At 40.7% G+C, this 1,039,877-nt stretch overlaps 14 protein-coding genes and 2 non-coding genes across 53 annotated transcripts; 13 read left to right on the top strand and 3 right to left on the bottom strand.

Moving 5' to 3' along the window:
* The first annotated feature begins 89,376 nt into the window (after positions 1 to 89,376).
* IGSF10 (immunoglobulin superfamily member 10) lies at positions 89,377 to 164,347 on the top strand. 3 transcript variants are annotated; one of them, XM_047875163.1, is made up of 7 exons: positions 89,377 to 90,293; positions 91,888 to 92,082; positions 96,047 to 96,176; positions 141,945 to 142,335; positions 153,154 to 157,506; positions 158,006 to 158,906; positions 162,008 to 164,347. In XM_047875163.1, the coding sequence occupies exons 2-7, from the start codon at positions 91,889 to 91,891 to the stop codon at positions 163,914 to 163,916; spliced, it is 7,878 nt and encodes a 2,625-aa protein (XP_047731119.1). In that variant the 5' UTR covers positions 89,377 to 90,293; position 91,888; the 3' UTR covers positions 163,917 to 164,347. The 3 variants fall into 3 exon arrangements, with proteins under 3 accessions (XP_047731119.1, XP_047731121.1, XP_047731120.1); XM_047875165.1 differs by lacking the exons at positions 89,377 to 90,293; positions 141,945 to 142,335 and having other exon boundaries at positions 91,951 to 92,082; positions 157,370 to 157,506; XM_047875164.1 differs by lacking the exons at positions 89,377 to 90,293; positions 91,888 to 92,082; positions 141,945 to 142,335 and having other exon boundaries at positions 96,093 to 96,176.
* A 641-nt stretch (positions 164,348 to 164,988) lies between these two features.
* Positions 164,989 to 864,785, bottom strand: MED12L (mediator complex subunit 12L). 20 transcript variants are annotated; one of them, XR_007155629.1, is made up of 55 exons: positions 723,524 to 723,699; positions 723,089 to 723,185; positions 657,962 to 658,128; positions 649,491 to 649,581; positions 633,297 to 633,348; positions 568,314 to 568,418; positions 563,451 to 563,603; positions 508,940 to 510,164; positions 503,614 to 503,828; positions 502,679 to 503,478; positions 501,593 to 502,539; positions 470,460 to 470,564; positions 462,349 to 462,540; positions 460,672 to 460,704; positions 457,024 to 457,183; positions 433,076 to 433,245; positions 430,579 to 430,689; positions 429,070 to 429,339; positions 425,575 to 425,724; positions 424,714 to 424,813; positions 424,260 to 424,396; positions 406,833 to 406,964; positions 403,044 to 403,170; positions 400,584 to 400,798; positions 397,873 to 398,049; positions 246,776 to 246,923; positions 242,148 to 242,266; positions 241,159 to 241,302; positions 239,949 to 240,112; positions 236,290 to 236,421; positions 232,823 to 233,050; positions 232,035 to 232,176; positions 230,290 to 230,410; positions 229,791 to 229,937; positions 229,025 to 229,138; positions 224,900 to 225,099; positions 221,443 to 221,631; positions 220,552 to 220,626; positions 220,248 to 220,438; positions 219,455 to 219,616; positions 217,005 to 217,116; positions 214,774 to 214,863; positions 213,613 to 213,722; positions 213,284 to 213,419; positions 212,317 to 212,478; positions 209,482 to 209,844; positions 206,487 to 206,643; positions 202,460 to 202,671; positions 189,493 to 189,582; positions 187,597 to 187,826; positions 185,180 to 185,336; positions 182,006 to 182,092; positions 170,331 to 170,412; positions 166,712 to 167,769; positions 164,989 to 165,392 (listed from the first exon to the last, which is right to left on the bottom strand). XR_007155629.1 is itself a non-coding variant. In XM_047875175.1 (55 exons), the coding sequence occupies exons 12-55, from the start codon at positions 501,689 to 501,691 to the stop codon at positions 167,717 to 167,719; spliced, it is 6,495 nt and encodes a 2,164-aa protein (XP_047731131.1). In that variant the 5' UTR covers positions 501,692 to 501,816; positions 502,291 to 502,539; positions 502,679 to 503,478; positions 503,614 to 503,828; positions 508,940 to 510,164; positions 563,451 to 563,603; positions 568,314 to 568,418; positions 633,297 to 633,348; positions 649,491 to 649,581; positions 657,962 to 658,128; positions 723,089 to 723,185; positions 723,524 to 723,699; the 3' UTR covers positions 165,368 to 167,716. The 20 variants fall into 20 exon arrangements, 18 of the variants coding, with proteins under 18 accessions (XP_047731131.1, XP_047731130.1, XP_047731132.1 ...); XR_007155628.1 differs by having other exon boundaries at positions 165,368 to 166,211; XM_047875175.1 differs by having other exon boundaries at positions 165,368 to 167,769; positions 501,593 to 501,816; positions 502,291 to 502,539.
* P2RY12 (purinergic receptor P2Y12) lies at positions 212,765 to 260,246 on the top strand. Of its 10 annotated transcripts, none has more exons than XM_047875197.1 (5): positions 212,765 to 212,844; positions 225,963 to 226,035; positions 226,378 to 226,462; positions 256,312 to 256,468; positions 258,045 to 260,246. In XM_047875197.1, exon 5 carries the CDS (start codon positions 258,068 to 258,070, stop codon positions 259,085 to 259,087), a length of 1,020 nt encoding a protein of 339 aa, XP_047731153.1. In that variant the 5' UTR covers positions 212,765 to 212,844; positions 225,963 to 226,035; positions 226,378 to 226,462; positions 256,312 to 256,468; positions 258,045 to 258,067; the 3' UTR covers positions 259,088 to 260,246. The 10 variants fall into 10 exon arrangements, with proteins under 10 accessions (XP_047731153.1, XP_047731151.1, XP_047731154.1 ...); XM_047875195.1 differs by having other exon boundaries at positions 225,963 to 226,055; XM_047875199.1 differs by having other exon boundaries at positions 212,804 to 212,849.
* Positions 266,431 to 269,935, top strand: P2RY13 (purinergic receptor P2Y13). Its single transcript, XM_047875187.1, has 2 exons — positions 266,431 to 266,553; positions 267,001 to 269,935. The coding sequence occupies exons 1-2, from the start codon at positions 266,434 to 266,436 to the stop codon at positions 268,015 to 268,017; spliced, it is 1,137 nt and encodes a 378-aa protein (XP_047731143.1). The 5' UTR covers positions 266,431 to 266,433; the 3' UTR covers positions 268,018 to 269,935.
* GPR87 (G protein-coupled receptor 87) lies at positions 296,476 to 302,418 on the top strand. The gene is made up of 2 exons (XM_047875194.1): positions 296,476 to 296,607; positions 301,300 to 302,418. The coding sequence occupies exons 1-2, from the start codon at positions 296,574 to 296,576 to the stop codon at positions 302,340 to 302,342; spliced, it is 1,077 nt and encodes a 358-aa protein (XP_047731150.1). The 5' UTR covers positions 296,476 to 296,573; the 3' UTR covers positions 302,343 to 302,418.
* P2RY14 (purinergic receptor P2Y14) lies at positions 296,478 to 375,605 on the top strand. Of its 5 annotated transcripts, XM_047875190.1 has the most exons (8): positions 296,478 to 296,607; positions 310,912 to 311,086; positions 319,173 to 319,369; positions 335,959 to 336,030; positions 349,200 to 349,261; positions 369,571 to 369,694; positions 370,553 to 372,367; positions 373,259 to 375,605. In XM_047875190.1, exons 7-8 carry the CDS (start codon positions 372,334 to 372,336, stop codon positions 374,302 to 374,304), a joined length of 1,080 nt encoding a protein of 359 aa, XP_047731146.1. In that variant the 5' UTR covers positions 296,478 to 296,607; positions 310,912 to 311,086; positions 319,173 to 319,369; positions 335,959 to 336,030; positions 349,200 to 349,261; positions 369,571 to 369,694; positions 370,553 to 372,333; the 3' UTR covers positions 374,305 to 375,605. The 5 variants fall into 5 exon arrangements, with proteins under 5 accessions (XP_047731146.1, XP_047731149.1, XP_047731144.1 ...); XM_047875193.1 differs by lacking the exon at positions 349,200 to 349,261 and having other exon boundaries at positions 370,553 to 370,634; XM_047875188.1 differs by lacking the exon at positions 349,200 to 349,261.
* Positions 386,797 to 393,582, top strand: GPR171 (G protein-coupled receptor 171). Its single transcript, XM_047875207.1, has 2 exons — positions 386,797 to 386,898; positions 392,136 to 393,582. Exon 2 carries the CDS (start codon positions 392,200 to 392,202, stop codon positions 393,157 to 393,159), a length of 960 nt encoding a protein of 319 aa, XP_047731163.1. The 5' UTR covers positions 386,797 to 386,898; positions 392,136 to 392,199; the 3' UTR covers positions 393,160 to 393,582.
* LOC125175878 (U1 spliceosomal RNA) lies at positions 563,443 to 563,606 on the top strand. Its single transcript, XR_007156040.1, has one exon. It is a non-coding gene; the product is annotated as a U1 spliceosomal RNA (small nuclear RNA).
* Positions 627,441 to 667,077, top strand: CLRN1 (clarin 1). Of its 2 annotated transcripts, XM_047875209.1 has the most exons (5): positions 627,441 to 627,693; positions 653,622 to 653,801; positions 661,538 to 661,546; positions 663,249 to 663,278; positions 666,812 to 667,077. In XM_047875209.1, the coding sequence occupies exons 1-5, from the start codon at positions 627,441 to 627,443 to the stop codon at positions 667,075 to 667,077; spliced, it is 738 nt and encodes a 245-aa protein (XP_047731165.1). The 2 variants fall into 2 exon arrangements, with proteins under 2 accessions (XP_047731165.1, XP_047731164.1); XM_047875208.1 differs by lacking the exons at positions 661,538 to 661,546; positions 663,249 to 663,278.
* MINDY4B (MINDY family member 4B) lies at positions 692,614 to 729,890 on the top strand. The gene is made up of 12 exons (XM_047875186.1): positions 692,614 to 692,720; positions 692,956 to 692,983; positions 694,871 to 695,038; positions 703,389 to 703,508; positions 704,247 to 704,338; positions 707,367 to 707,532; positions 708,073 to 708,138; positions 712,496 to 712,566; positions 714,897 to 714,969; positions 715,714 to 715,875; positions 726,801 to 726,981; positions 729,748 to 729,890. The coding sequence occupies exons 1-12, from the start codon at positions 692,614 to 692,616 to the stop codon at positions 729,888 to 729,890; spliced, it is 1,377 nt and encodes a 458-aa protein (XP_047731142.1).
* On the top strand, positions 768,776 to 768,909 carry LOC125175883 (small nucleolar RNA SNORA43). Its single transcript, XR_007156043.1, has one exon. It is a non-coding gene; the product is annotated as a small nucleolar RNA SNORA43 (small nucleolar RNA).
* Positions 807,165 to 827,459, top strand: SIAH2 (siah E3 ubiquitin protein ligase 2). The gene is made up of 2 exons (XM_047875206.1): positions 807,165 to 807,851; positions 826,841 to 827,459. Exons 1-2 carry the CDS (start codon positions 807,435 to 807,437, stop codon positions 827,396 to 827,398), a joined length of 975 nt encoding a protein of 324 aa, XP_047731162.1. The 5' UTR covers positions 807,165 to 807,434; the 3' UTR covers positions 827,399 to 827,459.
* A 9,884-nt stretch (positions 864,786 to 874,669) lies between the features above and the next one.
* ERICH6 (glutamate rich 6) lies at positions 874,670 to 904,824 on the top strand. Of its 2 annotated transcripts, XM_047876598.1 has the most exons (15): positions 874,875 to 875,148; positions 876,216 to 876,273; positions 880,967 to 881,058; positions 884,057 to 884,119; positions 884,373 to 884,428; positions 884,522 to 884,638; positions 887,225 to 887,338; positions 888,289 to 888,446; positions 889,579 to 889,649; positions 890,724 to 890,869; positions 893,589 to 893,674; positions 896,248 to 896,403; positions 899,536 to 899,764; positions 903,902 to 904,047; positions 904,561 to 904,660. In XM_047876598.1, the coding sequence occupies exons 1-15, from the start codon at positions 874,968 to 874,970 to the stop codon at positions 904,598 to 904,600; spliced, it is 1,713 nt and encodes a 570-aa protein (XP_047732554.1). In that variant the 5' UTR covers positions 874,875 to 874,967; the 3' UTR covers positions 904,601 to 904,660. The 2 variants fall into 2 exon arrangements, with proteins under 2 accessions (XP_047732553.1, XP_047732554.1); XM_047876597.1 differs by lacking the exon at positions 903,902 to 904,047 and having other exon boundaries at positions 874,670 to 875,148; positions 904,561 to 904,824.
* Positions 904,825 to 927,344: 22,520 nt separating this feature from the next.
* Positions 927,345 to 950,908, bottom strand: SELENOT (selenoprotein T). The gene is made up of 6 exons (XM_047875405.1): positions 950,671 to 950,908; positions 933,402 to 933,512; positions 932,701 to 932,827; positions 930,553 to 930,640; positions 928,616 to 928,769; positions 927,345 to 928,093 (listed from the first exon to the last, which is right to left on the bottom strand). The coding sequence occupies exons 1-5, from the start codon at positions 950,805 to 950,807 to the stop codon at positions 928,645 to 928,647; spliced, it is 588 nt and encodes a 195-aa protein (XP_047731361.1). The 5' UTR covers positions 950,808 to 950,908; the 3' UTR covers positions 927,345 to 928,093; positions 928,616 to 928,644.
* A 13,601-nt stretch (positions 950,909 to 964,509) lies between these two features.
* On the bottom strand, positions 964,510 to 995,604 carry EIF2A (eukaryotic translation initiation factor 2A). Of its 2 annotated transcripts, none has more exons than XM_047874910.1 (14): positions 995,539 to 995,604; positions 985,249 to 985,318; positions 981,399 to 981,477; positions 978,153 to 978,271; positions 977,052 to 977,151; positions 976,613 to 976,695; positions 974,968 to 975,041; positions 974,687 to 974,831; positions 974,376 to 974,492; positions 971,681 to 972,252; positions 967,723 to 967,836; positions 966,374 to 966,502; positions 965,511 to 965,576; positions 964,510 to 964,908 (listed from the first exon to the last, which is right to left on the bottom strand). In XM_047874910.1, the coding sequence occupies exons 5-14, from the start codon at positions 977,060 to 977,062 to the stop codon at positions 964,843 to 964,845; spliced, it is 1,377 nt and encodes a 458-aa protein (XP_047730866.1). In that variant the 5' UTR covers positions 977,063 to 977,151; positions 978,153 to 978,271; positions 981,399 to 981,477; positions 985,249 to 985,318; positions 995,539 to 995,604; the 3' UTR covers positions 964,510 to 964,842. The 2 variants fall into 2 exon arrangements, with proteins under 2 accessions (XP_047730866.1, XP_047730865.1); XM_047874909.1 differs by having other exon boundaries at positions 981,403 to 981,477.
* Positions 995,605 to 995,865: 261 nt separating this feature from the next.
* SERP1 (stress associated endoplasmic reticulum protein 1) lies at positions 995,866 to 1,001,819 on the top strand. The gene is made up of 3 exons (XM_047874912.1): positions 995,866 to 996,350; positions 996,632 to 996,707; positions 997,900 to 1,001,819. Exons 1-3 carry the CDS (start codon positions 996,267 to 996,269, stop codon positions 997,938 to 997,940), a joined length of 201 nt encoding a protein of 66 aa, XP_047730868.1. The 5' UTR covers positions 995,866 to 996,266; the 3' UTR covers positions 997,941 to 1,001,819.
* The last annotated feature ends 38,058 nt before the right edge of the window (positions 1,001,820 to 1,039,877 follow it).

Raw genomic sequence — 1,039,877 nt, 5'->3', positions numbered from 1 at the left:
CGGCAGTTCTACTGGCAACAAGTTCCCACAATTTCTGTTTGTCTGAGGAAGTCTTTATTTTCCCTTCACTTCTGAAGGATAATTTCACAGGGGATGGAATTCTAGGTTGATGTGCTTTTCTCTCAATATTTAAAATATTTCAATCCACTCTCTTTTTGCTTACCTGGTTTGTGAAGAGAAGTCTGATATAATCCTTATCTTTGCTCATCTACAGATAAATTTATTTCCTGGTTTTTTTTCAGGATTTTTCTCTTTATCTTTAATTTTCTGGAGTTTTAAAATGATACACCTAGATTTAGTTGATGTGTGTGTGTGTGTTTATCCTGCTCGATGTTCACTGAACTTTCTGGATTGATGGTTTGGTATCTGACAGTCCCATTACATATATGTTCTACTTTCTGAAGTTGTCCTATAGTCCTTGAATATACTGTTCTGTTTTTTCAGTCTTTGTTCAGTTTTCCAGTTTTGAAGATTTCTTTGAGATAAACTTGAACTCAAGAGATTCTTTCCACAGCTGTGTCCAGTCTACTAATAAGCTCATCAAAGGCCTTCTCTCTGTTATAGCATTTTTTTATCTCTAGTATTTCATTTTGGTTATTTCTTAGAATTTTTATCTCTCTGTTTACACTGTCCTCATCTGTTCTTTCTTACGGTCCACTTCAGCCTTAGCATATTAATCACATTTGTTTTAAATTCCTAGCTTGATGATTCCAACATCCCTGTCACATTTGACTCTAATTCTGATGCTTGCTCAGTGTCTTTGTGGTTTTTACCCTCTAGTATGCCTTATCATTTTTCCTTGCTAGCTAGATATAATGTGAGTATATCTTTGGGTTATATATATATATATATATATATATATACACATACATATATGTATAAAATATATGATATGGGTAAAAAGAACTGCTATAAGTAGATCTTGAGTAATATGGTGATAATGGAAGGGGAAGCATTCGATAGTCCTGTGATTATATCTCAGGCTTTCAGTGAGCCTGTGCCTTTGGACTGTGAGCTTCACATTTGCTTTCCAGTTTCCCCTGACCCATTAGGTGAAAAAGGATGGCTTAAGTGTGCTGGAGTTGGGCATTTCCCTTCTTCTTCATAGAAAGCTAGATCCAGCTGGTATTGACTATTTCTCTTTCCCTAGGTCCGTTAAGCTCTGATAAAATGCCAGTAGATTAAGCTCTAGTTAACTAGTTTCTCATGGGGACAGACATTGTTTAAAGAATAGACCACTCTGGTGCATTTCAGAATGATTCCTTTTCCCCTCCCCCTGAGAGAAGCACAAGGAGATTTTTCTCCAATAGTCACTGTGAAGACTGCTTGTGCTCCTGGACTCACAAAACTCATAAAAGTGTGGGAGGCTCCCAACAACTGGGTCCCTCTCGAATTTTTATCTCTCAGATTTGTCCACACTGAACCTCTAGCAATTTGTTGATTACAGTTCAAGCTTTCCTTCCCCAAAATAGTTTCTGCACATATTTTAGCTCATGGGTTTCTGCTCCAAGAAGTTATGATTCTCTATATTTGTCAATCAGTCTCTCCAGTTTGGGGTGCAGTGGTTTGCCCCATCACCTTACTTCTCTTACAGATCTAAGAAGAGTTGTTTATTTTTCAGTTTGTTCAGGTTTTAACTTGTTATTATGATGGCGTGGTAACTTATATACTGGACTAAAAATTGCCTTAGTTCATTGTTTAATCTAAGCATCGCTTTAAGAATGTTTTGACAATTTTAGTAGCTACTACATCAGCCGCTAAAGTTTATCCAAATTAAAATTAATGAAATTTCATTTAATAAAAACTCAAGAAACATTGTTCTCATCAGCATTAGTTTCATTACAATGCAAATTAGGTGACAGTTTTAATTGTAATAACATTCAATGATCATACTGAAATAAAAACAAATAAATTTTAAGAAATAAATAGAATAGGGGCACCTGGGTGGCTCAGTCAGTTAAGCATCAGACTTCGGCTCAGGTCATGATCTCGCAGTTTGTGAGTTCTAGCCCCATGTTGGGCTCTATACTGACAGCTCAGAGCCTGGAACCTGCTTCAGATTCTGTGTCTCTCTCTCTGCCCCTCCTCCATTCACACTCTCTCTCTCTCAAAAATAAAATAATAAACATTTTTTAAAAATTTAAAAAGAAATAAGTAGAATTTAGCTTTATACATATTTTTCAAGTTTGTGGCTATAAAAGCATATTTATTTCTCAAAAGTTAGGACTGGGACAGGAGCTGGAGATAAAGATTAAGAAGTCATCAGTCAGAAAAATAAAAGAAGTCATCAGTCAGATTTATAGATGTGAATGAGCCATAAAACTAAGGGAGTCCTTAGAAAGTACACAGTATAACTATTTCCATCTTAGACATTATGCCAGATGGAATTATCAACTTGTTCAAAATCATTACAACTTGTTTGAATCACAACTAAAACTAGAATTTCCAGTGTTTTTCTATATAATCATACATTTGAGTATAGGTTCTAAATTGTATAACTTTAAATTCCTTAAACTACAAAAAGTAAGCTCAATAAATATTTAAATGACAAAAATAAAATTTCTTAGATTAATTATGAAAACACTTTTTTATTAAAAAATGGACATCTCATCAATATATGTGCCCTCAGATTTAATCTAAAAAGGCAAATTTTAGGGAAACCAGGAAAATGGCAAAAGTAAGAGCAGCAAGTCCTGTAATAATTTTCTATTTCTACTGGCCAGCTTCCTTTAAATTTTGCATGTGTGTGTGTGTGTTGTGTTTGTATAGGGGGCCCTGTTCTAAGAGGTTTCCATATCTTAATAGTTTTAAAGTTGAAAATTAGTTAATTTTGCTTGAAATTTTGTCAAATTAAAATAACTCCTTTCCAAAGAAAACAATATCATAAGGTACCAGTGAGTTGATTGTGGGCTTATAATTATGCATAAATGTCGTTAATATTTGTGCTTAAGGGAATAAAAGAACTCATCCACTGCACAACAAATTATCCCGAAAACCAACAACCTGCTCTTTATCTCTGGTTGCCAGTGTGGTCTGAGTTCAGATGGCAGAGCCAGGCCCAACCTGATAACCTGGCAAAGTGGGCAATTGCGAGTCAGGATTTCAGGGACCAGATTGAATCATGGAAGACTGTTAGCTGAGGGTTTCAGGCAAATCTGTTTCAAGGAGCAGAGCCAAGCGTCAGCACAAAGGGAGCGACATCAGCCCTGAAATTTGAGGGGTGAGTGTGGAATCATAGGGAGCAAAGCAGGCTAGAGGTCAAAAACCAAGAATAGGAATGGATTGGGAAATGGAATGCCCACAGAAAAGAGGGGTCCATGGTCACAGTCGCACTTGGTGCTGCTCACGTGAAGTCAGAGATGGTCAGATCAGCTGAGTTAATGGATCAGGGAAAGACCTTAGAAATGTAAAAACAAGAAAAACAAAACCTTCCTTTGCAAAAAAAAAAAAAAAAGCAGGTCTCTTAATATATCTAAATATTTAACTGGCAGCCATATGGCCCACCCTCTTCCCCAAAACACCCCCCAAAAAAAGAACACTTGAAATGGTCACTGTGAAATTAAATCCTTTAAGAATTAAGTTTGCCAAGTTGGATGTTTTTCCTCACTGTATCCAAAGGATGCGTGTGGAAACCTCATATGCCCTTTTTTGTATACAAAAAAGCTCTTGGAACTTGCTCTTTTATATTGGCACATGTACAGTAACACTTGAAAACAAATTCTCAATTAAGGATTATAAAAAACACTTTAGAAGATAACGTGTCATCATTTTCAACTTCTTGATAGCAAATAGAAATTAAACCCAAATGTTTGACCAGATGGAATTCAGGATGAAAAATGTCAAACTCATGAAATCTGAGATATTAATGAAGAAATTAAAATGGAACAAGATTTTGTTTCACCAGGGGCAAAACTTTAAAGTTCTGTACAATTCCATGTGTTTTCATTTTTCTCTTACCATCAGTCATCACACTATAAGGCAAACTAATGACATACTGTAAGTCATTTTCTCTCTTCCCTTTATTGCTAAAAATTCTTCTTATTTTTATATGTAATTACTAGTTTCTCAATTCACAGATTTCCAGTATTTTACAGTTTGAGTTTTCTTAAATCAGTCTCTCTTACAGTCAACATGTATATTTATTGTAAATATTATTTTTCCTCAGAAGCTGTTTCTAATTTGAATATGCCTCTTAAAACTGAATTAGGAAACTACAGCATAAAAATTGCAATAATCTTATAAGAAAAGGAATTCATTAAGACACATCTAGATTAGCTAACAAATCCTAATTTTTACTGCAGAGATTCTGTCTCTGTACACATTTTAGTTTAACAGTAATGGTAGTAAATTGAGTACATGCATTAACTTTCTCTATCTCCCTAGATTCCGCTAAGATCATATCAAAGAGCTGTCTAAAACAAGCATAGAATCTGAGGACAAAGGGGAAAGGAAAGAAAAAGACTGCCACAAAATTTTGGAAACTGTCAAAAAGATGGATAATGGCAATTGACTTAGCAGAAGCAAAACTAAATCCTAAAAGCTAAATCTTAAGCTAAGGAGAAAAAACAAGGAAATCATAAAATTCATACTGCAACCCATAAAAACACAGGGATGAAGGACATCAGATACATGTGGAGGGAAAATATAGGGCAAAAACTGAAGGATTGGAAGAAAGTCTATTTAAATTAGATGCTAGGTCACCTTCTCCCTCTCCAGTGGCTAAGCAACTGTCCTCTTCCCTAGAGGCTAGTAGTTTATTCTCCAAGGAGCTAGTAGGCACAAATGAAGGCAAAGAGCCAGCTAGAAATGTCACTCAACTCTCCTCCACACTCAACTCCTAGAAGGCTGAAGCTAGACCTTTCTGCCCAGACAGCAAGTTGGCTAATCACCCCTTTAGCATCTGACTAGATACTACACAAGAAAAAGATTTTCCCAATGAAATGATCCACCTAGGATATCAAGCATTAAGTCCACAGTCAACCACTCCTCCCTATTTTTAGCGCCCCATTCTTAACTATGAGAAAATAACCAAAGATCAAAGCGAACATCACAAAAAGAGATCAAAACAAGCAAACAGATAAAAGGCAACAGAGATTATTCATGTAGAAGAAGAAACAAGAAGCAAATAAACAAAAAATGGTACTGATGTCCTAGTAGACATAAGAAGATAAGTTACATACATATTTAAAAAATTTTTAAATGTTTATTTATTTTTGAGAGAAAGACAGACAGTGTGAGCAGGGGAGTGGCAGAGAGAGAGGGAGACACAGAATCTGAAGCAGGCTCCAGGTTCTGAGCTGTCAGCACAGAGCCCGATGCGGAGCTCAAACTCACAGACCATGAGATCATGACCTGAACTGAAGTCAGACGCTTAACCGACTGAGCCACCCAGGTGCCCCCTGCATACATTTTTTAAATGAATAGAATGTCAGCGGGAAAAAGTCTTGGAAACTAAAAGTATGGTAAGTATTGGGAAAACAAAGTTTAGGAAATACCCCAGGAATTAGAATAGAAATATTAAGAGTGGGAAAATAAAGGAAAAAAAGTAAAAAATGAGAAAATTAGAGGATTAGGCCAAGAGGGCTATCATAAATAACAGGGGCATCAGAAAAAGAGAAAATCCAGGAATAAGTATCACTGCTGAAACAATTCAGGAACATTTCTAAGAACTGAAAGACATGATTTTTTTCAAACTGAAAGTAAACACTTAATGTCCAGTAATGAGTAAAATGACCATCATAAAATTTAAGGATACTGAAAACATGAAATCCTAGGGGTGCCTGGGTGGCTCAGTCGGTTAAGCATCTGACTGCAGCTCATGTCATGATCTCAGGGTCTATGGGTTTCAGCCCTGTGTTGGGCTCTGTGCTGACAGCTCAGAGCCTGGATCCTGCTTCAGATTCTGTCTCCCCCTCTCTCTGCCCCTCCCCAACTCTCTTTCAAAAAAAAAGAATAAAAATGTTTAAAAAATATTTTTTAAACCCTAAAAGCTTCCAGAAACTTTTCAAAAAGTCACATACTCTTTTACTTACTAGTGTCATGCAACAAGTTCTTTCAAAACTTAGTGACTTAAAATAAATTTATTTTGCTCTTTGATTTTGTGGGCCATAAAAATTGGACAGGGTACAGTAGAAATGGCTTGTTTCTTTTCCACAACATCTGTGACTTCAGCTGGGAAGACTCAACAGCTAGAGATAACCTAACAGATGGATGGAATCATCTGAAGTCACGTTCACTAACATAGTTAACGCTTGATGTTGTCAGCTGGAACCTCAGCCAGAGCTGTTGACAGAAGCACTCCTTGTGGCTTCTCTACTCACCCTAGTTTTCCTCAGAGAAGGTGTCTAGGATTGTAAGTTTCACACACTGCAACTCAGAATTCCACAAACAAGTACCCCCACAAACAGAGCAGAAGCTGCATTGCTTAGCCTCAAAGTCCCCACAGCATCACTTCTACTACAGTGTATTGATTATAAGCAAATTACTAGTCACTTCAATTCAAGGGAAAGGCACACACACCTCAATGGAAGAGTGAAAAGTTTCCATCGTCAAAGAGCATAGGAGATGAAAGATGGGCTTCAGCCATTTTTGGAAAATACAACCTACCATGCTACAAAAAAAGAAATTAGAATGACTGCTTGTGTTATAATGACAGCAAGACTGAAAGCTGGATGACAATGGAAGGAAGCCATCAAAATATATAGGAAGGGCGCCTGGGTGGCTCAGTTGTTTACGTGTCTGACTTCAGCTCAGGTCATGATCTCATGGTTGGTGAGTTCTGGCCCTGCATCAGGCTCTGCTCTGACAGGGAAGAACCTGCTTGATATTTCCTCTCCCTCTCTTTCTGTCTCTCTGTCTCTCTCAAAATAAATAAATAAATTTTAAATATATATATATATATATATATATATATACATAAATATATATTCACATATATATGACAACAAATTTCAACCTAGAATTCTATTTGCAAGCAGACTATCGATAATGTACAAGTGGAAGGACATTTTCAGACATACAACATCTAAGTATCTGAGATCTCATATGCATTTTCTCAAAAAGCTAGTGAAGGATGTGTCCCAAAATGAAGTGTTCAACCAAGAAAAAGGAATATGCGGGTTCTAGAAACCAGAAGACTCCACACAATGCAGTGGCAAAAGAAATCCCAGAGGAAGTTACAGAGAGAGTCCAGGGTGACCATTAGGCACTTTGTTTCACAGACATGAGATAGAATACATGATGTCTGTACTGAAAGGAGATCTACACAACTGGAAACAGTTTGGTAGTAAAAGAATATGCATATGGGAAATAAAGAACATGGTAAAAAGGAAATAGCAACCTCAGAAAAAGTGTAAAATTGTGCTGGAACATAATCCCTGGATATAACATCGCTCAGTTGTGAATAGTATTTACATACTCATGAACGCATTTAATAAAACATATGTTGTTCTGACAAAACTTATTAAATTATAAAAAGATGGGGCAGTGGATAGGAAGCTTGTGCATGTGTGACAGGGTGAGGGTGTAAAAGGGAGCTACATCCTTTTTTCCCATGGTGGGAAATTAATGGAAAGTGTCTAAAATTGAAAAATCCTAAAGCAGGAAAGTAAACATATTGTTTAGAAATGCGGAGAAAAGAATCATCCCAAAACATTTAAAGCGATTGTTCCTCTAAACGGGAAAGAGGGCACAGAGGACTTCTGCTTTTATACTAAGACTTGTAGAAACAATTTATGTGCACATATAATATTGCCTGAAATAAACAGAAAAAAAATGGGCATAGAAATCTATCAGCTAAATATGTCTCTGGAAGTTTCCAGTATCTTAGTTATTGCTGCTGGTGGATGTGGTGATATTTTAGTATGATGGCTGATGCTGTTTTTTGGTAGGGAGATTTTTCATGCCAGTCTGGCTATATGTTAGAATCACTCCATTCCTGAATTTCATCCCCAGAGATTTTTGCTAATGAACCAGATTAAAACCTGGTTCTAGGTATGTTTCTAAAGCCCTCAGGTTGAGAACAAGTGCACTAGAGGAGGGTTAGCAAGATTTTTCTGTAAAGAGCCAGATAATTGGGCTTTGTTGGCCACATATGGTCTCTATCACATATGCTTTGCTTTGTTTTGTTTTGTTTTGTCTTGTTTTACGACCCTTTAAACATGTAAAGCCCAGGCTTAGCTCATGGACCATACAAAGACAGGCCAGAGGCCAGATTTCGCCAGAAGGCAGTAACACGCTAACTACTGCATGAAAAATTTCTACCCAGTTATAATTCAGCACCTTGTACCCTTCGCTTCCTCCCTATTCGTGGTTATTGCTATTAAACATTATATATTCACCACATCAGTTTGTGGTTTCCCCCCCAGAAGCCTTATTAAGTTGACAGTAAAGAATCTGAAAAGGTACAAATATAAAGGCAAAGGTGAGAAAAGGGATAGCAACAGACAAGGGATGTCAATAAATCCTTAGAATAAATAAATAAACAACGAATAGGTGTAAACTGGTACTTAATGAAGCAAAGTGGGGAAGGCTAAGGTGTGGGCACTACTGAAGTGACTACAAATGTGAATTGAGCCAAACTGCCCTCTAGAATCCCACAGAGCCTTAGGACTTGAAAGCCAAAGGCATAGCAGAAACCAGGGCTAAAGCCATACACAGGGGTGGTGACCAGTTGAGCAGTTCAAGCTATGGGCTTGCCTTAATTCTCAGAATCCCATGGCAGAGGATTATAGGATTCTTCATGTGAATCTCAACAGCTCAAGAGAAAATGCATGAAATTTCCTGTAATGGGAAGGCCACCTTACTGCCTTATTATCTGATGGTGAAGTCTACCCGTCGAGAAACTGTACCTACACACAGTGATTCCATTTGCTTCTCAGAGCCTCCTTCCAAATATGAGTGGGGAGTCAAGTAATGGCTTTTTTTGAGAAAAGTCTCTAATGTAAAAACAGGTCCAAATAACAGAAAATGGAGCCCAGAGAAAACAGAGCATATGCAAGGATCACAAGAAAACTTCCAAAAATCTATCACTAATATCTTCCAAAAAATCCAAGAATGTACTACAATCATGAAGCAATAACAAAAGGCTATTTAAAAGGAACCAAGTAAGAACGTTAAAATAATTAACCATAGAATGACTAATATAAAAATTCAACAGGAGATTTGGAAAATCAAGTTGTGGAAACCTCTCAGAAAACTGGAAAAGACAGACGGGTTTTTTTTTTTAAAGCTAAGAAGGGTGCCTGGGTGGCTCAGTTGGTTAGGTGACCAACTTCGGCTCAGGTCATGATCTCACAGTTTGTGAGTTTGAGCCCCACGTCAAGCTCTGTGCTGACAGCTCAGAGCCTGGAGCCTACTTCAGATTCTGTGTTTTCCCCTCTCTCCCCCTCCCCTGCTCACGCTCTGTGTCTCTCTGTCTCTCAATAAACGTTAAAAAAAATTTTTTTCAAAAGCCAAGAAAGAGGATCCATGCAGAAGGCCAAACATCTGAAATAATAGGAGTTCCCAAATGAGAGAACACAGAAAACAAAGGAGAGAAAAATCTACATAAATAAGATACTTTCCAGGACCAAAGTTTAAACATCTCCAGATTGAAAGGGTTTACCTCATGCATAGTATAATGGATGAAATACACTGTACCACATCATGATGACATTTTAGAACCCCAGGATATAAAAAAGAGAAGATCCCTAAAACTTTAAGAAAGACAGAACAGCTCATTGAACAGAGGAATGAAAAATCAAACAACATTAGACATTTTGGCAACAAAACAAAGATGTACAGGGAGGGGGAAATATAGAGCAATGCCTTTTGAATTCTCAATGGAAATGGTCTTCAATTTAGAAGTTTTGCCCCACCAAACTCTCATTCAAACATGGAAGTCAAATATGGACTTACAAACATTCAAAATGTCTACCTTCCATGCACTCTTTCTTAAGAAGTTTTAGAGGTTGCTATACCAAAAGAAGGAAGATGTGAGATACAGAAACAGGAAACCCTGGGAAGGAAAGTAATAAGAAGAGAAAATTGAGAAAACCTGTCACACTACAACAGTGAGGAGGGCAATTCAAGCAGGAAAAGAGCTCCTGCAGAAAGTACTCCAAGGTAAGCAGAAACCTGATGCATTTGAGAACACAGAAAATATTGATAAAATCTGACAGATATGTTTGCACATTTGAGGGAAAAATAGCATTAGACACACAGAAAACTAATTAGAAAACAGACACTTATGTACTCCAGGAAAAAAACAAATGATAATCACAGACCATCATTTGGCATAGCAGAGGATTCTTACAAAGTAAAAATAATGTAAAATGTGGTTTCAATCTAACCAAACTTCTGCTATAATTATATTAGAAGACTGGAGTTGGGGGATTAATAAGAGACATTGCTTAAAAGAGCTGAAACATTTTTTAACAAAAGCAGTAACAGTAGGTGATATCTAGTAGGTGATGTCTAGAACTAATGAAGACAAAATATATTATTAAATATAAGCATATTATTTGGAAATAGGTGGTTTGTACCAAGAAAAATAGCTAAAAATATAAAAATGGTAGCTTCTGGGTAGCAAGTGAGGAAAGTGCAGAAATATCTTTAAGTTAAATGTATATTATTTTAACAAGAAAAAAGTATGTACAACAAATTTCCACCAACCTGGATGCCATTGGTGGCAATGCAAACTCGCACAGCCACTGTGGAAAATAGTACGGAGTTTCCCCAAAAACATAAAAATAGAACTGCCCTATAACCCAGCAATTGCACTACTAGGTATTTACCCAAAGGATACAAAAATACTGATTTGAAGGGGCACATGCACCCCCATGTTTATGGCAGCATTATCAACAATAGCCAAATATGGAAAGGTGAGATATATATATATATGATGGAATATTACTCAGATATGAAAAAGAATGAACTCTTGGGGTGCCTGGGTGGTTCAATCAGTTAAGTGTCCAACTTCAGGTCAGGTCATGATCTTGCCATTCCAGAGATTGAGCCCAGCATTGGGCTCTGTCCTGACAGCTCAGAAACTGGAGCCTACTTTGAATTCTGTCTCTCTCTCGCTCTCTCTCTTTCTCAAAAATAAACAAACAGTAAAATTTTTATGAATATTATCAATATAATTATATTATATTATGAATATAATTATTATATTATGAATATAATTTATAGTCCAATTGGCTTACATACAACACCCAGTGCTCATCCCAACAAATGCCCTCCTCAATGTCCATCATCCATTTCCCCCTCCCCCACTCCCTCATCAACCCTCAGTTGTTCTCTGTATTTAAGAGTCTCTTGTGGTTTGCTTCCCTCCCTCTCTGTAACTTTTTCCCCCTTCCCTTACCCCATGGTCTTCTGTTAAGTTTCTCAAGATCCACATATGAGTGAAAATATATATCTGTTCTTCTCTGACTGACTTATTTCACTCAGCATAATACCTTACAGTTCCATCCACCTTGCTGCAAATGGCAGGATTCTATTCTTTCTCATTTCCAAGTAGTATTCCACTGTGTATATAAACCACATTTTCTTTATCCATTCATCAGTTGATGGGCATTTAGGCTCTTTCCATAATTTGACTATTGTTGAAAGTGCTGCTATAAACATTGGGGTACATGTGCCTCTACAAATCAGCACTTTTGTATCCTTTGGATAAATTCTTAGTATTACTATTGCTGGGTCATAGAGTAGTTCTATTTTTAATTTTTTGAGGGACCTCCACAGTTTTCCAGAGCGGCTGCACCAGTTCGCATTCCCACCAACAGTGCAAGAGGGTTCCCATTTCTCCACACCCTCTCCAGCATCTGTCCTTTCCTGAGTTGTTAATTTTAGCCACTCTGACCGGTGTGAAGTGGTACCTCAGTGTGGCGCTGATTTGTATTTCCCTGATGGTGAGTGACATTGAGAATCTTTGCATGTGTCTGTTGGCCATCTGGATGTCTTCTTTGGAAAAGTATCTATTCATGTCTTCGGACCATTTCTTCACTGGATTATTTGTGTTTTGGGTGTTGAGTTTGGTAAGTTCTTTGTAGATTTTGGATACTAACCCTTTATCTGATATGTCATTTGCAAATATATTTTCCCATTCTGTCAGTTGCCTTTTAGTTGATTTTTTCCTTTGCAGTGCAGAAGATTTTAATCTTGATGAGGTCCCAATAGTTCATTTTTGCTTTTAATTCCCTTGCCTTTGGAGATGTGTTGAGCAAGAAATTGCTGTGGCTGATGTCAAAGAGGTTGTTGCCTGTTTTCTCTTCTAGAGTTTTGATGCCTTCCTGTCTCACATTGAAGTCCTTCATCTATTTTGAGTTTATTTTTGTGTATGGTGTAATAAAGTGGTCTAGTTTCATTCTTCTGCATGTTGCTGTCCAGTTCTCCCAGCACCATGGATGGTGCTTTTTTCCATGGATGCTCTTTCCTGCTTTGTCAAAGAGTACATAGCCATACCTTTGTGGCTCCAATTCTGGGTTCTCAATTCTATTCCATTGGTCTATGTGTCTGTTTTTGTGTGAGGACCATACTGTCTTGATGATTACAGCTTGAAGTCCAGAATTGTGATGCCTCCACTTTGGTTTTCTTTTTCAGAATTGCTTTGACTATTCGGGGTCTCTTGTGGTTCCATACAAATTTTAGGATTTTTGTGTTCTAGCTCTGTGGAGAATCCTGGTGTTATTTTGATAGGGATTGTGTTGAATGTGTAGATTGCTTTGGGTAGTATTGACATTTTAACAATATTTGTTCTTCCAGTGCATGACCATGGACCGTTTTTCCATTCTTTGTGTCTTCTTCAATTTCCTTCATAAGCTTTCTACAGTTTTCACCATACAGATCTTTTACATCTTTGGTTAGGTTTATTCCTAGGTATTTTATGGTTCTTGGTGCAATTGTGAATGGGATCAGTTTCTTTATTTCTCTTTAGGTTGCTGCATTGTGAGTGTATAAAAATGCAACAGATTTCTGTACATTAATTTTGTACCTTGACTTTGCTGAATTCATGTATTAGTTCTAGCACGCTTTTGGTGGAGTCTTTCAGGTTTTTCATGAAGAGTATTATATCGTCTGCAAAAAGAGAAAGTTTGACTTCTTGTTTTGGATGCCTTTATTTCATTTTGTTGTCTGATTGCTGATGCTAGGACTTCCAACACTATGTTAAACAATAGTGGTGAGAGGGGACATCTCTGCTATGTTCCTGATCTCAGGGGGAAAGCTCTCAGTTTTTCCCTATGAGGATGATAATAGCTGTGGACTTTTCATATATGGCTTTTATGATGTTAAGGTATGTTCCTTCTATTCTGACTTTCTTGAGAGTTTTTATTAAGACAGGATGTTGTATATTGTCAAATTCTTTTTTTGCATCTATTAATAGGATCATATGGTTCTTATCCTTTCTTTTATTAATGTGATGTATCACATTGAGTGATTTGTGAATATTGAACCAGCCCTACAGCCCAGGAATGAATCCCACTTGATCACGGTGAATAATTCTTTTTATATGCTGTTGAATTCAATTCGCTAGTATCTTGTTGAGCATTTTTGCATATGTTCATCAAGGATATTGGCCTGTAATTTTTTTTTGTGGGGTCTCTATTTGGTTTATGAATCAAGATAATGCTGGCTTCATAGAATAAGTCTGGAAGTTTTCCCCCCATTTCAATTTTTTTTAACAGCTTGAGAAGGATAGGTATTAACTCTGCTTTAAATGTCTGGTAGAATTCCCCAGGGAAGCCATCTAGTCCTGGACTCTTATTTGTTGGGAGATTTTTGATAACTGATTCAATTTCTTCGTTGGTTATGGGTCTGTTCAAGTTTTCTATTTCTTCCTGTTTGAGTTTTGGTAGTGTGTGGGTGTCTAGAAATTTGTCCATTTCTTCCTGGTTGTCCAGTTTGGTGGCATATAATTTTTCATAGTATTCTTTGATAACTGCTTGTATTTCTGAGGGATTGGTTGTGATGAGTCTATTTTCATTCATGATTTTATCTATTGGGGTCCTCTCTCTTTTCTTTTTGTGGAGTCTGGCTAGGGATTTATCAATTTTGTTTATTTTTCAAAAAACCAATTCTCAGTTTCATAGATCTGTTCTACTGTTGTTTTTTTTTTTCGATTCTATATTGTTTATTTCTGCTCTGATCTTTATTACTTCTCTTCTTCTGCTGGGCTTGGGGTGTCTGTTGTTCTGATTTTAGTTCCTTTAGGTGTGCTGTTAGATTTTGTATTGGGGATTTTTCTTTTTTCTTAAGATAGGCCTGGAGTGCAGTGTATTTTCCTCTTAGGACTACTTTGTTGCATCTCAAAGGGTTTGGATTGTTGTGTTTTCATTTTAATTTTTTCCGTATATATTTTTTTATTATCCTTTTTTTTAATGAAATTTATTGACAAATTGGTTTCCATACAACACCCAGTGCTCATCCTAAAAGGTGCCCTCCTCAATACCCATCACCCACCCTCTCCTCCCTCCCACCCCCCATCAACCCTCAGTTTGTTCTCAGTTTTTAACAGTCTCTTATGCTTTGGCTCTCTCCCATTCTAACCTCTTTTTTTTTTTTCCTTCCCCTCCCCCATGGGTTCCTGTTAAGTTTCTCAGGATCCACATAAGAGTGAAACCATATGGTATCTGTCTTTCTCTGTATGGCTTATTTCACTTCGCATCACACTCTCCAGTTCCATCCACGTTGCTACAAAAGGCCATATTTCATTTTTTCTCATTGCCACGTAATATTCCATTGTGTATATAAACCACAATTTCTTTATCCATTCATCAGTTGATGGACATTTAGGCTCTTTCCATAATTTGGCTATTGTTGAGAGTGCTGCTATGAACATTGGGGTACAAGTGGCCCTATGCATCAGTACTCCTGTATCCCTTGGATAAATTCCTAGCAGTGCTATTGCTGGGTCATAGGGTAGGTCTATTTTTAATTTTCTGAGGAACCTCCACACTGCTTTCCAGAGCGGCTGTACCAATTTGCATTCCCACCAACAGTGCAAGAGGGTTCCCGTTTCTCCACATCCTCTCCAGCATCTATAGTCTCCTGATTTGTTCATTTTGGCCACTCTGACTGGCGTGAGGTGATACCTGAGTGTGGTTTTGATTTGTATTTCCCTGATAAGGAGCGACGCTGAACATCTTTTCATGTGCCTGTTGGCCATCCGGATGTCTTCTTTAGAGAAGTGTCTATTCATGTTTTCTGCCCATTTCTTCACTGGGTTATTGGTTTTTCGGGTGTGGAGTTTGGTGAGCTCTTTATAGATTTTGGATACTAGCCCTTTGTCTGATATGTCATTTGCGAATATCTTTTCCCATTCCGTTGGTTGCCTTTTAGTTTTGTTGGTTGTTTCCTTTGCTGTGCGGAAGCTTTTTATCTTCATAAGGTCCCAGTAATTCACTTTTGCTTTTAATTCCCTTGCCTTTGGGGATGTGTCGAGTAAGAGATTGCTACGGCTGAGGTCAGAGAGGTCTTTTCCTGCTTTCTCCTCTAAGGTTTTGATGGTTTCCTGTCTCACATTTAGGTCCTTTATCCATTTTGAGTTTATTTTTGTGAATGGTGTGAGAAAGTGGTCTAGTTTCAACCTTCTGCATGTTGCTGTCCAGTTCTCCCAGCACCATTTGTTAAAGAGGCTGTCTTTTTTCCATTGGATGTTCTTTCCTGCTTTGTCAAAGATGAGTTGGCCATACGTTTGTGGGTCTAGTTCTGGGGTTTCTATTCTATTCCATTGGTCTATCTGTCTGTTTTTGTGCCAATACCCTGCTCTCTTGATGATGACAGCTTTGTAGTAGAGGCTAAAGTCTGGGATTGTGATGCCTCCTGCTTTGGTCTTCTTCTTCAAAATTCCTTTGGCTATTCGGGGCCTTTTGTGGTTCCATATGAATTTTAGGATTGCTTGTTCTAGTTTCGAGAAGAATGCTGGTGCAATTTTGATTGGGATTGCATTGAATGTGTAGATAGCTTTGGGTAGTATTGACATTTTGACAATATTTATTTTTCCAATCCATGAGCAGGGAATGTCTTTCCATTTCTTTAAATCTTCTTCAATTTACTTCCTAAGCTTTCTATAGTTTTCAGCATACAGATCCTTTACATCTTTGGTTAGATTTATTCCTAGGTATTTCATGCTTCTTGGTGCAATTGTGAATGGGATCAGTTTCTTTATTTGTCTTTCTGTTGCTTCATTGTTAGTGTATAAGAATGCAACTGATTTCTGTACATTGATTTTGTATCCTGCAACTTTGCTGAATTCATGTATCAGTTCTAGCAGACTTTTGGTGGAGTCTATCGGATTTTCCATGTATAATATCATGTCATCTGCAAAAAGCGAAAGCTTGACTTCATCTTTGCCAATTTTGATGCCTTTGATTTCCTTTTGTTGTCTGATTGCTGATGCTAGAACTTCCAGCACTATGTAAAACAGCAGCGGTGAGAGTGGGCATCCTTGTCGTGTTCCTGATCTCAGGGGAAAAGCTCTCAGTTTTTCCCCGTTGAGGATGATGTTAGCTGTGGGCTTTTCATAAATGGCTTTTATGATCTTTAAGTATGTTCCTTCTATCCCGACTTTCTCAAGGGTTTTTATTAAGAAAGGGTGCTGGATTTTGTCGAAGGCCTTTTCTGCATCGATTGACAGGATCATATGGTTCTTCTCTTTTTTTTTTTGTTAATGTGATGTATCACGTTGATTGATTTGCAAATGTTGAACCAGCCCTGCATCCCAGGAATGAATCCCACTTGATCATGGTGAATAATTCTTTTTATATGCCGTTGAATTCGATTTGCTAGTATCTTATTGAGAATTTTTGCATCCATATTCATCAGGGATATTGGGCTGTAGTTCTCTTTTTTTACTGGGTCTCTGTCTGGTTTAGGAATCAAAGTAATACTGGCTTCATAGAATGAGTCTGGAAGTTTTCCTTCCCTTTCTATTTCTTGGAATAGCTTGAGAAGGATAGGTATTATCTCTGCTTTAAACGTCTGGTAGAACTCCCCTGGGAAGCCATCTGGTCCTGGACTCTTATTTGTTGGGAGATTTTTGATAACCGATTCAATTTCTTTGCTGGTTATGGGTCTGTTCAAGCTTTCTATTTCCTCCTGATTGAGTTTTGGAAGAGTGTGGGTGTTCAGGAATTTGTCCATTTCTTCCAGGTTGTCCAATTTGTTGGCATATAATTTTTCATAGTATTCCCTGATAATTGTTTGTATCTCTGAGGGATTGGTTGTAATAATTCCATTTTCATTCATGATTTTACCTATTTGGGTCATCTCCCTTTTCTTTTTGAGACGCCTGGCTAGAGGTTTGTCAATTTTGTTGATTTTTTCAAAAAACCAACTCTTGGTTTCATTGATCTGCTCTACAGTTTTTTTAGATTCTATATTGTTTATTTCTGCTCTGATCTTTATTATTTCTCTTCTTCTGCTGGGTTTAGGCTGCCTTTGCTGTTCTGCTTCTAGTTCCTTTAGGTGTGCTGTTAGATTTTGTATTTGGGATTTTTCTTGTTTCTTGAGATAGGCCTGGATTGCAATGTATTTTCCTCTCAGGACTGCCTTCGCTGCGTCCCAAAGCGTTTGGATTGTTGTATTTTCATTTTCATTTGTTTCCATATATTTTTTAATTTCTTCTCTAATTGCCTGGTTGACCCACTCATTCGTTAGTAGGGTGTTCTTTAACCTCCATGCTTTTGGAGGTTTTCCAGACTTTTTTCTGTGGTTGATTTCAAGCTTCATAGCATTGTGGTCTGAAAGTAAGCAAGGTATAATTTCAATTCTTGTAAACTTATGAAGGGCTGTTTTGTGACCCAGTACATGATCTATCTTGGAGAATGTTCCATGTGCACTCGAGAAGAAAGTATATTCTGTTGCTTTGGGATGCAGAGTTCTAAATATATCTGTCAAGTCCATCTGATCCAATGTCTCATTCAGGGCCCTTGTTTCTTTATTGACCGTGTGTCTAGATGATCTATCCATTTCTGTAAGTGGGGTGTTAAAGTCCCCTGCAATTACCACATTCTTATCAATAAGGTTGCTTATGTTTATGAGTAATTGTTTTATATATTTGGGGGCTCCGGTATTCGGCGCATAGACATTTATAATTGTTAGCTCTTCCTGATGGATAGACCCTGTAACTATTATATAATGTCCTTCTTCATCTCTTGTTACAGCCTTTAATTTAAAGTCTAGTTTGTCTGATATAAGTATGGCTACTCCAGCTTTCTTTTGGCTTCCAGTCACATGATAAATAGTTCTCCATCCCCTCACTCTCAACCTAAAGGTGTCCTCAGGTCTAAAATGAGTCTCTTGTAGACAGCAAATAGATGGGTCTTGTTTTTTTATCCATTCTGATACCCTATGTCTTTTGGTTGGCGCATTTAATCCATTTACATTCAGTGTTATTATAGAAAGATACGGGTTTAGAGTCATTGTGATGTCTGTATGTTTTATGCTTGTAGTGATGTCTCTGGGACTTTGTCTCACAGGGTCCCCCTTAGGATCTCTTGTAGGGCTGGTTTAGTGGTGACAAATTCCTTCAGTTTTTGTTTGTTTGGGAAGACCTTAATCTCTCCTTCTATTCTAAATGACAGACTTGCTGGATAAAGGATTCTTGGCTGCATATTTTTTCTGTCTAGCACCCTGAAAATCTCGTGCCAATTCATTCTGGCCTGCCAAGTTTCAAAAGAGAGATCAGTCACGAGTCTTATAGGTCTCCCTTTATATGTGAGGGCACGTTTACCCCTTGCTGCTTTCAGAATTTTCTCTTTATCCTTGTATTTTGCCAGTTTCACTATGATATGTCGTGCAGAAGATCGATTCAAGTTACGTCTGAAGGGAGTTCTCTGTGCCTCTTGGATTTCAATGCCTTTTTCCTTCCCCAGTTCAGGGAAGTTCTCAGCTATTATTTCTTCAAGTACCCCTTCAGCACCTTTCCCTCTCTCTTCCTCCTCTGGGATACCAATTATGTGTACATTATTTCTTTTTAGTGTATCACTTAGTTCTCTAATTTTCTCCTCATACTCCTGGATTTTTTTATCTCTCTTTTTCTCAGCTTCCTCTTTTTCCATAACTTTATCTTCTAGTTCACCTATTCTCTCCTCTGCCTCTTCAAGCCGAGCTGTGGTGGTTTCCATTTTGTTATGCATTTTGTTTAAAGCGTTTCTCAGCTCCTCGTGACTGTTCCTTAGTCCCTTGATCTCTGTAGCAAGAGATTCTCTGCTGTCCTGTATACTGTTTTCAAGCCCAGCGATTAATTTTATGACTATTATTCTAAATTCACTTTCTGTTATATTATTTAAATCCTTTTTGATCAGCTCATTAGCTGTTGTTATTTCCTGGAGATTCTTCTGAGGGGAATTCTTCCGCTTGGTCATTTTGGATAGTCCCTGGCGTGGTGATGACCTGCAGGGCACTTCCCCTGTGCTGTGGTGTATAACTGGAGTTGGTGGGCGGGGCCGCAGTCAGACCTGATGTCTGCCCCCAGCCCACCGCTGGGGCCACAGTCAGACTGGTGTGTGCCTTCTCTTCCCCTCTCCTAGGGGCGGAATTCACTGTGGGGTGGTGTGGCTCGTCTGGGCTACTTGCACCCTGCCAGGCTTGTGATGCTGGGGATCTGGCGTATTAGCTGGGGTGGGTAGGCAAGGTGCACGGGGGCAGGAGGGGCAGGCTTAGATCGCTTCTCCTTAGGTGATCCACTTCAGGAGGGGCCCTGTGGCAGCGGGAGGGAGTCAGATCCGCTGCCGGAGGTTTGGCTCTGCAGAAGCGCAGAGTTGGGTGTTTGCGCGGAGGGAGCAAGTTCCCTGGCAGGAACTGGTTCTCTTTGGGATTTTGGCTGGGGGATGGGCGGGGGAGATGGCACTGGCGAGCACCTTTGTTCCCCACCAAACTGAGCTCTGTTGTCAGGGGGCTCAGCAGCTCTCCCTCCCTTTGTCCTCCAGCCTTCCCGCTTTCCGAGCAGAGCTGTTAACTTATGACCTCCCAGACGCTAAGTCGCGCTTGTTGTGGGAACACAGTCCGTCAGGCCCCTCCGCTTTTGCAAGCCAGACTCGGGGGCTCTGCTTGGCCGGCGAGCCGCCCCTCCACCCCGGCTCCTTCCCGCCAGTCCGTGGAGCGCGCACCGCCTCGCCGCCCTTCCTACCCTCTTCCGTGGGTCTCTCATCTGCGTTTGGCTCCGGCAACTCCGTTCTGCTAATCATCTGGCGGTTTTCTGGGTTATTTAGGCAGGTGTAGGTGGAATCTAAGTGATCAGCAGGACGTGCGGTGAGCCCAGCGTCCTCCTAAGCCGCCATCTTGCAAAAACTCTTCCGTATATTTTTAAATTTCTTCTCTAACTGCCTGGTTGACCCATTCATTCTTTAGTAGAATGTTCTTTAACCTCCATGCTTTTGGAGGTTTTCCATACTTTTTCCTGTGATTGATTTCAAGTTTCATAGCGTTGTGATCTGAAAGTGTGCATGGTATGATCTCAGTTCTTTTGTATTTAATGAGGGCTGTTTTGTGACCCAGTATGTGATCTAGCTTGGAGAACGGGTGCACTTGAGAAGAAAGTATATTCTGTTGCTTTGGGATGCAGGGTTCTAAACACATCTGTCAAGTCCATCTGATCCAATGTATCATTCAGAGTCCTTGTTTCTTTATTGATCCTGTGTCTGCATGATCTATCCATTGTTGTAATGCGGTATTAAAGTCCCTGCAATTACCACATTCTTATCAATAAGGTTGCTTATATTTGTGATTAATTGTTTTATATATTTGGGTGCCCCCGAAGTGGGTGCATAGACATTTATAATTGTTAGCTCTCCCTGATAGATAGATAGACCCTGTAATTATTATATAATGCCCTGCTTCATCTCTTGTTACAGCCTTTAATTTAAAGTCTAGTTTGTCTGATATAAGTATAGCTACTCCAGCTTTCTTTTGACTTCCAGTAGCATGATAGATAGTTCTCCATCCCCTCACTTTCAATCTGAAGGTGTCCTCAGGTCTAAAATGAGTCTCTTGTAGACAGCAAATAGATGGGTCTTGGTTTTTTATGCATTCTGATACCCTGTGTCTTTTGGTTGGAGCATTTAGTCCATTTACATTCAGTGTTATTATTGAAAGATATGGGTTTACAGTCATTGTGTTATCTGTAGGTTTCATGCTTGTAGTGATGTCTCTGGTCTTTTATGGTCCTTGCAACATTTCACTCACAGAGCCCCCCTTAGGATCTCTTGTAGGGCTGGTTTAGTGGTGGTGAATTCCTTCAGTTTTTGTTTGTTTGGGAAAACCTTTCTCTCTTCTTCTATTCTGAATGACAGACTTGCTGGACAAAGAATTCTTGGCTGCATATTTTTCCTATTCAGCCCATTGCAAATTTCCTGCCATTCCTTTCTGGCCTGCCAAGTTTCAGTAGATAGGTCTGCTACTACCCCTAATTGTCTACCCTTGTAGGTTAAGGCCTGTTTATCCCTATCTTCTTTCAACATTCTCTCTTTATCTTTGTATTTTTCCACTTTCACTATAATATGTCATGCAGAAGATTGATTCAAGTTACGTGTGAAGGGAGTTCTCTGTGCCTCTTGGATTTCAATGCCTGTTTCCCTCCCCAGATTGGGGAAGTTCTCAGCTATGATTTGTTCAGGCACAGCTTTGGTCCCTTTCTTTCTCTTCTTCTTCTTCTGGAATTCCTATGATATGAATACTGTTCTGTTTAATTGAATCACTTAGTTCTCTAATTGTCCCCTTGTAATCCAGAATTTTTTAATCTTTTTCTCAGCTTCATCTTTTTCCATAATTTTATCTTCTATTTCACCTAGTCTCCCCTCTGCCTCTTCAATTCTCACTGTCACTGCCTCTAGTTTATTTGCACCTCATTTATAGCATTTTAATCCATCATGACTATTTTTTAGTCCTTTGATCTCTGCAGCAATAGATTCTCTGCTGTTTTCTATGCTTTTGTCGAGCCCAGAGATTAATTTTATGACTATTATTCTAAATTCTTGTTCAATTATGTTGCTTATATCTATTTTGATCAATTCTTTAGCTGTTCCTTCTTCCTGAAATTTCTTTTGAGGAAAATTCTTCTGTTTCACCATTTGCGCTAATTTTCTTTCCCTTATGACTTTTAAAAGCTTTTTATGTGTCCTGCACCTGCGAGCACTGCTATATTTAGCAGGGGTCATACACTATCCAGGGCCTGGACCTTCAGGAGGTGTTTTTTGGAGTGTGTTACTTTCTCTCTGTTGTTGTGACTCTGGTTACTTTATCTCCCTATTGCAGTGATGTTTTGGACTCTCCACTAGGTGAGCTTTGATTTGTTCATTGAAGTAGCCCTGGAAAGGAAAACAAACAAACAAACAAAAAAACAAATAGAAAACAAAAACACTCAAATACACAATAAATAAACCCCAAAAACAAAAACCCAGAAACACCAGCTACAAGTAAACAACAGGGTGGAAGCAGTGCTGATGGAAGAGGCCTTATCCCATACAAAGAGAGAAATGACAGGGATAGTGAAAAGAAAAAGTAGAAATTGACCAGACAGAGAAACTATATGGCTTAATCCAGAGAGAGTGAAAGGAAAATAAAGGAGGCAGGAAAAAAGAAAAGAAAATATCAGTGACCAGGTAGAGAAACTATTCGGATTAATCCAGAGAGAGAGAAAGGAGAATAAGGAAGGAGGTGTAGTACATGTCTCAAGAGAATGCATTAAATATGTCTGCTTAAACAAAGCAACGACCAGAGTAACCAGACTACAGGAGGGAAGAGAGAAGGAGAAAAGGAAGGAAAAATGTGTCTATATATTAAGAACTTTCCGAGAATTAAACCAGGCAGTGCAGCAGCGCAGGTCTGGAGGAGGGGCCATCTGGTTCTTCAGCATCAGTCCCGCTCTGGTAGATACGCAGTTACCAGGCTCCAAGAGTCGTGGTTTGGTGTAAGCAGGTCCTGCCTCCACTGCGGCCCGGCTGTCCAATCCGTGAAGCCCCACCTTGTTGGTGGCGTGGAGAAAAATGGCAATACTCCAGTCTCTCCTCCACAGACCAGGTGTCCCAAACCACTTTGATCAAGCCGTCCTCACTGTGCTGTGGGCACAAACAAGGCGGTTTGTCCTCCTCCGCTGACACCCGTGCCCTGATGCTTGGCTGGGATTCAAACTCCTGCCTGTGTACCCCCATACTGGGGAAACACTGCTCTGCACCGCCTGATATGTGGTCCCCGGCTGGTGGGTGCAACAGGCTTAGTCCTGTCCTGCAGCACTCCAGAGAGGGGATCCCTTTCACCTACTGTCAACTGCACCCCTGGCCTAGCCACCAAGCCCAGGCCTGGCTTTCCTCCTTCCCCAGGTGTGTGATTCCAGCAGCTAGCCCTAGCCCGGAGAAAGCACCCCAGTTAGAGATTGGATCTTTTTCAGTTCTGGCCCGTGGTTTTTCTATTGTCCAGATACAGTCCTATGCTTCCCCAGCTTCTCTTTCTCTTCCCTTTGTCTCTCTGCAGAAGGGAATCCCTCCCCTCCATTTGTTTTATCTCTCCCAGTTCACATTCACACGTCTATGGCCCATCAGGTTGTTCTGGTGGGTCCCTGGAATTGACTATCCCTTTGCCTCCCAAACTCTTGAAGTTCAAAGTCCTTTACCTTCAACACTGCTTTGAGAGGCGAGGAAATTTCAGATCCCCTTACTTCACCGTGTTGGCCCCTCCAAAAACCAAAAACTGAAACAAAACAAAACAAAAAAAGAATGACCTGTTGCCATTTGCAATGACATGGATGGAGCTAGAGTGTATTATGCTAAGCTAAATAAGTCAGAGAAAGACAAATACCATGTGATTTCACTCATATGTGAAATTTAAGAAACAGAAAAGATGAATATAGGGGAAGGGGAGGGAAAAAGAGAGAGAAGCAAACTGTATCAGACTCTTAACTATAGAGAACTGTCACAGACTATGAATCTGGAGTTCTCTCTTGTCCAACAAGAGAGCAGATGCAGAATGGAATATGAGAGAGGCTAATGTCCAGGAGGAGACAAGAGCCCTGAATGGGGGTTTAGTCTCTGTAGTTATTGAGCTCATAAGATATTACCCACGTGATGAATGTGAAGAAAACAAGATCTTACACACGTGGACGTGGAGAAAACAATCAGATAGTAATCATCAACTTGTGTATTTAAGAGGCAAAGGGTCTGGGGGGCAAGTGGAGTTTGTTATCAAGGTACAGTATTTCCCCACAGAGAACAAACTGAGGGTTACTGGTGGGGAGTTGGGCAGGGGATGGGCTAAATGGGCACTTGTTGGGATAAGAGCTGAGTGTCACATGTAACTGATGAATCACTGAATTCTGCTCCTGAAACCAGTATTACACTATTTGTTAGCTAACTAGAATTTAAATAAAAATTTGAAAACATAAACAGAGGCAGGCAAACAACAAGTTCCTCTCTTCCCTTTCCTTCTGAGAATGGGCACAAGGAAGTCCCCATTTGGAGTCTCCTTTGAGTTCACAGGAGCAAGCCTCCAACTGGGGAGACCAGCAGTTTTGAGGGCTGCTTGTGACTTAAGATTCTGGTATGGTCTCATCTGAACTCAACTGGGAAAAGGTAAGAATAAAATACCCTAATAGTAGGGTCTCTTACCAACATTGAAGCCCCTTTCCAGTAGTGATGAAGATAGTCTTTTGACCTTCTACCTACCTAAATTTTTCCCTCTACACCCACCCCACCCCACCTTTTTTTAAAGAACACTGGCAGGAAAAAAAATTGGCTCTGGATTGTCTCCCTTCAAATGCCAATAAAAACTCAAGTATTATTCTCATTGCAACTTATTTTCATTTGAAGACATTATAGTCCTCTCAATAAATGTTTAGTTCTAAGTCATTTTCTCTTTCCTTGAACCCTCACTGCCTGTGAAACAATTGTAATGGTTTTCAGGGTCCAAGAGTTTATTCCCATTCCTTATGTGATTTGTAAATTCAGCAGATGTTTTTATGTGGCTGATATGTGTGAGACACTGTGCTAGACTTGGGGAATAGAAAGAGTTGTGTTGTTAAAGCAGTGCTTGTATCCAGGACACTTTTTATTAGATTTCTTTGTGGAAACTCGTCAGGTTCTGTGTCAGCAAAGTTAACAGAAAAACAGCATCAGAGGCTTGCTGGTTGTGCTAGTTTAAATACAGGAACTAGAGACTCTTTCCTCACCTTCATATTCCTTTGAAGATTTAAATTTCTCATTCCAATTAGACTATGCTGTTATGTTTCTTTTAATATTACTTGATTGTGGAGTAAGATTTTGAATCCTTACTAACCATTATAACTATTTAAGTGAAGGGGAATTAAACACAAAATGAAAAACATGCAAATGAAATCAGCCCAGGTCATTTTCATTAAGAAAAGACCTTTTTAAATTGAAATGTAATGAACATGGAGCTTAAAAGTTTCAGGTGTCCAACATAAGGACTCAGTATAGTAAGTATATTGTGAAATGATCATCACAGTAAGCCTAGTTAACAACCATCACCACGTATAGTTACTTTTTTTCTTGTGATAACTTCTGAGATACACTCTCCAAGTAACTTTCAAATACACAATACAGTATCATTAACTAGAGTCACCATACTATACATTACATCCCCCTGACTTACCACTGGAAGTTTGTACCTTGTGACTTCCTCACCCATTTCACCTAGTGCTCCACCCTACCTCTACCTCTGGCAATCACCAGTCTGTTTTCTGCACTTATGAATTTGATTTTTTTATTGTTTTGATTAGTATACATATAGCAGTGAGATCATATGGTATGTGTCTTTCTCTGACTTCTTTCATTTTGCATAATGCTCTCAAGGTCCATCCATGTTTTCACAGAATAGTAGGATTTCATTGCTTCTTATGGCTGAATAATATTCCACTGTATATAACTTATTTTCTTTTTTTAAAAAAATTTTTAATGTTTATTTCTGAGACAGAAACAGCATGAGTGGGGGAGGGGAAAAGAAAGAGGGGGACACAGAATCGGAAGCAGCCTCCAGGCTCTGAGCTGTCAGCACAGAACCCGACACGGGGCTCGAACTCACAAACTGTGAGATCATGACCTGAGCCGAAGTCGGTCACTCAACTGACTGAGCCCCCCAGGTGCCCCAATAACCTATTTCCTTTTTCCATTCATCCATCAATATACACTTAGGTTGTTTCTATATTTTGGCTATTGTTAAATAATACTGTAATGAATATGGGGATGCAGATATCTTTTTGAGTTAGTATTTTCATTTCCTTCAGATAAATAACCAGAATGAAATTACCAGATTATATGGTAGTTCCCAGAAGTAAAGCATCACGATTGTAAGACACTTCTAGGAGTATAAAATATTAAATGTTTATCAGTCACACCTCAGAATAAGCATTTGATTCTGCATCTTAGGTACAGGTCCTTCCAAAGGCCTGGAACTAGATGGGGCCTTCAGCATCTACTAAGAAACCCATGAGATTCTATCCGCCCAGTCATGGGACTAGGAAAAATGGGGAGTAAATATTAGCAGGATCTGAAACCCAGGAAGCAATAAAGGTAATGAGAGAGATCCTAACTGCTGTGATGATTTCAAATCTCTTGGCCTGGCTAAACTACATTTCAGGGAACACAGAGAACGTATGGCTATAATTACTGAACCACTGTGGGTAATCATCAGGAAACCATGGAAAACAGGAGAGGTGCCAGGAGACTGAAGAATGGAAAATGTTGCACCAATTTTCAGAAGGGGAAGAAGGTAGATTTATTAGATTATAGATCATAGAGCTTGACAAAAACCCTGAAGAAATAATTTTTAAAACAGTGCATGAACACTTAGAAAAGGAAGCAGAGAATACCAGAATTAGAATGGCTCCATGAAGAACAAGTCCCTGTAGACTAACATCATTGTTTGCCCTTTGACAGTATTACTAAATTGGTAGATAGAGGAAGGCATATTATAAACTATATTTCAACAGGTTATTAGTAAATTTTTTATGATAGCCTCATGCCTGTGATGGAAGAGATGGGCTGGATATTAGAACAGTTAACTATGGGTAATTGAATGATGATCTCCCGCCCAAAGGGTACAGACTTACCTAGTGGTGGGCTGTACTCTCTTCCTAGCCTTGTCCTCATCAGTATTTTGCTATCATTTTTACAGAAATCAATAGCCTGTTATTTTACTCAGATTTCAAATAAAAGTTACAAATCCTTAGGAATCTATCTGTTAATCTTTGAGAGTGAGTAACCCAAGCTGAACCCTTACTACCTACATTGCTATGGATTATACTGGGTATATCAAGTAAATCCAAAACTTCTTCCCTAGCCATAATTGATTGGCCAAGATAACTGCATGATTCAATGAAAATACCCATGTAATCAACCATAGGGAGGTAGAATAACTGCCTTGAGATGACTTATCCTGTAAAAAATCTTCCCTTTGTGGTCTCCCCATATAAGATGCATGTAAATACACCCAATCAAATATTGTCATTGGAAAGAATTAATGATAGAATAAAGAATACTTTTCTTTTTTGTTTTAAAACAATTTTGTATTTTTTCAAGACTGCAGTTATAATTTTCATTTTTATAAGCAATAGCATTTTATACACAAATCTACATAAGTTCTTCCTTAAATACATTTATTTATTTTATTTTATTTTTTGATTTAAATCTAAGTTAACATATAGTAAAATAATGGTTTCATGAGTAGAATTTAGTGATTTATCACTTACATATAACACCCAGTGCTCATTCCAACAAGCATCTTCCTTAATACCTGTCATCCATTTAGCCCATCCCCCTACCCAACACCTCACCAGCAACTCCCCATTTGTTCTCTGTATTTAAGAGTCTTTTATGGTTTGGCTCCCTCTCTGTTTTTATTTTATTTTTGCTTCCCTTCCCGTAGGTTCATCTGCTGTGTTTCTTCAATTCCACATATGAGTGAAATCATATGATATTTGTCTTTCTCTACCTGACTTATTTTGCTTAGCATAATACACTCTAGTTCCATCCATATGGTTGCAAATGGCAACATTTCATTCTTTTTGACCACCAAGTGGTATTCCAGTGTGTGTGTGTGTGTGTGTGTGTGTGTGTACATATCACATCTACTTTATCCATTCATCAGTCTATGGACATTTCGGTTCTTTCCATAATTTGGCTATTGTTGATAGTGCTTCTATAAACATTGGGATGCATGTGCCCCTGAGGATCAGCACTTTTGTATCCTTTGGATAAATACCTAATAGTGCAATTGCTGGGTAGTAGGGTAATTCTATTTTTAACTTTTTGAGGAAACTCCATACTGTTTTCCAGAGTGGCTGCATCAGTTTGCTTTCCGTCTAGCAGTGCAAAATGGTTCCCCTTTCTCTGCATCCTCACCAACATCTGTTGTCTCCTGAGTTGAGTTTTAGCCATTCTGACAGGTGTGAGATGGTATCTTATTGTGGTTTTGATTTGTATTTCCCTGATGATGAGTGACGTTAAGCATCTTTTCATGTGTTAGCCATCTGGATGTCTTCTTTGGAAAAGTGTTTGTTCATGTCTTTTGCCCATTTCTTCACTGGTTTATTTGTTTTTTGAGGGTTGAGTTTGATAAGTTCTTTATAGATTTTTTGACCCATGATTCTAAGGAAAGAATACAACATCTTTCTATTCTCTCCATTAAAAACATTATAAAACTGCTGAGGTAGGATGATGCAACCAAAAAAGGGAAAACAAGTCATTTAACATATTAAAATTAATTTTCTAGACTTGTGATAGAACAAGATTTACTATCATTTATATATTTGTAGTTTATTGTAATTTATAGTGAAATATTGTATTTGTATCTAATTTTTATGAACAGTGATGTATTTTCCTCTTAAAAGTCCCTCAAAATTGTATGAGCTTTAGATTCCATAAAACCTTGGTCAGTCCCTGAATAGAATTAACTAATCAAATAAAACTAAAAGCTATAGCCAAAGGAAAGAGTAAACAGAGTACAAATGGAGGCAACCAATGTTTCTGAGAGTATATTATATTTCAGGTTCAGTGCTAATGATTATAGCTGACATATAAAGAGTTCTGTTTGCCAAGTTCTGTGTAAAGAGCTTAACCCACATCATTGCATTTAATCAGCACAATAGGAGAAAAGCACTCTGCACTCAAGTAACCTTAAATCCAAAAGTATTTACAGGTACATTTAAGTATCTTTTATTTGGGGCGCCTGGGTGGCGCAGTCGGTTAAGCGTCCGACTTCAGCCAGGTCACGATCTCGCGGTCTGTGAGTTTGAGCCCCGCGTCAGGCTCTGGGCTGATGGCTCAGAGCCTGGAGCCTGTTTCCGATTTTGTGTCTCCCTCTCTCTCTGCCCCTACCCCGTTCATGCTCTGTCTCTCTCTGTCCCAAAAATAAATAAACGTTGAAAAAAAAATTTTAAGTATCTTTTATTTCACAGTTATAAAAAGAAGTACCAAAAATGTATTGGCCCAGAAGAATTTCTGGGATTTTTTTTCACTGGGAATCAATGCCCTCATAGCCATATTTTGGTGAGGGAATTGTCTGATAATGGAACCAACATGGACCACACATGAGCCAAAAGAAGGGTGAATTCAGCTCCCTGTGCTGTCCTCGGGGCCTATTCAGCTAAATGAAGTGAAAATCTTACTTGATTTTTTTTTCCTGTGCTTTACATACAAAAGAATCTTCACAGGTACAACTTTCCAAAGGGGATCAACTTACTATTCTGGAGTCAGTAGTGGTTTTCTACATCCAATAGGATAGAGTCGTGCTGGTTATTTTTTTTTTTAAAGTTTTATACAAATTTTACCAAAAATTAGACCATATCTGTACAGCCTTAAGTCAACAAAAGCAAATTCAGTGACTTACATTCCTCACCCTTCAGTCACTGGCTCTCCCCTTCACACATGTTCAGACCGAGATCAAGTTCATGATAGCAGCAATGTACACACATTCCCCACAAAGCACCTGAAGCAGAAGGTGGGAGGAAGGGCTTCCAGCAGGTACTGGGTAAAGGTGAGAATGAAGGCAACATTACTAGGAATAATATGAGTTAGGGATAACCAGGACGATAAGAAGGAAGGAACGGAAGAAGGCTGAAATAAATCTAAAAGTAAAGGTTTACAAAAAGGACAAGAAATTGAGATCAGTGAGAAAGAACAGTTATACAATTTAAAAAAAGAAATAAGAAAGGTATGGATCATGCAGAGGATTGTAAGACCACAAGTAAGACAATCTGCTAGATGGAGGACTTCTGATACAAAAAAGAATATGACTTGAAGACCTTTCATCCGCTAATGCCTTTATCCTGTTCAACATGGTAGCTCAAATTTCTTTCCTTGGAGTTCTACCAAATGTTACCATTAGAAGTCTCATGGTCATGTGCTAGACATTTCATTCCTTGACAGCAAGGTGCTCAAGTGGTGAAGTAGGGACCTTGAAGCAATAAATGGTTAAAAGTGACATGGCAGGAAAATTCCATGGCAGGAAAAAATGCCAAGATTTCTTCCACTTGAGGCATATGTTCTGTTTCTCTCCTCCCCTTGAAAGTAATACTGAATATGACCAATGTCACTCCTGTAATTAGGCTACTTAATATTTGAAAAAGGTTAAGGGATTTTGCAGATGTAATCAGATCCCAAATCAATTTACTTTCAGTTCATCAGAAGGGAGATTACCCTTGGTGGGCCTGACCTAAACAGGTGTGTCTTTAAAAGATTTGGGGCTCTTAGAGAAGATAGGGATTAAAAGGGTGAAAGTGTGCTATACCTGTGGATCATCCCAGTGTATGGAGGGGACCATGTGGTAAGCACATGAGAATGGCATCTAGGAGGGATGAGTGGTCCCCAACCAATAGCTGGCAAGAAAATGGAGACTTCTGTCCTACAACCACAAGGAACTGAGTTCTTCTGGCTACCTGAATGATCTTGGAAACAGTCCTTCTTTAGTCAAGCCTCTAGATGATAATGCAGCAGGCTGATTTCCACCCTTGTAAGAACTTTAGTAGAAAATCTAGCTAACATATGCCAGACTCCTGACATGTGGACTGTGAGAGGGTATATTTGTGTTCTAAGCAGCTAAGTTTGTAGTAATTTTTTGCACAGCAATAGAAAACTGATACAATTGGTAAACTAAGTTTCTACTACCTCTAAGAACAAATTTTAAATATTTTCCTCCTGGCTATGTTATTCCAGAGCAGCAATTAAATTGGAACTAAAACATACACTATACATGTGCGTGAGAGCCCTGTTGTATAAAGCAACCTTACTCATCCCTCTCTGAACTACTTGAGACTATGTCAGGAAAAGCTGTTTGTAACAAGCCCATATGGTGTGCACCTCGAACTGAAGTACTTTGTCTTAAAGTAGAACATAGGATTTAAAAGATACATTATAAAGATCACCTAAATCAGAGTAATTAGGAAAATACCACAGCCATTTTATATGCTACTAAACCAGAAAGAAGGAGGCAAAGATGGAAAGAAGAGAGGGAAGGAGGAAGGAAAAAAAAACCAAAAAGCAAAATCTAAGCCTAACCTGAAAAACTAACTTTCTATTATTACATGTCTCAAACTAGGATGTGGAAACTCACAGCATAGTTTTTACTTACCAGAATATTTCTACTGATGCAGTGTTTCACAAGGGGACGAAAATTCTTAATGTGTTTCATTTGCCTGTGTTTTATGTCTGAGAGGCAAACTCCCTTGTTCTCCTAAGCTGCAATAAGACTACTTTTACAATTTTGGTGTTTACTTTCCTGTCCAAGATGCCTAACAACTGGACCAATTCAACACAAGGCAAACTCTGTTACCAATTATGGCCTCTGTATGTTTTATAAAACACTTAACAAAGTCACTCTTCTAAGATAGGAAAATTTGGGCAGGATTAGCTGGTGACAAAATCATTAAAATCTGAATATCTGAAAAAGGCACATCACAATGTGTATTGTAAGCTACCATTTTTATGAAACTAAGAGCTCTATAGAAATATGTAGGCCATCACTGGGAGAATACAGCAAAAAAAAAAAAAAAAAAAAAAAAGTAGGAAGGGAATTCTGTGGACCAAAGATCAGAATAAAAGACTTAGTTATCACTTTATACCCCTTAGTACTAGGAGAATTTCTGAAACATTCAGGTATTTCAGTGTAAAAGAATAAATTCTAAATATATGCTACAACAAGAACATTACATATACTAATCTTATAGCCTGCAGTTGTCAATATGTTGCTTTCACTGAGGGGGTTTTATTGAAAGAGTGCACACAGCAGCCTGAAGTTCCCCTAGGTCTAAAGTCTTGTGAGGACCAGGGTCAGTGGCTCTTTATTACAACATGGTAGCTTATCTGGGGAACTGGTTATCTTGTTTCTCCTCAGAAGTGAGAATCCATGGCTCTCTATTGCCCTCTGAGCATTCCTTTCACATTCTTGTACCCCGAAGAAAATAAGGGGGTGTCTATTGCCATCATTTCATAAGCAGTGCAACCTTTTGTCAAAGTGTGGCACCAAAATCACATTCTTAACGCTGAGATGGCTATAGCATTGCTTCAGTCTAGGTGAGTTGAAAGTGACTGCAAACTATTAATAAACCTACTAAAGAGAACTTCAGTCCAATGTATCTCCCAACTCAACTTCCCCTTAGCCAGGTACCAAGCTGTGGCCCTCCTCATGCCACCTCACTGGAACAAGAACTAGGAGAGGGTGGGGTTGGAAAGAGACCATGGTCTCCAACAATTGCACTCAAAAGTTCTTTTGAAAATTTTACAAAATAATTCATGCAGGTGGGAATCCTAAAGCTTAAACTTCATTAGTTCTGCAGGAAAAAAAAAAATAGCCTCTGGGTAACTGAATGTATGGAAAATCTGAAGCTAGCATAAAGTGTTCAACAGACACATCAACTAGAAATGATAGACATGAGTGCTTATTGTCACATGCTGCTGGGATTTTGTGGTTGATTATTATAGTTCATTGCAGCAATAGCTAACTAATGCAGATACCGATGATAGGACTTATTTTGTGTTCTCCCATCTCTTTCTTTTTTAATTATTTTATTTTATTTTGCTTTTTACAATAGACCATGGGTGTTAAGTGTAAGCCCCCAATGTACAGAGGCTGTCAAAGTGGACAGCAACATGTGTGTGTGTGAATTTGATCACCCATTAATCAACAGGAAGGAAGAACCAAGTAATGGTAGAAGTGTCACCCATTACACACTATATGTGTCTAATTCAGAGCCTCAAAATACTACCAAACCTTTTAAAACACCCCCTTATTTGACATTTGCTTATTAGAATGCTTTGGTTATTAATTCCCAAAACTTCATAGGATATCCATATTTCTCAATACAAAATTTGGGGCTAATAATTTAAAGGGAATTTATGTTCCAAAACTCAATACATTATTTTAAATCAACATGCAAATAAATTCTTGCTACATCCCAAATGTAATTTGTTGCAAATCAGAATCACATTGCTATTTTGCAAACCAATCTCAGTGTCAGCAAAGGGGATGTGTAATGTGTTTCCCCATTAAAACAGCTGTTTGGTGACAACCATACTAATTACTTAATGATCAGGAAATGTTCTAAACATTTTCTACCTAATAGCTGTTACTTATACATAGGTGTTTTTTTGTGGTGGTGGTAGGTTTAGGGAAAGTGGTTGGAGATTTGGGGTTGGCGTATAACATAATTTTTTATTTAATAGGAAATAGGTTTCCAGTAATGTTTTAAAAACCAACATCTGTTTTTTATGAAGAGACTATTAACATTAAACAGAAAGTGTCTTTTGTTTTTAATAAATTCTGGAGAATGTTTCAGATATCATCTCTTCAAATTATTACCTCTGGCTCATTGTCTCTCTGGAACTTCTGGAACTCTGATTAATCATGTTAGACCTTCTCATTCTCTATGACGTGAGCAGATTCTTTTTTGTTTCTGTCCATCTTTTTGTCTCTCTATGCTGCAATCTTTACAATTTCTTCTATTTCTTAGTTTCTAATTCTTTGTGTCCAATCTGTTAACCTAGCCATTAAAATCTTAAAATTTTTAATATATTTGTTTTCATTTCTAGAAGTTCTATTTGGATCATTTTCAAAACTCTGTCAGTTTTGTTTCTTTTCCTTGCAAATATCTTTGTTTGCATATTATTGCTTTAAAAATAATTTATAATGTAATTTATTGTCTGATTTTTCAAACTTTATACTATATTTTTAATAATGTTATGGTATTAAAGCCTTAAACTGCATATTTTAAGAGGAGATACATAATGTTTACTATATGGCTTTTTTGTTTTTATATCTGTATATCTTTTTAAATTCAGATGTAACTGATGTAAACTGAAATTAATATAATGTTATATAACATGTTTCTTTTTTTAACATGTTTCTATATATGTATATGTTGTAAAATGATCACCACAATGAGATTAGCTTACATCTGTCAGCACCAAATTTGTCAGATTTTTTTTCTTGTGAGAATTTTTAAAATCTACTCTCAGCAACTTTCGAACATACAACAAACACGATATCATTAATTATAGTCACCATGCTATACATCACATATGCGGAACTTATTTTCTAACTGGAAGTTTGTACCTTTTGACCACTCTCTCCAACTTTGTCTATCATCCAACCCTTGCCTCTGACAACCACCAATCTATTCTTTGTATTTGGGTTACGTTTTCTTTTTTTATTTCACTTATAAGTGAGATTATGCAGTATTGGTCTTTCTCGGTCTTATTTTACATAGAATATTGCCCTCAAGTTCTAGCCATTTTGTCATAAGTTGCAGGATTTTCTTCTTCTTTATAACTGACTAATACTTCATTGTGTATGTATACACATTGTGTATGTATGTATATGTATTTTCTTTATTTATTCATTGTCAATGAGCCCGTAGGTTGTTTTCAGGACTTGGTTATTGCAAATAATGTTGCAGTGAACATGGGGGTGTGGATATATTTTGAGTTCATGGTTTCATTTCCTTTGGATAAATACACAGTATGGAATGCTGTATCACATGGTAGTTCTATTTTTAATTTCTTGAGGAAACTCCATGATATTCGCCATTGTGCCTATAACAGTTTACATTCCTACCAACCATGCACAAGTGTTCCCTTTTCACCACATCTTTGTCAACATTTGTGATTTCTTGACATTTTGATAATAACCATTCTAACACTGGGAGGTGGTACCTTATTGTGATTTTGATTTGCATGTCCCTAATTAGGGATGTTAACAATGTTTTCACGTACCTCTTGGCCATCTGTGTGTCATCTACAGAAAAATGTCTATTCAGATCCTCTGCTTATTTAAATCCTATTTTATTATTCATTGGTGTTGAATTGTATGAGTTATTTATATATTATGGATATTAACCCCTTATGAGCTATACGGTATACATATATCTTCTCCCAGTTTGTAACTTACCTTTTCATTTCATTGATGGTTTCCTTTATTTATGTATTTATTTATTATTTTATGATTTTAATATAATTAATTATCAAATTGGTTTCCATACAACACCCAATGCTCATCACAATAAGTGCCTTCCTCAATGCCCATCACCTACTTTCCTCTCTCCCCCACCCCATCAACCCTCAGTTTGTTCTCAGTATTTAAGAGTCTTGTATGATTTGCCTCCCTTCCTCTCTGTAAATTTTCTTTTTCCCCTTCCCCTCACCCATGGTCTTCTGTTAAGTTTCTCATGATGCACATATGGGGGGAAACATATGGTATCTGTCTTTCTCTGACTGACTTATTTCACTTAGCATAATAACCTCCAGTTCCATCCATGTTGCTGCAAATGGCCAGATTTCATTTTTCCCATTGCCAAGTAGTATTCCATTGTTTATATAAACCACATCTTCTTTATCCATTCGTCAGCTGATGGGCATTTAGGCTCTTTCCATAATTTGGCTATTGTTGAAAGTGCTGCTATAAACATGGGGGTATATGTGCCCCTATGCATCAGCACTCCTATATCCCTTGGGCAAATTCCTAGCAGTGTTTTGCTGGGTCATAAGGTAGTTCCATTTTTATTTTTATTTTTTTTAATTTTTTTTTCAACGTTTATTTATTTTTTTGGGACAGAGAGAGACAGAGTATGAACGGGGGAGGGGCAGAGAGAGAGGGAGACACAGAATCGGAAACAGGCTCCAGGCTCTGAGCCATCAGCCCAGAGCCTGATGCGGGGCTCGAACTCACGGACCGCGAGATCGTGACCTGGCTGAAGTTGGACGCTCAACCGACTGCGCCACCCAGGCGCCCCTCCATTTTTAATTTTTGAGGAACCTCCACACTGTTTTCCAGGGCGACTGCACCAGTTTGCATTCCCACCAACAGTGCAAGAGGGTTCCCGTTTCTTCACATCCTTGACAGCATCTATAGTCTTCTGATTTGTTCACTTTAGCCACTCTGACTGGCATAATGTGGTATCTCATTGTGGTTTTGATTTGTATTTCCCTGATGAGGAGTGATGTTGAGCATCTTTTCATGTGCTTGTTGGCCATCTGGATGTCCTCTTTAGAGAAGTGTCTATTCATGTCTTCTGCCCATTTCTTCACTGGATTGTTTGTTTTTTGGGTGTTGAGTTTGATAAGTTCTTTATAGATTTTGGATGCTAACCCTTAATCTGATATGTCGTTTGCAAATATCGTCTCGTGTTACGTCAGTTGTTGCCTTTTAGTTTTGTTGATTGTTTCCGTCTCTGTGCAGAAGCTTTTTATCTTCATGAGGTCCCAATACTTCATTTTTGCTTTTAACTACCTTGCCTTTGGGGATGTGTCAAGTAAGAAATTGCTGTGGCTGAGGTCAGAGAGGTTTTTTCCTGCTTTCTACTCTAGGGTTTTGATGGTTTCCTGTCTCACATTCAGGTCCTTCATCCATTTTGAGTTTCTTTTTGTGAATGGTGTTAAGAAAGTGGTCTAGTTTCATCCTTCTGCATGTTGCTGTCCAGTTCTCCCAGCACCATTTGTTAAAGAGACTGTCTTTTTTTTCCATTGGATCTTCTTTCCAGCTTTGGCAAAGATTAGTTGGCCATACTTTTGTGGGTCCAATTCTAGAGTCTCTATTCTATTCCATTGGTCTATGTGTCTGTTTTTGTGCCAATACCATGCTGTCTTGATGATGACAGCTTTGTAGTAGAGGCTAAAGTCTGGGATTGTGATGCCTCCCGCTTTGGTCTTCTTCTTCAAAATTGCTTTGGCTATTCAGGGCCTTTTGCGGTTCCATACAAATTTTAGGATTGCTTGTTCTAGCTTCGAGAAGAATGCTGGTGCAATTTTGATTGGGATTGCATTGAATGTGTAGATAGCTTTGGTAGTATGGACACTTTAACAATATTTATTCTTCTAATCCATGAGCACGGAATGTTTTTAAATTTCTTTATATCTTCTTCAATTCCTTCATAACTTTCTATAGTTTTCAGCATACAGATCTTTTACATCTTTGGTTAGGTTTATTCCTAGGATTTATGATTCTTGGTGCAATTGTGAATGGGATCAGTTTCTTTATTTGTCTTTTCATTGCATCATTCTTAGTGTATAAGAATGCAACTGATTACTGTACATTAATTTTGTATCCTGCAACTTTGCTGAATTCATGTATCAGTTCTAGCTGACTTTTGGTGGAGTCTTTTGGATTTTCCATGTAGATTATCATGTCGTCTGCAAAAAGCGAAAGCTTGACTTCATCTTTGCCAATTTTGATGCCTTTGTTTTCATTTTGTTGTCTGATTGCTGATTCTAGGACTTCCAACACTATGGTAAACAACAGTGGTGAGAGTGGACATCCCTGTCATCTTCCTGATCAAGGGGGAAAGCTCTGTTCTTCCCCCATTGAGGATGTTATTAGCTGTGGACTTTTCTTAAATAGCTTCTATGATGTTTAAGTATGTTCCTCCTATCCCAACTTTCTTGAGGGATTTTATGAAGGATACTGAATTTTGTCAAATGCTTTTTCTGCATCTATTGACTGGACCATATAGTTCTTATCTTTTCTTTTATTAATATAATGTATCACATTGATTGATTTGTGAATATTGAACCAGCCCTGCAGCCCAGGAATGAATCCCATTTAATCACGGTGAATAATTCTTTATATATGCTGTTGAATTGGATTTGCTAGTATCTTGTTGAACATTTCTGCATCCATATTCATCAGGGATATTGGCCTGTAGTTCTCTTTTTTTTCTGGGTCTCTGTCTGGTTTGGGAATCAAAGTAATGCTGACTTCAAAGAATGAGTCTGGAAGTTTTCCCTCCATTTATATTTTTTGGAACAGCTTGAGAAGGATAGGTATTAACTTTGCTCTAAATATCTGGTAGAATTCTCCAGGGAAGCCTTCTGGTCCAGGACTCTTATTTGTTGGGATATTTTTGATAACTGATTCAATTTCTTCACTAATTATGGGTCTGTTCTAATTTTCTGTTTCTTCCCATTTGAGTTTTGGTAGTGTGTGGGTGTTTAGAAATTTGTCCATTTCTTCCTGGTTGTCCAGTTTGGTGGCATATAATTTTTCATAGTATTCTTTGATAATTGCTTGTATTTCTGAGGGATTGGTTGTAATAAATCCTATTTCATTCGTGATTTTATCTATTTGGGCCCTCTATCTTTTCTTTTTAAGCAGCCTGGCTGGAGGTGTACTAATTTTGTTTATTTTTTCAAAAAACCAACTCTTGGTTTCCTTGATCTGTTCTACCATTTTTTGGATTCTGTATTGTTTATTTCTGCTGTGATCTTCATTATTTCTCTTCTGCTGGGTTTGGGGTGTCTTTGCTGTTCCTCTTCTAGTTCCTTCAGGTGTGCTGTTAGATTTTGTTTTGAGGATTTTTCTTGTTTCTTAAGATAGGCCTGGAGTGCAGTGTGTTTTCCTCTAGGACTACTTTGTTGCATCTTAAAGGGTTTGGATTGTTGTGTTTTCATTTGAATTTTTTCCGTATATTTTTAAATTTCTTCTCTAACTGCCTGGTTGACCCATTCATTCTTTAGTAGAATGTTCTTTAACCTCCATGTTTTTGGAGGTTTTCCATACTTTTTCCTGTGATTGATTTCAAGTTTCATAGCGTTGTGATCTGAAAGTGTGCATGGTATGATCTCAGTTCTTTTGTATTTAATGAGGGCTGTTTTGTGACCCAGTATGTGATCTAGCTTGGAGAACGGGTGCACTTGAGAAGAAAGTATATTCTGTTGCTTTGGGATGCAGGGTTCTAAACACATCTGTCAAGTCCATCTGATCCAATGTATCATTCAGAGTCCTTGTTTCTTTATTGATCCTGTGTCTGCATGATCTATCCATTGTTGTAATGCGGTATTAAAGTCCCTGCAATTACCACATTCTTATCAATAAGGTTGCTTATATTTGTGATTAATTGTTTTATATATTTGGGTGCCCCCGAAGTGGGTGCATAGACACTTATAATTGTTAGCTCTCCCTGATAGATAGATAGACCCTGTAATTATTATATAATGCCCTGCTTCATCTCTTGTTACAGCCTTTAATTTAAAGTCTAGTTTGTCTGATATAAGTATAGCTACTCCAGCTTTCTTTTGACTTCCAGTAGCATGATAGATAGTTCTCCATCCCCTCACTTTCAATCTGAAGGTGTCCTCAGGTCTAAAATGAGTCTCTTGTAGACAGCAAATAGATGGGTCTTGGTTTTTTATGCATTCTGATACCCTATGTCTTTTGGTTGGAGCATTTAGTCCATTTACATTCAGTGTTATTATTGAAAGATATGGGTTTAGAGTCATTGTGATGTCTGTAGGTTTCATGCTTGTAGTGATGTCTCTGGTCCTTTGTGGTCCTTGCAACATTTCACTCACAGAGCCCCCCTTAGGATCTGTTGTAGGGCTGATTTAGTGGTGGTGAATTCCTTCAGTTTTTGTTTGTTTGGGAAAACCTTTCTCTCTTCTTCTATTCTGAATGACAGACTTGCTGGACAAAGAATTCTTGGTTGCATATTTTTCCTATTCAGCCCATTGCAAATTTCCTGCCATTCCTTTCTGGCCTGCCAAGTTTCAGTAGATAGGTCTGCTACTACCCCTAATTGTCTACCCTCTAGGTTAAGGCCTGATTATCTCTATCTTCTTTCAACATTCTCTCTTTATCTTTGTATTTTTCTAGTTTCACTATAATATGTCATGCAGAAGATTGATTCAAGTTATGTGTGAAGGGAGTTCTCTGTGCCTCTTGGATTTCAATGCCTGTTTCCCTCCCCAGATTGGGGAAGTTCTCAGCTATGATTTGTTCAAGTACACCTTCAGCCCCTTTCTCTCTCTTTTTCTGGAATTCCTATGATACGAATATTGTTCCATTTGATTGAATCAATTAGTTCTCTAATTCTCCCCCTCTTGATCCTGGATTTTTTTTAATCTCTCTTTTTCTCAGCTTCCTCTTTTTCCATAATTATCTTCGAATTCACCTATTCTCCCCTCTGCCTCTTCAATCCATGCTGTTCCCACATCCATTTTATTTTGTATCTCATTTATAGAATTTTTAAATTCATCATGACTATGTTTTGGTTCCTTAATCTCTGCAGCAATAGTTTCTCTGCTGTCTTCTAGGCTTTTGGCAAGCCCAGTGATTAATTTTATGACTATTAACCTAATTCTTGTTCAGTTATGTTGCTTATATTTGTTTTGATCAATTCTTTAGCTGTTCCTTCTTCCTGGAATTTCTTTTGAGGAAAATTCTTCTGTTTCACCATTTGGGCTAGTTTTCTTTCCCTTATGACTTTTAAAACCTTGTTATGTGTCCTGCACCTGGGAGCACTGCTATATGTAGCGGGGGTCATACACTATCCAGGGCCTGGCCCTTGAGGAGGTGTTTTTTGGAAAGTGTTACTTGCTCTCTGTTGTTGTGAGTTAGGTTGTTTTATTTCCCTACTCGTAGTGATGTTTTGAGCCCTCCACTAGGTGTGCTTTGATTTGTTCCTTGATGTAGCCTTGGAAAGGGAAACTAACAGACAGACAAACAGGAAACAAAAACATGCAAACATACAAATAAAACAAACAAACAAACAAAAACTAAAACTAAAAAACTCAAAATGATCCAAAAACAAAAAAGCAGAAACACCAGCTACAAGTAAAGAACAGGATAGAGGTGGTGCTGATGGAAGAGTACATACAAAGAAATGACAGGGGCAGGAAAAAGAAAATATAAGCATCAACCAGGCAGAGATACTAAAAGGCTTAATCCAGAGAGAGAGAAAGGAAAATAAGGAAGGAGGCTGGGGGGGGAGGGGCGGTGCAGGGAGAAATGAAGATAAAGTTACTCAGACAGAGAAACTATATGGCTTGATTATTCCAGAGTGAGAGAAAGGAAAGTAAAGAAGGAGGTGTAGAACATGTATCAAGAGAATGGATTAAATACATCTGTTTAGACAAGCCAGTAACCAGTGTAACCAGCCTAGAGAAGGAAAGAGATAAGAAAGAGAAATGGAAAGGAGAATATATCTCTACAACAAGAATTGTCCTAGAATTAATGCAGGCAATGAAGCAGCAATGGTCTGGAGGAGGAGGGCATTTAGTTCTACAGTGTCTATCCCGCTCCAGTAGACAGGAAGTTACTTGGCTTGGAGGGGCATGGTTTAGTGTAGGCTGGTCCTGCCTCCACTTTGGACCCTGCGGGCCAATTCCTGAGGCCCTGCCTTAGTGGTTGGGGGGAGAAAATTGGTGACCCCCCAGTCTCTTCTCCATGACTTGGCGACCTGGTGTCCCAAATCACTCCTTTGGAGCCATCCTTACTGTGACACAGGCAAGCGCAGATGCAGACAAGGCTGTCTCACTCTGCTGACTTCTGTGCCCCAGGGGCTTGGGTGGGATTTAAATTGCTGCTCTGTGCACCCTGGTCCTGGGGAAGTGCCTCTCGATGCTACCCGACATCCCGGCTGGTTTTTTCTTGTGCCACAGCACTTCAGGGGAGGGGACTGGTTTCTCCTGCTGCAGACTGCACCCCTGACATACCACCGAACCCAGAGATGACCCCCTCTTCCCCAGTTGCACAAGCAGGGCAGCTGGCCCCAGTCTGAAGAAAGCCTTGCAGTTAGAGATTGGATCCCTCTTCCTCCCGGTCCATGGTTTTTCTCTTGTCCAGATACAGTCTTAGGCTTCTCCAGATGCTCTTTCTTCCCTTTGTCTCTCTGCAGAATGGGATCCCTCCCCTCCATACCTACACGGCCCATAAGGCCCATTTTATCTCCCTCAATTCATAATCACCCACCTATAGTCCATCAGGTTGTCCCAGTTTCTCCCTGGTAGTCTCAGTCTCTTTTCCTCCCAGACTCTTCCGGTTTAAAATCCTTTTTTTTTTAAATTTTTTATTGTTTATTTATTTTTGAGAGAGAAAGACAGTGTGAGTGGGAAAGGGGCAGAGAGAGAGGGAGACACAGAATCTGAAACAGGCTCCAGGTTCTGAGCTGTCAGCAGAAAGCCCGATGCAGGGCTTGAACTCACACATGGTGAGGTCATGATCTGAGCCAAAGACACTTAACCCACTGAGCCACTCAGGTGCCCCTCAAAGTCCTTTGACCTCAGCCCTTCTTTGTTTGAGAGATGCAGGAAGTGCAGATTCCCCCTACTGCTCAGCCATGTTGGCCCCTCCTCTCCTCATGAATCATTTCCTTTGCTATGCAAAAGCTTTTTATTTTGATGTAGGTCCTTTGTTTTCACTTTTATTGTCTTTGCTTTTGGTATCAAATCAAAAACCAAAAAAGCAAAAGCAAAAACAAAAACAAAACAAAACAAAACAAAAAACAAAATTAGCAAAAGACCTCTAAGACCAGTGGCAGAGAGCTTACTGCCTATGTTTTTTCTAGGTGTTTTATGTCTGCAGGTCTTATATTCAAGTATTTAGCCCATTTCAGTTAAATTTTGTATATGATGTAAGATAGTGATCCAGGTTCATTCTTTTGCATGTGACTGTCAAGTTTTCCCAACACCATTTGTTAAAGAGACTGTCCTTTTCTATTTTATATTTTTGGCTCCTTTTTTATAAATTAATTTACCATAGAAGCTGGATTTATTTCTGCAATCTCTATTCCATTGATCTATGTGCCTATTTTTCTGCTACTGCTATATTATGTAATTACTATAGATTTGTAATATGGTTTGTAATCAGAGAGTGAGAACTCCAGTGATTTTCTACTTGCTCATTTTTTTTTCTTTTTTGGCTATTCAGGGTCTTTTGTGGTTCTATACAAATCTTAGGATTATTCATTCTATTTCTTTAAAAAATGCCATTTGAATTTTTGATAGGAATTCCTTTGAATCTGTAGATTGCTTTGAGTAGTATGGACATTTTAGCAATATTCTTCCAATCAATTAGTTTGGAATATCTTTTATTTGTCTCTTCTTGAATTTCTTTCATCATTGTCTTATAGTTTTAGTGTATAGGTCTTTCACCTCCTTTGTTAAATATTTTCTTTTTTTTTTTTTTAGATGATGAGGTTTATTTATTTATTTTTTTTATGAAATTTATTGACAAATTGGTTTCCATACAACACCCAGTGCTCATCCCAAAAGGTGCCCTCCTCAATACCCATCACCCACCCTCTCCTCCCTCCCACCCCCCATCAACCCTCAGTTTGTTCTCAGTTTTTTTTTTATTTTTTATTTTTTTATTTATGAAATTTATTGACAAATTGGTTTCCATACAACACCCAGTTCTCATCCCAAAAGGTGCCCTCCTCAATACCCATCACCCACCCTCTCCTCCCTCCCACCCCCCATCAACCCTCAGTTTGTTCTCAGTTTTTAACAGTCTCTTATGCTTTGGCTCTCTCCCATTCTAACCTCTTTTTTTTTTTTCCTTCCCCTCCCCCATGGGTTCCTGTTAAGTTTCTCAGGATCCACATAAGAGTGAAACCATATGGTATCTGTCTTTCTCTGTATGGCTTATTTCACTTCGCATCACACTCTCCAGTTCCATCCACGTTGCTACAAAAGGCCATATTTCATTTTTTCTCATTGCCACGTAATATTCCATTGTGTATATAAACCACAATTTCTTTATCCATTCATCAGTTGATGGACATTTAGGCTCTTTCCATAATTTGGCTATTGTTGAGAGTGCTGCTATGAACATTGGGGTACAAGTGGCCCTATGCATCAGTGCTCCTGTATCCCTTGGATAAATTCCTAGCAGTGCTATTGCTGGGTCATAGGGTAGGTCTATTTTTAATTTTCTGAGGAACCTCCACACTGCTTTCCAGAGCAGCTGTACCAATTTGCATTCCCACCAACAGTGCAAGAGGGTTCCCGTTTCTCCACATCCTCTCCAGCATCTATAGTCTCCTGATTTGTTCATTTTGGCCACTCTGACTGGCGTGAGGTGATACCTGAGTGTGGTTTTGATTTGTATTTCCCTGATAAGGAGCGACGCTGAACATCTTTTCATGTGCCTGTTGGCCATCCGGATGTCTTCTTTAGAGAAGTGTCTATTCATGTTTTCTGCCCATTTCTTCACTGGGTTATTGGTTTTTCGGGTGTGGAGTTTGGTGAGCTCTTTATAGATTTTGGATACTAGCCCTTTGTCTGATATGTCATTTGCGAATATCTTTTCCCATTCCGTTGGTTGCCTTTTAGTTTTGTTGGTTGTTTCCTTTGCTGTGCAGAAGCTTTTTATCTTCATAAGGTCCCAGTAATTCACTTTTGCTTTTAATTCCCTTGCCTTTGGGGATGTGTCGAGTAAGAGATTGCTACGGCTGAGGTCAGAGAGGTCTTTTCCTGCTTTCTCCTCTAAGGTTTTGATGGTTTCCTGTCTCACATTTAGGTCCTTTATCCATTTTGAGTTTATTTTTGTGAATGGTGTGAGAAAGTGGTCTAGTTTCAACCTTCTGCATGTTGCTGTCCAGTTCTCCCAGCACCATTTGTTAAAGAGGCTGTCTTTTTCCATTGGATGTTCTTTCCTGCTTTGTCAAAGATGAGTTGGCCATATGTTTGTGGGTCTAGTTCTGGGGTTTCTATTCTATTCCATTGGTCTATGTGTCTGTTTTGGTGCCAATACCATGCTGTCTTGATGATGACAGCTTTGTAGTAGAGGCTAAAGTCTGGGATTGTGATGCCTCCTGCTTTGGTCTTCTTCTTCAAAATTCCTTTGGCTATTCGGGGCCTTTTGTGGTTCCATATGAATTTTAGGATTGCTTGTTCTAGTTTCGAGAAGAATGCTGGTGCAATTTTGATTGGGATTGCATTGAATGTGTAGATAGCTTTGGGTAGTATTGACATTTTGACAATATTTATTTTTCCAATCCATGAGCAGGGAATGTCTTTCCATTTCTTTAAATCTTCTTCAATTTCCTTCATAAGGTTTCTATAGTTTTCAGCATACAGATCCTTTACATCTTTGGTTAGATTTATTCCTAGGTATTTTATGCTTCTTGGTGCAATTGTGAATGGGATCAGTTTCTTTATTTGTCTTTCTGTTGCTTCATTGTTAGTGTATAAGAATGCAACTGATTTCTGTACATTGATTTTGTATCCTGCAACTTTGCTGAATTCCTGTATCAGTTCTAGCAGACTTTTGGTGGAGTCTATCGGATTTTCCATGTATAATATCATGTCATCTGCAAAAAGCGAAAGCTTGACTTCATCTTTGCCAATTTTGATGCCTTTGATTTCCTTTTGTTGTCTGATTGCTGATGCTAGAACTTCCAGCACTATGTTAAACAGCAGCGGTGAGAGTGGGCATCCTTGTCGTGTTCCTGATCTCAGGGAAAAAGCTCTCAGTTTTTCCCCGTTGAGGATGATGTTAGCTGTGGGCTTTTCATAAATGGCTTTTATGATCTTTAAGTATGTTCCTTCTATCCCGTGTTCTCAGTTTTTAACAGTCTCTTATGCTTTGGCTCTCTCCCATTCTAGCCTCTTTTTTTTTTTTTCCTTCCTCTCCCCCATGGGTTTCTGTTAAGTTTCTCAGGATCCACATAAGAGTGAAACCATATGGTATCTGTCTTTCTCTGTATGGCTTATTTCACTTCGCATCACACTCTCCAGTTCCATCCACGTTGCTACAAAAGGCCATATTTCATTTTTTCTCATTGCCACGTAATATTCCATTGTGTATATAAACCACAATTTCTTTATCCATTCATCAGTTGATGGACATTTAGGCTCTTTCCATAATTTGGCTATTGTTGAGAGTGCTGCTACGAACATTGGGGTACAAGTGGCCCTATGCATCAGTACTCCTGTATCCCTTGGATAAATTCCTAGCAGTGCTATTGCTGGGTCATAGGGTAGGTCTATTTTTAATTTTCTGAGGAACCTCCACACTGCTTTCCAGAGCGGCTGCACCAATTTGCATTCCCACCAACAGTGCAAGAGGGGTTCCCGTTTCTCCACATCCTCTCCAGCATCTATAGTCTCCTGATTTGTTCATTTTGGCCACTCTGACTGGCGTGAGGTGATACCTGAGTGTGGTTTTGATTTGTATTTCCCTGATAAGGAGCGACGCTGAACATCTTTTCATGTGCCTGTTGGCCATCCGGATGTCTTCTTTAGAGAAGTGTCTATTCATGTTTTCTGCCCATTTCTTCACTGGGTTATTGGTTTTTCGGGTGTGGAGTTTGGTGAGCTCTTTATAGATTTTGGATACTAGCCCTTTGTCTGATATGTCATTTGCGAATATCTTTTCCCATTCCGTTGGTTGCCTTTTAGTTTTGTTGGTTGTTTCCTTTGCTGTGCAGAAGCTTTTTATCTTCATAAGGTCCCAGTAATTCACTTTTGCTTTTAATTCCCTTGCCTTTGGGGATGTGTCGAGTAAGAGATTGCTATGGCTGAGGTCAGAGAGGTCTTTTCCTGCTTTCTCCTCTAAGGTTTTGATGGTTTCCTGTCTCACATTTAGATCCTTTATCCATTTTGAGTTTATTTTTGTGAATGGTGTGAGAAAGTGGTCTAGTTTCAACCTTCTGCATGTTGCTGTCCAGTTCTCCCAGCACCATTTGTTAAAGAGACTGTCTTTTTTCCATTGGATGTTCTTTCCTGCTTTGTCAAAGATGAGTTGGCCATACGTTTGTGGGTCTAGTTCTGGGGTTTCTATTCTATTCCATTGGTCTATGTGTCTGTTTTTGTGCCAAAATATTTTCTTTTTGATGCCGTTGCAGATGGTATTGTTTTCCTAATTTCGCTTTCTGATGGTTCATTATTAGGGTTTAGAAACACAATAGATATTTGTACATTGATTTTTGTATTCTACAACTTAACTGAATTTTTTGGTAAGTTTTAGTGGTTTTTTTGGTGGAGTTGTTTAGGGTTTTCTAAATATGTCTTCTGCAAATAATGACAGTTTTATTTTTTCCTTTCTATTTTGGATGACTTTTACTTCTTTTCTTGCATAATTACTCTCACTAGTATTTCCAATATTATGTTGAATAATAGTGGCAAGCATGGACATTCTTGTTTAATTCCTGATCTAGTGGAAACCTTTTAGCTTTTTGCTGTTGAGTATGTTAGCTATGGGCTTGTCATATTTGGTTTTTATTATGTCGAGGTACATTTCCTCTATATCGTTAGCTGAAACTTTTTATGATAAATGGATATTGAATTTTGCCATATGCTTTTTTCTGTATATTGAGATGATTGTATGATTTTTATCCTACGTTTTGTTAATGTGGTATATGACATTGATTTTTGTGGATATTGAATTATCCTTCCATCACTGGAATATATCCTACTTGAATATGATATATGATCCTCTTAATGTAATGTTGGATTATGTTTTTTAATGTTTTCTTGAGGATTTCTGCATCAATATTCACCAGGGATATTAGCTTGTAACTTTTTTTTCTTGTAGTGTCTTTGGTTTTGGTATCAGGGTAATGCAGGCTTCATAAAATGAGTTTGGAAGTATTTCTTCCCTTCTATTTTTTGGAAGGGTTTCAGAAGGATTTGAATTAATTTTTCTTTCTTTTTTTTTAATATATGAAATTTATTGTCAAATTGGTTTCCATACAACACCCAGTGCTCATCCCAAAAGGTGCCCTCCTCAATACCCATCACCCACCCTCCCCTCCCTCCCACCCCCCATCAACCCTCAGTTTGTTCTCAGTTTTTAACAGTCTCTTATGTTTTGGCTCTCTCCCACTCTAACCTCTTTTTTTTTCCTTCCCTTCTAACCCAGTGAAGAAATGGGCAGAAAACATGAAAAGACACTTCTCTAAAGAAGACATCTGGATGGCCAACAGGCACATGAAAAGATTTTCAACGTTGCTCCTTATCAGGGAAATACAAATCAAAACCACACTCAGATATCACCTCACGCCAGTCAGAGTAGCCAAAATGAACAAATCAGGAGACTATAGATGCTGGAGAGGTTGTGGAGAAACGGGAACCCCTCTTGCACTGTTGGTGGGAATGCAAATTGGTGCAGCCGCTCTGGAAAGCAGTGTGGAGGTTCCTCAGAAAATTAAAAATAGACCTACCCTATGACCCAGCAATAGCACTGCTAGGAATTTATCCAAGGGATACAGGAGTACTGATGCATAGGGGCACTTGTACCCCAATGTTCATAGCAGCACTCTCAACAATAGCCAAATTATGGAAAGAGCCTAAATGTCCATCAACTGATGAATGAGTAAAGAAATTGTGGTTTATATACATAATTTTTCTTTCAATGTTTGGTAGAATTCACCAGTGAAGCCATCTGGTCCTGGACTTTTGTTTGTGGGGAGAGTTTTGATTACTGATTTAGTCTCCTTACTAGTAATCTGTGTGTTCAAATTTCCTATTTTCTCGTGATTTAGTAAGTTATTTCTAGGAATTTATCCATTTCTTCTAGGTTGTCCCCCTTGGTGAATAATTGTTCATAGGAGTCTCTGATTGTTTATTGTGTTTCTGTGGTATCAGTTGTAATATCTCCTCTTTCATTCCAGATATTATATATTTATGTCCTCTCTTTTTTTTCTTTGGTGAGTCTAGTTGCAATTTGTCTATCTTTTTTTTTCTTTAAAAAAAAATACTCTTCATTTATCTTTTTAACTATCTTTTTAGTCACTATTTCTGCTCTGATCTTTATTGTTTACCTCCTTCTAACTTGAGGCTTCGTTCTTTTCTTACTTTCTTAAAGTTTATAATTAGGTTGTTATTTGAGATCTTTCTTGTTCCTAATACAGGCATTTATCACTTTAATTGCCCTCTTAGAATTACTTTTGCTGCATGCCATAAGTTTCTATATGTTTTATTTACATTTTTATTTACCTCAAGATATTATTTCCCTTTTATTGTCTTCTATATATATTTTTATTTCTCTTTTATTGTCTTCTATATATTTTTTAAATTATATATATATATATATTATATATTTTTTTCTGTCTGAGCCATCCATTGATGAAAGTAGAGTATTAATGTCCCTTACCCTTATTGTATTGTCCATTTCACCCTTTAGGTCTGTTAATATGTGCTTTAAATATTTATGTGCTTTTATGTTGGCTGAATAAATATTTACAAATATGACAGCCTCGTCTTGGATTGACCCCCTTTATTGCTATATGTTGAATCCTTTGTCTCTTATTGCAGTCATTATCAATAAGTTTATTTGTGTGGTATGAGTATAGCTGCCCCAGCTTTTTATTGGTTTCCATTTGTGTGAAATAGCCTTTTTCACCCCTTCATTTTCAGTCTGTTTGTGTCCTTAGATCTGAAGTTAGTCTCTTATAGCTGGCATGTGGGTCTTGTTTCTTAGTTCATTCAGCAGCTACACATCTTTCCATTAGATAATTTAGTCTTTACTTTTAAAATAATTACTGAAAAATATGGACTTACTGCTATTTTATTAATTGTTTTCTGGATGTTCCATAATTCCTTTTTTCCTTTCTTCTTCTCTGTGCTCTTTCTTTGTGATTCACTGATTTTCTGTAGTGGTATGCTTAAATTCCTTTTTCTTTTCTTTGTGTATCTGCTACAGGTTTTGCTTTGTGGCTACCAAGAAGCTTAGATAAAACAACTTATAATAATCTATTTCAAGTTGATAACACTGAAGTTAAAAAAAAAACTCTACATTTTTACTCCCTTCCCTTATTTTATGTTTTTGATGTCACTATTTACATCCTTTTATCTTGTGTACCCATTAACAAATCATTGTAGTGATAGATATTTTTACTACTCTTGTATTATAACCTTCATTCTAGCTTTATAAGTGAATAACCCATCACTTTACAACATTATATTATTCTAAATTTTACTATATTTTTACCTTACTTGTGAGATTTATATTTTTATGTTTTCCTCTTACCAACTGGCACCACTAATTAGTCCCTTTAAAATTTCTTATAAGGCATACCTAGTGGTGATGAATTCTTACCTAAAAAGTACTTTATCTTTCCTTCAATGCTAAAAGACAACAGTGCTGCATAGAGTATTCTTGATTGGCAGGTTTTTTTCTTTCACCACTTTGTCTATATCGTGCCACTCTTTGCTGGCCTGCAAAGTTTCTGCTGAAGAGTCTGACTATAGTCTGATGGGGGGTTTCTTGTACTTAACAAGTTGTTTTTCTCTTGCTGTTTTAAGATTCTCCCTTGTTTTCTACTAGGCGTCTTATGGTCTTATGGTCTGACGTCTCACATTTAGGACACTAATCCATTTTGAGTTTCTTTTTACATATAATATAAAAAGTGCTCCAGTTTTCTTCTTTTGCACATAGCTGTCTAGTTTTCCCAGCACTATTTCTTGAAGAGATTTATTTCCCATTATATGTTCTTGCCTGCCTTATCATAGATGAGTTAATTGACTATAGTAGTATGGGTTTATTTCTGGGCTTTCCATTCTGTTCCTTTCATCAATGTGTTTGTTTTTGTGCTGGTGCCATCCTGTTTTGCTTACTATCGTTTTGTATTCTATTCTAAAATTTGGGATTGTGATACCTCCAGCTATGGTTATCGTTCTGAAGATTACTTTGGCTATCCAGGATATCTTTTAGTTCATACAAATTATAATATTTGTTCTAGTTCTTCAAAAAATACTGTTGGTATTTTAATAAGAATTTCATTGAATCTGTAGATTGCTTTGCTTAATGTGAGCATTTTAACAGTACTAACTCTTCCAATCCATGAGCATGGAATATCTTTATGTTTGTTAGTGTCACCTTCAATTTCTTTCATCAGTGTGTTATACTTTTCAGAGTACAGTTCTTTCACTTCACTGGTCGAGTTTATTCTTTCTTTTTGGCGCAATTGTACATGGAGTTGTTTTTTTTTTAATTTTTCATTCTGCTATTTAGTTATTAGTGTATAGAAACATGAAAGACTTCTATATATTTTGTGTCCTGCAATTTTACTGAATTATTATTTCTAATATTTTTTTGGTGGAGACTTTAGGGATTCTTATGTATAGTATGTCATCTACAAGTAGTGGAAATTTTATCTTCCTTATAAATGTAGCTCCCTTTTATTTCTTGTTGACTGCAGTGGCTATGACTTCCAGTACCATGTTGAATAAAAGTGGTTTCTGCCTCGTTTCTGATCTTTAGAGGAAAAGCTTTCAGCTTTCCCCCATTGAGTGTGACATTCATTGTTGGTTTTTCATATATGGTTTTTATTATTTTGATGTAAGTTCCCTCCAAGCCCACTTTATTAAGAATGTTTATCATAAATGAATGTTGAATTTTGTCAAAAGATCTTTATGCATCTATTGAGATGATTGTATAATTTTTATCCTTTGTTTTATTAATGTAGGTTATCACATTGATTGATTTGTAAGTATTGATTGCATTCCCAGAATAAGTCTCACTTAATCATGGTGAATAATCCTTTTAATGTATAGTTGAATGCAGCTTGCTAATATTTTATTAAGAATTTTGTATCTATGTTCATCTGGGATATAGGCCTGTAGTTTTCCTCTTTTTTGTATTGTCTTGACTGGTTTTGGTATGAAGATAATTCTGGATTCATTGAATGTATTTGAAAGCTTTCCTTCCTCTCCTATTTTTTTTTCTTTTGGAATAGTTGGAGCATAATAGGCATTAACTCTTCTTTAAGTGTTTGGTAGAATTTACCTGTGAATTCATCAGGTCTTGGACTTTTGTTTGTTGGGAGTTTTTTATTACTGATTTAATTTCATTACTAGTAATTGATATGTGCAGACATTCTGTTTCTTCCCAATTTAGTTTTGGATTAATATGTTTCTAGAAGTTAACAATTTCTTGTTGGTTGTCCAATTTTTGGCATATGATTTTTTGTAGCAGTCTCATAATTGTTTGTATTTATGTGGTGTTGGTTAGTTTTTCATTTTCTATTTATTTAGGTCCTCTACTTTTTTTCTTAATGAATCTGGCTAAAGTTTTACCAATTTTGTTTTTCTTTTCAAATAACCAGCTCTTAGTTTCCTTAACCCTTTCTCTTGTGTTTTAATCTCTATGTCATTTATTTCTGCTATGATCTTTATTATTTCCTTTCTCCTACTAACTTTGAACTTTATTTTTCTTGTTCTAGTTTCTTTAGATGTAAGATTAGATTGTTTAAGGTTTTTCTCGTTTCTTGAGGTAGTCCCGTATCACTATAAATTTCTCTCTTGGAGCTGCTTTGTCTGTATGCCAAAGATTTTGGACCATTGTGTTTTTGTTTTCGTTTGTCTCCATGTATTTTTTTTTTACTTCCTCTTTGATATCTTCATTGACCCATTGGCTGTTTAATAGAATGATAACATAAACATAAAGCATTATTAGTTTAACATTATTAGTTTGGCATTAGTGTCTCTTCCAGTTTTTTCTTATGATTGATCTCTAGTGTCATACTATTGTCATCAGAAAAGTTGTGTGATAGGATTTCAATCTTCTTAAATTTCTTGAGACTTGTTTTGTGGTCTAACATGTGATCTATCTTGGAGAATGTTCCATGTGCACTTGAAAAGAATATGTATTCTGTTTTAGATGAAATGTTTTGAATATATCTGTTAGGTCCTTCAGGTCTAATGTTTTGTTCAAAGCCACTGTCTGATGATTGTTGATTTTTCTATCTGGATGATCTATACATGGGTGTAAATTGGATATTTAAGTCCCCTACTATTACTGTGTTGCTGTCAGTCTCTCCCTTTATGTCTAATGATAAATGCTTTATGTATTTGGGTTCTCCAATGTTGGGTGCATAGATACTTAAATTTTTACATCCTCTTTTTAGATTATTATGTAATGACCTTCTTTGTCTCTTGTTAGAGTCTTTGTTTTAAAGTCTGTTGTGTCTGATATAATTATTACTCCTCTAGTTTTCCCCCTACCATTTCCATTTGTATTTAATATCTTTTCTGATCCTTTCCCTTTCAGTTGTATGTATCCTTAGGTCTGAAATGAATCTCTTATAGGCAGAGTATAGATGATGATGACAATGATGATGATGATGATGATGATGAGGATGATGATTTTGCCCGTCCCACGATCCTGTGTTTCTTTGCTGGAGCATGTAGACAATTATATTTAAAATAATTATTGATAGGTATGTCCTTATTGCCATTTTGTTAATTATTTTCTGGCTACTTTTTAGTTCTTCTCTCTTCCTTTCTTTTGTTGCTCTCTTTTATTGTGATTGATGAACTTCTTTAGTGGTATGTTTAGCTTTTCTTCATTTTTTGTCGATGTCTTAACACATTTTGAGTTTGTGGTTTCCATGAGGTTCATATATGCCATCCTAAGTATTTAGCAGTCTATATTAAGTTGATAGTCACTTAAGTTCCAACACATTCTAAAAGAACATTGTAACTCTTCCTCCCACATTTTATGTATATTTTGTTATATTTTAAATCTTTTTATTCATAATTTTCTTCTAATTATGGTTTTTATTTTTCACTTAAATAATTCTTTTTTAACATTTCTCATGAGGATGTTTTAGTGGTGATAAAGTCCTTTAACTTTTTTAAAAATTTTTAATGTTTATTTATTTTTGAGAGTGGGAAAAAGAAAGTGAGTAGGGGCAGGGGGGGTCAGAGAGAGAGGAGGAGACACATAACCTGAAGCAGGCTCCAGGCTCCGAGCTGTCAGCACAGAGCCTGACACAGGGCTTGAATTCACAAACTGTGAGATCATGACCTGAGCTGAAGTCGGACACTTAACCGACTGTGCCGCCCAGGCACCCCATAATGCCTTTAACTTTTATCTGAGAAACTTTTCTCTCCTTCAGTTCTGAATGACCGCCTTGCCAGGTAGAGTGTTCATGGTTATAGTTTTTTTTTTTTTTTCCTTTCAGCACTTTGAATATATCATGCTACTCCCTTCTGGCCTGCAAAGTTTGTGCTGGAAAATGGACTGATAGCATTAGCAGGTTTCCTTTATACATAACTTCTTGCTTCTCTCTTGCTGCTTTTAAAATTCTCTCTTTATTTTTAATCTTTGACATTTTAATTATTATGTCATGGTGTCTACCTCCTTGGATTGATCTTGTTTGGAACTCTGTGCTTTCTGAAGCTGGATGTCTTCTGTTTCCTTCCCCAAATTAGGGAAATTTACAGCTATTATTTCTTCACATAAGTTTTCTTCCCTTTCTCTATCACTTCTTCTGGGATTCCTACAGTGTGAAAGTTTGTATGCTTGAAGTTGTCCCAGGAATCCCTTTACCTACCCTCATTTTTTTTTAAATACTTTTTTCCTTTTCTTTTTTTTTTTTTTTTTTGTTCACCATGGATTCTTTCCATTAATTACTGTGTCTTCCAGATCACTGCTCCATTCTTCTGCATCCACTAATCTATTGTTGATTTCCTTTAGTATATTTTTCATTTCAGTTATTGTATTCTTCACCTCTGATTGGTTCTTTCTTATATTTTCTATCTCTTGGTTGAATTTCTTGATGAGTTATTCCATCCTTCAGCCCAGTGAGTATGTTGATGATCATTACTTTAAATTCTATATCAAATATATTGCTTATCACCATTTCATTTCTTTTTCTGAGGTTTTATGTTGCTGTTGTTAGCAGTCTATATTAAGTTGATAGTCACTTAAGTTCCAACACGTTCTTGTTTCATTTGGAGTATATTTCTCTCCTCCTCATTTGGTTGATCTTCTGTGTTAATTTCTATGAATTAAGCAGAGCAACTACTACTAAATTTGAAGGAATGATCTAAGGTATGGTTGTCCCCTGTGTAGCCTTTGTGTGCCTGGTGACTGTATAGTTGGCTGGAACTGTGGCTGACATAGGCTGGGGGACATGGGCACTCTGCTGGGGCTGAGCTGCTGGGATGGCCAGAGCTAAAGTGGGGCCAGTCTAGGGTGGTCCTGGGGCTCTCTACACAGAGGGTGTCCTGACAGAACAGCTGAAGCTGAAGTGGGTGAAAGCTGGCTTATCCCAGGGCATTCCATGCAAGGGGTCCTCTGGTGGGGCAGCTGGAGCCAAAACAAGGCATGGGTAAAGATGTCCTAGGGGTCCTTTGCACAGGAGACATCCTGAAAGGAGAGCTATAGCTGAAGTGGGCATGAGCCAGGACAATTCTGGAGAGGCCACTCTGGCAGGATAGCTTAAGCTGAAGTGAGTGAAGTCACCATGTCCAAGGGTGATCCACACAGGGGACATCCTGGCTGGGCACAGTCCAGGTATACTAGGGCACTCCATGGAAAGGATGCCCTCACAGGATGGCTGGGATTAAGGCATGCATGAGGCGTGAATTTCTGGGTTGCTCCACACAGGGGGAACTCAAGCAGGATGGCTGGAGCCAGAGCAGGTGTGAGGTGGGGGTGCCCTACCAAGCCATCTAGAGCCAAAGTGGTACAGCTCAGATTGGAACTCATCAATGAACTCTCACCTCCACTAATCTTAAAGGAGTAGACTCCTGTAGGAGATGAATCTTATCATTAAACCCTGCCCTAGCTCTTGGTTGTCTGTTAAATCCTTATGATTGTCCAATCAATCTATTTTGTTCTTACATCCTGTCATACCATCAAACACTGGGAGCCACTATCATTGTCCTAAAAGGAAAGATCTTAGCAGCTAGATCCAGGCGGATTGGCAGCTAACTGCCCCCCCCCCCCACCCGACAGCAAAAGCAAAGGCCCATCTTTCAGGGGAAGCTTGCAAGATGGGCCTTTTTGTCTGTTCCCTTTGTGCTAAGCCCTGGGGTGATAACCAGTTAAGAAGTTTCTTTATTACTATCCTAATGAACCTGAGAACATAAGATCCAGTGGGCCAGGAAAGCTAGGTATCAACAGATGTGTCCTCTGGGTAGCAGCTGTAAAAGTGAGGCCACCAGATATGTGCATGTTTTCTTTTTCAGAGACACCAGCAGCCTGGGGCAGGGCAGAGGGAAAGTGCAAAGATGGCACCCAGAAAACTCCCTGATTTTTGAAGATAATTGTAGTCAGTGCCCAGATATGTGTTTAATTAGAAGGCTGTCCCTTAGGCCAAAAAGATAAGCTCTTTTCCAGAAAGACTTGGGTATATTTCAGTCTGCTGTCTCTGCACTGTGTCATGGAGAGTGGCCTCATAAAAACTCTTTCTTTGCTTGTTACAGTCTTGTAGGAGACCCATGAATATAAGTCCCACTGTCCACCAGAGCCAGGCAATCAAGGGGTATCACCTGGGTGGTAGGTGCAAAAACTGGGCACCAGGTGGGTACAGAAGCTACTTTGTAGAAGATTCCAGCCTCCTGGAGCAAGGCAGAGGGAGAGTTCAAAGATAGTGCTTCTTGGCCTCCAGGGTCTTCAGGAGTATTTCTGTGGTCCTCCAGATCAATGTTAAATTTAGAAGCCTGCCCCTCTGGCAAAATTTTTAAGATAAACAGGCCTCTTTCACAGAAAGACTAGATGCTTTTCAGCAGCTTTTGCAGTGTGCCCTAGGGGAAGCCAGTTGAGTCCTTGTGAGCCTTTTAAGAACTTTTTCTGTTTGCTATAGCCTTGTGGATCATGTCACACAAGCCCTGTTAACTTTCAAAGCTCCATGTTTTGGAGGCTCATCTCTCAAGTGCAGGTCTTAAAAGTAAAGGTACTAGATGTGAGATTTAAACACTTTGCTACTCAGGGAGAAGCTTGGTTGTGCGTTCCCTCTCAATTGTGGGTCACCACATGAGGACTATGCTTTGTGGTGAGATTGTTTTAGCCTCTTCTACCCATTTTGACTTTTTTTTCTTTCTTCTTCTCATTTACCTGATGTGTAAGAGTCACTTAGCTAATTTTGTTGGGAGTGGGGGACGCTTCAGAGAAAATTGTGGGTATAGATTGGTGTGTTTGTGGGAGGAGGTGAGTTTAGGATCCTCATACATTGCCATCTTGAACTGTAATTTCTATGACTGGTATTTTTGACATCTGAAGTTCTTTGAATCTGTTGCTGTTGATTCTGCTTATTCTCATGTCTTCCTAGTGAGCCTGATTATCTTTGACTGTATACTGTTCATTGTACTTGCAAACTTATTTAAGATACATTTTGGAGATTAAGAAAAAGACTTCTTTTTCCAGAGAAGATTTGCCTTTTCTTTTACTCTACCAACCTGGGACCCCTTAATTCATGTTCAAGGCTTGAAATTGCTTTCATGTGGTATGGTCTCAGGCTGTGAGGATCTGTGATGATTTTTCTACTTCCGATTTACTCTAGTAGTGATGGTTGAATCACAAATTATTTTGGAGAGAGCTTGCTATTAGACTCTGACTTCAGTTAGACAAGGGCATTTAATCTTTATCCCTCTCACTAAAGACGTTTTCAAAATGAAAGTTTAAATTTGCTAACATCACTAAAGTTCACAGGACAAAAGCAGTTCTGAGGTTTCCCATCACTCTATGTTACTGTTTTCCTTTCAGTTTTTTAACCAGCATTTCCTTGCTGTAGCTCTTCATAAGGCTTGTTTTAGGGGCACCTGAGTGGCTCATTCGGTTGGGCGTTTGACTTTGGCTCACATCATGATCTCACAGTTTGTGAGTTCAAGCCCGCCTTGGGCTCTGTGCTGACAGCTTGGAGCCTGCTTCCGATTCTATCTCCTTCTCTCTCTGCCCCTCCCCCACTTATGCGCTGTCTCTCTATCAAAAATAAATAAACGTTAAAAAAAAGGAATGTTTTAATACTCTATTTGAACTTTTTAATTCTTTTCAGTTAAGAGAGTTGGTCCAAATAACCAAGCCTGCCAATATTGGAAACTGTAAGTGTTCTTATTTCGAGTCTCAAATTATTTTAAAACAATAGCAAAAGGAATAATACAAAATAACTTCATAATAATGATATTTATTTGAAGAATTGGGACATTACATGAATAGAAATACTCTCTGCTCTGGATTTTTCTTCAGTGAGATTTAGCTGAAAACAGGAGGGAGATGTGGCAAAATCTCTTGAGGCAGTTTTTGTTTGTTTGTTTTTAGTGCAGTTGAAAAACTGTAAATACTATGCCAAAATGTTAGTCCAAGAGTGACACAAATACAAGCTTTACTCAATAGGTTTTTCTTCCTACACACCTTCCCTTTTACTTCAATCCATGGTTTTCTCTAAACTCCCAGATAATTAATATTTTTAGACAAAGAATTTATTATAAAATATTCATTTTTCTCCTAAATCTGTTTTTCCCGTTGCTGCGATAAGCCTTCTGGCCAAGTCATCAATTCCACATACTTACACGATGAAAAAAAAAACTGATAAAACTTACTGCTTGACACTTTGCAGATAAGAAAAACAGTTAATTGAATGTTTGCTCCATAGAATGCAGCTATGAACAGGCTTCATATGAACACTTAGACAAGACAAACCATCATTAAATGCAGTCATGTGGCTGGATATAAGGGTGCAAAGTTAGATCTGTCAAATTTCCCATCTTAGCAGTTCCTAGGTCTGTAATGAATGATGAATCCAATCTGGGACTCTGATTAAACTAGACAAGAACTAAAGAGAAACATGTTGAAAAATAAATGCTAAGTTCTTGGTATCACTTCATTGTGTAATTTTACTGGCAAGAGAAAAATAGAGCTATTTGGTGCCTCCCCCCCAAAAAAAAAAACAATTTTAAAATTATATAAGCAATATATGTGAAAAGGTCAAGGAAACAGAAGTTTGTAAACTTGTACTTTTCGGATTTGAACTACACAAACATTCAGTGTTCCTATGGGACTTGATTAACCATGTCTGGGATACATATCTGTTGATGATCATTTTGTATGTTTTTCTTCTGAGCTATAAGTATACAGCAATTTGCATCAGAATACAACAATCTTGTGTTGTGCAGCATCTGTAAAATTACATGTCTATCTACATATCTACATTTTACACACTTTGGTCAAGCCACTAATTCAGCATTTCTCAAACTAAGGAGTCTATATATACTGTCATGTCATCCCTAGATTTCAAGCTTCAGGAATATTCTAATATGTAGGAGGAATTCACTTTTTGATGATTACTTGCTGAGAGTAGTTTCTTGAGTGATAATACTCCATAGCATTTTTTTAATGTACCCATTGCATACCACACATTATACCAAGTGCATTATTTTCAATATCTATAATCCTGGAAGGTAGGTTTTATGGTAATCCTTATTTAACAAATTAAACACATATACACAAGGCTTAGAGAGGCTAATCTGACAAGCACAGAAAAGACCAATGACCAATAACATGTTTCAGCTCCTCAGTAAGCTGGAATTCAGATCCTAGTCTGTGTGGGAGAAATGCAGAAGACAGAGGAGTTTAAGGCAAAGCTAAGAAAACAAAAGGGAAAAAAAAAGCATGATCAGTTGTCTCCATGGGTGTAAATAGCCCTCGCATTTCTGGACAGAGATCTTTTTGTTTTGCTATTAGCCACAGGCTTACAATCAGGTCAGCTCTTGTTACTCTAGTTGTAGATTGTATTCTTGCTCAAATTTTCATCCCCCCCCCCCACTTTTGGAGGTGTCCTCTCCATAGGAGGATTATACATCTATGCTTCCTTGAAATCAGGCTTGGCCATATGAGTTGTCTTGACCAGTAATAAATGAACAGAAGTGGGGGCGCCTGGGTGGCGCAGTCGGTTAAGCATCCGACTTCAGCCAGGTCACGATCTCGCGGTCCGTGAGTTCGAGCCCCACGTCAGGCTCTGGGCTGATGGCTCAGAGCCTGGAGCCTGTTTCCGATTCTGTGTCTCCCTCTCTCTCTGCCCCTCCCCCGTTCATGCTCTGTCTCTCTCTGTCCCAAAAAAAAAAAAAAAAAAAAAAAAGTTGAAAAAAAATAAATGAACAGAAGTGACCTGGACACAAACTTTAAGAGACAACTCAAGATCTATTGTGACCTCTTATAATCACTGCCATGAGTCTGACAAAAACCATGATAGGAGCTGCTCCTTAATGCTGAGAACCAGAGTAAAGATGATATGAAGTATATTTGCAGATATGTGATGGACAAGTAACATCAGTGAGAAAGAATTCTTCATTGTAACCACTGAGCTCTGGAGTCATTTGTTATCATTGCTTTTTTGGGTCTCAATTTCTTGATCTCTTGAGTCTTGATCTGTAAAATGGGATGACAATTCTTATTTGTAGATATTGTGAGCACTGAGAGAATTATCTAAGAAAATGGGTTTAAAGAAGGGTGCCTGGGTGGCTCAGTCGGTTGGGCGTCCAACTTCAGCTCAGGTCATGATCTCGCTGTCCGTGGGTTTAGGCCCCACATCAGGCTCTGTGCTGACAGCTCAAGGCCCAGAGTCTACTTCAGATTCTGTGTGTCCCTCTCTCTCTGCTCCTCTCCTGCTTGCAATCTGTCTCTCTCTCTCTCTCAGAATACGTAAGCATCAAAAAAAATTTAAAAAGAAAATGGGTTTAAACAGCTGGAGACATTAGCATGTGCAGTGTTTTGTAGTTATTATTCCCAATTCTTGTCTTGAACCCTAGATTATCTAACAAGTAATCAGATATATTTGAGTTTTCTTATTTCTGGGGTAGACTGCTCCATAACAAAACTAAGGTAACATCCCCATGTAAAATTTGGCAGGAAAGTAATTTTTTTTCAAGTCTAAATAATAGCAAAATATATTGATCCATTCCTCAAACATTAATAACTATTTGTCATGTATCAGTCACAGTGTTTAATGCTTAGGACACATACACACACACATGCACACACAGATTGAGCCTTTTTTCCTGAAGGACAGATAATCTAGTGGATTTATTAAACTTTGTTGGTAATTTAAAGCTTTACAGACGAAAAGATAAACCTAGTATAAACCAGCAATTGAGATTACATGTTTTATTTTAATAGTTATATAACCTACTAGCAGGATAATTCTAACCATCAAAGTAATATTTCTCAGTAGATACCTGGTTGAGGCTTCTACAATGAATAAATAGAATTCATTAGTAATTAATAGTGTTGATATTAAATAATCATGCAAATATTTTTAAATGATCACTTTCAAAAAGATAATATAGTTCTGTACCACCATATCTTATTTACACTACAAATTTCTTTCATTCAAAAAAAAAAAAACAAAACATTAAACTTTAGTTCAGCCCAAATGTAAGGATACCAAGCTCCTTACCACGAAACTAAGAATTAATTATAATTTGATGCTATATGTAACATGGCAGTAGGCATACGCATCATCAAGTTCTTAGATGTACATTTCTTTGCCAGTATGGCCCATATTTTATTGGTTGTTTTTCACAGCTCAGATATATCATGAAGTGTATTTCTATACCATCAGAAGTCATAGACCTGGAGGAAATGGGGCCCCTGAAACCACTGTGTGAGCTGAACTACCTGCACTCAAATGGCAGAGGTAAGAGCATCACCAGAAAGACTTGGGAGCCCAGGTATCTCACCTCTATGGCTGTTATGGAACCAAAGAAAATTGTTTACTAAAATAAAAATACTAATTAGGCATCCACTCTGAACACAACACTCCAGTTTATGTAGTTTGCCACAGATATTGAAGGCACATCTTCTGACCTCAAAGAACTCAACATAACTGCTCTCTGAGTAAAAACTCTATTTGTAATCCTTAATTGTTATTACTGAGAATTGAATGGGAGGAAGCAAAATCAGTTCTCGAAATCCTTGGAAAGATTCAGTGTGTGATGCTCCATGTTTTCCATTGCAGAAAACAATACACACAGTTTCCTGCCAGTGCCAAACTGACATCACTAAATTAGGTATTATAAATATATGCTTTCACTCAGTTCCCTGTCAGCATTACCTTCTAGCAAAAGATCTACGGCAAGCCCTGGCAAGCTTTTTTTTAAGTCAAATAAAAAGAAGGAATTGTTTTGGGTATACTGCTTTTGCTGCCAGATTCTCTCAACAAGATTAATAATTCAAGTGAAATACATAGCCAAAGGAATTGTATGCTTTCTCTCATTTGGACAAATGTTTAACTAATTATCTGCAGATGTTCAGGAAACCTGTACAAAACTAAGATGCACTTAACTTGCTACAATTTTAGAAATAAATGCATCCTATGGCTCCTGTTGGCACACTAAGAAATTTTAAAAGTATACATTCAAGTTAAAAATCTCTCGAAATAAGGGGCGCCTGGGTGGCGCAGTCGGTTAAGCATCCGACTTCAGCCAGGTCACGATCCCGCGGTCCTGAGTTCGAGCCCCGCATCAGGCTCTGGGCTGATGGCTCGAGCCTGGAGCCTGTTTCCGATTCTGTGTCTCCCTCTCTCTCTGCCCCTCCCCCGTTCATGCTTTGTCTCTCTCTGTCCCAAAAATAAAATAAACGTTGAAAAAAAAATTAAAATAATAATAATAATAAAAAAATCTCTCCAAATAAAATCCTAAAAAACAAAATGCAATGTGAGTCAAAATGAGCATTTTAGCAGCCCATTCCTGAACCAATATTCACCTCTATTGAGTGAAACTGAGCTGTTGGAATTAAAGTAATCAGGATGTTCAAGTCTAAGTACACTTTCTGAAAATACAGAAAGGTTCATTGCAGGGGGGAAAGTTTCACTTCATTTTCCCCAGTCATGTCCTCCTAATTCAATTTCTAAAATAGCTGTCTGCTTTTAGCTCATTTCCCACCAAGACCTAAAATGTGCCTGAAATTTTAATTTTGCTGCTTAGTTTAATAGCTTCATCTGTCACATATATCCTTAATATTATGTGGCTCCCAGTACTTCAGAGCTGCTGACAAGCTGTGTGGCCTTCAAATAATACTTACCTTTCTAGAAGCATGCATACAAGCCATACCTGTCATTCAGCGGCAAAGATGGCTTCTAGAAGGGCCATTTATTCAAAGTATTTCATAAGTTTTTTCCTGTTATGGCATTATATAGATGCCATGCATCAGAATAAAACTTAATCATAGGCTAATATTGACCAACAGCATTAGAAATGCAAGCAAATATGGTAATAACCCAAAGATCAGAAATGGAAGACAAAACTTTGGTGGTCCTACTTAGCCCAGTGTTGATTTGGTAGGAAGTGGGAGCACACACACACAACACACCCATGTACACATACACATGCACATACACGCACACACACGCGCACACACAATATTGTGTCTCAACACATTTCATCAGTTTCAGGAAAAATACATTATTTGGTGGTTAAGTATCCAATTTGTGAGTAATCCACAGTCTTGGCTTGTGTTCCCCCCTCGTCTTCTAGCTAGATGACTTTTGGCCATCTCATTTCTTGGGCACATTTCCAGCAATGGGTAGAAAGGGGAAATAAAAAAAAGATGAATATCAAATTAACCATCTGGCCTGCTTGTTATTAGCTCTAGGGAAAGTCTGATGGAAAAGAGTGAAAATTAGACTTGTGGATTATTTGTCAGCCTCAATAACTTTTTTACCTCTAATATTGCCATGGATAATGTAAAATTGCTTTTATTGCTCACATGCCACCATTTCTAAGCTTCACATGTTTTTATTGAATAAGTCACGAATATCCGTTGATACTCATGGTAGATCACACTCAGAGTCATAACAGGTTTGATTCTAAAGGTCCCTGGTTAGTTTTTACATAATCGAATTTGTGGCATTTTCATTTTGCAACTGACCTTCTGTGTTATACAAGAATCTATTTAGGATTTGGTATGTTGAGCACAGAAAGTTTTCCATTTCAATCATAACTTCTAAATTGGAGAGGCAATTTAAAGTTTTGGAGTGACTTGTATTAATCTGTTATGCTCAGAGACTAAATTTTACTTGAAAGAAAAAGAAGTCAGAACATTTTTATAAGTTTTACATTGTAATGAACAGCATGAATATTTTCATCTTCCAGGTAAACTTCAATGTACGCATTGGTGTTTTTCTTCCATATGATAGTAAGTATTGTCAGACTAGGAGAATGTTTTTTCTTTTTTGTGCATACACGGAGTATGCTCTCCATAACTTCATTCTATGCTTCTCAAAAAACCCAATATTGAATTACAGAAAGTACTAAGTTTTCCCAGAAGGCTGCTGAGAAACATGTGGAATATTTTACCCTAAAATGTGGTTGCAATTGAATGGCACTGCTTTAAAGAAAATACAATTGTTAGACAACCTCTGCTGATTATCTTGTTTTGCCAACAAATCCTGGCACATGTGTTTTACAGAGGCATATTGGAATTCATTACCATTGAAGGACAAAAGAGTTGTCATTAAAGTGAGCTGTACTTTGGGCAGAATCTGTAAGCAAAAGTTAAACTTTCCAGTATTTTCAATATTAAAGGATAGTTATTCTGTGACTACAGTCAAATGCAGTTGAAGTCAAGAACTGATTATTAAATACTGAACTAAAGTAGAGAGTTATAACCTTGAATCATATTTGTTATTTACTCATAAAATCACCACAAATTATCCATAAGCAAATTGAAAAGTCATCACTAAGCAATGCAGAGGAGGAGAAAGTTCCAAGTTTGTGGTTACTTGAGTTAGATAATACTGCCTTTATGATTTTTTAAAAGCAGTTAATATTTTAACAGGAATTTGAAAGCATTCTCATTCAAGATAAAGGACTTTTTGCACACACCCACTCCCCCTAATCCTGTCTTTTCTCCATAACTTGATAGCTAGAATTTTCTGTATTTAACTAAAATTTTCTAAATCATTACTTCTTCTTCCTCTTTTTCTTTATTTTATGGGATATAACATTGTAGAATTAAAGTCAAACTAGTATCTACATCAACCAAAAGAGTACTTTTGAGGACTTGGGATTTTGCACTCCTTTCCAAGAAAAGAAAACTTTATAAGTCACTTTGGAGAAGCTGGGTTGTAGATGTAATATTCTAAAGCTGCTAAATTAGCAACTTCTTACTGTTTCTTATTTTCTCTTTTTCATTAAGTATTTACTAGATATTAGTAATAACTTAGGAACAGAACTACAGTATAAATGCTGGGTTTTTTTTTCCTTTTCTTTATAATCCCTTTTGTGCTGTTTTAGTCCTCTGTTGCTGTATAACAACTTACCTCCCAAAATGGCTTAAAACAACACACATTTGTCATCTCAGTTTCAGCGAGTCAGCAATATGGAAGCCATATAGCTAGGAGATTCTGACTAAAGGTCTTCCATTAGCTTGCAATTAACATGTTGGATGGAGCCGCATCATCTTAAGGCTTGACTGGGGTTGGAAGATGTGCTTCCAAATTCATTCTTATGGATCTTGGCTAGAGATTTCAGTTCTAGTTGCCAAGGAACTCAGTTCCTCACTGTGTGGATCTTTCCAGAGTTACTTGAATGTCCTTCTGATGTGGTGGCATCCCATAGAGAGAATCAAGGAAATTCCCTTTCTTTTTTATTCTTTTTTTTTTTCTCTTTTCCTCTCCCAGTCCAGGCCAAAATGAGCTGCAGACGTACTACTGCACTACCCTAGCAAGAGTAGTTGCACAGATCCCTAAAACTCTGAGAGATAATCTGTCGCTCTGACCAGATGATTCTTGGGGGAAATTGTTTTTTTTTCCCCTTCTAACTCACTTTTTGCCCTGAGGGTAGCCCCAATTTTAAGGAATTAAGTGATAGTGAGAGGAGTTAAAACTAAGAGAAACCATTTTTCTTTTCAGAAAAAAAAGGGCCACTGAGAGTTGTAAAGTGAGGGGAAACTCATGAGGAGAGAGAGCTAGAAAATCAGATCTCCTCATTCGGTACATGAATTGACACAATCCCAGGTTTAACCCCATGACTGGGTTGCATGAATGGACCAGATGCAAAAGTGTAGCAAAGGTTTGAAGGTTTATCACATAAACTGCACTGTGTCCCAAACTAACCCCTGAGTTGAAAGTACAAATACAACAAGGGCTTTAAAAACCTGAATTGACACTGGAAACAACACCCACAGAAAATAGGACAGAACATGAAGTCTGAACCACATGGGTGAATCTGGTTAATCAAAACAATCAACATTCTCCTGAGGATTTTAATGGGGCCTATCATCTCACAACATATTTAAGGTTTCCACAATAACATCCAAAATTACTTCACATAAATTTACAAACTGAATATGTGACCAATGCTCAATGGAAAAGCCAGTCAACAGATGCAAACTCTGGGGTTCCTCCAATGTTGGAATTATCGGACATCAACTTTAAAATTGGTACTATAACTATGAATTATAAGGTAAATGAGCATAAAAGTAGAAATAAAATAAGAATAAATAATTTTAACTGAAAGTATGATACTAGAAACAACTTCAGTGGATGTACTGAATAACAGAATGGAGATGACAGAGGAAGGGATAGTGGACCTGAAAATAGGAAAATAAAAATTACTCACTCTGAAGAACAGTGAAAAGATATTGAAAAAAATGAGCAGAGCTTCAAGGACATGTGACACAAGGGAAAAATTCTAAAATTCATGTCATTGGAGTGTGCAAAGGAGAGAAAACATGAATTGGAGTGGAAAAATTTATTTGGAAAAAAGATGGAAACATCTCAAATTTGGTAAAAGATATAAATTTACAGACTCAAGCTCACCAGACTCTAAACATACTAAAGAAAATCGTGTTCAGACATATTGTAATTAAACTGCTGAAAATGAAAGATGATGAATCATGAAAGCAGCCAAAGGAAAACCAAATATTACTTGTGGTAGAATAATTATTTAAATTACTGCATATTTCTCATTAGAAAACACAAAAGCTAGAAGGCAGTAGAAAAGCATCACTAGATTGCTGAGAAAAAGAACTGTCAACAGTTTTATATCAAATTCTATATCAAAAGAGAAAATATTCAAAAATAAAGGCATTCTCAGAGGAATGAAAACTAAATTATTTTCAGCAGATTCTCTCTAAAATAAATACCATAGAAAGTTCCTTAACTTGAGGGAAAATGATATGAGAAGCAAACTTCAAACTTTGGGAATGAAAGAAAAATAGAAATGGTAAATATCAGGATAAATAAACTATTTTTCTTCTTACATGTTTTTTTTCTAATATAAATGAGTATTGAAAGCAAAACTTATAACATTTCCTGGTAGTGTTTTCAATGTATAAAGGAAATACATGTAACAATTATAATAAAGGGTAGAGAATGAAGAGACCTGTATGATTGTGATGTTTCTACATTTTATGGGAAGTTGAAAAATTATAATCTTAAGAAGGCTGTGAAAGGTTTCATATATATATGAGGTTTTCACATATATTATATATATTACATATTATATATATAATATATATTATATATGTACATAAATATATATCAGATATAACACCCAAAAGGCTACTGAAACATAATAGAAAAAATATAGACCAAAAGCCAAAAGATAAATGGAATTAAAAAATTAATCCAACAGGGGCACTAGGGTGGCTCAGTCAGTTAAACTTCCAACTCTTGATTTCCACTCAGGTCATAATCTCATGGTCTTGAGATTGAGCCTGCACTGGGCTCTACATTGAGTGTGAAGCCTGTTTGGGATTCTCTCCGTCTCCCCCTGCCGCTCCCTCACATGCATGGGTTCATGCTGTCTCTCAAAAAAAAAAAAATTCAACAAAAAGAATGTAAGTCAAAAGAGAGAAACAAAACAGAGGAAACAAGCTGAAAACAAAGTGGTAAATCTAATTATATCCATTAATGGCATTAAATGTAAATGGTCTAAACAAAATAAAAATGATTGTCAGATTGAATATAATTAATGGCATATTTACTCTAAAATTAATAATACAGATAAAAATTAAAAGAAAGGAAGTGCTCTACCATGCAACCTTTAATCAAAATAAATTTTTGATGGCTATAATAATGTAATACCAGGCAAAGAAAATTACTAGGAGTAGAGAGGAGCATTAGATAATGTTAAATGTGTCAGATCATGAAGAAGTTTTCACAGTGCATAAATATACATGTATCTAACAACAAAGTTGTGGTAGGCAGAATTCCAGGATGGCTGCCTTCCCTCCTCAGCTGGTGTACATTCCCTGTACAATTTCATCTAAGTGTGGGAAATACTACAACTATGTTGGAATATCACTTTTGGAAGTAGGTTATATTATCTGGCAAAGATGAAGAGATTTTGCACATGGAATTCAAGTTTCCAAGTCAGTTTTTGACTTTGTTGATCAAAGGAAGATTTTCCTTTGTGGGTTCTGAATTAATCAAGAAAAGCAAAACCTGTCTCTTAAAGGAGCACCTGGTCTTTTCCTAAACAGAACAAGTGTCTTATCAGCTTTGAAAGAAGTTTGCCACCATGTTATTGAGAGGGCCTATGAAAGTGCTACATGGAAGGAATTGTGGGAGCTTCTAGGAGTTAAGAATAAGCCCCAGTCAGTAGTCAGCAAGAAAACTAGGGCCTCAGATATACAACATCAAGAAACTAAGTGATCTTGGAAGAGGACCTCAAGTCTCAGATGCCATTATTGATGTGGTTAACAGCTTCATTTTATCCTGTGAGACACTGAGCTGAACTCTTGACCCACAGAAACTGGGAAATAATAAATGAGTGTTACTTTAAGCTACTAAATTTGTAGTGATACATTATACAACAATAGAAAACTAATACAAGAGCTTCAAAATACACAAAGGAAAAAAAACTAATGAAACTGAAAGAAGAAATAGCAAATCCATAATGATAGTTGAAGATTTTAACACTCCTATCTCAATAAACAGAATCAGTGAGGATATAAAGGACCTGATCACATTCACCCAATTCAAAGTAACTTACATTTATAGAAGCCCTTCCCAACAACAGTAAAATTTCTGGGATTGTAGCTAAAGCAGTGTTTATAGGGAAATAAGTAGCAGTGAAGTCTTATATTAGACAAGGGACAAACCTCTCAAATTGATAACCTAAACTTTATCTTAGGAAACTAGAAGTCAAAAAGCAAATTAAATCCAAAGTAAGTAGAGAGAAGGACATAAAGAGCAGAAATCAATGAAATTGAATACAGGAAGACAATACAGAAAATTTGTGAAACCAAAGCTAGTTCTTTGAAAAGATAAATAAAAGTGATAAATCTTTACCCGAGCCAACCAAGAAAAAAAGACACAAATTACAAAAGTCTAAAGTGTAAGAGACATCAGTGCAGATCTATAGATATTTAAAGAAGCAATTACTAAATACTATAAACAACTCTGACCATAAATTTTAAAATGTAGATGAAATGGATCAATTCCTTAAGGTGGAAATATTATCAATTCTATGCAACTTTAACTATGAAAACTCCCCAACTTATTTTAAGAGACCAGCATAAACCTGATACCAAAATCAAAGGAAAGAAAGTTCTGAATCAGTATACTTCATGAATGTGGACACAAATCCTGAAATCATATTAGTCAATCAAATAATTATAAAAAAGATAAAACTTTACAACGAATTGGGATTTATGAAGGGAATAAATAAAGTTACTACACATAGGAAAAGAGGGGAAAAAAGCTGTCTTTATTTGCAATTGACATGAGTGTCTGTAGAAAACCCCAAAGAATCTACCAAAATCCCAGGTATCAAGTCATCCATTCATATTTCACAATATCTCTTAAAGATAAGGACCCTTTAAAAAAAAAAACAACAACAACAACTTCTGGAGCGCCTGGGTCACAATTTTGCAGTTCGTGGATTCAAGCCCTGTGGTGGGCTCTGTGCTGACAGCTCAGAGCCTGGAGCCTGCTGTGGATTCTGTGTCTCCCTCTCTCTGCCCTTACCCTACTCGTGCTGTGTGTGTGTATGTGTGTGTGTGTGTGTGTGTGTGTGTCTCAAAAATAAATAAACATTAAAAATTTTTTAAAGAAACTCTGTTTTTCAAAAAGTACTATTAAGAAAATGAAAAGGCAAGCTTCTTATTTGTAAAACATATTTTACAAAGGACCTATATCAGAATGTATAAAGTATATTTCAAGACTCAAAGATAAGAAAACAACCCAATTTTTTAAATGGGCAAAAGGACAAACAGATGCATCATCAAAAAAGATATGGTTTGCAAATAAACACATTAAAGATGCTCAACATCATTAGTCATTAGGGAAATGCAAAATAATACCAAGATGAGATTTCATTTTTAACAGAATGGCTAAATTCAAGAAAACTAACACTACAAGTGCTAATGAAGATACAGAGCAACTAGAACTCTTAAATATTTCTTGTTAGAGTGCAAAGGGGTACAGTCACCTTGGAACATATGTTAGAAGTTGATTATAGCGTAAAAAAAAACCATAGAGACATCATATGATCCAACTATGGAACTTCTATTTATCCAAGAAAATTAAAAACTTTTTCACAAAAACTTGTTCATAAGTGGTTAAAGCAGATTTACTTACAATTGCCAGCAATTGGAAACAACAAAAATATTTTTCAAATGGTGAGTAATAAACTAATTGTGGTACATCATACAATGGGTTATTGTTCAGCAATGAAAGCAACAAACTATTGATGTAGTTGTGTTGTCAACAACACAGATAAATCTTGAATTAATTATGCGAAGTGAAACAAACCAGACTCAGAACACTATAATTTACTTTGCATTGACTTTTTTGCAGTGTTAGATAGAAGTTAAATTTTTTTCTTTCTTTCTTTCCTTTCTTTCTTTCTTTCTTTCTTTCTTTCTTTCTGTTTCTTTCTTTCTTCCTTTCTTCCTTCTTTGTTTCCTTCCCTTTCCTTTCCTTTCCTTTCCTTTCCTTCTTTCTATACAGCTAAACAATTGTCCCAGTCAATTAATTGAAAAGTCTTTCAAGGTCACATGTCATACATGAAATTTCCATATTGCTTGAGTCTGTTATGGGACTCTTAATTTCCATGGATTGATTTTTTTCTCCCTAAACCAATAATGCACTGTTATATTTCATTTTGCTTTATATCTTTCTATTATACTTTTAAAAATTTTAACCAAGTTTCATGCTTCTCTCTTTAAAGTTTTATACACCTTTGTTAAAATTGTTCTTACATACTTATGTAATTGCATTAATTTTTTAAAATTACATTTCTAAACTGTGTACAGCAAAACCATTTATTTACATATACTTTGTGTCTAGCAAACTTACTAAACAATTTATTCTAATTTGTTTGGATTCCCTTTGAATTTTTGAGGTAGACAATTTTATTACTTAAGATTAATGAAGTTTTTTTTTCCTTTTCAACACCCCCCCACACACACACATTTATGCAAATACATATGTTTTACACACAAAAAAAGTTTATAATTTGCTCTTTTACTAGCTAGAGATTGAATACAAGTGAGGACAATGAATGCAATTGTTGTGTTCTTGATTTTAAAAGGACAGTTTTAACACCGCACCATCAAGTAAGATGTTTGCCATAAGTTTCTGTGGGATTCTTTTTTTTTTAATGTTTATATATTTTTGAGAGAGATACAGAGTGTGATCAAGAGAGGGACAGAGAGAGAGGGAGACACAGAATCTGAAGCAGGCTCTAGGCTCTGAGCTGTCAGCACAGAGTCAGATCTCAGGAACAGTGAAATCATGGCCTGAGCCAAAGTTGGATGCTTAACCTACTGAGCCACCCAGGCGCCCCATGTGGGATTCTTTATCAAGGCAAAGAAGTTTCCCTTTATTAATAGTTGGGTAACTTTTTAAAAACTTCATGACTAACTGTTGAATATTATCAGAAGTATTTTGTTCCTGTATTAAGATGTTTGGATTGCTTTTTCTCCTTTAAATACATTAGTATTTTACTGTGATTATTGAGTTAATTTTCTAATGTTAACTCCAAACTGAATTTGTAGAACAAATCTAACTCAGTCCTGATGAAGCATCTGTTTACTTTTATACACTACTTAATTCAGGTTTTTAATTTTACATCATAATTCATGAGAGATAATGAACTATAATTTTCTTCCTCATACGGTCTTTGTTGGGTTTAGTGTCAAAGTTATGTATCAAATTTATAAAATACTAGGGTAGCTATTCCTCTTTCTACATTTTGTAATAGTGCATTTGTGATTAGAATATCTTTTCCCAATAAAACAATCATGGTCTGATGTTGTCTTTGTAAGAGACATAATCATATTTTTTTCACTTGATTATTTATGCTTTCTCCTTGGCTCTACTTTGGTAAAGTATGTATTTTCTATATATAGTTTTGTTTTATTTTGTTTGTTTTTTTAAATTTTACTTTACAGTGTAAGCAAAGGAGAGGGGGAGAGGGAGGGAGAGAGAGAGAATCCCAAACAGGCTCTACACTCAGTGCAGAGCCCCACGTGGAGCTCAATCCCATGACCCTGGAATCATGACATGAGCCAAAATCAAGAGAATGATGTTCAACCAACTAAGCCACCCAGGCACTCATATATATAGTTTTATATGTATAGATTGTATATGTATAGAAATATATAAAATTATTGTCAAGCTATGCAGCAAACACTATTAATATTTTTGTTTTTATATTCTATTTGAAAATTTACATCAAGTAAAATTGAGTCATTGTTATATAGCTGTATAAGTTTTGACAAATGAATAGAATTGTGTGACTACTACCACAATCAGGATATAGAACAATCCCACCACCTGAAAAGATCCTTTATGTTGCCCTACTGTAGTCCACTTCTCCCCATCAGCCTTTACCACAGTCAGCCACTGATCTGTTCATCTTTACATTTTTGCATTTTCCAGAGTGTCATAAAAATTAACTCATATATTTCATTTCTCTTCTGCTCATCTTTTCATGTTATTGAATATTACTGAGGAGTATCCACTGTGTGGATATTCCACAGATTGTTTATCCGTTTACCTGTTGAAGGACTTTTGGATTGTTTCCAGCTTTTTTTTTCACAATTCAGATTCTTTTTTTTTGTTTTTAAAAACAGATTTACAGAAGAGCTGCAAACTTACTACAAAGAAGTCACATATATCCTTTATCCGTCTTCCCCTGCAAAACCATGATACACTTATCAACACTAAGAATGGTTATACAGTACTATAAATTTAACTACAGACATTATTCAGATTTTACTAGATTTTCATTAATGTCATTTTTTCTGTCCCAAGTTCTTATCCAGGATACTAGGTTGCATTTAACCAGCATGTCTCCTTAGTCTCCTTTAACCTGTGATATTTTCTTGGTCTTTCCATATTACTTACGACCTTAACACTTTTGAGGAGTACTCATCAGGTATTTTGTGCAATGTCCCTCTGTTTGTATTTGTCCAACGTTTTCTCATTATTCCACTGAAACTACAGGTCTTTGAGAACAGCATCACAGATGGAAACACCTTTCTCAGTTTATCATTGTAACTCATTGCAGCATGAGGGAGTACGTGCTGTCTGCATGACTTATCACTGGTGTTGTTAACTTCTATCATTTGATTACGGTGGTGTCTTTCAGGTTTCTCCCCTGTAAAGTTATTTGTTTCCTTCCGTTCTCCACTCATTAGAAAGTCCTTAAGTCCAGCCCACACTCAAGGGAAGGGGAATTAAGTTTCACCTTAAAATCAAAGGCTTTGTGGACATATGGTAAAACCACCAGAGTAATTAATAAATACTTTCAGAAGGTTACTAGAAGTTATGCAAATATTGTGTTTGTCTTTAAATTTTCATCCAGTAATTTTAGCATACATCAGTGAAATTTGTCTACAGAAATTATTACTGTGATGTTGCGATGGGGATTTTCTATTTCCCTCATTCCTTCTACATTTAACTGGAATTCCTCTGTAAGGAAGATTTAGCCCTTCTCCAACAGGTATGTAATTATGCAATCATTTATTTATATTAGCATGAACTCATGGACATTCATTTTATTCTTTGGGGTATAATGTAACACCATAATTATTTATTTTGTTGCTCACATTCTAGCTTTGGCCATTAAGCATTATGTCGGACTGGCACCTAAGTCCTTTTGAAATCAGTCATTTCTCTAAAGAGCCTTGGTTTCTTTTATTGGAGAATTATATTTAAAACCTAAGTTCTGGGCACTAGTTGTGCTTTGTGCTACTGGGCTGTTACTTCTTCCAGGCCCTGGCAACATGCATAAAAAGGCACATTTTATGTGATCTTGTTAATATAAAGTTCAAAAACAAGCAAAACTTTTCATAGAGTAGAATTGTTATTGGTTATCTTTGAGGAATGGCAAAAGTATAACCACAGCAAGTACAAGAAAAACTTATGTAATGCTAGCAATATTCTTGATTTGGATGGCATTGGTATCATGCATGCTTTCACTTCATTGAGTGGTACACTTATGATTTTTATACATTTTTGTATGTATTTATTCAATATAAATGTTTATATATCTGTATGTACATATATATATAATTTTAAAGACTTATAAAATGTATTCACACCCCCAATAGAACAACTAAAACAAAAACAACAACAACACTGAGAGGTAAATGACTAATAATATCAAATCCTGGAGAGGATATGAAGCATTAGGAATCCTCTGACACTGCTGGTCCTGAGTGTAAATAAGTATCACAGCATTGTTTGGCATTATCTACTAAAGTTGACTATATGCAAACCCTATAACCCAGCAATTATATCTCAGAATATATAGGGAAAAAATAGGAAAGAAGCAAGGAGGATGCATGTATGTGAACAAGGTATAAGAATATTCATTGTTTATAAAGACCTAAACTTAGAAACAACCCAAATGCCTCCTCAGTAGAATTATGGATACATAAAGTCAGGATTAGCCACACAATAGAATAATATTCTCTAATGAAAACAAACTGTAGCTAATCACAGCAACAATGACAGAATTTACATTATAACACAGAGGGAGAAAAGCCTTACAAAAGATCAGTGTCAATTAATAAAGTTCAAAACAGGCCTAAACAAACTACGGTTATAGAAATCAAGCTAGTACAGTAGAGAAGGTTGTCTTAAGAAGAACGAGAGGAGGATTATAAGGGTGTTGGAAGTCTTACTGATTTTAGATGGCAGTTATAAATACTAGCTTTTCAAATAACCCATTGAGCTGTATACATTGGTTTATGCATGTAATAGTTGCCTAGGGAGATTAAAGAAATTCATTGTCCCACATTTCTAGATGTTAGATACCTGAAATCAAGGTGTTAGCAGGCTTACGTTTCCTCCAGAGGCTCTGAGACAAAATGCATTCCCTCTGTCTTCCAACTTCTGGTGGCTGACAGCATTTCTTGTCTTGGGGCCATTATCACTTCAGTCTCTGCCTCCATATTCACATCAGCCTTTCTCTCTGTGTCTAATCTCCTCCTGCCTCTTTTACAAAGACACATAATGACATTTAGAGCCCACCTGGATAATTCAGGATAATCTCTCAAAATTCTTAATCATGTATGCAAAGATGCATTTTTCCAAAGTTGACAGCATTCACAGATTCTGGGTATTTGAATATAGACTTATGTTTAGGAAATATTAGCAGGTCACCAGAGTGCGCTTTTCAGTCTGTATATTCTATATTAATTTTAAAATCTTTAAAGATAAAATAATAAAAAAAATTTAAACTGGTAATAGAAGGGAACTTTTGGTCACTTATGTTTTATTGTTTGATTTTTCACACAAATTTTGCTGCAACAGGTAAGTGTTCTGAATAGTGATATTGTACAAGTTAGAAAGATTGGCAGAAGTTCTATAGTCATCTGTGAGGTATATAGGGAAAATCTGAATTAAGCCAAAATTTGTGAAACTTTGCCAGATGAAATTCCACTCTGACCTTCAGATCTGAACTGTGTTGTTCTGGGGCCGATGATGATGATTTACAGATATTCGTTACTAGATTGTGCTTTTTTTGTTTAATTGACAAACAATATTTTGTTTGTCAATTTTTTTGTTTAGTTGACAAACAATATTACATTAGCTTCCTGTGTAGAGCATAGTGATTCAAAGTCTGTATGTTTTGGTGTGCTAATAAGTATAGCTACCATCTGTCACCATACATTTAAATTATGATTGACTATATTTCCTATACTGTATATTTGATCCCCCTGGATTACTTATTACATAATTAGAAGTCTCGATCTCCCACTCACCATCACTTATGTGTCCATCGCCCCACCAACATTCCTATAGCAACTACCATTTTGTCTCTGAATTAGAACTTGTCACTTTTTTTGTTTTGTTCTTTATATTCCACATAAAAATTAAGTCATGTGGTATTTATCTTTCTGTCTGACGTATTTCGCTTAGCTTACCAGCATTACATCCTCCTTGTTGTTTCTAGAGGCAAGATCTCATTACTTTTCATGACTGAAAAATATTCCAGTGTGTATTTCCATATAAACATAAACAGACCAATATGAATGTGTGTGTGTATAAAACACATCTTCTTAATCCCTTAAATTCTCAATGGACAATTGGGTTACCTCAATACCTTGGCTATTTTAATTATCCTGAAATGAATATAGGAGTGCATAAATCCTTCTCATGACTGTTTTCATTGTCTTTGGGTAAATACCACATAGTGGAATTCCTGGGTCATATGGTATTTTTATTTCAGTTCACTTTTCTGAGGAACCTCCATTCAGTTTGCTGTAGTGTAGCTGTACCAATTCACATTGACACCAACAGTGCACCAGCGTTCCTTTTTGTCCACATCCTTGCAAACACTTGTTTCTCATCTTTTTGCTGCTAGTCTTCCATCGTGACACCTCTAAGGTAAAATCACATTGTCGTTTTGATTTGCAATTCCTTGATGATTAGTGATGTTGAGCATGTTGTATATGTCCTCTGGCCATCAGCACTTCTTTGGAAAATGTCTATTTAGGTCCTCTGCCCATTTTGTAATCAAGTTATCTGTTATATGTTTTTCGTTTGTGTGTTGGTGTTGAGTCATAGAAGTTCTTTATATATGCTGGACTGGAACGGCTTATGAGATATGCCATTTGCAATACCTCCTCCCCTTTCGTAGGTTGTCTTTTCATTCTGTTGATAGTTTCCCGTACTGTGCCACAGCTCTTTAATTTGGTGGAGCCCCAATAGTTGGTTGTTTCTTTTGTTTCCCTTGGCTGAGGAGACTAATCTAAGAAAATGTTTTTAAGGTGGATGTCAAAGGGCATACTGCCTGTGTTTCCTTCCAGGAATTTTATGGCTTCAGGTCTCACATTTAGGTCTTTTGTGTATTTTGAGCTCATTTTTATGTTTGGAGTAAGAAAGTGGTCTGGTTTCTTTCCTTTACATGTAGCTGTCCATATTGCCCAGCACCCTTTATTGAAGTGACAGTCTTTCTCCTGTTGTATGTCTTTGCCTGATTTGAATTAATGAATCAATTGACCATAATAGTGTGGGTTTATTTCTGGAGTGTCTATTGTGTTCTCTTGATCTGTGAGTTTATTTTTGTTCCAGGACCATTATGACAGCTTTGTCGTATGCCTCAAAATCCAGGATTGCATTGCCTCTGGGTTTGTTCTTTTTTCTTCAAATTGCTTTGGTTCTTCAGGATCATTTGCCATCCCATGCAAATTGTAGTACGATTTGTTTTAGTTCTGTGAAAAATGCTGTTGGGATTTTGAAAGGGATTGCATGGAATCTGAAGATTGCTTTGGGCTCTATGAACCTGGTAAAAATATGAATTCTCACAATCCATCTGCAAGGACTACCTTTCTATTGGTTAGTGTCACCTTCAACTTCCTTCACCAGTGTATAGTTTTCAGAGTATTGCTCCTTTACTTCTTTCGTTAAGTTTATTTCTAGGTATTGTTTTCTTTATGGTAAATTTGTAACTGGGATTCTTTTCTTGATTTCTCCGTCTACTGCTTTATTCTTAACGTATACAAATGCAACCAATTTCTGTATCTTTGTATCCTGCAACTTAATTGAATGTATTTATCTGTTCCAATGACTTTGGTGGAGTCTTTGGGATTTCTTATATATAGTATCATGCCATCTGCACACCAGTTTGGATGCCTTTTATTTCTTTCTCCTGTCTGACTGCAACAGCTAGGACTTCTGAAGAATACTGAGCGGGATAAAAGTGGTGAGAGTGGACATCTTTGTCTTGTTTCTTGTCTTAAAGGAAAAGCTTTCAGCTCTCTGCTATTTAGTATAATGTTAGCTGTGGGTTTTTCATATGTGGGCTTTACTCTATTGATGAATGTGCCCTCTCAACTCACTTTGTTGAGAGTTGTTTTCAGGAGTGGATCTTGTAGTCTCTCAAGCACTTTCTCTCAACCCCTCATATTTTGAGACAATCATACAGTTTTTATCTTTCCCTCGTCAAGATGATGCATGATATTGATTGATGCATAATCTTGAAACCATCCTTGCATCCCTGGGATAAATCCAAATTGATTGTAGTAAAATCTTGTTTAATGTTTATTTATTTTGGAGAGAGAGAGAGACAGAGACAGACACAGAGCATGAGCAAGGGAGGGGCAGAGAGACACACACACAGAATTCAAAGCAGGCTCCAGGCTCTGAGCTATCAGCACAGAGCCTGACGCGGGGCTCGAACCCACGAACCATGAGATTATGACCTGAGCCAAAGTCAGACGTTTAACCGACTGAGCCACCCAGGTGCTCACCCCTCCCCCTGCTTTTTTTTTAATGTATTGTGGAGTTTGGTCTGCTAATAATTTGTTCTGGGCCTTTGTATCTATATTCAGTGGAGATATTACCTCGTTATTTGCCTTTTTAAAAAACTCTTTTTCTTTTCTTTATTATATTTATCTAATTTTATATCTTAGTTATCCTGATCTCATAGAATGAATTGGAAGCTCTTCCTCTTCTATTTTTTATGATAGTTTAAGGGTAATTGCTTTAATTTTTTTTTAATGTTTGTTCATTTTTGAAAGACAGAGAGACAGAGTGCAGGCAAGGGTGGGGCAGAGAATCCGAAGCAGGCTCCAGGCTCTGAGCTGTCAGCACAGAGCCAGAAGAAGGGCTTGGGCTCACGAACTGTGAGACCATGACCTGAGCCAAAGTCGGATGCTTAGCCGACTGAGCCACCCAGGTGCCCCAAGGATAATTGCTAAATCTTCCTTAAACTTTCCTGGAATTCACTTGTGAATCCATTGGAATCCATAGAACTTTTTTATTGTGAGTTTATTTTTTATTGTGAGTTTTGTAATTTTGTTACCAGAATTCAGTTTGTTTATTTTATATATTTTTCTTTCTTCAATCTTTCAATGTTGTGGGTTTAGGAAGTAAGTATCCATTTCTTCTATGTTGTCAATTTTTTGTCTTATTATTTTTCATGGTGCTGTCTTGCAATCCTCTATATTTCTCTGATGTTATGTGTAACTCCTTTTTATTTTTGTTTTATGTTTTTAGTTTTCTATTTTCTATCTTGATGAGCCTAACTAAAATTTTATGAACTTTGTTTATCATTTCAAAGAATAAGCTTTTAATTATATTAGTCTGGTCTATTTTTTATGTTTATTTCATTCCTTTCCATTCTCATTTTTATAGTTTCTTTCTTTTAACTGTGGCCTTCATTTTTTCTTATTTAGAAGGTTTCTCTGTGTACAGGGTTAGTTTCTTCATCTGTCATTTTTTTGGTTTCTAGAATTAGGCCTGTATCAGTGTAAACTTATGTCTTAGACCTGCTTAGACCTGTCTTTTGCTGCATAGTATACATTTTCAAACATTGTGTTTTCACTTTCTTTAGTCTCATGGTAACTTTTTAAGATTTTCAGTCTTTTTCTTTTTTTCTTTTTAGAGAGAGAGTGCAAGCAGGAGAAGAGGGGCAGTGGGCAAGAGAGAGAGAGAGAGAGAAAATCTTAAGCAGGCTCCATGCTCAGCATGACAAGGTTTGATCCCACAACCCTGGGATCATGATCTGAGCCAAAATCAAGATCAGACATTCAATTGACTGAGCTACCCAGGTACCCTCATAGTATTTTTTTTATTTCCCTTGATTTCTTCATTGACCAACTGGTTGCTTAATAGTATGTTATTTATTCTCATGCTTTTGTAGTTCTTCCCATTGTTTCCTTGTGATTCATTTTTAATTCCATACCATTGTGGTCAGAGGAGATGCTTGATATGTATTCTTAAATAATTGAGACTTTCATTGTGTTATACATTGTGTTATATGCTGGAGAATGTTATATGTGAGCTTGAAAAGCATGTGTATTCTGTTTTTGAATGAAATGTTTATGTACATATGTTATGTTTATCTGGTGTAATGTTTTCTTCAAGGTCCCTATTTCCTTATCGATGTACTCTCTGGACAATCTTTCCATTGATGTAAATGGGGTGTTAAGTTTCCCTACATGATTGTATTACTGTCAGTTTCCCTTTTTACATCTCTTAATATTTGCTTTATCTATTAAGTGCTCCCATGTTGCATGCATAGATGTTTCCAATTGTTATAATCTCTTGTTGGATTGATCCTTTTATTATTATTTAATGTTTTTTTCTCTTATTACAGTCTTTGTTTTAAAGCCTATTTTGCATTATATAAGTATTCTTACCCTAGTATTCTTTTTTTTCTTTTTCACTCTCTTTAGCACTGACTATGCTTTCCATGCCTTTACTTTCAGTCTGTGTGTGTGTCATTACATCTGAAGTGAGTTCCTGGCAAGTAGCTTGTTTATGGATCTTTTTTTTAATTTTTTTTCTGTCACTGTATGTTTTTTTTGATTGGAGAGTTTAGAACATTTATATTTAAAGTAATTATTAATAAGTATGTACTTATTGCATTTTGTTGTTTTCTGATTGTTTTTGTAGATCTTCTGTGTTCCTTTCTTCTTCTGTTGTCCTCTTCCCTTCTGATTGTTTACTTTCTTTAGTTCTATGTTTGGATATTTTTATTTTTGTGTGTATCTATTATAAGTTTTTGATTTGTGGTTACCATGGGGTTCATATATAACATCCTAACTATATAGTATTCTGTGTCAAATTGATGGTCATTTAAATACAAACACATTCTAAAAGCATGACATTTTTACTCCCCCCTTCTACATTTTATCTTTTTGATACTGTATCTTACTTTTTTTTTTTTATTTTGTTAATCCCATACCAAATTGTTTAGATAAAATTGATTTTAATTTTTTGGTATCATCCTCATGCCAGCTTTATAAGTAATTGATCTACTACCTATACTTTATTTTTGCTTTACCAGTGAAATTTTTTCCCTTTCATAATTTTCTTCTGTTTTATGGTCTTTTCTGCTTAAGGAACTGCTTTTAACATTTCTTATAATGCCAGTTTAGTGGCATTTAATGTTTATTTAAGAAACTCTTTATATTTCCTTATATTTCCTTCAATTCTGAATGATAACCTTGCTGGGAAGAATATTCTTGGTTGTAAGTTTTTTTATTTCAGAGCTCTGAATAGATCATGCCACTACCCTCTGGCTTGCAACATTTCTGCTGAAAAATCAGCTGATAGCCTTATCAGGCTTCCCTGGTATGTAACTAGTTGCTTTTCTCTTGCTGCTTTTAAGATTCACTAATTATCTTTAAACTTTGACATTTTAATTATTATAGGTCTTCATATGAGCCTCCTTGGATCTATCTTGTTTGGTCTTATTTTGGCTTCCTGGATCTGGATGTCTGTTTCCTTTCCCAGGTTGGAAAAGTTTTCAGCTATTATTTCTTCACATATGTTTTCTGCTCCTTTCTCTCTTATCCTTCTGGGCCCCCTATGATGTTAATGCTTGTATTATTGATGTTGTCCCAGAAATCCCTTAATTTATCCTTATTTTTAAATGATTTTTTTCTTTTTTTCTGTTCAGTTTGGGTTCTTTCCATCAACTCATCTTCCAGATTGCTGATATGTTCTTCTGCATCTTCTAATTTGCTGTTGATTCACTCTAGTGTATTTTTTATTTCAGTTATTGTATTCTTCAACTCTTGGTTCCTTTTTATATTTTCTATCACTTTTATGAAGTTTTCCCTGGGTTCATTGACTCTTTCAAGTCTTTCAATAGTTTTTATAACTATTATTTTGAACTCTTTATCATGTAGGTAGCTTATCTCCATTTAATTTTTTTCCTGAAGTTTTATCTTTTTCTTTCGTTTGGAACTTATTCCTCTGTCTCCTCATTTGTATCATTTTTCTGTAGTGGTTTCTATGATGTAGGAAACACAGCTACCCTCCCAGTATTGAAGGAATGACCTTGTCTAGGAGCATCTTCTGTGTGGACTGCATGTTGCTGGAGGCTTGTCTGGCTGGAGCTGAAGCAGGCACAGGCCAGGGCTTCACACAGTGCTCTGCACAGGAGGTGCTCTGATAGGATAATTGGAGCCAAAGCATGTGTATGTTAGGGGGCCCTGCATCCCTCTGCACTGGGGCCACCCTAGCAGGATCACTGGATCTAAAGTGGGAGCAGGCTATGGGGTCATGGGATAGCTAGAACTGAAGCCTATGTGGGTTGGGTATGTCCTGGGGTGCTTTGCTCCCAGGATTCCTTGGTGAGATGCCTGGTGCTTTAGTGGGCATGGAATAAGTGTCCTGTTGTTTATCATGCTTGGGACCGCCTTGGTGGGATGGCTAAACCTCAGGCAGGTGCAGGTTGGGTGGTCACCTTGGGGGGATGCTAGGGCTGGTGTGGGCTAGGACTCCCAGGACTCATGGAGGCAGCAGACTGGCTAGAGCACCCAAACCCTGCTCCTATTGCACTATCAAGATGAAGAGGAAATGTAAACAATGATGCTCATTAGCACCGCCTATCTGGGCAAAAATTCCAGTAGTTCCTTCACCATTTAGAATGATGCTCTAGGTTTAGTAAATGGGTTTCCTTTCATATAGTCTAGTTATCCTTTAACTGCATTTGTTGTTTTTTTTCTGTACCCAGGGTGGGCAAATCTGTGCATGAATCCATCAGTAGTATTTCTCCCTACTGCATTTCTCAGCGTCAAGGGTGGGCTTCCCATTGTTTCCATCTCTCCTGCCATTCTCAGTGTGGTCCCTCTAACTTTGCTGTGCTGAAGCTGTTGAATCAGCCCTCAGTTATTTGAGGGGAATTGCTCTACATGTAGGTGTTGATTCAGTGTATCCACAGAATAACATGAGTTCAGGTCTTTCTATGTTGCCATCTTGGATCCCTTTGTCCAAGAATAGCTGGTGTTATGTATATGTAGGAGTTACTCCGTTTCCAGCCGTTTTTCTCATTAAGAGGATGAATCTATCCCAGCTTATGAATGATTCCTATTTTACTTTCCTTCTAGTATTGTGTTTAATTCCTATACAGGAAGGAATAGTTATCTATGTGAAATCTTTCTGATGTAGCTCTTTCAACTCTTTTAACCATTGCAAGTAGGATTTCTTTGATCTGCACCACTTAATGTGGAAAAGTCTTGCTGTTCTACATTTGCAGACATGACTTTCCTAACTTAAATTTGGCAGAAAAATGAGACATGAAATTTTAAAGATTATTTACCTGAAAGCTCAGGTGTTGGGAAATCATAACAAATTAAAATATCTCTATTTGAATATTTGATTAGGTTTAGTCTTGATATTTTTGGTTAATGTTCCCTGAGAATTCATGAATTTAATTTAATATGAAAGGCCTTTATTTTACCTCATCCAAAGCTGTATTCATGACTTCATCCTATTGCTTAAACTCTTTCTCCCATATCACAGTGCCTTTAAGTCTCTAAGGATGGATCTTGGCTCTGCTTTTATCTTTTAGAATTTATCATTCTTTTCAAATGCAAAATCATTTATTCTTCTAGAGTGCTGGAATTTGATTTAGTCTTCTCATGGTGGTAAGAAGTAAATTCTCTTTTCTAAATATAGAATTTCAAGAAAGGAAAAGAGCATTTACTTGTAGACTACACAGTTTTAAATGATCTGTCTAGTTAGGCATATTTTAAGCACTATGTCAAAATCTTAACAATGTTGGAATATGTCACTGTCATATTCTGGTAAGATTCTGGCAGAATACTGCACAAAGAAACTCCAAATTACAAAGCTTTTACAATCCATCCAGAAAGTAACTTCACTACTGAAGATAAATTTCTTAAATCACGTTTGGCCATTTAATCCTAGACTTTGAAGTGAAAGACCTTCAAACTCTTCTGTTTTGTATATGATACACTAGATCAGAGTTTAATGTGACATGCCACATTATGATGAGTGCCACTCCCCAGATCATGTCTCCCATGACACAGTGGGAATGCATAGGCAAGACTATGGCCAAATCCAGCAGGCTGCCTGTTTTTGTTTGATCTGTGAGCTAGGGATTTTTCAGTATGTTTAAATGGTTAAAAACAAAAGCAAAATAACATTTTGTAATATATTAAAATTACATAAAATTCACATTTTTGTGGTTTTAAATAAAGTTTTATTAGAACACAGCCACGCTGATTCATGTACATATCACTTATGGTTCCTTTGACTACATTGAGAGGATTGAGTACTTGTGATAGAGACCCTTTGGCCCACAATATCTAACATATTCACTGTTTGGCTCTCTACAGAAAAAGTTTGCTGACCTTATGCTGAAAGCATACACTTGCCTTTGATTTGTTCCATGGCTGTCCTCAGAGTGCGTTAATTAAAACCTCTCCTGGGGAAAGGTTAAAAACAACTATGTTCACTGACTTAATGAGGAATACAAAAGTATATTTTTGTGAATTATGATCCATGTAAAATATGTGTTAAAAATCTAAGACACCCCACACTTAAGAAACCCCTTCACTTACCCTATCAGTATTTTATCCTGTGATGTAGGTGAAAATGCAGCTATATCGATTTATAAATAAATGATAATATGAGGTGTATAAAGTTGGCATGGAATAACAAGGCTTTATTACTTTCTTCTACCATCAGAGAGACTGGATCTGGAAAATCATCACATTTTGGTATCAGCGAAGAATGGGTAAGGTTTAAGGACAATGAAAGTCTCCTACTCCAAAACTCAGTACCCTCAGAATACCTCAGGGACATGGAAAGCCTCATTCTGAGGCCAATGGCCTAAAGAAACACTGTATGTTCCACCCATAATTATGGTTTTGGATTCCTTCCCTCCCCTTCCCAGTGGCTGACCACAGAAACCATCTCGAAGTTGCTCCTTCTCTAAAATCAACTTCTAGGGTGATTAGTGAGGTTGACTATAGTGCCCTTGAGTTCTCGTCATGTGCTTACAGCTTTAGTCCACACTCAGCTGTTAGAAAATGTTCATGAAACTCTACCTACATTGCACTACCACATTTTCACACACGAACAAGCTTGGACAAGCTCTGAGACTTCATCCTAAAGAAACTAGAAGGGTTCCAGGTCTCTTAAATGTATCTCCTTCCCATGCTTAAGAAATCATGATGAATAATGCAAATGTTCACCAATCATGGCCTTTGAAAAATGCCTGTTACAAAAGCAACATGTAGCATTTACAAAGACCAGAGTATGATATTTTAAGTCAGCAGGGCCAACTTATAGACATCAATTTCTAAACTATTGACTATGGCAACTTGGTCATTACTGTGCTGCTTGCCTGCCTTGTTCTTCTCTCGGGTCTGCATTGATGCGGGTTCTCACTTTCTTCTGCTCTAGCCCTGGATTTCCCAGGATCCCCAGAAGTCATCAAATATAAGATTCATCCATAATTCCTTCTTTATTTCTCTTTTATTCCCTGTATACATTCTCAACAATTCTGGTTCCTAAACGCTGCTTTCTATCTAACATCTTTATCTTCATAACCACTACTTTGTCATCTTGAGGGTGGACTATACAATTGTCTCCTAAGTAGTGTTTATAGTTCCTATAATCTGGAGTCTATGGATTTATAAGAGAAAAATGCATTGGCTATAAATTATCTATAAGTCTTCCAAAATTGTACCCATACGTGATGTTAAGAATGACTAAAGGGCTAGCGGTCTGGAATACTAATTGTTCATTGATGTATAAGTGCCTCAGGGCCTGCGGTTTGACTTCAGTTGATGGAAGTGCAATTGTATTAGAGCAGTGCTGACATTGATTGATTTCCTTCTATTACCTGCAGTATTTCTCTTCATGACACTTATCCCTTGCCCCACTTGGCTGTAACATCACAAAACAAGTGGCCAGGACTCTACATTGACAGCTCAGAGCCTGGAGCCTGCTTTGGATTCTGTGTCTCCCTCGCTCTCTGCCCCTCCCCCACTCAAGCTCTGTCTCTCAAAAATGAGTAAACATTAAAAAAGAATTTTGAAAAAAGGAGTGGCCTGGATTTTAGGTTTACTTACATGCTGTTGAAATCACTGCTCTGAGTGGATGACTAGATTATTTGGTTAATTAATTAATATGAAAATTATAAGTGTGGGAGCCAGTAATGATTGTGCCTGATTAAGAGATATGTAACGGGCGCCTGGGTGGCGCAGTCGGTTAAGCGTCCGACTTCAGCCAGGTCACGATCTCGCGGTCCGGGAGTTCGAGCCCCGCGTCAGGCTCTGGGCTGATGGCTCAGAACCTGGAGCCTGTTTCCGATTCTGTGTCTCCTCTCTCTGCCCCTCCCCCGTTCATGTTCTGTCTCTCTCTGTCCCAAAAATGAATAAACGTTGGAAAAAAAAATTAAAAAAAAAAGAGAGATGTAACAATTTTGACATCTTTTTATCTGTTGACATGCATAGGAATGAGTTTAAAAATCCATGACTTGGTGGTTATGATTGTCAGGTGATATATGATTTGTAAATGCTGAGTTTGGCTTATTGGTGTTCAGTGCTCTGATTTGGGAGTGAGATAAAATGTAGCATGGTTGATATGGTAAAGATGAGGAGTAAGACGTATGTAAATATCAGGAAGAATAAGAAGCAATGTCAATGACATAGATATGAGGAGACATAAATTCCCAGAGGTGAGGGTCGTAAATCCAGTCAGCTAAGTTTCTGCCTTCAGCTCAGGTCATGATCACATGGTTTCTGAGCTCTAGCCCCACAATGGGCTCTCTGCTGTCAGCACAGGGCCCACTTCAGATCCTCTGTTCCCCTCTCTCTCTGCTTCTGCTCTGTTTGCATGTTTGCTCTCTCTCTCTCTCAAAAATAAATAAACGTTAAAAAAATTCCCAGGGGTGATGTAAAAGGCAAAGATGTATATTTGTGATGTTTACTATAAAAAAAAATCAAACCTATGAATTAATCAATATTACTATTTAGGGAAAGACTTACTAAAAAGGAGAGAAGAGTGATTTAAAGAAAAATGTTAGGTAAACTGTAGTGAGAGATAATTACAGTTGCAAACCAGCTGGAAGTATAGGTGAATGATCATAGTTCAGGAAACAGGTTTAGGAGTTCAAATTAACTCCAAATTTCCATGCCCAGCTATGAGACCTTGGCAAATCCTATGTCAAGGTCAACTGTATATACCCTCTTGCTCTATAAAATAACTATCACTGAAATTTCACATATTTCTTATACATTTTAAATGATGCCATATTAAAAAAAATGAAAGTGATTTGTAAATTTTAATCTATAGAAACAAATTGCATTAATAATATGGTTGGAAAGGAGAATAATCATACCTTAATCCCTGATATACTATGGACCCTCCAAATTTTACAATACTGTAAATGTAAACAGAAGCAGGGAGGCTATGGAAAGTTGGGCCTTAAGGGCAGGGGCCTTACAGTTAAAAGTTAATTCAGTATTGTGTTCTGGCTCTGAATCATTTAACATCCCTTATCCTCAGAAATTTCATCCGAAAAATGGGAATAATTTTAGAATCCACCTCTTGAGAATATTTGAGCACTATACACGCATATAAAACATTTGTAGAAATAAAGCAGATGTAGGAATCCCCCTCATAAAAAGTCTTAAAACAAAAAACATTATTAAACGGTAACTACAGCAAAAAAAAAAAAAAATGACCCCGGGGTTACCACCCTGGGAAAATGAGGAGTATAATATGCCACAGTCCTCCTCCTGTGGTTCATGTTTTTTTTTTAATGTTTTTTAATGTTTATTTATTTTTGAGAGAGAGAGAGCGCGAGCGGGGGAGGGGCAGAGAGAGTGGGAGGCATAGAATCCAAAGCAGACTCCAGGCTCTGAGCTGTCAGCACAGGGCCGAATATGGGGCTTGAACCCATGAATGGTGAGATCATGACCTGACCAAAGTCGGATGCTCAACCAACTGAGCCACCCGGGTGCCCCTCCTGTGGTTCATCTTAGTGGGGATCTGAAACTCCAGATTTTGAGTAGGAATTGACTATCACCATGAGGTTGGTTGTCAAGGAGTTGTAGAAGAAAAACTGTCCAGTGCAAGAATCCACAAGTATGCCATATTTCCAAAGTAATCATCCAAGTTTGGACATCAGATATGAATTTTTTTAACTTAACCATGTCAGCTCTAAGGAGCTAAAGACTATGTTCATATCACACACGCTTCTAGAGTTACTTCTGAGTCCCTGCTTCTTTAATTGTACCTCGGTAACCAACTTATTACTAACTATAAATCATTTGAATGCTTGGCCATTGGATATGGGACATTCCCAGTGTTTGGCTAAGTGAGACAACCCTGGCTCTGTGGTTAAATGCTGAGGCTAGAGTGCCAGACTGCCTGGGTCTGAGTCAACTTTACTTTCTCTAAGAGCTGCAGTGACCTGGAGTAAGTCACTTTTCTTTGTGTACCTGAAAATGGAAAAAACATGAATACTTTCCTGTTAGTTTTTTTTTTTCTTGGTGGTGGCCTGAGGTTCACATGAGTTGGTATTTGTAAAATGCTTATAATAGTTCTTGTCACAGAGGAAACCCTCAAATGTAAGCTGTTGTCATTATAAGAAGTTATTTCCCTAAACTAGCAATTCTCAAATTTAGCTATATGGGAATCATCTGGAAGGCTTGTCAACACATGGATTTCTAGGTCCCATCCTTGCAGTTTCTGACTCAGTGATTCTGGGATGGAGCCCGAGAATTCATATTTTTAACAAGGTCCCCGGTGTGACAATGATGTTGTTTGTCCCTGATATCCACTGCTCTAAGGTATTAATTTCAAATTCCCATCAAAAGCTTAAATACAGTGTAACTAGAGGGAATGAAACATGGTCATTTTGGCTATATTAATTCAGTGTTTATGAGTCGAAATGTTGAGAGCCCTGTTTACAAGTGCAGGAGCTATTAAACAAGGTCTCAGTTGCTAGGGGCAATTCCTGGACAGTGGGGATGGGGGTGGAGATGACAGAGGGGAACACAATCCAAACAAATACAAATCAAACAACTGCATTGAACTGAAATCCAGTTCTCTGATAATCCTTTTCACAAGACAGGTTTCTCCAATTGGGCCGAACAGGAAATTCAAACTGCAGGTTATCACAGGTTTTCCTCACCAAGCAGAGATCCGAGAACAGCCCGTGGTAACTCAGCAAAGTCTGAAACCCACAGGCCCGCCTGTCAACAGGTGAAAGCGGTCCGCCGAAACTGTCCTGCCCACCAACTCCCCTGTGCCCAGGAATTCGAAATCAAGGAGGAAACGAGACAGAAGGAAACAGGCGTCCCGCGCTCCCTGAGAAATAAAGAGGAGCTTGGTGGTCGTTTATCTTCCGTGTGCCGCAAAGCCCCGGCGGAGTCCCCAAACACAGAAGTCAACGTCACCCCGGTGCCCGCCCCGCCTTTCCTCCTGGCTCTGGGAGGTCCCGAGGCCCCACCCGGCGGCTGAGCTTGGGACATCGCTGGCGGCGTGAGCCCATTGGTCACCTGGGCAAAGAGGTGAGCGGCTCCTCCAGTCCCTTCCTGGAAGGGGACCGGCGGGACGCCCGCGCGACCAGGGGCTTGGCGTGGGAACGCGGCGTGTCCCGCTGCAGGAGGCAGCTCGGGCGAGCGCCTGGGCAGGACGCACAGGAGAGCAAGGGGACATTAAGGCAAGAAGGAGAAAGTCACCTCTTTCGTGACTGGTGCCAGGCAAAAGACACAGAGCAAAGATTAATTCAGTTGGCGGCGACCCGTATTGTGAGCATCTATGACAGATTCGTCCAAAAACAGAGGAGAAACTCCTGGGACCTGGAGGCAAAATGGAGTGATAATAGTTACATTTAAATGACAACTTTAGAGAGTCTTTAAAGCACACTGTTGAGGGAGGAGAAAGGAAATTGCAAAGCTTCCACTTTGTCTTTTGTTTCTGTAAAAACTGTACTACAGGAAACGCTTCTTTTGGGTTAACGTGGGCACGGGTTACAGTACGCTGAAGCCGTGGAAACGCTCCAGGTCTGTCTCCAGAGTATCATCACTGAGCTGCAAGCCGCAAAGACTGAGCTGTTTGCTCACTTTGGGAGCAGAGAACTTTTCCTCACTCAGTTTTGGATACACTTCATTTCCTGGTAAGATCTTCTGTCTCTGCCTGGGTCAGGAGAGGACTCAGAACCAGGAAAAGAAGAGCTCAGGTATTGTTAATTTCAATCTGTTTCGTTACATACATTTTCAGGTTTAAGTTTTTGGGAATCCACTATGCACTTATCCTTTTAGAGTTGGGATTCTTTTAAATCGCTCTCATGTGGGTATTATCCAGAACTTCTGTTTTCTATCTGAACAACAGAATTCCCTTCATCCTACCATTTGTTTGCTTAACGAATGATAAGGTGGAAATGCTGTCTCTAATCATATGTTTACTTAAAATGTTTGTAATCATCAGATGGTTCTAATGACAAAAGCAGTCATGTGATTAATCCTATATTAAATTTTACTTTGGGCTAAATTCTAATAATAATTCCATTATCTTTATCCATATGAAGATAAGCAGTCTGTTTTTTAGCACTGTTTATGGCTAAAGGATGGTTGCGGGTATAATCCAAAAGAAACCATTCTATCCCAAGGAATGCTGAGATTTATAAATTATGAAGGTCACTTTTCTTAGAAAAGCACAATGAAAATTTTATTGCAGCTCTTGTATAATAGGAGTTTCAGTAGAAGATTAGGTTTGGAGCCCTGAGCTCGCCCCACGTGTGAGTAATACATGTAATTTTTCCAACAAGCCAAGGATATTTTTTTCCCTGATGATGCTTTCCCTACTCCCATGGCAGACAGAGTAGGGGGGAGGAGGAAGGGGAGAAGCGGGAAGGAGGGGGAGGAACAACCAAGGAAAGGTACACAGGGATGTTCTTGGCAAAGCAAAAGAAAGCAGCATCATGCCTTCCAGGGGTCAGTGTGGCCCATTCCAGTGCAGGTGCAAGGCTCAAGTCCTCTGCTCTGGGAAGTTACTGTGGTCACGCTCATTATATGGCAGGGAAGTGTGCAATGTGTCTTTTTTGGCAAGGACTAGAGGACGTGTTAGAGATTTATTCACCCATCCAGTGGATTATTACAGCTCTTAAGATTGTTTTTGAAGAAGATTTAAGAAAGCAAAAAACAGACCTTATAGATGCAGGGAATAAAATGTGTTAGGAAATTTAGTTTGATCATATATTCACACATATACACATATGTACACACACACAGAAGCATACACAACATATAAAAGCCCAGAAGGAATATAGCAAAATGTTAATGATTATATCTGGGTGGTGGAAATATGAGTAATTTTACTTTCTATTATTTACAGCTTCCAAACTTACTGTGACGCACACAGATTAGTTTTCTAATCAGTTTTTTAAGAGCTGGTCAAAAAAAAACTAATGTATAAACTGGAAACTAAGCCTTCTGTATTTCAGTTGTCATAATACTTTCATTATGGTCTCTTATTTTCTCTCTCTATTGAATCTCTAAATAATAGGGATTACTGCTTTTCATTAAGAAGTGAGAAGTTGTGAAGGAATTTTCACAACAATAAATATCCCACTTGATCACAAAGCTCCATGTGAGGCCAGCAGACACTATGGCTTTGTAAAGAGTGAGTTTTACCATGCAAGTTGGGAATGAAATTGGCCGTTTACGGCTCTTCAGAAAGCTCTCTCAGATTACCAGATTTACTGTGTGTGGTTGTACTGGAACTTTGCTCAAACCATACTTAAAACTCTGAGGTGTGATTTTGTTTATTTTCAGGATGAAGGTGAAAGGCAAAGGAATCACCTCCTTGCTGGTCTCGTTCTCTGTGCTCTGCCTGGCAGCCAGCCCCGGAGGCAAGGCCTGCCCTCGCCGCTGTGCCTGTTATGTGCCTACAGAGGTGCACTGCACGTTTCGGTACCTGACCTCCATCCCAGACAGCATCCCACCCAACGTGGAGCGTATCAATTTAGGGTATGTGGGGGTCCTTGTCCTGTTCCCTTCTCTAGGAGAGATGACGTTGATGCTTTGAATCAAATCCTCAAACAAACTTTGTGATTGGAGGAGATTAACCAAAAAATTTTAATACTACTTCTCTTCTGAAATAAGCACAGGAAGATCTGAAGTTTGTTAGGGGCAATAGGAAAAATTTTTGTGGTAAACTTTTACTTGGAGGAACCTGAAATCACTCTTACTAGAATGGGAGGCCCATGATTATAGAAACACTTCATTCTGACTACATTTTTGCTGGCAAATAACTTGTTAACTTTTAGAGTTGACATCTATCAGAAGGAAATGATCTATATAAAGGATACATATGAAAAGTTGGATAGATCTTTTTTAAGGCCCTTGGACTTCTTTTCATACAAACTGAAACTGTTTAAAAAGCTTTTTAAAATCTAAGTCTAATTAAATCAGCTAAAAGGTAACTCTATTTTAGAGGTTTATGAAAAACTGTGTGTGTGTGTGTGTGTGTGTGTGTGTGTGTGTGTGAGAGAGAGAGGGGGAGAGAGGAGTGCACATGTAGTCAGATGTAACATCATTTATTTGACAATAGTGAGCTCCTACTATGTGCCAATCACAGTGGATGATGCCAGGGACACAACAATGAACAAGACCTATTATTCATTTCTAGAAGCCATAGTTACAGGGAGAAGACAGATGCACCTGACTACAATTCAATAAGAGCTGTAATAGAGCATACAAAGTACCCTGGGAATGGTCACTAATATGATAGCTGTTATCAGCTCACTCAGTTCTTGTCCCAGATGCACCAAAGAATTAGAGATCAGAGACCAGAATGGAGAGATAGAGTTTATTGAGTAGATGAATATAGTATACTTTGAAGAGTGAAATTGGGCCACTGCCCAGCAAATGAGCCAATGGCCCTAGGAGCTCTAACTGCATCCTTTTAAGCCTGTTTTCTGCGTATGTAAATTTGGATTTTGATTGACATTTTTGATTGGCAGCTGGTGGTTATATAATGTTTTGGCTTCTGTGCATGCGCCTACGCATGATGCATTCTGTTATAATTATATTTATTTATATGTTGTATATTTATGAGTTTTTAATCAGCTTTTGCTGTGACCTTAAGGGCAAATTGCATCTTTTTTGTGCATGCTCAGGTCTTGTAAGCCCCCTTGTGGCTTTTGAGCCAGCTTTGTGGATTGGCCTTTTCTGTTTTGTTAGCCTCTAGAGGTGTCCCTGAAAGTGTGGCTGTTAACCCTCCAGGGTGGCTCCAAGGGTGTGGCCAGCATCTGCTTTATCCCTCCTCCCTCATGCCTAACTGCCTGACACTTCCTCCCCCCACCACTGGCCCCCAAGTGATTGGATCCCAATTCATTGGAAATTGGGGCAATGACTGCTATGGCTTCTTCAGACTGTTACGGAGGGTATTGCAAAGATTTTGGGAGTCCATCATTACTTGCTGACTATCAACAAAAGAAGGCGGTGGTGACTGGTGGTGTTCGTCCAAGGGACTTCTGAAAAGGAAAGAGTTTGTAGGTGTCTGAAGGTTGATATCTTTGGTTGAGGACCATTTGGAAATTGATGGCCTGTAACCTGGAGGAACAAAGATACCAATATATTGATTAGTTGTGACCCAAAGAGTCCCTAGGGAGTCTCTGGAACAAGGGGTATAAAGGGAATAAGGGTGTAATTGTAAACAGTTGTGGACAGATCATCCAAGAAGAAAGATGCTCCCTCGGTATGGAAATTTTTAAGGTGGAGAAGAAAGTAAAGGGTTTGTAGGAGAAATGATTCCATAGTGGGGGGAAAAAGACAACTAAGTTGTAAAAAGGAAAAGATGGCTATGGCAGGCCCTGTTCCTAATGGGATGACACAGAAAAAGAAGACTTATGTGCCATGAGTAATCTTTTTGAAAAGCATCTTTTAGAAGAGGTGCACAGGAGTAGGCATCCATGGTGTTGGCCAGGGGCTGATGCCATGGTTTGACTCTGGAGTGATGGGTCTAGCTAGGGATTCCTGGTACTGTGATGGTTGTAGGGAAAGACAAAAGAGCCCAGAAAGGCCCTTTCCAAGTAGATTCTAGCTAGGATTTAGGGGAGCCATCTTCCAGACTTTCATTAGAACCTGATCACAGTTCATATAGAGGAGGTGACTCTTGTTTGGTAGTGGAAACTGTTAGGTCATATTCCTTTAAAGCCTGTTGAACTTTGCATATGGAGACATAATATGAGTTTGTATCCCTAGAGTCTTTGGATCTACCAAGAAGTCTGTAGGTAGGAAGGGTGGCCAATAGGGGACCTAGAAAGGACTTAAACCCAGGGCCTCCTTGGGCCTATATGACTACAGAGAAGAGCAATGGCAAGGCTTCTTTCCAGTTTAGTAATGTTTCTTGTGTGAGCTTTTTAATAGTACCTTTTAGGTATTGGTTAGCCCTTTCCACCTTCCCAGAAGGCTCTGGCCTTCAAGCACAGTGGAGGTGGTATTTCATACCCAGTTCTTTGGAGACAGACTGAACTATGGTGGCCACAAAGAGGTGACTTTCAGAGGCCAAATGAGGGAATGATTTCATGTAGAAGTTTGTTGACTACCTCAGTTGCTCTTTCAGTCTGTGTGGGGTATGACTCTATCTACGCTGTGAAAGTGTCAACAAACATGAAGAGGTATTTGTATCCTCTGCAGGGTGGCATCTGAGTAAAATCCATCTGCCAGCCTTCCCCATGGTAGGATCCATGCCTCTGTATTGTTGGATTAAGTCCAATGGATGCCTTCAGGGTTGTTCTATATGCAGGTGGGGCAAGAGGAAGTTATTTGTTGAACCACCTGGGAAAATCCTTTACCTTGGAATGTTGAGAAAATGAGAGTTTGTAAGGCATCTGTCCTAAATGAGAGGAGTCATGAAGGGCCTTAAATAGTTTGCATTGAAGATTTTGAGGAATGACCAAGATTTCATCTAACAAATACCATCAACTGTTGTCTAGGGAAAATCCCTTTTCATTTGCCCTGGGTTTATCCTTTTCTGTATATTTGGACTGTGGTAGTGGCAGAAGGCCGGATATGCGGGCCCCCTGTAGAAGAGGCTCTTGTTGGCTGGCTGCTTGGTTGCCCTGTATTATTTCTGAATCTCCTTTTTGATGATCCTTGCATTTGACCACTGCCATTCCCTTGGGTCGGTATACAGCCTCGAGCATGCGGGTTATGTGGGTTTCATATTTGATGGGCATATTTTCGGAGGTGAGATAACCTCTTTCTGCTCAAATGGTGGTGTGGGTATGTAGGACTAAGAAGGCATATTTCAAGTCAGTGCAGATGGTAACTCTCTTATTTTTAGCCAGCTCTAGCGCTCTGGTAAGAGCAATGAGTTCAGCTTGTATCCTTACTATCTCCTGGCATTGAGCTAAGCACTCTTCATGTATTCATTCACTTAAACCTCATGACACCTTTTGAGTAGCATATGTGTACTTTATAGATGAAGAAAGTGAGACACAGAAAGGTTATTAATTTTACCCAGGGTTGCACCACTACCAAATGCCTGAGTTCCTAATCATAGCCAAACTATTTGGCTTCAGAGCTCAGGTTTCTTAACTACTACTTTATAATAATAAATTCTATGTGGGAAAGTGAGGGGGACACATAAAACAATGGTCTGGGTCTTAACAGTAGTCACAAATAGAGAGGGGTGGAGTCAAGGGCATTCCAACCTGAAGGAACAGCATATGCATGAAAGTTTGAAAATGAGAAGAGATGTGGTGTGGAGAGTGTAACCACAGCTGCCAGGCCCAGGTAGAGGATAGACCTGTGGTATCTGGTGAATTTCAATAATATTTCAAGCATATGACTGTCTCCTTAGAGCACAGGCTATAAAAAGGGAGGTAGTGGGTTTTGTGTGTGGATGTGCATGCATGCGCACTTTTGCTTTGACATTTGAACTTCAGTTGACCAGCCTAGCTTATACCTGACATTTTTATTTCAGGTACAACAGCTTGGTTAGGTTGACAGAAAAGGATTTTTCTGGCCTGAACAAATTGGAATTGCTACTCCTGCACAGTAATGGCATCCATACAATCCCTGCTAAGACCTTCTCAGATCTGCAGGCCTTGCAGGTAAGACCAGTGAGGGGAAGGTGCAGGTTAATGAAGTGGGATGTATCCTTGAGAGCTGACCATTCCAGTGGAATCCAAAAATCATCATTCTGTGAGTTAGAAGGACATATCAAAGGAAGATGTCCAAGACTGATTTCTCTTTAAATGAAATGGTTTGTGGAAATTAGAATAACAAGAAAATTCTGAGGCAAGTTTTCTCAGACCTCAGGCTAACAGGAAAAAAAAAAAAACAAAAACAAAAAACGGTACCCAGGGATTATCACTACACCTTTAAAATTTAATCCAGAAAGGCAACTTCTAGTCATGTTCATCTGGGAATTGAATGTGCTTCGTAAAAATAATTGCTGTCTTAGAAGTTAGCTTTCTACACATCGATATACTTTTAAAATTTTTATTTACTTATTTGTACCTTGTCTTGTTCAAAAAATTTTGAGTAGTTAATGGGTACTTCTCAGAATGCATCAAATATTATAAGAATTATTATTCCAGTGAGTAAGAAAGTAAAGATAAAACAAATAGAGGGATAAGAAAAGGGAGATTATGGGGAAATGCATGTGTAAAGTATGTCTGCTATATAAGTAGGACTTAAAGCTTTTGAGAGGCTATCTCACCATTCAAGATGACTATTAACTTTTTAAAATATATCTTAAAAAACCTGTTCAGGAATAGTACAACCATTTCTGATTTATTCTTTCTTTGATAGATTTTTTATCGATGTATATTTGATACACAATATTTCAGGTGTACAGCAAGAGTGCCTCAATATTAATCACATTAGGAAGTGATAACTATGACAAAGCTAGCTACCATCTGTCATGATACAAAGTTGTTACAGTATTGTTAACTATATTCCCTATGCTGTACCTCACATTCCCCATGACTTGTTTATTTTATAGCTAGCTGCAAGCTTATAACTTTCAATCTTTTTACCCTATTTTGCCTACCCCTGATCCCTGTCCCCTCTGGCATCCACCAGATTGTTCTCTTTATCTATGAGTTTGTATCTGTTTTGTTTTTGGGAATCCACAGATAAGTGAAACTTGATGGTGTTTTCCTTTTTCTGACTTCTTTCACTTAGCATAATACCCTTTATTCCCGCCCATGTTGTTGCAAATGGCAAGCTTTTATTCTTTTTTATGACCAAGTAATATTTGTGTGTGTGTGTGTCTACATACACATCCTCTTTATCCATTCATCTATTGACGGACACTTAGGTACCTTGCACGTCTTGGCCTTTGTAAATAATGCTGCAGTAAACATTGGGGTGCATGTATCTTTTCTAATTAAGGTATTTATTTTGTTCAGATGAATACACAAGTGAAATTGCTGAATTGTATGGTAATTCTATTTTTAATTTCTTGAATAATTTTCCTACTACTTTCCACAGTTGCTTTTTGTATTCCCACCAACAGTGCACAAGAGTTCCCTATTCTCTAACATCTTCACTCACACTTGTTATTTCTTGTCTTTTTGATGTAGTCATTCTGACAGGTACTAGATGATATCTCATTGTGATTTTGATTTGCATTTCCTTGGTGGTTAGTGATGTAGTGTATCTTTTCATCTGTATATCTTCTTTGGAAAAATGTCTATTCAGATCCTCTGCCCATTTTTTAATTGGATTGTTTGTGTGTTAGGTTGTATGAGTTATTTGTATATTTTGGATATTAAACCCTTATTGATTATGTCATTTGTAAATATCCTCTCCCTTTCCATAGGTTGCCTTCTCATATTATTCATGGTTTATTTCACTGTGTAAAAGTTTTGTAGTTTGATGTAGTCTCATTTATTATTTTTTTTATTTTGTTCCCCTTGCCTGAGGAGACAAGTCAAAAAATAAATTGCTAGGACTAATGTCAAAGAGCTTACGATGTTTTCTTCTAGGAGTTTCATGGCATCCAGGTTTACATTAAAGTCTTTAATCCATTTTGAGTTTATTTTTGTGTGTGGTATAGGAAGGTGGTCCAGTTTCATTCTTTGCAAGTAGTTGTCCAATTTTCCCAATGCCATTTATTGAAGAGACAGTATTTTTCCATTATATATTCTTGCCTTATTTGTTGAAGATTGATTGACAATACAAGTGGGGGGTTATTTCTAGACTGTCTATTTGCTTCACTGATGTGTGAAGTCAGCTGTTTGTGATGTGAAGTCATACTGTTTGATTACTATAGCTTTGTAGTATAGCTTGAAATCCAGGAGTGAAATCAACTTTCTTCCTTCTCAAAATTGCTTTGGGGGGCACGTGGGTGGCTCAGTCGGTTAACTGTCCAACTCAGCTCAGGTCATGAACTCATAGTCTGTGAGTTCGAGCCCCGCATCAGGCTCTGTGCTGACAGTTCAGAGCCTGAAGCCTGCTTCTGATTCTGTGTCTCCCTCTCTCTCTGCCCCTCCCCTGCTCATGCTCTTTCTCTCTCTGTCTCAAAAATAAATAAAACATTTAAAAAATTTTTTAAAAATTGCTTTGGTTATTCAGGGTCTTTTGTGGTTCCATACAAATTTTAGGATTATTTTTTCTAGTTCTTTGGAAAATGCATTGGTGTTTTGATAGGGACCTCAGTGAATCTGTAGATTGCTTTGAGTACTATAGACATCTTAACAATACTGATTCTTGCAGTCTGGGAGCATGGTATACATTTCCATTCATTTGTGTTGTCTTCAATTTTTTCATCAATGTCTTACAGCATTCAAAGTATACATATTACATGATGCCTCTTTGGTCAAATTCATTTCTAGGTATTAAAAATATTCATTGCAGTAAGTATGAAGGTCCAATTGGCTTTATTAAATGATTTGTGAATTGGACAGCCTCTCATCTAGCAAGTAGAGGGGAGCTCTGAGTACTTGTACAAAATGGAAGGCTGAGGAGGAAGAGTGGGACGAGAAAGTTACTAGCAAAATAAAAAAGGATTAGCAGGCAAGATCACCTTCCCTAATGGGGAAGGACAGAGGGTCTTATTGCACAGATTACCTCATTGATCCTGATCAGAAAATTCTTGACTGACCCAGTTTAGATTACATTTCTTTAAACTGTAATTAAGTTAGGTATTAAGCTTCAGTTCTATGACTTGGTCTGGCCCAAGTGACACCATTTCAGACCTGTGGTTTTCTTTTTAACAATCCCACCCTCTTTTGATCATGCTCTCAGTTTAACTAGAGATGTGATCAGAATTTGAGGCACTAGGACAACTCACAGCTACCACTCCATACTTCTCACAGCTGTGTGTGTGTGTGTGTGTGTGTGTGTGTGTGTGTGTGTGTGTGTTGTATTCATGGGTCAGAATGTTTTTTGCTTAACCTCCGTGATACTCACATGTTATAACTTGAGGTTTGCAATTTTTCAGTTGGTTATCCCCTTTGCTCCTTTTCTGATGTTCCTGTCTTAAGGAGATCATTTGCTTGTCAGTTAGCAGTTTACATGCATTTAAGATTTTTTTTAGGTTTTTGTTTTAATCATCTGGTGCTCATTAAGGCGAGTGCACTCCTTAATCCCCATTACGAATTTCACCTATCCCCCTCACCCACCTCTCCTCTGGTAACTATGAATTTGTTCTGTATAGTTGTTTGGTTTGTCTCTCTTTTTTTCTTCCCTTTGATTGTTTGTTTTGTTTCTTAAATTCCACACATGAGTGAAATCATATGGTATTTGTCTTTAGCTGACTTATACCACTTAGCATTATACTCTGTAGCTCCATCCATGTTGTTGCAAATGGCAAGATTTCATTCTTTTTTATGATGCAGTAATATTATGTTTTATACATATACCACATCTTCTTTCTTCATTCATCAATCACTGGATACTTGGGTTGCCTTCATATCTTAGCTGTTGTAAATAAGGCTGCTATAAACATGGGGGTGCATGTGTTTGTTTGAATTAATGTTTTTGTATTCTTTGGGTTAATATCCAGTAGGGCAATTGCTGGATTGTAAGGTAGTTCTATTTTTAACTTTTTGAGTAACCTCTATACTGTTTTCCAGAGTGGCTGCACCACTTTGCATTCCCACCAACGGTGCAAGAGGGTTACTTTTTCTCCACATCCTCGCCAATACCTGTTGTTTCTTGTGTTGTTGATTTTAGCCATTCTGATGAGTGTGAGGTGATATCTCATTTTAGTTTTGATTTACAGTGCCCTAATGATGATGTTGAGCATCTTTTCATGTATCTGTTGATCATCTGCATATTTTCTTTAGAGAAGTGTCTGTTCCTGTCTTCTGCCCGTGTTTTAATTGGATTATTTGGTTTTTGGGTGTTGAGTTTTATAAGTCCTATATATATTTTGGTACTAACCTTTTATGGGATATATCACTTGGAAATATCTTCTCCCATGCCATAAGTTGCCTTTTAATTTTGGTGTTTGTTTCGCTGTGCAGAATTTTTTATTTTGATGTAGTCCCAATAGTTCATTTTTGCTTTTGTTTCCCTTCAGAGGACCTATCTACAAAAAAGTTGCTATGGTTGATGTCAGAGAAAGTATTGCTGTGCTCTCCACTAGAATTTTTATGGTTTCAGGTCTCCCACTTAGGTCTTTAATCTATTTTGAATTATTTTTGTATATGGTATAAGAAAGTGGTCCAGTTTCATTTTTTTGCACATGGTCATCCAGTTTTCCCATACTAATTGTTGAGGAGATTATCCTTTTCCCATTAGATATTCTTTACTGCTTTGTTGAAAATTATTTGACCATATAATTATGGACTTATTTCCTCTTCTTTTCATTGATCGATGTGGCTGGTTTTTTGCCAGTACCATACTGTTTTTATTGCTACAACTTTCTTGAATTCCAGAATTGTGATGCTTCCAGCTTTGCTTTTCTTTTTCAAGATTGCTTTGGCTATTTGAGGTCTTTTGTGGTTCCATTCAAATTTTATGATTGTTTGTTCTAGTTCTGTAAGAAAAAGAAAAAAAGCTGTTAGTATTTTCGTAAGGATTGCATAAAATGTGTAGATTGCTTTGGGCAATATGGTCATTCTAACATTTGTTCTTTCAAACCACAAGCACGGAATGTCTTTGCACTTTTTTGTGTCCCCTTCCATGTTTTCATTAGTGTTTTATTGTTTTCAGAGTTCAGGTCTTTGATTTCTTCTGTTAGGTTTATGTCTAGCTATCTTACTGTTTTGGGTACAATTGTAAAGGGATTGTTTTCTTAATTTCTCTTCTGCTTCATTGCAGGTTTATAGAAAGGCAGCAGATTTATGTATACTGATTTTGTATCCTGCAGCTTTACTGAATTTGTTTATCAGTTCTAGCAGTTCTATGGTGGAGTCTCTCTGGTTTTCTATACATAGTACTATGTCATCTGCAAATAATAAAAATTGCCTGACCAATTTGATGTCTTTTATTTCTGTTCAAGTGTTCTTTGTTGTCTTGGTTCAATTTTTGGTAGATTCTTTGTTGCTAGGAACTCATTTCCTTTAGGTTGTCTGGTTCTATGTTTCTAGGAATTTATTGATTTCTTCTAGGTTGTCCAATTTGTTGACATACAGTTTTTTGTAATATTCTTTTACGTTTGTATCTCTATGGTGTTGTTATTTTTTCCTCTCTCATTTGTGAATGTATCTATTTGGGTCCTTTTCTCTTTTTGATAAGTCCGGCTAGAGGTTTATCAATTTTACTGATTTTTTTTTTTCAAAGAACCGGCTCCTGGTTTAATTGTATCTGTTCTATTGTTTTTTTTAGTTCCTATATCATTTATTTCTGCTCTAATCTTAATTACTACCTTTATTCTGTTGGTGTCCAGTTTTGTTTTTTGTTCTTTTTCTAGCTCCTTTAGGTGTAATGTTAGGTTTTTGAGACTTTTCTTCTTGAGTGTTGCCTGTATTGCTGTAAACTTGCATCTCAGAAATGTTTTGGCTGCATCCCAAGGGTTTTAGACTGGTTTTTTTCATTTGTTTCCCTGTATCTTTTTATTCTTTGATTTCCCGGTTAACGCATTCATTGTTTAGTAGTATGTTATTTAACCTCCACGTCTTATGCTCTTTCCAGATTTTTTCTTGTGGTTGACTTCTACTTCCATAACATTGTGGTCACAAAAGATGCATGGTATGACTTAATTCTTTTTGTATTTGTTGAGGTCCTTTTGTGGCCTAATATATGTTCTGTTCTGGAGAATGTTCCATGTATACTTGAAAAGAATGTGTATTCTGCTGTTTTAAGATGGAATGTTCTGAATATATCTGTTAAATCTATCTGTTTCAGTATGTAATTCAAAGCATTGTTTCCTTTGAATTTTCAGTTTAGATCTGTCCACTGATGTAAGCAGGGTGTTAAAGTCCTCAATTATTACTGTATCATTATAGATTCCTTTGTTATTAACTGTTTGATGTATTTGGGTGCTTTCATGTTGGATGCATACATATTTACAATTGTTATATCTTCTTGTTGGGTTGTTCCCTTTATTATTATATATATCCTTCTTCATCTCTTTTGAAAGTATTTGTTTTAAAATCTAGTTTGTCTGATAGAAGTATTGCTACTCTGGCTTTCTTTTGACATCCTTTTGCATGAAAAATGTTTCTCCATCCCCTCACTTTCAATCTGCAGGTATCTGCAGGTCCAAAATGAGTCTCTTGTAGGCAGTATATAGATGGGTCTTGTTTTTATATCCATTCTGTCACACTTTGTCTTTTGACTGGAGCATTTAGTCCATTTACATTCAGAGTAATTATTGATATATATTTTTGCCATCTTATTACTTATTTTGTGACTGTTTTTGAAGATTTTCTCTGATCCTTTCTTGTCTTTTTCATGGTTTCCTTGTTTTCTTTAGTGATATTTTTGGACATCTCTTGATTCTTAGCATAATTATTAGTGTTTTTTTTTTATTTGCCGTTACCATTAAGTTTGTACATAAGATCGTCTGCATATATCATTCTATATTAAGCTGATGGTCGTTTAAGTTTGACATTCTTTACTCCTCCCCACATTTTACATATATGGTATCATATTTTATATCCTTTTATTTTGTGAGTTTTTTCATGTGTCATGTGTTTTTTTATATATAAATAATCATTTTTACTGCTTTTGTGTTTCCTACCTTCATACTGTCACCTTTGGTCTTTTCTTAACACTGAGAGAGTCCCTTTAATATTTTTTTTAGGGCTAGTTTAGTTCATGACTAAAGTTTCCTTTAGTTTTTGTTGGGGAAATTTTTTATCTCTCCTTCCGTTCTGAATGATAGCTTTGCTGGATAGAGTATTCTTAGCTGTGTGTTTTTCCCATTCATCAGCACTTTGAATATATCCTGACATTCCTTTCTGGCATGGAAATTTTCTGATGAAAAATCCTCTGATCATTTTATGGGAGGGATCCTTTGTATGTAACTGTCTTCTTTTGTCTTGCTGCTTTAATTTTTTTTATCACTATATTTTGCCATTTTAATTGCAATACATCTTAATATGGATCTCCTTTTGTTGATTTTATTGGGGGTTCCCTGTGCTTCCTGGATCTGGGTATCTGTTTCCTTTCCTAGATTAGGGAAGTTTTCAGCTATTATTTCTTCAAACAAATTGCCCCCTTTTCTCTCTCTCCTTCTTCTGAGACTCCTGTAAAATGAATGTTAATAGATTTTATGTAGTCACTGAGTTCCCCCAAGTCTATTCTCGTTTTGCATAAATCTTGTTTCTCTCTTTTGTTTAGCTTGATTACTTTCCATTACTGTCTTCTAGGCCGTTAATTTGTTCCTCTGCTTCTTCCAGTGTGCTGTTCGTTGCATCAAGCATGTTTCTCATTCTATTGAGCCCTTAATCTGTGCTGTCACTTCTTATCTCTGGGTTCATGGTTTCACTGATGTCCTCCACTCTTTTCTCCAGTCCAGCGGGAATCCTTAGGATCATTGCTTTAAATTCTCTATTAGGCATGTTACTTATATCTGTTTGGCTTAGATCTCTGGCAGTAGCCTTGTCCTGTTCTTTCATTTGGGACAAATTCCTCTGTCTTCTCATTGTGTCTAAGTGTTTGTACCTGTTTCTGTATATTAGGAAAGTCAGCTACATCTCCTGTTCTTGAGGGTAATGGCTTTATGAAGAAGAATTCCTGTAGTGCCCTGCAGTATAGTGCCCCCCGTTCCAAAGGCCTGCGACTTCTGCAAGTGTCTCTAATGTGTGCTGCATGAGATTTGCTATTGTGGCCTGGCTGCTTTATTCTTCAGGCCAGTTGTCTGCAGAGGCTCTCTTTGTTGTTGGCAGTGTTTGGTCCCTATCCTGAATGTGGTGTGTTTTAACTATGCTCTGATTTGTTTGTAAAATGAGGTCTGTTGATACCACCACCAGAACCAAAGCTAAAGAAAACTCCCAGATCAGGAGCCATGATTTTGGCCGGAGCTTGGGCTGGTCTTTTGGGAGAGGGAGCCACTGCACTGGGACTGAGGCAGGCTTTACTGGGAAAGGCAGTTCTTCTGGAGCACAGGGGATTAGAGCTTGATGTAAGCAAGTTAGATAGTGAGTGTGGGCGCTACATAGGCTCCCATGGGTGGTTCTGTCCTTATGCTGAGCGGAGTGGGGTGGGGGGTGAGGAATGGTACATGCCAGTTCCTTTGTCTCTGGAGGAGTCTCTGTGTGAACACTGCACCTCTGGGACATGCTCCAAGATGGGCAACTAATTTCCTCACTATGTGTCCTAGGCACTCTTTAGATTGCTGTTTCTATAGTGTATATCTGTGGGCTGTTTGCCCTGCCTTCTTGCCAAGTGCAGCCCCAATGCCCTCTAAGCTCTTCCAGAGCACTCCATACTCTCCAAGCTCTTCCAGCCCCAGTGGTTGCAAGAACACATGAAATTCATGCCCTCTCACTTTCTAAGCCAATTGCTATGGGGATTCATTTCCCTCATGCATTCCCCTGTGTGTTTGTCTGTCTTTTGCTCTTCTCTGCAACTGCAGCTCCCTTTCCACAGCAGGAGCCACAAATACATTTCTCTCCCAAACTGTATCTCCACACTTCCTGCCTCCTTTGATGTGGCCTCTTCTCTACCTTCAGTGATGGAGTTTGTTCTGCTGATCTTCAGATGGATTTCTGGGGTTTTTAGGATGATTGGATAGTCATCTAGTTTTGTGTAATGAGGTGAGCCTAGGCTCTTCCTACTCCACTGCTCTCTCCTTTGCATATAAATGAATTTAAATTAAGAGGATGTAATATACCAGGGAGATTATAACTATAAGCAGGATAATTTCCAAGGTTTAGAGTGCACTTCAGAGCCATGGTCCCCAAGACTCAAATCAACCAAAATCAAATAGATCAAATAAAGACCCCCATTGAAGTAATTACCCTTTTAAGCCAAATGGCCTGGTTAGTGATTTTATGTAGTTGAGTTTCACCTTCCCCCAGAAGTGTAGCAGGTGGTGTTGGCCACAGCACAAATATCTCCTTGCTCTGCTACAAGATAGTCAAGGGCTAGCCTATTATCAAGAACTGTGTTGGCCAGAGCATCTAAGGATCTTTTTTTGAGTAGCTATTGTCTTAGCCATGGGATCTGCCATATCTTCAAGAGTTAAAAAGAAGTTCCTGATCATATTTTCATTTATTCTCACTCCAAACCAGGAAAGTATGGCCTTGCCTAAGGAAGCAATTCTTGAATCATGAATGCCTCCTGGTGGGTCTTTTTCGAACTCAGTAAATACAGAAGAGTTAACTTATGAAGTATCTTAATTGTGTGTGAAAAGTTAGGGGCACAGGTGAATAACCTAAAAAGCATTACCCAGCTGTGTGCCAGCCATCTAGACATTTGTAGATCCAAGAAGAATGATAAACATCACAAAGACAAATCTTGTTGGCACACAGATCATTACCATTAGGGAGGTGCTATTAATGGATTAGTTTACCAGGACTGCTGTATTTACTGGTTCAAGCCAAGGGTCAGTCAGGTGTTCAGTGCATATGGTAAAGGAATCTCTAAGCCTGAAATATAGTGTTGTCCTAAGTGGCTTGCAAAAATGGGTGCTGCTGGTAAGTTCTCTTAGTAAGTGGGGACAGATCTGATTTAGATAATCAGAGGAATACGGGGGTGAAAATATACTAAGATTTACATAGGCATTTGAGTTCAGATGGGTAAGTTCAGATATTATTGGAGAAAGGTAAAAAGGCACTGGATATTCTGGCCATAAACATTTAACTTGGTAAGAGACTTCTAAGGGAGTGAGGGTATTGATTGCAGTCTGCAGTGACATTGGGAATAGAACAAGAATTGGTTGAAGGAGCACAAGAGATATTCAGCCTCATGGATAGATGAAAATATTTAATGACAAATTCAGCAGTCTGAAAGCTTACTTCCCTTAGCAATGGCCTTGGAGATATTGATAATGGCATTATCTTTCCAGCCCAATACCAGAATAAAGAAAAGGAAAAGAAGGAGAAGCGTTCCTTGTTTAAAGTATCAAGTTTTGATCTGTCCTGTTGGACAGAAGCCATCTACCTCAGTATCAGCTACTTCCCTTCCTTATCAATTTGATTCAGAGTCCTCCAGCATCTATATAGGACCAGATGTCAGGTGTTGCTTTCTTCAGCTGTGAGTGAGATGTATATCCAATCCCTGGAAATTTTGTAGCAATGCCAGATTAGAAACACTTGGTAAGGTCCCTTCCAATGGATCCCAAGAAGTATCTTATATTGTTTCAAAATACCTGATCACCAGGCTCCAAATTGTGACCAACAGGGACCTGCGAATTGAGATCTGGGAAGACTTTTTTAACCTGTTGATGATAGACTTGAGCATAAGACATTAGAGATTGACAGTGGCTAGTCCTATTAGCATGAGATGATAAGGATAATCAGAAAGTTGTATGACAATAGGCATTAGTCTCCCTGTGACTGTTTTGTATGGAATGGGTTTGTTTCCCAAAGGGGATATTGCAAACAGTAAGCGAGACCAGAAGCAATACCTTAGGCCACAGAAGTCTAGTAGTTTCAGCAAGTTTAGAGAGTTTAAATTTGAGGATACCATTAGTTCTTTCAACCTTGCCTGATGATTAAGGGTGATGAGAGCAATGGTAATTCCAGGAAGTTTTGCAAGGTTTTTGTTAAGGCACATATGATTTGCCTGGTGAAGTCGGTGCCCTGATCACTGGGGATCATGGAAGGTACATCAATGGGAAACATATTGTTGAATAGTTTATTTGCTACTTGCATCAGCCTTGTGACAAGGGAAAGCTCCAAGCCAATCAGAAAACACACCTATGATAACAAGAACATATCGATAACTCATACTAAGTGGCAGTTGTGTAAAATGCCGTTGCGGGTAGGAGTGTCCAGAAGGAAGTCTCTTCAGACTTGTCGTTCTGGGAACAACAAATTTTATCCAGGATTACAGGTCAGATTACTTTTAGCAGGTCAGGCACTGGTAAACAGTCAATAAAATTGTAAAGACAATCTCCATCAATATCTATTCATAATTAAAGTCATTTCAAATGCATTATGGTGGGTTAAGGAAGGCTAAACATATGGAAAAAAGGGGTTAATCAGGGAGGCAGGAAGTGCTAAGGGGCTGTCTTGGGTTTCCCACAGCCCCAAATGTTCATTTAATTTACAGCCATTGTTTACCCACCTTAATTTCTCTGATTTGGAAGTACACTGTTGCTTTGTTACAAGGACATCAGGATGGTGAGAATCTGGCAATGAGGGATCATTTTATGCAGAAGCAGAATGGACTCCATCTATATGTGTCATAATGTTGCAAATACAATAGAGAAGGCTTCATATTACTTATTTGACAAAGCTTTCCATGAAATTTACAAATCAAATAAGCCTAATTAGTTTAACAAATCCTTGGGAATATTCCAAGTCAAAAAGACTTCATTTAGAAACTTCATTTAAATTTGATTTGGGGAAGTTTGCTAAATAAACCTGTGTGTGTATATTTGTGTGTGTGTGTGTGTGTGTTTATACAGCCACATACACACACACACACACACACACACACACACATACGTGTGTGTGTGTGTGTGTGAGTGTGTGTGTGTGTTTTAAAGCATTTGCTCAAATAAAATCACAGATCATTACATTATGAAACTTTACCTTTTAAGAATAAGGACACTTTGACAATCTGTTAGCAAAAGCAGACTAAAACTCCAAGAAAACTTCTTTTAAAAGAGAAAAAACCAGGGGCACCTGGGTGGCTCAGTTAACTCAGACTCTTGATTTCAGCTCAGGTCATGGTCTTATGGATCTGAGATGGAGCCTCCTGTCAGGCTCTGCACTAACAGCACAGAGCCTGCTTGGGATTCTGTCTCCCTCTCTCTCCGTCCCACTCCTGTTCTCTCTCTCTCGCTCAAAATAAATAAACATTAAAAAACCAGAAAACCAAATTCTAATTTTGCACCAACTCACTTTTAATATTAAAACTTATTTTTAGGGGAGCCTATGTGGCTCAGTCAGTTGAGTGTCTAACTCTTGATTTCGGCTCAGGTCATGATCTCATGGTTCTTGAGATCAAGCCCCACACTGGGCTTCATGCTGAATGTGGAGCCTGCTTCAGATTCTCTCTTGTTCTCTCTCCCTCCCTCTCCCTCTCATTCTCTCTTCTCCCTCTCATTCTCTCTCTCTCCCTCTCATTCTCTCTCTCTCTCTCTCTCTCTCTCTGGTTCTCTCTCTCTCTCTCTGTGTTTCTCTCTCTTTCGCCCTCTGTTCCTCTCCGCTGCTTGCTTTTGCTCTCTCTTAAAAAATAAAACTCAATTTAAGTTCATTAAAATTTTTTTTTAATTTTATTTATTTTTTAAAATTTACATCCAAATTAGTTAGCATATAGTGCAACAGTGATTTCAAGAATAGGTTCCTTAATGCCCCTTACCCATTTAGCCTGTCCCACCTCCCACAATCCCTCCAGTAACCCTCTGTTCTCCATATTTATGAGTTTTTTCTGTTTTGTCCCTGTCCCTGTTTTTATATTATTTTTACTTCCCTTCTCTTATGTTCATCTTTTTTGTCTCCTAAAATCCTCATAGGAGTGAAGTCATACGGTTTTTGTCTTTCTCTGACTAATTTCACTTAGCATAATACCTTCCAGTTCCATCCACATAGTTGCAAATGGCAAGATTTCATTCTTTGATTGCCAAGTAATACTCCATTGTATATATATACCACATCTTCTTTATCCATTTATCCATTGATGGACATGGGCTCTTTGTCCATTACTTTGGCTATTGTTGATAGTGCTGCTGTAAACATGGGGGTGCAAGGGTCCCTTTGAAACAGCACACCTGTATCCTGTGGATAAATGCCTACTAGTGCAATTGCTGGGTTGTATGATAGTTCTATTTTTAGTTTTTTAAGGAACCTCCATAGCATTTTCCAGAGTGGCTGCACCAGCTTGCATTGCCACCAACAATGCAAAAGAGATCCTCCATCTCCTCATCCTCACCAACATCTGTTGTTGCCTGAGTGGTTAATGTTAGCCATTCTGACAGGTGGAAGGTGGTATCTCATTGTGGTTTTTGATTTGTATTTCCCTGATGATGAGTAATGTTGAGCATTTTTTCATGTGTTGGTTGGCCATCTGGATGTCTTTTTTGGAGAAGTGTCTATTCATGTCCTTTGCCCATTTCTTCACTGGATTATTTGTTTTTTGGATGTTGAGTTTGGTCAGTTCTTTATAGATTTTGGATACTAACCCTTTGTCTGATAGGTCATTTGTAAATATCTTCTCCCATTCTGTCGGTTGCCTTTTAGTTTTGCTGATTGTTTCCTTCACTGTGCAAAAGCTTTTTTTTTGATGAGGTCCCAATAGTTCATTTTTGCTTTTGTTTCCCTTGCCTCTGGAGATATGTTGAGTAAGAAGTTGCTGCAAGCAACATCAAAGAGGTTTTAGCCTGCTTTCTCCTCAAGGGTTCTGATGGCTTCCTGTCTTACGTTTAGGTCTTGCATCTATTTTGAGTTTATTTTTGTATATGGTGTAAGAAAGTGATCCAAGTTCATTCTTCTGCATGTCGCTGTACAGTTTTCCCAGTCCCACTTGCTGAAGAGACTGTCTTTATTCCATTGGATATTTTTTCTGGCTTTGCCAAAGATAAGTTGGCCATACATTTGTGGGTCCGTTTCTGGGTTCTCTATTCAGTTCCATTGATCCGAGTGTCTGTTCTTGTGCTAATACCATACTCTCTTGATGATTACAGCTTTGTAGTATAACTTGAAGTTTGGGATTGTGATGCCTCCAGCTTTGGTTTTCTTTTTCAAGATTGCTTTGGCTATTAAGGGTCTTTTCTGGTTCCATACAAATTTTAGGATTATTTGTTCTAGCTCTGTGAAGAGTGCTGGTGTGATTTTGAAGGGATTGCATTGAATGTGTAGATTGCTTTGGATAGTATCAACATTTTAACAGTATTTGTTCTTCCTATCCAGGAGCATGGAATCTTTTTCCATTTTTTTTGTGTCTTCTTCAGTTTCTTTCATAAGCTTTCTATAGTTTTCAGCATATAGATTTTTCTCGTCTTTGGTTAGATTTATTCCTAGGTATTTTATGGTTTTTTTGTGCAACTGTATATGGGATCGATTCCTTGATTTCTCTTTCTGTCACTTCATTGTTGGTGTATAGGAATGCAACCGATTTCTGTGCATTGATTTTATATCCTGCAACTTTGCTGAATTAATGAATCAATTCTAGCAGTTTTTTCATGGAATCTTTTGGGTTTTCCATATACAGTATCATGTCATCTACGAAGAGTGAGAGTTTGACCTGGTCCTGGCCAATTTGGATGTCTTTTATTTATTTGTGTTGTCTGATTACAGAGGCTAAGACTTCCAATACTATGTTGAATAACAGTGGTGAGAATGGACATCCCTGTCTTGTTCCTGACCTCATGGGAAAGCTCTCAGTTTTTCTGCATTGAGGACGATATTAGAGTTGGGTCGTTCATATATGGCTTTTATGATCTGGAGGTATGCTCCTTATATCCCTACTTTCTTGCGGGTTTTTATCAAGAAAGGATGCTGTATTTTATCAAATGCTTTCTCTGCATCTATTGAGAGGATCATATGGTTCTTGTCCTTTCTTTTATTGATGTGATGAATCACGTTAATTGTCTTGCAGATATTGAACCAGCCCTGCATCCCAGGTATAAATCCCACTTGGTTGTGGTGAATAATTTTTTTAATGTATTGTTGGAGCTGGTTGGCTAATATCTTGTTGAGGATTTTTTGCATCCATGTTCATCAGGGAAATTGGTCTATAGTTTCCTTTTTAGTGGGGAATCTGTCTGGTTTTGGAATCAAGGTAATTCTGGCTTCATAGAAAGAGTTTGGAAGTTTTCCTTCCGTTTCTATTTTGAGAAAAGCTTCAAGAGAATAGGTGTTAACTCTTCCTTAAATGTTTGGTAGAATTCCCCTGGAAAGCTATCTGGCCCAGGACTCTTGTTTTTTGGCAGATTTTTGATTACTAATTCGATTTCCTTACTGGTGATGGGTCTGTTCAAATTTTCCATTTCTTCCTGTTTCAGTTTTGGTAGTGTATACATTTCTAGGAATTTGTCCATTTCTTCCAGATGGCCCATTTTATTTTTCATATAATTGCTCATACTATTCTCTTATTATTGTTTTTATTTCTGCTGTGTTGGTTGTGATCTCTCCTCTTTCATTCTGTACTTATTTGAGTCCCTTCCTTTTTCTTTTTGTTCATACTGGCTAGTGGTTTATCAATTTTGTTAATTTTTTTCAAAGAACCAGCTTCTGGTTTCATTGATCTGTTCTACTGTTTTGGTTTGGTTTGGTTTGGTTTGGTTTGGTTTCGATAGCATTAATTTCTGCTCTAATCTTTATTATTTCCTGTCTTCTGCTGGTTTTGGGTTTTATTTGCTGTTCTTTTCCCAGGTCCCTAAGGCATAAGGTTAGATCTTTCTTCCTACTTTTGGAAAGCCTGGATTGCTATATACTTTCCTCTTATGACCGCCTTTGCTACGTCCCAGAGGTTTTGGGTTGTGGTGTTATCATTTCATTGGCTTCCATATACTTTTTAATTTCCTCTTTAACTTCTTGGTTAGCCCATTCATGCTTTAGTAGGATGTTCTTCAGGCTCCAAGTATTTGTTACCTTTCCAAATTTTTTCTTGTGGTTGATTTTGAGTTTCATAGTGTTGTGGTCTGAAAATATGCACATTATGATCTCAATCTTTTTATACTTACATACAGATGATTTGTGTCCCAGCATATGGTCTATTCTGGAGAACGTTCCATGTGCACTAGAGAAGAATGTATATTCTGCTGCTTTAGGATGAAATGTTCTGAATATACCTGTTAAGTCCATCTGGTCCAGTGTGTCATTCAAAGCCATTGTTTCCTAGTTGATTTTTTTTTCAACGTTTTTTATTTATTTTTGGGACAGAGAGAGACAGAGCATGAACGGGGGAGGGGCAGAGAGAGAGGGAGACACAGAATCAGAAACAGGCTCCAAGCCATCAGCCCAGAGCCCGACGCGGGGCTCGAACCCACGGACCGCGAGATCGTGACCTGGCTGAAGTCGGACACTTAACCGACTGCGCCACCCAGGTGCCCCAGTAGTTGATTTTTTTAATAGATGATCTGTCCATTGCTGTGAGTTGGGTGTGGAAGTCTCCTACTATTATGGCATTACTGTTGATGAGTTTATGTTTGTGATTAATTGATTTATATATTTGGGTGCTTTCACATTTGGTGCATACATTTTTACAATTGCTAGGTCTTCTTGGTGGATAGACCCCTTGATTATGATATAATGCCCTTCTGCATCTCTTGATACAGTCTTTTATTTCAAAGTCTAGATTGTCTGATAAAGTATGGCTACTCTGGCTTTCTTTTGTTGATGATTAGCATGATAGATGGTTCTCCATCCCCTTATTTTCAATCTGAAGGTGTCATTAGGTCTAAAGTGGGTCTCTTGTAAACAGCAAACAGATGGATCTTGTTTTCTTATCCATACTGTTACCCTATGTCTTTTGATTGGAGCATTGAGTCCATTGATGTTTAGAGTGAGTACTGAAACATATGAATTTATGGCAGTTATGATGCTTGTAGAAGATGGAGTTTTTGGTGGTGTTCTCTGGTCCTTTCTAATCTTTGTTGCTTTTGGTATTTATCTAATCTTTGTTGATTTTTTGGTGTGTGTGTGTATATATATATATATATATATCTCCCCCTTAAAATTTGTTGCAGGGCTGCTTTAATGGTCACAAACTCCTTTAATTTTTGTTTGTCTGGGAAACTTTTTCTCTCTCCTATTTTGAATGACAGCCTACTGGATAAAGAATTCTTGGCTGCATATTTTTCTGATTCAGCACACTGAATATATCCTGCCACTCCTTTCTGGCCTGCCAAGTTTCTGTGGATAGGTCTGCTGGAAACCTGATCTGTCTTCCCTTGTAGGTTAAGACTTTTTTTTCCCTTGCTGCTTTCATGATTCTTTCCTTGCCTTAGTATTTTGTGTATTTGACTATGATATGCCTTGTTGATGGTCGGTTTTTGGTGAATCTAATGGGGGGTCCCCTGTGCTTCCTGGATTTTGATGTCTGTGTCTTTCCCCAGGTTAGGAAAGTTTTCCACTATGATTTGCTCACATAACTCTTCTACCCCTATTTCTCTCTCATCCTCTTCTGGGACCCTTATGATTCTGATGTTGTTCCTTTTTAGTCAGTCACTGATTTCTCTAATTCTTAAATTGTGCTCTTTTGCCTTCATCTCCCTCTTTTTTTTCTGCTTCATTATTCTCTGTAAGTTTGTCCTCTATATTGCTGATTCTTTGTTCTGCCTTATCCATCCTTGCTGCTGCTGCATCCATCCGTGATTGCAGCTCAGTTACAGTATTTTAAATTTCATTCAGACTATTTTTTATTTCATTTATCTCTGCAGAAAGGGATTCTAATCTATTTACTGCAGCTAGCATTCTTACTATCATGATTCTAAATTCTGGTTCAGACATCTTGCTTGTATCTGTGTTGGTTAAATCCCTGGCTGTCGTTTCTTCATGCTCTTTCTTTTGGGGTGAATTCCTTCACTTTGTCATTTTGAAGGGAGAAAAAGAATTAATGAGGTAGAAAAATGAAAATTAAAAAAAATAAAATTAAAAAATATTAAAATTAAAAAATTAAACACACACACAAATCGAGTAAATGATGCTAGATACTAGGGGTGTTTTGGTCTGGGTGTTGAAAGTGGTTTGACAGATTAGAGAAAAAATGGGGGAAGGAAATTGTTTGGGAATTTGAAAAAATACACTAAAGTAGACTAAAATGAGATGATGGGAGTGAAATAGAACTTGAAAAAATGTACACAAAAGTAAAGAATATAGTAGAAAAAATTAAAAATATTTTAATAAAAATTTAAAAAAATGATTTTTTTCTTTTTCTGTATTCAAGAAAAACGAAAAAGAATAGAGTTTAAAAAAAGAAAAAAGAAATCATATGAAAATTTGAAAAATGAACACACTGTAGTAGATTAAAATTAAATGATGGAAGTGAAATAGAATTTGAAAAAATTTACATAAAAGCAAACAATATAGTAAAAAAAAATATTTTAGTAGACATTGAAAGTAAAAATGAAGTTTTTCTTTCTGCATTCAAGAAAAAAAAGAAAAGAGAAAAAAGAAAGATGAAAAAAAGAAATCATTTGAAAATTTGAAAAGGTGAATACACTAAGTAGACTAAAATAAAATGATAGAAGTAAATAGAATTTGAAAAAACTTACACAAAAGTAAAAAATATAGTAATAAAAATTAGATATTCTTAATAAAACTTGAAAATAAAAATGAATTTTCTTTCTGTATTCAAGAAAAAGAAGTGTAAAAGGGAAAAACAAGACAGAAAATGGAATAGATGGACCTGCTAACAGATTGAAGTAGGACTGAAATTACCTCGTTTTCCCCTAGAAGTCAGACTAGCACTTTATAGTCCATAAACTAAGCAGGCGGCGAGACATGTTTTTGAAGAGTGAAGTTGGCCCAGTTGGGTGGGACTCAGTGTAACGGCTCCACTCTTCACGAGATGGTGCTGCTAGCCTAGTGGGGTGGAGAGTTGTGGCGCTCGTAGGTGTATATGTGCATGCACGGGAGCAGTGAAAATGGTGCCACCCAGATACCCTGTCTCTAGTTTTGGAACTCTGTTCTCCCAGATCATCAATTGCTCACCCATCCTCAGTCTCTTCAGCTTTCATCCACTCCCTGCTCCATGACCAAGCCCCAGACAGTACCTCTCTCCCGAGTTTTCTCTCAGATGTGGCTGTTTTCCCCCACCCCTTACTTCTGAAGGACTTCAGCTCTGACCTGTTCCACCCCTCTGCAGGAGGGTCTCACCAAGCAATGGATGAATGAGCAATGGCCAAATGTCGGCTGCACCCAGGAATGCTTGCTGGACCCTACTGCTGCTGGTGCCCTGAGACTCCAGCTAGGTGCCAGCCCACCCCAGAAAAAGTTCATGAGATAGTGTAGCTGTAACGTTTCAGGGATTATAGAAAATCACAACACACATCTGGCAACAGGCTTCACCCTTAACGACCTTGTTCCAGCGCCAGCCAATGTGGCCAGTTTCTGGGGTCTGCTGGGACCAGGTGGCTTCAACAGTCTCTACCAAATGTCCTTCCAGGAGTGGAACAGCTTTTCCTCATATGGCCTGAGAACCTCCTAGAACCCACTCTGTTCCTGGGGATTTGTCCTTCCCACCAGAGCACTGCCAGGTATCAAGCTGTGGAGTTGCAGATTCTGCACTCCCCTTGTTTACAGTCTTACTGGAATTTAAATCCTCTCCTTTCTTCTTTCTCCCTTTTTAGTTTAGTCCCTGCAGCTGTTCCAATTTCCCACTTTCTCTCCAGCTGCTTTTGGGGAGGGGTGCTTTTCCCGTATTCTCCCCACTCTGTCCTTCCTCTCTCCACTTGCAAAAGCACCTCCCTTCCCACGCCTTCTTGCTCCCCAAGTTCACCTCTCTGTGCCATGAACCTGCTGAATTCTGTGGTTCAGGATGTGCAGATTGTTGTGTTAATCCTCCAATCAGTTTTCTAGGTGTGTAGGATGGTTTAGTGTTGGTCTGGCTGTATTTCATTGACGTGAGACACTTGTAAGTTCATTTTAATTTAGCTAGCTTGATTATATGTTAAAATTAATATTCCAAGATTCGTTTTCCACAAACCTTCTACAACATTGTTTTTTTTTTTAATTTTTACTTACTTTTGAGAGAGAAAGAGAGAATGCAAGTGGGGGTGGGGAGGGGGAGACAGAGAGAGAAACAGAGACAGAATCTGAAGCAAACTCCAAGCTCTGAGCTGTCAGTATAGAGCCTATCATGGGGCTCAAACCCACAAAACGTGAGATCATGACCTGAGCCAAAGTCAGACTCATAATCAACTGAGCCACCAGGTGCTGCCCTTTTTCTATATTCTAATTTTACTTTATTTTTCTCCTTTAAATGATTAGCCTCAAATCAGGAGAAAATTACTTTATTTTTCCTCAGCATCAACAAAATGAATCTCCATTCTTCATACTTTCTCTCAGCAAAAACATAGCCTATTCTCCTGGTATATGAAGATGTTTACCTTATTAGGAGCTTTATTTACATACAATATTTAGAATTCTTAACCCTTGGAAACCTTAATTTCTAGTGAAAAATAAGAAGTAAGCAATGGTGAACTGTTGGTTATACCAACATTTTTTAAAATTGCAAATTTATGAATACATTTTATAAGTTCTAGAAGCATATGCCTCATTCAGCTTTCCAATAGAGCACTAATATCCAAATATCTTTTATAGTTTTTCTGTAATAAGGCAAAAGCAGATAAACCTATGTTTAACAGTTAATGCTTTTTTATCTTATTAGAAAATGATCTAAATAACTCATCTAGAGTTAATCATCTAGATGATCAACTTAACTCATCACTTAGCAAAACTATAAGTTTTCAACATACCAAGAGGATTTGGAAAACTGTTTTAAAACTTTTTATGTATTCAATCAGTCTATTTGTTCTTGACAATTATATCTAGGTTACCCATGAAAACTCCATGAGACATCAAAGAAAATCAACCATTATTCTAAGTCATTTTGGTGACAAATTGCATCAGATATAACATGAATTTAACTAGTAAATTCAGTAGAATAAAAGTTGGTTATTGGCATTATATTCGAAGTTTGGTATCTCTATAAAGACATGGCTGTTTTAATTAAACCAACAAACTTAAAGTTTCATTTACTGAAGATTATCCCAGATCAAGTGAACCTGAAAAACATTTGAGCTAGATTCTGTTATATTTGAGAATTAATTCATATTAGCATTTAATTTTCTTTAAGCCAATTAAATACAGCTCTTGTACAAATTAATTTTAGCAATATCATCTGGAGGTAGAAAATACAACATATCTACAACACACATAAACATAGAGATGCAGAGAACTTACAGCTTCTGTCTTTAAATTACTGCCATGAAATAGGTACAAAACTCATTATAATAAGTTGAATCTAAATGTGTTTTTCTGGCAGATGGAATATGTTAAGGTTACTTGATCAGAGAGTTATTAAATCTTTTCAAATATCTTGCCTAGTTTCAGCTGGGTCGTAGAGTAAATATTTCTGGCACTATTAAACTCCAGGGATTTTCTCAAATGTGGTGTAAAATATACTATCTTTAAGAGATCTAGAGTCTCTCCCAAAGCTAGCCAAAGAAAGAACTAACAACTGATGTGTCCCAGGCAGAGAAGCCAAGCCAAGTTCCTCGGCTGTTAAAACAAAAACAAGCAAGAAGGCATTAGTGAGGAATGCCTGAGTGGCTCAGTTGGTTAAGCATTGGACTCCTGATTTTGGCTCAGGTCATGATCTCTCAGTTTGGGTGTTTGAGCCCTACATGGAGCCCTACTTTGGGCTCTGTGCTGACAATGCGGAGCCTGCTTAGGATCCTCTCTCTCTTCCCCTCCCTGCTCATGCCCTCTCTCAAAAATAAATTTAAAAAGTTAAAAAAAAAACCTTAAAAAAAAAAAAGGAGGGAGAGGAGGAGGTGGTGGTGGCAGCAAAGGCAATAGTTATTCCCAGAAGAAAGAATCAATAACCAGTGGATCTGGATTTGAAAGGGAGGGACAATGTGAAATTTTATTTGCCTCTCTTAACTGGGGTCAGGAAGTAATCTATAAAAACTCTTGACAATCCCCTTTAGGTTTAAGATATTCTTTAACTATGGCCCCTAGTTCAGCCTTTGACCAAGGAGTGGAAGGTAATCTCAAGAGGATTGTCTATATCTTTGGATGGTCTTATTTTAAAAAGGTAACTGTTTAATAGTCTCATCAGAATGGATATATCAGTCTTACAGGCTTTTGTTTTAGGTACATTTTCTCTCTTTAATTTTTTATTAGCATTTTGCAATGAATATTTTAATAAAACTTTTGGAATTTTGAAATCTTTTGGAGGCTTCTGCATGCCAATTAAAACAGGTAGCCTTTTCTGTTTAATTTGGGAACCCTTGCTTTCAAGTGTACTTCTTAATTGATATTATATAATTGGAACTTTTATATTGACCTTTTTAAATTGGCCTTTTAGTTTTGTTGATTGTTTCCTGTGTTGTACAGAAGCTTTTTATTTTGATGAGGTCCCAATAGTTCATTTTTGCTTTTGTTTCCTTTGCCTCAGGAGACATGCCTAGTGAGAAGTTGTTGCAGCTAAGGTCAAAGATGTTGTTGCCTGTTTTCTCTTCCAGGATTTTGATGATTTCCTGTTTTACATTTAGGTCTTTCATACATTTTGAGTTTATTTTTGTGTCTGGTCTAAGAAGTGGTCTAAGTTCATTCTTCCGTATGTTGCTGTCCAGCTTTCCCAACACCATTTACTGAGGAGACTGTCTTTTTTCCACTGGGTAATCTTTCCTGCTTTGTCAAAGATTAGTTGGCCATACATTGATGGGTCAATTTCCCTATTCTCTATTCTATTCCATTGACTGATGTGTCTGTTTTCCTGCTGTCTTAATTAAAGCTTTGTAATAGATCTTTAAGTCTAGGATTGTGATGCCTCCAGCTTTGATTTTCTTATTCAATATTATTTTGGCTATGCAAGGTCTCTTCTGGTTCCACACGAATTTTAGGATTGTCTGTTCTTGATTGGGAAGAATGCTGGTGTTATTTTGATAAGGATTGTATTGAATGTGTAGATTGCTTTGGCTATTATTGACATTTTAACAATATTTTTTGATCCATGAGTATTGAATGTTTTCCCATTTCTTTGTGTCTTCTTCAGTTTATTTCACAGGTGTTCTACAGTTTTCAGTGTACAGATCTTTTACCTCTTTGTTTAGGTTTATTTCTAGGTATCTTATGGTTTTCAGTGCAGTTGTAAATGGGAAATGGGATTGATTCCTTGATTTTTCTTTCTCCTGCTTCATTATTGGTGTATAGAAATGCAACCGACTTCTGTATGTCAATTTTATATCCTGTGACTTTGCTGAATTCATGTAAATAAAATCAAATGAAAGAATCTTGAAAGAGGAAAGATCACAAACAACACTACAGAAATACAAACAATAATAAGAAAATATTATGAGCATTTATAGGTCAACAAATTGGGCAATCTGGAAGAAATAGACAAATCCCTAGAAACATACAAACTGCCAAAACTGAAACAGGAAGAAATAGAAAATTGGAATTGACCCATTACCTGTAAATAAATTCAATCAGTAGTCAAAAATCTCCCATGAAACCAATCCAGGGCCAGAAGGCTTCCCAGAAGAATTCCACCAAATATTTAAAGAAGAGTTAATACCTATTCTTTTGAAGCTGTTTCAAAAAATAGAAGTGAAAGGAAAACCAGGCAGAGATCTCACTAAAAAGGTGAATTGCAGACTAATCTCCCTGATGAATACAGATGCAAAAATTTTCAACAACATAGTAGTAAACCGAATCCAACAATAGTCAAAAGAATTATTCACCATCATCAAATGGGATTTACTCCTGGGCTAGGGCTGGTTCAATATCTGCAAATCAATCAGCGTGATACACCACATTAATAAAGGAAGGGTTAAGAACCACATGATCCTCTCAATAGCTGCAGAAAAGGCATTTGACAAAATACAGCATCCTTTCTTGATAAAAACCATCAAGAAAGTAGGGATAGAAGGAACATAGCTCAAGATCATAAAGGCCATATACAAAAGACCCATAGCTAACATACTCAATGGGGAAAACTGAGAGCTTTCCCCCCTAAGGTCAGGAACACAAGAGGGATGTCCTCTCTCACCACTGTTGTTCAACATTGTGTTGGAAGTCCAAACCTCAGCAATCAGACAAGAAAAAGAAATAACATCGAAATTGGCAAAGTCAAACTTTCACTCTGCATATCACGAGACTCTACATGGAAAACCTGCAAGACTCCACCCCAAAACTGCTAGAATGGTTATTTTAATTCAGCAAAGTTGACTCCTTTTTAATAGAATAATTGACCATATAAGCATAGTTTTAATTCTGTGTTCTCTATTCTGTCTTATTGACCTATGTGTCTTTTTTGTATGTGTGTGCCAGTACCATAGTCTTTTGATTACCACTGCTTTATAGTATATATTGAAATCTGGGATTGTAATGCCCCTAGTTTTGTTCCTCTTCAAAATTGCCTTGGCTGTTCAGGTCTTTTGTGGTCCCATACAAATTACAGGATTATTTGTTACAGTTCTGTGAAAAAATGCTATTACTATTTTGATAGGGATTGCATTAAATTTATAGATTGCTTTGGGCAGTATGGGCATTTTAACAATATTTGCTCTTCCAATCCATGAGCATGAGATATCTTTCTGTTTCTTTGTGTCCTCTTCAATTTCTTTCATCTGTATTTTGTAGTTTATAGACTATAGGTCTTTCACCTCCTTGGTTAATTTTATATGTAGGGATTTTAGTATTTTAGGTGTAATTGTAAATTGGATTGTTGTCTTAATTCCTCTTTCTACTACTTCATTATTAGTGTGTAGAAATGCAACAGATTCCTATATGTTAATTTTGTGTCCTATGACTTTACTGAATTCACTTGTCAGTTCTAATAGGTTTTTAGTGCAATATTTAGGGATTTCTATATATATTATATCATCTGCAAATAGTGAAATTTTATGTCTTCCTTACCAATTTGGATGTCTTTTATTTCTTTTTCTTTTATTTCTTTTTCTTTTTTTTTTTTAATTTTTTTTTCAACGTTTATTTATTTTTGGGACAGAGAGAGACAGAGCATGAACGGGGGAGAGGCAGAGAGAGAGGGAGACACAGAATCGGAAACAGGCTCCAGGCTCTGAGCCATCAACCCAGAGCCTGACGCGGGGCTCGAACTCACAGACCGCGAGATCGTGACCTGGCTGAAGTCGGACACTTAACCAACTGCGCCACCCAGGCGCCCCTTTTTATTTCTTTTTCTTATCTGATTGTTGTAGGTAGGACCTACAATACTATGTTGTATAAAAGTGGTGAGAGTGGACATCCTTGTATTCCTGACCTTAGGGGAAAAGTTCTCAGTTTTTTCCCATTGAGTATGATATTTAGCCTTTATTCTTTTGAGGTGTGTTCTTTCTAAACCTACTTTGTGGAGGGTTTTTTAAATCATGAATGGATGTTGTAATTTGTAAAATGCTTCTCCTGCATCTAGTGAAATGATCATATGGCTCTTATCCTTGCTCTTTTAATGTGATGTATCATGTTGGTTGATTGGTGAATATTGAACCACCCTTGCATCCCAGGACTAAATTCCACTCAATTGTGGTGCAAGATTTTTTTTAATGTATTGTTGAATTCACTTTGCCAATAATTTATTCAGGATTTTTTATCTATGTTCATCAAAATACCGGCCTATAGGTTTTTAATTGTTGGGTTTTTTTTTGTAGTTTTCTGTCTGGTTTTGGTATCAGGGTAATGCAGGCCTCACGGAATGAATTTGGAAGCTTTCTTTTCTCTCTCTCTCTTTTTTTTTAATAGTTTAAGAATAGGTATTAACTCTTCTTTAAATGTTTGGTAGAATTCACCTGTGCAGCCATCTGGTCTTGGACTTTTGTTTTTTGGGTATTTCTTTATTATTCAATTTCATTTTGCTGATGGCAGTGAGCCAGATTGACTAGCCTGTTCAAATTTTCTTTCTTCCTTTCTTAAATGTTTGTTTATTTTTGAAAGAGAGAGCTGGGGAGGGGCAAAGAAGACAGAGAAAGAAAAACTCCCAAACAGGCTCTGCACTGCCAGCACAGAGCCCAAATGGGGCTTGATCCCATGACCATGGGATAATTACCTGAGCTGAAATCAAGAGTCAGATACTTAACTGACTGAACCACCCAGGTATCCCAAAATTTAAATTTAAATTTTGAAAATATTTTTTTTCTTTCTTCCTGATTCACCTTTGGGAGGTTATATGTTTCCAGGAATTCCTCCATTTCTTCTAGGCTGTCCATTTTGTTAGCAGAAAAAAAACCTTCATAATCTCTTATAATCCTTTGTATTTCTGTCGTGGTATTTCTCCTCTTTCATTTCTGATTGTTTATTTAAATCCTCTTTTTATGAGTCCAGCTAAAGCTTTATTAATTTTTTTTTTTACCTTTTCAAAGATGCAGGTCCTGGTTTCATTTATCTGTTGTATTGGTTTTTTTTGGTTTCTATTTCATTTACTTCTGCTCTAATCTTTATTATTTCCTTCGTATCTTCTACTGATTTTTGGTTTTCTGTGTGCTTCTTTTTCTAGATACTTTAGTTGTGAGGTTGGTTATTTATTTGAGATTTTTATTCTTGAAGTAGGCCTGTATTGCTATAATCTTTCCTCTTAGAAAACTTAAAAAACATTTTTTTAATGTTTATTTTTGAGAGAGCAAGCGAGCGAGAGAGAGCGCATGCGCATGGGTGAAGGGGGGTAGAGAGGGAGACACAGAATCCAAAGCAGGCTCCAGGATCTGAGCTGTCAGCACAGATCCCGTGAACCGCGAGATCATGACCTGAGCTGAAGTCAGACACTTAACTGACTGAGCCACCCAGGCACCCCTTCTCTTAGAACAATTTTTACTTTGTCCCAAAGATTTTGGACTTTTGTCTTACATTTTCATTTTTCTCTACGTAGTTTTAAATTTCCTCTTTGATTTCTTAGTTCACCCATTGATTTTTTTGAGTAGTATGTTCTTTAACCTCTATGAATTTGTGTTCTTTCCACATTTTTATTTTGTAGTTGATTTCTAGTTTCATAGTGCTGTGGTTGGAAAAGATGCATGGTATGACTTAAATCTTTTTTAATTTATTGAGATTGTTTTCTGGCCCAATGTGATCTTCTCTGGAGAATGTTGCATGTGCACTTGAAAAGAATATGTATTCCACTGTTTTTTGATGGAATGTTCTGAATATATCTGTTAGATCCATCTGGCCCAATGTGCCATTCAAAGCCACTGTTTCCGTGTTGATTTTTCTCTTTGGATGATCTATCCATTGATGTAAGGGGAGTGTTAAAGTGCCCTACTATAATTGTATTACTATTGATTACTTCCTTTATGTTTAATAGCTGCTGTATGTATTGGGGTACTTTCATGTTTGGTGCATAAATATATAGCATTGTTATCTCTTCTTGTTTGATTGTTTCCTTTATAACTGTGTAGTGTCTGTCTTTTGTTAGTTTCTCTATTTTGTCCCATATAAGTATTGCTACCTCAACTTTCTTTTCATTTCTATTTGCATGATAAATGCTTTCCCATCTTTTCTCTTTCTCTTTTCTTTAATGTTTGTTTTTTTGTCTGTTTGTTTTGAGACAGAGCGTGAGCAAAGGAAGGGCAGAGAGAGGAGAAAAAGAATCCCAGGCAGGCGCTGTACCATTAGCACAGAGCCTGATGTGAGACTTGATATCATGAACCATGAAATCATCACCTGAACCAAAATTAAGAGTTGGACACTTAACCAACTGAGCCACCCAAGCGTCCCCCCATTCCTTCACTATCAAACTGCCTGTGTTTTAAGTTGAAAATGAGTATCTGTGGGTTCTATATAGTTGTGTCTTGCTTTTTTTTTTTTAATCCATTCTGTCACCTTGTGTCTTTTGGAGCATTTAGTTCATTTACATTCAAAGTAATTATGGATTGGTATGTTCTTATTGCCATTTTTTGGTTACTCGTTTTGTGATTGCTTTTGTAGTTTTCCACTGTTCCTTTCTTCTCTTGCTCCCCTGTGGTTTGATGGCTTTCTTTAGTGATATGCATGGATTCCTTTCCCTTTATTTTTTGCATATCTATTACTGATTTTTTAAATTTGTGGTTGTGATTGGGTTTGTGTATAGCATCTTATGCATATAGCAGTCTATATTAACTTGATAGTTAAGTTTGAAACCATTATAAAAGCACTAAATCTTCACTCCCCTACATATTAGGTATATAGTGTCAGACTTTACATCCTCTTTTGATTTTCTCATCTGATTTTTTTACACACTTGATTTTAATGCTTTACCTTCCATATTGGTTTTAGAAATAATTAATATATTACTTTTACTATGTTTATATGTACTTGTGAAATTTTTTCCTTTTGTAATATTCTTCTGTTTATAATCTTTCTTTTCAAAAAAATCCCCTTTAACATTTCTTGTAAGGCTGGTTTAGTGGTGATGAATTCATTTAACTTTTGTTTGGGAAACTCCATCTCTCCTTCTATTCTGAATTATAGCCTTGCTGGATAGAATATTCATGGCTGCATATTTTTCCTTTCAGCATTTTGAGTGTATCATGCCACCCTCTTCTTACATGCAAAGTTTCTACTAAAAAATCAACTGATCGTCTTATGAGGTTTCCTTTGTATGTAATTTTTTTTTCTGTTCTTAAAATCCTAATTATCACTAATTTTTGACATTTTAATTACTATGTGTATTGGTGTGGATGTCCTTGGGTTAATTTTGGGGGGCTCTCTGTGCCTCCTGGATCTGAATTCCTGTTTCCTTCACCAGATCAGGGAAGTTTTCAGCTATTATTTATTCAAATAAATGTGCTGCCTCCTTCTCTCTTGATCTCCTCCTTCTGGGAGCCCAATAATGTGAATGTTATTATGCCTGAGGGTGTCACTGAGTTCTCTTAACCTATGTTCTTTTTTTTAATTGATCTGTTTTAGTTTAAAAAAAACACACACACAACAAAACATCAAATTATTTTTACCATCTACAATTCAGCTCTTTCCAAACATTCTAAGACCAAACAGAGTCCCCTGTCCAGAAACAGGGAATTAACTTACTTTTTTATAATACTTTTCTCATTATCCTTGTTCAGCTTGAGTGCTTTCCATTACTCTGTCTTCCAGCTCTCTGATCTGTTCTTCTGTTTCCTCTAGCCCACTATTTTATATATTTTTTTAAAATGTGTATTTTTTAAAATATAATTTATTATTAAATAGGCTAAAATACAGTGTGTACAGTGTGCTCTTGATTTGGGGGTAGATTGGTGTGGTTCACCACTTACATACAATACCCAGTGCTCATCCCAACAAGTACCCTCCCCAATGCCCATCGCTCATTTCCCCCTCTCTTCCATCCCCCCATCAACCCTCAGTTTGTTCTCTGTATTTAAGTCTCTTATGGTTTGCCTCCCTCCTGCTATGTTTGTAACTATTTTTTCTCCTTCCCTTCCTCCATCGTCTTCTAGTTCCACATATGAGTGAAAACATATGATATCTGTCTTTGTCAGACTGACTTATTTGACTTAGCATAATACCTTCCAGTTCCATCCACATGGCTACAAATGGCATGATTTCATTCTTATTGCCAAGTAGTATCCCATTGTATATATAAACCACATCTTCTTTATCCATTCATCATTTGATGAGCATTTAGGTTCTTTCCATAATTTGGCTATTGTTGAAAGCACTGCTATAAACATTGGGGAACATGTGCCCCTGTGCATCAGCTCTCCCATATCCTTTGGATAAATTCCTAGTAGTGCTATTGCTGGGTCATAGGGTAGTTATATTTTTAATTTTTTGAGGAAGCTCCACAGTGTTTTCCAGAGCAGCTGCACCAGTTTGCATTTCCTGTTTCTCCACATGCTCATCAACATTTGTTGTTTCTGGAGTTGTTCATTGTAGCCACTCTGACTGGCGTGAGGTGGTATCTCAGTGTGGTTTTGATTTGTATTTCCCTGATGAGGAACGACAGTGAGCATCTTTTCATGTGTCTGTTGGCCATCTGGATGTCTTCTTTGGAGAAGTGTCTATTCATGTCTTCTGCCTATTTCTTCACTGGATTATCTGTTTTTCGGGTATTGAGTTTTGTAAGTTCTTTGTAGATACTAACCCTTTATCCAATATGTCATTTGCACATATCTTTCCCATTCCGTCAGTTGCCTTTTAGTTTTGTTGATTGTTTCCTTAGTAGTGCAGAAATTTTTATCTTGATGAGCTCCCAATAGTTCATTTTTGCTTTTAATTCCCTTGCCTTTGGAGATGTGTCAAGTAAAAAATTGCTGTGGCTGAGGTCAAAGAGGTTGTTGCCTGCTTCCTCCTCTATGGGTTTGATGGTTTCCTGTCGCACATTTAGGTCTTGCATCCATTTCAAGTTTATTTTTGTGTATGGTATAAGTGGTCTACTTTCATTCTTCTGCATGTTGCTCTCCAGTTCTCCCAGGACCATTTACTAAAGAGACTGTCATTTTTCCGTTGGATACTCTTTCCTGCTTTGTCAAAGGTTAGTTGGCCATACATTTGTGGGTCCAATTCTGGGTTCTCTGTTCTATTCCATTGGTCTATGTGTCTGTTTTTGTGCCAATACCATACTGTCTTGATGATTACAGCTTTGTGGTAGAGGGTAAAGTCTGGGGTTGTGATGCCGTCTGCTTTGGTTTTCTTCTTCAGTATTACTTTGGCTATTCGAGGTCTTTTGTGGATCCATTACATTTTAAAATTGTTTGTTCTAACTTTGAGAAGAATGCGGGTGCAATTTTAATTGGGATTGCTTTGAATGTGTCGATTGCTTTGGATAGTATTGACATTTTAATAATATTTATTCTTCCCATGCATGAACATGGAATGTTTTTCCATTTCTGTGTGTCCTCTTCAACTTCATTCATAAACTTTGTATAATTTTCAGCATACAGATCTTTCACATCTTTGCTTAGGTTTATTCCTGGGTATTTTATGGTTATTGGTGCAATTGTAAATGGGATCCATTTCTTGATTTATCCTTCTGTTGCTTCATTATTGGTGTATAGAAATGCAACCAATTTCTGTACATTGATTTTTTACCCTTTCAACATTGCTGAATTAATGTATCAATTCTAGCAGCCTGTTGGTGGAGTCGTTGGGTTTTCCATGTAGAGTATCATGTCTTCTGCAAAAAGTGAAAGTTTGACTACTTCTTTGCCAATTTTGATGTCTCTTGTCTGATGGCCAATGCTAGGACTTCCAACATTATATTAACAACAGTGGTGAGAGTGGACATCCCTGTCATGTTCCTGATCTTGTAGAAAACTCTCAGTGTTTTCCCCATTGAGGATAATAGCTGTGGGCTTTTCATATATGGCTTTTATGATGTTTAAGTATGTTCTTTCCAGTCCGACTTTCTTTAGGGTTTTTATGAAGAAAGAATGCTGTGTTTTGTCATATGCTTTTCCCACATCTATTGACAGGATCATATCATTCTTATCCTTTCTTTTATTAACGTGATGTATCGCATTGACTGATTTGTGAATACTGAACCAGCCCTGCAGCCCAGGAATGAATCCCACTTGATCATGGTGAATAATTCTTTTTATATGCTGTTGAATTTGATTTGCTAGTATCTTGTTGAGCATTTCTGCATCCATGATCATCAGGGATATTGGCCTGATGGCCAAATTCTCCTTTTTGGCGGGGTCTCTGTCTTGTTTGGGAATCAAGTAATGCTGGCTTCATAGAATGAGTCTGGAAGTTTTCCTTCCTTTTCTGTTTTTTGGAAGAGCTTGAGAAGGATAGGTATTAACTCTGATAGAATTCCTCTGGGAAGCCATCTGGCCCAGGAATCTTATTTGTTGTGAGATTTTTTAATAACTGATATAAGTTCTTCACTAGTTATGGGTATGTTCAAATTTTCTATTTCGTCCCATTTGAGTTTTGGTAGTGTGTGGGTGTCTAGGAATTTGTCCATTTCTTCCAGGTTGTTCAGTTTGTGGCATACAATTTTTCATAGTATTCTCTGATAATTGCTTGTATTTCTGAGGTATTGATTGTGATAAGTCCATTTTCATTCATGATTTTATCTGTTTGGGTCCTTTCTCTTTTCTTTTTGAGAACTCTGGCTAGGGGGTTATCAATTTGGTTTATTTTTTCAAAAAACCAGCTCTGAGTTTCATTGATCGGTTCCACTCGTTTTCTTTTTTTTTTTTCTTTTGGATTCTATATTGTTTATTTCTCCTTTGATGTTTATTATTTCCCTTCTGCTGGGTTTGGGGTTTCTTTGCTGTTCTTCTAGTTTATTTGGGTGTGCTGTTAGATTTCATATTTGGGATTTTTCTTGTTTCTTGAGATAGGCCTGAATGTATTTTCCTCTTAGGACTGCCTTTGCTGCATTGCAAAGGGTTTGGACGGTGGTGTTTTCATATTAATTTATTTCCATATATTTTTTAATTTCTTCTTTAATTGCATGGTTGACCCATTCATTCTTTAGTAGGATGTTCTTTAGCCTCTGTTCATTTGGAGGCTTTCCAAACTTTTTCCTGTGGTTGATTTCAAGTTTCACAGCATTGTGACCTGAAATCTGCATTATATGATCTCAATTCTTTTATATTTATTGTGGGCTGTTTTGTGACCCAGTAAAATCTCTCTTGGAGAATTTTCCTTATGCACTGGAGAAGAATGTGTATTCTGCTTTAGGATGAAAAGTTCTGAACATATCTATCAAGTCCATCTGGTCTAGCGTATCATTCAGGGCCATTGTTCTTTATTGATTTTCTGCCTAGATGATTTGTCTATTGTTGTAAGTGGAGTATTAAAGTCCCCTGCAATTACAACTTTCTTACCAATAAGATTGCTTATGTTTGTGATTGTTTTACATATTTGGGTGCTCCCAAATGTGCATATATGTTTATAATTGTTAGCTCTTCTTGATGGATAGGACCCATAATTTAGGATATAATTTCCTTCTTCATTTCTTATTACAGCCTTTAGTTTAAAATGTAGTTTGTCTGGGGGCGCCTGGGTGGCTCAGTCGGTTGAGCGTCCAACTTAGGCTCAGGTCATGATCTTGTGGTTGGTGAGTCTGAGCCCCACATCAGGCTCTGTGTTGACAGCTCAGAGTCTGGAGCCTGCTTGGGATTCTGTGTCTCTCTCTCTGCCCCTCCCCCACTCATGCTCTGTCTCAAAAATAAAATAAACATTAAAAAAAATCAGAAAGCTAGATTTTATTTTATAAGTATGGCTAATTTAACTTTCTTTTGACTCCAGTAGCATGATAGATGGTTCTCCATCCTCTCAGTTTCAATCTGAAGATGTCCTCAGGTCTAAAATGAGTCTCTTGTAGACAGCAAATAGATAGGTCTTGTTTTTTTTTTATCCATTCTGATACCCTATGTCTTTCGATTGGAGCATTTAGTCCATTTACATTCAGTGTTATTATTGAAAGATATGGGTTTATTAGAGTCATTGTGAGGTCTGTAGGTTTCATGCTTGTAGTGATGTCTCTGGTCCTTTGTGGTCCTTGTAACCTTCCACTCACAGAGTCCCCCTTAGGATCTCTTGTAGGCCTGGTTTAGTGGTGATGAACTCCTCAGTTTTTGTTTGTCTGGGAAAACCTTATTTCTCCTATTGTGAATGACAGGCTTGCTGGATAAAGGATTCTTGGCTGCATATTTTTCCTATTCAACATACTGAAAATTTCCTGTCATTCCCTTCTGGCCTGCCAAGGTTCAGAAGATAAGTGTGCTACTACCCTTATATGTGTACCCTTGTAAGTTAAGGCCCTCTGTACCTAGCTGCTTTCAGAATTTTCTCTTTATCTTTGTATTTTACCAGTTTCACTATGATATGTTGTGCAGAAGATTGTTTCAAGTTACATCTGAAGGGAGGTATCTGTGTTTCCTGGATTTCAATGTCTGTTTCCTTCCCCAGATTGGGGAAGTTATCAGCTATGATTTGTTGAAGTGCACCTTCTGCCCCTTTTTTTCTGTTCTTCTTCTTGGGGAACTCCAATGATATGGATATTATTATGTTTCAATGAATCCCTTTGTTTTCTAATTCTCCCCTGGTGGTCTAGCATTTTTTTTATCTCTCTTTTTCTTAGCTTCATATTTTTCCATAATTTTAATCTTCCGTTTCACTTATTCTCCCCTCTGCCTCTTCAATCCTCACTGTCACCACCTCTAGTTTATTTTGCACCTCATTTACAACATTTGTAAATTCATCATGACTATGTTTTAGTTCCTTGATCTCTGCAGCAATAGATTCTCTGCTGTCTTCTATGCTTTTTTCAAGCCCAGCGATTAATCTTATGACTCTTATTCTAAATTCTTGTTCAGTTATATTGTTTATATCTGTTTTGATCAATTCTTTAGCTGTCATTTCTTCCTGGCATTTCTTTTGAGAATTCCTCTATGCATCATTTTTGCTAGTTTTCTGTCCCTTATGTGTTTCAAAAGCCTGTTATGTGTCCTGCACCTGCGAGCCCTATTATATTAAAGAGGGGCCATGCACTGTCCAGGGCCTGGACCTTCAGGAGGTGTTTTTTGGAGTGTGTTACTTGCTCTCTGCTGTTGTGACTCTGGTTGTTTTATCTCCCTATTTGTCATGAAGCTTTGGACCCTCCACCAGGTGTGCTTTATTTGTTGAAGTAGCCCTAAAAGAAAACAAAGAAACCAAAGACAAAACAAATACAAAAAACAAAAAACACCAACTACAACAAAATAATGGGGTGAGGTCGGTGTTTATGTGACAGCCTTATCCCATACAAAGAGAGAAATGACAGGGGCAGGGGAAAAATAAAATTTAGTGGTTTGTCCCACTCTACCGACTCCCGTGCCTCCCTGGCACTTAGCTTGGATTTAACCCCCAATATCTTAAAGGGCCCCACTCCATGCACCCTGGTTGAGGGGAAGAGATGCTTTGTGCCACCTCAGGGCTGTGCACAGTTTGTCCCACTCCAACTCCTGTCCCTCCCTCATGTTCGGCTCGGATTTAAACCCTGATATCTTAAAGGGTCCTGCTCTGTGTCCCCTGGTTCTGGGAAAGTGCAGCTCTGTGCCACCAATATATTGTCTCTGGCTAGCAGGTGCAGGCAGTCTTGGAACAGTTGTATACCTTCTTCCCACAGCACTCCAGGGAGGGGATTGTTTTCTCCCACCGCAGACTGCACCCTTGACCTAGCCACTGAGCCTGGGCCTGGTTCCCCTCCTCCCCAGGTGCGTGAACTAGGCAGCTGGCCCCAGTCTGGAGGAAGCCCCTCAGTTAGAGATTGGATCTTTCTCCATCCCAGTTGGTGGTTTTTTTCTTGTACAGATACAGTCCTATGCTTCCCCAGCTTCTCTTTCTCTTCCCTTTGTCTCTCTGCAAAAGGGGATCCCTCCCCTTTGTGCCTACACAGCCTGATTTATCTCTTCCAGTTTGCAGTCACGCACCTATGGCCCACCAGGTTGTCCCCATGAGTCTCTGGAGATGTCTCTGTCACTCTGCAGCCTGGACTCTTGGAATTCAAAGTCCTTTGGCCTCAACACTGCTGTGTTTGAGGGATAAGGGAATTTCAGGTCCCCCCTTACTTCTCTGCCATGTTGGATCTCTCTCCATCATGTATTTTTAATTTTAGTTAATGAGTTAATCTCTAATTAGTTATTTATTGTTTCTGTCTTTTTGTTAAGAGTCTCACTGAGGTCTTCCATTCTTGTCTCAAATGGAGTAAGCATCTTTATGACCATTACTTTAAATTCTCTATCAGGCGTATAACTTATCTTGGTTTTGTTTAGCTCTCTTCCTGGAATTTTGTCCTTTTCTTTGATTTGGGACATATTCCTCTGTCTCCTCATTTTTTCTAACTTTGTTTCTGTGTGTTGGGAAAGTCATCTATGTTCCTTGCTTTTAAAAGTAGTGGCTTTATGAAGAAGAGGTTCTTTAGTACCCTGTACTGAAGTGGCCCCTGTTCACCATAACCTGGCTCTTCAGGGGTGTCCTCTATGTGTGAACCTGGCACTTCAGGTGTGTCCTCTATGTGTGTTGTGGATGAGTTGCATTTGTCTTCAGTCCAGTCATCTGCAATGGCTCCCTTTTAGTCCCTGTGTTATCAAGGGGCTAGTCTGGGGCTACTTTCCATTTGAGTTGGGTCAGACCAGATGTTTGCCAAAGCTGCAGTCACACCAATCAGCAAGCTGTTTTCCCTGTGTTGTCCCGTGGGAGGCTTTCATTGGTTTATTGGGGCTGCAGTAGACCTGTGGTGTGTGTGCTTATCTTCTCCTCTTCCCAGATCAGGAGACACTTTGGAGTGGTTCTGGACATTGTGAAGGCTGCTTGCACAATGCCACATTTGTGGCACTGCTTTGGATGGACTCCTGTTGAGGGAAGGTTAGATTGGGCTTAGCAGCATGAGAATGCTACACGGGTGGGGCACACACTTATCAATGTTTGTGCAGGTCTGCTTGTGAGAAACCTGAGCTGCTTTAGAAAGCTTCTGTCAAGGGCAGGTTGGATGTGGCAGGTGCACAGGAGAATGCAGGGGCAGGGTGTGCTGTTAGCAAAGCTTGATAATATTTGCTCTGGTTCCTGCAGGTATCTGTGTATCCAGGCTTGGGGGCCAGGGGGGAGAAATGGTGCCCACCAGCTCTTTTTTTTCTTAGGAAAATCTCCTAAAGATCCTTGCCCTTGCTGCACATATTGTGAGATTACTAAATAAATCTCCTTTCTGTATACCCCAGAAGTTTTTCAAACTGCTGCTCTGTGCTATATCTCAGCATGTTGTTATGATGTCTTTTTAAGGTGGGGACTCAATTTCTAATCATCCTCCTGCTCTCCTAGAGGTGAACTGAGCCCACTGATTTTTATTTTATTTTATTTTTATATAATTTATTGTCAAACTGGTTTCCATACAATACCCAGTGCTCATCCCAACAGGTGCCCTCCTCAATGCCCATCACCCATTTTCCCCTCTGCCCCCATCAACCCTCAGTTTGTTCTCAGTATTTAAGAGTCTCTTATGGTTTGCTCATGGTTTTGAGCACCTCCCATTTTCAAAGCCAGATGTTAAGGGGATTTGTCTTCCCAGTGAGGGTCCTTCCTGCCTGGGGTGCCTGACATGGGGGGCATCTGCTCCTCTCCTTCTGTGTGCTTGCAGTGTCTCTCCCTCCTGTGGTCGGTCTTGTGGATCTGTTTGGTTCCCAACCATGTCTCCTTTCTTTCTACCATTTTCAGGGTGTATTTTTCTCTATAATTAGCTGTGGAGTCTTTTCTGCCAGTACTTGGGTTGTTTTCTGAGTTATTTACACTAATGTGTGCCTTATGTAGGTGTATCCATGGGACAGGGTGAGCTTAGGATCCTCCTACTCTGCCAACTTCCCTGGAAGTCTAGTCTTTGTTTTAAAGTCTGTCTTCTATGATAAAAGTAGAGCTACCTCAGCTTTCTTTTCATTTTGATTTACAAATAATATCTCCTTCCATCCCTTCATTTTCAGTTTGTGTGTGTATAGATTTATCTTAAGATTTGAAGTGTTTTGTAGGCTCATATGGATTTTGGTGTTTTTTTTTTTAAGTTTATTTATTTATTTTGAGAGGGAGAGAGAGAATCCCAAGCATACTCTGTGCTATCAGAGCAGAGCCCCGTGAAGTGCTTGAACTCAAAAACCATAAGATCATGAACTGAGCCAAAATCACGAGCTGGATGTTAAACTGACTGAGCCATCCAGGTACCCCTGGATCTTGTTTTTCTATTCATCAGTAACACTATGTCTTTTGACTGGATCCCTTGGTCCAGTTATATTTTTACTGAGTTTTATTCAAGAAAAGAATGCAGAGTAGAATCTTGAGCTGACCATATCACATGGACACAGAAATTACAGCTACATCTATATAACTAACTCTGAAAAAGACCTGAAAACTAGCAAAACAGACCTTCTGCAGTCATTTCTAGAGAGGAGGCCACATCAAAAAAAGTGGGAAGGGCAGAGATGGGGTTGGGAACCAAACCCCTGGTGAGAAAGCCAAACTCCACACCATGCACTCTAGGCACTAAGGACATATACTATGAAGATGAATCCCCATAACATCTAGCTTTGAAAACTATTAGGGTTTAAGAAGCTTTTGAAATCAGAACTTGGCTCTGGCAAAGCCTGAGAGTGATAGGAATTTGAATCCCTGCCTTTAGAGAACCAGCATAATAAATAACATGGCCCGCAAAACCAGCACAGAAGCAGCAGTTGGAAAAGCACCTGAAGTATGTATGAAGGAGATTTGTTTACTCTAATTTAATCTAAAAATGTGTCTTGGAGGAGCAGGGATCCTCAGGAGACTTCTAATAACAATAGGCTGGCCAGATCCACTCCTCTTCCCTGCCCCACGCTAGATAGCCTGACACTTACAGGAACCAGCACTAATACTCTTCACCTAATTTGCTAGCATGGCCTGTCCTGCTCCCTTCAACCTGCCCACCTTGGCAGTCATCCCTCCAACACAGCTCATGCCCCATCAGGAACCACTGCTACTCCAGAGGGACTCTTGCCCTGGGGATAGGGGAAGATAAACATATACCAGCATATCCAGGAGCTGAACCTTTTGACTGTTATGGGAGAGGCCCTACCACCAGTGCAGTCACACTTGCAGTAGCTGCTGACTACAGACACACAGTCTGACCACTGAAAGTTTCCACAGGCCATGCAGGGAGGAAGCCTTGCCATTTGGTGCACTTGTGCAGACATGCTAACTGCAGACAGCTAGCTTGACTGCTGACCCCATCAACCTAGAAGTACTTGGTGGCCTCAGACCCCTCAGCAGCACAGGGAACAAACCTGGCTTATTGAGCCCACAAAGCCAGTCATTGCAGCTGACTGGCTGAAAGTAAATGTGGTTCAGCCAAAACCATAGGGTGTACACAGTTCACATAAAGAATACCCCTGGAGTGCCTGGCTCTGGTGACCAGGGGCAGTGCACCACTTCCATACAAGATCAGGAGACATATCTGGCATCCCTAATACATATAAACAAACACAGACATGCCACTTTTGTTCAACATAGTACTCTTCAGAAATCCTAGCTGCAGCAAAGAAAAGGAATCTAAATTGATAAAGAAGTAAAACTGTCACTATTTGCAAATGATATGACACTATATATATGACATCTCCAAGACTCCACCAAAAAAAAAAAAAAACCACAAAACGAATTTGATAAATTGATTAAGCAAAGTTTCAGGATACAAAATTCATATACAGAAATCTGCATTTCTGTACACTAGTAATAAACTTAACCAAGGAGGTAAGAGATCTGTACTCTGAAAACAAAAACACTGATGTTCTAACCATTGATGTAAAACACTGATGAAAGAAATTGAAGGTGGGGCGCCTGGGTGGCGCAGTCGGTTAAGCGTCCGACTTCAGCCAGGTCACGATCTCGCGGTCCGTGAGTTCGAGCCCCGCGTCAGGCTCTGGGCTGATGGCTCAGAGCCTGGAGCCTGTTTCCGATTCTGTGTCTCCCTCTCTCTCTGCCCCTCCCCCGTTCATGCTCTGTCTCTCTCTGTCCCAAAATAAATAAAAAACGTTGAAAAAAAAATTAAAAAAAAAAAAAAAAGAAATTGAAGGTGACATCAACAAATGGGAAACTATTCCATGCTAATGGATTGGAAGTTATCATTAAATGTTTATAACACTGGGGACGCCTGGGTGGCTCATTCGGTTGGGTGTCCAGCTCTTGATTTTGGCTCAGGTCATGATCTCACGTGAGGCTCATGAGTTCAAGCCCCACATCAGGCTCTGTGCTGACAGTGCGGAGCCTGCTTGGGATTCTCTCTCCTTCCCTCTCTCTCTCTCAGAATAAACAAACTTAAAACATTTTTTAAATGTTAATATTCAAAGCCATCTACAGATTCAGTGCAACCTTTGTCTAAATACCAACAGCATTTTTCACAGAACTAGAACAGATAATCTTAAAATTTGTATGGAACCACAAAAGACCCCAAATAGCCAAAGAAGCAATTTGGAAAAAGAATAAAACTGGAGATATCACACTTCTCAGTTTTAAACTATGCTACAAAGCTGTAGTAATCAAAACAGGATGGTACTGGAACAAAAAATGGACACAGATCAATAGACCAGAATAGAGACTAGTATAAACCCATACTTATATGGTAAATTAATCTATGACAAAGGAGGCAAGAATATACAAGGGAGAAGTCTCTACAATAAATGGTTTTGGCAAAACAGGACAACTACATGCAAAACAATAAAACTGAACCATTTTTAACACCATACACAAAATAAACTCAAATGGATTAAAGACCTGAAACCACAAATTCCAGAAGCAAACATAGGCAGTAATCTTTTTTGACATCAGCCATAGCAACATTTTTCTAGATCTCTCTCCTTGGGCAAGGCAAACAAAAAGCAAAAATAAACTGTTGGAAGTACACCAAAATATAAATGGTGAAGGAAACCATCAACAAAAGACAATCTACTTAATGGGAGAAGATATTTGCAAATGATATATCTGATCAGAAGTTAAAATTCAAACTCTACAGAGAACTTATACAACTCAATGCCAACAAAAAAAATTATTCAACTTAAAAAAGCAGGGTTGCCTGGGTAGCTCCGTCAGTTAAGCATCTAACTCTTGATTTAGAGTTGTTATCTCACAATTTGTGAGATTGAGCCCTGCATTGGGCTCCCCACTGAGAGCACACAGCCTGCTTGGGATTCTCTCTCCCTCCATCTCTCTGCCCCTCTCCCACTAGTGCTTGCATTCTCTCTCTCTCTCTCTGAAAATAAATAAACATTAAAAGAAAAAGCAGATGACCTGAATCAAATTTTTTTCCAAAAAAGACATACAAATGGCCGAATATAACATGCCCAACATAACCAGTCATCAGGAAGATGCAAATCAAAACCATGATGAGATATCACCTCACACCTGTCAGAATGGCTAGAAATAAAAAGACAAGAAATAACAAGTGAGTGTTGTCAAAGAAGTTCAGAAAAGGGAACGCTTGTGCACTGGTAGTGAGAATGTAAATTGGTGCAGCCACTGTGGAAAACAGTATGGAAACTCCTCAAAAAATTAAAAATAGAAATAATGGGGTGCCCAGGTGGCTCAGTCTGTTAAAGTGTCTGACTTCGACTTAGGTCATGATCTCAGAGTTTGTGGGTTTGAGCCCCGTGTTGGGCTCTGTGCAGACAGCTCAGAGCCTGGAGCCTAGTTTGGATTCTGTATCTCCCTCTTTCTCTGCCCCTCCTCCGCTTGCACTCTGTCTCTCTCTCAAAAAAAAAAAAAAAAACATTAAAAAAATTTTTTTAATTAAAAAAATAGAAATACCATATAATACAGTAATCCCACTACTGGGTATCAGCCAAAGAAAATGCAAACAAAGTGATATATATACCCTTATTTTTACTTTAGCATTATTTAAAATAGCCAAGATACGGGAGCATCAACAAATGAATGGATAAAGATAGGGTATATATAAATACAATGGAATATTACTCAACCATAAAGAGGAATAAGATCTTGCTATTTGCAATAACACAGATGGACCTAGAGGGCATTGTGCTAAGTGAAATAAATCAGAAAAAGACAAATACCTTATGGTTTCACTTATATGTAGAATCTAAAAAACAAATGAAGAAAAAAATGAAAAGCAAACTCTTAAATACAGAGAACTGGTAGTTATCAGAGGAAATGTATGTAGGGAGATGGTAAAATAGATAAGATAAAGTGGTACAAACTTCCAGTTATAAAATAAGCCCTGGAGAGGAAAATCACAGCACAGGGACTATAGTCACTATTGTAATAATACCATATGGTGACTACAATTCTCATGGTGAGCAATGAGTAATGTATGAAATTCTTGAATCCATATGTTGTACACCTGAAACTTATATAACATTGCATATTATACATCAATAAAAATAATTACTCATAGACTTGTACTTACTGTCATTTTGTTGGCTTTCTGTTGTTCTTGTTTTTTTTTTTATAATTCTGCTTTTTTACAATCTCTTATCATTTGGTGACTTTTCTTAGTGTTATGTTTATATCTTTTATTGTTTTTGTGAAACTATTATAGGTATTTGGTTTATGGTTACCATAAGGCTCATATATGTTATTTTATGTATGTAGCAGCCTATTTTAAGTTGAGGATCACTTAAGTTCAAGGGTGTTCTAAAAGCACTATATTTTTACCACCTTGCCAAATGTTTCATATTTTGATATCCTATTTTATGTCTTACTATTTTGTGTATCCATTAACTAATATTATAAGTCTAGATGATTTTACTAGTTTTGTATTTTAACCTTCATACTAGTTATGTAGGTGGTGAATCCACTACCTTTAATATATGTTTACTTTTATTAATGAGATCATTTCCTTCACAATTTCATTTTTTCCAATTATGGCCTCTTCTCTTCCACTTATATTAGTTCCTTTAACATTTCTTTTATAAGAACATTTCTTTTATAAGACTGGTTTGTTGTTGATGAATTCCCTTAGCTTTTTGCTTGTCTGGGAAACTCCATCTGTCTCTTCAATTCTGACTGATAATCTTGTTGGGTAGAGAATTCTTGCTTGTGATTTTCATTTCCTTTAGCACTCTGAATATATCCTATCACTCCCTTCTGGCCTGTAACTTTTCAGCTGAAAAATCAGTTTTAATAGTTATATGGAGGTTTCCTTGTGTGTAACTAGTTGTTTTTCTCTTGCTGCTTTTAAGATTCTCTCTTAAACTGTTGATAATTTGATTATAGTGTGTCTTGATCTTCTCTAGGAATCTCTGCTTCTTAGATGTGGATGTCTGTTTCATTTATTAGGTTAGCAAGTTTTCAGTCATTACTACTTCAAAAAAGTTTTCTGTCCCTTTTTCTCTCTCCTCCTTCTGTGACAACTATAATGGAAATATTAGTATGCCTGATGTCCCAGAGATCCCTTAAACTATATTTTGTTTTTAATTTTGTCTTTTTACTGTTCCACTTGAGTGATTTCCACTACTGTCTTCCACATGACTGATTACTTCTGTAGCATCTAATCTCCTGTCAATTCCCTCTAGTGTACTTTTTCAGTTATTCTTCAGCTCTGATTGGCTCCTTTTTATGTTTTCTGTCTCTTGGTTGAGGTTCTCACAGTGTTGATTCAGTCTTCTTCTGAGTTTGTTGAGCATCTTTATGGTCATGATTTGGAATTATATCTCAGGTAGATTGCTTATTTGTTCCCTTAAGTCTTTTCCTGAGGTCTTGTCTTGCTCTTTAATTTGGAACATATTCTTCTGTATCTTCATTTTGTCCATTTGTTTCTATGTATTAGGTTGATGAGTTGCATTACCCAGTCTTGAAGGAGTAAGTGGCTTTATGTAGGTGTCTTATGGGTGTAATAGCTCAAACCCCTGTGGTTCATCCAACTGAGGTGCACCTGGGATATCCCTGTCTGGATTGTGTGCACTCTCCTGACCTGGCTTGTATGCACGGGTGGGGGGTACAGGCCTCGAATGTGACTGGCAGTGAGGTCTGGTTTTGACTGCTGCATGGGAAGAAATTGCTCTCACCAGCCCTGGGACAGTGAGATTGAAGGGGAGTTAAAAGAAATGGTGCCTACTATCACTTCTGTTCCCAAAGAATGTTAAAGCAGGTCCCTACACCTCTGGCACATGGTTTAAAATTAATCTCCTTTACATGTAAACCCAGGCACTTTTCACACTACTGCGTCTGCTCTGGGACTTGGAGCAAGTGAGATTACACTCACACTTTTTAAGAGCAGAGTCTCCGTTTCCTTCACAGACCTAAGCCCCATTGGCTTCCAAAGCCAGACATTATGGGGGCTTGTCTTCGTAGTGTGGGTTCCCTAGACTTGGGAGTCCAATCTGATGTGGGGCTTAAACCTTTGTTTCCTCAGGGAGTCCTCGATGGTTATGATACCCACTGCCCCCCCCCCCCTCACTTATGGGTCATCACACTGGCATTGTAGATCTTAACCATATTTTTGTCCCTCTTATCCATCATGGTGAGGCTTTTTCTTTATATCCTTAATTGTATATAATCTTCTCTGCAAGTCTTCAGTTTGTTCTCAGATATAGTTGTTCTACAAATGGTTGTAGTTTTGGTTTGTCCATGGAACAAGATAAACTCAAAATCCTACTCTACCATCTTGATCCCCAAGGCACATCTAATTTCTATTCAAAAGCTCTCATAAAATAGATAGAGCATAATAAAATCAAGTCAGTAATATCTTTATAAAAGATCAAAGTCAGTGCTCACAGAGTGCTTTGACATCATACTAGGGCTGTGTAATGCAGTGGAATTCAGTCTGAGCATGTGATTCCCTTGATTTCACTCAATAAAACATTATTTGGAGTATATGTCTTCAGAAAATTGGTTGGAATACATTCCCTTCATGGAACTTCCATACATATTTATTCTCTTCACTGGGTTTTCAACAAATATTGAAGAACATGGAGTTTGAGATTATATTACAATGTAATAATTAGGTTGAATCTTTTGTATGTTGTCAGTTTAATTTTTTTTTTTTTCTGATTAGGGAACTTGGCTTCCAGAAAAGCATGCTTCAACAGAGGTGACATCTTAGGTCAAATCAGGGGGAAAAAATGCTAGAATTTCTTTCTCTTTTTGGAGAAATTGTAAGTTCAACTAATAAGTGGAGAACTTGGAGAATACCCCCATGCTCTTGAAATATTCAGAAAGTATTTTAATTTCAATGCAAAATCAATTAAAATCATATTCCCCATAATAACCAAAAAAGTGGAACACACCCCAAATGTCCTCATTGACAAGTGGATTAGCAAAATAGGTTACATGCATACATGGAATATTGTTCTGCACCAAAAAGAAATGAAGGGCTGGTAATTCTACAACAGGGATGAGACTTGAAAAGATTAGGCAAATTGAAAAAAAGCAAGACACAAAAGGCCACATATTGTATGACTCCATTTATATTAAATATCCAGAAAATTCAAATCCAAAGAAACAAAGTAAAGTAGTTGTTTTCTAGGGCTAGAGAGAGGGGGGGAATGACTGCCAGTGGCATCAATTTTCATGTTGGGGTTATGGAAACTTTGCAAATATAATGGAGATGGTTGCACAACTCTGTTAATATATTAAAAATCACTTAATGTACACTTCAAAGAGGTGAATTTTTATGCCCTATGAAGTATATCTCAAAAGAACTGTTACAAATGTAAAAGATAAATTCAATATATTGCTTTCTTATGAAAAATGCAGGCTCAAGAATTCTTAAATCTACTTGAAATATCAAGATAATTAAAAAAAAACTTATGGAAATTTTTAGTCACATACAAAATGAAAATAGTGTAAAAAATCCCAACATATCATCACCCAAGTTCAGTAGCTATCAACAAATAACAGATCTTGTTTCACCTGTACTTCTACCCACTACTTTTTTTTTACTTCTTTGCATTGTTTTGAAAGAAATCCAAGATATCTTAATCTGTAAGTACTTTAGGAGATATCTCAAAGTTGAGGAATCTTTTAAAAATAACCACAATATAATTATTCTATCTTTACATTTTAGCAATAACTCCTTAATATTTTCAAATTTTCATGAGTATTCTTATTTCCCTGGTATTCTCCTATTTAATTTGCAACTAATTTGTTGAATTAGTTTGAATAGAAGATACAAATTAGTTGCAAACAAGATACACATGCTGCATCGGATTAATTCCAGCATGTTTTATTATTGATACACTTTTCCCTTTTGTAAAAATTCCTTTGACAAACTAAATGTGTGTTGTTGTTTTTAATTCTTAGGTATTAAAAATGAGCTATAACAAAATTCGAAAACTTCAGAAAGATACTTTTTATGGCCTCAGGAGCTTGACACGGTTGCATATGGACCACAACAATATTGAGTTTATAAACCCAGAGGTTTTCTATGGACTCACCTTTCTCCGGCTGGTGCACTTGGAAGGAAATCAGCTCACTAAGCTCCATCCAGATACATTTGTCTCTTTGCAATACCTCCAGATATTTAAAATATCTTTCATTAAGTACCTATACTTGTCCGATAACTTCCTGAGCACCCTCCCTCAACAGATGATTTCCTATATGCCTCATTTGGAAAGCCTTTATCTTCACGGGAACCCTTGGACCTGTGATTGCCATTTACAATGGTTATCTGACTGGATACAAGAAAAACCAGGTATATATGCTATTTATTTCTTTGTCCTAATTAGAAGAAACCTGCCTGGAGGTCTTTACCAGTAAGCAGGGAGGCCAATGTAATTTAGCTGGAGAAAAAATAAACACTAAATAATAACCTAGTGATAATGCATTATCTTTGATGGATTGTGCATTGTTTCAGGTCAACTATCTGATCATCACTCCTGGCAAAATTAGCAAATAAGGAATGTTTCTGTGTTTTGTTTTCTCTACTTACTATGAGCCATAAAACCCCTCCCTTCTCTTCCTTTGAGTCATTTAGTCACTGTGCATTTTTAAGAGGTCTATTCAAGGTCCTGTGCTCTGTGAGGGAAGTACCAACAGCATTCTCTGTTCTAACCATGCCTCTGATGGGTTATAGATAAGCAAACAGATCATCAGAGTGGGAAATGTGCTTTGATGGGGAAAGTAAAATTTGCCATGAAGAGGGTAAGAGCCATTCATTCAACAAGTAGTTATTGTAAATCTCCTATGAACAACAGGTCACAAAGAACACAGGGATCTAAAAATAAACAAGAGGGTTTCTTCAGAGTTTGCATTATTGTGGGGAAAATGGGCAAATAACTAAATGCACTATTGATTGTTGAAATCTAAGTAAATAATTAAGTCTTTAGGAAAATGACTGAAAGGAGCCCATTGATTATGGCATCAGAGGGGTGGTTGGTTACTCTGGAAGGAGTGATGGGAGCCAGATTGCTATATGCGGAGGGATAGGTGGAAGGCAAGGATCAGTCTTTGGAGAGGTTTGACCTGAGGGGAGGAGGGAGGAAGGGAGGATGGCAGCCTGATGGAAATGTGCAATCACACAGGCCTCTTCAAGCATCAGAGAGACTTGAGTATTTTCAAGGTGGAAGGTGACAACACCAGAACAGGCAGATCATCCATTGAAGAAGTCCCCTAGAAGACTGAAGGGCAAGAGATCCAGACCTAGGAGGCAGGGTTTTCCTTAGGAGTAGGAAAAAGGAGAACTAGATGGGCACAGAGGCAGGGGGATTCCTGCGTCTAGTAGAAAAGACAAAGGAAGCTCCTATTTCCTGGCTTTTCCTCCTCTGTGAAGTTGTAGGAGAGGTGACTGAGGAAGGTCCTAGGAAGGGATCAAGGTCAGAAACTTGAGAAGCGTGGAAATTGTTTGAAGGTGCTGCCATAATGTGTGTGTATGTGTGATCAGTTAGTTAAAAAGTAAATCTGAAAACATTAACTGAACATTGTGAATAACTTTAGGCCAATCGATAACACATTTGCTTTCCATGAGCAAATCTTTTAGGGAAACATGCTAAACACATAAAAAGACAGTAAAGCTATGAATGAAAAACATTAAAATACTTACATTGAAAATTTAGTTCTGTAGGATCGCAGGGTCAGTAAAAAATTACTTCTGCCTTGATTACAAAGGAAGGAAATTGCACCGTGGCATAAAAGATACATCAAAGGGAAAGAAGGAATAACAACTAACAGGAAGTTAACATTATGAATTTGTGGTTGACATTGTGCTACATGCTTTGTATTTTAATCCTTCCAATAATCCTCAATTTACAGATGAAGAAACTGAGACTTGGAAAATTTGGCTGTTTTGGGCTAGTCATTTAGACCATTTATGTCTCAACTTTCTCACCTGTAACTAATATAGGGATAAGAATAACTGGAAAGAATAATTAAAACACAAAGTGCTTATTAGCACAATGTATGGCATAAAGCAAGCACTCAAATATGAAGCTTATCATTTTTATTGCCACCCACCCAGGTCACACAGCTAGAAAGTAGAAAAGCAGAAACTGAAAAGCCAAAACCTTTTCTCTAAAACGTACTTGGGCTTATCACTTACATATAACACCCAGGACTCATCCCAAGTGCCCTTCTTAATGCCCATCACCCATTTACCCCATCCTCCCATTCAACTCCCCTCCAGCAACCCTCAGTTTGTTCTCTGATGGTCTGCCTCCCTGTTTTTATCTTTTTTCCTTCCTTTCCTCTGTGTTCATCTGTTTTGTTTCTTAAATTCCACATATGAGTGAAATCATAGGATATTGGTCTTTCTCTGACTTATTTCACCAAGCATAATACATTCTAGTTCCATCCACATTGTTGCAAATGGCAAGATTTCATTCTTTTTGATGGCCAAGTAATAAACCATCATGTATATATACATACATATACATACACATGTACCACATCATCTTTATCCATTCACCAGTCAATGGACATTTGGTCTCTCTTCATAATTTGGCTATTGTTGATAGCACTGCTATAAATATTTGGGTGCATGTGCCCCCTCAAATCATTTTTGTATCCTTTGGATAAACACCTAGTCATGCAATTGCTGGGTCATGGGGTAGTTAGTTCTATTTTTAATTTTTTGAGGAACCTCCACACTGTTTTCCAGAGTGGCTGCACCAGTTTGGGTGTTGAGGTTGCTAAGTTCTTAATAAATTTTGGATACTAACCCTTTATCAGAGATGTCCTTTGCAAATATCTTCTCCCATTCTGTACGTTGTCTTTTCATTTTGTTTCCTTCGCTGTGCAGAAGCTTTTTATTTTGATGAGGTCCCGGTAGTTCATTTTTGCTTTTGTTTCCCTTGCCTCTGGAGACATGTCTGGCAAAAAGTTGCTATAGCCAAGGTCAAAGAGGTGCTGCCTGTATTCTCCTCTAGGATTTTGATGGTTTTCTGTATTACATCTATTTTGTCTTTCAACTATTTTGTTATTGTGTATGGTGTAAGAAAGTGGTCCTGTTTCATTCTTCTGCATGTCTGTTCTCCTGAAACCATGTCAGAAACCTATAGTCCACAAACCCAAAATCTTTCCTATCTGGCCCTTGACATAAAAAAGTGTGCTGATCTTGGCCTCTTGAACAAAGCCTCCGATCCTTAGCCCAGTAACTCCATGCCTAAGCCTCAACGTCATTTCCTTCCTTTCCAACCCTCAGACCCTCTCCCATCCCAGACATAATCTACACTGTGTTAGTACCTCTTCCCTGCTGCATTCCTGCCTGGAGCACTTCCCTTCCTTTTCTGCCTGATGGGCTCCTAGCTAACCTTCAAACTCTGCTCAGTACTCCATCCTTCTGGGAAGCGTGGTGCTACTCCACTCATCCCATCTGTATTCAAATATATTTGACCATTGAAAATGTGGGGGTTAGGGGTATGGACCCCCAATACAGCTGAAAATCCATGTATAACTTTTGAATTTCCAAAAACTTCACTAATAGCCTTCTGTTGACCAAAAGCCTTACTAATAACACAAATGGTGAATTATCTCATTTTGTACATTTTATATTGTATCCTATAATAAAGCTAGAGAAAAGAAAAGGTTGCTGAACCAATCAGAAGGAAAATATATTTACAGTATTGTAAATTTACTTCATGTGTTTGCAAGATAAATTATGTCAGTACCTATGTCATCTTACATGATACAAAACACTGTAGATGTTACATACAGACATCAAAAATGAAAAGATGTCAAAAAGAAATTCATTTTTATTTTATATTAATGCATTGATAATGAAACAGCAATATGATTGTGTTATGGTAGCCTACTAAAATTGATGCAATTACTTTATGGTAGCCTACCCTATACACAATGAATGAATCATAAAATTTTTATGGCATACAGTATTAGTCCTCATAATACAATATTGGAAACATTGTATCTTAAAAAAATTACCACTTACCTACAATAACAGGTTGATAATGTAGTTTCTCCAATTACGTGAGAGAGGCATGCTGTATGGCAAGGACTGTATGCCTATATTAGAAGATGCAGTCTACTTCCATGCATGTCTTGCACATGATGTTCGCGGTCTACTTCCATGCATGTCTTGCACATGATGTTCTACATAATGAATACTGAGGCAGTAATGATAGAAAAACATCTCCTACAGTTCTCACTGTGTAGTTATTGGCTTTTCACACAAACACACATGCACAATACATTAAGTTCATTAACTTTACAGCATGATAATTACTGTTTATTATGTGGAAGTGGATCATCATTAGGTCTTCATCATCTTCACCCTGAATAAAGGACGAGGAGAAGACATTGGTCTTGCTGTGAAAGAAGTTGGAGGAGGTGAAAGAAGAGGCAGGAGGGCATGTACACTCAGTGTAGCTTTACAGTAATACATTGTAATTTGTCTGACTTGTTTTATTTTTATGTTTCTATACAGTACCAATCTTTCTTCCATCATTTGCTTTAGTTTCAGTGTCCCCATCACAGAAGGGTCCATGTCATAAAGGAAGTCAAAACCAGTCTCGAATAACAGGAACCATTCTGCCACATTGTCTAATGTCAGTTTGTTTTCTGGCATGGCTTTTTCAGTGTCTCCTTCCTCATCATTACATGCTGATTTTGAAGCAAGAATCTCTAGCAAGTCCTATATTGTTAATTGCTCTGGTGTGGTATCTTTTAGCTCTTGGATTTGTCTAAGATCTGAAACGCTTCACCACCACCTCCTCAATCTGCTCCCCCAACCCCTGCCTTTTTTGCTGTATCTACAGTCTCTTTAATGATTTCCTTGATTGCTTCTGTGATAAATCCTTTGAAATCATATGTATCATCTGGACATGGTTTTCTCCAAAAGGAAGTTACTGTTTCAGACTTAATGGCTTCCATGGCTTTTCCTGTAACAACAATAGCATCTTCACTGGTGTAATCCTTCTAGATTTTTATGATATCCTCTCAGGATTCTCTTCCATAGAATAATCCTTTCCATTGAATGTTGCATATAATGAGACTTAGTGATTCTTATGACTCCCTAAATTAGAAATGTATCTTGGGCAAGGAAGCCACTTTTATGCCTTCGGTGTTGAACTCATAGGGTTGTGGGTAGGTAGGGGCATTGTCCAACATCAAAATAACTTTACAAAGCAGTTCCATACTGGCAAGGTACTTCCTGACTTCAGGAACACAAAATCAATGTAAACAATTTGGAAAAAAATATTATCATCCAGGCCTTCTTACAAGAATCAAAGATCTTACAATCAATCAAAAGATTGGCAGGTGGTGTTTATCATTTCCCTTCAAGGCTGGGGGATTAGTAGCTTTACAAATAAGGGCAGTCCTGATCAAGAACCCAATCATATTTTCATAAAACAGTAAAGTTAGCCTATCCCTTCCTGCCTTAAGTCCTCTTCCTTACTAATAAATGTCCTTTGTGGCATTTTTTTCCAGCAGAATAGGGCACTTTTATGTACATTAAAAACCTCCTCAGGCAGATATCCTTTCTCCTCAGTAATTTTTGTGATGTTGTCCAGAAACTCATCTGCTCCCTCTTGGATGATAGAAACTGCTTCTCCTGCTTTCTTGATCTATTTTAACCCAAATCTCTTTCTGAAATTATCAAACCATCCTTTGCTGGCATTAGGTTCTTGAGATTTAGATCCTTCTCCTTCAAGTTTCATATAATGGCTTTGCTTTGTCATGAATCATAAATGAGTCTACACATATGCCTTTCTTATAGCGGTCCTACACCCACATAAAAGCTGCATTTTCCACCAAGATAAAAAGGCATGGTGCAAAAAGTGCAAGGTTGTCATGCCTGCTGGTGTAGCTGCAGTGACAGCTTCAGGGATTTCCTTTTCTTCTTCTTCTTCTTTTTTTTTTTTACAAAGCTCCTTATGCTGGATTTCTGTTAAAGTGTCGGGTAATCACAGCCGCAAACCTCATATCAAAGCAGTTAACTTGTTCTTGTAAAGTCATAACTTTTCTCTGCTTCTGGGGAGCACTTCCAGCATCCCAAGTGGCACCTTGTATGTGTCCATTGGTATTATTCAAGGATTATGGTATTGCAATGGACATGATGAAAAATAGATGAGAACCATGAGAAATCAGTTTTTACTGCAGTATGCAATTTACTGGAGAGATGAAATGCACCAGAGATGAATAGTATCACAAGATTCTTGTAACACTTGAGCTTACCTCAATAGCAATAGAAAGTGGCTACAGTTAATTTTATGCAGCTATGATTTAATACCGTGCCTTTATGTTTGTTTACATTTCTCTCAACTGTGAACAGTGCCATATATGGTCTTTAAGTGTGTGCATAAGTTCTGATACATTTTAACTTTTTATTATAGATTTGTGCATATTTTGTGCACTCATGACATACCTAAAAAAAAATGTTTTCAACATTTCTAGGCTATGTGGTTTATCTGTAAGGTTTCTCAAATGGTCACAAATCTCCAAAAATTTTTCCAGTTTATTTATTGAAAAAATTCACATATAAGTGGACCCAGGCATTTCAAGGGCCAACTGTGATCATTTCACCACTTGGTCCACAATTCTATTCCTGAATGGAAAACATTATATTGATTAGTATTAAATGTCTTTTACCTTTCCTATGTCTGATTTATTTATCCCTCGCCCCTAGAATGTGCCTACGTCATAGTAGGTACTCAATTTTTGTTAAACTAAGCTTCGATTAATTAACTATTTTAAAGGTGAATACAAACGAGTCCACCACCTACCTATGATCTTAATATATCCCCAAATTGTACACACACACACACACACACACACACACACACACACACACACACAGACATATATGATTAGCCAAACCCATTAGCGCTAACATCTATCAGTCATGTCTAAGAAAAGTGTTCTCCTTTTAACTGAGATGCCTTCATGATAACTCTCTAAGATTTATGAATTAGTCACATCAGCTTTTGCTTTGACATTTTTTGATCAATTCTGAGAGATTCTTGGACATAGGTTCTCATGTCCTCAGTTGCTTTACTTGGCATGCGGTAGATCCTCCTTTTACACATATCTCAGTAGTCCAGCGTAGTGCAGCTTTATCTATTTGTGGGTATCTTCCCTTCTTAGGTTCCACAAAGCTCTTCATGTTGCTTCTTTATAAAATAAGGGTTTGTGGCTATTTCTTTGATAAACATTTGTTTTACAAAAATCAAATTTTTGTCCAGCTTCTCTGTTTTCAGGCCTTTCTACCTACCTAGTAACATCTTGTTTTAGTGCTAAAGCATAGTGTAGTATTTTTTAAGTTGGGGTTTTCTTTTTTATTATTTTTATTTTAGAGAGAATGTGAGCAAGCATGAGCGGGGGGGTGGGGGGGGGAGGGAAGGAGACAGAAAATCTTAAAATCCCACAACCCTGGGATCATGACCTCAGCTGAAATCAAGAGTTGGATGCTCAGCCAACTGAGCCACCCAGGTGACCCAAAAGCATAGTATAATCTTAATACAAACATTTTAAGTGACAATATATGTAGTACCAACAGTGCTTGTAATTCAGTTAAAGAGAAAACAATATAAGTCGCTAAGACACTGGTCAGTGGGTGGTAGTGGTTCCCATATCAAGACTGCCAGCAGGTCAGTTACTACTGTAAAACACTTTTAATTTTAAGACACATCTCAATTTACAAGTTAAAATGTGGAAGAAATATGACCTTAGAATTAGGCCAGCCTGCCTGCCTTCATCCTTCCCTCCAATCTTTTCTGAGCATCCACTGGCTAAGGCTGGGGGCATACAGATAAACAAGTATGGAGCTTACAGTCTTGTGGGAAGGCAGAAAACTAGACAAGTTCATTCTAATAGTGGGCAGATGAGGAGTAGGATAGAAGTGGAAGGTACAAGAACAGCATAAAGTAGGAAGCCCACCCAAAAGTGGTTTTGTGGCTGGGTCGTGAAGGACATAAGTAGTTAGACACTGATGCAAGAGGGAATGTCAGACAGAAAGTGATGGGAAGTGGAAGGACCAGCATATGCCAGAGCCTAGTAAGGCATGTCAGGGTTGAGGAATGAAAAGCATTTCTGTGTCACTGAAACTTATTGCGATCGAGGGAACCAAGTGACAGGATAAGATCTACATCTGAAGTAAAATACCTGATGCCCAGGGCCTGCTAACTCTGGCCCAGGTGCTAGCAATAGTAAGCATCCAAGATGTGAGCATAATTCTGTGATCAGGTTTAATTAAACCAGAAGTCTGCTGTGTTTTTTGCTACAGTGGGGTTTGAACCCAGGGTACTGGTAAGTAGATTAAGGGTCATAGCTGGTTGGTAAGTAGGTGACTGAGAAGAGCCTCTTATGAGTGCTCAAAGGTTGTCAGGCTTGCCAGCTACTTCCTCTGCATCGGTTTAGATTGTAGAATTCACTGAAGTCGCTGAGCCAAATGTATGTAGCATCACCTGTCATGCTGGAGTACAAACTGAAGGGTTTGGAGTCCATGTTGTCACAAACGGCACAATCTCATCCTTTTTTGGTGGCTAATATTCCATTATATACACATCCAGTTTGCATTCCCACCAACATGTATATTCCATTATATACACATCCAGTTTGCATTCCCATCAAAAGGAACATGAGTGTTCCTTTTCTCCACATATTCACCAACACTTGTTGGCAGGTGTCATTTGTTCATCTTTCTCAAGATTGCTTTGGCTATTTGGGGTCTTTGTGGTGCCCTACAATTGTAGTAGTAGAAGTTCTAATTTTGTGAAAAATACGGGTATTTTGTTAGGGATTATATTGAATCTGTAGATGGCTTTGGTTAGTACAGACATTTTAATATTAATTGTTCCAATCCATGAGCATGAAATATCTTTATTTTTTTTTTATGTTGCCTTCAGTTTCTTTCATCAATGTTTTATAGTTTTCAGAGTACAGGTCTTTCACCTGCTTGGTTAAGTTTATTCCTAGGTATTTTATTATCTAGAGGGCAATTGCAAGTGAGATTGTTTTCTTAATTGGTCTTCCTGCTACTTCATTATTACTATATAGAAATGGAATTGATTTCTGTATGTTAGATTTGTATCCTGTGACTACACTAAATTCATTGATCAGTTTTCATAGTTTTTTGGTGTACTAAGATATCTTACATAGAGTGTCATCTAAAAACAGTGACACTTTTGGTTCTTCCACATCAATCTGGATGCCTTTTATTTCTTTATCTTGTCTGACTGCTGCAAGTAGGAGTTCCAAAGAGGACTGTGTTGAATAAAAGCAGTGAGAGTAGACATCCTTATCTTGTCCCTGATCTTAGAAGAAAAGCTGTCATTAAGGATGATGTTAGCTGTGGATTTGTCATATTTGGCATTTATTCTGTTGAGGTAGGTTTCCTTTACACCCACTTTGTTGATAGTTTTTATCATGAACAGATAATTCTGTCAAATGTTTTCTATTTATTTATTGAGATGATCTGATTTTAATCTTTGTTTTGCTGATGTAGAGTATCACATTGGTTGATTTGTGACTATTGAATCATCCTTGTGTCCCCAGAATAAATCCCATTTGATCACGGCGAATGGTTCTTTTAATGTATTTGTGGTTTTGGTTTGTTTTTGTTTTTGTTTTTAATTTTATATAAATCCAAGTTAGTTAACATATAGTGTAATAATGGTTTCAGGAGTAGAATTTAGTCATTCAGCACTTAGATATAACACCCAGTGCTCATCCCAACAAGTGCCCTTTTTAATGCCCATCAGCCATTTAGCACATCCCTCCATTCAAATCCCCTCCAGCAACCCTCAGTTTTTTCTGTGTATTTAAGAGTCTCTTATGGTTTGTCTCCCTCTCTGTTTTTATCTTATTTTTCCTTCCCTTCTTCTATATTCATCTGTTGTGTTTATTAAATTCCACATGAGTGAAATCATATGGTATTTGTCTTTCTCTGACCAACTTATCCCATTTAGCATAATACATTCTAGTTCCATCCACATTGTTGCAAATGGCAAGATTTCATTCTTTTTGATGGCCAAGTATTATTCCATCACACACACACACACACACACACACACACACACACACACACAGCACATCTTCTTTATCCTTCATCAGTCAATGGACATTTGGGCTCTTTCCATAATTTGGCTACTATTGATAGTGCTACTATAAACATTGGGGTGCATGTTCCCCCTCGAATCAGCATTTTTGTATCCTTTGTATAAATACCTAGTTCTGTAATTGCTGGGTCATAGGGTAGTTCTATTTTCAATTTTTTGAGGAAACTCCACACTTTTTTCCAGAGTAGCTGTACCAGTGTGCATTTCCACCAGCAGTGCAAAAAGGATTCCCCTTTTTCCACATCCTTGCTAACATCTGTTTTTTCCTGACTTAATTTTAGCCATTCTGACAGGTGTGAGCTGGTATCTCATTGTGGTTTTGATTTGTTTTAATGTAGTGCTAAATGCAGTTTGCTAATATTTTGTTGAAGATTTTTACATGTATATTCATCAAGGATGTTGGCCTGTAACTTTCTTGTTTTGTGCTGTCTGGTTTTGGGATCAGGGTAATGCTTGCCTCCTAGAATGTGTTTGGAAGCTTTCCTTCCTCATCTACATTTTGGAATAGTTTGAGAGGAACAGGTATTAACTCTTCTTTAAATGTTTAGTAAAACATTAGATAAACAGGTTATCTTTTAAAGGACAGTGACGTTCTATGACTCTTAAAACATTATGATGAGGAAATAGAACTGAACTCGTGTTAGTAAAAAGTGAGAAACATAAGCATATTATTTTGCTTCCCTAGATAAGGAAATTATTCTTTTAGGTAGTATTGTTTGAGTACCAAATATATATCAGGAACTCTCTAAGCATGGGAAATAAAGCAATCAGCAAGACAGACAAAAATCCTTATGACTGTGGATATAATATTGTGCAAAGGTATATAGACAATATCTTTTTTTAGAAATCAACCCAAAGACAAAAAAGTAGGAAGCTTTCTATTAAACACTAAAATTTCCAAATTGTTCTTTCAAATTTTAGCAAAAGCTTTTTTTTTTAAATGTTCAAATGTTAATTCATAAAGAGGCCACAGCTGGCAATAACTCAATTGTCATTTCTCCTAGATATAATAAAATGCAAAAAAGACAGAAGTCCCTCCAGTCCTCAGCAATGTCCACTTTGCATGAACCCCAGGACCTCTAGAGGCAAGCCCTTAGCTATGGTCCCAGCTGCAGCTTTCCTGTGTGCCAAGCCAACCATCGACCCATCCCTGAAATTAAAGAACCTGAGTATTCTGGAAGACAGCAATCCTGTGTCCATCTCTCCCCAAGATTTCATGGCACCCTTTGGCTCCCTCACTTTGAATATGACAGACCAGTTTGGAAATGAAGCTAACATGGTCTGCAGTATCCAAAAGCCCTCAAAGACATCATCTGTTGTATTCGCTGAAGAAAATGACTATATCATGCTAAATACATCGTTTTCAACACTTCTGGTGTGTCACATAGATTACAATCACATTCAGCCAGTATGGCAAGTTCTGGCTTTGTACAGTGATTCTCCTCTGATTCTAGAAAGGAGCCACTGGCTCACTGAAACACCACAACGCTGCTACAAATATAAACAGGTGGCTCCTAAACCTGAAGACATCTTTACTGACATAGAGGCTGGTCTCAAAGCAGATCCCTCTTGGTTAATGCAAGACCAAATTTCCTTGCAGCTAAATAGAACTGCCACCACACTCAGTACATTGCACATCCAGTACTCCAGTGATGTTCAAGTCACTTTACCAAAGGCAGAAATAAGGCCAGTGAAACACAAATGGACCATGATTTCCAGAGATAACAATACTAAGCTGGAACACACCATTTTGGTTGGTGGGACCATTGGCCTAGACTGCCAAGGCCAAGGGGACCCCACCCCACATTTGGAGTGGCTTTTGGCTGATGGGAGTAAAGTGAGAGCCCCTTATGTTAGTGAGGATGGACGAATCCTAATAGACAAAAGTGGAAAACTAGAACTCCAGATGGCTGATAGTTTTGATACAGGCATATACCACTGCATAAGCACCAATTATGATGATGCAGATATTCTCACATATAGAATTACGGTGGTGGAGCCCTACAAAGAGACCTATCATGAAAATGGGGCTCATTATACAGTTTTCATTGGTGAAACACTTGACCTTCCATGCCATTCTTCTGGTATTCCAGATGCCTCTGTTAGCTGGGTTCTTCCAGGAAACACTATGCTCTATCAGTCCTCAGGAGACAAGCAAATTCTTAACAATGGCACACTAAGAATATTACAGGTCACCCAAAAAAACCAGGGTCATTATTGTTGTGTAGCAGCCAACCCATCAGGGGTCGACTTTTTGATTAACCAAGTTTCAGTCAAAACAAAAGGGCAAAGGCCAGTGGAGCATAATGTAGAAACCGATGGATCTGGATTTGATGAGCCCAATCCCATTGCTCATCTTAAGGACCCACCAGCTGCACAACTCCCTACATCTGCCCCAATGGGAGCTGAGGCTGGAAAAGGAGTCTTCAGCACAGGTAAAAAGCACAACTATCGTGGGTTAATACACCGTCGGCGAGGAGATTCACTAAATCGACATTTTAGAGACTATAGGAGGCCCTTCTCTCCCTCTTCTCGGAGAATTGACCCACAACACTGGGCAGCACTTTTGGAGAAAGCTAAAAAGAATACTATCCAAGAGAAGCAAAAAAATACAACGGCAAGGCCACCTCCAGTGGTCACCCAATTCCTGAAAATACTTGGTGAAGAAGTAGACTCTTCAGGCATGCTCCCTCCAGATGAGGAATTTATGGTCCTGGCAACTAAGGCTCCTAGTGTTCTGGCAAGGACATTGACTGCCGATTCCAGAAAAGTACATGATAGTATTGTGACAAGTATAACTGCCAGCACTGAAGTCTCTCCAATTGTGGGCCCACAGATACTACCACCTGACAAACCAATAGATTTCAAACTATTTCCTACTATTAAAACTACAGCCATGTTAAAGAATATAAACCCAACCATATCAAGCAAAATACAAAGCACAACCAACGAAAATTTATCCACGATCTTTCCTCTACCACCTGAAGCAACACAATTTCAGGAAGCTGACAACGTTGGGAAGAAAAAAGAGCATTTACAAAGTGTGCTCCCAAAAGCAGCAGGGGCTGGGACCAAAGATGTCAATATCAAAATGCTGAGTGGTACTAACAGCAAAGCTGATATATTCTTAGGGTCTGTAAATGCCACGAATAGTCATCAGACATCTGTAACAGGAGTCAGTGAACCTAGGAACAATCACTTCTATCCACATATTACTCAAAAACTTAGCACCTCAAAGCTACCTTCGGGCACATACACTGCTACTCATTCTCAGTTACAGATTCCAAGAAATATTACAACTAACATCCCACCAACATCCAGGCGCTTTGGAAGACGGAGGAAAATTTGGGGTAGGGGTCGAATTATCAGCCCGTATAGAACTCCAATTCTTCGAAAGCATAGATATGGCTTTGTGAGACCTACACTCAGAGGTGCTTCTGAAGAAAGCACCACTGCATTTTCAGCCACAGAGCTTGATGTGCTGTGCCCATCCTGTTCTCCCAGAGAAAGTCTCACCACTACTGCAGCAGCACTGTCCTTTGCAAGTTCTTCCCCCATCCTGCTCACCAAAGCTGAAACTGCCCAAGTCACAGCAGAAGAGTTGACAACTCTAATCCACAATCCATCTTTTGAGAACAAGCCAAATGTAGATATTGAGAGAACAACACCCACAATAAAATATTTCAGGGCTGAAAGTATCCGAGTGACTCCAACTGGGCCACTTATGACTCCTGCCCCAAAATCCTTATCTTTGGGAAAAACTCATATAACAAATAATGGTTACCCAAGTGTGTCTAATAACATTGAAGTTAAAAGAGATTCAATGATTATTTCACCCCTCCCAGATCCCACCACCAAGTCATCTATGTCTACTACTACAGCCATGACAAGATTTTTAAGAAGGAAAATTCCCTGGCATCAGATCTTTGTAAATAACCATGTCCAAAAAGAGATGTTAAAGAATCAGCATCAATTTAGTTCACCAAAAAGCACAGCCCCAGTGTTTCCTAAAACATCTCCTGCTTTACCCACAGATGAAGTTTTTCCTTTCCATTTCACAGAACTCTCAGCAAATGTGATGCAAATTCCATCTATAACATCAGCTACAACTCACCAAAATACCACCGAAACACACAGTCCTTTAAGTCTTCCAACAATGAAGAAGCTTCCCTTTCCATCAGTTTATCCTACACCTCCTAATGTCTCAAGCAAAGAATCAAGTACCAATTTCATATCAATGCAGACAGCCAGGCTAACAATTTCTCCTACTGACCCTGCATCAGTCATTATCAGTAAAACCCAAACAGCCAGACCCAGGACACAAAAAGTACAAAGAGAAAAGGAGCCTCAGAACAACAGGAAGGAACCACACTATGCTCTCAGTCAGAGCTCTGGTCTCACTGCATCTACTACTATGATACCTCCTGATCTAACTGCAGCTGAAACTTCAACCAAGCCCAGTGTCTTTGCTTTCACTCATTCTCCATTGGAAAACACAAAAGAAATTTCAAGCACAATTGGTCTTTATCCAAGAACACTTACTCTGACAGATATAATTGAAGAACTGTCCCAAGAGAGTACTCAGACTTTGAAGAGCAGAATTGTTTCTGAAATCACTTTGCCCAGCAAACCATACCAGAACGCAACTAGGAACACAATCATTAGACACTCAACCGTGCCACAAATCCTGAGTAGCAGTGCTGTTCCAATGCCAATTCCAACCTCCCATCCCTTGAATAATCAAAGTACAGTCACAGACAACATGGCAACTCCCGTTTTTAGGATGATGACAAATACAATGGTCAAGCCACTTGAACACTCTAGGCATAATGATAATCCACAGCAATTAGCAACAGAGGTTGCAGCATCTCCCAAAGTTCACCTAAATGCCAAGGTCACGGTTGGAACCACCCACTTTATCTACTCCAATCTATTTCTTTCTACTTCCAAGCCAGCACTAGTAACAGTTAAATCACAAAATTCTAAACTGACTTCCTTTCCCTGGTCAGAAAACCATTTCTGGCACAAGTCAGACCCAGAAATTGCTGAAAAAGGCAAAAAGCTGATAGTTGATATTATGCCCACTCCAGGCTTGCCAGAGGATACCACCCATGCATCAAATTGGGATATTCAGAAGACTGCAAAGAAAAATGGCTTTGATAAGACACCAGTTCAAAAAACAGCAACTTCTGAACTCCTTCCCTTTGATTCTTTGTTTAGGAATACATTTGAAAGACCCAGAATAGTTGGAGGAAAAGCAGCAAGTTTTACTGTTCCAGCTAACTCAGATGCTTTTCTCCCTTGTGAGGCTGTTGGAAATCCCCTGCCTACCATCCACTGGACCAGAGTGCCATCAGGTATTTGGAACTGTTTGTTTACACTTTGTCTTCTTTAGTCATGGAACAAGGAAAAGACTGTGTTATGTTTCAGGGTTACACATACAAAGAATACCAGTTTCAAATCTCTGCAACATACAGAAATGATTAATATCCTCATTTGACATTTGCTGCATAAAGTTTTTTGCTCATTAGAAGGTTAATATGTTTTAACATGTTAATTAAGAACAGTTTGAAATGTTTTGAAGGCAGATACAAAGAAATGTGATTTGAAAGAGAGTCTTCTCTTTTTCATTGTGTTGAACCATATGACTTTTAAATTAAAATTATGGAAATAAACTTCCAGGAACAATTTTATCAATCTTAACACTAAGTGGCCTAATTTTAATTTTAAATATATTTGTTCTCAGTAGCCTAACAGCCCCTCCCAAAGCTTTCCTCTTGAGACTTCCCCTTGAGGAATTTGATTTCTATTTAAACTTTGACGACCTATGACTATAAATTTCTTTTTTCTTATCAGGATTTGATATGGCTAAAGGGAAACAGAATAGCAGATTCCAGGTGCTACCTAATGGCACCCTGTCCATACAGAGTGTGGACATTCAGGACCGCGGACAGTACCTGTGCTCAGCATCCAATCCGCTTGGTACTGATCGCCTTCATGTCACCTTGTCCGTGGTTTCCTATCCCCCCAGGATCCTGGATAGACGTACCAAAGAGATCACAGTTCATTCCGGAAACAGCGTGGAACTGAAGTGCAGAGCTGAAGGTAGACCAAGTCCTACAATCTCCTGGATTCTCGCAAACCAAACAGTGGTCTCAGAATCATCTAAGGGGAACAGGCAGGCCCTGGTGACATCTGATGGAACGTTGGTCATCCACAATCTCAGCATTTATGACCGGGGCTTTTACAAGTGCATGGCCAGCAATTCAGCTGGCCAGGATTCACTGCTGGTCAAAATACAAGTCATTGCAGCCCCACCTGTTATTCTGGAGCAAAAGAGGCAAATCATTGTAGGGACTTGGGGTGAAAGTTTGAAACTGCCCTGTACTGTCAAAGGGACTCCTCAGCCCAGTGTTCACTGGGTCCTCTCTGATGGCACTGAAGTGAAACCACTGCAGTTTATAAGTTCCAAGTTGTTATTATTTTCAAATGGGACTCTGTATATAAGAAATGTAGCCTCTTCAGACAGGGGCACTTATGAATGCATCGCTACCAGCACCACTGGCTCTGAGAGAAGAGTGGTAATTCTTACAGTGGAAGAGCGAGAAACCATGCCCAGGATAGAATTTGCATCCCAGAAGTGGACTGAGGTGAATTTTGGGGACAAATTACTACTGAACTGCTCAGCCATTGGGGAGCCCAAACCCAGAATAATCTGGAGGCTACCATCCAAAGCTGTTGTCGACCAGTGGCACAGGTAAACCATACCTTTGTGTTGAGATGATCTTCTGTACAGTTTCTGAAATGGAAAAAGCAATACAGTGAAGCCAGCAGCAGATTGAGAGAGCTCATAGACTGGACATACAAGTAACTCTTTCAGAAGAGAACTAATCCTTTTGAGGTTAATATAAAATAATATATAAAAATCAACCTTCTTACATGTTTAAGTCTAAGGGCCAGCTAGCTATACAGTTCTTACTGAATTCACATAGTTAAAAGCAGATTAACAATCTCATTTGCTTTCATACTTGGGACAGCTTTAAGATGGTAACCATGTAAAAGTATTTGTAATTTCTCTATCCAAAAAGAGGGAGGAGGGAATTTTGTAATGCAATCAACTTTCTGTGTAATCTTGAATACAGTTTCCACCACTCGTGCAGAAAGTACAATGCAAGAAGGTATTACATTCCTGATGGGAATAACAGCTAAAGTTCAAAATTTAGGTTATTAAGGAAAAGATCTAAAACACTTATTGGATGTTAAGTCAATTTTGGAAAAATGGAAATCTTATCCAGGGGCACTAAAAGATTTAAGTAAAGTCTTAAAAAATTAACTGAAAGGAAGTCTGGAGAGTGTTCTAAAAACACATTATTAGTACCTCAAAATAAATCTTGACCAGGTATCTACCTCCTTCAGAGGTAAACAGCAAGGAAATTAAGTACGTTATTTATATTTGGTTTTGGGGGAGTATTTATGGAACACAGATTGTTCATATTGTGGAAGAGGCAACTGAGTGTATAAAGATCACAGATGCTACCATGGGCCCATGAGAGGTACTGGCATTTTTTTCTTTTATAATGAAATTCAACTTGTTTGCTAACTAAACACCTCAATTATTATTTTGCAACTAATCTCAAAAAGGTAAGGATACTCTTAGATGCTTTAGATATGTCAACTGAAACAAAAGGGGCAATTTATTGCAAAAAGAAAAAAAAAGTCCTTACTGTTTCCACTTCTTAGCTTTAGAAGGTTCAACTTTAGAGTCTAAAAATGAGAAAACTTTCATCATAGCTGTGCTTACCTGCGACTCCATCATGACCAAAAAAAGCAAAACCCTTTCCCTTTCTTAAAGCCTACTTTTCACCTGAACCAAAAAGACTCTTCTGGGTTTTCAAAAACAGTTTTGATTCAGAGCACTACCAGTCTGTCTCCAGTACTTTCAACATATATGACTTGTTTCAGCACAGAATGGTTTCCTCTTCTTCAGAACCTCCCTCCTCGTGACCTAAGAGCTTGTTACAAGGCAGAGCATCTGGTCTCACCCCAGACCTGCTGAATCAGAATCTGCACTTTAAAAAGATACCCAGATGCATCATATGCTCAATAAAGGCTGAGAAGCATTGCTTTAGAAACAATACAGACACTTGCTTGTACATTATTAATCTTCATAAAGAATTCTATTTCTTTTACACGGGGACCACTTCTACTTTCAAAAGTCAATTTTGTCTCTTAAAAATACTAGTTTACCAAAAGAAACTGCTATCGTCTCTTCTTCTATATTACAACTTGCAGCTGCATCCAGATTTGGGGGCAGGACAAGGTCACTCTAAAAGTCAATGGTTCTCAAAGGACGCGGTCCCCCTGCCAGTAGCATTAGCATTGCCTAAGAACGTGGCAAATCAGAAACTGAGTCTGTGTTTTAACAAGCAATCTGTGTTCTTAAAAGCCTTCCAGGTGATTTTAGTGCCTGCTTAAATTTGAGACTGGTTCTCAAACTGTTACTTAGGAGCTACAGTCATCTGGGATGTTTGTTACTCACTGGGTTCCCAGACCCCTGGCCAAATCTAGTGAATCAGAATCTCTGAAAAGTGAAGCCAGGAAATGCAGGTGATGAGAGAACTGTTTTTGAGAGCCAAGGTTTAGAGCACTGTTCTCGGACTTGGCTGCATGAGAATCATTGGAAAACTAAGAATCCTGATGCCTAGGTCACACTCCACACCAATTTAGTCAAATTCAGGGAGGTGGGACCCATTTTATACTCCATAAATGATTTTCATATTCACCCAAGTTTAAGAATCAGTGCTTTTATAAAGTATTAGACAAGAATATCAGGTGGTGAAAAAGATAGGAATTTGAGAACTAGCCCTGTAACCCGAGGCAAGTTACTAAGGCTCTCTATCAGTACTTTCAGCTGTATAGTGGGGAACTACTTAAAGATTTAAAAATAACAGTACCTTTTGTAACATACCACAACACTATCCATACTTGTTTGCTGGAGAATGAAAAGTGACTTGGGCTGTTTGACTTGGGTAGCAGCTATGCTGTGAAAGATTGTCCAAACTTTCTTCTTGTTTCATTTGCCTGCTTGGCACATTGCCAAAAAAACAAAAGTAGAAGAAAAACATGTATAGATGTTCTCTGATGGATGATCACGATCCCATTTTTAGTGCCAATTCAATTTTCCACGGGCCTCTCTGAAAAGCTAGATTTGGTTTTATCAGGAAACATGTGCCACCTGGTGGTTCACTGTGGTAATGGCAGGCTGTGATAACTTCAGGGAGAAAAATAGTGTGGAACGGTTGGACAAAACGCAGAGACCACTTTTCAGCTGCCGCAAAGCACAGATCCAACAGCAGGCTTCTAATGAGTCTCACATTGACATGACATTTTCTTTCTTCATAACAAAGCATAATTTATTTTGTAACCACATAATTCCGTTTTGTTACTAATCTTTTTAAAAAATATAGTCTGGCATCTTTCCTGAACAAGTATGCATGAAAGTTCTTTACTGACAGTCACAAGATAATCATTTCATATGTAAAAATCATTCAATATGACGAAGGTCATGTGTCTAAGGCATCCAACATTTCTAGCATTCTCAGCATTGTATTTCTAAAATCATGATTGTAAAAGACATTTGAAGTCCATCTGAGAAATATTCTTTGCACTGTATTTGCTCGATGAGATAATTTTATCTTTCAGGAAATGGCTTAGAAGACAGTCAATAAGCTAGAACTGATTTTAATTTCACTGCAACAGTTTAAGAAAATGTCCATAAAGCTAATCCTATGTAAATAAGGACAACTCTTTCACCCCTTACTAATAGCTGCACACTCAAAATGTGTCTTCTCTCCTTAGAATGGGCAGCCGCATCCATGTCTATCCAAATGGATCCTTGTTTATTGGCTCAATAACAGAAAAAGATGGCGGTGACTACTTGTGTGTGGCCAGAAACAAAATGGGAGATGATCTGATACTGATGCATGTGAGCCTACGACTGAAACCCGCTAAAATTTATCACAAGCAACATTTTAAAAAGCAGGTATTTCATGGGAAAGATTTCCAAGTTGATTGTGAGGCTTCTGGCTCACCAGTACCTGAGATATCTTGGAGTTTGCCTGATGGAACGATGATAAACAATGCAATGCAAGCCGATGACAGTGGCCTCAGGACCAGGAGGTATACCCTTTTTGACAACGGAACCTTATACTTCAACAAAGTTGGGATAGCAGAGGAAGGAGATTATACTTGCTATGCCCAGAACACTCTAGGGAAGGATGAAATGAAGGTCCACCTAACGGTCATAACAGCTGCCCCACGGATCAGGCAGGGTTACAAGAGTAACATGCGAATCAAGGCTGGAGACACGGCGGTCCTTGACTGTGAGGTCGTTGGTGAACCCAAACCAAAAGTATTTTGGTTGCTGCCTTCCCATGATATGATTTCATTCTCTAAGGACCGATACACATTTCATGCCAACGCGTCTCTGTCCATCAACAAAGTGAAGCTACTCGATTCTGGAGAGTATGTGTGTGTGGCCCGAAATCCCAGTGGGGATGACACCAAAATGTACAAACTGGATGTCGTCTCCAAACCTCCCTTAATCAATGGTCTGTATACAAACAAAACAGTTATTAAAGCCACAGCTGTGAGGCATTCCAAAAAACACTTTGACTGCAGAGCCGAAGGAACACCATTGCCTCAGATCATGTGGATCATGCCGGACAATATTTTCCTCACAGCCCCATACTATGGAAGCAGAATCACAGTCCATAAAAATGGAACCTTGGAAATTAGGAATGTGAGGCTTTCAGATTCAGCAGATTTTATCTGTGTGGCTCGGAATGAAGGAGGAGAGAGCATGCTGGTGGTACAGTTAGAAGTATTAGAAATGCTAAGAAGACCAACATTCAGAAATCCATATAATGAAAAAATAGTTGCCCAGCTTGGCAAGTCCACAGCATTGAATTGCTCTGTGGATGGTAACCCACCACCTGAAATAATCTGGATTTTACCAAATGGCACAAGATTTCCCAATGAACCTCGAATTTCTCAGTATCTGATAGCAAGCAACGGCTCTTTTATCATTTCTAAAACAACTCGAGATGATGCAGGAAAATATCGGTGTGCAGCAAGAAATCAAGTTGGCTATATTGAAAAATTAATTGTATTAGAAATTGGCCAGAAGCCAGTCATTCTTACTTATGCACTGGGAACAGTTTACTGTTTCAGTGGAGACTCTCTATCCCTGCACTGTGTGTCTGATGGAAGCCCTAAGCCAAATATCAAGTGGACTACACCAAGCGGTTATATAATAGATGGGCCTCAAATTAATGGAAAATTCATATTGCATGAAAATGGCACCTTAGTCATCAAAGACGCAACAGCTTACGACAGAGGAAACTATATTTGTAAGGCTCAAAATAGTGTTGGCCATGCCCTGATTACTGTTCCAGTAATGGTTGTAGCCTACGCACCCCGAATTACAAATCGCCCACCCAGGAGCATTCTCACAAGGACAGGAGCTGCCCTTCAGCTCCTCTGTGTGGCCCTGGGAGTCCCCAAGCCAGAAATCACATGGGAGATGCCTGACCACTCCTTGCTCTCAATGGCAAATAAAGGGAGGACTCATGGAATTGAGCCTTTTCACCCCCGAGGTACCCTCATCATTCAGAATCCCCAAACCTCAGATTCTGGGATCTACAAATGCACAGCAAGGAATCCACTGGGTAGTGATTATGCAACAACTTATATTCAGGTAATCTGAAATGAAATAAAATTGAACAGAGTCAACACCTGGACAGAGTTTATTTTTTGGAAGAAGTTTAATCAAAGGCAGCCATAGGCATGTAAATGAATTTGAGTACATTTACAATATTAAATTCATAATGGACATGCAAAAAAAAAAAAAAGACTTGTAAATAAATGCAGTATGACGGATAGTGATTTTGTTAATTGATCTCCAAACAAACTTTTAACTTAAGGCACTTTTATTTTGCCAACAAATAACAATGAACATTAAGGTAAAACTGTCCACCATAAAATAACAAATGGCTAATGTATCTGAATTCTTCATTCAAGAATGGGCTTTTTCTCTTACTACCAGCTGCCTAGTGTCCACCTTCTATCAATGTTACAAGCATGGCACTAAGAAGAGACAATGGAAAAGATTAAATTTGCAGTCTTGATGTAAATTTATCATTTTGATGTGTGGATATTTTGTGGCTGGTTTAGAAATATTTTAGAAAAACCTAGAGAAAATAAGCACTTTTTATTATGATTATTGTGTACACTGAAATCTTTCATTGATGGGGAATACAAAAATGTTTTCATAACTGCATTTAAAATAAAGGCAGCCTAACTTTTCCACAAGTAAAAAGCAACTTAACACCTACACTTCATAAAATGTGAAAAGGGGGGCTGATTACCTCTTTACTGAAATAAACTAATTAAAAATCCTTCAAGAATACAACAAAACTTCTTTATCACTTCAAAATCTAACTCAGGCATCCTTGGTTTGGAACGCTTTATAAGGAAAATATTCTGAGGAGGAACCATTGCTTTAAGGAGCAAGTTATTTCATTAAGTGATAATCCTTTAGGGGAAAGGAAAATGGAAAAATCTCGATCTAAGACATAAATACATATAATGAAGTTTCATTGTACTTAAAATTTGATCAAACCTACATTAAATGTTGCTTTTTTGTAATTCAAGGTGAATTGATTTGGGGGAACATTATGATTCTTTTTTTAATTCTAGAGGCTGGGATTTTCCAGCGTAATTTATTTTAAGTGGGAAAAAAAGGATATGCCATAGGTCTTGCTCAGATACCTCAGCACACAAAACCAAGAACTATGTTGGCCCCTGCTGATTGTGTTTTCATCACACCAACTTTCAGCTGGCCCCACATAAGAGGGGGCCCGATTGCTACTAGCTCTGATGTTGGTACCCTGTGGCCACAGGAGGTCAAACATACTCATTCTCCCTGTGACCTCCTCTACTTCGGGGCTAAGAGGAGTAAATAAAACGACAAATGTAAACTATTAGGAATGAGAGTATGGTGTAAACAGGTATATTTAAGGGATTCTTATGGCCAATTTCAAAGTCTTATTTTTACAAGGCCTGGGGGGGGTGGGCGGGGGGGAGGGTCCTCCATCTTATCCTATCTTACAAAGCAAAACCACCAGGTTCTGGCAAAGGATACGGCTTTCCCTTGTGATTTTAATGCAAATTAATGCATTTGCTAAAAAAAAAAAAGAAACCCCTTAGGATATAGGATTAAGTGGAAGGAAATATGCTAAGACTAGATTAAAAATTCCAGTTGCTCTCTTTATAATGCACAGGGGTAAACCAGGTTTTTCCTCAACCTTCTATAGAATCTGAATTACACCATAACTTAGCTTTGTCACCTGAAAAGAAAAGGACGCAACAAGAAAAAAGGTATACCCCACAGCTTTCATGTGCAAAATGATTATTAATAAATTAATTTCACTAACTTATGCAAACCATAAAGTGCATACAAATGCTATGCAATTATAACACTCATTCTTGAAACAATATTACTGCTGTTTGCGATACTGAACTATAAAAATATATGGTTCAAACTGAAAATTGGCATTTCAAATACCAATAATTCTTGAAAAGAAAATCAGGACGGAACATGACTCACTCACTAGGCACAACATTCACATTTCGGTTGTTTTGCCAAGGCAATTATTATATGGATATATTACTTTGAAGAAAAATAACTTCATGAAATCTAAGTATGATTCTCAAGAGGAAAAAAAAAAGCACAAAACCCCCAAAACCTGATATACAAAACCAGTTGAAATGTAAAGATCTGTCTTCCGAAAGCAGATAGAATATGTTAATTTAGTGAAAAGAATGGTCTTTAATGTTTTGGCAAAGTCTTTTCCAGCCCAGAGTAAACATGAAATGAGCAGGCTGGAGTGAATTATTTCACAGTGTACAAAGCAGTTCACATGGGTGCTGCCACAGCAAAGTAAGCGGACATGTATTTGAGGTCGTTTGCATGAGTCAAACTTTGCAATGAGTAACTCACCTAGGAAGATATAAATTATTTATATAATGATCTGCAAAAGAAACGCTCTAAAGTTGTCCTAGCTACGTTTTAAAAAAGTAGTTCTACGTGGTTTGCTCATTATAGACAAGTCTATTCACAGTATGCTCAACTACATTACATGTAAAATCATATGGCAAAAGAAAATGAATTAACACAAAACATGGGAAAATATCCCCCACATGTTTTAAAATGCCCTGCAATTTTCACATTCAAAATTTTATGCATCTAAATCTAAAAAAATATTATATGGAATACTCTTAAGTTACACAAACTGATAATAATTTACTGTATTTTTTACTCTAATAGGAGCAAATTACCACATACTTGAACAAAGTTAAAATAGTTACTATTTCTTTATAATAAATTTGATGTATAATTTACTTGTGCTTTTTGCACCAATTTATAAATACAGTATATGCAATACACAACCAAGACTGACACCAACATTAATAGTTAAATTCAAAATAGCAAATACTTACCATACAAAATAAACAGCAAATACACCTTTATGAAAACCAGAGCCTTCTGGACTTGGGGGCCAGATTCTCTGGAAACCACATCAAGTTTGAGCGCTGTGGAATCTCAGGCCAGCGGCAAGACTGTTTGTTCTCAAGTTGGCATAAGGTTCAGGAGAACCAAGTGTCCTTTTTGCCAAATCTGGCAATAAATAATGGGAACAATTCCACTGTGGCTTGTTCGGGCCTTTAGAATTTTACATGTTGTACCTTCACAAAGACTCTGGTCAATGATCTTGTAACTGAAAACAAACTCGAGTACAGCTACTTCTAACAGGCTTCCACAGATCTTAAGGTGGCTCTCACAGAAGCCTGGGTTTAAGTTCTTGATCTAAGAAATTTAAGTACTAAGCAACAATCTGTTTCAGCACCTTTTGACCACAACAAAAGCAAAGAAAATCCTACATAAATAAGAACGAAGTTTATAAAGTGCTTATGAAATTACAAACATTTCAAATTAGAGCAATGCAAATAGATGTCCATTTCACCATCACAGGTGAAAGTAGAATAAATGGATTACTCTCCTGTCAAGATTGGACATGCCTTTCAAATCAGTAGTTTGGTCCAGCAGTTTGGGAAAAAAAACAAAACAAACTACAAAAAAACCCTTCATCATTAATGAATACATGAATATTTTAAATCCACCATAATTCATTCTAGGAGATTCAAAAAAAAAAAAAAAGCACCAATTTCAAAAGATCTGCTACCAAGCTCTTCCTTGAATAGGCCTGCAGGATCCACATTTTTATACCTACTTTAAAGTTGAAACTAACAAAAAAAAACCCCAAACCACACCTCCTCCTTTTCTCTTTGTTTAAATGCCTCTATATGAAATGTAGCACAAAATATAGAAAAACTTCAAAGAAAGAAAAGAACATAGGGACATTTCTAAAGATGACTGATGCATTAAATTTGATTTTCTATTTTTCAGTGCAAACATAAAACTTTAGGTCTTGTCCTCTTCCAGATTCAGAAATGTGATGGATGCCCATAGGGAGTCACTCCTTGCTGTGGCTGGTTACCTAATGAGAAAAATAAATTCAAATAAAATTGCGGATGCAAAATTATACCACCGACAGATGCTACCCTCCTGTCACTGTTCTCAGTACCAGCTTCAAGAACAGGGGAACAGACTGGCCAGGGAGTGCATGCTAGCCCAGAGACCTGAACGGTAAGGTCTAAATATGGCAACTGAATTCATTCCACACAGACACCTGCTCTACATCAGAGTCCTCCGCCTGTCAGCACAAAGCCTTGGGACACTAATTGGCCCATCTAAAGTCTCTGTCTCTGAACTAAGAAATAACTCAGTACTAACATATGGAAGGACTCTAAGTATTGTAAAATGTTGAAAGTTCCCAAAACTTTCACACTGACATTATAGTAAGTGAGAGAAAAGTGGTGTGGAATGGGAAAATCTTCTGCAAATCGCCGTAAGATACACAAAAGAGAAGTGTACAAGGGTGTATACATGTGTGAGAATGGTTGTATGTGTCGACTCAAGTCTGTGCCTATGCATATGTGTACATGTGTGCATGTACACACACACATAGAAAAATAGAATAGTAGGGACAAAGTCTCCTACAGAGACTTAGAAACAGCTACTGCTGGGGTGCCTGGGTGGCTCGGTCAGTTAAGCATCCGACTTTTGATTTCAGCCCAGATCTTGATCTCCTGGTTTGTGAGTTTGAGCCCTGCATCAGGCTCTGCACTGATGGTGCTGAGTCTGCTTGGGATTTCCTCTCCACCCCCCCCCCCCACCCCTTCTCTGCCCCTTCAACCTCCTTCTCTCCCAAATTAAATGAAAGAAAAGAAAAGGAAAGGAAAAAGAAAGGAAAAGAAAAAGAAAAAGGAAAAAAGGGAAGGGGAGGGAAGGGGAGGGGAGGGGAGGGAACAGCTACTGCTTCCATAACTCTGGTGGGACTATTCAAATCCAAAGGCTCCATTCACGTGAGTGAGGATACAAAAGGGGCCATCTGGAGTTGTACAGTGTAGAGTTGAATGATGTGTCAGCAAAGTGGCCATTATTCCAAAGTGGCCATTATTCAACCAAGGAGGCTGGCATAACTGCTAATATGAGGGAGCAGAGTGTGTTGTGGTTAAGAGGTAGGCTCTGGAAGGAGACCATCTGAATTCAAGTCCCAGTTCTGCCCCTTACTTTTAGCTCAATAACTTGGGCCAATGAGTCCAACTCCCTCATCTAGAATATAGGGATAGTAATACCTAAACTCACAGGGTGGTTTTTAAGGAATTAAGTGAATTAATATATGTGAAGTCACAAAGCCTGGGGCCAAAACAAGTGTTCCGTAAATGATGGGTTAAAACGAAAATGAGACCTGCATTTCATGAGTTCTGGGAAACAGGAAATAGAGGTAGATATGCTCCCAAAATAGGTGATACTGCATAAAAACCATAGGTACTTATTTCTAAAGAGAAGGAAAAAAAAAAAAACCCTAAAATATAAGCATGTTGTCCCTGTGTTAAAATTTTACTCTCTCTTTAGCCAAGTGAAAGTAGGAACTCTCGAATAAAACAATAAAATTTTAACCTCACATTTGTTTAATAAACCACACCTATTACACAGTAGTTAGAAAAGAAGATGGATTTAAATGATTTAACAAATTAAATGAGGCTAAAAAAGGCAAATATTTTTAAAGGGAAAAAAAGCAAGGTATATAAGAGGGGTACTCCCTCCACCAGGCAATCAACACGGACAGCAGCCAGGCAGAAAGTTAAGACGAAAACCAAGTTGCTCCTCAGTCACAAACTGACCCTCCTCCTGACAACATCCTCCCAGAGTCACACAGCTGCCTTTAGGACTAGCTGGTCTCTAATCTGCCTTGAAAAGGACACAAACTGAGACCCAGAACAAACTGCCACTCCCGACAGAGCTGGCACCGGAATTTAGACTTAACTTCGGGGCCAATATTCTTTGTATCACAGGGGTCTGGCTCCCATTTCTAAAAATATTTCCCATCCTGTGATGGCAACACATGGGTGATTCAATTCATGGGAGCACACTGCCGACATCTAGGTGAGGTGTGGTGAAATGAGTTGTTGGAACTGCTGTAGAGAGGCAGCACAATTAAACAAACAAAATTCACACCAGCAAAGCAGGCAGGGATTTCTCTGCCCTGTTATCAGGAAGGACAGGATGGTGCAGTGGCAAGAAGAGGCACAGTCTCAGTGCTGGCACTCCTCCAGGTCAGACACCGCACCTCCGTCATCAGCACACTTGAGGGCATCAGCCAAGTTGTTCTCCGAACCTTCCGGCTTGATAAAAAAGGGTACCCGCAGTTCTGCACGGGTTTCCCAAATGCAAAGAAGCATTTCTGGGTTCAGATGGAAGCAAGAGAAAACATCTCTGAACTCAAAAAAAAGATCGGGACTTTTCCAGGGCAGCGGGGGAAGCATTTGAACCAGACAGAACCCCAACAAAACAACAACCAGCCTGGACAAAAATGAAGATGAAAACGGTACCGAAGGAAGACAGTGCAGATTTTGCAGAGCCACCAACTTGTGTTTTGCCTGCTTGTTTTTAATCTCCGGGGAGCCATCTGTTCTGTGATGCAGGGGTACTTACTAGAAAGCTGCTTCTGGAGCTGCCGCACCAGGGCGGCCGTCTGTTGCTGCTGCTGGGTCTGCTGCAAGCCTTGCCTGGGAAACTGTAATTGCAACAGAAGATAGGAAAGAAATCAGCCCGTGACGCCTGTCACAGACGAGAACAGAGACTCACTCCCGGGGCCGATCTGTAACATACCTTTCAGGCTTTGAAGATCAAAGTGCCATGTCCAGTGGGCATATACTAATTTTCATCTACACCCTGATGTACACCTGGAGAACATCTCAAGTGCCAATCCATTCAAGATCCCACTCTCCAGCTGGTTACCAAGCATTTATTTGAAGAGGCTTGATGAAGGAGTGGCCCAAGGGGTCAAATGTCCTTGTTATCTTACCCTTCACCAGTTGGCCAGTTACTATTATGATATTATAAACCATTTTCATTGGCAACATGAAAGTTCCCAGGCTGGAGGATTTGTTCAAGCACCACAGGCCTTGCCTTGCACAGATAGAGACAAGGATCTGGTGAGTCAGCAGTGCCCTCCATCCAGGATTCACTGGGGACTATGTCCTCCCATGGGATGCAGGATGAAGGGCAGGCAGTGTTACTATTTTCCTTGACACAAAGCGGGAAAACAGCACCTTGCCAATTTTTTTCTATTGCCAAAAATGAGAGGGAAAAATAAAACAAAACTCCACCTTTCATTCATGTGGAAATGTTAGTAAACTAAAAAGGGGTTACAGTGGTTTCTAGGTTTATTTGGAAATATTACCGTATTTAACAAAACCTAATATGCTACTATGTACTGAGAAATATTCTAGACATCATAGGTATACATTAGCCCATTTAAGCCTAATGAGGTACTACCTATCCTCAATCACTTATCCAAAGTCCTTGCATTTATGATTTACTATGACACATCCATAATAGACAGACTAAGCAAGGCCCAGGACAGTACTACATAAATCACTCAATATATGCAGCAAAACGCACAACTAGTCCTATCAGGCAGGATAAATGAAAAGAGATTCTGTCTGGTTAGGTCAACATTTACAACCAAATGGGTTCAGGTCAGTTTTTGCCGTTCCATGAGTCATAAATAAAATACCCGTTTCCATTTCAAAGTAAAACATCAGGCGTCTGGGTGGCTCATTTGGTTAGGCGCCCCACTCTTGATTTTGGCTCAGGTCATGATCTCATGGTTCGTCAGTTTAAGCCATACATCAGGCTCTGCACTGACAGCATGGAGCCTGCTTGGGATTCTCTCCCTCCCTCTCTCTCTGCCCCTCCCCCAACTCATAAGCAAGGATTCTCATAAAATACATAAACTTTAAAAATAAAATTTCAAAATTGTTTGAATTTTAGAAATGAATATAAGGGACTGTGAACCTTTACTGCTACTATTCTCATTTAGAGATGAGGAAATTGAGGCTCCAAGGTGTTCAGCCACTCACCCATGTTTCCTGTCAGAATTGGGGCAGGGATTCAGACAAAGCTTTCTGGATTCAGAACTTGTTATTTTAACCACGATCCAGTGCTATCTTTAATTGGGAATACTAGCTTCCAATATTAATTTACTTGGAAATAATCACAGATTCTAAATGGTGGGCTGCAAAGGTGTCTAATCTTCTCATTTGATTAACTAACATATTGAGGTACATAGTACATAAATATTTAACATTTATTCATTCAAAAGATGCTTAGCTGTCTTCTTTCATGTTCATTTAAAGTCTGTTCCAGGACCCCCCGGGTGGCTCAGTCAGTTGAGCCTCTGACTTTGGCTCAGGTCACGATCTCATGGTTTGTGAGTATGAGCCCCACAACGGGCTTACTGACATCAGCGTGGAGCCCGCTTTGGATCCTCTGTCCTCCTCTCTCCCTGCCCCTACCCTGCTCATGCTCTCCCTCTCTCAAAAATAAACACTTAAAAAAATAATAAAATCGGGGCGCCTGGGTGGCTCAGTAGGTTGAGCGTCTGACTTCAGCTGAGGTCAGGATCTCGCAGTTTGTGAGATCAAGACCCGCGTCGGGCTCTGTGCTGACAGCTCAGAGCCTGGAGCCTGTTTCAGATTCGGTGTCTCCCTCTCTCTGCCCCTTCCCTGCTCATGCTCTCTCTTAAAAATGAATAAACGTTAAAAAATGTTTTAAAAATAATAATAAAATATACTCCAAATAGAGTAATTCCTAGAATGAACCATGGTAGTCCATCTTCTCAGAATCTTTATTTTGAGGAGCCTAGGCAGTAACTAATACTTAGGAAGCCTGTGTGCAGTGTGCATGGGTGTGTGAGTACACATGCACACGTATAGGAAGATAACAGGTGTTCTGCTGGGTGGCCTTAAGAGATAATTATTCTCCAGGGAACCCCATGACTACTGGGGGTACCTGCAAAGTCAAATCCATTTTCATAATAATACTAAGGCATTATTTGTTTTTTGCTCTGTCTCAGGAGTGTACAATTCAGTTTTCCAGAAGCTATATAATGTGTGATATTGCAACAAACAGTATGTTTTCCATTTATCCACACATTTAAATAGAATTCAAAAATGTAAACAATGTCATTCTACTCACTTTATATTCTGAAAAATACTCACATTTTTATTATTCATTCATTATTCATAAAAGTGTTATTTCTGGTTAATATATAATGAGAATTTTAGAATATATTACCAAATGTTAGTAATATTTCTATTTTAATTTCTAATACAACAAATATTAACAGACACATAAAAGCTCTTTGGGTCCACAGTCATTTTTGAATGAGAAGGGGTTCCAAGGCCAAAAACTTTGAGACCAGCTTCCTCAAGCCCCCAGAAGGAAGTGGTGGGACAGGTCTCCAATCCAAAGTGCCGTCAGTTGTAGTGTTTTCCTACATACTTCTCTCAAGACCACTCTGATACTAATTTTAATTTGCTTTCATCTGTATGTGAATGTCAGCAGGCAAGACTTACAATTTCCCTGGGCCCTGGAGCACTTTCCACCAGGGAAAGAGAAAGTGCCACCGGTTCCCGCAGAAACCTCACTGGTGAGTGTTTCAAATCAAGTCACCGAGCTTCTGCAAAAAACTGGCTGAAGAATGTCAAGCCATCAGGGGAAATTTAAAGAGTTACCCTAGTAGGCTCTTCCCCTTTCTTCCTGAATTAGAGTTTCTGGGGCAAAAGTGCTAGATATTTGCATTTGCAACTCGTTCCCCTAATGGTCTGACGCTTGGCTAGATTTCAGAACCATCCCTGAAGTAGGAACTGGAACTTTTTAGGACACACATCAACGTGGATCAGGTGAGGTTTCCTAGGGGTTCTAAAAATCACAGTCTGTGGACGTTTAACCTTTCCTGCTTAAATCTGATAAATAAAGAGGAAAGATTTTTCTAGACCCTATCCGTATAGGAGATGATCATGGTTTTCTTCACCTCTGTGCCTCTGCAGATGTTAATCCCTCCTCTAGAAACCCTTCTTTCCCCCTTCATCCTACCCTATGTGCTCCTAAAAATCTGCTTGTCCTTCGAACATCAGCTCAAGTGCTCACCTACTCCCTTGGGAATTTGAAGAGCGAATCACTGCTCATGTATCCCTAGTACTGTGGAGATGCCTTTATTATCATATGTGGTGTAATGTGACAATCGCTTCTCTCCCTAGTTTTCTGGATTTTGCTCTTCTTGGGGGCAGCGTGCTCTTGCTGCAACCACAAGACAAAGCACAGAGCTCAACAATGTCGGTCAGGTATAGCCAACTAGCCAACAGGACATAACTACTCTCCACTAAACACATTCTCTGATGAACTAAAAAAAAAAAATTTACCATTTTATTATGATGTATTCTGACTAATCCCTAAATCCCTATTTTGACAACACATGCTTATTCAAGAGTGTTTAATATTCCTGCTCAATCATTACTAAGGCACAGTATATATCGAAGTAGCAATTTCTACTTAAATAATTGTCATTGAATCGTTTTTATCTCAGAAAAGCTGGCTTCTTTGGGCGTGTCTTTGCAGCAGCAGACACCAACTGGTCATAAGGAGCAGCAGGGCTGAAGAAAGAGTGTTGGGCCTTTCTACCCACCCCCCCCCCCCCCACAGCTGGTTTAGACACCGTATCTTCTGAACGGGTAATAAGTAGGTGGGGCTTTTTTTTCCTTCATTGCTACGGCATTCAACAAACAAGTCAACAACAGGTAACCAAATCCAGGCACATTTTTGGGTCCTAGGAACACCAAAGAGAGTAAAGCACAGTTCCTGGCTCCTGAGAGCTACGTCCTAAAACCTATGACCACACTATTGGCGAGCAAAAGACAAAGCACCAAGGCAACATTTACTTGAAACCTGCACGGCCAACTGAGAGAGTCCAGACAGTTTTAGGGTACTCTGATGAATGGAACACAACCTTTCATCAGTACCAGTTCCAGCACCATGAGAGCCCCTCCACTGAGTGCCTGGCCAGAAGTACATGTGCTCCCATATTGCCATTTGGAAGGTGACACATTCAGAAAGGACCAGCAGCAACAGATTTCAGACTACCAGGCATGGGACTTATTTGCAGTTTAGCTACTAACTTGCATGCAGCCATTTTTTAAAAATCTGTATATAGTTTTTAGTGGGGGAAAAAAATATATATATATCTGTCCTATTACCAGAAATCTCTCACACGTCTTCCCTATCCTTCATCTGGAAACTACTCCTCCTTTCCCTTCAAAAAGGAAAAAAAAAAAAAAAAAAAAAAACGAAAAAAAAATTCATGCAGAGGAAGGTAACATCGCTCAATAAATTTCTCTGACCTACTTTTTTCCATTTGAAAAGGAAAACAGTATCTGCCTAATTTAAAATTCTAGAGGCATCTGGCTCAATGTCTCTGAATGGAACATATGAATTTTTTGAAGACTGTATGACAATTTCACACATGATGTTTGGCTACAAAATAATGCAGTTAAGTACTGCTGCCATTATGCAAATTTTTATAAGGCATTATATTCAATTCGATACTGACACAAAGATCAATCAGTTTAAATAAAGCCAACTTTTTAAAGCTTTGTATTAGCATGTTTTCCAGGCCACCCAACTAGGACACTCTGAGTTTAAGATGAAAAGAAATGACACGGCGGGATGATGCAAAGTTTACTTTCTTAAAAGCTAAAAGCAGTTTTAAAGAAAAGATCACAGCCTGTTAACATAGTCCATCAAGAGTTAATTTAATCATCATGACTCAAAAGCTTACTGAAGCTATTTTTCAAGTCAAGAACTATAATTTAGGTCAAAACCAGAGAGGCCAAATATAATCTTCCAGCGAGGGTGCTCAGCCTTTCTTTCCAGGTGCTCTTCCCTCAGCAAACACAAGTCAGCCAAAGACTTGAGCAAGCGGGTAACAATACAGGCATGGATACTAAGCTGACACCGCATTTAATCTGTAAGCACAGACACTTCCTCTTTTCACAGAAAAGCTGTTTCCAAATGATGCTTTTTGAAAAAGTACCAATTTCTGTTCTTAGTCAGTTTTGACTCCTAGGGTCACTTTTTATAGCAGTGACCAACTTGCCTATGTGGGTGTTAACAATCACTGTGCCGCACGTCCCAGCAGCTGCTGTCAACCAGGAGGTAGTCAGAGAGCAGTCAAAAACTCCTACAGCCTTCCCAGGTCTGCCGCACTCAACCTCCTGCCCATCAAGGCTTCCCAAGCTTCTCATCCTCTTCCTGACCTCTGTTATGGGCTGAATTACGCTGTCTTGAAAAGCTTTGCTGGCACCGTAACCCTCAGGACCTTACTTGGAGATGGGGTCTTTGCAGAGGGTGATCACGCTAAAATGAGATCATTAGGATAGGACCTGATCCAATGTGACTGGTGTCCTTATGAAGAAGGGAAATTTGGACATAAACGCACACAGTGAGAGTGTCATGAGAGGATGAAGGTGGAGATCATGTCTGTTTCGATGACCAAGGAATGCCAAAGACCATCAGCAAACCACCAAAAGCCAAGGGGAGACTCCTGGAGCGGATTTCTCCCTCATGGCCCACAGAAGGAACCACCTCTGCGGACACCCTGATCTTGGACTCCCAGCCTCCGGAACTAGGAGATAACACACTTCTGTTGGTTAAGTCCCCCAGTGTGTGGTGCTTTGTTTCATGAGCCTTGGCCAACAAACACAGCTCCACCAGTACTTCTGCTTCTGCCATGCAGTGCCATTGCTCAACGGCTTCCTGGGATTCTAAGCTGTCTGGGGGCAGGGAGCATGCTACGTACTTCCTTACCGCGCTTATGACCTCTGGCCCAGCGCCGGCCTCTTCTGTCCACAACGACTAAGCACTAGCTGAACTGACCCGTGAATGTCACCAGATAGCAGGACAAGTCATTGAGAGGATGGTGGCTGGGCTACCGGTACCACTTCTCCCCTGTGACTGCATGAATCAGAACTCTGAATGAGTCAGAGCTGGCTTCTCGTCAACAGCCAGCTTACTGCTCAGTCTCCAGCAAAGAAACAATATAAAATTTTAAGAAATACGACTTTTTTTCTTAATACTGTTAAGGCTTTGTGCTACTGCTGTTCTGAAGATATATAATTAGAGGTAACTTTCTTCCTATGCTTCTACTTTCCTTCATTATAAGAAAACCAAAAGAAAAAAATATATATATCAAAACACCCCTAGCAGCATTATTTTTGAAATTGGAAACAATATCAGTGTTCGGCAGTTAAGTGGGGTGTTAAGCAAATAATAGCAGAAAAATATAGCTGACTTCACAGCAATATAAAATTACAAACATGCAGACTATGTTAATAAACTTAAAAGTATATATATGGAAGCCAAATGAAAGTACACTGAAAAAAAGAACTAATTACAATAATGTAAAACTCTAAGTTCGTTGACATCCCTTTAAAACTTCTAATCCTGAAATCTGTCACTCTAAGTGGTATTCAAAATTTCCTAGCCTATCCTGACTTATGACATATACAGTAGTTCTGCATTTGTACAAATAATTGCTGTCTAGATTAGAATATAGTGCTCTAAACATAAGACCCTGTGCTTCCAAGAGAACTTTTAAAAAAAGACTTCAGGTCAAAAGAAACAAAGAAAGAAAGAAAAAGGCTGAAAAAGCTTGCTGTGAATTACACTATCCATGAAGACTGTTTTTTGTTTCTCTGGAATTACTTTACTAGAACACAGTGGGGAAATACCATGGGCCACGTTTTGACTACTCTGCTCAATCCTTAGGATGTATTTATTTTCAGCTAGTGAGTGAAATATAATCCACTACATGAAAAACTTCAATACTGTCTCCTTAGAGGTTGAAACTGAATAAATGTGATATGTATTCTTTACACATAATAAATATATTAAATATTTATGAGACTTTTAGATGAGTAGAAAAGATATTAAATTCCCTTTTATTAGATATGCTTTATTTCTACTGGAACATGGGGATAGAGTCTCTTCTCAACTCTGTAAAAGCTGATCCTCTGCTTTAAATTATAATTAGGAAGTTTAAAGACAATTTCCAGCCAGCCCTATAAATTTAACTTTGTGATAGAATCAAATTTTTTTTTTTTTACCCTACCCAAAATAATCATTACATTTCAGGCACTTGATATCAATATCCATCTGTGTTTATATAACACAATTCTCTAAGAATAAAAACATTTTATGCATTTAATTTTACATATTTCCTACATGCTACATTATAAACCAACTAAAATAGTGTTTAATAAGAGGGGGATGAAAGGCCAAAAAGAAATGGTAATAAAGATGTTGTTATCTGCTTAATTGCAGGTGTCCATCCAACTCAAGTTTTTCAAAATTATGAACTATTTTATAAGGACACGTGACCACAAATTAAAGTCAACATTTCTGACAAGTAAAACAGTCTTAGGATGACAGTTGTGCATCTGTGTGATTCAATATATGGATTTTAAATATGTGGAAAAAGTACAGAGTTTAAATATTAATACATTTAAATATGTAGACTTAATAAGATTTTATTAAAATCTTAATTTTAATATTAATAAAAAATTTATTATATTTGTGAGCCACATATATGTGACTATGTCATGTATGTTTATTTACATATAGGAATTAAATGTCAAAAGCAGGTAAAAAGGTGCACTATCTTCCTGTTACATATTCAAAAGTAACTGAAGCAGTTCTACACTTCGTGTTTGCTCCTCTGGTATACTAGGTACTATGCAATCAGTTTCTTATTAGCAATGGCTAGCCAAAGAAGTTATAATTCTTAAATTAATGGGTTCCTTATAATTGTCAATTAAGTGTTCACTTATGAATTTGCATGAAATCTCTGAAAATTTCTATTAGAGTTAACTTCCCCAGTTCTTTACGGAAGCCTCTATTGTTCACATGGGCATTATGGCATAAGAAGTCTTTGTTTTAAATGAGAAAGAAAGAAAGGTTAAAAATTTGCCAGGTCAACATCAAATATCCCAAATGCTCAACAGGATATAATTTGCAGATGTTATCATTTATTTCTTCGTGTTCTGTCAAAATATCACTGGAATGTTTTGTTGTATTTAGAAACAAAAGAGTGGGGCTACTTTAAGCTTTTTTACTGCCTGATATAGTAAGATGCCTGGTAGAAAGTGAATTTTTATAGTGGCAAATGTAATCTAATGGATGCCCTATGTAATGGGTGCCCTGTGGAATACTGGGTGAAGGGGGACAAGAAGTTAAACTTTCCCCAGTAGCTGTAGATTTTAAAATCAAAGCATCAAATGTTAGGCTTCACAGTTAAACAATTTTATAAAGTTTATTTTTTTGAGAAAGACAGAGAATGGGGGAAGGACAAAAGAAGAGAGGGAGACAGAGAATCCCAAGCAGGCTCCACGCGGTCAGTGCAGAGCCCGATGCAGGGCTCAAACTCATGAACTGCGAGATCATGACCTGAGCTGAAACCAAGAGTCAGACGCTTAACAGACTGAGCCACCCAGGAGCCCCTAGGCTTCATATTTATTTATTTATTATTTTTTTTTATATGAAATTTATTGACAAATTGGTTTCCATACAACACCCAGTGCTCATCCCAAAAGGTGCCCTCCTCAATACCCATCACCCACCCTCCCCTCCCTCCCACCCCCCATCAACCCTCAGTTCTCAGTTTTTAACAGTCTCTTATGCTTTGGCTGTCTCCCACTCTAACCTCTTTTTTTTTTTTTTTTTCCCGTCCCCTCCTCCATGGGTTTCTGTTGAGTTTCTCAGGATCCACATAAGAGTGAAACCATATGGTATCTGTCTTTCTCTGTTAGGCTTCATATTTAAAACACAACTTAGGGAGGGGTGTTTGGGTGGCTCAGTCAGTGGAGTGTCCAACTCTTGGTTTCAGCTCTGGTCATGATCTTGTGGTTTGTGAGATTGAGCCCTATGTCAAGATCTGGGCTGACAGTGCAGGGCCTTCTTGGGATTCTCTCTCTGTCCCTCCCCAACTCACTCGTGGGTGCTCTCTCTCAAAATAAATAAATAACCATTAAAAAAACAAAACAAAACATAACTTATAGAAACACAGAAAGACATATAGGGAAGAAGGGAAAGCTCTTCCTTAAATAGAATACAAACAGCTACATGCAGAAAAAACAAGAGTTATTAGCAAATCACCACTTTCGACTACCACAGTAAAATTTGACCAAGGTGAGGATAATTTAACAAATGCTGACATTAGTGGATAAAGGTCTGTGAGTAAAAGAACAATGAGACTGTATCAAGCTATCCCCGTAAATTATTTTTAACTACAGAAGAAAAATCAATTACCTTGTAGTGGAGATATCTATCATAGCACCTAAACACAAAGATTTAAGTAATTGCACCGGTGCTGTATATCCTAATGTGACACCTGAGAAAGATACAGCACCACCTCTGTGATACTCCTGCCAGAAGTGCATGATCTGAATCTAATCATGAGGAAATATCAGACAAATCGAAACCTGAGTTACACTCTACAAATTCTATGCACCTCAAAATGTCACTGTCATGGAAACAAAACAGAAACTGCAAAGACAAAAGGGGGCCGCAGAATCGATCTAGATTAAAGGTAAGTAAAAAGACATGAAAGTATGATCCTAGACCAGGAAAAAAACAAAAACAAAACAAACAAACAAAAAAACTGGAGTAAAGAATATTATCGGTGCAAATGGCACAATTTGCAAAAGATGTATAGATCGTAGCATTGTATTGATGTTAAATTACCTGATTTCACTAACTGCACCAAGTTCTTGTAAGAGAATATCTTGTTCCTAAAAGACCACAATGAAGTATTCAGAGTAAAGAAGCACAAGCCTGCAACTTACTCATATGTACAGATCATGTGTGTGTATGTGTACGTGTGTATAGAAAGAATAAAGAAAATGTGGCAAAATATTAATAATTAGTGAATCTGGGAAGAGGATGTATGGTAATTCTTTGTATTATCCTTTAATTCTTCTGTTAGCTTGAAATTACTTAAAAATACTTTATCTTGTTTTTGGGCTAGAGGTTAGGGTGAGGTAGCAGTATCCTATGCCAAGGAGTCCTTTCCACAACATTTGTAAGTCAGTCAACCGATCCCTGCTAATACGACTCTGATGATGAAGAATGTAGGGTGTGAATGTATATATATTGCCTCTACCTAAGAAAGGGTTTTTAAGATGGATTGCAATAAATGTCACTTATACAGTAAACAAATAAATAAGTAAATGGAGCTAAAAAATGAACAAAACTGATTCATGATAAAGAAGAATTTCCTTAAAAATGGGATCAAACTGGCCAAGGCCGAGGCTTGTAAAATGCATCTGAGGTGTCCTTTTCCAGTTGCCAATGCTCCCTAATCAGTTCTATTTGGACACTATCCGTCCTTTACCATGTAAAGGACATGATCTTTCTCTACCACAAAAGTTGTGAAAGCAACCATCTCTTTGTAACCCTGTCCTGAAAAGAGTCTACACCAGGATTTCCAAGGGTTCACTAAGCCAGCTTATTTTAGATTGTACTTGCACAACTCATGTTAACTCAGTTACCTTCAGAACAAGCATTTACTTTTACAGATATTTCCAATATGTAGCAAGTGATGTGACCATTGATGGTAGTGATAAAAATTCTTCTTTTTACAACATACTTATCTAAGTAAACTGAAAAAAAAAGAAGCAATTTAAAGAAAAAAAATGCTTACGTAATAAAGCAGGGATATGGCATTTGTGAAAGTAAAGGGTGTTGTAATTATGGAAGTTCAGAAAACACTGATGCTATGCATTGAACATTTCATAATTTGACAAAGCTAAAGAAGTGAATTATGAGATTATGAATTACATGAAAATCTTATAGAAAATACCTGGCTGAAATCAGAGTTTCTCTATACCAGTAAAGATAATATTTCAGAAGGTACACTCAGTCTTTTTTTGAAATTAAAGTAAAAACTCAAGATAACCTTGTAATAGATATACTAGATTATCATCTTAATACTGTTTAGAAAAAAAAACTACTCTCTCAACATAAATATTTTAGCCCATGGAAAAGTCTGAAAAAATTTACAAAGGAAAAATGGTGTGACTTACTGAACCCAGAATATTTATTTATACCTTTCTGGGAAAACAAACATACTCTAATGATAAAGTTCTAGGGAACAATTCTAGGGTATATTCTGGCTACTTCAATTCTTAACAGTTTTATGGGACATGAAAAATGCAGCCTGCCTTTAAAGAAGAACTCCACATATTTGGTTCCACAACACTAGGCCTTACCAAAGGCTGCTGGGGCTGCATCGCTTGGAGACCAAGGGTCTGACTCTGGGGCTGTGGGGGCTGCTGGGGCTGGGGGGGCTGCTGCATCTGGAACGAAACAGGATTATACTTAAACAGAGGGGTTAATATATTCCAATCTCTTCTCTCCCCCTATATACCTTTTATCTAATTATCTTGTTGCAACAAAAATGATACACACCTTCCTCCTGCATCTTTGTCCTAACAAACATTGTTCACTTGTCCAGGTCAAGACCTAAATTGGCTCTCCCCCGCGGCCTTCTTGGGTCAATACAACCCCAAGGATCGATTCCTTCGGTAGAGATATACTGCCCTCTGCTGTCCAAGGACATCCTGCATACTTACTGTTTTGATGCCTTTCAGGTCATCGGCCTTTGCACACATTTTATCCTATCTCATACCAGCAGGTTAGACAAGGACTACTCAGTAATTACCTTTTTAGTCCCTATGACATCTGAACAAACTCTTGTAGTTTTGTTTTTGTTTTTGTTTTAAGAAAAATGTAGACCTCTCAAACAAAGGAAGACAGGAAGAGGAGGGGAGAGAAGAGTAATTCTTAAAGATTATAAATTCTTTTGGTGGGGGAGGGCCTGGGTGGCTCAGTGGGTTAAGTGATTTCAGCTCCGGTCATGATCTCACAATTCAGAAGTTGAAGCCTGGCATTGGGACTCTCTCTCCCTCTCTCTCTGCCCCTCCCCTGCACTCACTCTCAAAATAAATAAATAAACTTAAAAAGAAAAAAGAAAAGAAAAAAGAGTTTTTTTGAGAGAGAGGGTTCAAGTGAGCAAGGGGCAGAAAGAAAGGAGAGAAAGAATCCTTCAAGGGGCAGGGAGGGAAGGAGAGAGAGAAAGCGGGGCTCATGCTCACTGAAGTGGGGCTAGAGCTCACCCAATGTGGAACTGGAACTTATGAACTGTAAGATCATGACCTGACCCCAAAAGTCAGATGCTTTTAACTGACTGAGCCACCCAGGTGCCCAAGAAAAAAAAATTTTAAAGCAAGATGTTTATGTGAGATGTTCTGGCATAAGATACTAGCATAAAGACAAATTCTCTCAGTGACCAAGTTGGCTTAAATAAATGGCTCTTGGAAAACACTTCCAAGTCACGAAGAAACACAGACTAGACATCCACTATGTGGGACACAGAGGAGAGGAAAATATTAATAGGTGGTTCGTCTCGGTGACTTTCAAAGTTTCCTCCATCCAGGCATTCATCTTAATGATGACACTGCTGGACTTCTTTTCATCCTCTGCATTTTCAACTTGGTGTGCATACTATCTTCCAAATTATTTGTCTTCTTTAGGGCAAGGTAACAAATAGCTATTACCAGATGGTATTACCCACTAAGTGCCAATATTGGTTGATATGGAATCCTACCAGGGGGTCTGGGCAGGGTTGCTCCCAACTGGAACAATGCAAGTGGGACCAGGACTATGCTGATTATAATATAAAGCCAATTCTCCATTTGGCCCACTGTGAAATCTTTCAAGAAAAACCAACTTAACTTCATCATTATTAATTAGTTCCTTTATGGAGGTAGTCAGTCACCACAAACAAAGTATAATCCTGATGCAAAAGTAAATCCCTTTTATCTCCAGAGAACGTGTGGTAAAGAAAACATTACCAGAAGGGCATACTATGCTAATTGGGATAAAAAAGCACATATTAACTAGTAAAGAAAGGCTTTGAAAATCTGCAGCCTTGAAAAGCAATTGTAAGACAGGAAGTAGTAAATAATGTAATAACTTTCTTCAGTGATTTGGAAGTGAGAAATTTAAAGCCGAGGGAAATATAAAAATAAATATCAGTCCTATAAAGTTCTGAAAATATATCCTCAGAACCTGAGACAAAATTATTTAAGAAAATATCACTATGTTCATAATAATATTATCAAATGAAAGCTTTCCTTATAAGGAACCATGTTGGAGGCAACAACTGTACAGTAAGTGAGGCTGCCATTTGTAGGCCACACTCTCCCTAAACCAATTACCACTTGTTATCAATTTTGTGATACAACTTTTTCTTCACATTTGAACGGGTAAAAGTTGGGATGCAACTAACAGCATTGTATAACTAATGATATTTTAGAATTATAAAACCCATTTTTCGGGAGGATTTGTGTCAGCTTCTGCCTATCACCTGGGAGTACTGTCAACCAGAATTTTTTGGGTCACACTGAATTCAGACCTCAATCCCACTTGAACTTGTGGTTCAAATTCTCAGGGGAGACGTTTTTTTCCCTCCAACCAGTGTCAAGGTTGAGACATGTGCATTACTTTACGGTCCCTTTCTGCACAAGTTTATTGAACTCATTCCAAGAGTATAGCTTTGGGTATCCCAGTTCTACTAGATTCCCTGTCTTTGGTGGTGTTTTTTCTTTCTTAATAACACACAAAATGTCAGTTGCATCTCAAGGTGAATTACTGATAAGAGTCCACCACAGAGACTCATCAGATAATATCCAATCCAAAAACTTAGGACAAACTTGCTCATCATGAAGACAAATGGAACAGGTAAACATAAATAGCCTATAGTTCCTAGATGAGTAAGTTAGAAACAAGAATGTGTCAAGGAGAGGAACGCTTTATCTAAGGTACTTAAATATTTACATCAAATAAATGAAGGATAGCTCTCTGGATTCGACCAGAGACAGAATGAAAGATCCCTCTGAAATATCCTAGCTATGTAACTCCAACTTCACAGCTTCATCAGACCAAAAGTGTCAGAGATAATTTTTTGGATTACAGACCCCTCTAGGAATCTGATGAAACCTATGGACAGCTCAATTTTACTTGTTTTTTTTTTTTCCCCCAAGCACATAAAAGAAAATTTGCCTTCAATCTGCATAGTCCGTAGTTAAACAGTGAGTGGGGAAGCTGACACACACTTTTAGGATAAAGGAAGCCAGTCACCCTCTCGTGAACCTTTGTGAAAGGGGAATGACATTCCGCAAAATGCACCCTCCTGCCCATAGCCTGGTAAAGGCACGGACACAGGAAGATCCTTGCCGAGTCGGAACTACATCACACCGGTTTAGCTCCTAGTGTCAACTACACGGGGCTCCTTGGAACTTGGCGATTCAAGTCTCGGGGCCTCTTATTTCTTAAGACGGCCGAGGGCCCCTCACGCATTGCCCCCATTCCCAGCCGCAAACCTGGAGGAGTCTCTGCTGCTGTCGAACCTGCGGCTGTCTGGTTCTCATTGGGTCCTGAGGCAGGGGCACCGAGGGGAGGCTTGGATGCGTGGGAGTGAGCACTGCATCGATTCCTCCACCTACCAGAGGGCTCTGCTGAAGCGACTGATGATTTAGTCTGGTAAAAAAATAACACAACTTGGTCTCACACCCAGGCAAATGCTTCAATAAGTAACATTAATTGAGCATTTACTCTGGAGAAGTCACAGTGGTGAGAGTCTGAAATGTATTATTTCATTTACTCCCCACAGCAGCCCTTTGAGGTCAGTTTTATTATCCCCATTTTTTTTTTAAACTTTTAACTGAAAGATAGTTGACGTTTATATTAGTACCACATATTCAACAATTCCATACATTATGAAATGCTCACCAGAATAAGTATAGCTACCATTTGTCACCAAAGTTATTACCATATTATTGACTATATTCCCTATGCTGTACTTTTTGTCCCTGTAACGTATAACTAGAAATCTGTACCTCTTAATACCCTTCATTTATTTTGCCCATCCCTCTGGCCTTTTCCCTCTGGCAACTACTGATTTGTTCTCTGTATTTATTAGTCTGTTTCTGTTTTGTTTGTTTATTCATTGTTTTGTTTTTTAGATTCCACATATAAGTGAAATCTTATGGTATTTGTCTTTCTCTGACTTCAAATAGCATTATACTTTCTAGATCTACCCTGTTGTCACAAATGGCAAGAATTTATTCTTTTTTATGGCTGAGTAATATTCCATTCTGTATATTCACATTTTCTTTGTCCATTCATCTACTAATGGACACTTAGATTTTTCCATAGCTTAGCTATTGTGAAATGATGCTGCAATAAACATAGGGGTACATACATCTTTTTGAATTAATATTTCTGTTTTCTTTGGATACCCAGAAATGAAATTACTGCATCATATGGTTTTTCTTTTTCTTTTCTTTTTTTTCTTTTTCTTTTTTTTTTTTTTTTTGAGGAACCTTCATACGGTTTTCCATAGCAGCTGCACCAATTCACGTTCCCACCAACAGGGCACAAGACTTCCCTTTTCCTCCACATCCTTGCCAACACTTGTCATTTCTTGTCTTTTTCATACTAGTCATTCTGACTGGTGAGAGGTGATACCTCAATGGAAGGATTTCCATTTCATTATCCTCATTTTAAAAATGAGAAAATGGAGAGCTAAAGAAGTGATTTCCCAAAGTTATTCAGACAGTAAATAGCACAGGTGGGATTTAAACCCAGAACTGCTGCGCTCTGAAGTTCAAGTTCATAGGCAATACACTTTGCTGCCCCTTACTAGAAAAATAATAAATACAATGAATGTTTTTCCAAATTTATTTATTTGCCCAAATGTGCCACCATCAACCATGCCAACGTTCTAAGCACTAACTACTTGGTGTTGATGTGCAGCCACTGATTTTAAAACACGGAAGCTAAGCGGCTATCTAGTATTAGTGCAGAATTTTGCATGAAAATTCTTTCAGATGAACGCTATCTGACAGAACTTTCCACGCTGCCTGAAATGCTCTACATCTGTGCTGTCCAATAAGATAGCAACTGGCCTCCAGGACCAGCTACATAATTTCTGGGTTTCAGTGTGAAACAGAAACACAAGGTTCCTTGATCAAAAACAAGTAGGATTTTCAAGAATGTGACAGGAGAGCATTCAATTAAGCCTGGGGGCCTTCTATAGCACAGCACACCGTGTGACTACACAGGTCACACACTTTCAGAGTTGGCTCTGCTTGGCGGCATGTGGCCACTGAACACTTCAAATGTAACAGGTGTGACGGAGAAATTAAACTTTTCATTTAACTTTGATTAGTCTAAACTTAAATAGCCATGCATGGCTGGTGGCTACCATGCATGATGTCTATGGGATCCAAGTACAGCAAGAATGGAGAAAGAGTCTTTCACCATCCTGTTTTGCCAACCATACCTGCAGCAGAAAAGGGGATGACAAGATAACAAAACTCTTACGGGCACCATGCACGAGTATTCCAATGACAGACTTTACAGCTCCAAAGTATCCTAGTCAGGCAATGCTAACAATCATCGCCAATTTTTTCATAGTAAGATATTGTTAACCAAACATCTGTTTAAAAGAACAGAAACACTGGAGCTAACATATTAGCATTATCTAAACTATTACATCCATACTATGGCAGATGTGCGTTAAACCTCAGAGGCCTTGAATGAAATAAACAAGATGGGGCACTGCTGATTTTGATCCTCTGTCTGGATGCTACTAAAAATGAGATGACACAATGCAAATTCTATGCAAATATGCAAGCTCATAAAAACAATTATAAGCGCCATGCCCTAGACAATGCATAACAAAGACAAGAATTTGAGTGTCTACTATTGAAATCATTATTTCTACATGTATCACCTCTGAGAGCTGGTCAAGGGCTGCAAGTACGGTGACGCCTGCTGCTGAACATAGCCACTGGGCTGCTGCTGCATCTGTCTGAGTCTTTCCATTAGCGCCGGGTTGGAATGTGTGGCCGGATAGGTCCTGGAGTTATAGCTAGGAGACAGGACCACGCCACCAGCCTGCTGCTGAGGGGTCTGCTGCAAAGCCATCTGCGTTCCATACATCGTATAGCCCTGGGGCATGGTCTGGAGGTATGGGCACAAGGAGTAAAATTAATGTTTCAGTAAGCACCACCTTTGCTATCACTGAGTCATAGGGGGCAAAAACAAACCCAGAAGGAGCTCCCTGAAAGCCACTGTTCTCTAAAGCTCTTATAACTCAACATATGAGGAAGACTACTCTGGAAGCAAGAGGCTAGCAAGAAAGCTATAGAATGAACTAGGTGGATAATGATTCACCAGAAATTTCAATTAAAAATAAAAATGAATCCTTATTTGGGTTAAGAGATCAGTTTTAGAATCAGTTGCTTGTTTTGAGGGAAAGAAGGATATATTTCTTTATAGAAATTATCAGGTAAGCATCCAAACCTGAAGTACACAGATGACATCAATGTTCAACAGATCCCAAGCATAATTAATTTCATTTCCAAAATTAGAAAGAAAAGCTATCCGTGTCCAATGTACATTAAAATTATAGAGTACGCTTTCCTGATACGGGACTATACCTCCTTGGAGCTGATGAATTTGCCTGTAGTGACTAACCAGTTACCAAAACAAATAAACAAACAAACAAAACCCAAAAAAACCCAGACCAACCAATACCTTAACCAGAGAGTAAGGTATAACTGGGGAACATTCGATGTCCTCTAGACCTGGATGGGCTACACCCTTTTTTCAGCATTCTACCAATGCTCTGAATATTTAATTTTTCTATTCAATATTACTATATGAGTGTTTATATCTTAACACCTAATGTAAATAAAAAATGTAATAAGGTTCTGCTGGGTGACTACAATTTATAGAATGGAATGCTGATTTAAGAAGAAACCTACTCTTCAATTCTCAAAGAACCACATTCTAGTTCACAGCTCTGACTCGGAAGACACAGTAATGACTAATCAACTTCCAGCTGACAGGATGCAAGGATCTGGCTGTGGGGCTCGGCACGTCTGAGAGCCAATCTCAGATTGCCTTTCATCTGTGGGCATAGTGTGACATGTTAGCCCCACGAGCTGTCTTGCCAACATCCCCGGGCTCCTAATTATGAAAGGGACAAAGTAAAAGTATACAGAAGCAGAAACAACAAAATTACTAGAAAAAAAATAGCTCAAGAGTTGCATTATATTAAGGCAAGTCCATCATTTGTTGAGTGGCTACCATGGATCTGGTGCTGTGCTGGTTCCACAGGTTCTTAAATTCTCACAATGCTCATCTCTATTTGACAAAGAAGGAAACCAAGACAGAATAACATGCACAATGTTACATAGCTAGAAAGGTGTCAGGAATTGGGCCAACGTCTAATTCCAAGGCCAATTACCTTCTCGCTCTACCATGATTCTCTGCAAACCTATCTTCCAATAGGATAAATTCAATCATGAATTACATCAGTATTTATTATAAAGTAAAATAAGTACTCTGGGACTGTTAAGCATTTCAACACCTACCATCATCGTTAATAGAGTGATTAGATTTTTAAATCAAGAACTCTTTAAAATGTTTTATGCTCTTCATTCAGTCCGAAGGTTTGTTCATCACTGGTGATGCATTTTTTTAAGATGTCAACTCCAATCTATAAGCAGAAGTACTACCTTCTAAACCCCGTAAGGGAGCTGATATCCTATTCACTTGGTTTCCCACTTCAAATAAACAACATTAAAAATCCCAGCAGCATCTACAAGGCAAATGTGGGTACCTGTGCTTGCTGCAGCCCTGGATACTGGGGGAGCTGAGGGGAGGGCCGTGCTTGTGCAGCAAAGAGAGCAGCCTGGTCCCCTGGCGGGCCCTGGAAAACAAAGCCAAAGCAAACTCTTGATCATAACAGCAAGAACTTGATTTGCACTCCTGGCTAAGAACCCCAATAACCCATGACACCAAATCTTATTAGATGACTACAGAATTTGGAGTTTTCCAAACAGCATTAAATAGAACTTTTTCTATGTATGTAGAGACTATTAAACTTATCATTTCTGCCAAAAACTATAGATGCCCCAACAATAATACATACATTAAATACAAGCCAAAATAACCAACGGTCTACTTATCAGAGAGGCTCTGAAACAGCTCTGCTGTACACCCCAGGATACAAATGCCACTTTCGAGTGAAAGGCATGAGGCTGTGTGAAATCTGAAAGCACGGAGTTGTACCATTCTGTGCCCATAAAAAAAGAGAATACGAGGTACAAATTTCATTGCTTTTTAATGAAGGTTCTTCACGGTGACCTACCAATTGTCTATTTAACCATGTGGTCAAGAGATGAATTTGCATCTCCTATGACTAATCATCAATTAGAATAACTATCAATAAAAATTCACAATACATTGACTGCAAATGTAACTCTGACAATAATAAAATAAAACCAATTAACATCTGCTCACCAGTCTTAATTTAATACATGTTTTGCCCTTTGAAAAATAAATCTAAGAGCCACTGTATGTGTTTTATGTTATGGTGTCGGAAGCTATTTCATGGAAGCTTGCAGTAATCATCATGGAAAGAGGTCTAGTTTCCAACCATCCCTAGATTTTTACAGCACTTACTAATTACACAGAATGGGGTTTATTCCAAAATATTTTACTCTTATCTTATAGATGTCCGCATTTTTCAAAAGTGTTAAATTATAGTTATATAAAACCATTTAATGTGCTTGGAAAGTAGTGTAGATTTTTCTAGCAGGCAGAAAGTGACAAGCATTTAGCTTTAGAGGGTGAACACCAACAATTATTGGACATCTATTCTATGCCAGAGACTGGACTTCTTGTTCTCACCCCCATTTTCTCACAATAAATCTGCAGGGAAGAGAGTATCGTCCTCAATTACATTCTTCAGATAGAAGAAGCCAGGCTCAATGAGCTTAAGCAGCTTAGCAAGCTCATTGAGCTAGACCTGGCAGAGCTATTATCTGAACGCAGGTGAGTCTGATCCCTAAGGCCAGGGCTCTTTCTGTTAGGACAAGATGTCTCCATATGCAATATTAAAAATGGAAATATTTAAATCCTCACTTGGTACTTATTCTTTACGGATATATAGCCTTTAAAACTCACTCCAACAACAAAAAAAACCCAAGATATCTATAAAGCCTTCTTACTGAAATGCTGAAACGAAATGCATATATTATATAGTAAAATCCTTTCTCGGTTCCTCATATAAAATCACTTGAGGGCATTTATGAAACTTCAGCCTTTCCTAAGGTGACTATCCACCCATATATGGACCAAATACAAAATTTCTGAGAGTGCGTGTAATAGCTTCAACAAGAATCTACATTTGCAGAATACGGTACCATGAAGATATCCTCAGGCTTTAGCTGGTTAATCTAAGTGCAACTGTGTCTATATTTACTCTATATGCACTTGAATCTAAGGAAAATATCCCAAACTCCCTCTATGAAAACTCATTCCATGACAGTGTGACCATCCAGGCCGTACCACTATTCCCCTCCCAGACTATTTGAAAGGTTTTTGATTTTTCAAACACTATGCCTAGAAGTCATTAAATCAACCACTTCCTTAAATGCTACTGCTTAATTCAGTGCTCCCGGACAGTGTCGTACAAGGTCCCTGCAAGATACGATTTTGCTTCTTTGTGGGGGACAAATATTTTCATATTATCATTTTTACAGAAGGGGGAAAATAAGTTACTTATATAATTGAGTTAAAGTCATGATATCCAGAAGTGGTCTATAATTCCCACATCCTGCTTTGGTTTAAAAGGAAACAAGATGTGATCTGTATATGACGGCTACATGCAGATGCATAAAGATGTTTTCAAATTCTTCACTCTTCCTTTGCTTAGTGAAGAACCCTATGAAATGAACTATGACTTACATGTGGAGAAACCCAGAATACTAATAAGGTAAATATCTGAGTTACCGTGCAACACTTTTATTGACAAGTTACAGTTGCAATCATGGACATTAAAGAAATATGAATTTAAAACTATTCTACATAAAAAGAAAAAATCACAAAATTAACATTCAAGGAAAACCACTAACTTTTGAAGAAGCAAAGAGAAAGGGATAAGAAATTTCAGAGACAGGTTTTACACTGTAAAATTCATGCATTCTTTGTTAATCATTTTTTGCCTAAAGGGAAACTATTTATTTATGGACATACTGTATACCTCCTACCTCCAATTTTTCCCCGACTTAAGTACAGTAGGTAATAATTGAGATACACAATATCATTCCTGGGAAAATCAAACACTCTGAGTTGGCCACCAGTCCCCACGTGCTCTGTGCATAGCTGTATCATCATGTTTCCTTGAATGAAAAATATCCCATTCTCTCCCACCAAACTAAAATGCCCTATTTTTGTTTTTCCTGAGAATAATGCTAGAAACATTATGTCAAACATTCTGTCAATTTGTAGAAATAGTTGAATGTGTTGAATAAAGAATGAATAAGGAAAGCTCTTCAGTAATTTGAAAGACTTTACAAATGCTAACCAAGGGCCATAATGTGGGAATAAGCAAGGATACTAAAGACGAAGATTTAGTAAGTTTCTTAAAGTTGGCAGGGTAGTTTTGCTGCATCAAATCAAGAACAGACTATGTATTGTATCATCCAAACAAGGACAGGCCAGGACAAGAGGTACAGAGTGGAACCATGCTTGGCAAATCAGGAAATATGGTCACCTTAGTTACACGTAATCCATTTATCTGTTATTTTCTGAAAACTTTCTAAGATTTATTTTTAAGCAGTTTCTAGCATGGTGTCTGGCATATAGTAACAGCTCAATAAATACTATTGAGAAAATCTAAGACTCAATTTAGTTTATCTGTTAACGAAGAGTTCTAGAAGTAAACTGGGATTTATATGTCAGCATATATTAGTTTACCAAGTGCTTTCCAATTGCCCCATATTTTTTAGCACAATCTTTTATTTCGAAAATTCAGTTTTAATTATTAGCATCTATCATTCTAATGATTACTTCTTGTTACCTGCATCAATATCTGAAAATTAGCTCCATTTCTCCCTCTTGATTTATTCTGCCTAACTTAAACAATCAAAGGTAACATTAACTTCATATTTTTGCAAAGGATAATTCAAGAGGCTGGTTTTTGACCAAATATTTGTGCCTAGCCAGCTGCCATTTGCCTTTGAGCACATTACTGGAAGAGAAAATAAGACAGGTTTGTGCCCCTGTTCAAGCCCCCATGGCTCAGATACCCAACTTACATGTGCTAAAGGAATAAACCACAATTAACTGGGAAGTTCTGATAATCACATACACTCAACTCTACATTGCTCTCTGAGAAAAATTCCTACGTGTGGTCTCTCAAGTTCATTTCTATGCATTTTGCTTCCGGCTTGCTTCTACAGAAGAAACATAAATCCAATGCATTTTACAAAAAAAAAAAAAACACTTTCTAAAAGATTCTTAAAAAGCTGTGCTATTCAATAGTAACTAATTTTCCTGGCCTTTATAAGAACAACTCTCTCTTCCTGCTTTATTTGTAACTAGACAAGTATCTGAACTCAAAGAGGTGTTAACTCAAAGTCCTTTCGCATAATTTGAAATAATTTGCATAACTTGAAATAAAGGCATCCAGTAACTTTAAAGTTCTTGGTAAATCATCATTTTCATTCTTCTGGGTCTTGTTCTCTTCATTTAGCAATTACTCCCCCTTAGTCAACTGAACAAATGTGAAGACCTCTTTCCGAAAGAGTTGGTTAATCCTACAATAGGCAGACAGTAAGCATTACAATCAGCAGCATCTCAGGAGCAGGGATTTTTCTATTCACTCAGTTCACTAGCAATGATTTGAAATCCCTACTTAGTAACTTTTCAAGGGTGTTTCAGTGTCTCAGAGAGACAAGTTGTACCTGAAAAACCACAGCCAGATTTTGTGACTTTCTGATAATGCTGATTGAAGGATAATAAGTCAGTGGGTAATGTTTTATGAGTCACCTAGCAAAAAGGGTTTTATTTGTTAGTACTAGTTTGGAAGATACTGAGTAATGGTGCCCAAGGCTAAAACAACACATGGTGTGAACCAGAAATTATGGTCATAACATCACACTGGTGTATTTTGATTACAGACAATAGACACAGAGAAAATTCTATAATTACAAGAGGTCCAGTCGACCAGTTATGCTTGATTCTTTTATAACGCTTTCATATAAAATTAAAGTTGGTTGGGAATCAACTAACAGTAACATTAATGGCTGGAACAAACTGAATCATTCTAAAATAAACACCTCACACAATAATGAACTTTTACAATATATTCTATTAATATGCCCATAAATGATGAATATATGATTGGTTTAGTATATACATTCATGACATTCTTAACCCTGGAGAATATTAAAGGAAAATAAGAATGGTGAAAAGGACAGCATAGATATATATACACATTTCCATTATTTTGAATGAAAGCATAGAACCTGTTGACTTTAATACCTGACAAATATTTGGTGTCAAAAAAAGTAAAATAAACGATTGATGCAAATTTTCTTTTATCCAAATTACATGATCATCTGAACAAAATGCCCAACAGCAAACATAAGCTATCTCCAAAATATTAATTTGATACAGTTTAATTCAAGTTTTTTCAATAAAAACCTCACCTGTTCTCTGTATACCACAAAGCGTCAAGAAAAATTGACAGAAAAATTGATTCTTTTCAGAAATCTCCAAACTTTGCTGACTAGCTATGAAAGAAATTGCCTATATAACAAGTATTTAATAACCTAAATATTTTCAGAGTTTGAATATGCATTACAGACATTTTCACCAACGTATAGAAAATGTTACCCATTAAAATTGGCAGTGAAACAAGTTGACTTACATTCACATCTGAGATGTGTGCTCTTTTTTATTCTAATGCTTCTTGGGTTTATGTTGTGGGTTGGCTACCTGATACAGAAACCTATAAGTAATTTAATGCAAAACATGCATTCTTAGCTAGCCCAGGCAAAGCAGCAGAGGTGAATGTCTTATGACATGCATGCACAAGACCTGTGCTCGAAAAAAACACCTTCTCCGTACCGGAAAGAAAATAGAGATGATGCGTTCTGTTGAGAATTTCAGAATAGCCAGTGGGTGGGATGTGATGAGAAGGGTATGTTTCATAACCACAGTTTTCATTATCTTGCACTGGCCTATGAATCAGCATGCCATGCGTTCCTCTGCTAATGATGTGAATTACCACAAAGGGAAGCAAGAGCTCAGGAAAAGATGCGTTCAAAACTGTAACTGAGATGAAAGTGCACGAACTGGTCTATGTTCCCAAGCCCAGGTCATGAATGTCCATTGGTGTCTAAACCGTACACATAAATGATGAAAATCATGAGGCAATCAAAGGAGAAAACTTTCAGAAATAAATCCCATTAAATCAAACAGGGCCGATGCATTCATGATTCTGTGTTACAGTCTCAAACATAAACCAAGTGAATAACAGTGAAATGAAGACTATAATTTTTACCAACTATAGAGGAATAACCCACTTCTCACTTTGATGTTCAAAGAGTAATGCTATAAAAGTTTACTTAAAAAAAAAAAAAAAAAAGAAAAGAAAAAGGAATGACAGCGGGGGTGTTACCATTATGTTGTCAAAGTCTTCCAGAAGGGAGACAGCAGAGTTACAGAAGTCCTACAGAAAGGGGACAGCAAGAAAACGGCAGACAATACAGATAAGATTTTTTTTAGCCTAGTGATGTGTGTAGCCACAATACATATGTAACAGTTCATTTTAAAACAATGTTTCAGGGAGTCAAGACTTAAAAACCCAGGCCCTGCAGAGGCTTTATTAATTCATCCACCAAACACTGTACTATAGACTGGACATAAATGGTAATATTCGTATAATGGAAGAGCACAACCCAGAGGTTAAATGCAGACATAAAAGAAGCAGAGGAGCTACCAGACAGACACTTACGGTAACTAAGGGATGTTGGAACTCCACTGGGAGCAAAAGGGGTGCCAGAGTCCTTCCTAGCCTACAGTCAGTGGGAAAGCTCAGAACACGTGGGGCACATTAAACGCAAAAAACATTAAGTGAACAAGTCAGTGGGGTCATACATTGTTGGAGGATGAAATTAGCTCCATCCTCAGGAAGTACACATGAAAACTGGGCACTATGTCAATCACTCATTCAATCAACCAAATCAGACAACAAATATTTACAGGGCCACCAGTGTTTACAAAGGAAGAGGGAATCTGGTTTAGAAAAACATCTGATTTGTTTCCCCAAAAACATTGGGGAAAATTCCTATTTCTCAGGGAAATAATTTACTTGTTTAGCCATTTTTATAAACGGAGTACAAGTGACATTTGTCTAAGATGTTAAACATTTTCTGCCCACTGAGTTTTAGAGATAGAGATAAGGCAAAGGATTACCAACCCTAATAGGAAAAAGTATTTTATTATACTAAGGACTAAAAACTATAGGAAAAATTCCCCAAGGAAGTATCTCTTCTCACTATTTTAGGCGTAGGTATATAATTCATGGCATCTGTACATTTGTATTTGGATCCGACGACCATTCTATTAATCGTCCACTCTCATCACCCCCTAATCTTGCCTCCTCTCTCCTCATAATCAAGCTGTGGACACTATTTTCTAAACTATAGGGACCCAATCATAATTTCAGCAAATAAAATGCACATCTTCCTCATCATTCAAAAAAAAAAACGGAGAAATGCCAGATATTAATAACCAAAGCACCCACTTCCCTGGACGTGGTCGTTTTCCATCCAAGGAACAAAATAATAGGGCTCAGGACATATTTACTAGTTCAGGGGTTTTCTCTGAAGTTCATTTTTGCCATTGAGATGTGTTTAAATTATCCACTCTAGGAGAATGCATTAAAGGTAATTACTACAACTAACAATGTGTTTCAATAAGGCTATTCTGCCTACCTTTAGCAAATAAGAATAAAAGTATTGTGAAATGCGCTTATATTATCAGGAAAATTACAGAAGGGAAACCTTGACTAGCTAATACAGTTAAAAAAAAAAAAAGATGCCTAAATTCACAGATAATTGGGATATACAAATTTAAATGTCATAATATGGTACTGTTTCACCTGCTCTGAATGAGAAAGATACAATCTGACAACATCAAGGGTTGGGGGGAGATATGAAGAAAGGAGAAAACTCATTTATAACTGAGGAGAATCATCACCACATTGGAAATCGAACCAGCATTTCCACTTGGAAGCACATACCCTAGCTCTCTCCGTATGTGCAGAAGAAACGTAAAATATGTAACATAATAGGGGCGCCTGGGTGGCTCTGCGGTTAAGCGTCCGGCTTCGTCTCAGGGCATGATCTCAGGGTCCGTGAGTTGGAGCCCCGCATCAGGCTCTGTGGTGACAGCTCTGAGCCTGGAACCTGCTTCAGATTGTGTCTCCCTCTCTCTCTGCCCCTCCCCCGCTCTCGCTCTGTCTCCGCTCTCTCAAAAATAAAGATTAAAAAAAAATTTTTTTTAATGTAACATAATAGTAATATAGCATTAGCAGTAAGAAAAAAATTGAAAATAACTTAAATGATCATCAACAGGAGAATGGACAAATATTAGATCAATATCCATAATGGACTAGCATCAACCAAGACAAATGAATAAAACTACATGTGACAAGTAGATATTCAAAACTGGTCGAAATAAAAAGTTTTAAAACAATACAATAATATATGTGTGAAACCATCATATTAAGTTTCAATTCTGAAAGTAATATATGTTTATGTTGATGGTTGCAAAAATGTACAGAAACATAAAAACATTCATGAGAAAGGAAAACACTAAATTTACGATAGTGATTACCTCTTTATAGGAAAAAAGGGAAACGAGAGTACACATACTGTTTTATTTTTATTTTCTTAGATGATCTAGAGCAAATATGGGCGGAATTTTTCAGGATTATTCAGTAAAGCTAGGTAGTAAATCCATCAGTGTTTGTTCTATTTTCTATTCTTGTATGTTTGAAATACACCACTAGAGAGGGAGGGAGGGAGGGAGAGAATAAAGGAAGGACTCAGAAATTCCAAGGTGATGCCACATCCCTACGGTAGGAGATCAATTACCATATAAGGGGTGGTCATTCAACTTAAATGGGTTTCATCAATCCAAGAGGCAAGTTTTCAGGGTGTTACAAATTCACTTTTGCCAGGGAGCTCACTGCTCTGGGAGGCTCTGACTCAGTCATTGTTCTTTTAGTAAGTGATCTAATTCCTTCATTTAGATACACATTGATGGCACCTGCCCTGTGGTTAATAATGTAAAGTTCTTAAAGTAACCACTAGCTCTAACTGGGCACACCATTTCTGTCCTCTGTCAGAAATCTCCCTCTTCAATGTCATCAATATCCGTATGATTATCTGTAGCCTATCACCAATTGCCTTCTTCCAAATTTGTCTCAGCCAATTTAAACTACATATATTGTCTTTCTTTAAATAAAGACAATTAATCGAGAAAGCTACATATATTGTCTTCCTTAAAATAAGTTGGCTGGTGTTGATTATTACAAAGAACAACAAAGGGGTTTTGTGCACTAAAACGGGGAAATTAGGATAAAGCTATACCACAAATCAAGGCAAACAATTAAGTCCTTTCCATGGATCAAAACTTAAGGATGCCCTCCAAAAGCCCCTTCCCTAGAAGATTGATACAGTGGGGGTGAGGAAAGCAAGTTCCTCCTGTCAGAAGAAAAATATTGGCTCTAAAAAACAGACTGGAAAACAATTTAAGCAGCATTTTGCATTATTTTCACCAATATTTTAGATTTTGTGATGCTTCCCATAGGATATGTAGAAAATATAACAGCGATATTTTTAACACTACAGTTGGAATTATCCCCTCGAAAGTTTGTATTACAAAATTAGACAGTAAAAATATACCACTTTAAGAAACCAAAATGGCTATGTGGAAAAGTAAACAACATTCCTTCTTACTGGCCTCTTCCATGGGCAGCCACTGAGCACGAGTCTTATTAGGGACAATTAATATGATGATGCAAGTAAAGCATTGGATGTGCTCCTAATTCTCTTTTCATCTGTTTTTAGGAAAATCAAGATTTTTATGTGATAGAGATGTCCTTTGAAATAATACATGAATAATATGATACTAACAAAACAGCAACAACAAGTATGACAGCTAACATTTTTTGAGCACTTACTATGAGCCGGCCACTGTTGTAAAGGGCTGTTACGTGTATTAAAACATTAATTTCACAAGAACTCTGTAATGTAAATACTGCATTGGCTCCACTGTATAGATGAGGCTCTGAGGCACAAAAGGGCAACACAATCACGGCACTGAGTCCCATTTAGATAAGGGACATCAAGTAAGGGATGGGAAGCAGATCACTTTTACTTTCCTGGATGCAGACTAACTAAAAACAATGAAAGCAAGTTTCCTTGCCAACATATCTTTATGCATACTGATAGGTAGTAAAGCTCTAAGAAAATACACGCAATTACAACCATTACATCAGATAATGTGATTAAAAAAACTTAACAATATCCATGCTATTTAAGCATTTGTTTTCTGGACACTATACCAACGTCTTAATACGTTCTTTAGGAAATATAAGAATGATCCATAACAGAAACTTCCATGACCAACTGAGGCTGATATTCAGTTTCTGCAGTGGACACAGAGTTAATTTATAATGGAACTGAAGTTTTCTTGTGCACCATCTAAGGCTGGATGACTCCTATATATATCACCTTGTTTCCATTAAGATGGAAAGAGGCAAAGAGGGTTCCATAAGGTATGAGACATATCCAGAATCCAGGAATTTACATCCTGTCATGCCCCAGCTAGGTTTTCAGAAGAACCATAGTAGAGATCACTGCTGGAAGCAGATTCTGGAAGCACTAGAAGGATGGCTGAGAGGAGTTTGTGGATAAAAACCAGACTGCTAAGGATTAAGGCTACTAGGAAGCTCTAGGATCCTGGAAATAGTTTCCCAAAACACACATTCGTTTGATAAGCTTTTCATAAATTTCTACCCTCTGCTCACTACCATGTAAACATGATACAGAGTATAAGACCTGATGTCTGAAATTCTCCAACATGCTTGTTACACTTAAGTTAATGGATTCCCAGAATTAGAGAATTGCTAAGGATAAGAAGATCAATGATTTCTATTTCACAAGAGAAAAAGATATCACAAGTGCTTATGTAGCTAGAGAGAATCACATTATGTGTAGGCATTTAACTGGGTCCTGGCCAAAATGAGAATGAACATTTCTCCATCATTTCTTATCACGAAGGACATAAGTGAGTACTTATTAGAAAAACAACTGCATCCAGAACCATACATTAAAACAATTTATCAACATCACAAATATTCCAAATCATTCTGCTCTTATTCTAGTTTTTTAAGGATTACCACAGAATTTTTTTCTGCCACAATACCAGATTTAACTAGAATCCAGGTATATTAATAGTTTGTACATGAGAGGAGAGGAACTAACATTTCCTCAGGACCTCCTAGGTACAGGCACTCTGACAAATGCTATGCATAATCTCACTGACTTTGTGTAGGACCATTCAACCATACCACTGCACCATGCATGTACGTCTCTTCCTTAAAAAAAAATGTTATTTCCCCTCAAATATCTAACACTTGAAGAATGGTAAAACAAAAAGGGTAACAGGAAGGGCGGGTGGCTTAGTCGGTTAAGCGTCCGACTTCAGCTCAGGTCATGATCTTACGATTTGTGGGTTTGACCCAACGTTGGGCTCTCTGCTATCAGCACAGAGCCTGCTTTGGATCCTCTGTCTCCCTGTCTATTCCTTTCTCCCCCTCAAAAATAAACAATCATTAAGAAATATTAAAAAAAAATAATAATAAAAGAGTAACAAGAAAAAGAAAAAAAGGGGAAAAAAGGAGTTAGCAAAAAGAATCAGAAAAAGAGGAGTGCCTGGGTGGCTCAGTCGGATAAGTGTCCGACTCGATTTCGGCTCAGGTCATGATCTCACGGTTTATGAGTCAAGCCCCGCATCAGGCTCTGTGCTGACAGTGCGGAGCCTGCTTTGAATTCTCTGTCTCCCTTTCTCTCCATCCTTCCCTGACTCATGCTCTCACTCTCTCTCTCTCTCCATAAAAAGAAACAAACAAAAAGTAGACATAAAAAAATAAACTTACTGGAAGGCAAGTTTTACTTAGTCGTACATTAAATTAAAAGGGAACTGAATTCATGCTGTGGGGATGGTTACTCAATGTACAGCAAGTTTTTTGTATGATCTTGACAAGGACTTGAAACAATACTATAATTATTTTTGTTCATCCCCAAGAATAGCTAAAATCCTACTGAGGTTTTTAATGGCTCATGTTTTAAAATTGCTGCTTATTTAAACAAAATAACTATTTCTTGATATCCAATGCTCATCATTTCTGTGTAAGAAGCAACTCAGGCCCCTTACCTGACACCCAGGGAGTTTGAGCAATTGCTAGAGGTCTGAGAGAGACAAGCATGCAGTGACTGGGCTTTGCATCCCCATACAATTGAACTAGTTTCCTCTTTCCTGTCCTTCTTATAATATAGGTAAAAAACAAAACTGTTTTTAAGAATGTATAACTAACCCTCCCACCCTCAAACGCCCAAATCACTAAGTGGATGGACTGACCGCAAAAATGTCCTAAGTTATATAATGGACACATGCCTAGAAAGTTATCCAAAATACAAAGAATATTTGTAGAAGCATTAAAATTTCTTGCTCATCTGAAAGTTTTATGGTTTCTTTTAAAGCAGGATACACATGCAGATTGGCTACTTCCTTTGAGGTTCAAAAAAGTACCTAAATCACAGCGTTGTTGTGGGATATTGTGGGATCTAAGATAACTAACACATTTAAAGGGCTTAGAAATGTTTTGGCAAATAGTAAGTGCTCTACTGGTGTTAGCTGCTATTATCATCATCAGTAATATTTTTTAGCAAAATTGCAAAGTACAAAAAGTATGTAGAAACTGGATTAAAAAAAAAAGTCCCAATCTCACCTCCTTTTCTATTTTATTTATTTGTACAGATGTGTGGGCTTCATGAGCCAATACTATGCTGTGTATGATGGCCACCATTGTCTTGTTAAACAATCACTGTCATCTCAAAAGTTAAAGACAATTGAGTTAGAAGGCATAAAAACAGCAATATAAATTCAAGAATGAAGTTGAAGGTATCTATACACTGACTATTATTTGTACTATATTCTTTGCTATAGGTCTCACTATTAAGCACATACTGAACATAGAATCTATGCAGGGAACTACAGGGAGAAACCTAAGAACCATCAGGATTTTAGAGATACAACTTCAGGGTAATAAATCTACTAAAAATACATGAAAGTAAAGCTCGAAGGAGTACAGAATATGGTGCTAATTACAGGGAAAGAGGGCTCAGTGAGTGAGCCCTCACTACAAGGATGAAAAACCTGCTGCTTCTAAGTGACTAGAAAGTCATCAACCCTTGTTTTTGTTCTACAGGCATACTTTTAATGAACTTAAGATACTTCCAAAGTTCTCATCTGATCAGTGATAATAGCAAAATACACGGGAGGAAAAGTATTTACAAGCCTGGAGGAGAGGCAAGCCTGCGCTCATATACGATTTCGGGGATACACAGGCAGGAGGGATATGCCACATATCCCACACTCATCCCCAACTAGAGGCGCTACCGAAACACAGAGGACTCCATTGCTGGATCTGGACAAACCTGCTGGAAAGGTCGAGCCTGGGCTTGCCGGAGAAGCCGCTGCTGCTGCTGCTGCTGCAGAAGCTTCATCTGTATCAGCTGCTGCTGCGATGTGATGGCGTGGAGGGGCGGCGGCTGCATCATGGCCCCCGAGCGCCGCTGCAGCATGTTGGACAGAGCTTGTTTGGTATTCGTTGGGACGAAGGAGCCCGTGGGGTCCAATCTAGAACCACCTACCAAAGCAACCAGAAAGAAGGGCTCTCTGTGCATGTTAATACAACTTCTTCCTTGTTTTATCAAAACACAGGAACCTTACCTTCTAAGCCTTTGTGAGCAAATGGAAAATAAGGCCCGCCTCACCCCACATAAATATTAAAGGTCTGTGGAGAACTGCACAATTTCCAAATGATGGGGAGGAGTGATGTAGGAGTGAATTATAGTATTTCAGTGACTTCATAGAAGCCCCACTTCAGGTGATAACCTGAAATCCCTGACACTGACTCAAGGGTGTAATTTTGGAACCATGTGGGTTTTAAACCCTGCAAGGCCTTCAGGAACACGTTACCTGCATAAAATGTACTGCCTTCATGGTATATTGTGCCAGGTGTCCTAAGTCAGTCATAGAAACTCTTTTGTAATCTCAAATAAATTTAAAGCTCATGATATTTAAGTTTTGTGACAATAGCAAAATGAAAATGCCCCTTTTGTAGAAGAGACGCAAGAAATACTTTGAAAACTTGAAAGGCTTGGAAACTTCAAACACCATGACTCAAAGACAAAACACATCTTTTTTGAAGGACAGAAATCAAACAAGAAATGTTATTTGTAGTGATCCTTGAGAAACCAAAGGAAATCCTCAACATATTTGCATATATAATTTGTCAAATGCCTTTAAGAGTTTGGGAAAAAAATTTTCAACATTTGCTGGCTTCAAACTAGGTGCCAATCCTTCATTTACCAGATTTTATATACTTTAATATATGTGTAAGAAAACCTCTATATAAATATCTCACGAAAGATGTGTTATCTTTTTTCTTTCAAACAAGTTGTATGGTGAAAAAAACATTGTAAAGCTATTCACTTGAAAAACCCACATTCTTTTAAAATTTTTTTTTTTCAACGTTTATTTATTTTTGGGACAGAGAGAGACAGAGCATGAACGGGGGAGGGGCAGAGAAAGAGGGAGACACAGAATCGGAAACAGGCTCCAGGCTCTGAGCCATCAGCCCAGAGCCTGACGCGGGGCTCGAACTCCCGGACTGCAAGATCGTGACCTGGCTGAAGTCGGACGCTTAACCGACTGCGCCACCCAGGCGCCCCAAAACCCACATTCTTTTAAAGACACAAACCCACAGCCAGCAACATGTTTATGAAGTCATTCAGCAGCATTTGAAGAACATTTGGAAAAAAGAGGAAAGTCAACTCCGGTAACATACGGCAAGGTAAATTTTATTGAAGAACTGGAACTATACTAATACGTAAAAACTTAATGAGCTCATTTTACAGATAAAGGCAACTCTAAGGACCAGACTACATTTCACGTTGTTTGAATTTTCCTAACATTTCTATAATTTTGTACTTTTGAGCCAACTAAAGAAATAAAGTAACTATCCCTGAAGCCCTCTGCATATTCCTAATTACTTTTCTCACCTTCTTTCTCTCACCAAATGTTATTCTGAATATGGTGTTTAATATTCCCAAACATTTCCTTGTAACTTTACCAAACTGGCATGTATACATGACAAAGAAAGACAAATTGTAGAAGGGCGAGTGGCTGGGTATATGTCTACACGTGTATACTGAGGGGGCATAATTCTTTGCATTTTAACTATATATTAATGAAAAGCATACTGTACATACTCTTCTGTAACTTCATAGGACTCATATTTAAAAAAAATCACACATATAAAATCCCTATGTATCTTCATTTTCCTTAATATTTTTTCTTACACATCCTTAAAACTCACCTAATACCTAAGGTTCCTTAACTTATAAACCCTGCTTATAGTATTCTAAGGGAAAGAGAGTATATGTCATTATGAAACAGTGAACCTTTAATTCACACATCCCTGGTGTTTAAAAATGCTACAAATTCACAAGAACCTTAGAACTGAAAAAATAAAGTTCAAAAGAGAGAACATGCATTATTTTCCACATTTATTATTGTCTAGTTCGCTCTTTGTGGTCTACATTCATTCACTCAAGAACCAGTTTTTAAGAGCTTACTAAAAGCCAGAGGCTGCTTTAAGTTCTGAGGAGACTACAGTAACCTTAACAGAAAAAATGCCTGTCCTACCAGAGCTTACATTCTGAAAAGGGCAGATAATAAACCAGTAAGTAAGTAAAATATATAGTGTATAACCAAATGCTAATGCCACGGGGAAATAGAAAGCAGAGGGAAACAGGGTTCAGGGATGGGCTGTGGCTTACCATTTAAAACAGAGCGGTCAGTGGAAGCCCAGTGAGAAAATGGTATCTGACCAAACCCATAGGAGGGAGGCAGTGAGCCATGTAAAATACTTAAGGATGAGCACTACAGGCACAGGAACCAGCAGGTGCAAAAGCCCTGAGGTAGGAATATGTTAAGATCTTTTACTGAGCATGTTTGCTGGGTTAGATCATCTTCTGTGTGCTACATTTTCAAAAGTTTACTTTAGGGGCTCCTGGGTGGTTCAGTTGGTTAAACGTCCAACTCCGGCTCAGGTCATGATCTCGCATACCGGTTTGTGGGTTTGAGTCCTGCGTTGGGCTCTGTGTGGACAGCTCAGAGCCTGAAGCCTGCTTCAGATTCTGTGTCTCCCTCTCTCTATGTCCCTCCCCCACTCACACTATGTCTCTCTCTCTCTCAAAAATAAACATTAAAAACAATTTTAAGTTATACTCTGTGTGTATGTGTATGATATAAACCTTATTTCATCACTCAAAGAAGAATGAACATTTTTATCCATTTTCTGTACTATAGTCTCTTACCACCCAAAACAGAGTCTGGAACATTATGAAGTTCAGTACATTTTGTTGAATAAATAATTGAATCCCCTACCCTATGAGGGTATATATTAGCATATCCATTTTACAGATAATCAAGCTGATGCACAGAGAAACTAAAACCCAATGTTATACAGTAGGAGAGTGGTAGAACCAGACTTGAACCTAGATGTATAACCTAGATGTATAACTTCCAGACCAGCCCTCTTAACCACTAATTTAGATGGCGAAATATGGATTCTCCCATGAGCCAAGAATAAAAAAATGTCTTTCCTAGGCCTCAAATGTCATACTTAAATTACAGTAAAAATCATAACATGCAGAGTAAGACCTCAAAATAAGCTACTCTGTTGAAACTAGCAAATTTTCTTTTAGAAAGAAAATTAAATTCAGTTCTAAGAGATTTTTTTATTTAGGACATGTTCATTTCAGATATAAAATATACTTGGGCTTGAATTAAAGCAATACTAAAATTAGAGAGATGGTAGTTTTCCTTGTTTGATAACTCAGTCTACTTGCTGAACTAAATTTCTGAGATCCTTCATGGTATAAGCAATTTACAATTCATCACATGAGAAAATAAAGATGCTTCACAATATTGACTAATTACTTAAAACACTGGTAAGAATTTTATCTCATCAAAACATACACAAATTTCACAACATACAACTCTTATCAACTTTTTATCTGATATTGTACATTTTCATCAGTAGCTAATTTCCTTCTAACACTGAATGAAAATTCCCAACTCAGTACATAAACTAGTAATTAAAACCTTATTTTAACACTTGAAGAACACCCCCAAATTGGGCACATATTGGATTACTACTGTATACGCTCAGGTATTGTTTGATTCTTAGAATATATTCATCTATGTGACAATCAAAAATATATTAAAAGAAACATTAAAAAAACAAAATAAAACACCTTCATATTATTAGAAGAAAAACCACTCAACGGAGTACTCAGTTATGGCATTTTCTAAGTTTTACAGAGATTTCCGGTTAAACCCCAAGCTACTTCATGTTTCAGAGGGACCCGACTGCACTCTCTCTTCACATACCTGGAGTAAGAGATTGGTTCTGAAGGAAAAAACCCGGCTGCTGGGGCTGACCCATGAGGTTATAGCCCCATAAGGTGGACTGCGGATGGTGCATCATCTGGGAGGAAATGGGTGAGTAGTTAGGAGGCACTCGGTATATGTTGCTCTGTGGATACTCCTTCAAAATAAAGAGAAAAGATAATAACAATAAAGTTATTTAACTCCACAAACTATAGGTAATTAATGCAAATTCCTCCTATCACATTCTTCAAGCCAGCTTCTATCCCAGTGGGCAACGCTGTTTTTTATAGAGGTGTAGACACAAGGCAAGAGTGTCAACATATTCTTTTGCAAGACACTCATTTGGGTAAAAACTTTAGAATAAGAAAGTACTTGGCTTCGACCCCTAAATCCCCACAGGGTGGCCTGTGCAGAGGTCTATGTCCGGAAGTGCATCTTTGACATGTTGAACTTCCTGGCATCCTAGCACCTGATGCTCCCTGAGGGAGACCACCCGGGATGAGGAAGAGGATGAGGTGCAGCTCAGATCAACCAGACATGCTGCCAGCCTGGAGCTGCCTGTGGCCATGCACTCAAGAAGACATCCAAAGAGGCTGTGGATGTCTACGGATATGCCATCCATGGGACGGGCCTATTTTTTAAACAAAACTTCGATGGTCATTGAGTACACTGGTACTGTCATTCATTCTGTGCTGACAAGCAGAAGTTCTATGATGGGGAAGGGTATTAGGTGCTACATGTTCTCTATAGGTGGCTTTAACAGGGTGGAGGCCACAAGGCATGGCAATGCTGCCGCTTCATCAACCACTTAGGTGAGCCCAACTGCCCCTCCCAAGTGATCCAGGCGGAGGGCCAGGAACACATCAACATCTTTGCCCTGCCCTGCATCCTGTGTGCTGAGGAACTCACCTATGGCTACAAATTCCCCGTTGTGGATGCCAGCAACAAATTGCCCTAAGACAATGGCACCAAGCACTTCTGTCGGTTCCTTAACTAAAGCCCCAAGGCTGCCCACCACACCCCCTGCTTCCATCTTGCCCCTAGTCTAGGGCTCCCTAGTCCCCTGCAGAACATGTCACCAGAACTATTATGTTCGGGGTGGGTATGGGCACGCAGGTGGCAAATGCCGTGCCTCTACCCCTCTCGCCTACCCAGTAATCGCTCCCTTGCTTCCCTGGGGACCCAGGATGTAGGTATTGTAGCAAGTTTTCTAAACACTGTTTTTGTCTATGCACTTTTTTTATTTAAGAGGGTGGGATCCCAGGTGGGAACCCCCTATAGTAAAGTTCGTCAATGTTTGGCGGAAAAAACGTACTTGGCTTCAGTGGGGGGAAGACGGAAAAGGATCACTTCTGAAGTTTGTTTTTAAAATACTAAAAGCACGTCAATAATGACCACTGCCCACAGGTGAAAGAACATCTTCAGATGCTCATTCTCCAGATCATTTCATCTTAGGTCATTTTAGGAATCCTTCCCGATATCCTGGGTCTGGATGAGAATGAGGCCATGAAGACGCACAATACTTCAGGACCAGTCCCTGGCCTAGATGGTATCTTATTTCCACTATTCAAGCCAGTACGCAAATGAAGCAGACTCTCTGCCATCTGCCTGCATCCCATTTCCTGCACCTGGGCTTTGTCTTCCTTATGGGACATGCAAAGTCTCTAAGGATCACACCTGAATGTCCCAGTTATCTACCCACCCCGCTTCTTTTCATGTAGCCCTAAAGGATAAAGGAAAAACAAAACCTCAGATCCCTGAAATACAACCCACTAGAAAGGGACAGTTTCAGAAGTAGTATGGGAGGAAGGGCTATTACCAGGGCTCACTTGGAAAATGAGAGGAATTTTCAGGCTTTTAAGAGGGTGTTATTCTGAAAATAACAGAAACTTATCCATGCAGACTAACAGCCTAGGAGTCCAGATTCTGGGGAGTGGCAGTCTGGACCTTATTAAGCACCTCTTCAAGACAAAGGAATATTTGTAGGAAGAATATTGGTAGAAGGTATGAGAAGAGGGCACTACCATTCAATGGTATCCAAAAGCGATGGTCGTCTTCTCTAGAAAAATGTTAATCACCAAGCTATCAGCTAGGAAAAGATACGTTGTGGTTCTGATATAGGTAAGTGATAATTATTAGACATAATTATTAGACATAACCCTAACCCTATTAGATAATTATTAGACCTACAATTATGAATATATCTTCCATGGTACAACAAGAATACCCTTGCATTATGTAGAAAAATGTTTTAAATTCTCTCTCAAGTATTTTCTAGGTGAATTAATTGTAAAGATACCTTACACATTCACTCTATAAATGTTATAAAATTATTCCCAAATTGCCATCTCAATGATTTCTGTTGTTTTCAAGAAAATGTTGGTAGAGGTTGGGAAGACTAATAGGAAAACAAGGAATAGGACTTTTTAAAATTGTGTTCATCTTTTATAAAGTCTGAAAATCTGTGAAAGAGGTAAAATATATAGGAAGTTAAGGTGAAATAGTAAAATATGAAATCTCAGAAACATCCTATTGGATATATTAGATGGAATGTTAGCTAGGGAAAGGCAAATAGTTTTCCGTATTAATCTACTACCATTATCAAGTGCTCAAAATACGATAAATATTTTAGACATGTCTTATAATAAAAATATGTAAGATGATGAGCTTTTACGGGTCTAAACAATTCAAGTTTCAAATGTGAGAAATGATGAGGCACTGAAACATTAATTAAATACTACTCACAATGGAAGCCCAAACTTAAAAGAGTGAAAAGTAGAGAAGGAAAAAAATCACAAGCTATAATCCTGTCCTCTGTGACAGGTCACTATTCTTGTGCCATTCTATTAATTAAAATAGAGCTTTGTGAAGATTACAACTGTTACAAGAAGGATGATAATGCTCTTCATAATGTTTCTAGGAAAAGAATCTGGGCACTATTAAATCTCTCACTAGATGCCAATGAGCCAAAGACCTCCCTACTTCTCACACTCACGTCAACTCTTGAGCTTGATTTCGTCTTGCGCTTCCTTCCTTTTGTTTTCTTCTCTTCATCTGTTGCGGTTTTTCCCTGATCTGACAGTTCAGCTGATTTCCGCTCTGGTTCCTGAGAGATGGGAGATGTGGGCTCCTCCTCTTCCTCCTCGGGAGGCAGGGGTAGCGGTTCGAGGTAGTAACTTCGGGGCTTGGGCATGGGGTGTGTGTGATACAACAGCAGGTGATGCTGCTCCTCGTACTTGATCACCTTTCGGTCCACTCGGACAGTCCCGAACCAGGCCCAAGACAGAGGAGCTGGGTTCTTCTGACCCTCAAACAAATCCCATGGGGACACCTTCTGCTTTGTAGACACCTGAAGACCCTGTGGTGAAATAATGCTCTGTGAACACACGTTCAGATCTTTCCCTGACCAAGAGCCCAAGCTTGCTTAGGACAAGGATACACAGAATATTCTGGCTGGCTGCGTGCCTTAGAGAACCCTAGCATACAGCACATGGGGAAACACATTGATTCAGGGTTACAAGGCTACATCACTGGAAAGCTGCAGCTAGAATTCAGACCTTTAAAGTCAGTTCTGTGGTTCTTTATACATGTGATGCTCAACACCACGTGGTTGAGTATATATTACTGAAAATTGGTATTTTTTTGGTGTACCTGATGGCTCAGTCAGTTGAGCATCTAACTTGACTTCAGCTCAGGTCATGATCTCCCGGTTCGTGAGTTCACGAGATTTTTTGGATTCTCTCTCCATTTCTTCTCTCTCTCTGCCCCTCTCCCACTCACACGCATGCACTCTCTCTCTCTCAAAAATAAACTTATTATGAATGAATGAATGAATGAATAAACAAATAAAATGGTGCTTTTCATTTAGTATTTTTTGCTGCTGTTTTTTTCAGGAAAAAATATTTTCTAAAAAATACTGCAATATTGATCTTACTGTATTGAATTATAATCAGTTACAACCATTTGCAATTTATTTTGTTGTTTTTAAGATAAAGCAAAACTTGAGAGTCAAGTTATTGTCAACCTCTACTTGGGCTCAAATTTACTTCAATCCAAACATGTATGGACTTGATTCAATACAGGAATCTTCCATGTACTTAATAAGCCAGTTTCTGAATAGTTAGGGAATATTCTTACAGACATAACTTGTGACAACAGGTACAAATAAAGTCCCTTCAATACAAGATTACCTCTAATGAGTTTACCAGAGGAGATGTTACTATGCTTCTGAAAACAAAGGTTTCTTATTTTTAACATTAATTGGTGATGTCTCTTGTACTTTCCCTGGGATACCAACTTGAAAATATTTTTCCTCAGAATAACCACAAAAATAACTACTCAGGCATTCCACAAGATATGAATGCTCCTGTTCTTATCTACGTGGATGGATTTATGCAAAATGAAGGCTCATTTATCATGTATAAATGGACTGTTTCCTAATACTTGCCTAGAGTTTAGACCTCTTTCCTAGGTGCAAAGACCATATATCCTAATGGGTTCAAGATGTCTCACCACTAGAGAACCCAATGACACTGCAAAATCAACATGCCCACAATGCTAGCTTTTTCCATCTCTACAAACATACTGGTAGAAGTACTCTAGTTACTGTGAATTAAGTATTGCCTTTCTCCTAGGAACCACACTCCTTCCTACCTTTGCAAAAACTCTTCCATTGGCCTGTACCAGACTGTTCCCTACTTCCTAGCTAACTCTTAATCTTTCAAAATAATTCAACGGTCAGTTTTCCTGGAGACCCTATTCTGACTACCTACTCCTTATCTGAGTGTGATGGCTCCTTCTCAGGGTCCCCTAACACTGTGTACCACATGGTAATTGTCTATCCACTTCTGCTTAAGGGCAGGAGCTCTGTCTTTCATATCTGTAATTTCACAAATTTGTGGTTGCTCAATGTTCATTGAAAGAATAACTGATCACTCTTCTTGTGTTTAAGGGAAACTTGTTTGTTAAAATATTGTTTAATTGATGAGAAAATTAAGTAACATTACTCTAAAAATATTTTTTACTCAAAATAGCTTACAACATAAAGACTTTATCAATCAATTTTTTCTCATATATATATATATATATATATATATATATAGTTTCCAATTCTAAACTGAAAGGAGAGTTGTTTTGTTTTTTTTTTTAAGCAAAAGAGAGAGAGAGAGAGAGAGAGAGAGAGAGAGAGAGAGAGAAAACAAGTGCAAGCCGGGGAGGGGCAGTGGAAGACAGAATCTTCAGCAGGCTCCATGCCCAGCACAGAGCCCAGGGTTTGATCTCATGACCATGAGATCCTGGCCCGAGTGGAAATCAAGAGTCGGATGCTCAACCCACTGAGTCACCCAGGCACCCCCTGCCTTTTTTTTTTCTCTTTTCTTTTTTCTTTTAAGCACTAACCTTTCACTTAGTTTTCCCTTGGTGGCTTCAGAAATTCACATAAAGTTTTTTTTTTAATTTTTTTTAATGTTTATTTATTTTTGAGAGAGAGACAGAATTCGAGTGGGTTGGGGGCAGAGAGAGAGGGAGACACAGAATCCAAAGCAGGCTCCAGCCTCTGAGCTGTCAGCACAGAGCCCAACGCAGGGATCGAACTCACTAGATGGGAGATCACGACCTGAGCTGAAGTCGGACGCTCAACCAGCTGAGCCACCCAGGTGCCCCTCACATAAAGTTTTAAACAAAGATCTATACAATAATGTCCATGACCAATCCATTTAAAGTATAAGAAAATACTTTAAAAAAAATCAAGAAACTGTAAAATTGAGATATTTCATATACCCTTTGGGAAAATAAGAAAAAATATATATAAGAAACAAACATTTACTCTTGCCTGTTTTTTATCTATGGAGTCGAATCCAGCAATTTTGTTTCCCTTTGTGTCAATCAAGGAACCCATAGGTTCACAAGTAATGACATCACATGTCTGTTTTGGCAAAGGTAGCAACTGTCGAACTTTGTCAATACTTTCTGATCTCTTGTCTCCTAGCTCTTTCTAAAAAACAAACAAACAAAAAAAACCAAAAAGAGACAAGCGGGACAGAAATTACAATGAAGGCAAAAGTTAGCAAGAAGGAAGTTTCTCTCTGAAACATTTCCTTTTTTATGACAAGACTGTTCTTTAACCTTGAACATGGTCGATTATGCAGCTTTCAATTAGAGTAGTGAGTATGTTTCATTTCTTCTATTTAAGTAGAAAATAGAACACATATAATGGAACCCTGGTTACACAACAAACATCACAGTGCTGAAGTGACAAAAATCCAGGGTAGTATTTGCCATCAGAAGGCAGAAGCAGCAGCACAGAACACATGCTCCAATCCACGGTCAGACCTCAAGATACTCACTGGTTATTTTACTGGTAAGGTCAGCAGATATATTGATCTTTCTCTGCACCATTTGTTTACAGTTTATTTCAAAAATTGTGTTAGTGGTTAGTCAAATGAATTGGGTTTAGAAATATCAGTGCAAATGGTTATTTTTCAATTAGAGGCACCAGTCCAAGCATGGATTTATCTTAAATCCAACGGTGGCATTTTTCTTATATATTTGACTTACATTTCTAAAGTTCCTTAAAAAGTTAAACATTTTGTGAATATAATTTAAGAAATACCTTCAAGCTATATGCTTTTGAGTACCAGCAAGCTGAGGTGAGACAAATAGCAAAATAATCACATAATTTTAGCTGAATGCAATAAATAACATCTAATTTAACACATAATAAATTAAGATAAAATGCAGTAAATAACAAATGCATAAACTATTTGAGATCATGATATATAAGCAGGTCATAAGCTTACCTTCAGTTTCTTTACCAAATTCATGTATGCACGTTTGTTCTCTTCAGATCCCCCTGGGGATGCATTTGATAGGTCTGAGGCTAATGTTCCATTGATTAACACACCCAGCATGTCAAGAACTGTTGTGAATAATTCACTAAGAGTGGGGAGAAATAATTATTTTCACTATAAAGTAAAAGCCAAATACTCTTAACGAAGGAGCATTTTTATTTAAGGCACAGAGCTTTTGATGGTACCTAGAGAATAAGATGTGGCACAATTTGTAGTCACTATTGCAAAGCTTCTACCATGCACGTGTACAGAATAGTAAATTTGAAATAAGAACATACTTGTTAGTGTGCATGTCAACAGTTCCAGAAGTTATGATCTGAAGCAGGAGGAGGGCCCAGTCTGTTGTCCACTGGGTGCTCCTCTGCACCGTGTCAAACATTCCTCCTACCTAGCACAAAAAAATACAACCAAACTTTATTACAAATGCCATCCCCATCACTTTATGTAGCCAATTTTGATTTTTTTTTTTTTAAACAAACACACTCCGCTTTATGGATTAACGTGTCTTCTCTCTTACCTAGCTACCTATTTCTTACTCTTTCTGATTCTTTCAGCATAGGAATTTGGTCATTGAAAAAAAGGGGAGGGAAGAGGAGAGGAGGAACGTGAGTGTGGGCAGGAGGCCAATAAGAATCAAATAATAGGGAAATTACTTTTCTTTTAATCCTAACCTTTTGTGATACCTGGTTTTATGACATAAAATTAGTTAAATCTGAATAGGTCAAAATCAGGTAAGTTGATTATCTACACTTGATGCTGTTAAATTACTATTGGATCTAAGTCTGTTGTCATAACAACACTTGCAAATATCCAGTAACACAGAAGAACTGACAAGCAGGGGCTCGGCTCGGCCCCCAGGTCTACGCATTCATGTGTGGAAATTAAGTTTAAAAACAACTGCCAAAAATCAGGCAATCCTTCCTCCAGAGTAGCCTTCATTCAGGCTTGTCCAGTGGGAAAAGAGAAATTCAAAGAAATGTGCAATGTGTCTGTAAATGTCTATAAAACCTCCCTGTTGAATTTGTTTTTATGATCAATGTGATGGAAAGTTTGCCAAAAATTCAACTTAAGGCACATTTTTACATGATCTTCAAACGAGTGTAATAAAAGCTAATTCCTCTCAATTTAGTAGCCTTCTCAGACCTCCTCGGAGCACAAACTGACAAGAAGGAGCGATTCCCAGGGGCAGGAGGGTGCAGAAAGCAAACCAATGCCCAAAATGCCTATTGCTCTCTAGAAGCCAGCCCAGACAGGAAGGTCAGCAGCCAGGAAAACAGTGCGCGTGAAAGGCAGGGAAGTTATGGCAGAGAGAGAGCCAATAGTGGAAGAAGGCCTCACCTTGTGAGAAGACCATGACCACAGAAGAAGTGGAAAGCTAGAGTTATTTTCACATTTAGTTAAGTGGAACAGAGAGAAAATACTAGAAAAATGCCCCTTACCAAATTTAGGCGAAGTTGCAATGCTTCATGCATCATCTGCCGTGCTTTTATGTCATCCTGGTATCGTTCTTCTCTCCAATTACTTAAAATCTAAGTCAGTAAATTAACAGAAAAAAACAAAACTTATTTTCCCTATTAAAATTGATTTTTTTTCTCATTTTGAAAGTTACATTGAGCTTATTACTGTCAAAAATAACTTCTGAGTTTAAAAAATTAATTAAAAAAGCTAAGTAAAATTTTAACTTTCCTTCCCTTCTTCCACACAGACAGAAATGGAGCTATTTCTTGTTCAATGCCTTTCTAGATGGAAGAAGAAAACTCTTATCAATTTACAATCCTGTTAGGAAGTCTTAGAAAAAGCTTTAAAGGATTATGAAGTTAAAGACTAACAAAAATAAAGATACTTAAAATGCGATTTCATTGATTTTGTAAAGTACTGGATAGACAAAATTACACTTTATATCAGTCCTATGTTCTATTTCTAGGGACGTGCTATGACATTTAACAAGGGTCCTATTTTCATGTTATATTGAAGGAGGGCTTGCTATCTTACAGACTTATCTATACAGTGTATCTTCCTTGATAAAGGCAGTGTATAGTATTTTGAAAAATATGACATCTTTGATGTCAGTCCAGTGATGTACTGCTTTTCACTAAGTCAGACTACTGTTAAAAAGGGAAGGACTGCTTAGGAAAGGGAAGCCACAAGTGGCAACACCCTAGAATCAGATGGCAAGAGCAAAGCCCTTTCTCCCACTGGGATGCTCTGAAATACATTAACTACAGAGAATCATCTTAAGAGTTTAAATGAGTCACGTGCAGAAGTAACCCTGCCCAACACATATAAGGACACGGCATGGTGAGGGGACAGCGTTCCTCGAATCTCATCATAATGGAGTCCTCTCCCAAACCTGACCTGACGGTGCAAGGCAGGGACACAAAGCTGTATGACAGCATACATTCTGGGAACAGGACAAATAAAATTAAGTCAAATGTAACAAGCTGTATGAACCAGGGCAAGGGGATACAAAATGACCGTGGTCCTTTTTGTGGCGAGTGATCAGGGACGGCCTCCATGAGGAGGGGACACCTGAGCAGAGACCTGAGGAAGCAAGGGAGCTGACCCTGATAACATCTGGGAGGGAAGCCTTCCACGCAAGGGGAAGAAAACATGCAAAGGCGCTGCAAGGATAATCTGCCTGGCAAGTTGCAATGACAGTAATGGGGTCAGTGTAAACAGTAGAGGCATGACTGGTAGGAAACAAGGCAGAAGTGGGAGCCAGGGCCAAATCACCATAGGCCCTTATAAGCCCAGACCGAATATTTATCCTAGGTACAGTAAGAAACATTGGAGCATCTTGGGCACCAGACTAATACGTGATTTACATTTTAGAAGGATCACTCCGCTGCTGTACAAAGGACAGATCTCTCATCTCCAAAGGGGAGAAAATGATTATAGGACGAAATGAGTTAAGTGTCCTTATTCATGCTCATCTACTATCATTCGAGAGAAAGACATGATGTCCTAGAGACACAGGGCCACAGGAAGTCTCCATTTGGCTTTGTAGCAGGATAAAACATCCCACATGACCAGTCTATCTACTTTGTTCAATTCCACCCATTACGATTTCTAGTGTGATCACCTGGTTTCTTTGAAGGACACAAAATGCAAGCGGCCCAAAGAGTGACCAGGAGCACTGTGGTTGGTAGAAAGCCAAAAGTCAAATTTTTCATAAAAAGAATCATCATGCCTTATTTATAAATGAGCTTCTTTACATTTAACTGGCATTGGCCTGGCTCTGGCAGGAAAACAAAATTGAGTTTCTGAACCAACAGAACTCAGGCCAAGAGTCTCCAGGGAGGCAGGGGCCCAGCTAGAGAACCTGGATAGAGGTTCCTCTGGGTTACGGCCATGCCTGCAACACACACTGCCCCAGGACCTCTCCCACAGGGCGGGGGCAGGAGAAAAGCAGGTATGTCAGAGTTGTATGCAATGTGCTAAATATTGTTTTTATAGTACACATTCATCCAAGGCATAATTAATATTATAAAGTTGTTAATTTTACAGTAACTAGAATGCCAAACAGGAGAATAGGGTGTGGATTGTGATGCCTTGCCTCTAATCAAAACACGTTGTATTCTTATTAGTTTAATCTCAGTATTTCAAAGAAAAACAAATTAATGCCATTAGACAAGTACTTGACTGGCTTAATAATTCCAGTATAGTTTACCTGATTAACCTGATTCTGAAGAGATGTTAGGAGGCCTTCCCGTTGTTCATCTTGTCCCTTAAGGCAGGTAAGGACCAGTGAGAGGAAAGGTTGTTGACTCAAAAGAGACATACTACAAAGGAAGCAGTAAGAACAGATCTAGTTAGAAAGAATGGATTACCTCCTGTGCAACATCTATCTCTTGCCCTTGAATTACTGGCTCTTATTTACTTTATTATAAGAAAAGGGAAGAGAGTAGGAACTAGCCAAAGCCTACTCGAAAAGTTAAATCGTATCTCTACTAATAAGATCAAAAGCCACTGTGATGCATCTAAACAATTTAACATGCTCTAGCCCTGGAAGGCATTCCCAAACTAGCATAAATTCACACTGCAGGAGCATGTTGGGAGAGTGCAGGCAGAAGAGAGTTTGTATTTTACAATAGTTGGCTGAATTAAAAGGCAAATATCTGCATGAATATCACTTTACATACAGCATATGAGGAAAAATTAAACATTTCTGTCAAACAAAACTGTTATCTCAGGGTCAAGGAAACAGGCCTCTGTGATTGCCACGCTTGTTTTATTTTTCAGCACATTTAATTTTTTTTTTTTTTAATGTTTGTGTATTTTTGAGAGAGAACGAGACAGACTGTGAGCAGGGGAGGAGCAGAAGTTGAAGGAGACACAGAGTCCAGAGCAGGCTCCAGGCTCCAAGCCGTCAGCACAGAGCATGATGCGGGGCTCCGACTCACGAACTGGGAGATAATGACCCGGGCATCTGACCCGGAAGTCAGACTCTTAACCAACTGAGGCACCGAGGCACCCTCAGCACATTTCTGACCAAACAGGGTGGGTATTGGGAGAACTCAGATCAGCACGTAGGCTGGAAGATACAAGAGCAGTGAGCTCCTTAGTAACCCACCATGTCCTTAAGCCTTGTCTTGTTAACAGGTTTGATTAAAAACAAAGGTCTATTATAAATTGTCATTTTATTAATGTTTCTTTAATCATCAGAGAACTGACAAATCATATTGACAAACTAATTGCTATATTGCAAAAAAAAAAAAAAAAAAATTCTTAAAGTGACCCAAATATTTCAATGTGCTTCATCCTCTGACAGCAGAGCTGTGAGAGACGGACTTGGGAAGAGTCACCTTTAAACTCTGCAATACCATCTGTGGGAAGGGAGGCAATGTACATACATTCACCCTTGAGCAAAATTAACTCTCAGAATTAAAAGTGAGTCATCTGGTTGGTCAACTCACACTGACGGAGGTGACAGACATTAAACAACCAGATAACAAAATACATGCAAAGCTAGGTCTCTACCAAAGTGCACTTCATTTAAGAGCACACAGACTCAGAAGCCAGACCACCTAGGTTTTAACTCTAGTTTTACAATTCCTTAGCTGTGTGTCCTTGAGAAATGAACTTTTCAATGCCTCCCTTTCTTGATCGTAACAAGGGTATAATGAGAACACCTACTATGTTTGACTGCTGTGAAAATTTTAAAGTTCACGTGTGTATGCGGTAAGTTTTATACAAAAGTTGGCATGTCATAAGATCTCAGTAAGTGGTAGGTACTAAAATATTATTAAGAGATAAGAACCATACGTGTTCTTTACATATTTTTTAAATGGAAGAAATTATCATTATTTCCCTTTACTCCTGAGGTGCTAAATTTATATTTTCACATCAGAGGATAGCTTTGTTCTTTCTCAGTAACAGAGTCAGTTTGCAAATGTAACTATTCGAAACCTTTTATACAGCCTAAAATAAATTAAGAAAACATTAAACTAAGTGGCTTATAAATTTTATATTTAGAACAAGAGCCCTAAATGTTAAAAATACTAGTAACTATTTTCAGGCCCAAGAGGACAGAATTGGAAATAATTATATGTATTTTAAACAAATAATTAAAAGAATGAAAAGTAATTAAGTGTAGAATACAGGGACTAAATGGATATACAGATCTGATTCAAGAGGTCTGAAGCGAGGCTAAGCAGTATTTTCAACGGCTCAGAAGTGATGTTGGTCCAGAGGGAGCCCTGAGAACTAGCATACTAAATATAACCTAGAACTTTTTAGGAACGGAGCCTTGCCTAACAGAATATTGTCATTTCCACTTAAAAATGAAATTTCAGGGGCGCCTGGGTGGCTCAGTCAGTTAAGCACACGACTCCTGGTTTCGACTCAGGTCATGATCCCAGGGTCATGGGATTGAGCCCCATAGAAGATTCATTGTCATTCATTGTCATTGTCATTCATTTTCATTCTCATTCTCTCTCTCTCCTTCCCCCTTCGTTTGCCCCTCCCCGCGATTTACATACTCCCTCTAAAAAATAACATTTAAAAAAAATAAAAAAGAAATGTCCGTGGACTCTGGGTACAGTGACTATATCTGCAAGATGCTATTTGTTCTCAATTATTCCTTAAGCCTCCACATTGAGACACACCTTGCAGCCGTACCTTTTCTGTTTTTGTCTGTCTCTTTCCTTTTTTGAAGAAGAGCCCAAGTGCTGTCCCTTCTCCAGTTCCTCTCCTGCAGCTTTCAATACTCTTCCTTGCACAGAGGTCGGCAGCCTGGCAATTAGGGGGGCCACCAGCCATACACCCCTGCGTTCAGAGGAACTAAAACCAGAAATAGGTATTATCTCACTGTGGAAAGAGATAAAACATCAGGTTCTGGGAGAATACTATAACAAAAGTTATTAATCTATGCTGGTGTTCTTCTATGATTCTGGCTCTCTGATTAGTCATAGTCCTTCTGTACAACAGGCAACACACTTTTATGTCATGGATAAGATATGAAATGTGCTGATTATGTTTTAACACATTAATAACACATTTTTTTAAACTTTTAAAATTCATTAGTTATACTTTCTACCCAAATGATGAAATACAAATCAGTCTATCACGATTATTATTTGTGCAAAACTGGCAATTAATAAAGATGGCAGAAAGTGTTTCCTATATAATGAATTCTATGGAACAGAGTAGCCTTAAGGAGACAATAAAGAAATTAATCCACTCTGGGTGTCATATGTGGTTTCAAGATTCTGGACATGGTTAAAACTGAGACATCATTCATCCCAGAATATTGCCCTTTAATATATTATAAAATAACGATAATTGACACTTACAAGTAATTTCTTCACATTGCTGAAGCTTTATGAAAAATAATTGCATCATGCAAATAAAAATATACCATCACATGGGACAAAGTAATCGTAGCCCAATAAAACTGCAGAAAAACAAATACCTTAGAAATGTCTTTATTCCATTCTGCCTTGTGCTACCAGCATCAGTAGTTGCAATCCCATTTGGGTTGAAGAGGCCCATTCCAGAATTAGAAGAATTATTGTTCAAGTCGGCAGACTGCTGGAATACCTCTATTGTTGCCTTTGCAATATTGTCCAGTAAGTTGTTCATCTCAGCCACTGAACCAGAGCCCTGGAGAGACACAAAAGAAAACTAGCATGCATGTATTTTACTTCCTCCTCAAACATCATGTTCTTGCTGTTCATAAAATTGTATACATACACATGCTTCCCATATCTACTCACAGGGTCCTTCAAGCACTGTTTGATCATTAACTGAAGTTCTAGCCAGGACTGCCTCAGCGTCCACTGCTCAAGATTCTGGGGAAAACAATAAGAATTAACACATTAGGAATACTGAACATATCTGAAAATATAATAATTCTTTGCAGTATTCCCTCTCTCAAGAAACAATAATCAGGGGAGCATGGGTGGCTCAGCCAGTTAAGCGTCCGACTTCAGCTCAGGTCATGATCTCACAGTCCGTGGGTTTGAGCCCCACAATGGGCTCTGTGCTGACAACTTAGAACCTAGAGCCTGCTTTGGATTCTGTGACTCCCTCTCTCTCTGCCCCTTCTCCACTTACACGCACATGTGCTCACTCTCTCTCAAAAATAAATAAATATTTTAAAAAAAGGAAATAATCATACATAATAAAGGGATTTGTCAGGATCAAATGGCTTCCACGTCCATTACATATTTTCATTGTAGACACAAAGAAATAAGAAACAACATTAAAATAATGTGCAACACTCAGCCAGTCACTAGAAATAAAACAAGCATTTTTCTCTCAAAATCTATCTCTCTAAGCAATCATTACAAAATGATTTCAATATTTTTTGAATTATATTTTTAAGACTATTCCTCCAGAAAGCTTATGTCTCATGTATTTACAGTAGACTAAAAAGATCAATATTTATAATGATTGTATACCATTTGCATTATCAACATTCACCTAGCAATGGAGTGTAACAACTATAAAGAAAAGAAAACTGGGAGAATAAACATCAGAATTAACTGAGGTCAAGAATTAGCAATGAGAAAGGAAAAAAAAAAGGTTCAACTACTCTTGTTAAAATCACAGAAAATGCGTCATGCGATAGACACATAATCTTTAGACTCTAATCACTAACTCACCTGAAGAATGCGCTTAATGTGCTGTCTCTGCAGATTGTCGCCCTCCGTACATTCTTTAATACCATGAGGATAACAAATAAGCTGCAATAATTTCTGTGCTTGCATATTTGAAAGCACAGGGTCCAATATAAGCTCTTTGTCTGTGCACAATCTTTCAGGTTCTTTTAGGCAATGTTCTCCTACCCATTCCTAAAAAAAAAAAAAAAAATCGGCAGTTAGGTTGATAGGCAGAGATTTCCCTTGTGTGAATGTAACATGCACTAAAACATGATATACAGATAAAGCAGACAGAAATCTAATTTTAAAAAATTACATGAAAAAAGTAGAGGGAATTTTTTTTTTTTTTTTTTTTTTTTACTTTCTGGTATTGTGACTTCTTAAAAATACAAAGCAGGGCATTGGTTTAAAAAGTCTGAAGAGGGGTGCCTGGGTGGCTCAGGTGGTAAAGTGTCCGACTTCGGCTCAGGTCATGATCTCACGGTTCAAGGATTCGAGCCCTGCATGGGCTCTGTGCTGACAGCTCAGAGCCCGGAGCCTGTTTCAGATTCTGTGTCTCCCTCTCTCTCTGCCCCTCTCCTCAAAAATAAATAAATGTAAAAAAAAAAAAAATTTTTTTTTGAAGTCTGAAGAACAGATATGCAAATAAGGAAAGAAAAGAAAGCTAAAGAGAGTAATGAAAATTGGTGCGCATTCTCAACTGGAAAATAGAGCCTTACTCTAGGTATTGTTTTGTAATCATTTTCTATAACTTGGCATATAATGGTAATGATTCTATATTAAAACATGTCTTCATTTTTATATAATGCATACTATATCCCACTGCATAGAATATAGTACAACACTTAGAAAACAGACATTTTTTATACTATTGTAAACATGTGTGCACATCTGCTTTCTACACCATCATTTTCTCAGGATAATTTCATAAAAGTACAATTGTTGGGTCAAGGAGTATACCAAAATTTAAGACGGTAAATGCATATGGTCAATTGCCCTCCATAGAGTCTCAACCAGTTTGAACACTTATCACTTTTTCTTCATCATTGTTTTAAAAGCAAACTCTTACACTAGACAGGTAAGAAATCATCAACAGAGTCCAATTTGAACCCAGGTCTGTTTCAGAGGAAGGCTGTTTCTTAACTATACCAGTAATTCAATATCGAGTGTCTATTAAAGTCACCTATGGAGCTTGCTAAAATTCCATTGCCCAGGCTCCAACAAATAAATATCTGATGGTGGTACCCATTAAACAAACATTAAAACTGTCTGACCGACCCTTGGTGATTCTGGTGGACACTCATAGTGGAACCAATAAACAACTGCTTCTCATTATCTATAAAACTATGTAGCAAACTTTTAACATAGTTGCAATATGCCCTAATAAAAACATGACCCTGTTAACATCTCCACTAAAATGGAAAATAGTATATATGGTATACTATACTTCTTATAAGAAAAGATAAATTAAAAGAAAAAAAAAAAAGGAAGATAAATCAGAAAATAAGAACACTGATCACCCGGGGCAGGAAAAAACCCAGGATAGAAGAGACAACAGACGAAGGACATATCACTAAGTACACCTTTTTATACAGTTGACTTGTAGATGCATGTTTTTCTAAAGATGGAGTTGAGGTGGGGAGAAAAAAATGGGAATCTAAACTGAATGCAAACAGAAACAAATGAAATTCGTTCTATTTCAAATGAGTAACATATCCATATTGAAGGAGAAAGTTCAAAAAACTTTTTAACACAATACTATAAACTTTGAGGGAAAAAGGAACTACCAACAAATCTTCAACTCCTTTTACATTTTTCCTAGTGGTATAAGTGTAGCAATTCTGAAACCATTCCAGGTGTAGTGTAGAATTAAGTAAATGAGTAAATGGTTGATGTTACTGGAAAATACAAAATTAATACGGAATGGGGGAATGCAAAGAACTAAGTGGAGTTACTAATTCTAGACATATCAGTATGAACTTAAGAATATACACACACACACATTTATGTATACGGATATATTTCCTCCTAACTCTGCCTGCTGAAAGGGTCCAGAGGCAACGAACATACGTTGCCCATAGTAATGAGCACCACAGTGTCCATATCTTGGCTTCTAAATACCATACTTGATTAACTAGAATGAGAGTTCCTTGAAGGAATTATTAATTCCAGGTTTGGGACAGGGAAAGTACAATAGAGGTCAGGAACTAAGAAAATATTTGGTGGAGGGCAAGAGGGAGATGGAGACATGTCAAAATAACTTAAAAGCCAGGATGAAAAGGTTCCACTGGAAAAAGCTGGGACAATATGAACATGAAAATAGCTAAGGACAGTGTATTATAATACATATGGATAATAAATAAGAATAACGAGGGTATGCTTTCCTTCGAATAGAATGCAAACTGTTAACTGTAGAGGAGCTGTGGGAAGAAAAAACCCACCATTTTGCAGCATGTAAAGACTGGTAAAGACTGGTTTGGGGAAGAATCAAAATGAATGATAGATGTGGTGGAGTTTGATGAGGGGCAAAATATTTGTATTGTCTCACAGTGTCTCCCCAAAGACTGTTTACTGATTGCAAGGGGGGGGGAAAACCACATAGCAGAGAAATCTTGAAACCATACAATGGAGACACTGTGATCAAACTGATTGCTGCCAGCGATGTGCAAATGGACATTGTGTGACTTCAAGTGTGATTACCTGAGAACACAACATTACTTCTGTATCATTTTGGCCAAGAATGCATAATCTAAAGCTAATGTATGGGAAATTTCAGACAAATCCAACATTATTGGGACAAATGACAAAACTGAATGTGACCTACAGGTGAGAAAAAAATTACTGTTCCAAAAGCTAAATGTCCTATGTTTAAAAATTTTTTTAAATATTTATTTATTTTTGAGAGAGAGAGACAGCCATGAGCATGGGAAGGATACAGAGACAGGGAGACACAGAAGTCAAAGTGGGCTCCAGGCTCCGTGCTGTCAGCACAGAGCCCAACATGAGACTCAAACTCACGAACCGTGAGATCATGACCTGAGCCGAAGGCGGATGCTTAACTGACTGAGCCATCCAGGCACCCCTAAATTACCTGACTTTTGATGACTGCATTTGGTTGTATTATAAGTAAACATTGAAATATTAAAGACTCAAGATTAATAATATATGCCATCTACTCTCAAAAGCTTCAGCAAAATCTTAGAAAGTATATGCATCCACATTCACAAATAGAATCATAAAGCAAATGTGGAAAAATGTAAAAAATTGGTGAATCTGTATACAAGGTATACACCAGAGTTCTTTACTATTATTGGAACTCTACAACAAATCTGAATTTTTTGCCAAACAAAGTTAGCAGGAAGAAAAGGACCACCGATGTGCAAGCTTCCTATAACAGTGAGCATCTCCACAAAAACAATTATATATTCATAGATCAAGTCAAATTAAAACTGAAAAATACCTGTTGACAGATAGTCCTCAGTACATATCTAGCATATTCTCTTAAATTGGCAGTTTCTATGGAAATGCTTTTCCCACAGGATTTTGAATTTTGTGAAGCAGTCCAGATATCATCAGCATTCCCATCACGCCGTAAACCTCTCATGGTGAAGTCATCATTCTTTAAAGAGCTGACATTGTTATTGCCAATTTTGGCATCTCCTAAATAATAGAATCACAAAAGCAAAATCACGGAAGTTCCAAATATTGCCAAATACTTGAGAAGTTAATGAAGCAAGCCTTCGGGGATTTAAAATATGTGACTGGCATCTTTATGGCATAGCCCAATGTTCAGCAAGAAAGAGAATCGATCAGGAGAATAAATGCAAGGACCCAGAGAAGTTTCAATACGCACGAGAAAAAAAAGGGAAACTCAAGACTTACTCCTTATTTTGTTTACAGAATTAAGTATGCAATCACCAAATAAAAAGGCCATTATGAATCATATTTAATAATCATAGAACATTGATTTCACCAATATTTCAAGCATGAATGTATTCAATATTCAAATTCATTTCACTTATAGACAAGGAAAAAATGGGTTACTCACCCTTCTAGATGTCCCTTTTCCATTTCTTCTCTTACAATGACTTATTTTCTATCCATAGGTCAAGAGAAAAGTTTTGCCTTAGCCCACCTTACTATCAACTTCTTGACAAGAGAGATTTATTTCCCTGGGAATGGAAAAGGGCAATGCATACTAAGGAAGCCCTAAAACATAGGGCATTCATTGAATAACCCAAGTCTCTCAACTTTCCTCTCTGTAAACATCCAAATTAGAAAACCTCACCAGATCAACCTCTAATTTACTGAGTCAAATGGAACTAAGGAAAGGTTTCCTTCATAGCAAAGTTCCTGGGGGACAAAACGGAGCAGAATGTGTGAAAGGCTAGAATTAAGAAATCTTCTCTAGCCATGAAAGACAAATCACTATTCTATTTTAAAAGTGAGAGAATAATATAATTTGGTAGTTAAGACTGCCAAATGACAACAGAGCCTCTAAACTTTCACCTGTTTACCCACAGGGATCATAAGCTTTGAACAAGAAAATTTCCTGGAACCAACAAATGAATTCAGATGAGTCCCTTACTGCCCACTGTGAGTAAAACGAAGCCCAGGTCAGTGCAAAAAGCTTTTTACAACCCACAGGTCAACCAAGAAAAAGTTTTGACTCTGCTGAAAAATTTGCAAAATCAGAATGGATTAGTAAGTATTTATTTATAAAATGGTAAGAGGAGGGGAGGAATAAGCAATAATTTTCAAGTCATCAATATCTGATTATATGTTATCATACATTCCTTATTAAAATATACAAGAGTTTATTTAATTCAACAGAAGTCCTTGGGAGGAATAAGTAATAATTTTCAAGTCATCAATATCTGATTATATGTAATCATACATTCCTTATTAAAATTCACAAGAGTTTATTTAATTCAACAGAGGTCCCTGGGAGCTGAAAGATGTGTACCAAAATTTAGCATGCTTTCTCCAACGTTTGGTGAAATAAAACAACTATTTCTATACCGTAAGTTAAAACTACTACATAAATTAGAAACCACTTTCTATGTAACAGTTTTATCACCCAAACTCAAAATAGATCCTGATGGACAGGACTTGCAAGAACACTGGTAAGAATAGGGTGAGGTAGATAAATTAAAACTTACATAAAAACAAAATCAAAGAAACAAACACCTCTGCCTAGGAAATCCTCATTCAGATTCTCATTTAGTTTAGATGTTAGGATGACAGAGAAGGTATAGGAGGCTGTTCTAGAACCTTCCGTAACTGTACAGATAACAGAACAAATAGAAAAGAGTGTTCAGTGACTACTTGGTCCAAGGCTCTGCTGACATCCAAATGACCTGATCCTGGCTTCTCAGACCTGAATCATCCTCTGTCTATTAAGAACGGAGGTCGATTAAAAAGGTCAAGGAGAGCCAAAGAAGAACTGATTATTATGCATGGATATTAAAATACAATTATGTGACTCTTTATAGATGTTGGCAAATTTTAGTGGAACTAGACCACTCCTCCAAACAAAGGAGCAGGTGCCTAGATTGCGCTCATCTTGGTTTCTGCCATTCAATGTCTATCCATTCTGCATTCACACTACCTATATTAGTTTGTTGAAAAGCTACAATTTCAAAACCTACTATCTAGTTTCTCTGATGGTGTTAGAGATAACACGGGGCGGGGGGGGGGGGGGGGGGGAGGGGGGTGAGCAAGTCCCTGACTTCATGGTCCCTACATTTTTATTAAGTAGATTGACCAGACATTTTTTTTTTCAAATATCATCAGAGAAGAGAAATTTTACTTACTGAAATGAGCATTTAATGCTGGATATACAATAGTACAAGCTCCTAAACTCCGAACAGAGGTTACGTCCCTCCATGTGGCTCTACTTTTCCCTTTTATTGTAAAATTCATGGGCATTTCCAAGGGAATCCTTTGAAATTTATGTGTGTGTGTGTGTGTGTGTGTGTGTGTGTGTGTGTGTGTGTGTGTATACACATATATATATACACACACACACACATAAAATGAAAGTATACATATGCACATTTCCTTCAAACTTGAACTGTACATTAAACTATGGCAAAAATTAGAAACCATACGTAAATATTATTATGTATGAATATATAACATATATAATTCTTTAAGGTGAACTTTTATTAATTTTTTAGTGAAAATCCTGTTAATCCTTCATCATCACCAATAACATTCAAACAGGAGTATAAAGCATTCAAATATGTTCTTTAAGACTCCTCTAAAACAATTCCTATTTACCCCACAGTCTCTGTCCTAATAAAAGAGAGCTCCTTCAGAACATAAGAGGTAACTTTTGTTTAGTCAAGGCCAAAAGAGGGTTGTCAACATTGTAATTAGGCAGTGGGGACTCAAAATTACCTACTTAAATCCTCCACGATTTATAAAATAAAAATGTGTTTAAGTATTGCCCTAGAAATGAATAGAAACTGTAGTGCTACTACTCCAGGAATATATATGTCATTAAGAGTATAAAGGATGCCTTGGACATTATAGATTAAATGCTAAAAAATTCCGGTATCTAATACTGTTTTATCAATAATACCAATATCATTGCAATTATTACCTGATTCATGAAAAACCTAAGGTAGAAGTTTATAAACTTGTTCAGGATCACAATGAAAGAAAAATGCTAAGATTAAATTTTTTTTTTTTTTTCAACGTTTATTTATTTTTGGGACAGAGAGAGACAGAGCATGAACGGGGGAGGGGCAGAGAGAGAGAGGGAGACACAGAATCGGAAACAGGCTCCAGGCTCTGAGCCATCAGCCCAGAGCCTGACGCGGGGCTCGAACTCACGGACCGCGAGATCGTGACCTGGTTGAAGTCGGACGCTTAACCGACTGCGCCACCCAGGCGCCCCAAAAAATGCTAAGATTAAAACCCAGGTTTTCTTGTGTTTTACTCCTGGTACATAATACAAAATTTAAACCTTTGGTTAGATCATCATTTCATCTTGATCCATTACAAAATGTCATTTATGTCAACAAATAAAGATAAAACCACCCGATGGGTCTGAGAATCTATATTACATCAGAATGAAATATCTTCCAGTTAAAATAACATCCAACAACAACAAAAAAGTGTTATATTTTTTTTTTTTTTAATTTTTTTTTTCCACGTTTTTTATTTATTTTTGGGACAGAGAGAGACAGAGCACGAACGGGGGAGGGGCAGAGAGAGAGGGAGACACAGAATCAGAAAACAGGCTCCAGGCTCCGAGCCATCAGCCCAGAGCCTGACACGGGGCTCGAACTCACGGACCGCGAGATCGTGACCTGGCTGAAGTCGGACGCTTAACCGACTGCGCCACCCAGGCACCCCAAAAAAGTGTTATATTTAAATACGCCCAGAATTGTAGGTAAGGAGTAGACATCTCAGAGTCCAGCTGATCTTGGACTTGGAGAAAGCCAACTACTTTTGCCAGGAGAGCAAAACAGAATGATGTTTCTAATAATCTGAATTAGAGTTGAACATAAATACAAATTATTTTTCTTTTGTTTCTGGTGATTAACCCAGTTTAGTGCCAGGATAGTCTTACCAAGCATCATAATTGCTTTTAAGACAGCAAACACGGCTCCCACTTCAATGCTATTGTGAGCGGCGGCTAAGAGGTGTCTATCACAAGATGATCTTATTCCAGGGAAAGGTTTGCCTATGAGAACAACAACAACAAACCTTTAATGGTCTCATCACCATCGTTAACAATCTTTTGTAACCATTTACAATCAGCAGAGCCTGTCATTGTTAGACTATAGGTACTTAATTGTCCTTAGCTAGCTATAATGGATGCTTCATGGATTCACTACAAAACATTGTCACTATTCCTTTCTTAACCTTTGCTTTTTAATTATGAAAACAACGTCGTTGCTCCTTGGAGAGATGTATCAAAAAAATATATTAGAACTTTCATCTATTTATACTGATTGTCGCACATACACACCCCTGTATAAAAATGATCTTCAGAAACACACTTCACTAACACCCCTCGAATTCTTACCTTATTCCTCTTACCTTAGTAAAAGAATAAATGAGTCACCATTGCCCTAAGCTGCTATGATGTGGTTTACAGGTTTGAGGATCATGTTGACCACCAGCGTGGCTTGGCCTCAGAGCAAAAGTATTTTTATTGTTTATTAACTCGATTTTAGTTTCTCAATACATCCTGATATTGCATAAATCAAGGGTGCTGACAGCCCTCTCGATGGCAGTGGTGCATTCCTTCATCACCCCCCAAAAGAAGGTCACCAAACTCAGGGAGGAAATAGCAGAATGGACAGCCCACGTGGACATTTTAGAATCTGTACCTCCAAATGAACATGCAGTTGGGGATTTTATAGCTGTCGGCTCACCGGTTGCTTGAGGTAACAAGCAGGCCTGGGGAGCTCGGAATAGATGAAGCAGGAGTCGGCATGTCATTCTCGCCCCCGGCTCAGCATCTGCATCTCCACAAGCTAGGAAAGATTTTCAAAGCAAGTTTTCCAATTGATTGACTGACATGTCTTCAGGTTTTCTCTGAAGCTAACTTTTCTGGAATAACTTAAATATAAATGCTCCTTACGGTAAGAAGGAAGGCACTGGCTATGCTTTCCAGAGGAGGCAGACTGCTTCCTTAAAAATGACCGTTTCTATAGGGATCCATAGGACTTTGTACAGAACAACACTTATAATCCTACTAACTTTACATCAACTCCACACCACTGCCCAAGGCATGTAGCCTTAAAAAGTACGTTCACGGTGTTGTTGTAATAGCTGGAAACCATCCCAAGACAACAAATAACAAGAGCCCTTCCGGATGTGTCGTACCTGCTGCTAGGAGAGAGGGAAGTGCGACGTGCTGCACGACGTCCTCCAGGGAGAAACACTGTCGTGCTATCAGAATAGCAATGAAAGTAGCTAATGAATCATGGAATGAAAGGTCACTCACCTTCAAGAAAAACATTGACATGTTTTAATACCCAACGCCCTTTCAAGTAATATCTAAGATTAATATCTAAGAAAATGTAGGCAATACCAGTAAGATCACAAATCCCAAAATGAACCAACAGAGGGAAATGATTACACATCAGGATTATCATCCTCTAAGGCCTATTTTTACGTTATAAGACAAAGGATGAGGTTTACCTACATCACAATGCCACAGAAAGATATTGAGTTTCGCCTTGAGTACACATAACTGAACAAAACAAAAACAAAATCACGAAATTCCTAATAAGATGTAGTATAAGGAAAACTTTTTAGAAGAACACGGCATTAACATTTAAGGGTAAGATTGTGAGAGAGCAGGAAAAAAAACACGGAGATGCCCCTAATTGAAAAATAAGCCTCACTGATGTTTTAAGAGTTCTTTTCAGGGATAATTATTAGGGATTCTATAATATAATTAAATTAGTCTTAAAAAGCAACGCTGAAAATTTCCAACGGACTCCTAAATTTGAGAGAGAATGAAAAAAGAGAAGGAAAATAAATTCATTCGGAATGAATCCTCTACCTATAGAGACCTCATAAGACTTTGGCACAAAACAGTAAGAAATAAGCAGCAGCCCTCACGTTAAGTTGTACTATATGCCAATAATCATGTGTAGTGATTTACAAAGATGACCTCACTTAATAGCATATCACCATGAGGCTCATACTTTTATTAATCCCAATGTTGCAGATGAGGGAACAAAGCAAAGGTAAGGTAAAGTATAACAGAAAACAACCAAGAGGTTAAAGAATTATGTTAACAATAAAAATTAGGATATTTTTGTCTGGAAAAGCAGGCGACAGATATGAGTTACATATATCCATGTGGGGGGTGTGTGTGTGTGTGTGTGTGTGTGTGTGTGTGTGTGTGTATCTTGGGTATCTACAGAATGGAGTAGAATAATCCATCTAGTCTTGAGATACCAGAACTAGGAATTAAGCCTCTAACTGGAAGGTGGGGTTTAAAATGCAAAGATACACCAACATGTAACACAGATCACTCCAAGATGGTGATAGGAAAAACAGAGAATCATGACAGATTTTTAAGAAATTTACACATCACAGGTACAACAGGATATGTGAAAGAAAGCAGTGATACATACTGAGTATCTTTTCACTAACTTTCAGGCACAATCACTAGGAAAGACATGCCAATGGTTCTGGGCCTGGGCATTCTTAGGCAACCTAGTGAAACCTCTGTTCTCAGAATGCACCTTGATCTTTAAAAAACAAAGTGGTTCTCTTCAAAATGCAAACTCCTGTAGGTAAATTATGTCTTGTACCATGAGGAACTCAAGGCACTTGATAAATAATATGAGCCAATAGCTCTGAAGAGACTGTATGTAAGAAATTTCAGCGAACAAACAAGGAAACTCTTGGCATCTCTGCTGTTGATTAAGCTATTGTATTTATTTACTTTTTTCATTTATTTAATCCTTGGCAACCACATTCTTGTTTACTGCCTTTGGGCAGAGAAAGAAAAAAACACATTTCAGATAAGGGTTGGTTCAGTCAATCAAAAATAATTACTAACTAAATATTTAATTGCACAGATGAGTTTTTAAATGAAAAAGAAAACTTACATCTACAGTGCAAAGTACATCATTAAACCCCCACACATGATTTGAAGAACAACAAAGAGCCTTCAGAACTCCCAGCCATTCTGAACTAAGAACAGTGCAGCAAGCTGTCAGCTCAGAGGAGAAATTGGCTATGTCGTTAATCCTAGAAGGAGGAAAAAGAACAGAGTAGAACAGGATAGCAGCACGCAAATGTGATATACTTAACGAACCCATATCTCACTACCATCAAACAAGTCATTCATTTCTAAGATTCAAAGATTTAATAAATACCCACTTGTTAAATAACCTAGCAGAACCTGAAAGCAAAGATACAAGTAACGGGCTTCAGATATTGTTTAATATTTGATGCTGTTGAGCCACAAAAAATAATCAGTACAGATGCCAATTAACATATTTTTGACCTGGGAACAAATCTGACTTCAGAATTTCCACCGTTAAGGGCAACGTAAAATTAAAGACTATGTAATTTAGGTAGGTGAAAATACAGTGTTTTTAAATATAGGGATTTTTTAATTTATGTTTTTATTATGTTTTTGTAAATGGATAGACAAGTTATAGTTTATATCTAAAGCATCTCATGCCAGAGCAATCAGCCAGCATACCCTGTCAGGCTAAGGAAATCACAGTACAGAGATGAAATCAGGAACAAATGGGGGCTGGGGGGGGGGGGGGGGGAGCAAACAACATCCAAATGTCAGCCCAGGCAATTACTAAAGACATTAATTTAAAAGTAGCACCAACGCAAGGACTAGACGGTTAACTGTGAATTCCAGGGTAACCCAGCTCACCTTCCAGCATCCTGATGGCCCATACATACATTCATGAGCGTGTTACAGACGAAGCTGTAGCGATTGGCTGCATTGTCACTAAGGATCTTGCCCAGCATTGAGTAATTGATGCTACGAGCTGAAGGATTCTCAATAAAATCCATCATGAAGTCCGGATCCCATCTCAAGTTAGAATTTGCAGGCATCACATTATTATATATGGTTTGCTTAACTTTTGAACAGGCACTACTGAGGTTACAAGGAAAAGAGTTAAAAAATAAAACAAGAGTAACTAGAAAGCGATTTCACTTAAGGACAGATTCAATGGCAGCAAATGTAAGGTATTCCTGGAGAAGAGTCACATTAGTCGTTTGTGATTCCACCTTCTTAATTGACTGGGAAATACCGGTCTAACAGACAGGACTAAAGCCACCCCTTAAGTGGCAGTAATTACAGGGTTCTATACTCTCTTTCTTGGCAGAGGACTTATATAAAAACGTGTCAAATGTGACTGAAGCCTGTAAGCTTGCCATCTGGAGTATGACCTGTTCAAAATGATGAACAATGAACTGTCACCAGTGCTTTTAAACATCTCCCTTTTTACTGTCTTAACTCTTGCCACGCTTCGCACTCAACTTTTCATTCATTCTCACTCAGCAATAGCTCTTAATTTGTTTTACTTTCTCACTAGAAATGAAACAAAAACAAACTGTGCTTCGTTGGTTCCCTCAACCTCCCAATACCTTGAGTGTCATTTTAATGAAACAGACCTCAGCAAATAGTAAAGTGTTCTCTCTTTTCTAACTTAATTCTACCAATCTATTCATGTCTGTCTTTAGAACCCAGAAGAATTCTGCTTTTCTTTCTCAATTTTTATAAGATTCAGCCCCCATTTTTCTTTCAGTCTAGAGACTTCTCTCAAGTTGACCCTCTGTTACCTCCAGCTGAGAGTGCATAATTTTTCTGAATTCTGTGGCTCATGAAGAAGTGTCCTTACTCTTTGTTTCTAGACTTCCTGTATCATGTATTATACTCTGTCCAAATGCACTTCAATGTTTTAATAAAAAGGTAGCTGTTGGGGTGCCTGGGTGGCTTGGTCGGTTGGGCGTCCGACTTCGGCTCAGGTCACGATCTCACGGTCCGTGAGTTCGAGCCCCGCGTCAGGCTCTGTGCTGACAGCTCAGAGCCTGGAGCCTGTTTCAGATTCTGTGTCTCCCTCTCTCTCTGCTCCTCCCCAGTTCATGCTCTGTCTCTGTCTCAAAAATAAATGAAAGTTAAAAAGAAAAAAAAAAAGGTAGCTGTCATCTTAGTCACTCTCAAATTCTTACCACCCTCTGTTGCAGGCATCTAGGGAAATAAGGAACCAATTCAAACATTTTCTTCTGAAATTGCCTGCATCCGAAAAACCTGACAGAGTAATAAAATAACACACACATTGAAGCCAAAATGACTTATGCTCACATCTAGGTTTCATCATTTATTAACTTATGAATGAGGAATAATCATTTATTGTCAGAACAATCATTTCTACTTCCTGAGGTGGTGGGCAGATTAAAGATCTTGATGGCAAGGACCCAGAACAGTACTTGGCACGCTAAGTACCAGCACAATCAGGGCAAGATATCATCAGTGCTTTTTCTCCCAAATAATCCTCTTACACAACTTTATTATAAATGCTCCTACAGATATAATTATTAAAACTGTTTTTATTAGCATACTAAGAGAAATCTCACCAAGTATCTAGCTTTTGTTTCACCATTCTTCTTAATCCCAAGCTACAAATAATGCCTGACATCAGGGATTCCTGAGGGTTGCACCTGTCCTCCATTTCTTTAATTGAGGAAACGTTAACCAGCGCCACATCTTATGATGTAACACTGGACTGATCCTCAGCTTACTGTTGGTCTCCTAAATCTCCACACACTCACTGCACAGGACTTGAATTCACTGAGTTAACATACTTGCACTACCCTGAGGGAACACTAGGGGTCAAACAGGCTACTGGGGGTCTTGGGAAGTTCGCTATTTAAATAAAACAGGGCTGTTGCGAGAACCAAATCATGTATGAGAAAGCCATCTGAAAACTGTAAACTGAAACTTAAAGCTCTCTGTAAGTAAGAATATGAGCACAGTTATTATTATATCATTTCTGTAGAAACATATTTCCTAAGACCCACTCAAATGTTCTACGAGCAATTATTTGGAAACCTAGCTCATTTCATGATGATACTCTCCCATTCTTTCCCTATCAATACCATTAAAAATATCATGGTTTTTTTGGATTTATCTTCCATTCACCAGCTTTTCTGCGGTGCCTACTAGGAGCCAAATAAATGTTCTTCAAGGTATCATAATATGGCAGTGAAGAAAATATCAAGTTCCTCCTTTCATGAAACTTACAGTTGAGAAAGAAGCCAGACCATAAATAAATATGTAGGTTACCCAGTGGTAGCAAATGCTAAGATTCAGAAAATGACAGACAGGAGGAGTAAGAGGTTGCTATTTAAAATAGGGTGGTCAGTAAGGTAGAGCTATGAATGTACTGTGGGCATGGACATCCAAGTAACAGGGGAGAGATTACTAGAGAGGTAACAGTAAGTGCAAAAGCCCCAAGAGAGAGCGTGCTCAGAGTTTGTGAAGACCGGTAAAGAGGTCCATGTGGTTAGAATGGCATAAACAGAAGGAAAGAAGAAGAGATTATATATAGCAGATCCTGAAGGCAGTTGGGACTTTGAATTTATTCGTATAGATAAGCCGCCACTAGAAACCTGCAAGTTATTCTTGTTTGAAAAGGATGACTTTTGTAGGTATGCTGAGAATATGCTAAAGAGAGTCAGGGATGCAAGCAGAGAAACCAGTTATGACTCTGCACTAGTCCAACCAAGAGCTGGCAGTAGTGACAAAGCAATGGCCAGTAGTCACATTCCACACAAACCAGGAAGACAGAGCTCCCAGAATTCAGGAACAAGTAACTGTAATTGATGGTTCTTTCCTTCCTTCTAGATGACAAATTTATTTTGCAGCCATTACCATCTCCTTCCCCCCACCCACAATTAATCATCAAAATTTCCTCAAAATATCATTAAGTATGTATTTTCTAGCGCCTGTCTACTGGTGGGGGCACAGCAGGTGCTAAGATGCACAGAATCATAGGCACTCAGGGATACCATCTGCAGTAAGACAGTCAAAGAGGCAGAGAAGCCAAGGCGGTGAGAAAGTAAGCATGCAAACACAAACAACGTTCCAGGTGAGGTACTAGCAAGTGCAAACTATAGAATGTTTACTCTCAACTTTATCTCAGAATTGCAATCAGAGCTAAACATGCATAGTAATTGGCAAAAGGAGGTTAAAGCTACAATGAAAGATAATTCAATATGAATTCTGGCAGATATGATTAACGTTCATTATTAACAAGGATGACAATATCACAGTCAGGTCACTAACAAATACAGGCATGATGCCATTCCTATTGATTTTCTTCTACCCACCTGAAGAGGTCTCCAAATTTACTTCTGAGGTGGCTACATGACACATAGAGATCGTAGAGGTAGGCTAAGATGCATCTCTCGGGGGAAGAACATTCTGAGGGGTTCACAACATGCTTTACCACACCACACAACCTGAGGAGAAAAATATGTGAAGACAGGAGACATGTATTTTGCTAATATATATGCTATTATTTGAATCTTTTAGAATAAGAATATGTGCAGCTATTACTTGGGTAAGGAAAAAGGTATTAGATTGTTGATACAATAGTAAATAATTGAATAAGGTATCATTTTTTCTATGAGGATAATGAAATACAAAATGATTTTTATTTTTTTTTATTTTTTTATTTTTTTAATTTTTTTTTCAACATTTATTTATTTTTGGGACGGAGAGAGACAGAGCATGAGCGGGGGAGGGGCAGAGAGACAGGGAGACACAGAATCGGAAACAGGCTCCAGGCTCTGAGCCGTCAGCCCAGAGCCTGACGCGGGGCTCGAACTCACGGACCGCGAGATCGTGACCTGGCTGAAGTCGGACGCTTAACCGACTGCGCCACCCAGGCGCCCCCAAAATGATTTTTAAAAAGACTTTGGAAATACCATTAACAACAAGAAAGGAAAGAAATTCCTCCATACAGAAGGAATGTATGGAAGAATCCATCAATTAAGTTGCTATGACCAGAACACAAGAAGAAAGTTGTAGTAGACAATCTCTCTTCAGTAAAAAAAAAGAAGCTATTTGCAAAGATTCTTAAGTCCACTCCTATGAAAAAGAGCAAATCTCTACATCAGTAAATCTGTGAAATTCACTTTCAGGACCATGAACTGGTTCTGGCAAAAACTTGATGAATTCAGGATTTTAAGTCACATTCTCCTTCCTTATCCAAACTAGAAACAAATTTTAGTTTACCTAATGTAAGAATTTAAAACCTTTTCTTTTTAGTGACATTCCCTAGACGTCTTTCAACTCAGAAATACCATTACTACTCCATTTCAGTGCCCCTTTCCCCCTATCAAAACGATGGCCCCTTTGGCCACAGTTCATTCAACATAATACTTCATATAACACAGAAGTAAACATTAGTGGTCCATTCACCTATTTATGAGTCTGATTCCACGATTACCACCTTGTATTCTGTTATAGGATTCAGTAATACCACAATAGCGTCATAGATGACTCAGATTTTGAAGCTAAGTAGGGCTTTTGAAATCATCTGATTCACCTTCCTCCTTTTATAAAGAGGGCACTGAGGCTCAGACAGGTGAAGTAACTTGCCCACAGGCAAAAAGCTAGTTCACAGCACAAACAAGAGGGGTGTTTAGGTCTCTAGATTCACATCCAGAGTTCTCTCTGTGATTCAGGGGATGGGGGGAAGCCAAAGAGAGCCTAGGCTGTTGAGGCCAAGAAGGATGCTACAATCAGAAATACCAGAGGTAGAACCCAGGAAACTGCAAAGAAATGACAATGCTGCACCCCAAGTCCTCTGAATTGATATCAGCAGACACAGCAACCAGAGAGCTGATAAAAGTAGTCAATTACAGCAAAAGTATCCTGCAATTAAGAAGTAGAGGATTCGCTATGTTGGTAACTAGATTCACATAACATAAATTCCAGACATATTCTAAAAAGCCAAGTATCATTTTGTGATTAAAGTAAACAAACGGGCGCCTAGGTGGCTCAGTTGGTTAAGTGGCCTACTTTGGTTCAGGGCATGATCTCTCAGTTCATCAGGTCGAGCCTCATGTCAGGCTCTGTGCTCACAGCTCACAGCCTGGAGCCTGCTTCAAACACTCTGTCTCCTTTTCTCTCTACCCCTCCCTCACTGGCACTGTGTCTCTCTCTCTCTTTTCAAAAATAAATAAACATTTAAAAGAATTTTTTTAATTTAAAGGTAACAAATATTTATTGAGAGCTTGGTAGGCATCCAGAGTATAGCAGTGTTGCCTTGATCTTTTTCACTTGTCAGAGATAAGAAAACATTTTGCACTGAAATCCAGCATATTCATATCAGTACAAAATAAGATCTTTGCAAAAACATTGATCCTTAGTATCCATGATAAACTAAAAATATAAGATCAAATATGATTCTATGAACATTTAATAAATAATAAATTTAAACTTAAAATAAATGACACAAATAAATTTTAAAATAACAAAATTTGTCAAAACCTATAATATTGATTTCATTACTGACTCATGGGTTTCCATACACAGTTTAAAAAGTACAGTATTAATCCAATAGCATGAATTTGCTCTAACTCAGAATGACTTTCAGCAATCTGGGAGATTTATTAGCCATGTGATATTGAGTACATCACTTCAACATACACTTCATTTAACAGGACTGAGTCTCAATTTCTTGATGTGTAACTGGTACCAATTATTCACTTTTACATGGTAGTTGAGGGCTATTAAGTAGTCATATATTTCCTGAATTCAAAAATGTTTATTTTCAAACTTTTAAAAATATCTGGGATGTTTCAGATTTCAGTCAATAATCTACGTGTAAAATTAATGTGGTAGCATTCCCTTTTCCCCAAAAAACTGCTATTAAATGGATGTCACTCTGGAATAAATCATAAATTGATTACCTGTGCTAATTTACACACACACATACACACACACACACACACACACACACACACACACCAAAAAAATACTGTGAATCCGAAGAACCTCATGTTTAAGTTTAGAAAGAAAAAAGGTAGAAAAAGAGGTTGTCCTTTTTTTATATAAAGCCCTGTAGAAAGGAGCCGGCAGTGGACAAAAAGGAGCTCCACAGAGGACAGTTCTTTATGTTTCTCTCATTCCTGTAACCTCAGATTGGAGTGGGGGATATGAGGACACAGTCCAACATCATGAACAGCAGTAAAGAAAACTTTAGCCTACACTTCACACAAACGAAAAACAAACTACAAAACAAGGAAGTCATTTGTTCTAGATTAACTTTTGTCAAGATGTTTTTAGTTTACAAAAGAAATAAAATTGGGGCGCCTGGGTGGCGCAGTCGGTTAAGCGTCCGACTTCAGCCAGGTCACGATCTCGCGGTCCGTGAGTTCGAGCCCCGCGTCGGGCTCTGGGCTGATGGCTCAGAGCCTGGAGCCTGTTTCTGATTCTGTGTCTCCCTCTCTCTCTGCCCCTCCCCTGTTCATGCTCTGTCTCTCTCTGTCCCCAAAATAAATAAACGTTGAAAAAAAAATTAAAAATAAATAAATAAATAAATAAATAAATAAATAAATAAATAAATAAAATTGAAGAAGCAAATCTCTAAGGTAAGAACGCATGCAAAGCTTATTTGGTCTAGAATATAAACTGAAATGACATCAGCAAAGCAGCTGGCACGTATTCATCATTTGTAATAGGCTATGGTTCAGGGTAGCAAATGATGCAGTGCTCTGAATAACTGGTTTATACTTGTACAAAGTATGGGCAGGAAAGGAAGGGAGGAAAGACTCATACACTACTAAGAGAACATTATCTTTCATGTTTACATCTCCTTCTCAAACATTTTCTGGCAAAAGTAGTCTTTAACTCTATCTTTTAAACTGAAACCAGCACCTGTACTATTTTTCCTCTTAAAATCACTGTAATATCTCATCACCAATTATACATGGAAAACATTAATTTGAAAAAAAATAATGATATTTAGTATACCAACCCTTCAAACACCTGGGCTGTCTGATCAGGATTCAGGATCAGACAACTATGGTACCGCCTGAGAACAGCCACAATGCACACACACAGTCCCGTTGTGTAACTTCCTGCCAGGCTGGAGGATTTCAGGAGCAGTTCGGCTTCCACAACACTCAGTTCATTTAGCAGCTACAATGGAAGAAAAGAGTGAATAAAAATGTAGCTGCCAAAATGATAGGAAAAACATTTATCTTCACAAGCCATGAATATATTGAGTTATTCTACCACCATCTTATCTCACCCATTATCGTGTCCCCGGACCATATGCCATATAACTACAGTGTGAGAAAACAAGCCCCCTAGAATTAAACTTTTTTATGTTTAATCCCTTGCCAAATTCTACAGTTTTTCTTTTGTCTAGACATCATGGTATATATAGTCAGGAAGTATCCAACATTGAAATATCTACCAAAACTTGAGGGAAGCCCCAAGTTCTAGACCAGATGATTTCCCTACTTCTCACTTTTTCTTCTCTTTTCCCTTCTTTTTAAGAAAACAGATGTTATTTATCATTATTTTCTTGTTATCAACAAACTAACACCTCCAATAAGCAATAGAAAACAAGTTTAAATTCTACTCACTAATAACACAATAAATGAACTCAAGTATGTGTATAAGAAATCTAATGGGAGACGAGCACCTGGGTGGCTCAGTTGCTTAAGCATCTGACTCTTGATTTCAGCCAAGGTCATGATCTCAGGTTCACTAGATTGAGTGCAAAGTCCAGCTCTGAGCTGTCAGCAAGGAGCCTACTTGGAATTCCCTCCCTCCCTTCCTCTCTCTCTCTCTCTCAAAAGAAATAAACAAAAAAACAAAACAAATGTTAATCCCTTAAAAAAATGGAATGTGACAAATCAAATTATACAGTTTTATTTTTGTTCTTAACCTAAAATATACCCTACAATAAATGGTAAATTTTACCTTTTCTTAAGCAAAAGACAAAAATCAATCCTCAAAACCCCTCATATTTTTAAATGACTATTATATATTTTAGCCCCAATTATAATTATTTAATTGAAAATTATGGACATAGCTGCCATTAAAATGCTAGTTGAATACTGTTGATTCAGAAGGTCTCAATTATTCAAAAATACAGTGGTCAGCTCAATTTAAGTTGTACGATGTCTAGCAGGTTTGCTTTCCTAAAAATCAGAGAAGCAGGGTCTCTCTGACACCTGTATTGCGAAGTCAATTAGTCCATTGATGTTCAGCGCTGGCTCCATAAGATCAAAGATGAGTTGAATATGGTGAGCCAAAGGGAGATGATAGGATGTTCCTGAAGCGAAGCTTGTGATTTGTTCCAGCACATTATTGGAGATCTGGACAACAAAAATGTGAAAATAATTAGAAAAGCAGTACTTAAAATTATTTTAATTTTTTAAGAAATTTGAATTTATATATTGCTCTCAAAATTTAAAACATATTTCCACAGAAACCAAATCAATATAAAAATCAAACAACAATCAATCAAACCAATATAAAAATCAAACAACTTCCTTCCAAATGTATTTTGAAGATACAAGGCAAGTTGTCATTAAGATTTTGACCTAACTATCCTAATGGTAAAACTGCTACAAATGCTAATTAATTTCCAGATAACATTTATTTGAATATCAATGGATTTGTAAAACAACACAGATCTGGTTTCTTCTAAGTAGTATTTTATTTCACTCATTAACAGATTTCTCCCTTATCAATAGTAATGCAGGGCCAAAATGTATTAAGTATTGCATTAGGGATTATTTGACATAGTGTTGGTTATTATTATTATAAAGTAAAAATATTTGTGAAAAAAATAAATTTCTCTGAAAAGGGCAACCTGACACTTAAAACTGAACTACTTAAGAGTTTGAGATGATTGTGAATATGTTTAAAAAGCATATTTATAGGGGCGCATAGGTGGCTAAGCCCATTAAGCATCTGACTTTGGCTCAGGTCATGATCTCTTGGCTGGCAACACAGAGCCTTCTTTGGATCCTCTGTGCCCCAACCCTCTTTCTGGCACTCCCCCCAGCTTGTACTATTCTCTCTCAAAACTAAGTATTTTTTAAAAAACGTATTCATAAAACCAAACAAAGCCAAAAGTATATACTGCATGAAAGAAATTGTTACGCAGTGCAAATGAATAACCCCAAATGCACAATACACAGTTTTAAATGGCTACCTGAGATGTCACTTGATGCTGATCAAAATATGAAAGGAGCTGAAGTTTTGTGAACACAGTCTCCAGAGTTGGAAATGCTTCCTGTTTGTTCTTCCTGGTTTTTTGTCCTTCATCTCCAACTAAACATACAATAGATACATTACTTTTCATTTCATAGAAGCTCTTGACTTTTTCAGTGGGTACTTTCTATTGAAGTATAACATATATGAAGAGGCACACAAACTATGAATATCTACAAAGTAAAAACACTCGCATAATTGAGACTCAAAGCACAAAATCACACACCAGATCCCCGGAAACCCCTCAGTCTCCTTCTAGTCCTCTCTGCCCCAGGAAACCAAGATCCTAAAGTCTAAAGGCTTGGATTAGTAATGTCCAGTTTGGAACCATGAGAGATACTTTTTACATCCAGCATCTTTCATGCAACAATATGCTTCTGAGCTTGATCCATGTTGTTGAGGCAACTTTAATTTGTTCTAAAAGGAATTTGTTCTAAAAGGAGTAATTCTCATTCATGTATAGTATACCAATGTGTGATATACCACCATTTATTTCTTAATTCTAGTGAGTAGTTTCCATATTTTGGCTATTAATGGGAAATAGCTCTATAAACATTTCTAACTCTTAAAATATGAAGACAGCAACAATGAAAGGGGGTAAAAATTACCGATGGTCACAGTGACAGAACAGGATACATCACTGGCATCTTCTTAGGGCATTCACCAGGATATTAATCCCCCAAAATTTAATATGTAAAAAAGGAAATTTATACCATTCTAGCATTGTTAGGGGTAGCAAAGAATTAAATCTCTCCACATAATGTTAAAGTGCTACATTTATCAATTTAGCATGAAGAAGTTTTAAAAAAATTCCAAAATAAAAAAAAAATTATAAACACTTCTTATCCCAGGGGACTCTAGTTCTTATTAACAGTACTAAGGATAAGACCCAAAAGAATTAAGTACTGTGTTAAATACCTTTAAATACATGAATTTATAAAGACAAATCTAAAATAAGAAAACAAAAAAACAAAGATCAGATTATATGCTTCCTAAGATCGTTTCCAACACTACGATTCCCAGGGGTCATAAGAAGGGAGCTCTACCACTCATATCTTATTTAGGAAAGTTTACTTTCAGAGCACCAAGGCCACTTTACTGATTTTTTTCTATTAAAGACACAAATATTTCACTCAACTCAAAACTATGTTGATAAAGGTAAATCTAATGGTTTTAGAAAATAACACTGAAAGAAAAGAGATCCTCTTTCAAATATAAGGAAGCATAGTCTAGATGCTTCATGCTCATGTGCAAACACACACACACACACACACACACACACACACACACACACATTCAGCAGGGTGTTTTATTTACTAAAGCTAACAAACCCTGATACCAGAGTAAATAGAATCAAAAGGTGAGTGGTAACAAAAGTTAAGAGGCTGTGCCACTTTTGTTCAAAACACCATATCTAACACAAAGAATAAGAACAAAGAAGTTCATTAAACCTACTTGTTTTTCAATATCTATTCTCAATTTAACTATGGTGGTTTGCCTTAAATATAGCTATTCACATGTAATAAGCATGTTTAAAATATCCAAGTTTTGAATTTTCCATTTACTAACATCATTGATCCAAGGCTGAAAACTCACATCAATGATTTTGGGTATAATGTACTGTAAAAGTGAAGTTAACATATTTAATCACTCCTTCCTGGAAACAAAACAAATAAACAAACAAAAATAACACATCTGAAGTATTGCCACCATGAGAACTCACAAATGCATCTTGTGTGTGTGTGCATGCATGTGTGTGTGTGCATGTGATTGTGGTTTATGCTAAATAGGATCTATTTACTTACAGGTAACTAACTTCTTAAAACCTCATATAAAGAATATACAATTGATTCTTGGCAATTTCCATTCACTTTCAAAGAAACATTTAAGAAATTAGTGGTAGTTCTCAATAGACTATTTTAATGATATTTACATGAATAACAATTTAGTCATAATTTACAGATTTTCCTCATTTACTTTATTTAATCTGCTTTCATAATATATGTTATTGCTCTTATGTTGCTTAACTTTGGTCTCCTTTTTAAAAAAAAAGTGTATGATCCTGACATTTGTCTTTATTCTCATGGTAAACTTCATTAATGTACTTAAAAAGAAAAAAAAAAAAAAAAAAACACTGACAACCAAAGATGACCAGCCAATGTAAATAGAAAAATGAAGATTGACCATGTTCAACTGCAAGTGTCATTTAAACTCCTAGATAAGGCCTGGCTGATCTGAGACCACTTCTAATGATTTCCTCAGAACAATACGAAACCACTATATAGGCACAAATCAATAGACGCTAACACAAACTATATTCTCCTGCTTTACCAATTCTCTTCTTTGCTGAAACGATGGACAAATTACCATTAATCTGAAGTACAGCTAGCTAGCTTCTGGCAAGCATAGTAGGTTTTAAGGAGGGACTTAACCTTTGACTATTTATTATCAGAAGGCAGCTCACTACATCCCAAATTAACACATATATGATTGAGGAATTTTATCTAAAATGAGGAAAAGACTGGGGCGCCTGGGTGGCGCAGTCAGTTAAGCGTCCGACTTCAGCCAGGTCACGATCTCGCGGTCCGTGAGTTTGAGCCCCGCGTCGGGCTCTGGGCTGATGGCTCAGAACCTGGAGCCTGTTTCCGTTTCTGTGTCTCCCTTTCTCTCTGCCCCTCGCCTGTTCATGCTCTGTCTCTCTCTGTCCCAAAAATAAATAAACATTGAAAAAGAAATTTAAAAAAAATAAAATGAGGAAAAGACAAATATCCCCACTGCAAATGCCACTCCACAGTGGTGGTTCTATTGCTGATAACTCAAAAAGTAGCATGGAACAACAAAGATGTTCTCTTTGTGAGTTCAAAAGTGAGAAGTGCCTATTTAAAAGATTGGTACAAAGATAGGACAGACTGTAGTCGGGCATTAAACACTCACTGTGAAGGAAGGAAGTAGGCTCAACAGAAAAAGACACTGCACTGTTTCCTCCCCTTTCCCATTCTTCTCAACCTCCCAAACCCCCAAATTCCCTAAGAGCTGGAAAGACTCTCTACAATTAGTGTTGATAAAACATGTATTACTGACCCTTCTAAAGAAGACAGTGTCCACCCAGTTCCCAAGTACACAAAAAGAAGTTTCAAATCCCTTTGCTAGCTAGTTACAAGGCTTCTAAATTCAACCTTCTAAATGCAATCCATTTCCTCTTTTCTCAAACAAAAAGAAACAGCAAAACAACTGATCAACAGTTTTTCTTAAATCAGGTTCTTTGTTTCGGGGGTGGGGGGGGGGGTGGGTGTTTGTTTTCTAAAACCAAGCTCAATAACGACAGGCCAACAACAACAAGGTTTCATTTCCCATCCACAATTCTTGGTTGTTCCCTCACGAAGCCAGTGTGGTACAAGGTCCTTCAGGGGCAATGGACGGGAAGGGGGTCAGGGAAGAGCTGTAAATCACATGAAAGTTAACCCTCCCATTATGCTCTCAAGACAACTGCCACAGACATCAGACACCTGCACTACCACATTCACACTGAAAACCATCTTGCCTTTGTACCTTGCTTCTGCATGTGCACATCTACCGATAGAGAGGACAAAGAGCTATTTGTATTAGTTCTCTGTACTTTTCTCTTGCAAAGATCTAGTGTGGACAAGCTCTAGGAAAACATCTGGTTGAAATCTAAAGACCAGAGGTCCTGGGGAGAGAGAGGTTCCTAAAAATGTGTGTCTTTTGTACGGAACAACAACGTAGGGTTCCTAGAGGAGTCTGTGCGAATGCTGTATAAATAGGGAAAACCCAAACACTTTTTTTCTTTGAATATTTAAGTAAAAGAAATAAACACCAGTAATGGCAGTGAAGTATATATAATGATATCTTATTTTAAATCTTATGAATGCCTGATAAAATAAACAATCCTTGAAAAGAGTAATTAGGCAAATGTGAAGTGGATAATTACAGAATTCCAATTATGCAATGTGGTGACATAACATAAGGCATAGTTTCATGTAAAAAAAACTATGTCCAAAGCATGGGGAAACGCTGTTCCAAGGAAAGAAGGCATTACCGAGCAAAGAACCAAATTTCTGTGTAACTTGAAATCGCTCGCTGTTATAGGCAGCAACCTACTGCAAGTATCGTTCTGACTAATGTAAGAAAAGATCAGCAACTACACTGTCATGCTTTTCAATTACCGTGCAAATGTGAGTACTCAGAGCAAACTACAAGCCTAAAACAGGATGGCAGAGAACTGAAGTAGTGGAACTCTTCCAGACTAAGGGTTTCCAATTCATTCTTCAGTACTTCATTTAGGTACTTCCCATATAGGAAATATGGGAAGGATTTAAAAAAAAAAGGGGGGGGGGGAGGCAGAAAATTAAAATTAAAATTAATATAAAGCTTACTACAAATGGAACCAAGGCCTTAAAATTTCAATGTGCTTATTCATATTTCAAGATGACAGTCATTCATGAGAGGAAACACTCTGGTGACAGTGACATCCAGGACTCTGATAAAGCCTGTGCTAACAGGAAGGCCAAAAGACAGCCCAATGGGAGCAAAGGCATTAAGGGTCTTTACCCCCTGTCTCTGTGGTGCTCTTCTTATTTAGGATTTTCAAAATATCTTTGGTAATCTTCTTCAGCTGATGCTTCGCTTCGTCACGCTCTTTGCCCACTCCATAAAGCAGGATTGTGCGCTGGTTACATTCATGACTTGAAGATTCATCCTGAAAAACAGAAAATGCATTTTGAAACCCTTGTTGGCAGGGGCGGGGCTGCATTTCCCATCCATGAAATGCACTAACCACAGCCTCTCGGTGCTGGCTGGCGGTGGCATCCCGCCCACCTTTCAATTCACCTCAACCTCCACTGGCAACACCCTTGTTTTTCCAGTTTGGAACTTGCTAAAGTAAAAAAAAAAGTGTCAACTGACCCGAAGTCTTAATAGAAGCATTTGATGTGGGCGTACTCTACAGAGTAAGTTTTGACTCTTGAAAACTTTTCATTGTTTAAAATTTAACATGGTATTAATTTCACATCATATTACATACTATTTAGTCACACTTTTTCCTTAAGGAAAATGTTACTTCTTAGTAAGCTTGGTTTTCTATATAAAGCATCACTAAATATTTCCTATTTCAAAAAATGATCTTGCTATGATCCTCAAATACTTTGAGAAAAACTGTTCCATTGGCCTCCCACATGACTGGGTGAGGTGTATGTATATTTATTTCCAAATGACCTAACAACAAAGAGTCCAGGTCTCGTTAGGTGTGAGGTAAAAAGTTGCAAACGCAAACACGTTCAGTACCACCTTCCTCTAGGGGAATACCTCCCCATCCCTGTGCCGCAGACACAGTAAATTCAAGCACTATTTTTCCCACAAGGGAAAAGAAATTATGTCATCACAACATAACACACACACACACACACACACACACACACACACACACACACACGAACACATTCCTTAGCTTAAGTGAAACAGTAGAGGGTGTATATTCTCTCCTAGGACTGGTTTTGAATTTTTCTCTCTAAATTCTCTCTCAGATCCTATATTCTTCCATTTTCTTAGTAAGTTTCTATCCTTCGGTACAATCACTTTTCTTATCTTTCTGTATATGTTCATCCGTTACGGGCAAGGACCCTTCCTAACAGTACCTAATTCTAAGGAGCTTGAAGGAGAAAAGAGTTTCTTCTAGGGAAGACCAAGTGTAATGTGTTGCTAGTGGCTAAAAAAAAGAGCAGAAGCCTGGAGACTTGGGAAAATCCCAATGCTTCATTTGAAGTACTTCACATGTGCACTTTGCACAAAGTCACATTTTACTCTTGAAACGAGAGCCCGTTTTCTAAGCTGCTGTCACCTTCTATCACTGTCCTCACACGCTTGCATTCAAGGCACCCCTTTTCTCCCCACCGATACCCTTTTTGTTATACTCCACCAGAAATATGCATTTGTATACCCTGCCAGTCCATCTTGCTACCCTGTCCAGAATTAGTAACATTTTATGTGTTCAAATTTGCATCTTAAAAAAAAAAAAAGAGCTAGGAGCAGGTCTCTTCTAGAAACTGCTGTTATTAATATTCTGACTATCCCAATTTCCTCTCAAGTTTCAAAAGACAGACCTAATCACGGGATAAAGTCAACATAGAGAGTGATCCCTACATTTGGCTGCACTGAGGCATGACCTGAGCTGCTTATTAATTTCCAATTTTTGTTGCCATTACAGAGTACTGCTGTTGTATTTCTTTTTTGTCTGACGGGATGTGTACATGTGAGCCCTGTAAAGGGAACAGGGGGAAGGCACTAAGAACACTGTACAAAACTCAGGCAGTGCCAGCCATGTGTCCTGACAAATGTATTTAGTTAAGGCACCTGTCAAACAGTTCTAATGTAAACTTCTGTGTGATGGGTGATGGAAAGATGTCATCAAAGTTACTGAACAAATGCTTTTAGAGGATCTACCTACCTTACCTACCTTGGTAAGACAAGATGGTAGGGACTCTGAGAAAAGACAAGGATGAATGCTCCCTGTCCTCCATGAGCACAGATTCAGTGTCATAAAAGTAGCATTTGCAGAGTTTCAAGCTCAAATGGTGATAGTAAAAGAAGTTACCTTGGAAAGACCCATGTGCTCAGCACAAACACAGAGATACTATGGCTCCATACTGTACCAATAACAGCCCAAGTTCAGGGTAAGAGAGAGCTATGGCTGTATTCAGGTTGTGGCACTTGCGGACTCCATGGTCCTGAGTCTTTCTGTCCTAATGAGCCTTTCTGGGCCTCGGATGCTTCCCCTGAAACATTGGCTAACACCACCTTCCTTGTAAGATTTTTGCAAGAATAACTGAGATGAAGCATGTAAAGCACTTAGCAAAGCAGCATATCAGAGAGCCCATCGCTGTCCATTCAGGTTTCAACACTTCCACTTCTCACTTGCATGCGCCCCAGATCCACACCAAACTGTATTACTCAACATCTCCTCAAGGCACCAGGATGCTTCCTTCCTTTGCTCTTGCTTCTCCTGCCACCTAAAATACTTACTCTCAATAGCTTGACCCTCATGTGTGGAAGTGCTGTACACAATTACAGCATCAGGTCCCTCACTGTCACCTTAGTGTAGTGAATGCCCTTGGGCCAGGAGGAGGAAGGAGGGGAAGAGGGCCTTTGGAGCACTTGCCACAGTGTAATTCACTCACTTTTGAGGTATTTGTTTAATGTCTGTCTTCCCTGCTCCTCTGTCAGTTTTGTGAGGGAGAACTCCAGGTCTGTTTTATTCACATTTATAGTCCCCTCGATGGCACTGTGTAGGCACTTAATTTATGATGAATACATTAAACAATGAATAAATAAGTGGACTAATGAAAGAACACATGACTCAAAGAATAGGGCAGGGATGAAAGTAAGAACAAAAACGTTCTGTAGAAAACCTAACCTGATAGCTAAGTGCTGATAGAACTGAAGAGGAGAAATGAGAAGCAGAGAGAAAAAGCCAAAAAGTCTGTAGGGTGTGGAAACTCTCTCAGTGGCCTGAATAAAAAACAATAAGAAGCAAAACCAAAAAGTACTGAAGGAAATTGGGAAAGAATTAGGCATCTGAGTGAATGTGCATCTCACTAGATTTCAAGATGGACTCACTAGATAAAATTTGTTGGGGGGGGGGAGGGAAGCAGCTTATAAAGACAGGGAGCTCATGAATTCACCTGTAGGTGAGAGGAATTGGAGGCACAGGTGGATACATATTATAAATGTCGAGTAGGTGGTGTGACATGAGGACTTACACAGAGGTAACAGCTTAGAGGTAAGAGCAATATGTCCCTGGGAGGGGTGCAAAACCCCCAGGTTCTCTTTGAGGGGAGGGGACAACTAAGAGAGTAGAGACAGGAAGGAGATAAATAAGCCATCAAATGATGCACACATAATCTCCATAATTAACAAGATCAGTGGACAAGTGGGGGTCACATAAGTCGGGGGGGGAACATTAAGAGGGCCATCGACAGTGTCAAATGCAGCAAGAAGTCTCAATGAATGTTGCCTCTCTGACTTATTTAAAAAAAAACAAAAACAAAAGCAAACTACACATCAACTTCAAAAGAGAAGTTTCTCTGTAGGGGCAGAAAGCCGGAAACAGGATTGTAGTAAGAGTAGATGGTGAAATGGTAAGGGTGAGACAAGTAACCTGCATTTACTAGTAGTTGGTCAGGAAGAACAATAGCTTGAAAGGTGGAGGGGAATAGGTGTATTAGGAAAACCAAAGGCAAACTCTTGTTCCAAAGGTATGTTTCAATTAAAGGAATCTCCATGAAGGAAATCCAGATTGGAAGGTAGATAGCTGATACAGGAGATAGGAAACAATGGTTTGTTGTTTGGATTAGCTTGTAAAGAAAACCCAGGACAACTTTCTACTTCGGGGAAGAAAATGGTAAAACTATAGGGAAATTTGGAGGTAAGGAAATAAGAAACTTGAAAAAGCTTTCATCAGTTTACTGGCTCTGATTTGCTCAGGGAGGTGGACCAGAAGCAGCCAAGTCAAGAGTTTAGAGTGAAGGGATGAAATTAAAAAATCAAGAAAAATATGCATTTAGCTGCAAAAGAACCATTAGCCTCTATATGGGGCCTGAAGACCCTATTTGTGTCTGATAATTAATATTTTCAGGTAAATCATGATAGCTTTTACTAGTCTTCAAAGATATTTCAAAAGTGACTGTTTTTCATTAGCCCACAAGATTTGTTTATATCAAATTTTTGTACTTACAGAAAATCTACGTCTTCAAGTAGCAATTTATAGTACATGAGAACAAGGTCAACCTAACAGAATGGGCCAAATATTTCCAAAAATTCCAATGAGTTCTCTGTTCCTTCAACTAGGTATTAAAAAACCGTCAAGTTGAATAGTTGGTATCTGTATCAGATACATACTCCATTATTTATACCCTGAAGGTCACAACTTGCTGGGCAGAAAAAAAGAATCAATTGTCGTGTTTCTGGAAGGCCGGCGACCCGTCTCCTGCTAGCCCGCTGCTGTGCTTGGGTTAAACAGGTCATCTCCCGTATAAGCTAAGTTCTGAAAATCTCATCCTCAGGACCGATTTCTCTTCTTCTTCAGACAATATCTGACACTCACAAAGACTTAAGTGAGCAACAAACTGGGAGGAGACATGTCCAAAAGCCCTAGAAGGCTTGGAGTACTGAAGAAATTAAAATAGGTATCTTGAGCTAAATACCCTTACTGGTAAGAATTTGAGTTAATTGAAGTCAGGTCTCCTCTAAGTCATCATCAAAACCTAAGTGATTAGACATGTTGCGGAAGCGTGTATGTGTGTTCATAAGACGGGATAACAGAGGTGATTATCAGAGCTGTGTACTCTCCTTTTACCTCATTCATATGTCCTGGTATTTCTATACTGACCCAATCATCGGAGAATTTTAAAATTAATAAATTAATGTTCTTTTTAGAAGGAGACAAAAAAGAATCCCACTCTAGATATACTTCCTTATCTTCTAAACACTCATGAAAAACAGATGAAGTAAATGTGATGGTCCTAAAAAAAAAACAAGATATTGCATTTGATACTTCCAACACTCTATAATTGTGTATGTTTAAATATTCAAATGTAAACCCAGCAGTCATCATGAAATAAATTGCACAGAGCGCCCTACCCCATATCCCAGAAAAGCAGAAAAACTACCATTTAAAAAAAAATGGAGCTACTTACATAAAGATTTTGTTTATCTATTAAAATGAAAAACTCTTAAAAGAGGCCTCCAAATTATTTTTTCGCAGAATCTTTCAATATGTCACATTACTCTGTTTAGAATAAATGACCTTCCAAATAAGTGTGACATGAGGGATAAGCCTTGGGCAGAGGTGTAATACGAAGAGAGCAGACATGCATGGAGAGGCTGTGTCAAAGGAGTAAGAAATTAGCAGCTTCTTCTCATTTGTTACTCCACCTGAAATGGAAGAACTCCTTTAAATCCAAAAAAAAGGAGACTCCTTTCATTAGATTTATACAGGAAATTTTTGTTCTACACTAGCTTAAGGCCCATGGTATGGCTGAAATGACAGCTCTGGGCAAGAGGCTCAACGCATCCTGGGGGCACAATAAAATGAACATCAGTGCGCTTGACTATATTTACTAGTCCTCTGCTTTCAAGCAAAACAATCAAGCCAGGGATGACAGATAATTAGATCAAGATGACATTTTCTTTTGCAAAATACCCCACACCCAAGAATCTTTACTTGTGGAGAATGTCTCATATTCTACCTCAATTTTTATACTCAAACGGGTAAAACCACTAAATTCTACGAGTAAGCAGTGCCTTAAAATGCATGTGTTCATTCAAAACATTCAATAATGTCAAAATGACCACACTTTGAAACCATGCAATGTGAGAATTAAAATATCCTAAGACCTAATCAAATGTCTCAATTATATCTCCATTCTCTTGCCCTAACCTGATTCCACAAGGAACACCAGGTCCTACCATTTCAGGACATGGCTCTCTAAGTTCAGAGTAATCCAATTGAAGCAAATATTTTCAGAGAAGCAGACTACCTTTAATAGATGTGGCAAAATAAACCAACCAATTAAACCACTTACATGTAAAAATTCTGGGCTACAAATTCATTTTGTGAAGTCATCTCAATCTTAGAAATTAACCAAATCAATCAAAATCAGTCCTGTTTCCAATGAGAATACATACAATTATAAACTGCATTTGCTGTTGTTTATTAATGACAGGCTCAAGTGTACAACTTGTTCTACTTCTCTGTACAATAATATAGCTGACTCCCAAAAAACAGGTTTGAATTGCATGGGCCCCACGTATGTGCAGACTTTTTTCCTTTTAAGATTATTTATTACTTATTTACTTATTTATTTATTTAGAGACAGAAAGAGAGGGAAGGAGGGAAGGATGGAGGGAGATGGGGAGAGGGGCAGAAAAAGAGGGAGAGATAGAATCCCAAGCAGGCTCTGCACTATCAGAGCAGAGCCTGACATGGGGCTTGAAACTCACAAACCATGAGATCATAACCTGAGTCAAAATCAAGAGTTGGACGCTCGAGTGACCCAGGTGCCCCTATGTGCAGACTTTTTTCAATCAATAGAGTACTAGAAGTGGACTGTTACATTTTTTTTTCTCTAGCTTTTACTGTAATATAGTACATAATACATATAACATACAAAATAGCTGTTAATCAACTGTTTGTATTATCGATTAGGCTTCCGTCCACAGTGGGCTGTTATTAGTCAGGTTTATGAGAAGTCAAAACTTATATGCATATGTCAATTATACATCATTAAAAACTCAAAATTTTTTTTAAGCTGTAACGCGAATTTTTGACTGCTGTACCCCTAATTTGCACATTGTTCACGGGTCAACAGTATACTTTTTTTTAACGTTTATTTATTTTTGAGACAGAGAGAGACAGAGCATGAACGGGGGAGGGTCAGAGAGAGGGAGACACAGAATCTGAAACAGGCTCCAGGCTCTGAGCTGTCAGCACAGAGCCCGATGCTGGGCTCGAACTCACGGACCGTGAGAAAATGACCTGAGCCGAAGTTGGCCGCTTAACCGACTGAGCCACCCAGGCGCCCAACAGTATACTTTTATAACCTGAGATGATTCACTTGAAAGTGATCTACATGGGTAATTGGCAGTCAATTCCTAATGAGAAAATTCCCAGAGAAGATTTACAGATAGGTGGTTGTGAGTTACAATCAAAGGAAAGTTAATTTAGATCAGGAGCTGGGGCCTTTTGATTTACCCCTCAAATCACTATTCATAGCCTTCTAGGAATTTGGAAATATAAATTCTTCATAATGTAGTAAGATGTCAGTATCCTGAACTAGTGTTTCTTTAGTATGGCATATTAATTTGTTGAAATCAGTAATGCTCTTTTTTTTTTCCACAAGCCTTGTTTCATCTGAGTACCTTAAAAACACTTCATAAACATCCTTTACACTAAAGTTTGCAATTGGGTGTATAGGCAAATATGACTTCTATTTTCTTGAAAACAGTACAACCATTCCATTCATGGTATTTACCTCTTGCTCCAGGGCCTCAACAAAGTAGACATGGGGGTGGGGGGTTAGGTCGACCAGACACTGAGGGAGGATTTCTAGGTGCACAGTGGTTACAGGTACAGGCTCTGAGATCAGTTAGAATGGGGTCCCTACTTCACTCTGCTCCTCAATTTCCATCATACAGAGAACGGAAACAAGATGACTATCTACTTCAGAGAATAACAGAGATCATTCAACAAGTTAATTCACGACAATATAAGAAGTCAAATGTTGGCTCTTATTATTCTGAAGTGTACGTAGGCATAAAAGTGTTTTCCACAAGTATACTATTGTGTCTCCAAACCAAAAACCAAGTATTAAAATTTGATTAATGCAATACATTTCAAAATAGAAATAACGTAAGAATTCCCACTTTTATAGGACTCCACTATCACACCTCTAGATGACTAACAGATTGGGATCATTACATGACTCAAATTTCTGACTGAAATTACTAAAATATTTTTTAAAGTTTATTGATTGATAGAGAGTGAGCACACACAAGCAAAAGTGGGGGAGGGGCAGAGAGAGAGGAAGAGAGACAATTCCAAGTAGACTCCACACTCAGTACAGAGCACCACGAGGGGCCAGATCCCACAATCATGAGATAATGACTTGAGCTGAAACCAAAAGTCACACTTGGTTAACCAACTGAGCCACCCAGGTGCCCTGAAATTACTCAAATTATAGCTTAATCCCAAACTCCTAATGCCAACAAAATTCTCAGGTTGGTTTAAATCAGTGATCTTCAAAGTTTACTGTTCATAACCCTCACTCGGAAGGTTCTTTAAAGTATGGCTAAGGGGTGCAACCAGAGTTTCTGATTCAATGGAGCTAGGTTGGCTAAGTCCAAGCATGTGCATTTGTCACAACTTCCTAGGCGATGCTGGGCGGCTGTTCTGCACTTTGAAAATTGGGGGCGCCTGGGTGGCTCAGTTGTGGTTAAGCGGCCGACTTCGGCTCAGGTCATGATCTCGCGGTCCACGAGTTCGAGCCCCGCGTTGGGCTCTGTGCTGACAGCTCAGAGCCTAGAGCCTGTTTCGGATTCTGTGTCTCCCTCTCTCTGACCCTTCCCCATTCATGCTCTGTCTCTCTCTGTCTCAAAAATAAATAAACGTTAAAAAAAATTAAAAAAAAAGAAAATTGATGTTAAAGATTATTTAACATACGCAGAGATAGACCCACTCAAAATTCAAAAGAAAGAAGTAACCAAAACATATGTTCACACCAAAGGCACCAAGCCAAGTGGATCTACTGGAAATAAAGGGACATTACAGTTCAAATCTTGTATGTGTGTGAGAGAGCATCAAAAACATTTATGTAAAGGTAACAGAGAAACAGAGATCCCTTAATTTAATAACATATTCTCTGCCCAACCAAAAGCTAGATTACAAAATAATTGTTTATATTCAAATTCTATTTAAGAAAAGCCTGAAAGACACTTTATATAATAAGCCTGGCAATGGATACAACTGTTTTTCTTTTTTAATGTAATTTTGGAATCTTCAAATTTATAATGAGAGGAAACTGTTTCACGTACGAAGACTTGATCAAACACAGATTTAAAATAATGACATTATTAGCCAGGAAAAAAAAAACAAGGGGCAAGAGACTTAACATCCGTATCAAGCACACGTTTTGAGTTAATGTAATTACTTGTTAAAAGGTAATATATCACCCAGCTTGAGCACAGTATGTTTTCAGGTAAATAATCATCCGAGAAAGCAAGCTCGCAATCTTCTCCGGGAAGCAGACTTTGAAAAGCTTGATCTCAACATGGATTTACTGTGTACATGGGAAACAGCCAAAAGAACTCATAAAGTATCAAACTCTATGGGCAGGTCTCACCAAACAGAAGCAAGATTTTAAACTGCATTTTAAACGATGAATTCTTGCCCATCCTGCCCCACATTTCTCAGGGAAATAAAAGCAGAAGTCCTAAAAATGGCCAGACGGAAATAGAGTGTCTGCACAGCTTTGAGTCCAGGGCACTGGAAGGTAATTTCTGATTGTGAAGTCCTCTCTTCCTCTCTTTTTCTCTAGAACACTCAAGACTTTACTGATGAACACTCAGAAGATAAAGAGTTATAACAACTAAACTAAGACATTAAAAGGAAAATACCAGACGCTACTCCGCAGGTTGCCTTAACTGCCAATTAATGGATACATTTAAATCCTCCTGAATCAACAAAACAACCAGGTAATTTTATATCTAAAAGTATTTGACAAATACAGGTGTTTACATGATGATGAATGTGTACATGTTTGTCAAGTTTTCTTAAAATTGGAAACCTTTAATAATGTCAATGCATGAACTTATTTGGAATAAAAATGAAAATACAAGCTGTACTAATGGTGTCAGGAAAACCATTAACTTCTTCATTAAACACACATACGCACGCATACACACACACACACGCAGCACAGAAATAAAATACAAATGGTCTTATTTATTTTACCTGGAGTGTAAAATGAGATTTAAATATAGACAGATGGAAATAATAATCTTAATATCAAGAATACTCATTAAATAAGATATAGTCTATGCCACATTAGCATTCCCAATGCATAATTTCCAAAAAAAGGTATCAGTGAATGCACAAATAAGAGTACATAGCAGTAGCAAAGAAGATTAAAATCTATGATCCTATATCAATTTAATACTGGGTTTTGTTTAGTTTTTGTTTTGTTTTTTTAAACAGGCGAGGGGGTGTTGAAAATTGAAGCTGTAATTGTCACAATCTGAAACTTTTACTTTCAGTAATTAGACAATGAAAAATTAAATTTGTGAGAATTTAATGTTATCTCTACTTGTCACAATTTAAGTATTTCAAATGGAACCTTTTATTTGGATATGTGTGTTTTTAACATTACCATGTCTTATATTTAGGAATAATATTCATAGAAAATCAATTGCATTTGCCTGTGATTTAAAAAAAAAAATTACAAATTTCATTTCAAATGTCAAAACTTAAGGGTGCCTGGGTGGCTCAGTTGGTCCAACTCTTGATTTCAGCTCAGGTCACGATCCCAGGGTTCTGGAATGTAGTCCCCCATCAGGCTCCAGGCTGAGCCTAGAGTTTGGAGTCTGCTTGAGATTTTTAGAGTCTGCTCACTCGCTCGCTCGCTCTCTCTCTCAATCCCCTTTCTTCCCTGCTTGTGTGCTCTCTCTCTAAAGTAAAAACTAAAAAAATTTTTTTTCAAAACTCAGATACCAGATAATGTATTCAAGTCAAGTGTTAGTTTTCTTTTATATCCGCCTATTGTGGTATAATTATCTATAGAACCAGGCAAGGACATGGCTCCAATATTTTATTTTAGCTACAATTATATACTCTAGATACCTAAGAAAGTATGCCCTGGCTATTTTTGAAGAACACCATCTGATGACCACTTCATTTTTTTTTTTATTTTTGTATCGAATAGTATTCAAGAAAATGTATGTAAAAACTTCTAATACACTGTGCAAAGTCCAAAATGACATATATATGGGTTAAAATATCTGCACACTTGTGTACGATCAAGATGTCCTTTAAGAGACAAACATTTAGCAAATGAGAAATACAAAGCATCTATACCTTCACATAATACACGTCAGACTATTTTATTTGTTGGAAATAGAGGATTTGCCATGATTAAGTATTCTAAGGTTCAATTTTCTGTAACAAGGATAGGAAACCCCAATTTTTAGAGAAGGCTGTCCAAAAATGTTACAGGGATAAGACAAAATCAATGGTCTGGGAGTGAAAATAACCATCCCTTCCCTCCTCCCCTAGGTAGCTAAGAAGAAACACAAGCCATGGACAACCTCACCTCTGTGGCTGGGAATGGCAGCCTGTGCACCAGAGATTACAAAATCACCCAGGTCCTCTTTCCGCTCCTCTATACCGTCCTCTTTTTTGTTGGACTCATCATAAACAGCCTGGCAATGAGGATTTTCTTTCAAATCCGCAGTAAATCCAACTTTATTATTTTTCTTAAGAACACAGTCATTTCTGATCTTCTCATGATTCTGACTTTTCCATTCAAAATCCTCAGTGATACCAAGCTGGGAACAGGACCACTGAGAACCTTTGTATGCCAAGTGACCTCTGTCATATTTTATTTTACAATGTACATTAGTATTTCATTCCTGGGACTGATAACTATTGATCGTTACCAGAAAACCACCAGGCCATTTAAGACATCCAATCCCAACAATCTCTTGGGGGCTAAGATTCTCTCCGTTGTAATCTGGGCATTCATGTTCTTGATCTCTTTGCCCAACATGATTCTGACCAACAGGAGGCCAAGAGAAAAGAATGTGAAGAAATGCTCGTTCCTCAAATCGGAGTTTGGTCTGGTCTGGCATGAAATAGTCAATTACATCTGTCAAGTCATTTTCTGGATTAATTTTTTAATTGTCATTGTATGTTATACACTTATTACAAAAGAACTATACAGGTCATATGTCAGAACAAGAGGTGTAGGCAAAGTCCCTAGGAAGAAGGTAAACATCAAAGTTTTCATTATCATTGCTGTGTTTTTTATATGTTTTGTTCCTTTCCATTTTGCCCGCATTCCCTATACCCTGAGCCAGACCCGGGATGTCTTTGACTGCTCTGCTGAAAATACTCTGTTCTATGTTAAAGAGAGCACCCTTTGGTTAACTTCCTTAAATGCATGCCTGGATCCATTCATCTACTTTTTCCTTTGCAAGTCCTTCAAAAACTCCTTAATGAGTATGCTGAAGTGCCCCAATTCTGCAACATCTCTATCTCAAGAAAACAGGAAAAAAGAACAGGATGGTGGTGACCCAAGTGAAGAGACTCCAATGTAAACCAAATGAGGTAATATTTCAATCTGTAAGTGGTTGGAATACACAAAAGGAAAACACTGTGTAAAAATACTGGCTAAACAGTAAGCTGAGTCAGTAACAATGACTCTTTAAACAAGTAGAAAACTACAGAAGTAATTTTCATTTACTTTTCCAGTATGAAAAAGCTATCTTAAAATACAGAAAAGAAACCTAACATAGAGATATGGGTAGCAAAACAAACTGTATCTAATTACCACGGTTACAAGCCAAACTACAGAGAACTCATGATTTGTAGAGTGTTGGCAAAATGGGTAACCATATAATATCTACTGTAATCCTTTAAATACGTTACTGAGCACAATGTTATTATCAAGTTATAGTCAACTAAGGGAGAATGATAAATCTGATAAAAAAATCTTCTGACCAAAAATTATACTAAGATGTATATACATCCAAGACCGTAACCAAATGCTCATCTACTGTGATACTCATTATAAAGATTTAAGTGGGACACACAAAGAATAGTTACTACTAACTTCTAATTATTAGCAAAAATCTTAGGAAATTTAAACTAATTGAAATGGTAATTGGACTGATTTTTTTAAATTTTCATTAAGAAGATAGAGGTTTAAAAATACCTTTCCAATAAAGGAGCAGAAATAGCAAAGTTATTAAAATGGTTACTTTTATGACATTCTAAAACCAAAAACTCCTGAGTATTTCCTTAATACTAGAGAAACCAGTTTTATTAATATTTTGACAATTTTACTCAGTACAGTACCACCATTGCCACTTACCTTTATTAACTAGCTTCTAGAAATTAAGTACTACTTGGGTTAATGAATATTTCCTTTAATGAGAAAAACAAATGTGATTATGTGGTTGCAAAGCATAACTAGTAACAGAAAAGTAGTTAAAATGTTTGTAATTACTGGTTTGTCATTTGTGTGTAAAAAAAAATGTATATTAAACTCTAAATCACACTTTGTTGGAATTTCTTTGTTCAAAGACATTAGATACCATGCCTCACCTCTTACATACTCCTATATCAAACAGCAAACCCACTTAATAAGGGGTAACTGCCAACACTATTTTATGAGACGTTATTGGGCAGTCTCTTCTGAAGGTAACCTATCACATGAATTAGTCCATAAGTAAATGAAATAATAGATCAGATTGATAACATACTGATTGTACATAAGCCACAGTCCTTTTTTAATTTTTTAAATGTTTACTTATTTTTGAGACACACACACACACACACACACACAAAATGCAAGTGGGGGAAGGGCAGAAAGAGAGGAAGACACATAATCCGAAGCAGGCTCCAGGTTCTGAGCTGTCAGCATACAGCCAGACGTGGGGCTCGAACCCATGAACCGTGTGAGATCAAGACCTGAGCTGAAGACGGACACTCAACCAACTGAGCCACCCAGGCACCCCTTCACAGTCGTTATTTTTAACGTAAACAAAATATATAACACACTTGGAAGCCGATATTATTTACGTCAATTGTTTATGAACCTCAGGGATGATTCTCAAACATAAGGCAATATCAAAATATGATGAGAGAGGAAATAAAAGTGAAGTTCAGTGTAAGGAAGGTCACTGAACTTCAGTATTCATCGATTTTATCTACATCCTCCAAGTTCTGCTGAGCTACATTCCAGTATCGAAGTCACTTAACTTCCTAAATGATATCTACTCTCAAGTGGCTGCTTTTACTCGCATGGCACTGGTGTCCACAAGCACTGGATGACACTGGAGATGCACCAAGAGAAGATGCCTATTCCACATACTACTAGTCCACATTCCCGCCACACAGGCTAACGCAATTCACTCTAATATCACATGCATAAGGGTGCACGTTCTGTAAGAACAGCCCGAGAGCTGAGCTGGAAAGAACCTGGAGATCAGTTAATCTGATCTTCTCATTTTGTATTTGGGAAAAATGGAAGGCAGACCCACCGTCCAAGTCAGGGGGTAGAGGGTGGGTTAAAACTGACACCGAGGTACCATGACCCCATGAGCTGCTGGGAGAAGGCAGAGTGGACAAAAACTTTCCCAAATAAACTTTCCCTTTGGATTAATTTAATTTACTGAAATGACATTTTCGACAAGAGAAAGAAAGCAGGAACACAAATAGTATTATAGAATTTTTATAAAAGAACTGTCAAGTGTTTGGAATCATTTCTGTTTTTATATATAATATGAAAAATTTACATTAAAATCTTAAGTCACATTTTGTTGGGAATTCCTTATTCAAAAACCTTAGCATACACTCCTGCATTGGACATCAAACTGAATCCATTCAAGACAGACTGAGAGATACGTGTTTACAGAACACTCATGATACACAGGACATGTCACTATTTTTACATGTCACTAGGAATTTTAATATACATAATAAATCCCAGATTTTATATTAAGAAAAAAAAGGAAAGCCAAGTTTTGTACTCTCGGGTCCAGAAGTTGTAAAGTTCAGAAGATGAGACCAACAAAATGTAGTCTTGCCCATAGCCTTAGTAGCTAACAAGTCCTAAGGCTGCCGGTTAGTGGCAGTTTCTGGCAGTGGGTTTTACAGAAACAGTCTAAAGCAGGTGTGGCAAACTTTAGTCTGCAAGCCAAACCCACCACCTGAGACCTAAGAACGGTTTTCACATTTTCAAATATCAACAGGAAGAAAATAAGAAGAATAAAATTTCATATTGTATTAAAGTTCTATGAAATTCAAGTTTGTGTCCCTAGTAAGGTTTATTAGAACACAGTCAAACCCCCTCAGGTTTTATCCAAGGTTGCTTTCCTGCTGCAACGACAGGGTTGAATAATTGTGATGAAGACTGCATGGCTGTAAAACCTAAATATTTACTACGTGGCTCTTCAGAAAAGATTGATTGCTCTCTACTATCAGTGCAGAGCCCAGAGCCCCCTTGGAATGGTTCCTTTGTCCTCCTCTCTCTCTATTCCTCCCCCATTTACAAGGACACTCACATACTCTTTCTCACAGGTGAACATTGAAAAAAAAATTCTATAAGAAAGGGAGAAATGAAAATTGACAATCCCTGGACTAGAACTCTGAAAACAGGGAGAAAATACACAGAAAAAGAACCCTCTATCCATGCATCTAGTTATTTCAGAAAACAACTACAGATTCCAGTGCCTGATCTATGTGATCACTATTGATTGGTAACGCCCAAAATGAGAATACACTGATGCCAGTTGGAATTAAATATGTAGAAATACACTTACGAGTCAATAAATAGAAACAGCCTGGCTTTTTAAACGGGAAAAGAATATAAAAAATTAACTTCCAGGAGAAATACAAATAGACACTAAAAATATGAAAAAATCTGTACCCTCACTAATAAGCAAATAAATTTACATTTAAATTACATGGATTTTTTTTCATCTTTAGGTTTAGATTTGATTTAAAAGATTTTTCTAACAGTATTGGAAGAATCCCACTTAAGGAGACAGTAAATTGGTATAATTTTCCTGGAAAGCTATTTGAAAATATCATTCAACATTTTGATGCAGAGCTTTGGTCCAGCAATCCCACCTCTAGGAAAGTTACCACTAATATGTTGGAATGGAACGAAAATATACAGATATATGTGTGTCCTACAGTACTGTGCCTAATAGAGACACTTTTTGAGAAAAAAAAAAAAGCCAATCAGTAAATTCCTTAACTAAACTATGGTAACTTTACATAGTATAATTTTTTATTTATTTTTTATTAGTTAGGGGTGCCTGGGTAGCTTAGTTGGTTAAGCATCCAACTCTTGATTTCTGCTCAGGTCGTCATCTCATGGTTCATGAGTTCGTGCCCCACTTCAGGCTCCCACAGACAACAGGGAGTTTGCTTGGGACTCCCTCTCTCTGCCTCTCTCCTTCTCTCCCAAAATAAATAAACTTAAAAAAAAATAGGTAAATTGGGGCACCTGAGTGGCTCAGTCAGTTAAGCATCTCACTCTTGATTTCAGCTCAGTTCGTGATCCCAGGGTCTTAGGATCTAGCCCCACCTTCAGGCCCCCTGCTGACAGCACGGAGCCTGCTTGAGATTTTAGCTGTCTTTTCTCTCTCTTTCTCTCTCTGCCCCTCCCCAGCTCATGCAAGCAGAGGCATGCGCTCTTTCTCAAAATAAACATTAAAAAAAAAAAATAGGCAAATCTTCATGTACTATCATGAAAGGAAACAAAGATCTGATATATCAATAAATATAAATATATGCTTCCACACACGATGGTATGTTCATGCAAGGGGGATAATTCTCACTTTCGACTATGCACATGACTATATTTGAACTCCTCAAACTTGTATTGTTTCATATTATAATAAAAATATGAAACTGATATGAACATGTTTCAGGTAATACTATGAACTTATCGCCTGTTTCCAGTTATCTGTAGAGGTGTTCTATACTGGCTCTATTTATAGACACTTTTACATTTAATGTTAAACTGCACAACTTACTTTAACTTATTATTTCTGCTTTCAGTTCATCCAGTGGGGAATTTTTTAAACAATTTTCTATTATCTGAAAACATACCATGCTATGTCTGATGGAAAGTACAGGCTCTTGTAAGAGTTCCCACTTTGACTTTCATTCCAAATGAAAATAAATGCTTCCTCATCTTTTCAGATTTTGTATGGTACTGCTTAGCCACATCAACAGAAACCTTTAGACTATTAATTCTGACCCCAAAGAGAATCCCAAAAGAGACTACAGATGGAAAAAATAGTTTAGTGCCATTTGGCAGGTTTCTAATTATATCTTCTTTAATTCTTTTGCTGATCATACTACTTGGAACCAATTTATGTTTTCAGCCAGATACCTCACAGTAAGGAAAAAAGTTTCACAAATCCATTAAACTTTAAAGTTGATTGTTATTCCTCACTCATCAATCAGTAATACCCAGCTGAAAAACTCTACAATCTAGTAAACAATTCTAGTTCACCCTATCCATGATTGCTGACAGTTGGGAGCATGAGGCAGGTTCTGAGTATGGCCTCTGAACCAGACTATGTGGGTTTGAAGTGGGCTTGGGTTGATTTTCACCAAACTGCTTAACTGCTTAACTGCTGTGCCTCAATTTTCTTATCTGCAAAATGGGATCAATCTCTGAGGATTTTTCTAAGAATTAAATAAGATCACATTATCACTTTGAGCAGTATAATCACTAGCTATACTTATTTTATTGGTTTTGACTATGTCCTCAGCAAGTCTGATAAGATTTTAAATTAAATTTATTCCCATTTTGGCAAGCTTCTGATTTATGGAACCTTTCATTTCATCTTCGATTCTTCCCACCTGTCTTTTCTGATCTATCACCAAAGGTATTCTACTTTTAGCTTCATTTAATAAGAAACACAAGAACACCTACAACCTAACATACATTATTCTATACACTTGGTGGAACTTCACTCATTTCATTTCCTTAACATTCCAACAAAGCAAATACTATTATTTATTTTCATTGTAAAGAGGAGACAACGGTTTCATAGAGAACATAAAATATCATGCCCAAAGTCACAAGAAAAGTAGAGCTATAAGAAATTGAAACCAGGCACTCTGGTTCCTGAGAGAGTGCTCCTCTCAGTCAGGCCATCAAGGACCAAAGACACACACCCCTGCCCCCTGGGCACCAGCACTAGGGTAAATCAAGGAAAAGTCAACGACTTCATATTAAACACATGGGCATATAGGAATGTGTGATCTGTTGGGATATTTAGTATGGTCAAACATTTTGAAACTTGCCGCATTTAAAAGAATACACTTCCAGAACTCTAGAAATGGGCAGCGTTAAGTCAGTTCCCCTTTTCAGAGTTTCCCACACTTCGACATTTTGAAAGTTGACCAAAATGTGATTTCCAGTTTTCTAATTATGCAATTATTTTGTACAGCATTTCCCTGTTTAAACTGAAACTATTCCAAACCTCCATCTAGATAAAGATTTTGGAGATTTCAGGAAATGTATACTTCATTATGTAGGTCACATCCCTCTACATAAAAAGTAAAACCAGTTGGTTATTTTTCCTCTACTGAAGTAAAAAGCATAAAGGTGTATATTTAAATTATGTTCTATCGCATAAATGAAATCCAGAATATCTTCAAGAAACAATTTATTTGAGTCAAACTTACATGTTGTAAATTGTGCCATGATTGGGCAGTTCCAACAAAATTATCCAGCATCCTACTGCTTCATATTTTCAAATGCCCAGTGGGACATGAAATTTTTATTCTTAGAATCCCAAACCAAGTCATCCCCAAATTGTTATTCAATCTAACCCCACAGTCTGGTCCAACTCTGTGGTGAAATGTGCAGGAGAAACTATGAAGTGAAACTCACCATGGAGAACTCAACATTCCCCTCATAAGGTCCACTAATTTCCTCTTTCCCTTTACCTATCTGGCAGGGACACACTTCTGTTCATGGACAACAATGGTCTCTAAACAAAGCGGCAATTACACCCTTTCAAACTTGAAGACATTTAAAGGATAAATTGTATAGACCTTGCACTTGAAGACATTTAAAGGATAAATTGTATAGACCTTGCCCAAGGTTGATAAAATTCCTGAGTCTTCCACACTCCGCATACGTTAAACAGAGAGATTTCGAAAGATGATTTCCAATGAGCGAAATAGTATACCTCCATTTAAATCAGCATTTCACTCACCAATGCAGTATGGGGTGAACATTTTTTAGTGCTTCCTATATACCCAGCATAATTCTATATATTCATTTTGTCTTCTCAATAACATATGAGGTAATATACTATCATTAAACCCATTACACAGATGAGGAAACTGAGAGAGCTATGAAATCATTTGTCTATTACCTAGTACTCAGTATTTGCTGGATCTGTGATTCTAACCACCCCCTCCAAAAAAAAAAAAAAAAAAAAAAATCTGGGTCAAAAAGCCCTGAACTCTTAGAAAATATATCACTCTGTCTCTCTGAGATAGAAAGACCAAAAACTAAGGTACATGTAAAATTAAACAGGCCGGCCAACTGTACACAAATTTCTGAGAAAAGCAGTCCGTAAGTGAGCAGATGATGATTCTAATTTTAAAGTCAACTCTTGCTCTTCTGTGTGGTTGTAACCTGGGGCTAATTTATTGTTCTGCCACCTACTATAATATACAAGAGGTACTCGAAAATTTCGCTGACCATGTAGACGGCAAAGATAAACTGCCAGAACGTTATTAGATGAGAGAATATGAAGAGAACAGCCTCTAAGCTAATTCATTTAAGTCACAGTAGGTTAACATCACCTAAGTTTGAAATAAAAGAGCTTTCCTATTAGATAATTTGCAAAGGTTTGAATATGAAGAGGTTCTAATTGATTACATTACACACGTGAAAATGAGGAAGGAAACCCAGCATAAGAAAGCAGAACAACACTTGCTTCACATGCTCTTCATGGACTGTACTGATGGCTGCCTCAATCAGAAGACACTGAGCGCAGTGTCCTTCCAAATACAGGTGAATTTCAACTTTTCTTATGGGCGGGCTTGCTTATGAAAGACAGAATGTATTCAAGGGGGAAAAACACTTTACGGTAAACGTTCTAGAAACCATAGATTAAGAGTATAAGGAATGATATAATGTACAGCAAGCTGACATGGATTTTTACTTCTTAAATGGGTCTTGCTTCATTGCCATGTTCAAAGCAGCACTTGTGAAGGAGGTAGAACCTGTTATTTGGATTTCAAAAGGGTGTAGAAGTAATGGTACTGACAAGTACCAAAAATGTAGTACACGTTTGAAAAAATTTGTAGCCAGAAACATGTGCCTTTTCAACTCATCTACTGAATGGGCTGAATAAATATAAGGTGTTAATAGGCTATATACCTAAAGCCTGTTTTTAAAAGTAGCACTTGGAAATCATGACTTCTTATTTGATTTTGTGTGTGTGTTTCTTTATAACAGCTGACCCTGGAAACCATGAACACCACAGTGATAAAGGGCTTCAATGGGTCTGAGCGGTGCCCCAGGGACACACGGATAGCACAGCTGGTGTTCCCAGTCATCTACACCATCGTTTTCTTCACAGGCATCCTGCTGAACACCTTGGCCCTGTGGGTGTTCGTTCACATCCCCAGCTCCTCCACCTTCATTGTCTACCTCAAAAATACTTTGGTGGCCGACTTGATAATGACGTTCACGCTTCCATTTAAAATTCTCTCTGACTCACACCTCGGACCCTGGCAACTCAGGGCCTTTGTGTGTCGTTTCTCTGCGGTCATCTTTTACGAGGCCATGTATGTGGGCATCACACTGCTAGGCTTCATAGCCTTTGATAGATTCCTGAAGATCATCAGGCCGTTTGGAAAATATTTTGTACAAAAACCTGCTTTTGCGAAAATGATCTCGACCTTCGTCTGGCTCTTTTTGTTCCTCATCTCTCTGCCGAATATAATCTTGAGCAATAAGGAAGCAACACCATCATCTGTGAAAAAGTGTGCCTCCTTAAAGGATCCGCTGGGGTTGAAATGGCATCAAGTGGTGAACTACATATCCCAGTTCATTTTCTGGACTGTTTTTGTCCTAATGCTTCTGTTTTATGTGGTGATTGCAAAAAAAGTATACAACTCTTACAGAAAGGCCAGAAGTAAGGACAGCAAACACAACACAAAGCTGGAAGGTAAAGTGTTTGTTGTTGTGGCTGTATTCTTTGTGTGTTTTGCTCCATTTCATTTTGCCAGAGTTCCCTACACTCACAGTCAAACTAACAGTAAGACTGACTGCAGGCTGCAAAATCAATTGTTTATAGCTAAAGAAACAACCCTCTTTTTGGCAGCAACTAACATTTGCATGGATCCCATAATATACATATTCTTATGTAAAAAATTCACAGAAAGGCTACCATGTATGAGAGGGAGGAAGATCACGTCATCAACCCAAGAAAATCGTACTATCCAGACAGACAATATAACCCTAGGCTGATAACTTTATTCTGGTTACCTAATATTTAATAGGTAAAATTTCAAAAGTCAATTTGGAAATAAAGTTTAAGCAAGGAAAAAAGGATGGAGCAAATGCTTTTTATTATCCTGGTGTACAGAAAGGATTCTATAAATTTTAATTGCACATAGATCAATTCATAAGCAGAGTGAAGTATCTGTGAGAGAAATACAACAGAAAGCAAGTGGCCACTAGAGGTCACCTTTTTGCAAACACTCACTGAGGTTTTGGAGAAGATAGGGATAAACTTGTATTACTAAACACCTCCTTCCAGAACACCTTCTCACTTCTCACATTCTCTGACACACATAATTCAAACAACACTACTGCTTCTGTATCCCACAAGTGTTGATACTTCCTGGTTTAAAAACAAACCAAAAAACTTGAAAGTCCTTTGATGAAAGCTGAAGCCATTGGGTAGGAAACATCAGGGGAATTGAAGTAGGTCAAAAAACCCTGAGAAAGCCTGGATGAAGGAGTTCCTCCTTATTAATTGTCAAGAGCCTCTTCCAGTATTAAGAGTACTGACATTGTTTCAGTATTCCATATGTAGCATTAGACCATTAAGCCACATAAAATATTGTACTATTGTACGATGCATTCATCTTACGTGTGTATAATTTAAGGGCAAGAATACTGTACTGATTGATATTCTTTGGAATTCTCCCTCCGCCCAGCCAACACTCTAATGGTGGCTGAATATGCCACCAACACAGCAAAACCTTTCTGGGCCACAACCTCTATTCTCCTGCTTCACGCCTCTGGTTCAAAGCAACTACTTCCCCCACTGTTTGGTTATGCATTAGGGCTTTCATTGCAGATTTCCCTTTGCTAGTTACCTATATTCATGACTGAATCCCCCAGAGGGTCAGGATTCTTTAAGAAAGACATGTTTTGAAGACAGAAAACATGTCAGGTTTTCTTGGTATCTCCCAAATTACTCCCTGCAGACTGTGAATTACAAATGTTTTCAATAGAGGGGCGCCTGGGCAGCTCAGGTGGTTAAGAGTCCAGCTTTGGCTCAAGTCATGATCTCATGGTTCATGGGTTCGAGCCCCGCACTGGGCTCTGTGCTGACAGTGCAGAGCCTGGAGCCTGCTTCAGATTGTGTCTCTCTTTCTGCTCCTACCTCGCTCGTGGTCTTGCTCTCAAAAATAAACATTTTTTTAAAATTTTGAAAAAACAAATGTTTTAAATAGAATATGTCATCATTGTGCCATTCTTTGTACATTTATAGATAGAACTGCTGACCCACACTGAAAAGCATCCATACTGGGTAGTTTTTCAAAGGACGATAACCTATTAGTAATTATTCACCCCCACATTTCCTCCTGAAATCTTTTGTGGTTGAAAAAACTAAAATGTGGTTATCTAGAATTACGGATGCAGATTTGTATCTTCTAGAGAAAATGCACAAAGGGGTAGTCATGCTCTGTAAATGCACCCTTGGCTCCAACAGGATCATCCTAAGGTTAAACCCAGACCTCTTCTCATGCTCCAAAAAGCCCTCAAGGCCCTGGAACTTATCCACCTTTCTGGCCTTATTGATTCCTGAAACCTTACACTCTTATGTACATTTGTAACTCTCAGAACATACCTTGCTCCATTTTGCCCCTGTGCCACAGCACACGTAAATTTTCCTCTGATTCACCAGGAAAACTCTTACCTGTCCTTGAAACCTAAGATGCCATCAGTTGGTCCATGCAATCTCATCTCCCACCACCATCTCAAACCCAATCACCTCCTCATCTGTATGTTGTCACACCTCAATTACTGTACTTACCACACTGCTTTGTAATGACTTGCCCACACATGTACCTACTCTTTTAATAATCTATGTATACATTTGACAGCTGGGATTGTGTCTTATTGAGCAATCAATAAATATTTGATAAAATAACCCAAACTGGTTTTATTTTCACATACCCGAAAAGCGAAGAGGAAGATACTTCTCAGTATTTTTATTTTTCCAAATATGATATAAATTGACTGAATACTCAAGCTTTCCTTAGTTGCCTTCCTATAGCATGTACACAGGAGCCTGTACACAGGAAGTGGGATGTTTTGGGGTTCACTAGTAAATGAACATGAAGGAAGCAGGATTACTAAATAGTACGTGTATAGCTTTGGGGCTAATGTCTATCAACATTTCAGTTTTAGAGTTACAGACAAAATGCTTTAGCTATGGGCTGTTGGCTTTGGTTAAGTAAAATTTTTAACAGTAGCATATTACAATCTCCAAAACTCCTTTAGAAAATACTCTTAATGTCTGATTTTCATTCTCTCAAATAAAATAATTAAATCATAATAACTTTCAGATGTTACCAAATCTACATTACCTTTACTGAGTACATTACACGATCACATGTAGACTCTAATAATGTATTATAAGTAACTGCATCTTGATACTACATACAATTTTTAGAAAGATCTTTCAGGATAAAATTTCAAAATTATGACTTCCCTAAATACAAATATTTAATTCTACTATAATAACATTATAGTCAAAAGCTGGGTACCTGATGTGAAGAATGAAATAATCTACAAAGAACTTGGAAGACAGGCATATTAGAGTCACCTTTAAATCACACTCACAGGGGCACCTGAGTGGCTCAGTGGTTAAGCATCCAACTTCAACTCAGGTCATGATCTCACCATTCGTGGGTTCAAACCCCAGGTCAGGCTCGGTGCTGACAGGTTGTAGCCTGAAGCCTGCTTTGGACTCTGTGTCTCCTCTCTCTCTGCCTCTCCCTGCCTTGTTCTCTCTCTTTCTCTCTCAAAAATAAATAAACATTAAAAAAAAAAAAAATACTCACAAAATACAAAGCAACTATTTGAAAAGAAATTCCCAAACTAGCAATCACAAATACCAAATTCTAGAATACTTACAGAATGAGATGCTCTACCACAGCCATTAATGACAGAAAAAAGAGCAAAAAGAAAAAAAAGTAAGTAGCGAGCTTTAACATAATATGTGAGCTCACATCGCAAACAAGGGCTTCTGTAAAAAGTTAAATGTAACTACTTTTACTGGACGTCAGTAATATGGACATACGACTCATGTGTTACATCTGTAGTTCTTAAACTGCAGCGGGTATCAGAACCAGCCAGAGGGATTCTTAACACACAGATTGCTAGGCGCACCCCCAGAGTTTCTGATTCAGTAGGTCTGGGGTGAGGCCTGAGAATAAGTTTCCGGTGGATACTGATACTATTGGTCTGGAGCACACATTAATAACTATGGTGCTAAATGTTCCTTGAGGTTCATGTTGCCTTAAACACTGATTCACAGCACAGCCCTCTTGGACATGAACGCACAGGAGTGGCATCTGTCAACAAGACATCGACAAAATTGTCATTAAGAGAGCAGATATAAGGCTACAGGTAATGGGGGAGGATGTGGCTGCCTGAAAAGTCGTGCCCAACTTATGGGGGCCTCTACTACTCAGTGGCAACTGTTGTCACAGGAGGGACTGGAAGCCCAGTGTTGCCGGCCCAGTGTAGCAAGAGCAGAAGTATGGACATCAGTGGCAACAAAAGCAGCACACAGTACTATTTATTATGTACGAAGCAAGAGCTATCATTAGACTGTCCCATTTAATAATCCCAGCAAGTCTATAAAGTGCGATAGTTATCTTCGTTTTAAAAATAGAGAAGTTGAGAAACAGAGAAGTTAAGCAACTCGCATGGGGGTCACACAGCTTATACGGAACAGGACTAGGACTGTAATTCACTCTTGCTTCTGAGCCTATATTCTTACCCACTATATTTACCATCTCAGATAGTCTAATGTTCTCAAGAGATAAACCCAGTCTCCTACATTTCCTGCTCTTTTCAAAACTTCCGCAGCCACCTCCACACTCCTTGACCCCGCAAAAACAATACATTCATGTGTGGGCCATAACTAGTCCAGATGCTGCCAGGTAATTAGCCCTGACCTAGAAGTGATCAAGAACTTCCCAGGACCTTACACAGACAGTCTGCAGTCATTACTGAATGCTTGCTATGTGCCAGGTGCTATGCTATGTGGTTTGTAAGGATTATCACTTTCCTACTTCAACCCTATGAGGTAGATACCATAGGGTTTTCTGTTGAGAATGAGATAAAAAAATTTTGAGACACAAAGCAAGAAGACACCTTGCCCATGGTGCGCATGACCTGCCAGCAAGCAGAGGCAGAACTGTGGCCAAGATGCAGGCAGGCGGCTCAGGCACAAGGCCTCCATGGCTCTGCTACACCATCAGGACAAGCTAAATATCACGCCCTAGCGGTGAGGATGGTAACGAGGTGGCTCCTGAAGAGGACGGGGGAGGTCTCAACACAAATGCTTCCGCAACTTTAGGGGTTTGAGTGGTTCAGTCCCACTAGCACCTGTGGCACTTGAGAATTTTTGAGAGAAGTAAAATCCCAAAGAGTGGGTTCACTGATTCACTGGGTCAGTCATGCCTTCATTGTATACTTCAGTGCAGGGTCCTTTACCTTTCTGGAAGCACACAACAGTCAGGCACACAACCCACAATGAAGCCGAATGTGGAAGCCATATGAGAGACATGATTAATTCACCGTAAAAATGGAGAGGAAAAGGTAGCTAATTCCAAATGGTGAAACTGAGGAAGGGCTTGGATGAGATGACACCGTGACCAGGATCTTGAAGGAGAAAATAGCATTCAAAAAGGAACATCTCTACACCCCAAGCAGTTTGGAGGAAGGCTCAGCTAGGGGTGGGGACAGTGCTATGGTCGGAGCACAAGGGGCCATGGGGGCCAGAGGCTGCAGCAGGTGAACGTAGAAGATGAGCCTAGGGATGGAGCAGAGGATCCTACAGAAGAGCGCTCTGGTGTCATGCTGTACTATGTGGACTTCTTTACAAGACACGGAAGGTTTCAGAAGAGAAGAACTACATGCTCTTTGCTGGTGCTTTAGGAAAATCAATTTACCAGTACTGGTAGGATGATTACAGATTGAAGGAAGAGCAATCTGTCCTTTAATTGAGGACAGATCAATTAAAAAAAGTCTTCTATCTATGCAGGCAAGAACCGAGGGGGGAAAAACTGACATGGACCTTAGAGACATTTTCAGAGAGAGGTTTTGAGTCCAAGACCATCTGAGAGTAGGGGGATTATACGTAAAATGTACTCATTAATAGCAGTATGTATTTTCAATGGGACCCATAATCCTCACCCTACCCCCTTCCAATTGAGATTCATTGCTCTGAAGATAGTTAGGTTGAGTGAGGTGTTGGATTCTAAAGGAAATACAAGAAGCAGACTCTGGGTATGATGAATTTAACGTGTCAGAGATCAGGGTCAATAAATTTAGCCAGTGGGGGCAAGATATGGATCCACAGCTCTGAAAACATGGCTAGATTAGAAGGCCAGGGGATATCTTTTTGAGACAGTGATGGAAAGAATGAGTTGAGCACCCGGGGGCCATGCTACACAAGTGTTATGTACAGAACAGACAGAAGACATGCCAGAATGGGGAGTTTAGAGGGTGTGAGGTGGAGGGTGAATTAAAAGGAGCAACAAGGGATCCGGTATACTGGAAATCAAGGAACAAGAGAGATTCAAGGAGGAAGTAATAGTCAACAACATCAAACGCTCTGGAAAGACCAAACATGATGAATCTGTATGTATGAGGTCAGTGATTAACACTGAGAAGGAGGTGGGGTAGAGCCAAATTTGTAATGGGCAGTGAGGGAGCAACACTCATCTTGCCATAAAGGGCAAGTCAGTTTGCAAGAGTTCCAAGAAGGAAAAAACAACAGCTGTTACTCTAGCTCAGCTTTCTCCAAGGATTTATAAGAACAGTAGAGTGGCCCCTTCCTCTGCAGTGCAGACTGTGCTCCATGTGAAACAGCAAACATAGCAGAAGGGCAAACACATGCTGGGTATAACCAGGCAACCAAGAGAATCCAGCTTCAGCCAGAAAATGGGTACACTATCTCAGACATTAACATTACCTGGGTTTCTGATTCCTAGCAACCCCACCCACTCTAGTATAAAGTATGTGTAGAGAAAAGCACAGAAGATGGGGGGAGGGGGCGGGAAAGACATCAAGTGATAGGAATGGGAGTTGAGAACGCAGGGAATGGCTATAAAAGAGAAAAAAAGAATAGAGAAGAGAAAGGAAATGGAATTTAACACTTAAAGTAAGGAGGTAAACTAGTTAAAAAAAAAAAATCCTGTGACAAAAATGTGAATTTTTGCCACTTCTGTAATAAAACTCAAATTCAAAAATGTAACATCTTGGGGTATAGTAATTAAAATGTGTATCTTTATTTTAAAAATCAGTGTAAACACTACATGCTTATATCTGATTATACTTAGTGGCATTCATCATGAACAATTTTAGCTAATGCATATCTGAATATTTCTACAGCTTTTTAAAAATACTGGCTTTGTGCATTAAATTAACATCATATAGACATATAACACTCAACACTTTTTATCCTTCTTACTCGATTTAACTCTGTAACTAAAATTTCCTGCAACCAAAAATGCCTAAACTGCAAGTAAATGAAGCATTAACCCAAACATGGTAAGCCTCCTGAGACCAGCTCTTTTCCCTTCCAACAAATACTGGTCTCAGCTTTTACACTTTCCCATAGTGTCAGACAGGCTACAATAAGCTATTCTAACTTCCTCCTTTTCAGAAGACAAAACGGTCAAGAAAGAATATAATGAGTGTTTCAAGTAATGATCAGCTCATCATTAAAGGAAAACCAGGAGCTTTCTAGGGGCAACTAAAACATTATGGACCTACTCTGACTTCTTAGTTGAGGAATGTTTTCAATTTTTGATCATTCCAAATTTACATTCAGACACTCCCATTCATTCACTTACTCACTTGGCCTCCTGGAGGGAGAAACAGAGGACGAAGACAGGAAAAAAGAAGCTACTGTTTACTAATACCAACCAAGGTATAAATAATGTAGGAATTATCCTGTATATGATCTCATTTAATCTTTACTATATTACACGGTAGCCATCCCGAACCTTATTTTCCAGAAGAAGAAACAGATTCAGCTATGTTAATTGTTTGTCCCAAGTAAAAAAGGTATGAACTGGAGGGGCAGAAGTCCACATTCCAGTCTGTATGACCCTATAGTTACTAGCCTCTGGTTATGACCCAACACTGCCTCAAGCAAAATTTCCAAAACTAAGTAGCACAGCACACGGGAGAGTATCAATAAGAGGTCAGGAGTCATATGCAGGCATATCTCCACACTCAATCTCCAAACCATCTCTTCCCTCTAATCAACCATTACACAGAAGTTCTCATACCAGAAAAAGGTAAGTGCTTTATTTAAAGCAGACTTGATAGATACAAATCATTTCAAATGACAGATTAAACACAGTAATTCAAGCATAGGGACCTAAAGATACCAATCTCGGCAAGGGAACATTAAAGGGTTTGTAATAATTATACTCCGCAAAAAATCTCAACTACTGGATGTGAGCCACAATTAGAGTGACTTTTGTGTACAGAGAGATCGAACAGTAAGATCTGCTGAAGATTTTACTACAATCCTTGTTGTATGTTCTGGCTCCATGGAAAAGATATGGGCAAGACAGAGCAATTTGAGCCATGTTTCCATTAAATCTCTGCCTCTTTTTGTTCTGTAATGAGTTAGTGTATTACAAAAGACTAGCAGGCCCTTTACATGGAAAGAAAAAAACCATATGGAAGGGAGAAATGACTAGAAGGCCAAGATAAGCCTTGGTAATACATTTCCCAATGTCTCCCACTAAAAAGGTGGTAAGTAGGAATAGGGTAAAGGATTCTTTCTAGGATTTAGAAAAACTTATCAATAATGTTACCTAATTTTCATTCCTTCTAAGATTCTAGAAACACATTCTTTCCTTGCATGCTTCTGTCTCTTTAGACTGTATTTTGAAAAATCAGTAAGGTTATGGGAATTCTCATCTAAAATTCTGTTAACTAAACCAGAATCCTTTTATAGAACAATGAAACCAAAAAAGTTGAATAAGTCATCCTGTGTCCCCCCCCCCCCCCAAAAAACAGAGTATGGATCGACCAATTTTGGTTCATGATCCATGAACCAGATCTATGTCCAAAACAAGATTCTAGATATTCCTATATAAATTCAAAATTCCAAACTCCAATATAGACTTTAGGCTAATACTTCCAAACTACCTCAAAAACATGTGAAAGCAGCCCCTACTACATATCTCACAGAATGGAGTCTAGCAAATACAGAACAAACCAATTTTCAAAGTCCAAGGGGACTTTATTAAAAAGCAAAAGAGCAGAGAGATTGTTCTAAAGATTAAAAATCTAAAAAGACAGTAAAACCCAGGCACCTGGGTGGCTCAGTAGCTTGAGCATCTGTATCTGGATTTCAGGTCAGGTCATGATACTAGGCTCATGGGATAGAGCACTCCTCCTCCCCTTATGCCCCTCTCTGTCAGGCTCCACACTGAGGTTAGAGCCTACTTAAGCCTCTCTCTCTCTATCCCCCTCTCCGCCTTTCCCAGGCTCATGTGTGCTCTCTCTAATTTTTTTTTAGTTTTCCAAAAATAAAATAAAGTAGGGGTGCCTTCATCAGGTCATGATTTCACGGTTCATGAGTCCGAGCCCCACATGGAGCCACACTGGGCTCTTTGCTGACAGTTCAGAGCCTTCTTGGGATTCTTGGTCTCTCCTCCTCTCTCTCTGTCCCTCCCCAGCTCACTCGCTCTCACTCGCGCTCTCTCTCACTCTCTCTCAAAATAGATAAATAAACTTAAAAAACAAGGTCATAAGTAAATAAACAAAGACCCTAAAACCAAATGCAAGGTGTGACCAGCGATTGCAAGCCACATCAAAAAAATTAAAAGGGTATTAAAATTAAAAGGGAAATTGCAAAATTTTAATGCAGCAGTATATTTTAAAATATTTTGCTTCAACATTAATCTCGACTGATAATAGCACTGTGATTGGGCAGGAGAATATCTTTGTTTTTAGGATATACATGCTGAAGCAGTTAAGGGCAAAGCATTCATCACGCTGACTATAATTTCAAACAGGTCCACCGAACATATTGGGGGTGGGGGGGGGAATGTGAAACAGGTTAACAATATGTGAATTGAGATGAAATCTATTTGAACCATTATTTCAATTTGTCTGTAGGTTTAGCATCTTTAAAAATCATATTAGAAAATGGGATGCCTGGGTGGCTTAGTGGGTTAAGCGACTGACTCCTCATTTCATCTCAGGTCGAGATCTCACAGTTCCTGAGATGGAGTCCCATGGTGGGCTCTGCACTGACAGTGCAAACCTGCTTGGGACTCTCTCTCTCACCCTCTCTCTGCCCCTCCCCTGCTTGCTCTCCCTCTCTAAATAAATAAATAAAAGAATAAATAAATGAATGAATGAATGAATAAATAAATAAATAAATAAATATTTTAAAAAATACGAGAAGAAAAAACAATCATCTTTAGTAAAAATAAATAAATAAATAAATAAACCCACATTTTTTTTAAACATTGTGGTGGTCAAGAAACACAAACACATCCCAGGATGTCGTCCCGTATTCAAAATAAATTTGGGGTTTGTAAAGGCTAAAACAATGTTATTAAAAGAGCTTCCCTACATTTAATAGGACCTTCCAATGAAGCAGCAAGATAATTATGGTTATAAAGTCTCCTGTGGCTTTTATGAAATAAGAGACTTGCTATAAAAATCAGCAGAAAAAAAATTATGCAGGTTAACCTCTCAGTGATTTGAACAGTAATAAAGTTATGGGCTGTTTTTTAGCTGCTCTTTTCATCAAAGCTATTACACTTTTTTCGTGACTAAACGTGTACTATTTCCCTCTCTGAATGTTAAATAAGACCAGTGTGAACGAGTCCCAACTTGAGATTGGCATGATACGCTTCAGGACACATACGTAAAGGCTGCCTCACACTAACTTCTTCATTACTAGACTTAGTTTGTATCACTGGCCAGAGCTTCTAAATAGTACCATCTGACTGTTATGTTACTAAGGGAGGGGAAAGCCTATGCCATACGGCCCCAGCCCAGCTCCAGAAGAGAAAGGGTCGCCTACTGCAAGTGGACAAATGGGGACCCCAGCTCCCTTCCTCCTCTGTGAGCTTTTTATAAAAATCCCATGTCCAAAGTCAAGGTGTCTCATCATTACAGGGAAAACCTGAGGTCCTTACAGGAAAAAGATTTTTCTTTAACATAAAAAGTTAATGTTGTTAGTTGGCCCTAATAGGACAAAATCAACCCGGGTAAAAATGTATTAAAACTTAAGGTAGATAACAGAACTGCCTTTAGGCCTTTAACAGAACTTAGGAAGTATTTGTCTAGATAAAGTTCCTAACATGATTGCACACACATGACGGGAAAGTTGGGACGATAATCCCCAGAATGTGCAAAGAAGGCCTTTGCTCAACACATTTTTAAGGAGGCTACAAGGGATACACTCTCTTTGAATTGATGCTGTTAAGACTTGGCAGCTGGTTATTTTTATAGATGGATTGATTTCATATCATTGATTACTTAAGTCTCACAGCAACAAATGGCAATGAACTCAACCCAAGAAGGGCAAATCTCTCCAACTAAAAGATCTCCAAGTGTAACCTTTCTCCTCAGGATGCAGTAAACTTGCTTTAAATGTAAAAAAGCAAAAATCCACAGAGAAGTATAAACTGGCATAAAGCAGAGTCAAACCTAATGCAGGACTATTTCTAAATCTGGCAAATTCTTTTAAGATTGAGCCACTATTAGGTTGCCTAATTTTTGTTCACAGACTTTCCCTAGGGCGGTCTACTCATCTATAACTTAATCCACCCTAAAGAGAATGGAATGGAAAACCATTTAAATTGTAGTTGTCTGTTTTTGTTTGTTTAGACAGGCAATAGAAGAAACAGAATTCTGAATTTTTGACAATTCAACTACTAGTATTATTTATTTATTTGAGAGACAGAGACAGAGCGTGAGCAGGGGAGGGGCAGACAGAGGGAGACACAGAATCTTTAGCAGACTCCAGGCTCTGAGCTGTCAACACAGAGCCCGATTTTGCAGGGCTTGAACTCACAAACTGTGGGGCTCCAACTCAAAAACCTTGAGATCATGACCTGAGCCAAAGTCTGCCGCCTAACTGACTGAGCCACCCAGGCGCCCTCAACTATTAGTATTTAAATTAAACACATTTTTGTTTTTCTGTACTAACACAGAAAGAAAACCAATTAGAACATGCACATATACATACATACATAAATATATATATATATATATATACACACACACACACACACACACAGACATATATAGATATAGATGTAGATATAGTTTAAAATAATAAAACTTAAAAATAAATTAGTACATAGTTAGTACAGAAATTAGTACATAAATATATATATTTTAAAATAAAATTTAAAATAATAAAATATATATATATATATAATTTCCTTAAGGTGTAAGTAAACACTAAATATCTATTATTGACGTATGACTTCAAAAAGATTGCACATTTAATATTTTCATTTACCTTCACCCATGATAGTAACAGGTTTTAATTCCATCTGGTGAAATTTCATTTATTTACTTATTTGTTTGCTTCAAAACCTTGCAATCTTTTGTAGATTTTTATCTGAAAGTTCTAAAATTAATTACAAATAAGAAAAGGTGATTTGAATGTATAAATTTATCACTGTGGGAAAACTTTTACAAAGAACAAAGTTGTTTTCTCTTTAAAAATGGAATTCAAAGGATTAGGTGAGAACTCACCCCCAAAATAACTTTAAAATATTTTGAATACTGACATTTGTGTATATATAAAAATAGGTCCACAGAGATCATCAAATTATTGAATAAAACAACAGGTTTCCAATGTTATCAATCACTAGTAGAAACACATTTCAAGTTTAGTTTTTAAATAATAAGCTAAATAATATCTTAAAGGATTTGTCCTTCATAAAATACATTCTGATTCCTTTTAATCTAAGCTTTAATTGGCAGGAGGGTTATAAATGCATATTTTCTAATTAGCAATAGAAAGCCCCTCCATCCCTGCAAAATAAAATGAAACAAAGAAAAAGAAAAAAGAAAGAACCTAAACACTGGGACTAATTTAGTAGAGGCCAACCCCAACCTTAGACTCCATCCCCCTCTCCTTCAACAGTCCTCTGGCATGCTGAGCTCCAGCCCTCTGTGTTCCCTTCAGGTGAATCACCTTCTGATTCCTGCAGGTTCAGGAAATGCTCTTCCGCAGTCGACAGATCTCACCTACTCTCAGATGTGAGTCACTTACTTTAGCGAGAGAGCAAGTTGCTCCAGTTGTTCCAAGCAGGACAATCTGAAAGGGTGCCTCAGAGGACACTCTCAAGGAGGGTAGGGGAGAACCCACCTTCTCTGACAGGGAGAAAAATGCTTATTTTTCATGCTGTACCAGAAAACCCACTTCTCTGTTAACCATAGTTTCCAGGCTTATTCTTAATTAGAGTTGAGAAGCTTGTTCCAACTCGAAGACACCGTATCAGGTGAATGGACACCCAGACACCGCAATGAAAGGTAAATCAAAAAAACTTTTTTTTAATTTTCTTAAAAGCTGTGGTTGATAGGACACAGCACTGATTAAGACTGTAATTATCCTTCTGCTTAAATCTGAGGTCTGAAGAAAAAGTAGAAATTAGAATATGAACTGAATGAGATAATGTAACGACTCTGTGGGAGGCACCACAATCCAAAACAGGGGCCATACATGCTTCATGGGGCTTCGCGGTTTCCAACTCAGGCGGGCGGAAAATGTAAACTGTGTATCGTGACTTCAAAAGGGGAAATGATGATTTGGAAATCACTTCTGTTTCAGTGAAATCTTTTATCACATTTACTTTATTAGGTTGAGTAAAATCCACAGTCTCTTCTCATTGTTTCCTACGTCCTAAAATGTATATTTGTTTCATAATCCTTCATTTACATTTTTTTAAACAGAGAGACCAAAATGAGAAAGATGATTTTTCTGCCCAGATTGCCTCATTCTGATAAAAGAATCTCAATCTTCTCATTGTCCCACAAAGAACAGGGCGATCCTCATTCCTATTCCATTAAGAGATCATGTTAAAACATGTCACGAAGGCACTGAGGAAACTGCCCGGCTACTGACAAAGGGCTCGAGACAGCTTAGTTCGGCTTCACGTTCAGACTGTTGGGGAAGTTTTTGCTTCACTGAGGAAAACAAAAAGCAAGCATGGGGATTTGAACCTGTCAGTGTTATAATAAAGACTTTAAAAGATAGGTGAGCCTAAAGTAGAGGGACTTTTCGTGGTTAACAACATTTAGCTGCTAGAGAATTTTATATTGTATTCCAAATTGAATCTGCTTTCGCGTTAGGGGTATTAACATTTTCAACAACAGCTTTCTTTCAAAATCCTAACTAGAGATGCCAACTTCCTAGCAAAATACACAGCAAAAACTTTGCTTCTCTAGTACCAAAACTATATGGGACAGGGAGAGCCAGACATTGCTCATATTTTATATCATTATTATCTCTGCCAGCTTGGGGTTAACAAAAGTCTTTCCTTCTTGAAATTAGGAATCAAGGAGATTCTCTTAGTCCTTCAGCAAAATCCTTTGCTAAGACTATCATTAGCCACATCTACTTGAAAAGTCTTTTGATATATGTGGGTGAAGGCAGAGGGGCTGGAAGAATAGATTCCTGAATACTGTATTTAAGGATGTAGGCACAAAATCATAACTTTCATGAAGAGGCTTAGGGGAAATTTCCTAGCCAGAGACAGCGTGCTGAGAGGGATTCCTGCATTCAAGGAAGCGGGTAGGTGAATAGACACTAACTGAAAATTAATGTTTTTATTCAAGCTACTGGTGTTCACGCCCTCTTTGGAGTCTGCATGCTTTTCTCCCTTCCTTGCTATCTTAGGGGTTCACTTCCTTCAAGAACAAAAAGTATTTCATGCTTAGCCTGTACTCAGAAAATTCCACAGAAATTTAACACAGAGGACACAAGAATAGTCATTCGTTCTTTGTATGCCTCTAAACAGGAAAATTCATACAACTCCCTCAAAGCCTGTCCTGGTGAGAACAGAAGTGAGGTGAAATCTAAGGAAAATCACCTGGGAGCAACCCACAGTCTTGAGGACAGAGGTTCTCCACGGGCATGGGGACAGAAGTTTGGTTCAGGGCAGAAAGTCAAGGACTCACAGCAAAATGACCAGGGCTAGGATGCAGACTGTGCCAAAAGTTATCAGTAAGTTGGGCAAGCCTCTTACTTCCCTGGAAGCTCACTCCCATCCCTCACAATAAAATGAGGGAATCAGATTAGATGGTCATTAGAGGCCCCCAGCATCTCTACATTCCCACAATCCAGGTGATATGCCGAGGTACTAGGATTCATTATCAAGAACCAAGGCTTGGATCTAATAAAGGAATGTTGGAGGGGGCACTGGGTGGAGTCCAACAAGATAAGGAGGACTGATCCTCTCTCCATTTCTGTCCCAGCCAACTACATGATGTTAATCAAATCCCAACGTCTTTAGGCTCCAGATTCTCCCTCTGCAAGATGGAGATGAGAACAGTTAGCTCCTTGCTTCCTCAGGTAGAAAGCTTTGCAGTAATACAAACACAAGGGCCACTTGCAGTTCTTATAGCTGTGACCATCAAAAGCAGAGAGGGAGAGCCAAGGCAACCATGACCTTGTGGTTAAAAAGTAGATGAGATGAACCACTTGGAGAGTATCAAAGTGAATAAGAAACAAGACTCACATGTTCTCCATCAGGCCAATGGTTAAGTCTAAGCTCCTTTCTGGCCTGGCTACACTTTTAAATATTCTTCCTCCCTATGTGGCAAAAATGGGCAGAATAGAATGTTTGTTCTCTACCTTGCACCTAATTAGCATATTTTTATCTTTTACTAACATTCATATTAGCCAAAGATGAAAACATTTACACTAAAAGGCGCTTGAAGAAGAGTACTGAATAAGTTTCACATAGTATAAGACTTCACATTAAGCCATTCATATCAGTGACTCCTTAATTTGTCTTAAGGCAATTTCTAATAATAATTTCTATCATTTTAGAAACAGAAGCTAACTCCTAAGTGACTTTTTATAATGTATTAGATAAAAGTCATGACACAAACTGCCCTTCTAGCCTTAATACTAAAACAACCATCATAAATACATTGATAGCTTAATATATGCCCAAGAGCACTGCATATTTCACCCATATTCAAAAAACAAATGGAGACAGCTGTAAATACTGTTATTACCACCATTTCACAGCTGAGGAAACTGAAGTTTAAAAGATACACAAGTAGCAGAGCTCTCATCCTGAACCATGTTTTTCTGCCGTCAACCATGCTCTTAGTCACTACTTTGCAATCTCTGGGTAAATGCACTATTTGCCATAGTGACCTCCCCCCCTTTTTTTGCATAGTTTATAAGCAAAATTATATAGATTTGTGATTTATTTACTGTGCTACCGGACTGCAGGAGATAAATGGCTATCTTGGGTACGTGATAGATTACAGTCAAGATGGAGCTACTTTACTTTCTATTCTTTCCAAAGGAGACATCATATAATAATCAGCACATGAACCCCCAATTCGTGGGGAGGCAGCAACAACAGAATAGTTATGAGCACAACACTCAGAGTGACTTGTGTTCAAATCCAGGCTCCATCACTTACCACGTGTGTTAACCTGGGCTCTTGTACTCACAGGTCTACTGAGGGAACCTCGCTAAGCCTCAATTTATTTGAAAAATGGTGTGGGGGTGGGGGAAGACTATTCTTACTAACACTCAGGTAGCATCAAAATAGTGAGTTCTTACTATATGCCAAGCTCCAAAAAAAGATCTCTAAGGATCCGATGAGGTAATACTGTGGTAATACCTCATTCAATCCTCAAATCAATCCAATGATGAATATTTTCCAGGAGAGAAAAGGGAAGCATCGAGGTTAGGTAACCTGCCCAAGTAAATGGCAGATCTGCAACTTGAATCCAATGTCTTTTTAATAAATTAAAGTGTATCTAAATAATTCACAACTGTCCTACATGCACAATAGGATTAGCCAGTATTTGCCAAACCCTTATGCTTCTTAATGCTGTTGCTGTGCCTAACAAGATAGAAACATAGACTTTTCCACTACCAGAGGAGGGGTTAGCCAATAGACTGAGCATGCTCTCAGGTCAGAGATACTACTGGCCTTCAGCCACCAGAGTAACTCTCCAGCGGACAGACAGTAGAGCAAAACTCTGATTTTCAAGGCCATGGAGAGTACTAAATAAACCAAGATTCTGGTTGCTTCCAAAGCAGAAGTCAGTATAATAGAGGACAGCTGAAATAAAATAATCTAAGGTTCCTGCACTACAGATGCTTATGATCTAGTTGAAGAAAGGAAAATGCTAAGAGAAAATACTGGGCTGTTAGCACTCAGCTACATGGCTTCAGGCAGAAAGCTGACAGAGGAGAGGTAAGAAAATGACACATGGACATGAGCTGCCCCTAGGCTACAGGCACCACAGGGTCTACCACACTGCTTTTGGGATGGATGGCCTCCCTGGCCACACCTCCTCCTCTTCCAACCTACCAGACTCAAAGCTTATAAACAAAACTGAAAACAAATCATCATTGCGCTTTTCAAAACAATGTAGATAAATTGGTTGAAAGAGAAAACTGAAAAAACTACAAAACTAATTGTTTACTAGATGCATTTACAAAGAAGACAATCCTTCATAACATGGGTACAATGTGGTTACCCACAGTAAGATATAATACTTAAATAATCACAATTATTTTGTGGTTGTTTCCAGCAAGCGTTGTAATGATCTGGATAATGAAAACTTTAAACAAGATGAAGTATTGCACGTGTCAAAGTGTCTAATGTAGTACCTATATCATATGTAGCAAAATAAAGGAATAAAAAACAGTGGATGCCATCAAAAAGGTAACTACTGTATTGATGCATCTGCATATTACGGTCATTGGTTAATGGATATTTCCATTGTATTTATTCAACACCAATATTCCCTTCCCCCTAAAACATTCTTTCTAATTTCATGCTGCAATAATACATCCTATCAAAAATTTCTCAACTGGTAGGTAGGCATATGAAAATGCCATTTTCACATGTACAAAATATTATTTCCATGTGGTTCAATCTAATACACCATCATTAGCAGTAAGAAGAAACTTCAGAGCTTCTGAAGTAGTCATCCCAAATTAAATACAATGCCATTAATGTCTGAAATCCTATACATTGTCTCAAAGCTTGTCTTACAAACTCATCAATTTCCAAAAGGAAATTATGAAGAGGAAATTGGTAAAACTCAGGTAGAGTTTTGGAGCAAGCATCAGGTAACAAGGCTCTAGTCCCACAGGGAATGAACAGAAACGCTAAGGAAAGGCTTGGTGCAGCCAGTGTCACAAATTGTAACCCACAGACAAGCTTTATTGGGCCTACCCAATGTGTTAACAAAATTAATCTGTAACTTAAAATTCATGCAATTTTATAGAAAATCCATTTTTCTTATAAATCAGATAATCTGATAGCAGCTGACCCATACACCTGTGTGGCAACAATCCAGAGCCTGAGACTAGGGCAACATCCCCCCAGGACATACAGTCCTCAGCCCTGCTGTTTATCTACCCTGACGCTTTGGCTGTTAGCTGGATCTTACTAGCATACTAGTACTGTTGATGATTTCTTCTGATACCTGGCTCACTTTCCTTTCGGGGGATATTACCTATGGGGCTTTATTTGAATTGGCAACCCTCCACTTTAGTCCCCCTACTTCAGAGGGAGGTGTTCGGAAACATCAGAGGACCAGTGTATGATGACCCTTCTCCTGGCCTTTGTCCATGTCTTACATGAGATCAACTGCCAGTTCCTATTCTCTCAGCCCTTCCTGTGTTGTACTCTTCTACTTCAGATGGCAAAATAAGATACTCATTAAGGAAACAATGGTAGATCTCTGCTAAGATCAGTTTAGGTCACAGGGGGCAGCCACATTCCAAGAGAGCCTAACATGAAGGCAAATGCTTTTTGAGCTTGACCCTCTATCTTCAGGTGCTCTGATGGATTCTGGAGATAGAAGGATTCAGAGACTCTCAAGCAGTCAGGCAAACAAGGAAAATGCAATAGTTGGAATTCTGGACAACGAGGCAGACAATAGGGACTGAGGAGCACTGACACAGTATAGGGGGAAGCACAGAAGACTTTTAGAAGAGGTCGCAGAGGAGTGAGACTTGAAAGCTGTGTAAGGAGCTTGCCCTTACATAGCTGGGCAAGGGAGAAGCGGGATTTCCAGAACAAAAGGGCCAGGTAGACAGGCAGTCTTGTGCAGCTGCAAAGTGGGCAGGTAGACAAGATCAGGTCACGAGGATACCTACAGAGGGGCTTCAGCTGTATTCTGTACAAGACAGGAAGCTAGAAGAGAGGGCTGTAATGGTAGAGGACATTAATCAAGGAAATATGACGGGGGAAAAAGAGAAAACACATATGAGAAATATTATAATAATGCAAACAGTTACTTATTTCTCCTAGTTGAGCAACTTACCATCTGTATACATCTATCCAAAATTATTTTGATTCAAATATTCCCACTAGTTTGAGAAGCATTGTTTTAAAAATCAGGTAATTAATGCCAGTGACATTGATTTTAAGAATCACTTTAAAGAAAATACTATACGTGTGTGTGTGCACGCGCGCACGCATATATATGGGTATGTGTTCACACACACATACATGAAATCAATTATATATGACGCCAGATCCTTTTATTACATATATATGGGTGGGGAAATTTATCTCTTGTTTTTATAAGAGGACAAAGTAAGTAACAGGGAGGGTCTGATGCTGATAAAAATGTGAAATATCCACTAGTATTAAAGACCTCATTAGAATGTTTTCATTATAAATGAAGGTAAGGGATAAAAGTGAAGGAGGACTTGCCTCTTAGGAATCAGTCTTATTCTATTAAACAACGTAACGGTTTGACTAAACTGTGATCTGAAGATTTAAGGTAGCTGAGCTGACACCCATTCTACAGGTAGGTGTTCTGTTGAGAACACCTCCCCTTTACCCACAGCTAGAAAACTGTGATGACGACCTTCCTGGAATGGTGAGAAGACCCCCACCATCACAGCATGAAGAATCACGTTACCTCTGAAGTATAGTGCCTCCACCATGGAATGACCCTTGTGAAGTCAGGAACAGCCACTCCCTGAGCCTGTGCAAAGCACTCCTCCCTTCTTCAGGATGTGAATCCAGCAACTGAACACTCGACCTGGGACCTTAAATTCTGAGATATTTGTTTTAAGGAACCAGAAGTTACCTGAAATATATTTGGTTCCACATAGTCATTTAAAACCATTACTCTGGTTATTGAAACTAGAACCCCTAACCTCTCTGACTAGCCTCCTCTGTTTCAATCATCCAGAATTGAGCTATATATCAATCAGACTTTGCCTAAAGAGAAAATAAAACTATACATGTCAATTCAGTCAACTCTAAAATTTAACTATATGATTAATAACAAATTTTATTACTGAACAGAAAAAAAAGTACTATTTGCCATGAGTTACATCTTTATAATACTGTAGTACTTACAACATAAAATTGACTTTGTATATATTATCTCACAACTTCTCACAGCACACTTTGGGAACTAGTCCAGGCATGTATTATTTTTCCCATTTCAGAAATATACAAGTTCGAGAGCTAAAATGTTTTGTCTAGGGTCACAGACTTAAACAGAGTCAAAAACTTAATACCTGCCTATGAATTGAGGTATAAGACACTAGCCAGGTTACTTCTGAGGTTCCATTCATCAAGTCAAGTAGCATAGCAGAGAGGCTCTGGGGCCACAAAAACTAAAGCTCCTTTCCTGGCTTCGCCTCTCAGTGTGTGTGATGTTGGGCAACTTGTTGAATCTCCCTGGTAAGGTTCCTCTCCTGTACAAAGGGAATAACCAGGTTTAGGGAAGGTTCTAAAGAAGCATTAGACCCAAGCGTTGCCTTCATGGAGTTCACAATCCACTTTACACCACTCTCAAAGAAATAGTTACCAACAAGTGGTCAGAAGTCACCTGATAACTAATCTGCTAAATCTCAATGTGAACCAAAAGACACATAATTGTAGGCTATAGATGTCAAGTGCAAGTCTGGAAAGAGAACTTCAGAGTAGCACCCGAACAACCTGATGGACTGTGCTTGGCACTCCAACACCTTTCGGATGTGACTCGAAGCATGCATTAACGAAGCGACCTATGACTACAGTGACCTAATTTCAATACCAAAAAAAAAAAAAAAAAGTAAACTGTATCCAGTGAGGTAACCTGTTTCTTTCCCAAGGCCTCCAGCAAAGCTGTTGTTACCCGCATTGGAAAACCCTCCCTCCCACCCTCCTTCCAGCTTAAATTTAAGGTATTCTTGGGTTACAGACGGTTCCAAAATAAGAGGCTATTATCTTTCACCAGAAACTTCGCATTAGATGTTTTTTGTGAATGTTACATCTTTACCATTGAAATGTAAGGATACCACAACAGTATTCCCATATGAGTTACTAATTTATTATGGCTTTTCTGTAAGAAAATGACCAACCTGCTGCTAAAAAGACAAAACAGAACAAAACAAAACCCTCAGATCTGAAATTCTAACAGTTTTGGATGTGAGCCTCTAAAATTCAAACAAGAAAGTGGAAGACAAGTAAGAGAGAACCACTGCCACCAATTAATCACTCCAACAAATGATGAATAACCGCATTCAGGGAGGAAGCACTTCACTGGCATTCATTTTTCCTATCTTGATCAGAAGGACAGTAATGAGACCCTGTGCAGCCAGAGAGGACATTGCTGGGTCCCAGCGGGCACACCTGCTGGCTCTTTCTGCTGAGGCAGGGGTTCCCCCAAGCTGGGCACAAGGGGCTCACCAACCAGGCTGAGGTCTAACACAGTGAATTCTAACTACAAGGCTATGTGCCTAAGGTAGCAGTTCACCAGTCCTGGATGCTAATCTTTCCCCTGGTCCCCCCATTACCCTTTCAGGGAAACAGGAGAGAGTTAGACATCTAACACGCCTGGGTTCAAGCCTCTACACCACCATTTATAACCTTTCCTTCCTTGGGACCCAGAATCTCAGTTCTCCCTCCAAGAAAAACAGTTTAATAATAACCAGCAGGGTTTTTGCTTAAAGACCCCAGCACAGGGCTGAACACAGAGAAAAGCTCAATTGTGACCATTAATAATTCTCAAGTGTGAACTAAGTAAGATCTCCTGACACCATTTTTCTGAATTGCTAAGAGGTACCAGGAAAATCATTTGGAAAGAATACTCTGCAATGGTCCTCAAAGCAAGAAAAATTAGGAGTCCAGAGGCAAGGAGCAGAGGAAGAAGAAAAATACATTTATAAACCTAAATAGAACACTTCTTGATCCATATCAATCAAATGTAGTCACGTAAGATTAAATGACAAACCAAAGGTTATAAAACCAAATATCTATAGGATCAGACAGTTAACACTCCCAAGTGAGGACACCCAGGATGCCAACAGAAAATGCTGGGAGCTGGCAAACTGGCCTGCACACTGCCCATCGGGAAGAGGCAGCTGATGCTGCTGGATTACTTGTGCTCAGTGTTTGCATATCTCATTCTTGAAAGTAGGATCCAAACTTGAGTTCTTATATGCAATTTCCTGGTGTTTTCAACATTGTTCAGGCCAAACAAAACTAGATCTCCAGTTCAGAAGATTAGCAGTTCCTTCACCAGCTGGACGGGAGAAAACAAACGCCCCCTCTGCCCTGTGCCCACCCCCCCTATTTCCTGTCCTCCAAAATGAGGCTCCAGAATCGTTCTTCATTTTTATTCTGGGCCAGTATAATAGAACTCCAGCTTCAGCTTCTATCAGATCTGGGATGAATCCTGACTCTACCCATTACTCGCCATGTGAGTCAGGGCAGGTTAATTAACGAGTCTGAACCTCAGATCATCCCGCCTGGGGGGAGTGGTGGGGGAAGGGAACGAAGCACCTAGGTCATGGGACTGCTCTGAGGATTGTAGGAGACATCAAGCAACTGGTCCAAGGTCTAAAATAAAGGAGACACTGAGAACACAGTAGTCCTTTTCCACCACCCTCATTCCACCACCTCCTCAGTCAAAGGAGGATATCAATGGATGGTTAAAAAAAGAAAAAAAAAAAGAAAAAGAAACACAACAACAACAAAAACCAGGCCTGTAAGCATCGATACCATCTAACCTCAGGAATGGCTGTGAAGCTTGGGCCTACATCAGACATCACATTCTTGAGTGGTTTCATCAGCTCTCAGCTGGGGGAGCAGGAGGTGGCACAACAGGATTCCCGCCCGTGAACAAGGTCCTGGAACCAAGCCATTACTACCGCTGAAGCAGCCCTCATTACAACACCCTGCAGGCGCCGGGACATGCCAAGGACGCACAGCAGCCCTGCAGTTTATGTGCACACAGCAGTCAGATGAGGCTCAGACACAACTTAAAGGGCAAGCTGGCTGAGCAAAGAGATCAGTCAAAGGGCTGGGACCACAAACCACATAACACTCTCAGCATCAACAGGGTGACAAGAACATGGTTCACTTTGTGTCCAACCTATCAATCACCAGATAAATTCTATTGTGTCCCTATGCTACACAACAGGAACCAGCAAGACGGCTCCTACCCTGTGCAATGGTGCCAGGTGGTCATAAATATTCTCATTTTAACCTGGCGGTCATCCCTTCGTGGACATATCCTCATATTCGTGTTTTTCATGAGGAAATGGAGGGGGAGAAAGTTGGAACATAACAGAAGTTGAAACCCCACACTCCACCACACTGCCACCGTGCTTGGCTAGGAGTAAGGGCAATGGGTGTTTGTTTTTTACGTTAATTATTTTTGAGAGAGAGAGTGCACACATGCATGAGTTGGGGGGTGGGAGGCCTGCAGAGAGAAGGAGGGAGAGAATGCTAAGGGAGGGAGAGAATGCTAAGGGAGGGAGAGAAGCAGGTTCTGTGCACTGTCAGCACAGAGCCCAATGCGGGGCTCAAACTCAGGAGTCATGAGATCATGATGAGCCAAAATGAAGATTCAGACGCTTAACCTACTGAGCCACCCAGGCGCCCCACGGTTGGTTAAGGTTGACAGTTTCCAATCAAATGAAAATGATCTTTGAATTGCATTTAGGGAAGGACTACTAGAAATAACACAAATAAAAACTAACATTTAACACAAACAAAAACATTTATAAAGCACTTATTTATAAATGTATATTCTAAGTTAACCTCTTAATGATGCTATAGAGCAGATAACATTATTGTACCCATAATTCAAAAGATTCATTATGGGAAATTTATCCCCAAAGCTTACCGGCAACTCTTAATTATCAAAATCCAGCTTCTTTTAACTTCCACCCTCTACGATCTTCAAAACAAAAATAACGCCTTCTATCTGATTAGGAACTCTAATGCAAGAATTTCTGTACCATTTAATAACTTGGGTTTAGAGAGCAAAAGAAAAGCATGGCTACTTGGGTTATTTAGAAAAAAAAATCTGCCAACAAGAAGCAGGAGAAACTTGAGAGGAAAGAAGCAGAGACCAGACAGGAGGTCAGTACAGCAACCCACACATGAAACTATGAGGGCCTTGTTCTAGAAGGGGCCTTCGGGAGTAGGGGTTGTAACAGCTTTCCTTCACAGCAAAGGAAAGATGTAATAAGACAAACAGGAAGATCAAGTAAGGGGTTGACCAGGTAAGGGGTAAAGCACTGCTTTGACCAAGAGATGAAGCAAATATTCAGAAATAGGGATAAAAGGAAAAGTGGTTTCCATGGACGAAAGGGAAAACAGTTCAAGTTCAGAGTTGTCGACTATGAGGAACATCCACATATAGCACATTCCATTGTGCAAGAAGGACTGAAGTTTAGGGAAAGGAAAAGAGGGATCAGGGAAGAGAGGTTATAGCTGAGCATCCGAATAGACATGAGCACTCCTGAAGAAAAGGAAATAAAAGAATGAGGAGCCATGGCCTAAATTCGGGAAAGCACGTTATTTAGAGATGGTAATAAAAGAGATGGAGAAGGAGAGAGCAGACTCTCAGAGGCCAGTACAGGAGAATAAAGTATCTCATTTCCATAACTGAAAAACAAATTAGATTCCAGAAAACACAAATATCTTATCAGAAACTAATTAAAACCCAACTCTTCTATATAATTTCAATAATAATTAAGAGAATGGAAGCATGGATTCCCCAGAAGTCTAAATCATCACCCATATCCACGGTCTCTGGATTTGGGATCCAATTCTAAAGATTTTATTTTTTATAGTACTTTTTAAGTTTGTTTATTCATTTTTAGAGAGAGAGAGACCACAGGAGAGGGAGACAGAGAAAGAGAGAGACAACAGGTGGGAAGGGAGAGGGAGAGAAACAGAGGGGGGCGGGGGAGACAGAGAGAGAGAGAGAGAGAGAGAGAGAGAGAGAGAGAGAGAGAGAGAGAATATCAATCCCAGGCAAGCTCCTCATTGGCAGCACAGAGCCTGATCTGATGCGGGGCTCAAACCGACAAACAGTGAGATCAGGACCTGAGCTGAAACCAAGAGTTGGACACCTAACTGACTGAGCTATCCAGATGCCCCTGGAACCCAATTCCAAAAGAGGAAATTCATGAATGAATCATACATATTGCTAAGCAGCCCCCACACACACACTCCAAGAGATGCAACTCTTGCTAAATGTACTTTGCATTTCACCACCTGCTTTAACAGAAGATAGGGAATGTACCTGTTATGTGTTTCTCTTGGTCTTGAAAACTCATCTGTAGTGTTGGTCAGTTGCTAGCCTATTTGTAGGACTTTTCCTTTCTGTGTGCTCTTTTGTCCTTTTTAACTTGAGATGATATTTATATGCCATAATTTGTATCAATTTTGAGCATATGATTCAATACTTTTTAGTAAATTTAGAGTTTTGCAAACCATCACCACAATCCAGTTTTATCACCCCTCCCCCCAATAAAACCCCTCATATCCTCACAGTTATTCTCAACTCCCACCCCCAGCGTTGAGGCAAACACTAATCTTTCCACTTCTATAGATTTGTTTTTTCTGGACATTTCATCTAAATGTTATGTAGTCTTTCACATCTAGCTTCTCTACCTGGCAAAATGTTTTTGAGGTTTGTCAATATTATAGCTGCATTTCACTCCTTTTTGTTGTGAAGTAATATTGCACTGCAGGACTATACCACATTTTGTTTATCCATCATTCATCAATTGATATTTAGGTTGATTTGACTTTTAGCTACTAGAAATAATGCTACCAAAATATTTCCACAGGAGTCTGCATAGGCACGTTTTCATTTCTCTTGGGTAGATACATATGCGTGGAATTGTTGGGCTGAATGATAAATTTAGTTTTACCTTTATAAGAAACTATCAGACTGTTTTCAAAGTAGCCACATCATTTTAACTTCCCACCAGCAATGCAGAAGTGTTTCTGTTTTTCCACGTCCTTAGCAACACTTCATTTTCTCATTTTTATTTATAGCCACTCTGGCAGATAGGAAATAACATCTCATTGTAGGTTTTTATTTAAATATCCCCAACGACTAATGATGTTGAACACCTTTTCGTGTGCTCTTGGTGAAAACGTCTACACAAATCTTTAGATCATTTATTTTCTCACTGGTTTTCTTATTAAGAAGTTGTAAAAGTTCTTTGCACACTCTGAATACAAATCCTTTATCAGAAATGTGATATATAAATACTTTCCCCAAGCCTCTTTTCTGGGTCCTTCTTAATGGCTTTCTGCTTTCTCTCCCGCTGTTGCGTGTGGCTCACCCATATTAGCTCCTCTTCTAGTATGGGTAAGCCATATTGGAATTCTTGTTACTCAGTAAAGTATATTTGAAGCCAAGAGAAAGAAAACCATGTAACTTGGGAACAGAGAAATGTACAAATTAAGAGGTGTTTGTCAGGTAAACTCCATGAAATGTTTCCATCAGAAACTTGATTCAAAAAAAGAAAAAAAAAACAGGCTTACTGAATCCAAGGGTTATCATTATGAAGTTCAGAAAACTGCTTCAATCATTCTTTTGAGTAATTTTTAATAATTAAAAACAAAGTGGAGTTTCACATCCTTGCCTACTTTAAAATCCTGCAACATTGACACCAAAATAGGAAAGACTCTTAAGAGCCCGAGTCATTGTCCATGCTCTGTTAACCAAAAAAAAAAAAAAAAAACCTTTTTGGTGCCCACCATGTAGTGATTTGACACGAGACATGGATAGGGTGTCTAAATTCACAAAGAGAGGATTCTGGTGGAGGGAGCGTTCACTAACAATATGGGAAATGTTTTTTCCATCTACTACCAAATCTAGCCCCCAAAGTTCACGAGATACTAGGGAACAGAAAAGGGCAAAGTAACAGATAACGAAACATTTGCTGCCAAACTCTCCAATACGCTTCTGCCTGCAAAGTGCTCTTTCCCTGCTGACTCAGCAACTATAAGTGCTTACACCAGCCAGAAATCTGCCTTGCACTTTTAAGGGGATGAGGTTACTTGGGATCTCTGCAGCTGCACAGTCTATCAACAACATCAGTAAAGAGAAAAAGTCTCACATGGTTTCATGAGCAACAGTGTGACTTCCCCTGTAGCAAACCATTTAAAACATAAACCCATTGGACTTGACCAGCACACTTTTCAAAATCAGTTTCCAGGATTTCTGCTTTTATCAATACTTCAGAGAAACCGGGGCGCCTGGGTGGCGCAGTCGGTTAAGCGTCCGACTTCATCCAGGTCACGATCTCGCTGTCCGTGAGTTCGAGCCCCGCGTCAGGCTCTGGGCTGATGGCTCCGAGCCTGGAGCCTGTTTCCGATTCTGTGTCTCCCTCTGTCTCTCTGCCCCTCCCCCGTTCGTGCTCTGTCTCTCTCTGTCCCAAAAATAAATAAACGTTGAAAAAAAATTAAAAAAAAAAAAAAATACTTCAGAGAAACCAAAAAACACAGGGCTACTTGAAGGAGAACCGGGGGAAACGTTTTCTAGCATTTAATGTTACATGCACATATGATCTCAGCTAATCTTTTTTTTTTTTAATTTTAATGTTTATTTATTATTGAGAGACAAGAGACAGAGCATGAGGATGGGAGAGATAGAGAGAGGGGGAGACACAGAATCCGAAGCACGCTCTAGGCTCTGAGTTGTTAGCCGAGAGCGTGACGCGGGGCTCGAACTCACAAACCGTGAGACAGATCATGACCCAAGCCACAGTTGGGCGCTTAACCAACTGAGCCACCCAAGCACCCCGATCTCAGTTAATCTTTATAAAAATGTATGGAATCTGAAGGTCTGAAAAGTTAAGGTATTAAGTCATAATCGCACGCCCGTCACTCAAACCCAATTTAATTCTTCACTCCTAATCAAAACTTGCAGATTGAATGGAATTGTCACAGAGAAATACAGGGACTTATGAGGCAAACGTTCCAATGATGTTAAATTTTTAATGGAATTCTATGTTTGAGGAAAACATAGAAGCTCACACAAATTACAGTCCCAAAAGGGATTTTATAGGGCCTTCAGGGCAATTCCAGAAAGGTCAGGTGACTTACTAGAGGTCTCACAGCTGGTTACTGTAAACCCAGAACTAGAACCCCAGAGATGATAAGAATAGGATAGATACTTGAAAGCATGTGAGCTTAGGGGTGCCTGGGTGGTTCAGTCAGTTAAGCACCTGACTCCTGATTTCAGGTCAGGTCATGATCTCATGGTTCATGAGTTCGAGCCCCACATAGGGCTCTCTGCTGACAGTGCAGAGCCTGCTGACAGTGCAGAAAGTCCTCCTCTCTCTGCTCCTCTTCCAAACATGCTCTCTCTCAAATTAAAGAAAGATTTAAAAAAAGAAGAAAAAGAAGAAAACATGTGAGCTTCTAAAACACTCTTACATACATCAGCACTAGATCTTTATAAAATTTTTTGATAATCTCCAACTGCATGTAAGTGTTGTCATAGATGCATTTATTATATGCTCAGGTTAGGTGCGGGTGGGGGGGGGTGGGATTTGGTAGAAGCAGGGAGAGGACTACATAAGCTAACACGTTCTGAGTGCATTCCTATACCCAGGTTCTGATAAATGTCTTATATGAACTATTTCAAGTAGTCCTTATTACAATCTTGGAGTATGATTATTATCATTCTAATTTCAGAGATGAAGACACTGAGTCACAGAGACATTAGTAGCTTTCCCAGGACCACAGAGTGGCATTCAGATAGCCCACATACACAGAAATGGTCCTTGCTCCATGGCAGGCTGAAAGAGAACACAAAAGCAGGCAACTCTCATTTGGCACAGCTGTTCATATCCAAAGAGTATGCCTTTTCTGAATTGTGAAGGCATATACATGTATTTTTAAAGAAAAGGTAGAATTCCTGTGTTCAAATTCCTTCCTAACTTTTCCCCCCTTTTCCCCCGCCCAGGACTCAAACCAGGGATAGCCTATGCCGAACCCTCCCCTCAGTCATCCCCGAGTGTTTCCTGACACGTATTTTTGCTTACAGTCCATCACAACTGAAGAATGGGGCTCAACTTGACACTTGCAAAATTACCAGGTAAGCTGTAGAAAAAAACGCATAGAAAATCTTCTTTCATAAATAACTGTTATTTATACTGTGTGACACTTTGGGAATTTTATTGGCTACTGAACCAATTAACAGAATAAATCCACATTTAGCCTGGCCTTTCATTAAATATAAAACAGTGAACAGGCAGGACAGAATCACAGACCATCTCAAAAAGGACAAGAAAGATTACGTTATGATTTGGGGAAGATTTTTATACCCAAACTAAAGTATCTGTTACTTTCCAGATGTAATAGTTTAAGGTTCACCAACGCTTCCCAGGAGGTCAAAGACAACAAGTGCCTACTCTCCTATTTAGAAAATGCAACTATTTGGACAATGACCATACAAGGTCAGTTGACCGTACAAGGGCAGTTGTGCCATGGTAGTGACACCCTATAATTTGTATGACTTCTGTGTTTCATTCCTACCAGGCAGGTAGAGCAGTCACATATTGTTGATACTTTCACATTTTGTGCCAAAGAGTGACACACCCCAATGAGCAATAATGCAGCTATACCAAAAGCAAAAGGACCAAGATTCTTCACCGCTCTATCATTCATCATGTGACCACTATTAATGAGACAAATTGTAATTAATGACTTAAGTTATGCAGTAAACGAACATCTACTAAGCACTAGAGACTGTCCTCGAAATGATGTTTGCAGAGAATTTAACTCTTGGGAGATCCAGCAAAATGGCTACTGTTTATTCCACTTTACAAAGTGTTGAAGTAACTAAACCAGCTTCAAGTGGGACTTTCCGCAAGGACAAACATGCTCTTTATCTGCTTGGCCCGATACAGTAGCCATAAGCGCTGAATGCCATATATGGCCACAAGCCCCGTGCATTTCTTCAACACACACAACGCACCCCCCCCCCCCCACACCAAAACAGCCACATCCCAATGGTCAACACATGGACTACAATACCACTCTCACAGAGGCTGGCACAAAATGTTAATTTACTATGGAATAGGGTTCTTATGTCAGTGTCTTTGTTAATCTAATTTAAAAGGAGTTGGAGAAGGAAGAGCAGGAGAGAAAATAACAAAGGAATCCTCACCCTCAATTATCACTCTGTATCAAGCTCTGAGCTAAATAATACAGGTAATAACATCTTAGTAAACAAGGAGTGTGTGAGAAAATAGCCTTTACACTGTAAAAACACCTTCTAATTTTCTTAATTGAATCACCAAGCTACCTGTCATTAAAAATGTTCCCTACCTTGGCCAAGTTTTTTATTGACGGTGAAGAACAACATGATAAAATTAACTGGGTGAAGAGAGCCACAAACATTTAATGTTCATTGTTCCGGAGAGTGAGCTCTGTGCACAGAAATGCTTCTGAGCACACTCACCAGCTTTGGGAAAATCTGGGGCAAAGATACATAAGAGAAGAAATAATGGGAGTGGCTGGCAAAAAAGAACACAAACTTAATTCTTTAAAAAAAAAAAAATCAATCAGACAAAACTCTATATCAAGTTTTGAGCCTTCCAGAGCAACTCACAGATGGTTCTTCCTGCTAAAGAACCATTATTTTTTCTTTCTACTACCATATTATTTCATAAAATAATTCATAGCAAGTTTAACAACTTACTGTTTAAGCTGCATTATAAGTGTGGAATTTGTAAATGAAGAAACGGCCAAGCCTAGGCCTAGCCTACTGAATTAAATTATTCCAAAATGTTAATCTTATACATAAACTAAGGAAGTAAATACTATGAGGTGACATAATCAACAAGCTCAACACCAGACTGACAAAACCACCATAACCACTGTGGAATAATGCCACTCGCACTTGGTATCTGTCATTTATGAGACACAGTGTTTGTTAAGTACTATTTTTGACATTCTGATTTAAGACTCCATCTTTAATAATAACCATAATTGATCAGTAAATCATCATTTCATAAGAGTGCTTGTCCATACAATTAAAACTTTAAAATATAACGATATACTGAGCAGACACACAATCCCAAACCAACACTGGGATGTATGGGTCTTCCCAGTCCACAGTGTATATGCACAATAGATTCAGTGAGTCAACACTAAGGGCTGAAATATCCATGCCAAGTATGGCTACAGTTTGTGAACCATTCTATTTGCACTTACAATGGTTTTGAAAACCATTCATAATTGTTGTAAGCCAGAGCCATCGGCTGACCACTTTCAGTCTGTGTCCCTTGGCTGGACCACTTACCTTGATTAAAACTTACTTGCCCTCTCTCCATTTCCCACAGGGTTCTATTCTGGGTTAGATGAAAGTGACTGCTAATAGTTTAATTGCAGAAATTAATTCAAGCACTATCTTAACCCAGGTAAAATTGCACATCTTAGAAAGCTTCTAATAACATTGATGCTGATGGGGATCTTGTGGTGCAGAAACAGACAAGATTGTAACACTTCCTTAAGTCAAAATAGGCTTGAAAGATACTGTTCAAGACAATATTTGAAACTGGCAGCAGTTAATATAGATGGCAGCTGAATCAGGCATTTTAAACTTATAAAGCCTAATAATACTGTGGGTCTCATTGTAACAGGCTAGTCCAGCTATAAATTACTAGCCTGTGTGAGGGTATTTCAGCCTGGAAAACCAGTTTTTAAAAACACTTGTAGCAGAGAATAAAAGGGAAAGAATTAGAAAGAGGACAAGGTTACTCAGGAAGAGCCCACACTTAAATTCCAGGCAGCAATTTAAGAACCTGTTTTTGGATTATAATCATCAAAACTATCTTCCCTGTTATATTTCTTCAAAGAAGGGAACTAAAGTACATACTACACTGCCTGTCATGTAGGGAAATGAGGCCAAAATTAATGCTATTACCTCTAAAACAAAATCATTCCAAAACATAACTGTAATTATAATAAACAATATTAATAAGAAGTAAAGGGGCGCCTGGGTGGCTCAGTCGGTTAAGCGGCCAACTTCGGCTCAGGTCATGATCTCACGGTCCGTGAGTTCGAGCCCCGCGTCGGGCTCTGTGCTGACTGCTCAGAGCCCGGAGCCTGTTTCAGATTCTGTGTCTCCCTCTCTCTCTGACCTTCCCCCATTCATGCTCTGTCTCTCTCTGTCTCAAAAATAAATAAATGTAAAAAAAAAAATTTATAAAATAAATAAATAAATAAATAAATAAGAAGTAAAAACTCAGTAATGACCTTCCTTGTAACCTTACATCTGAAAAGGTCATTTGAATTTTTTTTTTTAACGTTTATTTATTTTTGAGACAGGGAGAGACAGAGCATGAACAGGGGAGGGTCAGAGAGAGGGAGACACAGAATCTGAAGCAGGCTCCAGGCTCTGAGCTGTCAGCACAGAGCCCGACGCGGGGCTAGAACTCATGGACCTCGAGATCATGACCTGAGCCGAAGTCGGCCACTCAACTGACTGAGCCACCCAGGCGCCCCTGAAAAGGTCATTTGAAAATTGTGTTAGTCCAGGTTTAAAAGACAGAAAACAAGGCAGATGACAAAACATAATGGATGGCCAAGGGATTTACTGGGGGAAATGCTTGCAAGGGATTACAGACTGAAATGCAGGTCTGACCTCTGTGCAGGACAGGGGAGCAAGGAGGATGAGTGGGAAGATTCAAACTTCAATGCAGTTTGACCAAAGTTCTGACCAGAATGATGAGGCTTTCAGCCAAAGTCATTTGTCAGAGGAACTCTTCTGTCCCAGGAAAAGTCTTGTCTTAGCAACCTTCCTGTGGGGAGTTACTGGCTTCGAGCAGCCTGTGGGGAGTGTCCATCAGCAAGAAAACAGGAGTGGATTCAGAGCCCTGAGTGAGGGCTACCCATGGGTTTCACCCCCCTCACAGTAGGAGACACGAGAGGCCCATTTCCATGGCTGCCATGTAAATAAGATTCTCATACGTCATGGTACTGATTATGCGATAGAGTGGTACGGCATAGGCCTCTAACAACATGAACTAAAAATTCCAAAAATGTAAAAGGTTTAAAAATGTTATGTAAGTGCAACAGGTATAGCGTAGCCTTGTAAATAAAAATAGGTATCAGCCTAGAACTATTTTTAGCAAGTTGCTCTCCATGATAAGAAACTTCTATATTAACAACAATTTCTTTTTGTTTCTATTCCAAATAATGGTCCCTAAAGGCTCTTACATTCTGTAAGAAAGTCAAGGGCAAAAACTTCAGAAATCACCCACTAGTTTTACTGTTTCTCAATTACTAATGATTCAACAACTGAACACCGGGAGAGATTTTAAAAAGTTATTTCAAAGTGTGTGCCAAAGGCTAACCTAAAAGAATAACTAGTGTTAGCCATTTTATTTTCATTAGAGGAAATTCCAATTTTCTGCCAACAGATTTTATTGATTCTGTTTGTAATGATTTCAAACACTAAATTAAAAATCAGAATAACTGCCATTGGTGGATTTCTCCTTATTTTCAAAAGACTGGCATAAAGAACCAGAAATACAACATTTTACCCAAGGGACCTGGGTGTGCATGTGTTCAGGGGGAGGGTGGGGAGGACTTGAGGGAGAGGCCACTAATGCCCTGCCACTCAAAACATTAAAAATGCACTAAAGTAACTATTTAAAATGCCAAAGGCATATTTTAATTTGCCCAAAATAGCAAATAGCAGTAGCCTATCAAGGAGACTAGTAGTCTGTGGGGCACACATGTTAAGCTCTGACGTGATGTCTCCCCTCTTCTCCGACAGATAATGAGCTGAACAGCCAAGGGAGTCACGCACCAAGTAACATGAGCGATGGACCCGGAAGGAATATCACAGTTAACAACGAATTTGACACTATTGTCTTGCCTGTGCTTTACCTCATTATATTTGTGGCAAGCATCTTGCTGAATGGTCTAGCAGTGTGGATCTTCTTCCACATTAGGAATAAAACCAGCTTCATATTTTATCTAAAAAACATAGTGGTTGCTGACCTCATAATGACACTGACATTTCCATTTCGAATAGTGCATGATGCAGGATTTGGACCTTGGTACTTCAAGTTTATCCTCTGCAGATACACTTCAGTTTTATTTTATGCGAACATGTATACTTCCATCGTATTTCTTGGGCTGATAAGCATTGATCGCTATCTGAAGGTGGTGAAGCCATTTGGGGACTCTCGAATGTATAGCATAACCTTTACTAAGGTTTTATCTATTTGTGTTTGGGTTATCATGGCTGTTCTGTCCTTGCCAAACATCATTCTAACAAATGGCCAACTAACCAAGGAAAATGTTCATGACTGCATGAAACTTAAAAGTCCCTTGGGAGTCAAATGGCATGAAGCAGTCATTTATGTCAACAGCTGCTTATTTGTGGCTGTGCTGGTGATTCTAATCGGATGTTACATAGCCATATCCAGGTACATCCATAAATCCAGCAAGCAATTCATAAGCCAGTCAAGCCGAAAGCGGAAACATAACCAGAGCATAAGGGTGGTTGTGGCAGTGTTCTTCACCTGCTTTCTACCCTATCACTTGTGCAGAATTCCTTTTACTTTCAGTCACTTAGACAGACTTTTAGATGAATCTGCACACAAAATTCTGTATTACTGCAAAGAAATGACACTTTTCCTATCTGCGTGCAATGTGTGCCTAGATCCAATCATTTACTTTTTCATGTGTAGGTCATTTTCAAGAAGGCTATTCAAAAAATCCAACATCAGAACCAGAAGCGAAAGCATCAGGTCACTGCAAAGTGTCAGAAGATCAGAAGTCCGCATATATTATGATTACACAGATGTGTAGGAGTTAAGGGGTCAGGAGGCCTACTCTTGTTTGCAGTCAAAGTGTACAGAGTGTAAATAAATGTTTCTTTTGATTATCCTTGCTTCAGTCTATCAAAATACAGATAAAAGAGAATTAAAATGATATGACACTTGGGTATCATTTGAAACTAAGAAAAACATCAAGGCATGCCAAAAAGTGAGCTAAGCGAGAGGTGGTGTGCAGTTGAGTGGCAGGTTCATGACTCGGGGTTTCAGGAACAGACTGCAGAGGCAGAGAATGCCATGGCAAAGCCAGGGCACTGCCAGCTGATACTGCTGCTGGGAAGCCACTTCTGAGATAAAAGAACACAGAGAGGAAATAACTCTATGTAGCTGTAGGGTTTAAGATTTGGGATCATTTTTGTCTGATATAATTAAGTACGTATTAATTGCTAGGCCCTCTGACCTTCCATTTATGAATATGCAGGACCTCGGGCAATCCGCCCTTCAATGTATTCATCAATGTCCGTGCACATCAGAAAAAACTGTGTAGTGTGGAGGAGGAGGGAAGAGATTTAACTATATTTCTTAAGCAATGTATTTGAAAGGCTGAATTCAACTGACTGATTTTAAACTTAGGCTATTTCAAAAAAGAAAAACTAGCTATGAAGACAAGTGGATCTTGGATAAAACATGACATTTGCCATTACTAGATCGCTATGCTGCTAAATCCTCCTGGGTTAAAAAAAGAGAATATGGAAGCTTGGTTAATAATCAAGTATATGTGGCTTGTAAACAAAAACCATTTAATAGTCTTTATTTTAGAAAAACTTTTAGCAAATCATTCTTTCCTTTTAGCTATATCCTACCTTTAATAGTGTTATCATTAGTTTAAAAATATCACCTTAAGTTGAAGGATAGAGTTCAATAAATTAAGTCAAAAAAGGACAAGGGTAATCTTTTAAATCTTACAAGATTTTCTTCTTCAAGAAAAACCCTTGAACCTTCATGGATTTCAAAGCCTTCAGCTGCTTGAGCATATCAAGCGCCTGATTTGTTGCTCACACTGTGTGAGGAGTGGGGCAAGCATTAAAACAGGAGAACTGAAGGCACGTTTGTCAATTTGCTGACAAAGAGAGGACACTATGGTCACCAGAGACAAAGCACACACATGCATAATAAAGTGTGATGCTTTATTAGACTCTTGTAGACCATCTACACAATTCTAAAAGCTAAAGTGAGTGGAAATAAGGGCACAAGAATAACACAGACTGACAGTGACTACCATCACAAACAGAATTCAGGGACTGCTAAGTTCCTAGTAGGTGAGTCAGATTTGGCAGAGGCATTGGTAGCAAAGTGATTAAAAAATTATCTGAGGACCTCTACTGAAATGTCCATCTGTCCATCCAGATTCCAATTCCATAAATTCCAGGGGCACTCTGGCACATGAATTAATAACCCCTCATTAGGTCATTTACATAGCCACCCCTCCCCGCACTGTGTACCACTAGCCAGGTTAAGATAACTATGTTTAGATCAGCTGATGTGAAAAGGCACTTTGAAAGGCTAATTTATTCCTCCATTCTCCCCATAATGTCTAGGTTGAGTTACAGTTATGCTATATAAAAAGGAGCAACACTATGGTTGTGAAAATTTTCTCAGAATAATGTGTCTTGTCCTCCCCATGTCCCATTTCTCTCCACTATATGACAACTCACAGTCAAAAACCTCAAAATGATATTACCCCGTTCACTGTAATTGTGTATGCTGTTAAATCCATGGTCACCACAGAATCCTCCAAAATACTAAAAACCTACCATCTTTAATAGCATCAAATTGTTCCATTTAGCATTCTGGAATTAACAAACACTTCTCTACCCCAGAGTTTATTTAATCCTCTAATTCAGACCTCAATTCTAAGAGGACTTAAAATATTTTCAATCGCATTCTAATGTTTCTAAAATAAGACTGCTGTATAGTTAGTGGGCACATTAAAGTGATGATGGTTTTATTCTCTAAAATGATCTTAGTAAATCAATGGGACATCTTAACACACAGGATTAGGAAAATAAATTCCAAGAAAGCATTATTCAGGTATTTTAAAGAGTCATGTTACAAAAAAATCAATATTATCATGTTTCTATTTTACATAGATACCCACACCGTGGACACAAAAATTACTTTCCAGGCCAACCAAGAATGAATCATCTACATTAGGAAGATAAACATCAATAGGAATAATATGAAATATTGTGCAAGATTCAGAGATTAATTAAAAAATTACATTAATATTGAAGAAAACAAGAATCAGATTTGGCTGTTTTTACAAATTAATTGAAAATTATTTGAAATCTAGAATTTCTTACATAAAGTTTCAGGATCATATTCAGTATTTCAGGATTCTCTCAGGCTGCAGTAAATAACATAGTTAATTCTCCTTTTATGCAGATGAGAAACATATTCAGAGGCTTTCTGAAAACAAATATTTCTATAGTTCCTAAAACTTACATTCAAGAAACTGATCTTGTAGGAAATCTTCTGGTGTGTTTATTACTAACTCTGTTACATTCATTAAACTATTTACACTATTCAATTCTCATTTCCAGATTGTATTCCAGTATTTTCTCAGCGAAACAATCAAGGTAATAGTCACCATGAAAATCTATAAATTTGTATTAAATAGCTAAGGCAAAATTGTATCTCCACATGCACACACACTCATGCGCCAAAGACAGCACAGCCTAAACAGAAAGAAATGTATGATTGCCACAAGGAAATGTGATCTACTAGGAAAAAATAACGAAAAGTGATATATTACAGAAAGAAAATCAGAAAACAAGTACAAAATAAGGTTTGGGGATCATTTCAATTTTATAAATACTGGTTTCCCTCAGACTAAAAGCCATTAAGACAATAGCTAGCAAATTAGTAAATACTTACTAGGGAATTAGGGACATACAATGTTGAAAAAAATTGTGCAACAGGATATTTAAAATAATCGTTCAACTGAAAAGATGCTCAACATCTCTCATCATCAGGGAAATGCAAATCAAAAGGACAAAGAGGCATTACCTCACACCTGTCAGAATGGCTAAAATCAAAAACACAAGAAATAACAGGTGTTTGTGAGGATGTGGAAAGAAAGAAACCCTCTTGTACTGTTGGTGGGAAGGCAAACTGGCGCAGCCACTGTGGGCATCAGTATGGAGCTTCCTTTAAAAATTAAAAATAGAGGGGCGCCTGGGTGGCGCAGTCGGTTAAGCGTCTGACTTCAGCCAGGTCACGATCTTGCGGTCCGTGAGTTCGAGCCCCGCGTCAGGCTCTGGGCTGATGGCTCAGAGCCTGGAGCCTGTTTCCGATTCTGTGTCTCCCTCTCTCTCTGCCCCTCCCCGTTCATGCTCTGTCTCTCTCTGTCCCAAAAATAAATAAACGTTGAAAAAAAAAATTAAAAATAAATAAATAATAAATAGATAGATAAATAAATAAATAAAAATAGAACTACTTTATGATCCAGGAATTGCACTACTGGGTGTTTACACCAAAAATATAAAAACACTAATTCAAAGGGATACATGCACCCCTATGTCTATTGCAGCATTATTTACAATAGCCAAATTATGGGAACAGCTCAAGTGTCCAGCAAGAGATGAATAAAGAAGATGTGGTATATATACACAATGGAATATTAACCATAAAAACAATGAAATCTTACCATTTGCAACAATAAGGGCAAGTTACTAGAGACTATAATGCTAAGTGAAATAAGTGAGTCAGAGAAAGACAAATATCTATCTCATATGCAGAATTTAAGAAACAAAACACATGAGCAAAAGGAAAAAAGAGAGAGCCAAGCCAAGAAACAGGCTCTTAACTACAGAGAACAAACCAATGGTTACCAGAGGGGAGGTGGTTGGGGGGATGAGGGACATAGGAGGTAAGGATTTAAAGAGTACACGTATCATGATGAAAAATAAAATAATCTTTCAACATTCAATAAAATTTGAAAGCAAATATTTCTTAAAGTCAACATTTTCAAATTTCAACATAATACAAGCATCTGGTAGAGGCAATTATTTAACATCCCCTCCCCCCCAGCCCTCTAGTACCATCTAGTGGTTAACTTTCATTAAACAACTGAAGAAAACCTGTGTCCTATATACAGCATGTATAAAAAGTGCCAGGCCTTCCCTAGAGTCATCTTTAGTGCTATGGACACGCACACCCCACCCCCCCCCCCCACCACACACACACACAAAACAGTCCCAGAGCTGCCTAGAAAAATGTACAATGGAAATGTCTGAAAAGAGTAATTAAGACCTACAAGAAGCTGTCTTAGAGATGTAAAAAGGCCAACAGTAAACGGTAAAATACACATGAATTTCATGGGGAGGAAAAATACAAAAATTGACTATTCTTTCCCAACTGACACACAGAAAATTTTTTAATTAAAAATAATTTTTCTCTAGTTTCAAAAGTACACAAAATCCTAGTAGAGTTGAAGTGGAAGAAATAAGACCTGTCTGTAAAATTTTTAATTCATTAAGAAATTCAGGTATTCAAATGGCAACTTACATTTTGAATATTCTCAGTTTATCTTCTAAACCACAATGATAAGAAATCATCTAAAATGACAAAAATGGCATAACATAGCTGTTAGACCACACACTTTTTCCTTCTTATTTAAAAACTCAAGATATGGACTTAAATTGGAAATTCCTTTATTTCACACCGTTTCATAGGCAAACGTTCTTAATATAAGTGAAGTGGCCAATTTCTTTCTGAATGATGCCAGAGAATACCCAGTGGCTGAGGTGTGGACAGTCTCCACAGCATCTCTCAGCAGTGAGCTGCATGTCTGATTGAATCAGCCTAACTTATGAACAAGGGACCAGAACAGTCACCAGATTTCCCAGAGCCTCCTGTTCCATGTCTGAGTTTAAATGTTATAAACGAGACTTTCCAATAACACTCTGGACTTGTTTACCTACACACATACGCAGACAAACACACAGCATGTGTAACCAGAGCTAATGGATTTAGTATAATGAATGTGACTCGGTCTCTTAACCTGTGATAGTTTTCTAAAATCACATTCCACCCAATACTGAGACAAAACAATGGCAACAATAACAACAACTCCAAATTTGACAAACTGGCCTCCTGTGTAGTATTGCCTACATTGAGAGCCCTGATCCAGGTTCTTAAACCATCAGCGCACAGAGAGAATATGTCCAAGGTTTCAAGCAAAATAAAAAACCCAGGTTTTGAGATACCAACAAGGCCTAAACAAATTTGGGAGGGATAAGGTATTAGTCATAAATAATAAGGCAGGTTTTTTTTATTCTCACCTCTTCCAAGTCTATATGCAAGCTTCATTAGATGCCTACTTTGAGGGCACCTGGGTGGCTCAGTCGGTTGAGCATCCAACTTTGGCTCAGGTCGTGATCTCGTGGTTCATGAGTTCAAACCCCACGTTGGGCTCTGTGCTGGCAGCTCAGAGCCTGAAGACTGCCTTGGATTCTGTGTCACCTTCTCTCTCTCTCTCTGCCTCTCCCCTGCTCATACTCTCTCACTCTCTCACTCAAAAATAAACAAACGTTAAAAAAAAAAAAAGGCCTACTTCGAAGTCTAATATGTTCTCTGCAAATGCTATTTGAAAGACAGCTATGTATACCCCATAGATACCCTTAAAATAGCAGGTTAAAAATAAAGATAACATGGGAATGCAAGCTGGTGCAGCCACTCTGGAAAACAGTTTGTAGGTTCCTCGAAAAACTAAACATAGAACTACCCTACTACCCAACAATTGCACTACTACGTATTTATCCAAGGGATGCACATATGCTGTTTCAAAGCGACACATGCACCCCAATGTTTATAGCGGCACTATCAACAATAGCCAAAGTTTGGAAAGAGCCCAAATGTCCATCGATGGATGAATGGATAAAGAAGATGTGGGATATATATACAATGGAGTATTAGTCAGCAATCAAAAAGAATGAAATCTTGCCATTTGCAACTACATGGATGGAACTGGAGGGTATTATGCTATGTGAAATTAGTCAGAGAAAGACAAATATCATATGACTTCACTCATAGGAGACTTTAAGACACAGAACAGATGAACAGAAGAGAAGGGAAACAAAAATAATATAAAAACAGGGAGGGGGAAAAACATAAGAGACTCATAAATATGGAGAACAAACAGAGGGTTACTGGAGGAGGTGTGGGAGGTGGGGATGGGCTAAATGGGTAAGGGGCACTAAGGAATCTACTCCTAAAATCACTGCTGCACTATATGCTAACTAATTTGGATGTAAAGTTATAGATAGATAGGTAGATAGATAGCAGATTCTTTAACAGTGGGGGAAAAAAAGAATGTTATTGAGCACTTTTATGTGCTTAGTATGTACTAGTTATATTTTACCTCACTTAAACTAGGTCATTGTTTGAGTAATAATAATAAGTAGTAACCAATACATTACCATGGATACTTTCTGGTACAAAAACATGTGTTACCTGTCTTTTCTCTTGAAAGATAATCTTATAGTACACATTTCAAATAAATGAAATCCTAAAGTGAAAAGAAATTTAAAAAATTAAAAAAATAAAGATAATAAAGGGTTGCAAGCATGGCTCAGTTGGTTAAGCAGCCAATTTTAGCTCAGGTCATGATCTCCTGGTTCATGAGTTTAAGCCCCACGTCGGGCTCTGTGCTGACAGCTCAGAGCCTGGAGCCTGCTTCGGATTCTGTGTCTCCATCTCTCTCTGCCCCTCCCCTGCTCACGTTCTGTCTCTCAAAATAAATGTTAAAAATATATATTTTTAGGGGCGCCTGGGTGGCACAGTCGGTTAAGCATCCGACTTCAGCCAGGTCACGATCTCGCGGTCTGTGGGTTCGAGCCCCGCGTCAGGCTCTGGGCTGATGGCTCAGAGCCTGGAGCCTGTTTCCGATTCTGTGTCTCCCTCTCTCTCTGCCCCTCCCCCGTTCGTGCTCTGTCTCTCTCTGTCCCAAAAATAAATAAATGTTGAAAAAAAAATTAAAAAATATATATATATATATTTTTAAATAAAAAATAAAATAAAGATAATAATAATGATGACTAAGTCTTACCCAGTCACTGTCCCAAGGACTTTACATAAAATTTTTACCTCCCACAACAAGAAGTAGCTATTATCTCCACTTTACAGATGAGGAAACTAAGACATGCTTAAGGAAACATGGCTGGGAAGTGAAGGGATAGTAGCAGGTTAGAAGCCAGGAGTCCACTCAGCTACAGGGACTGCATCACTTTCTCCTCCCATGTCAGGAAGGCACCTTACCCTTAAACTCAATTAACAGCACCACCACCCACCCAGGCACCTGAACTAGAAATCAGAGTCATCCTACGAGCCCCTCCTTCCCTCACTCCCATTAACAACTCTGCACCCAATTCTGCCCATCCACCCTCAGATATGGCCAGTCCATGTCTCTTTCCCACCTGGCCCTGCACTCAGCTTAGCTCAGACCCAGAGGGAGGTTGTGTGGTCTCAGGGACAAGCAAAGATTTGGGAGCAAGAAAGACCTGAATCCCAACCGTGTGTCACACTGAGGGAAGAAAATCAGCCACTGCCAGGACTTTAAACTAATGGCATTACTGCTTGAGGCCTTGAGTTTTCTGCTCCTTCCCAGTCCCATGCAAACTATTTTCTAGTACTTTTAGCACTGAATGGTTATTTTTTTTAAGTTTATTTATTTATTTTGAGAAAGAGCAAGCAAGGGTGGGGCAGAGAAGGAGGGAGAAAGAGAATCCCAACCTCTGTGCTGATAGCACAGAGCCCAACATGGGGCTCAATCTCATGAACTTTGAGATCCTGACCTCAGCCAAAATCAAGTCTGATGCTCAATCAGAGGAGTCACCCAGGTGCCCCAACACTGAATAATTATTTTCTAATGAAATAAAACTAACATTTATTGGGTACTCCCTATGCACCAAGCACTGTTCTTAGTCCTAAATCCACCCATTTCATCCCCAAAACACAAGGAAGCCCTAGCATTACCCCCATGTTAGAAATGAAGAGGTTCAATAATATTTCCAAGGTCACACAGTTCAAAAATGCGGTTTCTTGGGTCCAGACTCTGTCAATGTGATTCCAGAAGCTCTGGTCTTAATCATGGCTCAATACTGAAACGAAATACCTCAAGATTACTACTGATACTACCGAAATCCTTGCTGATTATTTATGCCACCAAATGTAATTAACAGGAATAAACTCCATCAATACTGCAAATAAAGCTTGGTTTTAAGTTGAGACGGTCTCTCAACCAAAGCTCCAATAATTTATCTAATAAACATGAAAGACAAAACTATTGAGAGAACAGGATGTTAAGTGAAGCCCATCAATCATGCTTATTTGATCATTTCATTCTCTCATAATTAAGATGAGCATATAACTCACTGTCAAGACCTGGATACTTTTGAGAGCTTAAGTCTCACTTATGGAGCTGACACAACAGGTGTATACAGGCACAGTGTGGGCAAACCAGGACATATGGCCCCCATGCTAGTGACACATAACAAAATTTGTGTCTACATTATGATTTTGTTATGATTTTTATATTTTAGTTAAACAAGCTACTTAGGACAAGGGAAAAGAACTCAAGGAATCCAGTCATCACATCAACAAGAAGCCCCCAACATGAAGCTTCTTCCACCAAGTTTACTAACGAAAACTGAACCCCTGGAGTCAACAAAAACTCTCTAATGGATGCTTCCTGGAAGTGCGGATGATGTTTTCTAGGTTAGTATTTGTTGCTAGCAGTTTTGCATAATGCCACAAGAAAGAACATAGCCTACCCAAATGGAGTATTTTTGTTTGCTTTTGCTGAATGAAGGAACACATTATCTAATTCTAGTCTAAATTCTTTCTTTCACAGCAAGACCACCATGTATCTTTCTTAGCACTATCAACTATTAAGAGCAAAATTTATGATTGGGAGGATTTCAACCCATTTGAGACAGAGGCTGCATTCGCCCTTCTCAGGCAAAGGCTTCCATGGAGACACTCAACAGGCTGGTCAGGAGGCAGAGCCACAAGAGGGCCCAGGTGTCAGCTAACTTTCACAGCAGGATCAGATCAACGCCACCTGCAGGAAGTCTGTAAGGCTTCTGAAAGAGGCTGATGAAGCCCCACCCTGTTCGAGAGGAACAGAGGTTCCAAACTAGCCTTCAGGTCATGATGAAGTCACAGGAGCCTAGCCAAATGTCCTCATTTAACACGCCTAGTGATCCTTGAGGATCATAGGGTAGCAGCAAGTACAAAACACAGAAACTTGGCCACACTGACTCTTTTGTTATGATTATGCCGACTGGTCCACACAAAACAGAGGGAGAATCACTGCTGTGCTCAAATTATTAACTAAAGAGATATGCAGCTCTCTACAGCATGAATTGCCTAAAACCACAAAGAATTTCTCAGTCCTCCTGCTGAGGAAATTAAATTGCCAGGGACAATCACACAATCCTCACACAATCCAGAAGGACAAACAAATATGTTCAGCTAACATTGGTGTGCTGGGCAGAGAAACTGACACGGCATACTTTCAGGTGTGGCCTACGCTTTGGGCGAAAACTGGAAAAAAGAAACTGCATGCGATCACCCACAACACTTCCTCTGACTTCAGTTAGGCTCAAATTCTCTGAAGACTACCCACAAAGCCTTCCCCTAAACTGGCTAGGATGAGCTCCTCCCACACACATCACACACAGCATGAGCAAGTACAATCGGTTTATCAGAACTCTGGGAAAGTTTATCTAACAGAAATGAAGTAATTCTCTACATTCTTAAGTCTCATTCCTGCTCGATGATTCCACCCTCAAGATTTCTCAAGGCTCATTTTCCTAACCTGTTCTAACAATTTACTAAAGAGCTGAGTAGTTACAGCACTAAATACATGGTCTTATAAATCCTCTCAATCACCTGACCTAGGATGAATCAATATACAGTTCAGGGGCTCAGAAACCTACAAAAAGGAGTTCAAAACCATGCAGAAGCAAGTACTTACACGATACCCCTAGGATAATATTATTAAAAATAGTCACAGTCCTTGTTTTAGATTAATTACATCAGCTAACTTTTTACCTATAGAATTAGAGCATCCTGTAGTGGATAGTCTCAGCCTCCCCATATTTTAGAAACACACATTCACTCAATACGCACTTCTGAGCACCTACTATGGTAGTGGGCACTGGGGCAACCCAAACAAACCAGCAAGTACAGCCACAGCCCATGCTAGCTGGGGCAGGTTTTAAAAACACAGGCCACATGGGATGAATACTACCACCACCAAGGTATCAGGGACACTTCCAGAAAAGTGACCACTGAGGCAAGTCTTAAGGGCAGACGGAAGCAGAATGATGATTATCAGAAATGGTGCATTGCAGAGAAGCGGAGATGGGGTAAAAAAAATGCCCTCTTCTACTTCCTCATTATCTTTCCAAGATATACAGAGAACAGGAAATACACGCACCAAAGTTTTTGTTTTCTTTTAACAGTTAAAGTTCTCCAAGTTGACTGTTTCCTAATAACATCAACTGAAATTCATTCCTTCTGATTCTTAAGGTCAAACACAATCTAATACCAGCAACACAGAAAATCTATTTGAGCATTTCAACTAATTGGGACAAGGTATTCAACACATGACTCACCATTAGTGCCACCCCCAAGTGAGGTTTCATAGAGTATCTACACAATATGTAAATATTGTGTATATCAATGCATGTTATAAACTGTCACTTCTGTCATCCTACCAGAAGGTGGACATATTGTACCAAAAGTCTGTTTCTCCAATATAACTCTCAGACCTAAGTACACAACTGCCATCTAATTCACTCATTTCAAGAAGTTAAAAAATAACAAAAAGCATTGTTTTCAAATGAAACCGGCTAAGTATGTTTCAATGGCATAATTCCTACCACTCCACCACTCTAAACCAATTCACTGACTTGGGCAGGATTTAATGCTTCACACAGAGAAACACAAAAAGGCCATGTCTGTACTCAGTTTTCCTGCCAGGTTATACTTTTTAAAGTATATCAACAATCATTTTACTACAAAACAAAAAATTCATGGCATTCTCAATTATGACCTCCCTCCTCAGCATGAGAGTTAGAACCCTCCACATTGTGGCCCACTCCACCTTTGCTGACTTTCTATCCATGGTACGCTCGCTGTCACCATGTTTTTAAATCCCAGATTGAAATTCACCCCAATTTGTAAATAAAAAAGCCATTTAGTAAGAACCAAAGACCATCTCCTTCAGAGAGCCACTTCCAAACCTACTTCCTTTAAATATCTCTGTAAATTCATATAATGTTCATACAGGGCCTTTTACTAACATCCTCTCTAATTCTTATCAATAGATTTCTCAATGTCCAGTAGAATCCCACATGTATTCACACACCCCAACATGCACACACAACTATAAACCACTTGCCAGCAAAAACTTTTATTTTTTAATGTTTATTTGTTTTTGAGAGCGAGAGAGAGCGAGAGAGAGCGAGAGAGAGCGAGAGAGAGCGACAGCGCGCGCACAAGTGGGGGAGGGGCAAAGAGAGAAAAAGACAGAATCCAAAGCTGGCTCCAGACTCTGAACTGTCAGCACAGATTCCGAAATGGGGCTCAAACTCATAAACTGACTGGAGCTCGAACTCATGAACTGTGAAATCATGACCTGAGCCAAAGTCAGATGCTCAACCAACTGAGCCACTCAGGCACCCCAACTGTTTTTTTTAATGATGTAACCCAGTAAATAGCTGCTATGCTTAAAATAAATTCATTGAAAATGTTCTTACTTATCTAAGGGCCGATCAATAGGGACCAAATAAATAAATTATGGAATACTAAAGAGCTATGAAAAAAGAACAAGGAATTTCTACCAGGCTAATGTGATTAAGTCCCCAAGACAGCATGTTGAGAAAAAGCAAAGTGCACAAGTGTGTGTTACCATGCAAAGAAGCAAATGAGGAAAATCTGGGATAAAGCACTAACAATAAAGTTGTTTCTGTACTTATTTAAAGATTTTGGGATAAGGAACAAAACAGGACATTTATGGAACCAAGAAGAAACAAAGTCAGCTTTTAAGGACAGCTGACAACAAGCTGGATGGAAACTGACTGGAAACAATAACAGACATATTTGGGGATTACGTTAATCCCACTCTATTTGTAGTACGAATACACAAGGGATATTTATATATAACCATTCTTAGTCCTGAAAAGACAGAGTCCAGCCTGGAAACAATGTTGGAGAAAGGAAATGTAAATGTGTCTGTGAGAATGTGGGTGGTAGTAGCCATCATCTCGAGGGTATGCGAAAAGTTCTGAGAAAAAGATTTATCAGGATGAAGTCATACAGTACTCTTTGGGTTCCAAAAAGGAAATGGGAAGGGGCTGCAGGAACACAGAATTATACAGCATAAATCAAACAGTACAGAAGAAAACATTTTTTTAATCTTTTTGGTTTTTTTTTTTTTGATAGCAAGAATCCTGAAAGCAGGGAACACGACCTCTACCTACTTATTATTTTATTATTATTAATATGATCATTAATATTTGTATTGAGTCTGGTATCTAGTGGTGCTGAATATAACAAACATCTAATTTTAAAAATACATAATGATATGATCAATAGTTTGTCAGGATAAAACACTTTTGCAAACCTTAACAATACACTTATTTCCAATTCCAAGAGAGAAATACCTGTACAAGATCATCTTCACATTTAAGCATATCCACAAAATGCCCGGGTACACCTCAATGAAATACAAAATGGTGGCATGGCCAATCTGCACTCCTGCGTTGAAATAGGCTGAGTCATCCACAAATGTGCCCAGATTTCCCGTAACTCCACATTCTGGGATGGCTGGGGCCAGTTTCCAAAACCTAGGTGACACAGTGAGGTGCACAGAAAAAGGAAGACTCCACTCTTAAGACTTTTCTGCTAACAGGGAGTAACAGCAGACAGTATAAGAACAGATTTACATCATTCATTTGCACCCAGGGGAGAAAAAAACTGATGAGAGAAGTGATCGGAAATATAAAACTATAAAAATAAAAATATAAAATATAAAAGGCCTCAGGAGAAGTCAGACAACATTGTTTTCATTGCATAAGCCTCCTTTTGATACCCTTCCTTCCTCCTTGGGTTTCGCCTCTTTGGCTGCTCTAGTCTTTCTCTCTCACTACGTCTATGAATGCTCACCTCATTACCACCAGCCTCCTGGTACTCTGATCATCAAAATTTCTGCTCTCAGGGCAGACATCTGCATGGGTGTCCAAAGCCAGAGCAACAACTTATAAGGGGACCCCAGCAGCTGGAGTGAGCTGAACAGAAAAACAGGTCTAGAGGTAGGGCATCTGCCCAGAAGATGAAAGTTCCTCCAAGTGTTATATGATCAGAGGCTCCAAAACAGGAAGGCAGGGATGCTCACACTTGGCCACATTTCAGATTTACCAGAAGACATTTGAAAATATAGATTCCTCAACCAAAACCACAAGGATTCTGATTTGGTTTATTTGATGCAGTGTCTTGGAATTTGCATTTTTAAAGCTCACCAGGTGATGTTGATGGCCAGTCAGATATAGAAACAATGACTTCAAAAGAGTCACAACTAGGGCGCCTGGGTAGCTCAGTCAGTTAAGCATCCACTTCAGCTCAGGACATGATCTTGCAGTTTGTGAGTTCAAGCCCCGCATCAGGCTCTGTGCTGAGAGACAGTGCAGAGCCTGGAGCCTGCTTCAGATTCTCCGTCTCTCTCTCTCTCTCTCTCTCTCTCTCTCTCTCTCTCTCTCTGACCCTCCCCCAACTGCACTCGCCTCTCTCTCTCTCTCAAAAATAATAAACATTAAAACAAAACAAAACAACAACAAAAAAAGATCAGAACTGCTAGGTAAGCAGAGGGCAAATGGGACAGTCCAGAGGCCGGGGGCAGGACGAGGTAGCAGCTCCGGGTATTTCCTTCAACAGTCTCCCAACCATGAAAAGATGAATCACAAGACCTGGCCTTGCCGCCATCAGTTGGGTCCTATGGCCCAAAACTCTACTAAGGCAATTTGTCTTGAGACATGCAGTCTTAAGAACACAAGATGAACAGATAACTCACCAAGTTCTTCTTGGATGCTTACATGTTCATCTTCCCTCAATTCCAAGCCTTACCCTCTGCCTCTACCACTGGCCCTGGCGTCTGGAGTCTGCCATCTGCCTGCCATCACTCTCTTTGCATTCCTCATCTCACACTAAAATGCAGTGTGATTACACTCAGCAGTTTTTGATGAGAAAATACACTTTTCTTGTGTTCCCAACAAGGACAGTCCCGGTGTACCGGACTCTCAGATGCTTCGTGAATTAACAAATCTGTGTTCTCTATTCATCTGATTCTAAAAAACACTCACAGGGCTGGGGAAGGAATCCTCGACTGTGGCTCTGAAGGCCAGCTGCAAAGTCTAGTCCTGCCACCTACTAGCTTGGACAACTTAAGTTTGCTGTGGCTCTATTTTCTCACTGTAAACACAGGCATGGTTACCCTTCAAATGGCTCCCATGTGAATTGGCTGTAAAAGGATTTAATACAAAGAAAGTGCTTCTAAGCTGAGTGTGTGAGTGTACATCTGTGGTTTGATCCAGTCTTTGGCAATGAATGTTCCACTTGAGTCCCCAGCTGTCCTCTCCATGTCATCTTGCCCTGCTACCTGCCAATACAAGTATAGACAAATGCCACAAACGGGCTTCCCACAAGTCAGGTTTTTTTTAGACTTATATTAATCTGAAAAGTCTTTGATTTAGATAACAACGTGCAAAATCGGGGGAGACCTAAAAGTACAGTCAAGAGCACAAGATCCAAGAACTGCTCTGCCGGAGTCCAAATCCCAGCTAGAGGAACTGTGGAAACTTACTTAGGATTGCTGTGCCTGTTTCCTCATCTATTAAGAAAAAAGGCAGGGGAGGGGATAGGAATGGAACCCACCCAGCTCACAGAGTTGTGAGAACTCAGCGAGTTGGAACACATAAAACACATTTAGAACACGCCATACACTCAGCACTGGCTCATCCACAGATGAGGCAACACTGGACCCTGACAAGCTCCAGCCATGGCAGCTGACCCCATGGGTGGGCCACGAGCTCCCTACTTCATCATTTCTTCATCCCTCTGGGTCTTACATACCATCTACCTCACTTATCTAGACTACCAGCCATTACATGACCACCTATATAGGGCTATCTACTTGGCCTTGGACTTTGCAAGACCTGGTACTGGGAGGAAAACGAGCAGGTCCAATGAATTTAACTACATTTCCTCCCAGTCACCCTCAGTAACAGGTATGTAGTGCACTCCATGGCCATTACAAGCAGCATAAGAGAGCAAGGGGACAATTAATGGGTGCTTCTGGGACTGCGAGAATAAACAGTGCCTCCAGCTATAAATCAGGGAAGTCTTCAGAGCTGCAGCTAAGAGACTATTAGTGCCAAATCATCCATTTAATCAGCGTCATGTTTACATCCAAAGGGCTCTGTAGTGCGCCTGGTAATAATAACCAGGCTCTGAAGGCTAGTCCCTACCTCCATGTATTTACCCACCACAGCTCATTGCAGCTGAAGCCAATGAGCCTGGAGCCTACACGCACACAGGTGTTCTTAGCCCCAGCAGTCCAGGCAGCAGCAAGCACTGCATGGGCCCCGACCGGCACAGAAGAATGGATCCCTCACGCAGACCATAGTGGGCAGTCTCCCTAAACCATGTGTGGGTCCCCTGGGGCCTCTGCTGAGAGTATGAAGGACCAATCGTTTGTGAGGCACAAAATAAGAAAAGAAACCGTGCTTCATGAGGGAAGAGACCTGGGTCTGAGTCACAACTCCATCTCCAGGGTCTGGGACACTGCTTACCACATAGTACATACGAAGTATCTAGAACAGCACCTGGTTTATCAGAGGCATATAAACAAGTGCTAACATTTATTGTGACGGCTAATCTATACGTTTTTTAAGCAAACTGAACTTTTTAAGCGAAACCATGAGCCCATAATTTGGCAATAGAACAACCTGAGTGAACACACCTGGTATTCAGGCGTCTTATAAAGGACATTAGAAGTCATGGTTTTCTTTCTTATCCGGTACTGAGTCACACTTTGATAAGGGCTTTGCACCCAAACACTGAGTGCTTCTCAATCTAACTGCACACTCTAGTTCAATAGGAAAGGTACTGGAGCTCTCTTCAGGACATGACAAATTATACCAGGTAACTTGAACTAAAAATAGGAAGTGGGTCCTGCCTCTCGCCTTCCAAACAACACAAGCCAAGCAAAATGTCAACAAGCGATGTGTTTACCTGAAGTACTACTCCTGATCTGTCAGTAATGCTCAAATATGGAAAAATTAACGTGGAGAACAAGTGACAACGGCAGCACCTCTTATCTAACACATGTGGCCACTGATGTCAAAATGCTTATTTAGTCAAATGCTGATTCTGCATTTCCAGGTCACCCCAATCACCACCTATTTGTGAGCAGCTAGTTACACTGGGCGGCTGTCGCCAAGTTCCTCCTACCAGTGTATTTCAGACAGAACCATGTCTTACCCACCACAGCTGCCACCGTGGACTACCGCAAGTTGATCTGGCAAAGATTAAGAAGAAAATCTATTTAGATTGTTGCCTAGCTCTTCACTCGCCAAATGATGTGGTGATGTTGAAAAAAGTAGAAAATTTCAAGAAGGGGGCGGGGGGGTGGAAGCCAGGGTTACTTTGGATCACTGAAGGAAAAGAAGTAGCACAAAGTCCAGCCTGACACCCACAGAGATTCAAACATCTCTCTTCTGTTTCCATTTCCTGGCAGCAGTGAGTAAATTCTGACTGACCAATTCAGCTGTGACAGGAGACCCATTATTTTGTGGTTTCTGTCAAGTTCCTGATTCTCATCTGTTCTTCAAGATGAGCAAGAACTCTGCGTGTAACAGACTTTCTCCGGAGTGTATATTGAGACATATTCTGAAATGAATGCTGTTTGACTCACAGTCCAAGGGCTGCAGACAGGTAAGGAAACAGATTTTCTGTGAGATAACGTGAGCGTGTATGAGTGGTGTTATGAGAACAGAAATGATCTGTGCGCTGGGTGGCAAGAATGCCCGGTAACACTAGATGATTCCCCATTCTTAGTAAGTCGCTTTTTGTTTGAGCACTATAATTGGTTGCTATGGGATTATATTTGCTCATACTGAGTCTGGGATCCAAATCTGAAACTTTATCATTGACGACTACTTAGGATTTCCAATTTGGGTTATTCTGTGAAGAAGACACATCAAAGAGAGTGCCTAAAAGGTATTTATGCAGGACAAACATTTTTAAAGGTTGTAAACGTATATCAAAATTGCCTCTAAGAACTATACAATCTATTATTACTACACATATAAGTCAGTATGAATGTTTGTTTGTACTTGCATGAGTCCACAGATAACACAGTTATTACCTGTATGGACATATACTCATAAAGGTAAAAGCCTGTGTCTTTGTTGGTGTTGGCATAACGTAACCCTACTAATATCTAGTAAGATATTTATTTGCCTTTAAAGAGTTATAAGCTACAAAAACACCTATGCATAGCAAAAAAATTGAGTTAATATGCTACTTACTATGGTTTATGACTAATCAGCTAAATTATTTCAAATATTTTAAACATTCTGAATTTAAATTACACAGAGGGCAATTCTACAATGTGACCATATTCAACCAATCTCATGCAATCCATCTAGTCCAGAAATATTTTTTTTTAAGTTTTTATTTCTTTTCATGAAGAGAGAGAGAAAGCAGGGGAAGGGCAGGGAGAAAGGGAAACAGAATTCCAAGCAAGCTCCACGCTGTGAGCGTGGAGCCCGATGTAGGGCTGGATCCCACAAACCCGGAGATCACAACCTGAGTCAAAATCAAGAGTTCAATGCTCAACTGACTGAGCCACCTAGGTACGCCCAGAAATAATTTTTTTGGTAAAGTACACCTAATCCTATGGAGAAAATCAATCAAAAATCACACTGGTTTAAAAACACACACACACATTGTAGTTCACATATTCTTCTTAAGAAAAACAGACTTGAAAACAATTTTAGCACTACAAAACTTAAATATCATTGATAAGTTATAAAAAAACAAGAAAACATAATATACTCACCATAAAATATCAGAATAATATACTTTCATCATTTTTGAGCCTACAAATTTTATACTCCAATAAAATCCATAAATACACAATCGTATGCACATACATACACAACTGGTAACATACACATAAACTAAGTTATCGCATCCATTATAGTGTGCTAAGGAAGAAATGAGGGCACAAATGAGATACTCAAAGCATGAAGACCCAATAAGGGGAAGTGGGCAGGGTGTGGGGAAAGAATTGCCATTGACTGAGATATTATAGTGTCCACCTCACACTTGAAGAAGCATGTAAAGAGCATTCACTACCCTGATGAAGACCATCCAGCTGATCTCACCGTGAGCCTGAGCCCTTGAGCACATGCAAGGCACTGGTATTCCATTCATGGCAGCTCCCAAAGGCCACAGGGTTTCAATCAACCCAAACTTACCACTGCTACACCTGCTCCTTCCCCTTCCACCGCACCCTACCCAATCACCAATCAGCAGGTCCTAAAATCCTCTTGGACTGCTTTCATCCTCAACTATGCATTTGTAGGATATATTTTTTTAATTAATTTTTTAAATGTTTATTTCTTGAGAGAGAGCACAAGCAAGAGAAGGACAGAGAAAAAGGAGGGAACAGAGGATCTGAAGAGGACCTGAAGCAGGGAGCTGACCACATACAGCAGGGAGCTCCATGTGGGGCTCAAACTCACAAACTGATCACAAGATCATAAAATCATGAGATCACAAACATCACTACCTGAGCTGAAGTCAGTTGCTCAATCAACTGAGCTACTCAGGCACCCCTGGAGGATAGTATTTATAATTCTCTGGCTATAACAATGTTCGACCTAGTATCAGGCACACATATTAAGGGGGAAGTTATGTTAAAACATAAAACTATCTCTGACATCTTTCTTCAAATTTGTTTTTAATGTTTATTTATTTTTGACGAGAGAGAGAGAGAGAGAGAGAGAGAGAGAGAGAGAGAGAGAGAAACAGAGCAGGGGTGGGCAGAGAGAGAGGGACATACAGAATCAGAAGCAGGCTCCAGGCCCTGAGCTGTCAGCACAGAGCCCGATGTGGGACTTGAACTCACTAACTGCGAGATCATGACCCGAGCCAAAGTTGGACGCTCAACCAACTGAGCCACCCAGGCGCCCCTATCTCTGACATCTTTAAATAGAGTACAACAGTTGGGTTGGGGGAAAGGCGGCAATAGAAATTAAAGTCTCTCCTGGGGCACCTGGGTATCTCAGTCGGTTGAGTGTCTGACTTCGGTTCAGGTCATGATCTCATGAGTTCAAATCCCGCATTGGGCTCTCTGCTCTCAGCACAGAGCTGGCTTTGGGTCCTCTGTCTCCCTCTTTCTCTGCCCCTCGCCCACTAGTGCTCTCTCTCTCTCTCAAAAATAAAAATAAGGGGCGCCTGGGTGGCGCAGTCGGTTAAGCGTCCGACTTCAGCCAGGTCACGATCTCGCGGTCCGGGAGTTCGAGCCCCGCGTCAGGCTCTGGGCTGATGGCTCAGAGCCTGGAGCCAGTTTCTGATTCTGTGTCTCCCTCTCTCTCTGCCCCTCCCCCGTTCATGCTCTGTCTCTCTCTGTCCCAAAAATAAATAAACGTTGAAAAAATTTAAAAAAATTAAAAAAAATATATACATTTAAAAAAACATTAAGGAAAAAAAAAGTCTCTCAAAGGCAGAAGACTCAATGTGGGGGGTGCCACATTAAAACAGCTAATGCATGGGAGGGGCGATGGGCTAAATGGGTAAGGGGCATTACAGAATCTACTCCTGAAATCATTGTTGCACTGTATGCTAATTTGGATGTAAATGAAAAAAATAAAATTTAAAAAGTAAATAAATTAATTAAAACAAAACAAAAAGACTTTCCACAAGGAAAAAACAACGAATCCATACACTAAGTAGCCAGTTACTAAGTAACTACCTTCTAGGAGGCCAGGCCACCAAGCTCCCTGAGTCCCATTCCCTGATGTAAAGCTGATAACATCAGTACAAAACTGCTATAGGACTCAAATAGATCACGTATGTCAAGTCTTTAACACAGTAAGACAGGAAGCATTGAGTAAATATGGCTGACATCATTTTGTTTTCACTATCATAAAGACCTCAAGGTAAATGTATATGTAATTATATATAAGACCACTGGAAAACAGAAGGGGGCATGGGAGGAAGGAAGGAGAGAGGGAGGAGAGAAAGAAGAAAAAAACAGTCAAGGTTATTTGCCACTAGATCTAAGATGCTTCTGAAGTCAAGTGTGGACAGAGGAATATTGTTGCCTTCAGAGTGAATTTAGGTGTTGAAGCTTCCTAGGCCAATGCCTTTATGGTAAGAAACCAGAAGTCACATTTATTTCATTCAGTTTCCGCATTTCCATGAAAGTTAGCTGTCTCAACCTGCCAGCATGGGCAGTCTCTGGCATACCAATAACAGACCAGTCCAGAGATGACAGGCTGATGCCAACATGAGCTTACTCTGCCACCTTCCTCGTGGGTATCTGCACTTGCATAAGACTGCCTAATAGAGGATGACTGAACAATAAGGAGAGTTTCTTTCAAATGAAAATTACACCATCAGTGCAAGAGTGCCAAGCTCTTCTAGGTAGAACAGTCGTTCTTAAAGTGACCCAAGACAAGATGCATCAACATCACCAGGGAACTTGTTAGATATGCAAATTTTTTACCCCAGAACTACTGAATTATGAAACTTTGGGAGTGAAGCTTAGCAATCTGTGTTTTAACAAGCCCTCTAGGTGATTTTGCTGCACAATTTTGAATTCCACTGGGTAAAATGACCATACATCCTGGGACAGGGTTGGGCTTGATTGTAAATAGTACAATTTTGTACTACCTAAGTGGACACTTCCTACTTAAGTGACCTGCTTTGGACAGTAAATTATATGATCGTCCTCACATTTCAGAGTGGATACTGTAAAGGATGGGCTCTATTTACTACTTGGGATGTCAACTTAGCTTCTAAGTCTTAGCTGCCACATTCTGGTACTAAACCCAGAAAGTCCCTGAATGTTGAAAAATGCATTGCCTCATAAAAGTCTAGGGGGCAAGGATCCTATCTTTCCCCCAAAATTACCCACTAACAAACTATATAAAATTCTCAGCTTCCTGAGTATCATATGGGATTAAGTTCCCTCCATCAGGTCTTTAAAATTCTTTTAATTAAATCTTCTGGCTCCTCCACGGGGAGTTTTCTAGGGTGCTAGCTGGTAGAAGAAAAAAGTACAAACCTAGTAGTTAATTTACTAGCCTTATTTTTATCATAATAATAACTATATTAATTCCCAGAAAAACTAAGTTTACCACAAAGCTTCCCAATCCACCTGTTCTTTTAAAGACAAAGTTAAATGTTGGTTATATACTTTTGGATCTGATCAATTTTTGACTCCTTTGAAAGCTCTGTCTTGACACAGCCTGAATTAAATTGCTGGGTTTTTATTCAACTCTGAAGTCTTCCTTCTGTTGTTTCTGAAAAGCATCAAAGGCCTCGGATATCATGTTCTGACCCTTCATCTCTCAGATAAGAAAATAAACATACAGGGACGGTGGCTTCTATTCAATTACGTAACATCTGTTGTCGAACTCAAGATGTCAGAGAAAAACCATCAGCTATTTGGCAGCTCAGACTTGGCCCAAAGGAGACTGTGTACTTTGGTGTAGTCACTGGGACAGAAAATCTGATTCTCAATTTTTCAGGATCACACGCACTGATTTTCATATAGTCACTATACTATAGCAACAATTTACCCCAAGCAGACTTGCAATATGTCAAGTTCTCCTTTACTGTGGGAAAGATACCTGGCTGGAAAGTAAGACTCACCCATCGCTTATAGGATCTTCCCAGTGAGTTCGGCGCTAGGGTCAATGGTTTGGTAGATAAGCTCATAGAAGGCTTCCTCTAAATAAGGAATGTTTCCATCCTGATACAGAGGGTAAATGAAATCTTCTTCCCATTCTGGACATATTTCAGTCATTCATTAATTCAGTAAAGACTCATTGCATACCATGTGCCCACCATGATTCTAGATGATGCTCAGGAGCTGGCCTACAGCAGACTCCCTGACCTCATGGAGCTTACATTTTAATGGGCACCAAGACAAGCCTTGACATCTTCAATGTAACAACAATCTTTGAACATATTGTAATGGAATAGATTATATTTTATTTATTTAATTTTATTTGTTTATATTTATTTGATGTAATAGATTATATAGATTATATTTTAATTTTCTTTATAGAGATCTGAAGGGCACCTAATCTCATCAGAAGCCAACCAATATTTACGGACTTGATCCAAATCCATGTCCTAACTCTGTTATAAGCTGATGCCCTACATATACTGATGACAAACACAGGATATGGAAAACAATACAAATTTCACTTAAATATTGTAGGAATTGGCCTTAACATTTAATATTCTCTTTTTCCTGGCCCTGAAACTGCCTACCTATGTTTCTGCATAAGGATCTCACTGTCTCTTCCCCTACTATAAATATCTCTGCACGCACCATTTTTACAGAAGTGAAAAACGGGAAGAGAAAGGGTATACTGAAATTAAAAGAAAATCTAGGGGCACCTGGGTGGCTCAGTCAGTTAAGTGTCAGACTCTTGGTTTCAGCTCAGGTCATGATCTCATTGTTCATGAAGTTGAGCCCTGCATTAGGCTCCATGCTGACAGTGCGGAGCCTGCTTAAGATTCTCTGTCTCCCTCTCTCTCTACCCTTCCACAGCTCATGCATGCACTCTCTCTCTCTCTCTCAAAATAAACAAATAAACTTAGCGGGAAAAACAAAGAAAAGAAAACCTAAAATTGAAGGTTAGCTGTCTTGTTATCACTGAATCTATGAAGAGTCATACAGCAGCAGCCCTTATTACTAGTGCCATGGAGACAGGTAGTTTGTTAACAAAAAAAGGGAACAAAGTCAGAATCAGTGTTAGAAAAGGAGATCTCCTTTAAATACATTACTTTAAATTAAAATATTTAATGTACCCCTACTGCCTAATCTTTTGGGGTTGTGGCCAGACAATTTTGTCTGGGGATGGGTCTGCTAATTTTCCTTCAAAAACCAGAACTGTAGCATACTGCCAGTCATGTCCAGTTTCTTACTTTATTTCAAATACTATGAGAATTTTTAAATTCTTGAGAAGCCATGGGAGTAAAATAACAAAATAAAAAACCGAGACCTAGACCTAGACTCTTAAGCCTTCGAAAGAACGGAGTGTGTCTTAGCCTTACAAGGAAATAGCACAGTGAAGTTTCCCCACAAATGTTCAGTGGATTGACGGCAGTAAGGAGGATCTGAACAAAGTAACTGTTCCATAGAAACAACATTCTGCCTCACTAGTTTTTATCTAAATCCATTCCTACCCTACCTAAGAAAAGGTACACACTATGCTTTCACTAAAAGACGACTTTCACTAAATCCTAAGTCCTCAAGTCTACAAAGCCAAGGTATATAGCATAACAGTAAAGAGCAAAGATCATGCATTCTGGAATCAGACTATGTGGTTTCAAATCCTGACACCACACCACTTACTCTGATATCACCTTGATAAACTTATTCATTCAATGACTCTATGAGTTTCCTCACTGATCATGGAAATTAAATGAATATGCATAAAGTATCCAAAGAATGACTGGCATGACATAAGAGTACAATCAATGTTTACTGATGTCATCACCATCACCTTATTTCTCAGTAACACAGTACAGTAGTTTGATGACCACAAGAACAGTGGAAGCCAAAGAGAGATTCTTCAAATTCTAGCTTGTCAAAACCTCTGTCTGCTCAGTTTATGCATCTGTAAAAACAGAATAAAAATGCCTACCTAAAAATAACTATTGTAACAGTTATCATAATGTCTGGTATACAGGTGACAATCAAAAAGGATAGCCATTAACACTCATATATATAGATGTAGCAAAGCTACGTTCCACCAGATGTCCTCTCCTGCACATCTATCAAACCTCCATCCAAAGAATCTTAACCAGGGGCGCCTGGGTGGCTTGGTCGGTTAAGCGTCCGACTTCGGCTCCGGTCATGATCTCACGGTCCGTGAGTTCAAGCCCCACGTCGGGCTCTGTGCTGACAGCTCAGAGCCTGGAGCCTGTTTCAGATTCTGTGTCTCCCTCTCTCTCTGCTCCTCCCCTGTTTATGCTCTGTCTCTCTCTGTCTCAAAAATAAATAAACGTTAAAAAAAAAATTTTTTTTTAAATAAAAAAAAAAAACCAAACAAAGAATCTTAACCAGCATTTTATTGTGGATTCAGCCTTTCACTTGGAGCATTGGAAGAAAAACTACCTTCCCTCAAGAAATAATTTTGAGAAGATACCCACTGAACATATAGGCTACAATCTAGGAAAAATTATGTGCTTCACTGTGCAGTTATAATAGGAGCTCAGAAAAAGGAAAGAACACTGTGTGCTGAAGCATCCAGTGGACTGAAGAAACAAAATTAGGCCGAATCTTGAAAAAGGAAAATGACATACCAACAGAGGAGTGGGAAATGATACACTGAGTAAAGAAACAAATTCAATTAATATTTTTACTGACCTCTAAAAGCATGTCTTCCTTTATCCTTGTCTTGATCCCTTGACCTGAGATCTTGATCCTATTTGGAATTATTTTCCCTTCAATGCCCAATCTCTGACATTTCTCAATTTCCATCTTCAAAACACAACATAAACCATTTCTTGCCCAGAAAGCCTTTCCTGTTTGACCTGCCTTTTTCTGAGAGCTCGTGTGATGCATATTCCCCACCATCTTTCCAACATCCTACACCATTTACACATAGTTTACAATACAATTTCAACATCCTTGCTGCTCTACAGGGCCAGTTTTACACCATCGATTTTTCCCCACTTAATTTAGGTTGGAGTGTAAACTACATACAATAAAATAGAAAGATTTGAAATGTAAGTTCAATGAATTTTGACCCCAAGTAAACACCACCCCAATTATTATACTTGAAAGCTCCCTTATACTTCTTTCCCCTCCTACGTGTCCACTTACCTGATTTCTGTCACTAGAACTTAGTTCTACCTGTAGTAGAATTTCATTGAAACATAATCACACAGTACATACACCTTTTGTGTTGAATTCTTTTGCTCAATTTAACATTTTGAGATGTATTGTTGGGATCACACTGTTGGCATCTATCATTCCTCTTGATTACTAAGTGGTATTCTGTAAGTATACCACAATTTCTTTACTCGTTTTAATCTGCTGATGAACATTTGAGTCATTCCTGATTTTTGTTTGTTATGAATAGGGTTGCTATGAATACTCTAGTAAAGGGCTTTTTATGGACATATGCTTTCATTTCTCTTAGGTGAATAGCCAAGGAATTAAATTACTAGCTCATTAGCTGTATGTTTAACTTGATTAAAAGTTACCAAACTGCTTTCCAAAGTAGATTTTCTACTTTATACTCCAACTAAAAATTGTTCTATTTCCTTGTGTACAGTTAGTATTGTCAATATTGGTGTTTTGGGTTTTTTTTTGGGGGGGGGTTGTTTTAATTTTTTTGGTTTTGTTTTGCCATTTTAATGGGTGTGAAGTATCTCACCATTATAATTTGCATTTCCCTATTAACTCAAGATGCTGAGCACCTTTTCATCTGTTACTTGGTCAAACATCTTCTTTAGTGAATTGTTTCTTCATGTCTTTTGGCCATTTTTTTTTATTGAGTTACAAAAATTCTTTAAATAGCCTGAGTCATTTAATAGAAGTGTGTATTGTGTATTTTTCCTCCCAATCTGTGGCTTGCCTTTCATTTTCTTAATGGTATCAAATGAAAAATGGAAGTTTTCAATTTTAAAAAGTACAATTTATTAACTTTTCATTTTATGATTAGTGTGTTTTGTATCCCAATAAATTACTGCCTACCCAAGGTTGCGAACATACTCTATATTTTCTTCTAGAAGCTTTATGGTTTCAGTTTTACATTTAGGTATATAATCCATCTTGAATTATTTATTTGACTCCTTATTTCATCTGGTAATAGATCTCGCAGAGAAGAAATGATCTATAAACACTGTTGCTCATTTACAAATGCCCCCATGGGTTAAGACAAAGCCTGTTGTAGAGGCCTATGCTTAGCCTACGGTATATCCTGGATGGAAAATCTACTCACAGGAATAAAGTCACAAATGTGATCCAAATGGACACATAAGTCTCCATTTGAAAGTGATGGTCTGGCCTTATGATAAGCTTTTGACTAGGATAGGGATAATCCAAAGTTTGCATTTTTTTAATGAACAACAGTTTAACCCAGCACAAAGAAACAGAGGACAATTTGCTCACAATAGTTTCTTCCTCTTTGAATAGGCATTAGATCGATTACCATCTCATTAGTATAGACGAAATTCTCTTTAATGAATTAGGCTTCATCAGTCAAGTGATTCTTAGCAGCTCCATTTTAAACTGACTTCTAAAATGAGTAATAAATGATTACTCAAAAAGATTACTCTCTGGGGACATTGTTTCTATAGCCTTAAACATATGCATTATCTTATAAGATTTGGAGGACTTTTAAAAATGTTTTAGTAATATTTCTTCTAAAAAACAAGTCAAAGCATAAATAGAATTATTCCTGCTACTCAAAGATTATTACCTAAGGCATCTAATATAAAGCATTTCAAGTTATTTCCTTGAGATTTTACTAAGAAAGCACAAGATTGGGAAGAATAAAAATACTCTTTTCCACTTATTAGGGCTTGGAGAAATTAACAAATTAACTAGGATCATAGAACATTTTCTGAGTACTTAGCAATGAAGTTGGTAAAAATACTCCATATACTAAAAAATGAAGAGATTGTTCTGAAGAGTTGTATGTTGCCAGCTGCTTCCTTGATGATACTGAGCTAAAACGCACTCACTGTTTAGCAAGTCTTATTTCTTATTACCCAGCTGACATTTATGTTTCCTCAAGTGAGGAACTGCCACAGGAAAACTATTCACAGCTAAACGAGAATTTATTTACTTGTAGCTTGCACGTCCCTCTATGTTTAATGACTACCCAAGATTCACAAGCTAATATTGCTCCGAACTATCAACAAGGGGCACCTGTGTGGTTCAGTTGGTTAAGCATCTAACTTCTGTTCAGGTCATGATCTCAGTTTGTGGGTTTGAGCCCTGCATCAGACCCTGTGCTGTCAGTGCAGAGGCTGCTTCAGATCCTCTCTCCCCCTCTCTCTTTTCCCCTAGCCCACTCACAACCCTGCATTCTCTCTCTCTCTCTTTCTCTCAAAAATAAACATTGAAAAAAAATTTGTTAGAGAAACTATCAACAATAGTTGCTTAGAATTTAGGGCAAAATAGAAGAAAGTACCATATGAACCTGGCATTGTTTCTTTTTGAAGAGAAAAAGGAGTTTTCATGGCTAGCCACTTTAATGTGGTTAAGTTATGCATTTAAATTCCTTTTTCTCATCAAGTATTTCCATTATCACCATTCCCTTAATGGAACTCCATTACTTTTATGCCTTATTCAATGTATAACTTTTTCTAAAGCCTTAAGTCAGAAAGAATAAAAGCAGCAAAAAATAAACTCCCAGTAAGGAATATTGTCTTAAGCCATATAGTCCATGAAGTGTTTAGTTAATGGTTCCAATAACAGTCAAAATAAACTTTTCGTTTAAAGAATTTAAGAAACTCTACCATTCAGGAAATACGCTCTAGAATGAGCTACCCAAAATTTAATTTGAAAAGTTCTCTAGGACTTTACAGCACTGACAGAATTCACTAATGCTAGCTATGAAGTAAATCTTAGTTCTCCTGAACACCCATTTCAAATCACACTGAAGGCACCCCATGAGAGACTGCACGGACTTCACATCAGGAAGGAGTTTATACAAGTTACAGGATCCGATGGCATACGAGGACCGAGCACACCAGTCCCTCCCTAGGAAGAGGTAGCTTTTCTTTCATAGAATGGCTACAGCAATTTTTCTTCTCACTCTTGACTGTCTTCTTAACAAGCAGCCAAATGCCCCTGCACACACGTTTTATTTTTCCCAGTCACAAGCCACCAAATCTCAAAGCTTTTCTCCTACGGCTAGAGTTCCTTGACACTGATTCGTTCATATCACTTACTCATACACTCCTTCATTTACTTAAACTCTTCAAAATGCTAGAAAAGATTATTCAAAGAAAAAATAGCTAAGACTAATGTGAAAGTCAAAAAACACAACACGCCAAAAAAAGGACTATACTATTATACAAGTGCTTTTGTGCAAATATAATTTTCATAATGTCTAAAGTCTAGGCAAACTGTGTTTGTGGGGGGGGGGGGGGTTGGTGGTTGTTTGCTGTGTTTTAGACCAGTGAATTTATTTATTTTTTTAGTTCTTTTTAACACTTATTTATTGTTGAAAGACAGAGGCAGAGCATGAGCAAGAGAAGCAGACACAGAATCTGAAGTAGGCTCCAAGCTCTGAGCTGTCAGCACAGAGCCTGATGTCGGGCTCAAACAGCGAGATCATAACCTGAACCCAAGTCGGATGCTTAATCAACTGAGCGACCCAGGGGCCCTGCTGACCAGTGAATTTATTGATGAGATACTAAAATGCCTTTGGATCAGAGATCTTAGGTTGTACTAAAACCAGAAGCTGGAAATGCTCTAGGCCATACTTTCTTCCTCTAATCTGTTTTTGTCCTTGAGCTGTTTCATTCCTGCTTGTTTTGTTTTGGCAGAGAGACTTTACTTTTTGCAAATACAACATTATAATTCACATCTTTTCTCTTTCACTAATGTCACTGGTTCAGCTTCACATTTCTGCGGGTATCTTTCCAACAGCTACACAATCATCTCTGGAACTGTGGCCATGGGCATAGGGTAATAGAGTTCAGGATTCTTTCTGTTGGGTGACATTCTTAAAGGAAAAGTGTCATTGTGAACTCAGTGAACACTCCAAAAGATGTTAGGTGAAATATCATGCTGAGAGGCTGACATCTGTTATCTGAGTCTATTCTTTCAACAACATTCAGTTAGAAGGGTAAATCAGAAGGTTTATATGCTTTTAGGCAAACTGTTATTTAATGTTAAGTTCATTCACTCAACAACAAACAGCTTTACATTTGGGCTGGTACTATGAATATAAGCCTAAAGGTTTCTTCTGCTTGGGATTTCTGGACACATTCAGCATTAAGTTTCAAATATTCAACAAATCTGTTTGCATTTTAACTTTGATCAAGTTCATATTCTCATTTTAACAGAGGCCTCTGAAAGCCTCAAAAATTGAGCATGTGAAGAAAAATCTCCTTATTTAACAGGAATCAGGTGAGCCTCCCCCAAACTCACTGTGCCAGGAGCAGCCATCAGCATGAAGTTTCCACAGCCATGCACACAGAAGCACTAAGGAGCAAGGAGGAACTGGAAATGAGCAAAGTACGATGGCAACAAAGCCAAAGGCACCTGTGTACATTGCCAAGAACCTACAGCAGGGGCTCTGGAACTCTGTAACTAAGTTCAGGGCACAGACAACAATCAAATGTCCCCTTGGACCAGAACTAGTCATACTCACCAAGGACAGAATGCCCTAGTCTTTGCCTGCCACCTTAAATTCTCAGAGTCACAAGGCCCTGTTCCAGTCCCTCCCTTTAGTGCCTGGAAAGAGACGAAATCAGAGACCCCTCTAAATCAGAGTTGTTAGGACTGTCATTTGTCAGGAAGAAGTTCTATTCAAACAAAATCTTAAAACACTTTTACATCAGACACAGAACCAGAAATGGTCTTCAGGAGGCTGAAGGGAAGAGACTCCCTCAGACTGTCTAAAACACACCTCTGGAAAGCTGTTGTGCCTGCCCAGAAGCCAGCCGGGAAGAAGTTTGAAACCACTGCCCAGACTCCTCCTCGCAGACGGCAATGATCTTGTGATTATGAACTAGACAAGTTTTTAAACATATAAACTAGGGGCACCTGAGTGGCTCAGTCGGTTAAGCATCCTACTTCAGCACAGGTCATGATCTCACGGTTCGTGGGTTTGAGCCCCACGTCTGGCTCTGTACTGAGAGCTCCGAGTCTGGACCCTGCTTCAGATTCTGTGTCTCCCTCTCTCTTCCCCTCCCCCTCCCCTCGTGCTCTCCTTCCCTCTCAAAAATAAATAAACATTAAACAAAATTAAACCTCAATTTGAAGAAGAACAATTTCAGGGAAAAGGCATTCTATCGAATATAAATGAGAACACTCTCCATACTGGCGTATGAGCACTTTATACAATTACATACCAACTAATGAGTTCAGGTTTGAATTTCTGAGAGACTGGGCGGGCATAAGAAGTTTTCAGTAAGAGTGCTTAGACAGCTTCCTCTTTCTTCTCTGCTAAAACACACCCCTCCTGCCCTCATGGAAAGACTCGATTCTTTAAAACATAGCACAGTATGCCCAATAATGCCCAACAATGATTTAACGCTACACCCAACGAGCCCAAACCCTTCCTGATACCCCACCAAACAAGTGTCAGCAGAATAATGAAAACAATTATAGCAGTGAAACTAAAGACCAACATCAAACACAACCTTCAAAGTTTTAATGGGAAAGTAAGAGGGAGTGAGGAAATAAGGTATGAGATGTTTATAATGATGAGGAAAATATGAAATAATCCAAACATCCATCAATAGGGAAATGGTTAAACATGATTCTTGCCTTCTGGTTTACAAATACTCGACAGAAAAATATTCAGCGTTAAAAAGTGACATTGGGAAGTCACCTAGATACACTGGGTCAGTAGGGGTTGGGAACAGTAGGAAGACAGCTCAAGTTTTGTCCATGGTTACCTGCCTTCCTAGTATTTAACAATTACTAACATTTATTAGGTACTTTCCACACATTAGGCACTGCACTAATGCTCAGTGAATTCTTACAACAATCCTATGGGATACAGAGAGTAATTCCCATTTTTAATAAATGAATTAAAGTATTTTAGCCATTCACAGCTGGTAAGTGAGGGAAGCCAGATTTGAATCCAGGAATTTCAACGTTGCAGTTCACAATCTTAGCCTCTAATTTGTCTCTTAGAGATCAGTCCTTGTTCCCTGGGTATAGTCAATCAATTCACTCTTAGATTCTTTACGTTCATATAACAAGAAAAAATTTCCACTTACTGTTCTGGGAAATAATTTTAAGGAAAATTAAATAAATGATCTCACATGCAAAGCTCGTGACATTTTGAAAAGTCATTATGACCCAAGCTGGCATTAAACTCAAGATCTAAGTACAAGGCAACTTTATAAGCAAGTATTATTTAAAGGCTCAGTGACCAGGGTCACTGGGTAACTCAGTCAGTTAAGCACCCGACTCTTGATTCTGGCCCAGGTCATGATCTCGTGGTTCATGGGGATTGAGCCCTACATCCAGCTCTGCGCTGACAGCAAGGAGGCTGCTTGGGATTCTCTCTCTCCCTATCTCTCTGCTCCTCCCCCAGTGTCTCTGTGTCTCTCTGTGTCTCTCTCTCTCAAAATAAATAAACTTTAAATAAAATATAATAAAGGCTCAGTGACCAATAATGATTCTGTCAGCCCCACCATAGTAGCAAATTGTGAAGGCCAGTTCATACATTTCCTTCAGGTTCAAGCTGTTTGCGTATGTTCACAGCACAGAAAATGTAATGTTTAAAATTAAACAGATGCCCATCACTTCAAGGCAAGCCTCGAAGGTCCCAATCAGCAGGCATTCTTTTAGCAGCTCTACATGTTGATGCCAGTGGAATGGGAGGTATTTCCAGGTGAAGCTGGTGATTAGCCAGGTCACTAACAGGTGCTGGGCAGTCCTAAAATCATAGGAACTATACACGCCCACAAGTTGTTGATCCACCTCTGTGCCCACCTGACCCGGCAAAAATGCCCTACTCCTCACCCTCAACCCATTTACACATGAGTCTCCTCTCCGCTGCCACCACCACGCAGCAGTAATGACAGCAAGTGACAGCATGTGTTTTCCCATCATCCTAGAGGAGCAGTAGAAGGGACACATTTAAGACCAAGAACTAAAGCACCCCCTGCTGCAACTTACATCCTTACCAGCTGTGTGAACTTGGGTATGATGCTTAACTACTCTGTGCCTTACTGTCCTTGTTTTATTGGGGTACATTTACGGAACTTACTTCATACATTAGTTATTAGATTTTAGTAAGTTAATACAGAAAAGGAATTTAGAAGAGTATCTGGCATATTCTAAAAACTCAATGTTAGGTTTTGGTAATAATGGTATTGCTACTACTATTACCATAGCACATTAAGCAGGAGATATAAACTTACTTCTTGTGACCCTTCTTTTCCTTATTTTACCATTTACAAGAAAATGGTTACCCAAGGATAAATTTCTCAATGATCTTTCTTTTCCTTTTTCCACTTTTCTACATTTTATAATTTTCCTATGCATGCCTTAGTAAGTCTTCTCTAATTAAACTGCTTAAAGCAAACAACTTGAAGATTAAGTCTTCACTCAATTCCCTTCCTATGCGCCTGGCTAGGTGCAACAAAAAGAGCCTCTACCCCATCAAGTCTACAGTTGAGCAAGCAGGTGTCAGGACCACCCTGCAGAGCCCAGCAATAATGTCTGGAAACTTCAGGGTGTGACCTTTACATGAAGAAAATTGGTGGCAAACCACAGACCACAGCTACACATCCTACTGCAGACAAATTATTATCAAATTTTAAAAACACAAAACAAAAACTGATGTGTGACTTAGAATCTACGAATTCTAGCAGGGTACAGTCTGAAAATTAAAATACTTATGGGCACCTGGGTGGCTCAGTCGGTTAAGCATCCGACTTCGGTTCAGGTCAATATCTTGCAGTCTGTGGGTTCGAGCCCCGCACAGGGCTCTGTGCTGACAGCTCAGATCCTGGAGCCTGCTTCAGATTCTGTGTCTCCCTCTATGTCCCTCCCCTGCTCACTCGCTCACACTCACACACACACACACACACACACACACACACACACACACACTCTCTCTCTCTCTCTCTCTCTCTCTCTCAAAAATAAATAATCATTAAAAAAATTTTTTTTAATTAAAATAGTTTATGTCAGAGTATTTAATCAGGGGTTCCCCAATCTCCCACTAATATATAAAATGTATTGTACATTGTGGCTTTCAACAAACTATGAAAGGACTTCACAACCTAAAGATGATACAAATTGTTGGTTTACTAGTGATCCTCAAACTTTAACACACCTGCCAGAACATGTATCCCTGAGCTCACCCACAGACCTTGTTTCAGGGGTGGGAATCTGGGGTCATTCCTGAGAATGTGCATTTCTATCAAGTCCTCAGACAATGCCGATGCTGCTGGTCCATGTCCAGCAATCAAACCAGTGATTTAAGGAATTATTTAAGAACCAGTGATGGAAGGAATTCTTGTGGGCATTTTGGCTTTATCCCAACAGGAAGCAACCAACCTCCTTAACAGAATGTAAGAGAACTAACGGCCATTTCTCCATTATTTACCAGTGAGTTGCCTACCAAGTAGTGGCCCTTCGGTGTGGCTTCCTCATCACCAACCGTCCCTTCTCACATCTCTAGGTAAGCTATGCCTATCATTTTATTCGACTGGGCAAATATTTATCAAATTCCTTATTTCCAAATAGGTAGGTTAGAAACTAGCTTTGGATATTGGTATAAAACAGTGACTGCCCATATATTTCCACCCACACTACAACCTCCATCAATTTATTTTTTGTTTTCTTTTTCATACATATGCATTTTCAAATGAGAAGAAACAGTATAATGTAGTTTAGAATTCCACCTCTCCCCTCTTTCAAAATTAAATGTATAAACAAACATGGCTCTGATGATCAAGATGCTTCCCATAAATCAAAGCCAATGTCGTGCAACCATTAAACACAGAGACCACCAGGCCATGCTTGACCTGCAACACACAGAATGAAAGGGGCCAGACACATAAATTCACAGAACTCAGTCTGTAGAGATGAACAGCAGCAGATGATGAACACATCATACATGTGTTACCCTCAGGATAAAGGGCAAGGTTGAGTATGCTATAGATGCCTTAGCTTTGAGTATAATTTAGTGTGAGTACAACCACAGCATAGATGGTATTCTGAATAGGGAAAAATGCTTACAGTCACTTAACACAAATAAGGAATTTATTACTTTTTTAAGATTAGGTCCTAAAGCCTACATACTCAGGAAAGTGGCCATCAGGGAATAAAGCTGGTCAATATTGAGTTGTACTTAGGTGAACAGTCATTTAAAAACTAGTTTTAAAAAGATATTAGTAGAGCTAGGTAAAGGAGGAAATCAGAGGTGAACAGAAGTTCATTTTATCTTCTGGTAATATCAACTCCTTTATAAATAACTTCCCCAGGCTGGATAAGATGACCTTTTGGCTCCTTTCTCCATGTTCAAACACCGTGTCCATTAAATCTGAATAGCCCTCATTCTTTTTACAACTGAAACACATTCCTACTCAGCCACCACACCCTTGCGAATGACCTCCCCAGCGGTATCCATCAGTACAGTGAGAATCCATTGATGGTTGGTTGAATGCTATGGTTAGCCAAAAAATAGAAAATGCCAAGGTCCTCTTTGAGAGTGCACAGAAATATGAAATATTTATCGCAACCAAAAAAGAGATTGGATTCCAAATAATTTGGAATTAAAATATAATATAGGGACTATAGAAGGGAGAAAACAAGATGAATTAACTCTGTCAGATTCATGAAGAAATCACTATTAGAACAGAGAAAACACAGAGCCTAAACTATAAGCCAAGACTCTTTAAATGTTTGTTTGGAAAAGCAATTTGCTCTTTTCAATGGTTGGTGAAGAATCCTGGTAAGGACTAGCTGAGTATTCATACCTCGAAGATCCTCAATAAACTGACTCATAGCAGATGCCATTCCTATCACAGCACCTCAAGGAGGGACAATGTAAAGGCCATTTGTCTTGAGGCACATTTTAAGATTTCAGATAAGTCCCGAGCTTTCAGAAAATGGGGTATTCAAAATTTCTATTTTGTCTATGCAGAGTGTGTCTATCTTAGGGTAAACATAGGTACCGATTGTCTAGGGCAGATCCAGATCATTCCTGCAGGCCTAATGTAAGTATAATTAACAGTGTTTAACTCTCAAAAGTGTCCCAACTTAAATAATAAATTCTAAGCTGACTCTATCCCAATCTGTTTTGGCTAAGTCTTTGGTAAATGAAATCTCTTCAAAAGTACCAGAGGCAATGTACTTCAGGTCAGAAAGTTTCTCCACAAATCTTGAAGATAAGAAAAACACACCACAGTTCAAAAGGAGTGCCTATTTGTGAAAGCAAGCCAGATGATCACAGTACGTTAGCAAGAGCACTGATCTCAGTTCAGTGGTTTTTAGTTACTGAATTATCTATGCAGCCCGTGGTTGCAACTTGTGGGACAGAATTACTGTAGAACAAACACATCTTCCAGAATGGTATGGTTTTCAAACTGTATCCCGTAACCACAGAGAATCATAGATATATGTGGGAGAACAAGGTAGAGACTAAACAGGGAGGCTAACTCCTACCCATCTTCAAAGACACACTTCCATCTACTTATCCATTAGCTCTATTTAAGATTTCAAATACTGCAGTCTGCTGTTCAACACAAAACAAAGAAGTACACACACATACACGGTTTTAGAACATATTGCTAGAACCAGGGTCTGGACAAACATTTTAAAAAGATGCTACAGGAACCACACCACCACCCCACCCCACCCCCACCAAGAGAGAGAAAGACTGAAAATTTTAAGGAGACGCGGATTTTAGGTAACCCAATATGCTCATTAAAACTGAGGCAATGCAGGGGGGGATGGGTGGGGTGCCTGGGTGGCTCAGTTGGTTAAGTGTCCCACTTCGGCTCTGGTTATGACCTCTTGGTTTGAGTTCAAGCCCCATGTCGGGCTCTGTGCTGTCAGTTCAGAGCCTGGAGCTTACTTTGAATTCTCTGTCTCCCTCTCTCTCTGTCCCTCTCCTATTCACACTCTGTGTCTGTCTCTCAGAAAGTGAATAAACATTAAAAAAAAAATTAAAAAGAAAAAAACTGAGGCAATGGGACACCTTGGTGGCTCAGTCGGTTAAGCATCAGACCCCTGACCTCAGCTGAGGTCACAATCTCACAGTTTGTGAGATGGAAACCACTTGGGATTCTCTCTCTGTCCCTCTCTCTGTGTCCCTCCCCAGCTCATGCACATGCGCTCTCTCTCAAAATACACACACACACACACACACACCTGAGGCAATGAGAGGCACCTGGCTGGCTCAATCGGTGGAGCATGCAATTGGGCGTGGAGACTACTTGAAAAGGAAGAAAAAAACCTGCGGCGTGAACTGAGCCGTAGAGGATAGGAGTAAAAAGCCTACTATCACAGTACCATCCCTATCCTCACTCTCTGCCTGCTTTTGTTCACCGTTCCCCCACAGCCAAACCTTACCACTGACATGAAGCGTTCAGGTCCTATCTGCACACTCTCTAAATGATAATGCAACTCCAGAACACACTCGGATGCCCGCGGAATTAACAATGCTCGTGTCTGTTTCTAAAATATGCCTACTAAGGAGGAGTGGGGTTGAGAATACAATAATGTTAACTTGGAGAGATCAATAAAAATAGTACTAGAATTTGTTAGCTATACTTTGTGGCACAAACTGTTTGCATTGCATGTGCACAACCTCACCTAACATAGCAACCCTGTCGGGGAGGTGGCAGAGGGGAAGAATGGCACGGACACATCTGACTCCAGAGCCCCATGTCCACACCTTCTCTACCACACAGTAGGCAGACGTGGTCCTTGCCCCACAGGACTCTGTAAAAGGACCCAAGCACATCAGTTTTGGATGCTAGGTCGAAAGTGAACAAAGGTAGAAATAAAAAAATCCCCCGAGAGCCTCAGGATGTGTCACAGCTCTGGAGATTTGCCAGTCACTCTAAAAGCAGCAGCTTAGAAAATGAAAATTCCCATTCCTTGCTGCAAGGTGCACCTTGGAATTTAACCCAGGGCCAATCCTGGACCACACTCCACTAATCAATCTTGTGTTCCCCCTTCAGGAAGACAACAAGAAATTCTCTTCATCTGCTTTATAAGCAGCGCACTTAATGGAACATATTTTTATGACAGCAAAGCCAAGCAACAGAATTAAAGAAAGTGGTGACATTTCATTGTAAGTAATTATTGTGAGGCTCTCGAGTATTTGATCATACCTCTGAGCCAGCTACCACATAGCTTCCAGGTCTTCGTGATCCATTGCAGGGTTGCCTTAAGTAGTATAAGAGCTCTTATTTGGGCGTCTGAATGATGACTCCCAAAAGTCGGTCTATAAATGCCTCGGTGCACCACAGACCCACAGATTGGAATTGTATGGATACTGGGTCTGCATCTTCACTATTTTATAGATGCTTCATGTCAAAAAAACTGAACTTGAGGCCAAAACAAATTGATTCATTTGATATATATATTCAAATTGATATATATGAATATATATATGAATATTTATTTATTTATTTATTTATTTATTTATTTATTTAATTTCTGAGAGCAAGACAGAGCACGAGTGGGGAAGAGGCAGAGAGAGAGGAGACACAGAATCTGAAGCAGGCTCCAGGCTCTGAGCTGTCAGCAAAGAGCTCGACATGGGGCTCAAACCCATGAACTGTGAGATCATGACCAAAGCTGAAGTCAGACGCTTAACTGAATGAGTCACCCAGGCACCCCCAAAACAAATTGATTCTTATGCTGAGTACAAAATGCTTAAAGCAAATTAGAGGGGGAAGGTGGAAAAGGAAGCAGCAAATGTTAGTTACCATTCGAATGCTGTAGCATGGAGAAGAAACATGGCATTTAAAGGTTTGCATAAATCGCATCTGTGCCAAATGGTCCAAATGACACTTAGAACAGCATGGACAGGACAGAGGAATATTATGGTAAGACACAGACCCATAAATAATAGAGTTAAGCTCAATTTCAAAATCATGTTTTTTCCAAGCAATCATTATCTTTTAGAGACAACAAGAAACCCCCACATGCAAGTCTCCTTCAAGATTTTTTTTTTTTTAATTCTCCATCAAGGAAATAATACTTATGGAAGGGAACATTAATTCACTGTTCTGTGTGCCAGGCACACAATAATATTTTGAAGTAAATATTATTACTGCTTTTGTATACATCATTCCAAGGAAGAGACTTCTGAGGCCCAGACAGCTTGAGTAATGTGCTCAAGGCTCCACAGCTAGTCCGTGCTCTAAGGCCATCTATCCCAGTCTCACCAATCAGATATGCCGCCTCTCACATTTCTAGGGCTACAGGCCAACAAATGTTTCAATTGCCTAAAGGAAAAATATACAGTGGCAAGATCCTATAAATATTTAAACTAAATACAACATTGCAAGTGGCACACAGTGGAAAGAGCATTAAACGGAAGCTGTGGAATAAGAGCTACAGAGAAAGCAGCTACATAAGCATGCCTTCCAGGCAAGGTCACTTAGAAACCACTCCACATTCTGAGGAAACAGATCAGAAAGGTCTACAATCTGTCATAACCATTTTCTTTTTAAAACCACACCATTTATTTTGAAGTTCAGAAGCATCTATCACATGCAGCTTTCTTATTTTATTTTTTTGAAACTAAGCGCCTCCGATAGAACATTAAGCATCCTAACTCCTGGCAAACAGCACAGATTTCCTATGTGGAGTGATACGCAATATCTGGTTTTACAAATGGCAAGAAATCATTTAACAAATTCAAACATTACTTTTTCCCCTATGGCCTATTTATTTATTTATTTATTTATTTATTTAAATTTCTTTAATGTTTTATTTATTTTTGAGGCAGAGAGAGACAGAGCATGAACAGGGGAGGGGCAGAGAGAGAGGGAGACACAGAATCCGAAGCAGGCTCCAGGCTCTGAGCTGTCAGTACAGAGCCAGATGCGGGGCTCAAACTCACGAACTGTGAGATCATGACCTGAGCCGAAGTCGGACGCTTAACCGACTGAGCCACCCAGGCGCCCCTCCTATGGCCCATTTAAAAAAAAAAAACAAAAATAAAAACAAACAAACAAAACACCTCTAAGTCACTTCCCAAAAAAGCCAGAATGGAATAAAACCACACAGCTGAACTAACAAAATAATTACAAAATGCTCATTCATATGAGCTTTTGTTTTCCTTACCTAAGCAAAAATAAATGTTCCCTGCCTCTGCTATTATTTAACCACTCCTGGGCTTTAAAGTAAGAGAACTCATCAAGACATTGCTAAATAATTCCATTAGCATAACAAGCTTTAGTCTCTCCTGTAGGGCAGCAATCTGATGAGATCCATGGCAATGGAGAGGCTTTGGGACCGCACTTTTGTCTACATTAATTAAAAACAGTGGAGCCCTAAAAATTTCTGGAGTTGACAACAGTGAAGAAGAGGGAGATAAAGAGGATTAAGAGATATGAGCTTGCAGCTATAAAATAAGTCACAGAGATGAAAAGTACAGCATAGGGAAAACAGTCAACAATGCTGTAATAACAGTGTTACTGGTACAGATGGTGACAGTGACAACACTTAACATGGGAAACACTGGGTAACATAAAGAATTGTGGAGTCACTATGTTGTACACCTGCAACTATGTAACATCATATGTCAAGTAAACTTCAGTTAAGAAAAAAATAGACTGGGTGAGGTGAGGGTAGGAAAGGAGACACCCAACTTCCTCGCCACGGGGTTCAGGGAAGCGAGGGCACAGACTAAACCACTCAGGAAGCACTCTATCAGCTGTGCCTGTCTTTAAAGGTGTGAGTTCGCTAGGCTCCTGCATATTATTTCCTCCTGAGAATATGTTTCTAATTCGGCAATCCTTTTCCCAGGGTTATGTATGGCCATGTCATCTTAGAGAGCTTTCCCATAACCATGGTTATTGAAACAAAGACCTACTCTCAAATATGAATCTTTCCTTAGAAATCAACATTTAAGGGGATGCCTGGGTGGCTCAGTTGGGGAGTGTCCGACTTCGGCTCAGGTCATGTTCTTGTCATTTGTGAGTTCAAGTCCCAGTTCAGGCTCTGTGCTGACAGCTCAGAGCCTGGAGCCTGCTTTGGATTCTGTGTCTCCCTCTCTCTCTGCCCCTCCTCCACTCATTCTCCCTCCCTCCCTCTCCCCCCCCCCCCCAACCAAATAAGCAAAAAACATTTTTTAAAAAACCCAGCACTTATTAAAGGTGCAAAAAGCATAGCACTCTATCTATATCTACCATACATTCAATGACAGTACATTTTCAAGAAAATTGTAAAGTAACAATTAGGCTACGATTATATTAGTAAAAGCCCCTGCCACGTACTGACCACCGATTTTGGCTGGGGACTGCAGTAAAATATAAAATATATATATACATTACTTCAGTTAACTCTGCTAACAACTTTAATAAGGTAGGTAACACTAGACCATTTTCCTCCAGATGGAGAGAGATTACAGAACTAGAAGGTCCCCTGGCAGATCAGAGGTAAAGCTAGCCTCGTGTATCCAAATATCTCTAACTTATTAGGTGGGAAACTACAAAGAATCACAGATTAATCTAACTCTATCTCCATGCTGGGCAAATCTGCAGTAATTTCTACCTTATTTTATCCTGTATGAAACTCTAGCCAAAGATAGCCACTGTTTTCATGTCAAGGGTCGGCAGCGACACACTGTCTGAGATCCCTAGGGAAGGACTAGAAGGTTGCAGGAAAAGGGGCTGTGTTCAGTTGCAGACGTTTGTGAAAGGCACTGGTGGCAGAGATAACCAGCCACTGAGCATTCATTCACACCCACATCCTTCTGCAATGCATTATGAAACCACCATGGACCTTCTCTCTAGTAGATGCTCGTTATCTAGATACCCTCCCCTTTCGAACAAAAGTTTAAGTAGATATTTAAGTCACACTATTACATGAGGGTTACCAATTAGTATGACATACTATGATATTCCCCCAAATACTATTTTTTACCAACAAATAAGGGTCACTGTCTTCCTCCTGCACCCCATCAGTCATCTGTTAGATTCTCCCTCAGATTGTGTATTCTTACATGAACTTGGTTGCCCAACAGTCTCTTCAGCTCCACAAGCCAAACCACAGCTGGCTTTTATGTTCTAAAGGATTCTCTATATTTTTAAATGAGTAAAACCAAGAGCCTTGCTTATCAAATATAATACAAGGCTTCAGGAAAAAACTACCAAAAACAAAAAACAACTAAACGATAGCAAGGTAATGGATCAGAACTTGATTAAGGCCTTCCACAGCAGATACACTTCAACTAAAAGAAAAAAAAACACACACACACAAAACAAAACATAGCTTTGGAAATGTGTGTATATTCTACATGTGACTTTTCCCAGATAGCAGTGACTGCTATTAAATTAACTGCCAAAAGCAAAATGCCTAAAATTGATATAGCAGACGGCCTCTCCAGAGCAATACAAGAGAAAATTATTAAGAACAAAGACTTGCCCACAGACATTTCCTCTCTTGAGCAATAATGCTACTAAGTATCTATCCAGCAAGGGTTGTATATATTAACACAGACCTGTACTGTACAAATGTCTCTAAATGCAGCTATTGGCACAAATACTTTAAACCTATTCCTTCATACACATATAGCTAAGAACAGGGCTAAATGAGGTTTGGCTAAAATTATAATATTGAAGTGATGGTAAGAGCTAACATTTATATAGCATGTTTACATATCTTAACGAACTGAAAATGGCAAAATGAGCAGCCTAAACCCTGAGGGAAACCTGCCTTCATTAGACCAAGAGGGCACAGTTTCTCCTGGTCACCAGAAGAGGCTAGGGAACTGTAATCCCTTTCAAAGCACATGATGGGCTTCAGCAATAAATAATATTTACATAGCTTTCATTATAGGAATAAGTGATGCTGATTTGTCCAGAGACTGGAGACGTAATTACTGGGTGAGGAGAAGTGCTGGAGGGCAAGGGAGCTGAAACTTCATCTTCTACACAAAGAAGTCAACAGATGCTACTGAAAGCCAAATACTGTCATTTATGTAGAAATTTAAGGGTTAATGCCTAAAAATAATAGCTAGAAGGGAAAGAGGTGGTCATGAGGACATAGAAAAAGGGCAAGGACTGCTATTTTCCATTACAAATTTTATAAAATTATTTGATTTCTTAAAGTACCTAAATGCAGGATTTTAATAAAAATTTTAAATTAGTTTAGTCTGAATTAAAGAAACACACACATACATACATGAAGTGATCTAAATTGCTTGGGCTAGGAAAAGAAGAAGGAAAAATAGTGGAGGTCCTCATTGATTAAATACAATAAATAAATCACCTTTTTGTACCTAAAAGGCCTTCCCTTTTCAGTGAGCTGGAGTGTTAGAAGGCAAGGTGCCTATGGATTGCTAAGCAAAAGGGGAATGTGCCAAGCACAGGAAGCCAGACTGGAGAGTCCTGGCAATATGGGGTGACAGAAACTGCAGGAAAATCACCTGCGCTCCTGGCAGACAGGTCAACTTCCTCCATGAATAACAGACTCAGGGAACATCAGCACAAGACTCACCTTTCCCCAAACCAGGCGAGATAACGACTACCATCTGGAAAACAGTACAAGGTCTGAGAAGCGGCCAAGTCAGAATTCACATTAAGCCCTATAGGAATTCAGAGGGGTAACCCTTCATTCTCAGGGGTAAGATAAGGAGAAGCTCCATAAACAGTAGACTCTGAACCGGATTCCTGGGGATGCACAAGGGCTCAACAGGTAGAAATGGAAGACAGGCCCTGTTCCAGGCTGAGGAAACATGATGAGAAAGAAAGGCCAGAGGTGAAAAAGTAAGATAGATGGTGCGTTTGGAAATGGGACATGATCTAAGACACATCAAAATGCACATTACGTGTTGTCATCACCCCAAGAGGAGAGTGGGGGGCAGGGGTGGGAGACTCCCATGACAGTTAGTTCACTGGTTTCTGGCAGAGTGTAAAACTACAGACATGATCGGGGTGCCTGGGTGGCTCAGTCGGTTAAGCATCTGCCTTTGGCTCAGGTCATGATCTCATGGTTCATGGGTTCAAGCACCGTGTAAGGCTCTGTGCTGACAGCTCAGAGCCTGGAGCCTGCTTCTGATTCTGTGTCTCCTTCTCTCTCTGCCCCTCCCCCATTCACGCACTGTCTCTCTCTCTCTCTCTCTCTCACTTTCAAATATATAAAAAAAAAATTAAAAAATATTTTATCAACTTAAATATAATTTTTAAAAAGGGGTATGTTTCTAAAATTAACTTGTTTATGGGAATATACCCTCCATGTTTAACTGACTTTGCTTATGACAGACTTAAATGCCAGACACTGATATTTAGCTCATTAGTCATGTCATGCCTATCATGCCCACGAGTTTTCCCAAGTCCTTAGCTTTGTGCTAGTGAATTCCATCAATACTTTTGCCTTCTAATTCCCCAAGAGTGTTGAACTCCTAACACCTAAAGATTCATGTTTCAGGCACCTTCAGTTCTCCCTTCAATTTACAAAAGGAATACCATCATAAATGGACAAATTCCTCTAAAAAATAATTTTTCCCCCATTGGCATCCACATGTAGTAAATGTTCCTTTCAAAACTGCAATCATAGGGGCAACTGGGTGGCTCAGTTGGTTAAGTGTCCAACTTCAGCTCAAGTCATGATCTCACAGTTTATTGAGTTTGAGCCCCACATCAGGCTCTGTGCTGATAGCTCAGAGCCTGGAGCCTACTTCGGATTCTATGTCTCCCTCTCTCTCTGCCCCTCTCTCACTCACACTCTGTCTCTATCACAAAAAATAAACATTAAAAAAGACTTGCAATCATAAATTGAACCAACTTTGACCCATATAATCCCAAGTATTGGTTTGGGTTAAAATATATACATCTGACTCAGGTTTCTGTGTATCTAAGCAAGTGGTAGCAGTTACTAGACCACAGATGAGATGATTCCTGCAGATACGAATGACTATTCATAAAATCCATTCATTTTTAATATAAATCATAAGCTATCAAAAACAAAAGTGAGCCCGTTAACTTTAACTGTCCTTTATCATATTTAAAAGTCTCATTTAGGAAACACACAAGTACTACAAGTAAATCTTGGATGAAATTAAGAGGTCAACACATCTTCACTTTTAATTCTGTGAGTAAAAATGGTAGGTGCTGAAGATACAAAATTGACACAATATTGGCCCGCCTTCCTCAGCTAAGGATCTAGCTGGGAGGAATAAAAGGAGAACAATTAAATAACACAGGTTAAGTATTCAAGGTTGTACCCCAGGGTCCTTACACCACCAACCCTCCAGAAGAGGCTGATGACTGATAAGTATTAGTTGACTGATTAGATGAACAAACGGATGTAACAATTATTGATGGAAGGACCAATAGTCTTTTTGGCTAACAGAGAGGAGGGTAACTTTACCAAGTGTGTGGGATCAGGAACAGCTTCCCAAAGTTAGAGTATGGGCCAAACGGCATCTGAAAGGAGTGTTTCCACACACCAGAAATTGTCCAGAATACACTGAACCCAGACATAAACACATGATATCTAGGACTTCAAAAATATTTTTCGATAAAGCTAAACATTTAATTTTTTAAGATGACTCCATGTAAAAATCAGATACAAACAGAGCGGAGGATGTATGGATAAAGCAAAAACTGAGTAGCATGTGAAGAACTGAAACTTCTATAATTATTTTTAATGTTTATTTATTTTTGAGAGACAGCGAGCAAGCGAGAGCAAACGTGAGCAGGGGAGGGGCAGAGAGAGAGAGGGAGACACAGAACCCAAAGCAGGCTCCAGGCTCTGAGCTGTCAGCACAGAAACTTACACGGTGCTTGAACCCATGAACCATGAGATCATGACCTGAGCAACAGTCGGACGCTTATCCAACTGAGCCACCCAGGTGCCCTGAGCTGAAATTTTTTTTTTTTAATTTTTATTTTTTTTTTAATTTTTTTTTTCAACGTTTATTCATTTCTGCGACAGAGAGAGACAGAGCATGAACGGGGGAGGGGCAGAGAAAGAGGGAGACACAGAATCAGAAACAGGCTCCAGGCTCTGAGCCATCAGCCCAGAGCCCGACGCGGGGCTCGAACTCCCGGACCGCGAGATCGTGACCTGGCTGAAGTCGGACGCCCAACCGACTGCGCCACCCAGGCGCCCCTGAGCTGAAATTTTTAAAACAGTGTTTAAACTTAGGATGTCCCAGGAAAAAAGAGAAGAGAGGTATTCCAGGGAGAGGGCAAAGCATAAGCCCAAGCAAGAAGACAAAGACCATAGGTATTGTAGGGAGTTGGAACAAGCAGACAGTAATATAAAGCTCAAGGTAAGTAGTGGAAGAAGATGCAAAATGTCCAATCAAAGAGCACTAAATCTGCCAGATTCAACAGGATGAACTTACCTTGTAAGTGACAAGGAGCCAAGGGACGTGGCCATACTTGTATTTTAGAGAGATCCCTCTCATGGGTGACTGGAGGGAAGGCACTGGGGAGTAAGTAGACTGGGGTAGGGAATACAAGCTTAATAGGAATCATAAACAAGAAATATTTAAGTGTTAAGAAAATCATCAGGCTTTGGTGATTGGGTATGAGCAGATGAGATCAAGCTATAATTTAATGGTTTATAGCTTCATTGACTAATAGACAGTAGTACCTAAAAAAAGGGCTTAAGTCAGAGAGAACTTTGAGGGAGGTGGTTTTATTTTTGTGTGATAATTAAAATAAGTATGATAGATAATGAGCCTGCTGCCCTAAGAAAAAGAGAAAGAAATCGGTAAAATGAGTAAATGTTCAAAGTGGATAGAATAGAGGAGACTCTGGCCCCCTTCCTCCTGAGATGACTGCATTAATAGAGAGTGCTATGTAAGAATAACAAATCCCAGCAACAATTTGTTAAATGACAAAGGAATCCAGAAACTGGGGTCAAACAGGGTGCTTGGAAACCAGATTTAAGAGGAAGGGGTAACGTAAAGAAAGATTAAAGTCACAAGAGCCTCAATTCAAGGTTGGGAATGTGTGAGGATAACAGAGTAGACCAGGCCCCGCCAATCGACCCCCTAGAACTGGGTCCAGGTAGAATGGTCAATCACACAGGTCCAAAGGAGATGGCATCACCTTTCAATCTCTCTCCTCACTTGACACCTATCTTGGCCTTGGCTGATCAAGACTCCTAGGTGATCTGCCTACTTGCAAAGCCCTCCCCCTCTCCCCTCTGCTAACTGAAAGTGGCAAGTGTTCTGGTCTATTTTACTCTCAACTATTTTTTGATTTTCCAACAAGTTTCATGGAGTTTAGTTGAAGCCATGTGAAGTACAATTTGAAAATCCTTCCCAATAAACACAGAAGCTATTCTTACAACAGCTTCCCAGGAAGAGGTCACAGCTAGGCATGGGAAAGATCTAGCCTCCTGCTGACTGGAGCTCTCGCTTGCTCTGTTGCTCTCCCCTCTCTCTCTGTACCCAGTTTCATACCACGCCTTGCTAATTTGCAACCCTAAGCATAAAGTGCTTACACTTACACAAGCACATAGTAGAGCTGGGTTCCAAAGAGGACTGGGCATCTGTAGTACTTGACATTCAGGCCTTTGGCAAGATGTCAGCATTTCATAGAGTACTTTAAATGTTTTGGTCTGAGAGCTAATATAGCATTTCCTCACTGGTCAACACGAGCAGCCCAAGCAGAAAGCTAAATCTATTTCCCTCAACATCAGATGTTACACTCCATTGTTGATCCAGTCTTGCCTACGGAGACGACAGGAGGCTGGAAAAATTGGTAAGTAAAAATGGTCCATTCAGTGCAGAGTATATTTAAAGAATATTTGTGATTCCAATGTGAAATGGCTGTTTGTGCTCATGGTGTCCTAAATTGTTTTTTTCTCATGGATTAAACGATAAGTGACAGATTTATCAGTGAGATCTGACTTTTCCAGGTTCAAAAACTAAACTAAGTCCAATTAACTTTTCCCTGTAAATGTGCCTTTTAATTGCATGAAGCAGGATTTTCTTCCATGGGCTCACGCATTAGACTTTAAGAAATCCCTGTTTTGTTTTGTTTTTTAATTTGTAAACTTAAGGCTTGTAAAACATAAGACAGTGTTTGTGTGTGTGTGTGTGTGTGTGTGTGTGTGTGTGTGTGTGTGTGTGTGTGTGTGTGGACAGTGGGTTAAAATCCGTTCGGGATATGTTAAGGAGCAAGGATATAGCTCGGCTATGATGTAATCTTCCAAGCTAAGGGAGTCCGATAAAGAAATGAAATGCTGAAGAGAAAAAAAGGCAAAGCAGCTTTGGTTTAAGAGAGCAAACTGCCACAAACTCACAAAAACTGAAACCAAAGGTAAAATACTTCATGCAAGGAAGGATGTGAAGTCTTCTCTGAAACCTAAACACCTGAGCTGCTCATGTAGATTTAATGGTGACTCACAACTAATTTTCACAGGGAAGACACAGGAATAAATAAGCCTCATAGTTGCTATTTTAGTTTTTTTTAATATTTAAGGTTTTGTTTTTCATATATTGACTCTTAATGTCTGGTTTCGTCTGAGATTTTCCAAACATTTAAATATCAAGTATTCAGAAGTTTTTTGGTTTTAATTTGCGGACGGCAAGGACAAAGAACCTAATTTGTGCAGCTTATTTTTGCTTGTTTTTTCTAGAAACTGTGTAATAAATTTCATAAAATCTAGACTGACAGATAATTTTTTTTTAATTTTTTTTTAACGTTTATTTATTTTTGAGACAGAGAGAGATAGAGCATGAACGGGGGAGGGGCAGAGAGAGAGGGAGACACAGAATCTGAAACAGGCTCCAGGCTCTGAGCTGTCAGCACAGAGCCTGACGCGGGGCTCGAACCCACGAACTGTGAGATCATGACCTGAGCTGAAGTCAGACGCTTAACCGACTGCGCCACCCAGGCGCCCCAAGACTGACAGATAATTTTAAAACTAATGCTTAGAATAAGTTAAAACTTGTGCTGAGAACCGACTCCTTATACTTCCCAGCCAAAAAAGCTTTATAAGAGCTCCATTTATTGGAGAAATTCTAAGCATACTGTAACTGAAAGAAGGCAGTGATAGGATAATTTACAAACCACAAGTGTCTCCCTACTCGGCCATCAAAAATATTTTAGAAGTCACAAAATGTAGTGATTTTAAAAAGCTATAACTCTTCTTAATAAATGACTCTCTAAATGAATAAAACGCAACCTCTTAAGTCTTCTTCTAATTCATTTTTACACCTACCAACTTTCTTGCCAGTTTTCCCTCTTAAAGATAGCATCCATTGGGGGGGGGGGGGGGTGCGGAATCTCTATCTCTAGTTCTCCATCTGTTATAGACAGCTTTCCACATCAGCCCCACCCATTATAGGGGAAAACATTTCTTCACCTTTGGTGCTTCAACACAAAACAGTTCACTGCTGATAGGGATTACCACATGTAATCAAGATCATCTGAGAAAGAAAATCCAGAGTAAAAGTTGGTTTTAAAAAACATAACCAAGATCTAGACTTACTTACATTTGGCCATATGCCCTATAAATTACATAGATTTTTTTTGTTAGCCATTCATATGCAATCTTATTAATACCTATTAAATGTATTATACTAACCCTATGAAACTTCCATTTTTGTAGGCAAAAAAAAAAAAAAGCCAATTATTAACAATTTTATATGACTCAATCTAATAAAAAAGGAAGAGAGACATAGTCTCAAAAGGCAGTCCCAGAAGTCAAGGGTGATGCAAAAAAACCTTTAATGGTATTTTACCTAACTTTTATATGACAGTGAAATCCAAGACTTGTAAATAACAATTCCAATGAACCCCCATAGATACAGCCCTCTGCTTTTAAAGCTTTGCATAGATATTATCAAGACTGGATGAAATTAAAAAAACACCGGTGTCTCCAGCAGCCAAATTACACTGGGAAATACCTTAAATTGCTGGCTCTATTCAGTTAAGAAACTAGGGTCCAGGGAGGTTCATCGACTCAAACAACACAACACAGCTAATGAAGGCCTACGATGGGTCTTAAAGGAAAAGGCCATCTGGCTTCAAATCCAGTACCCTCTCACCTATCCCATATCTTACCTCTGATCTAACAAGATGAATGTGCCCAATAAAAATTATAATTTATACATAAACATAAGTTGGAGATGTGAAAGAGCACAGGACTGCTGAGCCTCTTTACTAGCTGTTTACACAACAGTGGCAACAATCACACTGCATAAAATATAGTCAATATTATGGGGACTCAGATTTTTATAGAGGCAATCTTATATGGTAGAAAAAGCAGGGCCTCTGAATGCAGCAGGCCAGCTGAATTTGAATCTACCGTGACCTTGAGCTACGCCTGCTTCTCAGCTCTTTTGCCTCTATGATCCTCCTCTGTTCCATAACCAATATAACATCACAATAAAGCCATCGCCCCACAGAGCTGCTAAGACAGTAATTGAGACATGTTCATATCTGGCACAGAGCAGCTATTCAAAAAAAAAAAAAAATCTCTCCCCCATCCTTGCTAATAACCTATTATGTTAGAGACAGTACTGGAAAGATTAAATAAAACCTCACAGGAAATTTCTTCAGTTAGTATCTGATACTCACAGGGCCAAATAAGAAATCGCAAATAAGGGAACATGAATACTTCTCCCAATTCACCTCCTATCACTTCAACAGAAAACCGGGTAATGTACCAACACACAAGTAGCAAGTATCTATTAACGTATGTCCACTGAACAAGCAAACCTGTCCTTCCCGGCCAGACCTGTGGGCCTGATAGCTAGAGACCTGGCAATCAAGGGACTCAGAGCCCTGAGCCACACAGTGGTAGTCCTAGACAGACAGAGGTGAGAAAACGACATGAAGGTTATTATTTGCTTAATTCACATACTTCATGGATGCATGAATAACCAAATAAATAGACAACCTTATCAAAAACTCAAGAAAAAAAGTAAAATTAAAGATATTCAATCTGTAGGAGTTACAATGATAGACTGTGAAGTTTTACCTATTTTTAAAATTTAATTATCTTTATAAAAGTGTGGTATCCTTTTTTTTTGGTATTTACAGACCATCCAGTACATGATAAATTAAGGCCTAACATCAAAATAAGCAAACTAACACCCCAAAATTCTTATTAGAAAATACAGTAAAATATATCTTAGCCAGGAATTCTCATCTTCTGGTCTCAAGATCCTCTTTGCAATATTCAGAAGCCCAAAGAGCTTTCATCTGTATAAGTTCTAGCTAACCATATTTACTATAATAGATATTAAAATTGTTGAATTTATATTTGTAATTCATTTTAAAAGGTGTCAACTGTTAACAGGAATAACACATTTTTTATAAAACAATAATTTATTTAAAAAAGCTTTAATTGGAAAGGTGGTATTATTCTACCTTTTTGCTTGCCTCTTTAATATCTGAACTAGGACAGATTCTCATATCCACTGCTTCATTCAATAAGTTTCAAAATGTAGTTTTAATTAAAGTATATTAAAGAAAATCTCACCTCACACAGATATGTAATAGGAAAAGAAAGAAGTATTTTAATAGCCTTCTGGATTTTTTTCTTTGGTACCACAACAAATCTCAAAAAGTGGTTGTTTCTTAAAGGTTGTCTGCAATGTAGAACCTAAATCCTTATCAATGAATATTCTTTTTGCATTAAAATCCTTTAGTCTAACTTAGTCTTTGAATTTCTTTTTATCTTTATTTATTATAGAGAAAGACAGAGTGTAAGCGGGGGAGGGGCAGAGAGAGAGAGGGAGACACAGAATCCGAAGCAGGCTCCAGGCTCTGAGCTGTCAGCAGAGCCCAACGCAGGGCTCGAACTCACGAACTGGGAGATCATGATGTGAGTCTAAGTCTCAACTGACTGAGCCACCCACACACCCCTCTTAGTCTTTAAATGAATCTTTGACCTGTGCTAGATTTTATAACATCACATAATCAAGTCATTTGGAGATGTACTGTCATTCAGATGTATACTCTTTATTATATAAAAATTAAAAAAATGGTCTTAATATTGACACTGATCTCTAAGTACTGGGCAGTGCTATTTTCTTCTGTTGATGAAGGTTCAGCTCATCCATTTTTGAGAAAATGTCGCCAAATACCCAAGTCAGTCTGAATTACTATAGTCTGTGTGTCATTCTTTCAAGTAAAAAATGGTGTTCCAGCAAAAAGCATCTAATTCATTGTTCATGGCTCACATAGCTTAATCACTCAAGTGTTGTTCTTCTAGACAACCACCAAATAAGACAGAAGCTTCATGAACAATTCCTATTCTGTCATGTACAATGTTTAAAGGACACATATTTAAAGGGTAAGATATAACCAAATTAACAATATATATTCCTTCATCAAGAACACTGTAAAGTGCACTTGGCCTTTTCTTCTCCTGGTTACTAAGAATTCATAGCAGTAAGGTATGCAGTGACTATAGAACAGATATGCGCATGGCCCTGATTGGTGCTCAAGTATTTTACATACCCTGGCTTTTGCACCATTCATACAAATGTCAGCACAATGAGTAAAAAAGGCAAGTAACATGTTAGTATTCTTTTCAAGATGGGTTGACTTCATGGCCCCCGTGAAAGGGTGTCAAGGAACCCCACGGTCTAACAGACCATATTGTGAGAACTATTATTTTAGACTTTGAGATAGAAAAATTTTCTTTGGATACTAAAAACACTAACTCAAAACAAAAATAATTTGACTATATTAAAATCTGTAACTTTTGTTTATCAAAATACACCTTCAAAGTGAAAAGACAAGTTATAATCTAGGAAATGTATTTCACCATATATACACCTAACAAAGCAGATTATCAACACTATTTGAAGAATTTCTACAAATCAATAATAGCATAAACAACCCAACATAAAAATGAGAAGATAATGACTAGACATTTTATGGAAATAATCATTATATGAAGAGATGCCCATATCATCAGTTATCATGGAAATGCAAATCAAGGCCACAATATAGTATCACATCATAAACAACACTTTAAAAATCTGAGAATACGAAATGTTGAAGAGGATATGTATCGACAGGATCATTACACATTCTTAATAGGGGTATAAACTGGTGCAATCACTTTGGACCATAGTTGGCACTGTTTCCATTATTTTGACATTCCTATACCACATGAATTTGCAATTTCACTTCTAGATTTATACCTACAAGAAAATCTTTCCTATGTTCATCAAGATAAACTATGGATATACATCTCAGCCAAGTTTACAAGAGCAAAAGCCTAGAAACATCCTAAACACAGGAAATTAGTCATAGTCACCAAGACAAATAATTTACAGCAATACTCAATACCATGGATGATATGTGATATGATAAGGTTAAATCGCTAAAAGATAATATAAGGCTTTAAAAAAAAAACAAAATCACAATTTCATACACATACATACCACAGATTCACACTTACTTTTAGGAACACAGACATTGCAGAACACTATAAAACAAGAAAGCAGGAGAATGACGAAAATAGGATTCAGGGTACATAATGGCCAGAGGTGGCATATGGGAAAGAGGACAGAGCATTCAGGTACACATAGCTTTTTACCCTCTCGTCTTTTGTTTCACTTATGGAGTTTAAGGAAAATTATTAATATGATTAAAAGTAACAAAATTAAAATTTATCAAGTCAAACTTGCATCAACTTTGCATAAGAATATTTCACAAATTAAAGATTATGTAGGTCCGATTTTATTCCCCAAAGATTTAAAAAGCTATCTGTACATTTTAACCTCTTGCAGATAGAAACTTTAAAACTCTAGAGGTTCTAAACAGACTCATAATTTGACAGTTAAGTAAATCAACTCAATTTAACCAAAATTCGTAAATTCACTAAGTATCTATTGAACTTTTACTGTCTGCCAGGTAAATAACTAATTTAGCAGTGAATAAGAAAATTAAGTCCTGTTCTCATGAAGGTTACCTTTAAGGGGGTGATGGAGACAGTAAGTTGAAAATTAAATATTATTTATTTTTTTTTTAATCTTTATTTTTGAGAGAGAGAGAGACAGTGTGAGCAGGGAAGGAGCAGAGAGAGAAGGAGACACAGAATCCGAAGCAGGTTCCAGGCCCTGAGCTGTCAGCACAGACCCCGACGCAGGGCTTGAACTCAAGAACCGTGAGACCATAACCTGAGCTGAAGTCGGATGCTCAACTGACTGAGCCACCCAGGCGCTCCAAATATTATTTTAAATAATAAAGACATGTATGAAGAAAATAAAACATGGTGGGCGGCTGGCAGGTGCTAGGTAGGAGCTTGGCTGTGTCAGATGTCATGAACAGAGAAGGGCCCCCCTAGAAGGTGATGTTTTAACGCGGACCGACAGGGGGCAGCCACACAAAGATGCTAGAGAAGGACAGCCACAGACAGAGCTACAAGTACTTTTGCCTCAGTGAGTTTTATATCTTTACAAAACTGGGCTACAACATCACTGTGGGGACAGCAGGAAAGCAAATTCACCCCGGTATTCCTGCCGGTCCTATGTAGTGCTTGACAAAACTCAGTCAGTGATGTCTGCAGACCCTTGCCAGTAGCCCCCACCAGTTTAAAAGGACCAGAAGCCATTTGGGATTTACTGGGACAGAGAGAAAACACGTATGTACCTAGCTCAGAGCTTCTTCCAGCACTGAAAAGGAAAGGCACGGGCAAGGAAAAGCTCAAGGGGATAGCTAAGTAGTAAAGCTTCCACTTTTATCTGTTTTGTTCGACTGGGCCAAAATATCTAAGTAGCACAATAATCTACGTTTATAATAAACACTGATTTGCCTGAGGCACCAAATATCTACTGTTTTGCCTTCCCCACGTCCCCCGCCCCATGCACACAAATACACCTGCACTTTTTCCACAAGCTACTCATGTCAGTGACATCCAAAAACCAGAAGAAAGCTTGCTGGCACTTTTGCTACTGTAGGCCGGACACACTTATGTTCTAGGTAAGAGTCACACAGCTGAGGAGAGGCCTCTGCTCTCCACCAGGAGAGCAACAGCGGAACCTGGCTGAGAAAAGGGGGAGCAGGATCAGCTGTATTAGTTATGCTGAGGTAGTATCTATCTGCCAGGCCTCTCCCAGCCACGTCCTAGAAGGGAGGCCTGAAACCACGGTAAGACCAGAAGGTTAAATGCTGCAGGCAGTGAGGGCTCGGAGGAGCTGAGCTGCCCGTGTGAGTGCTCTGGTTTCTACCTCAGGAATTTGCTCAAGCCACTAAGCTCCCTTCACCTGCTTTCTTCCTGTGCAAGGTAAGAATGTTTTAGGTCATTCATCAGAAATTTATACAATTCACACTATGAAACATTTGCCAAGTCAGGTCAAAATACAAAGCTCTCTCTCCATGCAGAACAGACAAACCAACAAAAACACGTCTTTTCAACAGGAAACAATACAACCCTAGCAGGTAAGGCCTTGGAATGACACTGACCTGGATTCGAATCTCACTTCTACAACATGCTAGTTGTAACATCCTGGACAATTTATTCAGGCTCTCTAGACATCCGTTTCTTCAACTATAAAGTGGGATTACTTTTATCAGAACAACATGAGGATTTATTCAAAAGTACATAGCTGTAGTTCATTCATTCAGTGTTGCATAAAATTACACCATGTTTTTCTTTTACACATTCTCCTACCAATAATCATTTGAGCCAATGCCCACATTTTTGCTCTATCACTTTCTATGTTTCAAGAAACACTTGTACATGTTTCTCAATATGCTTCTATAAAAGGTTTTTAGGGCATATACCTAGGAATTAAGATGCTTGGCTAGAGGGTAAGTGAATGCTCATCTTTTCAAGTACTTCCAATTCCTTTTCTAAAGTGATAAACTAGAGACACATAATGCTGAGCTGGGGATTTTTAAAAAGTCCTGGAAGACAGTATATAGCATGAACAATTTTAGAATGCAATATATATGCTTGTATGGATTACAGTCATCTGTTTAAAGGGCAGAAATGAAAAACACAGAACTCAAGACAGGGTTCCCTCTGGGCAGAGGGAGGCAGACAGCCAGGGAGGAGCACAAAGGTAGACGCAGGTGGCTCTGGCTGTCCAGTCAGCACTGTGTTCTTTTTACTGTGCTTTACCTTAGGTTACATAAATTCTTCTCAAAGTAGGAAACAGTCCCTGAAAAAGAAAATACTTCAAAAAGCAATTAGCATCGCCTGTGTCCGGTACAAGGTAAAGTTCCCAATAAATGGCAGTTGTCGCTATAAGACGCGAGGCACAGTGGCAGCTAACGCAAGGCACGATGGACTCAGTTGAGGGAAAAGCTCTTCCCGATGGAGGTGAATCAATCTGCCTCCTCAACACTCAGGGCCGTGAGTGAGCCAGAAGTGCAGAAAGTGGGGGTCCACTGTGCAGAGGGGAAGTAGATGAGGCTGCTCGGGGTCCAGGAGCAGACACTGAGCTCCAAGGGGGGGCAGGATGCACCCACAATACCAACAACACTGCATGATAATAAGCGCCCAAGGAATATTTTATAGGCAGTTCGCTTTACTGATGATGGTTTTCAACAGTGTTCTAAACGAAGATTATTTTGGCTTAGAAAACTAGGTAGAAAGAGGAAAGAAGATGGCAAAGAACAGAATAAGAAAACCCAATTTAAGGATGGGTAGAAAAGCTTTCAAAGGTTAACAGAGGAAAACAGGCAGCAGGGTAACAGATGTGTCTAAGAGACTGTTGAGTACCTGCTGTGTGTCAGGCACTGAGCTCAGGATTCTTCCCTCAAAACTAATACACCCACATATATCACATGCACATGTGCATATGCATACACGTGTGTATGCACATATACTGTAATATATATCATCCTAAAAGTATAATACACAAGCATATATATACGCACACATATACTTTCTTTTACTTCTACTGAACCTCTTCCAAAATGTGCTGCAGGCATTATGACCCTCCCGTCCTAAATACTTCGATATGCAACTCAGAAGAGTAAGAATATTCTCCTGCTTAACCATACCATCATCACACCTAGAAAGATTAACTCAAAAATACTAACACAGGGCCTATATTCAGATTTACACAACTGTCCCAAAACAATTATTATAGCTCTATCCTCTACTCCCTCAATCTCCAATCACAACCACACATTACGCATTACACATTATTTCTCTTTGGCCTCCTTTGATCTAGAACTGCTCCCTCCCACCCAATCATGTTTGTTCACTTTTCATGACATTCATTTTTTTAGAATCTAGGCAAGTTGTTTTACAGAATGATCCACATTCTGATTGTTCATCCATGATCAGCTTTTTGACAGGGCACATTGTATACATCTAAATAAATCATAATGTCAACTTATCCCACTTGGGGTAAGTCTGATCATTCAGTGACAGCTAGATATCCCTGCTGAAAAGGATCAATTTTTTCCTTTATTATTCTAAATGATCTGAGAGTGATACTTTTAGACTAGAACATCCTGTTCTCCCACAGCCTTTTATCGACTGGCTTTTTGTAACTACTGAAGACTGTGTCCTCATCAGTTATTACACTGAGGCTGAAAAATGGTGACTTCCTATCATTCATTCTACATCTTCTAGCTGAAATTATGTAAAGAAGAGCCTCCCCCTGTCTTCATCCTCCATTTGTCATCCCTATTCTTAATATCACTCCCCCCTCCTTTTTTTTAAAAAAGTTTAGTTATTTTGAGAGAAAGTGTGTGTGAGCAGGGGAATGGCAGAGAGAGAAAGAAAGAATCCCAAGCAGGCTCTGCAGAGGCTCAATCCCACGAACCATGAGATCATGACCTGAGCCAAAATCAGGAATCAGTTGCTCTGCTGACTGAGTCACAGAGGCACATCAAACACGCACTTTTTTTTTTTTTTTTTTAAGTAGGCTGCACGCCCAGCACAGAGCCCAACTCAGGGTTTGAACTCACAGCCATGAGTTCAAGAGTCAGATGCTTAACCTATTGAGCCAACCAAGTGCCCCTTGCTTTCCTTTTCTTAATATCACTGTCAACTCCTGAATTTGGTTTGTTTTTCCAAGTACTTTGATCTTGTCATTCCTGTTGATATCCAAATTGTCAAATTTAGAAGTATCTCCAATAGCAGTTTCTGTGTTTTGACATGTCCCTATCGGGCTGAGCGCTTCCTTGCTTTTTGCCCAGCTGGTTCATCTCAACTCACTTGTACTTTCCCTGTGCCTTATTAAAGTCAACCATTTCTCCAAGAAGCCCAGGGTCCTTTCAGTGAGCAGTGATACTTAGGAACAAGATGAGCTACTAATACTGGGAATCAGTATTTCTTTGCCTATAGAGGGTTTTTACCTTTGTTATTGAAGGATGGAAAAGGCTTGAGCAAGTTTATAGCTATGGGGCTATCATGACTTCTAGACCTACCAATTTTTAGTCCGTTTTATTAAGGACTTATGCAGGTTTATACTTCACAGGAAAATCACCACTAAACAGAGAGAGATACTAACAATATAAGAGAAAAACAATAATGTATAAAGATTAAAAAGAAGTCTAGAGTAGGCTGCATTTAAAAAAAAAAAAAAAAAAAAGCATAGAGTAAAACCAAACCAGTCCTGGTCCAAGCAAGTTGTTAACATAAAACTGCAATGGAACACTTGTGAGCTGGTTATGATTAGACTTCTCACATATGGACATTACAGCTAAGGCAATAATGAAATGCCATCTAAGAGCTCCCATGCAGCATGGCAAGACGTGACATGACTTTCTTATAATGTACTTGATGGACTCACATTGAATTCTATTGGAAAAGTGAAATAATCACAAATGTAATGGTCTAAAAGTGAAATACACATTCAACAATGGATCCCAACCTATGGACCTAGGGTTCACAAAAGGAAAGGTCTTTTACCTCACCTGTACTCTAAGCACCATCTTTAAGTTGCATAAAACTCCATCTTTCACATTTAAGTTCTACCCATTTTGAGATGAATATAGTTACTTCATTATCATATGTTGTATTATAAAAATACGAATTCATTTACAGAATTGCCTAATTCAAGGAATTGTCATGATGCATTTTATTAAAAGCAAAGGTCATTGATTCTTCCAAAATGGAGGAAGTAGATCAAACGTTAGGTTTTCAAATGCATGTATCACTCTTCTGCAGTATTCACACTCCCACCCAAAGTCCTGGATATCCTTCTTCTTGGGCTATGTGAGGCTGATTCTTGAACAAACCTGCAGGTGGTTGATATTTAACTAAGTAGTTAAAAGTGGGGGTTTCCCAGAAATGAAAACCTGTTCCCCATTCCCATAGCAAAGGGATACGCATTAATGCCCTGAGCCCCAAGATCTGAACATCTGAGTACTGCATGCCTAACTGAGAAATGCAAACATCATCTCAGCGAGGCAAAAGGAGGTCAAAGATTCATTTCCTTGCCTGGCCCTGGGGAATAGAGCCTCATAGTTTAAAAAAACAAAAACAAAAACAAAAACAATGCGGCAGAACAGGCTGGAAAAAAGTCAGGAATCCAAGTAGCTCAACCTAATTCCAGACCTAGAAAGGAATCATTTCCCAAAATTAGCAAGACCAAAATTTCATAGCTTTATGCCACTTTCATCAAAGATTCAGGCTTCTGGGGATTGATTGCTCAGTAAGACCGTGAAATATTTGGGCTTCCCTCATTCCCTATTGCCAAATGCCACTTCCTGTGAGGACAATAGGGGGACCATTGGAAGCACAGCCTTCCCCCCATCCTCCCCAACACAAGCACTTTTGAGCCAGATACCCAAGGAGGTTCAGAGCACTTAGCAAACAATCTACAGTGCCTCCTATAGCTCTCATTCAGGTGCAGAGCATCAGCTGAAAGTGAACATGAGAAAGCAGGGGGAACCGTGTAGATGCCTGACCCAGGGGAAGTCCTGGGCAGACTGAAAGTCCCAGGGACATGGGATTATTCCGCTGTCAGCTGAGTCACTCCCTGAACCCCCACTGTTCCCTCTGAGTCACACACTACCAAGCACCAGGTTATTTGATTCTTAGAGGAACAGGAACCCTATGAGGCAGCAACCACTACCCCCCCATTTTAAGAGAAGTAAAGACAGAAACACGGAGGTACTTAGTAACCCATGGCTATTAAATAATCAAGCCGCATTTCTAACCAAGGTCCACTACATCCAACAGGCATGCTTTTAATCATTATACTCCACTGTCTGCCTGTTGCCCCACCAGTGCAGACAAGACAGTCCACTTCACATTCTGAGACCTAAGGATTTGAATTACCTACCGTTGATGAGCTACTCAACATAGAGTTAAGACTGTAAGTGTTAAGACAGCACCAAAGAGAGAGTGACTAAATTCTCTCTGTATATCAAAATGATATTAAATATACCTACCACTTAGAGGCTATTCCAGTGATTTTCAACTTAGGAACATTTAGAAATGTCTGCACACTTTTTGTTGTTGTTGTCATAAATCATGGGGTGCTACTGGCACCTAGTGGACAGAGGCCAGAGATGCAGCTAAAAACTTTGTAATGCAAAAGACAGCCTACCTACAAAGGGCTGGAATTCAAAAAAAAAAAAAAGAAAAGAAAAAAAAGTCAATAGTGCCAAGGTTGAAAATCCTTAGGCTATGCCAAAAAGTGTAGGTGAAAACTCCTCACTAATCCATCCTGACAATCCAGAGGCTAGTTGACAGTTGGCCATTTTCATGGCCCCAGACCTTTGGCACCTGTGCTACACCTCACTGTCCACCACCTCCCGTAATCAGATAAGATATGCAGACACACCTCTGAGCTCTTAGGTGTGCCAGGCATACACTTTGCTACTAGCTCTGCTAAAAGTATTTTAAGAGAAGTGGTTAGAATAAACAGTAAAAACTAGGTTTGAACATTATCAGTTTACTGTCCATACTAACCCACTGTCAAATTATCATACATAATTGAAGACTGGGTCTCTTTGCAGCAGAAACACAGATCTTTGATTCTCATGAGTGTGAGTCTGTGAATAGGGAGGCCCAGGAAGAAAGCCTAGCAGTTAAGATAAAACTGAGCTCAAGTACTGGAAGTTCTCAGGTGTCTGCAATTCAGCCCAAGAAGCGCAGACAGCCACTTCTAATGTGAAAACTAATTAGCACTGTTCCTCATTGGAGGTATGTAACCTCAGCATTCACCCAATTAGAAGTTAAACTAAAGCATGTTTCTCATTCACCAAGACTCTAACTGAAGGTGAAGTCAGTGGGCCATAGTGTCAGGAGTTAGGAGGATCAAGTCAGATCTAATCAAGACCTCATATCTACTACAAGAGAAAACTAGCTAAAGGTGACAAACAGGAACAAGCAAAGCCAGAGACCCCAGGGAGTCCTTTTGTGGCATCCAAACCATACACAGCAGCCCTGGGTCTCCCCCAGCAGCACAGTCCTTAGCACTTACTGGTTAGTGTCCTTGTTTTAATCACTGTAATGAATGCTCCAATTCTATACCTCCCCTGGCACATCAACGCAGAAGATAGAAAACTGAGTCAGAAGTCACCAACCCATTCATTTGTCAACACTTTCAAAAACTGGCCAAGAAAATGGAGGTTTCTCCATGCTGTGGTACCTGGAGTCTAATTGGAAAAACTGAAGATATGCACACCTTGCAGACCTTCAAAATCTAGATAAAACAAAGGACATGCATACTTGCAGACTCACACACAAGAGAACCGGCCCTCAAAAAAATGCTGGCTGAGTGATTCCTAAAGACAAGACTCCTGGGGTGTCTGGGTGGCTCAGTCAGTTGAGAATCTCACTTCAGCTCAAGTCATGATCTCACGGTTTGTGAGTTCAAACTCCACGTCAGGCTCTGTGCTGACAGCTCAGAGCCTGGAGCCTGCTTCAGATTCTGTCTCTGTCTCTCTCTGTCTGTCTCCCCTCTCATTCTCTCTCTCTCTCTCTCTGTCTCAATAAGTAAATAAACTTAAAAAAAAAAAAAAAAAGACAAGACTCCAGAAACCCACAACTAACATCATAATTAATGAGAAAAAAATTAAAGTTCTTCCCCTAAGGTCAGCAACAAGACAAGGATGTCTCTCTCACCACTTTTATTCAATATAGTACTGGACGTGTTAGCCAGAGCAACTGGACAAGAAAAAGAATTAAAAGACATTCAATTTGGTAAAGAAGTAGCAAAACTGTCACTATTGGCAGATGACATGATGCTATACATAGAAAACCCTAAAGATTCCACCAAAATACACACACACACACACACACACACACAAATATATTGGCAGATGACATGATGCTATACATAGAAAACCCTAAAGATTCCACCAAAATACACACACACACACAAATATATATGAGAATAAATGAATTTGGTAAAGTTGCAGAGTAAAAAATTAACTTGCAGATATCTATTGTATTCCTATACACGAATAATGAAGTAGAAGAAGGAGAAATTAAGAAAACAGTTCTATTTACAATTGCACCAAAAAGAAAAAATACCCAGGAATAAATTCCACCAAGGAAGTGAGAGACTTGTACACTGAAAACTGTAAAACACTGATGGAAGAAATCAAAGATAACACAAAGAAAGGTATACCATGCTCAATGGAACGATATTGTTAAATGTCCACATTACACAAAGCAAACTACACATTCAATATAATCCCTATCAAAAAGCAAATAGTATTTTTCACAAAAGTAGAATAATGCTAAAATTTGTACGGAATCTCAAAAGATCCTGAATAGCCAAAGCAATCTTGAGAAAGAAAAACATAGTTGGAGGTAACACAGTCCCAAATTTCAAGATAGGCTACAAAGCTATAATAATCAATACATTATGGTCCTGACACACACAAAAAAGAGACATTATAGATCAATGGAACAGAATAGAGAGCCCAGAAATAAACCCACACTTTTGTGGTCAATTAATCTATGTATGACAAAGGAGGCAAGAATATATGGCGGCGGGGGGGGGGGGGGTGTCTCATCAATAAATGGTGCTGGGAACACTGGACAGCTACATGCAGAAAAATGAAACTGGACCACTTTCTTATACCACACATAAAATTAAAGTCAAAATGACACCTAAACATGAAACCTGAAACCATTAAAGTCCTAAAAGAAAACATAGGCAATAATCTCTTGGATATCAGCCTTAGCAAAATGTTTCTAGATACGTCTCTTCAGTCAAGGGAAGCAAAAGCAACAGTCAATTACCAGGACTACACCAAAACAAAAAGCTTTCACACAGGAAATGAAACCATCAGAAAAATGAAAAGGCAACCTACTGAACAGGAGGAGATATTTCCAAATGATATATCCAAAAGGGGTTAATATCCAGTATGATATAAGATGTATACAATTCAAAACCAAAACAAAATAATTTAAAAAATGGCCAGAGGATTTTTCCAAAGAAGACATACAAGATGGCCAACAGATACATGAAAAGATGCTCAACATCACTCATCATCAGGGAAATGCAAATCAAAAGCACAATGAGTTATCACCTTACACCTGTCAGAATGGGTAGTGTCGAAAAGAAATAACAAGTGTTAGAGAGGACGTGGGAAAAAAGAAACCCTTGTGTACTACAGGTAGGAATGTGAATTTGTACTGTGGAATGTAAGCTGCCACTGGGGAAAATTTTTTGGAGGCTGCTCAAAATTTAAAAATAGAAAAACCGTATGATCCAGTAATTCCACTACTGCGTATTTAACCAAAGAAAATGAAAACACTTATCTGGAAAGATACATGCCCCCCCCCATGTTTACTGCAGCATTATTGCAATAGCCAAGATATGGAAGCAACACAAGTGTCTACTGAACAATGAATGGGTAAAGATGTGGCGTTTGTGTGCACTCAGCCATAAAAAAAAATGAGATCTTGCCATTTGTGACAACACGTATGAACCTAGCGGCTACTAAGCTAAGCGAAGTAAGTTAGAGAAAGATAAATACCATAGCATTTCACTTGTACGTGGACTGGTAAAAGTATTAATAATAAAAACATACCAAAAAAGGAGACAGATCCATAAATACAAAGAGATATGGCTACCAAAGGAGAGGACCATGAGGGGATGAACAAAATAGGTGAAGGGGAGTGGGAGGTACCGAATTCCAGGTACGGAATGCAGAATTCATGAGGAGGAAAGGTACAGCATAGGGAATATAGTTAATAATATTGTAATAGTATTCTATGGTGACAGATGGTAGCTACACTTTGAGCCAGCACAGCATAACATAGATGCTGAATCATCATGTTGTATACCTGAAACTAATGCAACATTGTGTATCAACTATACTTCAATTAAGAAAAAGAAGACAAGACTTCAGAGAAATGCTGAAGGGCTGTACACATGCTCATGCTCAAATACCACAAAACATGGAGCCCCCACATTCACTCAAGTATAGCGGAGAACAGACACACGTTAGAATACTGTATGGCCCCATGTTAGCTACCCAAATCACCTTTGATGAATTAATGAACCATTTTAAGCATTATTTTCCTCATTTGTAAAATGGCAATAATAGTAACTCACTGACAAGGCTCTATTACGTTAACCGATTTGTGCAAGCCATATCTCCTAGCCACCCCCTCCCCCAACTATGCTGTTGTCTCATGTACCTTGGTGCATATATCTAGTAGCTCTCTCTGCCTAAAACTCTCCCCCTCTCCTTCTGTGTCTGGCTAAAGTCAAGCAATTTATCAACCTTTATTATCACTTGATCCAAGAAGGTTGCCTTGATACCACCATTCCTGAAGGTGATAGTTGCTCACTGCTCACTCTGTTCTTGTGCCTCCTCCTTCAGGAATAACCCCTTGTTGTATCCTGAAGCACCACTCTGCTCAGGCCCCCACACCCTAGGCTGGGACATTTCTGAGAGTTCCCTGTGGCTGATATATCTCCACAGTGCCTGGCAAATACGGTCTGATGGATTTAGTGAGCACATAAATAAAAGGTCTTGGCAAAGGAAGAACTATTGCAAAGGAAGGACCACTGGGAATACACAGGAGCCCAAGGCTACAATGTACCATAAGAAGAAAAGATTTCAACAAGGAGAAAATCAATACCATTAACTACTGCAGAGAGGTCAGGATATAAGACAACTGACAAAAGAACAATAAACTTAGAGATGAGATCTCTGGCAGCCTATGAGAAGGTTGGCAAGTGTCGAACATTAAATCTTTAGTGACATAAAAAAAACCACAAGGGAGGTTCATACTTTCGGGTGAAGAATAAAGTGAGATTCCCACTGGCTGAGCTAGAGAGAGCACAGGCCAGAAAGAGGCATGGGGAGAGCAAAAGGGTGGGACAACTACTGTTAGAGTCTGACAGAGAGCCCAATAGAAAATGGGTTTCTGGGTTGCCTGGGTAGCTCAGTCAGTTAAGCATCCAACTTCAGCTCAGCTCATGATCTTTCAGTTTGCAAATTCAAGCCCTGCATAGGGTTCTCTGCTGTCAGCGAGAACCCACTTCTGATCCTCTGTTCCCCTCTCTCTGCCCCTCCCCTGCTTGTTCTCTTTCTCTTTCTCTCTCTCTCTCTCTCTCTCTCTCTCTGTCTCTCTCCCTCCCTCCCTCCATCCCTCCCTCCCTCTCAAATATAAACAAACATTAAAAAGAAAGGAAAGAAAGGAAGGAAAGGGAAGGGGAAGCGAGGGAAGGAGGGAGGGAGGGAGGGAGGGAGGGAGGGAGGGAGGGAGGAAGGAAGGAAGGAAGGAAGGGAGGAAGGAAGGAAATAAATGGGTTTCTAAGAAGGTGGGGGACAGTCAGTTACAGAGGAAAAACAGTAACTTCTATGAAATAAACTGGCATGCTTATAATGATGTCCTCCCAAACACATCTAAGACCTAGAAACAGAGGACACTGTTTACCCATCCCTAGGAATCAACAATTATCCAATGTTGGAGAGAGAAGCAGGACCAGAATCAAGGTGGAAGACATTCGAAAATATCCAACCAACCATGCAATAAGAAAGGCCAGAAGCCTGATGACAGAATACAATTGAATAGAAAATATTTTTTAAATACAAAATATCTTACAAAGTATTTAATAACACAAAACCTACAAAACATGACTGCAAGACTGAATACGCAGACATTCATAAATCCCCTTTCTATTCAACCCACTCTAACGTCTTTGGAAACCATCTAGGATACGACATACTGGCACCAAAAAGGTGTGGGGAAAAGGAGTTACACATTATGGCAAAGGAGATAAAAGCTGCAGTCATAAGAAAATGGCTTCAGTAAGTTTAGAAATGTACACAATGATTACACGCATCTATATTATTTCTATTGACATAGGCATCATTGAGAAAACAAAATTTTTGTCATAGGAAAATATGTGGGACACTCTGGGTTTCAATCTCTTGATGTTGGACAGGAAGGAGGGGGAAGGAAATAATCAGATTGTTACTTGGTAAGAATCGAACAAATAAGACAAGGATGATGTGCCTCATAGGTGAGTAAGCGCGTGCTGATAAAACAGTAATTTGAAAGCAATCCATTCTCCATATACATTTTCTAACAATAAGATATTTTAAATATACAAAAAAAAATACGCAAACCAATGTTGGTGACACCAATGCGCCCAGCTGCCCAGTGTTAATGGATAGTAATATGTACATATGTTGTTTCCGAGTTTAAGAGATGAAATACCATGAACACAGCTAAACCCCAACTACCCTGAGCCCTCCCTTGCTCCTCCAACCCTCCTCAGGAGTAAGCCTTGTCCTCACGTGCAAATATATCATTCTTGGGGCTCTAAGCTCACCACACAGAGCCTGCATGGGATTCTCTCTGCCTCTCACAAACTAAATAAGCAAATTTTTAAATGTTCAAAAAAAACAAACAAAAAAAGAATGTATCATTCCCAACCAGGCCATGGATCACATACAATATGACTCCACAGAGCTTAATCTCTGTTTTGCTTCTAAAGGAAGCTTCGTGACCTTTTAGGGATATTCGAGATAAATATAAGGTGCTCTTTATCATTGTTCTCAAATAGATTTCTATAAAATAGCTATTTAAATTTCCAGGAGACTACATAGGATCAGATTATTTGTGATGAAATCTGTAAGAGATAAACTCAAAGATCTTAGGTTTCAGGGTTACCTAAAATCAACTTTTTTCCTATCTAGAGTCCCAACTACAGCCAAGAAAACCAAATTTTTAACCCTCCTCACCAAATATTTACTAAATGTCTCCTACGTACAGGGCTCTCAAAAGTGTCTGCTCCTCAAAGAGTAATCACTGTCCTAGCAGCATCAGCATCACACCCAACCTCAGACCTACGGAATCGGAGCCTTCACTTTAGCATGATCTTCAAATGACATGCACGTACACTTGAGTTTGAGAGGTACTTGTTTAGAGAAATCAGGACGGTGGTAACACAGACCAAGGAGGAACCAAATCTAACCACCATGCTGCCAAACTTATTCTCGGCCTATTGGACAACACAGCTTTCAGGTGTTATACCTGCAAAGTCTACACATCAGTCTCATTAGACCAGTAGCTCTTCAACCAGGGCATACTGGGCCTCCCAGGACATTGGCAATGTCTGGAGACATTTTTGTTGCGACCTGGGTGGGGGGGGGGGGGGGGGGACCAGTGTTACTGGCATCTGGTAAATAGAAAGCAGGGAAGGTACTAAACACCCTACAATGCAGAAGACAATACTTCACGACAGATAATTATCTGGCCAAAGTATCAGTAGTGCAAAGGTGAAAGAAAAAGACGGAAGGAAGGAAGGAAGGAAGGAAGGAAGGAAGAAAAGAAAAGAAAAGAAAAGAACAAAGAAAATACTGCCTTGAGATCCCAGCTAAAATAATCAATTATTACCTTCAGGAATCTGATGAACTGATTTGAGCATCTGTGTCCATGGGCGGGGGAAGCGGGGGGTAACCAGTAACTAAGAACACTGTCTATCCAACACTCTCAAGAGTAAGTTTTCCCCAAAAGTTCATACCAATATTCGTCAACACTGACAACCAAGACCTATACAGCACAAGAAATACACATGTTGTAATATTTCGTAATTATCCAAGCTGAATTTTAAAAAGTACATTGCTACCATACGTACTTCTCTAATAAAAACACTTTGGTATTCACTCAATTAATTCTCCATTTTTCTCTCACCATACAGGATCATTAGGGAAGGAACACCTTGGCCACTTCAAGATGACAAGCACACACTGGACTACACTGCTTCATTGACAGGAAGCCTCCTGTTCTACCAGCGCCCCCACCACGCCAAAAAGAATTTTAAGGTAACTGAAAAAATTCTCTAGTATTATCCACAAGTTTGTTAATTTCACACAAATTATGAATGATTCCTCTTCTCCAGAAAAAGAAGAATTATGGCACATAATTAGGAGGGTGGTCCATATGTAAGAGAGATATGGGTCGAGGTGTATAGGTACACAATAGAGGAGTAATGAACCTCAGGCCAATTAAGCATGTTTTTATTAAGGTGCATGTTTCTGGAGTGAGCATTGCTTTGTATGGCCTGTATCGACTAAATTCCGCCCAAAGAGAGAGCCCAAAGGTTAAATGTAATTCTCTGCACTTTGAAAATACTTCAAGTACCACAATCCTCAGACCCTACATTGCACTAAGGAACAAGGGCACTCACTTTAAATTAGAATGAATTTGTGGCACTTGACATTCTAGCTGTGCAGAAAAATGGAGAAAAAGCAATTCATGTGCTATTATTACACATTAATAGCTATCTTTTGGTCTCATAAATCCCATTCCTCCATGTTCTTTAATTATGTTACCAAAGACCCAAGTGACGATATAAACTAAAACATTTCATTCCATTTCATGGTCCTTTACCTGGATTTGTGAGCCAAGGAAGAGCCTTACCTATGAGAAGCTGAAGACATACTCTTAAGGGTCCCTTCTTGAAAAGTTCTACCACATATAGAAATCTTTCTTCAACGTAGTCTCAAGAATTTAGGGAGCAGTGCTTACATTCTTGAAGCTTTCAGTACAGAAATTCGAGATAAAACTCAAAAGTAACTCCAGCCAGGCGCAAGGCTGGCTGCACCTCCACAAACTGGCTCACTAGAGCACCCACTTCTTGGCTAATCACCATCCTTTCCCCCTTTGTTCTTCCTTTGCAGATCTCTCATCTTTAACAGGCTGCGACAAGCTGCTTAGAAATAGTGAACCTTCCAAGAGCCTGGGACAGGAAAGGAAGAGTAGGTGGGCTACACCAAGACATTCTTTGTTTTCTTTTTGATTCACTTGGTTCTTACTTTTGCATCATTGTATAAAATCAGCATCTATATATGACTATTTCCTCCATTTATGAAATGATTTGAAGTTTCGGTAGGTCCCATCATCAACACACTAAATCATCTCTACACTAAAGAGAAGGAGAGGAGATTGGACAGATGTTAAAAGGTCAAATTGATACAGGTCCCTGTTATGATCTTGTCCTGTTTTCATCCAACACATATTCCTATCTTTTGGGCTCAGCATGTAATTGTCCTCACTTCCTGTAGATGCCTCAGATAGCTCTATTTTCACACATCTTTCAATCTATCACTGTACAGAAGCCTGGCTGAGACCAAAAACAGTAAAACATTCAGCTGGAGAACACAATGCCCTAAGAAAAACACTGCTGCTAAAGAAAAATATTTAAGAGCTTCGATTATCTTGGGTTTACTTTCGGCTCATTACTCATGTGGAGTGTCCCTTTGTCTCTACTGTGTCTAACTAGTAACAATGCAGGCAACAGTGATAGTGTTTTCCCCCAACCATCACATGTCAAATCTTTCCATCCTAAAACAAAGACTCTTACCTGTGATTCCTTCAAAACAGGCCAGAATAGGAAGAAGGTGTCTGCAGGGAAAGACCCAAGCAAGTCTTAAGTATTCACTCGCTTTCAGAAGGCTTCCTTGCTCTAGAAGTCTATCTGGGTCAGTCATACTCTTCCATCAACCTCGAAGTGACGAGGGGTGCAGGAGACAATGATGTACAACACAAGGGCATAATATGCTCAGATTCTCAACACATTCAGGATTCTAAGAACACAGTTCTGGACCCATGGCATCAGGCTATCAGGAGACAAGACAAACTATTTAGTAGACAAACTCCTTGTCACAGTGGACATTTAAAAATAGAAAATGTGGCCCCTTTGCTTACTATCTAAAATTCAAAACAGGCTACAGAAGACTGACGGGAAGCATAGGACTACAAACTATTATGATCAGAGCCAAGGGTGGCATGCATGAAGTAAGAGCACACAGAAGCAAGGTGTTCTTGTGTGAGAAGTAGTACACAAAGTTTGCATATACGACTGTTTTATTTGGAATGTGACTGAATTTCATATTCCACATTTCCAAATTTGACTTTCTCACACTTCCTTAATTTTACTGACAACACTCTTCACTCACTGTGTTTGAAACACTGTACTTGGCTCCAGGAATACAAAGATGAACAAGATACATTCTCTGATATCAAGGGACCCATCATCCTCCACAATCATTCTTTCCCATGATCCCTGACTACCTGTACATTTCTTAAGAGTAGGGATTCATGTCTTCAATTCCCAGACTGCATGTTCTTTTATTTCACAAATATTTTAACTATCTAATGTCCTAAATATAATGCTAGGAACAACGGTAAAAAAAAATAACACGATCTCCCTATGAAGGGGCTTACTGTAACAGAAGAAAGAAAGAAACAGATGGAGAAATCAGTGTTGAGATGGGAGAAAGGCACAGAGCTAGGAGCACACATACAAAAGGAGTATAACCCACTCTAACCAAAGCATAGGAAGACAACGTTTTCTAAAGAAAGTGACATCCAAGCCTAGCTGCAGAGATGAAGAGAAGAAAACGTGGAAGGTTTTCCACAGAAATGAAAGTTTGTGCAAAGGTCCAAGGTCAAAGAAATCATGGAACTCATGGCTGAGAGTGGAGGAAGCCGAGGTGAGACCAAGAAGGGACTTCAGTCGGTCAGCATGAAAGAGTTAGGACTTTATCCTGAGGCCAAAGAATGACCACAGAACAGTTTCCAGCAGGATGTTGATACATATGTAGAATGGACTCGGCATTTTTTTTTTTTTTTTGGAATTTTTGATCGCACAAAAATTTGGAGTTCAAGCCCCATGTTGGGTTCCATGCAGGGTGTGTAAGGAGGGGAGGGGAGGGGAGGGGAGGGGAGGGGAGGGGAGGGGAGGGGAGGGGAGGGAAGGGAGGAAGTAAAGGAAAAAAATGAAACATTCTCTGTCTTTACAGTTTTGTTACTTTAATTTTTTTAATGTTTATTTACTTTTAAGAGAGAAGGAGAGGGAGAGAGACAGAGACAGAATGCAAGTGGGGGAGGAGCAAAGAGAGAGGGAGGCACAGAATCCAAAGCAGGCTCCAGGCTCTGAGCCATCAGCACAGAGCCCGATGCGGGGCTCGAAGAGATCATGACCTGGGCCAAAGCTGGATGCTTATCCTACTGAACCGTCCAGGCGCCTCAGTTTTGTTATTTTTTGAGCCTTTATTTAAATGAGTACTTCCTCGAACTTTGGAGTTTTAAAAGGAACTTTTACCATTTTGGGGGAACGCTGATCCCATTACCTACAGTTCTCAGACTGTCCTGCTTCTCCCATTTTTCTTTCCTGTCATCTGTATACTCTAGTCTTCCCTTTCTAAAAGGAAAGTAGAGAAGAAGGGAAGGAGGGAATGAGGAAGGCGTGTCTGATGCAGAGCTAACACTTAATTTCAAGAACACAACAGGTTTGACTATATCCGCTAGCCTTTATTATTTGGCAAATTATTTATTAGATGCTGTAAGTCCCTTCTGAGTGACTACTTCGCATTGCTTTCCAGGCCTCCCCTGCAGAAGTTACAGAATGATAAATTCCACCACCACACAACCTCCGAACGAGGCCTGCTCCCGGAACACCCTCATAACTCAGAGTATCATTCCCGTGCTATACTTGGCGGTCTTTGTCGCGGGGATCCTGCTCAATGGTGTCTCTGCATGGATATTCTTTTACGTGTCCAGCTCCAAGAGTTTCATCGTCTATCTCAAGAACATTGTTGTGGCTGACTTTCTGATGAGCCTGACTTTTCCCTTCAAGATTCTTGGGGATTCGGGCCTGGGACCCTGGCAGATAAACGTGTTCGTGTGCAGGGTCTCAGCTGTGCTGTTCTACGTCAACATGTATGTCAGCATCGTGTTCTTTGGGCTCATCAGCTTTGACAGGTATTATAAAATTGTAAAGCCTCTTTTGACTTCTTTCATCCATTCAGTAAATTACAGCAAACTTCTGTCAGTCACGGTGTGGGTGCTCATGCTCCTTCTGGCTGTCCCCAACATTATCCTGACCAACCAGAAAGCGAGGTACGGGAAGGCTACGCGTATAAAATGTGTAGAGCTTAAAAACGAATTGGGACTTAAGTGGCACAAGGCATCAAACTACATCTTTGTGGGCATCTTCTGGATTGTGTTTCTTTTGTTGGTCATTTTCTACACTGCTATCACGAGGAAAATCTTTAAGTCCCACCTGAAATCCAGAAGGAATTCCATTTCGGTCAAGAAGAAATCTAGCCGCAATATATTCAGCATCATGTTCGTATTTTTTGTCTGTTTTGTGCCTTACCACATTGCCAGAATCCCCTACACGCAGAGCCAGACAGAAGCTCATTACAGCTGCCGGTCAAAAGAAATTTTGCTCTACGTAAAAGAATTCACTCTAGTACTGTCAGCTGCAAATGTATGCCTAGACCCTATTATTTATTTCTTTCTATGCCAGCCGTTTAGAGAAATCTTATGTAAGAAACTGCACATCCCATTAAAAGCTCAGTCTGACTCAGAAACTTCTAAAACCAAAAGAGGAAATACAATGCATGAAAGCACAGACACTCTGTGAATTCCCACCTCCTTTCAAAAAGAATCCATGTACACATTTTGCAATCTTCAGTTACATACGAATACAAAAGAAACATGTCCATGCAACTAAGTATCATCTCTATGCATTACTATTCAATTTAGTATAATAATAAAAACAAAATAGAAGTTCCACTGCTTTTGTAACAGCAAAGAAAAAAGTAATACATGCATTGTTCAATTTTATTCCATCAAAACACAAGTTTTCAATGTATAATCACTCGTCTCGACAGTTAATGTAGAAGTTTAAATAGCATAAAGAAAATAGGAAGCAATCAAGACAATTCACTGGGGCGTGTTCCTTCTCTAAATACAAGAATTTAACTTATGTGTTTTTTTTTCACCAGGGTTACTAAAGACCAACCTAAAAGCAGGCAGAGTTTGATAAAGAACTGGAGACCTGTTTGGAGTGAAAAAGTCAAATTTTCTGATTTCACTTAGGAAATTCCCTACTGATTTATCTCCTAGCATTTCAAAGGGAAGTTGACATAAATTGTGTTCTTTGCAGTAAAAACAAAATGTAACACTTTGATAACATTTTGAAGATGATAATAAGATACATTCTGAATGTTTTGTATCAAGACTTTTTAAGCTACGTCTTGAGCATGCATTTCTGGTGTTAAAATATTTTTAAGTGGACTCTATTGAAGGAAACTGGCTATTGGTATATGTTGCCAGCAACTTTCCCTATGGAATGCTATGGAGGAAAAAAAAAAAATGATGCCCAGGACAAACACACAAACACACACACACACAGCATGCACATACACACATACATCGAGGGACAGGGGAACAGTTTTCTTTGAAAGCAACCGGACTTGAAAAAAAGGAAAATCTAAAATTTGTAATTTTGAGTGAGAAATTACACATAAAATGAAAATTTGTGACATTTTCTGAAAAGGAGATGGATTTAAAGTATGTAGATAAGGGATATGGCTGCTGGCTTGTGAGTTACCAAAACTAAATTCTTTCTCTGCTCTTAACTGCCTAGAAGACATCCAGGCCATCTTCCAAATGTTATTCTCAAACATTTTTGTAAGCCATGTATATATACTTTTTTGCTTTACTGTATATGTACTAATAAAAATATTTTCAATAGTATCGGGATTTTTTCCTTAAAACCTAAGGTATAAAAAACAATGCCAAATTATTTCACAGTCGAGACATGGGTGGTTTCTTTAATATGCTCAATTACACATGAAGAAAGGAAGACAGGGGCACCTGGGTGGTTCAGTCGGTTAAGCGTCTGACTTTGGCTCAGGTCATGATCTCACAGTTCCTAAGTTCAAGCCCCGCGTCGGGCTCTGTGATGACACCTCGGAGCCTGGAGCCTGCTTCAGATCTGTGTCTCTCTCTCTCTCTCTCTCTCTCTCTCTCTCTCTCTCTCTCTCTCTCTCTCTTCCCCTCCCCCACTTGCACTCTCTCTCTCTCTCTCTCTCTCTCAAAAATAAACAAATATTAAAAAAATAAAAGTTAAAAAAAACTACAAAGACAGTTACATAGAGAATTTAAACTTTTATTTGCCACTTTTTCAAAATTAGTATTTCATATGCTCTGGGACCTCCTCAGATTTTAGGAAAAACTCAGAAAGTACCTCTTAAATTCTTCAAGAACTAGGAAGGTTTTCACTCTCTGTGTCCACCTTCCACCCTCATAAAAACTCCCTGCTCCTAACTCTGGGTCAAATATCCTCTAAAGAGAACAAAATCACCAACCTATGATAAACATGCTTGGAAAAGTTAAACCCGCTATATATGTTTGGCTAACTACATCTGCAAAGAAACTGGCTGTGTTTATTCTTCACAATTTCCAAAAGCCGGGACAAACTAGTAAACACTGGTGGTTTTACCATGCCCCCCACTGGGCCACCGGAGAAAATGAAAGCAAAGAAGAAACTGAGTAGCACCAAGTAATTACTGCCTTTGTAACCACTGTGCTAAAGTTGATGGGCAATGTGGAAATCGAGCTTTTTCAGGAAACAACGTGCAAGCCAGGTAAGGATACAGTAAAGCCACCATTGATTTAACAGTTACTGTTTATCGGATCCAGAATTACAATAAAAAACATGGTAGAGCAAAGTCAACCAACAGTGGATGAACACAGACACTTCCCTGAGATTACCAGTACTATTTTTTTTTTTTTTAAATTATGCTATGGAACAATTTGTTTCTTTTCTGTAGCTAGCTTCTAATAGTGTTTAAGATACGTATTCCTCACAGAGAAGGTAAAAACAACATTTAACCATATTGTAGAAGCAGTGCTCTGAAAAGGTTAAACTATTTTAAAAAGCGGCCTTATGGGAAAGGAAAGCCACACTTTGTTAACGTGGTTCTTTTGCGGGGATGTCCTGTCAGGAAATGGTGATGCTCGTGTCACTAGCATCTTGCAGAGAATTGATGAGCAAAAGGTAGTAAGAGCTGTGACCGCTGACGGCGGTGCTGCGCCAGTTCTCTCCCCACCCCCACCCACACACCTCACAGTGTGGTTTACCCAAAAGGAAATCTCGTGTCACTCTAGGGAGATGATCTGCTATGAATGATAGTATCTTTGGTATTTTCTGTATTAACAAAAATCCTTTTTTCTTCTTCTTCTTGTCCAGAGTCAAAGGAGACAGGTAGCAGAACGAGGAATAAGGACAGAATGGAGAACTAATGGCACATACTTTCCTGTCATCCTCGAGCAGAAACAGAAATTAGCGTAAGGGTGTTTTCTAAAATTTCTGAGTTAATCTTCTAGGTGAAGCCGACTCAGAATTTTTTTCATTTGCAGGTGACATAAAAATACAACTAAAATTGGACTTCTGCAATAAAAAGAGATTCACTGGCTGACAGACTAAATGTCCCAAAGTTGCGGGTATGGTTTTAGTTAAGGGCTGATGCGGGGCCTCTGCTGATGTCACCAAGGCTGGGTTTATGCCATTTTTCCAGCCACTTTCCATGGTGTTAGTCTCAACTCATAGGAAGCTGTGGGCTCTTCTGTGTGTGTGTGGTAGTAAAATAAAAGAAGCACTGCTAGACCATCTCTTCAGAGCCAGCCCTCCAGAGAATTTCCACCAACATCTAGTACTTGCTCTCAGGGGGTCATACGGGCTCATGTTCCACCCCAACCTGGAGACAGTGGGGTCAGACACACATGCTGGTTATCAGTCATGGTCTGAGCCTCCCATCAGGGGCAGAGCGGGCACTGTGACAGCATATGAGCAAGAACTGGAGAAAGTGACTTTCTCAAAGGAAAAGGCTCACTTTCACCGCCAGGAAAACAGAGTCTGGAGGCTGAGGAGATAACTAACAGGTGAGCACCATCGGGGGCAGGCAGACTTTTGTAAACAAGCATTCCAGGACACATGCATCTCAGTGAGCACCTTTCATGGGTCATCTTAGGTGCTCGTGCTCTCTTTGTTTCTTGGTTCTTATCGCGAAGGTTTCTTTTATGTTTAAAAAAATACTTCATGCAGCTGTGTCAATTATGCATCACAACGGAACCGCAGTTTGGTTAAAATGTGAGAAATCCTCTCAGTGCGAGATTTTTAGTCAAAGAGCCACTTTTGAACACCTTTCTATTAGATTTCAGTGGTAGCATATTCGATCCACAGGTGTGTTTTCTTTTTAATTGCTCCCCTAACGATGAAAACTTTTGTGACTTTGTATCTCTTCAAAACATGGTGAAACAATCCGCGGGAGCTAAGAACCTGTTACAAGCCTTTCTTGGGGACACACAAGCTCTCAGCTCTCAACTCACTATCATCCACAGCTTTCTCCAAGTTCTACTTTTTCTGAAAACCAAGTGTATGTTGCCTTCTTTTCTACCATGGGCACCTGAGTTTATAAGCTGCCCTGGGTCCCCTAAGCACTTGAGGCCTTGCTCTACAGAAAGACCTGGAAAATGTTCCCCGTTGCCCAGGTGCACTCCAAAGAAGTTTCAGAGTTGACAGGAAATATAGGAAGCCACGCCACTTCTATCTCCCACCTCCAGTAGAAACTGAGGTGTAAGCGTGAAAAGCAGGGGCAGAGAGAGAGAAGAGACAGAGGATCCAAAGCAGGCTCTGTGCTGACAGCAGTGAACCTGATGTGGGATTCAAACTCAAGACCTGAAGCTGGACGCTTAACCAACTGACCCACCCATGTGCCTCTACATTCTACTTTTTACACCACAGCTTTCTGAAGGACCACTAACTCTCTGACATTTACTAGTTAAAATGAGAAGTTAATCTTCATTGTGTTTTGAATGAAAGGCCAATTTCAACTCCGTATTAAATTCACCTTCTAGTTTAAAAACCAATCCCACTATTAATAAAAAAAAAGAAAGAAAACTTGCGATGCCATGGCCAAATGTATCTTATCTGGTTGATACTATGAAAGTAATTAGATGAATAAAATAGAAAATGCTATTTTTTAATAGGAAAACCAGGACTTCCACCAACATTATTCAAAATAAGGGCTCCTTAAGTGTTGATAAAATTACATTCAGAGTGCCCTGGTTACTGCACAGCAAAAGAAACCATCAACAAAACCAATGGCAATCTACTGAGTGTAAGAAAATATTTGCAAACAATATATCCAAAAAGGGATTTGTATCCAAAATAAAGAATTTATAAAATCCAACACCAGAAAACACGACTAAAAAATGGACTGAATACCCATTTTTCCAAAGAAGACGTACGATGGCCAACAGACATGTGAAAAAGATGCTCAACACCACTGCTCATTAAAAGAATGAAATCAAAAGAACAACGAAGGGGGGTGGAGGAGGGACACTTGGGTGGCTCAGTCAGTTATGTGTCTGGCTTCAGTTCAGGTCATGATCTCACAGTTCATGAGTTCGAGCCCTGCGTCGGGCTTTGTGTTGACAGCTCGGAGCCTGGAGCCTGCTTTGGATTCTGTGACACTCTCTCTCTCTGTGCCCCTCCCCTGCTCATGCTCTGTCTACGTCTCTCAAAAGACAAAATATTTTTTTAATTAAAAAAAAAAAAAAAGAACAATGAAGGGACACCTTGTTGGCACAGTCGGTTAAGCATTCAACTCCTGATTTCAGTTCAGGTAATGATCTCAGAGTTGTGGGAATGAGCTACCACATTGGGTTCCATGTTGACAGTGCAGAGCCTGCTTGGGATTCTCTCCCTCCTCCTCTCTCTGCTCCTCTCCTGCTTGCACTCTCTCTCTCAAAATAAACTTTTTTTAAAAAGAGAAGAAAATGACAAGTGTTGGCAAAGATGTGGCGAAAAAGGAATCCTCATGCACTGTTGGTGAGAACATAAATTGGTGCAGCCACTGTGAAAACAGTACAAGTTTCCTTTAAAAAATTAGAAACAGGGGGCGCCTGGGTGGCGCAGTCGGTTAAGCGTCCGACTTCAGCCAGGTCACGATCTCGCGGTCCGTGAGTTCGAGCCCCGCATCAGGCTCTGGGCTGATGGCTCGGAGCCTGGAGCCTGTTTCTGATTCTGTGTCTCCCTCTCTCTCTGCCCCTCCCCCGTTCATGCTCTGTCTCTCTCTGTCCCAAAAATAAATAAAAAACGTTGAAAAAAAAATTTTTTTTTAAAAATAAATAAATAATAAAAAATTAGAAACAGAAATGCCGTATGATCCAGTAATACCACTACTGAGAACTTACTCAAAGAAAATGAAAACTAATTTGAAAAGGCATATACACCCTATATTTATTGCAGCATCATTTACGTTAGCCAATATATGAAAGCAACCAAAGCATACATCCACAGATGAATGGATAAAGATGACATGGCGTATATATACAATGGAGTATTACTTAGCCATAAAAAGGAATGATAGTTAGCCATTTGCAACAACATGTATAGACCTAGGGAGTATTAAGCTAAGTGAAGTCAGACAAGACGACAAATAACATATGATTTCACTTATATTTGCAATCCAAAAAACAAATGAGCACACAAACAAACAAAAGCAAAAGCAGAATGTCCTGGTGATGACTGATGAAGCACTGAAGAATATCTAATATCTAAAAGAGAAGGAGTAAAATAAAGAGCAATCTATACTTCATCAAATAATGAGGTAGCAGTAAAAACATAGTAAGCCAACACTCAAACTCGCCTTTCTACTTCCTACCTACATCAAAGCAGACCCTCTCCTCAGACTTCCCTAGCCGGAGCTGAAACCGAAGTCTGTTCCCCTCCCAGCCCTACACCACAGCCCCACACCATACTTCTGCAATGGTTCCAAGCTCCCATCCCTTCCCATCCATCTCACTGCAGCTCCTCATTGCTTCTCACTCAAAATGACCACAATCAGCCCCTACTTGGTTTTTTGCCTTCCGCTTTCTCACCTAACCCTAAGGAATCCAAAGCCCTCAGACTTACTGAGCGTATTTACTGAGCTCTCCACTGTTAATGAAGCACCCAAGATCAACCACAGTGATCCAAGATTTGGTCTCAGCCTTTTCCTAACGTGGATCCTCCTCAGGTTCTCCAAGCACCCAGACTGCCCGAGAGTCAGCTAACACACCGGCCTACATCTCGGTCATCTGTACCACCCCCATGCCTGACACCACATCCTCACTCCTCAGAAGCATCTCTTTACCTCACCTCAGGACTGTACTGCCTGGACTCCTATGGGTTCTAACAGCACCACTGCAGGATCTCTGCATATTCCATATCACCCTCTCTACTCTGTAACCTTCTAAACAAATACTCTCTAGCATGGGAGCTAAGGGGGAAGCATGCAGTCAGTAAATGTTTGTTGGAGGGTCTCCTGGGTGGCTCAGTTGGTTAAGCGTTCGACTTCAGCTTAGGTCATGATCTCACAGCTCCTGAGTTCGAGCCCCACGTCGGGCTCTGTACTGACAGCTTAGAGCCTGGAACTGGCTTCGGATTCCATGTCTCTCTCCCTTTCTGCTCCTGCCCTGCTCGTGCTCTCTGTCTCTCAAAAATAAACATTAAACAAGTTTTTAATAAAAATATTAACATAAATAAATATTTGTTGGAATTTTCCTTAAGTACTTGATCAAAAAGCACAGACTTGCATGGCAAGGGATAGGGAGAATTTCTCCAGGAGAACCTTCTCTTGGAAAGTAACAACAGAGTTTGTAAAATGTATTCTGAGCTTTGAAAACATTACTCACAACTTCTTAAGAAATGGACCACAACCACTTAAGGGGGGAAAAAATGAACTTCAGTGACTAAAAAGAAACAAGATAACCTTTAAAAGTTCTTTCTTAGGGATTTCCCCTTATTAATTATTTCATATCCATGAATCAAATCTCCCAGTTAGACCTCACAAGTGAAACATAAAACGGACTGTAGGCTGACCCATTAACACTGTATAGTCAACAAAAAGGGAGAAAAACAAAACGACAGGCAAGGGGAATGAGTATACTCAGCTACTTTTTTTTTTTAGATTTTTTAAAAGCTGATTTAATACCATGTTAAGAATCATGTATATTTTTTTCTTCTATATTAATCCATATGTTGTTCTATGAACACTCAGATCCTTTCACATTTTTTTCTATGTAAAATCCTATTTTGCATTTTTTTAATTTTATTTTTTATTTTTTAAAATTTACATCCAAATTAGTTATCATATAGTGCAACAATGATTTCAGGAGTGGATCCTTAGTGCCCCTTACCCATTTAGCCCATCCCCCCTCCCACAACCCCTCCAGCAACCCTCAGTTTGTTTTCCATATTTATGAGTCTCTTCTGTTTTGTCCCCCTCCCTGTTTTTATATTATTTTTGTTTCCCCTCCCTTATGTTCATCTGTTTTGTCTCTTAAAGTCCTCATATGGGTGAAGTCATATGATTTTTCTGACTAATCTCACTTAGCATAATACCCACCAGTTCCATCCACACAGTTGCAAATGGCAAGACTTCATTCTTTTTGATTGCTGAGTAATACTCCATTGTGTGTATGTGTATACACACAATTGTGTGTGTATACACTCTATTATGTGTATGTGTATACACACACACACATACCAAATCTTTTTTCTCCATTCATCCATCAATGGACATTTGGGCTCTTTCCATACTTTGACTATTGTTGATAGTGCTGCTATAAACATGGGGGTACATGTGTCCCTTTGAAACGGCACACCTGTATCCCTTGGATAAATGCCTAGTAGTGCAATTGCTGGGCGTAGGGTAGTTCTATTTTTAGTTTTTTGAGGAACTTCCATACTGTTTTTCCAGAGTGGCTGCACCAGCTTATATTCCCATCAGCTACTCTTATAATTGAGTTCACATTCCTCAAACACTGTTGCTTTTAAAACATTTCCAGCTTTTACTATTTCATTAAAGACAGAAAACAGAGTTTAAGTAATACAGAAACAGCCACATGTTAGAAGCTCTGTATTCTATGCCTCGGTTTTAAAAGTACTCTTATCGGGGCACCTGAGCACCTGGGGAGCTCAGTCAGTTAAGTGTCTTACTCTTGATTTCGGCTCAGGTCATGTTAGCTTTTTAAGATCCCTGTTTGGGATCCCCTCCCTCCTTACCTCCTCTCCTTACCTCCTCTCCTCTCTCTCCTTCTCTCTCACTCACTCACTCCCCCTCCTCTGCTCACGCACACGTTTGTGCTCTCTCTCAAAATAAATAAATACACATTTTAAAAATAAAGTACTCTTGTCTAATCACATTCATCGCTCTCAGACTGGAAGCTGCCAGTCTCAGTGAGAGTCAGGGGGAAAAAAGTCTGAACTTTTTTGGGGAAAAATTTCCCCTTTGGGAAAGGGAACTATGTACTTTTAAAAAGTTTCAAAATGCAACCCTAAAGCACAGTGGCTCCAGAGAGAAGGTAGACAGAGAGCCCCACACCCTGAAGGAGAAATATCTTGATCACCAGCATTTCTTAATTGAGGAACAGCCCCTTGCCCAAAGATCAAAAAAATACTTCGGGATGCAAACTACTTTGAGTTGAGAACATCCTCAGTTGCAAACTCTGAAATTCAGCAGCACCTGAATTCAAAAAGTTGGGAACACTGAGGGGGGCAGAGGGGCAGGGGACAGCTGGAAGGACCTGCCGGACTACTGTGTAACCACTGTTGCCCAACATTTTCATTTAAGAAGCACATGAAGGGCCAGGACCCTGAAGTCTAACTGTGCAGCTTTGGGCAAGGCCTTAGTTTCCCCACCTGTAAAGTGAGGACTCTCCTAAGATCTCATGGATTTCTTTGGAGCAAATAAGCTCTCAGACCCGTGTCTGGCTGTGGCAGTGACTACCTACTCAACATTCATTTTCCCCTTCCTTATTAGCTCCAAAGGGCTACTGTGCTATGTTTAAAAAAGAAAATTTAAGGGGCGCCTGGGTGGCGCAGTCGGTTAAGCGTCCGACTTCAGCCAGGTCACGATCTCGCGGTCCGTGAGTTCGAGCCCCGCGTCAGGCTCTGGGCTGATGGCTCAGAGCCTGGAGCCTGTTTCCGATTCTGTGTCTCCCTCTCTCTCTGCCCCTCCCCTGTTCATGCTCTGTCTCTCTCTGTCCCAAAAATAAATAAACGTTGAAAAAAAAAAAAATTTAAGAATGTTAAGCATTAAAAATGACACTTCTACCAAAAGACTGCTTGATATTTGTATTTGATAAGATCAAAGGCATGATTTGTGTGCCTGGAGGAGCTGACTACAATAAAAATTTTCTATCTCAACTTGTGCGGCAATTTTGTTCTGATTTTTTTTGTAACATTTATTTTTGTGAGACACAGAGAGAGACAGAGCGTGAGCAGGGGAGGAGCAGAGAGAGACAGACACACAGAATCTGAAGCAGGCTCAAGGCTCCAAGCAGTCAGCATAGAGCCTGACGCGGGGCTCGAACCCACAAACTGGGGATTGTGACTTCAGCCAAAGTCGGACACTTAACCGATGGAGCCACCTAGGTGCCCCTTGCTTTTTATTTTAAACAACAAAATATCCATTAAAGTAAACAGTAAAGTGACCAGTCACTTCTTAAAAAGTACTTGCCATGACCAACGTAAGGAAAAAATAACTTCACCACACTTGTCCCTACTTGGGTTTCTGAAATACTGGTTTAGTGATGACCTCTAATTTCCCAGAACACTAACAAAATACACTCTGACAAACATTTGTCCTTAATGAAACAGATAAAGAAGTAACTTCTAGAAATTCAAATGGAACTCATGTTAAAAACAAAAACAAAACAGGGACGGTAGCCACAAAAAAGTATATTTCCACTCTGAATAAACTTCCACAAAATATCATGTTACCTCAACCTCATTCTCAAAAGGAAGAACATGGTTCAGTTTCACTATTAAAAGTTTGGTTGCTCACCATTCCAAAAAGGAAACAGAACAACTGAGAACAAGGGTACTTCAGTTCATTTAGATCTGGAAATCCAGACACAAAAGCTGTGGCCTTAGACTTTTAATAATAGTTGAACAGACTTCTTAATTCTGTCTTTACCCCCAAAGTGGACAGGAAAGTAAACATAGATAAGCATTCCTTAAAAAAAGGAAAAAGAGGGGCGCCTGGGTGGCTCAGGGAGTTGAGCGTCCGACTTCAGTTCGGGTCACGATCTTGAGGTCCGTGAGTTCAAGCCCCGCGTCGGGCTCTGGGCTGATGGCTCAGAGCCTGGAGCCTGTTTCACATTCTGTGTCTCCCTCTCTCTCTGCCCCTCCCCCGTTCATGCTCTGTCTCTCTCTGTCTCAAAAAAATAAATAAACATTAAAAAAAAAAAAAAAAAAAAAGGAAAAAAGCTTCACTACCAAAAACCGTTCATTCCAGTTTTGCTTCCCACCTTGTTAGTACCATTCACCACTCAGGTGGTGGCCAGCCCCATGTCACCAAATTCTCTCCATCCCACCCTCTCCGGACCCCAGGGAACATAAACCCTGAGCCTAACTGCCCACTTACTGGACTCTGCAAGGGCGCCTTTTCTGACGTGTATTTTCAGTGAGTCCTATCCAACAACATTGAACACAAAGCATAAAAGACGGATTATTTCCCAGCACTGTTATGATGAAAGTTAACGTTGGTTCTTAAGATGTAGGATTTTTTCATTTGATTTATAAGTGAATATATGTAAAAAGTTTTCTTTTGCAAAGTGATTATGATAATAACAGTGGTAATAATTATTACTGATATTCATATTAATCATCATTATTAGCACTACATGAATTTGGAAAAACACCAGAAAATGTGAGACAAATAGCCACTATCATCATAAGCATCCTTACATTGTTGTGGTTTGTTGTTTTGTTTCAAAAGTTCCCTTAAACTCTCCCCAAATTCTCTAACTTAACATCTCATTTAGTATCTTGAGAGATCTTTTCTTTTTGAAAGTGAATACCGAAAGGGATTCATTTTGGATTCTGGAGAGGTTTCTTTTTCTTTTTTCTTTTTTTTTTAATCTGGAAAACTAATAATTAGGAGAAAAAGAGACAAAATCAAAGCAACTACCAGAGCAATAAAGCAACACTAGAAAATCAGACCCTAACTGATGAAGAAATGGCTTTGCACTTACAAATCAACTTTGGACGAGCAGACTTAGAGCTCCAGAAAATAAGGTTGACATATGAGCTCAAAACCTACCTTTATTCAAAGCAGATAACCTAGCAAAGCCACTTGATGATGTGGATGAGATAGTGACTTTTTTTTTTAGGTCCCTCACCACGCTGAGTTCCATTCCGACACTCAGTGAGCACGTGCTCACCACAAGCAGAATAAGCATCTAACCAAACAATTTAAATGCACAGGAAATGCACAGGAAGGTCCCATTACATACAATGTACTGATTACTAAATACCTGTCTCAATGCATTAAGCTGTTGGGCCCAAACTGACAACTGCTCCTGGCAGGCCTACTCTTTTAGCTTAGAAAAACAGATCCAGTATATCCTTGAATGAAAAAATTAAACCATACAACAGTATGCACAATATAATAACACATTAGATGGGTGTACATACACATAGAATTTTTAAATCTGTACCAAAATTTGTGTCAATTTATATACCAAAAATTTTAACATTAATTATCTCTGTGCATATAATTTTCTTCTTCTGTTTATTTCCAGATTTTTCTACAATGACCAAAAACTAAAACATGAACTTTAACAGACTATGTCATATGACATCTTTTTGTTGTTTATTAATAAATGTCTCAGCAGAATCCCAACTACAATTGTTTTAATCCCAACTACAATTAACTTCCAAAGGCTGATGAGTATCAGAAATTTGGCTTCAAGATCTAATATATTTAACTTATAGCCCCTTTCAAGGCACAAAAAGTGATGTTCTTTCATATCATTATGATGGAAAACACATCTTGGGTGCTTAAGAAAAAAAAACAAAAAACTGTCAGGTACTACAATGGACAAGTAAAAATCTTTCCTCTAGCAGAATACACAAATCTGAATTGCTTCAGAAAGCATACACAAAATTGACAAGAACCTCTTTGGGAGACTTTCATAGAGTTAAACTATTTACAAACCACAGCTTCATCTACGTCAATATGCAACACTTTAAAACCACACGAAAAGGAAAGGAAATTTTTAGTACAGCCAACGTTCGCGCAATGAAGCTGCTACTGCTGAGGCCAGGCCAAAAGCTCATGCTTCTGTGAAGACCTGCAAGGAGCCCGCAGTGGCTCAGAGAGTATCCCCCCAGGTAGGTCTCTTTAAATACTCGGTATGTTCAAGTATCTTTTGGTAGAAAGGGAAGCTATGATTTTCAAAGCTTAAAACGTGTAAGTTGGAAATGCCTACATATAATAAGGCTGCTGTGTAAGAAGGCACCCATTATTAAACTCTAAATAGATTCTCGCTATGAACTTTCCTCTATCTGATGACCCCAGCCATCCCTCTCAAAAAAAAAAAAAAAAAAAAAGTTTAATTTATACAAAACTGAATACTTACCTACAGGTGAACATAACTATTCAGTAAGTCAACATTACATTTTATGATGGACAAACGCCATGTTGTAGGCTTTACAACAGGGTACAACGGGTCTTAAAAGGACTTTCCTCCGCAAACATTATAATAGGTAATTTCAAGAACGTTCTATTGTGACATTCATTTTTTTAAAAATGTAATGAGTTTCTTTATTTTCTAAGCAATGGGCACTTTATCTAAACAAAGGAGCCACTTGAAATCTTTTCTTTGCTGTAGTACCTCTGCATACCTCAAATTTCCACAGGGTAAATAATTGGTTTATGAAATAATTATCAAGCGCCTGGTTTTCTAATTTGTGATAAATAACACAGAATGTTATTATAGTATAATTAGACCTCTAATCAATGTACCAAAACTTTTAAATGACAACATGTGTTTTTCACTGCAATCTAGACTGAGGTTCATGAAAACCAAGTACAAAGCACGTGATTCTCCAGCATCATCAAATAAATAGTTACACTCTAATTATTTTTAAATAAATTACCCATAGGCGGTATGGGTGGATGGCCAGTTCTAGTTACAGAGAATATTAATATATTCATCTATGAAATGAGACTTTTTTGTATAAATCGTATTAGCAACAGGAACGCTTTAAAAAAAAAAATACTGTGTTAACTGTTATTATATAACATTTGAAATACAAGAGCATAAGCCAAAATCCTAACACCCGGTAAAGGAATAATGAGCAAAGGTGGGAGACAGAGACAAAGATCAATTTATCCCAACACTAGCTTTGGACCCAGAGAAGGAAACGATGCTCAGAGTGCCAAGGTTCAAATAAACGGTTACTATCAAAAATTAGAGTCCTTGCCATTTCCAAGTACGTGGATGGAACTGGAGGGTATTATGCTAAGCAAAATTAGTCAGAGAAAGACAAATATCATATGACTTCACTCATACGAGGACTTTAAGAGACAAAACAGATGAACCTAAGGGAGGGGAAACAAAAATAATATAAAAACAGGGATGGGGACAAAACAGAAGAGACTCTTAAATACGGAGAACAAACAGAGGGTTACTGGAGGGGTTGTAGGAAGGGGGATGGGTTAAATGGGTAAGGGGCATTAAGGAATCCACTCCTGAAATCGTTGTTGCACTATATGCTAATTTGGATGTAAATTTAAAAAAATAAAATTAAAAAAGAAATATCAGAGTCCTAAGAAGCCAGTGAAGCCTGTAGGAGACTGCAGACATGGAGAACTTACTCCAGGCATTTTAAGATAGGAAGGATTTGGACATAGCAAGGATAAGGGCAGAAAGCCTAGAATATGAGCAACATGGTCAGATTCTAGCCTGTTCTCACAAGCTGGAAAACCCTGAACAATACCCAAGTGTCAGAACTCAGTGTCCTCAACTGATCTGGGACTTGGACTAGACGCTATCATTAAAGGTTCCCTCCATCCTTAAAGTCCTATGATCCCCCAAATTTTATCACAACTAAAAGTACAAAGGCAAGAAGGAGCAGGTCACAGAGTAGCGATCCCACAAATCTTAAGAACTGGGATAAAGACTGTAGGGATGGCTTGAAGCAGCTAGGTCATAGGAACTTTGAAAGTAAGGGAGGTTTAGATTTAAAAGATAGAATGTAGGTTTGTTTTTTAAATATAAATGTAAATATAGTGTGTGTGTGTATATATATGGTGTGTGTGTGTGTGTGTGTGTGTGTGTGTATAGCAAAAAGAAACATCAAAATACTTAAAGTCTAAATTTCCTTTATTAGTATTCAGGGGAAAAGTTAAGAACGATATTTTATTTCTGCTTTTATATGAAAATTGCTTAAAATAGAGTTCCTGCCACATAGTAAGTACTTAGTAAGGCTGGCTCAATAATAATAGTCATTATCATCATCACTAGCATCATCATTACTCTTATTGAGAGTTCTAGAGTAGTTTTGAACATAGCTTCTGAGATCAGACTTCTGAGTTAGAATCCTGGGTCTATAATTTAACAGCTATATAACCCTGGGTGTTACTTGACCTTGTTGTGCCTCAGTATTCTCATATGTAAAGTAGGGATAATAACACCAACATGACAGGAATGATGAAAGGTAAAATACTTAGCTCAGTACCAGACACAAGTAAGTACTCAATTATTTTCACTGAGTTTAGTACAGAATGAAATTATCCATGAACTCTGAAGTCCTATGGCAAGTAGGAAAAGAAGGACATGTACCCTTTTAAATGACATTTTATAAAGTTTCATATACATCTGCCTTGTCAGTCTGCTTGTAGATTGTTTCATCCCAAGATGTACACAGTGGATCATTAAATAATTAGGAGAATTAAGGATCAGAAAGACTTCAAAAATTTTTGTTTTTTCACTTTTTTTTTTTTTTTTTTTTTTTGAGGGAGAGAATTCCAAGCAGGCTCCATGCTGTCAGAGTCCAATGTGGGGCTCAATCTCACAAACCATAAGATCATGACCTGAGCCAAAATCAAGAGTTGGATGCCCAACTGACTGAGCCTCCCCGGCACCTCTGTTGTTTTACTTTTAAATGGAGGTTTCAGAGAATGGGCTTATTCGGACTTTTTAGCCACTGTACTTATTATTTGCTATTTTTAAGAAGTTGTGTATCGGTTTTTTTTTTTCTGCTAAAACACAAAATCTTCTGGTCTTTGAAACAAAAGGCAGGTGTTTACTATATATGAGGAGCATGCACACCAGAATCAGCACTACAGAGATGTACCTATGGCACTAAGAGCATTAATTTCGACCAGGTCAGAGGGAGTAAACGAAGCCCAAATGGTTTAACTTGCACTTATCAACCTCCAATTGTTCCAGGAGGAGGAACAATTCCCTCCAGGAATGTGGAGGGAATACGTCATGATTTCAGCATTATCAGTGTCAATCACAATGGTCCTAAGAACATGTCCTACACTTTTCAAACCCTACAATGAAAGAAAAAAGAAAACACTCAAGTATGATAGATGTTTTCATGCTAACATAACTGAGCTTCTCCTTGAAAATTTTCTAACCAATGATCATATATTCTTGTTCTAGAAGCCTTTAAAATACATCCATGGTCTAATTTCTCAAAAACACTGACAGACGGGCGCCTGGATGGCTTAATAGGTTAAGCATCTGACTTCTGCTCAGGTCATGATCTCGCAGTCCATGAGTTCGAGCCCCATATCAGGCTCTATGCTGACAGCTCAGAGCCTGGAGCCTGGAGCCTGCTTCTGATTCTGTGTCTCCCTCTCTCTCTCTGCCTCTCCCCCGCTCATGCTCTGTCTCTGTCTCAAGAATAAACAAACATTAAAAGTAATTTTTTAAAAAAAGCACTGACACAGAAACATCCATACAAGCACGGTTTAATAGAACTAGGACACAAACCAGAAAGATACTTTAGAATGATCTAGTACCTGCATTACAAAAGCAAAAATAAACAGGAGAAATTAATTTTAATAACATACTTAACCTAATACATCAAAAATACCATTTCAACATATGCTAAATATAAAAATATTGAGATTTTATTAACTGTACTATTTGTATACAATAGTGAAATTTTACTACTTGTAATGTTTTTTATAATATCTCCTAAAACATCTTTAAAACCCAGTGTGTATTTTGCATTCACAGCACACGTCAATCTGAAATGGCCACGTTTCAAGTGCTCAATAGTCCCATGTGGCTACATAGTGGACATCACAAGGTCTAGGTCGTTAGGAAACTGAGTGAGGGAAAAGGAAGGAATAAGCATCAAGACCAGACTCTAACCCTTCAACTCTTTCTGCTAAAAAGAAAAATGAAATGCAATTTTGACTGTGAAAATGTTCTAGTAGATGACACAATGAAGGGCCTACTTTCCAAGTAACTCCCTCTAAATTTCAGTACAATTTTCTGTCACCCATTACTTCCCCTCTCAGCCTACATTCCTCCAGCATGAAGAGCTCTTGTCAATTTACGAAAAAAGCAGGCCAGGAAGCTCAGTGAAACCTCTCCAGGCTTAGCCACAACCGAACAATGTTACCTTCATTTCCTTTCTTTGTTTCTCAGAATTTCAGTTCACTTACCTCCTCTGCAAACTAACTTCCAACGCAACTGGTAGCAAAAGAACTACCGGAATACAAAAGTGTGAGGTCAAAATATCCCTTCTAGGGGCGCCTGACCGGCTTGATTGGTAAAGTGAACAACTCTTGATCTCAGGGTTGTGAGTTTGAGCCCCATGTTGGGTGTCGAAGTTACTCAAAAATAAAATCTTAAGGGATGCCGGGGCAGCTCAGTCAGTTAAGAGACTGACTCTGTATTTCGGCTCAGGTCATGATCTCGAAGTTCATGAGTTGTAGCCCACCACCCCCACCTCACAGGGCTCCATACTGACAATGCAGAGCCTGCTTGGGATTCTCTCTTTATCCCTCTCTCTGCCCCTCCCTTGCTTGTGCTCCCAGTCACTCACGCTCGCTTGCTTTCTGAAAATAAACTTAAATCATTAGTCTCTTTAAGAAAATAAAAATAACTTCTTAACAAAAATCCCTTCTAGAAGCAAACATACATGGGAATTCCAAAATCATGAAATCACACCACAGAAAACCCAGGCTTCCTCATAATCTCAGACGTTCCCACCAGTCCACACAATCTAGTAAGTTCACCAATAAAATTTCCTATAAGAACTAGAAAAATTGTAACCTAGCATTGTGAATATAGATGTTTTAACAGAAAATAGTCGCTAATTTTAATTACTAACGTCCCTGGGGTGCCTGGGTGGCGCAGTCTGTTAAGCGTCCGACTTCAGCCAGGTCACGATCTCGCGGTCCGTGAGTTCGAGCCCCGCGTTGGGCTCTGGGCTGATGGCTCAGAGCCTGGAGCCTGTTTCCGATTCTGTGTCTCCCTCTCTCTCTGCCCCTCCCCCATTCATGCTCTGTCTCTCTCTGTCCCAAAAATAAATAAATGTTGAAAAAAAAAATTAAAAAAAAAAAAATTACTAACGTCCCTACCATTTTTTTTAAACAGATTCTTCGGATTTTTTTTTTTTTTTTTTTTTTTTTTTGAAGAGTCATCCTTCCTTTCCCTCAAGATGACAAACAGTTCTCTCTTCTGCCCAGTTTACACAGGTCTGGAGCCGTTCACCTATTTTTTTTATTTAGTTTTTCTTGTTGGAATTATCGGAAGTGGTTTTGCAACCTGGGCTTTCATACAGAACAACACAAATCACAGGTGTGTAAGCATATACTTAATTAACTTGCTTACAGCTGATTTCCTGCTCACTCTGGCATTACCAGTGAAAATCGTTGTTGACTTGGGTGTGGCACCCTGGAAGCTGAAGGTATTTCACTGCCAAGTGACAGCCTGCCTCATCTACATTAATATGTACTTATCAATTATCTTCTTAGCATTTGTCAGTATTGATCGTTGTCTTCAGTTGACGTACAGCTCTAAGATTTATCGGATACAAGAACCTGGATTTGCCAAAATGATATCGACCGTGGTGTGGCTAATGGTCCTTCTTATAATGGTGCCCAACATGATAATTCCCATCAAAGACATCGAGGAGAAGCCAAATGTGGGATGCATGGAATTCAAAAAGGAGTTTGGAAGAAACTGGCATTTGCTGACCAATTTCATATGTGTAGCAATATTTTTAAATTTCTCAGCCATCATTTTAATATCTAACTGCCTTGTAATTCGACAACTCTACAGAAACAAAGATAATGAAAATTATCTATATGTGAAAAGGGCCCTCATCAACATACTTTTAGTGACTACAGGCTACATCATATGCTTTGTTCCGTATCACATTGTCCGAATCCCATACACCCTCAGCCAGACAGAAGTAATATCTGACTGCCCAACCAGGATTTCACTCTTCAAAGCCAAAGAGGCCACGCTGCTCCTGGCAGTGTCGAACCTGTGTTTTGATCCTATCCTGTACTACCATCTCTCAAAAGCATTCCGCCTAAAAGTCACCAAGACTTTTGCTTCACATAAGGAGACCAAGACTGCAAAAGAAAAATCAAGTGGTGAGAGCAGTGCATAAAATATGGGATTTTTCATGCTATCACTTCCTGTCTCAGTGACAGTAAGTACTGGGAAAGAGAAAAGATAGCCTAAGTAAAAGACAGCTACCATATGTGGCCTGCTTTACTCAGAAACTGTTTCTAAATGTATATCGAGCAGCACCCTTGTGGTGCTTAAACCACGTTCATACAAAAACAAAACAAAAAACCTAAAAAGTACTGCTGAACCAACACAACACCTTGCATTATCCTTGAAACCTAAAGAACTTTTATGACACAGACTCAGAATCATTCATGAAGTATCCATTTGAATATTGGGAACTGACTTCTTGATAGAAATATGCAAAATGATCTCCATGTAAGATGCCAGAAAGCCCTTTGGCAACACGATTTAAAACCATTTAGATCATACTAAATAAAATCCAGCTGATCTTTACATGCAACCACTTGTCCTGATTTATTTTTAGTCCATTATCTAGCTCACTACTCCAATTTTTAAGATCTAATGGTTTTTCTAAAACAATAACTAAAACTGTTTATTTCGAAAAAGGCTTGAAAATACATGGAGAGTTTTCGATGTACTATATATACTCATATTCTCATAGATTATAAAGATTTTCTAATGTTAGCGATGACAACTTCAGTGACTTCTTATTTTCATTTTGTAGTAACATGAAATATTACCCTATAACATTTCCAAGCACGGTGTTAAACTATACTAACTGCTGAAACTACTGTTTTGGAACTAGAAACTCACATCAAAGGTACGGAAAAACAGCACTAGTCAAATGGCCTTAAGAGAGACATGACAGATCCACATAGCAAGGCCTTCTTATGAACACAACACGTGCTGGGCTGACTGGTGCCATGTCTGAGACTGACCCCACGTGGGGCCAACAGTTTAAAGAATGGGTGACTCTAGCTCTCAGGGTCACAATCCTTAGATCAAATTCTCTAGACTGCAAGTAATGCAGAAAGAATTCAATAGATGGTATCAAATAAAAGATTTAGGAAAAAGAAGAATGAAAAGTTTAGATAACCAGACTTGAGACTATGTGGGGGTTTTTTCTCATTTCAAGAGCAAAAGCCCAACTTTTACAACAATTACAACAATTGGTAATACATTTGTACTAGCTGCGGTGATTAATAAATGGTGTTCCTGGCAGCACTCTCGAGAGACAGAGAGCTCGCCCACTCTCACATCTCAAAAGTGTACTTTCGCTTTAATAAACTTTCCCATTTATGTTAAAAACAAAAACAAAAAAAGAAAGAAAGAAATGGTGTTCCTGGAAGCTAACAAAACAGGTTTCATTCCGGGGCTATTTTTAGTACCGCATTGAGAGGAATTATTTTCTGAAGCTTGAACCCAAGACAATTCCTGTGTACAATTTCAATATTCCCGGATTTTGAAGAGAATAATAAATGAGAAAATGCACAAAAGAAAATGTCTGTTACCCTTCTAACCTGGTAAGTGCTGGACAAATTCTAGTTAGCTAGTGGTAATGACAGAACCCCGCACTGCATCACCTATCTGACACAAGGTGTAAAGGACACAATTATGTTACAGGCTGGTAGAATGGTGATACACTAAAACTTGTCCTTGTCAACAGTCTAACAACATGTTGTTACTGACAGGCAGATCAAGACATCATTCATATAGTCCTACATACAACTACTAGATTCTTTTCCTGAATCTTTTAGTCAAGGCCCTAGTAGTCTTCTTTCCTTGGTCTTCACTCACTAGGGCCACATCTTCAAGATCAGGGGCTGGAGGGAGGAGGCACACAATTTTTTTTTTCCCCCAGCACATTCTCATATTTTCCTCACATGCATAATAAGTCAGTCAAACTTTCCCTTTTTTTTAAGAAAGAGAGGGGCGCGGGGCGCCTGGGTGGCGCAGTCGGTTAAGCGTCCGACTTCAGCCAGGTCACGATCTTGCAGTCTGTGAGTTCGAGCCCCGCGTCAGGCTCTGGGCTGATGGCTCAGAGCCTGGAGCCGGTTTCTGACTCTGTGTCTCCCTCTCTCTCTGCCTCTCCCCCGTTCATGCTCTGTCTCTCTCTGTCCCAAAAATAAATAAACATTGAAAAAAAAAATTTAAAAGAAAGAGAGGGGCGCATGGGTGGCGCAGTCGGTTAAGCGTCCGACTTCAGCCAGGTCACGATCTCGCGGTCCGTGAGTTCGAGCCCCACGTCAGGCTCTGGGCTGATGGCTCAGAGCCTGGAGCCTATTTCCGATTCTGTGTCTCCCTCTCTCTCTGCCCCTCGCCTGTTCATGCTCTGTCTCTCTCTGTCCCAAAAATAAATAAACGTTGAAAAAAAAAATGGCAATATACCTTTATTAAGAAAGAGAACCAGACTCTGTACAGCATTCCTAATGTCAATCTCATATTAGAATATATGTTCATTTTCCCCTTACTAATATTTTATTCTAAATGACACAGTAAAGGGAAGTCTAGGGCAACTGGTGATGGAAAGCTATTAATAAACTGTATCCAATGATATCAATTTTCTAGCAGTTCTTGTATGAATGCATTACAGTTGAATTCTATCATAATCCATCATGAGAGACTTTATCACTGGAAATCATTCATGCTTCTTCCTCTAAGGAAGTGGACAGTCTTTAGAATGTTACATGGTGGGAATGACTGTGCAGCCAAGGATTACATGAACAACAGAATAAAGATGTCCATGTTTGGGTAGTGTCCTGCATGCCCAGATGCAAGGAAGAGGAAGGCCAGCAAAGCTCCACTTACCCAAGAGAGAAACACAGAATCTTCAACTAGTTTCAGCCATTTTCATCATTTTGTCATATGTGCTCTATTACCCCTCGCCCTTATATTTAAATTAACTTTTTAGTTTGGAATACTTTAAGATTTATAGAAAAGGTACACAGGTGGTACAGAAAGTTCCCATATACCTTTCATGCAGTTCGCCCTAACGTTAATGCCTCATGTAACCATGACACGTTTGCCAAAAGTAGGAAATTAACATTGGTGCATTAACGGTTAACCAAACTCCAGACTTCCATATACTGCCTAACCCCACTCTTGACTCCCAACTATTTTTAAAGCAAATTCCAGGCACTGTAATAGTTCATCCATAAACTCTTTAGGACACATCTCTAAACTATCAGGCCACCCCTTCTATTGTTCTAAATGAACAGTGAGATTATTCCATTATGTTGAAAATGAGTGATGTATACAGGTAACAGCTAAAAAATGTATTCAGCCAGTGATGTGCAAGAAAGAATTGTGGCAACTTTTGACATAGCTCTGGACAGAAAAATTGTAATAAAAATATATATAGGTGTAGTGATTTTGAAAGTTCTAAAATAACAACAAAAATTAAAAATTAAACTATTTAGGGGCGCCTGGGTGGCGCAGTCGGTTAAGCGTCCGACTTCAGCCAGGTCACGATCTCGCGGTCCGTGAGTTCGAGCCCCGCGTCAGGCTCTGGGCTGATGGCTCAGAGCCTGGAGCCTGTTTCCGATTCTGTGTCTCCCTCTCTCTCTGCCCCTCCCCCGTTCATGCTCTGTCTCTCTCTGTCCCAAAAATAAATTAAAAATGTTAAAAAAAAAAAAAAAAAATTAAACTATTTAGGGGTGCCTGGGTGGCTCAGTTGGTTAAGCATCCAACTTTGGTTCAGGTCATGATCTCGAAATTCCTGAGCTCAAGCTTTGCATCAGGCTCTGTGCTGACAATGCAGAGCCTGCTTGGGATTCTCTCTCTTTCTCTCTGCCGCTCCCCGACTTACACATGTGGTGTCTCTCTCTCTCTCTCAAAATAAACTTAAAAAAAAAAAAAAAGTTTAGTTTGCAGATCAAAATTCCTCAAAGGTATCCAGAAGATAACAGTATACATTCCTCAAAATTACACTTGTTAAAATAATAATAATTATTATTATATTATTAGTGCTCAATGAAAGAATGACTCATTAACATTTCACTTAAAATTCCAGGAGAAAAAACAGTAATTTAAGAATATAAACACATTTAGATTTGGGCCCAATTTTTATGAATATCAAGAAACCGATGTTGTTCCCCTTCAGCAAAATGCAAATCACAAGTTCTGAGTCCAACACTAAATTTCCCAAGTATTTCTCATATGCTATCAATTCTTAAATTCAACAGATCAAAACCCAAGACCATGTCATATACAACCTCTTCTATGAAGCCTTAACCCATTTCTCAATCAGATGTTCTCTCTCCCCTTTAATACTTATTCTCTGAGAGTGGAAGAGACCCAAGAATGTCAAATGGTTTATCTTCCAGAGGGCACATGTGGTTTCACTCAATCACTGCACTCATTTTAGTGTTGATCATTTTATATGTGTCTCCCTCCTATCTTATTCATCTTTCCTATGCCAATTCTCATTCATCTGTATAATACCACAAGTACCTAGCACAATACAACGCACATAAGAGCTACTAGTAAATGAAGTTTCAAAAAATAGGAAAACACATTTAGACATCATTTACAGTGACTCAAATGCTCTTGATAAAAGGATAGTAACCTAGAAAATTCCATTAAATCTAGCTAGCCAGTAGTATCACATCACAAATTTAAACTACATCCGTATGTGTGCTATACAATTGTAATTATAACAAAAGAAGCAGTAAATGCAAAAACTCACCTCCTTTCATATGTGTTATGGAGGCACACAATGGAATAATCAATGGCTAATGATCCCATAATGGAACAATCAGGGTGCCAACTGATGGAAGCAATGACTTACCAGAGGTATGGGGAAATGTGTTGCATACTGCAGGTGCCGCAGAAGGTCATAATTAGATGGAAAAATCAACTCCCTGGGTTTTTCTCTCTTAAGCAACTTCTCACCATTAACCGACATTCTTCTGCCCAAGGAAGGGTTGGCATTCTCACAGGATTCTCCAGGCATGGGAGAAAAAATCTAAGTCATGTAAAACAAATGTTGGAGATTGTAAATGAAAGAGGGCAACACAACACAGCGCTACATGCCAGAACTTCACACACACGACATTCATACACTATCTTTTCCTTATTTAAACACTAAGAAAATATATAAATAAATTTTGTTAATTTCCACAAAACTCGTGTTCAGATCCAAAGGATACCATCAACATCATGCCCCATTTTGCAGATGAGAAAGTGACAACCACACACACGTAAAAACTGTTCAGAGCTGCACTCTCCAGAGGGCCAGAGTTAACATTGGACTTCAAGGTTAAATGTTTCCTCATAAGGCTAAATCTCCCACAAAAACATACACAAAGAAATAATTAACAACACTAATGAATAACAGTGGGGCGCCTCGGTGGCTCAGTTGGTTATGGTTAAGTGTCTGAATCTTGATTTCACCTCAGGTCATGATCCCACAGTTGGTGAGTTCAAGTCCCACATCAGACTTGGCTCAGAGCTGAGCCTGCTTGGGATTCTCTCTCTCTCACCTTCTCTCTCTGCTCCTCCCTCAGTCTCTCACTTGTGTGCACACACTCTCTCTCTCTCAAAATAAATAAGTTTAAAAAATAAACTAATGAATAATAAAGCTTTTAGTATATACCCCAAACAGTATGATTTTTTATAAAGGACCTCATTTGGATCCATGAGGAAGAAAATACTATAACCATACTGAGATATGGTTGAAGAAGTATAACAAGTCCAGAGCCAGGAAAGCTATTATTTAGAAACTGAACACATACATAGCAAGTCAACAAGGACTGTCATGATGAAACTACTATCTTCATGTATTCCTCAGAGACAATGGTCTCAAAATGAACAAAAGAGAAAAGACAGCCAGGAGGACAGAATGTTATAATTCACAAAGGAGGCGATGCACCCAAACTATGAATGAGCTGAAATGAGACAATCACAAGATGAGTAACTGTACACTAGAAAGGAGTATGGAATGAGCACATTTACATCCCAAGTACACAGGTCATTCCAGGACATGGGTCAAGGAACAGAAGGATGGAGACAAGCTGGGGTGCAGGCGGGGAGGAGGGGTTAATAGTCAATAAGAATTTGAAGGTTGAACCTACTGGAAACTCCGAACCAAAGTCAGTTTTAAAGTCATTCTTGTCTACTTCATCAAAAATATTAGTAGTTCCTGAGTCAATGCCCATATGCGCCATAATAGTCTGTTCCTGATAATTGCCAGAGAAAGAAAGTTGCACTGTAAATTTTGTAGTTCATTACAAACTAGCTAAAATATGACAATGATTTTTTAACCATCCTATGTCTTTTCTCTCCCTAGTATCTACTTTTCCCAAAAAAGAGAAGGAAGTTTTAAGACATTCACTGTTTTTACAAAGTCACATTCTTTATCCTCATGATAAAAAAAAAGATTTAACTTCCATGATACTTGAAGGAAAAAGCACACAAACTTCCTAATTAAAAATCAAATTGGCCATAACGTCCCTCCTTTGGGCTATTTCCAGTCACATGCTCACCAACTGTACTTAGAAAAATCTAAGAGTATACCCAAGATACAAGATACCTGGACATCCAAGAATAGAAAAGAAAAAGCAGAAACATAGATGAAGCATCAACAGGTACGGTAACTTTAGTTTTTAGCCTTTAAACTTCTACTGTGGTCAAATTCGGAAACAATGGTGTTTACATTAAGGAAATGATTTTTTTTTTTTTTAATTCCTGCACCATTTGATCACCAAATCTTAAGAGCACAAACTATGAATTCACACATGCAATTCTAACATCAGGTCTTTACAAGGATAACCACAGTTTTAAAAATACCATAATATTTTCATTATGCTTAAACTCCCACAGAACCAATTTGAAGCTTGATTTTAAGGAACTGTCACAATCTCTCACCATTTTCTACTCTTTCTCATCACCACCTTCATGTTTTCTGCCTTGAAAACTTCTTTAAGTATCTGGAATGATGTCCAAAACACCAGAAACCGGCAGAAAATGATAAAAGTCATACTCACAGTATTATAATTTGTTGAAAAAAAAAATTCCGCAACATTTGAGAGATAAAGTTGTTAATTTAAATGAAAATATGTGTTATGATCAAAACAGAATTCCCATTTTGTATCAAAGACAGAAACAATGAATGAATTGGGGTTAAAGATGCTCCTTCTAATGGGACCAAAACAAATCTGATTTTAAGTCACAACATTCAAGGAAACTGGAATTTAGAAACACATAAAATTGGAAGTATTTAATTCCTGTCCAGTAAAAAAATGTTACGGACTGTCAAACCTTTTCATTAATAGTTTTAGAGTATCCAAAAGAAACTTCTGGAATGTATCAATTATAATCCAATGTTGTTTTTTGTTTTGTTTTTTTTCTCCACAAGTTTGGGGTAGAGATAAACAAGTTCTGTAATGGGAGAATACAAGTAAAATGTAATCACCCTTCCACCACCAAACAATCCTTGTGAAACTAGTTGCCCAGCTGAGTGTGGTTTTCGGGTTTGGGGCACCACTCCCAGGGGCGTACCTCCATTTTCATGTCATGGTCCTTTGGATAGTGCTCATCTACATTTTCTCCTGCTGGCGATCGCGGCCGAGTCGAGGCGCTGACTGACAAGTCTCCCCGAGATATGAGGGTACACATGTACGCATCATGGGAGAAGACATCGTGTCGGATGAACTCACAGAAGAGCAGCACCAAATTCACAAATTCTACTTTTTCACATTCACTGTTTGGATCCGCTATAAAGAAACAAATCAAGAATTGTCTCCCTGACCTGGCAGGGAAAAAAAAAAACAAAAAAAACAAACAAAAAAAACCACCAAACAGGAAGGCTTAACAATATTTTCATACATTTTTTTTTTTAACACAGTGAAAGATTTATTGGAAAATTTACTATGAGACAGAAGCAGTTGTGCAAAACTGGCACAGGGGTTTTGATTGTCCCCCTGTAATTAAAAAACAATATCCGATGTGCTAAGCTCAAGTTCAAATTTAAAGATAGTGGTCCTTGGCAAATGAATAACCATTCAATTAATACAAACACAAAATTTCAGGTACACATGGGGTGGGCGGGAGGGAAGCAGAGCTAAACTGCTTTCCTCTGGTTTTACTACTGAAACAACTCATGACTATTTTTATAGCTTGAGGGTGTCGATATATTCATGACGTGTGTGCACACTTTTTCAAAAACTTCACAACGTAACAACTGAAAAGGTACCTGAAAATAATAGTGAGTGGGATCTACTGGAAAAAAAAAAAGGGGGAAGATGGAATAAAAAAGAAGGGCATAAAGATGGAGCTCTGCAGTCTTGCTCAATTCATAGCCAGTCTATTTAACTCACGTGATAACTTAATATTGCAGTTGCATTCTACAACTTTGTACCCTCGACAGAGACTAAAAAAGGTTAAGAACAATCCTTCAGCACTCAGTCTGTGGTGCCATCGCACTCACAAACACCAACAAAGACAAACAAAATCTAGGCAACATGAAGCTCGCTCCCTAAAACCGAAGCCTAAGCATTTGCTGCTGTCCACCACCAAAGTCAATGACAAACAACAATGACAGAAGAGAAGCACAGCTTTCTCTGACAGCAGGAAACCAGATCTAGAACAAGCAAAGGCACAGGAGAAAGGTCCTCCCAAAGAACCAACAGGAGTGAGGACAGGATAAGGGGCACGAAGGGCAAATGTGTATCTTTCTCCCCCAGGATACAAGATAAGTTAGAGAAGCTAACATCCATTCCCGGCGATCTATTTTCTACTCTCCAGGATCTCTTCTGTCCCTGCATTTTTCTGCTTCCTTTTCCATGTTTCACTGTTGCCCCCTACTTCCCAACCACCAGTATCTCTCTGGCTCTTGCTCTCCCTCTAGCCCACAACAGCCACCAACTAACTAAAAGAACCTCAGCCCAAAGTATCATTCAGCCCAAACCAAGGACTTTCTGAGAGGAATGGAAACTAGTACTGTTTCTTGTTATGTTACCTCCTTCTTCACCACAAACCTGTCCTTCCCACCCCTACCACATTTCCTTGTGCCATTTTTGTTGTTTCATCACTATCCATCCTAAGACCCTCCCCACTGTACTTTGTCACACAAAAGCCTCAGAATAAGATCAAGCCCTCTTAACATGTATAAACAATTTTTTTAAGTGTGCACTTACTGTATAAACCCACTGGGTTTGTAATTCCCAAACCCTCAACTCCCCATGAACAACAGAATAAAAGACAGAAGAATGGGAGATGATAGGGCACCTAGGTGGCTCAGTTGATGAAATGCCTGACTCTTGATTTTGACTCAGGTCGTGATCTGAAAGTTCGTGAGATGAAGCCTCACATATCAAGCTCTGCACTGAAAGCGTGAAGCCAGCTTAGGATTCTCTCTCTCCTCCTCTCTCTGCCCCTCCCCACCTCTCAAAAATAAATACATAAACTTTAAAAAATAAAAAAATTTAAAAAAAAAGGAAGAACGGGAGTTGACAGAACAACCCATAAAGTGTAGGCAAGCAGCCAACCATATGTACAAATTATTTCCTTGTATCAAGGATTTGGATACAAAGTACTTTTATTTTCTTATTAGAAATGTAGAAAATCAGATTATTTTGAAAACTAAGCAAAAACAGAAAATTCGTAATCACAATAGTGATTAGATAGCGAAACATCACAAGACCATAGTTCCTCTTGTTTGGTAAGAAAGATCTAGAAAGGGAAAACTAGACCACCAAATATTAATTAGACAATGAGGGGACTCATTTTTAAATTTTTGAAACTCTAGAAATTTTTAAATCTTTGAAGCTCACTTGATTTTAAAACTGCATAGAAATCTCCATTAAAAACACGCAACAAAATTTTGCACAGTAAGATATACATTATATTCAGCACCAAGAACTTTTGATTATGATGTAAGCTAGGGAAAAAAAGAAGCATTAATTCCCCAAAACTGGTCAATTTCTTGTTTAAGATCTAGAAGCAAAGAACTTTACTTACATAATGAGGGGGCCTGTGTATCTAAAAACCTTAGTAGCACATTCTGGAAAACAGGCAAACTAGATCCAGCAAGAGAGGCTGAAGAAATGGACTCCTTCTCATCCAAGACCTCTGATTCACCGCATCTCTAAGATTAAAAATAAACAAACATAGTTAATTTTGGAGGACAATGTAGTCACAATGGATCATGAATTTGTCAGTTTTTTATTAACAGTTAAATTCTCAGAAAAAACATGCAGAATTAATTGAGATTTCTGTACTTTATTTGAGGGCTATGCATCACAGGTAAATATAATTTCTGAAAATGAGAGACAACTAGGGACACCTAGGTGGCTCAGCTGGTTAAGGGTCTGACTTCAGCTCAGGTCATGACCTCATGGTTCCTGGGTTTGAGCCCGCATGGGTCTCTGTGCTGACAGCACAGAGCCTGGAGCCTGCTTCAGATTCTGTGTCTCCCTCTCTCCCTACTCCTTCCCCACTCACACACTGTCTTTCAAAAATAAATAAACATTAAAAAATTTTTAAATGAAAGTGAGGGACAACTACCCCCAGATCAACTGAAATGATTCCAAAGGACACCCATGAAAAATATTATTGATGTAAATTACAAAGTCTGCACCACGTGGTATAAATACCTACTGAATACACAGCATAGTACAATAAGCTACTCGTTATCCCTATGCAAAACTGCTAAAATCATTTGGGGCTGTCATTTTTAAACAGCTCATATAGTTAACTGTATAGACCCCCTCTGAGAAACATTTGGGCATGTATACTGAGTTTAATATTTTTGTGTTTGTTTTCACTAGTAGAGTGTATTTACGATTGTCTTCGGGGAATGTTGGGAAGTGTGGTGTCAAATGACAGAGCTAGGAGAACTCCTCTGATACATTTCTTTCACTCATCACATCACCAATTAAGATCTCTTAGAACCCGTGGAATCTCCGTAGTTCAAGAAACCTATCTAAGGAAGCTCCCTAAGTTCTGCATCCAAGACAGAACTTACTAGAAGACCAGAAAAGAAACCATTGAAAAAGAATCAGAACCCTGTTTTCTATTCTTTTCAATATCCCTTCAACCTTCCCACTTTCATTATCTATTCCTTAATATATTATTTCATTAAGATATTACTTCTCTAATCCATCCTCTCTTCACCAAATTCTGAAACTGGTGATGTTCAATAGATATCAATTATCTTTTTTTTTTTTTAATGTTTATTTATTTTTGAGAAAGAGCAAAAGAGACAGAGTGCAACCAGGGGAGGAGCAGAGAGAGAGGGAGACACAGAATCTGAAGCAGGCTCCAGGCTCTGAGCTGTCAGCACAGAGCTCAATTAGGGGCCCAAACTCACAAACCATGAGATCATGACCTGAGCCAAAGTCGGATGTTTAACCAACTGAGCCACCTAGACAACCCTGGCAATCAATTATCTTAAACATCTCTGAAAGAATACATTCTTATATGTGGATACATTTACACCTATTAAAATTACAAAGTAATCTGTGGAAGCCTCTTCTGAAAGCAACTGTGTGTGCGTGTGCACACGTGTATATGCTCATTCTAGAACACGTTGGAAGAAGGATAAACTAAATTTGAGAAATTCAACCTCAGTTACTCAAGTCCGACCATTGCAATTCACTGTAGAAAAGTCCATCTATTCATAGAAAAAAGCAATGAAACACCTTCCCTAATCTGCACGTTGTAAAATGGGCCATGAGTTTCACACTTCAACACCAGTATCTTCAAGCCCCAGCTTGAACCATGTGATCCTTTATATTTAGTGAACAGTGCTTTCCCAGCAAGAGGAGAGAAATGACCATGGAAATATTCTGCCTATTTCAGCTTCACAGGATATGGCACTATTATCAGTAAGAGAGAGCCAGCTAAATTCTCATCTGTTCATACAACACCTTTAGAGCATCTGCTGTGCACTGAACACTGTTCTGGGTGCCAAGGACAAGACAGTGTGGGCAAGGTCCTTATGGTCAAGCTTACATTGTAGAAGGTGACAGGCTGGCTTTTAAACAATAAGCCAATGAAACAGAGTGAAACCAAGTGATATGAGAAAGCGTGCCTGAGGGTGGGTGACAGAGGATCTTCCTGAGGAGATGACATGTGTTGAGGCAGGAATGCTAGAAAGAGACACTTCCTGCAAGAGGAAGGGCAGAAAGGAACTGGCCATGTAGAACTCGGGGAGCAGAGGGTGCCACCCAGGAGGAGCAGTGGGACAAAGTCCCCAAAGCAGAAGCTGGTTTGGTGTGCTGGAGCCACAGGACAGCCAAGGTGGCTGCAGCTGTGACCCAGGGGAGAAATGCACGAAATGAGGTGGGAAACGCAGGCAGGGGAGGCCCGTGCAAGGCTCTGTAGACGCGGTAAGGAGCCATCAGGAGTCTGAGTAAGGGAACAACATGATCTGCTTCCAGGCTGCAAAGACGGCTCTGGCTACTGTGAAGAACAAGGCAGAGGACGAGCCAAGGAGCCCAGAGGAGACACCGATTCAGTGGGGGTGGGGGTGGGGGGCCACTCAGACCACGTGCACGGCTTCTCCTGGCTGTCCCTCCAGATCTCACTGGCAGATAAGAAGACTCGCTTAAATTTTTTCCCCTTCAGCACAAGCTAATGTTTGTCAAGTTAGCTTTGGTTTTTTTTCCCCCTTTATAATCTACTTCCGAGGCTTTAATTGCTCTCTCTGGGACCAGAATATAATCTCAAAACTAACACAAATTGGTATCTGTAATCTGAAAATCAGAACTGCCCCAAAGAAAGGTTTCCAGATCGACCAAAATATTACATGGCTTTAAAATTCACAAAAGTTGGGACACCTGATGGCTCAGTCAGTTAAGCATCAACTTCGGCTCAGGTTATAATCTCACTATTCGTGAGTTCGAGCCCCATATCAGGCTCTGCACTGACAGCTCGGAGCCTGGAGCCTGCTTCAGATTCTGTCTCTCCCTCTCTCTCTGTCCCTACCCTACTTGCACTCTGTCTCCCTCTCTCTGAAAAATATATATAAAAAAAAAATTCACAAAAGTTGGTGTATATTATATATATCTGTGTGTGTGTATACATATAAATGTATATATGTGTATGTGTATCTTAACCTCATCAAGGGAGATGTCTTTGTTCTAAATCAGATGTTAAAGTTTTATTTTAAAAGATACAATTTCAGGGTGGATCAGTCAGTTAAGCATCTGACCCAATTTCAGCTCAGGTCATCATCTCACAATTCGTGGGATCAAGCCCGACATTGGGCTCTGCACTGATAGTGCAGAGCCAGCTTGGGACTCTCTGTCTACCCCACCCCCCCCCCCTCAAATAAATAAACACTAAAATAAATAAATAAAAGATACAATTTTAGGGGCACTTAGGTGGCTCAGCCAGTTGAGCACCTGACTTGATTTCAGCTCAGGTCATGATCCCAGGGTCGTGGGATTGAGCTCTGCATTGGGCTCCACACTGATTCTCACTCTCTCTCTTCCCCTCAGCTCCTCTCCTCTGCTCACTCACTTTAAAATTGATATTAAAAAAAAAAAAAAGGCAAAAAAAAAAAAAAGGTACAGTTTTAAACTAGTCCAGAATACAACTTATTGGTTTCATCAACTTAGAGGGATCTTGTATGTAGTCTTTAGGTAAAAGTACAAACATTCTCCCTTTTTCCTTGAAGAGGGGGGAAAAAAAAAAAAAACCAAACATAAGGAGTATTAAAAAAACAAAACAAAAAAAGAATCCTCCCCAGAACAGTTATTTTTAAATGATGGCATCTGACAATAGAAACAAAAGCGAACCTACCTCTGCTTCGATTTCCGCCTGCCTCTTCTCCAAGAGTTTTGCCACAGCCATGGCCCTGTGCTTGCCTGACCGTTTGCAGCTCACCGCCCATTCACACAGCAAGGTCACCACAGCTTCATCGTTAGGGGCGACCTACAACCAAGAGAAGAGGGCAGCAGCCATGTGACATGCAGCATTCACCCAAGGACGGGATGCAAGCCCTGGCACGTTTAAAGCTTTAAAGCTTTCTCATATTTTAGTACAGTCATTTTAGAAAGCGTTCCTAAATCGTTTTCAGTTCAAGTATAAAGAGTAACACTTCAGTGACAAGGAAGGAAACCAGTTACTGGAACAGTCGAATCCAGGATGACTTCAAGAGAATTCGTGTCTCCTTGTATATGCCTTCATTGACACAGGACCGTAACCTAGCTCCACTGATCCCCCAGAACATCAAAGCCAGGAGGAAAGGAAACGGACCACTGAAAGTCAAGAGCAGAGGTTACCAATGCGAAGCACCCCCTCCACCGTTTACCCTCTCCCACTTTCACACTCACAGCCTCCCTCAGTACCTAATCCTAACATGCCGGTTTATCACACCACCCACTCTAACAAGGCTGGAATGCTAACCAAAGACTCACTGCATTAGAAAAGATAAACATGAAAAATGACACCCATGCATCAAAAAGGAACAAAAATTAATGCAGACACGGCTAATGGGGGATAGTATATCCTGGGTCTACGTAGGGCTCAGCACCGCCACAGGAACTACGTGCTGTTGTTACCAAGGCCTAGAAATGGGTACCACAGACTGAGGATCACAGGGACTTATGTTACATGAATTAAGGACAGGCAGGAGGAGGCAAGTTGGGAAGATGAACCATCATTTTATGCAACCTTTCAGAGGATCCAAGCCAACCAATGGAACATCAATTTCAAGTGTCTAATATTTGTGCAATTCTACAAACACTATGCCAGAAGAGTTAAATAATTGCAGTATTGGCATTATGTGTTACGTGAGAAGTTCTTAACTTTAGAATCCATAAGCTCAGGGCGCCTGGGTGGCTCAGTCGGTTGGGCGACCGACTTCGGCTCAGGTCATGATCTCGCAGTCACGAGTTCGAGCCCCGCATCAGGCTCTGTGCTGACAGCTCAGAGCCTGGAGCCTGTTTCAGATTCTGTGTCTCCCCCTCTCTCTCTGACCCTCCCCTGTTCATGCTCTGTCTCTCTCTGTCTCAAAAATAAATAAACATTTAAAAAAAAATTTTTTTTAAAGAATCCGTAAGCTCAATTAAGATTCGAATAGCTATAAGCACACCCCCAGGAAAAACATGCATACATACACTCACATAAACCTAGCACAATTTTTCAGAAAGTCATGGACTCTGAGAAGAAACACAAGAATCCCAGGATAAGAATCCCTAGTCAGATGGTAGATATTACCCCACAATTCAGATCATGAAGATCAGTTTATTACAAGATTCTTAGTCATCTACCCTAAATTTGGCTAAACCCATGTTGACTCATACCAAAGAAATATTATCTAGGACAGATCTCAAAAGCATCTCTCGGTCTCTTCATTTAACACAAGAGAAATAATTCGATTAAAATATATCAAGATTGAACATAACATTTAAAAAAGCAAACTAGAGGGAATGTCTGCCTGGATTCAGTCTAATCCAGAGAAAAGTAAAAATATCAAAATAAATTCAGTGAAGCACCACATGCTTACATTTCAATTATTGAGAAAAGGGGTTACCGAAAAATAACTCCCATCAGTTTTTAATAAATCAATCTAGTCAGTAATGTGCATCATATCCACATTTATAAAGTTTTAAAATTTTCTTCTGCATCACTAAAATAAGATGAAAATATGCTACAAAAGAATAAATGACTCACCTAAGTAGCAGGCTCTGCTTGACCTAGAGATGCACAGAATTGCACACATAAAGGAAAACACTTTTTTTAATTTTTTTTTTTTAATGTTTGTTTATTTTTGAGAGAGACAGAGATAGAATGCAAGTGGGTTAGGGGCACAGAGAGAGGGAGACACAGAATGTGAAGCAGGCTCCAGGCTCTGAGCTGTCGGCACAGAGCCCGATGCGGGGCTTGAACTCACAAGCTGTGAGATCATGACCTGAGCCAAAGTCGGAGGCTTAACCAACTGAGCCACCCTGGCGCCCCAGGAAAACACTTCTTTTTAACATATTCACATATGACCACTGGTTTGGGGTAATGTGCTAAAAAATAAGCCCCAGGAAGGAGTTAATTCACTTGCAAAAGCACTTATTAAGTACCCATGGTAGGCAGTGAGGAAACAAAAATTTTTAAAGATCTGGCTCCTGTTCTCAAAAAGTTCACCTTCTAGAAAAAACAAAAACAAAAAAAGCAGACAAGACAGCTATATCAAAGCTACAAAACCTGAGACCTGGCTGCCTCAGTCAGAAGAGCTGTGACTCTTAACCTCAAGGTTGTGAGTTCAAGCCCCACAATGGATGTGGAGGTTACATAAGTAAATAAATAAGTAGGTAAATAAACATTTTTATAAAAAAATGTTTTGACAACACAAAGGAGGAAGTAATTAGGTCTGGCTGCCTGCACCTTCCATTATTTCATAGGCAATGAGTATCCGTCAGTCTCACCTTACAGACATCTGAGATCCTAAGTTGGAGACAGAAGGGCCTGCAGTCTGCCTGCCAGAGCTGTGGTCTCAACGTGTAATTTTTAGGAATTAAGTGAATAGTGTGCTAAGAAAATCCAAGGATTTAGGTTTTTGAAATATAAAATTTTATTATAGAAACTTTCTTGTACTCCCATCAATTACACCTATAATCTATTTTCAACCAGTAAGTATTTTCTGATACTGGCCAGATTCAATGAGTGCCAAGCCCACTCCTTTAGGAATGTCCAATAGACTGCCAAATAATGCCAGTCTTTCCAAGAGGTTCTGGGCCTATTTAAAACAAAAAACAGTAGGATGTTACAAAAGATGTTTTACTACCAACTTCTCAGAAGATCATCCTGGAAAATCAGGTCACATTATACCCATTTGAAAGCACACTGTCCCTGCTATATGAATAATTATATACTTATGTATTTGGGGCATACTATACTTCATTAGTTCTTTATTATTAAGAAATTATTAGTTATAAGATACATTCTGATAATTTTATCATTTTTCAAGATAATTTCCCACTCAAAACTCCCCCTCCACCCCCCTACTAATTATTATGAAGTTTTGGTTCTCATTTTAAGTAGTTTTTAACAAAAGGCCTTTTCTAGATTCCACTATCAAAAAAAAAAAAAAAGGGGGGGGAGGATATTCTGCCTATTTAACTCTAACCACCAGTTCCTGGGTATATCCCATCAGACACACTCAACATGCATACAAAGAAACATCTATGGCTCATGTTCCTGACACGCAGATCCTCGCACCCCGCCCCCAACTGGTTTGCATCAATCAACTTTTAGAAAATTAGAAGATCGTTCCCATTTGTCTGCCAGATGCTATCTTACAAATTAATTCAAATAACTGTCAATAGGACATCATGATTTTAAATATGTAAATTGAAACACATTCTCACCCTACCAACAAATCTCTAAAAATATTAAGCTCCATTTCTTTCAAACAATAATTGTTTGCTAAGTGAAATTTAATAAATATTACTTTAACACACAATAACTCAAAGGCAAAAACTTGGGGAAATTTAGGAGTTCAAGATATGAACTACAGTCCCTGCCTTCAATGAAATGGCAATTAAGTGGGACAGACATAAATGAACACAAATAATCTGGATGCACGAAAAAGGAAAATTATCTCAGAAAGTCAACATTAACAGGAGCAGAGACAGAAGACTGAGGGGAATTATTAAATACTTCCTTTTAGAAAGTGGCTTTTGGGAAGAATCTTGCATAAGGAGTTAAATTTCAAAACAGAGATTAACAAAAGGAGAAACAAATATGTGGGAGATAGAATAATGTCCCCCACCCCCAAAGATATCCATATCTCAAAGCCAGGACATGTGAGTACGTTATCCTAAAGGACCAAAGGGACTCTGTGGCTCCAGGAGTTGAGAGGAGGAATTACCCCAGATTATTGTGTGGAACCAATGTAATCACAGAAGTGCTTTCCAAGGAAGGAGAGGCTGGGTAACAGGAGGACACAGATTCTCCCCTAGAGCCTCTCTAGGAATGCAGCCTGAAGGACAGGCTGATTAGGGCCCAGTACGATCATTACCTCCACAACTCAAGAGAATAAATTTGGATTGTTTTCAGCCACTAAATTTCTGATAACACACTACAGCAGCAAATAGGAAATTACTTCAAAGCAGTTTTAAACAAGCACATAAAAAGTGGCAAACACAGGTGTAGTTCAAGGAATTAGAGCAGAGAACTACTGGTTAGTTAGCAAATATAGGAAGGCTACATACAGTTAAAAATCTAGGGGGTGCCTGGGTGGCCCAGTTGGTTGAGCGTCCGACTTTGGCTCAGGTCATGATCTCGCAGTTCATGTGTCGAGCCCCACATCTGGCTCTGTGCTGACAGCTCAGAGCCTGGAGCCTGCTTCAGATTCTGTGTCTCCCTCTCTCTCTGCCCCTCCCCCCACTTGCACTCTGTCTCCCTCTCTTTCTCAAAAATAAACAAACACTAAAAAAAATTTAAAAAAAAAAATCTAGGAGGGGCGCCTGGGTGGCTTAGTCGGTTAAGAGTCTCACTTCAGCCCAGGTCATGGTCTCGTGGCTCGTGAGCTGGAGCCCCGCATCAGGCCCTGCCTGTGCTGACAGCTCCGAGCCTGGAGCCTGCTTGGCATTCTGTGTCTCCCTCTCTCTCTCTCTCTGCCCCTCCCACGCTCACGCTCTGTCTCTCTCTCAAAAATAAACGTTAAAAAACAAAAATTTTTTTTAATCTGGGAAAAAAGCCACACTGAAAAAGAGTACCATGAGACAGGCAGCAGTCTCATTCATTCATTTACTTACGCATCAGTAATTATGTCCTGAATACCTACCACTGCTAGCCCCTTTTCTAGGCACTAGATATAGTCTCACATGCTACTTTTTAGGAATAAAACTTGGCAATTCCCTTAGAAGGTAATTCCTACTATCTAACAACAGTCTTAAAAATGTTCAGATCATTTGCTCCAATTATTCTGAGAATATAACCCAAGGAAATGATCTTCAAGTACAAACATATGAGGGCCTAGTTATCAGTGAAGCATGATACAACAATCCCCCATTCTAGCCCCAGCAACCAACAGATTCCCTCTGAAATGTGGAGACACATAACGGATCAAATCAGAGCAAACAGGGTAAGCTTACAGGAAAGAAAGGGCCACAGGGAGGGTTCAGAGCCAAGACAGTTTGTCTTTAGCAAAGAAACTATGGGAATTTTTACAGTGGTTGCTTGGTTTGTATTTCTGTTTTTCTGCAAAGTGATATTTTGATATCTAATTAAAGATGTATAAATATGGAAGGCAGCCTGGAGAGGCCTGCTCCTGAACCAAGGAAGGGGAAGTCAAAGATGCATGATTACTAGTAAGGCTCGAATCTCCTCCAACAGCATTGTCCCCTCTCAGAGAAGGTCAGCTCCCCTCCAGCCCACCCTTCTTCCAGGAGAAGCACCCCTACTTCTTCTAGGGTGACTGCTCCTCCTCCTGCCCTAGAAGATTCAAGGAGGGGCACCCCATCCTCTCAGTTTTATTGCACATTCTGGATTGGGGTCTTCAATAGGCCATGAAAATTTCAGGCAATTTTTTGGTCACAAGGGGGAAAAAAAAATCACTCCATCAGGTACTCATCAGGTATACCACTCTGTGCTCAATCTTATAAAGCATTCTGGATACTAAGAGACTAGCCCTGACCAGATGAAACTCTGTCTATTCTGACCGAAAATCTATTTTTCAGAATAAGTTTTCTGTAGTACACATTGATTATTCTAGTCATTACTGAAGTCTTAGCACTTATAACTGACCAAAGCAGACACAACAAAAATCGAAAATTGAAAGTTCTTGACCTTAAATATAAATCTTTCAGACATTTCTAAATGAAAATTTAAAACATAAAATAACATAGTATGGACTTAATCACTCTGAAAATCACAAAGATATCTTGGAAAATTTACAGGTGATAATATAGATAATTAACATTTATGGAGTGCTTACTCAACTTACAGTCAGGCAGTGCAGTAAGTGTCTTTCGGGAACTATTTCCTTTAATCTTTCCTACCTATTAGCTAGTTATTATTTTTATCACCATTTTACAAATAAGGAACCCAAGGCAAATAGATGTTAAATAGCTTGTGCAAGATCACTCAGCTAATTAATAAAACTCTTGCCACAACATAAATCTGGGGAAATGAACTAAGTTAAGTGCAGCAACACAGTGTGTCAAAGGAACTCGGGGAGTCACCTTGACCTTGCTCCCACAGTATACAATGGCCTTTTATGTAAGCTCCGAGCTTCTCTAGGCTCTTCTTCCTCCACTCCTGATGCTTAGAAAATCATAATATTCTGCTCTCTTGTGCTATAATATCACTTCCATGTAACATGCATCTTTTACAACATGGCTTCATGGTTATTAGATCTCCAGCTACTGGTTTCAAATATCCATTAGGAAAAGGAGACAGACCTCTGAGAGGTACTACAGGAAAGTCCTTTACCACCTCGAACACTATAAAGGAGAGTTAGAGTCTTCAGAGGCAGTAACAGCTTTTCATAGCACGCACCCCCCAGGCGACACCCACACAGAGACAAACAGGACACAGAAGAATGAGTGAGTGAGTGAGAGACAGAGAGAGAGAGAGAGAGAGAGAGAGAAAGTGAGCCACGGCACATAAAGGCCAGAAAAAAAAGCACCAAACCAGGGCATCAAGAATCTGAATTCTAGCCATGGCATAAATTAAAACATGTTAATCATGGCCAGAATAATACTAACAGTTGTAAATTTCCAGCCACAGGTAGTAGCAGAATAATTGAAAATATTTACTGAGCGGGCAGTGGGTGTTTCACACACGTCATCTCTAATCTCAACAACAAACTCTGAAGTAGGTGGCGCTACTCCCCATCTGACAGATAAGAAAACTGGGGTGAAGACGGCCAACACAGATCTAAAATGGCAGAGCTAGGAAGCCTAATTCCAAAGTCCATTCTTTCTGCCACTCCTGTCATCACTGAATCAAGATCCCTGTGAGGACAAGCAGCACCGCGGTTACCTGGGAATCTCTCAAGTGGCTCTCACACACACACACACACACACACACACACACACACACAACGAAGCATGCTGCCCAGCTCCACTCCAACCAGCCACTGCCACCCACTGTTCCAGCCAGACTTCTACCTCTCTAGAGATAAGCCAGACTTGTCATTGAACAGACATGCAGAAAATGAAATCACAGGAATGAATTACCAAAGACTTTGTTCCTCCTCTAATACTTGCTAGACCAGATGCTCTTTTAAGTCAAAGATTTGTCTTTTGCATGGTTTTGTTTTCAGCATCTACCACAGTGTCTGGCACATAGTTGATTAAACAGTTATTTGTCATCATAGAGGAAAAGCAACTCTGTATAACATGAAACCCAATGCAAAAACAAGGTTAAGATGAGAGCAGACGATGGTGGGAGGAGTTTACTTTGTTCCCCTCCCCCAACCTACACACGTACTTACTTACTATGGTAAAAGTATCTGACAATCTACCAGCTGGTTAAGTGTGAAGTACCAGAAGTATTTTCATTCCTAAATTAATGAGTCAAGGATGCTGGTCCCAACATTATTATTTAGCATCATTCTGGAAGATTTAGCCAATGGGAAGAAGGAATAAACATTTGAAAGGATATGGCAACATTACTAGAGTTTGCATAGAATGATTATCTCCCCCCACCAACCCAGTGAACTAGAAAACTTTATTAGATTAAAAGACTGAGTATCATGACTAGAACAAAAACAAGCAAAAAGCAACAGACAATATTAAGCTGTGAGGGAAGAAAATCCTGCAGAATAGTTTGCAGAACGTAATCCATTTATGTCCTCTGACCTTTTACTAAGCATTCATGTATATGTACACAAATGCCCAGGAAAATATCCAAAGGATATGTTCCAAAATGAACAGTGGCTACCGCTTATATATATATAACGACTGCTTTCTATACAGTATGCCCTGTTCTAATGCTTTCACTACCGTGCCATGACTGAGCAAACTAAGGCCTGAAGGTTACATAACTTGTTAAACGTCTCCAAGTTACTAGGTCATAGACCTAAGAGTCAAACTCAAGCTATCTGCTCCACAGATGGAGCTCTTGCGCCAATATACTCCGGTTCTGAGCAGAAGAATGGGACAAGGGTCTAAACTGTGGCTAAAGGACACTTGATGATATCTTGAATGTATCACATCCTATGTGTACAAAACTCACAAGATACCTGAAATTAATAACAGTGTATCATACTGCACTGTATTGTAATATCATACTTCAGCAAAACATAAAAATATTTCTTTAAAAAAATGAAAAGCAAATCACAAGAATGATTTCTATAATGAGGATAAATAAGACAATGCATGGACACGAAATTCAAAACCAGTAATGTCTTCAAATAATAGCATTGTTCATCTAGCCTCATGAACTTTGGACATACCCACAGTGGTAAAATACTGAAATCATTATAAACTCTGTTGCAAATAATCTTCATTAGTGGTGCTATCCACATCTGTAATAAAGATATCCGAAATGTGAAGAAGGCCCTCATCATCAGGGAGATTGGTAATATTTTTCCTTTCTGGAAAAGATAAACTTGATAGATTAAGCCTAATTCAATTTTTATTCAGTCACTCAATAACCTAATGGTTTATAGAAACTAACCACAGGTCTTCTCTAACAGACAAACAAGGGGAAATAATTGACAACTACATCTGAGAGCCAGGCTTCCTCTAGAAATTAGAAGATCCTGGAGACTGTCTGCTATTTTAAGAAATTTCTTAATATACTACCTTCATTATATAACAATACCACAAAAGGGAATGGGAAAAACCAATGACTCATTACTATAAGCAACAGCAAACTAAAAGAACTTGAGATCATATACCGAATGAAGCTTTTCAACAGCTTTCTGAGACTAGAAGGACATGTTTATAAATGTGATTAATCACTCTTAGTCAACATTAAACAAAATGGCCGTATCTAGATTAAAAACAGTCATACCATGGCACCAATAAACAAGGGATAATATACAGAGTAGTGATATTGCATATGGCTTGCAACCTGAGGCACATTAAGAAGATCTGGAAGAATTTCAAGAGTTGCATTAAGCTAAAAAGTGGTCCAAACTGCTAACAGAACATAAGCCTGTTGTATATGATCACTAAGAATCACCATAAAAAGCACTAAGACTAGGCCTATTAACCACAAACTCAGAACACTTAAATATAAATAGTATTCACTTGTGAAAAATCTTCATAAATACGAATATGAATGATTCCCTATGTACATTTCCAAGAGATATTTGAGATGGCTGGTTTTTGATGAGGAAAAAAGGCAGGTTCTCCTAGGCTCTCATCCTTAGAATCAAAGTTGATAGTCATTAGGTTTTAAGACATCTAAGAAACAAAACATATACTATAACAGCAAAAAGGACTTTTTTCTTTTTTCAAGCAGCAATTAAAAATAACACAGCTCTGAGCTCTGAGAAGGTAGTAGGTTAAGAAAACAAAATTAAAACAACTCCTCTGAGTATATAAATCAGCTGTCATTAATCTGCACTGTACCAAGAAATGAATTTGCTATTCTTCAGTTAAATCATCAACACTTAAATACAAACGGAAAAAAAATAGAGTTTTGAGAAGTCTATTTTGTGTGACAGAAGTCACACAGGAGGTGAATTATAAAGTAAATCCCTCCAAAAGTCTTTGAAAAGTGTCAGGTCTCTCATAGTGAATTAATATCCAAAAGTCATGACTGTAGAGGGCAGTAAGCTTTATGGCTTGCCTCTTACGAAAAAGGAAACGAACCTACAGATGAGAAGGAGGACAATAAATTTCTAAACCATGGTACTAGGTTCAACCCACTTGACAATCAAAGTGATAGAGCCATGAACGTAACAACTGACATTTACTAGGTGGTACCCTATGAGACCAAATGAACTGGATTCTAGTAGTAAGGCCATTGTGCAGGGAGAATGACACTGAGGGAACAAGGAACTAGCCTGAGACCACCCAGCTACTCGACAGCAAAGCCAGGACTCAAATCCAAGTCTGAATCAACCTCAAGGTTGTATGATATACTCTAAGGGTCAGCTTTCTCAACTTAAATATTGGCATTTTCTAACATAAATATTGTTTACTCTGTTGAAGCTGTCACACTTTTAAAAACCAAAGATTATTCCTGCAAACAAATATGCCAATATTAATATGAAAACTGTGGCAATTACAAAGGTTTTTTTTTTCCTCCTTTTTCCAAAATTTCATCTGACACTTGTTTATTCAACTAGAATTACCTGAATTAAATGAGTTTTTAAAGTGGTACAAGGAACAGAATGTGCTAATTAAAGGGCAGGGCACCTGGGTGGCTCAGTCAGTTAAGTATTCGACTCCTGATTTAGGCTCAGGTCATAATCTCAGTTGTGAGATCCAGCCCCATGTTGGGCCCCATGTCAGGTCCTGTGCTGGGCATGCAGACTGCTTAAGATTCTCCCTCTCCCTTTGCCCCTTCCCAATGCATGCACATATGCTTGCTAGAAAAAAAAAAAAAAAGAATGTATTAGTTAACAGTTGGGCTCTGGAACCATTTAGGATCTCAATCCCTATTTCCCCACCAGTGAGTTGGGCACTAGGTTGGACAATTCACTCATCTGCTCTATGCTTTGGTTTCCTCATCTGTAACGTAAGAATTAAAATTTTTTTTGTTTCACATGTGTCTCACTGGCCAAGGAAAAAATAAATGAGATGACACAATACACTTAAAACAGGCCTAGTGCTTAAGACGTACTCAGAAAAAGTCTGAAGAGAAAAAAGACTGGTACACAGGCTCAAAAACAATCTAATCCAAGAGGCCTACCACACTCTAAATGGATTCATTACCCCCTTTATCAGTAACAGCCAAGTCTAAATGTCTGTGCATGCCACCCCCCCCCACTATGTTAACATAATTGCCCTCTGATTAATGGATTTACTTGAAGAAAGAAGAAAGTGATAGTTCTAAGAGCAACCAGTAGGAAACCGTGTGACTTCCACAGTACAACGTGCTCAGACAGGGCTGTGATCAGCATCCTCAATTCTAAAATTCGGCACACACATCTCAGCAGGAAGTCAGCCAGATGTGTCTTCCGTGTTGGCTTGACTTTTGCCACATTTGACTTTGTTATCTTGAGCCTTCATTTAAAAAAAAAAAAAATTTTAACATTTATTTATTATTGAGAGACCAAGAGACACAGAGCATGAGCAGGGGAGGGGTAGACGGAGGGGGAGACACAGAATCTGAAGCAGGCTCCAGGCTCTGAGCTGTCAGCACAGAGCCCAATGCAGGGCTCGAACTCACAAACTGCGAGATCGTGACCTGAGCCGAAGTGGGATGCTTAACCAACTGAGCCACCCAGGTGCCCCCTGAGCCTTAATTTTTAAAAGCAACTTTTTCTTACGAAAGAAAGAAAGAAAGAAAGAAAGAAGAAAGGAAGGAAGGAAGGAAGGAAGGACAAAACACTAACAACAACGACAAAAAACCAAAAACCAAAAACCCCTAAGCATTGAAATGAGCATCATCTACTTTCCTACCTGGTGGTACTGCAGCCACCTCGCCTTGGGTTGGCCAGTCCCATCTGACTGCTTCCCTACTGCGGGTAAAGTCTTGGTAAAAATCAAATATAAAAAGCCTGATGGATCCTGGCTGTGCTTTATGGATGAATGGACTGTGTGATGGATAGTTGTGTGTGTGTGTGTGTATGTGTGTGTGTGTGTGTGTGTCCACAGTGGTCCCAAGGAACCATATTCCCTCCATGTCTCCAGGGTTTAACTGCCTCCCTACATACATGAGTCAGTTGTAACAGCAGCTAGAGTTTACTCAGTACCCATCCACGTGCAAGGCACCATTAACCTTTCAGTGTTTTATCATTCTCACACCATCAAGAGATAGAATGCCCTTTTTAAAAATGGGGAAATTTACTCTTACTCATCAAGAGTAAGTGAATTGTCCAAATACCACAAAAGAAATGCACCGACTTGCCTATTTTACACCTGAGAACTCTTCCGTTGGCCACACTACTCCCTCCACATTCACATATTTTCTTGCGCATCTGAACCTGTACCATCGTTAGAGCTAACAGATTACAGCACTCACCCCTACCCTTCCAAACCCAATCTTACAGAGGCTTTCTTTCCAGTTCACTGTCCCAGCAGATTTCAAGCGAGCCCCTAAAAAACAAATTCAGTAAATGCTTCCTGAGGACCTGTTGGGCTCCAGGCATGGTGTTAAGACACTGGTGATGTGCTGCTGGTGAGCAAAAGGAACACAGACCCTGACCTGTGGGGCTACAGACTTGCAGGAAGAAGAACATGGAACGTGGCCAGCAAGGACAGAAACCAAGATTTTCTTTTGCATGATGGTGGGAGTTCTTCAGCCACACTGATACAAAGGCCAGTGCGGCCCCGGAGGCCTGTGCCAGGGGTAAGACAGCCACTCTGGACTCTAGGCCTAGGCCTTTCAAAGAAATCAGGAGGAACTCAACACACCTATTCAGAGTGCTTCCTGACTATTCTGAGTAGGAAAGGAAGAGAAAACATGCAGATTCTCGGGTTTTGGCGTGTGACGGTTTGTTTTCACAGCCGGGCAAGAGGAAGTGCACATGCCTCCACCGCCACTCAGGCCTTTTCATTACTCAGGAGAAAGCTTGCTTCCTTGGGCACCAAAGAGAGAAGTGAAAAGGCAGCTCTTCCCGTCATCTTCAGACTTTCCCTTCTATCCGTGTCCCTGGGGGAGCCAACAATGCAGCTGGTTCTCCCTTCATACCCCACATAAACGGGGAAAGAAGCCAAGAGGAAGGAAGCGGTCTGGGTGCTGTGTGAAGCTGAGGGGCACCTCACCCTCGGCCTTCAGGTCAGCAATGTGGATCTCGCCTAAGGCTACAAGTGACAGGCTCAGTCAGGACTTGGAATCAGAAAGTGCCCCCCCCCCCAATCCCCAACAACAGTCCCTCGTGTGGCACCGGCCTCTCTGCCCCCATCAGCCAGAGTAGAAATGGTTCTGAAACATTAAACAGGCAAATCAGTTAGCAAATGGTGTACAAAACAGTCACCAGGAGTTGCAGAGTGAAAGTCATGTGGGCAAACATGGACAACAGACATGCAGCTTGGCCTGCAAAGTGTTTTAAAATTGGGAGAGTTTGAGGAGCACCTGGGTGGCTCAGTCGACTGAGCATTCCACTTCAGCTGAGGTCATGATCTCATGGTTTGTGAGCCCGAGACCCATGTCAGGCTCTGTGCTGACAGCTCAGAGCCTGGAGCCTGCTTCGGATTCTGTGTCTCCCTCTCTCTCTGACCCTCCCCACTTGTGCTCTGTCTCTGTCTCTCAAAAATAAATAAACATTAAAAAAAATTTTTTTAATTGGGAGAGTTTGTAAATCTTGATATACATCTTCTCCAGAAATGTTGAAGGATCAAACAGTGGGTCTACATTCCCAAGGAGAATCTGAGACAGGCCACTCTACTTAGAAAGGGCATGCCCCCTCCCCAGTCACGTCCCAGGGGCCCTGGATGCAAAAGCCTACCATTCATTTGCACCACCTGCCTGGCCACTGTGCAACACGAGTCTCTGAGCCCTGTCCTAAGTAAGCACTTCACGTTTTCTATCTCACACTACACTGAATGGAAAATCAAGTAGCATAAATCTAGAATAAGTAAACATTGAGGGGGTTGAGGTTTATACTTGTGCTTCTCTTACAACAGTTGCCAAGCCCTAACACAGAAGCAGCAGCTGAGGATATGGGGGGCAGAAGGGAAGGCGTGGGTACGGGAATAATGCAGTGCCTGTAGAATGAGCGGAAGCATGCCACAGGCCTAGCACAGCCCATCGTGGAGCACACTCTCACTCTCGTGACCGCAGTCTAACCACAGGGCAGGACGAAATCCTCAAATGCCTTCATCCCATGCACTACGGTTTTCAGTGGGCTTTGGCCAAATACTGAGACTACTTAGACACGCAAATCTGAACTTCAGACTCTGCATCCCATCTGTACAGCTGCTCCTCCCCTCCCTGCAAGAAAGTGGAAAGAACTAGATTTCCTTTTAGCAGTTCCAGAGAAAAAGGAATCAAGGAGGCTGAAGTTCAAGTTGCCTAAGCAGATGTGGGAAACCAGGATGTGCAATCCAGGGCCCAGGCCTGCCTAAATACAACTTCAGCAAAAGTAAACCTCAAGCTCTTTGCAACTACAGAGACTGGTCCCTTCTTATATTATCTTTCATGCTAAGTCCTAACACAAATTATGAAAACAAAAAAGGGGAAACACATTTTCAAGAAGTGAGACATGTTTTTGAATCCTAACCACGCCACTTTATACAACTCCTTCTAATCAGAAAATTAGAGTTTCATCATCCCGGTTCTTCCAATATAATCGTAACCTACTAATAATTATTGCTCTATTATCATTAACAGCAACATTTTTAACATATTTATAGAATGTTTCATGAATCTCAAAGTGCTCATGTCCCCTTAGAGGCAGACAAGGCAAATGCTCTATGCCAACTTAATATGTAAAGGCACTAAGGCACAAAGCCTACAAGTAACTTGTTCAAGGTCACACAGCTGATCACAGTTAATACAACTCCACAGCTTATACATGAATTCCAGGAATATATAAAGTGACTCAGGTGTCAAGAAAATAATAGACCTTGGTGAAGAGTAAATAGATGAAACACTGTCATCTGCCTGCATATACACACATACCTTGAAACACACAGATGCCAAAATAAAAATTAATTTAATTAAAATTTAAGGTTAAATAATTAATGTTAAATATGTAAATGTCAATATTTTAATGGTTAAAAATCATTCTAATGTTAAATTAACAGGATCTACCTAGTTCTTCTGATAGATTACTAAGAAAAGGTGACCAGTCTGAATTACAGGTTTAAAATGTAATGTGTGTATTACTCCTAAAAGAGTGTGATAACCACAAAGCAACCACTCACTCACAACACATCTTTCCATAGTTGATTCAACATTCAATGTAATTACTCCTAAATGGGCAACACTGTGACATTCCTTCCAATGAAGTATGTCAGTGGAACACACAAGACCCTCAACCCTGAGCACATGTCGCCCTCTAGTGGCAAGCACCTCTCAGCATCCTGGGTGGAGACGTTGCTCACTGCAGACAACCGTGTTTTAGAGAGCTTACAGAGTGATTTCATTTAAAAATACAAAACGTAATTTCTGCCCTTGGTAAGAGATGTACCATGATCTCTTAAGAGTGCTAGTGAATAACTTTAGTCTCTGTGGATGAATGAGGCATGCAATCCTGAAGTTGGCCAGTTCATTCACTATAAAGTTGTAGAGTCAAGCTAACCACAAAACTCAAGGGGTTTGGGTACAGCTAAAATGCTCACAAGGGAACAACGCAGTCTTTACTCAACTCTCAGTGCAGAAAGCTTAGCAGTCCAAAGACACCTTGAATTTTAGGTATCCCTATTTTCCTTCCACGTATCTTAGTTTACGTATTGAAAACCTTAGTACTCTTGCAACCTTTTACCTAAGTCTTTATTACAAATAGACTTTAAGGGTTCCACTCCAAAAGAACACAGTAATACTCTAACCTGTGTCAATAAGCAGAGTATTATGCAGACTTTTATAATCCGTGTGCTCCACAGAAGCACCGAATGAAGCATTGCCACTGAGACTTCACAATGAATTAGAAAATTCACTCGGGGCGCCTGAGTGGCTCAGTCGGTTAAGCGACTGACTTAGGCTCAGGTCACGATCTCGTGGTTTCTGAGTTTGAGCCCCGCATCGGGCTCTATGCTGTCAGCTCAGAGCCTGGAGCCTGCTTCGGATTCTGTGTTTCCTTCTCTCTCTGCCCCTCCCCCACTTGTGCTCTTTCTGCCTCTCAAAAATAAATGTAAAAAAGAAAAGAAAAGAAAAGAAAAAGAACATATACTCAGTCTACCTCACTCAACATTCCAATATCCTACTTGGCAGCAGTGAACTCGAACCTTATCTTCAAGAAGCCAGGGGATGACACAAATTATTCCAGAAAGAGGAATAACCTAGAACAGGTTCACATCAGGTTCACATAAAGGTATATAAGGAAAGTCTGGGGGTTTTTGTTTCCATTGTCTAATCTCTCCTTTCCACATATGCATTCCCAAAAGCTAGTATGGAAATCAAAGATAATAGTCATCAGTTGACTAAGGTATTCTTTGAAGGTAGGTACCATGTCTTAAAACTTACCTCTCTGTTCCTGGTGCCTAGCACAACCTGGACATACCATGGGTGCTCTCCATTGTAAAAATAAGACAAACTTCTTCATTCTCCCAAAATAAGGTTGAGGGAGGAAAAAACTGGAAAACCTTTGTTTATAGACAGTTCAATAATGAAACAATCTACTCTAAGAAAGCCTAAAATAATAATTGTCTGTGATGATCAATTTTATGTGTGAATTCAGCTAGTCCATGGTACCCAGTTTTTTGGGTCAAAATTCAGTCTAGATGTTGCTGTGAAGTTATTCTTCTAAATGTAGACAACATTTAAATCAGTAAACTTAAAGTAATGCAGATTATTCTCCATAAGGTAGGTGGACCCCACCCAATTAGTTGAAGGCCTTACGAGAAAAGACAGGTCCCTGAGGAAGAAGGAATTCTGCTTCCAGACTGACTTCAGACTCAAGGTTGCAACATCAATTCTCCCTAGGGTCCCAAGCCTATTGGCCTGTCCTTTACGTTCCAGACACGTCTGCTCCCAGAATCCTATGAGCCAATTCCTTAAAATAAATACTTTTCACTTTTATATATATGTATGTAAATATATGTACACACACACACACACACACACACACACACAGTTTTTTTTCTTTGTTAGCTCTGTTTGGAGAATCCTAATACGGGTTTTTTTAAAAAAATATGATCACAGTATCCATTCACTGCTCTAAATATTAAAATATATTACCCCAACGTTAAAGTTAAACCATTATATAAAGTCCAATCACCAGATAAAGAATATTCTGCTAAAACTAAAATGATGGGGAGTGATAATAAAAGGGCCAAGAAAAGTCTTTCCAGTAACTATACCTAAGCAAATAAGCCCAATGGACATTCCTTTTTAATAATTTGGGGGCATTTTAGTCCAACAATAAAATGATTTCAGGGTGTAGACCCCTTCATAAGTTATTACGCTTCATAGAAAAGACTTCACCAGAATTTACTGAATGAAAAAAGAGAGAAAATATGCTGAGAAAATTTAAATGAAAAGAAGAAAAACATTAACTACCTCTTGGTTATCTTTGTTTTGGTTTGCCCAGAAAATCTTATGATAAAGCGTCTCCATTGAATTGCTGGAATCAGTTCGGTCAAAACAATGTCGATCCAACACTTCCAACGTGTGCAAAACCCGACTAATGGTCACCCCTAGATGTGGAAATTAAGCAAGCAGTTAAAGAGGTCAAACAAAGCCAAACAGCATAGTACAAAGCCATCATTATGTAGGGCAAAAGGAATTTCAAGAAAGTGTCATTCTCAGCATGTGAGAATTGCCAACAAAACCAAACCTGACATTCTAGACAGCGAGGAACTAAAGGGCACAGAAAGAGGAATGCCCTCAAAAGTCACTAGGTGCCTCTGTCAAAAAGCATCCTTATCCAATACGTTGACTGAGTTATAAGAATCAGAAACAGGGCATCAAGTCCCACATTCAAAAGTACTCCTTCTTCTCTTGGGTTCTGTACCTGCTGTTGACTCTTGGCACTTGTCAAAAGACCACCGAACTTCCACTGCACGGCCTCTTTGTTTTATCTGCTGTTCTACCTCATAAATCCTTGCCCGAACCTGAAAGATAATCACTTCTAATTAACTTATGCCTGGAAAGCCACAGTGGCTGTCTAAATCACGTCAGGTTTTTCCACATGAGCAGAGCATCCTACAGGGAACTACAATCGTGACTGCACCATAACAAATTTAGCCTGTTGTCCAAGAAGCGCATTTTAAAATTTACGAGGGGTGATTCAATGCCAGTTGTCAATAACAAACACTCACAAAAAATAAATGCTTGCTTTACAAGTAAAAATTTTTTAGGATATCCTCTATGGGAAGGTGAAAGCTCTCAAGTATCATTTTTGAGCCATTCTTCTATGTATGAAAATAGCTAGGCATGTTTTATGAATTTAAGAAAATTGCTTGGTGAAAAACAGGGATCTTACTCTCAACATTAGTCACAGTCCCGCGGTTTAAATTTCTTAAGTCTCTGAACCAAATAACCCAGCACTAATAAAAACAGTTACTAAATATCACAGACTGCCATCTACGGGAATTGTGTCATGTATGAGGGCCACCATCACAATTACCGTCTGGGTGGCAGGACTCTTTGCAAGAGCTGCCCAGCAAGAGCTAAAGGAGGAAGGGAGCAATGTGAGGAACTTCTGCGGTCCAGAGAGGCTAACTACTTCCCCCCACGTCCCTCAGAGAGATGGGGAGCAGGGCTGGGAAGGGCAGGCATCCAAGCATCTGAGAGGCTAACACCCACTTGGCTTGCTGTGTCGTGATGCCTCTCAGTGAAAACACCCATCCAACCACCGTAACAGAGAGTCTACCTGCTGATTGAAAGCTGTGTTCCCACCCGGCATGGGGAGACTGGAGGGGGCCACCTGCAGCAGATCCAGGGGCGAGCCTGGGTTGGCGCTCTTATTGTCGTTTGTGGAATAATTCCACACCAAGGCACTTGGGCAACAGAGAGTGACAGTCTGGAAATGAAGCAGGAAAATCCAGATATTTAAGAGGAACAAGTATAACAGCTTAACAATAAAAACAAGGCCTCATCATAACTATATTATAGTTTCCTACAAGTACCCATTCTCAATTTTTCAAGTCTTAAGACAAAACTAAAATAGAATTATTAATTTGAAATGGAGGTGGTACAGCTACTGAGAAATTAAGGAATATTATAATTCATAAGCTAACATTCCAGCACAGAGAACCTAGGAAACTTAATAAAAACACAGTAATTATCACTTAAAAATTGTCACTTAAAACAATTTTTTCATGCAATTAGAAAAAGGAGAGATGGAATTAGAATGTGTAACTTCTAAAGTTATAAAATCTAAAAAGGAATTTGTTTTAATCTATGAAATAATCTCTGAGATAATGCAGTAAATAGCTTCATAAATGCTAGACAGACAGTAACCCTAGACCAGTGGGTGGCACATTTTCTATAAAAAGCCAGAGAGTAAATGCTTTAAGCTTTGCAGGTCACCTATAATTTGTCACATATTCTTTTTGTTTTAATAACTCACTGGAAATATAAAATATATTCTTAGCTCGTTGGCTGGCACTGGCCTACAGATTATAGCTTGCCTACCTCTACGTTACACCCTTGCAGACATTTTTCTTCAACCAGCTTGCATGAAGCACCTTCTATGACCCCTCACTCACAGACCACAACGATCCCATGAGGTAGGTAATGCTATTCCCCCCCACTGTACCACAGAGGAATAGGAGCCACAGAGGAGAGTAATAACCAGCCAAGTTGATTTCAGCACACGTGTCTAGAACCTCTATGCTATCGTTCTGCCTTCTAAACATAGAGTCGATATTATGGCTCCAGTTTAAACAAGTCCTTGCTCCATACTGAACACTGCATCATCACAACCCTAACCATGTGTGGTCACCAAGTAGGAACTGTCACCATCCCCCTCACACACAGGAAACAGAGCCTAAAGGTTACATTAGAAACTGGAAGAGCAGAGGCTAAAATCAGGTCTGCGAGTAATCTAAAAAACAGGTTTCGGGCACCTGGGTGGCTCAGTCGGTTAAGCGCCCGACTTCGGCTCAGGTCATGATCTCACGACTCGTTGAGTTTCAGCCCAGCATTGGGCTCTATGCTGACAGTTTAGAGCCTGGAGCCTGCTTCGGATTCTGTGTCTCCGTCTCACTCTGCCTCTCCCCCACTTACACTCTGTCTCTGTCTCTCTCTCTCTCAAAAATAAAAAATAAACATTACAGAAAAAAAAAAAGCCTTAACTATCATGTTGTTGTGCCACTCAACAACAAACTGTGAGCTTGTTAGAGAAGGGATGCAATGTTTCTTCTAAAATGCAAAACTGAGTATCACAAAAACTAGATTCTGAAGTCTAGGAGACATCTCTGTGGAAACCAGGTGGCAGATATGAAGAACGTCAAGTCCCTGAGCCCCACTACTGTATCTGTCTCCACTGGTCCACATACCCGTCTCCTTCCTCCTGTGTGTGAGGAGGTCGGGGTTCTCATCTCCTGTCCATCATGGAGTTCTTCCCGGTGTTCTTAAAATCACCAATACCCAGGGCACTGATCTATCACAGACCCCTCTTCTCCTGTTTGCACTCTCTACTAGTTTAATCTCAGCTGAGAAATATGTTCAAATCTGGGGCGCCTGGGTGGTTCAGTCCGTTGAGCGTCCGACTTCAGCTCAGGTCATGATCTCGTGGTCCGTGAGTTTGAAGTCCCGCGTCAGGCTCTGTGCTGACAGCTCAGACCCTGGAGCCTGTTTCAGATTCTGTGTTTCCCTCTCTCTCTGCCCCTCCCCCACTCATGCTCTTTCTCCGTCAAAAATGCTAGTAAGATTATAACAGAATCGTAACAATAGCATTCCTATTCTCGCTGTCCTTGTCTCTCTATAACAATAGTCTTTCCCCTTCCTTTTCTGTCCAGTCTGGCCACACTTTCACGGCCCCCTCCGTGGACTGCCCTTCAGCCGCCTCTTCACCACTCAGGCCACAGGTCACCACTCACTGCTAACTCTTCACGTAATCTCACCCCCTCTTGGGGTTTGGGTCAGCCAAGTGTCCCTGAGGGATTCAAATCCACACATCTGGCTGGATGTCTGGCATCAACTTCAAAATGAGACGTGTAAAAACTTCCAGAACAAAATTATTTAGAGATGCTAAAGGACAAATAATCCAAAACAGTCCAAAAGTGAACTTACCTAGACTCTCCCAAACTGACTTTTTTGGCCTTGTCTCTCCCTCTCTTTCCCCTCCCTTGCTAGTCCCACAAATCCTCCCTCTACTGTGGCCACAACAATCTAAATCAACGGCACAACTGACCATGGCACCTTCCTGCCTAAAACCCTACAGTCGATCCCAATCATTAGGCACCTAGGGAGTCTTATATGCCCACACCCCAACAGGCTTTACACTTAATGTTCCATTAATACCAACCTGCACACAGATGACTGATCAACCCTCTGGCCCTTTTCTCATGCTGCTCCCTCTGCCAAGAATACTCTTAGCACCTTTTTTTTTTAAAAAAAAAAAAAAAACTCTTATAATATGTACTAGTCAGAACTGCTTCCTTCAGAAAGCATCTCTGAATTCTGGGTTGAACTACAAGTTCCGCTTCTCAACTCCCTTAGTCCCCTGCGCATCCTTCCATTGGCCTTTGCCATGGTATATGGAAACTGTCCATTGACAAGCCTGTCTTCCCCACGAGACCATAAGCTCTACCTGAGTGGAGAACATGTCTTTAAGGCCAGGCCAAAGCCTCTTAGTGAAGAGCAGGACACCTTAAGAGCCCCAGAAATGGAACCTGAACACTAACTTGTGAGCTCCTCTAGGACGGGGCTGTATCTCATTCCTGACAGCATCGGCCCAGTGGCCTGCCACGCGACTGGATGTTCAAGGACCACACAAGCAGTGATACTTGGCCGAACAACAGAGCCTGACAAATTACCTGGATTTTTAAGAAATAGAGAGGATGGCAACCAACTTAGGATGTGGACTGAGGAAGCTATAAAATGCTGCACTGAGAAAATGTCTTTCCAAAAGCAAAGTAATATAGCAGACTTATTCTGTGGGTTCCCTCAAGGATTTTATCATTGAGAGTGCTGCATGGTATAATAAAAGGTAACTACAAGAACTTTCTTCTACACAGAAGCAACAAATCTGCACTCAGCTTGATCCAACATAGAAAAATAAAAACATGAAACTTCAATCTGTAAATTATTTGGATGAGGAAAAAACTGGAATGTGACGTGAAAGTTGAAGGGGCAATTCTTAACTCGATTATCTCCTACGCTGAATTTTAACATAAAACAGCAAGGGCCAGGGACTTACCTGCAACATACAACTAAGTCCATAAACCAGGGGGCCATGCTGTGCACAGGAGAGGAAGTCTGAGAAGGCCAGCTGCACGGGACTCATGACGGGGCCAGGGGGGCCAGGGCTGGGGGCCCCGATGCTTGAGTTGTTTGGTCCTATCATCATGTGGGGCGAGTGGGCAGCAAGGAGGCTGGGGCTATCGCTCAGCAGCAAGGCAAGACGCCGGGCACAAAAGTAGGCAAGACGACGAGACAGGTAAGCCGACTGAACAAACTCGTCCGAATACTGAGAAGCACAAGGACAACGGGCTTCAGTCACGTCTGATACTACTCGGTGAAACAACTATTTTAACAAAGACTTTTTTCATTAAGAGAAAGGGGGGGGGGGGGGGTACTTCACAAGTACTGTAGAAACCAGTGCTGTCCAATGGAAACAACACAAGCCATATATGTAATTTTAAGTTTTCCATTAAAAAAATAACAGGCAAGTGGCACCTGGGTGGCTCAGTCGGTTGAGCTTCCGACTTCAGCTCAGGTCATGATCTCACAGTCTGTGAGCTCGAGCCCCACATCAAGCTCTATGCTGTCAGTTCAGAGCCTGCAGCCTTCTTCTGATTCTGTCTCCCTCTCTCTCTGCCCCTCCCCCACTCACACTCTGTCTCTCAAAATATGAATAAACGTTAAAAAAATTTTTTTAATAAATAAATAACAGGCAAAATTAAATAAGTAACGTATTTTATTTAGCCTATCATACCCAAAACACTATCATTTCAACAGGGAATCAACACAAAAAGATTTCATGAGACATTATACACTCTTTTCTGAACTAAATGTGACATCTGGTGTGCGTTTACACAAAGAGCACATATCAAATTGCACTTGTCATAGCTCGAGGGCTCGAAAGCTACCTGGGGCTAGTGGCTACTCTAATGGACAGCATGGGCACAGACCATCACAGGGAGGATACACAGGACACCCGCACAGTGCAGTCTCCAGGAGGGTACGAGGGAGAGGAAGAGAATTACTTTTCACTAGATACTCTTTCATATTGCTTAAATGACCAAATGCATGTATTAACTTTCCAGGAAAACTTTATGTTTTCTAAGTAAATTGTAACCAAATAACCTAAATTTTTAACAGATCTTAAAGCAATCATTAAAACAGGAAGTTCCCACCCCCAGTGGCTCAAAGAATGTCAAATGAATATAAAAGATCCTCTAATGCTTAAAAAAGAGATGATTTTGTTTTGTTTTCACAGACATCTGTGCGAATGGGGAGATAGTATGTAAAGAGCTGTCTGCTTAGCTCACCGACGGGCGGCATTAGCGCAGGTGAGAATACTTTAGAAGGACACGTGGTTAAAAACTATGAACGTGGCTGATACATGTGGAGTAGCATCAAGCCATTTTTCCCTTCTATCCCAAAGATGATGTTCTTCCTCTTCCACCTCTACATACTTAATCATCCTAATCAGACTCCTTTCTTGCCCATAAAATCAGCTGGCTCATGGTCACATGTACCATACCTGCAGCATGAGTGGTAACAAGAGTTTAAGAAGGTCATCATCCATCGGTCTGATCTTCTCTAACACATCCAAGATCCATGTCAAATATTCATGTTTTTCTAGCATTCCTTCCTTCAATGAAAGAGAAAGTCACACCGATGATGTTAAAGCAAGACCAATTCACATTCAAAAAGGAGCACTGTAACTCTTTTGCTGGAGTGTAATTTTACTACTGTTATTTGTGTTGTATGGTCTCCTTGACCACACCCCAAATTCTAAACGAAACAAAGTGCCAGTGTGATTCTGTATAATCGGTTTGGGGTGGGTTTTTTGGTTTTCTTTTTTTCTTGGTAATCTGCTTCATTCTAAATTGAAAACAATTAATTCCTAAGAGAAAGGAAATTCAGAAGCTTTCAGACTCTGAGGACATGTTAAGCATGTGTCCAGATTTCCAGGGAGTATGAACTTATGTCACAGGAGGAAACTTGTCCAGTGGTGATAATTATACAGAACAAAAGCCCCCATCACACTATCATCTCAGCAAGCATTTGAAAATCCCATTAGGTCTAATGCCCTCCCAATAACCCCTGCCTCTATCCTAAAATGAATTTCAGATACTATAACCTATGCATGAAATATAACCTTAAAAAATCAACATAATGGCCTAATTAACTGTTAACAAATGAAAAAAATTATAATAAAATAATGTATAAATGTTCCAACATAACTACACTAAAAATAACAACACACCTCAGATTTCCAAAATGTTCCAGAGGTGGTCTAGCCCCTCTTGCACCGTTAACATTTTCATTTACTACTTTCATATAAACACACACACATACGTACATATAAACCAACTATTCTTCTATGATATTCTATGTGTGTATGTATTTAATATCATGTTACAGTTTTGTATTATGACCTACATCATGAAAGAATCTTCAAAATAGAAACAAAAAGATACGCTTTCTGGGAAAGACACTTGTATCTTTAAGGTCATTCTGATCACCACCTTAGTAGTTAATATGAATGCCTACTTTACTCCTAGCAACTTTTTCTTACCTATTTATCACCAGTGGTCCACTATCATGGTTATCAGCGATTTGTGTGAAAATATACTGACAAATCATAGCTTCAGTCTTTAAAAGATAACAGTGACACTGGCATGACATCAAGATATCTACTGGTTGCTAATTTCTAAATTTTAAAATGCCTTAAATCCAAGAGTTAAATGGTTAGTCACAAAAAAGTACAATTAAAAATTTTAAGACCAGTGAATTTGAAGTTGATAAAGAAATGAATAAAATGGAATTTTGTACTTAACATATAAGAGATGGCAAGTGCGAGGTTCAAAAAAGAGTCTTCATTAATGACTTTCAATGGCTACACATCCATCCTCAAGATGCCTCTGTGTACATACCCACACCCTTATTTCTGCACATGTATCTGCAGGTGTATGTATTAAGTCAGTTTCACATTTCAGAATATGGCAAATTAAAATATACTAAACTTTTAAATTCAAACATTAGTGACCCAATTAAATTCATCCATTTAGGACCTGCTTCCTATAAAGGAGATACTGATTTCAATGTTCCCAATACACAAAGTAATCCTTCCAAAAACATTAAGCATGTTGACACACTTTTTCGAAGATGCAGACTAAATCCTCCACCCAGTCAAAGTCGTTAAAAACTCAGAGCAGGCACCAAGGGAGTCCTCTGCTAAATGGAACTTGCATTTGTAAGAGTTGTTTCAACTGCCTTAAAACTAACAATGCTACTTGCCAAAAGGACCAGGCTTTTTCCCACTTTGAGCTCTTAGGAAAATTCTCTTATAGTCTGGAAATTATAAAGCTCTGAAAGGAAAATTTAGAAACTACATATCTTTTTTACCCCTTTCCTCTTTGGTCAAGATAACAGGTAGTCAAAGTCTCTGCTAGTCATAAAACTTCAGCTGAATACACTTCTCCCTCTTCCTCACTAGGAATAAAGACTGAAGCAAAAAACAGCACAAGTGCCCTCTTCTGGTCAATATGATTTACATCAGCTTCTCGGAGAGGAGGATTCAGTCATTCCTCAATGGCCTTATTCATCCTCCCAACTACATTTTAAACTGCTGCTGAGCCAAATTAACATGACCCTCTTATGGAGAAACTAAGCCCTAATGGAGATCTATGAGACAGGAAATACCCACGCAAATATTTTCTGAATGTATCTAATTTTTGCAAAAGAAAAGGTTTACAGGGATTATATTTAATACAGCAAAGGCAAAGTAATTAACAGCATTAAAAGGGCTAAGACCATTGAAAGCTGGAGATCAATATATCCAATAGAAGCTGTCATGTCAGGGTAAAGGTGTTACCTTCAATACAACTCAAGGTGAGAAATGTCAGACTGTTTTCTTTCAACATATTGGTTCATATAAAGATATCACTTGACTCCTAAAAAACTAAACTATAAAGTATTTGCTCTCTTCTTAAAAGCAAGCTAGACAGCCTTGAGGTTCTTGGGAAGGTTACCTGGAACATGTGAAATGCCAACTTTTCGTTGTATTCCCATTGCTTCATGGCTTGCTCCACATCTGGTGGCACTGGGACAGGACCATCACTTGTGCTGGAAGCCATGTGGTAAAAGTCAGAAATCTTGGCCAGCTGCTCTCGAAGATATCTGGTAGATATTTGTGTCCACTCTGCATTAAAAAAAAAAAAAAAATTTGTTTTAATTTCCAGACAAGATGGATAGAATAATTAATGTTTTCTCCCCCTTTCTGACAATTTTAAGGGTGTACATATAAAACAAACATCTATTACAAAAAAGTGGTTTTGACACAGCAAGCACTGTGCGAAGAAGTACAACCACCCCAGAGCCTGTAAGTAATGCAACGTGGCCAGACCTAGTAGGAATGTTGGCCAGCTCTTGGGTGGAAAGGACGGCTCTCCCCTTGCGCCTCTGTGACCCCTAAGCTAGGAGAAGAGTTGCCCACACTTGAGTTATGTGCATTTAGTGATGCTCCGGGAGCATAAAAGATTTTTTTTGCATACAAAAAGCCACAAGCAGGAAATAGAACTGTGGAGATGAGTACTTCAAGAAATTTCAATTCTACTGAAGAATTCAAAACCCTTCAAATGCAAGTCTTAAGGTAGATTTTTCAGGCTCCAAGTTGGATTTCTAACATGCCTAATTAAGATCTGTTTTGTTTTCATCAGTCTGTAAGAGGAGTGGCATTCGCCATGGGCTGGCCCTTCACAGCATTCCGACCTGCACTCTCCCCCTCCCCGCACCTGCCACAAACACAAGCGCGGCTGCCTCTTGGACAGCCATCTGGACCTTCAATTAGTCTCCGCTCCACAACCAACACAGGATGCCTCAGAACTCAATCAGAAAGAGTAGTGAGCAACAAAAGGTAGGAGTACAGAAAGGAAATAGGAAAAGTACCATTACAAAAAAAAAAAACAAAACAAAACAAAACAAAAAAAAACAAAAAACAAACAAACAAAAAACACTAAAATTATTCAAAAATGTCTGCCAGAGGGGCACAAATTAAATCAGTGTGTTGCCTCTGGCAACTGTGAGGGATGTGATGCCAACTTTAGCCCATTCTGTGTATAAAAATGTAATAATTGCATGCTCACAGCCAAATTTCCCCAAGGATTAGTGAAACAGCATTTCAGAAGAAACCACCCTACTGAAACGTTACCACACAATGCTGTTTTCCCATTATCCAGGCAATTGGCTCTCCCGCCTTATTTTTAAAGGAACCTATCTTGACAAAAGTAGGAGCAGAAACTAAACATCTGTTGGGGACTGAGGGCTTTCTTTTTATTTTTTAAGTACTGTTAAAAGTATTTGACAATAGTCCAGAGAGAACTACTGTTAAGTTTTGGTCTAAACAACTTATTCTCATTGTGTCTTATTTAAAATTTTCACATGCACGTGTTTAAACTGTAGTAATTAAGCCAATGCAAAAAGATGAACAGATACTAGGTCAACATTCTGTCCCTAGTGTAACAGTATTTTAGAAAGCACCACCAATAACATACTAATATTCATCTATCAGCATTAAAGACATAATACATTATCAGCATCATCATCTGATGCCCCCATTATGAACTAATAGTCTCATGACACTCGTTTGACAAAACAAAATGCCCACCATCAGATGAGATAAGTTTAGCTTGGCTATAATAAGCAAAAACAAAAATAACAGGGATCCAAATCCTAGCTTTTGTGTGCCAAGCCTTGCTATTAACTCTCTCAGCATGGCACCATCCTCAATACCCCCACAGAATATTTTAGCCTCAAGAGCTAAAAATAACACACATATTCACACACCACCTACTTTGTCCAGGGTATATTTTCTTTTCAAGATTGTTAAATACATAAGAAATATGTGTTCACTACAGAAAAATGTGTAATGCAGAGATGAAAAAAAAAATCTGTAATCCCATCACTCATAATGAAATATTCTAATATATATATATCTTTTCAGTCATTTTTCCTTTATATGTGCTGGGATTTTTTTATTTTATTTTTATTAAAGTAAATCTTTAATGTTTGTTTATTTTTGAAGAGACAGAGCATGAGAGGGGGAGGGGCAGAGAGAGAGGGAGACACAGAATCTAAAGCAGGCTCCAGGCTCTGAGCTGTCAGCACAGAGCCTGACACAGAGCTCAAACTCATGAACTGTGAGATCATGACCCAAGCTGAAGTTAGATGCTTAACCTTAACCAACTGAGCCACCTAGGCGTCCCTATGCTGGAATGTTTATATAAACATGCATTTCTTTTAAAAATTATGCTGAATAGGACATTCCACAATCTGAACTCCTTGTGGGATTCAAATGGTATGCAAATGTAGGTCTCTTGAGTAGTGTTTTTTAACACTAACTATATTTAACTGGCAGTAAGTTATCACATCAATCAGATAGATTCAGAGGTCTGGGACATAAGAGTCTACAGAGGATTAGTATAAAAATTAGGATGCACACAAAATGTTTATTAAAAACTGAAAACAGAAAATAACAAATGGCCCCCAGTCTTCCAACACCATGAAATTATTAGGATCCACTGACATCCCTCATGGTTAGTTAGGACAAATAATGAAAACCGAGCAGGGCTGGGGGGTGGGGGCCGCAGTGGCAAGGCAGGCAGTGGTTCTCAGCCCTGGGTGTGAATTCAGTCCCAGGGGGAACTTCGACCAAATTCCAGTGCCTTCGGTTCCTCCTGCCAGATCTAGACTTAACTGGCTGGAGGAAGGAGCTGTTTTTTATCAGGTGATAAAAAGAAAATAGGAATGGATAAAAGTCACAGGGAAGATGGGCGGGGGGTGGGGGTGGGGGTAGGATGTGCAGTGTTCAAAGGTGCAAAAGGCGCAGAAAGTGACCAAGGAGACCACTCTGAATGTGGAGCAAGCAGCTCTAAATTCAAGCAGCTCCAAGGATACGGCCACATTTGCAGTTCACTGATGTCAAGCAGAACTCCAGGTCCGTGAAGCCGGATTATTAGAAAGTGTGTCCACATAATTCACATCGAGAGTGAGTGGCACCAGGAATCAAGACTGAAAAGAATGACTGGTCCCTTTGACAACACTCCCCGGAGCCTCCATGAATCCCACAGCCACTTATTGCCTCTTTGTTAATGCCTAATCCCCAAGACAGAAGGGGTTTCGGAGGTCATACAGCTCACCCTAGCATTTTATAGATCCGGCACAGCAGGCTTATGCAAGGTCACACAGCTAAGCCAGAAGTACACCAACAGGTGTGAGATGCCCCACTGTAGTACATGAAAACATGTAAATCGACAAACACATAAAGGTCATAACAGACATGCGCCAAGTTCCGTTAAAGATGATCCTCCTTGGCCTGGAATACCTGCAGTATTAACAAGAAAACTGGGAGCCTGACAGAGGAGGAATCTACCCTGGGGGCAAACACAAAGCATGCCAAATGCAGCAAGGCTCAAGGGGAAGGTATCCTGGCAGCAAAACATTAGTTGAGAAGCAATAGAGGGCTGCGTTTAGTGGTTTTGCTAAAATGAACTTTGGAACAGGATGGCCTTGGGTCCAAATTCTAATTCTGCTACTTGCCTGTGTGATGTGAAACAAGGTATCTAACTCCTGCTAAGTCTCGATTTCCTCCTCTGCAATAGGAATCAATAAAATACACACACACACACACACACACACACACACACACACACACACACGAGAGTTACCGTAAGGATGAGTTACTTAGCATGGTGCATACAATGCAGAAATAGATCAATATGTTGTAGCTATCATCACTATTATTGGGATGAAAAGTTTCCTGAAAGGAGACTAAGGGTTAGATCTTGACTATCAGAGGATAGCACCTGCTGTCACTGATGTTAGACCCTGCCACTGCCACAGCTGAGCTGCCAAGCCTAACATAATGCTCTGGATAAGGATTTATAAAATCAAACAATGAGTTTCATGGTTCCAAAACCTTCAATGGATCAGCAATCCTTAATGAATTAAGGCCAAACTCCTTACCTGGAACTTAAAATCATTTCAATTGCTACCTATCAGTAAGTACCTGAAGTTGCTTTCTGACTCTCATGCCCATGATGCTCTTTACCTACAATACCTCCTTTACTCACCTGTGTTCACTTGTGATAATTTTTCTGGACCCAATTCAAACGTGACATTGAATATGAAGCCTTCTCTACTCTCTGGACACCAAGCCACCATGTAACGGGGCTCTCTCTGTTCTCTGATCAGAATTTCTGTTCTTTCATCCTCTATCTCTTTCATCTCCATAAAACTATGTCTTATATAGGGGCGCCTGGGTGGCGCAGTCGGTTAAGCGTCCGGCTTCAGCCAGGTCACGATCTCGCAGTCCGTGAGTTCGAGCCCCGCGTCGGGCTCTGGGCTGATGGCTCAGAGCCTGGAGCCTGTTTCTGATTCTGTGTCTCCCTCTCTCTCTGCCCCTCCCCCGTTCATGCTCTGTCTCTCTCTGTCCCAAAAATAAATAAACGTTGAAAAAAAAATTAATTAAAAAAATAAAATCATTAAAAAAAAAAAAAAAAAAAACTATGTCTTATATAGTCAACATCAGAGTACTAATGTGAATCAATACACTATAAGGTGCTGCCCAAAGTAACTACTAAATTAAGTCACTCCCCAATTATTCTGCCTCCCAAATCTTCCTACAAACATCTTTGCTTTTTAGGGTTTTTTCTTTGTGTTTGTTTTTTGTTGTTGTTGTTTGTTTTTTTCTTTAGAGAGAGAACATTCAAGCAGGGGGAGAGGGGCAGAGGGACAGAGAGAATCTTAAGCAGACTCTATGCTAAACACAGAGCCCAATGCAGGGCTCAATCCCACAACCCTGGGATCATGACCTGAGCTGAAATCAAAAGTCAGATGCTCAACTGACTGAGCCACCCAGATGCCCCTCTGCTTTTTAGTTTAAACTCATCACTGCATACCTACCTTTCAACACCATTTAGGAAATGTCAAATTCCCTGTCTAGTATGCTCTGTCTTTGTTACAGCCAACACATCTAGAAGCACCTGCTAGTCAATGTACTGCAAAAGGCCCAACCAAATACTGAAGTTTCTTTCTCTTTAATAAACTTCCGGTAAATACATATGTGCGTCCTTTAATTTTGTGAGGCTCATTTCCTGGCCAAATTCTTTCCTCTGATATCAAAGCCAGTGGGAACTCACTCTGGAAAATAAATCCAACAGAGATTATTTAAAACTTCAACCAGTCCCAGAGACTAAGGTGAACATTTTTAAGGTGATCCACTTGATCTAAAACTTAAGTCAAAGATGACAGTTTCCTTGAAGGAGAAACTCATATCCTAGAAAATTCTTCCTATGGCTACACCACTAAAACAAAAGTCCTTGCTTCTCCACAAAGGGAACAGCCTGCTTCTCAAAACTGTAGGATGTTGAGGGTTTAATCAGCCTGACTTTGGTGCATATTGATTGAGGAAAAAAAAAAAAACTTCATACATGTAAGACACAACACATTCCACTTCTATATACTCAGTAAGAATGACTGAAAGATTTTCTACCAGTTTTTCTCATATTTTCTATTGTTAAAAGGCTTTCTTGATCAAAGGATACCATCAATCAAGTGAAAAGACAACCTACAAATTGGTAGAAAAATATTTGCAAGTCACCTATCTGATAAGAGACCTGGATCCAGAGCCTATAATGAACTATAACAACTTGATGATAATAAGATAAATAACCCATTTTTTTTAAATTGGCAAATGATCTGAATAGACATTCTCCAAGAAGATAAACAAATGGCCAATAAGCAGATGAAAAGATGCTCAACATCATTAGCTACTAGGAAAATGTTATTCAAAACCACAATGATATACCACTGGGGCAGTGATAAAAAGACACATAACATCAAGTGGTGGTGAGGACGTGTACAATTTAGAATCCTCATGCCTTGCTGGTAGGCATGTAAAATGCAAAACAGTTTGGCGTTTCCTCAAAAAGTTAAAAGTGGAGTTGCCATAAAACCCATCAATTCCACAACTATATTCCCAGAAGAAATGAAAGCACACGTCCACACCAAGATTCATCAAGAAATGTTTGTAGTGGCATGATTCACAATAACCAAAAAGTGAAAGCCACCCAAATGTCCATTAACTGGTGAATGGATAAATGTGTTATATGCATACAAATACCATTCAGCCCTGAGAAGGCATGAAATGAACTACTGACACATACTACAACATGGATGAACCTTGAAAACATTATGTTAACTGGAAGTAGGCAGTTTCAAAGGACCACATATTGTAGGATTCCATTTATATGAAATATTAAGAATAGGCCAATCTAGAGGGGCTAATTAGATTGCCTAGTGTAGATGGGGAGGGAGGGCAAATGAGAAGTGATGGCTAAAGAGTACATGATTTCTTTCAAGGGCAACAAAAATGTCCTAAAATGTGGCCATGGCAAGAACATGCAATGAGGAAAGAAATCACTTCAATAAATGGTTCTGGTAAAACTGGACAGCTGCGTGTTAAAGAATAAAGCTGGACCACTTTGTAATAATACACACAGAAACCAACTCAAAAGGGATTAATGACCTAAATGTGAGACATAAAACTCTTAGAAGAGAACATAGGTCATAATCTCTTTGACATCAGCTGTAGCAACATTTTTCTAGATAGGTCTCTTCAGGCAAGGGAAACAAAAGCAAAAAAAATTAAACTACTCGGACTTCACCAAAAACTTGTATGCAACAAGGAAACCATCACCAAAACAAAAAGACAACCTACTGAATAGGGGAAGAGATCTGCAACTGACATACCTAATAAAGTGGTTCACATGCAAAAGATGTAGAGAACTTCAACACCATCGAAATAACAATCTGATTTTAAAATGGGCAGAGAATCTAAATAGACATTTTTCCAAAGAAGACATACAGAAGGCCAACAGACACATGAAAAGACGCTCATCACTGATCATCAGGGAAATGCAAATCAAAACCACAATGAGACACCACCTCACATCTGTCAGAATGGCAAGAATCAAAAGCCCAACAAAGAAGTATTGGCAAAGATGTGCCCTGTTGGACATTCCTCAAAAAATTAAAAACAGAATTACCATATGATCCGTAATTCTACTACTGGGTATTTACCCAAAGAATACAAAAACAGTAATTCAAAAAGATATATGCACCTCTATGCTTACTGAAATATTATTCATAATAGACAAATTATGGAAGCAACCGTGTGTCCATCAACAGATGAATGGATAAACATATGCTGTGTGTGTGTGTGTATGCTGTGTGTGTGTGTACACACACACACACATACACAAATGGGATATTACGCAGCTGTAAAAAAGGATGAGATCTTGCCATCTGCAACATGGATGGACTTAGAGGGTCTTATGCTGAGTGAAGTAAGACTGAGACGAACACCCTAGGATTTCACACGTTTGTAGAATCTAAAATAACAAATGAATGAACAAACAAAAAGCAAAATCAGATCTATACATACAGAGAACAAACTAATGGTTGCCAAAGGGGACAGGGGTCGGGGGATGTGCAAAATGGGAGAAGGGGAGTAGAAGACACAGTCTTCCAACTATGGAATGAATGAGTCATGGGAATAAAAGGTGCAGTATAGGTATTATAGTCGGTGGTATTATCATGGCATTTTATGGTGATGGATGGTAGCTACACTTGTAAGCACAGCATAACATATAGAAATGTTGAATCTCTATGTCATACACCTGAATCTAATGTAACACTGGATACCAAATATACTCAAAAAAATTTTTAAGATTTTTAAGTCCTCTCTACACCCAACATGAGGTTTGAAACCACTAAAGTATACTTTACATGAACTGCAAAGTTTGTTAATATCTCAATATAGCTGCTATATAATTTTATTAAATGTTTTCTTGAAATACGTTACTATCAGTAAGAAATCATCTGCATTGCATGAAGTAAGAGACTATCCCATACTGGTAAAAAGTAATCCACTGCAAGATGATACAGGACTTTGAGGGGGTGGGCAGTGGGGAGGAAAGGGGCAAAAACAAGGGTATCCGTGGGTCAATGGTTAAACCTGGGTGAACTGTAATAGGGACTTTATTCTTCTGTATCTGTACATGTGTGAAATTTCCATAATAAAAGGCTTAAAAAAGTTAATAGTTGTATCCTATAAAATGATTCACAGAAAAACCTGAAATTCCCTATTCAGCCACTATTCACTTGGGAAATGAAAGGGGGAAATCAGCATGCTGATTGGCAGGCTGGATAAAGAATAGTCCAGATGAAAAGTGCTGTCTCAGTGAGCCCGGAGACCGACAGCGTCAGCCCAATGGCTGGAATGCTGTGTTTTGCTGAATGGTCAGTCACTGAAATCAGGCCCTCTGGCTGGAAAGCTGAAAAGGGCGGGGGGGGGTGGGGGGGGGGTGGTGGTGGTAAATGGCAGTGGAGGGAGACAGTAGGAAGGCTGTGATAATAGAGTATGACATTTTTTTCATGTTTTAAAAAAGTTTTCCACTAATACAGAATTACCTGTAGAACACGGGTGTTTAATGGCAAATAGCCAGTATCTGTTTTTGTCTGGATGAGTAATTTTCCTATGTTATTTTTTTAACTGGCTATTTCTCTCTGGTTTTATTTACTGAGCAACAATATGAAGTACTGTTAATTAAAAGATCAAGGTGGCTACTCAAAATAAAATAAAAATTATGGGTATTATAAGCAGCAAACATTAAGTGCCTACTATGGGCCAGAAACTGTCCTGGGCTCTGAGGCTACAGGGGGTTGAAGATAAAGCAGCCCCTAATTGGGGCAATTCAACCTCAAACTAGGCAAACACATAGGGACACAGATCTTGACAGCAGTGAGGTTAAGTGCTCTGACACGTCACGTGACCCAGGAGAGGAAGCAAGTGGACATTGTAGTCAAGTCTTGAGGGACAGTAAATACAAAGGAGTTCCACAGACACAAACAGCACTGTGCAATATCCCAGGCAATGCAGAAAACAGAAAGGCAGAAGGACAGAAAGCGCCTTTGAGACCAGATAGGTGACCCAGGCCAGAGGTCTTCAAACGCTAGTGCATGAAATGGTCACCAGAGGGCGCTGGTTAAACACACAGATTTAGCTCTGACTCCAGAGATTTCAACCTCAAGAAGTCTGGAGTGGGGTCCAGAACTCTGCATTAATAACCAGCAGCCCAGATGACTCTGACCCTGGTAGTGATGACCTAAGGAATTTGGTCTTTCATCACAAATGATTAAAAGCCACTGAAGGATTTTAAGCAAAAGAATGGTAGGATCAGATATGTAAATTAAGACCTTCTCAGATAGTTGTAGGGGAGAGAAAGTGAAAGGAGACTATCAAGTCCATTGGGGAGGTGACCAAGGAGGGAACGAAAAAGAGGCAGGTGACATGGTAACCAACCGATACTGGAGAGAAGGAAAGCAAGGAGCAGGGCATCTTCCAGATTTCTCAGTGGGGTGGCTGAGCAGATCCTGGAGCCAATGACGGAGATGCGGAGTGGAGACAGGGAGCAGGGGGAGGGGTGAAAGGGCTGAGTTCATTCTGTTTGTTTTTATTAACTTTTTGTTTTAATTAAACTCTGTGCAGTTGTAACAAATACTGCACAGAGATCCGACGTACCTTTCACCTACCTTCCCCAAAAGCTAACATCTTGCAAAACTAAAGTATCACAACCAGGATAGTGGCATTGACACAATCCAGTGACCTTACCAAGGTTTCTCAGTTTTGCGTTCCAACACCTGAATTTGTGGTCCCGGAGATACTCATGGGGAAACATGTCCGAGGCAGGTGGACACACAGGTCTGACACTCAGAAAAAGAGTCAGTGCAAAAAGACACAGGTATGGGGGCCGTTATCATGTGTCATTTCAATGCCTCAAAGAAAGTGATTATGACGATAGAAGTACCCAGCAGACATAGTCCAGGGGCAGATAGGTTTATTCTGCACAGTCAGAATATTAGTTGGCATCCAGCCCCACCTAGGCCCCCAGCATATGTTAACTTGCTTGGTAGTGGTTGGTCAAGAGCACAGGCTCTCAAGTCAGAAGACATGGTTCCTGTCTCAGCTCCAATCACTTACCAGCTCTGAGATCTTGGGTAAGTCACTCAGACTGCGGGTGCCTCGTTACTTGTCTACAACACAGAGTTAAGTGTACTTAGCCCACAGGGTTATTTCCAGAATTAAGAGATAAAACCTGCTTACAACTCTGGGGCATGCCCAGAAGAAAGCAAACACCCATGATTTACAGGCCTGGCAGGCGGGAGCCCACACATAGGAAGGAAGTCCCCATAGGTGAAAGTAGCTCAGTGGATGAGGCAAAGAAGACAGGTAAGGAGGCCTGGCTACTGTGGAAAAGTCTGTCTGGGTGTCTACCAGGATGGAAGTGAGCTAAGGAAAACAGAGAGAAGTTTCCTACTCTCTGAAGTTCAAGGGAAGGAAGGCTTGAGGGAGAGATGATTCGACCAACCGTTATGAGCAAAGGGCATCTTACCCAAGGAGTGAATGATGTAAATATAGGAAGGAGGGACAATACTCCAAACAAGATAAGGACCATTACAAGGCAAAATTATAAATAACTGCACAGTTGTGTGGCAGACTGTTAATGTTTAAGGATTTCAGGGTAAAAAGAGACCAAACTGGCCAATGAAGGAAATGGATGGCAAGGTCTTGGGCAGGGAAAGGAGGAAGTGGGGCTGACAGGGGAGGACTGGTAGGAGCAAAAGAGTTGCATTCCTAGGAAGCAAGTAAACTCTTAACTGTGTCTTTCTGCATCCTAGGTGCTGTGGAGTATCTCACACCTGAGGAGAAGAGACTTTGACACTTCTCTTGGTTTGGCACTCTAGGCTATCAGGTCTCCCAGTTTTTGTTTCCATTCTGATGTATGCAATGTTAACTGTTGCATTTAGGAATTTTTTTCCAATAGTCCTTTTTCCCTATCAGCCCCATACAAGCAACTGAAGCCAAGGCTCTTGGCAACCACAGAATCCAATTTTAGTCCCCAGAACAAGACTTTCTTATTCACCACATCAATCACACCCCCAACTTCTCAGCAGAAGTACAGCTTCAGGGGTTTCCTCCTAACAGACGGGCTCATACTCAACATCTGCCAGAACAGGCTCTGCTCCTTCTCAGGAACGTGAGATGGCTCTCTGAAATTAATGCTATAATTATCATATGGTACATTTCTCAAAGCTTTTCAGATATCTGTGTATACCTGAATGAGCGGCGACCTTGGCCACGCTGAGATATTCCTGTCAAGGAATAACAGGCACACTATTTTCACAAATATTAAACTGGTGCATTTAATTAACCCCTTAGGACAAGTCCCCACAGTCCTCCACATCTGAGACTAAGCCTCAAGTTTTATTGCCCCAGGAGAGGAAAGCTACAGCTCGACAATAGACTTGGCAAGGAAACCACAGCTGTGCTTCCCTGTGTGCAGAACATACCTCTGTGCACCACTGAAACCTCAGACATACAGGGAAGCCTCCCCTGAGGACTTGGGTGGAAGGAGAAAGGGAGGAGCAGGCCTGGAGAAAGACATTTGCTGCCGGCCCCATGGAGACATGTGAACTACTTAAATTATTACACTGGACATTTCATTATCTTCACTCCTCTCTCAGTTTCTGCTACTGAGGAAGTGGTTGAAAGCCCTGATCATTGACAGAGCCACATTAACTACATTTTCACTTTACACTTTACATTGGAATTTAATTTCATAATGAGCTTGGTTTGAGTCAAGTCTCAACAGTAGAAGCACTGTGTTTACTACTTAAGACTTAAATGCAACTGCTGTGAAGTTCATACTTCTGAACAAGCCTTAGGTAGGTAAGAGTCTTTCATTAGAACAGGAATACAAATACTACAAACATTGGGGCACCTGGGTGGCTCTGTCAGTTAAACGTCCAACTTTGGCTCAGGTCATGATCTCACGGTTCACAGGTTTGAGCCCCACATCAGGCTCTGTGCTGACAGCTCAGAGCCTGTAGCCTGCTTCAGATTCTGTGTCTCCCTCTGTCTATGCCCCTCCCCAACTTGTGCTCGCGGTCTCTCTCTCTCTCAAAAATTAACATTTAAAAAAAAAACTATAGACATCATATTGCCAAAACCTATGTAAAGCAACTCTAGACTAAAAAGCCCTAAAACACAAAATTGCTTACACACTGTACAGACCAAGCAGAAGCAGACCCATCCCCATTATCCTCTCCTCCAGAACTCACCTGGCCTTTTGTTTTTTTTCCTGGAGCCCAAGAATGATGCATGACGTATTCATTTAATTAAATCTATTCACTTTTGTCCAAAAATTAACAACTCAAAAACAACAAATGTTGGCAACGATGGGGAGAAAGGGGAGCCCTCTTGCACTGTTGGTGGCAATGCAAACTGGTGCAGTGTGGAGAACAGTATGGAGGTTCCTCAAGAAACTAAAAATAGAACTACCATACGACCCAGCAATAGCACTACTAGGAATTTATCCAAAGGATGCAGAAGTGCTGATTCATAGGGGCACATGTACCCCCATGTTTAGGGCAGTGCTTTCAACAATAGCCAAATTATGGAAAGAGCCCAAATGTCCATCAACTGATGAACGGATAAAGAAGACAACTGATGAACGGACTATTACTGGGCAATGAAAAAGAATGAAATCTTGCCATTTGTGACAATATGGATAGAAATGGAGGATATTATGCTAAATGAAATAAGTCAGTCAGAGAAAGACAGAAATCATATGTTCTCACTCAAATGTGGAAGTTGAGAAACTTAACAGAAGACCATGAAGGAAAGGGAAAGAAAAAAAAAAAGTTACAAACCAAGTGGGAGGCAAACCATAAGAGACTCTTACATATAGAGAACAGAGGGTTGATGGGGTGGAGTGAGGGGGTGTGGGGAAAATGGGTGATGGACATTGAGAATGGCACTTGGGATGAGCACTGGGTGTTGTATGTAAGTGATGAATAACAGGAATCTACTCCTAAAGCCAAGAGCACACTGTATACACTGTATGTTAGCTAATTTGACAATAAATTATGTAATTAATAAATAGCTAGCTAAATCTATTCACTTTAGCTGTGCCACTCTCACAAAGACACTCCAACTGGTAATTTGACCCTTAATGTGTTTTCTATCCTGTCAATATATTCTAGGTACCCCTGACTCCAAAATAATGGCAAGTTGAAATGAACTTTAGAGCCACTTCATTCCAGGAATTTCATTTGAAAGATTAATATATACTTCATCTGAAAGGGACTCTGAAACAAAGTATGTCTTAAAAAAAAAAAAAAAACTCTCTATTCATCATGGAATTAACATTCCAGGGCAGATTGCAAAACACAAACAGCTTTCCTAAGTTATTAAAAAGTTAGTAGCCTGGGGCCCTTTAAAAGAACAGGGCCACTATATGCTCAGTATGGAACAAGCACCAATGTTCTTAAGAACATACATTAAAGATATACATGCAAACACATCTCAGAAGATACACAAGCAACCAGACTGGTAACAATTCCTTCTGAAGCATGTGAAGAGGGGTCTGGGAGACCATGTACGGATCAACAGTACAGTGAGACTTCACCACCCTCTTTGAATACTGTGTTTTATACAATGGATATATATTAGCTATTAAAAAATTTGTTTTCATCTCACACAAGAAGCCATTTTGGGGTGTTTTTTTTTTCTTGAAATTCATTACACTTGAAGCAATGGATCTGCAAGATGCACAACAAATAAAAACTCATTGAACACCGAGCCTTCTTCACAAGGCTCACCTCACAGCTCACCCCACACCACCCTCACTCCAGCTCCACACTCATCCTTCAGTTGGTGTGACCAGCTTGGAAATTCTGTAAAGCAAACAAGACCAGGATGGAATTCCTGGTTTTCCCACTTTCCCTGGATTTTCTTACCATAATTTGTAAATTGGAGATACCGGCTACCTGAGAAGGATTTTGTGAGGAGTGCCCCAAATGAAAACACAGAATATCAGTCTGTAAACTACAAAAACTTGTAACAAATACTTTTGTTGTATAATACATTCCAAGTGTAAATGTGCACGCATGTACCAATAGCCATGGAGAGCAAAAAACTACACTATTAATTAGATTGGGATTCTGATTAGCATTTTATCACACAAGACGATTAATCATTTCAAGCAGGAGTCAACAATAAAACTGACTAGAAAACAGGAACCCATTGCCATCCAAAGGTTCTAACAATAAATTCAAGACTAGGTAATTCCCCCAAAACAGCAAACCGGAAGAAATGACAGCGGTAAAGACCAAGCAAATACAGTACCCAGAACTCTAAACCTAACTCATTGGCTCCCAGCTTGCCAGGAAGGGAGATAATTATCTAAGACCAAGAAATACTTTTCAAGATACAATAAAAAACTAAAACAAAACAAAACTTTCCTAATTTTTTTTTAATTTTTTTAATGTTTTTATTTATTGTTGAGACAGAGAAAGGCAGAGCATGAGCAGGGGAGGGGGAGAGAGAGAGGGAGACACAGAATCAGAAGCAGGCTCCAGGCTCTGAGCTGTCAGCCCAGAGCCCGACGCGGGGCTCGAACTCACAGACTGTGAGATCATGACCTGAGCCGAAGCCAGACACTCAACCGACTGAGCCACCCAGGCGCCCCAAAACTTTCCTAATTTTTACTTAGAAGACTAGACTTCCTTAAGGCCCAGCTCGTATTTCACTCCTTCAGAAAGCCTTCCCTAATTTTTCATCTCCCATCATTTCCTCTATGATTAGAGGTAATTATGAACTGCCGATTGCTCTGTTTGAGAAAGCCATTTTCTCTCCACCAAAAATGACAGCCCCTTAAAGGCAGGCACTTGGTTAAAATTCTCCACAGCATCTACCTCAGTGTATAAAAACTTAAACCTTTTTCTTAAGCCCCCCCCCCCCCCGCCTTATTCGAGTGAAATAGAAGTCCTTTTGGTGCATTTTGCTAAGAAATTCAAAAGGAATCATGGGCAGATATTACCTTTGATTTCATCAAAAATTTAATGATATCACACACACACACACACACACACACACACACACCCCTCATGACCACCACTATCACCTGCCTGCATTCTACCTTGAAAAGGACCATAACATTTTACTTTGGAAAATGTTTCCATAGAGCAATGATGAGTAATGCAGAGTTACACTGCAGCATATTAAATTTGATTAGAACTTTTTAAAGTAAACATAAAATGAAGAATAAAGAAAAATAATGTTAAATGAAAATGTTAAAGATAAACTGGAAATGAGAATAGAAACTCTAGTAAGTACACACAACACACGCAGGGAGGCAGGTCTCCATCCACCCACTGACTAAGCCTAGATGCCATACAACCTAGTAGCAGTGAGCACCGTCAGCACTGGGGTCTTGCTTTCTAAATACTGTTCCCACTAGAAAGAAGTAGGATTCCTTAGAGAAATGACTGACTACAGACCTGAGGCAGGAAAAGTACAAGACGAGCCTGAGACACTTTCTGTGCCAAAAAGCAAAGAAGTGCTCTGAGACAAAAAGGTGTCATGCCAGAAAGGATACAAAAGAGCTTGAAACATCTTCTGCTGGCCAACTTTTGGACAATCTGAACACTAAAATGAGGAAGAGTGTAACTGGTTATAAAATACTGGTGAATAGAAATCCATGAGCCCATCACAATGACCAAAGATAACTTTTTTAAATAGGAAAAAGAAAGAAAGAAACACATTTACCACCACTAAACATGTCATTAGAGCAATTCTACTCAGAAAAACTGATAATCAAAGGAAAGGACTTTAGTATTTACTGTCTTTTTTATAAAGAATTACAATTTATCACAGTTGGTAAGAGAAAGCTTGTTTTCACAGAAGAATCCCAACATCTAGTCATTCCTAATAAAATAATGACTTGGTGCCTGGTTCACCAACAGATGCTAAAACTTTTAGATAAAAGATTGTTGGGGAACAGGAGAGTTACAGGTGCCAAAGTCTTACCCCAATGCCTCTACTGCAGAATTTTTTATCCAGGTAGCCAAGAGCTACGCCACCAATTAAAACCTATTTTCAGGCCTAAGTACAGCATGAATTTAAATACAGTTATACAAGCACTTCTGTCCAATCTTCAGAGTTATTCCCAAAGTAATGAAAGCAGAGATCTCTTTTATGACAATGAGATATGAGGACACTGAAAATGCGGTGGCAATCTTGACTTGAAACTAAGAGCTTGTCCCTAGAATCAAAAAAGTTAGTATTGGAATGTCTTCAAGTACCCGAACTGAAAGTAAGCTGGTTGGCTTAGATAAGAAACCAGACTGTCAATTATGTGTTTAGCAGGGTTTATTTCTGCAGTCCAAATGGCTCAGTGAATATGTCACAAATTAATTAACCACTGTGCAAGAAGGGTAGCTATTCCTTCGCTGTATTTTGGGGCGATAAGAATAGTGGTTCCAAGAGTATAGTCAACCAGGAAAAGTCTCTCATCCAGTACAGATGCCCAACCCAGCAAAACCTCAGGGGTACAGAGGAAACAACCGGAGGTAAACAGAGCAGCTCCCTGGGGAGTTTAACCACGAAGCATGCATTTTAAGCTTCTTCTAATCTCTCTGTTCCCCCCCCACCCCCCAAAAAGGCTTGAGGTCCATGATACATCTTGTCACTTTTCACCATACTGAACACCCAACAATTCTTAGTCGGTATTAGAGCTGTTCATCTTGCAAACAATTTCATCTTTCTCGAGTTTCCACAGCACACTGGACTTTGCTATGCTCTGCCTGGACCCCATGGTGCCCATGAGATTAAGGGTTCTGACTCCTCAGATGCTGCTCACAGCCCTGAAACCCCACAGCCTGTTCCCTGCCAGCACCTGCCTGCCCAGAGATGCATCTTGTCTTCATGGGGCCCACAACGCAGACTTCCCCCTAGCAACCACCATGTCACAGCAGGGAGGAAAGAGCAAACCCCTAGTGAGTCCAGCTCCCTCTGTGCCAGCAAGTGACATAACTTCTGATGCTCAGGTCCCTCCTATGCAAAATGGGAAAACAGAACCTACAATGCAAGCTGGTTATGACTGCCTATAGTGTCTGTGAACTTCCCAGCACAAGATAATAAATACCAGCTAGTCATGATGGAATAAATGCTGGCTAGCAACTGTAGCAACTAGCAATAGTGGACACTTGCGTGGCCATTTACTATGTGCCAGCAACTGTTCTCAACTCTTTAGAAGCACTGACTCGTTTCATCCCTAAAAGGTACTGCCAATTATAACTATCCCCACGTTACAGACAAGAAACTTAGGGAGAGTGTTCTAACAACAATAGTACCCAGAAGCCCTCCCCTGGCCGCCCACCATCCCCCATAGACTACCCACAGACCCTTAGCACACAAGGCTCCTCACAGCCTTTTATCACCACCCCATTGGCAACTAACACACGAGATGAAAAAAAATCCCAGCAGTTGCTCAAGTCCAACTATTTGATGACCCTCTTTCTCTGCAGACGCCATCCTTCTGCCAGAAGTGGCCTTCCCTGCACAACATCCCCCCAATTCTGTCGAAATACCTCGTCTTTCAAACTTCGCTTCTCCTGTGGATCTCCCTGAGCTTTCCAAATTCCTTGGGACTCCCTGCACATTTTACTCATTTCACTGTGAGCACTTCCTTCCTTTTCTGATACTTGGATTGTTTGGATATATGCCCTGCCCCAAGTGTGAACACCTCCAGAGCAGCAACTACACTCTCCCTGACCCCACTGACCAGCAGGGTCCAGCCCAAGCGTCAGAACCCAGTGTGGACACAGCACGCTGAGGGGCTTTGTGCACCCGTCTACACATCCGTATCCTCATCTGAGAAATGGGAATAAACTCTGTCTCTCACAGATCATCTGAATACATCAGAAAACCCACAGAACAGAACCTAGCAAGTAGGGAATGTGGTATCACAGCACACCACAGTAATCCTGGTAGATGTGGTAAGGGACAGGCTATTCTCACACGAGCCAACAGGAAACACAGCAACAGGTTCCAACAGCAAAGGGATGAGGTATGCCCAAGGCTGAAAAGCTCCCTCAAGTAACAGATCATTTTCACAGCACACGACACAAGCTGACCCGATCTAAGACTGCAAGAAGTGCCGTGCTCCTGCTTACCGCAGCGAGGCACATTCCATAATTGCTCAAGAGATGCTAACTACTACAGTGAGAGCAAACAAGGTAGTAAATTCAACGGTTACAATTAGTTGGCTCAGCAACAACAGGACTCCTCAGAGGGAAAATTCCTACAAATAAAGGTACAAATTTTGAGTTACTGACTATAAAGTAGTATTTCCTAATCTGTTCAAAGACTTTCCTTAATTATGTAACTGTACGTTTTACTTATTTTTAAATATTAGCTAGCCGATCTTAAATGCTTCCCTCCGGTGAGGTCAAACACTTAAGACAACTAAACATTCTCATCTTAAAAACAAAACATTCAACCCTAAAAAATTTCTGAAACCAACTTTGCATCATGTCTGGTGTTTGTTCCCATGAATCTGTAACACTCACCTATTGTGATAACATTTTCTAAATATCCTGTCCACCTGTAACATCCTATTTTTTAGCTCTCATAAGGACTGAAAATTATAATCTCCTCCTCTAAACTTCCCTAATTTCACCTCTATTTTAAAATCTCTGCCCTGATGTTAAGATTTGCCCAAGTCAAATAGTTCTTTACCTGCCTTGAAATTACATGTGAGGGGCATGTGGGTGGCTCAGACAGTTAAACATCCAACTTCAGCTCAGGTCATGATCTCACGGTTCGTGAGTTTGAGCCCCGCATCGGGCTCTGTGCCAACAAATCAGAGCCTGGAGCTTGCTTCAGATTCTGTGTGTGTGTGTGTGTGTGTGTGTGTGTGTGTGTGTGTGTGTCTCTCTCTCTCTGCCCCTTCCCTGCTCACGCTGTCTCTTAAAAAGAAATAAATGTAAAACAAAAATTTTTAAATATATAAAAAAAAAAAAAGAAAGAAAGAAATTGCATGTGAAACCTCACCCAGAAACCCAAGGCCCCGCTCACTTTTAGGTACATACCATACTGGGTATGTCTTTGCCTGCTGCAAGCTCTCTAGGACAGCAACCCATTTAATCCACATTTTAGATCGGTAACTCTTTGCATAATGATAGTGACAATCTCTGTGTTGCTACATTTAAAGAATTTACACAATGGGGCCTGCTCTCTTGTTGCTGTTAGCCCACTTAACTTTAGGAAAAACTCTCTTCAATAAAATCAAACAGCAGTGCTTTATAGCTCTGTTCCAACACTGAATGTGGGAACTGAAAATAAAACATATGTTTCTATTACAAAGGAATAAAGGCCATTTCTGCTGAAGACACTTTACAGATTGTAAGAACAATCATCAAGACAACAAAAGTCATAAAACCAATGCCAGAAAAAGGTGACACTTGATAGTCAATCTTGCCCCAAATGTGCTGAATGATTCTTTTCACTGTCAAAGCCAGAACATAGAACCTATTACTGCAAGTTAATCTTCTGAAGTGTATGCAATTTAATCCAGTTCAACACATATATATGTGTGTAGTTGCTTGGCTGTAGAGCTTGCTTGGAGTGTGAAACTTGCTACATTATGGCTAGGTCCACACAGCCAAATGCTTCCAAATGCACTCTCTAATGTGCTTAAAGAAGCTGAAGAAAGTGCTGAAGACAAAGCAGAGAGTGAGACATATCAGGTGTAATGGGGTGATAGTAAACTAAGATCAGATCATTGAAACCACTGAAATCTGCTCTCTGCAGATAATAAAAATGGTACGGAACATTCGCATTTTAATTTTTTTTTTTTAACGTTTATTTATTTTTGAGACAGAGAGAGACAGAGCACTAATGGGGAGGGTCAGAGAGAGGGAGACACAGAATCTGAAACAGACTCCAGGCTCTGAGCTGGCAGCACAGAGCCCGACGCGGGGCTTGAACTCACGGACCGTGAGATCATGACCTGAGCCAAAGTCGGCCGCTTAACCTACTGAGCCACCCAGGTGCCCCAACATTTGCATTTTAAAGCACATACAAGAACACAGAAAAATGAATTAGGTATCTACACAGTTAAATTACCTATTGGGGGGGTGCCTGGGTGGCTCAGCTGGTTAAGTGCCTGCCTTCAGCTCAGGTCATGACCTGATGGTTCATGGATTCAAGCCCTGCATCGGGCTCTGTGCTGACAGCTCAGAGCCTGGAGCCTGCTTCAGATTCTACGTCTCCTTCTCTCTCTCTGTCCCTCCCCCTCCTCTGCTCACATACACTCTCTCTGTCTCTCTCAAAAATAAATAAACATTAATAAATAAATAAATACCCTATTAACTACAAAGGTTAAAACAGCAACCATGCAGTGAAGAAATCTGGGAGGCACCACCTTACCCAAAAGACCAAAGTCAGTGATCACCGCCAGCACTGGGACAATGTAGTATGATGTACTGAGAGGCTCACAGCATTGCTTCCATGGTATTCCTACCAAGAGTACATAATCTGAATCTAATCACAAGGAACTGGACAAATGAAAATCAAGGGACATTTTACAAGATAGCTGGTCTATCCTCTCTAAAACTATCAAGAAAAAGAAAGGCTGAAGAACTGCTCTGGATTAAGAGAAAATGAAAAAGACATGAAATTAGAGGCAACATGGATTAGACTGGATCCAAGCTGAGAAGACTGTTGTCTGGACAGACTAAGGTTTTGCTGTAAGCAACCAGTCACTTGGTGGCAGATCTGGGATGAGCAAAGCCCAAAGCTCCTTCCGAGACACTAGACCTCAGAGCTTAGGGGTCAGCTCCTGAAATGCATGCATTTTTTAAAGTATTCTCATTTGTAGCTTTAAGCATTTTTTTAGGTCAAAGTTTTTATATATCCTACCACGAAAAATGGTATAGTAGGCACTTGATCTTCATGGATTTGACATTTACACGTATAAACACACATGAATGATCATAAAAACACATCAACTGTAATACTTAATAGACAGAGTCAAAAACCAGAATCATGTGTTATGTGGCTTACAAAAGAGAAAACACAGCTAGCGAGTGAACCTAATCAACCATCTGTCGTGGAAATAATAGAAATTTTAGATGGGGGGGTAGTAGAAAATAATTGCCCCCCCCTCTAAAAAAAACAACTGCTTACACTAATAAGGAAATTAATGGTTAAAGTAATGAATGCAAGAAGTGTCTGATGTTCTTAGCTACAAAAGGGAACTAGGCTTCCTTCCATTTGGTAGCAGAAATCATACGGTTGTGGCGATACATTCCTATCTGAGATCCCTAAAAACTCTAACTACACATTCTCTGCAAATGATGACGGTCTATCAGACTTTTATTTGTCCTAAAACTGTTTTATATTTCATTGGGCAGATGCATTCCTGCATGATTCCTTTATCCTTTCTATGAGTGTTAAAATCAGATTAAACTGATCAAGGAAACCACTGACAGAACCAGTTACAAAAAGCCATGAAAAGAATCTAAGGAAAGGAGGAATGGTCTCTCCATTATAGCTGGTGATGCTACAAGTTTCAAGGATTAGGAGTTGGAACACACACACACACACACACACACACACACACTTTAGGCCTGATAATTCATTTATTTATCTTACTTACTGAGCACCTTCTGTATGCCAGGTACTCTTCTAGGAGATTCAGTACTGAACAAATGAGACAAAGTTTCTCATGGAGAAACATTATAGCTGAATGAGTGGACATAAGAAATCAATAAATTAATTTAGGGGCACCTGGATGGCTCAGTTGGTTAAAGTGTCCAGCTTTAGCTCAGGTCATGATCTCCTGGTTCAGGGTTTGGTGCCCTGCATTAGGCTCTGTGCTGACAGCCCAGAGCCTGGAGCCTGCTTCGGATTCTGTGTCTCCTCTCTCTGCCCCTCCGCCACTCGCACATTGTCTCTGTCTCTCTCTCTCAAAAACAAACATTAAAAAAATTTTTAATACATAAATTAATTTAAAATATAACATGAGGTGGTATTAACAGCTATGAAGAAAAATAAAGCAGGAGATGATGACAGAGTAACAGAGAAATGACCTTTTGGCTGGAGCGATCTGAGAAGGCCTCTCTTAGGAAGTGCCATCTGAGCTAACCCGCAGCACAGGGAGGAAAGAGGCTACGCAGACATCATTAAGCATCTGACTTTGGCTCAGGTCATGATCTCACAGTTCGTGAGTGAGTTGGAGTCCCACTTTGGGTAACCTCGAGCCCCGCTTCAGGTAAAACACAAGACCCCGGTAAGCCCCAATTCTCTCTCTCTGCCTCTTGCTCAATTACGCACACATGCTCGCTCACTCTCTCTCTCAAAAAAAAAAAGTAGGAAAATATGAAGAAGGGAGAAAAGAAACTTAAACATTTATTGGTTCTACTTTGGCACCATTGGCAAATATTGTAATGAGAATGTATAGCTTCGGTAATTTCTAAAAGGGACATTTCTTTTGTTTCCCCCCAAAAAATAGTAAGTCAAAGATGAAAACGATTAGAAGTATGGAGTTAAGACTGCTACCAAAACAACACTCAGATAATCACTGTTAACTCTGGGGATTGTTTCCTCCCATTCTTTTTCCCTTGAATATTTAAATACACACACAATACGGTGTTGTTTTAAGTACAGCTGACTTGTGCTTCTTGGCTTTAGCACACCTGAACTCAAAGGTGGAAGCCATGGAATCTAGTCATGTTTTCTGTCTTGTTTTAACTTTTCATGCTTTTAGAGTGGGCTCCAGTGACTAGTTCACTAGGGCCCCCGACCAGTCCCAACCACCTCACACCCTCACACACTTATTTAGGATCCTGCCTGCACCTGAGGACATTTGCACTTCCTGACCCTGCTCCTCAGAGCTTTGTAGCTGGGGTCTCCCTTTATAAAACATGCATGTTTCCATTTCATAAGGAATTATTTGTAAACCTGATCTTTATGTGGACATCTTTACATGTAATTTTCCGTGCACATTTCTAGTATATGTGCTGCCGAAGCGAGCACATTCCGTGCACATTTCTAATGCAAAATCAAATCTTTTATTAAGCATGTTTAGCACCACCTCAGGAGTCACTGTCTAGTCATCAAGAAAAAAACTGACCAAACAGTTTACCTTTAGTTCTTTCAACAATACCTACCGTATTCACGGGCCAGTGCATGTGGTGGGGGGAGGCTATGAGACAGAATTTTTAAAGATAATTTCAGATAGTGAGACATGCTGTGAATAAAACAAGAATAACTGAGAATATAATCGGATGGAAAGGGAGAAAGGGGAACGCTATTTAGCTAGGTAGCCAGAGAAAACGTCCTGAGGAAATGGCACTAGAACCAAAGGCCCCAAGAAGAGGAGAGGTGGGAATACCAGAGGGAAGAGCAACCCAAGTACAAGCAAGAGGAAATGCGTTCACCCTGAGAAAGGAAGGGGGCGTGGCAGGTCAGAGGGGAAGAAGGAAGACCATGTGGCCAGAACATCGTAGAAAGAGGGAGCAAGGTATAGATGGCCTCGGTGGCCACAGGAGAGAACCTAGATCTTGATCCTAATTGTAGTGAGAAACTATCACAAAATTAGAAGTGGGGACGCGATATGATGTGATTCAGGCTTGGTGATTAGCGTGGCGGAGACTGCAGTGTAAGGAGCGAAAGGAAAGGCGGGAGCCCAGTTCGGAGGTTGCCCCTGTATCCAGCCAAGGGATGACGGTGGCACAAACCAGCGTTCCAGTAGCTGTGCTGGAGAAAAGTGTCTAGATGCAGGACAGATTTTGGAGGTAACAGCGACATGATTTGCTGACGGAACCAGGATGCTTTCTGGGCCTGAGTGAACGAGGATCCACCTATGTGCTGTGAGCGATTTTCAGCCTCCCCCATGGACCTTCCTTCCTTCTCGGTACTCACCTCGCTGGGCCATGGACAGAGCATGGAGACAATTACTTGTAGAATCAAAGATGAAATGTAAAATGTAGCATACCTCTCACTTACCCAAATTAGGATCAGTAGCCTGACGTTTCTTAATTTTAGCTTCAGAAATAGCAGAATAATAGGCACACGTCATCTTGATCAGCCACGTGGCTCGAACCATTGGCACTGAATATTTAGCTAAATATGCAAAAACATCTTCTTTTTTACTAAGGATTGGAACCTAAAAAGAAATAATATATTTATAAAACTCTCATATTTTCTTCATGAGACCAACCTAAAGAAAGGGAAAGCAAAACAAAGACACTAAATGCCTGCTACCTTTAACAAAGTATATTCTTGATGGCTTTTCAAACAGTACATTCTGCTTAAAAACCAAAAACAAAACAAAACAAAACAAAAAAGCCAATTTTCATTAAGAAAAAAGAATCAAAACTCTGTTCAGCACATTGACAACAGTTTCATCAGTTGTGCTTTCTTATTTATTTAAAAAAAAAAAAAACAACTTTACTTTCAGAGTCTCAGATGCAGGAAACTACTCATCATATCAACCAAATAGGGAAAATAATTTCCTGACAGTCCTCCAAGGAGTTTATCTCAAAATTGGAAGGTATGGATCAAATGAAAACCTGTCCCCATTCTACATTTCATCAAAGAACAATTTTTTTTTTTTATAAAGCTTTCTGGTTGTATCATTTCACAATAACAATTTCCAGAAAGCTTCTAAAGTGCCTTTAGCCCAAAATTTAAAGTAGAGGCTAAAATGATGGATCAGTGAATCTCCCTAATGAACACTGAACTAGAAATAGCTGGGTAATTAATTCACCGGCTGAAAGCAGGCACTGGAGGCAGTTTATTATTTCCTCCAGACCACGAAGGTATACTACTTAGCAAATTACTATCCCAATGTACCACCTGCATGTTTGAGAAGTTAACCCACTCTTCTAGAATTCCTCCTACACGTTCTAGGAACAGCCCAGTCATCTATATATAATCTATTCAACTTATGAATATAGAGTACAACAGTGAACAGTGAACACGGTACTCCATTACTGGCCCCCCAGCCAGTATAGTTAAACTCATCACTCCCGGGCTCTTCATTTATGAATGTGACACCAATCTAACCCTGACTACCTCACAGCGTGGTTAGAAGGGTAAAGTAAAAAAAGGGGCATCTGGGTGGCTCAGTCAGTTTAAGTGTCTGACTCTTAACATCAGCTCAGGTCATAATCTCACAGTTTGTCAGTGCAAGCCCCGAGTTGGGCTCTGTGCTGACAGTGCAGAGCCTACTTGGCATTCTCTCTCTCCCTCTCTCTCTCTGCCCCTCCCTCATTCACTCAATATGCACGCTCTCTCTCTCTCTCTCTCTCAAAATAAATAAACGAACTTTTTTTTTTTTTTTTAAAGAAGGGTAAAGGGGCACCTGAGTGGCTCAGTCAGTTAAGCAACTGACTTCGGCTCATGTCAGGATCTCATGGTTCTTGAGTTCAAGCCCCATGTTGGGCTCTGTGTAAACAGCCCGGAGCCTAGAGCCTGCTTTAGATTCTGTGTCTCCCTCTTTCTGTGCCCCTCCCCCACTCACTCTCTGTCTCTGTCTCTAAAAAAAAGAAAAGAAGGGTAAGGTAGAAGAATGACATGTATCAAAACTGGAATGGTTTTCATTTTGTTGCCAGTTCCAAAGATTTCTTCATGCCAGCCAAAGTATTTTCAAGCCATGGACCTGACCCTCTCCTAAGAGGGCCTTGGACACTACAACCACAGATATCAAGAGCCCTGGTTTCTATGCCCCAAAGTCTCGCTTGATTGTATGTTGGAAACCAAGACTTCAAACCAGCTGATTCTGACAGCATGGCATTTTTCTCTTAGTCAAGTCCTCCTTTAGACAGTGGATATTTTCTATCACTCATATGTTACAAATTTGAGTGTTCACACACTTGGTACAAAGTGTGAGCCTAGGATTAAAAGGGAAGTATTTTTTTTGTACACAGCCCTTTAAAACAAGCTGTTACACCTGGTTCTTACCAAAGTAACACCCGTTTGGACACTGAGATGCAACTGCCCATATACTGTATGTGATGGGCAATTTAACAGACTTTTGATCATGGACAGTTCCAGCCCTGGGTGCTGACTTTAAACATAACCCCCATGCCAGAGGCAGCTACACTGCACAAACATACCTAAAAGGAAGATGAAAGTCTTATAAGCCAAAGCTGGAAGGCTTCCTTCTCTGCAGACCACAGTGACACGCTTTAACATGAAAATTTCCTGAAAATTTCATTTATAAGACACGTTGTTCATGGAGCACAAGACCATGGGTTTACAGACTACTGTTTAAGCCAAGGACAAGAAAAGCACAGGCTTATACACTCCATGCAAGACTTGAGCTGCTGCCTTTCATTGGAACATATAGTCTGAGAGAGTTAAATTTTAGTTGCCAAGGCCAAGTTGCCTCTCAGTCAGATGTACCAAAAAATTACAAGATCAAGGTCTAAAAATTAGGCAAATGCAAAAAAGTGAATGTACCATCTCCAAAGAAACATTACTAATAGCATCTTTTACAGATGCCTAAAGGATTTCCTTTGAATAACTGACAGAAGGAAAATAAAAATTTGAACACGTTAAATGTTCAGATGAAATAGCAAACAAAGCTAAGTCACACGTCTTCAACATGAACAAGCCAGGGCATACCTCCAGTTCAGTGCCCCTACTGGCAGAACCCTGTAAGAAATGGTTAGCTCAAATAAAAGGAATTAAAATTCAGAAGAATGTATGTGAATGTTATTTAATTAAGGAAGAAGACACATATTGATGGCTTTGTCAAATTCATAGTTTGGGCCAACTCAGGAAGGAAATTATGTTTACAGTGATTGACTTCCTCACAGGCATGGATTCCATTTTCAGCAAAGAAACCATCTGACTACAACTTGTAGCTGAACCTAGACAAATACTGGGCAGCTGTTTCATTTCTAAATCAAGCTAGACCTGCATCTAAGTACTAACAGAAAACTAAGACACCTAGCATGTGATGGTTTTTCATCCATGGAAAGGCTGTACCACCGTGTATTGCCTTTCCCCTTAGATAAAGGTCACTGTCAACACCCTCTGTTCACTAAGCAGAGGTGGAGGCAAATGGAAATTACATAGACCACAGTAATCAATGTCACCTGAAGTGAAGAAGCCATACCTAGTGAACTGTTTAAGAGCCAGAAGGATATCCCTAGAGGCCATAGGTCTCTTTTTCCAAATCTAACTATGACCATGGTGGAGTTAAAAGTCCCTTTATAGGCCATGTTTTTACCTCTCTGTGGCTGAATACATGGGAGATCTGTGGAGTTGTACCATAACAGAAAACTAGGTTCAGAAACTTGATTGATCCCATATAGGAAACTATTTTGAACTCGAGAACAAAGCTGGAAGAGGACCCAAGATCTTAGCAGGAAAATTAAGGTCTTCTGCATTAAATCATCTCAGAAATAAATACCAGAAATTAAAGAAGTATTTGAACTTTCTACTATGAAGAACATGTAAAGAATGAAATCTTTCACCCAGTTCTGAAAGAGCTTTTGCCTTTTTAAGAGGATGAAATGCTGAGGAAGGGAGGAATAGGGAGGGGCTCCTCAAATGCCCAAGAAATGAATACTTGAAGGCATAGTTAATGGTTTTATAAAGACAACAAGTTTATCTTCACAAAGAATTAATGTCAGGGCTTACCTGAGGAACACCTGACTTGGCCAGAGGCAGCTCCTAATAAAGAGAGAAGAACACTGGCTAATACACTGCACTGTAATTCATCTCCCTCCTCAAAGATGAGAAACCACTACCTACACCCCTCAAGCAAGGGCATCAATTCCTCACCATTATTTGCTTTCAGGAAATGTCCAAAAAAAGGGATTCTAAAAACGTATTTAAAAGGAAAACCTAAAAAGAAAGATGTCAGGCTGGCTACATGGAAATTGAAGGTATGACCCAACACGGAGGGTATGAACTATTGGTAGAAAGCCATCACAAAGGCTGTCCTTTGACTTAGGGGGCCTTCAGATCCAATTTACAGGTCACAGAGTACCCACATGGTAAATGTTCACTACTGGACAAGAAATGCTACATGGTTCAGCCGGTGATAAGACAGGCATAACCTGAGTAGCAAGGGGCGATTATGTGGACTGCTGTGCTTTTCAAGGATTTCAGTTGCTCTGAATCACGAAAATACGTGAAAGGCAACACAATACTACGGAGGCACGAGGGCAAAAGAAAGCCAATGGTAGCGATAGGCACTATTTTCAAAGAGTTGCTTTAGAAAATAAGCAAGCAAATACAAAAAGGAGCTCTTCTCTAAACCAGGCCTGCGCCACACCAGGTAACGAACACTCACTATCAAGGACAGAAAATAGACACCCCTAAGACTAAAGGGTTTCAGGCCAGTTGAGGAAGACACATGGGTTACTTGGAAGGTGTGCCAGAAGCCAGAGATCAAGACTAAGAGGTAGGGTAGAGCTCTCCTCTAAATTTCAAAAGACATTTGATAGGATTTGGACATTTGAGAGATTGTTGAATCTGTATTATTTCCCACTTGAGGAAAAATGATCAAAGGCAAAGATTTTAAAAGAAGCCTCGCTTTCCACATCCCGTCCCCCAAAAAGGTAGAAGCTATAAATAAACCTGTCCGTTCTGCTCTAAAATTTTTTCAAAGAAGTTTTTCAAGCACGCACAGAATCACTACTGTACTTATTAGGAAGGAGACAGCTTAAAGAATTTGGATTGGTACTTTTCAAGACAAGGAAATAACATCAAAGCAAGAATTTCTGTGTAACAGATTTTGGACATCCCGGCCTAAGAAAAATAGAAAAAAAAAAAAATACTGGAAATTAATGAACTCTTATGGTCTGTTCTCGATTTTAAAAACTTGTCTACCGGGGCGCCTGGGTGGCTCAGTCGGTTGAGCGTCCGACTTCAGCTCAGATCACGATCTCGCGGTCCGTGAGTTCAAGCCCCGTGTCAGGCTCTGGGCTGATGGCTCGGAGCCTGGAGCCTGCTTCCGATTCTGTGTCTCCCTCTCTCTCTGTCCCTCCCCCATTCATGCTCTGCCTCTCTCTGTCTCAAAAATAAATAAACATTAAAAAAAAAATTTAAAAAATAAAAAATAATAAAAAATAAAAACTTGTCTACCTAAAGTCCACATAAATTGCTTCCTGTGTGGAACATTTAGGTCAAGACGTCCTAGGCACCAGGTGCCATCACAACAAAGGGGCAAAGAGCATATGTGCAGCACCTGCCAGTGAGGCTTTGGGTTTTGGAAGGAACAGGGGGAAACAAGTATGTACTTGAACGTTAGCTCGAACATCGTGATTTCTAGAAGACCACAATTAAAGTAACATTAGAAATACTTAATACCTTTTTTGCCAAAATAGCAAGTGGTTTATTTCCTGCTAAGTCAGAGAACCAACTATGAATTGCACTCTGGGATCGAGCAGTAACCAGCCAGTAATTATCTTTAGCATTAACTTGTGGTTTCTTCTTTCCGGTGTCCTGGAAAGTGTTAAGCTTTAGTTTCTCAGCTAATATGCTGCTGAAATAAGCTGCAATCTGTGGAAACAAGAAAAAAAGAAAAAGTTTGATGACAATAAACAAGTATGTTAGTAATGTATATTCATATTTTATTTTTGTTTTACCAGAGTATCTTCAAACAGCCGTCAGAAAATAAAATGGCAATTTAAAATGTGATTTCCTTATACTAACATGATGCAAAAACTCCCACAGCACCTTTGTTCCACTATTAACAAGTGGTTCAAGGAAAAAAGAAGAGCCTTTGAGAATCTCTGATAAGATGAAATTAATTACATCCTGAATAAATTTCAAGACAATGGGTTCTGCTTTAATCTTCAGCTGTACTTCTTTTACATACTACACACAAATTTGGAAGAGAATATTTTTCCTGAGAGGTGTTGCAGACAAAAGCAGAAAGCCTGGTAATCACACAGTAATCATTCTTTTTCTTGTTTCATCTTAATAGCATATATTTTTGGAAAGGAAACTCTGTATTTACACTCAGTACTTTCTAAAAACGAGACAAGAAAAATTTGTTTAAGTGGAAAATTACAAAAGGTTCGATTAAATTAAGTATTCAACATTTTTGACTGGGCCGCCAATTTCAGGAGTACAAGTAGTTCAAGAGAAAGCTACTGTTACCTGCTCTGAATGGAATAAAGTAGCAAAGGGAGCTTCTGTGAACGACTGTGGCATTTCGTAGTAACCGAACTAAAAGAGGACATAAGAAGAAAGGCACAAGAAGGAAAGGGATGAATACCTAAAAATCAAGTGAATCCACCTAAGACTTGTCGGAATTTCCAAGAATCATATTTCATTCCCTGGGAGTTCTTTAATAAGATACAAGCACAATTTCTAGTAAATATCTCTAGTAAGGTTAGCAGACAGTGGTAACCATGATTACAATAAAATACCTACCCTGCTGAAACAAAGTAAGAGTCACAGCCTTGGTTAAGGCTCATGAGTCAATAATTAGTCTATAGGCTGGAACACAGTTGTAAAAATTAGTAAAGTTTATCTACACTTTTTCTTTTTTAAAATTTTTTATTTTTGAGATGGAATGAGATCTGGCCATTTGCAGCAACATGGATGGAACTAGAGGGTGTTATGCTAAGTGAAATAAGCCAGGCAGAGAAAGACACTCATATGTGGATCTTGAGAAACTTTACAGAAGACCACGAGGGAGGGGAAGGGCAAAAAGAAAAATTACAGAGAGGGAGGGAGGCAAACCATAAGAGACTCTTAAGGACTAACAAACTAAGGGGAAAGGGGGGGATGGGCACAGAGGAGGGATGTGCCCTGGGTGTTGTTGGGAATGAGCACTGGGTGTTGTATGGAAACCAATTTGACAATAAATTATATTTTTTAAAAAAAATAATAGGGGGCGCCTGGGTGGCGCAGTCGGTTAAGCGTCCGACTTCAGCTCAGGTCACGATCTCACGGTCCGTGAGTTCGAGCCCCGCATCGGGCTCTGTGCTGATGGCTCAGAGCCTGGAGCCTGTTTCCGATTCTGTGTCTCCCTCTCTCTCTGCCCTTCCCCCGTTCATGCTCTGTCTCTCTCTGTCCCAAAAATAAATAAAAAATAAACGTTGGAAAAAAAAAATTAAAAAAAAAAATAATAATAGAAGGATATATATTGTGCTCCTAAAAAATAATTTAAGAGAAACAGTGTGAGAACAGGGGAGAGGGGTAAAGGGAGGGATGGAAGGAGGAAGGGCCGGGGAGATGGGTGGTAGAGAGAGAATCTTAAGTAGGCTCCACACTCGGGGCTAGATCCCACAACCATGAGATCATAACCTAAGCCAACATAGAATCTGACACTCAACCACTGTGCCACCCAGACACCCAGCTGGTATGCTTTTTCTTAATGTGAATTGCCATTCCTTGATCTTTGTGATTTATGGACAATAAAAAAAAGTCTATTTTGGTGTGTTGATATAATATGGTAATAAAAACTTACAAGAATTGGAAAAAAAATTTGAGCTTTCCTTTTTTTTTTTTTTAACAAAAAACTTCATGGTATGTTTTAAGTAAATGTTTGCAGAATGTTGCAACAGAAAATATATTAAAAGTGAAAATGTAGCAATTATAGTTGTCTAGATACAAGCAACCAATAGCAACAAATTGTTTAATTTTAAATTTCTCAATCAATATCTAGTCTTCACACCAAGAACTTAAAATACCTACTTACACAGATTGTTTCATATTTAAAAAGTCTCTTACTTGCAATTATGTATGAGTATTTAATCATAATAAATGTATAAAAATGTTTTCAAAAACTAGTCAGTGATCTGTTTTATAACTATGTATTTAATAACAACGGAACAGGTGACTATATGTCTTATGTCTACATCTTAAACCCTGTGAACAACTGCATATTGTAAACTAAAATTCCCTAAAAAGAGAAAAAAGAAAATCAAAATGAACGTGCACTTAATTTTATATTCACATTATTCCAAACCTAAAAAACCAAATAGCCTCATTCCCAAGTCCCAATGCCTACCTCCAAGTAACCACTTTGCTTAGTTTCATAGGTCTTTCCGGTGTTGCTTCAGGTGAATACACATGAACACAAATAGGTTATTTTTTCTTTTTTATGTATGTACTCTTTATGTGCTTTAGTACACGTCTAAGTCTTTCACATCTATCTATATATGGAGAATTTCTCATTTATTTTTACAAATAATGCACTGTGTGGGGTACCACATTTTATTGAATCAAGCCCCTGTTAATGGACACTTGGAGTGTTTTTTCCAAACTCTATTATAGATCACATTAAAATGAACAATCTTTCCTATTTGTCATTTCACACATGTACAGCTACAGATTTCAGATAAATTTCCACAATTCAGATTGTATGATTCTGAAATTTTAATCAGCATTTGTTAAATTGCCCTCCATAAGCTTTATACCAATTTGCACTCCATCAGACAAGGTAGGAGAGATAAAGTTTAATTTAAAACTTGTTTCCATCCACCCAAAGCTATTTTGAAAGTAATTCATTTCATGAGAAAATGGAAAAAAGTTTAGGGACTACAGTATAGTTCATGTATTCCATATTTATAAGATCAAATTCCCTTCAGAAGGTTTGAATCCTTGAGTAAATCTCACAGGAAGGGTTGACAGCAGCAGAAGTTGTAATGGATGTTATTTCCATTTATTCAGTTATTTAAATTGACATAAAACTTGATACAACAGAATAGTTTGGCAGTTCGTATCAAGAGACACACAGCAGTCATACTTTCTGTTACGGACCGAATTGTGTTACCCCAAAATTCAGATGTGGAAGCCCTAATCCCCAGTATGATTGCATTTGGAGACAGGGCCTTTAACAGCGGTTAAGGTCAAATGAAGTCTTAATGGTGGGGCCAAATCCAGTGGACTGGCTTCCTTATAAGAGGAAGAAACACCAGAAATACATGCACACAGAGAAAAGCCCATGTGAGGACACAGTGAGAGGCCAGCCTTGCACAAGCCAAGGAGAGAGTCCTCACAAGAACCCAGACCTACTGACACCCTGATCTTGACTACCAGACCCCTCAACTGTGAGAAAATAAATATTCTCAGAAAATCACATTTCTGTTGTTTAAGCCACCAGTTTGTGGTACTTTGTTATGATGGCCCTAAGAGACTAATACACCTTCTACCCAAGTGACATGCTTCTGGGAATTTACCCTAAAGAACAAAAGCTACATGTTCAAATATGACTACAACCGCTTCATAAATAACCTTAAAAAATTGGCAACAGGCTGGGGCGCCTGGGTGGCGCAGTCGGGTAAGCATCCGTCTCTTGATCTCGGCTCAAGTCATGATCTCACAGTTTGTGAGTTCGAGCCCCTCATAGGGCTCTCCTCTGATGGCACAGAGCCTGCTTGGGATTCTGTCTCTCCTTCTCTCTGCCCCTTCCTGCTTGTGCGCTCACTCTAAATAAATGAATAAATAAATAATCTGTTTAAAAAAAGAAATTGGCAACAGGCTAATTGCTGTATACTAGCAGTTTCAGGTCATTCTAGAACATAAACGATGGCATGTTCGTTATCTGTCCATCAATAATTATTAAAATGAATACTTCCGACCTCAAAAAATATATACCAAATGATGTTACTTTTTTTTTTTTTTTTTTCAACGTTTATTTATTTTTGGGACAGAGAGAGACAGAGCATGAACGGGGGAGGGGCAGAGAGAGAGGGAGACACAGAATCGGAAACAGGCTCCAGGCTCCGAGCCATCAGCCCAGAGCCTGACATGGGGCTCGAACTCACGGACCGCGAGATCATGACCTGGCTGAAGTCGGACGCTTAACCGACTGCGCCACCCAGGCGCCCCATGATGTTACTTTTTTAAAAAACATAAGGAAGACAAAAAAATTCTGGAGGTGGATGGTGATGACAGTTATACCACAATGTGACTTAATGCCAAAGAACTGTACATCTTAAAATGTTAAAATGGCAAGTTTTGTTTATTTTACCACAATTTTTTAAAAATGCCAATTACAGTATACACATAATTGTAGCTGTGATGTTAAAAGTGTATGAAGATTGGAAGAAGACAAAACTAAAAACACTGTGTTCAGTTGATGGCACGATCATCTGTAGAAAATGCCTGTTCTCTTTCACACTGTTTAAATATTTCAGTTGATTAGCAAACTGTCAATTACATGTGCATGTGTGTACATGTGCAAACAAAGAGATCTTAAATGATACACAAACCTCTAACAATGGTTATTTCTGGGTAAGGAGAAGAAAATATATTCTTTTCATTTTTATGTATGATGCTTTCAATTTAATATTTCAGTATTCAGAAAATAAAAACAACTCAAAAAGGATGAAAAAAAGCAAATTTTAAAAGAATACAAACAGAAACAAATAATTCCACCTATATACGTAATTGTTAACATAACCACACAGAAAAAAATTTTTAATTCAAAAAATTTTGGGAGCATCTGGATGGCTCAGTCGGTTGAGTGCCCGACTTCAGCTCAGGTCACAATCTCACAGTTCACGAGCTCAAGACCCATATCGGGCTCTGTACTGAGAGCTCAGAGCCTGGAGCCTGGTTCAGATTCTGTGTCTCCCTCTCTCTCTGCCCCTCCCCTGCTCACGCTCTCCCTCTCTCTCAAAAACAAATCAAAACATTTTTTAAAAATTTAAAAATTAAAAAAAAGAGGGGCGCCTGGGTGGCTCAGTCAGTTAAGCGTCCAACTTCAGGTCAGGTCATGATCTCGCAGTTCGTGAGTTCAAGCCCCGCGTCAGGCTCTGTGCTGACAGCTCAGAGCCTGGAGCCTGTTTCAGATTCTGTGTCTTCCTCTCTCTCTGACCCTCCCCCGCTCATGCTCTGTTTCTAAAATAAATAAACGTTAAAACATAAAAATTAAAATTAAAAAAAAGAAAAATTTTATGACAACAATGACTCTATACCCTTAATGAAAATTAATCTAAGGACAAAAAGTATTACAGGAAAATTATAAATTTTACATAGTAACTTTGTTGTTGGAATAACATTGGTGGTATAGTCTATTCTATAACTTTTTTATGTGTATTTTAAGACAGAGTAAATAAATACATTGAATTTACTGAAAGCCAGGGTTCTCACTTTGGGAGAAGAGAGAGAGAAAGATGGAACATAAAACTTGAAAAACCCTGTGATATTGCATGAGAACTAGTGGATGGATGCAAGGAAGGAAAGAAAAAGGAGAGAAGATAAGAAACAAATCTACGTGTTGTTTCCCATCTCTGTCCACCGAAATGACCTACACGTTATGATACTCTAGTAGCAATCAGCATGCCAAACATCCAGATCTGGGCTGGGGCACAGAAAGAACATGAACCTAAAATACATTATTATATCAAAAGTGAGGAAACGCTCAAAGAATGATGGAGGTGTCAAAAGCACCCAAGAAACAGGTTAAAGGTGCTCTCCCCCCACAAAGTAAGAGACAATTTAAACACCAAAATGAGAAAAGATGACACATCAAATATTAAAGAGTCCAAGGTTCAAAGTGATACTAAAATATGGGGGGTCAGTGCACCTGGCTGGCTCAGTGGGTGGGAAATGCAACTCTTGATCTTTGTGAGTTACAGCCCCAAGTAGGGAGTGGAGATTACTTTAAAAAAAGAAGGAAGGGGCGCCTGGGTGGCGCAGTCTGTTAAGCGTCCGACTTCAGCCAGGTCACGATCTCGCGGTCCGGGAGTTCGAGCCCCGCGTCAGGCTCTGGGCCGATGGCTCAGAGCCTGGAGCCTGTTTCCGATTCTGTGTCTCCCTCTCTCTCTGCCCCTCCCCCGTTCATGCTCTGTCTCTCTCTGTCCCAAAAATAAATAAACGTTGAAAAAAAAAAAAAAAGAAGGAAGGAAGGAAGGAAGAAAGAAAGAAAGAAGGAAGTGTTTGGAGCTCCAGGAGAAGGGGAGGGGAGGGGAGGGGAGAAAGAAGAGGGGCGCCTGGGTGGCTCAGTCAGTTAAGTGTCCGACTTTAGCTCAGGTCACGATCTCGCGGTCCATGAGTTCGAGCCCTGTGTTGGGCTCTGGGCTGATGGCTCAGAGCCTGGAGCCTGCTTCCGATTCTGTGTCTCCCTCTCTCTCTGTCCCTCCCCCATTCATGCTGTGTCTCTCTCTGTCTCAAAAATAAATAAACGTTAAAAAAAAAATTTTTTTTTAATAAAAATAAAAAGAAAAGAAAAAGGAAGGAAAGGAAAGGAGAAAAGAAAAGAAAAGAAAAGAAAAGAAAAGAAAAGAAAAGAAAAGAAAAGAAAAGAAAAATGGAAGTGTTTGGGGCTCCGGGCTGGCTCAGTCGGTAGTTCAGGCTCTCTCTTAATCTCAGGGTGGTGAGTTGAAGCCCCACGTTGGGCGTGGAACCTACTTAAAAAAATAAAATAAAACAATAAAAAATAAAGGGCAGGGTGCCTGGGTGGCTCAGTCGGTTGAGTGTCCGACTTCGGCTCGAGTCGTGATCTCACGGTTTGTGAATTCGAGCCCCCACAGCTCTGTCAGCACAGAGTCTGCCTCAGATCCTCTGTCCCCTTCTCTGTCTCCCTCAAAAATAAACAAACATTAAAATAATAGTAATAATAAATAAAAATAAATTCTAAAATGAGATGTCCATTTACACAAGAATGGCAATAATGTATGAGAAAAGACAATTGGAAAACCTGCATTTTGCAACCGCCAGCAAAATGAATCATTCAGCAAGCATCATGAACTGATGATAAAATCACACGATGAAATTTTATTGAAGAACAGCATATTCACTTGGTCTCAAACTATCACCCGAAAGAGTCTACAACAAGGAAAAGATAACTACTTTTACAATATAAAGAGAAGACACCACCTTTGGTGCTCAAACTCAGTATAACCAGTAATGGGCAAACTGGTCTTGTATGACTTCTGATATACAATATAGTCTTCTTACCAAAAATATTTAACCTGAAACTTATCATGAAAAACAATCAGACAAATCTAGAATATAGGACTAGAATATAAGACAAATGTATCTTTTTTTAATGTTTTATTTATTTTTGAGAGAGTGTAAGTGGGGAAGGGGCCGAGAGAGGGGGCAGAGGGTCTGAAGTGGGCTCTGTGCTGAGACCAGCAAGCCCAATGCAGAGCTCAAACTCATAAAGTGAGATCATGACCTGAGCTGAAGTCAGATGCTCAACCCACTGAGCCATCCAGGTGCCCCTGGACGGCACTCTTCTAAAATGGCAACTCTGAAATCCCCCAAAAAAACACCACCATGAGAAAAGGTGGAGCGCAATCCTGTACCAGGTTACAATAGACTGAAAGGACAGGACAACCAAATGCAATGCACGATTCCTAACTGGGTCCTACAGCAGGACAGTATGCAAGATATCCTGGGAATCCTGAATATGGATTGTGGTTTAAATAACACTAATTAATCAACATTAACTATCAAGAGTGTCACACACACTTTTTCAGAAGGTTTAGGAAATAGACAATTTGCATTACCTTTGATGGGTTAATTACAATATTTCTGGCTGAGCCATGTTCATCTCCAGTAAAGGCTGGCTGATTGTTGAAGCCTTGTTTCACATTCACAGCAGTAAGTTCATCCTGGTCAAGAAAAAGTATCAATTAATCAGAAGGACATAAAAACTCCAACTTAACCCGATACACTGCAGCCTAATGACCGACTACACTATACTCTGGAAAAGAGAACTGTTGAACACACATCAAAGAGAGAGCAGAAATTCAAAGTTTAAAACCAGGACACAAACATACAGAGAATGATGAAGTAAATGTGGCAAAATATTAACAACTGTTAACTTTAGGTAGAGGGTACGTGGGCGTTCATGACACTCTTCTCTTAATTATTCTGTAAGTTTAAAATGTTTTAACAAGTTAGGAAAAGAAAAAAATGAGCAAAAACCCTCCCCACACGCAGAAAATATAAAATCCCAGAATCTGTATACTGGAATTGTTTCTAGAGACCCTATAGTTGGGCTCTCCCTTCCCTGCCAGCCCCTATGCACATCTCTATTTTATGTTCAAGAAAAATGGCTCACTCCACTTACCTAAGACCCCATAGCAAGTTAAAGACAGAAATGAAGGGTTCATAGGCACAAGCTTTATAATAAACACAACACCATGACCAGCAACATGTGAAGGAAGTTTAGGGCTTGCAAAATTCTTCCGTACATGTTGGCTCACTAAGTAAGGATCTTCAGGCCCATTTATAAACAAGAATGAGGCTCCCTAAGCTAGCACAGTAACTGGACAGAGCCAGCACTAAAATGCTGTCTCCTCAACCCAAGGCTAGGAAGAGAAATCTCCACGACTCCATGCCACCAAAGTACTAATGCCATATGAAAATGTGGTCTAAAAATATGTAGCTACAACTCATACTCTCCTTAAAAACATCTCCTACTGGATATAGGAAAAATATTCTTCCCAAGGTCACATCAGAAATAGCCCAAGGCTTTAAGGGGCGCCTGGGTGGCGCAGTCAGTTAAGCGTCCGACTTCAGCCAGGTCACGATCTTGCGGTCCGTGAGTTCGAGCCCCGCGTCTGGCTCTGGGCTGATGGCTCAGAGCCTGGAGCCTGTTTCCGATTCTGTGTCTCCCTCTCTCTCTGCCCTTCCCCCGTTCATGCTTTGTCTCTCTCTGTCCCAAAAATAAATAAAAAAACGTTGAAAAAAAAATTTAAAAAAAAAGAAATAGCCCAAGGCTTTAAAAAAAAAAGAGAGAGAGAGAGAGAGAAGGAGGAGAAGAATACAACCACCACTTTATCCAGCCCAAATCATTGAGCTATGGAACTAAATCAGAGTTCCTAAAATATAGACTTGAAAGAGTAAAGGGGAGAAGTTGAGTAAATGAAGCTACCTTCTCTTCCCCTCACTCTAAACAAAGAAAAGTTCTTATTTAACTGTTGGGGTAATGCTAGCCATAGCACAAAAATGAGAGCATATACTTAACATATACTCCATAATTGCTGCAAGTAGAAAATGGAAAAAACAAAAAAACAACTGATCAAAGTCACTGCTGTGATGAAGCAGAAAGCCTTAGGACAAAATAGTTTATGACATATAAGCACCTGAAAGGTCAGCCTGGCTGAGAGCCGAGGTCCCCTGGAGACATGCCATGGAACTTTACTTAATTGTGTATATACTCTACCTAACATCTTGGCAAGCCACTGTTTTGGCAAGCTTTCAAAAGACCCCACTACAGGAAGTTTAGCTCTATGATAATCAAGTCTCCTCCAAGCACGAAGGTCACTGAAATCGTGACCTGCACAGAAAATGAGTTGCATACACCTATCAACACTGAGTCTCAAACTGCTCCCACTTGTTCAAACTAATTATTTGAAAATCTAGGGCAAAACTACATAATGCATATTATAAGTCAGAAAGGCGTCAGTCAACTTAAAGCGAGTGCGCTAATAAAATTTCTATAGTCTCAGAGTCTAAGAAAGAAGGGGGACAAATGGGGTCAGAAAGGAAATGGGATGAGAAAAATGAATTTTTATCTTTGATTTACCATCAGAGTATTACAAGAAACATTAATTGAGTAACAGCATATGTTTTTACTAGAAACACATCTGGCTTAATCAAGAAGAAATGTGTGAGGCTTTCAGGACCAGTTAGTTCCATTTAAGGCTGCTTCGCATTCTATTCTAAAGGTACACAGACTCAGCTGCTCACCGTACTTGACTGCTAACTGCTAGCCTGGAGAGATAGGTTCTGCAAACATACGCATGCGTGCACACGTACACACACTCCTCAGAAGAAAAAGAACATGGAACCGTGGTTACTTGTCAACCACATAAGATTTTCCTCACACTAAGATCCACACAGGTACTGCTGGAAGCCTTGAGTTCTGAGAACATTTTATCTTGTATTCTAAGTGGCACAAAAACACTTCCAGAACCTTCATCACTACCAATGCCCTCTCTGAGTCAGGGACCCCATTAATCTCATGCTTGGACATACCAATGGCTCCTAACTGGTCTCCTTGCTTCTACGACTGCCCCCTGGAAGCCTTTTTCAACACAGCAGCCACAGGGAGCTTTTTAAAACTTCAGGAAGACTATGTTACTCCTGCTCAAAAGCCGCATTAACTCCCCAACTCTGGGTATAAGCAAAGGCCCTACGATGTCCCACAAGTCCCTAATGCTATTCCCTTTCTGACCTCATTCCTCACCCTCTTGCCTTAGCTGACTCGACTCCAACCACACTGGTCTTCTTGCAGCTCTTCAAGCAGGCCTGCTGGATGGCCTCTAGCCTCAGGGCCACTGTGCTGTCTGTTCCCTCAGCCTGCATGGCTTTCCCTGGTATCCACACGGTCAACTCTATAACCACCTACGGCTTTGCTCAAATTTTTATATTCTCAACCAGGAATCGGATGACCCTATTTAAAATTTAAACTGCTCACCCTGTCCTCTTCATCCCCAGCATTCCTAATCGGCCAACAATCCATAGCACTCACCACTTAAAATGTCCTGTAATTTACTTACAGTGTGTACTGTCTGTCTCCCCCACCACCAGGAAGGTCCCTGAGACCAAGGGTCTTTATTTTGTTCACAGAGGCATGTCAAGCACATAGAGCAGTGCCTGGCACAGAGAGCACACATAGGAATTCAATAAATATTTGTTGAAACAGTAAGTAAGTGAGGGGCACCTGGCTGACTCAGTCAGTAGACTGACTTTTTATCTCAGGGTCGTTAGTTCAAGCCCCATGCTAGGCATGGAGCCTACTTTAAAGAAGAAAAAGAAAAGGAAAGGGGCCTCTGGGTGGCTCAGCTGGTTGAGCGACTTCTGAACTCCACTCAGATCATGATCTCGTGGGTTTGTGAGCTCGAGCCCTGCATCAGGCTCCTCATGCTGACAGCGGGGACCTGCGCGGAATTCTTTCTCTCTTCTTCTCTCTCTGCCCCTCCTGCATGTGCTCCTTCTCTCTCAAAATAAACAAACTTTAAAAAAGGAATCAATTCTGAGGGTACATGTCTCTTAAAAAAAAAAAAAAAAAAAGAAAGAAAGAATAAATGAATGACAACCTGATTTGAACAATTAACTTAATGAGTATATTCTGAATCACTGTTCTTTGACTTTGGGGCCCATAATTCTATTTGTATTTATGATAGATCTACCTCATCACCCAGAGCAGTGGCTCTCACCCATCAAACTCAATGCACCATCCCGAAAAAGAATTATTTTATAACACCCTTTTTCTGAATCTGAAACGAAATTGATAAACAATAACTATCCGGTACCAGTATATATATTTTTTAACAAATCAATATAATGCCCTCATTCTAAAAAGAATTTTTAAGTAAGTTATGATAACATAGGTATTTGAATATGCACAGGTATACAACACAAGACCTTCACTACTCAAAGCACGGTCCACTGGCCAGAAGCCAGCAGCAGTGCCATCAGCTAGGGCTTGTTAGAAGTGCAAAATCTCAGGGTGCCTGGGTGGCTCAGTCAGTTAAGCATCCGACTCTTGGTTTGGGCTCAGGTCTTGATCTCAGTTTGTGGGTTCGAGCCCCACATCAGGCTCCGCTCCGACAGCTCTGACAGCTTGGAGCCCGATTGGGCCTCCCTCTCTCTCTCCCTGCCCCTCTGCCCCTCCCTGCTTGCAGATGTACACTCTCTCTCAAAATACACAAAAAAATAAAAATAAGTAAATAAATAAACGTGAAATCTCTATCACAATGCAAATGCAAATCCCCCATCACAATCTGTATTGCAACAAGTTCCCAGGTAATTCATGGGCACCTTAAACTTTGAGAAATGAGGCCCTAGGAGTCATGAATAAATTGTTGTATTTGTTCCTATACCTAGAATCCCTACAATGCAGTAAATACAAATGCAGACATCACACATGTTCTATTGTCATTTCAAATGGTCAGGAACAGCATGATACAACTTTTCAGAAAAAGTGAAAACTCTTGGTAAAGTTTCAAACTAATAAAACAGAATTCCCAAATTTATTAAAATGCAGTGTTATATTCCTCAGAAACTCAGGGTATATTAAATGTATATTAAAATCATGCAAAAAAAAAATACTTGGAGATCATATGTAAACAGAGTCCCACCTGGAATAGAGAGGGGGGAAAAAACAAGATTTAGATGGTCCAGTAGCACATCTGACAGCCCAGTGGGATGCAACTGTCTTAAGCCTCACTGTCCACATTAAGGATATCTAGCATACCTGGCCCTGCCCACTAAATGGTCATAGCTCTCCGACGGTAGCAACAACCAACACTGCCCCCACCGGGTTCCACAACCCTTCCATTGGGGACCAAAGACAGAGAAGGGCTGACTTTACCCTTTAGAGGCCTGCTTCTGAAAAGAGGACTTGGAGGCTCTAGGTTTAGGAAACACTGAGCTTCACATTGTCAAGGGTCAGCAAGAGCCCAGCCCCTGCTGCGACATCACAAGGGGCTGTCCTCTTCCAGCTCTCTACGCACCTTCCTAGCGCTGGGAGATGTGGCTATAGGTGGAGATGATGCTATGGGAGGAAGGCTAAATGGAAATACATACAAGAGAGCAGTAGGTGAGAGCCCAGAGTCTGCGATCGCACTGTCCAAATTTGAACCTCCAGTTCCTGTAAGAGTGGCTCTAAGCAACCTTTGCAACTGTTCCTGTCCCTCAGTTTCCTCAACTGTAAGAGAGAGATAATAATAGTTTCCACTCTTATCTCCACAACCCAGTTGAAGGAAATAAAGCAGAGAGGTTAACTAGCCCAAGATGATACAGCGGTAAACAACTCCAAAGAATCCATGGTTTCTGACCACCATACTATATGAAATGGTCAGCAATTAGTATTACTTCTGTTTTTGTCCTATTTCTGGTTCAGGAAAGTGGTAACCTAAAGCTCCAGGAAGCACTCACGTGTACAAAATGTCTATTTAGGAAGCTAAAAAGACCTGGCCTTAAGAGGTGGTTCTGAAATATTTGCGTACATCAGAATACCACGGGTTTTAACACAGCTTCCTGGGCCTCATCCCCAGAATTTCCAATTCAGTAGGCCTGGGGTGGGGCCTGAAAATCTGAATTTCTAACAACATATGAATGAAGTATGCAAATCCAGGGACCACACATAAAGAGAACCACTGACATAAAGATTTGGAGTTTGTGGCTTCTAGAAACCCAGGGCTCCCATGCCCAGCATCAGTGCTTGCAGTCACCATCAGGAGGAGGAAACTATACATCCAAAAAAAGGCTGGTCCGAATTCTCTACCACATCTCCCTTGCCCTACTACAAAGGTGCAAATACAAAGCAATACACACACACACACACACACACACGTATATGTACAGGTATAGATATATGTGTATGTATATAAAGAAACTAGTGCATAAAGCTTTCTCTTTCACTCTTTTGCTTCTCACAGACCCAAAACAAATAAAAACACCAAGGTCACCGTATACTCAATTACATCAGGATGCAAACAGCCAAAACAGAAGCTGTGTTTAAGGTTTACTGACAGAAAACTTTAGGTCCCCTAAGGGAAAGGGAGTAAAAGCCCAAAGCATCACAACCAAAATATGCACGCTGGTAGTTTATTTCCTAAAGTTTCTGAAAAGCGTGAAAGTCAATGGCAAGAATTTAAACAATGAGTTAAAAGTCAATTTCAAATTCTAGAGTGTTTATTATTGTTTAGCCAGTATTTCTCAAACTCTGCTCATGCACCAACACACCTCTTTCAAAGAAAAAATATTCTCTCTGACCCGAGAATGTCTGCAGACCCCAAATGGGGAAAATGGGTTAGGACATGGATACTTAATGGCATTCGGCAGCAAGAAGAGACACAGAACAAGAAGTAATGTGTGTTACATGAACTCAAACAACAAACTTCTATGACGCTTTGCTCTGAAGGCCTTTGCCAAATCTAATCAGAAAAAAGTAGAAGAGAGAGTCCAGATTTTGGAAAGCATGCCTCTACAATCCCCATGCCAGAAGCTGTATGGGACACAAATAGCTTCCTCTTGCACTAGCCTTGAACCTCTTCAAAGATTTTCTAAATAAGAAGGTAACCACCAAAATTCTAACAATGGTTCTTACTGAGATTTAAACTTCTTCTGCCACACCTCGTCAATGATTTATAATAGAAGCATCAGCTGCTACTTTGCCTATGTGCAAGGTGAGACAACTAAAACCCCAAAACCTTAGGGGCACACCCAACCATTAATCAGGGTCTCATTCTTACGCCTACATTCTGGGCACTGGATCAGCAGAGCTACTCTTTTCCAGTAAAAGGACTCCTTATTAAAAGGTTGAAAAATTTCACATTGTACAACACGGGGAATAAAAGAAAAAAAAAAGTACTTGTAGTTAACCATTGGGGAGAGGGGGACAACTATGCATTCAGAGAGTTTTTTAAATGTATTTATTTATTATCAACAGCATCAAGGGCAAAATATTGCATATGCAGACCAATGTTTATATGTGAGACCTCATATTTACTCAGCCAAGAGACGATGCTGGCTGAGAATATAAATTCACAGTCCTCACCTGGTGGCCTAGGGCAGCACTGCATCAGACCAAGGTACATATGAATTTCAACAGGCTCAACACAGAACCGGTCCGAACGTAGCCTCAACATGGAGAAAGGCAGACTCTCAACCTCTTGTCCTGGGTTTCTACTAAAATAATAAGCCTTAAAGCAATTTCAGGGAGACAGGCACCCAGAAACAAACAGAAACAAAATCCTAGAAATTGTCCCACATTCATATGGAAGACCAGGATTCACTCTGTACCTCTGCATTCTATACTGACACACAAACCAGATCTTCAAGGCATTGGGTGAACTCTGAACGCACCCATAAATTTCACACATTTTCCTTGAACTTCATAGAATAATCTTATGTTTTGGATCACTTTCAGATAATCTTTTAATTTCAATAAAATGCTTCATTGGGAAAGTGAAAATATTTTGATACTAGTTTGTAAACTGGTTAAGCTCTTTCTCAAGAAAAAAACAATAAAGGTCAATTTTCAATGATCATTTCAAAGGCAGAAAATAAATGCAGACAAACACATACACAGATGCACACATACACACAAGCACACACATACTTAACCTCCTCCAGACTTCTCCTCTAACCCACAGAACATGTGCACACATGCCCTGTTTAGTCATCTACTCGTGTTGAACACACTAACTCAATGACTGTTCAATGAACTGGGCAGAAATGTCCACCCGGAATAATACCACAGAAGTAGAAAAAAGTCCCTCTATGCACTAGTCAGGCAGACTGTGTTCGCTATGATCTTACCCAAACAAACAAAATCTTAAAACACAGCTTTCTAACTATTTTTCCTAGCCTTGTACAACTCTTCTGAAAAAAGCATTCTCTCAGACCCCTGAGGATGTCTGGGCACCCCATTTTGAGAAACAAGGCTGTTATCTCCAGCATGGGTGTACTTAATGGTCTTTGGGTAACACCTAGAGTTAGCAGGTATAAATGGCCCAAAAGAAAAGGGATTGATCTTCCTATCCTCATGCCTCATTCCTAACCGATTCTACTCAGAATTCTCTCAAAACATGTCTCACATTCACTCCTTCCTTTAAAATACTACAGTTCCCTCTCTAAACTGTGGCTGCTTCTCACGTATTTCCCTTCCTGTCTAGACTTTTACCTGAATCCATCCTGCCCACTGGTCTCCTGATGAATCGTCCCGAAACAAGTTTTCTTATCTGTCCTCCACTATGCAAAAGCCTCCAAAGGCTCTCTCCTTTTTTTTTCTTCTGTTCCCCAGAACGGGCTAAAGAATAAAAGCATGTAACACGAGATTCTACAAACCCACAGTAGCATCCATGGGGCTTCTCTCCACTGAACTCGGGCCCCAAATCAAAACACAATTACCTTACACAGGCATTAAATGCCATAAACAATCAAGTTCCACTTCTCAGTCCCACTTCCATCCTGAGCATCAAAATCACACGGATTTGAGTTTGAATGCAGAGCCCTTACCTGTGATTGGGAACGAGGTAAGCGACCTCTCTATACCTCAGTTGCTTTGTTTGAAATGCAGCAAGAATAACTCACAGGGTTGAGGTTATATAAGATAAAACGTACAAAGAGTTTAGCACAGTGCCTGGCCCATATTAAGTGCTCTATAAATGGTGGCTACTGTTAGAAAAACTTACAGCTATATTTTATTTTTATATTTTAAGTCATTTAATCTACTTGACTATTATATTCCTTCCCACATACGTCATCTTTTCAGCCTCTAAGCCTTACATAATGCCATTCCCATCCCCTGGAGTACATTATCATGAAATCTTCTGCCTTCTTCAAACCACAACTCAGGGCTCCCCTTCACTCAATCAACAAATAAATTAGTATACAGCACTGAGCTAAGTACTGGGGGTCCCAAAGTGAGCAAATTACAAGTGATAAATGCCCCAAGGAGAAGCATTACCTGCTCAGGACACACATTATAGCAGCTTCACAGTCTGAGAAGTCAGGCAAGAATTCCCTGAAGTGGTCTTTGAGCTGAGTTCTCCTGAGAAGTAGGAGTTAACTAAGAGGAAGACTTTATAATGGTGAGGTTGACATTTTGCATAAAGTGATACAATATTAGCTCTAAGACTGAAAAGTTAGGGATGTATATTGTACTTCCTAAAGAAATCACATGCACACACCAAAAAAACAAAAACAAAAACAACACAATGTAAGGTGGTATAACTAAAATATCAATAGGTAAATTAGAAGAAACTGTTTAATAACCCAAAAGACAGCAGGAGACACAGAAAAAAACAAATAGTAAAATGTGATATCTAAATCCAACCATATCAAGTTTTATTAAATAATTAAATGTTGATAGACGATTCCAGTTAAAGGAGAGATATTGTCAGAATGGATAAAAAAGCAAAATCCTACGGAAACAGCCAAGTATCCATCAACCGATAGGTGGATAAAGTGGCAAATATATATAGATAGATATGTGTGTGTGCACACGCACACATGTGTATAATGGAGTATTACTCAGCCATAAAAAGAATGAAATCTTGCCATTTGCAACAACATGGATGGGAGCTTGAGAGTATTATCCTAAGTGAAATTAGTCAGAGAAAGACAAATACATGATTTCACTAATGTGGAATCAAAGTAACAAATGAGCAAAGGGGGATAAAAAAGGAGAGGCAAACCAAGAAACAGACTCGTAACTATAGAGAGCAAACTGATGGTTACTAGAAGGGAGGTGGATGGGAAGACAGGTTAAATAGGTGATGGGGATTAAGGAGTGCATTTGTATCGAAGTGTTGAATCACACTGAGTTTTTGGTTGTGAGTTCAAGCCCCACATTGGGCATAGAGTTTACATCATCATCATCATCATTTTTAAATAAATAAATTATAAAGGTAAATTGACAGTAAATGGATGGGAAAGATATCAACAGTGCAAACAACAAGCCTAAGAGTGCTGGAGTAGCTATATTAATACTGGACAAAGTAGACTTCAGTGCTCCCGGGTGGCTCAGTGGGTTAAGTATCCGACTCTTGATTTTGGCTCAGGTCATGATCTCAAGGTCCCTGAGATCAAGCCCCACGTAATGCTGTGCACTGACAGGGCCAAGGAGGCTTGGGATTCTCTGCTCTCTCTCTGCTGGCTCACAAGAGTCGAGTCTTTCAAAGTAAACAAACATTTAAAAAAAAAAAAAGACTTCATGGGGCGCCTGGGTGGCTTAGTCGGTTGAGCGTCCGACTTTGGCTCAAGTCATGATCTCACAGCTTGTGGGTTCGAGCCCCGTGTCGGGCTCTGTGCTGATGGCTCAGAGCCTGGAGCCTGCTTTGGACTCTGTGTCTCCTCTCTCTGCCCCTCCCCCACATGTGCTCTGTCTATCAAAATTGAATGTAAAAAATAAATAAATAAAAGACTTCGAGATAAAGAGCGTTATCAAAGATAAAGGAGGACAACTCACAATGATAAAAGGGTCAATTTATCAGGAAGGCAAAGCAATCTCGAGCATACAGGTACCTAAAAAGAGGGACAGGAAGAGCATGTATAAATAGACTGCAGGGTTGAGAAAATCAGAGAAAGAAGGCTATCATAGCAGGAGCAGAAGGGACTCGGGTGTGACCTGAGGTTAAGCAATGGGTGAGGACAGACTACACAGGATATTATGAACCAAGTGAAGACCTTCTATCTTTATCACAAGAATAGTAAAGGGTTTTATGTAGAGAGGTAAAGTCATACAACTTGAATAAATCTGCAGTGTGGTCAAGTGACTGGAGTTGGGTCAGATTAAATGGGAGGCTGCAGCAAGGGGATGGGAACTAGTCAGCAGGCTCTCCTAAGAGTTGGGACAGCAGGAGCGCCTGGGTGGCTCAGTCAGTTAAGTGTCCAGACTTCAGCTCAGGTCATGATCTTGTGGTTTGTGAGTTCGAGCCCCGCATTGGGCTCTGTGCTGACAGCTCAGAGCCTGGAGCCTGCTTCAGATTCTGTCTTTCTCTCTCTCTCTCTCTCTCTCTCTCTCTCTGCCCCTCCCCCACTCACACTCTGCCTCTCTCAAAAATGAATAAAAGTTAAAAAATTGAAAAAAGAAAGAAAATTTGTTTAAAAAAAAGAAAAGAGCTGGGACATCAGATGACAGTAGCTAGGACCAAGATGGTGGTGATTAGAGGTAGAGAGAGGGGAAATATAAAGGGCTATTTAGGAGGGCTACTCAACAGGGCTTTTATTGAAGTGTTAGATGGAATGACAGAGTGAGGTTGTCAAGAAAGAATACCACCCAGATTTCTGGAATGGTAATATCTCTTAAAATAGTATAAGCAGTGTTGGGGGGGCGGGGAGGAAGGGCTGGAAAGAAGAGGAGCAGATCACAAGTATTGTTTTGTGTTGTTTTTATATGGGGAGAGAGAGAGAGCAGAGGAGAGGGTAGAGAGAAAAGGAGGAAAATCCCAAGCGGGCTCTGTGGTGTCAGCACAGAGCCCAACGAGGGACTCAAACCCACCAACTGTGACATCTTTTCCTGAGCCGAAATCAAGAGTCGACACTTGACCTGACTGAGCCACCCGGGCACCCCCACAAGTTTAGTTTTAAACATAAGTTTGCGGTAGCAAACAGAACAAAATGTTTTTATAGTCACTTAAATATACAAGTTTAGAGTGCAGAGAAGTCTTGGCTGGCACTGTAAAGTTTGAGTTGTCTGAATATAGGTAGTTCCCGAGACCTGCAATGGCTGAGATAACCTATGGAGAGGGTAAAGTGAGAAAAGACAAGAATCTAGGACAGACCCCACAGAAAATCCAGTATTGATTTAATGGCTGGGTAAGAGAGGAAAAGTCTTCAAGGAGACTGAGATGGCACAGGCCAGAGAAGAGAAAAGGAAACCGAGAGTGCTTTACCTCAGAAGCTGAGAAGACATTGCTTCACCAACAGAGAGCTCAATAGGAGTAAGTGCTACTGGAAACGTGGCTATCACCTGTGACCTCAGTGAGGTGTGTCTCAGTGGAACGACGAAGGCAAAAGAAGCCAGACTGGAAGGAGCAGAGGAAGAAGTATGCAGTGAAGGAGACGGCACACGGGATGCTTTTGGAAAAGTTTGGAGAAAGAGGAGAGAAATGGGAAAATGGAGCCATGAGGTAGAGGGAGATCTACAATGGGTGGGTCTCATGCATGTTTTCACAGCACCAGAAAAAATCCACCAAAGGAAATGGTTGAAGATAACAGAAGAAAAGGGAGAGATGGCTGATGGCTTGAGGTTCCTGAGAAAACAGAAAGGGACACCTAGGACCTCCTTCACCAAGACCCAAAAGACAAAAATCTAGTACCAGACCAACTGGGGATGTACAGAGGAGGATCTAGATAGACACACTGTTTATACATTGACTTGTGTACCCCAAAAGATATGTCAGTCCTAAACCCTACACCTGGGATTATGGCATTATTTGGAAATAGGATCTTTGCAGTTGTAATTAAGGTCACAATGAAGTAGGGTAGGCCCTAATCCAATATGGCTGGTGTCCTTATAGGAGAAAAGACGTAGAGGGAAGAAAGAGGCAGAGTAGAGCTAGGGGCTATAACACAGCAATGCCTGAGGCTACTACAAGCTGGACAAGGCAAAGAACTATCCTCCCCTAGAGGCTTCTAGGTGTGACCCCGCCAAGAGGAGGATTCCCAACCTCCAGGAGAATAAATGTCCAGTTTTAAGCCATCCAGTCTGTGATACGTTGTGAGGGGAGCCCTAGGAAACTAAACACACCGGTAGGGAAGGTAGGTGGGGAAGCTCTGCTCTATCCCTCACAGCAAGACCACCCTCCAACATCAGGACACAGGAGAGGAAACCACTGTAAAGTCTACAATAGCTGAGAAAAGCAGCATCACTTGGCTCTATGTAAGTGGACACCCCGGCTGTCCCCCATCCCGCACCACAGAAATAGGGGCTGATTAATTTAGATCTCCTCTGAGTAAGGTGTCACATGATGCCTGTGTGAGAAAAAAAAAAGTCGGGGGGGGATCCCCCATTGCAGCCCATTGCAGCCAAAATGCCACTAGCCTCCTGAAGAGGGCCAAAGGAGGAGCCAAACTGACTTAAGGGATGCAAGACTCCCCTAAAAGGCAACCTAGCACTTCCTCCACCCTCACCAATGTCTCCAACACCAGGGCCACATTTGCATCAAAGCCGCATCTGAAACTCAGCTCTTTACCTCCACCCTCATCTACATTGCTATTAATATTTACCCCATCCAAACCACACCTGCAGGCCATCAATCAGTAACTATGGGGACCCACAAGAAATCAAAGAATAGGAGCTCAACACAAAACAGCAAGTTCTTCACACCTGTACACAGTAGCAGGCAAAAAGAGTACAAAAGAAAATCATGGCAATAATACTACCACTCCCTGGCCATTAAGTAGCACATTCATGTTGATCTTCATAAACCAGTGGCTTAGGCAGGATAGGTCCTCATTTTATAAGGTGAGAACTTGAGGCCAAAAGGTGGACAGAAGTGAAATGCTTAAGTGGCCATGTGAGGACCAGGTCCTGGTAGGGGCAATGTGTTCCCCAAGACAATGACATCTTTGAGAACAGTGTGGTTCCAACAAACCTAAATTGGAAGGAATCCAGGCTCCCTTTTCTGTGAAATGGACATATCTCCACCGACCTCACATGCCTGTTGTAAAGAATAGGTGACAATCACATCAGACACTCAGCAGGGTAACACTTGAATCATTTGTATGGCCAGCACATATAGGCCCAAATCACACACACGACCAGGTACTCAGTAACTTGCCAATGAACTGGATGGGAATATCCACCAAGGATGATGTGTTGAACACATGCAGTTCTCAAAGGTGTGGATTCCCCATGATGAAAGCCCTCCCCCTCCTCATAAGTGCCCTAGTAAGGCAGTCCCTCCCCATTTTAAAGTGGGAGAGTCTTTGATTCAAATTGTATCTAAATATACTTAGCATTTACTCCACTCTTATCTAAATAATTGTATCCATTAATTCACATTCAAATCACATTCAAATGTACGTCATCATCCAATATCAAACACCTGGATGTAACTCTCAGAAATTCTGTAAGAAAACTGCCTGAGAAAAACACTTGAACTTTTAGATTTGCATAATCATAAAGGAGAAAAGAGGACTTGAGGTGTCCAGTAGTTTATCCCACCCAAAATTGTATTGAAGCCAGCCTCAAAAGGTAGTTTTGCCTTTAGAGCCCCCATTGCTCAGGTAAGTCACAATCCCATGCAGTTCTTACACTGTGATCACATCTCCAGTAAACTCTTCCTGTAAATCATATTTTTCACTTAGCACTGAGTCTGCCTCCCACTGTGCTAGGTGACTTGAGGGCAGAGAACATAACACAAGTCATGGTTTCTGTCCTCTGAAGTTAACTGGCCAGTGAAGTGAATCACACTTACCCCCTAACTTGACCCTTTTTGTTTATCATTCTACCCCACACCTAATGACATCCCCGACCCCATGCTAGGCACACACCTATAGGAAGGAGTGTTGTGCAATTTCTACCAAATGAATTCCTAATCCATAAAGAAAAACTTCCCAGGTCATAGGGATAAATTGGGTATAGGAAAAAATCAAAGTGACACTGCACATCATCATTCTTTCTGCCTGGAAAAGAAGGGAGAGAGACTGGGAGTTTCTCTTTGTTGTTGGTAATGGTGGCAATTTTGTCCATTTGTTTTAGGTCAATTACTGGGAAAAAGAGAGGCTAACCTGCTATTTTGAGCCAAGTAAACAAATGTCCCTGGGTCCACCTCTGAAAATATTGTCTGAAAGTTAACCTCTGTTAATCTCTCTCAGCCTCCACCCTTTTTATTTTCAGGAGGATTACTCATTCCCACTTCTTCCAAGGAGCCTAGCCAACCTTCCAAGCAATTCTGGTGATTAACCACCACTAAAGTAGCCCAGGAGGAGGTGAACAACAGGTAACAAAGGCAAGATTTAAAGCACGGGACAGGTAGTATGTAAACCACGCTCCACAGGTCCTTTTAGTAAACCAGTTCAAGCCTGAAGTCAAAGGGTGAATGGGTAAGGGAGTCTGAATATTCACTACACTTGGCAATCAAGTAATTCTAGATATCCATCATATGTATCACTAAAGACAGCACAAAAATGTCACTTTGAGGTCCTCCAGCAACAGGACCTACCATCGTAGCGGAACAGTGTCCAAGAAATCTGAGTGTTTTCCACATTCCTCTCATTTCTTTTGACCAATTTGTCACCAACTGCCAATTCTTCTTCTCCAGTCCTATTTAAAGCCCTGATCAGTGGGGCTCTTTTTACTTCATGCTTTGGTTACTACAGCCACCTCCCTCACAGCCTCCCCGACTCCCACCAGATTTATTAGGCATGAGCTAGTGAGATAAATCCGACAGCAGGACCGTGTGAGCTCCTCACCAACCCCCCACCCCGCCACCTGCCAGGACTCCAAGACTGATGTTCAGAGGCACTAACCCTCTCTTCCCCTGTACCTCAATACTCATCCCACCGTCAGCTTTTTCTTATGAAAGGGTGCAACCTGTCCCCATTCATTCACATCCTGCCCCTCACACCCTGCTCCCTCCACTGAAACCTCCAAGCATTCCAATCCTCTCTTTTCTGAACTCATGCAGCATTTTTAGCCTCACTATATATAGATAATAGTTTTACAGCATGGGCTCAGAAGTCCAGCTCCCAACTCCATCATTATGCAGCTAACCGACCTCAAGCAAGTTAAGTAAGCCCACCTCCCACCCAGTGCCTCAGTTTCTTCATCTATAAGAAGATTAACAATACCCACCTCAGAGGGGTTTGTGAGGCTGGCATAAAACCAAATCTGTAAAGCACTCAGGATAACCAACACAATCAACACTAGCTATCATGATATAATGTGGTACTTTATACACCCCAATGAATATATGGATTATTCCTCGATTTTAAAATAAATTCATACACCCATCATTTTCAAATGTTTTATGTGGGTCAGTGAACCAGACATTAATTTCTTTTTTTAAAATATTTATTGGAGATTATTTATTTGAGAGAGACAGAGACAGTGTGGGTGGGGGAGAGGCAGAGAGAAGAGGAGATAGAGAATCCCAAGCAGGCTCCATCCACACTGTTAGCACGGAGCCCGGTGTGGGGTCCAAACTCACAAACCGTGAGATCATGACCTGAGCCAAAACCAAGAGTCGGATGGATGCTTAACTGACTGAGCCTCCCAGGAGCCCCCAGATGTTAATTTCTTGAGCAGTGCTATTCAGTGTGGTCCATAGCTATTACTGGCCCTCAAAAAGAAAGATGCAAAAACTAAAGTGTTTGGAAAATTTTACAGCAATTTGATATTGCCTCTACATTCAAGCTGTATTTTTCTAGTAATTCATTTTAATCATATTTCTATCAGTCTGCAACAGATTGAAAATTAATTAAAAAAAAAACTGGTCCCTCAACACAGATATTTTGAGAAGCACTGTTCTAGAGGGGACAGAAGCAGACTTCTATTTCTTTTCTACACCCCCACATCACCTAGCACAGTGGGAGGTATATATCAAGTACTAAGTAAATGAAAATATAATTTCAAAAACATTTTGATTACTTAATAATGACTTAAAAGCAGATTTCATGTGAGTAGTCAAAATGTAAATAGTATCTCCAATTCATAAAGAATCTTTTTTTCAAGAGGGAGCTGACATTTAGTCTAAAACTGACCAAGGAGTAAAAACAGCTCTGACCCCAAAAGTATTTTCCATACTGCCAACACAGCACTGTGTGAAGCTTTAAAAGAAAAAGAAAAAGAAAAACAAAAATGGGTGCCTGGATGTCTCGGTCAGTTGAGCATCCGAGTCTTGATTTTGGCTCAGGTCATGATCCCAGGGTTTTGGGATAGAGCCCCGCATGGGGCTCGGGGCTCTGGGCTCTGGGCTCTGGGCTCCGGGCGTGGAGCCTGCTTGGGATTCTATCTCCCCCGCTCTGCCCCTACCCTGCTCGCACATGCTCACATGCTCATTCCCTCTCTAAAAAATAAATAAAATAGAATAAATAAAAACAAAAACAACTGAGTAATGTCAATATTAATCTTCCTCACAGAACTCAGGAGAAAGGTAAATTATTTAGCAATGCCTTGGACCTAATTTTGATAGGGCCTCCATGCTTCTACGTAAACCAGTATCTTAGCAAAAAAATCCCAATGACACTTCAGACAAAATACATTTTTATTAGTTCTTCACTGTTGCCAATGCCTCAAATGGTCCTAATCTCAACAACCTCATAGATTAATCCATGAATGAAATGGCTGGAAGAGGAAAGCAGCAAATTCTACCAAATTTTAATTGACAATAAGGCAGCACTTGCATAGCTAAACTGTGGCATGCTGGATGTGGGTTGAAGGCTAAGTTTGTTCCTGCTGAGGAAAATCTTCGCACATTAAAACTGACTCTGAAAATGCCTGTAGAAAATTCAGGATAAACAGCAAGCCCCAGATAAGTCCTGCCTCCTTTCCTTTCTCAGAGGCAGTAATCTGTAACACGCATAAGGTGTCCCTCCCCTTGGGACCTCAATCCCCTGGCCCCAGGACAAAGTCCGTCTCACTCAGCAGATACCCCTCCCTCTCCGGTAGTTTCAAGATCTACTTCTCTCTCAAACTCCCAAAAAAATCTATAGGCATGTTCAGCTTATTGACTGAATATACTCTCACCTTAGTGAACTATTTGCAGTTGACCTGAAGATCATGTCCTATTTCCCATCTCTGTGCCTTTCCTCATACCATCTGCCCAGAAGGCCTTGTCATCCGGAAAACACCCCCATTCCTTGAAGACTTCTAATCCCTCACAAAAACTGACCCCTCCCTCATTTGTTGCCACCACCCCACTAAAACTTTCAGTGACTTTGCCACCCAGTGTACAGGAGTATCACCCCTCCAAAGTCCCTCAAGGGTAGAAACCATGTCTTATACTTCCTGGTATCCCCATGCCCTGTACCAGGCTTCTAATAACCATTGGCTGAATAATGACTGTCTGGTTGCCAGATCCTGTCAAGACATAGGTATTTAACTTTTACCATACACCAGACCCTCTCCTGACTTCTGGAGATGGGGGGGGGGGGTGGTGAAACGGACATGGTCCCTGCTTCATGGAACTTCTACTGGTTGGGAGACAGAGCAGATAAGAAACAAATCAAACACAAATGGCATTGAGTGTTGAGGAGAAAACAAGCACTTCTCAGTGATGAAGAGAATAAGGCAACCAGACAGCAGAAAGCACATGTGCAAAGGTCCTGAGGTGAGAAACTGCTAAACTAAGAGGCCACCAACCTAGCTGGAACCTCACCCTATGTTACCTCTCCCCTTGGGCCACCCATCACCCCATACCCATCTCCTTAACAAGTGCCGTCTTCAGGATGTACAGCCCTGAAAAGTTCCATCCTAAGCCCGCTTCTCCATCTCTGCACACTCAACAGGTAATCACAGCCATGACTTGAAATATCTACACACATAACACACCCAAATCCGTAATTCCAGCTTCAGCTACTATACATTTCAACCTGGAATCCCAAGAGTTCTCTCAAACTGAAAACATTCAGAAATGCTCTCATTCTCTCCACCCCCACCTTCACCACCCTTGGAAAAAAAATAAACAAGTTCTTTTGTTTCCTGTGGCATGATGGCTTCGGGACCACCATCGATCGACTTACCCAACTGTGTGAGCCAGTGGACTCCAGGTTCAAGTCCTCTGTGGTTCCCAAGAACTTCCCAACTACCCATCCACGTGAGGCCTAATCTCCTTCATATCTTTCAACACAACATATTGTAAGAGACTGAATGGAGAACTAGATTTGAGAGTCTAGACATTAAAGAGATTTGCAAAAACGTAAAACAACGCCACAGTAACAAGTTACTGTTCATAAAAAACATTTTAACAAGATGCTGGTTTGTTATTGCAGTTAAATGGATATATATTTTTAAAATTTTTCAGTTTTAACTTCTAATAAAGTAAATTTCAAGTATATCCTACATAAACAAAAGCCCTATGGGATTCTCAATAATGTTTAAGATTATAAAGGGACCCTAAGATCAGAAAGTGTGGGAACCACTAATCTAAGCTAAAAATGCTGGTATATTCTTGTACTCCTCTCTTTTACCTCACACATCCACTTTATCAATTCTGCCACCCAAATAATCTCTTAAATCCTCTCCTCCTTCTTAAGCCCTGTTGGCCAAAAAAACAGACCCCTAAAGGATACCCACATCAAATCCCGGAACCTGTAAATGTTATCTTATTTTGGAAAAGGGTCTTTACAGATGTAATTATGTTAAAGATCTTGAGATGAGATCATCCAGGATTACCCAGGTAGGCCCTGAATGCAGCAACGAGTGTCCATATAAGGCACACCCAACGAAGAGACACACACTGAAAAGGCCACGTGAAGCTGGAAGCGGAAATCAGACTGAGATGTCCACAAAGAAGCCAAGAACACTGGGGCCAAGAGAGACTAGAAGAGGAAAGGGAGGATCTTCCCCTAGAGCCTCCAGAGGGAGAGCAACCCCACCAACACTCCCTTTGGACTCGTGGCCTCCAAAGCTGCGAGAGAATACATTTCCATTATTTTAAGCCACCTGGTCTGTGGAAACTTGTTATGGAAGCTGCAAGAAAATAATACATCCACCCCCTGACACGGAATGTCAGTGACCACCTGGCTACTCAGTCTTGTTGCCTCAATAAGACCCTCAGAGCCACTGTCCCCTCAAACTGCAAACATTAGTCATCTCAGTCTCATCCGTTTAACTTCACACCCTGGAACGGCACCTCACCACCCCCGCTATAATATCCAAACGCCTTAACACAGCAAAGGCCCCCGTAACTTGATCTCACCTTTCTCTCCCACTCCAACCCAGCTTCCCCCAACATATCCCACACCACACCTCAGGCCCAAAGCCCACAGCCCATCCCACATTCCTTCTGGCCTTTTGCACAAGCTGCTCCCTCTACCCCAAGATTAATTTTCTTCCACATCCTCAGCCCCATCCACTCCTACACATCCTTCAAGTCCCAGACTCAAAAATCTCCTATAGTAGGTCCCATCAAAAAAAAAAAAAAAAAAAAAAAAAAATGAGTCACTCCCACCTGTTTCCACAGGACTTTGTACATTCCTCTCAAAGAGTATCTGAAACATTGTATTCCTGAGTTACAGGTCTATCACCTCCTGTAGACCAGGGTTTCTCAGCCTTGGAACTACTGACATTTAAGGCCAGATAATCCTTGGTGGGGGCAAAGTATTAGAGAAGGTCACAAACAATCCTGGCTTCTACCTACTAGATGTCAGTAGCAGCATGTATATATATGCACTTGACCACACAGAGTTATAACAACCCAAAGTTCTGCAGATACTACCAATTTCCCCTAGGGGGAGGGGGAATCACTCTCAAATGAAAACCACTACCCTATACTGAAGTCTTTGGGGGTCCAGGACCAATGCTCCTACCATTTGTTTATTGTCCCATTTACTCATAGAAAAAAAGTTTGAGTCCTAGGTAGGGGCCAGGTGCTGTGTTCAAAGCCGGGGACATAGGAAAGAAGTTTTAGGCCCTACCCTCCCGGCTGGCAAAGGGCCTACAAAGTGCTCAATAATAATGGTTCAATTTGTTTGGCATGCATATATATACAGCAACGCTTCCCTCAAAACATGGAAAATAAAACCGAGAGGGTGAAATTCTCCTCAGGGCCACAGCAGGTCATAACTAAGGGGGATCCATTTATATAGAACACAAGTTTGCTCCCTGGAAGCAGGCAACTGGTACACCTGTCTATATCTCTAAGAGAGCTTACCCAGAAATAAGAGTATCTCAGCCAAGAACACGCAGAGCCCATCAATGCCAATGCCAGAGCCATCTACACCAGAGGCCATAGATACGCTGGGAAACTTCCACCAAAAAACACAGAGTGTCTGAACTTTCAGAGTATTCTTCTCTCTGCCCAGAGACCCCAGTAAACATTCTGGCAAGCTCTAAGATCAAATGGTGAACTAAACAGTCCCCAGCTCTCACAGAGATACTAGGTGCCCCCAAATGCAGAGTAATTTTCATTGCCAGGACAACGTGAGGGTGTTTACCAGAAGCAAAGACTGTGTACCTAAGGGAGGCCAAGAAAAGTTGCAAGAACAAATCAGGGCACACAAGTGCTTGGCCCAGATCTGCCTTAACAAGTCACTTTAACCTCCCTGGGACTCAATTTCCTTTTCTATTAAATGAGAGCAACCCATCTCTAAGTTCCCTTCTAGCTCTAAACATGTTTCCCCCCAAAATGCTATAGATCCATAGAATCTTTCCCTCCAAACAAGAGGTCAGGGCTCTTCCTTCTGCCTAAACACTTTCTGACACAGATGGAAATAAATGAAGAAGCCATTTCCACTTCCTCTAAGCTTCTGATAGGCATGGGGCAAAACTTACTGCCTAACAGACAAGACACAGGCGCTCTCTGTCCCTTGCTATATATACCCATTAAGCCAGAGAGTAGGAGACTTTGGGGATGAGCATTCTCTGGAGAGAGAGAAAATAAATAATAAACAAACAAAAGGAAGGGCTCACACTGTAATTATTCCAGGTGCCAATATATAAATGAAAACTACCATGACAACATGAGAATGCTTTTAGCTGCAGCAAATTGACAACTGGTCCATAATGGCTTGATTGATTACTTAACAAGTCCAGGGAGAGGTGGTCCTCAAGTCAGTTCAGTAGCTTCACAATTTCATAAAGCCACTCAACTGCCTCCTCATGTGTTGGCTTTTCATTCCTAGGCTTGTTGCCTCATGGTCACAAGACAGATGCCCTAGCTCCAACAATCATACCCTTTAATTACTTTCCCAAAGATAGAAAACTAAGGAGCTATCGGAGCATTAAGAGAGGTCAGCTCCTCCTGTGCCTACACTTTTTTCAGTGAGAAAAAAATTCTTCTCCAGAAGTCCTAAGGTAGATTTCCATTAACTCTCTTTAGCCAAAATTAAGTCATATGCTCACTCCAAGCTGCAAGACAGGTTAGGTAAGTAAATGAGGGTCTGGCTTTGAAAAAAAATTTGTAGGTAGCAGATAAGGGAATCCCAGGATGAGAATAATCATCAAGTAGTCAACAAAGTGCCAAGTACAAACACACCCAAATAGTATGCTGATAAATGTTTAACAACTACCTTTAAAAAATGGAGAGGTGGGAGGGGTGCCTGGGTGCTCAGTTGGTTAAATGTCCAACTTTGGCTAAGGCCAATCTCAAGATTCTGAGTTCGAGCCCCGCATCTGGCTCTGTGCCAACAGCGGAGATCCTGGAGCCTGCTTCGGATTCTCTCTGCCCCTCCCCCGCTTGTGTGAGCACACGCGTGCACGCTCTCTCTCTCAAAGAATAACATTAAAGAAACAAAAAAAAAAAAAAAAAAAAAAACCTAACTTGTAACATTTGCCCATTTCCTTGGTGTAAATACTCCCATTATGCCAGAGTTCAAGTTACCAATATATGAACCAGCTAATCAAAGTCCTAACATTTTAATCATCAGTTGGTACGTGCCTGTTCCAGTACACCACACTGAATTTATACCTCAACAGTTGGTAACAATTTAAGTTTATGATGCTCCTTCACATTTTTTTAAGGTTAATTTTTGAGAGACAGCACAAGCATAAGAGGGGCAGAGACAGTGCAAGGGGGACGGAGGATCTGAAGTGGGCTCTGCAGGGACAGCTGAGAGCCTGATGTGGGCTCAAACTCATGTACTTTGTGAGATGACCTGAGCCGAAGTTGGATGCTCAACCAACTGTGCCACCCAGGTGCCCCATGCTCCCTCACATTTAAAACAATGTACATGTACATGAGGGGTGCCTGGGTGGCTCAGTCAGTTTAGCGTCCCAATCTTGAATTGGGCTCAGGTCATGATCTCATGGTTTGTGAGATGGAGCCCTGAGTGCGGCTGTGCAATGACAGCATGGGACCTGCTTGGGATTCATTCTCTCTCTCTCCTCGCATCTCTCTCTCAGTAAACAAACTTAAAAAAAAAAAAAAATAGGAGCGTCTAGGTGGCTCAGTAGGTTAAGCATCCTACTTTGCTCAGGTCATGATCTTGTGGTTCATGAGTTCAAGTCCTGTCCCGGGCTCTGTGCTGTCAGTTCAGAGTCTGGAGCCTGCTTCAGATTCTGTGTCTCCCTCTTTCTCTGCCCCTCCTTTGCTCACGCTCTGTCTTGCTCGCTCTCTTAAAAAGAAACAAACATTTTTTAAAAGTTTTCAATAAAAAATGAATTAATAAAACAATCTAGATGATTAGGGATTCTCCCCAACTCATAGGTGAGGAAAATGACACAGCAATCCAAATCACACAGTTCAAGTGGTGGACAGAGCTGGAATGCTCACGCAAACAGCCCTAACCCCAACCTCACCACACTTTTGGTGACATCAGATGTGTACATATATAAATCTACACCCTCCCAGACCCCTCTGCCTATGCATCAGCTGAAGGAGTTCTATCTTAGTTTGGAACCAACAACAAAGACCCACTCTTGTAAGCCCAACCAAAGTTACCTAATTACTAAGTCATTTCCTCCAATGACAACAGCAGTACACATTTATCTTTATAGTTTGGAATAAATATTAGTACAAAAAGAAAATAATCACCTCTAATCCCATCCTTGAGAGATAACAACTGTTTGCCCGTGGGTGATAATCCTTCTATATTATGTAGACATAAATTTTTAGGTAGAAATCATGCTATTTTGTAATATAATGACATTTTTCTTTATTATGTAAATTTCCCAAAACACAGAAAGAGAATAATATAATGAACTTTCTTCTCACCATCGCCAGCTTCAGACATTATCTAAAGACAATTAGAGGGGCGCCGGGTGGCGCAGTCGGTTAGGCGTCCGACTTCAGTCAGGTCACGATCTCGCGGTCCGTGAGTTCGAGCCCCGCGTCAGGCTCTGGGCTGATGGCTCAGAGCCTGGAGCCTGTTTCCGATTCTGTGTCTCCCTCTCTCTCTGCCCCTCCCCCGTTCATGCTCTGTCTCTCTCTGTCCCCCAAAAAATAAATAAACGTTGAAAAAAAAATTTTTTTTTTAAATAAAGACAATTAGAAGTCAAGTGTTTTCATGTTCCCTTCTCAGGGAGGAATGTGTAGGAGGTAGACACTTCCCTCCACACTGCCCTTGGACTTCTTCCCTCCACGTGGCTTTCCCCACTCACACCCTGAGGTCAGCTTTTCCCCAGGCTAAGTCAACTAGCTCCTTTCACCGCTACTCAGAGAACGCTGCTAAGGAGAACTTTAATCGTGTTCATTCTTACAGACCCCTCCAACTTCTCTACTTCCTTCCTAGTCTGTCAAGAAGCCTCACAAGTGGGATTCAGAACTTCATTAAGGGAGAAGTGCAGAAGAAATACATCACAATTCTTGGTAGTTTCCACTTCCACTTACTCCCTCCTGCTTCTGCTTTGTTTTCATGTGTATATGCACACACCTACAAAAGGCACCTGCTCAACTACAATCCTAGGACTCTGTTCATCCTCATCCTCTCCTACCTAGTGCCCACCCAACACAGTTTGCCTTCCAGACCTCACTTTGTGGTCCTTGAACTTCACATGTCATCACCACAGTCACCAGCCTAAGTGAAAAACCCGACAGGCTAACAACGGACAGTGGCTGCACCAGAAATTAATGGTTTTACATGAGTCCCTAAAGAGCCCAGTTTAGAGTCCAGGCCCACAGTCAAACATAAAACTCCGCTGCCCCGAACAAGGTCAAAGAACATCCTCATGGACAAAGCAAGACCTGCTCCCCTATGCCCCAGTTTAGCCAAGTGCACACAGGAGGGGGCTGTGGATACTTCAAGGGCAAGGCAGGGCATTCCACTCTGCTATAAACCGTGTACAGCAGATAGGAAACAAGCCTATGCTGGAAACCATGGTCATTAGAACAGAACTTTGGGGGTAGAGGAGGGTAGTGGCTAAACTCATTCTCACTATTTTCTATCAAAAGGTATTAATACTTCAAGTGGTATATTTGTCTAAAGATTCTAAGACATGAAATAGTGGGAAGCAGGTAGTAAATGAGGGGATCTGGTTTACAACATTTTCTACAGATAAACACACAAACTAAAGCAACTGTTCTCAAACAATATACTTAGGAATCACCTGGAAAGCTTGTTTAAAATGCAAATTCCTCAGCTTCCTTCCCAGAAATTCTGACTCAGCAAGTCTTAGGTGGGGCATTTTATCTGCATGTTTAACAAGCATCTTTGACGATTCTGCTGCAGGTGTTAGCAGACACTGAGAAATGACAGCCACATGGGTTCCTACTCTTTGGCCACAAAGTTTGGGTAGCAAAACTTCTGTAAGTAGCAGGAAGCAGCAGGGCCTCTGGCCCAGTGTTTCCTACACTGATTCTGGCCTAAGAGTCTCATGAGACCAGAGTTAAACATACAGATATTCCTCCCAGAACACTGGTATTCAGGGAGGTCTATGATGGGGCCATGCAGGCAGCCAATTAATCTCAGGAGGAAGCTTTTCCCCTAACCTTCTCTTATGGTCCCCCAGGCAACTGGTCAACCTGTCCTCTCTTCCTAGGCAACTTCATCAACATCCTCCCTCTCATAGATTATAAAGAAACACATTTTCACCTCCCCTCACCCCCACCTCCCCAGCTGTCTTTACAATAACCATTTAATGTGTTTTAAGAGTTTTACATGCTAACAAGCAAGCAGGGTTTGCCAAAATAAAACAAGCATTGGGGCAGTTAGATGTTATAAATACAACTGCTTGTTAAGAGTTCTTTCTGGGGCGCCTGGGTGGCTCAGTCAGTTAAGCGTCCGACTTCGGCTCAGGTCATGATCTCACGGTCCATGAGCTCGAGCCCCGCGTCGGGCTCTGTGCTGACAGCTCGGAGTCTCAAGCCTGCTTCAGATTCTGTGTCTCCCTCCCTCTCTCTCTCTGCCCCTCCCCTGTTCATGCTCTGTCTCTCTCTGTCTCAAAAATAAATAAACGTTAAAAAAAAAAATTCCTTCTGCATTTTATTAATTTCTGTAAGAACTATTTACTAAGCACCTAGTCTAATGCCAGGCACTATGCAGCTCAAAACTGTAAACATCACAGACAAGACTCCACTCTCATGCAGTCTACTTCTCATGTGGAAGACCATGGAGAAAATCAGCAACCATTTCAGACAGTAACCAGCACTGCAAAACCTATTAACACGAGATAATGGGCTAGCAAGGATGAGCAAAGATGGGTTACAAGGAGGGAGTCTCTAAGAGCCAAATGACAGGAAACACGATTGCAGGGGTAGTCAGGGACAGGAACATAGACACAAAAGACTTGAGCCTGTTGGAAGGAGAGAGCCCACCCATGTGGTCCCACTGCACGGCCAAGGGGAGAATGAGCAAGTCAGGAAGGGGTGACTCAAAGCCTAGAGGCCAGATCTCAAAGGGCAGGGTCTTATGGATATTATAAATACACTGGAAGTCCTGGGATCCTTTAAAAAGGGAGAGGTAATCCCAATAGTAGTGGCCTGAACTGTGCACTATGTGCCAGACATGGTTCAAATCTCATTTTATCTTTCCAACAACCCCATGTAGTAGGAACAAACATGAAACCCATTCCACAAATGAGACTGGAGTCAAAAAGGTAGTAAGTGACGAGGCCAGAACTCAAAGCCAGGTGGTTTAGCTACCGGCAGTGGTTGCAGAAGTGAGCAAGGACCAGATGGTAGGGCCTTGAAGGCCTAGGTCAGGAGTCTGTGTTTTATTCCAAGCGTAATGGAAAGCCATTGGAGGGGGACTGAGACTTCCTGACTTGTCTTTGATGTACGAAAGGACACGACTTCTGAGAAAAGCCCACCAGACCCCGGCTGAGCCGGCTGCTAAACCAAACTCCCGCAACGTTAGCCATACCAGATGCCTAGTCCTGCCCTACCTGCATCAGGCAGAACTCTTTAGCCTCTGCAGAAGTGGATGTCATCGCTCTGGGTCAGGGTCCAGAGCGGGGACTGGACCAGCAGCCATCAGAGCACCAGGCATCTTGTTGAGCCCTGGCTCAGAACTACAGGATCGGAAAAACCCAGCCATCAGTTTGTAACAAGCCCCTACAGGTGATCAGGAGAGGTCAAGTTTGAGAACAGCTGTTCTGGGCTATCCACATGCAGACACCACCCACCACCCACCTTCGTTAACTCCCTGCTCCTTCCCCAAGTTTTACTGTACTTGTCCTTGGGCAGTCTCTGCACTGCACACCAGACCGTTCCCACCGCACCCCAATCTCCCCTGCCGAGGAGGGGGGGGGGGCACTCTACGGGTCTTCATGCCTGGAAATCTCACGACTGACCCAAACTGTTTTTCTCACTAATTTGACTTCCTGAAAACACTATTCAGCTGTTTTGGCCTCTTCCACCCCAGGGTAAACTCCTCTTCCTTCCTACTTCTAAGAGGGTTTAATTTAGCTTTCAGCCTTGTCACCCCCAAGGTTAGGAGTCAAGGATAATTTCTCCGTTAAACTAGACTGTCCCTAACACCCCTCAATCACCAGATTTCCTCTTTTTATTCATTCATTCCCACTTTCATTCATACATTCCAAGAATGCATGCCCTCAGGATCCGAGGATCCTACACTAGGTGCCAGGTACTTTAGTGATGCTTAAAACAGCCCTCATCCGTGCCCTCAAGAAATTGACCCTTTAGTGGGGAATGGCAGCATACAAATAAATGCAAAATTACAAACTACATGCTTATACCAAAAAGGCCTCTGAGAAGGTCACTGGGCTGAGACCTGAAAGATGAAGAAGAGGCAGACTCTGACTGTATTTGGGTGTCAAATCTATGCCGGACTCTAGTCTAAATTCTTTACGTGCCATTACCCATGTCATCTTCCAACAGCACTATGGAGTAGACAGCATATTCGCATCCCCACTCTACAAGAGGGGATATTGAGGCATGGGGAGAATATGGAGTCTGTAAATAGCAGAGCCAGGTTTCAAACCCAGCCAGACGGGCTCCAGAGCCTACCCTCCTAACCACAGGCTAAAGTGAGAAGAGCAAGGAGGAAGCGGGGGTGGGGGGTGGGGGGGTGGTTAGGAATGGATGGGCAGACAAGTGTCCAGGCAGACCGATCACCGTGTGTATGAGCCCAGGAGCAGAGAAAAGTAAGCCTGAAGCAGAAAGGAAGTCGAGCATATTAGTGAAACTCGGGAGCAGATGGATTGGAAATATATTTGGAAACTGGACCAGACAAGATGTCCTGATAGATGAGTTATGGAGGATAAGGAAGAAGGGGAAATCAAGGATGACTCTCAGTTTTCCGATTCTGTCTCAAGGCTTGAGGACAATCGGTTTCCAAAAGACAAAGTACTATAACACAACACAGAATAAAGTCCTGTGGAATGCTGATGCACAGGCAAGCTCTCAATCAAGCAGGTTAAAGCCTCCAGCTCTCCCCACCCGACCCTCCTTCTCCTTAGGGGACCTTCATTCAAGGGTTCCATCATATCTCCCAGGAGCTGTTCTCCAGAACACTACCACCACTCGTTAACAATAATAAAAGTTACAGCTATAGTAATGAGAATAGCTTCCACCAGGAGGAGGGTTTTTCTCACACAAATGTAGCCAGGGTTTTGAAGGTTTTCTGAATAGAACAATTATACTAATTTACAAATGAGAAGTTATGCAACTTGCCCAAGGCCACACAACTGCAAAGAGGCTGAACCGGAACCCAAATCCAGGTCTGCCCAAGTTGGAAGCCCATACTTCCTTCATTAAATCAGCACTTCCCACAGCGTGACACACATATCTCTGATGAAACACAGCAACGGTCTCAAATGCAGAGATAAACTTTTAGAAGTTTCAATAGTCATAAGGCTTGTTTTATTATGTACAATCATCTATTGAATACCCAGCAAATAAAAATTTAATGTCTACATATAACAATTTGATTACAAATTTTGCATTATATATGTATATGCGAATCCATGGCTTCATGCGTATTGCTGCCTAGAAAACAAAAAAGTTTCTTAAAAATTAACTTAAAGAAAATATTAGAATAAAAGTACAGGTGATACAGGGATAGGGTAAAAATCTTGAGTCAGTACATAAGTAACTGCAGCCTATGAAGCACTGTTCACCACACCACCACGCAAGAACAGCCAAGCACCTGTTCCATATTGTACTCAAATTTGGCTACAGTCACATGTAACTCTGACTCTGTTCCAGAGAGATGAAATATTGGCTGTCTTGGGGGAAAGGGAGTAATATCAGAACCACACAATTTAGCATAAATCATTAACACAGTATCAGTCTTGACACAAGACTGGTTTGGTGGTCCAAATCCTCTGCTTCTCTATCATACACCTTGATTAAGTCAGGCAAACCTTCTTGGGCCTCAGTTTCACTTTGTCAAAAGGAAGTTACATAAAATAGACTCTAAGGTCACTTCCAGTTTTAGAATGCCATGAAATGTTGTAAAATCCTAAAATCCAAAATTTTATTTTTTCCAGAATCACAGGGCCCCAATCCTAAATGAGCACTGACCTGAGGAATAAACACTTAACACGCCCACATGGCATCCCAGACGACCAGGCCGTAACTAGAGAGATGCTATTAATTACACTGCCTTCTGGAAAATGTGGCAAGACATTAATTACAAGATGAGAAAGATCAGCCAATCAGTATTCCTGTCCCCACCAAAACTTTAAAAATTTCCTGGCACTGATCTTTTTTTAAGTTACTAATTTTCATCACAGTTGGCTCTTAGTGTCTGTTACTTGTAGTCCTTAACACTTAACTTTATTCCGGGTGGGAGTAGCCCCCAGGGAGAACAGGGAGCGGAAGAATCGGCCAGATCTCATCAAACCATCCTTAGTGTTAAGCCTCAACTGAGAACCACCTGTAAAACCTTCCCAGCTTCAAACTGATTTACTCCAAGGATTCTCAAACATACTTAATGTGCTTATGCCTCTAAAAGGAATTGCCACTCCTTATTTTTCAGAAACATTAACAGAAGTTTAACCAGAGCAAGCATTCTTCCTTTATTACTGAAATAGATACGTTTATCAAAAAGGAAGTCTTAAGGACCCCTCCTCGCCTTCTTTACAAAGCTGCTTCTGTGATGTCAGTGGGCCTCCAAACTTTTAATAGAGAGTTTTCAGATTCCCAGAAAGAAGTTCTGCAATGTGCTCACTTCGTTTTTAGCCGAAGAAAACAGAGGATGGGGTGGGCTGCAGCTGGCAAAGTCAGAAAGCACAGCTGGGTAGCAGGTGATCTTTAAAAAGAAAAAAGGAAAAAAAAAAAAGGCAAATCCCTGGGCAAATTGTGTAGCCAAGGGTGATCATTATAACCGGAGAGTTGTTACATAATTACTTGTTAACTACTGACAAACACATAAATGGTTATAAAACGTCATGGTTACTCTAGACATTGAAGCTACTGTACCTAAGGCAAGAGTCAAGGTTTCTCCAATTGCGTTCAAATAAATAAGAAATCCCCGGGACATATTTCCCTTCCAAGGTAACCCGTCTGCTTTTACGTATACAAAACAGCCTCCAGCAATTAAACCAATCGCCTCTAGGGACGAAAATCAGGTTCCCCTTGATATTGATTTTTTAAAGGGAAAAGAGGATACAGAAAGAAGTACGTTCAAAGAGCTAAATATTTATCACCTCGATAAATATGACTTCCACTCCCAAGTGGAAAATTTGAACAGAAAAGGTCTCCCCCTCACGCCGCACCCCCCCCCCCACCGTCCCTGCTCAGCTGGCGCAAAACGTTAAGACCTGTGTCGGATGCGCTGCATTCCAACATTTTTCAAAAAGTTTACGCGGATTTACCGAAGCAGCGGGGAGAAAAATAAAGCAGTCAGAAGCGGGGGAGAGCAAGCAAGAGGGTTTCGGCAAGGAGGAACCCGGTGAAGCACCCAGCGGCGCCGTGCAAGGCCCGGTAACCGGGAAGCGACCCGGCACCCGGAGAGCGAGCGCCCCAGTGGAGCGCAGCGACTGACAGCCGCTGGGTCTCCGCCGCCCGGGGTCCCCCCAGCCCCTCAGCCCGGCCCCCGCCGCCCGGCCCCCCTCCCCAACCCTCCCCCCGCCGCGCCGGCGATGCCCGCTGGGCCAACTTGGCCCCGGGTCAGCGCTGCGGAGCACGGCCCCAGTTGCGGGGGAGGCCGCCGGCGCCCTTACCTCCTTCTGCTTGGGGTCCTGCGGGTAGACGTCGGGCGGCCCGAGCCGGGGGCGTTTCAGCGGTCTCTGCTCATAGCTGAGAAGCCCGAAGGCGGCCATGATCTCTCATGTTAACCGGCGAAATGAATGAGAGTTGGAGCTGGAGCAGCCGCCTCTGAGCACCAGGGAGCAGCACTTTGCAGACAGACTCCCTCTCTCCCCCTCCTCGCTCGCTCGCTGTGGCGCTGCAGGCAGGAATAAAGCAGGTTGGATGCTGCCGCTGCCCGGCACGCAGACACGCACTGATGGGGGCAGTCTTCGGCGGGCACCCGGCTGCGCTTCAGCCCCGGGACGCACTGCTCCGGTGGCGGCGGCGAAGCGGCTGGAGGTCCGCCCGGGTCTCCCGCGGCGCCTGCCTCCCGCCGCCCCCCCCCCACCCTGTCCCCAGGGGGAGGAGCAGCTGATGGGAACGTGTGACTTTTTTCACCAATGGACCCAAACCCACCCCAGCCGGACAAGGGGTGGGAGGTGGGGGAAGGGCACGGGGGAAAAAAAAAAAAAAAAACTTTTCTTGGCGCCCAGGCGGGTGGCTCGAGTGCTCGCCCAACGTGAGGGTGGCCCTCCAGCCCCGGGAAGAGACTGCGGAGAAGCCCGCCCCCGCCCCTCTTCCACAGCAGGGATCCTTCCCGCGCCGCTACGCGCCCCGCAGACCCCACCACCTGGGCGCGGACCCGGCCGGGGCGGGGGGAGAGAGGCCTGGAGGGTTGGGGGAGGCAGGGATGCGGACTGGGGTAAGCGGCCGGTGCCTCCTAGACGCCTGCCAGGCTCCGGTGGCGCATCCGAGGCTCTGGTCCCCTCGGCGGCTCCGGGCAGACGCCGAGGCGCGCTGCTGGCGGTCGCGGCGGCTGGAGGGGGCCGTGCTCACGGTGGCGCGGGGCCGATTTAACCCTTTGCTGCCCCTCTAGGGGCTGGGGAAAAGGGGGAAGGAGGGAGGGCTGTGAGCGCCGACGGGGGCAGCCAGCCCGCGGGCGTCTCGGGCTCCTCCAGCCCGCCGCCACCCCCCGGCCGCAGCTCCTCCTCCCACCCACCCCACCCCCAACAGTTTACCTGTTGGTCCCCGGCTAGTGGGCAGGGGCCGGCGGCGGCGGCGGCACTCCGGCGGCCACAGCCTCCATGATTCGGGCTGGGATGGGGGTACTGGACTGGTTTTTATTTGTGAGATATCAGTCTCGTCCTGGCGAGCTCCGGGGACGCCGCGAAGTTTGCCACTGTCTGGGGGCGGCGGGCGACGCCGGCTCGCCGCCGCCGGCGTTCTCGCCCCCACGGCCCGGGAGCGCGAGCTTCCGAGTTGGCGGACGGCGGCGCGGCGGCCGCACTGAGCATGCCCAGCTCGGCGGCCGGACCGCGGAGGAGTTGGCTGCGAGCGCGCTCCGATCCGCCTCTCCGGGTTTTCGCAGCCGCAGAGCGCGCAGCCCGCGGGCCCCGGAGCCGGGGTTGGTCCTGGGGTGAAACTGGGCTAGGGAGGGGGTGCCCGCAGGACCCCTCTCCCGGCCGTGGGCCGCGCGGTCCGCCACGACCTCTCTCCGGGGTCGCTGTCCCCGTGGCCTGGGCCGGAAACCTCACCTGCGCCGGGCGTGCGGAGGGAGGGAGGCGATCCTCCAGGGGAGACCTTGGTCATCCAACCCGCCCGCGCTCCCCGCTCGCTTCGGGGCGTGGGCACGGAGATGCTGGGCCACCTGCCGCGAGCACTGCGAGACCGGAGCCTCGGGGGCGGGCCCGGCCGGTCCCGAGGGACCCCGCGGGAGGCGCGCCCGGAGGATGTGCCGGCACTTGTCCAAGAATGATGGCTGCCATTTATGGAGCCCTCCCTTCGTGCCAGGATCTTGACAGTTTAAAGGTCTCTGATCCTTAAAGAAAAAAGCAAAACCTTACAAGGTTTTACCGTACCCTTTTTGTAGATGGAGAAATTGAGTCAACGCAGTGAGGCCCCGTGACTTGTTCAAAGCCACAAAGCTATCTCTGCCTGATCCCAAGTTTCTGACCTGTTTCCCACAACTTGGGGTTGGAAGGACCAGGTTCCTGAAGTGCTCTCGCCTGCTTGTGTCACGTCCCCCACACCTTGGGGAATTTCCGGACTTCTGGTTCCATCTTCTATAAAATGGTATACGCGGAATCGAATCCAAAGCCTTGGTACAGCACCTGGCATATAGTGGGTGCTCAGGTGTTGCCCAAAAAATCCAAATATCTACTTAGCTGACTTGAAGCAAAAGGGAAAGAAGAAAAGGTAGATGAGGGGATGGTATGTGGTAGAGGCCAGTTTCTCACTCCTGACCCCGATCTCGTAGCCCTTCTCCGCTCAGCCTAAAGTCAAGGCAGGCCTATGGTTTTGGGTGTCTTTTACTCAATGTGAGTGCGGACTGGTAGAGAACAGTTACCCTCCACCAGGAGGCATTTCTTGACCACTTTCTGCACCCTGCTCCAAGGGTCTTTCTTCCTAATACCCTGGGTGTAACTTCAAAGCTGAACTTGCCCTTGTGATAAAGGCATCTATCAACTCTAACTTCCTTTCTTGAGAAACAGGACAGCTATCTAACTTTATTAGGAAAATCATCAAAGACACCAAAAAGCAGGAGAATTGGTATAATGAACCCCCAAGTACTCATCTCCCAGCTGTGACTGTTATCAAAGTTTTGCAATTTTTCCTCCATTTACCCCACCCCAACTCGTTGACATACAATAGAGAGAACCGTGTCATTCATCATTGCAACTTAGGAACACAGCAGGGAACACCACATGCAGGGCACTCAAAAAACAAAAACAAAAAAAATGTTTGTTGGCTGGTGGAATAGATGATAGTGAGTAGGTGGGTGGATGAGTAGGTATGTGGCTGGATAGCTCCCCAGTGCTACTTTAGGGATACCTTATGCTGATGTGCTCCTCTGACAGAAAATGTAACCTAAATTCCTCCCTTGCAATACCTAGGCAAGAGTCTCCACCTTGCCTCCACAGAGGAAAAACTTTTGAAGCGCTCAAAATTGTATCTAACCGTAAAGATTTTATTTTTTTTAATTTTCTTAAATGTATGTTTAATTTTGAGAGCCAGCGAGCAGGGGAGGGGCAGAGAGAGGGGGAGACACACAATCCAAAGCAGGCTCCAGGCTCTGAGCTGTCAGCACAGAGCCTCACAAGGGGCTCAAGCTCCTGAGCTGTGAGATCATGACTTGAGCTGAAGTTGGATGCCTAACTGACTGAACTACCCAGGCTTCCCCTAAAGATTTTATTTTAAAGTCAAAATGTGTTAGTAATGTGTCCCAAGTGTTTGTGAAAAAGAGTCCTTGTCTCCCTAATTCCATTGTCTTGAGACAATCTGGCATGGACGGGAAAAAAAAAGCTTTAATGCACTGAACACTAACTCAAAAATCATTCTTTCACTACATGGACTTCCCATGGGCATTTTGGCTCCATCATCCTGGCACTTGTGTTCTTCATGATCCAGCCCCATCCACCAATCCAGTTTTTCCTCCTTCATCCCTCACCCCAGTTAGTCCTCATTCCTATTTCTAAGCATGGAATTCCCAGGGGCTTCAGTTTCCAATAGCCACCCGGGGACAGTCCTTACAGTCCAGACTCCTGTATGAAGCTCAGCCCAAACTCTTGAGGCACAGGATGATCCTTCGGTCCCGTCAGGGTCCTCAGCACTTAATTCTCATTTTAATAGCTCATCATTTACTGCCACACACTTAGATATGTCACAGAATCGTCTTGTTCTCCCATCCCCACCTTATCCTCTTGCTCTCCTTCCAGTCAAGTTAGTCTTTAAGCTAAGGCCAGTTAACGTGGAAGCCACCGTGATCTACACTGTGCATGAATTTCCCATCTTGGTCGTGTTTAATACAGCAGATAGACACAAATTCTTATTGAATAAGGTGAGTTTCATTTGCTTGCTGTTCCAGTAAGGGGTGTCTTATCTTTAATTGGCTAATGACCTCCTGGGCCTGCGAACAGTTTGCACAGAACAGGAATTACTCAGAAAACCAGATGCTCCCCAGACAGGTCCGAGTCTAGACCTCAGCCTAGCCAGAAGTGAGTTCAGGCACCTGAGGAGATTTAGTACACCTGGAGAAAGAAAGGGATTGAAATGTGGCCAGAGAAGGAGTAATTATATACCATTTTAAGCATATAGGACTTAATCCTCCAAGTATGAAACTCAGTTTCTAGGGCTGCTTTTGTGGGTTGGCAAGTGTTTAAAAGCTGACCCTTTTTCCTAGGTCACGACCTAGGCCTCCTCAAAGATCCGTCATCCTCAGAAACCTCCTTAACTGATAATGTCCCTTCTGCAAGCCCCAGTTTCAGAGTTCTGCAAGGAGTCCCTCACAGCTGGGACTCCCTTTGTAGTATTGGACAGTCCCTTTAAGACAGCTCATGGCTGGCTTTCTCTCTCTACATTTGGTCTGCAAAAAATACATAGATGTCTTTGCCTCCACATATTCTAGTGTAGGCATTTTCTCACCAGCTTCCTCTCCTTACCCACCATGGACATATCCTGCAAGCCACACTTCTTCACCTTGAATGTTCTCCCAATTGCTGAAGTTCATACAAACTGCACTGGTTCAAATGTCAAATGCCAAGGCCAGTGGTCCCCTCAAAGCTCTTTTCACAAGGTTTGAGGTGAGGAATAAAATGTCTCTGGCAAAAGGCAACATACAGTCGTATTTTAGAGCAGGTTTCTACTAAATAAGAGTGGAAAATGGTTAGGAGCAGAGGCAAGGTGTTGATCCACCAGAAAGCTGTGGTCCCATTTTCCCTATTTTACAGATTAGCAGGTGAGGCTCCAGAGGTGAAGTTCCTGGCACAAGACCATTGAATTAGCAAGTGGCAAAGCCAGGATCAAACCTAGATCCCTCTGACTCTCCAACCTCTGCTCATTATTGTCAGTGTGTTCCATGTATTAATTATCATTTACATAACACGTATAAAAGTGAGCCTCGGAAGACAGATCGGGTGTAAGAGAGGCAAAACTCCTGACAGCTTGCTCTGGTATAGAGCATGCTTCCACTCAAGTGGAAAGAAACAATTCTCAGTGTAGTGCCTGTAGGTGAAGTAATTACAGTTGCTGGGTTTCCCCATGGGACTGATGCTTGTCCAGGTGTATATATTACTGTGTTTTGTTAACAGTTTGTCTACAGGCAGTCTTGCTTACTTTCAGTTTTCCTTATATCCCCATTACATTTAAATGTATTTGTGTTGTGCCTACTTCTGATTCAAAAAAGAAAACTCTCCCCCTTCTTTTGGCCTCTTAAAGAAAAGGAGAAACGAGAATGACTTGAGAAGGTGGGTCAGGATAGAGAAAAGAGAAATAGAGGGTTAATTTTGGGATATTCCGACCAAATGGAATTTTTCATATAGTCCTTAGGCCACTTGTAGATATGTAGAGAATACAGACATTGTGACTCCCTAAGGCAGCAATGCCAATGGAATTATATTGCTAGCCAAATATGTACTTTTACATTGTTTAGTAGCCACGTTATACAGGTAAAAAGAAATAGGTGAAATTAATTTTAAGAATACATTTGCTTTGGGGTGCCTGTGTGGGTCAGTCGGTTAAGTGTCCAACTTCAGCTCAGGTCATGACCTCGTGGTTGGTGAGCTGGAGCCCCACATCGGGCTCTGTGCTGACAGCTCAGAGCCTGGAGCCTGCTTCAGATTCTGTGTCTCCCTCTCTCTCTGCCCTTCCCCTACCCGTGCTCTGTCTGTCTCTCTCTCAAAACATAAATAAACATTAAAAAAAATTTTAAGAAAGAATCCATTTGCTGTAACCCAATGTAGCCAAAATACTGATCATTTTTTAATGTGTTAATGAGATATTTTACATACTTTCCTTATCCTAAGTCTTAGAAACTTGGTATGCATTTTACACTTAAAGCACATCTCATTTCGTTTAGTTAGTTAGTTTTAGTAATCTCTACATCCAGTGTGGGGCTCAAACTCACAATCCCAAGATCAACAGTCACACACTCCTCCCACTGAGCCAGCCAGGTGCCCCAAGCACTTCTCATTTCAGACCAGCCAATTTCATGTGTTCAGTAGTCACATGTGGCCAGTGACTACCACATTGGTCAGCCCAGCTCTAAGGAACATTTCAGCACTAGTGAACCTGTAACATAGGAGACCTTAATTGGATCACTGAGGAGGCAGTTGAGTTTCCAAATTAAAAAACCAAAAAGTCATAAAAGTCATAAAACAGGAGGAAGGTGAAGAAGTAAAGAAGAAAAGTAAAGACAACTTGAGAAAAGCATGGATACACCCCCAAAACACTTAGTTGCTAGAGAAATGAAAGTGTCAGGAGAGACAATAACATAGAAAAAAGAAATCTGGGGACTGAAAAATCAAAGGATGAGATAAGAGAGTTTTGAATTACAAAGCTAAACCCATGGCTTCATTCATTCACCTGCCAATGGTTGTCACTGCATTTACAAAAAAAAAAAAAAAAAAAAAGGCCTACTGGTTGATTGGGGGGGGGGGGTTGGGGGGGTGACACATAAATTTAGGTCACTAATGATCAGGGTCACATACTCAGCTTTTCAGCACCAGAGTATTATTTTGTTAGCTTACTCAGAGCTGTTTAAGGCTCCACAAGGCTCAAGCAAATTCTAAACACACTCAAGAAAGGATCAGTAGAAAATCAGAATGTTAATTTGTTGATACCCAGGAATTGGTCTTTCTGGGACTTAAAATAGGTATATTCCCATATTCAGATCACCCCCTTGCTATGTTGTGGAGGTTTTTTGTTTTATTTTGTTTTGTCTTAGTGACCTCTATACCCAGAGTGAGGCTTGAACTCACAACTCTGAGATCAAAAGTCACGTTCTGTACCAACTGACCCAGCCAGGCACCCTACCCCCTTTCTAGTTTTAAAGAAACTGAAATCGTTTGTTGTAAAATTTGTTTGTTTGTTGTAAAACCGAAATCGTTAAGTAGAGGTTTGTTTGGTGAGCATGAAATTAAAGCAAAGAATTGGATAACGTCCAAGGACTGTTTACTCAGACTGACCCATAGTGGAAGTCACCTTCCTTGTGACAGAAGTAGGACAGAAGCCGTGGGTTCTATTGGTCCCTTCGGTGGATATACAGACAGGTTGTAACTGTCCAATGCATTTTACTATTTATTATACCAGAGGTTCCTGGTAGTCCACAAACATGTCTTTTAGGTTTGTTTGTTTTGTTTTGAGCTTACACAGCCACTTCTGGACTCTAGAAAAATCTGCCCACACTGGGTCCACATTCTCAAGTGACATCAGTCTGCTGGAGCTGAAATGGGCCTGCCCCTTTGAGTGTGGCCTATTGTCACAGCACCATCTGCCCAGCTTACCTCAGAGAACAGGTTCACCTGACTGGCTCCTATGGCTCCTGACAGTGAGATTCCTATCATATAGAGACCTGCTAACCAGGCCTGGCTTCAAGGTTTTCCTGTTGAGAGAGCAAGCGAGCGAGCAAGAGAGCACAGGACATTGATTCATGTTCAGTTACATGATTATTAGGTCACTGCTTCCTTATTGTTAACTAGTCTAAGAATCCAATCTTCATCATTTATTAGTTAGATGGGTTGCATCTGATGAAAGTTGATCTTATATTTATTAATTATAAAATATTTCCATTTTGAGAGGAGTATTTATTTCCCAGTTTTAGGGGCATCCTCTTACACTTCCTTATATGCCTGCTCTAGTTACACAGAGCAAGAAAGCCTAAAAAATATATTGGATGGAAGAATCTGGACATTACATAAAATATATTGACAGAGGCAAATGATCAAATTTTACATAAGAATAAACTCTTTTCCCTCCATCTACCGGATATATCAAAGACACTTTGGTATCTACTGTTTGCTAAATCTAAAGTTTAAATGCTAAGCAATAAAAAAATAAATGCTGCCAATCTTTTGGTCTCAGTAGCATTTGGGGAACAGTACACAAATCAATTATGTGATTCCTCTATATAATAGCCTTTTTAAAAGTATTTTTAAACGACCGCACAACATCCCCACCACTGTGCCTCCTCTCTGAGCTGTTAACAAATGGTAAAATTTACCAACTTGACTTTCATCTTTCTTCATTTCTTCTGCTCCCCCTCTGGCAGAGTTGCCGTCAGGAAGCCAAAATGGCCAGCAAGAGAATGGAAGAAGAGAGAAGCAGAATGCCCGCTATCTCTTCATACAGGAAAACCAGGCTTGTCTAATCCTGAACGGACCACAAATAATTTGATAAAGGCAGTGGCTCAGGCCTCTCCTTCCACCTCCCCCAGTGTAATTAAACTCGGTCCTCACTCATTTCCATCTCTGCTCTCAGCCTTACCCAGCCAGTCTACTCTTACCTCTGTTGTAATGCAGGCTGCTCACAGCGTCTCCAGCCTCCACTTATGGCTGCTCAGACTCCTCTGCCTCAAGATGCCTTAACTTGAACCTATCGTTTTCCTTGCTCATCACTGGTGCCCCCAGCTGGCCCCTGTTTCCTGCTGGCAGGACAGGACCAGGTAGCTGAGGTTCCAGGGATCAGGAGAGAAGGGAGAACCCCTCTTGGCCACAGCTGGGGCGTGGGGATCTGCAAAATAAATATAAAACTTATGTGACAGAGAGAATGTGGCACATGAAAATGGAAAGTGTGTCAAATAAGCAAGGGAGCCTGAAGGAGTTGGGCACTGTCAGTCCAGGTAAATGGGGAAGTGGTTGTGATAATTGTGGGAGACAATGGCATCTTAGTGCATATGCATGCCAGAGCAAATAGAGGGCAGACATCTCCCAACTTTACAGTAGAGAATCATCTTATATCTCTATCCACATGTAAGGCCTATTGATTCATTCTTGCCGAAGTTATCTCCAATTCTCTTCAGTAATCCCTCACCTATAGCTGTAGTCCCAGCTCTCAACACTTCTTGCCTTGGATTATCCTTGTACCCCAGCTTGTGTCTCTGCCCCAGCTACATCTCTTTTTGGAATCCAATGCACAAGGCGTCCAGATTAATTTTTCAAAAACCCTCACTGCACTACACCATTCCCTGCTGAAACTCTTTGCTACATTCCCGCTACTTTAAATATATAAAATGTGAACTCCTCAGTCTTAAAAATCAAGGTTTTCGGGGCGCCTGGGTGGCACAGTCGGTTAAGCGTCCGACTTCAGCCAGGTCACGATCTCGCAGTCCGTGAGTTCGAGCCCCGCGTCGGGCTCTGGGCTGATGGCTCAGAGCCTGGAGCCTGCTTCCGATTCTGTGTCTCCCTCTCTCTCTGCCCCTCCCCGTTCATGCTCTGTCTCTGTCCCAAAAATAAATAAACGTTGAAAAAAAAAATTAAAAAAAAAAAATCAAGGTTTTCTCATAATGCACTGAAGGGATCGGGGCTCATGTGGGCTAAGTTTGGGAAGTCAACTGAGCCATCATCCAGGACTACTTTCACCTCCTCGTCTTTAAAGTCGGAGAGGATCCCATTCCTGAACAAAGGGAGCACCACGGGGACAGACATTAAAAGTGGAGCTGCTTAATCCTGTCTGATTGAGAAGTCGCTTTCAACTCCAGCATCTCTTGTACTTAAGTAAGATTGCAAGTGCCCCAGAGATGGATGCTTCAGAAATTCTGAGTCACTGTGGGGTCAACCAATAGGTGGAGAGGAGCAGAAGTAAGAAACATTTCCATATCTGTCCCACGGGGAGACCATCATAGTTCTGGCACAGCCTCAGTCACCACTCTTAGAAGGAACTAAGGACAGGATTGATGGGCAAAGCCAGAAACTACCTCTTACCAGCAGGCTGTGGCATTTCTAGGGAAAGAAATCATGAACAAAGAAGTGGTCATATGTGCCACAGTGGGCCCATGATTGCTCCCCACTAATGATGAAGGAAGGAAGCAGGTGTCCCTTTCCCAACAAGCCCCAGTATCCCATTCAGAACAAACCACATCCAGCCAGGGTCAGTAAGCAAGAAGGTCTGGCTTGATCCCTGTGATACTTTGACTCTAATTTAATACCAAGGTCAATTAAGTAGGCTTGGCTGCCTGCTTCATTCCTTACATCTGTAGTGAGACCTTCCTGGATCTGTTTCTGGAACTCAGAGCATTTTAGCATCCTGGGCAAGCAAGTGGAATCTAATCACATAGAGGCCCATTCATCCCCAGCAGGCCAAGCCAGTAGACCTTTGGCTGCATCCATTTGGGGACAGTTGTGGTCAAGAAACTCCATTTGCTTAACACATGTTTATGGAGCACATAACATGCAGGTATTTGTACTGGGGTTACAAAAGTGATATGACTAAGTTGATGGCACTTACAGAATATAGAAAAGACAAATAATCACACAAACTAATATAAAATTGTAACTATAACAAGACCTCAAGGAGGACATGCGTCTCTGAGGTTCTAGAAGGGGGATTTCTCACAGAAGAAATTCTTGAGTTAAGATCTAAAAAATGAATATGAATTAACTAGACAAAAAGGAAAGAAGAATGTTTTAAGCAGGAACAGCATATGCAAATACCCTGTGGCTACTAGGACTGAAAGAAAGCCAGCGTGCCCAGAGAGAAAAGAGTAAAGGGGAGACCACTGTGAGGTGAGGCTAACAGGTGGAGAGGAGACAGACCATGTAGGACAGTATAGACTGTTGAGGAATTTAGTCTTTCTCCAGTAGGAAATGGGAAGCTTTTCTTTTTTTTTTTTTTAAGGTAGGCTCCATGCCCAATATGGGGCTTGAACTCATAACCCTGAGATCAAGAGTCTTATGCTTTACCGACTGAGCCAGCCAGGTGCCCCTGTACTTAGTGTTTTGCTTCTAACAAACAGAACAAAACAAAAGTGATGGGATTTACTTCTGAGATTAGGTTACAAAGAGACAGTGATTTCCATGTTCCTCACTCCTCTCCATCCCACCCCACCCCTCCCAACCCCCCACCTCCACTGAAATCCTTGTTCTGGGGAAGTAAGCTGCCATGCTGCAAGTAGCCCTATGAAGAGGCCCTGTGGTAAGGAACTGATGTCTCCGAGCAACAGCCAGAATGCACCTGAGACCCATCAACCACATGAGTGGGCTTCAGAGTGGGTCCTCCCCCATTTGAGTCCTGACATGACTGCAGCCTGGCCACAACCTTCATTGCAGCCTCCTGACTGAACCAAAAGACCTCACCATGCCACACTTGCATTGCCAGCCCACAGAAACTATGAGCTGAAAAGTGTTTATTTATTGTTATTAAGTAAATTCTACACCCAATGTGGGGCTTGAACTCAAAACCTTGAGATCAAGAGTCACATGGTCTACCAACTGAGCCAGTCTGGTGCCCCTGTTTATGCTTTTAAGTGCAAAGTTTTGGGATACTTTGTTACACAGCAGTAGATAATTAATACATAATTAATTATAAAGTCAAATATTTTATAAGAGGACATGCTAAGGTGGGGTGCTTGGCTGGCTCAGTGGTGGAGTATGTGACTCTTGATCTTGGGGTTATAGGTTCGAGCACCACATTGGGTGTAGAGATTACTTTAAAAAAAATCTTAAAAAAAAAAAAAGAAAACATGCTAAGTTAAAAATTAGATGTTATAGGTCAAACGCTCAGAAAAGTCTGAAGTGAAAATACAAACTTGAGATTGATGCCCACTTAGAAAATGTGAGGTAAAGGAGGAGAGATTCTTAAAAAGTCTTGAAAATCTCCATAATTGATTGGACAAGTAGAGCTGGATGAGTTTGCAAAGGAGATAGAGAAGGAGCAGCTGGAGATGTGGGAAAAAAGCCAGGAGACAGTTGAATCATGTAAGTCAGTAGAAGAGTGTTTCAAAGAAGTAAGGAATGATCAAGTAAGAGAAATACTGAAATACGGGTTTTAGGATCAGAGTAAGTCATAATTCTAGTAAAAGCTGCTAATTATGGTGGGACTAGAAGCCAGAACTGTGTGGCTTGAGGTTGGCAGATACAGAAATGAAGACAGAAACTATAGACTTCTGTACAAAATTTGACTTGTGATGGTGAGAAGAGAGATCAGGTAGACCCTGGACATAGACTATGATTGTGTTGTTCTTCTTATTTTTATTTTAGAGAGAAAAAGAGTGAAAGCAGGGAGAGCGGCAGAAGGAGAAAGAGAGAGAATCCCAAGCAAGCTCTGTACTCAGCACAGAGCTCCATCCCACGATGCTGGGATCATGACCTGAGCCAAAATCAAGAGTTGAGTTGGATGCTCAACCAACTGAGCCACTCAGGCGACCCTGATTGTTTTGTTTTTTAATGAGAAGATATATATATATATAAAATAGGAAAGATTTGGGGCACCTGGGCAGCTCAGTCAGTTAAGGGTCTAACTCTTGATTTTGGCTCAGGTCACGATCTCACGGTTCATGGGTTTGAGCCCCCACATCTGCACTGACAGTGCAGAGCCTGCTTGGAATTCCCACTCTCTCTGTCTCTCTCTCTCTCTCTGTCTCTCTCTCTCTGTCTCTCTCTCTGTCTGCCTCTCCCCCAGTCACATTCTCTAAATAAATAAATAAACTTTTAAAAAACTCGGGAAGATTTAGTTGAAAGAAAAAGGTGGAATAAACAACAACAACAAAAAGAAATAATGGTAGTGTAAGTTTCCTAGAAGACAGGAGGATATTCTCCTTAGATGGAAGGTGGGGCAGCTCTGCTATTAGATCAAAGACCACAGGATAGATATAGAGGTTAAGAGAGTTCCTACATGAGAGCTCCTATTTTCTCCCAACATGGTATGAGGTCATCTGCTCAGAGAAGAAAAGAGGAGAGGAGACTGGAAGCTTGAGGAAAAGAGAAAGTTTCCATAGTCACTATGGAAAATGGGGAAATGAGAGAGAACTATAGTAAGTGTTTTGTGTAGTATGAGAGGACCTGTTTGACATTAATGACCTGGAACTTATAGTGAAATCAATCTGCCCCATTGGGTAATGCTCCGCTGCTTGGTTGCCTGGCACAGAGAAACAGGTAGTTGGGTTCATCCAGGTTTAGAGCTGAGACAAATGGAGTCAACGGAGGGACAAGGAGGTTTAGGGGAGTAGAAATGAGAGTAGAGAAATGTAGGGCATAGAAGGAAGTTACAGAAATAGTACTCATGAAATCCAGGCTGGATAGAAAGGGCAAGGTTGATGGATTGGGAGATGGAGAAGGACAGGCAATGCCAATGATGCTTAAAGAAGAGTTGGTATGAGGGCAGTTGAATAAACACCTGGAAGAAGGGGTGGTTACAATCAAGCAGAGGAGTGCTTGAGTTAGTCATTTTGGAGGAGTAGCATTACGGGTGATGACAACATCTGGGGAATTTGTATGGGAGTACATGGCTGAAGTGGAGAGGAAATCACTAACGATGAAAAGAAGGTTGAGCTCCTATGTGGTCATGGTGGACAGGCTACCCACCTGGGTGTCATGCAGACTAATCAAGGCTTGGGTGAAGGGGGCAAGCAACTGGATTGTCCTATGGAACAATGGGGGTTTTGCTCATTGTCAAAGTACGTACTGAATGGGAGGATCCCCAGTAGATGAAGCAGCAACAGGAGGTAGGGTAGAATATCTAAATGCCCTGAATACAAAGAAACAGGGTTTTTTTTAAGTTTATTTATTTCTTTTGAGAGAGAGAGGAGAACATGTGTGTGCACGCATGAGCAGAGGAGGGACAGAGAAAGAGAGAGAGAGAGAGAGAGAGAGAGAGAGAATCCCAAGCAGGCTCTATGCTGTCAGCGCAGAGCCTGAGGCAGATCTCCATCCAACAATCCTGGGTTCATGACCTGAACCAAAAACCAGGAGTCAGATGTTCAACTGACTGAGCCACCCAGACGCCCCAAGAAACAAGGTTTTAAAGAGGAGAGTGTAAATACACTGTGAGAGAGTGAGGGTGACACTGGTGCAGACACTGCTTGTCCTCAGCCTGATATCTTTATCCTTTTTCTTCCTTACTGACAAAATTCTGATTTTGTTCTGGGGTGCAGGAAGCCTCCTAAATCCTCTGGATTTATTCCCTTGCATTTAGGCCAAGTGGCACACTTCTACCCAATGATATATAAGCTTCGTTTTCTTAGGGAACTTGAGAATGTTTTTGCTTTCCTGATGCAAACATCACGACTTCTGGCCTGGAATTCAGACATGATGGCTGGGTTGCAGTGGCCATATTGTGACTAAGCAGTTGTAAATATGAGAAAAAGGCAAAGATAGTCACTGCGATGTGAGTCCTCATGTTGACTGGCCACCAAGCTGATATCAGCAGCCACCTACATCCAGATTTCTGATTATATGAAGAAAGATGAACACTACTTCATTAAGCCAGTGTTAGCTGATTTTTCTATTATTTGTAATTAATTATACTCACCATAGAGATATCAATCCACCTTGTTCTGAAATACAAGGGATATGAGAAAATAGTTACCTCAAGAGAGGGCTGCAAAGGAAATAGTGCCCTCAGGGAAGAGGCCAGCTTTAGCAAGATAAAAGGCAAGGGGTAAGAGAGTGATTTGAAGACAACTTGCAGGCAAGGCAACTTGCTGGCCTTGGAGAAAGGATTCAAGGGCCAGAAGAGAATGGAAGAGGATGAGAAGGAGAGGATGGGTGGAAGACTGGGATAAAAGGATGCACAGAGATTCAGGGGAATGATTGTGGAAGCAGATCAAGTGGCCGCATGGGCCCGTGGAGGCAGAGATTACACTCTGGACCTTGACAAGTGCAAACAGAAATGAGATGCATGATGGCTTTGATCTCCAAGTCTCCTTGAGAGTAGAAACCTGTGTTACCTTCCCAGAGAGATTACCAGGTTGCGTGTGTGGAACCATCAGCTACCCACATCCTTCGTTAGCAAGACAAGAGAAATGTCATCCTTTTAGCCTCTCTAGAGAATGATCGTGGGGGCTCAAAGCTGCATAATGAAACCTGGCAATTTCTCTGGATTCCCTCCAAATGTCCCCAGGGGCAGGAATGGAAGCGGCCCGGGGAGAAGGAGTGACTGCAGGCCGTACGGCCTGCTAGGGCAGGGTTAGGGAGGCATTTTGCCCTCTCCTCTGGTAATTGGCCCACAAGGGTTGTTATCTCCCTCAGGAGGCTGGTCTTCCCCTCCCTGAGCCCTCCTAGTCCCAAAGCAGAGTGACATCGTGTGCCTGGTAGATCTTCCTCGTTGCCATAGCAACAGGCTTGCCCCTGGAGCCGTGGGTTCATGGCAAAATGATCAAGCCTTTCTTAAAGGTTACCGATGTGGGTTTGACCAGGATGCAGGCCAGACATGTGGCCATGAAAGCTTGGAGCCAAGAATATTCAGACCAGGAATTTTACTCCAAGTGGTCAAAAGCCTAAAGAACGCACAAATGAATACAAGCTAAATTCAACAGGGAGCCAGGAGTCAAAACAGAAGGAGCAGAACTCAGTCATCCTGTCTAAGGGACATGCCCATGATATATTTGTGGGGAGAAGGGATTGGTAACGGGAGTAAAGAAGTCAGAGCCAATGGGGCCAGAGAGTCTATGATTCCCCTTCATTGCCAGCTGGCTACATGATGTGATGGCTGAGCTGCTTTCATATTCGGGGACTCTGTGTGGGCCCTGGCTGCCCCCAACCCTGTTCAGCCATGGATAGCTTGCCTTTCAGCCTCTCTGCAGATTATACCCCCATTCTTTCTCTGAGTTAATGAAAACCAATCTGATGATATCAGGACTCCATCTTTGCCTCCTGCCTTCATCCTTTTACCTGGATGGACTCCTCAGCATCTCTCCGTGGGCCTATAAAACTGCAGATGCCCCCCAGGATATCTGACCAGTCTCTACCACCAAACCGGGCTGGTACTTTGTGCTATGGTTCTCAACCAGATTTAGAATCCAAAGACCTCGTGGAATATATGCTGCATAAGCAAAGTGTCCGTTGAGAGTGTATTCCTAGCAAGTGGCACAGAGTCTGTCACATAGTAGGATCTTGACAAATATTCACTGAATGAACGTTCATTGACAACCTTTTCAGCACTTGCCTACACTCCAGGTTACTGGACTCCTATGGGCACCTGCCAATGGCATGCCTGCTTCTTCCAGGATAGATTCTCTTACAACCAACATCTCCCAGGCACTTGTCACTGAGATTAACTGTGATCAGAGTTATCCACCTGGGCAGACCTTTAGACACTAGTACCTGGGCTAGGATGAGATTTCAAATGTCTCTTTAGCCACTGTAGCGGCAGCTTTTATATCCCCTCCTTGGTGATGGCAGCATTAGTCCCCTGGCCCAGTCCTGCTTCATCTCAGCCTACTTACTCCTCTTTATCACCTAAGAGGACTTGTCACCCTTTACAGTCAAGATCTGAGGAGTTTATGAGAATTGCGACAGTATTGCAGATGGCCTTGAAGCTCTCCCAGCTGCAATAACCTCGGACTAAAAATCAGGATTATGATAATGTAATTCTATTCTGATTCACGTTGAAGAATATAAAGTCTCTCTCTATCCAGATACACTATCTGGATACATTATCCAGAATTACGCACCCACACCCCTTTAATTATATATTTATTAAATTGGATGGGTGTTTTTGTTGTTGTTGCTTGTTTTTTTTGTCTCTGCCACTGGAAGGTAAGCTCCATGATGTCAGGGACTATCCATTTTGTTTATTATCTAAACAGTAGATGTCTATAACTATTCAATGGAGGAATAAACTACTTCCGACTGATCTCAGAGCAGCCCCTGTGTGTACCTAGGAACCCAGTTCTCTTGCTGCCTTGTGGAATGCCCATTTTCCCCTTACCAGCTCTATGTTTCCATGGGCACATGTACAGCCATGGCCTCTGATGTTCACCACCATTACCAAGGCAGCAGGGCTCCTTCATTATCAATGCCCAGTGCTGTCTCCCACCCATATCTGCCAAAAACACACTGCACCGAGGCTGCTCAGCTGGGTCCCAGCCTACACTACTACTGACCTTGATAATGTGCCAATGTGAAGATGCCTGCCTGGGCTCCCCACCGAAGGGAAGATAATCTCGTTCCCCACCTCTTATATTCCCACATCCCAAAACAAGGCTGCCTTGAACTGTCAGATATTTTTAGTAAAAATAATTCTTTTTGGTCTTTGCAGTAAGCCCCTTTGCCTAAGAATCTCGCATTTGCCCATCTCAGTGACAGGCACGGTAGTGTACCCAGGCACTGGTGTCAGACCAAGCTTCCGTTCATTGTCTTTCCCCCTGACTTTCATCCACTGAGCTCCCTCAGTTTCTCCTTTTACGGTCCCTGGGAAGGTCTTTGTCACCACTAGTCCCCTTACCATGACCTGGTATGTCTGAATCCTCCTGTGGGCGCAGAGAAGTTGGAATGGACACAACACAGGGAATTTGGATTTTATCCTGTGAGTTATGAGGAGCAAAGGAGGCTTTGAATGCAGAGAATGTCTTAAAGAAGCAGTGCCTTAGAGATGGGTATTTATTGTCCACATATAGAATGAGGCACATAGCTTTAGAATGACTAAAGCAACGCATAGCTTTAGTCATTGTAACTCACTTCCCAAAGGTCCTGATTGAACAGAATTCCACTCTCCCCCTGCATGTCTGTAGGAGTCAATGGTTCTCTCCTAATATTTCTGGCTTTCTGGGCACACAGTAGGACATCACCTCATGGCCCTCTGTGTGCTTAGGTGGTGTCATATGACCAGCTGTAGCCAAGGAATTGTGGTGAGAAGTGACAAGTGTCACCTAAAGGCAGATGTGAGACCCTGCTGGTGCGATGAGAGAATGTGGGCGGGCATACCTGATTGAGAGGTCAGGGTTGCACAGGGAGCAGGTGTGATGACATGGGGGCCATAGCTGGAACCTTCCCCCATTCCCGGAAACCCTGAGATCCTGAGATGGTGGCTACTCTGTCAGCCTGGACTCTGAGAGGCCTTAAGGAGCAGCGCCCTCACCACTGTCCTGTGAAGGACAAGGAGAATGAACAGGCTCCAAATCTAGCTTTAAGTCACTGAGGTTTGGGATTGTTGCCAGAGCCCAGCCCAGCCTGAGATACACCTCCACTCCTTTCTTCTCTGTGTTTCTTAATAAGTAACTTCCAGAAGGCTCTGAAACCTTCCTCCCTGGCCAGGAGCCTGGTGGGGCTCTGGAGCCAGGAAAAATTCTGAAACAAATCACAAGGGTGACACTGCAAATCAGGTGTAGTCTTGTGGTTACATCCTCATCGCTGTAACCACTGGCAGTTGGACTCATGCGACTATCCATTTAAACAGTCCTGATTTCCTTCCTGTAAAGTACGAAAATACCTCTAGAAACATCTTGGTGTTGTAGGGAAAGGGGCACCAGCCTTCTCTCTCCTCAGAGCCCACGAAATCCTCCTGCAAGGAAGGTATCAGTGATCCGGTCCACATTCCAGACAAGGCTTATGCACACGTTCCCCCTCACTCTGGCTTGTGTTTCTTAACTGCTCTTCTCAGTGTGTTAAGCAGAGTTAGATAGGGCCTGGCCCTCAGAGCTGCCTAGCAGTTTTCTCCTCTGTTTCCCTGGCTCCCTGTGGCTGAGTGGGGCTGTAGACTTGGGGCCTTTCTACTCCTTCTTATTCTCTGGCTTGGTCCTTTTCTTAGACTCCCAGCCCTTGGGTTTAGAAGTACATGGTGGGGAGACGGAAAGCCCCATTTTGGCCATAGGCTTTTCACCTAAGCTCATTTTCATATTGTCAGCAAGTGTGGAAATTAGTGTTCCATTGGAACTGTCCGGACTTCCCTCCACTGCATACTTTTGAGTCTACATGGACTGCAGAAACTTTTTCTGCACAATTCAGATGCAGAGGTAGAGCACCCAGTACATCCTCTCTGTTCTTTGCACCCTCAGAAGGTCAGCGAGCTGCCACTCCCACTGGGGAGATGTGCGGCCTCACCTTGCTGGCATAGCAGGGGCAACCAGGCCCCCGGCATCTGCAGCTGCCACCAGATCCTCCTTCGGCTTCTCTGATTCCTGAGCCAGGTGCCTGTTTTGCTCTGTGACCGGCACCAGCTTCTCCTGCAGGACCTCTATCATCAAAGTTTGCAGGCAGTGGGAAACAACCTGGTTCCAGCTCATCCCTGTGGATTTCAGCTCTTCTTTCCCACTGGCCTGCCCTGTAATGTCTGGGCCCAGCACCAGAAGCAGAGCTAACAGCCTCAGACAGACGGTCACTCAGCCTCCACTATATATTGTGTGAGGACAGGTGCCTATAGTAAATCACTTACTAGATAGCACTCTCCATGCACCTGCTTCTCTGACCGACCCATTGTATTGTGCACAGATGCTACTAAAATGGCTGGTTGACTGTTCTCTCCCGTTTTTCACTGTTTGCCCAGCTTCCTTAACGATCACAGCATGGAGGATAGGAATAATTAGCAAGCAGGCCAGACATTCCTGGGTTCTCTTACCATAACTTCATCCATATTTATTCAGGTACCCCCTTGCACATCAATAAAAATAGAAAGATGGAAGTCCTTGACATGGCTGAAATATCTCATGGCAACTCAGTACCACAGGATATAGAGTCCAAAACACTGTAATAATCCTTCAGGAAATAAGGACAGTATGGAGCAGAGAGGCTAACCAAAGAGATGAGAAGACCACCTCCCCACATCTGTGATTCATCCCTCATTTATTAAATAATATGTGTTAGGAAGTCTGCTGTTAAATAAAATAATAAAATTAGCTGACATTGAGGATTTATTATATGTTACGCAGTTTTCTAAAGGCAAGGGACTTAGAACAATGCTTGGTTTTGGCACTCAAAACATGTTATTATTGTGCATTATATGTAATATCATGTTTAACCCTCATAGTGACCTTATGAGGTGGTGATTGAGGTGGATGCTGTTGGTCCCCCCAGCCCTTTTACCAGGCGTGCACACCCACCTCCCAGCTGCATGAATGTGGGTTGCTAAAGGTTTACAGCTCTCCTTTTTCTCCAGAGAATGGTCTTCCATCTAACAGGAGCCACTCTGGGAGATTAGACTGCCTATCAACCATGGATGACTTTCAGTAGACAATGACTAAGGGACATGTGGCATACAAAGTTAGCTCCTTGCCTTATGGTGGGACTAGCTTTGTGGTCCAACTCATGAGCTCCCTGTGAATCAGACTGCAGCTAGACCCCAGCTGAGACCACATCCTGACTTAGTCCTGTCCCATCCCACATCCCTCCCTTCTTGTCTCCTGAGAGTATTCCCTCAATAAATCACATGCTTCCCAAACCTTTCTCCAGTTCCGCTGCAAAGGAACCTAACCAGGAGGGTACTGACAGTATCTCCATTTACAACAAGGAAACAAAGGCAAGGGAGGCCAAGGAACTTTTCCAGGAACCATCCCAGACCTCACAGTAAATAAAACAAGTAGCATTTGAACCTAAGTAGTCTGAGCCTATGCTCTTTGCCACTGCTCTTCATTTATAAAAAACTTGCTAAGTGCCAATAAATGCGATGTCTCAGCAAACATTATTAGTTCTAGCCCCTTTGCTCAGATACTCAGAAATGAAAGTCCGTCATATTGGATCCTTATACTTCCAGGAGCTTATAAGCTCTTGGAAGAGATAGTCACCAGTAGAAGGCAGTGTTTGTAGGCATAAATGCACACACACACACACACACACACACACATATACCCACAAATCTATGCACATATATGCATATTCATACACATGTACCCATACCACACCCTTACAGTGAAATTCCCTATAGCTACTAAAAGAGAATGTCATATGGGGAGCCTAGGTGGCTCAGTCAGTTAAGCATCTGACTTTAACTCAGGTCATGATCTTGCAGTTTGTGAGTTCCAGCCCTGCGTTGAACTCTGTGCTGTTAGCACAGAGCCAGCTTTGGATCCTCTGTCCCCCACTCTCTCTCTACCCCTACCCCGCTCGTGTGCAGTTCTCTCTCTTTCTCTCTCAAAAATAAACGTGTTTTTTTTTTAAAAAAAAAAAAGAATGTCTTGGGGCGCCTGGGTGGCGCAGTCGGTTAAGCGTCCGACTTCAGCCAGGTCATGATCTCGCGGTCCGTGAGTTCAAGCCCCGCGTCAGGCTCTGGGCTGATGGCTCAGAGCCTGGAGCCTGTTTCCGATTCTGTGTCTCCCTCTCTCTCTGCCCCTCGCCCGTTCATGCTCTGTCTCTCTCTGTCCCAAAAATAAATAAACGTTGAAAAAAAAATTTAAAAAAAAAAGAATGTCTTATACTATGTTCTAAAAACGTATCTTTTAAATGGGAGAAATAATCTTTAAAAACTTAACATTTTAAATATTTTAACCATCTACATATATTTCTTTGTGGTTTTTTGTTTATTTATTTTGAGAGAGAGTGAGAGAGTGCAAACGTGGGAGGGGCAGAGAGAGAAGGGAGAGAAAGAGTCCCAAGCAGGCTCCATACTGTCGGCACAGAGCCCGACTCAGGGCTACATCTAACAAATTGCGAGATGGTGACCTGAGCTGAAACCAAGAATCGGACGCTTAATCCACTGAACCACCCAGGTGTCCTTATTTGTGTGTTTTTAAACTTCCTATTATATAGAAACATAAAGAAGGAAGCAGAAATAATCCTACTGATATTTAAAAAAATAATAGGGGCTCCTGGGTGGCGCTGACTTTGGCTCAGGTCATGGTCTCATGGTTCATGAGTTCAAACCCTGCATCAGGCTCTATGCTGACAGTGAAGAGCCTGGTTTGGATCCTGTCTCCCTCTCTCTCTGTCCCTCCCCCACTTGGGCTGTCACTGTCTGTCTCAAAATAAATAAATAAAAATTTAAAACACACACACAAATACAGAAACCCAGATTTATATTAATTGGTCCAAAAGGATAGTTATGTATCCCTGAAAATAATAATAATGATGCATGTGTCAGGCTAACCTGTAGTCTGATTAACAGAAAAAATATAAAACTGTGGGTCATTTGAGGAAGTAATAATATGAACATTAAATCTTTAGATATTCATTTGTTCCCACATTATTAATGTTTTCTAGTTAGTGAATTCCCACAGAGGCTGCATTCTAAGGCTCTCCCTTCTAACCTTGTAAAGGCCTCTCTGTCTTGCTTCCTGACTCTCTGGCATCTGCCGATGGTCCCAATGTTGGGCCCCTGAGCCCTGAACTGAGGTGAAATGATCACCAGGCCTGGGGTCCTGGGTGGGAGTTACTGCAATAGCTTACTAACAATGATGTCCAGCAAGTCACTTAACCTCTTGGAATTTCAGTTCTCATCTGTGTAGATGGAGAAAACAATCTCTACTTCACAGGATTTTTTTGTGAAGATTAAATACGGTGACATTCGGATGACACCTCAGCCCAGCACAGGAGAAGATGAAAATAAAAGAATGGATTCTCAACATAGCTAGCTGATAAACAGCAAGGGGTGTAGGCTGGCTGCAAGAACCCCTGACCATTAATGTGATTTGGCAACCACACAGTATGGCCAACAGCCAATGAGAAGGAACCGCAGACACTCCTTCACCCAGATTGACCAATTAACATTTTGCCACAGTTGTTGTATTTATTATTATTATTAATGGTGGTAGTGAAAGTAGTGGTAGCAGTGTGAGTAGAAACATTTGAAGAAAATTGCAGACTCCATGACCCCTTGCCCCTTAACCTCGTTAGTAGCTGTCTCCTAATAGCAAAGACATTTTTTCCCGCAGAAAAATGTCCACATTCGGGGAACTTAACACTCTATATTCCAGTTGGCCAGTTGTCTCAATTATGTCTTTTATAGCGTTGTTTTCTAGTCCAGGATCACATATAGTTCTCATTTGGTTTTTATAGCCTCTATGAGAAATCTTTGTTTTATTCCAATATCACAAAGATTTCCTTCTAAAGGTCTTCTTCTAGAAGTTTTGTCATTTTAGCTCTTATTTTTGTCTATAAGTGGATAATTTGTTTAGTGGTAATATAATCTATTAATATCATTATTTACCTTATGCTCATATTGTCCCAATTTGACTTGTACAAGCCCCTCCAAGCCAGCTCCCATGTCCTTTTGACAGATTCTCACAGTTTTTGAACGTATCCTTATTTTGTGGCATAACAAGATGACTCAGCTCACCTTGTATTTTACTGGTTCTAGCCCTGGGAATTAGCCATTTTTCCAAAGATCCTTGGTTCCTTTTAGTATAGTGACATTTAAAAATCATGATCTGGGTGCTAGGTTGCTCATTGCTGTTGAGGCATGATTGCTTTTGTCTGTCTGTCTGTCTATGTATCTACATGGATTACTCTAGATATTCCAAAGCAACAAATACCTTGGTGTTGTTTTTAGTCTTCTCCCAGTTCATATTTCTATTTATTTTCTCTCACAGTGAGAACTCTGGCTCCTAACACATCAACGTATGACTTGCTTGCTTAATTCGACAATACAACAAAAATAGTTTCAGAATTGCTATAACCGTGATCTATTTTAAAAAAGCTCTATTGGGGCGCCTGGGTGGCTCAGTCGGTTGAGCGTCCGACCTCAGCTCAGGTCACGATCTCGCGGTCCGTGAGTTCGAGCCCCGCGTCAGGCTCTGGGCTGATGGCTCGGAGCCTGGAGCCTGTTTCCGATTCTGTGTCTCCCTCTCTCTCTGCCCCTCCCCCGTTCATGCTCTGTCTCTCTCTGTCTCAAAAATAAATAAATGTTAAAAAAAAATTTAAAAAAAAAAAAAAAAGCTCTATTAAGTAGAATTTAAGATTTCTTTTTCACCGTTTTTTGGGGGACTGAGGATATTTAGTTAAAGTATTGGTTCAAATGTTACTTGAATTAATTCTTTTCTTTCTCTTCCATGTGGTTATCCCATTAATTTCAAATATTGTTAATTGGTTTCTGTTTGCATTCAATTTTCTTTTTTTTCTTATACTTGTTGCTTTAATTTTGAATATGTAAAACATTAACAAGGTTTTAAAATCAAAACTATACAAAAAGCAAATGCAGAGAAGTGTTGATTCCTCTCTTGTTCCCTTCATTCTATTCCAACCCACCATCTGTAGGTAACCGATGTTATTAATTTCTGCTTTACCCTTCTCATGTTTCTTTTTTAAGAAATAAGCTTTTTTACTCATATGGCATACTTTATACACACACACACACACACACACACACATATATATATATATATTTTTTTTTTTTTTTACTTTGTATGCTTTTATGAGCTTTTTTCCCCCCAGTTAAGAGCATACCCTGAAAGTCACTCCATACTCATTCATAGAGATCTCCTATTTTGTTTTCATATCTTCAGAGCCCTCCACTGCATGGATAACATAGTTTATCAAACCAGTCTCCATGTTAAGGCATTTGGGTTATTCTTTATTTTTTGTTTTGTGTGTGTGTGTGTTTGTTTTTGTTTTTGTTTTTTTGTTTTTTGTCTTTGTTTCTTTTTCTTTTTTTTTTTTTTTTGCAATTACAAGTAGTACTGCAATAAATAACCTGCACATAGGTATTTTTATGTTGTTAGAGGTAGTATCAGTCTGGAGACAGAAACCACACCATAATTTAAATAGGAAAAGTTTAACATTAAAAATTATTAACCTATGATAGAAGAATAACAGAGTTGTAAAGAGAACTCTAAAGTAGGTTTGGCAACTGTTATTTAACATAGCACTGGAAGTCCTAGCCTTGCAATCACATAACAAAAAAATAAAAAAAAGGCATCCAAGTCAACAAGGAAGGAGTCACACTTTCACTATTCACAGACAACATGATACTCTATATAGAGAACCCAAAAGACTCCACCAAAAAAATTGCTAAAACTGATACATGAGTTCAGTAATGTTTCAGGACACAAAATCAATGTACAGAAATCAGTTGCTTTTCTATTCACCAATAATGAAGCACTAGAAAGAGAAATCAAGGAATCGATCCCATTTACAATTGCACCAAAAACCTTAAGATACCTAGGAGTAAGCCTAACCAAAGAGGTAAAAGATCTGTACTCTGAAAACTATAGAACACTTGTGAAATAAATTGAAGAAGACATAAAGAAATGTAAAAACATTCCACGCTTATGGATTAGAAGAACAAATATTGTTAAGATGTCTACATTACCCAAAGCAATCTACACATTTAATGTAATCCCTATCAAAATACCACCAGCATTTTTCACAGAGCTAGAACAAACAATCCTAAAATTTGTATGGAACCACAAAAGACTCCAAATAGCCAAATCAATTTTGAAAAAGAAAAGAAAAGTTGCAGGCATCACAATTCTGGACTTCAGGCTATATTATAAAGCTGTAGTGATCAAGACAGTATGATACTGGCACAAAAACAGACACATAGATCAATGGAACAGAATAGAAAATCCAGAAATGGACCCACAACTATATGGCCAACTAATCTATGACAAACAGGAAAGAATGTCCAATGGAAAAAAAGATAGTCTTCAACAAATGGTATTGGAAAAAGTGGACAGCAACATGCTAAAGAATGAAAATGGACCACTTTCTTATACTATACACAAAGACAAAATCAAAATGGATGAAAGACCTAAATGTGACCCTGGAAACTATCAAAATCCTAGAAGACACCACAGGCAGCAACCTCTCTGACCTCAGCTGCGGCAACTTCTTACTAGATATGTCTCTGAGGCAACAGAAACAAAAGCAAAAATAAACTATGGGACTTCATCAAGATAAAAAGCTTTTACACAGTGAAGGAAACAATCAACAAAACTAAAAGGCAACCTACTGAATGGAAGAAGACATTTGCAAATGACATATCTGATAAAGGATTAGTATCCAAAATCTATAGGGGACTTATCAAACTCATCACCCAAAAGACAAATAATCCAGTTAAAAAATGGGCAGAAGACATTAATAGACATTTTACCAAAGAAGACATCCAGTTGGCTAACAGACACATGAAAAGATGCTCAACATCACTCATCATCAGGGAAATACAAATCAAAACTGCAATGAGATATCACCTCACACCTGTCACAATGGCTAAAATTAACAACACAGGAAACAACAGATGTTGGTGAGGATGCAGAGAAAGGGGAACCCTCTTATACTGTTGGTGGGAATGCAAACTGGTGCGACTCCTCTGGGAAACAGTATGGAGGTTTCTCAAAAAGTTGAAAATAGGGGCGCCTGGGTGGCGCAGTCGGCTAGGCGTCCGACTTCAGCCAGGTCACGATCTTGCGGTCCGGGAGTTCGAGCCCCGCGTCAGGCTCTGGGCTGATGGCTCAGAGCCTGGAGCCTGTTTCCGATTCTGTGTCTCCCTCTCTCTCTGCCCCTCCCCCGTTCATGCTCTGTCTCTCTCTGTCCCAAATAAAAAAATAAACGTTGAAAAAAAAATTAAAAAAAAAAAAAGTTGAAAATAGAACCACCATATGACCCAGCAATTGCACCACTAGGTATTTACCCAAGGATACAAAAATACAGATTTGAAAGGGTACATGCACCCTGATGTTTACAGTAGCATCACCAAAAATAGCCAAATTATGGGAAGAGTCCAAATATCCATCAACTGAGTAATGGATAAGGAAGTAGTATATATATATATATATATATATATATATATATATATATATACAATGGAATATTATTTAGCCATAAAAAGAATGAAATCTTGCCATTTGCAAACAACATGGATGGAGCTAGAGTGTATTATGCTAAGCAAATAGAAAGACAAATACTATATGATTTCACTCATATTGGAATTTAAGAAACAAAAAAGATAAGCATAAGGGGAAAAAAGAGAGAAAGGCAAACCATAAAATACAGTCTTAACTATAGAGAACAAACTGAGGGTTGCTGGAGAGGAGGTGGGTGGGGAGATGGGTTAAATGGGTGATGGGTGTTAAGGAGGACACTTGTTATGATGAGTACTGGGTGTTGTAAGTGATGAATCACTAAATTCTATACCTGAAATTAATATTACACTGTATGTTAACTAACTAAAGTTTAAAGTAAAACTTTAAAAAAAAGTAGGATTGGCAAACTTTTTCTTTCTTTTTTAAAAATGTTTATTCATTTTGAGAGAGAGAGCATGAGTGGGGGAGGAACAGAAAGAGAGGGGGAGAGAGAGAATCCCAAGCAGGCTCTGTGTGCAGTCAGCACAGAGCCCAACTCGGGGCTCAAACTGTGAGATTATGACCTGAGCCAAAGTCAAAAGTCAGATGTTTAACCAACTGAACCACCCAGGCACCCCCCAAACTTTTTCTATAAAGAGACAATAAACGTTTTAGGCTTTGTAGACTGTACTGTTTCTGGCACAACCATTCAACATTGTAGAGACAATACATAAACAAATGGACATGGCTGTGTTCCAACAAAAGTTTATTTATAAAACAGATGGTGAGCTGTATTTGGCCTACAGACCGTAGTTTACAACTGCTGTTGTAAAGAATGCCCTAGGGCTAAGGGAGAGGACCCAAGGAAAGTCGGTATTGGAAGAGGAATCCTTCCAATGAGGTTGAAACCTAGTTGGAGAAGGTATGTACTGTTGCAGCCTACTGAATGGCAGAGCCCACTGGGTTCCCAGCACCACACTTAGTGTCCCCACCAGGAGGTCTGCAAGGAGCCAGTCACAAGGCCTTGGTGGGGGCTAGGAGGTCACTAAGGAACCGGGTACTCTGGTTACCACCTGATTCCATCACCTTGACCCCTGTCCCCATATACATTGCACACCACTGACTATAGAGCAGGAATAAATTTTTTTAAAAATGCAGCACCCGGGAACCACAAATAACCCCCCTTCCTCCTGCAATATCCTTCTAGCGCCCTCTACTGACAAAGCTTAACATCTGCTAAGGAGAAATGCTTGAGTCCAGTCTATGATCGCAGAGCAGGTACTAAAGGATACAACTGAAGCTAAGAGGCTCCTAAGGTAAATTCTTGAAAGTTGGATTTGTGGGCCAAAGGGCAAATAGGTATTCTGCTAAATTTTCACGAATTTATTTCCATGTGGGTGTATCATTTTGTATTTCCACCAACAATATGTGAGAGTATCCTGTTATCTTACAACCTCATCCAACAAAGTATGTTGCTAAAGTTTTTACTCTTTGGCAATATGATAATTGTGAAATTTTGTCTGTCATTTTAATCTACATTTATTTTACTGTTAGTAAAGTTGAACATCTTTTCATATACGTTAAGAGTCTGTGGGGAGCCTGGGTGGCTCAGTTGGTTAAACGTCCGACTCTTGATCTCTGCTCAGGTCACGAGCTCATGGTTCTTGGGTTCAAGCCCCATGTTGGGCTCTGCACTGAGAGTGCTGACAGTGTGGAGCCTGCTTGGGATTCTCTTTTCTCCCTCTCTCTACCCCTTCCCCCCTCTCTCTCTCTCTCAAAATATATAAACTTAAAAAAAAAGGAGTCATTGTTATCCTTTGTTGTTGTTGTTGTTGTTGTTCTTTTCTATAGGGTTTGTATAAAATTGGTTCTTAACTAGCTTTCAGCAGGAATAAAATCAAGGCAGCTACAACTGCAAATTACTTGTGAAGGAATGGTTTTGTAGGGCTTTTTAAAAAATCATTGCTGTTTTCCCTTAACTTAGAAACTAAAGTTCAAATCTAAGTTTGGTTCATTTCAATACTTACTGAGTCCTCCCTGTGTGCCAGAAACCAGAGATAGAGTGAGACACGGTCCTTGCTATTAAGTGGGAAAGCAGATATGGGAAATCACTTGGGAGACAGAACCATGATTAAAATATAAATTAGGAGATATATGGGTTTGGGTTCAAATTCTGCATTGCCCTTTCAACAATCAGCTGTGCAATACTGGGTAGGTGACTATCTTTCTGCCTCAGTGTCTTAAGATGGAAATAATAATAAGCACCTCACAGAGTTCTCATAGTAGCTATGTTAGTTATTATATGGAAACAACGAATATACTGCCTGACACATAGTAGGTATACAAAAAATGGTAGCTAATAACAACAATAAATAAAAAATGATTAAAATAATGGCAACAAAAGTGATGGAGTGCTATGGTAGCATATATACTAATTAAATTTTAAATGAATTTAAAATGTTTAAACCATATGCAGTATATTTCATTTACCAAGAGAATTTATCACATTTTTTTCATATAATTTGCTTAAGTATTGGTGAAATAAAAGTAAATGCTTAAGAAATAGTAAAATCACAAATACAAAACCCACAAATCTGGTGTTCTGAATTGTTAATTATATAAATAAAGTATTAGCATAAAACTCAAGATGGTAGAATTCACACATTGCTGTCACCCATGGATGGTTTTGAAAACTAAGTTCAAGCAAAGAATTACAGTTCAACTGACAATTCATTTACTAATTTTCCATCAGTCTCTGTTTATCACATGTATGTTGTGAAATAAAACATGAATTCCAAGCTCCTGTCTACTTTAAAACATAAAATTTCTAAATATATTTAATAAAGATGTTTAATTTACTATGATATGATGTAATCTACCTCTTGTAATTCATAAAAGTTAGCAAAAATGTCCTAGCAACTGAAGCACCTGGGGAGCTCAGTCAGTTAAGTGTCCCACTCTTGATTTTGGCTCAGGTCATGATCTCACAGTTGGTGGGATTACATCTGGCTCTGCCCTGTCAGCATAGAGCCTGCTTGGGATTCTCTCTCTCCTCTCTCTCTGCTCCTCCCTGCACTTACTCTCTTTCAAAAAAAATGAATAAACATTTAAAACAATGTCCTAGGAACCATGATCTGAAACACAGCTATATACATAGCTATAAGAAAACATAATTGTTGGGGCGCCTGGGTGGCTCAGTCGATTAAGCGTCCAACTTCGGCTCAGGTCACGATCTCGCGGTATGTGAGTTCGAGCCCCGCATCGGACTCTGTGCTGACTGCTCAGAGCCTGGAGCCTGTTTCAGATTCTGTGTCTCCCTCTCTGTCTGACCCTCCCCCGTTCATGCTCTGTCTCTCTCTGTCTCAAAAATAAATAAACGTTAAAAAAAAAATTAAAAAAGAAAAAAAAAAGAAAACATAATTTTTTTCTTTTACCTGATTACAAATGTTCCAGCTATGCCTGGAAGGACATTCATAAAATACAGAAAAATACAGAAAAGCAAAGAAGAAGAAAAGTCACTTAGAGATAAATTACATTCGGTTGTACCATATTACAAAAAAGTCACCAGGTATTTATTGACCTCCTACGATGTGCCCAGTCTAGTTTTAAACACCCAGACTGATTGTGCCCCAGGGAGGCAAGAAGCAACTCTGCATTGTTAGTCTCTCCCGTCCTGAAAGAATGATGGCTGCCGCTCCCTGGGTTCAAGACATGGCCTGCAAAATCTACTCGAAAACTTTGAGCTATGCTACACATGAGATAACAATGTGTGCAACGTTTCGGCAACTTAGATGAGGTGCATAGCACTATTTAAAACACAGACTATAGGGGCACCTGGGTGGCTCAGTCAGTTAAGCATCCAACTTCGTCTCAGGTAATGATCTCACGGTTCGTGAGTTTGAGCCCCGTGACAGGCTCTGTGCTGACAGCTCGGAGCCTGGAGCCTGCCTCGGATTCTGTGTCTCCCTCTCTCTCTGCCCCTCCCTCCACTCACACCATCTCTGTCTCTCTCTCTCTCTCTCAAACAATAAACATTAAAAAAAATTAAAACACAGACTACAAATTCTAAGAATACACATGCAAATATCATTTTTTTCATTGGTTTTCATCTTTCCTTGATCAAGGAAGGCTAAAAACTATGGACACTTTGAAGGAACTTAAAGCCCTGCCTTGCTTAAAGAAATCCGAAGTACAAAACCTCTCCCCAAACATGAATTAGCAGATGATCATTCTTATTTAAAAAGTGATCTTCACAAAAGGAGTTGCTGCAATCACTTTTTAATTTTGCTACATTAGCTGAATGGGGGCTACTATGAGTTATTCTGAGTCCCACAATACATTTACATTTCAATTTGATTTACCAGAGATTTATTCAAAGTATGAATTTTTGAGAACATATTAACTGTAGATGCCTCTAAATATCTCACATTTTGGCTCTTGCTTGGGACTGTGGAGGAAACCAGCTCAGTAATGTGGGCATGTGCTATTTCTGCTAACATCAGTTCCGTTAGACTGCAACTCAATAGATGGGACTTCAAAACTTCTCCAAAATTGCACTGGTTTGCAGAATGGCTATGGTTGTGTTAAGATTCATATCTTCCATAATAGCTTCTAATATTAAACTTTAAAGATTCTAAATTGATTTAGATTTCTTGATAGGTTCTTAAATGGGTCTTGTCCTCATCATCCTTTCTCCTGTGCCCCTGTGTCATTATTGGTATCAAAACCATCTCAGGGACTTCTTCAAAAATCAAAATACAAGAACATACAAGTCTAAAATGTGTCTGTCACCTTGCAGGCTCATTCTCCAAGGACATTTCCTTCTGCTATATATATAATTAAATAAAAGGCATAGTGCTTAGCAATTGCCATTTTGACATATTCTATTTAAGGATTGATTGCTTTTTCTAACATTTGTGAATGATATTAATATTCAAAAAAGAATCACAAGGGACCATCTGGAGTTGGACAGAAAGCAAGTATTCAATGAATGACTCTCAGAAAGACTGCCCAACAGTTTTATATGTTGCTGGTGAGAGTACAAATTGATAGAACTTTTCTAAAAAGAAGTTTTGCATCCCATGATTTGATTTATTAATTCCATCTGGGAATTTATCATAAGGAAATAATAAAAGATATAAAGATATAAAGACGTTATGGTGAAAATGGTGAAAGATAAAGATATAAAGGTGAAAACTGGGGGGAAAAATGAAATACTTCCCCATAGGAAATTGGTTAAATAAAACACGGTGCCCATATGATGCTGTGGCAGAGACAGCTGGCTGCCCAATTTCTATTCTCCTCTTCTTTGTTATTAACAAGCCCCTATATTATTGTGGCCAGCAATGTGCTTAGCTAAAAATACTACATTTTACAGCCTTCCTTGCAGATACAGGCGGCCAATAAGATAGAAGCAGAAATCCTTGGGTGAGACTTCCAAGTGCCTGGATGTCTGCCTGGACCCAGCTGTCTTGATCACTGATATGATGGCTCAAGCTCCAGTAGCCATTTGGGGACCATGACAGAAAAGCCAAGAGAATTGTAGTGACTGCAATTCTGACATCCTTGAACCACTGTAACAAAGCCAGCAACTGCCTCCTTCCAGATGTCTCATTATATGAGAAAAATAAACCCTTCTATGTTTATGCTAGTCAAACTCTGTTCAGAGAAGCCAAACACAATTCCTAACTGACACAGATGAAACATTTTGCAACTATTTAAAAATATCTTTCTGAAAAATGGAATAAAATATTAAATGAGAAAGCCAGAATACAAAATCTTATATGTAGTATGTCCTATTTTGTTCTTAGATTATATGTATACATTTTATATGAATGGAAAAGACTATAAAATATATTAAAATGTTAACAGTGGCTGTTTTAGGATTGTGGATTATTTATTATTGCTATGATTTACATTTTACTATGCTTTCTAAATTCTCAACATTGTGATTAAAAAAAAAAGATGTTTCTGAGATTGCCTAGTACACCCACATGACTGGGGAGAATGTAAAGTGGTTAAATCTACACTTTTTGGAAAGCAATGGGTCAACACAGAACAAAAGCTTTTACAGTTTTCATGCTCTTTAACTCTCTATTTCTACTTTGACCTCTCTTGGTACAATATTAGACTCAGACAAAGGATTATGCATGATGATGTTTGCTACAACATTATCTTTGATACTGAAAGAATGAAAACAAACTAAATTTCCATTAGGAAAGTTTTTTTTTTTTTAATGTTTACTTATTTATTTTTTGAGAGAGCTCGTGCATGTGTGCGCGTGCATGCACGAGTTGTGGAGAGAAACGGAGAGAGGGGATCCCAAGCAGGCTCCTCGCTGTCAACACAGAGCCTGAGAGGGGCTCAAACTCACACACTGTGAGATCATGATCTGAACTGAAGTCAAGAGTCAGAGGCTTCAACCGTCTGAGCCACCTTGGAGCCCCGGGAAAGTTTATAAATAAATATATTACAGAATATCCATCCTATATTACAAATACTTACAAATCATGACTAAAGCAAGAAAAAGAACATTTTGGAACTTGTTTTAGAGTTATTTTCTTGTTCCTAAATCCCCCACCACTGAAGCGATGATGGACATCAATGGAATAGGAAGGTATCCCTGATCTAGAAGATATTTCTAGCTTCAACTGAAATTAGATTTTTGTCTGAGCCCACAGCAAGAAAACAGCTCTGTTGAGAAAGACAGATTTTTTCTGTTATTGTTTCTGTGTCAAGAGCCAAGCCTTGAGGAGTCATTTCTTTAGGTTCTGCCTGTCTGCATGGCAGCAAGACCCTGCTGCCTAGAGAGGAAGAAGCTATGATGAACGGGTTGGAGAACATTTCTGCTCAGAGGAAGCAGCAGCTGGTTTTTGTGCTCAGAATCACATGGTCCTGGCTCACTCACGTTCAGCAGAGTCTACACGGAGACTTCTTTGCATGATGTCCACATCCAGGCGTTCATCTTTTTCTCTCCATTTTTCTGCAGCCAGGTGGGGAGGTGTTTTGAACATGCTTACATAGCAAAGGATGGAAGTTGGTGGATAAATGTCCCAGCCTCCCGTCCTTTGGAGGAACCATTCCGAGGGCATTCTACCAATTTCCCTAGAGGTTCTCCAGTGAGCCCGAGCCCTGGTTGCCCACAGCAACAACTCGCTCCATGATACACCTTGTTTTGCCCTTTCCTTCTTCTCAGTTCAGCACTGTTCCCTGAATCAATTCCTAAATAAATAACCTGCATCCCAACCCTTACTTCAGGCTCTACTTCTAGGGAAAACCAACTGAGACAGATGGAGTGTGGGAGGAAAGAGGAGAAAGAGAAGTACCAGCCCTTGTTTATCCAACTTTGGGAGCCCAAGAACATTAATAGCAGTAACCCATTTCCCCTGGTACATTAGACCAACATTTTTTGAAGCATTTTTTAAATGTTTATTTATTTTTGAAAGAGAGAGAGTGCGAGTGGGGAAGGAGCAGACAGAGAGGGAGACACAGAATCTGGAGCAGCCTCCAGGCTCTGAGTTGTCAGCACAGAGCCTGATGAGGGCTTGAACCCACAAACCATGAGATCATGACCTGAGCAGAAGTCGGACACTTAACTGACTGAGCCACCCAGGCGCCCCTAGACCAACATTTTTTGAAAATAAGACATTAAAGGGGATAAAAAGAAATATATCATAGTGCATAGCATGTAATAAGGGTAAGTACTGTTTTGTGCAACTTCTGTTTCAGGTGTGTGTGTGTGTGTGTGTACATGGTCACAATATATAATGTATTTCTTCCTGTGGATTGCAGTCCAAAAAGATGGAAAACCACCGATCAAGAGGATACCACTAAGTCCAAGGAGTCCCTGATCTGCTGCAGCAAAATTAACTAAAAATTTATGAAAGAATTTTAACGACATGGAAAACTACTTATGATTGAGACTGAGTGTGGTGGGGGAAAATTACAAAACGTTGAATACAGTAAGACCTCAACTTCGTAAGAGAAAAATTACGAAAAGACCAGAGTCATTCATTCATTTCCAGCTTTATCCATCATGAGTAAATTCCTAGAACACCATGAGTAATAAAAAGGCACTTAATTTGAAAAGAGTGTGCTCACATGGAATAAGGGAAACGCAGGAGACACAGAGCAGGGACCCTGTGGGTCTTGCTCCACAGTGCCTGGAGTCCCGTTTGCTACACAGAAGACAAGAATGATTTGTTGGATGAAAGAATGAAGCTAAGGGGGCACATGTTCACAAATCCCAATCTTAGAAGCACACAGCCTTGCCTGGCCCCAGGGAGGAGGGGGGTGCTGACTGATGGCCCTGCTTTATGCAGCTACAACAGCTGTATACCTTGCAGCATTTGCTGTGGCCTCCCGGGCACTTCAGACATTGCAGTTGCCACAGATCTTGCTGTCATCATCCATTTAGGAGACAATTCTGTGTCTGCTTTGAAAAAGGTGTGAATTTTTTCACTGCTTTATTGAGAAAGCAGTGCAAATTAATTGTTAATAAGGCAAATGGAATGCTTATATGACAACATGTTAATCATGGTTTCTTCTGGACAATGCAGTTTATAGGGGGCACCGAGATTAGTAGGGATTTAAAAGCCAAACCCTGTGTTAAGCTTTTTACTAGACCTGCATCTTATTCTCATGACCACCTGATGAAACAGGTACTGTTATCCTTATGTGACACAGGAGGAAAATGCTTACTATTAATAATAGTAAGTAATAGCTATAAAAGTAAGTAATAGCTATTGAGCAATAACTGTGTACCAAAAATTAATGCTGAAAGCTTTATGTGTATAATCTCATTTAATTCTCACAACAACCCTATGAAGGAATTCCATTTGTATTCCCATTTTACAGATGAGGAAAAGGAAGGCTTTAGAGAGGTTACTTCTGAAGAGAGCATGAATGAAAAAGCACGTATGGTTGCCAGCTCCTTGCTGTTTCTAAGGGAATCATGATTGACCCTTGGCTAGCCCCTGGGAATGGTGGCCCTGGAGAGTTCTTTGTGTTGGTGATTAATGATTTTGCATATACACCTGGAGCAATGCACCGTGTTCTACTAGCTTGTCATGTTGTTTTGAATTAGTGTCAAGACTGATGATGTGCACCTGGTTTCACTGTTGGGTCCTGAGTTTCGGTTGCCATGGCAGATTGCGTAGCGAGATCTGTCTATGCAATCATCCCCCACTTAAAGGTCTTGGACCCTGAGACTCCAAGAGATTTCCTGGGGCAGGGACATTCCATACATGTCCCTGTGCTTCTCTGCTAGAGGGAAAACACATCCTGTGCGTCCTTAGATGAGGAACAGCTTTGGAAGCCTGTGCCTCGAAGATGTACGTCTGTTTCTTGACACTTTTGCTTTGTGTCTTTTGCCACCAAGAACCGTACCGCAAACACTATTGGATCTTGTAAATTCTCACCAAGTGAAACACTACCCAAGACCATGCAAGTAAAAGGTGGTAGAAATAGAATTCCAACCCAGCCAGCCACACTTCCAGGCTTGCTCTCATAACCATTGCGTACCACCATAATACAGCTAGCATATGGTAGGTCCTGCACTGAAAATTGGTGCTATTATTATTGTGATTTACGGTGCTTCCTTTGTTTTCTAAATTTTCTTTGATTGAATATACATGATTGGGTAATCAAAGAAAGAGAAAGCCTAGAAATGTACTTGGTTAGGAAACAGAAAAAGAGGAGTCAGAAAGGAAGCAGACCACAAGGAAGTAAGTTAGCAGGCTCCAATATAACCAAGTAAAGGAGCCGTAAGGTTAAGTGGAAGACACTTTTACAGAAGAAAATCTTCTCAGTCTTGGAGTCGGCAACATCAGACAGGACACACAAAATGCAAATCACAAAAGGAAAACCTGATAAATTGGGCCTCGTCATTAAAACTTTCTGCTCTGTTAAGATGTTGAGTAAATGAGAAGGCAACTCACACTTTGGCAGAAAATATTTGTAATGAATATATCTGGCAAAGAACCACTGTCCAGTACATACAAGGAATTCCCACAACTTAATACTGAGAAAATGTTAGAAGTGTGTAAAATAGGGGCACCTGGGTGGCTCAATCTGTTGAGCGCTGACTTCGGCTCAGGTCATGACCTCTCGGGTTTGTGGGTTTGAGCCCCTTGTGGGGCTCTGTGCTGACAGCTTAGAGCCTGGAGCCTGCTTCAGATCCTGGGTCTCCCTCTCTCTCTCTGCCTGTCCCCCACTTGTACTGTTTCTCTCTCTCTCAAAAGTAAAATAAACATAAATATATATTTTTTTAAAGTAGTGGGTAAACTATTTCAATAGATACTTCACAAGAGGAGATGTAAGATGTAGGAATGGAAAATAAGCGCAAACGAGATTCTTAATTTGATCGATCCTTAGAGAATAGCAAATTAAAATCACAATGAGACTGCCTACACACACAGCACAATGGCTAAAATGAATGATGGAAAATGGAGAACTAGAACTCATATATTGCTACTGAGAATACAACTGCTTTGGAAAAACAGCTTGGCAGATCCTTAAACATGTACTTACTACGTAATGCAACACTTCCACTCCTAAACATTTACTCCCCCCAAAATGATAACAAATATCCACTCAAGTATTTGTATATTAATGTGCATAGAAACTTTATTCATAACTATTAAACCTGAAAACAACCCAAATGCCCAGACAAATAAATGGAAAAGGGAACTGTGGCTCCTCAATCCAATTGGATACTATCCAGCGATACAAGGAAACCGACCTGATACATACAACAACGTGGATAAATCTCAAGGACATCACATTGAGCAAAAGAAGTTGACACAAAAGAATGCCTATTGTAGGATTGATTATATTGATATGAAATTCGTGTGGTTGCCTTGGGATCTTTTGGAATGATGGAAACATTCTATGGCTTGATTGCGGCAGTGGTTATAGGAGTATGTATATGTATTGGTCAAAACTCAACCAACCACATGCTTAAAACAGGTACATTTTATTAAATATAAATTATCTCTCAATATTGTTGATTTAAAAATATATATATAAGGCAGCTCCTCCATCTAGCAGCTTGTGGCACTTGCTTTGACCCTGCCCCCCTGCCCCCAGACTCAACTGGAAACGCGGCCCCCAGCCACTCACTGGTATCAGATGCAAGAGCCTGTGCTGGAGTAAGAAATCAGGCCTCGCTGGAGGCATCCAAGCCAAGGTTGGAAAACTGCTTTTCCAGAAGAAAAAGGAAACCTCTACATCGGAAAAGGTGACTAATAAGCATACCTGAAGGACGTGGTTGCACAAATACCAGAATCTGATCAGATAAAACAATTGTGGGGATTTCCTGGGACCTCCAATAAACTTACAGAAACTTGTTTTTTGGACTGTTTTTTGGACTTCACAAGAGAAATAAAACCTGAAGGTACCACCCATTCAGAACACTGCTTACAGAAATATTTCTAAATGACACAAAGAATATCCGTGAGACCCTAGGAAAATCATATTCGGGGGGATGAAGCCTCAGCGGCCAAAGCAGGACTCCTTGGCCGGCCACGACAGAGAAGTCCTCATGGATGGACTCTTGCCATCAGCGGTTACTCTAGAAATGAGGATTCATCTGACAGAATCCCCTGAAAGCAGCAGCCACCATGTTAAACTATCATGACTGCTTGGAAAATTGAAACCACTGGAGACACAAAATTGCTATTTACCAGAAGTAATCAGATAGAATGCCTTATTTTTCAATGAAAACAATAAGATGCAACATTTATGGAGGCCCTAAGATTCAGCAGCTTGGCCAGTTTAGTAGAAAAATCATTTCTAATAGTTTCTTCAACAAATATGTGCATACGGCAGTTTCGTTGAAAGAGGGGCTGTTAATTTTTTTTCAAATATGGCAGAAAGGCAGGGAGAAGACAGCTGGAAAATCACCATTGGACCTATCAACTGGTGGTGACTAGGAGTTTCAAGACTACAAATTCAATAGCCCCGGGGGTCAGAAATCAGATTGTTGTATGTGAGGGGGGAATACTTGACATGTAGAACAAACTGAGATGCTTTGGGTCCCTGGAGCCCAAGAGGCTAAGCTCACACATAGCATATATGCTAACTCCGTAGCAATAGAGCCCAACCTACTGGAATACCAAACCCAGAAATCTACTCCGGCAACAGTCATCCTGTTGATTAAAGATATTTTGTAACCTTAAGTAGAGGAATGTCAAGAGTCTCTTCATCCCTGTAAGAGGTTTTTTTTAAAAAATCAAAACATTATTTATCTTTTCAGCTTCCTTTACATTCTTCTCTCCATTCTCAGCAAAAGGCTTTCCCCTCCTACTGGGCTGAGAAGGCTTCCTCTCATGTGGCCATAAGACTTCTCATCCATCTTCTCATCTTCCGCCGTCCCTCTCCTCTGTACCAGGAAGACGGAGCCTCCTCCAGTTAAAAGCTCTCCCCTGCCTGTCGCGGGAATATTCTAACACCACTCAGCTCTTCCACGACAGTGACTTCCCTTTGCCTCTCCTGGGGGCTCCCAACCCCCAAAGCGATTTCTCCAATCTCTTCTCGGCACCAAAGCTGCAAACTTCTCGCGTTAGTCAAACCCCTCAGTCGCTATTTCCAGATCATACTTTCCCACAATCTGGCTTCTTCATCTGCCCCAAGAACTTTCCCTCATGCCAAATCCTGTAGGATTTTACAGACATAGGCTCCCTAAGGTTTCTACAATATTTGACGTGAGGGTCTAACCTTGTCCTTTCTAAGGGTCCCTTTTTGGCTTCTGAGAAGCCCTTCCTCCCAGTTTCCATGCTAGTGTTCCACCCTTCCTTTTCATCCTCCACTAATCTTCTGACCAATCAGTTTGGATGTTCTCTTGAACATCTAATGTTCTGCAACATTCCCTCCAGCCTTCCTCCCCTCTCGGGCAGCACTTCTCAAACTCTAATGGGCATATGACTTACCTGGGATTCCCGTTCAAAAGCAGATTCTGATTCAGTAGGTTTGCGGTGGAGCCTGAGATCCTGCATGGCTAACGAGCTCCCATGGGAAGCTGGTCCAGGGACATGCTAAGTATCAAGATCTTAGAGAACAGAGCCTGCATCCAGATTCAAACACTTTCAAACTCAACAACTTGAGATGTGATCAGTCCTACATGAAACATTCTGAGTCACAATTTAAGTGCCACAAAAATGAACATTCCATGAGGATTATCCATAGCCTTATTATTTAAATTTTTAGGAACAAGCAGTTTTCCTCAATATAGTAAAGATGGGTAGGAGGTATCAGCCTCAATGTTTCAGGTAATTAGAGTCAGGTTTCCATTAGCAAATAAGGATGATGCAATGAGAAGGTCAAATTAAGTGAGGAGGAGAGGGTTCTGCCTAATCCTTAGGCTGGAAGTCACCTGAAGTGCAACAGCTTTTTCTAGAATATGTATTGATCACCAAGTGACAAGAAGATTCAGTCACTCTCATTTCTGAATAAGCCGAACTTATATCCCCTCACATAGGATTCTTCAATTGCATCCACTGCCTTTCTTCATAGATTGTGCTCTTCAACTGGCATTTGATTTTAGATTCATCCTCCCAGACCCATTCAGCTAAGCCAGTAATTCAACCTTGATGCGATGTCAATGATCACCCGGGAAGATAACAGTCTCGGTCCCTCCTCAGGACAAAGCTTTGAAAGGCTGGTTTCTTTCATCTCCTTTCCTCCTGTGTATTAGAAAGATTTCTGCCACAGTTGGAGAATTCATTCAATAGCATGATTTGGGCTTGGTGATTATGAGATGCCTAAGCTGCACTTTGTTATTTAATCATCTACAAAAAAAGGGGCCATTTATTGCTCCTAGTACTTCAGCAGTAGACAGACATTGGATTTCAATTCAAATCTTCCATGAGTCCACTGAAATTATGCTCTGAAGAAAATAAGGTGGCATTAGAACATGGGGTACTTGGGAGCAATTTCTTGATGAAAGGCCTTACCTACTGAGGATATTATTTCAGGCAACTAAAAAATAAAGACTGAATTATAAAGCAATTTGTGTCAAGATGCAAATAATAGCTACTGGAATAGCAAATGAATGTAGTATTATCACTGCTATTGAAATGAGTCAAAATTAATTCACAGTGAGCTATTTTTCTAAAGATGGAAAGAATTTATTGGTTTACTATCACGAACCCCCAACAATTAGATGTTAGCATGTCAAATACTAAATGCAAATATTCAGATAATTAAATAAGGTCAGAAGAGGATAGGGAACAGAAATTTTCCTTTTAAGTTCATCAGGCAAAACCTGACACCTCTCTGAGTTATCTGATTGAGAATAATTAATTGTAGACAGAGATGAAGTCAGACTTGATCTCACGGTAACCGAGCGTTTCTCTTTCTGTTTCTGTGTTCCGAGCAGTTTGTCCGAGGAGCGGTTCCAGGCTTGGAAGAGGTACTGTTTAAGGCGTATGAGAGGAAGTACATCTCTTTTCATCAGTAAATCTCTGCTCGATTCACCCGATGACAAATCTGCATTTTCACATTTCAGAGACCTAAGCGTAAGAGCGCAAATGGTCCAGGCATTGTCCTGTCCACGCTTCCTGTCATCACCAGAGTCCCTGAGGGAGCCCTGTGGCTAGTGGGAGGCATGGGAATTGCAGTAAAACACACCAGGGTTCAAGTCTTGGCTAGGCTGTCTGCTGACTGTGCGATTCTAAGTAATTTCCATAGCCTCTCAGAGATACAGTCAACACAAATGGAGTTAATATCACCTAATCCGCAGAATGATGAGAATTAAACAAGCGAACACACGCAAAGCACTTCGTCCAGTCAATAAAGGGTTGCAGCTGCTGTCACCAGGGTCACTTCAACACTTCATAATTACCATGCTGAAAATCTACCTCGTTCCTCCATTATCTGTGGAGCCAAGCCCAGTGTGGCCTGACGGGCAGCAACCTCCAGATTAGTTCCACTTCCACCCCAAACTAGTTAACTCACTAATCCCTGAGTATCCTGACAATAACTCACTGATCCCTGAGAATCCTGATTAGTTAACTCACCAATCTGTGCATATCCTCTGACTAGCTAACTCACTAATCCCTGAGTATCCTGACTAGTTAACTCACTAATCCCTGAGCACCCTCTGGGCTTTCCTATTTCTTTCTTCACTCATTCAATTTTTCATTAACATATTTATTAAATATTACAGAGTAACCCTGAGGAAATAGGTATTAGGATATGTGCAGAGGTGCCAAAGGTTAGTAAGACACAGTTCTTCCCCTCAAAGTGGGTCCAGTAGGAGAGACAGCTATCTGTATAAGTATTTATAATGTAAGGGGAAAGCTGTCGTAAAAGACAAAGTGCTGTGAGAGCACGGAGAAGGAAACGCTTAATTCGGATCTTGTTTTTTGCCTTATCCTCAATGTCCTCCTCTATCTCTATTATATAAATCTTATTCAACTTTCAAAACCAAACAGTTCCAAGCATTGATCTCTTCAGCACATATCATGTGCTTTTCTGAATGCCTAGTCCTATGCTTTAGGCTGAGCAGTATTTAGAAAGGGTGTTTTACATCTCTGAATGGCTGCTTATTTATTATGTATCACATATTCTCTTGTATTCTCAATCATGCCATCATATGTCTCTACTCTCCAATTTTTTGTGTTCCTTAAAATCAAGGACTGGGTCTTTTTGGATGAATGCCCACAGCAGCTAACAAAGCTGAAGTGGATAGTAGATGATCAATAAATGGTTGTTTATTGCTTCTTAGTCTAAATACCAAATTTAGCTTGAGGTTCAAACTAAATTCTGGAGAATGTTTAAAAGAATGAAACTGATTTAGGCGTGCCTGGGTGGCTCAGTCGGTTAAGCGTCCGACTTGGCTCAGGTCATGATTTCACGGTTCGTGGGTTCGAGTCCTGCATTGGGCTCTGTGCTGACAGGGACAACCTGCTTGGCATTCTGTCTCTCTCTGTCTCTCTCTGCTCCTCTCCCCTGCTCATACTCTCTCTCAATAAATAAACTTAAATATTTTTTTAAAAAAAAGAACTAAACTGATTTAAAATGATGTGTAAACATGGGCTCTTGGTAGTGGACACCTGTACAAAAAAGCTGGAACAGATTCTGGTCAGATACCAACAAATTCAGCCCTATCTCTGCCATGGCATTTTTAATACAAGACGATTGGTTCCACTATTTGACACTGAGAACGTTTTGTCCTAGTATGTATGAATAAGATCTTGTCACCAGAATGTCATTCACATTAATGAATTTTCATCTTCAAAGAACTGATCCACAATTTCCTGGCAAATGCCATTATGATCGTTTAAATCCTTGATAAACTGTCTATACACTGTAGTGAGACCATTTCCGTTTTTGTTTTATACTCCCATTTCTATTTTATTGCAATTATTTTCATCGGGATCAGTTCTCCTTGATGTAAAGTTTCCGACCGAAGTTTGATTCACCATTCAAGGTTTTGTCCCTATCAAACTTCACTGATTATGTTTTTAGCACTTTGGGTTTTCTTTTGTTGCCCTCATTTTTACTAATTCCAATTTTATCTGGGTCAAACCGGACAGATCCAAACGTTACTAAGAAGGTCTAAAGTCTGGAGTTTTATGTCATGCGGATAATTTCTACGAGTCTAATTTTCCACATCAGCTTTTAGTTTTCGGCATCACCAAGAAGCTATCATTCCTCAGCAAGCTCTGTGCTTTGTAATAAATTTTACCTGTGAGCAGAATTAGCCATTGTCAGCTGATTATTTCACACAAGTCCAACGCTTTGCTAGTGATCTGGTCATATTGTCCTTGGGGTGAAAACAGCACAGTCCAAACGGTACTGTTAGTGGAGAAAGATCATGATTTCCTGCTTCAGAGGTTACACATTAGGGATGCAATAGCTTCCCCTTTCTACTCTTATAATACAAACACCCTTTGGAGGAGTAAGATGTTAAAATATCATCTGGTGAGAGGCAAGCCACCGAGAGTGTCTATCCTGCGAGACTGCCAGGGTTCCAACCCCATTTCTGTCCTTTACTAGCTGTGTGGCTTTTGACAGTATACTTACGAATGTGTGCCTCAGTTTCCACATTTTTCAATTGAAACTGTAAGGATTAAATGAATGAATAAGCTCAGAACAACACCTGGCACCTAATGACACAGGTAAAAATTAAGTTCCATTATTACTATTAGAGTGGTTGCTTCAATGTCCTCCAAATAGATTGTTTCATATCTTTGTTCGACTGTGCCTCAGTTTCCTCTTCTGAAAAATGGGGTATTACCTACGCCGTAGGATTGTCATGCAATCTGAATGTGTAACACAGGGCTTAGAACAAGTGCTTCACCCTGGCACAGGGTGAAGTGCTATACAGTGCTATGTTTCTGCTAATGCTTTTTTTTTTTTCCACCTTCAGATGAGTGGGTTTATGACATCCCAAGAACCCATGAGCTAGTTTCCATAGAGAATATTATGGAGACCGCATAAGGAGCCTAGGGCCGCAAGGCGAAAGGGTGCTATCAAATAAGTACAAAAATACATTAAAAGCAAAAGAGAACTATCCAGCTATTTAAAATGATAATCTCTACAATAATGTAAGCTTCCTAAGGGTAGGGGTTGTTGTTCTTTTTGTTCTTTGCTATGTATCCAGCATCTAAAACAGGGGCTGACACATCTTAGGCCGTCTATAAATATTTGCTGAATGAATAAATAAATGAATATGAAGACGGTGTGGCAACATTGAAGTGTTTCTTGTACGATATTACGTAAATAAAGCAAGACATAAAATTATATTACACTATGATGACAACTTTGCAGACATACACATGCATATGGTGACCATTAGACAGTAACGTGTAGAACTGAAAATGATTGTGTTGTTACTCTGTGATATTGTTACATTGCCTTTTTATATGGTAAAACAAAGAAGGTGAAGGTAAAGAGGTCCTAAAGAAAAATTATAGCTATGTCATAACTGTATATAATGTAGAGTACCATACCCCTATCCTTTTAAAGTTGGTCTTGAGAAGTCTAATTATGACCATACCCAAAAACAAAACAAAAAAAAAGGACTTAAACCAATGAATTGGGACCCTCGATTATTAGTATTATTTTTTTACTTTCTGATTTCAAGAGAAAAGCACAAAGGTACACAGACATAAATGAAATACATGTGATGTATATCAGACACAGACACACACACACTTTTTCAGATTATATTTCGAGCTGATTATCCATTCAACACAATCTCCTAGGCCATCTACATCCACCATACAGTACAATGAGTATTTATGTTCATAATGATCTTTCCGGGGCACTGCAAGGACTTCGATCATCAAACAAAGATTCAATTACATTTACCACCCTACACTTCCTAAGGCATTAAAGAAGCTAATGCGTTTTAGAAAGATTTTTCTATGGAAAGATTTGAACAAAGGGTGTCGGGTTAATTTTTAGTTAACCAGAAAATTTAATTAACCGGAATGACTCGTCCCCTGAACATTCCCATTAAATGAGGTTTTATTGTACTTTGATTTCTGAAATCTTTGCCTAGCTTCTTCCTATTAATAGTGGCTGCTGGAAAAGATAGAATTCTTGAGTCAAACTGCTTAGGGAAGATTAGATTGTTCTCAGTATTAAAAACAAAAAGACAGCAGGTGGAAAAAACCCCACATACTCTTCTTGAATGGCTCTCTGACTATGCTGGACTTTGACCCTTAGAAAGGCTGTGTGAAGAAATCAGCCCAGTAAGAGAAAAAACAGGAGTTTGGGGTCTTATAGTTTCTATTTAAAGCTATATTAGTGTTATAAGTCTCATTTTGAAAAAATATACATTAGCCATTAAAAATTAATTTATTTTTATTTGTTTTCCGGATTAATGGTCCTTCTAAAATAGAAAATTGAATGAGGAATTAGTTATTTCATTTGCAAAAGCTAATTGAAGCACATATTTATGAAATTAGACGTGGAGAAGTGAGCCACTGCCACCCACTCAACCACAACGAGAATGATTTTTTTACTTATGAGACAGGATAAAAGAAGAGAAATTAATATGCATGCAGTAATTCCTTCACCCTCCTTCTCAATCCTGCCAGTGCCTCTTAAGGAGTCTCAGTCTTTTGTGATGATAATGGAGATAATGGGCAGCGCTGGAAATCTCTGATGAGAGAAGAGGCCCTACGCACTGGATTTTGTGCTTTTTCAAATATTAACTTTTAAATTTAGCAATGTTTGTAGGCATGCAAATAGATTAGGACAGTTATTTTAAAAGAGTTCATAAAATATATTCAACCTCCCAATCTCCCTCCCCCCCAAGCTCCGCCCCGCCCCCGTCCCCAGCAGCAGGCTTCCTTACAGGGTGTCGGTCAACAGTGTTCCAAAGAGGCAAACCCCAGAGCACATGAGCTTATCAAGTGTACGGTTATGTCATGTTTACTGGTGTATCACTGGCCAGATCAGGTCACATGGCCAAGCCCACAGCTAACATGAAAAGGGATACACAGGGCAGGAATAATGAGAAGGGTCCTTCAGTTATCACAATAATCTCCACCACATGTTATAACAATGTGATTCTCTCTTTTCGGTAATAATTTCCACCCTCCTAATTCAGAGCTGAAATTCACAGAGCTCAGTATTTTTATGGCTCCATTTCATGTTGAGTGAAATCTTCTCAGGCATACCTAAGGGCTTCTCCATTCACAATGCCTAATACAAGTTCCTAGTGGCCCATGCCCCCATCCCCCCACCTTTCCTTCTGCTTCTGTCTCTCACACACTGAAGAAGCCTCCCTGTATTTGTTTTCTATTGTGACCGTAACAAGTTACTACAAATAGCACGATTTTTAAAGCCACCACTCATTATCTTGAGGTCAGAAATACAGCGGGGCTGGCTCGGTGCTCTGATGTGTGCCAAACTAAAATGGAAGTGTCAGCTGCCTGGTACTTAGTGGGAAGCTCTGGGGAGAATCTGGTTCTGGTGAGATTGGTGGAGCATTTGGTACCAGAGCTATAGGAGGGACCAGGGTTTGTTCCTGTCTTCCAGGGGCTGATCACATTCCATGCCTCATGGTCCCCTATGTCTTCAAAGCCAACAATTGCAGATCAAGCCCTTCTCAAGCTTCAGATCTCTCTGATTTCTCCTTCCACCTCAACTTTCCTGCTTCTCTTCTGCCTTCTAACAAGTTTAATCACTTGGACCCATCTGGAAAATCCAAGATAATCTCCCTATTAGTAGCCTTAATTCCATTTGCAAAGTTCTTCAGAGCAATCCTCAAATCCGTGTTTGACTGAATAGACAAGACCAGAATTTGGGGAGTAAACCTTGAGGATTCTGCCTACCCTACCCACCAAATCTCTTTCCTATCTTATAACCCTCATAAAAATTTCTCTAAAATCTAGTCCAAATAAATAAATAAATAAATAAAGTCCAGTCCTAGGTGATGACATAAAGATGTTATTCCCACCCACTCTCTTCCCTCAAAATATTCCAAAACCACAAAAAGAATAATAACTCTGTTTTTTTTATTAAAAGAGTAAACACCTTTCCTAATACAATATATGGACATGGAAGCAGTTGGAAGAATCATAAATTACTTAACAGAGAAGAGGAAATCCAAACTTAGTGCTGATGAGAAACAGGCCTATTTGCCTCACACAAGTCTCAGAAAGACTCACGAATTCAAGGTAGCTGAGGGTGAAAAGAGTTAGCAGAGTTATTGATATTTGGGATTTCCCAGTGAAAGTTCCAGCGCACCTCCTGACCTGTCTATAGGTCACCAGTGGTCATACATCACTCATGTACCTGGAAGTTCCAGCCCACTTTCTACTGTTTGACTTTTCAATATAAACAGAGAGCCAAGAATCACCAGACAGTTGTAAGGACAAAGACCAAATCAAACCAAACGAACAGGAAGGAAGGAAGGAAGGAAGGAAGGAAGGAAGGAAGGAAGGAATAGAGAAAGAACGACACAGAGGAAACTCAAGGAAACAGAAGGAAACTCAAAAGTAAATATAATTAAAATTCTTAGAGAGATACAAGAAATAACTTCCATAAAATAAGAAGAGCAGACCATGAAAGGAAGAATCAGAAAATAAAAATCTCTGATAAATTAAAAATATATATATATTTTTTCAACGTTTATTTTTTTGGGACAGAGAGAGACAGAGCATGAACGGGGGAAGGGCAGAGAGAGAGGGAGACACAGAATCGGAAACAGGCTCCAGGCTCTGAGCCATCAGCCCAGAGCCCGACGCGGGGCTCGAACTCACGGACCGCAAGATCGTGACCTGGCTGAAGTCAGACGCTTAACCGACTGCGCCACCCAGGCGCCCCAAAAATATATTTAATCAAAAAGAAAAAGTTAATATATGACTTGAAAGATGAAGTCTAGGAAATCCCCCAGAAAATGGCCACATTGAGTAGAGCAACAGAAAAGAGATGATGAGGACATTCAAAGATCATCAGATAGCACCAAATATTTAACCAATAGGAATTCCAGAAAGAGAGAAAAGAAAAAAGGAATGGTGGGAGGGATGTTATCAAGAGAAGAGAACAAGTTTCCTAGATTTAAGGACTAGAAAAGACCCACCCATGTGTTCAGCACAATGAATGAGAAAAGACCTTTACTGATATGCATTACTGTGAAATTTCAGTAAATCGGAATAAAGAAAAGATTCTGAAAAAGAAAGATAGACTGCATTCAAAGATCAGGAATCAGGGTGTTGCTGGTCTTCTCAACAGCAAGAAGAGAAACTCACAGAGTAGAGTGATGCATTCAAATGACCAAGGGGAAAATAATTTTCTGCCTTCATTCTGCACCCAGACTATCCATCAAATACAAGGATAAAATAGAGGCATTTTTAGACTTACAGGGTTTGAAAAAACAAAAATCTCTTTGTTCACCCTTTCTCAGAGTATTATTGGAGTAATATGTCATCCCCTCCTCATAGACAGCCTCCCCCCCCACACCCCCCCACCCCCCTCCCCCACCCCCCAGCCACCAGTGCAATAAGGAAATAAACTAAGGACAGATCCAGGAGACAGGAAATGCAACAGAGAAGCAAAGACAATTCCCAAGATGGGCATGGGAGGCCACAAGCCTGCAGCTTGGAAAAGACCTAAAGAGTGTGACTTAGAGCCCAGCAGAGGGCTTTTGGAAGAATTTCTTCAATGAAACCCCAAACCAAACAAACTAGAAGAGGAGGAATGACAGATTTTCTGACAGATTTGTGTAGAAAACAGTTACTGAGGGGTATTTTATAAAGCACTTACAGTGTGTAGGAAGACATCAACTATTTTTTTTAAAAACTCAAGTAAGTGTAAAATAACTCATTTTTAAATTCCAGGAAAAAAAAAAAGAAAGTAAGTGCAATCTCAGTACAATACAAATGAAAACCCTGCATGTGGCTCCAATAATATAGAGATCCGATGATATTATGAGGCTGATGGGCAAGCAAGAGAAGGAGGAAGTGATAAAACTGATAAAAAGTAGAAGTGGTCAAAGCTGACAAGACAAGACTAACAAGGTGGGAAGTACTGTAGTTCTCTCCAGGGAACCGGAGGGAAAAGGGACGCCTGAGGGGCCACAGGCTTATTGTAAACTTTTTAGAAATGATTACTTTTTTAATCTATTTGCATATAAAAACTAAAAATAGAACTACCCTACGACCCAGAAATTGCACTACTAGGCATTTATCCAAGGGATACAGGTGTGCTGTTTCGAAAGGGCACATGCACCCCCATGTTTATAGCAGCGCTATCCACAATAGCCAAAGTATGGAAAGAGGCCAAATGTCCATCGACAGATGAAGGGATAAAGAAGATGTGGTATATATACAAGGGAGTATTACTAGGCAATCAAAAAGAATAAAGTCTTGCCATTTGCAGCTACATGAATGGAGCTAGAGTGTATGAGGCTAAATGAAATTAGCCAGTCAGAGAAAGACAAATATCGTATGACTTCACTCATATGAGGAATTTAAGGTACAAAGAAGATGAACATAAGGGAATGGAAGCAAAAATAATATTAAAACAACGAAGGGGACAAAACATAAGAGACTCTTATATACAGAGAATAAACTGAAGGTTGCTGGAGGGGTTGTGGGTGGGGGGATGGGATAAATGGGTAAGGGGCATTAGGGGGGGACACTTGTTGGGATGAGCACTGGGTGTTATACTTAGGGGATGAATCACTGGAATCTATTCCTGAAATCATTATAGCACTATATGCTAACTAACTTGGATGTAAATTAAAAAATAAATAAGTAAATAAAAAAAGAACTGCTTTTCCCGTGTCCCCCCCCCCAAAATAAAAATAAATAAATCTATTTGCATGTAAACATTGGTAAACTTAAAATTACTCTTTTTAAAAGCACAAAATCCAGTCCACAAGGTCTCTCTTCTTATTGATGTCCTAACTCCCTGGGATTTTCAATTTCTCTCATGAAGAGAACGAGCTTATACCTCCCGCTGAACACAGTCTCATGAACAGCCATGAACAGGGTGGAACACAGAAATGCCCAGCCAACCCACAGAATTGTGAGATATAAGAGTCAGTGCTCTAGGCCATGAGGCTTGGGGGGCGATTTGTTACACAGCAATAGGTGAGGAGTACAACATGTAACTAAACCCAGTAGATTTTCCCTCCACATGTCCACATCACTGAGAAGAACACTGCATGCTGGTCAAGTGTGTCGATTCTAGAACCAGACATTTACTAACCATTTTCTACCTGGAGGCCTTCAGTGAATTACTTGTGTCTCATTTTTCTCATCTGTGAAATGGGGATAATAATAAAAACCTACCTCATAGGGTTGTTGTGAGGATTAAGTGATACTTGCAAGGCAGGACTTGCTGAAGACCGTATGCATTCTCGATGTTGGCTATTATTTCGTTGTTATTCTTTAAGCAGATAAAAATGCTTAAAATCCAACTAGTTTAGTTATAAATATAAATCTGTGGGGGTGGGGCGTGCCTAGGTGGCTCAGGTGGTTAAGTGTCCGACTCTTGATTTTGGCTCAGGACATGATCTCATAGTTTGTGGGTTCGAGCCCCGCATTGGTCTCTGCACTGACAGTGTGGAGCCTTTTGGGGTTCTCTCTCTCTCCCTCTCTTTCTGCCCCTCTGTCACTCTCATTCTCTCTCTCTCTCAAAATAAATAAATAGACTTTAAAAAATTTAAACTGGGTAATAGTAAGATCTAGAGGCAGGAGCCCTAGGAACAAGATGAGAATCCAGTCCAGACTTTCAGACCAACTGACTGGTCAGGCAGGCTGTTGTTTGCTTAACTTTTTATAATGGAAAAATTTAAACAAATACAAAAGTAGAGAAGATAGTTTGATAAAACTCCTATGTACTCAGCTTTAGCAGTTACAAACTCATGGCCAAACTTGTTTCATCTAAATTTCCCCTTCTTGTCCCACACTGGATTATTCAAAGCAAATATCAGATATCATATCATCTTTAAATATTTTAGTATGTGTCTTGAAGAGATGAGACTCTTTCTTGTAAACATAACCATATATCAGCATCACTGCAAAAATTGTTAATAATTCTTTAATACTAGCAAATATTAGGGTCAGAGTCAAATTGCCCTGATTTTTTTAATATTTTGTTTGAATGAGCATCTAAATAAACAAGATCTAGATATTGCAATTGGTTGATAGATATGCCTGAAGTATGGTTTGTATAGTAAGAGCAGGATAAAGGCTCGATTCTCTCCTCTTATTTACCACTTCTTAGCATCATATGTGGAATCCCAGTTCCTCAAAAGTTGGGTAATCTTTTCATCCTTTCTAGTCCTCCTGTAAAATCAGAGGGGTGGGATTAGGTAATACCTAAACTCCTTTTCATCTCTATGATTGTGATATTTTGTCTCCAACATCTCTCAGAATTGTGTAAACTTTTACATCAAGGTAGCTTTTACTTGAACCCTTCTTCCCCTCTGAGTGCTCTCTTTTCTGCCCAGCCAACTCTTATTCAACCTTTAAGTCCCAGCTAGGATGTTACCTCATGCGACATACATTACATGGGACAAATATTAATTGGACTCCTGCCTTTCTACTCACATTGCTTAATCCTCTGTCTACCCTCCTCCCATAGCACCTTGCTCTCACCTCTCTTGGTGTCCTTATTATAATGTACCTTAATTATTTGTCCATATATCTGTTTCTGATGATCGATCACATGTTGGTTCCCTGGGTCAGTGAGACCACAAATAAAATGTGGGTCTTACTGGAGTGATTCAATACTGGCTTCAGGCCTTAGAGATAATGAGAAAATTTCAGAACTGTGTTGGTGAACTCCAAAAGGTCTCTTGACTTTTTGTTATTTCCATTCAACTTCCTATATATAGGATACTAAGTATGCTCAGGCTCATTTTTAAATTGTCTGTAGGGATGGTCTTTATCTGACTCTATGCATTTTGGAGTAAATGGTAGCCATAATCTCCCAGCAATTTTCATCAGCCTCTGAAACAGGTTCCGCTTAAAATATGGCAATTTGAGATGACTGGTAACACAACATTTTGGGGGATTTAGCAACAGTGAACCCAAGAGAATGGGATTAGTTTTCCTCATGCATGTGTGTTTGTGTGTGTGCGTGCACGCTGCTATCATTTGGTCTCAGCTCATTTGATTTCAGAGCACAGGCTGCCAGTTAAATAACAAAAATAAGAATGAATTGATGGCTTATTTTGCAAACACGCTTTGCATAGAGTTGCAGGGTGGAAACTACCAAGGATGGGTTCCAATGCTGTCCTAATAGAATGAAGCTTGCCCTGTCTCACTTCTAGCTTGCTCTGTGAAAAACAACCAGAGGGGCTCAAAGGGACTTGGCCAGAATGTGTCTGATGTTTTAAGCAGATTTATGCTTCTATGTGAAGAAAAAAAAAAGGCAGCGCAAGATGGGCCTGGCCTGCTGTTAAAGTGTTCCTTAAAATCTTGGAAAGTATCTTAGAAACTACGTGGGCAATAGTATGAAACAATACCATTCCTATGACCCATGGAGAGCTAGATACTTTACCGGGCTATAAATATTGTAATGTCAGGATGCTCAGGAAAAAAAAATTAGGTATTAACCATGCAAAGAGGTCTTGGTTTATGCACATGGAGCAATTCTTTGCTACCATCTTTTCGCATCTTCCAAAAGTTCCAAGAGTTGGGTGACACAGAAATGATGTCACTGGCAACGTGAGGTTGACATTTCTCGTTGTTAGGAGCCACATAAACATTATGATTCAAGGAGTATTTTTGCCCAGTATCCTTAAGTATGTTCTAGATCCTTTGGGAAATTATTTCCAACTATGAAGAGTGCTCCCCAGGACCTGTGGAAAGTAGGCAGAGGTGGCAGCCACTGCAGCCTCATGTTAGGAATCGGGCTGCTGAAGTATTTCTCTGCTCTCTCTGCCCTCCCCCCAAAAACAAACAGTACAACCGCACCAAATATGCCCTTAAAAAAAAAAAAAAGACCCAATGCTTTAAAAATGCACTAGAGATGGGCACCTGGGTGGCTTAGTCAGTTGAGCATCTGACTCTTGATTTCAGCTCAGGTCATGATCTCACGGTTCACGGGTCCAAGCCCTGAGTCGGGCTCTGTGCTGTGAGTGGAGAGCCTGCTTGGGATTCTCTCTCTCTGCCCCTCCTTTGCTTGTGCTCTCTCTCTCTCTCTCAAAATAAATAAACAAAAAATGCTTTCGATATTACTTAAAATCTATGTAACACATTGGCATAAATCTAGTCCTGTTCCCCCAACCCCATCTCTTTCCCAAAGGACATTTTCGCATAAGGTGGGGGCTCTGATGGCTCCACATCATACCCACCGAGATTACTTCAGGCATAAAAGACACTTTGCAAGCATTATTTTGTTCAATCCTTCCAATAGCAGGCAGTATAGTTATTGCCATCCAGAGGTGGTGAAGCCTTCAGAGTTCCATTCACATTGGCTAAATTTTCAAGGGAGTCACACACACACACACACACACACACGCAGGGTAGACTGCCAATTTGTTAATCTGACTCAAAACTGAAACTACCAGGAGGCTGAGCTGGTCAGCTCATCCTCTCCCTCTTGAGCAAAGCCCCTGGGGAAAGCCAAGTCACTCACAGCTGGCTACATGGTATGATCACAGCCAAGAGAACCAAAGGCTCTTCAGGGGGAGAGTCAGGAAACTAGTGAGCCAGGCATGTGTATACCACCAGGCCTGTGGGCCAGTATCTGGCTCAGATGTGCCCACCCTCCAACCTTCTCACAACTTTGGTTCTTTTTTTTTTTTTTTTTTCCCCCAAGTAGGTTCAAGCTGGAGCCCAGCTCGGAGCTTGAACTCAAGACCCTGAGATCAAGAGTTAGATGCTTAACCAACTGAGCCACCCATGTGCCCCTGACAACTTTGGATAGTCCTACCCTAGAATCACCTCATTCAGCTAAAACAACGACTGATGACACATACTGTTCTGGGTCTTGAGAATAGAAGATAACCCAAATTGTCTAGCAGCTTCCGGGTCAGCGATCAACCGTGAGAGCAAGTCATCACTGTCTGAGTTAGCAACTTTGCTTATAGAAGTGCCACTCAAAGTGGAATCCATGGGTGCATCCTCTGTGAAAGGTATTCCTCCATGGAAACTTTTTCGTGTATTCTCATTTCTATGATAATGTAAAAGGGGACATGAACATATGCTGTTTCGTCTGGAGGCCACCTTATAAATGAGAATTGAATCATATACGAGATAGCAAAGGCAGGCCAAACACTGAGGCTGCCCTATAGTAGGCAGTAGAGGGTCACATGGGAAGAAGCAATTTAGTTTCACCCACCACTTCCAATTAATGCTGTTAACTGGAATTTTATTGGTTTTGCAGTTTTGTTTATTTGCCTTATAATAATACAAGACCTATAAATATAAGGCATTTATATGTAGTTTTACATACAGTTAATAAACATTATAATAAAAATAATGGAGATCAACCCCAGGGGCCATCAAAGAGTTTTCATTTTTTAAAGGGCTCTACACATTACTCAAATGTGAGGGTAATAGCTGACTTCAATTAATTACCTTGATTAGATTCTCTACTAGCAACACATTTCAGTTACTTATGTGGATGGATAAATTATCTCTCTTGTATTGAATTTTACTAATTGAACTCCAAGAAGCTATACCACAAACTCAGTAAATTGACAACACTATGAAAGTCATGTTCATTTCATGCATCATTCCCTTTCTTCCTTCCTCTCTTCTTTCTGTCAGCACACACAGGCATTGTGCTAAGGCCTACATTCGGTGGATACAAATATGAAAGGGATAGGAATGATCCCTGCCTTCATGGAGCTTATGGGTCTGAGCAGTGTTTTCTAGAGGCTCTGGATGATAAGCAATACATAGAGGACTGTTAAAACACACATTTCCAGAAGGGACTTCTGGGAAGATGGTAGAGTTGGGGGATCCCAACCTTACCTCATCCCATGGATACAACTAGATAGCACTCACATCAATGTATACAACCCAGAAAACAACCAGAAGACTGGCAGAACAGATTCTCCATAGCCAAATTTAGAGAAGGGGGTAGGAAGGGTGGAGACACGATGGGGAATTAAACAGACTCACACAACTGTCCACGGGAGGGAGGAGATGCTGGGGGCATGGAGAGGGGAGAGAAACAGACTATCACACCAGGAAGCCCACACAGGGAAGACAAATCCCCAAAACATGTGGCTTTGAAAACCAAAAGGGCATAATTTTGTGAATTCTTATAACAGCAGTTCTTAACACTTGGAACTTTAAAAATCTGTAGACTCAGATATGGGAGAGCTGGGAGGCCAAAAGGAAACTGAGTCTCTGCCCTTAAAGAAACAGCACAATAAACAGCGATTTTATTGAAGCAGAAATTTGAAAATTGCCTGGGGTACATAAGAGAGAGATTTGTTTATTAATCTCAGAGTGTGTGCTGAAGGGGCAGGGATCATGGGAGTCTTCTTCAGGGGGAAAAAAAAATCTGGCAGGCACCATATGCCTCCCTCACCCCCCAGCATAAACACAAGGACACCTGGAGATTCCACTGTGTCAGCACTTGCTATTTAGCTTGCTAACAGTGCATCCTGCCCCTAGGTTCTCCTGAAGACCTGAACCCTCTAATATGCCCTTAGTGGGAGCCCATACAAAGCAGTGTCACAAGACTGGCAGGGTACAAGCAGGGTCCTGACAGGAGCCAGCACCACGGCAAAGTGACTCCTGCCCCAGGGAGAGGGGAAGATAACCACACACACCAGTCTGACTGTGGTCCAGCAGTGGGTTGGAGGGAGACATCTGGTCTGACTGTAGGCCCCGCACACTAATGAAAGCTTCTCAGGGAACAGACAACACAGGGAAAATGCCCTCTAGTTTGATGCTACTGCATTTCTGGCAAACACCTGGTCTGACTCAACTCAAGCCCAAGGTGGCCCCAGACTGGCCCATTAACAACATAGGGACCAATCCTTGCCCACAACAGGCGAAGAGAGCCATTTCAGATGACAGGACTGAAGGTAGAAGTGGCACAGACACTACTACAATAGTAGGGCACATGCAACACACATAGGAGACATCCCTGAAGCACTAGGTTCTGGTGAACAGAGGATGCTGCACTGCAGGACACTATAGGACTTCTTCATAAGGCCACTACTTTCAAGAGCAGGAGACATAGCTGACATTCCAACCTCAAAAAATAGACACAGAGAGTTAGACAAAATGAGGGGACAGAGGAATATGTCACAGGACAAAATCACAGCAAGAAACCTAAATGGAACTGAGATAAATAATATGCCTGATCAAGAATTTAAAGCCATGGTCATAAAAATATTCACTGGACTTGAGTGGAGGAACTCAGTGAGACCCTTAACAAAGGATAGAAAACATAAAAAAAAACAGAGATGAAGAACACAATAAAGGAAATTAAAAATACACTAGATGGAATAAATAGTAGACTAGAGGAAGCAGATGATTGGATCAGTGACCTGGAAGACAGAGTAATGGAAAGCAATCATGCTGAACAGGAAAGAGAAAAACAAATTTTAAAAATGGAAACAGATGTAGGAAATTCAGTGACACTTTCAAGTGTAATAACATCTGCATTATAGGAATTCCAGAAGGAGAAGAGAAAGAAAAGGGGGAAGAATGTTTATTTGAAGAAATAATAGCTGAAAACTTCCCAAACGTGGGAAAGGAAACAGAAATCCAGATCCAGAAGGCACAGAGAACCCCCAACCAAATCAACCCAAGGAGGTCCACACCAAGACACATAGTAGTTAAAATGGCAAAAAGTACTGATAAAGAGAGAATTTTAAAAGCAGCAAGAGAAAACAAAAGTTACATACAAGTGAAACCCCATAAGGCTATCAGCTGATTTCAGCAGAAATTTTGCAGGCCAGAAGGGAGTTCATGACTTATTCAAAGGGCTGAAAGAAAAAAAAAAAAACCTGCAGCCAAAATACTACATGCAGCAAGACTATCATTCAGAATAGAAGGAGAGATAAAGAGTTTCCCAGACATACAAAAGTTAAAGGAATTCTTCAGCAATAAACCAGCTGAACAAGAAATGCTCAAGGGCACTCTTTGAGTGGGAAGGAAAGCCTATAAGTAGGAGCAAGAAAAATAGGAAGCACAAAGGCAGCAAAATTAAGTATATCTAGAAAAATCAATGAAGAGATTCACAGAATAAGAAGATATGAAGTATGACATCTTATGCCTGAAACAGGGTAGGGATAAGAGTGAAGAATGGGTTAAATCTTAAGCAACCATCAACTTAATACAGACTGCTACATACAGAAGGTGTTATATACAACCAAATGGTCACCACAAATCAAAAAGTAGTAATAGACATGCAAAAACTAAAAAGAAAAGGGGTGCCTGGGTAGCTCAGTTGGTTAAGCATTCAACTCTTGATTTAGGCTTAGGTTATAATCTCATGATTCATGAGTTTGAGCCCCTTATCGGGCTCTGTGCTGAGCATGGAGTCTGCTTGGGATTCTCTCTCTCCTTCTCTCTCTGCCCCTCCCCTACTCATGCTCACTCATGCTCTGTCTCTCTCTCTCTCTCTCTCTCTCAAAATAAATAAACATTTTTAAAAAATAAACAGAAAGGAATCTAAGCGTATCACTAAAGAAAGCCAACAAACCATGAAACAGAGCAAGAGAAGAAAGAGTCAGAGAAAACCTGTAGAAACAACCATGAAACAAGTAACAAAATGGCAAAAAATACATAATCTATGAATAATTGGTTTGCGTGTAAATGGACTAAATGCTCCAATAAAAGGACATATGGTAATGGAATGGTTAAAAAAGCAAGACTCACCTAGAAGCTGTATATAAGAGACTAATTTCAGACTAAAAGACACATGCAGATTGAAAGTAAAGGGATGGAAAAGCATTTATCATGCAAATGGAAGTGAAAAGAAAGCCAGGACAGCAAAACTTATATTGGACATTAAAATAGACATTAGAGGTGCCTGGGTGGCTCAGCCAGTTGGGCGACTGACTTCAGCTCAGGTCATGATCTCTCAGTTCATGAGTTTAAGCTGTCAGCACAGAGCCTGGAGCCTGCTTCAGATCTGTGTCTTCCTCCCTCTCTGCCCCTTCCCCGCGTGTGTTCTGTCTCTCTCTCAAAAATAAATAAAATAGACATTAAAAGAAAAACTGGGGTTGCAGGGGGCACCTGGCTGGCTCAGTTGGTTAAGCATCCAACTTTGGCTCAGGTCATGATCTCATGGCTGGTGAGTTTGAGCCCCATATTGGGCCCTGTGCTGAAAGCTCAGAGCCTGGAGCCTGCTTCAGATTCTGTGTCTCCTTCTCTCTCTGCCCCTCCCCTGCTCATGCTCTGCCTCTCTCTCTCTCTCAAAAATAAATAAACATTAAAAATTTTCAGAAAAAAAATTCTAAAAAAACAAGAGAAAAAAAGACAAAAAAGAACACTATATAATTATAAAGGGAACAACCCAACAAGAAGATATAACAATTGTAAATATTTATGCACCCAACATGAAAGCATCAAACACATAAAGCAGGGGCGCCTGGGTGGCTCAGTCGGTTGAGAGTCCGACTTCAGCTCAGGTCATGATCTCACTGTCCGTGAGTTCAAGCCCCACACCCGGCTCTGTGCTGACAGCTCAGAGCTTGGAGCCTGTTTCAGATTCTGTCTCCCTCTCTCTCTGCTCCTCCCCCACTCATGCTCTGTCTCTGTCTCTCTCTGTCTCTCTCAAAAATAAACATTTTTAAAAAAGAATTAAATACATAAAACAGCTAACAACAAACATGAAGGAAGTAATCAATAGTAATATAATAACAGTAGGGGACTTTAACACATCACTTACATCAATGGATAGGTTATCCAAATAGGAAATTAACAAGGAAACAATGGCTTTGAATGACACACTGGGCCAGATGGATCTAACAGATATATGAAGAACAGCCCATCCTAAAACAGAATACATATTTTTTCCCTTAATCTTTCTTCTTTTAGTAAATTCTACTCCCAGTGTGGGGCTTAAACTCAAACTCTTTATCGTAAGATAAAGAGTCACGTGCCCTACCAACCGAACCAGTCAGGCACTCCACATTCTTTTTTAAGTGCACATGGAACATTCTCCAGAATAAGCCACATATCAGGCCACAAAAAAGTCTCAAAAAGACTGAAGTCATACCATGCATCTTTCCCGACTAGAACGCTATGAAACTGGAAATCAATCACAAGAAAAAATCTGGAAGGAACACAGATACATGAAGGTTAAGTAACTTGCTATCAAACAATGAGTGGGAGAACCAAGAAATCAAAGAAAAAATAAAAATATACATGGTGACAAATGAGAATGAAAACACAATGGTCCAAAATTTTGAGGATGCAGCAAAAGCTGTTCTAAGAGGAGAGTTTATAGCAAGAGAGGTTTACTTTAAGAAGCAAGAAAAATCTTGAATAAACAACCTAACCTTACACCCAAAAAATCTAGAAAAAGAAGTAAAAAAAACCCTAAAATGAATAGAAGGAATGAAATAATAAAGATTAGAGCAGAAATAAAATAGAAACAAAAAAGTAATAAAACAGATCAATAAAGCCAGGAGCTGCTTCTTTGAAAGGATTAACAAATGGATAAACTTTCATCCAGACTCATTAAAAAAAAAAAAAAGAAAGAAAAGAAAAGAAAAAAGAGAGAGAAGACTCAAAATCAGAAATGAAAGAGAAGAAATAACCCCCTGACACCATAGAAATGCAAAGAATTATAAGACAACATTATGGAAAATTATATGACACCAAATTGGACAACCTAGTCAAATGGATTAATTCCTAGAAACATATAACCTACCAAAACTGAATCAGGAAGAAATAGAAAATTTGAACAGACCAATTACCAGCAATTGAATTGAAATTGAATCAGTAATCAAAAATTTTCCAGCAAGCAAAAATCTAGGACCAGATGGCTTCACAGGTGAATACTACCAAACATTTAAAAAAGAGTTAATACCTGTTCTTCTTAAACTATTCCAAAAATTAGAAGATGAAGGAAAGCTTCCAAATTCATTCTACAAGGTCAATATTGCTCTGATACCAAAACCAGATAAAGATGCTACCAGAAAAAGAGAATGAGAGGCCAATATTTCTGATGACATAGGTGCAAAAATCCTTAACAAAATACTAGCAAACTGAATCCAACAATACATTAAAAAAATCATTCACCACAATCAAAGTGGGATGCAAGAGTGGTTCAATATTTACAAACCGATCAACGTGATACATATGATCATTTCAATAGGTGCAGAAAAACTATTTGGCAAAAGTGTAGCATCCATTCATGATAAAACCCTCAACAAAGTAAGTTTGGAGGGAATATACTTCAACATAATAAAGACCATATACAAACAACCAACAGCAAACACCATACTCAATAGGGAAAAACTGACAGCTTTTCCCCTAAGAATAAGACAAGGATATCCCCTTACCACCTTATTCAACATAGTACTGAAAGTGCTAGCCACAGTAATCAGACAAGACAAAGAAATAAAAGGCATCCAAATTGCTAAAGAAGAAGTAAAACTATCACTATCTGCAGGTGATGTGACCCTATATATAGAAAATCCTAAAGACTCCACTGGAAAACTACTAGAATCGATAAACGAATGCAGTAAAGTCACAGGACACACAATCAATATACAGAAATTTGTTGCGTTTCTTGCGGTGCCTGGGTGGCTCCGTCGGTTAAGCATCTGACTTCGGCTCAGGTCATGATCTCATGATTCATAAGTTTGAGCCCGGCGTCGGGCTCTGTGCTGACAGCTCAGAGCCTGGAGCCTGCTTTGAATTCTGGGTCTCCCTCCCTCTCCTGCCCCTCCCCCACTTGTGCTCTGTCTCTGTCTCTCAAAAATAAATAAATAAATGTAAAAGAAAAAAAGACATTTGTTGTATTTCTGTACATTAATAATAAAGTAGCACAAAGAGAAATTAAGAAAACGATCCCACTGACAACTGCACCAAAAATAATAAAACACCAGGGTGCCTGGGTGGCGCAGTCGGTTAAGCGTCCGACTTCAGCCAGGTCACGATCTTGCGGTCCGTGAGTTCGATCCCCGCGTCGGGCTCTGGGCTGATGGCTCAGAGCCTGGAGCCTGTTTCCAATTCTGTGTCTCCCTCTCTCTCTGCCCCTCGCCCGTTCATGCTCTGTCTCTCTCTGTCCCAAAAATAAATAAACGTTGAAAAAAAAAATTAAAAAAAATAATAAAACACCTAGGAATAAACCTAACAAAAGAGGTGAAAGATCTGTACTCTGAAAACTATAAAACACCAATGAAAGAAATTCAAGATGACAAACAAATGGAAAGGTATTCCATGCTCATGGATTGAAAGAACAAATATTGTTAAAATGTTCATACTACCCAAAGCAATTTACAGATTTAATGCAATCCCTATCAAAATGCCAACAGCATTTTTCACAGAACTAGAACAAATAGTCCTAAAATTTGTATGGAACCACAAAAGACCCTAAATAGTGAAAGCAATCTTGAAAAAGAAAAACAAAGCTGGAGGTATCACACAATTCCAGATTTCATGTGATATTACAGAGCAGTTATAATTAAAACAGTACGGTACTGGCACAAAAATAGACACATAGAAAAATGAAACACAACAGAAAACCCAGAAATAAACCCACAATTATATGGTCAATTCATCTTCAAGAAAGGACGCAAGAATATGCAATGGGAAAAAGACGTCTCTTCAAAAAACAGTATTGGGAAAACTGGACAGCTACATGCAAAAGAATGAGATTGGGCCAATTTCTTACACCATACACAAAAATAAACTCAAAATGGATTAAAGACCTAAATGTCATACCTGAAACCATAAAAATCCTAGAAAAGAACACAGGCAGTACTTTCTCTGACATAGGCCATTGCAACATTTCTAGATATGTCTAGAGGTAAGGCAACAATAAACTATTGGGACTACACCAAAATAAAAAGCTTCTGCAATACTTACCTGGCAGGGGAGATACCATGATCACGAAGGTGGTTTTCCCAGGGTGAGGCTTATCCATTGCACTCCGGATGTGCTGACCCCTGCGATTTCCCCAAATGTGGGAAACTCGACTGCATAATTTGTGGTAGTGGGGGACTGCGTTCATGCTTTCCCCTGGCAAAAAAAAAAAAGAAAAAAAAAAAGCTTCTGCACAGGGAAGGACACCATCAACAAACTATAAGGCAACTTACTGAATGGGAGAAGATATTTGCCAATGACATATCCAATAAAGGGTTAGTAACCAAAATATTTGAAGAACTTACAAAACTCAATACCCCAAAACCAAATAATCCAATTTAAAAATGGGCAGAAGACATGAAAAGACATTTCTCTGAAGAAGACATCTATATGGCCAACAGACACACGAAAAGATGCTCAACATCACTCATTCTCAGGGATATGCAAATTAAAAATACAATGAGATATCACCTCACACCTCTCAGAATGGCTAAAATCAAAAACAGGAAACAAGTGTTTGTTGACAAGGATGTGGAGAAAAAGAAACCCTTTTGCAGTGTTGGTGGGAATGCAAACTGGTGCAGCCACTCTGGGAAACAGTATGGAGTTTCCTCAGAAAGTTAAAAATAGAACTACCCTATGATCCAGGAATCACACTACTGGGTATTTACCCCCAAAATACAAAAACTCTAATTCAAAGGGATACATGCTCCCGTATGTTTATAGTGGCAGCATTATTTACAATAGTCAAGTGTCCATCAGTAGATGAATAAAGAAGTGGCATATAGATACAATGGAATATTATTCAGCCATAAAAAAAGAATGAAATCTTGCCATTTGCAACACAGATAAAGCTAGAAAGTATATTGCTAATCGAAGTAAGTCAGCCAAATACTATATAATCTCACTCATGTGTGGAATTTAAGAAACAAAACAAATGAGCAAAGAGAGAGAGAGAGAGGGAGAGAGACAGAGAGAGAGAGAGAGAGAGAGAGAGAGAGAGAAACAAACCAAAAAACAGACTCTTAACTATAGAGAACAAACTAATGGCTCCCAGAGGGGAGGTGGGTAAGGGGGTGGGTGAAATAAATGATGGGGATTAAGACTACACTTACTGGGATGTGTGGGTGGCTCAGTCTATTAAGTGTCTGACTCTCAATCTTGGCCCAGATCATGATCTCACTGTTTGTGAATTTGAGCCCCACGTCGGACTCTATGCTGACAGTGCAGAGCCTGCTTGGTTTCTCTCTCTCCACCCCTCCCTCTGTCTCTGTCTCTGTCTCTGTCTCTGTCTCTCAAAATAAATAAATAAACTTAAAAAAAAAAAAAAAGAATATACTTATCATGATGAAATAAAACCGGAGCACTCTTCAGTGAGAAGGATAGTGGTAAGGCAGCTGGTGAAGCCAGTAAAGTGGGGCCAGAGGACAAATGGCAAGAGTCTCAAAGGGATAGGGTGGACCCATCTTCCCTGAGGGTGGAAGCGAATGGTGTAGAGACTCTGGAGGACTTGTAGGACAGGCAGCCTCCATTAGCCAGGCTACAGCCTGAGGGACAAGTAATATCCTTTAAAATGAGGCTGGTCTCAAGGATATCAGATGGAGTCTTTAGGGACGCAATGAGGATATGGGGGATTTTGTTCACCAGAACAAGGTTGTTGAGGGAGGTAGGAAAGAAGTGTGAAGGAGAAATCCAGAGCAGGATGGACAGAACAGACACGACCAGAAGAAATTACAGCTGCATATTGAGTAAGGATTACAGGGGGGTGTGGAATGGAGGGATTAGGGGGCTCCAAAATTTGTTGGAAGCTCTTGAGTGTCCTGGTTACAGCCTGGGTACGTTATTCTTCCCAAAGAATTTAAAGTCTCCGGTGGGTGAGAAGACACTAGTCCCTCTGGGAGGAGTCAGAGGAGATGTGACCTTGAGTGTAAAGACACAGAAGAGAGGCTTAGTCAGGGCTCAAGACTGAGGCAATAGGAATGGGGCTTTCAAAGAGGGATGGATGCCCAGGCTTGGGGTGGTAAAGTTCTTGCACTCTGCTCAGAGGGCTCCATGGGAACATCTGGCACAGAGCAAGTATGTCAGTCGACTTGAATTCCAATCTGATCATTTGAGTTGATTTTTTTTTTAGTAATCTCTACACTCAACTCGGGGCTTGAACTCATGACCCCGAGATAAGAGTCGCATGCTCTTCCAACTGAGCCAGCCAGACACCTCACAATATGTGATCATTTGAAAGAAATGGAAAGTCACTGAGCAACTGCTCTCTTGTTAATTGTTTCAGAGGTAGAAGGGCTCTGAGAGTGGAATTAAAATAATGCCCCCGCATGCTCACATCATAAAAGCATAGTAGCGAGCATATCACACTGGCTTGCTATGATGCACGAGGAGATGGTTCTGTATGAGAAAAAACATCTTGTTGGTTTTGGAGCCAAAAAATCAAAGCTGTAAAGACCATATGATCTGTGGCAGCAGTTGCTCCTCAAAGATAGGTTTATAAGTAATCAGAGTAGGAGGCCTTGCTGGGTACGGCATGAATCTTTCCAAATGCTGTTAACTGGCACAAAAGGATGCCAACTTTATTCTACTTCAACTCCTATTCTGTTACCCTAATATGAATGAAAGAATTACAATAACATTTAGGATTAGTGGAGTACTTCAAGATACCTACATCTCAATGAAGTATTTCCTTATTCTGTATTTCACGCAGATATTTTCTTATCTACTCGATATTCAGTGGAATGCATGTGAGCCAGAAACTGCAATAATATGAAGAGAGTTGAAGATGCAAGGAAAAAAAAGAGATTGGGGCTCCTGGGTGTCTCAGTTGGTTGAGCATCCGACTTCGGCTCAGGTCATGATCTCACGGCCCGTGAGTTCGAGCCCCAGGTTGGGCTCTGTGCTGACAGCTCGGAGCCTGGAGCCTGCTTTGGATTCTGTGTCTCCCTCTCTCTCTCTGCCCCTAAACCACTCACATTCTGTCTCTGTCTCTCTCAAAAATAAATATTTTTGAAAAATTTAAGAAGAAAAAAGAGACAATAATATGAATGTCACATTTTTTTCTCACTTTTTTTTTTAACAGTAGGAAGTACTAGAGTATTATAGTGCACTGAGATGAACAGAGTATGTTAAGAGATACTAGTACGTTAAGTAAGATGGAACTCATGCTTCCATTTCAATAGTGCTAGTATCTCTGACGGAGTTTGATCTGAAAGCAGTTTTATTATTTTGCATTTATACATAAGCCTCAAGAGCGATGGATTTCAGGGGTACCTGGATGGCTCAGTCGATGGAGCACGTGGCTCTTGATCTCGGGGTTGTCAGTTTGAGCCCCACATTGCGTGTACAGGTTACTTAAAAATAGAATTAAAAAAGAAAGAGGAACAGATTTCACATGTGGCTTTGTCATTATAAGTAAAGGGGGGAGGCAGGAGCTATGGCATACCTCACTACTTTTGAGCTACTCTATATAAATAACTCCCTGCACTTTATCATGAAAGTGGATTTGACCTTTAGGGAAAGACCTTTTTTATAAGGCAATCGATTTTTGCCATTCCCTGGAGCGTTTACTTAAGAAAGATTTTCCTGTGATCAACCTTCCCTGGAAAAGACATTATGTCTAACAAACACCATTTCCTATATCAAAATTGGATGGCCTAAAATCCGAGCTTAGAGTGTGCTGTGATATTCTCTTAAGGTAGAGAGGCATCATGACTTGAATGGATAATTTCAGATTAGGCTACAGAAATACTGTATGGAGACATTGTGCTCTAAAAAGGAGTTTTTTTCTACCATAAATTGTTTTGACAGGTTTACCATCCATCACCGATCTCTTGATATTGCAAAAGGGAATTTATGAGAAGGAACACGGCTTCTTCTTTCTGACTGAGTGCTAGACTGGAGATGTCCTGGGGAAGAGAGACCTTAACAAGGCTTGGAGGAAAGGCATCCATAGAGTATTTATGATTCTCTCCACTTCCTTTCTTTAAAGTATTGTAATTGAGGTCATTATAAATCTTTGAAAGCAGCACTTCTGTCCTGTAGGCTATACCCACTACCAGCAGATATTTATAGAAATAAAATAGTAGCTCGCATCCCTTCAGTAAAGTTCCACAAAGCTGGTTCCAAATAAAAATGAATAAATAATGTTGACCTAAGCCTTGTAGATAATGTTAAAAAGCAAAAAAATTGATTAGGCCATCAGTTCTGTTATGTGCTGACACTAACACCCTCGCATTTGAGAAGTTGGCTTACTTTAAGAGAAAATGGTTTAGAAGATGCAAGGAAAAACAAACCAAAAAAACCCATTAATAGATATTGATTTTGTTACATCAATTTGATAACTTTGTGATTGCATTTTAACAGTGGTAAACTAACTGAGTTAGTACGAGTTGGTAAAAAAAATTATTTATATAATTGTGTACATATGTTATAACCTATATTATACACAAATACATATACACACAGATACATGTACCTATAGATACATATACATATGTATGTGTGCATGTCAACTTTGTCATTTCTATTTCAGGGTCAGTGAAAAGATTTGAGATTCAAAAATTAACTGCAATGATGCTGACGTGCATTAGAAATCAATTCTCAACCATGGCAATTCAGACTGCTTATTCATGATAGCGAGAGAATAAATATGAAGCTTGACCAACTTTTAAGAATCACCGTTCCCTCCTACATTTCAGAGGAGGAGAGTCCTCTATACTGAAGATATATGTTTGAAATAATACAGTTTTCATTGTGGTACTTTCTTTAAGTACCTGCGTTAACACATCACATTTAAGCTTACATTATTCCTAGGATTTCTTTAAAACGCATACATGTCAAAGAGCCAGAAAGCTGTCAACTTACATTTCTTTAATTTCTGAGTTTTGAGGCAGTGATCTTACTGTGTTCATGTCTACATCCTTGGTTCCATGGACAACGTCATACACACAGTGGGTCTTCTACAAATGCCTGTTGGATGAAAGAGTAGAGGAATGAATGAAGCTTTAGGGTAAGGGGAAACTGTAAAAAGTCACTTCCCTTCCATTACGATTCAACCTGAAGCATTCTACAGCCTCTTTCAATTGACTTTCACATTCATATTCTGGTACAGAAGCAGCCCTGGGCTCTTATATTTCCTCCACAGGAGGGATATTAGCACACATCACATCATATTATGGTTTGCTGAATGTGTTAATCTCTCTTAGAAGATTCTGAAGTCTACGCCTTTTCCAGTTTTATACTTCTGGTGCCTAGCATGGTATGTGCTACATGATAGATTTTCAGTAAATATTCCATGAATGAACGGGAAGACTTCTGGAATAGCATCCTAGTCTTTTGTGGCTTGACCTTGGTCAAGTCATCGCACTCTGGGGATCAAAGTTTCCTCAGCCCTAAAGCAAATGTTTTTTGTCTTTCTGTGCCTCCTACTACAGACTAGAAATACTTGGCTGTAGGGTGGTACCAAAGGTTGAGTAACTTGCGAGAAATTTTCTCCCACATAGAACTTCTTAGAAACGAGGAGGGGGAAGGAACTAGCATTTATTATGTGACTTAAATAATCAACTTTGTAGTCACATGTGAGATCGGATGCTATTATTCCAATTTTATAGATAAGAAAAATGAGCTTCAGAGAGGTACATAATTTGCCCAAGATCACACAGTCAGTCAACGGTTGGGTCAGGATTCAAGTCTAGTTCTACTGACTTTAAAAGCCCATTTATTTGCCTTTATGCACATGATCCCACCTGTTTACATTCTGATAAGAAAGAAAACTAGTTTTCACTGAGGGTAGGATATATTCTTTCCATTTTGTGCTTCTTTTCTTTATAATTTGAATCAAGGAAAAATATGGGAGATTCTTGCTGGGAATGTATTCCCTAATTGCATTTCATCTGCTTAAGCTCCATGAAGGAAGTTGAAATTGAGGGCATGCCAAAATAAGGAAAAGACACCGTGTGGCAAATCATAAGCAAGATGACACTACCACCTAGACAATACTGGTGGAAAAACAAGAAAGTGACAGGACAGCCCTGGTCAGCTGGAAAGAGAGCCAAGGCTGTTTGCCTGATAGGAGCAAAAGGAGGAGGTCAGGTCATGGTCACTGACATAAGAAATGACAAGCCTGGGATCGTTTCACAGGAAAAGTCCCATAAGGTTCTCCTCATCCTGTGGTATATTAGATGGTGAGACGCCATGGCATATGCTATGATGGGCACAGACCACTGCATTAGAACGTCTATCTATCTATCTATCTATCTATCTATCTATAGTTTATTTATTTTTGAGAGACAGAGTGCAAGCAGGGGAGGAGCAGAGAGAGGGAAACACAGAATCCGAAGCAGGCTCCAGGCTCTAAGCTGTCAGCACAGAGCCCAATGCGGGGCTCCAATCCAGGGACCGCAAGATCATGACCTGAGCTGAAGTCCGACACCCAACAGATTGAGCCACCCAAGGCGGCCCTCTTTGTATTTATTTAAAAAATTTTTTTAATGTGTATTCAGTTTTGAGACAGAGGGAGACAGAGTGTAAGTGAGGAGGTGCAGAGAGAGATTGGGAGACACAGAATCCAGAACAGGCTCTAGTCTCTGAGCTATCATCACAGAGCCCAATGTGGGGCTCGAACTGGGGAATGTTGAGGATCAGGACCTAAGCCAAAGATGGATGTCTAACCAACTGAGCCACCCAGCCACCCCTCTTTTTTTTTTTTAAGTTTATTTAGTTATTTACAGAGAGACAAAGACAGCGTGAATAGGGGACGGACAGAGAGAGAGGGAGAGAAAGGATCCCAAGCAGGCTCCATGTTGTCACTGCAGAGCGCTACTCGGGGCGTGAACCCATGAACCATGAGATCATGACCTGACCAGAAACCAAGAGTCAGAGGCTTGACCGACTGAGCCACCTAGGTGCTCCCTAGAACTTATATTTCTAATCTAATGTTAGATCCCTCATAGGGATCTATTTAAGAACTATTCTTTAGACTTTTTACTGCTTGATTTTATCAGGTTAACTTTCTATGTAACATTTTTTAATGTTATAAATGGAATAATTCTAGGGATCTGTGTGTTAATGAGGTCAAACTGCCCCACACAATCATAGGAGCAGTGTAGGACGGATTTGTATCTGCTCTCTACAGGAAACCTGAAGCAGGTTGATGATGTATTTGACAGAAAATGTAAATGGTTTCTGTAATGCCCAATTTTCTTCCTGCTACCTCACCTTAGGTCTCCTCAAAAGTTACATATTAATTCACTATACTCAGGTAACCTTCCAAGCTTTTAAAATAACATGTCTTCAAATAGAAGTTTTAAAAATATAAATTGGACGGGAAGAAAGGGAGAGGAGAAGCTCCTATAAGTTTTATCTGTGTAAGAAACCAGGTGGCCAAGGGTCAGCCAACCAACATTGGTTAAGTGGCACTGGCTCGGCCTGGGATAAACCATATTAAGCTAGGGAATTTTTCTTTGCACTTTAGAAAAGAATATTCACCATCAGAATCTTTGTTTCTGACATAATTCTTCAATGAAAGGGACCAGGGCTCCTCAGAAAAATAGGGAATTCTAAGACTGGCACAGGAAATATACAAGATGAGCCCAGAGCGTCCTGAGGTGCCAGAACGCAAGGAAGCGCTCAAAGAAACAAAACACAACCATTGTTGGGGGCATGTTAAAGAAACACAGGAGCCAAGTACAGAGCTCCCACTGGGCAAAACCAGAACAATTTGAGCAAATAAATAAAGTAGTATTGGATTAGAGCCCAAAGTACAAAATAAATATCCATGAGTCCATACTGATATAGATAAATGATTTAATAAATAAATAAATAAAGGGAGAGAAGAGACAAATCTCTTATGCAGACGAGTTCCAAATTATTTATGTAACACTTTTCTGTCTAGGAGGAGGAGCATAACTTCCCTCTCCTGAGTGCAGGCAATGCAGAGTAACTTCCTTACAAAGGGCACACTGTGGGGGCGCCTGGGTGGCTCAGTCGGTTAAGCGGCTGACTTCGGCTCAGGTCACGATCTCGCGGTCCGTGAGTTCGAGCCCCGCGTTGGGCTCTGGGCTGATGGCTCAGAGCCTGGAGCCTGTTTCCGATTCTGTGTCTCCCTCTCTCTCTGACCCTCCCCCGTTCATGCTCTGTCTCTCTCTGTCTCAAAAATAAATAAACGTTAAAAAAAATTTTTTTAAAAAGGGCACACTGTGGAAGGGGAGTCAGAAGAGAGGAGTAACTTTACAGTGGAGAAATCTGACAAGGACTACCTCAGCCAAGTGATAAAGGTCAGCACCAACACTGATAGGTCTTGTTTATAGGATGTACAATTTTGTGACTTAAGGAAAATGGAATTTCTTCTGTGGTTTTCCTCCTTAAATCCCATGCCCTGTATAATCATGAGAAAAATACCAGACAAATGTCAGTACGGAGCATCGTACAAGGTACCTGACCAGTACTTCTCAAAGCTGTCAAGATCAGCAAAATCAAAGAAAGTCTGAGAAATTGTCATAGCCCAGAGGAGCCAAAAGACATGCCACTTAAATATAATGTAGTATCCTGGATGGGATCCTAGAACAGAAAAAACTGAGATAAAAAGTGAGGAAAGCAGGGAGCACCTGGGTGGCTCAGTTGGGTAAGCGTCTTGACTCCAGCTCAGGTCATGATCTCAGGGTTCATGAATTCAAGCCCTGCATCAGGCTCTCTTGCTGTCAGAGTGGAGCCTGCTTAGGATCCTCTGCTCCTCATTCTCTGCCCCTCTCCTACTTGTGCACACTCTCTCCCTCTCTCAAAAATAAATAAACATTCGGGGCGCCTGGGTGGCGCAGTCGGTTAAGCGTCCGACTTCAGCCAGGTCACGATCTCGTGGTCCGTGAGTTCGAGCCCCACGTCGGGCTCTGGGCTGATGGCTCAGAGCCTGGAGCCTGTTTCCAATTCTGTGTCTCCCTCTCTCTCTGCCCCTCGCCCGTTCATGCTCTGTCTCTCTCTGTCCCAAAAATAAATAAACGTTGAAAAATAAATAAACATTAAAAAAAAAAAAAAAAACTAAGGGGGCGCCTGGGTGGCGCAGTCGGTTAAGCGTCCGACTTCAGCCAGGTCACGATCTCGCGGTCCATGAGTTCGAGCCCCGCGTCGGGCTCTGGGCTGATGGCTCAGAGCCTGGAGCCTGTTTCCGATTCTGTGTCTCCCTCTCTCTCTGCCCCTCCCCCGTTCATGCTCTGTCTCTCTCTGTCCCAAAAATAAACAATAAACGTTGAAAAAAAAAAAAAGTGAGAAAGCTCCCGCACGATCTCATTAGTCGTCAGGAGTCCAAAACTTTATAAAAAAAAAAAACTAAGGAAAGCAAAGTAAACTACAGACTTTAACGGCCACACTAATATTGTTTTGCTAATTATAACAAATGTACCATACTAATATAAGATGTTAACAATAGGGGAATCTGGGTATAATGTAAATGGGGAAAAAGAAACCCAGAATATTTGTGAAGTTTTTTTCTAAGAGGTAGTGGGCAGATTGTGGGATAAATAATGGGATAAGGAGCAAATGGACGCTAAAAGGATCTCTCACTTTTTATTCATTCGATTCAAAAGCTCCTACATTGTAAATGTATAATTAAGAAGGTAAATCAAAATTAATTTTCCGAGATTTGTTCAGAAGTATTTGCTAGCTGGTAATCTGAAGGGGTGGGATGTTTCCTAGGACATAAGGAGGCAAGATGCTTTTATCATGAATTGGAACCAGAACTGTGACATCACCAATGTCAAGTATTTATAGAATGTCTACAGAGTCTCACTGCATTGTATGGGTGTGGTGGCTAGTCCACAAACATGGCCACCATTAACTCTTCCCCTCCTGTATGTACGTTGTTCCTCTCATCAAGGGGTGGAACTTACTTGCCTTCCACTTGAATCTGGGCTGTCTTTATCACTGACTTTACCCCATGAATACAGAAGTGACTTTCTGAAACTTTTAATTCTAGGCTTTAGAAAAAAACAGCAGAGTCCGTTTCCCATCTCTTGAAACCAGCCTTCAAACTATGAGAAACCTAAGCCAAGTGGAGAGCCTACCTGCCTGCTTGCCTTTCTTCATTTTTCCTTCCATTTTATGTAATAGTGTTCACTGTAAAATTCTAAGATTATTAAAGTATTTTAAGAACAAGAGAAAAAGTTTGCCATTCTCATCCCTTCCACATATCTATCCCAATCCTTTAGAAGTAACAGTATGATAGTTATTTCGATGTGTGTGTGCGTGTGTGTATGTGGGTGTGTGCCCGTGCGGCCGCGTGTGCATGCATGTGTTTATAAAACATTTTGGAATCCTTGTGTGGTGATTGCTAGGCCTCTGGTAGCGTTCTTCTCTTTGAGAATGACTCAAGATATGGAAAGGTGAGTCTGTGGAATATTCCACACATTTTCTGCCCTTCCCGGACATGGCTAATTGATCCCAGAATGGACATGCGATCTAAGCCAAGACGGTGACATTATCTCTGTCTCATGGAGTATCAGGGAGTCCGGGAGTTGGGAGCTGGACCACTTCAGTGGTAGAAGAGATCTGTATACTGAGGAGAAGATATGGTTCTGGTTCATTTCTTTCCCATTCCTGAACCTAAGCGGTCCAACATTAGCCACCAATCCATTAGCTATCTCAACACTCATCCAAAACATAATTTTATCTTCTCTTTTGCTCAAGCTAGACAAAGCTAGCTTTTGTTACCTGCAATCAAAAAATCTTAGTGTATATATGTACACAGAGAGTATTTCTAAAATGGGATCATAGAATTCATTACGTTCTAAAGCTTCTGGTTCTCCCTTTGTACTATGCGTCATGAACGTTATTTTACAAATTCCTTTTAGAGACGGCGTTTTATGTATGGAGGTCCTGTAGTCTGTTTAGTCATTTTCCTTTTGGTTGGTTATTTCGAGTAGTTTTGCCATGAACAACATGGCAAAGATGAGCGCAGATGGGATTACGAGAAGCTGAAGGAAGAGGACGTGGCTCCTTTCTTCTCTACTCTTAACTGCAATCTGTCTGCCTCTCCTGAGACAAACAGCTTTAGGAGGCTCTAGGTTTTGTAAAAATTCCAGCAAAGAGAATTTTGTATTTTGGTGACAGGGGAGGCCAGCTGGATAATCCTTTTTGCCCACAATCTCCATCCCTGGGAGCTTTGTGCGAAGCAAGGAAGCCTGTGAAGTCTTTGGCCTCAGAGGTCGGTGGCCCGATGGGGTCAATGATTTTGGTCCTACATAAGTGGGTCACATTTCTTTGGTTCCCAAGAGACCTAAAGGAAACTGACCCAGTAGGCAAAGTCCTCCTTCCTCCAGAGGCTAGGAGAGTGCAGGACTCTGGGGGAGCAAACATGCTTCCTCCAGGTGATCTACGAGGGGCCTTCTATACTGTAGCCTCATAGGAGAAAAGACTGCTCCATCTTGCAGAGATGCTTCCCCGAAGACCACCGCACAACCAGATAAGATCTTCAGGGAGTGAACAAAAGCGACAGACACACCTCCCAGGTGGCCTAGCAGTCGGAGAGAAGAAAGCAGCTCAGGTCAACCAGAACACATCCACTAAAGTCAAGCTTCTGGAAGAGACAGCTGGAAATTTGACCACTGAAAGAGCACTTCAGGAGGTGCAAGTAATTGTGTGTGTGTGTGTGTGTGCACGCGCGCGCACACACACACACACACTTTCTGGGGCTAAAAACATGGTTTCCCATCTACACACTTTGCTAGACAAACTGAAGGAGAGTTACTGATGGTCTGGCAAAACAAACTGAAGAGTCATCTCAAAACACAGAGCAAAAATTACAGAGAGGAAAATCATTAGGGAAGAGTAAGAGACTTGGAGGGGGCATCAAGGGTACCTAACCAGCAAATAATAATAATAGGTGCTCCAGAGGAGCTAAAGGAACAGATGGAGGAGAGGCAGTAATTAAACACATTCGAAGAACATTTCCCTGCAATGAATGAAAATCTGAGTCTGCAAATTGAAAGCGCTCACCAAGTTCCAGCCATGATTAATGAGAAAACATACACATTTAGGCATATCCCGCTAAAATTCCTGAATTCTAAGGATTCAAAAAAATCTCACATGCTTCTAGAACAGCAAAAAAAGTTATCTACAAAAGAAAATGAGTAAGACGCCCATAGCACCTCTCATTGGCCGTATAGACAACTAGGAGGCAAAACAGCAGCCCAAGAATCCTCTCCCCAAGTTCTCATTCACTTAACTCAGTGGGCGAGGGTGTTTATGGACGTGCCAGAATTCAGAGCATAGAGATCCCATGTAATTCACTGACCCCCACTATGGCGAAGAACAGAATCTCTTAACTCTAATGTACATCACCTGAGGATCTTGTTAAAATGCAGATTCCAGTTCAGCACGTCTGGGGTGGAGATCGGAGATTCTGCATTTCTAACAAATTCCCAGGTGGTGTCTATGCTGCTGGTTCCTATACCACAGGCATAAACTCTCAGGGTGACCCCTTGGGCCTGAATCTTTGGCTCTACCCCTTCCTGGTTGTGTGAAATTGTTCTTTAATTTTTCTATGCCTCAGTTTCTTCATCTGTAAAGCAGGGATAATGATAGTCCCTGCCTTATAAAGGTGTAAAAGTTAAGTGATCTAATACATGTAAACTTCTCAAACTGTGCCTGACATATAGTAAGCATTCAATAAATATTGGCTATTGACGTAATGAAACATTCTCTGGGAATATGTGAGTGTGAAACAAGACGTTTTACAACAGAAGCAGCAGGACACAAAGGCCATTTTATTACTGTAACCGAAAACACTGAATGAGCTCAGCAAGTCCCGGACACTGGGGTGGTGAGGGGAAGTGGTAACCCTGCCAAGGTCTCATCTGGGGAAGACAGAGGGGAGAGGAGGAAACATGTGCATTCAGAACTATTTTAGAGTTTATCCCGTGGGGATAATTGCTGGCTTGTTTTCAGATTAGCAGAGAAGATGTCTTATCATGAGCACAGGAGTAGAGAAGGTGCCTGTTAACAGGATATAAATGAATATTAGAATTTCCATATTAACACAGGAAAGTAAAATGGACTGGACAGAAAATTCATCAAACCAGCAAGAAAAAGAGAATAAAATCAAAGATTAATTTTAAGAATCTTGCAATAGGGGTGTCTGGGTGGCTGAGTCAGTTAAGTGTCCGACTTTTGGCTCAGGTCATGATCTTACGGTTCTTGAGTTCGAGCCCCTCGTCAGGCTCTGTGCAGAGAGCTCAGAGCCTGGAGCCTCCTTTGGATTCTGTGTCTCCCTCTTTCTCTGACCTCCCCTGCTTGCTCTCTCTCTATCTCAAAAATAAATAAACACTAAAAAAAATAATCTTGCAAGAAAACCTAGGAAATTGAAAGCATAATCTAAGGGCGAGGGAGACCTTCTTGATAAAGTCATGTTCTTGACACTTCTTCACACTTGTCAAGACCTTCTTGACACTTGCCCCACCCCAAAAGATCTGTTTGGGTAAAAATGGCAAATCTGGAAAATATTCATAAATACATGTAACTATAAGAGAGACTGGCGAGCTGTTCACAAAGCTGATTCCTTTTCTTCAAGGGACATACTTTTTTCCTCTATTATATTTTTACAGCTTTATTTATTGAGGTACAATTGAGGTATGATAAGCCACACTTGTTTAAAATGTAGTTTGATGAGCCTTGCCCTATGTATAATACCTGTGAGACCATCGCCACAATCAAGGTAAAGAAATATTCATCATCCCTGAAGGTTTCTTGGTGTCCCTTTGGAACCCACTCCTCACTCCCCACTCTGCCCCCAAGGGCTTCCATGTACACTACATTTCTCAACCTTCCTGTAGGGTATGGCCGGGCCCCTAGGTACCAGCCAGAGAGACATGAGCAGAGGTGAGGACACTCCTTCGGGCCCAGCCTCCCATGTGTGAGCTGTTTTCTCCTCCCCTATATCCTGGCAGGACAGCCAAGGTGACCTGGGAAACCACTGCGGGAGATAGCAGGGCGCTTAACAGCCTGCATCTCTGAATGACTGCGGAGCGGAGTGCCCCATCCCATTGCCAACAAACCTCCCTTGTGTGAAACCACGATGTGAGTGTTCGTTGCAACAACTGGTATTAACTTAGCCAATACTATAATATTCACAGAGTTCTTACAGATTGACAAGAAATCATCAAACAACTAGGTGGAAAAGTGTTAAGAAGAATCAATTCACAAAAGAGCAAATCCAAATTGTGAACATACAAAACAAACGGAAAGCTGTGTATATACCCTTAAGCACGGAAATCTAAAGTAACGTATCAGACGAGCAACCATTAAAGAGACTAATCATACATACTCTCAGGGATGAAGTGGACAGGATACTCAAACACTGGTGGTAAAAATGTGAGTGGTTACAGACTTTTCAGAAAATCAATCTGGCCGCATGTACTAAAATAATAAATATAAATAGTCTTTGCTTTATTTAGTAGTTCCACTCCTGGGCGCCTATCTTGGGCAATAACAGAATGAAGATATGAGGATATCTATGTACGAGGATGTTTATTGCAGATTGTGTATATGACAAAATCAAAACCAATGAAAACACAACTGGAAACAGAAGGAACAACTATCCATAAAAGAATGATTGAATCATGGACCCTGTGGGAAGGTATGCTGCAAATTTGAAAAAAAATAAATTAGAGCTAAATCAGATAACATGTAGGGATTTTCATGAGATTTGTAGAGAAAAGAAAAATGAAGAAAAGTATATATAACACAAACGATTTCCATTAAAAATCACCCAAACCTTCCAGTACGTGTATGTGTGTATGAGAATATATGTTTGTGTGTATGCAAAATACGCATGGAAAACTAAAGATAACATAAGGCATTAAAACATGGATTATAAGTATGGTTGGGAGGGGAGGTATGATAGGCTAATGGCCCCTCAAGATGTCCATGACCTAATCCTTAGAACCTGTGAGTATTACCTTACAAGGCAAATGGAACTTCACAGGAGTGATCAAATTATGGACCTCATGGTGGGAAAATTATCCTAGATTATCACCACAATGTCATCCAATGTCACCACAGGGGTCATTATAAGAGGGAGGCATGAGATGAGAAGGATAGAAGAGGAAAAGGCATTGGCATTGACAATGACATTGCTGTGATGCAGCCACAAGCCAAGGAAGGCTGGTAGCTACCCGAAGCTGGACAATGCAAGAAATAGATTCTCCTCTAGAACCTCCAAAAGGAACCAGCCCTGCTCACACCTTGATTTTAGCCACATAAGACTCATTTCAACTTCTGGCCTGTAGAACTGTAAGTGAAAAAACTTCTGTTTTAAACTACTGCATTTGTGGCAATGTGTCACAGCAGCAATAGGAAATGATGTTGGGGAAGGGTGTGTTAGGCAGTAATGACTGCCACCTAAATAATCCCCTCCCCTTGAGTGTAAGTGGAACCTGTGGATCTGGTAGGATAGCACTTCTGTGATTATGTTAGGTGGCAAAAGTGAAGGGATTTTTGAAGGTGTGATTAGGTTTGGCTTTGAGTTCATCAAAAAGGATGCTATCCTGTAAGAGCGTGATTTAATCAAGTCAACTTTTTTTTTTTAATGTTTATTTATTATTGAGAGACAGAAAGAGACAGAGCATGCACAGGGGAGGGGCAGAGAGAGAGGGAGACACAGAATCTGAAGTAGGCTCCAGGCTCCGAGCTGTCAACCCAGAGCCTGACACAGCTCAGAGCCTGACTCAGGGCTCAAACCCATAAACCGTGAGATCATGACCTGAGCTGAAGTCAGATGCTTAACCGACTCAGCCACCCAGGCACCCCTTAAGTCAACTCTTTAAAAAGAGGGCTTAGGGCTTCCCTGAGATCAGAGATGTGGGAAGCAGCTGAGACTATTTCTCCTGCGAGCCTTGTAGAAGTGCTCCATGAGTTCTACAGCCACAGGAAAGGGGCTCTATCAACAATCACATGAAATTAGGAGGGGAACCTGAATCTTGAATGAGACCATGACCCCCCAAAGACACCTTGACTGCAGCCCTGTGAGACCCTAAGTAGAGGATCCTGCTAAGCCATGCCCAGACTCCTGGCCAAGGAAACCTGAAGACAATAACTGTTATTTTAAGCCCCTGAGTTTGTGATCATTTCTTACACAATAGAAAACTAATACAGAGTGTGAAAAGAGACAACAAAGAAAAGACCAAGGGGAAGAAAGAAGCCACTGCACTAAAAAATAATATTGATTATATTTATAATCATGATAAACCAAATGGACTCATATAAAGTAAAAATGAGTATTTTAAAAGTAAAAAAAAAATCCCTGATACACATTTGGAATTTTTAATTGTAGAATGAATTTAGAAGAATATGGGGGAGTTGCGTGAGAATGAGAGGAAAAGTGTGGAGGTATTGGTGCTGCTGTAAGTTGAGAGATGAGAAAGATATAGAGGGAAAGGATCTGAAGAAGTTTCGCTGTGTCTGACAAGTGGAATCCCTTGGATGCCTATTTGGGAGGTTTCAATCGAGATTTTCAATATAGTCAATAATTTGGCGACGTCAATATTTCTTTTGGCTGTAAGATAGTGCTAAAGCTGTCCGGAAGGTGGTTCCTCTTTCTACAGATTATGCTCCCTAAAACTCTTTATGGCTCCCCATAGCCCTCTGGAAAAAGCCCACACTTCTTAATAGGACTTCTCAGGCTCTTATCTTTGGCCCAACCTGTGTGTACAGAGCTCTTTACACATATTTTATTTATTTATTTTTAAAGTTTTATTTATTTATTTATTTATTTATTTATTTATTTATTTATTTATTTTTAACTTTATTTGAGAGAGAGAGCATAAGTTGGGGAGAGGGGCAGAGGGAGAGGGAGAGAGGGGGAGAGAGAGAGAGAGAGAGAGAGAGAGAGAGAGAGAGAATCTCAAGCAGGCTCCATGCTCAGCGTGGAGCCTGATGGCTGGCTCGATCTCACAACCCTGGGATCATGACCTAAGCCTCAATCCAGAGTCAGAGGCACTCAACCCGCTGAGCCACTCAAGTGCCCCAGAGTTCTTTACATCGAAAGGTCACATGGTTACCCTTTAAAAAAGTTGCAACACTACTATCATACCTATACAAAGCCATCGTATAGGAGTATATCAGTAGGATGGATTCTTATAGTGGAATTGCTGGATGAAAGAAGAGGCACATTAAATTTTGATAAAATCTTTATATTTTCAAGCTTGGTCTCAAAAAAAAAAAAAAAAAGCCTGTACCAATCTATAGTCTGCTCTACATAGGGTATGAGAGAATCCATTTCCCCATATTTTGTTGTAACATCATGAATATTTATAACACCATTTATCAGAATTCCTTTTACTTTTTGCCCATCAGGCAACAAATGGTGGGAGCACACTTTTCTGATATGCATCACCCACTTGTATTATTTCTCTGAATTGTCTGTCCCTAACCTTCCAATCTGAAACGGTTGTTCCCAAATGAAAGGCAAACCATCTTCTATGGGACCTAATGGTAAAAAAACCTTTCCCCTTCCAGCAATATCATTATGGAGCAGTGAAGGACTGAGTATCGCACCATCAAAGCTATTCTGTTACTCTCAAAAAGCTGCCTTGGGAAAGCACTCTGATGAGTAAAACAGTAAAAATATTCCTGCCTACTAAGGTATGTGATGCAACACACATGAATCATTAAAATCATTGTAAGAGGCTTTCATTTAAGTATATAAAAGTCAGGAGGGAAAATTTTTTCAGGGTTTGCTACAGTAATCTACACCAACTTAGTGTCTTCTCTCTTACTTGGTTCTTAGGCATTGCCAAATTTATCTTGTTCTCCTGCGTCACTCTACTAACTTTCAAAGGAGCTGGATCTATATTATTGAAGCTCTATTGGGTAAATTTTAGTTACCCTTATCTTCAAGATCCCTAGCTAAGTCATTAAGGATAGCTCACTTCATTCATTCATTCCATCATTCATTCACTCATTCAAAATCTACTTAGCATGGATTTTGCATTAGGCATCCTGTAAGACTGAGGACACAGTGATAAATATACTGACACATACTCTCTTTTCATGGATTTGCAGGTTTTTTTTTTCAACTTTTTTTTTTTGGGGGGGGGGGACAGAGAGAGACAGAGCATGAACGGGGGAGGGGCAGAGAGAGAGGGAGACACAGAATCGGAAACAGGCTCCAGGCTCCGAGCCATCAGCCCAGAGCCTGACGCAGGGCTCGAACTCACGGACCGCGAGATCGTGACCTGGCTGAAGTCGGACGCTTAACCGACTGCGCCACCCAGGCGCCCCTGGATTTGCAGTTTAAAGGAGAAGTCGGTTCAATAAATAGACCATCATTATATAGTACCATATGACAGGAAGTTCAGATATTTGGAAGTGACTGACTTGGAATGGGCATAAGAGAGTTGTTCCAAGCAGAGGAAAACAGTATCTATTGTCAAAGAACTATCATCATCATCACATGCCATTATCTATGTGTGCACATCCAGGCATGGAATAAGTCACAGATTCTTGTGCAAATTTTAAAAACCTTGACACAAAATTTCAGGAATGTATTCAAAGTTTCCATTTCACTAGAATCTCTGCCTCTGCCAGTCAGGGAAGAGTTTTACCAGGATTGCTGGAAGCAATTGCCCGTGCTACAATCATTCATTTGACGTTGGAGAGCATCTTCTCCATACCTGGTATGTGCCAGGCATTGTGAATACCTAGCTGCATAAGACACCATTGCAAGTCTCAAGGATCAACAGTCTCATGAGGGTGGGAGAGGAGATAGACAAATAACTATAATTGTAATTCATCATGATAAATACTATGGAAAAGGAAGTATGTGCATTATAAGGTGAGCATAAAAGGACGGAATGAATTTACTCCACCAGGGAGCTGGGGAAGGATTCATAGACCTTGATGAGTAGATGTCTACCAGGAAGTCAAATTGGGGAAGGTTTTAGGCTTTTTTGTTTTTCACAGAAAGAATACAAAGGCTGAAAAGGAATAATATATGCAGGAAGAATTAAGAATGTAGTTGTGGCCAGAGAACAGGATACATGGTAGGCAGTAGAGAGAAAGGGAAAGATGAACAATATCCAGTTGATGAGGGCCTGGCCTGGGTGACTAAGTCTGGCAATAACGTCTGGACTATTATCACCAAGAGGGGTAATGGTGTTACACCGGGAATGTCATGGTAACCTAGCATTTATGCAATGGGGGACTTATTTTCAGAGCCTACTCCAAAGAAGAAGTAATCCTTCAAGACAAAAGAAGTTTAATCCACTCTTTCCTACCCCCTCCCCCATTATAATGCAATCCAAATAATGCAATCTCCCAGGGGTACTGCATATCCAAGAAAGTCCAGAGACAGATTTGCCTAAGATCAACCATTCCTGAGGCTAATGTTCAGAAGCTAGGGATGATCCACCAAAGCTATAACAACCTGAGGTAAAAGGTGAACATCCCAGCACAGACACTCTAGGAATCAAACAGTGAAGCACACAGAGGAATACTGTTAAAGGTTATTACCAGTGTCTTAGTGAGGATTAACTAGAGATAAATAGAACAACCCATTATAGATTGCCTTTGCAGTTAGCTGAATGTGATAGAGTTCTCATTTCAGAGTATGGCTTTGGTCAACATCTTTTGCGACCTTCATACGTTCCAAAGTTAAGGAACCCCTCTGGGTATGGTTTTGTATGTAGATATCTCTACTGGGCAGAGAAGAGTTCAGTGTCCAGAGTGAACAAAACCAGACAATAACGCCACCATCCAGAGTGCTGTCTGGATGTGTTACCTGACACACCAGCCTTAGCAGTTTGGACTTCTTTCTTCAGACCAGAGATTCCAGTGACTAGCAGTGAATGGGCTACTCAAATCCCCTTGGACCTTAGGGTAACTAGGCAAGACCTGGAACAATCATAGTCCTGGGCTCTTTGCTTCAGACACAAGTAATCTCTTCCATTTAGATCGATGTGAGCCTAAAAATATTGCCATTTCCTGGGTGTTGATAGGTGAAAGAGCATTCCTGCAATGGGCAGCAATAATGAACTCTGGTCATTATCCCTCTACACCCTGAAATGTGGTCACCTCCAACTCGAAGCTTTGGATGCTTCTCTGGCATCTGGATGCCGAAAAAAATATGCTTGTAATATAGAAGACCTGGGACCTTCACACTGGAATAATGAAGATGGATTAGCAGGCAGGATTGAGAGCAAGGAGGTGAAGTCATCGTTAAATTACCCTTTGAGATGCAATTACGTGAAAGATAGTGAATAGCTGCTATCCATCTCTTCTTAGAAATGAAATGGACTTAGGCTTGAACTGCAGCCTGAGGAATTAATGTTAGATAAAAGGATGCAACAGGACCACTTCATACTCCCTAGTCGCTCATGTTTACATGTTTGTGTAGTTGTCATAGTCCGCTTTGATTTGGAGTCACCAGTGTCATCATATGCCATGCTCATTCATTTCTGTATCCACAATATCTAGTACAGTGCCTCATACAGAGTGGGCTCTCAGTAAATATTGCATTGCATTAACTTGTTAAGTGATGGTGCTCAGGGGAGACAGGCCAATGTTCTTAAAAGCTGTTTAATACAGAACAGGTGCTTTCACTTGGAGTATCTTAGGAATCATGGACCATGGAGCCGTGACATATCCTCTGTTACTTCTTACTTCTCACATCCATGTCTTCCAAGTTCTCAACTGAGAAACTCACGCTCCTGTCCATGGAGGTAGTTGACTTACCAAATTTTCAAGAGTGAAATGTTATTGGTTAAGTTCCTTTGGAGCTTAAATCTATGAGATGTCCTTTAGTATAGATACTCTATAGTTGAAGATTTACTGCTCTGTTTGCTCCATGTTATGAATTCTTCAGTTGCAAGTTTTTTACACCCCTGTGCTGTCATCTTGCTTCTATCCTGGCTATACACCCTGCCTGGGCTGGACAAAGAACCAATTAATAAAGTGGGTTTTTTTTTCTGCTCTGTGAACTTTCCCATGTTGAGTGATAAAAGGGCAAAAAGGGAAAACACTGTCTTTGCTGCTTGTCTGAATTTAAATAATCTCGTAGCTTTACTAAGACTTCTTTAAAAATGAATCACTGGCAGCGAATAAAACTCTAATCTGCATATAATGCCACAAGTATTAAAATTCACTATCCAGTCAGTGGATTTTAAAATGCAGTCAGGGTCCTGGCAAGGAAGAGGTGACACACTCTAAGTATAACTGAGGAGAGTTTAATGAAAGGATTATTTCACAACAATAGGCTGGAGTTATGGGAACCAACAAGACATGGTGAAGCATTCAGGGACGAGTCACAATGGGGAGCTGCTACTATCCCATAGAGTTGGAAGGGCAAAGTGACAGACCTGGTGAAAGCTGAGCCCTGGTACAGAGGCTGCCTGGCAGCAGCTGTGCTCTTAAGTAGAGGAACACAATTGCCAAACCGAAACCCGGCAGGGGATAAATCACCCACTCGCTTTCCTCCTGCTCTCCAATCTCCTGATGGTGGTTCCCATTGGCCAAATCCAACTGGAGGTTCCCAGGGATCTGTTTCCAGGGATGTAGGACGTGGCAGGGGGCTTGGGAGAGAAGGAAGAATAGTTTTGGAGGGTCAAACAAAGAATACACAGCCACTCACTGCATCAGTTGGGGTTCAACAGGAACAAATGGCAACCCTTAGTTAGAATAATTCATTAAGAGCTCATTTACAAGAGGTCTATTTACAAAAATGTGGGCAGGCCAAGGGAACCAAAAAAGATTATGCAGTAACCTGGAGTTACTTGCAGTGGGGCTGTTACCATCTAAGGATTTTGGTACTGATTCCAATGTGTGGGTGTTTTCCCCATGCCACCAAGCAATTCTTCACCACCAGCAGAGTGTCCTACAATTCAACTCAATTCTGACACCGGCTACCAAGGGATAACATCAGATTGCAGAGGTTAAAGCTCAGTCCTACAAAACTGCCCCACTTCAGATGCTAATCACAAGTCTAGTTTGTTACCTGTGCTTCTACTGATTGGCTATAAATCCGAGGTTCCCACAATCCCCTCCTTGGGTTTGATTAATTTGCTAGAGCAGCTCGCAGAACTCAGTCAACCAGTTTACTCACTAGATTACTGGGTTATTACAAAGCATATTAAAGGATGCAAATGAATAGCCAGGTAAAGAGATACATAGGGGGAAATATCAAACAAGGGAGCTTCTGTCCGCATGGAGTTTGGGGCCCAGCTCAGCGGCACATGGAAGCGAAGTGCTGATTCACCAACCTGGAAATACTCCAAATCCTTTTATTTTGGGTTTTTATGAAGTCTCTGTTACACAGGCATGCTTGATTAAATCACTGGCTATTGGGGACTGAATTCAATCTCCAGCCCCTCTTCCCTCCCAAAGACCAAAAATGATATATTATATACATAGGCATATGTATATACAAATACATATATGTTATATATGTACATATCCATATACATGTACATATACATATATATAATAAATCACAATATCATACCACCCAGCCTCATGGAGACAAGGGGAGAACACTGATATCAGAACCCAAAGGGGAGTGTGTATAGAGGTTGCCTCAGAGGAGCAGTGAGCTTTGGTGAAGGAATACAACCAGCCTAATGGAGGGCCAGGGGAGTAAAACGCTGACCTCTCCCTACCCCAATTCTGCCTTCTGGGCTTCCAGTAGGACTCCCTATTGGCCCAAACAAACTGGAGACCAAGGCAAGGGAGCTCCGGGGATATGTCCATATGGTCAACCTCTAGGCAGAAAGTAGGGTGGAGAAGGGTGAAAAGTGAATCTGGAGAGGTAAACCAAAGATATCTGGCATAGCAGTTTTTAACTAAGTCACTCATTAACTAACTTCCTTCTTTCCTCCCTCCCTCCCACTAGACTTTACTAATCTTTGTACCAAATATGGTGCTAAATGCTCTTATGTAAAATTAACCCTTAAAATTTCTCAGGCAGGGAATATTGCCTTTCACTAAGCAAGCATCCTCTATCACGTTGACCTCTCGGCATTTTCCAACTTTTTTAATACAAGGGTCTCCTTTTAAAAAATAAAACTTCACAGGAAGTTTTTACTAGTATTAAGCAGTATTTACTAGTGGAAATTAAAAAAATGTAAATTTACATTTCCTTATTTTTAGATTAACCAAAGAGAACAGTAACAAGATTTTTGATTAATGCAAAGATTTGAAATCGGTTTCTCTGGCCTACATTGGCATCAGCAACTGCCAATATTGATGTACTTACCTGAAACAGAGTTTGACAACCACTGCTATAAATGACTGGGAAAACAGGAAGCTTCCATTTTCCCATCCTACAACTCAGTGAGGCCTTCTTTTTGTAATCAAAATCTGACGACTAGAACATATGAGATAGGACTGACAGCTACACTTTTCCAGCCACCTGGTCAGGAAATATCTCATCTCTCTGAAAACTCATTCTTTACGCCTCAGTTATCAAACACTTTGGAGCAGCTTAGCCCAGGAAATGAAGGCTCTTGTTAAAAACATGGAGATTTAGGAAGCCAGGACCGTGATTAACCATGTTGGCATGTTGCCAAATGAGCAGTTAACCACCAGGGCTGGGAAAACAAGTGCCGATTAGTAATCCCTGGGTTTACAAAAGGGGTTTTAGACCCAATCCTAACAAACCACTGTGACCGACTAGAAAATCCCTAACCTATTGTAGCTGTGACTGTGCTGCCTTTAAAAAAAAAAAAAAAAAGTATTAGTCTAATCAAAATTTATTCATCACTACCTCTACTTGTAAAAAAAAAAAAAAACCCATACAATGATTTATATTTAAATTTAGCAGCCTGGAAATCTCCTAGATGCTCTCTATAAAATGAAATTAGACTTTGAACCTACTCATGAGGTTTCTAATGATCAATGTTTATTTTAATCTCAGTGAGCTATCCCAGAAAGAATGCTGGTTCTGAAGTTGATCAGAATTGGTGTACCAGTTTTTGAATGCACTTGAGTTCAGGAAGCAGAGTACCAGACTCACACTGGCCCAAACTAGCCTTTTTTACTTTCATCCAATTACTAGAAGTCTGAAGGGAAGCAGTTGCTGCCTGTGGTTGAGGGGCTTGACCATGAGGGGCCACATATCTGCAGTGTTCCTGGCCTTCCTCTCTTACTCATCACTTTGTGGTAACCCAATATCTGTGAAGGAAAAAGGGACATGAGGGAATGCGTTGGTGTTGGTGATGTTGGAGGAGGGTTGAGGGAATGACACCTTCTGTCTGGGGAATTGTTGAGTATGGGGACTTGGTGATGTGATGACAGCACATGTGTCCCATAGGCAATTAGAGATACAGAAATGGATTTGAGGACAGAAATCAGAGTTAAGGAGGATGAATTAGGAGTGAGAAGGCAGGAGGAGTCTAAACTGAGAATTTAGGGGAAGACTTTCTTTTCAGAACAAAGAGAAATGCTCTCTCTGTAAACGGGTGGTCTGAAGGGGAGGTGGTGCAGGTGTAACAATTCAAGTATAGCAGCCTCATTAAAGGGGAAGAGAGGTCCTCTGGAGGGAGGGGGTTGGGGACACACTGAGTGACTGGATTGGAAACAACTGTAGGGCCATACCAAGGCTTCAGAAATCTGGCTCTGCTGGTAGAATGATAGAACTTGCCATGATTCAGGTTCTGCAGATTTCCAAAGTTTCTATAGCAGCAGTTCAAGGCCTAGGAGTGGAAACAGAGCTAGAGGACATGGATGACCCAAGGCTGGTAATGGCCATGGGGTGAGAATGTCATGAGTGTTCATGATGACCAGGTAGAGGAGGCTGACTAGAACCCAGACCAGGAAGAGAGAACATTCAGAGAGTCAACCCTCTATGATTAAGCCTTGGGCTCTTTTTTTCCTGTACTCATTATCCCTCGAGGTTCCTCTTCCTATAAAACCAATGGCATGATCCCAGAGGTAGATTAGTTTCCAAGAGAAAACAGTCAGTCAATGGATAGTAGGAATCACAATTATAAAGAAGTTAGCCTGGGGGCACCTGGGTGGCTCAGTTGGTTAAGTGACTTCAGCTCAGGTCATGATCTCGCAGTTTGTGAGTTCGAGCTCCACATCAGGCTCTGTGCTGACAGCTCAGAGCCTGGAGCCTACTTCAGATTCTATGTCTCCCCCTCTCTCTACCCCTCCCCTGCTCACACTCTGTGTCTCTCTCTCTCAATAATAAACGTTAAAAAAAAAAAAAAGAAGAAGAAGTTAGCCTGGCTCCAGGTTCTAGCAAAAGGCTTGTGTAATAGAACTTTAGGTCCAGATCCCATATCACTTTTGAGGGGTTAATTCTAAGTCTTGCTCGACTGAGATATTTCCTCTTATTTTGATACTTTGTCTCTTATTCTTGCATATTTAAGAATGGAGCTCTTCAGGGGCGCCTGGGTGGCACAGTCGGTTAAGCGTCCGACTTCAGCCAGGTCACGATCTCGCGGTCCGTGAGTTCGAGCCCCGTGTCGGGCTCTGGGCTGATGGCTCAGAGCCTGGAGCCTGTTTCCGATTCTGTGTCTCCCTCTCTCTCTGCCCCTCCCCCGTTCATGCTCTGTCTCTCTCTGTCCCAAAAAAATAAATAAACGTTGGAAAAAAAAAATTAAAAAAAAAAAAAAAAGAATGGAGCTCTTCAAACCTCCCCTCTCCTATGAGAGGGTTTTGACTTAGAAGGAGGACATGTTGGTACCTCCTTTAAGAGGTCCCTTCCTACCTAATTTCAACCAACAGAGGCACTGATGTAGAATTAGCCACCCTCTTGTCATAGGATGGTCATCTACATTTCTGTGGCCTTCCAGAGTCATCCTTGGTTCCTGGGGAAGTTCCTTTTATTCCTGTAGCACCACAGGAAGAAGTGGGGGAACCAGTAAATCAAGAGTGATTGAAGGATCTATTGTGGGCAGACATTTAAGTCCAAGAAAAGTAGTGGGGCATGGTGGGAGAACACCAAGAATGCCAAGTGTGATTTCTAAACTGGTGAGATCAAATGATAAATTTTTTGTCTCCCCACATCTTCACTTGAAGAAAGCACTTCTCCTTTAACCTTCCCTGTAGGAAAGAAAGATGGTTTCTCTAGTCTCACAGAATTTTAGGCTCTTAGTATTGGAAAGTTATCTACTGGTCTGGTCCAGGATGTCACCCAGTGCAGCAGGCACTGCTGAGACTGCCTTGGCAGCTGGCTGTTGGATGTTTCCTAAATACTCCCAGGAATAGGAACTGATTACTTGGTGAAATAGTTTGTTACTTTCTGGACACGCCTGATCCTTAGACAATCGTTTCTGACATGGGATTGTCATTTGCTTCCCTGTAGCTTCCATTTACTTGTCCCAATTTTACTCTCTGGTATCTCATGAAGTAGATATTTTCCCTCTCTCAGATAAGGGTCTTTCCAATGTTTGAATGCTCCTCAGGTTCACACTAATACTTTCTTTTTTTATTTTCTTGAGAGAAAACATCTCACACCATCCGTATCTTAGCTTCCCCTTCAGTGGCATGGCTTTGGGACTCCTCACTATGCTGGTCCTCGTCTCTTAGTTGGTCATGTAAGCAGGAGGCCCCAGACCTGCACACATCAGTAGGATGTATGCTGACCAGGATGGAGAATAGTGGGACAACTCCCTCCTCTAAACTGGACACCCATGATACAACTACTATAGTCCAAGATTGTATTCTTCTCTTTGGTCCGATGAGGCTATAACCCCATCTTCTGGGATTTCAGTGTACTACCACTTAGCTCTGTTTTCTTCTTGTGGTTTTATAACTATAGGTATACATAAAACTTGTCATAGATCCTTGTCTCTGTACTCTTGGGCTAAATTCTACATCTCTTTCTGATCCCTGGGAAATTTCTCATTACCAAGTGTCATGAGGTAACATCTCGGTTTAGTTTAGCAATATTTATTGAGTTATTATGAGGTACCAGGAATTATATTAGATGGTAATGTTAGGAGAGAGGGTAAAAATGATTTAGGTTATGATTTATATCTTAGGGCAGCTTGCTGGCTAGAAGAAGACATCCACATAAACACACCATTACAATGTGATATAAGAAAAACTGAAACATAAGCACAGTGGTTGTGAGGAACCAGATGAGGGACTTTTGGCCCAAACTGGAAATGCAGGGAAGGGTCCCAGAAAGAGAAACACCTTTAACATTAGAATTAGAAGATACTGGGAAGAACGTGGGAAGACAGCAAGGACAAAAAAGAGTAAATTCAATGAAGCAGGAAGCACGTTGGCATATGTGAGGAGCTACAGGCTATTTATTTGGCAGTACTAGAGCACCACATACCAGATAAGTAGGGCAAGGTCACTAAAAACCTTACTTTCCACCTTAGGCTTGATTCAGTTGGCAATGGGGAGATTTTGAAATGTTGCAAGAAGATAGGATAGTAATCATATTTACCTTAATGGAAAGAATCGATTTTTTTTTAATTTTTTTTTCAACGTTTATTTATTTTTGGGACAGAGAGAGAGACAGAGCATGAACGGGGGAGGGGCAGAGAGAGAAGGAGACACAGAATCAGAAACAGGCTTCAGGCTCTGAGCCATCAGCCCAGAGCCTGACGCGGGGCTCGAACTCCCAGACCGCGAGATCGTGACCTGGCTGAAGTCGGACGCTTAACCGACTGCGCCACCCAGGCGCCCCGAAAGAATCGATTTTAAGATGGCTGATCTGAAGGCAGGCAAATGGGTTCGGAATACTTAGGTGTCTAAAGGGTTAGTTCAAGCAAGAGATGTTGAGAACATTAATGAAGATAGCAGTAGAAGGATGGGACAGAACAAGCAATGTAATGGGTACCCAATGTAATAGGTACAATTGGCAGGCCTATGGAAAGCCGTGAATAACAGAGAACAGAAATAACAGTAAAAATCCAGATTAACTCCCAGAAATATGGACAGAATGCCCAGGAGGATGGTGATACAACCAGCTGAGAGGGTGGAGGAGATGTCTGGGGAACCATGGGTTCAAGTTTAAATGTGTAGAACTTGAATCGTTTATTGAACATGCAGTTATAATCTCCAGCAAATAACTGGATCTATGGATCTGAATGTCATGGAGATACCAGGCTGGGAGATGAGGATCTTCAGTTCATCAGATGGAGGTAAAATCATGAGAATAGATAAGCCAGGATAAGGAGAGTATATAAAGAAATAGCCATGAGACCAGTATGTGACTGTGAAGTACATCAATATTTAAGGCAGATTTTACAAAAATATTCAGCATGTTTTCTTTGGTTGACACAGTCAAATTTGGCTTTGTTGCCAACATATAAAACTCAGAAAATCTTACCCAAAAATGAGGATATCCAGATTTTCTTAAAGTCAGGAGCTCTGGACCCATTTCTGGGCTTGCATTTTCACATAACAACTTTCTACCAAAACTGAGTACTAGCTTCCCCTTTCAAACAGGATATATGTTCCCAGATCCTTTACAGTCTCCACTACTCCCCATTGTCTTTTTAAAACCAAGACTCCCATTAATCACCACCATGGTGCTTCTATTTCATATACTTGCTTCATTTATTTATATCACTTGCCTGGCCCTAGTAGGTACTTGAGTTTTTAATTTCTAGCTTAAAAGTTCAGTAAAGCAAAATGATCCTATTACAGACTAAGAAGTACAGTCATAGAAATGGAAAGAAACCAGGAAAGAAATACTCCAGTTGCCAAGAAATTTCAAGAATAGAAGTTCAATAGTGTCAAGTATTATAAACAGGTCTAATAAAATAAGAAAAGTGCCTATTGGGTTTGTCAACGTGAAGAACATTAGAGATCTTTGACAGAATCATTTTCAACAGAGGGATGGATGATGGAAGTAAGATCTCACGGATGTGAGGAGTGAATGGGAAGTGAGCAAATGGAGAAACAAGTTAATTTTTCTCTTTCCAGAAACTTGACTGGAAAGGAAATCAGAGACCTATGCAGTATCCAGAGGCACTGAGAGGTATAAAGGGCCGAATAAGATTTTTCTTTTCCAGAAATGTCTTTGAACATATTTATGGATTATATGCAAAGAGCTAGTAGAAAGAGGGGTGCCTGGCTATCTCAGTTGGTAGAGTATACGACTCTTGATCTTGGGGTCATGAGTTCAAGCCCACACTGGGCATCAAGATTACTTAACAAAAAAAGAGTCGGTAGAAAGAAAAACTGGTGATATATAAGAGAGATGATAATGCATAGAAAAGGTGCCAAAGATTGGAGGGAATGAGATCAAGAATATGATCAAAGGGGTTGACTTTCAACTGAAAAAGGAACTCTTTATCCCTATGAGTGGTGAACAAGAAAATGATGGGAGAAGGCAGATCTGTAATGCCAAATCATTTATCCAATCACATTCTTAATAAAGTAGTGGGAGGGTCATCTGCTAAATGTGAAAGCTGTGGATGACAGGTAAAGATCTTAAGGAGAATGGTGAAGTGTTGTCAGGGTTCTTGTGTGGGAAAGGGAATAGGGGCTCACTGACGACCATGTAAAGGGCTGTTCAGTGGCCCTGAGGGCCCAGTCAAGGCTGGAGGTTGGGAATTCTGTGGCACTAGTCTGGATGGTTACGTGATTTTATTTAGCCCTTGAGGAATATGCTCAGGTATGCAATGTATTTACTATAGCACATGACAATAGTATCTTTAGGAGTGGCAAATACTATAGCTAAAAATACAGACCTAGTGAAAAAGCATGTATCACTGTTGTTTCTAAGGAATTGGTGCTTTAAACACCTCAGATGAACTTTTGGTATCATTTTTCTTTAATACATTTCCTAAGTTTTAGCAACAAGAGGAAGATACTACTATGCTCAAGAAGGCTCTCACTATAATTGGTTTTTCCAGTTTTCAGCTAACTGAAAGTGTTCAATCTGATCCAGAGTAGTTGACTATCTTTCAGAGAGATGCAAAGCAAAAGGCAGAAATAGAGTCCAAAGCCTAGCCAAGGAGAGGGTTAAAACGTGAATCAAGAGTATGTTTATCAAGAAGGAGCTAGAGGCAAGGTGGTAAGAATTAAAGGTGGGTTAAGAGTCAGGGACGGAGGAAAAAAAGGTAGGAAAATAAGAGAGAAGAGAGGAAGAAGTCTGAAAGGAGAGCAAGCGAGAGAGAAACATTAAGAAAGAAAGAAATGTGAAGAATAAAGCAAAAAAGGAAGAGGCTAATTGCAACTATGGAACCAACAAGCCTGCTTGGAATTAGACCTTCCCTTCCATTTGCCTTGGGAGTTATTTCTGTGGCCCTACCTGTAAATCTTTCCTTGTTGGTACTATAAATGCTAGGGGACAGACCCATTCCCAACCATACTCTTTACCCTGCTACTGAAAGTCCATGCCTTAAAAAAAAAATTAAATGGACAGAGAAGCTACAAGAAGATATCTCTGTCAAAGTTTTGTTGTTTAACTTCCATGTAAACATAATAAGGCACCACTAGCCTCAAAACCAGGTCTATTTTGCTGACAAATAGAGAGGTTTGAAACTTATTGACTGGTTATGTGATCACAGGTCCTCCACATAAGCTGAGTCCCTATAAATAACAAAAAAAAAGTCTGTAAATTGGGAAACCCCTTCAGGAACAAAGGAACTGGCAGGCACCATTTTCCTCCCCCATCATCCAGCATAAACAACAGCCATGTGTAGTCACAAGTGCCACACCAACACTCCTTACCCAACTTGCTTGCGCCAAGTACCCCCTCCCCCCAGGAGACCAGAGCAAACCCTGCTACACCACACATCCTGATCCATGTGTTTTTCAGGACTTCAGTTCAGACAGCAGCATAGATAGGTTTCCTTCTGCACACCTTGCTACCCACAACAGGCAAAGGGAGCCGCTGCAGACAACTGAACTGAAGGAAAAAGAGGCTAAGACTCAACCACAGAGTGCACACAACACACATAGGAGACACTCCTTGAAGCATAAAGCCCTAGGGAATAAGGGACACTGCACTGCAAGGCACTATAGGACCTCTTCCTCACAAGGCTATTCCTCACAAGTGCCCTCCTCACTGCCCATCACCCACCTTCCCCTCCCCCACCCCCATAACCCTCAGTTTGTTCTCTGTATTTACGTCTCTTATGTTTTGCCTTCCTCCCTCTCTGTTTGTAACTTTTTTTCCCCTTCCCCTCCCCCATGGTTTTCTGTTAAGTTTCTCAAGATCCACATATGAGGGAAAACATAAGGTATCTGTCCTTCTCTGACTGACTTATTTCACTTAGCATGATAACCTCCAGTTCCATCCATGTTGCTGCAAATGGCCAGATTTCAGTCTTTCTCATTGACAGGGCTATTATTGTTAAGAGATGTAGCTGAATTTTCTAACACACAACAACAGATACAGAAAATCAGACAAAACGAGGAGACAAACATCTCCTGAATGAAAGAAAAGGACCAAACCACAGCAAGAGACCAAAGCAAAACAGATATAAGTAATATGCCTGATAGAGACTTTAAAGTAATGATCATAAAGATACTCAGTGGACTGGAGAAAAAAGTGGAGGATCTCAGTGAAACCTTTAACACAGAGATAAAAAAGAATCAACCAGAACAAGAGCAAAATAAATGAAATTAAAAATACACTTGATGGAATAAATAGCAGACTAGATGAAACAGAGGAATGAATTAATGACTTGGAAGACAGAGTAATGGAAAGTAATCAAGGTGAGCAAAGGAGAGGAAATAAAATCAAACAAATTGAGAATAGTCTTAGGGAACTCGGTGACTCCATCAAATGTAAAACCATCCATGTTATAGGGATCTCAAAAGAAGAGAGAGAAAAGGGGGCAGAAAATTTATTTTCAGAAAAATAGCTGAAAATCTCCCTAATCTGAGGTAGGAAACAGATATCCAGATCCAGGAGGCACAGAGATCCTCTCCAAATTCAACCCACACCAAGACACATGGTAAATAAAATGGCAAAAAGTACTGATAAAGAGAGAATTTTAAAAGCAGCAAGAGAAAAGAAGACAGTTACATACAAGGGACACTCCTTAAGGCTGTCAGCAGATTTTTTAGCACAAACTCTGCAAGCCAGAAGGGAGTGTCATGATATATTTGAAGTGCTGAAAGGGAAAAATCTGCAGCTAAGAATACTCTATCCAGCAAGGCTGTCCTTCAGAATAGAAGTAGAGAGATAAGGAGGTAATGCATACAAACAAAAGCTAAAGGAGTTCATGGCCACTAAACCAGCCCTACAAGAAATATTAAAGGACACTTTGAGTAGAAAAGCAAACCATAAGTGAGAGTATGAAAAGTAAAAAACACAAAAGCAGTAGAAATAAATATTTCTGTAAAAATAAGTCAAGGGATTCATAAAATAAAAAGATGTAAAATATGACACCGTAGACCTAAAGTGTGGGAGGGAGAGGAATAAAGAATGGGTTTAAATGTAAACAACCATCAACTTAATATGGACTGCTATGTGCAGAAGATGTATTATACGAACCTAATGGCAACCATAAATCAAAAACCAGTAATAGATATGTAAAAAGTAAAGAAAAATGATGCAAGTATATCTCCGAAGAAAGCCAGCAAACTGTGAGAAAAGAGAGCAAGAGAAGAAGGGAACAGAGAAGAACTACAAAAATAGGCACAAAACAAGAAACAGAATGGCAGCAAATACATATCTATGAATAATTACTTTGAATTGGAAATGGACAAAACACTCCAATCAAAAGAGATAGGGTGACAGAATAGATTAAAAACAAAAATAAAAACAAAACAAGACCCATCTATATGCTGTCAACAAGAAACTCACTTCAGATCCAAAGACACCTGCAGATTGAAAGTGAGTGGATGGAGAAAAATTTATCATGATATGGATACCCAAACAAAGCTGGGGTACCAATAGTTCTATCAGACAAAATAGACTTTAAAACAAAGAGTGTAACTAGAGACATAGAAAGACACTCTATCATAACACAGGGAACAATCCAACAAGAGGATATAACAATTGTAATTATTTATGCATCCAACATGGCAGGACCCAAATACATAAAACAGTTAATAACAAAAAATAATTGATAGGGGTGCCTGGGTGGCTCAGTTGGTTAAGTCTCTGACTCTTGATCTCAGCTAAGGCCTTGATCTCAGGGTCATGAGTTCAAGATCCACGCTGGGCATGGAGCCCACTTAAAAAATTTGAAAATAATATTATAACGGTAAGGGATGTCCACTTACATCAATGGAAAGGTCATCCAAACAGAACATTAACAAGAAAAAAGTGGCTTTGAATGACACACTGGATCAGATGGATTTAATAGACATATTCAGAACATTCATAAAACAGCAGAATATACATTCTTTTCAAGTGCACATGGAGTATTTTCCAGAATAAATCACATATTAGGCCACAAAACAAGTCTCAACAAATTTTTAAAAAATTGAAATCATACCCTGCATTTTTTCTGACCACCATGCTATGAAAGCAGGAACCAACCACGCGCGCGCGCACACACACACACACACACACACACACAATCTGGAAAAAGCATAAATACATGGAGGTTAAATAACATGCTTTTAAACAATGAATGGGTCAACCAAGAAATCAAAGAAGAAATAAAAAATTACATCAAAACAAATGAAAATGAAAACATAATGGTCCAAAATCTTTGTGATGCAGCAAAAGCAGTTCTAAGAGGGAAGTTTATACCAACACAGACTATATTGAGAAGTAAGAAAAATCTCAAATATCAACCTAATCTTATACCTAAAGAACTAGAAAAAGAAGAACAACAAAGCCCAAACCCAGCAAAAGGAAGGAAATAATAAAAATTAGAGCAAAAAATAAGTGATACAGAAACTAAAAAACCCAACAGAACAGATCAATGAAACAAAGAGCTGGTTCTTTGAAAAGATAAATAAAATTGATAAGCCTCTAGCATGACTTTTTTAAAAAAAAAAAGAGAGGACAAACAAAATTACCAATGAAGGAGGGAAATAACAATCAAGACTACAGAAATACAAACAAGTATTGTAACAGAGTATTATGAAAACTTATATGCCAACAAATAGGACAACCTAAAAGAAATGGATAAATTCCTAGGAACATATAACCTACCAAAACTAAAGCAGGAAGAAATAGAAAATTTGAACAGACCACCAGGAAGGAAATTGAATCAGTAATCAAAAAACTCCCAACAAACACAAGGGCAGGACCAGCCAGCTTCACAGGTGAATACCCAAACATTTAAAGAAGAGTTAATACCCATTTTTCTCAAATTATTCCAAAAAACACAAGAGGAAGGAAAGCTTCCAAACTCATTCTATGAGGCCAGTATCACCCTGATACCCAAACTAGATAAAAAAAACACTACAGAAAAAAGAGAACTACAGGCCAATATTTCTCATGAATATAGATGCAAAAAGCCTCAACAAAATATTAATGAACTGAATCCAACAACACATTAAAAAAAATCATTCAGCACAATCATGTGGGATTTATTCCTGGGATGTAAGTGTGGTTTAATATTCAGAAAACCATCAACATGATACATCACATCAGTAAGAAAAGGATAAAAACCATATGATCATTTCAATAGATGCAGAATAAGCATTTGACAGAGTACAACATCCATTCATGATAAAAACCCTCAGCAAAGTAGGTCTAGAGGGAACATACCTCAACATAATAAAGGCTCTATATGAAAAACCTACAGCAAAATTCATACTCAGTAGGAAAAACTGAGACCTTTTCCCCTACGGTCAGGAACAAGAGAAGAATGTCCACTCTCACCATCTTTATTCAATATAGTACTGGAAGTCCTGGCCACAGCAATGAGACAAACATACAGAAATATAAGTCACCCAAATTGGTAAGGCAGAAGTAAAACTCACTCTTTGCAGTATATATATGACACTATATATATATATATATATATATATGACACTATATATATATATATATATATATATATGACAGTATATATAGAAAGCCCTAAAGACTCCACCAAAAGCTACTAGAACTGATAAATGCATTCAGTAAAGTCACAGAAACATAATCATTGTATATATCTGTTGCATTTCTATACATTAATAATGAAGCAGCAGAAAGTGAAATTAAGAAAACTATTCCATTGACAATTGCACTAAAAACAATAAAATATGTAGGAATAAACTGAGCCAAAGAGGTGAAAGATCTGTACTCTGAAAACTATAAAACACCAATGAAAGAAATTCAAGATGACAAACAAATGGAAAGCTATTCCATGCTTATGGATTGTGAAAACAAGTAGTGTTAAAATGTCCATACTACCCAAAGCAATCTACAGGTTTCGTGCAATCCCTGCCAAAATACCAACAGCATTTTTCACAGAGCTAGAACAAACAATCCTAAAATTTGCATGGAACCACAAAAGACCCTGAATAGCCAAAGAAATCTTGAAAAAGAAAAACAAAGCTGGAGTTATCACAATTCCAGATATCAAGTTATATTACAAAGCCACAGTAATTGAAACAGTTTGGTAATGGCATAGAAATAGACACATCAATCAATGGAATAGAACAGAAAACCCAGAAAATAACCCCACAATTATATGGTCTGTTCATCTTCAACAAAAGAGGGATGATTATCCAATGGGGGAGAAAAAAAGACAGTCTCTTCAACTGTGTTGGGAAAACTGCACAGCTATACGCAAAAGAACGAAATTGGACCATTTTCTTTCACCATACACAAAAATAAACTCAAAGTGGGTTAAAGACCTAAATGTCAGACCTGAAACCACCAAAATCCTAGAAGAGAGCACAGCCAGTAATCTCTCTGACATCAGCTGTTATAACATTTTTCTAGACATGTCTCCCGAGGCAAGGGAAATAAAAGCCAAACTAAACTATTGGGAATACATCAAAATAAAAAGCTTCTGCATAGTGAAGGAAACCATCAACAAAGCTACAAGGCAACCTACTGAATGGGAGAATACATCTGCAAATATAAAGGGTTAATATCCAAAAAATAAAAAGAACTAATAGAACTCAATACCCAAAAGTCAAATAATCCAATTTAAAAATGGGCAGAAGACATGAAAAGACATTTCTCCAAAGAAGACATTCAGATGGTCAACAGACACATGAAAAGATGTTCAATATCTCTCATTCTCAGGGATATGCAAATCAAAAGTACAATGAGATATTACCTCACACCTTTCAGAATGGCTAAAATAAAAAAACACAAGAAAAAACAGGCATTAGTAAGGATTCAGAGAAAGGGAAACCCTCTTGAATTGTTTGTTTGTGGGACTGCAAACTGAGGCAACCATTTGAGGAATGGAAAGTCCTCAAAGAGTTAAAAAATAGAACTACCCTATGATTCAGGAATCACACTACTGGGTGTTTACCCAAAAAATACAAAAACACTAATTCAAAAGGATACATACTCCTGTATGTTTATGCCAGCATTATCTACAATAGCCAAAATATGGAAGCACCCCAAGTTTTCATTGATTGATGAATGGATTATTCAGCCTTCAAAAACAATGAAATCTTGCCATTTGCAACAACATGGATGGAGGTAGAGAGTATAATAGCAAAGTAAGTGACTCAGAGAAAGACAAATACTATATGATCTCACTCATGTGGAATTTAAGAAACAAAACAAATGAGCAAAGGAAAAGAGAGAGAGACAAACCAAGAAACAATTCTGTTTCTATACAGAGAACTTACCGATGGTTATTAGAGGGGAGGTGGGTGGAGTCATGGGGGAAATAGAGGTGGAGATTAAAGAGTACACATAGCATGATGAAAAAACCCAAAGTGAAATATGATTTTTAAAAGTCTGTAAATAAGAATCCATTCATCCCATCATTCTACATAATGACCCTCTCTGAGTATGAGGTACAAAGACTTTGCAACACCCTGTCTTCAAGAAGCTTACTGATTTGAGGGAGAACATGTGTAGCTACATTTTTTTAGGTTTTTCCAGTGCCAGGGTATCCATTGGCTGGAAGGATGATAGCTTCCCCTAAACATTCCTTATGCCTTACCCAGAGTTTTTTGTTGTAGTTATTTTTGTTTGCTTGTTTGCAGTAACAGCTTTATTAAAACCCATCCTAGTTTTTTATGTGGTGCCCTAAGCTACCCTACCACCATCTTCCACCTGTATTATCTCCTTAATCCCCTTGTTTCGAAAAACTCTGCAGTTCCCCACTGTGTTATAGGTCCCCAAGACCATTCCTCCATTCAGTAATTCACTAGAAGGACTCACCAAATAATCATACTTTTGGCTATGATTCATTACAGTGAGAGGATACCAAGCAAAGTCAGCAAAGGGAAAAAGCACTTGAGGTGAAGTCCGGGGGAAACCAGGCACAATCTTTCAGGTACGAAAGAACTTCTCCCATTGGAGTCACACAGGATGCACTTAATTCCTCCCACAATCACTTGTAATATCAAGTGTGAAACGTCTTCCAAGGAAGCTCATTAGAGGCTCAGTGCCCAGTGTTGTTTTTTTTTTTTTAAGTTTATGTATTTATTTTGAAAGAAAGAGAAAGAGTGGGGCAGGGTCAGAGGGAGAGGGAGAGGGAAGAGAGAGAGAGAGAGAGAGAGAGAGAGAGAGAGAGAGAGAATCCCAAGCAGGCTCTGCACTGTCTTAGGGCTCAAACTCATGAACTGAGATCATGACCTGAGCCCAAATCAAGAGTCAGAGGCTTAACCCACTGAGCCTCAGCCACCCAGGTGCCCCATGAGTGCCTAGGGTTTTTATTAGTATTTTTATTTATAGACACCCCATGTATAGCACATATCAAAATTCTAGACTACCAGAGGGAAAGCAGGTGTGCAGACAGTTTAAGCACAGTGAGCAGCTCTTAGCATTTTCTTTTCTTTTTTTAAAATTTATTTATTTATTTTGAGAGAGCACACAAGTGGAGGAGGGGCAGGGAGAAAGGGAGAGAGAATGAATCCCAAGCATTCTCCACACTGCCAGCCTGGAGCCCAACACAGGGCTCAGACCCACAAACTGAGTCATCAGATCATGACCTGAGCTGAAGTCGGACACTCAACCTGCTGAGCCACCCAGGAGCACCACCACTTTTTCTACCAGCATAGAGAACAGTTTACCATTCAATTTCCAGACGCCAGCCTATGGCCAACCTTCCAAGCAGCTTTTCTAAGCCTAGCAGCCTCAGACCCACTATGTTAATTCTTTTCTTTTCTCTTTTTTCTTTTCTTTTCTTTTCTTTTCTTTTTTTTCTTTTCTTTCTTCCTTCCTTCATTCCTTCCCTTTCTTTCTTTGTTTCTTTCTTTCCTTCCTTCTTCCTTTTCTTTCTTTCTTTCTTTCTTTCTTTCCTTCCTTCCTTTCCTTTTCTTTCTTTCCTTTTATCTCTCTCTCTCTTTCTTTCTTTCTTTCTTTCAGGTAATCTCTATAGACACCCAATGTGAAGCTCAAACTCACAACCTCAAGATCAAGAGTGGGGCGTCTGGGTGGCTTAGTCAGTTGAGCGCCTGACTTCGGCTCAGGTCATGATCTCATGGCTCGTGAGTTTGAGCCCTGAGTCAGGCTCTGTGCTGACAGCTCAGAGCCTGGAGCCTGTTCAGATTCTGTGTCTCCCTCTCTCTCTGCCCCCCTGCTCACACTCTGTCTCTCTCTCAAAAATAAGTAAACATTAAAAAGATTTTTTTAATTAAAAAAAAAATCAAGAGTTGCATGCTCTTCAGACTGAGCCAGTCAGTCGCCCCTATATTATTTTTTGCATGGCAACATTATTAAAATATTTATTGGTTAGGGGCGCCTGGGTGGCGCAGTCGGTTAAGCGTCCGACTTCAGCCAGGTCACGATCTCGCGGTCCGTGAGTTCGAGCCCCGCGTCAGGCTCTGGGCTGATGGCTCAAAGCCTGGAGCCTGTTTCCAATCCTGTGTCTCCCTCTCTCTCTGCCCCTCCCCCGTTCATGCTCTGTCTCTCTCTGTCCCAAAAATAAATAAAAACGTTAAAAAAAAATTTAAAAAATATATTTATTGGTTATAATAAACTAACGTTGTAATACTGCCTCAGGGTACTTGTCACTAACTAAAATTGTAATATGTACTGTATATGTCTGTATGTTCTTAGCGGCCTAGTTGTTTATTTTTCTGCCTCTCCTGCTAGAATGTAAGTTCCTCTGCAAGAAGGGTAAAGACTTTGTCATATTCAGTATTTTTAGTGGCTTAAACAGGGCCTCATCCATCACGGGCACCAACAAATACTGGTTGAAGAGACAAAAGATCAACACTTAGGCCTGGACAGACTCAGGTGCGAGCTTCCTTGGAACATTCATGGAGTGCATCCTCTCCATGGTGGCCATGACTGCCAGATGGGGCAAGAGCCTGAGGAATGCTTTTCATTTTTAAAAAAATTTTTTTTAATTTATTTTTGAGACACACACACACACACACACACACACACACACACAGCATGAGTGGGGGAGGGGCAGAGAGAGAGGGAGACACAGAATCCAAAGCAGGCTCCAGGCTCTGAGCTGTCAACACAGAGCCTGACCCGGGGCTTGAACCCATGAACCATGAGATCAGGACCTGAGCTGAAGTCTGATGCTTAAGCAACTGAGCCACCCAGGGACCCCCTGAGGAGTGCTTTTCAAAAGCAGTACTGTCACAGTGAATCCTGGTCTGGTGCACCTGTAAGGACAATCTCTGAAGATCTCACCTGTAGCTGTATTGAAGAAGAAGACATAAGAATGTTCTAGATCTGCTCATTCTTTCCCCTTTCTCTTAATGGTACTGTTGAGTTTTCCCTGGGTTCCTCCCCACTCTCAGAAACATTTCTGATGTCCAGATTAAGTATTTCCTAAGGGTAGAAAAAACTATATTCCTTTTGAAAAACAGCCATCTGTGCAGCCTTGGAGAAACCCTACAGGACTCATGAATGAAAAGGGATCCCCAGATTGAAAATCAGTTCTCACTTAATGTCTTCTCTGGCTATTGCTCTGGCTGTTGAATGGGGTCAGGTTTTCATCTTATGTAATATGATGGGACAATTCAACTTCCAATGAATGTAGCAAATTTCCCTAGAGCTACATAGGACAGAGCTAAGTGGTTACATAAACATATATGGAAACTTAGAAACTTTAAAGAGAGGCTAAATACTCTGAGGGACAGGTCACCCACAGGGGAAATTAACAGCTGGGTCAACAAGCAGAGCTCTTTTCCAAGTGACACGTGGATTGCATACAGCTTTATGACCGCACTACAGGAGGAGCAAATGACTTTAGGTACACCTTTTTCTGTGACTCACTCTGAGAAGAAAATAAGCAACACTTTTTATCTCAGGAAACCAGGAGAAAGAGAAAGCACTACAGCCATAAACAACCACAGGCCATAGTATTTAGGGTCAGAGCAAGGTGTCTGTTGGGAATCCAGCAGGAAGCAGACACTCGGGAGGACTGACTGACAGGATTCAAGGAAGGGACTAGTTATAGAGGTGTGAACGGGTTAAGGAAAGCGACAAGGGATAGTGAGGCACCCAGGGACTAACAGCAGCAGGAAGTTTATACTACTTTTAGGCCTGTTGAGAGCAAAGGGTAGATGTGGCGTGACTGGGCCCAGCAAGCTCTACAGTCCTGGGAGAGGAGCCACCCAAGAGGAGCTGTAGCTGTTCGCAGACAGGGTCAGAACCATAAGAAAACTGGGGGAAGGGAAGGTGATAAGTATCTTAGGCTGTCTTTCTTCCTACTCACCAATCCCTTGCTGATGGCTCCTGCTGGCCAAAGCCAACAGAAAGCCAGGGGCAAGGAAGTCTGTAAGGGCAAAACAGAGAGGTCAGCGTCCTGGGTGTGGAGCAAGTCAGAGAAGGGCAGAGTAGGGGTGGGCGAGCTGGCGAGGGCATGAGGATGAGAGTCGGCGCAAACGTCTCAACCACCCTCGCTACCGCTCGACTGCCAATGATGGTTCTCATGTGCCGGATGTGTAGGCACAGTCTTACATCCTTTCCACGAAGAACCTCACGTAATACTTGCTCTTTACCACGAAAATAACCAGGTTGAAGCTTCAGGGCCTCTTACCCGCCCAGACATCTTTCATGGTCCTTAGAGGGACGCTAAAAATGAGTTTCCCCAGTCGTACTTTTGGGACATGTGTAAACATAAGATACATTTACCTCAATTAAGATCAGTATCTCTTGGGGCGCCTGGGTGGCGCAGTCGGTTAAGCGTCCGACTTCAGCCAGGTCACGATCTCGCGGTCTGGGAGTTCGAGCCCCGCGTCAGGCTCTGGGCTGATGGCTCAGAGCCTGGAGCCTGTTTCCGATTCTGTGTCTCCCTCTCTCTCTGCCCCTCCCCTGTTCATGCTCTGTCTCTCTCTGTCCCAAAAATGAATAAACGTTGAAAAAAAAAATTTTTTAAAGATCAGTATCTCTTTCCATTCAAATTTCCTTACCACCACGTTTCCCTTCTTGTCAGGTGGCACTGAGTACCCTGTGGGACTTTTTGGATCTGGCTAACAAGAAGCTGAGTTGGGGTCATGCTTAATTTGGACTCAGTGGGATATTGCTGGGTGGCCTATCATCATCCCAGTGTAGGTAGGAATGGTTTCCAGGAATGTTCCTTCCATTCACGGTGCTGACCCATCATGAGACAAAGCGTCAGGACCGGGGGTCATATCATGGTATGACACTGAGCTACAGCACATCCCACTGGATATTGCAGATTGGAAAGAAACAGAGCCAGAGGCTAGTCTCTGGAAAATTCTTCCAATCATCAGCTGTGTAAAATGGTGAGGGTAGGTTTGAATTCTCAGTGATGCCTAGACACAATAGAAGTCCTCTCGTGGCAAGAATATACTGTGTAATTCATTGCCTTCAATTGTAACAGCATTATACTTTCCCCCTCTTTTTTGATGGGAATTGTGTGAAACCGAATAGTAAAATTTTGTGCCTGTGGGGCACAAAACAATATCAGCACTGCTTATACACAAGTTATTACAAATCCTACATATTTAAATGTACTTTGTGAGCCACATAGGTAAAACCTAGAGAAAAATATACATGTAAATATATTCGAAAATAATGTAATAATAGCTAATATTTATAGAGCAAGTAGTATGCGTCTGGCACTGTGCTAAGCATTTATAAATAATTCATTTAGTCTTCATAACAACTTTCTGAGGTAGGTATCACTGTCCTCTTTTCTGACTTGTATTTCCAAAAGGCTGAACCCATTGTTGAGTCCAAAATTTGAGGCGAGAGATCAGTACTTTCCTGGGAAACATGATTAAAGAAGGACTTTTCTTAGAATAAAGCCTCAAGGACTGAAGCAGACCTCAGTGGCTGGGTCCCAGGCTGTAGCCATGACATGGCAAGGGTCAGCAAAGGCAAAGAAATAGCTGTTCGGGCTTGGCCTGGGATGTGCGCGCGTCAGCAGAGATTAGTAGAACACCTATCAGGATGGAGGCTTAACATATAAGTAAGCTGATGTAGAGAAATTAAAGAAAAAAATATCTTGGACCTCTGAGTTTGAGGACTAAGATTTGTATCTGCCATCTAAGTCTGACTCCGAAAATTCAATCAAAGGAATTAACACACCTTAGCTTCGCTGCCTTCAAAATCTGGGTTAACCAACAGAAGGGATATTGGCTTTGGAGCCAGAAATAACTGGCTTCAAATCCCAGTCCTGCTATTTATTAACTCAGTGCCCTTGAAAATTTTCTAAAAATCTTCCTGGGTCTTGGCTTCCTCGACTGTAAAATGGGTATCGTTGTGGGAATCAATGTAAGATGATGTATCTGGAACTCCTCGCCTGTTACCACCTAATAGGCACTTAAATATCAGTTCCCTTTTTATATATTTTTAAGGTTTTTTTTTATTAATTTTTTTTTAACGTTTTATTTATTTTTGAGACAGGGAGAGACAAAGCATGAACGGGGGAGGGTCAGAGAGAGGGAGACACAGAATCTGAAACAGGCTCCAGGCTCTGAGCCGTCAGCCCAGAGCCCGACGCGGGGCTCGAACTCACGGACCGCGAGATCGTGACCTGAGCCGAAGTCGGCCGCCCAACCGACTGAGCCACCCAGGCGCCCCTTTTAAGGTTTTTTTTAATGCTTATTTATTTTGGGGGGGAGATGGGCAGAGAGAGAGAGAGAGAGAGAGAGAGAGAGGAAGAGAGAATCTGAAGCAGGCTCCAGGCTCCAAGCTATCAGCACTGAGCCTGACGCGGGGCTTGAACCCACGAACTGTGAAATCATGACCTGAGCTGAAGTCAGATGCTTAACCCACTGAGCCACCCAGGTGCCCTCAGTGCCTTTTTTAAATGAAAATCAAAGCTGAACACATTTTCTGAAAGAAGGTGTTGCAGAAGCACAAATTACATAGTCCTGTTTCAACACCACCTAGCTAATATGTTCTATGAACAAACCCAGCCATAATTTAAAAAATTTTGAACTCACCCAACATTTTGCCCCCTGCTTTCTAAAACTGGAAGCCAAGCGGGTAACGTGCACCCATCTGTTCACCCACACCCTGCTGAATATGAAATTGATATAAAAGCTTTCTCAGGCTGTTTATACAGGCCTCGGTGGCTTTGAGGCAGATAGATCTGCTTCAATTAGAACCTAATCCTGCTCACCTCATACTTGTAACGCTCTCTCTAAAACCAGTGAGAAAGAAAAACAATAGTCCATTTAATTAAATTATGCTAAAGCCTGAATTCAATCCACCGGTGTAGCAAGAAGTAAGATTTTGAATACTGATTACTGTTCTCTGCACAAAAACTCCACTCCCTGCTTCCTACTCTCTTCCTGGTAAAGAATGATTCTTCTTCCCTACCCTCACCCCAGCAGTTTTTATTTTACTTAAGAACAAATTAAATAGGCCCAGTTCTAGACAGAAAGGAATTATATTGCTTCCCCTCTTCCTTTCCTTAAGCTTACTGTTCCTGGCTTCTGGGACTTTCTCTCTGTCCTACCCTAACCATCCCATTTTCGTTGTCCACTTGCCTCCCAGTGCCCACTGTGACTTCCACTCTGAGCAGCATTCTGGGCTCCCAGTGTCTCTTTCCTCTCTGCCTGCTCTCTCACTTCTGCTTCCTACCCTGCAGGGAAAGCCTGACTGCCTAGGTTGTCTGAGCGACACTAGGCATCTCCTCTTTTTGCCCACCCAGAAGTTACACAAAGGGTTGTACATGGAAACCTGAGTTAACTAACGCCCTGCTTCTAATCTATGGGGATGATTTGGTGGCCCCTATAGAACCTGCACCCCAGCCCAGCTCTGAATAAACGTGCTCAATAAACTCCTGACTCCATACTGCTCTGTGTGAAAGGGTAAGAAAGGCCTGCTCCTAGCAGTAATTGGCTAAGCACCAATTGGGCAGACAGATGAAAGATTAGAGATTAGGCAGCTACTTGCAAACCTGATTATACCATAAAATAATCCAGGGAGCCTTTAAATAATATTGAAGTCCTAGCCCCACTCTACCTGAACTAATTACTCTGATAGGGGACTTAGGATATATATATATATATATATTTCATTGTGGTAAAAACACAGAACAAACTTTACCATAACCATTTTTAAATGTATAAGTTCAGTAGTGTTAAGTGTATTCACACTGCTATGAAACAGATCTCTAGAACTTTTTCATCCTCCAAAACTGAAACTCTATACCCATTAAACAACTCCCCTTTTCCCCCTCCTCCTAGACCCTGGTAACCACGATAGTACTTTGTCTCTATAAATTTGATTACTTTAGATATATCCTGCAAGTGGAATCATGCAGTATTTATTTTTTGTGATGGGCTTATTCACTTAGCATAATGTCCTCAAGGTCCATCCATATTGTAGCTTGTGACGGATTTCCCTCCTTTCTGACACGGAATAACATTCCATTGTATGTACGTATCACATGTTGCTCATTCATTCATCTTTTAATGGACATGTGGTTTGCTTTCACCTCGTAGCTATCAGGAATAATGCTGCTATGAACTTGGATGTGCAAATACCTCTTCAGAACTCTGCTTTGGATTCTTTTGGATATATACCCAGAAGTGGGATTATTTGTAATTTTTTTGAGAAAACTTCATACCATTTTCCATAGTGGCCATACCATTCCCATCAACAGTACACAAGATTTCCAATTTCTTCATATTCTTGCCAACACTTGCTATTTTCTAGATATTTTTGTTTTTTGTCCACTTGTTTGATAATAGAAATTCTAATGGATGTAAGGAATTATGGTGGTATCTCATTGTGGTTTTGATTTGAATTTCTCTGATGACTAGTGATATTGAGCATCTTTTCATACGCCTGTTGGCCATTTGTATATCATCTTTGGAGAATATCTATTTCAGTCCTTCAGCCATCTTAAAATCAGGTTACTTGATTTTGTTGTTAGGTTGTAGGACATCTTTATATATTCTGGATATTAAATCCTTATCAGATATACGATTTGCAAATATTTTCTTCCATTCCTAGGTTGCTGATTGTGTCCTTTGATGTACAAAGTTTTAAGTTTGATGTATTCCCATTTGTCTATTTTTGCTTTTGTTATCCTTTGCTTTTGATGTCATATCTAAGAAATCATTGCCAAGTCCAATGTCATGAAGGTCTTTCCTTATGTTTTCTTCTGGAGTTGTATAGTTCTGGTTTCTTACATTTAGGTCTTTAATCAATTTTAAGTTAATTTTATATATGGTGTAAAATAAGGGTCCAACTTCATTTTTTTAAACACAATACCCAACTTTCCTAACACCATTTGTTATGAGGAAAAGACTTTCCTTTCTCCATTGTGTGGTCTTGGTACCTTTGTTGAAGATCAGTTGACCATGGAAGTAAGAGTTTATTTCTAGGCTCTCTGTTCTGTTCCACTGGTCTATGTGTCTTCCTTCATGCCAGTTTCACACTATTTGGATTATTATAGCTTTGTAATATGTTTTGAGATCAGGAAGAGTGAGTCCTCCAACTATGTTTTTCTTTTTCAAAATTGTTTTGGCTATTCAAGGTCCCTTTAGATTCCATAGACATTTTAGGATGGATTTTTCTATTTCTGAAAAAAATGCCTTTGGGATTTTCATAGGAGTTACATTAAACCTATAAATCACTTTGAACAGTATTGACATCTTAATAATATTAAGTCTTCCACTCCATGAACACAGAATATCTTTCCATTTATTTGTGGCCCTTCAGAGTTTGTATTTCCCCTGGCCAGAGCAATTTCTTCAAAGATAGGCACAATGCCTTTTTAGAGCCAAAAAGACACAAGGAATATATATATATTATATATATATATATATTATATATATATAATATATATAATATATATATTATATTGATATATATATTGATATATATATCAAATATATACCAAATATCAAATATATATATATATATTTGATGTATATATATTTGAAATTTCCAAAGCAAAAGTGAGCTCTATTCCTATGCCCCTTGAACCTGAGGGGATGTAGAAACTAAAGCTATTGTCACAATCCATCTATGATGCCTGGGTTGGAGGTCAACCCAGTAAAAGGCTGAGACAAGGGATGGAGTGAAACTGAGCCTGGATGATCCCCCTTTGAACCCTGAAGCCATGACTACTCCTGATCTTTCCAGTTATATGGGCCCAAACGATTCCCTTGATGCCTAAACTAGTGTTTGATTGGAATTTCTGTCACTGGCAGCTAAGACCCTCCCTTATCTGGAAAACAAAACAGTTTGTCAAAGAGTAGAGGTGGCTAGGCATCCAGAACCCAGGCCAGCAGTCCTGGGCATGAGCTCTCAGCAACCATAACAATGCTGTCCCTGAACAGAACCCTACCTGAGACCAGTCTGCACTTTAAGAAGTTGGCCCACCTTGCCAGCCTTGCAAGAATGCCTGCAGACTCTGAGCCAGCCACATCTGACAACTCCTTGCAGGCTATTCTTCTCCTCTTCATCCTCTATCCTGTAGGCCCCCAGCACCAATGTTCTGCCCGTCAACACTGCTCTCATTCACTCTAAGGTTTCCATGACTCATATGTTCCTACTTGTTAGAACATCTAACATTTCAAAGGGACAAAGTATTCCAATAATGATAACATTTCCAGTGATGGAATTTTTTAGACACATAAGAGTAGTTGCTTAGCATTTTAAATTGCCTTGGTTCACTGTACTGGTTTTGAAACCCAACTCATTGCAGACAATTGAATTTGCCTATGCTTGTAAAGCTCTATATTGATCATGTAACACAATGATACAGTGCTTTATGAATCATTATAGAATGCAGCAATTCACAGCAGGCCTTATAGTTTACTTCTCCTCCATGGAAAAGTACAAGGTACCCTCAATAATATCAAGGAAACGTCATCACCGTCATCAATGTTTATTGAACATTTATTACATGTTCCATACGCTAGGCATTGTTCTAAAAACTTCGCATACATTATCTGATCTCAGCCTCACCAATACTTGATGAGCTAACAGCATCATGAATCTCTTACTGCAGCCAAGGAAGTTAAGGTGCAGAGAAGTTAAGGAACTTTTTCAAAGCAGCAGTCACTAAGCTGAAGACAACTATGGAGCGAAAAAACCATTACAGGTGGCACTGGCCTCCAGGGTTCCTCCTGGGCTCCTCATAACCACAACATGGTGTTTAATGAAATCAGGAGCTGAAACATTATTATTTTAGAATCACATTAGGGGTGCCCAATGTGCCATTAAAAAGAGGAATAAATAAGATCTAGCCAGAATATCAGAAATGAAATTTATCACACGTCAGGGACTTTCTAATTTCTGCTCTCTGCATTCATTCATTCACTCACTCATTTATTCAGCATACACATTCCATAAAAAATACTCATCCCATAAAAAATGTTGGGGATGCCAAAATTAAAAATAGAAGCATATAAGCAAAATAAATAAGTTCTTTGCTCTCAAAGAAACAAGAGTGTTGGGAACAGGTGTTAAATTATTACCGTAAAGTGTGATAATGCACTGATCAGTCACTTAGAGAAGGAGGAGCCGAGTCCACCTGAGGGTGTCAAGAAAACTTTATGGGAAAAAGGAGAAGTAGCTTTCAAAGGAAGCCAGATCAGGGAGCAGTCATCAGGGAGACAAATGAGACAGCAGGTGGAGGGTCTGGGGAACTGCAGGAATCTGGTTGTAGGAGGTGAGGCTAGGAAGGTGGGCAGACAGGATCTCAGGTTTCTCCTGCCAGGTTGAGGAATAATTTTTTGGGGGGGGGTCACAGGTGTTCTTGTTCAGATTTGTAATTAGAAGCAAATCACAATTTTAAAGGCGGAGAAGGGGTTAGGGCAGGGTAGGCTTGCTGGGCAGGGGATTTTAAGCATTTAAGTGACCTGGTCAGATGTGCTCTTGGGTTAGGATGTGGTAGGGGTGCCTCTGAGGAGCTGAGAGGACAATGGATGGGGTTGCAGGGAGTCGAGCTCAGGGCCTGTTGCATCAGAGGAGAGCTCATGAGCACCTACCTTAGGGAGGCCTGCGGAGATGGGGAGCAGGGGTGTATTTGAGAGAGATTTAGGAAGTAAACCTACAAAGCTTGATCATACTGGTCAGGTACGGGGAGTGAAAGAGAAAGAAAGGGCAAGTCTGCCTCCCTGGTTTCTGAGCTGGCAGACAGAGTGGATGGTAAAGCCTCCCACTTCTCTTCTGCAATAGATGCAGGTTGTAAACAATTCAATAATGCATAAGTGGAAGAAGTAACAAGTGAAAGTCCTCAGGATGCCTGAGTGGCTCAGGAGGTTGAGGGTCGACTTCAGCTCAGGCCATGATCTCGTGGTTCATGAGTTCAAGCCCCGCATCGGGCTCTGTGCTGGTGGTGTAGAGCCTGCTTGGGATTCTCTCTCTCCCTGTCTCTCTCTGTCCCTCTCCCACTTGTGCTCTCTTTCTCAAAAAAAGTCCTTTATCCTTTTCCTCCTTCGCCCCAGTGCCATTCCCTGAGGCAAAGCCACTGTTAATATTTTGGTGTGTTCATTTAGACGGTCTTCTGTGCCCGTGCCCAACTCAGTTGATTTTTTAAACACAAAGAGCACTTCTGCTACAAAGACATCTTGCCAAATCATTGAAGTTTCTAGACAGAATGTTTGCAATCAACCATGCATATCACAGCACTGGGCAAAGTTCCAGGAAAGGTTTCAGGACAGTTTCAGTACAGTTTCAGCGATGACAGGTCTTCCAAAAACCACATCTCTGGGAGTTCGTTCTGGGCTCTGTCACAGACTCATCCAGCACAATCACAGAACCCCAAAACTACTGCACAGCATCCAAGTGTTAACATACCAGCAATGAAACTGATAAAACTTTCTTATTAAATAAAACGTTCTTATTAATGACATATGATAATGATATAATGATATGATAATGATATAATGATTCTCCTATAATACAGGTATGTCCATCTCTAAAGTTAAATATAAAATATATTCTCTTATGTATTCAATGCTCTGGAAATGCCAATAGCACTGTTTGTATGGACATCAGCTTGCAGTTGGAGAATTAGCTATGGAGATTTTTCTTTCTCCTGTCACCTGGATAAAATTACTGATACAAATTAAAAATAAGGCAAATGTCGCAGGATGTGAAGAGATGATTTCAATGGCATATGCAACTGCAGTTGAACTCGATCACTCATACACACACACACACACACTATATATATATATATATATATATACACACATATATATATGTATGTATATATGTATATATATACATATACATGTGTATATATATCAATATTTATATATAAATATATTAATTCCTATCAATATATATATTCAAATTTTCAGATGGAAAACAAAGTCTACCTTTTTATGAAGGCAAAATAAATCCTATTGCACACAGTAAGGTGTATTGGGTAGTAGAGATTCAAGCACTGCTTAACCGGGGTGTTGCTTTAGAGTGACAGAATGAAGGATTTCAAAAATATTTGAGCAAGGAAGCCCTAAGTCATGTATGTGGAGCTACTCCATGGCTGAGAGTAAACTGTCCAGGTTGGTTACAGAATAAAGTAGAGCTTCATTAAGCCCTTGGTTCTACCCCTGGCATACAGGGAGTCCAGACTTAGAAACATAGCCTTTTTGCATCTTGGACTCGTGGTTGCCAGGATAGGGTGTCCGATGTGGAGGCTGGGGAGAACTGCTTCTAGAACTGGGATTATGGAGAGAATCTGTACACACTGGGAAGGTGCAGTAGTGACTGTGACTGCGTGCACGGACAGGCACATGCATCGTCAATGAGATCCCATCCCAGAGTCATTAAAAGTTGAATTTGTTGCTGCCAAACAATCAGACAGATTAAATCATACATACGGTCCCATCAGAATGCTCACAGAGACGTTTTATTAAGTGAAAAAAGCCAGATGTAGAAGAGTTTTCATGGTATATATCATTTGTTTATAAAGCAGGTGGTGGAAGGAAGATGTATTTACACCTATGCTAAGATGATCTGAGGATATAACAGCAAAGTTTTACAAGAAATTGCCTTGTAGAAGAGAGCCTGGGAGACTAAAGGTCAGGGATAGAAGAACACTGGTTTTCACTCTTTATGGTTTTATCACTTAATTTTATAAACCAGGTGTATGCTTTACTATTTCAGATAGGATAGATGGTAGGTGGATGGATAGATAATCGATAATCAGTAGGATTTCTTACATTTGCCCCTTTACATCCATTTTACACTCTTCTCCGCCCTGCCCTATGGCCTGAGAGGCTAACCTTTGGTTTCCAGTTGGATTTGGCCAGGAGCTGATCAAGGTAGTTATTGTCCCATCTTTTTTCCTGTGGGCCCACGGCAGATTCCAGAAGTCAGCAGAGGGACACTGTTGCTTTCAGGTGGCCCCCTCCACATGGACTTCTCTACCTGTAGATTCCAAAAACTATGCCCTTCCCATCTCTTTCAGTTCTCATAGAGGACTGCATCATCCCTTGTAATTGCCCTAAACCCTGTCCATAGTTTTGTAAATCGTCCCTTTATTAAACTCTCCTGCTCAGATTACTACATCTGAGTGAGCCAAAGATTCATTCTGGGATTCTAAGAAACAGAGATGATGATGATGATGATGATGATGATGATGAGATAGATAGATAGATAGATAGATAGAAGATAGGAAGGAAGTTGGGGGGTGGAGAGAGGGAGAGAAGGAGAAAGAGTCATAACTAGAAGAAAATAAATGTGAAGGGGCTGGTCCAGAGCTGGGCCTGACATTCCAGAGTTGGACCCCAGTATTGCTCGATTTTGCTAGGACTTTGAGAATGGAAGTAGACTCCCGAAAAGGTCATAAAAGACTAAAGAATAAAATCAGCACACCAGTTTCCTTATTTAAAGCAAAAAGACTAGAACTTCCAAAGGAACCAGTCAATCACCTGTGCTGGACAGCACCTTCCACTCAACAGAAGAATCCACACATAAACTAGATTACAAATGGGAGCAGACAACGTGGTCAGAGCAATGGGGTTGAGTGAGTCTCTCACCTTTAGAGGATCTAGCTGCCCATCAAGTCAGGTGTACCTGTGTCAAGGACCCAATACATCAGATTTAAAGACCAAAATCTCAGGGCGCCTGGGTGGCGCAGTCGGTTAAGCGTCCGACTTCAGCCAGGTCACGATCTCGCGGTCCGTGGGTTCGAGCCCCGCGTCAGGCTCTGGGCTGATGGCTCAGAGCCTGGAGCCTGTTTCCGATTCTGTGTCTCCCTCTCTCTCTGCCCCTCCCCCGTTCATGCTCTGTCTCTCTCTGTCCCAAAAATAAATAAAAGTTGAAAAAAAAATTAAAAAAAAAAAAGACCAAAATCTCCCAGGAGCTGAAGGTACACTGCTACCTTTTTTCTCTGACAGTTTCTTAAATTTTCTTTGCTGATTCGTCTTGACTGACACATATTCTCTTTAGACATCTTAATGCCATTTATTCTGCAAAGGCTTTAGACAGACTATTAGAGCCAGACTTTGCTTGTTCTTCCCACTTTTGATCTGAAAAACATTTTGCCTTTAGGATTTAATTTGCATACATACATTCACTAATTCTGACAGCTAATGGTATTGATTGATATTGAGGGTCCACCCTGTGTCAGGAGATATGTGTTTCCTGCCCGGCAGCTACAATGGGGAACAAGAAAAGTTCCCTGTCGCCACAGAACTCACATTTTAGTGGGAACAACAGACAATAGTCAATTTGACCAATAAGTAAATAATATAACACAATTTCAGTGGCAATATGAAGAAAATGAAACGGAGCAATGAGTTAGACAGTAGCTGGTCAAGGTGTGCTGTTTAGGTAGGCTGGTCCAGGAAGTACCCTCTGAGGAAGTCATATTTGAGTTGAGTTCTGCATGGAGAGAAGGGACCAATGATTGCAAGGTCTGGCGGATAATCATTTCCAGCAAAAGGAAGGGCAAGGGCAAAGTTCCTGAGGCTGACCCAAGCATCGAGTGTCTGAGAAACAGAAAGCTGACTTGAGTACTGAGCCTAGGGAGTGATAAGAGGAGATGTCTTAAGTAGATGGGCTGGACCACAGAGGGGTTTGTAGGCCACAGTAGAGTCCAAATTGTATCACCAGTGCATTGGGAAGTCACCAGCATCCATCCACTAGCAGTTCAATGGGATCTGATTTACATTTACATTAAAAAAAACTTTTTTTACATTTATTTATTCTTGAGGGACAAAGTGAGACAGAGCACAAGCAGGGGAGGGCAGAGAGAGAAGGAGACACAGAATGGGAAGCAGGCTCCAGGCTCCGAGCTGTCAGCACAGAGCCCGATGCAGGGCTCGAACACACGGAACCATGAGATCATGACCTGAGCCGAAGTCACACACTTAACCGACTGAGCCACCCAGGCGTCCCTACATTGACATTTATAGAGGATCACTGTGTCTCCTGAGTTGAGAATGAATTGCACAAGGGAGAGAAGTTAAGGGGCAATTGCAGGAGTCCAGGCCAGAGACAATAGTGATCAACAGGACGGTAATAATAAGGGAGACAGTAAAACACGGTCAGGATCAGATACATTTTGGAGGCAGCAGTGAAAGAAGGTGTTAATGGATTGAATATGGCAGGGTAGGAGGGGGTGGCAAAAATCAAGAACAACTCTGAGTTTTGCCCTGAGCTGAGAGGTGACGAGGGTGATTAACGAGATGGGAGAGGCTCAGATTGGGCAGACGAAAGCCCTTCCTGCAGACAGTGTTCCTTATTTGCACCCATACAGGAAAAGAAAAGGTTAAGAAGTAGGAATCATGTCAAACCTACTGTGGGAAGCAGGAAAAAATAAACACCAAAGAGGAAAATTACTTGCCATGGTCATTGGGTAAGTTGGTCACAGGACCTACAGAGTCCAATCCAGGTCTCCTGACTATGCCACGTCTGCCAAAACACATCAAATATTTATAGCAGAACAAATTTTGAAAGAAATATATCTGGAATTAGAATCCTTTTGGAAGCAGTGATCCCTGTGTGTAGTAGTATATGTGATAACTCTGTTAAGCAAAATATTAAGTTGACTAGAATATCCTGTTTTTCTATTCTAAGAAAGAGGTTAATTCATGTTTAACTTCTTGCATAAGAAAATATCTGGAGAGCTACATGCTGAGTGTTGGCATTCCAAGATATTTTAATTGTGTTCCCTTTTTTAGGGTTTAATTTACATGTAGCAGAATTCTCCCTTTTTAGGTATGCAGTTCCAGAAATTGTAACAAAAGTTTGCAGGCATGTAACTCCACCACAATTTCACCCCAGAGTTCCCTCCGCCCCCTTAAGAGTCAATATTTACCCACCCTGGCCAGCCCCTGATAATTACTGATATAATTTATGTCCCAATAGTTTTGCCCTTTCCAGAGATCATATAAATGAAGTCATACGCTTGAGTCTCTCTTCTTTCAGTTAGCAAACAACATTTGAGATTCGTCCATTTTGGTGCGTGTGTCAGTGGTTTGTTCCTTTTTATTCCTGACTAGTATTCTGTTGTACAGATGTACCACAGTTTGTTTATCCGTTCACAGTTGGTGGACATTTGGGTTATTTCCATTTGGGGACGATTATGAATAAAGCCACTATAAACATTTGTGTATAAGTGTTTATGCAGCCATATGCTTTCAGTTCTCTTGGGCAAATATCTGGAGTAAGATTACTGGGTCATGTTACGAGTGTATGTTTACATTTTTAAGAAACTGCTAAAACTCTTTCCTTGGCTGTGCCATTTTGCAATCCCATCAACATACATAAAAGTTCTCAGCAAACATTCTTGCCAGGACTTGATATTGTCAGGTGATTTTGTTTTGTTTCGTTTTAATTTTAAACATTTTAATAAGTAGGTTGTGATAGTCTATTGTGGTTTTATTTTGACTGATATTGACCATCTCTTCTTTCGTTTCTTTTTTTAAGTTTGTTTATTTTGAGAGAGAGCAAGCGAGAGCACGAGCAGGGGAGGGGCAGAAAGAGAGGGAGAGAGAATCCCAAGCAGGCTCCACGCTGTCAGCACAGAACCCAACGTGGGGGCTCAATCTCACGAACTATAAGATCATGAAGGAGCCAAAACCAAGCGTTAGACACTTAACCAACTGAGCCACGCAGGCGCCCCTTTGAGCATCTTTTCTTGGGATTGTTACCCATATGTCTTCTTTGATAAAGTGTCTATTGAAATATCTTGTCTGCTTTTTAAAGTTGGGGTGTTTGTTTTCTGAGTTTTTAGGTTTCTTGTATATATTCTGTACACAAGTCGTTTATCAGATATGTATTGTTTATGTATTTTATCCTAGTCTATGGCTTGCTTTTCATTTTTTATGATGCTTTTCAAAGAGGAGAAAATTTTATCAATTTGTTTTTAATTTTATCATTCATACTCTTTTTGTCCAAGAACTCTTTACCTAACCCAAGGTCACAAAGATTTTCTCCTGTTTTCATCTAGAAGTTTTATCATTAGGCTATACATTTAGATCTATAATAAATTTCTAATTAATTTTTGAATATGGTTTGGTTTTTCTAAATGTCTTTGTTAAAATCTTTTTCATAATGATAAAACATTTCTGTGTCATTAACATCAAAAAGTCATTGGCTAGTCTAGATTTTGTTTCAATAGAAGTGCAGGCATGGGGTGCAGCTTGGTTTGTCTTCATAAAAATCCCAGATCCACTCAATGTTCATGCGTCCTCAGTAGTGCCCATGGCTCAGCGCCTGGGCATTTTACATCATTTAAAGACACAGTGTCATGTCTGATCTGGCTTACTGGTGATTTTCAGCACATGACAAGTCAAAGAGTTTTGGCTCCCAAGTATGGTGATTTCTCAGGCTACTCCCAATCCAGCTTGGGTTTCCCAGCGCTTACCACCCCCTTCTCCATCTGTGGCTGCTCATCTTGGAAAGAGACTTTACAGATAAGGCATTCATAACCCTCTACATCGCCTTGTCTATAATATGCCTTTATTATTTTTCAAATAAGGACCATGCACAGAGAATATATGCACAGGCGTTGGAAAATTAATAGAGATCTTATATTCATTTCAATCTGAATTTCCTGGAAAGGGATTTTTAACCTTGAAATTTTGCCTTGCTTTGTAAGTACTTAGTGAAGTGTCTTGGCCACTGGGCTTAAAACGTTTCGTTTTAACACTTCATGCCCTAGTGACTAGCCTATGTTTTGCCATCCAAGGAGATAGTGCTGGTTTTCTAAGGTGCATAAATATGCACTTCATTCAGGATCTTCTCATGGATGGACAAAATATTTATTTTTGCTAATTAGACTGAGGAAGAAAGAGAGACAGAGAGAGAGAATATGAGTAGCTATGGTAGAATGAAAGACATATGAAGGATTAATTCATGTGTGATCTACCCTGAGTGGGGGAAGAAAAAGATCTGAGTAGGGCATGTATACATATCACTTGCAGATTTGCTAAGAGACACTGCTGTCTGGGAAAGTGAAGAGGGAGGGACACAGTACTCAGGAAAGGGTGTACTGGGAACATGGGCTGCAGCTAGGGCCCAGAATGGAAATCAAGTCCCATTATCACACTGTTACGCCGTCCTTCTCATGGCGACTAATGAAGCTCCCACGGGACAGCAATCAGCACGCTGCCAGCATGCATGCATGCACAGGAGTCTTCGCCTGTCTTTGCTCCAGGACTCTGTTCAGGCCTCCCCACCCCCTTCTGTTGAAGTCAATCCTAGGAAGTTCAGCAGTCTAGATTCTTGGGGGTCCTCCTTTGGAGGGTGAGACCTTGGGCGCCTGTGAGGTAGTGACCACATGCAAGGGGAGTGTCCATCCCTGATCAAAGAGGGATCAGACAAGACCAGCCTGAGGGAAGCTCCCACAGAGCTAGGGCACTGGTGGACACAGAGGCTCTGGGACAGGGGACCGGTGGCACTAATATGCATGTGCTCACAGACCACATGTGGGATCTGCGGCAACCACTGCTCGTCCTTCACTCACGTGACTGTCCAGCCAGTCTCACCTGGGGCGCTGCACCCACAACCAGATGGTGGGAAGAACTGAAATTGGCGCTTCCTGGGAAAGTTCTCAGCAAACAAACAGGTAAAAGAGTAAGAATGCTTTGAAAGCAGAGCCCGCCTTTTGACTTCTAGGAAGGAGAAGGGTGACAGGTGGTAGAAACACTGAGCAGTCAGACTGGGGAGACAGGGCAATTCAAGGCCTTCTTTATGGGAAGAGACTCTCCCTCCTTCTCTCTGCGGACTGACCTCCAATACTTTGACCTTGTGTCTTTGGGTACCACTTCTCAACCCTCAGCAGATGGATTCTGATTAGTCCGGACATCTATTCCTAATCACAGTAGACTGGAAAGCATGAGTCATAGTGCAAAGGTGGCTGCCATAGAGTTTTCTATCAGGGTATTAAAAGGAATTTCTCAAAGAAAGGACCCAGAGCTGGGCAATCAACCCAAAGGCTGATGATGCCTCAGTGTAGTAACACTTGGAATTGTCATTTCACACCGTTGGCTCCTGTGGAGCTCATTGTCTAGCTAATTGTCTTCTCACATGAAGGCCTGCCAACCCAGATTTCCCCAGGCAATTATATTTTTAAACCTGAGGATATCTTGTTGCTTTGATCCCATCCTTGGAACATGAAGATAATCTTGAATCTCTTTTTGGTCATCTCTTATTTTTAACTGTCTCTGTCCATGGTCAGTGCTCAAATAAAGGTTTGATAGGAAGCTAAGTGTTTGGATGAGATACAACCTCTGTTTTTATGTGAGTCTCTGATAGTAATGTCTGGGTGAATCAGTCTAAAGGTCTCTCTTGCTAGCATAGCTCCATAAGTCAATACTCGTTATTTCTGGAGACTTGGTAAGATATAAATCCACCCAATTGTACTATTATTCAGCTCTTCATTATGAGAATATTTCAGGAGACTTTTTATCTGTCTGGCTAAAAACTGAACTATTGTATTACTTGGAATATCTTAACAAAGGAGGGGCAGGAAATCTAATAATTGCCCCAGTGTGTCTGAAAAGAAAGGAGTTGACACATGGAAAGCACATAGGATAAACCCCAGTAGGAATTATATTTTTGTTAACATTGCTACTATTATTTTGATGTAAATCATCAAAGAAATTGTCAGTATTTTAAGTGTCACACACCCACACAAAAGAAAACAATTATACAACAATAGTAATGGCAGAATCAAACTGCTCCAAAGTTTACCATTGCAACACATCTACCCCAGGTTATATCAGTGAGAATTATTGTTGATTTCTCTGTACTAGGAATTCAGTCCATCTATGATTATTTTTTTAAAGTTTTTTTTTAATGTTTATTTTTGAGAGAGAGAGAGAGAGAGAGAGAGAGCAAGCAGGGGAGGGGCAGAAAGAGAGGGAGACACAGAATCCGAAGCAGGCTCCAGGCTCTGAGCTGTGAGCACAGAGCCCCATGCAGGGCTCGAACTCATGAACTGTGAGATCATGCCCTGAGCTGAAGTCAGATGCCTAACCGACTAAGCCATCCGGGTGCCCCTCCATCTATGATTATTAAAGGAGGGGGTCTCAACTGGTGCCTTCCTTCTTCACTTATTTAGGTAACTTTTCCTTCCTTCCCAGAATAGGTCAGGATTCTGCTAAATTGAGGCTTAAGTATCACCATAGTCTCTGTACGAGATACCAACAAGAAACAGAAAAATCAGAGGGTGTGGTCACACGTCTTCTTTGACAGGATCACAACCTTCCTCTACTTAGGCTTTCTCTGTGGCTGCTCTCTGTCATGGAAGCCCAGCTCTTGCACTTACTTTAAATGTCCTCATAACCATCATCAACCCTGAAAATCCCTGCACTGAATTCACCCTCTCAGTCCAAATCCACTGTGACTTAATCTGTATTCTGAAAGAACTTTGTTTTCTTTTTCTTCCCTTTCCTCAACCCTTTTAATCCTCTAGTTCAAGCAATTAGCTCTACAAATATTAGCTGCAATCAAGGTCTAGCACATGTGGTAATTTCCCCCCTAATAAATCAATCAGTTCTTTCTGTGGAGTGTGTTTTTTTTTTTTTTTACCCCTTTCAGTCATTAGAGAATTACAATGCTACTTGAGGATCACCAGCAACTTGAATCAGTCAAGAAACGTCAATCAAATTTGCCAGATTTTGCTTTAAAGACGAGAAAAATGGGATAGATTCACAAAGGCCTCTTGTCTTAGAATAGGAAGCTTGATAAACCCTTGTTGAATCCCTCTCAGAGAGGCCTTGGAGTATAATGATCCATTTGGAAGAAAATCAAAATCAGCTTTACCAGCGACAAATTGGACAAAACCCAGAAACTCTCATTAAAAAAAAAAAAACTAAAAATTAATAATTGGAATAATCAACCACCTAGTGTCTCTAGGCAATACAATATTCTATAATAGCTGACAGGTGAGTACAGCAAAGAAAAAAATAATCTAGCAAATGGACATATTCGAATTCTATAACTGGCAAAAAAATTTTAGTTAGAAGGCAACTCAAGGATCGCCTGGCCCATGCCCATCATTGTCTCTGAGCTGACTCTAGGGTTGCAAGTGGAGGCTCTTAGGGAAAAAGGAGTGAGGAGAGTCCACAGCAGACCTCCTCCATCCCCACCCCTTCCAGTATAGAAGCCCAATTTTTAAAAGTATTTTTAATGTTTCTTTATTTTTGAGAGAGAAAGAGACAGAGTAGGAGCAGGGGAAGGGCAGAGAGAGAGGCAGACACAGAATCCGAGGCAGGCTCCAAGCTTCAAGCTGTCAGCCCAGGGCCCGACGCAGGGCTCAAACTCACAAACCTTGAGATCGTGACCTGAGCCGAAGTCGGGCGCTCAATCGACTGAGCCACCCAGGCACCCCTAGAAGCTCAATTTTTATCTCTTACTCTACTCAAAAGTTCAGTTGAGGAAATGGTTTCTCTGGCTAAAAATAATTTAAGAATTGCCTATGTAGCCAAGACCATTCTTTTCATAAAGGAGTAAAATGAATGCCAGAGTAATTAGGGAATTCTTAATTTTAGTGTTGGACCCTGGGTCATATCTTCCTCCCCACCCAGTGCTCTTTCCTCACGGTGCCATGCTGTCTCTTACTCTTAGGGAGCAAATCAATGAGAATTCCCATGTCTTTGGAATTGGGCCTTTTTTTTTTTTTTTTTGCTTTTGTTTTTGAATAACCATAAGGGAAACCCAATGAAGCCAAATTAGTATGAGAAGACTCATAAACGATATACTGAAAGCAAAAGCATAGTCTGCAATTGTACTCTTTTGTCTATATCGTTTCCGGTCTCACTGGAGAATTCTACCATCGACCAGCACCTGGAAGGGGTCAGGAGGGAGGGTAGAAAAGGCCTAGTTCCATTTTCATATGTTACCAAATGTACTGCTGTTAAGATTGAGAGAAGTAAAGATTTCAGTAGGATACTTGGTGAAAACTTGCTGACATTAATGACTCAAATTCTCAGAGAGACTGCAAGGAAAATGGTGTCATCACTGTCATTCAAGACATTGAAGATGAAATTTCAAAAGGAGGCTGTCAGGCATAATGACTGCCAGGTTCTATTCTATCATTCTCAGAGGGTGGATCACATACACTACTATGCAGCCGGTGGGTGGTTGATATTGAAGTTTGAAAGGAAGCTGCAGAGAGGAGGTGGGGTGGGCGTAAGACCCGAGAGGGACTGCTTCACAACCAGGAGACATCACCGTTGACATTCTCATGGTGATTTGGGGTAAATCTGTGATCTGGGGCCGAGGCTTTAGTCTGAGACAGGCTGAAACCTGACCCATCGGGACATTTTGACAAGATCATGATCTTAGTGCGGAACAAAATTCAGGAAATTTGAGCTGTAAATGGTTGTACCAATTTATTAATTTACAGTAAGGAAATTTCTCTCTGGTGTCTGAATGTTCACGTGTGCATGCACTCCAGCACTGAGATACCTGCGAACCCTAGTCAGCAATCAGAAGGCAGCTGTGTGAGAAGAGCCCTCGTTCTCAAACTTGGCTGCCCCCTGCAACTCCCCAAGGTGCTTCAACACCGAGGCCATCCCCTAAAATAAATAAATCTGAATCTCAAGGATTAGGACCCAGACATTAGTATTTTAAAAGTCTCCTCCAATGATTCCAAAGGGCAGTCAAGGCAGAGAATCACTGGGTCAGAGCAGAAGACGTTGTCTATGCAGGTTGCCATGAGCCTGAGGCCTCATCCTTTCCACACAGGGGTCCATGCTTTTGCATACTATAGACCGTGGGTTGGTTGGTTGTTTAAACTCGGAACAGATAGAAGTTTGCCATTAAAAAAAATTGTTTTAATGTTTATTTTTGAGAGAGAGAGAGAGAGTGTGTGTACAAGCAGGGGAGGGGCAGAGAGAGCGGGAGAAAGAGGATCTGAAGCAGGCTCTGCACTGATAGCAGAGAGCCCAACTCAGGGCTGGAACTCACCAGCTGTGAGGTCATGACCTGAGCCAAAGTCAGGTGCTTCCCTGACTGAGCCACCTGGGCACCCTGCCAATTTTTTTTAATTTGCCAAGTGAGGATGTATTTAATGATCACTATTCATTAAAGAAAGGAAATTTTGGGGCGCCTGGGTGGCGCAGTCGGTTAAGCGTCCGACTTCAGCCAGGTCACGATCTCGCGGTCTGTGAGTTCGAGCCCCGTGTCGGGCTCTGGGCTGATGGCTCAGAGCCTGGAGCCTGTTTCCGATTCTGTGTCTCCCTCTCTCTCTGCCCCTCGCCCGTTCATGCTGTCTCCCTCTGTCCCAAAAATAAATAAGCGTTGAAAAAAAAAAAAAGAAAAAGAAAGGAAATTTTAACAAAGATTAAGAAGGACATAATTTTACAATAAAAGAACTATGTTGTATTTCTTTTTCTTCTGTTTCTACGGATCAGGGAAAACCCCACTGTAGGCTGAGGCACACTTAAGAACTGGTGTGATCTAACTGCTCTCTATATCCAGTCAAGGCTTATCTTCCTGGATCGCTTACCATACCACGGGTTGGGGTTTGGTTCACATTAAACCACTGTCCCATGCTAACTACTCCTCTCTTACCACAGCCTTTCCATAGAAGTACTCATAGTATTGATTACGTTGTAAATAATTTCTGCTCCCAGACTTGGAAATATTCTGTCTCTTCCAATTACAGAATATGCTGATTTAATTAGCATAGCTCTTCTTCAACATCTCAAACTAAGGTTTCTAGAATGGGTGTAGCACATGTAACCCCAGATAACCGCTTCTTGGGGGCACTGCTGCTCCCTTGTTTCATTACTGGACAATGATGACAATTATTCTAAATCCAGGGAAGAATTCATTGGGAGGGCAAATAACCTGTGGTGAGTTGTTTATTGTGGGTGTCAAGTTACATGAAATGAAAAAGCTTACTTAGATTGGAAACTTAATTTTGAGTGCCTCTTTGGAATCTAGTGTGTGCTCTGTTCTTCTGTGGTCGTGGTTTATGTTGCTCCCTTCCTCCTCTGAAGGGCCACGGGCATTTTGGGATCAGTTCTATACTTACTTGTCTATCTTTCACAAGACAGCCTCTGGGGGCGCCTGGGTGGCTCAGTCGCTGAAGCATCTGACTTTGGCTCAGGTCATGATCTCATAGCTCGTGAGTTTGAACCCTGAGTTAGGCTCTGTGTTGACAGCTCAGAGCCTGGAGCCTGCTTCAGATTCTGTCTCCATCTTTCCATCTTTCTCTGCCCTCCCCTGCTCTTTCTCTAATATAAACAAACATTAAAAAAAATCAAAACAACAACAACAAGAAGATAGCCTCTGGAAGCTACTAAGAGAGGGTAGCTGTGCCAGGAAGTCCAAGACTGTACGTAAAGAACCCCTCAAAGTGCACATAACCTTGAGATTCACTTATGCTGATAGTGGCATAAAATACATCTTCCGTTATTAATTTCTCTTCAGCTGACATGCTTAAAAGTGGATCAAGAGAATAGAAACTAGCATCAATATGTGCTTTTGACCAAGTGGGAAAATTCTGTTCGAAGATACCTGTGTTCTCCAAGCATCCGAGATGTACAATTAGTGAGGATTGCTCTGCCCTTATTACTCCCAGCCCAATACAACCCAAGATGAAGAGCTTATCTTCTCTTCAAGGCCAAGGGCTTTGCTGAGGCTAGCAGATAAACCTCAAAATGAGAACACCTGGATTTGAATCCCAGCTCCATTACTCTCTTGGGCAAGTTGCTGGGTCTCTCTGAGCCTCAGTTTCCTTATCTATAAAATGGAGATATCATTTTCATCATCACTTCATACAGTGATTGTAAGGACTAAATAATATAATTTAGGTAAAATACTGAGCAATATACCATGCATACTAAGTTCTCACTAGAAGTTAGGCTCTGGGTCAGAGCCTAGCACAATAATGTGCCATACAATAGATACTCAGTAAACACACACACACACACACACACACACACACACACACACACACACGTTCTGTGTCTGAAGGGAAAATCTCAGTAGAAATGCTGAGGTAAAAATTTGTTACTAAGTTCTCAACATTAGTTTTCAGACATTAACGATGTAACCTGGCTTACTTGCTATTTAATCTTGCTCATGAATTTGTCTCTTGTCTCTCTGATGACTTCTCCTAGGACCCTTGCTTTTCTGTGGTAAATTCCTTTTTTTTTTTTTTTTTTTTTTTGAGTTTACTTGAGAGAGAGAGACAAGCAGAGAGAGAGAGAATCCCAAGCAGGCTCCATGCTGTCAGTACAGAACCCAATGCAGGGCTCAAACTCACAAACCATGAGATCATGACCTGAGCCAAAATCAAGAGTTGGACACTTAATCGACTGAGCCACCCAGGTACCCTGTGGTGAATTCTTAGAGCAGACTATATGAACACAATCTCTTCTTTCCATGACAGTGCCCTTCTCTTCTTTATAGATTCAGATATTTCTCAGACCCAGAACCTCATTTCCTTGCTAGAGTCCTGAAGCAGCAAAGCATTTTGAAGGAGAGCTTTTAGAAAACTAGATATTTGCACCTGTGCCCCAGGAAAAATTGGAATGAAGTTTTCTATGATTCCAAATCATGGATTGGGAAGAAAAGGAGTTCGGGGGACAAGCCCTGATGGTTGGTCTAGGGCACTTCATATTGACACAGAACCCAACTCAGTTCAATATTTTATCCTGTTACATTAACATTTTCCAAAATCAATTAATTACCAAGAAATACATATATGTTCTTCTTCTGTCCACACACCTCTTCAGCCCCCACCAAAAACGAAAACAGAAACACATCAAAAAATGCACTTCTCAGGTTGCTGAAAATCTGCCATAGGAGCCAAGCCTGTTTCTGAAAGTTTCAACTCATCCAATCAGACAAAAGGCTGAGGAAAGGGGAGGCATTTATCAAGTTACAGGAGGACTCCATCTGTTATCTTAGACCTTTGTTACCAAGTGACACAAGAGGAGATTGTCGAAGGCAGCATGAAAGAGTTTTATTTTACAGACTCTTAGTCCAAAGCTTCCAAATTAGAGAGAAGCAGCAGCAGAAAAGAAGTCAAGTAAGTATGATGAAGAAGTCTCCATATCCTGCCATTCTACTGACGAGAACCACCGTTGAGGGTGAAGGTGCCTCTGTGGCCGGGATCTGTCCGTTCAGCTTCTACAATAAATGCAGCCAAAGGGGCAGTCACTTCTCATCAGTCACAAAAGTCTCCTCTTTAGACCTCACTCTCACAAAAGCCATTTCTCATCATGCCAAACCAACAAAAGAAAGTCATTTTTTGTATGGCTGGGGTGTTAAGCTTCGTGTGCGCCCTTGGAGTTGTGACAGCCCTGGGGACACCGTTGTGGATCAAAGCCACCTTCCTCTGCAAAACAGGGGCTCTGCTCGTCAATGCCTCTGGGCAGGAGCTGGACAAGTTCATGGGAGAAATGCAGTACGGGCTTTTCCACGGAGAGGGTGTGAGGCAGTGCGGGCTGGGAGCGAGGCCCTTTCGGTTCTCACGTAAGTAACAATTGCATTTGAATTATTTAATACTTTAGGTGCGCTCTCCCAATTGTTACAAGGAATTACTTTTAAGAAGGAATTATTTTTAAGAGCCTTGCCCTGTCTATTACAAGCCTCTTAAAACAGACGTGAACCATTTGAAATACCTAGGACTCTTGTGAGCAATTTCTTCTTCCTACTTTTTACTATTTTGTTCTTATTATTTCATTCTGTTTTTATTATGACAATATATAGTTAATGAGTTGGTATGGAATTAAGCTTTTTGAGAAGGTAAGCAATTAAATTCTCTTAAACATTAATATTTATGCTAGAAATTTTGTTATCTTTTTAAAGGGGGGGCAACTTGGACAAATAGAAAGCTGTAAGAGACGATCTTCTTTTTGTTCTTAAAACACAACAAAAAGATCAGTGTCATGGGCTCCTTAAGCAACTCTAACTTCTTTTCCACCTTGCTCATGACTTTGTACCCCATCTATCCCTCTTTTATCCCTGCTAGCACCTTTCCTGCTGCTAATATTTTTTTTTCTTTTTTCACCAATGTGAATCACTTGGCTTTTGGAATTTAAAGCGGATCTGCTATGCTAACTGGGAAAGAAACAGATGCCTATTTAGGATAGAAAATTTGCAACTGATTGACCTTCAAATCATGTATAGAATATGAGATGGGTTTTCTGTTCGATTTTTGTGAGATGGAAGTGTTACCCTCAGTATTTATAACCTGTTTATCTTAAGAAGAGAATTTTTAAAAAATTACCATGTGAATAGGCAACTCATTAAATGAAAATTAATAAGAAGGCATTTGTTATATCTCTCACAACACACATTCAGAAATTATTATTATTTCAAAAGGGCTGGTTTGGAACAATCTTATGAAGAAACAGCCAGTAAATTACTGCATAAATCACTCTTCAGGAAAGGAGGTTACCAAGTGAGGCATTTAAAATGAATTATTATTTTGCCTCGGTATTTTTCTCTAGCATAGGTAGAAAGCTAAATTAATTGAATTTATTATTAACATATGCAGTGTCTAATTAAATTTCAGTGCTGGCCTATTTATATTTCTGCAACATTCCTTCTATCTTCTTCGCAGTCACTGGACACCAGCTTTCACTCAACATAGGTTATTAGGTGATACGAATTGTCACAGGGCTCCAAAAAATCCTCAAGAATTAGTCTTTAGCTTTTCGGAAAATTATCATCCACTAGATTTGATGAAGTGAATACCAACTCTTTTCGCTGAATGGCTTCAGTTCATTAAGGTAATGGGGCTGTTAAAGTTGCTTAGCTGTCCTTGGGGGGAAAAAAGAACAAAGTAGATCACATGATTTGCAACTGTATTAAAAAATAAAAGAGGAAAAAAGATGAGTGGAATTAGGTAACTCTCATTCATTGACAGCTAAAAAGCGAGAGGAAAGCTTCTCACACATGAATTTAGACAAAAGCAGGGACCATACAGTGAGTTTTCTGGAGCCTTTGCATTTTGTACAGTGAAACAGAGATCAGCTTTACTCAAACCATAGGACAGGTTTCAAACGGTAGGTTTTGTGAACACTTACAAGACATGAAGCACGAAGCGTGTTTTGTCTTATTTAATCCTCACAAAGCCACATGCCTCAGCGGTTTGATGAATAGTTTTCATGGCCGTGTCCTCTGTTAGCTCTGTCTGTGCCGCCGCCGTTGTGCTAGTCAGGTGGCCTACCCTTTGCTTTTGTGCGGACTCATAGAGTCGTGGGGTTTAGACAATACCTTCACCTATGACAGAATTTCATTTGTCCTTGTGATACTTTGAACATTTCCCCCCACCCTCGTTAAGAAGATCTTACATTTGTTAGTCTGTTCTGTGGTGACAGCCTCTCTGTGTAACCTGTCTCTACCCCAGATGTGTTAAAACCTCATTAATTTCTTTTTTTTTTAATGTATTTACTTTGAGAGAGAGAGAGAAAGAGAGAGAGAGAGGGTGAGCTGGGGAAGAAGGGAGGGAGGGAGGGGGAGAGAGAGAGAGAAAGGGGGAGAGAGAGAGGGAGAGAGAGAGAGAGAGAGAGAGAGAGAGAGAGAATGAATCCCAAGCAGGCTCCACACTGCCAGCATGGAGCCCGAGGTGGGGCTTGAACTCACAAACCATGAGACCATGACCTGAGCCAAAATCTAGAGTTGGATGCTTAACCGACTGAGCACCCAGGCACCCCAAAACCTCATTAACTTCAATGAGACCCTGCAAAGCATACCTACAGTATCACTTTTTCTGCCTAAGCTTAGAAGTATCTCTTTCAATGGAACACAAGAGAAAGTTAGGAAAAGTGAATACTGGATTCCCTAAAAAGCATAATGCTCATTAATTTTCTTAAATGTTTATTTATTTTGAGAGAGAGAGAAAGAGGGCAACAGCGGGGGTGGGCAGAGAGAGGGAGGGAGGGAGAGGGAGAGAGGGAGGGAGGGAGGGAGGGAGAGAGAGAGAGAGAGAGAGAGAGAGAGAGAGAGAGAGAATCCCAAACAGGCTCTGCACTGTCAGCACCGAGCCCGATAGGGCTCCATCTCATGAACCAGGAGATTATGACCTGAGCCTAAATCAAAAGCCCGTCGCTTAACCGACTGAGCCACCCAGGTGCCCTGCATAGTGCTTATTGAAACAAGCAGCCCTCTCAGTGACAAAAACTTCCTCACCAAATGCCTTTTGAACATCCTGCACTGAATTGACACTCCTGCTACAGGAAGGCTTCACGGTCCATATCTTCACGTTCAAAATGCTATCACCCTGTCAGTGATGTTCTAACAATGCATTCTTGAAGGAAGAGAGCCCTCAGATCATTCGCCTGAGAGAAAAGTGTAGTCCTGTTACTGTAAGAGAATGGGAGGCCTAACCCTGTTTTCTCAATAATGGCATCCTTCGAGCAAAACGTAGAGCCCCCAGAGAGTTCAGGGTAGAGGATTCTTTCCTGTTTCTTCCAGAACCCAAGTTATGATTAGGGCACAACTCACTTCCCAGAACTTTTCCCTTTCTCATATTCCCCTTAGAAAAGTTATTAAGCAAACATTTGGATTGAAGAAACTTTCCAATGTAGGAGGAATGGAAAAGGCAGCTCGTCCAACTATCAATCGCTTCGTGACCCGGTTCTTCGCGCTGTGGAGGCAGCATCAGTTAATACAGATTTACATTTCGGTTCTGTGGGATTGCTAAATGCTACCTCGCTGACCAAACTTTTCATTTAGATCAGCACTGGTCAACAGAAATACAATGTAAGCCATAAACGCAGGCCACATATGTAATTTTAAATGTTCTAGTAGCCACACTAGAAAAAGGGAGTAAAGGAAACAAGTGAAGTGAATTGTGATGACATTTTTCTTTAACCCAAGAAACCCAGAATACTGTCATTTTAACATGCAGTCAACGTAAGAGATATTTTACTTTTTTGTGCTAAGTTCTTAAAATCTAGTGTATATTTTAACTTACAGCACGCCTCCATCCAAACTAGCCACATTTCAAGTGCTCACCAGCCATTTCAATGTGGCTAACAGCTATCACAACTGGACAGTGCAAACTCAGCTAGAGATTTACTCTGAGTAAATTGGGCGTTGACAGTGTCCATATTCTAAATGAATTTTTGCTTGGTTCTGCTGCACAAGTGTACGTGTTATTTTTATGGGCAGTGCCATGTGTCACTTTTAAAACCCAGATATATAGTGCAACATGAGGATAAGGAATGGAGCAGAAAAACCGTCAGGCAATGTTGTCATGTTTGTTCCTATTAAACGTTCCCTACTGACCACTCTATCTCTTTTAATTATAACAAGAATCTTCCCTGCCAGCATGCACAGTTATGCCGGGAAAACTTCTGCCTCGTTTACTCTGGCTGATTCTCATCCACTTATGGGTCAGCGCTTCATTTTCTAGAGGTCACTAGCATTCATACCTAGCACACAATTTCATTCATTATGATGAAGGGCTGTTTTCCTTTCAAGGAAACACAACCGGTGGGCTTAATTTTTCCTGATATGTCACCTGTAAAATTTTAATGATGATGTTTCAACTCGTACTGTAGCCATCAAGACAAAAACTGCCAGTTTTGAGCTTAGTATGTGCGGGTGGGTTTCTGTTTTGGTGCTTGGAAACAGTGTAGAGCATCATCAAAATAGGATACCCAAGAATCATATGGTATCAATCATTCCTAGATATGCTGATCTATTTATTTCCAAGATAGTTCAATGAGCTGGTAAAAACATATGGAATTTTTTTTTTTTTTGGAATGTGAAAAATAAGATCTCACCAATCATGGATCACAGATTGCAACTTTAGTCATACTTTTAAAAGCATTTTAATTGAGACCTTATGATTGAAAATGTGTTAAAAAGCTTAACAGATTTAACTTACTTCATATTTTTTTAAGTTTATTTATTTTGAGAGAGAGAAAGGCCACACAAGTGGGGGAGGGGCAGAGAGAAGGAGAGACAGAATCCCAAGCAGGCTCCGCACCATCAGCCCAGAGTTCGATGTGGGGCTTGACCTCATGAACTGTGAGATCATGACCTGAGCCGAGATCAAGAGTCAGATGCTTAACCAACTGTGCCACCCAGGCACCCCAAAAATCTCATGCTTTTTTTTTTTAAGTGGGCTTCATGCCCAGTACGGAGCCCAATGCAGGGCTTGAACTCAGGACGCTGAGACCATAACCTGAGCTGAGATCAAGAGCCAGACTCTTAACTGAGCCACCCAGGCACCACCCCCCACCCCTTCATATTTTTAGAAAGCAGAGTTTCTTTACCAAATGAGGCACATCACCCAGGTTACAGAGGGGATGCTGAAACTGCTTGTGTCCGCAAGCAGGTGGCTTCTCAAACCTACTATCTTGGGGTAGAAGAGTCGGGACTCAGTTTCTGCCACTGTTACGGAGCGTTGGCACTGTACCTTCATGGTTTCCTGCAAGTGTGGCTCCCCCACCTGGAAGGACCCAGGGGCCCCCCTCTTCACCATCCTGCACATCCCACACCTCTCCTATCACCCTGCCTGCCCACGGCAGAGCCGCCAAGGTCTTTGATGGTACCTCCTTCTAGTAACAGTGCCTACCCCCCCCCCTTCCTTAACGGATGGTCTGGTGGGAGGGAAAGCTATGGAGTTCAGCGGGGAAGCCTACCTGGTAGGAGGGCAGAGGGAAGACAGCCATTTGTACCGTTTCGCCTAGCTTGCATGGGCCCTCCCGCCTTTTAGCTCAGGACCCTGTTGTCTAGTCTCATTCGCTCATTAAAACAGTCCAGCAAATAGACTTTTTGTTTTCCTCCCATTCAACAAAAGTGATTGTTAAGCAGCACTGGTACGAAGGGGGAAATCTTCAACTTCCCTCAGCTTAATAATGGTTTCCCGATTTGTCCTTCCCAGACCTTGATAGTCGCTCTATTCAAATCACCTTGGATTATAAGTATTTGAGAAAGTGTATTTCTCTGCAAGGAGACCCTCAGCCCCCAGAAGGCAGGAGTTCTGTATCATTCATCCCGGAACTCCCTCAAGCAGGACCCACATGGTGCACGTCACAGAAAGGTGCTTAATAAATGCGCAGTAAACAGACATTATCGGGATTAACCTGGGTTTGTGGCAGGTCTGTGTCACTCACCGAGGATTGGATTTGGAGCACATCACATTTCATTGGTTTTCAGTTCTTGCATCTGTAAAATGGGAGGTGAAACCAGGTGATTTCTAACATCTCTTCTAGTTCAAACGCTTTATGATCTATATAATGAGGGGCTGGCTGTTCTCGACAAGGTCCTTCCGGCTTTAAAATTGCTTGACCCTTCTATTCTGTCGCTTGAAGCCTCCACTGACACATTGCAGCCACCATTGTCGGAAGCTGTGAGTTTTGTGTGCCTTTACTCTTTGGTCCTCAAATCTCATGATTTTTAAAGTATTCTGAAATACCTACCATTTATCAGGACCCAAATGAATTTTATTATCAAAGTGAATGCCCCTCTTCTTCCCGGTCAAAAGCTTTTACTTTTTGTGTAGAAAACTACGGGTTAATGAAGGAGAAAAAAAAATGGAATGTTTTGGAATTCTAAAGAGGTGCGTTGCTGGGGTTGCAGCGAGCAGGGGCAGCCACAAACACCCAAACAGACTAGATGGGGTTATTGAGAAAGCAAAAGGGAAGTCAAAATACAGTGAGAGGCTGAACTCCTATTTCCTCCACTTTTCCCTTTCTCTATTTTTCCTAGAAACTTCTCTGCCATCCTCCCTGAAAAACTCCTCTTTCTTGCATTTGGTTTCATCAACTGATAATGGCAAGAAATTAGGAACGACCAGCGTGTTTCATACTCTCAGGGGATTCTTTACCCAAAGGAGGAACTGAAGCAGAAATCATCCTCCAATTGGTGAGAAATATGGGAAGATGCTGTTGAGGAAAGGAACTTCTCTCCTTGCCTAGGCCAGGAAATGACCTTTTTCCAGGCAAAGACATAGAAAAGACTATTTACCAGGAAAAATCCCTCACAGAATTAGCCTCGTTTGAGGACTATAGTTTTGCACACATGCATGCATACAAGCACGCACACACACACACACACACACACACACACACACACACACACACACACACACACACACACACACACACACACACACACACACACACACACACACACACACACACACACACACACACACACACACACACACACACACACACCCCTTCCTTTACTTTAAATTACTCTCTACTCTAATAGCCAGTAAAGTCATCAACTGGGCTCTCCTGAGCCATGAAGCAAAGGCTGACGGGGCTGCATCTGAAGCTCCGTGCAATAGGTCCCAGGTGGGGCTTCTGGAACTTAACCCTGGTGTGTGTGAACTTCACCTGTCGGAGCAGGACTCCAAATCATTTTTACAATTTGCTCCTGTGCTTTGTCTTTGACTAGCTGTGGGTATCTTCCCCAAGGACGTTTGGACAACACAGAATTAAAAACACTTATTTCCGCTGCCCATTTACTGGGTGCCTGATAGGTGTCAGGCATTTTGCATATATCACCTTCACCCCTTTGGGACATGTTCTGATGCCATTCCCCCTTGAACAAAAATGGAAACTGTAAACTCAGAGAGGTCACAGGACTTCTCAAAGTCACAGATCTAGTAGGTAGCCAGCCTGAGACTGAAATTCAGATGCATGATAGATCGCGATCATTCTTCTGCCACGTCTGTCTCCTTACAACGTGCAAAAAGAACACAAAGCAAGGAAGAAAATCTAAGAGCAAACTTCAGTTTCACCATCCATTTCAACAATGACGTCGGGACATCACAAGAGCTAAATCTTGTATATCAATATGATGATGGTCCTTGGCCTAGCGACTTGGGCTCATTCACTGCCTCTTTATTTCACATTCCAGTGGCCCTAATGTCTCAGCCTCGATCTCTGACCTTTGGAAGGTAAAACAGTCAAGCCAAGTCTGTTTAATAATCTAGGTTGAGTGGGTCACATGCTTATGGCTAATCTTTGGGTTATGAAATTATATTACATTAATGTTGATAATTTATGTTGAAAGCAGAGTGAGCTGATTGCTCCTGTGGCTGGCTGACTTAAGATCATTGCCAACGAAACCCTTCATGGTATGATCTTCAGAATTACTTACTTGACCACAACAATTATTTCACCAAAATGGCAGGCTCTTTTCTTTTTTTCAATTTTTTTTTCAACATTTATTTATTTTTGGGACAGAGAGAGACAGAGCATGAATGGGGGAGGGGCAGAGAGAGAGGGAGACACAGAATCGGAAACAGGCTCCAGGGTCTGAGCCATCAGCCCAGAGCCCGACTCGGGGCTCGAGCTCACGGACCGCGAGATCGTGACCTGGCTGAAGTCGGACGCTTAACCGACTGCGCCACCCAGGCGCCCCTGGCAGGCTCTTTTCTGAGGTGCCTTGAGTATTGAAAACAGAGGCAGAGATAAAAAAAGAAAAGCAGGTGCATAGCATTTGGTTAACTTCAAAAACTGGTATTTTATTAGGAGCCAGTGGATTAGAATTAGAGCATAAATTAAAATCTCATTTTTAAAAAGTGAAAAATAAAAGCTCGTTTTTATCTCTGAAGTCGATCAGGGATTTCATAAAATTAAAGATTTCTTTTTTTTTTTTAACAAAACTCATTTAAATTAAACAATGACAAGTAAGTCTTTCACCCGGTCACGCCTGTAAACACCCAGACTGGTTGGGAGATGATACACTTTTATTACAGGTAGGATAGAGCTGACTAATAGCAAACTGTACCTGGCAGACTAATTTATGCAGGATTCGTATTTCGCTCCCTCTCAGCGTGTTATAATTGTAGCAAAGCCATTCTCAGGAGTTATTACCCCAACATAATCATACCCTGTGGATTAGGAGCAGTCAAATGGGTTCTGTTATCAGAGACACATATGCGCCAAAGCAGCTGTCGTCCCTCAGCCACCGTGGGTGATTAAGACTCACTGACGGGGCTGCCTCTGAATTGGGTTGAGTCAGGTAGATACACTTCAGCTGAGAGGAATTCAGGCGCGGTACTGAAAAGATGGCATATTAGACGGTTCTATCTTACCGTGAGGTCTCCTCCTCTTAAGTGCTGGGGTCACGGATTTCATTCTCCCTGACCACGGCAGCTGTCAGAAAGCAGCCTGGCTCAATACCTAGGCGTGAGCTTATGGGGGATATTAAAGGAGGCGAATGCACGGAGCGTATGTCAAGGAATGCCTTTTACTGGATTTTCATAATGACCGGCCGCAGATGGGCTGAGGCGAAAGTCAGATCAAGAGCATTTCCGGAAGAAGAAAGAAACCTTCTCTTACTCTCTTTCAAGAAAATGAATAGCTGAGCACCAAGGGGCCAAATACAATGGTTTTTACGCACCTTTTATGTGGAGGAGGACAAGTTGAGAAGGAAGACAGGACCTCTGAAGCTACCACATGGCTTTAATCTAGGAAGAGGTTGCTGCACCATGGCTGACATCATTATCAGAGCCTGCCTTCGTTCCCAGAGCTCCACAGATGGTGTTACCTTCATTCTGCACCCAGCCAGATAAAGGCGAAAAGGGTTGATGAAACCTAAGCCATCGGGTCAGTGATCCATAACCCTGGTTGCACCTTAGAATCACCTGCACCATATAATCACCTAGGCTCCATCCTAGGCCAGTCGAAGCAGGATCTCGGGAGGGGGCGCCTGAGAAGTGGGATGGCTGAGAAGCTCCCTGGGAGATGCTGATGTGTAGCCAAGGCTGAGAACTACAGAGGTGGCCAGTGGCCAAGACAGGTGGAAGCAGGTGAGGCATCAGAAGTCCCCCAAATAAGGGAAGGACAAGACCTCCAGAAGGAGGGCAGGGAAGAGGAACAGCAGTGTTTAGCATTGCTTCCACACAGGTGGGAGGCTTTAGGATCCTTAGTTTCCACTCCTTCAGCTGTTTATTTCCATGAAGGGTCTCACAGTTGCCCTACACCTGCCTGGCCTCAGCGAGAATGTGAGATCTGATTGATGAGTTTGAGTAAGGAACAGCATACTTGGCTCTCAGCCCCAGAGGCTTCTCGTCTTTCTGAGTCTGCCCACCACTTACAGGAGCCTGTTTTCCACCTGATCAGGATAAGGGAACCTGCTCTGCCCTGGACTGGGAGGCTCTCAGGTGTCCAGCCCCACCTGTGACGAGGTGGGTGAGGCCGCCGAATTCAGCAGAACTTGGTGGAAGATCTAAGCCACATTCTCCAGCACTGTATCCAGAAAGAAAGCTAACATTCTGACCTTCACCTGCCTGTCTCTTGTGGAAGGGTTCTGCTCCTTCCAAAGAGACTATCAGGAGACTATCACCTCCTTAGAGATGTGCCATCGGCCCAAAAATCATTTTAGAGAAGTCATTACAGAGAATGTGCAAGAAATTGCACAAGGGAAATAGAAATGAGAATGAGAACAATATATCAGATGCTGAGGAAAGTGTGTGACAGGTACCAAATAAGTAATTAGCTATAAATCTAACGTTCCTGGATCATTTACAGGAATAGTCACCCACCTGGTCAGGGAGGGGGAGAAAAGTAAAAGTGTGGGCTACAAGATAGAAACTTTGCCTGAATTCCATGTGTTCAGGGGTTCCATGTCCATAGGGACCCCTATGGGGGAGGGGAATCGTCCGTCTCAATGTACAGTTAAGTGCTCTGACCACCCGTGAGCCCAAAATTCCCACCCACCCACAATGCCTGATCATGAGACTTGAAAATGCAGACGCTCTCAAGACATTGGGTTCTTATATCCTCCACTCCTCTTCGTGGAAATATGACTGCCCTACCGTTCTCATCGTGTTAAAAAAATATTTAAGCGATTACTTAAAATCGACATAGAGCATCCACGTAAGTGATCTCACTTGTGTGTCTCAAAAGTTCTTTGACTTATTTCTGTCACTACTCACATTTACACAGAAGGGAGCCAAGGTATCCAGACGCCCACATGAGCAGTGAATGGCCAAATGAGACTAATCCTAAACTTTCCTAACTACAAAAGCTATGCTTTTTTCAACCTGCTATGTTACCTTTCAGTTAAGGCCTGGCTATTTGTCACTCTTCCCAGCAGCATCTCTGTCCTTCTTGCTTTGGTGTTGGATGATATTCTGACTAATCTTCTTGGTAATGCCTAAATATAGGTTTAGATTGGACTTACTAAATTCCTGTTCAAGACCTGTAGGATAAAAGATAGGACTGTCAGACTGGAATCAGTAATAGATATAAAGGAGAACAAAGTTTCAAGATAAAATATAACGGAGGAAACCAGCAGATAGAAATAAATTTTAAGGCAACTGAAATCAAAGCCATGCATTTAGAGACAGCAAATAAAACACGAATTAATGGCAATAAAGGAACATACTTAGCAGTTGGTAAAAACAAATAGTTTTTTTATCTTATTACTCTCCAATGATCTATTGAAAACAGCATGACTTTACATGTAAGACACAAATTCTCTGTAAGTTAGAGTCTATGCGCCCTCACCCCCACGCCGAGGAAAAAAAAAAAAAATCACTGGGGCCTATAATGTGCCTAAGCGTTCTTCTAGACTCTGCAGATATGAAGGAATGAGAGAGGGTACTTGTTCACAAACAATGAAGAATCTAGCAAGAGTGTTTTATTTTTTTTTTTTTTTCAACGTTTATTTATTTTTGGGACAGAGAGAGACAGAGCATGAACGGGGGAGGGGCAGAGAGAGAGGGAGACACAGAATCGGAAACAGGCTCCAGGCTCTGAGCCATCAGCCCAGAGCCCGACGCGGGGCTCGAACTCACGGACCGTGAGATCGTGACCTGGCTGAAGTTGGACGCTTAACCGACTGCGCCACCCAGGCGCCCCGCAAGAGTGTTTTAAATAACTGGCAACGTATAAAAGTTGCACCAGTGCGTCAGTCAAGATGGACTGTTACGTTTCAACAACAAGTAAGTTCAAACATCACAGGTAAATCAGCAAAGATTGTTCTCTTGCTCAGAGAACATATTTGTCAGAGATCAGCTGTAGGTCCATTCCAGGGTGCAGCCACCATCTGGAATGCCACCAGTTGTTAGAAAGAATTGTGGAGACTCTCACACTGGCAAGTAAACCCTCTGACCCGTAACTGACACATGCCACTTCCACTTAGACTTTGTTGACAAAGGTTGTTACACAGCCACATCTAACTTCAAAGGGGCCGGGACGTGCAATCCTATCAAGAGCCCAGAATCGGGAAGAGCCAGAATTGTAGATGGTTGAATAGCACTAATTACTATCACAATTATTGTTTTTATTCACACAGCCCCAAGAAGTAGAATTATTCTTTGTCAGGGCAAGGCACAAGGGAACTGGAAGAAAGTTCTTAAGAGTTAGAGTTAGATTTCACTAAATGGCATGGAGGAAGCCATTCTGAGCAAAGGAATAGCGCGAGCCAAGGTATGAAGAGCCTATTGTGGTCAGAGTACAAAGGACGGGAGAGAAAGGAGAAGGAGGGTAAGGCTGGAGAGGAAGGCAGTGACCAGAATATGGAAGACTTTGCTCTACCAACGCAGTTCATTTGATCTCGAAGGCAGTGGGAAGCCACTTAACGGTGTTAAGCAGGTATGTGACAAGGTAAGAGATGGACTGGAAAAAAACCAAAAGAGAGGTGAAGAGGCTAGTCCACAGGCCCCTTCATCCAATATTTGGTGGCCCAAACCAAAGCATTATCAGAGGGCTGCAAGCGAGGGGAAATATTTCCAAAATAATCCGAAGCAAAAATCAACAGACCTTAGCGACATGAAACGAACCCCAGACTTCTGCAGGACAGAGAGCTGTAGCAAGTCACTGAGAAAAGAAACACAGAGGAGAAGATTTAGAGGGAATAGGGCACTATTTTTGGTCATGTTTAATGAGGTTCACTTATAGGCCAGCAACAAGTGATGTCCATCATTTGCACAGATGTGGCGGTCATGGGAGCAGGTCTGGAGTAGGGGTAGAGAAGAAGGAATCTGCAGATTAGAGGTGGCAGTGGGATCTACAATGGAAGGAAAGATTTCCAGGGAGGGGAATCAAATGAGAAGGCGAATAAGAGTGGGTTTTAGAAAATACCAATACTTATGGGTAGAGAGGAGGGATTGGCAAGGCAGGCTGAGGAGGAGGGGCAGTGAACTGGAAAGGAAATGAGCAGAGGGGAAACCGAGAGGGGGGAGACTTTCAAAAGGAAGTGATGGTTAACAGTCCCAAAGACCACACAGGTGCCAAACGAGAGGCAATTAAAATAGTCCTTTGAAATGTAATCTTTTTCTTTCTTTCTTTCTTGCTTTTTTGCTTTCTTGCTTGCTTTCTCTTTCAGAGAGAATGAGCGGGGGAGGGGCAGAGAGAGAGGGGAGATCTGAAGCGGGCTCCATGCTGACAGCACGGAGCCCGATGAAAGGCTGGAACTCATGAACCACGAGTCATGACCTGAGCCAAAGTTGGAAACTTAGCCACCCGGGTGCCTCAGTCCTTTGAATTTTAACACCACAAGGTCATGGGAGACCTTTCTAAAGCATTCCTGATAGAGTGGTGGGGAAGAGAGGTCCTTGTAAGAGCTGAGGAGGGAATGGGAGGCAAGGACTCAGAGAAGGGCTGCAGGCATACCTGCGTGCATGCCTGTGTGTGCACGAGCGTGTATGGGTGAGTCCACGAGTATGTTCACAACGGGAGAGGCTTGAACAAAGTGCTGAAGACAGACGGGAGAGGTAGGTAATGGATTGAGAAAGGACCCTGTGAGGTAGAAAAGGATGAGTCTGACAGCACAGGGAGAAGGCCAGGCCTTGGACAAGAGGAAGAAAATGTCAGTCAGAATGGAGGGAAGGTTGGGACCAAACCAAAGAAAACATGGCAATGGGGAACTGACAGGTGAGAGAATTGCCCTGATAGCCCCTGTTTTCTCTTTGGAATGGTAGAGTTCAATTCACTGGATGTTTTCAAGCCTTCTGTAAGCCAGGCACACAAACTGACAGAAATGGAGGCAGGGGGTGGGGGTGATAGATGCTTAAGAGTGGGGGAAGGGATGGAATATCTGACAAGGGCCAGAAGGGGAAAAGACTGGAAAAGACTCTGCAGGATGGCTGGGGGAGGAGGGGGAGCCCACAGATCAGAAGCCCAAGTTGCAATGGGGGTACAGAGTCAAGGGACATGGCTCAAAGAATAGACCCCCCCCACACACCAAATCATTGAGAGAGGGACAATTCCCCACAGAAAGCTCCCCTATGACTGTATTTTCACTGCAGATCCTCTGCTTAGGACTCGCTCAGCTCCGTTTTGTGATAGCAGACTGCACTAATGAGGGTATGACAGCCTTTCTCTGTTTGCTGAGCTAGTTATGCAGTGCGGATTTCCTTGCCGTCCCCCCACCCCATGACAGGTGCTTTCTATTCTGCTATTAGGACAGTGACCTCAATGACTAGTATCTTCTAGCTCTCGGTTTCTGACTAGATAATCTTGTCAGAAATCTCTGCTTACAGAATCTCTGCTGCAGGGAAGAGAAACTGAGCTCTGAACCAGTAGTTTGACATGTATGTTACAAAACATAACTCACCTTCCTTAGGTTACCTTGGATCTATACATATACAGCATTCTTTTATTTTTATTATTTTTTTAATATGAAATTTATTGTCAAATTGGTTTCCACACAACACCCGGTGCTCATCCCAACGGGTGCCCTCCTCAATGCCCATCACTCACCTTCCCCTCCCTCCCACCCCCCATCAACCCTCAGTTTGTTCTCGGTTTTTAAGAGTCTCTCATGGTTTGCCTCCTTCCCTCTCTGTAACTTTTCTTCCCCCCTCCCCTCCCCCATGGTCTTCTGTGAAGTTTGGGATACAGCATTCTTTTAGAAAGCACTCTGATCCAAGTCACTCCTTTCCTGGAAGTTCATCCAAAAAAGTTAGTGTTGCTCATCTTCCTCGCCCATAAAAGAAAGAAGAAGGAATGTGCTTGAAGGTGGCCATTACAGCCTCAGCTGGAATGCCGAAACCATGGACGATAACCTAACAGACAGCAGTGCATCAGCTTGATGGAAAATCCAAGTTGTTATCTGTATGATAGTTGTGAAGACAACACGTATGACATGGAAAACGCTTCTATTCTGAATAAGACGTACAGAATAGAACCTCAAAACTCCATTACGAGTATAACAACATAGGAAATAAGTATTAAGATGGGCAAAGATTTGAAACAACTAAAATAAAAGGGAAAACCTTGCTTTTGTATTGGTAGGACTGTGGGTGAGATTTTTATCTTAATCTCCATTTCATTGTTACAACGTTGTTCATTTATTTTCAAAAATTCCTCTATAAACAGTTGGACATTTGAATAGAAACACAGTGAGGAGCAAGTCCATCTTTTCCTAATCTCCCCACCCTGCTAATGAAAAAGAGCTTTGTCATGTTTAGGATTGAGATGAATTCTTTTTTTTTTTTTAACATCTATTTATTTTTGAAACAGAGAGAGACAGAGCGTGAGTGGGGGAGGGGCAGAGAGGGAGACACAGAATCTGAGGCAGGCTCCAGGTTCCGAGCTATCAGCACAGAGCCTGAGGCGGGGCTTGAACTCACAGACTGTGAGATCATGACCTGAGCTGAAGTCAGACGCCCAGCCAAGTGAACCACCCAGGAGCCCCTTGGATTGAGATGAATTCTTTTACAAATCTCAGACCTTAAACCTTGCTATTAAGCAGCCATCAGTTTCCATGTAACAGGTCAACAACCCCCAAATATGTTGAATTAAAATTTTTCTTTTAATAAAGAGATTTGAGATTCCATTCCAGTTACCAACCAGGTCTTTCAACTTCTTTAAAAAAAAAAAAAAAAAAAAGGTTCCTATCATCCCTCTTGTGATTATTCTATTTTATCTCCATTGCCCCAGATTCTCTCCCAAAACTCTCTCAATCCAGCTTCTATTACCACCAGTAGGTTACATCAAGGTCAACAGCGACTGCTAAACTCCACAGACAAATTCAAGTTCTTCTTTTTAAAAATTTTTTTTTAACTTTTATTATTGAGAGACAGAGCATGAGTGGGGGAGGGGCAGAGAGAGAGGGAGACACAAGATCCGAAGCAGGCTCCAGGCTTTGAGCTGTCGGCACAGAGCCTGACGCAGGGCTCGAACTCACAAACCACAAGATCATGACCCGAGCCGAAGCTTTACCAACTGAACCATCCAGGCGCCCCGACAAATTCAAGTTCTTAACCAGAAACTCCCATCACACTAGAAGCTGCTAACCCCCCTCTTCTTCTCCTCTAGCCCTGGGGTCACCAAATGGACTGTCTACTCCTCTTTTTTCCTTCCCTTTTTTTGCCTTTGTGGAAGTAACTCCCTTCAGTATAAACCACTGACTTCTGCCAAGAAACCCCAGACCCGCTAACCACATCAGACTCAATCCCTGCATCCTACTCCAAGCAAAAGGTATCCATCCAACATAAACATGTCTAACAGCTACATCATGCATTCTTAATGGCTGCTATATTCCCTGTAAGGGGATGAAAATTGGTTCTTGGGAGCAGGAAAAAAACTCTTACTCTTTAAGACGTGTCTATGAAAATAATAAATATAAATAAAAAGTGTGTATGTGTATAAAGCAAATATATAAATATACTGAAATCAATACACAATATATCTGTGGTATTAAGATGTCATTGGGAAAGGGTGATTAGGAGAAATGTCTGAAAAGACTCCTGGGGTGAGGAGCAGTAATGAAAAAAAAAAAAAAGTTGAGAAATACTAATCTACACTGTGCCAGGCATTCTTAGGTGCTAGGGATATAGCGGTGAATAAAACAGACCAATGCACCTGCCCTTGTGTCAGGAGAGAAACAAACAAGTAAAAGTATAGACTTGGTCAGGTGGTGATAATTGCTAAGGAGAAAAGTAAAAGTAAGGAAAGGAGGAGAGTTGGAAGGGGAGGTGACTGGGCAGGAGATGACAACTTTAAATATGGTGGTCAAAAAAGGCCCTCTGACAGAGCATCTAAGTAAAGACATGGAGGTGAGGGAGCAAGCCATGGGAATATCTAGGGGACTGTCCAGACAGAGGGAGCAGTATGTGCAAAGGCCCTGCGGTAGAAGTGCTCTTGGCATGTTTGAAGTACAGTAATGAGTCCAGTGGCTAGGGCACACTCCTCAAGGGAATGGGTAGCAGATGAAGTCAGAGGTCTGGCAATGAGTCCAGCCACATAGGTTCTAGTAGGCTATCATAATGACTTGGCTTATCCTCTGAGAGCAGAATCCATTGGCAGTGTTTAAGCAGGGGATTGATATGAACCAATTCACTAAAAAAAATTTTCTTTTAATGTCTATTTAGTTTTGAGAGAGAGAGAGACAGACAGACAGACAGACAGCATGAGCAGGGGAGGGGCAGAGAGAGAGGGAGACACAGACTCTAAAGCATGCTCCAGGCTCTAAGCTGTCAGCGCAGCTCAAACCCTCAGACCACAAGATCATAACCTGAGTGGAAGTCAGGTGCTTAACTGACTGAGCCACCAGGTGTCCAGAACCAATTCACTTTTTTAAAGTAGGTTCCACGCCCAGCATGGAGTTCAACGCAGGGCTTGAACTCATGGCCCTGAGATCAAGACATGAGCTGAGATCAAGAGTCAGACACTTAACCTACTGAACCACCCAGGTACTCCTGAACCAATTCATTTTTTTAAAGATCCCTCTGGCTCCTGGGTTGAGAGTGGATTGTAAGAAGGAGGGATGGAACCAGAGAGACCGGGTAGGAAGCCCTTGCAGCCATCCAAGTGAGAGATGACGCTGGCTTAGACCCGGTGGGGCAGTGGGAATAGAGAGAAGTGGTCAGATTCTGAAGGTAGTGCCCACAGGTTTTCGTGGTGGATGAAACATGAGAGTCAGAGAAGAATCAAGGATGATGCCAAGGAAGAGTGGAGCTTCCAGCCACTGAGATGAAGAAGGCTGAAGGAAGCAAGTGTGAGGACAGGAAAAGCACGGGTGCGGTTTGGGACACAATGAGACTCCTATTTAAGATCCCAGTCAAGATAGTCAATAGGAAGTTGGCTGGAAACTTCCAAGTGTGGGATTCAGGGGGAAAGTCTGGGCTGGAAATATCTGTTTGAGAGTGTTTCTAGTAAAAGCCATGCCACCGGATGGAGCACCAAGGAAGTGAGGGAAGAGGGAGAAGAGAAGATGTACAAGAATGGAGTCATCCCCTGGATGACCCCAGGGATAAGGATGAACCAACATCGCAGATCCAGATAGCAGCCTGTGAGGTGGCAAAACCAGGAGAGTGTAGTGTCTGGGAGCCAGGGGAAGACAGCACTTCGAGGAGGAGGGAGGGAGCCACTGTGCCAAATGTAGACCAAGGAAGATGGGGACAAAGATTGACTATTGAGTTTGGCAGCTCGAAGCTCTCTTGGGAAATGCTATGTCAGTGCAGTGGGTTCAAGAGAAAAAGTGGAGAGAGGGAGTTGCTGCTGAGAATATAGCCAACTCCTGGAGAGGTTTTGCTTAAGGGAAATTAAAAAAAAAAAAAAGGAGTAATAGCTGGAGGGCTTGATATTTTTTTTTTTTTTTTTGAGAAAGGGAGCATGAGCGTGGGAGGGGCAGAGAGAGAGGGGGACAGAGGATCCAAAGCAGCTCCACACCGACAGCAGCCAGCCCGATGAGAGGCTCAAACTCACAAACCGGGATATCAAGATCTGAGCTGAAGTCGGACACTCAACCGACTGAGCCACCCAGGCGCCCCACGTGAGAGTTTTTTACGATGAGAAAATGACAGCATGTTTTTTGTGTGCCCAAGGGGCTGATCCAAAGAGAGGAGGAAATTGCGTGGCAGAGAGAGAAGAGAAATCCTCAGCAGTGTGCTTGAGGAGGTGAGAAGGGATGGCTATGAACAGTGGTCGAGCTGGCCTAGGGGCACAGCACGGAGAGCTTCTCCTGACCACCTACCTTGTGCTAGCTACTCCATACCCTGAGGTCATGGAGTCCTCACAGTTTTGAGAGAAAGGCAAAATGAGCCTTATTTTTCAGATAAGGAAATCAAGATTTAGAGACTTCACAGACTTAGAAAAGAAGCTGACATGTGAACCTCCTCTAATTTCCAATGCCTGGTCCCTTCCCAGGCTGCCCCACGGAACACCTTCATTTTGCAGAGAGAAACAGGGACTCTTTGACCTGCTCAAGGTCACATGGTGGACTAGAACCTGGCGCTTGGCTCTTGGCCTGTGCTCCTTTTCTTCCCTTCTACTGAGCTTGTCCTCCTCCGTGCCAAACTGTCACCTTTGCTGAGGCCCTTGCTCACGTCTGGAATAGCCTACTCATTCCAGACCTTGCCTTCATGCTCTTTTTTAGTTCTAGGCAGGTTTATTGAGGTATAATTACGTACAGTAAAATTCATGCTTCTTAGGAGTACCGGCCTATGAATTTTGACTAATACATAAAGGCGCGTAAATACCACCACATTCAGGATATACAGCCTTCCATTACCCTCCAAATTACCCTTGTGCCCCACTTTGTGGTCAATCTCCTCTCTCACTGCCAACCTTGGGCAACACCTGATCTGTGTGCTGTCCTTATCATCTTGCTGTTTCCAGAATGTCACGTGTATGGAATCATACAACATGCAGCCTTTTGAGTGTAGTTAATTTCAGTTAGCATAATGCATTTCAGATCCATCCGTGTTATTGTATGTAGCAATAGTCCATTCCTTTGTATTACTAAGAAGTATGCCATTCTGTGGACAGGCCAAAGCTTGTTTATCCATTCACCAGTTGATCGATATTTAAGATGTTTCCAATTTTTGGCAAATATGAATGACGCCACTATAAACATCTCCATACAGATTCTTGTGTAGACATATGCTTTTAATTCTCTTAGACAAATATCTAGAAATAGGATTGCTGGGTCATATGTTAAGTCTATGTTCAGCCTTTTAAGGACTGAAACTATTGGATATCCACATGCCAAAACAAACAAACAAACAAATTTAACCATGACCATATACAAAAAATAACTCAAAATGGATCACAAACTTAAATGTGAACCTAAAACTAAAAAATGTCTGGAAGAAAAACATAGGAGAAAATACTTGTGATCTTGCATGAGGCAAAGACTTCTTAGATTTGACATCCAAAACATGAGACATAAAAGAAAAACAATTGATAAACTAGAACTCATAAAAATCAGAACTGCTTTTCAAAAGGCACTGATAAGAGAATGAACAGACAAGCCACGTACTTAGAGAAAATATTTGTGAATTACTTATCTGATAAGGGGCTCGTATCCAGCATGCATAAAGAATTCTCAGAACTCAGTAATAAGAAACAATCCAATAAAAAATGCACAAAAGATATAAAGAGACACTTCACCAAAAAGAGATATACAGAAGGCAAATAAACTCACAGAATAATGCTCAATATCATTAGTCATTTGGAAAATGCTAAGTAAAACTACAATGAGGTAAACGACACACCTATTTAATGGCTACAGTTTTAAAAAGCTGCCAAGTGCCAGCAAGAAAGAAGGCTGGGACTCATACTTTGCTGGTGGGAAGGTTGTGAAATGACACAGCCACTCTGGACAACAATTGGCAGCTTTTACAAAGTTACACATACAGCACGAGGGGGTGGGGGCAGGTGGACTATAAAGGAGAAATGGGGAAGTTCTTGGAATGGTGAAATTGTTCTATATATTGATTGTGGTGGTGGTTACATGACAGAATGAGTTTATCAAAATTCACAGAAGTATACAGTGAAAGGGGAGAATTCTTTACTGTGTTAATTTTACTTTAACCTAAAAAATAGCAGGGGAGGGTTAAAAGCAAAGGCATAGATGCCCCTGTGTGACTGGGCTAGTTTACTTCTTTGTGCCTCAGGGTTTTTTGTTTTTTAAGTCTATACATTGAGAATAAAATGGCACCTTCCTTATGCTGTTGTAAGACTTAAATCTCCCTCATTTATGTTTTATGTTGTGACAATTTTAAGATTTAGATCTCTCATCTATTCTCCAATTTATTATTTTTTTTTCTTTTCAAATTAGTGCTTTTGCTCTTTTTCCCCATTAGCTCATTATTTATTTATTATTTTTTTTAATTTATATCCAAGTTAGTTAGCATATAGTGCAACAATGATTTCAGGAGTAGATTCCTTAATGCCCCTTACCCATTTAGCCCATCCCTCCTCCCACAACCCCTCCAGTAACCCTCAGTTTGTTCTCCATATTTATGAGTCTCTTCTGTTTTGTCCCCCTCCCTGTTTTTATATTATTTTTGCTTCCCTTCCCTTGTGTTCATCTGTTCTGTGTCTTAAAGTCCTCATATGAGTGAAGTCATATGATTTTTGTCTTTCTCTGACTAATTTCGTTTAGCATAATGCCTTCTAGTTCCATCCACATAGTTGCAAATGGCAAGATTTCATTCTTTTTGACAGCTGAGTAATACTCCATTATATATATATATATATATATATATATATATACACACACACACATATATATATATTGTATAAATATAATATATACATGCATATATATATATATATATATATATATATATATATACCACATTTTCTTTATCCATTCATCCATCTGTGGACATTTGGGCTCTTTCCTTACTTCACCTATTGTCGATAGTGCTGCTATAAACACTGGGGTGCGCGTATCCCTTTGAAACAGCACACCTGTATCCCTTGGATAAACGCCTAGTAGTGCAATTGCTGGGTCATAGGGTAGTTCTATTTTTAGTTTTTTGAGGCACTCCATACTGTTTTCCAGAGTGGCTGCCCCAGTTTGCATGCCCACCAGCAGGGCAAAAGAGATCCTCTTTCTCCGCATCCTCGCCAACGTCTGTTGGCAACATCTGTTGCCTGAGTTATGCTTCAATTTATGTTGTAAGAATTAAAACATTTAAGTTTCTAATTTATGCAATATAGGTAAAGTACCTGGAACATAGCAAATGCTATGTAACTTTTGGTTGTTGATTTTAGTCCTGTTGGTACTACTCATGTATTGCTCTTTGAGGAAGTTCGGTGATGAAATAACGGAGAAGAAGGGCACTTGGGGGCTGGGGTGGTCTGAAGATGGGGAGAGGCAGGCACATGGATTCGCGCACAGAGTGGAGGAAGTCCGTGAGAAGAGAACGAAGGACAAGGAGAGTGATTCTGAGTACAAGCCTGCAGTACTAATGTGGCATCAGCTGCGGGCTTTAATAAGTAACTCCCTTTCACTTGCAAAAGCTAATTAAGTAATTTCTGGAGGCCAGAAGTGACTCGGGCTGGATTTAATGACAGCCCCTCCACAGATCAAAACGTTCAAATCCTTTGTCTGTGTTACAATCCCAAACCTAAAAGGAAGGAAAGACCAAACATACCTACCTCCTAGATACACAGTATCCAATCTCGCTGAAGTGACACCTCCCGGTATTTATTTGAACGGTCTGCTCTCAGCTTCAGCCACGCAAAAGTCCTGTGAACGTTTGTGTGAAATGGAACGATGTTACCAGAGTTCTGGCCGATTGTTACAGACTCAGGGAATTTTCATCAAAAACAGAAACCTGAGAAAATGTAAATAACTGTGTAACTTGCAGGGATTAGTGCCCTGCTGGGTGACTTTTCTCACAAGGGTGGAAATTGTAAGAGACTTCATAAGAATTAGAATGCTCCATGTGACAATTTATTTTAGCTCCTAGCTTTTCTTTCCAGGGGGCAAATCAGTGCAACTTCTTTCAGCCTTTGTTCCATTTGGGTCACAAGCCGCAATTTTCAGACAGCTTCACCTAGCTACCCTATCTGAGACAAGGAGGTTGCCACCTCGTTGAAAGGGTAGGTAGATGGAGGCAGATTTTTTGATAACTGCTAGTAAAAACCAAATCAACAGCTGATCGAGCTAAGCACAGCAGGTTGGATCGATTGTGCGGTCTCAGCAGTTGGAGGCTCAGCAGGGCAGGGCATCCGCAGAATAAGGCTAGCTGGTTCACTGTGTGCCCCTAGAACACAGGGCAGGGTGGACCAGCAGAACACCCGTGAACTTTAACATCCATATTGCCGCTACGCCACGCACATGAGGAATTGTTGTACTCTATCAACCTATTCACCCATATCGTTTCTAAATGATGATGACTTTCAAAGGTACAACCGCAACACCATTGACACAAACAACAAAATCAATGATAGTTACGTAATATTATCTAATACCCAGTCCGTGTTCAATTTTCTCCGGTTATCTCAAAAGTGACCTTTATAAAGTGTTTGTTCAAATCACAAACAATATCCATACATTGTATTTAGCAACAAGTCTCTGAAGTCTCCCTTAATCTAGAACAGTCCCAGGAGTTTTCTGTCTTTATCTATCTACTATTTAGGTTTTCACTGAATAGAAAAGGCTTCCCAAGAAGTAAAAAAGCAACAAATCCAAGAGTTTCATAATGAAATATCCCTTAGTCTGTTTCTCCAGAAGCAATGTTACCAGTTTCATGTGTAGCCTTCTAGAAATAGTGTGGATAAGCATGCCTGGCCCTGAAGCTACTGTAGCGTGGTGACTTACAGTGAGGACAAGAGTTTGAATCTCCACCACTTACTACGTATAAATCTTGGGTATGTTACCACACCCCTGAGCTCTAGTTTTCTCCTGTGGCAGGTGGGATGTTGAAAGAATTAAATCAGATAAGCACTTAAATTATTTGTTATTATATACAGTCCCCTTTGGCTTTTTCCCAAATGATAGAATGGTGCACACTTCTATTTGTTTGTTTTTTCCATCTAACATACTTTGATAATAACTCCATATCTGTTCTTTTTTAAATTGAGAGAGAGAGAGCATGTGCAAGCAGGGCAGGGGAAGAGGGAGAGAATCTCAAGCAGGTTCCACATTCAGCACAGAGCCCAATGCAGGGCTTGATCCCACGACCCTGGTATCATGCCCTGAGCCAAAATCAAGAGTCGGACCCTCAACCAGCTGAGCCACCCAGGCACCCCCATACCTGTCCTTATAGATTCACATCATTGTTTGGACCATTTTCTTCCCTTGGCTTCTCTGCCATCCCATCCATGGATTTGTTCCTAAGTCACAAGCTCTCTTTCTCAGTCTCCTTGGCTGATTTCTCCTCTCTCCTGTGCAGGGAAATGTAGGGGAGCCCCAGGGCCCTCCCCTTCTCTAACTACAGTTTCTCTGCAGGTGATAGCCATTCCTCCGGTTTTAAATACCAGGGCGAGGCCGTGGAGGCCCCTAGTCATAAAATTTAAGGAGACATTCACTCTCAGGCTCATGAAAGTGCAGGGTTAGCCCCAGAGAGTGATTATCCCCTTAAATTGCATGCCCTAAGCACTTTGCTTCCTCCCCCTTGGTTCCACCTCCCTAAATACCTCCACCTTCTCCCCAGACCTCCAGACACATGAATCCTATTTGGCACCTCTAGTTGCATATTTTAAACAGGACTTCTGCCTTATTTCCCACTCCCATGCCCAAACCCACACCTTCTCCTTGTCTATGTCAGTTAATAGCATCACCATTTATTCCGCTGCTTATCCTTGAGTCCTTTCTTTCGACAAGTCCTATCTTCTATCTCCAAGATATACTTCAAATCTGATAACCTGTCACCACCCCCAGCTGCTCTACCTTAGGCCAGCCTCCTGCCTCTTGCTGCTGCGAACACTCCCTGCCCTGGAGTCTCCCTGCCTCCACATTTGCCTTCTTTCCTCCCCCTACCCCCTTATACACACTAATCAGCAGCCAGAGTGATGTGAAGGAGATTGTGCCACTCTCCCATTTAACCCCTCTCCCCTCCCAGTGGCTTCCTAATGAATTTAGAATTAAAAGCCCACGCCTTACCATGGTCACATGGTCAGGAGACCAAGACCCAGAAGGTGCAACAATCTGATCCCAGCCTAGCAATCTCACTTCTGCCCCCTCTTGCTTGCCAGGTTCATTGCTGCCCCAGTGGTGTTCCTTCTCCCTGGAATGTTCTTCCCCAGATCTTATTATAGCCACTTCCTTCTCAGCATTCAGATGCCAGCTCAGGTATAACTCTGCTGACCACCCACACCCTTTCACTCAACCACTCAAAATTCTATTACCTTGTTTCATTTCTTTATAGCATTAGCACTACTATCTGAAAGTGTCTTATTGTTACCATTGCATAATAGCCTCCCAAAGCTCAGGGGCTTAAAACAAAAATTTATTAGTTCAGTTTGGCAGTGCTTGATTGGGTTGCAATTAAATAGCACCTGGGGCTGGAGTCATCTAGAGGTTTTTCTGGGTTGGATGTCCAAGACTCTTCCCTCCCATGTCTGGTGCTCCTCTGGGTCGCCTTTTTCTCTAGCAGAGTAACTTGGACTTCCTGCATAACAGCTCAAGCCTCCAAGAGAAAAAAAAAAAAAAAAAAAAAAGGAACGGCTGGTCTTATACAGGCTAGGCCTGGAATTGGCACGCTGTAGTTCTGCCATATTCAGGTGGTCAAAGCAGTCATAGGCTAGCCCAGGTTCAAGGGAACTGAGGAATGAATTCTACCTCTTAAAGGAGAAGTGACATGTGCGTTGAAGGAGAGAAGGAATTGATGGCGGCCATCTTTAGAGATAAGCTATCACATTTGTTTGTTCACTTGTTAATTATCTGTTTACTCCCATTAGGTTATAATCTCCATAAGACAATGGGGACCCTGCCTATCTTATTTTATGGCTCTCTTTCCAGCAGCCAGAACAATGCCTGGCACATACTAGGTGCCCAGTAAATAAATTAAGAAAGCACTTAATAAATGTTGGGGAAACTTAAATGGGCTGCACTAAACTTCCCCAGATTGGTCTCGCCAGGTTTGCTGATGCTGAGCATACTGATGCCACATCAGATAAGAGAAACCCTACATTTATAAAGTATTTCATTTCCTCTGCAAACAAGAAAAACTTGCCCTGAACACAACACAAAATCTAGAAATAGATTTGGCATGTTTTCTAAATGGAAAATATTTCTCGTATCACCAGAAATTATTTTCCCACAGCTTGTACTACATGAAAATATTGAAGTTGACTGAAAATACCCCATTTTTTAATCTTGGTGTGGACTAGAAACAATTTTTTCTTTTTTGGTAGTAAAAGAAATAGAAATACTTCCTGATGTTTGAACTCCCCCAGATATTCCCAAACCAAAAATGTCATTTCAAGATAGATTAAAAAAAAAAAAATGTCTACTGAGAAATGTCATTAAAAGTTTGGTCATCAACATGCACAGTTTTTGGTTGTAAAGCCAGCACTTGTTTATTCAAACAATTACATATGACCAAGGGTAGAAAAAATTCCTTCAACTCTCCTCTTTGTTGGTCTCTACTGGTGAGTTCTAGAAAATAATCCTGTGTTTAAACCTTTTTCTAAATCCCTTGTAAATTAGTAAGTGAGAATGTATTCATCGGAAGGATTTTAGTGATTTTTGAGGTTAAAAAGAAGAAGGATTTAATTTTTGAAATTACATTTGCAGACTATCACTAATGAAAGTTCTTCTAATCTTTGTTTTATCTTTAGTTTTCCCAGATTTGCTCAAAGTGATCCCCTTGAGCATCCACGTCAACGTCATTCTCTTCTCCACGATCCTGGTTGTTTTAACCATGGTGGGAACGGCCTTCTTCATGTATAATGCTTTTGGCAAGCCCTTTGAAACCCTTCATGGCCCACTAGGGTTGTATCTTTTGAGCTTCATGTCAGGTGGGTACAAAATTCTCCTTCTGAAGACAAATGTGCCTTCCAGTGTGTCAAAAGACAGGTCTACCTAAATGTAGAGTTATAGTACATATAGATGGATGTCCACTGCAGTGTTATGTATGATTATGAAAGTAGAGAAAAATATAATTATCCAACAATGGGAAATTTGAGATACACATTATGATACTCTGTATGAATAAATGATGGTGACATTAAATCACATTTTGAAGATGTAATCAAAAGGATGCATGCTTGTATCAAAAGTGAATAAAACAGTATATAAGATTTTATAACTATATATAAATATGGACAATATATAGGAGTATATATATATTGTACATATACTCTCTCTAGCCTCCATACAGATACACAGAAAGAGAGAGAGAGAGACCATTATATTTGCGGTAGTTACCTCTGAGCAGGGAAATTATGTGTGATTTTCACTTTCTCTCATGCCTTTTAATGTTTCCAAATGTTCAATAGTGTGTATTTATTTATTCACAATCAGAAAAACAGGAGCACCTGGGTGGCTCAGTTGGTTGAGTGTCTGACTCTTTTTTTTTTTTTTAATTTTTTTTAACATTTATTTATTTTTGAGACAGGGAGAGACAGAGCATGAACAGGGGAGGGTCAGAGAGAGGGAGACACAGAATCTGAAACAGGCTCCAGGCTCTGAGCTGTCAGCCCAGAGCCCGACGCGGGGCTCGAACTCACCGACCGCGAGATCGTGACCTGGCTGAAGTCGGACGCTTAACCGACTGAGCCACCCAGGCGCCCCGAGTGTCTGACTCTTGATCTCAGCTCAGGTCTTGATCTCAGGTCATAATCAGAAAAATAAATACAAATCATGCAAAAGAAGTGAAGGGCCAGTGATCTGCCCACATGAGTTGTAATATTCAAGCCTTTAGGTACTTTGTGTAGCCTAACGATGTATGTATCTGGGAAAAAAATAAACTCTAAACTCAGCAATCAGTTCATCAATAAACATGTCCTACTCAATAACCAAGGCAGATGGAAAAGAATACAAACTCAAGGTAGTGCCTCAGGGTGCTTAGGATATAGTTACAAGGAGAAGAGAAAGATGAGAAAATAAAAAATGTATACATAACTCGTATGTAGCGTTTCTATGGAAGGCCTCTCATTTCACCACATTTCAGACTTGCAAAAAGACGTAGTACTTTGTCATAGTCCCAGGAAGCATCCATAGTTCTGTTAATGATTCCATGTAGAGATGCGAGCTTACAACTCACACCAGCCAACAGTGGATTGAAAATCCCTGTTAGAGGGGTCCCTGGGTGGCTCAGTTGGTCAGGCATCTGACTTGATTTTGACTCAGGTCATGATCTCACGGTTTGGGAGTTCGAGCCCCACGTTGGGCTCTGTGCTGACAGGGCAGAGCCTGCCTGGGATTCTCTGTCTCCCTCTGTCTTCTGCTCATGCTCACTCTCTCTCTCTCTCAAAAATAAATAAATAGGGGTGTCTGGGTGGCTCAGTCGGTTGAGCGTTTGACTTCGGCTAAGGTCATGATCTCCCATTTTGCGGGTTCGAGTGCCTCATTGGGCTCTGTGCTGACAGCTCAGAGCCTGGAGCTTGCTTCAGATTCTGTCTCCCTTGCTCTCTGCCCCTCCCCCACTTGTGCTCTCTCTCTCTCTCTCTCTCTCTCTCTCTCTCTCTCTCTCTCTCAAAAATAAACATTTAAAAAAATAATAAGTAAATAAACATAAAAAAAATCCCCATTAGACTGTTTCCTTCCCTGACGTTGCCCTTTAACTGTCGGCAGGCCCCAAGCCCTTCTTTGTCTGGACACGGCTCCCTTCCCCTAGCACAAATCAACTCTGGCCACAAACCTGCAAAGCTCCTTCTCTATGAAGCAGAGCCTTGTGGTTAACAGGGGCTCAGTCACCTTGCAACAACACCCTAGCCTCTCTCCATCGGTACTTGAGCGCCCATCTCAGAGTCTTGCCTCATCCACATCTTGCTAATCAAATAATTCACTTAACCAGAGCAGTTCTCTCTCTTGTGGGGGTTCTGCTAATATTTTCCCCACATCTTTCACCAGCAGATAGCACAGTTCTAAACTGTGCAGCAACAGTGACCCTAAGACGGCAGAGACCAATCTTTCTCATCCTGGCATCTCCAGCAAGGGCATCCAGCATGAGGCTGTGCGCACAGTAAACACTTCAGTACGTGTTTGTGGACTTGAAACATCAAACCCAGAAGGAGGTGTTAGCTGGGGCACTTAGTACCCGTTAGAGAAATCGGAATTCAAATGGATGGGATTAGCAGAGCAGGCCCACAGAGGCAGAGGAAAAGGGCCGGGGAGAGATGGGGTGAGATATGTAAAGGAAGGCTGAGGGCCTCGAGACCAGGGCAGAGGAGCAAGCACACAGGGGCAGGGTGGGGACAGAAAGACCAACAGAGTGATGTACTCTCACAGGTAGGGCCAGGTGAGAAGTGGATGTTGGCTTTACCTCCGTGCTCCCCCAGCATAACAAACCAAACTGGTAGATCTGGGTGGTGTGCTATTTTAGTGAAGGCCATTAACTCAATCAGAGGCTAGCCAGAAAACAGAACACGCGCTATTTTCCCGGAGGGAACATAATGTTCAGCAGTGGTTCTTAGAGTGGGGTCCCCCGACCAGGAGCCTTTCCTTACCTGGGAACTTGATAGAAAAGCAAATCCCCACCCCAGACCTGCTCCTGCACCGGGAACTCTGGAGGGGGAGGGGTGTGCCCAGCAATGTGTTCAACAAGCCTCTCAGGTGATTCTGCTGCAAGCTCTTGGGGACCAGGGCCGTCAGGGACTCATTGCACAGGTGTGAGAGGACCAGCAGCACAGAAAGGAGCCCCTGGGGTAACTCCGAGACGGCGCTCTCAGAAAGCAGCCGCCACTCCCAGGGCTTAAAGATCTGAAGAACAGTCTGGAGTTACCAGAACCTGGCGGCTTGAGAGAGGCCGGGGCGCTTGGTCTCAGCCCTCTGAGGAGATGAGAGTGTCGCGGGACACCCGCAGCCGCTCTGGGAGGGTCGAGGGGCCTGGGAAGTCCCCCAGTGCTCCGTCCCACTCGTGTCCCCTCCCCACAGCTGTCTGTTGACAGAGCATAACGGGAAGCAGCTGACAAGGCAGACTAGAGACGGGGGAGTCTTGACCCAGCATCGCAAAGCAGAGAAAAGGCTCGTATGAAGCCCAGACACGGCAGCTTATTAACTGGCACAGCCATCTCGCACTCCAGCCTCTGAACGGAATTCAGAAGAGCAGCCCATTTGGAAGACAAATTATTTGACAGTTCTAACGGACGACCAAACTAACGGTATTTGAAAAGCGAGATGACTCCGAGAATGCAGCATTTAATCCAAGTCCCAGATCTTATCTCGGCCCTTGGCCAAGTCTGATGCGAAGAAAACCTGAGCACAGAAATATATGCGGGAACACACAGACCCTGCGCTTACATTATATCTTATTTATCTTTGAACTTGTTGCAAAAGCAGGCCCTCAATAAAGGTTTGTGGATGAGGGAAGGAAGAGACGGGGAGGAAGGGAAAGAAGGAGCTAGCTCCAGATCTGTCTCGCAGAAGGTAAAGGACAGGTGTTTTGCACATCGTCTGCTTTTTAAAGCCCCCAATCCGTATTTTTAAATAGCAAAACTTTCCATCACTTTTTAAAACAAAACACGTGTCAGGGTCAAACGGACTGATGGTTTGTGACCTTTGGGGGTAAACAGATCACTCTTGAATCGCAGACTACCTCATTCAGCTTCAGCATACATACAGTAAGCAGAAGCCCCTGGAGTTTTGGAAATGCTTATCCGAAGTTATAATATTCATGGAGATCCCAGCTCTAAACCCTCATCGTGGAAGGATGGGGATTACGGTCTTATCACAAACACTCTAACTATGAGCCAACAGATAAACACACAAAGAGGGGACAGCCTGTGTTAGGAAGTCATTTTGTTCCCGTGTGAGTCACACTCCATTAAAAACCTCTCTGCTGGCCGGCAGTGGGGGGTGTGGGGAAGGGCAGCTCTTTTCCAGAGTCTCCTCCCCTGTTTCTCTGCCCAGGCAGCCCTCCTCATAGCCAGCAGAGAAAATTCCTTCCTCCTCAGACCTCCTTTCCTTCTTCTCCCACTCAGCCCTGGGTTCCCCAAGATGCCCCCTTTCCTCATACCGATATCATTTGGATCTGTCTACTCCCTTGCTGGATGGGGACCCAAGGCTTGGCATCCTGAGGCATGAAGATACGGGAGAAGGAAGGAGAAGAGGTCTTCCTCCCACACTGCTGGGGTAGCGGAGCTATGAGCCTTTCCTCATATGTCCCAGTGCGCATGCCAGACCCTGGAGACAGAGAAGGAAAGAGAACAAACCTTTGGATTAGGCCACCAAAGGTTTCAGGCACCAGCGCTTGCTCATGCTCTGGCCTGATAGCCTGTCGCCCTCTCTGACCAGATGCTCCTTCTACTACTTATGGCTTCCAGTTTGGTTCATCTTATTCCTCAGCCCTCTTCATGTAGCATCTCTGTCCACCATCACTGTTCATGAAACACAGGCAATGCAGCCCACGTGCTCTTTCTCATCTTGTCAGTTATAAACTGGATTTGAGAAACCATTCCCCAAGTTAGGATTTTAGTAATACCTCAATGGGTTCCCTTAGTTCATTTTGGGCAGTGATTCTCTTTCTGGACTATACATTAAAATCACTCGGAAAACTCCCTAAAAGTGCTGATGCCAGGCCCCGCGCTACACTAATTAAATTGGGGTCTCTGGGGGTGGGGCCTGGGTACAGGTGTTTTTATAAATCTCTCTCGGGTAATTCTAATGCGTGACCAGTGTTGAGAACCACTGATTTAGGTGCATACGTGTCCCTTATTTAACAAACCCTGACTGAATGCCCACTATGTGCCGGCCATCATAATAGGAACTGGTGATGCCACAACCAATCAGGTACACAAAGTCCTACTTTTGTGGAACCTACAGTCTAGCAGAAGAATCAAACAAAAGTGTACATAAGCAATTAGAGATGACACTCAATCCCGTAAGGCTCATCAACATGCTGCTATAATAGAGAATGGAAAGAAAGAAGGGATGGGGCTTTGATGCACTGGGCAGCAAGTAGTTCTAAGGATTCAAAGGAGCTGAGGACCCCTAGAGACTTTCCCAAGGAGAGGAGAAAGCATGCATGAAGGCTCTAAGGAAAGAGGTCGGCTTGCTGTGGGAACTGAAAGAAGGCCCAGGTGGCTAGGGGTAAGTAATGATGGGGAAATGAGAGAAAACAAAAAACAAAAAACAAAAAACACCAACATTATTATCAAGACCTGTTGATGGCAGTTAATGTCAGACCTCAAAAGTCAGCCAGGGTAAATCTTTCAGAATTGATTCTAATTACATTGAGAAACTTGTGAAAGAGTTTAAGGAGACATGAGGTTGCTGATTTACCTTTTAAGAAATGTCTGGTGAAAGACTAGGCTATATTGCCTTGGACATGGAGAGAGATGAATGGATTCTAAAAACATTTTGAAAGTAGATCCAAAAGTAAAACCTTTTCCCGGTGGCTGAAGCAAGTCGACAGTGGTGGCATTTACCAAGACGAATAAGACAAGGGGAGGAATAGACTTAGAGTTCAGGGCAAGAAAGATGTGGAAGGAGGAGCCTAGCACTAGAAATCAATGTTCTATTTGGGGCATGTCAACTTTGAGACCCTAGGAGGTATGTGAGTAGAGATGGCAAGTAGCCAGTGGGATATATGAGTCTGGAGCTCAGAGAAGAGGTCTAGACAAAAGACATAAATTTAGGAGTTGTCAGGATATAGATATTATTTAAAGCAATGGAAATGGATGAGATCATCTGGGGAGAGAATGTAGATAGAGAAAAATTGGCCTAGGACCAATCCCCGAAGAACACCATCAGTTCGCTTTTGGGTTGAGGAGGAGCGGCCGGCAAAGGACACTGACTAGGTGTGTCTAGAGGGGAGGAAGGAAAACCAGGAGGTCATGATGTCCCTGACGCTATAAGACAGGGGTGTTTCAAGAGTATTGCTGAACAGTGAGCTTTGTGAAAGCATAAATGGGAGAGTAAATGGGAGGGGAAGGCAGAATGGGGAAAACAGGGTTGAAAACACTTCCCTCCAGGTTTCTAATACAGTGGGGGAGAGAGAGAGAGAAATGTACACAAATTAGGGAGGTAGAGAAAGAGAGGGAGCCAAAGAAGAAGCGTCTGGGCATGGAAGCGACTGGATCCACAGTTTCACACTAGGGCACTGATACATGAGTGTCTGCCTTTCTATACTGCATTCTAGAAGTTTCCCAGTTGATGGCATAGTCCCAGATCTGCAAGGAGAAGAGAAGAGGCCAGGTAGAAGACTTTCCATGGATCATGCATAGAACATTCTAGATAGTTCAGTGAATACTCTCTGAAGGTGATATGAGAGGTATTGACTCAGGCCTTTTGGAGGTGGTGAAAACCTCCAAAATGTGGGCTTATTGCAAATTGTATTTATTACGTCTTCTCTTACACATAGTATCATGTTAGGAGTTATACCAAGCAAGGCAAACAAATACAATGGCTGCCTTCATTTAAAAGGGAGATGTTCCTGATACGGGCCTAATTAATTATGATAATTACAACTATGGCATGGAACATAAACAAGCACAGTCACACATGAAACACACAGACAGGAAAATAAAGAGCAGTACAAAAATAGATGAAGGCTTACATTACATATCAATTTCCATACTCCAAATATCCTGGCCTCTGTAATATGTCTAGGACATATTATTCTGTAACTGTGGTCAGAAACTCTCCGGGTCTTGTTTCCACTTCAGTCCTTATGGAGGAGCTGTTATCTAAAGTCTGAGAAGGGAGATACAGGGATATCCAGGCATCAAAGCCACCGAGCCTGAGCAAAGCTGAAGGACGGGAGTGTGGTAGGAAAAGTCGGCAACGACAGTATTCTACTGGCTTCTCAGCATAGACTTTAGGAAGGAGGCCACAGAAGGAAAAAAGTAGTATTAGCCAGCCCGTGATGGCAAAGGACCAGAGATTCTGATTTGAGGTGCCGGTGGCAGCAGGGCAGTGACAGGATTGCACTCCAGGTTACTCATGTCGAGGGTGCTGGAAAAGGTTAACGCACTTTGCCCTGTACCCGGCCATGACCTCGTGCAAGGAGATGTTCAATCTTGTTCTATCACAAGCGCAAACAGACTCCCTTCCTATTCAGAACACGCAAGTGTGTCTCTTCCTCTCTGTTTGTTTTAGAGTCTCAGTGCAAGTCCTTGCTATGACCTCTAAAGCGCCACTTGATGCGCCTACCCCAGGACCCCGCCAGCCCCTGCCCCCACACGCGGCTCACCTCTTACTCCTCTCTGCATGGCTCTCTGCCGCTCTCTGCCCAAACCGCCCGGGTCCTCTGCGCACACTGTTCCCTTACCCCAAAATGCTCTTCCCTTCACTTACCTTTCTCATTCCTTGACTTTCTTCAAGAGGCACTAGAACATCATCTTCTCCCTGAGGCCTCCCTGGCCACCCCCTTCCCTGCTTTATTTTATTCCCCTTAGTGCAAATCACACTCTGATAAGTGCCAGAATGTCCTCGCTTATCTTGTTATTGCCTCTTCTCCACTGTCTCCACCACTGACAGCTCCATGAAGACAGGGATTTCTGTCGGCTCATCCAGGGCTGTATCCCCAGGGCCCAGAATGCTGCAGTAGGCACCCAACAAATATTTGTTGAATAAACGAATAGAGCAGAAGTAGCTCTGTGTATTTTCTGAAACAAAGAATATTCTCCTTTTCGGAGAGTCAGTTCAAATTAGAAAAAAGATCGTGTTTTTAGATCATTTCTTCTTTGCACAAATCACTGCTCTACTGACATGACATTTGTAAAACTTAAGTTAGATGTGGGTTCTTCAACTCTCCAGTACAGGAGATGAGGAGAAAAAGCTGAACCTAACTGGTGGTGTTCTTTCATCCACACCTTCTCTTTGGAAACACGTGACCAAATTTCTCCCCATCAAGACCTCAAAATCTACTCTTAGGTATTAACTTGTTTTACTTGTCCTGCTGTCCCTTTTCTAGATAGCAGCCACTGGTCTCTACAGCAGGGTGAAGACAGAACCGCTTTCATTTGCGGAAGAAATTATTGCTGGAGACCTCACCTTTGATAATGGCTTTCTACTGAGATTGCATAATTTCACAGAAAATTAGTACCTACACCTGCAAAGCTGTGGCTTTTCCACCTCCATTTATCATCTTTCAAGACTCCTTAAAGAAGGAAATTATCAATTTATCATTCTGCAGAGGCAATGGAATGCCTCTAGTATTTGTCATCTGTAAGAGAGCTTAAAGATGACGTGCTAGCTTTCTGGAAATGTTGGCCATTACTTTAAATGGAATTGAAATTCTAATTTATTATTTCCCACAATACAATCTTAGTGATAATAGGAGAATGTATCAGAGCTTTTTTTTTTTTTTTTTTTTTCACCTTTGAGGACACATTTCCCCTGAAGCCCACGGTACCCTGGACTCACAGAGATCCTGGCAGGCTGTTCTCACCCATCACGGCATAGTCACCCTCACGATCAGCCAGGGACGAAGAGGCAGCTCTCTTGTTGGCCGTGACCTTTGCTCCCTATATTGTAAGGACTGGAGGAGAGAGGCGTCCAGCTCCGCAGTCCCAGAGAGCTGCCAGAGACAGTCATGAGTGTGCAATGTCTAGCACATTACAAATGTTTGTTAATTGACTGGTAATTCATTGTGTGACAGCTCTATAACTCAGCTATCCTTTTCAGTCAGGGATTAACTCAGTAATCAGTCATTAAAGGGGGAAATAAATATTACAGTACCAGCCAGATGGCAGGGCAATCAAACACATAAAGGAAAATGGCTGGTCTCTGGGTAAGACGCATGACAGCAAAACGTGGGTCCTGTGCCTGGTTATGTCCCAAATTCTAGCTGGAGCACGTCTTGGCAGGCTTTCTTACATCTAATGTACTCAAACCTTCCTCATGAGCAGGAGCGGTGTTGGTCAGACAAACACGTGAGGCGTCTGTCCAAAGGGCCCCGGCTGAGTTTGGACTCCTGGGGAACATGGATAGCTGGGAAAAGGAAGAAGGAAGCACGCAGGCCTGATCCTAACATTTGTGAGGCCTTGAGCAAGACTATTAATGACAGTCCACATACCACATGTCTGAACATTTGAAAGTCATAAGCTAATAAACTATTCAATGAGACATGCTCTATCCGTCTGCCTTGACAACATCTCCCCATAAGGACCTGGAAGGCCACATTCACATTTAAAATTCTGGACCTGAATGCGGTGACAGAGAAGAGCTGGCCCCTGTCTGTCCACTTCCCTCCTCTTGCTTGGTTCTATCCATACTGCAAAGGGCCCCACGTATACACTCTACTGTGTATCTGAGCTCTGACTGCACCCTCACAGTAGCTGTTCCTTGACCATCTTCAGGCCTCAGGGCTGTGCAACACCAGCCACAAAGTCTGCCCTTAGAGCGACTGCTCCAAAGAAGACAGATACCCATGCAGCCCTGGAAATGCACTCAGGGCCATTCGGGGAGAAAGTCCCAGGTCCCAGGAGCATGAGCTAGAATATGGGTGAGGGACTCAAGATGGGCTCATCCCATTGACCCGCACCGGAGGGTGAGGAAGGGTCTTTCTAGAAGAGAGAGAGCAGCACCCTCTAAATGTGGGACCCAGAGCAAGGAGCCCCCTTGCTGGGGACTAAGGGCCATATTGGAAAAGTGCTAAGCCCTATTCCCACCATCACCCCCTTCCCTTACACACCTCTCCCCGTGTGCCTGGCATCCAGGCCACAAAGAGAAGATACGTTTCACGTGTATCTTTTGGTCCATAGGTTGTAGTTATCCTTGGCCCCACATCTCTTTTAGAGCCATGGACAGAGAGAAGCAAAGATGCCCTAACATCACAGTAAGCTGTTTCCCTTCACATCTCTTCACAGTCACAGGGTTGGCAAAAATTCAAGCGAGGTTATTGTGCTCCGACTCTGAAATGACAAAGTTGACCCCATGGTCAACTCCAGAATCCAGAACAGAATCTCAGACCATCCTCTCAACTACTGGACCATGCGCTCTGTTTTGGGAGCTTGCACGCTTGGATGACTAGCTATGGTGAAAGGCTGCGAGTCTTAAGATACCCCAAGCAACCTTTACTTCAGGAATTTGAAACGCAGTCTCACTATGATGCTGTCTCCCTAACAAAGTAATACCTCTAAAATATTTAACAACTCGAAAAGGAAACCTAGCTTGAATTTTCCTTTCAAGCAGGAAGGAAATAACAGTGTTTCGCTTCTGTCTGAAATTCACCATCTCCTCAGACAAAGAAAGTTCTTCTGGTAAAAGCAATGGCATTTTCTCCACAATTTTCAAATGAAAGATAAAGAGAAAACAGCATTGCAGCCTTTTTGTTGGATCTAACAAGAAAGGAATAATACGATTTTGCCAGGGGAGAGCTCTGGTTTTAAGCTCCGAATACAAAAATAGGCTGACGAATTTTACAAAGGAATACTCTCAACTACTGCGCTGAGGCTGGCGAGAAGTGAAGTTTCAAGAGAACTGCATCATTTGATTATTTGGGGGTATATTACGATGATGATCAAGCGGATGGGTCAGCCCTATGCAAAATTCTAAAATGAAAGAAATGGGATAGGTCCTTCCCTGCCCTTCACCTCTTACTCCCACAAGATCCTGTCTCTACCTCGATCCCAATGCAAACCCGACCTTTAGAAAAGGAATGGGGGCCATCATTTGCATTATAGCTCCTCATGGCCAGACCACTCCCCACACCGGTCCGGCCTCCCTTTGCTCAGCTAACTTTTCCTACAGCTACTTCCAAGGAACCTTCCATGATGCTGCCCACCCTCTCAGTAATAGCCACCTGTACCTCCCTTGCTGTTACACTCACTGAAATCGGTTTACAATTGTCTTATGTGTGTTCCCTACCCTATTCTATTCTCTGTTAGAGCAGAAACCATATGTATTTTCTTTAACGTTTACATATCCACCATTATCCCTGAGCTTGGCACATAGCACGCCGAGTGGAATCAATGAATGAGTGAATTAATGAATGGGTACTGAAGCCAGTATATTGCTGCTCCCAGGGTATCTGAATAAACTTTAACTGAAGGGCAAAAGCACTTACCCATTCTAAAGGAGTCATAAACCTAATGGGAGAGTATTTGGAGGAACAAGAGCCTGTACTATATTCTTTTGGGGGGCTTATCCGAAACAGTCAGGGTTTTTTGGGGTGGGGGGGTGGGGGCGGGGGGTAAGGGATTGTGGCAAGGACTTGCAAGATGAAAAGAGTACATAAAAAGCGTAGGAATAGTTACTGATTAGTAAGCATTTATGTGTGTCAATTCTAATGACAAGTGCTAATTGTGCATCATCTCCATTATTCACATTTTAGAGATGAGAAAATTGAGACTTGGAGATTAAAATTGCCTAATTTCACAGAGTAAGTGGAGGAATCAGGGTCCGAATCCAAACTGGTTTGACCCAAGTTAGAAGACCATCTCAGCAAGTCTCCTATTAACTCGACCCCCACTGAGGTGGCCCGGGATGCAACACTAGCTGTGGAAGGCCTGAGCACCTTGCTATCCACTTACCACCTGCTTCTGTCCTCTGTGCCACCCACCCATCTGGGGGTCTCCCATTCTCCATCTTCAGGGAGAGGGCCTCTCAGAACTTCCAGGCACCACTCAGTATGGAGTGCCCCTGTCCTGCAAGGAGATCACCCACACCACAGCTTTAAGATTAGATTAGGCTAGGGGCGCCTGGGTGGCGCAGTAGGTTAAGCGTCCGACTTCAGCCAGGTCACGATCTCGCGGTCCGGGAGTTCGAGCCCCGCATCAGGCTCTGGGCTGATGGCTCGGAGCCTGGAGCCAGTTTCCGATTCTGTGTCTCCCTCTCTCTCTGCCCCTCCCCCGTTCATGCTCTGTCTCTCTCTGTCCCAAAAATAAATAAACGTTGAAAAAAAAAAAAATTAAAAAAGATTAGATTAGGCTACCAATGAGTAGTACATGAGGGAAAAATAATAATAGTGGATTAAACAAAATAGATATTTATTTTTCTTCCACATAAAAACCTAGAGTTTGAAGTCTAGGGTCGGCCTGGTAGCTCCAGGTGTCTGAAATCCATACTCCTCCATTCTTGTTTTTCTATAGTACATGGCTTCCATTTCTGAGGCCACCTGGTCCAAAATGTCTGCTGGAGCTCCAGCCATTGCATCCATATTTCAGCTACAGGAAGGAGGAAGGGGGAGAAGACAGGGCAGCCATCTGATACATGCATACTTCAAGGAAACTTTCCTGCCCTCACCCCGCCCCTCTCAACCAAAGAGTGAGGCCTTTATTCAAGGCAGCCACACACACCCAGGTAAAAATCCCGAGTTTTGTTAGACACAAGGAGAACAGATACTGTTGCCTCAATGCTTTATGTATGGCTCCCTTTGCTCAGGGACTCCTCTGGGCAGCCGTGGCCAGGTGGGAGCTGGAGGAGAGAGGAGCCCTTCTGAGGGAGAGGTCATGGAACTCTTCTGAAGGAAGCCCTAGGCCCTTTCATAAGGGGGCTGCATGGCTGGAATTTTTTCTGCATGGTCTGTGAAGTACAGAGAAATTTGTTCTCTTAAAGTCACATCACAGCAGTGGCTGCTTTGTAGCCGGATCCCACCATTGTGCTTTGAAGGTGCCCAGCCAGCCATTCAGCCCACTCATCACACAGAGAGGAACATCTCCCAGTCTTCGTGACATCAGCTAGATTCTACCCTCCCCACCTCCACCAAATCTTCTTTGCTCACGGACATAACTCAGGCCCCCTGCCCATCACTTGGAGAATCAGGCTCATGATTACAAATGTGAAATGCTGTATTTTTGGAGAAGGATGCCAACGAGGGTGATGGTAAAGGCTTTCTTTAGTTTCCACACTGACCCTCTTCCCTGCCCCTTACAATCGGGAAATATTTGTGACAACACATTGTTTGCTCCTTCTGTTGCAGGCTCCTGTGGCTGTCTTGTCATGATACTGTTTGCCTCTGAAGTGAAAATCCACCACCTCTCAGAAAAAATCGCAAATGATAAAGAAGGGACTTACGCCTACAAAACGCAAAGTGAAAAATACACCGCTTCGTTCTGGGTTGTTTTCATTTGCTTTTTTGTTCATTTTTTGAATGGGCTCTTAATACGACTTGCTGGATTTCAGTTTCCTTTTGCAAAATCTAAAGACACGGAGACGACCAATGTAGCTGCAGATCTAATGTACTGAAAGGCAACTATTCCTGTGATCTGACAAGTAAGGGAGTCGACTTGCTCTGGTCACTTGGAAATGGTTAATTTTGTCCGTCCTTTCAGATGCACAAATGAAAGCATCCAAGCCCTCCGTGGCAATGTTTACAAATGAGGTACTAAGGATACAGGCTCAGTAAGGGGAGCAGAAGGAAGGTTTGAGAAGGTTGTTTTACTTCATGGGAACTGCGTGCTTAAAGCTCTTGACTAGAAGGGACAAATTGTTACCCTATGTACGCATCAAAGTGTAAAATGCCTGCTCCATCAGGAAGGAATGAAAAGGCGTGGGGACTATGTTTTAATACAAACAAATACGATTTCTGATACATCCACACATTTGTTGCCAGAGATGCCAGGAAATAAAGCTGGAATGGCTTTCCTAAAATGATAGTGCACTAAGTGAGCATTGATGAAAAGTATCCACATGCTTTTTTTTTTTTTAAGTTCGTTTAAAGCACAGTCTTATTATCCATGCTGTTGGTCAAAATTTGCAAACCTCTAAATGGAAAAAAAAAAAAAGGCGGGTGGGGAAACACAGTACTTTAAACAGACATACTTGCTGGGACCACTGACGAATCATGCAAAATGACTCTTCTTAGTAAACTTAATGCAAATGACTCACTGGGGCTGTTGTTTCTAACTTTAGTGTCTTTAAGCACTAATTCCCACTTATGAAAATTACATTACATTCTGGGATTGTGATGGTATCACTACATCTCGGTTTTGGGCCTGGCTGTCACAAAGCATGACCCAAGCCCATTTTCTTTTTCCTGAATTACCCATGAAATTGACCTGCAGCTGACCAAAGACCACAAGTGAGTCCAAACAGACACTTCCTCTGTCCCTGACCTGCTGCCCTCAAGAAAGCGCTCAGGAAGAAGCAGAGAATGACAGAGAATACACCACCAGGCCCCTCGCCACTGGGTACTTAGCCGCCATACAAGAGGTTCTGAAAGTGCTCACTTAAAAAAAAAATACTTTTTCCCTTTTGGAACAATTTACAAGAAACAAATGACTACTTATATCCCTGATAAGTAACTTGCTGTGTTGGTGATCCGTGGCCCATAGGCTGACATCAGAATACACCTTTACTTTCCAGATGCCTGTCCCCACGCCTTCATTCAGGAAATACACCCAGAGAATTTCTAGAAGACCACAAGTCAGTCTGGCAATGAAAGGATGTTAATTCTAGCTCAGGCTAGTGGAGTCCAGTGCTGGAAGTCTTCACGCAACAGTTAAACACAGAAGCCTCCGTAGCTGGGAGGGGGCAGGAAGGCCCAAGGACCTTCCCCACGCGGTAATTGGCCTGAGATCCTGGAAAGCCAGGCCCCCACATTCTCATTTGACCTCTCTCTCTTCTCAGAGGTTTGAAAAACTTCTAACACCACGCTTTCTTCAGGAAACAAGTCCCCAGTTGTTCTCTCTTCTGTAAAAAGAGAAAAGTCGGAGCAGCGGCTGAAAATCTAATGAGAACCTAATAGGCAAACTAACAATGGTCCCTGGATGGGAAGTCGAGGCAGGGCTGCTGGTCCCTGCAAATCGTGCCACACACAAAAATAAAGCAAGATATAATCTGGGCCCTCAGAAGAGTGCGCTTACATTGTGTCCCTTTCTTCTCTCCGATGAAATGTGTGGTTCCAGTGGCCTGTGACCCTTAGAAGAGGGATCTGGCCAGGACTCCTTTTGTGGCTCCCTCTATGGGGATCAAAGGCGCCGAAGAGTGACACTCATTATGCTGTGTCCGACCTCCCTCCCCAGGTGGCAGCCAGCATCCTCACATTCTCTCAGGGATGCGGGGCCCCCTGCTGGCTCTGGGGCTGCAAACACAGTTCCACGGTCTGTTGGTCGGTTTCCTTTCCACTTGTCTGCAGCCGCCCTCATCAGCTCGGAGAATACCCAGGCTCATCACGCCAGGATGGGGGTGGGGGTGGGGGTGGGGGTGGGGGTGGGGGGAGGAACGGGGAGGAGCTATGAAAGCCGTCCCAAGTCGTTCGGGGTACCCCCTGCAGTGAACGTGCAAGACACGTTCACTGCCATAGGAGGAAGCTTCGGGACTAAACAAGTGCAGACAGGGCGGGCTACAGGAGGAGGAGGGCGCCTCACCTCTGTGCGCTTTCCACAAAGGTCTTTTGCTCTCATGGCCCCATCTGCTCCCTCAGAACAGCTGCTCTCAAGTCACTTCACAAGCATTCAGGGCGGATCAATCTGGCTGGTGGCTCACACATTACACAATCTTAGGGCGATTCCTCTCCTCTCCCTCTGCCCGTGTTTTTAGGGAGAGCCTGGTGGGGGGCTGCCCCCTCCCAACTCTGGTGGAGGGACAGTATCAGGGTTCGCCGGGGCAGTATCAGGGTGCACCAGCTTCGAGGGAAGCGCGAGTTGCCATTAGAACGGATATGGTCCGGACCATTTACTGATGGAAACCTGAGTAAGAGGCAAGGGAGAGACTCTGGGCGCCGGAAATCAGGGTGCTTTAACCTCTCTCTCAATTGTCCCCAACTTCTCCCCTTCCAGCAAGATCCAGTACAGGTAAAAGTGTGGTTGTTACAGAAATGCTTCGTCAAGGCCAGTCCCAAGCCATCGGCCTGTTTTTTCTAACTCCCTTGCTGTCCCCCATCCTTCTATTTAGATGTTTGGAGCCTGCACTGTGTGGGTGCTCAGTGTTTGATCTGGTGGCATACCAGTTCTCAACCCCTTTCAACATGGCAGTCGTTTCTGGATCAGGGGTGATGGCTGGTTCAGCAGATAAGCCGCCTCCTCCAAGTGGCAAGGGACAAAGCAATGCTGGTCAGTTTAGAGAAACAGGTACCTGCTCCTTGAAACTAGAGAGAGAAAGACTGGGCAGGCGTGGGGCCCTGGCTTCTGGGATGAAGTTTCCCCTCAGGAAACACCTTCTTGCTCCTAAAAGTGCTACTGTAAATTTAATAAGTGTATGCTCTGATTTACAGACTTCGTGACCATCCCTCCCCAACCCCCCCACCTGCGCCCCCACCGCCACTCTCCCTTAGATAACATCTAAGTGTACATCTACAGGTACGTCTATATAGTGTCCCGCCCAGAGCTGGGACTCACCAACCTATTCGGAAAGACTGAATGAGTCCGAGGCTGAGCGGACGACCTAAGTTAGAAATCTCCAGAGAGCGTTGCCTACGGAGCCTATCCGACAGTATTCGGCAGTGGTTGTAGAGACCCCGTGGGAATAGCCGTGCTGTGGTGAAAACCACCTGACAATTAAAAGGCAAGTGTCTCAAAGGATTATGTCTCTTTGCTAGAATCTTGGTGTAAGGGGCCTCGATCTGCTCTGAAAGTGACCAGAACGGTAGATGTGTCCTTCCACTGCGGGCCATGAGTCTAATTCTGGAGGAGAGTGAGACCCGGGGGGCTCCCACTAGCCTCTGTCCCCTCTGTCCTCCAGTTGGCGCAGTAAGCAGGTGCACCAAGCGGTGGCCTGGGCGTCTCAAGTAATTCGGGCACCAGCCCTATGGGAACATGCAGTCTCGGTGCCCACAGGCGGCTCACCCCACACTTGCCACGTCCCCGGGTTCCGATTTGTCACTAACTGTACCTATGCAAAAAAGGGTCTCCTATCTAATTCGCAGGTATGGATTCCAGGATGCCACAGCTCACTAATTTGCACTTAAGTCGCTATCCTTCCATTTAGCCGAGTAGAATGAAGGATGGTGTCGGTTGCACATCCCAGGCCAGAAGCCCCTAGAGAAGCGGGCATGTACACTTAGTTCCCATCCCACAGGTGCTCTTTTCGTCCCACTCCTTTGCTGTCACTCTTTCACCCTGATTCTCTGTGGCAGACAAATGCTACGTGTCCTCCCCCACATTCTTCGTAGGCACACAGCCGAACCACATTTCCCAGCCCACTTTGTGGTTGCGGTCAAGTAAGTGAGTCTGGACGGATAGGGTATAGGCTGAAGTGACTCATGCCACTTTCAATCCTGGCACTGAAGAACATCCTACACCATCCTCCAGCTGTGTCCTTGCCCGGTGCTGTAGCCTCGGGGGTCATGGGATCCAGGCAGCGAGCCTACAAAACAGAGGCAGGCTTCAGGACCTGTACCAGAGTGTGACAAGACTGGTAAAGAAACTTCCTATAAAGCCACTGAGTTCGGATGGTTATTCGTTGCTGCAGCCTAGCTCACCTTGGCCAGGCCACCAAGGCTCTCTTTTCTAGCAAAGCTCTTCTGCTTCAAGCCAATGAAACATTCTCCAGGCCTCTTCATTGGTAGCCTGGGGTCAGGAGCACCCTCCACCACCACCACTAGGTCCTGTCTGGCCACTATCCTTTGTGAAGCTGTGACCCTGTGGCCATATTACCCACCACCAGCTGAAATGAAGACTTGAGAGTGAATTTTCTGCATAAATATCTAAAGAGGAAATGAACACTTTGCTTATGCCGATATCCTTCAGGATTCTTTCCAAACAATGATTAATAAACCCTTTTTCAATCATTCAAAACCATTTTTATCTCACATCTACAATGGATCTAGCTGTCTATGAGGCACTGAGGATTGTGGGGAGGAAATGTAAAAAGAATGAGAAAAAAACATTAAAAAAAATCCTTTGTTGAGAGAAGAATATCCATGAACACTCTCTATCCTTATTTTCTTTTCAAAGCTTCAATTTATTATTAAAGACAGAGTTTTAAGTTTGCCAGTAAAAAAAAAAAAACCCCAAGTAGTCCAATGATATCCCTTAACTACATTAATTACCAAAATTCAACAATTATCCTAGAGTTTCAATCTCCACAAAATGGTAAACAACTGCATACCTAATCAAAGAATGCCAGGGACCCTTGGGTGGCTCGGTCGGTTAAGTGTCCAACTTCAGCTCGGGTCATGATCTCACAGTTTGTGAGTTCGAGCCGCACATCGGGCTCTCCTCTGTCAGTGCAGAGCCTGCTTCAGATCCAATGTCTCCCTCTCTCTCTCTGCCTCCCCCTGCCCCCCACTAGTGCTCTCTTTCTCGTTCTTTCTCTCTCTCTCAAAAATAAACATTAAAAAAAACGAACGCCAAGTGAAGTTCTTTAATGTATCTGAAAGAGCTGAGAGGGCAGTTCTGTCACTGTGCGCATTTGGAGCTGTTATGTGGGTGATGGTTAGTCCGGCAGCCATTTTCCCTTCCACACCACTACTTCCCCTCGCTCTCCCCCTCCTGAGGGGTCAGGGTATTTGGAGGAAGGACAGTCCACAGTTCTGGGTCAGACAAAGCCTTAGTGAAGTCTTGGAGCCCAGAATAGTGTCCATCCTGCAGGTCGGTTGGCAGGAGACCTCCTCCTGGCTGTCATCTTGGGCTTCACCTGAGAAGCAATGAGGATGACAAGTAGGCACCAACTCAGTTTCCCCAATGTTCTCTGGTGCTGGAAGAAGACTCCAGCACAGATTCTAGATTTAATCTAGGAGGATCTCCTCTCTCCCTCCCACCCATTCCCAACCCTAGGAACTTTCTAGCTAGTTTGGAAACAAAAGCAGACATATTCCACAAGAATGTCTCAGACTCTATTTCCCCATCTGAACTAGTGACTCTTGAACTTAGCATCACCCTTGAAGTTCACCATAGTCACTCCCTTTCCCCAAAGCTTATGTGCTTAGATTGGGCAGAGGTCTCTGGAGTACAGATGAAGAAATGAAGTGAGCACAGGGGAGCAGAAAAACACACCAGACAGAAACGGTGAAATATCCCTCCACACATATCAGCACTAAACCGGAAGCTCTTTGCTTCAGATTTTTTTTTTTTTTTTACTTTGTATCAAACTTCATGGCTGCCCCCCCAATATTTCCTTGGGGCATGGCTGCCCCTCCAATATTGCTATTTCCTTTTTCAAATACATAAATATATAAAATATAAAATATATTTATGCTATATCCCCTAATCCTCTATCCTGTACATCAAAGGAAAGAAAATCTTCCTAGTTTACTTAGTATCTTGATCAGGGAGCATTTAATATGAGAAACAAAAATCACCTAAAACATCTTTTTTTTCCTAATGTTTTATTTATTTTTGAAAGAGAGAGAAAGAGAGAGAGACAGAGTGTGAATGGGGGAGGAGCAGAGAGAGAGGAAGACACAGAATCTGAAGCAGCTCCAGGCTCCGAGCTGTCAACAGAGCCCGATGCAGGGCTCGAACTCATGAACTGTGAGATCATGACCTGAGCCGAAGTTGGATGCTTAACTGCCTGAGTACCACCCCCCCACCCAGGTGCCCTGCCACTTAAAACATCTTAAGCAAAAAGCAAGAGAGTGAGAGCAAGAGTGCATGGGGTGGGGGCGGGGGGGGGGGGGCGGGAAGAGAGAGAGAGACAGAGTCAGAATGGTGCAGTCCAGCCTCTCGATCCCCTCTCTCGGTCAGATGCCCACCCATGCTCTGCACAGCTGAAATGAGGGAGGGATGAGTCACAGCCGCCATGGACACGTATGTGTGCACATGTGCGTGTATCAGGGGAGTTCTAACAGAAGAACGTGTGAGTTTGGCTGGTACCCGAAAACTACCCGCCATGATTGGTTATGTGATTCTGTATCCTATATATTAATCTTTACTCCTACGAGTCCTTTACTCTAGTTTCTTGTTTTATGAGTGACCATCATTTCTAACCCATTTTACTGTTTTCTAAAATCAGAGGCAGACACTGAGATACACTGAAAGAAACACACGGAGGCCCAGCTTAACTTTTTCTGTGTATCTCATGCACAGACATCCAGTTGACTGAACAATACTTCCTTAAAAACAAACAAACAAAAAAAACACTTGATGATTTTTACTGACGAGGTAAAGTAGTTTCATTTCTAGATTTAGTCATCCTATCAAACACAACAGAATGTTTCCATCCTTCCTCCCTTCACGGATGCCTAAGGCCAAACCCATACACATATAAGGAGCCATATAAGCAAAATGGCTTGAGCTGAGATATTCTGATTATGTTTACAAACACACATTTCTCTGCAAGGAGCTAAAGTCAAACCTTCTTATCTCCATCCCACCTTGCTTCCAGCTATTCTGGGAATCACATTAAAGTTCTTTATCTCATGAAACACGTGCAAGATCGATAGCCACACCTTTCCCGCGTGTCTAATATCTGCTGAACAAAACTGCGGGGACTGACTTACCGCGGGCATCCTTGCCCCTAGCTATTGCCTGGAGATGGAATATGAACTCACAAAGACTCAGCCATTCAATCCAAGGTGGCAGCTCTCCCAGTCTCCTCTGAGTCGTGTTTTGCTTGTTACCTTAGTCCCATAGCTCAGCCACAGAGTACCCTGTTTGGGAAAGATTCTCAGAGAGAAGTTTCTTTCTGGTCTTTATTAGGATTCATGATGCTTCCTCCAAAGAACTGAGGATGTTTACTTGTTTCAATGGTATCATCACCCACTGCAGGTTAGTCACTGGAAAGCCTAAAGCTACATCTGTGGCTCATTTGGTGCTGTTTCTGGGATTTCAAGGGTGCATGCCTCATAACTAGCCTTGTTCCTGCTGGGTTTGGGGTTCCAATGCTTTTAAAATTTTCCAAAGTTATTTACCGATCTCTTCCACTTCCATTTGAATCTGGATGAGTTTTATACTACTTTATAAGTTGCTTTAAGTTTTTAGAACAAGGCACATACATTTTACAAATTCAAGACTTTTTATCATCCTAGGACTACAAGGCTATGAAGGAGAGATGTAAATAAATATAATCCCATCCTCAACATGCTTTCACCTTAAATCAATTCTGTGTTGTCCACTGCTAAATCCTCGGTCCCTAGAATAACCACCGTTGATGTGCACTAAGCAATTGATAAATATTTGTTGAATGACTGTGGCCAATTTTCAATCCCTCTTTCTGCTCCAGAAAGCTGACTGCTTCTAATCTTTGCTGATGTCCCTAAACGGAGTCCCCCTTCCTACCATCATGCATATACGCTTCTTGGTTTCGGTCTAATCATAAATCTAACAGGGTCTTCACTCCATGTTGAAGGGGGTGATGCTTTTGAGACACAAGGTCTGTTGTACTGCCATACCTTCCCCATCTCTTGCCAGCAGCTGCCCACAACACGCAAGAGAAGAAGCTGATGTCCGTTCTAACGAGTGAATCAAATGATTCATAAGCTAATGATTACGTTTTGGCCCTGTGCCCCATAGGAAAGAGAAGCACAGGGCATGGTCCCTGTGCTTAGAACTTAAACCCGTTTTCAATAATCGCAGAAGGTATGCTGCTGCTAAAATACAGATCATTTTCTGAGTAAGTGAATGCAAGTTGAACCAGTTACTGAAGGTGAAGAGAGACTTGGTTCAGGCCCAAACTTCTATTCTCACCAGTTCTGCCACAGCAGAGCATGCCTAATTTTCCTGACCTTTGTGGGCTTATCTGAAACTAATCTAAACGTCCTTGGACTTCCCCCAGTAGATTAACATAAATATAATCATACTAGATTTAATTTCCAAATCTTGATGGCTTTTTTTAAATGTTTATTTATTTTCGAGAGAGTGCAAGTGGGGGAGGGGCAGAGAGCGGGGGACAGAAGAGCTGAAGTGGGCTTTGTGCTGACAGCAGTGAGCCCGATAAGGGGCTCAAACTCACGAACCCCCCCCACCCCCCACCCCCAGCCGAAGTTGAACGCTCAACTAACTGAGCCACGCAGGTGCTCCTTTATGGCTGTTAATAGTCAGCCCCCTGCCAAATAAAGAACCAAGGCCCTCTCTCTCACATCCCTCCCGTTTCATTCTGGGGGCGTCTAAGTCCTACTGTTTCCTCAGAAACAAGTCTGTCTACACCAAGACAGCTCACAGCCTAGCTGCCTCCAAGGCCTCCAAGCAAAGGGATTGTTCCATGAAGGGTACTCTGCAACCCTAAGGATCCAGAGTGCACTCAGGTCTGTAACAGACTGGGGGTGGGGGGGGTGGGGGGGAGAAGAGCCCCTCGTCAACCCTGTGACACACTTCGTCATCTGTTCCCCTGGCCAGCCTTTTTTGTGTCTGGGAGCTCACGTATCTTCCAAAAAATCTTAAAGGCAGACCCACAGGCTGAGTATGACACAAAAATGCCACACACATGGCTGCATCCTTTCCTGTCGCAACCCCCTTTTCTCTCCTCTCCAGACACCTCGCTATAAAGTTTTCTTCTCCAACCCAAAAGGAGAAGCCTCGTGTGCATCAGCTCTCGTCAAAGTCGTACCCATGCGTCCAGAACACGCCTGCACCCCCCCCCCCCCGCCATGTGCTATAGAGTCAGGATTCAATCCACAGCTGGAGTATTCGCTACATGAAAGATGATCCCCCTGAAAGATCTCTAGGATCCCTCACAACTAAATCAGCTGAAGACTCAAGGGAATCTGGCTCTTCTTTTTTTTTTTTTTTTTTTTTAATTTTTTTTTCAACGTTTATTTATTTTTTTTGGGACAGAGAGAGACAGAGCATGAACGGGGGAGGGGCAGAGAGAGAGGGAGACACAGAATCGGAAACAGGCTCCAGGCTCCGAGCCATCAGCCCAGAGCCTGACGCGGGGCTCGAACTCCCGGACCGCGAGATCGTGACCTGGCTGAAGTCGGACGCCCAACCGACTGCGCCACCCAGGCGCCCCGGAATCCGGCTCTTCTTGAGGGCACAGTACTGCCAGGCCGGGCAGCGCACATCATTGCAAGCACCACTTGGGGGGCACAAGGGTGAGCGGAGGGTACCAGGGCCTGCCATAACCCAGTGGCCCCACCTCGTGGTCATTTGGGAGTCTGTTCTGTGCAGGGTTCCTCCACACAGACCACAGAGACAAGCAGGTGGACAGTCAGTGATTTAAGCCGTTGGTATTCCTTGCTCATCCAGTCTTCGAGGTTTCTTCTTCCCTTGTGTTCCTTCTTCCTTTCTGTTAGTACTACTTGCCATTTTTCTTTAAAAGGCTCACTTTGGAAACCGGAAGTTTCTGTGTAGGGCACCTTGGGGGCTTTCCAAATCTGCTCCCTGCTCAGAAAGTTTAAAGCTGTCTCTTCAGCACCTTGTGAACTGTAAACACCCCAGATTCCCAGTCAAATTAATCACTGCCTTGAGCCGAGGTTTCATTCACCCGCTGAAGGGAGGGAGGATCGTGTCGGTTTAGCAAGCTGAGGTAAGAGCGTGAGAAGGCAACCACAATGCTGATTAGATGCACCGTGTGGCTGTGGTTTGGGGGTGCACAGTGTCCCTCGGAGGCCAGCTGCACATGGGCGGCGTGGAGGAAGCAAGCCCTGACCCTGGTGAAGGGCCACGCGTGCTGGCAGTTTCACCGGCCGGTCACCGAAGGGAAAGGACAAAGTTGGATTTCTACAACAGAAGAACCACCTGCAGGGGCCGTTGAGGAGGGATAGACACAGAGATCGGTCAACTTGCAACAAGACCATTTTGCAGAAACTCACCCAGGAGGAGAGAGGCTGACACAGATAGTGGAGGATGCAGAACTGTTTATGAGGCAAAGTAGTTGGGATTCAGCATTTGGCCAAATGTGAGGAGTGGGGAACTGGCTGTCACTGCCGTGTTCAGAGTTGAGTTCAGTCTCTTTCCCTTTCTGCAATAGCTTGAAGAAACTCTCCTGTCATTGGGTGAAAGTCTGTTCTATTGTACCTCAGACAAGCCACCTGAATGTCAGGAGGTGGGTGAGGGGTGAGAGGCCAGAATGCAGGACTAGAGCCTCAGAGGTGGGGCCCACAGGTCAGTGGGGGCAGTGGGAGAAGCCACAAGGAGGTCTAGATGCCTGAGGGGTGCCTCAAAGGGAAGCCGAAATCACCCAGTAAATACATGAGGAGTCAGGTCACCTGTCTTCAAACGCAGGATAGCTGATCTTGCTTGTGGTCACACAGTGTGGCACGGATGTGTGCAAGTGTGGGGGTGCACACATGTGCACATGCACACACAGTCTGATCTTAAGGAGAAGTGGAGAGGGTTCAAAGATCTTCCCTTTCTCCAGAAAGTTCCACCCTCTTCTCTTTTCTGATACATAAAATCCCTTTATTGGGGTGTGTGTATGTGTGTGTGTGTGTGTGCATGTATATGTGTGTGTGTGTGTGTATAATATACTTAATAAATAAATAAACTTAAATATATATATATATATATATATATGTTTATTTATCTATTATTTGGAGAGAGAGAAAGAGTATGCACAGCAGGGGAGGGACAGAGATAAGGAGACAGAGAATCCCAAGCAGGGTCCTGACCATCAGCATAGAGCCAGATGTGGGGCTCGAACTCATGAATGGTGAGGTCCTGACCTGAGCCGAAATCAAGAGTCGGACGCTTCACCTACTGAGCCACCCGGGAGCCTCAGGGAAAAATATATTTTACTATGTAATTAGAATTAAGGATGACATGGTCCCTCTAGGGGAGGTGTTTATCCAAAACCTCTTCATGTTTTTACAGCGTCAGTGATAGCTGTTGGAGCCTTTTCTAAATGGCTGATTTTGACTGGGGGAAAAGCATGACCCCAGGAAGAACCACAACTGACCTTTGACTTTGTGAGAGGGTGAAAGGGCACAGATTTTTAAGATGAGGGTGCCAAATGTTAAATTTTGCCAGATTTCCCAATAATCAAAATGCTTAGCTAAGAAGAGAAACCACTTGGGGCGCCTGGGTGGCACAGTCGGTTAAGCGTCCGACTTCAGCCAGGTCACGATCTCGCGGTCCGGGAGTTCGAGCCCCGCGTCAGGCTCTGGGCTGATGGCTCAGAGCCTGGAGCCTGTTTCCGATTCTGTGTTTCCCTCTCTCTCTGCCCCTCCCCCGTTCATGCTCTGTCTCTCTCTGTCCCAAAAATAAATAAACGTTGAGAAAAAAAAAAAAAAATTAAAAAAAAAAAAAAAAAAAAAAAAAAAAAAAAAGAAGAGAAACCACTGTAACAAATGTAAGCAAAGAAGTGAAATGTATTGAAGAAATAAGGTATCTCCCCGAGTACAAAGGCTTGCTGACTTCCAGGGCTCAGAGAAGACTCCGGGACCTGAGGGACTGTGGAAAGTCCCTACACACCTCGACCACTAACTATCACCATCACCTGACCCTTGAGTCCAAATGCATGTTTCCAAAGGAAGCAATCAAGCCTATTCAGGACAAGATTCTGCATCAGGATCACCCAGCTGTGACTGGGATGTGTCATGTGCGACATATGGCCCCTAGAGGCTCCCTCTGTGAGAAGGTCGGTGAGATCAGATTCAGGGAAAGTACAGTGCACAAGGGTTCCCTCCATCCATTACTTTCCAGTAATGTGGCTTCTTCTTTATTAAAGCCCAGGCACTTCCTCATGACGCTTCACATCCTCAGTCATCACAGAAGGGAGGCTAGGCAAGGGTTCTTTCTTGTGACGCAATGATGCTTTCTTCCATGTGAGGAAGATGAGGCTCACAAAGCTGAGGAGACCTACCCAAGGTTACATACGGACTAAATAACGGAGGCAGGACTAAAAACCCATGCCTCCTGAACTACAACACCAAATATGTGCCTGTGGGCGTGGGTGTGGGTGTTGGGGGGTGGCAGCAGGGGAGATGAGTGACTGCACGGATAGGAATGCATGAACAACGGGAGGGTGGGTGTCTGGATCAGAACCACCAGACCTGAAGGAATGTGGTCACATGGATTCCCACACCAAGCTGTTTCCAAGAAGATAGGGAGGAAAAGGGAAGAGAAGCCAGAATGCAGATGGAGGTGAGGGAAAGGCAAAACATTAAACTCAGATCCGGAGGGAGACTCCTGGAGTCCGCATACAAACATAAATGTAAACATAAGCAGCCATGGCAGAAGCTAGTCACTGTGCCCTAACAGCTATTCTGCCCTAACCGTGTAGTAAAAACATTCCTAGGAGAATGAATGGTTGCCCAGCTAAGGACTGTATTTCCAAACTCCCTTCCAATTAATGGCCACATGATTCTGGCCTGTGGAAGAGAAGCAGAAGTGACACAGGGCAAAATCTGTGTCATTCCCTTAAAGGGCATGTCCTTTACCTTTCTCCCTCTCCTACACCCTGGAATGCAGAGTCGACGGCAGAAGGCGAAGCAGCCATCTTGAACTATGAGGTGCAAGCCAAGCATGAGAATGGCAGAGCCACACAACAGAAGTAACTGTGGCCTGAGGCCCAGGTGCCTGATGATTGAGAAGCCACTAGACTAATCACGGAGAACCCAGATTTATTTTCAGGTCCAAGAAATAATTTTACAACAATTATATTGAAGAAATAATAAAATGCCATGTATCATGCATAGTATCATAGTAGGCACCTGGTACATGGTAAATGTTTCCATGATGGATGCATAGGCTTAAAAAAAAAAAAAGTTGGGGGCGCCTGGGTGGTTCGGTTGGTTAAGCGTCCGACTTCGGCTCAGGTCATGATCTTGAAGTCCGTGAGTTCGAGCCCCGCGTCAGGCTCTGTGCTGACCGCTCAGAGCCTGGGGCCTGCTTCGGATTCTGTGTCCCCCTCTCTCTCTGCTTCTCCCCTGTTCATGCTCTGTCTCTCTCTGTCTCAAAAATAAATAAATGTTAAAAAAAATTTTTTTTAATTAAAAAAAATTTTTAAAAAGTTGATTTGACTAGGAAATTAGTGGTAATTTCTATGTCTTCTTTATTTATCTAGTTTAAACTTTCAAATGATCATATATCAATAAAACATTTATTAATAAAATGTATTCCATTAATTGAAATTTTTAAATGCTTGGAACTTTTAACACAACCATTTCTCCCCAAGGAGTTTTTTTCTCATAGGAAAGTTTGCTTCGAAGTATTTCTATTACAAATTACAGCTACAATGGCTGTAATTATGTACTTTTGGCACTTGTATGAGATTTTTCATAAACGAAATTCCTTTTAGGTACAAATTTTTGATCACTGGTTATAAACATTAAATATTTTAAACTTTTATTATAGAAAATTTCAAATAGATCCATGATTAGAGAATGTAATATAATGAATCCCTATGAACCTATTATACATTTTCAGCTACTGACTCCTGACCATTTTTTTTTTTTTAATCTATACGCCCTCACCCACTTTCAACCCTCCCCAACTGGATTGAGGCAAATTTCAGACATCACATCATTTCATTCATAAACATTTTGGTACAGATCTCAGGATAAGGACTCTTTAAAAAAAAATGATAATACCATTATCACACCTAAAAAAATCAACAATTCTTTATTATTTTTATTTTTTTAATTTTTTTTCAACGTTTTTTTATTTATTTTTGGGACAGAGAGAGACAGAGCATGAACGGGGGAGGGGCAGAGAGAGAGGGAGACACAGGATCGGAAACAGGCTCCAGGCTCCCAGCCATCAGCCCAGAGCCTGACGCGGGGCTCGAACTCCCGGACCGCGAGATCGTGACCTGGCTGAAGTCGGACGCTTAACCGACTGCGCCACCCAGGCGCCCCAATTCTTTATTATTTTTAAACATGCAGTGTTTAATTTCCCCAATATCTCATAAGTGTTTTTTGCAGGATCCAGATAAAATCCATAGACTGCAATCAGTTGATGTCTTTAACGTATCAGTTACCTGGAGTTTTATGGAAAAGACCCTTGAGCTTCTGGTTCGTTTAAGCCACAATCATATGGGTTCTCTGTCACATCAGGGACATCTTAGAAGCCCATCTCTTCACTAGGCCTGTAGGAGTCTTTGTCCAGAACCACTATAGGTCTCAACTCCCAGGACAAACCTGTGACTCCTTACCCTGGTCCCCAGACCTGGACCAATGCCGAGTGAGGGCAGGGCCAGAGGCCAGCGCCCCATCCTGTCTTGGGCCAAGACGTTTCTAGTTTTTTCAGGGCACCCATTATCTAGGGCAATGAATCAGGATTCATTGAAAGTGCCAGATTTCCTGTAAGAGCAGCCCAGGCGTGGTTCACCTGAAGCCTGGAGTTCCCTTCCCAGGATAAGGGGGAGCTGTGCTAAGAATTAGTCAATTTGTAAAATGGAGCTACAGGGACCTAGGAGACAACCTAGCTCAGGGGTCAGCAAACTTCTTCTGTAAAAAAACAGATAGTAATTACTTTAGGCTTGCAGTCTTCATGGCCTCTGCCGAAACCATTCAATTCTGCTACTGAGTGTGAAAGCAATCACAGAGGGCAGGTAAACAAGTAAGTGTGTTTGTGTTCTGATAAAACTTTATTTGTGGCTACAAATTTGAAAATCATTATTTTCATGAAATAGTTTTGTGTATCATTACATATTACATCTCACAACTATATATTGTTATATTATACTATGATACCATATGTCTTGTTTCATGAAATATTATTCTGTTCATTTGTTTTCACCCATTTAAAAATGTAAAACCACACTCTTAGCTTACAAGCCACACATAAACAGACAGCAGACCAGGTTTGTTGGCCAGTGGGCCATAATTTGCCAATCCCTGACCCAGCCGACCTTCCCATCTCTTTTACTGGGACTTCAACTGAAGACCAGAGAGATGAATGGATTCACCCAAGTCACACAGCATGCTGTTGACAGAGGCCAAATTAGAACCCGAGCTTTCGTCTCTTAAAAGGTACAAAAGAGTTGAATAATATGCACGAATAGTATCCTCAAGAACCATTTGAAAGGCCAAAGACAGGGAACCAGAGCTTACATTCAATGCCATATGGATACGTAATGACAACAGCTAGCCTGACAGCAGTGCCCGTCTCCTAGTAACCACAGCCTCTCTGATGAAAGATTGCTCTGACTTGTTATTTATAACTTATTTCCCAATAGGGAGGGTGAGTGATTTGTTTATATTTAGTTACAAGAGCCAAGGAAATCCTGATCTGCCATCTTCGGATAGACACAAACCTTATAGCCACAGCTGCCAGGAGATGGGTGAAAGCAAAGAAAACTGCAATGCACAGTGTTGTCCCTGTTACCAACAACAAGGGTCACATATAGCAATTACTGACTGCCTGACACAAATAACAGATGGTGTGAGGGGAGACGGGGAGGGAAGAGATGCGTTCCTATTTATACTCTACGGAGGCAGTCATTATGAAAAACCTTTCTGCACCTTGCTCATTACTCGGAGCATCTGTTAATTTTGCCTGGCTTTTGATTTCGTTAGCATTGCTTTGCTTCTGGTTCCTGGAATCACATTCCTGAGAATCAATTCTGCTGTCTCTGCCGGGGTTTTCTTGGTTCCATAGAAAACTGAATCATCCCAAGTCCAGGGAAAGAGTACAAAGTATCACCAAACCCCAAATAGCCTATAAATAAAGAGGGCGCATGGACCTGAGTCAAGAGATTCTGGGTGGCATTGTGTAGAATTGACAAGTTGGAGAAGGTAAGCACTGAAGGGGTTATCAGGCGATTATCTAGTGTTGTCCATCATCTTATTTTGCCTCCTCAGGCCCAGGGAGGGGTAGTGACTTCCATAAGATCACACAGCAGATTCAGCAAAGCCATATATCATTATTCGCTGTTCCATGACCTTTCTGACCCTGAGCAGCCTCTAAAACAAGACAGAAAATATCTCAAAGCAGGCAAGTGTGAAACACCAACAAGATCAATTGATGTGGAACCTCTACTTCCACAAATATAAACAGACAATTATGTGTCATTGCACAATCGTAGGAAAGTAGGTGAAAAGTTATGTTTGTTAAAGAATGAGGAAAACAAGGGGCACCCGAGTGGCTTAGTCGGTTAGTCATTCAACTTGGGCTCAGGTCATGATACCATGGTTCATGAGTTTGAGCCCTGCATTGGGCTCTGTGCTGATAACTTGGAGCCTGCTTCAGATTCTGTGTCTCCCTCTCTCTCTGCCCTTCCCCTGCTCGCACTCTGTTCTTTCTCTCAAAACTAAATAAACATTAAAAAATAAATTTTAAAAAAAATGAGGAAAACAATAATCCATCTCATTTGTGTGGTGTTTTTCAGTTAACAGAGATCTCTCCTCCCCCTGAGTTTTGTAACAACTCTAGCCAGGTGGCCAGAGGTACTAGAAATTGGCAGCAATCGGCCCCATGGGAAGAGAAATGGCCCAAAGTATTAAATACTTGCTATGTGGTGCTATTCTAAATGCTTCTTAGGTATTAATTAATGAATCCTCATCATGAATCAGTGAGATAGTTAATATTGTACCTATTTTACAAGAGTAGAAACTGAGCACATAGGTGAAATGATTGACCCAAGATCACTGCCAGCATGTACATGTAGTGGACACACCCTAGCATGACCCTCTCCCCCTTACAGATGTATTGTCCCTCCCTTGAGTGTTGGTGGGAACTATGACTTATTTATCAATGGGACATGGGATAAAAAAAAGGCCATAACATAATGATATAGGGATCAGTTCTCCAAGAAAACAAAAATAGTTCTTATGCACCTAACAAAAGAACATCAAACACTAATAGAACTGTAAGGAGAAATAGATGAATCCACTATCATAGTTGGGAATTTCAATACCTCTTTCTCAGAAATGAAAGATCTAGTAAGCATAAAATCAGTGAGGACATAGTTGAACTCAACAGCACCATCAATGAACTGGATATAATTAATATCTATAGACTGCTTCATCCAACAATAGCAGAACGCACATTCTTCTCAAGCTCATATGGAACATTCACCAAGATAGGCAATAAAACACTCCTGCCCAGTTAACTGGCTGACCTCTCAGAGTTGTTACAAAACTTAACAAATTTAAAAGAATAAAAATCAGGGGCACCTGGTTAGTTCAGTCAGTTAAGCATCCGATTTTCTCTCAGGTCATGATCTCATGGCTCATGAGCTCGAGCCCCACATCGGGCTCTCAGCTCTCAGCACAGAGCCTGCTTTGGGTCTTCTGTCTCCCTTTCTCTCTGCCCCCCCCACGCCCCCCCAAATACATAAACATTTGAAAAAGAAAAATTATACAATGTCTGCTCACAGACCACATTGAAATTCAACTAGAAATCAGTAACAGAAAGATAGCTGGAAAATCCCCAAATATGTGGAGATTAAACAATGCACTTCTAAATAACACATGAATCAAAGAAGAGTTTTCAGGGATGCCACTGGGTTGAGTGTCCAACTTCAGCTCAGGTCCTGATCTCACGTTCATGGGTTTGAGCCCCCATCAGGCTCTCTGCTGACAGCTCAGAGCCTTAAGCCTCTTCATATTCTGTGTTTCCCTCTCTCCCTGCCCCTCCCCTGATCACACTCTGTCTCTCTCTGTCTCTCAAAAAATAAAATAAAATGTTTAAAAATTTTTTTAAAAAAGAAGAAATCTCAAGAGAAAGAAAAATATTTTGAGCTAAATGAAAATGAAATGTAACTTACATGTGGGATGCGGCAAAAGCAATGCTTAGAGGGAAATTTATAGCACTAAATATACATATATCAGAAAACAAGGAAGATCTAAAATCAATAATCCAAGTTTCCACCTTAGGGAATTAGAAGAAGAAGAGCAAGTTAAGTTTAAAGTAAGGAGAAAAAACTAAATAATAAGAATTAGAGCAGTTGAAAACAGGAAATCAATAAGGGAAAAAAAAAACAATGAAACCAAAAACTGGTTCTTTGAAAAGATCAATAAAAGCAATAAATCTCTAGCCAGGCTAACTAAGAAAAAGGGAGGACACAATGGCTGATATTAGAAATAAAAGAGGCGACATTACTACAGATCTCATGGACATTAAGAGGATAATAAAGGAAGACTATGAACAACTCTATGCTCACAAATTTGATAATCTAGATGAAATGGACCAATTCCTTGGAAGATACAACCTGCCAAAACTCACAAGAAGAAAGACAATCTGAATAAGCCAACAGAATATGGCAAAGGTGATGGGCTACCATCTCCATGATTATGTTACCTTATACAGCAAAGGTGAAAGGATTTTGCAGGTGTAATTAATGTCCCTAATCAGTTTGACTTTGAGTTAACCAAAAGGGAGATTATCCTGGGTGGGCTGAACCTAGTCAAGTGAGTTCTTTTTAAGGAAGCTGGGACTTTCCCCAGAATCAGAGACTTGAAGCAGCAGAGACTCCCTTTTTCTGCTTGTCTGGAAGAAACTAGTTCTATAATCACAAGGAAATGGGTTCTGCCACAACTATATGAACTTAGAAGAGGATCCTGAACCTCATGGGAACTGGAGGTCACCTTGATTGCACCTTTGTGAGACCCTGAGTAGAGCACCCGTTCATGCCATGATGGGGCTCCTGATGCATAGAAACTATGAAATAATAAATGAGTGCTGTTTTAAGCTGCTAAATCTATGCTCATCTGTTAGTCAGTAATAGAAAACTAATATAGTAAAGAAGCAAAAATTCCTACCCAAGCAGCCTGACTCCAGGATATGTACTTTAAATGCTGGTTGCTAAGTTGTTTTTGACACCAGGTTAAAGGTTTTTTTTCCCCCGACACCAACCAGTTCTCCAATTCTCCAACTAGGTGAACTAGGTGTCCAATTATAATGAACTCAATTCTGATATTAACTAACTAGAGTTCAAATCTGTGGGTTGAAGGGCTCAGTTCCACAAAAATGTTTTCAGTTCAGGCTCCAGTCACAAGTGTCAGATCATTCTGATTAACTGGCTATAACCAGGGCTTCTCATGACTCCCTCAACAGAATCAGTAATTTGCTAGAACATCTCAAAGGACTCAGAAAGCATTTTACTTACATTACTAGTTTATTATAAAGAATATAAATTAACATGTAGGTGAAGAGGTACATAAGGTGGGGTTCAGAAGGGTCTCAAGTACAGGAATCTCTGTCCCTAGTGGAATTGGGGTATGCCACCTTCATGGCAAATGGATGCTTAGGAGTTTTACAGAAGTTTCATTACACAGGCATGATTGATCATGTCCTTGGCCATTGGTGATCAACTTGATCTCTGGCCCATATCCCCTCCATGGAGGTTGGAGGCTACGGTTGAAAGTCCTAGACTTCTCATTAAGGCTTGGTCTTTCTGGTGACAAGTCTCCATCCCAGAGCCATCTAGAAGCCCAGCCAAGCCTCATTAGAACAAAAGATGGTCCTATCACTCTTGTTACTCAGGAAATTCCAAGGACTTTAAAGAGCTCTGTGCCAGTAACTGGGGACAATGGCCAAATATGTATTTCCCATTACACTACACTGGTCTTTAAGGTCTTTCAGATGAGGAATGGGGCTCACACCAGTGACTAAATGACCAATCAAAGGCCACACGGACTGAGGGACTGTTTGGGACCAATATCTATATTTTCTCACTTTAGGACTTTGACTTCTGGCTCTATGATGCCCATGATGCCACTGTCAAAATATATAAAGCCATGAAAAAAGAAAATGTTTAAAGGAGAATTAGTTTTCAATTTTTTATTTAAATTCTAGTTAGTTAATATATAGTATAATATTGGTTTCAGGAGTAGAATTTAGTGATTCATCACTTGCATATAATACCCAGTGCTCATCCCAACAAGTGCCTTCCTTAATACCCATCATGCATCTAGTTCATCCCCCTACCCACCTTCCTTGACCAACCCTCAGTTTGTTCTCTTATTGTTAAGAGTCTCTTATGGTTTGTTTTCCTCTCTCTCTCTTTTCCTTTCCCATGTGTTCATCTGTTTTGTTTCTTAAACTACACATATGAGTGAAGTCATACAGTATTTGTCTTTCTCTGACTTGTTTCGCTTAGCATAATCAATGCTGTTAGCCTCATCCATGTTGTTGCAAATGGCGAGATTTCATTCTTTTTTTTTTATTTAAAAAAAATTTTTTTTAACGTTTATTTATTTTTGAGACAGAGAGAGACAGAGCATGAATGGGGGAGGGTCAGAGAGAGGGAGACACAGAATCTGAAACAGGCTCCAGGCTCTGAGCTGTCAGCACAGAGCCCGACGCGGGGCTCGAACTCACAGACCGCGAGATCATGACCTGAGCACCGAAGTCGGACGCTTAACTGACTGAGCCACCCAGGCGCCCGGAGAGTTCATTCTTTTTGATGGCTGAGTAATATTACCGTGTGTGTGTGTGTGTGTGTGTGTGTGTGTGTGTATCACACCACATCTTCTTTATCCATTCATCAGTTGATGGACATTTGGGCTCTTAGTTTGACTATTGTTGATAGTGCTGCTGTAAACATCGGAGCTGTATGTACCCCTTCGAGTCTGTATTTTTATATCCTTTGGGTAAATACCTAGTAGTGCAATTGCTGAGTCATAGGGTAGTTCTATTTTAAAATTTTTTTTTTAAAGAATGTAATTTTATTTATAACATATGATGGTTGTGGTGGTGGTTTTTTTGTTTTGCTTTGTTTTGTCTCCCTTTCTCTATTTTTAACTTTTTGAGGAACCTCCATACTGTTTCCCAGAGTGGCTGCACCAGTTTGCATTCCCACCAACAGTATAAGAGGGTTTCCCCCTTTCTTTGCATCCTTGCCAAGATCTGTTGTTTCCTGTGTTGTTAATTTTAGCCATTCTGACAGGTGTGAGGTGGTACCTCAATGTGGTTTTGATTTGTATTTCCCTGATGATGAGTGTCTTTTCATGTGTCTATTAGCCATCTGGATGTTTTCTTTGGAAAAAATGTCTATTCATGTCTTCTGCCCATTTCTTAACTGGATTATTTGTTTTGGGGGTGTTGAGTTTGATAAGTTTTTTATAGATTTTGGAGACTAATTCCTTATCAGATATGTCATTTGCAAATATCTTCTCCCATTCTGTAGGCTGTAAAGGAGTATTTTTAACATATAGGAAGTAAGAAAACATTGGTTAAAGATTAGGAGTTTTCACATAAGTCATATTCATTATGATTCCATGAAGTAAGTCAAAGGAGCCACAGCACATGAAGCTCAGAGAGACTGACTAACTTTTCCAAAGTTATGAAGTCATGGGGGAGGCCTTGGAACTTGACCCTGAGCCTGACACCCTCTTCTCCTCACTACACCACCGAAGAACAAAAAGAGAACGTATCAGCCATCTTCTAGTTTCTATGGATTGGCAGAGTTCTTTTAGGAAGGAATGTAATCAGGAAATTTCCATCTTCACAGAAAGTAGAACCAAAGAGAATGAATGATAATTAAAGCATAAAGGATTTAACTTAATCCTAAGGAAGAGCTTTTCAGGGGTAAGGTTAATTAAACACTAAAGAGATTTTGCTTTAAAAAAAAAATCAAAAGGTTCTAAAAGTTTATTTCCAGATTTCTGTCTATGAATCATCATAAGAAAACAGCAAGAAGAAAGTCTGGGAATAATTTTGCCAGCTAGTCAAAACCTTTGCAAGCCCAGCATTTTCAAATTTGACTATAAGGCTGATTGATCAGTCATAGCTTTCTGGGAAACTACAGCAAATGTTAATAACACTAAATTTTTACATACTGATGTCTATGTTTGGAAGAGATACTAGCCTCTCTCATGAAATCATTGGTATTATTTTTTTTAATTATCCACAAAGAATACAAATGGATTCAGACCACAGGTTTCTGCATTTATGTAGTATACTTCCTTCACAGATGAGTGATTTTGGACCCTCCACCATCACCCACTGCCCCCACCACATGGCTGCAAAACCCTCCTTCTCCCCCAACTATCCTTGTTTTGCTCTTACTCCTTCCTTTTGCTGCTGCAGACCTCTTGCTGCCTGAGGCTCCGTATTAATCCCCAATCCTTTGCTGCAGTGGGGAAAGTCTTGGAACAGGAATTTTGGGTGATTTCACATGCCATGAGGTAGGGACAAAGGCATAAGACTGTAGAAAAGGACAATCCCAGATTCCACATATTTCTGTACCCCTCCCCTGCCCTGTCCCTCCAGCCTGGCCCAGGATCCCCCAGTCCCATTTTTTCTTTGTACTTCATTTCTTACACCCAGGCCTCCTGCTCTAAGTCTTGATACAATGCCCAAGAGAGTGGTGGCTTCCTCTGGATGTGGCTGAATCACATTCTTGACTCTTGGTATATTCCAGAGGCCAGCCCTTTCTATCCATAGAGCCCTAATCAGTATCCAACTGAAAATGGAGGGAATGGTAAGGAAGTAAAGGCAGCACTTTCTTTATTAAAAAGAGTAGAACCATGAATTCCAACTTGAGAATTAAAGGAATAAGAGAGGTTGAGCAAGGGACGCTTACAAACAACAATGAAAGTTGGAATATGTATCTAAAGTCTTTAAAATGACCGTGCCATTTGGGGTGCCTGAGTGGCTCAGTGGGTTAAGTGTCTGACTCTTGATTTCAGCTCATGTCATGATCTCATGGTTCATGGGATCAAGCCTCATGTCAAGCCTCTGTAGCACAGAGCCTGCTTGGGATTCTCTCTCTCTTTCTCTCTCTCTCTCTCTCTCCCTCCCTCCCTCCCTCTCTCTCTCTGCCACTCCCCTGTTCATGCATGCATGCTTTCTCTCTCTCTCAAAAAAAATAAATAAACTTATAAATCAATCAATCAATCAATCAATCAAATGATCATAGCATTGGATTCAGTCATTCCACTTTTGGGAATTAAACAATGGGAAGAGAAATAAGGTCTAAATAAGTGGAGTAGTATACTATTTTCATAGGTTAGAAGTCTTAATATGGTAAAGATATGAAAGTATCCCGACTTCACAGATGAATAAACTGAGGTACAGCAAAGTCAAATAACTTGTCTAAAGCCATACAGATAGCAAGAGGTGAAACCATGACTCAAAACTAAGCAGTTGGGGCCCAGAGGCCATGCTTGTAACCACTCCACTGTCTTGTCCATCTCCTGTGAACGTACTGCCCGCTGAGCCTCTGTTCTCACAGCATTTTCCTCTCTCAATGTGTCTGTTTCCACCACTGGAGAGAGCAGGAACCTCATGTTATTTACCTTGGCCTTTCCAAGTGCCTGGCATATAGGAAATACCCAATATATGTTTATGAAACCCAACAGAACAGTTTATTGGTATGCTGTCTATTCACCGACAGAATTTTCTGTAAAGTAGGACATAGCCACAGACAAAAATACACAGATTTAATAATGATTCTTAAGAAAAAGGTAGCTACTCTCCTTTCTTGGTTTGGGGTTATTAAACAATTTAAATGGCAGATCCAGAATTTATTTTTTAATGTGACTTTCTAAATAAAAAATTCCAAGACATTTCTCATCATTATTTGAGAGCAAGGATCACATAATTTCTTTTTTTTTTTTTTTCTATACTGGGACTGCCTAATAAATATTAAATACTGATGCTACCACTAAAACTATAAAATTATAAAGAAGGGAACAGTAAGGCTTAAAAAAAAGCATTTATGGCTAGAGAAGGGAAATAAGAAAGGAATTATTTATGCCTCTTATGTTTACAATAAAAATACAAAATCCGATATATATATATATATATATATATATATATATATATATATCCCCTCAGCCCTGACTACTCAAATCATAATAAATCCAAATAGCCTCTTTGCCTTGACCTCTTCACATTCTCGGGATTTTACAAAACTCATGGTCAGAAATGTTCAGAGAGAAAAATGACCTCCTGAGATTCAATTTTGATATTCAACCAAATCAGAGGAGCCAAAAACACTTTTACTGGTAACCAGTGTTTGTTTTTGATAAACACTATTACTCAGGGTTCTCCAGAGAGAGAGAGAGAGAGAGAGAGAGAGAGAGAAGAGACCTTCCTTTTAGGGAATTGGCTCACAAAAGACTGGCAAGTCTAAAATGTGCAAGGCAGGCCAGCGGGATGGAGACCCAGAGAAGAGTTGATGCTTCAGTCTTGAGTCTGAAGGCTTTTTAGAGGCAGAATTCCTTCTTCCTCCGGAGACCTCACAGTCTTTTCTCTTAAGGCCTTCCAGCTGATTGGTTGAGGTTCAACCACATTTTGGAGGATAATCCACTCGACTCAAAATCTACCATGTAAATGTTAATCACATCGAAAAAAAAAAAAATAACTTCACAGCAACATCTAGATTGGTGTTGGACCAGACTGGTGTTAGGCTGGCTTCCGTAGCCCTACAAGATGACACATAAGATTCACCATCACAACAATGGACATTTCTCTATTATGCCGGTTTATTGCAGCTACATTTCATACAGCCAATAGCACGTGACATAATTTTAGACTTGTCCCTGCAACGAAGCAAACCGGCCCTTTTTCAAACTGTGTGCAAGACTTCTGCGTACTAAACCCTATGCCAAACATCTGTTGGACAGTTTCTTCCTTGGCCTGCATATTATCCAACAGTAGTTAATATGGTTTTTAGATAATCAGCAGAACGGCTCTTACCCAGCCCTTGGCTAAGTATTTCTGTACCACAAACACTTCCACAGAAGCACGACAGCACAAAGTACTATCACATTTCACCAGGATGGTATCCTTCATCAACTAAATTATCCCAATTGCTTTGATACAGAAAAAGTAATTGCAATCCTTTGGTTTATAAGCGTGTGTCTCAGGTTAAACGTTCATAGCATCTGTACAGAGAACAATACACAAAGTATTCCACCTCGAATGAAAGTTTAATCGTGATCTGATGGCAGGGGCTTACAGAGAGCCCAGAGCAGCATCCGTGTGGTGTGACCTCGATGGTCTGAAGAGGCAGAGCTTTTCAGCTCGCCGTCCGCAGAGCCAGCGTCTTTCGTCCTCTCTGCCAGACCTCTCTCTCCCAAGGAAACAACTCCCTTCTTCAGTTCCCCGCATTACCCAAGGGACTATGCAAGTCTCGGACAGGGAACAAAGCTCCCGGGAGCTGGATTTAGAGGAGATAACTAGGAAAATTTCATTTCTTGACAAATGGCGGGAGATCTTTAGTTACCGTGGGTAAGATGTTCTTGTTTTCTCGTTTCTCTAGAACCAGAGGGATTTCTGGTGTGTAAGCAAGCAATCAGCTTTTATGTTGTGCTACATGAGAAGTCTCCATTATGGGTTTACATTTAAGATGCTTCGGGTATAACCATTTGTAGAGAGACGCTGCCCTAGCGAGGTTGGGTTTGAGGAGGTTTGTGGGTTGAGTAAGAGTGAGTAATTTCCTTGATGTTTTCTCTTTCATTTACAGGTTGGGAACCAATAATGCAACTCCTCAGGTAATTACTTTTCTCAAAGCCAGTGTGTTTTCCTCTCGTTGCTTCTTCAAACAATCACATTAACAGCATAATCTGCATTTATTTTACGCACAGAATGTCACTCAGGCACCCAGCATTTAATGTGTGAACACATAAAACTAGAAAACCCTTTGAAATCTTTTCTAATACTTCTTTTTTCATGAAAATCCCTTCCTACTTTTAAGAGTACTTTTCATCACTAAGAGCACCATATGGTTATTATTTTAGAAAAAAGTAATACTAGAATCTAGAGTTCTTAAACTTGTGAAATAACACTAGGTTCTGATAGCCAAACGCTTCAGTGTTCGCGAAGAAAAGTGATTTTGAAAGTAGCCATCATCTTTATTCCGCTTCTGAAAAACTGTTTTCCTTCATCATTTTCAAATAAGGGAAAGGTGACCGAATTCAGGTGTTACAAGGTATTTTAAAATCTGTTATACATTATAAGATGAAAGATATCTCGTGTAGCCTGAAAAGGTTAGAAGGTAATGAACTTGGTATTTCAGATATTAATTCAGTCTCTGAACAAACACGGCACAAAATATTAGGGTGATTTTCGCATCACTAATATATGATATGATCAAACAACTGAATTATTAATATTTTAACGGTAACGCTAAAGCATCTTCCTACAAGTGACCCGTAATCAAAAGCCTTATTTGTGCTAAAACTTTCTTAACCATAGTCTAAATTAGAATCAGGGAGATAATGCTTCCATTTTAGTCCTGGAAGCATTAAATGGAAATAGCTACCATTTGGGAGAATAGAATATTCAAAAGATAAAACAATCTTTGAAGGGAAAAAAAATTATAAATGTCAAGTTACGCTTTATACAGGGTGAGGGAAACCCATTGCCACAAATGTAAAGATTTTCTGTTTGATTTACAAAATGCATCATATCCCAATAGTAGTCTGCCATTGGGATGCTGTGTTTCTGAGATAAGAGAGCATCTTTGCCTCTAGGAATCCAGAAAACTAAGAAGGCAGTTTCCTTCATGTTTTAGCTACCAACAGGGCAGATTTGTTTCATGACATTAGTATAGAAGTTAAGTAAACTGGAAGAAGGGTTGATTCTAACATATTTAAATGCCATAAGAATCAGTCAAGAAAAGGGGCGCCTGGGTGGCGCAGTCGGTTAAGCGTCCGACTTCAGCCAGGTCATGATCTCGCGGTCCGGGAGTTCGAGCCCCGTGTCAGGCTCTGGGCTGATGGCTCAGAGCCTGGAGCCTGTTTCCGATTCTGTGTCTCCCTCTCTCTCTGCCCCTCCCCCGTTCATGCTCTGTCTCTCTCTGTCCCAAAAATAAATAAACATTGAAAAAAAAATTTAAAAAAAAAATCAGTCAAGAAAAGAAAAAGTAGATTTTTTTTTCCTTAAAGGGAGGGGATGGATTTTTTTTAAAGAAAAAAAAAAAGATTATACTCACTTCTTAGGGAGCAGGAATCTGAGAGAATTAACAGGAGGTAGCCTGACTTCCTTTATCGGCCAGTTAAAAACACAATGAGAAACATCGCGTATAGACTGGAAAGATTCAATGTTTATAAAATGTTGTCTTCTCAAAATAAGAGACAGTGACATTTACATTTTTCTCTAAACATAATTTCAAGTCAAGGTCTTGATAGCATTAATTATGTTTCCATAGTTACATTTAACCTCTCCCAGCCACATAAAACTTGTGAGAAACCCCTTTGACACAGACACTGGGATTTTCCTTCCTCTTTTACTGCTATTTATCACATTTTCAGATGTCTTTCAAAGGGAACACAATATTTTCTGAACACTGATTTTTCAGAGAAAAAGAGAGAAGAGAGGGAAAACAGGTCGTCACCAGCTCTGTTTGCTTTGTTTTTTGGTGGTGGCATTTTATACAGAATCATGACGGCAACCATGTATCAGCTGATGAAACTGAAAATGCAACAGGGATACCTCAGCCCAGGGGACAAGGACATTTGCCATCCAGTAGCCTTTGTTCTATCCCCAAACCCTCTATCATCTCTTCAAAATCAGCCGGCTCTCCTATCTCCCTGGCAATGGCCACGGTAAGTATAGCTTGTCAATTAAACATGAAAGGAAACGTAATCTTCCCCCAACAACAAGGCTGGGGAATCTTATCTCCTGTCATGTGACAGTATTATTGAAGATAAGACTATACACGGTTGTTATTGGTAAAGGGAGAATATAATTAAAATGACTTATTTATGGTGTTTTTCAAGGACACTGGTGATGTTACAGTCTTTTCCTCCCCAACTCTGAGAGTCTCTCTATTCACTTCCTTTGTGTGACAATTAAATTTGAGGTAGTGAGGGAGTTAATTTCAAATAAGTCACTCTATAGTGTGGGGTAGGGCAGGTGATGAGTGGTATAAACAACCATGCATAAAGCCATGCAGCTGTGTAAGGCAGGACCCTGTCTGTGCATGGGCAGGAGGGAGGGAGGTGAAGCCCTGTGCTGGGCCTGGGCCTGGGCAAGGAGCTGATCTCAGGAAAGAAATGTTTTCTGGGGCTGCCGAATAACATCCAGGTTTGAAAAGAACCTAAGGATCTGGAAGCTACCGATCCCAGGGACCATTTGCTTAGTTCCAAACCTGATGAGTCGGAGCAAAGACCCCCACCAGCCGAGGCACAGACCCAGCTAGGAGGCAAACTAGCAGCATCTCATTGGATCAAACAGGACAAGGCTGGAGGCAATGCCTTGGCAAATGTCCAAAGGCCCAGCTGTCAAGGTCAAAGAGGCGTGATTGGGCACTGGGGAAGGTAAGGCACGTATCAAGCCAGGGGAAAAGTACCAGCTAGGGTGAGAGATTCCTTCAGTTAGATTGCACCCAAGATAACTCTTTCAATCATAGTGAAACTCACGGCTTTTCAGGACCGTTTTCCCACATTTACCCTGTCCCTTCAAACTCCACACTACATTCTGGAGCCTCAGGCAGAGACTTTTCCTGGGGACCCTAAGAACAAGAATTGGAAGAAGCACTTCCTTCCTGAGGACATGCCACCCTACACCGGGGCAACCTTGCAGAAACCACCGAAGACTAGCTTGGTCACATGGGTGAGGACCAACAACACTTGTCCTACAGTTAGGCCCGTCCTGTACATCCAGTTCCACAGTCTGTGCACTGCACACAGGGTCCCTGAGAGGGATAAGTGGGGACTAGAACCCCTTCTGGGGAAACCACACGGTCTCCGTCTGCTTTTTTTTTTTTTTTAATGTTTATTTATTTTTGACAGAGAGACAGAACATGAGCGGGGGAGGGGCAGAAACAGAGAGGGAGACACAGAATCCAAAGCAGCCTCCAGACTCTGAGCTGTCAGCACAGAACCCGATGCGGGGCTCAAACTCACAGACCGCGAGATCATGACCTGAGCCAAAGTCGGATGCTCAACCGACCGAGCCACCCAGGCGCCCCTCCGTCTGCTTTTTAAGTTGGCTCTGGCTGTAGTGTTTCCAACGCTGAATATAGCCTTCCCTTAAGGTCCTCAGATGGGACATCATCCAATACAGGGTCCCACGTTCTTTTTTATCATGCATTTCCTCACAGGCTTCATAGGGCGACTCTCTTTCCTGTCATATTTGCAGTATAAATGTACTTAGGGGCCCACTGTTCTTTCTCATCACAAATCTCTCTGCCTCAATCCACCTTCCCTCTTTTGCTCAAATGCCAGATGTCACAGAAAGATAGGTCAGCAGGCCTCTCATGAGATGCTGCACCGGGTCATTGACCTCACAGCCCCTGGATAGGGCCTTAACTTGTGTCTCATGTATCTAGTGAATGGCTCACATTTCAGGGAATGAAGACAGGTAATGAATACGTAATCCTGTTAGAGTCTCCCTCCTCAGTGGTGATTCTGCCTAGAGTGGACTATAGCACCAGACGTTAGAGTGACTACCTGTATTTTAATGGATGAGATAATGTTTTTAACAAACAATCTGTAATAGAAATGTATTACTGGCTCTGTAATGAATTTCTACGGTCATTTTAGAATTTATACACAGTGGGACAGTAGGCCACCTTGTCTATGAATACAAGACAAAACTATGATGGCATATTGGCATTTGCCCATATAGGCTTACAGAAATTCTAGAAGACTTCAGATAATGTAACAGTGCCAGGAAAGAGTAGGGCAGGAGACACGGTGGGAGGGAGTTTTCCCTCAGCATACCTTTTTGTACTCTCTGGATTTTGAACCATGTGAATGTGCAATCTATTTTTAAAAACTCACATAGAAATTTTAAAAACAGGAAAAAAAAAAAAAGCATTCGCAGATGTTTCCAAAATCTTCTGGTTTCTCTTTATACTGTGGAAGCAAGAGAGTCTCGGTCTGAGACTTCTCTACCAACACAAACGTGGTGTGATTGCAGACCTCCCCCATAACTTTTCCAAGGTAATTCTCTCCCTCTGGAAGAGCCTGGGGGACAAAAGAATCAGACCACTGTAGCCTGAACCCGAGTCGATGGAGTGTTAAGGAAGTCCCAGAAGTGGAGATAATCGATTTTCTTCTTAAAAAAAAAAAAAAAATTTGAATTTATTCCCATTATGTGGGCCAGATGATAGTGTGTCCTTTAAATAGCAGTAGCATTAATTAAACACACCCTGGGATTTCGAGATGCTGAGCCTTGGGATTCTGAACACGTGGATTCCAGGGGGGCGATTTGGAAGCCTGACCAATTCTAATCGAGGACGTTTCAGCCGTGCAGCTGCCTGGCAAATTATCAGAGCTACTGAATCCTAATACTCACTTGAGAATGCCTTTTGTTGTCATTCTGCCATTCTCCTTTCCCTCCCTGTTGAGGGTAGGGATGCATGGGATTTCCTGACTTGAGCACACTCACTCCTTGCTGGGATTCTGCTGAGAAAGGAGGGGGTGGGTGGAGCACCCTATGAACCTTCTCCCTCCCCAGCTCTTTTATTTCTCACCCTTTGTTGCCCCATTTCCGACACTGCAGCCTTCTGCCTTCCCCCAACCTAACATCTTACCGTGAGCGAATGCCCGGCCAAGGCTCCCGGCCCAGGTAAGGTTGTGGAGAAGGTAAGCATCCTCCTCCCCTCTGCTCTTCCCCCAGCACCTCCCTGCCCTTACCCCAAACTGCCTGCCTTCCCTCCAGGGCAGTTTCCCACCCTCCTGCCCAACGAGGCCCTTCTCCAGAACCCAGCCTAGAACACAATCCCGGAGCCTCTTTTATCCACAGTCAATAAACAAACCCCTGGTGTCTTTGCAATACCAGCCAGCAGGATGGTATTAAACAATGCAATGCCAGGAGATCAAAATATTCTGGCGGAGCCCCAGAGGAATGAAGCTCCAATGGAGGATGATAGGTAGTGGGGTGGCTTTTTGGAAGCCGGAAGCACAGCCTGGTGCCCCGGCCGAAGGCCTGGCCAACAGTCAGACCTCAGGAGATGTTTGCTTAATTAATTCACTGCTCTGGACAATCCCCTAGAGCCACATCTCAGTGCAGAGCAATGGGTATCATCCAGATGCTCCTTCAGAGGCACTCCACCCTTCCCCAACCTGCTTTCTGCCAAGACTGACCTGTAGGGACCCCATCACTAGGGCTCCCTCCTCCTCCGGCTTCCTACTGAGTTTGAACAATGGGAGCCTTGGAGGGGGCCTGGAGGGAGGAAAGGGAAAGAAGACAGGCTGTGCACAGCTGGCGGAATCCCTCTCCTCTTCTGGAAGCTCTTTCCCCAGGACTCTGTCCTTTCTGCTTCAGGTCCCCCCTCCTCCCTCCTAGCCCCTCCAGGTCTACGGGAGATACTGTTGCTAGCTGTGGGACCCTGCGCTGGCCACTGTGGTTTCCCCACATGCAGTCCATATCTTTGTAAATAGTCCCTGTTTTAAACTTTCCTCAAGTTAATTATCCTGACTTGAGCGTGCCATCTGTTTCCTGCTGGGACTCTTACCATACAAGTCGAAAGGCTTGCATTTGGGTGCTGGAGCTGCCATTTACATACACGTAACCGCTCTGTGTCCCAAAGCTTTTCATTGTAAAATGAAAGGGCTGAATTAGATTGTTTTAAAAATCAGCAACTACTTCTGGCCAGCCTGTTGTGCACCCAGCACTGTACCAGACGCTGAGGAATCCATGGTGAACATGATCTTTCTTTCTTTTTTTTTTTTTTTTTTAATTTTTTTTTTTCAACGTTTATTTATTTTTGCGACAGAGAGAGACAGAGCATGAATGGGGGAGGGGCAGAGAGAGAGGGAGACACAGAATCGGAAACAGGCTCCAGGCTCTGAGCCATCAGCCCAGAGCCTGACCCGGGGCTCGAACTCTCGGACTGCGAGATCGTGACCTGGCTGAAGTCGGACGCTTAACCGACTGCGCCACCCAGGCGCCCCCATGGTGAACATGATCAAGCCAAGAATCTAACCACTCTATTTGACAGGCTAGGAGAGAAACGTTTCTTAGGTTTTGCTAACTCAAAAGTCTGATTCCATGATGAGCCAGTAATTTCTAAGGAAAGAAATGATGTAGAGAAGAAGCTTCAGAAAATTATTCTATCTCAGGTTGGGGGTGCGGACAGGTGCAGAGGTGGGAGAGGACAGGATGGGCAAGGTTGTCACAGGGAAAATCTAAGCCCAGGGACCAGAAAAAAGGCAGTCAAGGCAAGGAAATTAAACACATCAGGAAGAATGATCCAGGACCTCTGTCTTCGGGGATGTATGTGTATGTGTGCGTACATGTGTGTGAGCATGTGCAAGTGCATGTGTGTGTGTGAGTGCATGAGTGTGTGTGTGTGTATGTGTGGGCATGCGAGATAATGATCATCATTATCATCATCATAGCAATCAGGAAAGAGTTATTCATTACAAATCCTGGAAAACTAACAAAGTGAAAAGAGAAAAACTATAAACCGTGCTTGTGTTAAATAATAATGATCATTTCAGTCATTTATTAGGACCATTTACCATTTGTGTCTAGTTACCAGGCAGCACAATGACATATGCATATTACTGAATATAAGCCAGGCTAATCTCGTTAGAAATTATATTTGATATGAAAGTAAATGTTACATAGGTAAGATGAGTCACCTTTATTGTCACACTGGCCAGTGGGTCTGGCCTGAGAGGCCTGCCGCCTCTCTGTTCTAAGTCGGACACAGGTGCATCTGGATGGTGACACTCCCTAAGTTGGAAGTGACATCCAGCAACCAAAACAGGAGCTTGGTTTGGCTGGCAGAGTTGTTTTCATTGAATTTGAATTCTAAGCCTTCTTAGTCTCAACAGTTTTAATCTCTCACATTTATACACGGCTTCCCCTCCCCTCCTCCTGCCAGGCTCTGGTCTTTTTTCATCTGTGGTGGGGCTCTGTTCCTACAGCATTCCAGGGCAGACAGGTTGTGTGTTCATAAAGGGAGAACACCTTGCATTTAATCAGCACTTAACGGTCCCCAAAGCCCTTTTCCATATGTCTTCCCATTCAATAATAGCCGTGATGTGGGCCAAGCAAGGGTTGACCCCATTTCAGGATAAGCAAATAAAGTCTTACAGAGGATGGGCAATCAGTCCAAGTTCATGCGGTCAGTGAGGAGCAGAACTGGGCTTCTCAACACAGGAGTGGGGAGTGCTCAGTCCTTCTTCTGTGCTGTGCTGCCTTGATGTCATTTTCAGTCCTCTGCTGGGGATGGCCTGGGTTGGTGGCTCGTTGGCCATGATACACATCGAGTCTGTGTCTTCCGGGAGCCGACTCTATGCCCTTCTACTCCCTCTCCTTCTCTTGCTGTTGCCCTGAGCCACCGGACAAACCATTTGTCTTCAAGTGCACTTCTGGGCTCACACTGAAATGCACCTGCCTCTCTTTCTTTGTAGAGACAATCTTTTCTTTCAAGGGGGGAGCAGAGGTGGCCAGGAAATAAACTCCAGCCACGGAACCAGACCCTGGTCTGACAAGGGGAGAACTTTCCAGATGCTCACTCTCCTGCATCTGTCCTTATTAGAAACCATTAGGCTCTGGATAAATTGGGCTGATCCTTCCTTTTTGCCACAGAGTCTCCTCGTTCCTTTGAACCACCCCCTGTCCTTGGACACTCTGGGTGCTCTCTGTGTGTGCGCGTGCATGCGTGTGTGTGTGTGTGTGTGTCTGTGTGTTTGCAGGTCTTCTCTGTCCAGCCTCCCCTCCATTATAGGAAATAGGTCATTATGTGGTCTGTCCCAGAGTGTGGGATGTGTGCCTCTGCTAGAGCATGGCTGCTTTTAGGGATACGTTATTAAGTGACATTAAATAGACTGAGTCACCTTCTTCACTGAGCCCTTCTTCATGCTGGTAGGCCCTGAAGAAAGACTCTGTAAGTGGTGCACACGTTCACACCTCTTTAACACTTCCTACTTCCTTTCTTAATTAAATAGAATGTGAGCTCAGGCAAAGCTTTCATAGGCGATAGTTTCTAGCATAAGTCAATAACATTGTTTTATTTCCATTATTTTTTTTAAATATGGTGATTTATTTTTTTTAAATAAGTGATTTTTTTTTAATTTTTTTTCAACGTTTATTTATTTTTGGGACAGAGAGAGACAGAGCATGAATGGGGGAGGGGCAGAGAGAGAGGGAGACACAGAATCGGAAACAGGCTCCAGGCTCTGAGCCATCAGCCCAGAGCCTGACGCGGGGCTCGAACTCACGGACCGCGAGATCGTGACCTGGCTGAAGTCGGACGCTTAACCGACTGCGCCACCCAGGCGCCCCTAAATAAGTGATTTTGATTCCCACTTAAAGATGTGACAAGAAGTGTCCCTATTAAATAAGCATTTTTTAATTTATAAAAGAGTAGCTCAAGCTAATGAAAAATATTAATTAAATAATGATTGGCCCACAAAAAGGACAGCAATTACAGGATGACACATACTTGTTTTTAAATGTTTATGTATTTTTGAGAGAGAGAGAAAGAGAGAGAGAGTGTGTGGGAGCAGGGGAGGGGGAGGGGGGAGAAAGAGGATCTGAAGTGGGCTCTGTGCTGACAGCAGAGCCTGACGCGGGGCTTGAACTCACAAACTGTGAAATCATGATTTGAGCCTGTAAGATCATGACCTGAGCAGAATTCAGACACTTAACCATCTGAGCCACCCAGACACCCCAAGGATGCCGCATACTTAAAGCTGGGGAAGCAGAGAAGTAGTGTTGGAATTTGGATGCAAATTCCAGCAGTTTCTACCACTGGGTACTTCCCTGTGGAAGGAGGATAATAAGAGTACCTACCTCAAATACTTAAATTAACATAATGAATGTAAAGCACTTAGACCAGTGTGTGGTACATAGAAAACACTCAATAAATGCTAGATGCCATTGGCCAGGCTAGTTCAAGTGTAGCTCTTCCATGAAGCATTCCTGAGCTCTTTAGTCAGAAATTCTCCTCCCTCTGTTCTCTCAAGGTACTTTTTACTTTGGAACTTCACACATTCTATCTCGTACACAGTTGCGGGGTATTAGACTTTTTACATATCTGTACCCCACATAGGTAGGACCAAGCGCATGCTAAGCAATTACTATGCCCCTGATTGTGGATGGATTCCCCTTTCTTCACGTATTTGATTTATAAAGGCTTGTTTCTTCTGGGAAGCCTTAGAAGACCCTCTCCAATCTCAACGTGCTATAGGATATCCAGCAAAACCTTAAAAATTGGGGGGCAAGAGGACAGAGAATGATTGTTTAGTATCATTTAAAAAAAATCCTTTTAACGTTTATTTTTTAAGGAGAGAGAGAGACAGAGCGTGAGCAGGGGAGGGGCAGAGAGAGAGGGAGACACACAATCCGAAGCAGGCTGCAGGCTCTGAGCCATCAGCACAGAGCCCGATGCAGGGCTTGAACCCATGAACTGTGAGATCATGACATGGGCAGAAGTCGGACAGCTAACTGACTGAGCCACCCAGGCGCCCCTGTTTAGTATCATTTAAATCAATATTGTACTCAAGCTAGAAACAGAGTCCTGTGTGTTTCTCTTTCCTCGAGCAAGAGAGAAGGACTCAAAGCTGGGGGAGGCGAGCACTGCAGAGTCATGGCTGCAGATGGGTATCCCGGATGCCCATGACATGGATCATCAGTGACAGGAGGCAGAGGGGCAGAGCAGTGGCCCAGGCCAGACTGCAAAGCATAAAGGAGAGATGGCTGGCGATGGAAGGGGAGACAGACACAAGGGAAAAAATCAGATGGGGACAACAGGGCACAAGGTTAACACACTGAGCCTTCGGGATACAATAGTCTAAGGGAACCCGGTGTGAACCTTTCACACAAGACTTTACAATTACAAATAGAGGAGTAGGGTAAAATGTAAACCAGGCTGTAGGGAGGGGACAGGCCCACCTCCACAATCCCACCACCTTACTTAAGGCTGTTAGATGAAGAATGTGTCTAAGAAGAATCATCTTTGTTTGAATCATTTCTTTCCCCTCTTCTCAGAAGTTACGGCAGAGCCTCTTTGGAAATACTGTCCATGTCTTCAGCTATGACTGGAAAAAGGCCTATTTCAGGTTCCATGATCCTTTTTCTGACCTGGCTTTCACTTTGGAAGTGGGAAAGGTAATAGTAAGTAAAAATTTTTTTTAAAAAATCCTAATCCCATATTCCCTAGCCATGTTTCCTTCCATCTTTATCCATATGAATGTATGTTTTCATTACAGTCATTTGTCAAAGCATATTTCATATAATTTAACATTTAGCCCTAAATGATACGAGACTATTTAAAATTACAATTTACTGTCAGGGTTATAGCAAAGTCTCACACTCCTTCCCTGCTGTCACACACCCTGCCCTCCCAAATTCGAGGTTTCCTGGCTCTTCTCTCCAAGTTCTAAGTATCCCTGAGGATTTAGAAGGCAGGAGGAGATCCAGGAGCTTCTTTCTGGCTTGTTTAAAATCTCAGTAATTCAGGTCATCAATTACTAGTCACACAGAGATTTCAAAGACCAGCCAACAAGTTCTGTACATCCTACAAATCCAAAAGTTTGCTATGAAGCAGGAGCATAGCGAAGGTAGGGTGGAAGAGGACAGATGTCCCCAGGTGCTGGTCTACTGAAGCTGGTCAATGAAGATTCCGGCCCAGCCATGGCATCTGACCACAACCCACGTATGGAGTACAGTGCCCCTTCACTAAGCTAAGGGGATGCTGTATATACCAGGAGGGACAGGTCAGCAGAGAATAGGTCACATCAATTTCCCAGAGTTCTTCTTTGTCATATTGGCCCCAAGAGGTTCCATTACGGTTGTACAGCCTGCCCCCAGCCTCACACACCTCACCATTTATCTTCCCCTTTTCAGGGAGGTGCCCGAAGCATTCAGATGGCAGTTCAAGGATTCATCATCAAAGACTTGTTGTTTACCAGGAAGGGAAAGGACTGTAACTTTCACAGGTAAGAGGCCTAGAAGCACTTCTCAGACACATTCCTCATGTCACAAGAACTGTTATGTGCCAAACGGTCATTATGGAAAATCCCCTGGGTGACCTCAGGAAGTAGACTTGCCTCACGAGACGAAAACGGCTCTGGTTCTCCCAGACGGACGGGATTTTGTGATTGGGGAGGACTTTCCTGGAGTCACTCTCAATGTTTGGTTGCAGGAATAACGTTGACAGTTTTAGTGCTCCACTGCAGACCTTCCTGTCAGCTAAAATGATGCCCCTGGTCTCAGGTGGGCTTACTTGAAAATATTTGATGGGAAGCCCCAAACTGACAATTTCAAGGAGGAACAAAAGGGGTGATTTTTAAAAGCCCCGATAAAGCCCCAATAATTCTCCTATTTAACTAGGCTAACAAAGTACTGTGTTTGGTAGTTGCCTATTCAAGAAAATCGGTTCAGATTACTTTACTTAGAAGTCAAGTCCCTATCATGGGCAAAGCTCTATGCTTGATATTAGAAAAAATATAAATAAGTAAAGGTATATATCTGTCCTCAGCAGGGTAAGTTATCACTCAAAACAGGAACTAGGGGCGCCTGGGTGGCGCAGTCGGTTAAGCGTCCGACTTCAGCCAGGTCACGATCTCGCGGTCCGTGAGTTCGAGCCCCGCGTCAGGCTCTGGGCTGATGGCTTGGAGCCTGGAGCCTGTTTCTGATTCTGTGTCTCCCTCTCTCTCTGACCCTCCCCCGTTCATGCTCTGTCTCTCTCTGTCCCAAAAATAAATAAAAAACGTTGAAAAAAAATTTAAAAAAAAAAAAAAAAAAAACAGGAACTAAATGTATAATTTATTCTAAGGTCATGAATTGCCAGTTTCCTGAAAAGCAGAGCCAGAGATGAGAATTCTTTATGCAAGTGATTTATGAAGGGAAGGCCTTGTTGGAGAGAAAAAAAAAAAACATTTTTTTTTACCCCTCTAGCTTCTTTGGCTAGTCTAATAATTAACTTTACAGAAGACAGATTAATAGGAGAAAAACAAACACGAGCTTAATAACATGTATACCTCGGGGCGCCAAGGTGGCTCAGTTGGTTAAGTGTCCGACTTCGGCTCGGGTCATGATCTCATAGTTCATGGCTTAGAGCCCTGCGTTGGGCTCTGTGCTGACAGCTCAGAGCCTGGACCCTCCTTTGGGTTCTGTGTCTCCCTCTCACTCTGCTCCTGCCCCACTCATGCTCTCTCTCTCTCTCTCTCTCTCTCTCTCTCTCTCTCTCTTTCTCTCTCTCAAAAATAAACATTAAAAAAATTTAAAAAAAAAAAACATGTATACCTCTTGTATACATGGGAGAGACCTAGGAAATCTCTGTAATTCCCCCAAATAGCCAAAGGCATCACGTTAAATACCATCTTTAGCTAAAGACAAAAGAAGATATTGGGGGTGGGGAGTCAGTTATGGGAGGTTACAGGGGAAAGCGCAGTGAACAAGCATAGGGTTGTTTTGCACATTAAGTCTGTGCCTTCTCCACTGATAGGAGTTTCTAGAGATTTAGAGCCATCCCCCTCTTCCCATGAGGACATCCCCTTACAAACGGAGATTTCTCCTATAACGTCTTTTACAAAAGGGCAACTTCTATTGAGTTTTCAGACCTTCTCTTGAGTCTGTAATTTTTTAAAAATAACCAGTTTAAAATAGTCCACATGCCAGAGTGGCATCTTGGGCTGGCAAGATTTGCTCCCCTTCGGGCCTCAGGAGAAACCTGGAAGAGTGAAGGACAAGGAGAGGGAAGGAGAAGCTGAGGAAGAATGTGGTCTCCAGTGACGCCCAGCCTCAGTCTGATCCCATGAGAGCTCTGAAGCCTCAGTGGCCCCATTTTCAAAGAACAAAGTAGGGGCCTTTATACTTCCCACCTCAGCCGGGCACTGGCTTTGACCTGCTCCATGAAACCTTCCAGAACCTTCTCGGTCCCAAGTTCTGTCTCCTTCTTCTTCACTCTCAGAACATTTTGTTTTATTCCCATCCACCTCCTCAAATTAGGCTTTTAGACTATGGATCACTCCTTGTTTCTCATTTCTGTGTTGCCACGGAGGTAGCGGGATTATAGAAATCATCGCTGAGTCCATTAATAAACCCCATCACGTGTTTCTCCATCGGGACAACAGTTGTCAGTGTTAAATATTTAGAAAACAAGCAGAGCAAAGGTCTACCGCATAAAGATTGGCTCCCATTCCCTGGGAAATCCTGACAGCCCAGGATCGCTCCAGAGAGTATAATGCTTGAGGGCAGGGAGTCAGGAACCAGCCTGCCTGGTGTAAAATCACCACTCTACCACTTTCAAGGTGAACGACTGGGGACCAATTCCTCAACCCCTCTTTCTTTCTTCACCTCTGAATCGGCAGTAATAGTAGTATCTACTTCACAGGGTTGTTGTGAGGATTAGATGAGGGGACGGGTATGAAGTGCTTAGAGCAATGCTGGGGACAGTGAGTGTGCCTGCTATACAAGTCAGGATGGGCAACATGAAGCGGGCCTCCAGTGCCGCGTGGGACAGACATGATGGGGGAGCACAGACACGGCGAGCACATTAAAGGCAGACAAGGGCATGAGAAAAGGCATGGAGGGGTGATACAGAAAATACGTTCAGGGGACTGGTCCGTGCGGGGCAGCAGGTTTGCAGAATGGAAACCTGGGAGATAACACTGGACGGGGCTGCACTTGCAAAGGGTTTGTGTTCCTGGGTTAAAACGTTTGGATCAGTCTCTGCTGGAGTTCGGCGAGAGGACAGCGGTGGGGACTCCGGGGGGGAGGGGGTAACTCACAGGGTGGGACTGGCTAAGATCACCAAGAGAAATAGTACGCTGCTGTGAGGATGCCACTGCCAGTGACAGAGTGTAGACAAGGCCCTCTGCGACCGTCTCACGGGGTGGGTTGATGAAGGAAGCAAAGAGACCCATCTGGTATGCAGCAGGGGACTTAAAAGTGGAGGCACCTCACATTCAGCTAGGTGACTGTCCATGCCAGTGTTCTCATACCCAACCTCCCATATTGCAGTTTGTGTGCAGTCAGCAAACAGGAGCAAGAGCAGGCCCTGGCAGCGGCACTGGCTGGCATCCTGTGGGCGGCAGGAGCAGCTGAGAAGGCCACCGTCTGTCTTGTCACTGAGCACACTTATGTCACCTCCAATCCTGACTACTCGGGCGATGATTTCACCGAGCGGGTGAGTGCACCCCTGCCCGTCCTGCCAGATAAAGGGCCAATGAAACCTGAGAGTATTCTAGACTCAACATGGAAATGAAGGCGGAGCCCCATCGATGCTCCCAGAAGGGTCAGATGTGGCCAAAGGCATCTTCCAAAGAGGTAAGAACCAAGGGTTGGAAGTGCCTGCTGTGAATTTTTCCTTCCAGAATTCACCAGGATCAAGAATACCCCAGACCCGAAATCATCACAAAATGCATTTCCATATCCACTGTCTTCAACATTGCTGAATTTTACCTATTAAGAAAAAATATGTTTATGGCTTTACTGCTCAAGATATCACATTGGTTTAAAACTAAGGACTGTAAAAGGGAGGCCGGTAGCCATCCACTTTCACCATGTATGTTTCACATGGCCTTGTGTAAGATAATCTGTCAGGTTTCAGCAAAGTGATTTTGCAATGAAACAAAAAGCTCCCTTGAGGAAATAACAGTAAGTTGACATCTTATAGATGTAACTTTCATCTTCCTTTTCATTTTTATCTTCTATTCTTGATTTATAGCTCCAGCTGTTTGAACTTTTAGAGAAAGAAGCCACTGAGAAATTCATCTATGATCATTTACAATGTGTAAGTGTTTAAGTGTTGAGATAATCCCTTTATGTTGAACCGATCTTACAGGAAATCTTCTTTCTTTTACAAAGTGTACTTCTAATGATGCTTATTAAGAAAACCAGGTCATTTTGAGAGCTAAGAAAGGGCCGAATGAGAGAAAGAAAAGCCCGCCTCTCCCTCCCCACAGCCTAAAAAGAGGCCAGATCACACACAGGCCATTCACAATTGCGTCTTTGTCCTTGGCTAATCAAACCCAGAGAATAATACTATAGAGGGCATATGCCAAGATTTCTTTTGTGGGAAGAGAATACGTCAAAGCAGTCTTGCCTCATCTAATGGATAAAACACAAAAATGCTAGACAACTGAGGCCCTAGTCTAAATTGCCAAAATGACCACTCACATTGGCTCCAAGGAAATGACTTCTAGTCTGAAAAAGGTGGCCCTGTTTTACCTCTTCTATCAGCGCCTTCCACACAATGTCGTCCTGGCAATAATTCTTCCCAACCTCCCATGTGGGGACAGTGTCGGTGGAATATCTCAGGTGCTTTTTTAAGATGCCTTTGCAGAGAAAGGAATGAAAGCTGATTTCTAAAGAATTAGAACCCTACAGGGTAAAAGAAGAAGACAGTTAGCAGGGTAACCATGAAGCCATACAACGGTGGATTATATAGAAGGAGGAAATGGGGTCCATGAACCTCACTGCTCCATTCCTTCCAAAGGCTATAGAGGTAGAAAACTTGGGCATGAGTTCTCAGCCGCACATTGGCCATACATTCTTGGTTAAACTAGTCACCCCAGGACTACCTCCCCCACCATCTCATATGTCTGTGTGGTAGGCAGAGGAAAGCCCCCCACCCCCAACTGCCCCACAAGGATGTCCATACCCTACCTTGTGGAACCTGTGAGTTTTATGCTTTATAGCAAAGGGGAATTAAGGTTGCTAACTCAGTTGACTTTTTTTTTTTTTTTAATTTTCAAAATTTGTGAGATTTAAGTATAGGTGACCTACAATGTTATATTAATTTCAGGTGCACAACAGAGTGATTCAACAACTCTGGGTGCATTACAAAATGCTTTAAAATAGGGCGAGTATTCCAGGTTACTCAGATGGGCCCAATGTAGTCACAAGGGTCCTTAAGAGGAAGACAGAAGAGGAAGTCAGAGTGTACGATGTGAGGACAGTGTTGCCTGCCGCTGCTGGCTTTGAAGATGGAAACGGGGGACACGGCCACTAGAAGCTATAACAGGCAAGGAAACAGAGCCTCTAGCAGGCCTGCTGACTGCTCCATTTGGGCTCAGTAGGAGCCATTTTGGACTTGTGATCTCCAGAACTGTAACATAATAAATTTGCATTCTTTTCTGTGCTTTTTTTTTTTAACTTTTATGAAGTTTTAATTCCAGTATAGTTAACATGCAGTGTTACATTCGTTTCAAAATTTCTATTATTTACAGTACTAAATTTATGGTTACTTTATAATATATATTTATATTTTTAATATAAATGTATAATTAATATAAATTATATATAATATAAATTTACAATAAACCTGTATAATGGATTTTAAAGACCTAGCATGAAATATTAAGTTAGAAGCCTGCTTAGGGACTCTGTTGTGGGCAGATATTGAATGAAGTCACACAGATAGAGAGGCCATGTAAGTAATGAGCCTTCCAGCACAAAGAGGCAAACCCTTTCCTTTCTGTCTTCCATCTCCTCAACTCAGACCTGGGGCAGTCTGATTCAAAAGGAAGGTCCCCACATCTGCAAGGGATTCCTTAGTGTCGCTGGAGTTGAGAATCAGAGGATCAGAGCTGAAACTCTACACAGGCTTGTTCTATCAAAGGCTAAGAGTCAAGCTGGAATAAGTAACAAAGGCCTTATGCAGAGATCGACTGTACGGTGTGGGTGAGCCTGACGTGAGAGCTGCCCGGGTCAAACAGACCCATGGTGACTATTGCCATAGCCACTCTGAGGAAGCGCTGGCACCGTTTCCTCAGTGACAGGGGCACTTGATGGCAGGTTCCATCAAGGGCACTTGATGCTCCTCTCAAGGGCACCCCTGACCAGGGCCCGCACATTATGATGTGCTTCACCGAACCTTTACCAAACCCCACTCACTCTCAAAATGCACCCATTTTGAGGTCCCATTCCTGTGTCCCATCTTAAGACAGAAATCCCAAGACAGAAGTCTGAGGGCTACATGTGGACAGTAGACCTAAGTTTATGGGTTGAATTTCATCCCCCCAAAAGATATGTCCCCATGCCTGTGCATATGATGTTATTTGGAAAAGAGGTCTTTGCAAAGGTAATCAAGTCAAGGAAACGTCACGCTGGATTAGGGCCGGCCCAATCCAGTGACTGGTACCTTTACAAGAAGAAGGACACTTAGACGCAGACACAGTCATGTGGGGAAAACACCATGTGATCATGGAGGCAGAGCTTCCATGATGGGATGTGTCCTACAAGTCAAAGCACTCCAAGGATTGCCAGCAGCCACTAGAAGCTAGAAGATGCAAGAAAGACTCCTTCCCTTCTGCCTTCAGGGAAAGCACGGCCATGCTCCCACACCTTGATTTCAGACATCTGGCCTCCAGAACTGTGACAGAATACATTTCTATTGTTTCAAGCAATTCAAGTTTCTGGTAACTTGTTACAGCAGCCCTGATACACCTATCATTTGTGTGATCTGCAGCATTAGTCCACCCAGTGTTGCATTTTTAAACATTTGACCCAGCCACTCTTCAAAAACAACCAGAAGATTCCACATAAAAACCTGGATTTTTAGCTTTTTCCCAAAAGAATCAGAAAACCTGGCCGCGCTGGGCCTATATGCTGGCACGTTCTCAGTTAGCTGACGTGGGGGCAGTGATTTCTATTGGACAAGTTGTGATAGGCTGAATGATGCTTCCTACCTGGTGAAAGGACTTTGAAGATGTGATTAAGTCAAAGACCTTGAAATAGGGAGATTGTCTTGAATTTTCCTGGGTGGGGGGGCAATTAATAACAAGAGTCTTGTCAGGAAAAGTGGATGACGGGAGAGAGAAAGTGGTGTGACGAGGGAAGCAGAGAGAGAAGAGGGATCACATGTAGGGTCACAATTTGGGGTCATGAGCCAAGAATAAGGATGGGTTCTAAAAGCTGGAAGAGGAAGTGAAAAGTCTTCCCCACAAAGCCTGCAGAAGAAACATAAGCCTGCCAGCAGTTTGAATCAGACTCATGAAGTGGCATCCGTGTTGGGACCTCAAACCTCCAAAAGTGGAAGACAGAGAATTCATGTTGTCTTATGCCACCAAGTTTGTGGTAATTTGTTATGGCAGCAACAGGAAACGAATACACCAGGGTCCCCAACGTCCCTCTGGACCCACCTCTCCTCATTTCTCTGACACTCTGTAGCACACCCATTTGGGTTCCTGTCTGATGCCTGTGGCACTGGAATTTGTTCCTGCCTGAGGGTCCTGCCCCTGCCAGGTCACAGAGAGTGATGGGGACAGGTTAATCCATAAAAGGGAAAGCACCTGCATTTTAGCAGAAGCCTTCCCAATACAAGGACTTTAAAGGAGATGCTTTAACCCTGGGAACCTTGAAAGCCAGCCAAGGAGCTTCTTTTCAGCAGGCAGAATATTCATACAAAGCTAAGACCTGCTACCTGAATGTTAGTTGGGCAATTTGGATTTGATCCTGGAAATCACAGGGCACCTTTGGAAACTCTTGAGCAGAAAAATAGCCTTCCCAAGAAAAGAGAGAGGGGAGAAGTGCCTTAAAGAGGGACAGATAATAATTTTGTTGTGGTTCTAGCATGTTCCAAGAACTAAGGTAGGTACTGTGCGTTATTTTCATTTAACTTTTGCAACAAAGCTGCAATTTATCCGCAATTGCAGATGCGGTGATTGAAACTCAAACAAGTTAGTAACTAGGAGTAATGGTAGAACTGGTTTTGAACCTAGATCTGTGTAAGTCCAAAGGTATTTCTAGAAATCAATGAGGAGGGAGAGATGTCCCAACCAAGGAGAGGCTGGGAAGGGGGCCAGCCAAGAGCACACCAAGGGTCTGGGCTGGGATGGATGCTGGAAAAATGGAGAGGAAAGATACACTACATCGTAGCCATGATTTGAAGAAAATCATGTGATAGAAGTGGAGGAAAGAAAAATAGGTCGAAAAGCAAGAGAATGACAGCACCAAGGGCAGACCTTGAACAAGCAAGACAAATGCATTCGAGAGTGAAGATGGCCTAGGGAAGCTGTACTATCAGCCGGAAAAAAAAAAAAAAAAAAAAAAATCTTGGGCTATAAATCCTCGAATTCATGCCTGGAGATATACATAGCTGCATTGCTTTTAGGCAAACATGCTTTTGTTTTGTCCCCCCCAAACAGTTCAAAGAGGAAGGAGGCCATGGTGTCATCTTGTTTCTTTACAGCCTGATCTTCTCCAGAACATTTGAAAGGTAAATTCAACAAACATTTGCCCAGGTATTTCCTATAGCTCTGCGATCACATACGCAGAGTACTCTTACATCGGAAAATATTTTCATGCCCTGTTGGAAACCTGAGTAGTTTTTCCCAGTGGCTGCTCTTCTGTTGATTCATCCTTTTCTGTAGTCAGTTTGGCCATATTAATGGGTGAGTGGATGTCGCCAGAAAGGTTTGAATCTGTTTTTCTCGTACAGTGGTGGCTTCCTTCTACTTGTGGTTATAAATATTGACGGATAATACCAAAATTTATTTGTATAACTTTCATAATTAAAGTATTTTATTATTGGGGCGCCTGGGTGGCGCAGTCGGTTAAGCGTCCGACTTCAGCCAGGTCACGATCTCGCGGTCCGTGAGTTCGAGCCCCGCGTCGGGCTCTGTGCTGACAGTTCAGAGCCTGGAGCCTGTTTCCGATTCTGTGCCTCCCTCTCTCTCTGCCCCTCCCCCATTCATGCTCTGTCTCTCTCTGTCCCAAAAATAAATAAACGTTGAAAAAAAAATTTAAAAAAAAAAAAAGTATTTTATTATTTATATGCACAATAAAATATACCCACAGGTATTTATTTTGTCGCTATGATATGCAAAGCCCCTTTCTTGGCACAATGGGAAATACAAGTAAAAGAAGAGATGGCCTGACCTCCTTCAGGGTCCAATCTGGGAAAGATAGGAGTTATACGTAGAGATACTGGGTATGTCACAGGGGGTACTTAATGTACCAAATGAGGTGTAAAGACGAGGAGTCTGGAAGATTCCAGAGGAGGAAGGGTCACCAGTGGATAGACTAATCAAGGAAGGCTTCTTAGAAGAAGTAGACTTTCTTTTGGGCTCTGAAAGGAAAATAACCTTTCAGAGAATCACAGAGAGATACAGAGTCTCTAGAAAGGAAGAGTTACAAGCCCTGAAGCAAAAATCTCCTAACACTTGTCTTTTGCATAGCATCATCACATTTTTGTGGTCTGTATTATTAGCTGCTTAACAGTTTTCTTTAAATCAACACAAATTTAAATATTAACTTCTTCCTAAACATTAATATCTTTTAAATCATGTATTTGTTGTGTTAAAGAAGAATGTATTAAGCACATCCACCACACGGTTTTTTTTTTTTAATTTTTTATAACATTTATTTATTTTTGAGAGACAGAGAGAGACAAAGCATGAGCAGGGGAGGGGCAGAGAGAGAGGGAGACACAGAATCTGGAAGCAGGCTCCAGGCTCTGAGCTGTCGGCACCAATCCCCACGCGGGGCTCAAACTCACGAGTTGCGAGATCATACCTAGGCCCAAGTCAATGCTTAACCGACCAAGCCACCCAGATGCCCCCACCATATGGTTTTTTAAATGCTCACATCTACACCACCTAAAATCACGCCACACTTAAGGCAACACTGCCCTGAATTACATCTGATGCCACCAAGGCACTCACCATGCTGGACCCAAGCTTTTAGTTCTTACTCAGGAAGGGCATGGCTCCAGAGGTGCCGGGGTGGCTCGCGTCTGACTCCTGATTTCAGCTCAGGTCATAATCTGACGACGGTTCATGAGCCTGAGCCCTGCATCAGGCCCTGCGCTGACAGCGGGAATTCTGCTTGGGATTCTCTCTTTCTCCCTCTCTCTCTGCCCCTCCTGCAGACTCTCTTTCTCTTTTTCTCTCAAAATAAACAAACAAACTTAAAATTAAAAAAAAAAATTTTTTTTAAATAAAAGAAAGGCATGACTTCAGTCCTGTGAACAGGTTCCTTCAAGAACACTTTACAACTCATATACCAGAACTCAGCACCTCTCCCTAAGCGAGAGCAGGAGCCACATCCTGCCTGGACTTTCGATCGCCTGGGGTGGGACCCCAAGCCCCGGTCCCTGGTGAAATAGTAGAGGCAGACCTTCTGCAGTCGACAAATGGGTTTAACCCCCAAACTAGTATTTTCCACTTGAACAGTCTGTTCAACTCTGTCTTGAGCCAGGACTCTCTGTGTCACTACCCTAAGCCAAGGGTCCCTTGCCACTCAGAGCAAACAGTTTCTCCACTGAGCCCAGCACCCACACAGGGATCCTAATGTGTGAGATCTGTCACTTCACCCTTCTGCCTCACCACCTGTCAGCATCCCCCAACTTCACCCATAGCTTTTCCCATCACCTCTGCAGCCTGGGTATTAGAAGCTCTTCCGGTGAGAGACGCAAAGGTACAAGGCACATGGGCGGGACAGTGACTAGGCAAACCTAATGTTGGGAGGTGGAAGAAGGAGAGGCCGTGGGTTCCTGGTGCGGTCACTGTCTCTGACTGAAGGCTGATGGCATCTTGCATCCTACAGGCTTCAGAAGGACCTAGATGCTTCCAGCACTCATCTGTTACAACCACATGCTGGGGGCTTCCTGTGCAGGCAGGTAGGTTGAGAGGCTTTGTCTTTCTATTATAGAATCTGAATTAGGCTTTTTTTTTCTTCAATTAAGCATATTCGCTCCCCAAGTGAAGAGTGATTGGATTATCTTTGAAAGACTAAGAAGATGCTAATGTGAGTTTGCTCTCAGAGTCTATGTTCCAATTTCTATTTTACCTCTGAGAGCCCCACACTCCTGACGTTTTACAGACCTGTTAGGAAATATCTTGACAGGACCTACCAGGAATCCCTAATCATGGAAAGAAAAGTACTATAAAAACATCTTCGCTTATTGCTTCTTAAATCACAAGTATGGAAACCAGAGTTTATAAGAAATGTAAAGGGAGGAAGGGCAGTCAGATCTAAGTGGGGCCCGTGGGGAGTTATTGTGTATGGCTCCAGAAACAAAGTCAACAAACTTCTGTTTTAAAATTTTTTTTTTTTTAATGTTTATTTATTTTTGAGACAGAGAGAGACAGAGCATGAACGGGGGAGGGCCAGAGAGAGACGGAGACACAGAATCTGAAGCAGGCTCCAGGCTCTGAGCCATCAGCCCAGAACAAACTTCTGTTTTAATCCTACCAAATGTTTACGACATGTTTTTCCTGAATTATGTATTAGGTGATTTCCATTCTTTTAAGTAAAACTGGTGACCTTGCAGTGGTTATTAAAAAAAAAAAAAAAAAAAAGAAATTAAGGCCTTTTGTCATTGCTACCTAAAATATAAATATTTGTAAAATGTGCCAACTAGGCAGTTTTGAACATGATTTTAACTGGAAGAGCAAGTCCGAATGTCTTCAATGGCTGTCAGAAAGGAAAGTCTCAAGAAATATTGCACGGGGTCCTGACCCGCAGTGACGTTGGATATTTGTGGTGGGGTAAGGACACCTCAGAGAATGACAGGCTTTCACAGGTGAGTGTGTTTTGATTCTCAACCACACAGCCAGAGTGTCAATATTTTGACTGTTTTTTAGGGTCATTATTAAGGCAATGAAAACCTGAGCTAACTTTTTCCTTTACTTATTCCTGCACATCTCCCACCCCCCACACATATGTACACCGAGAGACTTTCAGAATCTAAATGTAAATATCTAAGTCTACATTACTTGTGTCATATTTTATTTTATACATTTTTATGCATATAGAGGACAGGTCATACAAGTAATATGCAAATAATTTTTTGAAAAACAATACTTGAAATATAACAAGATAAAGGGAGGGTCCCCTTTATCCCCACCCAGCTTCCGGCTTCCTTCTCAGAAATCAATACTGTCAGCCACGGATGGGTATCTTCCCAATCCTTCATTTATGCAAATGAATGCATGTTTTCTACCTATTGCTTAAAGATTAAAAAAAAAAATCACTGGGGAAAAAAGGGGGCCCCCTCCTCAGGAAACTCTTCTCAAGAAGATTTCCAACTCAAAGGATCGACAACCTCTGACAACGAGAAAGTAGAATGTGCTGTTGGAAAACATAACCAGAGAATTAAGTAAGATGTGATTCTGCAAAAATAAACAGGAGAGCGGGTGAGAAAGCAAATATACCCACCCCAAACCACAAATCAAAGATGCTTCTGTGATATTTTCACAGAGATCTTCATCCTAAAACCCAGGGAAGGCGAGGCAGGTTCTGTGAAAAGCGACACTTCTCTGGAGTGGCTATGAAATTAGCTAGGATGTAATCCAATATGATGGTGAAAACGTCCCCAACCTCTCCCAATCACCAGCACCGAATGAGGGCCCTGCTGCTCAGTACCTTCCCGTCCTTCACTCTCCCAGTTGAGCTCAAAATCCCTTTCGTGTGCACAGGACTCCACGCTTTATAAGATCCTTTTATATCCAGAGCTTTGCTAGTCTTTCCCACTACTGTTGGTTCCAGCCACGATGCCTTATTCATGAAATCCATATGTCGTTACGCCTACAAAGTCATGAGTCTGATGTCATCAGAAAAGCAGAGTTTGACCACAGCAGAATTAAGTACATTTTGCATACAGGCGTGTTTAAAAGTTTGCTTATCATTCCTTGAGTTTGAAATCTAGGCCTATCATAGAAAAACGAGAAGTGACAGATAAGCTAAAAGTAAAAGAAATGAACCCAGTCCCATCACCCAGGGGTCAATCCTTCCAGAAATGCTCCCTTCTCTTTTTCTTTCTTATATAAATATGTTCTATTCTACTCTTCTGAAATCTGCTTTTCTCATTTAACACAAATATCTGTACATACAGCCAGTGAATGTATGTCCTTCATTATATTTAATGGATGCAAAGAGTTCCGCCGTATGAATGTGAAAGGCCGTACTTTGAATATACCCTGGACAGAGACGGGATTTGTTATTGTTACAAAATTCCTAATCACTTGGTCCCAGATAATCTAGAAAGTCCCCTTAGAATTTGATATGTATACTAAATAGGAAAACTAAGCCACAAATAAGGGACTTACAGATTTCGTTTTACATATTTTTCTTCTTTTTCAACCACGCATGGTCACTTGATGTCCGTGGTCGGGCACTTTGTACCCATCCTAGCCCGATAATATGCCAAGACTTAGTTTGGAGAAAAATGAAGGGGTACACGGAGGACAAGTTTCAAGGAATGGGGGCACAAACACCACAATAGTAATTTTACTGCTTTGTTTATTATTACAAAGCTTTTTTCTGCTATGTCACTATATTCTTATGATCAACTACAAGAGTTAAAACAGTGTTACTCACATTTCAGTCATTTGAGTAGGTAATTCACAGCTTTGTCATCTATCCACACTTGCTCCACACTCTATTACTTGATTAATATTTTTCTTTAAATCAACTCACTTTAAAATTTTAAATGTAACCTTTTCTGCAGCGGTAATACAAGCCACAGACTTGACGTATGATTTTGTTTCTAATACATTTTTTTTTAATTTTTTTTTTCAACATTTATTTATTTTTTTTGGGACAGAGAGAGACAGAGCATGAACGGGGGAGGGGCAGAGAGAGAGGGAGACACAGAATCGGAAACAGGCTCCAGGCTCTGAGCCATCAGCCCAGAGCCTGACGCGGGGCTCGAACTCACGGGCCGCGAGATCGTGACCTGGCTGAAGTCGGACGCTTAACCGACTGCGCCACCCAGGCCCCCCTCTAATACATATTTAAATAAATGTTTTAAAAATATTTTTAATGTTTATTTATTTTTGAGAGAGAGAGCGAGCGAGCATGAGGGGGGAGAGGCAGAGAGAGAGGAGGATAGAGGAGCCCAAGCAGGCTCTGTGCTGACAGCAGGGAGCTGATGCGGGGCTTGAACCCATGAACTGTGACATCATGACCTAAGCCAGTTGGACGCTTAACCGACTGAGCCACCCAGGCCCCTATATGTTTTGTTTTAACGCTCATCCCTGTGCCACTAACTTTCCTGCCACAGGCCACCAATTGGCAGTTTGCCACACTTTGCAAACCTAGCATAAGAGTGAAGGAGTTTCTGTAACATGTGGGAAACAGCTCTGACCAGAAACCCAGGAGACAGAGTTGGAGGCTTTGCCCCGCCATCACACGGGTGTCACTTGGACCAGTCACTTAACCCCTCTCTAAGCCTGTTTCCTTATCTTACAGTAGCGTCCCAACACCTGCTCTGCCACCACAGGACTGAGGTGAACAGCGAACAAAATCATGAATGCCAAAGCCTGTTGGAAAGGCAAAATGACCTATACACGTATAAATCTACAATAGGTGATAACAAATGACACTATAGTGTTTTCTTTGGCCACATTCACTCACCATCTCCTAACTGTGAAGCTCTGTGTCCAGATATGGTGATGAGTCCTACGTGAGCCAGTACCTGTATATACACTGATTACTTTGGGAAGGATATAGGCAATAAATGCTAGAGAACAGCGAGCTCAACACTGGTTGCACATTGAAATCACCTGGGGAGGTTGGGTTTTTTAACTGACTTCATTTTTTTGAGCAATTTTTTTTCTCAACAAAATTAAGCAGAAGGTACAGAAACTTCCCATATACTCCCTGCCCTCACACATGCATAGGCTTCCCCATTATCAACATCCCCCACCAGAATGGCATGCTTGTTACAACTGATGAGTCTACACGGACACATCATAATTATCCAAAGTCCATAGCTTATATTACGTTACAATACTGATGTTGTATAATATATGGATTAGGACAAACTTATAATGACATGTGTCCACCATTATAGCATGATACAGAGTAGTTTCATTGCCCTAAAAATCCTCTGTGCTCCAGCTAGTCATCCCTCCCTCCCCCAGCCCCTAACAGTAACTGATCTTTTTACTGTGTCTATAATTCTACCTTTTTTCCAGAATGTCATATGGTTGGAATCACACAGTATTTAGTCTTTTCAGATTGGCTTCTTTCACTTAATAATATATAAATTTGAGATTCTTCCATGTCTTTTCATAGGTCAATTGCTCATTTCTTTATGGTGCTGGATAGTATTCCACTGGAATATTATAAATAATATTTAATTGACTAAATAATATTCCATTGATGTGTCACAGTTTATTTATCCATTCACCTACAAAAGACATGTTGATTGCTTCCAAGTTTTGGCAATTATGGGGAAAGCTGCTATAAACATCCATGTGCAGGTTTTTATGTGGACTTAAGTTTTCAACATCTTTAGATAGATATTACGGAGCATAATTGCTGGATACATGATAAGAGTGTTTAGTTAGGGTAGCTCAGTCGGTTAAGCGTCCCAACTCTTGATTTTGGCTCAGGTCCCATGGTTCATGGGTTCGGGCCCCGTATCAAGCTCTGAGCTGACAGTGTGGAGCCTGCTTGGAATTCTCTTTCTCTCTCCCTCACTCTCTCTCTCTCTCTCTCTCTGCCCCTCCCCTGCTCACACTTGTGTGTGCATGCACACGCATGCTCTCTCTCTCAAAATAAACTTAAAAAACACAAACAGTGTTTAGCTTTTTTAAGAAACTGCCAAACTGTCTTCCAAAGCAACTAGGCATTCTCATGTTCCTGCTACCCCACATCCTCGCCAGCCTTTGGTGTTGTCAGTGTTCTGGATTTTGGCCATTCTCATGGGTGTGTAGTCGTATTTCTTTGCTGTTTTCATTTTCATTTCCCTGTCATGGCCATCTGTATATTTTGTTTGATGGAGTGTCTGTTAAACTCTTTGGCCCACTTGGAGAGCTTTTAAAACTACCAATGCCCAGGTCATCCCCAGAACAGTGTCAGCTTCCTGTGTATTGGAGCTGTGGAGACACACAGGGCCCCGCACTCAGAAGGCCTTGCCCTTGGTTTAATGCTTTGCTGTCACCACCCTAAAATTCTTAATGATTTTTTCAATAAGGGTCCCTGTGTTTCCATTTTGCACTGGGCCACAATTGCCTAGCCAGTCCTAGCCAATGACCTTGTTCTGTTTGGTCTAGAGAGCATCTGAGCTTTGGAATTTTTAAAGCCCACAAGTGATTCTGACGTGCAGCCGGGTTTAGAGGCCTCTGTTCTAGAGCAGGGCTGTGAAGCCTCAGCGTGGACATTTTAGACGGATCATTTCTTTGTGGTGGTGGCTGGCCTGTGCATTATGGGCCGTTTAGATGTGTCCCTGGCCTCTACCCACTAGATGCGAGTAGCTCTGCCCTTCAATGTGACAACCAAAAAGGCTCCAGACATTGCCCAATATTCTCTGGGGGAAAAATTGCCCTGGTTGAGCTGATATTTAAAGGAAGGGGGAAAAAAATAATCTCGTTAGACTTAACTGATTAAATCCACGTGTGTAGAATTGGAAAACTAGCTATTGCAACTAAAATTACAAGAAAGAGTCTTTTCTTTCAATCGGTATCAGAAAGGTTGACAGGTTTCGCCCTCTCTGCAAGGCTTTGGGGACAAGTCTCAGACCTCATCTTAAATTAAAATTAAATAGATGTTTGCTAAAGAGCTGCTCAGCTGCTCGGAGAAAAGGGACTATGTCAAAGAGCATGCCACAAAAAGACAGAGGGAGACCAAGAGAAAGAGAGTGTGTGCCTCAAAGGGTCAAGAATTTACAGAGATCCCGTGCTACCATTTGCTCTGGATCCTATTTCTCTCTATACAAGTCGGCTCAGCTGCTAAATCATGCTCTAAAGAAAATTACCTGCAGAGCCTAAAATATCCTCCAATAATAAAGTGGATGTTCTCAGGGACCTTAAAGTAAGTCAAAAGGCCAAGGCATAAGGTAAAAGAAAAAAAAAAAAAAAAAAAGGTTTTCCCACTGAGAAGAGGGCAAAATGTGCCAGACACGGGACCACCATCCAAATGCTTTGCTCACAAATCGGAAGTAGGACAAAGCATGGGAACTGCGCAGGTTAGCTTTAAAATCTACATAGAAATCAAATCTGCAATGCTTCCATCTTTTCGAAAAGTGACTCATGTGACTTTTCATCCTTCCTTCTTGGACTCAGTGTTCTCTCCCCGGGGAGACTCCTATGATCCTGCCCTCAGTGAAAATTGCCTGCAATTGTACCCTAATGGCTTGAAACCCTGAGGATGTTTATTATGTTGTCTCTGTCATGCACTTGGAAGTTTGGTTTCAGAACAGATGTATTAAAGAGCGAATCCTGGCTGGCGGTTAGTTTTCTTACTTGAACCACTGAGATATATGACTATGTTAGACGTATACACATATACATGTAAACTTTTTTTTTATCAGAAGGTGCCTGTTTTATTGTGTATATCAGCTCATTATTTGGAGATAAAAGCAATCCATAACTCGTCATATTATTAAAATAATTATATATACATACATATGTATATATATAATTCTACATATATTTTCACATCCCTGAAGATGGTAACTAAAGTATATATATGAAGCTCATTTACTCATTGGAATGCTAACAGCCTCTTGTATAGAGCACACACTATGTGCTAGGCTCTTTCTGAGCCACTGCAATGATGCCTTATTTCATTTAATCCTCACTCCTACTCAAAGGTGTAAGTGTTAGGTTTAGTCCAGTGTCTGTTGTTTGGCCATTCATTTTAAATACGAGAAAATCTGGGCTGAGAAAGGTGTGGGAACTTGCCCATGGCCACCCGCTAGGCATCAGAGCTGGTGTCCGCACTCTGCCCACTGTGCCATGCTGCCCGTCGTTATCTTTTCTCGTCTTCTGATAGAGTGATAACTACAAAGTGCCAGTTGTTAGAATTATATCCCATCCTAAGTGCTTTTATAATCTATCGTATCTATGTACTTACATATAGATGTAGACTTATTTGTATGACATCACCTGTAATATCTATTATAGGTACACAGATGTTAGACTCTAACATTTAGATGGTGGCAAAAGCACAGCTAGGGTTTAGAAGGCAGGACTCAACAAGCTAGAGCTTCTTACGTGGACTTCTGTGTTAAAGCACTTGCTTAGGTTGATCGTGGACTACCTGTACTTGGGGCACAGTCTGAAAAGTAGCTGCTCCCCTTCACCTGCCGGTTTGGCAGGCCAGGTCCGTCAAATGTGTGTCCGGAAGGACAAGCTTGGTGGGACTCAGAGTCGTGCTAACCAGAGGACCCACGTGACTGTGGTGCATCCAGAAGTCTAATAGTTCAGAGTCCTCTGCCCTAGAACTGAACAAAAGTCTGCTCAAGAAAGAACCAGATATGTGCTCGCTTCAGCAGCGCGTATACTAAAAAAAGAAAGAACTAGATGTGGTTCTAGAACAGTGCTCTCCGGCTCACTGGATTGAAGACCCCCACAGCCACTCGCCTTCCTTTCTTCTCTGAGTAGGGTAACCCCTCCACAGAGGATTCATGAATGTGCCCACTGGGTACATAAGCACTTTATGGGTATTTAGGGGCTCCTGCCTAGGCTGCGTGCTTCATATCAGCGGATTATATGTATCCACTGATAATAAAAATCCGTAAGAAAGGTTTCCGAGTTCAAAAGAAAACCAGCATGCCAACAGATTCTGCTGTCCTGGTGAAACCCATCCTGTAAATGCTGTGTCTGTCTTCCTAAAGTAAATCTCTCCTTACTCTGGGATAAAATTGCAGAGGCTGCAAAAACACATGTCTTTCAGTCCCAATGTCACAACCCAGTGGGTGAGATTTAAAAAAAAAAAAAAATGGAGTTCTCATTAGATGACACGGCAAGCCCCCCCCCAGAGCCCACCAGACTGACAGTTCTTACCGAACACAGCCAGCTACCTACAAGATGAGGCACTATTTCGAAGCCTCCCGTCACTTTTCTATTTGAAGGTACAGGTTGGAGTGTGAGGTTCCAATACCTAAGTGAGAACATAAAGCAGTTTGAGTCTAACACCATCTGGAAAGCCTTAGGAGGTTCGCATTATCTTCGCACCTGCCACGGAGAAGAAAAAACCAACTCTGATTTTTAGAAGGGACTGAAGCCATTTAGGTCTTGCTGGAATTACTCCCCTGGTAGCCGTGGCACAGGGTACCACCATCCCCGCCGTAGCCTCTGTCCTCTCGAAAAACCCTTTAAAGGGACCGGTAGGAAGAAATCCAACCACAGAAGTACCACGTGAAGCTCCACCCACCACGTGAAGCTCCACCCACGGCGCTCTATCGCTAAGGTGCTGACCCTGCGAACACCACGACCTACCTGCGCACTCGCTGAAGGAAGTTACATCAACTTTGTGTTCCAGGTGCAGAGACGAGAGCCAGACCACTCGTGCACACGAATCTCCACCAGGAATCAGGGCAGAAAGCACAAATTTCCAACACCTTCCTCCCGTTCCAATTACCAGACTGGACCCTTGGGACTCTCAATATCAAGCTCATTATGCAAAAGCACATTGTAAGCACCATTGTTCTAGAAGGCGTTAAAAAAAAAAAAAAAAGAATTACACGGACTCAATCCTTGCCCTGTAGTGTTTAGAATTTGTCCATCCCTCATCCTGTCCTTGTAATTTTACACTGGCTTAAATGATACATGTTAGGAAAGGCTTCATTGCTGGATGTAATGCTAAACCTCTTGGGCTTATTATACAATGAGTGAACTTAAGGAGAAAGGTATTTTATTTATAGCACTACTGTATCACAAGCTAATTTCCTTTTTACCATAGCAACATGAGGCAACATGCACAAATTCTGCATTTGGGGAATCTCACCAATAAAACATATTTAGAATGCTGCTTTTGGGGCTGGGGGTAGCTGATAAACTGTCTACCCAAAAGCAATACAAATTCTTAACTGAACGTTCCAGTCAAACACATAATGTGGTAAGCTAAGAAAAGAAGGGGATGGGGCATCTGGGTGGCTCAATGGGTTGAGCCTCTGACTTCGGCCCAGGTAATGATCTCACGGTGGTGGGTTCAAGCCTCGCGTGGGGCTCTGTGCTGAGAGCTCAGAGCCTGGAGCCTGCTTCGGATTCTGTGTCTCCCTCTCTCTCTCTCTTCCCCTCTTCAGCTCATGTTCTGTCTCTCTTTCTCTCAAAAATAAATAAACTTTAAAAAAAGAAAAGAAGGGGATATATACTTGGCTGGATTCAAACAGGAGGTGCTTGGCTTTGTTTTTGCAGGAATCGCTTTTTTTTTTTTAGTTTATTTATTCATTTTGAGAGGGGTGGCAGAGAGAGAGAGGGAGGGAGAGAATCCCAAGAAGGCTCTGCACTGTCAGCCCAGAGCCCAGTGCGGGGCTCAAACCCACAAACTGTGAGATCGTGACCTGAGCTGAGATCAAGAGTTGGACCCTTCTGACTGAACCACCTAACGTGCCCCTACAGAATTCACTTTAAACCAGGTGTGTTCTCAGCCGTAATCTTAAGGCTTGCCTCTTAGAGTTAATACTTACACTGCCTTGACAGTCGTGCATGACATTTTCCTTTTCACCGGCATCTCTCAAGGCAAGTAAGGAAGGCTCTGCTTGCTCAGTGTGGAGTCTCTGTACGGTTACTTTGGGAGCTGGAGACTGTTGTATTTATAACTACTTCATTTTCCTCCTCCTCTAATAAAATCTTGAGGAGGTGTGAGTTCAGAAAACTGTTGCATTGTTGCATAAAGTAACAATAGTGTGCTGTCAGCACATTGCTGAGTGTCACCTGAGTGCCAGTTGATTTTTGCCTACGTTACAAAAACTCCAATGTCATACATGTCTATATTCTATTGCCTCCACCTAGACACAATTTACAGGAACTTTCATTGGGGTAAGATCATCCAAAATACCATTCTTTTGACTTTCAAAATAAGTGACATTTTATTCCAAATAGCCCTCAATTTCCCAATTAGTTTATCCAAGTTTTCCAACCTTCATACTTCCATGTCCTGTAGATCATATTTTGATTCCATATAAACTGAGTACCTAAGGTACCATGGCAAAAAGGTCTAAGAAAGAAAGTGCTTATTTTATAACTAATGAATGGTTGCAATGTTATTTGCAACTTGTGGGTGGAATCTTGGAACGTAAACGCATTCGGCTGCTTCAAGGGCATATCCTCTGTGTTTTATTTCCAATGTAGCCAGTGGGCGACTTGCCCGTTAGATATGTGAGATGCTCATATTACACTCAGCCCAGAGGGGCTACTTCTAATGAGACCAGACAAGAAAATCCTGCACCTACAATGATCATGTCCAAATTGGGATGCTAGGCTTGCAACCCTTTTTTAAATTATTAACTAAAACTGAACTCTTGTCTTTCAAACACAGTAATATAATTTTTCTATGGTAGTTAAAAGTGAAAACCTTAAAGACAAAAGCATCTCTGATTCACCCACTCACCCACAACTGAAGAATTTAAACTAAAGCAAAACGAAGAGATTTGAATAGAACTATTGAGAAATCAAAATGTCAAGTTATTAGCCTTTAATACTTGGGTTTATGAAACGTGATAATTTTTCAAAGCTGGATTTTCCATAAAACAGAATCTGTTCCTGAACACACAGTACAACTCTAAGGACTGAGAAGAAAAGAAACAGAATCAGATCCTTCCATTATGGGAAGCCACACCAAGGCTGAAGGTCCATAGCTTTCCCTGGCATCACATGAAAATGATGGTTTTTTTCTGTGTAGCTCAGGCTTATTTCTCTAAGTAGAAAAAAAATAGTTTTTAACGTTAATGAATTTTAATGGAAATCTTTAAAAATATGTGCTTTCCTGCCTCTTTAAACAAACTGGCAGATACCATAAATAGAAATGCACTATAATATCACTCAGGGGCTATGCCTGTCAGAGTAGTACTTTTGTCCATCTAATTCACGAGTTGCTAAATTGACAGTTGCCTGGGAAAACTAGATAAACTAGTTAAAAGAGTAAATTTAATATTATTGTGACGCTAAACTAGTATATTCAGCTCTAAATATATCTTCACATTTGATCTCCATGTTACCATGTAGATATGTGTATATATGCACGAGTGTGTGTGTGTGTGTGTGTGTGTGTGTGTGTACTCCCTTCATTTCCCTGGAGCTATTTCCTATGTTCAAAATAGTCTATATTTTTGCATTCTAAATATTTTCTTTTTCCTATATTCTAAATGGTTTCCAAAAGTCTGACCACCTGCTGAATGAAATACTGTCCTATCTGGGGGATAGGAGTAAATACACCAGTCAATGACAAAGACAGATTGAAGTCCTCTTATTCCACCTGTACACTTATAAATTCAGTTTATTTATTCTCTACTTAACTTCAAAACCAAACTGAGGCGGTTCTATGTTCTCCATGAGGCCACCCAATAACAGCGTGACCACCCCACCACACCATTCATACAGGCAAATTCGTTCGTAAGGAAGCCTTCACTTCAAACCTTATTGCACGCAGAGTGCCCTGCACGGACCAGCTCAACAAGATGCCTCGGAGCCGTGTTTTGATCAGGATGATGCATCAGTATCTGCCGAGATGTGACTAAATCTCTGTCCTCATCTGCATTCCCCTCTTCCCTTCCAGGTGGGCAGCAGGCTGAAGACTCCCAAATTACCTATTTGGCTATGCAACATTAATGGAAATTCCAGTGTCCTTTTTAGCACAAACAGGCAGCTCTTATCAGACTGGAAAGTGGAGCGTCGCTTTGATCTGTACTTTTACGGAGGCCAGCCCCCACAGAAGAAGCCTGTGCAGCTTACAGTAGGTGAGCATTTCAGACTCCAAGTGCCGAGTGCTTTAATGCGCTCAAAAAGATGCAGCAGCCGGTGTTTCCCAGCTGTGCAGATATTCACACTGGCTTTGCAGGAAAAGGTTTAGGCTTGATTTCTGAAATGAAACCTATGCATGAGTCCCACAGTCCTAAACCCAAGCTTTGCAACCTGGGAATTCTGAAGCTGCTTTAAATAGGAGCAGGGGGGTTTACACACAGCACAGAGGAACAAATGAGTTTTAGGTAAGAGAAAAAACAAAAGGGGAAGAACCAAATTTCCAAAAGGCCCTCTCTAGGAACTTTTATCTGTGAGCATAAGGCATTTAATGCCTGAGGAAAGAAATGGAACACCAGAGGGATTGGGGCAGAAGGTGTGTTCCATTTGGTCGATTCTATCCTACAACTGATCGGATGATCATCCAGTGACAGAAGTAAGCAAACTGAGAGTGCATTTCTGTTGCGGTTAGTTCAGAAAGCATTTCTGAGGCTCTATTAAGTGCCAGGCAGTGTGGACAGACACTAGGAGAGCAACAGTCACTAAGGCGCAGTCCCGGCAAAACTCGAGGTTCCACGCCGAATGGAAGAAGCAGACAACCGCACAGGTTATTTCATTTCAATTACAACCATATTCTTTTAAACTCAAAAAGAGGGGGCGCCTGGGTGGCTCAGTTGGTTGAGCATCCGACTTCGGCTCAGGTCATGATCTCACGGTTCGTGAGTTTGAGCCCCGAGTTGGGCTCTGTGCTGACAGCTCAGAGCCTGGAGCCTGTTTCGGATTCTGTTTCTCTCTCTCTCTCTCTCTCTCTCTCTCTGCACCTCCCCCACTCGCACTCTTTCTCTCTCTCTCAAAAATAAGCATTAAAAAATTTTTTTAACTCCTAAGGAAAAAGACTAAACCTAAGATGTCTTTAAGCATTGGCCCTTTGGACAAGGGAATAAACATGATGAGACTTGGAGTCTGTACTGGGCACCTTGGTTTTACTGGTGGAGGCTTCCTGGTTTGATGTTGGACTCGGCATTTAGCATCCCAGATCTGGCGTTAAGCAACTTTTCAGTATAATGAAATCTGGAAAAGTATCTTAGTGACTGTTTTATCTGTGCAGCTCCTAATTCTTTAATTTTGAGAAATATATACTAGCCCACTTAATTTGGGGAGACAATGACAATTGAGGTGATCTCAGCTCAGGTCTTGATCTCAGGGACGTAAATTCAAGCCCCACATTGGGCTCCACACTGGTATGGAGCCTACTAAAAAAAAATTTATTAAAAAAATATATATGTTTATTTATTTTTGAGAGACAGAGAGAGGGGAGGGGCAGGCAGAGAGGGAGAGAGAGAATCCCAAGCAGGCTCCACACTGTTAGTGCAAAGCCTGACATGGACTTAAACTCATGAACCATGAGATCATGACCTGAGCCAAAATCAAGAGTCAGACGTTTAAATGACTGAGCCACCCAGGTACACCCCCGCAAAAAATATTTTTTTAAATATATATTTACATTTAAAAACATATTTTTAAATATACACATTTACATTCAAAAACATGTTTTTATTTATTTATTTTTTTTTTTAATTTTTTTTTTCAACGTTTATTTATTTTTGGGACAGAGAGAGACAGAGCATGAACGGGGGAGGGGCAGAGAGAGAGGGAGACACAGCATGGGAAACAGGCTCCAGGCTCTGAGCCATCAGCCCAGAGCCCGACGCGGGGCTCGAACTCACGGACCGCGAGATCGTGACCTGGCTGAAGTCAGACGCTTAACCGACTGCGCCACCCAGGCACCCCTAAAAACATTTTTAATATATATTTACATTTAAAAATATATATATTTAAAAATATGTACAGTAAAACCTTGGTTTGTGAGCATAATTCATTCTGGAAACATGCTTATAATCCAAAGCACTTGTATATTAAACAGAATTTCAGAAACCATTGGCTCAGTGGTGACCATATGACGTTTGCCATCACATACTACTCATCTTGCAAGACATCACTCATTTATCAAGTTAAAATTTATTAGAAATGTTTGCTCATCTTGTGCAACACAAGCAGAACAAGTTACTCCCAATCCAAGGTTTTGCTGTATATGTTTGGGTCTACTTTACTCTCTTCCTTGAGGAGAGCATCATGTTTGTATCAACTCACATGCATTGCAAGCATTCTCTTCTGGGCACTGTATTAGAAGCTTTACAGGTAATCCCATTATGTTCTCCCAAATGTCATATGAGGTAGATACTAGAATATCTATTTTCACATAGAAGAAACTGAGGTAGCCAAGAAATACTCAGTGAATAAATGAAGCTGAGAGATGTTAAGTACCTTCTCAAATGTCAAATACAACAAAGCTTGCCCTTGAGCCCAGTTCTTGACTACCCCACTGGACTACCTCACCCTTCACCCAAAAATGTAAATGTATTCTTACAAGCACTGGGAAGTGAGGAACTCTCCTCTTCCTGGTTTTCCGGACAACATGCTGTGATCTACACCTGGCCCTATGTGTCGCATCATGGTGCTGGAATGTACATTTCACGAGTTACCAATATTCATGTTCCAAAATACACAACCACCCATGTTACCACACATGTTTTGTATGGGGCATTTTTACTGACCATCTACTGGAATCCCCTGGGTTTAACCGGGTCTAGGAACACAGCTTGCTGAGCCCAACTCCTGTCCACCCATCCTGTTTCCCTTCCTTCCTGGCTTCCTCTGGAATGCTGTATAGAGGGCCTAAATGCTGGCTGTTGTTCCTCACCCAGATACTCACTCCCATCACTGGGAAAGAAACCAACCTGGAGATGGACATGTAGCAGGAAGACGGTTTTCTCCAGTGGAGATGCTAATCAGAACCAAGTGGAGAGAAGCCACCATCAACTGGCATGGAACCATTCCCTTTTTCTAAAAAGAAAGCCAGTATGCCCAATGATGTCTGAGGTGTCAGAACTGCTGTCATAAAAGCCTAATATGGGGGAAGACCGTTTCCCTTCTATGGTCCTCATTCATGGGAACCCCACTGAAAAACCCCATCAGCAACTTTTTCTCTCTTTTTTTCTTTTTTTGTGCCTCTGTTAAGCCCTCTGCAGTTGCTTTCAGCGCTATAGAACAACAAGATCTGCAAGGTGTCTTCTCTATACTTGCATAGATGGGCTCCTTCATTTTATTCAATAGAGCAAATGAAGTGTTTCTCCTCTATGTTATTTTCAAATTAGCCTTTTGTTGGTGCGATTCTCCCCGAGGATTATGGAAGCAGGCAGCTAGCTTTCATTTGGGGATGAAGTCATCAGTAATGCATCATCAGGTTTTTAGTTATGGCAAGAACTCAAGCCTTCTCAAAGACTTCCTGGTATGGAGAGCATTCCTTCCCAAGGTTACATTTCACATGCCCACATTAGCAAGTTCTGGTCATGAAAATAGTAAATGGGATTTTTGGGGCTTGAAGCAGGGACTATTCCTGGTAGTCTGGCAGCTATAACAGTTGACTTACGGGTTCAAGCAGTCAAGCCAAACACACAGAAGAAGGCATTATTTCTACCAGTGCTATGCTTCTTTTCTTTAAAAGCTAAACATAAATATATAGACAGACAAATAGATAAACTTAGAAAGAAGACTTATTCCTAGATAAAATGTAATTATATATAAAAATAGAATCTTTTCTTATGTCATTGTTAAAAGGGGAAAACAATCCTTTTTAGGATGTGATCTTTCCCTGTCCTGTTGAATGCCTGCACTTTTTCTGAAGAATTACACAGAGTAAGATACAACGTATTCTTTCTAAAGAAAAAAAAAAAATACATGGGAACCATCTAGACCTTTTTCCTACCCACCCCACTTGCCTGCCAACTCATAGACTTAGGGCTCTGTATTCACAAGCCAAAGGTTAGATTGCTAAGAACAACTTTTCTGCACCCATTGTCCAAATTAATTTGTGAAATGCACTTTCATTTGGCTCAAAGAATAATATTTTAACTCAAGGAGCATGAAGAAAATGAAACTTCAAGGTGAATAATAAATTATGTCAAAAGAGAAAGCCAATTTGGCTTGGATTGCTGATTACAGTATCTTTATTACATTGTTGTTTTCATGTGGGATTTTAAACACGCTGGGTGAATATGTGGATCCTATTAGACCTTTATTTTATCTTGTCTTAGTCTTAGCAATATTGCGCCTTTCCTTAGGTACAGGCCTGGGTTTCTTTTTGTTTGTTTTATGGATACTGAGTTATTTCTAACCAAATGTCCCTCTTAGAGTGGACTGCTAGAAAGCTTAGAGACAAATGAAACACAATAGCACGTGCCTCAGTGAGAAAGCTCCTAGCCACAAGTAAGAGATTTCACTAAAGGCGTCTCAGACAATAAGGAGATTCTTTTCTAACGGTCCAGCAAGGGATCCATGACTCTCTTAGGTCAATCATAATTCATCTTCTAGGACAGAGAACAGGACCCTTGTTACCACAACAGAGTCAGGGCTCTGTAGAAGGAAGAAGGGCAGGAGGATTGTTGTATAGACAACAGCAGCACTGCCTGGAAGTGTATCAGTCCTTACACAAGGCATTTTTTAATTGGCCTCATTTCTGAGTCTATTTTTGGTCCCTATCCTCTTTTGCCTTTGCATTTTTAATTTATTTATAAATTTGTGTTATTTTGCTGTATTTTATGTGTTATCATCTGTCTTAAATTATTCCTGGAACAAATCTATAAATAAGTAAAATAAGAGAGGAAAGATTAAGAACCTGTGTTTTGTATATAAAGGTATAAGAATTTTGATATGTAAAGGTATTAATCACTTTGCATGTCAATGTTGGAAAATGAGTTTTTATTTTGTCCTATAAACAGGGCACCCACTAATTTTTTTTTTTTAAGGTGGAGAAAATGTTATTTAGAAGTAGCTACAAATGTCCTGGGATAATCGGTTCACCTTTGAACTTTCTGTGTCTTGAGATAAATGACTTTAATTGTCCTGTCAGCTTCTTAGACATACAGGAAAAGGCTATTTGCTTGAAGACAGAGAGAATAATAGTTACCTAAACTAACTGTATCTATAGTGGAACCATGACCCTGAGAAGACGACAAATACTTTTTTTCCCCTCAATATTGTCTTGGCCTGGTATGTCCCTCAAAATTAGCGTTTGTTCTTAGAGAAGATGTATGTACGATTTTTTTCAAGCACATGTTCCCCAGTAGCACAGGACCAGGTGGGAAATGGCTGGAGGGCAGGCAGGCTGAGATTCCCTTCACTCACGCTGGCTGGGTTTGGCATTACGCTCGCCAGATGCAGCCTTCAGTCACACCCGGACCTGATTTTATTTACAAGTAAGTAACACAAACTACAGATATATACCGTTGACTGTTGTAATTGCCTTTTCAGGGCCTCAGAGACACAACCGTTTGTTCATTCATCCAGGGAACTTCATCTCCTATGTGCCAGGCACTCTGCTGGGTGCTAGAGAAATATGGTGGGCACGATCAGCCCTGGGCCCTCTTCTCTCATGGCGCTTAGGCTCTTCTGAGGAGATGGCATTAATCAGAACCCCCCTTTAATGAATGTCATCTTGAAAAGTGAGGTAACTGTTCAGTGGGAAGAGATTTCTGATGTGTAATATCTTAGAATAAAGAAGTTCCTGGAAGTTCAGGAAAAGGCTTCTCTGAGAATAGATGGTTAAGCTGAGGTAGGAAGCTAAGGAGAAATAACGAGGAGAGGTGTAGAGGGATGAGCAGGGGCAGATCCCTGTGGTGAAGGCACTTGAGGAACAGAGAAGCTAATGGGGCTGCGGTGTAGGGAGCAAGGTGTTGAGTGAGTGTGAAGAAGCTTGTGTGGGGGTGGGAAGGACCCACCACAGGGCATCGCAGACCATGAGGCAGGGGCAACCTTGGCAGGTTTTAAATGGCCTGGTAATATTTGCATTTTGAAAAAAATGCCACAGTGTGGAGAATGGGCTGGAGAGAGCCCGGAGTGGATGCAGAGACCAGTTAGGAAGCTATAGCTGTGGTATCAGCAAGAGATGACCAGGAAGAGCAGTGGCGATAAAAGTAGGCCAAAGAGGGGGCGCCTGGGTGGCTCAGTCAGTTAAGCGTCTGACTTCGGCTCAGGTCATGATCTCACGCTTTGTGAGTTCGAGCCCCGCGTTGGGCTCTGAGCCTGAAGCCTGCTTTGGATTCTCTGTCTCGCTCTCTCTCTGCCCCTCCCCTGCTCACACTCTGTCTCTCTCTGTCTCAAAAATAAATAAAACATTAAAAACAAAAAAAAATTTTTTTTAAAAAGTAGACCAAAGTGGGCCACTCAGGAGATAACTACCAGTAAAATGGACAAGAGATTAATTGTAAGGATAGGCAGAGGAGGGACAGGGAGGACTCAAGAATGGCTTCCAAGTTCCTGATTTGAAAACTGGTGGAGGACTGTGCCATCACGGAACAGGGAAACACTAAAAGAATGGCAGATTTGGAGACAAAGAAATCCCAAGTTCAGTCTTGGACGGAACATTCACCTGGAGAGGTAGGACAGTGGATTAGAAATAAGGACCTGGAGGGGCGCCTGGGTGGCGCAGTCGGTTAAGCGTCCGACTTCAGCCAGGTCACGATCTCGCGGTCCGTGAGTTCGAGCCCCGCGTCGGGCTCTGGGCTGATGGCTCAGAGCCTGGAGCCTGTTTCCGATTCTGTGTCTCCCTCTCTCTCTGCCCCTCCCCCATTCATGCTCTGTCTCTCTCTGTCCCAAAAATAAATAAACGTTGAAAAAAAAAATTTTTTTTTAAATAAAAAAAAAAAAAAGAAATAAGGACCTGGAACTTAGGAGCAGCAGCTTGGACAAGAGAAACACATCTGGGAGTCACTGATGGGAAGTAGCATGAGGGTTTGGAATAAACGTGCCTAAAGGAGAATATGAACCAAGAAGATGGCTGGGCCTGACACTGAGCAAATTCCAGGGTCAGTGGTCAAGTAAGGTAAGATGAGCCTAGGAAAGAGTCAGGGAAGGAGCAGATAAGGTAAAAGAGGCGGCCATCAGGTGATAACTAAATAAAAGGTATTTCAGTCAATGACTCTTGACGTTAAAGTCAAGCAGAGGGGATCACGTTTGAATAAATCCAGACAGTTAGTTTCCGGATAGCCAGTTTAACTTTAATTCTGTGGCGTGTACTTATATCCCATCTCCTTCCAAGAAGGACTTGGTGCGGCTGATAACTGGTAAGCCTCTCAGAACGTTGTGTCTTTTCTCGGCTACTGAACCCAATGAGAAAACTTCTCACTACTGTCCACAAGGTGGTGCTATAAGAGTGACTTTTTTCAATCTCATTATCGACTCTAATTATCAAGTAAATGTGGGCGATTCAGTCACACACCTAAAAACAGAGTAAATAATTATAAAATTGATATAAAAGGATATTTAATCTTTAACAGATACTTGGAACTGGTGTCTCTAAGCATGGTGGGTAGAAGTGCTCTAACCTAGGAGTCTTCTTCTCTCTTCCCCCTCTTTCCAAGAGGGGCAGCAAGAACTATAAATGCTAACTTCAGGGGCACCTGGGTAGCTCAGCTGGTTGAGCGTCCAACTCTTGATTTTGGCCCAGGTCATGATCTCATGGTTCTCATGATCTCATGGTTTGGGAGTTCGAGCCCTGCACGGCGCTCCATGCTGAGAATGTAGAGCCTGTTTGGGATTTTCTCTCTCCCCTCTCTCTGCCTGCCCACCCCCATTTGTGCTTTCTCTCTCTCAGAATAAATAAATGAACTTAAAAAAAGGAAATGTTAACTTCAAAATAGCTCCATCCGCACCACCCCCTTCCTCGTGCAGGCACCACTTGCTGTCCCCTGGACTAGTAAAATAGCCATCTGAGGGGTGCCTGGTTGGCTCAGTCGGTTAAGTGTGGGCCTCTTGATCTTGGTTCAGGTTGTGATCTGGCAGTTGTGGGACTGAGGCTCACATCTAGCTCTGCACCAAGCATGGAGCCTGCTTGGCATTCTCTCTCTCCCACTGCCCCTACCCTGCTCATTTGGGCTCTCTCTCTCTTTCAAAAATAAATAAAAATAAACATTAAAAAAAAAAAGCTATCCAAGCTCTCTCCTGTCCCCTTCTAGTCCTTTTTCTTTCTTTCTTTCTTTTTAAGTTTATTTATTAGAGAGTGAGTGAAAGAGAGAGAGAGTATGCACAGATGCGTGTGAGTAGGGGAGGGGCAGAGGGAGAGAGAGAATCCCATGCAGGCCCTGTGCTGTCAGTGCAGAGCCTGATGCAGGGCTCAGTTCCACAAACTGTGAAATCATGATCTGAGCCAAAATCAAGAATCAGAGGCTCAACCGACTGAGCCACCCAGGCTCCCCTAGTTCTTTTCCAACACAGCAATCAGTTTTCTTTTTTAAATTTGAATCTGATCATATTATAGTAATTCATATTATAGTCGTTTTTATGTACTTAGGACAAAATGCCAAAATCTTAACATGACCGACAAGGGCCTGTAGGATTTGGCTCCTGATTCATGTCATGCCACTCTCCTTCTCATCACCACACTCCACCCAAGCCTAACTCATCCCTACTTCAGGGGCTTTGCGTATACTGTTCCCGCTGCCCACAATGTTCTTCACTCTTGTTCTTCAGCTCTCTGCTGAAAACCACTTCTTTAGAGTTGGTTCGATGCCTTCCCCCTTCTAAGAGGTCTCCCTGGTCCATTTCTCTTAGCGCCTTGTTCTTCTTTATATCACTAGCCGTGATTTCCAATGATCTACTTATTTCAAAGCTTATGTGTTAAATGCCTAGCTACCCACTAGACCAGGGGATCTCAAAGCTTTTTGGCCTCAGCACCCTTCTATGCTTTTAGAATTTATCAGTGACCCCAAAGAGCTTTTGTTTATCTGAGTTGTAACTATCAATATTTGTCCTATTAGAAATTAAAACTAAAAAATTATTTAACTATTTATTAATTCATTTAAAATAGCAAAGCTAAAACTTATTACATATTAACCTATGATGGTATGTTATGACAACTACATTTTCCAAAGAAAAAACTAGTGAAAAGAGTGTCATTATTTTACATTTCTGTAAATCTGTTTAATGCCCAGCTTAATGTAAGATAGCTACATTCTCATATCTGCCTCTGCATTTAATCTCTTGTGATATGTTTTTATGTTAAAATGCATGAAGAAAACCTGTCCTCATATAGATATTTAGCGGGAAAAGGAAGGAGAAATTTAACAGCTTTGTGGCTATTCTTCTTTGATACTACACCAAAACTCTACAAGTGGTCATTTTTGAAAGTTAGTTGCAGTGTAGAAACTGAAATCATAGCACTGAATTCTTCAAACTCTGTTACATAAAAATCCATTCATGTATATTGCACTTTAAGTGGATCTTTCCCATGCATTTGTCATTTGGAAAATATTGCTTTGTTGAATTACGAAGATCCTTAAGTGGCATATTTTTTAATACAGTATTAAAAAATCACAGTAGTTACTAATAAACTATTGCTACATGAAGCAACATGGATAGAGTTCACAAACATAATGTTGAAGAAAAAAAAACAAACAGGAAAGAGCACATGCTATATGGTTCCATTTATATATAGTACAAAAACAGACAACACTAATCTACAGTAATAAAGTCAGGAGGGTAGGTACCTTTGGGGGCAGTGACTAGGAGGAGTTCAAGGGGGTTAGTGGGTTAGCAGTAATGTTATATTTGCTTTTTTAATTGACTTTTTAGTGTTTATCTATTTAGGGGGGTGGGGAGGGGCAGAGAGAAGGAGACACAGAATCTGATGCAGGCTCCAGGCTCTGAGCTGCCAGCAAAGAGCCTGACGTGGGGCTCGAACCCACGAACTGTGAGATCATGACCTGAGCCAAAGTTGGACATTTAACCAACTGAGCCACCCAGGTGCCACAGTAATGTTATATTTCTAAGTCTGAGTGCTGGCTACACAGCTGCATTCCCTTGCAAAATTTTTCAAAAATTATATGCCTAAATTTGGGCTCTTTTGTATACGTATATTGTAGTTAATAAAAAGATTTGTCTGAAGAGAATGTTTAGGATAGACATATGGATCAATGGAATGGAATTATTGGCCCAGAAATGAACCCTAAAATTTATGGTCAATTGAGTTTTGACAAAGAAGCCAAGACAATGGAGCGAAGAATGGTGTTTTCAACAGATGCTGGGACAACTGGCTATCCACATGCAATAAATGATTTGGGATCCCTACTTCACACTATATACAGAAATTTAACTCAAAGTAGGTCATAGATTCAAATGTAAAAGCTAAAACTATAACACTTTTGGAAGAAAGCATAGGAATAAACCTTTGTGATTTTGTATTAGGTAGTGATATTTTCAATGCAATACCAAAAACACAGGCAATGAAAGACAAGATTAATAAGTTGGACTTTCTCAAAATTTAAAATGTTTGTGCTTCAAAGGACACCATCGAGGAGAGACAACCCACGAGCTGGGAGAAAATATTTGAAATCACCTATCTGATATTTTGTATCCAAAATATACAAAGAACTTGCACAATTCAATAGGAAGAAGAAAATCCAATTTTTAATATGCAAGTAATTTGAATAGGCATTTCTCTAAAGAAAACCTACAAATGGCTAAATAAGCACATAAAGTGCTTTCAACATTATTAGTTATTAATGAGATACTATTTTACACTCACTAGGATGGCTCTACTCAAAAAGACAAGTTGCTGAGGATGCTAAGAAATTGGAACACTCACACATTCCTGGTGGAAATATAAAATGGCACAGTCACTTTGCAGAACAGTTTGGCCATTCCTCAAAATGTTAAACATAGAGTCACCATATTACCTAGTAATCCTACTCCTAGGTATATGCCTCAGAGAAACAAAACCGTATGTCCACACAAAAAACTTGCACGCAAGTGTTTATATCAACGTGATTTATAATAGTCAAAAAAGTAGAAACAACTTAAAGGTCTATCACTTGATAAATGAATAAACAAAAAATCATAGATCTCTATAATGGAATATTCATCAGCCATAAAAAGGAATGGCATACATAGATAACTATATCATAATTGGCTATAACATAGGGGAATTACAGAAAATTATGCTAAATGAAAGAACTTAGTTGTAAAAGACCACATATTGTATGTTTCCATTTACAAAGAATGACTAGAATAGTCAAATCTCTAGAGGCATAAAGTAGATTAGTGGTTGCAGTGGTTGCCTAGGGCAGGGAAGGGGGAGGCGGGGAAGGGGAAGGGAGAGAGGGTGGGTGGGGAGGAAGATGGAGAGTGGCTGCTAATAGGTACAAGTCTCCTTTAGGGGGATGATGAAATTTTCTAAAATTAGATTATGATGATGGTTACACACTCTGTCCGTATACTGGAGAACACTTAAACAGGTAAACTTTACGGAATGTAAATTATAGGTCAATAAAGCTGTTGATTAAAAAAAAAAAAAAAAAAAAAAAACGGCTAATAATAAAGGGTACCAAAACCATTCCTGTGAAAGGGACCACAGTAAAATAATAAGGATCTGATAGATTTGCAGAGACAAAACATCTCTGCCTCTAAACAACACCTTTGGAAAGGCCAACCTACTTCTGGGGGAGGGAGGGGGTCAGATTTCATCTCCATCCCACCATCCCCAACGTAACCAACACAGCTCCCTACAAAGAGACTGGCGTTTTGCCCTGTCTCATACCCTGAACTCAGACTCTCCTCAGTCTGATCAAGTCCTTTCACCTCTAATTAGCTTCTGTTTTACGTGAGATTATAACCCCACAGGAGGGATGCAACTGGCCCCTTCCTGTCCCTTGGGTGCTCCCGGTGACACCCAAGTTCACTGCACTCTTGCCTCCTCCCCTTAGTGCTTAAATGGCCAGTGCCGGCAGGAGATGTGCTGCAGGGAACACACAGGTTGCCCCTGGGCAGCAGCTCCTGGAGGCACGTTGTGCAAGAACTAATCAGACTTGACCAGGCAGAAAGACAAGCCCCCGATGGGCAAAACAAAAGTGGCAGGTGAGCAACCCGCTTGGCCGCTGCTTAAAAGTAAGACAGATTCACTAACTAAGCAATTTAAAACCACCGGGGAGGGACAAGGTGTGCAAATGAGCTGGCTAAGTGAGCTCAACTGTCACTGTCATTGAACCCAATTGCTATTGGGTGACTCACAGGACACTGTCAGAACACAAGCAGTGCCAGATCACGGACGAGGTGTGTGTGCCAGTGCACGCTGAGTCATTTCCTAACTGAATCCAGTTCAGAATAACATCATCAATAATATACTCCAAGGCCTGAATTTAACAAACTTAATAAACATGCAGAAAGCTGTGTACGTGGCTGTAATCACTACTTAAAGTTAGTTATAGCCGCCCGAAGCTATCGGCATGTAAAACGAGGAGCCAATTTGGAATTTCTTCTGTGGAATGAGATTTTCCATTTCGAAACAAATGGTACATCACAGAAAATACTTTGCTCCTTGTCAGGGTCTGGGTCACTATGCCCTGCACACTCAGGTTGAGGCTGCTATGCTAGCATTAAGAGAAACGATGAAATTGTTGTCCAAGAATTTAATAGCTCCGGGGATGTGAGGTACGATGGATCTCCTTGTTCTGCCCTCAGCGTGGCACCCCTTTCCAGGAACCAGCAAGGAAATTTACGTTCCAACCAACAGGCCACATCTGAGCTGTTTTTTGTGTGTGTTCCCCTCCGCCCCAGCTGCTTCTCCCCAGAAATCGTCAGGGAGCTTTTTGATAGTTTTGATTACATGGAGTCTGCTACTAAGTAAACAATTCTTAGAACCGTAAAATGCAGTGCCTTCCATTTTTCTCTGCTCCTTTTCACAAACTTCCTCGTGAGTCATCTTTTGGCCCGAGAAATAGATTAAATCGGTCCTTTGGTGTTGATAGAAAGGTTATCTTTTGGTGATCTAATCAAACAGTTCCCTCTTTTGATGAAAAGAATAGAGATTGAAGCAGGGGTGACGTTGATGGGTGTGTGGAGGGGGGAGAGAAAAGAGGAGGTGGAGGACGATAAGAGGGAGAACGGACAGACCCTCCAGAGTGTCTCAAGACAGACTGATAAGGAGCAGGCTTCCCAGAGAAGACAGAAAACAGGATAGCCTAGTAACTGTGTTATGTTTTCTAGAAAACCGTAACGTACCTGTTTAGTCAGAAAAGCAGACTCCTGGGGCGCCTAGGTGGCTCAGTCGGTTAAGCGTCCGACTTCGGCTCAGGTCATGACCTTGCAGTACATGAGTTCAAGCCCCGTGTCGGGTTCTGTGCTGACAGCTCAGAGCCTGGAGCCTGCTTGGGATTCTGTGTCTCCCTCTCTCTCTGCCCCTCCCCGGCCCATGTTCTTTCTCTCACTCTCTCAAAAATAAATAAACATTAAAAAAAGAAAAGAAAAGAAAAGCAGACTCCTTGTAATAAGTCTGGCTTGTCATTTTGTTTCAAAAGAAAACAGTATTCCCTTCCTGAGCTTCAGTTTTCTCATTTTTAAATAACTACAACCCACAATCTATTTCCAAAACTATTTAAGAAGATAGGAATTTCATTAACTACTTAAAGCTCCCTCAGACAGTAGTGAAACAATCATCAAGGAGAAAAAAAAGTGACTCAAACTTTAGTGAAGTTTAATAGCTAAGAATTTAGCTTGCTTGCTTGCTTATTTATTTATTTGTTTATTGATTTATTTTTAAGTAGCTTCATGTCCAAAGTGGAGTTTGAACTTATGACCCTGGGATCATGAGTCAGATGCTCCACTGACTGAGCCAGCCAGCTACCCCCGACATATATTTTTAAGCACAATGTGTCAATAACACTTTCAAGATATAGTAGGAAAGAATACAGATGTTTCCCAACAATGTTTTAGGTCCAAGCTTTGTTAATTGCTGTCTCTCTCCTCTGCACTCCGCCTCCCCAGCTGTAAAGATTTCTTAATTACCGAATTTTAAAACTGCCCATTTCATTCATGCAAATGCCTTGACATAAATTGGATGTTTTTAGAGCATCAATAAACATCCCGAGCGTGACCCAAGAAGGTTGCCTATAAAATGATGGTAACGTTGTGGCATCAGACAAACAAATTAAGTTTGTTATTTGGTTACAACCAGGGGCATCTTGAATGTACAATTCACAACTATAAGAAATGGTGTTCCCCCTGAATTCCATACAACAGAATTTGACGTGAGACGGCAGGGAGGTTCCGACTTGTACAAGGCCACGATCCACATTGACTAAGGCAGTCTTTCCTCCAACACTCCTGCACCTGAACATTCTGTCGCCCACCCACTCCACCTCCACCTGAGCCCCATAGCATCCTGGGAGCCCCTTATTCCTTCCAGCCACCAGGCACAAGGAAGTACCCACTGTGACCTTTCTATTAGGTCAAATCCCAAGAGCCCTCTGCCACAACAGACAAGGTTCACACTCACACAGAAGTCTCACACTACCACTGCCAGCTACTTTAGATGCTTCCTTAATATTGGATTTAAATCCCCACTTGAGGGGCACTTGGGTGGCTCAGTCAATTGAGTGTCTGACTTCAACTCAGGTCATAATCTTGCAGCTCGTGAGTTTGAGCCCCACATGGGGCTCGCTGCTGACAGTATGGAGCCTACTTGGGAACCTCTCTCCCCCCCCTCTCTGCACCTCCCCCACGTGTGCTCTCTCAAAAATAAACATTTTTTTTTTTAATTCCCACTTGAAAATAGCTTCAGCGTCTACTATTGTACTGGAAATGCCATTTACATAGCAAAAGAGAGAAAGAAATGACAAATTTCCAGACTGACGCACATCGGTCACTGTATGTTTTAGCTCATGCTCAAAATAATATTTAAAAGATTGCATTTAAATGACATGTTAGGTTTACAACATGCGTTCCCTTGTATCAGCTATTGGAAGCTTCTCAACGATCTTGAAGTTGGATTTAGTAGCTGTTTTCCAGGTGAAGCTATAGATTCAGGGAAGGTAAGGAAGCTACTTGAAATGTTACATGTGGTACCTTGCAAGGCCAGGACTTGAACCTGGGGCTTCGGGTTTTATCTGGGGCTCCCTCCCCTCTTTGTTCCATGGTCACCTGTGTATGCTACCTTAGTGCAAGATATGAGGCTTGGTGGGTGAGAGGAAAGGACACCAGCCGCTGTTTCAAAGGGCCCTTAGACCAGGGTGCCTGGCAATGTTCCCAAACCTCCGAGTTTGAGTCTTGAGGGGCCATGGAAGGTGTGGCATCAAAGCTGCTCCGGATCACTGTTCCCCTACCTCCCGGAACCCAAACACTGCGCTTCAGGAGCGTACGGTGGGATAACCAAGTCTTGGAGTCTTTCTGTAAGACTCCAAGATTCTTCTGCTTCTTCTAGCAAAAAGTGAACACTGCCTCAGCATGGTATCGGTTCTTGTTTGGACGGCACTCATTCATTCATTCATTCATTCATTCATTGTCCGCCCCTCCTCTCTACATCGTAAGCTCCATGAGGATAGGAATTTTGTCTATTTTGTTCATTGATAGATGTCAGCACTTAGTATACTGCCTGGCACATTGTAAGCTCGGGATAAAAATACGTTGAATAAAAACAGGGATCTTATAAGCTTCCCCTATTTTGACTAAATTTTATCTCACCACCACATGTGTTGAAGGCCACGGGCAAAATCCCCAGAAGACAAGGGAAATGTGGTGGGAAGAAGCTGCCCCAGAAGGGGGCCCTCTCTGTGCCAGGAGGTGGGGCCTGGGGGCAGACTAGCTTAGCACTGTCATCTTTCAAAACAGCCACTGAAAAGAGGGCAGGGGATGATTATAGTATAACTTGGTATTTCTTTGGTTTTTGTTTGTTTGTTTTTTTAATCCTGAGATACTTTTTTTTTTTTGAGTGTTGGGTTTTTTTGTTTTGTTTTTTCTTTTTTTGTTTTTTTTGGTTTTTTTGGTTTTTTTGAGAGAGAGACACAGAGAGGGAGCAGGGGAGGGGCAGAGGGACACACAGAATCTGAAGCAGGCTCCAGGCTTTGAGCTGTCAGCACAGAGCCCGATATGGAGCTCAAACGCATGAACCACGAGATCATGACCTGGCCAAAGTCGGATGCTTAACCGACTGAGCCCCCCAGGAGTCCCCCGCGATACTCTTTTGAGGCAGTTTTGATATTAAAGCAAATGTATATCATAATTTATAAATTGAGATCCCTAAAGGAAACTGATGTCACCAGATACTGATTACAACCTCTGGCTTAAATGCTTAACAAGAGGTTCCTCTCTGAAATATCACACAGCTTCAGGGGCATCTGGGTAGCTCAGTCGATTAAATATCTGACTCTTGATTTTGGCTCAGGTCATGATCTCACAGCCATGGGATGGAGCCCCACATCAGGCCCTACACTGACACATGGAGCCTACCTGGGGTTCTCTCCCTCTCCCTCTCTCTCTGCCCCTCCTTCACTTGCACTCTCTCTCTCTCTCTCAAAAGAAATACAGTTAAAAAAGAGAAAAAAAGAAATATCACACAACTTTAAACAACATATAAAACCCGAGTCTTGGGGATCTAGGAATGGAGTCCAGCCTGCCTGCACAGTGGACGTGGCTTCTCAATGTCTCCTTTTCCCCAGCAGTGACAAAGGAGGGCAGAAGGAGGGAGAGAAGGACAAAGGGAGGAAGAAAGGACAGAGGTAACGGAGTTGGTTACAAGGAGGTGCTTTAAGTGATGGGCATAGTTTGTTTTAACCTAATAATTAAACACACAAAAAATAAACCTGGTTCTCCAAGGTGTTTGATAAGTACAGAAAAACTGGGTAGCAGAAGCTTTATTTTGATAATGTTTAGAGAATATACTGTTTGGTATATTCCCAGTTTGTAGGTATATAACGGAGTGTACTTTACTTATTTACTTACTTAAAAGATGCTTCCAGCGGTTCTCTGGTAGCAAAGACGAGAGGTGCCCTCAGAGCAGATGTCTGTTATGCCAGTCACTTGAGGCCATGGTGTCCTGGAGCTTGCCAGACTCCCCCGAGCAGTGTAGGCCAACTGTGTGCATTGATTCCCATCTCCATGTCCACTGGCATCACCTTGGTAGGATGAAATTGGCCATAGTAAGACTATTTACATCACACCAATTGGCAAACAAAGAATCAGTGGTTTATATTTTTTCAACGATCTGGTACTTATTTACCAGTGTGTCACTGCCTGAGATGTCCTTTTTTTAAAAAAATTTTTTAATGTTTATTTATTTTTGAGAGACAGAATGTGAGCGGGGGAGGGGCAGAGAGAGGGGGAGATACAGAATCCGAAGCAGGCTCCAGGCTCCGAGCTATCAGCTCAGATCCCAATGTGGGGCACGAACCCATGAACCGCAAGATCATGACCTGAGCTGAAGTCGGACGCTTAACCAACTGAGCCACCCAGGCGCCCCTTGAGAGGTCCTTTTAATAATAGAAATGTAGGGTGGTGGCCATCCATGGTCCTGAAGAAAGGGTATAACTGCTCTCTATCTTTTGTGGAGCTTAGTGAAAGCTCCCTCCTCCTGGTAAGACTGGAGGATTTGGGGGATACTTAGATCTGTAAGCATAAATCACCCAAACTCCTCTGGGTGAAAAGGTATGGTGATGCCCCACCCTTGCTCACTGAAATTCACGTCGGGGACATTTGTTAGGAGAATCACGGTGTGATTCCAAGCAACACCCAGTATTAGCAAAAGCCAACAAGGTCATGATCTAAAATGACCCTGAGGAAAGGGGCTAGCTTAGATCTGATCCAGACTCAACACAAAGGCCTTGAGGGTTTGGGTGGGGACTATAGATGCTACTGACACCTGGCATCTCCAGGCAGGACTAAACCACTCCGCCCAAAGAAACTCTTGAAGCTTTCAGCAAAAAGAGGTGGTGGGGAGGCGGGCATCCTCTAGAACATAATTCAAGAGAAAGATACCGGGCTCCGTGCTAACGAGGCAGTGGGGGTGCTCAAGCAATCACTCAGTAAGCAGAGAACATTTTTTACATATATACAGAGCAAACAGAATTCAAGTAGTAAGAATGATTATCACAACATGGTATATTGCAGATGATTTTCTTCTTTACACTTGACTTTCTACAGTTATTTAAGAAAAGGAAAGCCTAAGCTCTTGCGTTTTGCTATTGTCTCAAAAACATTCATGTTCCCCCTAATGGCAGGAGGTTGGTCCCACACCCAGAGGGTTGCCTTTTCCGGGCTAATGAGGGAACCACCCAGATGGCACCCTCCAGTTCAGACCATTCCAGGATCCACTCCACTTAAACACAGGGGAGAATGGCTGCACTGGGACTTAGCTTGGGGCTGGCCATGGGGCTTGGGAAGGTAATGGGCTGTCACCAGCCGCAGCAGGAGAGGGGAGAGAAGTACAATCACAGCCAAGATCCAGACTCTGAGACACAGGCAGCACCGTGAAGGTCACCTACCCCAGCTGCTCCCAGCAAGTCCCTGGCACTATATTATGTGAGGGGAGACTGTAGCTAATGTTTTATCTTTTTCTTAAATTTCTTTCATGTCATGTTCTTATAATTAAAAAAAAAAAAACAACGAAACGCAAAAGCAAGATTGGTTAATAGGTAACAGATAAGATTCCTCAGAGTATCATTTAAAGTAGCAACTCTACAGTCAAGAGTGTGCCTTGTGCTGTTTTTTCTGCTGAATCTCTGAGGGAGGCTTTGTTGTGGGTATGAGGTGGGGAAGGGGGACTGTTCACCTAACATGAACTCGACTTGAGACATGTCTCTACCTCCTGAAAGGCTTCAGGAATGCCTGATGCCTGCAGCTCTGCCTCCCTGTCTGTCTCCCCGTGCCCATGACAAGCTCCTCTGTGACAGAGGCGAGGACAGGAGGCACTCAACCACAGACTTCAATAACTTTCTCTCTACATGCTAACATGGGATCAATGAAATCTAAATTGAAATGTGTGGTTGAATGGCTTTCTGAAAATGTCCCGTGCCTCCGCATCTTTGCAGAAGTCTAAATCTCTTCCGGGGAAAGGAGGAAAGAAAGTACTTGTGTGGATGGCTATCACGTACCTCACCCTTTTCAGATATAACAGAGAGGAGAATGGATTTCTGTTGCTGATGGAATGGGAAACGGGACTTAGGGAAACAAGGTATTCTCCAGAAAGCAGAGTCTGAGAAGCAAAGGCATGCGTATTCCTCCTTTATTAAGGATGGCAACTCCATGGAACAGAGGTGGTGGGGGTGAAGCAAGGAAGGCGGGAGTGCCATGTTGAGGGTGCGACACGTGGAGTGCACCTGACTGCTTGACCTCAGGCCACCCTTCTCAGAAGGCATTTAAAATGTGTGTCAGAGGGCACCTGGGGGGCTCAGTCGGTTGAGTATCTGACTTCGGTTCAGCTCATGATCTCACGTGACTTTGAGCCCCACCTTGGGCACTGCTCGAAGAGCCTGCTTTGAATCCTCTGTCTCCCTCTCTTTGCCCCTCCCCCACTTGCACTCTCTGTCTCTCAAAAAGAAATAAATATTTTAAAAATAAAATAAAATGTGCCTCAGGACCATTCGTATGGGAGAGAAAGGGGTAAAAAACTATCCATCGCTTCTCATCTCAGGTTGAAGGCCCATTTCACGGGGTATTATCTGCCCTGCACTTTCAGTTGTGTATATGTGGGCACCAAGTGGGGGTCCACAACTTTCCACACCTTGACATTAACAGGGAAGCTCCAAAATAGAAGGCAAGAGGTCTCAGGTGCAAGCATGAGGTTGGGTGCTGCCATATGGCAATGGCATGAAGTTGACAGTGGCCCATGCATAGTTGACAGTGGCCCATGCATAGTTGGTCACCACCACAGATGCTGGACCTGGAGTCACGGGCTCATCTCCACCTGGCTAACTCCTCCACATGTTTTAAGAATCAGACAAGATACTCATCCTCCAGGAAACTTTCTCTGACAAACCTCTCCTCCACCAAATTGATTCACTTAATAATACATACACTGACAAATTATTCCACCAGAAAACGCATCATCTAAAGGCTTTAGAGTCTATAAAATAAATTACTGTGCAGTAAACTAAAAATTCAACAATCCACATGTTGATTTGACTCAACACAGCATTAATATATACCTAAGAACAGTGATTTTAAAATTCTTGTTCACTGTCGCAGAAATTGATAGTTATTCCCAAATATGCATTCCCTTTCTCCTACAGCAATATAGTAATACTAATAGTTTTTATGTGGGCTCATGCCTTCCTGAATACATTTGCCAGGCTCCCTTGTAGTAAGGTATAGCCATGTAACTCAGTTCTGCCCAATGGAATGTAAGCCGAAGTGAATAGCACAAATGCCAAGTTGGGTCCTTAAAGGGAAAGAGTAAGTGATCTCCTTACTCTTTTCTTTCTTTGCACTGGTTTGAACATGGGTGGACATTGTGGTGACAGTTGACCTAGGCCCACATGGATGAGAGCAGCACCATTGGGACACTAGAACAAAAAGACAGAAGGAGCCTGGGGCACTTCACCCTGGTGCTGCTAGCCGAGCCCGGAATGCTTACATCCAGACTGTTAGGTAAGAAAAAGTTAAGGTAAACATCACGCATTCATTGCCTAAAAGGAAAAGCTGTATTGACTGTTATACGCTACACTTAGGATTTCCTAAGTTCTAGAAACTCAAGTAGGGATACGGAGATAAAAGATGTAGTTCCAATCTAAAGGAAGCTGTTAGCCTAGTGAGGAGGGAGGCTATAAAAAAAAATTACACACGCAAGTGTGACAAGTTCTAAGAAAGAATTAACCGTAGGTGCTATGGGAATATAAGCGTAGGGCTTCCTGAAGGAGGCGATGTCTACATGGGCCTTCAAACGTAAGGTGGCGGGGGAGGTTAATAAGGTATGAAGAATGAAAAGAACAGCATAAACAAAGACAGCGAGGCCAGAGAGGGCATCGTACTGTCAGGTGAGAAGGCACTAGAACCAAACAGTTAGGGGTATGGGGTCTGTGGTCAGACTACAGGGGTTCAAATCCTAGTTTAGCCCTTAGGTGAAGATTTCATTCTGAAGCCCTTGGATTTCATCCTGAAGCCTAAGGGATTTTAAGCAGGAAACTGACACAGTCAGATAGATTTCGAGGGCTCACTTTGACAGTAGAGTGACACATGGGTCAGAAGGGGTCAGTCCTTTGTTCTAAGTGAATCTCAAGCCTGCACAAAGGAAAGCTTTATTGTGCACATTGCACTCCCTAGACAAGTATCTTTTTGTGAATTGTAGATGGTGAAAATGGGTGGCCTGAGTTATGTATAAACAGATTACTTACCCTGTAATGACAATTCACAACTCTGTCTGATGGGGGCTCACTGCCTTGTCTCTGCTTAAAAGGAAAACTTATGATTGCTTTCGCTATGATTATTCAACAACAGCCTAGATTCCCACTTCCTGTCTTGCTAAGGAAAATATCCATGGCCAGGTGACCAAGAATATCATTTTCCAAGGCTCCCTCAGGGTAAATTCACTGAAGCTCTTCTCAAGATGAAACCTGACTTTCTTATTAGTCTGATTTTTCCACACAAGCACATGAGAAAAATACTCAGGACTTTGCCCATTTGTTTACATCCTTCAGAAGACCCAAGTGTGTTGAACAGAGCCTTGGGAGATGAGTGCTCCTATTGGGGGATTCTCCAAAGTATCTCTACCTGGTGTTGGATCACCCAAGCCTCATCATGCAATGATTTTCCTTCCTTGCGAAATGGTGAATACCAATAAAATTGTGACTCTCCCTTAAATAAGGGATGCCAAATAAGGATCTGCACACTTTCTGTAAAATATCTGCGTATCTGCACTAAGGGAGAATAAGTAAGACATGCAAATCCTTGCTGGAAGGTGGGGGAAGTGGTTTCTTCCCCAGGTAAAATCACCATGAGCCAAGATTTAATGGGATTTCCCCAAGGGTAGTGAGTACAAGCAAATTCACCAAAATCCTGAAAGCTTCCCACGTAAGATAGTAAAAAGCACTAGAATACCACTTTCATTTTCTGGAAGGGGAACCAGTCAGGTCTGCAGAGCCTCAGCTCTCAAAGCAACCCTTTGGTCTTTGGATTATACATTTTATAAATAATGGTGATTAGGCACTAAAGAAGAGGAAAATGACATGAAAGTCACACACACACAAACACACATGTTTCCTGGGATATTCTCTGCCTCTGGATGCAGAGATGCATGCAAAACATGCACCCTTTATTGGTTCTCTTCTGATTTCCCAGCCCTCTCTTATCCGAAATTCTAACTTCTTAGACAAGAATTCACAGTTGGTCTCTGAATTACCAGTGACTGGGTCTTGTCTCCTCATTAGCAGGGGCAATCTCCTGTTGTGTCACATGCATGGCTAACGTCCCATTATGGCTGTTCCATTACTTAGCTTTAATTATTCTAAATTAGTGTTTTCCCATGGCACACCAAGAAGGGAGGAGCAGAAACTATTCTCACTCTCTGAATGTCCCCTCTATTCCTCACCTTCAAAACATTCCAGACACAGGTGCCATAGCTGCCCAGAACTCTGACTGCCTTTGACAAAACAAAGCATAGGCAGCGTGACCTTTCCGAGATGGCAAACAATGAAAATGACACAAATTCGGTTGATTCCAACATCCCTTTGTCATGAGCTTACCAAACCTTTCAATGATTTCTGCATTTGAGAACAGAAATTGTTCATTCACAGACTGGGGTAAGCTTCAAGATTATTGTTACAGTTCTTCAATGTCAGCTACTAGAACAGGAAAATGCCCAGAGTATGCATATGTAGATTAACCCCATCTCCAAGTTATCTCTGAGGAATTCGTGATTTATTATACGCTGCCACCGTATTGAAGTTAATTATGTACATGTATTATTTCTTCTACTAGACTGGAAAGTCTGGGAAGGCAGGATAACATCTATTGCTCTTTTTCTTTTGGAAACAAGCTGAAATCTATAATTATGCATACACAAATTCACACACACACAAAGGCACAAATACACGTACACTATGTTGTCTTTCCTATTACACTCTTCAACTATTAAAAACCAAAAAAAAAAATTAAAAAAAAAAAAAAAAAAGAAGGGGCGCCTGGGTGGCGCAGTCAGTTAAGCGTCCGACTTCAGCCAGGTCACGATCTCGCGGTCCGTGAGTTCGAGCCCCGCGTCAGGCTCTGGGCTGATGGCTCAGAGCCTGGAGCCTGTTTCCGATTCTGTGTCTCCCTCTCTCTCTGCCCCTCCCCCTTTCATGCTCTGTCTCTCTCTGTCCCAAAAATAAATAAACGTTGAAAAAAAAAAAATTAAAAAAAAAAAAAAAAAAAAAAAAAAAAGAGGGGCACCTGGGTGGCTCAGTCAGTAGGTTGTCCAACTTTGGCTCAGGTCATGATCTCGTTGTTCTCAAGTTCGAGCCCCACATTGGGCTCTGTGCTGACAGCTCAGAGCCGGGAGTTTGTTTCAGATTGTGTGCTTCCTTCTCTCTCTGTCTCTCCCCCACTCACACTCTGTCTCTGTCTCTGTCTCTCTCTCTCTCTCTCAAAAACAAATAAACATAAAAAATTAAAACAAAAAAACAAAAACAAAAAAAATGAGTTCAAAGACCTAATGACAAAAACAAGATATAAAATTGTCAATATAGGTTATTCCTATTATCAAATATAGCTATGTAGAGGTCTATGCAGAAAAAGGAGGTAGTTAGAAAACACCAAAGCGTTAACAATACTTATTCTGAGTGGTAGATGTTTTTTGTCTTTATTCACAAAATGTCCAAGGTGTTGTGGGGGTTTTGTGTTTGAAGAATACATATTATTTTGATAATCAGAAAAATCTCATTCTAAAAATATTTCTGTAACAAGCATTGTAAATCTAAAGTGTTAAATGGATCCATGTATACTTTTCAAGATGCTAAAAGCATCTAACTTTACAACAAGGGCATAAGAGTTTAAAAGAGAGGGGAGCCTGGGTGGCTCAGTGGGTTAAGCGTCTGACTTTAGCTCAGGTCATGATCCTGCAGTTCATGGGCTCGAGCCCTGCATGGGGGTCTGTGCTGCCAGCTCAGAGCCTGGAGCCTGCTTCGAGTTCTGTGTCTCCCTTTCTCTCTGCCCCTCCCTTGCTCGTTCTCTCTCTCTCTCTCTCTCTCTCTCTCTCTCAAAAATAAATAAATAAACGTAAAAGAAAGAGTTTAAAGGAGAAAAGAGATTCAGATGAAGATACATTACATTCTGTGTTTCCCTGAGACGCCAAATGTTGCTGCCTTCTTACCATGGCTGGATAGACTATATGAAGAAGACCTCCACCCCCACAATCAACACAAAGCTGTAGAAGCCTCAAACTGCAGATGATTCTCGGTTCTTACCAGCAGATGCTGATACTAGTCAGGTGATGAGACCGGAAGAAGAATGTAAAGTAAGGACACCCAGGGCTAAAGCCTCCACCAGCACTTATGGAGCCCCTGTAAATTACAGAAAACTCCCCAGCTGATGAGTTGCATGGAGACACCTTCCTTGCCAGGCTATAGGCTTGGAGAGACTGGGGCTGGACTTGATGCCCGCTGTTGCACACTGGCACGTTTTTTAGGTCACAAACTGCCACCCTATGCTGAGACCTGGCCAGAGATCGCCCTGGCCGTGGCCAAAGAAACAAGACATTTGGCAGTGCTGAGAACCTACACCAAGCTGTAGATTAGCAGTCTTCATGTGAGAGCGTAAGCCTTTGCAGGTGGACAAAGACCTTCCTGGAAGCACTGGAACAGGCATGGATCGTTTTGAGACACCTGATTTCCAGACCCTGTGCTGGCTTTCACGCTCTGCTAAAACCTATCCATCTGGGAAAGGGGGCTGTACTCACAGCAGCGTTCTCCCACACTATCCCACACCCATCCCAAATATAATGGTTGTGTTGCCCCGAGGTACAAAAACCCCTGAAGATATAAAAGGGATGTCTTTTTAATGAATCCATTAGGAACCTATAACCCGTCCCATCTTTCTCTGTCTTGTTCGCCATTCTGCTAAAGGTGATGCTCAGTCGTATAATGGGCCAGCTGGCATTGGCACTCTAAATTCAGAACAGAGAGAGCCAATGGTTCGAGGGGTCTGTTCAATAGAACTGTAATTTTTAAATTTAACTGGGTATTTTGGCTCCCGTCGAGATGTTAGGTATTAAAATACAGGTATCCTCCACTTTTCAAAAGCTTGAGTTACACCACTTTGCTTTTATGAAAGGCCCACATTAATACCTGTGTTGGCTAACCAAAAGAAGTTCGAAGAAGGCTTTCAGTTTTATGAAAAAAGGCAAAAGGCAAAAATAGCATTCCGAGTTTGTTCTATAGAAGCTGTCCTAGAGGCCGTGCACACCCGAAGCAGCGAGAGTGGCCCCATCGAGCTCCTTCCGTGGGACCTACACTCAGCATCTCAGCATCAAGCCGCCATAGCTTTGAACTGCCTGTGAGCATCTGTGCTGTATCACCATTGATTTTGTGCATCCATTAGCAGAATGTGTCCTAAGGTATCAGAAATGCCTGAGAGAGGTTATTTTGGGGGGTTTGGGAACACTCAAAAAAATTCCATATAAATTAATGGTAATTGCTTCTTCAATTCATGCCATTTCAGCTTAGGAAAGGTTTCACAGGAATGATCTGCTTTCAGACGGGGGGTGGGGAGAGATCTATATACGGTAGAATGGAGGGGGAAATAATACTTTTTACTTAATAAGCCTCTATCTCTTTTGTTCCAATTTAAAAACATTTAATGTCTTATATAAACATATACAAAAATAGCACAGTGGAATAAACCCTCAGGCACCCATCACCAAGCTTCACAATAATCAGCATGTTTGGGAGCCTAGAGGGCTCAGTCAGTTAAGCATCCAACTCTTGATTTTACCTCAAGTCATTGATCTGCAGTTTGTGGGATTGAGCCCCAAGTCAGATTCCACCCTGACAGTACAGAGTCTGCTTGGGATTCTTTCTCAGTCACTCTCTGCCCCTCCCCCACTCGTGCTTGCCCTCTCTCTCTCTCTCTCTCAAAATAAATCAATAAACTTAAAAATAAATCAGCATGTTGCCAACCTTGTTTCGCCTGTTTCCTTGCACACAGACACATGGACATGCACACACGCTGTGGTAATGTGGGAGAAATATCTTGAAGCAAATACCACACCCTATATATCATCTTACCAATAAGTATTTCTGTACACAGCTCAAGAGATAACATCTTTCTACAACTTTCTATAAATATAGTCACAACGTGATTACCACACCTAACAAAAATAATGATTCTTCAGTATCATCACATACCCAGGCTACATTTAAATTTTTCTAATTGTCTCAAAAATGTCTTTTTTTCCAGTTGGTTTGTCGGAATTAGGATCCAAACAAAGTCCATGCACTTTATCTGACTGCATTAATAACAATTTCCCTTTCCTGTTTTTTATTCCTGCCATTTATTGAAAGAAATGCATCATTTGTCCTATGGGCAAATAAAAATTTCGTTTTTTTTTTTTTTAATTTTTTTTTAACGTTTATTTATTTATTTTTTTTTTAATTTTTTTTTTTTCAACGTTTATTTATTTTTGGGACAGAGAGAGACAGAGCATGAACGGGGGAGGGGCAGAGAGAGAGGGAGACACAGAATCGGAAACTGGCTCCAGGCTCTGAGCCATCAGCCCAGAGCCCGACGCGGGGCTCGAACTCACAGACTGCGAGATCGTGACCTGGCTGAAGTCGGAGGCTTAACCGACTGCGCCACCCAGGCGCCCCAGCGTTTATTTATTTTTGAGACAGAGAGAGACAGAGCATGAATGGGGGAGGGTCAGAGAGAGGGAGACACAGAATCTGAAACAGGCTCCAGGCTCTGAGCTGTCAGCACAGAGCCCGACGCGGGGCTCGAACTCACAGACCGCGAGATCGTGACCTGAGCCGAAGTCGGCCACTCAACCGACTGAGCCACCCAGGCGCTCCAAAAATTTCGTTTTTATAACTACATGGTATTCCATTGTGAGTGTGTACCAGACTTATTCCACTAGTCCTTCATTCATTGACATGTGTTTTCTTTCCATTTACACGTATAGTTTGGTGCCACAACAAAGAATCTTTGTGTGTGTGTGTGTGTGTGTGTGTGTATAATTTCTTAATTTGCCAGTGAACCTTTAAAAATGGACTTCTAGAAGTAGGACAGTAAAGAGAGTAGGTCAATGTATATGTAATATTGCTAGATCTTGTCAAATCCCCTTCGTTGGGGTTGTGCCATTGCACATTCCCTCCAGCAATGAAAAAGAGTTTGTTTCCCTAGACACCTGCAACAGAGTTGTCCAGCATCTGATTTTTGGCCAGTTTTACATCTCGGAGAGTGGTTATCATTATTCTTTTCTGGCCTTGAGTTTTGTTTTTAGCTGCTCTCGCATACCACTAACGCTTGGAGTATGTGTCCTTTTCATTCATCATTGCCACCGCGAAGCTGGGGTCCCTCTCTCTTCCTTGAATTCCAGCTCTGAATCTCATTACCCATTTTCACCACCTACTGACCCCTCACCTGCCACCACCACCCCCCCCCCTCCCCCAGCCTCTCACTTCTCTGGGACTTTCATGTCCCTCGGGGCAGTTTTATTTGCATCTCCCTTATTTTGAATGAAGTGAAATATTTTTTTTCTTAAGGTTAGAAGCAATTTTCAATTCTTTTCCTGTAGACTCTTTGTTCATATCTCTTGTCCTTCCCCCATCCCCCTTTAAATGAACCTATTTTCAAAGGATGAATCAACTAAGGGAGAATTTCACGAAAGCAAAGCAAAGAGATCATCAATTAGAATTCCTGAATGCTAAAAATAACTTTTCTTCATGTATTTAAACACAAGCAAATATTTTCTGCTATTCTCAATACTCATCCTTAGAACTTGTCATTAGCTGGGAAGAAAAGCAACTTTGAGCAGCCAAAATGGTAAAGCTTAATGATGCTGCTTCTTTTAAATGTAACAAGAATATTTTCTAGGTTCGTCAGATTTTTAAGACACTTTGGAATTAACCTTTAGATAACATTTTCCTAGATTCAGTGTATATTTTAATCATCCAATTAAAACATATTTTGTTATATATCATGAAACATTTACTTAGAGTAAATTTCACTTATTTCATTTTTTTAAATAGTTAGTATTTTTAATTTCCTATTAACAAATAATAAAATGGTATGCTAGCTATTGGGCCAATTAGTTTTTACTGATATTTACCTTTCTCTTCTTATTATTTTTTTAACATTTATTCATTTTCTGAGAGACAGAGCATGAGTGGGGGACGGGCAAAGAGAGAGAGACACAGAATCTGAACCAGGCTCCAGGCTCTGAGCTGTCAGCACAGAACTCACAAACTGTGAGATCATGACCTGAGCTGAAGTCGGACGCTTAACTGAATGAACCACCCAGGCACCCCTTTAACTTTCTCTTATAAAATGAACTAGAAAAGTTTGACCACAGTCTACAAAAAGTATCAAAATTATTTCTGATTATTATGCTAAATTTGACATAATTATTCTCCAAGACAGAACACCAGGGTTCCTATGTATTCATTCGCACATTCAATTTCAGAAGGAATACCAGGCCTTTATCAGACAACTGGCTTCAACAATAAAGTAACCTATAACGTAAGCCACAAATTCCATTGCATTATTACAAACTTTTAAAGATAGCATATTTAATTTATTTTTGCAACTTACCACACCAGTCAGGGTTCTATCAAAGAAGTAGAATCACTAAGATGGGGTTTGTTATAGCAATTGCATCTCATGCAATTGTGGGAGCTGGTTAAGTAATCTTCGTTAAGTGTATTAGTCTCCAAATGAACAGAACCAATAGGAGTTATATATTGTGTTATAGACGTATATATGTATATGTATATAACACACATATATATAAACACACACACACACAAGTACAGAGAGAGAGAGGCAGGAGGTGGGGGGGGGGGGCGCATAAAAAGAATTGACTTATACAGGTACAGATGCCAAGAAGTCAGTTTCCAGGAAACCAGGAAAGCTAGTGGTATCATTCGGTCTGAGTCTGAAGACCTGAGAATCTGGGACTAATGGAGGAAGTCCTGAACTAAGTCCAAAAGCCTGAGAACCAGGAGCACTAAATTCCAAGGGCAAAAGATGAATGCTTCAGCTCAAAGGGAGTGAGAATTTGCTCTTCCTGCACCTTTTCGTTCTATTCCAGCCCTGAGTCCTCATCGGATTAGATCATACCCACCCACATTGGAGAAAGACGGGCTGCTTTACTCAGTCCACCAATTCAAATGCTAATCTCTTCCAGAGACACCCTCACAGACACACCCAGATATAATGTTTCCTGGCCATCCCCTAGCCCAGTGAAGTTGACACATATAATTAACCCTCAGAGTAAGGCTTTTGTTATTCTGACTGATGCTGGACAGGCAATCAGGTAGAGAAGACGGATGTAAAGCCCGGGAGAGCAGGAACAAGCCTGAATCCACAAGCACCAGCTGGATCCCACAAAAGCAGACAACGGCCTACGGCATTTCTTGTTGCATCTGACCTTAATGGCATCCTACAGAAGCCAGGGCCTTTCCTCACGTAGCTAAACACACGTAAGAAGTCAGAAAAGCTCATTGTTTTTGATTGATTTATTTATTTTTAACGTTCATTTATTTTTGAGTGACAGAGAGACAGAGTGGGGGAGGGACAAAGAGGGACGGAGACAGGATATGAGGCAAACTCCAGGTTCTGAGCCTGTCAGCACAGAGCCTGATGCGGGGCTGAAACCCACAAAGCGCAAGACCATGATCTGAGCTGAAGTCAGACGCTTAACCAACTGAGCCACCCAGGCGCCCCTAAGTCAGAAAAGCTAAAATAGACCCAGTTGCTGCCTCTTGCCAACAAGGTGAATCCGCAGATAAATAACCACTTGTGTGAGCTACAAAATAGCGCTATTTCACTTTCACCCTCCAAATCCCCCAGGCATCTCCCTTGGGGTGCCCCCTAAGGGGAGACAGAGAGGAAAGGGAATCCTAGGGACTGTATTTCAGCCTTGCCAACTTGACACATTCCAAAGCCACGGGGGCCCACCCGTCACCTTGGCACTGAGACACATGTCTTTAAACCATCCTTTATCTCCAAATAAAGACAAAAGCAAAGTCATGCTTCCACCTGACACAATACAACTATCAGACACACAACTGATCGTTTCCCAAGGAGGGGATGCAAAGCCCCCTCGCTTTGTCCTTGGGTGATGTTTGTTCTTCTCCCAGCTGATTCACACTCCCCTTTGGCTATCCTGTAACCGACATTCTGAGATAGAACTATCTCAGTTAATAGTCAAATACTGTTGACACATTTTGTGTTAGATGATAAAGGGATAAGGGAGGAAAAACAAAAAATATTTGGCTGATGATGTATCAAAATAAGAAACACCCCGTAAGTATTACATTTTTGCAACTGGGCATGAGCTTATCCTTCCTACCTTTCATGTCACGTTCCGGTTCCCTTCAGCCAACACCTCAGCTAATCGTGGTTCCTTGCCAAGTGGGGTGGATAAGCCAGTTCTGTCAGGTCCACGTGATTTAAACAATAACCTCTCTGCTTTCACTATCTAGCTTACAAGTTATTTCTCAGCAGTTGTCATAATAGCTCTTGAAATGTGCAGAGTTCAAAGAATTGAATGCTGTTGCGATAGCAAGACTCCTTCCTCTCCCATCTACGTATATACATGAATAAATGTGCTCATTTCTTGTATCAATAAAAATAAAATTGGGAAATAATTGATGATAAACCTTGTCTCATTCTAGAAATGAACAATATTTATCCAGATAATGGATTAGTTTTTAAAATCATATTGCTTGTTTCTGAGACAAGTTTAATTTTTCTTTAGTATGTATTTGTCAAAATTTGTAATACATTTATATTATCTTGATCAACTCTACACTAAAAAATGAATGTAAAGATAACCCAGTCTAAATAATGATTTTAACCTTCAGAGCCTTAAGGTAATAGGAAATAAAATGAATGATGAAACTTTTATTTACATGCATAAATTTGTGGCAGAAAATACGACACAGCAATCAATAAAAGTCTTTTAAGCATAAAAATATGCTAAAATAAAATTTTGTAGGGTGAGTGGAATGGAAATACAAGTTCAAGGAGAGAAAGTAAAGAAATAAAATGTCCTGCTTTAAACGTGACAGAAGAGCTTCTACGAGAAAGAGAAGCTTGTTTGTGTGTTTTTAAAGTAAGGATAGTGCATCAAATCATCGTGTTATTTAGATTCCATTGGACAGATTTAAAGGACCAATACATCAGTTTTAACTACAGGTAATAATTACTACATGCTACAAATGATTTCCTTTGCTATTATGCAGGTCTCTAATAAAAAAAATTTAGATGGCAACTTCAAAGTGTTCCATGTGTACACAGTTTTTTAAAGAAGTCTGCTTGGGCGTATCTAAGCAAAAAATAACAATGATAATATCAGTTAACACTTTCTGAGCCGTTACTACTTACCAAACATTATACTAAGCTTTCAGTATAATTCAGTATAATTGTACAGTCTGGTGACAACTGTGTGAAATAAGTATTATTATTCTTATTTTGTAGGAGAGGAAAGTAAGGTGTGAGAGGTATTGTGTCTTCTGCAGTGTGCTTTAAAATAGGTCAACATGAAGTGTGCTATAAATGTGTATATTAGTTTAGGCTATACCCTTGTAACAGTCATGCCCTAATCAGGAATATACACTCCAGGGGTGGTTTGATCAAAGGCCCCACTGGGGCGCCTGGGTGGCGCAGTCGGTTAAGCGTCCGACTTCAGCCAGGTCACGATCTCGCGGTCCGTGGGTTCGAGCCCCACGTCGGGCTCTGGGCTGATGGCTCAGAGCCTGGAGCCTGTTTCTGATTCTGTATCTCCCTCTCTCTTTGCCCCTCCCCCGTTCATGCTCTGTCTCTCTCTGTCCCAAAAATAAATAAACGTTGAAAAAAAAATTAAAAAAAAAAAAAAAAAAAGGCCCCACTCCAGGGGGGGCTACCATAAACTCCTCAGCTATTTTTATCTCTAACCAGCACTTGAAGTTTTTTTCGTTAACATAATGGACACTAAACATGAGTTTCCATTAGTAACTGAACAGTTTGCTCAACACATATGGACAACTAAAATTAAAAACCCAGGGGCACCTGGGTGGCTCAGTCAGTTAAGCGACCGACTTCGGCTCGGGTCATGATCTCACAGTTTGTGAGTTCGAGCCCCACGTCGGGCTCTGTGCTGACAGCTCAGAGCCCGGAGCCTGCTTCGGATTCTGTGTCTCCCCCTCTCTCTGCCCCTCCCCTGCTCATGCTCTGTGTCTCTCTGTGTCTCAATAATAAATAAATCTTAAAAAAAAAAAAAATTAAAAAAAAAAAAAAAGAATCCACTTGCGTGAATGGCACACGAGAAACTTAACCCGTATCAATGACCCCTACGGCTAACGAGGCCTTGTGACAGGTCCTATGCCCACCTGCTGATTCCAGTGGAGTTCTGGTTGCCCAACTCCCACAAACTGCTTCACAGAATCCTGCCACTAGAACATAGCTGCATTTGTCTCTGAGGCAACTTTCACCCAAGGGGCCCCTTAGAAGGAGTCAAGAGCTGGGATTCCATCACGGTCACTGGACAGGGAGTGTGCGTGCTCCTTACCTACCTGCTAGTGAATGTCTACATGCAGCAGAAGTCAGCCTGACACCTCTATCCCTTGCCACTCAGTAGTGAGGTGACAGCGGTTCACGTAATGTGGTCCCCACCCCACCCCCAAATATCAAAGCGGACCCCACCCACATCTACTGGGAAAAGTTTGTGCTTGGCCCACCTGGGTTTGGAATATTGGCATAAAAGGTTAGGAAACCCGCTCAACCTCACACTCACACACCTGGTGGGGGCACACCAGGATTGGAACCTGGGGTTGTCTGCCCCGAAAACCCCTCCTCTTAAGTGCGCTACTCCAGGGCCTCCCGGGGAATTCACGGAAGGCAAGAATCAGACCTGCAGCGATGGAATAGGGGGCGAGGGAGTAAGCTGGGTGATAATTTTCAAATGCCTCCTTCCAGGCAAGTTGGAGGCTCAGCTGGGGTTCCCTCCAGAAAGACAGCTGCTTTAGAAATGTTAATTGATCACCATCAGATTGGAAACCCCTTTCTACACTTCTGCCAGAAGAGCCCCACACTCTTCAAGGATGCGGAAAACCACGCGGAACTGTGGGGAATGTGGGTCTAGAGGGAGAGCAGAAACCCTGGGGGCGCTGCAAGCAGCAGTCAAGCCAAGCTGGTTGCCGCGACTTAGTATTTTTACCATTCTTTATTCCCTCAGTGGAGTCCCGGCCCCGCCACGAAGAAACCTGACCAGCGTACTGAGAGGCCTGCCCTTGTTGGTGACACAAACACGAAATCGTTGTGGGGTTTTCATCACTCAACCCCAACTGCCAAATGTTAACTTTTCTTTCCCCACTGGGTAGCGCGACATTCTGGGCGGGGCTGGCTTTCTAGTTATCTGAGGTTATTAAAAAGCCCATGTGGCCTATACCTCCCCATCTTGTGTTTGAGGCAAAGCTTTTCCCTTCCAGATAACTGACCTTTTCCCTTCCCAACTAATCAGGCTGTGACTGCAGGGTCTGGCGTGGGGAGAGGTGGTGGCTTGCTCTCCCTCCAGTGCCCACGTGGCCTTCCTTGGTAGGAGGTCCAGCTCCTGACTCACTTCATCCAATCCCTCAGCTCCTGCCTCTGGCAGCCCTGCCCAGAGCCTCTTGCTTCTGGGGTCCCCCTCACCTGGTGGGCAGCTCTCTGGACACCCTGGGAACTCTCACATCCTCCTCTAGCCAGTCAGTGACATCTGTCCATCCCCTCCCCCCCCCCACCCCCCCTGCAGTCCCACCATCCCTCTCCAATTCTCTTTTGCTCAGATCGGGTAGGCAGAGGGCAGCTCGACAAGTCCACTGCCAAAGTCGATGTCTAATCAAGGACCTCAGATAGTGATTGGCTGAACAATGACTCCTCAGATGTCTATGTCCTGACCCATGGAAGCTGTGAATATGTTACTTTACACAGGGAAAGAGACTTTGCAGAGGTCGTTAAATTAAGCATCTTGAGCTAGATTATCCTGGATTATCCAAGTAAACCCAATGTAATCACATTGGTCCCAAGGCAAAGGTCAGATTAGGAGAAGGCCATGTGATGATGGAATCAGAGGAAACCAAGGTGAGAAGAAATGTAGTCCGGCCAACACCTTGATTTTAGCTTAAGGAGATAACTTCAGACTCTCAAACCTGTAAAAATATGCTTCTGTTGTTTTAAGCTATGAAATTTGCAGTAATTTGTTATAGCAGTAATAAAAAACTAATACCATGACCATCCACCCTTCCTGCAGGATCCCCATCTTTACAAGTGACCCCCTTGGGATCCATTCACTTGACAGTGCAGTATAGTAGGAACAGCTACGACACACTCCCACCCCCACACTCTGATGGCTCACAACTCCAACACTTAGCGGTCTCCACTGCCCCAACCACACCCCTGCCAACTGTCTGTGGCCAATAGGTGGAGCACTGGAGTGATGGTGAGGGTTAGCTGGATTTTAGAGGTTCCTGGGCATCTTTCTCTGCAGAAGAGAAAAGGGGGCTCCTTTGTCTTCAGCTTTGGTCCTGGCCACCAATTCCCAGGACAAAGGAAAGCCCCACTCAGTATCTTGTAACTCCCTGAAGCAGGAGGGGGCCACAGCACTTTTCTCTGAGTAATCTGTTGTTCTACAGAATTAGAGCCCACTCCCCTCATTAGAGCCCACTCCCCTCATTCTATGTCTGGGTGCCCTTTATAGGAATTTAGAATTCTTTTTTCTTTTTTGAGACAGAGAGAGAGTGGGCACAAGTGAGCAAGAGGCAGAGAGAGAGAGAGAGAGAGAGAGAGAGAGAGAGAGAGAGAGGGAGAGGCAGAACTCACCCTACTCCAGATTTGAACTCATGAACCGTGAGATCACAACCTGAGAGGAAGTCAGATGCTTAACCCTCAGAGCCACCCAGGCACTCTAGAACTCTTCTTTATGAGAAAATGTTAAAGTATCTGTTAGAATGCAACATGTTAACTCATTCCTTTGTAATCAGATTCTAAAGGATCAACAATAAGGTCTGGTTTCCTTTTGTGCTTCTGGTACCTTGCTTCAGCTCACATCCAGCCCACAGCAATTAAATCCAGAAATTAATATCCTGGGGGCCTGGGTGGCTCAGTCGGTTGAACATCCGACTTCGGCTCAGGTCATGATCTCATGGTTCGTGGGTTTGAGCTCCGAGTCTGGCTCTGTGCTGACAGCTCAGAGCCTGGAGCCTGCTTCCAATTCTGTGTTTTCCTCTCTCTCTACCCCTCCCCCACTTGTACACTCACTCTCTCTCTCTCTCTCTCTCTCTCAAAAAAAAAATAAATATCCAAAAATAAAAATAAAGAAACAAATCCAGATCACCCAAAGCCATGCAGAGCATGTGCTCAGTGAAACTGATTCTGCCACTAACCGCAGTTTGCTTGGGCTTCTCCTTCACCCTCTACCCTTCATTGACCGGTGTATCACATAGGATATATTTGACTGCAAGTAATAACAAAATTGCCAAACAGTAGAGTCTATCAGTTGAGGTGCATCCACCACCAGGGTCTCAATGTATCCCCCCAAATTCATATTTTGAAATCCCAATGCCTGGTATGAGTCCTGGTGAATGGGATTGGTGCCCTTATAAAAGAAGCTGAGAGACCTCCCTTCCCCTTTCACCCTGTGGGATACAAAGAGGAGCCCGTGACCTGGAAGCAGGCTGCCACCTGACCGTGCCAGCACCCTGATCTTGGGCCCTCAGCCTCCAGAATCGTGAGAAATAAATGTCTGCTATTTAAAAGCTATTCAGTCTGTGATATTTTGTTATAGCAGCCTGAACAAACCAAGACATCCACATAGTGGAAAATTACAGAGCTGATGAACAGAAGGAGGATGTTAATGCCCAGATGGAAAGAAACATCTCTGGGACATAATGTTAGGCGAGAGAAGCCAGCTGTATACAGTGTTGCCTTTTGTGTAAGAAAGGGGAAAGGTACATATTTGTGGCTATTTGCCTAACAAACACTGAAAGACTACCCAAGCAGCGTTTATAGCTGCCTGCCAAAGAAGGGATGATGAGGACAGTATGGATAAGGACAGAATGGGAATGAGACTCCTCATTGTAGATTATTTTAATTTGGGGCCTGATGAATGCTTGTCTATCAGTTTTGTTTTGTTTTATCTTCTAAAACATTTGGTTATTAAGATATTACTCTTTGGGGCGCCTGGGTGGCTCAGTCGGTTAAGTGTCTGACTTTGGCTCAGGTCATGACCTTGTGGTTCACGAGTTCAAGCCACGTGTCAGGCTCTGTGCTGACAGCTCAGAGCCCGGAGCCTGCTTCCGATTCGGTCTCCCTCGCTCTCTGCCCCTCCCCCACTCATGCTCGCTCTCTCTTGCTCTCTCTCAAAGATAAATAAACATTAAAAAATTTTTTAAATAAATAAATAAAAAGATGCTACTGTTTGGAGGATCTATGTGAAGGGCATACGAGAATCTTTTTGTATAATTTTTTGCAACTTTTTTTATAAGTGAAGTTATTTCAGAAGGAAGAGTTTTAAAATCTTAGAGAGAATGCTAGAAGGGTAACAAATAGAAAGACCTAAAAAACTAACAGGAGTCGGAACCATGTAGTTGCTGAGAGAGGAAATAGGAAAGAGAAGGGGTGGGGGTGGGGGGTAGGACAGGGTAGTAGAAAGTCAAGTGACGGAGAGGACCAGGGAAGGACTAATTAAGAAGAAAACCTGGCACCCTAGACTCCTTTCCAAGGGTTCCGTTGCCATCTTCCCGGATGTTTACAAAGAAAGGAAGACGCCACTCCTACAGGTGAATGGTTCTTGACAGCCGCCCAGGACAACTTTCTTCAAGATTTGCTTTCCTGCCAGATGCTTTTCTTCCCTTTCTCTGCTCCCCAAACTGTGTGCAGGGGCACTGGCTGAGAAGGTAAGGCTGGAGTGTTTGCAGCAGGATTTGATTTGTGCCTTCTGGTTGCGAGCACTTAACGCCTCCTGGCAGGGTTCACACACTTCCCACCGCAGGAGGGATCATGCAAATTAAATCCTCTCCCTGCAGGTCAACAAAAATAAAAGCCTTTACTGCAGGTAATGTGTTTACCAACCCAGGTTCCGGGACTCCAGAGGCCTCAGAGCTTGGCTACAGCAGTGCTGGAGAAGCCCCTGGGAGGTTTATTGAGGGAAGCCTGTGGCACAGTTCACCCCAGGTAGGGCTGACCTCAACATTCTCACAACTTCTGTGTGCACAGAGATGGCACTACCCCAGGCTCCAGCCAACGAGCGCCTAAGAGAGTCCCCAGAAGTGTGACTGTGAACATAGTGCCAGCATCCAGACAGTAGGAACCAAAAGTACAAAAAGAGGTCACTGCCCTGACACCCTGCATTCAGATCTATTTCTCTAGCTCCAATACTTAAAGCAATCACCTTGAGTTTGGGGTCACTTTTTCCGAAGTAAACTTGGTAGGGTTGTATTTATTTTCTCCTTTAAGAATGGGGTGGCAAAGGTGGAATTTACAGGCAGGATCTTCAGAGACTGTGTAAGTTCTACAGCTAGTGATGTTAACTTATATTTGCACAATAATACTACTTTGCACTGCTATTTTAAAAAAAATTTTTTAAATATTTTTATTTTACTTTTTGAGAGAGAGAGAGACAGAACATGAGCAGGGGAGGGGCAGAGAGAGAAGGAGACACAGAATCTGAAGCAGGCTCCAGGCTCTGAGCTGTCAGCACAGAGCCCAACGTGGGGCTCGAACTCACGGACCCGTGAGATCATGACCTGAGCTGAAGTCGGACGCTTAACCCACTGAGCCACCCAGGCGCCCCATCACTGCTATTTATTAAATGCTAACTAAGTGCTTTGCATAATCTTATTTAATCATAACAACCATTGAAAATACTCTTATCCCCAAAGCAGAGGAAAAAGATAAGGTTTAAAGGGTTTAAGTTATTGACCAAGACCACTTAGCCACAGTATTTCATCAAATCTAAGATGCCACTATTATTTTAAGTACCAGTAGGAAAGAAAAAAGCGCTGCCAATCAAACTATGATGTGCCATCGAGTCTAAGATACTTCCTGAGTCACAGATGTTACATGCGAAAGGATATGGGTCTAGACTCTGTATGCGATAGTGAGTGGTAGGACAGCTCTGCACATCAGCTGTTTACAGGGCATTTTTAGAGTTCTTATTGAATTTCTTCCTCAGAACAATCCTGAAAAACGCGGGATAATCATCCCCTATTTTCAGAGAAGGAAACACGTTCAGAGTAGGTAAGCAATTTCTCCAAAGCCTCACAGCCTATAGTTATAACTCAGAAGGAACTCCTGGCTCCTATTTTAGCATTCCCTTTGCTGAATCATACAGCCTCCACTCACCTCAAGAAATGCCTTAACTACTAGTTAATTATCAGTGGAATTATGTGAACAAGAACACAGGATGTGCAGGAGAAGGGCTCTTATTATTACAACCCTGGCCACTTTATCTTGCTGACTTCTTTGGCTGTGAGTGAAACGCTGCCCTTTGCTCAATGTAATTCATGCAACAATTATTGAGTATATGCTGTGCTCCGCTAATCACGGTGCCAGGCAGGAGAGGGGGGCTACTTTAGTTCACAAATCTCATTATGAAAACTTCCAAATATACAGAAAAATTGAAAAAATGATGCAGTGAACTCTCATATACCGTATCTCCATCTACACTGCACAATTAGGAACTTTTTGCCATATTTGCTCTTTCTTAATGTATATCTTGTAAGCTAAGTGGACCTAAGTTACACACAGCATGATCCCTCACCGTAAATATTTCAACATGTATCTTCTAAGAGCAAAGATGTCTTTCTACATAACCATAATACCATCGTACTTGGGATGGGCACTTCTATGTGTCAGCTTGGCTAGGCTGTAGCCCCGGGTAATTCAATCAAATACTGACCTGGGTGCTACTATGAAGATAATTTACAGATATGACTAAAATCCATGGTCAGTTGACTTTAAGGAAGGGAGAGCCTTATATCCTAGCTAATCTGGTGGGCTCGGTTTAATCAGTTGAAAGCCGGTAGGAACAGAGCTAGGGCTTTCTTGGAAGAAGGAATCCCACCTGCAGAAAGCTTCACCCCATGCCCAAGAGTTCCAGCCTGCCCTTCCTGACAGCCTGGTATGCAGATTCTAGCCTTGCTGTCTTTGTCTTTTTGGGCTGCCATAACAAAAATACCATGTAACGGGTGGCTTAAATAAAAGACATTTATTTCTCACAGTTCCGGAGGCTGGGAGGTCCGAGATGAAGGCACCAGTAGATTTGGGGCTGCGAGAGCCCGCTTTCTGGTTCACAGACAGCCATCTTGTTGCCATGTCCCCACACGGCAGAGAAACAAGGGCCCTCTCTGGAGGCTCTGCTCCCATTCATGAGGACATCACTGTCATGACCTAATCACCTCTCAAGGCCCCACCTCCAAACACCATCACCTTCGAGGTTTCAACGTATGAATCTTAAGGGAGACGAACATTCAGTCTACAGCAATTGCCTTGCTAGCCCTGACAATTATATAAGCCAATTCCGTGCCATAAATGTCTTAATATATATCCCTCCTCTTCTGTCTCTCTGGTTAACCCTGAACCAACAGAGTACCCAAGAAAATTAACATCATGCCATAGCCTCAATCTTTATTAATGATTCTTAACCTGAGGTCACAGACTGTGCTTCCAGGATCAGGGAAGGGCCTGAAACCATAGGCAACATGTGGAGCAGTCATACATTTCGTGAACTTCTCCGGGGAAAGGCCAGTTTTCATCAAATCCTCAAAAAGTGCATTACTCCCTAAATGACCAAGAGCCACTGCATCAAACACATCTATCTAGGTTTATAAAGCCAACAGCGGTGACAACAGAAGGAATGGAAGCTGACTGGCTTTAAATAGGCCCAAGTGAATCCCTGAGAGAGAAATCAGATTGTGGTGGCAGGCAGCCAGCAACCCTGTGGTGCTTCCAGAGTTCCTTTCTGTTTAGTTCACCGTGGCCTGAGGTATTTACAATATGTATCAGATTTCTTAAAGACAAAGACAAAGGGAGTCCCACCAAGTTTCCATTAGCGGGGACAAGCACAGAGCACCTGAGACTTAGCCATCCTTAGGCAGGCAAATGTGGAGACCAAGAGGCACAGTAAGGTTTTGCATTTAATTTTGATCACATCATATTTTTTAAATATTGGGCATAAAAAGCTGTATAATAAGCTAGTCTTTTGGCCAACATTCCTTCTTCCACAAAAGTAAAAGATAGCAAAAATGTCTGTTATCAATGGCAAACAAGAGGGGAGAAGTTGTTGACTGACCAAGTTGGAAGGTGCCAATTAATGTCAGTCAAGATTACAGAGAACAGATGGGGCACCTGGGTGGCTCAGTCAGTTAAGCGCCCAACTTCGGCTCAGGTCACGATCTCGCAGTTTGTGAGTTCGAGCCCCGCGTCAGGCTGACAGCTCAGAGCCTGGAGCCTGCTTCGGATTCTGTGTCTGCCTCTCTCTCTGACCCTCCCCCACTCACACTCTGTCTCTGTCTCTCTCTCTCAAGAATAAATACACATTAAAAAAAATTTTTTTAAATAAATAAAGATTACAGAGAGCAGAAAAATCTTTCCAAAGAGTCTTCAACAAAAGTAGCACGTTCCCAAGGAAGAATGCTTCTCCCTACTTTCAGTTTTGTTAAGTCCCTGTAAGAAATCAGCTTCTTATATACAGGCGTTCCTGCTACTTACAAAGTCTGACTCGCAAGCAGCCACATCCCCTTCTTGTCATGTACCAGGTAGCCACTGCCCATGACAAGGCAGGAAAGAGCAGAGCAGAATCACCTCCTGGAAACACGCTGCTCTCTGAGCAGGGAGGAGGTAAATGTCTCATCCTCTGCTGGCTCCTTTAACCACAAGCTGGACGGGCCCAGGCCCTGGGCCGCCCCATATGTGAGCAGAAAATGGCTAGCAACTCCAGATACACTGTCCCATGGGGCCTGGAGCTGGTCACAGGGCCATGGGGCTGATGTCTGCAGATATTGCTGGAATGTGCCCTGGGCCAAGGTGTAACCTACCAGCTCTTTTCTTGCTGGCGTGAGCTGGCTGGTTCCATAGCCGCCCCCCACCCCCGCCCAGCTACTTCTTTTGTGTGCTTACTTCTGACTTGAGTTCCCACCTGTGACTGCAACCTGCTTCTAAATAAGTTAATTCCACATAAAGGGATAGAGGGATGCTTGACCTGAGAAAGAAACTCCATTCCAGAATTTGACATGCATTTATAACAACCTTCACTATTGCAGTCGGGAAGGAATTCGTGTTTTCTGGATTCTCAAAGTCTAAATGAGGCTGATGGAGAAAATGTTAACGCCGCCAGGAGGAATTCAAGTATTGTTCAGGGTCAGGATGCCTTAGTGCTACCCCTCCCTGCTCACCACTGAGTAAGCCAAGAGAGCTGAAACTTGACGATAAAAAAATTTTAAGAAGTAAATTAAAGAAATGTAAAAGATGGTTAAAAATCATAAAAAGATAGTTATCAAAAAAAATCATAAAAAGAAAAAATTGTGATAAAACAGAGGGGGAATCTGGGGCACCTGGGGGGCTCAGTCAATTAAGTGTTAGACTTTGGCTCAGGTCATGATCTCCAAGTTTGTGGGTTCGAGCCCCGCATGGGGCTCTGTGCTGACAGCTCAGAGACTGGGGCCTGCTTTGGATTCTGTCTCCCTCGCTCTCTGTCCCACCCCTGCTTGAGCTCTGTCTCTCAAAAATGAATAGATATTGGGGGCTGGACGGGCAGGAATGGCTGCCCTGCTGATGCTGGACCTGCCGGCTCCTCAGATGCAGCTGCTCTCCTGCACCTGTGACACTGGGGCTAAGAGGAAGCGGCCGTTTCTACGCTCAGTGCTCAGAACAGTGAGCACTCCGTGGTTTGTAGCCGAACATGCTTTACAGCTGCCGGGGAGGCAGTTTTTACGTGCACGCGGCAGGCAGACCTACCTTTGGGCTTCTAGCTGGGAATGCCGAGCACGGTACTAACCACTTTGGTTTTTGGGTTCTTTGTCTATAAAATGACACTTGTCGTGAGGGTTACATGAGGTGTGCATGGAGATGAGCATGTGGCCGGCCTTTGGCCCAGTGGGATCGACCAGGAGAGGGTCTCCCTCCTGGAAGTGATCATTCTGTAGGTCTGTCTGGAGAGGGGTTTCTGCAAGTCTTTGGGCAAGTTCATGAACCCCTGGCTGCTTCCAGGCCCTGCGCCCACACACCCTGTTCTAAGGACCCTTGAGACGGCAGAGCAGGAGCTGGGCTTGGAGGGGGTGGGGAGTGGACACCAGAGGGCCACACCTGGCTTTGTCCTGCCAAGGAGACACTGCAGTAGGCCACCTAGAACCCCATACGCAACCCTCTAAACCAGGGCACTGGTGAGTGGAGGGGGGCAGTCTTGGTAACCCCGCTGGGGTAGCAGGTGTGATGAGGGCTGTAAAAGAAAAAAAAATGAATAAACATTAAAAAGAACAATTAAGAAAAAAAAACGGGGGAAAACAAACGTAAAAGCAATGAGAGAAAACGAGATAAATATAAGCTAAGCAAAATGTCAAAGTGAGCTAAAGGAAGGTCATGTAAAATAAGAAAAATGTAGGGGAGGAGAAATATAACTTTTCCCTCCATATTCCTAGGATCTCTGAATAGATTCTACAAGTAAATCTGAGAAAAGACAGATTAACAAGAGAAAAACACAGAGACGTTTATGAACGTGCGTTGTGCATACATACAGGGGTACTCAGCAGCGAGTAACTCAAAACAGTGGTTAGAACTTGAGCTTATATGACATCCTCTAAAAAAAAGAAAAATACATTTTTTAACGTTATTTATTTTGATAGAGAGCAGGGGAGGGGCAGAGAGAGAAGCAGACAGGGAATCCCAAGCAGGTTCCGCAACTGTTAGCGCAGAGCCCGATGGTGGGGGGGGGGGGGGGGGGGGGGGCGGGGCTCAAACTCACAAACCGTGAGATCGTGACCTGAGCCAAAACCAAGAGTCAGAGGCTTAACCAACTGAGCTACCCAGGTGTCACAAAGAAAAATACATTTTTAAAGATGTAACAAGACAAAGAAAAAGCTTTGAGTCTCTAGGGTGGCACATGTGGGAAGGTAAGGGTATAGGGGAACTAATGGCAGATAGGGCTAGTTAGTAAGGTTTGTTAAGTAGGTTCCTCTGGTGTGGTCTCTGGGATGTTAAGGATCTAGAGTTGTCTCTGGTGATTAACTTTTCTCCTTCCTGGTAGGAGAAGGGACACCTTTACAAATTTTTACAAATTTATGTCCTCTTTCTACGCAAATAGGCAGAGGGCGGAGAGCTTTTCTTGTACCTTCTTCTCAATTGCCCTCAGCTCAAAATATATACTTTTTAAGTAGGCTCCACACCCACTGTAGGGTTTGAACTCAGGACCCTGAGATCAAGAGTCGGATACTCTACCGACAGAGCCAACTGGGTGCCCCAAAAGAATTCTTATGCATATTTTGGGGTGGCATATTCTGGTACCCTTCAAAAAAAAGCCATGACTATTGAGGCACAAACAAATAGAATAAAAAGGCTCAAGTACGCAAAAGATAACACCGTAAAATAAGCTGTAACCTGAATAAAATTGGCCCTCCATGTCCCAGCCTTAGGGTGGAACAGCATGCAGTTGCTTCTAGAGGAAACTCAAGTTTGCCTCTAGGAGGAATGAGAGAAAAGCGGAAGTCGCTGCAGCAGGTCTCGTGAGGAGGCAAGAGAAGGGGAATTCTAGTAGGCGGCAGGACAAGTCTCTAAGAGCCCTCTTTTGGATGCATCTCACTGCCTGCGAGCCCACCTCTGAGCAGCTGTTAGGGCTTTCATCACTGTCCTTCTCCATAGGGTTCCCACAACACCAAGCCTGGGCTTCTGTTTCCTCCTTCCCTGAGGTACCCTTCTTTCAAAAGCCATAAAGCTTGATAAGTGACCACCCTGCCACTTGTCTCCTGACACTTTTTCTCAAAGGGAGAAACACTCCCCAATCCGGAATGCTAGTGAATTAGATTCCCTTCATGTAATGTAAATGAGACCACAAAACTATAAAGTAACCTTGAAGGATATTTTACACGGAGACGGCAGAGCGGTGGAGGCTCACGTGTGAACGCTAACCGTCTAGGTCCTGGAACGTCTGGCTGGCCATCAACAGGCTGTGCCAAGCCCGGGCTTAGGGAAATGTGGACTTCGACAAGTGAGGGAGGCCTGAGAGTTGTAACGGGTCGTTATCTCAATACGAACTGACAAGGTAAAGCAACTACTTAGAAAGGAAAAAAAGACTATCTCTAGTTACGCTAATATGCCAGATTGGGTCCATCCCCTGTGCCAGCTCCAATCAGCCAGTCGCGGCTGCCTGGAGTGCAGTGTTGGACATTGTGAGGCCACATGTGGACTCAGCAAGAAGGGGTGCCATGCTCAATTAGCAACGCCAGCTGTGGGCGGAGGAGCGGGGAGAGGCACCGGGCATGCAATGCACTGCTGGCTCTGGGCCCGGGGGGCCAGTTCTCAGGAGGAAAGCGTTTCTTACCAGACACAGTCAGGTGTAGAAAGTCACAAACTGAAAGGCCTGCAGGAGCCCGCCAGGTACCATGAAAGACAAAAGCAGGCAGGAGGGGCTTGTGTCTCTGCGTGTAGAGAGTACGTGGCTACTAGAGTAATCTGGGCAGCAAGTAATAGAGAAGCCCAACTCAACTAATACAGAACTCTGTTATTTCACCTAATGAGACCTTGGGAGGCAGGTGAGCCAAATGTGCTGCGGTGAAGGTTCGAGCTCTATTTCCCACTCTTCTGTTGGCTCTTCCCTCTTCTATGTGTGCCCGTCACAGCCATCTCAGCTTGCTGCCAGTTTGGAAAGTCAGGCTTAATGCATCAGTAGATGGCAATCCCTTGCCTGGTCCAGGAGTGGGCATGTGATCCAACTGGCCTAATCAGACTGCAGGCGATACCTTATTTTATGTTTGAGGGACAGGTTTTCTTTTCTGTCCCATGGATATAAACAAGCAAGCTTATTGTCCAGTGGCTGCTGATTATCATCTTGCTACCATGGGAGAAAGTCAGCTTCAAGATACTTCTACATGAAAGAGGGAAAAGTCAAGAGAATGGTGGGAACTGGGGTCAGAACCCTCACAGTAGCACTTGTGGTCTACCATGCTTCTTGAAGTCTGACATGGGTTTCATGATGTTGGCAGGACTGCATTCCTTCTGGAGGCTCTAGAGGAGAATCCGTTTTCTTCCCCTTACAAACTTCTAGAGGCCTCCTGCATTCCTTAGGTCATGGCCCCTTCCTCCACCTTCAAGGCAGCCATGTTGCATTTCTCTGGCCATTCTTCTGTAGTCACATCTCCTTCTGACTACAGCCAGGAAACGGTTTCTGCTTTTAAAGGTCCATGTGAAGAGATTGGGCCCCCTCCTGTAAAGGATAATCTCACCATCTCAAAGCCCTTAACCGAATCACATCTGCAAAGTCCCCTTTGCAGGAGGGCCAATAATATAGTCATAAGTTCCAGGGATTAGAGATATAGACTGCTTTGGGTGGACATTATTCTGTCCACCATAATGCCTCAAAATTTCTTCAGTCTCAGATTTACATTTTGTGACTGTATATTTCTAAACTGTTGACAGAGCTCAAGAATGTCAGGGAAGAAAAGTATTTCCCAGGAATAAAAAGAAAAAAAATTAAGTAGATACAGCAATGTGTTCCATTTGATGGGTGACAATCTCTTTCTGGATTAAATGATGAACTATTTCAAAAGGGATAACAGGTTAACTTTAACCAAAAAGAAACCTGAGCAAAGCCCAAATTAAACTGTATAGGTTCCATGGAGTCTTTGGAGGGCTTGCAGTATGAAAGGGAGGTCACAGGTGAGATTATATTTCTTATAACCCCAAGGACACAATCACTTTTATGTCAAGCTGGAAACGAAATAAAATGCTGGCTTCTGAAAAATTGTCAGATCAAGGAGAACATCTTGACTGGACAATGAGGAAATATATAACTCTTCAGACACCTTCTCAATCCTTGTAACTCTGGGGATTGCCATTCAATAGCTAACCTAGTCATGGAAATTAACTTATCCAGTCAAAAGGAAAGTGTCTGCCTGAGAATGAACATCAGAGGATCTGGCTACAATGAAAAACACTCATTCTCTTAGCTTGGCTACTCAATAGAGAAAAGAGGGGAGGGACAAAAACATCAAACAGAAGCAGTAATGAGTTTTGCCAGTTATATATTTTTAACAGCAACCTGTGCAGGGGATTGAACACTGGGGATATGGGCGCAGCCGACCTGCACTGTAGCTCCTGCTTGGTCATTAACCAGTTGTTAAGACTTTGGTCAATGGCCTTAACCTTGTAGGGACCATGTTTTCTTATTGAATTTTTTTATTCTAAAAGCACTTATGTCAATCTTGTTTTGAGAGAGTGAGAGAGAGAAAGAGAGAGGGTGGGAGAAGGGTAGAGGAAGAGGGAGAGAGAGAATCTTAGGCAGACTCCATTCGGAGTCTCAACTCCACTCCAGCTCGGAGCCTGCCATGGGGCTCCTTCTTGGGACCATGAGATCAAGACCTGAGCCGAAATCAAGAGTTGGACACTTAACTGACTCAGCCACCCAGGCATCCCTAAATGAATCTCATTTTTTAAATGCACCGAGGAGAAAATTTATAACATTCCCACCCTATGTGCATGTGCACACACACACACACACACACACACACACACACCCCTCTCATCCCACATCACAGAGCTCAAAACCTTAACGGACACCCTCCTATACCTTTTATCCTGCCATGTACATTTATTCCTACGTGTAGAGTTGGACTTTTTTGTTCTCACAAAAGCTGCATCATACTATATTCAAGACTCTAGCTTCCTTTTTTCATTAAATTTACATGGATGGCCTCTAGAACAATTCACACTGACCTAATTCATTCATTCATTCATTCATTTACACTCACTTAAATTGAAATTATAAATATACCAAATTATACTTCTGCCAAAATATACCCTATTTCGGTGGTATCTCAATTAGGTTTTGTTTTGACACCAAAAAATATACAACAAGCATCCTTGATTGTTTATTTTTATGTTCTTCCACTTTTATCCCTGAAGAATATATTTCCCAACATGAGATTCGAGGCAAAAATATGTATTTTCTATTTTAATAGACTGCTATGATATCTTCCCAAAGATAGTAACCATTTACATTCTGAGCTACAACGTATGAGGAGGGCTGATTTTCCACTCCCTACCAGCATTGTGTGTTCTCAACCTTTTTTTAATTTTTGCCACCTAATGAGGAAAAACTGGGTACCTCATGTTGCATTTGCATTTCTGAGTGCTAGTCAGGTGATTCTTCTCTTCAGTAAACTTTAGTTAGTAGGTCTGACTTTTACTCTGGACAAACAATATGCTCCTGATGAAAATGGAGATGTCACTTTAAGTCTCTAGCCACATGACCCGGAACACCATCTTGGCCAAAAACCAATCTGTGCCTGAAACCGATCCATGGTTTGGCCATTGTGCAATAACACCTCGACCACATTTGAAGGGAAACTCTCAAACCTCCAGGGTCACCAAAATTGCAAATCATGACCGCCACCACACAGCCAGGAGAGATGAGTGTCAGGTTCAACATAAACTTGTTGTTGACACCTAGGCATTGCCAAACCTGGAACAGAGGCAAAGTTTACAGTGACTGCCTGAAGCACTAGACTGAGAAATGTTCTGGGGCTGATCACGGCTCACTTGAAAACAGAGACTGGGTAGCAACGTATGCCTAGGCACGAGAATCTGGAGGGCCAATATCCCAGGAGGGAAACCCTGATATTGTCCCCAAGTAGGAAAAGAATTGGATTGGCCCTTGGGGTTCAAAGGTGCCTGGGGCCCTTTGATCTGGGGAGGAGGAAAGACATCACCCTCATCACCCACCCTCCTGCTCATTCCTCCTGCTCACTGAGGCTGCAGGGATCAGCATAATCCTACCCCTCTTCCCCGACCCCCCACCCAACTCTCCCTTCTTTGACACTTTCATTTTATCCAGAATGCACCTTAATAAAAATGTTGTGGGAAATAGAACCTTGAGATTTGCCACACCCTCAGTCCATTAAAAGTGGCCAGATATGGCTGGTAAGGGAGAAATATAATGGCATTTGAAAATCTGCAAAGAGAAATTGTAAGCAAAATTCTCTTCAGAGAATTTGGCTTTCAAAACAGAAAAACATTGGGGCCCCTGGGTGGCTCAGTTGGTTATGCGTCTGACTTCAGCTTGGGTCATGATCTCACAGTTCGTGAGTTCGGGCCCCACATCAGGCTCTGTGCTGTGCTGACAGCTCAAGCACAAGGCTGCTTCCAATTCTGTGAGTCTCTCTCTCTCTCTCTCTCTCTCTCTCTCTCTCTCTCGCTCTCGCTCTCGCTCTACCCCTCCCCCTCTCGCACTCTGTCTCTCTCTGAAAAATAAGTAAACATTAAAAAATATAAAAAAGAAAACAATGGGAAAACAGAACAAAACAAAAAGCCTTACTGCTAAAGCTTGGAATGCCTACATTTCAGTTCCATCCAGGAATGGCGTACCCCTCTCTCTCGGAAAATGCAAGCTGGCCAGAGGCTGCTCTCCTTCTTTCTCCCCAGACGGTGCCTCCTTTATCAGGACATCACCTGACCCCTAGTGGTCACACGGTCTTCAGCTGTACCAGATTATCTTCCTTTATTTGATGGTTTGTCAAAATTCTAATTTGCTGACGGTTAAGCGGCATTTCCTTTGAAACGCTGACATTTGTAAGTTATCAAAGCAATGGGTCTTCGACTTTAAGAGGGTCTTTAAATCGAGTAAACCTTAGAGAAATTACCAGAGAGGCCTAAACATCAAAGAACACAAGCAACCCTTTGTGTGTGACCGTGCTACATGGCATTTCTCCCAAATTGATTTTCTCCCCTGACCGTAAACTCAGGTTCCAAACCCTTAAGGTCTGTGTTTAAAAAAAGGAGTAAAGAATTGCATTCAGGATAAGGAATTGCTCACATGTCCACACATCCATCCAAACCCACCTTGTTCCAGGCTCTTTGTAAAATAGGAACACTCAGAAACCAGAATATTTTTACAGTCCTGTAAATCTCATGTGTCTTGTGGTTGATGCTGTCTAAATTAGTTCTAAATGATGGAGAAAGGAAATGGGTGTTTATGGGACTGTGAAATATTTTAGATTCTAGTCTATTTCATGAAGTTTTCAGCAGGGGATGTAAATAAGTTGACAACTGAGGCAAATGGTTTTGACTGAACCACACCTAGGTCTATTCCACAGTCGACCTCCCAACCCCACCCTGCTCTGGTCAGATCTGACCCAGGATTGGGTGGGCGGAGCCTCTGGAAGAAGAGTCTCAGAGGCTGCAGCTGAAGAAATCTAGAGTTGGCAGGTTTTTCACACACACACACACACACACACACACACACACCTGGCCTCAAGTCCCAGATTGCTCTCAAAAGTAGGAAAGATTTGAACAGACACCTGACCAAAGGAAATATACAGATGGCAAATAAGTACCTGAAAAGATGCGTGACATCACCTGTCATTAGGGAATCGCAACACAATAGATAAGATAGTACTGCACTATAATCCCAAGCATAAAATAAATAGTCATGACTCTATACTGACATAAACAAATGATGGCATGAATAAATTGGGGAGAAAGTACAAACCTCCCATGACAAAGAATTCCAAATAATTTATGTAAGCACTTGTTAATTGAGGAGGGAGAGCACAGCTTCCTACTCCTTAAGTGTGAGCTCCCCACAGTGAATTCCTTCCAAAGAGTATGGGATGGAAAGGGAGAAGAAAGGACGCGTGACTTTACAGTCGAGAAACCTGACAGACATTACCTAAAGCAGGTGATTAAGGTTAGTGTTAGTAGTAACAAGTTGATAGTATGAGTCCTTGATAAGATATGAGAATGGCACTCTACCTCTGTGGTCTTGTTCCCCCAAAACCATTAGCCCAGGCTAATCACGAGAAAAACATCAGACAAATCCCAATTGAGAGATGCTCTACAAAATGCCTGACCAGCTCTCCTCAAATTTGTCAAAGTCATCAAAACAAGGAACAATGTCATAGCCAAGGGAAGCCTAAGGAGGCATGACAACTAGTTGTCATGTATAGGACCCTGGACCAGAAAAAGGACATTAGATAAAAACTAAGAAGATCTAAATAAAAGATGGACTTTAGTTAATAATTATGTGTTAATATTTGTCCATTAATTGTGACAAGTGTTCCATACTAATATATTTATAGCAGGGGAAACTGGGTTGGGGGTATATGGGAACTCTGTTCTACCTTTGAAGTTTTTCTTTAAATCCAAGAGCAGTCTATAAGAAAAAGTTTATTTCAAAAAAAAAAAAAAGTGGGGCCCCTGGGTGGCTCAGTCAGTTAAGTATCTGGCTCTTGATGTCAGCTCAGGTCATGATGTCAAGGTTCGTGGGATGGAGCCCCACCCATGTCAGGTTCTGCACTGACAGTGCCTGCTTGGGATTCTCTCTCTCCCTCCCTTGCTCTCTGCCCTCGTCTGCTCATGTTCGTTCTCTCTCTCTCTCTCTCTCTCTCTCTCTCTCAAAATAAATAAATAAATAGACATTGAAATAACAAAAGGTAAGATGAGCATCTCATCTTGGTTTTCCCAGGACTTTCCCAGTTTCAGTCCTGCAAGTCTGGCATTCCTGGAAACCCTGTCTCAGCAAAACAAGAGGGCCAGTTACCCTACGATAGTCTAGCCCCCTCCACGATGCAGATTCCTATAAGGCACTAAGAATGCATCAATAAACTACTGTAGATTTCCCTTTCCGAGGTTTTTAGTTATTTGTTGCCTCATTTCTTTTAAGCCTGGAACGCTTACAACCTCCCATAACCGACCTAAAAAACAGGACGGGGCAGTAAGGATTTTACTTCAGTGGAAATATCCATGGTGAGAAAAGAAAACCTTCTCAGACACAGGCAAGGTAGCACCTCAACATTTCCAAAGTTAAACGTCCTGTGGCTTAACAAATCATGAGTAATTCATAGAAACGTGGTTACAGCAGCTTTGGTGGGTCCTTACAGCATGAGGCCTATGTGGTTCTCATGATTTCAGCAATGAATCACCTATACACCCATAACAAGTCAGATCTGTCACTTGAACGCTCAATGAGAAACTAAGGCTCAGTATGGCCAGAGCTGGCCCGAGTGGCAGTTCAGCCAGACCACTGTCTGGGACACATCCCTACTGCTAAATATCACAAAGGCACTAAAATGTCATTGGAAATGCAACCAGGTAGAAAAAAGACAGAATTTTCCAGAGTTCCTCCTTGGGGAGTTCCTCCTGGGGTCACTGTACAGGGCTCAAAGAAATACAAATGCTACTTGCCTCTAAATCTTATCAAGAGGACAAAAACAAAGCTACACCTCAGAGAAAAATCAACCTTCTGGTGTGGTAGTGGCTTGCCTAATCAGTCTTGTTGGACCTATACACAAATGGATGTAGGGACTACCTTTCAAACCTAAACCGTTTGTAAATGAAGAAGCATCTGCAATTTGATAAGCTACTAGGTTGGGAGGGTGTGGAGGCCCCCCACTTCCTCCCACCCTCAAAATCGACCTGCAGCCCCTCAGTCCCAGCCAGGCAGGCATCAAATTCCAGAGGTGACCTGTGAATTGCATCCTCAAGAACAGCGGGTACCATTAACCCGAGGCCTTTCGTTGTACTGAGAGGACAGTGCAGGCTGGGGACCATGGGGTTCTTCCCTGCAATTCCTGCACACAGAACTTCCAAATAGACTTGGAATAAATTTCAAATGTGTGTAGGTTTTAACAGTAGACAAAGTATTACTCTATCGAGGCATCCAGGTCCAGGGCAGGGAGGATACTGTATTGAGGGCATAGGGCCAAGGCGTTAAGAATTCGGGGTTTACATCCTGCCTGGGGTGCTTACAGATCGTGTAGCTTTGGGCAGAATTTTGACCTCTGGGTCCCTAATTTCTCATCTGTAAGACAAGTGTAATTTTATCCTCCAGATTTTCCATGGTGTTTGTAAAACACCTGCAATGGTCTGGCTGGTAGTGGGGTCTGCATTCCCTCCACGGTTTGTATCACTCAGGGAGACTGTCCCCATGCTCCTCAAATCTGGGATAGGATGTCCCCACCCACCCCCACAATGGCATCCCTGTCCTGTGTGCTGATGACCCCTTCTTGCTCTTGGAGAAAGGAAGCATCCAAAAGGCAGCTCTCTTGGCCTTCTGCAACTGTACCTGGTCCTCACCTTCCCTCCTTCTGGACGAGGACCCCTTCTGACCAGGGTGATAGAGCCCTCAACTATGACCTTGAAGACTGGGCTCTACTGACTATCCCTTCTCACTTGAACAGTGAACCTGCCCCTTTTCTAATCAGCTTTTAGGCTGGCTCAAGTGTCTCAAGTGTTTAAGAAAAAAAAAAAAAAAGATTCTTCCTCGGTGCGCCTGGGTGGCTCAGTCAAGCGTTCGACTTTGGCTCAGGTCACGATCCCATGGTTCATGAGTTCAAGTCCCGTGTTGGGCTCTGTGCTCACAGCGCCGAGTCTGGAACCTGCTTCGGATTCTGTCTCTCTTTCTCTCTCAAAAATAAACATTAAAAGAAATTTAGAAACAAAAAATATTCTTCCTCTCTCCAGGTTCTGCTCTTAATATGTCTCCCCACCTAGCCAAGCTTCTTATAAGCCATGTCTGGCCCACCACCTCCAGCCCCTCAAGCCCTGTAGCCTGGCTTCCTTCCAATCACTTCCTTCTAGGTGCTCTCCAAGCTCATGGGCTCATTTGCCCAAGTCTGTAAGCCTCAGACACAAGTATCACTCCCTTCCCTCGGCTCTTGTGGCACAAGGGATTGGGATTCCTCTACGTCTCTGGTGCTGAAATGCTGGCCTTTCTCAGCATATAGGCCTGATCATTCTCTCTTCTCCAGCCATACACTGTGGGTGACCCCATCCTCTCATAGCTTCAGTTATGCCCGTGTGCTGTGGACTTCAAACCTCTCTGCAGACTTCTGTGTCCAACTGCCTGTGGATATCTCCATTTAAAAAGAAAAGGGACAAGCGCCTGGGTGGCTCGGTCAGTTAAGCATCATTGGTTTCTGTTCAGGTCATGACCTCATGGTTCGTGAGTTCGAGCCCCTCATCAGGCTCTGGGCTGACAGTGTGGAGCTTGCTTGGGATTCCCTCTCTCTCCCCTTCTCTCTGCCCCTCCCAACTCTCTCTCTCTCTCTCAAAATAAATGAATAAAAACTTAAGAAAAAATAAAAAGGGTAGGTAAGTTATTAAACTGTCTGATGTATTAGTCTGCTGGGGCTGGCATAACAGAATACCACAGAGTGAGTGGCTTCAACAATACAAGTTTAGGGTCTCCTAGTTCTGGAGGCTGGAAGCTCTACAACAGGATGTCATCAAGATAAACGTGTATATCTCTGTGTGTCCAAGGGTCTTCTTTTTGTAAGGACACCGGTCAGCTTGGATTAGGCCCCACCCTAATGGCCTCATTTTAGTTTAATCACCTCTCTAAAGGCCCCGTCTTCAAATACAGTCACATTCTGAGGTACTGGGGGTTAGTGCTTCCCCACACAAATTTGGAGAGCATGCAACTCAGCCCATAACAGGCATCACTTGGTATGTTAATTTGTGATGAGTGTGTGAGTCTGAAAGGCTCTTCAGCATCAAGAGGTCACCATCGTCTCCATCCTTACTCCTGGCACCTCATCTTTTGTCTACAGGTCCTTCCCAAGGTATGGCGCCCATGTGGTTCACCACCTCCCATGGTCCATCCATCCCAGGCACACCTCTGAAACCTGCTCACTTCCTTAATCCCCTCTGCCACAAACTAGGTTCAAGCCCCCGTCCTCCTTCAACAAGATTATCACAAGGGACTCCTATCTGGTCTCTCTTCCCTCAGTTTTGCCCACCTCTAACCCGTCCTGCTCGTGGCAATGAGAGTGAGTGTTCTCAAAGGCACTTCTGATCATTTTAAAATCCTGCGGGGCGCCTGGGTGGCGCAGTCGGTTAGGCGTCCGACTTCAGCCAGGTCACAATCTCGCGGTCTGGGAGTTCGAGCCCCGCATCGGGCTCTGGGCTGATGGCTCAGAGCCTGGAGCCTGTTTCCGATTCTGTGTCTCCCTCTCTCTCTGCCCCTCCCCCGTTCATGCTCTGTCTCTCTCTGTCCCAAAAATAAATAAACATTGAAAAAAAAAATTAAAAAAAAAAATCCTGCTTAAACCTTTCAACAGATCCCCTGACCTCAGAATGAAATCTACATTCTTCAGCACGGCCAACAAGGACGAACCCCGATCGAAGCCCTGCTTCTCTTCCCTTCTCTGAATTTCTCTCAATTCTTCAAATGCACCATGCTCTTCTGCCTGGGGTCTTCACACATTTTTTTTCCTCTTCATATTCTACTTCTCCCCAAGCGAACCCCTACTGGCTCATCAGTTTTTGGTTTAAACATCACTCTTCCAGAGATTCCTCCCTTGTCTCCCTCTTCAAGGGGATTAGGTGCCTCTCTGTGTACTGCTCTGTATGATCGATTACGTGTCTCCTCCACTAGAGATCATAAGAATAGGAAACAGGTCTGTGTTTCTCTTTTCCCGATGCCCAGCACTGTGTCTAAGATATAATAGATGCTCAGTAAATACTGAATGAAAAAAAAATGAGTGAATGCAAACAGAATAGGGCAAAAGTAATGCGCTCCGTGAGAGAAAACCTGAGTCCTTGTTTCTACTCAGCCACTAAGCCGTTACATCACAGTACACGTAGGCCAAAATAAAAATAAGGTTGGGTCAGACATCTCTCAAAGTCTCTACTGATTCTAAACAACTGTAATTCTTCATCTCTGATTCCAGGTAGAATGCACTGTGCTGAATATCCAAGAAAGAGTCCTTTGCCTGCTACTGATTCAGACAGAATGCCAATAGCCCGATGGAAATATAAGAGGCCCAGGAAAGGCCAGCAGAAGACAAAAGTAATAAAAAAGACCACTCGCTGACACTAAAAGTCATCTAAATTAAGACGATTAAATAAATCATTCTCCACAACCCAAGGAGAAAACAGACACACCGAATGTGATGACTTTTGGCCTCCTTTCCCCATCCTGTGTTTCTCTCCCTCCTCGTTCTTAAGAAGGTGTGTGTCGGGATGGGGGGGGGGGGTCTCTTAGATTAAGATGACTAAAGTCAAGTCCCCAAACTTCCTCTTAGTTTGAGGAGATCGTTGTCTATTTCCAAGAAGGAAAGTACAATCTAAGTAGTAAAGGCTCCTTCTCAGTTTGCAAGAAGCAGGACAGGGGAGAGCCCAGGGGAGAAGTTTAATTAAGAAGTCACATCTAAAAGATCTTTAGTCAGTCATGGAAAATAGAGGGTCCATGTGCTTCAGACCTAAACAAAACTTGGCAGCCACCTTTCTCTTGTTTTATTTCTCTTCTTCCATTTGATGTAGAAGCAACACTTTCTACCACCAAAGAATAAAGGTGACAAGGACAGAAATATCTGTCCATAGCTGAGGAACGCTTCAGGGGTCTGCCACTACGTGTGCATTGTAGGGAAAGCTGGTTTAGCCGCAGATTCGCAGAAGTTATGCAGAAATAAAAGGACACGACACCGTGGAGTTCCATCGGACGCGAGTGCTGCGACAGTTTGTGAGGCGTGGTGCAGAGGGCTGTGGCTACAAAAGTGAAGAAAACAGTTTTGTCCCTGAGGAGGTCAGTCTCTTACAGGGATTCTCGATCTGCGTTGCCTACTGAAATCACTAGGGAGCTTTATACAAAACACGGATGCACTGTTGGTGGGAACGTGAAATGGTACAACCACTATGGAAAACCATGTGGTGGTTCCTGAAAACATTAAAAATAGCATCATCATGGGATCCAGCAATTCCATCTCTGGATATATACCCCAAAGAATCGAAAGCAGGGCCACCCATGTTCGGAGCAGCATTAGTCACGACGGCCAAAAGGCGGACGCAACCCAACTGTTCATTGACAATGAATGATAAACGAAATGTGGTATAAACCTACAAGGGAATATTATCTGGTCTTAAAAAGGAAGGAAATTCTGACGCATGATGAACCTTCAGGACATTATGCTAAGTGACTAGGCCAGTCACAAAAGGATGATTACTCCTTGGCTCTAGTTCTCCGAGGACCTAGTCAAATTCTCAGAGGCACAAAGTAGGATGGGTTTGCCAAGGGCTGGGGGAAGGAGGTAATGGGGAGTTACTGCTCAATGGGTACAGCGTTCCACTGTCCAAGATGAAAAGAGTTCTGTGGGTGGGTGGCAGTGATGGTGGGACAGGAATGTCAATGTGCCTTATGCCGCTGAATTTTCCACTTAAAAATGGCACAAGATGATAAATTTCATGTTCTGTGCATTTTACCACAATTTAAAACTATACAGATAAATGATAGTTTCAAAGAACACAAAACACTGATGCCTAGCCCCCCCCCCCCCCCCCCCCCGCCACGAGTCTGAATTAATTGGAGTACAGCCTAGACACAGGGATTTTTAAAACCTCCTGGCAGATTCGAACGTGCAGCCTGGTTTGCAAACCACTTCTGTGGACCATAAAAACCACCAGTCTATGGGGAAAGAAGTAAATCTGGAGTTAGAATACCTGTTTTCATCATGTAAGGCCACATGAGTGCTTTAAACTTGGCTGAGCCGAGTTTACACCTTCACGTGTAAATTGACACGACAACCCCCCCCCCCCCCCTCCCCGGGGTGGTGGTGTAGGGATTCATTTAAGTTAGACTACAGGAAAGGCTTTCCTATTTTAACAATCATAAGATATAATTAGGTGAAAGAAAATCGCAAGCACAAACAGAGAGCATTTGCTTTTCTCAAGGACATCTACCCGCCTCTCTATTCTGCACCTGAAGTGGATGGACTGAATCTCTCCTTCCCTCCCTCAAAAGTCTCACAGAACCTTGTTAGCATCTTTATCGTAACACCAACCCTGATGTGATCTGCGTATACGTCTGCTATGAATTGCATTATTTGACAGCATGTAAACCTGAGGCATTCGGTGCATTTCAAACAATATGTCCCTGTCACCAGGGGATTCACTACTCCAAGGACAAGCTTTATTTCCATAAATAATAAGATGCATAGGCACAGAGCAAGAATGGTCCCCCCCCCCCCCCCCCGCCCCAGACAAAGAGATGCTGTGGAATGTACATAGGATCACAATCCGGACAAAGGCCCTGCTGTTTCTGACGCCCAAGCCACTCAACCACACTCTTCTGCGTTGGTACAAATATTAGTGCTATTATAATTAACTTGAAAAGTTAGCCGATGCAAGCCTAAAATATAACACATTTTTTTAATGAAATAGAAAGCTATTTTTCCTTAAGTCTTTAAGCGATATTAAAGCAATGAGCTGGGTCAACCCTCCCAACACACAAGACCACCCACTGCTGAAATGTAAGGAAAGAGAGACAAAATTCCCTGTTCCTGCCTATTATTAGGTTATCCCTCTCTTAATCAAGGCATTCGTTTAAAAATATAAGTAGGTCAGAAAAGGCTAACCTTGATATATGATATACAACACAAAGGTATCTTATCATTTCATTTGGCCTTCCATAAACTCCAGCCAGGAAAATTAATTTGGGTAGAGATGGGAGGAGGTTACAATTTTTTGAGGGTTTGCTAATATGCTAGGCCCTTTATTTTCTCATTATATTGTCACAGCAACTGTATCAGATAGTAATGTGTTCCATTGCAATTAAGAAAAACATTGAATTAAGCAAATAGAATGAATTTGTCTCACATATAAAAGTCTGAAAGTAGGAGCTGCTGGCACTGATTCTAGGCCTCTTTTGGCCTTTCCTTTATGCCTATTGCCTCTTAGCCACAAGACGGGAGCTCTAGATCCAGACGTCACAGTGATGCTCTAGAGGGCAAGAGGCCAGGACCACTGGATATTTTCCCCTTTCTCTTTTTTTAATCAGGAAAGCAAATGCTTTGCCAGAAAGGCACTCCCACTGACTTCTGCTTATGTCTGCCTTTGACTGGGTTCTCCAGAGCCTGAAATGGGGGTCCTTATGTAAGTGACTGATTGAGGGAGTGTTTTCAGTAAAACTTTCAAGGGAGTAAAGAATGGAGTATAAGGCAGAGGGAAGGAGCTGGGCAAAGATGTGGATTCTGATGAAATCTCACCTCAGCCTTGGGTATGTGGCACAACCTTCCAGTCAGTTCCAAGCAAGGAGGCTGCCCTGGTTGAGGGCAATTCACAGAAGCTGGGGGACAGGTACATTGTCCCAGTAAGGAGAACCGGACAGGCCACCAACAGCATCTTCTAGAATTTTATGTTCCAAAACTAGGTCACATGGCTATTTCTGGACACAGTGGCTATTTGCAAAGTATTCCGTTCGCCAGCATCTAGAGTGAAATGTGAATAACTCCCAGTTATTGAATGAAGCCAGTTAATGGTGTCTTCTGAAATAACTACTGAGATGGGCTTCTTTTTGTTAAAGAGGGAAACTTTTTCCTACTCAAGATACTTCCTTCCGCGGGAAAGGAATTCCACTGGAATGGCAGCTCTCAAACTTTGTGGTCTCAGGATCCCTTTAAATTCTTAAAAATTATTGAGGATTCCAAAAAGCCTTCACTTCTATTATTGGTAAATACTGATACCTATTTACCAAAGTAGGAATTATATAAAAATTTAAATATTTATGCATTAGTTCATTTAAAAACAATAATATGAGGTGCTTAGGTGGCTCAGTCAGTTAAATATCTCACTCTTGATTTCAGTTCAGGTCATGATCTCACAGTTGTGAGAGTCAGCTCCAACTCAGGCTCTAGGCTGGGCATATAGCCTGCTTAAAGTTCTCTCTCTCTCTCCCTCTGCCCCTCCCTGGCTCACGCTCTCACTCTCTGTAAACAAACAAACAAACAATAACAAATCCATTAAATATTAACATAAATAACGTTTTTATCAGAAACAATTGTATTTTCTAAAACCGAAAAAAGGTAAGAGTATAATTGTTATAAGAACTGATACATGAATTCAGCAAAGTCGCAGGATACAAAATCAATGTGCAGAAATCAGTTGCATTCTTATACACTAATAATGAAGCAACAGAAAGACAAATAAAGAAACTGACCCCATTCACAATTGCACCAAGAAGCATAAAATACCTAGGAATAAACCTAACCAAAGATATAAAAGATCTTTATGCTGAAAACTATAGAAAGCTTATGAAGGAAATTGAAGAAGATACAAAGAAATGAAAAAAACATTCCATGCTCATGGATTCAAAGAATAAATATTGTTAAGATGTCAATACTACCCAGAGCAATCTACACATTCAATACAATCCCAATCAAAATTGCACCAGCATTCTTCTCAGAGCTAGAACAAGCAATCCTAAAATTTGTATGGAACCACAAAAGACCCCCTAATAGCCAAAGTAATATTGAAGAAGAAGACCAAAGTGGGAGGCATCACAATCCCAGACTTTAGCCTCTACTACAAAGCTGTAATCATCAAGACAGCATGGTATTGGCACAAAAACAGACACATAGACCAATGGAATAGAATAGAAACCCCAGAACTAGACCCACAAACGTATGGCCAACTCATCTTTGACAAAGCAGGAAAGAATATCCAAAGGAAAAAAGTCTTTTTAACAAATGGTGCTGGAGAACTGGACAGCAACATGCAGAAGGATGAAACTAGACCACTTTCTTACACCATTCACAAAACAAACTCAAAATGGATAAAGGACCTGAATGTGAGACAGGAAACCATCAAAATCCTAGAGAAGAAAGCAGGAAAAAACCTCTCTGACCTCAGCCGCAGCAATTTCTTACTCGACCCATCTCCAAAGGTAAGGGAATTAAAAGCAAAAATGCACTATTGGGACCTCATCAAGATAAAAAGCTTCTGCACTGCAAAGGAAACAATCAACAAAACTAAAAGGCAACCAACAGAATGGGAAAAGATATTCGCAAATAACATATCAGACAAAGGGCTAGTATCCAAAATCTATAAAGAGCTCACCAAACTCCACACCCGAAAAACAAATAACCCAGTGAAGAAATGGGCAGAAAACATGAATAGACACTTCTCTAAAGAAGACATCCGGATGGCCAACAGGCACATGAAAAGATGCTCAACGTCACTCCTCATCAGGGAAATACAAATCAAAACCACACTCAGATACCACCTCACACCAGTCAGAGTGGCTAAAATGAACAAATCAGGAAACTATAGATGCTGGAGAGGATGTGGAGAAACGGGAACCCTCTTGCACTGTTGGTGGGCATGCAAACTGGTGCAGCCGCTCTGGAAAACAGTGTGGAGGTTCCTCAAAAAATTAAAAATAGACCTACCCTATGACCCAGCAATAGCACTGCTAGGAATTTACCCAAGGGATACAGGAGTGCTGATGCATAGGGGCACTTGTACCCCAATGTTTATAGCAGCACTTTCAACAATAGCCAAATTATGGAAAGAGCTTAAATGTCCACCAACTGATGAATGGATAAAGAAATTGTGGTTTATATATACAATGGAATACTACTTGGCAATGAGAAAGAATGAAATATGGTCTTTTGTAGCAACATGGATGGAACTGGAGAGTGTTATGCTAAGTGAAATAAGTCATACAGAGAAAGACAGATACCATATGGTTTCACTCTTATGTGGATCCTGAGAAACTTAACAGAAGACCATGGGGGAGGGGAAGGGGAAAAAATGTTACAGAGAGGGAAGGAAGGAGGCAAACCATAAGAGACTCAAAAACTGAGAACAAACTGAGGGTTGATGGGGTGGGAGGGAGGGGACAGTGGGTGATGGGTATTGAGGAGGGCACCTGTTGGGATGAGCACTGAGTGTTGTATGGAAACCCATTTGACAATAAATTCCATCTTTTAAAAAAAGAGTATAATTGTTATATATTTTTACAACCTTAATGTCTGGCTTAATATAAAGATAGTTGGATTCTCATAGCTGCTTCTGCATTTAGCCTGTTTTGCAATATGTTTTTTTTTTTTTTTAGTTAAAGTATATCAAGAAAACGGAACCTCACAGAGATATATAATTGGAAAAGGGAGGAATATTTTATATGTTCAGATAATTGTTGATATTCTGCTTTGATACAACACCAAAATTCAACAAGTGGTAGTTTCCTAAAAGTTAATTGCAATATAAAATATCAAACCACACCAATGAGCTTTTCAAACTCTGTTACATTAAAATTCTCTGACCAATCTTGCAGTTTGAATGGATGTTGGTAACATCATCTATCGAATATTTAGGAAGTTTTGGTTAACTGAGATAAGCAGATCTCCCAAATGTTGCCTCATTTCATTAGACAGTACCCCAAACCCATGTTCACTATTCACCACCAATATCATCAGAAAAGTCTTTAAGTATTGGAAAGCTGTCAAGCCTATTGTGATAGAGACAAGCTTTCTAAACTTCTAATTTTTTGCTTATGAGCAAAAATTGCATTATTAGCAACAAATACTTCCAGTTAGCTTGAAATGACAGTCATTTACGTAGAGAAAATGTTTGCCACATGCCCAAGTCTGAATAACCATAGTTTGTTTTCCAGCAGTGTCTGGAAGGTACAATGCTATTCTGGAGGGAAAATCTATTTTAGCTCGCAACACAAACAACAGCACAAGTGCTTTTCCTATAGACAACAATTGTGTTCCAGGATCCTGCATCAGTACGCACAATGGTTGATATGATAAAAATAATTATAATTTATTAATTATAAAATTAATGATATATATACACATACATTTAAGTAGGCTCCACACTTAGCGTGGAACCCAACGTAGGGCTTAAACTCACAGCCCTGAGATCAAAAGTTGGATGCTTTCCCAACTGAGCCATACATGCACCCTTGAAGACATTCTTGAATTCTTGTTTTTGGCTTTTTTCCTGAGAATGGGGCAAGAAAGAACACAGTGACTACGAACACAATTTGGTGTCCCCACCCTGATTCATGCTAAGACACAGCAGTTTCATCCATCAATGCAAAAATCAACACGGTGGAAAAGACAAATAACGTCTCAGCATTATTATGGAAATACTTTTGACTTTGCTGAATTGAGCAGGTCTTGGGGACCCCTGAGAGGGTCTTGGGGACCCAGTGTTCTGAAGACTACACTTTAAGAACTTCTGTACTAGAATGCATTGCCAGATTCATTTTTACTTCCTGCCTGCCACTGACTTCCAGAAAGAAAGGGAAAGCTGAACTCCACATGGCCAGCTCCTTCTTAGTCTCAATAATCAGAATCCATATTTCTTCCCCTCCTGGAGAGTGAAACAGGTTTCTGTCAGTACTGAAAGTCCTCTCCCTTTCTTACTAGTTACCTTGCTTATTGCTTTTTTAATCACTCAGTTTACCTCTCTAGGTAACAAGCTGTTTGCAGCAGTGACCCTGCACCAAGAGGGGACATATGACCTTGTCTTAGACAGTGGGATGCGCTTCCCTGGGTGTCTCACACGTGTCTGGTTGAATCCTAGTCCCCTAACCACTAGATATTTGTCTTAAAGTTGCTTAACCAGTAGGTCTGGGGAAGCAGTTCCTCCTGGAACAAAGGGAAGGTCTGCTCGGGGCAGATGTCTTCTTGGCACTGTGCCTGCATGTTCTGGAATCAGCATGAGAATTTGATTTTGACTATCCAGCCCGATGGCAGGCAGTTATGGTGGGACTGCCAATCAAAATGCACTTCCTCCCAGGCATAAGGGACATGTTAGAAAATCAAGCATATTTCCCTAGAATCTGAACCTTGAGTTAAGTGACTTCGAGGTTGAAAATGAATGATCATTTATCCTGAAAGCAGACCCAAAGAGACTGTCGGCTAGGTCTTGCCATCTGATTCCTAGTTCTAGCAAAAACCACGGTTCATCCATTTTTATTCCTGTTCTCTGAGCTACCCCATATCCTCCCGATAAAACCAGCCAAAGTCTGTCTCTGTTGCTTGTACCAGATGACTCTGATTGATACACCCCTGAAGACAAATTGCAAGCTCTACCCTAGGAAGCATAAACTGCTTACAACTCCCCAAATCATAATTTTCCAGGCTCGCAAATGTTAAGATTCACCAGCCACCCATTATATCTCGCTGAGGCCCAGGATCTGGGACTTGTGCATATTTTCACGGCTGCTGCACTCATTTCCATGCCACCTACCGTCAAGCCACAGTGGGAAATCTTTCCACAGCTATTTCCTGGGGAAGCGATGATATTTCCAGAACCCTTGCGACATAACCTTTTAATTATTATTTGATAAGGAAACATTGTTTGCCGGATTTTCGTATCATGCTTTCAGCACAGAATATGTTGGGGAAAATGAGCATTTATGCTTTGGTGCATGACCAGCTGAAGCCATATAAATCCACCAGGTTATTTAAATATCATGCAAAGCAGAAGCCAGAGAAGTCTGAGACGTGACACGAAATTTGCTATTATCCTGATCGCACTGGCTAGCCTCTATACAGATGATAATGTGTCTATTGATTCTCCACAGTCAGCAGTATGAAGCTTTGTATCACCAAACAGAGTTTGATATGGCAGGGATCGGAAATACACCACACGGCGTTCAGGGTCGGGTGAATATCCTATATGTTGGGGTCACAGATTTGGATGGCTAAGGAATCAGGCAAAACTGAAAGTAGCAGACTGATGGGGACAAGGACCAACCAAAGAGCTCATGTCTCCTATCAGGGGAGGAAGCTGACGTTCCACTCCAGACAAGGGGAGCCTTCCCTAAAAAGGAACATGTGAGCTTTGCAACCATTGCATATCACTTTTCACATCACAAAGGGGGATAGAAATAGAGTTGCTTTGAAGATCAAATGAGATAGGAATACTGAAACATGCTTTGTGAAACTCTGAAAAGGATGGGTTAACGTAAACTGTCTAGTCCCACATTTCCCAGCAAAGTTTACATGTCCTCAATGTAATTATTTAGTAACGCAGAGATGAAAGTTGCCATGGAATTCTGCTCTTTAAACAGAGACACTCGGAGACTTTGATGGGTCACAAACAATTTAGAGGGTCGAAAGTGTTAGCATAACTACATGCAGGCAGGGAGACACAGGGTGAAGTCTTCAACATGCTGATATCAGGATTAAGATGGTCCAATGGCAGTGCCTGTATTTTAGACCTCTCATAGTAGCTGTCTGCAGTGTCCTAAGTAGTGGTTTGTTATTGTTGTTGTTATTATTATTACTACTATTTCCTTCAAATGTCACATGACCGGCTATAATTACAGTGAATTGACATCCTAAAACACAGCCAGATGATGGTGAGCAAAGAAGAAAAGACTGAAGTTCTTCTGGACAAGCTACTCTGTTTATTTTCAGCCTTAGCAGTAAGCAGACTGGTAAAGGGCATGCCAAAGCCCAGGAAAAAAAAAAATCCCCCACACAAAAGTTTTTTTTAAAGGATCTGCATCTTAAAAGTGATCATCATGAGAAAACAGAATTGTGGCTATGTATGGTGATGGATGTTAACTAGACTTACTGCATCGATCCTTTCACAATACATACAAATGTCAAATCATTATGCTGTACACCTGAAACTAATATAATGCTATATGTCAATTATATCTCAAATTTAAAAAAAAAATGATTTGTGGCTGGATTTCACCTATGCTCACCCAGTTTATAACCATTGGTCCAAAGGGTATATCGGAAAAGAGCAGACATAAGTATTGCATTCGTTGGACTGAATGCCAGGTGACAAGACATGCATGTTTTGTCAAATACCTTGTCTCTTTCAACATTCGCAATAACCCTACCAAATATGTAAACATACCCTCATTTGCACATATAAGAAAAATGAGATTCAGACATCTTAAATACCCATCCCCTGTTACGTAAGCGGCAAGTGGTTTTGCCAAACTTTGTTCCCAGGTATGTCCCCAAAGCCCTTGCTTTTTTCCACGACAAATCAATGGCCTAAATGTCCACCCTGCACAAAGAGATGTTTTGGTCAGTCAGCCTATGAAACTTCAAAAGGTTGAGTTCATTACAAACGTCCCATAACCAATAATTATCACATAAAAATCTGGGTTTCCAGTTCGGGAGAAAGACAAAATATTACACTATCTGCCAACCTTGAACGTGCAGTTGCCATCGTTTCTGTCCACAGATGCCGGATGGTGGCTTTCCGTCTTTCATGGGGCCACATCTACCCCCTCATATCCCACTAACTCATATCAACTGTGCTTCATTTGCTAACCTTACTTGCCTGGTTCCTGTGGACACTGCAGTTTGCCCCATCTCCCTTCCGTCCAGCATGTGTTTTCATCCCAGACAAAGGGCAGCTGTCGCATTCTCCTCTACCATCCCTGGGCAGAAAGTCTGGGGAGTACTGGGAAATACACACTGTCAAAGTACAGCTAATTTGCCTGTGGGGTTTCTTGAAATTGTGTGCTTTTGGCGATGTTTAAAATTGGAATGCTACTTTGGGGTGCCCGTGTGGCTCAGTTGGTTAAGCGTCAGACTCTTGGTTTCAGCTCAGGTCATGATCTCACCGTTTGTGAGACCAAGCTCCCTGTCAGGCTCTGTGTTGACAGCATGGAGCCTGCTTGGGATTCTCTCTCTCTTTTTCTGTCTCTGTCTCTCTCCTCTCTACCCCTCCCCCGCTCATGTTCTCTTTCTCTCTCTCTCTCTCTCTCTCTCTCTCTCTCTCTCTCTCTCTCCCTCTCTCCCTCCCTCCCTCCCTCCCTCTCTCAAAATAAATAAACTTTAAGAAGTTTTTGAAGGCTACTTTAATCAAGGTACACTGAAATCAGTGCATTCTTCCCTTTCCTTACTGACCAGAAAGAAATGTGCATCTTTGTTCAGACTTTAGTCATGTAAGTAGCCATTTTACTCCAATGGCTTTGTCCCTAGAGAAGGCACAACACTTAACTGGTGGGGACACGTGACTCTCTTCAGTTTGTAGCCAAATCTGCCATTGAGGTACTTGTCAACTTCAAGCAAGCAAAACCAATGCTATGCCCCCTCACCAACTACAAACTCTGAATGCTAACAAGATCACCCTACATAATGTCTCATGTAGAGTCTTAGAGTGCCAAGGGTCATTGAGATCTACACAGGTCAACGGGCTGTTGAGTTAAAATACACACACACACACACACACACACACACACACACACACACACACAGTCCAGTGAAATAATTCACTGGTAACTGGCTTTGCCTTACTTCCTCAGAGTCTTCCTTAACTAATCCAGTCTCCCCTTCATATCATTTGCTCTGAGCAGTCATGTATTCAGTCTGTTATAGGATTTCATACTTGTTGAATTATTAGCTCTCGGAATGGAATTGCAGAATTTAAGTGCTAAAGGCAACTTAAAGGATCATTTAATCCAGGCCTTTCATTTTATAGATGAAGACAGTGAAACCCAGAACATTTAAATGGTTTGCCCAAGGTCACAAAGATAGCTGAAAAAGGGCACACTTGACCCAGTTCTATGGTCTTTACACCCCAACATGCATCCATTTATGATGCACCCTCCCAAGCACAAGTCTGAAAATAGGGTGGCCTGGTTATGAGGTCTGTGATTTACTTTTATTTTATTTTATTTTTTTAATTTTTTTTCAACGTTTTTTATTTATTTTGGGACAGAGAGAGACAGAGCATGAACGGGGGAGGGACAGAGAGAGAGGGAGACACAGAATCGGAAACAGGCTCCAGGCTCCGAGCCATCAGCCCAGAGCCCAACGCGGGGCTCGAACTCACAGACCGCGAGATCGTGACCTGGCTGAAGTCGGACGCTTAACCGACTGCGCCACCCAGGCGCCCCTGTGATTTACTTTTAAATACTTTAGCTCAGACAGTGTGATATAAACGTGTGTGTTTGTTAGTCTCAGTGCACACTCTTGGGGACACTTGGTTGCCCTGATCAAGAAGTCACAGCTAGCATTTAATCCAAATGCCACACACCAAAGAAGAGTATCACAAAGCTCTAGCTACCTTCAATCAACACCGGAGGCTTTGCTAATTATCATAAATATTATTAATAGGCTTTCATTGGTGAAATTAGTGACTCTTTTATTAGCATAATGGATACTATAAATGGACCGCCACTGGTAAAATTGCTGAGGTTCAAGAGAAAATGTTTTCGAGACATTCCTCGCCTTTTCACAAACAAGGTGAACCCTTCACCTTTGCCCAGAATGACGGCATCCGGGGCCAGAATCAGAAATGGCCCTATGTCCAGCCCTGATTTCAGATTCTGGTTGGCTGATACCACTGTAGGGGCAACTGAATCCTGCCTCTAGCTGGGACATCTGCCCCAGCGAATCCTTCATTTAAGATGTGGTTAGAGCTCCTAAAGAGAAGAGAACTGGGGCTTCCTAAGAATATGGAACAGATTGCATGAACTCTTCCTGACTCTACTTACTAACGCATGTTTATTAAATTAATGTCCATATGTGGGTAGAATATGGCTGAACACTCACTTTATATATAAACTAGTTATAGTGAGATTGTCAGGAAGTGTCCACTGTCACTTCTTATTGGAAGCTACTGACACCAGGAAGAGTCTAAGAGTTGTGAGTGACTACTACGAGTTGAATCGTATCCTTGAAAAATTCACATGTTGAAGTACCAGCTCCCATTACCTCACAATGTGACCTTATTTGGAGACAGGATCTTTACAGAGGTTATGAAATTAAAACAAAGTCGTTAGGGTGGGCTCTAATCCAATATGACTGGTGTCCTTACAAAAAGGGGAAATAGGGAGACAGATCCAGGCACAGAAAGAACCCATGTGAAACAAAGGCAGAGAGGAGGAGGATGTGTCTATAAACTAAAGAATACAAAGATTACCAGCAAACCACCAGAAGCTAGGAGAAGGGCATGGAACGGATTCTGTCTCACAGCCCTCAGAAGGAACCAGCCCTGACGATACCCTGACCTTGGCCTTCGAGACTCCAGAATTGTGAGACACCTGTGAAACGGTTGTTTAAGTCACCTTGTGTGTGGTACTTTCTCACGGTAACCCTAGCAAATTAATACAATGGCCAAATAGGCATAGATCTGTTTGTAAAAAGACTTCAATAATTGTTTGGGCTGATAAGTCCAGTTTCACAAGGGTTGTAAATAGCAAATAACTGTGTAATTCCCCAAATATCTAATTGCGTTAAGTTGTACCCCCGCTTAAAAATCTACCCAACAAACTCGATCGGGGAAGGATGAGGTTGACACTACCTAAACCACTGTCAGTGCTCTCTAGCCAAAGTCTGCCAGAAACACACGGACAAACAAAGTTGTGCGCATTGTCTCATTGCAACAAGGGAGAAGGCACACCAAAGGCCGTCATGAGGTCTCACCCTCAGTAAGAGGGTGTTCGAAAAGACTTGAAAGATTTGGGCTTGGTAATGATTTGGGGGATAGCTCAAGGAAATGGAGCTTCAAACTTAATTGAGTACTGTCAGAAAGCAGGATGATTCTATTATTGGATATTTTAATAATTCTCATCTGAAAGTCAGAAAGAGCAAAATGAAGCTAGAGCTGTAACTGGTAAAGAAGCAACAACCACTCATATTGGCCCATAAAGGGGGGAGTTTTGTGGTTTAGGTAATGTTCTCTCTTTTACGTATGCTCAGACATGATTATGAGGTTGTCATCTTTTTCTTTTGCCCCATTATGGTCACAGAGTGTCTTGCATGATATTTGTGTTCTGTGGAATTGTTGATGTTTTAGCTGGGCGTGCCCAGCAAAGTTTTAGCTGGGCGTGCCAACTAGTCCCACGCCCAACAGAGCTTGCTTTTCTCTTTCTCACCTCACCTCTGATCAATCTTAACATTATTAAGAGACAGGGCAGCTGGATGACACATGTCGCCAGATATGATGCAAGAAGAAGTACATCACATTATCTTGTCAAAGAAGAAAAAAACTGAATCTAAATCTAATTCAGCCTCTCAGCCAGCACTGTCCAGCGGAAATATAGTTCAAGCTACATGTGTGATTTTAAAGTTTCTAATAGCTACATTTAAAAAGGCAACAATAAAGAGGTGAGATTAATCTTACAATATATTCTATGTAACTAATATATCCAAAATATTATCATTTTAATATGCAATCAATATAAAAAAATTAATAAAATATTCCATTTTTTTAATCATAAGTCTTTGAAATCTGGTATCAAGTCAGATAAACCACATTTAAAATGTCCATTCACGGGGCGCCTGGGTGGCGCAGTCGGTTAAGCGGCCGACTTCAGCCAGGTCACGATCTCGCGGTCCGTGAGTTCGAGCCCCGTGTCGGGCTCTGGGCTGATGGCTCAGAGCCTGGAGCCTGTTTCCGATTCTGTGTCTCCCTCTCTCTCTGCCCCTCCCCCATTCATGCTCTGTCTCTCTCTGTCCCAAAAATAAATAAATGTTGAAATAAAAAAATTTTTTTAAATGTCCATTCACAATGGGGCATCTGGGTAGCTCAGTCGGTTAAATGTCTGACTTCAGCTCAGGCCATGATCTAGCAGTCTGCAAGTTTGAGCCCCACATCGAGCTCTGTGCTGACAGCTCAGAGCCTGGAACCTGCTTCAGATTCTGTGTCTTCCTCTCTCTCTGACTCTCCCCCACTCACACTCTGTCTCTCTCTCTCAAAAATAAACAAACATCAAAAAAAAATTTTTTTTAAATGTCCACTCTCAGGGTGGCTGGGTGACTCAGTTAAGCATCCAGCACTTCATTTCCAACTCATGATCTCACAGTTCATGGGTTCGAACCCCACGTCAGGCTCTGTGCTGTCAGCTTAGGATTCTCTCTCTCTCCCTCTCTCTGCCCCTCCCCCACTCTCTCTCTCTTTTCCTCTCTCTCTCAAAATAAATAAACTTTTAAAAAAAGGAAAATAATCTATCTTTAGGTTTATTATTTTAGTTGTGATACAGTTTCACTGGTACATAAATAGGTCAAAACTTATCAAACTGTAAACTTTAAATATGTTTGGTTTGCTTCAATAAAGCTGTTTGATAAAACCATCTACTATAGGACCACAGATACTTGGGAGCCCAGTACAGATTAGAAATTTTCACATACATTAGCTCAATTGATGAGGGAGACAATTTATTAGAACTTTTTGTTGCAAGTGACAGAATCTTAATTCCTTCTGACTTAAGACACAAAAATGAGGAGAGGATTATTGTCAGACCTGGTATTTAATTGTACCCTACTTATAAGCAGATAAATTAGCCTTTTAGTATTTCATGGATGCTGGCAGAAGACACAAAGCTCTAGGGTCAGAGACACAGGACTTTACTACTCATGGTACAATAAGTAGCACAAGCATTAGCACACTTACTTTGGTTCCCTTAACCCAGAGTCCTTCAGGGTTACACAAAATGGCTCAGATGGATGCTCTGCACCCAGTAGGTTTGCACCACAGCTGAGGAACACTGAGCTTAGGAAATCTATCACTTTTCTAGCAAGCAGTAAGAAAGCCTGGTGGTTTTGTTGTTGTTGTTGTTTTTGTCTTTGTTCTTTTTGTTGTTGTTTTGTTTTGTTTTTGTCCTGGAGGCAGACACCAACTCATCCTTCAAGGTTGTTCCCTGCAAATAGTACTATGAGAAATGGCCCAGTAAAGAGTGGCCAGGGCCTTGTATTCTTGGCCGTAAAATGTATAGTGGTGAGAGAGACCCGTGGAGGCCTCTCTCTCAACAAGTATTAGGTAATGTAGCTGATAAATTCCTCTAGAGACATTAAGTCTGTAGCTTCAGGATCAAGGAGCTCACATGATGCATTCATACCTCTCTTTATCTCTGAGCTCTTTTGTCTGTTGCGTTGGCATTATTCTCAGACAGACTCTTTTATGTGGTACAATTACCTCCCCCTGGCCAGACTTGGGTCACTCCCCTTTCCCTGATTTGTGGCCAGGGGGTAGACTGCTTTAGTCGGCCAGGATCAGAGCAACTCTGTATAGTTGGGCAGATTATACAGTAGACAAAATAACCACTTGTAAGAAGGTGCCCTTCATACTAGATATAGATCTGTATATGAATTGCAACAATTTACAACAGATATTCTGAAGAAGGTACTGTATGGGTTGTCCTGGCCAGGGCCATGTGTCCATCCTCAAGCTGGGAGGTGGGGTCAGTCCTACCCAAACTAGAGTGATTATCCAAAGTGACACTGAGGAGCATTTTCAGGAGTGGGAATGGATGCTGGGCAGACAAAAACAACAGATGCTCGCTAGATGTGACTACTATTATGCCTATTTCCTAGATGAGGATACTAAGATTCTGTAGTTGAGAAACCTGTTTAAATTATATAAAACTACAAGAAGGGACAGACTCAAACAGAGATGTGTCTGATTCCACAATATACTCAGTTTCCATTTAACCATCCCATTCACTGTCCTTAATAGGTCAAGTCTAAACTTACTTGGTATGCAAATTCCTCCAATGGATATTCTCACCTTACTCATCTAATCTCAACCCTCTCCATTCAACATTGAAGCCACCCTACAAAAGGAGTCTTTACTGCTCTCACACATTCCTGCTAGGAACCAATGATCCTTCTATTCTACTCAATAACCGTTCACTCCAAAACTCAAAACCTATGCTTCCTTAAAGTCAAGTTCAAAACTTGCATCACAAACTCCAACTTCTTTCCACAAAAGGAAATATTTTATATTAGTTTGAAGTAACCTCAACTCACCACTCAATGTCCCCAATGGGGCTTACATGCTAAGAAGCTAGAGATCAGGGGCGCCTGGGTGGCGCAGTCGGTTAAGCGTCCGACTTCAGCCAGGTCACGATCTCGCGGTCCGTGAGTTCGAGCCCCGCGTCGGGCTCTGGGCTGATGGCTCGGAGCCTGGAGCCTGTTTCTGATTCTGTGTCTCCCTCTCTCTCTGCCCCTCCCCCGTTTATGCTCTGTCTCTCTCTGTCCCAAAAATAAATAAACGTTGAAAAAAAAAAATTAAAAAAAAAAAGAAGCTAGAGATCATGCTTTTCCTTACAATACATGATAGACAGCTTTTAGAACATCTAGACAGCCCCAAACTGCACTAATTAGAATTCTTTCTACCCCCCAACAAGAATGGGCAACTAGCCGCCATTTTCACATTGAGTGAGGCTGTGCCAGGCTGGCCTTGGTGATTGGACAGGGTATTTCCAGCTGACCTAACCCGAGTCAATCAGATTTTCATCTGAGACATGGGCTTGAATCCAAGACCTGGCTGTGCCTCATCCTTTAGGGGAAGGAGCTGGAATAGAGAAGACCATAAACTCAAAAATGTACAGGCTGGCTACATTTGACCTTGCGTTCTGGAAAGCAGTGAGAGGCAGTTTGCAGAAAGAGGAAGAAAAATAAATAGACTCTTTATGAGGAAGAATTAAAGAACACAAGTTGCCTCTTCCTGGAGGCTTTCGGTTCCTGATTCCAATGTCAAGACCTTCTAGCACTGCCTACCCTTTTTTTTTTCCCATGTGAGACTCCTGGGTTAGTCTGAAGTAAGTTCCATCTTCTGCAGTCAAAGAGCCTAGGCAGACCTAACCTAAGGCAGGGCATACAATAAGCACTTAATTTTACACTCGGTGAATGCAACAGTAAGGTAAATGATTAGCATGTTATTTCTCATTATGCGGCATCCAGCCATTCACTTACCAGGGTTTGCACTTTAGAGGTGGCGAAAGAGGTGCTGGAGGAGGGGAATTGCTGGCGGGTGGCAGAGTCCCCAGGTGAATTATGCGGAGCCTCGGTAAAGGTAGGGCGGCGGGAACGGCATGGAGGGGTATGTTGTAGGAGGCTAAGGAGACAGAACTAGGGAGAAGTGAGGAAGACTCTCCAAGTCCCCGCCAGGTAACTAGGGGCCATAACGAGGCCACTCACCCAGTCCAACCAAATAGAAGGGGAAGGAGCACGTGCAGGAAAGTAAGGAGAACTGGGGAGAAGCTACATGCACAGGCTTTTCTACCTTTCCTCAATTTCCGTAGCATAGACAGCTGGAGAAACCAATTTTAAAAATCACCTGCTTTCCATTATGGAGTCAGAGTCTCCCTTTTATTACCATCTCTTTTCTCAGGCTCAATGACAGCCTGTTATTGGATTTTTAATCTGATGAAATTGATGTTGAAGGAGAGGAATGTATTATTTGAGGCCTCAAGGTTATGTCAATTTTGCCGGTTCTCAATGATCCACATTCTGTGTTGGGCCCTACCTGAATGAGGCTCTCTGGGGAATCCTAAACGATGCCGGGGAGTTGGGGAGAATGGGGAGGGTATTCAGAACTGTCTCTCCCCTCTGCCTTTCTTCACTTCTCACTAAGGACTAAACCGTGTCTGTCTCAGTAAGGGAGGGATCTGAGAATAAATAGTCCAGGGAGGGTGGCTGACGTGCAAATCTACCTCAATGGCCAGCTCAGAAAGAGGGGGGTGGGGGGAGGGGGGGTGGCTGATTTGGGGCAGTGTGTAAAGGGACAGGGCAGAAGCCTCCCCAGGTAAATAAAAGTTTTAAGAGCTCCATACGTTCATGTGTGCTGCTCCCTCTCCCTGGACTGCATTCTTTACCCCCTTCTTTGCTTGTCATACTCCTACTCCTGCTTCAAGACTCAAGTGAACAGAAACCACCCAATCCTGTACATTGTTAGTTATGTTACATAAAAGTATATAAAGAAAAAAAAAACCCAACTGGAATAATGTCCCTTTTTCTTAATATCTTCCTCATACTTATCCAGAGAGCATGAGTTTCATCCCCCTTTGTTTTCCCACCTCTACCATGGTTTTTATCACACTGTTTGAAACTTTCAAAAGGATTTCTGGCAGGATGGCTGAATAATTAAGCAGGGCACAGATACTGGAACTAAAACTATCTGGATCTAAATCCTGCTTCTGCCATGTACCAGCTGGGTGACCTGGGGCGAGAAATTAACTCTCCGAGGTCCTTACTTTACTCACTTATAAAATGGGATAATAGTACATGCATCACAGGGTTCTTACAAGAATTAAATGTTATGTGCCTAAAAGGGTGTCTGATGTACAGTCAGCGCTGTGCAAGAGTGAGCTCTCGTTAATACTATTCCCCTTTTGGGCTACTAACTCGCCCAGAAGTCAAGGCTGGGTCTAATTTTATCTGTGGCCTCCAAACTAAATAAATCTTTGCACTTGCTCAGCTGGCCGATGGCCACAACTACTTGGCTCACAACTCCACCTTTACCTTTGCCCAACCTTTGAATTTTGGCTTCTGCCAGGAAGAGTCCTTTGGGACACCGGGTCCCCCAGCTGCCTATTTTCTTCCGTCCATGGTCTCCAGGCTGCAGTCACAAACTGCCTTCCAGTTATTCTTATCACATTACCAATTTCAGTAAGTCATCTCCCAGATGCAAGGACCACCTTTCCTGGCTGGCTGGCTGATCTTTCATATATCATTCATTTTGACACCAACCCTACAGCCAAAGCAAGGACAGATGGGCAAGAACAATACTTTTATTTTTTAATTACACACAAATAAATTTTCATTTCAAAAAAAGGGAAAGAATAAAGAAACAGAAGCAAAGACACATGAAAAGGTGAAACTACAGAAACACAGAAAAGGCAAAACAAAAGCTCCCCCACATCCCCTCACACTCCCCTCCCTAGAAACCATCACAGTCATCAGCTCACCGTCTCCTTCCAGGCCTTTCTATGCCCTGTTAGGCATGCAAGGAAATAGCAGTTTTGTTTTGCTTGCTTCTTTATACATAAATGGGATTGTTTGAGGGTTTCTTGGTTGCAGCTTGGTTTTTTTCTTTTTTTTTTTTTTTTAATTTTTTTTTCTTAAGTTTATTTATTTTTGAGACAGAGAGAGACAGAGCATGAACGGGGGAGGGTCAGAGAGAGAGGGAGACACAGAATCGGAAGCAGGCTCCAGGCTCTGAGCCATCAGCCCAGAGCCCGACGCGGGGCTCGAACTCACAGACCGCGAGATCGTGATCTGACCTGAAGTCGGACGCTTAACCGACTGAGCCACCCAGGCGCCCCATTGGTTTTTTTCATATAGCAGTTTGTCTTCGAGACCTTGTCCAAGTTTCCAAGTTGCAGAGGATTTTGTAGGATGGTTTACACAGTCCATTTTCCTGTTAGTGGACATTGAGGTTGTTTCCAAATGAAATGATGATTTCATTCTAACACATTTTCCATCCTATGAAATTATCATTAAAAAGTATGAATTCAAATGAAAATAAGAAACAAAAGTATGAATTCTGGATTTTTTTGGTATTCTCTTTTTTTTGTTTTGTTTTGTAGCTATATACAACAATAATCATAAAAAGTTTATTCCTAGATTTGGTTCTATATACTTAAGTAGCATTAGAATAAAAATAATTTAAGATAAAGTAGGGGGTCTATACTTTGCTTTTTTTTTTTTTTTTTTTTTTACAGACAAGCTTTTGGACCTTGGACAGGTGTACAAGTTATGTAATGCTTTGTAAAAAATTATCCTCAAACTTAATAGCTTCAAACAACACACGTCTATTGTCTCCCCATTTCTGTGCGTCAGCCTAACTGGGTCCTCTGGCTCAGGGTCTTATAAGTAAATCAAATTGTCAGCCAGGCCTGGAATCTTCCCTGGCTATTGGCCAGACACATCAGTGCCTCGTGATGTGAGGCTTTTCTTAAGGTTACTTGCAATGTGGCAGCGGGCTTCGTCCACATAGTATACTCAGCAACAGACAGAGAGTTGGATGGAAGTCTTAGTCTTTTTGTAACCTAATCTCAGAAGTGACATTCTATCACTTTGGCCACATTCTAGTCATTTAAAGTGAATTAGCCGGTCCAGCTCTCACTCAGCCGGAGGGGATTACCTAGGGGGCAGACGCCAAGGGGAGGGACCACTGGATCCCTCTTAAAGGTCACTTACTACAGAGTCCTGGCCTCTCTCTACCTGTTGTATTATATCTATAAATATATACCTGATAGGTCATGGTGAAGTTTAAAAGAATTAAAATATTAAGGTGCTCAGAACAGTGGCACAGGGTGTGCACTGGAGAAACATTAGCTAAGTATGGATACAAAAATAATGCAAATGCATACACCTACACTGTGCAGTACTAAGTACATGATGGTTGTTCAAGAAATACCCATCATTACTCAGAAGAAGTTTGAGCATGTGGAAATTACCCCAGAAACAAAAGTATTTTATAAAAGTAAAAGTTCCTACCATAATTACCAGAGGCCTCACAGTCACCTTCAAAATTTCCCACAAGCTTTCCCCTTATTAGAACTTTCCACGCAGCAAGCTTCAATGCACTCCTGAGTCATCTTTAAATCTCAACAGAAGAAGCCAATCACACTTCGCTCTGAAAATGCACACCGTTTGCCTGATTGCTGAAGTTGCCCAATTTGCAAAACCGCACAATTTGTAAGTTACAGAAAGAAGGGCAAGAGCTCGTCTGTCTAGCTGGAGCAGTTTTCATTGTGCTCAGCAGTTTAGGTGAGATTAGGGGCTCACCTGGGAGGGTTTTTTTAAACAAGACCTATCCTGATATTTGAAGGAAAGAAAGGTTTCTCAGCACACCCCTCACCTTTTTTTTTTCTTTTTCTTTTTTTTTTTGAGAGAGAGAGAGAGAGAGAGAGAGAAACAGCAGGGGAGGGGCAGAGAGAAGGAGACACAGAATCTGAAGCAGGCTCCAGGTTCCACGCTGTCAGCACAGAGCCCCACACGGGGCTTGAACTCACAAACCGCGAGATCATGACCTGAGCTAACGTCAGATGTTCAACCAACTGAGCCATCCAGGCACCCCAGCCCTGATCTTTAAATGGTAGTACAAAGTGGGAGATGGGATGAGGAGAGGTGTCCTGCTTCATACGTGTCCCTTTTGTGCAATCCAGGGCTCAGTGGGCGGGGAAGGAGGCCAGCCTGTCATCCAGCAGATGTGGTAAATGAGTCAATAATCAGGAGATGACAAAAGATTGAGGACCCCCCATCCCCCACTCCCCAGACCACAAAGTCACGCATACAACACAAGCTTGGCAACAACAGGAACCCCCAAGGGCAAATAACACAGTTCATCTTAGCATACATGCCCTTGTGACAGAGTACTCTAGCTCACAGTGCCCACTGTGCAAAGGCCACCCTTCTCTGATTCAAAAGCCCCATGCAGGCGCCTGGGTGGCTCAGTCGGTTAATCGGCTGACTTCAGATCAGGTCATGATCTCCTGGTCCATGAGTTTGAGCCCCGTGTCGGGCTCTGTGCTGACAGCTCAGAGCCTGGAACCTGTTTCAGATTCTGTGTCTCCCTCTCTCTGACCCTCCCCTGTTCGTGCTCTGTCTCTCCCTGTCTCAAAAATAAATAAAACATTTGAAAAATTTTTTCAAAAAACAAAAGCCCCATGGAAGGAGCAAGAAAGAAGTAGGACTAGAAAAGCCAGTCTGGCAGCATGGAGAGGTGATCAATGTGGGTCGACCAGCAGGCCTGTCCACTCTTGTCCTACCAACCTTTAGCAACTGCCCAGAGGAGATTTTTTTTTTTTTTCTTTAATCACCCTAGTTGACTTAATCAAGAATGCATTGACGTAAAGGAGGAAACAAGAAGAAATTTCTTCATACCCCGGGAGGCATCTGACAGGGTAAGAATGGATGGGTTAGCTGTATTTTTAGAAAAATTGTCTCTGCAGAGAGCTGGTTTTCCTGTTCTTTGTTTCAACATCTCCAAAACCAAATTGCTTTTTGAACAACCACGGCCTAGCGGGCTGGAGAACTGAAGGCTCACGTAAACATGGCCAGAGTAGGGACCCTGTTTCTTCAGTATAAGCTCTGGGAGTAGAGGGCACCTGAACTGAGAGGCCAGGGGTGGAGGGAAGGAAAACAAATTCTGGTAATAAATTCAACACACTTGGGTTTTAAATTAAAAGTGGAAAATGTTATATTTTCCCAGATAAAAGTGAAACTATGGGTGAATTTTTCTGTTGTCACTATTATGTTCGATGTACTCTAAAAAGATAAAGATAAAATAAATACAATTTAATTTTTTTTTCCGCTCAAGATCAGCTAAGGAACGAATTTATGTAAAGTGTACCTACAAAATTCGGTGCTTTATTACAGGCTCTACCACTATTTTCTGACTGTTGAGTGCGCTGATCTCAACTCCTTAACCAGGCTATAAGTAGGAGTTGAGTATAAACGAAAGGGATATAGACTAGTAGTTAGAATGGGGCCCTGGAGCGTTTTCCAACATTATTAGCTGTTTCATCTTGAGCGAATTAATCTCCCTGTGCCTCAGTTTCCTCAAGTATAAGATGGAGATAACAACAGTACCCATCATGTAGGGTTATTGAGAAATCCTTAGAGCCATCCACGCCTGGCACATAGTGGGCACTCAGTGAATATTATTAGTTTGTATCCCCCCAGAGTACCCTTCCACAAACTCAGCTTCAGTCGTATTATTGTTTTTCAAAAATCTACTGTGGTCACTGCCTCCCTTTGAGGTTAGAGGTCTTAAGAGGCCGACTGAGGTTCCCATGCTGTCCACTCGCCCAAGTCTCAGTAAATCCCCAAGTGCATTCTCTCACTGTGCTTTAACTCCTGATGCAATGTTTTCACTCCCCACCCCCAACCTAGTAAGCTGAAATCTTCTCTCATGAGTATCTGGTTATTGGCATTGCTCCCTCACTAGAATGAAAACTGAATAATAACCTTTCTCAGAACCCAAACAATGGCTGGCACATAATAAACGTTCAGGAAACACTAAATGATTGAATGACACCATGTCTATTAATTGTTTTTCAAGATTTAGATCAGATTTCACCAATTCTATGCATGTAGTCTTTCTAGATGTCTTTATAAGATTACATTTTATTTCTTCTGGGCTGTAACAGGTTTTTTTTTTGTTTTTGGATGATTTTATTCATTACATATTCACTATTAATTTTTTTTAAATAATAGCTAACACTGAAGAAGTGCTTAGGATAGGCCGAGTTCTTCACATATACCAAACTCACTTAATCCTCACTGTCCCATTTATAAGGTAGGTACTATTTTTATTCCATTTTTACAGATGAGGAAACTGAGGCACAAAGAAATTAAAGACTTTGGCCCAAGACACACAGATGGTAAATGGAAGGCACCGTTCTTCACCCAGTCCAGACTTGTTCCTTTCCACTCACTGTCTCTCCTACAAAGAATCATCCGATTCCCATTTCGGTAGCACCTTTCCCCAGCTTCAGCGTCAGTGGCTCATATTATGCAGAACAGCAATTCCACGCGGCGCATACAGCATACATTAAATTAACATGTGGTTCACTCTGGAGTATCATCACCTCTCTAGGGCTTCGCGGGGTGTGCGGAGTCAGCGCCTACAACTTGCGTTGGACTTCCGGGGGATTTCAAAGATGAGGATGCACCGCGTTGTACTGGAGGGTCACCTAGTCTTCCTGAGGCCTCAAGACCCAACCCACATTTCTGGCACTTCCAGTGATCTTGAACTCTCCTTTTCGCCAACGCAGTCCATGATCTCCATCCCTGGCCTGCTATGCAAGTCAGTGGCTCTCAATTCAACGTCGCCAGGTCCGCTGGTAAATTAAAAGAGCTTACCTCCTTCCCACCCTGGGACGCAGGACTAAGGAGTGGTCCAAACCCACCTTTAACAGCCCAGCACCAGGTCCTGGGCCCGTTGCAGACCCAGCCGGAGCCCCCTGCCCTACTCCCGCCCAAAGCTGACCCAGCGTTCCAGACTCGGCCCGCCCGCCGGCGCCACCCGCCTCCCCTCTCGCGCGGGTGACTCAACCCGGGGAAAGAGAAACCTCTCGGTTTTTTCCGACCTGGGCAGGGGCGCGCGTCCCGCCCCGCCCACCACCCTAGCCCCCGCCCGCCCGAAGTTGTCCTTCTGGTTTGCGCCCGGGAAGCGCCGGCGTGGCTCCCCGGGGTGTGGCCACAGGACTTCAGCGACGCCTTGCCAAAGGGCGGCCCCCTCCCCAACCCGGAAGGCAGACCCCGCGCGGCCGCGGCGAGCCGGGCATGCTCACTGGCGCGGGCCGGCCCGCAGCCTGGGCAGGAGAGGCCCTCGCTAGGCGGCCCCCCGCGCTGCCAGCTGGACTCGGGCGGAGCCGGCGCCCCAGCGCAGGGTGGCTCTGCCAGTCCCCGCGCGCCTGAGCGGCCGCACACGTGTCCAGGCGTCACGTCCGCGCGCGCCCCCGGGGCTTGCGTCAGCTGCCGCTCCAGAAGCTGGTGGGCCGGGGTTCTGCGCACCGCTCGGGTTCGCGGCCCGCGACGCCGCCGGAGGAGGAGTCTGGGGGCGCGGAAGACTGTTTGGAACGCCGGGGGCCGCGGAGATCGTCGGCGCAGTCTAGTCCCTCTCCTGCAGGAGCCGGCCGTTTCTGCTGCTCGGTTCCGGGCTGGGCGCGGTGGCGTTGCCTCGGAGCCTGCCGCCCGCGGGGCGCGCACCGCCTTGACCCCGGCGGCCCCGCGGCAGGCAGGCGCCCGCAGTTCCATGGTTGGTTCGGAGCGCGATGAGCCGCCCGTCCTCCACCGGCCCCAGCGCTAACAAACCCTGCAGCAAGCAGCCGCCGCCGCAGCCTCAGCACGCTCCGTCCCCGGCTGCGCCCCCGGCCGCCGCCACCATCTCGGCTGCGGGCCCCGGCTCGTCCGCGGTGCCCGCCGCGGCGGCGGTGATCTCGGGCCCCGGCGGCGGTGGCGGGGCTGGCCCGGTGTCCCCGCAGCACCACGAGCTGACCTCGCTCTTCGAGTGCCCGGTCTGCTTTGACTATGTCCTGCCCCCCATCCTGCAGTGCCAGGCCGGGCACCTGGTGTGTAACCAATGCCGCCAGAAGTTGAGCTGCTGCCCGACGTGCAGGGGCGCCCTGACGCCCAGCATCAGGAACCTGGCTATGGAGAAGGTGGCCTCGGCAGTCCTGTTTCCCTGCAAGGTAAGCCCAGGTGCCACCCGCGCACCTCCGCCTGGCGACCTCCCAGAACTCCTGTGTCCTCCAGCCCACTCGTATGAGCTGAGAGGCAGGTGGCATCTCTCTTATTTTAAAAAAAGAAATGTTTACACTTGTCCACCCTCCCCCACGCCCACCTGTCCACTTTGGGAGTAACTCTGAGCTGACAGTTGCCCGAGTGCTGACCCCGGAATAATTGGCACGCGATCGTTTTTTAGAACGCATCACAGCTCTCCCCTCCAGGTGCCTGCGAACTCTGTAGACTCTGTGCTTGGTGTGCTCGGTAGGGTTAGACTGGACAAGTAAAACTTGGACCAGGAAGCTGGCGGGCGGGCGGGGGGGCGGGGGGTGTTGGGGAGGGAAGAAATAAGCGAGCTAAACGCACCCTTTACCAGCGCTCCGCTTGTAAGGATCGGTACTGGATTCCCCCTGCACCCCGCGCCTGCCCTCTGCGCACGCCTGACACGTGGGAGCCCTCGGGAGTGTAGCTAAAAAAAGGGCGCCTACAGCCTGTTTTCCTCCAGCAACACGAAAACCCTGCGAACCACGCCTTTCCCTCTCCTAGCCTTCCAAGGACTAGGGAGATGTGTGTTTGTACTAAGTGGGGTGAAAACAAGAGTTGACCAGGAATTTATCAGGAAGGGCACATAGGAGCTGTTACAGTTCTCCCAAGCCCATGACTTTATTTATTTAGTTTAAAAAGTTAGCAATGCTCTTGCAAAAAAAATGCAAACCACTGAAGAAAAGTCACATGAAAAACCAAGACCTCTCACCCCCTTTCCCACCACTGTTAGGCTTACTGTGTTATCTTTATGGAATTGTGTAGCCACGTTTACACTTTCACAGCTGAATATAGAATCCTGGATGTCAGCGTGTGTCAAGAAGCTTCCTAAACACACACAGACATAAATTCTTCTCCAGAAATAACTTGTGCAAATTGCTGTTGTAAAGTCGTATTATTATGCGTATTTTTTCTATGTCTGAAACCTAGCTCTACCTCATTGTATTTTAAATGGCTGCCTAGTTTTTCATTGTGTGGACATATTATATAGCATCTGTTTACTTACATCTAGTAATTAAAAATCTTCAGGAGCAGTTTCTGAGACATACCTGTCTATAGTACCTCATGATCATCTAGAGCTGGACCATAAAGTTCGTTTTCTAAACTTAGAAATGGAAATCATGTCATTAATAGTCTTTTTTTTTTTTTTTAAAGTAACTGTTCTGTCTCTTGGGCCATCTAAGCTGTCTTGCATTTCTCCTTGGTGCTGCTTATTTTTATAGGGCAAGAGCTTATTTTTAAATTAAAAATAATCCACCAGAGAATTGAAGCTTGGGACTGAAGTCAGTAAAATGAGTGATTTAATTTGGTCTGTGCCCTGCCACAAATCAAGTTTAAAATAGCATATTCAAATACAGGTTTGAATCCGTGTTTGGGCTATGGGTTTTCAGTTAACCTTAATAAATTACTCTGCTTTCAACCACCTCTCATATAATGTTGACTAATTCATCCAGCCCAGTAGTTGTTTCTCATGAAGTTTGGATGTTTCTATAATTTTTTTAGGGTGATGAAGAAGATGGAAGCCTTGTGGTCAAGAAAAGATTTGGTGATAGTTGACATAAGAGTGGGTATTTGATGTTTGAGATATATCGTGGGGACTGCAGGGGGTGTCCCATAGGATTTCGGAGGAGCTACCTTTTCAGCTCTTCGCTTTGTCCCAAACGTTCAGTGGCTTACAGAAAAAATGGCTTTAGGTGAATTACAGTTCACAGAGGGACATTTGGTTTCAGTCAGTATTCCATAACTTATTTTTAAAAAGCAACCTCATAAGAGCATTGTGTTGCTCCCAAGAAGAAGGGAAGGAAGCAGTTATGCTATATAAAGTGTGAAGTTTCACTTTCAGGACCTAGGATTCTGGTTCCTATTGAAGCATGTTTTTTGTTCCTAATGTGTAATATGCTAGTGAAGCCCTTCTTGAAGAACAGTTCTCTTGGGAATCAGGGGTACTCAGTGTTTCTAGACATGTCAGTGGTTTTCCAAGTCCCTATTCTATTGAATGCATTTAAGGAAAGCCATCACGTTGCAAGCTGAAACTAAACAGGGTCAACCATTCCCCTACAGACCAGGCACCAAGTTTAGAAAGTGATCTTGGAGTTACTCTTGTGTGAGAGATTCATAAAGCTGGAGAATGCATGCCTCAACTTTGACCAGTAATGCAAACTATTGACAGGACAGCTCAGCCAATTAGTTTAGATAAACCAAACTTGGATATTATACAGCAAGCACCAAAGATAGGTCAGTTGAGGGTTGAGAGCAATAGGGAGTGATCAGACCTATGTCAGACTTCAGCAAGAGGGGTCTGTGTAGCGAGCCCTTGGCTTGCGCTTACTCCTGGAAATCATAGGGACTGCCTTGTCACTGCCCCTACCTGCTCTCAGAACTTCTCTTATGGGCTGGCTCATGTGAGAAAAACAATGTTGGATGATATACCAGAGCCCAGGTCTCAAGTGTAGCTGGGCGCTGCCATTGTTTGCCTGAGAGACCACCTCTTGGGGCCTTGATTTCCTCATCTGTAAATAAAGGGATTGAACTGCTTGACTTCCAAGGACCTGTAGCTTCTAGAATACCATGACAAGAAGGAAGGCTATGTGGAATGGTTATTGGGTGCCTATGTCCCAGCTATCTTTCAAGGGTCATTTATTAGTTTTTCTTTCTTTTTTTCAGGTAAAGAAACAAATGTCTATAGAGAGGTTAGGGTTAAGTGACTTGTCAAGATCAGTAGGCCTGTTCATGAACCTGCATCCCAAAGGCACACATCCTTTGTGCTACGTAGGGATTTTTGCCTTTTATTCCAAGGCCCCAGACTATAACTTAAGGTTGGCACCCACCAGGAACAAACAAAACCATCTGATCGGATAAGTTTACCAGATGGGCCTCTGATGGGAACACCCCAAAGAGACAACATACATGTTCGCTATGGAATTCACTGGTAGGAATTTTGTAGGACATGTGGGATGGGCAAGTCAGGGGAAATAGCCCACAGATCTAACATTTGGGGGTATTTCATCACAGCTCTGAACTTCTCATGCTTCAGTTGGCTCACAAATGGATTTGTTGCCAAATAGCTTCCTTACATAGGTATGGGGCCACTTAATTAAAGGCTAAAGTGTTGCCAGCACCTTTGACAGAGGGAACCACATGCATTATTAGCTCAGGTCTCCTTTTTTTTTTTTTTTTTAATTTTTTTTTTTTTCCAACATTTATTTATTTTTGGGACAGAGAGAGACAGAGCATGAACGGGCGAGGGGCAGAGAGAGAGGGAGACACAGAATCGGAAACAGGCTCCAGGCTCCGAGCCATCAGCCCAGAGCCCGACGCGGGGCTCGAACTCCCGGACCGCGAGATCGTGACCTGGCTGAAGTCGGACGCTCAACCGACTGCACCACCCAGGCGCCCCTCAGGTCTCCTTTTTTTTTTTTTTTTAATTTTTTTTCCAATGTTTATTTATTTTGGGACAGAGAGAGACAGAGCATGAACGGGGGAGGGGCAGAGAGAGAGGGAGACACAGAATCGGAAACAGACTCCAGGCTCCGAGCCATCAGCCCAGAGCCTGACGCGGGGCTCGAACTCACGGATCGCGAGATCGTGACCTGGCTGAAGTCGGACGCTTAACCGACTGCGCCACCCAGGCGCCCCTCAGGTCTCCTTTTAAGAAAAGGATCTCTATCAAAGTAGGGCTCTCTTGCACTTGTGCTGTTTTTAGTCCATTCTATGGCTTGCTCTATGCCTGAGAAGTTTTGACATCCTCTTCCCATATCTCAAACCCACCAGCTCTCAGTGGAGCGTGGGTGTAGGGGGAGAAGTGAAGGTTGACACATTTGTACCCCCACTCAACAGTGTATGTTATCTGAATATCAGCCAAGTATTTCTCTCCACAAAGGTGGGGAATGCTAAACCACTCCAGCCCACTTACACTCTGAAGCATTTTCTCTCCATTTTTTTCTTTGTTTTCTCTAAAAGTTTCTAACAGCGTGTCTCCAGATAATCACTGAACTGGAAAGCCTCAGTCAGACAAGTCTTCCCTTGCAGTTGGGTTGTGACAGTGTTGCTTTTGTTCCTGAAAATAGAAAGTTAAAAGCCCCTCAGTGTGGACAAACCTACAAGGCAGCGGGGACAGGTGAAGTGAGGGAGAGAGGTGTCTGACCCGTGGCCAAGGGTTCAGGAGACCTCAGGGAGCAGTCGAGACACTTTCTGCTCAGCCCTGGCTGATCGGCAGGGGTGAGAGTGTGGATGCAGCCTGCCAGACCTTTGGATTTTTTTTTCAAGAAAAGCCAGAAATCTGCATTTTTTTTTAAAATGTGAAGTATCTCAATTTTTTTTTTTTTAACATTGGCCAAATTCATATTGAAGGCCAGAACGTGCAAGCCAAACCACCCCTGTCTGCAGACCAAATTCCAGCTGCCAGCTTGCAACCTCTGGTCTGGTTCCCTTTTAGAAAGCATTCGCTGAGCCTGGAAGTTTGCCTTTAACTCTTACTCTCCATGAACTTTGGAATTCTGAGCGGTCCCAACTGTAGGTGGTTTTATAGCTTATTTTCATCTATGTTTTGCCAAGAGAATAGTCTCTCCTGGCCCCCTGGGGAGCCTGAACTGTTGTCCCAGTGACTAGACATTTGACTTTGAACGGGTCAGTTTATGTCTTTGGACCTGAGTGTCTTTAAGAGAAAGAGTTGGACTAAATCATTTTACCATTATTAAATCATTATACCATTAGGGAAAATGTTTTTCCCCCTAAAATTTCACAATCTAGGGAAAAGAGTACTAGGCAAAAGACAGAACTGGGTTCTCATCCTGGCTTTGTATGACCTTGGTCCAGTCACATACTTCCCTAAGCTTGTCTGTTCATCAGTTAACAAGAATGGAGATAACACCAAGCTGGTAGGTTGCTCCGAGATGTGACTAGAATTGCTAAGTCTTTTGCTTCACCAGATCAAATGGAAGGTGGGTGGGATCAAGGCGGTTGCTGGGTGATGGATGATCAGTTGCCCAGAAGTCTGAGAGGATAAGCCACTTTGCCAAAACCATTTCAAAGGTCTTTTCTTCATCTTGAAAACTCCTCTAAGACAAAGACCATTTACTTTGGCTATTTCCCCTGTGGTCTTCACTACTGACCGAAGTTGCCTAGGTTTACTCTTGAAAGCGTGTGCAGGCAAGCACCAGAGTCCACGTACATCTACGGTGAGGCTCCAGATTTTCAGGAACCAAATTGACAGAATTTTTGAGTGTAAAATTAAGAACAGAAGCATTAGAGGGGCGCCTGGGTGGCTCAGTCAGTTAAGCGTCTGACTTCAGCTCAGGTCATGATCTCACGGTCTGTGAGTTCGAGCCCCGCGTTGGGCTCTGTGCTGACAGCTCAGAGCCTGGAGCCTGCTTCGGATTCTGTGTCTCTCTCTCTCTCTGCCCCTTCCCCACTCTCTGTCTCTTGCTCTCTCTCATACATAGGGGCACTTGTACCCCAATGTTTATAGCAGCACTTTCAACAATAGCCAAATTCTGGAAAGAGCCTAAATGTCCACCAACTGATAATGGATAATGGATAAAGAAGTTGTGGTTTATATATACAGTGGAATACTACTTGGCAAAAAGAAAGAATGAAATATGGCCCTTTGTAACAACATGGATGGAACTGGAGAGTGTTATGCTAAGTGAAATAAGTCATACAGAGAAAGACAGATACCATATGTTTTCACTCTTATGTGGATCCTGAGAAACTTAACAGAAGACCATGGGGGAGGGGAAGGGAAAAAAAGTTACAGAGAGGGAGGGAGGCAAACCATAAGAGACTCTTAAAAACGGAGAAGAAACTGAAGGTTGATGGGGGTGGGAGGGAAGGGAAAGTGGGTGATGGGCATTGAGGAGGGCACCTGTTGGGATGAGCACTGGGTGTTGTATGGAAACCAATTTGACAATAAATTTCATGTTAAATAAATAAACTAAAAATTTAAAAATTTTAAAAATTAAAAAAGGAAGAAAAAAAAAAAGAACTGAAGCACTAGAATGCTGGGTAGGAGCCCTAAAGTTTATGCTGATTCTACACATAGTTGGCAGGCATTTTTTTCACAGGTCACCACCTTCTAGAACTAGGAGTAAATCACTGTGACTTAAAGTTGACATTTGGGACAACCAGAAGGGAGGAGAACTGAAAGGTACGGCAGGTCTGGTCTGTAAAATGCCTAACCTGAGATTGGATTAGATCCTCCTGTTCTGTGTTAGAGCCCTTTTTTTGGAAGCTCCTACAAAATACCGCATGCGTATGACTACAGTAAGACCTTATAAAATGTAAGAGCCAGACTCGTGCAGACAAAATTTGTGAACGATGGCATTTTTCACGCAAACTCATAAGGTCCTCACTCCTTGAAAGGGACACACAGTAGGTACACGTTTGCTAAAGCGAACGCCCGGTGCAATACATGGTGTATTACTGGCGAGTTGTGCAGGGTGGGATCATACATGGGGCATCAGAATATGACTCTGCTCTGCACATCCTGAAGAGGAAAATAAGAAAGCTAAAAAGTTTTCCTGATTAAATATATCTTTATGTTAAACCTGAGAATGTGCTTTCTAAGGCTTACTAGAGATAGTGAAAATTCTCTAGCAGAATTTCATCACTTTTAACCCAGGTCCTCATCTAGCTCCATTAGCTTTTCTTAAACATTGGGAAACTGTTGGTCTCATCTCCAGTTGGGTAAAGGTTTTCTGTAGTGATTTTTAGACTATATGGTGTCTGTGAGATAAAAGATCACCCCTTCCCAGTGTTTAGCCACAGACACTGTAGACGGATGAAAGATATACCTGTGTTAAATGTGTGGGCCTGGGCCCTATTTTAAAACTTCGAATGGACAAAAGTAGTATCTTTGGGTTACTCCTATCCCCAGGCTGCCTTCTCCTCTAGTAGTTTTTTTTTTTTTTTTTTAATTTAGTTTTGAGAAACAGAGACAGTGCGAGTGGAGAAGGGGCAGAGAAAGAGAGAGGGAGGCACAGAATCCGAAGCAGGCTCCAGGCTCTGAGCTGTCAGCAGAGTCTGACGCGGGGCTCAAACTCATGAGCTGTGAGATCATGACCTGAGCTAAAGTCCGACGCTTAACCGACTGAGCCACCCAGGCGCCCCTCTGCTAGTAGTTTTGAAGGAGGCCCTTCTCGAACCTCCTAGTCCAGATCCCCACTGCATCCCCACATGAGGGGTTTGGTGACTTCTCCAAATCTCAGCAGCCCCTTGGTAAAATAGGGTGCACACTGGGTTGTTGTGAGCATCAAACATGGTAATAATTCATGCAAAGCGCCTAGCACAGCCCCAGCACTGAAGAACCACAGCACGGTTAGAAGCTAGCAGAAAACAAATGGTCAGTGTGTGAGGTCAAGTCCAGGCATAAACTTTAAAAAGAAAAAAAAGAACCTCTTTTCTCCCACATACTCTCCTACTGAGTTTCTCTTCCCTCCTCCTTATCATGTAGGTTTTCATCCAGCTGAGTTACTCTGGCCCTGGCATCGGTTTTTCAGTGACAAGGCCTCATGTTTTTCATTTCTATAATGGTTTCAGAGGAGAAAGCCTGGTTAGATTAGGCAATGTTTTTTAACATGTATATTTTATTTTACACATTATAAAGTATGTTTTTAAAAGTTATGATCATTATTTTAAAATGTAGAACATATAAAAATATAAAATTAGGGGCGCCTGGGTGGCTCAGTCAGTTAAGAATCTGCCTTGATTTCAGCTCAGGTCATAATCTCAAGGTTGTGAGTTTGATCCCCACATTAGGCTCTGACCTGGGCATGGAACGGGCTTAAGTTTCCCTCTCTCCCTCACTCTCTGCCCCTCCTCCACTTGCACTCTCTCTCAAAATATAATATATAGTTAAAATATATGTTTATATATAATATGTATATGCAGTTAAAATCTCTTATAATCCTCCCACCTAGAAATAACCACTGTACCATTTTTGCATTTGTCCTTACAAACTTACATCGACATCAGTGGGGTTTTTCACTCAAAGAAAAGCAGGTAAGATAAAGCACACACAATGTCATAACATATTTTTTCATCTAACACATCGTGACTGCTTTTCAACATTGGTAAATAGTCTTTAAGTTCATGTTTAATGGCTGCATAGTATTCTGATAGTACCAGAGATGTTTAAGCAAGCTCCCATTTGCGGTCATTTAAATCATTCCATTTTTTACGGTTAAAAAAAATTTTTTTAAGTACTGCTAGAGCAGTTCTTGTGCATAGGAAAGTAATTATTTCCTAACGGTAACTTCCTAGAAGTTGGATGGTAGGGCCAAAGGGTATGTGTAGAAATCAAAAAGCTTTTGATAGCAGAGCCAAACTGCTTTCTCACTTGGAATCCTTCACAATTGAGTGTCCATTTCTTTCCAGCATCACCTACAATGGGTGTTATCCTTTTGGCTTTTTTTTTTTTTTTTTTTTTTTTTAACACTACTGCCTGCTTTTTCTCCCTGATGGAACCTTGGGCCAGAGCTGGCTCTTCCTGATTACCGACTAACTTTCATATCTCCCCGTACCTGGGAATCTCCTGCAGCCTCTCCCTCCTACAAACCGTCTGACCAGCCAGTCCTTGCCTCCCCCGCAACCCCCTCCTTCTGAAGCTACGAGTCTAACAGAGGAGACAGATGTGCTCGCAGAGCCCTCCTCAAGCAGCAGGAGCAGAGGAGTCTGGAGACCTCTCAGCAGTGTTGGGGGACAGAGCCGCATTATATGGGATAAGCAGCTATCTACCCACAAAGGAGGAAGGGATGGAAGGTCCTGATGGGGTTACGTAGGGAGGCCAGCAGAGCTGCTTGTACAGAGTGTGGTTTACCTTGTCTGAACGAGGCATATTATCTCATGTTATCTCCTCCTCATCACTTTGTAAAGGAAACAGGACACAGTTAGTATCCTGCCTAAGAGATTTGCCCAAAGTCCTACGGTTTGTAAGTTCAGGGAACAGAAACTCCAGGACGGGCCTTGTAATTACACACACAGTGTCTTTTCCCCCTCAGCCTCCTGCCTTTCCTGCTATCCGCTTCACCCCTCCCTGAGGAACAACGATCCCCCCTCCCGTTCCAAATTCACATAATGGCTTCTGGAGGGATGACCCCGGTATCAGGAGGGCCCTCTTCTTAAGGTTGCCAGGTAAACTACAAGGTGCCCACTTAAATTTGAATTTCAGATCAACAATATTTGGTGCAATTTCAGGTAATTTTCTTTTGGTGCAAGTATAACCCAAATGTCGCCTGGGACATCCTGGGCATCTTGTGTTTTTAGTTGCTAGATCGGGCAGACCTACCACTTAAGTCTTCCGGTGAATGCGATTCCTTTAGTTGAGAAATAAAGACTGCAGAGGGATGCAGCCCTGTTGGAGGCGGGTCGGAGCGGTTAGTGTGATTATGCAGGTGGGAGCCTGGCTTGGAGGGGTAAGAGCATAGTGACAAAGAGCGGGCGAGGCACTGGTAGGGTGGCAGAAAGCCTTTAATTCCGGCTCTGACCCTGAGGTGCTTTTGTTTGCTTGAACCCACGCTCTGAAGGCACCTCACAAAACTGCTTCTCTGGGAGACTGTGTCGTTGCCTGCTGACTCTGGTCTGGCGTGGTCAGATGAGAAGCGTGTTTGGTCAAACGTCAACTTTTGTTTAAAGTTTCTGAGATTAAAAATAACCCCCTGCCAGCCCAAGGAGGCTTTGTACAGCCAGATGCGCTCCCCTCCCCAACGGCAGGATGTTCTCAGATGACTGGGCTAACATCGCTCCAGTCTGCCCCCAGGACACCTGTCGTAAAAAAGCCGTCTGCACCGTGGGGTTTGTCAGTGTTCTCTCAGGCAAACAGAGGAACTCTTGAGCCCACGACTTTATTTTATTATTATTATTATTATTATTATTATTATTATTATTTTAATGTTTATTTATTTTTGAGACAGAGAGAGACAGAGCATGAACGGGGGAGGGCCAGAGAGAGAGGGAAACACAGAATCGGAAACAGGCTCCAGGCTCTGAGCTGTCAGCACAGAGCCCGATGCGGGGCTCGAATTCACGGACCGCGAGATCATGACCTGAGCCGAAGTCGGCCGCTTAACCGACTGAGCCACTCAGGCGCCCCAGAGCCCACAACTTTAATTAGCATTGCCTTCTCCAGCAGAAAGCTCATGAAGTTAGATGTCCGTGTTTTCTTAATCTCGCCACCATTTGACGGTGCTGGCCCTGAGTGATACCGTCTTCTCATAATAATCGGTATCCATGGAACCGTTACGGAACCTTTGGCTGAGGATTCTTTCTTTGCGCTGCCTCACAGTGGAGGTAAGGAATCCGCCCTCTGGGTTAGTACAGATCCACTAAGGTTCTTAGAGGATGGTGGCTAGACAGATGCAGGTTGAGCATCGTGACTGAGGCACAAGAAGAGAGTTCACTTTCTCCTGTTGCCCAAGTCTAACCTTAATGAGAGTCTGCGGATGAGTGGTCGACGGTTTTGTAGATCCACGCAGAGGTGACATGGTAGGCTCAATTTGTGCTACACGGAACGCAAGGTAACTGAACTCTAACTGGTGGTTGTAACCCCCCCCCCTTTTTTTTAATGTTTATTTATTTTTGAGAGGCAAGGGGGAGAGAGAAGGAGAGGGAGAGGGGCAGAGACACAGAATCCCAAGCAGGCTCCAGGCTCTGAGCTTTCAGCACAGAGCCCAATGCAGGGCTCGAACTCAACGACTGTGAGATCGTGACCTGAGCCAAAGTTGGCCGCTTAACTGACTGAGCCACGCAGGCACCCCAATAAACTCATTTTAAACAAGAGGGATATAGAGCCACTCGAATGACAACCGTATCGTTTCCCCATCTATGTACAATTTCAGAAAAGCTTCAAACACCCCCACCCCGAATAGTTTATGTAAATAAAATATGTGAAATGCCTTTATGAAAAATAACAAAACCCATAGTGACCGAAGTCTAATAAAGACATTTTTCCTTCTTGATCTCAAGATATATTGATTTTTTTTTTAATTCTAAGTTCCATAGTAAGACTTTTAATTAAAGTAAAATTAATACGGTGGAGAACAATCATCTGCAGATAAACCTAATGTCTATTCATTTACCAACAAATGTCAGGTGGGCAGGAAGTAGGCAAATCAGTAAATCAATGAACAAAATAAATAGACCCATAAATTAACTAGAAAATAACCTGTGATCATCCACTGATATTTTGAGGGCAGAGTAACAGACTTTTAGTCATGAAGGAGCTAGTTCAACTTGCTAGAAGTCCTTTTAGAAAGTGGTAAAATTGGGGCACCTGGGTGACTCAGTCAGTTAAGCATCTGGCTTAGGTCATGATCTCGTGGTTCATGAGTTCGAGCCCCACGTCAGGGTCTGTGCTGACAGCTCAGAGCCTGGTGCCTGCTTGGGATTCTGTGTCTCCCTCTTTCTCTGCCCCTCCCCTGCTTGTACTCTGTTTGTGTCTCTTAAAAAAAGTTTTTTTTAAGTGGTAAAATCTGGGGCCACCTGCACAGCTCAGTTGGTTGAGCATCAGGGTCTTGATTTTGGCTCAGGTCCTGATCTCACGATGCCTGAGATTGAGCTCTGCAGTGGGTTCTGCACTGATGATGTGAAGCCTCCTTGGGACTCACTCTCTCCCTCTCTCTCCGCCCCTACCCTGCTTGTACTTTCTCTCTCTCTCAAAATAAATAAACATTAAGAAAAAGTGGTGACATCTAAGTTTAACTGCCAGTTAAAATGTAATTTCACCATGCTTTGGTTCTATATGAGGTTTAACTACAACTGCCATTCAAACAAGTTTTTTTTTAATTCTTTGATTTTTTTTAAATGTTTTTTTTTGAGAGAGAGAGACAGAGCATGAGTAGGGGAGAGGCAGAGAGAGAGAGGGAGACACAGAATCCAAAGCAGGCTACAGGCTCTGAACTGTCAGCACAGAGCCCGATGCCAGGCTTGAACCCACGAACCAAGAGATCATGACCTGAGCCCAAGCCGGGAGCTTAACCAACTGAGCCACCCAGGCACCCCTTTCATTCAAACAAGTCTTAAGAATGTTGAGGGGCAGGGGGAAAGAATGTCAAGAAGAGAAAGACCTCTACCAATAGTCCCCTAATTATCTGCTGATCATACATAGTAAGTTATACCGCCAAGAGATCATCCTTCCACCTGAACTGGTATAACCCAGATTCCATATGTGAGTTCACCTCCCCGGGAGTAAAAGAGGTTTACCTGTGTAAGAAAAAGGGGGCATGGGTAGCTTCGTCCTGGAGCCTCTTTCTGACATGTCTGGAATCAAGTAATTTTCCTTGGACCACTAAGCGTGGTGGATAATGAACCTGCAGTGGCTAGTTAGGATAACAATGAGACTGTAGTCCAGGGCCAACAACTTTTTTTTTTTTTTTTTAAAGGTAACCATCCTAATTACCTCAAACTTTCAGTTGGACGTTTTTTGTTTTGTTTTGTTTTTAATTTTTTTTTAACGTTTATTTATTTTTGAGACAGAGAGAGACAGAGCATGAACAGGGGAGGGCCAGAGAGAGAGGGAGACACAGAATCGGAAGCAGACTCCAGGCTCTGAGCCATCAGCCCAGAGCCCGATGCGGGGCTCGAACTCACGGGCCGCGAGATCGTGACCTGAGCCGAAGTCGGAGGCTTAACCGACTGAGCCACCCAGGCGCCCCCAGGGCCAACAACTTTTAAAGGATCAGAGGAGCAATGGAGAAAGCTTTGTCTTCCATGAGGGGCAGAGAGGGCAAAGAAGTGTTGGTTATTATAACAACTGATGTCTTCATTGTAAAAATTTATTGGTTCACTAAAATGACTCCCGAGAGCTTCTAGTAAATAAAAAAGAAAAATTAAGTAACTTAGTTGCTTTTACCGGTAGGTATGCAGTTAAAAGTATATATTCTTTGGAAAAAAAAAAAAACAAACAACACCCTAGTATGATAAAATTTAATTCATTCAACCAACCCTGCAGAAAGAATCTCTGCCCCATGGAGGATAAATATGCTAACTCAGTCCCTGAATTCTGTAACACGTTTTTATTTTTATATGATTTCAAATTTCCACAACGATTGTAATAATAGTACAAAAATAGTCCCATATGCCCTTTATCCAGACTCAGCAGTTGTTTCCTTTTTGCCCCATTTGCGTTTTCATTTTGTGTGTTCTTACTTCATACATACAGTTATTTAGCCGTTTTAATATAATTTGCAGACATCTTGCCCCTTTCCCCCAAATACTGCACTGTTTCTCCTAAAACCAAGGAGGTCTTCTTATATAATTATGGTCCCGTTATCAAAATCAAGAAATGTGACCTGCAGTAGATACTATTGTCTAATCCACGGTTCATATTCAAGTTGCTGCCCCAGTAATGCCCTTTGGGGCAGTGCTGGTTTCCCGGTCTGGGGTCCTACGTTGCATTTAGCCGTCTGTGTGATCATTACAGTTTATTAGATGGACAGAAGAGCGCACTTTGCTTCTGCTTACTCTAAGACGACGAGGTCGTTTCTTGGATTTAATTCAAACGTTTACGAGCGTCAACCACAAAATATTGATTGTGCTTTGTTTTTCCTGAGACACTCTCCTTTGAGGCGCAGGCAGATGGTTTGCTAATAAACTTCAGTTTCCTAGGAGGTGTAAGTGGGCAGGGGCAGGGCGGTGACCCCGCAGTCCCTGAGCAGGGACATGCTTCTGCCGGAGCTCAGGGTGCCTCCATTCTACTAACTTGTTGGTTGTTGGAGCTCAGGAAATTGTTCTTGAATTGCAGGGACTCACATTTAATGAAATAGATTAAGTAACCTGTTCTAAACCAGTCACAGGATCCATGACCTTGACTAGCACTCTGGCTAAGCAGGGTTATTCTGTTTATGTGCTCAATCCATAAACAAATACAATGTGACTGCGTTTATTAGGTAAATAACAGGTGTCTAGTGTTTGTTTTCTGGCGTATCTCATCAGATTTGCGTGTGAATGGGTTCCTCTGCCAGAAAAGGAAAAACCCTACCTAAACTCCAACTTAAATACACCCTTCAAACCCCATGCCCAGGGAAAAAAATGGCACTATTTCCTGCTTTCTGCAAAGACTTAAAAATGAGGCACCAGGTGACACGTCGCCTCTCACGGCAGAACACGTTTGCACAAGACTTTTGAGCCACCTCAACCTGAAAAGTTTCTAAAGAGCAGTCAGAAATGTTATGTCAGCATTTGTTTCTCATTCTGCCGGGTCATCTTCCCCCTCCCTACATTCTGCTTTAGTTTGGGGCTTCCGTGTGCGAGTGTATCCCTGCGCCCTCGCTCCCAAAAGAGGTTTGCTTAAAGGGAATTCCCACTTCACCTCACCCCACCCCCTGGGGGACCGTGAGCAGCTGTGGCCCTGTGGAGAAATCTCGTTTATAGGTGTGGACGTGTCCCCAGGACACACAGGCAGCCCCGGCGCTCTGTCTCAGGAACGAGAGTGTGCAACAAGAACTGGGGATCTCAAGGAAAGCTGGCGTCCTCTGGATCCTTACTGTTTGGTGGGGCAAGCCCCAGCCAGGGTGTGAAAAGTGAAACCTCAGGACTTTCTTGCCAGGTACCAGAGAAGACGGGAGGGCCTCCTTACTGGTTACTTATTCGTGACGTGCTGCTCTGCTCTTCATTCCTTAGGGAGAAGCGTTGTCATGAAGGGCTGTTTTTTCTCCTTGCAATCCAAGGAAGAAGTTAGTATTAGGACCTGCCTGCTTCCAGAAGCAGTGTGTCTGCAGACCCTGGGTTTGGGGGTTGGGGGGGCGGGTTGGGGACTGGAGGTTAAGGCAGATGTAAGTTCTTTGTTTCTTTTACTGAGAACATTGGTTCTTTGACTCCAGAATTATATCCCGTACCTTGAAAGAGCACTCGAGGAGGAGCACGGGAATGCAGGGCTGTGCCCCGAGTGTGGTCAGAAATGGCCATGTGGCCATGATGAGTCAGTCAGTCTGTAGAGCGGGTAGAACTAGCACCCTGGCCTACCTCCAGGATCTGCAAACCACCAGGTTCTCCTTGTGTGTCTCGTCACTGGCAGCTGGCGTTCCCGAGCTGTCCTGGGTAGTGCCCGTTGGGTGGGGAAAGACCAGCCTGACCTGCTTACTGGTGTGGGCCCCTTCTCACAACTGGCATTGTGGCTGCCCAGCTAGGTTTTGTCATTCATCAGAATCAACCCCAGGCCATTTTGCCCTTCCCCAGACATTTGGCCATGCCTGTGACATTCCTGGGTGTCACAATGGGGGAGGATTGCTACTGGCATCGAGTGGGTAGAGGCCAGGGATGCTGCTAAACATCCTACAGTGCACAGCACAGCCCCCACCATGAAGGATGATCTGGTCTAAAATATCAGTACAGGTATCCCCCACTTTTTCAAAGTCCATTTGACATCATTTTGCTTTTACAAAAGACCTGTTTTTGCTAACCAAAAGAAATCCGAAGAGGATTTACACATCTACGAAAGAAGGTGGAAAGGGAAAATAGCGTTCAGCATTTCTTGGGCAGTGCACATCCTGAGCAGCAGGAGTGGCCTCACCTAGCTTCTTCCCTGGGACCTACACTCAGCATCAGGACTCCATAGCTTTGAACTGCATCTGTGAGCATCTGTGCTTTATCTCAATTGGTTTTGTGCGTCTGTTATCAAGATGCGTCCTAAGGTATCAGAGAAGCCCAAGAGAGGTTATTTCTTGGCACTAGGAATGCTGGAAAAGTTTTTCATCTAAGTTAATGGCAATTGCTTCTTTGCTTTATGCCATTTTGTCTCACAAAGAGTTTTGTAGAAACACTGTACGTTCAGATAGCGGGGAAAACCTGGAGTGCTACTGTACAGGAACCCAGAAAACAAACTAAATTGCCAGTAAAGTCCCCGAGGGTATCTGGACCTGCCTTCTCATTGAGGTTTTATCCCCACTGTTTGCTCCGCTCCCCCAATGCTAGAACCGGTTGGAGCTGTTCCAGCCATAGTCCACTTTGCCTACAGTAAAGCTTTCCCAATCTCCTCCTCAGCCCATCCCCACTTTGAAATCGACTGTCACCACCACCACCACCCCCTCCCCCCACCGCCCCACCAATCTTTGTTTGCATAGTTGTCTGTACTTCTGATAGTCTTGAGTTATTTGTTGTTGCATGGCATGGCCCCTCTCGACCGGAAACCCCAGGAGGGCGGGATCTGCAGCAGATTCCCTCTGTGTGCTCCAGGACAGAGGTTGGCAGCCCTTAGGAACCCTCGGAGCTGGTCAGGAAGACACAAGCGAGGGGCCGGTACAATTTGGGTTTGCTGCTCAGAGGCACCTACAGAGCCTACAGCGTCAGGGAATTCAGACTGTGAACCCTCCCTCTGATCCCCGGATGCGAGCCCCTATTCCAGAACAATGCCGCAACAAGTATGCAGTGTAGCACAAGAGCGCATGCGTCTGTGTGCGTGTGAGTGCACGCATATTTAAAGTTTAGATCTTTTCTTTTTAGAGATCATCTCTTATCCAGTCGTCATAAAAGTGGCACCAGTGGTCATGAAGACACGCCCTCGCCCATGATGGAAAAGAGAAGGAATAGATTGCCTTTAAAGTTCAGCCTGTTTAGAAAAAGCAGAGTAAGCACCTAACACTTTAAAAATATACTTATTTAAGTTAATAGAGGCTGTAGCAAGATATTTTTTTGTAAGGTCGTTGTCCACACGAATGCTAAGTAGCGCCTTTTCTATTTGTGTAGCTTGGGGGAGGTTCCCTGTTCTCTATATTGGGCTGAAGGAAGAGTGGTGAGTGGTTTGTAAGGCAAACCAAATAATTCAGAATGTAAAAATTCCTACCTGAGCCACACAAGAAAAAGTTCTAAAATGATTGCTAGACGATAAATATTTGTTGTACATCTGAGTTCGTGAACACGGAGTGGTTTGGGGCTTCGGGTCAGGGATACAGGTGGTATCCTTCCCTACACTCTTTGCCAGAGTTCATCTCGTTCTAGGAATGATTCGTGGGCAGCTGCGATAAATGGCCCATTCCGAAACTTCTTCAGATCCAAGGATTGGGGACTTGTTTCAGCCAGAGAATCTGCCAGAGAATCTGGACTAATTCTTGCTATTTTTATTGTGGGTAATGTGTGTTTTTAAGCTGGGCAGAAATGCCTTACCCATCACTCACAGAAAAACACCAGAAGGCTCTGTATTCCTAACCACACCCTAGATTTAAAACACAGTTAGTAGGGATTTTGTTTTTTTAGGGGCCTTAAACTGTGAAGAACACAAAGTAGAAATACATATGGATAAATAAGTTTGTTTCTCCTTCTGATTATAAAGTTTTTTTATACCCATGCTTTTAAAATTAGACCATGGTTTAAAAAGATGAATAAGCATTCCCTATGGGCAAAGTAAATAATGAAAACATTTCTGCCAAGTTCTCTTGAAGGTTATTATAATCCACTTTAGGTGTAGGGGAGAAACCAGCTGCATTTCTTTCTTTAAGCCACCCACTTCCTCACGAGGGGAGACGCCTCTCCCTAAGAATGGAGACTGCCTTCTCGCCCTCCTCTCAGTGAGTCCAGTTTAGGGTCCTGTGTGGAGAAGGTCCCCAGTGCCTGCTTGTTGCTAGTGACAGATTCATCTGCGGAGATTAGGATTTGACCGACTTCAAGTTTATAAGGGGTTTACCCCTGGGCAGTGTAGCGACCATCCCAACAGACATGGGGCTTTGTTTTGTTAGCAAATGGGCACGGCATCTTAGACACATGGCCTGGCCCTGCCCACCTTCGCTGTCTTTATGTCTCGGTAGCGGGCTGGGGGAATCCAAGCGGGGTCACGCTGCCGATGTACCTGCCACCACGAGCTTGAGGGGGATGCGGCCGGCTTCTAGTTTCACCCAGAACGGTGACTCAGGTTTCCCAATTCGTTACAACACACCAGCACAGCTCTCTGGGGAAGTGTCTACCTGTGGGCTGGTGCCCCATCTGGTATCTAGGAGTTAACAGTGTCATTCTTGGGAGGGTTGGGAGAAGTCTGGTTCTTTGCCATGTGGTCTTTTCCCAAGATAGGTGTGGTTTATTCATCAGGACTGTCATCCCAAGTGCAAGGGAGAAAAAGGTTTTGTTCCTACCCTATTAAGGCAGCATTTGAGGGACAGACTGACTATCAGAAAGCTCGTCTGGGACAAGTGCCTGCCCTGGAACCTGAGGAAGTGGTCTGGGCCCTCCTCATTTTAACCTCCACTGGCTGGAACCCACCTGGCCGGCAGGTTCCCGAGCTGGTACAGTAGCTCTTGGGTATGATTTCCCGTCACCCAAAAAGTGTATGTGGAGCCCCTTGGGACTGGGGATGGGTAAAAGGTGAGGAGAGTGAGGTCATAGTTCCAGCGATGTGGGGGGCCTTCAGCCCCCTTCCGCCCTGATTGCTCACTCCCGCAGGCAAGAGCAGGGAACTGCGGGGGCAGCCGGCCCGCAGCCGGCCTCTCAGTCACCAGCTTGAGCTAGGAAGAAGGGGCAGGGGACAACCAAGAGGAATTAAACTGTTTTCATAATTGTATCTGGGTGAAAACTAGTCTGGAGGTAACCTGTTCCTTGCCCAGCCGTACACCTAAGCAATTTGAAGTTCTCAAAAATTCTTTAGGTTTCACAGAAAATACGGGGAAGGCCAGGTTTCCTAGGGCTGGCTCAGCAATGCCGTTTGAGATGTTAATAGTAAGGAGCACTTCAGTTCTCACGTTTTCAACAATGTGGGAGTGAGGACGTGGCCCGCCGTCCCTTCCTGGCGGTGGACGTTCCCAGTTTTATGTATGGCAAGACTGAGGATGAATACAAACTGAGACTTGTGGTCTTAACTCCTCTCAAGCGAAAGTAGTTGAGATAAGAATTCAGTTTAAGCCCCGGAAACCTAAGTGAGTGAATCGTCTTAGAGGTTTGCACCAGTAGGAGTTTTGAGAAGGCGCGATGGCTCAACGTGTTCATCTTTCTGTCCTTGCAGTATGCCACCACGGGCTGTTCCCTGACCCTGCACCACACGGAGAAGCCAGAACACGAAGACATCTGTGAATACCGTCCCTACTCCTGCCCTTGTCCCGGTGCTTCCTGCAAGTGGCAGGGGTCCTTGGAAGCCGTGATGTCCCATCTCATGCACGCCCACAAAAGCATTACCACCCTCCAGGGAGAAGACATCGTCTTTCTAGCCACAGACATTAACCTGCCGGGGGCTGTCGACTGGGTGATGATGCAGTCGTGCTTTGGCCATCACTTCATGCTGGTGCTGGAGAAACAAGAGAAGTACGAGGGCCACCAGCAGTTCTTCGCCATCGTGCTGCTCATTGGCACCCGCAAGCAAGCCGAGAACTTTGCCTACAGACTGGAGTTGAACGGGAACCGGCGGAGACTGACCTGGGAGGCCACGCCCCGGTCCATCCACGACGGGGTGGCCGCGGCCATCATGAACAGCGACTGCCTTGTTTTTGACACAGCCATAGCGCATCTGTTTGCAGATAATGGCAACCTTGGAATCAACGTGACCATTTCTACATGTTGTCCATGAGGCACCGAGGTTATTTGGGCGCAGTGCTCTGTGGTTAATAAAGGTTTTTATAGATGTTTTATTCACTGTGTCTTCACAAGTCAAGACCCACAGTTACCCCCCATGTTCTGTTTGAACAGCAGCTTCCCATCTGGCACTGGCCCAACAAAGTTCACTACACAGGAACGAATGGGGTTGGCCTATTAGTCATTTGGAGTCGGTTCTGTGATCTGAAATCAACTTTCTTATGAAATTGTACTTACTTCCTGAACAGCACTTGACGGGTTGCTCAGGGCTCCTGTAGGCCAGTACGTTAGGAATTAGAGGCTCCTTCCTGTCTGACTCTCTCTATTGGCCTCGCCAAGTTGACAAAAGCACAGTGACTGTCGATAGATTCCTTAACCTTAACCTTTATCTTGTTTTTAGGGAGTAGGAATTGTTTTAGTCTTTCTCAAACTGGATGGCTGATGGCTAACCAATATGCACAGAGCCCCCCGTAGTACTCATCTTAAACATGCAGATTCGTGGAGCCTGTGCATTTAACAGTCTCGTCAAGTGATTCTATTCGACAATAAAGTTTGAGAATTACTGAGTTAAATTGTGGAAAGGGTCCAGATTTTAAAGGTGCTTTACGACTGCCCTCTACTGATACCGTTTGTCTTTCTATGGCTTCATTCCCTCCTCACCCCCGAGCTGCCGCTCCCAAATTAAAACCAGAACTGCAGATCCCCATGAGCACACTCCTGAGATTTGGTCACTGTCTTGTGTTTGGGGTGGATTGCCTAGGAAAGCGAATGGTATGGCCATTGATAGTTCTCACCTAACTAGGTTTTGCTCATCACTAGTACAGATGACCTGTTTACACGTGGCTTCCCTCAGAGGCCATCCTTGACTGTAGCTGGTGGGAAAGACCAGATCAGTAGAGTTGGAAAAGCTTTATAACCAGTGTCATATGCTTGCTATTTAAAGGTATGTGTTGGGTGGTTGTTGTTGTTTTTTTGCCACATTCACTTTAGTTTTTTAATAAATATTTTCCAAAAATGAATATTCGGCTTTCTTTTCCCCGTTGAATAATGTTTATTTAGTGGGTGCCTACCACGTGCAGGCACATGAAACTTCACAGCTACGTTGGGCTTGGAGCTTTCGCTATTTCCACACGAAGAAACAGCCATTTGCCCAAGGTCATGATACAGGTCCATATTAGATAGAACTGGCGTCCAAACTCACTTCCTTGAACCATGGACTGCCATTGGTGTTGCAGGTCTCTCCCTTGGAGATGTTCTTTTAGGTGCCAGCACCGTGGAAGAAGAGTATTTCTCCTGCTTTACAGAATCAGAAGAAGAGGCTTGGCCAGGGCTGATGTCCAGAGTCCTGGGTTTGAGCCAGGGTGATCCACTCCCTCGGTCCTGACCCTGAAGTCTCCAAGGAATTCGGAATATTAGCCCCAAATGCCTGATGAGGACTAAAGACTGCCTGAACTTAGCAGCCCAATGGCATTAGAGTAGCACCTCGTGGAAGGGATGGCTTTAGAGTTGTTTCGATTTTTTAGGTGCGATGTGGTATTGGGTTTTTATCCAGGATAGAGTTCTGGCAGGCAAGGAAGGTTCTAGAAAGTTTCACCATACACAGCATGGCCATAGACGTTTCTGCCACAAGTGTTTCTGCCACATTTTCACTGCATAACTAACTGGCCATTAGGCAATTTTGCCATAAGAAACAAAAATGACAAAAAATTAAAGCGGGACATTCATTAAAAAGGACATAATGGGGGCGCCTGGGTGGCTCAGTCGGTTAAGCGTCCGACTTCAGCTCAGGTCACGATCTTGCGGTCCGTGAGTTTGAGCCCCGCGTCAGGCTCTGGGCTGATGGCTCAGAGCCTGGAGCCTGTTTCAGATTCTGTGTCTCCCTCTCTCTCTGCCCCTCCCCCATTCATGCTCTGTCTCTCTCTGTCTCAAAAATAAATAAACGTTAAAAAAAAAAATTAAAAAAAAAAGGACATAATGAAACATGAAAAATAACAAAATTAAGAAGACTTCATTGTGGAATACAAAATAATTGAATACCCTTAAAATGTGTGTAGATTCATGGCAATACTGTGCAAATAACTGATTTTACTTGGTGGATTATACCTAAACGCTTGTCCCCAAGTCTTTCATTCATAGTATTAACACTTTTTGCTTGTTGATTAGTCTCCTCATTTGGCATTGTGCTTTTTCTTTTTTTTTTCTTTTTTTTTTTTTTTTGCTAAAATTTCTTCCTTTATTAAGAAATGTATCAGCTTCCCAATACTAGGATTACATGTTTGTAATGGAGCTTTGTGTTGTGTTCTGAAAGCCTTTGTGCTGTTGTCTGTTCTTGGCATATTGTCACATGTTCATCGACCGACCTTCCAAAGTTATATGGGAAATGTTAAAGAAATGCTAATGTTGTGATGCACTGTAAATGAGCTCTGTCATCATCGTGATAGGCTATCACTTTCTAACATAGGATGTCTTCTGGCTTTATGCTCATTTCACATTTCCTGTAAGTTTTATCACCATACTTTCTGTTAAGTCAATACATGTACTTGTTACGACTCACTATTTCATCTACTTGCCCTGTACGGACCATTATGAGGGCTAAGATTTATAGGAGAACTTTGTCAATGGAGAAATGAAATGAAACTGATAAGTAGTTTCAATACATTAACTGCCAGAGGCAGTTGATTCATCAATGGAGGAATGAAACCAGTTATTTGGGCTTTTATAGAAAAATTGCCTTCTGGACAATTAGTTACATGACAACAATGCTTGTGGCAAAGATGTTTACAGCAAAAATACCAGACACGCTTAAGGAATTGCTAAAGTAACTTCTCTTCTAGGTTATTCTTCCAATAAAGGTGAGAAACAGTGCCCTTAGCAAAAAGAAGGTGCTTACAACGTGTTTGGTAAATGGATGAAAACTATAGCTCTTGTTACCAAGAAAATCACATTTACTACACGGGGGGGATCTGTGGAGGCAAAACTAGGATCCAGGAGCAGGTGGACTTTGACTCTCAGAGCTGGAGCTGGTCCAGATTGGCTGTCCATTGTGTACATGATGCCCAGGCAATGTGTTTTGTGCATCAGCTTGACTAGCTTCTTTCACCACCACTCGTGTCCGTATCCAAGCCTTCTTGTGATGTGTGATGGGGAAAATCAGGACCAATTGGTCAACAAGGTACCAAAGGTAAAGAAAGTTACGTTCAAAAGCCCTGTGAAGACGGACATTGTGGAGTCAAGTTCTTCCTAAAGCATAAAACGTTAGGTTTTCAGCCTTGGGAGGTAAAGTGATGGGCTAGCGGCCATTACGGAGCATTAGTGGCAACACCAATTCTAGAATTCAGGCTTCCTGACTCCCAGTTCAAACATGTTTCCAAAACTTGACAAATTAAAGTTTTAGGCAACAAAACTCTGAACATCTACTTTCCAGAGCTACTTAGCTCCCTTGAATCTCTGTCACTGGAAATCTGTAAACTTAACTTTTACTCTCTTTTTTGAAAGTAAGCATTTTCTGCCCATAAACAAAAATCCCCAGGTTATTCCCTGTTTTAAGAGGAAGTGAAAACAGCAAAAAAAAGGTTATGTAAATTAAAGCGCCTTTTTATGTAGTTCCAGTTGCAAACGCAATTTACAACACAGTGGTAGTCATTTGTCAAAACTCATCACATGGTCCACTTCTGCACCATATAAAAAAAGAATCTCTTTCCCTTTCATGTCCTAGTTGTATATTCTAATTTGACAGAAATCGGGCTGATCAAGCAAGATAGTAAATTCGGCCTGTGCCTTCCAATGCCTGAGCCATTCTGAAGAAAAAGAGATGCTCAAAATTCTTTGGGAGAAAATGTTCATAGTTATTAATTCTGGGTGGCAAGAACCTGAGTGTATGTCATGTTTCCATTTCTGTTATTCTATACTTAAATTTTTTTTAAGCCAACTGACCTTGGGATCAGAGGCTCTCAGCCTTTCCATGAGCAGGATGAGGTCTTGGTTTCCCTGATTCCTTAACATCTAGGGGATTAAGAAGGTGATGTCCCTACAGTGAACTATCCGGTGCACATTGTCAGGAATTTGCGAGGAGAGGCCACTGAGGCATCAACAATTGAGTTGGACCTAGAACTACCAACAGATTCAAACGAATGGCTGAGCATCTCTGTCTTGTCAGCAGAATTACGCAACTTCTCTACCATATTGTCCAAGGACATTTTCCTTGTGCCTAACTTCAGGTTCTTGGGTGTTGCCAAGTGACAGCAGTGTGACCTTAGGTTGGTCCCACATTTGGGACCACATCTCTGGTCCCATATTTCCTAACCTGCAACGTTAGAAGGTTTGTTTTTTAAATGTTTCTACTCTATATCTACTAAATATACGATCATAGTAGTCTAGTAGAAATGTTTCTACTATCTCATTTCTGTGAGACAATTGAGCTATTTAGGGTGTGTGAATCATTCCAGCCAGGTTTTATATGAGGTGATTCTGGGATAATTGTGACCCAGCATGTGTCAATTGGTGTTAGCTGGTGACTCATGCTCCAGCTGCCTCTTGGATTCCCACAGTCTAGAGCCAGGTACGGTGCCTGGGGACAGAGACCTGTTTTGCTTTGTAGTTCTGGCTTGAGCATCCTGTGGCCTTGACCTTTCCTGACTCACGCAGCCTGTGCTTGAAGTACGATTCTAATTTCACTGACCTGTGCTGGCCTAAAAGAGAGGAAATCAAGAGTTCTTAAAGAATAGGAAATCCAGCTCTCTGTATTGTTAAAGCTGCTTCAGCTACTAAGTTTGAAGCTTTACATTTTGTACTTGTGCATTCTTTTAATTTGTACTGGAGTCCTCAAATGACAGGGCAAGGAAAAATGTTAGACCCTGTGATACCAATGCCTGCTATCACCACCGCTATTTTACAGAAGAAACAGAGAAAGGAAGGGAGGGAGGGAGAGAGGGAGGGGCCTACAAAGGGAAAGCCACAGAACCGGTTGGAATTTTTCATGACGACAATATGGTGTCTTCTACATTGAGCAAACAGGGAAAAATTATAAAACTATTAAACCTACAAGCCAACATTTTATGATAAGGCAAATGAAGGGAATTTGCTCCAAGTCTTTTAGAGAAAGAGAGAGAGACAGAGAGGGAGAGGGAGAATCCCAAGCTCATCGTGGAGCCTGTTGCAGGGTTAGCTCTCACAACCCTGGAATCATGACCTAAGCCGACATCAAGAGTCAGATGGGACGCTTGACTGACTGAGGCACCCAGGCGCCCCTGCTCCAAGTCTTGATCCCACCAACTTCTCCCAGGCTCCCCTGCCACCACCCAGGCCTGGACACCTGTAAGAGCTTCTATCTGCTTGTCCCCCCTCTTGCCCCGGTCCAGTCCATTCTACACATACACATGGGCAATCAGAGGCTCTTTTTAAATGAAAGTTGGTTAGTGGCACAAGTTCTTTGATATTTTCTTTCAGTAACTGTTCTTTTCCTTCATAGCACTTTCTACAGTTATAGTTGTATATTTTATTTGCTTAGTGTCTGCCTCCCCTCAACAAACTGTGAACCTTTTGTTCATCCTTGTATCCCTGGTACCTGGGCACATCGTGAATATCTGATTGAATAAGTTACTACCAACATTAGTCTGATGACAGCGTTGAAGAAAACACCTCAAGAGTTAACGTTGTCTGTTTTTATAGCAAAAATCACTGGGGGATTTGCCTTGGACAGGCAGGCAACAGAGATAGAGAGATAATCTAACAGTCCAGAGAAGGGAGGAAATAGTCTCTCTGTCCCAGTCATTCCCTAGGCAACGGCAGAAATGCTAGCCTGAAGGGCCTGTATCATAAAGTTTCTTACGTCATAGTGTCACCTGACATTCATATCAAAGTGTTTGATGATCCTTGCAGAGGACACAGATGAGGATCCCTTTGGCCTACAGGAACTGTGTTAGAAGATTAGATCAGCTTGCAAAGTTCACCAAGATAACAGCAGTTGCCTTTTATTGGGCATCTATTTGTGCCAAGTGCTTCATCTAGGTTTAACCCATCAAATCCTCCCCATATCCCAAAGAGGATAAGAGTTTATTAGCCTCAATTTGAAGTTGAGGAAATTAAAGTTCAGGGAGACAAAGCAACTTGCTTAAGTTCACAGCTGATGAGCAACAGAACCGGGATATGAGCAGGTTCTAGAGTCCATGACCCTTCACCATGTTACACGATGCACCATTACTGATGTTTGGCTTTCACACATTTTGACCACCAAAAGCAATACTGCTTGTTTGCGACAGATAGCGAAGACCAGGACATAGGGAGGCAGATGTTTGCTGGATACAGAACACCTGTGCTTGAGAACTGCTTTCTCTACTGTCACAGCATGTTAGTAGAGGACAGTAACCTAGAGATCATTCAGACCCTCATTACTCAAAGTGTGTTCATGAACCAGCAGCCTCAGCGTCACCTGGGAGCTTGTTAGAAATGTATCATCTCCTAGCAAACCATAAGAGACTCTTAACAATAGAGAACATACTGAGGGTTGATGGAGGGGAGGTGGGTGGGGGAGGAGTTAAATGGGTGACGGGCATTAAGGAAGGCACTTGTTGGGATGAGTCCTGGGTGTTATATGTAAGTGATGAATCACTAAATTCTACTCCTGAAATCAACACTACACTGTATGTTAACTAACTTGGATCTGAAAGAAAAGAAAAAGGACAAGAGGAAAAAAGAAAAAAAGAAAGAAATGTAGCATTTCCCATCATACCCTAGACCTACTGCATCGGAATCTGCATTCTTACACAATCCTGGCTGATCTGGATCCCAAGTTTGAGAAGCACTGGTGTAGATCAGGGTTCTCAACCCACCTGCCCCTCAGAATCACCTGGGGACCAGAGCACCAGAGTTAGAATCCCTGGCAGTAGGGCTGAGTTTCTGTCGGCTTTCTAAAGCCTCCCCGGAGAACCCAACAGCAGTTAGAGTTGAGAACCACTGATCTGGTCTAACCCCCATCTTATTTTTTCCCTTGTTTTATACTTCTGTTAAAATGCAAAGCAAAGTGACCTACCAAGTATAATGAAGAGTGTAGACTTTAGAGATTAAACAGATCAAGATCTGGATCCTGATTCTGCCACTAATTAGCAGTGAGACTTTCAGCAAATCACTAGCCTTACTGGGCCTCAGCTTCCACATTTATAAAGTGGAGATAATAACACCCACCTTAAAGGATCACTGTGAGAAACATACACGCAAAGCTCAGAGACGAAGATGTTGGTGCACAGATGGACCCTGATGAATGGCGGCTACTCTGACTGCCCGTCAGATCACTTGGGCAGCAGATGGCTGTCCGAGGAACAAAGTGCTGAAGCAATGAAATTCCTTCCCCCAGAGTCATCTCCAAGTGTGGAGCCAATGTGTTCAAATAACTTTTGTTAAGACTATGATGAAAGGCATGCGGGAAGAAGCAGTGGAAAGCCAGGCGGCAGGGAAGGAACTTAAAAGGGGTCTCCTCTTCCATGTGCTCCCCACACTCCCAGTCCTTGCGTGTAGTCCCCGACGGTTCCACCTGCCAGTCTGCTGCCCTGACTGCGGAACCTGCATGTGCCAGCCATCACATGTCTCTTCATTTAGTTAGTATTTTTAAAACATACAAACAAAAGCCACTTTCTGTATCACACGTGGACCTGTATTTATTAGAACAGGAAATTAACATGGGCGGAAATAGCCCCTTGGGAAAAATGCCTTCACTGTGGCTGAAACTAAGAAAACACAAAATGTGGCTTGCATCTCTACCTGAGAAAGTCCAGGGCTCAAAGAGTGTGGGAAAGGAAAGGTGTTCTCACTCTCCCGTTAGTTTCTTTTACAGTTCAGTGATACTAGGTACCTGCACATAATAGGGCATCTTTCTAACAGTTTTATTCTTACACTTCCTTCCCTTCTTGCGCCCACCTACACATATACATACACAATATCTTCACGATATTGGGGCTTTGGAATGTTTCACCTGTATAACTAGAAATGATCTGAAAAGGGGTCCCAGGGCGACATGCACTTTCTTCTCACTGGAAGGAAATTTATTTGGTGACAGTCATGTGTCAGGTGCTTTCACATACTTTATTCAACATATTCAACAACATACAAGCAAGAGAGAGTGTGTTATATTCACTTTTTACAGATTAGGAAACTGAGGTTCAAGGAGGTAAATTAGCATATACACAGCCACAGAGAGAGAAAGGACTGTGGCCAGAATTTACACTCCTACCTGTGAGATTGCAAAGGCCATGCTGTTTTCACCTTTTAATAAGAAATATGTTTTTTATTTATAAATTATATGAGCTATTGTTTTTTTAACAAAAACCCTTTTTAATACAGAAGAATGTAACAAAAACATAAAAATCACTCACAAATTCCTCTCCCAGAAATGATCACAGATCCATCTAGAGGCCTTCCTGTATACCAGTACCTTTACTTCCCTGGTGTCCCACTGAAGATGGGACAGGAGAGGGGGGTGGCAGAAGGATGTGACAGGGAAAGATGAGAACTTTTATGTGTTTGTTCTCTCTATATGTATATGTTGCTTGAATCTTTTACAATAGACATATTCACGAATTAGTTGTGCATAAATGAATAGAAGATAATTGGAAGTAAAATCCAGAGGAGAAAAAAAAAATTGATCCACAAGGGAGAACTGTCAACCTGGAAACACTGAAAAAGGAAAGCCCAAGGGGCAAAGATTGGCTCATAACCAAGAGCTCTTTAGGGTAAACAATAAGGCTCAAGCTGATAGGTATGTTTCTAATATAAAGACAGATGCATCAGGCTTTTAAACCAGGAGGTCATTAAACCTTCCTATCACCTAGCAGTGTGGTAGTGTTGGGTCTAATTCTGTACCTGCCAGACAGCTTTCCGAATACAATTTAACTTCCCGGGTAATTTGCTTACAGAGTGAGATTGTTCTGGGTAGATTACTATAAATTTTCCAACTACTGACAGTTAAGCCTTTCTGCCAATTAAATTAATTGGTTTCCAAATATTTCTTCATTCTCTGAGAGCTCTATTGGTCAGTCAGCATCACTAAATTATGTCAACCCAGCATACTGTCAATTTGAACTTGCTTTACAAATCCATAAGTCTGGACTCTGGATTAAGGGAAAAGCGAATTGAATGCCATTCCTTAGAGTACTTTCTAGGCTGAGAAGTAGGAGGACAACAACAGACATCCTGGTCTTACACGTCCAATATGGACCAGAAAATGCCACTGTTAGCACCGTTGTTCCTCAGGTCATGTGTTTAGACAGGGCCAACCTTAGGCCATTTAACAGCAGTGCAATGTGGTGGTGGGCCAGGGCAGGTTCTGAGGAGATAGACCCAGTCACGGACACTGGGGGAAATCCCACCCAGCAGGCAGATGGTATCTGGCTCAGGCATTAGCGGAAGGTGCTACCAGTTCAGCATGCATTCAGCTTCAGTTAATGCAGGTAAGCATGTGTCATGAGGTGTCATGAGGTGTCATGAGGGCTGAGAAGAGTAATGATGAAGGGAATCCAAGAATACATGATAGGCAGGGATCCAGGCAGATATTGACCTCAGGTGAGTCTACCTGCAGGCATCAAAACCTAGTAGTACCTGGGCACAAGACTAGGTTTCTTTCATTCATTCCTGTAACTAATATTTGCGACATACCCCTTGGGGAGACACTCTTCTATGGAACTCTCATGCTCCTACATACCTTGTTTAGTATACCAGGGGTACAAGGCCTGACTGTTCTTTACCTGGGCCATTTCTCAGGGTGGTGATGCCAGCAAGCAACCTGGAGGGATGAAGTAATGCTTTCTTTAGGAACAAAGAGCAGGCTTGCTTCCTCCTTACTCTAAAAGTCACGAATTCCCCAAGTTCAATATTCCTCACTGCAAAATAAACTCACTGCATGTACAGTCTCCATCTGGCCCATATCATGTCTCCCATGAGAACCGGAGGCAAGAACTCCCGGGAGAACTGGATCTGATGCAAGCATGCTTATGCTATGCTGCTTGCTGTCCTGGGAGTAATAAACTCCTGTGTTTCTGACCCTAGAGTCTCATGTCTCCTCTAGCATCCATGAAATAGTAGAAGGCTAGCGTACTAGCTTGTAAATTGGGTAACACCAAATTCCGGCACCTAGTGTGTGCCGGGCCCCATACTAGGTCTTGAGGATGATCCAGTGTACAAAGACAGACCCATGCCTGTTCTCAAGGAATGGGCATTCAAGTAGGGGGGACAAACAATAGATGACAAAATAAACAAGAAAATATCAGAGAGTAAGAAGTGCTCTGCAGACAACATAAATGGAATGATGTGCTACATTAGACTGAGGGGCCACAGAAGGCCAAAGAATGCAAATGAAAACAAAAACCACCTGGAGGGAAGTGTTGAGGCAAAAAGAGAATACCAACTACAGAAGGCCTACGGCAGAAGCAGCCAACGTGGCTAGAGCACACTGGACATGGGGAAGATGGTTTGAGGGCAGGTCAGTAAGGAGCTAGATCCTTGACCCATGAGGCCAAAGCTAGGGGTTTGGGTTTCTTTCCAGGTGCCATGGGAAACCACTGGAAAATTTTAAGAAGGAGCACAAATGATCTGATTTAGGTTTTTTAAACTGGCTCTCGCTGCTCAGAGAAGAAAAATGGTTGTCATGGGCAAGGATGGAAACATTTAGGAAGCTATGGCATTAGCCCAGGTGCAACATAATTATGGCTTGGACAAGGATGGGTAGAGGCAATGTACACAGAAGTGGGCAGATTTGGGCTGAGTTTTAAAGGTAGAGCTGGCAGAAGTTGCTAAAAGGTTGGACAGGGAGATGGGGAAGGAAAAGGGAAAAACGATAGGTGATCACTCCTAGGTTTCTACCCTCAGAAAAAGGTGAGTTCCAGTTGCTGAGATAAATGAGACCAGGGAAAGAACTGGTTTAGGGGAGAATCTAGAGAGTCACAGGCAGTTGGTTGAATCTGGCTCTGGTGGGGGGGGCGGGGGGAGGCCAAGCTGGAGGTGTCACTTTGGGGGCTACCACCATATTTATGGTGTCTAAGCTGTGAGAGGACGAGAAGACTTGGGGAGATAATCTAGACAGAGCAGGAGAGTGGGACTCAGACCTTTGTCCCACAACAGCAGCATGAGGAACCAGAGCCCAGAAGTGAGACTTCTAAGAGTGGCTGCCAAGATGGGGGAAACCCTAGAGGATCTGGTATCACAAGCCCCCCACGAAAATATCAGGTTCAAGTAGAACAGAGGGGTCAGCTACTGAACATCACTGGCATGACTGTCCATTTCCATTTGCCTGACCAACCCTTAGTACTGCCCCAGTTACTGAGTCCGCTCCCTGGGACAGTGATATCAAGTAAGAGGCACGCTACAGCCCAAAGGCAGAGTTTCCATTACAGCGGACAAGTGTGTGGGGCTGCTTGAGTCCTAGAGTTACAGAGGCTTCTGCTGACAAGAAGTCATGTCCCATCCAGAATGTGACACACTTGCTGCCCTTCTCCCTAGCCAACCCACCCTCCTCCCCTGTCCCCTAAGGGACTGGAGGGCATACCTCTGGGTATGTACTTTCCTCTCTCTCATCTTTTCAGCTACGCTAATGTTACTCACCTTTCAAGGCCTAACCTGGTCCTTCTCATTCAATACACATCAATCAATTGTTCTGTGCTCAGTTCTGTGCTCTACATCTGTGATATCATTTAATTCTCATAAACACGTTGAGGTGAACATCATTTTCATTAACCAATGAAAAAGGGAAACTCAGAGAGGCTAAGTCACTTGCTTAAAGTCACACAGCTGTCAAGTGGTGAACATGGGATTCAAGTCCAATACTGCGGCCCTTCCAACATACCTGCCTGCTTGCAAATGTGGCTGGAAAACAGACTCTACAGTCTAGCACAAGTCCGCGAGCAGAAGACAAAGAGGTAAATTATAATAACAAAATGTGCAATTACCACGACGACATAAACTATGTCATTATAAAGCAAATTACAGGGTGGCTGAGTCTGGTGAAGCCTCTGACGTTGGTTCAGGTCACGATCTCACAGTCATGAGTTCGAGCCCCACATCAGGCCCTGTACTGACAGCTCAGAACCTGGAGCCTGCTTCAGAGTCTGTGTCTCCCTCTCTCTCTGCCCCTCCCCTGCTTGCACGTTCTCTCTCTCTCAAAAATAAATAAACATTAAAAAGTAATAAAGCAAATTACAGTCAGAGGCTATACACATTGCTACAGAGTTCAAAGGGAGATGAGAAATGCTTCTTGGAAGAAGCAGAGTGTGCAAGGGGCCTTGAGAGTTAGGTAGGATTTTGCAGGGCTGAGGCAGTTGGGAGGATGTGCAAAGAGAAAGGAGCAGCCTCTGACGAGCCCCAATGCACTCAGTGCCTAAACCCAGCCTCGTCCACCTCCCCATCCCCGTTACAGGTTTTCTATCTCAATTTCCTTTATCCCTCCGTCCCCAGAACCTAGCCCAAGGTCATGCACCAAGAAGGTGCCTAGTGAATATTAGTTGAGCTCAAAGATGTCCTGTCTGATCTCCTAATTCTAGTCTCTCCTTTACCCAACCATCCCTGTACCAGCTAGGTTTCACGGCTAACCCTGCCCACCATTAAACCTACTCCTTCTAGAGAATTTGCCCAGTTTCTGGAAAACTCCATGCGACCGCCCAAGAACTCACACCCCCACAAACTCACAAGCTTGCCTCAGTTCATATGACCTAACCCAAGGCCAGCCCATTCACTGGCTGAGCGGCAACCGATCAGATCCTCTTGAGAGAGTAGGATACTGTCAGTGGTGTGGGCAATGTACCCGCCCACCCCTGGGAAGTTGGGGCTGTGCCAAGGTGAGCGTAGTAAGAGAAGCAGAGACATGGAAGCAGAGGGAGTGGCTGAGAGGTGGAGGGAGGAGCCGCACTGCCCAGCCTTCCAGGCCTAGCCCTCAGCGCCAGGAGGCCCAGCAACTCCTTTTCCAGTTTTGAGCTACCTAGGGGACAGCCTGCTATGCCTTCCAAATTAATCCCGCGTCCCATGTTACTTTTTTCCCTTTCTCAATTTTAGACTGTATTTATTGACGCCCCCCCCCCCACTGTTACAGAAAGTGACACAGTTTCTTGCTCTGATTTTAATTCTATGATTGTTGTTGTGGAGATTTATAATGTTTTTAAAATCTTTTATTATGTCCATTTTCAAAATAAGGAAGGGAGAATAATGCAGTGAATTTGATGTACCATCACCAGCTCCAACAATTACCAACCCCTGGCCGATGTTGCTTCATCTATACCCTCACCTACACCCACACTGAGCTTTTTAAAATCAAAGCTCAGGTATTTATATCATTTCATCTCTCCTTCAGTACAGAATATCTGAAGATTGCAATTTTTGTATGACAATACTGTTGTCACACCTATTAAAATTAATAACTCCGTAACAGAATCACATACCCAGATTTCATATTTCTCTGGTTGATGTATTCTGTTTGATTTGGAATCCATGTGAGATCCTACATCATTACTGATGAAAGGTTACATCTCTCTTAACCTATAGACTCTCTATCCATCATTTTTCTTTCTCTGAAATTATTTATTCAAGAATCCAGGTTTCTTATAGTTTCATTGCGTCTTCACACTATCATTTAACATAATCTTCTGTGCCTTGTATTTCTTTTAAATCCAAGTTAAGACAAGAGGCTTGATCGAATTCAGATCTGATTTTTTTTTTTAATTAAGGCTGCTTCATAGGTGGTGGGGGTATTGTGTATTTCCATAACAGGAAGGACAAAATCAATCTCTCTCTCTCATCAGCCACTGAGCCACTTATTGGGTATTACAGAATCAGATTTCAAATCCATCACTCCATCTTTATTAGCTGGAAAATGTCTGTAGTTAGGAACGTCCCCTTTTCAACTATTTGAAGGTACATTTTAGAAGAGCAATGTAAGATTTTGCTTATTTTCCTTCATGAGTTTACACAACAGTGAGATGATTTTTTTGTCATCCTCCGAAGCAACCAGTGAGGGAACATTTTTTAAAAATATCATTATGGATCATGAATTTAAGTATTTTGTATGTATTTCAACCCATTACCATTATTATCCTTACTGACATTCATACCATTCCATCTTGGTCTGCTGAAAGCTTATTCTGCTTGATTCCTGGGTCCTTTTCATATGACTGAAATAGTAGTCTTGGATGTTCCAGACTTATCCCATTCATTTCCTGTCCTCAACCTAGAATCAACTATTTCTCCAAGGAATCTTCATTTCTTTTAATGGGAACTAATATTTCAAGATCACAGTCTAATGTACACTATACTGTAGTCTGTTAAGCATGCAATAGCCTGGTATTTAAAAAAAACAATGTACCTAACTTAATTCAAAATAGTTTATTGCCAGGGGCACCTGGGTGACTCAGTCAGACAAGCATATGACTCTTGATATCGGCTCAGGTCATGATCTCACGGTTCATGAGTTCGAGCCCCACACTGGGCTCTGCACTGCATAAGCATGGAGCCTGCTGAGAAGTCTTTCTCCCTCGGAGGAGCCAAGATGGCGGAACAGCATGAAAGTTTTTTATGTGTCTCGCATCCATGAAATACAGCCATCCTGCACACCTAGAAAACTGACCTGAGGATTAACACAACGATCTGCACAATCTGAACCACAGAATTCAGCAGAAAGAGAAAAAAATTCATTTTTATTTTTAATTTTTATTAAAAATATTTTTAATTTTTTTTACTATATTTTTTACTTTTGTGTAAATTTTTTCAGATTCTATTTTAGTTCCATCATTTCATTTTAGTCTACTTTAGTGTATTCATTTTTCCAAATTTTCAAATGATTTCCTTTTTTTTCTTTTTCTTTTCTTTTTTTCCCCTTTTTCTCTTATCTGTCAAGCCACTCTCAACACTCAGACCAAAATACACCTAGGATCCAGCATCATTTATTTGATTTGTGTGTGTGTGTGTGTGTTTAATTTTTTGAAATTTTAATATTTTTTTAATTTTTTCTACCTCATTAATTCCTTTTCTCCATTCAGAAGTCTTTCTCCCTCTCCCTCTGTCCCTATCCTGTGTGTGCGTGCTCTCTCTCTCTCTTTCAAAATAAATAAATAACCTTAAAGAATAGTTTTTTTCTTTTTTTTTTTTTAATTTTTTTTTTCAACGTTTATTTATTTTTGGGACAGAGAGAGACAGAGCATGAACGGGGGAGGGGCAGAGAGAGAGGGAGACACAGAATTGGAAACAGGCTCCAGGCTCTGAGCCATCAGCCCAGAGCCTGACGCGGGGCTCGAACTCACAGACCGCGAGATTGTGACCTGGCTGAAGTCGGACGCTCAACCGACTGCGCCACCCAGGCGCCCCAAGAATAGTTTTTTTCTTATTAAAAAAAATTTTTTTTAACATTTATTGATTTTTGAGAGAGAGAGAGACAGAGTCTTAGCTGGGGAGGCACAGAGAGAGAGGGAGACACAGAATCCAAAGCAGGCTCCAGTCTCTGAGCTGTCAGCACAGAGCCCAACACGGGGCTCAAACTCCCTAACCAGGAGATCATGACCTGAGCCAAAGTCAGAGGCTTAACGGACTGAGCCACCCAAGCGCCCCCCAAAAATAGTTTATTGCTGACAAATGCTAACTATCATCTAATCTTTGAACAAATTCTAACTATCCTCTGATCTTTCAACAAGTCATAATCACTGATCACAGATCACCGTAACAAATAATAATGAAAAAGTTTGAAATATCACAAGAATTACCAAAATGTAACACAGATACATGTATGAGCAAGTGCTGTTGGGAAAATGCCACCAAAAGAGTTGCTTGATGCAGGGTTACTACAAACCTTCAACTTGTAAAAAATGCAGTATCTTCAAAACACAATAAAATGAAGCCAATAAAATGAGGTGTGCCTATATTTACAATAGCCAAGACATGGAAACAACCTAAATGTCCATCGATGGATGAATGGATACAGGAAATGTGGTATATCTATATACAATGAAATATTTATTCAGCATTAAAAAGAAATCAAATGTTGCCATTTGCAACAACATGGATGGACCTTGAGGGCATTATGATAAATAAAACACAACGTACAGAGAGAGGCAAATACTGCATGATCTCATTTATATGTAGAACCTTAAAAAAAGGAAAAAAAAAAAGCTCATGGATACAGAGAGAAGATCAGTGGTTTCCAGAGATGGGGGTAAAGTGGGTGAAAAGGGTGAAAGGTATGCATTTCCAGTTATAAAATAAATAAGTCATGGGAATGTAATATATAGCATAGTGACTATAGTTAACATTACTGTATTACATATTTGAAAGTTACTGAGAGAGTAAATCTTAAAATTTCTCTTTACAAAAAAAAACATAATTATATATAACTATGTATGGTAACAGATTAGTTAGCTAGACATAGTGGTGATCATTTTGCAACATATACAAATATCAAAACATTACATTGTATACCTAAGACTAATATGTTATATACCAATTATACCTCAATAATTTTTAAAAAGTAAAATGTTGGGGCGCCTGGGTGGCGCAGTCAGTTGGGCATCTGACTTCAGCCAGGTCACGATCTCGCGGTCCGTGAGTTCGAGCCCCGCATCAGGCTCTGGGCTGATGGCTCGGAGCCTGGAGCCTGTTTCCAATGCTGTGTCTCCCTCTCTCTCTGCCCCTCCCCCATTCATGCTCTGTTTCTCTCTGTCCCAAAATAAATAAAAAACGTTGAAAAAAAAATATTTAAAAATAAATAAATAAATAAAATAAAATAAAATAAAAAGTAAAATGTTAAATAAAAATCACAATCTGGGAAGTAGGAGCATTCCCTTTATTCTTGAACTGGTTTGAATGGATTTTATGCCAAATACTCTTTAACTAGAATTTTCAATGCTTCCAACAAAATTAATCACAAAAAAACAAATTAGATCACACACATCTGATTTACAATCTTCCCTTGTTTTTGGACAATGATATCAAGACAATTCAATAGGGACAGTATAGCTTTTTCAATAAATGGTGCTGGGATGATTAGAGATTTACATGCAAAAGAATGAAGCTGGATCCCTACCTCACACCACATGTTAAAATTAACTCAAAATGGATCAAAGACCTAAAATGTAAGAGCTAAAACTATAAAACTCTTGAAGAAAACCTAGGTATAAATCTTTATGAGTCTGGATGAGGGGATTGTTTCCTAGATATGACATCAAAAGAAAAAGCAACAAAAGAAAATGGAGGTAAACTGGACATCAACAAAGTAAAATGTTTTTACTTCACAAGATACCCTCAAGAGAGTGAAATATAGCTCACAACTTTTTTTCACAAATCTAACATCTGATAATGGTCTAGAATTCAAAATATGTGAATAATTCTTATAACACAACAAAAAGACAACCCAACAATTTAAAAATTTAAAAACCCAAAGAATCTAAATAGATATTTCTCCAAAGTAGATATACAAATGGACAATAAGCACATGAAAAGATGTTCAGCATCATTAGCCATCAAAGAACTGCAAATCAAAGCCACAAACAGATGTCATTTCACACCTCTTAAGATGGCTATAACAAAAAAGGCAGATATGAATGAGTATTGATGAGGATGTGGAGAAATTTGAAATCTCATACACTGCTGGTGGGCAGTTCTCCAAAATGTTAAACATAGAATATCACATGACCAAGCAATTCTACTCTTAGACATATATCCAAGAGAAATGAAAACATATGCCCACACAAACATGAATGTTCCCAGCAGCGTTATTCATTATAGCCAAAAAGTGGGAAAACTCAAATGTACATCAACTGATGAATGAGTAAATTAAATGTGGTTTATTCATAGAATGGATTATTATACATCAGTATAAAGAAATAAAGTACTAATACATGCTATAACATAGATGAATCTTGAAAATGTTATACTAATTGAAGGCTAGGCAAATCTACAGAGACAGAAAATAAATTAATGGTTGCCTAGGGCTGGGGATACTGAGAACCAGAGACGAGTGACTATTAATGACCATGGGGTTCTTTCTGGAGTGATGAAAATGTTCTAAAATTGATATTAGTGATGACTGCACATCTCTGAAGACACTAAAAACCACTGAATTGTATATTTCAAATGAGTGAATTATATGGCATATGAATTGTATTTTAATAAAGCTGTTATATCTATGGATATATTATATATGTGTATATGTTATATATATATGTGTGTGTATATGTTATATATATATATAACAGCTTGATATATATAAATAGATCAATATTGATCTATACATAAGTGTATCAATATCTGTATTTTCACATCTCCCCCTGGTAACTTTGTGCCTCTAGGACTTGAAGCAATATTCATTCATTCATCTGTTTATTCAATACATATTTCCCAGGCAACCACTATTGAATCATTCATTTATTCAACAAATCTATAGACTACCTACCTTGTGCTAGGCACTGTTTCATACACAGAAGATTCAGCAAAACATACAAAAATGCCTAGGCTTTGAGTTGCTTCCATTGTCATGAATTAAAATAGGCAATAAACAAAATATACAGGAGGATTTTATACAGCTCAATATACGGAAGTAATTGATGCTATGGAGAAAAATAAAGCAAGGAAGACATATTTTTATGGCATGGTCAGTGGGGGAATGGTAAAGGGGAGGGTTTGCAGTTGTAACTAGGTGGTCGGGGAGGGTTTCACTGAGAAGATGACATTTGAGTAAAGATTTGATGGAGGTGAGGGAGTGAACCATGCACACATCTAGAGGAAGAACATTCTAGGCAAGGAAAATAGCAAGTGCCAAGGTCCTGGGGTGGATATGCCTGGTATGTTCGAGGAATATCTGGGGGCAGAGTCAATGAGAGGGAAGATGGAGGGGGCAGTGCCTGGGTGGCTCAGTTTGTTAAGCATCCAACTTTGGCTCAGGTCATGATCTCACGGTTCATGAGTTCAGGCCCTGTGTCAGGCTCTGTGCTGACAACTCAGAGACTGAAGCCTACTTTGGATCCTGTGTCTCCCTCTCTCTCTGCCCCTCTTCTGCTCATGCTCTGTCCCTTTGTCTCATAAATAAACTTTGAAAAATTAAAAAAAAAAAAAAGGAAAGTAGAGGATACAAAGTTAGAGAAATAAGGAGAGAGACAAACTCTGCTATTCTGTTGAGGTAGAGCCAAATGGAGTGTGTACATCAAAGGAGAGCAGAGATTATTCTGGATACTGGTCCTCTGAGGGGTACATAGGCAGCTTGCCTGTTTTCAAGATAAGGCTACAATTACTAAACTTACAATCACCGGTTTACTGAAACTGACATGGTTGGGAGCAAATGTTTGGGGAGTCCAGAGATCCAGTTGATAAACAGCCTTTATTAAAAACCAATTCATATAAAATTACAATTAAATAAATTGTATTAAAAACAAAAGCATTATGGGAATGCAAGCTGGTGCAGCCACTCTGGAAAACAGTATGGAGGTTCCTCAAAAAACTAAAAATAGAACTACCCTACGATCCAGCAATTGCACTACTAGGCATTTATCCACAGGATACGGGTGTGCTGTTTCGAAGGGACACATGCACCCCCATGTTTATAGCAGCACTATCAACAATAGCCAAAGTATGGAAAGAGCCCAAATGTCCATCGATGGATGAATGGATAAAGAAGATGTGTATATTGGTATATATACACAATGGAACACTACTCAGCAGTGAAAAAGAATGAAATCTTGCCATTTGCAACTACGTGGATGGAACTGGAGAGTATTATGCTAAGTGAAATTAGTCAGTCAGAGAAAGACAAAAATCTTATGGCTTCACTCATATGAGGAGTTTAAGAGACAAAACAGATGAACCTAAGGGAAGGGAAACAAAAATAATACAAAAACAGGGAGGAGGACAAAACAGAAGAGACTCATAAATATGGAGAACAAACTGAGGGTTACTGGAAGGGTTGTGGGAGGGGGGATGGGCTAAATGGGTAAGGGGCACTAAGGATCTACTCCTGAAATCATTGTTTCACTATATGCTAATTTGGATGTAAATTAAAAAAAATAAAAAAGAAAAGTAAAAATTAAAAAAAATTTTTAAAAAAGCATTAACTACCCCCACCTTTCCAATTATTTTTCTACATTAACTAGCACCCAGGTTGCTGAGGTTATTTGTGTCTATTGTGTCTGTATGGTGGAAATCCTAGAAAGGGTGAGCTGGGGTACGTCTCTCAACTCTACGTCACGCTCAGTGTGATGGCGCAGAGGTAATTTGAAATGGGTCGTGGTCGGAGTATTTACACCACAGAAATCAGCAAATGCTCCAAATTGCGCCTTGACTTATAGTTTTGTTTTGTCTAGGCTTAAAGAAGTGAAGAAAAAATACTAGTCATACCGCTTTAACTAAAAAGTGTGTCATATCTGGAATCATTGCATCGTAAATACAGCAAAATAGGAAATATTTTTCTAGTACTTGAAAACTATTACACAATTTGGCAAAGAAGTCACTCACATCATTTGTGACATTGATAAACTAGTGAAATGCTGCCAAACGTCTTTGTTTCTTCACTTTGACCTTGCTAGTATCAACCAAGGTTTGTGTTGTAACTACACTTGTTCGTCAATTACAACCTCAGGTTGGTACAGATAAGTGAGTGCATCAAAAAGCAATGAAAACATTCCGAGGGAATCAACGGACTATATAGAATTTACAATGAAAAGTATTACAAACATTTTTATTTGTAAATTGTATGCCACAGGTCATTGGTAACAGTAAGATGTGTACTAAGTGTGTGTGTGTGTGTGTGTGTTTATATTTATTTTTGGAGAGTTGGTTGTTAAACATTTATCAGCTCCCAGCACCCCTCTGGCTCCAATCCAACTTCGAATCAGTGATTACGGATCATAGGGACCGACAGATAGAAGGGAGAGAGGTTTCTCAGGACAGCCAATCAGCTGAAAGGGATGGAGTTATTTTGAAATCATTCTGCTCTAAAATTCAGTTAGCCAGGCTGAACCCCAGGAATTTCTTTGCATTTCTACGGATGGTAACTTTATGGTAGGTGAGTCTAGCTCTCCATTTATGGTAGTGATACAGTTTCCTTTTCAAACACAAATTGTTTGAAGTACCCCCAAAAAGGTTAGTTTCCAAAAGAAAACCATTCAGTGAAGGATACAGGTAAAACACAGAAGGGGCAAAAATCCAAATGGTGGGCTGCAGTGACTTAACCACTTTGGGCAACACTAACTCAGTGACTAAGAACACAGGCTGTGAAAACATGCACCTGGGCTCCAATTCAGGCATTCCAAATGACCACTGGCTTTTTGAATTTACAGCCTCGGTGTCAGCAGGGACCTGAGTCAGTGAGATTAGGGAAGCCCAGGGCCTGGCACCAAAGCCGCAGCCTCCAGAGGGGACCCGGGGAGGAGCCTGGGCTGGTCTCAGCCTCCTCCCCCACTCAAACCAGGCAACGCCTTCAACCTCCTCTCTCCGACTTGTGTAATGTAAATGCTATATTCACACGCACGCACGGAATTTTTGCTTCAGTAAATCAGCCCAGCAGCCAGCGCCCTCTCGCAGTGACTCAGCGTTCCCAGTGCAAGCTGCCTCTCCACTCCTATCTGCCGGAGGCCCCGACAGAGCAGAACAAAAATCCCACTGCCACAGTTTGACTTTTGCTTTTCATCTTTTTTTTTAACTTCCCAAAGTGGGGGATTAAAGGGTACTTTTTGAGTGGGTAAAATCAACTTTGAAAGATAAGTACAGTCAGACATTGGTTGTAAGAGTTTTCATCCCTCTGTATTGGCTTTGAGGGTGAATCAGAGAGCTTGTGGTTTAAATAAAACATCCTGATGCTTCTCCCAGGTTCCTTCAGGTAGGGCCCATCAGAGTGCTTGGTGACATGTGCCTGGTCCTGTGTTATGCACTGAAGTTATAAAGCCGAAAGGCCTCTGGCCTTGCCTGCAGAGTTTTGACCAACTAGTGAGGGGAGCAGCTGTCAACAGCAGTGTGCTTTGTGATCGCCACCAGACCAGGTGGCCCCATAGGCCTAGCCATTTGTTTTCTGATGGTGCTGGGCTGTTTGGCTTGCAAGGAATAGAAATCAGTTGAGTTCTTAGGCGACAGGCATTTACTGCAATCATCACAACAGCAGTGTTTGTGTCAGTGGGCATTTGTGCCGAAGAGACTCCACGGGCTGTGCATCCTCTCCCCACCCTTCACCACCTGCTCTGGGCCCCGGCAGGTGGATTTCCACGTTGTGCATCTGCCAAAATGCCTTGCACTTTGGCTTCCAATTGGATTGGTCTTTGAGTGGCATGGGCTGGAGCTCAGAGTGAAGGAGGAGAGGGCTTGGGGGTCTGTGACCCCTCCGCTTCTTCCTCGTAGGGCCAACTGGCCCAGCCGCACCCTTGTCCGGAGCCCACAGTTCCTGTCCCGACATCCTCTTGAGAGATTGCTGGGTGTCTTGCCCCTCCCCCACCCCATCAAGCCAGGAATGGTAAAGGCCCCCTGCAGGCACTAGCCCCAGGCTGCTCCACCATCCTTTGTTGGTATCCCCCCCACCCCCCCCACCCCTCCACCCCCCCCCCCACCCCCGTCTCACCCACGCCCATTTGTAAATGGTCCCTCACACTCTCAATTAGCCAAATGAGGGTCCAGTCCAGACCCAGACTGCTACCTGGTTAGAGAGCGTTCAACATGGGCCTGTCTGCTTTCTGCCTTTTCTATCTGTTAACTCATTCAGTCATCATCACAGTCCCATGAGGTACATACCAATACCAATATTAGCCTGGTTCACAAAAGAGGAAACTGAGGCACAGAGAGAGCAATTAATTGCCCAAGTGCACCCAGGAGTAAGCGGCAGGGCCAGCATCACACTCAGGCAGTTTAACTCCTGATGCTCTTCTGTGTTAGGATATGTAAGGGAATAGGAACATGTGTGTCTGTTTTTGCTGAGAGCACAGGCCCAGCCATACACACAGGCTTCTGGAGTCTGGAGTGTCGTTCAGAAACAGAAAGACCCTCCAGGCCACTTTCAGGATCCTTCCCTATCTCATAGCTCCCAGTACTGCCGCATCACCGTGACTCAGCCACATTGTCTCTGCCCCTCCTGTCACCAGCACCCTGCCCCTCTCTGCTCTCCTCTTGCCCTCAGCACTTCTGCCCAGAGCCTTCTCTGCGTGCCCTTTAATTTCTAACCTCCACCACCTGCTGCTGACACAACCCACCCACCCCCACCCCTGCCCACCGCAAGAGGGGGCCTGCTTGATTGGGCCAGCCACCAATCAGGTGGTCTGTTCCACTCTGAAAGTCACTGGCCTGGCCCTGGGTCAGGAGCTGCATGGTCACCACAAAGGGATGGGGGTCAGTGGAAAGCCACCATCAGCTGCGCTGCGGGATTGTTTCGTGGCTGAGAAAAGAGAAACCTACACAAGCCCGTCTGCCAGGGCAGAGATATGGGCAATCCCGTGGGAGATGAAGGATAGACCTTCTTACCACTTCTAACAGTTCTGGAGACACTGGTCATGTGCTGGCTCTTCTTGAGAGCGAGAAGCTGATACTAAATAACTCCCGTATACTACCACGAGCTAGGTGAGGCAAGACTTAGTTTCTCAGGAACATGGCGGCAGACTCGGGCCTCAGGCCTGTCCCAAGTCCATCCCTGTAGATGTCCACCTCAGGCAGTAGCTATGGCCAGAGTGGATGGGCCAGCTGTACAGAAGGACGAAACCAGGCTGGTGACACACAAGAAGCCACTCAGACCTTCTCTTCTCTGTACCTTCTCTGACCTCTCTGGGTGTCGCAAGCCCCCAGATTCTGAGACACTCTTCTGTGAACATTCCTCATGCGCCCTCCACTCCGGTGTCCCTGAACTTTCCACAGGTTCCAAACATAAAGCATTCATAACCTTCCTTCAGCCTAGAAAGTTTTTCTCCACTTTCCTCCAGCAAATTACTTTCCACTCGAGAAAACCTCCCCAGATACTCCAAACTGGATCAGTTGTCCCCTCGCCTGTGCCCCGACTTCTTGGTTTTCTGGAACAATACTCACCATGTCCCACCGCCAGTTTTTAGCTGTCTGTCTCCTCTTAAACCGTAAGCTCCTCATGAACAAGGCTAGTGACTGATTCCTTTTTATATTTTAGGGCCCTTTCCCAGACCAGGAACATATTAGATGGTCCCCAAGTGCTATTAAAGAAATGAATAGATGAAGAGCTAGGAACATAACCAGAAAGTAGCAGATAGATAGGAGGGTGACTGTTGTTTCCCACAGGGAATAGAGGGGAGGGGGGAACAGGCAAGGAGAGAAAGCCAGCACAAGGGTGTGATATCAGCTGGTCACCGCGGGGATATCTGGGGCCTAATCCCACTGGAGGCTTCTGAGGAGTCATGTAGAAGGACCTGAAAATTACCCACCTGACAGACAGAAGAGGGGGGCCTTCGCCCTTCAGTTCCCATCCCCCATTGACCAAAGTTTGGCGCGCAGCATGGTGAGTCCCTCACATACCCAGAGGGCAACCAGGAGGCAAGCGTGTCCACCCTGCAGGGTCAGGCAGCAAGTGTGTGATTCCCAGCGCAGTTCAAGTGAGAGCTGTTGGGCCGCACGTGCACAGAGCTGTTGGCCGCAACAGTGGCTAGAGTGGCAACTGCCAAAAAGGATGCCAAGCATCCATGCGTGTCTACAGAAGGCGTAGATATTAAGGCTAGAAAAGCGGGCGAAAGTTATCCTGCGGAGGGTCTGGAAAATCAGCCAACGGTGTAACAAGGTAGGTTTCCCAGAGCCGTTACGAGTTTCTATACAACGCAGTAATGTATATGGCAGCACCAAGGGGTGGCCTGAGTTAGCTGTGGTCTGGTCCCTCCATGAACTAATAAGCCCTCTCCCCAGACCTCTGCAAATGAACAGAATTTAGCAAGAACCAGTGCAACTGCTATACTCCTCTTCCCATCGATCCATAGCCACGCCCAGACAGGCCCCTTGAGTCAGAAATACTAAGCGCCAGTTTGTACGGCCATCTCTCTCTCCCTCCCTCCCTCCTCCCATGACAAAATCCCCATAAACATACTTTTTAAATATTTCGTTCTTTGTGTTGTGCATCTTTAAGATCTAAAGAAAGAGGAGCTTGGGAAGCTTTACGAAAAAAGTCAGTCACGAGAGGCTTCCTTGTTGCAACCCAGCAGGGTCTTTAGCTACTGAGGAAGTAATTCTATTCTAATTTCCAAAAAGGTTTAGAAAAACATGCTAGGTCAAAGAAAAAAAAAGAAAAAAGAAAACACCTTCCAACTGGTAAAGAATCAAGCAGAATACACCTGGCAAATGCCATGATCCTACTCTTTCAATTTCTTAAGCAATTCTATCAGGACAATGAGAGCTGGCTTTGGGGGGCACGTAACGCTTACACTCTGTGTTCGCGGTGTTTCTCTATTTTACCTCCTGACTCTGGTGGCACATTCACATGAATCTCCTCCAGAGTTGCTTTCTTTGTTCTTTTGACATAAATTGGATTCTCTTGAATAGTCCAAGATCAAGGGCAAGAGGAAAGATTAAGATTTTTTTTTTTTTTTTTTTGAACATGAGTTCTAGCCTGGAGTTCACCAAATGTTTTCAGCGGTGATGACACTATGCAGACAAGATTATAGAGTTCTGGTGTGACGTTTAATCAAAACTTTATATCTGATCAAGGGCACGGTCACCGTTGGTGACAATGGAAGTTACCCATCACCCAGAAAGTCTGCTTCTGGGAATTTATCCTGAGGAACTAATCAAGAATCTGGGGTAAGATTTAGCTGTAAGGATATTCACCAGAGTGCTCTTTAAAAGGAAATTTAGAAGCAACATAGATTCCCAAAAGAAGGGGATTAGCTAAAGATAGTATCACCATACAATGGAATACTATGTTCCATGCTGCCATAAATGTAAACACTGTGTGTTTACACGCACACACACACACACACACACGCGCACGCGCGCGCGCGCGCACACACACACACACACACACACACATGCCCGGACATAAAGTGAAAACTAAACAATCTGTGGTATTCCTCAGATTTGGGGAGATGGGATTATGAGTAGTTTAGATGTTCTCTTTGGTTCCTTTTCCCATTCTGAGCACAAACTGCTTTTGTACTATAGAAAGAATAATTAAAGAATAGTCCTACTGGGGGGGAGTCCCATGGCTCATGTACAAGCTGATCAGCATTTCTCTCTTTTTCCAGGCTCCGCTCATGGAATAGTTTAGTCCAGTAGACATCCAGCTTCCCTAGGACATGCCAAATACAAATTTCTGGGCACACAACAGTGATGGTGCGGTATGGTTCCGGGTCTTGAAGAACTCGTGTCAAGTGGGAACACACATACCTTAACAACAAGTCATCAAAAATCCAAGGGAAGCCTACGATTTCAAGCACAACTGTCCCTATCCCCCAAGATCAGATACTACAGTAAAGTGTTTGAAAGGCAGCTCTAGGGGCGCCTGGGTGGCTCAGTCGTTTGAGCGTCCGACTTCGGCTCAGGTCACGGTCTCGCGGTCTGGGGGTTCGAGACCCGCGTCAGGCTCTGTGCTGACGGCTTGGAGCCTGGAGCCTGCTTCGGATTCTGTGTCTCCCTCTCTCTCTGCCCCTCCCCTGCTCATGTTCTCTCTCTGTCAAAAATGAATAAACATTAAAAAAAAAAAAAAAAAAAAAGAAATACGAAAGGCAGCTCTATACTAACATTGGCTCCCAAATGCCTCCCATCATAGGCTCCCCTCAGAGGGGCCAGCTCACAGGAAAAGCTAAGTCTTCTCACGAAGGCCAGCCAGCATATAGAGTGTACAGCATGGGAGAAAATGTCTAGAAACTTCTTTATGGCAGACACATGTAGGTGGAATCCGAGTAATGCTGCGGTCAACCTTCTAGCGGCAATACCCTTCTGATAAAGTAATATTTCCCTCCTGTAGAAGAATACTACAAGACACTCTATTAAAGAAAGATGTTTCACTTTCCTTTATACTAGATGGTTTAGATCTGGTCTGCCTTTCAAGTGTGCCATTTTTTTTTTAATTGCAATTACATGTTGCCCCCTCGTGTTCATTGATATTATTGCACCCTGCTGCAACAGGCAAGGACGAGGTGGAGGGAGGTCTGGGCCCTTGACTTCCCCAGAAGGGGAAAAATGAATGTAGTGGATATGTGATAGGACTTGCCAAGGTACACAAATAACAGCCATTTATATTTAAGCAAAATATAAGCCATGGCTCTATTTTTTTTTTTCTGTAACAATGTTAAATCTTTTAGTTTTTGACCCGGATAATAACAGGTAATATTTAGCGTGCACTTACCATGTGCCAGGCACGATGCTAAGTGTACTGCATATATTAACTCACTTAATGCTCACAACAATCCTAAGAGGGGAAAACTATTAGCTGCTCTGAGCTTGTGCAGTACCTCACAATTCAAGGGAGGATATAGGCATGAAATGTCACATCAAAACAAAGCAAACAAAGCCGAAGGGCCCAGGACCCTCAGAGAGAGTACAGGAATGAAGAGCCACATACAGATGGCCCGGGGCTGTGTTCCATAATCTCGTCACATTCGTTGTCGCTGATGCTACCCGGATGATGTGCTTTCCGTTTACCCGCAAAAGTAAGCCATCTGTTTCTTCTTAACAGCTTATTGAGATATGATCCACATATCGTACAATTCACCCACTTCAAGGGCTGCCCATTAGCGGGCACTCCACATCTCCCCAGCCCCCGCTGATCCTAGACAACCACTAATCTACTTTTTGTCTCTGTAAAATTGCCTATTGTGCATTTTCTAACAGTGGAGTCACATACTGCATGGTCTTCTGTGACTGGCTTCTTTCACTCAGCACGTTTTCAAGGTTCATCCACGTCGTAACATTGCATAGATACTTCATTCCTTTTTGCCAGCAAATAATATTTCATTGTATGGATATACCGCACATTGATCACGCATTTACCAGTTTATAAACATTTGGGTTACTGGGACGCCTGGCTTGCTTAGTTGGTTAAGCGTCCGTCCAGCTCTCGATCTCAGCTCAGGTCATGATCTCACAGTTCCTGGGTTCCAGCCCCGTGCCAGGCTCTGCGCTGACAGCAGGGAGCTTGCTTGGGATCCTCTCTCGCCTGCTCTCCCTGCCCCTACCCCACTGGTATCCTCTCCCTCTTCAAATCAATAAATAAGAACTTTAAATAAACATTTGGGTTATTTTCACTCTTCGACTATTATGAATAATGCTGATACAGACATTCACGCACAAGCTTTCATATGGACATGTTTTGATTTCTCTTAGGCCTATGTCTAGAAGTGGAATTGCTGGGATGTATGGTGACTCTGTGTTTAACATATCAAGGAACTGCCGGACTGTTTTCCAAAGTGACAGCACCATTTTGCTTTCCCACCAGTAGTATAGAAGAGTTCCAACTTCTCCATTCTCCCAACACGTGTTTTTTTGACTGCAGCCATCTCAGTGAGTGTGAAATAGTATCTCATCGTGGTTTTGTTTTGCATGTCTCTGATGGCTAATGATGTTGAATGTATAAAACTATCTCTCTTTTTTTTTAAGTTTATTTATTATTTTTTGAGAGAGAGAGCACGAGCGTGAGCAAAGGAAGGACAGAGAGAGAGGGAGAGCAAGGATCCCAAGCAGGCTCTGCACTGTCAGCACAGAACCTGATGTGGAGCTCCAAGTGACAAATTGCGAGATCGTAACCTGAGCCGAAATCAAGAGTTGGATGCTTAACCGACTGAGCCACGCAGGTGCCCCTAAAACCATCTGGTTTTGATACTGGTAGTACAGTAGCCACACAGGCCAAATTCACACAATCTAGTCTGATTTTTATGAACAGCCTAAACATATTGATAAAATAGGAGTAAGGAACAATCAGGAGAGATGGAGTCGAAAATTCTTAAGATGACAGGTCATTCATTTACTTATTTATTTGAGCCCGTTGGAGGTAAGAGACCATTTGGGGTGCTGGAAACAAGGTCGGCAGCCACACCCAGAATAGTTACTGCCCTTTTGGAGCTTAACATTCTATCAGGGGACACTAGCCAAGCAACTATTTACATAATGAAGTAATTATAGTCATGAACGGCTCTGTGAAAGACAAATAGGGGAGGCTCTGAGACATTACAGAGGGTCCTGACTTCGTCTGAGGGCTCAGGGAAGGCTTCTCAGAGGAAGTGAAGTTTGAGTGGAGATCTGCAGGATGAGTTCATGGTCACAAGAGAGGGTGCTGGCACAGAAGGTGCTGAAGAGGTGGGGGCCACGTGGGGCAAGGAAGCTGAACAAGTGTGAGGGATTGAGAGCTGGCAGTGTGGCCACAGTACAGACACTGAGGAAGGAGGCCAGAGGCACAAGCCAGATCATACGAGGTATGACAACTTGTGTTCAGGGTTTCGACCTTTCTCCCAGAAAGCAATAAGAAGCCACTGTTTGAAGGGTGTTAAGTTGGGGAGCTGAGTGACAGGATTGGATCTGCACTTTTAAATGATCACTCTGGCGGCCATTTAAAGAATGCAAAGATAAGAAGGAATGCAAGCAAACCTTTCAGGAAGTGATTTTAACTAATCCAGGTCAGAGATAAAGGTAACTCGAGCCCAGAATTGGGGACAGTGGAGATATTTGAGAAGTAACTAGGAGAAATTTTCAAGAAACCTAGTCAATGATTAGATTCAGGGGCCAGGAAGTGGAAGATGTCAAGGATGACTGTGCAGCTGGATAAATAATGGTGCCACAGACTTGATAATGGGATTCTGAGGGAAGGAGCAGGTTGCAGATGGGAGAGCTCATGAGTTTATTCCAGAGAAGCTAAAGTTAGGTGCCCAGGAAGCACCAAGTGGAGAGGTGGAGTGGACAGTCTGATATACAAGTTTTGAACTCAGAGGAAAGATCCAAGCTAGATCTCCTCAGGGAGAGACTCACATGGGACACTCAAGGTACAGATGGTAAAGGTGGAGCCTTGGGTGGAGATGAGCTGATTTAGGGGAAAGGTGTGGAATCAGAAGAGAAGGATCCCACTGATGAGGCAAGAGTCACTGCAATATTCAAAGTCACACGGAAGAGGACTCACCAGCAGAAGAGGCTGAGGAGAGATTAAAGAGGTAGGATGAGAACTGGGAAAGTTGCTTGAGTCATGAAATAAGAGTCTCAAGAGAGAATGATCAACAATATTAGAAACAACACGATGACCACTGGATTTAGCAACACAGAGGTCACCGGTGACCTTAGCAGGTTTCAATATGTTAAGTGGTAGGGGCTGAAGTCAGGCTGGCGTGAGGTGAGGAAACTGAGAGGAGACAAACAGGCAATTCCTTCAAGAACGAAGGGGGTGAAGGGCAGAAGAGGGGGGACAGCTCAAAGGAGATGTGTGGTCATGGGAGGGTCGCATTTAAGATGGCAAGCTGAGGCATATTTAAATGTGGATGAGAAGGACCCACCCTACTGACAGAGACAGGAGGATGATGGCACAGAGGTGACAAAGCTGAGCGACGAAGAGTTCGGTTTCTGAAGCCAGACCTCTTGAATTCAATTCTGGCTCCTCTATCTGCTGCCTGTGTGGCTTTGAGTGGTATTTTGGCTTCTCTGTGCCTCAGTTTCCTCATTTCTAAAATGTAGGGGGGACAAAACGGAACTACTGTTGGGAGGGTTAAATAAGAGCACTTACGGAGAGGGATGAGATTTGGGTAGAGTCACTTTGCCAACGCAGGATGTTGGAACCACACTGACCATCTTCACCAGTCACCTGAGCTTTGCTCTTAGAGACCCCCATTTGCTCCCTCAGAAATTCCGACAGCAACTACCAGATAATTCCTGATCCAAAGGGGGTGGTGGTGAACTGTTTCTACAATTAAAAATAAAGCACCAACAGAACGTGAGCGTATGCTCACCAGAAGTCACAAACTAGAACGTTCAGAGAAGCATGATTCATAACCGCCTCAGATTGGAAACTACTCAAATACCCATCAACAGAATAACCAATAAATAAGCTGGTATATTCAGACAGTGAATACCGTTAAGGCAACGAGAATACATAATCCACCACTACACACAGCAGTGAGCATGAAGCCAGATGCAAAAGAATGTATGTTGTATGGTTCTATTTATATAAAGGACAAAAACAGACAAAACTAATCAACACTGTTAGCTACCAGGACAGGGATTTCTGTTGGAGGTGGGTAGTGACCAGAAGTGGGGGAGGTTTAGACAAAAGGGGGTTTCCTGGGGGGGTGCTAACATGTACTGTAATCCTAATTTTTAAGAAAACATTAAATAAAGGACCTATTTGGAAAAAATACTGCTGGATATGCTCTATAGGCATCCTTCAAGTTCAAGTTCCTTTATCGGGTTGGTGAAATAAATATGTACATTCTGAAACGCAAAGCAGTAACAGTTTTTGCATTGTTCCCACAAAGGCAATGACCCCAGACGCTATGAAAGGTGTTTACGAGTCGCCACTTTGCAGAGGGAAAATCTCTCATGTTTTCTGAGGATTTGAGGTCTTTCATTTACTCCGGACATTCTGGATGGGTAGCTTTAAAGGAAGCGTCTTCCTGACTCAGCCTCTGGGAGAGTCACAGTGGAAGCCCCGCAGTCTCACCTACTTGTTTGAACCAGCCTCTAACTGCTGACCCTCTCACTATGGCATGCTTGACTGACAGTCACTTCTCGTCTCTCATGGAAATCCCTGAATGTTTCTGGGACAAAGCTGAGGAGCAGTCATAGCCCCACCTCACCTTCTCCTGCCCGGGTCTCTTGACCTTATTCTTCTCTTCATTCAGAGCTTTTGCCTGGATTTCTGACAGAATGATTGGAGTGACCTAGCTCTGAACCTAATATCAAGATACTTACCAAATTTTCTCTCAAATTGTTCCTTCAGCTTGTTTCCACCATACTGGAACCCCTATGATCTCAGAAAATAAGAACTGCACTGCATGGGGGGGGGGGGGGGCGGGCGGCGCCTGGGTGGCTCGGTCGGTTAAGTGTCTGATGCTTGATCTCAGCTCAGGTCATGATCTCATGGTTTGTGTGTTTGAGCCCTGCACTGGGCTCTGTGCTGACAGTGCGAAGCCTGTTTGGGATTCTGTATCTTCCTTTCTCTGGCCTTCCACCCCCACCCCCAACCTTCTCTCTCTCTGTCTCTAAATGAATGAATGAATGAACACTAAAAAAAACCAAAAACTGCACTGGCTGAGTCACATGCTGCCTGGGACTTGACTTGAGGGGTGGCCTCCTCCCTGGGTCTTGATTCTGTCTCTCCTGATCCCTCATTTCTTGTACTCTTTATATTTGCTCTCCTTCCCATTTTCCGAGGTGCGTCTTCTCATGTCCTGCTTGGGGCCGACTGTGACACTACAGGGTTAAAAATGTCCCCTCTCTCTTTCCCCTGAGTGCCTGCTAAATGCCACTTGGAACCGGAAAGAAAACAATCCACACTCAGCTAAGCCGCACCTACCTATCAATCATCAAAAACAAAGCCTCTAAGGGGCACCTGGGTGGTGCAGTTGGTTAAGCATCTGACTCTTGATCTCAGCTCAGGTAATGGTCTCACAGTTCGTGAGTTCAAGCCCCACATCGGGCTCTGTGCTGATACTGCACAGTCTGCTTGGGATTCTGTCTCTACTTCTCTCTTCCCCTCCCTTAGTTGTGCTTTCTCTCTCTCTTTCTCAAAATAAATAAACTTAAAAAAAATAAAATAAAAAATAAAGCCTATAAATAGGTTCCTTCCAGTTTTTGGTAATTTCCTCAGGAAACATAATTATTTTCAAATTGATCTGCCTTTGTTTTTTATTTCATTCTATAAATTGGTATGTAGAAATTCAGCTACCTCAAGAAAGGGAGGAAGCAAATAAATCAATCGTGTTCCTTTTTGTCCTGAAGAACCCAGTCCTCTATTCATAAAATTCTCATTAAAATATAGATAAACAGCTATAAAAATAACACACTGCACGTATCTTTGTGAAATAAACAGTGAAATCTGCTTATCAGAGATACTTCAAGTGAAGGGGTTTAAATGGCTTTCCAAGATATTCTATTGGAATTAGCCTGGAGAAAGAAAAAGAGTATTAGGAAATCAAAAGTAAAGGGGTTACGCTCATCTTTGTTAAGGAGTTGAACGAGTCAAAACTACAATTATCTCCAAAGTAATACAACGGTGAAGGATTCCAGAACTTGACAACTGAAAACGTAGGGCTCAATTATATTATTATTGCTATACACACTTGTCTTTGTCAATTCTTACAAACAAAACCAATCCAAGCGTGTTGGCACAGATAGAGCGTTCTCAATGTTTAATTCCTGGACCAGTAACATCAGCATCATCCAGCAAATTGTTAGAAATAAAAATTCTTGGAACCACCTCGGACCCACAGAATCAAAGCTCTAGGGGTAATGTCCAACAATCTAGATTTTGACAAGCTTTCTAGGTAATTCTGATGCATACTCAAGTTTGACTTGAATTCATTTTCCCCTAACACACAGAAACACCAGGTACCCCTACTTTTGTGTGAAGTCATACTGGTATATCTCCTCCTTGCCCCATTAGCCCTACCTGGGTATGAGATGTCATTCTCTGCCTCTCTTAACTAGGACCATGACAGAAATTGCTAACAGTTCCTCAGGATCCATTCCTTCCTTATCCCTCTTACTATTACAGTCATCGCCCACCCCATTCCACCACAACTTTTAACCAGCCAAAGGGCTTTCCAACAAGAACTTACATATCTAATCCTCTCTTACCTCTAGATAGGACTAGGCAGATAATTAGTTTGGATCAAGAACACATGGATGGAAGTGATGCCGTCAACTTCCAGATTCTATCTTTTTAAAAAATCCCCAACTACCTGGTTGCCCTCCTCTTTCTCTTGCCCACCCCCATCCCCAATCAGAATGCTAATATGGGGGCGCCTGGGTGGCGCAGTCGGTTAAGCGTCCGACTTCAACCAGGTCACGATCTTGCGGTCCGTGAGTTCAAGCCCCGCGTCGGGCTCTGGGCTGATGGCTCAGAGCCTGGAGCCTGTTTCCGATTCTGTGTCTCCCTCTCTCTCTGCCCCTCCCCCGTTCACGCTCTGTCTCTCTCTGTCCCAAAAATAAATAAAAACGTTGAAAAAAAAATTTAAAAAAAAAAAGCAGAATGCTAATATGGTTCTTTGGCTCTGAGGGTGAGGACCACATTGCTCTGGTGAAGCAACAAGGTACCCAACACCTGGGTCCTTGAATGCTTCCGGATCAGAGCTGCCTCAAGAGCCTTAACTGCCTTCTTTTGGACTATTGTGTGAGAGAGAAATAAATACACTGTGATTTTATTTGAACTGCTGTATTTCTCTCTGTTACAACCTAGTCTGCACTTCCTCAGTGGGTAGGGCTTCCTTCCCAGAGCTTTAATCTTATTTCCTTTCCTAAGGCTGAGATTTCATGCACTCAATCCCATAAATCCACCTTCCACATATATATTCCCACCCAAGACAGCTGACACTTTACACAAAGGACTTCTTCCTCTAGTAATGACGGGCTTGGTAATTTGGACCAACTTGCCCACTGAGGACCTCTACAAAAGCCAGACATGTCCATATAATTTTTTAAAAGTCTACTTAAAGTCACCAAAGAGGTAACAATAACAAGGAAGTTTAATAACTAAGTTAATGGAGAAGGGGGAAATCCAAAGTAGTATTTTTGGGCTTGCTTTTTCCCTGAGCATTTGCCAATTCTAGGAGAGGTGACTGAGAGGATGAGAAAGATTTCTGACAGCCTTGGGGGTACCTGGGTGGCTCATTCGGTTAAGCATCCAACTTTAGCTCAGAGTTCAGCTCATAGCTCGTGAGTTTGAGCCCCGTGTCGGACTCTATGCTGACAGCTCAGAGCCTGGAGCCTGCTTCAGATTCTGTCTCTCTCTCTCTCTCTCTCTCTCTCTCTGCCCCTTCCCTGCTGGCACTCTCTCTTTCTCAGATATAAATAAACATTAAAAAAATTTTTTTAAAGATTTCTGATAGCCTTGAATGGACTAAGGAAATTTTAAAAAGTGAGAGAGCCCATCAAGTATGGGAGAGAGGTGCTGGTAACTCCTGCACTTGAGACTGGGACGCTGAAGGCTGCATTCCAAGCATAGGATGAAATGGAAGTACAATAATCCTTGTTAAAGGGTGCCTCTGTGGCTCAGTCGGTTAAACCTCAACTTCGGCTCAGGGCATGATTTCATGGTACGTGAGTTCAAGCCCCCCATTGGACTCTCTGCCGTCAGTGCAAGCCTGCTTCAGATCCTCTCTCCCCTCTCTCTGCCCCTCCTCCTCCTCTCTCTCTCAAAAATAAACATTAAAAAAAAAAAGAAGAATCCTCATTAGCGATGCAATCTAGCTTTGAATCACCATAATCACTGAAATTGGATTAAGGTAATCCTGGATTATGAGCATTCCTAGGTTTCCTCTTGGAGCAAATGGAATTCCTCTCCAGAGAAAGATTATATTATATAAAAACCTCACATTACTTCTACGATTTTTTCAAATAACAATGTCTGGCACATGATAAAAAAAAATAACCAGGTATTATGGTGACAGATGGTGGCTACACTTGTGGGGAGCATAACATAACATATAGTATATTGAATATATAGTATATTGAATATAGTATATTGAACATATAGTAATATCGTACGCCTAAAACTAATGTAATGTGTGTGAACTATGTAAAGAAAGGAAAAAAACCCAGGTACTTAAAGAGACAAGACTATATGACCGATAACAACAAAATGAGGAGAGAAAGAAACAACAGAAACAAACCTGGAGGGTTCTGAATATTGCAGCTACTGGACATAAGCTTAAAAATAACTATGCTCACAAGGTTAACAGAGACCAGAGGCAGGCTGAATTTCAAGAGGGGATCTGAAAATATAAAAAAAGGACACAGCAGAGTCTGTTTCTTTTTTCCTAGAATTTCTAGAATTCTAGAGTTTCCAAAAAGAATTCGGGATGTCCAAGGATTAGGAAACTGCGGGCTGACTCCTGATCATGGAGAGAGATTTTGAGGTCATCCCCACCGAAATCCCAGGAGATGGTTTCTCCTCAAGAAAGACGAGTAGAGACAAGGAATGTCGGGTCACCAATAACAATCATTGCCCACCAGAAAGCTTTATAATGACAGTGACAGAGAGTGGATAGCTAATACAATTAAATAAGGGGACATGCAAACTTTCAGGAAGTTTCCAAATTAAACTCATCCCTAGTAAAGAACTTCAATGACCTAGATTTTCCTCTCTACTTAGCCATGTTTTTTTTTTCCTACACAGCCCCTGCTTTTTGTTTTCTCAGTTTTTTGGTCCCTGGAACTGCCAGACCCCGTCTGCTCTCAACTGCTGTGCACTCAAAACCTAAGCTCCCGCAACTTTCCCACTGAGTCATCCAGTGGAAGGAACTTCTGACTCCGCAAATGGGTTGATCGAACAAGCCCCTGGGCACTCTCTCCCACCCCAGGCCCAAAGATCTGAGGTTATTTCCTCACCTCTGGAAAGAGCAGAACACATTTCTACTCCTTCCTCCTCCTCTCCTTTCTCCCACTGCTTCTCTCCACCGCCCCACACCCACCAAGGGACACAAGGACTGAAGGGGCGCAGAGAGCTTTCCAAGGCTTCTGTGAGGCCTCTAACATTTAGGCTTATGGAGAGGATCTCCTCCCATCTCCTGGGGGAAGGAAAACCCCATAGGGCTGTGCTTGAGAGGGAAGGGGACTGGGTCCCCCAGGCCACAAGTTGGGGACATAACAGAAGCTCCTCAGCATGATGTGGGTATTTAACTTTAAAAACGACCCAGGTGGTATTGTAAATGTATATTTCTTCCAAAAATATCTATATAGAGGTGAATACAGAGCTAAAGTTTAAAGGGCTTCTTCACTCTCCCCACCCCCAACTCATTCCTACTCCTCAGGGGTATTTTGTTTCTAAGATTAAAAAAAAAAAAAAGCCCTCTCCCATATGTATGTGCATACACGTGTTTATCTCCATCCATACCTCGAAGCTACCATATCTGACGGGTGTCAAACGTGCGTTTACTTATTTTTTTCCAGAAGTTCCAGCTACTGCACTATTAGGCTACAACAGAAAACCACTTTTAGTTCTATTGCCATACAACAAACCACCGCGAAACTTAGCGACTTCAAAGCAACGACAGACTCACCATTTTAGCTAGTTCCCGGTAGCTCGGCTGTGCGGGGCCAGACGATACATCCCCGTGGGCAGCTGGTGGGTGACCTGAAGTTCTCCTTCACATTTGGCCGGTTTGCGGGCTAGCAGGTGCAAGGGCCCTCAGCCGCACCAGCTTGTCCCAGCTCCACGCGGTCTCACGTCCTCCAGCAGGCTAGCCCAGGCTTCATCACAGGGCGATCTCAGAGTTCCCAGCGGCAAAAAGTGCCAAGCTGCCTAACGAGGGCTCTGGGCTTCCTTCCACGCACATCGTGTTTGCTAACGCCCCATTGGCCAAAGCGAGTCACACGACCAAACCCAGATTCTGGAGTGGAGAAACGGACTCACTGCTTGCTGGGAGGAGCAAAATTACATTGCGAAGGAGTGTATGGACCCAGAGGGAGGGACTTTGCAGCCTATTCAAGCCACCAGACTCCCTGAGGGCACGTGGAGGGTACCTGGGAATTCCTCGAGAGGTCTCTCCTGGAAGCTGGATCATCTGGTCAGAAGCGCAAGCAGCTCCGATGTCGAGGGGAAAAGCACACCCTTCTTCAGATCCTTTGTGCTCTGGAAAATGACTTTCCTCAAGTGCCAGACTCAGGAGAGACAGGAGTTCTGGGTCTGAGAGGTGGTGGATCCTGGGACCTGGTCTGGGGCCGTTATGACGGAACGAAGGAGCTAAGAGCTGTATGTTTATGAATTTAAGTAAGGGGCACTTAACAACCAGGGAGTGGATTATCCTCTCTGCAAAGCCCAGGGAGGCAGCCTCTGTCAGGTGAGTTAATTTCAGGGCTTAAGTGATTAACTGGGAAAAGAAAATGTGACCATTTTCACACCAGGTTTGTGCAGTTTATACTAATTATACATATTTTAGTTGACTTTTCATCATTAAAACTTGTCCTAAGGGCACCTGGGTGGCTCAGTCGGTTGAGCATCTGACTTCAGCTCAAGTCGTGATCTCATGGTTCGTGGGTTCCAGCCCCACGTCGGGTTCACTGCTGTCGGCACGGAACGTGCCTGGATCCTTTGCCCCCTCTGTCTCTGACTCTCCCCATCTCTCAAAACACACACACACACACACACACACACACACACACACACACACACACTAAAAAAAAAAAAAAAAAAAAAACTTGTCCCGATGGGTTTGAGAAATTTGCCAAGGTGTACACTTATCATTTGTACACATTTCTATGTGTATATTTTAATTACAAGCTTGTATTTTTTAAAAATTGCCCCCAGGTTGAGCATAACAGCGCTAAGGACATTTTTGTGTTTTTGTGAAGATAATATTGCCCTGGGAGCCAGATGACTTGAGTTGTGGCCTTCATGTTGCCACTAACTAGTTCTGGGAGGAGAGAAACCACCAAGCTTCTCGGAGCCAGCGCTGTTCACCTGTAAAGTGAGAGATTATAAATCATACCTGAAACCCATTTAATTTTATGTGATCCACCTCCTTTTATTAAAAACCTACTAGGCCATCAGGACACATCGGAGGATAAGACAGATACGTTTCCTGCCCTAATGGGACTTACAGCTTAGTAAGTACAGAGAAGTACACAAGCAGAAACTGCCTGTGATCCGTATCATCTCCTGAAAGGAGTAGCACAGGGGAATGGGGTGGGGGGGGGGGGAGCCTTGTGGAAATCATGAAAGATGAGTGAGGTGAGTGAGCTAGGTGAGGCACAGGGGAAGAGCACACGGGTAGTGGGAACAGCATGCTATGGGTCCCGAGAAGAGAGATGACAGGACGCATCTAAGGAACGCAAAGACGTTGGGTAGAACCTGAACTCGGGGAGAGTGGGTAAAGGTCTTACAAGACACAGCTGGAGAAGCAGGGGCCTGCAGCTCATTAGATCAGCCTGCACCTGAACCCCTGGCTGACCCGTTTGCCAGCAGAAGTCCCTCACAGGACAGAGTGAACATGTAAACACCACCCAGAGACCTGAAACACCCTCAAAGGACCTCTTTGATACAAAGAGGCCATATGCCTTACTCCCCCCACCATTAAACCCACAGTAGGAAATAAAGCAAGATTTTGAACCCCATGGCAAGCTACTGCTTGCATGTGTAAGGCCTGATGCATTATCAACAGTTACTTGAGTCAATGGGTGAAATAAAAATGGTAATCCAAAAAATAATGAGAAAACCTGCCCATATCTCCCCTGCTCATAGATGTTGTATCTCCACAATTTTCCTGCATATAACATTCATCTAGGGTCAGCTGACATTTATTAAGTCGCTCATTTGCTAAAAACCACTGGGACAGGAAGGAACTAACGAGTGGTGAGAGTCTGATCCAACAAGCAGTTTATTACCAACCTGCCACTTCCTTCTCAGGCCATAAATACGCCTGAGTATTTATTATCTGTACCTTTAAGTCTCTCTTTTCTTGACCTCAATTATTTTTCAGATCACTGACAAGCTTTGAAAGAGGCATCTACATGACTGCCCCCACCCACAAGCTGTTACTGCATTCTAATTGCAAGACTAAAAATGTAAATAGAGGGGCGCCGGGGTGGCTCAGTCAGTTAAACATCTAACTCTTGATTTTGGCTCAGGCCCACATCCGGGCTCTGAGCTGACAGTGCAGAACCTGCTTGAGATTCTCACTCTCTCTCTCTGTCTTTCTCAAAAATAAGTAATAAATTAAAAAAAAAAACTTTAAAAAATGTACATAGATAATGCAATATTTACAATGTGCCAGGAGCTGTTCTAGCTTATTACATAATTAACTCATTGAACCCTCATGACTGGCCTATAAAACAAGTATGAAGCATATTAGTGCCCACTTCATGGGCTTGTCAGGAGGATTAACGATCGCTCCTGTTAATGGTTAACAGTCTCCGTGTGCAGACTGAGGCATGGAGAAGATAGGTGTCTTAGGTCACGCAGCTGGTCAGCTTCAAGGCGATGGTTTAAACCCAAGTAGTCTCGTTCCTCGAATCCATGCCCTTAGCCATTTTCCTATTGTGTTTCTCAGTAACACCACCTGCCAAGTGTTCTGCGGAGCTCCAAAGAGTCCTCTAAGAAGGCCATGCCTAGGCTCCAGGAGAAGAGTCAGGGGGTATTATGAAGGGAAGGCAGACTTAAGTGCGGCCATGACAGCCATGAAAATGCCCTGCTCACTCCCTGCTGCTAAGGGAGGGGTGGAGGGTGGCAGACTGATGGCTCCAGCTGCAGCACTGTGAATCCCACACCACATTCACCGTAAGTCGTACCTCCCAGCCAAAGACTGAGTGCAGTAGGGATACCAGGACGGGCCTATTCCTGCAAGATGCCGACTGCCTGACAGTCAACATTGGCTCGGGGACTCCCGTTGGCTTTGCCGAACTTCCAGAGAATTGTACTGCTGGCTAACAGTCTTCCACCTAGCCTGCCTGCCTTCCTTCCCCATCTCCTGCACAGGGTTCACACCTGCAATATAATTGGATGACTCTCCCAGCCTCTTCCGGCTCCTTCTCCCCTTTTCTTCTCAGAGCTTTCCCCATCTTGGTGTTTACCTCTTGGAGAATCCAAACGAACACAAAGCTCCTGAAGGATGAGCACACTTCTGCCATGTCCCTGAAACTGCCCTTACAAACATCAGTAATCTAGTCACCAAGATCCAGCAGTCTTTTCTCAGGCCTTGGTCACCACCTCTGGCACAACGGCTCATCCGAAATCTTGGCTCCTTTGTTTCCTTCAAGGTAGATGTTGTGGACTGAATATTTGTGCCTTCCCCAAATCCCTAGGCTGAAGCCCTAATTCCTGATGATATCTGGAGATAAGGCCTCAAAGGAATCAAAGCTAAGTGAGGTAAAAGGGTGGGGCCAGGGTCCAATAGGATTAGTGTCCTTATAAGAGGAGACACCAGAGAGCCCGATCCCACTCCACTGTGCTCACGCAGCCAAGAAGAAAAGGCCAAGTGAAGACCCGGGGAGAAGCAGCCATCTGCAAGCCAGGAAGAGGGCTCTCACTAGAAACCAAATTCGCTGACTCCTTGGTCATGACTTCTAGCCTCTACAACTGTGAGAAAATTAATTTCCGTTTTTTCAGCCAACCACTCTGTGGTATTTTATTATAGCAGCTCTAAGTGACTGATATGGTGGGAAAACCTAGTCCTCCAGTAGGTGAGAGGAGAAAGAAGGCTTTCCTTTCTCCCAGGGTCAGAAGTCTGAAATGAATCTTCGGGACTAAAGTCTGCCATGTTGGCAGGGATGGTTCCTTCTAGAGGCTCTAAGGGAGAATTTGGCAAAAATAAAAGAGGATGATGTGATGGAGGCCTGGGGGTGCCACTTGAGGTCAGACACGAACGAGGAGGAGCCACACGTGCAGAGAGCTGAGGGCAGGGTGAGAGCAAGAGCCCGGAGGAGGAAACAGCTTCATGTATTGGTTTCCTGTTGCTGCTGTAATAAATTACCACAAACATAGTGGCTTAAAAGACTACTGATTTACTATCGTACAGATGGAATTGCTTATTCTTTTTTTTCATTCTTTAACGCCTTCTTGTAACTTCCTTCCAGAATATAAACTTCATGAAGGCAAGGGTCTGGTCGGTCTTACTCCCAGCTGTATCCTCAGAGACTAAAGCACCGAGATCAAGTATTTGTTGGATAATTCTCTAACTGGATGCAAAAAAATTAGGGAGTCAACTGAGGTACATCTACTTGATGTAATATAAAAATTAAATGATGAGAATGTTTACGACATCATGTTAAAAGGATGGAAAGCATGGTACAAAATTACGTATACTCACAAGATGTAAAACAAATATATGAAAAAAGGTGACCGAAAGAAAATACCTCTAAATGTTAATAGTGTTTGTTTCAGGTTGCTAGAAATATGGATAGGATTTGTTCCCCCTTTTGTTTTTATTTTCTGCATTTCCAGATTTTTCTGTAGCAGCATGTATTATTACTTTTCAAATATCTGGGGTTCTGGGTTAGATATAATCTACCAGGTCATACCGGGTAGCGGCTGCCTCCTTCCTGAGTGTCTCCTGATTCCCCTCCCCTTGATCCCTACCCAGGAGCAATCTGGTCAAGCTCTAGGACATCCTCTGTGCCTGTCTGGCAGTAGGCTACTTGTTTCAGCTTCTGATATAGTTATTTGGGAACTTGTCACATCTCCCCTCTGTCTCTCCTTCCCAAAGGCAGAAGCCTGCCTTACTCGTTTCTGTATTCCCTGCAGTATTTCTTTGGCCCTTGGGCTGTACTTCAAACATACTGCCCGTCACCATAACCTTTTATCTTTCCTTTTTCTCTTCTCCCTGATCTTGCTCTCCCATAATCTGTAGAGTCTAGCAGTCTAGTCTAAATGTAACCACGCCTTGCTCAGAGCCTCCAACGGCTCCCCATCTTCCTCAGAGGAAAAAGACAAAGGCCCTTAACAATTGATCACTTGCTTCCTCCACTCCAGCCACCCTGCCCCCCTCCCCTCTCCCCACGCCTGAAACACTCTTCCCCCTCTTTCCAGAGATCCCCCTGATAGCTCCCTCGCTTACCTCAGGCCTCTGCCCTTCTAGAGAGGTCTTCTGTGCCCACCTCCATAAAAAGGCAACTATTCCTGCCCACAACTCTGCACCCCTCCTACACACATTCACTTTATGTTTCTCCATAGCGCTTATGACCTTCAGACATACTATTTATTGTACGGTCCTCCTCAATCTAAGCACCATGAGTGACAGCAGAAACCATCTACACCGCTGCTTCCCCAGGGCCTGAAACAGTGCCTACTCTACAGCATCCCCTCGATACATATTTGTTGAATGAGTGAATTACTGAGTATACTGAATGAGAATGGATGAATGGGGAGTTGCGTAGGAGGCAGGAAGGAAAGGGATGGCCCAGGAGTGGTTAGTTTCACCAAGGGAGGGCGTCTCCTGCCCTGTAACTGCAGGGACAGTCCAGAGACAAGAAACAAGAAATAGAATTAGGCTTACAGATTGAAAGGGATGGAATCAAAAGGGCTATAAAGCCAGGCTTGACCTCAAAAGAACACAGTGAGAAGATATGAAGCCAGGGAGGAGAGGGCAGGAGGACTTAGGGACTTAGGGGTAGAGAAAGTGTTTGCTACGGCACATTTCCCAAAGGCAGTCTCTGCAGCATGCATAGCAATCGGGGAGAGTGTTTGATATAAAATATTAAAGGGAAAGATAAAGTAGACGTCACTGCTAATTAAAAGGCATTAAACATGCTTTCAGAAATCATCTTGTGAAAGGAGCTTGTGGGAAAGGAGGGGGGATCTGACATTTACAAAGATGCCCCTCATAGCTCATTATTATGGTCTGAATGCTGTGTGCTCCCAAAAGATCCTATGTTGACATACTAAATAAAGCCCAATGTGATGGTATTAGGAGGTAGGGCCTTTGGGAGGCGCTTGGGTCCTGAGGGTAGAGCCCTCGTGAATGGGATTTGTGTTCTTATAAAAGAGACCCCCATAGAGCCCCTTCCCCTTCCAGCACCTGAGGACAGAGCAAAAAAATCAGAGGTCTATAAACCTGGAAGCTGGCTCTCACCAGGCACCAAATCTGTCACTGCCTCAATCACGGACTTGCAATGTTTAGAACTATGAGAAATAAATTTATGTTGTTTTAAGCCACTCAGTCTGTGGTATTTTGTTATAGCGGCCCAAATAGACAAAGACACTAATCAGCCCTCATCAAGGCTGTGGGTCTTTGCTATTGTTCCTTCACTGTGAATGAGAGCGATGCTTACCAAAAGCATTCTGAAGAGACCCTGTGCTTTCTTTCTGAACTGAGAGCTATCTTTACATGCAAATATTGTTTGCACTGGGCAAAAATTCTCTCTTGCCTTTCTCAACGCGGATGTATTCATGGCAGTCTTCAGAGACACAATGGTAAATAGAAAGAGAAACAATATACCAACTGATGACAAAAGAGAACAATTACATAGAACTATATACTTTTGATAGGAGGAAAAAAAGTTTTAAATCAACTTAGCATTGGAAGCACCTAAAACACTTTAGAGATTACATAAAAGTGACAGTATTTTCTAAACAAAACTATGGGGGCCCGAAGGTAAAATACAAGATTCGTTCTTAATAAGAAAAATATTTTAATGACATGCATGTAATATAATAACAATAATAAGAAAAATATTTTAATGACATGCATGTAATATAATAACAATAATAATTAAAGTTTATCTCAAAATAGCTCTGTGAATAAGGCAGATCAGAAATCTCAGATCAGGGGACCAAGGCTGAATAAGCTGAGTCAGTTAGCGAGGGGTGGTGCCTGGTTCTCAAATCCCAAGCCCCCAACTCCAGTGAGGAGGGGGGGAAGGGGAAAGGGGGGAGGGGACCAATAACGGCTCAGTGTCATGTTGTCTCTGATTGGCCAAAAGAGGGAATGATGTTTCATTACAGAAAATAAATTGTTCTTTGTAGAGTAAGTGGATCCAAGGGAAGGGATTCCTAAGACTTTCAGAATGGCCTTAACAGAGGGTCTACATATGGCTTCCTTAAAAATGAATTCACTGCACAATTGCAAAGATGCTATAGCAGCCACAGAACCAAGCTGGGGGGGGGGGGGGTGGGCAGACAACTCATCATAAGTGCAAGCGCTTTTACCCTTGCTCTCTCCAGCCCCGCAGCCACACCCACATACTGATTTCCATTCTGCTCTCTGAGGACCCTGGGAACAAACAAGCTTGCCTCCTCTAGAACAAATCACTTCCCCATGTACAAGTAGCTGGTGAATTTCATGACCTCTAAGGTCCCTTCCAGCATCAAAATGCTTTTATTGCCCAGAAAGGGTTGGGCTTTTCTTTCTTTCTTTCTTTTTTTTTTTTTAATACCACTTAACTTATTTGTACCTCGACCTCTCTACCGCACCTCCCTGTGCTGGCCCTCTTTCCCTGCCCTGAGCCTCGCTGAAATGCTTTTAAATGCTTTTTCCCTCCTCTCCAAACACCCACACTTTACCCTTCCTTCCAGAGCAGCTCAACTGTCTTCTCTCATCTGTACCAACTGCTCTGCTAGCCTACGAGATATCTCCTTCTTCCAACAAAATTCTGTGCATTTTCTCTCTGACTCTCTAGAGCACATGGTTGGTTTTGTGCCTTCACGTGACCTGCTCTGCCCCAGCGCCCCACAGCTTGCCAGACTCCTGCTACATGCACAGGTACCCCAAGAGGTAGTGAAGAACCATGCCTCTCCCATTCACTGCCATGGCCTAGCACCAAGCAGAGGGCTAGCTCATAGTGCTCATGAAATATTGGACAGTCATAAAATATTGCTCAGTGATTGCAGACACCTAACTTCTCACTTCCTGCTCCCTTGAGAGCCCTGTGAGTACAAGTCTTCTGGTCTGGAAAGCTCACACATAGAATTCCCTGATGCCATGAACCGACCCAATATTCACAGCTAGATCTCATTATTATTACAAGCTGGTCTGACACAGCCAGGCCATTTGGTTTTCTTGTTGGACAGAAACACTCTTAAAGAATAACAACCTCAGACAAGATACTATAGTCTGAATGTGTCCTCTTAAAATTCTTATGCTGAAACCTCATTTCCATTAGGTTTGGTATGGTTCCCATCAGGTGATGGTATTTAGAGGTGGGGCCTTTGGGAGGTGATTAGGTCAGATGGGCAGAGTCCTCATGAATGGGATTTGTGTTCATATAAAAGAGGCCCCAGGGAGTTTTTCCCTTGTTCCTTCTGCCACCTGAAGACAGAGCCCAAAGACAGAGGTGTATGAGCCAGGATGCAGATTCTCACCAGACATCACGTCCGCCCGATCTTGTTCTTCCCAGACCCTAGAATTTCTGTTGTTTATAAGCCACACTGCCTATGGCTGCTGTAGCAGCCCAAACTAAGCAATACACAGGTTACTGGGACACCATGATAAAATGAAACAAAGCCACTTCATAATTTTGTCTAAGCATAAAAATAAGGTCACTGTGCCACGACCGAACACTCCATCGTAGAATTGCCCCCACTTTGACAGCATCCAACTTAGAGCAGAACCCTGCTTGCTTAGACCATCTCCCAAATCATCTAACCAAAGCCTAGACCCTGGAGGTTCTTTCTACCATTTTCTTACTAAGACACCTTGCTGTAATAGGGGATAACTTATTTTACCACCTGTGTGTTCCTGGTGGTCTTTGGCTGAAATGCACTGACAGTGGTAGGCTGTCATTTCACATTCACGGATACCCACAAGCAAGTTAGGATACCCACAAGCTAGTCCCAATTTACACAGAGGGAAAGTGAAGCTGAAAGACGTCAGGTGATTTAAGAGCTCATACAAGGAGACTTCCAGGCCTCATACTGTTCACTTAACCTAAGAATCAGTCCAGGCCCTTTTTACAACACCCACATATCTTCAGCCACAGAAAATCTTTGCTTTCTTTACGTTAGAGGTGAAGTCAAACAGCAGCAACACAATCCCTCCCGCCAGGAACATTTCTCAGTCTTGAAAGGCCTTTGAAAGGAAGCTGAACTCTGCACTGAACATGTACATTCCAGCCTGGGTGGTAAGTAAACAGATGTCCATTATACCTTATACCGTGTTCCTTTTTGTGTGTGTACAAACATTTTAACGAAAATACAGTGAACTGGAAACAAAGACCCAGAAAGACACAGGTGTTACCTAGGTAGCCAGATGTCTCAGGCCTTGCAACAAGCACGACTGGGTCTAGAGGGAGACACCCATCTCAGGCACAGAATTTAAACGGCATCAAAAATCTCATTAATCAAGATAAGTAATGAAGGCAATGTCTTAAAAAATCAAATCAGCAAACTCCCACCCGTGCCTGGTCTTATTATAAAGTTTTATCGTTAAGTTTGAATAAGCATGTGTCTACTGGAAAACCAAAGTCCAGCGTCAGCAATACCAACTGGCCTAACAGCGTCCATCTCTGGTAGCCTCTACCCCTACCCCAAAGAAACAACGCTCCAAAGGAGGGAGGAGGAAAGGGAGATCAGTTCGCCACATGCTGTGAGGGGTCTCCGTGACCCCGGAAAGGAGGTGAGAAAGAAGCTTGCAGAGGTCCTGGCTCCTTAGCCGCTCTCTGCCCCGACGCCCCTGTCCCCACCCTTCGGGTTCTGTGCTGCCTCTTTAAATTCCGGAGGCTTGGCGGCGCGCCGCTGGCCGTTGCCCCGGGAGACGGGAGACGCGCGCACCGTAGGGAGCTCGACACCTGACTGGGACTGGCGGCAGCACCTGCCACTGCGCTAGCGGCGACCCTGCTTCCCCCCAGCCATGGCCAACCCGCACCCGCGTCGCGGCTCCAGAAAGCCGGAGAAGGAGGAGGTCCCGGAGGAAGAAGAGGAGGAGGAGGAGGAGGAGGAGGGGGAGGAGGAGGAGGAGGAGGAGGAGGAGGAAGAGGAGTTGGTGGAGGAGAAGGAGGGAGAAGCAGTGGAGGGGAAGACAGGGGACGCGGAGGAGAAGACGCTGGAGGTCCAAGGGACGTTCAGCGAAGAGTACTTCTGGAAGATGATGGACATCGATGACAGCAGTGACGAAAACTCAAAGGCCTTCCTTCCCCGATTAACCAGCATCACCAGCCCCAGCCTGAGCCCGACCCCCACGCTCAGCGGGACGCTGTGGAGCGAGACACCGATCTTGAGCTCACACTTGAGCTCACAGGAGACTGGGAGCGTCTCCTCCCAGAAAAGTACATCCGCTGCCCGCCCCTTCCTCTACGGCTTCCCTGGCCCTCGGACCGCTGGTCCCGCCACTCCAGAGCCTTGGTCTACCTGAGTGTCTGGTTTCTAAACACATGCACCACCCCCCACACAACCCAGTCTATCTTGGTCCCTTTATTCAAAGGCACTGAAATCGTGGCTGAGCGTTCTGTTGGCTCACGATTTAGGACATCGGTGTAACGCTTGGTGAGACTGGAAACTTGGGTAGTGCTTCACCGAGTGCATTTGCAATACGTCTATGTGCATTCAGGTCATGATGCTGTTCCCTCCCTCCGTCTCTCTCTCCCCACCCCCTCCCCTCTGTCTAGGCCTCTCTCGCACCTCCCTCTCCCTGCGTCTCCCCCTCTGTTCCTGTCTCCCCTTCCCAGTACCTATTTCTCTCTTTCTCGGAAACACACACAGGAACATGCCGCTCCTGGAAGAGCGGTCCCTTCAGGGTGTTGTGCTACCAAGACAGTCCCGTAAAAAAAAAAAAAAAAAAAAAATTGTGTTTAGGTTCCTATGCTAAAACCACTTCAGTCACTTCCTTAAAAAGAAAGACAGCACTTATTTTGAGTGTTGACATTTCCATCAGGACCATCTTTGTTGAGTAGAAGAAGGTGGGAGGGGGTGTCCCTGGCATTATAGGATGTTTACCAGCATCCCTGGCCTCTAGCCCTGGCTGTGCCGTGAGCCCCCACTCTGATCCGGGACAATCAAAAATGTCTTCAGGGGCGCCTGGGCACCTCAGTCGGTTAAGTGTCTGAATTTGGCTCAGGTCATGACCTTAGGTCATGATCTGAATTCGACTCAGTTCAGTTCAAGCCCCACATAGGGCTCTTTGCTATCAGCGCAGAACCCACTTCCAATCTTCTGTCCCCCCCCCCCCCCCCGTCCCCGCTCACACTCGCTCTCTCGAAAATAAATAACCATTAAAAAGATAAGAAAAAAAAATGTCTTCAGAGTTGCCAAATGTCTCCTGGGGGGCAGAAGTTGTCCTTTTGAGAACCACTGATTTAGAAGGAATGGCTAAATTTGTCAACGTTTCATTCAACAGGTTTTCCTAAGATATTCCAGACATTTAGGAAAGACATGTCTGAAGTGGATTTAGATAGGTAAGAAAATGTTTTGTTTTCATATACTTTTTTGAAGCTGATGATGTTTACTTTTACCTCGTGGATAAATATGTCTGGAAGTAGAGTAAAAATAATCCAGGGCACTTACAACCAATTTATTTAAAAAGGATTTTTAAAAGTCTATTACTGTTAGACACTTTGGGGATAGAGACACAGTCCCTGCCCATCTGCAGCTTATTATCTACCTACAGAGAAGGCATGCCCACTTGATATAACATGAAATAATAACACTATACAATAGCAAGTGCTCTGAACGTTTAGGACATAGGTCTCTATTGGCAAAATGAGGCCGTGATTAGACACACCTCCTGTGAAGGAAAGTGGAAATTATGGTCTTATTTTTTTCCTCTCTCTTTTTCTTGTTGTTATGGCTATTAGCCGCCAAGCACAGGAAGACACCAGAGAAATACCTTTTGGAACATCTTTATAAATCTTTATAAAGCTGAGTCCACGATCTTGAATTACTGTTCACTTAAGCTTTGCTTTTACAAGCAACTTTTAAAGTCCTAAGCATAAACAGGATTGTTCTGTCCCGCTCTGATGTTTTTATTTATCCTTTTAATTCAACTTAAAAAATAATATATGTACATGGTTCAAATATTAAAGTATACAAAGGTGTAAAATAAAAAAAAAAATTCCATGCCCTTCTTCACCCCCACACTCCCACCCACCAGGGTTAACATATTGTTAACAGCTTATTTTGTTTCTAATTTTATGTTTATTTATTTTAAAGATTTCATTTTTAAGTAATCTCTACACCCAACATGGGGCTCGAACTCACAACCCCAAGATCAAGAGTTGCGTGCTCTACGGATTGAGCCAATGCCCTTCTACTTCTATCTTTCCTCTCACCCTTTCTTCTCCCAGTTAACAGCAAATTATATATTTTATAAATATATGAATAATGTATATTCATATAAAGTCATATTACTTTGCCAAGTTTTATTGTATTTGTATTATGTTTTATAATCATAATTAACTCAATACAGGTTAATTCTGAAAATTGAAAAACAATCAACAATACTCACAATTTCATGCTAAGAAGCCAATAATGTGATTGGATTCTGCACAAAACCCCAGATTCCTATGTCCATAAAACTTGACTCCTAAAAGGAGAACTTTTCAACTCTCAGTTTTTTCAAAGTTTATTTTTATTTTTGGGACAGAGAGAGACAGAGCATGAACGGGGGAGGGGCAGAGAGAGAGGGAGACACAGAATCGGAAACAGGCTCCAGGCTCCGAGCCATCAGCCCAGAGCCTGACGCGGGGCTCGAACTCACGGACCGCGAGATCGTGACCTGGCTGAAGTCGGACGCTTAACCGACTGCGCCACCCAGGCGCCCCCAACTCTCAGTTTTTAATTGTCTTCAGCTTTCCTGATTGGGGTTAAATGGCCACGCTTTCCTGATTCCCATATTGCTTTCTTTCTTTTATTCCTTTTCTCTTTGCTGGAGAAACTCCACAGGTAATTATTTCATGTAGATCTCATGGGTAGTCAGATTCCTGAGTTCTTGCCTGTCTGGAGATTTCTTCATTTTTACCATCATACTTAATTAATAACATAACCTGGCATCAAAGAATACATTTAAAACCATTTTCCTCAGAGCTCTGACGACATTGCTTTTTTGCCCTCTAGTATCCGGTATTGCCGATCAGTCTGATTCTGAAACACTTCTGATGTTTATTTCCTCCCCTTCATGTGTCTTCTTTAGAACTCCTACTAGATGGCTATTGGCCCTCTTGGATATCAAGATTTTTTTGTATTTATGGTAACATGCAGCCCTTGTACAAAAGTTTTTATTTTCGTATTCATATTTGTAATTTCCAAGAACCCGTTCTCATTCTCTGATCCTTTCTGTTCAAATAGTTATTTTTAAATCTCTTTTAAGGGTACTTTTATACTAAGGTTTTTTTTTTGTTGTTCTTTGAAGTTCTTTTTTCGGGATTAATTCTGTTTATCTTGGTCTTTCTCTTTTATGCTATTGATTGCCCTTAAGTAACTGGCAATCCTTCATTATCAATTTGTATTTATAAATGAATGGCCAGTAGGTAACCAGAATGGAGTCCTTCTGTAGCTGAGTAGCTCTTAACAGGGTGTATCTGGAAGGTTGACTGTGTCCTATGTGGGTGGATGGGGGATGTCAGAGGTGGCAGCTTGTGGAGCGTTGGTAGGAGGCAGGCAACCTGCATACCCCACTATTACTGGAGTTTGGATAAGGACACTTCACTGTGTGGTTGGAGTTCTTCACGCATTTCACTTCTGGGCGGGATGTCCCCTCCTCCTTTCTCATCCAGGCCTATTGGGCAGCTTCTGTGTAACCTCATACTATGCTCTGCTTCTCTTTCACACCTACAACCTCCTGAGATAGGCTGCCCACTCTTTGTAGGAAGCAGCTTGGGGGGCTTTATCTAGAAATAAAAAGAACAGCTGCCTGGCCAGCTGCTCTGAGGTGACTCCCTGAACTCCTCTGATTGCAGTCTCCAGTCCCCTCCTCTCTGCATTTGGTTGAGTCTGAGCTAGGGACTTCCCAGAAGAATTTTACTTACTTCTTTCTCTTGCTTTGAGCTGCGGTGTTCTCCACCCTGGTTTTCCATCAAACTAAAGCCATTTATTTTCATTCTTTTGGGACTTCAATATTAATTGTCTACCAATGACACCTTTCTTATTTTCCAGGGCTATTTATTTGTTTATTTGTTTGTGTTTGTTATTTCAGTAAGATCTGGGAAAGGAAGGGAAGGAGAATTGGGTGCTCAACTGCCATCTTGACCTGGACTTCCTATTAATATGGGAGCCTCTCTTTACTTGATCAATTTCTTAATTTCTCCTCATAAATCTTCCTAAGATGCTTCTTTTATATTTCAAAGCATTCTCTGGTGAATTTGGTGAGATTGTGTTTTGAAGGAAATCTATCCTTAAATGTCATAAAAATACAATCAATATTGGCTCACCTTCTATGTTTTATTGCCCTATTACTATTCTGGTTGAAAATGGGGCCAACTATACATGGCAGGTAAATACGGAGAAACACAGGTTTTGAAGCCAAACAGGCCCAGGCCCCATTTGCCTCTGGCACAATACCGTTTTTCAGGGGTTCCCTAGAGTCTCAGTTTCCTTGCCTGTAGAGGAGGGAAGATCGATACATGCCTTGATTAGTCTTTGTTAATATCAATGAAATCATGTGAAGAAAGCAACTACTACGAATGTACCACTACACAGTCAGTTCTCAGGAAATGTTCATTGTGTTAGCCTCCGTCATCTCGTCATCTGCCATCCTTCCGCAGAATTTCAGAAACAATCTTTGGTGTCGGTTTAAGGAAGGCAGAGAGACCTAGAGGAGCCATGTAGGTTTGATTTTGTTAACCACTGAACTGGAAAAAAGGCCAAACGTTCAGTGTTGTCTAGGGATCGCTCCTTAATATTCTTTTTTACCCTCGGTCCCTGTAGCTTGTTTGGGAAGTTAGACAAACAGGACTCCCCCAGAGACTTGCACAGGTGGCTTTGGCTGAGTCGTTCTTCGCTTATTACAAGACAGAGTCATTTTGGAACTAAAGCACCCCGCCGATGCAATGTGCCAAGGAACAAAGCACCAAAAAAGGAAGGTGGAGAAAGAACTAAGAAAGGTGAAAAAGTGACAACCCTAAAATTGATTCAATCATTTGAAAAAATGTGATAATTTTAGAAGATCCAGCAAATCATCACAATTTGCTAATCGTTCAAAATAATTGAAATTCAAAGAGGCAAAGGAACTTGAAGCACTGGTTATTATTTACTTGTTACCAGTAACAGTCATTGTAACTAGTAAAAATCAATACATTTCTGCCTTCCTATCATGTCAATGACAACTCAAGTAACTGAACTACTTGCAGAAAGAATAAATAATACAAATTGTTTGATTACAGCGCATTTCACTTCAACTCTTAAAAAAAAAAAAGTTTGGGTTATTTTTAGGCTACTTAATTGGGTCGCCTGGCTGGTTTAGTCCGAGGCACATAGGGCTCTTGAACTCGAGGTTGTGAGCTCGAGCCCCATTTTGGGTGTAGGGATTACTTAAATAAATAAAACTTTAAAATACATAAAAATAAAATGAATAATATGTCTCATTTAAATTCAAGTAAATGTTGTGGTTTTTTTTTAAATTTTTTTTTCAACGTTTATTTATTTTTGGGACAGAGAGAGACAGAGCATGAACGGGGGAGGGGCAGAAAGAGAGGGAGACACAGAATCGGAAACAGGCTCCAGGCTCTGAGCCATCAGCCCAGAGCCTGACGCGGGGCTCGAACTCACGGACCGCAAGATCGTTACCTGGCTGAAGTCGGACGCTTAACCGACTGTGCCACCCAGGCACCCCTCAAGTAAATGTTTAAACACACACACCATCACCACCACCATCAACACACATGCACGGACATAGTGGTCGTAATTTACTCCCTGGAGGGAAAAATATGGTATCGGGAGACTCCGGGACTTAGAAAGGAGTACTTTCCTTATAATGCAAACACACTGTGCCTGACTTTACTGAGAGGCAAGAATGGAGGAAAATATTTCAAAGAAAATAGAAAGCCGGATCTTCTACCTACGTGTGTTACTTGATGGTTAAATGTGCTATATTTGGAAGAATGGCTAACAATTATGTAGGCACACTCACAATTAAGATTTTTGTCTCAACTTCAGGACTATGTATCACAGTTTGTATCCAGGAATTCCAACGTCAGTACAAACAGAAGAAAGCTGGCTTCAAAAATTTTCTGGCAAAAGGCAGCCAAGTGAGTAGTTTGATTTCTTAGCTTTTGCTCAGAGATGGGATTGCACATCGGAAAGAGCATGGCTGCAGGCACTGGGGGAGAGCCAGGTTTGAATCCCAGCCCAACACAAACTGACACGGAGATGAGGGCCTCATGGAGTCCCAGGTTCTTCCCCTGTCAGTAATAATAGTAATACTTTGTCACAGAATTTTTATGAAAAGCAAAATGAGATTAAATATCGAAACCCTTCAGCATTTCGTCTGTAATAAATGCTAATGTTTATGTTCTCATAAAAAAAAATCTGCCATTCTATGTTGATGTGTATCTTCATTTTTTATCAAAGCGGTAACATGCACGCTGTAGTCTAAATGTCAACCATCAAGAGGTAGATAATACAAAAATTAAAATTTTAATTTATCCCAGTATAAGGATTTATGAATAGACTTTCCTGGTAAGTTTTGTATTTGTTTTATGTCACTTATTCATCAGATGTTTACTGAGCACCTGTCATATGCCAAGCACCCATCATAGTCCAAACCCTGTTCTAGGGAAATGGCAATGAAAACAAAAACAAAAACAAAAAAATGAAAACGCCGGTCCTCGTGATCTGGCATGAAAGTGTGGAGGGTGGAGGTGATGGTGAGAAAGATCATAAAAAATAAGGAAAATAAGGAAATATATATAATATACAATTAGGTGATAATATATGTATTATATATACATTATATATATTACATATAATACATTAAGTGCTAAGGAGGAAAAGCAGAGGAAAGGATGGAAAATGTTGGGTGGGAGGGGTAAGTTTACACAGGGTGTTCAGGGAAATCTTTACTGAGAAGCTAAAATATTTGAGCAAAGACCTCAAGGACATGAGACAGTGAGCCAGGATGATCTTAGGGAAAGATTATTCCAGGCACACGGACTAGCAGGTGCCTCCGCCTAGAACAAGGAGGCAGTTGGTGTGGTTGCGGTAAAGTCATCAGGAGGAGAACTGACGGGGGATGAGTTCAAAGGACTAACTGAAGACCAAATCTTTTTCAATGGGAATGAAGTAGAAAGATCCCTGAGGATTTGCACAGAAGAGTGACAAAATCGAACATAAAAAGGGACCAAGTATTAGGAAGATGCTAATAATTCCCAAATTAATCTACACAGCGTAATTCTGATGGGATGTTTCAATGGAATTTGACAAGTTGATTTGTCGCCCTTGCTTCGCAGTGTTAAAAGACAAACTGAGGTATTTTCAGATTGCTAAATTTGAGCAAACATGAATGGAATGGAGCGATGCCAAACTGGAAATAGGTGGGAGGGCTTCCCAGACAACAGTAAGGAGATTTTTACAGAGAAGACACCAGAGCAAAACGAGGAAATTTTTTGATTGGCTATGGCTTAAGGGGTTGTATTACTTGGGAAAGCCTGGTTGGCTGTTTGTGGTTGGCTGTTCCTAACCTTGAGGCATTTACAGAAATTGACTCTGGCTCAGGTTTCAGTTTGCTTTCTCCTAGGCTACACACGAAGGCATTAGGGCCACCTCATCTGATGGCCGCTTGATTACTTTAACAGCAGGAACCTAGTGTACCTCTCCATTTCTTTCAGACCTTCTTTTATAGTCTCCCCCCCCCCCCATATAGGACTCGTGCAGCTCTTACTATAGTCTTGTATTGATGTAACAATTGGAAACTTTTTTCCTGTTATATTTACTAATTGATTATTGTCAACAAGAAGGAAATTATTGATTTCTATATATTAATCTTGTATCGGACCCCCTTGCTGAAATTTCTTATTCTAATAGTTTCTAAGTTCAAAGTCTAGGAAACAATTATATTTCCTGTAACGGCAACTTTATCTCCTCTCTAATTCTTTTACTTAGCAGTGTATCATGGATATCTTTCCATGTCAGGAAAGATTGATCTAATTCAATGAAACAACTGCATAATATTCCCTTATATACAGTTATTATGGCTTATGTAATAAAACGGATTGCTAGGTATTTCAGAGTTGGTGTGGTTTGATGTTTTGAGCTCGCCCCTATAACAAATAATGCCTTAATAAACATCTGTGTGCGTTAATTTTTTCATACCTATACTGGCATTTCTGTTGGACAACATGCCTCAAACATATTCAAAATTTTTTCAAGTACTCCACATAGGAAAGCACATCACTTTCTGAAGCCCACCTCTTTCTCCAGTAGCAGTCCTTGCCGCCCATGGCTCTGGGAGGAAATGGGCCAGCTCCCCCGCCCTTTACCCCTGCCCCCACTGTAGGTTGATCTCACTGGTTTTCATCATTCCAATTCTATCAGCTTAACTCTCCTAGACGGTTGTTCCAAGTTGCTGATGTCCGCCTTCCCCATTTCTAATACTGCCCTGGAATCTGTGGAGGGAATAATCCTCCTGGTTGAGTTAACGGTCTTGAATTAGAACCTCTAGCACCCTTCTACCTGAAAAATCTTTTACAAAGTAACAGGTAGAAGGTAGACAACATAGTATTTTTAAAAACCAGAAAATGGAACACCTCGGTGGTTCAGTCAGTTAAGCATCCGACTCTCGATTTCGGCTCACGTCATGATCTCACAGTTCGTGCTATCCAGCCCCGCATCAGGCTCTGTGCTGCCAGTGTGGAGGCTGCTTGGGATTCTTTCTCTCTTGCCCTCTGCCCCTCCCCAACTTGTACTCGCACACACACACTCTCTCCCTCAAAATAAATAAATAAGCTGGGGAAAAAAAGCAGAAAACATAAGAGTCTGCACCAATGTTTATAGTCAAGTGAAGTATGCATCTCTATAGTATGCTAGGACTAGAAAGGAACAGGGAAACCTTTTTCGATGTGATAGATCAGTGGTGCCTTCCCTCTGTTCCTTATTGTTGATAAAATGTTGTTTGGAAAGAGCAAAAAAGTAAAAGGTCAAACAAACACAAATAAGGGTACTTACTTTTCCAAAAGGCATATTTTCTTTTGTATTAAACTTCTTTTCTACTTTGTCAGGATTGGTGACAAGTGTATGCTCGTTTTACAGGGAAGAAAGCACCCTCTGTAATTAAGGAACCTGAACATGAAAATCTGGCTTCTAAGTTAAGAGGTAAATAGAGTCCTTCCCTCTGCTGGCAAAGGCAAACCAGCCTTAACTCAGACAGTGCACACCCCCTCTAGAAAAGCCCTCCCCTAAGAATATGCTCAAGAAGGTGGTGAAAAGGTTTCAGGGCATTTAAACTGTGTGTGTGTGTGTGTGTGTGTGTGTGTGTGTTTGACACGGGGTAGTGGGCTAGGAGAAAATGGAACACACTGTACTAAGGTTTTAAACTTGCTTTCTAAATTGATGCTTTTCTCTGCAGAAAAATGGGTAATTAATCCAGAAGAGCGAAAACTGAATGTTTTATGTGAGTTGGAGGTAAGAAATGGTTATCAGTCCAATAGTACACAGGGTTCGTTGTAAATACCACTTATTCAAACGTCGATTCTCTCTCTCTTTTTAAAAATGTAGTTTAAAGAAGACTTCATAACACTGTTTGAGCCAGCTCTGAAAACACTGCCTAGCATTGGGCCACCATCCATTCTGAAATTCAGACAAGAGAGTTCCAATATAGGCATTAACTTCAAGGTGATTTTAATTCATATTATTTTTAAATTTGAAAATGTTTTTTATTAACAAATGATGTCATAAGCCACATGATGATTTGCACAGAAGACAGTGAACATGCTTTTTAAAAAATACACGAAGGGGGCGCCTGGGTGGCGCAGTCGGTTAAGCATCCGACTTCAGCCAGGTCACGATCTCGCGGTCCGGGAGTTCGAGCCCCGCGTCGGGCTCTGGGCTGATGGCTCAGAGCCTGGAGCCTGTTTCCGATTCTGTGTCTCCCTCTCTCTCTGCCCCTCCCCCGTTCATGCTCTGTCTCTCTCTGTCCCAAAAATAAATAAACGTTGAAAAAAAAAATTAAAAAAAAAAAATACACGAAGAGCTCATTTATTTGGAGTAGCACTTAGGGTGGCTGTGTTTGTTTCCGGGGGCTGCTGTATCCAAATACCGCAAACTGGGTGGCTTAGAACCGTAGCAACTTGTTGTCTCGTCATTCTGACGGCTAGAGGTTCAAAATCAGTATGTCAGCGAGTCCAGCCTGTAGGGGAGCATCCCTCCTTGCCTCTTCCTAGTTCCGGTGTGCCCATCAACCCTTGGCTTTCCTTGGCTTGTGGCTTCTCCATTCCGATCTCTGCGTCAGTTGTCCTGGCGTTCTCTGCATCTGTTTCCAAATGTCCCGCTTCTCCAGGCACACCACTTAAATTAGATTATGTAAATTATGTAGATTATGTAAATTAGTTACAACTTCAACCTATCTTTTCAGGGGACAAAATTCAACACACCAGAGCAGTGGGGGACCGAATGGTGGTATGATTATTTGCAAACTCGGGTGACCTGGCCATGTGGAGAGAACAGCATGCTCCCCAGATTGGCACCCCCTTATTTCTTCTGGGGTCTGCTAAAGGTGCAGGCTTATCCACTGGAAATAAGAGCCATCAATTGTGTGAGGCTGCGCCCCACAGATGTGTACGCAGGGTCGATGGGAACGCCGTGTGGACACAATAACGTGCTGCTCATTGCCGCTTTGTGCAGCACATTAAACTATGCAAGTCTCACAAGGAGTTGCACACTAAATGTCATGTAGTATCAGTCAACATTTGCTCTTTATATCTGTCCATGTTTCTAAACTTCATGGCCACCCTATAGACTCTTCAGGCTGAAATTCTTTTATTCAAACCTAGCTCCTTTCTCTTTCTGAACCACAGAAGTTTGTAGTCAAGGAAGTGTCTCGAGTTTTCTTCTGCTGACACCCGGAGATGGTCCGAAACATGAGGAAAGCCTTGTAGCCTTTCTTCCAGGGAGTTGTGCCTGCATTGGCACCAAGGCAGGGCTGGCTTCTCCTGGATCTTGGGCAGATCCTTCAGGTCCGCCTAGATGGGGCTTTGACACTAGTGTAGTTCAGGGGCGGCAGTAGCTGGCTCGCCAGCTCTCCTCTCCAGCTACACACTCTCCAGGAGCAGATTCCAGCCCCCCTCATGGTCTTTGGAAGAATCTCCACCTTGCTTCCCCCACAGGTGAAGGGGTGAAGGGACCATGGGCTGAGGAGCTCCTTAGCAAGACCCTCATATGGAAGGGTTGTGGATGGCCTGGAATCGCCACACTCTTTTTCTGCCTGCTCCGTCACTTAGGTGACAAACTACATGTGTCACCGCCATCTCTCTATGGTGGGGCTTTACTCTCCAAGGGTTCTGCTGTCAGCGATGTGCAGTACTTGCCATTGGGTAGTTTCGGTAACCTCAAGATACGGGCCATCACTCTGGTGGTGAATGCCTGGTTGCACAGGCCCCCTCGCCACCCTTTGGCCCCACAGTGGCCATTTTGCTAGTCCCAGAGAATGGCAAATTACAGCTGGCTTGGTAGTGTTTGTGACCTGCGACTCATACATGATGTGGGTTTTTCCTGGAGGCCTGTGCTAAGGCTGCTTGCTTGCCCAAGAACCCCTGCAGTCACAGTCGTGACCCCAGATCATAAACATGGCCATAGTGCACCAACCCTTGAGCCCCTAACTCCCCTGTGTCCTGTTGCTTCTCCGGGTCCCCCCCACCCCTTCTGAATTACCTTCACAGCACAGTCAGGAGAATCCAGAGCCCCAAGCTGGGGCTAACGCGTTATCCTCTGTCTCTTGCCTCTAGTTACACGCCATAGCGCCCCTCCCCCATGAGGAACTCGGCTGTCAATAGTAAAGTCATTTCTGCAACTTTCTTCTCGAGATGAGGAGACATCCTAAGGATCCACAAGCTCCTGATGGGCTCAGCTGTGCTCTGGTGAACAGTGCCAGACAGAGGCCCTCAATACACCGGCTCAGCCTCTTCAGTCCTCACCAGCCCTTGAGTAGAAATAATGTCTCATTACTGGAATACACAGATCTTGCTAGCTTGGTGCCTTCTGGTAGAGGATCTTAGCCCCCTGAAAGTTCCCCACCAGCTAGTTCAGGGGGCCCCCAGGGATTCCGGCAGGAGTTCTCAGGCAGGTTGGCACACAGCCCACCAGCCCTGCTCTCCTTCTGGACTTTTGCTGGCCCTGCCCAGAGTCCCAGCAGCATCTACTGCTCCCAGGGGCTCTGGGCCCTCTGGTGGGCACTCATTTATTCTTGTTTTCCTCTCTCTGAAGGAAGAAGAGGAGGAGATATCGCCCACGTGTGAATTTTGTGGAGGCGATCTAAAATCATTTCTTTCCAATATGGATGTTTACTATGACGATGATAGCTCTAAACCAATAGAAGATGTGAGTTCTAATGCAGGTTCACTGAGGGAATGGTGTTATTTTTAAACACACGAAGTGTTTCCTCCCCCACACGGCAAGTCTTAAAAGAGTTACATGTTAGCTGTTGGGGAAATGCAAATCATAATCACAATGGGATACCATTCCATACCCACTAGGATGGCTACAATTAAAAAGACAGATAATAACAAGTGTTGGCAAGGATGCAGAGAAACTGGTACTCTCATATACTGGAAAGGGGGAATGTAATACAGTGTAGCCACTTTGAGAAACTGTCTGGCAATTCCCCCAAAAGTTAGAGACATAGTTACCTATAGCCCAGCAGTTACACTTCTAGATATATACTCAAGAGAACTGACAACATATACCTACACAAAAACTTAACACACAATGTTCATAGCAGCATGAGTCTTAACAGCCAAAAGTGAAAACAACCCAAACATCCATCAACTGATGAATGGGTAAGTAAATGTGATGTATCCATACAATGGAATATTATTTAACCATAAAAAGAAATGAAGGGCTGATACATGCTACAACATAGAAGAACCCTGAAAACATTATGCTAAGCAAAAGAAGCCAATCACAAAGTACCACAATTGTATGATTCCACATATATGAGCTGAACAGAACAGGTAAATGTGTGCAGACAGAATTTAGCTTAGTGGTTTCCAGAGGCTGAGGGGAGAGATGGGGAGGGTTAACGGATAAGAGTTCGTGTTCTAAAAGTTGGCCGCAGTGACGGTTTTGCACAACTCTGTGAATACACTAAAAGCCATTGACTAGTACATTTGAAATGGATGAACTGTACGGTATGTGAACTCTATCTCAATCAAGCTGTTACTAGGAAAAAGCTACCATAGATTGTTATCCAAATTTCATTAGCCATTTTGCCCCCTGTAATTATCTTCCTCTAGGACTAATGAGATGAACATGACCTCTTTGTTTTCCAGGTCTCCTGTTGTAGTTATTTTCAAAATCTGATTGACTACATCTATGAGGAAAAACAAAAAATTCAAAGCTCTAAAGCTGAATTAATCTGTATTGACCCTCATGCAGCCCATGGCAGTGAACTTGATAGACTCAAAGCAAAGGAAAAAGCCCTGCGGAGGTAACATTGAGCCTTTGATATTGAGACTCAGGCCCGCTTAAGCTTTTTGTAAATGAACCTTGTTTTTTCAAAATATTTAATTTTGAAGATGTGTTCTCAGTAATGAAATAAAAATTGGCCAAAGCAAACCTATAAAAATTCCTGGTGGGGGGCGCCTGGGTGACTCGGTTGAGCAATCGACTCTTGATTTCAGCTGAAGCCAGGATCCTAGAGTCATGGGATCGAGCCCCAAGCTGGGCTCCAAGCTGAGCCTGGAGCCTGTTTGAGATTCTGTCTCTTTCCTTCTGCCCCTTTCCCCAATTTGAGCTTTCTCTCTAAAATTAAGAAAAAAATTTAATTTGTTAAATAAAAATAAAATAAAATTCCTGGTAGATGTTATTGAGATTCAGAAGCTCCCAGAAACTCTGGAAACTCACCAATCAAAGTAGAAATTTACCAGGGTGCCTGGGTGGCTCAGTCAGCGAAGTGTCTGACTCTTGATTTGGGCTGGGGTCGTGATCTCACGGTTGTGGGATCGAGCCCTGCATCAGGCTCTGTGCTGAGCATGGAGCCTGCTTAGGATTCTCTTCCTCCCTCCCTCTCTCTGCCCCTCCCCTGCTCGTGCTTTCTCTCTCTCTGAAAATAAATAAACATTTTTTAAAAATAAAAATAAAATAAAGTAGAAATTTACCAATTGTGGGGCGCCTGGGTGGCTCAGTCGGTTAAGCGTCTGACTTCGACTCAGGTCATGATCTCACAGTTCGTGGGTTCGAGCCCCACGTCAGGCTCTGTGCTGACAGCTCAGAGCCTGGAGCCTGTTTCAGATTCTGTGTCTCCCTCTCTCTCTGACCCTCCCCTGTTCATGTTCTGTCTCTGTCTCAAACATTAAAAAAATATTTAAAAAAAAAAAAAAGAAATTTACCAATTGCAAATTCTCAGGGCAATTTGGAATTCCCATATTGGAGAAATTCGTTGAATTTGTTGCCTGAAGAGAGTAGAAACTTATATGTATGGATTAAATGCCTGGATTCACAAGTAATAATAGATAAAAATAATAATGGATAGTATGTAAACAGTTAAAATTTGTACTAAAATTCTGTTTTAAGCTTCAAACACATTTTGGATTTATACAGCATATTTTTTAATTTTGTAGAAAACAGGAGCGACAAATGGCCAGACAATTTGCACTAATGACAAATGAACAGACTAATTTATCTGAAGACGGTGAGTTCCTCGATGCTGGTGTTATGGGTCAGTTGTTCATCAGAAAGCTCAGATGTTTGACCGAAAGCTACAATTGGTATTTTAAAAAATATATTTAAAATGTTCATTTCAGTCAATGTAGCAGTTAAAATGGCTCAGAAAGGCTGGTGTTTCAGCTTTCTGGCTTTCGAAGTTTTAAGTCTTCAGCTTACTATTGTTACTGACTGAAACAAATTAGCAACATCTATAGAACACTTTACAGATAGCTGAAAAGAGCTTACTGAATTCATTGTCTCTTGGTTTATTAAGCACACATTCCCTTCTGTTTTCAAGCTGGGATATGGAAAAATCCGTCAAAAATAAATCACAATTGTTTCTTCATACGTGGACCAGTATGGCTATAGTGTGGGTGAAATGGAAAGAGCAGTGATTTTTAGAATCAAGTTCTTGATTTATGTACTTGCTTTTCTCCTTATAGGCTGTCCGATTTGGGGCAAAGTATTTAATCTTTCTGAGCACAGGCTCCTCCTCTACCACTCAGAGCTATTGAAAAGTACTTAGAGGGGCGCCTGGGTGGCTCAGTAGGTTAAGTGGCTGACTCTTGATTCCAGCTCAGGCCATGATCTCATGGTTCTTGAGTTTGAGCCCTGCATCGGGCTCCAACTGACAGTGCAGAGCCTGCTTGGGATTCTCTCTCTCTCTCTTTCTCTCTCTCTGCCCCTTCCATGCACTCTCTCAAAATAAATAAACTGAAAAACAAACAAAAAAAAATTAAAAAAAAAAGATACTTAGGAAAGACGGACATTTGTTTTGGTTTAAACTAAATCCCTGGTACAAAGTTCCTTAATATTCAAGTGTTTCCTACTAAACACAAGGCCAGAAAATTCCACTTAATGAAAATCATCATTCTTTGCTTAACAAGGGAATGTCTTTATTTTTTAACAAAAGAACGCACTCACTTTAATGAAAAGCCTCATTTTTCTGCCATTAAAAGAAGTCTGATGAATCAATACATTTGTAATAAGGTTTGTAATTTCATTTTAGAAGAGAGGTTTTGGAAAATTTGAAACAAATATTTGATTCTTTTCCCATTAGAGCCAAAGCACTTAAAAACAATTTCTTACCAACTTTCCGTGGATATTCCAGAAAAAGAGCTATTTGATGACAGACTACTTGATTTCCAACTAGAAAACAGAAACATATCCATTGTTTGTTGTGATGCTAGAATAGCATGTGGAAAGGTAATTATCTTGCCTTTTTTTTTTTTTTTTACTTGCTACTCTTTAAAATCAGTTTTACCTGAAGTTGTAAAAGCTGTCATAATGAATATAACAGGTTGGCTACATGACACATTTAACTCTTTGTCAAGAAGAAATGGTACAGATGTGGCTTTTTAACTTCTACTAGACTTTAAAACAATGGTTTTACATGTTTTATGGTAGTCTATTTTGGCTAAAGCCTTTTTATTTTAAAATGTGATTGTCATACATTAAAAAATGTTTGGAACACTTAAAAACTAAAAAAGAAGGGGAGAAATATCACCAAAACCTCAAGCACTTTCCCAAAATCATTGTTAATATTTCAACATGAACAAACTGGAGAACACCAAAGGAAAAAAAACCTTAAAAGCAGCACAGAAATGAAATTCTGTTTATATTTAAAGGAAAAGAGTTAGAGGGCTGCCTGCGTGGCTCAGTTGGTTAAGCATCCCACTTTGGCTCAAGTCATGATCTCATGGTTCATGGGTTCGAGCCCTGTGTCAGGCTTTGTGCTGACAGCTCCGAGCCTGGAGCCTGCTTCAGAGTCTGTGTCTCCCTCTCTCTCTGCCCCACCGCTCACACTCTGTCTCCCTCTCTGTCTCAAAAATAATAAAACGTTAAAAAAAAAAATAGAGAAACTGTCAGATAACCTCCCAACAGCAACACTGGAAGTCAGAAGACAGTGGAATGTCTTAAAGAAAATAGTGGTCAATCCAGAAGTTGATAACCAGCTAACATATTTTTCAAGAAAATATGGCCCCCCAAAACACTGTCTGGTAAAGTCAAAGATAATTTGTCACTAGTAGCCCTTCATTAAAGGAAATTCTAAAGAATGTGCTTGGTGTCACTGGAGGGTCTGAGATTCAAGAAGGATGAAAAGAAAGTGGTACATAGTTTTTATGGATAAAACTAAAAGTTGGCTCATAAAACAACAATAATAATAGCTTGTGGCACTTCAAAAAACAGAAAAGAATAAAAATACATTTAAAAATAGTACATGATGGGAAATAGGTTAAATGTAATTATGGTACTATAAAGCCCTTGGTTTGGGAGAAGGGCAAATATTAAAGCTTAACTTCAGACTTTGATAAATCAAGTTTGCTTGCTGAAATTTCTAGAGTAGCCAGAAAAAATAACAGAAGCAGAGAGTATAAGTTCCAAATGCATAGAGACAGAACAGAAAATAGGATTATATATTTTAATTACCCCCCTCCAAAAGACAAAATTGCATAAAGGAAAAAAAACATAACAGGGAACATACATAAAATATCAAGGAATGTTAGTAATTATATGTAAATAGGCTAAATATTCCAGTTAACAGACAAAGAATGTCAGATTAGTTCTTTTTTTAGGGAAAAAATTCCAACTAGATGGTTTATAAGAGACACATCTAAAATATAAGGATACAAGAAGATTATAAATAAAAATGATATATCATGAAAATATTAAAGAGTATTACTAGAGATAGAGATTACTTCATAATGATAAAAGTTTTAATCCACCAGGAAGATACAACATTACAAAATATTTTTCCCAGTTTAAGATAGGCTCAAAATATGTAAAGCAAAATTTCACAACAGGAAAAACCTTTAAATCCATAATTATAATGGGATATTTTAGCCTACCTGTCTCAAAAATTGCAAGGGTTATTAGATAAAAAAAGTAGTAATACAATAGAATATTTGAACAATCCATGTAATAAATTTGACCTAATATTTATGGATTGAAAGATTAAATATTTTAAAGATGACATCCTTCCCAAATTGATTTATCCATCCAATGCAACTGCAGTCTGTTGAAGTATAATTTATATACAGTAAGATTCACCTTTTTCGGATGTACAGCAGTATGAATTTTGGCAGTTATGTAACCACTACTACAATCAGTATACTGAATCTTTCCATTGGGCTAGAGCTGGTTTGTAATCTCCCATTTTGTTTTTACAGTAAGATGTGAATAAGGTAAAAATTAAAAAAAAAAAATTCAAACAGATATGTAATGTCAGATCCCTGCCTGAAAACTTTTATCAAGTTATCTGCAGGGGTTAGGAATACTCTTTAATGATTCCTAAGGATTATTCCCGGTCACTGTTGCAGGGCCAAAAATTTATTTATTTAAAAAAAATTTTTTTAATGTTTATTTTTGAGGGAGAGAGACAGAGTGTGAGTGGGGAAGGGGCATAGAGAGGGAGATACAGACTCTGAAGCAGGCTCCAGGCTCCGAGCTGTCAGCACAGAGACTGACACAGGGCTCAAACCCATGAATCACAAGATCATGACCTGAGCCGAAGTCAGACGCTTACCCAGCTGAGCCATCCAGGTGTCCCCCAAAAATTTAAATTAAGAAATACTTTGGGGGCGCCTGGGTGGCACCGTCGGTTAAGCGTCCGACTTCAGCCAGGTCACGATCTCGCGGTCCGTGAGTTCGAGCCCCACATCGGGCTCTGGGCTGATGGCTCAGAGCCTGGAGCCTGTTTCCAATTCTGTGTCTCCCTCTCTCTCTGCCCCTCCCCCGTTCATGCTCTGTCTCTCTCTCTCTGTCCCAAAAATAAATAAACGTTGAAAAAAAAAAATTAAAAAAAAAAAAAAAGAAATACTTTGTATCACTGTCTAGCAAGCAAAGGATGCTTGTTACTATCATAATTGATGTGTTATATCTGGAACAATTAATGGTTAAGGGTCCTTTCATTTTTCGTGGTCAGATCATGAGGAATGAGCTCTTAGAGAAGCACTACAAACATGGGAGCAAGTTTCTGACTTCATTTCCAGATGGAACAACACAAATATTGTATCCTTTCAACAAGTTATTTTTATTAGTTTTATTTCTTTACAAAAATGATATAGAAAAAATATATAGAAAACTATAAAGAAAAAAATAGTTATACCCCAAATCCCACCACCCAATGAAAAGCTATTAACATCTTATATAACTTTCCTATTTCTTTCTATGAGCATATATATATTTTTTTCATTTTTATTTATTTATTTTTGAGAGATAGAGTGTGTGCACAAGCAGGGGAGGGGCAGAAAGAGAGGGAGACACAGAATCTGAAGCAGGCTCCAGGCTCTGAGCTGTCAGCACAGAGCCCAATGTGGGGCTTGAACCCACAAACTGTGAGATTATGACCTGAGCCAAAGCTGGACGCTCAATTGACTGAGCCACCCAGGTGCCCCTATATAATTCTTTAAAAATCAATTCTTCAACTAGCTATTCATATTTTATAACTTTCCCTTTCTGCATAATATGTAATAATGTTACGAGTATATAATATGCAATAAATATAGAGATACACCGCCATTTTTATAACCATAAGGTATTTAATAATGGGGATGTATTATAATTCATTTAACCTAACCACAAAGGTTGTTTCACTTTTTTTTTTTTTTTTTTGCTACTATAAACAACAGCTAAATGAACAGCTTTGTGCAGACTTCTTTGCGTACTTATCACTTATTTCCTTGAATTAAATGCCTAGATGCCTAGGGGTAGAAATTCTGGGTAAGAAATAGCAGACATTTGGGGCACCTGGCTGGCCCAGTCAGTAGAGCATTTGACTCTGTATCTCAGGGATGCGAGTTCAAACCCCACATTGGGTGTAGAGGTTACTTAAACACATACACACACAAACAAAAAACCTAAAGAAATCTGAATAAATTATTAAAAAAAGAAATTACAGGCATTTTAAAACTTTGGTAGACTTTCTCCCCCCAGAAAATATGTACCGATTTACACATCTGTGAGCAGCACATTATTTTTTAGTACAAAAATTCAGTATCTGTTTTATGAAACGCTAAGTGATTCATCACTTGAACTTCTGCCTGATGGCCAAGCCATTTGCTATTCTGACATAAAGGCCATTTAATACTTTCAAGAAAGTAAAAAACAAACAAAACTATAAAATGAGGTGGGTTTTTTGGTGACTAAAGGCCCCAATTTTTAGGAGAAAGTCATGTTTAGTCATAGTTTCCTAAAAGTCTAGTCAAATCCCAATAATCAACCAGAAAAATAACTTTCATGTCTTAGGAATTATAATGAAGTTTTAGTCTGTAGGCCCTATGAGAAAGAGTGTAAGTTTTGTTTTAAATAAATACATTTAAATAAATACAGTACATTTTAAATAAATCCCCCCTTCTTTTATTATTATTATCAGTTAATTCCCTGGCTTTAATTCTTGAAGGCCATGGCTGCTTTTCAAAATGATTCAGAGTCAATCTTGTGTTTACTTCACCTCTGGGCTTCTGATCAGCTTAGATAGGACTGAGTATTAACGGTAAATTATCCTCAGTAGACTTTATTCTTTTTGATGCTATTGTAAATGGAATTATTTTCTTAATTACACTTTCAGAATGTTCACTGCTAGTATATAGAAATACAATTTATTTTTATATGTTGGTCTTGTAGCCTACAACCCTGTTGAACTTGTTTGTTCTAATATATTGTTTTGTGGATTCCTTTGGATTTTCTAAATACAAGAGCATGTCGTCTGCAAACAAAGTTTTACATCTTTCATTTGCAATCTGGATGCCATTCATTTCTTTTTCTTGCATAAAATTTCCCTGGTTAGAACGTTTAGTGTAATGTTGAATAGAAGTGGGGAGAATGGACATTTTTGTTTAGTCACTGATCTTAGCGGGAAATCAGTCTTTCACCATTAAGTATGATGTTAGCTGTGGGTTTTTGTTAGACATTCTATTAGATTGAGGAGTCTCCCTTTCATTCCTAGTTCACTGAGTTGTTATCATGAAAAGGTGTAAGTTTTTGTCAAATGCTTTTTCTTTTTTTTTCTTTAAAAATTTTTTTCTTTAATGTTTATTTATTCTTGAGACAGAGACAGAGCATGAACGGGGGAGGGGCAGGGAGAGAGGGAGACACAGAATCTGAAACAGGCTCCAGGCTCTGAGCTGTCAGCATCGAGCCCGATGCAGGGCTTGAACCCACCAACTGTGAGATCATGACATGAGCTGAAGTCGGATGCTTAACTGACTGAGCCACCCAGGTGCCCCTCAAATGCTCTTTCTGTGTATACTGAGATGATTTTTTTTTTCTTTTTATTCTATCAATATAGTATATTTCATTGATGGATTTTTAGATGTTAAGCCAACCTTGCATTCCTGGGATAAATTCCTCTTTATCTAATACTATATAATCCTTTTTATATGTCACTGGATTCCATTTACCAGTATTTTGTTGAGGATTTTTGTGTCTTGTAAATATACTTTGATCCCATAAAAAGCATAAAATCCTTTTTGTAATAACAGTAACTCCCATTCTAGGATGGTTTCAAAGGGCTCTCTCATAAATTTATATCCAGAATAGTCAAGGACCATTAGAACAACTCAAATAACCTTATCTAATCTCAGCTACCCATCTGGAAACCTAGCCATCATCCGAGTGCCCAACAAAATAAATGGCTTCACTTGTATAGTCCAAGAAGACATGCCCACTGACCCTGCAATTTTAGCATTGCTAGATTCTTCTGGCAGAATTTCCTGCTATCATCCCAATGGAAATGTCTGGTAGGCTTCTAAGTTTCTCTTGCTGCCATTTGGCTGGGGGTGGGGGGGGGGTGGGGAGGGGGGCGGTGGGGGTGTAGTGAAATTTTATTTTTTCTTTTATTTTTTCCAACTCTATTGAGATATAATTGACATTCAACATTGTGTAAATTAAAGGCATAAAATGTGTTGATTTGATATACTTGATATATTTCAAAATGATTATCCCATTGCATTATCTAACATCTCCATCACATCACATAATTACCATTTCTTTTTTGTGTTGAGAACATTTAAGATACACTCTCTTAGCAACTTTCAAGTATATATACAGTATTACTAGCTATAATCTCTATGTTGTACATTAAATCCCTAGAACTTATTCATCTTATAACTAGAAGCTTTCTTTTTCCTTTGAAATGATAAGAATGGCTTTAAGATTTATTTAAGTTAGTCTTTGGCAGTAATGTTCAACTCAGAGAAATTTTTTATTTATGTCATTCCATTTGCTTCCCAGTGGAAAAATCCCAGGCAACTATGTAAAACAAAGCTCATCATATTCTTTCCATAAACAGCAAGAAACATGAACTATATGATTTCAATATTAGAAAAAAACTCTCAATAAACTATATGGTCACCCTAAGGATTTGGGATATGAATCTGGTGATCTTCCTAGAGCCTGTGCCCTGATAATGTTATACTGACTCATCTATGGAAATAATTTACAATGGATAGCTGCTACACTGTGTTGTTATAGTTTGTGTGTGTGTGTGTGTGTGTTATTATAATTTGAGATATATTTGTAACTGTTCCTATATTCCTATAGCCACAACCAACAATAACATACAAACAAAATCTCTAAAGAAATTAAGATCCTGATCCAATTTTGACCTACTAACTTATATACTCTATGACTTCACATTATTTCATTTAACCTGAAAAAATTAAATTTGGGTCTTAATTTCATTTATTTTTATTTTTTTAATATTTATTTATTTGTGAGGGAGAGATAGCGTACGAGCAGGGGAGGGGCACAGAGGGAGACGCAGGATCCAGGCTCTGAGCTGTCAGCACAGAGCCCAATATGGGGCTTAAACCCACAAACTGGGAGAATATGACCTGAGCTGATGTCAGATGCTTAACCGACTGAGCCACCCGGGCTGACCTTCAAATGCAGTTCAAACTCTTTGAGTTTTCAGAAAGAGATATTCTCCCCCCTTTAAATTATTTACAAGAATAGCAATCTCATCTTGAGAAATTCTGTCAGTAATTGACAAAATTTGGACATTCTGCCAGTATTTGAGAAACTTAGGACATTTGTGGGTTTTTTTTTTAATTCTTTTTTTTAATGTTTATTTATTTTTGACAGAGAGAGAATGCGAGTGGGTTAGGGGCAGAGAGAGAGGGAGGGAGACACAGAATCTGAAACAGGCTCCAGGCTGTCAGCTGTCAGCACAGAGCCCAATGCGGGGCTCGAACTCACGAGCTGTGAGATCATGACCTGAGCCGAAGTCGGACACTCAACCGACTGAGCCACCCAGGTGCCCCTGTGTTTTTTAAGTCCAAAGCAGCACTCAGTCCATTATCCCTATTTGTATTACTGGAGAATTTCTACTCATCCTTCTGGGTTTAATAAAGTGATGCTTTATTACATTTTGGTGAGGTACTGTATTGTCACCAAATAAATATTCATTGGTTTCTAGGACTTTTCCCTTGTCTATGAAGTCCCCTGATCCAGCAGCTCAATTCCTGGTGCTCTGATGGAACTTTCACATACTCTCACAGACCCCTTCTAGCTGCCTCTTGTGCAGCAAGCCCATCCCCCTGCTGGACTGATGTTCTTTGCTTTATGTTTTTTAATTTCTTTTTAACATTTATTCATTTTTGAGAGCCAGAGAAAGAGAGAGAGAGAGCACAAGCAGGGGTGGGGTAGAAAGAGAGGGAGACACAGAGTCTGAAGCAGGCTCCAGGCCCTGAGCTGTCAGCACAGAGCCTGACGTGGGGCTCGAACTCATGAACTATGAGATCATGACCTGAGCGGAAGTTGGACGTTTAACTGACTGAGCCGCCCAGGTGCCCCTAGAAGGGTGTTCTTTGAAGCCACATTCTGAATCCTTACCACTCCAGCATGTGTCTGCACTCACAGAATATTTATCAAATGAACAATCTATGTAAATAATTTTAGCCAAATATTATTTTCATCCCCATTTCGAGATGAAACCAAGCCTTCCTCCTCCCAGATACAGTAAGATGATTACCTCAATTTCTCATTTGCACTTTTGTTATTAGATCACTACCACTAATCAATAGTGGGGAAAGAAGATGTTAGTTATCTCACTCTAGGGGCCGTCATGGCCAACTCGTCTAGTTAAAAAAATAATAATTTGTTATCAAATTCAGCCAACTCTCTAAATACCCAGAGCTCAAGAAAGGGGTGGTGATCCAAGGTGGAAGAAGGTGAGAGAGCATGAGGGAGAAGGGCAGTCATTAGTGCCACCAGATCGCACACTTGGTCAGGCTTGGTATGTATGTAATGACGTAAAATGTAGTGTCCACTGTGCTAAGAGACTGGAGAGGCCCCATTAGTCTAACTTCCACCTTGTGCTCCATCACAGGGCTTTTCAGCTGCGCTCTGAGCCATCTCAGAGATGTTCCCCGAGCCACTCCTGCCCACACCCAGCCCTGATGAGAGCCCTCCTGGAAGGACTCCGGGCTCCCAGTTGCTGGGTGCTACGAAAACACAGCCATCCTGTACTGAGGCCAACTAGGCCTTCCCCCGCTGCTCTGCTTTTCGTCCTGGAGAAAATCCAAGCACTGTTCTTCTCCCCTCTTTCAGGGATCGCCTGGTGTCCTGTATGTCTGCTCGTCCAGACTAATCCTTTCCTGCTTCCCCTTCATTCTTCCCAGCGCATAGTTTTCCAGACCCCTTTACCATCCTGGTTCTGCCTTTTGGACCCAGTCTGGACCCACTACTTCAAATTAGCATAAAATTCAGTGGCGGTATCACCATGCCAAAGGTTACCTGCGGTTTTGCACTCTCCATACGCTACTGGCTAGCATGAACTGTAGCTCCCCTTGGCCAGCAAGTGACAGGGCTAATTTCAAGGTTGGATCATAACGTTACCGTTTATAATTTTTAATTTCCTTTCTGCCCAGGGTATACATCAATATCTTGGGAGGTCAATATTCAGATCAAGCTGGCAACAGAGTAAGGGCTTGGAATTGGTCCAGTTCGGCCCCTACCTCACCCTTTGTGTCATTTAAACCTGTCTTTCTGGCTTTGAATCATTACATTGGAGTTCGCATCTTAGAACAAGACAAGATTTCAATCGCCTTTCTGGCAATGGGCCAACAGGCAAGAATCAGTGTCGGGACCAAAGTGAAGGTAGGTACATTTTTGAAAACAGTTCAAAGCACTTAGAATAATAAGAGTAAATGGCTTTTGTCGGTGTTATTACTCAGATTATACTTGCGTGTAATCTACGGCCTATTAAGAGTTTTGGAATTCAATGAAAAAAAACACATAGTGAAAATTTCAGGTGGAAATGAGGCAGCCTTATTGTTTGTTCTTCAGAAATTCCTTTTAGTTCACACTTAGATCCAACTAACATTTACTGTGTTTACTCTGAGACCAAGTAGTGTTGCTTTGGGGGTTGGGTTTTAGGGTTTTGTACTGTGTTTGTTTCTCCATTGTGCTATAGTAGAAAGCCCTGGACTGAGTCAGGAGACCTGGGTTCTCACCATGTGCAAGACCACACATATGTGCCATCTCCTTGGAGACACTTCCCAGACCTCCTAGTCCTTTGCCCAATCACGGCCTTCTCTGGGTCCTCCACGTACTGCCCTTGGTCCCTACGCTCACTGAACCATGCTGCCTTACCTGCCCTTGTGGCTGCCTTTCCTACTGGATGGTGAGCTCCGGAAGCACAAAATCTCTGCCTTACTGATTCCTCTATCCCACCCAGGGCACGGCTCAGAGGACATGCTCAGCGACTGGCAACGGTTAATATCCTGGTCTTCGGGTTACGGGGATGTAGTTTCATACCTCAACCTTGCCACTTAGCTTAGTGGGTGAACTTGAACTTCACGGCCCTTCTCTATTAGATGTGGATAATGCTTCCTACCAAATAGATGGCTGTGAAGATTCAAAGGGAATGCAAAGTACTTGGTGTGGTGCTTGGCACCAACAAAGTGCTCAGTAAATGATAGCTCTGTTAGTCAATTATACCTCAATAAAGTTGAAATGTAGATAGATATAAAGAGATCTATGGGGGACACTGGGTGGCTCAGTCAGGTAAGTATCCGACTTCAGCTCAGGTCATGATCTTGCAGTTTGTGGGTTTGAGCCCTGCATCAGTGGAGACCCTGCTTGGGATTTTCCTTCTCCCTCTGTCTCTCTGCCCCTCTCCCACTGGTGCGTGCTCCAAGGCTCTCGCTCCCTCCCAAAAAGAAACATTCAAAAGTATGTATTTAAAAAAAGAGAGATCTATGTAGCATATCTAGTGTGCAGCTCCAAACATGCCCCTTCACCTCTGAGGCCTTTCATTTCATCAATGATTAAAGGAAGAGATTGCTCCAGACCTCAAAGGTGTTGTCAACCTCTAAAAATTCTACACTTCTCGGTAAGTGGAAATAGGACCTCCATATTCAGTACAGGCAGGCCTATCTCATACACACCAAACAGAAGGGAGACTTCAGATCCGGCCAACAGGGACTGAGGATCTACGAAGTGCTCAGCACTATCCCCGCCACTTGCCATCAGTCCGGCCACCGCAGTCAGCTGTTCAGGCTCCCAACTATCCAGCGGCTTCTAATCCTACTCAGAGTAAAAGCCAAGGTCCTAGAAGAGACCTGCAATCCTGTACAGGCTCTGGACTTCCTTAATGTTCCCTCTGTTCTGCTCTCTCCTCCCTCAGCGTGCTCCAGCCACGCTGGCCTTCTCACTGTTCCTCAACAACACCAGGCATATCCCTGCCACAGGGCTTTTGCACCTGCTCTTCCCTCAACCTAAAACACCCCTCCCCTACTTAGCACACAGCTGCTGCGCCACTTCTTTCAGGTTTCTGTTCAGAGTCCTCTCTCCAGCACCCAGTCTAAACTAGTAGCGCCTCCTCCCCACCCCCACCCTGCCCTCTCTGTGCCTCTCTGGCCATATGGAGTCCTCTGGTTTTCTTTCCCTTCTAAATAGTTTGTCCTGTCTACTTTGGTTTCTTCAACTCCGTAGCTAATTGCATTTTCAAATAGATTTTTACAATTTGCCATCCTTCTCTTGTTCATTTCTACATGATCAAGGAATATGGCTTGCACTGTTTTCCCTGCTGTTCGAAATGTATTGATCATTTTTATTGGTGGCCGAGTCCAGAATTTTTGTGACTGTTCCATGTATATTCGACCCCCCAAAAAAGTGCACTGTTGGGGCGCCTGGGTGGCGCAGTCGGTTAAGCGTCCGACTTCAGCCAGGTCACGATCTCGCGGTCCGTGAGCTCGAGCCCCGCGTCGAGCTCTGGGCTGATGGCTCAGAGCCTGGAGCCTGTTTCCGATTCTGTGTCTCCCTCTCTCTCTGCCCCTCGCCCGTTCATGCTCTGTCTCTCTCTGTCCCAAAAATAAATAAACATTGAAAAAAAAATTTTTTTTAAAAAGTGCACTGTTGTCACAAGCTTGTGTATGTCTAATGGCCCCACTGACACTTCTCTATCCTTTTCTTTTTATATTATTGGCTTACTTCTGAGCAACCTATGAAAGATGATTGCGAACTCGTTCCTTTCTCCCACTATTCCTATCAGGTTTTGCTTTCTGTATCTTTAGAAATATAGGTTAGGAAATTACAGATGCTGACCATCTTCCTGGGGTTTTCCTCGCTTATTCGCTCTTCGGCTGTGCCCATTATGTGAGTCAGTGTTATCAGTGAAGGTTGTTCTTTTTTTTTTTTTTTTTAATTTTTTTTTCAACATTTTTATTTATTTTTGGGACAGAGAGAGACAGAGCATGAACGGGGTAGGGGCAGAGAGAGAGGGAGACACAGAATCGGAAACAGGCTCCAGGCTCCGAGCCATCAGCCCAGAGCCCGACGCGGGGCTCGAACTCACGGACCGCGAGATCGTGACCTGGCTGAAGTCGGTCGCTTAACCGACTGCGCCACCCAGGCGCCCTGAAGGTTGTTCTTTTTGACAACAAGAACAAAACGGTAACATTATCATTAGGTGTTATTCCCAATTTCCCTCCTGGTGACCTTTGCCTTAAATGCTATTCTACATGGTGTTAAATTGCTACACCTGCTTTCTTTTTAGTTAGCATTTGCTTGGTACATTTTTTTTTCATTCTTTGATTTTCAGTGTTTTTATACAGTTTTAGACGCGTCTCTTGCAAACAGTATATAACTGGATTTCGTTGTTTTCCTCAGCCTATTAGACTCAATCTTTTAATACACTGTATTTTAATGGTCACTCTAAAATTGTTAACACATCTTTTTTTTTCTATGTGCATAGAATTAATTTCCAAGTCTTCTAGTTATTTCTTCTCTTTGACAACCGTTCTCTCAAAGTCCTCAGAAAATATTAACCATATATATTCCAAAGCCTCCCTCTGGCTACGAATGCTGTCTCCTTGAGTATTAGTATCCCTTATAAGTAAATCTGTCCTCTCTTTCACGGCCTCAATTTTCCTCAGATATTTGGTGATTCCTGGCCATGTGTTCATTTTGTAATTGAGGATCCTGGCTTTCCCGCATGTTCTGCTTACTGAAGTTAGTTTGTGGGGACTGTGGGAAAGTAGATGTACTGCAGAGGGGCAGAAGGCTGGCCCCAGTGCCAGACTTCCAGCCCCAGCCTGGGGGCGCCATGGTTCAACGTGGAGGGCGAGGTGACGGCTGGCTCCCAACTGGTCATCCTAATATTTACCTCAGGGCCCCTCCTGCTTCTCACTTTTATTAATGTTGATCTCAGATTGTGTGTGTTTTGGGTTAGTGGTTTCATTTGGTCATTTCTCTCTCTGTGGATATGGTCCTGTTTGCTTTATGATTTTCAGGAATTCAATAAGATTATTCCTGCTGATCAAATTCTTTTCTATTTCCTTTTTAAAAATTTTTTTATTTTAAAAAACGTTTTTTAATGTTTATTTTTGAGAGAGAGAGAGAAAGACAGAACACGAGCGAGGGAGACACAGAATCCGAAGCAGGCCCCAGGCTCTGAGCCATCAGCACAGAGCCTGACGTGGGGTTCGAACTCATAAACCGCAAGATCATGACCCCAGCTGAAGTCGGACAATTAAACGACTGAGCCACCCAGGCGCCCCAAAAATCTTTCCTATTTCCTATAGCCATTGTCGATTTACTCTCTTAAAAAGTTTTCTGTCATCTTCCGGAAGTTGGGATTGAAGGGAAGTCAAAAATGCTGGTCCATTCCTGTTATTCATCCATCTCATATTCCTCTGTCCCTCCCTCCCTCCTTACCTTCTGATGCAGGGAGGGATGAAAATGCTGTGAGTTCTTGTATCCCTTGCAGGTAAGTGGTCACTCTGCTTGCAGAACGTAGCAGTTCAGCTTGTATTTAGCCCACCCACTGAGGCCGGCCCTGGATCCAGGCCCTGGAAACATTCAGGCAAGACCGTCCTACAGAGCCATTTCCTGACCTGCAGCTGCAAGGAGACCATCAGCCTGAATCACCAAAGGCTGTGAGGAGGGGTCATGGAGAGATTAATGTGGAATGGCCTCCTGGTGGGAGGGGCACGTTCTGGAAGGAAAGGAATTTCAGCCATCCCGGTCCTTCTTGAAAACTGGGCTCAGCTGCTACCTTCTCTGAGGAAGGCTGCCCACTCAGTGCCTTTCCTAGCTCCAGTCCAGCACGGACCATGCTCTCCCCACGGGGCATCTCCCGGGGAAGGGACTGTGTTTGCGGCATCTTTGTGCTCCCCTCAGCATATGCTCATAAATTACTTGCATAAATTGTAAGCCCTTGAAAGTACCCAAATTCTATGTGCTCTGGCCTGCTCTGGTCTCTCATATCTCCACAGCACTTCAGCCCCTTCCTCCTCCGGGTTAGGATAACACCACCACGGCCCCCTTGTGTAGCTAACGAGACCCGAGGGATTCCAACTCCAAATTAGTACCACCCCACACCTCCTCCTGCCTCCCGGTTTCCACAGATGGGACCCTGAGCTTCTCTTCTCTTTCTCTGTGCTGAAAAGCTACCTAACCCTGAGGAGATTCCAGTTCTCCGATACCTGAATGGGGATGACCTTCTTCTGCTGGCCCATTTAATAAAGATTCGACGCCTGTTTCACAAACTTGAAGGATGTGCGAATTTCCCGTCCAGCCAGGTTTGGGAAAAGCTGAAGCTACCTTCCTACCTGTCTTCACTTTCTCTAAAACTAATTGACCTTTGTCACAATTCCGGTGTAAAGCAAGATACAATAAGAAGAATAGAGGCTATAATAAACGAAAATATTTAATGCTGGCACTCCGATTTGTTTTGTTTTTCGGGGGGAGGAGGTGTGTGCGAGCTTTCAAGTAAGTGTTAAGGACCAGGAAATACCAAGAAATATGCTCTATTATACATTTAGAATACGGCCTGAGTCATCACTGGCTTACATCTGTAGTTGGAAAATGAAATCCGCTCTTCAGGACGCCAGAAGAGGAGCAAATGAGCGTCAGTGTCCATTCTCGGTTAGAGTTCTGTCAGGAAGACAGAGCAGGAGGATCCAATGGCTCCCAAACCTCCCGGCAGGCTCAGGAAGTGAAGGTCAAGGAGAACCCCTGCTGGCCTCCGGGCAATCTGGGAGTGAAGGAGTCTCAGGAAGCCGTGAAGCCAACAGCACCAAAGTGAGAGGCAGGAGCTCTTCGGGGCGGGCTACAGCCTCACCCAGGAGCACAGGGTCACAAAGTGCCATTTACCCCACGGCGCCCCGCCTGCCGTCAGCCAGGCTGCTGCTTCTCTCCCACCTAGCAAACCTCAGGTCTCTCCCCAGAAGTCAACAGAGGTGCCTAGACTCATGGCTTGATCAGTGTTAGATGCCTCTCTCTCTTTTTTTTTTTAAACTTTGCCTTTTCCCCTCTCTTTTCACTCGTGAGTGAACTTTCAGTTTCTATCAAGTGAGACAAATATTAAACTAATTGGAATAATGTGCATCCATGTAGCTCTGGAAAAATAGCACACAACAGTACAACGCCTAACAGTGACAACAAAGCCTTCACTGAATCTGTTTTTGTACGACAGTAAGAACTGTTTTGGGGTGCGGAACCCATAGTGGATACTGAATAAAGCCTTGGTTAATTGGAGACTGGAGAGAGAACGAGATGCCATCTTTTCCCTCGTTGCTTCATGTTTAGTGACAGAATGTTATTTAAAAGTATCTTTACTTTAGGGCCATCTGGGTGGCTCCGTCCATTAAGCACCCAACTTTTTTTTTTTTTAATTTTTTTTTCAACGTTTTTTATTTATTTTTGGGACAGAGAGAGACAGAGCATGAACGGGGGAGGAGCAGAGAGAGAGGGAGACACAGAATCGGAAACAGGCTCCAGGCTCTGAGCCACCAGCCCAGAGCCTGACGCGGGGCTCGAACTCCCGGACCGCGAGATCGTGACCTGGCTGAAGTCGGACGTAACCGACTGCGCCACCGAGGCGCCCCTAAGCACCCAACTTTTGATTTCAGCTCAAGTCACGATCTCAGGGGACCAAGTCCCACGTTGGGCTCCCTGCTGAGTGTGGAGCCTGCTTAAGATTCTCTCTCTTTCAGGGGTGCCCAGGTGGCTCAGTCGGTCAAGCTTCCGACTTCAGCTCAGGTCATGTTCTCACGGTTTGAGTTCGAGCCCCGTGTCAGGCTCTCTGCAGACAGCCCGGAGCTTGGAGCTTCTTCAAATTCTGTGTCTCCCTCTCTCTCTCTCTCTGCCCCTCCCCTGCTCATACTCTTTCTCTTTCTCTCAAAAATAAATAATAAACATTAAAAGAAATTTAAAAAGATTCTCTCTCTTTCCTTCTGCCTCTTTTCCCCACTCATGCTCTCTCTCTCTCTCAAAAAAAATTATCGTTACTTTAAAAATGATAATTACATGTAATAAAGAAATTGATGCTGCTTCTTTAAAAATGTATTAAAAATAAAAATGTTTCCAAGTGAAAAATAGTTGTATCTGTATCTACTATTCTATTAGGGTCATATTTCAAGGCAGTTTTATTTAAAGGATTGAGTTGTTAAAAATAATAATAAATCTTATTTTGAATATCTATATATATTGGGGTATGCCACACATTTTATGTATCAGTGTCAGCTTTTCTATATGTCTATTTTAGGTAATCTCAGTTTTGAATAATCCATTCTGCTAACTCATGGGTTGTTTTTTCTCTTCTCAGTTTTTCACAATAAAAGCCTCTTCAAAAAAATTAAACTCTTAGGGCCACAAGGCTGTCATATACTAGTACTGCATAAATTGAGGGAGAAGAAAACACTTTAAATGTGTAGGTTTCTCCAGATGTAAATGTTAAAGAAACTCCTGATGTACTTCGAGCTTAAAGCAGTACTTCAAATCTTTGTCTCTCTTTATTCCTGACCTCAGGGTTACTTTTTTATTTTGTTTATGCATAGTTCAGACCTTACACATTTTTTGACAGATAAAATGATCACCTTTTAAGAAGATACATATATGCACTTCAATGAAACTGATAAGTAAAGGGATTAAAACACTCTGCTCCAGGTAAAGTTGGCCGCAAAGTGTGCTCAGCGAAGCCCTGCCGGGATCAAGATGTAAAAAAACATGTCCAGAGTATTAGCCTACGCAAACCTTTTCCACTGTATGAGCCAAATATTTTAAAGTACATTTTGTTGGTGGCCTTTTATGCTAACACCATAAATGGTTAAAGTAACACCATCTCCTTGTAGAAAATTTGGGAGATTACAGAAAAGTATAAAGATTTTAAACGTGCTCATAATCCGACCACATGGTGATGGCCATCTCTAATATTGTGCTCTATTTATTTCTAGGCCCTTATCTGTATTCACGTATGGGTGTGTTTTTGAAGAAAAAAAAGTTCAAGCAGAGAAATCAGTCACTGCCAATAAGGATTTTGAAAGATAGGAAGAAAACTAAATTTCTATTCCCCAAAGAAAGTTATAGAAAATTAAACTCTATTTAACAGAGAGACACCAAATAAGCCAAATAAACTAAATGCACATTATTTGTTAGTAAAGAAACAAGTATCTTCTGGAACTGTTAGTATTTCCATTTTCACTTATAAATTTTCCACCAGCTTATAAAAAAACTAAATGAACAAATAAAGCAAAATCTTTTAGAGTCTAACTTTTCATGGAGGTGCTAAATAAAATTAGTAACATTTGGGATGCCAGTCACATATTTATGAGCAAATGTTACACTTCATAATTTTTTAAAAACACAGAACTGCACTGCATTTTTCTCCAACTATGTTAGATAATACACAAAAGATTTAAAAATAGATTTTCATTCAAATTAATTTATTATGATTATTCTGTTGCTTCATTTTCCTACCAGACAACAAATATTGTGTGTGTATATTTCATGCTCTACCTTATTCCAGACACAAGGTATGGACTCCTTCAGGAATATATTCAACATAGAAAAATAAAATCATTTTAAGGAACATAAATACGATTGAGGCAATTCGGAATGAGTTGAACTGTTTCAAACACACCTCCCCTAATCCCCTTGCTAAAGCTGGCACAAGACAATCTGTAATGAAAAGATAACCCTCTTCAAATTATGCGTTTCCTTAGAGGGAGGGTCTTATCAGACACTACACTTGATCTTAGCCAAAAGGCTCAGAAGCGATGGGGACTGTCTTTTCAGTTTTTCCACTACAGCACAGAGTGAAATCCAGAAATTAGGAATACCCGCATTTGAGCCAAACTAGCAAATCAAAAGCAGGTGATAAAAAGACTGTTATGTGTGTCCACAGCCAGAAAGAGAACCCCTGAAGTTTCTCTGTCACACTTCGTGGTGACCCAGCAGTAGACAATGCACACAAGAGTGTGGGCAGAAAACAACACCGCTATTCGCATCCACTCTTTACATACTGCTCTACAGGACTGGCCCTGGGAAACGAAGATGACAGTGCCACGTCCATCCATATTCTTCAGAGATGATGCTCAGTTGAGCATCCAAACAACACATCCAACTGTCCAAACAACACAGATGCTTTCTCTGTGTCACACTATGAAGCAAAGTGACAACACACTGCTTCTTGCTCCCTTGTTCACGTGAAAACATAAAAACACTTAACAAATGTTGACTGAATAAACAAAGTGAAATCTCTGCCGGGGATATACACGGGGGTGGAGCAGAATTCTGGGCGTCTGGTCGCCGCTCTATCCATGGCTGATAGTGCGGGGTGAGGACAGACTAACGGTGCCTCATTCAAAGTCTGGTTCTTACCTCAACAGTCTGTGGAAAACCTGGTTTTCTCTGGAGCTGAGCGGCCATGGGTTACAAATTCCTGTCAGACACACGGCTGGCACTGTCTCTCTATACCCTGAATGTCTTAAGAAACCAGGTTTTCATTCCAGGTCTAGAATTCATTCCATCTACTTATTTGTTCATCTGTTTAATAAACACTTATTAAATGACTACTGTGTGCCAAGCACTAATGATACAAAGCTTAAAAACATATTTCCCTCTCCTCAGGGAAAAAGAGACCATGACAATGAGGTTAAGGGCAGCGACTGGAAGTAGTACAGGGAGAACGCCAAAGAGACCGCCTGTCCCAGCCCAGGAACGAGGTGTCATGAGGGGTGGAGGGCACAAAGGTGAGTGAATCAACTGATCAGTCTCAGAATAATCATCGTATTTTCTCCCAGAAGCAACAAGTAATCCTTTAGGAGGTCAGCTGGATTCAGGAATCACAGGTGATTCAAGTGATGCTCACAAAGTCGCCACTACCCAGATGAGGAGGAAATACATATATGCTCGGCCCCCTGAGGAGTCTTCCACACCATCAGTTGGCAAGAAAGGGCCAGAGATGACTAGGCAAACCCCATCCTCTACCAAGCACTTACGGAAGCCACGATGACCTCCAGAAAGACGGAGAGAGAAGGATGGTAGTCATCGGTTCCAGGAACTGAGGCTAGAGGGGGATGGTCTGACTTTAGTCCAAAGAGAAAGATTCAAGGGCACCTGGGTGGCTCAGTTGGTTGAGAGTCCCAACTCGATTTTGGCTCAGGTCATGATCTCACAGTTCATGCTGAGAGCAGGGAGCCTGCTTGGGATTCTCTCTCTCCTTCTCTCTCTGCCCCTCTCCTGCTAGCGCTATCTCAATCTCTCTCAAAATAAATAAACATTTTAAAAAAAAAGAAAAGGAGAAAGATTCAACTGTGGATAGATTCAACGCCTGAGATCTTGGGACGTCTCAGAAGGACATAAGTAGCACTAGACAGGGTGTCTATATAGGATACTATCAGAGTCCTCTACATTCACCCCAATCTATACACCAGTGGTCAGCAAAACACTGGGACAGTGAATGCGAGAGAAGCGATAGGAAGGGGTAACAAGTTACCAAGTAGAGAAAGCGTCTATTCATTCACTCAGTAAAGATTTGGCACGTGTCAGGCATTGTTTGTGGCTCTCATGGCATTTACATTCCGGTGAGAGAAACAAAGTAAGCAATTTCAAATTGTGATAAATACAATGAAAAAACACACAGAGTAATGTGAATGAGAGCCATGGGATAATTAGGAAGACAAAGAGGGGGGACTCCTTTAAATTGTGTGGTCAGAGGAGGCCTCTCAGAAGGGCTGATTTTTAAAGGCTAAGAAGAAACCAGTCATGCAATGAACTGGGAAGAGAGTGTTCCAGGCAGACAAAACGAGTTCTGAGGTGGGAATGAGTTTGCCTGTATGTTCCAGTCATAGAAAAACAGCCACCCTGAATGAGGGGGGAGGCCGGGGAGGGTGGCCAGGTAAGAGGAAGCCAGATAAGGCAGGGCTGTGTATGCCATGGTAAGGAGTTTGGATTTTATTCCGCAAACACTTGTCCTTTTCTTTAAGGACAGTTTCAAGTCTGCAGAGTTGATCTAACTGCTCATCGCCCTTGTACTTTTTGTCTGTCCTACCCAGTAATGATAGCTGGGGGCAAGGATGAAACGCAGTAACACTGAAATACCTTTGGAGAAAATGTAAATTGGTGGCATCATTCTGGACAACAATCTACACTACCTAGGAAAGTCGAGGATGTGCGAACCCAACACATGGAAGTTCCAGCCCTACACAGATAAATCCTAGAGAAACACACATTTACACAAGAGGACAAAAAACAAGCTTGTGCTTGCAGCATTGTTTGTAATCACAAAACAAAATGTCCACCGACAGAAGAACAGGTAAACTGTGTTGTTATGGACTGAATGTTTGTGTTCCTCCAAAACTCATACGTTGAAATCTAATTCCCAGTGTGGTGGTATTTGGAGGGGGTGGGGGTGGGGGCTTTGGAGATAATTAGGTCATGAAGATAGAGAGCCCTTAAGAATGGGAATAGTTGGGGCGCCTGGGTGGTGCAGTTGGTTAAGCGTCTGACTCTTGATCTTGGCTCAGGTCATGATCTCATGGTTCATGAGATCCAGTCCCACGTTGGGCTCTAAGTTGTCAGCACAGAGCTCGCTTCAGGTCCTCTGTCTCCCTGTCTCTCTGTCCCTCCCCACGCTCTCTGTCAAAAATAAATAACCATCAAAAACAAAACAAAACAATGGGAATAGTACCCTTATCAAAAGAACCCAGAGAGTTAGCTCACGTTCCTTCCTCCATGTAAGGATGAAAGGAGAAATCAGCAGTCTGCAACCCAGAAGACAGCTCTCACCAGACCCCGGCCATACTGACACTGTGATCTCAGACTTCCCAGCTTCCAGAACTGTGAGAAATAAATTCATGTTGTTGATGAGCCATCTAATCTGTGGTGCTTGTTTTGCCAGCTTCAACTAAGACATGGTGTATTCATACAGTGGAATATCAAACAGCATTGAAAGTGAATGAACTAGACTACCTGAATCAACACAAATAACCCTCAAAAACGGTCTCACTTTGAAGGAAAAAATCAAAAGGGCAGAGGAATACTTCAGTATTATTCTATTTATATAAAGTCTCAAAACATGCAAAACAATGCCATATATCCTTTAGGTAGACACACCTATGCAGGAAAGTATAAAGAAAGGCAGAGGAGTGATAGACATCAAGTTTCAGGCTGGTGCTACCACTGAAGTGTATGTGATGGGGACAGGGGGGACAGGAGCTTTGACTAGCTCTCAAGCAAGGTGCTAATAAGTTCATAGGCCTTCGTTAATTATTCTTTATATGTATTTTTAATATCCAAAGTTGATCTTTTTCACTTTTTTACAAGACTAACCAGAAGCAGGTGAGCAAACACAGAAGGCATTTGAAGCAATTTTTTTTAGGAGAAGCAACAATTCTTTGAGTCAGCAGAAGCTTTAGCTGGGATCTTGAAATTAGAGTAGGGAATCAGGCCATGTAAGCTGGAACTTAGAAATTTCTTCTCTCCTCATCAGAATAAGTGATGTCCCTTTAATACAAATGGTATTCTTGTTTTTTCTTTAACTCAACCCTTACACGACTCTCCAGAGACAGAGACCAGCTTCAGAGCTTAACGTGAACAATTTAGGCATTCTCAAGTTCATTCAATTCGTGGACCGTCTGGAATGCATGCAGGTGATATTTTTCTATCTAAAAAGATGTGCTACATTTTCCTGTGCCCATACCGCCCGATTCATTTGCCCAATGCCAAGATCAGGCAGGGATGCTACACACACCCATGCGCTTGCAAGCTTTGACGATCCATTCACTGCGCCATTCAACAGAGACGGAGGAAAACAATCTCATTCCCAATTCCACAAAATCAAATGATGTTTATCCTCTGTGATCAAAAGACGGTATGATGGTTTTTCGCTAATTCGACAACAAAATAAGAACTAGGAAACAGGACAAATGAATCCTCTGTCTTACTCTTGTACTGATTACAGTTTAAATCTCACATGATGCTGCAAATTTTGAACAACACGGCCTGCAAGATGCTAAGTGACTTACTCAGGTCTCACAGCTAACCAGGCATTGGAACTAGAAAGCGAGCCCTGGTCTTTAGATCCCATCCAATGTTCTTCGTTCTGTTACTCACCTGGATGCTCTTCACCAAGAGCCAGAGCCCAGAGAGGCGTGTGCTGAAGTAGAAATCATCAGTTAGACAATCCAGGGGCAAGTCCCACCTCCCCACAAGTAGTTCTGTGCCCTTGGGCTAGATCCTTAACCTCTCTAAGCCTCACTTCTCTCAGCTACAAACTGAAAAGAACAGAATCAACTTCCCACAGCTGTAGTGACCACTAGACAGAACATGGGTACAGCTACCCGGCCTGCTGGTAAGCTGTGCTCAGTGATGGGAAGGAGCCACCGTGATTGTTACAGAGACCCAGAATTAAACGTGCACAGATCCCAGCAGTCCATTCGCATGGTCCTTCCCAAACCAGGAAAGGATCTCACCTCTCTTCTGAGGATTAACAGAACTAGAAATAGATCAGTTAGGTGAGATAATTTTATTTTTTTTAAGATTTTTAAAAGTGTTTTTATTTATTTTGTGTGTGTGGGGGGGGGGGGTGGGAGCAAAGAGAGAGATAGAGAGAGAATCCCAAGCAGGTTCCATGCTGTCAGTGCAGAGCCCGACATGGAGCTTGATCTCACAAACCGGGGATCATGACCTGAGCCGAAAACAAGAGTCAGATGCTTAACTGACTGAGCCACTCAGGCGCCCCACAAGATAACTTAAAGTACTAACGGGAAGTGAAAGATGCCGTTAGAAGAGAATGATTTGATTATTACTATTAAAATAAGCTATATTAATACATTTTAACAATAGTAAAAGTAACTTTGTGCCACAAAGACATACGTGTTTCTCCGTTGCCCACAGATTATATATAGAAAGTGCCATGTCCGAAACACCCACACAATTCTGCAAGCACACATTTAAGTTTCTGTAGTGCTTACTGTTCATCAATCATAAAACAGATGAAGTTGTAAAGCACGGGTCCATTTCTGCTTCACTGAACTATAAAGACAAGGTTTGAAATAAATTATATTCTAGTGAATGGCCCTTGGGCCTCCAGAAGGAAGAAAGCAATCCATCCAGATTGGTGATCTTCTAACTCTTCCTTTCTCCTGCCCTTAAAAAAGTGTTTCTAATACATGTTCTCCCTTGCACAATTTTCATTTGATATCTATAAGGACTCATAATGAATTTAAGTGGTTGTGAAGAATATAATTTATAATGTACTGTAAACCTGGACATTTTGAAGTAAAACATTACTTTCTAAAATGAGACTGATGGACTCTAAATGCTATGGCAATATGATGCCCACCTTTATTCATTCAAAAAAATACATAAACTCACTCTTCTTTAACATACCACCTGTTTGAAAATCACTATTCTTTCCACTTTGTTATATATTTTAAAAGACCCATGTGATAAGAAAAAATAAAATAAATAAACAAACAAACAAACAAACAGGGCACCTGGGTGGCTCAGTCGGTTAACTGTCCGGCTTCGGCTCAAGTCATGATCTCACAGTTTGTGAATTCGAGCCCTTCATCGGGCTCTATGCTGACGACTGGGAGCCTGGAACCTACTTCGGATTCTGTGTCTCCCTCTCTCTCTCTGCCCCTCCCCTGCCCAAACTGTGTGTGTCTCTCTCTCTCTCTCTCAAAAGTAAATAAAAACACTAAAAAATCCCCACAACATACAAATACCTATACATACATATTTTATATACACATATTTTTTATATTTATACACACACATGCACGCACAAAACCAGAGGGCCTGGTTCCACCACTAGATTCTAAATTTAAATTGGTCTGGTATGTGGATGGGTTTCAGCCTTTTTTTAATGCTTCCCAGCTGATTCTGAAGAACAGCCAAGGTTGATAATGACTGGGTTAGGGCTAAACTAAGCGAGAAAAAAATTTCCTTACAAGCATCATGATCAGCACAGACTTGTGCCTACACTGTGGGTAGTATCAGCAGGACCTATTAGTTCTGTTCTTTCCCTTTCTGCTGGAAAGAAAAATCACCACCTCTACTATGAAGAACTCAGGGACACAGTGGTTGTCTAGGAATTCAGGGACAGAAGAAGCGTTTTTCCTGGTAAAGCATACGGTCTCATGCAGACATCAAACTGACAACCTCAGACTCAAAGAAAATGTGATTTTTTGTTTGTTTAATCAACTTTTAAAAAGAATCAATGCATCCATTTTAAGTGTAGTGCTATTATATTATCTCCTTTATTGCAAGGCTACCTCTTCCTCTATAATCAATGTGTCTTGTTTTCCACTGGCTGTTTTAAAGACTTTTCTCTTTATTACTGGTTTCCACAAGGCAGAAAAGCAGAAAAAAAAAAAATCAATGAAACCAAAATTTGGTTCTTTGAAAAGACAGACAAAATTGATAAAACTTTAGCTAGACTAGCCAAGGGAACAGAGAGAAGGCTCAAATTACTTCAAACAGGAAGAGAGGACATTTACCAAACTTACAGAAATAAAAAGGATTATAAGGGAAAACTACGAACAACTGTATACTAACATCAGGTAGTTTAAATGAAATGGAGAAATTGCCAGGAATACACAAAATACTGAAACTGACATAAAAGAGGCGCGCCTGGGTGGTTCAGTCAGTTAAGCGTCTGACTTCGGCTCAGGTCATGATCTTGCAATTCAAGAGTTTGAGTCCCACATCAGGCTCTGTGCTGACAGTATGGAGCCTGGAGCCTGCTTTGGATTCTGTCTCCCTCTCTCTCTGCACCTCCCCCAATTGCACTCTGTCTCTCTCTCTCTCTCTGTCTCTCAAAAATAAATAAACATTAAAAAAAATTTAAAAAAAGGAAATGGAAAATGGGACTTGGTTTATAATAAGTAAAGAGATCAAATCAGTAATTTTTAACTTTCTACAAAGCTCAGGCCCAAAGAAAAGAGAGCAGCACTGGTAAATTTTTACCAAACATGCAGAGAAGAATATGAATTCTTCACAAGTTGTTCCAAAAAACAGAAGAGGAATAGACACTTTCTAACCCATTTTATGAGGCCAGTATTACCCTGATAGCCAATTGGACAAAAATTGCACAAGAAAAGAAACTAAAGATCTATGTGGCTTGGAAATACAGATGTAAAAATTCTCAACCAACGCTAGCAAACCGAATCCAGCAACATATAACAAAGATTATACATCGTGACCAAGTGAAATTTATTCGAAGAATATAAGGTTGGCTTAACACCTGAAAATCAACGTAACAGACAATAACATAGAATAAAGAGAAAATATGATCATCTTAATAACTGCAGAAAAAACAGGCACTTCCTCACCTTGATAGAGGACATCTCTAGGTACTTCACAGCTAGTATCAGACTTAAAGGTGAAAGACTAGACGCTTTCCACCAAAATCAGGAATATTCAAGGATGTCTGCTCCAGCCAGTTCTAATTGTCATCGTATTGGAGGTTCTCTTGAAGGTGATGAAATTACTCTAAAACCGACTGTGATTGGAGGGGATTTAGCGAGGACAAAAATGATTTAAAATTAGGTTGCAATGATAGTTGCACAAGCCTGTAAATATACTAAATGACATCAACTTGTATAGTTTAAATGAGTGAATTGTGTGGCATGTGAATTATATTTCAACAAAACACAGACTTTTGGGAACATTTTCCACCATTATTTCTCAAATATTTTCTTCTCTCTGCCCCAAGACTTTGGTTACTCAAAAATTCTCTCTCATAACATTGTCCCACAGGTCACTGACGTTCAGTCTTTTGTCTCTTCCTTCAGTTTAGTTTCTTTTGCTGTGTCAAATTCACTGACCTTTTCATCAGTGTCTTATCTTCTTATAAGCTTCTCCAGTGAATTATTCATGTAAGATATTGCATTGTTCCACTGGGAAGTTCCAAATAGGAAGTTCTATTTGGTTCCTTTTTTATACATCCAATTTCTCTCGTGATTGTATTCATGTTTTTAAATATTTGAACATATGTATAAAAACGGCATTGGGGGGGTGCCTGGGTGGCTCAGTCGGTTAAGCGTCCGACTTCGGCTCAGGTCATGATCTCACGGTCCGTGAGTTCGAGCCCCGCGTCGGGCTCTGTGCTGACAGCTCAGAGCCTGGAGCCTGTTTCAGATTCTGTGTCTCCCTCTCTCTCTGTCCCTCCCCTGTTCATGCTCTGTCTCTCTCTGTCTCAAAAATAAATAAATGTTAAAAAAAAAATTAAAAAAAAAACAAACAAACAAACAAAAAAAAACGGCATTGGGGTGTCTGAGTGGCTCAATCGGTTAAGCATTTGACTTCAGCTCAGGTCATGATTTCATGGTTCGTGGGTTCGAGCCCCGCATCTGGCTCTGTGCTGACAGCTCAGGGCCTGGAGCCTGCTTCAGATTCTGTGTCTCCCCCTCTCTCTCTCTCTGCCCCTCCCCTGCTCGTTCTCTGTTTCTGTCTCTCAAAAATAAATAAATGGTAAAAAAAAAAAAACAAACAAAACTGTATGAAAATCTTTGTCTGCTAATTCCATCATGTTAGTCATTTCTGGGTAGCTTCCATTTATCAGTTTTTTCTCCTGGCTATGACTCACATTTTCCTGAGTCTTTCCACGCGCAGTAATTTTTTGTTAAATCAGCATCACAAACTCTACATTGGGGATTGTTAAATTTTATTGTTTCCTTTACAGGGCGTTAGGAGCATTTTGTGAGGCAAGTAGGTTAATTTTGGATCATGGTGAGCCTTTCAAGGCTTGTTATTAAGCTTATTGGTGTGAGCTGAGGGCAGTCTTTACTCTGGGCTAGTTCAGCCCTACTGCCAAGGGGTAACCTTCTGGAGTCTTGACTGAATGTCCTACATGTATAAATCTCCATTCTAGCAGCTCAACACATGAATGATTCTCAGCCTTTCTGAGCTCTGGGAATCGTGTTCCTACAACCCTCCATTCTTTGTACAGCCTCATTGGGTTTCAGCATTACACTCAAGAGAACTATGGAGACTTCTGGAGGTCTTTCTTCACATAGCTCCCACCTCTGTGGTTTCTTTCCTAAAATTCTAGCCACTTCCTTGAACTCCAATCTGCCTCCTCAGCTTAGTAAAATGACTGCGCTCTGCTTGGGATCTCTGCACGTTGGTCTGGAAAGTGCCTCTGTCACCAACTCAATTGTGTTCCCTCCAATATACTGAAGCCCTAATCCTTAATGTGACTATATTTAGAGACAGGGCCTTTGGTAAGGTAATTAAATGAGGTCATACGAGTGGGGTCCTAATCCTATAGGACTGGTGTGTTCCCCCCCCCCCCCCCCCCCCGCTTAAAGAGAGAGAGAGCGACAGAGGGAGACAGAGAGAGAATCTCAAGCAGGTTCCATGCTCATTACAGTCTGACATGGGGCTTGATCCACAACCCTGAGCTGAAATCAAGAGTTGGATGCTCAACTGACTGAGTCACCCAGGTGCCCAGGCTGGTGTCCTAAGAGACACAGGGTTCTCTTTCTCTCTTTCCATGTGGCCACAGAAGAAAGATCATGTGAGGACACAGTGAGAAGACAGCCATCCACAAGCCAGAAGGGAGGCCTCACCAGGAACCAACCCTGATTGCACTTCAATGTTGGCCTTCTAGTCTCATAACTGTAAGAACATAAATTTCTGTTTTTTAAGCCACTCAGCCTATGATATTTTGTTATAGCAGACTATGTCAGTACGGCCTCCAAGAGAAAGCCTACACCATTGTATGTAGTTCCTTGTTCTTTCCCTCTTAGGGATCAAGGTCCTGCACTGCCTGCTGTCCAATTTCTGAAAATAGTCATTTCACATATTTCATCTTTCTCTAGTTTATTCAGGAAGGTTCAGTTCCAGGTAATCCCAATTAAATGAATTTCTGAGAAGAGAAAAAGATGGAGAGTCACAACCCCACCATGAGGGACACTTGAGAAATCTTCAGTCACCACCCACTACACTCCAGGAAAAAAACAAGTACATTATGCCATTTTGATTGGGGTGGGAGTTAGGATCCTAAATGTATCAGGCAGCCCAGCAGAGTCCTAGCAAGATTTCAGACTTCATCAAGATAACACTTCTGGTCCTGTTCATACTTGTATTGGCATGGAGTTCTCATTCAGTTCAAGGGAGTAATCAGTTTACTTTCCATCATACAATTTTCCTTGGAATTAATAAGAAAAATTAACCCCCCAAGTGAAGGTCTAGGCTCAGTGTCCTTCCTGAAATCAGTACTCACATGACAGGGACTGTGGATGTTAATTAAGATTATACCCTGGGCTGGGCCACAGAGGGCAAGGATGACGTCTCAGAAAAACAAGAAAGAACAATCACACTAAACCACCAGGCACTTTAATTACAGTGAATTTCATGCTCTCAGGGCAAGAAGGGAGGCTCCTTAGGCAATGAGCAGAAAATAGATACCGAGAGGAATGTAAATGATACCCAAGGGTTAAAAGCTGTATTGTAAACATGAAACTTTAGATTTAAAGGAGGAGAATTCTGAGGGAGTCTAGTTTCAGCGTGATAGGGAACCCTATAGTAAAAGAAAACTCGAATACAAAGGGACTGTAACCACAAAAGCTCACACTGGTTTTTTTAATTGAATAAATTACAGTATATATTTCCAAGGTCAAAGAAGTCTAAAGAGATGCTAAGAGAATGCCAGAATAATGTTTTTGTTAGAGCCTCTGGATATTTCTTTCCCCTTCCCAGCCTCCCCTCCATTCCCACCCCGTATCCTCACTACAGCCAGAATCCCTTTTTTAAAAAATTTATCTAAATTCAAGTTAGTTAACATACAGTGTAATATTGGTTTTAGGAGTAGAATTTAGTGTTTCATCTCTTACACAGAACACCCAGTGCTCATCCCAACTGGTGCCCTCTTGTAATGCCTATCGCCCATTTAACCCATCTCCCCACCTATCTTCCCTCCAGCAACCCTCAGCTTGCTCTCTGTATTTAAGAGTCTCTTAGGGTTTGCCTCCCCTCTGTTTTTCTTATTTTTCCTTCCCTTCCCCTATGTTCATCTGTTTTATTTCTTAAATTCCACATGAGTGAAATCATATTGGTCTTTCTCTGACTTATTTCACTTAGCAGACTACACTCTAGTTCCATCCATGTTGTTGTAAATGGCAAGATTTCATTCTTTTTGATCGCTGAGCAATATTCCATTGTGTGTGTGTGTGTATATATGTGTGTATATATGACACATCAGTATATGTCCAGTCCTCTTTATCCAGCCACCATAACCTCTTTATCCAGTCATCAGTCGATAATTTCCATAATTTGGCTATTGTTAATAGTGCTACTACAGACATTGGGGTCGACGTGCCCCTTCGAATCAGAATTTTTGTATCCTTTGGATAAATACCTAGTAGTGAAATTGTTAGGTTGTAGGGTAGTTCTACTTTTTTTTTTTAATGTTTATTTTTGAGAGAGAGAAAGAGAGGGGCAAAGAGAGAGGGAGACACAGAATCTGAAGCAGGCTCTAGGCTCTGAGCTGTCAGCACAGAACCGATGCGGGCTTTGGTGAGTTCACCAACAGTAAGATCATGACCTGTGCCAAAGTTGGTCATTTAACTGACTGAGCCACCCAGGTGCCCTGGTAGTTCTACTTTTGTTTTCCAGAGTGGCTGCATCAGTTTGTGGAGAAAGAGAAATACTTTTGCACTGTTGGTGGGAATACAGCCAGACTCACTTCTTAAAATCCAGATCTGATCTCACTGCTCACCCACACAAAAACCTTCTGTGGCTATCATCCATAGAACACAGCCCAATTCCTCAGCTCTTAATGCCCTCAATCATCTTTCCCCAACCCCCCTTTCCAGCCTATTTCCCACTGTATCATCCCTCGTCCCCTGCCCCTCCTCCATATGCTATGCTCTGGACCCCTTCCCCTACAGGAATTAGCCACAAAGACCCCGTGCCTCTGTGCTTTCTGATCTCTAAAATGCTGTTCCTTCTGTGCCATCCCCCCTCACACCCATGTACTGAAAATTCTATCTTCAAGGGCTTAAATCCAATGTCTCATCCGTCTCTGCTCCCGGGGCCCTCTTGTGAGGCTTCTTGTATCAGGATTTACCATGTTTAACATTTTTGTGTGTCTTCTGTTCTAAGCTCTCTGAATGTAGAAATTGTGTCACACATCTTCACAACTTTTATCCTTCCCGTTACCAAACACACAGAAACCCCTCCAAAAAAAGCTTTTAAGGGACTAAATGGAAGTGTTATTCTGAAGCAGGAAAATTCCAAGAATAGGATTGACTTACAAGTGCGGATTTGCTTGGCTCTCAGTGTAGACTCTAAAGCTACTTCCCCCGCCTCAGTCAGCCTAAGGAAAGGTAGAGGCCCAGATGATTAAACTACATTGTAATTATTGGAAAACATTTCTGGACTCCAGTGGTATGGAATGTTATCACTTCTTACCATCCAACTAATTAATGCAAATACTTCAGGAAGGAGGAGGGGGAAACCTCCCCAAAGTCAATCTCCCCGCCCACGGACACCCCCCCCCCCCACCTCCTTAGGTTTTGTATTTCAAAGCTTCGCTTTAGCACACATTCCAAGGAAACAGGAACTTCCATGGGAAACACTGAAGCCTTTCTGTACCCCCTTCTGTCCTCTGGGGTGGGCCACTACCAACAGTAAGCAAAGTTCTGTGACATTTTTTCCTATTCAAAAAGAAAAAGGATTTAATAAGGGCAATTTCTTCGTTGGCTTGTTACATTTGACAGTCTTTCCCATGAAAATGTTTGTCACCTCCAATTTAGCCTTTATTTCATTATTGAAATGAAAGGCTTCCTCTGTGAAGGTAATTTTAAATGTAAACACAGAAAACATCTCAAAGAGGCAAAGGGGATGCTCTGAGAGCACACTAGGCCTCGCTGACAGCAAATCCCTTTCAGGCTCGGTTAGAAAAGGGCTGTCCTCCCCCACCCCAAGGGGCTGGCTGAGCTAAGGCACTTCCCCTCCCAGGTCCCAGCTGGAGGCTGTGGTTGTGAGGCTCCATTCTGAGTCACTCTGCACGAGCCGGATGTCCCCGAGCGTGTGTCTCCTGACTAGTCTGTCGCTCAGTCTTTTTCTTCGCATTTCCCAGCACCCTTGTCCCACTCTCCTAACTGTAACCCAGAGTTCTCAACACCGGCCCTACTGACATTTTGGACCAGATTCTCTGTTGTGGTGGAAGCTTGCCTTGGACACTGTGGGTTAATCTGCGGCATCTCTGGCTCTGCTCACGCTGCCGGGAGCAGCACACCCTGCCTCCCAGTCGTGTCGGTCATCAAAAGTATCGCCTCACCAACGTCCCCTAGAGAATAAAACCCCAACAGTCGAGAACCACTGCCTTAACAAAACCCATCCATTCATCCACCTCCTCATTCACAGGCAGCACTTATTGGGCTACCATTTTTGCCTCCCTCAAGGCTTTCAGAGGCTTTTCCTCCAGCACGTTTGTCATTACGTTACTCTGTACAGTATTTACTTAGCTTTTTGGTATCGTAACTCTCTTCAACATTTTATAACTCGGAGTTGTGCTTCTCAGGATCTTTCCACATGCGTCTTCTGGGTACAAATTTCCTGGAACCTACTCCTTCAGTCACTATAGTAATTCTTAAGCATGGCGTTTTACTACAGACTGGACAGAAAGTTTATAGAAGTTTAAAGGAAACGAGCCTCTAACGTAGCTCACTCTATTTCTTAGGATGATGTGTACACACACGCACGCTCCCCCAAGAGAAATGAGATGCCATGGAGGAGTTACACACAGCCTCAGGAGAAACACAATTTTTTAAGGGGATGAATTTTGCTTGAAGCTTTAGGAAGTTAAAAATAAATATTCTTGTTAAAACCAACATCAACAACTTGGAGTGAAACGAAATCTTTCACATGGATTTTAAACTAAAAGAGGTCAACAAAATTGTTTTGCAATGGGTCACATCAAGCCCCGGTCCCAGGCAGACCTGTTCCTCAGCAGAAGCACTGAGAATGGAGAATTTTCGTGGAATGCAGAATTTTTCGTGAATTAAAAATCCAAGAACTTGAAGGGAACATACGATCCAAACTCCAGCTCAGAGGCAGGCGTGGTGTTTTTAAACTCATCTTATGGAGGAGGTAACCTCCTTGCCTAGGACACGTAAATGGAAATCTCTCCATATGCTTTGCAATTATCACATAAGCAGTGAAGAGGGTAAGTGGTCAGAAAAACCGCAATTCATAAATCCACTTTTAGGGAAGGTGGGGAAACAGGCTGAATCAATCTGTGGCTTGCATCTGTTTATGTGAGCGTAAGAATTTGTCATGCAAACTTGCCTTTCCTCCTGGTGTCTCCTGCACTCCCTGGCCTTTTTATTGGTTTGGGTGATTTGGAAAATTCCGGTGCATCCTAGCTGAAGTAAAAGTAAAGAAACAGTTGTGAAGCGAAAGGGAGATTACATTTTGAAGTTTGCTTTGTTACTGTCTCTTCTCTTCTGACCTGGGGCAATTTCTAACAAAGCCCTCTTTGCTTTTTCTCGTCCTTCCCCAGGCCTCACCGAAGATGGAGCTTGGGGGGCAGAGGGGGGTTGTTCCTTTTCTTTTCGTTGCAGCACTATCTCAAGCTAAAGAACCATGGCCGAGATACTTAACCTCTCTTCATCTTCCTTTGAAGTATTGAGGTAGAGATCTGAAAATCTTTCACAATACCAAATTTCCACATATCTGTACATTACAGAATTTTACTGGGAGAATCACAATAGGTAGCCTGTTGTTTAAACATACATTTTTATACCATTTAGTGTCTCATCTCTAAATTCTGTGACCTATTAAGAGATGAAATCCTGTAGATTTTCTAACAGTTCGAAAAAGAATGTTTAAGGGAAAATGTCATCAGCACACTCACCTGCAAACAGATGTGCTCTTAGCAACTCAAGAGTAACAATAAACAAAGGAGCAGTAGTTGTTTTTTTCTCTGCTAAGAGTTGCTAGTACACAAAGTAAATGAGCATTGCCAGTGGCCTGAGGGAATAGAGCGAGCAACCTGCTGCTGAGACTCTAATACCTTTATTAACCAAGCCAAGCGACCCAATGCTGGCTCTATCCATTCCAGATTAATTCCCAAACAGCTAAGCACTTAATCTGAGCAGCTTATACCTACAAAGTCATAAACTTGTCTTAAGCAATTATAATCCTGAATAGGAAGGAGGTTGAGTGGAGGGAGAAAAGTCACTAATTAGAGGAAAGGAAGGGTTAACAGAGGACAATATTTTTAGAGTGGCTGCAAAATTCAAAGATAGGAACATGACCCCAGATGCACCAGAGCAATCTTCTGAGACTTTATCTGTGCTCTCATTCCTCCCTCGTCCTCCCCAATCCCACAAAATCTTCTCCCCAGTTTTGGTGAAGGCTCATGGAGAAATGAGACCAAATTAGAGAGTTCTGATAATCACATCTGAATCCCTGAGGCCAACTCTACACTGGATTTTTCATTTACATGAACCAGTAAATCCTTTGCTTTGGTGGAGGGGCTTAATTCAGATTGGGTTTCCCTCGTGATTTTAAGAGTTCTATTCTGATTACTACAATAAAACTAAAAGTATGCATTTTCTCTACTCAGAATTGTAAGAATTTAAATAGATTTGTTTTATGTAAAAATCAAGATCAGTAGTCACTATTAAATGTAAGCATAATGCAGGCATGTTGCCTCTTTTGCACTAAGAAAATCTGGCAATTAAAATCAATTACAGACCCAAAGATTTAACATTTCCTTTTAAAACATCTATCTAAAAAGTTAAAAAAAAATTCTTAATGTTTATTTATTTTTGAGACAGAACGTGAGCAGAGGAAGGGCAGAGAGAGAGACACACAGAATCCGAAGCAGGCACCACACACTGAGCTGTCACACAGAGCCCAATGAGGGGCTTGAACTCATGAACCGCAAGATCATGATCTGAGCCAAAGTTGGATGCTTAACCAACTGAGGCCACCCAGGTGCCCCTAAAAAGTTTTAAAATACGAACCCAACAAAGGACAACTACACAACTTTGCCACATAGATAAAACAGATTACTTGGGACAACTGAGCCCTCAATGTTTCTTGGAAACATACTCTCCCGCTCCTCGCATTCTGTTTCCTCTTTGAGTTCCCATTTTACTGAATTCTTATTGAGTCACTCTATAAACATGAAGCAAATGGACAACATTTTCTTCTGTTCCATGTGGTACACTTTCTTGCAGGTTCAGTCATAAGCCTTCTGCATTCTGCTCTATGGTGCAGTGCTCCTCAGTGTGGACTACAGACAGACAGCACCAGCATTATCGGGAAGCCTGTCTGAAATGCAAATTATTGGGTCCCATCTCAGATCAACTGAATTCGAATCTCTATGGATGGCATCCAGGAATTTGTCCCAATGATTCTTAGGCACACAAAAAGTTTTGAAACTAATGCTGCAGTATATTTACATAGTTATCATGTTCCTTTTTATTTCGCTCAAGCTCAACACAGGCAACAGAAAACATTCTAAAAAGCTTTGATAGAGAGCAGGCAACTTAACACTCTTCCCACTCTGAGACCAGTTTATATTTTTCTTCAAGATACAGTTCGGAACTAAGTCCACATCTATTCGCTTTTCTGAAGCTTAGGGAAAAAGAGCCCAGGACCATGGAATGGAGAGGCTCACCAGAATTTTTAAAAAATATCTGCACTTTGTTTCCTCTTGTGAGATCATTAAATTGCCTCTATCGGTCAAGAGGGGACATCCCCATATTATTTTTCTCCAGATTTGGGAATGTCACTTTTACTTTCTCAGAAATTCTGGAGGTTGTGGGTAATGATGGACAACGACGTAAACTGCTGCTCTCTGCTCCAACCCAGCACAGAATCACGCTACAGACCTGTTGTCAGTTCAGCAACACTGAGACACAAAGGGACCATAAGGCTTGAGAAGCAGTTTACAATCCAAGAGCAGGAAGACTTGAGTACCAGACCGAGAGGGAGGAGGTGAAGTGTTAGCACTGGCTGGGTTAAAAAAGCATTAGAAAGAGAACATGCTATTTGATACCAACAATTTTTACAAAATAAAATTTCCTAAATACAGTTGTTATGTGAAGTGTCCTAGCATAGATTTAATTCCACAAAAGAGGGGTTCCTTTCACATCAGCTCAACGTAAGTTTATTTTCACAATGCTATCGTAGTAAGCCACTAAACTTTACAATCCCTCACGTTTCTCTCAAGAGATTTTTTTTTTTAAAGCCTTAGTATTGAATATCATCAAATCATGCTTTAGGAATCTGCAGGCTAGTTTTAAAATCTGAATTATTTAAAATTATGACACTGATAAAATACCAACCAATCAAGGTCCCAAACTAATAACATTCAAAATAAGAAAGAATCATCATTGGACTCCTGCTGGATTTTGATAATGGTAAAGGCTGACCAACTGCTGTCATTAATGTTAATGCCATAAAAAATGTATTTATATTCTGAAGTATATGTTTTGTATATCTTGATACTGAGGTATAAAGCCATATTTTGCCAACAGATTTTTTTTTTATTAATCTAACAAGTAATTTCGTCCACAAGAGCAACTGTGGTAAACACACCAATAACATTAGCCAAGCTGCTGTAATGTTCTATGGTCTTCTAATTAACATAGTACATAAACATTTATAAACAACACAGCCACACCAGTTTGTAAGCAACTAATAAATTCTGAAATGTTAGAAATATAATAAACTAATCTAAATACTTTCTTTTTAACTTTCCCCTTTCCAATATTCATGCTTCCCACTAATTTTTTCACTAGACTATTAAATCCTAGATTTAAATACGGTCAAAGATAAAACAATATTGAGATGAGTGTCGAAAAAATAAGACACTGAGTTTTATCAGCATCTAAGCCACTTAAAGCTATTCTCCAAAAGACAAGTTATTCACCCAAGACAAACATGAAAAAAAGTTAAAATTTAATCATAGGTTCTTCAAGGTTAACCTGTCAGATACATGGGAATACCCAAGGCTTGAGTTTGGAAGGTCTAAATGCCAAAAGGTTAACTTGTCACTAGTGGAATGGCCATCAGCTGAGGAAAGACCCTAAACACACTGAGCACTGTGTTCACTTTACAGGAGACAGGAAGTCTGGGCTAGTACTAATTAAGTTAACAAGGTTTTAAGCCCTAGGCAAAGATAAACTATTACACCTGAATAATAACCTCTTAGTAACTTCCAGCTTAAATTGTATTGACTCTTGCCATTATAGGAACTTAGGTTAACAGTTCTGCAGTCTTAATTAAAAGGATGAGCCATTAAATCAATTTCCTGAAGTGAATTATCAGACTAACTTCCTGTTAGCTAGAGATTACAGTATATTCCACCTTGAGGCTGTAAAATCATGATGATTACCAGACATCAGTTCAACAAATATCCAGTGATAAATGAAGTATAAGGTTGTGCTAAGTGTTTGGTAGACCAAATGTTGAATTAGCTCATAATTTTTCCTCAAATCACTTTATTTCTAGTAACAAATCTAGACCTATCATTCCTATTCCCATATGGAAGCTAAAATATGTTAAGACTGTTGCTATAGGACTATTTTTATACATTATGATCCTATTTCCACTAAATTACTTTTACAGTCCATCAGTTTACGTTTTTTGTTAAAAAAAAAAACTATCTTTTTAGAACTCTGGAAAGATATGAAATTCACTGAATAAAAAACTTTTCAATTTTGTTCCTTAAATATAATAAAATTCTGATATATGATGGTAAACAAGTTAAATTATTAGGCAAGTAGTCTCCATTCACCTAAAATTAATGTTGTAAAGAGGTTCAACTGAACTTTGAAATGAGTGAGTTTCAGTTATCCTAAAAATGGTAAATGACTTATTACTGTGTGTGAATCTAAAGTGTGTTCCTTATGAAATAACAAAAATTGAGGAAGACAATTTTAAATATAAGGTTAATAGGTACGCTGGGCAATAAATTCAAACTTTTTATTTAACTTACATCCGCTTAGTTTTTTATTGAGTTAGGTATAAAGGCCCAGTTAATCAACTCATTAGATTGGTCAAGGCAAGACACTTGAACTACATAACAGTATTTAAAAAGCAGTTGGTCTTTTAGTAATTCTCTGGTAATCACACACGCACACACGCACATACACACACAAATTGGTAGAGTACTCTAGATATAGGATTTCCCCCCATTATCTCATATAATGCACTGTTCACAATCTGCAGTGTTTTGAAAACTATATAAATTGGACATGACCAAATTAAAGATGCCTGATAAACTCTTATAAAGTTTTTGGGAACTTCAGCTGTATTCCCAAAAAGATCAATTTTAAACTATAAAAAAGGAAAATTCATATAAAATCACAACAGATTTAACAGACATCTTTGAAAAAAAGTCAAATTGTAACTCAATTTTCTACTTTTCCGAGTATGACTAAGGAAAAAAAAGGTACAAGTAGTAATGTCTACATTTTTTAAAAACTATTAACTGAGTGAATTTGGGGAAGAAAAAAAAGCTATACAGTATTATTGCACTCCACGAATGTGCAGAATTCCAAAATGTGCCAGCACTGAAAAACTGTCTTGCATTGAGGTTTTCCAAGAGGTACAACGAGCCTGCCAAGAAAGCATCTGGTCTGTACTAACAGCTTGCTGTCTTCAGTACAGGCCTTCATAATGTCAGTCACGCTGCTCTTGCAAAAAATCCCTTAATGTCTGAAAGACATAGACAAAAAAGAGTATTTTATTTCAAACTTCACTCTTATAAAATCAACTTATTAATAAGAAGAGAACAGAGAACAACTCTGCTAAGCAAAAGTTAACTAATATTCACCTCTCTGTGTTCACACACATTTGCTTATAACTTTTCTATCTTGACCATGTTAAAAGAATCTGCACACTCTTAGCAACTAGTTAGTTGCAGGTAAAGGGAAGATATGTATATAAATATTCTAGCGTAATATACCAATTCTGACCATTAGTAGGAGTTCAGAGTCCAAAAAATGACGTTACAGGCCCAGCTTTTAAGCCTTGAAGATAAAATTATTAGCACAACCTTACCTTGTTTTGGCAGGTCCAAAATGCTCTTGATCACTTAATTTTAATAAAGAAAACATCCATCTATTAAATCTTAAGTTGGGAAATCAAGTGATAATAGACACTAGAATATCTAGTACCTTGCTGATTTGTGATGAGAATGATACCTATAAATAGTTATTGTATTTTTAAACTACTTACAAAAGAGTTTTCAGTGCTGATAGGTGGGGCTATGATCGGTGATGTGGGATTGAATCCATATGCACATTGAGCTTCATTTCATTGTCAAGAATTTGAACAAGCTGTTGCATGGATGGGAGGTGACCAGATTCCAGCTTGGACCACACAGGCACATCTATAAAAATAAACAGTACCACCCCCTAAAATTAAAGATGAGTCTATAATAAGTGTTCATTCTACAAATATTTATTGTCTATATATACAGCTGAGGATACAGAAGTGAACCACAGAATTACACTTCTGTAATTACACCATTGTATAGTTTACATTCCAGTAGGGGAAATACAGAAAGTACTATACAAAATAGCTACAAATCACAACTGTGTATTAAGAATTAAAAGCAGAAGATGCTGAGGGACACAGGGGAGGCTACGAAGGAGCCTTTGCAATTATTACTAAAAGTGAGAGGTATTATTAAAATTGAAAGGTATCATTAAAAGTAAGAGCTGAAATACAGGAGAACAGTGGTGGTACAAGAGAGGCTGGATAGGTGAATGGGGACTAGATCAGAGTCAACAAACTATAAAGAGCCAGGAAGCAAGCATTTTCGGCTTGCAAAGACATATAGTCTATCACAGCTACTCAACTCTAATTGTAGTCTGAAAGAAGCAACAGGCAAAACAAGGGCATGGTTGTGTTCCAATAGAATCTTATTTAAAAAGCAGGCAGCAGGACAGAGAGTGCACATGGCCATGGTTTGCTAATCCCTAGTCTACATCATGCAGGACCTTTTGGCTATGTTAAATGTTCTGGTCTTTATCTTGAGGACAAAGTAAAGCCACTTAATGAACTTGAGGCAGTAAAGCAATGAGACGAAAATGATGTGCATTAAAAAAAAAGAAAAAAAATCACCCCACTGTTTGGAACAGGTATCAGCAGATTTTTTTGTAAGAAGCCAGATAATAAATGTTTTAGGCTTTACAGATCAAGACGCAAAATCCAAGAAATCACAAAGGTAACCAGAGAACTAAATTTCCACAAATTTTTTGATGGAACTCAAAACTTTAGGTAATAAACACTAAATTTTGAATTTCATTTAATTTCCTTGTGCCCTAAAATATTCTTTTGATGTTTTGGAACCACTAAAAAAGTGTAAAAACTACTGTTAGCTCATAGGTCATATATGACAACCTCTGGTTTAGAGAATGTATTAGAGGGTAACAAAATAATTATGGCGTGGACTAGAGTGGTGGTAATAAAGATAAAGAGAAGTAGATTTTTGAGAAATGTAGACGGCAGAATTAAGAATCAGACTTAGTAATCCATCAGATATGGAGAGTAAGGGAGAAACTGAGGTTATCCTAGGATTCTGACATGGGTAACTGGGTAGAATGATAATGGTGCCATTATAAATAAACAAGAAATGCCATGGAAGGAGCAAATTGGAGTACACAAGAATTGCAGGAAGCAGAGGCAATCAATAGATTGGGAGTAGTAGTTTAAGATTCCCAAGTATAGCACCTAGAAGAAAGATCTAGAACTCTGTTGAGTACATTCACGAGTCATCATATGGATATAATTCTCAAGCCAGGGGAGATGAGGACCATAGAAAGTGATAATTTTGCATATTATGGAAAACAGAAAAGCCTAAAGGTCATTATAAATCATTTAAAATGTGTTACAAAATTCGGGGCGCCTGAGTGGCTCAGTCAGTTAAGCGTCCGACTTTGGCTCAGGTCATGATCTCACAATTCGTGAGTTCAAGACCTGCATTGGGCTCTGGGCTGACAGCTCAGAGCCTGGAGCCCACTTCAGATTCTGTGTCTCCCTCTGTCTGCCCCTCCGCTGCTTGCACTCTGTCTCTCGCATTGTCTCAAAAATAAATAAACATTAAAAAAAAATAATAAAAAAAATAAAAAATAAAATGTGTTACAAAATGCAAATTATTCAGAACCCACCATTCAAAGTTATCTCAAATGCACCTGTTGACATACACTGGTTCTCAATCATGTTGCTCAAGAAGAAAACCATCATACATGCATAGACCTAAAAGAAAATATAATTAAGTACAACAGGCAAAGTTATTTTAAAGACAAAACAATATTACAACTGAAGACACAGTAATCTTTTAAATATACAGACTCATTTTTATTTGGTAATGATTGTTTTTAAATCTACTTTAAAAGTTTCTATACAGACTATTATTGCTCTTCTATATGTTCAGATAACATATACAGAATAAGAAAAACGCATTCATTCACAGCCGTATACACACTGAAGAATATACATTCATTCACAGCCGTATACACACTGAAGAATATATATTCATAATGCAGAGACAGAATTTCTCGAGATCTCATAATAGCCTTAATAAGTTAAACAAACGAATACCAGCATAAGAAGGGTTTATTTCACCATTTTTATAATGTAAGGTATGAATTCACAAGAGACTAGTGATGCAATAAAGAGCAACTCCACGTATTCAATACAACCTGTCCACGTTCCAAACAAATCATTTTGAGTCAAATAAAAAAACTGGTAAGAGAAAGCACTTGCATATTGAATTACATTCACTTCCCTTTTGAATGCGTACCTATACCCTTTCCAAAGAGAAGTTCCTTGGTGGACAGAAAAGTTTTAATAAAATCACCTGACTAAAAAGTAGGATGTAGTGACAATATCAATTCACAGCAAGTTGTTTCAAAAAAAGTTAATAAAAATGCTCATAGCAAAAGAGAAAGAGCTCTCCTCCCAGTCCCACTTGAACTAGGTAGGCTTTAATTTCTTAAAGGTTACTCTCGCATTTGGAAATGTCTATTTTCATGCAAACAATACACAAGGAAGTTGCATGAAAACTACAGCTTTCAACTATATTCCTCTTCCATAGATCAATAATGTTATATGTCTTCAGAAGTAAAATGCACTAAAGATGGAATCAATAGAATTAATAAATGTAACACAAAACGTCATGAGTACTTAACTTCTAATTCTTAATCTTATGCATAGCAATCTTACTAATAACAGGGTAGAGACACAGTTCAGTGAGAGGTAGCACCTGATGATGTTTATTTTAAGAAGCCTTGCCTGTTACTGGAAATAAGTTTTTTCCTAAGGAAAAACAAAAAAAAAAAAAAGCATAGCTATGTAGGAGTCCACTAAAAGTAGTTTCAGCCTAGAACTAAAGAACAAGACCAGAAACCAGAATACTTCTCAGAAGGAAACCTAAGAAGCAATCTCATCCAAGAGAGAAATAAAACTGTATTTCTCATAGCAGAAAGACCCTCCAGAAAAAGATGATTTTAAGTGAAACAAATGAAAGATATCTAAAAAGAATGTATGCTACAGCAAGACCCTACAAAGGAGAAGAGACAGCACAAGATTTGTATGTCTATTTATACTGATTGAACAGAAGAGTCAAAGGACAAGTAATAAAAACAGAAAATTTTAATAAGAACAAATCAGCAGAAATCCCATTTTTAATGTGAATAAACCCATTAATACCCATATTGTTTGGTATAAAAGCCTTGCATTCTATGTATTATGTTTTTTGTATATGATTTGACCTAATCTATATAATCAATATCAGGTATTAAATTATTTTGTGCCCAGGTTCTACTAAAGTCACACCTCACTATCCTTCAAATAGTAAAAAGATGTGGCGCCTGGGTAGCTCAGCCTGTTAGGCGTCCGACTCTCAATTTCAGCTGAGGTCATGATCTCACAGTTCTTGAGTTAGAACCCTGTGTGGGGCTCTGTGCTGACAGTGCGGAGCCTGCTTGGGATTTTCTCTGTCCTTCTCTTTGTCCCTGACCCTTCCCCTCTCCCGCCATCAAAATAAATAAACTTAAAAAAAAAATAGTAAAAAGATAAGAGCTAATCATTCTTAATACATAAACATAAAAACGAAGGCCAAGAAAAGAAAAACAAATACAAACAAAAAACTAAGTCCAAAAACGGTTAAGTGTCTTGCCCAAAGATTAAAAAATGATTGAAGCTGAAATAATACACGTGGACAGGTGAATCAGCAACAAGTACACAACAATCCAGTAAAATATTTCCATTGACAACCTAAAAACCTACAGCTACCAAACTATTAAGTTACATACCTTATTTTCTTGGCCCCACTGCCAGATGCTAGGAGCTTGCATGCCAAAGAAAGCAAAAGGATCCTTGCCAACAATTATTAAGCCTATTAATACTAGTTTGAAGACTGACAGGAAAGATGCTATGTGTCTATCAAAAGAAAAAAATATATATAAATTCATCAGAAGCCACAATTTCCCACCTAATTCAAAAACTTCCTAACTCAAGTATATGTATACAGACATTTTCTAGACACCAAATCTGGAACTTACTAATTACAACTAGTGAAAAAGATAGTAACTAAAGTTCATTGTGGAGTTTTAAAACAAAACTAAATATCCTTTAAATGAATAAAAAATTAACTTGTAAAATTATACAGCATTAGCCTTTAAAAATCCTATTAACAGCACGGAATTTTACACCATTGACTTTGTATAAAAATTTGGGTGTTCTTCATTTATTTCCAAAATAAAAATTATATAAGAAAACACATCTTTAAAAGATTGCCACCTCTGAAAAAAATCCTCCTCTTTTCCTTCTTTCAGTAAAATTCTAAATTTGGATCAAATAAACTTGCTATTTGTAAAAGAGTTTCTCTGTACATTATAACCAACTAAGAAGTTATAATAACCAATTAATTGAACCAATTCACAGAAGTTTACTCACCAAAGTGAAAAAAAAATTCATTAAAAAAATTACTTTTAAGTTACTGAAATTTACTTACCTATATATGGGTTGAGGGAGGTAATTTTCTCCTTCAATGCGGATGTCTGGGTACCGCTGGCTTATAACCCGCATGTACTCCTCAAACACCCGCCTATAACCTCAGGAAACACTGTAGAAAAATAAAAGTGCTTCCATTAAGTGCTTCAGAATATGCCTACACTTATTTTGCATTTAGACAAAGTCTAAAAATTGCCAGGATTAAAAGTGTTTCTAATGAACAGTGACAAAGTAATAATGATTGATGTTGGAGGATGGCAACATGGAGGTTTTTTCACAAATTTCACATATTTAAGTTACCTTCCCCCATGTATATCCATCTATTAGAACATTAAACATTACAGACTTGGGTTACTGTTGGGCAGCAGCAAGTATCTATTCACATATGTTAGCATATTTTGAGCTCTCAAATCGCCTTGCTTTTTGGGGAGCTATCATTAAGTATAAACACTGAAATGAAAACAACTCTTACACATCTAAAATAGAGACTTGCAAAACTGGGACACAGAAAGCTTACAAAATACCAAGGCATGAGACATGAAACTTTGGCTCTTATTCCTACTCTGCCCCTAACTGGGCAAACATGCCTGCTCAATCACAATAAAGGTAACTTAAAGAACTTTTAAATCCCTTCTTACTCTACAGTTGTTTCTACTTTACAAAGAAAAACAAAGATTGGGAAGATAATTTTCAACAATATGACAGCAATCCATATCATTACTCTAGCAATTAAGTCAACAGCATCCAATATCACCATTAAAATTTCTGAACACTAAACTGTGGATATATGACAGGCTTCCCCAGCAAAAAAAGGGAAAAAGGCCACCAGAGTGCATCTACAGGCAAAAGGAAAACTTTATGACATTGATGAAAAAAATTAAAGACACAACAAAAGACATCTCATTTTCAGGGTTCAAAATTCATATTGTTGGGGCGCCTGGGTAGCTCAGTCGGTTAAGTGTCCGACTTCGGCTCAGGTCATGATCTCGCAGTCCGTGAGTTCGAGCCCCGCGTCGGGCTCTGTGCTGACAGCTCAGAGCCTGGAGCCTGTTTCAGATTCTGTGTCTCCCTCTCTCTGACCCTCCCCCGTTCATGTTGTCTCTCTCTGTCTCAAAAATAAACGTTAAAAAAAAATTAAAAAAAAATTCATATTGTTAAAGTGTCCATATACCAAAAGCAATCTACAGATCCAATACAACTGTATAAAAATTCCAGAAATAGAACAATCCTAAAATTTGTATGGAATCACAAAAAAAAAAAAAAGGCAAAAAACCAGAATAGCCAAAGCAATCTTGAGAAGAAAGAACAAAGCTGGAGGCACCATGTTTCCTTATTTCAAACTGTATTACAAAGCTATAGTAATCAACTATGTATAGTAGTAGCACAAAAACAGACACATAGATCAATGGGACAAAATCTAGAGCCCGGAAATAAACCCACACAAAAATGGTCAATTAATTTACAATAAAGGAGCCAACACTGAAAAAAGGGTAGTCTCTTCAACAAATGGTATTAGGAAAACTGTCAGCAACATGAAAAGAATGAAACCACTATCTTCCATCATACATGAAAATCAACTCAAAATGGATTAAGGACTTGAACATAAGATCTGAAACCACAGACCTCCTAGAAGAAAACATAGTTGGTAAGCACCTTGATATTGGTCTTGGCAATGATTTTCTGGATTTGACCCTAAAAGCTAAGGTATAAAAAGCAAAAAATAAGTAAGTGGGGGCCTATATCAAACTAAAAAGCTTCTGCACAGCAAAGGAAACTATCAACAAAATGAATAAGCAACCTACAGAACGGGAGAAAATATTTGCAAATCGGGTATCTGAAAAAGGAGGTTAATATCCAAAATATATAAGGAACTCATACAACTCAATAGCCAAAAGTCAATAATCTGATTAAAAATGGGGAACCAAAGACAACACAAAAATGGCCAACAGAGGGGCACCTGAGTAGCTCAGTCAGTTAAGTGTTGGACTCTTGATTTCGGCTCAGGTCATCTCACAGTTTGTGAGATCGAGCCCCATGAAAGGGCTTGGTATTCTCCCTCTCCTCTCTCTGCCCCTCCCGCACTCAAGTGCACCTTCTCTCTCTCTCTAAAAATAAAAAAATAAAAACACATTTTTTTTTAATGGCCAACAGATAAATTAAAAAGTGCTCCACATCACTAATCAACAGGGAAATGCAAATGAAAACCATAAGGAGATATAACCCCACACTTGTTAGGATGCCTATTATTTAGGATGCCTATTATCAAAAAGACAAAAGATAATAAGTGTTGGCAAGGAGGTGGACAAAAGGGAATCCTTGTGCACCGTTGATGGGAATGTAAATGGTGCTGCCACTATGGAAAACAGTATGGAAGTTCTTCAAAAAATTAAACACAGAACTACCATATGGCCTAGCAAATCCACTTCTAGGCATATATCCAAAGGTACTACTATCTTTAAGAGGTATCTGCACCCCCATGTTCATTTTAGCATTACTTACAATAGTCAAGACATGGGGGCGCCTGGGTGGCTCAGTCAGTTAAAACACCCGACTCTTGATTTCAGCCTGGGTCACGATCTCACAGTTCATGAGTGAGATTGAGCCCCACGCCAGACTCTGTGCTGACAGTGCAGAGCCTGCTTGGAATTTTCTCTCTCTCTCTCTCTCTCTCTCTCTCTCTCTCTCTCTCTCTCCCTCTCTCTCTCTCTCTCTCACACACACACACACACAAAATAAATAAACTTAAAAAAAAATAGTCAAGACACGAAAACAACTTAAGTGTCCATGGACAGATGAATGGATAAGAAAATGTGGTATAAATACACAGGGGAATACTATTCAGAAAAAAAAAAAACAAAACTTCTACCATTCGCAACAACATGGATGAAACTTGAGGGCATTATGCTAAGTGAAGTAAGTCAGAAAGAGAAACACAAATTGTATAATCTCATTTTTGCACGGAATCTAAAAAAGCCAAGCTCAGAGACATGGAAGCTGGTGGTTGCCGGGGGCTGTGGAATAGGCAAAATGGGGAGATGTTGGTCAGAGGATACAAACTTCCAGTCGCAAAACAAATAAATTCTAGGGATCTAATTTACAGCAACGTGACTATAGTTAACAAGACTGTATTGTATACTTGTAAGCTGCTAAGGGAATAAATATATGTTCTCACCTAATAAAGGTAATTACATGAAGTGATGGATGTGTTAACTAACCTTATTGTGGTAATCATTTCACAATATACATGTATATGAAATTATCACCTTAATTATACATAATTTCTATTTGTCAATCATAGTTCAATAAAGCTGAGAGAAAAACAGGAGGCGGTACCGCCAAATCAACAGAAGAGCTTACAAACTCAGGTAGGATTGTTAAGCATTTAGGTACATTAAATTCTAAGTTAAGGAACACACAAATATAAAGCAGTGAAAGTACAGAGGAAGCAGAATCAGTAATTAAGTGACAGTAAAGTAAAATGTAAGGTGCCAGCTTTGTCAATCACACTGTTATCAAGGAAAAACACACCAACCACCACCACAGGCATCAGGATGATATGTGACTGGGCATAACAGTCCAAACACTAGATCTCAATTTAAGAAAACTCATTTTTCAGGAAAAACAAACAAACAGAAATTCACCTGTTTGCTTTACAATTAATACTTCCTCTACCTTCAGAATAAAAATTTCACAAGAAATTAAGTCCCTAAAAAGTATGAAATTTTTGCAAAGGGAGACAAATTTCCACAGCTATAGTTAAAAGAACTTAGTAAACATACTTTATGTTTACTAAACAATTACCTTATCTAATATTTTATTATTACTGTTGTTAAATTCACCAAATAGTAGTATTTTGTCACAACTGCTTTCTCTACAAGAAATTTTTAATGGTGCTTTTGTTTTGAGAATATTACAAAAATAATCTAGCTCACCTATATGCCTAACTACCTTGAAACCAAGATATGCCCCCTGATGTCAATGGCTCTCAAGTTTGCATCAGTATTTACAATGGAGTTAATTATCTAAAATGATATTCTCTTAACTTTTAATGAAATATTTTGAGAGCTAGAGACAAAGTTAATTGAGTTCAAACTTCTTTTTTAATAGACAAAGGGGAAAAGAGGAAGCTCAGAGAGATGAAGTGACTTTTCCACAGTTATACATCCATATACTTATTAATTCACTCACTCAAATACTTATTGAATGCCTACTACAAGTCACGCACTATATTAGGCACTGGGTATGTAGTGATGAGGGACACAGATACGGTCCCTGCTCTTAGTCAGGGCTGAGAGACTAGAACACAGACTTTGTGATTTAAGATCCTAGCCCCTTCCTCTAGACCCCAATAGAACATTTAGGTGATGCAAGAGCTATCTTTCCCTAAGTCCAGGAAATAATTCCCTTTGGTGACAATGCCACTAGCAAATACCCATACAGTCGAACTCCTGGTGACAGAGATCTCTGAGGTTCTTCCATGAGGAAGACCTATAGATTCTCCCTCTGGGAGAGCTAAAAACCTGTGGGCCCCAAGAAGTCCCTCGTGTTTGCTCTGGAGTTCCAATCCTTTGCCAAGGGAAGCCCAAAGAGGCCTAGCTAGAGAGGTATATTTACATGCAGGCAACACCTCTGGTCAGATTCCTCCTAGTCACCTACTTTTCTGGCTACTGTGCTCAGAAGCCTAATTCTATCCTTGGTTCCTCCAGTCTCAAGTCTTCGGCATAGTCTCAGACCTCCAGATCAAAATCCAGATAGAATCAGCTCATATTCTTGAAACCCAAAACAGACTTTAAAATTGTACCTTTCTTCAAATTTCCAGTTATAAAATGCTGAAGTCATGAGGATGTAATGTACAGCATAGTGACTATAGTTAGTATTAGTGTACGGAATATTTGAAAGTAGCCAGGAGAGAGGATCGTATAAGTTGTCATCACAAGAAAAAAAATTATAACTACATATGGTGACTGCTTTAACTAGACTTACTGCGGTAATCATTCTGCAATACATACAAAAAAGGAATCTTTATGTTGAACAACTGAAACTAACACATTATGTCAATTGTACCTCAACAACAACAAAAAAACCTGTACCTATTTTATTTCTGAAAAATGAAGTTTACAAAATTGACACAACATATTTTTTAGATGAGTTTCCTTACGTCTAAGTAAACTTTCCTCCCTATATTTGTGTCCAGAATTGTGAAGAAAAACTAAAGAAACTTTTCCCTGTATAACTGTTTTCCCCCAAAGAATTTTTCTGTTTTGAAATAGCTATCTCCACTGCTGACAGATGTTTTCCAAAACAAAATATAACTAGTGTTTATCGAGGTGGGCAAAATGTTAAATTAAAGGCACACATGGTAAGGAGCCAGTTCTCATTCCACTTCTACTACCACACCCAGCTCTTTCAACTTATTCCATTCTTTCTGCATCCATGAGTAAGACTCTGACTTTCAGTAAACCTCTAATACATAAATATGTGAACATGCTAAATATATGCTGCAGCCGATGTCTCTTCCTCCTGCCCCAGGACCAAAAGTCCCTAAGAAGTAGACTTAAACTTTGAAATCTTAACGTTAATTCCTAATCACTTTGCAAATCGCTAGTAATCACTATACAGAGTCGACTTGTGCAATTGCCTAATTTAAAATACGTTTTCACGGTACTTTTCTTTTTTCAACATTTATTTATTTTTGGGACAGAGAGAGACAGAGCATGAACGGGGGAGGGGCAGAGAGAGAGGGAGACACAGAATCGGAAACAGGCTCCAGGCTCTGAGCCATCAGCCCAGAGCCTGATCCAGGCTCTGAGCCATCAGCCCAGGGCCTGACGCGGGGCTCGAACTCACAGACTGCGAGATCATGACCTGGCTGAAGTCGGACGCTTAACCAACTGCGCCACCCAGGCGCCCCATTCACGGTACTTTTCTAAAAGAAAAAACTTGCATACAAATGAGATGATCTACATGTAATGGACAGAAAGGATATTTAGGAAATAAAGGAAAATGCCTTGTCTGTGCTACTTCAAATAGATTCTGTGCTTTACTAAGTCTATCATGTTTACAGTGTCCTGACTCATGATGGCAACCACCCCAATTTTCCCCTTTCTGTATTATGTCTGCCCCTAACTGTAGTCAAATGCTTGCTTATATCAAACTTGAGTCCATCACTTGATTTCAGCTCAGGTCATGATCCCATGGTTTGTGGGTTTGAGCCCTGTGTCGGGCTCTGCACTGACAGCATGGAGCCTGCTTGGGATTCTTGTTCTCTCCTTCTCTCTCTGCCCCTTTCCAGCTTGCTTGTGCATACACTCTCTCTCAAAATTAAATGAACTTTAAAAAATATTTTAAAAATGAAACAGGGCAAAATCTCAGATATTTATGAAATAAATACTGAGGATTTCTTTCTATTTTTAGCATCTCTTGAATAAACCTTCCCCTTTTATTTACAATAATCTCCTCGGGACACCTGGGTGGCTCAGTCGGGTTGGGGGTCTGACTTGGGCTCAGGTCATGATCTCATGGCTTGTGAGTTCGAACCCGCATTGGGCTCTGTGCTGACAGCTCAGAGCCTGGAACCTGCTTTGGATTCTGTGTCTCCCTTGCTCTCTGCTCCTCCCCCATTTATGCTCTGTTTCTCTCTCAAAAATAAATAAACATTAAATTAAAAAAAATAATAACTTCCTCTCCAACAGTCTTCTCACTCATACATAGGACTGGATCCTGTTTACATAATGAAACCAACGCCTGCCATTGTTGACAGTCCAGAAAAATGCAAACCTGTCAGAGGAAGGCTTGAATTCCCTGACTAAAAACAAAGAAATGGGATTTAAAAAGTGACTATCTCCCCAAAGGTGAACATTTAACACATTTAATCTTTCCAAAGGACTGATAAGTCAGTCTTCAGAGAACCAGAGAAAAATAAAGTACCTTTTCTTGAGAAAAAAGGACACGTGAGCCAGGGAAGATTGAATGACATCTCAGACTTTCCAGTTTTCTATTCTAGCCTGTCTTGAGGCCCTGCTGCATCCTTGCCTTTAGGTTCACAGACTATTCTTCTAACAATTTTAAAATGCATTTTCAAACATATTGTTCAAACCAGTTCAAAAAGGTTTCTGCTACTTGCATCCCAAGAATTTCAACTAAATTTCTCCCAGAGTGCACCAATAAAATCAGGAAGATATTTTGTAAATACTGTGCTCTCTGATTTGTCTATAGCATTGCTCAGTCCAACAGCTCACTGATGATTGAAAGCTGTGTCTTTACATGTATGTAATCTTTATTTCTCCTTGTTCTATTTAGTAGATGAAGTGCTATAATATAAACACGTGTCTGGTGCATCACCTGCTCTAAGTGCTTTAAGGAATGAAATCTGCAAGGTGTTCTAGGAACTACACAAGAAACAAGGTATTCAGGGAGTGAAAAACAGACTAAAGTCATAAATGTTTTTAAAAAATTGCAAACAGGAGTGCTTATACACTCTGAAGACCAAAATGTGGCCCAGAACTTGTTCAGTTTTTTAAGATGAGGCAGAAGCGGCACCAAAGAAGTATCAGATTAAGGATCAGTATCGTACGAAATCAAGTGATTTCCCTTCCGGCTACCTTACTCTTAGAACACTACAGTGGCCACCACAGTAAAAACGCACACACAAAATATGACTAACGTGACTTCTAAGATTCCTGGCTTCTTTACTGAGTTTATTCGAAAGATTTGACAAACCTAAAATGTGATTAATTATCTTTTTCTGTTCTCTTCCTTCTTTTGTTTTATTCTTGAGGTCATTAGCTTCTAGTTTCTCTATACCACTGACGTAACATTTCAGGAATTCTGCTGCTGCAGACTATTCCACCAAGAATTTATAAACTGCTTAGTTCCTCAGCTCTTCCTGGGGAAGGAATTTTCTGTTTACTCTGGAAAACACTTTTTATAAACTGATTTATACAGTATGTAGTCACTCAATAAAAAGCACTCAATAAATAAATAGAAATTCTTTGTCGCATCTTAAAATACTTTATATATATCAAACTTTTATTCTTTTCAATACATTTTTAAATTAGAGATATGATTCACATGCCACAAAATACACTCTCAGTTTATTTTTTATCAGTTGTCAGAGAAACTGGCAAAAAAAATATATCGTGTTCTATGCTAGTTCAATGGCCAAACTAAAGAAGTCTCTGGGCTGCTTTATTGCTTTCCTATTTGACCTGTGCATTAACCTGCTGGTTGTAGACTGATTTCACATCACAGTAGAATAAACTCAATAAAAAAGCCAGGAATCATAGAAAGAAAACCACCAACAGGACAATAAGTTGTAATAATCAAAAAGGGTGTGTTGGATATCAGAGCAGCAGAAAGAAGACTTGCAGTAGTATAATGAATTCTGGAAGTTTGGCCCCACCAGTAGAGGCATAGAGGCCAGACCAAGAACATTACTGATAAGGGTACGTTCAAAACTGAAGTTTTACATGTATTACATTCTATGCCCAATAGCTACCAAGCTGGAACAGAGGCTAACCAGGTAAAAACCTACTAGAAATGAACACTATTAGGTGATATCAATCTACATTCCAGTTAGGAATATAAAGGCAGGGAGAGGGGGAGAGGGGCAGTCAGGTTATCTCAGGGCCAACCACAGTGGACTGACTATAAAAGGTTGTACTCACTTTTTCAATAAATATTAACTGAAGACACACAATAAGAGATAGAACCCAAGGCAGACAAAAATTATGCCTTTTTTGGCTGGCAACATTCTAATAAAGAAGAAAAAGTGAACTCGTTAATAGTCTACTGGAGAAGATACACTTCAACAACTGGTAATATCTGAAGCTGTTTCTCTTTTGAGAAACAGGGAGGACAAACAGAAAAAACAAAACAAAACAAAAACACCTAAGGGACTACGAGAAAAGTGTCATAAAACAAAAAAGCAGAAATAGCAAATAGAAAAGATTCAAAATAAGAGCCTATATCCAAAAATATTCTTCTGCAAGAAGCAGAAGGATGAGAAGAGGTAAGGAAGCACTATAAGAAATCCCAAAACCAAAAAGCAGAATTAAATATTTTGAGGCCCTAAAATATATATATATATATATATATATATATATATATATATATATATATAATGGGTAGAAAACTGAATAAGTGATAGAAGATAAATAATCAACAAAAATTACAGAAGATCTGAATATTATCATTAACAGATTTCACAGCTACATCAGGTTTCATTTTCAATAGTAAAAAAATCCCCGATAGCCCAAAGAACATTTGCAACCAATGACCATGTTAGGTCACAAAGAATGCCTAGGAAGTAGAAATAGCAAATGTCATATTCTCTGATTAAAGTGCAATAAACTAGGGGCACCTGAGTAGTTCAGTCGGGTCAACATCCAACTTCGGCTCAGGTCATGATCTCACCGTTCGTATCCAGCTCTGCTGACAGCTCAGAGCCTGGAGCTGTTTAGGATTCTGTGTCTCCCTCTCTCTCTGCCCCTCCCCTGCTCACACTGTGTCTTTCTCTCTCTCTCTCAAAAATAAATAAACATTAAAAAAATTAAAGTGCAATAAGCTAGAAATTTTAAAAAACCCAATCTACTTGCTGGAATGGGGGGATTGCGGGGTGGCTTAAATGGGTGACAGGCATTAAGGAGGGCACTTTTCAGGAGGAGCACTGGGTGTCATCTGTAAGAGATGAATCACTGGGTTCTACTCCTGAAGCCAAAACTACACTGTATGTTAACTAAATTGAATTAAAAAAAAAAAAAAATCCAACCTACTACTTCAAGCTCTTCTAGCAGGAATATTAGCTAGTTTAACTATGTCAAAATGTAAATGTGATACCCTTTAACATAATCATAATACTTTATTTCTGTGGATTTAGTTTATAGAAATTATTGGACCAGTACACAACATATTCAAGGATATTCATCTTAGCAAAGTAATTTTGTGAAAAACTGGGATCAACCTACGTGTTAACCAATAAGGCACTAGTTAGATAATTTAAAGAACACTAATCTTATGTAATACTGTGCCTGCTGATGCATCTCCCTATTTACTGACAGCAAATGATAAGTGATGAAGGAGAAGGCAAATTAAAAAAAAAAAAAGCCTATGACTATGAACTCATTTTTTGTAGAATTACATAATACAGTATTGTGTGCAGAGTCGTCTTGAGTCTCTTCAAATATTAATAGAGAGCTACAAGTATTTTTTGCTTTCTTATATGTACTTCTGAGGGGAGAGCAAATTATGTGATCCCAAAATATGCCACTTTGGCATGTGGCTTATTTTGAGCTGAAGGTAATCTAGACCAGGCAGACTCAAAACAAAACAAAACAAAACAAAAAACAAACAAAAAAACCCCCAACTCACTGCTCCCTTAACTACCTGAAAGAATTTAGATAAGGTGCCTGAACCAGACAGAAAGCTGTTATCAGAGGTAACTTTTTATCTGAGGCAAGGCAAACATCTAATTACCAAACATCTGCTCTTATTGTCCTGTGTCTCTCCCCGCCTTTGAAGCCCCAGGCTTAGCTGAGGATACTGTATAAGCCTCAATTGCCCCACTTGTTCTTGCATCTCATATTTTTTATGGGGCTCTCATAAGCATGTAATTAAATGTTTTTCTCCTGTTCATCTTTTAAGTCATTTTGATGAAGAGACCAGCCAAAAGAACCTAGAAGGGTAGAGGAAGAATTCTTCCTCCCCTACACTTATTATTTTTACAAGAAACATGTATTATGTTTATAGCCAGAAAGTTAATTTCATTTTGTAAAAGATCAAAGTCTTCAAGTTTTCAAAGATTTACTTACCAAAGTTCTCATCACAATAAAAGACGATGAAAATAATATATTACAATAATAAAACTTGATAAATGGTAGCATTTACACTGTACTAAGACTTTTTAATTGATTATCTGCCTCCTTTATTTCCTGTCCCCTCTCCCCGCTTTGTGCTGACTCAGGCTCCATTTACATATGACCTTCCTTACTTCTATAAAGCTCTTTCTCTACATCTCCTGGTGGTTTCCCCATACCCCTCTAGATTTCATATCCTCCTCTCAAAGCCTTCCAACTCTCCTTGAATAGATAATCCTTCTTTCCACTAGGTTTTTAAAGCCCTCTATTATGACCTCTTTTAGAACACTGAACAGAAAGCTCTACTGTAATACTGTTTAACATGTCTGTCTCTCCCACCAGACTATAGGTTTTCAAACATTATTGTAAAAAACTAATTCTTATCTCCCTAAATACTGGACAAAAGGGGAAAACAGTGGCATGAAAAAAAGGGGCATAAAAAACAAGGAGCTGATTATGAGCAGTTCTTGCAAAACCCACATGGCAAGATTTCTTCCTCACCAATCCCAGGCTGCACCCCCATCAAGGTAAGTCATGTGAAAACAGGATTTGATTTCCCTTTTTGGAAAGCAGAAAAGGTGACAATCAGATGAACCAGGAAGTTCCAACTACACTCTTCAGTGACAAAGGCAGAAATGAAACACGTATGTATGCTTTCATTTTTTGCCATGAAGCTTCCTAACATATAAAACAGAGTAACAGAATTTTAAACGTTACTTGGCATGCAACCAATAACTTCATGTTAGAGATGAAAAAATTGAGAGCTAAAGAGATTCAGTAATTTCCAGAAAGTCATTCAGAAGATAAGAGGCAGATCAACTTAGAACCTGGGCCTCCAAAGCATCAGTCCAATAAATGCAGTTTCCCAGTAACTATACTATTCAAAATTTATAAGGTTAACTTGGTGTTTCCAAATGACACATTCAATTTGATTTCCACCACTTACCTTAATGGCAAATGGTAAGGAAACAATGTTTCCATTTTCTGTAAGAGTAGATAAAACCTTTAAAACCACTCATATTTTACCTACTTCTAAAAGCTTTGGACTGAAGTACTTTGTTCATTATTATTATTATTATTTTAAACAGGCTCCACATCCAATGTGGAGTTTGAACTCACCACCCTGAGATCAAGAGTCACATGCTCTACTGACTGAGCCAGCCAAGTGCCCCTTTCTTTGCTCATTAAGTAGAGACAACTATTATGTGTACATTATTCATTTAGATACTGCAGTTGTTTGTTGTTTAAATAGTAAAACAAAAACAAAAACAAAATGGTGACTAAGTTCTACATAATTACGGAAAACTTTAAAAATCTATTATAGTGGTAGGTGTGGCAGCCAGCATTTCGTTTTTCTCTAATCACACTCCATTAGTTCTCTACTATCTGGATCAACTTACTCATTTATTTCATTGATTCCAAGAAGTACACTTCTCCTATTTAGCATCTTTTTAAAAATCAGGATTTATCTTATAATCATTACTGTGTCCCAGTTTAAATGGCAGTATTTTTTTTTTTCCTTCTGAGTGGTATATAAAATAATGTGTAACTTAATCCATCACATCTTAGGTTTGGTGAAATACAGTAACTGGTATTTAAGTTTTTAGTTTCAGTTACTATGGCTATTTTGGGGAGATGAAATTTCTTTGTAGGATATTCCCATTATTGTATTTTAAAAATTCAGGGTTCCTCCCTTTCCTTCTCTCTCTCTCTCTCTCTCTCACACACACACACCCATGAAATTGGTCTCCTTTAACATTCTAGTGAATGGCACAGTACCACGCCAGAACTCAGGAGCCATCTTTGACACCTCTCACTCCATGCATCCTCTCCTTCCCCCCAAATATGTAACTTATCATGAAAAACTGCATCTCGTAAAGATCTTAACCTGTCCCTTTACATTCTATTTCTACCACCACCATTGTATTCCAGGCTCCATCATCTCTCACCTGGGCAACTCCCAACAGTCCCCTTAAATGGTTTCCCCATACTTATTCTTTGTCCCCTATAATGTCTTTTCCACAATGATCCTGAGCTTTTCTTAACATGGCCTGCCAGACCTTCCTGGGTTTGTGCCACCTTCTTTTTGGTCTTTGAGGTCAGCAGCCTTGGCTTCAAGCAATTATGTTCTCTTTACTACAAAGCCAGTGAACCTGTTATTCCCATTGCTTGAAAGCTCTCTGGCAATAAATCTTACCCTTTAGATCTCAGTTCAAAGTAGGTTTCCTCATGAAAACCTTCCCTGATCCTCTGACTAGCTGTCTCACACAACTATTCCTTTATAGCAGTTAGCACAATTAGAATTTTATGTGTTGTCCATGGATTAATGACTGCCTTCCATTCTTGCCTAAGATGTCTATGAGAAAACCGAATTCCCAGCAACAAAGTGCCTGCACAGAGGAGGTGCTCAAATATTTATTGAATATGCAAATATTAGGTCCATGGTAACTCACGATCTGTAGGACTCACAATTTCTCCGATTTCTTCAATTCAGCCTTTAACTAATCTTAGTAAGTATCAATATCCAAATCAGTCTTAGGGCTTTATTTTCTTGCCTCCATACCATGAAAGCAAAGGCTGAGTTGGTATAAATTTAAATACAAATCTGTTCTTGTAGTAGTTGTTTCATTTACCTCTAAAAAATACTTTGTGTTGGTTGTCCTAAAATTATAGCAGTGGATTCTTAAATTAACCAAAATTAGAAAATTCTGCTGCACTCTGCTTACATTTTGAAATCTCAGCTTTATTTAATCTACTATTCTTAGTGAATCAGTTGTCAAATACTCAGATAAGTATTAACTGTAAAGAGTTGTAGCCAGTAAGCTCTTTAAATTACAAGTGATTAAATGCTGTAGGTCTGACTACATGTTAAATCTCAAATATGAAAAAAATAAAGCATGCATATAAAAACATCATGCCAAACGGTACCTGTCAGAATACATTCACATACAGAATGCATTTATTCATAAAAGTCACAAGAAAGGAAAATGTTACAAGGGAACTTTATTTTAAGCTCTGATTAGAGAACTTTCTTTTTTACGTTCAATGTTTAAACATCCAAATAAGCAAGATAAGTTTTCTCCCAAAATAAGAAATGAGTTGTCATCAAACTCATCTAATTCTGTCACTCCGTCAATTAACATAAACTGAAGACTTATGTATATAAAGTAATACTGCGCATTCCTGGAAGTTTCATGAGGGATCACATCTATATTGTTCACCATGGTATCTTTAGCCCTGGTACAAACAAGTCTTGAATGAATATTTACTGAAAAAGTACATGAATGTAGAATAGTAAACTTTGTTTTAAGCTATTCCGCACACTGATCTCTCTCCCTTTAATTTCACTTATGTGTTGTGCTGTTTTGTTCTTTAGCAATTATTTTTTTTTTAAATTTTTTTTTTTTCAACGTTTATTTATTTTTGGGACAGAGAGAGACAGAGCATGAACGGGGGAGGGGCAGAGAGAGAGGGAGACACAGAATCGGAAACAGGCTCCAGGCTCTGAGCCATCAGCCCAGAGCCTGACGCGGGGCTCGAACTCCCGGACCGCGAGATCGTGACCTGGCTGAAGTCGGACGCTTAACCGACCGCGCCACCCAGGCGCCCCTGTTCTTTAGCAATTATAAAAGTGGTACAATTAACGGATGATATACTGAGCTACAGTTAAAGAGAGAGTACTCATGGGGCACCTGGGTGGCGCAGTCGGTTGAGCGACCGACTTCAGCCAGGTCACGATCTCGCGGTCCGTGAGTTCGAGCCCCGCGTCGGGCTCTGGGCTGATGGCTCAGAGCCTGGAGCCTGTTTCTGATTCTGTGTCTCCCTCTCTCTCTGCCCCTCCCCCGTTCATGCTCCGTCTCTCTCTGTCCCAAAAATAAATAAACGTTGAAAAAAAATTAAAAAAAAAATGTTAAAAAAAATAAAAAAAGAGAGAGTACTCATAATAAATATAAAGGAGGACAAAAGCAATTGAAAGTAAGGTAAAAATAGTTCTCTCCTTTGTTAATAGTGGTAATTAGTGAAAAATTGCCTTTTACAGCACTTAGATTTCAAGGAGAATTCAAAGAATTTTCACAGATTTAGCCTCAATCGTTTTAGCTTCCTCTCCTCTCCCAAAACTGCAAATGAATGTCCAAGAGATTCTGCCAAAACAAGAAACCAAATATTCAATTTACTATACACAGATTAACCTCTTGGGGAAAAAGTAACAAACAACAAGCTAATTTACCTGTATATGGAGGGCATACTAATAAAATTGTTTCCCATGTATGACTAAAACCAAACAAAACTGATTTCCATACATAACATGCTCTGGGTTACTGAAAAAGAAAACTCTTATTAGACTTTTGGGACAAGTTTGTACTTTAAAAGAAAGAAAAAGAATGAAAAAAATTATGCATCACAAATTCAAATGAAGTACCTAAAATTTTTAAAAAGTTGAGAGGAAGAACTGGATGCCCTTCCCAGAACATTTTGAAAACTTTGCTATGAACATCCTCAGTGGAAGGTGCACTTGTTAAATTATTGTGACAAAGGGGCGCCTGGGTGGCTCAGTCGGTTGGGCGTCCAACTTCAGCTCAGGTCACGATCTCACAGTTCGTGAGTTCGAGCCCCGCGTCGGGCTCTGTGCTGACAGCTCAGAGCCTGGAGCCTGGTTCACATTCTGTGTCTCCCTCTCTCTCTGCCCCTTCCTTGCTCATGCTGTGTCTCTCTCTGTCTCAAAAATAAATAAACATTAAAAAAAAAATTTTAAATTATTATGACAAGTATCCCAACAGAAGCAATTGTAAAAGAAGAGTATTTTGGAAAAGTACAAGTGAAACCAAGAGATGCAAAAGTAGGAAAGAGAAAAATTACATAACTTGGAAACTGCACTCTTTTTTAAACTACTTACATCCAAAGTTTCACACTTAATCCTTAACAATAATTACAGATAGTAAAAATGACTGCCACTCTCTAATTTTTAAAAATTATGGAAAAAGTTGGAATGGTCAAGCCAAAACTTCCATTTACAGTTTTTACAGTACATTACAGAAAATGATATATGCTGGCCACACGGTAAACAGTTCAAGGAGTTTGTTGTTGTTTTTAATCAAGAAACTGCTAGGTTTTTATAGTTTTCACTCCAAAATAAAGTCTCAACATCTCACTTTCGGACTCTATGGGTCACTTAAACTGAATTTTAAAATTTTAAGTATTTGAGTACTCTTTAAAGATTAAGCAAAAAAAAAAAAACAAAAAACAAACAAACAAAAAAACGGCTGGGTAAGCAGAAAATCTAACCTTTAATACACTTATATTAATAAAGTTTTAAAAAGCCAATTTTAACTGCATTATGGCCAACACCAACACTCCAAAGTACCATGACTCTGAAAATTTACTTACCTAACCATCCTATCCTGAAGAAAATACAATCTTTTGTGATACAGGATTCTAATTTCTACAATTTTACTATTTTAGTTTAGCCTTTCAGTCTCCCCCAACCCAGTTACCTTATTACATGCATTATTGCTCAAGTTCTAACTTAACTAGGTAACAACAAAATCACAGAAAGAACAACGTCGACAAATGCCAGGTTTTTTTTTTCTGGTTCAGGGTTTTGTTTTTGCTTTCGTTTGTTTTTTTTTGTTTTGTTTTGTTTTTCTATTTATCTGAATGCATAAGATAGAAACGTAGAAAGACATGCTCCAGGGAAGGGGGTGTAGAGGAATGGGGGAGAAAGATAAGAGTTGTTTGGGAGTGACCGTTGTCAGAAGAGCAACGTGCTCCTTTTCAAAGACCTTTTGGAAATTGCAAACTGAGAAATCAGCCTCCCAGGACCTCTCCTCGTCCTCCGGCTGTCAGAATCCCCACTCCCTCACTCAACAATCGACCGGGGAAAGTCCAGCAGAAAAGGCGTCTATCCCTCGTGGGTCTCCTCCAACGACCCGAATTAACCTTCGCCCAGCGGCGCAGCGACGGCGCCCGGCAGAACCCCGAGAAAGGGGAGAGGAAAAGGGAACCGGGTGGCAAACACTGGAGCTCCTCCACCGACGCTGCGCCAACTCGTGCCCACCTCCGCAAGCAGCCAGGGTGGCCATGGCGTGACGCCGCCAACCGGTCCTCCGTACTGACAACTGTCCCCACCTCTTCGCCTTTCAGTATTTAACCTTCCCTTGCCCTCCTTCCCCACTCCCACCATTCTAGGAGGCAAAAAAGAACTGAGCGAAGTGAGCGGTTATACTTGGAGAAAAGAAGGGCAGCCTGACAGTCCCAGGAAGGCCCTCTGAGAAGGCAAGCTGCGGAAGGCTGCTGGCGCCGTTCTTCCGGGCCAAGGGGGAGGTTCAGCCCGCTAGGCCGCAGAGCCGGGGCCTCGCCTGGCGACAGAGGCCGAGCAGAGGCGCGGCGGCACTGCCGGGGCCCGGCGCACATACTCACCAAATCTGGAACTTGAGCAGCGGCCCCGTGGCGTACTGCATCTTTAATCTTTTGCTAGGCACGCCGCCCAGGTTGGCCGAGGCATCGCTCCGGATCACCGCCGACGCCGCCACCAGGAGAACTAGCAGAAACCTCATCTTAATCGAGCCAGCCACTTCGGCCGCCCTCAAACTGAGACTGCAGCCAGCCCAAGGCCGAGCGGGAGCCGCGAGCAGCTCCCCACCGCGCAGGCGCGATCCGCCAAGGTCGGGGAGGGAAGCAGAAATGCGCCTGCGCAGCGCGGCGCCAACTCACGCTCTGGGAGGCAACGCTGACCTGTTTCACTGTCATGACCCACCATCTTGGATGTGTGCTGAGACTCGGGGATGGAGTTCGATGAGTAGGGAGGGAACGAAGTAGCTGATGGGATGATGTCAAAGGCGCCTGTTAATCATAGCTCCCTGCACGTGTGGGTTCTACATACAATTTCACTTAATTCAGACATTAATCTGCCTGAGACTCTTAAGAGCACCTATTTAGCAGCCTCAATTCTGGTGTGGAGGATGAAAGAGAAAGCCCGAGCTTTCTGAACAGTTAATGCTTCACCCTTGGGGTGCCATGCCATGGCTTTTTCTTTGATCTTACAATATTGCACACTCCTAAAAAAAAATTTTTTTTTAAAGACTTTTGTAAAATTTCCATCATGTAGAGGAGTAGAATAATTACCTTACTCATTAACAACCTTTAACAACTGGTGACATTTTGACAGTCTCGATTGTCTATAGCTCTAACCTCTTCTTCCCCCAGGGATGCAAATATCAGACATAGTATTTATTTCATTTGTAGGTATTTAAGCATGTATCTCTAGGAAAAAAACAACAACAACTAGTCTTTGGGGGAAAAAAGAAAAACACTGACCACAATAACGTTATTTAACCTTAAAAAAAAAAAAAAGCAATTCCTTAATACCAAATATCCAGTGTTCAAATTTCTTCTGTCTTAATAGATATTAATTTTCCTAAAATCAGGACCAAAATATAATCCATTGCCATTGGTTGATACATCTTTTAGTTTCTGTCAGACGTTTAAAACCAAAAATATACCAGGAATTGAGAAGTTCCATTTACCATTTATTGCAGCAAAAGGGAACACACACCATGGGGAGCTAAGGGGAGTCTCAGAAAAATGGTCTTAGAAAGACTCTATTATAGTATATGTTCTTTGATTGGATGATTTGGGGAAAATTGTTGGGATAGCAATGGAAAATTTGGTCATACTTTTTATTTTATTTATTTAGTTTTTAATATGAAATTTATTGTCAAATTGGTTTCCGTACAACACCCAGTGCTCATCCCAACAGGTGACATCCTCAGTGCCCATCCCCCACCTCCTCTGCCTCCCACCTCCCATCAACCCCCAGTTTATTCTCAGTTTTTAAGAGTCTTTTACAGTTTTGCTCTCTCCCTCTCTTTTTTTTTTCCTTCCTTCCCCTCCCCCATGGTCTTCTATTAAGTTTCTCAGGATCCACATAAGAGTGAAAACATATGGTATCTGTCTTTCTCTGCATGACTTATTTCACTTAGCATAACAGTCTCGTGGTCATACTTTTTAAAGTCTCAGTATTCATAAATATGGGTCATCCTGGATCATTTATCCCAGACATTTCATTAATGAAATACATCAAATATGAGTTTGAGAAACAGTGAAATAGGAAGTTCTCAATAAATGTGTGCCCATAGTTTCTTATATCCAATAGCTCAAATGTAGTACATGATCAAAAAATTTTTTTAATCTAAGGGTGCAATGAAAGTCTGAAAACATTTCACAGCTGTCAATTTCAGCTTACTCAGGCTTTAAGTGACAATTGTGAATTTTATATATCTTAGGACAAAAGGAACTGCAAAAACAAAATCATAAACTTTTTTCAGTAATCACATTGATGGTGATACTATTTTGTTCATATTATGATTCTAAGACTGTTGCATGTAATGTGGAAAAAGCAAGTGAGTGATTATATTGGTATCAATGAGAATGGAAATTTTGCAATAGGAGAAAGAAATAGATTTAAATTCATGTGTTAAGAAATAAATCGTGAGAAAGTGGAGACAATTTCAGAGTACAAAATTTTTTTTTAATTAAGAAATCTATTGGAATCCTTTGCAATAATGGATTAGAGAAGATACATCATATGATCATTTCAATAGAATTTGGTAAAAATTCAATTCACTTATAAAAATTCTCAGTGACTTAGAAGGAAATTTCCTTGGGGCAACTGAGTGGCTCAGTGGGTTAAGCATCTGACTCTTGGTTTGGGGTCAGGTCATGATCTCATGGTTTGTGAGATCCAGCCCTGCATTGGGTTCTGTGCTGACAGCGCAAAGCCTGCTTGGGATTCTCTCTCTCTCTCAAACTATAAATTTCAAAAAAACAAATAAATAATAAATAATGGGAGCAATTAAAGATTGCTGGCATTATCAAAGAATTATCTTCAGAAGACTGATGTAATAACTGTATGTGAATAGATTGAAGTAAGAAATGTCTAAAAGGGAGGGAGTCATCTACAACAGTGAGAAAGTTACCACAGAACAGTTACTGTAAACCACCAGGAATAGTGCAAAACCAGGGCACAAGGAATAATTAGACTTGGTGGGTTCTTGGTCATAATGAAGATCATTATTGGGTAAGAAAATATTTCAAATGGGACCAATAAGATGTTCAAAAGTAGAGGCACCTGGCTGGCTCAGTCAGAAGAGCATGTGACTCTCGATCTCGGGGTTGTGAGTTTGCGCCCCACATTGGGTATAGAGATCTACTTAAATAAAAGTAAAACTTAAAAAAATATATGCAAATTAGGTAAGTGGGGACTCTCATTAAGCCTAGAAGGTTTCCAGCTCAGATAGGTGGGTGTGGTGGGCAGACAGATGTATACCTGGGTGGAGGTTGGGGGAACATGGAATGAATTCTCCCGAAAAACATGCATTTTAAGAGAAGAGGCCAAAGAACAAGAGCCCAGTCTGCAACAGAGCAGTGGTCTCTGGAGGAAAGATGATCCCAACTCGAGCATAGTGACTGGCACTCATATTGCCTCCTCATCCCAACTCAACTAGACTAAAAAAATTGACAGGCGGAAGAGTCTTAAAATGAAGCGCAACATTGGAACCCCAGAAGTTCTCCAACAAAAGAATGTAATGCACAGAAGAGAGGCATTCTCCATCTTATCCAGGGACACAGACTAAAGGCACCTTAAGGGCTTTAGCACATCAGGGGTGTGCTATGCTGAATGTGCCCAGATATTGACAAACTCGGGCACAGTGGAGTAGCCTAGGTGTGCCAGCAGGGGGCGTGGTGTCCAGCAGAGCAGAGCAGAGGCCATGTTCATTAGAAGACCTGTGGTGTGAGTGAGGGAAATGGCAACACCTGATAAGAGTGAATTCCTTTACCAAACATAAGTCAGACATCACTTGGGGCCTAGGCTGTACTTGGAGTGGGAGGCAGGCATTATATGGATCTGCATGTAGGACCAATGAGTCCGTAATATATGAATGAGTTGGTATTAATAATGTACTCCATTTATTCTCAGAGGCTGGTAGTTCAAGTTATGAATTTTTCTTACTCTTCTATTTCAAACAAGTAGCCTAAGTATGAGGAAGGGTCTGAAGATTGATGCCCTTGAAAGCCACACTGAAAACCAGAGAGCAAATTCAGCAGCCGCAGGTAATACAGGTTCTTCAGCAGAGTAGGAAAGCACTGCAGGTTTCTGAGGAACATCATTTGGGGGATTTAGTACAAGATGGACTGGAAAAAAGAAAGGATGGAGAAAGTAGAGCATAAAGGTGATGGCCGTCGCTGGTTTTGGAGCCTGATCCTCCTTTTCTCTTGCTAACTGTATTGTTGTGTGTTTCCCTACAGTTTTAATAAGGATTAGAGCAAATACAACGATATATGTAAAATCTGTAGCCTGGTTCCTCAGGTAGTGATAGTTATTATTGTTTCTCTAAAGTAGTAAGGGCTTTGAATAGGGGATGATAAATGTCAAGAAAAAGGAAGAGATTTTTTCCAGAGGAAATATAGGCTTATTTGGTGATTGACTGCCAACGTGTGGTCTAGAGTAAATATTATGGACCAAATGTTCAGTGTTCCTCCTAAAATTTATATATGGAAGTCCTAACCCCCAAAGTAATGGTATTTGAAGGTGGAGCCTTTGCAAGGTAACCAGGTTTAGGTTGGGTCATGACAGTGGGACCCCCCCCCCCCCCCCGCGACATGCACACACAAAAAGGGGTCATGTGAGCACTTAGTAAGATGGCTGTGGTCTGCTAGCCCAGAAGAGGGTCCTTATCAAGAACCAAGTCTGCTGGCACCTTGATCTTAGACTTCCCAGCCTCCAGAACTCTAAGAAATAAATATCAGCTGTTTACCCCAGTCTACGGTATGTTGTTATAGCAGCCCAAGCTAAGACAGTGAAGATTCAATAATTACATCTCTAGCTCAGGTTCTTTTCTTTCTTTTTTTAATGTTTATTTATTTATTTATTTTGAGAGAAAGAGAGAGAGAGAGCGTGCAAGCAGGGGAGGGGCAGACAGAGGCAGAGAGAGACAATCCCAAGCAGGCTCTGCACTGTCAGTACAGTGGCTGGATCTCACAAACTGTGAGATCATGACCTGAGCCCAAATCAAGGATCGGATGTTTAACCAGTTGAGCCACCCAGATGCCCCTCAGGTGCTCTTGATTTAGTTGGTCTAGGATGGGGCCTGAGCATCCGTATATTTAAGTTTCTTCAGGGAAGAATCCACCATGAATCCACCATGCAGCCAAGTCTAGTGCATTAGACTTGAGGTCTCTTAAGAGTTCAAAGTGAGGTCTTACATGTCTTCAATTCCTCAGAGAGCCCAGAAAATTGCTCTGAGCATGGAAGTTACTTGAGCTTTTATTGCAATGAATAGTAATGGGGAAATTGGCAAGCAGTAAAAGAATTTGGTTGTCAACATGTTAAATTTCAACTTTTGGCTGAATGTCCAAGTAAAATCATGCTGGAGGTAACTGGTAGCACAGGACTGGAGAGAATGTGCACATACGTATTTGGGAATCATTTAAATGCATGTGGCAGCCAAATGTATGGTTAATATATCAAATTCCTGAGGCCTCAATTAAAAGCATTAGATGCAAGGTAAATTAATATAACCAGCTAAAATTGAATTTAAAAACATTAGCTGCAGGGGGTGCCTCGGTGGCTCAGTTGTTTAAGCATCCAAACCTTGGTTCAGCTCAGGTCATTATCTGTTTAGTGAGTTTGTGCCTTGCACTGGGCTCTGTGCTGACAGCACAGAGCCTGCTTGGGATTCTCTATCTCCCCCCTCCCCCCACCCCCCACTCCCAAATCGCACTGTCTCTGTGTTTCTCAAAATAAATGAATAAACTTAAAAAAAAATAGCTAGAGAACATAGCTTGTATGGAGAAACAGTATTTGGACCAAATGTATCCATTTCAAGGTCAAAGGTAAGTAAGAAATAAAGTACCCTGTACCAAATTTACTTGATCACCAAGTTATCTTGTGGGGGCTTCTTCATAATATTAATAAAGTGGATATATTGTTGAAGTGCTCCCCAACATTGACTCCACTTCTTCTGGTAAAAGTACTTGTTTCTCTTCAGGGGACTAGCTTGACCCCACTGTATACAGTCTTGTCAATTAAGATGCCCCAAAGCTTTCCCAGCCAGAGCTGTGCCAATATCCAAAGCCCAAAACTACTGAAGTTGATTAATTCTGATAACAGAGCCCTGAGAACAGTTCTAGACCCCAAACTATTCAGGCTTCTCTCACCTCCAGGGCCTCATTCTATGTTTTTTCACTTGAATCTGTGAGTTATTACATACTTTGCCACTATTTACTTCCCCCTAAGTTAGAGTCCATTCCTCTTGCTTGCAAGTCAAGAACTCTGAGAGCCATGTATCTTCTTTCTCTCCTTAAGCCTGGCTCAGATTTTCTAACCTCAAGTCTTAACCATAGAAATATAGACAGGACTGCCTGGGTGGCTGAGTCAGTTAAGCATCCACCTCGGCTTTGGCTCAGGCCATGATCTCATGGTTCGTTAGTTTGAGCCCCGCTTTGGGCTCCGGCACTGGTGGCACAGAGCCTGCTTGAGATTCTCTCCCTATCTGCCCTTCCCCTACTCGCGTGAGCATGCCCAATAAATAAAACATTTAAAAATACAGACATTAAGTAAATGAACATTAAAAAAAAAAAGAAGTATTCACAGACATTACATGGAAGTTCAGATAATAGACTATCAGTGTCTGGGAGGCCATTAGATGGTTGGAATAATCCTGGCTAGCAAGCTGTTCAGGCCAGCAAGTTGGGAATCAAGGCCAGTCCTCAGTACCAGGGAGGGGTGATAGCAAGAGGCCTAGGATAAAACTTAGGTACACACAAAACCTGCATGCTAATGTTTATAGCAAATTTATTCACAATTGCTAAAACTTGGGAGGTAACCAAGATGTTCTCCAGTAGGTGAATGGATAAATAAACTGTGGTACATCCAGAGAGTTGAATATTATTCAGCAGTAACTATCAAGCCATGAAAAACATGGAGGAACCTTCAATGCATATTACTGAGGGAATTAAGCCAATCTAAAAAGGCTGTATACTGTATGATTCCAATATATGGCATTCTGGAAAAGTCAAAAGTATGGAGACAGTAGGATCACCAATTGTCAGGTGCGTGAGTGGGGAGATGCATAGGCAGAGCACAGAAGACTTTTAGAACAGTGAAATTCTGTATGAGACTATAATGATGGATCATGTCATTATACATTTGTCCAAACCCATAGAATGCACAACACCAAGAGGGAAACCTCACGTAAACTGTGGACTTTGGGTGATCATGTGTCAACGTATTCATCATTTGTAACAAGTATACTACTCTGGTGGGGGATGTTAACAGTGGGGGCGGCTATGGATGTGTGGGGGCAGGGTGTATGTGGGAAATCTCTGTACCTTCAGCACAATTTTGATGTGAACCTAAAACTGTTCTAAAAAATGTTTCCAAAAAAATCTTCCTTTCTTCGACAGCTGTCAATCCAAATACCATAGCACTCTTGCTAGGGCCAGACATTACCTCTTCCTCCTTCAGGGAGCAGGAGGATATTTGTGAACAGAGTAGACTCTTCAGATCAGACAGAGTTGGAATTCCAGTAGCTTCTATGCAAGGCTGGCTTCATGGGTGAGTCCATTTCACAGGACTCAGTGCTTACAAGGGCCTGTACATGGGGCACCTGGCTGGCTCAGTCGCTAGAGCATGTGTCTCTTGATCTTAGGGTTGTTAAGTTCATCCCACGCTGGGGGCAGAACTTTACTTAAAAAACTGGGGGGACTGCACTTGGCTTAACACTTTACCGTCACAGTCTTGTAATTCTTATTTTTGAATGAAGAATACATTTTTATTTTGCACTGGGGCCCATTACTTCTATGCCCTGGGAGTATCACTTCTTCACCATCACCAATATTACCAAACTCTATCTAAATTCCTTGAGAAAGTCTTTCATTGCCAGTATTTAAAATCCAAACATATTATTTCAAAAATAATATATATGCGTGGATTGTCTCCATTATACGAGTAGGGGATTGGGAGAGGAAGCACAAGCTAGAAACTTCAGGTCCTTTAAGTGGGTGCCAGATGTCTAATGGGGTGAGGGAAGGATGCAAAAACAAAACAAGCTGGGCACCATAAAAGATTGTCTCTGGTGATGTCACAATTCTAGGATTTGACCTGTTTAGCTTCAATTGAACATAGAAAAATAAAACTCGGGAAGTCATCAAAATCCTTGAGGAGAAAGTAGGCAAAAACCTCTTTGACGTTGTCCACAGCAACTTCTTACTCAACACGTCTCTGGAGGCAAGGGAAACAAAAGCAAAAATGAACTATTGGGACCTCATCAAAATAAAAAGCTTCTGCATGGCGAAGGAAACAATCAGAAAAACTGAAAGGTGACCTAAAGAATGAGAGAAGATATTTGCAAATGACATATCAGATAAAAGGTTAGTATCCAAAATTTATAAAGAACTTATCAAACTCAACACCCCAAAAACAAATAACCTAATGAAGAAATGGGCAAAAGACATGAATAGACACTTCTCCAAATAAGACATCCAGATGGCCAACCGACACATGAAAAAGTGCTCAACATCACTCATCATCTGGGAAATACAAGTCAAAACCACAATGAGATACCACCTCACACCGGTCAGAATGGCTAACAGTAACAACTCAGGCAATGACAGGTGTTGGCAAGGATGCAGAGAAAGAGGACCTCTTTTGCATTGCTGGTGGGAATGCAAACTGGTGCAGCCACTCTGGAAAACAGTATGGAGGTGCCTCAAAAAATTAAAAATAGAACTACCCTAGGACCCAGCAATTGCACTACCAGGTATTCATCCAAGGGATACAGGTGTGCTGTTTCAAAGGGCCACATGCACCCCAATGTCTAGAGCAGCACTATCAACAATAGCCAAAGTATGGAAAGAGCTCAAATGACCACCAATCAATGAATGGATAAAGAAGATGTGGTATAGAGGCGCGTGGGTGGCTCAGTGGGTTAAGCATCTGGATTCGGCTCAGGTTGTGATCTCGCGGTTTGTGGGTTCGAGCCCCGTGTCAGGCTCTGTGCTGATGACTCGGAGCCTGAAGTCTGCTTCGAATTCTGTCATCTCCTCTCTCTGCTCCTCCCATGCTCATGCTCTGTCTCTCTGTCTCTCAATAATAAATAAACATTAAAAAAATTTTTTAAAAAAGATGTGGTATACATATACAATGGAGTATTATTTGGCAATCAGAAAGAATGAAATATTGCCATTTGCAACTACTTGGGGGAACTAGAGGGTATTATGCTAAGCAAAATTAGTCAGTCAAAAGACAAATATCATGACTTCACTTATATGAGGACTTTAAGAGACAAAACAGATGAACATAAGGGAAGGGAAGCAAAAATAATATAAAAAGAGGGAGGGGGACAAAACATAAGAGACTCTTAAATATGGAGAACAGAGGGTTACTGGGGGGGGGGGGGTTGTGGGAGGGGGGATAGGCCAAATGGGTAAGGGGCACTAAGGAATCTACTCCTGAAATCATTGTTGCACTGTATGCTAACTTGGATGTAAATTAAAAATAAATAAAAAACAAAACAAAAAACAAAAAAAGAAAAATAAACAAAAGTGTGCCTGGAAGGAATTTTGCCTCAGAGTGTAAAATGTAAGCAGCTCTGTTTTGCTAAGTCTTTTGGGACTCTAAGAATACAGCTCCCTTTTCTTTGAAAAGGCATTAAATTCCTATGAGATTTCTGAAGGTATTCCAAAGTCATATTTGATTTGATTTGCAACCATTTCAGGGTTACACAGTACTTATTTCCTCTTCCTAGTGTGCTCACTATCCCTCCATCCCTCAGCTCAAATAAGAAACTAAGAGGTTTCTTGGGTGTGACGGCTCTGACCCAATTCCAATGTCATTCCTTCACAACTCCATTTTCCTTCTTGCTCTGTGCATCTCCTGTGTATCTTTTTCTCTGTCAAACCAGTCTACAAGATTGCAACTTTTAAGTGAGTGAACATATTTTCCAGATTGTTGTTAAATTTCTAATTCTTTAATTTCCATACACAGTGCTCTGATTTGGGGGACCCTCTAGTGGCCACATCAGGAATTGTTTTAGCTAAAACGAATTTTCAAATGCACCTAAAAGATAAAGATATTAGACATAACATAAAAACTTTTAGAAGTGTGCTTTTCTGACTCCTAACTCAAGAGAGAAAAATAAAGCACCGAATTTGCCACTCTCCTTGAGAAATGCCAGGAAAGGGGTAAAGCAGTAACACCGGAAAGATGGCAATGCCTAGAAACTGTAAAAACTCTAGAAATACTATTTGGCTTACCTGTCATCTCCGCAACATACCAAGAAAAAGGTGAAGTAAAGACAGGAGCTGTCCGAGCCCCAGGGAGGCTCCAGGAACCAGGTAGAGCAATAGAAAGGGAAGGAATGCACGGTGAGACAGCAAATCGAGCAGCTAATTTGAGTAGGCAGTCATTTCTGTGTTAAGAAGCCTTCAGTGCAAATAGGTCCCCACAACTGCAGCAGGGCTGCCATGCCTGACACCTAACCTTACTGACTCTAATGTGGCTAGGTTGTCCCTGTACAGTGGTTGGTAATGTTGCTGGGGCCTGTGGCTGACCCCTCATGCGATGGAGCGGTTAGAAAGTCTCAGCAGGACTACGGTTGTCAATAGACGTGTCTTTAGGTACCTAGACAGCGAAGGGACCAAGATTAAAATGTTTACCTTACAATTTACTTTGGGAAAACTCAACATCTTACTTTTTTCACGCTTCACAGACTTTCTGATATGAAATTTCTTTTGGAATTTATACATATTTTTACTTGCCAAGGGTGTATAAATTCAGGAAGTATTTAGTTTTAAAAAGTAATATAACAGTTTATCTGAAGCAGATTGGTGGCCCATGAAGTCTTTTCATTAACCCTTTGAATAATAAAGGTTTAAATGGTTCGATCCTCATCAAAATCAATCTGGCCCATTGTCTTGTTTCTTAAAAAACAATTAGGTGTTAAGATGCCAATTTGCAATCATTCATGATATTCACTCAAGTAACTCGATCATACTTTCATCAAATAAAAAAAATAGTCTCAGAGAGATAGCAATGCCCAAGATGAACACAGATTGACTTAAAAAAAACCCAAAGAGGTGAGATTGGTGAAGAAAAAAACAATAAGGGGGCATTTAAGTTTTTAAATATGATGTGACCCAGCAAGGCCACTGCTGGGAATTTATATAGTGGAAACTATAAGCAGCAAAATAACTGTATGCTGCACTATGATTATTTTCATTTATTCTGTATTCTTGTAAAGTAGAAGTCAGCAAACTTTTTTAGAAAGGGCCAGAGGAGAAATGTTTTAGACTCTGCGAGCCATACAGTCTGTTCCACCTACTCAACTGCAGTTGTAGCATGAAAGCATATATGGCTGTATTCTGAAAAAACTTTAAGGATACAGAAATCTAAATTTCATGTAATTTTCACGTCACCAAATTATCTTGTGATTTTCCAATCATTTAAAAATGCACAAACTACGCTGTGCTGCACGGGATTTAGCCCACGGGCTGTAGTTGTGAAGCTATGGGCTGCAGCATCATTTTCATAAGGTTGCATAGCGTTCCATTTTCTTATTAAAATTTTTCACTATCCTAAACATCACACAGTTTTGCAGACATTTACTTCCCTCTCATGCTACCTCGGAAATCAGATATGCTACCAAAGAGTAAATGAATTCCACTCAACCTCCTTAACACTGAGTCCACATCTTAGAAATGAAAGGTGTATGGCACTCACAAACTGAACTGCAAGAACAGTTCTTATTTCTTATTCTGAAGTCTAGTCTCAGCTGATTATGATTTTTTAACTGTACAAAACTATAATCTCCTTTATATAAAAAAAGTAAGCACAGCAAATAAGGCTAACATTCCTTCTGACCGCCCTCCATCCTCATAGTCAATGTCCTCAGTTTACGCTAGACTTTTTCTATTAAGTTCACGTATTTTTAAATGTACATGGAAAATATAGTGTTAGTTTGACAATATTCAGTATTACTTTTTTGGTAACATACAGAGCATGTTTTGACGCAGATTATCTATTTCTTTTCTGAGAAAAGAATTCCTTTTTTTCAAGTGATGGTGTTGGGTTTTGCTCTTTTTCTCTTCCCTCACTGGGAAGCTTGCTTAACTCATGAAAAGATAAGGAGGGCCTTTGTGTCTACTGAAGTGCTTCCCCTCAAGATTATAATGCTCTCCAGAGATGTTTATGGCAAATGCCAAATGCATTTTTGAGACACTCTGAGCAAGGGAGACTTTTATGAGAATCAAGGATTTACAGATTTTCCTTTATAATGAATACCAATGTATTTAAAATCTCATTTTCAAGCAGACTTTTATAACCTTACCCTTATTTTCCCATCACCTTACTCTTACTCCCAGAGGATAATGTTTAAACTAAAAATCAAACAAAATGTGTAGTCAAAGAACCTATTAGTGATTTTTATATTGACATGTGCTCAGAAATGAAACATTTCCTTGGAAAAAGTTGAATGGATTAGATGACTACAGAAATAAAGACAATTCTAAAAAATGAGCCTAAGAATTTTGGTAAGAACAGTTAGCCTGGAACAATTTAAAAGCATCTGACTAAAACAAAAGTCAAAGATACTACCTCTGAGATAAACATTTTATTTATTTTTTTTTTAAATTTTTTTTTTCAACGTTTATTTATTTTTGGGACAGAGAGAGACAGAGCATGAACGGGGGAGGGGCAGAGAGAGAGGGAGACACAGAATCGGAAACAGGCTCCAGGCTCTGAGCCATCAGCCCAGAGCCTGACGCGGGGCTCGAACTCACGGACCGCGAGATCGTGACCTGGCTGAAGTCGGACGCTTAACCGACTGCGCCACCCAGGCGCCCCTGAGATAAACATTTTAAAGATAATTATTAATGGTTACCGTAAATTGTGTTATAAATGGGTAATTAATTTTTTTAATGTTTTTATTTATTTTTGAGACAGAGAGAGACAGAGCATGAGCAGGGGAGGGTCAGAGAGAGAGAGAGAGAGAGAGAGAGAGACACACACACACAGAATCCAAAGCAGGCTCCAGGCTCTGAGCTGTCAGCACAGAGCCTGACGCGGGGCTTGAACTCATGGACTGTGAGATCATGACCTGAACCGAAGTCAGACGCTTAACCTACTGAGCCACCCAGGCGCCCCAGTAAATGGGTAATTAATTTTTTAAAAATAGACTGCCAGGTCAAAAAAAATCACACTGTCTCAGGATGCATTAATTAATATTTTATTAGAAAAACGATTTTTAAGGTAATACACTGTAAAAGTAATCTATCTGCTTAAGTTTTTATTATCAGAAATGAATTAATGTTGAAAGCAATTATATGTATGTGCGTTCACACACTCACTCACTCACTCACATACACTCTCTCTCTCTCTCTCTCCAAATATTTAAAATAACACTTAAATTTTAATGAATTAGGTCTTTACCAAATCTTATTAGAAGTTCTGGGGTGTCAGTAAACTCAGTTATCTGTTTTTGTTTCTCAAGGTGTTTCTGGATTCTTTTACCTATCAGTTTAAATATTACCTCTTGGAAAACGGGTCATCAATGCAAATGAAAAGTAATTTCAAATGTTGGGGTGCCTGGCTGGCTCACTGGTAAGGTGTGAAACTCTTGATCTTTGGGGGTTGTGAATGCCAGCCCCATGTTGGGTGTAGAGATTACTTAAAGTAATCAAGCTTAAAAAAAGAAAAGTAATTTCAAATGTAAACCTGATTAAAAAAATTAATTGCAATAGACTCTGAAACCAAATATAAATTAGTTTTGATAGATGAGCGTCTGGCATTATCATTACATCTTCTTTTTTCATCATATGAATAAACAATCAAAACAATCAAGACTCGACTACAACAAAATAATCATAGTTCATGTTTGGAAAATATTTACCTCATCATTAAATCACTAGATTTATTATTTGAAATACCAAAATAAAATGTTTTACTATTTTCCATTTTTAAAGTCTGTATTTTAGAACTAACCAGAAAAACTATTCCAAATACTACAAATAATATAATCAATTTAATATATTTAGTAAAATCTGATATTTAAGGCTTTTCTTTCAAGTTTGGACAGTATAAGAATGCTTTAGGATAAGAAAAAAGTCATATTACATATTCAAAGGAAAAATTCCCAGACTTGTCTTGTAAATTAATAAAGGATCTGTTAACTTAGCAACTTATAACAAAGCCAACAATGATTAAATTTAAATTGTTTTTATTCACATATATGGTAAATACTATCCTCTACTAAAAAAAGCAATGACATCGTCTTTCAATCTGTCAGGCTTACTAAAGAAATTCATGTATTTCTTTTCTACATCATGTGTTGACATGGCATAGGATGCAGGATGTAAAAATCAATTTAATAGACATTATTAAATAATTTTATACATATGCAGAATCTTGGATAAATGGTTAAAATTATAGATGAACATTAAATGTGGGTACATGGGTATTTCATGTACACCAATGGGTTTATCAGAAAATGTGTTTGCACTGATTTCTGGTAACAATTGGCTTTCTGTGAATGTTTAAATACCCAATTCCAAATCTTCCAGCTCCTGGAGAAGGGCTTTCTCTTTCTGAATCTTCTCCAACTAGAAAAGTTTCAAACAACAAAGTTATTAAATAGGAAATGAAATAAAGTAATTATTGGATCTTTACCCAAAACAACAAAGCAGAAAAAATTTGTAAAAGGTGTTATTTCTGACATTTTAACAGACCCACTGGTAAATACAGATTTAAAAATACAGAGTAACAAGCTTTAATTTGTTGTGTGGTATAAATCAAGGGGGCAAAGCACAAATGCCACCTTACTGCAACTCTGAGGGTCCAATAAATTTTCATTCTATACTTCGGCATCCCTCAGAAGGCGAGAAAGGAATAAAAACAGGGCAGTGCAACCTGAGATATAGGAAGGAAGAGAATCTTGTGTTTATCTACTGTAATACATGGCCTTTATTTTCAGCAGCAATGGCCTTACTATGCCTCTTAGAAATCACGATTCTCTCATTTACCATGGTCTACATCCGGTCTTCCCCTGTGCTTCTCCGTTTAAGTATAAAAGGGTTTTACAAAATATATGGTTTTCAAAAGAAGTTTTTAAACTCATGTGCTCTTACTTGATTAAATGATTGTGTATAATAAAAAGGGAAGAGTGGTAGTGACTACACGTGCGAATGAAACACGTAAAAATGACCTGATTTTTTTCTAGCTGTTTTCCAGCTGCGGCTTGTTCTTTCAGTTGTTCGATTGCTTTCAGTTTCTGCAAACATCAAATATATTATGAGTCAAGAGGAAGGAAGAATAAGTAACTTCAGAATGCAAATTTTTTTAGTATCACCTCAATCACATACATGGGAAAACTGAGTAAGGAGAATCAATTATCTCACCTTTGGATCAAGGATAGTTTGGTAAAATGCTAAGGTAAACTCTTTTTTTAAACTTAGATGTAAAACTAAACATGTTAAGAACACGGCATTTGGCAAATTTTCAAGTTTTCAAGTAATGGTATTATATATGTACGTGTATGTATACACATACATGTATTCGTAGGTAAATATATCACTAACTTCACTGTTTTCTCTAGCACTCCACTGTACCTAGACAATGGCTGTGGCTTTAAAAGACCCTTCATAATGCAGCCTGGGCAGGCTCCAGAAACCCGATTTTATACCAGGGCCATCACCACAAACTGGCTGCAATTTGGCAAATTAATAAACTTCTTTTTGTCTCCGTTTCTTCACCTTTAAAACTGGGATAAACAGCTGTTCCCACTGATCTCGTAAATGTCTAATGAAATACTGAGTATAAAACAGTTCAGCATATTTCTGTACAAATGGACCTTTTTTTTTTTACTGTTCCAAAAATCAATAATAAAAAGACTTACAGCCTTTAGACATTTATGAATAGAACTAAAACCAGTGCCATTCCTAAATTATAGTATTTCATAGTGAGAAAGCAATAATCAGAGCTGCTTCTAACTTCTTAGATGCCTATCTTTATATATTTCTTATGTATGTCTTTTAATAAACACATCTGCTTTTTACTTAAGTCTCTTACTTTCTTTAGGTTCTTGATTTTTTTGTCTACTTCAGGGTCTCCAGAGGTTGACTGCGAGATAGTATTTCGTGGTGTGCTCTGTGGGGTAGGAGTAGGTGCCAAATCGGGACTCTTTTCATTCCTTGCTTCCTGCAGGAAATATTTTCAAAAAATCAATTTTTCTAAAATCAAAACATTAAAGTACGTCAACCAACAGAGCCTTGATATATAAAATGCTAAAGCCAAAATGTGATTTTATCTTTTATACTACATTTTATGTCATTGATCTGAATTGAAGGTCTCATGAAATATGCCACATTGTCCCATAACAGAAAGATACAATGCAGCTTAAAAAAAAAAATCACAGTATAAGGAAGACACCCAGAAGGTTTTTACTATGTAATTGTCATAGAGACTACTTTGCTAGATCTAAAATTTAAAGTAGCATAATAATTTGAGACCCATGTTGAGCACTGTTAGTGCAGAGCCTACCTGGAATTTTCTCTCTCCCTTTTTCTTGGCTCCTCCCTGCCCCCTGCCCCACTCCCATGCTCATGAGCATGCACACTCGGTCCCTCTTTCTCTCTCTCTCTCAAAATAAATACACTTAAATAAAAAGTTATATTTAAAAAAAAAAGATATTTCTGGAGATGAAGTATATTAACTACAGAAGAGCACACTGATTTTTTTTGAAGCTCAGATTTTAGCAGACTATGGCTGCATAATGCAATTCTATACCTTAAAATAGTAATTGCCTGTCAAAACACATAAGCAACCTAGAGCTGACAAAACTATGATCGCCATGACTTCACGAACAGATACTCCTAGCTTAGCTGATCTCACCATCACTATAAGACACAATCATAATCTGTCAATTATTACACTGCTGTGTTTTTTCAACTATAAAATCATATAACAATCTACCGTTTTGGGTACTTCTGGTGTTGAGATTCCCAGCTGAATAATTTCCTATAGTAATGTAATACTGAGAGACAAAGTGGCTTTAGAATCGTGTCATTTCTGATCTCTCTTAACAAACGTATGCTTTCAGGGAGCAAACTGCACCACTTCACACAGGCTCCACCAAAAGGGTCTACAACGAGTAACATTACTACACAATCCTATCAGGGTTTCAGGTTTTAAGATCAGGTCGTTTCCTCGCTTCCTCATTTTATTTTATGGAACTATTCAGAAATTCACAGGCAAACACAAAAAGAAAGACATTCTGGCTATTTATATCTAACTCCAACTACATTTTATAACGAATAGTCAAGTCTTGAGGACTAGAATCTTTAAACTTTGAGGCTTAAACTAAGCTAATTTAACTGGTTTTGTTTGTTTTGTTTTGAAAAGATTAGTGCCCCAAATACCTGTTTTGCAGCTTTCTTAGCCTCATGCTTCCTTTGATTTTTCAGGGCTGTTTTTGATAATGGCTTATCATTTCCTGCTTGTGGTTTCATATTCTGAGGTGGTTCCTCCTCATGCTGTGGAAAATGTAAAATAAATGACTGTGAAATGCAGTCCATGTTTTTAAAAACAGGTATCACAAATCATATAATTTTGCTAGTGTGGAATAAACTTATTAAATTTGTTTTATAATCACTGGCAAGGAATATTTCAAAATTCTTATTAGTAACAGGCACACTCCAACTGTCAGGATGGATTTAATAAGGATCTTCCTATTAACTGATATATGGTGTCTTTCATTTATACAAGATCTGGCAAAATTCACTTCAGTTTGGCTTCAACAATGGAACTTTTCTTAGTACCACTATGACACATGATTCTTCTGAAAGTAGATACTAACGGTAGCTCCTTCCGGAGTCTTTTTGGATCGGACTGCTGCCAACAGAAACCTAGTTGCCTCATTTGTTTTCTCTGCACAAAGAATTACTTGCTAGATCTTTATATGCAAAATCAGAGATTAGAAGATTAAAAATAAAAGCAAATTGAAAAACTAAAACAGACTAGAAGAAAACAAAACAAGAGGGGTGACTAACCGCATACTTATAAATCCAGTATTAACATAATGAAGAGGCATACAAAAAACTCAATGACCTGTCACACTATACAATAAAAACACATCATCATTTCCATCATGAGATATTTATATAACCATCCATCAACTATATTCTACAACAGAAAGAGGGTGAATTAAGGAGTGGATCAAGGAGGTTCTAATATAAAACACAGTGACTATGGTTGATAATTGAAATTTGTGGAAACTCAAATGTTCTCACCACACACACACACACCCCACAGTGAGGTGAGAGATTCATTAATTAACTAGATGGGAGAAATCCTTTCACAGTGAATACATCTAACAAATCACCATGACAGACACTTTAAATATCTTACTATTTCACATGTCAGTTAATTTCAATAAAAGAATACACACATACAGGTTTACGTTATCTCCGGAGCTGCTTCAGGCAACATACAGGATACATGACAGTACTACAACTTCTTATCAGGTTCATCTACTCAGTGATTTCCCTCTAAACTGCCGTTATCTTAGTGGTAACTGTCTCTTGGACTCTTATTCTCAGCACATCAAAAGAACCAGATCTCCATGAAGGTTCTTAAGGACTAGCTCTCAGGTCCATGTTGTACTTAAAAGTGCTATAAGGAAATGGGCAGGGTCAAACATTTAAGACGACGGAGGAATCGGGGCGCCTGGGTGGCGCAGTCGGTTAAGCGTCCGACTTCAGCCAGGTCACGATCTCGCGGTCCGTGAGTTCGAGCCCCGCGTCGGGCTCTGGGCTGATGGCTCAGAGCCTGGAACCTGTTTCCGATTCTGTGTCTCCCTCTCTCTCTGCCCCTCCCCCGTTCATGCTCTGTCTCTCTCTGTCCCAAAAATAAATAAACGTCGAAAAAAAAATTTAAAAAAAAAAAAAAAAAAAAAAAAAAGATGACGGAGGAATAAATAAGAAATCATACCGTGACTTCATCTTAACTGCATGAACTGTAACTGGACATCAAAGTTGTGTGTGCATACATGTTCTACCTGAAGCAACTGAATATATGAGAACCCACAATTGTAGAACAAAATTTGATGGCACGTCTCTTTCACTTTCTTATCTACACAGCATACGATGTTAGTTGAGACATGGCTTTATTTGTCGAACATTTGTTTTACACATCAAAATTCTCTCAATAGTGGGCTCTCCTATAGTACTTTGCTTTGGATAAAAAAGTTTCTATTCATGAGAACTGCAGGGAAATGACAAAGCAATTACAAATGATGTAAGAAAGGATAAGTTACAAGGCTTTCCACAAGGCTCTTATCCACATAGGATAAGTTACAAGGCTCTTCTACGTTATGAACATAACGTAGCCATCGACAGGCTTTCGTTTTAGACAAAAAGAAAAAAATATCCACACAGCTACTACAGATCATGAGCTTTTCTGGCTTTAGTACTGTGCCTATCGTATACAATTTCATCCGTATTAATATATTTTTTTCATCTATGTCAATTATAATGGGACTGTTTTAATGAACACATTACAACACTGAAGGGTGATTTTGGAAGCCAAGAAATACTTAAGTATAATTTATAGGTGAGTTTTTATTTATAAAAAAGTTTTTTCTTCAGAGAGAGAATCTCATCATTTTTTTCCCCTTGTGATACATAACCATCCTCCTTTGTGAAGTTATTTACTAGAATGTCTTTGTTTCTACTAATTTCTTAGCAATATTTTTTTTTTTTTGGCCATTTAGCTCATTTCTAGAATTTGATACAAACAAAAAATTCTCATTAGCCTGTGGTTCCTCCATTTAAAATCATTTGATAAAATCACATAATCATCATGTTATGTACAAAAGCAAAAATTTAGTGGAAATCTTAAATGGTAAAACAATTTTGGTTTTAAATGTTCTTCCTAAGTTTTATCACTATTTTCAAAGTATATCTTTCTCTTCCTCCCCCTATCAAAACAAATGAGTTTTATGGATCAGAGAATAAAAATATACAGTGATTCGGAATTTATCCCTCTTGTGCTTACAGATATTTAGAAAGCCAGATATGTTGAGGTCACTTCTGTTTTTATCTTAGGTAAGGAAAATTTCAATACAGAGGGAAGACAATCCAAAGTCTACTATATCCTTTCTGTTTTAATCTATATACAAATATCATAAATGGGCTTAATTTGTTCATAAGTTTTTATGTTTTTAGTAAATGATACAACAGAAATGTTTAAACAAAACATTTCAATGAAGTCATTACAGACCACTGCTAGATTTTGTGGAGGAGGAAGGGTTCCTCTGTTTTTGTTTTTGAGAGGGTTAGGAGTGGTACAAGGGAGGCATAGGAATATTTATCCTTTGAACAAGTGTTGACTTCCCTGAGTGGCTAATAATTAAGTGACTGAATATCCTCATTTACTTGAACCAGTTTACACCTACTGTATGGCCACCTTTATAACACCAATAATATTGTTGTTCATTCTTATAGAACAACTTTATTTCTTAACATCATCACAGAGACTCAGATCACTAATAAATGTTTCCCCTGAGCTCTGAAATGCTCACATTCTAAAGATCAGAATGTGACCAATGCTCTCGTCATAACTTTACAATATAGATGGGAAATGACAGCCTAAGGAAAATAAACATGTTTTGTTTGACCAACAGTGTTTTAAAAATCGAGCAATTTTACATAAGCATCCAGACTGGTTTTGTCTTGAAAAATCATTTTGGCAGACTGGGCCTAAATCTCCTACGGAAACAATCAGCTACTGCTGTGCGTTTGCTATGGCCTTTAAAGAGGGCATGATCTCTTCCTTCTCCCATTCTCTCCCAGTCACCAAAGCCTTACATTACCAGCCTAGCCTGACAGGCATGTGAATTTGAGCCCATGATGTCTACAAAGGCAGCATGTCATACTCCATTATCTTTCTCACAAATGTAAAATGTGAACTGTTTTTTTTTTTTTTTTTTTTTTTTAATTTTTTTTTTCAACGTTTATTTATTTTTGGGACAGAGAGAGACAGAGCATGAACCGGGGAGGGGCAGAGAGAGAGGGAGACACAGAATCGGAAACAGGCTCCAGGCTCTGAGCCATCAGCCCAGAGCCCGACGCGGGGCTCGAACTCACGCACCGCGAGATCGTGACCTGGCTGAAGTCGAAATGTGAACTGTTTTAAATGGACTACTCTGTTAACAATGTCAGCTGTTCCCCATCTTCAGTGGTAGGTCCTCCATGATTTCTAGAGTTTATATTCTAATCAGGTGCTAAGTAACACAAGAACATACATGAGAAAAAGGTCTTGAGAATTCCACACACTAAAAAACCTTTTCCTACCAAAGTAGTAAAAAACTTTACTTACTAGTTTGGAATTGGTGATTGGTTTATTTCTTAAAGCTGGAGGTCTATAAGCTGTTGCAACTTTAGGTTCTTCACCGGGTACGTCACTTGGAACTGCTTGGTAAGTTATCGTTTTTGCTGGAAATATTCCATCTAAAAATGGCTGCCAAGAAACCTGCCATAATTCTGCATTTGATGGCACATCATGCTTGTGCAAGACAGAGCCAGTATAATGCCAAATCTTGTACCCATTATTGACACGTAACCTGGGAGCACATGTGGCTGTTAAAATATGCTCACCATCAGGGCACCAAGCAAAATATGTAGAATCAGAGGCCACTGGTTTAGAAATAAGTTTGTAGTTTTTAACATCCCACACTTCCATTTGTCCCCTCAGATTTCCAAACCCAGCTAGTACTAATATATGTCCATGCGGGCTATAGTAGGCTGCATTACGAGGACCAGTTCCGAAGTCAAAAACAGGATCACATTTCAAGTTGAAAATTGTCGCTTTGGCAGGCATAAAACCATAAACAGCACAAAACTCAGTAGAACTAGAATTCCAAACGACATCATAAATGGGGCCATTTTTTGCTAGAAAAAGAATATAAAACCGAAATTAGCAATAAAGAATAACATGAGTACAATATTTATTAGTGAATTACAATTGTATAATACTCATAAACATGTCAAACAGTAAAAAAAAATCCAACAATTTCAAGATACGTTACAATTAAAATATTTTTATATGATATACTATGGATATTGATGTATAACCATAAATTTATTTAAGAACCTCTAGGGAATCTAAATTTCGTTTAAACATTTTGGCAAAGACACACGTTATTATTATTATTACCAAACTAGTTTTCACTGGGAGAGGTAATGTGGGCACACAGGAATAAAAATACACATTATATAAAATGATACACCACACAATAAGTTCCCCCACACAAAGGCAACCCTCTATTCCCTGTATATACTTTCAGAATAGTTTTGTTGAAATTAAGCATCTCTCTTAACCACACACACACACATACACACACACACACACACACACACACACACACACACACACAGTTCTTTGTTGTTACAGTTAGTATTCTATCTTGGAGATGTTTCCATATAAGCACACTAAGATCTGCCTCACTCTTTTCCAATGGTACTGTATTCCTATATATTCTCAACTGTGAGTGTACACAAACACATCTATAGGAGTGAAACTGGCTGCTCAAAGGTACGTACATTTAGTTGATAATGTGCTACCAGACTGCCCTTCAGAGAAGCTGTACCATTTTATATTATCAACAGGTTTTTTTTGAAGTTTATTTACTTATTTTTTTAGTAATCTCTACACCCAATGTGGGGCTCGAACTCACAACCCCAAGAACAAGAGTCACATGCTCCTCTGCCTGAGTTAGCCAGGAGCCTCAACAGTGTGTAAGAGTACAGATTTTCTCCTCATTCTCACTCACACTGTGTAGTTTCATACTTTTATCTTTGTCAAGCTGCTGAGACAAAAATTGTCTTGCCTTCCTTTCTGTTCTTTTATTATAAACTGAGCACATTTTAATATACTTACACAATCTTATTTCTGGTTTTGTGGACTATTTTTTACTGTCCCATGCCTATTTTTCTCCCCAATTATTGGCCTTTTATTGATTTGTTATAGCAACAAAATTCACCTTTCTCATACTCATCCCTTTTCCATCTAAATAAATTTTCCCCAATCTTTTGTTTGGCTTATTTTATGGAATTTTCTTCCTCCGATGTAAAACTCTGTATTTTATATATTCAAATTAATCACTTTTCCTTTATTAGTTCTGCCTTGTTAGAAAATCTTTTTTCACTTTTTTAAGATTGGAAAAAAATCAACTTTAGAACCAGTTTACCTAGTTTATAAAAACCTACCGGCATTTTAATTTTTAGGTTAATTTGGAGAAATGACATCTTTATAAAATTCTCCTTATAAAGGTCACATTTTGTCCCTTAGAAGTTTTAAAGTTTTCTTCCTATTAGTCCTATAGATTTCTTGCCTTTTGTTGTTATGCATTTCCTTCTATTATGTTTTTTAAGTGGCTATTTATACTGTGACTTCATCTATACATACAGAGATGATTCTGTTTTTCCTCCTTCAAAAGTGTACATTTATTCTTTTGATATGTTACACTGACAAGGTCTTTCAGGATGTTAAATTATAGCGGAAAGAGGACACCCTTGTTTCCTTTCTGACTTCAGAGGGAATAGATAGTTTTTTGTAAGGAAGTTTATCCTACTCCTACATGTTCAATTCAAAATGAAAATCCAGGGAGTTGCCAGAGTTTTAAAACTGTCTTATTCTACAGTTAATTTAGCTCATCAAAACAAAAGATAAAATGGTGACATTCCTCACACTCAGTTCTGAAGGAGTGCTACACTCACAAGACCAACTCCCTGTCATTATAAGTTAAATAAGTCCCCAAAGAGCTACTGCAATGAAATTAACCTCACTCAGCAAGTTCCCCACTAAAGTGTTGGCATAACTAAATTAATTGGATTCTGTCAAAATAATGTATGTCTGGGGATGACTTTAAGTTTATTAATCAAGAGGAATTTTGCCTGAAAGGTTATTAAAATATGTGAGTTTTATCACTTGAACAAGAATTTAGATTGAATCATCTTTATGGCCCAGTATTTTTTCCATTGTTTTAGCATAAGAAGACTATGGGAATACTCACGTAGCTGCACGACAGCGCTTTCTCCGTTCACTGCAATGTAGTGCAGCGTTTGTTCCCCGTAGTAGGACGCCCCTGTCTTGTCAACGTCTGTACTAGCTATTACTAACACAGCAGTAGCTAGAACGGAAAAAACTTTCATTAGATTTAAAACACAATTTAACCTGATGCTGATAAGAAAAAAATTTTTAAATGTAACACAGCACATGTAAATTTTCATTAAATAAGCATTGATATTCTTTTTTTCTATATACATATAGGAATATAAGCCTCAATGAATACTTGATAAATGAGATAAAATGTATTTATCATACCTTTTTTATTCCATAGCATTGTAACTTTATCAGCTTTAAAGAAACTTTTATTAGCTAAGGCTGCATGAGGTCCATCAAAATTGGGGTACTGATATAATCTAACAAATGAAGGTGCACCCTTACTTCCTGGAACATAGACAGCCACCTGAAATACACATATATCATCGTCACTTAATTTTCTGAGGCATATAAACTAAGATGGACATGTTTTTATAGTCACTAAGCACTAGGAAAAGGTTTAATTTCCTAAAATTCCATATGAACAAAGACATAGACATTACCTTGTATGGTTGGGGTCCAGGTGATAACACAAAATCATTAATTTTTTGCAAATGCAATTTGTTTGCAATTGTGTCTAAAAAAAACCAAAAAGCAAATGGTGTTGGAAGAATGAAACTAATAGGAACATGATAAATTCTGCATGTATTATAAACGATTAATGTAATGATATAGTAATACTGCTCATTGTAGTCTCATGAGTAGACTCATGTGGAGTGGGAACAACACAGACCTACATTTTAATTTCTACCCAGTCATTTAGTGGCTGGGTGACCTTGGGCAAGTAATGAGATTATACATCTAATCCCACTGATTGATTATAAGAACACAGTGCTCTTTCTTATATAAATGGTGCCACTAGGTAATCAAATAGTAGATGGGGGAATTTCTCTTTATAGAAGTAGTATAGCTTATAAATGAGAGGGTAGGGAGGAGGAAAATCACCAATGTGCAACCAGTCATGAAATAACAGATCAGCTAATCCTACAAAATTACAGACAAGAAGACACTATGTGCTTCTTGATAAAAGAACTGAACACTGCTTGTGAGTCAGACTTGTCCTCATCTCCCCAAAAAAGAGAATCTGAAGCTGACCAGTTCTAGATGCAAATAGCTATTTAGGGGACAGATGAACATGTTAAACTATAGGACAAGATACAATAGCAAAATTCAACTATGAGAAAATATATGACAAGTAACCTTGTTTCTTAAATAAAAAATCTCAAGGTGGGGGTAAAAGAGATGGACAGGGAGCCTATAGCTTAAAAGAAACTTAAAAGAGGGGTGCCTGGGTGGCTCTGTTGGCTAAGCATCCGACTCTTGATTTCAGCTCAGATCATGAGCTCACAGTTCATGAGTTCGAGCCCTGCATCAGGCTCGGCACTGACAGTGCAGCGCCTGCTTGGAATTATCTCTTTCTCTCTCTCAAAAATAAGTAAATAAACTTAAAAAAGAAAAAGAAAAAGAAAAAGAAAGAAACCTAAGATTCTCTCTCTCCCTCTCCTCTACCTCTCCCCTGCTCACACACACTCTCTCCCTCTAAATAAATAAATAAATAAATAAGCTTTAAACAAAACAATAACAAAAAATTAAAACATTTGCAATTATCAGAAATTTGAACACTGACCAGATACTTTATATCTGTGATAATGGTATTGTGGCTATTAAACAATTAAAAAGCCCTAGTCTTCAGAGATACATACTGAGATGTACAGGTAAAATTATATGATGCCTAGGATTTGCTTTAGCACAGTAAGAGAGATGTTAGGTGGAGAGATGTGTGGATGAGGTAGGATTGGCAATGGGCTGAAAGTTACTGGGACTAGGTGTCTACTTTTATGTTTGAAATTCCACACAATAAGACATTTAAAAAATTTGTATCAAAGAATTTCAATAGTAACTAAACTCCGAAAGAGGTATGCAAATGCCTTAATAGCAATTATTAAATAAAAACTTATTATAAAAACAAATCTTTGTTAGAATTTCTTCAGTATTTAGGTTTACAAGAGTTATTCAAATGAATTAATAAAACAGCAATTATTAACATATTAACGGTATTTAGGAAAACCCTATGATGCCATATAAGGCAACAAAACTGTATATACATTTATAGTAAGTGATAAATTGATTTCACAAATCTTTCCATACTAAAATTGTTGTTTTCAAAGAAGTGAACTTCATTGTTAACATTTCGGGCACAGATAGTTTCATCTTCTGACCATGATGGACACCTACGTTGAAAGAATATGAAAAAAATTTAGACACGTGTAACCTCACATGTTAACCTGTTAAAGTTTGTGATACGCTTACTATTTAAGAAAAATACTTATAAATATGATGTCAAGTCAGTTCCTAATAGTTTTAGTTAAGCATTTGTAAAAGAAAGGTATTGTTCATTTTCATCCAAATATTAAACAAAAGAAAGATCAAGTTTTTACTCTATTACATTCCCACAAATTCCAGATCTTTAAAGATCTAGATTTTAGTCTAACAAGTTATTTTCTAAACTAGTACCTGAGAAACAATTATACAATGAAGATATTTAGAACATTTTGTAAATAATTAGCATTTTAAAGCATTTATTTACCAATTTTGCATTTTTTTCTGAATGAAAGACTTCAAACATGTACCAGTTTTCACATCGTAAAGTTGTAGGTTGGGTACCCCAGCTGTGCCATCTTTAGAAGCTAAAAGAAACACAGATGTCTTTGCAATAATTGTCTCCTAACGTTAGTAAAAAGAATTTATTCTTAAAACAACTTTGAACAAGATTATAAAGATCAAGTAAAAGAGTTGCTTTAAATCAACTTTCCCTTTTGGGTTTAATCTCTATTCCTAAAGCCATGACAAAAGTTCAGCATTTCTGAAATGAGTTGATTACTATAGATTTTAAGAACACTTAAAAGATTTGTTTATTAAGCGTGACATGTTAAATGGATTAAATTATCTTATTATGAAATCAATCGTGTGTCTCTATTTCACACACACACAAAGTTACACAAACTATTCATGAGTCTCAATTTCCCATTTATTTACTTGGAAAAAAAAGATTCATTCAAGTCTGCCTCTTGGAAGAAGCAAGCTAGAAGGTTTATAACCAAACAACGAACTATTATCATATATTTAACTCAACAATGCCCACACTATTAAAACATTTTTTTAAAAGCCCCTATACCCCGAGTGTTTTCTTATTCATCTATGAAGTGCAGCTGTATAAAATGTTCATACAACATACCATCATATCGTTAAATGTGTTAAAAAAAAATGGCACACCATCTTCCTATTCTTTGTCATATCTTACACATTTCTTACATGTTGCGTCTATTGAACTTCCTCTTTGATTTACAATGATTATTTAAAATGTTTTCCATTTAAAGGTCATTATTATTCTTAATTTTTGAGATCTTCTCCATAAGTAACCACTGATGATTCACTTTCTAAAATTCCCCTTGAGCTTTTTCTTTTCCTCTATCTCACGATAAACCTTTTCACTAACTTACTGTACCTTGAAATTACTTAAAGTACATTGTATTGGGGGAATACAAGATTCATTGTTGAGTAAAGATTTTCACAAACGCTACTTACTATCTAAAGATTAATTGCTTTCTTAAAAGGTTGTAAACTGTCTCTTTTTCTCCCCTGAATTGAACTGATCTTGTCAATATTCTTACAATTGGAAAATACTTACTAGTGTAAGGCTGCCATGTTGCCAGGACAGTGTTTTTTGGCGAGAACTCAAGGCAAACTGCCTTTGGGAGGTCGAAGGAGTGCCGTAGTCCCTTGTTAGTGACATTGATAATATTTATTCTGGTTTCAAAAGAAATTACTTCAGCAATGAAACACTGTTTTAAAATAGCCAGCACTATCCAAAACATTCATACCTCTTTTCAAATACAGATCACTGTAAAGTGGTTGTTTTCATAAAAATCAATTTTCAGGTAAGTTCTAGAAAACATCCAATAAACACCTTAAAAACAACAACAAAAACCAAGTGTATGTTTTGCCAAAAGGCCCCTATGTAAGGCTGGTACTGGGGAATACAGAATTAGCAGAAGGATATAACACATGATTCTACTTTTAGCTGAAAAGAAAACAACAGGCCTTTAAGTGGACGCAGAGCTAACCTACATATAAGCTGAGGTGTATTAGACTAAAGCAAAATAGAAGTGCTAGGCCAAAAGTATATTTTTCAATTTGACTAAATGGAAGCTGTAGCAGTTGTGAGATCAATAAGGACGCTTTCGATGTCTATCAAAATATCAGAAGCCATCTTCAAAAGATAAAGGTAAAACTATGAATCATCATAATACGATAATGATGAAAATTACAGCAATTGTATAATAAAAGCAGTTTCCATTTTTTGGATGCTTTCTATGAACCATGTTTTGCTCTGACCACTTTATGTACATTTTCTCATTTAATCCTCACAAGAGATTTGTAAAATAGGTATTATCATCTCCATTTTACAAATGTTAAAAGTGAAGCTTAGAAAAAGTAAATGATTTATGATTTGTCCAAGATCATACGACTGATAAATGCCAGAGCCAAGTTCTAAAGTTTCCCAAGTTCTAAAACCAGTTTTGCCTGACTTGTCTTATGTACTCTCTGGGGGGAAAAATATATTCCATCTTATTTTAGAAATTGCTAAAAAAAAAAAAAAAAAAAAAAAAAAATTGTTTAAAGTTACTTTGTTCTATTCAAGTTTGGGACACTGGTTTAGGATAAGCAGAAATTGCTAAGAGTGAACGATTACTGCATATTGTTTAAACACCACACACACACACACACACACACACACACACACACACACACAAATATACAAGATTCTTTAAAACTTACTGTAAATTACGTATTTTAGAATTACATGAAACTTTCTTTTTTTTGGTTTTTGATAGCCTTTAAGAGTTATTCTTAGTTAAAAATAAAGAGTATTTATTTTAACTAAAAACCTCACATATTTAAAGAAAAATCTGTTATAGTTTTTGATTAATTAACTATGACCTCAGCAAAGCCACAATCAATACACTACATCTGTTTCTCTTGACCTCAGGAACATTGTATGTTGTTGTGGCCATAGCAGTTTAAGGAAATAAATGCTAGAACCAGGTATAGAAAATATCTATTAAAAAGATGGACACAACAAATGGGCACAACAAAGGGTTCAGGGGCACCTGGGTGGGGCTCAGTCGGTTAACTGTCAGACTCGATTTTGGCTCAGGTCATGATCTCACAGTTCATAAGATCAGGGGCGCTATCAGCACAGAGCCCCATTGGGATTCTCATTCTCTCTCTTTCTGCCTCCGCCCAGCTTTCATGCCATCTCTTCTTTCTCTCTCAAAATAAACAAGCTTAAAAAAACAAAAAAAGGTTCAGAGTTGAATCCAATAGAAAGCCAAATAAGGATACAAAGTATAAAAAATAATTAATAACTGTGAAGGTAAAAACAGGCTTATTCAACAAACTCTAAGCTAGCAAAATAAGGGATACTTCAAAAAGATAATAGACAAGAAGTATGGTATGTCCCATTAAATAGTGAATTTCTATGAGCTCATTACTCATAGTATAAATTACAAGATAAATTTTAAAAAATAAAAGTCAAATACCCACAATCAGTTACACCAAAAATAAGAAAATTTGAGAGTATGTTCTTTGAGACTGAGATTAAGACTGTTAACATTGTGGACCCAATACGATTATATTCCTAATACTTTATGAGTAGTAGTATGCTTATTGGATTCAAAAACTTAAAAAAAAGAAGTCAAAAACTGATTAACATAAAATTACAAAAGCTAATTCTGACAGGTACTTACAGTCATAAAAAGTGAATCATCTAATTCAGCACAATCTTTTTAGCATTAATTTAAAAAAATCACGTGTTTAATCCAATCTGACCTGACAGTTGAAAGACTTCAGATTATATTACCACTGTGTAAAAACCAACATTTAAAATGTACTTTTTGGGGGCACCTGGGTGGCTCAGTCAGTTAAGCAACCGACTTCGGCTCAGGTCATGATCTCGCGGTCCGTGAGTTCGAGCCCCGCGTCGGGCTCTGTGCTGACAGCTCAGAGCCTGGAGCCTGTTTCAGATTCTGTGTTTCCCTCTCTCTGACCCTCCCCTGTTCATGCTCTGTCTCTCCCTGTCTCAAAATTAAATAAAACGTTAAAAAAAATTTTTTTTAAATAAAATGTACTTTTTGTATTAATGTATGCATTTTTCCCTTTTAAAAAACCTAACATATTACATCTGATAAGAAACAACAAAAATAACTTTAAACCAAATTAAAAATATTCAGGCATTTTCCTGGTTCTTTGCCTGAAATGTTGTAGTGCCTACAGAAAAATTAAAAATGAGTGGCTTTCTTAATACAATTATGAGTACTTAATCAAAATAACTTATTTTTTTTGCAAAACCAATTTTGTGATCTGATTATCTTATGTAATATAGACTATCCTAGACATACTTTTGAATAATTTATAAAATATTTAAATAATACTTTTATATACAATAAAACTCACAGTAATAAGCAAGCAGTTGCTACTAATTTAATACCAAAGATATAATAAAGTATCTAAATCTAAGGTAAATAAGCAAAGAGAGTTATTCTCTAAGTGTTAGCACAGAACTTAAGAAATCCTAACTGATAACTTAGAGCACAATGTAAAAAAACCTTTCAGCTTCTCTAGCATTAAATTAATTGCCCCTTACCACACATTACTTTTTAATTCTAAGAAACTAGATAAGTCAAGTCATGGCATATAAACAGAAGCTAACAACTTTGGAGGTGTTCTATGGAAGCTGCATTTCAGACAATACCTAACTACATCATGACATTAAAAGATGGACTTTATTAATGACACCCAAACATGTGTTATTCAAATAATGCCAGTTATGTTTAAACTGATGACACATAAAATATGTTATATAAATAAACACTAACTTTTCTCCGTTGCCCCAGGCAAACAAGGTGCCATCCTTACTAAAGGTATAGACTTTGCAATTTTTCCCAGATTCTCTGAAAATGACAAGAAAAACAGTTTAATAAGCATGAATACTTTTTAAAAAATCTGATTAAAATTTATAATCTTATCACTAATTTAATGATTATGAGCTTACATAAATTTAAGAAAGTAATTCCATAATGCTTTAGTCCACCAAAATACCTTATCTCTTAAAACGCAGTACCAACAACCACTGCAAAGTAAGGTGGAAATCGATGTTACAACAACAGATCAATCTTAAGGAGAAAACAGAGCCCTTTTAGGTGAATAACTGGTTTGTGTGAAAAACCCAATAATGTAGGTGAACATGGAAGTTACGAGCTATCAACCGTGATCTTGAGGGCTGACGGATTTCAATATAGAGACTTTGTGAAGAATGTCCCAGACCACCTGCATAACAAAACAAGTGTGGCTACAATATCCTGAAGTAGACAAGAAGTGTCCTGGATTTGAAGGAAAAAGATCTTCCATCGATTTCTGATGTGCAGAGACAGAAAGTATAACAACGGTAAGAGGATCTTCACATTAAATAAGTGTGGATGCAGGATTCTCTACAAAAACAGACCTGGGGAAATCAGACTTCTTGGCAATATTGGCCAATATTCTATCCAGTGGTCAGTACTCTAAGTACTGTATCTCTCAAGATACAGGAGAAGGCTACTACGAGTACATCTCGCAGTGACAATCAACACCCAAACAGAAATGTGTATGTGGGAACATGTAAATGTCTGTAAGTGTAGTCACATAAAACCAGAACTTCATAGCTAATGAACATCTGAATTATTATGTAACAAGCACTGAGAACTGACCAGTACGTCCCCCTTAAACTGGATAGTGTCTTTACATTAATTCATCCGAAGATGACCTTTGTGTTTCTGCATCACATAATAATGGTAGCTTGTACTCAGCTTGTAGTTACTGAAATATCTTTTTTTGCCCTCTTTTCACATAAACAACTAGACCAAGATGTCCCCCATCCTACACTTGTACCGCAACTTATTTCTGAACCTAAGGGCAGAATGTGCAGTTATCCTTATTAATTCCACCCAGGCTTTGGCCTATTAATTAGTTCAGCCTACTGAGATCTATTTACATCTTCATTTTCTCTTACAAAACATTAGTCATTTCTTACAGACTTATGTAATGTATAAATTATAAAACTTCATTCTTAGCTATCCTCTAAATTCATGGTAAGAATGTTGAATGAGCTTTGGACAAGATCATATGGCTCACCAATATAGTCCTTCCCTCAAACTAAAATCAATTCATTAATCAGCTGACTTTGCCACCATGCCACTTCGTCTCACATAAATAATAACAATAATCCTTACTATCATTTAATACCCAGTCCTTGGATATCTAGGTTTTGAAAAGCTCCTCGGGTCATCCTAATGTGTGGCCAAATTTGAGACCCACTCATCTAAAAGCTTGACTGGCCATAGGTTTGTTTTTTGTTTGTTTTGGTTTTGGTTTTGGACCTTCCTAGAAGTTAAGTATCATGTAGTTCCCATTACTACCCACCAGGGGGTACATAATGTCTCCTTGTTCTACCCTTAGTGATGCTGAGGCTGTACTGGACTCTTCAAGTGCCTCCTCAGATTCACCCTACCTTTCCTGCTCCCAGTCATCAGCTATTCAATGAAGAAACCTGGCCACCTCATGCCCTAACACCACTGGTTGTCTCAGACTCTCTAGGAGTGAGGGCCACATTTCAGCACGGCTTCCACTATGCCTACTGCAGCAGCAGGAAGAGGAGGTGACATTTAGATTCAACCTGAATAGACCAAAAAAGGCTCTGGCTGTACATACATTTCTTACCCTTCCTCTCCACGACTGTTCTGAGGCACAGTGGTTCCTTACAGCCTCTCCGGAGACATTCTGCATGACCAAGAAACCTGGCTATATTTTATGAATCTGTGGTCAGCTCAGTGCACTCCACGTTAGATTTACTTTCACTTCTTCCTTGCCTTATTCCGTTTACCCCTCATTCCTGCTGCCTTGGGATTGTACACCCCACTGAAGTGCTTGCAGCACAAAAGCTCTGACACAGACTTGTTTGCTAGAGTAGTGCTTTTCAAATATTAATATGCATACAAATCACCTGAGGGTCTGGTTAAAACACAGATTCTGATTCAGTAAGCTGAATCAGGGACTGAGATGTTACACTGGTTCAAGATGATGGCAATATAGCTAGTCTTGATACTTCCTGTATCATGGTTCTAAAGAACTGGGTCTAGTAAAAAATTGGTCAACAGACTTAGGTGATGTCAGCCTGATTATAAAGTTCCCCATCCATAGTTCTTCTAATAGGCTCAGCATCTTTTGATGATCATTTGCCCAGATCAGTGGTTCTCAAAGCAGGGTCCCTAAACTTGCAGCTTTGGCATTACTGGGGAACTGTTAAAAATTCTAGTTCTTGGGCCCCGCCCCAGATCTAATGAGTCAGAATATCTGGAGAGGAAGCAGCAATCTGTGTTTTAACAAGCTCTTCAGATCACTCTGATGTATGCTAAAGTCTGAGAACTGACACAAGATTTCTTTAAGATTACAATGATTATCTAACCCCAATGTTACTTCTGTATTTATCCACTGGAATTCTCCTCTAAATAAGTTTTCCTCATCAACAATTTGGATACTTTGAAAAACTGTCTGTATGGGAAAGACAAAATAAATGCGTGATTTCTTCTCTTGATTTGTCAATTTTCAAAATAATGCGCAAGGACCCCATCAACCTCCAATGCTGACCAATAAGATTTGGAGAGAGAGGAATTTGGGGGCGAGTGTTTACATACTTGAATGTCTCAATCCTTTTAGTCATGATTCTTTCCAATGCTCAAATTGCCTCATCTTAAGTTGCTGTGAATGCCCTGAAGTTGACTCTTGTGACTCTTCAACAAAGCCCTGGTAGTCTTTTATAGCTTTCTTGCTTTCTGGACCAAAATGTCTCTAGCTCAACTCGTACTGTCTTCTGTACTAGACCTGGAATCAGTTGCTTCTTCAAGGAACGAGTTCCTGTTGCTGAAGAATGGTGTTTAGAGATCATAATCTGTGAGACAGGGGTATTCACTGCTACTACCTTATCACCGCCCCTTAACCTTTTTCAGTGGACATTACTAAAAAATACAAGCGTTTTTATGAAAAGAAATCATGAGTTCATACTGACATATGCAAGTCTATCCCTTCACCCTCAGGCTGAAAATCTTGGTTTCTGAGGATGTTAATATAATTGTTTTATCCTGTAATAGATTTAAAATGACAATATCAATTTTCTGTTGCCAATAAAGCTACTGAATGCATTTAAGAATTTTGAATGTCATCATATAGTTATGCCACCAACTTAATATTTTGTTTTGGGTTTAGCCTTTTTATTCTTTTTAAGAAAAAAATATATCTACATCTATCGATCGTATTTCCTTCCTTTCTTATACGTTTGTCATTCTCTGATTTTACGAAGACTGTAGGCAGAGGTTTGACTATCACATTTGCAAGTTTTTCTTCAACCCCTAAGATAAAATTCTTCTAAGTCAAAGGCTTCAACACAATTATACTCGTGTCTACACTTTTTCTTTTAAACATGCTGAAGCTATTAGTTTCAAATCTAAAGATTGATCATTTTTCTTGATAGAGGACATACATTCTTTCCATCTTCTGTTAATATTATATAACATACCCCAGGAAACTCGCTTATCTGCTCTTTCTTTCTTGTTCAGAATATAACAACAACAAAAATAATTTAGAATTATTATATAGTTCCCTATAACATCACTTAACAAAATAAACCATACCTTGGAAACAATGTGCTTTCTGTAAAATGTGGTGGTCCATTTACCATGTAAAGTCCTTCTGATCCTCGGACTAAAAAAACAAAACAGAACCACCATTAGTTTGTTAATAAATACTCAGTAATCACAAATATTTTATTTTATATTTTATTTCTTTTCTTTCTGAGAGAGAAAGCACGAGCAGAGGAAGGGCAGAGAGAGAGGGACAGAGGATCCGAAGCAGGCTCTGCACTGACAGCAGCAAGCCCAATTCACGAACCACAAGATCACAACCTGACCCAAAGCTGGACGCTCAACCGACTGAGCCATCCAGGCACCCCACAAATATTTTAAAAAACAAAAAGCTTTCAGTCAAAGTATCAATGAAGCTATTAAACATTTCATAAAACTATACAATGCAATGTTGGCATTACAAAGGTAAATTTTTCTTAACCCTATTGCATGAAATTATGTAACCCTATTGCTGGGAAACCAATAGGTAATGTCATGGAATGTTTATGTCTCCCCCAACTCCTCATGTTGAAACTCTAATCCCAATGTGATAGTATTTGGAATTGGGGACTTTGAGAAATAATTAGATCATGAGGGCAGGGCCCTCATGAGTGGGATTAGTGCCCTTAGAAGAACAGTCCCAGACCTAGCCAGCTTTCCTTCTGCCGTATAAAGATACAATAAAGAGTTGGCAGTCTGCAACCTGAAAGAGAGGAAATATTAGAACACAGGGTGGCTGTGTGCTTTATGCAAAACAATAACCTAAAAATATAGAATATATTCAAAGTTCTTAAAGAAAACTAGGCATTATTAATACAATTCTCAAACTAAGAGAACAAGTGGGATGAGACACATTCATTACGAAGTTCCCAAGGACAGTAATATCCTAAAAAATTAAGTGGGAATAAAGTCCAAGATTAAGAACATCTATACAATTAATTATATATTTTTAAATGGCCGAATTAGAAGTTTCTAAAGCTGAATCAAATAAATCGATTCGTTCATTCAACAAATGCTTAATGAGTAAAAAATAAAAACTGCCTCCCAGACCCTCTGTTGAGTACTGGAGATACAATAGGGAGGAAAATCAGACTTGTTGCTGAGCTTATTAACCAAATAGTCAAATACATGGAATTCTGTAAGTGTGCTTAGTGCTACAAAGTAAAGATATATGGGGCTAATCCAGTGATTAATAGGTGAGTTTTGATCTAAAAATGGAAAGTTAGGGAAAGTGTCCTTGAGCACAGGATTTGTGTGCTGAGATGTGAGGGATGAATGGCAGTTAACAAGCAAAGACAACAGTAACAAGTGCAAAACCTCCATGGCAAGAGAGATGACAGAGCAACACAGAAATGGAAAGAGGGCCTTTATGGAAGGAACTGGAGCTGGAGAGAAAAACAGGGTTCAGACCAAGCAGGATCTTATGGCCTAAGCTAGGCAATGTTGGTCTGTAGCCTAAGAATGGTGGGGAACTTCATGGGGTGTCTGGGTGGCTCAGTCGGTTAAGCGTCCGACTTTGGCTCAGGTCATGATCTCGCGGTTCATGGGCCCCACGTTGGGCTCTGTGCTGACAGCTCAGAGCCTGGAGCCTGCTTGGGATTCTGTGTCTCCCTCTCTCTCTGCCCCTCCCTCACTTGCTCTCTGTCTCTCCCTCTTTCAAAAATAAATAAACATTTAAAAAAAAATGGTGGGGAACTTCAGAAGGGTTTTAGGCAAATTTTGAGAAACACATTTGCATTGTGTAAAGGTCAATCTGGTACAAGGTAGAGAATAAACTGGAAGAGAGTTAAGAGTGGATAAGAAAAGACTATTCAAGACAGTTCTGCAGGAATCCTACAGGAGAGCATAGAAACTTGGACTGGGGTGGGCAGTGGAAATGGAGAACGAGTGTGTTTAATTTTAGGAGATAAAATTAGCAGGGCTTGGTGATGAGTTACTATTTTATCAGCTAAAATTCTTGCTAGCAGCAACAGTTTAAGAGCTGAAGAGCAGAAAAACTTTTACTGAGGTTCATGGTTATAATTATATCTGCTTCCTTTTCTGCCAGCTGTTCACAAATATCCCCTTCCTCTCTTTACTGAGAAGGCAGCAAAGTTGGTAAATAGGGGCCACTCTCAGCTCCCTTGTCAAGGGACAGTTCTCATTAACACTGATTTTCTACCTGAGAATTACTAGCTCAATTTTCAGATACTGAAAGTAATATAATTTATAGACCCAAAGTAAATAAAGTTAGCATGGAAGGAAAAGAACCACTGATGAACAAGACAAAAATTGATGTCTTCCTGGAGCCTCCATTCTAATGGAGGGATGGAAAATAAGCAAACATACAACTAAATGAAGTTTCTAGTTAGAGATCCAAAAGTATACAAGTAGCTACCATGTTTCTTCATATGCAGAGCACCTGACTGAACTGTCAAACTGTTATAGGTCCTTTGGCCTTGAATGGAATGAATTCTAGCAAAGTGTTCTGCATGTATCACAATCTTTTTTTAAGTTTATTTATTTTGAGAGAGCGTGTGTACACGTGCTCTAGAGTCGCAGAGGGGCAGAGACAGGGAGAGAGAATCCCAAGCAGACTCCGTGCTGTCAGCACAGAGCCTGACAAGGGCTCGATCCCACAAACCATGAGATCACGACCTGGGCTGAAACCAAGAGTCAGACACTTAACCAACTGACCCATCCAGGTGCCTGTGCATATATTAAAATCTAAACTCCTTATACTACGGCCTATAAACTTCTATAGGATTTGGCCCCTTCACAGTTCTATGGGCTAGGTATTAGGGATTTAAAAAAATGAATCCCTCACTGCACTCAAGGTAATGATGTCAAAGGAGCTCAGTCTGTGGCTATGCCTTGAATGAAACACTGACGTTATCTATTTTAAAAATCTCTAATGACATTAGAAAATTTTGTGCCAGAAAATGTTTTCCTACAAGATTTTAAATCTATGAAGTATAATCCTTTAACATGAAAATTCTCACTTGCTTCTCGGTTTTTTGGTTAAGATCAAATGCAGCACCAATATACTACACAGGCAAAACGATGCTATTTCTCATTACCAAATCATCTGCTGCAGTATCATGTATGACATTCTGATTTAGAAGAAAACAGGCCATTCTTTTCTTAATACTATAATAATGGTTTTGATAAATCTTTATTTGAGGAATAATCAAAAATGATTTTACCAAACTAGGGAGTTAGTTACCAGATTACACTTTATTATAAGGGTTACATAAAACTTTGTCAGCCTAATGAAGTCCTCCCACAAGCTGCTGTGGCAACTTAACACATTAAGGACCCTCTTACAGAACTCACATATAGGCCTAGGAAAATAAAACAGCATATCATCAGTGAAGTCCCACTGAAGCTGAAGTGTAATTAGAGAATGTGCTATATGATGATGCAATCAAACCATGTTCTATTGCCTTAACTGCCGGCCCTTAGAAAATATGCCTGAGGTGACTGGCAAAAAAGAAAAAAGAAAAAAGAAAAAAAAAAAAAAGCTTTATCGAACTCATCTCAGCTTTTTGTGTTCTCATGAACTTGCAACTAGTGACCTTGGTCCTCTGTATTTGTTGACTTTGCTGTTATCAACAACCACAATGTTTACTTGGGGGTAAAATTCAAAGTTTTTGTACATTATACAGTTGACCCTTGGACAACACAGGGGTTAGGGGTATTGAATATCGCACAACTGAAAATCTGTGAATAACCTGACTCTCCAAAATATTTAACTATTAATAGCCTATAGCTGACCAGAAGTCTTACTGATAACATAAATGGTCAATTAACACATATTTTGTTATATATGCATATATACTATATTCTTACAATACAGTAAGTAAGCTACAGAAAAGAAAGTGTTATTAAGAAAATCATAAGCAGAGGTGCCTGGGTGGCTCAGTTAGTTAAGCGCCTGACTTTGGCTCAGGTCATGATCTCATGGTTCGTGGGTTCAAGTCCTGCATTAGGCTCAATGCTGATAGCTCGGAGCCTAGAGCCTGTTCAGATTCTGTGTCTCCCTCTCTTTCTGCCCCTTTCCTGCTTGTGCTTGCTCTCTCTCAAAAATAAATAAATAAACATTAAAAATAAGTAAAAATAAAAATAATGTTTAAGTGGACCTGCATGGTGCAAACCCATGTTACTCAAGGGTCAATTGGACTAGGGTGGCAACTATATTGCCAAACCCATGAAGGTAGCAGTGGGAATTTTCAGGGTATTCAGGGCAATCAGTACAAGGTTTTCCTTTTCTAAAATTTCTATTTCATACCTACATACCAAACTAAGACAGGTGGAAAACCCCAAAGGATCTACTATAGACTGAATGATTACCACCCCCCTCATTCATATGTTGAATCTTAATCCTTAAAGTAATGGTACTTGGAGGTAGGCCTTTGGAAGGTAATTAGGTCAGGACAACAGAGCCCTCAAGAATGGGATTAGCACCCTTATGAAAGAGATCCCAGAGAGCTCTTTTGCCCTTTCTGCCCAGCAGACAATGGCTATCTATGAACCAGGAAGTAGGCTCTCGCCAGACACCAAATCTGCCAGTATCTTGATCTTGGACTTCCCAGACTCCAGAAGTGTGGGAAATAAGTGTTTAAGCCAACCACTCTAGGGTATTTTTGCTATTGTAGCTTGAATGGACTAAGACAGGAACAGGAGCAAGGAACAAAAACTACTTAATCCACATTCTTTCATATAGATTGTTAACTCAAAATCTTAAAAGGCAACACTTGACAGAAATGTCAGTGTGAAAAGTGTCACTCTTTCCTGCTCAAGTAGCATGCAGTCTCATGTGGTTTTTACTTCCTGGTTTTAGTTATGTTTCTGGAGAAGCAAAATCTTGAGTCAAATTAATCAAGTGCTTTCAACATGCACATGTTCACATTCTAAATAAAGAACAGTTTTCTTCTTTTTTTTAAGTTTATTTATTTTGGGAGAGACAGAATCAGAGTGGGGAAGGGGCGGAAAGAGAGGGAGAATCTCAAGCAGACTCCACACTGTCAGCACAGAGCCCTACATGGGGCTCAAACTTATGAAACAGTGAGATCATGACCTAAGCTGAAATCAAGAGTCAGATGCTGAACCAGATGAACCACCCAGGTGTCCCCAAAACAGTTTTAAAACACAAATCCGCAGGCTTCATGTCCTATGATTCCATTTATTTAACACTCTTGAAATGACAAAATTATCATGATAAAGGACAGATCAGTGGTTGCCAAAGTTTAGAGCTCGAAGGAGATTCTGACTATAAAAGGGTAGCATCTTCTTTATGATAGAGTAGTTCTATATTCCGATAGTGGCGGTTACAGAAATCTATATATGTGACAAAATTTCTTAGTGTGATATACGCGCACAAACTGGTGAAATCCAAATAAGGATTTTAAGTTAGTAAATACTACTGTGCCAGCACTAATTTCCTAGTTTTGATAACGTAGTATGGTTATGTAAGATAGTATACAAAGCTAAGTGAAGGATACAGGGGAACTCCTTTTACTGTTTTGCAACTTCTTGTAAGTCTTAAACTATATCAAGATATAAGGTATTTTATAAGACCATCATTTTTGGTAGTGCTCGTTCACAATATGGCAAGAAATTAAACCAATCAAAAGTTTGGAAAAAACGTTTTCCAACATTTCTCAAGAATGGATTTGCTTGCGAATACCAGGCAAAAGTGTTACATTAAAATAAAAAATTGAAGAGACCACGACTTATGTACTAAGGTAAAAACAAATTCCATGAGACAAAAGTACAAACCAGGGCTACTTGAAAACTGGTGATACTGTTGGTCCCCATTCAATTAGACAACCCTTCTTTGTACATGATGCTTTATAATAGATATGTCTATTTTAGGGGAACTAATTATCAATTGAATTCATCATAAAAATCTTAATGAGTCACTACAGTCTTGTTTGCACATGTAAATCCCTACTTATATTTATATTCATTTCACACCTCCTTACACAGAAGCAGAACTAGGAGAAAGTGTTGCAAGACGTTTTGGAACCACTAAGATATTTTACTGGATTTAATCAGTTTGAGTAACTTCTACAAGAATAAATGGGTATACAAAGTTTATTAGAAGACACACAAAATCAGATTCTTAACAACATAAACTGTATTTTGAGTTAATAAAGGCAAGATAAATATGGATTCAAAAGTTCTTTTCAGTAACTAAAACAATTTTTCTACATATTACTTTCTAATGAGAAATTCATTTTAATTAGAAGTGACTAAATATGAAACAGTGAATACAATGTAGAGATAGCTTAATATAGTGTACTGAGAGTTGATATGATCCCTTGTTTTTATTTATTTATTTTTTTTTTTAATTTTTTTTTTTTCAATATTTATTTATTTTTTGGGACAGAGAGAGACAGAGCATGAACGAGGGAGGGGCAGAGAGAGAGGGAGACACAGAATCGGAAGCAGGTTCCAGGCTCTGAGCCATCAGCCCAGAGCCCGACGCGGGGCTCGAACTCCCGGACCGCGAGATCGTGACCTGGCTGAAGTCGGACGCTTAACCGACTGCGCCACCCAGGCGCCCCAGATATGATCCCTTGTTTTTAATGACTTTCCCCTGTTAATCAAAGGGGATCTGGAAATATGTTCTATTAGAAAGAAAAATCTAGAATATGAACAGTTCTTTTCAGTAAAGCAACAAATAAATGCCAGAGTTTCACAAAGAAAAACTATTTTAAAACAATCACATTAAATGTTGCACTTAAATAGTATCTTAAAAAATTACTAGCCTTGGGGTGCCTGGGTGGCTCAGTCAGCTAAGTGTCTGACTCTTGGTTTCAACTCAGGTCATGATCTCACCGTTCTTTAGTTAGATCCTGCATTAGGCTCTGCACAGCACGGGGCCTGCTTGGGATCCTTTCTCCTCCTCTCTCTCTGCCCTTCCCCTGCTCACTCTCTCTCAAAATAAATAAATAAAAACTTTAAAGATTACTAGCCTTTATAGATACTCATATGCCATTTATTGCTCTAGGCCTGACTCAATATGAGAAAACTACTAGGCTTCAACAACAAGGATCCCGTACCAGGGATATGGTGATCATTACAATGGGATATTTTTTTCCAACCCTTACATTCACTGAAGTACCTATCAGTGTAGGAAAATGATTCCATTTTGAATCAATTATCTCAATGGTGGCCTCAACCAGACAAGCTGATTAGACATATGGGTTTCATGTAAGGGCCACTGTTTTACATGTCTGGCATGGACACAGGTCCTACCTTCTAGGAGACTCTAATTTTCCAGGGGGAACTATCCAAGAGTGAGACTATAATTTGGTCCTGGTGATTTGATTAAATATTGATTCAAAGATGAACAAGATCCAGCCAAGCCAAGCCAAAAACAGCCAGCATTGAGACTAGCAAAAAAATGTGCTTTCCTTTGGGGTTGTGAGCTAGTTGAGTGTAAACCTGGAGAATGTTAGCCTAAGAATGAATTTTTTTTTTTTTAATTTTTTTTTTCAACGTTTATTTATTTTTGGGACAGAGAGAGACAGGGCATGAACGGAGGAGGGGCAGAGAGAGAGGGAGACACAGAATCGGAAACAGGCTCCAGGCTCTGAGCCATCAGCCCAGAGCCTGACGCGGGGCTCGAACTCACGGACCGCGAGATCGTGACCTGGCTGAAGTCGGACGCTTAACCGACTGCGCCACCCAGGCGCCCCAGCCTAAGAATGAATTTAATTGAAAAGAAAGCAAGTGCCTAGGGATAAAGAAAAGCATTTTTGGAGTCAAGTGAGTACCTGGGTGTAGCAGTACTGAAGCTTTACAATTACATGAGTTTCAAAAAAAAGGAAACTCCCTTTATCACCTACTCTGGCTTTTTGTCATTTTCAGTGAAAAGTTAAGACTGACAGGGGTGCCCGGGTGGCTCAGTTGTTTGGGCATCCGACTTCAGCTCAGGTCATGATCTCACGGTTTGTGACTTTGAGCCCCACATCAGGCTCTGTGCTGACAGCTCAGAGCCTGGAGCCTGCTTTGGATTCTGTGTCTCATTCTCTCTCTGACCCTCCCCCACTTGTGCTCTGTCTCTCTCAAATAAATAAATGTAAAAAAAATTTTAAAAAAAATTTGCAACTGACAAAACTTACTGGACAATGTCCAAATTATTCCAAACTCCAAAATCCTGTAAGTCTAAGTTTAAAAAAAATTTTTGGAAATAAAAATCTATTATTGATTGAAATACCTATACTAACAATTAGTGTGTTCAAATAAAAGAAGAATGGACCACGGAGTTGAATGATTCAATATAATTCTAATTCTGCCAATTTGCAATGTGAATCTGACCACGTAATCTTTCAGGGCTTCTATGAATATGAAACTATGAGGGATAGACTGACTAGCTAACCTTTAAGTTCTTACCAAGTCCTTAATTTTAAGCATTGTAAGAAAACTTTCACTTTGTTAATATGACTATAAATGAAGTGGTTATGCTTCATTAATTTATTTCTCCATCAAACATTTAGAATGTCTATTGTTTAGTACACACTGTACCTGGTGTTGAGAAGACGGAGATGAGGAAAACTGTGCCCTGCCACCAAGGAGTTTAGTCTAGAAAGGCAGAAAAGCATCTAAACAACTAGATAATTAATTAACCTATGCGATACGTGAAAAAAAAAAATTCAAGTATATATGAAGTACAAAAATAGCCTGGGAGTGACTGATCGTCTGAGAAGAGTGAGGACAAGAGTATCCAAAGCAGGCTCTGTGCTGACAGCAGCGAGCCCAATGGGGTGCTTGAACTTACGAATCCCCAAGATCATGACCTGACTCCAAGTCAGACGTTCAACTGACAGAGCCACACAGGCGCCCCAGAAATGAATTTTAAAAGATAAAAGTAAGCCAAATCAAGAGGACCAGGAGTCCTAGACTGAAGTAGATTTTTCAAGGGTTTTGTAAGCAGTCCAATATTGATGGAGCACAATAGGGTGGGGAGCAAAGAAATGAATGCAAAGAGCTTTTCAAGGATTATGAAGGGTTCCACATGCTATGCTAAACAGGATGGAATTTACCCTGTAAACACTGAGCAGCCCCTGTAAAGATTTTTTTCAAATTAAATTTTTTACTTGTATATAATTAACACACAATATTACATTACTTTCAGATAGAAAATTTATCAGATTTTTAAATGTACTGGTTTTTTTTAGAGTACAAATAAGCATTCAGTGTTCCAAAACTGTGAATAACATACTAGTTACTTTTAAGAAGCCAGAGAAAAAAATTCATTTAGTTATGTAATTATGCCTTTTAAATAGTATCTGTCTGGCATATTATCTTACAAATTATACTCATTATTTGATAAATATTTGATGACTGAACTGCGGTAGCCAGATTGATATGAGCGGTCATGGTGCTTAATAACAAAGATCTTAAAATGTAGAATGGCAAAAAGTGCAAAAGCTTTCTAATGTTCCTTTCAAGTTTGGGGACATAACCCCCTTCCTCAAAAGTAAACGACCTTTCTGTTAATGGTGTTTCTCCTTCTCTATAAGCTATCCATGGCTTAATCAAAGCCTCTGTTCTTTTCTCTCCCAATTCCCCTCTATTTGATACTCATATGAGAATCCCAGCCATTACCCTAACTCAGAGTCTTCCCGGACACAGTCCCAGACTAAGTTAACTATCTTTTATAAAATTGTAAACTCTGCCTCCAATCCAAAATCTCAGGAATCCGGTAATAATCAGATTCTAAAATACTCATAAACACTTCAACATCAAACGTTGCCATCATTTCCATAATGCTCACTGCCACGACCCCAGACCACACTTTCATCACTTTAAACCTCCACTCTATTTGATCCTACTAATTTCATTAAAGCAAAGAGCACAGAATTTGGTACTACTTAAATTCAGGTGTATTTAATGTGTGTGCGCATTCTAGCCATTTGTTTATGTTTGTTCTTTATTACAGAACTCAATGACTTCTGTCAACAAGATCTGTCACCATATCAGAGTACGTATAAAACCCGTGTTTGCAGACCCGGGGTAACAAATTCAACCCGCACTTTCTGTTCTTATCTCTCGTCCTCAACTCCAGTGGAATCTGAAGCGACAGGGAGGAATGATGGACGGGCAAAAGGGAGGGGAATACTGAAGCCCAGAGGCTGGGGCCTCACTTCCGATTGCCACGCTACACCAAGCAACCCACAAGACCCTCTGGCTCTTCCATAGTCCACAAGGAAAGGTGGAGCAGACGCCAGTGCTTCTCGGGTAATCCCCAAGAGCAAAGACACAAGAGGAAAATGCTCTGAAAAAGTCTCTTACTCGTTGAGGACTCACCTGTCAGTAGTGGCGTGGACGGCGCCATCTTGTCCCGGAAAGAGAAACCCATGCGCTGGGGTCAGAGTTCACGAGGGCCAAACCCGGCCCCTACACGTCTCCACAGGCGTGGAGACAGCGCGTAGCTGTTTCCGGTATCACGAGCCTCGGGGCCAATTCACTTCCGGTGGGAGACGGCAGTAGAAAAAGGAGTCTGGACGCGCACGCGCAGCTCTGGGGAGACACTTTAAAGAGCACCGCGGGGCGGGACTAGTGCTCGTGCGCCAGCCTTTGCCCTCCCCTCTCCCTCTTTTACAGCAGGCGGAGTCCGCACTTCCGCGGGGCGGAGTCCGTCCAGTGCTGACGTTGGCAGCCGAACCCGAAGTAGTTCGAGGCTACGGGCAGCGCTGCTCGGTTGTTGCGTTGCGTTTCCTTCCTCTTTCACTCCACGCTCCCGGCGGCGGCCAGAGCGGCGGCGCGAGAATATCCCGGCGGCCTGCTTGTCGTCCCGCGTGCCCGCTTCTCGGCCGGCTAGTCCGGCGTCGTCAGTCAGTCGGCGGCCCGACGCCCCGCTAGCGCTCGGCACCCGAGTTCGCCTCGCTCAGGCCCAGCGGCCGGAGCTAGCGCCCCGCCTGAGAGCCTTCTAGCTCCGGCAGCGCAGGCACCGGGACCAGAGCGTCGCAGCGGCCCGAGGGGAGGCGAGCTAGCGAGTCTAAGGGGTGGCTGAGGCAGGTGGTGGCGCCGTGAAGATGGTCGCCAAGCAGCGAATCCGTATGGCCAACGAGAAGCACAGCAAGAACATCACCCAGCGGGGCAACGTCGCCAAGACTTCGGTAAGGAAAGAGCAGGCGCCCGTCCGTCCCGCAGCCGGGGTTCAGGCCCGGGTCCTAGGATCGAGTTCTCCCCAGGCCCGAGGCCACGAGCTGGACGCTAAGTTGGCGGGGCGGGGCAGGGGGGAGGGTGGTTCGGGTAGGTGGGTGCTTGAAGCTAGGCGGTTCGGGAACGGAGGGCAAACCTGTGAGGGGACCTGGAAACCTGGCCCGCGGTGTAGGCTGCAGGAGCCCGGGATCGGATTGGGTTTTTGCATTTGAAATGGGACTTTCCGTTTTTGCAGAGAAATGCTCCCGAAGAGAAGGCGTCTGTAGGACCCTGGTTATTGGCTCTCTTCATTTTTGTCGTTTGTGGTTCTGGTAAGTGTTTTGGGGCTACCATCGGGTAGGGCATTGGATGTCGGGTTTGGGATGACGTGGTGACCCATCAGTGGTGAATCCTACCCGCGTAGTTCTCAACCCACCTGCTGGGAGCTCCACATAAGTGTCTCTCGTCTGAACCGAATTACTTGTCCCACATATGCACAGAGGGTGGTGCTCCAGAAACTTCTCATAGCTTGATTTGTGCTCACAGGAGATCAGAAAAGGAGGTCAGCTCTTCAGTTAGTAATGATCAAGTTGGAAGAAATTTAGACCAAAACAAAAAAACCTCACGGAATGAGAATTTAGAATGTTTTGCAAGCATATTATGAATATATTTGCAAAAAACTTACGAACATGATGTATATGTGGACGTTGAACTGAATTTAACGTGTCCCAAAATTAATGTTTTTATGGCAAAATTGGTTATATTTTGTAAAGTAAAGCTCGTGCGAAGAATTGGTTGGGTATAGAGGAAATGTACCTGATTGGTAACTTAGTGTAGGAGACAAATGTTTTTAGATTAATTAAAGAAACGTTTGACATATGGGAGGAAAAATAAGTTATCAGGTCAGCCTACTATTAAAGTAATAGATTCCTGCCTCTGCAAATGGATTACAGAATATTTTTCTTTTCATTTATTATTCCAATATGCAAACTGTTTATATTGTTTCTGTTTTTTATATTCTGACATTCTAAAGTTACTGAGGTTTCTCTTAAACGTTTCATTTCGCCTGCTTCCTAAACTTACTAGTTGGCCAAGAGCCAAGCAATTTATGTAACCTAAAGATTATTCAATTTCAGCTTTGTGAGAATGAGGAAGCATGGTTATATTATAGGCCAGGCCTTAGAAGGACATTTAATATTTTGGGGATAAATCAAAATAATTCTATGCTAGAAAAACCTGTTTGCTTTGGTGCTTTAAGCTTTTTCTAAAATGATTGTGTATTGCAAAATCTCTTGGACGGTTAGACGTAGAATTCAGAAAAGCTGAAAAAAATAACTATGGACATTGAATTGGTTTATTAGGGTAGGCTTGTCTTCACTTCTTCAATGAAGTTACCTAGCATTTGCAAGTAATTTTAAGGGTGCTCTTGGATTCTCATGAAGTACCTTAATAAATATTTGCCAGTTGTCATTCCTATTTTATTCAAAGCATGCTTACTAAAACATTTGTTCTTTCTTTTTGCAGCAATTTTCCAGATTATTCAAAGTATCAGGATGGGCATGTGAAGTGACTGACCTTAAGATGTTTCCATTCTCCTGTGAATTTTAACTTGAACTCATTCCTGATGTTTGATACCCTGGTTAAAAACAATTCAGTAAAGCATCCTGCCTCAGAATGACTTTTCATATCATCCTTCATTTGTCATTCCAAGGTTTCTCCATGAGTCATTCCAAGTTTTCTAGTCCATACCACAGTGCCTTGCAAAAGCACCACATGAATAAAGCAATAAAATTTGATTGTTAAGCTATAGTAGTGGACCCTACTTATTCAGTCAGTAAAGAGTAAGTTTTCTTAATGTGGTTGTTAAAACCCTATCCAGTATAGATAGATAATTAGATTAAATCTATGTAGACAGAGTCTAGATTTTGTTAACCCTAATGTGTATATGCAATTAGTTTTAATTTAAAATTTGGAGTCATGGTTTTTATATAGTTAGGCACTTTATTACTATATCTTGAATTGAAAGCACACTCCCATATAGGGTAATGTCACTGTCCTGTAATAAAGTGCTTATAAATGGAACAACTACACAGTTAGCCTCGTTTTCCCATAATCTTTAGCACCTAAAATTTTTTAAAAGCTTCTAAATGCCTAATATAAAAGAAGATGCTTATAGCTACAATATCTATTTTAACAATATTATTTCTATTACACTACCTTGGATTTTGCATGAGTAGTTATACTAATGTAAAATGCCATAAGAAAACTTGGTTGAGCATTTTGTAACTTAGTAACTTCAGTTTCACTAAAAGTTACCATGTGGAGTAAAGTCAGGGAAAGTTTGTTTATGTCACCATTGATTTTACCATCATTAATATATCAAAGGGGACTACTAGGCTAGACAGTATTTTGGGGAAAAATACTACTAAAAACGGATGTTTCATCAGGACATCCTGATGAGTCTAATGTGCCATAAGACATCTTAGCACGTTAATAGCACTTTTAATACCAAAAAGGCACATCAACTGAAAAGTTACTTAGTTTGGAAATAATCTTCTGGGTTTATGATTAAAATTTTGGTAGGGCACTAGATACATCAGACTAAAGTGCCGTCTGGAATTAAATGGATTTGCTGATAAGGATCAGTCTTTAGTCTTCCCTTTGTGGTATAATTTTATAGGTTATGATTGATCAGAGTTTCTTTTTACTAATGGTAAGGGTGAGAAGGCAGGTTTTAGGTTTTCGGATACTGTTGAAAATTGTAAGTTTTGGCTGTTTACTTAGCCATAACTTGATTAAAAAAAAAAAAAAGCCTGAGAGGTGTCTATGTATCAATGAATTGGAAAGAAAGCTGCTTGTTTGCTTCGTTAATTGCCTCAGGATATCTCTTTTAAAATAAGCTGTTTTAAGAGGAACAGAAGGGAAATCTACCTAGTCATACACATTGTGAACCTCAGAGTTTCTGATCCCCCTCAATATAGGGGACGAGTGAGGGAGAGGAGTAGTTAAGGATGCTTAGGAACTTGACTACTCTAAAACAGGAAAGGAAGGAATCAGCTGACCTTGGGCCAGCAGGTTTTTATCTGCAGTTACCTGCCTTTCTCACCCAGGAAATAAACACTTGTTTCCCTATGAAGCAAGTGTCTTGATTGACTAATTCTATTTTATTATAACTTTAAAAATGAAAGTTACTGTTCTAAATTTATAGCAGGTGCCTTATTCTTTGCTTTGAGTCAAACCATTCCGTATAAAAATTTCCCTTGGTTTACTATAAATAATTGGCTTTAAGATGTTAGGGTTTTTTTTTTTTTTTAAGTTGTACAATGTCTTTATTGATTTGACTGTTAAATTGCTATAGCTAGCAATCATTTTACATATGTAAAGTTGCATTCCTTTTGTATTTCATGTGTGATTTCCTAATTGAGTACATTTTATATTAAGGATGGATTATGCATGTTTGGGTCAATGAAAGCTATGTCTTGATTTATCCTTTAAAAATAAAGTTCCCAGAATATTTGATTACTTCTGAAAGGAAATGATTTTACAGATTTCTTATCTGAGTGTACTTTTTATAGTTAATAGAAAATTAAAGAATGCCTAGTATTATGTTGTACTTGAGTTAAAAGAACTGGCACCCAGAGACTCAGATTAAAAATTTATAACTGGAAATAGGTAGCAAGAAAAACATTAAAAGTATAGGGGTGCCTGAGTGGCTTGGTGAATTAAGCGGCTGACTCTTGATAGCAGCTCAGGTCATTATCTTATGGTTCATGAGATCCAGCCCTGTCTTGGGCTCCATACCGACAATGCAAGGCCTGCTGGGGATTCTCTCTTTCCCTCTCTCTCTACCCCCTTCCCTGCTTGCACACTTGCGCTGGCCTGCCCTCAAAATAAAAGTAAATTTTAAAAAAAGGAAAACATGAAAAGCACAATGAATTAAATACTTCTCCACCTAAGATTTACCCTCATCTCATTATCATTCAAGAAGTCTCATTCAAGGAAAAATCACAGTTCTTTTGATCTCCCTTTCCCAATTGAATTTGGTGTCATCCAGTGTTGAACATAGTATGATGATGCTTTGTTGGGGGTTGTCTACATTGTGTCCAATTACGCTTTGTAACTTAGGTATAACATTTCAAGGAGTTGTTCAGGATTTCACTGTATCTGTCGGGTTGTATGTAATGTTGCTCAGAATAACTAAGTGGGCTTCCAGAATGTGGAAAGATTTTCATTGTAACAGGATGTTTTGTAATGGGCTTTGACTTACTTGGAAGAAGTGTGTGTGCTCAACTGCAGGGTGGTCGCTCTTACTGAGGTTTGTGGTGTTTTGCTGGCATAAAGGAGGACCCTGTAGAGGTGGATTATGCTCTTGGGAGGTTCATCAAAATTTTATTGCTCTTAGAGCATCTGAAATTTAGAACATCAAATTTTCTAATTAGAAATTCTTTTGAAATTTGATTTGTCTTTACCTACCTTTAACTTACTGTTTTAGATGCAAACCAGAACTTCAAGAAGCAGGGGTTGGGTTCAACAGCAAATTCTTTGTAACTCCCTTAGAGAACCCTTTCCTACCTAAACTTCATCCCACGGTAGCTACTTGTACTGCTTTATCTTCAAGTTGAATTAGGAGAAAAATGTCCTAATTTGAAAATGTATGAATGAGCAGTACGAATGAGCAGTAAAAGGCTAGAAGTCAAGCTGAAGGGGAAAACTCAACTGTCAGGACTTGGATATTACAGAATCATAAATATGGAAAGGACATGAACAATTTAGTCCAATCGCATTTATTCAATGAATATTGAGTAACTGATGTGCCAGATATCGAGTTAGAGCTGTGAAAACAGTCCCAGCACTCAGGTATTTTTCAGTCCAGTAGTGGGAGAAAAGACAAAGTGAAAACCGTAATTGTGGCCAGTATTTCAAAGGAAAAGTAAAACCAGATAAATGGTGTCTGCTCTCACAAAGCTAGCTGAGGCAGAGCAGAAACTAGAACCAAGGTTTCCAGACTCAACTGTACCCTAGAGAAACCATAGGAATGATTGCAAAACGTCTATACAGAGCACTTCTGTTTTCATGAGCTCTTTACTTCTGCATTTAGAAAAAAAATCTTAATGAAAAAAAAATGTTTTTGCATGTTGCCAGTTCAAAGAAGAAAAAAAACTTGTCCTTTTATAGATGCAATTTCTTTTGAAAATGAATTTAAGTGACAATTTTACTATGATGTTTCCTGTATAGCACAAAAATAGATCAAATCAGTAATGTTATCCACTGTAACATATTCAAGAGTACATTTTTAACAAATATTTTGCTATATATTCTGTATTTTGTTTTAAAATTTTCATCTGTGATGTTGAAAAATCTTACTTGATAGTCTGGTAGCGAAAAATAAATGCAGTCATGTGCCCTCCATAGATTCTTTTTATTACAAAATTTCAGTGAATAAACCATGTGTGACTTTTTTTTTTTTTTTTTTTTTTTTTTTTACCATGTACAAACTTCTACTTTGGGATGTAGATAGAAAAAATCTGCAAATTTAAATAAAACTATGATTTCAAGGTCATTAAAAGCTTTAGTAACAGGTTTTTCTTCTTTTCTCACTCTTGTGAAGAAAGTCTGGACCAGGAGAATGAAAATAATTGATTTTAGAGCCAGAAAGGAACTTTAGAAATTATCTTGATTAGTAGCCCCTTTATTTTACATTTGAGGAAATTATGGCCTAGAGAAGTTCTCTTTCCCATCACCAATAATGAATCAATAGCAGAACAAGGATTAGAAAGTAATTCTGATTCTTTAGGAATATCTTATTTTATTTTAGATTACATGTTAATCTCAGAAAACCCCATAAGTGTACTGTGAAGGCAAAATCTGAATATTTACTAAACTTCAATGGCTTCCCACTGCCATTGGAATCAAATAACTCTTTAAGCTCTGATTTTCGGGAGACTTCACAACATGGTCCAATCTACCTTTTCAGCTTTGGCCCCCTCACTCTCCCACTTCTCTCCATTGCCAAGTTAACCCCCAAAGTCTGCTTTCATTTTTCAAATACCTTGTGCTCTGTTTTTGCTCATTTCCCCTACATTACAATACTACCTATTCTTCACAAAGTCTAGCTTAAATTCCCCCCCCCCTCCCCCACCATGAAGTCTTCTCTTATGGAAATTAGAAACACTTTCTTTGGGATTGTTGACTCTGAACCAGTTAGCATTTATTATGTTGCCATGTTTATTAGTTTTGTTTGCTTAGTTTCTCAGCTAGAATATAGAATCCTTAAGAGAAACAATATTTTTATTTCTTTTTCATTCTTTTTTCATCTCCCATCACCACCCTCAAGGTGAATATGCAACTTTACACACATAGAGGGAGTTCAACATTTAAAAAAAATTTTTTTTAGTGTTTGTTTATTCTTTTTTTTATTTCATTTTTTTTTTTTCAAAGTTTATTTATTTTTGGGACAGAGAGAGGCAGAGCATGAACGGGGGAGGGGCAGAGAGAGAGGGAGACACAGAATCGGAAACAGGCTCCAGGCTCCGAGCCATCAGCCCAGAGCCTGACGCGGGGCTCGAACTCACAGACCGCGAGATCGTGACCTGGCTGAAGTCAGACGCTCAACCGACTGCGCCACCCAGGCGCCCCCAAGTGTTTGTTTATTCTTGAGAGAGAGGGAGACAGAATCGGAAGCAGGCTCCAGGCTCTGAGCTGTCAGCCCAGAGCCTAATGGGGGGCTCGAACTCATGAACTGTGAGATCATGACCTGAGCCAAAGTCGAATGCATAACCAACTGAGCCACCCAGGTGCCCCTTAGGTGAGTGATAAAAGAGAGCACTGGAGGCCCTATCATATCAGAATAATCTTTAAAGTAAGAACATGTCTTGTGAAATAATCTTCCTGATACAACAGTCACCCCAACTACTTCCAGTCTTGGCCACCTCTGCTTAACGGCTGGGCTTAGCACCAGAGTACAGTCCACCTTTGAAACGGACTCAGGATACGCTTGATATTTAGAAATAAGTCAACAGTGGTATTTGTCCTTCGGGCATATTTGAGAACCGCTCGTTATGACTGTCCTTGAGAAAACCATAAAAAGTGCTGTATAAAGAAAGCTGACACCTCACCACACCAGTCTGTCCAGTTATAAGGAAAGAGTCAGACAACCATGCTGTTCAGAGAAGGTGCCTAGGGGCTGTCAGCTGCCCTCTGTCCTGGGCCCCATCCCAGAGCATAGGAAGGAACAAGGATGTCACAGGAGGTGCGCCTTTCTCCAAATCAGACCACAAACCCAGAAGGCTTTGCTTCTCCCAAACCAGATCCAGTCCATGAAAGGGATAGCTTGTTCTCTTCGCAAGGAAATTCCCTCCAGCAAGGCCACACCACACAGACTAGCATTTATGATGTCATGTGGTCACCAAACCAGATCTCATCCATTGGGCAAAGGAGACTCTCGGGGCCCATCTGGGAAAAGGCCATCCATGCAGCCATGTGGAGCTCTGGACAACCACTTAACTCTTGACACCCAGTTGTGCCATGGGACCAGGGTGAACCACAAAGACGCTGCGAGTTTTTCTGCCTGACACTTGCACCATTTAATGAACAACTGTAGATGCCAAGGCACGAATGCATCTGGGGTTCAGACAGATTATAATTTCTGACAAAGCCCAAATGACAAAGATAAAGAAACCCTGGCAGTATCCAAGCGTATTTCTACCTAGCTCCAGTCCTAGTTACTTATACACAACCTCCTGTTAATTACAGGTGGATTACATGGAGAAGGGAGGTGTAATAGTCATTTCTGCTTGACTGAGAACAGCATCAGATTGCTTTTCAAGGGAAAAGCTGGCTCTGTCAGTGGACTGTGCAACTCTTGATCATGGGGTTGTGGGTTCAAGCCCCACACTGGGTGTAGAAATTACTTAAAAATAAAATCTAAAAAAAAAAAAAAAAAAAGAATGCTTTTCAAGGCCAGATTCCTTTCTTTGCTGAACATTATGTGCAAGTCCATCTGCACTTTCCAAGTACACACAAGGAAAGTGGACCAGCAGAGTTTAATAGCCAGCCTAGGTCAATGGTCTAATCTATTACTCACAATGTGGCAGGGGGACCCACAGAAACCTGGAAGCCTATTAGGAATACAGACTCTTGGGCCCCACCCAAGGCCCACTGAATCAGAATTTTCATTGTCACAGGATCCTTGGGAAATTCATATACAAATTAAACTTTGACAAGTGTTGAAGAGACCTCAGAGTTCTGGTTCCCTGGCCATAAACAAATACCCAATCTCCTTGGGCTTTGTTCTCTTTGCCTACCGAAAAGGAACCACTTAACCCTCCCGTTTCATGCAACTGTTATGAAACCTCATGATAGCAAAAGCACTTTGAAAAGCTAAAATACTCTATGTAAATAAGATTCACTAGCTTTGTGAACTGCAAACAGAAGCCATCTCTGATAGGGTGAGGGGCCTTCCTCACTGAAAACAGAAAGTAACAGTAGCCTCTGTATTTGACTTGGCAGGAAATCACCTGTTTCTTAGGATCACTTGCTATTTATGCATTTTGAACTATAATTTTACTTTCCCAAAGTTCTGCCTTCTGAACAGTCTCTTAAAACTTATGGGACTGTGAATCCTATCCAGCTAATTAGGAATGCAATAAGATCGATCGCATTTGGAAACTTGAAGAGAATCCAGAATGTACCCTGGTCTCAAAGACCGCTTGTCCACACAGGTATCCCTGCTTTTGAGGCTCTTGTGACATCCCTTTTATCATCCCACATCAAAATTGCCATTTCTGGGGAAGTACAGAGGGCACACTTGCAGGTAATGCTACCTCCAGTGTGAAAAGGGCGCTTGGTAAATATATAGACTCTGAAATTTGTCTTAAAAAAGACTTGAATCCATGTAAAGAGAAAACAGAAAAACGTTTAGAAAAAGATATATGGACTTTGATTTGATACCTTCACTCATTAAGAAAATATTTTAAAATATTTTTTAATGTTTATTTATTTCTGAGAGAGAGAGTGGGAGTGGGAAGGGGTGGGGAGAGAGGGGAACACAGAACCCAACACAGGCTCCAGGCTCTGAGCTGTCAGCACAGAGCCTGACATGGGGCTTGAACTCACGAACCATGAGATCATGACCTGAGCCAAAGTCAGGCACTTAGCCAGCTAAGCCACCCAGATGTCCCTACCTTCACTTATTTTAAAGATAAACTTAGGGTAGCCTGGGTGGCTCTCAGTTGAGTGTCCAACTCTCGATTTTGGCTCAAGTCATGATCCCATGGTTGTGGGATTAACCCCTGCATTGGGCTCCATTCTGAGCATAAAGTTGCTTAGGATTCTCTCTCTCCCTCCCCCCCATCTCCCTCTCTCTCTCTCTCTCCCTCTCTGCCCCTCCCCTGCGTGTGCGCTCTCTCTCTCTCTCAAAATAAATAAATGAACGTTTAAAAAAAAAGAAATTTAGGGCACCTTGGTAGCTCAGTCAGTTGAACGTCCCACTCTTGGTTTCAGCTCAGGTCATGATCTCATGGTTTCGTGATTCGCTAACAGCAAGGAGCCTACTTGGGATTCCCTCTCTCTCCCTCTCTCTCTGCCCCTCCCCTACTCATGCTGTCTCTGTCTCTCTCAAAATAAATAAGTCAAATGAAAAAAAAATAATAAATCTACATTTTTACAGGAAAGTTACAAATATAGTACAGAAATTTCCTTTACGCCCTTCACTCAGCTTCCCCTATTGTAAATATCTTACATAACCATGATACACTTGTTAAAACTAAGAAATTAACACTGAAGCAATACTATTAACTAAATTGCAACTCTTTGGATTTCACCAGTTTTCCCACTATGTCCCTTTTCTGTTTTAGAATCTAGTCCAAGCTGCTACCACATTGTACTTTAGCCTTCACCCCCATCTTTTTTTCTTTTTTTAATGAGCCTTTTTTTTAATTGTGCCTCCTATAGGATATTGTACTTTGGATATATACACAAAATATATGAGATGCCTACATGCTACCACCAATATGCCAATATTTAACAATTGTTAAAATGTTGCCATATTTGCTTTAAATCTCTTTTTTTGAAATATAATTAAAATGTTAAGGATATAACAAAGATACCCCTTTTTTGCCTTCTGAAGTCAGTTTAAGCCATTCAAAATCATTAAAAAAAAATTTTTTTTTTAAATTTTTTTTTTCAACGTTTATTTATTTTTGGGACAGAGAGAGACAGAGCATGAACGGGGGAGGGGCAGAGAGAGAGGGAGACACAGAATCGGAAACAGGCTCCAGGCTCTGAGCCATCAGCCCAGAGCCCGACGCAGGGCTCAAACTCACGGACCGCGAGATCGTGACCTGGCTGAAGTCGGACGCTTAACCGACTGCGCCACCCAGGCGCCCCTAAAAAAATTTTTTTAATGTTTATTTATTTTTAAGAGAAAGACAGAACACAAGTGAGGGAGGGACAGAGAGAGAGGGAGACACAGAATCCAAAGCGGGATCCAGGCTCTAAGCCGTCAGAGCAGAGCCCAACGCGGGGCTCGAACCCACGGGCTGTGAGATCATGACCTGAGCCACAGTCTAACGCTTACCGGATAGAGCCACCCAGGAGCTCCTAGACATTTTTGTACCTTTACTACACATATACAAATTCACAAATAATACATACTCTTGCTTTGTGAACTTTTAAGATTGACACAGGTAGTGTCAAACCATACATTTTATATGCAATTTTACTTTTCACTCCACATAATTTTGAGGTTTCTCCAGTGTATCTGATTCATTCATTTTAATTGCTGTATGGAGTATACTCTTTATGAATAAACCACACTTTTGCATCTCGACTCTAGAGAGATGCTGAGGCTGTTTCTGCTGGCTCACTGTTGTACTCTGGGCTGTAATGGAAGTGGATGTTTATACATTTTACCTTGTATAAATATATAGAGAGTCTAGTCTAGAAGTAGAACATCTGAGCGTGAGGCAAGTGCATCTTCAAATGTATTAGGGATGGTAAATTAACTATCTAGAAAAGATTCTGAGTTTCCATCAGCAATGTGTAAGAGTTTTTATTTCTTTGAGAGTTCACTAAAGTTTTATTTGATGAGACATTAACTTTTGCCCTTCTAATAAGAGGGTAAACTTGTCTCGGTGCTGTTTTAATATGCCTCTCTCTGATTACTAGCAAGGTTGAGCCACTTTTCAAGTGCTGGCTCTGAAGCCTGGATTTGTATCTTTTTTTTACACTCTGTACCTATGTGACCTTGGGCAATCTGTTTAATTCTGCTTTTTCAATTACAAATGAATTAAATGAACAAATACAGGTAAAGCACACAGAAAAGAGACTGGTACAACAAGATGCCCCAAATTCACCTGAGATATCTCTTTCCCTAGACTTGGAACCATCAGCCATGGCTCTTTTTACCAGGATATGGTATTTAGAGATTACAACCTGAATTCTACAGGAGCTTATTACACCTGTGTTGTCATTGCCTCTAAGACTTTTAGTGAACAAAACTAAAAAAATATGTATTTTTATGTTGTATTTTTTAAAGTTTATTTATTTATTTTGAGAGAGAGAGAGAGAGGGAGCATGCACACATGAACGGGGGAGGGGCAGAGAGAGTGGGAGAGGGAGAATCCCAAGCAGGCTCTACACTTTCAGTCCAGAGTTTGATGTGGGGCTTGAACCCACAAACCATGAGATCATGACCTGAAATCAAGGGTCAGATGTTTAACTGACCGAGCCACCCAGGTGCCCCCAAAATATGTATTTTTAAGGGAAAGTACATCATGATTTTATATTGGTGTTTCCAGTTTAAACTTAAGATGACAGGTTTTCACTTGTTTCTTGAATTTTGTATTTGTATCCTTTTTTTCCTTAAGTTTGAAAATCTTGGTTCCTAACAACATTAATGCAATTATTTAGTTGTTTTATCCTACTAAATATATAATAGTTTCAAAATATAATAACCATTTTATTAACAGTATGGTTATTGAAAACAGTTTTCTTTGCAGTTCTTTTTGTCCTTAGGCGATATTTCATGAGGGATACAAAACCAAATTAGAAGCTTCTAAATCATCTGAAATTTCTCTGTGTGATGATGCCACTAACTTGATATTGAGTTAGGATCATTTGTTCCATTTGACTTTGATTTTCAGGATTTTTTTTTAAACAGCTTTATTGAGGGGTGCCTGGGTGGCGCAGTCGGTTAAGCGTCCGACTTCAGCCAGGTCACGATCTTGCGGTCCGTGAGTTCGAGCCCCGCGTCAGGCTCTGGGCTGATGGCTCAGAGCCTGGAGCCTGTTTCCGATTCTGTGTCTCCCTCTCTCTCTCTGCCCCTCCCCTGTTCATGCTCTGTCTCTCTCTGTCCCAAAAATAAATAAACGTTGAAAAAAAAATTAAAAAAAAAACAAAAAAAACCCAGCTTTATTGAGATATGAATCACATGCTATACAATTCACCCCTTTAAAGTATGCATTTAAATGGTTTTCAGTATATTCAGAGTTGTGTGATGATCACCTACAGTCACGTTTGCATAACCTCAAAAGAAATCTAGTACTTTTTGGCTATGAACACTCAACTATTCTCCCCCACCCCCACTTCATAGCCTAATGCAACCACTAACTTATTTTCTCTCTCTCTATTGACCTATTCTGGACATTTAATACAAATGTAATCATTTAATATGTGGTATTTTGTGACTAGCTTCATCCATATTGTAGTGTGTAACAGCACTTAATTTTTTATGGCTAAATAATATTCCATTATATGGATATACCAGATTTGGTGGATCATTTAGTGGAGATTGAGGTTTTTTTCCACCTTTGATTATTAGGAATAATGCTGCTACTGTACATTTGTGTACAAGTTGTTGTGTGGACATATACTTACATTTCTCTTAGATAGATACTTAGGAGTAGAATTGCTTGGTCAAATGGGAACTCGATGTTTTAACTTTTTTGAGGACCACTGGATTGTTTTCCAAAGTGGCTGCCCCATTTTATATTCCAGCAGTGTAGGAGGGTTCTAATTTCTCTATATCCTTGTCAACACTTGTCAAAGGATGTCAGCATCCTTTGTTATTATTGTCTTTTTTACTCTAGCCATCCTGGTGGGTATGAAGAGGTAGCTCATCGTGGCTTTGCTATGCATTTCCCTGATGGCTGATGATTTTCATATGTTTATTAACCATGTGTGTATCTTCTTTAGTGAAATATTTTTGGAGATCCTTTGCTTAGTTAAATTTAATAAGAACACTCAATGTAAGATCTCTTTTGTCCATTTAAAAACTGAGTTATTTATTTCTTGTTATTGAGTTGTAAGAGGTCTTTGTGTAATTCTAGATACAAGTCCCTTATCAGGTATATATGATTATGATTTGCAAATATATTCTCCCAATCAATGTGTTGTCTTTTTAACTTTCTTGAGTCTTTTGAAGCACAAAATTTTCAATTTAGATGAAGCTCAATTTATCTATTTCTTTAGTTGCTTGTACTTTTGTTGTCATATCCAAGAATCCCCAGATCTAAGGTCATGAAGATTTATCCCTGTTTTTTCCTTCAGGTGTCATAGTTTTGGCTTTTACATTTAGGTCTTTGATCAATTTTGAATTAATTTTTTGTATATGGTATAAGGAAAGTGTCTAATTTTATTCTTTTGTGTGTGGCTATCCAGTTGTCCCAGCACCATTTGTTGAAAAGGCTACTGTTTCCCCTTTGAATTGTCTTGGCATCATTGTTGAAAACTCAATTGACTCTACATGAGTTTATTTCTGGACTTTCAATCCTATTCCACTGATCTATTTGGCTAGATTTATGTCAGTAACACAATGTCTTGATCACTCTTGCTTTGTAGTAAGTTTTGAAATCAGGAGGTGAGTCATCCAACTTTGTTCTTTTTCAAGATTATTTTGCCAACTTTGGTTCCCTTAAGTTTCCATATGAATTTTAGGGTCTGCTTGTCAATTTCTACAAAGAAGCCAACTTACATTCAGGTAGGTATGATGTTGAATCTGTAGATCAATTTGGGGAGCATTGTCATTTTAACAATATCAAGCCTTCCAATCTGTAAACATGGGATATCTTTCTATATACAGTATTTACATTTCTTTCAACAATGATTTGTAGTTTTCAGAGTATATGTTTTAAACTTTTGTTAAATTTATTCCTAAGTATTATTCTTTTTGATTTCATCATAAATGGAACTGTTTTCTAAGTTTCATTTTTTATTTGCTCAATGCTACTATATAAAAGTACAATTTGTGTCTTTATGTTGACTTTGTGCCCTACAATCTTACTGAACACATTCATTGGTCCCAATAGTTTTTAGTAGATTCCTTAGGATTTTCTACATACAAGATTATGTTATCTGCAAATAGAGATAGTTTTACTCTTTCTTTTCCAATCTGTATGCCTTTAATTTCTTTTTCTTGACTAATTAATTACTCTGGCTGGAACCTCTAATATAATATTGACTAGAAGTGGCAACAGCAGATATCTTTGTCTTATTCCTGATCTTAGGAGGAAGGCATTCAGCCTTTCACCATTAAGTAGGATGTTAGCTGTGGGTTTTTTGCAGATGACTTTTTCAGGTAGAGATTTTAGTTTGCTACTATTTTGTTAAAAATTTCTGCATTGCATTGAGGGGTGACTGGGTGGCTCAGTTGGTTAAGTGCGTGACTCTGGCTCAGGTCATGAACTTGCAGTTCATGAGTTTGAGCCCCATATCGGGCTAGCTGCTGTCAGCAGAGAGACTGCTTTAGATCCTCTGTGTCCCACCCCTACCCCCCACCCCCACCCCGCCCCTAACTTGCTGGTGCTCCCTGTCTCTCTCAAAAACAAATAAACATTTAAAAAAATTTTCTGCACTGATGTCCATAAGAGATCTTGGTATGGTTTTCATTTTTTGAGATGTATTTGTCTGGTCTTGGTATCAGGGTAATAGCAGCCTCAGAAGATAAAATGGGAACAGTTCTTCCCTCTTCTATTTCGTGGAAGAGTTTATGAAGAATTGTTTATTATTCTTTAAATATTTGGTAGAATTCTCCAGTGAATGGTAATCATTTTGCAGTATGTACCTACCTCAAATCATTATGTTGTATACCTTTAACTTACATAATCTTATATGTCAATTGCATCTCAATAAAACTGGGGGAGAAAAAAGGAAGTCACCAGTGAAGTCATCTGGGTCTGGACCTTTCTTTGCAGATAGTTTTAAAATGACAAATTCAATCTGTTTACTGATTTAAGGCTATTCAGATTTTCTATTTTTTTCTTGATTCAGTCTGTGTCTTTTTAGGAAATTGTCCATTTTATCTAAGTTATCTAATTTATTAGCATGTAAGTGTTTATCATATTCTTTTAGAATCCTTTTATTTCTGTAAGGTGAGTAGTAATGTCCCCCCTTTTATCTGAACCTTCTCTCTCTTTTCCTTGATCAATCAAGCTACAGGTTTGTCAACTTTGCTGTTCTTTTCAAATCACCAACTTTTCGGTTTATTAATTTTCTCTATTATTTTTGTATTCTTTATTTCTTTCATCTCTGTTCTGTAACCATTGGTATTCTTGGCTTCCTTGTCTGGGCCTGGAAACTCTGCTTTATGAATGAACTGGGGCGGGGTGAATCAGATCCCAGTACTTTCGGTGTGCCAGACCCAGCATAGAGTCTCTGTCCCACAAGTGGGAGCTGGGTGAAAGAAGGGAACCCTATGTTCCTGGCTGCATCTGTCTGGAGTGGGGTTTTTATCACGTCAAGTCGGGAAGGAGAGGGAGAGGGTCGTGGGTCAGATGCCACCAATTCTCATTGTTCTTACTAAGTTTTGATAGGTTTTCTTGAATAAATGTTTCTTCATTTGCTATATGGCCTGAAGAGCATTTCTAGAGAATGAATATTTAGAAGTGATTTTCACCAATTTCACTGTGGAGAGGGAACACAGAGGTCCTAACGTTGCCATGCCAGAAGTACACCCTTAAGGGTTGCTTTTTAATTTTTTTCAAATTGGTTGTACAACTATGTAACATATTCACACAATTCTAAACTTAAATCCACTGAAGAAGATATATTCAGAGAAATCCATTCCGATTACTGCTCTTTCCACTGTGTTGCCTCTATTGATAAAGTTAAATTTTTTTTATTGACATATAATTAACATTCTTTAACATTTACCCTTTTAAAGAGCACAAATTCAGTGGTTTTTAGTACATTTTAAAAGTTACGCAGCAGTTACTATCTTATTTCAGAATATTTCATCTCTTCCAAAAGAAACCTCTGTTAGCAGTCACCCCCAATTCCCTACTCCTCCCAGCCCTGGCAACCACCAATCTACTTTGTTTCTTTGTGAGTTTGTCTATTCTGAACTTTTCATAAGAGTGGAATAATATGGTATGTCGCCTTTTGTGAGAGACTTATCTCACTTAGCATAATGTATTCAGAGTTTCTTCTTCATGGCTGAATAACATTCCATTGTATGCAGGTAATGCAGTTTGTTTATTCATTCATCAGTTGATGGAGAGTTGGGTTGTTTCTATTTTTGGCTATTATGAATAATTCTGCTATGAACATTCATATTCAAGTTTATGTGTGGGCATATGGGTGTTCTTTTCTCTTGGGTGTATGCCTAGGAGTATAAACAACCTTTTAAAAAGAGTTTTTGTTTTATTCCATTAGTTCTTTTGTCCATCTATCTTATCTAGAGATATATCACAACCACTTTCTTAGATAAATGGTAGATCGTGCACATACACTTTTCTTCATTTTCCTCTTTTCATTTAAAATATATCCAGGAAAACAAAATAAAAAATACATGTGCTGGGGCCGGGGTGGGGGTGCCTGGGTGGCTCAGTTGGTTAAGTGTCCAACTCTTGGTTTCAGCTCAGGTCATGATCTCACCGTTTGTGGGATCAAGCCCTGTGTTGGGCTCTGCGCTGACAGCACGGAGCCTGCTTGGGATTCTCTCTCTCCTTCCTTATCTGCCCCTCCCCTGCTCTCTCTCTCTCAAAATAAATAAACTAAAAAAATTAAATTAAATTAAAATAATACACATGTTGGGCATCAGTCCCTATCCATATGTAGAGATATTCCTCACTTCATTTTACAGCTGAATGATCAGGATGTGCCGTGATTTATTTAACTTCAGCCAGTAACCTATTCATGGATATTTGTTTTACATTCTCTTGCTATTACAAACTGAACTGGAATAAATTGCCTTATGGATATGTTTTTTGCAAATTATTTTTTCATTGTTTTTCATTTTAATCCCAGTATAGTTAACATACAGTGTTATACTAGTTTCAGGTGTACAATATAGTGAGTCAACAATTGTATACATTACCCAGTGCTCGTCATGATAAGTGTAGTCTTTAACTCCATCACTTATCTTACCCATCCCCTCTCCCACCTCTGCTCTGGCGACCATAGTTTGTTCTCTATAGTTAAGAGTCTATTTCTTGGTTTGCCTCTCTCTCTTTTCTTCCCTTGCTTGTTTTGTTTCTTGAATTCTACATATGAGTGACATCATATGGTATTTGTTTTTGACTTATTTTGCTTAGCATAATACTCTCTAGCTCCATCTATGCTATTGCAAATGGCAAGATTTCATTCTTTTTATGGCTGAATAATATCTCAGTGTATCTATCTACTACATCTTCGTTATCCATTCATCAATCAATGGACACTTGGGCTGCTTCCATAATTTGGCTACTGTAGATAATGCTACTATAAATATCAGTGTGTGTGTATCCCTTTGAATTAATATTTTTGTATTCTTTGGGTAAATATTTAGTACTGCAATTGCTAGATCACGGGGTAGCTCTATTTTTAACTTTTTGAGGAACCTCCATATTGTTTTCCTCCATATTGTTTTCCATGCCACAGTGGCTGTATCAGCATTCCCACCAACAGTGCAAGAGCTTTCCTTTTTCTCCATGTCTTTGCCAACACTTGTTGTTTCTTGTGTTTTTGATTTTAGCCATTCTGACAGGTATGAGGTGCTACCTCATTGTACTTTTGATTTGCATTTCTCTGATGATGAGTGATGTTGAACGTCTTTTCATTTGTCTCTTGGCCAACTGTATGTCTTTAGAGAAATGTCTATTCATGTCTTCTGCCCAATTTTAATTGGGTTATTTGTTTTTTGGGTGTTGAATGTTTTAAGTTCTTTAGAGATTTTGGATACCAATGCTTTATTGGATGTTATTTGTAAATATCTTCTCCCATTCACTAGATTGCCTTTTAGTTTTGCTGTTTCCTTCACCGTTCAGAAGATTTCTTATTTTATTTTAAGGAGAGAGCAAGTGCATGAGAGTGGGGGAGAAGGGGAGAGAGAAAGAGAATCCAAAGCAGGCTCCATGCTCAGTGGAGCCTGGTGCAGGGCTTGATCCCAAGATCCTGGGATCATGACCTGAGCTGAAATCAAGGGTTGGAGACTCAGTCGACTGAGCCACTCAGATGCCCTATGTTCAGAAGCTTTTTATTTTGATGTAGTCCTAATAGTTTGTTTTTGCTTTTATTTCCCTTGCCTTGGGAGACATATCTAGAAAAATGCTGCTACAGCCAATGTCAAAGAAATTACTCCCTGTGCCCTCTTCTGGGATATGTATGGTTTCAGATTTTATATTTTGATCTTTAGTCCATTTTGAGTTTATTTTTGTGTCTGGTGTAAGAAAGTGGTCCAGCTTCATTCTTTTGCATGTGGCTGTTTAGTTTTCCCAACACAGTTTATTGAAGAGACTGTCTTTCCCATTATATATTATTTCCTCCTTTGTCAGAGATTAATTGACATATAATGATGGATTTATTCCTGGGTTTTCTGTTCTGTTCCATTGATCAATGTGTTTATTTTTAGGTCAGTGCCATACTGTTTTGATTATTACAGCTTTGTAATATACTTGAAGTCTGGAATTGTAATACCACTAGTTTTATTGGTTTGTTTCTCTTTCTCAAGCTTGCTTTGGCTATTCGTGGTCTTTTGCAGTTGTGTACAAATCTTAGGATTGTATGATCCAGCTCTGTGAAAAATGCTGTGGATATTTTGATAAGTATTGCATTAAATGCGTAGACTAATTTGGGTAGTATAGACATTGTAACAATATTTGTTCTTCCAATCCATGAGCATGGAATGTTTTTCCATTTCTTTGAGTCATCTTCAATTTCTTTATCAGTGTTTTATAGTTTCCACCGTACAGGTCTTTCATCTCTTTGGTTAAGTTTATTCATACATATTTTATTGTTTTTGGTACAATTATAAATGGGGTTGTTTTCTTAATTTCATTGTATTCCGCTTCATTATTAGGGTACAGAAATGCAACAGATTTCTGTACATTAATTTTGTATCCTGTGACTTTACTGCATTCATTTATCAGTTCTAGTGGTTTTTGGGTGGGGTTTTTAGGCTTTTCTATATATAGTATCACGTCATCTGCAAATAGTGAAAGCTTTAATTCTTCCTTAACAATTTGGATGCCTTTTATTTCTTTTTGTTGTCTAATTGCTGTGGCTAGAACTTCCAGTGCTATCTTGAATAAAAATGGTGAGAGGGGACATCTTCGTCTTGATCCTGACCTTAGGGAAAAAGCTCTGTTTTTTCCCCCATTGAGTGTGATGATTGCTGTGGGTTTTTCACATATAGCCTTTATTATGTTGAGGTATGTTCCCTCTAGACCTGCTTTGTTTAGGGTTTTATCCTGATGGATGTTGCACTATGTCAAAGGCTTTTTCTGCATCTATTGAAACGATCATATGGGTTTTATCCTTTCTCTTATTGATGTGCTGTATCACAATGACTTGCAAATATTGAACCACACTTGCATCCTGAGAATAAATCCCACTTGACTGTGGTGAAATAATTTTTAATATGTATTGTTGGATTCAATTTGCTAGTATTTTGTTGAGGATTTTTGCATCTACGTTCATCAGAGATATTGGTCTGTAGTTCTCCTTTTTTTGTGGTTCTTTATCTGGTTTTGGTATCAAGGTGATACTGGCCTCACAGAATAAATTTGGAAGCTTTCCTTCCTCTTTTATTTTTTGGAATAGTATGAGAAGAACAGATATTAACTCTTCTTTAAATGTTTGGTAAAATGCACCTGAAAAGCTTGTTTGTTGGGAGGTTTTATTATTATTATCATCATCATCATTATTATTATTACTTATTCAATTTCATTGCTGGTAACCTGTCTCTTCAAATTTTCTATTTCTTCTTGTTTCAGTTTTGGTAGGTTATATGTTTCTAGGAATTTATCCATTTCTCTAGGTTGTCCAATTTGTTGGCATATAGTTTTTCATAATATTCTGTTACAATTGTTTTTATGTCTGTAGTATTTATTGTTTTTTTATTTCTCCCCTCTCATTTGTGATTTTATTTGGCTCTCTCTCTCTGTCTCTGTCACTTTTTGTTTCTGATGAGTCTGACTAGAAGTTCATCAATTTTGTTGATCTTTTCAAAAAACTAGCTCCTGGTTTCATTGATCTGTTCTTCTTCTTTTTTTTTTAGTTTCTATATCATTTATTTCTGTCTAATATTTATTATTTCCTTTCTTCTGCTGGCTTTGGTTTTGTTTGTTCTTTTTTTTTCCCTAGCTTCTCTAGGTGTAAGATTAGATTGTTTATTTGAGATTTTTCTTGCTTCTTGAGGTAGGCTTGTGTTGTTATAAACTTCCCTCCTAGAACCACTTTTGCTGCATCAAGAAGCTTTTGGACCTATGTGTTTTCATTTTCATTTGTTTTCATGTATATTTTAAATTTCTTCTTTGATATTTTGGCTTGCCCATCCATTCATTATTTAGTAACATGTTACTTAACCTCCATGTATTTTTGCTCTTTCCAGATTTTTTCTTTATTTTCTTTTTTAAAAATGTTCATTTATTTTTTAGACAGTGGGGGAGGGGCAGAGAGAGAATTGCAAGCAGGCTCTTTGCTGTATGCACAGAGCCTGATGTGAGGCTCGAACTCATGAACCATGAGATCATGACATAAGCTGAAATTAAGAGTTGGATGCTTAAATGATTGAGCCACCCAGGTGCCCCTTTCCCGATTTTTTCTTATGATTTATTTCTAGTTTCATATATTGTGGTCAGAAGAGACACATGGTATGACTTCAATCTTTTTTAGTTTGTTGAGGCTTGTTTTGTGGCCTAATACGTGATCTGTTCTGGAGAATGTTCTATGTGCACTTGAAAAGGATGTGTACTCTACTGTTTTAGGGTAGAATGTTCTGAATATGTCTGTTAAATCCATCTGATCCAGTGTGTCATTCAAAGCCATTGTTTCCTTGTTGATTTTCTGTTTGAATGATCTGTCCATTGATGTAAGTGAGGTGTTAAAGTCCCCTACAACTATTATTGTTTTACCACTGATTAATTCCTTTATGTTTGTTATTAACTCTTTTATGTATTTGAGTGCTCTCATGTTGGGTGCATAAATATCTTCTTGTTAGGCTATCCTCTATATTATTGTATAGTGCCCTTCTTTATCTCTTGTTACAGTCTTTGTTTTAAAGTCTATTTTGGGGGCTCCTGTTGGCTCAGTCGGTTGAGTGGCTGGCTTCGGCTCGGGTCATGATCTCACGGTCCGTGAGTTCGAGCCCCGCGTCGGGCTCTGTGCTGACAGCTTAGAGCCTGGAGCCTGTTTCGGATTCTGTGTCTCCCTCTCTCTGAACCTCCCCCATTCATGCTCTGTCTCTCTCTGTCTCAAAAATAAATAAATGTTAAAAAAAACAAGTCTATTTTGTTCTATGTAAGGATTGCTACTCTGGCTTTATTTTGATATCCATTTACATGATATATGTATCTCCATCCCTTCACTTTCAATCTGCAGATGTCTTTAGGTCTGAAGTGAGTCTCTTGTAGGCAGCATATAGATGGGTCTTGTTTCTTAATCCACTCTGTCATACTATGTCTTGATTGGAGCATTTATTCCATTTGCATTCAAAGTAATTATTGATAGGTATGTATTTATTGCCATTTTGTTACTTGTTTTGTGGTTGGTTTTGCAATTTTCCCCTGATACTTCCTTCTCTTGTTTTTTTTTTTTCTTTCTTGTGGTCTGTTGGTTTTCATTAGTGGTATACTTGGATTCTTTTCTTTTTATTGTTTGAATATCTGTTACTGGTTTTTGGTTTGTTGTTACCATTAGGTTTGTATATAACATCTTCTGCATATAGCAATGTATATTAAGTTGATAGTTGCTTAAGTTTGAATCCATTCTTTACTCCTCTCCCCTCCCATGTTTTAGGTATATGGTGTCATATTTTATATCCTTCTATTTTATGAATTCCTTGACTGACTTTTACAGAAATACTTATTTTTTTTTTACTGTTTTTATGCTTTTTCCTTTAATACTCTCACTTATGGTCTCTCTTTTCCACTTAAAGGATCACCTTTAATTTTTCTTGTAGGGCTGGTTTAATGGTCATGAACTCCTTTAGGTTTTGTTTGAGAAACTCTATCTCGCCTTCTCTTCTGAATGATAAGCTTTCTGGATAGAGTATTATGGCTACATATTTTTCTCTTTCAGCACTTTGAATATATCATGTCACTTCCTTCAGGCTTGCAAGGTTTCTGCTGAAAAATCCTCTGATAGCCTTATGGGGTTTCCCCTTGTATGTAACTAGCTTCTTTTCTCTTGCTGCTTTAAAATTTATTTCTTTATCTCTGCTTTTTGCATTTTAATTACTATGTGTTGGTATAGACCTTGGGTTGATTTGGGAGTGGAGGGAATCCTTGTGCCTCCTGGATCTGGATATCTGTTTCCTTCCCCAGATTAGGGAAGTTTTCAGCTAGTATTTCTTCAAATAAGTTTTCGGCTCCCTTTTGTCTCTCTTCTTCTGTGATCCCCATGATATGAATATTATTACATTTGATGGAGTCACTGAATTTCCTAAGACTATTCTCAATTTTTATAATTTTTTTTCTTTCATTTGCTCAGCTTGGTTACTTTCCATCACTCTGTCTTCTAGGTCTCAATTTGTTTCTCTACTTCCTCTAGCCTGCTATTTATTCCATCAGATGTATTTTTAATTTCACTTATTGTGTTTCTCATCACAGATTGGTTCTTTTTTTATCTCTTTGTTAAGGGTCTCACTAATGTCCTCCACTCTTTCCTCAAGTCCTGTGAGTATCTTTATGATCATTCCTTTAAATTCTCTGTGGGACACATTATTTATATCTGTTTCACTTAGGTCTCTTGCTATGATTTGGTCCTCTTATTTCATTTTGGACATATTCCTCTGTCTTTTCATTTTCTCTACCTCTCTATGTCTCTTTCTCTGTGTTAAGAAAGTTAGCTATGTCTCTTGCTCTCGAAGGTAATGGCCTTATGAAAAAGAGATACTATAGAGTCGTGTAGTGCAGTGTCTCCTGTTCCCCAGGACGTGGCACTTTAGGAAGTGTGTCCTATGTGTGTTGTGTGTACTCTGCTGTTGAGTCCTACCCTCTTTTTCCTTCAGTCCAGTCATCTGCAGAGTCTGTCTTTGCCTGTTGTGGGCAGTGTTTGGTCCCTGCCAGGTAGGGCACATTTTAACAAGGTGTGCACTGGTGTGCTTGTGAAATGAAACCTGCCACCACTGCTGCCAGAAGAGAGGCCATGCACAAGACATCAGAAGACACAGTGCTGGTGAAGTTTGTGCCAGTCTTCTGGGGGGAGGGGGCCTGCAGTGCTGGGACTGAGGCAAGCACGACTGGTAAGGGCAGACGTGCCAAAGTGCAGGGGGACAGAGCTTGGTATAAGCAAGTTGGGCAGCGAATGTTGATGCTCAACTGGTTCCCACCGGTGGCCCTGTGCTCATGTTGAAGGGCAGAGGGAGGAAATGACATTTGACAGTTTCTTTGTTCCCAGAGGGGTCTCCTTGTGATCCCTGATTCTCAGGGCCTTGCTCTGCAATGAGTACATCACTCTCCCTCCCATATGCCACAGGTCTTTTTCTTTTCTTTTCTTTTTTTAAAGTTTATTTATTTTTGAGAAACAGAGACAGAGAGTGAGCAGGGGAGGGGCAGAGAGATAGAGAGACACAGAATCCAAACCAGGCTCCAAGCTCTGAGCCATCAGCACAGATCCCAACTCGGGGCTTGAACTCACAAACCATGACCTGAGCTGATCATGACCTGAGCTGAAGTCGGATGCTTAACTGACTAAGCCACCCAGGCACCCCTGCCACAGGTGTTTTTCAAACTGTTCCTTCTATGCTGTATTTTCACTGGCTCTGGTGCTGTCTCCACGCAGGTGGAGACTCAGCTTCTTAACACCCTCCAGGCTCCCCCCAAGCTCAGTAATTTTTAAAATTCCAGTATTTAAGTTCTGTTAGTCGTAAGAACTTGCTAAGTTTGGCCAAATGTTATGGGGATTCATCTTCCTTGTGCAGGCTCCCCAGCATGACAGTCTGTTTCTTGCCCTTCTCTGAGACCCAGCTCTGTCCAGCCATAAATGGCCATGGTTTCTTTCACTCACAAACCACACCTTCACTCTTCTTACCTTCTTCAGTATGGCCTCTTCCCTACCTTTAGTTGCAAAGTCTGTTCTTCCAGTCTTCGGCCCATTTTCTGTGTTATTTACGCTGATGTGAGTGCTATCTAGTTGTGTCTGTGGGATGAGGTGAGCTTAGGGTCCTCTTACTCTGCCATCTCCCCAGCTTTCTGACCTGCAAATAAATTTTTGAAATAAATTCTTAGAAGTGAGAAGTTTGTGTCAAAGAATATATGCAGTCAGATACTACTGAATTCCCTTCCATTCTATTTTATATTCCTAGCCAGTATCCCTATGTAGTTACCTTCTATAATGTGGTATGTATGACTGAAAATAACAATGTGTATTCTTGAATTTTTGGTGTCAGTTCTGTTTGCTCCTTTGGTAAAATTGTTAATTATGCTGTTTAAATATAGTTTTATTAATTTTTTAACCTCCTTTTTTAAAATGTTTGTTTATTTTGAGAAAGCTAGTGTATATGTGAGTGGGGGAGGAGTAGAAATAGAGAGAAAGAGGAAGAGAGAGAGAGAGAGAGAGAGAGAGAGAGAGAGATAATCCCAAGCAGCTGATAGCACAGAGCCTGATGCCAGGCTCAAACCCTCAGACCACGAGATCATGACCTGAGCTGAAGTCAAGAGTCGGGTGCTTAACTGACTGAGCCACCTAGGCACCCCTGTAGTGTATTTTTCTGTCCCTTTATGTTCAATCTTTCTATGACATTATGTTTTGTGTCTAGTTTAAATAGCATATACTTGGATTTTGGTCATGTTTTAACTTGTTATGATGATGATCATAATCATCATCACTATTTTATTTTGCTTACTTTTAGTTTCCATTCCTACCTTCTGTTGGATTTATGGAGATTTCAGGTTGCTGGGGCTTTTTAAGGGCAAAATATATCTTAAAAGCACAACATTTTCTTTGTTATAATTTTTACCTGTGGCTTTTTTATTTCAGAAATTGGAGACCATCTTTTCATTAAGCTGTAGTTCCTTCCTTCTCTTCCAGTTTAGGGAAAGTTGGAGAAAAGCTTATTTTGTAGAAACAAATTTGAAATTATTTTCATTTTTAAGTCATAATTTAAGTGTATATAAAGCACACAAGATGGTATTTCACAGTGTATGAGGCTTTTGAAAAAAATAACATTTTTATTGTAATCTTTTGTACTGTAAAAATTTCCTATAAATACAATCAAAGAGACTCTTTTGAATATTCCTGTTATTAGGAAATATGCACTAAAATATTTACGGGTAAAGATTCATGATGTATGTAACTTATCTGCTGATGGTTCAGGAAACTAACTATAGATACATAGATCTGTTAGAAGAAAAGGAAGAGAGGGAATGATGAAAATGAATGGTATGCAAGAGAAAACAAATGTTGGTGGGGATGTGGAGAGAAAGGAACCCTCTTGTGCTGTTGGTAGGAAAGCAAACTGGTACAACCATTGTGGAAAACAGTATGGACGTTCCTCAAAAAAGTGAAAATAGAACTACCCTATGATCCAGCAATTGCATTAAAATCATTTACCTAAAGAATACAAAACACTAATTTGAAAGGATATATGCACCCCTATGTTTACTGCAACATTATTTACAATAGCTAAATTATGGAAGCAGCCCAAGTGTCTAATGATAGACGAATGGATAAAGAAGAAGTGGCATATAGATACAATGGAATGTAATTCAGCTATAAAAAAGAATGAAATCTTTTCATTTGCAACAACATGACGGGATCTAGAAAGTATAATGCTAAGCACAATAAGTCAGTCAGAGAAAGATAAATACCACATGATGTCACTCATATGCAGAATTCAAGAAACAAAACAAATGAGCAAAAGAAAAAAAGGGAGACAAATGAAGAAACAAATCCCTAACTATAGAGAGCAAACTGATGGTTAGCAGAGGGGAGGTGGGAGGGGGGATAGGTGAAATAGGTGATAGAGATTGAAGCATACACTTATCATGATGAGCACTGAGTAATGCATAAAATTGTTGAATCACTATATCATACACCTGAAACTAATATAACACTGTATGTTAACTAGACTGGATTTAAAATAATAATAAAAATTGTTTTTAAAGGAAAAGAAAGTGAATGGTATAAAATGCTAACAACAGGTAAATCAGGGTGAAGGACATATGTGTACTTGGGGTAGTATTTTTATTTCGGAATATTTATAACTTTGAAATTATTTCCAAAGGAAGAATTTTAAAACTCCATATTTGGCGCCTGGGTGGCGCAGTCGGTTGAGCGCCCGACTTCAGCCAGGTCACGATCTTGCGGTCCGTGAGTTCGAGCCCCGCATCGGGCTCTGGGCTGATGGCTCAGAGCCTGGAGCCTGTTTCCGATTCTGTGTCTCCCTCTCTCTCTGCCCCTCCCCCGTTCATGCTCTGTCTCTCTCTGTCCCAAAAATAAATAAACGTTGAAAAAAAAATTAAAAAAAAAAAACTCCATATTTAATAAAAGGTTAAAAAGACAGTTCCTTTTGTGAAATTTTTCATTTCACAGTAAGTAAAAATAAATAAATAAACCAATACATTAATATTTTTGATGATTGGGTGCCACCCAGTGCTCGATTTCTGCAACTACAAAACTTGCCAATTCAAACCCAACTTCTCAAAACTGTTTTTGGAAATAGCTTTTGTTGATTTCTTTATGATGGCAAAATAAGATTATGAAAAAATGTGTGTGATACCAAAATCAGTAAAAAAAGAAAAAAAGCCACAAGCTACTAAACTATGAAGAAAAGAGCCATGCATTGTGATCTCAAATGCAGATTTCTGCCTCCTTTAAATTTTATCAGAGTCTAAAGAAGACAGCAAAGTAAAGACAGTATACACAAGGACTCTGATCAGTACACAGAGTAGTCAAAAGCAGAGGTTTGTATATAATCCATGATAATTATATGGTATAGAATTTATTTAAAACATTCATATACTTGGGGTGCCTGGGTGGGCCAGTCGGTTAAGCATCTGACTTCAGCTCAGGTCATGATCTCATGGTTAGTGGGTTTGAGCCTTGGGCTCTGTGCTGACAGCTCAGAGCCTGGAGCCTGCTTTGGATTCTGTCTGCCCCCTCTCTCTGCCCCTCCTCCACTCACACTCGGTCTCTCTCTCAAAAATAAATAAACATTAAAAAAATTTTTTTAAAAATAAGGTCTTATTTTATTTAGTTTTGATTATTTAAAAATATTTTTAATCACTTCAAAGATAATTATTTTATTCTCCTTCAGTTTGTCTTTTTAGTTATCTTAAGTTCTGGTACTTACATTCACTGATTGTCACTCATGGTGGAATAATTTCTCATGCTTTAACAATTTTTTCCAGCAAACTCAGCTTTAGTTGCGGCTGTGTTTTCTATGAGTCTAGAACAGACTAGACATCTTCCTGTCTTGGAGAACACATTGCATTCTGATCTACTCTTTCACTGAGGCTGTAGACCTTACCTCCACCTCCTTACCCCTTGTGAAACCAAGTCCCTTATAGCCTGTGAATTTATTCTCTTGAGGGGATTATTTTTATATTTGATTTAGCAATTCTTTGAATGGGAGGGTAGATTTTTCTAGGCCTCTTATTGGACTTGGGATGCTTGACCTTGTTAAAGGATGATTTTTTTGAAAAGCTAAAGTCAGAACTTTCATACAGATATAATATGAACATACAGATATAATATGAACATGTATTAAAGACTTATTTAACTCATTGTTAATGAAGGAGCCAGTACAACGTTAACTAATCCAAAGGGGAAGTCAAAGGATCACAAATTTATATGGAATAAAGACATGTTGAAATGAATTTATGAATGAACAAGAAAACTGGCTTTTTCCATGGGGAGGAGGGAAGTCAATCCCAAACATCCTCGGACAGAATATATTTGCATGTCTATGGACAAGACATACTTTGCATGCTATCATTCATCCACAGTTTACAGAGCTATAAAATAGCTGACACGCAGTGAAAGGCTAAAGTAAGATACCTGAAAAAGTGGGCTCTAAATAGTGCTTAGTTTTACATTGAAGAATCCCAATAATCTTTTTTGCTGTTTTCAAATATTCTTAGGACTGACAGTCTCCCTTTGACCAAACTTTAATCAGTCTCCTCTGAACTCTGTTGTTGTGGACTAAATGTGTCCTCCCCAATTCCTATGTTGAAATTCCAACCCCCAAGGTAATGATATTAGGAGGTGGAGCCTTTGGGAGGTAAAAATGATTGGGACATGAGGGTAGTGCTCTTGTGAATGGGATTTGTGCCCTTATAAAAGTGGCCCAGAGAGTCCCCTCACCTCTTCCACCTTGTGAGGACACAGCAGGAAGATGGCCATCTATGAATGAGAAACTGGGCTTTCATCAGACATCAAATCTGCTGGTACCTTTATCTTGGGCTTCCCAGATTCCAGAACTGTGGGGAATAAATGTTGTTTAAGTCCTAGTCTGTGATATTTTTTGTTGTAGCAGCTCGGACTGACTCAGACATCTCTTTTAAACTCTTGGGCTTCTGTACTTGCCTTTTCGTTGTTCAATTGTAGCAAGAATCCTGCCAAGCAAGTTTGCCTGAATCCCCTGTCCTCAATATTTGGTTGGGTTCCTTGGTCTCCATCACCCCCTAGGTGACGTCTGATTACCCTGCCTGCCTTCAGCAAGAATCCTACCAAGTCAGCTTAGCCCGAATCTTCTTTACCACTGATGTTTCCTCTTAGTAATTTTCCACTCACTGACCCCCACCCCATCCTTGGCTATAAATTCCCACTTTTCCTTATTGTGTTTGGAGTTGAGCTTAATCTCTCTCCCCCCACTGCAAAACCCCATTTCAGTGGTACCTACACCTATAGAAATGGTCCTGAATAAAGCCTGCCTCACTGTTCTTTAATGAATGTCATGAATAAAGTTTTTAAACACAACCTTGGATTTCATAGTAATTTCGCAGAGAAGATCTTACCTTGGTAATGATTTCTTTATCTTCATAATGAAAAACAAAAAAAACCAAAACCACAGTATTTTCTCTTCAATCTGTTGCTCAGTTGGTGGAGCCTAACCTGAGGGTGGGAGTCAGGGATAGCGAAAGAAAAAGAATTACTTTAATATTTCCTCCATGCTCTCCTGAAATTTCTGAGAAAATATAAGGGGCCATAAATAAACATTTGATTATTTATTGAGCAAATAAACATTTGATCGACCCTCGGGAATTTAATGTATCAGACTCTTTATTTACAGAAAAGTAGCAGATGATGGTAGCAGGAGAAGCAGTTGCTGATTGGTAGAATACGCACAGGGTACAACTATTTTAGGTTCTAGGGACAGACAGTCCATTCTCCCCCACCTACCACCCCAGACCATTCCTTGTGAAGCATATGTTGAAAACCACTACAGGAATTTGAGAGATGAAATTGCATTCAGGGTTTTCCTTTATATTTCAGGGTTGGACCTTATGGTTTCTGTTTCAAGGAGGGAAGATGAAGCCAATTTGGCTCCTAGAGTGTTACCGTAGGGCTGAAAGCCCTTTGGGGACAGCCCTGCATGCCCAGCCCTAGGAACTCTAAAGAAGTTAGGGGGATGAAAAGTCTTTGTGGGGGGTAGAGGGCGATAAAAGTCAGGAAAGATGACCCCTTTCTCTAGCAATAGGCAAACAGCTGGCATTGGTTTTCACTGACTTTATGCCTTTGTCTGTGAGGCAACAGCAGTGTCCTGCACAGGGAGGCCCCTGACAAAGGCAACTGGTGTTTCAGGTAGAAGAGATTAAGAGGATGGGATAAAATGCAGAAGCATTCTGTTTTCTTTTTTCTTTCTTTCTTTCTTTCTTTCTTTCTTTCTTTCTTTCTTTCTTTCTTCTTTCTTTCTTTCATATTTATTTATGTTGGGGACAGCACAAGTGGGGAAGGGGCAGAGAGAGGGGGACAGAGGACCCAAAGCAGGCTCTATGTTGACAGCACAGAGCCTGACATGGGACTTGAACTCACGAACTGTGAGATCATGACACGAGCCAAAGACGGAAGCTCAACCAACTGAGCCATCCCAGGTGCCCTAGCATTCTGTTTTCTTAAGTGGGGCGAGCAATGAAAACTTTACAAGATAGAAAAGGCTGTTAAGTTTGTTCCAAACACTTGTGCGAAGTAGAATTCTGAGGTTGTAGGATCTGTGCATATTTTAATTAATTTCACGCAGACCTTGTAAATTAATTTGATAACATTTATATGGTAACATTGAAATCCTGAATAAATGAGAAGGTCAGAATGTAAAATAACATGTGTACTGATATATCCATACTAAAATGGGAAAGACATTTGGATACTATTAACTTGTTTTTTTTTTTTTAAATCATAATAGGGTCATTTGTGTATTTTTAAAAATTGTTTATATTTTGACAACCATAATAATAACCAGATAATTTTAAAAAGCCAAAGTAAAGCATAAGAAAAAAATATGCATATGCTTGTTATTGCCATTATGACTTAAGGGCAATCTTTCACATTTTGCCCTTATACATAACCTTGAAGTGTGATAAACAATACATATCAGGTTATTTCAGTGATAGTTAGAAATACCTATGGCAAGATAGCTTACAGAATTTTTAAGTTGTCTTTGTCCTCTCTAAATTTCAAATCCTTAGGGTTTGGAGGTTTCAGGGATACTTGCAGGATTAAATGCAGAAGCAACCAGAAGTCAAATATTCTTCCGGTCTTTTGCAAAAGAAGCAATGAAGCCAGGCGTTGAGACAGGTGGGAGAGCCAAGAAATACAGCTCCCGGGGTTCCCTGGGGCTGGAAGAGACCCTGTGGAGACTGCCCAACCCTTTGCAAGGGGTAAAGGCTGAGAGCCCCCACAGACCCACTGCCCCTGAGGATGTCAGCGGGGTGGTGAGGGGCTGACAGTGAGGCCTATTTCCAGTTCCCTAGATGCTTCCCAGGAGCTGCATGGCTCAGGGAGGAGACAGGCCCCCAGGCAACCAAGATGGTATCTCCCTCCACCCCAGGACTGAGGGTCTGAATTAAGGTGGTAGAACGTAAAATAAGCCAGAGTTTACAATCGGAGATTCAAACTGCAAAGCAGATAACTTCGGCAGTGAGTGAGGAGAGATAGTTTGAGGGGCTGTGTCCAGTGTTGGTGAGCGGAAACCAGGTGTGTGACATGTTTGATCATCTCTAAAGGCCTTGCCTACAAAAATAGGTAAGTGGGTACAGCAGTGGTTCTCAAACCGAAGGGTGTTCCAGAATCATCTGGAGGGCTCTTAAAACACGGATTGCTGGGCCCCACCCCCAGATCTTCTGATTCCAAGATGTTTGGGTTGGTGCCTGACAATTTGCATTTTCTAACAAATTCCCAAGTTGGGCTGATGTTGCAGGCCCCAGGGGAATACTTTGGTAATTGGCCAGTAGAAAGTGTTTTTCAGATACTTTGTTATCAAACATCTTGACCACTGCCACTGTCTAATGTGGCATGATGTCAGTGTTAGCCAACATTACTGTCCTCTAGATTTGGCTTGGTTTATTTTCAGATTTAAGAATGGGGAACATTTGGAGTTTGTTAGATTCCTTTCGAAGACCCATTTTGGAGGAAGTTGTCCCAATGCTTTCACTGACTTTATAAAGGACCACAACATTACAACATTTCCATAATATAATTAAAAGGATCATTTATGTAACCTCTATCAATTTATAAAGTTTTCACGTAATTATCTGGTCAGATTTCTGTTAATGTAAATTTTCTTTTTTAAAAAAAATTTTAAAGTTTATTCATTTATTTTTGAGAGAGTGAGAAGGGGAGGGTGGAGAGGGAGAGAGAGAATCTCAAGCAGGCTCCACACTGTCAGCACAGAGCCCAATGTGGGGCTCGAACTCATAAACCATGAGATTATGACCTGAGCCAAAACAAAGAGTTGGACACTTAATCGACTGAGCCACCCAGGTGCCATGAAATTTTCAAAAGTATGTATTTGGGTCTTTTAGCAGCAGTCCTGTGAGGTAAATACAGAGGAGTATTGTGTGTGTGTGTGTGTGTGTGTGTGTGTGTGTGTGTGTGTGTATGTGTTTTATGGTCTTAGTCACAGAGCTGGGATTAATTCCATGCTGTCTCTTAGTGAGGATGTGCAGGTGTGACATCTAGGATGTGACAAAGAGGCGTGATTAGGGAATAATGAGGGGAAAACCCAAACACAGCAAAGGTACATTAATCATCTGATTCTGTAATGAGGCCTCATGTGCCCATGCTTCTCCAGCTTGCCTCTTCCCAACCCCCTTCCTGGTAAGCCTTCCATTGGAAGAAGAAGGAGGCCTCAGCCAGAGAAAACACCATCTTAGATAAATTCTGGCATCTAAGGAAGGATATTCTAAAGCTGAGTGGGGACCACTTCTGGTTCTATAATGCAGGGCATTCGTTGAAACCCCAGTGTACTCTATTTCCCGCCTCGGGTTCTCTCGGATACCTTTGCTTTTGCCTCCTGAGCAGCTTGAGAATCAGAACCCCATGCCCGACTCTAGTCCTGAAGTGGACAAAAACATACAGTGTTTGACCTCTTCTGCAGGTGGAGGAAAAGAGCAAATGTGGGGGAATAGGGTAAGCAGCAAAGGAGTGAGATCTGATTGAGAGGAAACAGAATGGCTTGGCCTTGCAGAAGGCAATTCCAAAATTTCATTCACTACCTGAGCTCTGAAATACGAAGAGAAAAGACTTGAAAGGAGTGAAAAACCATTGATATCTCTTGAGAGCAGCTGGGTTGTTCCTAACATTTCATTCAAATGACATCACCCTATGTGGCCCCTTTGTGACCGGTTTCTTTCACTTAGCACGTTTTCGGGGTTCAGCCATGTTGTAGCATATATCAATACTTCATTTCTTTGTATTGACCCAACTTTTCCATTGTATGGCTATATCACATTGTATTTTTCCATTCATTCACCAGTTGATTTCCATCTCTTCTTGGCCTTTATGAATAATGCTGCTATGAACATTTGTGTAGAAGTTTTTGTATGGTTAGTGGACATATGTTTTTCTTTTTCTTGGGTACATCCTGAGGAATGGAATTGCTGGATCATACGGTAACTATGTTTAAGTGTTTCAAGAATTGCCAGACTGTTTTTATTTTTTTAATTTTTATTTTTATTTATTTATTTTTTTTTATATATGAAATTTATTGTCAAATTGGTTTCCATACAACACCCAGTGCTCATCCCAAAAGGTGCCCTCCTCAATACCCATCACCCACCCTCTCCTCCCTCCCACCCCCCATCAACCCTCAGTTTGTTCTCAGTTTTTAACAATCTCTTATGCTTTGGCTCTCTCCCATTCTAACCTCTTTTTTCTTTCTTTTTTTTTTTTCTTCCCCTCCCCCATGGGTTCCTGTTAAGTTTCTCAGGATCCACATAAGAGTGAAACCATATGGTATCTGTCTTTCTCTGTAGGGCTTATTTCACTTAGCATCACACTCTCCAGTTCCATCCACGTTGCTACAAAAGGCCATATTTCATTGTGTCTCATTGCCACGTAGTATTCCATTGTGTATATAAACCACAATTTCTTTATCCATTCATCAGTTGATGGACATTTAGGCTCTTTCCATAATTTGGCTATTGTTGAGAGTGCTGCTATGAACATTGGGGTACAAGTGCCCCTATGCATCAGTACTCCTGTATCCCTTGGATAAATTCCTAGCAGTGCTATTGCTGGGTCATAGGGTAGGTCTATTTTTAATTTTCTGAGGAACCTCCACACTGCTTTCCAGAGCGGCTGCACCAATTTGCATTCCCACCAACAGTGCAAGAGGGTTCCCGTTTCTCCACATCCTCTCCAGCATCTGTAGTCTCCTGATTTGTTCATTTTGGCCACTCTGACTGGCGTGAGGTGATGCCTGAGTGTGGTTTTGATTTGTATTTCCCTGATAAGGAGCGATGCTGAACATCTTTTCATGTGCCTGTTGGCCATCCAGATGTCTTCTTTAGAGAAGTGTCTATTCATGTTTTCTGCCCATTTCTTCACTGGGTTATTTGTTTTTCGGGTGTGGAGTTTGGTGAGCACCAGACTGTTTTTAAAGCAGCCACATCATTTTACATTCCCACTAGCAGTGTTTGAGGGTTCCAGTTCCTCTACCTCTTCAGCAGCCCTAGTTATTATTTGTCTTTTTGATTCTAGCCAGCCCCGTGGGTATGAAATACTATCTCATTCTGGTCTTAACTGACATTTCCCTGATGGCTAATAATACTGAGCATCCTTTCGTGGGCCGGTTAGCCATTTCTATATATTCCTTGGAGAAATGTCTATTCAGATCCTTTGCCTACTAAAAAAAAAAATTGTTGTTTGCCCTTTGATTACTGAGTTGTAATTGTTTCTTGTATGTTCTATATAGAAGTCTCTTATCAGATTTATAATTTGCCAAAATTTTGCCTCACTCTATGGATTTTTTTTTCACTTTCTTGATAGTGTCCTTCGAAGCACAAAAGTGTTTAATTTTAATGGTGCCTACCTTGTCTATTTTTTCCTTTGCTGCTTATGCTTTTGGTGTTGTATCTAAGAAACCAGTCAAAAAGATTTATGCTGATGTTTTATTTTAAGAAGTTTACAGTGTTGGCTCTTACACGTAGGTCTTTGAGCCATTTTTGAGTTAATTTGTTTTAAATGTTTACTTACTTATTTTGAGACAGAGCACAAGGCTGGGAGGGGAAGAAAGGGGTAGAGAGAGAATCTGCTGATAGTGCAGAGCCCAACGTGGGGCTTGACATCATGTACCATGAGGTCATGACCGAAATCAAGAGTTGGACACTTAACTGACTGAGCCACTTAGGTGCCCCAAGTTAATTTTTGCTGATGTTGTGAGGTAGGGGATCAGACTTCACTCTTATGTATGTGGATACCCACATGTCCTGGAATCATTTCTTGAAGCCTATTCTTTTCCTAGTCTTTTTGGCACCCTTGTCAAAATCCAATTGACTACAATCATGAGGGTCTATTACTGGACTCTCAACTCTATTCTGTTCACCTACTACATCTAATCTATGCCAATACCACACAGTATTGATTACTGCAGCTTTGTTGTAACGTTTGAAATGTATCAGTTTGAGTTGTCCAACTTTGTTTTTCTTAAGAGTGTTTTGGTTATTGTTGGTCCTTTGCAATTCCATATGAATTTTTAATTTTTGCAAAGAAGTCACTTAGTATTTTGATAGTGATTGCATTGAATCTGTAGATCAATTTGGAGAATGCTGCCATTTTAACAATATTAAGTCTTCTGATACATGAAAATATGATATCTTTAAGTGGGTTTAATTAGGCTCTCCGTCATTTCTCTCTATAGTGTTTTCTAGTTTTCAAAGTATGTTTTGCATTTTTGTTAAATTTCTTCTTTTTATTTAAGTTTGTTTATTGTTTTTTTTAATGTTTATTTATTTTGGGGACAGAGAGAGAGCATGAACGGGGGGGGGGGGGGCAGAGAGACAGGGAGACACAGAATCGGAAGCAGGCTCCAGGCTCTGAGCCATCAGCCCAGAGCCTGACACGGGGCTCGAACTCACGGACCACGAGATCGTGACCTGAGCTGAAGTTGGATGCTTAACTGACTGAGCCACCCAGGCGCCCTAAGTTTGTTTATTTTGAGGGAGAGAGAGAGCAAGGGAGGAAGGGATAGAGAAAGGGAGAGACAGAATCCCAAGCAGACTCTGTGCTGTCAGCACGGCTCAAAAGTCACAAAATGTGAGATCACGACCTGAGCTGACACGAAGAATCAGACACTTAACTGACTGAGCCACCCAGGCGCCCCTTTGTTAAATCTATTCATAAGCATTTTTTTTCTTTTTGATGCTATGATAAATAAAATTGCTCTTTTCATTTTCTGTTGGCTCACTGCAACTGTATAGAAATATAATTTTTTATATGGATTTTTGTGTCCTGTACTTTACTGGACTTGTTTATTAATTCTAATAATTTAGTAGGGTCCTTAGGATTTTCCACATACAAGATCATGTCATCTGCAAGTAGAGGTAATTCTATTTCTTTCCAACCTGTATGCCTTTTAATTTCATTTTCTTGCTTACCTGGGCTGGCTAGAATGGTCCAGACAATAAAGTGTTGAACAGAAGTGTTGAGGGTAGACATCTGTGTCTTCCTGATCTTAGGAGAAAAGCATTCAGCTGTTCACCATTAAGAATATAGCCGTGAAGGGACACCTGGGTGGCTCAGTCGGTTAAGCGTCTGACTTCAGCTCAGGACATGATCTCACGGTTTACGAGTTTGAGCCCTGTTTCAGGCTCTGTGATGACAGCTTGGAGCCTAGAGCCTGATTCAGATTCTGTGTGTGTGTGTCTCTCTCTCTGCCCCTCCCCTGCATGCATTCTGTTTCTCTTTCGAAAATAAATAAACATTAAAAAAAAAAAAGAATATAGCTGTGAATGTTTTGTAGATATCTTTAATCAGGTTGAGGAAGTTCCCTTCTATTCCTAGCTTGTTGAGTGTTTCTATCATGAAGGGCTGTTGAAATTATGAACATTTTCGTACTTTTGCTGAACCTGGGTACACATTAAGTGCTCACATTAAGTATACCTGGTTGTGGACATGCCAAGAAGAAGAAATGCTGAGTCATAGGGTATGTGTAAATTTAGCTTCCGTAGACTTTGTCAAATAGTTTTCGAAGTGCTTCTAGTCATGAAGACTCCCACCAACATTATATGAGGATTCCAATTACTCTACGGGATGGTGCTTCATTAAACCACTGGCTAACAGAATGACTCCCTCACCTTTGCAGTCAAAACTAGCTGCTTCCTGGTTTCCCTGTATGCCTGTTAGGCAATGGCTGTGGGCAATGGTTCCCAGACTTTGACAAATGTGGGAATTGCCCTGATTCATGGCTTTGTAGGCTTTGGTGGGAATTTAATTTGTAGGATGGAAGAAAAGGGTTTTAATATCTGCCAACATAAGATGTGAAAAATAGTTTTATTTTAATGTTCTGGTTTTTTACTACTACTAATGTTAAGACAAATTTTCATAGCTTTGGCATCTGTGTTATGTGATTTTTCTGTGTAGGTCCTTTGCCTTTTCATTTTTTTCAAACAAAAATTTGATTTTTAAATTGACTTTAAGTTGTCCTTATTATTAAAGACATTGTCCCATTATCTGTAATATTTTCATATTTTTAAGGAATAGTTTTCCAGAATCACTGTTTATCTGGGTGGCTTTTCTTTTACGTGTATTTATTTTGAGAGAAAGAGTGTGTGTGTGAGCAGGGGAGGGGCAGAGAGAGGGAGAGAAAGAATCCCAAGCAGGCCCTGCACTGTCAGCACTAGGCCCTATGCAGGGCTCGAATCCACACACCCACACACTGTGTGTGATCATGACCTGAGCTGGAATCAGGAGTTGGGTACTTAACTAACCGAGCCACCCAGGTGCCCCAGTGGCTTTTCATTTTTATGAGTATAGATGTGCCAGTTATTTCCGTATGATTTTTGGTATTGGTGCCATGTTAAAAAAGGTTTACAAATATTACTGTGTTTTTCTTAGTATTCTTTATGTGTGTTTTTAAACACTTATTTTTTAATGTAACTGAAATTGATCTTCATACATGGTATGAAGTAGAGATTTAGCCTTATGTTTATTTAACATGGCATTAAAATAATTTTGACAATGGGAAGGATACAAAATAGTCTAGGACTTGTCGTCAACTTTGACAGGGGTCAGGTTAACCTCTGCTTCCTTATTAACGATAAGACGAGCATTGCTGCAGATGGGGAAGGAGGTCTTTTTTTCCTCAGCACAGTGGTAATACGTGTTCACTGTAGGAAATTTGGAACTATGGATATACATAAAACCTAAAGTTAAGATGGGGAAATTAAACGCATTTTTACTCTAGCCTAGTCTTAGGCCTGGCTCCACTCTTGTGTAACACACACACACACACACACTAGTTGTTTTTCATGACCCTGATTTTATCTCTTCTTCCCTGTTAGCAGGTAGATTGGTAACTACAGGGGCTCTTGCTGACCTCACCGTAAGCCCTAAGCCCGGGAGGAGGTGAATCATCTTAGTTAACAAAAGAATTATAGAGCTAAAAGAGCCCTTGATGAGCACTTTTTCCCTTTTCACCTGGCATGAGGTTGCACCAACATTGCCAAAACTCTGTTCTGGAGAATTCCACCACCTCCCTCTGGAACCTTTCACTGGTTAATTCTGGAGACAGAAATTTCTTGCAAACATTCACCCCAAATCTCTCTGATGAAATTTGAACTCACCCCTTCTGTTCCTTTCTCAGATCAAATAGGCGGCAGCTGTTCGCCATTCCTCCGGATGCTCTTGCACACGTGTCCACACGTCCACACTGTAGCTGTATGCAGGGTGAGAGGCACAGCAGCTCCCTGTCTGCAGGGCAGCAGTGGTGTCCCTGAATGGACATGGACATTTTTCTTTTTAAACTTGTCTCTTTTTCCATTGGAAGAGCATAGGGTTCTGTGCTGACAGCGCGGAGCCTGCTGGGATTCGCCCTCTCTCTGCCCCTCCCCCCCGCTTGCTCTCTCTCAAAATCAATAAGCAAAAAGAAAAAAAACAAAAAACCAGAGTGTTGTTTAGTTCAGCATTTACGAAAGCAGTTGCTGAGGGAGGTTCGTTATATTTTAGGTGACCTCAGTCAGATTAACCACTCTTTCTCAGCTTCAGTTTTTTTTTTTCTCATTATTTCATTAAAAGCCACTGTCTCATAGGACTCTTTGGGGATCCAGGTATGAATGTACAGCGTTCTTAGGTGGCACTTTGACCTTTTGGATTATTTCTATTATTTTCTTTATTTTTTTTTAAAGATTTTTTTTTTTCAACGTTTATTTATTTTTGGGACAGAGAGAGACAGAGCATGAACGGGCGAGGGGCAGAGAGAGAGGGAGACACAGAATCGGAAACAGGCTCCAGGCTCTGAGCCATCAGCCCAGAGCGCGACGTGGGGCTCGAACTCACGGACCGCGAGATCGTGACCTGGCTGAAGTCGGTCACTTAACCGACTGTGCCACCCAGGCGCCCCTATTTCTATTATTTTCTACCTTTTGTTTTTATTTTTAATTGTGGTAAAATACATATAATTTACCATTTTAGCCATTTTTTCCCAGGGGAAGCCTACTTTTCTTTTTATTGTAGTAAAGAACACATGGCATAAATTCACTATCTAAGCCATTTTTAAGTGCACAGTTTAGTAGTATTAAGGACATTCACATTGCTATGAAACGGATCTCCAGAATTTTTACAATTTGGGTTATTAAGCAATAACCCCTCATTTTCTCATCTTCTCAGACCTTGGCAACCCCTACTCTGTTTTTATGAATTTGACAACTTTAGATTCCTCATATAAGTGGAATCACATAGCATTTGCCTTTTTTGTGATTGGCTTATTTAGCACAAGTCCTCAAGGATCATCCATACTATAGCATGTGTCAGAACCTCCTTCCTTTTTTTCTTTTATGATTTATTTATTTTTGAGGGAGAGCGAGAGACAGAGTGTGAACGGGGGAGGGGCAGAGAGAGAGAGGGAGGCACAGAATCCAAAGCAGGCTCCAGGCTCTGAGCTGTCAGCACAGAGCCCGATGCTGGGCTTGAACCCACAAACCATGAGATCATGACGCGAGCCGAAGTCGGATGCTCAACTGACTGAGCCACCCAGGTGCCCCTCTCCTTCCTTTTTAAGGCTGAATAATGTTCTATTGTGTGCCTATATCACATTTAGTTTATCTACTTATCCAGTGATTGGCACTTGAGTCGTTTCCACCTTTTGACTTTTTGGATTTATTTTTGCTTTAAGGAATATTTTTGTGTTTGGGGACAAGATATATTTGAAGGAAAATAAACAGAAAAGGGATTATAGGCCATTGCAGTTATTTGTGTATTTGTTCGAAGCAGCTCTTCTGTCTTAGAAGAAAGCCTTTCCATACCAGTACATTGGGTTAGACTTTATGACCCTCTGATCATCTGTGTTACCAACCTTGTAAAGTCCCCACTTCTTCTGTGCTTACTGTTTAACTAAATATGAACCACTTGGCTAAGCTGAGACAGGTCATCAGCTGAGAACAGGATAAAGAGCAGCATCCCACACGGACACTTACTAGAGGTACTATTTCTTTCTAGTTGAGATTTTATGTAATACCACATGTTTGCAAAGCGTTGTGTGATCAATTCAGTCAGGCAAGCATCTTAAAAATCCTCTGAGGAGTTTTTGAGTTTCTAATCAATTTCTCAACTACGTCTGGAGTTCAGTAAACAATACTTTGCTACTGTAAAGCACTTCCAGTGGCCATCCTTCATCGTTGATAAGGGGAGCAAATAAAAATCAGATGCATTAAAAAGAATGCAAGCCAAGGCCTGAGCAACCCCAGTCCAATAACCAAGGAAACTAGCTACAAATTTCCAGAAAGGAATCCAACCCCAGAAGGTACCAAATGCAGAAGGCTTAGTAGTTCGCCACAGACCCTGTCAGTGTCTTGATCATCAATAACCTAGATTTTAAAGGCACCTGTCCCCAGAGAATAACTAGACAAAATCCACAGGAGGCCTCAGTGTCTCACTGCGAGCTAGTGAGGTGTTGTATTTCCCAATTTAGCTGCCTTGACATTTCTGGCCATTTCATCTTTGCTCTGGCTCATTTTGCCTTCTTACGTGACCATTCACTGCGGTAGGTGCCTCGTACGCACATGTTATTATTATAATCTTACCATCCGATCTTCTCTTTTAGCTGAGCTTTAAGTACTTTGGGGACTTTGGTTTCCTGTTGACTCAGCTTCTCTTCTTCATGCAGCCTGATCTCTACTACACTCTGCCTTTCAATCACTTGCTCATTCTAATTGAAGTGCAGTGTTATCAAGCCTTGAGAGTAGGCCTGAACAAGATTAAAAATTGACTTGGTGTCTCCGCTGGCTCTTTCCATGTTGCTAAACAGCTAAAAAGCAGGAAGCTGAAGAGCTAGCAACCTAAACTTCAGATCATCACTATTAAAGGGCTCATCCCCCGCGGCATCTGTTCTCAAGTTTTAGCCAGAAGGTCAGGTTGAAACAAAGGAATGCCAGGCCCTGCTCCTGGAGTTTCTGATTGAGTTTCTGAGTTGGGCTGGGGAATTTGCATTTCTGACAAATTCCCAGGTGATGTTAATGCTGTTAGTCTAGGGACCATACTTTGAGAAGAAAGGCTCAAGGCTAACAATATTATCAGAAAAACCACATCTCATAGTTATTGGCCACTTAGTATATACGAGACACTATTCTACGGGCTTTACTCATTTGTCTTAACAACAACTTTTATTTTTTCTATTTTCAAATGAGGAAACTGAATCATAGATAGGTTAACTAACTTTCCCCAAGTCACACAGTGAGAAAGTGCTGGTGCTGGGCTATGAACCTTGGTTGTCAGTTTCAGAGCCCCCAGCTTTAAATTAACCTCTATAACATCAAGTAAAGTATCTGAGGGCTTGAAATGAGTACATTTGCATACATTTTGTATTTACTTATGTTTGAAATTGTTAAGAAACTCAGAAATTGTTAAGAAAAACAGCCATTGTTAATATTAAGCCAATTATTGCATTTCTGCCCAATGAATTTCTGTTCATTTTACTTACCATCCCCCCTTGTGGACCAGAGGGAAGAATGAATGAGGAATATCATAACATTTTCTAAATGAAAATTTTAAAAAGACTCACCTCTCAAAATGAAGACTGTTCGTGCATATTTCCTTTTTTTTTTTCAAATCCCCAACAATCTTTAGTCACAGAAACATTACTTTCATGTGCTTCGATCACTTCTGAAGATGTGGCCTATGACCTTTTGTCTTCCCAGAGAATGGCCCTTTGTCGCGCGCGCTCTCTCTCTGCTCCCCCCCCCCCCCCCCCTTGCTTTAATCGGGGCTTTTCCAGGAGCTGAAACTGAAAAACATTATTGATTTGAGAGTTTGGTGCTTGCGTGACTGTAAAGTGTGACAAATTAGCTCCTCTTGGGTCTCCACACCTGTGACCACGATAATTTAGAGCAAAAATAAGGTCTTGAACCAGTACTACTGTAATTCCATCAAATCGAAGATGCCGCCGATTGTAGGATGGACCGTTGTTTTATGAATCACTGAGAACGAAAATGAATGCTGCCAATTAAACTGTGGCACAGCTGAAGTCCTTATGCAATAATTGGTCACACGAATCTCTCATTACTTTGACAATTCTTTCCTCTAGTCAGAGGGATTTGGCAAGATCTCCAAGTTCTTTCAGGTGCACAGCCTGGCCTGTGCTATGCCAGCGCCTCCCAAACTTGCCTGGGCACATGAATCACCTGGGAGTCGTGTTAAAATGCAGATTCTGATACAGTAGATCTGGGATGGAGCTGACATTTTGTATTTCTCATAGGCTCCCAGATGCTGCTGACGCTGCTGGTTGTACACCAATTGTTGGGTAACAAGGTGACAAGCAATCCTGACAGGGAATTCCTTAACAGAATGTAACTCCTCTTCATCTGCTCACGGATTATCTTCCGTTCTTAGGTCCTCGTAAAGCGTTTGTTGCTTGGCAAGAAAATATAGAGCTGCAGGAATGCGTCCAAAAACAAATATTTGCTTTACAAAAATATCAAACTTAAGTCCCACAACTTCACTACCGGCCCTTCCTTTGTATACGAAGACTTTGTGTTTCAATATTGAATCACAGTGTAAGCATTCTGAAGACATTTTAAAAGGCAATAAAGCTTAACGCATCCAATAGGACAATGCACGCAACTCAACAGAAGGGAAGATAACATAGACAGCCATGACCAAGTTCATTAATGCATCGTCAATGACAACCATGTCACAGCTGCTGCCTGGAATAAAACGAACATAGGATGCCATCAGTCTGTATGACCTGTTCTGGTTTCTCTACCATAATAAAATATGAAAAAAGTAGGAAAATGAAAAATATGATAGTATATTAAAATAACAAGAACAATAGGAAGGCAAGGAAAGACATTGGAAATGAAACTATAGTACCTGGCACTTATTTGTTCATGATAGTTTTTCTGTATCTACTACAGGTGAGGCACTGTGCTTTGAGGAAATCACAGTGACGAGGCAGATCCACAGTTCCTGTCTTCACGTGGCTTACAGTTCAGCAG

This window comes from Prionailurus viverrinus, chromosome C2, assembly GCF_022837055.1.
Source record: "Prionailurus viverrinus isolate Anna chromosome C2, UM_Priviv_1.0, whole genome shotgun sequence".
Lineage (NCBI taxonomy): Eukaryota > Metazoa > Chordata > Mammalia > Carnivora > Felidae > Prionailurus > Prionailurus viverrinus.
The sequence above is the reverse complement of the archived record's forward strand: the minus strand, read 5'-3'. Positions and strand labels throughout refer to the sequence as shown.

Excerpts from the sequence above, each read along its gene's own strand:
- IGSF10 (XM_047875163.1), top strand. The coding sequence starts at position 91,889 with ATGAAGGTGAAAGGCAAAGGAATCACCTCCTTGCTGGTCTCGTTCTCT. Across the intron at positions 92,083-96,046 it reads GTGGAGCGTATCAATTTAGG|GTACAACAGCTTGGTTAGGT; the intron begins GTATGTGGGGGT and ends TTTTTATTTCAG. Across the intron at positions 157,507-158,005 it reads CTGGACCAGAGTGCCATCAG|GATTTGATATGGCTAAAGGG; the intron begins GTATTTGGAACT and ends TTTTCTTATCAG.
- EIF2A (XM_047874909.1), bottom strand. The coding sequence starts at position 995,590 with ATGGGTTTCTCTTTCCGGGACAAGATGGCGCCGTCCACGCCACTACTG. Across the intron at positions 985,319-995,538 it reads GTCCACGCCACTACTGACAG|TCCGAGGATCAGAAGGACTT; the intron begins GTGAGTCCTCAA and ends TTGTTTTTTTAG. Across the intron at positions 964,909-965,510 it reads AACAGCTAGAAAAAAATCAG|TTGGAGAAGATTCAGAAAGA; the intron begins GTCATTTTTACG and ends AAACTTTTCTAG.
- P2RY14 (XM_047875192.1), top strand. The coding sequence starts at position 372,334 with ATGGAACTCATGGCTGAGAGTGGAGGAAGCCGAG. Across the intron at positions 372,368-373,258 it reads TGAGAGTGGAGGAAGCCGAG|GCCTCCCCTGCAGAAGTTAC; the intron begins GTGAGACCAAGA and ends ATTGCTTTCCAG.
- GPR87 (XM_047875194.1), top strand. The coding sequence starts at position 296,574 with ATGGGGCTCAACTTGACACTTGCAAAATTACCAG. Across the intron at positions 296,608-301,299 it reads GACACTTGCAAAATTACCAG|ATAATGAGCTGAACAGCCAA; the intron begins GTAAGCTGTAGA and ends CTTCTCCGACAG.
- P2RY13 (XM_047875187.1), top strand. The coding sequence starts at position 266,434 with ATGAGGAAGGAAACCCAGCATAAGAAAGCAGAACAACACTTGCTTCAC. Across the intron at positions 266,554-267,000 it reads CAGTGTCCTTCCAAATACAG|CTGACCCTGGAAACCATGAA; the intron begins GTGAATTTCAAC and ends TCTTTATAACAG.
- MINDY4B (XM_047875186.1), top strand. The coding sequence starts at position 692,614 with ATGCAAGTCTCGGACAGGGAACAAAGCTCCCGGGAGCTGGATTTAGAG. Across the intron at positions 714,970-715,713 it reads GGGGCTTCCTGTGCAGGCAG|GCAGTTTTGAACATGATTTT; the intron begins GTAGGTTGAGAG and ends TGTGCCAACTAG. Across the intron at positions 726,982-729,747 it reads GCCTGTGCAGCTTACAGTAG|ATACTCACTCCCATCACTGG; the intron begins GTGAGCATTTCA and ends TTCCTCACCCAG.
- GPR171 (XM_047875207.1), top strand. The coding sequence starts at position 392,200 with ATGACAAACAGTTCTCTCTTCTGCCCAGTTTACACAGGTCTGGAGCCG.
- SIAH2 (XM_047875206.1), top strand. The coding sequence starts at position 807,435 with ATGAGCCGCCCGTCCTCCACCGGCCCCAGCGCTAACAAACCCTGCAGC. Across the intron at positions 807,852-826,840 it reads CAGTCCTGTTTCCCTGCAAG|TATGCCACCACGGGCTGTTC; the intron begins GTAAGCCCAGGT and ends CTGTCCTTGCAG.
- ERICH6 (XM_047876597.1), top strand. The coding sequence starts at position 874,734 with ATGGCCAACCCGCACCCGCGTCGCGGCTCCAGAAAGCCGGAGAAGGAG. Across the intron at positions 888,447-889,578 it reads AAGGAAAAAGCCCTGCGGAG|AAAACAGGAGCGACAAATGG; the intron begins GTAACATTGAGC and ends TTAATTTTGTAG. Across the intron at positions 889,650-890,723 it reads GACTAATTTATCTGAAGACG|AGCCAAAGCACTTAAAAACA; the intron begins GTGAGTTCCTCG and ends TTTTCCCATTAG.
- SERP1 (XM_047874912.1), top strand. The coding sequence starts at position 996,267 with ATGGTCGCCAAGCAGCGAATCCGTATGGCCAACGAGAAGCACAGCAAG. Across the intron at positions 996,351-996,631 it reads GCAACGTCGCCAAGACTTCG|AGAAATGCTCCCGAAGAGAA; the intron begins GTAAGGAAAGAG and ends CCGTTTTTGCAG. Across the intron at positions 996,708-997,899 it reads TTTTGTCGTTTGTGGTTCTG|CAATTTTCCAGATTATTCAA; the intron begins GTAAGTGTTTTG and ends TTCTTTTTGCAG.
- MED12L (XM_047875167.1), bottom strand. The coding sequence starts at position 501,691 with ATGGCCGCCTTCGGGCTTCTCAGCTATGAGCAGAGACCGCTGAAACGC. Across the intron at positions 433,246-457,023 it reads GGCTACTGATCCTAATTTGG|AGTGGACACAAATATCTACC; the intron begins GTAAGTGAGAGG and ends TTTTTAATGCAG. Across the intron at positions 206,644-209,481 it reads AATCAAGCTCAAGAGTTGAC|GAGTATCCACAGAGCAACAT; the intron begins GTGAGTGTGAGA and ends TTTATTTTGAAG.
- CLRN1 (XM_047875209.1), top strand. The coding sequence starts at position 627,441 with ATGCCAAACCAACAAAAGAAAGTCATTTTTTGTATGGCTGGGGTGTTA. Across the intron at positions 627,694-653,621 it reads GAGGCCCTTTCGGTTCTCAC|TTTTCCCAGATTTGCTCAAA; the intron begins GTAAGTAACAAT and ends TTTTATCTTTAG. Across the intron at positions 663,279-666,811 it reads TGTGCAACACCAGCCACAAA|GCTCCTGTGGCTGTCTTGTC; the intron begins GTCTGCCCTTAG and ends CTTCTGTTGCAG.
- P2RY12 (XM_047875198.1), top strand. The coding sequence starts at position 258,068 with ATGGACAACCTCACCTCTGTGGCTGGGAATGGCAGCCTGTGCACCAGA.